Here is a 1,038,219-nt window from a genome sequence, read left to right as displayed (position 1 = left end):
AACCTCAAACTCCTGGGATCAAGTGAATCTCCTGCCTCAGCCTCCCTACTAGTTGGGACTACAGATGCACTCTACCATGTCCTGCTAATTTTAATTTAATTTGTAGAGATGGGAGTCTTGCTATGTTGTCCAGGCTGGTCTTGAACTCCTGGCCTCAAATGATCCTCCCACCTTGGTCTCCCAAAGTGCTGGGATTACAAGTGTGGGCCACCATGTTTGGCCCTAAGTTTATTTTTCAAAGTTAAACTTATTTTTAAAAGACATCTCCTCAGGGACATATTGTCTTAGCACTGTTGCAGAAATTCATCTTATTCATTTTTTTTTGTTTCATAAGCTAGATTTGAATTAACTAGAACCTGTAGGTTAAAAATATCATTTTAAAACAAAATGGTTTATGCAAAATAGATGGTAGTATTCCTCTTTCAAGTCAGAAGGTCAGCATGTAGGAGACCCTCAGTGGAGTTAGGAAGATTTCAGTCATAAGAGATAGAAAACTCAACCTGGCTTAAATATAAAAGCAAAAGTATATTAGTGCATATAATTAAAACTCTACAACCTTGATAAAGTAAAAGTAAAGGTACAGCTAGCTGACAAATGTGGGTGATGAAAGAAGGGGGCGAAAGGAGAAGGCCAGGTAGGTGCATCATGCCACATAGAGAGATGCCAAAAAACTGTATTGGACAAAATATGGTTTTATCCAACTTTATTAGATAACATTTATTGGACAAGAAAGAAAAATATAAGCAGCACTTCTGCATTACAACCAACAAAACTGAAAATGATAATATAAGTATCAAAATTGCAGAGGCATTGAAAGAAGGACTAATGTAAGACCTCATTTTACATAGGTCATTTTATATAGCTAAGGGCCAGGTAGATAAATAAATAATAAATAACAAATATAGAAGTATACTAGTTATTTCGTTATTTAAAATTCATGTTTTATTCAAACAAAAAGTTTATGGTTTCATTTTCTACAGGCAGAAACTAAAAGTAGAAACGGTTAAAAGGGTTTTCCTTTGGCAGGGGTTTGTTGTAATTATGTGTGAGGAGGGTTGAGGTCTTGTTTTTTTTTTTAACCAACTGTGAAGGTGGTTTTGATGAAAATTGTCAATATTACAGAAAAAAAGTCTTAGCAGAATGTATTTAAAAATAAACGTAGAGTATTCATATATATTAGGAAATCACAGTTGTATTTAGTGTAAGATAAAATGAAATTTAGGACCCAAGTGAGAATATACATATAGTTTTTAAAAAGCAAATATAATGCATATATAGTGAAATTATTCTGTGCTCTTCACAAAAAATTCATAATACAGTAGATTGTCTTATTTTTCTGCTCCGGAACAACTGTGCCTCCTCTGGACACCAGAGATTATGGGGCAGATTGAGTATGGGAGAGTGCTTATTAAATGCCTGTTTGTTTTTTGATGAAGTAATTGTATCATTTGAAACTGTTTGACTCAGCACACAGGAAAACTCAATAGAAAATGTGCTCAATTGTGAGCTTCATAGTTTGAGGAATGAATGAAAATTACGGAAAAGATTCCATGGAAAGTTACAAAAGGAATTAGAAATCTGGAACACAGCCGATTTGGAAGAATAAACATTTTTTGAGCTTTTGGGGCTCCAAATTTTCAGATATAATTCATTGTTAATTTTCTGTGCAAGTAAAGGAGAATAGTAGGCCCACTGTGAAATGCTCCATGGGGGTCTATTAAAATGTTTCATCTTGGATAAGAGGCAAATCGACCCACAAGACTGGCATACTACATTGTGAGAATTCATAGGCAAGGAAAAATAACGTGGAGGAAGAAAAGGTGTGTGTGTGTATGTGTGTGTGTGTGTGAGAGAGAGAGAGAGAGAGAGAGAGCGAGCGAGAAAGAGGAAGAGACCAGCCTGAATAAATGTTACAATCACTGACAGTTGATAATAAACAAAATGAACCTAAAAGACAAGTCCAGAATAATTTAAGAAGCATGATAGAACCGAAAATCTACTGTCAGAGTGTAATGCTTAATCCTAATTTGGAGATGATATTGTGGAAACTACCTGAACTCAAACCAAAGCATCTTCATGTAGATGGCATCTTTCCAAGGTTTTCTAAAAATAAATACAGCAATAATAAACATTTATTTTTCATTAATGCTTTTTCACTTGGAAAGCACCTTCACATACATAATGTCATTAGATCCTCATAACTTTTCCTCAAGATAATGAGGCAGCAGCTTAGCATAGTATTTCAATTCAAAGACACATTTGAATTCTGCTACATAAATGGGACTCAACCAAGCCATTAAATCCTCTGGGCCTTTAAATAAGGATGATAACAATTATGGATGTTGAATCTATCTCTCACTGCACGTTCTGGGGGTGGAAGCAGCTAATTTCTGTGAACATGCTGTGCAGACCCTTATGTGAGTTACCAATGTTCTTATTAGCATGAGTTCTATTCCCATTTTATAGATAATGAAAAGGAGATGCAGATATCAAGAGATAACTAACCCAGTTAGATAAGATGGGTCCATGGCCCTGGATCCCCAGGTCTAATTACTCCCAATGCTCATTCTACTACTTTGATCCGAACTTTAAACTGTGATCAGTAAATACAAAAGTAGAATTGTCTGGTAGTTTCCTTAATTTCTTTTTTGGATTGAAGAGTTAGAGTAGTTGATTAACAGGGTCCTTTTAGGTGTAAATCCCACAATAGTCAAAAACTTGCTTCCTCAACTTGCCCTGGGGTCTCTATTGCCCTCCAGGGGATGAAGATAACCAAAGGCTGGTTAGAGTTCTATGTAGAAAACAGAGAGAAATTTTCCTGGCTTCTGAGGGAAAAGATGAGGTAGAGAACCAGGAAGATGATGTGAGATTGGGAACTATAAAGAATGAAATATTTCATAAAGATTCCCTGAATGTGAGGATAGAAGAGACATAGAGAGAGGACTTCTAAGGTACAAGTGCAAATTTTCGAAAGTAAAATCTTCTAAACAGGTAAATGGCCTTGTCTGTGGTTTTTGTAGTGGGGAGGTATGGGTGGCTATTTGTTTGTTTGGTTTTGTTTCAATGGATTCAAGTAGAGTAAAGGAAAATATAAGGTGAATATGAAAATGTAAGCCTCTCCCTTACTTCCTCTAGAATAAAGAAAAAAATACCCTTCTCAGAAAAATTATTAGGTGTTTGGATCTATATCTAGATGACATATAGAATAGAATGAAAACCACACAACTTCATTATATTTAAGCCTGTGAGTTAGAGAAACAGAAAGACAAATTCCAATTTGTTGAGATTACTGCTCAAAAGTAGAATGATGTATAAAGAACCCAACATCATGTGCTTACTGCTATAAAAGCTAGCTGTTTGATAAAGTTAAGTATATCTATCATTGCAAATTTTGCCCTTAATGCATTATCCCACAAATATTATGTTTAATTCATACAGTGGTGTAGTAATTAATTCATTTATAGGTGTAATAAATTATGATCTGTTAAGGTTATATCCTATATATTTATATAAGTAGAATAAAATCTTGAAAGATCAAGACCTAAACATTAATCTATGTAGTTTTCTGTATTTTTAAAAATATTTCCAATAATTTGTTATAATTAGAAATCTTTTAAAAGCTCTTGAAAAGGTATATAATTACTAAACTCTCACTCCTCCATTGCTACCTTATTAGTTTATAAATAAGAAACAAGTGAATGCATTATATGAATTATATTATTTATTTTATATTTAAAATCTCTCTACTTAAACTTCTGAATGAAAAGTTTGACTATTCATTGTGATAAAATAATTTAAATTATTTTCATGCCAAGTGAAAACAAGGAATTAATGTAAAGAGACAAAATGAAATTTTAGTGTAACACGTCTAGCATCTAAATTATAGGTTTTTTTTGGTGAGCTGTTTATCTTTCTTTGAAGGATATGTAAAATCTTAGTTACTAGTTTATTCTGGGCAGAATATTGAAGGACTAGTAAATAATATAATGGCAAGTAGTCTCAACTTTTGAAGACAGAAATTTTCCCTTTTGAGGACTTTAGAGTAAGTAAACAAGATAAGTGATATACATATGGCACTCTCTGAGTGGTATAATTTAGAACAAAATTCTCAGCCAGAAAGACTTTGCCCCAGAGAACATTCAGTAATGTCTGGAGGACATTTATGGTTGCCACCTTCCCCTGAAGGAAGGAGGATACTACTGGCATCTGGTGGGTAGAGGCCAGTGATGCTGTTGTACATCCTGCAATGTTCAGGACAGCCCTCCAGTGCAAAGAATTATCTACTCAAAAATATCAATAGGACACAAGTGGAAAAACCTTGCTTTAAATGCTTATTTATTTATGGAGAAATGAAATAGTACCAGCAACTTCAAAACTTTTTTTAAAAAAGCAACAAGCCTTATTTATATGATTTCTTGGAAAAGCAGTGGAAAATATAAATTTTAGTTCCCTTTCCTCAAAGTAGAACTATTTCTAGTACATGTTTTGTAAATAAGATAATATTAGAAATTAAAAGTGGTTCACAGTGTTTGAGAAAACAAAGTTGGAACAGTAAAACTCAGACAATGTATGTGCTTCTTCAAGTTAGCTAAGACTGGCTTTAAAAAAAAATTCCTCAAAAGAATATTTTAGCTAGTTATTTGAAACTGTTAGGAATGTGAATCCAATGATCTGCCAAAAGCATATATTAATAGTGACTGCTATTCTCCCAAGAAATAAATGAAAACACAAAATGCACTTATTACAATGTTTTCTGTGCCCTTCAGAATCTCGAGTTATTAGAAAGGCAGTTCTGGGACACGATCCACATACACAGGGCAAAGTCCTTCTTCTCACCATCCCACTGTGAAACTTTTGGTCTCCTAGGAAAATTCTGGGGTAGGAAAACAGCAGAAAGGTGGGCAGTGGCTTGTATTGTGTTAACCCCAAAACCCTGAAGCATTTTTCAGGGCATTTTAAAATACGCTTTCTGTTGGTTAGTGTATGAATTTCAATGAAGGTCATTGCATCTTTTTTTTCCTCCCTAGAAAGGGCATTAACATGATTGCTTATAAATAAGAGTGAAGACTGTTAACTAATGTACACCCATGTGTTTATATTATTCCTTTATTACTCTTTCCCTCAAAAATAGAGTAAGTTTTCATGAAGATGAAAAGGCATAACATGATTGTATTTTGTTTTAGTTTTTAATTAAACATGCTTAAGGAGCCACAAAATTGTCTTTGGCAGGTTAGATGAAGACCTACTGGGGACCAAGTTACTTTTTACTGTCAGAGGCTTTTTTTTTTTTAGTATATGGTAGAGTTGATTCTATGCAGTTAATCAGAAAGGCGTAAATCTCCTTCTGTAAATACTTACATATGTTTTAGTTGGTACAGGAATCGGGAGGGAAAGAGGATTACAGGTTACTTTGTAAATGTTATATACTTGTTTATAATTGTATAGTTATTTTGTTAATAATGATTTCCATCTAGTCATAAAAGTGATGTCTGTTCACTACTTAAAATTTTGAACATTCAGGAAAATATGCAAAAAAAGTCTACAGACACCACCACTCGCAGCCCAGGTCAACTTCATTCTAATCCTTCCATAAAACAGGGCTCACTATAAGGTTAATTCTACCTCCTGGCTCTACCATATTGTGATCATTTACACATTCTATCAAACTTCTTCCAAATCAAGGTTTATAATGGCTGCAGCATGTGTTTTAAATGGCTTCACCAAACTCAGTTCTATAAGTGGTTCTGGTTTTTTTTCTCCTCTGTAGCACCTAGAGATTTAGAATGCTTACAAGCCAATGAGTTCTGATGCAAACATTGATAATAAAGGCTATGGTTTATGCAAATTTTCCTCTTTGGGCATTTGTCATTGCTCTGTCCCTTTCCTTCATACTCAGAAAATGCACTGTAATGTGAGTAAGAGTAACATTACAGAGACAACCTTGACTCTACCCCAATTTATTAAATAATGTTCAAAGTTTGGTACCTTTACTATCAGTAGTAACAAATTTCTTGATGACACACCTCACAATTGACTTTATTATTATGTGACATCTCAGATGACTAATACTAAATTCAACTAAATGCAGTTGTCATGCAGCAATGAATGTCCCTGCCATCAAATATTCTCTAATTATTTCCTTCTGATAACTGGCTAAAAGTAGAGCTGTTGAATTGAAGGACGTTAATTCTTGATACAGATTCCTAAACTTGTTTTCTAGAAAAGTTGTTCGAATTTTTAACCTCACATTCAACAATAGTGAGCACTGGAATTAAGTTTTGCTAATTTGGTAAGTAAAAAAATATAGTCTTTAAAACAAAGTTATTTGAAATTGAGTAATTTAATCTTTCTCCTCATGTTTAGTTTTCTTTTTTTCTTTACCTTTCCCTCCTTCCTCCCTTCTTATGTTTCTCCCTCATTCTCTCCCTCCATCGCTCCTTCCCGCTCTTTCTTCTTCTATAAAATAGCTATTCATATTCTTTGTCAATTTTTCTAAGTAGGTTTTAAAATTTACATGAGCTCTTTATATATTAGTCATATTAAACTTTTTCTCATAAATCTGTGTCAATTATTTTCCTCAGTGGTGTGCTTTTAAAACTATATTTATTTTTTCCTCATGACAGAGATTTTATTTCCGTTTTTGATAATCTTTCTTGTTGTAGGGAAAATTCTAATTATAATCTCCATAGTAAAATGTATACTATTGGGGGGGCCTTTATTTTAATGCCTTTATAATTACAAACCACTTTCCCATCCTGAGACTTGATAAATAACCACATTTTTTTCTAGGAGTGAATGTGTGTACTTTGAGGGTTTGCGTGTGTGTGTATGTGTGTTTGTGTGTATGCGCGCTTGCTTGTTTGAGACATGGTCTTACTCTGCTGCCCAGGCTGGAGTGCAGTGGCATGATCATGGCTCACTGCAGGCTTGATCTCTCCTGTGTTCAAGGAATCCTCCCACCTCAGCCTCTGGAGTAGCTAGGACTACAGGCACATGCTGCCGAACCCAGCTAATGTTTTGTATTTTTTGTAGATACAGGTTCTCGCTGTAGTCCAGTATGGTCTAGAACTCCAGGGCTCAACCATCTTCCTGCCTTGGTCTCTCAAAGTGCTGGGAATACAGACATGAGCCACCGTGCCCAGCCTCAATTTTCAACACATACAGTATTTGCCTTTGAACACACTCCATAAAGTTTGATAAATAATAGTCCTATTTTCATTATTTTAAAACAAGTTTGTAATTTTACCTTGGATTTTTCTCTCCCTTATAGCTATTTAGGAAGGCATTTGGTAATTTACAATATGTTAGAATTTTTGATTGTTTAAACTTTAAAAAATATATAGTTTGATTGCATTATGGCCAGAGAATGCAGCTCCCTATAGTTTCTAATTTGGGAACTTTTAAACGTTTTCTTTGTGCCAGGATTTGTTAAATTTTTATGAAAAGTAATTATATTATCTTGAAAATGATAAACATATATATTTTTTAGTTCTTAGAATAGACATTAGTATATCTGTAGATTCATCCTTACAGATTATAAATTTTAACCAAATATCTGTTTATCCATGGCTAAGAGAGATGTGTCCATGTCACCCATAAGAAGGTACTTTCCTTTTACATTTCTAACATCCCTGATTTATGTATGTTAATATTATGCTAATTAGCTTATAAAGTTCAATAACTATTATATTTTCCTTGTGAAACATATTTGTATTAATATGTAATGACCCTCTTGGTTACCATTAATATCTTTCTGTCTCTGCGTCTTTTCTGAAATTAGTATTTCCTGTTCTCTTTTGTGAATGTCTAGTGTAAATTTGCCCATTCTTTTTATTTTTAACTTGTGCATATCATTTTGTTTTAGAGTGTTTTAAAAAAGCCACTCTAAAACATTTTTTAACTATCATGTAGTTCAGTGTTTTTAAACTGGAACTGAAGTATTTTTAATTATTCACAGTTATTATTATAACTAAAATATTTACCCATATTTTGTTTCTCTGGGCTTGTGATTTTTCTCATGTTTTCTTAGTTATATTGCATATGGCTTATAAGCTTTTATACTTTCTAGTGTTTTAGAAGATAATCATTGGGTTCTAAGTTGTATTAAAGATTACCTTTGCATTTTTCAAAATTGTGCTTTAAGTTGTATTTTCTAATGATTAGGATTGTAAAAAAAAAAAAAAAAAAAAAAAGATTTTGGCTCCTTTCAGACAAAATGAGGAAGTTAGCTATTTCCTTCTCTGCTTTGTTTTTCTTCACTTCTGTGTTTTTCTTAATCTACAGTTTTAGACCCAGATACTTGCCATTAAATTAATTTTTACTTTCTATGTTTCCCTTCTGTTTCATAACCATATTAGCAATAGTTATTGAGATTTACCTTTCTGTTTACTAGTTTTGATGACTTCCTCTGCTTGAGGTCTTCATTAGGATTCATCTCTTGGTTCACAGAAATACATCTTTAACATTGTCAAAAACTATACTTGGATAGTTTATTTTCCAAGCTCTCACAAACCCAGGAATATCATTTCTCTTTCCTTCATAACTGAGGGTCAAATTCTCTAAAAACGCAATTCTTCAAACTTTTACCTTCACAATTTTTCCCCTAAAACATGTTGCTGTGTTGTTTTCTATAATTTTGTTTGAGGAGAATAAAGTGTTATAAATAGCACGTGTTTCAATTTTATTAGAAATTATTAATTTTTTTCTTTCCTAAATGCATAAAATAAATTTTTAAAAAAATAATTAACTTCAAGAGAAGGAGGATCATGGCAGACAAGAGGCAAGACTAGACTGCAGCTCTTACTCGGATCGACAGAGCAGCAGGTGGAGTCTCACATCATGAACTTTTGCTCCAGAACAACTGCAAGAATAAATCAGGAAAGCCGAAGAGAATCCACAGACCCTCTGAAGGAAGCAGATTGCTCCTGAAGAACCCAGGAGACATCCCAAATACTGTCCTGGTATCCACAGCTGAGAGAGCCACAGATGGTTCACATCACAGGACTGTGCAGACAGCCCCCAGTACCAGCCCAGAGCCTGGTAGACCTGCTGGGTGGCTAGATCCAGAAGAGAGATAACAATCACTACAGCTCAGCTCTCAGGAAGCCACATCCAAAGGAAAAGGGGGAAAGCACTACATCAAGGGAACAGCCCTTGGGACAAAAGAATCTGAAAAACAGCCTTGAGCCCTAGACCTTCCCTCTGACTGAGGTTACCCAAATGAGAAGAAACCAGAAAACCAACTCTGGTAATATGATAAACAAAGTTTCTTAACACCTCTCAAAATTACACTAGCTCACCAGCAATGGATCCAAACCAAGAAGAAATTCCTGATTTACCTGAAAAAGAATTCAGAAAGTCAGTTATTAAGCTAATCAAGGAGGCACTAAAGAAAGCCAAAGCAAGATTTAAGGAAATTTAAAAAATGATACAAGAAATGAGGAGAGAAATTTTCAATAAAATAGCATAAATAAAAAACAATCAAAACTTGGGAAACAATGGACACACTGAAGTACAAAATGCTCTGGAAAGTCTCAGCAATAGAATCGAACAAGCAGAAGAAAGAACTTCAGAGCTCAAAGACAAGGTTTTCAAAATAACCCAATCCAACAAAGACAAAGAAAGAAGAATAAGAAAACATGAACAAACCCTCCAAGAAGTCTGGGATATATTAAATGACCAAACCTAAGAATAATTGGCATTCCTAAGGAAGAAGAGAAATCTAAAAGTCTGGAAAATCTATTTGGGGGAATAATCGAGGAAAACTTCTCTGGCCTTGCTAGAGACCTAGACATCCAAATACAAGAAGCTCAAACAACACCTGGGAAATTCATCCTGAAAAGGTCATCACCTAGGCACATTGTTATCAGGTTATCTAAAGTTAAGATGAAGGAAAGAATCTTAAGAGCTGTAAGGCAAAAGCACCAAGTAACCTATAAAGGAAAGCCTATCAGATTAACAGCAGATTTCTCAGCAGAAACCTTACAAGCTAGCAGGGATTGTGGCTCTATCTTCAGCCTCCTTAAACAAAACAATTATCAGCTAAGAATTTTATATCCAGTGAAATTCAGCTTCATAAATGAACGAAAGATACAGTCTTTTTCAGACAAACAAATGCTGAGAGAATTTGCCACTACCAAGCAGCACTGTAAGAACTGCTAAAAGGAGCTCTAAATCTTGAACCAAATCCTGGAAACACATCAAAACAGAGCCTCTTTAAAGCATAACTCTTGCAGGACCTATGAAAAAATACAATTAAAAATAAAAACAAAAAACCAAGGCATAGAGGCAACAAATAGTAAAAGGAATGGAATGGTACCTCACATCTCAATACTAACTTTGAATGTAAATGGCCTAAAAACTCCACTTAAAAAAATACAGAATTGCAGAATGAATAATAGTTCACCAACCATCTATCTGCTCTCTTCAAGAGACTCACCTAACACATAAGGACTCACATAAACTTAAGGTAAAGGGGTGGAAAGAGACATTCCGTACAAATGGACATGAACACAAGCAGAAGTAGCTATTCTTGTATCAGATGAAACAAATTTTAAAGCAACAGTAGTTAAAAAGACAAAGAGAGACATTATATAATGACAAAAGGACTTGTCTAATAGGAAAATGTCACAATCCTAAATATATTATGCACCTAACACTGGAGCTCCCAAACTTATAAAACAAGAACTCAATCCCTTTTACAATAGCTGCAAAAAAAAAAAAAAAAAAATACTTAGGAATATGCCTAATCAAGGAGGTGAAAGACCTCTACAAGGAAAACTACAAAACACTGCTGAAAGAAATAATAAATGACACAAACAAATGGAAATACATCTCATGCTTATGGATGGTTAGAAATGATATTGTGAAAATGACCATACTCCAAAAGCAATTTAGATATTTAATGAAATTCCCATCAAAATACCACCATCATTCTTCACAGAACTAGAGAAAACAATTTTAAAATGCATATGGAACCAAAAATGAGCCCATTTGGCATAGCCAAAGCAAGACTAAGCAAAAAGAATAAATCTGGAGGCATCACATTACCTGATTTCAAACTATACTATAAGACTGTAGTCACCAAAATAGCATGGTTCTGGTATAAAAATAGGCACATAGACCAATGGAACAGAATAGAGAACCCAGAAATAAACCCAAATACTTATAGCCAACTGATCTTCGACAAATCAAACAAAACATAAAGTGGGGAAAGAACACCCTGTTCAACAAATGGTACTGGGATAATTGGCAAGCTACCTGTAAGAGAATGAAACTGGATCCTCATCTCTCACTTTATACAAAAGTCAATTCAAGATGGATTAAGGGCATAAATATAGGACCTGAAACTCTAAAATTTCTAGAAGATAACATTGGAAAAACCCTTCTAGACATTGGTTTAGGCAAGGATTTTATGACCAACAATCCAAAAGCAAATGTAACAAAAACAAAGATAAATAGCTGGGACTGAATTAAACTAAAAAGGTTTTGCACAGCAAAAGGAACAGTCAGCAGAGTAAACAGACAACCCACAAAGTGGGAGAAAATCCTCACAATCTATACATCTGAGAAAAGACTCATCCAGAATCTACAACCAATTCAAACAAATTACCAAGAAAAAACCAAACAATATTATCAAAAAGTGGGCTAAGGACATGAATAGACAGTTCTCAAAAGAAGATATATAAATGGCCAAAAAACTTAGGAAAAAGTGCTGAACATCACTAATTATAAGGGAAATGCAAATCAAAACCACAATGCGATAGCCCCTTACTCCTGCAAGGATGGCCATAATCAAAAAATCAAAAAGCAATAGATGTTGATGTGGATGTGGTGAACAAGGAGCGCTTCTACACTGATAGGAATGTAAACTACTACAACCACTATGGAAAACAGTGAGGCGATTCCTTAAGTAACTAAAAGTAGATCTACCATTTAATCCAGAAATCCCTCTACTGTGTATCTACCCAGAGGAAAAGTAGTCATTACACAAAGAAGATACTTGCACCTGCATGTTTATAGCAGCACAATTAACAGTTGCAAAACTGTGGAACCAATCCAAATACCCATCAATCCGTGAGTGAATAAACTGTGTTACATATACATGATGGAATACTAACTCAACCATAAAAAGGAATGATGGCATTCTCAGCAACCTGGTTGAGATTGGAGAGTATTATTATTTTTTTATTTTTTGAGATGGAGTCTTGCTCTGTCACCCAGGCTGGAGTACAAGGGTGCAATCTCAACTCACTGCAACCTCCACCTCCTTGGTTCAAGAAATTCTCCTGCCTCAGTCTCCCGAGTAGCTGGGATTACAGGTGCACGCCACCACACCCAGCTATTTTTGTTGTTGTTGTTGTTGTTGTATTTTTAGTAGAGACAGGGTTTCACCATGTTGGCCAGACTGGTCTAGAACTCCTGACCTCAGGTAATCCACCCACCTTGGACTCTCAAAGTGCTGGGATTACAGGCATGAGGCACCACCCTCAGCCTGGAGAGTATTATTCTAAGTGAAGTGACTCAGAAATGGAAAACCAAACATCCTATGTTCTTACTCATAAGTGGGAGCTAAGCTATGAGGATGCAAGGGCATAAGAATGACACAATAGACTTTGGGGACTTAGGGGGAAAGGGTGAGAAGGGAGCGAGGGATAAAAGACTACACATTGGGTACAGTGTGTACTGCTAGGGTGATGGGTGCACCAAAATTTCACAAATCACCAGTAAAGAATTTACTTCTATAATGAAACACCATCTATTCCAATAACCTATGGAAATAAAAAATTTAAAAAAGATTAACTTCATTTTTTTATCAGAACATAACTCAATGTAGTTGTATTTTATTTATTTCCCATTGTTCTGCCCTTAATATGATGAACATTTTTTATCTTACTTCTCAAGTCCTTTAATGGTGTTATTCATGTAAAGTTTTGTGGATTTTTTTCCATCTGTGACATTTTTCATTATCAAATCCATTCAAATTGCTTGTGTTTCTTTTTCTTGAGATTATCTGTAACTCTTAGATTAAGCTTTGGTTCTTCATCTTCCATGACTACCATCTTCTTTCTGAGGATTTCCATCTGTTTCATTTTACTCTGCTTTCTGGGGAAACTACTCAGGCGTGTCCTTAAAATTCCTGATTTGATTTTCCATAGTGAAAATTCTAGGACATATTGCTTTTGTTGTGAATTTAATTCAACTATTGAATATTTTAACTGTTCAAAAAAGTGCTTATTTATCTACTACTTTACTGATGAACACTGGGGTTGTTATAAGACTTTTTGCTATTATAAATTGCTATACTGTAAACACACATGTATAACTCCTGGTGCACTTAAACAAGAGTATTTCTAGGGGCTCTCGTCTATGAGTGGAATTTTTGAGTTTTACAAGTACATTTTTAATGTACTCGTAGATCTTTTTTTAAATCACTCATGTCGCTTTTACTCTTATCTCTCTTTCATTTCTTTATTCTTTTTATAAATTTCTGCCCCTATTTCATAGAGAAAACACTTTCTTGCATCCTATAAAAGATGATGAACATCTTCTAAAGTAGTTAAAACAACTTTAACAGGTGTGTTTTAATATAGGAGTTGAGAATTGTGTTCCTTTTCCCTTTTCTTTTCAGTTGTACCATTTTCAGTTGATTGTGGGTTTTGATTCTTCTGTTTCTATTCATATTTACATAACCATATTTTTAATGTTATATGTCAGCACATCTTAGCATCACCATTTTTCCATTGGGAGAACTGTTAGACTAATATGCCAGCTCTTAGCCCAATTAATACCATATGTTCTAATTGACAATTCTACTGCTTATGATGAAGTCTTCTTCCTAATCCTCAATTCCTGACTTTCTGTCCAGCTGGAAAATAGTAGTACATGTAAAACTAAAATTCCCAGCATTTTCCTCTTTCTGTCCAATTGTTTGATATTCCTGGAGGTTGCTCTCAAATCCTGGCATAGGTTTGGCTGACAGTCTTAGTTTCCTTTCATTGTATTTTCATCTTTTTCTTTAACTTGAAACAAATTTAGGTGAGAAGTTGGGAAAAGCTTCACAGGCACTGCTATTTGGGTTTTTCTTTAAAACCAGAAGCTTTGTGTATCTCAAAAGGATCTTTTCAAGCCAGAGAGACTTGCTTGTTGACTTGATACCATGAATTCTGAAGGGCACTTTGGAATTTTGTATCCATATTACTCAATTATATAATCAATGATGAAAATGAATAATTCAAAGACTTGATAATCACTCACATACTAGTGTTTTTTGTTGTTGTTGTTGTTTTGTTTTTTCCAGCTTGGTGCTTCCTGCTGACCTACTTCCTTATAAAATAACACAACAATCAGCTGGTCATGCAGATCTTATTGAAACTAACAAAGACTGCCGTCTGTCGTTGTGCATGATATGTTCTTCAGTATCAATCTTAGATTGCTTTGTGGTGCACAATAATTTTCCAAAGCATTTCACAGTTTTATTTTATTTTAATCTTTTTCAATATCTTAGGGTCACTATAAAGAAAACTTAAATCATTTCAATCTTAAAGATGATCAACATAAGGCAGAAAGCAAGGGCATCGTGTTATAATCAAACAGAAAGCCGCTCCAAAAATTAACAGTGTAATCCCAGTCGCATGATTTCTGGCTGATGCTTTTCTCCCTCTCTTAGCATCTGAGCACCATTCCCTTTTAAAACCAGTATTTATGACCATTTGTAAAGTGCATCTCTGACCAGTGCAGCTCCCTCTTAGATGTCTGCTCTCTCTGCAAAGCATACCTTTGCAGTGTTCCTTGAAGAGTAGTCAGGGGAAAGAGTTACATGTTCAGCCAACCATAACACCCTCACACTTATTGTTTTAAGAATAATCAATATTCTTGATTAAACATTTTTATTTGATAGGCAAGCAGGTATTTTAATGATATTTTAGAAATCTTTTTTATGATTAGAGAAGTATTACTTGTTTTCATGTGGAGTAGGCTAGCTTGTCCAGAAAAATAGAAGGAGAGCTTAATGGAGACCTGTCATCTTAGAAAAAAAATGTGCAAAAATATTTGACTTTCTAATAGGTTTCTAAAAGTTTTGTTTTGTTTTTCTTTAGTAATTTATACTTGGGAGAGACATGCATCTTTAGTAGTTTGTAGTATATAGATAGACTTTATAAACAAAAGAGTATTCCTTCCTATTAAGAAATAGAAGGAGATCTAGACAAATATGGGGATAACTTTAGCCAACTTATCCTTGGTAGATGAAACAGTTCTCAGTTCATATGAGAGAAATTAACAGACACTTTCTCCAAAGAACAAATACAATAATACTGAAACAACAAGCAACTCATTTTTTGTGTGTGTTTACTACATGTCAGGTTCTTTTCTACATCAATTGTAACTCATTTAATCCTCAGTACCCCAAATGAGGTAGTTAATATTAACTTTATTTTACAGATGAGAAAAATGATGATAAGGAACCTTCCCAAGATCTCATAGCAAGTGTTTTGTGGAACCAGAAATCACACACAGGCAGTCTAACATCAGTACCTACACAATACCCATCATGCCATCCTCCCTGCAAACAGTGAGCCAAGAGATTTTTCAATCCTGTGTTTGTAAGCAAGCTAATAACTTTAGCCAACTTATCTTTGGTAGATGAAACAGTGCTCAGTTCGTATGAGAGAAATTAACAGACATTTTCTCAAAAGAAAAAATGCAATAAAAAGCAATAGTGCTAAAGAGGACATGCTTATGGAGATTAATCTGAAAGATGTGTCTCTTTGACACATCTTTCCACATTCTTCCATTTGTTACACTCCACTGGGATTTGCCCAGTACCCAGTGTAACCTTTGCTTCTTTGGCTTACTCAGCAGCCTTCAAAATGGGAAACATTATGAAAAGAAGCACAAGTGTCAGAGCAGCCAGCTGGCAGAGGGAAATTCCAGTCATATTGTGCATCCCCTTGTGAGCTTTTTATTTCAGTTGTGCTTTGGCACACACAAGTAGAAATCTCAGCTGGCTATCTGCTTCTTGGGGGATGACAACTCTAAAATATTTGAAATGTCTAAACACAGCTAACCAGATCTGATCTTTATCTAATCAAGCTCTAGTGATTAAAAAAATTATATGCCAATATGTGGGTCATAGGTTGCTGAGAAATAGTTACAAGAGAATAGAAAAGAACAATCTCTTTATTCTGTGGCTTTGGGTTGCCAGTAGGTTAAAGGCTGAGAAACAAGCCCCAAACATAGCTCTATTGTATCATAACCATTCTCAAAACTGCTCTGTGGCTCTGCAGGGCCTAGAGCATAAAGCCAAGGCATGTCACTTGGCATTTGAGTGTTCGATGGTCTGCTGACAGCCTCTATCTAGTGTCATCCCTTGCACATGCTGGGCTGGTATGCAGAGGCTACTCACGGCTACAGCTCTGCTGTTGGCTGCACACACATGCAGTCTTATTAGTCAGTGCTTATGCCTTGATAGATGTTAAAACTTTTTAATCTCACTGCTTCTTTACATATGCTTCATATACCATACTTTTTAAGTGAAATCCTACTCATTTCTTCTCTTAGACATTATGCTTTTTAAGATCATTTGTTATTGTTCATTCCGTTTTATATCTATCACAATGCTTAGTGCTTTCTGGGCCATAGTAAGGTCTAAACAAAGTTGCAATATGAATAAAAGCATCATAAATTTCACTCCTTTTTTTCTGAGACAGAATCTTGCTATGTTGTCCAGGCTGGTCGACTCCTAGGCTCAAGCAATCCTTCCCCCTCAGCTTCCTGTATAGTTGACACTACAGGTACACACCACCACACTGGCTCTGCTTCTTGTCTTTCCTTGAGAAGGGAAAACAACTGTGGGTATCTGTCGGGGAAGAAGGGGCACGGGAGGGCAAGGATGGGAATGTTAGCTTGAGAAGGAAGCATGTTTATGTCTCCCAGTCCTACTGGCACAATAATTTTCCAAAGCTGTGGAAGTGCAATGGAAACTGTGAAACATTTTCTGTTTCTTAGCAGGTAGGGAGAAGAGAGATCCTCCTCCGAAACTCAGATAGTTTTTGTGGAAGGAGAAAAAATTAGGCCAGTGTGCAGGATCCAAGGAAAGAAAATATGAGGAGCTCACCAATGAGAAACATGCAGAAGTTTCACAGTCAAGGAGGATAACATGGGCACTAGAGCTCTAACCCCCATTGCAAGCAAACACCTTGTCTGCCCAAGGGTTGTGAAATGAAGATAACTGGCATTTATTAAATATTTACTAGTATCATCTGAAAATAATTTTAAACATCAATCTCAGACTTTAATACCAGGCTACTTGGATTCAAATTCTGATTCTGCTACTCAATGACTGTGCTATCAACCTCATAGGATAGTCAAGAGAATTATAAAAGAAATACAGATTTATAGAATGCTGAGATTCCAGGCTACTATGTGGCACATAACATATATAGGCATGTGTTAAATTGAAAATGTGAACACATCATTTCCCAAGAATCCCTGTTTTATGTAGTAGTTTTGTGTAGTTCATCATAATTTTATAGCAACTTCAAAACTGATGGTAATAAAAGCTGACCATCTGTATACTGTACAACTCAGCAACTCCTCTTTTAGGTATATACCCAATACAAATGTGTATGTACAAACACCAAATTCAGGTACTAGAATGTTCATAGCAGTACTCACATAACAGCCCCAAACTGGGAACTACTCAAATGCCCCTAACAATAAAATGAGAACAAATTGTTGTATATTCACACTACAGCATACCCTATAGCAATTAAAACAAAAGATCTACCACTACTTGTGACAATGTGGATGAATCTCACAAACATGGGCAGTGTTAAAAAAAAGCTAGCTAGACACACAAAATAGTATATACTGTATGATTCCATTTATATAAAATATAAAAATGGGCAAAACTAATCTCTGCTGTTAGGAATCAGGGAGGCTACTGGGGGCTGGTAACCTTTTGCTTTTTGATCTGGGTGTTGGTTACACAGGGGCATTCATTCTGTGAAAATTCATTGAGCTATTATAAGTTTTTAATATGTGTACTTTTAGTATGAATGTTACACTTCCATAAAAAGTTTTAGAAAGTGATGTGACAGTGAAAGCAAAATGGAACCTATTATAATCAAGAATTACTAAATATAATAGATTAATATATCAATGAGGAAGGCGATCAGAAAGATAATCAATAAATCTTGGGGGTGTGAAGATGGAGACCTGTTAGAGCCGAGAACCAACCAAAGAAGGATTTGAACTGAACAGCTTAGCAAAGAACATTCTTCCAGAGAGGCTATTTGAGAGGTACTCCCACACTGAGCTGCCTCACAAGAGCAAGACATCAACTGGGAAGACATCCCTAGGGACCACAAAGTTCTCCCTGATCAACAGAGAGGACATTCCTTGAGACCTGGTAGATGTGACAGAACATCAGATTGAATAGATCATTAAAACTGTCCAACAAAGAAAGTATATTAGGCCATTCTTTCATTGATATAAAGAAATACCTGAGACTGGGTAATTTATATTTATTATATTATAAATATATTATAAATTATATTATAAATTATTTTTAAAAAAGAAGTTTAATTGGCTCACAGTTTTGGCGGCTCTACAGGAAGCATCTGCCTCCAGGGAGGCCTCAGGAAACTTACAGTCATAGTGGAAGGTGAAGCAGGAGCTTACACAACACGTGGTGAAAGCAGGAGGTTGGGTGGAGAGGTATCACACACTTTTAAATGACCAGATCACATGTGAATTCAGAGTGAGAGCTCGGTTATCACTAAGGGGATGGCCCAAGCCATTTATGATGGATCCACCCCCAAGATCCATATGTCTCCCACAGAGCTCACTTCCAACACTGGGGATTACATTTCAACATGAGATTTGGATGGGCAAATATCCAAACTATATCAGAAAGCATCAAAGCAATACAGACAATCTAATCACAAGGAAAATTGTCTTGTACCACTGGGTTTTGTATTAGAAAACAAAAATGGGAATTCCCTTGAAGTACTTTGTGGAATTATGACCAAAAATGCTTCTGCTCCATAAGAGCTGGTGAACATGATCCTATTCACCAACTTAGACTGCGAATTGTGTGTGCATATATATGTGTATGGTGTGCATAGCATATGAATGAACAAACATGTATAGATAAAACATTGCCCTGCACATCTTCCTAAGAGATGTCATTACAAAAGACAATATTTCAGGTAGGCTCCATATACCATTGATATAGGTCTGTTCTGTAGTCAGGGACATGATAGGTTCAGTTGAGTAGGTTTGTCTGAGAGCCTAAACCACCTCCATATCTTTCCATCATTCAAACATATATGCATTTATCAAACTGAAATGTGAACATATTATTCTCCACCATTGTATCATTGGAACTAATGAACTATAAATTCTAAGTTAGAAATGATGAAATTCCAACAAATATTTTGGAACTGCTTTTATTACTAATAAAGACATTGGCAAGATGCTAGTTTAGCCATTTGGAGAGAGTTAGTGTCATGTTATTACTATGTTAGTATTCCAAATATTCATCAGAATGTTTTAGCCCCATTATTTTTTTTTTTTTTTTTTTTTTTTTTTTTTTATTGCATTTTAGGTTTTGGGGTACATGTGAAAAACATGCAAGGTTGTTGCTTAGGTGCATACGTGGCAGTGTGATTTGCTGCCTTCCTCCCCTTCACCCATATCTGGCATTTCTCCCCATGCTATCCCTCCCCAATTCCCCACCCCCCCGCTGTCCCCCCCACTCCCCCACAACAGACCCCCATGTATAGTGCTCCCCTCCCTGTGTCCATGTGTTCTCCTTGTTCAACACCCGCCTATGAGTGAGAACATGTGGTGTTTGATTTTGTGTTCTTGTGTCAGTTTGCTGAGAATGATGTTTTCCAGGTTCATCCATGTCCCTACAAAGGACGCGAACTCCTCGTTTTTAATGGCTGCATAATATTCCATGGTGTATATGTGCCACATTTTTCCTGTCCAGTCTATCATCGATGGGCATTTGGGTTGGTTCCAGGTCTTTGCTATTGTAAACTGTGCTGCAATGAACATTCGTGTGCATGTGTCCTTATAGTAGAACGATTTATAATCCTTTGGATATATGCCCAGTAATGGGATTGCTGGGTCAAATGGAATTTCTATTTCTAGGTCCTTGAGGAATCGCCACACTGTTTTCCACAATGGTTGAACTAATTTACACTCCCACCAACAGTGTAAAAGTGTTCCTATTTCTCCACATCCTCTCCAGCATCTGTTGTCTCCAGATTTTTTAATGATTGCCATTCTAACTGGTGTGAGATGGTATCTCAATGTAGTTTTGATTTGCATTTCTCTAATGGCCAGTGATGATGAGCATTTTTTCATATGCTTGTTGGCCTCATGTATGTCTTCTTTTGTAAAGTATCTGTTCATGTCCTTCGCCCACTTTTGAATGGGCTTGTTTGTTTTTTTCTTGTAAATCTTTTTTAGCTCGTTGTAAATTCTGGATATCAGCCCTTTGTCAGATGGGTAGGCTGTAAAAATTTTTTCCCATTCTGTTGGTTGCCGATTCACTCTATTGACTGTTTCTTTTGCTGTGCAGAAGCTGTGGAGTTTGATTAGGTCCCATTTGTCTATTTTGGCTTTTGTTGCCAATGCTTTTGGTGTTTTGGTCATGAAGTCCTTGCCTACGCCTATGTCCTGAATGGTTTTGCCTAGGTTTCCTTCTAGTGTTTTTATGGTGTTAGGTCTTATGTTTAAGTCTTTAATCCATCTGGAGTCAATTTTAGTGTAAGGTGTCAGGAAGGGGTCCATTTTCTGCTTTCTGCATATGGCTAGCCAGTTTTCCCAACACCACTTATTGAACAGGGAATCCTTTCCCCATTGCTTGTTTTTGTCAGGTTTGTCAAAGATCAGGTGGTTGTAGATATGTTGTGTTGCCTCCGATGCCTCTGTTCTGTTCCATTGGTCTATATCTCTGTTTTGGTACCAGTACCATGCTGTTTTGATTACTGTAGCCTTGTAGTAGAGTTTGATGTCTGGTAGTGTGATGCCTCCTGCTTTGTTCTTTTTGCTTAGAATTGACTTGGCTATGCGGGCTCTCTTTTGGTTCCATATGAAGTTTAAGGTGGTTTTTTCCAGTTCTGTGAAGAAGGTCATTGGTAGCTTGATGGGGATATCATTGAATCTGTATATTACTTTGGGCAGTATGGCCATTTTCACGATATTAATTCTTCCTAACCATGAACATGGAATGTTTCTCCATCTGTTTGTGTCCTCTCTTATTTCGTTGAGCAGTGATTTGTAGTTCTCCTTGAAGAGGTCCTTTACATTCCTTGTTAGTTGTATTCCTAGGTATTTTATTCTCTTTGTAGCGATTGTGAATGGCAGTTCATTCTTGATTTGGCTCTCTTTAAGTCTGTTATTGGTGTATAGGAACGCTTGTGATTTTTGCACATTGATTTTGTATCCTGAGACTTTGCTGAAGTTGCTTATCAGTTTCAGGAGCTTTTGGGCTGAGATGAGGGGGTCTTCTAGATATACAATCATGTCGTCTGCAAATAGAGACAATTTGACTTCCTCCTTTCCTAATTGAATACCCTTTATTTCTTTTTCTTGCCTGATTGCTCTGGCTAGAACTTCCAGTACTATATTGAATAGGAGTGGTGAGAGAGGGCATCCTTGTCTAGTGCCAGATTTCAAAGGGAATGCTTCCAGTTTTTGCCCGTTCAGTATGATATTGGCTGTCGGTTTGTCGTAAATAGCTTTTATTGTTTTGAGATACGTTCCATCGATACCTAGTTTATTGAGGGTTTTTAGCATAAAGGGCTGTTGAATTTTGTCGAAGGCCTTCTCTGCATCAATTGAGATAATCATGTGGTTTTTGTCTTTGGTTCTGTTTATGTGGTGAATTACATTTATAGACTTGCGTATATTGAACCAGCCTTGCATCCCCGGGATGAATCCTACTTGATCATGGTGGATAAGCTTTTTGATGTGCTGTTGTAATCGGCTTGCCATTATTTTATTGAAGATTTTTGCATCTATGTTCATCATGGATATTGGCCTGTAGTTTTCTTTTCTTGTTGAGTCTCTGCCAGGTTTTGGTATTAGGATGATGTTGGTCTCATAAAATGATTTGGGAAGGATTCCCTCTTTTTGGATTATTTGGAATAGTTTCAGTAGGAATGGTATCAGTTCCTCTTTGTATGTCTTGTAGAATTCGGCTGTGAACCCATCTGGGCCTGGGCTTTTTTTGGGTGGTAGGCTCTTAATTGCTGCCTCGACTTCAGACCTTGTTATTGGTCTATTCAGGGTTTCGACTTCTTCCTGGTTTAGGCTTGGCAGGAGGCAGCTGTCCAGGAATTTATCCATTTCCTCCAGGTTTTCTAATTTATGTGCATAGAGTTGTTTGTAATAATCTCTGATGATGGTTTGAATTTCTGTGGAATCTGTGGTGATATCGCCTTTGTCATTTTTTATTGCATCTATTTGGTTATTCTCTCTTTTCTTTTTTATTAGTCTGGCTAGTGGTCTGTCTATTTTGTTGATCTTTTCAAAAAACCAGCTCCTGGATTTATTGATTTTTTGAAGGGTTTTTCGTGTCTCTATCTCCTTCAATTCTGCTTTGATCTTAGTTATTTCTTGTCTTCTGCTAGGTTTTGAGTTTTTTTGATCTTGCTCCTCTAGCTCTTTCAATTTTGACGATAGGGTGTCAATTTTAGATCTCTCCTTTCTTCTCATGTGGGCACTTATTGCTATATATTTTCCTCTAGAGACTGCTTTAAATGTGTCCCAGAGATTCTGGTATGTGGTGTCTTCATTCTCGTTGGTTTCGAAGAACGTCTTTATTTCTGCCTTCATTTCATTGTTTATCCAGTCAACATTCAGGAGAAAGTTGTTCATTTTCCATGAGGCTGTGCGGTTCTGGGTTGGTTTCTGAATTCTGAGTTCTAACTTGATTGCACTGTGGTCTGAGAGACTGTTTGTTATGGTTTCCGTTCTTTTGCATTTGCTGAGGAGTGATTTACTTCCAATTATGTGGTCAATTTTAGAGTAGGTGTGATGTGGTGCTGAGAAGAATGTATATTCTGTGGATTTGGGGTGGAGAGTTCTGTAAATGTCTATTAGGTTTGCTTGTTCCAGGTCTGAGTTCAAGTCCTGGATATCCTTGTTAATTTTCTGTCTCGTTGATCTGTCTAATATTGACAGTGGTGTGTTGAAGTCTCCCACTATTATTGTGTGGGAGTCTAAGTCTCTTTGTAAGTCTTTAAGAACTTGCCTTATGTATCTGGGTGCTCCTGTATTAGGTGCATATATATTTAGGATCGTTAGCTCTTCTTGCTGCATTGATCCTTTTACCATTATGTAATGTCCTTCTTTGTCTCTTTTGATCTTTGTTGCTTTAAAGTCTATTTTATCAGAGATGAGAATTGCAACTCCTGCTTTTTTTTGCTCTCCATTTGCTTGGTAAATCTTCCTCCATCCCTTTATTTTGAGCCTTTGTGTATCCTTGCATGCGAGATGGGTTTCCTGGATACAGCACACTGATGGGTTTTGGCTTTTTATCCAATTTGCCAGTCTGTGTCTTTTGATTGGGGCATTTAGTCCGTTTACATTTAGGGTTAATATTGTTATGTGTGAATTCAATCCTGTCATTTTGGTGCTAGGTGGCTGTTTTGCCCTTTGGTTGATGCAGATTCTTCATTGTGTTGATGCTCTTTACCTTTTCGTGTGTTTTTGGAGTGGCTGGTACTGGTTGTTCTTTTCTATGTGTAGTGCCTCCTTCAGGAGCTCTTGTAGAGCTGGTCTGGTGGTGATGAACTCTCTGAGTTCTTGCTTGTTCACAAAGGATTTTATTTTTCCTTCACTTATGAAGCTTAGTTTGGCTGGATACGAAATTCTGGGTTGAAAGTTCTTTTCCTTAAGGATGTTGAATATCGGCCCCCACTCTCTTCTGGCCTGTAGGGTTTCTGCTGAGAGATCTGCAGTGAGTCTGATGGGCTTCCCTTTGTGGGTAACCCGACCTTTCTCTCTGGCTGCCCTTAGTATTTTCTCCTTCATTTCAACCCTGGTGAATCTGATGATTATGTGTCTTGGGGTTGCTCTTCTAGAGGAGTATCTTTGTGGTGTTCTCTGTATTTCCTGGACTTGAATCTCGGCCTGCCTTGTTAGGTTGGGGAAGTTTTCCTGGATAATATCCTGAAGAGTATTTTCCAGCTTGGATGCATTCTCTTCGTCACATTCAGGTACACCTATCAAACGTAGATTAGGTCTTTTCACATAGTCCCATATTTCTTGTTGACTTTGTTCATTCCTTTTTACCCTGTTTTCTCTAATCTTGCCTTCTCGTTTTATTTCATTGAGTTGATCTTCGACCTCTGATATCCTTTCTTCTGCTTGGTCAATTCGGCTGTTGAAACTTGTGCATGCTTCACGAAGTTCTCGTGTTGTGTTTTTCAGCTCCATCAATTCGCTCATATTCCTCTCTAAGTTGTCCATTCTTGTTAGCATTTCGTCAAGTCTTTTTTCAAGGTTCTTAGTTTCTTTGCATTGGGTTAGAACATGTTCTTTTAGCTCACGGAAGTTTCTTATTATCCACTTTCTGAAAGCTGATTCTGTCATTTCATCACACTCATTCTCCGTCCAGTCTTGTTCCCTTGCTGGTGGGGAGTTGTGATCCCTTGTAGGAGGAGAAGTGTTCTGGTTTTGGGTGTTTTCATCCTTTTTGCGCTGGTTTCTTCCCATCTTTGTGGATTTTTCCACCTGCTGACTTTGTAGTTGTTGTCTTTCTGATTTTGGTAATTTTAAGTCTGCTGTGGCAGAACTCATAAACCCCCTGCTCTTCCCCCGAGGTGTTCTGTCCCAGGGAGTTACTGTTTTCTGATGTTCCCCTGTGCGGTTGCTGTTTTCCCTGCCCACAAGGTGGCAGCCTAGTCACACTCAGGTTGCAGAGGCTTCGCTAAGCTGCTGTGGGCTCCACCCAGCTTCCGTGTGAACTTCTGGGTGTAGTTAGAACTGCTTCCGCGATGTTGGCCCGCCCCTGTAGTGACGGAGTCTCTGTAGTGGCGGATTGCCTTGGTACAGAACAGCAGGGTGCCTATGGAGAACGCCCCTCCTCCACAGAGCTGGACCGTCCCGGTTTCAGTTGTGTTTCAGGTCTTCTTGCTGGGTAAGAGGGGACACCGTCTCATCCGATCTGCCTCCGGAGCCGCTGCGTTGGCTAAAGCCGCGGCTCTGAGATTCGTGGCGCTGGCCTGGCTCCCCGTTTCAGCTCCCCTTGCTGGCTTATAGGGGACTCAGACTCTCTCACTTTATACAGTGAGCCGTTGCCTCAGGGTGCCGGCCCAGCGGCTGCGCCGTTCAAGCCAGCGGCGCCAGCGGCGCTGGCGACCCGTGTGGCTTCTCTGCGTGTGAATCTCCTGTTCTGTGGGCAGTAAAAATCAGTCTGGAAATACGGCGTCCACTCACCCTCTGTGCTTTCTCTCGGAGCTGCATTCCCGAGTTCCTCCTAAGCGGCCATCTTGGATCCAGCCTAGCCCCATTATTTTAATCTTTATAACTTTAAAGAATAAAAGGAATTTATGTCATAAGAAAGCCCACCAACTAAGACTTCAATACTTCAATCCTGTCTGTATAGCAGCAACCACTGGTTAATAGGGAACTGACAGAAGTAAGGCTTTTGGCTGCTACATTATATTAAAACTTATGAGAGAAGATCCAAGATGGCCAATTAGCTACAGCGCAGGATTGCAGCTCCCAGTGAAAGTGCAGAGGGTGAGTGGACACCGCATTTCCAGATGGATTTTTATTGCCCACAGACCAGGAGATTCCCAGGCGGAGGAGCCCCACGGGTCACCAGCACGGCTGTTTTGGCCAGTGCAGCCGTTTTACCAGTGCCCCGGCACGGTGGTTCTCCGTACAAAATACACTGGTCTGGGTGCCCTTTTAACTGGCAAGTGGAGCTCTGGGAAGGCAGAGTCGCCCATTCATCTGATTTAAAAAAAAAGGGGACTGAAACAGGGAGCCAGGCCAGGAGATTCCTGGGCAAAAAAGCACCACAAATCTCAGCGCCGCTGTTTCAGCCGGCGCAGTGGGTCACCGCATGGGAAATCACACAGATCCCGGCACCTTTTCAACAGGTGACTGGAACACCTGGGAGAGAATCGACCGTTCAACTAAAAAAAAAAAAAAAAGGGCCTGAGGCAGGGAGCCAGGTGATCAGTCTCTGCTGGTCCCACCCCACGAAAAAAAAAAAAAAAAAAACAGCAATTGGAAACTCTCTGGGTTGAGAGTTTCACAGCAAGCACAGCTGAACCCAGGATAGTCCAGCTCTGTGGGGGAGGGGCGTCCGCCATTACCGAGGCACTCCACCACTATGGAAGTAGTCCGCCATTGCTGAGGCAGCCTGCCATTGCCGAGGCAAACTGCCATTACAGAGAGAGTCCGCCATTACAGAAGTGGGCCACCATTGCCATGGCAGTTCTAACTACACCCATATAAACAGGACTGCAGGGAAGTTCACACGGCAGCTGGGCAGAGCCCACAGCAGCTCAGCAAAGCCTCTGCAGGCAGACAGTGACTAGGCTGCCTCCTCACTGGGCAGGGCAGCCCTGAAAAAAAAGGCAGCAGCACAACAGAAACTCATAAATAAAGCCCTAACTCCCCGAGACAGAACACCTGGGAAAAAAAGGGGTTTATGAGTTCTGCTGCAGCAGACTTAAACGTACCTGCCCAGCAGCTCTGAATGAACAACAGAACTCACAGCTCAGCATTTGAGCTCCTATAAAGGACAGACTGTCTCCTCAAGCAGCTCCCTGACCCCTATATATCCAAAGAGTTACCTCATAAAGGAGAGCTCAGACTGACATTTGGCGGGTATCCTTCTGGGACAAAGATAGCAGAAGAAGAAACTGGTAGCAACCCTTACTGTTCTGCAGCTGCTACAGGTGATCCCCAGGCAAGCAGGGCCTGGAGTGGACCTCAGCAGTCCTACAGCAGAGGGGCCAGACTGTTAGAAGGAAAACTAAGAAACAGAAATAACTTCATCATCAACAAACTCGATGTCCACTCAGAGATCCAATCTGAAAGTCAGCAACTACAAAGACGACATGTGGATAAATCCACAAAGATGGGAAGAAACCAGCGCAAAAAGGATGAAAACACCCGAAACCAGAACACCTCTCCTCCCACAAGGGATCACAACTCCTCACCAGCAAGGGAACAAGGCTGGATGGAGAATGAGTGTGATGAAATGACAGAATCAGGCTTCAGAAGGTGGGTAATAAGAAACCTCTGTCAGCTAAAAGAACATGTTCTAACCCAATGCAAAGAAACTAAGAACCTTGAAAAAAGATTTGACGAAATGCTAATGAGAATGGACAACATAGAGAGGAATATAAGTGCATTGATGGAACTGAAAAACACAACATGAGAACTTCGTGAAGCGTACACAAGTTTCAACAGTCGAATTGACCAAGCAGAAGAAAGGACATGAGAGGTCGAAAATTAACTCAATGAAATAAAATGAGAAGGCAAGATCAGAGAAAAAAGGGCAAAAAGGAATGAACAAAGTCTCCAAGAAATATGGAACTATGTGAAAAGACCTAATCTACGTTTGATAGGTGTACCTGAATGTGACGAAGAGAATGAATCCAAGCTGGAAAATACTCTTCAGGATATTATCCAGGAAAACTTCCCCAACCTAGCAAGGCAGGCCAATATTCAAGTCCAGGAAATACAGAGAACACCACAAAGATATTCCTCAAGAAGAGCAACCCCAAGGCACATAATCATCAGATTCACCAGGGTTGAAATGAAGGAGAAAATGCTAAGGGCAGCCAGAGAGAAAGGTCGGGTTACCCACAAAGGGAAGTCCATCAGACTCACAGCAGATCTCTCAGCAGAAACCCTACAGTCCAGAAGAGAGTGGAGGCCAATATTCAACATCCTTAAAGAAAAGAACTTTCAACCCAGAATTTCATATCCAGCCAAACTAAGCTTCATAAGTGAAGGAAAAATAAAATCCTTTGTGAACAAGCAAGTACTCAGAGATTTCATCACCACCAGACCTGCTTTACAAGAGCTCCTGAAAGAGGCGCTACACATAGAAAGGAACAACTAGTACCAGCCACTCCAAAAACATATTACATGGTAAAGAGCATCAATGCAATGAAGAATCTGTAACAACTAACGGGCAAAACAGCCGGCTAGCAGCAAAATGGCAGTATCAAGTTCACACATAACAATATTAACCCTAAATGTAAATGGACTAAATGCCCCAGTCAAAAGACACAGACTGGCAAATTGGATAAAAAGCCAAAACTCATCGGTGTACTGTATCCAGGAAACCCACCTCACATGCAAGAATACACAAAGGCTCAAAATAAAGGGATGGAGGAAGATTTACCAAGCAAATGGAGAGCAAAAAAAAGCAGGAGTAGCAATTCGCATCTCTGATAAAATAGACTTCAAAGCAACAAAGATTAAAAGAGACAAAGAAAGACATTACATAATGGTAAAAGGATCAATACAACAAGAAGAGCTAATGATTCTAAATATATATGCACCTAATACAGGAGCACCCAGATACATAAGGCAAGTTCTTAATGACTTACAAAGAGACTTAGACTCCCACACAATAATAGTGGGAGACTTTAACACCCCATTGTCAATATTAGACAGATCAACAAGACAGAAAATTAACAAGGATATCCAGGAACAAGCAAACCTAATAGACATTTACAGAACTCTCCACCCCCAATCCACAGAATATACATTCTTCTCAGCACCACATCACACCTACTCTAAAATTGACCACATAATTGGAAGTAAATCACTCCTCAGAAAATGCAAAAGAATGGAAATCATAACAAACAGTCTCTCAGACCACAGTGCAATCAAGTTAGAACTCAGAATTCAGAAACTAACTCAGAACCACACAGCTTCATGGAAACTGAACAACTGGCTCTTGAATGTTGACTGGATAAACAATGAAATGAAGGCAGAAATAAAGATGTTCTTCAAAACCAATGAGAACAAAGACACAACATACCAGAATCTCTGGGACACATTTAAAGCAGTCTCTAGAGGAAAATATATAGCAATAAGTGCCCACATGAGAAGAAAGGAGAGATCTAAAATTGACACCCTATCATCAAAATTGAAAGAGCTAGAGGAGCAAGCTGTTTCAAAAATCTCAAAACCTAGCGAAGACAAGAAATAACTAAGATCAGAGCAGAATTGAAGGAGATAGAGACACAAAAAATCCTTCAAAAAATCAATAAATCCAGGAGCTGGTCTTTCAAAAAGATCAACAAAATAGACCACTAGGCAGATTAATAAAAAGGGAAAGAGAGAATAACCAAATAAATGCAATAAAAAATGATAAAGGGGATATCACCACAGATTCCACAGAAATTCAAACCATCATCAGAGATTATTACAGACAACTCTATGCACATAAACTAGGAAACCTGGAAGAAATGGATAAATTCCTGGACACTTGCCTCCTCCTAAGCCTAAACCAGGGAGAAGTTGAAACCCTGAATAGACCAATAACAAGGTCTGAAGTTGAGGCAGCAATTAAGAGCCTACCACCCAATAAAAGCCCAGGTCCAGATAGGTTCACAGCCGAATTCTACCAGACATACAAAGAGGAGCTGGTACCATTCCTTCTGAAACTATTCCAAATAATCCAAAAAGAGGGAATCCTTCCCAAATCATTTTATGAGACCAACATCATCCTGATGCCAAAACCCGGCAGAGACTCAACAAGAAAAGAAAACTTCAGGCCAATATCCATGATGAACATAGATGCAAAAATCTTGAATAAAATACTGGCAAACAGATTGGAACAGCACATCAAAGAGCTTATCTACCATGATCAAGTAGGATTCATCCCGGGGATGCAAGGCTGGTTCAACATACGCAAGTCTATAAACATAATTCACCACATAAACGGAACCAAAGACAAAAACCACATGATTATCTCAATTGATGCAGAGAAGGCCTTTGACAAAATTCAACAGCCCTTTATGCTAAAAACCCTCAATAAACTAGGTATTGATGGAACGTATCTCAAAATAATAAAAGCTATTTATGACAAACCAACAGCCAATATTGTATTGAATGGGCAAAAACTGGAAGAATTCCCTTTCAAATCTGGCACTAGACAAGGATGCCCTCTCTCACCACTCCTATTCAATATAGTACTGGAAGTTCTAGCCAGAGCAATCAGGCAAGAAAAAGAAATAACGAGTATTCAAATAGGAAAGGAGGAAGTCAAATTGTCTCTCTTTGCAGATGACATGATTGTATATCTAGAAGACCCCGTCGTCTCAGCCCAAAATCTCCTGAAACTGATAAGCAACTTCAGCAAAGTCTCAGGATACAAAATCAATGTGCAAAAATCACAAGCATTCCTATACACCAATAACAGACTTAAAGAGAGCCAAATTGAAAACGAACTGCCATTCACAACTGCTACAAAGAGAATAAAATACCTAGGAATACAACTAACAAGGAACGTCAAGGAGCTCTTCAAGGAGAACTACAAACCACTGCTCAACGAAATAAGAGAGGGCACAAACAGATGGAGAAACATTCCATGTTCATGGTTAGGAAGAATCAATATCCTGAAAATGGCCATACTGCCCAAAGTAATTTACAGATTCAACGCAATCCCCATCAAGCTACCAATGACCTTCTTCACAGAACTGGGAAAAACCACCTTAAACTTCATATGGAACCAAAAGAGAGCCTGCATAGCCAAGTCAATTCTAAGCAAAAAGAACAAAGCAGGAGGCATCACACTACCGGCTTCAAACTATGGTACAAGGCTACAGTAATCAAAACAGCATGGTACTGGTACCAAAACAGAGATATAGACCAATGGAACAGAACAGAAGCCTCAGAGGCAACACCACACGTCTACAACCATCTGATCTTTGACAAACCTGACAAAAACAAGCAATGGGGAAAGGATTCCCTGTTTAATAAATGGTGTTGGGAAAACTGGCTAGCCATGTGCAGAAAGCAGAAACTGGACCCCTTCCTGACACCTTACACTAAAATTAATTCCAGATGGATTAAAGACTTGAACATAAGACCTAACACCATAAAAACCCTAGAAGAAAATCTAGGCAAAACCATTCAGAACATAGGCGTAGGCAAGGACTTCATGACCAAAACACCAAACGCATTGGCAACAAAAGCCAAAATAGACAAATGGGACCTAATCAAACTCCACAGCTTCTGCACAGCAAAAGAAACAGTCATTAGAGTAAGTCAGCACCCAACAGAATGGGAAAAAAGTTTTGCAGTTTACCCATCTGAGAAAGGGCTGATATCCAGAATTTACAAAGAACTAAAACAAATTTACAAGAAAAAACAAACAAGCCCATTCAAAAGTGGGCAAAGGATATGAACAGACACTTTACAAAAGAAGACATATATGAGGCCAACAAACATATGAAAAAATGCTCATCATCACTGGTCATTAGAGAAATGCAAATCAAAACTACATTGAGATACCATCTCACGCCAGTTAGAATGGCAATCATTAAAAAATCTGGAGACAACAGATGCTGGAGAGGATATGGAGAAATAGGAACACTTTTATACTGTTGGTGGGAGTGCAAATTAGTTCAAGCATTGTGGAAGACAGTGTGGTGATTCCTCAAGGACCTAAAAATAGAAATTCCATTTGACCCAGCAATCCCATTACTCGGTATATATCCAAAGGATTATAAATCGTTCTACTATAAGGACACATGCACACGAATGTTCATTGCAGCACAGTTTACAATAGCAAAGCCCTGGAACCAACCCAAATGCCCATCGATGACAGACTGGACAGGGAAAATGTGGCACATACACACCATGGAATATTATGCAGCCATAAAAAACGATGAGTTTGTGTCCTTTTTAGGGACATCGATGAACCTGGAAACCATCATTCTCAGCAAACTGACACAAGAACAGAAAATCAAACACCGCATGTTCTCGCTCATAGGCAAGTGTTGAACAATGAGAACACATAGACACAGGGAGGGGAGCACTACACACTGGGGTCTGTTGGGGGGAAATAGGGGAGGGACAGCAGGGGGTGGGGAGTTGGGGAGAGATTGCATGGGGAGAAATGCCAGATATAAGTGAAGGGAAGGAAGGCAGCAAATCACACTGCCATGTGTGTACCTATGCAACAATCTTGCGTGTTCTTCACATGTACCCCCAAACCTAAAATGCAATTAAAAAAATAGAAAAGAAAAAACTTGTAGGTGAGTTTTATTTCATTCTTTTGTGGCCATCTAAAATTTATATCACTTTTACTGCTTTTCAATATTTTAATTTTACTTAAGTTCAGGAGGGTTGATCGTGACATTGGAGAAGGTGTTATGAAACTTTCTTCCACTTCATTCCATTATCCCCATTCAACTTCTTCTCACCCATCTCCCAGTGCTATAGTGAAATCTCGTCTTTCTGTATCTACCTTCTCTGACTGTTCTTGCTGCCTTAAGGGCCTTTTAGCATAGCAATTCCTATGTCCAGTCAATAGCCATGCTAGCTTCTCAAACTTACTGTTGTCTTTCACAGATAAATACAGCTAAGGAGTTATTATTTACTATCACAAAAGCAAGTAAACAAGTTTCATGTGAGAGCATTATTTGTCTTAAAATAAGTTAATATAGTTTCTTTCTTTTCTAAAAATATCATTGCTATTAATACAAGTAACACAGATGCCCAGAAAATACTAAGTAGGTTGTGAGTTATGTCTGTAACTGTACAACTTATTAATATGTTCAAGAACGTGTGTGCCCATGAGGAGCGACTTCAAGAATTCCAAAGTGTTATGTGATTAGATAAAGAGGTGAAATGGACAGTTTGCTGGTTTTGTATGTAAGAAGCATACCATTCCTCATGGAGGAACTTGTAATTCAGAAGAGGCTTCAGTGGAGGAAGGCAGGTGGGTGATGCAAACCTGTGGCAATGGATGAGCCTTGGCTTTTAAGCTAGTTGTCCAGTGATCAAATATAGTCAGTAATTAAAATCTGGATGGCTCTTTATTTTTTTTTTAACAGGATCTTGCTCTGTCACCCAGGCTGGAGTGCAGTGGTGTGATCTCCACTCACTGCACTGCAACCTCTGCCTCCTGGGCTTAAATGATTCTCATGCCTCAGCATACTGCGTAGCTAGGACTGCAGGTGTTTGCCACCATGTCCAACTAATTTTTTTTTTTCTTTTGTAGAGGCAGGGTTTCACTATGTTGCCCAGGCTGGTGTTGAACTTTAGAGCTCAGGCGATCCGCCATTGGCCTCCCCAAAATGCTGGGATTATAGGCAGGAGCCACTGTGCCAGGCCAAAATCTGGTTGGCTCTTGATAATTATTTCTTATTGAATGGATGGATACATTGAATAAATAAAAGAAGTGGGTTTATCTAATACAAAAGCTTTGATCTGTTGATGAAGACTTTATATTATGTGTTGATCTTAGATTAAATCTTCAGAAAGTTAAGATCAGAACCTATTTTTTGCTGTATTCTAGATTTTTTTTAATGGAGTTTCACTCTTTTCACCCAGGCTGGAGTGCAATGGCACAATCTTGGCTCACTGAAACCTCTGACTGCCGGGTTCAAGTGATTCTCCTGCCTCAGCCTCTCTAGTAGCTGGGATTACAGGTGCCTGCCACCACGCCCAGATAATTTTTGTATTTTTAGTAGAGATGGAGTTTTACCATGTTGTCCAAGCTGGTCTCAAACTCCTGACCTCAGGTGATCCACCCACCTCGGCCTCCCAAAGTTCTGGGATTACAGGAGTGAGCCACTGTGCCCAGCCAAGATTTTCAGTCAAGAATATGCTTAATATTTCAAGAGACTCAGAAGATCTTTGTGAAGTGCATGTATACAAACATGTCCAAGTAAAAATTCATATGAACAGCATTTAAACCAATTTTATTGCTTCAATAAAGTTTAATTATGATGAACATAAACTTTAAGTATAATGTGAACAAAATAGTTAATCGTTTTTTAAGAAATTTTCTTTCAAGGTTAGATATCTAATTGTAGACACATTTCATTTCTTTCAGATACTAGCATTTCCAAAAAGACTTAAATGACCTGTAAGAATATTGAAAATTTGACAGCTTATTATTAGCTTACCCTACTCACTAGATAAGATGATTATTTATTATGTGCCATATACTTGAAACACTTAAGCAATCCTTACTTCTTATAATTACTTTCTGATAAGTATTATAATTTCTATTTTACAGATAAGAAATCAAATTCACTAAGTAACTTGTCAAGGATACAATACCTAAGTGGAAGAAACAGGATTAGACCTAGGTCCTCCTACTTCCAAAACATACTTAGTTTCTATTGTACAATGCTGTCTCTAGAGACAGTCAGATGAATGAAGATACACACATATGTGCGCGCACACACACACACACACACACACACACAGAGCAAATTTCCTTACCTTTATCCTAATCCAAAACTTGTATTGGCAGCAAAAGCATACAGGTGCTATAATTATGTAGGCAACAAAATAAAAGCTAGAGAAAGCATATTCTGAATAGGGGAGAACATGGTTTATTCTTATAATCACTTAACTGAATGTAGTCATTACCTTTTTTTTTTTTTTTTTTTTTTTGAGTCAGAGTTTAGTTCTTGTTGCCCAGGCTGGAGTGCAATGTCGCGATCTTGGCTCACTGCAACCTCCGCCTGCCAGGTTCAAGCAATTCTCCTGCCTCAGCCTGACTCAGATTCTAATCGAAGCACAGTAGAAGTTTAGAAACAGTGTTGATGTTTTTTTTTTCACTTACCTTTTCCTTTGTCAATGTCATGGGGTACTAGGAATCACTCCACTCTGAAGGATTCCCTTGTGTTCATGACCCAGTTTCTCTGGCACTATGTTTATTCTTATGATGACTGTGGTGGTAGGGGGGACTTGACTAGATCCCTTTTGCACTTTTATTGTCAATGGAATTTAACAGAACAACTTCTTTCAGGCTCTTCAAACACTTAACTCTCCATTTCAAACTGCTTCCAAGTATGTCAGTTCTAAATAGAAATTTCTAGGGAAAGAAATAAGCCATATGTTGCTTTTCCCTTCAGCTTATTTTAACCATATGGTACTAGAAATGGGAATGTAACAGTGCTATTAATTTAAACTCCCCATGTTTCCAGCACTACTGTTCCCAGTTAATTTAAAGAAATCCTTACTATTGGCCTGGGAAAACTGTCTTTGCCAAATAATTAAGGGGCAACGTGAGGAAAGAAAATGTAGCTGAAAGGTGAACTCAAGCAGGCCTGAGCCTAAGAACACCACCCTAAACCCAGAGTTCACAGAACACATACTGAACTATTGCAAGAGTTCTCTGTTTGCACTTAATTCTAGCTTGGAACAGTGCCCACAGGTTGTCACTGATACCCTACTAACTGTTTTTCACAAAAGAGCTGAGTCTGAAGCATTATCCTTCATTTGAATTACACATACTGAATACTTCAGAAGCTACAGAAGTTATTTGAGGTAAGTATAAAAATGTTTTTACTTATAGTTTTATAAAAACCGTAAACATGTTTTCAAAAGAATGACAACATATATTCAACATAAATTCAGTAGGATACTAGGCTTTTTAAAACTATTTATAAAATAAAAATTTGTTCAGTTTGGAAATTAGAAAAAACTTAAGAAATTAGTCACATAGAGATGCAATCTCCACTCTTCAAATATAACTGTTGATTTATATTTTTAAAAGATGTAAAATAATATAAATTAATTTCATGTAAACTGAAAAGTATATTTCAGAGCCTTTGCAAATTTTATATTCATGTCTGTTCTTTGCTTTCCATTTGGCTCAGGGTATATTTGGACACTGAGATGGTTTGGCTTTATGTCCCCATCCAAATCTCATGTGGAATTGTAATCTCCGTGTGTTGAATATAGGGTCTGGTGGGGAGTGATTGGATCATGGGGTGGTTTCTGATGGTTTAGCATCACCCGCCTAGTGCTGTCACATGATAAGAGTTCTCACGAGAGATCTGGTGTTTAAACATGTGTAGCACTTCCCCCTTCTCTCTCTCTCTCTCTCTCTCTCTCTCTCTCTCTCTCTCTCTCTCTCTCTCCTGCCATCTTGTGAGAAGGTGCTTGCTTCCCCTTTGCTTTCCGCCACAAGTGTAAATTTCCTGAGGCCTCCAGTCCTGCTTCCTGTTAAGCCAGAGGAACTGTGAGTCAATTAAACTTTCTTTTCTTCGTAGATTATCTAGTCTCAGGTAGTTCTTTGTAGCAGTCTGAGAATGGACTAATACAGACACAAATATGGTTTTCATTTTTAATTTTAATGTAGTCATGTTTATCAATCTTTTTCTTTAGGAGTTTTGGCTTATTAAGTCCCATTTAAGAAATTCTCCCCTACTTTAAACTCATAAACATGCTTAAATATTTTTTTCTTCTAAAAGTTTTAGTTTTCATTTGTAGATATTTTAACAGGCCCGAAATTCATTTTCCTCTATAGTAGGAGTTTATATCTGATTCCCCCTCACCTACATGAGAAAAACCAATTGTTGCTGCAACATTTATTGGATAATTCATAATTCCCAACTAATTTGTAATGACAATTCTGTTACACAACATTATTTGAGATACATCAGTTTCTAGTAAAACTATGTTAAACTGCTACACCATGATTGTGATTTGCAGTTTCTCCTTATTATTCTTTGTGGTATAATTGTCTTTGATAATTCTTCCTATCAGTTAGGGTGTGATCAGAAAATCAGGAAGACTTTGAGTAATGTTGAGGAAGGGATTTATTATTGGGGTTGGACCATAAGCAACTGTGGACTCTGGCTAAACCGTTGGTGCTGCTTCTTGTCTGGGGCTGCACCTAAGGCAGCAGGGCTGACAGGCAGGAAAATGGACATGAAATGGGGAGAGCAAGAATAAACCAGAAGCTGTGGGAAGATGATAAAAACTCAGAGGACACTCTGGAAACTTTATCTGTCTCACTGCCTTCAGGCCTCCACATTTGATGATATAAATCACCTGTAGAGGAAACTGAAGCCCTTTGCCTCAGAGCTGCACATGCTGGTGCAGAAGTCACAGAAGCTTGGGAAGAGATCCAGCAAGAGTCAGAGTTGCTCTGGGACCAGCTGCTGCCCCAGGTGCTGTAACAGCTGAGCTGCAGAGCATAAATATGGCTATTACTTAACTCCTGCCTTCCAAATTTCATGCAAATTTCTATTGAGGCCAGCCCTAATCTGGAAGCATACAGGGATGGGAATTCTGGAAAGCCTAGTTTCAGCTTAGCTAACATGACAGTTCAAAGCCAACACAGGTTCCCTCACTATTGGGTTTCTTTCCTTATTCTTTTAAATGCTTTTAGCTTTTAACTATTTGGTTTGATATTAATATTCTTATACTACTTTCTTTTGTTTAGGTTTTGCTTGATAGAAGTTTCTCATCCCTTTATTTAATTTTCTATTTGTAGTAGACATGAATATCCATGGCTCATATCTCCTGCTCAGGGAGCATAATCAACCAGGTGTCCCAGCTGCTGTTCTTCTGCGTCTGCCTCAGTTCCTGCTGAGGTCACGCTTCCCACAGGCTACTCAAGCAGCAACTGAGCATATCAGGAGAACTAATGCAGGTCCATTTCTGGAACACATGGGACTCCACTTTGACTTAAGGACTCCTGATTAGGATGTCAAAAATGCCTTGGAACTTCACCATGGTCTAAAACTCTTCCTTTTCGATCCTACCTTCTCTCTCCCTTTCACAGGGGTCAGACCTGCATGACAGGCTGCAGGCTTCCTTCCCCTCTTTCCCTCTTTTACTTTACAAACATTTCTCCAATACATTTCTTAATTTCTAATTTTGTCTCGGTGTCTGCTTTTTGGAACTAATGCACTGTGTATCTGTCACTTGTAAAGCATGTTTTAAGCGGTCTATGATTAATTTTATTATAATCTGACAAACTTTTCTTTTAATGGTTGAGTTTAATCTACTTATTTATTTGTGATTTATGGTATGTTTAGTTTTACTATTATATTGTTTTCTGTTTGCCAGCCTACTTCTTTACCTTTAGTTTTCTCCTTTCACGTTTTCAATTTGACTGCTTAAATCCTAACAGGAAAAGTATGGTATACTAAAATAACAAAGCTTAAACTATCAATGGCTTCAATTCAAAGTTATTTCTTACCTATTTGCATGATCATTGTACATTGATTTATTTAGTCTTTCAGAAACCCAAACTGATGAAGGTTCCATCTCAACACACTTCCCTAAGAAAGGCAAATAAAAAAGAATATACCAAATACCCTCTGGCTCTTCAAGCTTCCATCTAGAAGTGACATAGGGCACTTCCACCCCCATTGACTATAACTACTTACTTGGCCACTAAGTTAAAGTATTATAGTTACCTAAATATTTAAATTCAAATGGGCAAAGCTATCGTGTGTCCAAGTAAAAAAGGATATTTGTGTATAGTCCTATTGACTACCTTTATTCCCCTCTGTTGGGTTGGAAGCAATACAATGTATTCTTATTCTTCTAATGGTTGTTCATAAATAGGTTTTAAACCTATCTACCTAACGATACAGTTGGCCTCCATATCTGTGGGTTCCGCATCTGTGGATTCAACCAAGCATGAATTGAAAATATTTGAAAAAAATACATCTGTACTGAGCATGTGCAGAGTTTTCCTTGTGATTTTCCAAAACAATACAGTATAACAACTATTTACATAGCACTTACATTGTATGAGATATTACAAGTTATCTAGAGATGATTTCAAGTATACAGTAGGATGCTTATAGGTTATATGTAAATACTACACCATTTTATGTCAGAGACTTGAGCATCTATGGGTTTTGATGTCCACAGAAAATACTGACACTAATCCTTCACAAATACCACAGGAAAATTGTATTTCTTTCTTTCTTTATTTTTTAACAAAGCCTAAATGTATGTAATATTTTAATCTTGTACCTACATTCAAGAAAACAGTAATGGGCTTTAACTATCTCTCTCTCTTTTTTTCTTTGCTTAACATAAATAATTTATCAGTTGTCTTCTTGACTGTGTTTTTATATTCATGAGCATATTTTAAATTTCAATATTCTAATTTTTTTATATCTCCAGTTCCTATTACATTTTTTCTGCCTAATTTTGTTTCATAATTTAATAATTCTTTACATTAGGGGTCTGCAAACTGTGGCCCATGGTCCATATCTGGCTCACTGTTAGTTTCTATAAGTAAATGTTTATTGAAATACACACATGCTTGTTCATTGAACAAGCATGTGTGTATTTCAATAGTGTTCATAGCTTACTATGGTTCAACTTACAATTTTTTTACTTTATAATAGTGCTTTCAGCTATGTATAATATATTAATAGTAAGTACCTGTATAACTCTTCGTTTTTCACTTTCGGTACAGTGTTCAATAAACCACATGAGATATTTAACACTTTATTATAACATAGGCTTTGTGTCAGATAATTTTGCCCAACTGTAGGCTAATTTTTAAGTGTTCTGAGTATGTTTATGATAGAATAAGCTAAGCTATCATGTTTGGTAGGGTAGGTGTATTAAATCCATTTTTGACTTAAGCAAGCTATTTTCGACGTATGATGTATTCATCAAGACATAACCACATTGTAGACTGAGGAGCATCTGTATTGTCTATGGCTGCTTTCTTGCTATAACAGCTCAGCTGAGTAGTAAAAAAAAAGACTCTGTGGGCAGCAAGGACAAAATGTATTTACCACCTAGCACTTTACAAAAAAAGTTTGCACTCCCCTGCTTTAAATGAGTTATGGACTTCCACTTTAAAGTTTTGATCACTTTAAATATACTTTAAAACAACTCTTTTTCAGACTGTTGAACAACATTGATTTCATCTGGAGAGCTGTCTTCCTAGAATTGCATTTCCTTGTGGGTTTTAGAACTTTGAAATACAGTCTCATTTTGAGAAGTGTTTTGTTTGTTAAGTATTATTTTCTTTTTCTCTCTCCTTGTGTCTTTCCTCCCTCCTGTCTGTTTTGTAGTTATCACCACTGGGTCTCAGCACTGGAGTATAGAGATTGGTCTTACAATGGTAAGGTTCGATGAGGTTTTCCTTTTTGATGACTATGGGATTCTTGTGAATCCAATCATCAAACCAGGAGAGTTGTTTGTGTGGGCAGGAGACTCTTTCCTCCTTCAGCCTCCCTATATTCACAGCTTGCTGTAACACTTAGCCACTGTTAATAATCAGTAGTATGTTTTGAGCTGTTTTCGATCAGAGAAGAGGGCAGACTCACCATAGCCACTAACTTCAATTGATACCTGGTTCAAATCTCTGGTACCATTCGGAAGCAAGTGCCTTCTTAGTGTTGCCTGCTTCTAAACTAGGACCCTACCAGATCTGTAACTTATTCCAGTTCATTCATTTTTATTTCTGCAGTTTCTGAGTCAAAGAATTGTTTTTCATATTTTTTAATATCGGATTTAGTGTTTGACTTTCTTTTAAAAATTTTTCAACATGTTATTGGCACATATTTGGAGCAGAGGGATGCATCAAAGCATGAATTGATTGCTCTACCTTGACTGAAAATCTTCATTACATAGTTTATGTGATCATATAATGGCATCTGTTTATAATATCTATTTACTGGGTAATTAAAATCATAATATGAGTTTAAATGAAGTTACTTGAGTGACTGATGACAAAGTAAATTCAGAGTTACTTTTCACAGGAGTACATCACGTTTTGCAAACTGTAGAAATTAAGTAGAAGTATTAAAGTAAATCAAATCTTCAATCCAGCAGAATAGAACTATTTTTATAAGTAATATAAAATTGATTTCAATAGAAAATCTTAGTTCTGCATCTGAGAAGACGAAAGAAAAACAAAATCAGTTAGTAGAGTTTTAAGTTTTGTCAAGGCAAAGAGGCAAAAATAATTACATGGACAGAGAGTAAGGTATGATCTAAACTACCAGCAATATTCATGAATTGTTTTTCATTTCATCCAAAGTCATTCATTTTAGACCTCTAGTGGTTAATGTTCAGCTGTTAGTTTATTGCTTAACGGTTTAAAGGACCAAGGAATAAGACCTCATTTTTTGAGACTGAATTTTATTTTCTGATACAATCTTCTTTGTTCCTATTTTTGATTTCTGGATTAACCTGGAGAGTCATTGTTGAAGAACCACTGGTGGAAGGAGGCTGAGTTCCTCCATCAGTGCCTCACTAGAAACATCCATATTGGACGATTAGATAAATGGGAAATAAACTGGTGTATTGCCACTAAGGTCTGGTGGTTTATTGTTACTGTAACTAGTGTTGCCTTAATTAATTCAATGCTAGAAGATACATTTCCATCCTGCACCTGTTCTCTTAGCAGATTTTTAAAAAGTGTTTTCACCTTAAAGACATGGTTTTCTATAGCTGTAATTTTTGTATGTCAGAGGAAATCAGAAAAATTTACCTTATATTTATAAAAGTTATTTCCACATAATCAACTAATAAGTTTTTTAAACTGAAATTAAGCTTCATTTAGGTCATGAAATGCGAATTTTATTTTTCATTAAAGCAAAATAAAGATGTATTTTGTTAGATGGCTCCTTGTCATCTGTTTCTGTTCAATGGTTGCTTACTTAATTACTTGATCTTAGTTTCAAAACTGAAATGATATTTGAATGAAGTCTATCCAAATTTGAAAGTTATCATTGGGATGAATATGTTGTGTATTCAACCAAGAACAGGGTTTGCCTAGTGAAGTTTGAGAAAGATTATTTTAGAACTAATACAATAAAGGAGTTTCAATACATCTGAACAATTTGTGCTACACTCTCTTGAAACTGCTTCTCTGTTTCTTCAAATAGATATTTATCAAGCAATTTCCATGTATAAACTACCATGCTGGGCCCTGTAGGGAAAGAAAAAGAAATATGATTCACTGTCTCATAGTTTCTGCTCACAGCCTCCAGGGTGTTAAATTGTGGAGAGAAGGGATACTCAAATATGTTACATGAGATAGTGTATGATAAATGTCAAGAGTGCTAGAGCAGTAAGTAATGCAGAAAAATAATCCAGAGAAGGGATACAAAACCTGCAGCTGAGGTAATTAGAAGTTTAGCTTGAAAAAAGGGATGATTTAGTGTATTTGTAACAGGTTAAACAGCATACCCAAACTCTATGAAACAGGGTGAGATGGTTTGTGGTAAAGTGTCTTTAGACCCCTTGATTCCAATCATGAGGTCGAGGCATTCTTATGGAATTTTGCAGAGACATGATTCTGACATTGGATGACAAATCCATTATCCATAAAAGATAGAGATGTAGGGTTCCTACCACATATTGAACCAGAAATAAAATTATTTTGCACATTATAGTGAAGATAATAATAAATTTAGATTTAGAATAGGAAAACTTATGGTGAGGTTTTGACTTCATAGGATAAGCTGAGATAGTCACTCAATGTGTCTGAACCCCAGTTTTTTATGTAAACTGGGGATAAATATTTCTACCTTTTTTTTTTTTTTTGAGACAGAGTCTCCCTCTGTCGCCAGACTGGAGTGCAGTGGCATGATCTTGGCTCACTGCAGCCTCCGCCTCCCAGGTTCAAGCGATTCTCCTTCCTCAGCCTCCTGATATTTCTACCCTTTTTATGTGAATAGTAGTTATGAAAAGCAAATAAGAAATGTGTAAGAAAGTGTTTTGTAGACTGTCAAATGCCATGAAAATGTAAAGAGGTAAAGGGTGTCTGGTGGATTAAAGAGGAACATAGATTTCTGACACTTAATTCATTAAAAGGTAGAGTCTTTACCCTGTCCCTTGACTTGAGAAAGAGGGGCTCGTGACTGTTTGGAGTAATGGAACACAGTGGAAATAATGCTGTGGCAGCTTATTGGGTCATGCTTTAAGAGATTAGCAGGTTCTATATGCTGTATTATAGGAATTTTTGCTCTTAAAACTGAACAACCATGCTGTCAGGAAGCACAAGAATTTCATATGAGAGAAACTGAAGAGGTCCCAAACCAACTATCTCAGCTAAGTCCCAGCCAACAGCTATCCCCAACTTGCCACTTATGTGACTGAACAGTGAATTATTAAGCCCTAGTCAAGCTACTTCAGCTTACATTCTGTGGAAAACAAATGTACTTCTCCTGTCATGCCCTGTGTAAATTGCAGATGTGTCAGTAAAATAAATAACTGTTGCTGTTTTAAACTGTTAAGTTTTGGGGTAGTTTTACACTCAGAAGTGAGTTACTAGAACATGATGTTTAGTAAATGAATTACTATATTATTTCAGAGTGTACTATAACTCGCCATACATATTTTATTTGCTTCTACTATAATTTTTATGATACAGTTTGAAGTGTCGTCACAAGAAATATGTTCCAGAGGGAGGAAAAGACTCTTCAGCTAGTTCAGGCTTCCTATGAGCATCTCGCTCATTTAACTGTTACAATGGATCCAATAATACTTAAATTATTTTATCAAGGAGCAGGATGAGATATAAAACTTGTGGTAAGGTCTAGTAGAAAAAAATAACAACAGAGAAGGTGGAGAAAAGTCATGACATCTTCATCAGTATACTATTCTTCTTCTGAAAATAGCTCATTGTTTGCTACAGATACTTTGTAGAAATTGAGCATCTGAATATGGAACATCAGACAGCCATGTGACCTGAGATGTGTAATGTATTTTTCACTGGATATTGTCTGATGTATCCAAAAAATTTTTTTCACCATTCCTTTAGGTGAATTTCTGCTAAAGCCAAATTCTCTCAAGTTGTATCTGTCTTAAAATATCTCTATTTTACCTTAATTTTGGAAGAATGATTTTATGGGGTACAGAATTCTAAACTGATAGTGTAATTCTTTCAGCATCTTAAAGATGTCATGCCATTGTCAGTTAACTTCCATTGTTGCTGTTGAGAAGTCTGTCATATTCTTGTTTTTCTTTTTGTTCTAAATGTAGTGTGTGTGTGTGTGTGTGTTTGGTGTGCACGTGCATATGCATGTGTGTGGTGGCTGCTTTTAAGATTTTCTTTTTATCTTTGGTTTCTTGAGGATTGACTTTGTATTTCCACTGTTCGAGCTTCACTACATATTTGGTTTTGGGTCTGTGGGTTGATAACTTCCATCAATTTTGGATGCTTCTTGGCCAATGTCTCTTCAAATACTTCTTTGGCTCCATTTTATATCTGCTCTACTTTTAGAAATACAATACACATATGCTGGCCATTTGATACAGTGCCACAAACTGGGGGTTGGTGCTTTTCTCAGTTCCTAAATTTTTTTCTTTTTTCATTTTAGTTTAGGTAATTCCAATTAATTTGTCTCTAAATTCACTTATTCTTTCTTTTGCTTTTTCTAGTCTGCTATATAACAAATCAAATAAATTCTTCATTTACGCTATTGGGTTTTCAAATCCTAGAATTTTTCTTCATTTTTATGTTTCCAGTATTCTACTAAAATGAAATTTGACACCTGTTTCTACATATGAACCATGTTTTCCATTAATTTTTCTTTAAAAATATTTAACATATTTATATTTGATTTTTTATTTGCTAATTCTAATATTGTGGTCACATTTGGGTCTACTTTAATTGATTATTTATTGGATTGATTATGGGTCATATTACTCTGCTTGTTTTTATACCACACAATTTTTTACGCCAGAAATTGTGTGTAAAAGTACCATATATATTATTTACTCAAGGAAAAGAAATGTCTGTTCTTGTGATTGGCTGTAAGTGATTAAGCTAAAGCAATCTGGTGTATAATTGAGCTGGGTCTGAGGTTTATCATAGCTTTTGTTAGATCTGTTAATTCACCATATGTTTCAAATGTTTTATAGGCAGCATTGTAACTAGTTTATCTGGGCTCTGTACAATTCTGGAAATGTCTTTACGTTTTATATCCCAGTGCCTATATTACCCAGATTTGGGGGTTCCTATGGTGGTCTTTTGTCTCTTTAGCCCTGCTTCTGATTTTCTAAGCCTCACAAAATCTATTCACACTTTGCTGCTTTGCCCTTAGGTTTTGGCATGCTACTGTCTTGCAATAAAGTAAGGCTCTGGATGACTTGCGGCTGATATTTCTCAGTTCAACTGTTGTGCCTCCAGCTTTTGGTTTCTGTGTAGTTGATCCACTTTACAGAAAATGCCTTTCTACCTTCTTTCCCCATTCCCAGGCATTGTAGAAGCACTGTTGTGCACTCCTTAAGGGCTTGAGGTGCAGGAAGCTCTCTCTGCCCCTTTGCTCTGCTCCTATTCTTCTGCAAGCTACAGCATGTGTTCAGTGAAGGCCCTATGAAATGAGATTGGCAACTGGGTGTGGAAGTTCACTCTCACAGACCTCCTTGGAATCTTATACATCATGCCAGCCACACATAGCTATGAAACCTTTATTAAAATTTTGACTAGATTCTCCTTACCTCTGTCTATAGAGGGTTTGCTATTTCTCCTTACATAGAGAAGTGGGTTTGCTATTTCTCCCTTCTCATAGAAAGGGCTTTTCTATTTCTGGAATTTAATTTATTAAGATTTTGTTTTTATCTTTAGCAATCTAATGAAAAAGCAAAAGTAAAACCATAACTTTATAACTTCTCTGGCTTGTTTTCTTTGTTAGAGTGAGAACAATGGTCTCTTGATTTTATATATCCTAACCAGAAGCTCTCATATCTTTATAATACATTTCCTTTGTCCTTTAGTTTTTCAGAGTTATTTTTGACGTTTGCAAAAATATCAATGACTACTGATATTATTCATCATGTATTAATAAACAAAGATGTGTAACTTAATCATAGAAATTGAATTATAAAAATTTTTAATTTCATGAAACATTCAAATAATTATTTTAGGCAATTGCTATAACTAAACAATATGAATATAACTGGATGCCTCTTCCAGATCTTAAATCTTTTGATTCAAGTAAAATCTATTACTTTTGCTCTGTTCTTAAACAAATTTTTAAAAAATTACTACTGAAACGCCCTTCTTCATAAATACATGCAAATAGTCTTTTTACATAGCTTCATACTTAGCAACTATTTAATTTATTATATATTAGTATGTATTATATATAATATTTTATATGCACATAAATATTTATGCCTTTAGTCTTTTTTTTTTTTTGTCTCTCTTCTAGAACTTCTACCATTTCCTAAACTCTACGACTATAGGAAGATCAAAATAAGACATTATGTTTAAGGGAGGGAGTGCATGCAAGAGAGAGCAGGCACAATAAATTTAATAATTTTATTTTCTTTTGTAAAATTGCTACTATTTATTCCAAGGATCAATGAATATTCCACAGAAGAATGCCATTACTTTTTTTTATTTTTATTTTTTTGAGACGGAGTTTCGCTTTTGTTACCCAGGCTGGAGTGCAATGGTGCGATCTCGGCTCACTGCAACCTCCGCCTCCTGGGTTCAGGCAATTCTCCTGCCTCAGCCTCCTGAGTAGCTGGGATTACAGGCACGCACCACTATGCCCAGCTAATTTTTTGTATTTTTAGTAGAGACGAGGTTTTACCATGTTGACCAGGATGGTCTCGATCTCTTGACCCCGTGATCCACCCGCCTCGGCCTCCCGAAGTGCTGGGATTACAGGCTTGAGCCACCATGCCCGGCCGAATGCCATTACTTTAAGTTACCATGTATTGCTCTTGTGTATAGATGCTTAATCCTCTATTGTGTTGATGATTCTTGTTGATAAGATTTGCTGCTCTTACATTAAAGGAAAACATGTAAATGTTATCAAAATACTTATGATCTATAGAGTAATTTCACTGATTGAAAGTGGCTTATTTGTGGCTGTAACAGAAAAATTGACTGTGAACAAACAACATTTGTTCTGGTGCCTTTATTTATGCAAGAAATACCAATTATTCTGGATTAGGAGTTAGTCATAAAATAGCACTACACAGTGGGTAGAAGAGTCACATACATGTGCATCAACAAGACACATATGTTCTGTTGGATAGTACAAACATGGCTGGACATCTTAGTTGTAATAATGTGACCCCAAATTTTTCTAACACAAAAGTGGAATGGATTGGTTAGTGCTGGTCATGCTGAGATCAATAGATCTATCTTATTTTCTTCATATGTAAAATCTTATTCAATCATAGGTAAAATGGCTATACAAAATAACACAAGAGCTCTAAAAAGTCTATGCCATTCATTGCTTTTTGATATGAGCTGCTTTATATTCTGATTATGTTGCTGCTATAAAATGAACAAAGAGTAACATGAAATTTGATAAAGACAAGAAAACTTTTATTAAACTTTTACAACAGTGAGATAAATTATTCATGCAATTGCGTGAATAATGGTATCCATGCTGATTAAATCAGCTAAGAGGAAGCAAAATATTCACGTGCATGGCATGAGTTCCATTTTCAAACAGTTCTGAAATGAAAATGCAATATAAAACAACACAGTAGTTGGTCCCCAAAAATGGAAAGAAAAAAATGTGGAGTACAGTATTAATTCAAAAGAGGGGAAAAGTTTAAAGCACTTGCACTTCTGAAATCCACTAGCCAGAAGGAATGTTCAAAGACAGAAAAAATAATCCACAACTTCAAAGGAATTTAATGAAAGAGAAATAGCAAAGATGATGAGGGTGCAAGAGGGACAGACCTAGGGCTTAGAGGAGAGAGAGAATGAGTATTTATCCAATGAACCATTCATAGCCTATTCTATCTGAGACTTGAATAAAATAGGATTCTCTCCAAATTAAGCTGTTGGGCACATGCCAGCATTTTGGGATGATCTGAGAAAGGAGCTGCTGTTGGTAACAAATGAGGTGTCTTCTACATCTCCCCTGCCACATGTTTTGAAATTTGTGACTATCACTTGTCCTTTCATCAAAATGTTAGCAAAAGGAAAGTGTCAGAGTTCATACTTCTCTTTCCACATCACTGAGCACATGAAATGGAGGAGAAAACCCTTGCCACCCACAGAATTCCAAAGAGCTGAGTGCATGCTGCAGAACACACTGGAAAAGTATGAGGAGAGGAAAAATAGCTCATAAATGAACCCAGTAGAGAAGCAGGGAGGAAAAAGAGGCATGAGGGGAAAGAGACTGACCAAAATGGTAAAATTCCTTACCAGTGATGATGCACAAATCCACCCTCAGAAGGCAGGGTGCTTTTCACTACTAGTTGGTCTATCTGATTAGAGTGATTGGCATATACATGTAGGGATGACTGGAGACCCCTAGTGTCTATGGGACTCCCTGCCAACCTTCAGCCTTACTGTCTGCTCACGGCCCTGTCCATTCTGATTGGCTGGTTCAGCTGTCCTGATTGGTCAGTGCCACTGCCCTGCTACCTGTTCCTTAGAATAACTGTCACCTCTGTTCTTAGTCCAAGCTGCAGAGAGCCCTAAAGCATTCTCTCACCACTGAGGGTACCTCTCCAGTTTCTCCCTGTGGTCCTCCTGTGTTGCCGTGTCCTCCTCCCTCCTCATTTGCCTTCTCTTCTGACTGGATGTTCGATTTCCTGGAGGCATCTGCCAGTCTCTGGGGCCTCTTAGGCCTCAAGAGTAAAGACAGAAAGGTAACCCAAGAACATGCGGTTGAGCTCTGTTGCTCCATAGGAGAGACATAGTGTAATGTATACTTATTTTAGTCTTACCTTAACTTTCTTTTGAAAAAAGCCATCTGTTGTCGCCCAAGTGCTTCTCCTTTCTCTGGTTTCCAAGGCTCCCCCTTTCTTTTGATAGTAACAGCTGAGTTCCCCACCTGCCTGACTGTAGAAATTCTAAGGCTGTTCCCCAGCATTTCTGGGCATACCTAGTGAGTGTCTAAATGCTGCATAAAGCTTCTCTGGCTTCCACTTGTTACTTGTTACCAGGAAATGCCACTCTAAGGCCACACCCCACCAATTATCTCATTAGTCTTTTTCAAGCTGCAACCACTATGCCTTTATTTCCCAAACACAAAGATATCATGTTTGACAAAGTACATGAAGACTTGTAAGATATGATAGGAGATTTATAATACAGAAGGGAACACCATTTTTTAAAAGTTCATATAAATTTAAGGGGTGCAAGTGAGGTTTTGCTACCTTAATATATTGTGTAGTGGTGAAGTCAAGGCTTTTAGTGTATCCACCACTAGAATAATGTACATTGTACCCATTAAGTAATTTCTCATCACCCACTCCCCTTTCACTCTCCCCACCCTTCCTAGTCTCCCATGCCTATCATTCCACATTCTATGTCCAATGTACACAGTATTTAGCTCCCACTTAGAAATGAGAACATGTAGTATTTGGCTTTTTGTTTCTGAGTTGGGAAAAAAAGTTTAACCTATCACTGTCAGAGTCTATATTATTTTTCAAAGGACCCCTTTGGTCTCTCCTTCTTGTCCCTGACAGCTGCCACAGTGTGGTGCCCAATTGTGGTCCACAATTTCTTTCTTAGGTCCTCTCCTCCTAGAACATAGAGCCTCAACCCCCTATATTTGGGCTTATAAGAGGAAATATTGGATATTATAATGGTCCTAGAAGTGTTATTCTATCCTCCTAAAAGGCAACCATTGCTTGAAAAACAAAACCGGAATACAGAATGTATAAATTCCATTCAAAAGTATAGCATTTAAATGTTTCACCAGTCAGAACTTTCTCGAGGACTAATGGCTAAGTAAATTCATTATTATACATATGCATGACTTTAAAAGGTCCAGCAGAATGATTTCTCTCACACAAAGCAAGAGTCTGCACTAAAGACAAATTTTAGCTCAACCCTTAGAGCCTCAGAAAGTTGCGAAATCTTTAGATCCAGTTTCGAGGACAGCACCTTTTATATGTAATGGATTTTTAAGTGATGGTACTGCTGAAGAGAAGATGAGAATGCCTCAATTAAATAAATAACTTATAACATAATGCTGAAACAGAATTATTTAGAGGCTAATGATCCCATTTCTTTTCTTTTTTTGAGATGGAGTCTCACTTTGTTACCCAGGCGGGAGTGCAGTGGCATGATCTCAGCTCACTGCAACCTCCTCCTCCCAGGTTCAAGTGATTCCCTGCCTCAGCCTCCTGAATAGCTGGGATTAGAGGCACATGCCACCATGCCTGGCTGATTTTTGTATTTTTAGTAGTTATGGGGTTTCGCCATGTTGGTTAGGCTGATCGTGAACTCCTGACCTCAAGTGATCTGCTCGCCTCAGCCTCCCAAACTGCTGGGATTATAGGCATGAACCACTGTGCCCAGCCCTATTTCTTCTTATACACCAAATTCTGCTGTCACTAGTGGTGACTCTGTTATGTAATGGTGCTCCCTTTAAGAAAGAAGAATGACCCCTTCTCAAATTATGGAGCTGAACCAGACTTTCCTTCTGTCATGTTATCATGTTGGATATAGTGAGTGTGTTAAATTAAACAATTAATATTTCTTCAATCCTACATATGCCAGGCATTGTTCTGGGAGTTCAGGATAAAAAGATAATGAAAGTGTGGTCACTGTCTTTAAATTGCTTCCAGTCCAATAGGAAAAACAGACTTAGAGATACATAGTATCAGTAGTGAAATTGTATATGGGGTATAATGAGTACATTGTCAGTTCCGGGAGGGATGAGGAGAAGAACAGGAAGAAAGTTCTTTATCAAGTAGGTCATGTTTGAGTCCTGATAGTGAGTGATGCTTTCAGGCAATGTTAGGGGTGTTGGGGGCGCATTTTCAGATGTGTCTGCAGTGAAGTGTGTGACAAAGCATGCATGTGAACTCTTGAATAATTTTATCAGACAACCTTCAGTTTTCTCTTCTTACTGGGACTCTGCCATTGTAACTTGCTGTTTCTAACATAATATAACATGATTGGATTTGGAGATATCTTGTTAAAACCAAACAAAATCAGCTTTAGGGTTCAGAATGACACATTTATGCAGCAGATGAAGGGATTCCTATGATTTTCCCATCGCATATCCAACTCTTCATTGTATTATACACGCTACTTTCTCTAAATGCTAATGATAAAACCATCAAATCCATGACCAAGATGGGAGAAAATGAAGATTGGTTAATTATGTCAGTAATAGATCTATATTTACTCAGGAAAGCCATGATTGAACTAAATTATGAGACCTGTCACACTGCACAATATAGAATCAAGTTACTGATTTCAGAATTTATAACATGTACTGTTTTTCCATGTGAACTTATTCATAGAAGGGAAAATTTTCGAGATGCTGTCCCAGTATAAATTTATAAATGCTCCACAGCTTGAAATATATTTCTACTATGTAAATAAAATTTATGAAGGATATGATTATGCATTGCATGCCTGTATCAAAACATCTCATGTACCTCATAAGTGTATACAACTACTATGTACTTATAAAAATAAAAATTAAAAATTAAAAAATTATGAAGAATAAAAGCTAGGTAAAATGTGTCTAATATATTGAAGTTCAAATGTCCCTTGTCCTATGGTAGAGGTCTGTAGAAAATTCTAGAATTTGCAGGGGCTGTATCCTTCACTAGATGTAAGTGTGCTAGTTTCTATTATCCTTGTGATATTTTAATGAGAGACCCAGCTCTCATCAGTAAAGAAATGGGTTTTGACTCACACCTAGACTATGTATAAACCGAACTTTCTTAGTGTCCATCTCTCTGCAGTAAGTACATTTTTAGGTAGAAATACATCTGCATCTAATTGTGATTAAAAGTTGTAGAAAGCAGTGAAGAAAAAGGTTGCTCCCTTTACAATTAACCAGTTATAATATATTGAGTAGTCTTTATATGCTCAGTACTTTGCTAGGCTCTTTGAGAGATGAAAGAAAAAAATTGGTCAAATAATAGGCTACTTTTTATCCACATCCCTTTTCTGAGTTCCCATATCTTTCAGTAAAAATCAAATGCTACGGGGCCCTGCACAACTTGTGCTCTAACCCCTGTGTCTCAGTGTGACCCCATTTCTTCTGCTTTTCCTCTAGCTAAGGGCATTTTAGCCATACTGAACCCCTTGCTTTTCTTGAACATGAGAACGTTCTTCTGCTGCAGAGGGCCATGATGCTAGTCTCTCCATCTCCAAGCTCTTTCCCCGATATCCTCATGGCTTACCTCGTTGGGTCCTATCTCAAATGTCATCTTAGTAAAGGCTCCCGCACACAGTATTTAAAATTTCAACATAGCACCCCACCCCCATTATTCTGCACTTCTTTCTTCATCCCCTGCTTCAAATTTCTTCATTGCCCTTATCGCTATCTATCATCCTAAGTATTTTTTCTCTTTTGTTTATTGACTCTCCTTAAAACATAGGACAAAAATCTTTTAATATTTGTTCCTATTGCTGCATGCCCAGAGCCCAGAACAGTACCTGGTACATTGTAGGAGCTCAACAAACTGTTAATTCAATGGATAAACTTAGTTGCTGCTCTTAAGAAGTATGGTACAAGACCTAAAATTGAGGCTCAATATTATGTGCTGCTTTGACCTCTGGTAAAATTGAAAGGATCTCAAATGGTCTAAGCAGTTTCCCTCCCGACTCTTGCTCCTATGGATATTGTCCCCCTCGTCAAACAACCCACCTTATCAGTCTGGATCCATTTCCTGCTTATTCTTGACTACTGGTTTCAGTTGTGGAATTGTTCAACAAAACCACTGACATACTCTCATGGGAGCCAGGGGCACCTCATCCTCTTGATACTACAAAGCCTGCCTCCCACAGTCCTTGTCATTCACTCTGTTCCTGAGCACAGGCTCCATGTGGCCCTGTGTGGCATGGTGTCCCTCTACCCTAGTCTGTGAGTGTATGTGACTAATACACTGCTGTTGATCTCACTTGTCCAGTGTGAAGTATTACATGTCTGGCCATTCTCATAACACTATAGAGAAATCCTTTCCTCACCAATGGAGTGAATAGGGGGCAATTTTAAAATGAGGAATTGCAACATAGTGTATGAGGCAAGATATATGCAAGAATCAATAATATAATTAGGAATGTCCAAGCAAGTAAGTGGTAAATTATGTGATACTAACTAAAAGTACCATGTAAGTTCAGAAATGTTTGTATACATGAATAATTTTAGTTTAATGAACACAATATTTAACGAAAAAAGTTTAAAGACTTTGAAATGGGAATAAAAAAGATTAGCAAGTGTTCTATTTAGTGCATTCTTCTGGGTTAGCTCTGCCTTCCACTGTCTTTGGACTACTTTACAACTCAGAAAGTTATAGAAAACTGGTAAAAATGCATATTACTCTTGTCCACAGAAATAAAAACTAATTATATCTGCTAAAATGCAATCAACTATTGCTCTATGAACAGACCCACTTTGCATCTGTTTGTTATTTCACTTCAAAGTTCCTTACTGCATATATGTGTGTGTGTGTGTGTGTGTGTGTGTGTACATTATATATATATATATATATATATATATATATATATATATATATTTCCTTGGGATTCTTCATTGAACCAGTTGTAACATTTTCCTCATTAATTGATGAGTGAAATAAAGTCTGTGACACATGTTCATTTTATATTTTTATGAGTCATTATTTTATCCTTTAAGCAATCATCCTTTACAATGCCATTTCTACTAAAACATGAAAAATAGTGTATACTGTTCTATCCTTATTCTTGTGATTAGCCAGAGAACACTTAACATTTTGAACAATATGGTAAATTATAATGAAATTAAACATGGGATATTATGATTATGTCTACCTGAAAGCAAACATCTGGATGAAACATGAAAACTTCAGGCAGCCAAAATTCAGATGGCTGGATCTGAGCAGATGAAACATCTGGATTTTGTGAATTGATTAATTTCCATCCGGCTTTTCTATTTTGGCTTCATTTAGACATAGCTTTTATCCTGACCCCAAACTCTTCCTTGGCATTATGCAAACAGCATTCTCTGTTGTGTAGAAAGAATTTGTATTTATTTTATTTTCTACCTTTCTTCATGCCTCCACATGGCATACAAGATAATAGGCTCTATTTTTACTTATTACTTAAAACTATTGTTTGAAGTCATCAATAAGGACAAAAGAAAATAAAGAAAATAAAGACTAGTTTGTATTTCATTTATTTTATGTAATTGTGTGGATTCCCCTTACATGAGAACTATTTCTGCTACATATTCCTCTATACATATACAAACAAAAAATGTATTTTGTATTTAGTGTCACATTCTTGCAAAGAGAAAAGTAAGGAAAAAACCAGAAAAACATTGAAGACTTATGACACGCTTTAAAAAAATACCTGGATACATCACACAAACTTAAGACCATGACTACGGAGGACGGTAATGACCCAAAAGTGCACCTGGACCTGAAAGTACAATGGTGCATTCATTTTAGTTCCTTGAGTATTGATTCTAAGTAGTCAAAGCCAAACTGTAAAATCTATGACTTTCATTTTTATTTTCTATTACAGATTTACCACTTGGCAACTCTTACAACAACAGGAAAAAACAACAACAACCAGAAAGTGCAAGAAGAACTAGTGCAGTGAGTTGTCCCAGTTTATATTCAGTTCCAGTTTATATTCAGTTTTGTCAATTTGACCTTCACAGGTCTGTAATTACGGTAATCACAGACTACTGAACATGCTAACAATCAAAGCATCCCAATTTGAACAGTTCAACAATAGCCTTTTTAATAGGGGTAAAATCGTGCCAGAAAGACTGGAAGGCTGCTTCAGCCTTTTCTGAAGACGCTGGATAATGGGGAACAGGTATCAAACAACTCACCTCTTAAAAATATGCTGCACAGAGAGATTGACTCCAGCTGTTACTGATAGAACCACTATATGGCTACAAAGAGGATTGCCTTCATCCCTTTGTAGCTCTGATTCTTCCTAATGTTGCCCAATGATGTGGACAAAGTATTATTTCCTTTTAAGACCTTCACTTTGAACACCCAACAGTGCCTATGACATTTTTAAAGGTCAAAAAAAAAATTAGCAAAATAGGTAAGAATGAGTTCAGCCAATACGGATTTCTGGTATTAGGAACTTTTTCTCCCTGAGTTAGAGGGAGAACCTCTTTGCAAGCTTCTTAACCTTATGTTTGCCCCCTCTCTCTCTCTCTCTATCTCTCTCTCTTTCTCTCTCTCTCTCTTTAAATTTCTTCTTCTAGTTGCTGCAGATTTACTTGGAATTATCTACGATATCTTTCTCAGTACTCTCTGGACAAAAATAGACATATATAAGTCTCTGGCTAAGATTAGGAGAATAATCTTTGGTTATGAAACACTGTTTGTGGTTCATGTTATTGTTGTTTTATATTTGTTAACTGGTTCTTATATGAATTGCAATCTATATATCTGTACTTGTAACAATCTTAGAATGTCTGGGCTCAAAAGAAATTAGAAACCATCTAGCTTATATCTGTAATTATTTTTTTCCTTTTTGTTCAAGGACATTTTTAAACAAATTAAATCAGTGTATAAAAACAGGTAAAAGCAAAGCTTCTCTGAGCCCAGATGTCTGGATTCTCATCTGCTAAGAGTCTGTTTTATCAATGGCCCCTACCTTGTGACAGTCATAACAGAACTCCAAACTCCATGGAACCTAGCTCTAAAGTCTATGATTTAATCCAAGCTTTCAATGGTTGGAGAGATAAAGTGACTTAGCCAAGGTCACTCCTAACTTCTGGATTCACATTTCTCTGGCCTGCTGAGTCAACCAGAAATGAGCACCAAAACTATTTTAGCTAGCACTTACTTATTACTCTGCAACATTTTTCCACAAGCTTACCCTGGCTATTCTACTCCCAATCAAGTACTTTCTCTATGACTTTGACTATAGTGGCAGCAGAACTAGTCAAATCAGTACTGTGGGGTAGTGCCCACCTTCCAGAACCAGCTTTGGTTAGAAAAGGGAGGGGATGATCATAGGATTTATGGCACTAGAAAGGAGAACCATTTTTCACTGAGGGTAAGCAGTGCACACACACTGTGGGATGCGTGTCTTGGTTCAGAAATAACCTCCTGAAAGCCCGACCTCTCTCACTGCCAGAGTGCAGTGTGTGGGGGGAAATGAGAAGGTTGCAAATTTTATATCTCCACTGTCTTTGTCTGAAGGTGTGGAAAATTACGCTGCTTGCCAGGGCAGCTCAGATTGTCTTTGTTAAACAATCTCATAAGCACTGTAGAAAGTGGTTAGATAGTGAACTCACTGGAGATCCTTATACTATTATTAAGATTCACCTCTTATTCACTATCAAGGAAGATAACGATTGGGGCCACTTGAATGTGAAGTCTCTATGTTGGAGTACTTCTGAGTCCAGACGAGCCATTAAACTAGGAGCAGGTTAGGGTAAATTGTCACAACAAAGTCAATGTCACAACAAAGAGACAGATAGTGGAAAGAAGAACTAATGTTCACTGAGCAGCTACTATGCAACACTCACCCTTCTAATATATTTCCTCTACTAGTTCTGCAATTCCCCAAGTACTTGTGATCCTGAGTTAAGGCTTTAAAAATCACAATTAAATGCAAATAATATCAAAGCACCTTATTGCATCCAGCCCAGCCTAGTTAAATGGCACCAATCTCCACCCAGTTGCTGAAGCCAAAAATCTTAGAGTTATCCTTGATTCCCTCATCCATTAATGTAATTTATCATTAAGATGTGTCAAATCCACCTTAAAACATCTTACATCTGCCTTCTTGTCTCCATCATCGTGACCTCTCACCTGGGTTGCTATGGTACCTTTCTACTTAGTCCATTTGCTTTACACACTTTATGAATACTTATAATAACCCAATATGAGAGCCACGATTACAGCCCTGTAAAACACAAATGTCAAGAGCACAGAGGATCAGGATCACAGACCTATAGCTAGCTGGGTGCTAGGTCTGTCTGGCAACACTCACTGCAGAGTCACTCCATACATTTCATAGAATTTTGAAAGAAGTTAAATAATGTTAGTTATTTTGAAATTCACGATTCACAGACTATAAAGAGAAATAGAGTTCATAAGACAGCCTTGACTATGTTCCTCAAAACACTTTAAGGTCCCAGCTTGCTAATATATTGTTAAATAAATTACCACCTTTGAGGACTAAGCCAAATGTGCAATTTGTAAGCCAAATGTAGCACTTATTTTTCCAGGATGAGTGGGTCAAAATACATCGGTAATTAGAACAAATGAAAACTTTAGTGTTTCTAAAATACAACTGAGTGAATTTCCCCCAAATTAAGTTACATTATTTATTTTGAGTAAGTAAAAACTTTAGCTATCAAACAAACTTTTTCTATATGCATCTAGTAGCTAATGTTTCCAAAGGAAGGAAAAAGTTATGAATATTGTATGAAATGTTTTGCTCTGACACTCTGATATTCTGAAGTCCTTATACTAATCACTACTTGGTACTGCTCTATTTATGTCTGTTGTCTCACAGTGGTAGAAAAGTGGCCTGTAGGAATGAAGAAAACTGATGTACAAAGCGAGGAAAGAAATTTTAAATACAAAGCAATTTCACTAATAAAATGCTCAAGCAGTCTAGAGTAATTTGGGTACTTGGTGAATCATTGCTTAGCAATTCATGAACACTGTGGGTGCTTGGAATTCAATTCCATTGTCCTCTATCTGAATTGCTTTGAAAAAGGTCACATGAGAAGGAAAGGAAGTTTTGACTTTCACATGCCTGTTATTGCTAAGGAAACCACTTCCTCAGTATTCACATATTCAGCATGTCTCTAGTTTTGGCTTTCATACAAATTACATCTTGGTATTGCATTAAGAAACAAACAAGGGTGGAGAATATTTTAAAAACTCAACTCAACTATGACATGTTCACAGAACAAAAAGAGGAGCCCTTTCAGACGCCCTTTCTTTTCTGAAGTTCTCTAGGTATGCCTGGATGGAGCCTCTAAGACCTAACAGGATGTCTGAGATTAGAGGGAAGTGGCCTGTGATCTGTCAGTAAACAAATAAAAAGCTAATACAGCTTTGTTGTATTTTCTGATTGGCATGGCTCTGAACTATCTCCTACTTGTAGTTGCAGACAAAGAAACAGGAGACGAATTACCATGTTCTAGGACTTTGTGTTCCTTTCCAATTCCAACTGCAATAAGAAATAAAAATGGTTAGGCTTCCAGTGTGTAGATTATATAACATGTCTCCTCTCTTTTATGGTTTCATCTTGTTTTGTTTTTTGTCTTTTAAAGAGAAAAATGAATAAAATGAAGGGATATTTTAGAATGATTGGGTCCATTAATGGGCCTTATTGCAAGTACAGCTGAACTCTGAAGGGGCTCTTTTGGTTCAAGAATATCTTTACTATTTGATGGTTTCGTTGCTTTTATTTATAGTTCTATTTTTGACCCAAATAGAAAGATCTTGTGTAAGCTACCTCTTTATCCATTGTAGAAATGCAACTATTTTCAATTCTTCCTGCTGCTAAGAATAATAATGAGAACCCAGAAGATCACAATTCTGACATATCTGGGACCTATCTGCCTGAATAGTCTGGTTCTCTCTCCCAGCATTAGGATTTATGGGTCATCTTCTGCCTTTTTGTTTTCAAACTTGTTCATGAATCATAGGTTCAGAACAAAACTGCACTGTTCTTAAGAGCAATCTGCAAGCAACTATTCTATAGCGAACTTGTAACAGTAGAGTGCTCATTTGATACTACATGGTGGCAACTATGAAAGAGGCAAGTCTTAGTTATAATAAAGCTAGAAGGCATAGGACTAGCTGAATATTTGGGAAATTTTATACTAACGGAGTTAATATCAAGTGGACACGTAAAACATTTAAAATGCATTGCCTTGAAAATCATTAATTTAGTTTTTATTTTTAGTATATAAGAAAGGAATATATTTATAGATTCACAGAGGAAACACAGAAAGAAACTTAGTTATTAACTTATTGATGATCATCGATGCATACTCTCCAGAAGTTGCACCAAAACACTCATTTCTGGGTTGAGTTTATGAAAAAATTGTAACCACTATTGTGCATCTTGGTTTCAATAAGGATTCGGATGATGATAATGATGATGATGATATTTCTGTAATAATAATAGTAAAAATGGCTAATGTATATTGAGAATTCACTAAGAACTAGTTATTGGGGTAAGCATTTTACGTATATCATCTCATTTAATCCTCACAACAACCTTGTGAGATTAGTACTATTATCACTGATGAAGAAGTGAGGCTCAGAGAGGTTAAGTAAATGTTTACGTTCACTCATCTAGTAAGCAACAATTTGAAAACTGGTGGTCTCTCCCCAGAGTTTGACTTCTTAATCGTTGGGTGTCTGTAAAGAGAAGGCTTTTCACATAGACTAATTTGAGGTGCCAAAAGGTTAAAGGAAGGAAAGGACCCAGGCAGTTCAGCTCCACAGGAAGGCTCAGAACCACCCCTTCCTGTTTCAGCAAGTGCATGTGTATTGCTTGTGTGTGATTCTTTTGAACTTAAAGAGGCAGATACCACAGTCCTTTGGATAGGGAAGGGGTTATCCTCAGCATCATTCATCCAAGAAAGGAAAGGCCATGTGTAAGAGAAAGAGGGAGCATTTGAACACCAGACTAGATGAAAGGAGAGGTCTTGGCCTGAGTGTTTGGACAGTGGATGTGCTAAGATAACAGTGACTCCCAACACCCCACTATCTCCACCTCCTGGGAAGTGATAAGGAACTTAAAAGACATCTACAGTGGACAGAAAGTTAAGGGCAAGTTATGTCTTGGTAATCTAAAAAAATTGAGTTTCATGGTATGTCTTACATCTGTTTCATATTTAAATGTTTATGCTGTGTCAAAGACATGCTCAAAGATACCAAAGGAAGAGTCATGTTTGGATCAAGTATTAAAGGAAAATCAGGATTTCCCCTTTCTTCTTGCTCCTTGGGCCAAAGAGAAGATTTTGCCAAGTAGAGGGGTGAATCTAGTAGGAAAAGGTCATATCACCTCATGCCATTGAGGAGATCCAGCTTTCATTGCCAAATTGAGAAAAATCAGTTTTTCTTTCTTTCCTTTTTTTTTTTTTTTTAAGGAAGGAAGCCTTTTCACCGCAGCATTTTAAAACTATTTCTGCAATCTCCTAAATATTCATGTTCCTGCATTAAGACATTATAGGCCAGAATTAAATGCAAATGTTATCAAAACACCTTAGTTGACATTTAGCCCAGCTTAGTTAAATGGCATCGATCTCCACCCAGTAGCTAAAGCCAAAGTTTTAGAGTTATTCTTGATTCCCTCATATTTTCATGCAATTTGTCATTACGAGGTGTCAAATCCACCTTAAAACATCCCAAACCTGCCCTCTTTTCTCCATCATCCCGACTTCTTACCTGGGCTGCTGCAGTTCCTTTCTCCTGGGTCCATTTCCTTACACACTTGCCCCCTCTTAATTCATTCTCCACACTTCAGTTAGGTTGAGCTTTTTACAACTTAATGAAATCACATCCCTCTGGTGCTCAAAATCCTCTAGTGGCTTCCCATTTAGAATAAATCCCATTGAGAATATTCCCATTTAGAATAAATCCCAAACTCCTTACCCTAACTTGTAAAGCCTTCTATGATCTGGACCTGCCTATTCTTCAAAAGGCTTCTATTACTTGCCCTTTCAACCACCATACTCTACTATGGGCTATGGACTATAGACTATTCTTGAAATGTGCCAAGCTCATTCCTGTGGTAGCACACTCTGCACAAGTTGTTTTCCCTCCCTAGATTTTCTTTCTCCTTGCCTTCACATGGCTTTTCCCTTTTTGTTCAGATTTTACTTTTACTGTTAGCTCTTCAGAGTAGACCCCTTCAGCCTCCCCACTCAAGTGGCTGACTCACTAACATCATCATCTGTTCCTCCTGCTAAAAGGGGCTTTATGAGAGTGGGGGCTACATCTGTCTTGTTCACGCTAGTATACTTGAGGCTGAGAAATGTGCTGCCACATTGGAAGATTTCTCTGAGTACTAGTGAAAGGAGAAACACACACTTATTGAGTACCAGTGAAAGGAGAAACACACACTTATTATTAGCCATTATGATTCAGATCAATTCACATTATAGCCAATAAGGAGGATGGAGATGATAATCAAATTGCATTTGTTTCACAATTAACATAGGTAGACTTAAAAAATGAAAATAAAGATATTGATATTCAGGATTCTAAAGCTATTGTTTCCACTCCAGCAGTGGCTACTACATAGTCTAAATTACAGGTGCTAATTTACTCTCTACATGTACTGCTCAGGATTGGCTAGAATAGCATGGTGGCAACAAGTAACCCCCAAACTTCTCAGGGACTTAAACGATTGAAGTTTATTTCTTGCTAATGATGTATATTCATTACTTCCACGTATTGTGGACCCTCAGTGGTCCAATCAGATGGAGGAGCTACTATCCTGAACTTGGTGTGTGGCTGTGCCAAAAGGAAGGGAAGAGAGTGTGCAGTAAATATCACCCATCTTGCCTCTGCTCACATTTTATTTGCCAGAGCAAGTCATGTCACCAGGTAAATTCGGTTGGGTGGGGAAATGCACAACAGCACTAATGACTACCACTGGACATCTGTCTGGCTAACAAAGTTTTCTTTTCTTCCTTCACAATATGTACATTTACTGCCTCCCGGAGGCAGAACACACTAAAGTACCACTCAGTCACAGCACCATGCAGGTCCAGTGTGGTTCCTTATGACCCAGAGAACTACAAACTATAAGACAAGTTACCTGTCTCTTATGCACCTAATATGCAATGGCAAAAGCAAGAGCATGATAACTTCACAAACACTCCCATTCAGAAAGGGAAAGGAAGGGAAATGCAAAGGAATCACTGATCCATAGAAACTAGAAGAAACTGCCAGGCAGAAGGGATGGTCCCCAGGTGATGGAAAATATTGCTTGATGAGGCTTCAAGTCTTCAACTCAGGAAAGATGAGCAGCTTTCCTACATTTGGCCTACAGAAGATTGGGGCCTCCAGGATCATTTTAAGTCTCACACAGTCACTTTGTCAGTCCAGGCTTCTTTCTTTTTTGCCAGTATGTCTTTTTAAAATATTGAATAAGTTTCTGTGTTCGTTATTCTGTTTGCCCCATTAAAAATATTCCCTTCTCTGTCTTATTCTGTGTCCCAGGAACTGACCTCTATGGACTGCAGTATCCAGACTTCCTTCTACTCTGGATTTTTGTTGATTGGGCAAGTGGGAGGCAAAGGTAGGAAATTGGAGGGCAAGATTTGAGAGAAAAAGAGGTTCCAGTATTTATCCCTATCCTGACACTCCCTCAACCTTGTCACAATCCTGGCAGTGGCTGCCTTGCTCAGCTGTTCTCAGCTCCCATCTAAGGCCTTTCTTCCATGGCTCCAGACCTCACCATCGTCCTGCCACGCAGTGCTGTCCCTTTATCCTTGAGGCCTAGGGGTGGCAAAGGTTTCCTGTGGTTGCTAGTTCCTGAATACCTCTTCATTCCTTACCTCTCATATACTTCTGTAGAAGTACCTTACCTCTCATATACTTCTGTAGACTGCCTCTTTATTACATTTCCTTCAGTTACATAATTTGTGTATGCCATCTACTTCCTGCCAAACTGACAAATGCAGCTTCATTTCTATTTGATTCAAACAGCTAGATGTGTCAATGGCCACCCAAAGGTCTTTTCTTGACATATTTCTTAGATGTACTATATTCCTATTCTTCCTTGCTCCTATGCCTCGCTCCCCTTCTTGACTTACTTTTGAAACCTTTGATGTCTGTGATAACTGGTCCAACTGAAAGCATTTACTGGTTTTGTGCAAGTATTTAATTTTTGCAGATGCTTGCCTTCTTACTGTGTCCTTACATGGTCTTTCCTCTGTGTATGTATTTCTAGTGTATCAGGGTTCTCCAGAGAAACAGAACCCATAGGAAATCTATCTATCTATCTATCTATCTATCTATCTATCTATCTATCTATCTACCTACCTATGTATTTATTGATCATACAGAACTGGCTCACATGATTATGGAGACTGAGAAGTCCACAATCTGTCATCTACAAGCTGAAGACCCAGATAAGTGGGTGATACAATTCAATCTGAGTCCAAAGGCCTGAGAACCTGGGGAGCCAATGATGCAAATCCCAGTCCTAGGGCAGAAGATAAGATATCTTAACTCAAGCAGAGAGTCAGGAAAAATGGGATGAATTTCCCTTTCCTCTGTTTTTTGTTGTATTCAGGCCCACAACACGTAGAATGACATCTAGCCACATTGGGAGGGCAATCAACTTTGCCGACTTCACTGATTCCAGTGTTAATCTCATTGAGAAAATACTCTCCCAGACACACTCAGAAATAATGTTCAAGATGGTCACCCAGTGGGCCACTCAAATTGGTACACAGAATAACTCTCACACCCAGTGATTCTCTCTCCTCATGAGAACTAGATTGTATTAGGGCCCCACCCTAACACCTTCTTTTAACTTAATCACTTTTTAAAAAAAATTTTTAAATACTTTTATTATTTTTATATTAAAACGTAACATAGCTGGGTGCCTGTGCGTCTCACTGGGGGCTAGCATTTTATTGCCATCTTCTCCCACAGGTTCCAAGTCCACTCACCTCAACCCCTGTCTTCGGTGGCAGTATTGCTACTATTACACTTCAGCTCACTTTCTGCAGCCACCACTGTAGCCCAAGGTAAAGATAAAAATGTACCTGAGATTCACAGCCTCTGAATATGTAGGACCACAATTTCTATTCACATATGTACACTGAATGTAAAGAAAACAAAACAAAATAACAACGGCAACAAAAACTGTACCAACATAGATTGTGTAAGGAGTTGCGTCTACCCCACCGAAGCAGGCTGAACTCTACTCAGGATTTCGAAGGAAATTATCTTTTGTTAATGCTTTGAAAATGCCTTCTCTGTCATTTCCCCTGATTTTTCTTTATAAAACTCCTATTTTCTTAGGATACTGAATCTCCTAGATTAAGCCTCTAATTATCTTAGCTTTCCTCCCTTATTATCAATTTCTTTTTTTTTTTAATTTCTTTATTGTTACTTTTTCCTGGGTGCTTTCTTTGACTTCATCTTCCTGACTGATGAGGATTCTTAATTTCCACTATAATTTTTAATATCTAAGTGCTTTTTGCTCTGACTAGACTGATTTCATTAATTCACATTCTTATTTTATGTCACTAAAGATATTAAATAGCAATACTCTATAGCATTCTTTCCACTCCTTGCATTGCCTCTGTTAACTCTTAGTGTCTTTTTATTATTATCTTTTGGGGCAGGGGTTGGTTTGTACCTGTACCTTTCATGTTGAAGGCTTTCCTTAAATATCTGGCCATTTTCTCCTATTTAAAAACAAAGCATTCAAATGCTGATTGGAAGCCCCACTGTATTGGTGGCATCTTAGTTCATTTTGTGCTGTTACAACAAAATGCCACCAAGTAATTTAGAGAGAACAGAAATGTATTCTCTCACAGTTTACGTGGCAGGGAAGTCCAAGATCAAGGTAGTGGCATCAGATGTGGGCCTTCTTACTGTGTCCTTACATGACAAAAGGCAGAAAGACAGGAGGGAACCAGCTCTCTCTGTCAAGGCCCTTTATCAGAGCACTAACCTAATTCATGAGGGAGGAGCCCTTGCAGGCTAATCATCTCTTAAAGGCTCACCTCTTAAGACTATCACATTGGTAACACCTGGATTTGGAGGGGACACATTCAAACCACAGCAGTAGGACTTGACAACTAGTGAATCTCATTGTAGAGCATTGAGCAGGAATCTAGCTCTTTTTTTTTTTTTTTTTTTTTTTTTAAATACTTTAAGTTCTGGGATACATGTGCAGAACATGCAGGTTTGTTACATAGGCATACATGTGACATTGTGGCTTGCTGCACCTATCAACCTGTCATCTACATTAGGTATTTCTCCTAAAGCTATCCCTCCCCAGCCCCTGCTACCCCTCTCCTACTCCCCAACCCCTGATAGGCTTAGGTATGTGATATTCCCCTCCCTGTGTCCATGTGTTCTCATTGTTCAAAACCCACTGATTAGTGAGAACATGCGGTATTTGGTTTTCTGTTCCTGTGTTAGTTCACTGAGAATGATGGTTTCCAGCCTCATCCATGTCCCTGCAAAGGACATGAACTCATCATTTTTTATGGCTGCATAGTATTCCATGGTGTAAGGCCATATTCAGATAGGGTTACATTCTGAGATACTATAGGTTGGAACTTCAACATGTGAATCTTGAGGGGTATACGACTCATCCCATAACATCCTTAATATGATCCTTGTCCCAAGGTAGAATTCCAGCTGACCTTTGTCTCAAAGCCTCTAGTTTTATTTTTTAACTGTTGAAGAGATAAAATTGCCTTCTCCAATCCTGCAGGTTCCCAAATTCCTCGACACTTCCTTTTTTTTTCTGAGACAGAATCTTGCTCTGTCGCCCAGGTTGTAGTGCAGTGGTGTAACCTTGGCTCACCCCAACCTCCATCTCCTGGGTTTAAGCAGTTCTAGTGCCTCAGCCTCTCGAGTAGCTGGGACTACAGGCACGTGCCACCATGCCCAGCTTATTTTTCATATTTTAGTAGAGATTGGGGGGCGGTTTCACTATGTTGCCCAGGATGGTCTTGAACTCCTGAGCTCAAGTGATCCACCCACCTCAGCCTCCCAAAGTGCTAGGATTACAGGTGTGAGCCACAACGCCCAGCCCCTATTTTTTTTATTATTGATGTTTGCAACCTCGCTGATTGTTTCTGATGTCATCTCTTTTTGTGATGCCCTGTCAAATACAGTCATGTATCATTTAATGACAGGGATTTGTTCAGAGAAGTGCACTGTTTGATCATTTTGTTGTTGTGTGAACATTATAGAATGTACTTACACAAACCCAGATGGTAGATCCTGGTACACACCTAGGCTATAAGGTGTAGGCTATTGCTCCTAGGCTATAAGCCTGGACAGCATGTTAGTATACTGAATACTGTAGGCAATTGTAATACAGTGATAGGTATTTATGTATCTAAACATATCTAAATATAGAAAAGTCACAGTAAAGTACATTATAATTGTATAGGACAACTGTTGTATATGTGATCTATTGTTGACTGAAACATCATTGTGCACATTATGCACTGCATGACTGTACAGCCAATTATAATCACTGCATATCACTAACACTGTTTTCCTATCTTATTCTCTAGAGCTACACTTTCTATCTTATGTGTTATCACAGGCAACAGTTTTACCAACTGTTTTGCTACTGCATTACAATGTTCACTATCATTCTTGTCTACAGTAGTAGTTTGCTTGCTGTCTACTGCCCGGCTGTTAGCCTCTACCATGTATTTTAGCTTATTTTCTGTGGTAGCACTTATGTGTAAGTACTTATTTCTGCATCATTCAAGATAGATATTTTGCTGCCATAAAAATACACCTTCTTTTCTTGCTTTGTTACTTGTCTTTCAGGTCTAAAATGGGTCTCTGCTAGTCACTCAGGGACCCAGACTGATGGAGAAGCACATTCCTGAACATGCTCAGGTACCATGCCAGAGGGATAAGAGAGCCACTACATCTTAAAGCCTCTCCTCAGATATAACACATGTCACTTTTTAAAATAGTTCTTTGATGAAAGTGCGTCACTTGGGTCACTTGGGTGCTTTTCATTTAAAAGGGGCAGGAAACTACAGTCTTACCGTATGCTTGAGAAGAAAATCCAAAATTTTTGGTGAACAGCACTAATGATTACTGCACAGCCTCAATGCTCAATACTTGGTATTTGTTCTGGAAATTTAGAAAAAAATAAACATTTATTTGTGGCATAAATTACCGGTCCATGACAGTATTTTTTTTTTTTTTTTTATAGACTGTGGGCCACTGTTTTTCCTCTCACACACTAAAAAACAACATCCAGTTCCCTAAGGCCACAGAATTACATATTCAGCTCTATGGGTGTCAGCTGCCTATGTCATTTAGTAATTTCCATATCTTTTCTTTTTTACCACTGAAGAAGTCCAAAAAGCGATGTGAAAGAGTCAGGTGAAACTCTCTTATGCTTTATTGTCCTTGTGATATATATTATATGTATCTTATTCCTTTCCAAATGCATTTTAAAGTGAAGTCATATTTCAATTTGTCATATCCATAAAGCAAGAAAGATAGTATTTATTGTCATGCACTGCCAAGCAGACTGGTAGATGCCACTAACAAATGGTAAAAAAGTCTTCTATGGCTTATTATTTATATAAAGACTCTATTTTTTTGGTTATCGTTTTTGAAAAAGAACATAAACCTAACTAAAAATGACAAAAAAATGCAGTGGCCATCAAACTCAATTGCAGTGTGTCTTTAGGGAGCTAGTGAATAAGTGGTTAATCACAATACCTCATATTCTGAAAAGGCCTCATCACCCAGGGTACCAATTAAAGTAATTTCCAGTCTAAAATAGATGTGTCTGTAACAGGAATCACTAACAATGGGTTAAAAATAGAACCAGGTACAAAACCTACAGTGGAAGAGTATGCATAAAATTAGATTGTTTTGATTAGGTACATCGTTTTCTCAGAAACTTCTCTAGGAATAAATTATTTTGCTAAAAGTCTTTTCCCTATTATTCCATACCTGTCTCTGACTCCAAATGATTTTTCTAAAATACAAATCTGATCTTGTCATTTCTCTACTTAAAATTAGTGTGTACAGAGCTAGGTTGCCCTCAGGAAAGAGTCCTGACTCCTTAACTTCTCAAGGTTTAACATCTTAACCTCTCTAGACGAACCTATTAATGTCTGCTCTGGACTGAATGTTTGTGTCCCCCTACAAATTTATATCCTAACTCCCAAGATGATGCTAGTAGGAGGTTAGGCTTTTGGAAGGTGATAAGGTCATAAGGGCAGGGCCTCATGAATGGGATCCGTGCCCTTATAAAGCAGGCCCCAGAGAGCTTGTTTGGTACTCTACCATTTGAAGACACAGTGAGAAGGCGCCATCTATGAACCAGAAAGTGGGCCTTCACCAGACATTAACTCTGTCACCTTCTTGTTCTTGGGCTTCCCAGCCTCCAGAACTGTGAGAAATATATTTCTGTTCCTTTATAGGTTACCCAGTTTATGGTACTCTGTAACTCAGCAGTCTCAACAGATTATGAAAATGTTCTGTTCATACACTGGTGTCCCAGCCATTGGGCTAATTGCTATGTTTCAGCACTGTTAAATTAGGTTTAGCCTAAAGCTGCCTCCTTACATATTTGAAGTTGGGCTGAAAGTTTTCTCTGAGCATCATGAACTATACCTAAAAGGAGTTGTGTACAGACTGTAGTCTATGCCTGTACCAGTCACCGAGTTCACTGAAGGTGGCCAACTGTTCTAATTGTGTTCAGATAAGGCAAAAGTCCAGCTGTAACCAATCCAGCTGTCTCTATATCTCACTTCCCTTTTCTGTACGTCACTTTCCTTTTTCCATCCGTAACTCTTCTTCCACCATGTGGCTGTGCTGGAGTCTCTGAGCCCACTCTGGCTTGACAGGCTGCCTGACTTGCGAATCGTTCTTTGCTCAAACTCTTTTAAATTTAATTCAGCTACAGCTTTTCTTTTAACAGCTGCATCCTTAACGCTTGCTAGTCTCTTGAAGCTCTACTTGAATGTTCCCTCTGCTCAAAAGTCCCCTTTGTTTTTGATTCCTCTAGGCCCCATCATCACCTCTCAGCATTTATTTTTCATTATTGAGATGGTAATTTACATGTTTCTTCAGTTTTCTAGATTTGGGGGAACTTGGGGATAGCAATTTTGTCTTATAAAATAAATGCATGTGTGTTTATAACCCATCCCATTTTTAAAAAGGCTTTAAGGAGAACAGTCTTATTTATGTCTCTTTGTTTTTTTATATCCTAAGAGAAATACTCATTTTTTTCCCTCATGTAACTTATTAGGCTATGGTGTTAAATCAGATTACAGTAAAACAAATTTCTCACAGAGAGAATTTGGTTATTTTATTTTATTTTTATAGTTTATAATGGTTTGCAAAGGTATTCTACTAAGGTGGCATGTTGTTGAGGTCAAGCCCCTGGAGAAAGAAATGTTTGTGTCTCAGCGTATAGGTTGGTAGTATCTTTCCAAATGAATATTGGTGTTAACCATCCCATGAAAATACTCTTTCTAAAAACACAACTTGTAGAACTGTATTCTGTCAAAATGTGTCTTAATATATAGAGTGCCCACGATGTCCCTTGGTTGGGGCCATTGTATGATTCTCTCTCATGTGCACAATGAAGATGAAGTTGGGGAGGTGCACCAGGAAACTATATGTATTTTAAGTTGGGCCTAATGTTTCTCTGTACATTATGAACTATAACCCAAATGGAGTTGTATACAGTCTATGGTTGACAGTATCCGCATGTTAGCTATATATCTATACAGATATCTGTATACAGCTAACATGGGGATATTGTCACTGTATTTACTTTAATTCACAGTTCTTAGTGGAACATGATTGATTGTCAGTGCCATTCTGAATCCCTTTCCTGATTCCCTCCCCCTGCTGCCTACATCCTTCCCTGATTTACAGGTTCCTGATTGCTTTTCTAATGTCTTTTTTATAGTTCTCAATCAATTTAATAAAAAAATTTATCTGACAAAAATTTTGAAACGCAGCCTTACCAGGGCCTTCCCTTGCCTTGTTCTTCTGCATTTGCAACATGGTCATTCTCTGAGTGCTTTTTTTTCTCTTTCACATATTTTCCTTGAGCACTGGTTAGGGCAAGCTCTGACTGCCCTCACCTTCCTGACTGCTGACTCACAGGTTTACTCCATTCATGGAGTACAGAACTCTCTGGATTCAAGTGGCCCCCTGCCTTACTGGTACTTCTGGTTTCAGCATGTTTCTGGTCCTACCACCACCAGACACCCCTAATCCCTTCTGCATCTTTTCAGAGATCCTTGTCTTGACATACTGATTTATTGTGCAATCCTGGGTAATTTATTTAACCTTTCTGTTTCTTAGTTTTCCTGTTTTACAAAGATGAGCCTTGATAAGCCCCAAACTGCCTTCACACAGCTTGTGAGGATCAAGTAAAATAAAGTTTGTGAAAACACTTTGTTGAATGCAAAGTGCTAAACTAATGTAAGATATTATTTTCACTGCAACACTTTTTTCATTGAAACGTCATTCCTGGATACCATTGTGTTTATACAGAGCTATATGGTTTTAAAAACATTGATTTTTAGTTGGATAGACTAGGATATATGTAAGAAGGAAAATAATGGTAACTATTGTTATGTCTGACCATATATCATTTGCCAAGTACTCTGCTGGGTGTTTTCTGTCTTATCTATTTTAATCTTTTCATCTACTCTGCAAGGTAGGTTTTACAGAGACTCAGAGACATAAAGTACCTTATCCAAGTATATATAGTTTGTAAGTCACAGAATAAGGGAGTATGTTCACTTGTGTTTTAGTGCAGAGCTGTGACGTTCAACACATGCCTTCTTTGAGATACTGATATATTCCAAATACTGATATATTCCAAACATATAAATATGTTTCCACCCTATGTACTCCCTGCTCCATGACAATCATGGTGTAGTGGGAAGTCTTCTAGGATGGTAACCAGCAATCTCCACCTCCTGGTAATAAGATTGTGTAGTCTCCTCCCTTTGAGTGTGGGCTGGACTTAGTAACTTGCTTTTAATGAATGGAATATAACAAAGGTCATGGGATATCACTTCTGAAATTAGTTTACAAGAGACTGTGACTTCTATCTTGCTGGCATTCTCTTGCTCTCTCTTGCTTCCTCAGATTGAGGAAACTAACTGCCATATTCTGAATTGCCCTATTTAAAAGCTCATATGGCAGAGAACTGGTGGCTGCCAAGGACCTGAATCCTGCCAGCAACAGGTGAATGATCTTGGAATCAGATCTGACCCCAGCTGAACCTTGAGATGACTGTAGATACAGCTGACACCTTGATTTTATCCTGTAAGAGACCATGAGCTAGATAGAGGACCCAGCTAAGCCATGCCTGTATTCCTGAACCACAAAATTGTGAGATAGTAAATGTTTTATTCAGCTACTACATTTCAGGGTCATTTGATACACAATACACATAGTATGTACCAAGAAGCATTATTTATAAGACTCTGGTGTGCAAATTACTGATGAATGATGAAATTATCTGTGACATGTCCAATTTTATCATCTAATAAGCAATACCTAATAAAGCTGAAATTGGTAATCATGTCACTCTGAGTCTATGGCATTACTTACTATGCCATGCTGCTGTGCAAGGGCCTTTAGTGGAGAATGAGGGTGGCAAGGCTGCTGTTTTTATGCTCAAGTGTGACCAAGTACAAATATTATTTCTGAAGATAGATTGGTAGCAAAGACTTTATAGGCCGAGTGTCTTAGAGGGCTTCTCAAATAATGACTTAACTATTATGAATTAAGTTACTTAATTAAGCTAATTAAGTTAGCTGTTGCTCCCCTCGGATGTATTGGTACTATGACTGAAAACAGAGATTAAATTTTTTTCTGAAAAAAGTCAGATAGTAAATATTTTAGGCATTGCAAGCTACCTATGACCTGTGTTGCATATTCTTGTTTGTATTTTTAATAAGACTTTAAAATTTTTTTAAATTATACTTTAGGTTCTGGGGTACATGTGTAGGTCATGCAGGATTGCTGCATAGGTGCATACTACATCTGGCATTTCTCCCCATGTTATCCTTCCCCACCCTTCCCACCCCCCGCTGTCCCTCCCCTAGTCCTCCACAACTGCCCCCAGTGTGTTCTGCTCCTCTCCCTGAGTCCATGTGTTCTCATTGTTCAATACCCGCTTATGAGTGAGATTATGCGGTGTTTGGTTTTCTGTTCTTGTGTCAGTTTGCTGAGAATGATGGTTTCCAGATTCATCTAAGTCCCTACAAAGGACACGAACTCATTGTTTTTTATGACTATGTAGTATTCCATGGTGTATATGTGCCACATTTTCTTTGTCCAGTCTATCATTGATGGGCATTTGGGTTGGTTCCAAATGCCAAAGACCAAAAGGTCTTTGCTATTGTACACAGGGCTGCAATGAACATATGTGTGCATGTGTCTTTATACTAGAACAATTTATAGCTCTTTGGGTATATACCCAGTAATGGGATTGCTGAGTCAAATGGAATTTCTATTTCTAGATCCTTGAGAAATCTCCACACTGTCTTCTTAGCTAAGAGGTCTTATAAAAACAGTCTATAGGTCATATTTGGCACAGGCTATAGTTTGCCGCCCCTCCTAAATGTAAGGTAACCCTCAAAGACCATGGATTAATTTAAGTATAGCTCTTTATAGGATTCCTGGAGGGAATTAAGCCCTATTGTCTTAAGGCATCTATTGCATGTAATAAATTAACTTATCTCAAATGGTATTTGCTATATAAATACTTGAAAGAATTGAGTAAATAATCACTCAAAATATTTTTGTGCTTTGTGGTTCAGATGACAAGCTCTGGTTAGGAAAAGCTAGTGGCACACATACTCATACAATTATTTATTCAACAATCATTAAATAAGCAGAAACTATATGCTCAGTGTCATATTACGTGCCGTGAAATTACCTCAGAAAGATTACCATCACACTGAGTGAACTGCAGGAAATTATGAAACTAACTTAATTTCTGTAGTCATGCTCTAGTAGAAACAGTGTGATGATCCTAATAACTATTTCTCTTTCACTTATGTAATATCCTTGCTACAGGATAAGAGCATTTTTTTTTTCTCAACAAGGCTGTGATCTGTGTAGACCTATGGATAGTTGTCTGAGAAATAATAAGATCCCCTAGCAATATATGTCTTTAAGTAGACCAAGATTAGACCCAATCTTTACCCTGTCACTATGTGACTTCCAGCAATTGCTTAACTTCTTCTCCAAGATACCATCTCATCACAAAATGGAGAAAATAATAATAATTTCAGTGGATTGTTGTATGAATTTAAATAAGACAAAACGTAAAACCCTTTGGAGTAATGCTTCACAAGTAGAAAAAGCTCTACAGAAGTACAGGCATACCTTGTTTTCTTGTGCTTTCCTTTCTTGGGCTTTACAGATATTGTGTTTTTTACAAATTGGAGATTTGTGGCAACTTTTCGTTGTTCAAGTTTATTGACACCATTTTTCCAACAGCTTTTGCTCACTGCATGTCTCTGTGTCACATTTTGTTACCTATTGCAATATTTTTATAATATTGAAAAATTTGAAATTATGTGAAATAATTTTAAATAAATTATTAATAATATTCAAACAATAATTTTGATTAAATTACTTGAATAAAAATTATCTCATAAAAATGAAAAATACTTTTCATTATTATGATATCTGTTATAGTGATGTGTGATCAGTGATCTTTGATATTCCCATTGTAATAGTTTTAGGGCACAATGAACTGCCATAATTGGTTAACATAATTTATCAATGTTGTATGTGTTGTGACTCCACTAACTGGCCATTTCCCCATGTCTCTCCTTTTCCTCAGGCCTCCCTATTCCCTGAGACACAACAATATTGGCCATTAGTTACTAAACAATGGCTTCTAAGTGTTTAAGGGAAAGGAAAAGTTGTACATCTCTTACTTTGAATAAAAAGCTAGAAATGATTAAGCTCAGTGAGGAAGGCATGTCAAAAGCTAAGACAGGCCAAAAGCTAGGCGCCTTGCTTATGTTCGCAACCAGTTAGCCAGGTTGTGAACAAAAAGGAAAAGTTTTTGAAGGAAATTAAACATGTTACTCCAGTGAAAACATGAATGCTAAGAAAGAAAACAGTCTTATTGCTGAGATGGAGAAAGTTTGAGTGGTCTGGATAGAAGATTGAACCAGCCTGAACATTCTGTTAAGCCAAAGCTTCACCCAGATCAATGTTCCAACTCTTCAGTTCTGTGAAGGCTGAGAGAGATGAGGAAGCTGCAGAAGAAAACTTTGAAGCTAACAGAGGTTGGTTCATGAGGTTTAGGAAAAGAAACCATCTTTATAACATAAAAGGGTAGAGCAAAGCCACAAGTGCTGATGTAGAAACTATAGCAAGTTATTCAGAAGATCTAGCTAATTTATGAATTTAGCTACACTAAGTAACAGATTTTCAAAGAAGACAAAACAGCCTTCTATTGGAAGAAGATACCATCCAGGTCTTTCATAAGTAGACAAAATAAGTCAATGGCTGGTTTCAAAGATCCACAAAGGATAGGCTGACTCTCTTGTTAGGGGCTAATGCAACTTGGTGACTTTAAGTTGATGCCAATGCTCATTTGCCATTCCAAAAATCTGAAAGCCCTTAAGAATTATGCTAAATCGGCCAGGTGCGGTGGCTCACGCCTGTAATCCCAGAACTTTGGGAGGCCGAGGCGGGCGGATCATGAGGTTAAGAGATCGACCCATCCTGGCCAACATGGTGAAACCCCATCTCTACTAAAAATACAAAAATTAGCTGGGCGTGGTGGCGTGCGCCTATAGTCCCAGCTACTTGGGAGGCTGAGGCAGGAGAATTTCTTGAACCCGGGAGGTGGAGGTTGCTGTAAGTCAAGATCGCACTACTGCACTCCAGCCTAGTGACAGAGCGAGACTCTGTCTCAAAAAAAATAACAAGAAGAAGAATTATGCTAAATCTATTCTGCCTGTGCTTTATAAGTAGAACAAAGCCTAGATGAAGGAAATGTTTTTACAGAATAATTTACTAAATATCTTAATCCACCGTTGAGACACATTGCTCAGAAACAAAGATTCCTTTAAAAACATTACTACTCATTGACAATGCACCTAGTCACCTAAGACCTCTAATGGAGATGTACAAGGAGATGAATATTATTTTCATGCCTGCTAACACAACGTCCTTTCTGCAGCACATGGGTCAAGTAGTAATTTTGACTTTCAAGTCTTAATGTTTAAGAAATGCATTTCATAAGACTATAGCTGTCATAGATAGTGATTTCTCAATGGATCTGTGCAAATTAAATTGAAAACCTCTGGGAAGGATTTGTCATTCTAGATGTCAGCAAGACCATTCGTAATTTAAGGGAGGAGGTCAAAATATCAACATTAACAGGAGGTTGGAAGAAATTGGTTTCAACCTTCATGGATATTTTTTAGGGTTCAAGACTTCAATGCAGGAAGGAGCTGTAGATGTGGTGGAAATAGCAAGAGAACTGATTATAAGTGCAGCTTGAAGATTGGACTTTCCTTCAATCTCATGATAAAACTTGAATGGATAAGGAGTTGCTTCTTATGGATGAGCAAAGAAAGTGGTTTCTTGAGATAGAATCTATTCTCGGTGAAGATGCCGTGAACACTGTTGAAATGACAACAAGAAATTTAGAATATTACATAAACTTAGTTGATAAAGCAGTGGCAGTGTTTGAGAGGACTGACTCCAATTTTGAAAGAAGTTCTACTGTGGGTAAAATGTTATCAAACAGCATCACACACTACAGATAAATCTTTTGTGAAAGGGAAATTCAATCAGTGTGACCCATTTCATAGTTGTCTTATTTTTAAAAATTGCTATAGCCATCCTAAGTTTTAGCAACCACCACGCTGATCAGCAGTGATCAACGTTGAGGAGCAATTCTCCACCAGCAAAATATTAGGCCCCATTCAAAGCTCAGGTGATCAGTAGAATTTTTTAGCAATAAAGTATTCTAAAATTAAGGTATGTACTTTTTTAGACATAATGCTATTGCACACCTAATAGCTTGCAGCATAGTATAGACATAACTTTTAAATGCACTGGGAAACCCAAAAAAAAATAGTATGGCTCCTTTTATTGTGATGTTTACTTTATTGCAGTGGTCTGGAACTGAACCCAAAATATCTTCAAGTTATGCCTTGTAATTATTAACTATTATTATTTTCAGGCTTACTTCCATGATGTGAGGGGCATCAGATACATGCTCTTATTTTTTCTAGAGTCAATCCAATACCACAGCCAATAATTCTGTATGAGATGTATTAATAGAAAGGAAAAATCTATAGTTTTCTCTAATTGATTGGTTTTCTCAGAAAACTGGGCCCAAATATGAGGGGTAAAATATACCTAACAATCTCACATCTTGAAAACATTTTGTTTTAAAAGGATAGTTGATTTTTTTCCTCAATATAATAAATTGGCTGCAAAAGAATGGGGAAAGAAGGTGGGGGAGGCATCAGACTTCTGATTTTAACTTTTTTTTGCGGGGGGAGGGTTCTTTTTAGAGCTTCTCTCTTCCAGAAAAAAAGTATTTGCTTTTTTAGATTCTGAAGTAAGAATAACAGAACCAAGTCTTACTGAATTCTTATACTGTGCCAGACTCTGAACACTCATACTCAGAAAGCCCTATGAAATAGGAAAGATTTTATCCTTCACAATTTTATAAATATGAAAACTTGATGCACAGATTCCCTATGTAACTTATGCAAGGTGACCTCGCCTGTGTATCAGTAGCCCAACTTTGAATCCAGGTAGGTTTACTTCAGAGCCCAGCTCTTAATTCCAGTACTCTACTACTGTTTTATAATAGAAAAATTTTCTGAGTTACAGATGCAATTTTAAATTTTCTTGTAGTCACACTTAAAAAAGGAAAAAGAAACAGGCACAATTAATTTTAATAATGTATTTTATATAACCAACTATGTCTAAACATTTCAAAATGTAATCAATATAAACATTTTAATGAGGTATTTTGTATTTTTTCATACTTCATTTATAAATCCACTGTGTACTAAATGCTTCTGTAGATCTCAATTTGGACTTGCCACATTTAAATGCTTCATGGCCACATGTGGCTGGTGGCTGCCCCAAGGAAAGCACAGTTTCACCACCTGTGCAGCTAAAGTCACTTGACTTTCTATTTATATCTTTTATGTTTATATAATCTTTATTCTTTTTGTTTTGGTATCTTCAAGAATGTAGAGACCAAGAGTATTAAAACTGAAAGTAACTTTGGTGGTGCGGGGGGAAGGATGAAAACCAGTAGCAATATTGCTATTGTCTAGGGGTTTCTAATAATGCCTGCGGAAACTGATGTTCTTAAGTGCTTTTTCTCAGATTCCTGAAATCGTTTGAGTTCCACTGCATGCCCATTTAAGAACATAAGGTTCATTTACCATATTTCCCCGTTGGCCAAGCAGAAATCTAAAAATAAACTCTTAGTTCTTAGGTTTGACCTAACTCTTTATATAAATATCCGTTTGCAGTTGTTTTAGGAAAAAAAAAAATTCTATCCCCTAAGTCTTTTGGTTGTGAAAACTTTAGGAAACTGATTTCTCTCCTGAATACTTCCTTCCTCTAAACTACATAGAGTTTGGGGTGTGGGGGAAGAAAGCAACAGTCACATTTTATATTGTTTTTTGTGTTTCCCACAAAAGAATGAAAGAGACAACCACAACTTCACAAATTTTTTCTGCTGTTTCCCTTTCCACTACCAAATTTTAAATGATGATTAGTGTGTGAAAAATTGGTTCCTTAATATAAAGCTTAACTCTAAACTTTGTAGAGCTTTGGTCTAAGAAAGAGCATCTTATCACCAAGTTTGGAAGTGCCCTGTGGGAAACTGCCATGCCACATTTTCTCCTATCTGTATCTCTGCTAATGATTCCCCAACACTTGATGCACAGCAGACAATATTGAGTGCTTGTTGAAGTAAATTTATTTTAATTAATTGGAGGAAATTCAAAACAAATTTTGGATTCACTATTTTTAAAGAAAAGTAGTTTGTTATTTCCAAATATATTGATGGAAACAGGAGAAATATTTGGATGAGAAAGGATTGATTTGTGAGAAAGAAATGACCTAAAGATGAGTTAGAAACTACTGGAACTTATAAGGCTCATGAGCTTCTAGGGGTTCCTCCTTGAACCTATCTTTATTTATTATTATCATTATTATTTTTGAGATGGAGAGTCTTGCTCTGTTGCCAGGCTGAAGTGCAGTGGTGCAATCTCGGCTCCTTGCACTCTCTACCTCCTGCGTTCAAGCGATTCTCCTGCCTCAGCCTCCTGAGTAGCTGGGGCTACAGGCGTGTACCACCAAGGCCCAGCTAATTTATTTATTTTTTATTTTTTAGTAGAGACAGGGTTTCACCATGTTGATCAGGATGGTCTGGATCTCTTGACCTCCTGATCCGCCTACCTCAGCCTCCCAAAGTGCTGGGATAACAGGCATGAGCCACCACGCCCAGCCCCTTGAACCTATCTTTTTCTTTTTTTTTCTTTGAGACAGAGTTTTGCTCTTGTTACCCAGGCTGGAGTACAATGGCACTATCTCCACTCACTGCAACCTCCACCTCCTAGGTTCAAGCGTTCTCCTGCCTCAGCCTCCTGAGTAGCTGGGATTACAGGCACCTGCCACCACGCCCAGCTAATTTTGTATTTTTAGTAAAGATGGGGTTTCTCCAAGTTGGTCAGGCTGGTCTTGAACCCCCGACCTCAGGTGATCCGCCCACCTCGGCCTCCCAAAGTGCTGGGATTACAGGTGTGAGCCACCACGCCTGGCCCTGAACCTATCTTTAAATGAAGTTTTAATATAAACAAAATGTAAAAATTAAAAATAAAACAAAATATATTTTAAAATACTTGTACAATTTTGGTTGAGAGAGATGTTAAGGTAGATAGGAAACTTAGCAAGAAAACATGGTTGTATTTAACTGGATTAGAGTGAAGGAATATATATATGTATACATATATACATACATAGTCATGCATTGCTTAACAATGGGGATACATTTTAAGAAATGCATCATGAGATGATTTCACCACTATGCGAACATCATAGAGTGCTTACACAAACTTAGATGGTATAGCCTACTACATGCCTATATGGCATAAACTATTGCTCCTAGGCTTTAAATCTTTACAGTTTGTTTCTTTACTGAATACTGTAGGCAATTGAAACACAGTGGTAAGTTGTGTATCTGTAAATATATCTGAATATAGAAAAGGTAGTGCAAAAATACAGTATTATAATCTTATAGGATCAATAATCTTATGAGAACACCATTGTATAAGAGGTCCATCATTAACTGAAATGTTATTATGCAGTCATGACTGTGTGTGTGTGTGTGTGTGCATATACAAAACAATGGATTGGGAAAAATATATGCAATCAGAATGCCATCAGAAGACAAAAAAGTGACATGCCTAATATACAAATGGTTACCAAAAGAAGTTGTAAATAAATAAAGAAAATAGGCCGTAAACAGTTTCTTTTTCACTAATGAATCAAGGAAATGCAAAATATATAAAAATTAATTGGACTATTTCACACATCAGGTAAGCAAAAATTTAAAGAAGAAAAGGTAACACTGTCCAACATTAGTGAAGTAGGACCTTTACCTAGCTGCTGGGAGTGCAAATTGCTCAAAACATTTTAGAAATTAAACTGGCTATTACAATTTAAAACATCATACACTTTTATTTAGCAATCCCGATTTGGGAATTACCAGTACATAAACACATGCCTATTAAAGGGCTTCTTACTTTTAAAGTAAAACTCTGTAATAAACAGGTGATTTTTCATGTGGCAAAAACCTGAAAACAAGTTCAATGTTCATTAAAAGGGGAATAGTTGAATAAATATAATATGGTCATTATGTATCTATTAAAATAATGAGATTTTTATACATTATCTAGGATAGTTAGTTCTGAGTGGCAGGACCCTGAGATTCTCCTGGCTTTCCCCAAATCACAATCTAGGGAAAAAAAGAGTGGGGCATCCTCTTCCTGTCTCAAAAGCCATGCCCACCAAGCCTTATCCTTTCCATCCATACACAGATATTTTTTTCTGTCAGTATCCAGTGGCCATGATTGGGACATTAAATCTGTGCTTCAGGCCCAGTGTGGTGGCCCACACTTGTACTCCCAGCAGGTGGAATGTGGAAAGCTGAGGCAGGAGGATCACTTGAGCCCAGGAGCTGGAGGCTGCAGTGAGCTATGATCACACCACTGTCCTCCAGACCCTGTCTCTTAAAACAAAACAACCAGCAACCTGAGCTTCAGCAGCATCAGTTGTGGGAAATCAAGTCTTCCTATGGCATCTTCCCAATGGGAGGTAACTTTTGCTGTGTGGTTTGAGGGACAAATCAACAGGGTACCAAGGAAGAGCTATCTCATACTGGTTTGAGAGGCCCCACTGTGCCCTTATCCAAAAGGAAGATCTAAGTACACACTTGGCTTGGCTTCTCCTCATTCCAATTATTTTCTGGTTTCAGTCAGGCTGATTGCCTGGCATTGATTAGGTACCCCAAATCTAAGGCTTTTTCCTTTCATCTCATGCTTTTTAAAAGTATTACAAAACTATATTTTTAAAAATAACTGTAATGTTAATTGAATGTAAGATTCTAATGACTTTAATTTGGTTATATAGTTATTTTTAAGGTAGTAGAAATACAAAATGACATCATAATTTGAAAAACTGGTGGGAGGCTCAATAAGTCATCTGGTCTTATTTGGTTAGAATGCTCAAAGAGAGAATTTGTACCTGAAAACTTAAAGTGTGATTTTTAAAAAAGCCAAAAAAGGATTTTAAATAAATATAGTAGACTTTATAGAGATTTCCATGGACTGATAGCTACTAATAACATTAGCACTAGCTCTTTTTGCTCAAAACATTTTATCAAAGTATCTTTCATATCTGTGTATAAGTTATATAAAATCATAGGTACTATTAAGGTAATATCTTCTTATATATATCTTAACATTTAAAGTGATATTAACCAGTTGGGTAATTTCCTTTAGGTAATAAACTTAACTTCAAAGAACATTTGGTGGCTTCAAATAAGAGTCTTCCTTTTAAGACATTGATTTGTCACTGTTCCAAAGTATGTGATCTTGACTTTGAAGGCAATTCCAAAAGAGGAGTTTCCAAAAATATCTGGACAATGATAACATCAATCAAATTAACCCACAGTCTCTTAAGATGACTACTCAAACTGAAACAACATTCATTTAAATGCAAAATTCTGGCATGTTTATTGAAAATTAGTAACAATGTATAATCAGACTGAAGAGAGAGCAATAGAAAATCATTGAAAGTGACTGGGCCTGGTGGCTCACACCTTTAATACTAGCGTTTTGGGAGACTGAGGTGGGAGGACCACTTGAGCCTAAGAGTTCAAGGTTGCAGGGAGCTATGTTGGCACCACTGCACTCCTGCCTGAGTGACAGAGTGACACTCTGTCTCCAAAACAAATAAACAATCAAACAACAAACAAAAGAAAGAAAGAAGGCAGTTGAAGCAATTCAGGAGTGGAGAAGCTTCCTCCCTGTTGAGGCATCAAAAATTTTAATGGTTCTCTGCTTAAAATCTCAATTTTCCTGGACTTGCTCTAAAATACTAGAGACTATGCTTCTTTTTTCATTTATTTCTATGCTTACATTTTCAGGCCAGCAGCTAAATTCTTTTATTCATTTATTTTTACATCATTTCAAATAGAGTGATTTAGGCAAAAATCCTCTCTAAAGGAGGATTTTAACTCTGTAAGTTGCTCTTTTCTTGAGAGTCCATAATTATAGTTTCAAGGCTGATAATATTTTTTAATAAATATTAAAATGAGTATTTTTTCAGATTTCTACCCAGGGCTGCTGTGTCCTACAACTCCAGGGGTAAACCCGCCATACTCCTTTCAGATGACCCGGCACACATCACTCACTCCCAGTACACATAAATGGTACTCCCTGGGCCTGTGGGATGCAGTAGCTTTGTCATACCTAATGTTATTTGTTGTACTATATGTTTAAATCTTTAAAGCCTGAGATCCAAAGGGGAGCTTGCATAACCATAATTATAGTTACTATATGGTTCTAAATACTTTGTCCACAATACTTCAAAAGTGATGTGTATGCCCAATGAGATTATGTTAAATAAATTTTATTTTATTTTTACAGAAGAGCATGCTGTTTGTAAACTATTAAGCTAGAAGAAGATGCCACTTATTTTCAAAAAGATATATCAAGGAGGGCAAACCTGGAGCACAGATGTCAATCATAGAGTCAGGCAACTTCTTCATTTACTGTTTCATGAAAACACTCATGGTGTTTAGAGGATTTCTGTCCAACTAAAGCCATTTGATTAACTAATCTTATCCCAGAAACAGTGTTCAGAAGTCTCCATTCTGATTCTTGACAGTCCCCAGCTTCTCTTGCAGTTCAATTGGCCTAGATGAATACTCATCCAATGGCCATGGGAAGAGGAACAAAGCGAACTTCAGGCCAAGGCTGCTAATAGTCTCAATAGGTTCCCTCCATGTCTCTTGTCTGCTGGAGTAGCCCAGGAGACTCTATGCTCCAGACTGTGTTGCTCCGAGATGGAGGAAGGCTTCCTGACAGCATCAGACTGTGATGTGAGCTGATCTAGAATAAAAACTTTGTTTGATTACTCTACTGAGATTTTAGGGTCAATTTGAGACCATTATAGGCCGACCAGTCTTAAAATAAAAAAAGATATGGTGTTTGTAGATACGGTATTAGATCAAATTATTATAAAACAGTTTGATCCTGGAAAACGTGATCTACATCACACTTTAATTATTTCTCTGTCTTTAGAGATTGTTTTGTACTGTGTTTCACTTCAGAGATTTATTAAATAATCTGTGGAATGAATATATAACTACAAAATATACTATACATTCTGCCATTTTTAAAGAATCGTGGTATAATAAAATATGCAGCATTTTAAATTATATGGAAGAGAATTCACTTTACCATATACCTTAGATTCTAAGTCACACCTGATTCCACATCTTAACCCTCTAATATTTAGATACATCATACACACAATAGCATCTTAAATTTGATGAAATATTTTATTTTTTAGCACTTGGAAGCATATTTAGATCCTTTATAACCTTCAGTTTATCATTATTTAAATAGATGATCATTAACCTGTAATAATACTTATTAATATAGTGTCAGGCCATGGTATTTTTTAAGTTGCAATAGCCACTGTAAAGCTGTTTCTTATACCTGTTCTGAATGTTCCATCCTAACTAACTCTCCATTTTTTGGAGTTCCAATCCTATTACACGTTCTTCCATTTTTACCCTTGCTTTTCACATGAGACTTTGCCCTCTGTATTGCTTTTCCAGCTACAACTTTTGTATCTTAACCACATTCGTCTTAAAATGTGGTCCCATAGAAGATTCAGTCTCCTCCTCTTCTTGCTCACCTTGGGCCTTGGACCCAGGAAGCCATAGTCCTTTGTCTCAGTGAGGCTTCTTATTGCTGAGTCTTCTGCTGTGTTTATTCAGACCCCATAGTTCTTCAATATAAAAACCTCAGTGTGGTTGGGGAGAAGGTACTAACAGCAATAGATTGCAAAAAAACATCATTGCCTTCTTTGCCAAAGTTAGGGTTAATAATTAAACATCATAACATGCTGGAAGTTCCACAAATACTTGAATATTCAAGCAATTCTCACGATTATTGGCCTCTTCAGAGGACCCAGAATCCCCGAGTAAACAGAGTCTGAAAAATCTTGTTTATAGGTTTATCATTTAACAAATAAGCCCTTTAAACTTACCACAAGAGTTTTATAGACTCAGCCCTGAAGCCACTAGTTGAAACTCTGAGATGCTATGGGAAATTATTACTTCACAAGGTATTTTTCCCCTAGAGAACCCAAATTAATATTTCAATAATTATTTTGAAAATACCATAGTAGTAATTTTTTCCTTAGTGAAAATAAACTGAAATGGGACCCCAAAAATCCTAAATGTTTATTAACAAAAGAATAATTAAGTATGTTATTTTTTAACTTTGTAATCAAATGAAACTATTAAAATAAAAAGTTGAAAGCCAATGTTGATACATGAAAGATTACCATGAAATAATGGTAAAAGAAAGCAGAGCACAGAGTTTTCTCTACTTTAAGGTCAAAATCACAGTCATAGTTCCAGAGTAAGGACTTTAGCTGTGTAGCTGCTTTGAATTCAGCTTAATCAAAATATTCTCTATTTTTTTTTAGATGGACTAACTGGGGAATGAGTGCTGTTGGGGATTCTATTTCCATGACAATTTAAGAGCTCTTCCAGAGGAGCAATAGTTGAACGTATTAGAGTTTGTGACTGGTCCCTATCACTGAGACTCAAAAGAAATATGGGCTAGGGAGGATGGAGAGGGCCCAAGGGCTCCACATGTTGCTATTGAGAAGTTCACCAGATAAACCAGAGAGAGCACCATGATTCATAAGCTTGGTGCAGAGACACTGATAGAGGTTTGGGTGAGGGGTGACGACAGGCGGCAAGAGTGGGGCCATTTTGATTGCAATATTTAGCAAATGCCACTTGGATTTTCTTCAAACTTAATCTCTTCCGTGGCCTTTTTTCCCCATTCCCAAGCGCTTGTGCCAAGTTTAAAGTGAAGCTGAAAACAGAAAAGAAGTCACATAAATAAGCTGAACAATGTGTGTGTGTGTGTGTGTGTGTGTGTGTGTGTGTGTGTGTAAGTAATACAAAGGTAAGAACTTTCTGTCTTGTATTCTACAAAGAAGTTTAAATAATGTTAAGAGCAGAGCCATTTTTCTATTCAGAGCAGCAAATGCTGGTATAGAAGTGAGGCCAGAGTCATCTCTATTACAAAGACTCAAGCTGTGGTCAGAACAGATGCAATTGGACAGAAGAGAGGAATGGCACAGCCATTTGAAAGCACATGGTTCCTGAATAATGGGAGAATACCTATTTGGCCACTGCATTTTTAAAGTGCATATTTACTACATGTGGTCTAGGGAAACACAAATTATATAACTAAATAAAGATACACATAGCAGAAGATGCTGACTAGGACTGTTCTCAACGTCCTGGAACCTGTGAGAGTACTTTGAAGTTGTAGACTACATACTTTAGTTGTTAAAACTTGAGCTTTAGAACAAGACTGCCTGGGTTTGAGTCCTGGTTGCCCCACTTCCTGATGTAACCTTTAGTAGGTTCCATAAACTTCTTTGTGCTTTAGTTTCTTCATCTTTAAAATGTGGTTGTTGTGAAAATTAGATAAGCTAATACATATAACATTTTAAGAATGATTTCTGGCATGCAAAGTTTAGCTGTGAGGTGGTAATAATAATTGTGATGATGACAATGACTAGGGCTCAAAGATGATGAAATAAAGTCCAGTTCATGGCCTGTATTTCAAAGAAAATATCAATAATTGGCTCTAGGCATCTCTATAATTCATTTAGAAATCTGGTCCTGCAAGCTCCAGTGACTACCTCAAAACTGTTTGCCTTCTCTCACAGATGTATTATGTATATTATTTGGGATACTTCTGGGTACTGTTAACAGAATGTAGAAAAGGCTTAACACAATAGTAGGTTATTTTTTGCTCACATAAAATTCATGTGTGTGTTATTGGTCAGCAATGGCTTTTCTCTATGGAGTCAATTAGGAACCAGATTTTCTTGCATTCTGTATCTTGACCATGCCCAGGAGTTAGAGTCCTCTTCATCCAACTGCAAAAGAGAGCAGCATGAAGCTACCAGCTTCTTAAAGGCTTGGGCCTGGGGCAGATACGTCACCTTCATTTGTTTTTCATTGGTAAGCTGGGTCACATGGTCCTACCTACATGCCACGGGGGGCTGGGAAACAGTCTCTGAATGGGTCATGGTCTCTTAGAGACATATATACACCATGAAAGGGGAGCATGCATTTTCATAGGCATCTAGCTCTCCCTTCAACAAAAGCAAAGAGGGAGAGAGATTTGAAGAGAAATTGTGAATTGCAAGAAGGAGACAACAGACATCTCATTCTTGACTAAGTATTTTAATGAGCTGCAGAACTCGTAGAGCCACCCAACACATCCCTTGAGGCAGAAAGTGAGGGAGATCTCAAGAGATCTTGATGTTTGTTCCCTGGAGTTAGGGGTCCAGATGTGTACATGAAGACTGGTGCTTATTTCTCACCTGTTCGTTTCATAAGGCAGAAGTCTCACTGGAGTAGCTGAATCAGTGGAGTATGTGACAACCCTGGTGTAAGATACATGGGAGGAACATGGAAGGAACATGGCTACCTCATGGACTAACTCCTAGTCCATCAGGGGGCCCACACAAGGACCCTAGGAGCTGCCATGGCTCAAGACCCTGTCTCAAAGAATCAACAACAACAAAAGAAGGTGCATAACACTCGGAAAAAGAGGCAGCAGAAGATATGGATGTGAGCTGTTCAGATGATGCCCCACTTATGGAGTGGTTTGGAGGCATAGGTTCCTGTTGTAGCCAAAAGGGAGATGTGGTTGATCCTTTCTGAAGGGTTATTAAGTAAAGGAGAGGTCACAGCCAATCTGAAGAGTGCCCCTAAAAAATTGCACATAACAACAATTACGCGGAGAGTCTCACAATGGTAGAGACTTCGAGGAGAAGGTTCGAGGGTCATTTTCCCCTAGCATTGGGCAGCCAGCTATGTATGACCCCTGCCATTTCTTCTATTTCTTCTTCCCATGTGACAGTTCACTGGAAGAGGAATGGGATGCGTAAAAGAACAGACCATGCCCCTTAAGAACTACACACCTCCCCTGGTTAAAGATTAAGCCTGAGCTGTGGGAAAGAAGAAATATGACAGTAGAATTTGAAATGCGAAGAGTTGAATGAGGCTGTTCTAATATCTAAAAGGGACCAGAAAGCTACAAGATTTTCCAGAGATACCACTAGAGGATTTAAAAAGTCCCCAGATTATGGTTGAGTACAGTGATGGGAACAAAACAAAAATCAGACCCCCCCCAACCAACATATCAAGTATATCCATATCAAGACAAAACTACTGGATAAACAGATTTCCTAAATGCATAGGTGTAAAAGCCAGCATGCGGACTAGAAGACACCGTTCTCCCTCTACTGTTTGTTTGAATTGATCAACTCCTATGGACTCCATTGACTTTTATCTGCCAGCATGGTTTACCATAGAGAAGAAGGATCTGTGTATCTGTTAAGCTTTGTAACATATCAGATACCACGTGATACTGCTGTAGGGCATTTGTAACTGAGTACATCAAAGTGCAGATGGTGGGAGGAAGAAACATTTTTCTTTCTTCATATGGCATTGAGAGCCTTGGTGCTGGTAGGATTGACAAAGACCTGTTCTTTGGAGCAGCAGAGACCAGGGAGAATCTTGGGAATTTTAATATTTAAGAGGGCTATTTTAGGAACCAGGAATTCCATAAGCAAGTGAGGCCTTAAAGCTAATGAAGTTCAGTTCAGTGATTTAAATGTTTTCATTTATATCTATAAACTGGTGAGACATGAGGATATATGGAGTTCAAGGATGAATAAGAGGAATATTTATTCATCATTCATTTTTATCAAAATATGTATTGAATACCTACTATGTGCCACACACAACGTTAGATGTTGGACATACAATCAAGGGTAAAAAATTCATGCTCGACTGGATTAAATTTGTGAAAGCAAATGCAGAAAGCTTTGAACAGTGTACTTGATCTGTCTGAGGACGGAAGAGGATGGCTCAAGGAAGTGACACAAATGCACAGTGTGTCAGGGTGATGGGAAATTGTGTTTTTATGTTTAGAAATTCCTTTAATGTTTTAATGCTCTTTCATAATAAATCATAATCATAAAAGAAATGAAAATCTTGGCACAGTGAACCAAATGGAAACTGCTTTAAAAGAACCTCACATTTCTCCTTATAGTTTAAGTAAATTAAAAATCATTTAACTCTCTGATGAAAGGTCTTCATCACCTAATTTCTACTTCTGCTTAATCCAAAGTATCTTCCATTTGTTCGTTTTCCCTTTCTTTTGTTTCATTTCATGTTGGGTCCTGCCATATCCTGTTTATTTCCCCCCTTGAAACAAATCACCTTAAATATTTCTTCTTAGTCTATGTTGTAATTTCAAAATCTTAAGTAGTTTCAGAGGAAGAATATTAAACAAAGTTGTGAAACTGTCACCCTTTCTTATTATATCCTGAAAAATTAAGAAAAAGATGACTGCTGTGGCTTTTAAGGAATAAATAAAATTAGTTGAGAAACTCAATAGGCAGGAGTGCTCTGAAAGCAAATAATGAGTCTCTCATGATTCTCAAGTAAAGCCTGAGAGAGTAGATTTAAATGCCCAGGTGTGCTATAGAAGAAGCTGAAAAGACACTGACACAGGCATTCAAAGTGAATTAGAGCATCCTCAATTCACACCTATTTTTTTAAACCCATGTGCGCACACACACAGACACACACACACACCTTACACAGAACATTTCCTCCTACTAGCCTGTAGACTGAATATAGGCTAAAAAGGTAGAACTATTAATAAATTTAGACCTTAATATTAACTGAAACTATTAATAAATTTAGACCTTAGTATTAACTGAAACATGAGTGATACAAAATTTTCCTCCTGAAAATTAGAGTTTTCTGTTCATTTCAATATAATAGCAATGAGCAGTCCATCTCAATGCTGTATATGTGACTCTCCTAGCTTTTTACATAGATACCAATCTAATTGCAGGAATATTAAAAATATTAAAGTAAAATAGTAATATTCTCATGGACTCACTTAGGTGCTTGAATTGAGACAGCCCTCAAAATTTTTCATAATCCCAGATGAACTTCTATCTGACTCAGGTCGGAGTCCCTGAAAGTGGCTGTCAAGAAAGAAATGGGACTTTGGGCCGGTGTGATGGCTCACGCCTGTAATCCTAGCACTTGGGCAGGTTGAGGTGGGCAGAGCACTTGAGGCCAGGAGTTTGAAACAGCCTGTCTCTACTAAACATGGATAAACCCTGTCTCTACTAAAAATACAAAAAGTAGCCAAGTGTGGTGGTGGGTGACTATAATCCCAGCTACTTGGGAGGCTGAGGCATGAGAATTGCTTGAACCCAGGATGTGGAGGTTGCAGTGATCCGATATCATCCCACTGCGCTCCAGTCTGGGCAACAGAATGAGATTGTCTCAAAAATAAACATAAAGAAATAGGACTTCTGAATGTGACTTCAAAGCATAGGAAAAAGTGTGGTGTAAAAAATAAAAAGAAACCCAGATAAGGAAGAAACACTAGGAAGTTCATTTCTTCCATATTGACTGGATAGAATAAATAACAATAATTGTAGATACTGCATTTGCTGGTTACAAAACAACTATTTTGCTGTCTACACAAAATAGCTTTTTCTTCTGAATTGTATGCTAGGAAAGAGGTCTCTGCTTAGGAAACCTATTTGAAAATATGAGATGTATTTCAGTAGGGAGAGAACTAAATAAAATATGAAAAAATCTTTCATGAAAGTCAATAAAATACTTATGAATTTGCAAAAAAACGGACTTACATGAATGCTTAATGCAGTGTTCAAAATATAGAAAAACAATTTTACCTCTCTTTTCACTTAATATGATATCAAGAGCATTTTTCTTAAGTCTCAACCTTAACTATATACCTTCTTAACGTGTATATTTCTTCGAACCCAATATATAGCTGCAAGTGTGGGCCAGGTTTGGGGGATGTAAAGATGTGTAGAAATTTTTATGTTAATTGGTTTGTTGGACACTGTTGGATACTGTAAGATATTGTTACACAGTATAAGATAGATTGACAGATGAAAACTCAAAATATTGGGAAAGTTGAAGTTTGTTCTTGGTGAAAGAAAAACATTCTAAGTGACCCTCAGAGACTTATCCACTCTATTTATAATGCTGGAACCTAGTGAGCCTCCCCAGCTTGCAGTGTAGGGGAGCACTGGTTTGCCAGACAGGATTTAAGGATGAAGGAGCAGAAGGTCTCTTTCTTCCAAAAATGATAGCGAGTAAAACTGAGCTCAGCATGCCCAATTTACCCTTAAATTCCCAGTGTGATAGATTACTCTGCTCCCCAAGGGAAAGGGAGTAAAGGAACAGAAAGAAGGCAGAAATGTTTAGGGAAAATCCCTCCTCCTAGAAACAAGAACAGCTGAGAAAATGTGTTTCTCTCTAGCGGAAATGAGTCTATAATCCCTTTGGATTTTTTCATTCAACACTCTTGGTGGCTTCAGCACATGGTTCAAGGTGGCTTTGAAAGATTAAGCATCAAAAATTTAAGAAGCGTAATGCAGTGTAATTGGTAGCACTGTTTTGTATTGCTTTGAATCCTAATGTTTTCTTTTGGGTCCTATGCCCAGAGCTGTGTTAATATGCTTGAATGTTTTAAGCTTATTATAAGTAGCCACAACTGGTAAGAATCTGACAAATAAGCCACTAAGATCCACATACTTGACTTCAGATTGTCTAGTTCCACAAACAAATCAATGACACTTTGTCTTGCTTTACAGATGTTTGTTCAATATATCAGTTACATCATTGTTCAGAATTTATGCTAAACACAGATGAAAGATATGTTTCTGAGTTCTTAGAAGTATGAGAAATGTGTTCTTCATATAAGATACAAATAATAACATTTCTGTAGACATTTACTTTTACTATGTATAATGTATACCATGTATATATTATATATATAAAATACAGGCTTCTAAATGTATTGTCCACTATGAGGACCAAGTGGGTTATGATTGCCAAAGTTGAAGTTGTTTTAGTAAGAAAAACAGGTAGTGAAAGATCTCAAAGTTAAACTGTCTCTATGCCAAATTTAAAAAAATGTTTTTTTGCAAAACCTACAAATCTTAGTTTTCAAAATGATATTGAAGAAACAAACATGCCTGAAGTACAAATGGGATAGGTATTATTGCCTCAATTCTTCCTGACTTCTGATAAACAAGTTTTAAAACAAAAGCAGAGAATTTTAAATGACATCTTATGAACTAGGAGTCTTACCAAGAGTCTTTTGCATTTAGTGATTTGGTGGCCTTTGAAGATTTCTTACAATTTAGGGGGGAAATTGTTCTTGGCGGAGGTCCATGAGTACATGTGGGGACTGAGAGAGGCTGATCAGAATTCTAAAATAAGTCTGTGTTTATAGTACTCACAAATCACAGCTGACTTGTAGTTGGGGCTGTTACCCTTCATTTCTAGAAAGGCGCAAGGGTGCCCTCTGGGGCCCTGGTGAAAGTTTTTCTCACACTTTCTTGAATTATGTGGGCCCTCAAATCAGAAACCTGAGAGGCATTGGCAATGTTTTAGCCAGCTGAAGTGGAGCCTGTGAAGTGATAGCAACAGCATGATCAACTGAAGTCAGGATTGCCAGTAATTGCCAATCCCACCTCCAGTTGTCCACTAGCCCCTTATAACAATGTGTGGCATTGTCATGGTGGTCTGCCCATTCCTTAGTCAGAATGCCAAACAGCTGCTTTAATGACAGGTTGACTTCTGTTGTGACTCTTTTGGCAATAATAATAATGTTCTTTGCAAAACCACACAGTACCATTTCTTAAAGTCCCCTCAACTTACATCATTTGTTCCATTAGCCATAGAGACTATAGAATCTGAGAGTTAGAAGGACATTACAGATTATCTAATTTAACCCATTTGTTCTGTTAAAGAGGAAATGGAAGCTGAGGACTAAAGTGACACAACTTTATAACCACGAGATTTGAATCTGGGACTTGTTATTCTGAATCCAAGTTGAATGAAGTTTCCATTACACAATGTTTATAACAAATGTGGGAACAGGACAGGATAGATATTATTCCCATTTTATAGATGAAGCTATTGAAGATCATGGAGGTTAAGTGACTTATACATGGGCACATGACCAAGTCAGGACAAAGCTAAGAAGGAATTCAGTTCCTTTGACTCCAAGTTAGTATTTTTTTAAAAAACAATATGGCAGCTGGATTCCCCAAGAACAAATGATCCAAGAGAAAGCAAGGCAGAAACCATAATGTGCTTTATTATCTAGCCTTGGAAGTAACACACAATTGTTCCAGCACTGTCCTATCGATTATACAGGTCATCCCTATTCAGTGTGAGAAGGGACTAGACTAGGGCATGAATATATATAATATATATATATATATAAAGAGGAAAAAATTATTGGGGGGCCCTTTGGATACTGGCTTACACACATATGCATGAACACAAACTCAGATACTGAGACACAAATCTTTCACTAACTAGTCAACTATTAATCATTTACTGAGCATCAGATACTTTCCTGGTCAGTAGGGATGTTTTTAAACAGGACAGAGTCATGATTTCCATGGTGTGGAAGTGCCCCCCAATAATTTTTGTCTCTATCGTTCTCTCTCTCTCTCTATATATAGCACTCTCTATATGATATATATGCATACACACACACACATATATATAGTCCCTTCTCACACTGAATAGGGATGACCTGTATAACTGATAGGCCAGCACTGGAACAACCGTGTGTTACTTCCAAGGCTAGATAATAAAGCACATTGTGGCTTCTGCCTTGCTTTCTCTTAGATTACTTGCTCTCAGGGAATCCAGCTGCCATATCATGAGAACACTCTAGCAGCCCTATGGAGAAATCCATGTGGCCGGGAATTGAGACCTCTGTCTGGTCAACAGCATAAACCTGCCTACCATGTGTGTCAGCTATCTTAAAATCAGATTTCCTAGCCCCAGTCAAGTCAGATGACTGCAGCCCTGGCTGACATCTATTGGGAACCTCATATGAGACTCTGAGGCAGAACAACCCAACTAAGCCAAATTCTTAAGTCACAAAAAGTATGTGAGGTAATAAATGTTTGTGGTTGTTTCAAGCTACGAGTGTTTTAGATAATCATGCAGTGATTGGTAACTAATATCAAGAAAGTAATAAACACATAAATTAATACATAAAATAATTTCAAACATCAATAAGTGTTATGAAGAAGATAAAGTAGGGTAATATGATAGAGGAATGGGAGAAGAGCTGCTTTGCTAGGGTGGGAACCTCTCTGAGGAAGTAATACTTCAGACAAGACTGAGCATAAAGAAGCAATCATGGCTGGGCGCTGTGGCTCACACCTGTAATCCTTGCACCTTGGGAGACTGAGGCGGGAAAATTGCTTGAGGCCAGAAGTTCAAGACCTCAAGACCAACTTGGCCAACATGGCGAGATCCTGTCTTTTAAAAGAAAAAATCAATCATGAAAAGATCTGAAGGAAAAGAAACCCAAAAAGAAGCAGGAGTAGGGACAAAGACCCTGAGTCAGGAAGATGGGCATGTTTGAAGCACAGAAAGCAAGCCAATTTGGCTGGAAGATGGTGAATTAGGAAGAAAGTTGAGCAAGGTAAAATCAGAGATACAGGCAGGAGAAACTCACAAAAAGCTGTGCAGGTAATGGGAAGCCATTGGAGGATGTGTGGCTAGAGGAGACTCATGATTTGATTTAAATTGGCTGTGTGTAGGCACTGGATAGTCAGAGGGTGGGAATGCATACAGAAAGAGAAATCAGAGGCTGTTGCAGCTGTTCTGAAGAGCAATAGTTGCCAATTGAACTAGGGTGGCAGCAATGAAGTGGTAAGAACTGGTTGGACTTGGGATATATTTTGAAGATAGGGCTGACAGGACTTGCTAATGGAATGGGTGTGGGGTGTGAGGGAAAGGGAAATTAAGGACAACTCAGCTGTGAGCCCTGTGGTGGAGAAACTACTGTTGACTTCAGGTTTTTGATGTGAAAAGAAAGGTAATAACTGGACCTATCTTTGTCATATGACATACTTTATGGGATATTTCTTTAAAAAGCATTCAGCATTCAGTAGCTTCAAGAGAGTTTTACTGAGCAGTAAAACTTGACCTCACTAAGTTTATTAGAATTGTTTTGCTTGGGAAAGGAAGCAAATAGTGGGAGATACCTGGCTGTGTGAGGTTTTAAGAGAAAAGAGGTGCGAAATGAACTCTTTCCTCTGAAAATTTTGTGTCTTATGGAGACTTTTAAGATTTTCTGAGCCCCAGTTATAATTACTGCTTCATGAAGATAACACTAGAAAGCAGCGTATTTCTCAATTACTAATTCTTTCTGCATAGAAAATATGCTACTGATAAATATGAAAATCAAAAGGCAGTTTTCACTGTAATACAATCAAGCCTTGTAAAGAACCTTAGGAATTCAGTACCTATTTTTAATGCCAGCATGTATTTTTAACAATAACATATCATGATTTGAAAATGATAAGGCACACAAATATGGGGACTGTTTATGTTTGGAAAACTAATAGGAAGTTCTCTTATATTTTATCCTATGAGGGAAAGACCAGCTTGGGTCACTGTGGCCATATTATGTTACAGTCCCGTGAGTATCAGCTGTTCTCTCACTCATTCACACACACAGATCCTAGCTACTTAATATACAGTTAAGCACATTCTCTAAAACAAAATTAAAATGCATTCAAATGCTGAACAGATGTGAATAAAAAGAAGAGGGTAGTCTAGAAATATTTCTGTTGCTATCAGCAATTATTTTGTTCTATGAATGGCACTGGCTATTGGTGTAGAATGTGAATAGAGCTGGTTTGGTTACTGTGGAAGTTGGAACAATAGCAAGTTTCTCATTTTCAGTCCATGAGATTGTTTATTGAAAGTTAATTATGCTTTTCAAGCTATATTTTAAATGAAGCATCAAATTAAAATAAAAAATATTTTAGATAGATATGAAAACTATTTTGTTCTACACATTCACATAGTTCTGGTCATATACAAAATGCTACAAAAGCTGATTTTTAGAATACATTTTTTGAAATATACCTAAACCTAAAAATGACTATAGCAATAAAAATTATTGCTATCTTTATTAATATAAAAACATCCCCTTGAACCACATTCAGACAGACACAAATAATTAGAAACTGGGTTGTACTTGTAAGGTACTGTTTCATTTAAATACTATCATTAGTTTTCTGGAAAATTAGAAAACACAAATGTACTCCAGAAAATCAATTATATATACCAGTGATTTTTAAAATTCAGGGTAAAATGAAGAAATCTGATAGGTGGAAATGAACTTTCTAAGTACAAAATCCTTATTCATAGGGATATTATTTTATAAAAAGTCCATCCAAATGAAATGTCTACCAACTCATGGTAAAGACCAACTTGATGATCAAAGAAGAAGGAAGTGAATACTACACTTGAAATTAAAACATGATTCTAATAGAAAAATTGGAATCAGAAAGGCTGACATCTCATATTAACTATAAATGACACTGGGCTATGTATAAATCTAACTTACTTGGAAATAAAACCTTGTGTAATATAGCTATGCTAGTCAGGGTCCCCAGGGAAACAGAACCAATAGGATGTGTATACATATATAGAGAGAGAGTGATTTATTTTAAGGAATTGGCTCAATGTGATTGTGTAGGCTGATGAATTCAAAATCTACAGGATAGGCCAGCAGTCTAGACACCCAGCAAAAAAGTTGATATTGCAGTTTGAGGCTGAAGGCAGCCTTTTTGTAGAATTTCTTCTTCCTTAGGAGAATTCCTTTTTTTTCTTAAGACTTTTAATGATTGAATGAGGCTCACTCACATTATGGAGGGTAATGTACTTTACTCAAAGCTTACTGATTTAAATGTTAGTCTTGTGTAAAAAATGCTCTCACAGCAAAATCCAGATGTGTTTGACCAGACATCTGGGTACTATGGCCTAGCCAAGTTGACACATAAGATTAACCATTAGAAGAGTATGGTAAATCAGTTCTCTCACACATTGTTGGTGAATGTACTAACTCTTCAATAATTCTGGAAAATAATTCAAACAATGTAACAGGTTTCAATATATTTACAGTTTTTTTAAACAAAAAAGTTACATTTCTATTCTATGGAAGTAAACCTAAATGCACACACAAACAGCATAAATCATAAAGAAAAAGATTAATAAGAGCAATATATTAAAATTAAAAATCTGTACAACATTAGCTATCATACACAGGTTAAAAGTAAGTAATCAGGCTGGGCATGGTGGCTGACGCCTGTAATCCCAGCACTCTGGGAGGCTGAAGTGGGTGGATCACCTAAGGCCAGGAGTTCGAGACCAGGTTGACAAATATGGTGAAACCCCATCTCTACTAAATACAAAAATTAACCAGGCGTGGTGGTGTGTGCCTATAGTCCCAGCTACTTGGGAGGCTGAGACAGGAGAATTGCTTGAACCTTGGAAGCAGAGGTTGCAGTGAGCCAAGATCACACCACTGCACTCCAGCCTGGGCGACAGAGAGAGATTCCGTCTCAAAAATTTAAAAAAAAGTAAGTAATCAAATAGCAAAGATATGTGGGACTTATATAGCAGACAAAAGATTAGTAACCAAAGAACATGGAGAGCTCTTACACTCCTACGAGCAATGAGAAAATAATTTAAAATCCAATGGAAAACTAGCAAAGGTTAAAGGGCAATTCTTGAAAGAGAACACCTGAATGACTAGCAATCAGTCAAGAGACTATTCAGCCTAAATTGTAATTAGAGAAATGCAAATTAAGACAACAGTCAATTTTCAAACTATCAGAAAGACCAAAATTAAAAGTTTAACAATGCCAGCTATTGGTAAGAATAAATATTGGTATAACCACAATGGAGAATAGTTTACCAATACCTAGGACAACTGAAAATGTGTCCTAAGAAAATACATTAAAATTCTCCTCCTAGATCTATATAATGTAGGGAAATTTTGGCACATAAACACAGGTATGCAGAAAGAATATTTATTATTCATAGTATTATTTATAAATGCAGAAAAGAGCAAATAATTTATATATCCATCAGCAGAAAAATACATATATCTTGATGTAGTTAGCAAATAGACTACTTTATGGCAATTTAAATAAACTAGATTCATATTTATCAGCATGGTTTTATCATGAAAATATGTTAAGTGCAAAAAAGCAAGTTACAAAATTACATATATCACATGATTTCCCTTATTACAGCTTTAAACACATTTAGTTCAGAGAGTCAAGTAACAGTTTAAGAAATTATAATACTATATTATAGCATACTATGCTATACTATACATGCATATGTAGTAAGATTTTTTAAAAGAGAGCAAAACATCCACTAACATTAAAATATTGTTTATCTCTACAAAGTTTGTGAGGGCAATGGGTGGCTGTGTGTGCATGTGGGCACTCATGCTGTGTAAAAAGAAGGGAGTGAGGAGGTACAAAAGGGCTCTAACTGAATATGTAATGTTTTATTTTTTTAAACAAAAACAAGTTAAGCAAATACGGCAAAGTAATATGTTAAGAATGTACCACACCAAGAGTGAACCGTAAGGCAAACTTTGGGTTCTAGGTGGTAACAATGCATAATTTTAAGTTTATGGATGTTTAAATACGTACCGCTTGGTGCTGAATGTTGATAGTAAAGTGGGAAATTTTTGGAATGATATAATTATTCTATATCTTGATTGTAGTGGCTGTTATATGGTTACATACATTTTTCAAAACTCATTGGATTGTCCACATCAAATAGGTGGATTTTATTGTATGTAAATTATACCTCAATAAAGCTGATTGAAAATCCTCTAAAAAAAAAAAAAAAAGAGGCATGTGCAGGGGCAGAAGGCACATGTGAACTCTCTGTACTTTCTGTTCAATTTTGCTGCGAACCTCGAACTGCTCTAAAAGTAGTTTATTAATTTAAAATATGTTAGGTGATGTTTACACTTTAAAAATTATTATTTGGGGCCAGGCGCGGTGGCTCACGCCTATAATCCTAGCACTTTGGGAGGCCGAGATGGGTGGATAACGAGGTCAAGAGATCGAGACCATCCTGGTCAGCACAGTGAAACCCCGTCTCTACTAAAAATACAAAAATTAGTTGCGCATGGTGGCGCGTGCCTGTAATCCCAGCTACTCAGGAGGCTGAGGCAGGAGAATTGCCTGAACCTGGGAGGCAGAGGTTGCTGTGAGCTGAGATCGCGCCATTGCACTCCAGCCTGGGTAACAAGAGCGAAACTCCGTCTCAAAAAAATAAATAAATAAATAAAATAAAATAAAATAAGGAAAAAGAAAAAAATAAAAAAAATTATTATTTGGACATAAACATTTGAAAAATTTAATAATATTGTTAGTTTTAGGTCACTTTAAAATATTTATTTCTGGTGCATGCATTACTGCTATGTTAAATATAAATATAAATAAACTTGAACATTTACTTCACAAAAAGCTAAGGTTAATATTTCTTGAGGGGAGGTCACTTTAGATAATATACATATTTATTATATATATGTAAATATATGTGTATATATAAGTATGTGTATGTACAGTCATACAACACTTAATGACGGGCAGTTCTGAGAAATACATCATTAGAAGATTTTGTCTTTGTGTGCGTATCACATAATGTACTCACACAAACTTAGATGGTATAGTCTACTACACATCTAGGCTCTGGAATAGCCTATTGCTCCTAAGCTCCAAACCTGGATAGCATGTTACTATACTGAATATTGTAGGCAATTGTAACACAATGGTAAGTCTTTGTGTATATAAACATTTTTAAAAATAGAAAGCATGCAGTAAACTTACAGAGTAAAGATAAATAATGGTACATCTATTTAGGGCATTTAATAGGAATGAAGCTCTCAGGATGGAAATTGCCCTGGGTGAGTTAGTGAGTGAGTGGTGAGTGAATGTGAAGGCCGAGGATGTTACTGTAGACTATATAAACACTATACACTTAGACTGCACTAAATTTGTAAAAACATTTTTTCTTCTTCAATAATAAATTAACTTTAGTTTACTGTAGCTTTTTTACTTTATAAACTTAAATTTCTTTTAACTATTAAACTATCTTGTAAAAACTTAGCTTAAAACACACATTGTACTGCTATACAAAAATGTTTCCTTTCATTATATCCATTTTCTGTAAATTTTTGTTATTTAAATTTTATTATTACTTTTTAAAAACTAAACTTTTTTGTTAAAAACTAAGGCACAAACACACATTAGTGTAGTCCTGCACAGAATCAGGATTGTGAATATCACTGTCTTTCACCTCCACGTCTTGTCCCACTTGAAGGTCTTCAAGGCAATAACACACATGAAGCTGTCATCTCCTATGATAACAATGCCTTTTTCTGGGATCCCTCCTGAAGGACCTGCCTGAGGTTGCTTTACAGTTAACATTTTTTTGTTGTTGTTTTGTTTTAGACAGAGTCTTGCTCTGTCACCCAAGCTAGAGTTCAGTGGCACAATCTCTGCTCACTGCAACTTCTGCCTCCTGGGTTCAAGCGATTCTCCTGCCTCTGCCTCCCGAGTAGCTGGGACTACAGCTGTATGCCACCATGCCTGGCTAATTTTTGTATTTTTAATAGAGATGGGGTTTCACTATTTTAGTCAACCTGGTCTCGAACTCCTGACCTTAGGTGATCCACCCCACTCAGCCTCCCAAAATGCTGGTATTACAGGCATGAACCACCGTGCCCAGCCAAAGTTAACCTTTATAAAAAAATAAATAGAAGGAGTATTCTCTAAAACAATGATTAAAAGCATAGCGTAGTAAGTACGTAAACTAGTAACATAGTCATTTATTATCACATATGGTGTACTGCACATAATTGTATGTGCTATAATTTTATATGACTGGTGGTGCAATAGATTTGTTCACTCCTTTATCACCAAACACACATGGGTAATGGGTTATGCCATGATGTTATGACATCCCTAGGTAATAGGAATTTTTCAGCTTCATTATAATCTCATGGGACTGTCGCCATAGATGTGGTCCCTTGATGACCAAACATTGTCATGAAGTATGTGACTATACATATACACACACACATATATACCCATACAAACATATTTTGCATTTCAGTAACATAATTTTCATTTTCACAACTTAAAATATGAATGTTTAAGCTTTTTAGGTTAAATATGAGTGGTATACATATCAAGTATTTGCTTTATCATCTTTGTAAGGAAAAACATGTGATTTCTTCAACTCTTTTAGTTGACTTTTTCATTCTATAGCTCTCTTAGGATTCTGCAGTTTATTTCCAAGCTTCAGTCATGGTTTCTTGTTGCCAGCTAAATAGGATCCTCAAGATAATGGCAAAATTACATGTAATTGCTAGAAAAAAATAGATATCCTTATTATTCATAACAGAAAAATTACTTAGCTCTTGAATAGATTTCAGGATATTCCAGCTCAACAGTTCTATAGCTGCAGAGTTTTTAAAAATCCTGATGCCTAGGCACATCTCATATCAGTTAAATCAACCTTAAATTAGGTTCCAATGTCAGTATTTTCTAAACTTCCTAGGTATACAACCAAAATCTTTCAATAATATGTAATTCAGAACTCTAAGTTTTCTTCTTCTCTCTTGAAGATAGATATATACAATTAGATTCCTATAGCAGCCATGATAGTGCCTAAAATCGGTATGGTCAGGAGCATGACCCATTATCTTGTTAGATTTATCTTATGAATACTGATTTACTTTTGTTTGCATTTTGTTGCTAATGGCAACAGCATCTAAAATTTCAAGTTTTGGCCAAAAATAATATCACAAAAATAGCTTACAGGTTATTTTGAAAAAACTTACAAATACTTACCTAGAGGGGCTTTTAAGAATGATTAGTTCTTAAGTAAAACTGAAAATCTGCAATTAAGAAACCTCATTTATTTAAATATCTGGATGATATTTATAACATTCTTTTGAATTTTTTAATCATTTCCTGGAAGTTGGGCTTGTGTTTATCATTGATTTATGTTTTTGTTTCGTGTGTAAAACAATAAAACCAGAAATGGGCGATGATTAAGATACTTCAAAAGGCAAACTATCTTTGATTCACAATGTATTTCATGAAAGCTTAGTTACTACTGTTGGACATTATAATTCAGTTTCAAGAACTGCTTGAGAGACAGAATCTTATTCAGGATTTCTGACATGTGGTTATAAAGTGGTATGTCCCTCAATATGTACACAGGTGTCATGATATGCACTGAAGCATAAAATCTCATTTATGGTATAATGATATACTTTATATACAACCTCTCTTATCATTTGAGAAACTGATCTTATAACTAAATCACCACCAACTTAAAGGTCTTGCAAGGTGGATCAGACATACGCTGTGGTGGAATATTCAATTACTGACAGAGCATAATTTCAGCGATAAGAGAAAACTATTGTTTCTTCATTCATGTATTCATCTGTTTACTAAAATAAAATTGAGCACCTATTTCATACTCTATTTTGTATTACAAATTGTTTATTTTGCAACATTATTGCCCCTTAGAAAAAAGGGATTGAATCTACTTCGTTTCAATGAAATGGAAATTTGACATTGACTAGTGGAAATCTTTGTAATACTTCCTTGCCTGTTGGCATAAATTTGCTTCACAGATTTATTAGCTACTACAGAGGGAAAGAAAGTTCAGGAATCTGTGAGGGGAAAGCAAAGGATTCCTCCACAACTTTATTTCACATATTTAAAGATTTTTTTTCTTTTGTGAAAACCTTTTTCCTCTTTTAATATATCCCATAGTCATGGGATATAATTTTTTTGCTTTTATTTGCTGTCAACCTTATAAAAGAAGTGCTCTACTATGCTGTTTTCATATCCTCATTAACAATTCACTTTCAAAAATTAATTACTGATTTTGTAAAGATGACAAATGGCTATTATAGAAAGAAATATAAGCAATATTGAAAACTTAGAAAAATAATCTTACCCCTAATTGTCCACCTCCTCAAAATCATAACCATAAACATTTAAGGAATATTACTTACGAAATCTCTCTATACATAAGTCAATAGATAAATTTTAAAATGAGAAAAACAGGATTATATTATTTATGCTCTTTTCAAATTCAAGATATTCAGTATTTATTTTTCTTATCAACTCAATAAGTGAAACATTTCATATACAATAAACTCCATCCATGTAGGTGCACAGCTCGATGAGTTTTGTCAGTTACACCCACCCATGAAACTACCATCACAATAAAGATACAGCAACCTTGTATCAATCCCAAAAGATTTCTCACTCCCCATTCCATCTCTCTCTCTGCTCCCAGTCCTAGGCAACAACTTATGTGTTTTTTGTCAATATAGATTAATTTACATTTTATATAAATGGAATTATAGAGACTGTACTGTTCTTTGTCTTTCATAGAGAGGTTTTCTGAATATAATGTTGCATAAATTTCAGTTAGATCAATGTGGTAGTGTTTTCTCGTTCTTCTATGTTTCCAATGAATTTTTAGTCTCAATTTTCTATCAATTGTTTAGACAAGAGTGTAAAATTCTCCTCTTAAAATTGTGGAAATATTTATTCCACTAATTCTATTAATTTTTGCTTAATGCGTTTTGAGGCTCTGTCATTCGACACATACCCATGTATTAATTTTATGTCCTACTGATTAATGGAATCTTTTTTATTACAAAATGTTTCTCTTTATATTTAGTAGTACTCTTCATCATGAAGTCTATTTTTTATTTTTTTTTTTCTGGTATAATTTCTCTTTAGCCCAATGAATTCCCTTCAGTATTTCCTTTATTGCAGATCTGGAGGCAATAAGTTCCCTTAGAATTTTTATTTGTTTTACAATCCGAAAATATCTTTAGTTCACCTTCATTCTTGCTGGATTTAGAGTTCATTTTCTTTCAGTACATTAAGAACATTGTTTTATTGTTTTCTTGTCTTTATGGTTTCTGCTGAGAGAGTTTTAGACATTTTTTCTAATCGTTCCAAGTTTGATTGTCTAGTCATTGCTGACTCTGTCTCTTTTAAAATCTATTACCACTTGTTTCACAAATACAAATTCTTGTTTCTTTTCTTTGTCAGCTGACTCCTGATGATAATGATCCATTTTACTGTGTGAATCGTAACTTCTATCATAGATTGTATGAGAAACCTTAGAGAGTGATTAGTGTTTGCTTCTGCAGGGGACTAATGGATTTTCACTGGTTCCAGATTGTTTTTAGACTAATTTCTCAGAAAGGGATTTCTGTACCATATGGGTTGTTTTAATTCTAACTACACACATGTGTGGCACAGGGCTGATTTTCTTATTTCTCATAGAATATGCTTATTTCTATGCACATGGGTATTTTCTACCCATGGACCTGGTATTATGACAAGGTTTCCAGAGTCTGATAGCTGCTGATTTTCTCATACCTGTTTTGCCTATAGGGTGACCCTTCCTGATTCTAAGCTGTATATCAGGAGCTCAGTGAGCTTCCTAGGGCAAGTGTTAGCATCCATCCTGGCTCTTCTGTTAAGCCTTCAGTAGCTATTACCACTCTGACTTTTAGTTCAGCTCAGCTATGGATTTACTTTTGTGGTTGTGGTATATTTCTCAGTGGTAAAAATGGAAGAGGAGTATTTCACTTGGCATCTTACTCTGCCTGTTGACTAGAAGCCTCTTGTCTATTTTTCTCTCATTTGTAGTCAATTAATGAAGCCTGACTTTTATTCCTCTCTTGTAGTCTTTCCTGTATCTTATGTTTCTTTTTATTTTCATTCTGGTTCTCCAGCCCCAGTCCAGGCTCTTGTCATATCACACTGGATTAGTGAATTCATTTTCTAATTCCTTTTTGTATTGCCATTGTATCTCTACTGAAATCTATTTCAGATACTGCTATCATAACACTTGTCATATAAATTGACTTATCATGTGACTTCTCTCTACACAAGTCTTTAATGGCCTTTCAGCGCCAAGCTGAAACTCTGTTTCCAATATGACATGACTGAAACCTCTCTTTCTAACCATATCTTTTATTATTCTCAGCACAAACTCTGGGTTTCAGGTGAAGTTTCTCTATTCATTTAGTCCCTTTAGACTGTTTGGTCATGCAACTTCCTCACTACCACTTTACCTCTGTTCATATTATATCCCAAATGTGAAAAAATGTAAAGTTACTTTCCCCAATCAACATACTTTTCCAAATAATACTGACAAAATTGAAGGCTCTCTCCTTCTAGGAGTTCTTTTCTGAGATTCTCCCATGGGTCCATGTAAATTCTACTTGTAAGGCCAGTTGCCTCGCTGGGAGCTCGGACACACAACCCCCTCCTTTTTTCCGAAAGCTCAGACATGCTCGGGCATGTTACCTTCTCTCCTTCTCGCACAGCCTAGCCTTTCCTTAAAGAACCCAGTATGCAAGCGGGGTCCAAGTCTTTCTAGCCAATAGCAGCCGAGTCTTTCTAGCCAATAGCAGCCGAGTCTTTCTAGCCAATAGCAACCGAGTAATTCTAACCAATAGAAGCCAAGTCCTGTATGCAAACAAAGGCTTGTAACCTTACCCAATAGTAGTCCTGCTCTCCCACAACCAATCGAGCTCCTTCACTCCCTATAAAAACCCATGTCTGAGAGGAGTCCGTGTGACTTCTCCGGCCCCTCCTGTTGGACCACAGAACCTCGCCCAGGAGCCTGAATAAACCCTTCACATTGGATCTTCTTGTCTTGGCCTCAGTTTCTTCTTTTTAAACTCAGCAAGAACCCAAGAACAAACCTCACACTACTAGTTGCCTCTGAAAGTCTTTCAGTGCTTTCTCTCTCTCTATCTGGAAGCTCCTTGATAGTTGGAAGGGAAGTAAGAAACTTCATTGTATGAGGAAACATTGACTGGTAACTTTTATATTCACAGTTGCAAAGTGTCTTGCACATAAGTATTTTTTGATCTAGAAAGTGAGACAGGGAACTTTGATATAAGAAAAAGGGCATAAAAAGGAACAAGAAGTACAATAGTAATTGTCACTGAAATCCAGAAGAAACTTGAGACAATGTCTTAAGAATAAAAGTGGCTGAAAATCCCAGGCACTTTATTTTCACCTACTTGATTAACCATTGTGCTTGGGGCAAGCCTCAGAAGCTGCATGAAGGTATTCTCACCTAAAATGATACACAAACAACACAAGCACCAAACACATGGCTCAATTCTTATGGAACTTTTTCACTGCCTCCTCAAGTAGCCCATTGATCCCTGTGTATCCAAAGAGACACCTCATACAGGAGAGCTCTGGCTGAAATCTGGTGGGTAACTTTCTGGGTCAAAGCTACCGGAGGAAGGAACAGGCAGCAATCCTTGCTGTTCTGCAGCCCCCAAGGGTGATTCCCAGGCAAGCAGGGTCTAGAGTGGACCTCCAGCAGTCCTGTAGCAGAGGGGCCTGACTGTTAGAAGGAAAACTAAAAAACAGAAAAAAAAAGCTTCAATATCAACAGAAAGGATGTCCACTCAGAGACTCCATCTCAAAGTCACCAACTTCAAAGACCAAAGGTAGATAAATCCACAAAGATGGGAAGAAACCAGTGCAAAAAGGCTAAAATCACCAAAACCCAGAATGCCTCTTTTCCTCCAAGGGATCACAACTCCTCACCAGGAAGGGAACAAAACTGGGTGGAGAATGAGTTTGATGAGCTGACAGAAGCAGGCGTCAGAAGGTAGGTAATAACAAACTTCGCCAAGCTGAAGGAGCATGTTCTAACCCAATGCAAAGAAACTAAGAACCTTGAAAAAAGGTTAGACAAAATGCTAACTAAAATAACCAGCTTAGTATATAAACGACTTGGTGGAGCTGAAAAACACAGCATGAGAACTTTGCAAAGCATACAGAAGTTTCAATAGCCAAATTGATCAAGCAGAAGATATCAGAGATTGAAGATCAATTCAATGAAGTAAAATGAGAAGGAAAGATTAGAGAAAAAAGAGTGAAAAGAAATGAACAAAGCCTCCAAGAAATACAGGAATATGTGAAAAGACCTAATCTACATTTGATCCGTGTACCTGAATGTGATGGGGAGAATGAAACCAAGGTGCCTAGAAAACACTCTTCAGAATATTATCCAGGAGAACTTTCCCAACCTACTAAGGCAGGCCAACATTCAAATCCAGGAAATACAGAGAACACCACAAAGATACTCCTCAAGAAGAGCAACCCCAAGGCACGTAATTGTCAGATTCACCAAGGCACATAATCGTCAGATTCACCAGGGTTGAAATGAAAGAAAAAATGCTAAGGCCACCCAGAGAAAAAGGTCAGGTTACCCACAAAGGGAAGCCCATCAGACTCACAGCAGATCTCTTGCCAGAAACCCTAAAAGCCAGAATAGAGTGGGGGCCAATATTCAACATCCTTAAAGAAAAGAACTTTCAACCCAGAATTTCATATCCAGCCAAACTAAGCTTCATAAGTGAAGGAGAAATAAAATCCTTCACAGACAAGCAATTGCTGAGAGATTTCATCACCACCAGGCCTGCCTTACCAGAAGCTCCTGAAAGAAGCACTAAACATGCATGTGGAGGCCCTAGAACAGAATTTCTAGAGCTTGGCCCAGAAGAGCTTGGAAACCACTGAACTACAAGCTGTTTAATTCTTGATCTTTTCTGTGTATGACCTACCTATCAATTAGAGTCATTTACCTAAAAAAATATACTTGAGTGCTTCATAAACAGTTTTTCACAAGAGAAAGATTGAGCAACCAATCTTGGCTATCATGGGTAGTTAATAAATGAAAGCTGGTCCTGTGATAAACTTTGTGGTATTTTTGAAAAACTTTCATATATGAAATGTAACAGAATTAACTTTTTCTTCTTTAAACTTTGAAACAATCAAATTTTAGGGATTGGATCTTAAAAATGTTTATCTCTTCTGTTAAATTATTATACTTCCTTATGTTGACTGATCATTATATATTGTAGTTTATTTTTTGCCTTGCCTGGAAAAATTTATATAAGATGTTCTTATCTTTTATTCAGGTACAATTGTCTTAATATCTTTTTAATTGGCTAACATTGCTTTATCCTGATGATTTTGGTGACATATATTTTATTGTGAAAACTTCAAATGTTTTAGCAATAGAAAACATGTTTATTAAATTAACATGATCTAAATAATAATGTGTAACTAACTGTAAAACAACCATACCTCAATTTTGTTAGAAATTAATATTTTTAACTATTTACAATACATTTCAACTTTCAGCAGTTGAAAATACTGCTAACATTTTCCTTTTACAACTTTTTGGAAGAAAACAGTTATTTATTCAGTAGCATGTCCTTAGGAATTCCAGAAATCTTAATGTCATTAGTGAAAGTGGGAATACCTAGTCAGTCATTAAAGCGATCTTTGGATCACAGAAAAAAAATAGAAACAGGTTAGATTTATTCTGTTCAGCTCAGAGTGATAAGCAGTTACTTTATTTTAGAATGCTTGTAAAACAGGTTTTAGTTTTGTAATGTTTAATATTTATGTTAAGAAAGAGTGTCAGCTTTTTGGACTAAGTGCCAATAACACCAAAAGTATGTTGTTTTATTATTACATCATTAAAAAACTGTAATTCTTATAATTGACAACTCACTGTGAACATATAGTACATTGCAACACAGATAAGTAGTATCCCACAATAATTTTATAAGAATCTGTCTTTTGATAGATTTATTCAAAATGATCCATTTAAAAGTTTATATTATGTAACAAATAACATTAATCCAAGATTGTAATGTAAATACTACTGTAAGCGCATTTCCCTCTTGAAAAGCATTCATAGAGATATAAGAAGTACAGAGTTTTAAAAAAGACTGGCATTGAATTCTGAATTTTAAGTACAAAAGAACAAATAGAAGTTATGATAAATAGAAATAGGCACAGAGAAGATAATTTCAACACCTAAAAACAGATTAGACCATAAAAACTAACATTAGTTAATGGATTGTAACTAAGCAATATTTTGCTTTAAAGGGAAGGCAGGGGAGAAAAGTTGACCTTTTGTGTTTGTTTGAGTAAATGTATATTTGGCACATTTCCAAAAAGATTTTGGATGGAAGAAAATAGCTACAAAGAAGCCTATGTTTAAATATCACAGTTGTGACATAAACTGACAAACACCAGGCCCTTTAGCCTGTCACTCTCCTAGCTGAAAAAAACAAAGCAGGGACCTGAGTGAAGAGTGGCATGTCCATCAGAACGCACAATTTTCTGGCTCTGTCATTATGTCATACATTGTGTTTCTTTTAAGATTTGCTTTTTATTTTATACAAAACTCTCACAGATCTGGGTCATGTGACAAGCAGCCTAGAAAATAAAAAAATAAAAACAAAGACAGCAGTGAAATCTAAAAATATAACCCTTAATCAATCATGTTAGGTGACACAAGACATGTCATTGTGGGCAGCATGCTAATGCCGCTGTTAGGGAGACAGAGAGAGGAGCAGAAGACTTAAATGACTACACTTTTACATTGTTGATCTGTCTGAAAGCAACACTATATTTTTGTATACTTCTATCTCAATATCTCTACCAATATCAGTTGATGAAGGTAATGAGAAACAATAGGTCACAGATTGCAAAAAAAAAATTGCAGCATAAAACACTATGTTTGGCCATTTTGCCCCATGTTTATTCCAAATATTTTAGGAATGATTGCCTGACCCAGTATAGTACAGCTTTGTTACTGAATACCAAAGGGTAGAACTGTCCACTCTGGTAATGACATCAGTTCTTAGATGTGGCAATTCGCATGCTCATTCTCTAGCATAGAGTACTGTATACAAAGTAAGCACATCACACGTACCTGACCAAAATTCACTCCTGGACTTACACCTAGGAAACAATGAATTACTTAGGTTTAGGATCTAATGGACTTAGCTATTCAAATCACAATAATTGCAGCAAGGACTCTATTCACCGCAACTGACAGAAGAAAACTCAAACTGACTTAGGGCATTTATTGTCTTATGTTTCTGAAAACTTTAGATATCTGCAGCCAGAGGCCACATGCAAGTCACCAAATGATGTCATCTCAAATCCCTTTTTAAATCTTTTGGTTCTGTTTTTCTGTGTTTCCCTCTTTATCACACTGGTTCCTCCCATGCACTGGCAAAAATAGTGACTAGCAGATCCAGACTCACTTCCTAGCAACTCGGCAACCCCAGCCAAAAGAGACCTTTTCTTTCCAAAAATTCCAGCAAAATGTATCAGATCACATTCATTAGGCAGATTTGTTTTATTTGTCCATGTTGAACTAATCATCATGGTGAAGGGATGAAAGAGCTAATTAGTTGCGCCTGTGTCACATTCCCACCATCTCAATATCTTGGAAGCGTTGGAGGGGCTGGGGAAGGATGAATGTTTGGACTAGCTCAAACCCACACAAACAACAGGTCGAGAGTGGGAGAGCCTGGTTTGCCAATGGAAAATGACTACCAGGAGAATCTAACCTTACTATCCCTAGTGTGCCTTACCCTCTTTATTTTCAAGATGTCTTTGGAGAGCTTTCCTTAAAAGAACCATATTTGATTATTGGGAGTTAAATAAGAACTCCCAAAATGTTCCAGAGCTTCATTGTACAAATAACTGATTTACAAATTTCTGTAAATTGCACATACACAAAACAGTACTGTTTGCATGAAATCCCATCAATCAAGGATTAGTCTCTACTGTTCATATATTTTACATCCTTGTGAAGAAAAGTTAGAGAGCCACACAGCTGTGTGTAACCAGACCAAGTGTTCTAGTGAATGAATGCAATCTAGTTATTGTTCCTTTCACATATGTAATAGATTCCTTTACTCATCTTAGCTGAGTGAAAAATAAGAGGCTGTGTTAGTCTGGATCCAATCAGGAGAGAGCAACCATGCAGTAAGTTGAATAGGAAAGTTTAAAATAAAGAATTATTAACTAAAAAGGGGATTAGAATACAAGGTGCTGGGCAATAAGAATTGGAAAGAATTTGAAAGATTATATGAATCACAGTGTAAGGAGAGACACAGTCCTTGAGTTGAGAGAGCTCAGGTTGGAGCGCGGGCTTGATCCAGACTTAGTTGGGAAAGATCACTTCCCTGGCTCACTGGCTCACAGAGGAGTTGCTGTGGTTCCTGTGTGCAGAACTTCTTGGCAATTCAACCTGGAGAGAGGCAGGAAAGCTGTTCATGGGGAGCTAGTTCACAGGAGGAGCTCCATAACAGACCACATAAAGGGACAGTGGGCGAGGAAGCTGAGTGCACTACCATGCCCTGCAGGAACTCCACACAGGAGATGGCGCACATGCCACAGGAGTTGGAAGCGCTCTCTGCAAAATAACTGCTTGGGAGGGAAGGGTTGCTGGAAAGAGCTTCTGGCTGCTGAGTGCTGCTGACTACTGCAGACTGCAGAAACTGGACACTAGCAATGCTGTGAGTACCACAAGCACCCATTGCTGGAACCTGCCAAGTGAAAAAAAATTATATACATATAAAATATGTATATATTTATATATAATATATGTATATTATATACATATAATATGTGTATATATTTATATATAATATATGTATATAATATACATATAATATGTGTATATATTTATATATAATATATGTATATTTTATATATATATAAATTTTCTTATATATAGTATATATAGGCATCGAATTCCACACAATTTTAATTTTATATAGTAGTTTTCTTAACAACCCATGGGAAGTTATTTATACTTTAAATTTAGAGAATTGATTCTCAGAAGGTTTTAATAATTTTTACCAAATATTCACCTCAGCTTATGGTAGAGCTAATTATTAGTATATATTAAATTTGGGGACATAAAAACAATGGTTCTTGAACTTCCAAAAATGTTATTTTCATTTTCAAGTATAATATACAAGCATATTTTAAGTGCACAACTTGATGAATTTTCAAAAATTGAGCCCACTTGTGTGATTAGTACACAATTTCATAAATGATGAAGGTGTTAGAAGATCTTTTCAAAATCCAAAGAAAGTTGAAGCCTCTTGTTCTAGAATAGGCCCTAACACAAAAATTTAGCTTGAGGCCGGGCTCAGTGACTCACACCTGTTATCCAGCACTTTGGAAGGCTGAGGTGGGTGGACCATGAAGTGAGGAGATCGAGACCAGACTGGCCAACGTGGTGAAACCTTGTCTCTACTAAAAATACAAAAATTAGCCGGGCATGGTGGCGCATGCCTGTAGTCCCAACTACTCAGGAGGCTAAGGCAGGAAAATTGCTTAAACCCGAGAGGCAGAGGTTACGGTGAGCCAAGATTGTGCCACTGCACTCCAGCCTGGGCGACAGAGCCAGACTCCTCAAAAAACAGGGGGAAAAAAAGTTTAGGTTGAAATTTCAAAGTTTTCACAGAACAGCAGGAAAGAATGCCTCTGTGTATTCAGTGATAAACACAAAGCAGATTTTCCCTAAGAGGATACAACAGCCTAACTCATTCGGTTTTATTTTCTTAGTTCAAAGAACAGAAACAAATAATAATACAGTACTAACCCCATGGATTTTTGGAATCACTAAATAATTTATGTTGAGTTTTACATTTTAATTGGTAATACATATTAAATAATTAATTGGTAGTAATTATATTACCTTGATTAAGAAGTAATGGATTTTGTTGCCGTTTTTCATAAAAATATATTAATATATTTTTAGATGAATACAAATTTTTCTCAGAAGGTAGTTGAGAAATTATCTTCTTTTTCCTAAACTGGATTTTTGCCTCTTTTTCAATTACAACTTTAAAAATTTATTAATCTTATACACTTCGGAAGAAATTAATTGCAGTTACAAACTAACAGTCTATATTGATTAAATATATAATAATTTAGAACTATATTCTAAATTCTTCAATATTTGGATCCAATCGGACATTTTCAATTCAAGAAAGCATAGTGTATTAATCATAAACACACATTATTGACTGGGAATTATTATTTTGGCCACCAGATGGAGCCAGTATTGTTTCACAAATGCAATGAATCCTGGTATTTTTCACATTTTTCTCACTTTAACTTAACCTAAATGTTTTAAATTTGCTTCTAAATTTGGTCAGGAATACCAGAACTACTATTATTAATAAAATATATTATTATTAAAAGCTATGTAAATTATTTTCTATAAATAGACACCTAAATTTCCTGTGAGTAAAATGAAGGGATTGTTTTCAGTACCTAATAGGTCTCTTCCTAATTTAGGATTCTCTAATACATGCTGAGAATATTTTCATAGTACCATTTAAATTCCTTTTGCAACCTTGATGGCATTCTTTGATATTTTATTATTCACAATCATGAAAGTCATTACTGATATTATAAATGAGAATTTAAAGCATACATTAGGTAATAAGATGGTGAGAAACTGAGATGGAATAAAAAAGATTTTTAATGGTATTTATTATGAAAGTCCATTGAATGTCTAAACAAAGTTCAAAATGTAGAGCCACTCGGTCCAAGAGAATGTAAATTTGTGTGTCTGTGGCCCCAGCCTGAGGCCTCTGCAAGTTCTGAATAACCCAATGTCAAGTCTCATCAGAAAGATCTAGGGAGGTAACATTGAAATGTTGAAGTTATTTGCAAAAATTGGAATGTTTAAACATTATCCTATGTTAAAATTGGATTTCTAAAAATTTGGTACTCATGAGAACTTATATATTGAAGAAAACACATATTCATATATACATAAATGCCTCTCTCTCTCTAATGTTGGTTTCTGCTATGCCTTTGTTTTCTTTCCCCACGTTTGGTGCATAATAAATACCTATCTTCCAAGAAGTTGATTTATATATGTATATTCTTAATATTCAACCTCGCTCTTTTTGTCACATACTCTAGTGAAATCATCGCTGATGACAAATTTAAACATAAAGTTGCTGGTGAAGGGAAAATTTGAGCTGAGAGAAGAAATACCCTCACAGTAACAGAAAAGAGTTAATACAAAATTAGGCCATGGCAGCATTTTAGGAAGATTGTGTACATGTTGGTGGCCAGGTGGTGACAGAGCTCAGCAACCTTTCAAAGCCAGTAACTCAGGGGAGTGGAATTCACACAATTAGTCTAAGCATGTAGTGTGAGAAAGGATTTGACAATATGTGAAAGGCAAGAACAGGAGGCTGTAATTGATTTCACCAATAAGAGGCCAGAAGGGAAGTTGTAGGTGAACAATAAGAGAAGTTGAGCGTTTGATGTTATATAAACTTAATGGGCATAGTTCGGAAATGGCATGTTGTGTCTAGGTTACTGTTAATTACAATATAAAAATAAGGAATGGTTGCTGTTGCTAGGATTGTGTCTAAGTAGAATTGTGCTATGATTAGGCTAATGGAATATAAAATCTGTTTTGGGGGCTCTTCTCTAAATGTGAAATTAGGGGGTGTGAGAAATGATGAAAAGGAACAAGGAAGTCGAGCTAATGGCTAAGAATATAGACTCAGAGGTGATATTGTGAGTTTTAATTCCTGTGCTGCCACTCAAGCTGGGTAAATTCAGCTTTCTACATTTATGTTTTCTCATCTGGAAAAATAGAATAAAAGTGATATTATTGCAATCAGTTGTTAAGATTAACTGAGACCATATGAAACAATAGTCCTCAATGTGTGATGTATGCTTAGTAACTTATGACAACAGTAGTGAATAGTATTACTATCTTCAGGCTATTTTTTCCAGGACATATATGCATGGCACTGAACAACAAAGAACACCTCAGAGGAGGCAGTTTATCCTACTTACTTACTGGAGGAAATGGCAAATGGCTAAGGTTTGCCAAAGGACTAAGTGCCTCTTACTATGGCAGGAAAAAGAATTCCATTCAGGTAACAAAGTCCCCTGGGGAAATACTAAGAGGAGAAGCGCTGCTACCATCCAGGATATACATTTTCTAAGTGGCTTGCCTGTGGGTCCACTTTCCTGTTTAGTAGCGAGGATCCTTCAGAAATGCTGCTCAAGGACTGGGAAGAGTGGACGAGAGTCCCATCTACTGTATCTCTCTAAATCGTTATGGCTTGGGAAAGTGTGTAATTCTTAACAGAGAATTTCACAGATAAGGAAATTTTACTTACAGAGGAAAAAGAAAGATGCAAATATAATTATGTACCAAAAATACAGTTCTGCTAAAAGTAGAATTTCTGAAAATTCTTGGTTTGACATGAAGACATTTGATTGTTCAGAAGGTAGAAGAAGCAATGAAAAGATTGGAAACTTCAGAGTTTGAACAGGTAGTGTGCTATGGATAGCAAGCAAGTAAATAGCAAAGAATGGGTTAGGGAGGAGTTCTGGCACCTGTGGTACCCCAATTATTCTAGTCATGAAGGAGAAAATGTGACCCTGATTCATATAGAAGCTCCATAACTGCAGTGAGATATAAACTAATGGAAAATTACTTATCAGGGGTTTATAAATATGGGGTATGTCCATTGGTTTGAAGTCTTAGTCTTTAAAAAACGTAAGGAGCAACAATTTATTATGTCATATTGGAAAAACCAAATTAAACTTATGAACTTTAAAAGGAATATCCTATCCTGCTCTATATGAAAAGTGGCTAAGAGGAGCAGTGGTATATTTGCCTACTACTGACATGAGAATCCACATAGCCATGTGTACAGATTTGGTCTCTTATACTTGTCTTCACAGAGAAATGCCAGCATTCCTAGGGAAGTAGCTGATTCCATATCTTAGGCAATGGAAAATTCAAAATAAGTAAAGACAATCTTACTATTGCTGGAAAGCAAGAAATCTTTTTAAGGATGTTCGGGATAGTATTAAAAAATTAAAGGGCAGCTTAATGAAGCTCCTTTTGACCAAATTGTGACAATCCAATTTGAATTAATGGAAATAAGTATTTGTAAATTCTTGAAAATTTAAGAAATGTTGGCCGGATGCAGTGGCTCACACCTGTAATTCCAGCACTTTGGGATACCGAGGCAGGCAGATTTCTTGAGCTCAGGAGTTTGTGACCAGCCTAGGCAACATGGTGAAACCCTGTTTCTACTAAAATACAAAAAATTAACTGGGTGTGGCAGTGTGCACATGTACTCCACACCACTGCATTCTAGCCTGGGCAACAGAGCCAGACTTGTCTAAAAAAAAAATAAAAGGAAAGAAAATTTAAGAAATATCAATATAAAGGGCACAATAATTACTAAAGAGAAAAAAAAATTAATGTTTATTTTTATTTTAAGTTCTGGGGTACACGTGCAGTATGTGCATGTTTGTTACATAGGTAAACATGTGCCATGGTGGTTTGTTGCACAGATCAGCCTATCACCTAGGTACTAAGCCCAGTATGCATTAGGTATTTTTCCTAATGCTATCCTACCCCCCCATGCCACCCCCTGACAGGTCCCAGTGTGTGTGTTCCCCTTACTGTGACCATGTGATCTCATTGTTCAGTTCTCACTTAGAAGAAAGAAAAATTTAATGGTATTTGTTGTATTGTCTTTAATTAGTAGGTAATATTTATATATGAATATCTTGATTTATTATTAAATTTATATGTATAAAGTATAGATATGCATTTCTTTTATTCTATGTAATTAGGAAGTGAGTGAGTCAAATAGACATAAGAAATGTAGTGACTGGACCAAGAACTTTCGGTATTAGTGGGTACATTGAACAACTGGATACAACAGAGTCCCACACATTTCAGAATGTTTGGTTCAAGCAATAACCAAGTAGACAAAAATCAACACTAGAGGTACTAAGATTGCGAATTAACTAACAAGAGCTATAGGAATAAACAACTAAGCAAGCCCTATGCCTTATTTTCTATGAGAGGAAACCTCAATGGTGCCTCTAATAATATGCTATAACAAAACATAAGTGAGTTTCTGATAATGTTAGTAGTCCAGGTCTATACAAAATGATGGGATCAGTTATAAAACACTGGCCATGCAAGATTGAAGAAGAAATACAGAAAAGAACATGAGATGCTAGGTTGCAAAAATCCTAGGTGGAAAAATGAAGTTAAAAAGTCTTAGTGACTGGGCGCAGAGGCTCACACCTATAATCCCAGCACTTTGGGAGGCCAGAGCAGGTGGATCATGAGGTCAAGAGATTGAGAACATCCTGGCCAACATGGTGGAACCCTGTCTCTACTAAAAATACAAAAATTCAGTCAGCGTGGTAGTGCGCACCTGTAGTTCCAGCTACTCAGGAGGCTGTGGCAGGAGAATCACTTGAACCCAGGAGGCAGAGGTTGCAGTGAGGCAAAACTGTGCCACTGCACTCCAGCCTGGGCAACAGAGCAAGACTCTGTCTTAAAAAAAAAAAAAAAAAAAGTCTGAGTGAGCTAAAATATAAAGTTTAACTATTAAAAGCAAAACAAACAAACAACTCAGAGAGATAACTAGGTAACTAGTAGATCACATGTGACACATTTTGAGAGAGGTAGGTAGATTCTTTGCCCAGCCAAAAAGTAATTAGTTGGTTACCCAAATCCTGGAACCTCAACAAATCTGAGATGTTAACTAGAGAAAGAGGAAGCACATTCAGTTTCAAAAACATGCTACAATAAAGTAAGGTATAAAAACAAAAATGAGAAAAATATAAAATAATGAAGAAATACTGAGAAAAAGTAAACTCAGTCTAACTTTTTACAAAAATAGGTGTAGGTGTAGCAATAAATTTTTTACTCACTGGATTTATATACATTTTGTCTCTTGGTTTTGGAGTTTAAACATATTCAAAAGAATTAGTCATAGTAGATTTATAATTAATATTTAAATCATTGAAGAGATTTTAATTAAGTAAGGCTTTAATCAATGTTTAACTGTTTAAAGAAATTTAATTTTCATAGTTTTGGAAATGAGATATGAGTTCAATGAATTGGACATTAAATAAAATAAAAGTGATGGTAAGTGTTTCTTTCAAATAACAAAAAGCCCTTACAGATATTAACTAACCTAGTCATTAAGTTAAATTAATAAAATCTTTAATTTAAATTGATAATTTGATTCCAACACTGCAGAAATAGGACTACCAGAAGCCAAGTAGTGGGCGCTGTCAGTAGTAAATGACCTGGTATTCACAGTGGGGTGGAAGAGTGGGTCAGATTGGGGGTGGAACAAGGAGTTAGACCACAGGTAGAGGAGCCTTGCCCAGTATTGTACTTTCTGCCATTATTGGCAGGAATTGGTGAGAAGTGATTTGGGAGGGTGGCTTCCTTTTCATAAAAAAAATTATTTCAAGAATGATTTAGGGAGGATTTCTTCTTTCTCCATCTTTTGGAATAGTTTCAGTAGGATTTCTAAAAATAAAGATATACAAACAGTCAACAAACATGAAAAAAAAATGCTCAAAGCCACTAATCATCAGGGAAATTCAAATCAAAACCATAATAAGATACTAGGTTGGTGCAAAAGTAGTTGTGTTTTTTTGCCATTACTTTTAATGCAAAACCACAATTACTTTTGCACCTCTAATACCACCTTGCTTTTGCAAGAATGGCCATAATTAAAAAGTCAAAAAACAGTAGATATTGGCATTGATGTGGTGATGTGGTGAAAAGGGAGCACTTCTACACTGCTGGTAGGAATGTAAATTAGTACAACCACTATAGAGAATAGTATGGAGATTCCTTAAAGAACTGAAAGTAGAACTACCATTTGATCCAGCAATCCCATTACTGGGTATCTATCAAAAAGAAAAGAAGTCATTATATTAATATAAAGCAGATACATGTGCATACATATTTATAACAGCACAATTCACAATTGCAAAAATGCGGAACCAACCTAAGTGCCAATGGATCAACGAGTGGATAAATAAAATGTGGCATATATACACCATGAAATGCTACTCAGCCATAAAAAGGAACAAAACGATGTCTTTTGCAGCAACCTGGAAGGAGCTGGAGGCCTTTGTTCTAGGTGAAGCAACTCAGGAATGGAAAATTAAATATTGTATGTACTCACTTAAAAGTGGGAGCTAAGCTTGAGGATGCCAAAGCATAAGAATGATGTAATGGACTTTGGGGACTCAGTGGGGAAGGTTGAAAGGGGGTGGGGGATAAAATACTACAGTTTGGGTACAGTGTACACTGCTTGAGTGACGAAAGTGCACTAAAATCTCAGAAATCACCACTAAAGAAACCATCTATGTAACAAAAACCCACCTTCCCCAAAAACCACTGAAATAAAAAAATCATTTTAAGCTCTTCCTGAAGATGGGTAACAATAAGGTGAGGCTTGCTGCCTTTTCTTGTGTTGGTTCTCATTTATCTGAATGTGAAATGTGGTTCTTATGGGGCTAGAATATGTGTAGGTTGGACAGGGGTGAGAGGTGAAGAGGCAAATGCCAGTTCAGCCACCCCCAGACACCATGCTATTTCACAAGGACAGGATTTTAAGGCACATTCTCGAAGCTGCCCTGTATTCTGCATGAGCAGCTTTTCAACTCAGATTCTAAATTTAATGCTTGATCTGTCATCCCAACAAACAGCATCATTACTCACTTTTCTGCCTTGGATTGCAAAGATTTTCAGCAGTTTGAATTGAGTAACAAGGAGATTCTCTCTGTTTTTTCACTATTTGCTGCTCAGAACTAGTTTCAGGAATGTCAGTAGTTATTGGAAACTACTAGATGAAACTTAATTAAAACTATTTTCTTTCCTGTGAGACTTTCTTTGGGTGAGGATTCATTTTTAAGTTAGCCGCTTGTAAGCCTGAGGCTCTGCAGAGCATATTTTGGAAATTGCAGCTACTTCTGGTTTTCTTCCCATTCCCAGTGCTCTGAAGTCTGATTGGGGGCAAAGAGTAGATCAGTAAACAAAGAGTAATACACAAGCAAAAAGGAGCTAAAGGTAAACATGATCTATCACTTGCATGATAGTGAATAATAGACAAAGCAAAACAAAACAACCTCCTCTCCTCTCTACTAGATAAGCAAACAAATGGAAACAACAAAAACGTGGTCTAAGGTAGCAGAGAAACCTGGCTTCACAAGTGTCTTTATTGCTTATGAACCATATGCAGGCACTGGGGACTAGACCCTGCCTGCCCAACTAAACTAATAGTCCCTTGAAGGATTGTGTTGAGGGCTCAGTGAGGTTACACAATGTAAAACGTCGAATATAGTGACTGTTACATGGTAGATGTTCAAGAAATGGTAGTTGTTCTTGTAAGTTTAATATAATCACATTACATTAAAATTTTTTTGATATAATAAATGCCTTTGAAAAAATTTCTTCAAATTTTTACACTACAGAGTACAACCAGTGTCTCTAAATCTAGTTGACTGAAATTAAAGTAATGCTGTTGATAAATTTCCCAAAATTTTTAGGTAAGTGTCAATTTTAGATGTGTACTGTAATTTGATTAAAGAAAAACTCCTAATAGATTCAGCATATGTTTAAGAGAGACTGACTGTCCACTAAAAGGGTTCTTGAAGTGGTCAAATTTGGGGGAAAATTCTGCAGTACAGATATAGGCTCCACCAGCTCAGAATCTTCCAAATACTAGGAACTGATTGATCTCTCAGGGTTGTACTGAGAGTATGGGGAAAGACTCAACTACAAAACTGGACTAACTGCATTTACAATAAAAACAATTAACTGCTGAGTGGACTGGGTTCCTAGATTCTTGTGTTTTGTGGCTGACATAGCCTTCCTCTAAAGTTAAGAGAAAAGGCTAAATCATATTCTGAAGTTGGCTTGATGAGTGAGTCACAAAAGGGAAGTGGTTTATAATAACAACTGGTTTAGTGTCACCATGTGCCAGATGCTCTGCAAACAGTATCTCATTTAATAGCTTCCCAAACATTCTGTGCATTTGGTACCATTTGAGCCCCATTTTACCATGGAGAAAACTGAGAGATAAAGTAAACTACCAATGAAGACATGGCTAGTAATGCCTGGAACACTTCAGGCCAAAAGCCTTGGAGTTATTCTTGACAGCTGTCTCTCTCACACTCCACATCCAATCTTTCAATAAACAATATTTTTCTCTCCTTCTGAAATACATCCAGAATATGACTTCCTACTACTTTCATTACTATTAGAATATGACTTCCTACCACTTTCATTACTACCACCCCAGACCCTGCCACTGTCATCTCACACTCAAATTACTGCAGGCATTCTTACAATGGCCAACCGTAACCTCTTCTTTTGATTGTATCTCCTGCTACCTTTCTATGTCTTCACTCAACTCCTGTCATCCTGGCCTTGAAATTTGTGCCAGCAATGTTCCTATGTTTGAGGCAGTTACTGTAGCCATTCCCTGCATGGAGTATTCTCCCTCAGATAACCACTTGCAGACTCACTTGCCATCTTCAGATCATTTCTCAAATATCACTTTTCAACAAAAACTCCTTGATCATTCAGATTAATTATATGTTGTTTCTTGTTTTCATTTTTGAAGTATTTTGTTTCTGAAATACTATAAAATTTACCTCTTATGATCAATGCTTATTGTCATCTGTTGCATAGAGTAGGGGCTCTCTGTTTTGCTCACTGACACACCCTAACTGTCTAGAAAAGGTATTTGGCACATAGTAGGTGCTAAGAAAATATTTGTATGGTGAATGAAAGACTTATCTGAGTATGAAGCCCATAATCCTTCTGCTGTACGGCCATCATCTCAGTAATACAGGAACCAACCAGTCAGATACTCTGTTCAAAGACCCTCTTATCCAGAGACTTCTTAGATGAATAATACCAAAATTTTTGTTTCTCATCTTGCTTCCGTAGCAGATCAGTACCTTTCTGACAAAATTTTTATTTATATAAAGAAAAACCTTTTAATATATAACAGCCAATCCTGGCATACCTGAAGCTAGTATCTTTAAGGCAATTTTGTATATCTATGTTTCCTGTTGAGAATCATCTCAGGTCCTAGTTTCTGAGCAGGGCCGTATTACATAACACCCCAAAACTGCCAATTAGACTGCTGATGTCCTAGTACCCATTAGTCATTGAAATGTACCAAATTTACAATGTTGTATTCAAAGTAAAGTTTACCAACACCTAGGAAGAGCATTAATTTTTTTTTTTTTTTTTTTGGTCAAAACCTTTTGTCTAGGTTTTATTTTGGTTTGCTACCTTTAGTTATACACATTGGTGAGAGCTTTTTTTTTTCAGGGTCAGTTATTTTCTTTGCGTATTTTGAACAGATGAGAAAACAACTGGTGCTCAAAGGCTTCAAGCAGCAAGAAAGTGGTATCTACTTTGGCCAGCTGGTGGCTCATTCAAGTTAAGAAACAGGGACAAGGGAAGAGGGAGCTCCCCCTTTTCCTTGTACCCCGATCTTAATAAACTAAAGGTCTCATTCTTCTTTGCCTTGGGATGCTACAAGGTAAAATCCATTCAGAACTTCACTAATCTCAACATAATTAGCACAAGTTGTTCAATTATCTTTTCATTTTTCCTTGTCGGATTTGAGAAGGAAAGAGGAAAATGTCAAGGGAAGCTGTTAGGAAACTGAAAATATCTAGGCAGTTTCAGCAGATATCTGCTGCTTCTTTTTCTCTGCCATGCATACCGTTTTTTGGACATAGGCAGGAAAATGTCAATCATGTTCCTCTCCCACATAAGGGATAGAAAACATGAGCTGGCTAGTCAGAATGCTCTCTTCTGCTGGACACAGAGATTGCTCCAGTCTTGAGTACACAATCCAAGTAAAGACAACATTCATTTGGCAGACTAATAGGGATATTGTGAAAAGAGGAGTGTGGCTTTCTCTCTGGAATACTAACTAGCATTATAGCTATAAGGAGAATCTAAAGTTGAAAGTATAGGTGGACATCTTCTCTGACATGTGGAAGAGACCTGCCTAAGAATTAAGGTACCATTAAGAAAAGTAAAACTAAGAGGGCAGGGGGACAGAAAATGATATTTGAATTCCTAGCTCTGGCTGTGGCAAAACAAAACAACAACAACAAATTAGCCTCTTTTTGTGGACTTCCCAATTAATTACATGCGCCAAATACATTCCCCTTAACCTCCCCCACCATCCCACTGTTTAACAAAATTTGGGATTTCTTTCTCTTGCAACTGAAAAGTCCTGAAATAAAACAAGGTTCCACAGTAGAATTACCTCAATGTCCTGCATCTCATTCAATCACATATAGAAATCATGTATAAAATAATGACCTGATGTTCTGAAATAATAATAAAAAAAAAATCAATTAGGGCCGGGCTCGGTGGCTCACGCCTGTAATCCCAGCACTTTGGGAGGCCGAGGCGGGTGGATCACGAGGTCGAGAGATCGAGACCATCCTGGTCAACATGGTGAAACTCTGTCTCTACTAAAAATACAAAAAATTAGTTGGGCATGGTGGCGCATGCCTGTAATCCCAGCTACTCAGGAGGCTGAGGCAGGAGAATTGCCTGAACCCAGGAGGCGGAGGTTGCGGTGAGCCGAGATCGCGCCATTGCACTCCAGCCTGGGTAACAAGAGCGAAACTCCATCTCAAAAAAAAAAAAAATCAATTATGTTTTAGTTTCTTCTTTTGCCCCTTCTCTTCTTCCCTCTTCTCTCTTTCCTTCCCATTTTTCCTACTCTGTCAGCCCATCTTTATTCCGAAAGGTTTGAAACTGGCTGCATCCACTACACAAAAGGGAAGAAAAGTGGATATTATGAACAGATATTTAGTGTCAATTGTTATAACAGCATATTTTCTGATTATTCTTCAGTTATCAAGAAATTAAATAAAGCAGTATTCCTATTCCGCAAATGCCATGTTACCTGGTTAACAAATTTTCCTAGCAAGTAAAGAGTAATTCCATCATTCCATAAGATATTTTCTTTGTTTTACTTGGTGCTTTGCCACTTACTAGTTGTGCTTCCTGTTTAAATTATTTAACCTTCTGAAACTTGGTTTTCTTATTTGTAAATAAGATGAAATCTGCCTGGAATGCCCCCAAAGTGTAATAATGTAATAAGACAATAGATACTGGTCTGGAGTAGGTGCTCAATAAATGGCAGTTATTTTTATATTATCACTGTGACATTACTTTTGCCCACTATTTTTAGAATCAGGAAGGAGAATGACATAAAGGTGTTCTTACTTAGTCTTTAAGAATAGCTAAGGAAAATAGGACATTGCTAAGTAAGCAAGAAAATTTGCATTCCTATTTCGTGCTTACACTTGCAACAATGTAAAAAAGCTAAAAAATTAAGTTTCTTTTATGGTAACCTCCAAATTTTCTGTCCCTGTACCAATAATTTCCTATGTCTCTTGTTTTAAAGATTTGATTTGAAAGATAAAACCAGTGGGGTGTATCTGCAGAAGTGACAGAGTCCTAAGGGAAAGAATGTTCTTTACTCTCATGCAGATTCAGCATGCCTTTTCTATAACAGAGCAAACCAAGCTTTACTGGGTTAGCTGCACATTTGACTGCAGATATTGTCCCTTAAGCTAGATTTTTACCAACTACTATAATGGCATCTATTTCTGTTGCATCATTTCCATTCAACAAATATGCATATTTTCAATGGCCTAAAACTCCAAGTATGCAAAGCATGCAGCTAGGAAGGGTGAAAGAATGCTGAAAGAAGATTGAGAAGGAAACATGGCATGACTTTGTTTTATTAGTTTTTGTTAGGCAAAGCTCTTTTGGATTTTTTTTTCTTCTTCTTCCAGTGACTGATTAAATGTTCGTGCCTATAGCAATGAGGACCCTTAAAATTAACTGAATATCTTAAGGTACAGAGTTTTTCATAACTATGTAATATGTCTTGAATTAATCTTTTATTTTTCTCATAATAGATACCAATACAAAAATAATGTCTTACATTTGCACTGTGTTGCTCAGAGATTTACAAAGTACCTTCCTGCGCTTTCTCTTGTTTTATCCTGCTACTAAGATAGTAATTGAGGTAGAGTTTGCCTGCATCTCTTTCTCTGCTTTAAAATTAAAATTTGAGGTTTATACTTGGCCAAAGGTCACAAAGCGTGTAAGTGACATATTTGGTACAGATTGCTGGGCCGAAGTGCAACACCTTTTTTGCTATAGTATCATTCAAGGGTTTGTTTGTTTGTTTGTTTGTTGTTTTGTTCCTTTACCTATTTTATCTGTTTTAAAATACTAAACTTGAATATCTTCTTTGTGCTAGTAAAATCTTATTTTTCAGAAGAATTCAGAATTTCTTTGTTTTCATTTGAGTGAAGGAGTCCCTTTACTTTCCTACCAAATCAGTATCCTATAAGATACTGGTTTCCCTCATCATCTTTTAATAAGCAGAAAGTGGCTATTTGGGAAGTATCAATAGCTGGCTTACAGCACACTTACTCCACTCCCTTGCCTACTAAAATCCTCATTTAGTTGTACATCGTGAGGGCATAAGACTATGCAGGAAATTCAGCACATTCTTGGGGCATGTGTTTTAGAGTAGCTGTGCATAAACAGGGAAATCGCATGAAAGTTTTCCTTTTCTAAATTACTGAAGGTTGATAAAGTGAGAGAGAGGGAGAGAAGTTCCATGTATGTATTACCTCTTTATCCATGTTTTCGTTTTTTCTTCTTTAGTTGGGTAATGATAAAAACTGGGTGATGATATAATATGCTGAACTAGAATGTCTAGGAATATTTGTCTGGACTAAGGATGCTGAATTGAGAATAAGAGAAGTGCTAATATTTCTCAAAACCCAGGTTCTATGCAATACTCCCCTCTACAAACCTTGTTCCCTTCCTTATTCCCCCACTCTTTTTTTCAATAATGGACCTTCCTTTTGTTTAATATACAAATGGTTTCTCTCTCTCTCTCTAGCAACAGCATACCATCAGCTGTTACTCAAGAGTAAATTCAGCCTTCTATTCCCTCAGACCTAATGGTCCGAGGAGTCTGCAAACTCATCTGGAACAAGTACTGGATATTCCACTACATCTCAGCTCAACTGAGTGTTCTTGCTCTGGCTCTGTTATTGTCAACAAGGTTCCTGAGAAAGTCACAAGTATCAAAAAGCAAATGAAAATGCAAGAACAGCATGAGACTAAGTGAGGTGATTAAAGTTTTGTATAATTGAAATTTCAGAAATGGAGAAGAGAGAGGATGAGGCCGAAGTAACATCTATGGACATAGCTATGTTAAATTCTCCAAAGGTGAAGATTCAGGAAGCCCTACCAAATTTAAGCAAATTCATGTTGTATTAAAATGGCCAAAAATCAAAGACAATGCTAAGGAAAATAAAGCATTAATGAACCACTGGTAAGAAACAGAGCTGACCTCTGTAACGAACATTCCCTGACCTCAGAGTTGTGGGCCTTGACGTGTGCCTGGCAGGAGTGCATAATTGTTATAAATCAGTGACTGCTATGTTGCCTCTTTTGCTCCCTCTTTGGAATGTGAGTGTCTGGTTGAAGTTATCTTTTCCCCATCTCACCAATATATTTTGGATATGTGGCATGAAAATAACTACTTAGTTCACAGATCCATGGCTTAAGAAGAGTTTCAAAATGCTGTTGTTGAGAAATTTCACCCAAGAAGCCTCATTTGCATCAGGACCTCACACAGATTTCCATAGCCTGGAGTTTAAGCCTTATGCAGTGATGGGATGAGATTTTGGGGGTCTTCAGAGGTGGTTAGTAAATCTTGTATGTGGAAGAAATGTGAATCCATGGGGCCAACAGAAGAACTAAGATGGATTTTTACAATAATGTTCCCAGTGAATCAAACTTCCCAGTATCCAGGTGGCATAAAAAGTAGCCTTAGTTAGCTAGGGCTACCATAACAATATATTGTAATATAGATGACTTAAACAACATAAATTTATTTTCTTACAGTTCTGGAGGCTGGAAATCTGAGACCAGGACGACATAGCTGGTCTTCACCTTCTGGTGAAGGCTTGCTTTCTGGCTTGCAGATAGCTACTTAACTCTCTCTGTCCTCACATGGTAGAGAGATAAACGGAGAGAGCAAGCTCTCTGGCATCTCTTCTTGTAAGGATGCCCATTCCATCATGAGGGCACTGCTCTCATGGCCTTATCTGACCCTAACTAACTCCCAAAAGCTCTATCTCCAAATACCATCATGCTAGGGATTAGGACTTCAACATATGAATTTGAGGGAAGCCGCACTCAGTCCAGAGCAGTGGGGAAAGAACAAAAAACAAGGAACCAATGTAACAAATAGAAAATAGTTATAAAGACAATAGATATTAATCCTTTTATGTCAATAATCACTTTAAATGTTAGTGGTCTAAATATATCAACTAAAAGACAAAGATTGTTAAGAGTTGATTAAAAAAAAATAAAACAAGACCCAAGTAAATGTTGGTGGCAAGGAATCTATGTTAAATATAAAACGCAGATAAGTTAAAAGTAATGGGATGTAGGAATAAATACAATGCTGTTACTCATCGAAAGAAACCTGAAAGAGCCACATTAATATCACACAAAGTGTATTTTAGAATAAGAAAGGTTATTAGGGATATGGAGGAGCATTACGTAATGATACAAGAGTCTATTCTCTAAGAAGATACTGAAATACCCTAGCTTGGCTGTGATTAATACATTTTAAACAATCCTGCTGACTCCATTTTACCCACCCTAAGCTATGTAGGACATTCTGTTCCTAGAACTTTATAGTCTGAGACACCTGGTATCTTTGTAACCAATTTTCTAAGAAACAGGGCCCACTGGCCCATACATCCTGTACCTGCAACTGCCTAACCCACATCCTGAGTGAAAAACAACTTTAAACAGAATTTTGTTGTTAGGCACCACCCTCTTCCCCTAACCTGCTCCTTCTGCTTCTGTGATAATCTGCTTACCACCCCGTGACCCTAAACTGATATAAAAATGTTGACTGCCCTTTGTTCTGGGCCAAGAGGTTTGAGCTCTGGCTGACTCTTGGACACTAGCCATTAAAGTGGACTCTCAACAAACTCAGAGCATGGCCCTTCTGTTTAAACTCACTGGGGTATAACAATTTAACAACACTAAACTTTCATGAACCTGCGAACAGATTGACAAAAAACATGAGGCAAAACTAATAAAACTGAAATGAGAAAGAACATGTTCCACCATTACAGTTGGCAATAGATCTCTAGAAGTACACATACATTAACAAAGTGATTTTCAGTTGAGAGAGGAACTGTGTATCTTGGGATAAAGATAGGAGAGTGACTTACTTTTTATTTTATGTCATTTTTTACCTTTTCACTTCTGTATCCTTTACATCTACTGTGTATTAACAATGAATACATAAAAAAAGAAGAAGAAAGTCTTTGGAATGAGACTTGAATTGAACAATTCTGCTACATAATTCTGCTCCCAAATTGCTGTGATGATTGAGGTACCTGTGTATGTCAAGTGATGATGACAGTGCCAGATCCTTGATAAGCTCTTGATAACTACTACTTTTATCTTAGGTATGATTCACATAAAACTTAACTGTGGCTGTTCAGCAGCAAAGTTCTCTGTTATTTATTTTTTAGGACCCCAGGTTCCCTAAATTGTATTGTGTATGTTAATTATGTAACTTCCTGCCACTCAAGTTGGATGATTCATATGCACAGTACTCAGGAATTTATTCTCGTGTCACCAACCAACGTCACTACATTAGACAACCAGAGCACACATTATTTGTGTCATCTTAATTGTGTCATTTTAATTGACACATAATAATTACACATATTTATGGGGCACAATGTGATGTTTCAATACATGTATAAATTATGTAAATGATCAAATTAGGGTAATTAGCATATCCATCATTTCAAGCATTTCCCATTTTTTCATGGTGAGAACATTGAAAATCCTCTCTTCTAGCTATTTCAATATACTCAATATATTATTATTAACTATAGTAACCCTACTGTGCAATACAACATCAGGACTTATTCTTCTTGTCTAATTGTAACTTTGCACTTGTTGGCCAATCTGCCTCAATCCTCTCCTCTCCAGTCTCTGATAACTGCTGTTTTACTCTGTTTGTATGAGATCAACTTTTTAGGCTCCATAAATGAGTGAGATCATATATTATTTGTCTTTCTGTGTCTGTCTCATTTCACTTAATGCAAAATCCTCCAGGTTCATCAATGTTGTCACAAATGTCAACATTTCATTCTTTCTGAAGATTGAATGGTATTCCATATATACTTCATTTTCTTTATCTTCTCATCTCTTATTGGAAATTTAGGTTGATTCTATGTCTTGGCTATTGTGAACAGTGCCACAGTAACCATGAAAGTGCAGATATATTTTCAACCTACTGATTTTATATCCTTTTGTTAAATATCCAGCCGTGGGATTGCTGGATAATGTGGTAGTTCCATTTTTTGTTTTTTGAGGAACCATCATACTGTTTTCCATTATGGTTATACTAATTCAATGTCTTACCAACAGTGTGCAAGAGTCCCCTGTTCTCCATATCCTTGCTAACACTTGTTTTCTTTTGTATTCTTGATAATATTCTAACTGGAGTGAGGTGATATATCATTGTGGCCTTGATTTACATTTCCCTTATAGTTAGTGATGTTGAACATATTTTCATATACCTGTGGAACATTGATTTGTATGTCTTTTTTTGAGAAATGTCTACTAAGCTCTTTTGCCCATTTTAAAATCACATTATTTGGTTTTTGGTTAGTCAGCTGTTTGGGTTCTTCATATAGGCTGGAAGTTAATCCTTTTTCAGATTTGTAGTTTGCAAATATTTTCTCTGAAGAGGTTGTTTCTTCACTCTGTAAATTGTTTTCTTTGCAGAGCAGAAACTTTTTAGTTTGTCTAGTTTTGTTTCTGTCAACCATGCTTTTGAGGTCTTATCCAAAAAACTCTTGCCTGGTCCGGTGTTATACAATGATTCCTCTAATTTTTTTTCTAGTAGTTTCAGAGTTTCACAACTTCCTTTTAGGCCTTCTCAAGTTACAACACATTCATTTTGAGCTGATCATTGTATATGGTCAGAGATGGGCATCTACACTCATTCTTCTGCAAATGAATGTCCAGTTTTCTTACATTTATTTATTTATTATTTATTTATTTATTTATTTATTTTGAGATGGAGTCTTGCTCTGTGCCCCCAGGCTGAAGTGTAGTGGTGCAATCTCAACTCACTGCAACCTCCACCTCCCAGGTTCAAGTGATTCTTCTGCCTCACCCTCCCTAGTAGATGGGATTACAGGTGTGCACCACCAGCCCTGGCTGATTTTTATATTTGTGTTTAGACAAGGTTTACCATACTGGCCAGGCTGGCCTTGACTTCCTGACCTCAAGTGATCTGCCCAACTCAGCTTCACATAGTGCTGGGATTATAGGCATGAGTCACTGCTCTTGGCCCCCTACCACCATTTATTAAACAGACTGTCCTTTCCCTAATGTGTGTTCTTGGAAACTTTGTCACAAATCATTTTCCTATAGATGCAGCAATTTATTTCTGAGCTCTCAATTCTGTTTCACAGGTCTATGTTTCTGTTTTTATGCAAGTAGCATGCATCTTTGGTTACTATAGCTTTGTAATTATATATATATATAATTCTTTTTTTGATTGTACTTTAAGCTCTGGGGTACATGTGCACATCCCACAGGATTGTTGCATAGGTACACACATGCCATGGTGGTTTGCAGTCTCCATTCCCCCATCACCTACATCAGGCATTTCTCTCAGTGTTTTCCCTCACCAGTCTCTGCGCTCCCTGCTGTCCCTCCCCTAGCCCCCCACCCCCCAACTTACCCCAGTGTGTGATGTTCCCCTCCCCATGCCCACGTGTTTTCATTGTTCAACACCTGCCTATGAGTGAGAACATGTGGTGTTTGATTTTCTGTTCTTGTGTCAGTTTGCTGAGAATAATGGTTTCCAGATTCATCCATGTCCCTACAAAGGACACAAACTTGTCATTTTTTATGGCTGCATAGTATTCCATGGTGTATATGTACCATATTTTCTTTGTCTGGTCTATCATTGATGGGCATATGGATTGGTTCCAGGTCTTTGCTATTGTAAACAGTACCGCAATGAACATATGTGTGCACGTGTCTTTATAATAGAATGATTTATAATCCTTTGGGTATATATGCAGTAATAGGATTGCTGGGTAAAATGGAATTTCTATTTCTTTTTTTTTAATTTTTTAATTTTTTTAAAATTTTTATCCCCCGTCCCCAGAATTGCTATTTCGAAATCTTTGAGGAATCACCACACTGTCTTCCACAATGGTTGAACTAATTTACACTCCCACCAAGAGTGTAAAAGTGTTCCTTTTTCTCCACATCCTCTCCAGCAACTGTTGTCTCCAGATTTTTTAATGATTGCCATTCTAATTGGCATGAGATGATATCTCAATGTGGTTTTGATTTGCATTTCTCTAGTGCCCAGTGATGATGAGCATTTTTTCATGTTTCTTGGCAGCAGAAATGTCTTCTTTTATAAAGTGTCTGTTCATATCCTTTGCCCACTTTTTAATGGGGTTGTGTTTTTTTTTCCTGTAAATTTGTTTAAGTTCTTTGTGGTTTCTGGATAGTAGCCTTTTGTCAGATGGGTAGATTGCAATAATTTTTCCCATTCTGTTGGTTGCTGGTTCACTCTAATGATTGTTTCTTTTCCTGTGCAGAAACTCTTAAGTTTAATTAGACCCCATTTGTCTATTTTGGCTTTTGTTGCCATTGCTTTTGGTGTTTTAGTCATGAAGTCCTTTCCTATGCCTATGTCCTGAATGGTATTGTGTAGGTTTTCTTCTAGGGTTTTTGTGGTGTTAGGTCTTATGTTTAAATCTTTAATCGATTTGGAGTTAATTTTTGTATAAAGTGTCAGGAAGGGATTCAGTTTCAGCTTTCTGCACATGACTAGCCAGTTTTCTCAACACCATTTATTAAACAGGGAATCCTTTCCCCATTGCTTGTTTTTGTCGTGTTTGTCAAAGATCAGATGGTTATAGGTGTGTGGCATTGCTTCCGGGACCTCTGTTCTGTTCCATTGGTCTATATCTCTGTTTTGGTACCAGTACCATACTGTTTTGATTACTGTAGCCTTGTAGTATAATTTGAAGTCTGGTAACATGATGTCTCCAGCTTTGTTCTTTTTGCTTAGGATTGTCTTGGCTATATGGGCTTCTTTTTGGTTCCATATAAAGTATAAAGTGGTTTTCTCCAGTTCTGTGAAGAAGGTCGATGGTAGCTTGATGGGGATAGCATTGAATCTGTAAATTACTTTGGGCAGTATGACCATTTTCATGATATTGATTCTTCCTAACCTTGAGCATGGAATGTTTCTCCATCTGTTTGTGTCCTTTTATTTCCTTGAGCAGTGGTTCGTAGTTCTCCTTGAAGAGGTCCTTCACTTCCTTTCTAAGTTGTATTTCTAGGTATTTTATTCTCTTTGTAGCAATTGTGAATGGGAGTTCACTCATGATTTGACTCTCTGTTTGTCTGTTATTGGTGTATAGGAATGCTGGTGATTTCTGCACATTGGTTTTGTATACTGAGACTTTGCTCAATTTGCTTATCAGCTTAAAAGTCTCTTTTGGGCTGAGACAATGGGTCTTCTAAATGTACGATCATGTCATCTACAAATAGAGACAATTTGACTTCCATTTCCTAATTGAATACCCTTTATTTCTTTTTCTTGCCTAATTGCTCTGGCTAGAACTTGCAATACTAAATTGAATAGGAGTGGTGAGAGAGGGCATCCTTATCTAGTGCCAGTTTTCAAAGGAAATGTTTCCAGTCTTTTCCCATTCAATATAATATTGGCTGTTGGTTTGTCATAAATAGCTTTTATTATTTTGAGATATATTCCATCAATACCTAGTATATTGAGGGTGTTTAGCATAAAGAGTTGTTGAATTTTGTTGAAGGCCTTTTCTGCATCTATTGAGATAATCATGTGGTTTTTGTCTTTGATTCTGTTTATATAATGGATTACATTTATAGATTTGCATATGTTGAACCAGCCTTGTATACCTGGGATGAAGCCTAGTTGATCGTGATGGATATGCTTTTTGATGTGCTGTTGGATTCGGTTTGCCAGTATTTTATTGAAGATTTTTGCGTCTATGTTCATCATGGATATTGACCTGAAGTTTTCCTTTATAGTTGTGTCTCTGCCAAGTTTTGGTATCAGAGTGATGTTGGTCTCATAAGATGAGTTAGGGAGTATTCCCTCGTTTTGTATTGTTTGGAATAATTTCAGAAGAAATGATACCAGCTCCTCTTTGTACATTTGGTTGAATTCGGCTGTGAACCTGTCTGGACCTGGCCTTTTTTTTGGTTGGTAGGCTATTAATTGCTGCTTCAACTTCAGACCTTGTTATTGGTCTATTCAGGGTTTCAACTTCTTCCTGGTTTAGTCTTGGGAGGGTGCAAGTGTCCAGGAATTTATCAATTTCTTCCAGATTTACTGGTTTATGTGCATAGAGCTGTTTGTAGTAATCTCTGATGGTAGTTTGTATTTCTGTGGAATTGGTGGTGATCTCCCCTTATCAGTTTTTATCGCATCTATTGAATTCTTCTCCCCTTTCTTTTTTATTAATCTGGCTAGCAGTCTTTTTATTTTGTTGATCTTTTCAAAAAACCAGCTCCTGGATTTATTGATTTTTTTTAAGGGTTTTTGTATCTCTATCTCCTTCAGTTCTGCTCTGATCTTAGTTATTTCTTGTCTTCTGTTCACTTTTGAGTTTTTTTTTATCTTGCTCCTCTAGGTTTTTCAATTTTGATGACAGTGTATCGATTTTAGATCTTGCCTCGCTTCTCATGTGAGCATTTATTGTCTAAATTTCCCTCTAGACACTGCTTTAAATGTGTCCCAGAGATTCTGGTACATTTGGTTTTCATTATCATTGGTTTCAAATAACATTTTTATTTCTGCCTTCATTTCATTGTTTATCCCTTCATCATTCAGGAGTAAGTTGTTCAGTTTCCATGTAGTTTTATGGATTTGAGTGAGTTTCTTAATCATGAGTTCTAATCTAATTGCACTGTGGTCTGAGAGACTGTTAGGATTTCCATTCTTTTGCATTTGCTGAGGAGTGATTTATTTCCAAATATGTGGTCAATTTTAGAGTAAGTGTGATGTGGTGCTGAGAAGAATGTATATTCTGTGGATTTGGAGTGGAGAGTTCTATAGATGTCTTTTAGTTCTGCTTGGTCCACATCTGTATTCAAGTCCTAGATATCCTTGTTGACTTTCTGTCTCATTGATCTGTCCAATATTGACAGTGGAGTATTAAAGTTTCGCACTAGGTCATAGAGAACTTGCGTTATGTATCTGGGTGCTCCTGTATTGGGTGCATATATATTTAGGATAGTTAGCTCTTCCTGTTGCCTTGATCCCTTTACCATTATGTAATGCCCTTCTTTGTCTCTTTTGATATTTGTTGGTTAAAGTCCATTTTATCAGAGACTAGTATTGCCACCCCTGCTTTTTTTTGCTCTCCATTTGCTTGGTAAATCTTCTTCCATCCCTTTATTTTGAGTCTATGTGTGTCTTTGCACATGAGGTGGGTCTCCTGAATACAGCACACCAATGGGTCTTGACTTTTTATCCAATTTGCCAGTCTTTGTCTTTTGATTGGGCATTTTGGCCATTTACATTTAATGTTAATATTGTTATGTTTGAATTTGATCCTGCCATTTTGTTATGATTGGTTGTTTTGCCCATTAGTTGATGCAGTTTCTTCATTGCTTCATTGGTCTTTACCATTTGGTATGTTTTTGCAGTGGCTAGTACTGGTTGTTCCTTTCCATCTTAAGTGCTTCCTTCAGGAGCTCTTGTAGGGCAGGTCTGGTGGCAACAAAATCTGTCAGCAATTGCTTGTCTGTAACAGATTTTATTTCTCCTTCACTTATGAAGCTTAGTTTGGCTGGGTATGAAATTCTGGGTTGAAAGTTCTTTTCTTTAAGGATGTTGAATATTGGCCCCCACTCTCTCCTGGCTTGTAGGGTTTCTGCTGAGAGATCATCTGTGAGTCTGATGGGCTTCCCTTTGTGGGTGACCCGACCTTTCTCTCTGACTGCTCTTAGCATTTTTTCCTTCATTTCAACCCTGGTGAATCTGACTATTATGTCCTTTGGGGTTGCTCTTCTTGAGTAGTATCTTTGTGGTGTTCTCTGTATTTCCTGGATTTGGATGTTGGCCTGCCTTGCTAGATTGGGGAAGTTCTCCTGGATAATATCCTGAAGAGTGTATTCCAGTTTGGATTCATTTTCCCCGTCACATTGAAGTATACCAATCATGTGTAGATTAGGTCCTTTCACATAATCCCATATTTCTTGGAGGCTTTGTTCATTTCTTTTCACTCCTTTTTCTCTAATCTTGCCTTCTCATTTAATTTCATTGAGTTGATTTTCAATCTCTGATATCCTTTCTTCTTCTTAATTGATTCAGCTATTGAGACTTGTATATGCCTCATGAAGTTCTCGTGCTGTGTTTTTCAGCTCTATCAAGTCATTTATGTTCTTCTCTAAACTGGTTATTCTAATTAGCATTGTATCGAACCTTTTTTCAAGGTTTCTTTGTATTGGGTTAGAACATGTTCCCTTAGCTCAGAGAAGTTTATTACCCACCTTCTAAGCCTTCTTCTGTCAATTTGTCAAACTCATTCTCCATCCTGTTTTGTTCCCTTGCTGGTGAGGAGTTGTGGTCCCTTGGTGGAAAGGCATTCTGGTCTTTGATAATTCTGTCCTTTTGCACTGGTTTCTTCCCATCTTCATGAAATTATCTACCTTTGATCTTTGTGATTTCAGATAAGATCTCTTGAGTGGATGTCCTTTCCATTGATGTTGTAGCTATTTCTCCCATATGAGGCATTTTTTTGGTTATACAATTGTCAGGAATCTGCTTGTTGAGGCAGTAGGTCAGTTCTCTGCCTGCAGAAGAGTTACTGGGCTGCCTGAGGCTCAGCCAGGCTGCTGGGTAGTCGTCCTTTGGGTTTTGTTTACACTGGTGAGGTTAGACCCACTTTCCCAATGGCAGGCAGCTTTCCTCTGGCTGAGCTCAATCTTCCCGGATCAAATTCAAACTTATGTGCTGGCTGCAAAACTCTAGTGAGAGGGCTTCAGTTTGCTGGACTTTGTGGGGTGGGACCTGCCAAGCCGTATTTTGTTTCCCTGCTTTCAACTCTCCCTCTTTCTGGGGGACAGGTAGTTCGTCCTGCAAGTGTTCTTGACATTAGTCAAAACTTCCTCCCAGGTCTGTGCCAACAATTGATGGCACTGGGCAGGCCAGAGCTGTTGCTCAGATCTGTGTTGATAACTTGCACTTTTCAGCCCAGTGGCATTCTCCTGTGCTGTGGGTTGCAGAGGCCATGGGGGAAGCACAATATCTGGACTGGAGTGCTGTGGGGGTAAGGTCTCCAATCCTCTGGGCCAGTTGCACTTCCTGGGTGGGGCAGTGCCCCACCCTGCTTCTGTTAGCCCTCTTTGGGCTTCTCCCACCCTGCTTTGGTTCACCCTTTCTGGGCTTCTCCCACCCTGCTTTGGTTCACCCTTTCTGGGCTATTCCCACTGTCCAACCAGTCCCATTGAAATGAACCTGGTACCTCGTTTGGGAATATGGAGATCACTTGCCTTCTGTGTCTCTCTCACTGGGAACTGTTCTCTGGAGTTGTTTCTATTCAGCCGTCTTGGCCAAAGTACCCCAGTCAAGGTTCTTAGGTAAGGACAAAAGAACGTTCCCAGCCTGTGTTAAGATATTGAAGAGGATATTCCCACCTGTATATATGAGTTACCAGTGAGATGTCTGCTGTCCCTTTCCATGTGGCCCCTTCATGACTGTAGCTCTCTATTTCTTTTCCAGTCTTTGTATATGAGCCTCTTTCTTAAAAGTGGTGGGTGATCCCATCTGTACCATGCACCTCGCTTTGTAGTATATTTTGAAGTCAGGGAGTATGATGCCTCCAGCTTTGTTTTTTTACTCAAGATGACTTTGGCTATTTGGGGTCTTTTGTGATTCCATATGAATTTATAATTGTTTCTCATTTCTGTGTAGAATGTCATTGGTATTTTGGCAGGCATTTCATGGAACCTATAGATTGCTTTGAGTATATGACATTTAAAAAATATTAATTCTTCAAATCCATGAACATAAGATATTTTTCAATTGATGAACAGTCAAAATCCAGTGTTTCTATGTTGATTTTCTGTGTGGATAATCTGTCCATTGTATAAAGTGGGGTGTTGACATCCCCTCTTTTTTCCCACTTTCCCACTTGCAAACACATATTGAAAGTACCACGAAAAATTATAACAACACATGAGACACAGGCTGGTTTTCAACATACATAGAGCCTAAGCAAGAAGGGTGAGTACTGAAGCTCCAAGGAGGTCATTCTGGGAGCCCTGCTACAGGAAATTTTAATCTATCAAAACAGCTTTTTCCTCCCACAGTCCAGGCTCGTCACTTCTTCCTAATCCAAGCTGGCTTGTCCACACACGGAAATCAAGGTTGCTCCATATATGTTAATACTTGCTTAGCTGTGTTTCACGAGGCATCTCCACAAGTCAAGTCCTGGCTCAAATTCTGTACAGGAAGTTCCTGTTGCTGTCAAAGAACTCTTGCACCCTCTGCACTACTTTGCTGCTGAAGTAACCTGGTTCCCCTGCCCTCAACTCTTCCAGCTTCTGATCACTTGGAAATCTACCATTGTCAGTTCTTCTGGTGCTCTCAGAATCACTGAAGTACTTCTGCAGCTCTCTCTGATGACCTAGGGCTGCAGCAAGAGGCACAGAACTCTCCTTCTCCGGGTTCTGGTTTACTTTATTCCTTCCCTTCTGTCTCCTTGGTACATTTGTCCTGTGAGTGTTTGAATCTATCACTTTCAAAGCTGTGGTGTGATTTGGGTCTTTGGATGAGGCATCATGCCCTAACATAAGCAAAGAGCCTGATACAGAGTGGCCTGCAGGGAATGGCTTTTAGGTATTTCCAGAGCCTGGGAGCTGCTGGAGCAAGTAGGCAAGTCTAGTTTTCTTAAGGACTTTTTGATCTTGCTTCAGTTTCAGCTCCAATGTGGGTACAAACTTGCTTTTTAAAACTCTTTGCATCACATCAATGCTGACATCAAAGCCTTCAGTCAACCTGGGAACTGACCAGGACTCTGACAGGAAAATGTGGGAATGTTTGGAATTTCTAGACATTTGGAGGGCTCAGAAGAGAGAAAGATATGGGAAAGTTTGGAACTTCCTAGAGACTTGTTAATTGGCTTTGACCAAAATGATAATAGTCATGTGGGCAATCAAGTCCAGGCTGAGGTAGTCTCAGATAGAGATGAGGAACTTTTTGGGAACTGGAATAATGGTGATTCTTGCTATTCTTTAGCAAAGAGACTAATAGCATTTTGCCCCTTCCCTAAAGTTCTAGGGAACTTTGACCTTAAGAGAGATGATTTAAGGTATCTGGCAGGAGAAATTTCTAAGCAACAAAGCATTAAAGAAGAAGCAGAACATAGAGGTTTGGAAAATCTGCAGCTTAATGATACAGTAAAAGAGAAAAACTCTAAGGAGAAATTCAAGTCTGCTGCAGAAATTTGTATACATAATGAGGAGCCAGATATTAATCACCAAGACAATGGGGAAAATGTCTTCAGGGCATATCAGAGAAATTCACAGCAGCCCCTCCCATCATAGGCAAGGAGGTATAGGAGGTAAAAATGGTCCCAGGGTCCTCCTGCCGTGTGCAGCCTAGGGACTTGGTGCCCTGTGTCCTAAGTGCTCCACCCATGGCTAATAGGTGCCAAGATACAGCTCTGGTTGTGCCTTCAGAGGATGCAAGCCCCAAACCTTGGCAGGTTCCATGTGGTGTTGAGCCTGTGGGCCCACAGAAGTCAAGAATTCAGGTCTGGGAACCACCTAGATTTCAGAGGATGTGTAGAAATGCTTGGATGACCAGTCGGAAGTTTGCTGCAGGGGCAAAGCACTCATGGAAAACCTCTGCTAGGGCAGTGCAGAGTAAATGTGGGGTTGAAGCCCTCACAATGAGGCACTGCCTAGTAGAGATGTGAGAAGAGGGCCACCATCCTCCAGACTCCACAATGGTAGATCCACTGACAGTTTGCACTGTGAACTGGAAAAACCACAGACACTCAATGACAGTCCATGAAAGCAGCTGGGAGAGGGGCTGTCCCCTGCAAAGCCACAGGGGAGGAGCTGCCCAAGGCCATGGGAGCCCACCTAATGCATCAGCATTACCTGGATGCAAGACATGGAGTCAAAGGATATCATTTTGGAACTTCAAGGTTTAATGACTGCCCTATTGGATTTCAGACCTGTAGTCCCTTCATTTTGGCCAATTTCTCTCTTTTAGAATGGGTATATTCACCCAGTTCCTCTATTCCCATTATATCCAAGAAGTAACTAACTTGCTTTTGATTTTACAGGTGAATAGGCAAAAGGGACTTGCCTTGTCTCTGATGAGACTTTGGACCGTGGACTTTTGAGTTAAATCTGGAATCAGTTAAGACTTTGGGAGGATTTGCGGAAGGCATGATTAGTTTCTTTTTTGTTTTTTTGTTTGAGTCTGTTGCCCAGGCTGGAGTGCAGTGATGCAATCTCAGCTCACTGTGACCTCCACCTCCTGGGTTCAAGCAATTCTCCTGCCTCAGCCTCCTGAGTAGCTGGGACTAGGTGTGTGCCATCACATCCAGCTAATTTTTGTATTTTTAGTAGAGATGGGGTTTTATCATATTAGCCAGCCTGGTCTCAAGCTTCTAACCTTAGGTGATCTGCCCACCTCAGCCTCCCAAAGTGCTGTGATTATAGGCATGAGCCACCATTCCTAGTCTCAACATGATTAGTGTTGAAAGCTTTTCTCGTCTCAGATGAGACTTTGGATTGCGGACTTTTGAATTAATGAGTTAAGAATTTGGGGCATGATTAGAAGGGCATGATTGTGTTTTGAAATGTAAGGACATGTGTTGAGAAATGCTAAGTGTATGACTGCTGAGAAATGCTGAGTGTATGATAGAATATACTGTCTGCTAGGAAGAATGATGGCCAGGAAAACCTAGCCAGCCCTCCCCAAGTAGAAAACTACTTGGGGCATTTCAAAGTGGCAGGACAATATATAAATATTATATACTGGTTAAAACAATTCTTTAAGATATCTGACCCTGCCCTCTTGGCTCCCTCATGGAGAATACCTTTTAGTTTGCCTGTGATCAGTGATAAGCAGGCACCAGCTACCTACAGAGCATAGTTTGTGTTATGAGAAAATACCGAACATCTGTTTGCTAATAATAATCACTGTTCAGAGAGAATAATGGCATGGGTCAGAGTCTACTTGGGGCCCTTCAGCCTGGAATGCTGTTAGCCCCTGAGGTTCTCAGCTCAGAAGGCTGCTGGTCCCCTGGAAACACCCACTTTGCTGTTCTATCTGGGTGTCTGCCTCTCAGTTTCCTTCAGGGCCACCTGGGTGGGGGTCTCTCTGGCCAACCTGGTACTTAATAGACATAAGATTTGGGAGGGGTCTGGGGTGGAATAATATGATTTGGCTCTGTATCCTCACCCAAATTTCACCTTGAATTGTAATAATCCCCATGTATCAAGGGTGGGATCAGGTGGAGATAATTGAATCATGGACACAGTTCTCTCCATGCTGTTCTGGTGATAGTGAGTGAGTTCTCATGAGATATGATGGTTTTATAAGGTGATTCGCCCTTCTCTCGACACTCATTCTCTTGCTGTCCTGTGAAGGATGCCTTCCACCATGATTGTAAGTTTCCTGAGGCCTCCTTAGGCAGGTGGAACTGTGAGTCAATTAAATATGTTTTCTTTATAAATTACCCAGTCTTGGGTATTTCTTCAGAGCACTATGAGAACAGACTAATACAGGAGGTTCTATTTTTATGTATTTCAAGGTTTTGTTCCAAGACTTACAACTTTTTTTAGCATTTGTTGTAGTGCTGGGTTAGTAGCGGTGAATTCTCTAAGCCTTTGAAAAAGACTTTATCTCTTCTTTGTTTTTTTTTTTTTTTTTTTTTTTTTTTTTTTTTTTTTTTTTTTTTTTTTTTTATTGCATTTTAGGTTTTGGGGTACATGTGAAAAACATGCAAGGTTGTTGCTTAGGTGCATACGTGGCAGTGTGATTTGCTGCCTTCCTCCCCTTCACCCATATCTGGCATTTCTCCCCATGCTATCCCTCCCCAATTCCCCACCCCCCCGCTGTCCCCCCCACTCCCCCACAACAGACCCCCATGTATAGTGCTCCCCTCCCTGTGTCCATGTGTTCTCCTTGTTCAACACCCGCCTATGAGTGAGAACATGTGGTGTTTGATTTTGTGTTCTTGTGTCAGTTTGCTGAGAATGATGTTTTCCAGGTTCATCCATGTCCCTACAAAGGACGCGAACTCCTCGTTTTTAATGGCTGCATAATATTCCATGGTGTATATGTGCCACATTTTTCCTGTCCAGTCTATCATCGATGGGCATTTGGGTTGGTTCCAGGTCTTTGCTACTGTAAACTGTGCTGCAATGAACATTCGTGTGCATGTGTCCTTATAGTAGAACGATTTATAATCCTTTGGATATATGCCCAGTAATGGGATTGCTGGGTCAAATGGAATTTCTATTTCTAGGTCCTTGAGGAATCGCCACACTGTTTTCCACAATGGTTGAACTAATTTACACTCCCACCAACAGTGTAAAAGTGTTCCTATTTCTCCACATCCTCTCCAGCATCTGTTGTCTCCAGATTTTTTAATGATTGCCATTCTAACTGGTGTGAGATGGTATCTCAATGTAGTTTTGATTTGCATTTCTCTAATGGCCAGTGATGATGAGCATTTTTTCATATGCTTGTTGGCCTCATGTATGTCTTCTTTTGTAAAGTATCTGTTCATGTCCTTCGCCCACTTTTGAATGGGCTTGTTTGTTTTTTTCTTGTAAATCTTTTTTAGCTCGTTGTAAATTCTGGATATCAGCCCTTTGTCAGATGGGTAGGCTGCAAAAATTTTTTCCCATTCTGTTGGTTGCCGATTCACTCTATTGACTGTTTCTTTTGCTGTGCAGAAGCTGTGGAGTTTGATTAGGTCCCATTTGTCTATTTTGGCTTTTGTTGCCAATGCTTTTGGTGTTTTGGTCATGAAGTCCTTGCCTACGCCTATGTCCTGAATGGTTTTGCCTAGGTTTCCTTCTAGTGTTTTTATGGTGTTAGGTCTTATGTTTAAGTCTTTAATCCATCTGGAGTCAATTTTAGTGTAAGGTGTCAGGAAGGGGTCCATTTTCTGCTTTCTGCATATGGCTAGCCAGTTTTCCCAACACCACTTATTGAACAGGGAATCCTTTCCCCATTGCTTGTTTTTATCAGGTTTGTCAAAGATCAGGTGGTTGTAGATATGTTGTGTTGCCTCCGATGCCTCTGTTCTGTTCCATTGGTCTATATCTCTGTTTTGGTACCAGTACCATGCTGTTTTGATTACTGTAGCCTTGTAGTAGAGTTTGATGTCTGGTAGTGTGATGCCTCCTGCTTTGTTCTTTTTGCTTAGAATTGACTTGGCTATGCGGGCTCTCTTTTGGTTCCATATGAAGTTTAAGGTGGTTTTTTCCAGTTCTGTGAAGAAGGTCATTGGTAGCTTGATGGGGATAGCATTGAATCTGTATATTACTTTGGGCAGTATGGCCATTTTCACGATATTAATTCTTCCTAACCATGAACATGGAATGTTTCTCCATCTGTTTGTGTCCTCTCTTATTTCGTTGAGCAGTGATTTGTAGTTCTCCTTGAAGAGGTCCTTTACATTCCTTGTTAGTTGTATTCCTAGGTATTTTATTCTCTTTGTAGCGATTGTGAATGGCAGTTCGTTCTTGATTTGGCTCTCTTTAAGTCTGTTATTGGTGTATAGGAACGCTTGTGATTTTTGCACATTGATTTTGTATCCTGAGACTTTGCTGAAGTTGCTTATCAGTTTCAGGAGCTTTTGGGCTGAGGTGATAGGGTCTTCTAGATATACAATCATGTCGTCTGCAAATAGAGACAATTTGACTTCCTCCTTTCCTAATTGAATACCCTTTATTTCTTTTTCTTGCCTGATTGCTCTGGCTAGAACTTCCAGTACTATATTGAATAGGAGTGGTGAGAGAGGGCATCCTTGTCTAGTGCCAGATTTCAAAGGGAATGCTTCCAGTTTTTGCCCGTTCAGTATGATATTGGCTGTCGGTTTGTCGTAAATAGCTTTTATTATTTTGAGATACGTTCCATCGATACCTAGTTTATTGAGGGTTTTTAGCATAAAGGGCTGTTGAATTTTGTCGAAGGCCTTCTCTGCATCAATTGAGATAATCATGTGGTTTTTGTCTTTGGTTCTGTTTATGTGGTGAATTACATTTATAGACTTGCGTATATTGAACCAGCCTTGCATCCCCGGGATGAATCCTACTTGATCATGGTGGATAAGCTTTTTGATGTGCTGTTGTAATCGGCTTGCCATTATTTTATTGAAGATTTTTGCATCTATGTTCATCATGGATATTGGCCTGTAGTTTTCTTTTCTTGTTGAGTCTCTGCCAGGTTTTGGTATTAGGATGATGTTGGTCTCATAAAATGATTTGGGAAGGATTCCCTCTTTTTGGATTATTTGGAATAGTTTCAGTAGGAATGGTATCAGTTCCTCTTTGTATGTCTGGTAGAATTCGGCTGTGAACCCATCTGGGCCTGGGCTTTTTTTGGGTGGTAGGCTCTTAATTGCTGCCTCGACTTCAGACCTTGTTATTGGTCTATTCAGGGTTTCGACTTCTTCCTGGTTTAGGCTTGGCAGGAGGCAGCTGTCCAGGAATTTATCCATTTCCTCCAGGTTTTCTAATTTATGTGCATAGAGTTGTTTGTAATAATCTCTGATGATGGTTTGAATTTCTGTGGAATCTGTGGTGATATCGCCTTTGTCACTTTTTATTGCATCTATTTGGTTATTCTCTCTTTTCTTTTTTATTAGTCTGGCTAGTGGTCTATCTATTTTGTTGATCTTCTCAAAAAACCAGCTCCTGGATTTATTGATTTTTTGAAGGGTTTTTCGTGTCTCTATCTCCTTCAATTCTGCTTTGATCTTAGTTATTTCTTGTCTTCTGCTAGGTTTTGAGTTTTTTTGATCTTGCTCCTCTAGCTCTTTCAATTTTGACGATAGGGTGTCAATTTTAGATCTCTCCTTTCTTCTCATGTGGGCACTTATTGCTATATATTTTCCTCTAGAGACTGCTTTAAATGTGTCCCAGAGATTCTGGTATGTGGTGTCTTCATTCTCGTTGGTTTCGAAGAACGTCTTTATTTCTGCCTTCATTTCATTGTTTATCCAGTCAACATTCAGGAGAAAGTTGTTCATTTTCCATGAGGCTGTGCGGTTCTGGGTTGGTTTCTGAATTCTGAGTTCTAACTTGATTGCACTGTGGTCTGAGAGACTGTTTGTTATGGTTTCCGTTCTTTTGCATTTGCTGAGGAGTGATTTACTTCCAATTATGTGGTCAATTTTAGAGTAGGTGTGATGTGGTGCTGAGAAGAATGTATATTCTGTGGATTTGGGGTGGAGAGTTCTGTAAATGTCTATTAGGTTTGCTTGTTCCAGGTCTGAGTTCAAGTCCTGGATATCCTTGTTAATTTTCTGTCTCGTTGATCTGTCTAATATTGACAGTGGTGTGTTGAAGTCTCCCACTATTATTGTGTGGGAGTCTAAGTCTCTTTGTAAGTCTTTAAGAACTTGCCTTATGTATCTGGGTGCTCCTGTATTAGGTGCATATATATTTAGGATCGTTAGCTCTTCTTGCTGCATTGATCCTTTTACCATTATGTAATGTCCTTCTTTGTCTCTTTTGATCTTTGTTGCTTTAAAGTCTATTTTATCAGAGATGAGAATTGCAACTCCTGCTTTTTTTTGCTCTCCATTTGCTTGGTAAATCTTCCTCCATCCCTTTATTTTGAGCCTTTGTGTATCCTTGCATGCGAGATGGGTTTCCTGGATACAGCACACTGATGGGTTTTGGCTTTTTATCCAATTCGCCAGTCTGTGTCTTTTGATTGGGGCATTTAGTCCGTTTACATTTAGGGTTAATATTGTTATGTGTGAATTCAATCCTGTCATTTTGGTGCTAGGTGGCTGTTTTGCCCTTTGGTTGATGCAGATTTTTCATTGTGTTGATGCTCTTTACCTTTTCGTGTGTTTTTGGAGTGGCTGGTACTGGTTGTTCTTTTCTATGTGTAGTGTCTCCTTCAGGAGCTCTTGTAGAGCTGGTCTGGTGGTGATGAACTCTCTGAGTTCTTGCTTGTTCACAAAGGATTTTATTTTTCCTTCACTTATGAAGCTTAGTTTGGCTGGATACGAAATTCTGGGTTGAAAGTTCTTTTCCTTAAGGATGTTGAATATCGGCCCCCACTCTCTTCTGGCCTGTAGGGTTTCTGCTGAGAGATCTGCAGTGAGTCTGATGGGCTTCCCTTTGTGGGTAACCCGACCTTTCTCTCTGGCTGCCCTTAGTATTTTCTCCTTCATTTCAACCCTGGTGAATCTGATGATTATGTGTCTTGGGGTTGCTCTTCTAGAGGAGTATCTTTGTGGTGTTCTCTGTATTTCCTGGACTTGAATCTCAGCCTGCCTTGTTAGGTTGGGGAAGTTTTCCTGGATAATATCCTGAAGAGTATTTTCCAGCTTGGATGCATTCTCTTCGTCACATTCAGGTACACCTATCAAACGTAGATTAGGTCTTTTCACATAGTCCCATATTTCTTGTTGACTTTGTTCATTCCTTTTTACCCTGTTTTCTCTAATCTTGCCTTCTCGTTTTATTTCATTGAGTTGATCTTCGACCTCTGATATCCTTTCTTCTGCTTGGTCAATTCGGCTGTTGAAACTTGTGCATGCTTCACGAAGTTCTCGTGTTGTGTTTTTCAGCTCCATCAATTCGCTCATATTCCTCTCTAAGTTGTCCATTCTTGTTAGCATTTCGTCAAGTCTTTTTTCAAGGTTCTTAGTTTCTTTGCATTGGGTTAGAACATGTTCTTTTAGCTCACGGAAGTTTCTTATTATCCACTTTCTGAAAGCTGATTCTGTCATTTCATCACACTCATTCTCCGTCCAGTCTTGTTCCCTTGCTGGTGGGGAGTTGTGATCCCTTGTAGGAGGAGAAGTGTTCTGGTTTTGGGTGTTTTCATCCTTTTTGCGCTGGTTTCTTCCCATCTTTGTGGATTTTTCCACCTGCTGACTTTGTAGTTGTTGTCTTTCTGATTTTGGTAATTTTAAGTCTGCTGTGGCAGAACTCATAAACCCCCTGCTCTTCCCCCGAGGTGTTCTGTCCCAGGGAGTTACTGTTTTCTGATGTTCCCCTGTGCGGTTGCTGTTTTCCCTGCCCACAAGGTGGCAGCCTAGTCACACTCAGGTTGCAGAGGCTTCGCTAAGCTGCTGTGGGCTCCACCCAGCTTCCGTGTGAACTTCTGGGTGTAGTTAGAACTGCTTCCGCTATGTTGGCCCGCCCCTGTAGTGACGGAGTCTCTGTAGTGGCGGATTGCCTTGGTACAGAACAGCAGGGTGCCTATGGAGAACGCCCCTCCTCCACAGAGCTGGACCGTCCCGGTTTCAGTTGTGTTTCAGGTCTTCTTGCTGGGTAAGAGGGGACACCGTCTCATCCGATCTGCCTCCGGAGCCGCTGCGTTGGCTAAAGCCGCGGCTCTGAGATTCGTGGCGCTGGCCTGGCTCCCCGTTTCAGCTCCCCTTGCTGGCTTATAGGGGACTCAGACTCTCTCACTTTATACAGTGAGCTGTTGCCTCAGGGTGCCGGCCCAGCGGCTGCGCCGTTCAAGCCAGCGGCGCCAGCGGCGCTGGCGACCCGTGTGGCTTCTCTGCGTGTGAATCTCCTGTTCTGTGGGCAGTAAAAATCAGTCTGGAAATACGGCGTCCACTCACCCTCTGTGCTTTCTCTCGGAGCTGCATTCCCGAGTTCCTCCTAAGCGGCCATCTTGGATCTCCCCCTTTATCTCTTCTTTGTTTACGAAGCACTTTTTATTTATTTATTTATTTATTTATTTTGAGATGGAGTTTCACTCTTGTTACCCAGGCTGGCATGCCATGGCGCGATCTCGGCTCACCGCAACCTCCGCCTCCTGGGTTCAGGCAATTCTCCTGCCTCAGCCTCCTGAGTAGCTGGGATTACAGGCACGCGCCACCATGCCCAGCTAATTTTTTGTATTTTTAGTAGAGACAGGGTTTCACCATGTTGACCAGGATGGTCTCGATCTCTTGACCTCGTGATCCACCCGCCTGGGCCTCCCAAAGTGCTGGGATTACAGGCGTGAGCCACCGTGCCTGGCCCTTTTTCATTTTTTTAAATCTTTTTTCTTTGTCTTTGATTAGATTAATTCTAAAGCCTTGTCTTCAAGCTCTGAAGTTTGTTCTTCTACTTGTTCTATTTTGGTGTTGAAACTTTCCAGTGCAGTTTGTACTTCTCTAAATTTGTCTTTAATTTCCAGAAGTTGTGATTGCTTTTTCTTATAAGACTTACTTCTCTGGAGAATTTTTGATCCATATCCTGTATTGTTTTTAAATTTTCTTTAAGTTATTTTTCATCTTTCTCTGGTGTCTCCTTAAGTAGCTTAATAAGCAACATTCTGAATTATTTATCTGGCAATTCAGAGATTTCTTCTTGGTTTGGATCCGTTACAGGGGAGCTGGTATGATTTTTTTGTAGGTGTTACACAGCCCTGTTTTGTCATCTTAACAGAATTACATATCTGATTCCTTCTCATTTGGGTGAACTATTTTATTGCGAAGTCTGGAACTCAAGTCCTGCTGTTCAGATTCTCTTGTCCCACAGGTAATTTCTTGATGTGGTACTCTCCCCCTCCTCCTGGAGATGGTGCTTCCTAAGAGCCAGACTGCAGTGACTGTTATTGCTCTTCTGGGTCTAGCCACCTAGCGGGACTACCAGGCTCTAGGCTGGTGGTGGGTGATGTCTATAAAGAGTATTGTGATGTGATCTGTCTTCAGGTTTCCCAGCCATAGATACCAGTACCTGCTCTAGTGGAGGTGAAGTAGACTCTGTGAAAGTCCTTGGTTATAGAGATGTTTAGTGTTCTGGCTTTCTTAAATGCTGGTTGTGCTAGCAGTAAATTTGTTGTGTGGACACATTCAAAACCTCTGGTTCATCAGGTGTGGTGGCTAACATCTGTAATCCCAGCACTTTGGGAGGCTGAGGGGGATGGATCACCTGAGGTCAGAAGTTTGAAACTAGCCTGCCCAACATGGCAAAACCTCGTCTCTACTAAAACTACAAAAATTAGCTGGATGTGGTGGTGCACCCTTGTAGTCCCAGCTACTAAGGAGGCTGAGGTGGAAGAATCAGTTGAACCTGGTGGGTGGAGGTTGCAGTGAGCTGAGATCAGGACACTGCACTCCAGCCTAGTGACAGAGTGAGTCTCTGTTTCAGAAGAAAAACAACAACAACAACAATAACAACAAACCTCTGGTTAGCCAGGATGTTGCAGGCAGTGGAATTAGCTGTTGTCTTCTCTTTCCTGTGATTGGGATTATTCTGTCATGAGTTGCTGTAATAATCTGAGTTGTTTGGTATCCAACCAAGATATGGCACTTTTAAGAGAGCACCAGCTGAGGTAAGGAATAATTCTTTGTTATTATAATGTTTCTGTAAGTAGATCCAGGATAAGGGGGCACACCAAGCAATGCAGGACCATGCAGAAGCACCAGGTTAGTTAGGAAGCTGAGGGCACATTATAATTTTTATTTGGCCACATCGCCCACATTTATTTGTCCATTTCTAGGCTTCTGTGGATCCTGGCATCTTAGCTATGGATCTCCTAATACCTGCTGGTCACAGCACCATAGAAATTGAGTGTCTAGGAGCAGAGAATACAGACCAGTGATAACAAGATGTAACTTTTTTTTTCTTTCAGCACTTTGATTATATTGTCCTGTTGTCTCCTGGCCTGCAAGGTTCTGCTAAGAAATGTGTTCATAGTCTAGTGGGGATTCCCTTATATTTGACTTGACACACTTTTCTTTTGCTAATGTTAGAATTCTGTCTTTGTCTTTGACTTTTGAAGTTTGATCATAATGTCCCTTAGGGATGACCTGTTTGTGTTGAATTTGTTTGGGACTATTAAGCTTCCTAGGTCTGATATCTATATCTTTCAGAAGATTTGGGAAGTTTTAAGCTGTTATTTTGTTAAATAAGCTTCTTGTGCCTTTCTCTATCTCCTCCTTCTGAAAATTACATAGTGAATATTTACTTATTGGTGTCTCATAAATTCTGTAGGAATTCTTTGTTCTTTTTAATTTTTGTTTTCTCTGATTGAGTAATCTCAAAACAGCTGTCCTCAAATTCAAAAAGTCCTTTGTTTTTCTTGATCCAGTCTTCTGTTGTAGCTTGAGTTGTATTGTTCATTTTATTTATTGAATTTTTCAGCTCCAAGATTTCTGTTTGGTTCCTTATAATAATATCTGTCTCATCTCTGTTGACTTTCTCATTCAAATTATGAATTTTTTTCTTCATTTTATTTCCCATATTATCTTGTGTCTCATTGAGTTTCCTTAAAATTATTATTTTAAACTCTCTTTCAGCCATTTTGTAAATTTTCTTTTGCTTTTTGAGGTCAGTTATTGGAGAATTGTGCTCTTTTGAGGGTATTATGTTTTCTTGACTTTTTTATATTTCTTGTGTTCCTATCTTGATATCTGCACATCTGATGGAACGGTTGTTTCTTGCATTTTTATGGAATAGCTTTTTTAGAGAAGGGTTTTTTTTTCATTTTTTTTTTTTCCTGTATATGTGTCCTAGGATGTCAGTTGAGTAGTGTGCATTGGCTTTGGTTCTAGGTAGGTGCCATAGTGCACTTCTATGAGGTTTCTTCAGCTGTAATCAATACCAGTGATGCCTGTGAGTTTCTCAGTGGCCTAGGATGTAGAAATTTTTGGTGGCAGTGGTATAGCTTTGCTGGAGCCAGTACAGTTGGCTGCCTCTCAAACCAAGGGTGTTCACTGGCTTTGGCTCAGCATCTCTGTTGTGCATAACCACCTGTACACTGGAGAATAGGACACTATATGGGCTTACGTACCAGGCTTGCAGCTGTTATACAGCCTAGCTTCCAATTAGTTGATATTGTGGCACTGTAGCTAGATGGGTGAGCAGTGCAGCCATCTAGCTGCACTAGATGGCAGTGCAGCCTCAGGGGTGCAGTGGCTACTGTCCCTCTGAGCAAAATGTACTGTAGCAGTGACTTCAGTTTCAATCTGGCAGTGTGCCATAGCACCTTGTATCATGGTGGGCTTGCTGAGTCCTGGGGATTTGGAGTAGGTTCCTCCCCTGGAATAATGCAGCCATGTGAATGAACTCCAGGCAGTTCCCTAAACTGGGCTTAGGGCATTGTATTACCTCAGAATTGTCCAGTAGTAGGGACTTCAGGTATCTACAGTGGTAATGGAGTATCAATGGAGTAGCAAACAGTGGTAACAAAGTGGTAAATGGAAGGGACCTCCTGTTTACCTTTGCCCTGCAGGGAGAAGCCTTTCTTAGTTTGGAGCTTATCTCAACTGGGGGATGGAATGGAAGACGCATGGCATTTTCTCCCCTTGTCTATGCTGCCAATCTGAGTTTCTGTGCTCCATATCATTTTCTCTACTGTCCTCCACCCCTGCCTATATTCCAGTGCTCTCCTTTAGAGTCTCTAGCTGGAATGTAGTTGTTTATTTATTGTTTTGGTCCTTTTTATGAGGTAACAAGCATTAGGCATGTTTAGTCAGTCATCTTGCTGACATTACTCCTCATCTTCATTTTTTATTGGGTTTAGTGCCCTGTTCACTAAGACTTTATTGCCTCTGCCATCTCTTAGGCATAGCTCTTAGTAGTGAATACCTGCAGACACTTACATAGGCTTATTTTGTTTGTTTGCTCAAGTTTCACAGGGGAAAGTGTACGGCAAAACTGAGTAGAAGCTGAGTGTAGGCAGGAAATAAGGGATCAAATAATTGGACAGATTTTCTGGTTGGCTTAAATATTTTTTTTCAAGATCAGTTCCAAAATTATTTGCTTAATGGTTTAGGTGCTATTGTTTAGATGTAACATTGTAGTAATTTGAATCAATGCATAATCACTCTTAAGTCACTTCAACTTACAATGTATATGAAATATAAGAAAGGTAGTATATAAGTTAAAGCAGGTATAATAATCATAGTCACTATTCAAAAGCACAATGCAGAATTTGACCATGAGAAGAAATTACATCACTTTGAGTAAACTTTTGAAGCTTTTTGACATTTTGAAGCTAAGAGTTTATAAAATGTTAAAGGATCAAAAATTAATTCTAAATAAAGGTTGATTCATGCATTTTAAGGCAGGTCAGCCTTATATAAATGTACTGTGACCAGACGATGCTGCTAGTGCTGTGGAATGAAATATTTAAAAAGGAAAAATCTTTGTGCTTTGTTGATTCAGAACTATTTATAATGTGCTATCTTTTCCTGTTATCCCCTACCACTTGTGTCTTTGTATTGTTCTTGAATTCTGTAAAATGTCACCTTTTTAAGCTTTATTTTTTTATCTGGCAATTTTTTTCTTACCCCTACATGTCTAAAGTAACCATATTTCTAATTGTAAAAAACCATGAGGAGGTTATATTTTCACTAGAGATGTAATAACAGGAACTGGATTTACAGTCTGGCCAAAAAAAATGTACAAATAGGAAATAATGGTTTTCAATATATTGGACATCAGGAAATGCATCACGGTGATTCCTGGGAGAGAGGAAATGAACAAGGTATACCACATTAGAGCCTTGAGAGTGTTTCCAGGTTGTGGTGTAGGGAGGGGAACCCAGTGATCTCCCTGGCTTGAGGAGACAGAGCCAACAGTCCAAGAGAATACAGTTACTAGAGTTTGCTAGACAGAGTACTGGATAGGAGAGATCTGTACAGAGAAATAACTCTGAAGATCTGAAGAAGGTATTTGGCTATTCAGGAGAGTCCTGATCAGTGTATTTAAGTGAGCAAACTACTCAAGGTCCAGAAAAGAACTCATTGAAAGGATTAAAGGAAATAGCACCCAACAATTATACAGGGCTAAGAATGGTGCCAGTTTCTACCTGCTGGAATCAAAAATCTTTATTTACTCAGTAGGGCACTGAGTAAAGTACACAGGGTCTTTCTTCAGTTGTAGGACATAGCCTTAGACTGAGCACTGCTCCAGTCCTGCTTAACAAATATTAAAAGCAGGATCTGACTAACCCCAACTATTTGCAAATAACTTAACTTCATCCCTGAACAAAAGCTAAGAATATTTATAGTAATAAAAAAATTCATTACTCAACAAGGTAACACAATGTCTGGCATCCAATAAAAATTACAATGCATGCAAGAAGCAGAAAATCATGATCCATAATGAAAAGAATAAACAATCAAAACTGACCAAGAACTGACACAGATAATAGACGAGCAGAAGAGGACATTAAACAATTATTTTGATTGTATATAATATGTTCCAAAAGTTAAGTGAATACATGTAAGATATTAAAAAGGCCCAAATGAAATTTCTAGAGATGAAAACTAAAATGTGTGAGTTGAAAAGTACACTGGGTAAGACTGATGAGAAATTAGCATTGCAGAAGGAAATGTAGTGCACTTGAAGTTAGAGCAATAAAAACAATTCAAAGTAAAATACACAGAGGAAAAAGAATCAAATAACAAAGAACAGGACATTGATAAGTTGTAGAAAAATATTAAGTTGTCGATGTATGCCATTCGAATCCCTGAAGAGAGAGGAAATGGAAAAATATTTGAAGAAGTAATAGTCAAGATTTTTCCAAATTGATAAAAACTATAAACCTACATATTCAAGAAATTCAGTAAATCCCAAGCACAAAAATTATGAAGAAAAAATACATAAAAGCGCATTGTTATCAGATTGCTAAAACTACTAAGAAGAGAAAAATCTTAAGATCAACAAGAACAAAAAAGACACATAAGAGAAACAAAGATAGGAATGACAGAATTTTATTTTCATCAACAATGCAAGTGAGAAGACAGTGAAGCAAGATTTTTATGTGTTACATAAGAAAAAGCATTAACCCAAAATTCTATACTAAAAATATATTTGAAAATTTAAATGAAATAAAAACTTCTTAGGATATTTTTAAAAGCTGAAAAATTCATTATTAGCAAGACTGCAATATAGGAAACATCAAAGAAAGTCCTTTAGTGAGAGAGAGAAATATATCAGATGGAAATATGGATTTACACAAAGAAACAACAAGCACTGAAAATTAAAATTTCATGAATAAGTGTAAGAAATTTTTTTCCTATTGTAAAAAATCTGTTCAAAAATAATTGGCTGTTAAAACAAAAATAATAGCAAAGTAGTGTGGAGTTTATAGCATTTGAAAATGTAAAACATACTGCAATAATAACATGAAAACAAGGAAGAGAGACAGAGTAGTATACCACTGTAACGTTCTTATGCCATAACAAAGTAGTATAATATACCTTGAAAATATACTGTGATAAGTTAAAGATGTATAGTATAAATCCTACAGCCACCACTAAAATAGAAAATAAACAGCTAGATCTAATAAGCCAATTGAAGATGTAATTGAATCATTTAAAATGTTAAATTAATCCAGAAAGGGTAGAAAAAGAAAAAAAAAACCAGATGCAATAAATATAAAACAAATCTCATAATGACAGGTTTAAATCTGATCGTATCAATAATAATATTTAATGTAGATTATCTAAATACTTCAACTAAATCAGCAGTTATCAGATTGGATAACAAACAAAGACCCCACTAGCTCTATGCTGCCTACAAAAAAAACCACACTTTAAAAATAAAGAAACAAACAGGTAAAATATAAATAAATAAAAGCATGGAAAATATATACCATATGAACACTGATTAAGAAAAACTGGACTGGATATATTAGTATCAGAAAAACTCTTGCTCTGAAATCTATGTATAAATATATTCATGGATAAGGAATATTATTTCTTAATGATAAAGGATCAATTCTTTAGGAGGACTTAGAAATAGGAAATGTTGGCCGGGCACAGTGGCTCACACCTGTAATCCCAGCACTTTGGGAGGCCGAGACGGGTGGATCACGAGGTCAAGAGATCTAGATCATCCTGGTCAACATGGTGAAACCCTGTCTCTACTAAAAATACAAAAATTAGCTGGGCATGGTGGCACACGCCTGTAGTCCCAGCTACTTGGGAGGCTGAGGCAGGAGAATTGCTTGAACCCAGGAGGCAGAGGTTGCGGTGAGCTGAGATCACGCCATTGCACTCCAGCCTGGGTAACAAGAGCGAAATTCCGTCTCAAAAAAAAAAAGAAAAGAAAAGAAATAGAAAATGTTTTTATGCATCTAATAACAACTTCAAAATATATGAAGCAAAACTCATAGATGGAATCTATTTAAAAAACTGCCAGGACTAATAAATGTTATTTGCAGGGTTACAGGACAGAAGATCACTTTAAAAAATCAATTATATATACTAGCAATGAAAAATCTGATATTGTAATTTAAAATAGCATCAAAATATTTAATACCGGGGATAAATCTGACAAAAGCTGCCCTAGATCCATATGCTGAAAATTGCAAAATGTAGCTGAGAGAAATTCAAGAAGCCCTAACTAACTAGAGAAACACAATGTGTCTATGAGTGCAAAGACTCAATATTGTTAAGATGTTAAATCTCTCAAATTGATTTACAGAATCAATTCAATAAAAATGCCAGAGGGCTTTTTGTTTTTGTTTCACAGAAGTTCAGAAGCTGGCATTAAAATTCATGTGAAAATGCAGAGGGTAGAGAATAGACCAAACAACCTTGAAAAAGAAGAAAGTTGTAGAGTTAAAATTACCTGATTTCAAGAATGCTTATAAAGCTATAGTAATTAAGACAGTGTGGCACTGGCGTAAAGAGAGGGAAAGAGAATAATGGAACAGGATACAGAACTCAAAGATAGATTCACACATGTATGAACAAAGACTATTCAACAAAGGTGAAGAGAAAATTCAGTTGAGAAAGAATATTTTTTACACTGAATGATACTGAAAAAAGACCATATCCATATGCCAAAAATGAACTTTGATTCATAGCTCATAACATACATAAAAATCTACTCAAAACAGACTATAAAACTAAATGTAAAACTCAAACCAAGAAACTTATAGAAGTAAGCATATGAAAAAATCTTTGTTACCTTGGGTTAGGCAGAGATTGTTAAGATAACACATCAAAACTATAATTAATTAAACTTCATCTAAATTTAAAACTTCTGCTTTTTCAAATATACTATTAAGAGAATGAAAAAAAGCCACAGATTTAGAGAAAGTATTTGCAAATCTAATAAAAATCTTGTATCCAGCTTACACAAAGAACTGTTAAACTCAATAGGCTGAATGTTTGTGCACCGACTCCCAACTCATATCTTGAAATCTTAACCCCCATTATGATGGTTTTATGAGGTGGGACCTTCAACTGGTGATAAATGCTCTCATAAAAGACGCTTAGGAGGGTTCCCTCACTCCTTCTGCCATGTGAGGATACAGGGAGAAGACGACTGTCTATGAACTAGGCAGCAGGCCCTCACCAGACACTAAATCTGCTGCTGCCTTGATCTTGGACTTCCCAGCCTCTAGAACTATGAGAAATAATTTTTGTTGTTTATCTGCCACCCAGTCTATAGTATTTTGTTATGGTGTTCCAAATGTATTAAGACAGAAAACAACCTAATTTAAAAATTGGAAAACTGCTTGAAGAGACAAGCAGTCTAATCAAGATAGAAGGATGGCAAGTAAGCACAAAAAAGAGATGTTGACCATAAGTGGTTATGAGAGAAATGCAAATAAAAATCACATGATATGACTATAAGCCTTTTAGAATGGTTAAAATAAAAAAGGCAAACTAAACTTATCAAGTGTTGGCATGTATGTGGAAGAACTAGAACTCATGCATTGCTGGTGGCAGTGTAAAAAGTTGCAAACACTTTGGAAAATAACTCGGCACTTTCTTTAAAGGTGAAATGGATACAGTACGTCTCTCTTATTTTTGAGTTTTATTTCCCACAGTTTGAGTTATCTGCATTTAACTGTGGTCTAAAAATACTAAGGAGAAAACTTTAGAAATAAACAATTTGTAAGTTGTAAATCACAAATTGCACACCATTCTGAGTAGCATAATGAAATCTTGTACCATTCTGGCCTGTTCTACCTAAGGGTAGAATCACCCCTTTGTCAAGTATTCGTGTGCTGTATATACTACATGCCCATCAGTAACTTAATAGCCATCTTGGTTATCAGATATACTCTCTTGGTATTATTTTATTTTATTATTAATTATTATCGTTAATCTCTTACTGTGCCTAATTTATAAATTAAACTTTATCATAAACATGCATAGATAGAATAAAACATAGTACTCTATATATAGGGTTTAATATTATACATGGTTTCAGGCATTCCCTGGGGTTCTTGAAACACATCCTCCATGAATAAGGGGTGACTATTAAAATATATTTCTTACTATAAAATCCAGCCATTCTATTCCTAGATGTTTACTCCAAAGAAATGTAAACATATATTCACACGAAGATTTTTGTACAAATGCTCATAGCAGCTTTATTTGTAATGTTCCCAAACTGGGAACAATAGAAATGTCCAACCAGATGTGATTAAATAAATATACTGATGTCTGTTTGTCCAGTGGGATACAACTCACTAATAATAATGAATAACCTATAGATACATAGTGTAACTTTCAGCTATGTCCAACCTTTTGAATGTGAGAACTTTTTTGCTTATCTGTGGTAGCAGATATCATGAAAATTATGCACAGACCTTTTTTTTTTAAAGCTCATCAGCTATAGTCAGTGTTAGTGTGTTTTCTATGTAGCCCAAGACGATTCTTCTTCCAGTGTGGCCCAGGGAAGGCAAATGTTTGGACACCCATGAATGAATCTTGAAATAATTATGCTGAGTGAAAGAAGCCATATAAAAAGAGTATAAACCTTGCGATTTCATTTTTTAATATATAAAATTCTAGTCAATGCAAATTTAATCTACAGGGACCAAATTAAGATCATTGGTGCCTGATAATGGGAGAAGGGTGGGTGATATGAGGAAGGGTGGGAAGGAGAGACATGAGGAAGCTTTTGGGGGTGATAGATATGATCTTTATCTTGATTGTGCTGTGATTTCATAATACATCCATATATATATATATAATTACATACTTCATTGTATGTCAATTTTACCTCAAGAAAGTTTTTTGTTTTTAATACAGGAAAAAACCAGGAAACAAATTGAGACATACAACCTTAAAATATTTTTTTCCTGATTGTTGAATTTATAAGATGAAATACCTTAGAACATATCTTTAATAATTAATTCAACAATCATATTAAAAACTATCTAAAACCATATAATTCACAGATATCCAAAATGTATAGTCACGATGTGCATATCCCCATCTAACGTCTATAGACATTGATAGTCATCTGACAATTCAAGCTTTCTAAAAGCAAATAACCTTTTTTCAGGAGATAAATTTTGTTGTTAGATATTACAGAAAGAATCTGCTGTGGAATCTTGGCTCAGATTCCTGTTGTCTCTGTGAACTTTAGCAAGTTACTTTACTTTCCAATATGCAAAATTGTGCTCCACCTAGATCTTCTGGTGTCCCTTTTACTATCTTGGTGGGCCCTTACTCTGTCTTCTGTGGGCCTGCTAATTCATTTCCATACCCAGTCCCCATCCTTACATTTCTGTGGTCTTTAGCTGATGACTGACAGATGTGGGAATTAGAAAGTCTTGCCAGCCATTTCACAAGTCTCTTGCCATATGAGGTTTTATGAAGCAGGACTTTTTTTTTTTTTTTTTTAATGCCAAATTGCAAGGTCTTTATTGCCGGCGGCCACGGAGGACTCCCGTCTCTCCAGCCCGTGGCCCCAAAAGGAGGGTGTCAAGACCTTTTATACCCCTAAAACCACCTCGGGAGTGAGGGTGAGGAGCGGGGATGGGGATGTGGGGCTTCAGACATTCCGAGGGCTAGTGGATTCTGTAAATCACCTCCGGGGCGGAGATGAGGGTGGGGGGTTCCGAACATTCCAAGGGCCAGGGGACTTTTGTCACTCTAATTGTTACTTAAGTGGTTTACATGAAGCAGGACTTTGAAATCCTATGCATGCCTGGCTTCTTTCTGTCCTTTTCCCTACTTCCTTCACACTCTTTCCTATTTTTTGGGGAGTGCTTCCTTCAAAAATCACTCACACAAGAATCTTCATTTCAGAATCTGATTCTGGGGAGCCAGATCCAGTGTAGTCCTCATAAGTAAAGGAGATGGCAAAATGTACCTTGCAAATTTGTTGCTAGAACCATGATATAAGGTCCAAAGCTGCTGACACACAGGGCCTTCATTAAATAACAAACACCCTCCACTTGTTACCTAGTGCAAGTTAGCTTAGCTTAAATACAGTATAATACTACAGAGAAAGAGTATTGTCAAGTAGAAAAAAATCATGAGCTTTCTAATCAGAGCTACTTGGGCTCAAATTTCAGTCGTGTCATGTACAAGCTATGTTGCTTCATAAGTTACTTCATTACTTTGTACCTATCTTTTCCTGTAAAATGGGGATAATAATGTTCAGGGTTGATAGAAGAAGTATGTAGTGTGTTATAACTGAGACTTAGGTCTGACATCAGTTAAGCGATACTCCCTCTTCCCTAAGTATCTATTTAAATATCCTGCTTTATCTTTGAAGTGAGAAAACGTCTAAGAAATACAAATATGAAATGCAAAAAACAAAACAAAACAAAAAAAAAACAATAAAAACAAAACCAAAAACCCTTGACCTTTGTTCACAACCAAGATTCAGACACAAATAATTTTTAGCTGACTTGGGCAAAATGTGACAAGACAGCTTTGGTGATGTGTTTTTGGAAGCCCTGAGAATTCACAAAGGGGAGAAGTATAATACAATGAATCCACTTTACTCAGCAATGGGAAGTGCTGTGAGGGGATTAGTCATTGTGGACAGAACTCAGGAAATGATTAGAAAAAGTTCCGACCCAGCTACCCAAGAGTTTCCTGAGACTTGAAGGTGTTCTCAAACTTTGTAACACTCTACGTTCCAACAAACTATGCTGTTCCACCCCCAGAGCGTTCCATAGTAGAGCTGTGGTGGTTTCCATCTCACTTCCTTCATGCTCCCAAATGACAGGAACCATCTCGGGAGCAGAGGTGAATTGGGAGGATTCTTTTCCTTTTAATTGTGGTAAGAATACTTAGCATAAGAACTGCTCTCTTAACAAATGTTTAAGTGTGCAAGACATTGTAATTTATCAGAGGTACATGTTGAACAGAGACTCTTTAGAGCTTATTCATCTTGTTTAATGGAAACTTTAACCTTATTGATTAACCCTTCCCATTTCATCCTTCCTTTGGTCCCTGGTAACCCACATTCCATGCTTTAATTCTATGAATTTGACTACTCTAGATACCAGATATAAATGGAATCATATGATACTTATCTTTCTGTGACTGGCTTATTTCACTTAGCATCATATCCTCAAGGCTCATCCATGTTGTCCATTTTGTAGATTTGTAGATGCCCAGGCGGGAGTGCAATTGTGCCATCTTGGCTCACCACAACCTCCGCCTCCCGGGTTCAAGCGATTCTCCTGCCTCAGCTTTCCAAGTAGCTGGGATTACAGGCATGCACCGTCACACCTGGCTAATTTTGTATTTTTAGTAGAGACGGGTTTTCTCCATGCTGGTCAGGGTGGTCTCAAACTCCCGACCTGAGGTGATCTGTCCACTTCGGCCTCCCAAAGTGTTGAGATACAGGCATGAACCAACACCCCCGGCCAGAATTTCCTTTTTTTTTAAGGTTGAATAGAATCCCATTATATGTATATGCCACATTTTCTTTATCCATTCATATTTCAATAAAACCAGGTTATTTCTACATCTTGGTTATTATGAATAGTGCTGCAGTGAATATGGGAGTGAGGATATCTCACCGGGATCCTGATTTCAGTTCTTTCAGATATATACCCAGTAGTGGAATTGCCAGATTGGATGGTAGTTCTGTTTTTAATTTTTGAGGAACCTCCATACTGTTTTCCATAGTGGCTGCACTCTTTTACATTCCTCCCAACAGTGTGCAAGGGTTCCAATTTCCCTACATTCTTACCAATACTTGTCTTTTGTTTTTATGATAATAGCCACCCCGACAGAGGTGAGAGGATATATCATTGTGGTTTTGATTTGCATTTCCCTGATGAATAGTGACTCTGAGCATCTTTTATATATCTGTCGTCCATTTATATATTTTTGGAGAAATGTCTTTCAAGCTTTTAGCCTAATTTTAAATCAAGTTATTAGTTATTTTTTACTATTGAGTTATAGGAGTTTCTTATATATTTTGGAGATTAACGCCTATCAGATATATAGTCTGCAAATATTTTCTTCTACTCCATAGGCTACTTTTTTTTTTTTTTTTGGAGACAGAGTCTTGCTCTGTTGTTCAGGCTGGGGTGCAGTGGTGTACTCTTGGCTCACTGTAACCTCTGCTTCCCAGGTTCCAGCAATTCTGGTGCCTCAGCCTTCCAAGAAGCTGTGTTTACAGGCGTGTGCCACCACATCTGGTTAATTTTTGTATTTTTAGTAGAGACGGGGTTTAGCTATGTTGCCCAGGCTGGTCTCGAACTCCTGGCCTCAAGCTGATCCACCTGCCTTGGCCTCCTAAAGTGCTGAGATTACAGACATGAGCCACTGCACCCTGCCTAGGTTGCATTTTTATTCTGGGAAGATGCTGCTCTTCTTGGAGGCAGAGGTAGGGGAGGCAGAGGCATCCCAGGGCAGTGCAGAGGACAGGCAACACCGGTGAAAGATGTGGGGAAGAAGCCAATGATAGGTGATCACTTAGTGAGTTGATGAATACATGTTGTATATACTATATATCCAGCAATACATGAATAGAGGTTGTCAAGAGTTTAGGAATTCTGCACTAAACAAGTGGGACACAGAGCAAACAAGACTGAATATTAACATTAATACAGCCTCATTCTTATCTATGGACAGTTGAGGCCTGGGTACATTCATGTTACATAAGAATCAAGTGAGAAAATAACTATAAAAGGCTTAGGACTAGCTCTAACTATACTAGTCACTTATTTTCCTTATTGCTTGCTCTCTTATATCATACATATATAAGAGCAAGCTATGTATATGTATACACACATCTATGTACACTCATAATATTCTAATTGACATTTTTAGGAGAAGTAAAATGGCATGAAAGATATTAAAGAGGCAGAAAATCATGAAAAAGCATGTTCACTTCTAAATTAGATGAACACATTTGTCACATAAACTTCATGAAGAAAAAGCCTTGTAATAAGATTAAATTCTTGAACCTAAATTTCTTCAATAATTCATAATAGAAAAGCCTTGAAAAATATGGTAAAACCTCCCAACAGACTTATTACTTTAAAATGTGAATACGAATATTCACTTTTTTAAACTTCTCTTCCCTAATGAGCCTTTTAGAAACAGTGCAGCAGTCTAGAACACAACAGTTTGCAGCCTGTATTTCACAGAGCCTTAGGGTTTCCCCAAAAAAGGTATGAAAGGTATGAAGTTGTAAAAAGGAAGCATTGGTAAAAGGTGAATGATCCCTTCACACTTTTCCTGTTTTAAATATTGTGACTCAAGGCAAGATTTCATTTGAAAAAATAATTCTGCAATTGAAAAATAAAGAGAACAAAAAGAGGAGGAGTAAAAGCCACCATTATAACAGAAAGATCATTGACTAGGAATCATGACATGTGGGATATAATTTAGCCATGTAATTTTGGACAAATAATTTACATTTTTAGTTTTGACCTACAAAGATTAAGAGCAACGTAGCCTCTTTAACACTTTTAAAGGACCCTAGAATGGATTAACAAGTGATGCTAGTTTCAGCTTAAAAAAATGATAATTTGAATTTCAATTACTTAGATATGTGCAAATGACGATAATTAAAACATCTATGTGAAACGTTTGTTTTCAAAATTATGTTAATATTAATACCTTGCCTATCAATAAGTTACTATTTATTGAAGTATTATTTCATTTAATTGAATTCTTCCCACAGCCCTATGAGTTGCTATTACCTCTATTTTATTCATAAAGGATAACGAAGCTCTGAGGTATTCAAAGACTTGCCAAAATTACATTATTTTCCAGGCCTTTATGAATGATGAGTCTCTCCTTTCTACCCCGCAGGCAGCCTTCTTTTAGGATAGTTTTGAACCAGTGGTGGAATTTATTTGTGGAATCAACACCTGAGTGTCAAGGATACTTTGGGTTTTTGTAATTTAATGAATCCGTGTCTGTTGGAATATTAGTAAGAACATATATGATGATCGTGTGGTCAAGTTTTTTTGAACAGACTCCATTGCAATGTTTTCCCCCTGCTTTATTAAAGTAAAATTGAGAAATAAAAATTGTAGGCATTTACAATGTACAATATGATGCTTTGGTATCTATATATTTTGAAATGATGAAATCAAGCTTATTAGCATGACCTTTTTCTCACCTATTTTTTTGATGAGAACTATGAAGATCTAATTTCTTATCAAATATACAATACATTATTATGAATTATAGTGAATATACTGTACAATAGATCTTCAGAACATATTCATCTTAACCGAGACTTTATATCAGTTTAACTAGCAACTCCCTTTTTTCCACGCCCACAGCCCTTGGCAACCACCATTCTACTCTGCTTCTGTAAGTTTGACATTTTTAGATTCCATATGTAAGTGAGACCATGAATTGCAAGTGTTTCTTCCCTTTTGTTCACTAAAGGCAGAATTTCATTAAATATAACTCGCTTGGCTAGGTAAGTGGGAGAGCAGAGCTAAGATTGAAACCTCCATCAGATTCAAATAGCTATGCTATTAATATTTGGCTTCCCAATATTTTCTTATCCAGTGAGTTCTAACACACCTACTATCGACACTTTAATTCCAAAATAGTAATCCAGTTACAAAAATCAAACTAAAAGGATCTGAAGACGTTGAGTTTCTTTCTTTCCTTTTCAGCACTCGACTTGTTTAAATGCTGCATCATTAATCCTAACAGAGATCTTATGTCTGTCTGGGCAACTTTTAAACTATTCAGGAACTATATTAACTCATTCTCTAAATTGTGGTGTCTGGATTAATGAGTTATATTTACATGCATATAGAGTTATGTAAAATGCTGTGCATCAATACAATACATTTATACAATTTATTAGGCTTTCTTACTCTTGGGCTGTTTAATTGTTACTAGATAAATTACATTAAATGATGACTTTACTCACTATTTGAGACAATGGGAAGATGAACATCTTTGAAATATGTTTCAAAATCATAACATTCAGTCAATCACACTGTTTATTGTTACTTTAATTTTGCTTCCAAGATGGAAGTTATTTTTCCCAATATTATAGCTGGGTCTCAACTCTCACAGATTCCCTAAGCCTAAATATTTAATATATTAGGCTGGTTAAAATGCAAAATGGCTGAGCTACAGACTGCCAGCCTAAGGCCGCAGTTTAGATTTTCTTCTTTATTTTTTTTCCCTGTATATTAAACATCACAGTAGGGGCCTGTTAACAATTGGGGTTTATTGGTTATGGGATTTCTGTTTTATAGTGACAGAAAAACTCTGCACATCACTAGGTACACAGCAAAAGACTTCTATAATGAAACCTTTTTTAATTGGGTTGCATTTTATAATATCCAAAACTGACATAGGAGGAATTAGAGTTCAGACATTTATCCTCAAAATTTAGAATTGGATTAGTTACTAGTGCTACTAAATTCCTTTACCTTATTCATTTCCAAAATGATTATAAACATGTATTATTATGGCAGCTCTCCTCCAAAGAGTCTAAGGCACTTTGCAAAGAATAATTCTCTCCTTGCCTCTGGGTAAAGGGGAGGAAGCTTACCAGAAATCACTCTAACTCTAGTTCTATTCCATAGTCTCAATGACCTAAATGATATAATGGAAGATCTGGATTTCCAACCCCATAGGCCAATGGTTATGCATTAAATCAAACATATTCCAGTACTATATAATTACATGAACCCAATAGACTGAAAAGTAAGATACAAATTATTTATTAATAAGTGTTTTACGGAAGGTAGTTTTGCATGAGTGTTTAAAAGCTCGGGTTCTCTTTTCAGACTGCCTTGAATTTGAATTCAGGGACCATAAAAAATAGTTTGGGTACATTAATTATAGTGAATATAGATGAGATCATGTCTCTCCCTTTCACTCCTCGTTTTCCCTTCATTATTCCCAATTCTCCTTGTTTCTTTAAAAGGAACACTATGAAGAAACACTCTACCATGCATCACAGTGGAGTTGGTGCAGCATTCCAGTGAACCCAACTTCTAATTACAGCTCTGCATCCAAACCAACTGCATAATTCTGCTTCAGTTCAATAAGGGGGTTGGGCTAGGCCACTAAATATTTGTTTACTTTCAGACTAGATGGGAACAAATTTAACAAGGTTATTCTTTGTTCATTCTGAACCTGTGCTACCCATCTACTTAAACAGGCTCTGGAAATATTGCTCACCTGCATCCCACAGAATACTCACTCACATTTTGTCTGGGAATGAATGGCAAGAAAACACATTATTTTTGTAATTGGTGAGTAAACCAGACTCTTCCAGTTGTAGAAAATTTTGTAATTTAAATAAAATTAAATTTAATATGTGTTTTTAAATTTAAGGAGTATGCTCCTTCCAGTGGTTAAAAACAATGTAACTTAATTAAATGCATTCATATTCCCATTCTAGGTCTGAACAAAATTTCTAATTCTGGAACTGTCTTTCCATATGTACGTATGTATTATTAATATCAAGAGTGATATCTTTACTCGTTTTTTTTTTCCAGCTTGTGATTAAGTTTTACTAAAATCTCTGTCATACCTACTTCTATTGTTTAGCTGTATCTCTTTCAGCTTTCTTTCCCCTATCTTTTATAAATAAAACATGATCCTTAAGAATGAAATATTATTAATGTTGTTTTATTAGACTGAAGGCAGCACAATATTTCATAGGCATGTCTTATAATGAATGAAATACAGCCACACAGAGATGTCCACAAACCAAACACATAAAACAGAAACATGTATTCAAACTGAGGATGGAATGCTGAACAGGAATTCTAGTCACTGTATTTTGTAATTTTGTTTTCCCTTTTGCCATTAACCTGGGACAAATGATTTAATGTTGTGTCTTAATCTTCCATTTGTAGAGTAAAACCAATATCAAACTTGTTTAAACTGCAAAATGAGAGCTGGTGCTGCACAACTTTGGCGTTGGTAAATCATATTCTTAGTAAACCTGAAAACAGTCTGAATCTTGAAGCAGTTAAACCTGGGGATAATCATTTACCTTATCCAAGAGATATATCATTCATTCGTAGAACTACACTATGAATGTCAGTGGACACATATATGAAGAAATATATTGTGGACAAGTATAGGGGACAAAGGGGGGGCCTAAATATACTATACCACAAAGCAGAAGATGATGATGTGTGCTTCAACACTAGCATTAAGTTCTACAGGAATTGAAAGGTAGAAGGCTCAAGGAACAATTTTACTATCTCACTGGCAATGTAACCAGAATTACCTGAATTGACAAATTAAAGGAGTAAATTACCAAATATCAAATACTGCAAAAAGTTAGGTAATATTGTACTTTCCCAAAGATACTTCTTGATATTATATGGGTTACATGTTAGATGGCCACGTACTTTATCTTTCAAAACAGCACACTTTTGAGAGTGAAAGGAGATATATTAATTACTCTGGATAACAGGTATAAACTAAGACTATCTCGGGCAATCTGGGATGCAGTGTTAAGTTTGAAACTGGACAGAGTTAGGAGACATTAACGTACTTGCAAGCTAACAAATTAGCCTGCCACAGTATGTCTGTATATGTGCATACTTGTATGTGTATATGCACATATTTATGTGTGTGTGCATGCATTTACACTCTAACAGAAATACGAGACCTCTAGTCAGATCAGAAAATAGATTTCTTATCTCTCTTAATAGAGCATCTTGTGTCAGTTCCCATACTGCTATTCCCCATGTGGCAATTTTGCGAGAGCCAGATATACCTGCTCAGGTAGCACAGGAGAGAACACCACATTGTGAAACTCAGAACTTACATAGGCCAGCTGGCATGCCTGCACATCCTCTTTGCTGGGGAGAGAAAGAAAGAGTTAGAGAGATAGAGATAGAGATACCTTTGCTCTGGAATGTGAACCAATCCTATTTGGGGAAAAAAGAGGAAGATGTCTACTTCATCACCTTCACCACTCTGGAATGTAAATGAGTGGCTCTCAGGAGCTAAATCTCTATAGGTCTCTGGAGGTATATATCTTTAGGATTGCTATTCAATTATTTTTTTGTTTGTTTGTTTGTTTTGTTTTGTTTTTGTTTTTCACTTTTTGTTTTGTTGAAGTCTCACTTGTCGCCCAGGCTGGAGTGCAGTGGCGCAATCTTGGCTCACTGCAGGCTCCACCTCCCGGGTTCCAGCAATTCTCCTGCCACAGTCTCCCAAGTAGCTGGGATTACAGGCATGCACCACCACGCCAGGCTAATTTTTGTATTTTTAGTAGAGACAGGGTTTTGCCATGTTGGCCAGGCTGGTCTTGAGCTCCTGATCTCAAGTGATATGCCCTCCTCGGCCTCCAAAAGTGCTAGGATTACAGGCATGAGCCACTGAGCCCAGCTCCAATTATCTGTTAACCCACGTGCCAGTGCTCTTTGCTCAGAAACATTACAGCATTTATGAAACACTGTCTACCAACAAGTCTCTCACCCTAGTTGAATGCTGGGTGCATGGCAATCTTTTAAAAACCAAAGACAGTTACGTTAAGTTCAGAATTTTCAGTGAAACCTAATCCTTCCCTAGGTTTCTCAGATATCCTATTTGGGGCTAATTTATGTATTTATATCTGAGTTGCACATCCAGAGTGAATCCAGTTGAATTCCCCACAGATTTCTGGGATGAGAAACATAGGCATTAGGTCTATTTTTGGTAGTAAACTACAGAAATCTGATTTGAGCTAGCTTAAACCCCCAAAATAGAATTTGTTATAAGGCCATTGGGTGTCAGAAAACCTAAGGGAAAGATGAGCTGAAATGAAGGCTTCTGCTTCTCTGCATCTTTTTCCTGGTGCTTCTGCCTCATTCTTCTGTTTCATTGCAGATCAGCTCCCTTTGTGTGTCTGTCTATATAGCTTAACATGTAAAATAAAGAATACTTTTGTTCCAAAAAGTCCTCACATAGCTTTTAATGCATATTTTACATATCTCTCTGTCTTAGGCTTTGTGGTAAGAAACAAAGATTCAATCAAATTACTGTGGGAAATTCGTGTAATAACAAGAGAGGCCGTGTGGAGCTTAAAAAAAGCAAGAGTCATGGGTTTCTAAATAGGCAGACTCTAACACTGAGTCAGAAGCTAGAACCGGGTTAACTTTCAGCCCCTAGGAAGTTAGATTTTGCTCATCTTTTGTGTTTAACATAATTCAGAAGCTCACTCTTCTCCTCCTACAGCTAGTACTGGTGTTACCCAACAAAAGCCATGTTACTACGAGGCCGTCTTTATGAACTTTCCCACCAGAGCACCCTGGCCTCCCTTGTATGTTTCCAGCTTCTGGTAAGAACTACTCAAGTCTCCTTTCAGTGGCACCTTTAGGATTTCTGTATGGGTGAGACTCAAGGGCAGGCATGAGGTTTGAAAATTGGCTGTTTTTTTTTTTTTTTTTTTTTAAGGAATTGAGGTGGGAAGTGATAAAGATTATGGAGTAGGAGTGAGCCTTTTTCCCAAGCCAATGTCAGGTCTAAAAATGTACACATTTTTGAAAGAGAAAATCTGATTGGAATGGAAAGTGGCTGTCATGCAGAGCTTTTGCACTGTCCTCAAGTCATGTGCTCCCTCCCTGACCTAATCAGGAATGTCCAGAGAGGCATGGTCACATGGCATAGCTCAGGATTACTCCCATAGAAGGAGCTGCCTGGACAATATTACCCAGGGTTCCTGTATCATCACCATTGGTGTTCCTCTGATTAAAGCAGAGGGAAGCTTATTTGTAAGAGCACCAAGTCATAAACCTGAACCCCAGCTCTATGGTTTGAAGGGTTGGTGAATGTAGACAAGTTATTTTCTGTCTGTGAGGTTCCATTTTCTTGTCTTCAAGATGGAGACACTAACCCCAGTTGAGACCAGTAGTGAAGACAAAATGAGACAGTGGATATAAAAGAATTTTGTGGTTGGTAAAGCCGTGTGAAAGTAAAGGTTTAACATTTGCAGTGCTGTAAAACTTTCAGAAGACTTGAGTAATATTAATAATTAAATAGCCAACACTTCCTGAATGCTTCTGTTCTAAAAACATTGTGCATATTATTTTAATTAGTCATCATAATTACTCTATGGGGTATATACTTTATTCTTTCTATTTTCAGATGACAAATCTAATGTACACGGAGGTAAAGTAACTTGCCCAAGGTCACACAGCCAGTAAGTAAAGTCAGGATTTAAACCCAGATGGTCTGGCTCCAAAACCAGTACTCTGTTCTACCTAGGTCTCTAAGACTCTAACAAAGTTTCATGGTAACAAGCAGTACAAAAATATAAATTAATCTATAAGGTAGAAAAATCAACTTCTTGTACTGTCCTAAGGAGGTAGTGATAACCTTAAGAAACTGATTTTTGTATGAGAAGAGAATCTACTTTATATACAACGAATCTGGCCAAAGTTGTGCCACTTGCTGGTTTAAAAAGATTACTTTCATTTATTTTTTTGTTTTCACATTTATACTAGGAGGGTCTCCTTACTCTGTCAGAAATACTCATAGGTGTTAGTGAACACTGGTGGGTGAGTTTCTGGATTAAAGAAGTGCTATGCCAACAAATAAAATCTTTTGATCTTTTGTAAAGAAAATAGCTCTATAACTGTTAACTCTTTTTGTTAAGAAACTCAGTTCCTTTCAACCATAAGCGATCATACGGTTGAAGTGATAATAACCCATACAAACATTGATTTTTCTGAATTCCACAGTTTTTTAATTTCCCTAGTTAATATCTTGATGTATACATACAGATTTTCTGAAAATAACAGAAAAATTCTACTACTCCAAACTGGTTCCAGAATTATTATGCAGCTTTTTATAATTGAAAGTTTAGATGGACAGTTATTTTGTTCTTTTTTCATTTATTTATTCATTTAAAAATTAAAATATATTTCATATTAATATATACTTATTTTTAAGTTAAGGGGTCTAAATACTTCGCATGATTCTCACTGTCCATGAAGATCTAGTACAAAAGTGGTAAGAAAACACTGGTGAATAGTAATTCACTAATATTGTTATTGTTTTAATAGCTAACAATCATCACAGGTTTACAATGTTTTAGGCACTGTTTTAAATGTTTTTGTGTGTAATTCTTTTAATCTGCACTGCTTTAAATCATTGGTGTAACAGAGATTACTAGTTTTCCCCCAGTTTCTGTTCTCCCATCTTGCTATAGTGATAAAGTTTTAGCAAGGCATGTGGCATCTCTTGAAACTAAATGTGGCCATTGACTAGGTTCTGGTCAATGGGATTGTGAGTGGGAGTGATGTGGGAACTTCTGGTTCATACTTCTAAAGGAAATGAGGACATGTTCCCTTTTTTTCTTATCCTCTTCTGCTGGCTAGAATGCAGATATCCTGGTGGGAGCTGAAGCAGCCATCATGGTTCAGGAGATGGAAGCCACCTTTTGAGAGAGCAGAAGAAAAAGACACAAGAAGTCAAACTCCACAGAATTATGGTGCCACTTTACCAGCCCTGGACTCCTATATTGAAGGGAAGCAAACTTCAATTCATTTAAGAGGCTATTATTTTTGTTATTATTATTATACAGCCAAACCACTACTGTAACTACTGAAGCTGATGTCATCATTATTCTCATTTTAAAGATGGATAAACTGAGACACACAGAAATTAAGTGATAGAGTAGCAGAGCCAGGTTTGAACTACAGAATCTGGTTCCAGAGTCTTCCCTGTTAACCACAGCCCTCTATTTTTCTGATAAGATGCCATGCACACTTGTGTTAAATTAATTTTAACACATGATTTTCTGCCATTTATGACTTAGGGATGGGAAAGTCAGACAGTTTTTTTGTTTGTTTTTGTTTTTTATGCCTTTCCACATTTTGTATCAGTGATCAGGTTGAAATCAATATGGATGTGTCTAGATTCATTCAGGTAAGGATGGTGAGGTTGATAATGGAATCAGAAACAGGGTGGCACAAGTGATGATGTGCAGAAGATAAGGATGAGGAGGTAATGAAATTAAGATGAGAATGTGACTAAAGAGGGTCAATTTCTGCACAGCTGATATGGAAAGCAAATAACAAGTGTGTAATAAAGCATAAGGAGATAAAGTAAGTATTTTCACATCACTGACAGATATGGCCCCATGTCAGGTGCAATCAAGGTTGCCTGGCATCTTGCAGTTGGTCCTACTAGCCAGCAGGTTCCCTGGGACAACAATGATCCTGCAGCCTAAAGGAACAGGTAATACTCTGGAAACTTGAGTTTCAGTGTGACCCTCTCCACAGCAATCTTTTCAGCTTTAGGCCTTCCTGGGAAGCCTCAGAGCAGCATTTCCTGCAGCTTCATTAAAGATACTGTTTCACTCACCTGTCTGTCCTGGCTTCTCCTTCTGTCAGCTTTTTGGCAGCAAAGGCAGGATAACCCTTGGTATTAGAAAGGTCTGATGCTTAAAATTAGAAGACTCTGAAATCATCTCAAATTGACTCCTCACTTTTCATATAGGTTGACCTAAATTTCATGTGAGAACAGAGATTCTTCCTCTTACCACATAATTTTTGAGCATGTTCTTCACTTTTCTCTATTTCATTTTCCTTAGGTGTGAACAAAAGACTTGAACTAAGTGAGTGCTGAGGGCATTTACAGGAATAGCCTTCCATGGTTTGCCCTTCTTCATAGCTTTGAATTTCCAAACCACTGAAAAAGAAGTCACAAACCATGCATTTTCTTTAATACATCCTTACTTTTCACTGCCTCAGTCACTTAAATAATGGGAAGTTTTGTGTGTTCATGCCTTTGTCTAACAAATCATGAAAGAGGAAGTGTCTCATTAGGAAAGGTGACTTGTATTTACTTACACTATGATTAAGGCAAAAAGACAATTCCATCTTTAGGAAAGTGAAGTTGTTCCAGGGAAAACAATGAGAAGATGCATCTGGACTCCACATTTCTGCTCTCTAGGCTTGCTCTCTCATTCAAAGGAGAATTTCCTAACTTTTAACTTCATAACCATTGCTCTAGGAGAGAAGTAGTAATGACCCTCACTGACAAAGAATGCAATGCAATTCAGAATATGCTTGATGCAAATCATCATCAAGTTGATAGTGCTTTACACTTGGCAAAGTGTTCTCACAGTACAAGGCCCCCTGCCCAATGTGAGCAAAACACAATGAATAAAATATGATCCCTGCTCAGAAGGGGCCTATAATCCAGGGTAGAAAATAGACAAGTGCATAAATAATTCTAACTCAAGACAGACCCCCCATTTATGCTTTATTAGAGGTACAAAGAAAATAATAGCAGAACAGCAGAGGGAAAGGTTACTTCCCATAGAGTTATAAATGAAGGATTCTTGAAAAAAGTGAGAAGTTGTTAAGGCTATTGCCAATAGCAAACATAATTGGTTACTTTACCTATTTCTTTAATTTCTTTCAATTTTTACAATAACCCAAATGAGGAAGTACAACATGAAGAAAAAATTTGAAAATGCAGGAAATCTGCTGTCTTATGTAGACAAGACATTCTCTGGGGTGAATAGCAGCATCAACCCCTTCTACCTAAGGTTGATGCTGCTATTCACCCCAGAGAAAACCACAGAGTTGTCTGTGTGAGAAGCATCTAGATTATAGAGCACTTCCTATAATTGGAGAGTGTACCCGATGACTTTTGATTTGTGGGCACATAAAGTAAATTTTATGCATGCTTCAATCTATATTTTAAGTTTGACCATACCTAACATGCCTATCAATAGCAGTCATTTTAGTATAATGAGAATATGTGATTTTTTTCCTTTTATTTATTTTCCAAATACGATTTAAGGGTATTCCTTTAATAGAGATAGAAAATAATAAAAAGAAATAAGAATAGTGACAGAGTAAAAGCAAGAGAGTGAGACATGAAGATGTTTTTCATATATAGGTTTCTTACATTTCATTTTTTTTTGGTGATTGAATGTACTGCAGTTCTTACCTTGATCCTTGAGAGTGCATATTGTTATTAGCAGACACTGTCAGCTGGTGAAAAGGGCACAGATCTGGAGACTTAGGGAGCTTAGGTTTTAAACCTGGCTCTCTTGCAAAAAGAAAAAAGAAACAAAAAAATCTTTTGGTAATATGCAGTTATGTACATCCCTCCATCTTTCTTCTTCACTATAGTTCTGTGTTTTTTGAGATGGAGTCTCACTCTGTTGCCAGGCTGGAGTGCAGTGACGCGATCTCGGCTCAGTGCAACCTCTGCCTCCCAGGTTCAAGCGGTTCTGCGCCTCTCACCTCGAGTAGCTGGGACTACAGGCGCAGGCCACCATGCCCAGCTAATTTTCATATTTTTAGTAGAGACGGGGTTTCACCATGTTGGCCAGGATGGTCTCTATCCCTTGACTTCGCGATCCGCCCACCTTGGCCTCCCAAAGTGCTGGGATTATGGGCATGAGCCACCGCGCCCGGCCAGTTCTGTGATCTTTAATAAGCCTTTTAACCTCAGCCTCAGGTAGCTCTTCTGTTGAGCGGTCATTTCCCTCATCAAGTGATTGTACAACATTGATAAACATATAATCCGTTATTTATTTTAGCTATTTAAAAAATATTTTTAGGCTCCTCCCGCAAATCGCAGACCCTGGGACCAGGGTTGCTCCATCTGTGCTCCGCCTCGCAAATGACTTCCTACAGCTATCTCCAGTCGTCCGCACCCTGGTCTTTCCGGGACCTGCGCGGCGGCTCCGTACATTTTGGGCCACGCGTCGCCTTTCGCCAGCTCAGCATGCACCGGAGGTTCCAGCGGCCGCGGCGTGTCTGTGTCCTCCGCCTGCTTCGTGTCCTCGTCCTCCTCGAGGGGCTACGGCGGCGTCCTGGCCGCGTCCAAAGGGTTGCTGGCGAGCGAGGAGCTCACCAGGCAGAACCTCAAGGACCGCCTGGCCTCCTACCTGGACAAGGTGCGCGCCCTGGCGGCGGCCAACGGCGAACTGGAGGTGAAGATCCGCAACTTGTACCAGAAGCAGGGGCCGGGCCCTCCGGCGACTACAGCCACTAGTACAAGACCATCCAGGACTTGCGGGACAAGATTCTTGGTGCCACCATTGAGAACTCCAGGATTGTCCTGCAGATCGACAGCGCCCGTCTAGCTGCAGATGACTTGCGAACCAAGTTGGAGACGGAGCAGGCTCTGCGCATGAGCGTGGAGGTCGACATCAACGGTCTGCGCAGGGTGCTGGACTAACTGACCTGGAGATGCAGATCGAAGGCCTGAAGGAATAGCTGGCCTACCTGTAGAAGAACCATAAGGAGGAAATCAGTGCGCTGAGGGGCCAAGGGGGAGGCCAGGTCAGTGTGGAGGTGGATTCGGCTCTGGACACCGATCTCACCAAAATCCTGAGTGACATGCGAAGCCAATACGAGGTCATGGCCGAGAAGAACTGTAAGGATGCTGAAGCCTGGTTCACCAGCCGGACTGAATAATTGAACCGGTAGGTCGCTGGCCACATGGAGCAGCTCCAGATGGGCAGGTCTGAGATCGCTGACCTGTGGCGCACTCTCCAGGGTCTTGAGCTGGAGCTGCAGTCACAGTTGAGCATGAAAGCCGCCTTGGAAGGCACACTGGCAGAAACCGAGGCTCCCTTTGGAGCCCAGCTGGTGCAGATCCAGGCGCTGATAACCGATAATGAAGCCCAGCTGGGCGATGTTCGAGCTGATAGAGAGTGGCAGAATCAGGAGTACCAGCGGCTCATGGACATCAAATCGCAGCTGCAGCAGGAGATCACCACCTAACGCAGCTTGGTCTACGGCCAGGAAGATCTACACTACAACAGCCTGTCCGCCTCCAAGGTCCTCTGAGGCTGCAGGCTCTGGGACTTCTGCTGTCCTTTGGAGGGTGTCTCCTGGGTAGGGGGATGGGAAGGAAGGGCCCCTTACCCCCAGCTCTTCCCCTGACCTGTCAATAAAATTTTATGGTCCAAGGAATATATATCTATACACACACACACGTATATATTATATAAAAATATATATAACATAATATCTATAAAACATATAAAAATATATTATAAAAATATCACATGATCATTGTAAAAATGTGGAAAACACAGCAAACTAATCAGAAATTCATAAATATCACCCCTGACTTTACCACCCAGTGAGATCCACATTACTTGCACTTTGTTGAATCTACTTCCCATTTGTTTCTCCATTACATGCCAAGAAAGGTAAAAGCAGGGAATCCATCTTTATCTGACTCAATGATCCTGGTCAGGCAAGGAGGCACTTAACACATATGTTGAATGCATAGGATATAAGCATGGTTTCCTTATTATCTTTTCTTTTGAGATGGAGTCTTGTTCTGTCACCTAGGCTGGAAAGCAGTGGCATGATATCAATTCACTGCAACCTCCGCCTCCCAGCTTCAAGCAATTCTCCTGCCTCAGCCTCCCAAGTAGCTGAGATTACAGGCACACCACCATGCTTAGCTAGTTTTTGCATTTTTAGTAGAGACGGGATTTCACCATGTTGGCCAGGCTGGTCTTGAACTCCTGACCTCAGGTGATCCACCCGCCTCAGCCTCCCAAAGTGCTAGGATTACAGGTGTGAGCCATCACACCTGGCTGTTTCCTTATCTTTTTCAAAACTCTCTTGTGACTCAGGCTGAATTTATTCCATGCCTTAAAAATAGGCCTTTTCAAAACTTGGTACCTCTTGTTTTTTTTCAGGGCCTGCTCCTGTTTACCCTTTAGTTTCCCAATTATCTTGTGAGGCTTCTAGAACAGACTTCCCCTGCTCTGGTGCATACTTGTAGAATGATAGAGTGGTGGTTGTAGACAGGCCCAGGGAATCTTCTGTTCTCTTCTTTAGTTTCCAAGAGGGAAATCCAAGGCATCCAGAGGGAACTAGATCAAAGTTACAGAGAAGGTTCTAAGTGGACACTGGACTCATCTTGAAACTCCTATAGCCCTCACCCCAGAACAGAACATCTGGAACCTGATGATATAGTCAATCTTGAGATATTCCTGTCCTTGTGTAGAGAAGTCAACTAGAATTTAATTTATATCTCTACTTCAACTTATGAGGCATTTCTTTGCTGATACAAGGTCTGATTTACATTTTGTAGGCTTTCCTCCCCACTAACACTACAAAGAAGACTCCTTAGGGTGTCTCATAACTGTCACATTGGTCTCTGTTGACCTTAAGTTTACCTCTCAGAATACTCTGAGGTGCTTCATTTGCATTCCTTCAGTCTTATTTTTCTGTTTTTAGTATTACATGTTCTGTCATCTATATGCATTTTTTTGAGCATAGCCTTTAACATAGGAATATAGGAAAGATCTGAAGAAGCCCAGTCAGCAGCCATGTTACGTAGTAATTCATGTTAGTGCTTGAAATTATTGTGTCAATTTTAATGGAATTGATATAGTTCTGGCATAAATCTGTATTGTTTTAGTGCTCAGCTCTACAAAAAACTTCCCACTTACAATTAATAAGACACGTTTACGTCATGAGAGATAATCCTCTGAAGTATACTTTCAGTGTGGAAAGGCAGGGAGAGTCCATCTTCCATTCATCCTGAGTCTTCTGTCAATTGCCTCCTGTGAAGAAGCCAGTTGCTCAGTGATCAAGATTATAGGCTTGATTCTCAAGGCCCAGGAGCATCTAAGCGCATTAAAACACACACTTTGGGTGCTAAACAAATCACAAAGTAATTCTAGGAGAGTTTTAGAAACATTTCTGCTTTGCAAAGTGCTTCAATCACATGATCTCCCATTTTTGTTTCTTTGTTATGCTTTTTTTGCTTCTGATTATTTTAATTTACAAATCAAAACTATATTTTTATGGTACACAACATGATGTTTTGAAATATGTATATATTGTGAAATGGCTAAATCAAGCTAATTAACATATGCATTACCCCACATATTTATTAATTTGTGATGAGAATACTTGAAATTCACTCTCAGCAATTTTCAAGTACACAATACATCATTATTAATTATAGTCACCATGTTGTACAGTAGCAGCCGCTTCAATAAATGATGTTGGAAAACTGAATAGTTTTAGACCCTTATCTCAGACTACAAAAATTAACTCAAAAATAAAGACTTAAATGTAAGATCCGAAACGGTAAAGCTACTAGGAAAAAAATTATGTTTCTAAGAATTTTTGTTCAATTTTTGTATTACTTTTCAATATGCTGCACTTCCATATGATACGTGCATATCGTTAGTACTGCATTCAAGTGTCAGGAAATTATAAAGTAAGAGGATATATATTAAGGGCCACATATCTTCAAACACATTATGCCCTTCAAATTACTTCCTCTCAATCCTAGCAATGACCGAAATTAATTTTCATACGTAATGGGCGCTTTAAAAATAAAAGTTATACACAACTAAAGAAAACAAATGGGAAGAATGGGACGATGTCTCTTTTAGCAGCAGGAAGCAGTTGCAACACGACTGTGACCATACAACATCAACTCCAGCAGCTGCCAACTCGCTAGCCAGGCGCGCTGGTGGTCGCCAGGCGCCCCCATTGCGCTTGCGCGCAGCAGCGGCGTTCCAAGGAACCCAGGCCGGCCGGGCGCTCTTCCCGTCCCAGTTTATCTAGGACCCTGCGCTCGCGCTGGCGCCGCCCCACCGTAGCTTTTCAGCTTAGTTTTTTAGCCCCTGGTGCTCGCGCAGCGAAGTGACAATGGGGAAGGGAGCAAGTGGCAGTGGCGACGGCAGCCTAAGAGGCAGAATGGACGAAAGGGGCGAGGCCTGCGAGAGTTCCCCATGGAAGGAATTCCATTTTATGCCTGCAGACCTTGGGAACTGGGATTTCTCAGGGTGGAACTGCGGGGCGCCCTCCTCCCCAAAGCGCGGAGGACAGGAAGCACCAGACACAGGAGGTACCGCGGGCCCATTTCCCACTCGCCACCGGAGTTCAGTTCCACAGAATTCGAACCTCACTTCCAAGAACCCACCACTGGCCCCTCTGGTTGGTTATTATGATTCACTAATTTCTGTTTAAAACCTGCAGAATTTTCGCATTGTCGGCACTTCTAAATGTATATATATATTTCTGGTAACGTTATGGAACCTCCATGACCGACCTACCTACCACTCAGCCCCTTATTTGTAGCGTCGTCAAATACAAGATGCTTTAAAATCCTCAAAAACATGGCTGGCTCTTTGAACGCATTTGGGGCATCCTCTTTCTAGTATTGGTGTGTTAGACTTACTGTCAAAAATACAATTACAATGCAGTGTAAAAATATTGGTTATTATTTAGTCTTTTTCCCCCTCAGTAGTATACAGCATGAATCACAGGAGCATAGATCTGGAATTTTAACCTTGTTAATTAACATAATTTCCTCATCATTTCTGTGAGTCACGATCATGTGAAAACTGCTGAGAGTTAGACATAAGGTACAATGCAACACACCTTTTCTAAATGGAGATGCCAGTGTTCTCCTTCCCACCCATCCCAATTTCTCTGGTGATTAATGGGTAAGAGTTTAAAACCTTGTAACTATTAGTGATGGGAAAAAAGTTGCTAATTTAATTTGGTTTGGTGCTCTATCAATTTAACTAATTCGCAAAATAATAATACAGATAATGCTGAAATATAACTTTTGCTGCCATACAATAGAAGATTGTGGGCCAGGGTAAGATATTTAAAGAAAAGGCCAGGAGTTTCCAGCTCCCCTCCCTGTCCCTGAAGAGAAGTTCAGCTGAAGGTGTCCCACTGTCTGCCCATCTTAGTAGGTAGGTGACATTTGGGGAGGTCTCCTTACAGGGGCTGTGAGATTCCAAGGGACCTCCTGACTGGATTAGCTTCCACCTAACAGTCTTTTCACTGTTCAGTGCCCCTTGTAACTTCTCTTGCTGACCATAGGGCTTGGCCCATCTTCTCAGGCTTCCTGGAGCAGAAAAGGCATGAATGTTCCAGCTTCTCCTGTCCTGTATATCCAAACAACTGTCCTGATATTTTAAATATTTTGAAGACTTCCACCCTCATCATATAAATTATAGAAATTGGAACAATTCTACATCCAACTACATCCTTGGGTTTGAATTCTGGCCCCATCACTTAACAGCTGTGAAAGTTTGGACAAGTTATGAAATCATTTCAAGCCTATTTTCTATATTTGTAAAATGACAATAGTAACAGTGCCTGTTTCCTAATGTTGTGGTGAAAACGGAATAAGATATTACATGTAAAGCCCTGATACATGAGTTATTAATAAGTATTATTTCCTTTATTTTGTTTTCTGCTTCACTTCCTAAAAGCTGTGTTATTTTGGACACAGTTCATTCATCAAATGGGAGGGGCAGGTAATAGTAGAATCTATTGTTGGTGTTGTGAAGATTACATTAATGAGTGAAAAGCATTTAGAACAAGACTGGGCTATACTAAATGGTAAAGAATGTTAACTTTATTCTATTCATTGATGTTTAGATCTAGACCCTTAATTAACGGTGGACACAGAAGGAACACAGAGTCAGTTCTCTTTTCTGTTTTCTATGTGTTCAGTGGTGAAGAAGGGAGCACACAGACTTCCTTCAAGAACTCCCAGACTGCTGCTTTCTCTTCAGTGTCTACTGTCTACTTCCAGACTCTTTCCAGGCTCTACCACTAGGTCTTGCTCTGACCTGAAGAGTGACTAAAGGAAGGTAGGATTAGTGTTTCTTTTGGCCCTTAATTGAGGACTGGAAGACATGCAGGGACACCTATTCTGAAGACACAGAACCATCCTAAATGTATGGGATATGGCGTGATCTTGGGCTTTTGATGTTCTTCAGGGACACTTATATTTCTCCCTTCAGGCTGACTGGTCATGGAAATCTATTTTCTAGTCTTTATTACTTCAGTTTGAGGCTCTAGCACTTGCTAAATCACACAAGCTCTTGAGAGGATGTATATTGTTAAGATTTCTGCAGTCAGCATTCCTCATTTCCTGCAGCCAGGATTGACTGAGCATCTGATATGGAAGGTTGGGTATTAAAAGCCAGGTATATGGTGAAGAGAACAGATCTGGTAAGCCCCCCTTTACAGACATCAAAGGCATACTTCCAGCCATTTATTGGCATTAGCTTTGCAGATTATGTAATGGTGCAGGTACAGTGAACCTAATGTGAGTTTTCATGAAGGAGAGAAGGCAGGCCAACCAGATGAGAGGAGTGGAAGAATGGTACCAAAAAGGTCTTTCTTGACATTTATTTTTCCAGCTGGATTTTCACAGCTGGCTGCTTAAACACCAGGTGGGAAATGAGAAACATGTTTCTCTTCTGCCACTTATCTAAAGTTTCCTAATTGAACCAAAGCATATATCATATGTATTTTCTACAGGCAGAACTCAGCATGTAGTCCTATGGCCTGCTGAAAGAGATAGCCCTTCACCTGGAAAATGGTGCTTCTTGCTCATAAGGCTCAATGTCGCTCTCTATAGCTGTTTTAAAAATAGCATCACAATTGCTCACTTGGCATCAGGAATGGGGTGGTGATGGGGTTGATGAGAAAGAATGTGTTTCTACTATAAGTTAAAATATTTTTAAAATATTTGGATGTCAGATCTCCTCGGCTGCCAGATTCTTAGTTCAACTTTCTCTTTATTTTCACTAAAACTGAAGGCTTTTCTAAACACAGAAGGCAGAGTACCTCCTGACATCTAGTACTAGTTTTTTTACCCTATTGACTAATGCTTTAGGGTTAAAACAGAATATATTTTGGCCATGTGGTTATCTGAGAAAAACTTTTGGTCATGTTTAGTATGCAGAAAGAAATTTTTTACCCTTTTTTAAGGATGGTGAAGGATGGAAATGAGAACCATCTCCCTAGAAAAATCTGCAAGACGGCCTGTGGGATACAGATACTTGCCTCCTAAATGTAGGCAGACTGCTGAGTGTTTTAGATCCAGTGATTACACAATCTGTTATAACATAAATAGATATCAATTTTAAGCTAAAAATGGATTTTGCTAGTGGGTCATGTGTAACAGCTCTCTCCAAATGAAAAAAAAATCTGATTGTAGTTAACTATGCGATATTTTAACAGACTAAAACTATAAAAAAGATTAAAGAATCTGTTTTCCATACAGTATATCTTTCTAAACCACAACCAAAACCAAACAGCTATATGTGGATTAATTTCTTGAATAGTCCTGGGGAAGGTCTCAATTATGCTGGTGATTATATCTGTATAGAAATAGTTGAGAACTAACACACTTATTCTCTTAAAACTGTGCTTTTACTTTCATGGAAAATAGCCCATTGCACATTGAATTGGGTTGTTTGGTAGACAATATTTTAATCAGCAGTATTGTAGGAGAGAGTCAAATTCTTGGCAGGGCCTGGAAAAGAGGGTCTGGGGTCTGTGGATACTTCCATAAATATACTTACCAGATTTAACATATAACACACAATATATATGGGAATTGCACAGTCTATTTGGAAACAGCAGTACTGCTAATATCTGAAGAAATGAGAGAAAGGCTTTGGCCTAAGTTCCTGGAACATTTGTGTGATTGCTGTTTTGAGTTTCAGGAATACTTCTGCAAAAGGTAAAGGGCTTTCAGAAAAACCACCTATCCGTACCCTACAGTGGTTTAGTTAAATAATTTATAATTTTCAGCTACATTTAATTACTTTTTCATCTCACTACTCTTAAAAATGCCATCTCATATTGAATAATGACATTGTGTTTATTTGCTGGGTAGACGAGTAAAGTCAAAATAAAGGCTTTAAGTTTGCAAATGTAGAAAACTGTTATTTAAACAATCAAAAAAGAAAGAAAATAAGAGGACTTGATTTATTATATAGCATTTAATTATGCTATTTAAGAATGTTTTTACAAATTTAAAACAGAGTTTCCTAACCTGGGTCTGTGAACTATAGATGAATTGTTAGGCTGCATAAGGTCTGTGAATTTACTGATATTATAAGCAGAATTTCAAATGTCTGTGCATATGTGCTCTTTGTTGGATATAGATTTTTCTCACTTGCATGAGATTGCCAATGATGTTCAAGAATTTTAAAAAACCCATTTAAAAACCACCAGTTTATAGGAGCCATGCATGCCAAATTTTAAGTTAAAAAAAAAAAAAGAATATGTAGACAATTTGTAAAAGTTGCCATAGAATTAATTTTCTCCTAAGTGGTAATTGAAGGATATCTGAGAACATCTTTTCAAATAAATATTTTTCTTAAGTGATTATTACAAGCAAAGAATGAATTATGCTTCTTGGCATAATGTACTTATTCCAATATTTAAGGCATGGAGTTTGTCACACTGAGTAGTGACATTCATTTGTAAAATTGATAGCATGAAAAAATAGAACAAACTTGCTATCTCAGGGAACTGAATATTTGGATTATTGTATATATCGTGTAATAAACATATAGAATATTTGGATTATTGTGTATATAGTATAATAAACATGGATATTTTAAGAAATTTAATACATACCTCTCACTTTTGATAAGTACTTCAGTTTCCCAATCACTTTCATATCCACTATCTTGTTTGAGCTTCACAACTAACTCATGCATAGATTGTAAGAATTATAATTCTCTCGATTTTAGATTAAGCAAAGTGAGGTTGTTGCATGAGTTCATCACAGCTAATATGAGTCAGATTTCAATTTAGATCTCTTGACTTCTAAAATTTTAGAGTTTTAAAATTGTAACTTATTCTTTCTCTATGTGTAACAATAGAGGCTACTATTCTTTTTTTTTTTGAGATGGAGTTTTTTTGAGACGGAGTGGTGTGATCTCTGCTCACTGCAATCTCTGCCTCCTGGGTTCAAGGAATTCTCCTGCCTCAGCCTCCCAAGTAACTGGGACTACAGGCCTGTGCTGCCATTCCCAGCTAATTTTTTTGTATTTTTAGTAGAGACAGGGTTTCACCGTGTTGGCCCAGATGGTCTTGATCTCCTGACCTTGTGATCTGCCCGCCTCGGCCTCCCAAAGTTCTGGGATTACAGGCGTGAGCCATGGCGCCTAGTCGAAGCTACTGTTCTTTAATAACTTGGAGGGCACTCTCAGGATCACATGTTGATTGTTACTATGACTGTTGTTATCACTACATAGTTCAAAATAAAACTTTTCATGGTTTAAGCCTTCTGATAATTTGGAGTCTAAGCATGGTGATAAACACTATCAAAGGATTGTTTTCTAATAAAAGTGATTGTTAACAAAGTTCACTTTGCAAGTGGCAAGTTTCAGACTCTTTCATAGTCAAATCAATAAAATCATTACTGTTATCATATAGTTCCCATCTTAAGCACTCTAGCTCATATCCATATTTTGTTTATATGCCACATATAACAATGAAAGATATTCATCTCTGCAAAAAGCAGCATAAAATAAATATATTTATGGAATAAGGACATTAGAAAAATTTTCAGGTGATTTACATATGGATATTCTGTATTATAAAATTTTAGGCTGTGTGCGGTGGCTCACACCTGTAATCCCAGCACTTTGGGAGGCCAAGGCAGGTGGATCACAAGGTCAGGAGTTCGAGACCAGCCTGACCAACATGGTGAAACCCCGTTTCTTCTACAAAATACAAAAATTAGGCTGGCATGGTGGCAAGTGCCTGTAATCCCAGCTACTTTGGAGGCTAAGGCAGGAGAATTGCTTGAACCTGGGAGGCAGAGGTTGCAATGAACCGAGATCATGCCACTGTGCTCCAGCCTGGGCAGCAGAGTGAGACCTGTCTCAAAAAAAAAAAATTCTAAGTTTGGTTCAAAACTATTGACTGAGTGTTAAAATTATCAGGCACTGTGATGGGCTCTAGGCATACAGTGGTAAATATGATGAACCCTGATACAAGTTCTCAAGGAACTTGTGTTTAATGGAGAATTGGGACTCTAAGATCTGGATTGTGTCAAGTGATTTTTTTTATACACAATATTTGTATAGTGAATCTGTGTGAATTTGTGGAAGCCAGGACATCAGGATATTGGTAGAGATCTCTTTCTACAAATTAGTTTCATGTTGTGGATGGAAGCTAGAGAGTTCATGTTTGGTCTTTCCAGATGCCTGTCCTTTGAAAAGAAGGAAACTTTTCCTATTGGGGTTAATAAGTTTTCTGATATGAAGGATCTTTCAGCATGGATTTGATAAGCTCTTAGGAGAGTCACGGAGGAAAATTAAAACATAAGTGAGTAGTAATTATAAGGCAAATTACAATTTTCTACAAATTAGAGATACCATGAGTTTTGACAGACCCTTCGAACTTAATGCAGCCTTAGGTTTCTTCAACTTATTACATAAATTAAATATATTTTATCTATCTACATTACAGGATTGTGATAGCTCTCTGAATAATTTAACAAATGTATACTAATGTATAATTGCTGAAGATTAACAATTTGCTTTCTCATTTTTGGCTTATAGTTTTATTTTCTAAAAAAAAAATAAAAAATTTATATTCCTCCCCAAACTAAAAAAAAAAGCCCAGATTTTTAATTTCTTGATAAAATCTCATTACTGTGGAAAAAAATTATTAAATATAGACTAGTTAAGTTTACCTTTGTTGTTGGTTTATTGACAGTAATTGGAGGGAAAATAACAGCCTTATTAAGTTATAATTTACATGCAGTCAAATTAATGCTTTGTAAGTGACAAATGATTTTTAGTAAATTTATAGAATTGTGTACTTGTCTAGTTTTAGAACCTCCTACCATCCCCAAAATATCCATTAAACACATTTATAACCACTCCTTGTTCCTCAGCCCCAGGAAACCACTGATTTGCTTACTGCTTTTATAAACTTGTTGTTACTGGAAATTTCAGATAAGTGAAATTATGCAATCTATAGTCTTTATACTATGACTCCCTCTACTTAGCATAATGTTTTTGAGAATCATCCGTGTTATAGCATTTATCAGTATTTCATTCCTTTTAATTCCTGAACAGTATTTTGTGGTATGAATATATACATTTTGGTGATACATTCACTACTTTATGGGTACTGAATTGTTTTCAGTTTTTAGCTACTATGAATAATGATGTTGTGAGCATTCACATACAACCATGTGGATATAAGTTTTCATTTCTCTTGAGGAGGTAGAAACCTTGGAGTAGAATTACTGAAATATATAGTAAGTTCATGTTTAATATTTTTAAAAACTGCCATATTGTTTTTTCAAGTAGCTGTATCATTTTACATTTCTACCAGCAATGTATGATGGTCCTAGTTTTTTCACATCTTTGCCAACACTTAGCATTGTCAGTCTTTTTGAGTATAACCATTCTAGTTGATGCATAGTGGTATCTTATGTGGTTTTAATTTTCATTTTTCTAATGACTAATGATTTTGAACATCCTTTTACATGCTTATTAGCCCTTTGTATATATTATTTGGCAAAGTGTTGATTCAAATTTTTTGCCTTTATTTTAATTTGGTTGCTTATCTTTTTGAGTTGCAGAACTTCTTTATGTATTCTGAATACAAGTTCTTTATCAGATATATAATTTGAAAATATTTTCTCCTGATCTGTGACTTGTCTTTTAATTTTCTTAACAGTGCTTTAGGAAGAGGAAACTTTAATTATGATGAAGTACAATTTATTTATTTTGGTTTTAGAGATTTGGCTTTTGGAGTTAAATGTAGTCACTCATTGCCTAATTCCAGGTACCAAAGATTTTGCATGTTTTCTTTTTGAAGTTTTATACTTGTAGGTTTTACATTTATGTCTATGATTCATTTTGAATTAGTATTTGTAAATAATGTGAGGTGTTTAGAAAATTGGTCAGGAAGACACTTTTGGAGTTTAACCAGGAAAATAGTGCCTTTAGCAAGTAAATGTGTAAGAAACAAATTGCCCATATGAGCCCTTATCTTTTCTATTATAAAATGAGGACATTCTTATTACAAAAGAAGGTTGGAAGGGGTTTATGATTTGCAGCATTGGAGTAGTAGGGACCAGATGTACCCTCTAACCTGGAACAACAACAACAAAGGCAAAAATATACAAAATAATGTTTTTTAAGATACTGGACTTCAGGCAACCAAATATAGTGACCATTGAGAGATAGGAAAATGAGGCAAACCTTATGATTTCCCCAGTTTACTGCCTTGATAGAAATTCCAGATCTTGGGCAGGGAGGGAGAAACCAAGTGGAGCCCAGCAGACTTTCTGAACTAGGAAGACCAAGCAATTAGAATGATTAGAAGAGACTCCTGGAAAACAGAAAGATACACAGGGAAAGAACTCTAGGTATTTGCAAATGGTCACCTACAGTTTTCAGCCGAGTACTGTTTAGTACATGAATGTGAAGAAAACTATACTAGGCCAGAAAAAGAACTATCCAAAAGGTTTAGCTATAACAGTTCACGTGGCTCACATCAGACCCTAAATTGTGTTTGTTCTCACTAGACAGACTAGACATCTGATAATCCACATAGCATTAGAGAATAATGAGCTCTAAACTAAATATGCCTTTGTCCCACCTAACAAATACAAAAAGCAAGACCCAAGGGGATCAAACTGTTTCCAAGTAACTTAACTGTACCACAGAAAAAAAAAAAAGTACTATTTATAGGAATACAAAAATATCCAGCAACCAACAAGTGAAAATTCCTAATTCTTGAGGCCTAATAAATAATTACTGATCCTGCAAAGAAGAAAGAAAATAGGACCTATGATGAGAAAAAAATTAATCTATCAAAATTGACCCAGAACTGATGTGAAAATTTTCATATGAGAACATTAAAACAGCGATTATAACTTTGTTTCATATATTTAAAAGTTAGGCAAAAATATAGGCAATCTAAAGAAAAAGACCCAAGTCAAATGTCTAGAGAAGAAAACTATAATATGGGAGATAAAAAATATACCGTGGGATGGCATTATGCTAGATTACACATTGTAGAAGAAAAGATTGATGCTCTTAAAGATACAGCAATAGAAACTAACCAAAATAAAACACAGACAAAAAAAAAATTTTAAAAAATAATCAGTGAGTTGTGGGAAAACTTCAAACAAAATCCCTGAATGTGAGGAAAGCAGAGATATCAAAAGTATTTGAAGAAAAATGGCCAGAATTTTTCCAAACTTGTTGAAGACCATGAACTGACATATCCAAGAAATTCAATCAACTTGAAACACAAGAAACAGACTACATCAAGGCATATCACAATCAAGTTGTTCAAAGCCAGAGATAAAGAGAATTATCTTAAAAGCAACCAGAGAATAAAGATACACACACACACACACACACACACACACACACAACAGAGTAACAAATGTAAGTTTGACATCACTATGTCATCAGAAGCAATGGAAGCAAAAAGATAGTAACACAACATCTTTAAAAAACTGGATGACAGAAAACAAAACAACAACATACAACTCTAGAATTCTATACCCATAATTCAAAATGGAGACAAAATAAAGTCCTCTTCAGACCTACGAAAGCTAAAATAATTAATCACCTGCAGACCCTCACTACAAGAAATGTTACATAAATTCCTTCAGGAGTAAGGAAGATGGTACCGGGTAGAAATATAAATGGGTGATCTAAACAGAAGAGGAGCACCAGACACAGTAACTGTATTCATGTAAATGAACTGTTACCACCAATCCTTTTTGATAGTTCTTTTCTTGGTCAAGTGTAGTTTTCCTGAATTCATGCAATAAACAGTAGGAGACAGCTGAATACTGGAGGGGACACTTTGCAAATATCCAGAATTTTTTCTCTGTGTATTTTTCTGCTCTCTTCCAAGAATTCTAACTGCGTTGTTTTCCCCAATTTAGAGAGTCTGCTGAACTCCACTTGGTTTCTTCCTCTCTGCTCCCTGAACTGGAATTTCTGTCAAGGCAATGAACTAGGGCAATCATAAGGCTCACCCCATTCATTTCCTGTCTCTCACTGGTCACGGACTATTTTGTTGCCGAAAGTCTAGTATCTTGAAAACCAGTTGTGTACATTTTGCCTTTTGTTGTTATTGTTGCTCCAGGTTAGAGGGTAAATCTGGTCCCTACTATTCTGATGTTGCAAATCAGAAGTCCCTCCCAATCTTCTTTGGTAACAGGAATTTTCTCATTTTCCAATAGACAAGATAAGGGCTTATTTTAGCATACAATTTGTTCCTTACACATTTGCTTGCTAGAGATAGTTTTCCAAGTTAGTCTCCTGAGGAGTTTTCTTGATCAATTTTCTAAACAGTGGCAAACTATCTTTTCTTTGACCCCTATTGATCCTTTTAAGAACACAATTTAATTGATAACATTCCTTTTATTATACAGTTTTCAAATAGTCTTGGCAGCTTTCTTTTTATTGCTTTTCTCCTTTATGACTGGATTGCAGTCCCAGCAGAGGAGCCCCACTCCTTTTGTCAAATATGCCTCTGAAAAAAAGCTTTCTGGGGGTATTCTATAGATGGTTTCTTCCAGCTGCAATTTCAAGTGTTGATCTGAAAGGAGAACCTAATTTATTTGATTTCTGATTTCTATGATAGCATAAGTCTCCCTAAGCACAGTAAAGAGTTAAAGTCAGCTGCAGCTTATCATAGCAGGATTTGAATTTCAAAAAAAAAAAAAAAAAAAAAAAAGGAAATAGAAGGTTTTTATTGAAAGCCCTTAGATCTTTTGCTTCCTTTCCAAGACTTAGAAGAGCATTTTTTTATTTTTTCATTCTCAGGGCAAAATGAAATCATTATTCCATCTTGTGCTAGAGGAGTAAGAATTTAGCTAATACCTATTTAAAAATATTTCCTTTTCTTAGCATGTGTAGTCGTCAACAGATTTAGTGAGGATTACTGAGCTCTTGTTTTTATTTTTGTTTTTTTATTTTTCCTTTTGTAAAATAGGTCAGCCTCCTTAGGGGCAAGTAATTCAATAAAATAGTTGTCTAACATGTGAAGTTAGACTGTAGGTGACCATATATTTATATATGTATATGTGTGTGTGTGTGTGTGTGTGTGTGTGTGTGTGTGTGTGTGTGTATATGTCACGGCTTCTGCATACAAATATGTCCACTCATTTTGTGGATGGAGACTTACTGGCAAATCCATTAGAGCTGCAGGGGTGGCCAGGGCTCTGAGCCAGGTTGCCTGGATTCAAGTCCTGGTTCTTGCCCTTATTAGCTGAGCAATCTTGGCCAAATGACATATTAAATAATTTCTGTATATCTCCATTTTTCCAATAGTAGGTGGGGGTAGTGAAATCACCTCTTTCATAGGTTTGCTATGAGGATAATTCAAGTTAATATTTATAAAGCACTTAGAATAATTCTTGGTATGCAAAACATACTGTATGAGTATCATATAAAATATGCATTTAAAAATATATTTACTGGGAAATGTAACCATTTGTTGACCCAAGAATCACCCCATATTTGGAACTGTCATTTATGCAAATGTTATGAAAGTTGAGCTCTACTAGGAAATTTAGTTCAAATATCTGTAAAAGTACTTACATAGAAAAGACTATTGTTTCCTACATTATAGGAGCTTATAAGAAAACATTTTTAAACTCAGAAGTGTATTGAGGGCTCTCCAGGTATTAATCACAATGCAAGGCATCAAGAATTTAAAAATGAGTAAGGCCCAGGCTTCATTTAAAGAACACTGCAGTTAACAGACAAATAATTGGATCATTTAAAAATAATAATCAGATGCAGTACCAATAATGTTTCCACAGAGTACCAGGTAAGAGCACCTAATCCAGGAGTGTGGGGGTGGGGGGACTGGGAAAATAGGTCAAAGAAAGCTACCTGGAGTTGCTGAATGTAAATCAGGCCATGAGGCAGGAAAGGGAATTCCTGGCAGAGAAAGAGAATTGCCATTGTGATCCAAAGAACAAAGTCAGTCATATGTTCAGCATTGCTGGAGCTCCTGATAGGTCACTAGGTTTTGGGACTAGACTGAAGCTCTGAACTTTAAGATACAATTTTATTATTTTTCACATATGTGAGGTGAGTTTCAATGTTGACCCATAGTAACTAGATTCATAAGTAGCTGATTTTCAGCCATATATCACATTATGACTATTCTGGAACTTGAAATCTTGCACAATAGCCAACTGACCATATCTTCACAAAGCCTCCAATTTTTAGCCTGTTTGTTGAACTCATTTAGGAAATCAAATTAGAGATCAGAATGCTGATCACTCAGCATCAAAATGGAACAAAGGTCATAGACATTCTTGGGACACATTTCCAACAACCCATATTAGTGGATACTCTTCACTTTTTCAATTTGCAAATATCTCAACCTCAATGATACTTATTGTTCCTTGAGGGTTAGAAGAAGCATCCTCTTCTGGAGACAATGAAATAAAATCTGATAATTTAGGCCTTATGGCTCTCTAGTTTTAGGATTTGTGCAGGATTATGGATTTAATATGCTATATTTAGGCTATTATATTATAATATGATTGATATGGCAACAGCTTTCTCTAACACCAAATCATTAATTATGTATGTTGTTTTAAAGAAATTGTATATATTCTTGATTGCATATGGTGGATTCTTTTCTGTACAAAAAAATACAAAACGTTTCCCATCATAAGTCAGTTCTGCCATATTGATATTCATCATCTGTTGATTTTTGTTAGATTTCAAAGGAAAATTTTCTTTGTCTTATCTGTCAATTCCAAGGCTTTTTAAATTTTGAATTGACTTTTACTTTTGTAGCTGACTGCTTACTGACTAAATACAATAGTCATTTTGACCTTTTTACTTCTAGGGCTAGGCAATGAAAGAACTGCTTAAATAAACATCTCTGGTATGCAGAGTATTAGAATTAAAGCTGAGAAATAAAAACCAAAACACTATGAGAGAGAAAGTTATTATACTTCATTTTCAAATTTCAGAAATAGAAGAGAAACCCCAAATGTACTATATTTTCATTTCTTGAATCTTTCTTCTTTAGTATGTCACCCAAGCCAAATTCATACCTTGTCCTCTTCAACACCTTTAAGTCAATATCTTACCACATATATTCATTAAAAATTGTTCCTGTCTTTTGAAATTGTGTCTTGTCTTTAATAAATCAATAAATAATGATTTCCTGAGTTGAATATTACAGTATCTATCAAAGGGGAAAGAAGCATCTGTGAAAAACATAGTCACAGTTCTTTGTCATTATGAATCTCAGATTATTATTGGGGAGACAAGATACATACATGAAAAGATACCAGGTATGTTTTTTATTAACAGTCAGTAAGTACAAATTGCTTTACTAGAGAATATAATCACTCGCATTTCAAAAAAAAAGTTATAATGGGTTTAGAGTACTTCAAAAGCTTTAATAATTCAGGTGGGACTTGTGGTGAATCTTAAAGCATGGATAGATTAACCAAGAAGTGGCACAAAGGACATATCAGAAAATGACGAGCTTGAGAACGAGCAGAGATAGGAATGAGTGTGTGTTTGTGTGTGTGTATGTCTGTTTTGAAGAACAGGCTATAATAAATATCCCTATTGGGAGAAAGAATGTTCCTGTTCTGAAAGACAGGTAAATATATTTGAATATGTAAAAATAGCTACCATTTATAAAATGCTTACAATGCTAAGTGTCCTACATAGATTATCTCTCTTAATCCTTAACCAAAAACCAGTGAAGTAGACAGCACCATTTTCATCACCATTTTATTTATGAGGAAGCTGGGGCTTAGTGCCTAAGGTCACACAGCCAAAGAATAGTGGAGCCAAGATTGGTACTTAGAAAGTTTGACTGCTGAGTCTAGGGTACTTTTAAAGGAGAATCAGGCCACATATTTAATGATCTTAATTATAAGAGAAATGAATTTTGACCTGAGGTTTTAAGGTAACAGAAGACCGTTATAGTTCTGAGTGACACAATGAAACTGACATCTAAAGATGAGTTGCCTGTCAGAGGAACATAGAGTGATTTGGGATGAGCTCATGAAATCAATAGGGAGAAAGGGGTGAAAGTGAGGACAAGTCAATGATAAAAATTATCAACACTTCCTTATGTCTCTGTATTGTTTGACTGTACTACTGACAGATGTTTGGGGTATAGTAAAAAGTTGGGCATCATAGCCTGCACTCCTTCCAGCGCTACTCATTCCCGCCGTGAGCTCTTTCTAATGTAGCTGAAGGAGCTAGACTGGGCCCCATGAGTGAGGTACTTTAAGGTTTGAGTAATTTGGCCAGTTGGGGAGAGATTATTTTGGGAGCCAGGAAATAAAATGAATAATACTCTAGATATCTGGAGTGGGTGTAATTCATTACTTGAGCATACATGATACTCACTACAAGGCTCATTAGACCTGGCTGTAATTCAGGATACTCCATCATTTTTATTGACAGACGCCATGACCATGAATTTGTTTCCGGTCTGCTAAGCATGGCAGTATGATATGATCTCTGACTTTCTCTTTTCTTCTTCTTACTCCTTGGCCTTTAACTAAATCCTACTATACAATAGTCATTTTGACTGATTGGTGCTTTTAACATTTTCAAAAATTCCAATGTGCTTTGACACTGGTAGTTCTGTAAAACAGTGATATAAGTAGAGAATTAAGTCCAAGCAGCAACAAAATTTTTCTTTTGACTTCAGCAGACAGAAATATTTTAACTTCCTAGTCTACTCAATACAGAAAAATGTTCTTGTTAAAAAAAGGAAAAAATAACTGAAGTATATAGGTACTATAGTCTCTGAGATTTTCTGTAACAAAAACAACAAAATAAAAATGCCTTCATGTATGTAGATAGCTGATTTTAAAACTCAATGAGTAGTAGTATTGCCAAGAGTAATTAAGTTATTCAGGTTTTGACCATATGGTAGTTACAATAAAACTGTTTTAATGTCCTTTTTAACTAATTCTATCATCTATGCTACTTTGTACTTTGGAGGCTGCTTCTATTGATTGATTATTTTTTCCTTCATTATGGGTTATATTTCCCCACTTCTTTGTATGTCTGTAATTTTTGACTGGATGTCAGATGTGAACTTCATGTTGTTCAGTGCTGATATTTTTGTTTTCTTTTAAATATTCTTAAGCTTTCTTCTGGGTTGCAGTTATTTGGAAATAGTTTGATCCTTAAAGTTGTTCCTTTCAAGCTTTGTTAGGTGAGACTAGAGTACTAAATTTAGCACAAAATATTTCTCTCTCCTGGGACAATACCCTTCCAAATACTCTACCAAATGCCTTTTTTTATTATGAGTTTTTTTTCCCCCTGTTCTGACTGGTAGGAATATGAACTATTTCCCACCTTGTGTGATCTCTGGAGATTCTCCTGCTTGCTCCTTGCTGCCAGTTCTCTCTCTGCTCCGGTACGTTCCTCACACACAGGTGCTCATCAGTACCCAGCTGAAGCCCTCTACCAATCACTGGATCTTTCTTTCTCTTTCTTTTTTTTTCTCTTTCTCTCTCACCCTCTCTGTGCAACTCTCCTGGCCATTCTCCTCTCTCTGTGCAACTCTTTCCTATCACATGAAGTCCGTGAAAGCCTGTGGCTGTAAAGAATGTTGAGCTGTAGATTCCATCAGAGATAGTAAAAGGGGCCTCAAAATATTCTGAAATTTGCAGGAGGGTGAAGTAAATACCTAAGATAATTGTGATAGATAGTGCCTGAAAGTATTTGCTCTGCAAATTCCATCCACCTTTGCCTCTGAATTCTCAACTTCCTCTCAGTGCAGGAAGACGTCTTCATCAGACTCCCAGCACAGTGGCCAGGAAACCCTCTGCAAGCAGTAAGTGGGGACATCCTGGGGCTCACTTAGTTTGTTTCCCATCTCTCAGAGATCTTTCTCGCACTGTCTGTTTTTGATGTCTAAAATATATTTAGACTGGTTTCTTAGTTGTCTAATGATAGTGAGTGTATCTTATCCGCGATACCTGTCTTGATTGGAAATGAAAGTCCAGTTATTCAAATTTTTAAATATGTCAAAAAATAAAGTAAATATTTGAAAAATTTGAGGCTTACAGTAAATTGTGAGAGACTTACTTGTGCTTGAAATTGAATCTGGACTCACTTGGTAGATGTCCTGCAAGCCTTGTGAGCAGAGGATCTCTTCCAGATTCTCGTTACGTCTCTTCACAGCAAAAATTGATGTTAAAATTATATTGTCCTACATATCAAATTTTTGTGAGGAGAAATGAGCCAAGAAAAAAAAAAGAATTTCCAGAACAGCAGTTGTGGAAGTCTGTTAACTACATTTGGGATCGAAACCGTGGTGATGTGTGTATTTATATATATATGAAAACCTACATATTTTGTTTTGAGTACTGTTATAACTGATTACTGACAATAAAATGTTTGAGTGCAATGAGTGTTATGATTAATTGGGTTTTTGGTTAAATTAATACTAATTTGATACCTCTTGTTTTATCAAATTAGTATTAATTTGATAAATTTATACTTTCTAATATTGTTTAATTTGTATATCTGGGAACTAGAGAAAATTTGATGTGATTAAGCTTTTGCAAACTTAATTAAGTTTATATTTTTCATATATCTATGATTCAAGTAGTATATCTAGGTCAATGTTTTGAATATTAGTAATCATTTTTTAGCACTGTAGATGTGGCTAATGTGATTTAACTGGGCTCATTTGTCAGTACATTGATCAGATAAAAGATATTCGGCATCTAGAAAGCTAGACACAGATATATTCCCACATCGGGCTGGGATATAGTCCAGGGGAGATTCCAGGAAAGCGAGCAGGAATGGTATCAGCAAGTGGGGAGTTGACTACTAAGAATCCAACAGGATGTAATATACATCTTACAGGTGGGAAGGAAGGTCTGGCAGTAAATAGAACACTCTAGATCCAGGAAGACTGTGACTTTGGGTAGACCTGGATGTAGGTAACCTGGGAAAACACATGGAAATTAGAATGTTAGTCTCTGAAGAAGATGGAGTAGGTAGGGGCAGGCAAGGCACTATTCTCCAAGGAACTGAGAGAAAGAAAGAGGGGATCTAGAAAAACACAAGAGTAGAAGTACCCAGTGGTATTATAAAGTGACTTGATGAAAGTCGTACTTGCTACAGGGATGAGAATTTGGTTTCCCTGGCACCTTGTCTATGGATCTGATCTGTTAGTTTTAAGTAGGGTCACTCTTAAACATGTAAATGACTGTAGGCACCCATGTGAGAGACCTTAAAAAGAATGAGACAAGCAGTTTGTTATGATGTTGGAGCATGTGCTGCGTGTACCATTCCTAACCCTTTAAATCAACTCCATATAACTCCACAAACATATGCTGAGAGAGTGTTAAAAGCTGTCAGGGCTTATCACACTGGGAAACAATCCAGATCGCCTCTCTTTAGCCTGCTTGCAATATTACCTCATAGCAGCTCTCCTTGTGTTTCAGGACTTCAAATCATCCAACTGCATACTCTCAGTTTTTCTTTTGACACTTGACACCTTGCCCTTGATTAAGATTTTTGTTTGGCCTTCCTCCAGGACATTGCTTTGGAAATTCATTCTCTGATCTTTTGCATGCTGTAGATCTTGTATGCCATTAAAGACCCTATGACATCTATTGGTGTGTGTCCTTTAACCCCTTGATCAGTGGACAGTTTCAACCCTGAGTTATATCTTAGAAATGACTTATTTGAATAAATGTGTTAGGTAAATTTGTTCTCTTTGGTTTGGTTCAACACCCTTATATTAAACATCTATTGTGAGTCAGGGCAGTGACCTAGGTCCTGGAACTGGAAAGATCTGTCTCCACAGCTAAGGAGGTTGCAGTTTAGGGTGAAGAACACATAGGTAGCAGATAGTACATTAGAGTGTGATGAGTGCTTTGAAGAAATCCATGGATACATTTGCTAAGAAGAGGGGGCCATTTAACCAAGAGGAGAGAGACATTTAACGCAGTATGGAGATGAAGGGAAGGTTGGAAAATCTAGGGAATTGTTTTCTCATTTGCTTCTTGTTGTTAACAGAAAGAGTATGGGAAATTCTAATCAAATAGTTTACCAGATGATCATAAGAAGTCTAATAATGGATTCAAAATATAGAACCATCTACAAAATACTTTTAGTGGACAGTTTTCATCGTAGTGCTCTTAGGGTATGGTTAGAGCCTAGTTTTAAAAATTACCAATCATTTGTGGTGCTGAACATAATTTCTGGCTCTATCATTCCTGCTGTATTCATGTCTCCAAGCCTTTGTGTGTCCCTGTGCCAGTATACATAATGATTACTCTGCAAGTGTGTCAGTTATCAATTTATTGTCTCTCAGTTCCAAATGCACTCTTCAATATAGGTTATGTGACAACAGAATTTTTTAAAGCATTTCTAACTTAAATTGAGCACAGTGCTAGGTTTTCTTAATAGAGGATGCTGGAAGAACAATGGGAAGGAAGAGGTTTCCTCAAATTTCTGGTGTGGGCTGGGGAGATGAGCAGTGTGGGTGTGAGGACATCTGGTAGAGCCTGTCCCAGCTACAGGCTCAGAAATCAGTCTTTCTGTGATCTTGCAGCCTTGGCCTGACAATGCCCATTCTGCAGCTCACTTGACATGGAGCCTGGAGCACTGTGCAGCTTGTATGCAGCTGCCGGTGCCCAGAGGATCACAAAACAGGTAGTCATTCCTTCTGCATTCTCTGCCACATTCCTTGCCCTCTGAAGGTGTAGCCAGTGCCCAGATTCCGACTGCACATTCATACCACCAGTTACTGCTCACTGGCTCACTACTTGCACTCTGGAAGATGGCCTGTCATTTGCCCAGCAACTCAAGACAAATTCTGGCCTGGCCAGATTGTCAAACTTCTCCACTGTCTAATGGTTGAACCACCCCTTCTCCAACAAAGTCTTACCCTCTTCCAAATTTCCTTTATTGGTTACTGTCTGTCAGTTCTGGAGCACTATATAAAATTTCCTCTTATAGTTTCTGCTTTATCATAGTTTAATTATTCTTTTTTTTTTTTTTTTTTGAGATGGAGTCTTGCTCTATCGCCAGGCTGGAGTGCAATGGCGCAATCTCGGCTCACTGCAACCTCCACCTCCTGGATTCAAGCGATTCTTCCGCCTCAGCCTCCCGAGTAGCTGGGACCACAGGCACGTGCCACCATGCCCGGCTATTTTTTGTATTTTTAGTAGAGACGGGGTTTCACCATGTTGGCCAGGATAGTCTCGATCTCTTGACCTCATGATCCGCCCGCCTCGGCCTCCCAGAGTGCTGGAATTACAGACGTGAGCCATTAATTATTCTTTATATTCACTTTCCCTGTTTAACCATTATATGGTTTCTATCTCCCGACTGGACCTGGACTGCAGCAGGATTTATCATGAGGAGTACATGAAGTAACATTTGGCATAATAAATACCAATGATAGCTAACCTTGTTATCTCTTCCTTCTCTTCAACAAAATCCTAAGATTTGCTTGTAAAAATATGTGTGTGTGTATTTAGGGACTTCTGTGTGGGTGAGACTAAGTTCATTCAATGCCAATTGTGCTTCTCCTTCAGTGTGCTACACTGTCACTTATTAACAGAAATATAGATTTTAGCTGGAAGGAAGCATTAAGATCATCTAGTTCAACTCCGTGGAAACAAATTGATGAACAGGAAAGCTAAGATTCTCGCTCAATGGCACAGTGAATTCTGGGTATACCTGTAAAAGAAGCCATATATCTTGATAACCAGTCCAGGATTTTCTCTATGGCTGGAATTTATTCTCCATATCAGTTTTAAAGACAGAATAATCTAGGTGGCTGTATTAGTTTCCTATGGCTGCCATAACAAATCACTATAAACTAGGTGGTTTAAAAAAAATGGACATTTATTCTCTCACAGTTTTGGAGGCTAGAAGTTTAACACCTAGCAGGGCTGTGCTCCCTCGGGGGCTCTGAGAGAGAATTGTTCTTTGCCTCTCCCAGCTTCTGGTGGCTGCCCATGTTCCTGGGCTTATGGCTGCATCACTGCTTCAATCTTCACATTACTTTGTCCTTTATATACCTGTCTTCTCTGCTTTGTATTTTTTATAAGGACACTTGTCATCGGATTTAGTTTTCATTTGAATAACCCAAAGTAATCTCCTTATCTCAAGATCCTTAACTTAATTACATCTGCAAAGACCCTTTTTCAAATCAGGCAGCATGTATGAGTTTCTGGGGACTAAGATGCACACATACCTTTATTGGGGTCACCATTCACCTAAGTACAGTGTTTTGTGTTTTTTAAATAGATTTAGATCCCTAAGGTCTATGATACGGTACTCTACTAGCTTGGTTAATAAAATACAGAAATTTTTTTCCAGTAGTTATTTATTCTGCAGCATATTATTTACCAAAGTGATTTGCTTAGGCTTTGTAATGATAGTCATGCTATGTGAACTTATTGTGGGGAAACAGTCTTTTTTTTTTTTTTTTTTTAGCTAAACAAAAACAGTTTTTATTCCAAGCACATTAAAATATACAAAGAAATCATAGCACAAGCTTGCTTTTGGCTTTTATTTTCTTGTGTACTTTGTTTTATGAACAAACTTTGAAATGCACTTAAAAATACGTGCTACCTTTAAAAGTATCATTTGAAACACTTTCATGCTGGGAGTGGCAATTAGTTCAATTTCCTGTAATGTTATGGACCTGACCACTATTTTTTTTTTTTTTTTTTTTATTGCATTTTAGGTTTTGGGGTACATGTGAAAAACATGCAAGGTTGTTGCATAGGTGCATACGTGGCAGTATGATTTGCTTCCTCCTTCCCCTTCACCTATATCTGGCATTTCTCCCCATGCTATCCCTCCCCAACTCCCCACCCCCCTTCTGTCCCCCCCTCTCCCCCAACAGACCCCCGTGTATAGTGCTCCCCTCCCTGTGTCCATTTGTTCTCCTTGTTCAACACCCGCCTATGAGTGAGAACATGTGGTGTTTGATTTTGTGTTCTTGTGTCAGTTTGCTGAGAATGATGTTTTCCAGGTTCATCCATGTCCCTACGAAGGATGTGAACTCCTCGTTTTTAATGGCTGCATAGTATTCCATGGTGTATATGTGCCACATTTTTCCTGTCCAGTCTATCATCGATGGGCATTTGGGCTGGTTCCAGGTCTTTGCTATTGTAAACTGTGCTGCAGTGAACATTCGTGTGCATGTGTCCTTAGTAGAACGATTTATAATCCTTTGGATATATGCCCAGTAATGGGATTGCTGGGTCAAATGGAATTTCTATTTCTAGGTCCTTGAGGAATCACCACACTGTTTTCCACAGTGGTTGAACTAATTTACACTCCCACCAACAGTGTAATAGTGTTCCTATTTCTCCACATCCTCTCCAGCATCTGTTTTCTCCATATTTTTTAATGATCGCCATTCTAACTGGCGTGAGATGGTATCTCAATGTAGTTTTGATTTGCATTTCTCTAATGACCAGTGATGATGAGCATTTTTTCATATGTTTGTTGGCCTCATGTATGTCTTCTTTTGTAAAGTATCTGTTCATATCCTTCGCCCATTTTTGAATGGGCTTGTTTGTTTTTTTCTTGTAAATCTTTTTTAGCTCATTGTAAATTCTGGATATCAGGACTTTGTCAGACGGGTAGGCTGCAAAAATTTTTTCCCATTCTGTTGGTTGCCGATTCACTCTATTGACTGTTTCTTTTGCCGTGCAGAAGCTGTGGAGTTTGATTAGGTCCCATTTGTCTATTTTGGCTTTTGTTGCCAATGCTTTTGGTGTTTTGGTCATAAAGTCCTTGCCTACGCCTATGTCCTGAATGGTTTTGCCTAGGTTTCCTTCTAGTGTTTTTATGGTGTTACGTCTTATGTTTAAGTCTTTAATCCATCTGGAGTCAATTTTAGTATAAGGTGTCAGGAAGGGGTCCAGTTTCTGCTTTCTGCATATGGCTAGCCAGTTTTCCCAACACCACTTATTGAACAGGGAATCCTTTCCCCATTGCTTGTTTTTATCAGGTTTGTCAAAGATCGGGTGGTTGTAGATATGTTGTGTCACCTCCGACGCCTCTGTTCTGTTCCATTGGTCTATATCTCTGTTTTGGTACCAGTACCATGCTGTTTTGATTACTGTACCTTGTAGTAGAGTTTGATGTCCGGTGGTGTGATGCCTCCCGCTTTGTTCTTTTTGCTTAGAATTGACTTGGCTATGAGGGCTCTCTTTTGGTTCCATATGAAGTTTAAGGTGGTTTTTTCCAGTTCTGTGAGGAAGGTCATTGGTAGCTTGATGGGGATAGCGTTGAATCTGTAAATTACTTTGGGCAGTATGGCCATTTTCACGATATTAATTCTTCCTAACCATGAACATGGAATGTTTCTCCATCTGTTTGTGTCCTCTCTTATTTCGTTGAGCAGTGATTTGTAGTTCTCCTTGAAGAGGTCCTTTACGTTCCTTGTTAGTTGTATTCCTAGGTATTTTATTCTCTTTGTAGCAATTGTGAATGGCAGTTCGTTCTTGATTTGGCTCTCTTTAAGTCTGTTATTGGTGTATAGGAATGCTTGTGATTTTTGCACATTGATTTTGTATCCTGAGACTTTGCTGAAGTTGCTTATCAGTTTCAGGAGCTTTTGGGCTGAGACAATGGGGTCTTCTAGATATACAATCATGTCGTCTGCAAATAGAGACAATTTGACTTCCTCCTTTTCTAATCAAATACCCTTTATTTCTTTTTCTTGCCTGATTGCTCTGGCTAGAACTTCCAGTACTATATTGAATAGGAGTGGTGAGAGAGGGCATCCTTGTCTAGTGCCAGATTTCAAAGGGAATGCTTCCAGTTTTTGCCCATTCGGTATGATATTGGCTGTCAGTTTGTCATAAATAGCTTTTATTATTTTGAGATACGTTCCGTCGATACCTAGTTTATTGAGAGTTTTTAGCATAAAGGGCTGTTGAATTTTGTCGAAGGCCTTCTCTGCATCAATTGAGATAATCATGTGGTTTTTGTTTTTGGTTCTGTTTATGTGGTGAATTACATTTATAGACTTGCGTATGCTGAACCAGCCTTGCATCCCCGGGATGAATCCTACTTGATCATGGTGGATAAGCTTTTTGATGTGCTGTTGTAATCGGCTTGCCAGTATTTTATTGAAGATTTTTGCATCTATGTTCATCATGGATATTGGCCTGTAGTTTTCTTTTCTTGTTGAGTCTCTGCTGGGTTTTGGTATTAGGATGATGTTGGTCTCATAAAATGATTTGGGAAGGATTCCCTCTTTTTGGTTTATTTGGAATAGTTTCAGTAGGAATGGTACCAGTTCCTCTTTGTATGTCTGGTAGAATTCGGCTGTGAAACCATCTGGGCCTGGGCTTTTTTTGGGTGGTAGGCTCTTAATTGCTGCCTCGACTTCAGACTTTGTTATTGGTCTATTCAGGGTTTCGACTTCTTCCTGGTTTAGGCATGGGAGGAGGCTACTGTCCAGGAATTTATCCATTTCTTCCAGGTTTTCTAATTTACGTGCATAGAGTTGTTTGTGATAATCTCTGATGATGGTTTGAATTTCTGTGGCATCTGTGGTGATATCCCCTTTATCATTTTTATTGCATCTATTTGGTTATTCTCTCTTTTCTTTTTTATTAGTCTGGCTAGTGGTCTGTCTATTTTGTTGTCTATTTTTCAAAAAACCAGCTCCTGGATTTATTGATTTTTTGTAGGGTTTTTCGTGTCTCTATCTCCTTCAATTCTGCTTTGATCTTAGCTATTTCTTGTCTTCTGCTAGGTTTTGAGTTCTTTTGATCTTGCTCCTCTAGCTCTTTCAATTTTGATGATAGGGTGTCAATTTTAGTTCTCTCCTTTCTTTTCATGTGGGCACTTATTGCTATATATTTTCCTCTAGAGACTGCTTTAAATGTGTCCCAGAGATTCTGGTATGTGGTGTCTTCGTTCTCGTTGGTTTCGAAGAACATCTTTATTTCTGCCTTCATTTCAGTGTTTATCCAGTCAACATTCAGGAGAAAGTTGTTCAATTTCCATGAGGCTGTACGGTTCTGGGTTGGCTTCTGAATTCTGAGTTCTAACTTGATTGCACTGTGGTCTGAGAGACTGTTTGTTATGGTTTCCGTTCTTTTGCATTTGCTGAGGAGTGATTTACTTCCAATTATGTGGTCAATTTTAGAGTAGGTGTGATGTGGTGCTGAGAAGAATGTATATTCTGTGGATTTGGGCTGGAGAGTTCTGTAAATGTCTATTAGGTTTGCTTGTTCCAAGTCTGAGTTCACGTCCTGGATATCCTTATTAATTTTCTGTCTCGTTGATCTGTCTAATATTGACAATGGGGTGTTGAAGTCTCCCACTATTAATGTGTGGGAGTCTAAGTCTCTTTGCAAGTCTCTAAGAACTTGCCTTATGTATCTGGGTGCTCCTGTATTAGGTGCATATATATTTAGGATCGTTAGCTCTTCTTGTTGCATTGATCCTTTTACCATTATGTAATGTCCTTCTTTGTCTCTTTTGATCTTTGTTGCTTTAAAGTCTATTTTATCAGAGATGAGAATTGCAACTCCTGCTTTTTTTTGCTCTCCATTTGCTTGGTAAATCTTCCTCCATCCCTTTATTTTGAGCCTTTGTGTATCCTTGCATGTGAGGTGGGTTTCCTGGATACAGCACACTGATGGGTTTTGGCTTTTTATCCAATTTGCCAGTCTGTGTCTTTTGATTGGGGCATTTAGTCCATTTACATTTAGGGTTAATATTGTTATGTGTGAGTTTGATCGTGTCATTTTGATGCTAGCTAGCTGTTTTTCCCATTGGTTGATGCAGATTCTTCATTGTGTTGCTGCTCTTTACCATTTCATGCGTTTTTGGAGTGGCTGGTGCTGGTTGTTTTTTTCTATGTGTAGTGTCTCCTTCAGGAGCTCTTGTAAAGCTGGTCTGGTGGTGATGAAATCTGTGAGTACTTGCTTGTTCACAAAGGATTTTATTTTTCCTTCACTTATGAAGCTTAGTTTTGCTGGATATGAAATTCTGGGTTGAAAGTTCTTTTCTTTAAGGATGTTGAATATCGGCCCCCACTCTCTTCTGGCCTGTAGGGTTTCTGCTGAGAGATCTGCTGTGAGTCTGATGGGTTTCCCCTGTGGGTAACCCGACCTTTCTCTCTGGCTGTCCTTAGTATTTTCTCCTTCATTTCAACCCTGGTGAATCTGATGATTATGTGCCTTGGGGTTGCTCTTCTAGAGGAATATCTTTGTGGTGTTCTCTGTATGTCCTGGACTTGAATATTGGCCTGCCTTGCTAGGTTGGGGAAGTTTTCCTGGATAATCTCCTGAAGAGTATTTTCCAGCTTGGATGCATTCTCTTCGTCACATTCAGGTACACCTATCAAACGTAGATTAGGTCTTTTCACATAGTCCCATATTTCTTGTTGACTCTGTTCATTCCTTTTTACCTTGTTTTCTCTCATCTTCCCTTCTCGTTTTATTTCATTGAGTTGATCTTCAACTTCTGATATCCTTTCTTCTGCTTGGTCAATTCTGCTGTTGAAACTTGTGCATGCTTCGCGAAGTTCTCGTGTTATGTTTTTCAGCTCCATCAATTCGCTCATATTCCTCTCTAAGTTGTCCATTCTTGTTAGCATTTCATCAAGTCTTTTTTCAAGGTTCTTAGTTTCTTTGCATTGGGTTAGAACATGTTCTTTTAGCTCACAGAAGTTTCTTATTATCCATTTTCTGAAAGCTGATTCTGTCATTTCATCACACTCATTCTCCGTCCAGTCTTGTTCCCGTGCTGGTGAGGAGTTATGCTGCCTTGTAGGAGGAGAGGTGTTCTGGTTTTGGGTGTTTTCATCCTTTTTGTGCTGGTTTCTTCCCATCTTTGTGGATTTATCCGCCTATTGACTTTGTAGTTGCTGTCTTTCTGATTTTGGTATTTTTAAGTCTGCAGCAGCTGAACTCATAAACCCCCTTTTCTTCCCCCCAGGTGTTCTGGCCCAGGGGGTTAGGGCTTTATGCTTTTCGGCTGTGTTGCTACCGTTTTCCCTGCCCACAAGGTGGCAGTCTAGTCACACTCAGCCTGCAGAGGCTTCGCTGAGCTGCTGTGGGCTCCGCCCAGCTTCCGTGTGAGCTTCCCTGCAGTCCTGTTTATATGGGTGTAGTTAGAACTGCTTCCGCTATGCTGGCCCGCCCCTGTAGTGACGGAGTCTCTGTAGTGGCGGGTTGTCTTGGTTACAGCAAATTGCCCTGGGAACTGCAGGGTGTTTCCCGATGGAGGACGCCCCTCCTCCACAGAGCTGGACCGTCCCGGGTTCAGCCGTGTTTCCAGTGGGGCCCTCTTTGCCCGGGAATCTCTTGGCTTGCCTCCTTGCCTCAGCTCCCCTTGCTGGCCCAGAGGGGACACAGTCTCGTTCACTTTGCTCAAGGAGCCGCTGCTCCCTGCCCCTGGTGCAGGCCGAGCGTCTGCTCTGGTCCAACCAGCGGCGCTGGGAACCTGTGGAGCTTCTCCACCTGTGAATCTCCTGGTCTGTGGGCAGTTAAAATCTGCTGCCCTGTGTGCCGCTGCATCAGCCGAAGCAGCGGCTCTGAGATTCGTGGCGTGTCCTTGCCCGGGGGTCTCCTGGCTTGACTCCCTGCTTCAGCTCCCCTTGCTGGCTCAGAGGGAATTCTGTCTCTCTCGCTCTGCATAAGAAGCCACTGTCCCCCGCCCCAGGGCATAGGCTGAGCGGCCATGCCACTCAAACCAGCGGTGCTGGCGACCCATGGGGCTTCTCCTCCTGTGAATCTCCTGGTCTGTGGGCAGTAAAAATCCGTCTGGAAATGCGGCATCCACTCACCCTCTGCGCCTTCTCTCGGAGCTGCAATCCCGACTTCCTCCTAAGTGGCCATCTTGGATCTTCCTCTCTTTTTTTTTATGAGGTAGCTAGAGTAGTCAAAATCAGAAACAGATTGAAGAGTGGTAATTGACAGTGGATGATCACAGGATCCCACAGTAGGCCATCTGCAAGGTGAGGATCAAGGAAGCCAGTCTCAGTCCCAAAGCTGAAGAACTTGAAGTCCAATGTTCAAGGGCAGGAAGCATCCAGCAACAGACGTGGAGACTACCAGCTGCAGGAAGGAGCTGCCAACACTTCAGGTCTTCTCAACTTGTCAGGACGACCTGCCTGCAAAAAGGGTTTCCTCTCTACTGCCTGTCTCTCTTCTGAGAGCTGGACACTGGTCGGCACGACCTGCCTGCAGAAAGGAGCTACTTCAGTCTCCTGAGAACCATTCCGCTGCTCGATGACGCCCCTCGGAAACAGTCTTTTTACTGTTATATATCATAACCAGCTGTTTCATATGGTTGACAGGCTGATCTTAATGTAAACGTATGCATGAGGAGAAGTTGGCCGTGACACACCCTTGTGTAGTATCTTCACCACACCATCAAGCAGGGGCTTTTACTAATATCTGAGGTTAAGCTTCTTGCATAAGGCATTAGAAAATCCAAGGAAAATTTTGGGCCAGTGATTACATGGACCAGCCTGTTGACTACATTTTATAGAGGTTTAACTATAAAAGCTTCCTTCAGGGGTTCGAATATAACCCATTATTTTTCTCTGTGTTAAGCTGACATGCTGTAGAAGAGTTCCTCCTATAGCAGATAGCTTTGCCCCTTTTTCTTTCTCATACATAGCTTTATGTTTAATCCCATTTATGTGGAAGTGTTTTTTTTTAATATTTATTAAATTAAATGAGGCCAATTTTGAGCATAATAATAGACTCTGCTGAAGCAGAAGGGATATGTGCTGTGGTTGTGGAAGAGGGAAGAAGACATGTTCTCACATAGGAATGTTCGTTGAAAAATATGTGTTAGATTCAGGATAATTGTTACTAATTAATTCTAGAATGTAGACAGCTGGAAATGCAGGGTCACTCACCCTTCCTATTACCCAAACTGGATAGGTCTTCATAAAATTATGCTTTGTGATAAGTCATTTAGTTCTATTTCTTACTGGTACTGGTGGTAAAAGAAAAAAAAAAGGATACAATTTCTTTTTTTTTTTTTTTTTTGAGACAGAGTCTTGCTCTGTGGCTAGGCCCAGGCTGGAGTACAGTAGCATGATCTTGGCTCACTGCAACCTCTACCTCCCAGGGTCAAGAGAGTCTCCTGCCTCAGCCTCCCAAATAGCTGGGATTACAGGTGCCCACCCACCCCTGCCTCCTGCAGCTAAGTTTTGTATTTTTAGTAGTAACGGGGTTTCACCATGTTAGTCAGGATGGGCTCAATCTCCTGATCTTGTGATCTGCCTGTGTCGTGTTGGCCTCCCAAAGTGCTAGGATTGCAGGCATCAGCCACCACACCTGGCCAAGAGATACGATTTCTAAAAAATGTATTGGTGACTATCTTTTCTCCCACATATGTTTGTCTTTATTATTTTGGGATATGCCAGGAATAATGACTTTTTCTAAACCAAGTTTAGGATCTTAAGATACAAATTAAGTTGGATTGGCTGAAAACTAAATTCAGATGATTATATTTGCCAAACTTAATGTCAAAACACAAGTTGTGTCTTCTTTTCTTGCAGCAGCTAAAAACAAAAACAAAAGCTAAACTCTGCCTTCTAAAAAATGGAATTCCCTACAGAGAAGATTCCCTGCATTTTTTTTCTTTCTGATGTTTAGATGACATTGAGTATCACTGATTCTTCCTATACATGTTTTCTATCAAGAAAAACTCAGAATTTCCTTCATAAATGACAAAGCCATGAGTCTCCTTGGTACACAAATGCTTTGGAATCTGCTCACTTTCTCTTTAAAGTGCTCTCTATGTCAAAGTTTTTATAATTATTATAACTTCAGGTGGAAAATATCAATCAGAATATCCTCTTTAACATCTGCAAATATCCTTTTCTGCAGAAAGACAATAGCAGTGGAAGTCAGAGATTGGGGGGTGAACCTTGCAGCATATCAGAGAGCAGCCACTTCTGTTTGGGAACCTGGAAAGCTTTTTCCTGCCACTTTTCACAGCACAACTGATGAATGGATTAGTGGAATGATGAAGTGAAGAAATGACAATGGAAGAAAATAAAGAAATGGGTGTGAACATAGAGATTCTTTGGTTTTACTGAAGGATACTGTTTATGTTTTCTTATACTCTACTGTTTGCTGTTTGCCTTCTCCTTTCCCTTGCCCAATCTCCTTCTCCTCTTCCATCCTGGTTACATGCAGTCTTTCACAGCTCCTCTTCTACTGCATGCTGGAAAAGTCTAGACATTCATTCAGTCAGCAAATATTTGTTGGGTTTAATCATGTGTTCTGTACTATGTTAGATGGTGGCTATAGAGTACTGAATAAACAATATGCTGGCTCACATGGAGCTTTTACTTTAGCAGGGAAGTTAGAAACTGAACTATCAGTTCTTTGTGACAAACAGTGGAAGAGTTCTTCACCAGAGTTCCAGAGAGCTGTTCCCTATAAGGAAAGAGCCTCAGCAAGGCAGACCAGATTCTGTACACAGGGCTGAGCATAGGATAGAGGTTCCCAAGCCCAGTGGCCAAGTGGAGGGCAGACTGGAAGATGGGCAGCAAAGACTCTAGAAGAAAATAAAGAGACTTTTTGTAGCCACCTAGATTGAGAGGTTTTAGGAAAACAGACATCTATACTGTGTGTTTTCTTTTGTTTGTTTGAAAAGCTCTCTGCATGAAACACTATGTGAAATCCCTGGGCTTTTAACGTAATACAAATGAAGATTTTAAAAAATATATTCTGGCTGGGAGTGGTGGCTCACACCTGTAAACCTAGCACATTGGGAGGCTGAGGCAGGTGGATCACAAGGTCAGGGGTTTGAGAACAGCCTGGCCAATCTGGTGAAACCCCGTCTTTACTGAAAATGCAAAAATTAGCCAGGTGTGGTGGCGGGTGCCTGTAGTCCCAGTTCTCGGACTCAGGAGGCTAAGGGAGGAGAATCACTTGAACCTGGGAGGTGGAGGTTGCAGTGAGCCCAGATCGTGCCAGTGCACTCCAGCCTGGGTGACAGAGTGAGATACACTGTCTCTTTCTCTCTGCCTCTCTCTCTCTCTTTTTTTTCCTCTGTCTCTATATTCTCTCTCTCTCTCTCTCTCTCTCTCTCTATATATATATATATATATATATATATATTTTTTTTTTTTTTTCCATTCTGCAGGGTTTCAGAATGGGATTTGCATCTGTTTGTTTCTAGGTAACAACCAGCACTGTGCTGAGAGAAGGAAAGGAGGTGGGGCTAGCTAACAGACTTAGTCATCTCATCAGCTCTCTTGCTCACTGGCTGTCACTCTGGCTCGCTCTCTCCCTCTCCCTCACCCTCTCCTTGGCTCACTCTTCTTCTCTTTCTCCTTCCCCTACCAAGTGTTCTTAGCTGGTATTTATTTAATTGTCAGCTGAGTTTCATTCTAAAGAAAGAAACGTCTTTTCCAATAATTCCTGCAAAAGTTCTACTAAAACTTTTGATTAGTGCAGCTGTCCATTCCACAGATCCATCCCAGAAACAGTCACATAGGCAGGGTATGGAAAACTTTGAAGGGCCTCCCTAGAGTTGGATGTTTCAATTAGTTTATTGAATTATGAAACATCTAAATAATTACTTACTAAGTATGCATGAAATGTTGGAAAAATATTTAGGAAAGATGAATGTTTAACATAAATGGTTAACAATATTTACAGCAGTACACACAATTATCTAGGCTGTGTGTCATTCTAATCTTATATTTATAAAAATTATTGCTACTCAAAACAGTAAAAAAAGAAAAGTAAAAGGAAATAAAAATGTTAATCTCTAGAGTAGATGAAATTAAAAGTGTTATTTTCTTTATATTTTGTTGAATTTTCACATTTAAAAATTGATGCAGATTATTTTAATAACAAGGAAAAAGAAATAATACATGTTGCAAAGATTGTTCAGATTTATAATAATAACACTGAAGAAAATCTTGTTTTGCCCTAATATAGCATATCCCATGCTAATAAACTACAGGAATTTTTTTTTTACTATTGTTAATAGCTAATTGTTGTTCTTTTGTTTTTTAAAATTTCTTGTAACATCCTTCTATTTATTGATTTAGTGGCCTTGCTCTTGGCATTTCTTTGATAATACATGAAGTACCATTTTTTTTTTCTCTCTTCTTACCTACATATCTTGATCTCTGTTGCTTTTACTTTAAACTTTCACTTTTGGACCTGTTAGTTACTTTAGAACCCGTTTTCTTTTCTTTTTAATTTTTTTCTATTTGTTTGGGGAAAAGAACTCTGCCCTCACATAGTAACTCAGAAATATAAGAATACAGAATATAAACCTCAGTTATTTACTGTGTAGCTTTTTATGTTCTCAAGTAATTCCTTTAAGCTTTATGACTAGAAGATCCTCTGGAGAGATCATGGTTCAACCCATTTATTCTTTCTTTGTATCTTGCATTCAGAAGTGAATAAACTGAGGTTTAGAGAGGTTAAGTAATGGCGGAAAGTCAGAGAGTTAGTTAACTGCTGAGCTGTCTAGGACCCCAGACAGCTAATCCAGTATTCTTTCTTTATATGCTCTCCTGACTTCTTTCCTCTGCAATTTTCTAACCCATAAAATGGCGGTTTTAGCTCCCTCATAGAAAGCAGGTTATCCCATGAAGGTCTCTCTGTAGATGAGAGTATTGTCATTCAGCATACCCTGTAAATGTTGATACAAAAGGCAAAATCTGAAGAGACATAGGTAATATCAGAACCAAATACTAGAATGTAGGTTATATTTAATACTGTCAACAAATTTATTACTTCAAATTATTTTAATGCCAAATAAATTTTGTAAGTGTTCCTACTCTCTGATTGTGCCAATTTGAATATGACAGAAACTGAACTCATAAGCTGCGTCTACAATCCCCAAAGCTGTGCCATCTACCCTGTTGAATGAGATGAAATCCAGGTGATTTTACTTTCTCCTTTTTCTCTCTGATGCTTTTTATTCAATTTACTATAAAAACAATGAGCAAAGCAGTTTGTTATAATGTTGGAGAACATCTCTCTGATGCTTTTTATTTAATCCACTATAAGGCTGTATATCAGTTTTAACTTCAAATTGTCTCTTGCAACCATTCACTTTGTTGCCTCTATCACCCCTGTCCCTTTCCCACCAATCTCAGACCTGTTATCTCTTGTAGAGGCTCCTGCAGAACTCCTTAGCATCTACCTTTTGCTCACGGTGGTTTTTGAGAAATGCAGACTTGCTCACTAGATTCTTCTGCTGACAAGTTCAGTGTCTTCCTTTGCTCTAATGATAAAGGGAAATACTTAGCATAGCCATCAAAGCTCTCTCTGTTTATCTTTAGAATCTAACTCTGCTCTTCCTCTTGCTGGCTTTCAGCCCCTGATACTGACTGTGCTCTCCCCTCCTTCCCACCCCAAGGTTTGTGCATATGTTTTCTCTACCCAGGCTTCAGTTTTCTCACTCTTTTCCTCTAAAGAACTCCTACTCAGTCTTCAGATATTTGCTCAATCTCTTATTTCTTCCTCTGGGAAGCCTTCTTAGTTCATCCTGCCATGGGAAAAAAAATCACTGTTAGATGGTGTTATGGCTCCTTCCTCTTTTCTTTTCCTTTCCACTACTGTGATTTTCCATTTATTTGTGAGCTAATTTAATTAATGTCTTTTTCTCATTAGACCGTAGGTTCTAGTTTTTACTCATAGCATTTAGAGGACACTCAGTAACTAATGACCGAATCAGTGAATGTGTATTTAATATTCTGCAAGTGTTACATTTATATTAGAGAGCCAGCCTATATATTCTCCTACTGCATCTTGTTTAGGAAGGGAGCTGGCTTCCATAAAAATAGGACTTTATCTTTTATCTTTCAAGGAAATGCTGGAGAAAATTATGCAACCATGTGGGCTGTTGACCCCCAAGATATTTACTATCTAAGCTTAGCGTGGATGCTCCATGATACTTAGCAATCCTTGGTGTATACTGGTTCAGCACACTCTTCCATTCTTTCTAGCTGTTCTTCCAAATTCCAGTTGTTCTCTTTAAGTTGCCCACTCTGACCCCACAGTCTTCTTCATTCTTAACTGGAGAGATGTCACCTGAGAATAATGAATCTTATCAAGACTGAGATCCCTTTCTATACACACATCTGCAACTGTACCTGTCTTTATCCCCTTCCCTCCCATGCAAGACTAATCCATGCTCACATGTTGTAAATCTCATGTTCTCTTATTCCCTTTAGAGACTCACTAGACCAATTCATCCGTCTTTCTTCTATATTTCCAACTTTCTTTCGACTAGCTCTAACTCTCCAACATTTGTATTTATAATCAAAAATTTTACAAACAAAACACAATTTACATATCATAAATAAAACCAGAAACCTCTCTTTGTAAAATGTAAGAAAATTAGTTGTACCTTATCCTAAAAAACTGAATGTTGGCAGGGCGTGGTGGCTCATGCCTGTAATCCCAGCACTTTGGGAGGCCGAGGCGAGTGGATCATGAGGTCAGGAGATTGAGACCATCATGGCCAACATGGTAAAACCCCATCTCTACTAAAAATACAAGAAATTAGCTGGATGTGGTGGCATATGCCTGTAGTCCCAGCTACTCTGGAGGCTGAGGCAGGAGAATTACTTTAACCCAGGAGACAGAGATTGCAGTGAGCTGAGATCGCGCACGACTGTACTGCAGTCTGGTGGACAGTGTGAGACACCGTCTCAAAAAAAAAAAAAAAAGGAAACTGAATGTTTGAATTTGACTAATAATATCTATACCAGTAATGGATAATACTTTCTCTTTCACTCTGTTCTGGTAACACTGGCCTCTTTGCTACTCCTTGGATACCAGAGTACATTCTCAATAGAGGACTATTCTCCCTTTCCCTGTAATACCTTCCTCCAGATAACTTTATGGCCTCTTCCTTTATTCTTATATTTTTTCCAATGTCACTTCATCAGTGAGGCTTTCTGTGACCAATATATATAAACCAGCCCCTCCCCAAGCCCCCATCCTCCATTTCTACTTCCAGGTTCCTGATCTTCCTTATATTGCTTTATTATTGGCCACTATGTAGTATTTGTCATAAGTTCTTCTCCTCTAAGAAGACTTGCTTTTCTTAAAAAAAAAAAAAAAAAAAAAAAGATTCACTTTTATTTATGAATTGATTAGTATCTCCTTATCCTTTAAAACTACTTTATGTCAATCCTAGAATTTGGAAACTCCCCTTTCTGCCCACACTCTGCCATGTGTTGACTAAACATTGTATTTAGTACTTCCTCATGGTAACACCTCCTATCCCCACGCTGCATCTTCCCTCCTGACTGGATATAGCTGTTTGACTCGCTTCCTTATTTAACACTGTTCTTACATGCACCCTATCCACTCCATTGGTTTCCACAGTTCCATGCTGATACACGTTGCTATAGAAAGGCCCAGGAACTGTATCTGCTAGCTTTTCTACTGCACATTAATGCTTACCCTAAGGTAGGTGTAAAACACTGCTCAGTGCTAGTTGATTCTTCTCCCTAACTCACTTTTCTTGCAGTATCTCTCTGAACATTTGCAATCCTCTTAAAGATTCACTTCTGCTCTGTCTCTGAAAAGGCCAATTTTGCTTTTACCTCACCACCAGATAAATACTACCAATTCATTGATTTGTTTCTTCTACACAAAAGATAACATGCACGTGCACACAATATTTTTTTAAAAAAAGATCATCTGTATTTGTTCTTCTCTTTTGTTGACTCTTACCTTAGTGGAAGTAGTTCCCTACCTTGTGATTTGATACAGTATCCTTTGATCATCTCTTGTTTGTTTTATTCCAGTCTCATTCATTCTCTTATTACAATGATTCCCTTTTGCAACCTCTGAAGGGACATTGTAAAAAAGAAATGACCCCTAAGCCCCAAACCAAAAATAGGACAACATTCCAATAATTCTCTCCATTATGGGCAGGGGGATTTTTCCAGACATAGTCTGACCATGTGTCTACTTTCCTTTCCTGTGCCTCACATTAGCACATTTTTAAGGCTTCAGATACATTTAAAATTCCCTCACATAATCTGTATAGTTACTCTCTCCTCAACTGTATTAGGCTATTCACACATTGCTATAACTAAATACCTGAGACTGGGTAATTTATAAGGAAAAGAGGTTTAACTGGATCACCGTTCTGCAGGCTCTACAGGAAGCATGGTGCTGGCATCATTTGGCTCCTGGGGAGTTCTCAGGCAACATACAATCATGGCAGAAGACAAGGGGGAGCAGGCATGACACATGGTTAGGCAGGAGCAAGAAAGAGAAGGGAGGTGCCACACTCTTAACCAGATCTCATGAGAACTCATTCACTATTGCGAGAACAGTACAAAGTGGGATGGTGCTAAACCGTTCATGAGAAATCCGCCTACATGATCCAGTGACCTCCCACCAGGCCCCACCTCCCACACTGGGAATTACATTTCAATATGAGATTTGGGTAGGGACACACATCCAAACTATATCACCTACTCTCTTCCTTTGACGGGTATCCATACTTTTCTCTTTTCTGTGACAGTCTAACTTCCCTAAAGAATAAGCTACATATTCAAAATCACTTCTCAATTCCTCCCTAATGCTTTTTTCAGTATTCCACTGAAACTTCTCTTGAAAAGGTCACTAGTGATCCAATTAACAAGTCACAGCAAAACTAGTGATCTGCTCTCTATCCTCATTATCCACTCAACTGTTTGAAGATGCTGTCCAACATTTCTTCTTAAATGTCTTCTTTACTATTGACTTTCAAAGAATAAATTATTTTTTCACTACTTTCCTTCTGTCTCTGAGTTTACTTTTCTAATGTGTATTTTCTGGGTCATCTTTCTTTCTCCACCTCCCACAAATAGACATTCTTCCAAAGTTATCTTTTCTCTCTCTACACACCTGCCTGGATGATGACTTTATTGCCTTTCTTGTGTTCTCAGAGGCCTTTGCATTTGAAAGATTGCCCTTGGTCAAATCAAATCTGCCAAGTTCTACATGTAGAAGAACTTGGCACTAGTTCTACAAATGCATAATTTATCCCCCTGATATGGTTTGACTCTGTGTCCCCACCCAAATCTCATCTTGAAGCTCCCATAATTCCCACATGTTGTGGGAGGGACCTAGTGGGAGATAATTGGATCATGGGAATGGGTCTTTCCCATGCTGTTCTTGTGATAGTGAATAAGTCTCACAAGATCTGATGGTTTTAAAAGTGGGAGTTTCCTCAGGCACAGTGGCTCATGCCTGTAATCCCAGCACTTTGGGAAGCTGAGGTGGGTGGATAACAAGGTCAGGAGTTCGAGACCAGCCTGGCCAATATGGTGAAACCCCGTCTCTACTAAAAATACAAAAATTAGCTGGGCACAGTGGCAGGCACCTGTAGTCCCGGCTACTCAGGAGGCTGAGGCAGGAGAATCACTTGAACCTGGGAGGTGGAGGTTGCAGTGAGCCGAGATCACCCCACTACACTCCAGCCTGGGTGACAGAACGAGTTTCTGTCTCAAAAAAGTAAAAATAAAATAAAATGGGTGTTTCCCTGCAAAAGCTCTCTCTCTTTGCCTGCTGCCATCTACTTTATATATGATTTACTCCTCCTTGCCTTCCGCCATGATTGTGAGGCCTCCCCAGCCATATGGAACTGTAAGTCCATTAAACATCTTTCTTTTGTAAATTGCCCAGTCTCAGGTATGTTTCTATCAGCGGTGTGAAAATGGACTAATACACCCCCTTAATTCATTCTAGGACACTTTATAGAAGTAACCGAGCTTTAATAACATTTCTAGCTTCTTACATGCCCGTCAGTGCACATGCATATTCTACATGCTTAGTATTGTTTTTTCATTTGTTTGTTTTGAGATTGAGTCTTGCTGTGTCGCCCAGGCTGGAGTACAGTGGCATGATCTCGGCTCACTGCAACCTCCACCTCCTGGGTTTTTGCGATTCTCCTGTCTCAGCCTCCTGAGTAGCTGGGACTATAGGCAAATGCCACCACACCCAGCTAATTTTTGTATTTTTAGTAGAGACGGGATTTCACCATGCTAGCACAATGGTCTTGATCTCCTGACCTTGTGATCTGCCCACCTTGGCCTCCCAAAGTGCTGGGATTATAGATGTGAGCCACTGTGTCCGGCCACTTAGTATTGTTTTAATTAAATTAATGGAGTTGGGCAAGCCAAGATCATGTACTAGATAGCATCATCGTATTCTAAGACCATAACTTAAGTCAGGGATTTCAAGGTTTTGCATTTTCTGCATCAAAGGGTGTAATAATTAAAAAATATGTACTAATAAATAAAACTTAATCACAGATCTTTGCAAAATAAAATTATGTACAGCCTGTAGTCAACATCAAGTTTCACTAGAAATTGAGTTGAAAAAATGTTTATTATTTTTGTAATACACAGAGTAGAATCCAACTATTGTTTGATCAACCAACCAGTCAAGGATATCACAGGGTTTTTTGTATTTTTTGCTTTATTTATTTTTTTTATTTAGTATTATGCCAGGCTCTTGACTGTCTTTTAGTTCTGCTCATCAATCAAGGGGCTAGAGATATAAAATAAAACTATTTTTCTTAGCTACAATAACTATGTACCAGGTATGGGCAGAACAACTCCATATAATCCTCACAATGCAGTGTGTAAAATATTATAATCTTCATTTTACGAATGAAGAAAATGAGGCTTATGAAGGTAGAATAACTTGCCCAAGGTAAAACAGCTAGGAAGAGGCAAAACTAGAAAATAATCAGGTGGTATGTGACTACAATGCCCATGGTGTTAAAGAGTATGACTTCTAAGGTGAGGGTCAGAAAGTAAGGGCTGAATCCTTCCCTGCAGAGGGGTTGTGTTTAGGTATTTGAGTGTTTACATATAATTCTATTTAATTTCAATATTTTAGGTATGATGTGCCCCAGTCCTAGAATTCCTTCACCTAGATCACCTGGCTCATTTGTACATCTGCCTAACACCTTTAGTCATGTGAACTCTTTACCTCCATGATGAGGCATCCTCTCTGCCTTTACTGAGTTTGTATTAGAACTGAAGGGTTAAGGATATAAATGAAGAAAGTATATCAATATAACAGTTCTAGTAGAAGTTAGGAAATATTTTAAGGTACCCCATAGGTGAAGGAAATGCATATATAGCTGAAGCTCACATTTATCTAGTCGAGTCATATACTAGAAACTGTGCTTTTATAATCATCATTTACACTTCCCAATAATTCTCTCGGTGAAGCTTTTATAATTACCTTTTATCAATGAGGTGCCTGGATTCTGGAGCATTTAGGTCATTTCCCAAAACCACACGGCTGGTAATAGAGGCAGAACTCAAACATAGGTACCAGACTCCAAATCCAAGATGATGAAGTCTTTCATGCTGCTTCTGATTTGATCCATTATACTAACAAATGGGCATATAAAGAGGCACTTCTGGTGGGATTTTGAAAAGTAACATTTTATCAAAGCATATCTATAAAAAGGTACACATATCAAAAGTACATACTGCATTGACTTTTTTCAAACTGACTATGCTCAGAGATTGAGGACCAGATGAAGAAATAGAACATTACCCCCAATTAATCCCACTCTCACACTGATGCCCCCAGTTGTTCCCACTCTCAAGACTAAACATTGTCCTAATATTTAATAGCAGAAACAGTTTTACCTATTTCTATGATAAATAGACTCACACAATATGTCTTCTTTTGGCTTTTGTTTATCTAATTTATTGTTTGTGAGGTTAATCCATATTGTTGAACATATTTGTAGATCAGTTCTTTTAATTGTGGTGAAGTTGATTGGGATTTTATTATTATGTTTTACTTTTGAATCACATAAAGATACCACTGATTGTTTTATCTTTTGATGCAGAAGAAAATTGATGTTTAATGAGAGATTCCCAAAATAGTATTATTTAGGTACATGCAAAAACTATTAAAAGGTGAGATCAGCTTATGTCAGGATATTACTCATGTGTTTTTGTAAATTTATAGTTGTTTTGATGGAGACTATCACAGTCTATTTTGGAAGATTATGTATTATTGCTTAATTTTCATAACCTCCTATGCATACTTAATTTGTTTAATGGGAATTTTTATTGACTTTTTTGAAAGAGTCTTCATATACAATAAGATGGAAAATACCATAAGCAAAATTAATTGTAAATATTTACATAGTGAAGCAAATCTCACATCTATGTTTTTAAATAGATTCTGTAAAAAATAGGGATGATAAACATAAGAGTGAATAATAGTTTTCACTTACATTGTTTGCATTTTATAATCATTTAAATTATTTTGCATTTAATCGGTTTATTTTTAATGCAAAAGTTTCTTCAAATGGTCCTTCAACTACTCATATATAAACCTGGGGGAAATTAAAGATTTATATTTCATTAACAATGAAATTTTCCTTTCATTAGGATGCTCTTTCCTTTGTGCTTTTCATCCTCTATAGCCCTCTGCTCCTCCACCCAGTAGTATATGTTAAACAAAAATAACAAAAACAACAAAAACAAGTGGATCTTCCGGTTATAGACTTGTTTTTTCAGCAAGACCTAGTAAAGGCACAGAAAATGCCTGGTATACAATGATTATTATTTTATAGTAACGTCTCCACTGATTGCCTTGTTTTAATCTCTGGTGCACGTACACAATCCTACTTTGGATTACTCTCCTGGTTCTGATCCAAACTGCTTTGGTTGCTGGTTTCCAGAAAGACCCCAGGCCAGGCTTGCTTCTACTCTGCTTCTAGTCTTGCTTTGATTCCTCTGTGTTTGATCTCTTACCATCTCCACTTCATCATTTCACCATGATGTTGAACCTCCTGGCTATGTCAGTCCTCTTCCAGTCCATGGCGTAAAAGCAGCTAATTAGTTATCAGCCTGGGAGTTAGGTTTCCTTCAGAGATGGCTTGAGAAGATTATTCTGCTTGCCTGTCACACTAGAGCAGTGGTCCTCAACTCTGGCTGGCCATTATAATTAAGTAGGGTGCTTTAAGAAAGTTCTGAAACCCAGATCCCAACTCCAGAGATTCTGAATTAATTGTTATGGGGTGTGACTTGGATATTGGGATTTTAAAAATGTATGCAGCCAAGTGTGAGAAGCATTTGTGTTCCTCTTTCCTTTGAAGTATAGGGTACTGTAAATATGAGACAGATTTCTGCTTTGACAAGACTTTCGGGGAAGTATTTAGCTATTTTCTTTTTGCTGTCACCTTTCTCCTGCTTTCTAATTTTTTTTGCCCAACTCTTATTAAGAATACACTTGTATTCTCATCTGAGTTCTTAATCCTTATACCTGTCTATTTGGACCTTCCTCCAACTACCTGATTTCTATTTTAGAATCCCACTTCATTTTACATGTGGTCCTTCCAGGGGCACCCATTCCCTGCTCTCACTGTAGACCAAGCCCTGATCCTTTCCTTGTGGCTCCTCTGTGAACCCTTGCACTCAGTGGCCTTCCTGGATCTTTTCTATACCTTGTATTGTTAAGCTCTGTTTGGTTCACTTCACCTCTGTGTTTGCCTCTGTCACTAAACTTTCTTCATGCTGTAACATGATTTTGAGGTGGAAGGCTGGAGAGTGTATACAGTGCATTGTAGGATAGTGAGTACAGAACTTCTAACTAGGGTTTCTCCAGGGTCTGTTAGTAATCATCTTCTCATCATCTGTTTTTTCTGAGATATCCCCTAACATGGATGAAGTTCATTTTCTTTTTTTTTGAGATGGAGTCTCGCCGTGTCACCCAAGCTGGAGTGCAGTGGTGCAATCTCAGTTCACTGCAACCTTCTCCTTCCAGGTTCAAGCAATTCTCTGCCTCAGCCTCCTGAATAGGTGGCGTTACAGGCAACTGCCACCACATCCAGCTATTTTTTTTTGTATTTTTAGTAGAGATGGGATTTCACCATTTTGGTCAGGCTGGTCTTGAACTCCTGACCTCATGATTTACCCACCTCGGCCCCTCAAAGTGCTGGTATTACAGGTGTGAGCCACCGCACCTGGGCTGAAGTTCTTAATAACATGAATTTATTAACTTATTCATAAATATTGATTGAGTATCTTGTGAGTCTGTTTTTAGTTTTATAAAGTAATCAAAGGCTGACATACTGAGTCTGTTAGTTATTACTGTAGCTTCATCTAACAGTAAAGATTTCCATAGTGGATAAACATACTTTTAGAGAGTCAATTAGCTGATGCGGGTGGATCATGAGGTCAAGAGATCGAGACCATACTGGTCAACATGGTGAAACCCCGTCTCTACTAAAAATACAAAAAAAATTAGCTGGGCGTGGTGGCGCACGCCTGTAGTCCCAGCTACTTGGGAGGCTGAGGCAGGAGAATTGCTTGAACCCAGGAGGTGGAGGTTGCGGTGAGCCGAGATCGTGCCATTGCACTCCAGCCTGGGTAACAAGAGTGAAACTCCATCTCAAAAAAAAAAAAAAGAAAAGAAAAAAGGTACAACAAAGTAGTCATCAATATCTTTGATAATATCAAAACATATTCTAGAATCTAGATTGCTTGAGCAGGGTAATGCGTACTAGTACTACAAAAGGAAAATGACTCTTTTAAAATTAGTCTCGTGATTCATAAAACAAACATTAATTGCACATTTATTATATGACAGATATTGCTTCTGCCTTTAAAAGTATACATAATGTGATATACAGACATTGAAAAAAATAGTAACAAAACATGTGCCACACATACACACATGTACGAGAGAGGAAGATAATAGATAATGTGGCAAAAGCACGAAGTCCCCCAAAAGTAACTCTACTTGGGAAGAGGGACAGTTGGAAAAGTTTTAACAGGGAGGCACCATTTGAACTGTGTCTTGTAGAATTTTAGCAGTTGTGAAGAAGGGGATAGTTATTCCAGACACAGGACACCAAGTGTGAGGGCACAGGGCAGTGGGATGGCTGCTGGGAGAGAATTTCAATGAGCTAAAATATTAGCATGAGTGGCTCAAGAGGAGTATGTACCCACTACATAGCTCTGAGAAATACGCTTAGAAGGGTATCAAATGAATGACTGGTAGGAAAGATTCCTAAAGGAATTCACTAGGTGGCACTCTTTCTTCTTTCGCAGTGTCTTCATGATAAGTGGCAGAATATTTGGAATTATTGATGAATTTTTGAGTTTCCTTCAGATGCGTAGTGTAGATAGATACAACATGAGACAGTATAGCCTTTCTGTCTCTGTAGATGCTTCAGGGAATGCCAAGAATGAGGATTCTCAAGTGACATGAAGAACACTAACAGAATAATTGATTGAGATGCTTGCATGTGTGATAATCTGGAATTGTTTTTACCTTGGTAGGTTTTTGTCTGTATTTGCAATTCTTCCATTTCAGTCCTTCATTTAATGTTTTCCACTCCTGGGGAGTGTTTGTAAACAATTTTTTTTTTTTGATATATCATCTACTGATTCTATTAGAATCAAAACTTATTTCACTTTTCATTTTAGAAACAAGAATATTAAAATCTAATTAATCTAAGTTTCTATAATTTGAGACTCATAAATAGAAGATTTTATAGAAAAGAATTTTATTAGTTTGTAGCTAATAATTTTTAATTACAATGAACTCAGTGTCTTCTGGAAATAGTTAAAATATACAAAATTCATAAAGAACATTCATACTGGGTCACGTTAATTTTAAAATATACAGCTTCACAAATCAATTAATTAGATATTTTTTCCATTGATTTTGACATCTTTGGAGAGAGGTTGGCAGGTATTTGAATAACATGTGCAGTAAAATGACAGTGAGATCTAAAAGTCTCTGGAATAATTACACTTCCAATTATCCTTAATAGTGCTGCAGATCACATTTTGTTGTTGCTTCTTAATGAAACAAAAATATTGTTCTGATGTACCCTTTTTAGATCCATCTTCTTAAAATGTTTTTAATTTTTTAGAAAAACTATAAAAAATAGTTGCAATAGAAATTCACATTATAGCAAGATCAATTTTTAATGAAATTCTGATAAGAAAGTGGCAACGTTTTCTAATATTACCAGTTAAACTTGCCAACATTCTAATTGAGGATTACATAATAAAACTGGAGAGGACAAATAAACAAATAAAACAAATTTTAAAAATCAAATAAACTTTAAAGAGAAAGTCTATGTGTAATATTTCTATGTATTAGATACATGATTATGGAGAGTTTTATTACATGTAGCAGAATATAATAAGCATTGTGAAAGGAAGAGAAACAAAATAAAATATACAAAGTTTGTTGTTTTTTCATTTTCTTATTGTTTGCACCTAAAGCAGATCTTAGAGATTAATCTCAAACTTGTCTGGAAATATCCTTGGGATGAAATACTGACAACTATTTTGAAAGGTAGCTTTCTTTCACATGTAGGGTTACATGTCTGACTCCTTCACTTCCAATTGCACTTCTCACTGCATCTCTCTTATGATGCATGGTGTATGTATGATAAGCTACGCCCTTGACATATTCTGTTCTTGGTTCCCAGAATGCCATCCCTAATTTCCCAGTGAACTGTTCTTCAGGGCTCAGGTTGAACATCACCTTCTTTTAAAATGTTCTAGAACTCTCCTTTCTGTTTTTCCAGTCTGCTTTCATCCTGCCAAAGATGGTTGCTTGTTGTGCAGGTGAATGCTACTACTCTTTAACTTTTGGGCTTCTCGCCTTCTTAGGTGCCCACTAAATGATTTCCCAGTTTCTTGCAGTTGAGAGGTACCATTTTGATTGTAGCCAATTGAATATGGATGGAAGAGATAAATGCTGCTCTAATGTTTACTTCATAAAAGGCTCTCACATACAAGACCTCACTCTCTCTTGCCCTTCTGACACTGAACTATTTATTGAGGATGGTGGCACCACAAAATGGAAAGAACTGGTGTCCCCGTGTTACTGCTTGGACTTGTTCCACTGTGAAGAGAGAATGAAAGTTCAATGTATTACACAATATTCTGGGGTTGATCTATTACACAAGCTAGTATGACTGAGGCTCTTTGACCTCACTCCGTTCCTTATTCCCAGTTCTCCCCTCCTCTCAAACTACTTTCATTAAGATCTTCAATGTCCTATTTATTGGTAAATCCAATGGTCACCTTCAGTTGCTGGACTCTTCATCTTTTGATTACTCCTACAGCAATGTCTAACCCTTACTCCTGAGCTTCACACAGTGCATTAAGTACTTGATACGGTTTTGCTTTGTGTCCCGACTCAAATCTCATCTTGAATTGTAATCCCATAATTCCCATATGTTGTGTGGGAGAAACCTGGTGGGAGGTAATGGAATCATGGGGCAGTTTCCTCCATGGTGTTCTCATGATAGTGAATGAGTTCTCATGAGATCTCATGGTTTTGTAATGGGTTTTTCCCTCTTTGCTCAGCACTTCTTCTTCCTGCTGCTATTTGAAGAAAGATGTGTTTGCTTCCCCTTCCATTATGATTGTAAGTTTTCTGAAGCCTCCCCAGCCATGCTGAACTTTGAGTCAATTAAACCTCTTTTCTTTATAAATTACACACTCTCATGTATGTCTTTACTAGCAGCATAAGAAAGGACTAATATCACAGAGAGTGGGGTGCTGCTATAAGCACACCCAAAATTGTGGAATTGACTTTGGAATAGGGTAACAGGCAGAGATTAGAACAGTTTGGAGGGTTCAGAAGAAGACAGGAAAATGTGGGAATGTTTGGAACTTCCTAGAGACTTGGAGGGCTCAGAAGACAGCAAGATGTGGGAAAGTTTGGAACTTCTTAGAGACTTGAATGGTTGTGACTAAAATACTGGTAGTGATATGGACAGTGAAGTCCAGGCAGAGGTGATCTCAGATGGAGATTAGGGACTTCTTGGGAACTGAAGCAAAGGTGACTCTTGCTATGCTTTAGCAAAGAGACTAGTGGTAGTTTGCCCCTGCCCTAGAGATCTGTGGAACTTTGAACTTGAGAGAGGTTATTTAGGATACCAGGCAGAAAAAATTCCTAAACAGCAAAGCATTCAAGAGGAAGCAGAGCATAGAAGTTTGGAAAATTTGCAACCTGACAATGCAATAGGAAAGAAAAATCTCTCTTCTGGGGAGAAATTCATGCTGGCTGCAGAAATTTCCTTAAGTAATGGGGAGGTGAATGTTAATCACCAAGAGAATGGGGAAAATGTCTACAGGGCATGTCAGAGACCTTCCCAGCAGCCTCTCTCATCACAGGCCTGGAGGCCTAGGAGGGAAAAATGGGCCAGGCCCAGCACCTCTCTGCTCTGTGCAGCCTCAGGACATGGTGGTCTGTGTCCCAGCTGCATCAGCTCCAGCAGTGGCTAAAAGGGGTCAAGGCACAACTTGTGCCATTGTTTCAGAGGGTGCATGTCCCAAGCCTTGGCGGCTTACATGTGGTGTTGAGCCTATGGGTACACAGAGGTAGAGAATTGAGGTTTGGGAACCTCCAGCTACATTTCAGAGGATGGATGTTCCACAGTCAGTGCCAGCCCATGAAAGCAGCTGGGTGGTGGGGGGCTGTACCCTGCAAAGCCACAGGAGCAGAGCTGCCCAAGGACATCAGAACCCACTTCTTGTATAAGAGTGATATGTGGATGTGAGACATGGAGTCAAAAAAAATGATTTTGAAACTTTAAGATTTAATGACTGCCTTATTGGATTGCAACTTGCATGGGGCCTGTAGCCTCTTTGTTTTGGCCAATTTCTCCCACTTGAAATGGGTGTATTTACCCAATGCCTCTACCCCCATTGTATCTAGGAAGTAACTAGCTTGCTTTTGATTTTACAGGCACATAGGTGGAAGGGACTTGCCCTTGTCTCTGATGAGATTTTAGATTTGGACTTTTGGGTTAATGCTGGAATGAGTTAAGACTTTGGGGGATTGTTGGGAAGGCATGGTTGTGTTTTGAAATGTGAGGACATAAGATTTAGAAGGGACAAGGGCAGAATGATACAATTTGATTTTGTGTCCCTACCCAAATTTCATCTTGAATTGTAATCCTGTAATTCTCATGTGTTGTAGCATGGACCTGCTGGTCGGTAATTGAATCATGGGGTGGTTCCCCCATACTGTTCTCGTGATAGTGAGTGAATTACTGTGAGATCTGATGGTTTTATAAGGGCCTTTTTTCTCTTTGCTTGGCCCTTCTCCTTCCTGTTGCCATGTGAAGAAGGACATGTTTCCCTTTCTGTCATCATTGTATGTTTCTTGAAGCCTCCCCAGTCCTGCAAACTGTGAGTCAATTAAACCTCATTCTTTTATAAATTACCCAGTCTTGGGTATATCTTTATTAGCAGTGTGAGAATGGACTAATATAGTACTTATTTGAAATATTTCCCTAAATGTCTCTAAAATAGCTTGAATTGAATTTTCCGTCTTCTTTTCCCAATTTGGTTCTCCCCCAGTGTCCTTATATCAATCACTGTTTCCCTCTAATCAAGCCAGAAACCCCACCTTCTCTCTATATTGTCCATCCAGTGAATTTCAAGTACTTTTAATTCCATATTCTAAGCATCTGTATATACATCAGTTTTCTCTCATTTGATGACCATCACCCTAGTCTACAGTACCAGCTTATGTATTTAGACCAGTTAAGTCACCTAAGCACTGGTCCCCCAGAGTTTAGTCTATAGTCTGCCCTGAATCAGGATGATGAAATTCCAACAATTAAAATCTGTCTATTTAAAACTCTTCAGTAATTTCTTTTTGCCTTTATGGTAAAGCCCTTGTTTTTTTTTTTTTTTTTTTTTTGGCCTTCCATGTCCTGTGCCTACATGCCTTTCCAGTATATTCCTGTTTCCACTCTCGGTATGTATTTACATTTTCTCAGCTTTTACTATGTTCAATTCTATCCAGCCAATAGGCCTCCACACATGCCAATTCTTTTGCCTCAGGTTTGGTAAAATCCTAGTTGTTGTTCAGGTAAAAGCTTAAAGGTACTTTCTTCAGGGATGCCTGCTGGGTCTCCTAGACTATATTTCTTCCCAGAATGTTCCCTGTATTACATGTGTATATTTAGTACTTATACTTTTCACCACTCTATTATAGGATCTTTCTGCAGTAACTAGCACAAAGGAGAAAAATTAAGGTTCACTAATTGAATTATTTTACTTATGAGATGGTAACATAAATGGCATTTTCATATATCTTTCTTCCACTGTATTTTTGAAATCCCTGAAGTCAGAGGCCAGAATTTTCATTGCTAGCATAGTATCTGGCACAGAGGTGATATCTAAAAGCACTGAATGAATAAATGATTGAATTAGCAAAAGGGATGCTTGTGTTTGTCTCCCATACTAAAAGGTAGGCTGTGGCAGTTAAGTATGATCAAGGTTTTGACTGTGGAAGTATAGAGTGCCAAGAGACTATAATCTCTCTCTTAGGGGCAGGCTGGGGAGGAAATGTACATGTTCTTTACAGCTCTACTTGTCATGTGTATAAAACTGGAATATAAACTACAAATGTATGAGTCTTTGTGGGCACTTTTTTTTTTTTTTTTTTTTTTGACCCCTTAATAGAAGATATTGATGGAGCAAATGAGGAGTAAAGGAAAACCCTTCACTGTTTGGGTAAGAGCTTTTAGTGCAGAGTTGAAAATGAGGTGAGAAGAATGAAGTTTCAGGCCAGGTATAAGAGAAAAGACAAGTGAAGTGCAAGAAGAATGGGGTGTACAAGGGAATTTTAAGAACTTGTGGTTTACAAATTTATGTTCATTGAGGAACGTAAATAATGATTTTAATGAATATTTAAGTGCTTCAGATATTGGGCTGTTTGAATTAATATAACTCCATACTAAGGGGGGGGGTCATATAAAACCAAGGGGTTTATTTAGAAAAGAAAAAAAAAGCACCTCTTAGTTGAAAAATTTTTTTAATTTTAATTTAAAAATAACAATTGTACATATTATGGGGTGCAGTGTGATGTTTTGAGACATGTTTACAATATGTAGTGATCAAATCAGGGCAATTGGCATACTTTTCACATCAAAAATTTATCATTTTTTTTATGGTGAGAACATTCAAAATCTTCTCTCCTAGCTATTTTGAAATATACAATATATTATGGTTAATTATGGCCACCCTATGTGTAATGGAGCACTAGAACTATTTTCTTTTATCTAACTATAACATTGTACCCATTGACCAACCTCTCCCCATTCTGCCTCCTCCCTTTCCTTACCAGCCTCTGGAAACCACCATTCTAATCTCTACTTCTACTAGATCCACTCCTTTAGATTCTACATATGAATAAGATCATGCAGTATTTGTCTTTCTGTGTCTGACTTATCCTGCCTAACATAAGGTCCCCCAAGCTCATCCATGTTGCTCTAAACTACAGAATTTCATTCTTTTTTAATGGCTGAATAGTATTACATTGTGCAAATATACATTTTCTTTATCCATTCATCTGTTGATGGACACTTAGGTTGATTCCAAATCTTGGCTATTGTGAATAGTGCTGCAATAGACATGAAAGTTTAGATACCTCTTCAACATATTGATTTTATTTCCTTTGAATATATGCTAAGTGGGATTGCAAGATGATATGGCATTTAATTTTTTGAGAAAACTTCCATACTGTTTTCCATAATGGCTGTACTAGTTTACATTCCACAGTGTCTGAGTTCTCTTTTCTCCACATCCTCACCAGCATTTGTTCTTTTTTGTCTTTTTTTCCCCCACACTGTGAATATATTTAGTTTATTTGGCTTTTTATTTCCCGACCAAAGAGAGTAGAGACAAAAATGTGTATGTGAAGAAAGTATTCAGTATTCAGTTCAACTCTGGCTTTATGATACTTAGTTTTTCTTTCTCCTTTAAAAAGTCATTTAAAGGAGAAAAGAATAGCCTGATAAATATGACAGAAAATTATGCAAAAACAAAGAGATTCCCTCCACAAACTATTTAATAAAGTTTGGATCAAAATAACCAACAAAGCATACACACCTACACCTTACCAACCACCAAAAATCCTACAAAATGATAAAGGTGATACTTTTAAAAAGTAAAAAATATCCTAGGAAAACAAGAAAAATTATCATCAACAAACCAGAAATGTTAAGAAAAGATGGAATGGAGAAAAATTACATCACAGAAAAACAAAATGAAAAGAAAATTCAACTTAAATTGTGTGTAGGAGATATCTAAGGCAAAGATTGGAGTAGTCGGTGAGAGTATGTATAAGCTCACAGTTAAGAGATAAAGAAGTGGGGAGAAGAAACTGAGGAATTGGTCAGGGAAAGTAATTGACAAAAGATATTTAGAGTAGCTAGGCTAGTCAACTCCTTCCTCCTCCCTACCTGGTTCTAAATTGGTACACAGGAAGCTACAGACTGCCAGGAAGAACAAGCTTCTTCTTTATGAAGATGAGCTATTAATACACTCTTGCTTTGATTTTGGAGTTTTTAAAATTAACACACAATTCTACATATTTATGGGATACAGAGTGCTATTTTCATACTTTGTATAATGTGTAATGATGATAAATAATTAGCATATCCTTCACCTCAAACATTTATCATTTCTTTATGTTAGGAACATTCAAAATCCTTTTTGTTATTTGAAAATATATAATAAAGTATCCTTAGCTATAGTAACCCTACAGTACTATAGAACACTAGAACTTACTCCCCTTCTCTAGCTGCAATTTTGTATCTTAACCAACCTCTCCCTACCCTGCCATTATCCCAGCCTCTAATAAGCAAAATTGTACTCTCCACTTTCATGAGCTCAACTTTTCAGCTCCCATATATGAGTGCGAAAATGTGGTATTTATCTTTCTGTGCCTGGTTTATTTCATTTAACATAATGTCCTTCAGGCTCATCCATGTTGCCATGAGTGACAGAATTTTATTCTTTTTTTATGACCAAATAGTATTCCAGAGTATATGTACATACCACACTTTCTTTACCCATTCATCTGTTGATAGACACTTAGGTTGCTTCCAAATCTTTGCTATTGTGAATAGTGATGCAATAAACAGGGAGTGTATATAACTCTTTGACATACTGATTTCCTTTCCTTTGGATAAATACTCAGTAGTGAGATTGCTGAATGATACTTTAGTTCTATTTTTATTTTTTAAGGAAACTCCACACTATTTATCAATATAGCTGAACTAATGTACATTTCCACCCACAGTGTATAAGAGTTCGTTTTTCTACACACCCTTGCCAGCATCTGTTATTTTTGTCCTATTTTTAATTAAAATGTTTTAATTTGTACGGGCATTTAGTAGGTGTATATGTTTATGAGATATTTTGATACAGGCATACAATGTAATAGTCACATCAGGGTAAATGGGGTCCATCACTTCAAGCATTTATCATTTCTCTGTGTTACAAACATTCTAGTTATACTCTTTTAGTTATTTTTAAATGTGTAATAAATTTTTGTTGACTGTAATCATCCTGTTGTGCTATCAAATACTAGGACTTATTCATTCTATTGAACTATAGTTTTGTACCCATTAACCATCCCCACACAGTTCCCCCCACCACTCACTACTACCCTTCATAGTCTCTCATAACCATCATTTTATTCCCTAACTCCATGAGTTCAATCGTTTTGATTTTTAGCCCTCACAAATGTGTGGGGACATGTCAAGTTTGTCTTTCTGTGCCTGGCATATTTAATTTAATTACCATCAGTTCCATACATGATGTTGCGAATCACAGGATCTCCTTCTTTTTAATGGCTGAATAGTATGCCATTGTGTATATATACCACATTTTCTTTATCCATTCATCTGTTGATGGTCACTTAAGTTGCTTTCAAATCTTGGCTGTTGTGAATAGTGCTACAATAAACATGAGAGTGCAGATATCTCTTCCATATACTGATTTCTCTTTTTTTTTGTTTTTGTTTTTGTTTTTGTTTTTGAGACGGAGTTTAGCCCTTGTTACCCAGGCTGGAGTGCAATGGCGCGATCTCGGCTGACTGCAACCTCCACCTCCTGGGTTCAGGCAATTCTCCTGCCTCAGCCTCCTGAGTAGCTGGGACTACAGGCATGCGCCACCATACCCAGCTAATTTTTTGTATTTTTAGTAGAGACGGGGTTTCACCGTGTTGACCAGGATGGTCTCAATCTCTTGACCTCGTGATCCACCTGCCTCGGCCTCCCAAAGTGCTGGGATTACAGGCATGAGCCACCGTGCCCGGCCCTGATTTCTCTTTTTTAGGGGGAGGTTATATACCTAGCAGTTGCTGGATGATATGGTAGTTCTATTTTTAGTTTTTTGAGGAACCTCCATAATGTTCTCCATAGTGACTGTACTAATTTACATTCCCACCAATAGTGCACAAGTGTTTCCTTTTCTCCACATCCTTACTAGCCTTCATTATTCCCTGTCTTTTGGATAAAAGCCATTTTAATTGGGGTGAGATGATATCTCATTGTAGTTTAGATTTGCATTTCTCTGGTGATCAATGATGTTGAACACCTTTTCATATACCATTTGCCATTTATGGATCTTCTTTTGAGAGATGACTATTCACATATTTTGGCCATTTTAAAATCAGATCATTACATTTACTTCTTATTGAGTTGTTTGAGCTACCTATCTATTCTGGTAATCCCTTGTCAGATGAATAGTTTAAAAATATTTTTTCCAATTTCAGGGGTTGTTTCTTCACTTTGTTGACTCTTTCCTTTGCTGTGCGGAAGCTTTTTAACTTGATGTGATCCCATTTGTCCATATTTGCTTTGCTTGCCTGTGCTTGTGGGATATCACTCAAGAAATCTTTGCACAGACAATGTCCTAGAGAGTTTCCCCAATGTTTTCTTGTGGAAGATGTATAGCTTGAGGTCTTGGATTTAAGTCTTCAATACACTTTAATTTGATTTTTGTATATGATGAGAGATAGGGTTGTAGTCTCATTCTTCTGCATATGGATATCCAGTTTCCCAGCACTATTTATGGAGGAGTCTGTCCCTTCCCCAGTGTATGCTCTTAGCACTTTTGTCAAAAAAATGAGTTTACTGTAGAAGTATGGATTTGTTTCTCTGTTCTCTATTCTGTTGCACTGGTCTATTCTATGTGTCTGTTTTTATGCCAGTCCCATGCTGTTTTAGTTACTATAGTCCTGTAGTATAACTGAAATTCAGATATTATGCTTCCACCAGTTCTGTTCTTTTTGCTCAGATTAGCTTTGGCTATTCTTAGTCTTTTGTCATTCCATATAAATATTAGAATTATTTTTTTCTATTTCTGTGGATAATGTCATTGGTATTTTGATAGAAATTGCATTGAATATGTAGATTGCTTTGGGTAGATATTTTAACAATATTGATTCTTTCAGTCCATGAACATGAAATAGCTTTCTTGATTTCATTTTCAGATAGTTTGATGTTGGCATATAGAGATGCTACTGATTTTTGTATGTTTATTTTGTATCCTGCAACTTTACTGAATTTATCATCTTGATTAGTTTTCTGGTAGAGTCTTTAGGTTTTTCCAAATATAAGATTATATCATCTTCAAACAAGGATAATTTGACTTCTTCCTCTTCAATTTAGATGCCTTTTATGTCTTCCTCTTGTGTGACTGCTCTAGCTAGGACCTACAGTACTCTTTTGAATACTGGTAGTGAAAATGGGTATCTGTTGTGTTTCAGATCTTAGAGGAAAGGCTTTCCATTAGCCCCCATTTAGTATGATACTAGCTGTGAGTCTGTCATATATGGCTTTTATTGTGTTGAGGTATGTTCCTTCTATAACCAGTTTTTTGAGGCTTTGTTTTTTTCATCATGAAGGATGTTGAATTTTATCAAATGCTTTTTCAGCATCAATTGAAATGATTACATGGTTTGTGTCTTTCATTCTGTTGATATGATGTATCACATTGATTGATTTGTATATGTTGAACTATCCTTGCATCGCTGGGATAAATCTCACTTGGTAATGATGAATGATCTTTTACATGTGTTGTTGAATTTAGTTTGCTGGTGTTTTGTTGCAGTTTTTGCACCAATATTTATCAGCGTTATTGGCCTGTAATTTCATTGTTTTGATGCGTCTTAGTCTGGTTTTGGTATCAGGGTGATACAGGCCTCATAGAGTGAGTTTGCAAGCATTCCCTCTGCCTCTGTTTTTCAGAACAGTTTGCATAGGATTGGTATTAGTTCTTCTTTAAATATTTGGTAAAATTCAGCAGTGAAGTCATCATGTCCCATACTTTTCTCTGCTGGGAGAATTTTTATTGTGGCATTGATGTCATTAATTGTTAATGGCCTATTCAGGTTTTGTGTTTCTTTATGATTCAATCTTGATAGGTTCTATGTGTGTAGGAATTTATCCATTTTTTCTTGGTTTTCCAGTTTGTTGGCAGATAGTTGCTCATAGTAGCCACTAATGATCCTTTGATTTTCTGTAGCACCACTGTAAGGATTCCTTCTTCATATCTGAGTTTATTTGGTTATTTTCTTTCTTTTTCTTAGTCTTGCTAAAGTTTTATTGATTTTGCTTATTTTTTAAAAAACCAACTTTTCATTCTGTTGATCTTTTATATTTTTTGTTTCAATTTCATGTATTTCTGCTCTGATTTCTGTTATTTCTTTTCTTCTACTAATTTTGGGTTTGGCTTTCTCTTGCTTTTCTAATTCTTTAAGATGTATTGTTAGATATTTTCTACTGTTTTGTTGTAGGCACTTATACCTATAAACTTTTCTCTTAATACTACTTTCACTGTATCCCACAGGTTTTGGTATATTGTGTTTTCATTATCATTTGTTTCAAGGAATTTTAAAATTTCTTTCTCAATGCCTTGATTGACCCACTGGTCATTCAGGAGCATATTATTTTATTTTTATGTATTGGTATGGTTTCCAAAGTTCCTCTTATTATTAATTACTGGTGTCTTCCATTGTGATCAGTAAAAATATTTGATATGATTTCAGTTTTTTGAATTATTTAAGACTTGTTTTGTGACGTAACATATGGTTTATCCTTGAGAATGATCCATGTGCAGAGGAGAATGGTATTCTGCAGCCATTGGTTACAATGTTCTGTAAATATCTCTTATGTACATTTGATGTATAATGCTGATGAAGTCTGGCATTTCTTTTTTGATTTTCTGTCTGAATGACCTATTAATTTCTGAAAATGGGGTGTTGAAGTCTCCAGCTATTATATTGAGGTCACTGTCTCTCTAGCTTTAACAATATTTGCTTTATATATCTGGATACTCCATTGTTGGGTGCATATGTATTTATAATTGTTACACCCTCATGCCAAATTGACCTTTTTATTGTTATACAATGATTTTCTTTCTCTCTTTTTATAGTTTTTGCCTTAAAATCTACTTTTTCTTTCTGATTAAAGTATAGCTCTTGCTCTTTTTTGATTTCTATTGGCATAGAATATCTTTTTCCATCCCTTTAGTTTTAGTCTGTGTGTGTGTTTATAGGTGAAGTGTGTTTCTTATAGGCAACAGATCAATGGGGCTTGTTTTTTAATCCATTCAGTCATTCTATGTCATTTAATTGGAGAATTTAGTCCATTTACATTCAATATTATTATTGATAAGTAAGATCTTATTACTGCCATTTTGTGATTTTGTTATTTGTCTTCTGGTTGTTTTGTAGTCTTCTCTTCATTCTGTGTTAACCTCCTGTCTTTCTTTTTGTGAAGGTGATTTTTCTCTGGTAGTGTGTTTTAATTTCCTGCTTTTTATTTTGTGTGTGTGTGTTGTATGTATGTTTTTTGAGTTGAGGTTACCATATGGCTTGCAAATTACATCTTGTAACCTATTGTTTTAAATGGATAACAACTTAATGGTTATTATCAAAAAGAAACTAACAAGCAAGGAGAAAACTAATTAAAATTCTACCCTTTAACTTCAGCATGCCTGCTCTTTTACTTTTTGTTGTTTCTATTTATATTTTATTATACTTTCTATGGCTTGAAAATTTGTAGTTAATTTTGATAGATTTGTCTTTAATCTTTCTACTCAAGATATCAGTAATTTGCATACCATAATTATAGTGTATAATATTTTGTGTTTGTATACTTCTAATAACCAATGAGTTTTGTACCTTCAGATGCATTCTTATTGCTAATTAGCATCATTCTTTTTCAGATTGAAGAAATTTCTTTAGCATTTCTTATCAGACAGACGTGGTGTTAATGAAGTTCCTCAGCTTTTGTTTTTCTGAGAAAGTCTTTATTTCTCCTTCATGTTTGCAGAATATTTTCACTAGATATACTATCCCAGGATAAAAGTATTTTTTTTTCCTTTAGCACTTCAAATATGTTATGCCACTCTCCCCTGTCCTGTATGGTTTCCACTGAGAAGTTTACTGCAAGACATGTTGGAACTCCTATGTATATTATTTGTTTCTTTTCCCTTACTGCTTTTAGGATCCTTTCTTTATCCTTGTTCTTTGGGAGTGTGATTATTAAATGTCTTTGGGCAGTCTTCCTTGGGTTAAATCTGCTTGGTATTCTGTAACTTTCTTGTGCTTGAACATTGATATATTTCTCTAGATTTCAGAAGTTCACTGTCATTATCCCTTTGAGTAAACTTTCTTCCCTTATCTAGCTATCTACCTCCTTTTTAAGGCCAATAACTCTTACATTTTCCCTTTTGAGGCTACATTCTGGGTCTCATAGCCATGCTTAACTCTTTTTTATTATTTCTTTCTTTTGTCTCCTCTGACTGTATATTTTCAAATAGCCTGTATTCAAGTTCACTAATTTTTTTCATCTGTTTGATCAGTTCTGCTGTTCAGAGACTTCAATACATTTGCTAATATGTTAATTGAATTTTTCAGCTCCAGAATTTCTGCTTGATTCTTTTAAATTATTTTAATCTCTTTGTTAAAGTTATTTGATAGGATTCTGAATTCCTTCTCTGTGTTGTCTTGAATTTCATTGAGCTTCTGTAACGCAACTATTTTGAATTCTCTGTATGAAAGATCACATATCTCTTTCACTTTGTGATTGTTTGCTGGTGTTTTATTTAGTTGGTTTGGTGAGATTATGTTTTTTCTATATGGTCTTGGTGCTTGTGGATGTTGGTTGGTGTCTGGACTTCAATGTATTTGGTATTTATTACTGTCTTTGTGGTGTGGGCTTCTGTATGCCTGTCTTGGGAAGGCTTTCCAGGTATTTGAAGGGACTTGGATTTTGTGATCTACATCTTTTCTTACTACAGCTATATCAGCCTTAAGAGGGACCTAAAGCTCATAATGCTGTGGCTCCTGAAGACTGATAGAGCTACCACCTTGGTGGTCTTGAGTAGAATCAAGAACTTACCCTGGATTGCTAGGCAGAGAGTCTCGTTCTCATCCCCGACTTCCTCCCAAACAAATGAAGTTTTGCTCTCTATGCTGAGCTACCTGCAGCCTGGTGGGGGAGGAGCTACCTAAGACTCCTGTTGCTGCCACCACTGGGTCAGATCTGAGGCCTACATATTACTGGGTATCACCCAAGGCCTGCCAGGATCACTTCCTGGTTACCACCAATATTACCTCAAGACTCTAGGACTCTACAATTAGCAAGTGGTGAATCTAGCCAGACTTGTGACCCTTCATTCAGGGCAGCAAACTCCCCTTTTGTCCAAGGAAGGTCCAGAAATGCTGTCCTGGAGCCAGGGCCTAGAATCAGTAACCTTAGGAATCTACTTGGTTCTCTATTCTACTGCAGCTGAGCTGGCACCCAAACCACATGACAAAGTCCTTCTTACTCATCCTTCTCCTTTCCTTGAACAAAAGGAGCCTCTTCCTGTGGCCTCTTTCCTTGAGCAAAAGGAGCCACTGCCCCACAGCCATAGCGAGTATTACCTGGATCCTGCCAGTGTTCACTCAAAGACAAAGGGTCATTCAGCCAGCTTGTGGTAAATGCTGCTAGGCATGAGTTTCTTAATTCAGGGCAGTGGGCAGCCCTCTGGCTCAAGATATTCAGAAGTCGAGGCCTGGAATTGAGTACCCCAGGAGCCTACTTGGTACTCTTGCTCACTGTGGCTGAACTGGTACCCAAGTTGCAAGGCTGTAAGGCTAAGTTCCCCTTATTCTTCTCTCTCCTTTTCTCAAGCCAAAGGAGTCTCTCCTCATGACCACCACATCTGTGAATGTGCTGGGTCACAGGAAAAGTCAGCATAGCACAGAGTCTCAGGCAAGGCCTGCAGTGGGTGCCCTACTGGTCTAGGGTGTGTCTAGAAATGTCCTTCAAGACAGTGGGTACCTTCAAGTCCATGGTTATCCTTCTGACCTTGGATACCCTTCTGGCCTAGGATGTGTCTAGAAATGTCCAGGAGCTAGGGTGTAGAATGAGGGCCTCAAAAATCTGCCAGCCTATTCTACTATGGCTGTGCTGGTGTCCAAGTTTCAAGTCCTCTTTACTATTCCCCTCCACTCTTCAAGTAGAAGGAAGAAGTCTTTCCTGGAGCTGTGAGCTGTGCTGCCTGAGGTAACTCACTAGCTTGCATGTATCCCAATTCACTGGCTTTGAGCCCAGCACAGTACCAGGACATATCTAGGAATTGCAGTTGTGTTCTACACAGCCTTTCAAGTTTATTTAGGATCTCAGAGCACTTTAGCCCATAGTGGCAGGGCTTTCTGGAACTCACATTCTAACCACTGGGATGGATGATTTCCCTCTGGCTGGGGCTGGTGTAAATGGTCAGGAGTCCTGTGGCCTCTGTACTCCCTGGTGATTTCTGCCCTGTGTTGCTTTCCACTCTGACAGGCAAAACTGATTTCCTGCAAAGTCCCACAATCATTGTGCTGTCTCTCCGCCAAGTGCGCAGATTCTCTCTCTGTACCACACAGCTGCTGCTGCTCCAAGGGGGTTGGGGAGAGGTGGTGTTGGCAATTCAAGACTTTCTTTGCTTCCCTTTTTAGTGCTTCTTTTCTTGATATAATGTTAAAACCAGGTACTGTGGTCATTCACTTGATTTTTGGTTCTTATAAAGGTGCTTTCTTGTGTAGGTGATTATTCAATTTGTTGTTCCTGTGTGGGGAGGGGCAGCATTTGCTGGAGGCTTCTATTCAGTCTTTTATTCTTCTATTCACTCTTGCTCTGCTTCCCCATCTTTTAAAATTGTTTTGATAATAGTTATCTTGATTGGGCTGAGGTGAATCTCATTGTGCTTTTAATTTCCATTTCCCTAATGATTAGTGATAGTGAACATTTTTTTTTCGCATACTTCTTGACCACCTGTATGTCATTTTTTGAGAAATGTCTATTCAGATCCTTTGCCCATTTTTAATTTGTTTATTTGTTGGATTTTCCTCTTTTGCTGTTGAGTTGTTTGAATTCCTTGTATGTTCTTAAAAGTAATTCTTGTCAGATACACAGTTTACACATATTTGCTCCCATTCTGTAGCTTTTCTCTTCATTCTGCTAATTATTTCCTTTTCTGTGCAGAAGCTTTTTAATTTGATGTAATCTCACTTGTCTATTTTTGCTTTTGTTTCTTGTGCTTTTGAAGTGCAGTCTAATCTTAAAAATCCTTGCTCAGACCAATATCATAAAGCATTTCTTCTGTTTTCTTCTAGTAGTTTCATAGTGTTAGGTCTTACATTTAAATCTTATTCCATGTTGAGTTTATTTTTATAAGTGATGAGAAATAGAGGCCTAGTTTCATTCTTCTGCATATGGATACTCAGTTTTCCACAAATTCTTAACAAAATACTACAAACTGAATTCAACAGCACATCAAGAATATTTTTCACCATGATCAAGAGGGATTATTCCAGAGATTCAAGGATGATTCAACATATGCAAATCAATAAGCATGATACATAATATTAACAGAATAAAGGACAAAAGCTCTATGATTATCTCAATAGATACAGATAAAACGTTTGATATAATTCAACATTCTTTTATGATAAAAACTCTGCACAAATTAAAAATAGAAGGAACATACCTCAACATAGTAAAGGTCATACATGACAAACCCACAGCTAACATATTGAATGGGAAAAGTTGAAAGCTTTTCCTCTAAAATTTGAAATAAGACAAGAATGCCCATTCTCATCACTCTTATTCAATGTAGTACTGGAAGTCTTAGAAGCAATTAGGCAAGAATAAGAAATAAAGGCCATTTAAATTGGAAAGGAAAAAGTCAAATTGTCCTGTTTGCAGATTACATAACCTTATATAAAGAAAATCTGACAGACTCCATAAAAAGCAGTTAGAAATAATAAGAAAGATCAGTAAAGTTGCAGGACACAAAATCAACATCCCCCAAATTAGTAGCTTTTCTAAATGCCAGTAGCAAACTATTTGAAAAGGAAATCAAGAAAGCAATTCCATTGATAATGCTATAAAAAATACAATACCTAGGAATAAATTTAATCAAGGTGGTGGAAGATCTTTACACTAAAAACTATAAAATATTGATTAAAGAAATTAAAGAGGATACAGGGAAGTAAAAAGATATCTTGTATTCATGGATTGGAGGAATTAAAATTTGTTAGATGTTCATACTACCCTAAGTAATCTACAGCTTCAATGTAATCCCTATGAAAAGAACAATGATTTTCTTCACGGATACAGAAAAACAATCCTTAAAATTTACATGGAATCACAAAAGACTCAGAATAGATAAAGCAATCTTGAACAAAAAGAATAAAGCTGGAGGCATCACACTACCTGACTTCAAAATATGCTGCAAAGGAATAGTAACCAAAACAGCATGGTACTGGCATAAAAACAGACATAGAGACAAAAGGAACAGCATAGTGATCCTAGAAATAAATCTATGCATTTGTAGTCAACTGATTTCTGACAAAGACCCCAAGGGCACATATTGGGGGAAAGGCCAGTATCTTCAATTAAAAAAACCAGCAACACTTCTTATTGATATTCTCACATAGCTTTCTCATTTGATCTGCACTGAAATCTCATAAGTAGTGTGGATTAGTATTATTATACCACTTTATGCACATAAATTAAGACATTGAGGAGTTGAGTGGCTTAACCAAATTCACAGATAGTACATGAAAAATGGGAAGTCAGCCATGTCTTCCCACATTAATCCCACACACCACATGTTCTCTAGTACCGTCTATGCTACCACTGAAAAAAGGAAGACAGAATATTTTATTTATTATTTTATGATTAAGCTTTTAAAAATGAAAATGGTCAGAATCAAAGAATTATTACTGAAGAAAAGAATCTTTAAAAAGGTACATAGAGCTGGGCACAGTGGCTCACGCCTGTAATCCCTGCATTTTGGGAGGCCAAGGTGGGCAGATCACAAAGTCAGGGGATCGAGATCATCCTGGCCAACATGGTGAAACCCCGTCTCTACTGAAAATACAAAAATGAGCTGGGCATGGTGGCATGTGCCTGTAATCCCAGCTACTTGGGAGGCTGAGTCAGGAGAATCGCTTGAACTTGGGAGGCGGAGGTTGTAGTGGGCCAAGATCCCGCCATTGCACTCCAGTCTGGTGACAGAGCAAGACTATGTCTCAAAAAAAAAAAAGAAAAGTACATAGAGTTTTATGAAACGAATCTTGCCTTTAAATACTTCGAATACCAAACTTATGTGTCTGTTTGCCAACAGAAGAACCTATTTCTATTTAAGCATGTTTCTTTCTCTAGGCTACAACATTAACTGAGTTTATTTATTTATACATTAATTCTTTCATCTATTCTACAAACATTTATGAGCACCTGTTGATACCAACCAGAAGACTCAGAGGTAAATAAGATGGAATCCCTGTTCTCAAGAAGTTCACTAATAGCAGGCAAGAAGATGTATTAATAGATAATGAAATGCAACAACATCAAATGCATTGATAGAAAATAGACACGGTGCTATAGGAGCACCAAGATGAGTCATACAATTCATTCTGGGGTTGCGATCATGAAAGATTTTCTTAGAGGTTTGTTTACCTGAGCTCAGTTATAGGTTGAGGAAGCATTTCAGACAGTAAGACCAATATAAGTGTGGAGTGTAGCTAGAGATGCAAGACGTATGTGTGTGAGTATGTGTGTGTGTGTGTGTTTCAACTTTAATCAAGGATATGTCTTGCAGAAGCAAAATTACAAAATAAGGGGTGAAGAAAATATGACCAAAATATAAAAGGTCTTGTATGTCATCATGCCAAGGAGTTACAACTTTATGCTGGAGATTCACAATGGAGGAATCATTAAAGAACGTGTCATGAATATATTTGCATTCAGATAGGTGTCCCTTGCTATTAGGTGAAAAAAAAATGAACTTGAATAGCTGGACTGGAAGTATTTTAATTATCTTTAGGACACATTATCCTATTAAGCAAATACTAATCTAATGCATATATTCATGTGAATGAAACAATGGCAAAACAAATGAATAACAGCAAAACTTACATGAATAGGACACAAGTCAATTTTCTCATTTTATAGATTTTTTATGCAAGCAGTATCTAAAGATTTTGAGACTTTAGATTCTGTGACTTTTAAGTTCGTGGCGTAAGACTAAGTCATTAAACGATGAAAAACAGATATTCAACAATAACATTATTAAAAAGAGACATTAACTGCTCAATAAACAAAAGGTAATTTTTAGTGACAAGTATTTCTGAAAATAACCTGTAAAGAAGAATTTAAAAGAAGGATGCTGGGAGCCTATGGTATGAAATAGTGAGTGATTAAGGTTGATAGATGAGGGCATACCAAGTTGGTGTAGCACCTGGACATTTGGATCACATGATTGAAGGTTTTTATCTAAATGAATTTCTGCTCATGAAAGAGAGCTGTAGTATCTTCAAACAACAGAGAATTAAGAATCCAGCCAATGCTTCAAAATGAGAGGACAGAAAGGAGTTAATATAATGGACAAAGTTTTATTTCTCTTATATTTTTTCACACATAAATGATAAATACAGATACACCTTGGATTTAAAATTTCACAAGGAAATTTTACTACTATATTTGGGATGATAGATTGTTTTCTATGGATCAGTGTTTCTGGGACCAGAGAAGTAGGCATGAAGAAAGATCAGTCTCAAGCTTTAAGGGCTCAGAGTGAGTTCCCACAGATGGTATTAAGTGTCTTTCTGAATGATAGTAGTTGCTCTATTATAAAAAATGATATTGTTGAAAATACTCAAAAGACAAAAAATGGTGAATATTTTATCCAAGTTTTGCCCCAAAGATATTTGTAGCTCTGCATTGCTTGATATGCTGTTACAAGCAAAAATAAAATATTAGGACATAAGAGAGTTTTGAGGGAGTTCCCCTTTGTTCTTTCTATGGATCAAGTGAGAGATCTTAAGCAGTAACTTTCATTTAAAGTTACTGCTAAAAGGAAAAACTAGGTAGAATATTCCTTTTAAGGAAAAATATCATATTCATCCAAAATTGATGTTTTAAAAATTCCTATTACTTTGAGCAGTGGTTTGTAGTTCTCCTTGAAGAGGTCCTTCACATCCCTTGTTATTTGTATTCCTAGGTATTTTATTCTCTTTGTAACAATTGTGAATGGCAGTTTGCTCTAGATTTGGCTCTTTGCTAGTCTGTTATTGGTGGATAGGAATGCTTATGATTTCTGCACATTGATTTTGTATCCTGAAAATTCGCTTAAGAGGATTTTGGGCTGAGATGATGGGGTCTTCTAAACATACAATCATGTCGTCTGCAAATACAGACAGTTTGACTTCCTCTTTTCCTAATTGAATACCCTTTATTTCTTTTTCTTGCCTGATTGCTCTGGGCAGAATTTCCAATACTATGTTGAATAGGAGTGATGAGAGAGGGCATCCTTGTCTTGTGCCAGTTTTCAAAGGGTAATGCTTCAAGCTTTTGTCCATTCAGAATGATATTGGCTATGAGTTTGTCATAAATAGCTTTTATTATTTTGAGATACGTTCCGTCGATACTTAGTTTATTGAGAGTTTTTAGCATAAAGGGCTGTTGAATTTTGTTGAAGGCCTTTTCTGCATCTATTGAGATAATAATGTGATTTTTGTCTTTGGTTCTGTTTATGTGATAGATTATGTTTATAGATTTATGTATGTTGAACCAGCCTTGCATCCCAAGGATAAGCCAATTCCGTGCTCATGGTTAGGAAGAATCAGTATTGTGAAAATGGCCATACTGCCCAAAGTAATTTATAGATTCAATGCAATCCCCATCAAGTTACCACTGACATTGGAAAAAAACCACCTTAAACTTCATATGGAACCAAAAGAGAGCCTGCATAGCTAAGACAATCTTAGCAAAAAGAATAAAGCTAGAGGCATCACGCTACCTGACTTTGAACTACACTACAAAGCTACAGTAATCAAAACAGCATGATACTGGTATCAAAACAGAGATATAGACCAATGGAACAGAACAGAGGCCTTGGAGGCAACGCCACACATCTACAACCATCAGATCTTTGATCCAGGCAAAAACAAGCAATGGGGAAAGGATTCCCTATTTATTAAATGGTGTTGGGAAAACTGGCTAGCCATATGCAGAAAGCTGAAACTGGATCCCTTCCTTAAACCTTATACAAAAATTAACTCCAGATGGATTAAAGATTTAAACGTAAGGCATAAAACCGTAAAAACACTAGAAGAAAACTTAGGCAATACCATTCATGACTAAAACACCAAAAGCAATAGAAACAAAAGGCAAAATAGACAAATGGGATCTAATTAAGAGTTTCTGCCCAGCCAAAAAACTATCATTAGAGTAAACCAGCAACCAACAGAATGAGCAAAAAATTTTGCAATCTACCCATCTGACAAAGGGCTAATAACCAGAATCTACAAAGAACTTAAACAAATTTACAAGAAAAAAACAACTCCATCAAAAAGTGGGCAAAGGATATGAAAAGATATTTCTCAAAAGAAGACATTTATGCAGCCAACAAACATATGAAGAAAAGCTCATCATCACTGGTCATTGGAGAAATGCAGTTCAAAACCACATTGAAATACCATCTCACGCCAATTAGAATGGTGATCATTAAAAATTCTGGAGACAACAGATGCTGGAGAGGATGTGGAGAAACAGGAACACTTTTACACCTTTGGTGGGAGTGTAAATTAGTTCAACCATTGTGAAAGAGAAAGTGGCGATTCCTCAAGGATCTAGAACTAGAAATACCATTTGACCCAGCAATCACATTACTGGGAATATATCCAAAGGATTATAATGCATTCATTTATAAAGTCACATGCACACATATGTTTATTACAGCACTATTTACAATAGTAAAGACTTGGAACCAATACAAATGCCCATCAATGTTAGCCTGGATAAAGAAGTGTGGCACATATGCACTATGGAATACTATGCAGCCATAAAAAAGGATGAGTTCATGTCCTTTATGGGGGCATGGATGAAGCTAGAAACCATCATTCTCAGCAAACTGACATAAGAACAGAAAACCAAACACCACATATTCTGACTCATAAGTGGGTGTTGAACAATGAGAACACGTAGACACAGGGAGGGGAACATCATACACTGGGGCCTGTCAGGGGTTTGGGGGGCTAGGGGAGGGACAGTAGGGGATGGGGGGATTGGGAAGGGCTAATGTTAGGATAAATACCTAATGTAGATGATGGGGGGATGGATGCAGCAAACCATCATGGCACGTGTATACATATGTAACAAACCTGCATGTTCTGTACATGTACTCCAGAAATTAAAGTATAATAATAAAATAAATTAAGAAATTAAAAAGAAAAAAGAAAAGAATACAGAAAATACCATAGACAGACAATTTCTGTGTCCTAAAACTACTGCTGTGACTTGGTAGTTTCAAAGTTTGGATTCACAAACACACACAACCATATGTTGCTTCTCTTCATGAAGTTACATATTTCAAATTAGCTCGAATTTCTATTGGAGACTACAGATTGTTGGAGAGTGAAAGGGGGATGAGGGTTAAAAAATTACCTGTTGGATACAATGTTCACTATGCTGGTGATAGGTGCACTAAATGCCTAGACTTCACCACTATGCAGTATGTGCATATTTAAAAATCTGTACTTGTCCCACAAATAAACAAATTTATAATAAAAAGCTAAAAAATAAAAATAAAAAAACAAAAATTGTACATGTAGCGATTCTGACTACTTTAATTGTTCTTAAACTTTGTTGGATATCAGAATCACTTGAAAAACTTGTTGAATAAATATCCCTGGGCTCCACTCAGAAACTACTGAGTCAGATGTTAAGGAATGTCTCAGAGAAAATATATGCTTTGTGAAATATAAAAAAGAGCATTTTTTTTACATTGGTGAGTTATGGGATAGTGCAGTAAAGTAAATTTTAAAAACTAATGGCTACTGTTCTTGCTTTTGGTCTAGTAACACATACATACTTTTTAAATTTTGTTGAAAAGGGAATGTAAAGGAAAGATGAGTACTAGTTAGTGTAGTCAAAGATTATTAATCATGGCAGTTCAAGTTAATTAAATTTTAGGATTCAGTTGTTCAAGAAAAAGTCATAGTTATGATAACATTTGAATTTTTGCAGTGGTTGTTATCTGAGACTTGCTCTTTGCAGGAATATAGGTCTGAAGTGGGTGCAGTGGTCTTAAGTCTGTAGCTTTGGATAGAAACTACAACTAAGAACAGGAAAAATTTAAATAATAAATACAATTTGAAATCATTGACATAGACGTTTGGGAGTTAGGAGAGGGAAATGTCAAAGATTACTAAGGCTTTTGGTTATCATTGCCCTCTGGTGAAGGGAGCCTACCAGCATCTCCTGAATATAGCAAACTTTGGAAGTATAGAAATGATTAATTCCCTAATACAATCAAATTTCTGTATTTAATGCAAATTTATTTGTCTTGGAGATTGTTCTAAAGTTGCTTTAGTTCTTTGTATTTTGTATTCTACAATTGTTACATGCAAATTGACTCGAGTATTAGTTTCCTTTTTTAAAAAAATTCTTTATTTCTACTTAACACTGAAAGAGAGATTAAATACTGCGTTAAAGATTGTTGATGATGTAGTCATTACTTGTTAGGATTAATTGTCTTTGGGCATTTGAGCTTCTTTCTCGAATAATGACTAAATTAAAAATAAAAACTTCAAAAATTCATAAAATTAGGTGTTCTGGACTGCCTTTATTTGCTTTTAGGAGGTGCATACATTGGAACATGGAAATGAATTTTATACAGATATCTGTTCTTTCTCTGTGTATGTTCTTTGGCCAATATTATATTTGTGTGATATTTATAAGATAGAGGAAATTGATTAACTATCAAAAAAAAAGGTTAAAAAAGAAGATGACACACTTTCTAGAACACTCTGTGATGGCCTGTGAGTTGCCGAACATCAAGCTTGTTTTCACAATGAAAACTTTCATTTCCTGTATTAAAAAATAGACCATAGGACAATGACTCTAAAGAAAAGCTTTGAAAAAATAGAAATGCCTTTCTAAGTGACTTTTAGTGATCTTGTAAGAAAATACATTACAAAAAATAAGAAATAAAATTTTTCGTAATCACGCATGCATTTTTTATTTTCATATTTTTTACCAATAAATTGCTCCAATATTCAGGAGTTTAACAGTAATATTTTTGTGTTTCTCTATGTAGGCTACACAGAGGATAAATAAAGAAACAGGTTGATTATACAAGTAGGTAACACCAACACACACAAAAGAGTGTGGTATGTCTCACAGTCTCACTGAGTGATTCTGCTTTCTTTATTCCTTAAGTAAGGAACCTGTTTTGCCTTTGTGTATTCCGGAATACATTGGTTTGCCCAACTGCCTCCCCTTTGTTTGTCATCCACTTGACTGGCCTAATTGTGTGATCAAAGATGGCTATGTGCTTGTCTCTTTGGATGTATTGTGAGGGGCACAAAATTTGCTGTAGTTCAAGCCTTTTGAAAACACAGACACCAACATAACAGCATTAACAGTGTGGCAAGATATAGTAGAAGATGTGGAGAGTCAGAGAAAGGGAAGAAGCATCTAGAGTGAAAGAGTAGGCGAGTTTGGAAGTCTTTATCAAAGGGACAACAAGTGAAGGCATAAAAACACACATGGAATGACCAGTGCTAGAAAAAGGTGAAAGCTTGGAGACTTCCCTTTCTTCCTCATGAGTCCCAGATAATATTCTGATATCATAGTATTAACTTGTGCCCAGTAGCATCCTCACTTTTGGTACTTGGTGTTCTTTATTGTATCCAGAAATTGTTTGCAAGCACATCAGTTTTCTGGAGAAAGTATTCAGGTAAAGGATTCCTCAACTTGACTATTAGCATCAGACTTTTAGCAAACACCATTATTTTTTTGCCTTACACATTTCCCAACTAACTTTAATTTTGGAGGAAAATAGAAGGTTAGGTTCTGCAAATTGAGGTACATACCTTCTGAACTTTTGAGGTTTCAGGGGAAATATAGTACAACATCAACTTAATTTTGAGGTGGGAGTGTCAAACATAGATTAAATTATAAATTTATTTGTTTATAGAATAAATATGTAAGTTTATTATAAAATACAAATATACTGTTGTGGAATAAAATGTGTCCATACATTTTAAGATGAAATAGAAAACTTTAAATAAAGTTTAAACTGAGAGATTAAAAGAAAAAAATAGTTAAATGCAGAATCGGAATAACACGCTATAAAATAAAATAAAGTAGAAGAAAACAAGAAGACAGTAGAGGATAAAAGAATATAAAAATATATCCTTAGCAGAATTAAACTGTTTTTCTATCATTTTCTTTTTCTTTGTTTCACTAATATATTATTTCTATTAAAGATACAGTTCTGTATTTTCATTTTTTCTTTGTATATAGCTTTTGTTGTCAGGTCATATTTTACCAATTTTACTTGGTATCTAATTATAAGATTTTAGTTTTATCTCTTTTTTCTCTGTTATCAATTTTGTATGTTCACATTTTGTTTAATTATATTTTCTAAATTTTGCTCATACATAGAGATACAAATGATTTTGTATCTAGTCATGTTGCTAAATTCACTTATTTATTTTAATGATTTGTAGATAATTTTGAATTTTTCTCTATATACAAAATTAAGAATAATGAAGACTTTTTTCCTGAATTTTTAGGATTTAAACATTTTTTGTAACTTTATTACACTGATCAGGACTTCAAATATAATGTTGAATAAAAATGGCAATAGCAGGCATACTCTATATGATGTCAATTCTTTGACATTTTTGGAAACTTGTTCTGTGGTTCAAACAATCAATTTTGGTAAATATACCAAGTGTGCTTGAGAAAAATGCAAGTATCAAGTCAGTATTCTAAATATCTCAAGACAAGTTTGTCACGTTTGATATTCAAGTCATCTGTCTCTTTATCACTTTTGTATTTACCTCTTCTATTAGTTACCAAGAATGATGTGTTAAATCTTCCAACTGTAATTTTGGATTTTCCTATTTTTTCTCCTTTTATTTATGATTTTTAAATTTATATTTTAAAATTTTACTTTATTTTTAATTAACAAATAATAATTGTATATATTTATGGGGTAAATTATATATATATATATATACACACACATAAAATATGTATATAATGATACATCATATGGAATGTGAAGTTTTGATATATTCACATTGTAGAGTGATTACATAAACTAAAGTATTTATTACCTAACTTATGTTTTTTGGTGTGGTGAGAACATTTATAATCTACTCTTTTAGCAGTTTTGAAACATATGTTATTATCAACTATATTTATTCTGTACAAAAGATCACTAAAATTTATTCCTTCTGTCTAATCGAAACTTTGAAACCTTTGACCAACATCTCTCTTCTCTTCATCTAACTTTCTCCCCAGGACCTGGTAACCACTATTCTATTCTCTACTTCTATGAATTCAACTTATTTAGGTTCCAAGTATAAGTGAGATCATGTGATATTTGTCTTTCTGTGCCTGGCTTATGTCACTTAACATAATATTTTCCAGTTTCATCCATGTTGTACCAAATGGCAGTATTAATAATCCATTATGTATATATGCCAGTTTTATATGCCATTTTTTCTTTATTTATTTGTTGATGGACACTTAGGTTGTATCTCTATTTTGGCTACTGTGAATAATGGTGCAATGAGCATTAATATACTGATTTTTAATTCCTTTAGGTACTGTCGTAGTCATTTTAGTGCTGCTATAACAAAATACTACAGACTCTGAGTAATTTATAACAAATAGAAATTTATTTCTTACAGTTCTGGAGGCTGGAAAGTCTAAGACCAAGGTGCCAGCATCTGATGAAGGCCTTCTGCTGCATAATCCCATAGTAGAAGAGCAAAGAGAGAAGAAAAGAGGAAGCAGGAAATGGAGAAGAGGAGAGAGGAAATGAGAAAGGGAGAGGGGAAGAGAGGGAGTAAGAAAGGGGGGGAGAGAGAGAATGAGAGAGAGAAAGAGAGAAAGAGAGAGACTGAACTTATTATCCTCCCTCCCAAGGTGACAAACCCATTCCTGAAAAAAACAGCATTAGGCTATCCATCAAGGTTCTATCTTCCAACGTCTTCACATTGGGGATCAAGTTTTCAACAGAAAAACTTTGGGGAACATATTCATATTATATCATCTGCCTCTGGTCCCCCAAATTCATGTCCTTCTCATGTGCAAACTGCATTCATTCTATTCCAATAGCCCCCAAAGTCTTAAGTCATTCTAGCATGAACTCAAAAGTCTGAAGTCTTATCTAAAATCAGATATAAATGAGACTCAAAATGTGATTTATTCTGAGACAAGTTCTCCTCCATCTGTGAGACTGAAATAAAAATGTATCCACTTCTAAAATACGATGGTGGGACAGGCTAGACATTCCCATTTCAAAACTGATAAATAAGTGAACAGAAAGGAGTAACTGGTTCCAATAAGTCCTAAAACCAACAGGACAAATGACATTAAATCTTAAGACTCCAGAATAATCTTTAACTCTTTGTGTTACCTCTGGACACATTGGAGCAAGGGTTTGTCCCCCAAGGATTTGGATAGCCCTGCCCCTATGGCTTTGCTGGGCTCAGTCCATGGAGCAGCTCTTATGGGTTCGAGTCTGATGCCTGCAGCTCTCTCAGACTGGAATTTCAAACTGGTAGCTTTACAGTTCTGTGGTCTCAGGGGTGGTCCCATCCCCACCACTTGCCTAGTGGGAACTCTAAAGTGGCTTCAACCTTACAGCTCTGCTGGGAATTGCCCTAGTGGGAACTCTGTGGTGCCACCACTCCTGCAGCAGGATTTTGCCTAAGCCCCCAGGCTGCCTGATACAGTCTTTAAAATCCAGGTGGCTGCCATGGCCCAATAGCCCACACACTTTGCAGACCTGTAGAATTAGCAGTATGTGGATGCTGCCAAGGTTTACTGCTTACACCCTCCAGAGTAGCAGCCCAAGCTACACCTAGGCCCACTTAAGTCATGGCTGGGGTTACTGAGGGGTGCTGTGCCAGAATGTCCGGAGCAGAGAAGAGACATGAGGTAACACAAGGCAACAAATACTGAGGTCTCAAGGGTGCCTCTCTAAAAATCTTGCCCCCAAGGCCTTACTCTGGCCTGATATTTGAGGTGCAGCCTCAAACATCTCTGAAATGCTTCCTGGCTTATTCTCCCATTGTCTTGATGAATAGCAACAGCCTCTCTTTTCTATACCAATTGTTTTCTTAGTCCATTTTGTGTTACTGTAACAGAATATCACAGGTTAGGTAATTTGTAAAAAATAGAAATTTATTTCTCATAGTTCTGGAGGCTGGAAAGTCCAAGATCAAGGTGCCAGTATCTTGAGAGAGAGACACATACACAGAGAAATAGCAAACTATGCACCCAACAGGGGGCTAATATCCAGAATTTACAAAGGATTCAAACAACTAAAAAAAAAAAAAAAAAAAAACCATTAAAATAGGGAAAGGACATAAAAAAAATTTTTCAAAAGAAGACATACAAATGGCCAATGAGCATATGAAGAGTGCTCAACATCACTAATAATCAGAGAAATACAGATTAAAACCACAATGAAATATTTTACATCAGTCAGATTGGCTATTAGTATAAAGTCAAAAAATAACAGATGTTGGAGAGGATGTGGAGAAAAGAAAGGCTAATACACTATGAATGGGAATGTAAATCAGTATAACCTCTATGGAAAACAGTATGGAGATTTCTCAAAGAACTAAACATAGAACTAAAATTTGATCTAGTGATCTCACTTCTGGGTATCTGTCCCAAAGGGAAATAAATTATTATATCACAAGGATACCTGCATTTATATGTTTTATCATGGTGCTATTCACCATCGAAAAGATACAGAATCAAACTAAGTGTCCCATCAGTGGATGACTAGATAAGAAGAATGTGCTATATATGTGCAATGGGATACAATGCAACCATAAGAAATGAAATCATTTCTTTTGCAGCACCATGGATGGAACTGGAGGTCATTATCTTAAATTAAACAACTCAGACACAGAAAGACAAATACTGCATATTCTCACTTATAAGTGGGAGCTAAACACAATGTGTACACATGGATGCAGAGTGTGGAATGATAAGATAATGGATACTCTGAAGGTTGCAAGGTGTGGGAACGTGCATGATGGGAAACTACTTAATGGGTATTAATGGGTACAATGCACATTATTCAAGTGATGGATACCCTAAAAGCCTTGACTTCACCACTAACTATACAATCTATCCATGTAACAAAATGATACTTGTAGCCTACAAAATTATACAAATTAAAAAAAAACTTTTTAATGATACAGAATTTTAAAGTTACTGTCTTTAATCTCTTTAATGTAATTTCTTTTCTTCTGAGAAGTTGATTTTTAGCAGTATCATTGTTCATTTGAAGGTAATATGCCATTTTTCTTTGCCTGCTTTAAATGCTATTGTTTTTGGGTTTTTTTGACTTTCAGAAGTTCAACTATGAGGCACCTCTGTGTGATTTTCTTTTTTTTTAAATTTATTCTTCTACAGATTTGTAGATTTTTGAATCTGTAGCATAATATCTTTCATTGTTTTGGAAAATGTTTGGTCATTTTCTCATTATATATTGCTTCTGACATAATTCTCTATTGCCTGTAATTCTGGGACTACAATTGTACATATACTAGAACTTTTCACTATGTCTCACATTTTTCTCAAGCTGGTTTTTAAACATTTTTAAATATTTTTCACTTCGGTTTAATCTGGACACAATCTATTGAATGGTCTTGCAGTTTGCTATCATTTTATTCTGCTGCATCTAATCTATAATTTTGTTTGTATAAATTAGTTGTTGCCCTTTGCATTTGATTACATTTTAATAATTTTTTTGTAGACTTTATTTCACTTTTTAGTAGAGTCCAATGTTGTGGTGAAATTTTCCATCTTTTATTTTCCTGAGCATAGAATTAGTTATTTTAAAGTCCTTGTCTGAAAACTTCAATATCTTAATCACCTAACATTGATGAAGGATAGATGACCACATATTTTTACTGAGATTTTTTTCTTTTGGCTTTGATAATCTTATTTCTTGACATTCCTAAAAGTGCATTATAGAAGATTGAACAATAAAAAATATTAGAGATATTTCGAAGCATTGGCTGCTGTTTTACTCTTCCAGAGATAATTTATTTTGCTACTCTGAAGGGTGCAAGCAGGCAGTGAAAGTACAGGAAGCTGGACTGGAATTAATTCAGCTTTGTGAGATCCACTCTATTTCTAACTTATTTTCACTCCTATGATGCTGTTCTCTCTGATTTTTTCCTGGAAATCTTAGATGTTTATCAGGCCCCCTCCTCCTTAGAGAACTCCATTTTTTTTGTATCTTTATGATTTTTCCAAGACCTCTGCTCATCTTTCCAGACCAATGGACACTGCTTTGTGCCTGACATCTTTTCCTTGAGCTTCTGTGCTGCTTAACAGATAGCACATTCCTTAATGGGAAACATGAGGCAGGGTATTGGGCTCCCCTGTGTTTTGTTTCTCTCTGGATTAATTTTTCTGCAAGTCCAACCTGCATGGATATCCCTGAAGTCCAAGTTTTGCCTCCCTAGCCTTACCAAAATCTTATCTCAGGTTTCTGTTGGCAAGCTCTTTCTGCTTTTCTTTCTTTTCTTTTCTTTTCTTTTTTTTTCCAGCTTAAAAAACAGCAAATGTCTCAAGTGAAAAAATGCTACGGAGTATAATGTTCACTTAAATGAGTTTCTCTTCTCTCTGAAATTCTGTGTCTCAGTGTCCTATCTCCTCTGGTCTCTCATTCGTTCCTTAAAACAGATGTTTTTGTGCTTTAGTCTAACTTTTCTAATGGTTCATTATGGGAATATTGGTCAACATCAGCTATTCCACCAATATTGAAAGTGAAAATTTTTGTTGTTGTTGTTGTTGTATTTTCTGTTCTTAAATTTCCATTTGGCTCTTTTTTATGTGCTCTATTTTTAGTTTTTTATTTTTGGAGAGAATGTTTATGTTTTTGTTCATTTCAAGAAGGTTCATAGTTGCTCTTTGAGGCATTTAAAAAAATTATAGATGCTTTAAAATCTGGTCAGATCATTCCAATATCTGTGTCATGTTGATGTTGTGTCTGTTGATTGGTTTTTCTCATTAAATTTGACAGTTTTCTGGTTCGTGGCATGACAAGTTACTTTTTATTGTATTAGTTTATGTTACTAATTAATACCAGGCTGGGATGGCAGTCAGGCCCCTTTCACACACAAAGCCTTCACAGACACCTACCATCCAGGAGGGAGCACCATGTAGTTGCTGCTGGGTTGTGGTGGTAACGTCTGCTGACATAGTCTGGTGTCAGCTGATGCAAATGACAGGATGGGGAAGGGCAGTTTTCTTTTTTCTAGAGTGTTTCTAGTGTTGCCCAAAAGGTTATGCCCTGCATAGGCACTCCCTTCTAGCTCATTTGGCTAAAGCAAATAGGCTTATTTTGTTTTGTTTTGTTTGTTGGTTGGTTTTTGTTAGTTTTGTTTTTTGGGGTTTGCACTTACCCTTCTTTCCAGATTGTGGTGAAATTTTCCAATGTCCAGGCTAGGATAGTTCAGAGGCAGAAAACATCTTATCAGGCTATTCCTTGAGTATAACATCTCTAAGAAGGATGCCTTCTTTTGTTCACATTTCAGAATCTTCTTATGTTTGTTTTATGTATTTTGTCCTGGGTTTCTAGGTGTCGTTAGGTGAGAGGTTAGGGTGAAATGTGTCTACTACCTTTAGATAGGATGAACTGGATATCTTCATTATAATTTTTAACATTTATTTTCCATTTAAACATTGTTTTATAATCTTTTAGCTCTCTAGCATCAAGTAGAATGAAATACTTTTTTGTTTTTTAATTGTAGGTTCTAGGGTACATGTGCAAATCATGCAGGATTGTTGCATAGGTACATACATGGCAATGTGGTTTGCTGCCTCCATCCCTCTGTCACCTATACCTGGCATTTTCCCCCATGTTATCCCTCTCCAACCTCCTCACCCCTCACTGTCCCTCCTCTGTTCCCCACCAACAGACCCCAGTGTGTGATACTCCCCTCCCTGTGTCCATGTGTTTTCATTGTTCAACACCTGCCTATGAGTGAGAACATGTCATGCTTGATTTTCTGTTCTTGTGTCAGTTTGCTGAGAATGATGGTTTCCAGATTCATCTATGTCCCTACAAAGGACATGAACTCATCATTTTTTATGGCTGCATAGTATTCCATGGTGTATATGTGCCACATTTTCCTTGTTCAGTCTGTCATCAATGGGCATTTGAGTTGGTTCCACATCTTTGCTGTTGTAAACAGTGCCACAATGAACATACATATCCATGTGTCTTTATAATAGAATGATGTATAATCTTTTGGGTATATACCCAATAAAGAGATTGCTCTGTCAATTGGTATTTCTATTTCTAGATCCTTGAGGAATCTCCACACTGTCTTCCACAATGGTTGAACTAATTTACACTCCCACCAACAGGGTAAAAGTCTTCCTATTTCTCCACATCCTCTCCAGCATCTGTTGTCTCTGTATGATTTTTTAATGATCGCCATTCTAACTGGTGTGAGATGGTATCTCAATGTGGTTTTGATTTGCATTTCTCTAATGACCAGTGATGATGAGCATTTTTTCATATGTTTATTGGCCTCATATATGTCTTGTTTTGAAAAGTGTCTGTTCATATCCTTCGCCCACTTTTGAATGGGTTTGTTTGTTTTTTTCTTGTAAATCTGTTTTAGTTCTTTGTAGATTCTGGATATTAGCCCTTTGTCAGATGGGTAGATTGCAAAAAATTTTTCCCATTCTGTTGGTTGTTGGTTCACTCTAATGATTGTTTCTTTTGCTGTACATAAGCTCTAGAGTTTAATTAGATCCCATTTGTCTATTTTGGCTTTTGTTGCCAATGCTTTTGGTATTTTAGTCATGAAGTCCTTGCCTATGCCTATGTCCTGAATGGTTTTGCCTAGGTTTTCTTCTAGGGTTTTTATGGTGTTAGGTTTTATGTTTAAATCTTTAATCCAGCTGGAGTTAATTTTAGTGAAAGATGTCAGGAAGGAGTCTAGTTTCTGCTTTCTGCACAAGGCTAACCACTTATCCCAACACCATTTATTAAACAGGGAATCCTTTCCCCATTGCTTGTTTTTGTCAGGTTTGTCAAAGATTAGATGGTTGTAGATGTGTGGTGTTGCCTCCAAGGCCTCTGTTCTGTTTCATTGGTCTATATCTCTGTTTTGGTACCACTACCATGCTGTTTTGATTACGATAGCCTTGTGGTATAGTTTGAAGTCAGGTAGCGTGATGCCTCCAGCTTTGTTCTTTTTGCTTATGATTGTCTTGGCTATGTGGGCTCTCTTTTGGTTTCATATGAAGTTTAAGGTGTTTTTTTTCCAGTTTTGTGAAGAATGTCAATGATAGCTTAATGGGAATAGCGTTGAATCTGTAAGATACTGTTCATCCCGGGATACAAGGCTGGTTCAACATACACAAGTCTATAAACGTAATCCACCCCACATAAACAGAACCAAAGAAAAAACCACATGATTATCTTAATAGATCCAGAGAAGGCCTTTGACAAAATTCTACATCCCTTTATGCTAAAAACTCACAATAAACTAAGTATCAATGGAACATATCTCAAAGTAATAAAAGCTATTTATGATAAACCCACAGCCAATATACTGAATGGGCAAAAACTGGAAGTATTCCCTTTGAAATCTGACACTAGGCAAGGATGCCCTCTCTCACCACTCCTATTCAATAAAATATTGGAAGTTCTAGCCAGAGCAATCAGGCAAGAAAAAGAAATAAAGAATATTCAATTAGGAAAAGAGGAAGTCAAATTGTCTATTTGCAGATGACATGATTGTATATTTAGAAGACCCCATCATCTCAGCAGAATATCTTAAACTGATAAGCAACTTCAGCAAAGATTCAGGATACAAAATCAATGTGCAGAAATCACAAGCATTCCTATACACCAATAACAGACTAACAGAGAGCCAAATCAATTGTGAACTCTCATTCACAATTGCTACAAAGAGAATAAAATACCTAGGAATACAACTAACAATGGATGTAAAGGACCTCTTCAAGGAGAACTACAAACCACTGCTCAAGGAAATAAGAGAGGACAAAATCAGATGAAAAACATTCCATGCTCATGGTTAGGAAGAATCAATATCATGAAAATGGCCATACTGTCCAAAGTAGAATGAAATTCTTACAGCAATCTTGCTCCTGGGTGGAAAGGAGCAGTCAGGACAGAGAGTTGTACAAATCACTTGGATTCTGGCCACTCCACTCATATGCAGGGGATAGAATCCTGGAGACCAGCATTCTTTTTTTTTTCTTTTGTAAAATGAGGCTGACTATCCTTATTTTTCTCAATATAAAATATTTTTTACTAGAGTAAATTTTAAAAATTCCTATAATACTAATAAAAGTTTTAAAATTGTTCTAGAATCTCAAATCCAAGCATAAAAATTACATTTTGTCTTGATACATTTCATTGCATTATTTTTAAATTACTTAATATTTTTAAAATTTTAATTTCTAATCTCTCAAAAATTCATTAGCAATTAAACATGCATGTCTTTTATTAAAATTAAACAATAACAGCGTATTTCTAGACTTTGTTTTCCTCTTTGGCTACCACCTAGCTCCTATTTCACTTGCTAGCCACCTTGTCAAAATATTTGAGTCTCCACTTCATCTTGTGACACTTCACAAGCTGTTTCTGTCTGGGTGCTGTTCAGATCCCTGAATCCTAGCTTCACAGGGTCACTGGTTATGTTCCTTCCCCTAAATGTGGTGGATACTTTCTAACTTTCTAGCCTGTACCTGGCTTGACCTCTGCATTTGATTACTGTTTGACATTTCCTACTCCTTTCAATTTTTTACTTTAAGTAAAAACAAAACAAAACAAAATGCAAACTTTATTTTTTCAAAGATGACTTTTAATTTTTTTTAATCAGAAATACGAATTCATGTAAAATATTCACATGATACTTAAATCTGCTTTCCTTAACAACTCCCAGTGTACTTCTCCAGAGGATGGCACAGTTGGGTTTCTGCTGATAATTTCATTAAATAAAAACTTTATATTTGACTTGATACAATTTTGGTACACTTAAAAATGTTCTTCTAACTCATGGTAATTTTTTTATTGCCCTTTGGCCATCCCTCTTCAGATTTTATGAGCCCATGTCTTCAGAGAATAAAAGAATTAAAAAAAATAATTCCTCAGTTTTCAGAGTTTCAAAATAGCTATTTTTAAAAAATTTTTTATTTTTTTTTACTTTAGGTACATACTATATCTGGCATTTCTCCTCATGTTATCCCTCCCCTCCCTCCCTACCCCCTGCTGTCTCTCCCCTACCTCCCCCAGCTGGCCCCAGTGTGTGATGCTCCTCTCCCTAAGTCCACCTGTTCTCACTGTTCAATACCCACCTATGAGTGAGAACACGTGGTGTTTGGCTTTCTGTTCTCATATCAGTTTGCTGAGAATGATGTTTTCCAGATTCATCCAAGTCCCTACAAAGGACACAAACTCATCATTTTTTATGGCTGCATAGTATTCCATGCTGTATGTGTACCACATTTTCTTTGTCCAGTCTATCATTGATGGGCATTTGGGTTGGTTCCAGGTCTTTGCTATTGTAAACAGTGCCACAATACGTGTGCATGTGTTTTTATAATAGAATGATGTATAGTTCTTCGGGTATATACCCAGTAATGAGATTGCTGGGTCAAATGGAATTTCTATTTCTAGATCCTTGAGAAATTGCCACACTGTCTTCCACAATGGTTGAACTAATTTACACTCCCACCAACAGTGTAAAAGTGTTCCTGTTTCTCCACAGCCTCTCCAGCATGTGTTGTCTCCAGATTTTTTAATGATTGCCATTGTAACTGGCGTGAGATGGTATCTGAATGTAGTTTTGATTTGCATTTCTCTAATGACCAGTGATGATGAGTATTTTTTCATATTTTTGTTGGCCTCATGTATGTCTTCTTTTGAAAAGGTCTGTTCATATCCTTCGCCCACTTTTGAATGGGCTTGTTTTTTTTTTTTTTTGTAAATCTATTTTAGTTCTTTGTAGATTCTGGATATTAGCCCTTTGTCAGATGGGTAGATTGCAAAAATTTTTCCCATTCTGTTGGTTGCTGGTTCGCTCTAATGATAGTTTCTTAAAATAGCTATTGAAGCTCATGTTAAAATAATAGTTTTGAGAAAAAATTTTCAAGTTATTAATTTAGGCTATTTGAGTTATATCCTCAGTGTTTTTATCTCATAAAAATGATGCTCTTATCTGTACCGTTGTGCAATCCAGAAACCTGGAAGTCATTGAAGCTCCTCACTCATTCTCATCCTCTCATCCTGTTAATTAGAGAGTGCTACCAGTTGTATTTCCTAAATATCACTAAATTATTCTAGTTTCCTTTCATCTTTGCAACTATCACCCTAAACTATTCAAATCTACTCTCTGGATTTCACTCTATTGTAGACATTGTTCTTGTAAATCTCTACCCAAAACTTAAGTATCTGGCTCACCTCAAAACTATTTCCATATTTGCAGCTAGAATGATGCTTTCAGGGTGCAAATGTTATTGTATCTTAAAACTTTCTAAACTCTTCAGAAATTGTCTATTGATTTAAGAATGGAATTTTAAAAATCCCAATCATGGCTTACAAAGCCCTGCATGTTATGCCCCGAATTTAACTCTCCAGCCTCATTTTTTATTCTCTATTCCCTTACCTCAGCTATAGTCACACTGGTTTCTCACTTCTTCCTGATATGGTCTAAACCTATTCACATACACTGAGTATACTTCCTGCACTTTCCTCAAAGTGCATTCTTAAATCATTTATCTTTTCTGATTTTTATTACATATTCTGATTTTTCTGGTATATTTTTAAACTTCCCAAATTGTTTTATTATTTTGGTACTTTCTAGAACTGATTTTCTTCTTTTTAAAAAACTCAGTCTCCTTAGAGACTGTCAGAAATTACCAGTGCCAATTATATTGCAAGTCATCATGACAGGGTTTTGGGAAAGGTTTTCAATGAGCAATAATTGCACTTCAGGTAGACCTCAGTGGCTATGATGCTACTACTGTGCAAAGGTACAGCTGATTTTCTATAATTTTCAATACAAAATTGTAAAATTCTTAAGTAACATTACCTACTTCACAATATATATTCTATCTGATGTCTTCCTTCTTATTTAATTATATTGCTTAATATTTGCAGAACAATATTCAGTATAATGGAAGGAGCAGGCATCTCTCCTGATTTACTAATGTGTATCTAAACATTATACACACACATACACACACACACACACACACAAACACACACAGGGAGACAGAGAGAGAGAGAGAGAGAGAGAGAGAGAGAGAGGAGTTAACATGGCAAACTTGAGAGTGCCGTCTTTCGAAAGACCTGCTTGCAAGGTTGGCCCTTGGGTGGCATCTGGATCATGGTAGGATTCCCTGTTAAGAATAGCTTACTATGCCTAAACTGTGCAAACAATGTGGTTTATGCTGAACATCTTTCTATTTGAGGTTTTAGAAAATGCTAGGCAGACAGAGTCTGTGTGACCAGCTCCCAGTAAAAAGCTGGGGCACTGAGCTTTTAGTGAACATCCCTGGTAAACATTTCACTTGTGGTGTTATAACTCATTGCTGGAGGAATTAAGCTCATCCTGTGTGACTCCACTGGAAGAGTAACCTGGATTTCATCCCATGCACTTTTTTCCTTTGCTAGTCTTATTTTATATCCTTTCACCGTAATAAATCATAGCTGTGAGCATGTACAACTTATATGCCAAGTCCTGTGAGTTCTCCTAAACACTCAAAATTAGAGTGGTCTTGGAGACTCCAAACACACACAATACTTGCATATATACACATATATACATTCACACACATATATACATATGTATTATTATGTTAAAGGAGCACTTGCCATTAAAATATTCATTAGATTCTATCAGTGATTTTTTCTCATCTGTTGATATGATTGTGTCGTTTTTCTCCTTTAACTTATTAATATATACTTTATAAATCGATATCATCAAGTTATTCTTGTTTCCTGATGCTCTCTCTTCTTGACTTCTGTGACACTGCTGTGCACTTGATTATATCCCTCCCTCTTTGAAGGCTATTTCCATCTCCTTCCTGCATGAGTTTCTCTTTTTTTCTTTTTCTGTCCTTTAGATATGTTTGTGCCTTGCCCTCAGCTCTTTTTTTCTCATTTTTTAATTATAAAGATTATAATTAAAAATTATAATTTAATTCTCAGATGCTCTTATGCATATTTATTATTTGAAGTATGGCCCGTGTGCATATGACATATCAAACTCTGTCTCCAGCAGCTCTGATCCCTTCTTGTATTTCAGATGCATAGATTGAATTTCCTCCTGGGCATCACCCCTAGATGTCTCATTCACACTACAAACTCAATGTATTTAAAATTGAACTCATTATCTTTCCCTCACTTACTTCTTTGTTTTCAATCTCAGTTAATTACACTAAGCTATAAAATTGGGCTTTATCCTTGACTCCTTTCCCTCACTCATCCCACACAAATTATCATTCTCCAAGTTCAGTTGATTCTAAACATCTTTCAAGTTCGTGGAGTTTGCTCCCCCTCCACTTGTACTAGCCCTAGTATGGGCTCCTTCAACTTTGCTGCTATTATTAACAAAGTCTCCCACTGGGCTTCTGACTCCAGGCTGCCCATCAGCCAGTACATTATCTACATTGCATTTATGGATTTTTATAGGTTGCAAATTTGATTACCTCTGTCTCCTGCCCAAACTTTTCATAGTTCTCCATTGCTACTCAGAAGAGTTAACAGTTTTTACTCTGGCTTATAGAATTCTTCATATCCCTTACCATATTAAATTACAACCCCTTAAAAACACACAACCTCAAATAGCCACACTAAACTATTTTCTGTAGAAAAATTACCTGGACATGCTCTTCTGCTGTTTCTCCAGGTTTGAGTTGGGATCTCTTTCAAGATGCTCTCCTATCATGCACACATATATATTGTAGCACCATGAACATGGATTTCAGTTGCCTTTATTCTCTAAGCTATAAGAGCTGTGAGAGCAAGGACCATGCGTGCCACTGTTGCCACCTTATGTTGAGTGTTCAATATGTACGTGTTGAGTGAGTGAGTGAATGATGACACCATAAATGTCGTTTTGATTCCTGCTTTATTTTTTTTTTTTTTTTTTTTTTTGAGACGGAGTTTCGCTCTTGATACCCAGGCTGGAGCGCAATGGCGCGATCTCGGCTCACCGCAATCTCCGCCTCCTGGGTTCAGGCAATTCTCCTGCCTCAGCCTCCTGAGTAGCTGGGATTACAGGCACGCGCCACCGTGCCCAGCTAATTTTTTGTATTAGTAGAGACGGGGTTTCACCATGTTGACCAGGATGGTCTCGATCTCTTGACCTCGTGATCCACCCGCCTCGGCCTCCCAAAGTGCTGGGATTACAGGCTTGAGCCACCGCGCCCGGCCGATTCCTGCTTTATTTAACATCACCATCAATGTGCCTAGCTCCCCACAGGCCTTTCAGAGAGAAACAACTCTTTACTTAACCCAAGCTGAAAGGCAATGGTAAACAGCCATCTCTGGAAACCTATGGGCATGTGTGTTAGCCTTCCTATTGGCAGAAGGAGGATTAATGGAATGGCTTTCGGAGAGAGAGAGATATAGAGTAGACAGATTAGCAGCTTCCAAAAGTCTCCCAATTCCTGATGGCTTTTTTATTCCTTGCTAGTTTTACTTCATGTGTATCCTTATGGAAAAATTCTCACTTACTTGAGATAACTTGAGTGGAACTAATTAAAAAAAGAGAAAATTAAAACAATAAGTGTTTTTCTCATGCCATTTAAAGTTCTATAAAACCCCTTTAATAGCTGAATATATTCAATATGAATTAATGACTAACACTTTATTGCTATTTATTCAAAGTTTTTCTTTATTATAAATATATCATATACATTTTTGTACTTAAAAATCCTTATGCACATTTAAAACTATTTCTTTAGTGTATAGTCTTAAAATGGTGTTCTAGATGAAATATGACATTTTTGAAAAGGCTATTGGTAAATATGGTCAAATTCTATAAATTCCTTTCTGGAAATTTTCTCCTAATTAATCTTCCACTAAAATGGGTTTACTTTTTAAGTTTTTTTCTGCAATTAAAAGAGATAAACCCTTTGTCAAGCTGGCTACTCAAACTCAGTGACAGTGTTTTTTTAACCTCTCAACCCACCTTCTGCTTCTTTCCCATCTCACAAACACGGTGTGAGACAAAGATCAGGCAAGATAAGGGTTTAGGCACAACTTGACAAAAGGTCAGGCAAAACAAGGGTATTAGGCATGACTTGTGAAAGCTACAGGCACAGGATAGCTAGCTGACTTCTGGTATGGTAATAACAATATTGGAGTTACTATTTCTATTCCTACTTGCTTTTGGCACAAATGACAGCCAGTTCTGCAAATGCTAAAGCTGTTTTTCACTGCCAACATATTTTACTAATGATCACTGCAAAAATGCCAGCTGCAGCTACAGAGGGAAGTATTTTTCTGATTTTCCTGACTTTAGGAACAGAGAGAAGAAACAATACTAAACGAATGTTGGAAGCCAGTTAGGTAGAAGTCCTTCCTTCTCTGGTTCCGTATCTTCTGCCCAAAGCTGTCACACTGCATTGCTAGGGATAAAATTCCCCATTTGCCCTCTACCCAGGTTTTTCTGCTTAGACTAAGGATTGCATCCTCATTACAATCAGAAATGGGTGGATCTGATCATTATATTCATAGGAAAATAGGAGAAAAGTGCCAGTTCTCCTTCTCCTACACTACTCAGCTCACTAACATCTTTTGAAATTTCTGAAAGGTTTGCAAGGGGAATTGGTGCTTCAAATAGTCTTCATTTAGTTTCCTCTGATCTCTGGACTGATCAGGACCACACTGAGGAAGCACAAATGCTGCTTGGAAATAATAGCCAAAACCAGACTCAACCAGTGGCAAGGAAACTACCTCTCTGAGAAGAGTTCTGGGAATGGGAGTGGGCAGGTTAATTGCACTCCACAATTCCCAAGGCCACCTGGCCATGGCATTCACATTTATTTCAGCCGTGGCCCTGTCAGGTTGATTACATAGTTAAAACCAAAACTGTTTTGCATAGGTTTTCTGGAGCAGCTCAGCTGCTTAGCTACTAGCAAGCACTAATGACCTGGAATCATAGTGACAGGAGAGTCTCAGGCCCCAGTCCTCTCCTGTGAGCTCCTGCCAATGTCTGTTTTTCTTCAAAAGAGCAACTAGAAAATAGGAAATTTGTCTTAATTTTGTCTTTTCTATACATTTTGTCTTTAATAATAAAATGTGTATAGTGCTAGAGGGCTTACTCTGTGTTAGAAACCCTGTGTACATGATCTTCAGTTCTTACAACCCTGCTAGATATTTTGGTTTCCATTTTGAAGGTGAGCAAACCAAGGTTCAGAGAATTTAGAGAATTTCCCAAAGCTACACAGCTAAAGCAGCTAAAGCCAAGATTTGATTCCAGTCTGCCTGATGACATGACTTGAGCTTGTCTTCCCAGAAGACACTTCCCACAGTCTTCATTAGTAGCTTCGTTGAGAGCAGTGGGTATATCTTGTCCAGTATTAGTGACCAACATGATAGAAAGAAGCACAGATAACAGTGGTTTAGGCTAAGAATGGCAGCTAAATACATTAGTGTTGGGAAAAAGTTACAGTATTTACTTTTCGCTAGAGATTTTAGCATAAAGGCAGTTAACTATACATAAAGCTGACTATTAAAACTTCACAGTAAAAATCTAAACTGTTCCACTTTCCTATTGGCCCAGTGGCTCTAACTTCTCTCTTGTTCTTCCAGTCCACACTAGCAAGGATCGAGGGTGCGCCTCAGGCTATGTAACTCAGATCTTGTCACTCCTTCACTTACAAACCTTCAGTCATTTCCTGTTGCCTTAAAGATTAATTCCAAACTCCATAAAAGAGCAAATTAAGTTCTTAACTTTTACTACTCCTCCATTTTCTTCTCCAACCCCTCTTATTCTACCCATACTAAATTATCTGAAGTTCCTTGAGCAAATTCTCTTTGTCTGTCTCTGAATCACTGTATATGCCATTGTTTCTGGCAATAGTGTCTTCACTCACTAAATTCACTCCTCATCCCACTTCTCTCCTCCAAAACTCAGTCATTCAGAGTGAAATACTGTCAGAAGCACTCCCTGACTACTTATTCTCAGGACCTAGATTGAACCCCTGGTGTTTCAGCAACACAATAAGGATAAGTGTGGGAATTATCTTTAAAAATGTATGATATCTTAAGGTGGCAAATTTGTTTTTCTAATATTTGTGTAAAGTGTATGTATATATTTATATAATACATATTTGTATGACAGAGTGCAATCTTATAGGATGTTAGATGAATAAGATTTGGATAGCAGACAGAAGGGAGAAGGAATTCCTGATAGAGAAAAAAAAGAAAAGGAATAGTGGAAGGAATTAAATAATGTTTCTAACCATAGGGAGGAGACCAGTGAAGATTTCAAAAGTTGACTAAAAAGTGATTTTTAAATAGTTCATAAAGAGGGTAAAAAAAGAAGGGAGAAAATAAGATCAAAGATTTCTAGCTTTGGTTATTAGTGCCCATTATAGAATGACAGGTGTTGACTCTAAAGTAAAGATGGTGATTTTGTATTTAGAAACATGGAATAACCAGCCGGGCGCGGTGGCTCACGCCTGTAATCTAAACGCTTTGGGAGGCCAAGGCGGATGAATCACAAGGTCAAGAGACCATCCTGGCCAACATGGTAAAATCCTGTCTCTACTAAAAACACAAAAATTAGCTGTGTATGGTGACATGCACCTGCAGTCTCAGCTACTCCAGAGGCTGAGGCAGAAGAATCTCTTGAACCCTGGAAGCCAAGGTTATAGTGAGCCAAGATTGCGCCACTGCACTCTAGCTGGTGACAAAGCAAGACTCTGTCTCAAAAAAAAAAAAAAGAAACATGGAATACCTTTAAATTTTATAATTAAATGAGATGAATTTCAGTACATGTGAATTAGATCTCAATAAAGGTTTCATTTAAAAAAATGAGCTTAGTCATGTAGTACTTTTAAAAACTTTAAAATATTTACCTGAAATTATATATTAATATGAAGGCTAGCTCTACCTGAGTATACCTAACTTGAACTCCTTTTAATAGTCCCTTTTCTACATCTAATCTCTCCACTTTAGAAAAAAGGTGTGGGCTATTGAAAACCTTAAATTATACAAGGAAACATTAAATAATACAAAAATATGTTTATATTTATGAAACAATTACTACTATTCTTTCTAATATTTTATAGTAACATGAAAGCATTATGAATTTGAAATACCTCTTCTTTATCTAATATCTTCAGATTTTCAAATTAACAGGAAACTAGTCATAAAAATCCTGAACAATATATATATTTTATCTATTTTTAAAACCATTAGGAATCTGTTAAGTCAATATTCACTTTCATTATTTCAAATTTTCATTTAAGAACTTTGAATGTCCCTCTTTGGCAAGGATAGAGTATTGTAAGTTTACCAATATATGAACAATAAACAGATGTTATAAAAAATAGTACATCTTTCCCAAATTAGTAGGTAAATAATTCTTGCATCATTAAAAAGTCTTGTTCTGAAGTGATTCTGTTTGTCATGATCATAATCACATTGGTAGTTTATAACAACCAAAACAAGCCTATTGTGTTGTTCTTGATATGTTTATTACAGAAGACCTGTAGGTTTTTATTTTTGCTATTGTTAATTTGTTTCATTATCTATGATATGAAAATAAGGAGGAGCTATGAGACTGCAATAATTGGGTTTAGTCTGTAGTTTGCTTTGTTGCCATAGACTATCTTTGAGATGTCAGGCGGGACCATTTTTTGTTGCCTTATCTTTACTGCCTCCATCTTTATTGGCCTAGTCTGTAACTAGTCTGGTATTTTGTTTATTCATCTTATTGTTGAAGTCCTTGGACTGAAGCCCGGCTCTAAACTGAAGCCAATTTGATAGGGAATCCACACACTTTAACTCTTACAAAGCTGTTCTGAGAGGGTGGATCTTTTTGAGACATGGTTTCTTGTTCCATCACTTCCAATGGCAGATTCTACCTTCCAGTGGATTAGTTTACCTGTTAAGATACTGACTTCTGATACAACAATCATGAACCTCATAAACGTTATCCTATGTTTTATTAACTAGGGATCCCAGAAAAACAGAAAAAAAAATAGAATATATACAGACAGATAGTTGAGAGAGAGTTTATTAGGTGAAGTGGCTCACATAATTTTGGAGGCCAAGAAGTCCCATGACATGCCATTTGCAAGCTGAAGAACAAAAGAAGGTGGTAGGGTGGCTGGGTCCACATTTCAAGCCATAAGAACCAGAGGAGCTGATGGTGTAATTCTCAGCTTGAGACCGATAGCCTGAAAAAGTGCTGGTGGGGAAGAGTAGTGGCTGGGGCAAGTCCCAGAGTCCAAAGGCCAGAGAACCTGAAGTTCTGATGTCCATGTAATATAGTTTGGCTGTGTCCCCACCCAAATCTCATCTTGAATTGTAACTTCCACAATTCCCACATGTCATGGGAGGAACCCAGTGGGAGGTAATTGAATCATGAAGGTGGGTGTATCTTTCCCTGGCTGTTCTTGTGATAGTGAATAAGTCTCACGAGTTTCCCTGCATAAGCTTCCTCTCTTTGCCTGCTGCCATCCACGTAAGATGTGACTTGTTCTTCCTTGCCTTCTGCCATGATTGTGAGCCCTCCCCAGCCATGTGGAACTGTAAATCTGTTACACCTCTTTCTTTTGTAAATTGCTCAGTCTTGGGTATATCTTTATCAGCAGTGTGAAAATGGACTAATACACCATGGTCAGGAGAGGATGCATGACTCAACCCTCAGCCTATTCAGTGAGGGTGAGTCATTTTACTCAATCCATTTGTCTATTCTTCTGGAAACACTCTCACAGACATATCCAGAAGTGATGTTTACCAGCATCTAGGTAACCCTTAATTCACTCAAGATGACACGTAAAACTAACCATCACATAAATAAAAAAATCTAGTCACACAGACCATATATGTGATTTTGACACTTAATAGTCACATCTACAGACACAGAAAGTAGATTGGTGCTTGCTTAGATCTGTGACAATGGGACGTAGGAAAGGTTGATGGCTAACAGATAAGGGATTTCTTTGTGAAGTGACAAAAATGTTTTAAAATTGTGGTAATAATTGTATATATCTGTGAATATACTAAAAAACATAAAATTGCATGTTTTAAGTGGGTGAATTGTGTGGTATGCGAGTTGTATCTCAGTAAAGATATTTACAATTAAACCAAATGAGAACAAGGAAACATGAAAAAAAAGATTGATCTCTGTAGGAACCAAGCCTGAATTTGCCACATTACTGCATGGGATTTCTAGTTACCCCTTGAACCCCTGTTTTCCCTTCTCCTAAACTCAAACACACACACCTTGAGCTAGCTGCCTGCATTGGTTTCTCTGTTTTTCCTTATTTTGCTTGGTTCCAATTTCCTTCCTTTCCTTCAGGTTCACTGCTCCTAGGGCCCCAGTACCTCCAGTGGTTGAGTCCTCTGTATTTCTTTGCAATGTCTGCACTCTTCCCAGTGCCCCTGTGAGTTAGCTAAGATGTAACACAATGTCTGGTCAAGTTTAAGGCTATAGTAACTATTTTACTTCATGATAGAAGTAATATTTTAGTTGGGCCTTGATGGGCTTACTCTGCCCATAGATATGGAGAAGAGTCTATACTCCAGGCAGCAAAAGTCAAGATAAGGAAAGGCCTGTTGTATTTTTTTTTAAAGCAAGAATCTTGTTAGAGCAAGGTGTAGATGAGAAGGGTACTAGAAAAGGCGGCACAGCCGCAATTGTGAGAGGCCTGGTATCTTATACTGAGAAGAGTGGGGAGGTGGTTAACCTTAGACAGTGGAGAATTCTGAGTATCTGATAACTGAGTCAAATACAAGAGAAATGTTTGCCCATGTATTATCACAGTGCCTCTTCATGGCATCAAATTCTATTCTGTATTTGCAACATATGGTCACACAAAACTAATTTTTCCCTGAAATGATCATTTTATATTTTAAACCATTATTAATTTAATTTTTATTCAACTCTAATGGTTATCATGAGTCACATTATCATCATTATTATATAAGTTTTTGTGTTAAATATATTAACTAGGCTTTTGAATTTCTAGCTTTTATCCCAGAACCTTAGATTTCATGCTAGTTGTTTTGTAACCATGACTGAGCAACCTCAGTGTTTCAAAAGTTTTGGCATACAGGTTGAATAAATTGGAGATAAGTAGCTTCTTTAAAAATTAAAAAAATAATGACAATCTATAACATAAAATTGCTGAGTAAAACCAATATAAAACTTTTAGGGATCATATTGATCAGATTGTCAGATTTATTAATTTGCATATCATAGCCACATCAACAAGTTGTCTTTTATTTATGGGCTCCCTGTCACGTTTTATCTGACACCATTTTAATAAGATTCTGACAGGATCCAGAGAATCAGTTTTGTTCACTGCCACTCTATTTTCATTCAGCCTATTTAGGTAATTATTCATTTAGCTATGCTAATTATTATTGTTCTATTTACAAGCGGTGTCTAGAACATTCTCAAGTAGAAATGATTGCTATCTTCCCTTAAGTCCCAGATATTTCTTTTGTCACTCATTATACCTTTCACATCCTACTTTGTATCTAGTTATTGTGGACCCTATCTCTTCCACTACTGACATGCTGCTTGAGGTCCAAAACCATGTTGTTTTTCCATTCTCCACTGTGCCTTTCAGAGGACCAGCAAAGAGTTGGCACTGAAGTGTCTTTAAACATGAATGACAAAACAGTATCATTTTATTTTCCCCATGGTCCACTTTTAAGCTCCCATCAGCCAAGCATTGAGAGTCCTTTAGAAATTGTTACTCTCCTCCATATTTTAATGTGAACTATTAAATGCTGTTTGGGTAAAAAACACTGTCTTAACAGGATGAGGAGTGGACACATATATATTCTCTGTATAAACATACCATATATATGTATATATTTATATATAGTATATATATTATATATTTGAATTTATATGTATCCTTAAGAATATATATATGTGTTTAAATATTACTAGGGAGTACTATATAGGTATGTTTTATACAATTTAGTTACTAATTCTCAAAAGTGAGTAAAAGAAAATTTTCAGAGAAAGACTGGAAATTCATATATTTCAAGCAAACAATTTGGGTTTGTCTGTTGTGATAAGAAGAATCTGTCTGTGCTGCTTTAAATTTATATTGATAACAGATGAGTTCCTTTAAGTTAAGGTCATGGCTCAAATTTATTTATGTGCTCTTTCCCTAATCAAAATTATATGTACATTTTGGTTAACAATTTATGAACTATTTATTTTAACTTATTCAATGATTTGTTAATCCAATTATTTAAGCTTTTAAAACTCTTGGTTTCTATATAAAACTATGGCTCATGATCTTGGGATATATCCATGTGTTGTAATTGTTCTTAGTGCCTCGTTGTCAATTGACACAAAGAAGAATTTGATGGCAGGCTTTGGAATTATTTTTCTGTGAGTTGATATGTAGCACATTCCAAAATAGAATATCTGATATGTCCATAATTGGTAATGAATTTAGGTTACAAAATATTATTGCTACATTTATATGTTAGCCAACAGAAGGAAGCAAATACTATATCTGTCCAGTCTTCATCAAGATTTAATAGGTAATTTGGTTGGCCCTAAGGGTTTCTTGGCTGGTGAACAACCTTGGCTGATGGAAAAAGATTCCTTTGAAACACTAGATTTTTTTTCATAAATTAGTCAAGGACAATGAAGAGTTGAGGATAGAGGATACATCAGTGAAGAGATGGACCATTGCAAAGGAGGGAGAATCTTGTAGCATAATGAGTTTGGGAAATAAGAAACTATAAACCTCTGTATTTGAGGCTTTGAGGGCTGAAATAAAAATCGAAAGGAAAGGATAGAGCTCTATGAATGATTAATCCAAAAACATAAAACTTAGCCAGAAGTGTTAAAGTTCAAAGTCATTATTGAAAGTAAGACTGTATAATTTTTTGACTTAAAATCTATGGCAAAATACCATAGAACTTGGAAAAGACAGTATCATTTTGAAGCTGCTAAGATAAAAGGAGAATATTGAACTAGAGACAAAAATTTTCAGAATTTAATTGTAATGAGTATGTTTCAGTCATTGTAACTTTACAGATTATTGTGGTTTGATATTTTTATGCAAAAAGTAGGGAAATCAGAGAAATTAGAACTTAGTATAATCCCAATAAAATGTTTAAAAATAATTTCTAAAATGACTTCTCAATTTGAATGAAAGTAAAATTCACAGTTTAACCATGGGTGAAAAACCCCATATGATCTGGCTTTTGCTTCTTTACCAGGTTTTCTACCTCGATCTCCTACACCCATCCCATACTTCAGCTACACTGGCCATCTCTGCTATTCATAGGACATGCCAAGCACACTCCCACCTCAGGGCCTGTCTCTGCTTTCCTCTTTTTCTAGAACACTTTCCTCCATAATTTTGGAATGGCCAGCTCCTTTACTGCCTTTGTATCTCTGCTCAAATGTCACTTTATTGATGCATCTTTCCTGACATCACTATATAAAATAATATTCGCCTTGTCCATTTCAATCCCCTTGTTTAAATTTTTTGTGGCACTTAATGCCCCCTGACACATTGTTTGCTCATGTATGTATTTATCTCCTATGTGTAATGTAACCTTCATGAGGACATGAACTTTGATTCATCACTGTGTCTCCAGTACATGAAACAGCACTTGGCATATAGTAGATTCTCAAGAAATATTTGTCAAATAAGTGAATGGTAAGTAGTAATATATACGAACTATTGTTTTAGATCTCCCTTAAAATAACATTCATAAAGGAAGAAATACTGCTGGTTAGTTAGGAGAACTTATCAAAGGCAGGAGTAGAGCCATATTTGTCGGCTGATCTTTAGCATCCCACACTTCTGGAAAAGAAACAGAATGAACCAGCACAGGCAGACAGTTAAAAATGAATGATCAGTGAATAGATGGAAGAAGCAATGACACAGATAATCTCAAAGAGCAAGCAATCCTAGAATCTTTAGAGATTGTTGTACGTAATCATATGCATACACACACACAACTGGTGCGAATCTTCTCCTCTTAAGAAAGAATTCTTCATAGGGAGAGAGCACCTTCTTTCTCTGATCTTTGTTGCACATCCAGTCTGGACATTTTGATAGGGACTTACAGAGTGGGTAGTGAGATGCAGTACTTCTTAATTTACTAGGAATTATCTGTAGAGTAAAATATGCATGTTCATTGATTTACAGCCATGACCAAGTCTAATTTTTTTAATAACTTTTAATCTCGGGTTTTACAGACACTAATAACTGTGAGATAACCACAAAAAATGGATTCTTTGTTCAAATAATGTTAAAAAAAAAAAAAAAGGCTGTGTTAAGCAAAGTTAAATAGGTTTTCCTTGACAAGATTTCTCAGGATCCTTAAAATATACCTTGTGAATCAGAAAGAATCAGGCATCTAGATTAGCTCTATGCAGCTATTTCTGACTGAATACCATGTGTTATCTTTCAGTCTTTTTTCTCAGTATTTATAACATTTGTAATTTAAGAAGTAGAATGCTCTCCTTCTATAATCAGCACACAAAGTAGTTGAGCCAGCTTTGGGCAACCTTATCCTTTATTTCATTTGTTGTTATCTGTCTTAGGTAGAACTGGTTTAAAACTTTTAAAAATTTGTTTGAGAAGAATAGTACTATAATGTAGATTTTTTTTTAATTCAAGAAAATGTTGTGCTTATTTATTGGTTCTGAGGAGGCAAAACTCTGGGAGGAGCGTAAAGTTCTGGGGACTTTGGATTGATTCCTCCAGCCCTGTCAATTAAGTGTTAGTGGTCTTCCTGCTTCCTCCCCAGTTGCTTGAAAATAGGCAATGTGGAGAAGAGACCTGATGCCAGCGACCTGATATGTATGCTCTTTTTGTACATACCATGTAGGCATCATTCAACAGATTAACTTGCCTGGTCCCCAAACTCACCCTTTATACACTCTTCTCTGTTAAGAAGGCATGTAGTGTCTCTTTGGAAAATCACAAAGCGGTGATAATCCATTGAAACACATTTCTCTTCTAACAGACTAGCGTGAGGTAAAGATCTAGGCAATTGTATCTGCTCTGGAGACGATATATTTCTTCGAGTGACCCATCCCAACCAACATCTTTGTAGAAAGTACCAAATTCCTGGTAATAAATGGTAGATATGTTATTCTGCCCAATTAAAAAAAAAAACTAACAAGTTTAGAGGTACAGAAAAATTATAATAGTTCAGATAGTTACCACATACTACTCATTCAGTTTCCCTATTACTAACTTATAATCAGTATCATACATTTATTCCAATTAATGAACCAATATTGATATATTATTTTTGAATAAAGTCCTTATTTGATTCAGATATTCTTACTTTTTACCTAAGATCCTTTTTCTGTTCCAGGATTCTATCCAGGATATCACATTACCTGAAGTTGTCATGTCTCCTTAGGCTCCCCTTGGCTGTGACAATTTCTCAGATGATCCTTGTTCTTGAAGATCTTGAGAGCTCTGAGGAGTACTAGTTAGATATATTGTAAGATGCCCTTATTTTGGGATAAGCTGAGGTTTTTCTCATGACTAGACTGTGGTGATGTGTTTTGGACACGAAGACCATAAAAATACCATTCTTATCACATCATATTAAAAGTACTTACTGTCAAAATGACCTTTCACTGTTGATGCTGACCTTGATCACCTGGCTGAAGTAATGTCTGTCAAGTTTTTCCACTGAAATGTTACTCTTTTTTCCCCCTTTTTATATGTACTCTTTCCCTCCCTTTTTAAAATCACAGGCAGCCTCATTGATTGTGCTTCATTTCATTGCAGTCTATAGATATTGCATTTATAATAAAGTAAAGGCTACCAAGCAAGTCTGTCAGCTCCACTTTTCTAACAGTATGTGCTCACTTTATGTCTCTGGGTTACATTTTGGTCCTTCTCACAATATTTCACATTTCTATTATTATTTTATCTGTTATGATGATCTGTGATCAGTGATTGTTAATTTACCAATCTTTGATACTATTGTCATAATTGTTTTAGGGTACCATGACCCATGCACATATAAGATGATGAATTTAGTTGCTAAATGTTGAGAGTGTTCTGACTGCTACAGTGACTGGCCATTTCCCCATGTCTCTCTCTTCATGCCTCCTTATTCTCTGAGACACAGTAATATTGAAATTAGTCCTATTAACAATATTCCAGTGGCCTGTGAGTGAAAGGAAGAGTCACACATCTTTCACTTTATTAAAAGCTAGAAATGGTCAAGCTTAGTGAGAAGGTCATGTAGAAAGCCAAGACAGGCTGAAAACTAGACCTCATGAGCCAAGAGTTAGCCAACTGGTGAATGCAAAGAAAATGTTTTTTGAAGGAAATTAAAAGTGCTACTCTAGTAAACACACAAATGATAAGAAAGCAAAACAGCCTTATTGCTGATATGGAGAAAGTTCGAGTGGTCTGGATAGAAGATCAAATCAGCCACAATACTCCCTTAAGCCAAAACCTAAACCAGAGCAAGGCATTTCAAGTCTATGAAGGCTGAGAAAGGTAAGAAAGCTGCAGAAGAAAAGTTTGAAGCTAGCAGAGGTTGATTCATGAGATTTAAGGAAAGAAGCAGTCTCCATAAAAGTGTAAGGTGAAAGAGCAAGTGCTGATGGAGAAGCTGCAGTAAGTTATCCAGAATCTATGTTACCTTGTTTAGATAATTGATGAGGAAGGTGGCTACAGTAAACAACATTTTTCTAAATTGTACTTTAAGTTCTGGGGTACTGTGCAGATCTTGCAGGATTGTTGTATAGGAAGACACATGCCATGGTGGTTTGCTATCTCCATCCCCTGTCACCTACATCAGGCATTTCTCTAATGTTATTTCTCCCCCACCTGCCCACCCCCTGCTGTCCATCCCCTAGCCCTCCACCCCGCAACAGACCCCAACGTGTGACCTTCCCCTCCCTGTGCCCATGTGTTCTCATTGTTCAACACCTACTTATGAGTGAGAACATGTGGTGTTTGGTTTTCTGTTCTTATGTCAGTTTGCTGAGAATGATGGTTTCCAGATTCATCCATGTCCCTACAAAGGATACAAACTCATCGTTTTTAATGGCTGCATAGTATTCCATGGTGTATATGTGTCACATTTTCTTTGTCCAGTCTGTCATCGATGGGCATTTAGGTTGGTTCCAGGTCTTTGCTATTGTAAACTGTGCTGCAATGAACATATGTTTGCATGTGTCTTTATAATAGAACAATTTATAATCCTTTGGGTATATACCCAGTAATGGGATTGCTGGGTCAAATAGAATTCCTATTTCTAGATCCTTGAGGAATCGCCACACTGTCTTCCACAATGGTTGAACTGATTTACACTCCCAACAATGTAAAAGTGTTCCTATTTCTCCACATTCTCTCCAGCATCTGTTGTCTCCAGATTTTTTAATGATCACCATTCTAACTGGCATGAGATGTTATGTGGTTTTGATTTGCATTTCTCTAATGACAGGCGATGATGAACATTTTTTCATATGTTTGTTGGCTGCATAAATGTCTTCTTTTGAAAAGTGTCTGTTCGTATCTTTCACCTACTTTCGAATGGATTTGTTTGTTTGTTTCTTGTAAATCTGCTTTAGTTCTTTGTAGATCCTGGATATTAGCCCTTTGTCTGATGGGTAGATTGCAAAAATTTTTTCCAATTCTGTCGGTTGCCAGTTAACTCTGATGATTGTTTCTTTTGCTTTGCAGAAGCTCTGGAGTTTAATTAGATCCCATTTGTCTATTTTAGCTTTTGTTGTCATTGCTTTTCATGTTTTAGTCATGAAGTCCTTGACTATGCCTATGTCCTGAATGGTTTTGCCTAGATTTTCTTCTAGGGTTTTTATGTTATTAGGTCTTATGTTTAAATCTTTAATACATCTGGAGTTAATTTTAGTGTAAGGTGTAAGTAAGGGGTTCAGTTTCAGCTTTCTGCACACTGCTAGCCAGTTTTCCCAACACCATTTATTAAACAGGGAATCCTTTCCCCATTGCTTGTTTTTGTCAGGTTTGTCAAAGATCAGATGATTGTAGATGTGTGGCGTTGCTTCCGGGACCTCTGTTCTGTTCTATTGGTCTATATCTCTGTTTTGGTACCAGGACCATGCTGTTTTGATTACTGTAGGCTTGTAGTATAGTGTGAAGTCAGGTAGCATGATGCCTCTAGCTTTGTTCTTTTTGCTTATGATTGTCTTGGCTATGTGGGCTCTTTTTTGGTTCCATATGAAGTTTAAAGTGCTTTTTTTCCAGTTCTATGAAAAAGGTCAATGGTAGCTTGATGGGGATAGCATTGAATCTATAAAATACTTTAGGCAGTATGGCCATTTTCATGATATTGATTCTTCCTAACCATGAGCATGGAATATTTTTCTTCTTGAATGCTCTCGAGAAGGTTATAGTTAAGCACAATAAACTAATACAGTTTTTAAGATAGAAAATCTGTATGAAGATATAGACAAGAACTTTAAGATACAAATAATTTATTTTTTGCTGCCTGGAGGCAAATTTTCACAGGATATTTCAGTGTCTCCTAGTCTACTAGGAATTTAGTGTAAATAGACATATGAAGGTGGGTCTTTCAATTGGCCAGATGTGACCCCCTTGATGTCCTAGAGAAGAGATACGGTATATAATCCTTAGCTTTTGTTGGTGGGTTCCCAAAGGGCCTGAGGACAGTATGATCCCTGAGGCCCTTGTGATATAAGCCACAAAATGACGGGGTCAGTGCTCTCATTTTACCCAAATGACTTTTTCACAACCTGCCTAAGTTTGTTTATATCTTCCATTTGGCCTAGAATAGTAATTTTGCTTCATTTCTTTAATCCTTAGCTGAGGATTTAGAGCCTCAATTATACATCCTTGACAAGAAGCTCCCAAAGAGTATTTCAGATCACTGGGTCACAGGATGTTAACATATAGTATACAAAGCAATTTATTTCCACAGGTAATAATCTTAAAGTTTCGTTAGGCTTAGTGAACTTACAGTTTATTTTCACTCTTTTCTTTTTCTTAATCAGACCTAAAGTAAACACAGCTAGAACCAAAAGTATACTAACTCAATTTCAAATTATTTATTTTTCTCTTTCCCCATACTGAAAGAAGCTTAATTCTGTATGGTGTCCAGGTTTGCCCATAATGGCTGCTAACTTTTAATTGTTATAAACTGACTATATAGTGATCCAGCCCCTCCAGCCCAGAGTTTGTTTAAGGTAGATTCTACTGCATTTCTGCCTGAAACTTAGATGGAGTATGCTGAGAAGGCTTTGGGAAAGCCTTAAATTAGATGAAGAAGGAAGAGATTTTGGATAGTATCCTGTATAGATTGATGCCTGGTTTGCTGTGGCTATTTGTGAGCACAAAGGGCACTCACTTGGGGGCAGTCAGACATGCTGAAGATGGCAGAACAGAAAGATGAAAAGAACTTTGCTGCTCATAATGTCACTGAATGACCGGACTGACAAATCCTGGAGCCATTTGTGAGATGACAAGTTTTCTTTCTTGATGTTTTAGCCAGTTGGGTCAATGTTATTTTCTATTTGTAGAAAAAGTATCCTACAAGATTCTAGGGTTGTATTCATAAAAACCGCATGTATGAAGGGATTTAGAGCTATTTAAGAGAGTTCAAAGATAATTTTTTCTCTACTGAGCTTTGCAATGTGTGCTGACTTTAGAACCTAGTCTCTGTAAGAGAAAATGCCACAGAATAGTTTTACTGAAGAGAGTTCATTATTTCTTCTTGGTAGTATCTACCTTTTTGTCTTAGACATATTTTGGGTTAATGTCCTAATTATGTTTCTTTTCACTGGGACTTTTTCTCCCGATTATAATGGTGGGCCTCATTGTATCTCAGTAGCCTTAACCTCTAGTTATGGTTTTCTTAGAGATAGAAAGGAAGAAAGTGTTTTTTCTACTCTCAAATTCACCACTTAACATAACACTTTTGACACTAGAGTATGAGGGTTTTTCACCACACACCAAACAATTCTCCAGTGGATACTGATGGGATGTTCTACAATTTAACTTAATTCCGACACTATTCACCTGGAGTTAGATTAAGATCATACAAGTTAAGTGTTCGTTCCCACAAGACTATCCCCACTTCACATGCCAATTGCAAGAAGTAGTAAGTTGTCCCTCTTACTTCTGACTGACCTACTATAAGAAGGGAGCATCTATTACTCCCTTCTTAGCTTTGATTAATTTGCTAGGACAACTCACAGAATTCAGGGAAACATTTACTTATGTTTATCCATTTATTATAAAGAATATTACACAGTACACAGATGAACAGATAAAGAGCTGCATAGGACTAGTTATGTGGGAAGGGGCATGGAAGCCCTCTCTACATAACACATCCTTAAGGCACCTCCATGTATTTAGCTATAGGGAACTTCTCTTTTTGTGTTTTTATGGAGACTTCATTGTATAAACATGATTGATTATATCACTGACCATTGGTGGTCAGCTCAACCTTTAGTACCTCTTCCTTTCTGGAGGTTTGAGAGTGGGGCCGAGAGTTCCAGCCTTTAATCACATAGTTGGTTCTTCTGTCAACCAGCTCCTCCCATCCTATCTGGCAGCCTATCAAGTGTTACCTTATTAAAATAAAAGACACTCATATCATTAAGGAAATTCCAAGGGATTTAGGAGCCCTAGGCCAGATATTCCTATCACTCGGGGAATTGCAGAGGTGTTAGGAGCTTTTGTGAGGAACTAGGTCAAAAACCAAATATTAGAACAAAAGATTCTCCTAACACCCCTATCTGCAACAAAGGGCAAAGACCAAATATATATTTCTTATTGTATCACAATGTCACAAGTTTGGACTGAGATGCATACCTGGCCTAAGCTGGGCCACTTAGGCCCAAATATTTCCAAGTACTATCTTCAGGGTATTTGGATTTGGGTCTCTGAGGCTTGGGTCAGTTTTTATTAGCTCTTGAACGGAGAAGTGATGCAAATTAAGGTCTGGGTCAATCATGCTTGGCCTTGTGCGTGTCAAAGTAGAGAAAGCAATTTTTTTAGAAAAAGAGAAATTTAAAGGGAGAGAAGCAGAAATAAGAGACCATGACACTTCAGAAAGACAGAGTAATTTGGGTTCTTTATTATCCAGTTTCTGGATCGATTTGCTTCTGAAAGCTAGCCTTGGGTTCCAGGCTTGCTAATGTTTCACTCTTTTTGTTGAAATATCAGAGGCTTATGTTACTTGCAACCTTTTAATACTTGACCAAAATGCTTGTGAACTGAAAGAGGTATAACAGGATTTATTTTTTCCTGTTTTGGTAATGTCTCAGCAATTCAAATTCATTTATGGCACTAATTTCAAAGTACCTGGTAATAGGGCTACATGGTGACCTTTGTAATCTATTTTGATAGTGAGTGAGTTTAAGAGCAAAGATTTGCCTTATTCATGCTTTTGCTCATTAAATCTGGAGGTATTATTCTTTGCCTATAGTAAGAATTTAAAATACTTGTTGAAAAGTAATGATAGCCTAAAGAAAGAGAAAATATTTTCACCCATCCAAATTGAGTGTTTATTTCAGGTATTTTAGGAATAGCTCAATCACTGAATAAAGACACATCTTAATAGAAATTATTTGGTTTTCCAAAGTTATGTAATACAGTTAAATCCCTTTTCAGGATTAATCAACAGTGTTACCCAAGGAGTGTTTCAAAATAACGGAACACATTGTAAGGTTTTTGCATATTTTTGGAGATTAAATAGTTCTTTTTAAAGCAAACATGCTTCTTTTTAATTAACTTGAAAACAATAAATTCCAAATAAGATTTTATTGACAATGATCTTAGAGCTTTTTACTAAGAGGAGGCATTGCTCTAGGGGTAGTATTGCTCTCATTATCCTTCTTTTAAATTGTGCATGAATTAATCTCTTTGGATAGTGAGAATCGAAACCCTGCAAATATGGTGACCAAGATGGGCTTAGAGTTCCCCTCACCTTGATTAAACATTAGATAATTTTCTTCCCAACTCTAGGCCACTGATATCCCTTTGTTTACAGTGTTTATTGTAGAAAACTTGTCCTTGTAAATTCATTCTCTGCCCCTCTGAAAGGTATATAAATCCCAGTCTCTTGCCAGTTTTGCAACTCAGGAGTGTCTTTCTTAAGAACCTGCAAGCTATCCCTTTAAAGTGTAAGTAAGGAAGATAGCTCAAGTGGCTGTGGCTGGGATATCAGATATCTCCCAGTAATGATGCGAGGGTAGGAGCCTAGCTTTTTTGGGAATTTTATCTTGGAAGCTAAAAGAAAGTTTACTTCTCTTTTGGGTAAGACCAGTTAGCAAACACAGATACTCTACGATGTCTTTCCTCTCCCTACAGTTCTTAAAAACTCTCCAGCCTCCCACCCCACCCCACTTTTTTTTGGCAGAGTTGAATTCAGACTGGATTCTGTTTAACTTAGTCCAGTGAAATTTTTGCTTTGACAGTTTGTAGAAAAGAAAAGGGTAATTTCTCTCAGCAGTGTTTATAAATTGCTTTGGGGAAATTATCATTATTAAGCATTTTCAATTTTGAAATAGTTAATTGCCCTGTATAACTTATTTGTGAGGTAGTAATAAATTCCCCTTAAATAAGGATATGCTAAGAGGCTTTACATTATTTGCTGTCAGAGAACACCCTTCACAGAATTACTTCTGCCCAGTTGGGTTGGGGGAATGGCTCAAATTCCTTGGTAGTGCTGGGGTGTCTGGAGTTTCTGAAGTCATTTGCTTCCAAGACTCAGGGTGCACTCAAAGAGATCACTTTGTTAATAAGCAAGGATTGTACTATTGAAATCTACCATTGCATACTTTCTGATTTTTATGATTGCAATGCTTACCTTATAAATGCTGCAGACTTTAATAACTCTTGATAATAGACATTCCCATCTGTGTTAAGTATTTTCCCTCACTTTGATAAGAACATCTTTTCAGGTAAGCACAGATTTGTTAGGGAACCAACTGTAAGCGAATGACTAAGCTGTTCTCAGGACTCTTACCTTCCAACTTCGTTTACCTACTCAAGTAATTGGCTTTTATGGATGGGCCCCTTTTCTTGAGATTTCCTATCAGAAAGACTGTCTGAGGGCTGAATTGGAGAACTGCTCACAGATGAGAGGCAGTAGAAGGAGGAAGAAGATTTGCAAAGGAGTGTCAAGGAAAGAAGGGTTGGAGGATAAATGAAAAGAAAGTTACTGCATGACATGGAAGAAAAGTAGGGGAGCTGGAAGGGATCTTTGACCACAGAATGGTTGAGAAAATAAGAAATTTTTAAAAGAAAATTTTACAGTAAGGAAAAACACAAAGGATAGTAAGACAGACATACATTCTCACCACTCAAGATTATTATCTATGAACATTGGATCACATTGGTTTGCACCTATCACTGCATTCAAGAGCATAGTTGAATCAAATGAGTTAACTAAATGACAATTCACCTCAATTCCTGTGATACTACCTATTCTAAAGTGTATTAAGAGAGAATTAAAGAATGATATAAATTTGGGCCATAATAATAGGAATATTAGAATTAGCAAAAAGTTTCTATTTAATAGGTATTCATCACTTTTTGAATCTTTGAAATTTTTAAATGTTTGTTCTACATTTTAAGAAGCATTATTAATTTAGAATATTCAAATACCTGGATTGAAATATTTTCTATATGTCTTCAACTTTATTTTGATGAATTGCTACTTAATGAGAGGTTTTAAACATAATGAGATGATAGCATTTTTATTTACTTAAAAGGTGGCCTGGGTTAGATATAATTTCATGCCTATAATCCCAGCACTTTAGGAGGCTGAGGCAGGCGGATTGCCTAAGCTCAGGAGTTCGAGACCAGCCTTGGCAACATGGTGAAACCTCGTCTCTAATAAAATGCAAAAAATTAGCTGGGCATGGTATCATGTGCCTGTAGTGCCAGCTACTTGGGAGGCTGAAGCAGGAGAATTGCTTGAATCTGGGAGGCGGAGGTTGCAGTGACCCGAGATGGCACCACCCCAGCCTGGGCGACAGAAGGCAAGACTCCATCTCCCCGCCATCTCCCCCAAAAAAGTGGCCTGTCTGCTGGATCTGGTTCAAGAGAATCCTGGCTTAGTAAAGACTTGCCCTGGGACTGTGCTTATGATGGAAGATACATGGCAAAGCCTGTGGAAGATAAGGCTGAAGCTATTGAGCATGGAAAGTAAGAGAGAATGATAGGAATCCTGGATGGCAGTGTGGCAAAAGAGGGATTTGAAGAAGAACAGATATGGAATGTAATATTAACTAAGCTGATTGCTATGGGGTGTGCATTTAAATCATCCCCCTTAAAATCTTCAGTGGAATCTACTGAAAAAAATCCTGTAAGAAAAAAATCTATATTTCTTGCTACTGCTTTTGACAAGAAAGGATTTTTTTTTAATGGTGAATAAAGACAAGCTGTCTACAATGGAAGTTACAACTGAGCCAGCTGCATGAGAGTTACCCCAAAAGACTTTGTGCAGAACACCTTCTCCATGTACAAATGGAAGAGCAAACCAATTCGTCTTTTTTTTTTTTTTATGGAGTCTCCTCACTCTGTCACCCAGGCTGGAGTACAGAGGCCCACTGCAACCTCTCCCTCCAGGTTCAAGTGATTCTTTGGCCTCAGCTTCCCAAGTAGATGGGATTACAGATGCCTGCCATGGCCCCCAGCTAATTTTGTATTTTTAGTAGAGACAGGGTTTCACCATGTTGGCCAGGCTGGTCTTGAACTCCTGACTTTGTAATCCACCTGCCTTGGCCTCCCGAAGCACTGGGATTACAGGTGTGAGCCACTGTGTTCGGCCCAGCTGGTCATATTTAATGAGTACCTACACTGTGTGGATCTTGCATGAAATTTTTAATTGAATTTTGTATCTGATAAGAACTAACATATGCTATTGACCCTACTAATCTTACACATTGAATAAGATGGTTTGTTCCATCATTTGTATACAGCCTGGCTAGACATAAATATATAAGCATGGCTTTCTTGTTCCTTGATTATGGAATTACCCATTTCCTCAGCTAAATTTATTAAGCATTTACTATGCTAGATGTAATAGTGCCAGAGATGGTTTCCTCAAGTTGCTCATGATTGAGGAGCTGAGACAGACATCTAAACAGGTGATTGTGGTACAACATAACCTGTGCAATCATAGATAAATTTTTTAAAGTGTTATATAAGCACGGGAAAAGGGAGTAGTATTTGGATGTAAAGCAGGTTAGGAAAGGTACTAAATATTATAGCTACATATTCTATTACATTCTAAGCCAGAACTTTCTGCAACTTTTATAAAGCCTTTCCAATTAATATTTAGGGATAAGAACTGTTCTAATAACACAGATATCATTTGTTAGAATTTGACTGTTTTTTGTTTTCTGGTCAGTTAACAAACATTGGCATTCATGTACTAGTTATAGAGCTTGGCACCCAGATTTTGGAATGGAGAGGAGATCAAAGCAATCTGCTCCAAAATGAAGCCAACAAAATATTTCTGCCAAGAGATGATGGCAGTGTTCTAAATGGAATCTTCTTGTGATAGTAGAACTATTTCTCATTTTCCTTTCCTTTATAGCATATCTTGTTTACATTTGGTTAATAAATGCAAATGTAATTACCACCACAGAGCGGGCTGCTTTAAACAAGTCTATTTCCAGATAATTTCTTTTGGAAAGAAATTATGTTTGACCCACATTTATCTATGGAATGCCATCATTGTGTAATCCACACTTCGTGCATCTAAATGTCACCTAGTAACAGACTACTGAAAACATGTTTGGTTTTCATGTGAGGCGTATGTTCATTTAGGCAAGTATTATAATTTCTGTGTTAGCAGTTGAATTCTGTAAATCAATCAAGGCATTGTGTACAAGTTCAAAACCTGAAAGCCAATAACTGATTATCTCTGCTCTCCAAGTTGAGGCAAAAGAAATATTTTTAGATAAGGAGAATATGCAAATATATAAAGATTTAAAGTTAAATAGTAGCAGTAAAAATTTTATTTAAAAAAAGATTAAGGAAAAATTATAGTATAAGGAGGTTAGAGGACATAAAATACGGGAGAATGCATTGGCATCTTGGATACAAGATCATGGGAAAGGGAAAGAAATGTCCTCTGAGTAGAATACCATCTCCGGATGTGATTGGTTGGTTGTTGCTGCTGTTGATAGTAGTGGTAGTGTTTTCTTTCTGTCAGTATTTTGATTCCTACTTTAGATAATGAAAAGTTTAGCTTCTTGGTTAGGATCATTTGTCATCCCAATTTAGTCAGCCTCTAATATCCCTAAACAAGTATAATTTCCTCAGTACCAGTGGGACCCACACTTTAGTAGGTTCTAGAAATACTTGTGGGTGCTAAACTGAAAATGCAGATTTCCAAGTTTCTTCCTGGAAATTCTGCATCAATATACTGAGAGTGGGGCCTCTGAAGCTATATCCCTGTGAATATCCCTAGGAGGAGATTTTATCTTTATTTACTGTTAATATATTTGGTATACATTTATAGATGGATTCTGTAATGCTTCCCCCTCCCCCTCCTCTTCTGTCTCCCCTTCCCCTCCCCCTCCTTCTCCTTCTTTCTTCTTCCTTCTTCCTCCTCCTTCCTTCGTCTTTCTTTCTTTCTTCCTTTCTTTCTTTTTCTTTCTTTCTTTCTTTCTTTCCTTTCTTTCTTTTCCCTCCCTCCTTCCCTTCTTTCCTTCCTTCCTTCCTTCTATTCTTTTTCTCCCCTCCTCTCCCTTCCCCTCCCCTCCCCTCCCCTCCCTTCCCTTCCCTCTTCCCTTCCCTTCCCTCCCCTCCCTTCCTTCCTTCTCTTTCTTACTTTCTTCTAGTTTTGCTTTTGTTGCCCAGGCTGGAGTACAATGGCACGATCTGGGCTCACTACAACTTCCGCCTCCTGGGTTCAAGTGATTCTCCTGCCTCAGCCTCCCAAGTAGCTGGAATTACAGGCACCTATCATTACACCTGGCTAATTTTCTGTATTTTTAATAGAGATGGGGTTTCACCATGTTGGCCAGGCTGATCTCTCCTGACCTCAGGTGATATACCCACCTGGGCCTCCCACAGTGCTGGGATTACAGGTTTGAGTCACTGTGCCCGGCCTGCTTCTTTTGTATATTACTATTTTGTGTCCTTTGCCAAGTTTTTTCTTTTTATTAATTTATAAAAAAATCTTGAAATACATATATCATCTTGATATGTATCTATATCTTGATAAGTAGATGACTTTCATCTCTTATGTATGTAACAAAAATGTTCCCTGCGTACTGCTGGCATTTTAATTGTGTATATATTTGTGCGTGGAGGGGTTGTGTGTTTTTGTGACAAGTAGGCAGTAAAAGCAATTCTTGGCTTCATGATCTATGGCATATTCCATTACTTAGAGAGAAGTAGAGCGATTGTTTTCAGTGGGATTATGTTTTTGAAATATTAGCAAAATTTTAAGTTTCCCCTGGCATTTTTGTTCCTCTTTGTTCCTCTATCATCAATTCAAGGTGAGAGGTTATTCTGGATTCATTGCTTTAGATTGCTAAAGAATGCGTTGGCAAAAAGCAGCAGAGGAGGAGCTCTTTCTGGCTTTTAAATTTCAAGGGTTCAGGCCCTGCCAGTAATAGAAAGGACTAAGGGTAGCAAACAATAAATTTGAGACAAAAATATGATGTAGTCTTTCTGCCTTCAAATTTTAGGGGGAAAAGACTAGAGAGAGAGAAGAAACTCTTAGTTTCCTTCTCACTTGAAAGGGAAACCTAAGGGTTCTTGGGGACCAGGAGGCAGCCTGTGAGGAATGGGCCTTGTTCCCTCCCCAGGACTGAGAGCAGGAACAGAACTCCAGAGAGGTCTGAGAGAAGAGAGAACTTGTGTCCCCCTTTCTTGGTTGATTTGTTAGTAGATCCCTGGGAATGAGGCAAGTCCCAAGAAACAATTTCTGTGATGTCCCAGGAACACAAGACCCCAGCTAACCTTATAAAGTTTCTAGTTCTCCAATATAGTGGGAGGACAGAACTAGTCCTTTTTTCTTGAGAGTTGAGAAAAAGTAGCAGAGGTTGGCACTGGACCTGTGAAGAACTTTCAGATAGGAATAAAGGATGACCTGATAGCTGATTGTATGAAACGACAGTTGAGGATCTAAACCTCTTGCACTCCCTTCATCCCATATCAATGTGCAAACTTGATCCTCTGGGTGAATGCAAGAACCAGCTTCAGGAAGAAGACAGAGGAAGGTGTCAAAAAATAAATTAAATCAATTTATGAAAACTAGAGAAAGGTATACTCTGTGTATACCCGTTCTGTGTACACCCGTTCTGTGTACAGTGCTTAGCCTGGTAAGATGTCATCTTAGAATTGCAGTGAAAGACCAGGCATGTGGGCTTATGGCTGTAATCCCAGCACTTCGGGAGGCCAAGGTGGGTGGATCACTTGAGGCCAGGAGTTCCAGACCAGCCTGGCCAACATGGCAAAACCTTATCTCTACTAAAAATACAAAATAAAATAAAAATTAGCACATGCCTGTAATTCTAGCTCCTCGGGAGGCTGAGGCATGCGAATTGTGCGAACCTGGGAGGTAGAAGTTCCATTGAGAAGTTGGATATTTACAAGGTGAGCTGCTGAATCTCCTATATGACCTTCTTTTATCTTGTTCTCTTTCTTGATTCTCTTTTATTGGGTCTATAATTCTCTGGTGTAGGTTCAGTTTGTAATTCTCTGGTGCAGGTTAGTTGCCTGGGTTTATTCAACAGTAGGCTAGCTTCTGGCTCCTAATCTAAGGCTATATTCCTAGTTTAAGATCAGAGGCTGGCAAACATTTTCTTCAAAGGGGCATATAGCAAGTATTTTAGGCTTTACAGGTTATACAGTCTCTTTTGCCACTATTCATCTCTGCTATTGCAGCACAAAAGCAGCCATGGACAATATGTAAATGAAAGCCATGGTTGTGTCCAATAAAACTCTATTTACAAAGCAAGCAGCTGGCTAGATTTGGCCGCTGAGCTTAGTTTGCCAATTCCTCTCTTAGGTATTACCTCCCTCCACATTTTGTCTAAGAAGCTGCTTGTTGGAAATCAGGACTTGAACTATGGTAGGAGGAATATCCAAATGTAATGTGTTCACCTTTCCGAATGAGGTACTGGAATGAGCTTGCATGGTACCACACTGACTAGAGTATTGGTGTTATTTAAGATTGACTAACACAAACTTTGAGAAGTGGGTTGAGCTCTGATCCTAACTATAGGAGTCAGAGAGCCCACATTAATGGGGATAAGAGCCTGGTGTGCTAGCCCACATCTGTAGTCACAGCTACTTGGGAGGCTGAGGTGGGAGGATCAAGAGTTTGAGGCTGCTATGATTGTGCTACTGCACTCCAACCCAGGTGACAGAGTGAGACCCCCATCTCCCCAATCAGTCTAAGGCATGGACAGCATCTTCTCTCTTGAGGTATGAGCACATGGGTGGTGGGCTTGGGTTATACCTCATTTCTGATAATGGAGAGTCTTGTTGGGAAGGGCTGAGGGCCCCTTACTGTGTATGATCCTCTTGGGTCCTGGTAGGTCCTTAGGTCCTTAAGGTGGGGTTTGGGATCCTTTCTGGGCTGCCCTTCCCTTAGGCCTGAGTTCTAGAGAGACATAATAAATGTCATAGTTGTTCTCAGTTGTGCTGGGGAAACAGGAGGAAGTGCCTCCTCCGTAGGTCGGTGGGGCACTTCAGTCGTGGTCACTAGTTGTTCTGGTGGACAACCATCTGTAGCCAAGAGAGCGAGTGGCTGTGGGAGCCAGGGGAGATGGGAAGTGCCTGAAAGGCTCTCCTGGAGCATGTGTGGGCTAGTGACCCTGGAAACTTCCAGAGCAGCTGCTAGAAACTCTGTTAGCAGAGCATATATTTGACAAACACGTCAGTGGGGTTTGAGTTAGAATTAGAACATAAAAAGAAATATAAGCTCATTTCATATTCAGCAACTGAGGAGGGCACTGAAATAGGTTAAAACTGCTTTCTAACCCCCCCAGGTATACTTACCAATATTCATATATTGTATTATGAGTTTGATTTGTTGTGTACACCTATGGTCAGTTTTATATGGGGATTTTCTCCAAATAGGATGTTTCAGACTTTTCACTGTTATAACCTTTATAACTATCATTGTGAATACAGTGTAGTCTCTTTTTAAAATTATTTCCTTGAGATAGATTCTTAGAAAGAGATTTGCTGAGTTAAATTACATGAACCTTTTTAAGATTCCTGGTATGTAATACCATCTTGTTTCTGACAGAGTGTGAAAGTGCCTGTCTCATTTAGTCTTCACCAACACCAACTATATGAAGAGATTATTGGTAACTAAATAGATATTTTAATTTTGTTTATTTGATTACTCATCAAATTGAATACTTTATGTGTTTTTAACCATGTGTATGTTATTTACTTTTTGAATTGGCAAGCATTATTAGCTTTATTCTCCAGGAGAGGAAGCTGTGGCTTAGAAAGCTTAAATGACTTGCTTGGGGTCAAACCCAGAATGTTGCAGCTAGCAACAATTTAGGGATGCTAGCCTAAATTCTGGTTTTTATTCAGTGCTCATTTCATTGTTCAATAATATCCTGAAAGAAGAATAAATAGGGCTTTCTCAATTTTCTGTTTCTGATACTCACAAAGCATTCTTTTTTATTATTATTAATTCCTGGAAATTGCAACTGACACCAAAAATCTCAGAAGAAATTTATTATAAGAGCGTACAAAGCTTCATTCAAAGATGAAGGTCAACAGAGACAAAGTAGATACAATTTCAGTCTGTTTTAATGAATCAAGACTGATGGAATGAATTCTCTTTTGTGAAAGAAAAAAAAAAGACTGTTACTGTGGTTTCCTTTCAAAAGAAGATTTTATTCAGTCTTTGATTAGACTAAAGAGAACATAATATTTCAAGGACAAAATTCACCTTTCTCCAGATGTAGAAACATTTTTTTCATTTGGAATCCATACTTATTTTCTATCAAAAATTAAATTTGTGGGAAAGTAGAATTGGGGTTATGTCAAAGCAGATAGAAGAAAAGACTAAGAAAGTCCTTCAGCAAAAGCCAAAAGAAGTCTTCAGTCAAATTGATCCTTTCTGTTGAGTCCTTTTTCTTCTCAACTATAAAGAGCTGTTTGAAGTCTTAGTCCTGAGACTCTTGTTTCTCCTTCTGCTTCATCCCTGACGTCCCTCCACTCTGTAACCCTTGCTTCCAACTTTTAATTTCCCTTGTTTTTTTTTTTTTTTAAACTAAAATATTTTGTGTGTGTATATTTAAGGTATACAGTGTGCTGTTTGTGGATACATATAGATAGTAAAAATAGTTACCATAGTGAAGCAAGTTAACATATCCATAATCTCACATAGTAAGCCTTTTCTTCCCCCCATATTTTCTCCTTTGAGGAATCCTCAAAAGATTTCTGAACTGGTCAGCTGCTATGGATGCTTTCCCAGCCTGCTTACTTGGGATCCCAGGCAAACACTCACTTATAGCACATGGTGTTGCTGAAAATTCCTACTGTCCTGAGCCTCTGAATTTCCTGGGCACCTTTCCCTCTTCTAGTGGTGATGCACATTTACTTTCCATCATTATCTTATTCTGCTGTGAATATTTTCATGAGACCTCTCCTTTCCATTCAGGTATGAAGGCTCAAGGTGCATGAGTGGAACTTCTCTGTGGAAATGACTTGGGCGTGCAGGACTTTAGGATTCTGGTAAGGGGGAAAAGTAGCATCCAGGAGGAAGGACGAGGACTTTTCCCAGGTCCACGTATAGTTTGAGCCTGTTTGAAAGAGCCAAAGATCTCAGAGACTCATATGAGGGCTAAGCCTTTTTCAGAAGTTTGAAACCAGCAGGAAATTTGGGGTCAGGCTTTAGCTAGTGAAAAGCAATGACTTGAGAATTTAATGAGTGGTGTTCTGGACATAATAGGAAGCTGTTGAAGATCCGGATACTTGGAAAGATATCTTTCAAGTATTTTTTAAAGGTGAAAAACCTTTGCTATAAGCAACTATGTTTTGTTGGCCCACTGGTGTTAGGAACACTTTGAAGTGAGTTTAAGGGTATGGCAAGGGTACATATGTTAAGACCAATTTATATTTTGTGGAACAAATTATTTTCTCTTTACTATTGAAGGTTATCCTTAAGTACCAAAACAATAAAGTTCTTCAAAAGCAATTGTGTATAAAAATTAATTTAAACAAATAATTAACTGGTATCTGTGATCAAGATTTTCATTATTTAATACTTTCTTGATTTTTAAGAAACTCAAAAGTTCTTGTTTCAATTGCCTGATTATGCTTTAAAATGTTAAACTCGAAATTCTGATATATATCAATCTAGCTTTTTCTGTTTGTCTTTTAACTATTTTTCTTATCTCACAGAAGTAAGTTGGTAAATTTACCAATGCACACAGGTAAATTTACTATGCACATATGTAAATTTTATTTTAAAGTAAAAATTTTAGATGATCTACCTAGACAGACCAAATTATTTCCTAAATGTATTTCTCTTAATAGTAGAATTTTAATAGTGCATAAATCAAAGTGTATGAAAATAAAGATTACATTAGTATATGAAATAACTGGAGAATTTAGACTTTGGAGTTAAAGTTAAATATTGGTTTTCTGAACCTCATTTTAGTTCTTTCGAAACAAATAACTAATGAGATATTAATTCTGGTTATTATTATCCTGTGTCAGTTCCAGCAGGAAAAATAACAATCCCAAAAACTTTTAAGTTTTCTTTTAATTTAAGCATCATATTGAAAAAAAGATTTTATATAGTATGTTGATTTGTGACATCCTTAAGATTAAAATGTTTAACCTAATATTAATATATTTAACCAAAAATAATAAATATGTAAATATTAAACATTCATGGAGCTAAATCTGGCACTTTCAATTGCACGTATTACAAACATCTATAGTTGAAATGTTATTCAAATGTAAATATTCTAAATGAGAACATATTGGGAGTATAATTTTGTCATTGTAGTTAATAAAACTATGTGATTTTGCTTTAACTGAAATTTTATTAACAAAGTTCTCCTGAAATGATGAGCTTTCCTAATTTAGTCACATCCAATATCAATTTAAGAACTTCCAATGACTTGCCACTTATTGGTTGCTTGCCTAGTTCTTTAACTTAAACAACAAATATTGATTTAATAATTAAGAAAAAAGTCCTGAACATTTCAATGGGTAATGAGAAAACAAAAAATAATTTCAAGTCTGTTTGATAGAAAAAAATAATGAGGTATCCTTGCTGCAGAGGACCTTAGAAGTAATGACGGGGTAGAGCAATGAGGGGGATCACAGCTTGAAACTTATAATTATAAACTTTTGGATAGAACAGACAAAGGCCCATATCCTAATCTGGCACTCATCAGCTGTGTCACCTTAGGTGAGACTCAGTTTCACCATCTGAGATACTAATTAGTATCTCTGTTTTACAGAGATATATAATATATATATATATATAATATATAATATTCAGAGATATATAATATATAATAGTCTCCTTCTCGAGGGATTTTTGCAAATGTCAAATGTGATGATAAATGTAAAGATTTTGCATTGTGCCTGACCTAAAGTAAGTACTCAATTCATTATAGGTTTTATTATTATAATGAATGAGATTTTCTCCATTTTATTAGATGAGGAAGTTGAGGTCCAGGAAGATAAATAACAAACTCAAGATATTTCAGCTTATGTTTTTTATTTTGTCTTAGATTTAGAGAATCTAACCTGGTTAGCTAATTGAAATAAGAATTATAATCTGAACACTGGGGTCTCCAAACATTCCTTAATATATCTCTCTCTATCTCTCCACAAATGTTAAGTATAAGCTATTAAACACTTGAGAAGGGCAAATTAAATCACACTCCCACAAAGCAAAATGGAGCTATACAAATACAGACTCACACACATATACTGAGAAACAAAATGCATTACGTATGTTTGCTATGTCATTATAGACCATTTACTCCCTGATGATGGAGAGAATGTTCTGTATATATTTTTATGAATGTTCTACTCTAGAGACATCTGTAAGATAGCCAAATCTAACAATTGTCCAAGATTTGGCTATCTTACAGATGTCTCTAGAGTAAGAGACACCTATATTCTAGCTTTGGTACCCTTTCTAAGCTGTGTGATAAACAAGAAAATTAACCTTCCTTAGTCCTCATGTTTGCATCTATTTGTGGGGAATGATTATGTTTACCTCCCAGTGCTGTTATAAAGTTCAACACTTTTAAGGGTTTAAATATGGATTTCAAACTCTAAACACTATACAATTGAGAAGGATTAGTGAACAAGCTTTAAACCTCAGTGGGTAACAGGTAATCACAAAAGTTTATATAGAAACATGTCTCAGTTAACAAGATGAAAGGAAGCATAGATTTTTGAGCTAAGGAGAAGATATGTCAATAGATTTGAAAATTTTATTTTAGCCTGATCTGCTTTGATAGTGTTATAATTTAAGACTGATTTTATTTCCTTATAATTTTGTGCTGTTTTATTTGCTGTATGGCCTTCCAAATAATTTTATGTTTTGATTTCAACCCAATGTAAAATTTATAGCTAAAAACCAACCCATTTGAAATAAATTTACTTATAAGCAGTTGTTTATACTCTTATTTATAAGCTGATAATTTTAGGAAAATTAAAACTTTTATTTTGATTCAGAGGAAATGTGCAGATTTGTTACATGAATATATTGCATGATGCTGAGGCCTGGGGTAAAAACGATCCTGTTACCCAGGTGGTGAGCATAGCACTGACTAGTAAGTTTTTCTACTAAAAAACTTACCCCTCTTCTCGCCCTCCCCTCTCTAGTAGTCCCCAATGTCTCTGATTGTCATCTTTGTGTCCATGTGTACCCAGTGTTTAGCTCCCACTTATAAGCGATAATAAGCAGTATTTGGTTTTCTGCAAAGGATATGATTTAGTTCTTTTTTTTTGTGGCTAAGTTCCATGGTGTCTGTATTCCACATTTGGCTTTATTGAATCCACCATTGACAAGCACCTAGGTTGATTCCATGCCTTTGCTATTGTGAATAGTATTGCAATAAACATATGAGTGCGTGTGTCTTTCTGGTAGAAATATTTTCTTTTGGATATATATCCATTAATGGGATTGCTGGGTCAAGTAGTAGTTCTAAGTTCTTTGAGAAATCTCCAAACTGCTTGCCACAATGGTTAAACTAATATATATTCCCACAAGCAGTGTTCCCTTTTCTCCATAGCCTCACAAGCATCTGTTGTTTTGGGGCTTTTTCTTTTTTCTATTTAATATTATTGAAGGCTTTATTCATGTCTTAAAAAACACATAAGTTCTTGAACATATATTTATCATCTGGAGGAGTAAATACACTCCAAATGCTTATCATCAGAACTCTGGAAAAAGACATGAAAGTTCTGGACTTTTTGGTAATAGGCATTTTGACTGGTGTGAGATGTTATCTCATTGTGGTTTTGATTTGCATGTTATTGATGATTAGTGATGCTGAGCATTTTCTTCTTGTATGTCTTCTTTTGAGAAGTGTCCGCTCATGTTTTTGCTCACTTTTTAATGGGGTCATTTTTGAATGTTGAATTGTTTAAGTCTCTTACAGATTCTGGATATCAGACCTTTCTTGAGGCATAGTTTGTGAATATTTTCTCCCATTTTATATAGGTTGTCTGTTTACTCTGTTGATAGTTTCTTTTACTGTGCTTAAGCTCTTTAGTTTAATTAGGTCCCACTTAACAATTCTTGCTTTTATTTAATTGCTTTTTCTCAAAAAGCATTTAGGATTTAGTCATAAATTCCTTGCCAAAGCTGATGTTCAAGTTGGCATTTCCTAGGTTTTCTTCTAGGATTCTTATACTTTGAGGTCTTACATCTACATCTTTAATCCATCTTTAGTTAAATTTTGCATATAGTGGAAGGTAGGAATCTAGTTTCATTCTTGTGCATATGGCTTGCAAGCTATCTCAGCACTATTTATTGAATAGAGAGTCCTTCCTCCATTGTTTATTTTTGTCAACATTGTTGAAGATGTGATGACTGTAGGTATGTGGTTTTATTTCTAGGTTCTCTATACTGTTCCACTGGTCTGTGTGTCTTTGTATTGGTACTATGCTATTTTGGTGACTACAGCCTTTTATAATACCTTTTATACTAGTATAGTTTGAAGTCAGGTAATGTGAGGTTTCTACCTTTTTTTGTTTGTTTGTTTTTTGTATAAGCAGACAATTTTGAAGACAAAGAAAAATAAAATCCCCTTTTAAGTTGGAGAATTATTTAAGTTGTGTAGATCAGAAAAAGGAGAGTGGAAAAGTTTTAAGAGGACAAATGGTGTCCCTAATCTTTTCAGTGATGTCGAATTTGACTTTGTCATTAGTCATTGTGATGAAATCAGTTAGATGTTGAGATCCAAAATGTTGTGATTATTTACTATGTAGATGGCAATTTAACTGTTACGAAATAATATCACCTTAGAACAAAGTAAGGAAAATAACAAAGGCCAGAGACAGAGAAAGAAAACTTCATTATTATGTTATTTCTAAGCAATAATGAAAGATGTGAAAAGACAACCAGCAGAGGATATAATCACTAAATCCAGGGCAATAGCAAGAATGGGGAAGCTTAAAGGAATGAAAAAAGAATGAAGCAGAGTAAGAAGGAGAGAGAAAGATGCACAATATATGGAGAATATGTTCCACGAATAGAAATGTAGACATTTTGTAGAGCTACTTGAATTCATCCAGTTGTAATCAAGGAGAAGGCTGTCATTGGACAGATACAAGACAAAAAGTAGATATTGAAGGAGTTGGAGTGGAGAGAATACCAAATACATTCTAAGCCATATTTTAATCCTTTTCCATTTGATTAACTTAGGCAATTTGTTTTTTATTTTTTTATTTTATTGCATTTTAGGTTTTGGGGTACATGTGAAAAACATGCAAGATTGTTGCATAGGTGCATACGTGGCAGTGTGATTTGCTGCCTTCCTCCCCTTCACCTATATGTGGCATTTCTCCCCATGCTCTCTCTCCCCAACTCCCCAACCCCCGCTGTCCCCCCAACTCCCTCCCGACAGACCCCAGTGTATAGTGCTCCCCTCCCTGTGTCCGTGTGTTCCCATTGTTTAACACCCGTCTATGAGTGAGAACATGTGGTGTTTGATTTTGTGTTCTTGTGTCAGTTTGCTGAGAATGATGGTTTCCAGCTTCATCCATGTCCCTACAAAGGACACAAACTCATCGTTTTTGATGGCTGCATAATATTCCATGGTGTATATGTGCCACATTTTCCCTGTCCAGTCTATCATCAATGGGCATTTGGGTTGGTTCCAGGTCTTTGCTATTGTAAACTCTGCTGCAATGGACATTCGTGTGCATGTGTCCTTATAGTAGAACGATTTATAATCCTTTGGATATATACCCAGTAATGGGATTGCTGGGTCAAATGGAATTTCTATTTCTAGGTCCTTGAGGAATCGCCACACTGTCTTCCACAATGGTTGAACTAATTTACATTCCCACCAACAGTGTAAAAGTGTTCCTATTTCTCCACATCCTCTCCAGCATCTGTTGTCTCCAGATTTTTTAATGATCGCCATTCTAACTGGCGTGAGATGGTATCTCAATGTAGTTTTGATTTGCATTTCTCTAATGACCAGTGATGATGAGCATTTTTTCATATGCTTGTTGGCCTCATGTATGTCTTCTTTTGTAAAGTATCTGTTCATATCCTTTGCCCACTTTTTACTACAATGTATAAGATGTTACTAATAGCCAGAAAAGAAAAACTTTGTTTGTAATTTTTTTCTATCATTTTCTAAAGACACTTCTTAGTGAATATATTTAAACATAACAATGCATGTTTAAACATTCACTAAGAAGTGTAATGCATGTTTTTAAAAATCATCAACATTTGTATAAGAGCTAAAATCTTAATGAGAATGTGCCCAAACAAGTTCATTGGAATATTTTACACATCACAGGAACAAATTTCACAGTAGTGTCAGGTCTAACAGAAATAAGAGTGCCTTATGTTTTCAAGGTGTTAATTGGTGTATTCAGAAAAATCACACCATTGTATCATGGGATGATTTCCAATTAGATTATTAAAATATTGGGCTACAGGAAAATGGCCTCCTAATAGGAAAGATGATCTAACTCAAAGTACTGTGATTTCATTATGATTTTTTAAAACAAGTAAAACATGTCACCAGTTCTGTTTATGGAAGACATTAATATGTGAAACATAATGTAGGTAAAAATACAACACAAAAAGCTAATGGAATTGAAAAGATAAGTTGTATACTTTAAGATATATATATCCAAATATATTAAATGTTTATCTTATTACCTGCTTGAAAGAAAGAAACATATTGAAAAATGTTAATTTACAATAGTGAAAACAGTCTAAAAAACTGTATGAGGTTTATAAAGAATTTTTAAAAAGTAGTTACTCAGCAAATATTCTTTGATTCACTCACTCTCAATACATACAGAATAAACACCTACTAGTAAGCCAGCCACCATTCTATATCCTGAGTACGGTAGTGAATGACACAGACACAAGGTCTTGATCTTACGTTGCAAGCCTTTTGTTGGGAACACGCAGCCAATCAACAAGCAAATATGTATGTCAGTTAGTTATAAGGGCTGTGAAGAAGAGTTAAGCAGGATGAAGAGGGATGGGATATGATGTTTAGACAGGTGGTTAGGGAAGACCATTCTAGTGGAAGGCATTTGAAGAGAAACATGGAGGAGAAGAAAAATGGCCATGTGGTTATCTAGGAGAAGAACATGCTAGCTAGAAAGAGTAGGAGCATGCTTGGAATGTTTAGAATTGTGAAGGTGGAGAAAGAGATGATAGAGTATGTGGAGGTCTTTGGAGGTTACTGTAGGACTTACTTGGAAGAAGATCAAAAGCTACTGGAGAGTTTTGAACAGAGGAGTGAAATAATCTGATTTATATTTTTAAAAGATTGTTTTGGCTGTTATGTGAAGAACAGATTGTAGGAAGAAAGGCAGAAGTAGAAAAACCAGTTATAGTGATAAACAAATGCTAGACAAGAGTGGTTTGGAGCAGAAGGATAGGATAAAGGTGATAAGAAGTGGTCATAATCTAGATAGGTTTTGAGCATAGAGTCTACAGGATTTGTCAGTTGGCTGGCTAAGGAGCAAAATCCAGGAAAATAGCAAGAATGTAGATGCTGTTGGATTAAAGGAATAAAATAAGAGGAATGAAGCAGAGTAAGAGGGAGAGAAAGATGTACAATATATGGAGGATGTATTCCATAAATAGAAACCTAGACATTTTGTAGAGCTATTTTAATTCATCCAGTTAGATCAAGAAGAAGGTACAGAAGGAAATCAATCAGATTATTTCACTCCTCTGTTTGAAAGTCTTCAATAGCTTCTGATATTTTTCCAAGTAAGACCTACAGCAAAGAGAAAGAGAAGAATGAGTCAAGGATGATTTCGAAGTTCAGGGCCTGAGCAACTGAGTGAAGTGTAGAATCAAATACTAATCTAGGGAACACCCCATGTAAGGGTCAAGTTTTGATGGTGGGTTTGAGAATGATCAGGAGAATAGCTTTGGGTGTGCTAAGTTTGAGATGCCTGTTAGGTATATAGGACTCCAGAGTTCAGGTGAAAAGTATTGAGTGGAAATTTAATTTTAGAAGTGTTTGGCATCACAGATGATATTTAAGGCAATTGGACTGGATGCACCATCTAGAACATGTGTGTAGCTGAAGAAGAGAAGAAGCTCAAAGGTCTGATTCTTACAGGATCCTAAGGAGGCTCTCCAGCATTTGAAAGTTGAGAAAGTAAGGAGGATTCAGTAAAGGAGGGCTAGAAGGAAACCCCAGTGCTTTAGAAATTGAAGAAACTGTTTGAAGGTGGGCGTGATGATCTGTGTCAGATATTGAGTGACCATTGCATTTAGCAGAATAGATGTCAATGATGATCTTGACAAGAGAAGATTAGGTGGAACAATGGTGATGAGTCTCACTGGAGAGTATTCAAGAGAGAAGAGCATTAATGGAAGTACAGACAGAGGAGTCAATAGTTTCGAGTTTTGCTGTATAAGGAGGCAGAGAAAGGATTTTTTAGAGAAGGACTAGGAAAAGTTGAGTTTAAGTATCATTTCAAAACATTTTTGATAACTCAGATAATACATATGATTGGGAGTGATAATATAAGAAACTTAGTTATGTTATTTTCAGGTATTCCAGGTGCTTCATTTGCATTTCTGAAAATAAATTTATGTTTTCATGCACACATTATGCTTAAAATTCGCTGTGGAAAGTTGCCCAAAGCACTGACAATGATTCTGTTTTTTTTTTTCATCCAAATCTCTTATGATCTTTGTATCTAAATATTACATATACTTTAACTTGCTACAGGTAATTTCATTTGTCTTTGAAAATGCAACCCAGAACATTTTTAAATCATGAAGATTGTGTTAGACATTGTTAACTGCCTGCCAGCAGCCATATCTTCTTCTTTTTTAATAGCATTCCAATTTTGTATAGAATGGCAACCTGTTTAGCTCTCAGTAATGAACATTCCATTTCTCTTTGTCAGATATTATATATTTGTATTAATAGCTTTAGCAGCCATCTTGTGATCATGAGGGGAAAAGCCAGTAAGCTGAGGATGGCAGAGGAGAAGGATAGTAAGAGATTTGGTTTTCTGTGACACTGTTGCAGTTCTGTACCAAGTCAGTAAACCCTCACCACTAGTCTTCTTACATATATGAGATAATTAAATGTCTTTATTGATTAAATCATTCTTCCTAGGGAATTAAAAGCTGTCACTTGTAGCTGAGAAAATTAATAACTGGTACAATTTTCAATTTAATTGGTGGCTAAAAATCAAAGGTAGAAGTAGCTTAGATTTCTCACTGAAAAACATCCTTTATTCTCATTGTGGTGCTTTCATCTAAAGGAATCCATACATGCTTTATTATTCATAATAATAATAACAATAATAGTAGCTAAAGCTTATATAGTACCTACTTATATGTTCCAAGCACTGTGCTAAGTACCTTAGTTATATCGTTTCATTTAACCCAATAAGGTAAGTAATATGTTTTCTCTTTTATAGATGAGAAAACTGAGGCACAGAGAAATTAACAATTAACCTTCCCAAGGTTATACAACTACTTATTAGCAAAGTTGAGATTAAAACCTGTGATGTCTGCCCCTAAAGTGTGTACTCACATGGCAAAAACTCCCAAGGGTTATGAAGAGAATCTTTGCTTGCCCCTGTTTTCAACTAATATATTATTGCACTTTAGGTTCTGGGGTACATGTGCAGAACATGCAGGATTGTTGCATAGGTACATACATGGCAATATGGTTTACCGCCTCCATCCCCATCACCTATATCTGGCATTTCTTCCGATATTATCCCTCCCCAACTCCCTACCTGCCACTGTTCCTCACCTAGCCCCCACAACAGACCCAGTGTGTGATGCTTCACTCCTTGTATCCATGTATTCTCATTGTTCAATTCCTGCCTATGAGTGAGAACATGTGGTGTTTGATTTTCTGTTCTTGTGTCAGTTTGCTGAGAATTATGGTTTCCAAATTCATCCATGTCCCTACAAAGGATACGAACTCATTGTTTTTTATGGCTGCATAGTATTCCATAGTGTATATGTGCCACATTTTCCTTGTCCATTCTATCATCGATGGGCATTTGGGTTGGTTCCAGGTCTTTGCTATTGTAAACAGTGCCACAATACGTGTGTATGTGTCTTTATAATAGAATGATTTATAATCCTATGGGTATATACTCAGTAATGGGATTGCTGAGTCAAATGGAATTTCTATTTCTAGGTTCTTGAGGAATCGCCACACTGTCTTCCACAATGGTTGAACTAATTTACACTCCCACCAACAGTGTAAAAGTGTTCCTATTTCTCCACATCCTCTCCAGCATCTGTTGTCTTCATATTTTTTAATGATCGCCATTCTAATTGGTGTGCGATGGTATCTCAATGTGGTTTTGATTTGCATTTCTCTAATGACTAGTGATGATGAGCATTTTTTCATATGTTTGTTGGCCTCATATATGTCTTCTTTTGTAAAGTGTCTGTTCATATCCTTCGCCTACTTTTGAATGGATTTGTTTGTTTTTTTCTTGTAAATCTGTTTTAGTTCTTTGTAGATTCTGGATATTAGCCGTTTGTCAGATGGGTAGATTGCAAAACTTATTTCCCATTCTGTTGGGTGCTGGTTCACTCTAATGATTGTTTCTTTTGCTGTGCAGAAGCAGTTAAGTTTAATTAGATCTCATTTGTCTATTTTGGCTTTTGTTGCCAATGCTTTTGGTGTTTTAGTCATGAAGTCCTTGCCTATGCCTATGTCCTGAATGGTTTTGCCTAGGTTTTCTTCTAGGGTTTTTATGGTGTTAGGTCATATGTTTAAGTCTTTAATCCATCTGGAGTTAATTTTAATGTTAGGTGTCAGGAAGGGGTCGAGTTTCAGCTTTCTGCACATGGCTAGCCAGTTTTCCCAACACCATTTATTAAACAGGGAATCCTTTCCCCATTGCTTGTTTTTGTCAGGTTTGTCAAAGATCATATGGTTGTAGATGTGTGACATTGCCTTCGAGGCCTCTGTTCCGTTCTATTGGTCTATATTTCTGTTTTGGTGCCACTGCCATACTGTTTTGATTACTGTAGCCTTGTAGTATAGTTTGAAGTCAGGTAGGCTGATGCCTCCAGCTTTGTTGTTTTTGCTTAGTATTGACTTGGCTATGCGGCCTCTTTTTGGTTGCATATGAAGTTTAAGGTGTTTTTTTCCAGTTCTGTGAAGAGGGTCATAGGTAGCTTGATGAGGGATAAAGTTGAATCTATAAATTACTTTGGGCAATATGGCCATTTTCACAATATTAATTATTTCTAACTATGAGCATGGAATGTTTTTCCATCTGTTTATGTCCTCTCTTATTTCCTTGAGCTGTGTTTGGTAGTTCTCCTTGAAGAGGTTCTTTGCATCCTTTGTTAGTTGCATTCAAAGCTATTTTATTCCCTTTGTAGCAATTGTGAATGGCAGTTTGTTCTTGATTTGGCTCTCTTTAAGTCTGTTATTGGTGTATAGGAATGTTTGTGATTTCTACATATTGATTTTGTATCCTGAGACTTTGCTGAAGTTGCTTATCAGTTTCAGGAGATTTTGGGCTGAGACAATGGGGTTTTCTAAATATACAATCATGTCGTCTGCAAATAGAGAGAATTTGACTCCCTCCTTTCCTAATTGAATACCCTTTATTTCTTTTTCTTGCCTGATTGCTCTGGCTAGAACTTCCAATATTATATTGAATAGGAGTGGTGAGAGAGGGCATCCTTGTCTAGTGCCAGATTTCAAAGGGAATGCTTCCAGTTTTTGCTCATTCAATATGATATTGGCTGTGGGTTTGTCATAAATAGCTTTTATCATTTTGAGATATGTTCTGTCAATACCTAGTTTATTGAGCGTTTTTAGCATAAAGGCCTGTTGAATTTTGTCAATGGCCTTCTCTGCATCTATTGAGATAATCGTGGTTTTTGTCTTTGGTTCTGTTTATGTGGTGAATTATGTTTATAGACTTGCATATGTTAAACCAGTCTTGCATCTCCAGGACGAAGCCTACTTGATTGTGATGGATAAGATTTTTGATGTACTGTTGCAGTTGGTTTGCCAGTATTTTATTGAAGATTTTTGTATCTGTGTCCATCATGGATATTGGCCTGAAGTTTTCTTTTCTTGTTGAGTCTCTGTTGGGTTTTGGTATCAGGATAATGTTGGTCTCATATAATGATTTGGGAAGGATTACCTCTTTTTGGATTCTTTGGAAGAGTTTTAGAAGGAGTGGTACCAGCTCCTCTTTGTATGCCTGTAGAATTCAGCTGTGAACTCAACTGGACCTGGGCTTTTTTTGGTTGGTAGGCTATTGACTCCTGCCTCATCTTCAGCCCTTGTTATTGGTTTATTCAGGGTTTCAACTTCTTCCTGGTTTAGGCTTTGGATGGTTCAAGTGTCCAGGAATTTATCCATTTCTTTCAGGTTTACTGGTTTATGTGCATAGAGTTGTTTGTAGTAATCTCTGATGGTAGTTTTTATTTCTATGGAATTGGTGGTGATATCCCCGTTATCATTTTTTATTGCATATATTTGATTCTTCTCTCTTTCTTTTTTATTACTCTGGGGAGCTATCTGTCTATTTTGTTGATCTTTTCAAAAAAACCAGCTCCTGGATTTATTAATTTTTTGACGGGTTTTTTGTGTCTCTATCTCCTTCAGTTCTGCTCTGATCTTATTTCTTGTCTTCTGCTAGCCTTTGAGTTTTTTTTAATCTTGCTCCTCTAGCTCTTTCAATTTTCATGATAGGGTATCGATTTTACATCTTTCCTTTCTTCTCATGTGGGCATTTATTGCTATAAATTTTCCTCTAGACACTGCTTTAAATGTGTCCCAGAGATTCTGGTACGTTGTGTCTCTGTTCTCACTGGTTTCAAAGAACATCTTTATTTCTGCCTTCATTTCATTGTTTATTCAGTCAACATTCAAGAGCCAGTTGTTCGGTTTCAGTTAAGTTGTGCGGTTCTGAGTTAGTTTTTTAATCCTGAGTTCTAATTTGATTGCACTGTGGTCTGAGAGAATGTTAGTTGTGATTTCCATTTTTTCATTTGCTGAGGAGTGTATTACTTCCAATTATGTGGTCAATTTTAGAGTACGTGTGTTGTGCTGCTGAGAAGACTGTATATTCTGTTGATTTTGGGTGGAGAGTTCTGTAAATGTCTGTTAGATTTGCTTGGTCCAGATCTGAGTTCAAGTCCTGGATATCCTTGTTAATTTTCTGTCTTGTTGATCTGTCTAATATTTGTGGAGTGTTAAAGTCTCCCACTATTATTGTGTGGGAGTCTAAGTCTCTTTGTAGGTCATTAAGAACTTGCTTTATGTATCTGAGTGCTCCTGTATTGGGTGCATATTTATTTAGGATAGTTAGGTCTTCTTGTTGCATTGATCCTTTTACCATTAAGTAATGCCATTCTTAGTCTCTTTTCATCTTTGTTGGTTTAAAGTCTATTTTATCAGAGACTAGGACTGCAACTCCTGCTTTTTTTTTGCTCTCCATTTGCTTGGTAAATCTTCCTCCCTCCCTTTATTTTCAGCCTACATGTATCCTCGCATGTGAGATGGGTTTTCTGGATACAGCACACTGATGGGTTTTGCTTTTTTATGTAATTTGCCAGTCACTGTCTTTTGATTGTGGCATTTAGCCTATTTACATTTAAGGTTAATATTGTTATGTGTGAAATTGATCCGCCATTTTGATGCTAGCTGGTTGTTTTGCCCGTTAGCTGACACAGTTTCTTCATTGTGTCAATGCTTTTTACCATTTGGTACATTTTTGGAGTGGCTGGTACTGGTTGTTCCTTTCTATGTTTAGTGCTTCTTTCAGGAGCTCTAAACAGGCAGGCCTGGTGGTGATGAAATCTCTGAGCAATTGTTTGTTCGTAAAGGACTTTATTTCTCTTTTGCTTATAAAGCTTAATTTGGCTGGATATGAAATTCTGGGTTGAAAGTTCTTTTCTTTAAAGATGTTGAATATTGGCCCCCACTCTCTTCTGGCTTGTAGGGTTTCTGCTGAGAGGTCCACTGTGAGTCTGATGAGTTTCCCTTTGTGGGTAACCCGACCTTTCTCTCTGGCTGCCCTGAGCATTTTTTCCTTCATTTCAACCCTGGTGAATCTGACTATTATGTGCCTGGGGGTTGCTTTCTTGAGTAATATCTTTGTGGTATTCTCTGTATTTCCTGGACTTGAACATTTGCCTGCCTTGCTAGATTGGGGAAGTTTTCCTGGATAATATCCTGAAGAGTGTTTTCCAGCTTGGATTCATTCTGTCCGTCACATTCAGGTACACCTATCAAACGTAGCTTAGGCCTTTTCACATAATCTCATATTTCCTGGAGGTTTTGTTCATTTCTTTTTATTCTTTTTTCTCTAATCTTGCCTTCTTATTTTATTTCATTGAGTTGATCTTCAATCTCTGATATCCTTTCTTCTGCTTGGTCAATTTGGCTATTGAAACTTCTGTATTCTTCACGAAGTTCTCGTGTTGTGTTTTTCACCTCCATCAATTCACTTTTCTTCTTCTCTAAGCTGTTTATTCACATTAGCATTTCATCAAACCTTTTTTCAAGGTTCTTAGTTTCTTTGCATTGGGTTAGAACATGTTCTTTTAGCTCGGAGACGTTTGTTATTACCCACTTTCTGAAGCCTGTTTCAGACTAATTCTCCATCCAGCCTTGTTCCCTTGCTGGTGAGGAGTTGTGATCCCTCACAGGAGGAGAGGTGTTCTGGTTTTTGGTGTTTTCATCCTTTTTCCACTGGTTTCTTCCCATCATTGTGGATTTATCCACCTGTGGTCTTTGTAGTTGGTGACTTTCAGATGGGGTCTCTGAGTGGATGTCCTTTTTGTTGATGATGAAGTTATTTCTTTGTGTTTTTTAGTTTTCCTTCTAACAGTCAGGCCCCTCTGCTGGAGGTCCACTCCAGACCCTGCTTGCCTGAGGATCACCTGTGGCAGCTGCAGAACATTAAGGGTTGCTACCAGTTTCTTTTTCTGTTATCTTTGTCCCAGAAGAATACCCACCAGACATCAGCCTGAGCTCTCCTTTATGAGGTATCTCTTTTGATATATGGGTGTTGGGGAGCTGCGAGAGGAGATAGTCTGTCCCTTATAGGAGCTCAAGTGCTGAGCTGTGAGCTCTATTGTTCTGTTCAGAGCTGCTGGGCAGGTATATTTAAGTCTGGGGCAGTGGAACTCATAACCATCTTTTTTCCCCAGCTGCTCCGTCCTGGGAAGGTAGGGCTTAATTCCTGATGTGCTGCTGCCTTTTTTCAGAGATGCCCTGCCCAGTGAGGAGGGAGCCTAGTCACAGTCTGCCATCAGAGACATTGCCGAGCTGCCATGGGCTCTGCCCAGCTGCTGTGTGAACTTCCTTGCAGTTTTGTTTATAGAGGTATAGTTAGAACTACCTCAGTAATGGCGGTCTACCTCAGTAATGGTGGACTGTGTCTGTAATGGCAGACAGCCTCAGTAATGGTGGACGCCCTTCCCCCCACAGAGCTGGACCATCTCAGATCCAGCTATGCTTGCTGTGAAACTCTCAATCCAGAGCGTTTCAGATTGCTGGTCTTTGTTTTGGGTGGGACCCACCAAGCCAGATCACCTGGCTCCCTGTTTCAGCCCCCTTTTTTTCAGTCAAATGGGTGAATCTATCTCCCAGGTGTTCCAGTCACCAGTTGAAACAGCACCCGGATTTGTGTGAGTTTTTGTGCGAAGACCTGCTGCTCTGGCTGAAATGGCCATGCTGGAGACTCATGGCACTTTTCTGCCTGGGAATCTTCTGGTCTGTAGGCAGTAAAAACTTGTTCGGAAATGTGGTGATCACTCACCCTCTGCATTCTCGCTGGGAACTGCACTCCAGAGCTGTTCCTGTTCGACCATCTTGGATCGTGTCCCTGTCTTCAACATTTTATCCTTACTTTCCCATTGTGTTCCTATGATCAACAAGTTCTAATTGCTAGATGCCCCATCTAAATTTTTTCTTTTCCTTATTAATGTATCTTAATCACCTTATTCTTATTGTAGGGTGGAACAAAGTCTTTATTTTCTAGGAAGAAGGGGCTTGAATGCAAGTATCCTCTCTTCTTGATACTTTGGGCTAGTCCATAATCTTGCAACACATTCTTGGACCCTCTTTCCGCTTAGCAATTTTGTGTGATTATCAGTGCTAATTATTCTTCCTATTTCTTGGTGAAAGTAATATGTTTCCTGTTATATCAATTTTCTCTCTCCAACAGCACTGCTAACATAGATTTTGAGGAATACATAGAATATATAGGAACAGCCAAAAAATAGAATGTCTACATATATCCATAGCAACTAATATACATGATGTACAACCAATAAATAGGATATTTCAATGGACATATGTATATCTATAATTGTGTGTTTTAAGGTATAATAACATAATTTAGCTATCTATACACATTATACACTTTGGGTATATTGTCAGTTAATTTTTACAAATCCCTATGATGCATTTTTAGCCATCATTTTATAGAGGCTCAGCGAGATTAAGTAACTTGTCCAAGGTCACAGTGTTACCAAGTAGCTCTATCATCTCACCATACACTTTTGTGAATATCTGGTACATCTTCCTAATGGCTATCCTCAATTGTAATGTATACTTATTTTTTATGAGTGTTTGATTATTGTTTTACTCATCTATATGGCAGAGTTTGCATCTTTTTTGCTTAGCATTTTGTTACCATAACGAAAAAAATGACTGATGCATAGTAGCTGCTCATGGGATATTGAAAAAAATTAAATTGTAAAATTATATCATTGGATTAAAGTAAAATATTTTAATACTTAAAAAATAAAAATATAACATAAATAAAAGTTGCAGAGCCTATATCAGACAAAATCTGACTCCAAATCCAGTCTTCTCTGGCCAGTTTACTACTTTTCCTTTCAAAGTATCTAAGAAATCATCTTAGTTACTGCAACAGGGGTGTCATCTAAGTTCGAGGCATCAAGTCAAGCATATATGCTGCCACTCTCTCCTTTTGTTCCCATGACATACATTGCTGAACAGTCATCACCCCCTTTCCCATAGAGCCTAGATTAGGATTCACAATTCTTCTCCACTCAGGACTTTAGACAATCATTACCTATCAGTTGTTGTTGACTAAGATATAAATCTAGAGGGTAACTGAAAAAAAGTTTGTCCTATTAAATTTATAGTAGCTGTTTCTTCCGCAAGCTATTTCAACCCTGTTGGGGAGCGAGGGTGGTCAGAATATTAATATTAGGTAGGAACAATTGTATTATATCATCACATGTATTAACAAATTCTGAAAGTGAAAAACATCTGTTTATTTACCTATCTATACATATGTGGAGGGTAAGAAAAAGAAAGGACATGTTACCCTTCTGACAAAATTCCCTAGAAATCCCTCCTCTCAACACATAGGTTTGAAATGATATGGGTCAGAATAATAGGTGCTCCTTTATCTCAAGTGAGTTATGTTTATTCACAAAGATGTCTGTACAGGGAAACTGTTGTCTCAATAGGTCTTTGCCTCACATAACAATTTGTCCTTTCAGGAAGATTGCCTTTTGTTTTGGTCACACACCCATAGTAGGCAAAACCAGCCTCAAAATGGTTGCCATGCTCACAGTTCCCTTCTGAGGAAACCTGAACATTTTCTGATGAAGGAATTATCCCTAGGCAGTCCCTTAATAAACTGCCTGACTGGTGCTGCATGACCTTAGCCTTGATCACAAGTTATAGAATTGGATGTGGATATTGATGTAAGGAGAGTACAGTAATAGGCTTGGAAAAGGACTTCGAGGCCAAGTGGCCCCAGGATTATCTCAAAAACTTTAAATGAGAGATACTGAGAAAGTTGAGGATGTTAGTAGTAGAAGCAGATGCTGAAAACACACAGAGAGATGTAACAGTAGGCAGAAGTTGTGAGACAATGGGCTTAGCAAGAATATTATTTAAAAAATGTTTTTGTCTTCACAAAAATAAAAAAAGTATAATTGGTCTAATGTCCTGAGAAGTAATATTCTCTGTTAATGTGTTAAGACATGTTTTGCATAAACCAGGAGTATTTCAGCAATATCTTTAATGAGAAATTACTTTCAATAATGTTTCTCTAGCAATTTCCAAAATATAAAAATTTATATGTTTTACAATTTCCAGATTTGGCTGTCTTTACTTTTCTAACAGTTAGTTCCTATTTGATTTGTACTCCCCAGAAAACACATCATCTGTTTATTCTAAGAACTTTATGTGTGCAGTTCCCAGGGTGTTCTGCAGGTTATAATGCCAAATGTTTAAATTGGTCAATAATGACAAAGGATGTTGAGTACTTTAGGAAATGGAATTCTAACTTAAGAGACACAGTATCTCACAGAGGAAGAGAGAAGGAGATGGTCATTGATTAGGTGTTGAATGAGTGTGTGGTAATGATTTGGGCAAATGGGATTTGCTAATTTTCTGTCTGAGTAAATACACTAATAAGAAGACTCACTTAGGTGGGCTGTTAATCAGCATTTCCGTTAGCAACGTGACTGAGAAATATTGATTTGGCTGTGACTGTAGATGTCTAATAAATGTAGTGTGGTCCCATGACTGGTCTGTTGCCACAGGGTATATTTGGCATAAATCAGGGTAATCAGGAAGCAATACACGTTAGACAATTCAACATGATCTGATATCTAATATCATCATTACTTTTATATTCTTTGCTAAAGAAAGTATCAAGATATTTTGAATTTTGAATTTAATATATTTTTATTTGAGGCTAATCAGTTTTCTAGTAATTATCAATTAATTTAATTCTGTTTTCTCTAATATATACCTCAGTTTTATTTGTTTTTCTTACTCATTTTTTCATTGTTTGGTTTTGTTTTATATGGAGTAGTAGTTATAACTTTTGTTAATACTTTATAGGTAATTTTTATTATCTTATGTTCATTATCTCTGGTTAAATTTTTTTCTTGATTGAAGTGCAACAGATTTTTATTGAAGCAAAGTTAGAGAATACAGAAAAGTAGTAAAATGAAAATAAAAATTCTTGAAATTATAATGATGGCCAGTCTTTGTTCTGGAACATAATAAATTATTATAATAGTTGGAAGAAAATAAGGTGAATTTAGGTGTTAGAGAGCTAATACTTATTCCATTTTCATATTTAATACAGATAAGTTACAAAAGTAATCATATGTTTTTAAACTATAAGATGCAAAAAACAACTTGTACCAATCTCTTATCTCCTATTCTGAATATTAATTATTTTTACAGGTAAAAATGTGAGCAACAAGATTAACTTCAAGTTTTGAAGAAGGAAAATTCATAAAAATAACAGCAGAATTAGAAAATTTATATGTAGTAGTAAAGATCAATTACAAGGAGTAATTATAAGGAGTAATAATTTTTCCTTAGTATCCATTCTATTTTTATTATTAATGCAACAGCCAACTATTTAGATAGACATAAAGTGGCTTAGAATAATAAATGCAATTGCAGCTAGGTATAGCTATGGAAATAGACTTTGGTAATAAATGCAGTTGCAACTAGGTATAGTTATGGGAATAGATTCTGGCCAGTGATGAGTTAGTGGACACGTTCTGCAGAAGCGTTGGAGAATCTGCCTCCAGAGAGAGCTACTGAGTGTTCTTTGCTCTTTTCTTACTTTGTTTTTCCTTTCTTTTGGACCATGAGAACAATGGTAAAATGATGTATGAAATAAACCTAATACTTAAGGTCTCCATGAATAAAGCCACTAGGCCAACTTAAAGATCCCTCTCTAAACTTTTATGGGAGACAGGACTAAAGTTCTGCATTTATTAAGCAGCTATTAATTGGAATTTCCTTGTTACTGTCATCTAAACCAATTCTGCCACATAAAATCAACAAAGCTAAAGAATGGCTCTGTAAAAAGTATATATTTGCAAATCTCTAGGTACATTTAACCCTGTCTTCCAAAAAAGGGGGAAAAAATGAGAGAAAGAAAGAAGGCTCAAATCTGCAACATGAGGGAATACAAACTGGTACTTAAGTTCTACTGGCATTAGGAAGATAAAAAGAAGATGTAGAAAAAGTTGTATCAATAAGCTTGAAAATATAAATTAAATTCTAAGAGTTTTATTACTTACCAAATTGACTTAAGAAAAGATAGAAAACTTGAATAGTCTTATAACCATTAAGGAAATTTAATAAGTATTTTAAAACTTTCTTATAAACAAAACACTGAAATGATTTTATAAGTAAGCTCTACAAAATATTTAAGGCATTGGATATCAGTCAGTTTTTGCCAGTTTATACTGCATACAAGAAATCTTAGGCCGGGCATGGTGGCTCACGCTTGTAATCCCGCCACTTTGGGAGGCTGAGGCGGGTGGATCACCTGAGGTCAGGAGTTCGAGACCAGCCTGACAAACATGGAGAAATCCTATCTCTACTAAAAATACAAAATTAGCCGGTTGTGGTGGTGCCGGTAATCCCAGCTACTCAGGAGGATGAGGCAGGAGAATCGCTTGAACCCAGGAGGTGGAGGTCGTGGTGAACCGAGATCGCGCAATTGCACTCCAACCTGGGCAAAGTCTGTCTCAAAAAAAAAAAAAGAAAGAGCAAAACTCTGTCTCAAAACAAAAAAAAAAAAGAAAAAAAATCTTAAAGTAGCAGTGTCTTATATAGCATGTCATCATTCTTGCTCACATTATAGTATTATTGTTTTGCTGCAGCTTTGCTGTAGCTCTTCTCTAGGTGTGCTTTAGAATCATGTCTTCTGAATGTGTCTTCTAATTGTGGGACTCAAACCGAGGGAATATTCTCTATTCTGGATATGCCTTTCTCATCACAAGGGACACAGGAGGAAGAAAGACTGCATATGCATCCAGTTATATTATGGCTTCTGCTTGGATGTGGCATATATTACAGCCACTCACATTTTGTTAGCCTGAGCAAGTCACATGGCCAAGCCCACATCAGTAGGGTCAGAAAGCAAATGGTTTTCAGAAAGTATAGGGCTGGGGAAGAGAGATATTTCTGAAAATAGAACAATGGACTATACTATAGTAAAACCTAATATTTAGATGACCTCAGAGTACAAACGAGTAAAAACGCTCCAACTTACTTTGAGAAGATATTACAATTTGAAACTGAATACAAGCAGGGGCAGTACGAGTGAGAAATATGACAACCAATCTTACTCATTAATTCATATACAAAAATTCCAAACAAGACCACAAGCCAATACAGTAATATTTGTAAAGAAAATATTTGATGACAAAGTTGTTTTATTCGAGGAGTACAAGTTTTGATTAACACTAGAAAAGTAAAATAATGTAGTTTACCATACTAATTGATGAAAGAAAAAAAATACTACCATCATGATAGATGCAGGAAAATCATTAGATACAATTCTCTTTCTTAAATATTCATTTAAAAATTTTTACAATTATGGGTACATGTGTAGGTTTGTTACACAGGTAAACTTGTGTCATGGGGGTTTGCTGTACAGATTATTTCATCCCCCAAGTAGTAAGTTTAGTACCCATTAGTTATTTTTCCTAATTCTCTCCTTCCTTCCATCTTCCACCCTCCTGTAGATAGGCCCCAGCATGTGTTGTTCCCCTCTATGTGTCCATGTGTTTTCATCATTTAGCTCACACTTATAAATGAGAATATGTGGTATTTGGTTTTCTGCTTCTTTGTTACTTTGCTTAGATAATGGCCTCCAGTCCCATTCATGTTCCTGCAAAGGATGTGATCTCATTCTTGTGAATAACATTCAAAATTGAATATTTCAATTAAAAATATTAGCAAGTGAAGAATAAATGAGAACTTACAAAGTTTTAATTAAGAAATTTTTCCTTCTGAAACAAGTTTAAACTTACCAAAAACTTGCAAAAGGATTTATGTATATACTTTCTCAGCTTATCCAAATGTTACAAAGGCAACTATCAAAATCCAGAAATTAGCATCAATACAATACTTATTGAGTAACCTACAGTCCATATTCAAATATCATCAATTATTCCACCAATTTACTTTCTCTGAACCAGAATTTAATCCAGAACCAGACATGGATTTGTCTTTTGTATCTCCTTTGTCACTTTTAGTTTCTCACTTTTTTCTTTGACTTTTATAATCTTGATACTTTCAAAGAGTAATGGCCACTTACATGCATACCTTGTTTTACTGCATATTGCTGTATTGTGCTTCACAGATAACTGTGTTTTTTACAAATCGAAGATTTGTGACAACCCTGCATTGAGAAAGTCTATTCATGTCATGTTTCTAATAGCATGTGCTCACTTCATGTTTCTGTGTCACATTTTGGTGATTCTTGCAATATTTTAATTTTTTTCATTTCACATGTTATGGTGATCTGTAATCAGTGATCTTTGATGTCACTATTATAATTATTTTGAGGTTCTATTATTAAATATTGTATGTGTTCTGACTACTCCACTGACATGTTTTCTCTATCTCTCTCACTTTTCTTGGGCTTCCTCTTCCCTGAGACACAACAACATGGAAATTAGGCCAGTTACCAACCTACAGTGGCCTCTAAGTGTTCAAGTGAAAGGAAGAGTTGCCGGTGTCTCACTTTAAATCAGAAGCTAAAAATAATTAAACTTAGGAAGGCATGTAGAAAGTTGAAATGCGCTGAAAGCTAGACCTCTTGCACCAGATAGCCAAGTTGTGAATGTAAAATAAAGTTCATGAAAAAAATTCAAAGTGCTACTTCAGTGAATATTAATGATAAGAAAGCAAGGAGCCTTATTGCTGATAGGGAGAAAGTTTCATTGGTTTGGATGGAAGACCAAACCAGCCACAACATTATCTTAAGCCAAAGCCTGACCCAGAGAAAGCCCTTAAATGTCTTCAATTCTGTGAAGGATGAGAAAGATGAGGAAGCTGCAGAAGAAAAGTTTGAAGCTAGCAGGTACTGGTTCAGGAGATTTAAAGAAAGCTCTCTCCAGAACACAAAAGTTCAAGGTGAAACAGCAAGTGCTGGTAGAGAAGCTGCAGCAAGTTGTCTGAAGATCTGACTAAGATAACTGATAAAGATGGCTACACTAAAGAACAGATTTTTAAAATGTAGTTAAAATTTCCTTTTATTGGAAGGAATTGCCATGTAGGACTTTCATAGCTAGAAAGGAGAAGTCAATGCCTAGCTTCAAATGACAGGTTAACTTTCTTGGTAGGGGCTAACACAGCTGTTGACTTTAAGTTGAAACCAATTCTCATTTATCATTCTGAGAATCCTAGGGCTCCTTTAAGAATTATTCTAAATCTACTCTGCCTGTGTTCTATAAATGAAACAACTTGACCCAGCATATGTTTACAGTATAGTTACCAGTAATTTTAAGCCCACTGTTGAGATCTGCTACTAGGGGAAAAAAGATTACTTTCAAAATATTACTGTTCATTGACAATACACTTGGTCATCCAGAAACTGTGATGGAGTGTAAAAGTAATGTACCTGGTCATCCAAAAGCTGTGATGGGGATGTAGTAGGAAATTAATGTTGCTTCAGTGCAACATCCATTCTGTAGCCCATGGACCAAGGAATAATTTTGACTGTCAAGTCTTATTATTTAAGCAATATTTTTTGTAAGGCTATAGCTGCCTTAGATAATGATTCCTCTGATGGATCTGGGCAAAGTAAATTGAAAACCTCTAAAAATGTCTCACCCTTCTAGATACCAGTAAGAACATTCATGATTCATGGGAGGAGGTCAAGTATCAGCCTTAACAGGTACTTGTAAGAAGTTGCTTCCAACTCTTATGGATGACTTTGAGGACTTCAAGATGTTGGTGGAGGAAGTCACTGCAGATGTGAATGATTGTTACCAGAGACTTAGAAGAGTAATGGGGTGGGGGGGATAAAGTGGAGATGGTTAATGGGTACAAATATGCAGTTAGATAGAATAAATAAGATCTAGTATTTGCTAGCACAATAGAGTGGATATAGTTAACAATAATGTATCATATATTTTAAAATAATTAAAAGGATGAAATCAAAATATTTCTAACACAAAGAAATGATAAATGCTTGAAGTGATGAATCCTTCAATTACCCTTATTTCTTCATAACACATTGTATACCTGTATCAAAATGTCATATATATCTCATAAAAATATACAGCTATTATATACTAATAATAATTTAAAATAATTAAAAAGAAATATATTAAAAGTGAAGCCTGAAGATGCGACTGAACTGCTACAATCTCATGATTCAATGTAACAGATGAGGAGTTGTTTCTTAAGGATGAGCAAAGAAAATGATTTCTTGAGATAAAATCAACTCTCAGTAAAGATGCTATGAACACTGTTGAAAGGACAACAAAAGTTTAAAATATCACATCAATGTAGTTGATAAAGCAGTGCAAGATTTGAGAGGATTAACTCCAGTTTTGAAAGTTCTACTCTGAGTAAAATTGTATCAAACAGCATGGGATGCTGCAGAGAAATCTTTTGTAAAAGGAAGAATCTATGCAGCAAACTTCATTGTTGTTTTAAGAAATTGCCACAATCACTCAGCCTTCAACAGCCACCACCCTGATCAGTCAGCAGCCAGCAACATGGAAGCCAGACCCTCTACCAGCAAAACGATTATGAGACTGCAGGCTTGGATGATTGTTACTTTTGTTGTTGTTGTTTTTTGTTTCTTAACAATGAAGTAAGTTTCAGTTAAAATATGTATATTGGTCTTGCAAACATAATGCTATTGCATGCTTAATAGATTACAATATAGCATACAGATAACTTTTATATGCACTAGGAAGCCAAAATATTCTTGTGACTCCCTTTATCATGGTATTTATTGCAGTGATCTGGAACCCAACCAACAATATCCTGAGAAGTTTGTCTGTATTTTGTAGCTTGTTACTTAATTTAGGTTTGTGTTATGACTGCCAATTGTTAAACTCAGATTTCACATTTCTAGCAAGAACAACACAGAGGTGATGTACCATCTCTGTACATCATACTAGGAAACTTACAACATTGATACGTCTCATTAATGGGAATGCTATCTCTATTCAACTGGTTAAGGTGGGGTTTGCTGGGATTTTTTTTTTTTTTATTGCATTTTAGGTTTTGGGGTACATGTGAATAACATGCAAGGTTGTTGCACAGGTGCACATGTGGCAGTATGATTTGCTGCCTCCCTCCCCTTCACCTATATCTGGCATTTCTCCCCATGCTATCCCTCCCCAACTCCCCACCCCCCCACTATCCCCCCTCCCCCCCAACAGACCCCTGTGTATAGTGCTCCCCTCCCTGTGTCCATGTGTTCTCCTTGTTCAACACCCGCCTATGAGTGAGAACATGTGGTGTTTGATTTTGTGTTCTTGTGTCAGTTTGCTGAGAATGATGTTTTCCAGGTTCATCCATGTCCCTACGAAGGATGTGAACTCCTCCTTTTTAATGGCTGCATAATATTCCATGGTGTATATGTGCCACATTTTTCCTGTCCAGTCTATCATCGATGGGCATTTGGGCTGGTTCCAGGTCTTTGCTATTGTAAACTCTGCTGCAATGAACATTCGTGTGCATGTGTCCTTATAGTAGAACGATTTATAATCCTTTGGATATATGCCCAGTAATGGGATTGCTGGGTCAAATGGAATTTCTATTTCTAGGTCCTTGAGGAATCGCCACACTGTTTTCCACAGTGGTTGAACTAATTTACACTCCCACCAACAGTGTAAAAGTGTTCCTATTTCTCCACATCCTCTCCAGCATCTGTTTTCTCCATATTTTTTAATGATCGCCATTCTAACTGGCGTGAGATGGTATCTCAATGTAGTTTTGATTTGCATTTCTCTAATGACCAGTGATGATGAGCATTTTTTCATATGTTTGTTGGCCTCATGTATGTCTTCTTTTGTAAAGTATCTGTTCATATCCTTCGCCCATTTTTGAATGGGCTTGTTTGTTTTTTTCTTGTAAATCTGTTTTAGTTCATTGTAAATTCTGGATATCAGCCCTTTGTCAGACGGGTAGGCTGCAAAAATTTTTTCCAATTCTGTTGGTTGCCGATTCACTCTATTGACTGTTTCTTTTGCCGTGCAAAAGCTGTGGAGTTTGATTAGGTCCCATTTGTCTATTTTGGCTTTTGTTGCCAATGCTTTTGGTGTTTTGGTCATAAAGTCCTTGCCTACGCCTATGTCCTGAATGGTTTTGCCTAGGTTTCCTTCTAGTGTTTTTATGGTGTTACGTCTTATGTTTAAGTCTTTAATCCATCTTGAGTCAATTTTAGTGTAAGGTGTCAGGAAGGGGTCCAGTTTCTGCTTTCTGCATATGGCTAGCCAGTTTTCCCAACACCACTTATTGAACAGGGAATCCTTTCCCCATTGCTTGTTTTTTTCAGGTTTGTCAAAGATCAGGTGGTTGTAGATATGTTGTGTCACCTCCGACGCCTCTGTTCTGTTCCATTGGTCTATATCTCTGTTTTGGTACCAGTACCATGCTGTTTTGATTACTGTAGCCTTGTAGTAGAGTTTGATGTCCGGTAGTGTGATGCCTCCCGCTTTGTTCTTTTTGCTTAGAATTGACTTGGCTATGCGGGCTCTCTTTTGGTTCCATATGAAGTTTAAGGTGGTTTTTTCCAGTTCTGTGAGGAAGGTCATTGATAGCTTGATGGGGATAGCATTGAATCTGTAAATTACTTTGGGCAGTATGGCCATTTTCACGATATTAATTCTTCCTAACCATGAACATGGAATGTTTCTCCATCTGTTTGTGTCCTCTCTTATTTCGTTGAGCAGTGATTTGTAGTTCTCCTTGAAGAGGTCCTTTACGTTCCTTGTTAGTTGTATTCCTAGGTATTTTATTCTCTTTGTAGCAATTGTGAATGGCAGTTCGTTCTTGATTTGGCTCTCTTTAAGTCTGTTATTGGTGTATAGAAATGCTTGTGATTTTTGCACATTGATTTTGTATCCTGAGACTTTGCTGAAGTTGCTTATCAGTTTCAGGAGATTTTGGGTTGAGGCGATAGGGTCTTCTAGATATACAATCATGTCGTCTGCAAATAGAGACAATTTGACTTCCTCCTTTCCTAATCGAATACCCTTTATTTCTTTTTCTTGCCTGATTGCTCTGGCTAGAACTTCCAGTACTATATTGAATAGGAGTGGTGAGAGAGGGCATCCTTGTCTGGTGCCAGATTTCAAAGGGAATGCTTCCAGTTTTTGCCCATTCAGTATGATATTGGCTGTCGGTTTGTCATAAATAGCTTTTATTATTTTGAGATACGTTCCGTCGATACCTAGTTTATTGAGGGTTTTTAGCATAAAGGGCTGTTGAATTTTGTCGAAGGCCTTCTCTGCATCAATTGAGATAATCATGTGGTTTTTGTTTTTGGTTCTGTTTATGTGGTGAATTACATTTATAGACTTGCGTATATTGAACCAGCCTTGCATCCCCGGGATGAATCCTACTTGATCATGGTGGATAAGCTTTTTGATGTGCTGTTGTAATCGGCTTGCCAGTATTTTATTGAAGATTTTTGCATCTATGTTCATCATGGATATAGGCCTGTAGTTTTCTTTTCTTGTTGAGTCTCTGCCGGGTTTTGGTATTAGGATGATGTTGGTCTCATAAAATGATTTGGGAAGGATTCCCTCTTTTTGGATTATTTGGAATAGTTTCAGTAGGAATGGTACCAGTTCCTCTTTGTATGTCTGGTAGAATTCAGCTGTGAACCCATCTGCACCTGGGCTTTTTTTGGGTGGTAGGCTCTTAATTGCTGCCTCGACTTCAGACCTTGTTATTGGTCTATTCAGGGTTTCGACTTCTTCCTGGTTTAGGCATGGGAGGAGACTACTGTCCAGGAATTTATCCATTTCTTCCAGGTTTTCTAATTTATGTGCATAGAGTCGTTTGTAATAATCTCTGATGATGGTTTGAATTTCTGTGGCATCTGTGGTGATATCCCCTTTATCATTTTTTATTGCATCTATTTGGTTATTCTCTCTTTTCTTTTTTATTAGTCTGGCTAGTGGTCTGTCTATTTTGTTGATCTTTTCAAAAAACCAGCTCCTGGATTTATTGATTTTTTGTAGGGTTTTTCGTGTCTCTATCTCCTTCATTTCTGCTTTGATCTTAGTTATTTCTTGTCTTCTGCTAGGTTTTGAGTTTTTTTGATCTTGCTCCTCTAGCTCTTTCAATTTTGATGATAGGGTGTCAATTTTAGTTCTCTCCTTTCTTTTCATGTGGGCACTTATTGCTATATATTTTCCTCTAGAGACTGCTTTAAATGTGTCCCAGAGATTCTGGTATGTGGTGTCTTCATTCTCGTTGGTTTCGAAGAACATCTTTATTTCTGCCTTCATTTCAGTGTTTATCCAGTCAACATTCAGGAGAAAGTTGTTCAATTTCCATGAGGCTGTGCGGTTCTGGGTTGGCTTCTGAATTCTGAGTTCTAACTTGATTGCACTGTGGTCTGAGAGACTGTTTGTTATGGTTTCCGTTCTTTTGCATTTGCTGAGGAGTGATTTACTTCCAATTATGTGGTCAATTTTAGAGTAGGTGTGATGTGGTGCTGAGAAGAATGTATATTCTGTGGATTTGGGCTGGAGAGTTCTGTAAATGTCTATTAGGTTTGCTTGTTCCAGGTCTGAGTTCAAGTCCTGGATATCCTTATTAATTTTCTGTCTCGTTGATCTGTCTAATATTGACAATGGTGTGTTGAAGTCTCCTAGTATTAATGTGTGGGAGTCTATGTCTCTTTGTAAGTCTTTAAGAACTTGCCTTATGTATCTGGGTGCTCCTGTATTAGGTGCATATATATTTAGGATCGTTAGCTCTTCTTGTTGTATTGATCCTTTTACCATTATGTAATGTCCTTCTTTGTCTCTTTTTGATGGGTTTTGGCTTTTTATCCAATTTGCCAGTCTGTGTCTTTTGATTGGGGCATTTAGTCCATTTACATTTAGGATTAATATTGTTATGTGTGAGTTTAGTCCTGTCATTTTGATGCTAGCTGGCTGTTTTGCCCATTGGTTGATGCAGATTCTTCATTGTGTTGCTGCTCTTTACCATTTCGTGCGTTTTTGGAGTGGCTGGTGCTGGTTGTTTTTTTCTATGTGTAGTGTCTCCTTCAGGAGCTCTTGTAAAGCTGGTCTGGTGGTGATGAAATCTGTGAGTACTTGCTTGTTCACAAAGGATTTTATTTTTCCTTCACTTATGAAGCTTAGTTTGGCTGGATATGAAATTCTGGGTTGAAAGTTCTTTTCTTTAAGGATGTTGAATATTGGCCCCCACTCTCTTCTGGCCTGTAGGGTTTCTGCTGAGAGATCTGCTGTGAGTCTGATGGACTTCCCTTTGTGGGTAACCCGACCTTTCTCTCTGGCTGCCCTTAGTATTTTCTCCTTCATTTCAACCCTGGTGAATCTCATGATTATGTGCCTTGGGGTTGCTCTTCTAGAGGAATATCTTTGTGGTGTTCTCTGTATTTCCTGGACTTGAATATTGGCCTGCCTTGCTAGGTTGGGGAAGTTTTCCTGGATAATCTCCTGAAGAGTATTTTCCAGCTTGGATTCATTCTCTTCATCACATTCAGGTACACCTATCAAACGTAGATTACGTCTTTTCACGTAGTCCCATATTTCTTGTTGACTCTGTTCATTCCTTTTTACCTTGTTTTCTCTCATCTTCCCTTCTCGTTTTATTTCATTGAGTTGATCTTCAACTTCTGATATCCTTTCTTCTGCTTGGTCAATTCTGCTGTTGAAACTTGTACATGCTTCGCGAAGTTCTCGTGTTGTGTTTTTCAGCTCCATCAATTCATTCATATTCCTCTCTAAGTTGTCCATTCTCGTTAGCATTTCATCAAGTCTTTTTTTCAAGGTTCTTAGTTTCTTTGCATTGGGTTAGAACATGTTCTTTTAGCTCACAGAAGTTTCTTATTATCCATTTTCTGAAAGCTGATTCTGTCATTTCATCACACTCATTCTCCGTCCAGTCTTGTTCCCGTGCTGGTGAGGAGTTATGCTGCCTTGTAGGGGGAGAGGTGTTCTGGTTTTGGGTGTTTTCATCCTTTTTGCGCTAGTTTCTTCCCATCTTTGTGGATTTATCCGCCTATTGACTTTGTAGTTGCTGTCTTTCTGATTTTGGTAATTTTAAGTCTGCAGCAGCTGAACTCATAAACCCCCTTTTCTTCTCCCCAGGTGTTCTGGCCCAGGGGTTTAGCACTTTATGTTTTTCAGCTGTGTTGCTACCGTTTTCCCTGCCCACAAGGTGGCAGTCTAGTCACACTCAGCCTGCAGAGGCTTCGCTGAGCTGCTGTGGGCTCCGCCCAGCTTCCGTGTGAGCTTCCCTGCAGTCCTGTGGGTGTAGTTAGAACTGCTTCCGCTATGCTGGCCCGCCCCTGTAGTGACGGAGTCTCTGTAGTGGCGGGTTGTCTTGGTTACGGAAAATTGCCCCAGAACTGCAGGGTGTTTCCCGATGGAGGACGCCCCTCCCCCACAGAGCTGGACCGTCCCGGGTTCAGCCGTGTTTCCAGAGGGGCCCTCTTTGTCCGGTAATCTCTTGGCTTGCCTCCTTGCCACAGCTCCCCTTGCTGGCCCAGAGGGGACACAGTCTCGTTCACTTTGTTCAAGGAGCCGCTGCTCCCCGCCCCCTGTGCAGGCCGAGTGGCTGCTCCGGTCCAACCAGCGGCGCTGGGAACCCAGGGAGCTTCACCGCGTGTGAATCTCCTGGTCTGTGGGCAGTTAAAATCCGCTGCCCTGTGTGCCGCTGCGTCAGCCGACGCAGCGGCTCTGAGATTCCTGGCGCTCCCTTGCCCGGGGGTCTCCTGGCTTGGCTCCCTGCTTCAGCTCCCCTTTCTGGCTCAGAGGGAACTCTGTCTCTCTCGCTCTGCATAAGAAGCCACTGCCCCCCGCTCCAGGGCGTAGGCTGAGCGGCCACTCCGCTCAAACCAGCGGTGCTGGCGACCCGTGGGGCTTTTCCTCCTGTGAATCGCCTGGTCTATGGGCAGTAAAAGTTCGTCTGGAAATGCGGTGTCCACTCACCCTCTGCGCCTTCTCTCGGAGCTGCAATCCCGACTTCCTCCTAAGCGGCCATCTTGGATCCTCATCCTGCTGGGATTTTTTTCATTGTAAAGATACTATTTTCCTCTTTCTAAATAGAAAGGTATCTTGTGGAAATACTTCTTGATTGTGTAAGTGTTCTGTTTCCCACCATACTGTTACCCACGAATTTGAATATCCATTGATGATGCTTGATTGCAAAAAATTATGGCTGTGGGATTTGCTAAAATGGTCATCTTTGATTTTCAAGATTATGTCTGTGTCTAATAGTTGAAATTCAACTGTGAGGAAGTGCTTCTATTTCTCCCCTTTTATTTATTTATTCATGTATTTATATTTGATACAGACTTGTGAATATTTGTGTAGTCTCTGGGTTATAATTCATTACTTCCTTTATGTTTTTTATTCCTTAAATTGTCCTAGTTTTTATAATTGGGTGCCACTTCAAGTTCACTCCTATGGCCTTTTTAAATGTCTCTATCATGTTTTGAAGCACTTCCTTCTTTTCTACACTGAAAAGATGTTCCAGGTTCATCTTGTATTTTCTGCATCTGGCCCAAGAATCAATCATTTCTTCAAGGAACTCTAGTTCTTTGTATTGGAGAATGATTATTAGAAATGAACATCTGGGTTCAGGCTGTAGTGAGTGCTAACAGTATTATTGTTTGTAGGCCTCCATCAGCAAAACTGAACAACTAGAAAGTATAACTATTAATATGTATTAATATTTATACACATCTGCTTATAAATGTATATGTAAATGTATATTAAAATCATGGGTTTCTGCTGATCATTCCAGTCCCATCTCTGAATATATTCTAGCCTCTGCCCTGTTTCCTGAGGATCTGGGTGAGAATCAGATCCTGGTTTCCTCCCATTTCAGGTGGCTGCCCAGCATTGCTAGAGTTCCTTGGCTGTAGCCACATTACTCCAGTCTCTTTTTCTGCTTTCTCGTCGCCTTGTTCTCTGTGTGTCTGAGAGAAACTTCCAGTTATCTTTTTCTTAGAAGGACCCTTGTGAATACATTTAAGGCCTAATCAGATAATCCAGAATAATCTTCCCACCTTAACATTCTAAATCATGTTTATAAACCCTTTTCTCAAAGTAATAATCACAGGTTCTGGGGATTAGGGCATGAACAAATCTGTGGGAGCCATTATTAGCCTGCCACAGTAACCAGTTTCACTAATTTCTGGTTTATACTTTCTGTTTTGTTTTTATTTTTTCCACACATGAAAATATATATAACTTTTCTTATTTCTCTTTCTTTTAATAGTAAATGTAGCATACAATAGGTAATCTTTTGCATTTTGCTTTTTGCATTAAACAATATATCTGAGAAATAAGTCTGTATCTATTTATAGAGATATTTCATTTTTTGACAACTTTATAGAACTCCACGTTGTGGATCTACTGTGGTTTATTAATCCATGATAAGTATTTTAGATTGTTACTAATAATTTACAATTTCAGATAGTGCTGCATATGTATTTTGGTATTGCTGGAGATGTAGCTTCTCAGGGCAAATTCCTACAAGTAGAATAGCTGGGTAAAAAGATAAGAGTGTATATAATATTGCTGGCATTTCCAAATTTCCCTTTAGAAACATCACACAGGTTTGTGTACTTATCACCGATATGTGTCAGTTCCTGTTTCCAAGTAGCTTCCCCACAGATTATATTGTCACACTTTTTAATATTCACAAGTCTGATAAGAAATGTTTTAATTTTCATTTATCTAGTCATGAGTGAGGCTGAACATATTTCCATATATTTAAGGGCCATTTTAATATCTTTTTATTTTTAATTGCCTTTTTATGCATAAAAAAAACTTGTGTGGTCAAGTGAATTGTGCCTCTAAGTAAATCTGGGTACATATCAAATTAAATTGCTTAAGGTATTCATTTTATATTAGAAACAATAAAAGAATTATATTATCACTTTTAGTCAACATTGAGTTAGTTGTCCTGGCTAATGAAGTAAAGCGTGAAAAAAAAAAGGAAAAGGATTAGGGAGGAAGATTCATAGCTAACACAGTTGTCTGTATAGACAAATAAAAAACATTCACAGGTAATATATTAGAACTATTGAGATGACTTAACAATGTTTCTGGTTATAGAATCTAAGATAATTGCATTTCTAAATAGGAAAAAAACGTAATTCATAAAAACATACAATTAAAACTGAATAAAATGTTAAAAACCTAGAAATAATTCAACTTAAACTTTTAAGGCATTTATTGATAAATATAAATTTTACATTTTATTCAAAGTTATTAAGGAACATCTGATGAATAGAGACATGTTTATGGATAAAAGACACATTGTAATAAAATTTAACTGTTCTTGTCAGGTTGAGATTCTGTTCAAAATCTCAAGCCCTTGCAGTGCAACGTGTCCAGCTGAGCCTTACATTTACATGGAAGAGCAAAGACATTCCTGAAGAATTAAGAACCAGATGGAGCACTGGTCTATGAGACATCAAAACTTCACAGAAAAAGAAACCCAAGTGGCTAATAAGCATAGGAAAATATGCCCAGTCTCATTCATATTCAGGAAACTGTATACCAAAAATTTCAAGATATCATACCACATTTATCTAGTTAGTACAAATGATAAAGATGAACAAACATAAACAGAAAGCAAGTGGATACTTTAACCTTGCTGGTGACAATGTAAAGTTTAAAAAGATATTCTAAAGCATTTGGTTGTATCAAAAGAAGGTAAAAATGGGCATGTATTTTCACTGGAGACATTCCATTTTGAGAGACATACCTAAAATAAATTATTTGATATATATACTCAGAGATAAGTACAGATATGCTCTGAATAGCAATATTTTTAAGAATAAAACATTGTTTTAGAACCCAAATTTTATTCTGCCAAGGAATAAACTATTGTATCATCAGATAGTAGCAAATCTATACAGTGGTGAAAATAAATGACCTTCAGCTGCAATTGTCAATGTGGATAAATCTCAAGAACAATATTGAGCAAAAATCAAGCTGCAGCAGAACATGTATTCTATGGAGTTCATAAATAGATAAAGCTAAACAATGTATTGTTTAGGGATACATTGCTAGGGATATGTGGTAAAACTATTTTTAAAAAGTAAGGACATGATAAACTTCTTGATAGTGACTACATTCAGATGTTTGGGGAGAGAGTGGGCTGTTATCAGGAAAGATCACACAAGATTTTAAGGTTCTAGAGTGTTTTATTGCTTAAAATAGGCATACTCATCACACCTTACACATATGCCACACATACTTTTATAAATGTATAAAACCTGAAAAAAATATGGATTGAACAAATATACAAAACCTGGGGAAAATATAGATATTAATTGAAAGCATCAATGTGACTCATTATCCTTTGAGAAATGGTTGTTTATATGTTTTGTTATGAGAGGGCTGATAGCTCCTCTGTTACCACTCCACTTACCATTGGCTTATATACTTATTCACTGCTGACTGATTATGTTGGCCTAGAATATCATTGTCCACTAACAAAAATCAAGACTCAGAATCCAATTTTATGTCTTGGGACAAGTAAAGCCCAGATGAACTGTGACATCTTAACAGAAAGCAAGAAGCTTTCGTAGAGACAGAGGAAGAGCCTTCAGCAGTGTCAGAAAAGGCAAAACAGGAAGTGAATGTTGCTGGTTTCCTAATACTGATCATTTGAATGTCTAAAGGAAAATAATCAATACCATTAATTTGAACCAATCGAATTTGGAAAAGGTCATGAGTCCATAACAATGCTCGAAAAGAGTAAAGTTATATAAGCTGTTGGAGTAGGTCATGTATGCCAATAGGAGTCAATTTAGTAGGAACCCAGTTTCTCACAGATGAGAAAATGGGTTAAGTCAAATGATTTAAGAGTAAGTGGACATTTGTTTAATTAGAACAATACTACCCTCTCATTGAATAGTTCAAGTAGTGATTGAAGTATTAGTAAGGAGCATTTACTCTACTCTGGCTGAAGTATAAGATGTGTCTTACAATGACAAAGAAAGATGAACCTGCTGAGTTAATACTGTGAGATACTGATCTGAGACCAGAGGCTGGAATGCAAGTGCAGGCCTCAGGCATGTCAGAAGAGATAATAAATTTGAGTGCTGAACTTTCGGGAATAAGCTGCAATGTACTTCACTTGGTGAGCAGGCAGGTGTGAAGCCAGTATGCAGAAGAGTTGAGGAGCTCGCAGGAGCTTCATGGAATTCTCGGTCTCATCAGGTGGAATTTTTGCCCTTTGTGTAGCTGTGAAGGTAGCATTGTTGTGTTATTCTTTTGCAGATATATCTATTATATGCTTTACTTGCATTAAAATGTATGCATTCTTGGCTTGGATCTGCCTTTTCATCAGTCACTGAAATGATTGTGTCAGCTCTGCATGTTCCAAAAACACTAGTTCTAAGGCACTTTGAAAAGTGTTATTAACAATAAATATTATTGTGAGATCAAATAAAACTGGAGAATTCTGTGTCAGTCAGCATTTAATAGGAGTCATTGAGACTTCCTAGAGCCTTTAAGAGTTACTGTGAATCTCCATAAAAGGAGTTACATGTAGTCAAAGTTTTCTACCCTGATTTTACCATGAATTTCTTTCTTTTTTTTTTTTTTTTGAGATGGAGTCTCGCTCTTGCTACCCAGGCTGGAGTGCAATGGCGCGATCTTGGCTCACCGCAACCTCCCCCTCTGGGTTCAGGCAATTCTCCTGCCTCAGCCTCCTGAGTAGCTGGGATTACAGGCACGCGCCACCATGCCCAGCTAATTTTTTGTATTTTTAGTAGAGACGGGGTTTCACCATGTTGACCAGGATGGTCTCGATCTCCTGACCTCGTGATCCACCTGCCTCGGCCTCCCAAAGTGCTGAGATTACAGGCTTGAGCCACCGCGCCCGGCCTGAATTTCTTACATCAAGCAAACTTTCTTCTGATTCATGTTCAGAGAAATGTATTATGAAAACTCTGAGACTATTCACAGTATGGGTCACTCCTGCCCCTTCACTGTAAAGACCATATTTCCCTGCCTGAAGACACACAGCATCCTAACCAGTTGCAAAAACAAAGTGGAAAATTTGTATTTCTTGGAGCTTCTCCCTGCATTACACCAGATTCCAAATCATCTCCTTCCTTGGCCATAAGAAAACAATTTTCCATTCCATTAGAGATGAGGATTTTGGATTTGTTGATAAAATTACTGGCAACATTGATTGGGTGTATATGAAAGGATAGAAACCATTACTAATAACTTATTGGGGACATTGGAACAGACCCTCATTATCTTCAGAGAAGACACTTTTCTAATAGAGAATGGAATCCTTAGATTTAGCAATGATAAGCTAAAGTACAAAGCACCAATACATTCATTTATTTGGAGGGCATGATTTTGGGCTGTTACATTAGGCTAGGCAGTGAGTCTTACCTAGAGATGCAAAAAATGTCCCTAAAAAGCTCACTCACAGACCAGTAGTACCTGAGGAGCCAGCTCCATCATCAGGTCAGGGAGATGCAACCATGAAAAGTATGTCAAGGAAGCTACTGGCACACAAGAAGGAAGGCACGCAGATGTGAGGGGAGAGGGAGATTGATTGTCATTCCGACTCAGAAATCTCCTCTATGACTGACCCCTGACCATGTTGTCATTAGGTCTAATAGCTCATAAATGTGTCCAAAAGGGAACTCTGCATCTCTCTTTTCCAATAACCTGATCCTATTCCTCTTATATTCTTTCTAATCTAATGAAGTAAATGCCACTGGCCTCGACCTATAATTTGACCCAAAACCCAATGAAGCATCCTTGAAAATTCTCTTTTGAGGATAAATTTTACTTCTTTCCAATATAATGCAAATCTTACTGTTCTGTGATGAATATGTATTTTTAATCTGTCAACTACTCCTGACAGATTAAACACGGGTCATCCTATGTTTAAACTCTGTAATCTTTCCTCAGGAATGCTGAAATAACCTCCTAGTCTCTCTGATTCCACTCTTGTCAACCCATCTTTTCATTATCTTCTACATTCAAATCGATTCCCTTTATCATTTGGTAAAATTGCATATGAAGGCTTGTTATCCTTAAATATTAATAGTTTGATGTTTCTTCATTACTTTTAGAGTAAAATCCTCAGTGTTTACTCAAGGCCCTAACATCTCGAATAGTCTGGCCCCTGCCTCCTTCTTCAGCATCATTTCCTACCACTTCCTCCATTGCATACAAGACTCCTGTTTCTCCAATACATGATCCTCTGTCCTGTCTCAGTTTGTTTATATTTGCCATTCACTTTCCTGGCTCAGATTGGTCTTTTGGGTGGCAGCTGAAATGTCTTATCCTAAGCTGTGTTCTTCCTGATCATCCCATATCTCCTCTCCACCCTACCCAATTACTCCCTCTTCCTCTCCTTCACTGCACTTGTCACAATCTGAAATAATATTGTTTGTGTCTATTTCCCCTTGATTAGAATGCAAGCTCCACTAAGTAAGGCACTTTATCGATTTGGCTGTCTTCTGTATCCCCAGCACCTTGCACAAATAGATGCCCAATGAATACTTGGTGATTGAATGTGGAAGAATTGAGAGACCTGAGTATGTCAGTCCATTGGGAAGGCTGGTCAATATAGTACAGCATGAGCAACAAAAATATCTACAATAATCATTTTTTATTAAATGTACTTTTATGCCAGGTATGATTCTAGCCACTTCATATACATTATCTCACTTAACCTTTATAACAACCCTGTGAATTAGATATTATTATAGATAATGCAGTTGAGGCCCAGAGAGGTTAAGGAATGTGTCTGAAGTATTTGTAAGTAGAAGAGAAGGGTATTAAACGTAAGTCTGACTTTAACATTTGTACTCCTGACCCCTCTTGTAGCCAAGTTTCCGCAGAGCAACTGATGGGAGAGATTTGAGGAATCCATCAGTGATGTGATGGCCATTCTATTGGAATTCCTACCATCCAGGTTCCTCTTGGGGGTGCTCTATTTGTATAATTAAGGCACAATAAACAAGCTTGTTAAACTATTAGCTAAATTAGTTTGTTTGTCTGATTTATCACTATCTCCTTTTATCTGATACAGAATATTGCCCCAAGTGAAATGAACATGATAAGATTGAATTTGATATGTAAGATTGCTGGTAGGGGGAAATTTAGAGGCTTAATCAAGTAGAAGAAGGAGACACTGGGAAACTTAACAGGGAAATAGATAAATGAATAAATGTTATTTATTCATATTTGTTAAATTATTCTTCTACTTGATTAAGCTTCTGTGTTCTGCCAAATATAGATTTGAGTTTCCATATTAATTATAGATTTTATAGCAAGAAGGAACCCATATGAAATCATGCTGTCCACTTTTCTACCTTCAGCCAGCTAAAGAATTATTACCTATAGTTTGTCTGACAAAGCCCAGAAAAGTTAAATATTTGCCCACCTTTGGCCTGAATTAAGGGGCATGTCTATAGAGAGGTCTCTGAGTTCTAGGTGAAGTGCTTCTTCTAGAATCGGGTTCTTTATAAAATGTAGATGGCAGAATGTCCTCTTACCCCTTGGATATCCAAGTTGTAATTCCTAGTACATGTGAATATGTTACCCTACATGACAAAAAGAACTTTGTAGATGTGATTAAAGTTAAAGACCTTGAAATGGGAACATTATTTGGAAGTATGCAGCTGGACCCAGTCTAACCCATAAATTCTTAAAAGCAGAGGACCTCTTTCCTCTATAGTCAGAGGGAGCCATGACTACATAAGAAGAGTTAGAAAGATACAAACCTGTTGGCTCTGAAAATGGAGAGAGAAGATCATGGGCTGAGAAATATGAGTAGCTTCTAGAAGCTAGAAAAGGCAAATAATTGTCCACTAGAGCCTCAAAAAAGGAATGAGTCCTGCTGATACCTAAAATTTAGCCCAGTGGCAGACTTCCAACCTATAAAACTATAAGATAATAATTTTTTTTATTTTTATTTTTGAGATGGGAGTCTCACTCTGGAGTGCAGTGGCACAATATTGGCTCAATCCAACCTCCATCTCCTGGGTTCAAGTGATTTTCGTGTCTCATCCTCCTGGGTAGCTGGTACACTCCTCCATACCCAGCTAATTTTTATTTATTTATTTATTTTTAGTAAAGACACATTTTTACCTTGTTGGCCAGATGGTCTTGATCTCCTGACCTTGTGATCTGCCCGCCTCAGCCTCCCAAAGTGCTGGGATTACTTTGGCAGGCTAAGACGGGACTACAGGCATGACCCACCATGCCTGGCCATAAATTTGTGTTTTTAAGCTACAAAGATTGTGATAATTGTTATGAGAGCAAATAAAAACTAATATATAAAAAATTAGGATTTTAAACTATTACTAAAATTTTACACAGAAGGACTCAAAATACAGCACATTTTAGTAACTCAGGTTGAAAGTCTGCATGACTTCATTATCCTCTGGATGCTCTCATGAGTAAAAACATTCATTCAATGAACATCAGTTATCTTTCTGCTTGTTGAAGAGACTCATTCAGCTAGAGTTCCAAGCCCAAATAACACAAATTCCTCTTTCACAAAAGAACACAAAAATGATTTTTCCTTTATCAGATGTTGAGAGACAAAATTTCATGAGGGAAGCTATGGCTCTGATTCTAACCAGCAGGTTTTGCTTATTGTTTGTTTTGTTTTGTTCCTAATATGGTTAACTAATATCTCATCATGAACTTGAGTCCGTTAATGAGAATTTAGAATCCTTACATTATTAAAAGATCAAGTGAGAGTTTTAAATTCAATCTGTGTTTTTATAAACCTACCTGATTTTGGTTAATTTCTTGTTTATTTTTAAGCCTAAGTGGTGGTTATTATTGCTTCACCTCATTCATTGTAGAAAGTACAATCTCCTGATTTTTAATTCATCTTCTTAACTCTTTCCCCAGAAGAAAACAGAAAACAGCTATACAGAGAATTAGAACTGTTATCAGGCTGAAAACATTTAATTAATGTATTTTATTATTTCTAATCATGTTGAATTAATCTTCTTAGTTCTGCCCTTATATTAGTCAGGAAAGGCTGGGCTATTATAGTAATAAATAAATGATCAGTGGCTAAATACAACAAAAGTTATTTCTCATTCAAAGTCTGTAGTATTCCTAAGTCAGGTTCTTGTATGTAGTAACTTAAAAAAATCCAGATTTTGTTTTCAAAACTGTGGCTTAACATCTCATTTTGAGACATCCATGTCTGTCTAGGTGGGAGAAAAGAGAGTGAGATTTCTAGTGCACCAGCTTTCAAATGCATTGGTCTTGAAGTGGCAAATGTCTTGTCTGCGTCATATATTAATAACAACCCTAACTTCATAGCGGCTGGGAAATTAAGAGGAGTATATGGAGATTCAATGAGAAATATATGCCTGCCACAGCCTTTCAAGTCCTAATACCCAATTCCCAAAAATGTTCCTAGTACATGTAAAATTACTATTGGGAATTTAAGTACAAGAAAAGCTCTAAGTTGCATTTTGTCATAAGGCACCAGTTTGTTTGTCTTTATCATAAAAACTCAAACACAAGGAAGAAAGTTAAAGAGAAATAATAAATACAAAAGTTAAGGCCCCTCAGATATAAATGATAGCAAAGCATATGCAATATATATTAATAGAAAGAGCATTGGGTGAGGAGTTGGTTTCTGTTTCTAGCTCTGCACATAATGGTGCTTGGTAAATACTTGAATGAATGAATAAACTGCCATTGTAATCAGGATAATGCCTCTTGATTCCTGTATTTTTATCTATAAAATGAGGATTCTGCATGGCCAATTTAAACTTTTTCCATGTCTAAAACTCTATTAATTGCAGAATTAGAACAACCCAACCTTCAAAGTGAATAATCCTAATGATTTATTTAAAGCAATCATTTTCAAAGTCTGTGGACCCCTGTGGGTTTCTGAGACCCTTTCAGGATTTTATGAAGTCAAAATCACACATGAGTAAAAGATCCATTCAAAGTGAAAGGTAGACTGCTCAATTTTAATATAATAGAGTGTGAAAGTTGATTGTAATGATTTTAGATTCCACATCGCAAGTAATCTTTAAGAAATTATTACCTAATAAGTTTTGATGTAGTATTAATGAAGGATATCCATGATTATTTGAAAAGGCTCTTAAAATTATTTTCCCTTTTTTGACTACATATCTCTGTGAAGTCAGATTTTCTTCATGTACTTTAACCAAAACAACATACCACATTAGATTTAATTAAGGATCAGTTATGAGAATCCAACTGTCTTCTGTTGAGCCAGGCATGAAAGAGATTAGCAAAAATGTAAAACAGTGCCACTCTTCTCACTAGCTTATTTTTGAAAATATAGTTAATTTTCATAAAACCATATTTATGTTAATATGTAATAAGTTTATTATTTTAAATGAATTAAGAAATCTGTATGTGAAACCACTCACTTTTAATCTCTACTATGGTACATATTCATGTTTAATAATCTAATCTCTAAAAGGGTACATATATCAAGAAATATAAGGTATATAAACAAAAACCCTTTGTGTTCTTTAATAGTGTTAAAAGTGTAAAAGTGTCCTGAGAAGAAAAAATTTGAGGATGACTTGTTTAGAGGGTAAATATAGCATTTGACATTGTAAACAATGTGTCCTCAAATGTGATTTTTTTCCCCATTATAATTGGAGGATTTTAGTTTGCTTGTTTTTGAGAGAGAGTATTACTCTGTCACCCAGGCTGAAATGCAGAGGTGCAGTCATGACTCATGGCAGCCTCTGGACCCACTGAGTAGACTCTCACTCGGCTACTTCTGGGCTCAAGTGATTTTCTCACCTCAGCCTCCTGAGGATGGGACTATAGGCATGCACTACTACGCCTAGCCTACAGGTGTGTTTTTCAAGGCTCATACTGAGAGAAATAATAATACTGTATTCCAATTGAGGAATGTGAAGTAATTTACAGAATGCTTTTATATACTTTTCTCTTCTGATATGCATTCACTCTTTCTTTACTAAGAAATCTAAAACTTAGGAATGGGAGAGGTTTCAATCTTATCAGCTGTAACAAATTACCCAGAATCCCTTGAAGATAAGTCAGTACCAGCCAATAAAACAGAATTTATGTAATTGGAAGTTACTGAGTGGGACTTTGGAACTTTTTTGAAGGACAGAGATGTTACTTGTTTTCTTTTTTTACTCTTATTCCTTTTGCTATTTGCCCTTCTCCTTTTACAAGGGGGCTATGATGTATTTGCTGGAATTCAGCATCCATATTGCCAGTATGAGGACAAGGTTCATAAGCTAAGGATGAAAGAATAAAAAACTAGAAGCAGCCATAGTTCTTGATAATATCAAACCACCACACAAATCTGGGCCTACCTACTCAGTGTATCTTTGTTCTGGAAGAGGGAAACAGGTCTTATATTGCCTACATCACTGGTATTTGTGATTTCTCAACTCAATTCTTAACTAGTGCACAGGTATTATCTCACTTAATTTCAACAATTCCTGAGATCGATAAGAAAGTTGTTATTTTCATTTTATAAATGAGACTGAAGGTCAGAGAGTTTAAGTGAAGTGCCTTTGTGTCCTGGGGCTGCCATATTAAAGTATTGCAGACTGGTTGGTTTAAACTTATTGTCTCACAGTTCTGGAGTCTAGAAGTCTGAAATTAAGGGCTCTGAGGGTTGGTTCTTTCTGTGAGCTGAGAGACAGAATATGTTCTATGCTTCTTCCCCAGCTTCTGGCAGTTTGCTAGCAATCTTTGCTTCGGCTTGTAGATGCTTCAACCCAGTATCAGATGCAATGTTCACGTATTCTTCCTGTGTGCATGTCTCTGTGTCCAAATAGTTTTTTTTTTTTTTTTTTAAGAACACCAGTTATACTGGATGAAGGCCCAACCTAATGATATTATTTTAACTTGATTAGCTCTGTAAAGACCCAACCTCCAAATAAGGTCACATTCTAAGTTACTGGGGTTGAGGACATATTTGGGAAGGGGTCACAATTCAAGTGATAACAGTACCCAAAGTCACACAGCTATTAATTGACAGCATTCTATACTCTAATCTTCTTTCAGTCAAACTCATTTTCTTCTAAAATGATGTTTCTTAAGGTATGAATCACCTTTGCCATAACCACTTGAATATGCACCTGTGATTATGGTGTTAAAATTCAGATTCCTAAACTCTGCTTCAGGCCTACTGAGTCAAATACTTTGAGTGTGAGAGCCTTGCATTTTATTTGTTAATATGTAGTAACATTGATTTGGGGAGGTATAAAGTTCTAAGAGGTTTAACACATGTACAGATTCATGGAACCACCACCAGAATCAGGATGCAAAACAGTTTCTTCACTCCCCCAAAGGTTCCTCATGTTATCCCTTTTTGATCACATCCCCAAAACTAGCTCCTATAGCTACTGCTCTGTTCTCCATTACGATGGTTTCTGTGAAGAATATAAATAAACAGAAACATATGACATCTTACATTTCAGAACTGGCTTCATCTCTTTGTGATGCTTTTGAGATTTATCCAAGCTGTTGCATATATCCATGGTGGCTCTCCCTTGTTTACTGAGGAGGACTCCACTGTGGGGATGGAGCAGGGTTGTTTGATCCATTCATCCATTACAGCATTTGCTTTGTTCCCAGGTTTGGATAATTATGAATAAAGCTGCTATATACATTTCCATACGGGTTTTTTTGAGACTATTAATTTTCATTTCTCCATGTAAATACCCAGGAGTGGGTTTACTGGGTCATACAAAAAGTTTATGTCTAACTTTATGAGAAGCTGTCAAATTGTTTTTCAAAGTGGCTATACCATTTTGCTCTTGAATCAGATTTTTTTTTACGTAGAATTTTAGGTGATTCCTAGGCAGAGGTCAGTTTAAAAATTCCTCGTAAATGCCTCTAGCGGCTCATCCAGAGAGCAAATCTATCAGTTAATAATGATTACAGTAAAATAGGATTTTTTTTTCCTAAAGGCGTGTCAACTTTCTATATCAAGAAACTTACAATCTATATACAGAATTCTGTACTTTTCATTAATTTAAAGGATACTCCTCCAAAACAAGAATACAAATATTCATAGACAATATACCTTCACATCTATTCACATCTAATAATAACTTGTTCTTTGTTACCAAAATGCTTATTAGAGTAGTTTCAAAATACACTATCTTTTTTTTCCTTTTTTTTTTTTTTTTTTTTTGTAGAGATAGAATCTCACTCTGTCATCCAGGCTGGGGTGTAGTAGTACAATTTTCCTGCCTCAGCCTCTGGAGTAGCTGGGACTACAGGCGCACACCACCACATGGGCTAATTTCTTTTGTATTTTAGTAGAGATGGGGTTTTCACCATGTTGCCCAGGCTAGTCTTGAACTCCTGAGCTCAGGCAGTCCGCCTGCCTTGGCCTCCCAAAGTGCTAGGATTACAGGCATAAGCCACCACGCCCAACCAAAATGTACTATCTTAAATACACATAGAGAGTGGAGGTTACATATAAATATTGTGCTGAATAATTAACTCAGAATTTTCTCTAAAAGTATATATTATTTATAAAAACTGTCTCAGGTATGTTTTTAATTTTAGGATTTCCTTAAATAAATGGAATAAAAACTAAATTGAGACCTAGATCAATAAAGATGTAAGCTCTTACTAATCTTTGGTTTTTAAAATCTCCTACAGACTCAAATTTCTCTCTTTATTCTGTGTGATGCTGTCAGTCACTACTGCATACGCACCATAGAATTTGCCAGTTATAAACATAATGAACATCTTTGGACCTTATACATAGTCGTAGAGTAACATTGATCTAAATCAGTATCACATACAAAATGCAACTGGGCCAGCAAAAATCATTAAGGGCCAGCTAAGATTGTCAGAAGAAAATAACCTAGAATCCTGGGTACACTCCTGGGTAACTTTGATTTCTGCTTATATTATTGGAATCAATTTGGTATCATACATATTCTGTATGATAATTAATTTTTTGAGGGCATGGAGTTGACTGAAATTTTCATGTATTTTATGGTAACTGAGAAATGTAGCATGCAAAATGACTTCTGGTAGAAATATCTTCTACCATGTGCCATATGGGAGACTCTAACATGGAAGAAAAATTGATAATAAGAGACTATTGTCCTGTCAGGTGTGTATTTTATGGCTCTCATTATTCCTTGCATTAGCCACATTACCTTCATATATGCTTCTTATCCCTGTAGTTGTAGCCAACTAACATTATTGAAAATTACCCAAACCATCTCTCTTGTTGGGATTTTGGAGGAATAATTAATGAATATAAAGTGCTTTGGAAATTTAATATGCTATTTAAGTACTAAAAATGTATTTTGTTGCTCAATGAAAAGATCTAATCATTACAGAAGATTAAAATTTTGTTTTCCTTTATCAGATCATATTTTCGCAAAAGCATTAAATGATTAAATGTTGATGGTGTCTTTTTTCTTAAAGATTTCAATTTTTTATACTTTTGTTATGAATGCTTGAAGAACAACCCTTCAGTAGCTACTAGGTTTCATCAGAAGAGTTTCTAAACGTGTTTGATGACCAAACACTGCATGTTCTCACTCATAAGTGGGTGTTGATCAATGAGAACACATGGACACAGGGAGGGGAACATCACACACCTGGGCCTGTTGGGAGGTGAGGGGACTAGGGGAGGGATAGCAGGGGTTGGGGGTTTGGGGAGGGCTAACATTAGGAGAACTACCTAATGTAGATGACGGGGGGATGGATGCAGCAAACCACCATGGCACTTGTATATCTATGCAACAAACCTGCAAGATATGCACATGTACTCCAGAACTTAAAGTATAATAATAATTTAAAAAAACATGTTTAATGACAAGCATTAACACTGTGTAAAAGAATACATCCTCTTTGCCCTTATAAAAGCATCAGACCTACTGTGTGATTTATTTGCTTATATGCTAAGTTAACTTAATATTTTTGGTGAATAAATAGCATACTGGCATATGTCCTATGGCCTGGTTTGTGAGTGTTTTTTTTTGTTTTGTTTTTTTAGATAGTCTTGCTGTGTTCCCCAGGCTGGAGTGCAGTGGCACAAATCGCATCACACTGCAACCTCCACCTCCCAGGTTCATAGGATTTTCCTGCCTCAGCCTCCTTCGTAACTGGGACTACAGGCACATGCTACCATGCCTGGCTAATATGTGTAGTTTCGTAGAGATGGGGTTTCACCATGTTGGCCAGGCTGGTCTTGAACTCCTGACCCCAAGTGATTGGCTTGTCTCAGCCTCCCAAAGTGAGGGTTTTATTAGTGTATCACTGATGGACATATTGATTACTGGTTTGTCACTAAGTCATACTTAATCTCTTGGAACCTCAATTTCCTATATATAATGTGAAGATTGATATTTTACTTCATAGAGTTACTGATAAGACTAACTGCTTTGCAGAATTCAGTTTACTTGATCTTGGAAAACATTCTGCTTGGAGGCTATTTAACAAAGACTAAAATTGGCTATTCAAAAATGTACCCATTGATATTTTCTACAATTTTCAGAGGGAACATATTAAAAATATTTTGTGTTTGATATGAAGTGTCATTAAATAAATGTTCCTCAGACAATCTCTAAATATTAGTAAAGTTTACATTTGCTGCTTAAAGACCAAACACAGAGACCCAGGAGCCTAGGACTGGACACATAATGGTGCTCTGTAACTATATTCATAAATAAAAAAAGGATTTAAAATAATCGACTTCAGCTATTAAGCCAGGTATAATAATACATCTTCTCATTTGTAAGTGATATGAAATAAAATTCTGTAATAAGCAAATTGAAACCCCTCTATCCACACAGAAATTATTACTAAAATGGAAGAGATTAGAATTATAAAATATGTCCTACTTATTACTGTTTCAATCATATACAATTTGCCTGTCAATGGATGGCCTAAAATGGATGACCATACAAAGGTAAGAGCACCTAAATCACTGACTTAGCCAACACAGTAAGGCAATGACCATTGCTGATATTCTTATGCCTGAACATAAATTGTTTCAGTAGATCAATGTATATGTGTTCAAATGATCAACAGAGAGAAAAAGCAACATGTCTACTGTAAATCCAAAAGATCAAACAATGACAATCTCTGAAGGAAATTTTCTCTATAAAATGTCAAAGTTTGACAGGGCAAGAGTGCTAAGAATTGAATACATTATCCTAGAAAGGTATTTCTTATTGTTTAGCAATTTCTGACATTCATTGAATCTAAGATGCCATTTATTGAAAGGCACACACTATTATTTTATATGTGACTAAGGAACAAGAAAGTCACTACTAATTTTAATTATAGTATGTTATGTAAATTTCAGACATAAAAAAGGGTAATTATAGAATGAACAAAATACAGTATGTAAAGGACTAATAGGCGATAAAGAAATATTGGTCAGAAAAAAAAAATAACAACAATGGTAAAAACCAGAACAATATGAGCAACAAAATAATGTATTATGTTGGTGCAAAAGTTATTGTGGTTTTTGTCATTGATATTGCAGTTTTTGCCATTATTTTCAATGGCAAAAATCATAGTAACTTTTGCACCTACTTAATAATACTGTATCATGGCCCAAAGTATAAAATAAATATCCTTAAGTCCATCCTTACATAAATGATTGAATAAATACATGGAAGAGAATAGAGAAATCTGTCTTGCAGGAAAATTCCAGTTTATGTAGGTACTCTGCCATCAAGGAGGTAGCACATAACTCTCTACTGTTTTTTTTTTTTATTTGTTTTGTTTTTTGGTTTTATTCTGAGACCAAGTCTTATTTTGTCACCCAGGTTACTGGAGTGCAGTGGCACAATCTTGGCTTACTGCAGACTCTGCCTCCCAAGTTCAAATGATTCTCCTACCTTGGCCTCCTGAGTAGCTGGGATCACAGGTGCACAATACCATGCCCAGCTAATTTTTGTAGTTTTAGGAAAGATAGAGTTTCACCATTTTGGCCAGGCTGGTCTTGAACTCCTGGCCATAAGTGATCCACCCGCCTCAGCCTCTCTCAACTTCTTAAGTGTGGACTGTGCATGCAGACTTCCTTCTAAGAAGTACTGCATGGAAAGGAGTAAAAAACTTTGTAGTAGAGAATCTTGACAAACACTACCTCAGCCAGGTAATGAAAGTCAGTATCAACAGTGATACATCATATTGATAGTATATACACTTAGTATGTTGTGATGAAAATGACACTTTACCTCTGTGGTTTTCCTTCCCTAAAGTCATAACTTCAGTCTCATTAAGAAAACAGCAATAAATCCCAATAGAAGAGCCTCTTACAATATACCTGACTAGTACTCCTCAAAAGTCTCAAGGTCATCAAAGACAAGGAAAGCCTGAGAAACTAACAGTCAAGAAGAGCCTAAGGATACAGGATCACTAAATGTAATATGGTATGCTGCATGGGATTCTGGAGGAGAAAGATGACATTAGGTAAATAGGAAATCTGAATAAAGTATGAACTTTAGTTAATAATGTATCATTGTTAATTATTAATTGTAACCAATGTACCACACTAATGTAAACTGTTAATAATAGGCAAAATGCGGCTTGAGGGATATGGAAACTCTGCACTATCTTTGCAATTTTTCTGCAAATCTAAAACTGTTCTAAAATAAAAGGGATGCTTTAAAATATACATTGCAGAATCAACAAAATACAGTGTATAAAGCACTCATTGGGGGTAATAAATACTGCCCTCCTATCTTCCATCAGAAGAAAAACACTAGGAATGTGATATCGATTTGTGTATTTGCACATAACAGATCCTTAATGAATTTGCCAAGGATAATTAATAAATATGCTAGTTCATGTTGTGAACTTAAGTGAAAAAGGTAGTCCTTATATTCCTTGAGCAAATTCATTTTTCAAAGCATCATACTAGGCACTTAATTATTTAATGATCACATCAAACCCATGGGGATTATGCCCCTTAAAAACCTAGGCAATACCATTTAGGACATAGACATGGGCAAAGACTTTATGACTAAAATACCAAAAGCAATGGCAACAAAAGGCAAAATTGACAAATGGGATCTAATTAAACTAAAGAGCTTCTGCACAGCAAAAGAAACTATCATCAGAATGAACAGGCAACCTATAGGATGGGAGAAAATTTTTACAATCTATCCATCTTACAAAGGGCTAATATCCAGAATCTATAAGGAACTTAAACAAATTTACAGGAAACAAACAATTCCATCAAAAAGTGGGCAAAGGATATGAACAAATGCTTCTCAAAATAAGACATTTATGTGGCCAAAAAAATATGAAAAAAAGCTAATCATCATTGATCATTAGAGAAATGCAAATTAAAACACATTGAGATACCATCTCATGCCAGTTAGAATGGCAATCATTAAAAAATCAGATGCTGGAGAGGATGTGGAGAAATAGGAAAGCTTTTAAACTGTTGGTGGGAGTGTAAATTAGTTCAACCATTGTGAAAGACAGTGTGGCAACTCCTCAAGGATCTAGAAGCGGAAATACCAGTTGACCCAGCAATCCCATTACTGGGTATATAACCATACCAGTTGACCCAGCAATCCCATTACTGGGTGTATAACCAAAGGATTATGAATAATTCTACTATAAAGACACATGCACATGTATGTTTATTGCAGCACTTTTCACAATAGCAAAGACTTGGAACCAACCCAAATGCCCATCAATGATAGACTGGATAAAGAAAATATGGCACATATATACCATGGAATACTATGCAGCCATAAAAAAGATGAGTTCATGTCCTTTGCAGGGACATGGATGAAGCTGGAAACCATCATTCTCAGCAAACTGACACAGGAACAGAAAAGCAAACACTGCATGTTCTCACTTATAAGTGGCAGTTGAACAGTGAGAACACATGGACACAGGGAGGGGAACATCATATACCGGGACCTGTTGGAGGGTAGGGGAATGGGGAGGGATAGCATTAGGAGAAATACCTAATTTAGATGATGGGATGATGGGTAGAACAAATCACCATGGCATGTGTATACCTATGTAACAAACCTGCATGTTCTGCACATGTATCCCAGAACTTTAAAAAAGAATAAAATAAAATAAACCCAGGATCTAAGCTGTTAAGGAATACGTTTGCTAGGACTGCCATAAAAAAGTACCACAGTTTGGGTGGGTTTAACAACAGACATTTATTTTCTCACCGTTCTAAAGTTCAGAAGTCTGAGATCAAGGTGTTGGCAGGGTTTATTTCTTCTGAGGCCTTCCTTGGGATTTCAGTTGGTTGTCCTAATTTCCTCTTCTTGAAAGGACACCAGTTAGATTAGAGCCCACATGAATAATTTCATCTTAGCTTAATTACCTTTTTAAAGACTCTATCTCCAAATACAGTCACATTCTGTGCTGCTAAGAGTTAGGACGTCAAATTATGCATTTTATTCAGGGACACAATTTAGCCCATAACAATTTCCAGATTGATATCTTTGGCCCCTACCCTTACCCCAGTGATCGAGGTATGATACTAAGCCAGATCTTTAGAACTCCAAAGCCAATACTCATTTCTTTATAGTATCATAGTGGTCAGCAGTCATGGTTTATTTATATCTCCTAGAATAGTTCAGCCACAGGAGAAGCTGAATTCATCCAGCTTTGTTTTATCTTTTTTTTTTTTCTTTTACGTGATAATCCATAGTAAACATTTTACTTAAAAGTGGGAACTAGTGCTTTGGTAATATAGTAGATTCCAAGACCTATATTTAGACACTGTTCTGCTATTCTATAACTGTGCTCTGTTCCTCCCCAGATTTTTAGTGAGCATTAAATGAGATACAGATAAACACTTGACTTGAACAAAAGATTATCAGCATTTCCCTTATTTAGAGAAAACAGTATTATAGCAAATCTACCTTTCTAGTCAGTACAGTAAATACATGAGGAGTACAGTGAAATGTTCTTTAAGAATGTGGAAGTGAAAGAAATATGATTGCCTTTTGAGAGTTAAACTTTAAAATCATCACATAATGGATAAAAACAGTCTCTTCTTCTAGCAGCAGAGTTGACGTAATATGACTGGAGCTATTAATACAGCTAACGGAAGGATGTGTCATTCCAAGGTAGGGGGTTGGACAGCCCATGGGAGCTTAGGAAAAAGAGTCACAGAGACAAATATTAACAGAACCCATCTGGGTTCTTTTGGGAAACAGGAACTTTGAGCCAGTAGATTTTTAAAAAATATTAAGTTCCCATTGCCAAGTTCCCAACTGTGGGCTTAATACTTTAACCTGTTTTAGTCTTAAATCATAGAACATTCACACATTCCAATGAGCTTCTTGTGCTTGAAAACCAATTTTACCTGACCTCAGTGTGATGTAGATGTGCTTACAGAGATTGTGTGGGCCTATCATGCTAACCTGGGTGTTTAGCAACCTGTTGTTTTTTTACTGTAAGTGAATAGACTTTTGTGTACTTGGTTAATGTGACTGATCAATCAATCCATTATCTGTGAACTTAGAAAGTCTGGTTTCTGTTGCTGAATGACTGTGAACCCAATCTTCCATATTTTGAGTTTAACCCATAAGAGCTAAGATTTAGGGTTGTTAGATTTAGCAATTAAGAATATGGAATACTCAGTTAAATTTGAAAAAACAATGGTTTTTTTTCTTAGTATAAGTATGTCCCATACAAAATTTTGGATATACTTATATAAAAAGTGTTGAATATTCATTTGAAATTCAAATCTTAACACTTTACCTGGCAACTCTAGAGAGACCCTTTTTAATATAGCTCCTAGTTTTAATATACTTAAAGCCCTTAGTACAGATTATCACACATAAACACTATAAATAGTGACACATTTCTTGTCTTATGTAAACAAAGTTATAGTACATGAAAAGTAATCACCTTTGTTGATACCTGTTAACTAAATAGAAGGCCCATAAACCTGTGCCCTTTTGCTCTTCACAATGAAGACCTCAAACGTTGGTTATTGAGCCTTCTGTTCAAGCAAGATCATGTTGCTTATATTCTGCCCATGAAGTTTCCAAATAATAAAATATTTATGAAATGGCCAAAAATGTTTGCGTCTTCTCTAAACCTGAATGATTACAAAATAGTCTAAACTCTTCCCTTCAACATTTGTTCCTGCTGGCTGAGATGGACGTATGGTGTGCCTTAATCCAACACTCCCAAGGTTTAAAAAGTCCTTCTTTTCAAACCAGCTATACTATTTCTAATCACTTTCTATTAGCACAGTGGGCGTGGCATGAACGTGTAACTGATGAACTGCTTTAAAACTTTTGTAGGCAATTTTTCTTCAAGGTAGATGAATGACACTTTAGGAGAGAATAAACATCTTTCCCTCACCTATCCTAGGTTCATAGCCGAGGCCCCTATAACAGACAGATTGGCAAGAGAATAGGGTACAGATTTATTTAATATAATTAGTATGTGATACAGGAGCCTTCATAAGGAAATAAAGACTCAAAGCAACAGTTAAACATGACTGTATTTTATTGACAGTTTTAAGAGGAGACTACCATGAAGAAATTTGACAGGATAAAGGGGATATAATCTAATGGAAACTAGGGTAAATTTAGAAGGGCCTGGTATGTTCAGATTCCTTTCTGTGTCCATTCATCTCAGAGATAAGGATGTTTCTTTCCTCTGGAAATAGAGAGAGCATCTCTCACAAGAGGGTCTTATGACTTGCTTTAGGGGAAGATCAGAAAAACCTTCCTAGGTGTTATGACCCGTTTCACAAGAAGAGTGTAGGTTAAGATGAGAATGAATTTCCTACCTTGTGGTTTTCTCAAATTCCTTCAGCTTAAACTATTTTAGGGTAGCATATCCAAAACCTCATCATTGGAAGAGTGAGTGAGGCTTGGCACAAAGAAGCAGCTATACTCTAGGATATACAAAGCCCTAAGAGACTTCTACAATAAAAGAAGAAAATCTTGGTGGGTAATTCAAAATCCCTTTCTTTCCACATTTGTCTGCTACACCAGAAATTTTCATAAGATTAAAAGCTGTTAACTGGTCTTTTCAATTATGCGGTTTATTAAGCTATCCAGGCAGTGACTTTCTCTAGATAATTTGAGTCAAGCAAATCAATACATTCTTCTGTTTGTTTTTCCTTCTCTTTCTTGCATTGTTCTTTAAGGAAATCTCTAATGTCATGAAATATATCAACTGGTCTACTCTCTGCTAGATGGAATCTACTTAAAATGGGCCATGTGGAGCAAATCTGCCATTCTAAAGAAACACTCTATGTAGTTCCTGGCTTGGACACATATGACCATGTGAAAATGACCAGCAAAAATGTTAAGTTAGAGTTGGGGAAGCATTGTTATATACTAAGTATAGTTTTTAATATTTTTTTCTCTTTTATGAAAAGATAATGATATTATCAAAAAGTAAATGAACAAAACATTGGGAGAGGAACCGAAAAGATACTTACTAGGTAGTGAACTTAATACCCGGGTGATAAAATAATATGTACAACAAACCCTCATGATGTGCGTTTACCTATGTAACAAACCTTCATGTGTACCCTGAAACCTAAAATAAAAGTTTAAAAAAGTATGTGTGCTTTATATTATCACCCAGCATCCTACATTCATGTGTGCATCTATTTTAATGTAACAATAATAATTTGAAAGGAAAAATAAATGTTAAGCAAATTTTCATTAATAGGAATTACAGTAGAAGCTCTGGCTTTTCTTTTCTAGACTGCTTTAAAGGCTAGCTTTTCTCCTGTTACTTAATTCAACAAATAAGATAAAATGGTGGTTTAGATTATGTGTCTTGTAGAGTGATTTCGTTGGCAAAGTCAGAGTGTATGCATTCCTTAGAAAATAATTACCCTGACAACAACAAGCACTTACTCGGCTAAAGACTCACAAGATGCTTTACAATTAAAACACAGCAAACTGACCTACTTTCTTAAGGGTGTTCAGGAATAGGAATGAACAGATATGTCTTTAGTTTTAAGTCCCGACAGAAGAGTACTATGAATAGAATCTGCAAAGAAATTCTGGGACTCCAAGAGCCTGGAGCTCATGAGTGGGATAAAGCAAATATCCTGCTGACTCTGACCTTAATGATCAACCAGGGACATATGGTCATCACAAAAGATCTAACAAATTTCCTGGTACTCATCCATTAGCCAAGTCATCAGTCACTGATACACCATTTAAATTGGTACTAGGTTTTATGGGAATTTAATTCTGACATGTATAACTGAGCCACCTGAGCCAGTCGACCAACATCACCACTGACTGAGGACTATCCCATCTTAAGCTTCAGGTCACAATAGGTTCTTATATCACTGATGGCAGAGGCCAGCTTGTACTCTGAAGTAGAGTGTGTAGGGGTGTAGGAGAGAGATGTCTACAAGACAGCAGCAAGAGCTGAGGTCAGAGCGCTTGTGGAATAGAACACCCTGGAGCCAGCAGTAATATTAAATAATATCTTGGAGAGGCTTTTGTCACCAATAGTTCCAAAGGCTTTATCTATCTGACTTTTTAAGCCAAAGCAGCTTTAGCCAAGTTGATCATCCACTCTCAATGTGAGGGCATTTATCATCTCTGGCTGGTCTTTCTTACCATTAGGATTCTTACTGGGAGAAGGAAGAACCTGAATATTTCTTGGAGATTTAGACTCAGGCTTCTCATGTCCATTGCAAAAGCTCCAGGTCCCTAAAGGCTGTGGTCATCCTCAGATACATGCAGATAGTCAGCATGTACTATTTTAGTATGGAAATTATGGTTGATAAAAATGAAGTGTAAACCTAAATTTATGTTTTAATAACAAACATAAAAACTATTTCAACATCAGGGTAAATTAGCAGTTTTCAACCAAGGGCAATTTTGTCCCTTAGGGGATATTCAGCAATGTCTGGAGACATTTTTTATTGTCACTACTGAGGGTGCTACTGGCATCTAGTGAGTATAGGCCAAGAATGCTCCTAAATATCCTACAATGCACAGGATAGGCCCCTACAACAAATAATTGTCTAGCCCCAAATGCTGATTGTGCTCCTGTAGCGAGAAGCTATATTAAATTATGTTATATTCAAATTATTTTGGCCAAGTTAGAGATATATATAAATTGAGAAAGTTTCAAGATAGTGAAATTATGACCTAAATTAGGATATGGGGACATATGCTGCAGGATTTGAAAGAAGAGCCCAATCAGGATTTTACAGAATGTGTAGAGAAGGGTTCAGGGAGGAGGTAAACTTCAGCTGGATTTTAACAACTGTAATACATAAGCAGAGAGGAGCCAAGAAGAAACTGTATATCACTCTTAGAAAGAAGTGCTCAAAAGTGCAGCCTAACGATACTATTTCTCCAGTTCAATGTGAATCCACAGAGTATTAGGGAGTCTCCAGGACTTTTCCTGTGACTGAGTGCCTCTTTCTCCTTTTCTGTCCCTTCCATATCCCTGATGGAGAGAGATGGCAGAGAGCAGGTACTGCATGGGGATTGTGGAATAACTTGCTAATAGTATGGTAGTACCCAGAGTGCTGCCAGTAAGGTGACCATGTTAACAGCCATATAGGATTTTTGATCTGCAGTAGGACTTAACTGCCAGTATGTTTGTGCTTTAGTCAGTATGGGCTATTATAACAGAAACTATGTGGCTTGTAACCAACAAAAATTTATTTTACACAGTTCTGGAGGCTGGGAAGTTCAAGATCAAGGCATTGGCTTTATTTGGTGTCTCATGAGGGCCTGCTTCTGGGTTCATAAATATCATTTTCTTCCTGTGTCTTCACATGGTAGTTGAGGTACGGGAGCTATCTGGGTATTCTTTTTTTTATCGGGGCACTAATCCTATTCATGAAGTCTCCACCCTTATGATCTAACCATCACTTTAAGGGATCACATACAAACACCATAACACTGGGGATTAGTTGTCAATATGTGAATTTGGGTAGGACATAAATATTCAGTCTATAGCAATTTGGTAGTTTACCAATTAATGTGCATCTCAAATTTTTGTTTTTTTGAGACAGAGTTTCACTCGTTGTCTAGGCTGGAGTGCAATGGTGCCATCTTGGCTTACGGCAACCTCCGCCTTTCAGGTTCAGGTGATTCTCCTGCCTCAGACTCCCAGGTAGCTGGGATTTCAGGCACATGCCACCACGCCTAGCTAATTTTGTATTTTTCGTAGAGCCAGGGTTTCTCCATGTTAGTCATGCTGGTCTTGAACTCCTGACCTTAGGTGATCCACCTGTCTTAGCCTCCCAAAGTGTTGGGATTACAGGCATGAGCCACCGTGGCTGGCTGCTTCTCAATTTTTTTTGGCTCTTTACATTTCCTATAGTTGAGAATATGGGGCTCTGCCTCACTCACATGGGTTTATTGACAGCATCTGTCTTGTATATCTTTGTCCTGTGCAGTAGAAAGTTGTATGAGTCTCAACCATTCTGATATTTCAGTCAGTCTGAAGAAAGAAGACTTTCTTTCATCCTTGATAATCAACACATGTAGACACAGCAAGGTGGGGACAAAGTCAGGAAAAGTTGACTCTGAAACTGGAGATAATAACGAATGAAGTTATCCTTTTGCAGATGGAATTCATAGTACTAGATAGTGTAGGTGGTAACATTTTTCAAGTCTCTAATAGATCAGAATATATTTTCAGGTAGAGGGATTTCACTTCAACAAATACATCAAAACTATTTTCTACAATATACTGTATTGGGCTACATGACTAGTGTTAAGTATGTGATAAGTAGTACTAGTAGTAACTGGTAGTAAGTGGATCTTAGGTAATAAAAATCAGTGGATCTGATTGGCAATTTGCTACCAGCAGGTTAGTGATCTATATGAAGTGCACGGAAAAGAAAGCCAAAGGGCAAGTATTTGGTAATTCTTATTCACCAGTGTTCAGAGACAGAATACTTTAATTCTGGAAACTCATTACCTACTCTTGAGTTAATTAGAAACACCCCTCCTAAGTAAGATGGGTCATTTCTCAGGTACTTTGTGCCCATCTTTCCCCACTTTATTTTGATGCTATTTTGTTTAGTGATCTTCTGACCTTGAATTTGTTTCTTTCAACAGCTTTGCCTAGTAGAGGGAAATGCCCTGAAGAGTAATGGGCTTCAGCTCCCAACTTAAGAACCTCTACCAAGACTTCCCACTTACAAAATACTTGAACTTTCACATAAGCTTATTGTACATGGTTGTAAATCCAGTGAGGTCGAGTGAACAGTGATTTTTATTAATGCACTCTATGGAAAAGGAAAGCAAGAAAGGCAAATTGGTTTCTTGAAGTTAGTCAGTTAATCTGTGCCAGAGTTGAAACTGAAAAGCCTACCTACGCTTTCCATGATACTCATATCCTAAGAGAGTTGATAAAACAAAGAACAAAAGGTGAAAGTATGAGCCCTAGAGACAAAAAATGTGATGGCTTCCCTCTGACACTTCTCCCAACCTATACTCCTTCCAGTTTTGCTGCCCTATCTTCTTGTGGTTTCTATGACTTTGGTTTCCATTCAGGAGCATTTTGGGTAACTCACATTTTTCTCTTGTACCCTGGAGGCACTGGGGATGGAAATCAGAGATGTGGGGAAGAGAAACCGTGGTATCTCCAGAGACATGCTTAAAAGAGGGGAGATTCTTCCACACTCCCTGTAAGAGGAAGTGAGAGTCACAGAGGTGAAAGCCAGAGATGCCTGGGAAGGCAAATATTTTGAATCCTAAGCTTATGATGTCTTTCTTGATTTTTAGGTTTGGACAGATTGTTGCATCTGTCTGCCTTGGTATTGTTGTTTGTAATTGTAGAATGCGAATGCAAGAGTGCTAAAGGAATACTAGATCCTTTACTCTTAAAAATCCTCAGCTAACAAGTAAATGTGCTGGAAGGAATTGTATTTCTCAAATCACTTTGAGATTTGGCCAATCATTCATTTCATATACTCACCACATTTAATTAACCAGTTATATTAATCATTGTAAGCCCTAGAAAAACATTTTCTGCAGTTAATTGATCTAATTCCTTTGGGAAGGTGACATACATGAGACTCTTTTTGGGACTTAGCTTTCTTTCCAAATTTTAAATATCACATATTTACTTATTGCTAAATATGCTATATTAAGAAATTCTGAAAAATAAAATCTTGAAAGAAAATTCTCCATGAGAAGCATTGTGGATAAATTCAATCATATTTAAGACCATACTTAATTATCAAAGCAATTGAATAACATGTTTTAGGGGTATTTAACATTAACTTTTGTATTGATATTTAAAAAGTAGAGTAGGAATTTGAGAAGTAGAATTATTATTTTTATTATTACTTTTGAGATGAAATTTTGCTCTTGTCACCCAGGCTGGAGTGCAATGGCATGAACTCAGCTTGCTGAAACCTCTGCCTCTCAGGTTCAAGTGATTCTCCTGCCTCAGTCCCCCACGTACCTCAAACTACAGGCACATACCACCACAACTGGATAATTTTGTATTTTTAGTAGAGACCAGGTTTCACCATATTGGCCAGGCTGGTCTCAAAATCTTGAGCTCAAGTGATCCCCCCGCCTCGGCCTCTCAAAGTGCTGGGATTACAGGCATGAACCACCCCACACGGACTGAGAAATGGAGTTATTAGAGTGCCACCAAGTCTTAGGCGAAGAGAAAAAAAGAAAAAAAAAAAACCTCAGGAAAATGAATCCCTGCCAGTAACAAGTTAATTATTCTTTTTTGCTTTAAACTACCAGTTATTAGATTCAAAATGTATGTAATAGCTTTAGGGAAAACCATGTTTGTCTGTACTTATGTATCTTCAGATGCAATGGTTTGTCACCTGGTTTCAGCTTGAAGTGATTCCTTTGAGCTTTGAGCTTTTCTCCTCAGAGCAGCAACAGTGTGGAATGTTGAAAGTATTACATTTTTTCGTGAAGTGCCACATGCCTCTGGAGCTGCCTAGGTTCCATAATTATGTACTTTGTGTTCTGCCAATTTAGATTCATTTTTATTTCTTATGAAATCTCTGTACCCAAAGATTTAGGAATAAAAGGGCTTGCAACAATCACTTGCTACTGCACAAGAAGCAGGAAACTGCTGCTGCCTTACTGTTTTTTCTCCCCTAATTCAAGAAAGAAAAATGTTCTGAAATCTTATACCATAAAGCCCCCAAAGAACTTTCATCTGTATTAAGACCCAAATTCAAAAGCCACAAACTGGAAAATTAGAACTTTAAAATACCCTTGACTAGTGTTTGTCATCTAAATTTAACTGCAGTACATGGACAGGTTTTTAATTAGTAAAGTGTGAAAACAAATAGAATCCCAGGAAAATTTCTTATTTTGGAATATTCTTGTGACTCTGAGTATGAAAGTTTGCAAGAATGTGCCTTAGTTTTGTAAAACTTTTTCTAGAGAAAAGGATTGGGGAGTAATCCGTTTCTGTTAATTTCAATAATGTGTGTATGTTTTTAATACCATGTGGTAGGCTCATCAGTTGCTTGCTGGACAGCAGATTCTTCTTGCTATGAATCTGATTCCTGAGACTCTTTTGATTCATCTAATGGTTTATGCTAGGTAAATAATTCTTGAAATCCTCCTTTTCTTTGAGTGTAGTCAGCAGCAGACAAGCAACAATATAGCACTATAGTCTAAAAATTTCAGACAGATAGATGTGACCATATTCAAGAACCATATACTTTTGGAAAATAATTTATTTGGATGTTTTAGAATAAGGGATGTTTCATTAATATGATACAATAAAGAGGAAAGATGAAATATTGTTCATATATTGGTGGTGGCTAGAACCTTAAAATCTTGGAAATGGTAAGAGATGATCCTAGTAATCTGCTATTCAATTCTGAGAAATTTTTCTTGTCACAGTCACATTTGGGAGCACTCAAATTAATTCAATGGAATTGAATTTAAAGCAGTTTAGTAAGTATAGTGGAAGACACTAAAGTTAAGGCAATGCACTTACTGTGTTCTTCCATAGTGTGCTTTGCATGACACTGACTTAAGAATTCTACAGAAGTGCTTATATTTATTATTTTTGGACTGCTTTTTCCTTCCTAATAGGCTGCAAGTGCTCTGCACAGGAAGGCAAGATCTCGCATATCTGTGTCACCAACAGGTAGTACAGTGGCAGAATCATAGTAGACACTTGAGAGTGTTTGTAGAGTAAATGCTACATTTTATTTTGTAGTTGGAAAAGAAATGATATCTTATGTTAATACATTTCTGTGTAGTTTCTTCTATTAACCAAGGCCTGCTAGATTAAAATAATAATAAAGAAAAAGAATTCTAGCTCTCCTCTCATTAAACCAAGATCTACTATGTTTAGTGGGTAGTGTCTAAAAGCAATTATTAATATTTCTCTTTTACTATGCTTTTATAACTATTAATGTTACCTTAATTGCCAGAGCTATCTTATAGAAGAAAAACTTAGGATAGGGAAATTAAGACTATTACAAGATAAATGTAAAGAGAAAAATACAGGTAGTGTGCAGCTTTGGATGATTAAGTTTAGAAACATATGCTTTCAAGTCATGTTATTTTTCTGGAAAAGGATATTCCAAATTCCTTTAGCTCTCATTTAACATACCAAGGATTTAAATTGACTTTATAGTCAGATAGAAGGATTGATATAGGGAAAGTAAAAGAAAACTCAGGCTCTTTCCAGTGCCTGTGGATTACGGAACAAGTAACAGGCACAAGGAGAAAGAGCTAATCAGATGTGTATGTACAGATTTTCCTTTCTATGGGACTAGCTTGCTAAAAGCTGATAAGTAAGGGTCTCATGCTAGCACACAGGGCCCTGGGTGTTAAGCAAGGGCATCTGCTAACAGGTATGGACTTGGGGTACTCTTGCTGCACTCCTAATTTTTAACTCTGGAAAGAGATACTTTTTTTAGCTTCCCCTAGACAACCAGAGCATGGAAACATCAATTGGAAGGTGCAGTGAGCAATTAAAGGCTTGAGGCATTTTCGTCCTCCCATACTACCCAGAGTTACCATGGGACATGGATGCTAAATTGAGGTGTAGAGGGCCAGCCATCAGATCCTTTGTGGCAACAGAGGCTGAGGGTACATGAGCAGGCCAAGGCACTGAATGGAGAAAGTGGGCAGATTTAGAGGTCTTTAGGACATAGGAGTTGAGAAGGGATACAGTCAGCCAGGGAGCTTCACCCAGTTCTGACCAAGCTAAGATCACACTACACATTTCACAAGTCAGGCATTCCACCAGTCATGAATTCCACTAGCCATGAATGAGAGCAAGCAGAAAGCAGATGAATAATCCCCAGAGACTACATGGCTGAACTTGACAACTTGTAGGTGAGAACTTCTAAAGACTATGTAACCATATATGGATGAAAACCTTACCTTTTTTCTGCACGTCCAAATTGTAATTAAATTCTGCAAACCTAATTATGAGATAGTAGTTGTTTGCCAAAGTCTAGGAATAGAATGGTCTGGTTTCAACCTGTCAGTGATCAGGCAGTATTAGCACAGGGTAAGGTCTCTCTTAATAGCCATTTGGAGCAATGCACTTGCAATTATTTAATCAAAAACTGTTACTGATAAGAGAAACTCAACCTTATAAAGTCCTCTGAAATTTGTCATTTCAGATCGATTATAAACAAACTTGAGGACATTTATATTGATGGTCAGGATAGGGATATAATGACTGCTTTCAATTCATTTTTGATATCCACAATAATAATGACTTTTAATGAAAGGTGTAAGTTCCTAATTAGAAATTCTTGTTCCAAAAGAAAACTACAGGCCAATATCCATGATGAACATAGATGCAAAAATCTTCAATAAAATAATGGCAAGCCGATTACAACAGCACATCAAAAAGCTTATCCACCATGATCAAGTAGGATTCATCCCGGGGATGCAAGGCTGGTTCAATATACGCAAGTCTATAAATGTAATTCACCACATAAACAGAACCAAAGACAAAAACCACATGATTATCTCAATTGATGCAGAGAAGGCCTTCGACAAAATTCAACAGCCCTTTATGCTAAAAACCCTCAACAAACTAGGTATCGATGGAACGTATCTCAAAATAATAAAAGCTATTTACGACAAACCGACAGCCAATATCATACTGAACGGGCAAAAACTGGAAGCATTCCCTTTGAAATCTGGCACTAGACAAGGATGCCCTCTCTCACCACTCCTATTCAATATAGTACTGGAAGTTCTAGCCAGAGCAATCAGGCAAGAAAAAGAAATAAAGGGTATTCAATTAGGAAAGGAGGAAGTCAAATTGTCTCTATTTGCAGACGACATGATTGTATATCTAGAAGACCCCCTCATCTCAGCCCAAAAGCTCCTGAAACTGATAAGCAACTTCAGCAAAGTCTCAGGATACAAAATCAATGTGCAAAAATCACAAGCGTTCCTATACACCAATAACAGACTTAAAGAGAGCCAAATCAAGAACGAACTGCCATTCACAATCGCTACAAAGAGAATAAAATACCTAGGAATACAACTAACAAGGAATGTAAAGGACCTCTTCAAGGAGAACTACAAATCACTGCTCAACGAAATAAGAGAGGACACAAACAGATGGAGAAACATTCCATGTTCATGGTTAGGAAGAATTAATATCGTGAAAATGGCCATACTGCCCAAAGTAATATACAGATTCAATGCTATCCCCATCAAGCTACCAATGACCTTCTTCACAGAACTGGAAAAAACCACCTTAAACTTCATATGGAACCAAAAGAGAGCCCGCATAGCCAAGTCAATTCTAAGCAAAAAGAACAAAGCAGGAGGCATCACACTACCAGACATCAAACTCTACTACAAGGCTACAGTAATCAAAACAGCATGGTACTGGTACCAAAACAGAGATATAGACCAATGGAACAGAACAGAGGCATCGGAGGCAACACAACATATCTACAACCACCTGATCTTTGACAAACCTGATAAAAACAAGCAATGGGGAAAGGATTCCCTGTTCAATAAGTGGTGTTGGGAAAACTGGCTAGCCATATGCAGAAAGCAGAAAATGGACCCCTTCCTGACACCTTACACTAAAATTGACTCCAGATGGATTAAAGACTTAAACATAAGACCTAACACCATAAAAACACTAGAAGGAAACCTAGGCAAAACCATTCAGGACATAGGCGTAGGCAAGGACTTCATGACCAAAACACCAAAAGCATTGGCAACAAAAGCCAAAATAGACAAATGGGACCTAATCAAACTCCACAGCTTCTGCACAGCAAAAGAAACAGTCAATAGAGTGAATCGGCAACCAACAGAATGGGAAAAAATTTTTGCAGCCTACCCATCTGACAAAGGGCTGATATCCAGAATTTACAACGAGCTAAAAAAGATTTACAAGAAAAAAACAAACAAGCCCATTCAAAAGTGGGCGAAGGACATGAACAGATACTTTACAAAAGAAGACATACATGAGGCCAACAAGCATATGAAAAAATGCTCATCATCACTGGCCATTAGAGAAATGCAAATCAAAACTACATTGAGATACCATCTCACACCAGTTAGAATGGCAATCATTAAAAAATCTGGAGACAACAGATGCTGGAGAGGATGTGGAGAAATAGGAACACTTTTACACTGTTGGTGGGAGTGTAAATTAGTTCAACCATTGTGGAAAACAGTGTGGCGATTCCTCAAGGACCTAGAAATAGAAATTCCATTTGACCCAGCAATCCCATTACTGGGCATATATCCAAAGGATTATAAATCGTTCTACTATAAGGACACATGCACACGAATGTTCATTGCAGCACAGTTTACAATAGCAAAGACCTGGAACCAACCCAAATGCCCATCGATGATAGACTGGACAGGAAAAATGTGGCACATATACACCATGGAATATTATGCAGCCATTAAAAACGAGGAGTTCGCGTCCTTTGTAGGGACATGGATGAACCTGGAAAACATCATTCTCAGCAAACTGACACAAGAACACAAAATCAAACACCACATGTTCTCACTCATAGGCGGGTGTTGAACAAGGAGAACACATGGACACAGGGAGGGGAGCACTATACATGGGGGTCTGTTGTGGGGGAGTGGGGGGGACAGCGGGGGGGTGGGGAATTGGGGAGGGATAGCATGGGGAGAAATGCCAGATATGGGTGAAGGGGAGGAAGGCAGCAAATCACACTGCCACGTATGCACCTAAGCAACAACCTTGCATGTTTTTCACATGTACCCCAAAACCTAAAATGCAATAAAAAAAAAAAAAAAAAAAAAAAAAAAGAAATTCTTGTTCCATTGTTTCTTGTGCAAGAACAGAAATAACAATTTACTGTATATTAAATTTAATTTACACATATAATCTTTTAAAATCTCCCAGTCACTCTGAGGATAGAAATTATTATCCCAATGTTTGCAGCAAACTGACTTTCCAAGATTTCAGGTAAACTGGCAAATATTACAACTAATAAGAGTAAAGAGCAGGTATTTATTGGCCGGGTGTGGTGGCTCATGCCTGTAATACCAGCACTTTGGGAGGCCGAAGTGGGCAGATCACTTGAGGCCAAGAGTTCCAGACTAGCTTGGCCAACATGGTGAAACCCCTTTTCTACTAAAAATACAAAAAACTAGCTGGGCATGGTGGTGGGCACCTATAATCCCAGCTACTTGGAAGGCTGAGGCAGGAGAGTCACTTGAGGTCACTGAGGTTGCAGTGAGCCGAGATCACGCCACTGCACTCAGCCTGGGTGACAAGAGCAAGACTCCTTCTAAAAAAAAAAAAAAAAAAGAAAAAAGAAAAAAGAAAGAGTAAGGAGCAGGTACTTATTAAATAAATACTTGTCATAGGTCAAGAACTTTCCATAAGTGATTTGAATTAATCTTCAAGACAACCCTATCAAGTGAATATTCATGTATCTATGGAGAAGAAAGATTAAGTAACTTGCTTAAGAATGCACAGCAAGATTAGAACCCAGGTCTAATTTGATTTAAAAGCTACTGTTCTTTTCACTTTCTATTTTGCCTCATAATTGTGTCTCTTTGAAGATCAATTTTAGCACTGTAAAATGTATAATGTATTATACGGCCTCATACATTATTTGAAGGATGAAACAGCAAATTAAAACAACAAATTGCAATGCAGTCTAAACTTTCTGAGTTCTTATTATTCTGTGTTTAATTCTCCTATCTTATAGGAATTAAATGAGCTAATATATTAAAAGTGAAAAAATAGGCCTGACTATTCACTTCTCTCTTCCTGTATAAACTTACAATATAGAGAGATAGATGGACAGACAGGTATGCACATATAAACACATACGCCTCTATATGTCTCTATATGATATATACCTTTATATGGTGTATAATACATATAATTTAAAAACCATGAAACTATAGTATTATAAAACTATAAAGGCTAAAAATAATATATTTGAGCTGTTTGCATTTTGACTTTTTAATATAAATGCAAAATACTTTGTATATAAGTACAAAATATTTGAAAATGAAATTCTTACAAAAACTACTTAATGATCACTTAAAAAGAACATCACAATTTGATCGTCTAAAAATATTCAATTAAATTATTAAAATTACAAAGCTTTATTTTAGTGTTAGTTGACTATATATTGTTATTGTTGATGTCAAATAAACAATATCAGCTATAGTCAGAAGAAAGTACTTAAATGTTATTTGAAAATCAAAATGTTTGTTCTCACTCATAAGTGGGAGTTGAACAATGAGAACACATGGACACAGGGAGGGGAACATCACACACCGGGGCCTGTTGGGGGGTGGGGGCCAAGGGGAGGCAGAGCATTAGGACAAATACCTAGTGCATGCAGTGCTTAAAACCTAGATGATGGGTTGATGGGTGCAGCAAACCACCATGGCACAAACCTAGATGTTCTGCACATGTATCCCAGAACTTAAAGTAAAATTTAAAAAAGAAAAAAAGATGTTTTAAAACATATCAAATTATAAGCTTGAAACAACCTATAATTGGAGAAAATATACCCTGGAAAATGCACAAAGCAAAAACACTCTGAAATGCTGGACAATGGAATGTCTGCATGGCCCTCTTGCTCCCTGGGACTTCAGCCAGTCCATATGGTCATCTAATAGGGAGCCTGAAGACTGTGGGTGATCTTGCAGACCATATGTGCTGCAATACCTAGGAACAACTGGGGCTTGGCTAATGACGTGGCAAAAACCTAAATTTAAATTTAACTTGTTTTTATTGGGCAGAACCCAAACCTCACTGTTATTTTTGCACATTGCTTGGTTTGTTTATCAATAACTTTGAAATGAGGCTGCAGAAATATACCCCTTTCCACTATAGACATGCTTCAAGTGACCTATTTTAGAATGAAATGCCTTTCATTCTACAGACATATTTGAAAAGCCAAAAGAAATAATGTTGCAATTCTCCTTGTGCTGAGAAGTATTAAGTATTGAGCCCACCAGTGGGTTGATGTTAGAATTGCATCTGTAAATGATCCAGACTACCTGATCTAAACCAAGATTGTCCTCTAATCTCAGAGCTGACATTAAAAAAATAAGAAAACAAAGACCATGAATGTGTAGTTGGTAGGATTCTAGAAGCCCCCTGGGAGTGCTTAAACTCAGGAAGAGGCGAGAAGAAGGTCAAAATAGATTGACAATAGGCCGGGTGCTGTGGCTGACACCTGTAATCCAAGAACTTTGGGAGGCGAAGGTGGGTGGATCACAAGGTAAGGAGATCGAGACCATCCTGGCTAACACAACGAAACCCCATCTCTGCTAAAAACACAAAAAATTAGCTGGGCATGGTAGTGTGTGCCTGTAACCCCAACTACCCAGGAGGCTGAGACAGGAGAATTGCTTGAACCTGGGAGGCGAAGGTTGCAGCGAGCCGAGATTGTAACATTGCACTCCTGCCTGGGTGGCAGAGCTAGACTCCATCTCAAAAAAAAAAAAAAAAAAAAAACCCAAAAAGATGGAAAACAAAGATCTGATGAGATGATAATCAAAATCATAAGATATAGCATTCTCCCTAAATCTTCATTCTGTTTTCTATCCTTAGGTGAGCATCCTGTTTTGTGAGAGGCAATTTCATTTGAATACGTCACCTTCTTTATGTCACTTTAGCACCACTTACAAATACAGCAAAATTTATCACCAGGAAATGTAGTAAGGGAGACAGGGACAAGTAAGATAGAATTGAGGGGTGTGATATTATTCTGAGCTGTGTTCTCTGTTTAAATTAACCAATTAATTTTTTTGCTTAATCTTAAATTTTGTATTGATTAATACACATCGATGAAGTACCAATAATATAAAGAAGCTTACTTTTAACTCAAGATTAGTGCAAAATGCATTATAAAATGGGGGAAAATTCCTTTACACGAAAGATAAGCAAGGAAATACTTTAAGATGATGGATCCACTTAGTTTGAAGAAATTCTACACCTCTGACAAGAGAGAGGGTGTTTTCCATCAACAAAACTACTTTTCTAGCTCAGCATCTTTGTGAACAATTTGCACTGGATTAAGAGGCATTAACTGTGATCCTCCTTCTTAGGTTTCACATGTCAAAGACATCTTGTTGAGGAGGAAATTGAAATTTCAATTAAGCTTATGTAAATGTCAATATCTATTTAATTTCTTTTTACAGGTTAGAAATCAAAAGGGTGTGGGGCTCTCTTTTAGTTTGTATTGTGTTGCTTTAAATTTCTGTTTGTTCCACGTTATGATTTTAAAACTGGTAAATATGCCAAGGAGATGCCACATTTAATTCAGCAATGTGTTGTCAGATTTTAGGAAGCAATTTTTATTTTCTTGAACAGAAGTGAGATCACTTGAGTAATATTAACTTTAATGTTCAAAATTGGCTTGGGTTACCCTCAACATCACACTTGATGCAAGATTACAAAATGGGATAATTAATGCTTAGGTGTTTAGAGGGTTCTGAACATGTTAAGCACTAAATTTTCTGTTAATTTACCAGCAGGCTTTTTGATGATCACCAAGTAACACATTTTTTCTATATTTGTGAAAATTAATATAGAGAGTGATACGGTAACCACAAATTGCTCCTCCATATAGTAATGGTGTCATAAAGATGAGAAATATATTTCCGTTACTGTTTTAAACCTTGAAGGCTGAATTTCATACTGGACAGAAACTCCTATATAGTTTAGGTGAGCAACTATAGTTAAGAGGACAAAATAATGCTTTCATTCAATATAGAGACAATGAAAAAAGAACAGTGAGCAAGTAGAACCATTAAATCATGGTCATTGAGCTACATATAAAAATGAAATTAATATTCCAGAGGATAGGGAATTCTATAACAAGAGTCCTGTGGGTATTCTCCCTGAAAATGTTGTGGAAGGGTCCCAATAGGAATAGATTTACTGATCCATTAGCAAATATTTATTGTATGTATCCACCAGAGACCATTCAAGAGACAAGAACTTATCAGTTATGTAAACAGAGAGAATTTAATATAAAAAATGAGTAATTAGGTATCCAATTATTAACTAGATACCTAGTTAATGTCACAATTACTGTAATGAGCATCAAGGACAAAGTGGCACTCAAGGGAGCCTGACTTACAGAAAGCTAAGAGGTTGCTTAATAAAGCAGGATAATCCCAGAGGCAAGATAGATAGGAACTGAATGAGGGTTTTGTTTAATCTATACAACCCAAAGAAATTAAGGGTGGATATTTAAGGGGCTGAGACAGTACCCAATAAACTACTGCAATTCATTTGATCAGTTGTTTACTTGGGCTAGTTTGCAGACCCAGAAGCCACAACTGAAGGGGAGGCTAAGTTATTTCTAGGAGGAAGAACTCTGCAACACCATGGCAATTGCATGTGGAGTAATTATCTCTGCTTTCCTCTCCCAAAAGGACTTTCTACCATTTACTCAGGTTATCATACATTGATTAAAAGATAGTGTTAACAATTCTGAGGGCTATTCAACACTATATTTGAGTTGACACTTATTCCTGAAAACCTACCAAAATTTTGTCATCCTGTTCCTTCTCTTAGAGTAGAAGGTGCATGGGCAACAGGTAATGAATGCGGTCTTGGCTCAGGTCCATCCAGCTCACAGTGGGCTGCCTATATCCACCCACCCACTCAGGGATCATTTTCCTGGTTTGTCAATGTATTTTATAGTGGACATATTTTGTAGTTACAGAAACTCACATTGATTCTTTGACCTGTGGAGTAGGAACTATCAAAGGGGCCAATTAGAACCTTTTTTTTTTTTTTTTGAGATAGAGTTTCACTCTCTTCACCCAGGTTGGAGTGCAATGGTGCAATCTCAGTTCACTGCAACCTCTGTTTCCTGGGTTCCAGTTATTCTCCTGTCTCAGCCTGCTGAGTAGCTGGGATCAGAGGTGCCCACCACCATGCCCAGCTAATTTTTGTGTTTTTAGTAGAGATTGGGTTTCACCATGTTGGCCAGGCTGATCTCAAACTCCTGACCTCAGGTGATCTGCCCACCTTGGCCTTCCAAAGTGCTGCTCCATCTTCACTCCCCAAATCAAGATAGTAAATCAGAATCAACATTGCATCCTGAGGAGACGTCAGGGATTAGTGCCTCCCATGAGGACATTAATATTCAAGGAAGGGATTTTCCATCACAGCTTCACTAATTCACCACATGGACTCTGCGTAAATGACATGGATACTAGAGGTTAGCAGTGGACTAATACAAATTTAGCCAAACAAATAGCAGTATCATTTCTAGCTGCTGTACTATATATGATAGCTTTGCTAGAACAGATTAATATAGCTTTGGGTTTAAATATGGCTACTGAGTGAATGCAGTAGTTCTCAACTGGTGATGATTTGTTTTTAATGTCATGACTGATATGGTACTGTATGGATCCAGTAGGTAGAAGCCAGAGATGCTGCTAAACATCATATAATGCATAGGACAAACACCCACAACAAATAATGTCCAGTCCAAATACCAATTGTGCTGGTATTAAGAAACCTTGATCTAGTTAATACATTTTTTCCATCTCTGTTAAGAGGAAAGACCAGAAGCAGTTTACATTTACATGAGATGCAAAAGAGTAAACATCTAGATTCTTGGCTCTAGGGCTATGTTACATCTTCCATGCTATGCCATTTTATAGTCCAAAGGCATCTGGACCATCTGGACATTCCATTGAATGTCATGCTAGTCCAATATTAATGACTTCATATTAATGAGAACAGAAGACTATATACTCCAGAGCATTGAAGATAAAGTCTTCAGAGTGTCATAGATTTGTGAAAAGTCAGTGAAATTTGTGGTCTCTAGTAGTGTAGGACATGCTAATATATTCTCTTATAAATTCAGGCACATACTACATCTGTCATTTCTCACAGTTAAGAGGTAGCACAATGCCCCAGAGGTTTCCTTGAATTCTCAAATTCTGGAGGGGGCATATTACTCACATAGGAGTTGTGCTTAGACCCATTTACTGAGTGACATGGAGGGCTAGCTTTGAGGAAGGCCGAGAGGAGAAAAGGGATCTAGGAGTTAATGGTTATAGTCCAGATCTTCTTGTCACATAGACCCTGTGATCTAGTAGATCTCAGGCTATTAGAGATAACAATGGTGGGAAAAGATGCCACACTCGAGTTCATGGCAAGCCCAGATGTTAGAATCACAAGCTAGAACCCAAGAGTTTTGGAGCAAAACCATGTCATCTGCAGCAGAAAATTTAAAACTATTCAAAAATCAGCTACCAGCATGCTATTGCATCCTGATAGAAACAGAGTGCCTGTCCATGGAATAAGTAATCATGTGTCCTCAACTGTTCATTGTGAGCTAGATTCTACCGGGTTCAGTGGACCTTGTAGCAATCTTTAATAACACAGAAGTATTGTATTTATTATTGGGCACAAACAAGGCAGAGGCACAAAGTGTGAAGATTTTTGCATTATATATTAACAAATACCACAGACACATTATCTCCAAAAAGGTGTAATGACTCAGCTAGTTGTCATACAATCTCTGTTACAACTACCCCAGTGTTGACCCCCTAGGAGCATAAAGAGAATATTATGATGCAGGGATAAAGGTTATCCAATTGTACTACACTGTTGTGGTATAGATGATAATGTATCCTCCAAAATTCACATTGAAACAATCCCCAATGCAAAAGTCTTAAGAGATATGGCCTTTTGGAAGTGCTTAAGTCACCTTCTTCTTAAATGGAACCTATCATCATAAATGGGATTAGCATCCTTATGTAAGGGCTTAATGTAAAACGGAGTATTTTCTTGCCCTTCTGCTGTCTGCCATGTGAGGACACAACAACAAGGTACCATTTGCAAGCAGTGAGCAGCCCCAACCAGGCACTGAACTTGCTGGAATTTTGATCTTGGACTTCTCAGCCTCCAGAACTGTAAGAAATAAATTTCTGTTTTTTTATAAATTATCCATTCTAAGGTATTTTGTTAGAGCAGCAAAAAATAGACTAAGACAAACTCTCATGCACTTAAGCTGACAATTGCTGCTGCTATGAAGTGGTCAGTTTGCCAAGCAATGCTGTCCATCCTGATATGGCACCATCGTTTGAGAATACCAGCCAGCCACTTAGTAGAAAATTATTATTGGCTGGGCGCGGTGGCTCACGCCTGTAATCCCAGCACTTTGGGAGGCCGAGGCGGGTGGATCACAAGGTCAAGAGATCGAGACCATCCTGGTCAACATGGTGAAACCCCGTCTCTACTAAAAATACAAAAAAATTAGCTGGGCACGGTGGCGCGTGCCCGTAATCCCAGCTACTCAGGAGGCTGAGGCAGGAGAATTGCCTGAACCCAGGAGGCGGAGGTTGCGGTGAGCCGAGATCGCGCCATTGCACTCCAACCTGGGTAACAAGAGCGAAACTCCGTCTCAAAAAAAAAAAGAAAAAGAAAAAGAAAGTTATTATTGAACCCCTTCTTTTCTCCTACAGCCAGCAATTCATCTTGACTAAAGTTGATGGATATATCAGCAATCTGTTTGGCTTTTCTGCCTTTAGGGCTCAAACATCACTACTATTCAAGCTTACAGAGTGTTCAATTAAAAAATATAGGAAACTGCCTAACATTGAATAAGACCACGAGACCAATAGGTCCACCACAGGACCATGGGATTGTTGCTGTCACATACTGGATCATGTAGAAGCTGCTGGCCTGATAGAGTGATGGCCTCTAGAGGCATGGCTGAAGTTCCAGTTTGGTAACCGTAACCTGAAATAAATGGGGCTCCATCTCTCAAGGTGGAGTATATACTCTAAATTGTTGATGATTTTTATATTTCTGTGTTCCAGTGAATGGAATGCATGGATGTGGGTGGAATACATGAATATGGGATCCAAGGGGTGGAATTTTGATGGGCCACAATTGTCATCTCAGTGATGAAGTTGGGAAATGTGTGCTTCCTAACCCCTTAATTCTTTGTACTTAAGGTCTAGAAGTCCTGGTACTCAGAGAAGGAATACTTTTACCACAGGATACAGTAAGAATCTATTTAAACTTTTAAGTTATGACTGCCTTCACATATCTTTAGTTCCTTTGTGTCAATAAATGAACAGTGAAGAAAAGAAGCTAGCATCGTATGGGGCATGATAGAACTTGAGTATGATAATGAAATAGGGCTCCAGTGTCATAATGAAAAGAAGAAATGATGTGTTTAACACTGAATTATTTCACCTGGAAAGCTCATGGTAGACCTCTGCCCAGTTTTTGTGGTAAGTGGAAAAATTCAGCCAAGGCTGAAGAAGTGCATGTTGGTTAGGAATAAAGAAGGTAGATGATGAACATCAATTGTAGCCCAGAGGCCATATTTAGTGGCAGAAATTGTAGCTTTTCTTACTAACATACCATTCATGAATACCTTAGGAAGAGACCAATCAAAATTCTGGAAGACCTGAACTTGAATGAAGTTGAAACACTGAATTTGAGCCCTGTAAGGGGGTGGATGGTAGTGGATGCTGGAATGCATTATCCAGATTCTCTTTGAGATGGAGAAATTCATTCTCCCAGCTTCTCGGACTGTTGGTTGCTTAGGCTTCAAACATGTATCCCTTTCTGAGAATTTCCTTGGCCTCATTCAAGATTATACCCCCTCCTCAGGGAAGCCTGTATCTAAGCACTTATGAGCACAGAGACAAGAAGATCTGGTTCACTTGCTTTTATTCTCTAAATGGCCAACTTGACTTCACAGCTATCCACAGGATCAGCTGAGTTTGTTTGAACTGAGAATTTGCATCACAGTTCAAATTCTCCCTATGCCAAATCTTGCTTCCCTCATTTCTGACAGGTGTTAGAAAGAATACTCCCCAGCATACCCTCTGGATACAAATCTTAGTGTTTCAGAGTCTGTTTTCTAGGAAACCTGACCTGTGGAGGTCACTGATTTCGTATGACTTATAACTGGTTTTAATAATAAGTGGGTATGGATAACAAAAATGTAAATGAAAAAACAAAATAATTTCAGAAAGTGATAGATGGTGCTGGGAAACAGACCAGTTGATAATAGATGGAGAAAGTCATCGAATCTGAAGAGCTGAAATTTGGTACTAAAACCTGAACGATGAGATGGAAGTAAGGGAAGTAGTTTGAATCCTAGGAGCAGGTTAATTTGGCTAGAGCACAGAGAATGTGGGAGAACATGAGAGGATGTTAGAGCAGTAGATAAAGGGTAGATTATTAGGAGCCCTGTAAACCATGGTTGAGGTGTTTGGAAGAGAATATTTTAAGCAGGGGAGTGCTATGATATGAATGATCCCTCAGAAATATAATGCTGATCACTTGAGTAAAAGAGAATTTCCTAATAGCTATCTAAAATTTCACTCTTACTTTTATCTTTTCCAACATTCCATATCCCTTTTTTTTCTGCATTATTTTTTCCTATACTTATCACTAGTATATAGTCTGTGCTGCTCCCTTACTGGAATGTAACCTTTCTTAGGGCAGGATTTTTTTCTCCATTTAATCATTCCTCTATCCCCAGAACCTAAAAGAGTGCCTATCACTATCGCATACTACATGCAAAATAAATACGTATTAAATGAAATAACAAAAAATATAAATAATTACTATATAGATAATGGGCTGGGGAGGAGGGAAGAGCCTAGAGGCAAAGTGAGTATTATGAGAGTAGAGAGCAATGTTCCAGATGAGAGAAGATAGTGACATGTATTAAAGCTTTAGTTTTGGAGACAAAGAGAATTTGGCTCATTTCAGTTAGGTTTGTGAGTAGAGCACTTGGTGATAGATTGAAGATCTGTTAAATAGAGAGAATAAATCTATTAAATAGAAAGAAGAAAATCAAGGACAATTGGCCTGAGCAACTCAGTAGATGTTGGTACCATTAACAGAGATTGGGAAGATTGGTGGAAAAGAAGAGCTGGAGTGTATATATGTGACTGGAGAAGGTATTTTCTGGAGCACAAAGAACAGGGGGTTGGCACCTCTGTTTTTATGCTCACAGTGCACTAGGAATCACAAGACTCAAGGGAATAAACTTGATCACGAAGGGCTTCTTAAGCAGAATGTATAAGTACTCATTCTTTAATGGTGTTTCCAGTTACTAAAAACACTTGAATGGTTACTAAAAACATTGGATGAGAGAGTGGAGGTAGCAGGGATCACTAAGTTCAGTGACCAAAGAGGTGTTAGTCATGGAATGATCACTTGTTACCATTTCAGGGTCAGGGGAAACCTGTTATCAATCTAATCTCAATGTAATAGTAATGTAATGGGTTTATGCTTAAGTGTGTTTATGACTTAAGCAATTAAAATCTTTAACCATCTTCAGATTTTGTATATTAGAGTGTTTTAAATATGCACCTATACCAGGGATTATAATCAAACTATCAAAATCACATTATCAACAATATTGAATGCATCTGATGGATTCAAATGTGACAGAAGTGGCAGCCAATGGGGTTAATTAGAGAATATGTCATCAACTGGTGAAATGGCAGTTTTCTCCTTTCCAAAAAGAGGCCTTTTTCTAACCATTATGCAAAATAATGGTATTCCAAAAGCTGCTGGTAAGTGATTGGTAAAGAAGATTGGTAAAGAAGCCAACAACAAAAACTCCAAAACCTGTATGATTAACTAATTTTGGAAAACTCAGCATCCTCTTTCTCTTTTATTTACAGAATGTAGAAAGCCTGAAAAGATCCTGATGCTCGTGCTATACATCATACCAATTAAGTCAGACCTTCTGGGGGTCAGACCAAGGCATCAGAATTTTTTTTAAAAAATCCCCAGGTGATTTTAATGTGTAGCTAACACTGATAACTGCTGCATGAGAGATTCTTGAGGCACATTTGTGATTAAAGAGCCTTAGGGGCAGTGCAGTAAAATATGTTTTCTTTGTTCCCACAGTTTGCAAAATAAAGTTGTTCATTCTTTGTGTATCATTTACAGTATCTCAAGTAATACTAGTATTGCATTGATATATTCTGAGAATATGTCTAAATAATTTAAACATAACCTGAACTTACCAAGTATACAAATCTGAAGGGTTAAACATCACATCTCATTGTTTTATTCCATTTGCATTTCCTTGTTTATTAGTGAGGTGAACATCTGTTCAAATGTTTCTTTAAAGGTCAGAAAGCTTTCAGTGTTGCTGCTTGTGGTTATGGATAATTCAAACAAGGGATTAGGAGAATAAGGTTCAGTACATGGAAGAGAGGGAAGCTGGTGATCTGGGGAAATTAGTCATTTGGACATGTAGTCCTGGGTTTTTCATTGATATCAGTGTGGCATTGTGCTTCTCCCATGAAAATTTAGAAAGGCGGTGATGTTAAAGAGCTTGGTCTCACATTCATCTGTGTAGCCTGAAATATTAGCACAGTGTGTGTCAGGTTCTCCAAAAACATTTGGTGAATGAACTCGTAAATGCCATGGCATTCCTGGACCTCAGTAGGGGTTCATGGACACTGCATTAGTTTGCCAGGGCTGCCATAACATAGTGCCTACTGCCTGGGTAGCTTAAACAACACAATTCATTTTCCCACCATTTTGGAGGCTAGAAGCTCAAGATCAAGGTGTTGGTAGAGTCGGTTTTTTCTAATACTTTTCTTCTTGACATATAGATGGCCATCTTCTTCCTGTGTCTTCCCATGTCTCAGTGTATCTGTGTTCTCATTTCCTCTATTTACAAGAATAACAGTCATATTGAATGGGCCCACCCCAGTGACCTCCTTTTAGTTTAATTAGCTCTTTAAATATTCTTTAAAGGTCCCAAATATAATCACATGCTGAGATGCTGGAGGTTAGGGCTTCCACTTTCTACTTAGGAATTTTGAATGAAACACAATTCAGCCTATGACACTCTCCAGGCAATCATATTTCCAAGTGGCCTAAAGAGGTGGCTTTGGAGTTGTATACAAATTACCTTGAGTTGTGTATCTAGCATGAACTAAAACTTTTTTCTTCCTCCCTATCAGTTGTGTGTGTGTGTCTGTGTCTGTGTGTGTGTGTATGTGTGTGTGTGCTGGATATGTGTGTCCCAGAGAGAGAGACACTGTTAGAAAGGAGTCTTCTAAATAAGTTAGATTATTGGAATATTCTAACAGGACCCTGGTCTGCACAGGCATTAATAAAGGTGAGAGGCTGGTCATATTTCTCCTCTCCTATTTAGTTCTCTTGGAGAATTACATCTTCATCTGACAGTTTAGAACCTCTGAAAAGGTTCTGGGAGATACCTGGCAAATGTAGGACTGATGATTGTCTTGCCTCAAGACTGACTACAGATATAGTTTATTCTTAATATTGCTTCCTCTGTACCATTGTAAAGAGGTAGAATTTAAGGCAAAAGGGCTTCAGAATACTGTGATAAATTCCTTACAAAGTAGAGATTATTATTTTTTTATTGTACTTTGGGCTCTGGGGTGCATGTGCCTTTTCTGTATTGTGCAGGATCGTTGCATAGGTATGTACATGCCATGGTGGTTTGCTGTCTCTATCCCCTACCCCCACAACGTTGCCTACATCAGGAATTTCTCCCAGTGTTATCCCTCCTCATCCTCCCCGCCCCCACCCCACCTAGCCCTGTGAGTGTTGTTCCTTTCCCTGTGCCCAGGTGTTCTCATTGTTCATCACCAGCCTATAAGTAAAAACATACGGTGTTTGGTTTTCTGTTCTTGTGTCAGTTTGCTGAGAATGATGGTTTCTAGATTTATCCATGTCTCTACAAAGGACAGGAACTCATCACTTTTTTTTTTTTTTTTTTTTTTTTTTTTTTTTTTTATTTTTTTATTGCATTTTAGGTTTTGGGGTACATGTGAAAAACATGCAAGGTTGTTGCTTAGGTGCCTACGTGGCAGTGTGATTTGCTGCCTTCCTCCCCTTCACCCATATCTGGCATTTCTCCCCATGCTATCCCTCCCCAATTCCCCACCCCCCCGCTGTCCCCCCCACTCCCCCACAACAGACCCCCATGTATAGTGCTCCCCTCCCTGTGTCCATGTGTTCTCCTTGTTCAACACCCGCCTATGAGTGAGAACATGCGGTGTTTGATTTTGTGTTCTTGTGTCAGTTTGCTGAGAATGATGGTTTCCAGGTTCATCCATGTCCCTACAAAGGACGCGAACTCCTCGTTTTTAATGGCTGCATAATATTCCATGGTGTATATGTGCCACATTTTTCCTGTCCAGTCTATCATCGATGGGCATTTGGGTTGGTTCCAGGTCTTTGCTATTGTAAACTGTGCTGCAATGAACATTCGTGTGCATGTGTCCTTATAGTAGAACGATTTATAATCCTTTGGATATATGCCCAGTAATGGGATTGCTGGGTCAAATGGAATTTCTATTTCTAGGTCCTTGAGGAATCGCCACACTGTTTTCCACAATGGTTGAACTAATTTACACTCCCACCAACAGTGTAAAAGTGTTCCTATTTCTCCACATCCTCTCCAGCATCTGTTGTCTCCAGATTTTTTAATGATTGCCATTCTAACTGGTGTGAGATGGTATCTCAATGTAGTTTTGATTTGCATTTCTCTAATGACCAGTGATGATGAGCATTTTTTCATATGCTTGTTGGCCTCATGTATGTCTTCTTTTGTAAAGTATCTGTTCATGTCCTTCGCCCACTTTTGAATGGGCTTGTTTGTTTTTTTCTTGTAAATCTTTTTTAGCTCGTTGTAAATTCTGGATATCAGCCCTTTGTCAGATGGGTAGGCTGCAAAAATTTTTTCCCATTCTGTTGGTTGCCGATTCACTCTATTGACTGTTTCTTTTGCTGTGCAGAAGCTGTGGAGTTTGATTAGGTCCCATTTGTCTATTTTGGCTTTTGTTGCCAATGCTTTTGGCGTTTTGGTCATGAAGTCCTTGCCTACGCCTATGTCCTGAATGGTTTTGCCTAGGTTTCCTTCTAGTGTTTTTATGGTGTTAGGTCTTATGTTTAAGTCTTTAATCCATCTGGAGTCAATTTTAGTGTAAGGTGTCAGGAAGGGGTCCAGTTTCTGCTTTCTGCATATGGCTAGCCAGTTTTCCCAACACCACTTATTGAACAGGGAATCCTTTCCCCATTGCTTGTTTTTATCAGGTTTGTCAAAGATCAGGTGGTTGTAGATATGTTGTGTTGCCTCCGACGCCTCTGTTCTGTTCCATTGGTCTATATCTCTGTTTTGGTACCAGTACCATGCTGTTTTGATTACTGTAGCCTTGTAGTAGAGTTTGATGTCTGGTAGTGTGATGCCTCCTGCTTTGTTCTTTTTGCTTAGAATTGACTTGGCTATGCGGGCTCTCTTTTGGTTCCATATGAAGTTTAAGGTGGTTTTTTCCAGTTCTGTGAAGAAGGTCATTGGTAGCTTGATGGGGATAGCATTGAATCTGTATATTACTTTGGGCAGTATGGCCATTTTCACGATATTAATTCTTCCTAACCATGAACATGGAATGTTTCTCCATCTGTTTGTGTCCTCTCTTATTTCGTTGAGCAGTGATTTGTAGTTCTCCTTGAAGAGGTCCTTTACATTCCTTGTTAGTTGTATTCCTAGGTATTTTATTCTCTTTGTAGCAATTGTGAATGGCAGTTCGTTCTTGATTTGGCTCTCTTTAAGTCTGTTATTGGTGTATAGGAACGCTTGTGATTTTTGCACATTGATTTTGTATCCTGAGACTTTGCTGAAGTTGCTTATCAGTTTCAGGAGCTTTTGGGCTGAGATGAGGGGGTCTTCTAGATATACAATCATGTCGTCTGCAAATAGAGACAATTTGACTTCCTCCTTTCCTAATTGAATACCCTTTATTTCTTTTTCTTGCCTGATTGCTCTGGCTAGAACTTCCAGTACTATATTGAATAGGAGTGGTGAGAGAGGGCATCCTTGTCTAGTGCCAGATTTCAAAGGGAATGCTTCCAGTTTTTGCCCGTTCAGTATGATATTGGCTGTCGGTTTGTCGTAAATAGCTTTTATTATTTTGAGATACGTTCCATCGATACCTAGTTTATTGAGGTTTTTTAGCATAAAGGGCTGTTGAATTTTGTCGAAGGCCTTCTCTGCATCAATTGAGATAATCATGTGGTTTTTATCTTTGGTTCTGTTTATGTGGTGAATTACATTTATAGACTTGCGTATATTGAACCAGCCTTGCATCCCTGGGATGAATCCTACTTGATCATGGTGGATAAGCTTTTTGATGTGCTGTTGTAATCGGCTTGCCATTATTTTATTGAAGATTTTTGCATCTATGTTCATCATGGATATTGGCCTGTAGTTTTCTTTTCTTGTTGAGTCTCTGCCAGGTTTTGGTATTAGGATGATGTTGGTCTCATAAAATGATTTGGGAAGGATTCCCTCTTTTTGGATTATTTGGAATAGTTTCAGTATGAATGGTATCAGTTCCTCTTTGTATGTCTGGTAGAATTCGGCTGTGAACCCATCTGGACCTGGGCTTTTTTTGGGTGGTAGGCTCTTAATTGCTGCCTCGACTTCAGACCTTGTTATTGGTCTATTCAGGGTTTCGACTTCTTCCTGGTTTAGGCTTGGGAGGAGGCAGTTGTCCAGGAATTTATCCATTTCCTCCAGGTTTTCTAATTTATGTGCATAGAGTTGTTTGTAATAATCTCTGATGATGGTTTGAATTTCTGTGGAATCTGTGGTGATATCCCCTTTGTCATTTTTTATTGCATCTATTTGATTATTCTCTCTTTTCTTTTTTATTAGTCTGGCTAGTGGTCTGTCTATTTTGTTGATCTTTTCAAAAAACCAGCTCCTGGATTTATTGATTTTTTGAAGGGTTTTTCGTGTCTCTATCTCCTTCAATTCTGCTTTGATCTTAGTTATTTCTTGTCTTCTGCTATGTTTTGAGTTTTTTTGATCTTGCTCCTCTAGCTCTTTCAATTTTGACGATAGGGTGTCAATTTTAGATCTCTCCTTTCTTCTCATGTGGGCACTTATTGCTATATATTTTCCTCTAGAGACTGCTTTAAATGTGTCCCAGAGATTCTGGTATGTGGTGTCTTCATTCTCGTTGGTTTCGAAGAACGTCTTTATTTCTGCCTTCATTTCATTGTTTATCCAGTCAACATTCAGGAGAAAGTTGTTCATTTTCCATGAGGCTGTGCGGTTCTGGGTTGGTTTCTGAATTCTGAGTTCTAACTTGATTGCACTGTGGTCTGAGAGACTGTTTGTTATGGTTTCCATTCTTTTGCATTTGCTGAGGAGTGATTTACTTCCAATTATGTGGTCAATTTTAGAGTAGGTGTGATGTGGTGCTGAGAAGAATGTATATTCTGTGGATTTGGGGTGGAGAGTTCTGTAAATGTCTATTAGGTTTGCTTGTTCCAGGTCTGAGTTCAAGTCCTGGATATCCTTGTTAATTTTCTGTCTCGTTGATCTGTCTAATATTGACAATGGTGTGTTGAAGTCTCCCACTATTATTGTGTGGGAGTCTAAGTCTCTTTGTAAGTCTTTAAGAACTTGCCTTATGTATCTGGGTGCTCCTGTATTAGGTGCATATATATTTAGGATCGTTAGCTCTTCTTGCTGCATTGATCCTTTTACCATTATGTAATGTCCTTCTTTGTCTCTTTTGATCTTTGTTGCTTTAAAGTCTATTTTATCTGAGATGAGAATTGCAACTCCTGCTTTTTTTTGCTCTCCATTTGCTTGGTAAATCTTCCTCCATCCCTTTATTTTGAGCCTTTGTGTATCCTTGCATGCGAGATGGGTTTCCTGGATACAGCACACTGATGGGTTTTGGCTTTTTATCCAATTTGCCAGTCTGTGTCTTTTGATTGGGGCATTTAGTCCGTTTACATTTAGGGTTAATATTGTTATGTGTGAATTCAATCCTGTCATTTTGGTGCTAGGTGGCTGTTTTGCCCTTTGGTTGATGCAGATTCTTCATTGTGTTGATGCTCTTTACCTTTTCGTGTGTTTTTGGAGTGGCTGGTACTGGTTGTTCTTTTCTATGTGTAGTGCCTCCTTCAGGAGCTCTTGTAGAGCTGGTCTGGTGGTGATGAATTCTCTGAGTTCTTGCTTGTTCACAAATGATTTTATTTTTCCTTCACTTATGAAGCTTAGTTTGGCTGGATACGAAATTCTGGGTTGAAAGTTCTTTTCCTTAAGGATGTTGAATATCGGCCCCCACTCTCTTCTGGCCTGTAGGGTTTCTGCCGAGAGATCTGCTGTGAGTCTGATGGGCTTCCCTTTGTGGGTAACCCGACCTTTCTCTCTGGCTGCCCTTAGTATTTTCTCCTTCATTTCAACCCTGGTGAATCTGATGATTATGTGTCTTGGGGTTGCTCTTCTAGAGGAGTATCTTTGTGGTGTTCTCTGTATTTCCTGGACTTGAATCTCGGCCTGCCTTGTTAGGTTGGGGAAGTTTTCCTGGATAATATCCTGAAGAGTATTTTCCAGCTTGGATGCATTCTCTTCGTCACATTCAGGTACACCTATCAAACGTAGATTAGGTCTTTTCACATAGTCCCATATTTCTTGTTGACTTTGTTCATTCCTTTTTACCCTGTTTTCTCTAATCTTGCCTTCTCGTTTTATTTCATTGAGTTGATCTTCGACCTCTGATATCCTTTCTTCTGCTTGGTCAATTCGGCTGTTGAAACTTGTGCATGCTTCACGAAGTTCTCGTGTTGTGTTTTTCAGCTCCATCAATTCGCTCATATTCCTCTCTAAGTTGTCCATTCTTGTTAGCATTTCGTCAAGTCTTTTTTCAAGGTTCTTAGTTTCTTTGCATTGGGTTAGAACATGTTCTTTTAGCTCACGGAAGTTTCTTATTATCCACTTTCTGAAAGCTGATTCTGTCATTTCATCACACTCATTCTCCATCCAGTCTTGTTCCCTTGCTGGTGAGGAGTTGTGATCCCTTGTAGGAGGAGAAGTGTTCTGGTTTTGGGTGTTTTCATCCTTTTTGCGCTGGTTTCTTCCCATCTTTGTGGATTTATCCACCTGTTGACTTTGTAGTTGTTGTCTTTCTGATTTTGGTAATTTTAAGTCTGCTGTGGCAGAACTCATAAACCCCCTGCTCTTCCCCCCAGGTGTTCTGTCCCAGGGAGTTACGGTTTTATGGTGTTCCCCTGTGCGGTTGCTGTTTTCCCTGCCCACAAGGTGGCAGCCTAGTCACACTCAGGTTGCAGAGGCTTCGCTAAGCTGCTGTGGGCTCCACCCAGCTTCCGTGTGAACTTCTGGGTGTAGTTAGAACTGCTTCCGATATGTTGGCCCGCCCCTGTAGTGACGGAGTCTCTGTAGTGGCGGATTGCCTTGGTAGAGAACAGCAGGGTGCCTATGGAGAACGCCCCTCCTCCACAGAGCTGTACCGTCCCGGTTTCAGTTGTGTTTCAGGTCTTCTTGCTGGGTAAGAGGGGACACCGTCTCATCTGATCTGCCTCCGGAGCCGCTGCGTTGGCTAAAGCCGCGGCTCTGAGATTCGTGGCGCTGGCCTGGCTCCCCGTTTCAGCTCCCCTTGCTGGCTTATAGGGAACTCAGACTCTCTCACTTTGTACAGTGAGCCCTTGCCTCAGGGTGCCGGCCCAGCGGCTGCGCCGTTCAAGCCAGCGGCGCCAGCGGCGCTGGCGACCCGTGTGGCTTCTCTGCGTGTGAATCTCCTGGTCTGTGGGCAGTAAAAATCAGTCTGGAAATACGGCGTCCACTCACCCTCTGTGCTTTCTCTCGGAGCTGCATTCCCGAGTTCCTCCTAAGCGGCCATCTTGGATCTCCTCGAACTCATCACTTTTTATGGCTACATAGTATACCATGGTGTAGATGTGCCACATTTTCTTTGTCCAGTCTATCATCGATGGGCATTTGGGTTGGTTCCAGGTCTTTGCTATTGTAAACAGTGCCACAATGAACATACGTGTGCATGTGTCTTTATAATAGAAAAAATTATAATCCTTTGGGTGTATACCCAGTAATGAGATTGCTGGGTTAAATGGAATTTCTGTTTCTAGGTCCTTGAGGAATTGCCACACTGTCTTCCACAGTGGTTGCACTAATTTACACTCCCACCAACAGTGTAAAAGTGTTCCTCTTTCTCCACATTCTCTCCAGCATCTGTTGTCTCCAGATTTTTTAGTGATCGCCATTCTAACTGGCATGAGATGGTATCTCAATGTAGTTTTGATTTGCATTTCTCTAAAGACCAATGATGATGAGCATTTTTTCATATGTTTTGGGTGAAGGATATGAACAGACACTTTTCAAAAGAGATTATTTTCAGAACTCCACTTATTTCTCGAGCTATTGTTTGCTCACTGAGAATTCCGGCAGTGTTTTCTCCCATCTTAGTGTTTCTAATCATTTCCATTTCCTTTGTATTACTGGGTTATTTTTACCTTAGTTTAAATGAAATAATTAAAAACAAAATACAAGACAAGTCTGATAGAATAATATGTGGAACCACTCTTTTTCTTACTTATTGAGTTTTCTGTCCATTGGGAAGACATGTTGAATTGCTAATATTTTCTTCTCATTTAGATTAAGAGATTTAGGACCTGTCAATATTTTCAGGTATTTTGTATCTTTCTTTGCAATTCTCAGTCACTTGAAGAGAATACTTACATTCTCATTTTCATTAAAGAGGAACAGAAGAGGTGGCAAATCAATCCAGACCCCCCAACCCCATCCTGTGGGACTAAATTTCATACTACAATAAAGAGATAACAATTGCAGTGTTTCATTAAATTTCATATATCATAATTACCAGATTTATTTACTAGAAACTTAAACCTGTCATACTTATTGAAACTTAGTTGCCAATATGTATTTCATGCATTTTTATTTGACAGAAGAAACAAAAATACCTATAAGCTAAAGATTGCATAAAACATCATACTTAGGGAAATTTATTGGAGAAGAAATTTATTCTATGTGTGATCTTGTTTTTCTCGCTACTAAAGCATGTAAGTGCAGTTGACATGTCTCTATAGTAAGGACAATTTCACTTCTTCTGTAGTAAATTTTTCTAACAATGAATATAGGTACTCTGAAGACATACAATATCCCAGTTATATGTATCATTTATCTATTTATACATTTATCTATTTACACTAGTTTAGTGAATTCTACCTCAGCTGCCTTAGCTATTTTAATGATTAGAAGCTGCAGTGCATGTTTTTGGGTATTTGGGGTGGGCTGTTTAGAAAAATTTTACTTCTGGATCAACTTCTCAAGGTGAGGATGCTTGATGAAATAATTCAAGCTAAAAATGGGTATAATAATTGCATATTGAAATTGTGGTGACAAGTAATTATATTAATATATTAATAAAATATATAGGTACAACACACTGAGGGCTTGGCAATTGATGTAACCAAGGTTGTAGGAAAAGATTGTTTCAAGGACTCTTGCATGATAGCTGGAACAAGGAAGTAGAACATAACTGGTATAATGAGGAGCTTTGACTTACTGAAGTTTGAAAAAGAAACAGTTTGATCATCCCAGTAACTATACTATTTGTGTGCTGCAGAATTCCTGTTTTACTCTGGAGGATGGCTCTCTTAACAACAACCCCAATCAATCCTATAATTATCAGTCACTTTAGATTTTGTTAATACCGAAGACTCAGTTACATTTATTCAGACTAGTGGTTAGTCATAATCTCTGTGCTGGCTCATTGTTGATAGCCCTACAGTAGCACATTTGATACCCAAGGAAGGTCGTTTTGTTTGTTTGTTTGCTTTATCATCTCTTTCTTCCATACAGAAAAACCTAATAATCATAAAATAAAATAAATAATATTATTGGCCAGAAAATAAGTGAGATCTACTATTTAGCTTCATATATATAATCATGCCAGTAAAATTTTTAACTACAAATAACTATAAAAGTACAAAAAGGAAAAAACTAATGGTTTAATACTGTTCAATTATACTGATAAGTCTTTTGAAAAAGGAGAAAAAACTTGTACCTTAATATTGGGTTGTCACAGCAATGAATAATAAAATTACAGTTTCTGTTTTAAGACAGTTTTAGAAATTTGTCAATGATTTTGTGATAATTGTTCTCTTTTTTGGACATATGTGTTCAATAGACAGCTTTACTTGCACTTCATTAACACTTTTAATTAATTTTAATTTTTAAAAAAGTTTCATTTTCATTAAGCAACAGCTATTTCAATTATTAGAAAAAGTTTTAAACATAAGGATACACTTGACAGAGATTTGTAAAAATGTTATTCATAATAAATTCTTGAAATTTCGACATGTATTTAATCCCAGGATTAATTGTATTAGCTTTCAAATGTCTGTGCAATGGAAAAAAAATAAACACAGTCAAAATCCTCCAAACTGTCACAGAGCATGGCAGAATTGAATTAACTCAGGTTATATCTCTTTGTCTTTATGATCCTTGTGCTTTTAACTGTTTTAACTTGGAAATGCATTGTCCTTCATGGATTGAACTTACAAACTACACCCAAAGTAAGCTTGAATTATATTGAATTATTTGCATCCTTTTGCAAACTTACTCTATAAAGAAACATATGTAACAGTCTTGTGTGTTGGAACACTTACTGTATGACTTAAAGTTTCCCCAAATTAACTCTGACATACATGTTATTTTTATTTAAGGAAAAATAATAACGTGCTAATTTGAATATTACACATATATTATTTGAACTCACCTGTAATTGAAACAAATGTAAAATTAGAGCAGAACATTTTGTTTTGTTGTATTTTGTTTTCAGGAAACAGCATTGATCACTGATATTATTGCTGATATATGCTAAATATCTATCTTGCATGCACCCAGGGCAGGCCTCTTCCATGCACTCTACTTTTGGCCCTACTGTCAGCAAACAATATTTTATGGGTCTTTCATATTTCTGATTGCTTATAAGTGGCGGCACTGACTGCCTTTGTCCTAGACCGTCTTTCCACAAATGTTTGTATTGAGAACAGTCTTGGAAGATAGAGATAGTGTCTTCCTCCAGATTAAAGGGCAGATGTGCTTACTGTCCAGTATATTAAATACAGTGTCTTCCTCCACAGCAAAGATAAGCGTAATGTCAATCAAAAAAAATGGAAGTTCGCTAACTCTGGGGTTCTCTTCTGTAACACAACCCCCTGCATGGGTAAGCATCACTTAATCTTCTTCACATCACACTGTGGAAATTGGGGCTCAGGAAACTGACCTAGATGCTGATATTTTGGCTACTGCAATTGCTATGAGTAATAAAGTTCTTTATTTCTGACCTAGGAGTCTCATGTCTTCCTCCAGCATCCATGAAATTGTATCAGGCTAACTTGCTACCTTACAAATAGGGTAAAATCTCACTTAGCATATAATATGATTCTATTATAAATATTTTGAAGATAATTAACCTGTTAAATGTGCAAAGGAATGTAGATGACCTTAAAAAAATGAATGAGAGGCTTTCTTGATTTCTTAGATGGATTATATATAAAATGCTTTGGTCCTTAAATGTTACCTGCATGATAATTGGGGTCATCCGTGTGTTGACATGGTGACAAGAAGCATGTCAGGACAAAAACAAGGGACACTGAAGAGTCATGCAAGAAACAAAGAGTGAGCAAGTGTTAGATATGTTCCACAAGAAAGTAGTGGCTTGTTGGAAGGGCTGCAGCTACAGTTTAACGTGAATAGTTAAACAGGAAATGCCATAAGGAAGCTGAGTGAGAGGCAGAGGACAGAAGTTAAAAAAGAATGATGGCAAAAGAAGATAAAGGAGCTGAAGGCTGGCTTAGAGGAGGCAGTTCTGGTACAATCTGATGACCTTTGTCAGGTCCCCAGTCTTTTAAACCTGCTAAGAGGACACATGGGCAATTCTACATCTTAACCTGCCATCTCAGATCTGAAATCTGCAGGCATAGTATGCATCTACCTTGCTTTCTATTTCCTTTTTTATGTATTTTTTTTTTGTTTTGGATTACTCCCTTTCAAATTTGGACATTTAAAGAGGGAAATCAATTAAAATTGGTTCCTTTCACTTTTCGACCTTTAGAGATTGTTGTGGATGGGTTTTGTTTGTTTGCTTTCTTTTAATTTGCTGTTCATGATCTCCATTACAACTCATTTAGAGACTCCTTTTCCCTGGTTACTAATCCCTTTAGAACTGATGGCTATTTTACAAGTACTAATATAATCATTATTATGCACTGGCATGTTCTTAGGGAGACAGAGTATGAAACAGAAAATATCTACATCTTTCCCTGGAGGAAACTCTAAAAGGACCATGATAGGGGCTAAAGAGACCATATTAATGTTGCAGACTATAGGGAATATATTATCTGCAGACTTTTAAAAATCATATAGATATTACTAGATTGAGAGTATATTACAGTAAAGTTTACAAATTATAATTTAGACTAGAATTCTTTAATTATTAAAAATGTAAAAATTTACGTGAAACCAGTTGAAAATGATTTCCTATTCTTGGTTTTTAGAGTTAACTTAAAACTGTTAGGGAAAACACTAGATTGAGAGACTAAGACTATCTGGGCATGCAATTCCATGTTTATTGAGTACCTACTAGGTTCTAGATTGGGAGTTTATGCTATGGATCAGAGACCTATTAAGCAGCAGGACCTGCCCTACAGCCATAAAAAAAGATGAGTTCATGGATGAAGCTGGAAACCATCACTCAGCAAGCTGACACAAGAACAGAAAACCAAACACCACATGTTCTCACTCATAAGTGGATGTTGAACAATGAGAACACATGGACACAAGGAGGGGAACATCACATATGGGAGCCTGTCGGTGGGGGTAGAGGGGCTAGAGGAGGGATAGTAGGGTGTGAGGGGATGGGGGAGGGATAACTTTAGGAAAAATGCCTAATGTAGATGACGTGGGGAATGGATGCAGCAAACCACTGTGGCATGTGTATACCTACGTAACAAACCTGCAAGTGCTACACATGTACCCCAGAATGTAAAGTATAATAATAATTATTATAATATTAATTTAAGAAACTTGGCATGAGTATGAATTTAAATAAATTTCTTGGCATGAGTATGAATAATTCTAAATAAAAAATGTAATACTATCTAATTTTAAAATGTGGATATACTTTTGTTCATTATTGGCAACAGAAATGTTGGTTTTAACCAGGCAAGCCTCTTGAATAAAACAATTAGCTTTAGCTATTTTGTGCAATAAGCTACATTTTGGAGACAACTTATGGAAATGACCTATGTTTATCAGTACATGCTCTGAAAAAAAGCTCAGGATGAGGAATCTCATTAACGAGGCAACTTCGTGTCTTGAGACTGCACCTAATCACATCCTATCAGTCACGGTTTCAGATGTGAAACTAGAGCATGCGAGTGGGAATGAAATGAAACTTCTCTCCTTTGTGAGCAGGTGTCAGCACAAATGAGCAAGGCCAAATGCTTCTCAAGAGGCTCAGGCTGGGCCCATGGAGTGAGAGGCTGTATATACTCCTGCTTTTATTTCCACCCCACCCCTGCCCCCAACCTTTATTTAAACTACCTTTTACTATTTTCAGATATTTGCTTGCATTTTCTCTACCACAGTTTATCAAGTTTATCAAAAAAGAGGAAAATCAACACTTGCTTATTATGAGAAAGGGAGAAATGATTGGATAAGATGAAAATCTAAAAATTCAATTTTTAAAATCATCGGATAAAAACATTATTGAAAAAATCATGGAGGCTAAAAACAAAACATTTTGAAGAGTATATCTGAAGGATATTTACCACCCCTAACTTCTCTCTTTATTGGAAGTACTCGACTTTACCAGTTGATATTTATGATAGATAGATTTGTAGTATCAACTGTTGAGCTATTTGCGCCATTTCCAAAGGAGTTAACATTGCTGTAGATACCTTGATCATGTTTATTTGCTGGTTATGTGCTAACCAAGGACAGAGGCTATGTTCTACTTCTAGTGACCATCAAAGAAAAAATGTAATAGAGTCTCCCGTAGACACTCAAAAGTGCTTGCTGAATGAACTCGTTTGCGTGTAAAGAAATGGGAAGGGAAGTTTATAAAGAATTCTACAAAATGGTTTCTAAATGCATCTTTTTGTTAGGTGACCTTATATGTGTTATATAATAATAATGTACTTATATTTTTTCTTTAACTACTGGACCTGGAAATCTTTTCAGGATGGTAACTATGCTTTTTTCATTTTTGGTAATCCCCCAAACCAGCACAGTGCTAGAAACATCACAGATGCTCAACAAATGTTTATTGTTTTATGTAATTACTTGTGGCTATTAATTCTTGCTGTGAGCAACAAGAGACCCTCCTCTCATACAAAGTTAAAGAAAAAACATGAAGTCTTTACCAAGGGACTTTCAAAAAGAAAAACTAAAAATTTGAATAAATGAAAAACATTATGTTCCTGAATTGAAGAGATTGAATATCTTTTTTTTTTTTTTTTTTTGAGACAGAGTCTCGGTCTGTTGCCAGGCGCCAGGCTGGAGTGCAGTGGCGCCATCTCGGCTCACTGCAACCTCCACCTCTCGGGTTCAAGCAATTCACCTGCCTCAGCCTCCCAAGTAGCTGGGACTACAGGCCCATGCCACCACGCCCAGCTAATTTTTATATTTTTTAGTAGAGACGGGGTTTCACCACGTTGGCCAGGATGGTCTCAATCTCCTGAGCTTGTGATCCGCTTGCCTCGGCCTCCCAAAATGCTGGGATTACAGGCGTGAGCCACCGCGCCCAGCCGAGATTGAATATCTTAATGTTCAAACCAATTTTAATGTTGAATGTAATTCAATAAGAATCTCAATGAGAAGACAGATAGATAGGTAGATAGGTAGTTACATGATAGAGATATCAATATAGTTTGGAAACTTATAATTTCAAGTTTACTCTGACAAAAATAGTCATTTTGGGGAAAAAAATGTCGTAAGTGGGAAATGTACTACCAAATATGAAAATAAAAAAAACTTCATTAATTAGAAACATGTGGTTCTGAGATAAGATGTACCAGCTCAAAGAGATCAGAATAGATAGTTTAGAAATAGACAAGGCATATGTAGAAAATTAGTGTATGGTAAACATGATACCATAAAACGTTTGGTAGAAGAATTATTCAATACTGTGCTAAAATATGTATATAGTTAAGTGATTGCTCATCAGTGATGCTGCTTTATAAAAATGTATTAGAGAGATATTAAAATGTTAAATGGAAGGTATAAATCTATTAGGAAAAAGACAATATGAAAGGTTCTTTTACTGATCTTGAGATGGGAAATTAAATTCTACATATAGAAGAATGCAAGAACACTCAAAGGAAAAGAATTCTATGTTATTCCAATTCAAAGAAAAAGCAGGGTAAATCAGAAAACATATTTGTAACATATACTGCAATTTTTTTGTCTTTTATATATAAAGATATAGTGGAGAAAACTCACTAAATCTACCCATTAAGGTGAGCAAAGGGCATCATGGCAGAGTGTGCCAGCTGGTCAACAAAATTGCCCTCTTTTTCTTCAGTAGCGACTGAAGTGTAGTCTGGCTCATGGGTAGACTCATTACCAGCCTACTTCATGGCCACATATCCAAGTCATTTCCAGTAGAATACAAACAGAAATGATGTGCCACTTCAAGGCCAGGGCTTTTCAGAGTGTCCACGTACTACACATTCCCCATCTCCTTCTCTCCCATTCTGCCTGTGTGGTATGACCCAATCTTAATATTAAAGCTTTAGGGGGCTGCAGGGCCTGGGTCTCTCAAACATCTTGTGTCCACCTGCCAACTTAACCCCTATTGGACAGGGTGATAAATAAACCTCTATTTATTTCAGACTTTACTTGATATTAGCTCACCCTAATACACAATGCTTAAAATAAGAAATCCAAATGACTAAAATACATTTATTTTTATTGAAAACCAAGAAAAATTAAAACAGTGAGACACACTTTTTGTCTACCAAGCAATTATTGCAAATATAGAAAACAACAAATGCAAAAAAGTTTATTTTTAGTAAAGGTTCAGGGAAACTACAATTCTCATATAATTACTGAGAATACATGCTGGTCTCAATTCTTCCTAAGTAATTTTGCTATATTTATATATTTTAAGAGTCTTGAACAAATCAGATATTTTAACTTAACAACTTGTCTTCGATAAATTTATTCTAAGTAAACAGTACTAATAAAGATGTATGTGCAAAGATGTTCACTGCAATGTTTCTTATAATAAAACATTTGGAAGCAAAATTAATACTCACAAATAATAAGATGAATAAAAACAATTTAGTGTATTTATATAATAGATTATTTAGACCCATTTAGATTGTGTTTAGGAAAATTTTAAAATTACGTTTAAATACTCATATCATAATGGTTAGTATAAAAAATCAGCACAATAAAATATAGAATATGTTATCTAATGTGTGGAGGGAACACCAGAACTGTATATATTTATAAATAGAAAATTTAATTACACACACTCATATATTTGAAAGGTTATATGCCAAAATATTGTGTTTAATACAAGTGATTTCTATAATCTTCCCTTTACCTTTCCATAATTCTTTCTTGAATTCTCACAGTAAGTATGTATTGGTTTATAATTAAAAAAGAAGCAATTTTGAAAAGAGAAAACAGGCTGTCAATAAAACAAATAGATGTGTGAAATTATATTTGTCAAGGTAGCAATCATTATAGCAATTGATTTAAAATTGCTGCTTTTTAGAGGACTGTGTTAGCTTTATTTATTTTTGTTCTCTGGTTATAAAACATTTTATAGTTTTAGAGTTTCCAAGATGTAGCATTCTCTACAGAGTCGTACAAAGCTGACACTTTGGATATCACATATATTTAAAAAACTTTTTATTAACATTTAACATATATACAGAAAAATGCACATATTTCAAATATATAGTTTTATGAATATTCACAGTTGAGAGGACCCATGTTAACCCATACACAGAAACATCATCAGCACCCAGAATACTTATGTTCCATTCTAGTCACTTACACCCAAGGTAACAGCCTAGACTAATTTTGTATATATGTTGAAGGGAATGAAATGACAGTATGTTTTCTGTTGTGTCTTGCTTCTATCACTTAACCTTATGGGTATAAAATTTATCCATTTTGTAGCATATATTTTTAAATTATACATTCTCATTGCTGTGTGGGATTCCACTGTGAGTGTACATTCCAATTTACTTGTATATTCTATTCTTGATAGGCATGTGAATAGTTCTGAGTTTTAGCTGTCATGAATAGAGACTATAACATTCCTGTACATGTCTGCTAGTGAACATATGTATGCAATTTAGTTAAATCTGTATCTAGGAGTGTACTTGCTAGATAATAGGGAATGTATATGATGAGCTTTAGTAGATATTGCCAAACATTTTTCCAAAGTTGTTTAATCATTTATATTTTCATCAGCAGTACATGAGTTTTAATTACTCTACACTCTCACTAACACTTAGAATTATCTATTTTTTTTTTTTCTTTTTTTTTAGTCCTTCTGGTAGCGGTGATATGTATAGTATTGATATCTTAATAACAGTAAGTCTTCCATTCAATTAATATGGAGTATTTCTCAATTTATTCATATCTTCTTTAAATTTTTCTCAATAATACATATTAGTTTAGAGTGAATACATACTAGTTTACAGAAGTATACTAAATTTTTCTTTAGATGTATTCCTAACCCCTTGATGTTATTTGACACCACTGTAGATGGCATGTATTATTTTTTAAATTTTCTTTTCTATTTGTTTAAAGTGCTCTTGGGTGCTGTATCCTAAGAAGTTTAAAATTATAAGAAATTTATAAGAAGTTTAAAATTATCTATCTGCCTTGCTGTCTCCAGACTTTCTTCCCAACCCAGAGAGTTCTCTCTGCTCATCCTGTTTCTTCCTCCTTGCATGATGGCCTGGATACTCTCTCAAAACGCTATGCTGGAACAAGCTTATGTCTTGCCTCCTTCAGTGCCTGTTCCTCACAGATCATATCCTTTCGTTTCCTGACATCCAGTTCCTTGAAAACCATTTTTTCATATATTTTATTGTGTTTGGGGAGCTGGGAGTGGGTGATTATTTCAGGCAGAAGTACAAATCTTGTTCTTTTTCCTCCATCTTGGCCAAAAAAAAAAAACCATAAGAAATAAAGTCCATAAGTGTTTATTATTTGTTTAAAACAATATGGGTATATTTTAGTACTCTTTATATGCATGTCAAGTTTTACATACATATAATTTTTAATAAAATTCTTAACTATGGAGTCTCTATTTTGAAAAGTTAACAGAGTTTGAAAATAGGTTAGCATATTATAAGATTTTTTTCAATGCTCTCTTTTGAAACATTAGCAGAGGACGCAATAGGGTAGCCATATAGAGACTGTAGAATAACAATTGGGGTTTCTGTCATTGGTAAACAGAGGTAGTAAATAGACTGCAATTTGTTGCTTCAATGAAGATTATAGGTTATACGGGAAGCCTATAGAGGCAGAAAGGTGGTGGAGTTGTAGAGTTAGAAATGTAAGAGCTAAAAGAGCCCTGGTCAATTTAAAAATATACAACAGAACGAGACCATTCTTTCTAAGTTTAAGGGAAAAAGCCTCACCTATTTAATTAAGCAAAACTTGACCCTTTGGACGTTCCAGTGGCACTAATTCCCACTTAGGTTGTCATACTCTTTTAGGATCCTTCCCAAATTATGTAATTTTTCAAAACACATCTACTTTGCTCTCTTCTTGGGCTTACGTCAGTCACAGAAGACTCCAGCTTCGATCCGTTCTGCAGGGAAGTTAATTTGGAAGGCACAATTATAAACTCTCCAGTCTACCCTGTCCCCAGCACTTACTGTTACCTGACATTATGTCAGTTTCATTCTGTTAGTCTCTTGAAGCATCTGAATTTATGGCTCCTCTTACCTGTACCCAGCTGTATGTAAAGGGCTTTCACATGTGATGTTTAAGACAACAATCCTAAAAGACAAGAAACTGAAGTTTAAAATTATACATTATACAGTCAAATGAAGATTTGAACATCAGTCTCTCTTTATTTTCACATCTAATCCCTTTTCACACAGTCATTTTATTCTCTCCTGTTCTTATGGTGATGGTGGGGACAGGGCACACAAGGAAAGTCAAGCATCCAAACACACCTATATGAGGTGGCAGCTGCCTTTCACCTGAAGTTGAACACCTGCAGTGTGGAAGAGAGAGGCAATGCAATTCTAACTGGCTTTGCAGATCCAAATCTAAAAGTGAAGGCAAAGTCACATAACAAATTCAGGTATCAACCCTATGTCAAAACATTGAATAAAAGAGTATGTGCTATATTCAGGCAATCCTGAGTTCTAGTCAGTCATATCTCTTGCACTTACTTGTGGTTCAACCTTGGGCAGGTAACTACAATTTCTGAGCCCCAGTATTCTACTCTATCAGATGCAGATAATAATACTCATACCAGGGATGTGCTGGTAAATAATTAACAATTGACTCTTTCAGGAAAATGTTTGCATATTTATACCTATTTGACTTTATTATAAAATTTTATATAGACACTTTAAAAATAACAATATATGCAATATTATATTTTGCAAAATGTACCCAACCATAGTAATTTCCATGTGATTTGCCATTTCTATATAAATCCACTATCATTTTATAATCCAACACAGCATCACAATATGTACTATGAAGAAATGCTTGATTACTATCCAATTCAGCAAAGAAATTCTTCGTGTCATTGACAAGTGAATGTAGTTCTGATGTGAATATTGGTTGATGGTTTTATTTATGTTAATGAGACAAAAATGAAACAGTGAAGACATGCTGGAATTTCACTCATTCATCAATGATGTGAATGAATTCCTTATTGAATCTAATAATAGTTATCAAATACTGAAAGAATGTTTTCTAAATTTTTTGTCCTATTCATGGTATAATAGCTACTGAAACTTAGAAGCAAGAAATGGTCAGCTGTTTCCTGTTTTAATGAAAAGTAGGCTAATGTATTTCAAGCTCTTTTTAGTATGGCTGGTTTCTATGATATAAAGACTCTCATCATGGTCAATTTGATGCTCCCTATATGATGTCACTAAACACAGAGTTGGGAAGAGAAGTGCAGTAGCACACCATTGCATGTTTCCACTACATAGATACAAAAAGTATAAAGAGACTCAAGAGCATAATTTACATAAAATGTCCTAAAATAATTAGAAAGTATTGGTTTTAGAAATTTATTACCTGTGTTCTTAATGCAATTTATATTTAATGTAAGTTGATACAACTTAATTTTTAATAAGGATGTTTACTAACAAGCTCAAAAAGTTCTGAAAATATAACAATCAACTCTCACAAGCTGGTGTGAGCTGACTCTGTCACAGTCTTGCTTCACTACAGGACAGTTGAGATGCCAGAAATTGCATAGGTAAAGTTCCTGATATATAGAACTTGCTAAATAAAGGGTATAAGCTGCACAATCTTCCCCATATCCCATTAAGGAAGATAGGCTCACCAGAAATATTTTTACTTTGTTGTTTTAAGAAAGGTATCATATTGTGGAAAGATCTCTAGGGTCAGGATTCAGTATTTACTATTACTAAGGTTTACTATTCTAAGCCTGCTTCTTCATCAGCAACTAAGGGTAATTATTGTGTATGTATCGTAAGGCTGTTGTGCATATTAAATAAAATAATGTCCACAAAGTCCCTAGAACAGCACCTCATAAGTATAAAGTGCTAAGTTTAAAAAGTTATAAGGCAGAAAGTTTATATCTAATTTTGAAAGATTTTCCATGATTTAACAAAGGTATTATTGATCCTTTCTGGCTCTGTGTGTACCCACTCTGTTATCATTCATCTTCACAGCACTAAAAGCATCATCCATCCCCCTTCCTGCAACATTTGAATGTGCTCATCACACATTGTGAGGTTTTTGGTAAAGTGGAAGAAACAACAATATGAACAAGTCAGTATCCACCCTTGGATCATTCCCCCAAACTGTGTGAACAGTATATTACCCCCATTACAATGCTGTGAAGCATAAGTTTGTTATTTAAAGTGATTTAAAGTTTGATTTGGCATAGAGAATTTTTGAGAATTACATGATACTCCTTGAGATAATTGAAAAACACTCCAGGTGTCGCAATATAGGAAAGGAAATTACTAACAGGAGCTTAAGCAAAGTGCTAATAAGCAGGGAAGAGAAAGTGGGCTGAGTGCTTAGTGGCAGTAGCCTGATGGAGCAAGCCTGGCAATGAACCTAAGCCCCTAAAGGGCTTGTGCTGAAGAAAACAGATAGCAAAGGGAACCTGGAGTGACTCTCTTCCCCACATGGGGCTATATGTGCTGTGGATTGGGAAAGGAAGACCCTGTAGAAAGAATAAGGGGAGAGAAAGAAATGTAGTGTTCTTTCCCTTCCCCAGAGGCCATTTTGCATGGGTTCTGGAGCTTTCAGAATAATTAAGGAGGTGATCAAAGAGCTAGAAGACTGTAGAGTTGTGTATTTTCCAAATCTGATTGTAAGAGAGCTGGAAGTTCCTCATTAAAATTAAAAAAATAAGAGGTTTTGTTGCTGGAGCAGAGATAAAGGAACTTGAAGCAGGAAGATATTTCATGTCCCCAAGAAGTATAAATAAAGTCAAAGATGTATAATGGTCTTAAGAGATCAGACAAGGTTTGTCAGCCTCCTACATCATTCATTGAGAGGCTAGTTTAGTTTATGGGTGGGATTATACTATAATCAGTTTTGTTGATGGGCTGAGCTCAGCAGTAAACACTTTATTTTTCTCTTTCATTGCTTTGAAATAGGTTCCATAAGATCTGTCAGCACTTGGCTAATGTTATAATTTTAGGTATAAAAAGCAGATTCATTTTTAGTAAAATCTCAGGCTCCTTTAAATATATTCTTAGATTATTCCCTTTTTAGAGCCCAGGTTTGATTCATAGATTGGAGAACAGCAGTAAAGATGAAGGTGGGTTTTAATTTTGACTTTCATCTTCCTCCTCTTTCTCTTCCATGTACTATACTATTCCTCTGGCTTCTCCAAGTTTGAGAGAGGAGAGGCAGGAAAGAGGAGAAAGAAGAAGGAAAGGAGCAATGTCTTCTTATTTAGCCAGTGTGGCTTGTGACTCCTTCTTGGGGACTGGCATATCATGGTAGGTAAAAAAATACCCAGTCTTCCACAGAGTATCTCTCTAGAGATCTCCTTCTGAGAACCTCCATACTGTGCTCTTCCCCAATATGGGTGTTATTTTCTCTGGCTGATTTCCTGATCTCTTGCCTCCTGTAGCATATCTTCACCTTTTCTCCTGGAGTCCTCTCCCTGACAAAACGCTTTCCCAGGTGGAGTCATTCCAAATGACTTGAGTCAAGCTAAGTGCTGTGGCATATACTTGACTCCCCAGATGAAAAGCAGTTGACAGTCTTGACATGCACAGGTAGTCTTAATATTCCTGGTTGCATATCTCAAGTGCTCTCAATATCCCTTGTGCTCTATTCTGAATAGTTCAGGAGAATATCAAAATTTCTACAGCTCAGTAGCCATTTAGCTAGGGCAGTGGCAATAGGGGCTGTCTCCCTGGGTACAGATAATAAGGAGAAACATTTGGTGTAAAAATTTTAAAACAGTAATAAAACTGATCAAAAGTCAGTTTTTAAAATTATTACTAGGCACTTGACAATTCTAAAGAGTATCAGTGATAAAATATTCCTTGTGAAAAAATATTTTGTTAGTCTAAGTTCTTTTTGAGTATTAATAATACATAATAGGCTTCAAATTAGCATATTATTACTTATCCTTCAGCAAAGGATTCCATAGGGACATTAATTTGGAAAATTCTTACTTATACAGTTGCCACCTGACAGACAGTCTTGGCTTCAGGGATTCATACTTGAGAGTAATTTCCTAATAGTATGTAATGGTTGACACTCACTTCAAGTGTGGTTTGTGTCTCCAGCCCTTGTGGTACTACAAATTCCTGCATTTAAATGGTAGATTACAGCACAGTGATCATAGTGGCAAAGAAACAGAACACAAGTTACTTCATTCCTGTCATTCATTGTGACCTCTTGGAGTTTGTATTTGTGTTTAAAATTTAAAACAGTGAAACAGGTGCAAACTGCAAGGGTAATATTTTTGTTTGGTAAATATAAATTTTGGTTTACTCATAAAACACTTTATTAATTTTATTAACTTTAAGGCTAGGCACAGTGGCTCATACCTGTAATCATAGCACTTTGGGAGGCCAGGGGGGTGGATCACTTGAGGTCAGGAGCTCAAGACCATTCTGGCCAATATGCTGAAATCCCATCTCTACTGAAAATACAAAAATTAACTGGATGTGGTGGCACACACCTACAGTCCCAGATGCTCAGAAAGCTGAGAAACGAGAATTGCTTGAACCCAGGAGGCAGAGGTTGAAGTGAGCTGAGATTGCACCACTGCACTGCAGCCTGAGCAACAGAGAGAGATTACACCTTAAAAACAAAACGAAACTAAAAACATTTTATTAATTTTGAATGTTTTAAAAATAGAAACATTCTTTTAAAAATTATTTGTGCTCTTGTTATTTAATTGTGCTAAATTGTAATGTTATTCATTACTGTGTCAAATCAATCTATAGATAGAATTTTACTACACACACACACACACACACACACACACACACACACACACATATAAATGTAATTAAAATGTTCATTTGCTGTATCTTTCTTTTTTGTACTATAATATTAATTTTGGCCACGTGGTGGCTCATGCCTGTAATCCCAACACTTTGGGAGGCCAGGGTGGGCAGATGACTTGAGGTCGGGAGCTTAAGACCAGCCTGGCCAACGTACTGAAACCCTATCTCTACTAAAAATACAAAAATTAGTCAGGTGAGGTGTCACATGCCTGCAGTCCCAGCTACTCAAGAGGCTAAGGCACAAGAATCACTTGAACCTACGAGGCAGAGGTTGCAATGAGCTAAGATCACACCACTGCACTCCAGCCTGAGCAACAGAGAGAGACTGTCACAAAAATAAAACAAAACAAAAACCACTTTATTAACTTGGAATATTTTTAAAATAGAAACATTCTTTTGAAAAATTACTTGTGCTCCTGTTCACAATAGCAAAGACTTGGAACCAACCCAAATGCCCATCGGTGATTGAATAAAGAAAATATGGCACATATACACCATGGAATACTATGCAGTCATAAAAAGGATGAGTTCATGTCCTTTGCAGGGACATGGATGAAGCTGGAAACCATCATTCTCAGCAGACTAACACAAGAACAGAAACCAAATACTGCATGTTCCCACTCATAAGCAGAAGGTGAACAATGAGAGCACGAGGACACAGGAAGGGGAATATCACATACCAAAATTTGTCAGGGGGTTGGGGGCTAAGGGAGGGATAGCATTAGGAGAAATACCTAATGTAGATGATGGGTTGATGGGTACAGCAAACCACCATGGCACATGTATACCTGTGTAACGAACCTGCACGTTCTGCACATGTATGTCAGAACTTAAAGTATAATTAAAAAAAAACTTGTGCTCTTATTTGTTATTTAATTGTGCTGAATTGTAATGTTATTCATTACTGTGACAAATCAGTATGTAGATAGAATTTTACTATATATATTAATAAAAATATTCATTTGTTGTATCTTTCTTTTTTGTACTATAATATTAATTTTGGCTGTGCATGGCTGGCAAATACAGGTGGCTCATGCCTATAACCCCAGCACTTTAGGAGGCCTAGGTGGGCAGATCACCTGAGGTCAGGAGTTTGAGACCAACCTGGCCAACATGGTGAAACCCTATCTCTATTAAAAATATAAAAATGTAGCCAGGTGTGGTGGTGTGCACCTGTTGTCCTATCTACTTGGGAAGCTGAGGTGAGAGAATTGCTTGAACCTGGGAGGCAGAGGTTGCAGTGAGCTGAGATCAGGCCACTGTACTTCAGCCTGAGTGACAGAACAAGACTCAAGACTCCTTCTCAAATAATAATAATAATAAAAATTTCATTGTTGCTGGGCGGGGTGGCTCACGCCTGTAATCCCAGCACTTTGGGAGGCCGAGGTGGGCAGATCACAAGGTCAAGAGATCGAGACCATCCTGGCCAACATGGTGAAACCCTGTCTCTACTAAAAATACAAAAATTAGCTGGGCGTGGTGACATGCGCCTTTAGTCCCAGCTACTTGGGAGGCTGAGGCAGGAGAATTGCTTGAACCTGGGAGGTGGAGGTTGCAGTGAGCCGAGATGGTGCCACTGCACTCCAGCCTGGCGCCTGGTGACAGAGCGAGACTCTGTCTCCAAAAAAAAAAAAAAAATTTCATTGTTACTTTTTTAGTTACTTTTTTAACTGCCATAAATATATATATGAAGCTCAATAAATTTTTTACACTCCACTTATTTTCTGGCTAATATTATTGTTTCATTTTAGTGCTATTACTGATAAGATGTTTAAAAACTACCCATAATTAATTATAGAGGTTGCCATTGAGCTGGGGCTAAGATACCAATCTCCCTACTTCGTAAACACCTTTCCCAGTCTCTCTAAAAAGTTCTCTTGAGGCTTCTCCCTTGGCTCACCATTATTCCAAATTGTTTAGTATTTGAGATTTAAAAGAAAGATTACAGTAACTAGAATGTTTACCTCATACTATTTATATTAAAATTCCTTTTTAAAATTCCTTTATGCCTTCAGTAAATATATTTGTATATACTTGTGCTAGCTGGAGTATTAATCTAATGGAGATCAAGGGAATGTGGTGGCAAGAAGGGGGTCCTTTCTGATCCATTCCTTTCTGAGCTTCTGTTCATAGAGGGGAGGATGGGGTAGTTGAGTAACAGGGCACTATGGCTTTGCATGAGGGTTGAGAGGCCATGCTAGAGAGCACGTGCAGGGGAGCAAGCACAGCAGGATGACCTACCAGTCAGACAAAGATGTACCAGAAAATTTCTAGGCTGAAGACTGAGACCAAACTTCCGATTTCTTTGTCAGTTAGGAATGCCTGCACATTTGAAAAGGGAGCAAGCAACCCCAAGGGAGTTCCTGGATTACAATTCTATTCTGTAAGTGTTTGCAATTTATGGTATGCCAGAAAAGGACAGGAGTGGATTCAATGTAATAGATACTCCCTGGTGTACTATATACCCCCCAAAGCAGGCCATTCATTCTCATTGTTTTGTGTCCGCAAGAGTTAGCACAGAGGTGAAATTCAATTCTGACATATTTCTTACTGCAGCCCCAAAGCTCTCTGCCCGGTTCCAATTAGACCCTCACTGAATGCATGATGTATTTCAACATCTTCACACTGTTGTTAAATGATTTTCATTCTCTAAATTTGAACTCAAATGCCACTTTCTTAATTAGATACACCATAAACTCCTAAATTATGTTTTCATCTGTCTACCTATGATATTCTGGTTTCACTTCTTTTATCATTTTATTTAATTTTGAATTGCACTTGATTTGTTTTCACAGCTGTTATCTTGACAGACTTTAAATGCTTTGAAGTTTAGGGTTCATGTTCTGTGTACTTTCAAACCTATATCTACCTTTCCCTTCAGGGTTTAATGAAACACATGAAAAAAAAGCTCCCCTAGTAGTTACACAATAAACATATTTGGAGAATAATTTAGTTAAATGCCAAAATAATGACCATGTTGATTAGAGTGGTTACTACATAGTAATCAAATACCAAGTTTCTAAAAAAACTAACCAGTTTCCGGTTTTTAATTGAATACCTGTTATGCTCTATATCATTTTAGTAACACAGTAAATATTTCAACAGTAAGCATAATATAGTAAATATTCCACAGAAAATGTGAAAGCTTTGCCTAACTACTTTGAGAGTTAGAAATATATTTGCCAGCTGTATTGGAACAATTAGGGAAAGAGAGTGACTTAGTTCATTTTGGGCTGCTATATCAGGACACCTGAGACTAGGTAACTTATAAAGAAGAGAAATTTTTCTCTTATACTTCTGGAGGCTCAGAAGTCCAAAATCAAGGTACAGGCATCTGGTGAGGACCTTCTTGTTGTATTATATCATGGCAAAGGTATCACATGGGAGAAAGAGAACACCTACTTCCAAAAATATAAACTCATAATTGCAGTAATGGCATGAATCCATTCAAGTATATGGTCCCTCCACGACCCAAGCACGTTCCATTTGGCCCCACCTCCCAACAACATTGCACTGGGAATCAAGTTTCCAAGAAATAAATTGTTTGGGGACACACATCATAGCAGAGAGGTACTGTTCTTTGCTATGAGATTTCTGTTATCCATCTCACTAGGATTGATCTAATGAATCTAGGCACAAGCCAGGGTTGAGATTCCTGAAATGAAATTGTCACACAAAGGATGCAACTAGGAGTTAGAAACCCACCCAGGTTTTGAGACATCAAGAGAGGGAGATCCGAGAGTGAAGAAACAAACAATCCAAAACCATAAACTAGCATAAGCCTGAGATCAGAGTGAGGTGGTTGGTGGAGGAAATTTTGTTCAGCCCTTACTGAAACAAAATGGACCAAAGAGTCAGATCATCATCAGGAAAGAAACTTTTAGGGGCTTTAAAGTTAGTAGAATCTATCAATGTCTTCTTTATTTACTTTTTGCTTCCTTTTATTTATCTTTTGCAGGCTGTATTTTATGTGCCTGGACTAGCTTCCATTAAGGATCCTGATTAATTTATGATTTTAAAACAAAATAAACATCTAAATAGATAAATAAATCCTCAACTAATTACATGGAAGCCACTTTCAAATTGGTGTATAGTTTTGATACAAAAAAAAAAAAAACCATCTGCTTCAGTGTCTTATTCCTCATCTGAATGTTCTATTTATATTCAAAGTCTCAGATAATACAGATGTGCCCCCCTTTCTGAAGAGTAATCAGCACACAAAGATTCATATTTTTTGTCTTTTTTTTTTAATTGTACTTTAGGTTCTGGGGTACATGTGCAGAACATGCAGGACTGTTGCATAGGTACATACATGGCAATGTGATTTGCTGCCTCCATCCCCCTATCACCTATATCTGGCATTTCTCCCCATGTTATCCCTCCCCAACCTCCCCACCCCACCGCTGTCCTTCCTTTAGTCTGCCCCAACAGACCCCAGTGTGTGATGCTCCCCTCCCTGTGTCCATGTGTTCTCATTGTTCAACACCCACCTATGAGTGAGAACATGCAGTGTTTGATTTTCTGCTCTTGTGTCAGTTTGCTGAGAATTATGGTTTCCAGATTCATCCATGTTCCTTCAAAGTACACGAACTGATTGTTTTTTTATGGCTACATAGTATTCCATGGTGTATATGTGTCACATTTTCCTTGTCCATTCTATCACTGATGGACATTTGGGTTAGTTCCAGGTCTTTGCTGTTGTAAACAGTGCCTCAGTGAACATACGTGTACTTGTGTCTTTATAATAGAACAATTTATAATCCTTTGGGTATATACCCAGTAATGGGATTGCTGGGTCAATTGGAATTTCTATTTCTAGGTCCTTGAGGAGTCGCCACACTGTCTTCCACAGTGGTTGAACTAATTTACACTCCCAACAACAGTGTAAAAGTGTTCCTATTTCTCCACATCCTCTCCAGCATCTGTTGTCTCCAGATTTTTTAATGATCGCCATTCTAACTGGCATGAGATGATATCTCAATGTGGTTTTCATATTTTTATAATAGAATACACTTATTGATCAAAGATATATTTAAAATATTGATATTGCAAATAACATATTTTTTGATTCCACTAAAGGTAGATTTTGGTTCAGTTTTTTGTTTGTTTTTATAAAATTTTGTTTTGCAGAGCTTGACCTGGGGAAAGGGACAAAAAATTTAATGTAACGGGTTGAAATACAAGCAATTAAATATTCTTCAAATGCCAACTGATATTTTGCTTCCTGAGTGAAGCCTTTCCAAGTTTCCTAGTTAGAATCCCTCATGTGAAAAATCAGGAAGGAAATGGAATCAGTAAAATCATTTATAGAAGAATATTCCTTAATATAACAGAATATAAATTATATAGAATGTCAGAAACTAAAATATTGCATAAAATTGTATGTTGGTGTGCCTCCTGCCAAGTCATGAAATACTGTTATTCAGTATGGCATATAGAAAACCTACAAATGCCAATACTTTTGATCCCCCAATTTAAATCTTACATTTATATCCACTATTGTAGAAGCAAACAAGACTAAAGAATTCACTTCATTGTATTAGATAGTTTTCTATAGGTGTGCTATTCACCTACTCTTATTAGAAAAAATAATTATGGTTTAGTGGGTAAACACTGGACTGAAAAAAAGATCTGAGTTTGAAAATAGACTTCTACATTTTTGGGGTGGGTGAATTTGAGGAAGTCTATACCATTCTGAGATTTAGTTTACTTATCTATAACAAAATGAACCTACTTCACACACCTGTTGTGAAAATTTATTGTGATCATATCTGTAAAACATATTTTATGCAATAGATAATTGTATTTATAATTTATGATTTCAATAAGTTGGATATGTCATCACCACTAAGTAGAAGTTCAGTTCACTTTGCTTATTTGGTTTTTACTTTTAACAGCATACTGATACATTGTCTGTGGTTTCATTTATCTGTTAGTTTCAAAATAAAAAGATGGGAGACACTAAAGGATCATATGGGACAGTGTAAATTGGAAAGAGGCGTGTGTTGTAGTATAACTTTGTGGAACTTTTCATCACTGGAAAGAGCCATATGTGTAGATCTTGAAGGTAGCTTGAAAAATTAAGGGGAGGTTCTGTAGCTCCAGGAATAAGTATGGCTGGTGGATATATTATTTGTTCACTGGGTGGTGGGGACTGGTTGAAGAAGAATGGCCACACATAGGTACATTGTTCATGTTCGTGTTTTTTTTTTTTTTTTTTTTTTTTTTTTTTTTTTGAGACGGAGTTTCGCTCGTTACCCATGCTGGAGTGCAATGGCGCGATCTCGGCTCACTGCAACCTCCGCCTCCTGGGTTCAGGCAATTCTCCTGCCTCAGCCTCCTGAGTAGCTGGGATTACAGGCACGCGCCACCATGCCCAGCTAGTTTTTTTTTTTTTGTATTAGTAGAGACGGGGTTTCACCATGTTGACCAGGATGGTCTCGATCTCTTGACCTCGTGATCCACCCGCCTCGGCCTCCCAAAGTGCTGGGATTACAGGCTTGAGCCACCGCGCCCGGCTCGTGTTGTTTTAATTTCAATTCAGTTTCCTAAATTGAGCACTCCTTCTAATTTTTATATAGGCCCCTTGTAGTACACAATGTGGAAATTGCTGTACCTTAACCCTTACAGCACATGAATTTAGTCTCCTCCATTCCTGGGTTTACAGTTAAATCTCTGAGAAAGGTAACTGACTGATCAAGGGAAACAGAATTCTTCATAGACAGAAACACCGAATTGGGAGGGTGCTAGCTCCATCTTCCCCACTTTAATCTCTCAGAATTTTTGTTTCGTTTTTATGTAAAATGTGGGATGTGGCTAGCACCAGATGGTCTCTGAGATCTCCCTCAGTTCTAAGACTCTGAATTCAAGTCTTATGAAGCTGAATCAAATGCTGTTTTCTCTACAATCACAATTTCTCCACTCTCTCCTTTGAGTTCATGGGACTTATGTACTTAGGAGCCAATATAAATCTGACTTCAAAACAAGTTCCTATGTATGTATTTCATAGATTCAATTTTGCATAACAGAACTAATGTCCTGACAACCTATTAACTGCTAATATTGTTGATATGTAAAAGGAAAGCAAAAGACCAAATAATCTGATTTTTTTCTGATGCTGCAAGGAATAAAAGTAGTTTTGCCTCTAATATTATGGCTATTGCTGACAATTTGTTATATGAGGAAAAAACTAGGTCAGGCTTAAATAATCTGCTGCTTATAAAAATATCTGAAACTATAAAACAGTCTTTGTATGTCTTTTCTTTAAAAGGGTGGATATTTTAAATGACCTGGCTGGCTTTGTGGATCAAGTCTTTGTTTCCATGACACTGCAACTAGCAGAGGGCCAAGAGCTGGTTGACTCATTGGCTTTTTCTAAGAGGCAGAGTTGACTGCAGCAAGTTTTCTAACACCTACTGGTACTAAGAGCTAGTTGTATTAACTTTCAAAAGTATAATGCAAATTATAATTTCTTTTAATTAAATTTTACCCAATTCTTAACTTCGGTTCAAGAGGCAATTGGAGATATTCCCAGGGACAAGGTTATATATCACACATTATACTTCCTGCTGATTTGTGGTCTTCACTTTATAATCCTCATCATCAAATCCCATATCACACATAATAAAGAAGATTTTGTCTTCAGTGCCACTTGGTAGGATGATCAAATAACTTATTTTTATTGCATTTTCATCCATGTACAATGACAAGATCTATTTCATTTTTATCTTATGCTGAAGAATAGGATTTCTGGAGTCTGTTATGTGTTCTTTTGTTTTGGGGAAATTGCCATAATCTATTTGCAAGATTGTAAATCTATTTAAATAGCATAAAGCTATAAACCTGACACTTAACTAAAAATTTACTTAATTTTGTTGTTTTTTTAAATTCATCTTTCTGATTTTGATTTCCACCCCTAAGAAGGTCATAGGGCCACTTACCTTGGGTGTAGAGGGGGATGAGGAATGACTTATTGCTGCCTGTAAATTGAATGAGTGAGGCAGAGAGTGACGAGAGGAGGAGATCTAACGTAACATAGACCTTGAAGAGGCCACTTGGGGCTGCTTTTGCTGCCAAATCATCAGTATTTATGACATCATCTTTGAGGTTGTAAAATGCTGGCCCTGGGTATTTTATGACAGTTATATTACAAGGGTCACCTATCCTGCTTCTGAATTTTTGCTCAAAATATTCCCTGTGTCTAGATTTGTCCCTCTGTGCTCCTCATTAAGTGTGACTCTTGTGCCTAAACTTGAATCTAAACTCTAAACTTGATTCTTCAAGAAAACTTGTCTAGTTGATGCAAAAAAGATGTATCATCCTACTCCCCTAAGCATTTTTTTTAACTTTCTAAAATAGTTATTTCTGTTAAGTTTACATTTTAAAAGTATTCTAAATACCTACCATAAGACAAGCACCATAGTAGTTAATTTTGTAACCACCTTTGTGTGCACTGTCAGAATTTGCAAATATAAAATATAAATATAAAATCTCAGATGTGTTGAGAACTGGGTAGGACCTTCTGACCCAAGACAACCTCCCATAAATCAGGGCAGGAAATCCAATATGCCTTGGCCTTCTCTCTGGTTCTAAATTAAACACTCAAACCATGAGTGAGGTGACAACAAAATTTGTCATTAACACTTAGATGTGATAGGTTTACTCAACCCTTCAGTATGAGGCGTCTAGAGAACTCTTAATAAGGAAGAGAATGTGCTGTAACTGTAGGGCAATGGTGACAATCTGAATCAAGCCCACATCTTCCACATGCATCTTGAGCCATGCAAATCAGCTTTCCAGTGACCTTCTAGGAATTACTAGGAGCTCTCTCTGGTACAGTCTTCTCTCTAAGGCATTCTCGTCAGACAGGCAACTTTAAAAGAGAGAGACGTGTATTGCATGTTCAAAAGTATTCTCCTTTTTTCATAGAAAATCAAAGAGCTCAAAATAGTTCATTCCCATCTCTAAAGGAACACAGTTACAATGTGAGTTTTCCTGAAGCAGAAGCTCCTGACCATGCCCTTGCTCTCATGACCTGTTTTGTTATTACTTCTTGTAATGATAAAAAGGTCTTTCTGGTATTCTTCTATCTCCATTAAGGTTGCTTATAAAGCAAAATTATGTGTAGTAAACCCAGTCTCTCCATTTACACACATTTAGAAGTAGGACATGGGTTTCAGTGAGGTATTAATGAATCCCAGTCTCTGGAAGCCCTTGCCCCGACCTTATTACTCAGGTTACTTGTAAGATTTCATTATGTGCAGCAGAAAACCACTACACACAGCTCTGTTCTTATTTACTTAGGCAAAAATCTTCAGGACTTGTTTGAAATAAGGCTTTGTGGAGGGTATAGCTTATTGGGCTCTTTGACTTATCAATTGTAATACATTAAAATTCTGTATCAAATATCACTGTGTACCCATGAAGGAAACTCTCACTTTCCCCGAGGGTCCTGTAGTAAATACTTGAAATGAAAAAGAGAAGTAATTAAGTACAGTTAAAAGAGGTGGCTTACCTAAGAATAGAAATTGGACTTAGGGAAGTTGGCTTTTCCTTTCTTCCCTTTCTTTCCCCTTCCTCTCTCATACACACAACTCCCACTCAAAGGGCTGATCTCACCTAGTGTGATCTTTTTCCAGCAGGTGACAATGAAGCATGATGGCTGGGAGGTTTAACCTATTCAATGAAGAATTTTTAATTCAATTTATCATTTCTTTGAGCTACTAGCCTTCCTTTATCCCTGGTTTCTTCTGAGAGGTCCCTAATTCCCTTTTTCCTCTTAGAATCTGGACTGCCCTTGCCATATACGCCTCTGACCTTGGTAAGATGTTCAACATGTCACAGGGCTCAGGAAAAACTCCATCCAGAACAAAACATTAAGGTTGTCAAAGCAAATTAAAAATCCCAGCAGAAATTCTCCCTTACAAAGGGTTTGAGTAGTTCAGTTGTGGATATAAGTGCTGCTGTAATAAAGAATTCATTATTATTTCTACTGTTACTTCTGAGGACCACATTTCCCCCTTTATTTTTTAAATAACTTTCAAAATATTTTTAAATGATTAAAAAGTTGTTTGCCAAACTAATATTTGCACACAACTTAAAAAGTCAGTGTGTTCTAAATGGCAGGCTTTTACTGTGCCCTTGCCCTATTTGATCTTCAAAACAATCACATTTAACTCTTTTATCTGTTTCTCTGGTATCTGCTTTCATATTTATATCTAGTGTTTTTATTCTGCTTTATTTGTTAGTGAGGTTTGGCCATACCTTTTTATTTGAAAACAGAAGATTTACCTCAAAATCCAGCCTCTTCCCTGCACTGCCTCTTTCCCACAAAGGGTAAATCATATATTCTGTGTTTAAATTACTATGACTATGTAAATGTTCTTACTCTGCCAAATATTGCACAATAATTTCTTTTCTTGTACAAACTTTTGATAATCCTGAAGTTAATAATTAACTTGTTTTATCATTTGACGAGTTTCCTGTGTAAAGATCACTAATTCTTTCCATAACTTTCTTACAACTTAGTGCAATTTACCATATAGTCTTATGTTGCACTTATACATTTTTTCTAGAGACTTTCCTCCTGGACCTCTGAGTCCTCCAGTTCAGTGCAGATTGGTGACTTTCAAGGCCTGCTTGCACCTGTCATCTTGGAACTTCCCTACACCAGCATCCAGAGACTTCCCTTTGCCTCTTTTCTGTATGGAGCCTCCTGATACCAGAACCCCATGCCTTCCCCTTTCTTCGTTAAACTTCTTTGTTTTGTAGCTAATACACTTGTTTTGCTTTCTAAGAAATGATGCTTAGGAATAAAATTTTGAGATCTTTTAAATCTGCAGATTTTTAATTCTACTTCCTAATTATTTAACCAATAGTCTAGTTGTGTATAGAAATCTGGTGTGAAAATTATTTCACTCAGAATTTTGCAATTCTGCTTCTCAAAGTGGATGTTGAAAAACTGATGTCATTCTAATTTGTCTTCCATTTTTTGTAATCTATGTTGTTCCACTTTGGAAAATTTTAAAGACTGTCTCTTTATCCTAGGTATTGTGAAATTCATAATGCTGTGTTTTAGTGTGTCTTTTTCTTTTTTTCATGTATTCTACTTGGCTTCAGTAAACCATTTAATTCATTGATGCATAGCTTTCCGTTTTGGGAAATGTTTTGCATTATTACTATTATTTTTAAGCATACCTGTTTCTGTTGCTTGAGTGTTGTTTTAGTTGGACACTGAAACTTTTAGAATTATCCTGACATGTTCTTATATTTTCTCTTCTACTCTTCGTCTCTTTGCCCTTTTGTTCTACTTTCTGGGAGTTGTCTCACTTAGATTTCTGGGGTAGATATTACTGGTGCTCATCAACATATATGGCTCTCCTCCCTTTTCTGAACATGTGAAATGATTACAATTTCTTGTGTCCTTATACTATTAAGAAGCTACGTGACTTGCTTTAGCAGATGAAATATAGGACCTAGGGTAAAACCATTTAAGGGCTGCTATGTGATTGTCCGTGTTCTCTTTTCCTTCCATGGTGAATCCAGAAGCATCATATTTAAATAGAGGATTCACAAGTTTGGAGTGACTAGTACAGAAGCCAAGACTCCATAGAGAAAATAATGATGTTGGAGAACCACCCAGCTCAACAACAAACTGTACAAACAAGACATAAATTTTCATTTTCTTAAATTCCTGAGATTTTTTTTTTTTTTAAAGAAGGAAAAAGAAAGATAAAGGGGAAGAGAAAACAGGAGTCTTGCTCTATTGCCCAGGCTGGAATGCAATCTAAAAATAGGTATTAAACACCTCTTTTATGCCGATAATTTTGCTTAACAGCGGAGACAGGAAGGAATAAGGGAAGAAAATAACAAACAAACTGCCAACCAATATTTCATTTAAGTCTGTGAAATGCTATGCAAATGCCGAAGAGTAATTTTCTTCCAATTATGTGGTCACTTTCAAAATAGGTGTAATATGATACCGAGAAAAATATATGTTCTGTGGACCTGGGGTGAAGAATTCTATGAATATTCACTGATTTACTTGTTCCAGGTCTGAGTTCAAATCATAGATGTCCCTGTTAATTTTCTATCTCGTTGATCTGTGGAATATTAACAATGTGGTGTCAAGGTCTCCTGCTATTATTGTGTGGGAGTTCAAGTCTCTTTATAAGTCATTAAGAACTTGTCTTATGTATCTGGGTGTTCCTATATTGGGTGCATATATATTTATGATCATTGACTCCTGTTGTTGCATTGATCCTTTTACCATTATGTAATGTCCCTCTTTGTTTCTTTTAGTCTTTGTTACTATTAAAGTCTATCTTGTCAGAGACGAAAGTTACAACTCCTGTTTTTTTTTTTTTTTTTTTTTTGGCTCTCCATTTGATTAGTAAGTCTTCCACCAACCCTTTGTTTTGAGTCTTTGTGTGTCCTTGCTTATGAAGATGGATCTGGATACAGCATACCGATGGATTTTGACTTTTTATTCAATTCGCCTGTCTGTGTCTTTGATTGCGGCATTTAATCCATTTAAATTTAGGATTAATGTTGATATTTGTGAGTTTAGTATTGTCGTTTAATGCTAGCTGGCTATCTTGCCCATTAGTTGATATAGATTCTTCATTATGGAGATACTCTTTACCTTTTGGCAAGTTTTTGGGATGACTGATACTGGTTGTTCCTTTCTGTGTATAGTGCTTCCTTCAGAAGCTCTTGTAAAGCAGGCCTGGTGGTGATGAAATCTCTGAGTGCTTGCTTGTTTGCAAAAAAAATTATTTTTCCTTCATTTATGAAGCTTAGTTTGGCTGGATATGAGATTCTGGGTTGAGAATTCTTTTCTTTGAGGATATTGAATATTGACCCCCACTCTCTTCTAGTTTGTAGGGTTTCTGCTGAGAGATCTGCTGTGAGTCTGATAGGCTTCCCTTTATGGGTAACCTGATCTTTCTCTCTAGCTGCCCTTAGAATTTTCTCCTTTATTTCAACCCTGGTGAATCTAACGATTATGTGTCTTGGGGTTGCTCTACTTGAGGAGTATCTTTGTGGCATTCTCTGTATTACCTGGAGTTGAGTATTGTCCTGCCTTACTAGGTTAGGAAAGTTTTCCTGAATAATATCCTGAAGAATATTTTCCAGCTTGGATTCATTCTCTTCATGACATTCAGGTACACCTATCAAATGTAAATTAGGTCTTTTCACATAGTCCCATATTTCTTGGAGACTTTGCTCATTTCTTTTTACTCCTTCTTCTCTAATCTTGTGTTCTCGTTTCATTTCATTAAGTTGGTCTTCGACCTCTGATATCCTTTCTTCTGCTTGATCAATTCGACTGTTAGATCCTGTGCATACTTCGTGAAGTTCTTGTATTCTTCAGTTCCATTAATTCACTTATATTCCTCTCTAAATTGTCTATTCTCGTTAGGATTTCATCAAACCTTTTTTCAAGGTTCTTAGTTTCTTTACATTGGGCTAGAACATGTTCTTTTAACTCACAGAAGTTTCTTATTATCCACCTTCTGAAGCCTGATTCTGTTAATGGAACGCACTCATTCTCCATCAGGTCTTGTTCACTTGTTGATGAGGAACTGTGATCCCCTGTAGAGGGAGAGGCATTCTGATTTTGGGTATTCTCAGCCTTTTTATGCTGGTTTCTTTCTGTCATTGTAAATTTATCCACCTGTGGTCTTTGTAATTACCAACTTTCAAATTAGGTCTCTGAGCGGACATCCAACTTGTTGATTCCCAGCACTGGAATCTGAGCAACCCACTGCGCCGGCTAAAACAGTGGCATTAAGATTCATGGTGCTTTTCTGCCTGGGAATGTCCAGTCTGGCTTCCTTCTTGAGTCCCTTTTTCAATCAGCTGAACAGGCGACTCTGCCTTCCCAGAGCTCCAAACATGAACCAAAGGGGGACCCAGTCTCGTTTACTCTGCACCAAGAACTGCCGCGCCGGCCACAAGAGTCGTGCTGGAGACCCGTGGGGCTCCTCCTCTGGGAATCTCCTGGTCTGTGGGCAACAAAAATTCGTCTGAAAGTATGGCGTCCTCTTGTTCTCTGTGCTTTCACTGGGAGCTACAATCCTGAGCTGCTAGTAATCGGCCATCTTGGATCTCTCTCCTCCTGAGATTTTTTTTATGTTCTTACCACAGCAAAATTTTGTAGATCCTAAATAATTACATTTCCAAGAGACTTTATTGTGATTTTATTGGTCTTTTTTTGCGGCATCTCATTCTTGTTTCATGGATGTAATAGTGTTTCAAAGGCTAAAAGTGATAAGAATATCATGTTACCTTCCATTACTTCTGTATAACCTGGGTACCTTTGTGCTTTCCTAGTGTGCATGTTTTGATTTCTGGCCTTCCTCAACTTTCAGGCAATTCTCAGCTCTCCGTACCTTTTAGAGGGAGGCACTAAGAAGCTGATTGGAAGCACTATGTGTGTGGCATGGATTGTTGGTTGTTGGACTTCACTGTAGCATAGTGAGCATAGTCAAATGGAAGCCTGAGATGTGCTCCTCTCCCCGTCACCATTTTGCACTTCATAATATAAACCTAGCTGCAAGTATTGGGGAAGATAAGTAGATGAAGGGAAGTAGGAGAAGATTTTACCTCCCAGTATGACTATTTTAAATTAACTTCTCTATTTGTTAATCCACACCCACTTCTGTGTTCTTCTACTGTCCCTGAGTCCCCTTCTCTGGTTCCAACTTTCCAGACAAAAACATAATAAATATCCATGCTCATATAGAGATGGGGCAGAAATTGGACTGTTTGGGGGCAGGGCTGAGGACCTGAAGACATAATTGTTCCTTGAGCGAAAAAGGACTATAACCAATCCTTTTTTTTCCCCTGGCTTTATGGTCATCTTTGTCTTTCACAGTAATCACACGTGTGGAAATTCTGAGACAAGCTGGAGTTCTGTGAGCAATTCTGCTTTCTTCTTATTGTATCTTTTCTGTTTGCATTTGAGTTCAAGTTTCTCTACTCTTCCATGTTGCTTGTCTCTCCTCTGCCTGCTGTTTAGATTCTAACAATGGGTTGAAGTCTTTCATCTGTTGATGCTCTCATTTTCTGTTCCTTGCAGTGTATACCTCATTTATTCCTCTACTGACATTTTGGAAGAGATTTATTTTTGAATGGAGATAAAGAGATACGTGAAATCTGCCTGGTTTATCTAGAATTGTCTCTGAAAAAGAAACTTGTATTATGAGTTAAGATGGTAAACATTCAGACACTGATTTATTCTATTAAATGCAATGTATGCCCTATCATGTACCATGTCCTATATGAAAGGCCATAAAGAATAAGTTGGAAACAAGGTAAAGAGAGAATAAGGTGTAAAAAGACACAAGATGAAAGAGTCAGTAATTGAAAGAAGGTCAGCTAGTTGGAGCACAGCATGGAGAAAGATGATGTTGGAGAGAACTGTAGTAGTCATGAATAGCCATGTTAAGAATTTAGAATTTTAATCTAAGGGCAACAAAGAGCCACCATTGCCTTTTTAGGAAGACAAAAAGTGACAAGATCAAATTTGCATGATGGAAAAATAATTCTGGCTGCAGTATGGAAAGACTAGAAGCAAGAAGACCAATTAAAAAGTTAACAGAAATGGTAATAAAATGATGGATGTTAAAAAGAATTGGGTTTGGAGAACACGATATGATATTTAGGAATACTGAGTTTGTCAATGATAGTCCAATATGACCAGTAGATAGTGGGAATCTGAAGCTCAGAAAGTCAGTATGACTTTTAAATGTACACCTGGGAACATAAATTGTAGTAGAGGACATGAGGGTTAATGAATAGCCAGAGTATGTGTAAAAGTGAGAAGAGCAGCTAGATTAGGAATCAACATTTGAGAAATGGATAGGAAAATTATTATCAAAAAGAGTCTGAGGAGTGATCAGTTGGAAAAAAGTAAAACTAATCAAGTATTAGACTATAGAGACTAAGGAAAAAATGCTTTTGAAGAGAAAGATCCATAGTAACCACCACTGAAGAGATACCAATCAATTTGAAAACTGAACAATATAGGATTGAAGGATATTTAGGAGGTATAACTGACAGGAATTATAGATAGGTTGACTTTAGTGTGAGGGAAAAAAAAATCTCCCATTTTTGAGGCTTGGTCCCCAGAAAAACAGTGGTACTGTTTCCTGAGATTAAAACTCCAGGGGACTGGTACAGTTGCAGGCTTGGACAGGCAAAGTTCTGAGAGTCTGAAGTAACCTCTCAAACATCCATGGCTTTAGCCTCCTGAGTAGCTAGGATTACAGGTGCTCACCGCCATGCCTGGCTAATTTTTGTATTTTTATTAGAGACAGGGTTTCACCATTTTGGCCAGGCTGGTCTCAAACTCCTGACCTCAGGTGATCTGCCCCGCCTCAGCCTCCCAAAGTGCTGGGATTACAGGCATGAGCCACCACACCTGGCCCAAGGCAAAATATACTAAGGAAATTTTATATGTGTGTCTCAGGCTTGGAAGAGGGATATGGTTTTCTTGATATCAGGGAAGATAAGGACTACAAAGATGAGGGTTTATTCAATAGTGAGGGCATCATTTACCTTGGTGAAGCAGATGCAATTGCTTGGTGCAAGAGAGGTCATATTACAGTGACTCTGAGAGAAAACTAGAAGGGATGAAGTAGATTCAGCCAGTGTGTGGGTTCACCACCAATTGCATGAAACTTTTCCCTAAAACTTAGTTTGATGGTCATATCCACTCTCTATCTTACTCCCTTTCCCCTTCTGTGGCTCCAAACTTTCCATAAGTTTCTGGTGTCATCCCCATATTCATAAAAAATTGGCAATTCTACTATACTTACCCTGCCAATCCTTAAGGCTAAATCAGTACAATCTCTGGCTTTTTTGCTCTATACCCAAGCTGTTAAATAATTTAATTAAATGCACACAACTGTATGGTTTATTTCCAAAAAAATATGGTCACCAACCCTATTGCAACATGGAAATCTTAAATAACTATTAGCTTTCTCATAATTCTTCAGAATTATTTCAAACCTCCAAAATTGTTATTGAAACTTAGTGCTCACAACTGGCTTCCACTGGAAAAGTTCTGAACCCGCTGAGCAAGGGTAGGTCCTTCACATTTGTACCTGTAAGAATATGCAGCTGAAACCTAAATGTTCTTTCCTTCTTCTTTTAAAGGATGATTTAGCATAATTATCACTTACTTCCCACCATGAAGGAGACCATAGGCAATCTATAAAGTACCCTTATAGATAGGCCTAGAATACATAGTTCCACTTGTCCAAACAACGCATCTCAAGCCGGGATCCATCTTTTTAAAAAGCAAATGTACTATGTCACTGCCCAGATTGACTTGCTTCAAAAATTTTTGTCGCCTTTAGATTGAATCCAAATTACTTAGCATCCCTAAAATGCTGTATGCAAATGCATAGAATTATGAACAAGCATGGTTCTTTAGGAGAACTGAAGTAGTTTGGAGGTTGATAAAATATGGCTTGTTATGAGACTGAAGAAGTAGGCAAGGATCGAACATGAAAGACATTGTATCACAAGATTCGTATTAGTGCCCAGAACAAATGAAAAGAACAAAACCACAGCTGATATGTCAAGATGTAAAGGTTGGTGTCTGTTATGACGAAATAGGGGCTATATGGAAAGACAATTTAATATTTTATGTGATAATCTTTTGATCTTAGAGTGAGTTTCTTCCTATCTCATTATCACTTGGAAGAATGTGGCCATTGCTAAAGTAGACTTGTGGATAGGGTGGCAAGGCTGTGTTCACAGTTTCAAGTAAGAGTATTCATTTTTAATTTATATAATTATTTTCCTCCTATTCGAGTTCCTGGTCAGGTTTGCCAGGCTGCCTGTTTCTGCATGTACCTTGTATGCAACCAATTGTAAATCTCAACTTGAGTTAACCTTATAAATTGGCAATAAAAAAGTACATGTCTAGTCATTATTAATATTCTCTACCTGTCCCCACACAACTACTGATTTGCTTTGTGTCAGGTTAGTTTATATTTCCTAGAGTTTTATATAAAGGAAATTATGTAATATGTACTTTTTGGCCTGGCTTCTTTCCCTGAACATAATTATAATGAGATTTATTCACATTATTGCATGTATCAGTAGTTGATTGTTTTCCATTAATGAATAGTAGTTCATTGTATGGACACAAAATTTTATTTATCCATTCACCTGCTGATGGATAATTAAGTTGTTTTCAATTGCTGACTATTACAAATAAATCTGCTATAAACATTGGAGTACAGCTCCAAGTTCTTAAATAAACATATGCTTCTATTTCTCTTGAATAAATACCTAGAATTGGAATGGCCTGATAAACAAGTATGGGCATATTTAATTTTTTAAAAACTGCCAAACTATTTTCTAAAGTAGTTTGCCATTTTCATCATTCTACTTGTGGTGTCATCTGGTGCCCCACATGGTCATCAACACTTAGTATGGTTCATTATTTTTTACAGTTTTAGACATTCTAATAGGTATGTAGTGGTATCTCATTGTGGATCTAATTTGTATTTTCCTAATCATTATGATGTTGAATATTTTTTCATGTGCTTGTTTACCATATGTATATCTTCTTTGGGACAGTGTTCAAGTTATTTGCCCATTTATATGAGTTTCTTATTAGTGAGTTTTGAGAGTTCATTATAGATTTTGGATATAAGTTCAGTGTTATACATATTTGTTTTAATTATTTTTTCTTAGTCTGTGGCTTGTCTTTTTAAATTCTTTTAAAAATGTTTTCAAAGGGCAATATTTTAAAATTTTGATGAAGTTTAATTTATCAATATTTTCTTTAATAGATCAGGAGTTTAGTGTTATATCCAAGATAATTTTGCCAAACTTAAAGTCATAGTGATTTCTTTTATGTTTTCTCATAGGAAGGTTAATAATTTTAGAATTCACATTTGTTCTATGGCCAAGATGATTAGTTTTTGTATTTGGAATGAGTGTGGACTAAGTTAAGATTTTTTGGCATATGGATGTCCAGTTGTTTCAGTTCCATTCATTGAAAAGCCTGTCCTTTTAAATAAAAAAAAAAAAAAAGAAAAGAACAGAAAAAGTCAGGCGTGGTGGCTTACACCTGTAATCCAAGCACGTTGGAGGCCAAGGCGGGCGGATCACCTGAGGTTGGGAGTTCAAGAACAGCCTGACCAACATGGTGAAACCCCGTCTTTAAAAAAAAAGAAAGAAAGAAAGAAAAGCCTGTCATTTATCGACTGAGTCACCTTTGGTCCTTTGGAAAAAATAAATATATATGTCTGTCTCTGAGCTCCCTATTTTGTTCCAGTAATATCTTTGTCTAAGTTTAATACCACCCTGTCTTTGTTACTATAGCTTTATAACTTTTGAAATCAGACAATGTTTTTCTTCCTACTTTGTTTTACTTTTTCAAAATTGTTTGGATATTGTATGTCTTTGCAGATCCATATGAATTTTAGATCTCTCTCTCAATTTCTAAAAAGAAACAAAACCCTGAGATTTTGATTCAGATTATGGTTAGTTTATAGATCCTTTTGGTGAAAACTGTCTTCTTCACAATTTTGAGTCTTCCAACCTAGGAGAAGGCATATCTTTCTATTTATTTAGAACTACTTTAATTTCTCTCTGCAATGTTATACAGATTTCACTGTACAAGTCTAGTCTATGTTTTGTCATATGCAAATGTATTCCTATTTTTGATGCTGTTGCAAACTATATTGTTTTTGAACCTCAATTTCTAAGAGTTTGTTGCTAGTATATAGAAATATGATTGCTTTTATATATTCATCTTGTGTCCTGAAACATTATAAAACTCATTAGTTCTGGTAGCTTATTTGTAGATTCTATTGATTTTTCTACATGAACAAGCATATTAACTGTACACAAATCAGTTTTACTTCTTCCTTTATTAGGCTGTTCACCATTATTTTCTTTCTTGCTTGATTCCACTCTCTAGAACTGCTAGTGCAACATTAAATATCGTTAAAATAGACATTTTTCTTTTGATTCTGAACATAGGGGAAAAGTATCTGGTCTTCCATGAATAAATATGATGTTAACCATAATTTTCCCAACAATAATCTTTGTCAGGTTAAGAAAGTTCTCTTTCATTCAAAAGTTCTCTCTGAGAGTTTTCATCTGGAGTAGATGTTTGGCTTTGTAAAATCTTTTTCTTTATCTATTAATATCATCATCTGTTTACTTTTAAAACATGTTTTAATATAATGAATTATACTGATCTATTTTGAATGTTAAGCCAAGCCTGCACTGGTTTTGCATTGATTTCATTTTGTTAGAAAATTGCACATCTCTGTTTGTGAGGTGTATTGGTTCATAGTTTTATTTTCTTTTAATCTCTTTGTGTATTTTTTGTCATCAGGGAGATACTGGCCTCAGAGAAGGAGAGATACCCTCTTTACATTTTTCTGAATAAATCGGGGTAGAATTCATATGACTTCATTTTTAAATGCTTGGTAGAATTTTCTAATGAAATCATCTGAGCCTTGAGTTATCTTTCTTCTTCTTCTTCCTCCTCCTCCTCTTCTTCTTCTTTTTTTTTTTTTTTTTTTTTTTTTTTGAGATGGAGTCTCACTCTGATGCCAGGCTAGAGTGCAGTGACATGATCTCAGCTCACTGCAACCTCCACCTCCTGGGTTCAAGCAGTTCTTCGCAACCTCCACCTCCTGGGTTCAAGCAGTTCTTCTACCTCAGCCTCAGCCTCCCGAGTAGCTAGGATTACAGACCTGCACCACCATGCCCAGCCGAACCTAGAGTTTTCTTTGTGAAGTTTTAACTTATAAATTCAGTTTATGTTGCCTGTTTCTTCTCGAGTGGGCTTTGGTACTTTGTGTTATTTGCTGCATAAACTTTTAGGATTGTTATGCCCTTTTGACACATTGATGCCTTTATCATTATGAAATTATATTTTGTATCCCTGGTAATATCCTTTGTTCAGAAATCTGCTTTGTCTAATACTAATATAGTCACTGAAGCTTTATTCTTATATTATTGGCATGGTATATATTTTTAAATCTTCTATTTTTTGACTTATATTTGTCTTTGTATTTAAAATTTATGTATTCTATGCAGTATATTGTTGGGTCTTTTTTAAAAAAATCAATACAACAATCTGGCCATTTATATTTAGAGTGATTATTGATTTGATTTGTTGTTCATCTATTATCCTGCTATTTGTTTTCTACTTTCCCCCTTGGTTATTTATTTTTCTTCTTTTTCTATCTTCCTTTGTATTTTAAAAATTGTTCTATTTTATTTCTTTTATTGGCATATTAGTTAATAACTAGTTTTGTCATTTTAGTTGTTACTTTAGAGTTTATAACATACTTCTTTAATTTATCACAGCATACCTTCAAACAATATTTTAGCACTTAATATGTAGTCTAAGGGCTTTACTTTCATGTCTCCCCTCCCATAAATAGCCTTTATGATATTGTTTTCATTTATTTCAAGTATACAGATGTTATAAACACCATAATACATTGTTGTTATTTTTGCTAAAGTGTCAGATATTTTTAACAGAGGTTTAAATAGTAAGAAAAATATCATATCTATTTACTCACATAGTTGTCATTTCTAGTGGAGCTTGTTCTTTGCATAGATCTAGATTTTCATGTAACATCATTTTCCTTCTGACTGAAGTACTTCCTGTAATAGTTCTTTAGTGATAATTTTATGGTGATGAATTCTTCAAATTTTTATGTATCTTCACCTTTCATTTTAAATATATTTCTGATGTCTAAGGAATTTTATATTGAGTTTTCTTTCAGTATTTTGTGTGTTGTTCCACTATCTTACCAACTTGAATTTTTTATAACAAGAAATTGGCTGTCTTACTTATCGTTATTTCTTTTTACACAGTTTGTCTTTTTTTTCTCACTACTTTTAAGATTTTTCTCTTTATCGATGATTTTGAACGATTTGATTAGATGTGTTTTGGTGAAATCTTTATCTTTCTTGCACTTAGGATTTGTTCAGTTTCTTGTATTTGTGTATTTATAATTTTATAAATTTTGGACAGGTTTTGGTCATTTTTTTTTAATGAAATAACAGAAAAAACATTTTTTTCTGTTCTTTCTCCTTTCTATTCTATGGAGACAACACTTACACATATATGAATATATGTAATATTTGTAAAATTCGATATTTTCCTAGCTACACTGATGCTCTTTTTATTTTGAGTCTTTTTTCTCTTTCAAAGTTTTTTTTGAGTATTTTCTATTGGTTATATATTTAAGTTTACTAATTATTTTTTCTGCAATGGCTGACATTAATCTGACATTGATTCAATTCCATGTATTTTTCATCTCAGACATTGCAATTTTCATCACTAGGAGCTTGATTTGTATTTTTATATTATTCATGACTCTACTTACCTTGTTGAATATATGGAAGATGTTTTAATGTCTCTTAATGATCTTGTCTTCTAATTCTAATAGTCATATCACTTCTGAGTCAATTTCAGTTAGTTGAATTTCCCCATTATGAGTTATATTTTCCTGTTTCTTTGTATGCCTTTTGATTGGATGTAAAATATTGTGAATTCTGACTTGTTGAGTGCTGGAAATTTTTGTAAACATATAAATACTCCTGAGTTGTGTTCTGGGATACAGTTAAGCTATTGCAAACAGCTGGATTCCCTCATGTTGTTTTTATAGTATTTTTAGGAGTGATCATTTCAGTGGTTAGTCTAGGGCTAATTGTTCTTCATTACTATTCAAGACCAGTCTGAGTATTTTACTCGATGGCCTGAGAATTAAGAGTTTTTGTTTTTTTTTTTCACTCTGCAGGGGAGAATGAGTACTATTTTAAGCCCTGCATGATCACCAGGTACTGTTCCAATTCTGTTTCAAACATTACGTTGTTTTCTTACACGCATGTGTTAGTCAGTACTCAGCTAAGTATTTGAAGGGATCCTCTGCAGATCTCCAGAGTTGTCTCTGTGTGCAGTTCTCTCCTTTCCATTATGTGTACACACTCTAGCTGTGTTGCTCTTGCTGGATGCTCAGCTCCATCTCATCAGCTCTGAGATTCTGCTAGGTTCCACTTAGGTTAACCCTCCCTTCTTTGCATCCAAGAAATTCACTCAAGAAAGTGACCTAAGGGAATTATAGGGATCCTCTCACTTGCATCCCATTCCTCAGAGATTGTTGTTTTTTGTTACCTGATGGGTGGTATCCTGAAAACTGTTCTGCAGATATTTTATCTGGTTTTGTGACCTTTTCAGATGGCAGAGTAAATCCAGTCCTTTTTAGTCTACCTTGACTGGAAGTGAAAATCCTGACTCATTTATTTTTAAAGTTTGCTTTTAAATGATAGGAAGACTTGGTCTTTCTGTACACTTAGTCTCTATATATCATTTTAGCTCACAGTATATTTTTATGGCAGATAATAGTAGCTTCTATTTATGCCTTGTAAATCATTGATGTAATATTTTTGTCTGGTTACTTTCCTTATCCTTGTATTTAGAGATTCCCGTCAGATAGCTTTTGATTCACAGAAAAGTGTTTGTTTAGATCATAATATTTGCATAAAAATCTCCTTAAAAGTCTCTGTATTAACTAATTCTTTTACACAATCATTTTCTCAATTTTATGGCATTCTATTATTACTTTTCACCTTTCTTAAGACCTATATAACTAAAATCAAAAAGATGTTGAGCACTAGTCAAAAACGGTGAAGACCATTATTTCAACATGTGATGTAAGTTTTTTACAAGTTACAATTTTTTAAATGAGTTGTAATAAAATCAATTTTCTCACTAATATACTCATTTTAGAGCAGTTTGCATAGATTTTTAAAATGTTACTTAATATTTATTTACTCCAATCCAAGGTACATTTTGCCCTATATTATATATTTATGAAAATAATTATTTAAATAAAATCTTTTGCTTTGGTGGGGCAAGTATGACTCAGGAAAAATCTTCCCTGAAGCAATCTAACTATTAATATCCTTCTTGGCAACAGTCAAGATCATATTTATAAGGGAGCATGTGATAGGTCAGTTCAATTTTTATCACATATATATCTTCTCTTTTCACTGAAGTTTATTGCTGAGAAGCCTCAGTAATACTTTTTAACTTTTATTCTGACTTTTTTGTCACAGACCCATTGTTTAAGATCCAAACCCTTACTTGAACACTCAATATGAAAAACATAAAAGGAGGTTGTGCACTGTTGGGTTACTGACATCTTGGAAGCACTGAACCAGGAGGTATTTATCCATTTTGTACTTTTTCACTGGTGTCTTTTGATGTTACCAAATTGTAGGCAAAGCATCCAATATTTTCCTAGAAAACCAGTAGTCAACATCTGATCCCAATCCAGAGTTTGTGTGGATAAGCTGTTAGAATTATAAAGGTTGAAGTGTTGTTTCCTGTCTCTTCCAAATTGAATGATAGAATATGAAAGTTCTGACCCACTGTATTTGCTTATGCCTGTAACCCTAGCACTTTGGGAGGCAAAGGCAGGAGGATTACTTGAACTCAGGAGTTTGATATCAACCTGGGTAACAAGGTAAAAGCCCATCTCTACAAAAAATACAAAAAATTAGCCAGTCATTATGGCATGCACCTGGGGTCTCAGCTACTTAGAGGCTGATGTGGGAGGATGGTTTGAGCCTGGGAGGTGGAAGTTGCAGTGAGCCAAGATTGTACCACTGCACTCCAGCCTGGGCCAGACCCTGTCTCAAAAAAAAAATAATAAATGCAATTTAAAATATGAAAGTTCTGATGGATGGGGGTAGCTTCAACAACCATATTTATGGCTTTTACATTGCTATCTGTGTTTGTTGAATCAACTATTTTTGAGCATTCTAAGTTGGATATTATAAAGAATATTATAGGAAGGGGGTTAGGCAAGTGGCTCACAGCTGTAATTCTAGTACTTTGGGAGGCTGAGGAAAGTGGATTGCTTGAGCTTAGGAGCTTGAGACCAGCCTAGGTAACATGGCAAAACCCGCCATCTCTACAAAAAATACAAAAATTAGCCAGGCAGAGTAGCATGTGCCTGTAGTTCCAGCTACTCAGGAGGCTGAAGTAGGAGGATCACTTGAGTCCAGGAGGTCAAGGATGCAGTGAACTGAGATCATGTCACTGCACTCTAGCCTAGGTGACAAAGTAAGACTCTGTCTTAAAACAAGCCGGCCATGGTGGCTCATGCCTGTAATGCCAGCACTTTGGGAGGCTGAGGTGGGTGGATCACCTGACATCAGGAATTGGAGACCAGCCTGGCCAATGTGGTGAAACCCCATCTCTACTAAAAATTAGCCGGGCATGGTGGTGGGTACCTGTAATCCCAGCTACTTGGGAGGCTGAAGCAGGAGAATCACATGAACCTGGGAGGTGGAGGTTGCAGTGAGCTGAGGTCACGCCAGCCTGGGCAACAAGAGTGAGACTCTGTCTCACAAAAAAGAAAATAAACAAACAAACAAAATAGTATTATGAGAGACTAAGAAAAATAGAATTTATAGCTCTTGGCTAGAACTTGGAGTTCATCTTAACCTCTGATGTCCTCATTCTTTATGAAACTGCATGTCAGCATTCAGTATGACGGAGGCATTGGAGCAGATTTGAAAAGGTAAGTTTCAATGTTTATAACTGCTAGGGCACAAAACTGCCCAAATAGGTAGGTCATCTAGTGATGTCTGTATGGTATAATCTGTGAGCCAAAGACACCATAATTCCTCTGGGATAAAACATATTTTCTCCCTGCTGATCATACAGAGATTTAAAAATCACTATTGGATAAAATTAATTCCAAATTTTCTAGATTGGATCCACTGTCAATCAAAACCTAGACTACTATTTTCAGTGAAAATCTTTTATTTATAATTCAGGATATATATATATATATATATATATATATATATATATAAATATATATATATATAATTTATCATCTTTACTATTTTTAAGTGTACAGTTTAGTGGTAATAGATATATTGATTTTTTTCCCACTTTATCTGTCTCTTCTTTCTACCCTTTCTGTGCTCTCGTAACCACCATTCTAATGTCCATCTTCATGAGATTCTCTTTTTAACCTCCCACATGTGAGTGAGAACATGTGGTATTTGTTTCTCTGAGTTTGAGTTATTTTACTTATCATATTGGCCTCCAGTTCCATGTACATTGCTGCAAATGATAGGATTTCATTCTGCTTATGGCTAACATTCCCTTGTAAATATGTACCACATTTTCTTTATCTATTCACATGTTGATGGACACTTACATTGATTCATACTTTGGTTGTTGCGAATATTGCTACGATAAACATGGGAGTGCAGATAATACTTTGATATATTGATTTCCTTTCCTTTGGATATGCACCCAGTAATATAATTGTTGGATCATATGGTAGTTCTAGTTTTAGGTTTTTGAGAAACTTCTAGATCATTATCCATAATGGCTGTACTAATTTACATTCCCCCAACAATGTGCTAGGGTTTCCCCTTCTCCATATCTTCACAGAATCTGTTATTGACTGTCTTTTTGATACAAGCCATTTTAACTAAAGTTAAATGATATTTCTTTGTGACACTGATTTGCATTTCTCAAGTTAGAGATGGTTAGAGCTATTGAGCATTTTTTCACATACCTGTTGGCCATTCATATGTCTTCTTTTGAGAAGTATTTTTTTCAGATCTTTTCCCCATTTTTATTGGATTACATGTTTTTCTTAATAATTTTAACTTTTATGTTAGATTCATAGAGTACATGTGCAGTTTAGTTACATGGGTATACTGTGTGACACTGAGGTTTTGGGTATAAATGATCCCAACACCCAGGTAGTGAGCAGCATATCCAATGGGTGGTTTTTCAGCCCTTACCCCTCATCCCTATCCTCTCTAGTAGTCCTCATTACCTATTGTTTATTTTATGTATTGGTCTGTTCTCACACTGCTGTAAAGAAATACCTGAGACTGGGTAAAACTGGCTCATGTTTCTGTGGGTTGTATAGGCTTGTGCTTCTGGAGAGGCCTTAAGAAACTTAGATTTGGCCGGGCGCGGTGGCTCAAGCCTGTAATCCCAGCACTTTGGGAGACCGAGGTGGGTGGATCATGAGGTCAAGAGATCGAGACCATCCTGGTCAACATGGTGAAACCCCATCTCTACTAAAAATACAAAAAATTAGCTTGGCATAGTGGCACGTGCCTGTAATCGCAGCTACTCAGGAAGCTGAGGCAGGAGAATTGCCTGAACCCAGGAGGCGGAGGTTGTGGTGAGCCGAGATCATGCCATTGCACTCCAGCCTGGGTAACAAGAGCAAAACTCCGTCTCAAAAAAAAAAAAGAAACTTAGATTTATGGCAGAAGGTGAAGGGGAAGCAGGCGAGGGGGTCTTACAAGGCAAGAGGAAGAAGAGAGAGAAGGAGGAGGTGTTACACACTTTTAGACAACCACATCTCAAGAGAATTCACTCACGATCACAGGGACAGCATGGAGAAAATCTACCCCCATGATTAAGCTACCTCCCATCAGGTACCTCCTCCAACATTGAGGATTATAATCTGACATGTGATTTGAGTGGGGACACAAATCGAAACCATGTTTTTCTACCCTGACACCTCCCAAATCTCACGTCCTTCTCATTTTGCAAAATACAATCATCACTTCTTAACAGTCCTCCAAGTTCTTAATTCAAAAGTCCACAGTCCAAATTCTCATCTGAGACAAAACAATTCCCTGCCTATGAACCTGTAAAATAAAAAACAAGTTAGTTACTTCCAAGATACAATGGGGATACATACAAGCATTGGGTAAATACTCCCATTCCAAAAGGCAGAAATCAGCCAAAAGACAAGGGATACCAGCCTCAGGCAAGTCCAAAACCAAGAAGGATAGTCATTAAATCTTAAAGTTCCAAAATGATCTCCTTTGACTACATGTCTCACAACCAGGGCACATTTTGCAAGGGTGGGCTCCCAAGACCTTGGGCAGCTCTGCCTGTGAGACTGCAGTATAAAGCCCCCATGGTTGATTTCACAGGCTTCTGTTGAGTGCCTGTGGCTTTTCCAGGTGTATGGTGCAGGCTATCAGTGGATCTACCATTCTGGGGTCTGGAGGATGGTGGTCCTCTTCTCACAGCTTCACTAGGCTGTGTGGACTCTGTGTGGGGGCTCCAATCCCCATTTCTCCTTCACATTGCCCTAGCAAAGTTTCTTCTTGAGTACTCTGTCGCTGCAGCAGGCATCTGCCTGGACATCCAGGCTTTTCCATACATCTGAAATCCAGGTGAAGACTCCTAAGCCTCAACTCTTACAGTTTTTTTTTTGTTGTTGTTGAGATGGAGTTTTGCTCTTGTTACCCAGGCTGGAGTGCAATGGTGCAATCTCGGCTCACCGCAACCTCCGCCTCCTGGGTTCAGGCAATTCTCCTGCCTCAGCCTCCTGAGTAGCTGGGATATTACAGGCATGCACCACCATGCCCAGCTAATTTTTTGTATTTTTAGTAGAGATGGGGTTTCACCATGTTGACCAGGATGGTCTCAATCTCTTGACCTTGTGATCCACCTGCGTCAGCCTCCCAAGGTGCTGGGATTACAGGTGTGAGCCACCGCGCCCGGCAACTCTTACACTTTTTGCATACACAGGGTTAATACTATATGAAAGACATCAAGGCTATGGTTTGCACCCTCTGAAGCAATGGCCTAAGCTGTACCTTGGCCCCTTTTAGCCAAGGTTGAAGATGGAGTGGCCATGATGCAAGATGCAATGTCTTGAGGCTGCATACTGCAGCATGTCCCTGGACCTAGCCTAAGAAATTATTTTTTCTTCCTTGGTTTCCAGGACTGTGACTGGAGGGGCTGCTGTGGAGATCTCTGAAGTATCTTCAGGGCCTTTTTCCCATTGTATTGGCTATTGCTCCTTACCGTCCTTTTAGTTATGCAAATTTCTGTAGCCTGCTTCAATTCCTTCCCTGAAAATGGGGTTTTCTTTTCTAACACATGACCAAGCTATGAATTTTCCAAACTTTTACACTCTGCTTCCCTTTTAAATATAATTACCAGTTTCAAGTCATTTCTCTGTTTCCATACAGTATAGTGTTCAAGATGTGGTTTGGTTGCATCATCTTTTAGAAGCAACCAGACCACATCTTGAACACTATACTGCTTAGAAATTTCTTCCACCAGATACCCTAAATCATCACTCTCAATTTCAAATTCCACAGATCCCTAGAGCAGGGGTACAATGCCACTGGGTTCTTTGCAATGCATAATAAAAGTAACCTTTGTTCCAGTTCCCAATAACTTCCTCATCTCCAACTGAAACCTCATCAGTCTGGCCATCTCTGTACAGATCACTATCAGCATTTTGGTCATTCAGCAAGACTTTAGGAAGTTACGAACTTTTCCTCATTTTCCTGCTTTCTTCTGACCCCTCCAGACTATCCCAGCCTCTGTCCATTACCCAGTTCCAAAGCTACTTCCACATTTTCAAGTATATTTATAGCAATGTCCCACTGCTGGTATAAATTTTCTGTATCAGTTGTTCCTGCACTGCTATAAAGTACTGCCTGAGATTGGATAATTTATAAAGAAGAGAGGTTTAATTGGCTCAAGTTTCCATCGGCTGTACAAGAAACATGGCTTGGAAGGCCTCAGGAAACTTTCAGTCATGGCAAGGATCACAGATTGCTATTTCTAAAATGGCAGCATAGAAGCAAACTGGCTTTGCTCCCCCACATTCCCCACACAGAGAAAAACAAAAACAAACACATAATAGTGAGATTTTTACCAGCAATATACCATAACTCAAATATAAGGATGAAATAGTTTCCATGGCCACAGACAAGTGAAAAAATTTCAAGCAGATGATAAGAGAATCGGACTTCTACATCCACAATGCCCCATCTCCCATTCTGCTTGGTACCAAACACTTGGAAAATCTCCCCAAATTTATAGTTTCTAAACTGGAAAAAGTGAGATTGAGGCTGTTAGCCATCTTCCCCATCATCTTGGGTACCTTTTCAAGAGACTCAGTTTCGCTTTAAGCCAAGACTTATGGAAGCATTATAAATATCTGAAGAAAGAAGTATCCCTGAGGACGGCCAGAGACAAAGGGTAAAACTACCATCCCCATCCCTGGAAACTCTGCTCTGCTACTCAGCCAAGGGAGATGATAAATCAGAGTGACTCTTCAGCATCATCATGGTGTAGGAGATACATTCCATAGGTTCCCTGGGCATAAACCCCTAGCAAGCCTTGACACATTCCTGGGGTAAATCCTTTGGAACCTCCTATTTCAGGACAGGCAGCACTCCAATCATTTACCTGAATGAAAGCGAACTTGGTCTTAAGGTGCCAACTATAGCTGGAAAGGAGGCAGTGATCTAGTGGTAAATATTAAGCAAATATATTCAATAAAAACCAAAACCGGCCATACATAGAAAACTGGAGTAAATAACTAACCTTCAATAAAAGACGTAAGTATATACTCTTAAGAAACTATAGCAAACAGTGATTTATGACCTCCCAAAAGGATAAAGCTAACATGCATTGACTGACCCTAATGAGATGGCAATATGAGCTCTCTGACCAAGAATTGAGTATAAATCTTGAACAAAATTTCATAAATAATAAGATGTTCTTGGTGAGTTCTAGAATCCCAATTTGGAATTTTGTCCCTTAAACTATATTCTCCAATTGTGATCTCCGTGTTTTCATGTTGACCTATGTCAGCATTAAAAAAATTCCAAGACTGTCACTTGGGAGATAATGCATGCTAACCTTGTTTCTTCCACTAAGTAGCAGTTTCCTCATCTGCAAAATGTGGAATTATATAAGCATAATCTCTAAAGTTACTTAAAGTTCCCAAATTCTGAAATATTTAAGCTTTCCACCAAGGGTGAAAGGACTTAACATGTCCACATAAAATGCTGGTAACATTTGTCACAAATGGAAAAAAAAAATGCATCTAAAAGAGAGAGACACTTAAAATGGATGTGCCAAGAGTTGAGAACTTTGGAATTAGAGCCTCATTATTTCTGTGAGCACCATCATTTTGGGCCACTCAAATAAATACACTTTGCCATTCCATTTGGATATGCTTTTTGTTCACTTAGGTACTTCACAAACATTAACCTAATAAATATTTAGTAAGTGTATTTTATGTAGTTCTAGGTGCTGTTGCAAATACTTCCAATTTCAGATTATTTTTCTTACATGCTAATATAAAATGTAGAAAATTATACGGTCTAAAGTAAGTACTGTATACAATTATGACACTGAAATGTATGTAAGAGGATGATCTGTCCACCAGCTGCCTCTCTCCCTACTCCTACCACCACCCACATCCTGGCCAGTCCTTTGAAGTTTCTTCCTAAATATTTTGGATGAAATGGAGGAGATTATTTTGATGTATGAGGCAGAAATTATAGAAAGCATTATTTGGGTAAAATATTAAGGTGGACACTTTATTTATCCAAAGGATGGAGGAAAATATAGTCAGATGAGATGGAGGAATCTAAGAGTAAAAGTGCTTTTTTTTTAACCAGTAATGTACCACAGGCCTGTCTTTATGCATCACAGAAATAGCTTTTTGTTGTTGTTGGTAAAGGTACAATCTGAATATGTGTGTGTGTGTGGTGTGTGTGTGTGTGTGTGCATGCATTTGTGCTATCCCCCCACATAGAATATATGTTTTAAATGGCTAAAGGCCATTTTCACAATATTGTTCTTCCTAACCATGAGCATGGAATGTTTTTCCATCTGTTTGTGTCTTCTCTGATTTCTGTGAGGAGTGGTTTGTAGTTCTCCTTGAAGAGGTCCTTTACATCCATTGTTAGTTGTATTCCTAGGTATTTTATTCTCTTTGTAGCAATTGTGAATGGCAGTTCACTCTTGATTTGGCCCTCTGTTAGTCTGTTATTGGTGTATAGGAATGCTTGTGATTTTTGCACATTGATTTTGTATCCTGAGACGTTGCTGAAGTTGCTTATCAGTTTAAGGATATTTTGGGCTGAGACGATGGGATCTTCTAAATATACAATCATGTTGTCTGCAAATAGAGACAATTTGACTTCCTCCTTTCCTAATCGAATACCCTTTATTTCTTTTTTTTCCTGATTGCTCTGGCTAGAACTTCCAATACTATATTGAATAGGAGTGGTGAGAGAGGGCATCTTTGTCTAGTGCCAGATTTCAAAGGGAATGCTTCCAGTTTTTGCCCATTCAGTATGATATTGGCTGTTGGTTTGTTGTAAATAGCTTTTATTATTTTGAGATACGTTCCATCAATACCTATTTTATTGAGAGTTTTTAGCATAAAGAGCTGTTGAATTTTGTCAATGGCCTTCTCTGTATCTATCGAGATAATCATGTGGTTTTTGTCTTTGGTTCTGTTATATGGTGAATTACGTTTATAGACTTGCATATGTTGAACCAGCCTTGCATCCTGGGGATGAAGCCTACTTGATTGTGATGGATAAGCTTTTGGATGTGCTGTTGCAATTGGTTTGCCAGAATTTTATTGAAGATTTTCTCATTTATGTTCATCATGGATATTGGCCTAAGTTTTCTTTTTTTGTTGAGTCTCTGCTGGATTTTGGTATCAGGATGATGTTGGTCTCATAAAATGATTTGGGAAGGATTCCCTCTTTTTGGATTGTTTGGAATAGTTTCAGAAGGAGTGGTACCAGCTCCTCTTTGTATGTCTGGTAGAATTCAGCTGTTAACCTGTCTGGACGTGGGCTTTTTTTGGTTGGTAGACTATTAATTGCTGCCTCAACTTCAGTCCTTGTTATTGTTCTATTCAGGGTTTCGACTTCTTCCTGGTTTAGGCTTGGGAGGGTACAAGTGTCCAGGAATTTATCCATTTCTTCCAGGTTTACTGGTTTATGTGTATAGAGTTGTTCGTAGTAATCTCTGATGGTAGTCTGTATTTCTGTGGAATTGGTGGTGATGTCCTATTTATCGTTTTTTATTGCATCTATTTGATTCTTCTCTCCTTTCTTTTTTATTAATCTGGCTAGCTGTCTGTCTATTTTATTGTTCTTTTAAAAAAACCAGCTCCTGGATTTATTGACTTTTTGAAGGTTTTTTTTGTGTCTCTATCTCCTTCAGTTCTGCTCTGATCTTAGTTATTTCTTGTCTTCTGTTAGCTTTTGAGTTTTTTTGCTTCTCTAGCTCCTTCAATTTTGATGATAGGGTGTCAATTTTAGGTATTTCCTTGAATCAATATTGTCAAAATGGACATACTGCACAAATTAATTTATAGATTCAACGCTATCCCTATCAAGCTACCTATGACCTTCTTCTCAGAACTGGAAAAAACCACCTTAAACTTTATATGGAACCAAAAGAGAGCCTGCATAGCCAAGACAATCCTAAGCAAAAAGAACAAAGCTGGAGGACTCATGCTGCCTGACTTCAAACTATACTACAAGACTATAGTAATCAAAACAGCATGGTACTGGTACCAAAACAGAAATATAGACCAATGGAACAGAACAGAGGCCTCTGAGGCAATGCCACACATCTACAATCATCTGATCTTTGACAAACTTGACAAAAACAAGCAATGGGGAAAGGATTCCCTGTTTAATAAATGGTGTTGGGAAAACTGGCTAGCCATGTGCAGAAAGCAGAAACTGGACCCTTCTTGACACCTTGCACTAAAATTAACTCCAGATGAATTAAAGACTTAAACATAAGACCTGACACCATAAAAACCCTAGAAGAAAACCTAGGCAAAACCATTCAGGACATAGGGATTGGCTAGGACTTCATGGCTAAAATATGAAAAACAATGGCAACAATAGCCAAAATAGACAAATGGGATCTAATTAAACTCCAGAGCTTCTGTACAGCAAAAGAAACAATCATTAGAGTGAACTGGCAACCAAAAGAATGGGAAAACATTTTTGCAATCTACCCATCTGACAAAGGGCTGATATACAGAATCTACAAAGAACTAAAACAGATTTACAACAAAAAAACAAACAAACCCATTCAAAAGTTGGCAAAGGATATGAACAGACACTTTTCAAAAGAAGACATATATGAGGCCAGCAAACATATGAAAAAATGCTCATCATCACTGGTCATTAGAGAAATGCAAATCAAAACCACATTGAGATACCATCTCACACCAGTTAGAATGGCGATCATTAAAAAATCTGGAGACAACAGATGCTGGAGAGGATGTTGAGAAATAGGAGCACTTTTACACTGTTGGGAGTGTAAATTAGTTCAACCATTGTGGAAGACAGTGTGGCGATACCTCCAGGACCTAGAGATAGAAATTCTACTTGATCCAGCAATCCTATTATTGAATATATATCCAAAGGATTATAAATTGTTCTATTGTAAAGATGCATGCACACATATGTTCAGTGTGGCACTGTTTACAATAGCAAAGACCTGGAACCAACCCAAATGCTCATCAATGATAGAATGGACAAGGAAAATGTGGCACATACACGCCATGGAATACTATGCAGCCATAAAAAACGATGAGTTCCTATCCTTTGTAGGGACGTGGATGAATCTGGAAACCATCAATCTCAGCAAACAGACACAAGAACAGAAAATCAAAGACCATATGTTCTCACTCATAGGTGGGTGTTGAACAATGAGAACACATGGACACAGGGAGGGGAGCATCACATACTGGGGTGTGTTGGGGGAAACTAGGGGAGGGACAGCGGTAGCAGGGAGATTGAGGAGGGATAACATGGGGAGAAATGCCAAATATAGGTGACAGGGGGATGGAGGCAGCAAACCACATTTCCATGTATGTACCTATGCAACAATCCTGCATGATCTGTACATGTACCCCAGAACCTAAAGTACAAAAAAAAAGAGAAAGAAATGCCTTAAAGTAACACGTGCTTCTATGAATATAAGACTGAATCCTTCATGTCTAAACTATAGCATCCATTTTTTTACGTTTTCTCCAGCTCTCAGACTACACTTGTCATCATCATTTCATTGTTTACATGTTTATTTTGGGAATGCAACATTTAGAAAACTGGAATCTACTTCAAAAAATTTGAAGTGATAATTCCATCATAAATTAATACTGAAATCAAGTGGCATTTATTTTCACACATCTTTTATTGAATTTTATATTTTTGGATATCACCTTTTAGCTAGCATGCAATCAACAGGATATAAAACACACACCAACTGTTAACTGAAATTCATATGTTAAATTGTGTTAAAAGTTTGAAAATTGGAATTGGTTATAAGGCAGTCTTTTTTCCTTTTGACTTCAGAAAGCTGAAAAAGTAATTGAGAAACTGAACAGTTTTTTAGATTTAAACTGCAAACTAAATATCCGAAAATATCATTACTGAAAGGCTTCAAAATGTTTTCTGAAGCCATGATTTATTTAACAGATGCATATTGAAAACCTGAGATGTGTAAAACATGGTGATAGTCATCAAACAGGAAAAGAAACAATTATAGGAATGTATAAGGCGTGGGACTAACCCAAAAATGTTTACAATAGGAAAAAAAAAGAATTACCTCTCCAACTGTAGTAATTGAATTGTTGATAAAATATATGTCAGACACTTATATATATTTTTATCTTTGGACAAAATAGGAATCATTTGCTTCATAGCTTTTAATTTTATAATTTTAAGCAAAACTGATCTAAAGGGAAGCTCTTACAATAAAAGTTAACCACAAAAGAAAATCTCCATCTTAGAAAGAAATCACTATTCTTGTCATTCGTTCAACACTCAGACAGATCACAAAATAATAAGGTTCACTCAGTATCCAGAGGAAATCAAGATGGCTCCTCCATACCACTAGCATGACATACCTGACATTTCATGTTCTCTGGAGGTAAATTAGTATGTTGCAAGCTGCCCTTGCGGTGACCATCAACATCATCACCTTCAGTTCCACTCACCATCTATGTCCACAATTTATGATGTAAGGGTTTTCCAGAAGCAAAACGAGAAAATGTGTCGGTATTGAAAGAAAGACAATCCATTCTGTAGATGACCTCTCTCTGGTCAGCCACAACAAAGGATGGTAACTCTGCACCAAGTAGCCAAGTGACGTATTCCACAAATTTAAACATGGATCCAACTCAATTTATCTTAAAGATATCTTATTTGTATCTGTATTACCTAACTTAAAGTCCTGACACTAATTTATCACTATCCTAGACATTAAGACTTATTTAGAACCTCTAAATCAAAACAACATAGGCTTGGATTGCAGTTTTAGGGTATCTGAATATAGTCTCTGGAATATTCTAGGTGGATAACTGAAAATATTAAAAAGAGCACTTAAAGATAAACTTAGGGCTGAGAACCAGATATATGGAAAATTAGTTTCTAACATTTGAAAATACACATTTCAAAACAGTAGTGGTAGTCTTGGAAAATGAAAGAATTTACAGAAAGTTAATTTAAGCTAAGTGGTAAATACAGAGAACTGCCAAAAGAGGCAGAATCCTCAAACTTTGAAAAGTAGACTTGGGATATTAGAAGCTACAAGAGTGTAAGGCCAGGAATAAAGGGAAATTGCTGGTTATCAGGGAAGATAGACAGGAAGTTTTTTGACCTCTACTCACATGACTCTATAGGGAGAGTTACATAAGTTTGTTGATTTTATTGTTTGTCTGTTTTCAAAGTACTGTTTTATTTTATAGCTCTAAGATCTAATTGATTCAAACTAAATTAACTCCTTAATTTTGTGAGCCAAGAGATAAAATTAGATGTATTCTAAAATATGTCACAATTTTTAAAGTTTTATTTTACTTTTAATTTACAATAATAATAATTACACATATTTGGGGAGTACAGCATGATGTTTCAATATTTGTATAACTTGTATAATTATCGTCAGGATAATTAGCATATCCATAATCTCAAAAACTTATTCTTTTTTGTGGTGACAACAATTAATATATTCTCTTCTAGCTATTTTGTAATACACAATACATTATTGTTAACTACATTCACCCTCCTGCACAAACAGAACACCAGAATTTATTCTATCTTTGTGTACTACTTTTAAGTCTGGTTACATGAGATGCTAATAGGTTCAGTTATTAAAGTATGAAATACGTCTGGGCAGGAAAGAGGAGAGGCAGAGAACTTCTCCTGTGTTAGTAAAATGTAGCACAGAGTGGGAATCTGGCCCTGTGTTATATATATGTGTGATCCAATTGAGAAATCTTCACCTCCTGGACTAGACATTACTGAAAAACACTAGATGGTACAGACATATTTTCAAATCTACCAATGTTCTTATCTTTGCTAACTGCTTGCTAGAATCTTAGCTCCAGAAAAGCAGGGGCTTGGTCTATTTGATTCATTACTGTATCCCTATAGAACTCAGCAGTCATTAAATAAATATTTGTTGAAAGAATTTACAAATGGAGGAATTTGTCTACTAGATGCACTTTGTCTATTATTGTTAATTAAGTATCAAACAATTGTTTAAGAGTTTCTATGTAAATAAATTTTTAAATAAATATAACAATATCTTAATGCAATGGGGAAAAATTTTACTGAGTTCTCTGATAATTTTGAGATGTGAAATACCTTCAGTATTTAAAATTTTAGCTTTGTGTATTGGTATATACATATATTTTCAATATATTCAACTACATTTTATAAATTGTCTATTAGAAAGATAGATATTCATACATACTATCATATATTATGTAATAATATTTATAAATTATGTAATATTTAATGGAAGCATTGTATGTAGCACTATTTTATTATTTTTTAAATTTTTCCATAGGTTATTAGAGTACAGGTGGTGTTTGGTTGTATCAGTAAGTTCTTTAGTGTTGATTTGTGAGATTTTGGTGCACTATCATCCGAGTAGTATACACTGCTCCCTATTTGTAGTCTTTTATGCCTCGTCCCCCTCCCACCCTTCTCCCCAAGTCCCCAAAGTTTATTGTATCATTTTTATGCCTTTGCATCCTCATAGCTTAGCTCCCACATTTCGGTGAGAACATACAATGTTTGATTTTCCATCCTTGAGTTACTTCACTTAGAATGATAGTCTCCAGTGTTATCCAGGTCACTGTGAATGCCATTAATTTATTCCTTTTTATAGCTGAGTACTATTTCATCATGTATATCACAGTTTCTTTACCCACTAATTGATTGATGGCCATTTGGGTTGGTTCTACAGTTTTGCAATTGTGAATTGCACTGCTATAATTATGCATGTGCAAGTATCTTTTTGGGATAATGACTTCTTTAAATCTTGGTAGATACCTAGCAGTGGGATTGCTGGATCATATCGTAGTTCTACTATTAGTTCTTTAAGGAATCTCCACACTGGTTTTCATATGGTTGTACTACTTTACATTCTCACCAGCCTTGTAGAACTGTTCCCTGATCACCGCATACATGCCAACATCTACTGTTTTTGACTTTTTGATTATGGCTATTCTTGCAGAAGTAAGGTGGTATCACATTGTGGTTTTGATTGGCATTTCCCTGATCATTAGTGATGTTGAGCATTTTTTCATGTTCGTTGGCCATTTGTATATCTTCTTTTGACTATTGTCTATTCATGTCCTTAGCCCACTTTTTGATGGAATTGTGTGTTTTTATTTTTTTCTTGCTGCTTTGTTTGAATTCATTGTAGATTCCGGATATTAGTCCTTTATGAGATGTATAGATTGTGAAGATTTTCTCCAACTCTGTGGGTTGTCTGTTTGCTCTGCTGACTATTCCTTTTGCTGTGAAAAAGCTCTTTAGTTTAATTAAGTCCCAACAGTTTATCTTTGTTTTTATTGCATTTGCTTCTGGGTTCTTGGTCATGAAATCCTTGCCTAAGCTAAGGTCTAGGAGGATTTTTCCAGTGTTATCTCCTAGAATTTTAAGAGTTTCAGGTCTTAGATATAAGACCTTAATCCATCTTGAGTTGCTTTTTTCATAAGGTGAGAGATAACAATCCTTCTTTTATTCTTCTACATGAGGCTAACCAGTTATCCCAGCACCATTTGTTGAAAAGGGTATCCTTTTTCCACTTTATGTTTTTGTTTGCTTTGTCAAAGAGCAGTTGGCTGTAATTATTTTGGTTTATTTCTGGGTTCTCTATTCTGTTTCATTTGTCTATGTGCATATTTTTATACCAGTACTATGCTGTTTTGGAGACTGTGGCCTAATAATATAGTTAGAAATCAGGTGATGCCTCCAGATTTGTTCTTTTTGCTTAGTTTTGCTTTGGCTATGTGAGCTCTTTTTTGGTACCTTTGAATTTTAAAGTTGTATTTGCTAATTCTGTGATGAACTATGATGCTATTTTGATGGGGATTGTATTGAATTTTTAGATTGCTTTTGCAATATGGTGATTTTTATAATATTGATTCTATCCATTCATGACCATGAGATGTGTTTCCATTTGTTTATGTCATCTATGATTTCTTTCCACAGTGTTTTGTAGTTTTCCTCATAGAGGTCTTTTACTCCCTTGGTTAGGTGTATTCCTAAGTGTTTTTTTTTTCTCCTGTTTTTGTTTGTTTGTTTGCAGCTATTGTAAAAAGGATTGAGTTCTTGATTTGATTCTCCACTTGGTCGCCGTTGATGTATAGAGGAGCTACTCATTTGTGTACATTAATCTTGTATTCAGAAACTTTGCTGAATTATTTTATCAGTTCTAGGAGCTTTCTGGAAGAGTCTTTAGGGTTTTCAAGGTAAATGACCATATTGTCAACAAACAGTGACAGTTTGATTTCCTCTTTACCAATTTTAATCTCCTTTACTTCTCTCTCTTCTCTGATTGCTCTGGCTAGGACTTCCAGTACTGTGTTAAAGAGGAGTGGTGAGAGTAGGCATCCTTGTCTTGTTACAGTTCTCAGAGGAAATGCTTTCAACTTTTCTCCATTCAATATGATAGCTGGGGGTTTGTCATAGACGGCTTTTATTACATTGAAGTGTGTCACTTGCATGCCAAGTTTGCTGAGGGTTTTAATCATAAAGTGATGCTGGATTTTGTTGAATGCTTTTTTGTTGAGATTCACTCGGGGTGGCTGGCAAAATATTAGAGAAATATTAGGAAAATTTGTAGATTAGTCTCAACCCTTTTGGAAGGCTGAAAGGTTTTATTGGGTGGGTAGGGAAGGACCATCAGGTGGGGGCAGGGCTGTGCATGTCTGAGCTCAGACTTTCTTTGGTTGGGTCTTGCTGTAGCTGCTATGGGGAATGGGGATGAGGTTCCCAGGTCAATGGAGTTCTGTACCTAGGAGGATTATGGCTACCTCTGCTTAGTCATGCAGGTTGTCAGGAAAATGGAAGAAAGTCAGCAGTCATAGGCCTCACCTAGCTCCCACACAATCTGATGGGCTGGCCTCACTCACACCACGTCCCCCTACTAACAGCACCAAGTCTGATTTCAGGCAGTGGGCAAGCAGGGCTGAGAACTTGCCCCAGGATACCCAGCTCCAAGCTGCAAAAGAAAAGGGCTTTAGTTCTTTCTCTCCCTGTGGAGTCTGCATGCCAGAATCACACTCTCTCGAAAGTTCTGGCCAGGAGGCTTCTCAACTAGTTCAAATTGTTACAAAGTTCAGCTGGAGACTTCCTTCTCCCTGTGGCATTTTCCCCACACATCTGGCCACCTTCCCAAAGGATCCCTGTGATTCCAGGCAGGAATAACCTCCTCAGAGACCCATCAAGCTCCCAGGGCTTTTACCCCTGCTTCCTCTAGCCCTGTATTTCACTTGACTCTCTAAGTTGACTGAACTCCAGGCAAGGTCAGAATCTTCTGCAAAATAGACCTTCAGTTTTCCCAGTAGGGATGTGTGTTTAGGAGTATAGGATCTCCCTTTGCTACTTCCACTGCTTTGGCACTGACTGTATTTGGGGTATCTCCTAGGTCCTGCGGGAGCAGTCTGCTTCCTTCACAGGATCTGTGGGTCCTCTCAGGATTCATGATTTATTCCTGCAGTCGCTCGCCTCTGCACACTGCTCTGTCCATCTGAGTCAGAGCTTCAATCTAGTCCTGTCTCCCATTTGCCATCATGATCCACGATACCTATTTTAAAAGAGAATTTCTTTTAACTGAGAACAGTCAAATATAAAAGAAAAAAAGTCACTGAAACTTAAAAGGATAAAATTAATTTTAGCTTATTTATTTAACATATTTTATAGACAAAACGCTTTATCATATAGATGTAACCATGATCTTAAGTAACTAACTTTACTGATGGTGTTTCTTAATTGGGTATACAAAGCTGTGGGGTGTGTACAAAATCCTCTGTACGTTGAAGAACTCTTATCTGAGTACTTGGACAAAGTCGCCGAGATCAGTAGTAAGGAGATCTTGCTCCTTTCCTCTCTTATATTTTATAGCTTTTTCTCTTCTTTGGATCCTCAATCTCAGTATATAAATGTTTGTCTCCCCTATATTCCTTTCATAGACCTAAGGCTCCACTAGGTACCACTTTTTTTCCTTTCATTCTCTAAAAAGCCACTGAAAACTAAGAAAGAAAAACATTAGGATGACATCTGCCTTTTTCATTGCCCTCTACTTCACCCCATCCTTTTCTAACTTATTGATATGGTTTGGCTGTGTCATCACCCAAATCTCCTCTTGAATTGTAGCTCCCATAATTCCCATGTGCCATGGGAGGGACCCGGTGAGAGGCAATTGAATCATAGGGGCAGGCCCTTCTTGTGTAGTTCTCATGATACTGAATAAATCTCATGAGTTCTCATGGTTTTACAAAGGACAAATCCCCTGCCCACACTCTCTTGCCTGCTGCCATGTAAGATGTGCCTTTGCGCCTACTTTCCCCTTTGCCATGATTGTGAGGTCTCTCCAGCCATGTGTCCATTAAACCTCTTTTTCTTTATAAATTATCCAGTCTTGTTAGCAGCATGAGAATGGACTAAAATGAACTCATGATTAGGCAGCACATAGCATAGTAGTCAGGAATGTGGACTCTGAAGCCATACAACATAGGTTCTAATCTTGATCTTATGCCTCCTAACTTTGTGACATTGTTTAAATTCTTTCATTTTTATGTGCTGTAATTACTTCATTTGTAAAATGAACATTATAATTGTACCTAAGTCTTAGGATTGCTGTGAAAATTAAGGATTCTTGCGTTAGGTTCAACCCATGACCTCTTTAATGAGTTAAAAACATCAAGATACAAAATAGCAGACTTCAATCGTTGAAAAAAATCACCTATCTAATTCAGAAAGTCTGTTTCTCTGAAAAAAAAAAGTTCACTGTGCCAAAACATATGAAAATTAAATGAAATACTTTAAAGTACTTAGAAATGATAATATCAAGTACTTAGTGTGTGCTGGATATTGTCATTGTTATTAACCCATACTTCTTCTAAACCCATCATCTAAACATTTTACTGGCACATATCATGAATACCCCAAGTGACTATATTTCAGGAATTCCAGGGACAGTCCCAGTGTACACCTGTTGTCTCAGCATAATGATTGGTAACATTCTGTTGTAATCTCAAAACTCTCTTAGTTTGGAAATAAAATTATGTGCTCATCCTAACACTGACTTATAACTGAAAATGCTAGTAGGCCCATTTTTGTACCTTCCCTGCATTACTTTAAACTATATTGCATACTCTTATTTCTAAATTCTCATTCTCAGGCTTCTGTAATTGGGAGAATTATGCCCATATCCAATGTACCTGCCTGTGAGGGTAGCACAGAACATAGGTTCTAATCTTGATCTTACACCTCCTAACTTTGTGACATTGTTTAAATTCTTTAATTTTTATGTGCTATAATAACTTCATTTGTAAAATGAACATTATAATCTTTAAAGCCATAAATTAAAACCTGGAGAAGAAATTGAAATCCAGCTACTGAAAGGGTTTAGCAAAATAAAGGAATGGGACATAGTTATTTTAATAAATGTTGTACAGGTGATATTCAGTATAAGTACATATGAACATAATAATCACAAAACTGTTATGAAAGTGGTATAATCTCTGTGGACCTGGTCAAATCCATGAGCAAGCATTCCCTTGGAGGCCCTGGACCACAATGAAAAGCTGTGTGAAAGCTTGCCACCCGCTAGTTCATGCTTCATTATCACAAGAATGACATGGGAAAGACCCACCCCCATAATTCAATCACCTCCCACACACATGGAAGCTGTGGGAGTTACAATTCAAGATGAGATTTGGGTGGGGACACAGCCAAACCATATCAGGCATATTTATAAATGGGGAAATAAAAGAGATTAACCTTAAGATTTGGTTGTTATGGCCTTTGGGGCACAGGGTAAGAAGACAAAACTCAGAGGTAGAACAATGGGGAAAAGATCATTGGAAACATCTTCACAAAAGTCTGGAACTCCAAAGGGCTCCTGTGTAAGAGTGAAGTAAAAATAACACCTGTTACAAACTACAAAAAGGAAAAATTACCTATCTCAAATCTTGACATTGAATTGAGTGAAAAACTCTCCTTTGGTTTATAACCATGAACTGTCTTTTATTTAAGTCTGAGGAAACTCACATTTCTTGCATAGGTTAAAAATAAAGTCAAGTAGGAAGCCATGTTAAAGTTGACAAAGTAGTTGCAGCCACTCAGCACACTGATCATCCTGGCACCCCAGACCCAGGGAAGCCATAGTTGAGTCAGCAGAGCAGCTCTGCCCCCTCAGTGCCTGAACTGACCTAGCACAATCTACCTTGCACCACGAATGCCACAAAATCTTGCAGTCTAGACAACTGATGCACCCACAGCCACTATTAACACAGATTACAGCTGAAGAAGCTCCACACATACTACACTACTACACACACCCAGAACCAGAGTCAACCTACCCTACTCAATTGATATCCTAAGATGTATCTGCAGATGATGGTGTTTCCTTACAAGACACACTCTATGAAATTGGAAGAGGTGTCTTTTACCTTATCTGCATGGATATCAATGCTAGGGCACAAGAAACATGAAAAAGCAAGAAAACCTGTCACCACAAAGGAACACAATGTTTTTGCAATAACTGACCCCAAAGAAATGGTAATTTATAAATTTCTTGAAAAGGAATCCAAAAAAAAAATGATCTCAAGAAAACACAACAAGATACAGGAAAATACAGATAGATAATTCAAGGAAATTAGAAAAACAATTCATGGTCTAAATGAGAAAGTCAGCACATACATAAATGTAATACAAAAAGAACCAAGCAGTGTACACCAAACACCGCATGTTCTCACTCTTGGTGGGTGTTGAACAATGAGAACATGTGGACTCAGGGAGAGGAGCATCACACACTGGGGGCAGTTGGGGGGGCTAGGGGAGGGACAGCAGGGGCTGGGGAGGGTGGGGAGGGATAAAATGGGAAGAAATGCTGGATATAGTCAAAGGGGGAATAGAGGCAGCAAACCACCTGGTTATGTATGCACTTATGCAACAACCCTGCATGACCTGCACATGTACCCCAGAACCTAAAGTAAAATTTAAAAGAAAAAAAGAAATATTTGCAGGAAATACACAAAAAAATTCCCAGTGATTGCCTTTGAGTAAAATAAATTGTACAACATTTGTATTATTTTACTTAAAAAAAAAAAGAACCAAGAAGAAACTTTGAAACTGAAGAATTCAATAGATGAAATAAAAAATACAACTAAGAACTTCAACATCAGACTAGATCAAGTAGAAGAAAGACCCTCTGAATTTGAATACATGTCTTTTAAAATAACCCAGGAGAATAAAAAAAGAAAAAAAAATGAAAAAGAGCAAAGTAAGTCTATTGGACTTATGGAACACAACTAAGTGAATCAATTTTTGCATCATAGGAGTCACAGAGGAAAAATAAATGAAGAAAGGCACATAAATCTTATTTAACAAAATAATTGCTGACAATTTCCCCAAGTATAGGGAGAAATATGGACATCCAGATCCATGGAAGCTCAAAAGTATTCAAATAATACACCCCAAAGATGTTCTGTCCTAGGAACATTATATCAGACTGTCAAAACTCAAAGACAAGGAAAGAATTCTAAAAGCAGCAATAGAAAAGCATCAAATCTCATACAGTGGAATTGCCATTAGACTATCAGTGAATTTCTCAGCAGAATATTTGCAGGCTAGGAGAGAATGAGATGATATATTTATGGTGCTGAAAGAAAAAGACATCTTCTAGACAAGAATACTATACCCAGAAATGGTATCTTCAGTTATGAAAGAGATACAAAGTCTTTCTTAAACAACAAAAATCTGAGGGAATTTATAACCACTAGACTGACATTGAGAAACTCTTTTTTTTTCTTTTAATTATTTTTTATTTTTTAATCGCATTTTAGGTTTTGGGGTACATGTGAAGAACATGCAAGATTGTTGCATAGGTGCATACGTGGCAGTGTGATTTGCTGCCTTCCTCCCCTTCACCTATATGTGGCATTTCTCCCCATGCTATCTCTCCTCAACTCCCCACTCCCTGCTGTCCATCCCCTATTTCCCCCCAACAGACCCCAGTGTATAGTGCTCCCCTCCCTGTGTCCATGTGTTCTCATTGTTCAACACCCGTCTATGAGTGAGAACATGTGGCGTTTGATTTTGTGTTCTTGTGTCAGTTTGCTGAGAATGATGGTTTCCAGCTTCATCCATGTCCCTACAAAGGACACAAACTCATCGTTTTTGATGGCTGCATAATATTCCATGGTGTATATGTGCCACATTTTCCCTGTCCAGTCTATCATCGATGGGCATTTGGGTTGGTTCCAGGTCTTTGCTATTGTAAACTGTGCTGCAATGGACATTTGTGTGCATGTGTCCTTATAGTAGAATGATTTATAATCCTTTGGATATATACCCAGTAATGGGATAGCTAGGTCAAATGCAATTTCTATTTCTAGGTCCTTGAGAAATCGCCACACTGTCTTCCACAATGATTGAACTAATTTACACTCCCACCAACAGTGTAAAAATGTTCCTATTTCTCCACATCCTCTCCAGCATCTGTTGTCTCCAGATTTTTTAATGATCGCCATTCTAACTGGCGTGAGATGGTATCTCAATGTAGTTTTGATTTGCATTTCTCTAATGACCAGTGATGATGAGCATTTTTTCATATGCTTGTTGGCCTCATGTATGTCTTCTTTTGTAAAGTATCTGTTCATATCCCATGCCCACTTTTGAATGGGCTTGTTTGTTTTTTTCTTGTAAATCTGTTTTAGTTCATTGTAAATTCTGGATATCAGCCCTTTGTCAGATGGGTAGGCTGCAAAAATTTTTTCCCATTCTGTTGGTTGCCGATTCACTCTAATGACTGTTTCTTTTGCTGTTCAGAAGCTGTAGAGTTTGATTAGGTCCCATTTTTCTATTTTGGCTTTTGTTGCCAATGCTTTTGGTGTTTTGGTCATGAAGTCCTTGCCTATGCCTATGTCCTGAATGGTTTTGCCTAGGTTTTCTTCTAGGGTTTTTATGGTGTTAGGTCTTATGTTCAAGTCTTTAATCCATCTGGAGTTAATTTTAGTGTAAGGTGTCAGGAAGGGGTCCAGTTTCTGCTTTCTGCATATGGCTAGCCAGTTTTCCCAACACCACTTATTAAACAGGGAGTCTTTTCCCCATTGCTTGTTTTTATCAGGTTTGTCAGAGATTGGATGGTTGTAGATATGTTGTGTTGCCTCCGAGGCCTCTGTTCTGTTCCATTTGGTCTATATCTCTGTTTTGGTACCAGTACCATGCTGTTTTGATTACTGTTGCCTTGTAGTATAGTTTGAAGTCTGGTAGTGTGATGCCTCCCACTTTGTTCTTTTTGCTTAGAATTGACTTGGCTATGCGGGCTATCTTTAGGTTCCATATGAAGTTTAAGGTGGTTTTTTCCAGTTCTGTGAAGAAGGTCATTGGTAGCTTGATGCGGATAGCGTTGAATCTGTAAATTACTTTGGGCAGTATGGTCATTTTCACGATACTGATTCTTCCTAACCATGAACATGGAATGTTTCTCTTCTTAAGAGAATGCTTCTGCTGGAAGAGAAGAAACAATAATTACAAACACAAAAACATACATCTTTCAAATATCTAGCATACAAGTAAAAATACAAATCACCTGAAATAACTATAATAGCTACAATAAGTTATAAAGGAATATACAATATAAAAAGATGTAAATTTTTACAAGAAAAATGTAAGTTGTGTGTGTCTAGGGAGTAAAAGGTTAGAGTATATATATGTTACCTAAATTAAATTGCTATCAGCATAAGATAATCTATTTTAATGATGAGATGTTTAATGTTAAGTTTCATAGAAAACAGAAAGCAAGATATGACATTACATATATGAATGAGAGAGAGGAATCAAAGCTTAGCACTATAGAGAAATTATCAAATCACAAAGGTATGCAAGAAAACAGGAAAAAAGGAACACAGGATCTACAAAACAACCAGAAAACAATTAACAAATTAGTAAGATTAAGTTCTTACATATCAAAAATAACTTTGAATGTAAATAAATTAAATTTTCCAACCAAAAGACAGCGTAAATGAGTTTTAAAAACAAGATAAAATTATGTGCTGCTTATATAGAGCCATTTTTAGCTAAAATAGAAATGCCCTCTGTAAGAATCAAGCTCATAAAACCTTTACATGCCTCTGAGTGTTGCTTCAACTAGCCATTCCTTTCATCTACTCAGTTCTCTCCATGTCTGCACTGCAATTAGTTCAAGTTGCCATTCTTTCTTCATTGGACCACTACAGTCATCTCTGAACCAGCTGCCCTACAGTTGCCCAAGATTCCCTCTCGGGATAGTGGTTTCTGCCTGTAATTCTAGCTACTCAGGAGGCTGAGGCAGGAGAATAGCTTGAACCAGGGAGTAGGAGATTGCAGTGAGCTGAGATCACGCCACTGCACTCCAGCCTAGTGACAGAGTGAGACTCCATCTCAAAAAAAAAAAAAAAAAGACAACCTACAGAAGACGGGAAAATATTCACAAATTATGCATTCAACAAATGTCTAGCATCCAGAATTTATAAGGAATTCAAGTTCAACAAACAAAAACCAAATGACCACATTAAAAAGTGGGCAAAAGATGTGAACAGACACTTCTACACATTTTTACTATGTAGTCAGAAAATTTCTTCCTTCCACAAAGAAAAATTCTATTACCCTCAACTCTTCCCTAAACTCCTACTCAAATTGTTCATTCACTGGCTTGTCATTGCTTTAGTCACAAAGACAAATGCCTTAGCTGCATCTGGAAGGCTTGGCATGCTCTCACCCTAGCATCTGCCTCTCTTTTGCACTTCCCCTATACTTGCTCTCTAAAATGTACCCACACTAGGTTTTTGGTTCCTGACAAGTATCTGTGCTCATTTTCACTTAAGGGCCTGTGCAAATACAGTTTCTCTAAAAAATATTCTTTATACTTCCCAATTTATGCTGCTTTATATTTCTCAACAGTTTCCATTTTCGTCTTCACTACCCAATCAAAAGTGGAGATGTAAAAGGACAGAATAAACAAGCATGTGAAAGAAGGCTCAATATCACTGATCATTAGAGAAATTCGATAGATAAATTATGAAGTCCTCAAAAGCAACTTCACCAAGAACAAAAATTGACAAGTGAGACCTAATTAAACTAAAGTACTTCTCTCCAGCAAAAGGAACTATCAACTGAGTAAGACAGCCTACAGACCAGGCATAGTGGCTCACACCTGTAATCCCAGCACTTTGGGAGGCTGAGGTGGGCGGATCACAAGGAAAGGAGATCAAGACCATCCTGGTCAACATGGTGAATCCCCATCTCTGGTAAAAATACAAAAATTAGCTGGGGATGGTGGTGTGTGTCTGTAATTCCAGCTACTCAGGAGGCCGAGGCTAGAACATAGTTTGAACTAGGGAGTCAGGGGTTTCAGTGAGCCAAGATCACGCTCTACTGCACTCCAGCCTGGCAACAGAGCAAGGCTCCATCTAACACAAACAAAACAAAACAAAACAAACAAAAAAAGAAAGCCTACATAAGGGGGGGAAATATTCACATACTATGCATTCAACAAATGTCTAGTATTCCTAATTTATAAGGAATTTAAGTTCAACAAACAACAACCCCCATTAAAAAGTGGGCAAAAGATGTACAGACACTTCTTAAAAGAAGACATACAAGCAGCCAACAAACATGAGATAATGTTCAACATCACTAATCATCAGAGAAATGCAAATTGAAACCACAATGAGATATCATTTCATACCAGTCAGAATGGCTATTACAAAAAAGTCAAAAAACAACATATGCTGGTGAAGCTGCAGAGAAAAGGGAATGTTTAATACTCTGCTGGTGAGAATGTAAATTAATTCAGCTACTGTGGAAAGCAGTTAAGAGATTTCTCAAAGAATTTAAAACATAATTGCCATTCCACTCAGCAATCCTATGCTGGGTGTATACCCAAAAGAAAATAAATTATTCTACCAAAGACATATATTCATTGCAGCACCATTCACAATAGCAAAGACATGGAAACAACATAGATGCCCATCAACAATGGACTGGCTGTAGAAAATGTGTTATGTATACATCATGGAATACTATCCAGCCAAAAGAAAGAATGAGTTCATGTCCTTTGCAGCAACATGAATGTAGCTGGAGGTCATTATCCTAAATGAACTAATGCAGGAACCGAAATCAGAATACCACATGTTCTAACTTATAAGTGGGAGCTAAATTTTAAGTACAGCAGAACAACAATGAACACTGGGTTCTACTCAAGGGAGGAGGCTCAGGAAGAGGGTGAAGTTTGGGAAAAAAAAGGTGAGAATAGGAAGAATTAATTTAGACTAGTGAGTGAAAGAGGAAAGACTACTATAAATCTTATATCATCAGGGGACATGATATGAAGTGGTATGACAAAGAAAAAAGAGAATAACTCTTGAGTTAACAGTAGAAAACAAAAAGTAGAGTTAAACCTTGTATTGTGACGAATGTAGGGAATCAAGTATTAATAAAGGAGGACCAGAAAAGAAATTAACAGGGATTCAAGGCCGGTCATATTCTATGCCCATCCTGACATCTGTGTTTTCTGAAATAAACCCTCCTCTACATTCCAGGTTATTTAGTGTCTACCAAATGGGATTTGCTGGTTTCTCTCTTTTGCCTTTGTTCCTGCTACAACTTTCTTCCAGAACACTGGTGCTATTCTCTCCTTCATTCAAATCATGTATTTTATTCAAGACAGAGCTAAAGTTTCACCTCCCACAAGATGTCCTCACTAATCAATCTCTACTCTAAAGTACTATATACATTCTAGTCCTTAAGATTCCATTTAGCACTTAATTATTTGAGGTGATGTACCTAATTACCTAGGAATCAGACATCTTCAATTCCAACCATCCAGAGTAAAACAAGGAATTGGAAGCAATCTTTCTTAAAATAAATAAACAGATGACTTGTAGAAAAAAATGGCACTTTTACAATCCATGTACACATGAGTCAGTGTCACTTAAGACTCTAAATGTACTCAGGAGCCTTCTGGTCTCTCCAGAACACACATATGGTTCATGAACTCTACCCTGCTCTCTAAAGTCCTGTTATAAGGACAATCAAAATTCTGTTTTGTTTTCACTGTCTAACAGCCTAACTACCTACACCACTGTATTGGTCTGTTTTCACACTGCTATAAAGAACTGCCTGAGACTGGGTAATTTATAAAGAAAAGAGGTTTAATTGACTCACAATTCTACATGAAGGGGGAGGCCTTGTGAAACTTACAATCATGGTGGAAAGGAAAGCAGGCATGTCTTACATGGAAGCAGGTAATAGAAGAGCACAGTTGGGAACGGCCAAACACTTTTTAAAATCATCAGGTCTCCTGAGAACTCGTTCATTATCACGAGAACAGCATGAGGGGAAACTGCTCCCATGATCCAGTGACCTCCCACCAGGTTCCTCTCTCAACATGTGAGGATTATGAGGATTACAATTTGAGATAAGATGTGGGTGGGGGCACAGAGTCACACCATCAACCACTAAACATCAACTTTGAATCAACTCCTATGAAAAGGCTATAATATTAGGAAGCAATGAGTAATGAGTTCCACAATACCAATGTTATTCTGGAGGGGGAAACTTAGATGACAGGCTGTGTTCATTATATTTAGAATAATATTTACTTGGGTAATTTTGAATAGAATTCCACTCATCTTCTAGACATCATTTGAATCTGTCTAGAAGATAAGTAGAGTTGGCAAAACACTAATCTCAAAGGAAATGGAGAATCTATGCAATATTATAGAATTGAAATTAGCAGAACTTCATGACACTAATATTCAAAGTTTACAGCTTACACCCTGCTCTTAAAGTTTTATTTTTCTAACTTAGTTGCCCAAACCCTCATAGTTCAAGAGGACCAGGGGTTTATTTAGTGAGTTTTAGAAAAATTGTCCCAGGCCCTAGTGGAATAGGAAACACCTGATAAGTCAAAGGGCAAGCCCCGTCTGCTGATTACTTCTGAGCTTGCTGGTGAGTAGTTGCCTCAAGGCTACATTTCTCAATCCTATTATTATTATTATTATTATTACTGCCCCTCTAAGGAGCCTTTAAAATATTTTTTCTGATCACTCACCCATCAAATTTTAATATCATAGGTGTAGTCTCTATCTGTTTATATATTCTATGTATGTCTGTGTTTTATTTGCAAAAAGAATAAGCATAATTATTTTAATTCAGTATAGGACTAAATACAAATTTTAAACCAAAAGCTAAATTTAAAATCACAAAGCTGTTAACATTTAACTTTTTAACTGAATTTGTTGACTAAATTACTTACATAAGTTATAATGTTTCAAATTATACATTTAAAATATCAATTTATGTAAAAACATTTTTTCCCTCTCTCTCTCTCTCTCTCTTTCTCTGTGGCTGGAGGCAAGTTTACTAGCTGAGTTGCAAAGCCCGGAAGGAAGTCACTGGCTGGTGTTCACACAGGAAGTTGCCAGCAGTAGCAAGGCGGGCTGCTGGCTGGGGAGGCAAGCATTGGGCAAAAGGAGAAAACAGGGGCAGAAGGGAGCTCTGTCTCTTGTTCTCTGCAGCTCATAGTGCTACCCATGTCTGTTGTGCTGTAGGTCACACTTTGCAAGCCAGTAACCTAAATTATTAACATTTAAGGCAGTAAATAGATTTAGCAGGCTAAAGTGTTAGGTGAAATTGTTCCATTGCCCAAATGTTACCTCAATGAGTAACATTATTATGCTGTCCTATATTTCTTTTTGTTTCCAATTAGCAGGGACATTTTTATTGTATCTGTTGATAGGACGTATTTCTTTAGAAACAGTCCTCTAAACGAACAGAGACCAAGAATACAAAAATAGGAGGCAACATTAGCAGGTATATTATTAGCAGTGATGATATATCTACTCATGATTTCCAGATGTGTTTATTTTGGCTATACCCTGTTCTATGGCAGGACACCCCAATTCTGCAAGGTGTAATTTTGCAGATGGCAGTATAACTGAATCTTCTGCGGTTCATTCTATCATTCTGCTGAGCCAGCAGTTTCTGAGAAATGGAATAAATTGTAGGATTACTGCAATTCAGAAACATTATGACAATTGTTATGCTTATTTTGTGGTGAAATGAGTCACTTAAGTGGAAACAGTCACTATGGCAATTTGAAAGTTCATAAATGATGGTGCTAACAAAAGAGTGGGACAGCCATGGAAGACAAATCTACATCTGGAACATGTGTCTTTTGCTCTGAGGATATATCTCCACTTCTATGATGAAGCAGATCTGATGTAATTTGTGGGTTAGAGTAGGGGGACCAAAGGACAGCTGGTCCCCCCAGGGTATAATGATTATTGACAACTAAACATTGGCTTCTGATGTTGGTAGGTTGAGCATTTAGCAGTGGTGGTAACTATCCTCACACTTGGTAAGGTAGATGCCTTTCTGTTAAGTCCCTGCATAAGCCTCTATCACTCCCTTCATGGTCATTTTGTAAGTAGCAGGTGGCTGAGTAAAGAGAATGACTGACATTCACAAGATGGTTCATTTAATCCACCTAATTATTAGTAGCCTCACAAAATTACAAAAAACCTTTTATATTTATGTACCGATCATTGTGGTGGCTTAATAAACAAAATAAATTATTCTAGAAAAACATAAAGAACTAAAAATTTGTTACAAAATTATGGTGTTAGATTTTAGTACTTTTTCAGATCTTAAATATCAGTAGATAAAAGAAATCAAGACAGATATTTGAAGGTTGAGTAAATAAGCTCAGTTTTTATTAATATAAATGTATATATAGGTATATATGTGTTTGTACCTATACTCAAGACATTTTTCTATTGTGTCCATAAAACACCAAACTAATCACATATTAGACTGCATCACATAAAATAGCCATTTTTGCAGATCAAAATAGCAAAATATTGATAATTTCATATGGTTTGATCTAATGACTGGAAAAAAATTTAAAGAAATGAAATAAACTCTGTAGACAGTAATCTGTGAGACAAACAAGCAAACAATAAAAACCTCTCCTGTAAAAAACAAAGATTTTAAGAAACTAATAATCAAAATGAAAATTACAAGTTCATTAAAAAATTTAAGAAAGGAGGGGCCAACATAAAAATCTATGGCATCTACATAAACTCAGAAAAAAATTGTATTCTTAAAATGTACAACAGCAAGTTTTAAAATCAACATATGAAATGTTAAAATTAAGAAACTATAAAAGTAACAAATAACTTCAAAAAAGAGGAGAAAGGAATTATTCAAGATAAAATTTTAAATTTTATCTTAAATAAAATCTTAAGATTAAAAAAAAACCTCACAAATTGAAAGGGTAGTAAGGAAAGGCAGAAGCAAACATCATCATTTTTATATAGAAATACAATTCATTCTGACATTGTAACCTGGAAATCTGTAACCTTGGTGAAGTTACTTCATTATAGGAACTTTTTATAGGTTCTTTAGTATTTTATATATTTTCTTCCTTGCCCATCTGTATGCTCTTCTTTCATTTTTCCTGTCACACTAACTAGGATCTCTAGTGTAATGCTGAATTTAAAAAGTGAAGGTACTTAATAACCTACCCCCAGTAGGATGTAGGCTGTGGGTTTCTCATTCTATTTCTTTAATCAGGTTGAGCAAGTTTTCTTTATTACTAATTTTAATGATTACTAGTTTTAATGATGAATTAATATAGAATGTTGCCAAATGCTTTCTCTGGACTGTTGAGATATGTTTTGTTTTGTTTTATTCTTTTTAGACTGTTAATGTGGGAATTACCTTGACTGATTTTAGATGTTGAACCTATCTTGTGTTTCTGGAATAAATATAACTTTGCAGTTATATGTTATTTTTTAAATATATTATTGGAATCACTTTGTTAATATTTTGTTAAAGATGCTTGCATCTATGTTCATGAGAATGACACTTCGTCACTGTTTTGTGTGTAAGATATCTCTCTTGTTTTTGTAACAGAGTACTATGGGCATCAAAAAATGTGTTGGGATATATTCCATCGCTTCTGCTTTCTGGAAGAGTTTGTATGGGATTGGTATTATTTCTTCTCTATATGTTTGTAGAGTTCTCTGGTGAAGCCATGTGGACCTGGATTTTCCTTGAAGGAAGGTTGTTAACCATGAATTCCATTTCCTTAATAAACATAGAGCTTTCAGGTAATCTATTTCTTCCTGTGTGAACTATGGTAATATATGTACTGTAAATGATTAGTTTGTTTCACTTAATTTGTTGAATTTATTGACATACAGTTGCATAAAATTCTCTTATTTTTCTGTTGTCTACTGGATCTGCTCTGATGTTCTTTTTTTGATTTATGATATTGTTAATTGGAGCTTTCTTTATTTTTTAATAATTCTAGCTGGAGGGTTATCATTTGGTTGATACTAAAAACCACTTGTACACTGATTTTGTCCATTATTTTCTATTTTCTGTTTCATTGATTTCTGCTCTTGTCTACACTATTTCTTCCTTATGCTTACTTGGCGTTTAGTATCCTCGTTTTTTCTCTTTCTAATTTAAGATGGAAGATCAGAGTATTTATTTGAGACATGTTTCTCCTTCTAATGTATGCATTTAATGCTATATATTTCCCTATTTGCATTTAGCTACACTGCATAAATTTTGATATGTTGTGTGTTCATGTTCGTTCATTACAGAATATTTTTATTCTCTGACTATTTTGGGTTTTGGGTCCATTTCCTATTTATAAGTGTGTATTTATATATTTTCTAGATATATTTCTGGTTTAATTCCATTATGCTCAGAGAATATATGTTGCATGATTTTAATTCTTAATTATTTATTGAGATTTCTTTTATGGTCCAGAAAATAGTCTATCTCATTTATTATTATCATGAATATTTCAGAAGAATGTGTGTTCCACTGTTGTTGGATTCAAAGTCTTATAAATGTAAATATATTCGTGTTGGTTAATAGTATTATTCAAATTTTCTATATTTATTCTTTTTTTTAACTTAAATCAATTACCAAATGAGTCATGTTGAAATCCCCAAGTATAATCGTGGATTTGTACATATCTCCTTTTATTTCTAAAAGTTTTTGTTTTATCTATTTTGAAGTGCTGCTATTAAAGACATGCACATTTAGAATTTTTTTCATTCTTGATGGCTTGACCCTCTTTTCGTCATGTAACATCCCTGTTTAACCCTGCTTCTTCTCCTTATTCTAAAGTCTTCTTCATCTGTTATTAATAAAGCCACTCCAGATTTTCTTCTGATCAGGCTTGGATGGTGTATCTTTTTTGGATTATTTTACTTTCTCACTATGTATATGTTTATTTTAGTGTAGGCTTATTGTAGACCATTAGTAAGTGGAACTTACGTATTTATCAAGTCTGGCAATCTCTGCCTTTTAATAGACATAATGAGATCATTTACATTTAATGTAAATTTTATAGGATTGGATTTAAACCTATTGTTAGGCTATCATTTTTGAATTTGATCTGATTGTTCTTTGTCCTTTTCTCTTTTTCTGCTTTCTCTTTGGATTATGTTTATGATTCCCTTTTATTTCATTTATATAGTACTTATACTTTTTGTTTTATATTTTTAATGGTCGCTTCAGAATTAAAATATACTTTTTTTCTTTTACATGTCATAGTCTACCTGCAAGTAACTGTGTTCATTTACATATAGCATAAAGACCTTCAAATTACATTACGTTTCTTCTCTCTTCCTTTGTACAATTTATCATATATTTTACTTGTAAAAATTTTGTAAATCTGTAATACATTGTTAATATTTTTGTCTTAATATGTCAATTATCTTTAAAAGCTATTTAAAATATCCAAAATCCATTGTAAATTTATTATGAATTTTATATGCTTCAGGTTTTTTATTTCTTTGCTTAGTATAATTTCCATATGTAATAATTTTCTTTCTTTCTTTTTTTTTTTTTTTGAGATAGTGTTTTGCTCTTGTTGCCCAGGCTGGTGTGCAATGGCATGATCTCGGCTCACTGCAACCTCTGTCTCCTGGATTCAAGTGATTCTCCTGTCACATCCTCCCAAGAAGCTAGGATTACAGGCATGTGCAACTACATCCAGCTAATTTTGTAATTTTAGTACAGACGAGGTTTCACCATGTTGGTCAGGCTGATCTTGAACTCCTGATCTCAGATGATCCACTTGCCTTGGCCTCCCCAAGTGCTTGGATTACAGGCATGAGGCACCATACCTGGTTCATTTTCTTTATTTTTGAAACATTTTTCTTAAAAACAGTCTTTGTCTGTTGGCAATAAATTTTGTTTTTGCTTTTCTGAATATTTATTTTGCTTATACTTTTGAAATTTATTTTTGTTGAATCTAGAATTTTAGGCTGACAAGTTTTATTTTCTTCTGTCAGTAATTTACAATGTTGCCCCATTGTGTGTTGGGCCTTATATAAGTTTCTGAATACAAGTCTTCTGTCATTCTCTGTTCCACTATACAAAATATGTATTTTTCTCTGGATGCCTTCAATATTTTATTTTAATCTTTGGATTTCAGCAGTTTGACTATGATATGTCTGCATGACTTTTTATTTATATTTACTTCATTTAGAATTTTCTGAGCCTTTCAATTTGTAGTTTGTTATATTTTATTAAATTTGCAAAATTCTCATCTATTTTCATTAGATTTTTTTTCTTTTTATTATAATACTTTAAGTTCTGGGGTACATGTGCAGATGGTGCAGGATTGTTACATAGGTATACACATGCCATGGTGGTTTGCTGCATCTATCCCCCTGTCATGTACATTAGGTATTTTTCTTAATGTGATTAGATATTTCTTCTGTCATTTTTTCTCATTCACTCTCCTTATGGGACTCCATTTAAAAGTATGCTAGTTTGATATTGACCCATGGCTCTAATATGCTTTGTTCTTTTTGTCCCATTCTATTTTTTAATATTTTTTCTGTTTGAGAAAATTTTATTGACTTATAATCAAGCTCACTGATTGTTTTTTCTATTGTAATCTGGTTGTAAATAAGCCCCTCAAAAATCTCCTCTTCTCTGTTATCATCGTTTTCCTTTCTAGAAGTTTCATTTGATTCTTTTATCTCTCTGCTAAAACTCTTTATCTGTTTGTTCATGTGTTTTACCCTTTTCACTAGATTCTTTAGCATATTCATTATAATTACTTTGAAGTTCATGTTAGACAGTTCCAATGTCTGGCCTATCTCTGGGTCTGATTCTATTGACTCTCTTATCTATTGAAAAATGGGCACTTCCTTCTTGTTTTTCTACCTATCTTATAATATTTGATTGAATGACAGATACTGTGTGTAACAAAACAGTCAAAAGGAGGAAATTGTATATATGTCCCAAATGGGTATGCCTGTTCAACTTTTAGGCCTTTATAGTTGGGGATTGAGTCGATCTGTTCAGTAATTTTAAGCCAGGATTGAGTTTTCTTGTTGCCATAATTAAATTTAGTGTTTCACAGGTTTCAAATTCCCCCAGTGGTAAATTGCTGATATCTTATGCTTTGACTGAGATCAGGACTACCAGAGAATGTTTTTCAGTGTTCCTCCTCCATCTTCTCTGAAACTGAAGCAGGTCTCTCCCAAGCTATCTCCATCTTTCTGCAGTAGATTGCTATTGCTTGTTATTCAGGACAATACTTTGTGTATGAGCAGAGAGTAGAGTTCATGATTCTCCTGCTCCAGTGTTAGCATTTGGCAGAACCTGTGCATCTAAATTTCATGGGCGTGGCAGTCTCAGTGTGCCAAGCTGCTTTTTTTTTTTTTTTGAGACTGGAATTCTCTCTGTCTTCTGTCACCCAGGCTGTTGTGATCATGGCTCACTACAGCCTCGACTTCTCAGCCTCAATAGATCCTCCCACCTCAACCTCTTGAATAGTTGGGACTACAGGCATGTGCCACCATGTGCAGCTAATTTTTTTCTTTTCCTTCCTTTGTTTTCTTTTCTTTTTTGTAGAGATGGGGTCTTGCCATGTTGCCCAGGCTGGTCTCAAACCCCTCGGCTCCAGTGATCTCCCAAAGTGCTGGGACTACAGGTGTGAGCTACAGCGCCCAGCCCCTCTTTCTTAATCAAGGGTTTAGGTGCATTTGGTGTCCTGCTTTCACATTTTCCCATGGCAACCAAATTCTGCCTTATATCATTTGGAGTCTTTAGTGTGAGCAAATGATTGAGAAGCTGATCTGATATGGTATATTTATAATACCTAGTGTAAATGTATAGAGTGACATATTTATAATACCTACAGTAAGGGAAAAAAAAAGAAAAAAAAATGTAAGATCCTGTCTCAAAGGGTATAGATTTCAAACATTACATCTTGGTCTTAATACTATACATCTTTGAAACTATGCTGATTAAGGTTAATCTAAATGTCTTAAGTTTTCCTGTTTCTATTTTGGACACTTGCTTGAACCACAGTCTGTCAGGAGACATGTCAGGAACTTCAGATGCTCATGGTAACTCAGAAGCACAGAGGCTGTTGTTTAGGGAGGTAATGCATGTTGACATTTTGAGCTTAAAATTTACCAGGAGTTTTCACATTGTGAACTTGAAAGAGATTACTACAGAGTCTTTAGAGATGAAGCAGAGATTTTTCTACTCTATGTTCCCCATGAGATAGTCCAGCTTTTAATAAAATTAGATTCCAATTCTACTAAAATAGTTTTTCTCTATAGATTCTATATCATACTTGATGTGGCATGTGGAAGGAAAAATGTTAAACTTTGAAAACTTTAAAGATTCTGACCTTTCAAATTTTGAGATTAATAAATGGAGGAGGCAGTTTTCCAGAGATTTGAAAGGGAAAAGGCAGGCTGATGAGAGACCAAGAAAAAACATTGAGAATTACAGGTAGATTTAGAATAATTTGGGGCTGTATCAGCTGATTTTTACTGAAAGCAAACACATACCTAGCTGCCTTAAATTAGTTCAAGTTTGCAGGCACTGATGAATTTCATTTCAAAGTACAAAAAATACTTGCAGATCTGATTATATATCAAATGTTAGTCATTATATGGAATTGTGGATCAAGAAAGAGGATTAAGAATATGAGAGATGAATGATCTTTTAATTTTCAAAGTTCAAGAAAGCAGTAGATTCTGACTAGAAATAACATGGGTTTAACAAATTCCCAGTAAAATTCTTTATTTTTTAGGCATATGACTAGTGACAATTGATAAAGGGAGTTCACTAAAACCATTATGAATTTTCTAAGAACAAGTATTATCAGCCAATTTAATTTTATTTCCTTTTAAACATAATGCAAATGCAGTATATTTTGAGGCATTAGACAAAGTATCTCATGAATATATTGTAGGCATGTGGAAATAAATTGTGAAGTTGATTTATGGTCTTGATTAGAGGGTTCAGGTAACTCTGTCTTCAGCTCTGCCCTATTTAATATTTCATCAACAATTTAATTGAAGATAAACATGTCATGCTTAGCACATCTGAATGTAGCAGAATTAGGAGAGTGGTTAACATGTTAAGTGGCAAAATCAGATATCTAGAGGAACATAATAGATAGAAATAACAAACTCAAATGGTATCTAAAGAAAATAACATAAAATCCTTCATTAAAATTTTAAAAAGTAAATCATATAGCATAGACAAATTAACTTTGGGCCTAAAAAGTATTTATTAACTTCTTTTTGTTTAGCATACGCTTATACTGACCGGTAGGCTGAGAGCATTACTTTTTTTTTCCTTTTCATTTTGCTTATTCCTCTAAGTCTGCCTATATTAAGGCATTGCTCTTTAGAAGGGAACAATGCTTATGACAACGCACATTAGTGCTGGCTTGGCAAGAATCAGCGAGCCTGGTTTAGGCCAATTCAGTGACCCAGACTGTGGTTGGAAAATGATTTTTGTAAGGGATATACAAAATAAGGACATTTGTCCAAGTTCTGAGGTTCAGTATTTGGAGTAAGGGTAGGCATAATCAGGCCCTCAGACCAAATCCAGTCTACCTGTTTTTATATGACTGGTAAGCCAAGAATGGCTCTTATGTGTTTAAATAGCTGAAAAGGAAGATTAAAAGAATAATAATATTTTCTGACCCTTGAAAATTATTTGAAATTAAAATTTAAGTGGCTATAAATAAAGTTGTATTCAACCACATTTTGCCATTAATACATTAGGTTTTCTACCTCATTCTTAATGACCTTAGAGCATCCTTTTTTAGTGCCAAAACCATATGGTGAATTTCTTAGAGTACATTTATGCTTTTTCAAAATATTTTTGGAAATGCTTTTATAACCAATGCAACAAACTTTACATGTTCATCAAAGTAACCAGGTAAAGAGAGAAATTTCCTGATCCCTATTTCTTAAAAACTTTAAAGCCTTATTGGATATAATTAAACTAATTTGATATTCCAGAATTTAGGTTTTAATAATAAAATTTTACTTTATTTTAGAGAATAAGTGAAAATCTTTACTTTTTAATATACAATTTAAAATTTTGTCTTATAAATTAGTTTTCTCCATATAATTATAATCATAAACACTAAAAAGAAAAAAACAGAATGCAAATTGTATTTTAAATAGTTAATCAACATGTAACTAAACCATCTAAAGAATATAAGAAAAGATCAGAAAAAATAAGAATTTCCATCCATCTTTGATATTTTAACAACTAAAATAATAATCCTGAGTCAGAGAACTTTACCTCTTTCTCAGAGATTAAGTAAGTTGGACTTGATTTTAACTCTACATCAACCACAAATATTTCATGATTAAAATATTATTCTGAAATAATTTGTTAAGAACTGGAAAATTTGGCCATCTCTGGCCATTTTTTCTCCAGGGAAATTTGCCAAAGATGTGCACTAGCAAAATAGACAACTTTATCTTTCAGCATTACGTAAAAGCTATATCCAAATCACAGGATCAATAGTCGAGGTACACAGGAAGAGGTGGAGGAATAATAAAAAAGGGTTGAGTGACCTGCAAAAGTTATGTAGGGAGTGGTTATTTGCACTGTGTTTCCTTCAAAGGCCTAAAACTTGGTCCCTGAACCTTTATTAATTTTGAAGATAGGGTTCTTTGGACCCTACAATTGAAAAATCAGGGCTTTTTGATACAGTGTATGTGAGTTTCCTCTTGTCATTTCACCTCTGATGTCTAGCGAGCTGAGTAATGGACACAAATTTGACTAAGCAGATTCTTTTCAAGGGTAAAATAAAGGAAGCACTCATCATAATAATTTCTTATGTAGGATGCTAGAAATTCATTAACTCATGAATTGATACAACTCCAAAAAATCCAGTCCTTAGTCTTCTCTTTTGTCTATTACCAGAAATTCATTAACTCATGAACTGATACAACTCCAAAAAATCCAATCCTTGGTCTTCTCTTCTATCTATTACCAACCCCTTGGTGATTTCATCTCCTGTCTTTAATCTGAATCTATAATTTTATAATTCTGCATTTATATATCCATAATAAACCTTTCTCTGGAACTCTAAATACGTGTATTCAACTGCCAACTCAATATTGCCACCTAAATAGCTAATAAATATCTAAAACTCAACTTGTCCAAAATTGAAGTTCTGATTACTTACCCAAAACTTCTCCACTTGAAACTTTCTTTGTTGCAGAAAATGATCTCTCTTTCTATTGCTCAGACTAAACACCTGAGAGTCATCCTTGACTTTTCTGTTTCTCTTCCAACCTACATCCATTGGTCAAGAAATGCTGTGGGCTTCACCTTCTGAATAAAGCCAGAAGCCAAATGCTTCCCATGACCTACAGTTTCCCTTCTGGTATTAGCCACCTTCATCCCTTCCCTGGATTATTTCAATAGCCCCAGCAGGTCTCTCTTCTTCTACCTGTGCCTGCCTACACCTAGTCTCAACACAGCAGCGAACTTATGTCAGATCACATCAGTCCTCTGCTGAGCACCTGCAATGGCTTATCCCTTCACTCAGAGTAGAAGCCCAGTCCTTACGATGCTTTTCAAGGCCCTTAAAGATCTCACCTTCCTTACCTTCTTCCCATTATTTTGTATTATCTGTATTAACTTTTACTTTGCTTCTGTAGCAAAGTACCACAGACTTAATGGCCTAAAATAACACAATTAATTTTCCTGTAGTTCTTTAGGCCCAAAGTCTGGTGTGGATCTCACTGAACTAAAATCAAGGTATTGGCAAGACTGTCTGTCTTCCTTCTGGAGGACATCAGTTTCCCTGCTTTCTCCAGTTTTTAGAGCCTGCCTTCATTCGTTGACTCATGGCCCCATTCTTCATCCCTCAAATCAACATCACATAATTCCAGCCTCACTTTTTGCCTTCCTCTTCCAATTTGAGAACCTGGTGATTACATGGGACCCTCCGGCATGAGCCAGTGCACTCTCTCTAGCTTAAGGTCAGTTGATTAGCAACCTTAATTCCATCTGCATCCTTAATTCCCCTGTGCCACGTAATGTAACATATTCATAGGTCCCAGAGATCAGGATAGAGACATCTTGGGAGGAGTGACATTCTCTGATTACATTATCTTTACCTTCATTCTGCTCTAGGCACACACACTGTTCCATGAATTTTCCAGACACACTCCAGTTAGGACTGTTCTTCCAGTTTATTCCCTTGCCAAGGATGTTCTACCCCATGTTCATACTTGGATAACTCCTTCACCTTCTTCTTAAGAAGTCCTCCTTTGCCATCCTATTAAAATTAAAATCTACCCAAACATCCATTCTTGAATCCTATAGCACTTATTATGTTCCAGTGTACTCTATTTTTTTGTTATTTATTATACTTATTGTTTATTATGTTTCCCCTTCCACTTTGGTGAGATATTTGTCTTTTTTATTTATCAGGTATCCCCAGACCTGAAACAATGCTTGTTACACAGCAGTACTGAATAAATATCTGCTGAGTGAATAAAGAGAGCAAAATATTTTATTGCTAGAAATCCTCTGTTTTCCTGAAGTAAAATGTAATTGTGATATCATAAACATGAAGTCTATTGCCACCTTGAAACCAGGCCGAAAATTTCTGATTATTCCTGCCACATGCTGCATATTTCCTTAGAAAAGATTATTGTGTGCATTCCTAGCATTTAATTTATTGGAGTCACCACCAAAGCAATTATACAGCTTTGTAATTAAGTAGGACATGAATATGCTTGCTTTTGTGGTGGGCATAAATCACAGTCTACCAACTTAGCTGTGCAAGTCCCTTTTCATTTTTTATAACTCAAATTAATATCTAACCCCAAGCTAGTATTTTACTGATCTAGTAGAAAACTGAACATCTGTCTTTTTAGAGACAGAACCAAGATATTGGTAGAGAGTGAGTGGACAGACATTAGTTCTCCATCACAGATCTAGCAGATGCTATGGAGACCTACATCACCCATATCCACCTTTCCTCTTCGGGTTCAGTGGTTGTGCACTGGGACCTATGGCTTTCTTGCAAGAATGTCAGTGACCAAAAGTACTGGTTAGGAAGGAAGCTATAGTTTCTCTTTAATAATCAGAACCATAGTCCTCTCTCACGCTTCTACCTATAAAGCTGCAAAAATCTCTTTTTAATCTTTGGTCATTCATTTTTCTAGACATTCTGTTTGTGTCTTCAAATTCCTTTCTCTGTTTCTAATCGTCTTTAAATGTTCTAAGTTCTCCTAAGAGCTTAGGCTTTCAGAAAGCAAAAACCAGAGAGACTACCATGTTATTTTGATTTTGACTCTGATATACAGCTTCTTATGGGCATGAACAGCTAGTGGCTTCTTTAAAGAAAAAGGGAGGAAAATGGGGGGAAATAAAAGCAATGATATCTCAAATTACACAAAACTTATTTTTAAAACTACCTTTTCTCAGGTGAAGATCAATGCCTCAGGGAGGTTATTAAATTCTCCTCTTCCTTGCTTTGCTAAGTGATTTTTGTGTCAAACAGGTGACCTCTCAGATAAATTCAGTAGGCATTTAAAACGCTTTTGAACATTTCACTATTTTTTCAATCAAATAATTTTTTAAGATAGCTTCATGCATGCTATTGATTATAAAGCCTTAATGATATGCACAATCAGAGCCATATTAAGAACAAACAAAGCTTTATGTAATTTAAGAGTAACTTTAGTCTTAGTTGTTCTATGAAGAGGGGAAGGTAATTTAGAGTAAAAATTACTTCAGCCTTTAGGAAATTTATCTGTGCTGGAAATTTACTCCTTTGCCTAATTGTTACTGAAAACATCTTTTAGGCATATATTTTCTTTGAGCCATTTCTTGCTAAGGACTCACTTCCTTCAAATAAAATTACATAATCTTTTCAGGAAAGGGAAAAAAACCACTTCCCCCCCCCCCCCCCGCTTTTCTAATGATCATATCTAGCAATTCCTTTTTTAAAACATTTTTATTGTGGTAAAATATATATATAACATAAAATTTGTTATTTTAACCATTTTAAGTATACAATTCAGTGGTTCTAAGTACATTCAGTGTTGTACAATGATCATTATTATCTGTTTCCAAAACTTTTTCTATCACCCCAAACAGAAACACCTACAATTCCTAACAGCCCCTGGTAACTTCTTCTTTGTTTTCTGTTTCTATGAATTTGCCTATTTTAGATATTTCATATATGGAGTCATACAATATTTTGTCCTATTGGGATTGGCCTATTTCACTTAGCATGATGTTTTCAAAGTTCATCTACATTGGGCATGTTTCAGAACTTCATTTCTTTTTGTGGCTAATAGTCCATCATACATATATAACACCTTTTATTTATTCATGTGTTAATGGACTCTTTGGTTATTCATATCTTTTGGTTATTTTGAATAGTGCTAAAATGAACATTGACATTCAAATATCTGTTTGAGTTCTTGCTTTTAATTATTTGAGGTATATACCTAGCAGTGGATTTGTTTGATCATATGTGATTCTGTTTAACATTTTGAATTGCCGAACTGTTTTCCACAGTGGTAGCAGTGTTTTACATTTTCACCAGTAATGTATGAGAGTACCAGTTTCTTCACATTCCTGTCAAAACTTATTTTCTTTTTTATTATTTTTATAACAGCCATCCTAGTAGGTGGTTTTAATTATTTATTATTTTTATTACAGCCATCCTTATTGTGGTTTTAATTTGCATTTCCTCAGTGACTAATGATGCTAAGTATCTTTCCATGTGCTTATTGGCTATTTGCACATCTTCTTTGGATAATTGTCTATTCAAGTACATTGACCATTTTTCAAAAAAATAGACAATTCTTTTTGCTTAGGATTGTCTTGGCTATGTGGACTCTCCTTTGGTTCCATATGAAGTTTAAAGTGGATTTTTCCAGTTTTGTGAAGAAAGTCAATGGTATCTTGATGGGGATAGCATTGAATCTATAAAGAACTTTGGGCAGTATTGCCATTTTCATGATATTGATTCTTCCTAACCATGAGCATGGAATGTTTTTTTTCATCTGTTTGTGTCCTCTCTTACTTCCTTCAGCAGTGGTTTGTAGTTCTCCTTGAAGAGGTCCTTCACATCCTTTGTTAGTTGTATTCCTAGGTATTCTATTCTCTTTGTAGCAATTATGAGTGGGAGTTTGTCATGATTTGTCTCTCTGTTTGTTTGTTATTGGTGTATAGGAATGCTTGTGATTTCTGCACATTGATTTTGTATCCTGAGACTTTGCTGAAGTTGCTTACCAGCTTAATGAAATTTTGAGCTGAGACGTTGGGGTCTTCTAAATATACCAATCACGTCATCTGCAAATAGAGACAATTTGACTTCCTCTTTTCCTAATTGAATACCCTTTATTTCTTTTTCTTTTCTGATTGCTCTGGCTAGAATTTCCAATACTATATTGAATAGGAATGGTGAGAGAGGGCATCCTTGTCTAGTGCCAGTTTTCAAAGGGAATGCTTCCAGTTTTTGCCCATTCAGTATGATATTTACTGTGAGTTTGTCATAAATAGCTTTTTTAAATTTGAGATATGTTCCATCAATTCCCAGTTTATTGAGAGTTTTTGCATAAAGAGCTGTAGAATTTTGTCAAAGGCCTTCTCTGCATCAATTGAGATGATCATGTGGTTTTTGTCTTTGATTCTGTTTATGTGATGGATTACGTTTATAGATTTGCATATGTTGAACCAGTCTTGAATCCCTGGGAAGAAGCTAACTTGATTGTGATGGATAAGCTTTTTGATGTGCTGTTGCATTCAGTTTGCCAGTATTTTATTGAAGATTTTTGCATCAATGTTCATCAAGGATATTGACCTATAATTTCATTTTTAGTTTTGTCTCTGCTGGGTTTTGGAATCAGGATGATGTTGGTCTCATAAAATGAGTTAGGAAGGATTCCCTCTTTTTGTATTGTTTGGAATAGTTTCAGAAGGAATGGTACCAGCTCCTCTTTGTGCTTCTGGTAGAGTTCGGCTGTGAACTCGTCTGGTCCTGGACTTTTTTTGGTTGGTAGGCTATTAATTGCTGCCTCACCTTCAGACCTTGTTATTGGTCTATTCAGGGAGGAGGCATCATGCTATGTGACTTCAAACTATACTACAAGGCTACAGTAATCAAAACAGCATGGTACTGTACCAAAACAGAGATATGTTTTCCTTGTGTTTATTGGCTATCTGTATATCTTCTTTGGATAATTGTCTATTCGCAGAACTGGAAAAGACCAATGGAACAGAACAAAGGCCTCGGAAATAACACCGGTGTACACATCTACAACCATCTGATCTTTGACAAACCTGATAAAAACAAGCAATGGGGAAAGGATTCCCTGTTTAATAAATGGTGTTGGGAAAACTGGCTAGCCGTGTGCAGAAAGCTGAAACTGGACCCCTTCTTTACACTAAAATTAATAAGTGGTATTGGGAAAACTGGCTAGCCATTTGCAGAAAGCTAAAACTGGACCCCTTCCTGACACCTTACACTAAAATTAACTCCAGATAGATTAAAGATTTAAACATAAGACCTAACACTGTAAAAATCCTAGAAGAAAACCTAGGCAAAACTATTGAGGACATAGGCATAGGCAAGGACTTCATGACTAAAGCACCAAAAGCACTGGCAACAAAAGCCAAAATAGGCAAATAGGATCTAGTTAAACTTAAGAGTTTCTGCACAACAAAAGAAACTATCATTAAAGTGAACTGACAACCAACAGAATGGGAAAAAAAATTTACAATCTACCCATCTGACAAAGGGCTAATATTCAGAATCTACAAAGAACTAAAGCAGATTTACAAGAAAAAAACAAACCCATTCAAAAGTGGACAAAGGATATGAATAGATGCTTTTCAAAAGAAGACATATATGAGGCCAACAAACATATGAAAAAATGCTCATCATCACTGGTCATTAGAGAAATGCAAATCAAAACCACACTGAGATACTATCTCATGCCAGTTAGAATGGTGATCATTAAAAAATCTGGAGACAGATTCTGGAGAGGATGTGGAGAAACAGGAACACTTTACACTGTTGCTGAGAGTATAAATGAGTTCAACCATTGTGCAAGACAGTGTGGCGATTCCTCAAGGACCTAGAAATAGAAATTCTGTTTGACCCAACAATCCCATTACTGGGTATATACCCAAAGGATTTTAAATCATTTTATTATAAAGACATATGCACACATGTGTTCATTGCGGCACTGTTTATAATAGGAAAGACCTGGAACGAACCCAAATGCCCATCAATGATAGACTAGATAAAGAAAATGTGGTACATATACACCATGGAATATTATGCAGCCATAAAAAGCATGAGTTCATGTCCTTTGTAGGGACATGGATGAATCCGGAAACCATAATTCTCAGCAAACTGACACAAGAACAGAAAATCAAACACTGCATGTTCTCACTCACAGGTGGGTATTGAACAATGAGAACACATGGACACAGGGAGGGGAACATCACACACTAATTTTAGATATTTATAATATTGATAGATTTTGATTTTATTGATAGATTTTGATTCTATTCTAATTTAGATTTTGATTTTAGATATTTATAATATTGATTTTAGATATTTATTCTATTCTAATATACACTGGGGTCTGTTGGGGCATGGGGGGCTAGGAGAGGGATGGCAGATGATGGGGAGGTTGGGAAGGAATAACATTGGGAGAAATGCCTGATGTAGGTGATGGGGGAATGGAGGCAGCAGACTATCATGGCATGTGTGTACCTATGCAACAATCCTGCAACATCTTAACATGTACCCCAGAACTTAAAGTACAATAAAAATAAAAGAAAAGAAATTAAACTTTTTTATTTAGAGCAGTTTTAGGTTCCCAGCAAAATTGAAGGATTGTACGGGGATTTCACACATACTCCTTCCCCTACATATACATAGCATCTCCAAATATCAAAATTCTGTACCAGAATGGAGAATTGATTATAATTTATGCACCTACATTGTTACAAAATTATCATCCAAATTCCATAGGTTACATTAGGATTCTCTCTTGATATTATATGGGCTATAACAAATGTATAATGACACATATGCACCAATATAGTATCATGCAGAATAACTTAATAGCACTAAAAATAAATCCACCCCTCCACCCAACAACCACTGATACTTTGACTCTGTCCATTGATTTACCTTTTTCCAGAATGTCATATAGTTGAAATCATGCAGTATGTAGCCTTTTTAGATTGGCTTATTTGACTTAGTAATACGAATTTTAGTTTCCTACATGTTGTTTCATTACTTGATAGCTCACTTCTTTTTTTAATGCTGAATATTCCATTGTCTTAATGTCACAAAATTTATTCATTTACCTACTCAGGTACATCTTGGTTGCTTCCAAGTTTTGGCAATTATAAATAAATCTCCTATAAACATTCATGTGATGGTTTTTATGTGGACATAAGTTTTAAAATTCATTTGGATAAATACCAAGGAATGCAATTTATGGATCATATGGAAAGAGTGTGTTTAGTTTCTTTAAAGCAAAATTGCCAAACTGTCTTCCAACATGGATGTACGATTTTGCATTCCTACTTGCAATGAAATAGAGTCCCTGTTGCCCCACATTCTTGCCAGTATTTGGTAGTATTCGTGTTTTAGATTTTGGCCATTCTGATAGATGTGTAGTGATAGCTCATTGTTTGCAATTGCCTAGTAACATGTGTTGCTGAGTATCTTTTCTTACACTTATTTGCCATCAATATAACTTCTTTGATCAAGTGCTTGTTCAGGTCTTTTGCCATTTTTAAAGATGTGTTGTTTGAAGAATTGTTTGTATATTTTGGTATCGCTTTACATATGTGGTTTGCAAATGTTTTCTTCCAGTCTGCGGCTTGTATTCTCATCCTCTTGACAGTCTTTCATGGAATAGAAGTTCGTTAATTTTAATGAAGCCCAGGTAATCAATTATTTATGTGATGATTTGTGCCTTTGGTGTCATTGCCACAGCCAATATCATTGAGGTTTTCTCCTGTTATCTTCTAGGAATTTTATAGTTTTGAATTTTACATTTAGGTCTGTGACCCATGTTGAATTAATTTTTGGGAAAGGTGTAAGGTATCTAGATTAATTTTTCTTGCATGTGATATTCAGTTGTTCTAGGATCATTTTTTGAAAAGACTATCTTTGCTCCATTATATTGCCTTTGCTCCTTTGCTGAACATCAGACATTTATGTAGGTCTATTTCTTGGCTCTCCATTCTGTTCTGTTGATCTATTTGTTCTTCCACCAGTACCATTCTACTGTGATTACTGTCGCTTTATAGTAAGTATTGAAGTCATGTAGTGTTAGTCCTTCAACTTCTCCTTCAAATGTTGGCTGCTCTAGGTCTTTTACCTCTCCATATACTTTAGAAGAAGTTTATCAATATACACAAAGTAACTTGCTGGGATTTTTACTGGGATTCCATTGTACCTATAGATCAGGTTGAGAAGAACTGACATCTTGATAATACTAAGTCTCCTTATCTATAAACATGGCCTACCTCTTCATTTATTTAGTTATTTTTTTATATGTTTTAACAGAGTTTTGTAGTTTTCCTCATATAGATCTTTTCCATATTAGATTTTTACCTAAGTATCTCACTTTGTAGGGTATTAATACAAATAGTATTTTGTTTTCAATTTCAAATTCCTCTTGTTCATTGCTGGTATATAGGAAAGTGATTAACTTTTATATATTCATTTTGTATATTGTAATCTCATTATAATTGCTTATAAGTTCTAAACATTGTTTGTGTGTGTGTCAATTCTTTTCAGATTTGTACACAATCATGTTTTCTGTGAATAAAGACAGTTTTATTTCTTCCTTTCCAATCAGTATATCTTGTATTTCCTTTTTTTGTTTTATTGCATCAGTTAAGATTTTCAGTGTGTTGTTGAAAGGTGGTTGTGAGAGAGGACATTTTTTATCTTGTTCCTGGTCTTAGAAGGAAAGCCTCTAGTTTCTTAGCATGAAGTGTGACATTATCTGAAGGTTTTTTGCAGAGTTCTTTATAGAGTTTAGGAAATTCCCCTCTATTCCTGGCTTGCTGGGAGTTTTTATTTTTTAAATTGTGAATAGATGTTAGATTTTGTCAAATGCTTTTTCTACATCCATTGATATGATAATGTGATTTTCTTCTTTAGCTTGCTGATGTGATGAATTACATTTTTGAATTTAGAACCAGCCTTGCATACCTAGGATAATTCCCACTTGGTCTTGGTGTTTAATTATTTTTATACATTATTATACTTGATTTACTAAAACTTTGTTGAAGATTTTGACCCTGGTATTTATGAGAGATATTAGTCTGTAGTGGGATTTTTTGTTTGTTTGGTTGATTTTGTTTTTGTCTTTTGATTCCTCTGTGATTTTGGTCTGATTTAAATGCCTTAGTCTAATCAGCCTCACAGAATGAATTAGAAAGAATTTCTTCTGCATTTTGAAGGGAAAATATTACAGAGAATTTATATAATTTTTTCCTTAACAATTTGGTAAAATTTTTTAGTAAGCGTATTGGGGCTTGGTTCTTTCTGCTTTGGAGGGTTATTAACCATGTATTCAATTTTTAAAATAGATACTGAACTATTAAAATTGTCTATTTCTTCTTGTGTGCATTGTGGCCAATCATGTTTTTCAAGGAATTGGTACATTTCATCTAGATTATCAAATTTGTGGGCATAGAGTTCGTAATATTTATTATGCATTTAATGTTCATAAGATCTGTAGTGATGTCCTCTTTCACTTTGAATTTTAATAACTTGTACGTTCTTTCTTTTTTTCTTGGTTATCCTGCCTAGAGGTTTACACATTTTATTGATTTTTTCACAAAGCTGGTTTTTGATTTTGCTGATTTTCTCTATTGATTTCCTATTTTCAGTTTCATTGACTTCTGCTGTAACCATTATTATTTATTTTATTCTGCTTAATTTGGATCATATTTTCTCTTATTTTTCTGTTCTCCTGAAGTAGAACTTAAGTGATTGATTTTAGATATTTATTCTATTCTAATATACATGTAGGATGCTATAAATTTCCCTCTCAATACTGCTTTCACTGCAGCCCACACATTTTGATAAGTTTGATTTTCATTTTCATTTAATTCAAAATACTTTTAAATTTTTATTGTTATTTCTTCTTTGTCCCAAGTGTTATTTGAAAGTGTGATATTTGATCTCCAAGCATTTGGGAATTTCTCAAATATCTTTCTATTGTTGACTTGTAGTTTAATTCCATTGTTCTTTGAGAGCAGACATTGAATTATCCCTATTCTTTTTAATGTGTTAAGGTGTGTTTATGCCCCATAATGTGGTCTCTCTTGGTAAATACTCTGTGTGAGTTTTAGAATAATATATAATCAGCTTTTGTTGAAGAATCAGTTTATTGGTGTTGCTGTTTAGTTCAACTATGTTATTATGGATTTTTTGCCTGCTGGATCTGTCCATTTCTAAAAGAAGGGTGTTGAAGTCTTCAACAATAATTGTGGATTCATCTATTTCTCCTTGAAACCCTATTAGTTTTTGCCTCAGATATTTTAATGCTCTCTTGTTAGGTGCATACACATTGTAAATTTTTATAATAAAGAATTGACCCCTTTATCGTTACATAATGCCCTTCTTTATCTCTGATAAATGCTCTTGCTCTGAACCTTTGCTTCTGGACTATGAACGTCACAAGTGCTTCTCAGTTTTTCCCTCCTTAAAGTGGCATGGGATGACTAGAATTGGCTGGAGTTGGGTATTTCCATTCTCCTACATGAGAGGCTGGAGAGGGCTCCAGTTGGGTATTTTTCTTGCCCCAGGTTGGTTAGGCGCTGAGAAAAACCTGATGGTTTATGCTTTGGTAAATAGTTTCTCTTGAGGACAGGCCTTTAAAAGAACAAAATGCTCTTGTTTATTTCAAAATGGTTAATTTTCCCTCCCTGTACTGTGAGGAAATTTTTCTTCAATCTTACCTGTGAAGACCTGGTTGAGTTCCTAGAGGTAAAAGTCACAAATGTGTGTGAACCCCCTTATAATTAGATCTCCCTGGAGTTTTTAACTCTCTGTCTTGTCCACATTGACCCGGAAGCAATTCATTAACTGCAGTTTTGGTTTTCCTACTACTGTGGCAGTGGGTCCCTCAGAGATTTCTACTTGTGCTTTGGTAACTTGGTGATCCTTTGTATACACCTGTCAATTCATCCAATTTGTGGGGCAGTGGTTTGCCCTGTGGCTTCGCTATTCTGAACAGATCTATGAAGAGTTGTTGATATTTCATTTCGTTTAACTTTACTTTTTGTTGAGATGAAAGGAAGAATTCCAAGCTTCTTTCATGCTGAACCAAAAATCAAAGCCTCTCCTTTGTTCATCTTTAAACTGGGTTTTCTACAAGACTTTCTGTTTCATCTAGGGTCAGTTTAGGTAATTTGTTTGTTTCTAGGAATAGCAATTCCTTTTTAAAAGGAGTCGTGTTTCTAGTATAAAGCAGAGAGCTGAAGTTTACATCACTTTATTTCAGCTCATAAACTTTCATCCTGTACCTTAGCTCCTCTTGAAACTGAAATGTTCAACTTTTTCATTAGTTATCTGAAATTATTTATCTCAATCTTTAAAATAAATTCAATAAGCCTCTTACACAAACATCTATATCCTATGACTAATTTTGTCTCATCAGTAGTGTTACAAATGACTGTGATGTGTGGTTTGCTGTTAAATAACAAAATTTCTACCATCCTACCGCATCTGTCTCCTCTCTCCTCACTGATCAATGGAAGCATATCAAGGTTTCTCTTGCAGTAAGTCTGTTCTAACTGTGTAGGTGCTTATAATTGACTCACCCCTCAACTACCTGAGAATGGTTACACTAATACGTTTTGAAAGAGTATTTCACTTCTTAAAGGTGATAAGCTTGCAATATGTTAAAACAATGATCCTTTAAAAATATCACTGTATATGTACAGAAATCTTCTACCAATGTTAGCATGATACAGTAATAGGAAAATAGGCAGAATTTAGATGTTAGATCAATGGGTCCAGCTCAGAATTTCAAGAGGTGCTTTATAATACTTGCTCATGTTCTTGTATGATGATCTCATGATGTAAGTGTTTTTTTCCAACAAGAATTATTATATTGTGTATATCACTATATAAAATAGACAAATGGCTAATATACAAAGGAGAGAAAACATTGCTGTCATGTAAAAAATGGTTTTTGTTTCTCTTTATCTCATTTCTCTTTTTAAATAATGACACTGCTCATTCTGTTTCATAGATACAATTTGTGAGGAAAAAATTATAATTGAGATTAAAAGTTCAGCAAATGAAAAATATGAGAATTATGTTAGCACATTAAATTCTGTGATAATACAATTTATGGTAAAAAAAATTTGGCATCAAGGCAATTATGAGCAGGTGTCTTAGAACAACTAACCTCTCAACTAGCCTTTGGACATGTGTTTAGTTATTTGACTGTTGATACTGGTTCTTCTGAGAATATTGTCTCTGGAAGCCTTCCCCAAGGAGTTTCTTTCCTCCTTCATCTTTTCCTAAGCTGGTGATGGCGATAGTCCTAGGGGGCTTCTGTTTTGCTTCCAGGGCTCTGCGATTATCACTGCCTCTAGTAGAAGACTCCCCAAGGATCTCACAACTACCTCCATAACCAGGCTCTCCAAAACTGAAGCTGTGCCATCTTCACTAAAGAATAAGCTCCTCTCTTGCCTTGAAATTTTGTTACTCGTGCCCTGACTATAAAATATCATAGAATAAATAAAGATAAATCATGCTAATAAACATGAACTTTTTAAAAAACTATAACTATTACTGAACTTCTATCTAAATTATTCCCACATCAAATGCAAAAGCTATTGCAGTTAGCTCTAAGGCATAATAATTTCTGCTTTCTTCTGAAAAGGAGCATGTTCAAGCTGTCATCATAGGCAAAGGACCATTTCCCTAAAAATTGGAGGAGTGTTGTGCTGTCTCTCAGTAATTATGCTGCTTTCACAAAACATTTCTCCAAAGATCCAAGAAGTAGTATTCCATCTGGAAAACTAGCAATTTCAAATACAGTATTTTTGCTAATTATTATGGTATAGGCCTTCCAGATATAATTTTAGGGATTCCTAAAAGCATTTTGCTAATGAAATTGACTATAAACATTTTGGTTCAATATATGTTACAGAATCATGCCATCTTTATCTTTCACTCTTACAATTACTTAAAGAAAAATACGTTGCTTAAAATACAGGTCTTAATTTAAGTAAGCAACGTAAAAGTAAATATTTATACAATAGATTAGAGCATGACTATTTATTTTGCAGAAAAGAAACAAAACCTTAGCTTATATCCAGGGCTGGTAAACTATCATCTGGAGACTACCTGTTTTTGCAAATAAAACTTTATTGGAACACAGTCATGTCCACTCATTTACATTTTCCTATGGCTACTTTCCTGATACAAGGGCAGAGTTGAGTAGTTACAACAAAGATTATATGGCATGCAAGGCTTAATATATTTACTATGTGGAACTTTACCAGAAAAAATTTGCTAATACCTGGCTTAGATTTTCAAACGGGAGTGTTTTCAATGATAGGCATTTCTGATGAATTTTGGGGTTTTCTTGATAAAACTTAAGCTTACTCATGACTTTTGGGGAGTGCATCTGCTATTATTTGTAGGAGAATCACCCATATTTATAGTGACTTTGAAAAGCCTTATAGTTTCCTTTTAATGCAGAATGTCTTTGGTTAATTTTCTCTTAAAGGATGAGAGGTGATGCATCATTCTATCCTTTTTATATCAAGGACAGAATTGTTTGTCTATCAGCAGCAACCTATGTTTATATTAAGTAACCAACCGTGCTCATATTTCTTTTTTTTTTGATAGACCTTTTTATTGTTATACTTTAATAATAAAAGTTATGGGGCACATGTGCAGAATGTGCAGGTTTGTTAAATAGGTATACACATGCCATGGTGGATTGCTGCATTCATCTCCCGGTCATCTACTGGATAAAGAAAATGTGACACATACACACCATGGAATACTATGTACCATGTTCATATTTCATATCAATGGATGGGGTATGGCAGGGAGTGGGAACAAAGACTAAATTGGCTTTTGGTTTTTAATATTTCTTCATGAATATCTGCAACTTTTTTGCTGCTTACACTACACTCACACAGTGCAATCCTCTGTCTTTTCTGCACTTGTACCCAGGCTGATTGCACTGTTGAAGAAAATGTTCACATCAGTTCAAATTGGAAACACCAGATACTCATGATCTAACTTCAGTCAAGCTTTCCTAAATTTTTTTCTATATCTCCAGTCATCTCCATTTCCCATTATCATATATTTATTATATAACTTCCTCATGATTCTTTCCTCATGAAGTACTCTCAAAACATTATGTTTACCTCTTCTTTTATCAAAGAGCAACTTCCTCTATGTCTATCTCTTTCCCTCCAGCATGTATTAAACGTCTATATCCAGACTAATTACTATCTGCATTTCTTTTTTGAAAAATAAATTATTAGATTTCTTTTCTTTTTTACTGTATTTTAAGTTCTGGGGTACATGAGCAGAATGTGCAGGGTTGTTACATAGGTATACACGTGCTTTCTTTCATTTCAGGATAACATGGAGGATCACACTATAAAAGCAAGCTCATGCGAATCAGGGCTCTTATCCCTAGAAAGATTGCTAATAATTTCAAAGATACAAGTAATCAGGCAGAAGTGATGAAGCCGAGAGAGGTCCAAGACCTCCAGTTCAGCCTTTGCACCCAGTGCTTCATTCCTAAAACACCCATCCTAGCCTTTGTTCCTGATCCCACCCCAACTTTCTTTTTTTTATTTTATTTTATTGCATTTTAGGTTTTGGGGTACATGTGAAGAACATGCAAGATTGTTGCATAGGTACACACATGGCAGTGTGATGTGCTGCCTTCCTCCCCATCACCTATATCTGGCATTAATCCCCATGCTATCTATCCCCAACTCCCCACCCCCCGCTGTCCCTCCCCTATTTCCCCGCAACAGACCCCAGTGTGTGATGCTCCCCTCCCTGTATCCATGTGTCCTCATTGTTCAACACCCAGCTAGGAGTGAGAACATGCAGTGTTTGATTTTCTGTTCTTGTGTCAGTTTGCTGAGAATGATGGTTTCCAGGTTCATCCATGTCTCTGCAAAGGACATGAACTCATCGTTTTTGATGGCTGCATAATATTCCATGGTGTATATGTGCCACATTTTCCCTGTCCAGTCTATCATCAATGGGCATTTGGGTTGGTTCCAAGTCTTTGCTATTGTAAACAGTGCCGCAATGAACATTCTTGTGCACGTGTCCTTATAGTAGAATGATTTATAATCCTTTGAATATATACCCAGTAATGGGATTGCTGGGTCAAATGGAATTTCTATTTCTAGGTCCTTGAGGAATCGCCACACTGTCTTCCACAATGGTTGAACTAATTTACACTCCCACCAACAGTGTAAAAGTGTTCCTATTTCTCCACATCCTCTCCAGCATCTGTTGTCTCCGGATTTTTTAATGATTGCCATTCTAACTGGCGTGAGATGGTATCTCAATGTAGTTTTGATTTGCATTTCTCTAATGACCAGTGATGATGAGCATTTTTTCATATGTTTGTTGGCCTCTTGTATGTCTTCTTTTGTAAAGTGTCTGTTCATATCCTTCACCCACTTTTGAATGGGCTTGTTTGTTTTTTTCTTGTAAATCTGTTTTAGTTCTTTGTAGATTCTGTATATCAGCCCTTTGTCAGATGGGTAGATTGCAAAAATTTTTTCCCATTCTGTTGGTTGTTGAGTCACTCTAATGACTGTTTCTTTTGCCGTGCAGAAGCTGTGGAGTTTGATCAGGTCCCATTTGTCTATTTTGGCTTTTGTTGCCAATGCTTTTAATGTTTTGGTCATGAAGTCCTTGCCTATGCCTATGTCCTGAATGCTTTTGCCTAGATTTTCTTCTAGGGTTTTTATGTTGTTAGGTCTTATGTTTAAATCTTTAATCCATCTGGAGTTAATTTTAGTGTAAGGTGTCAGAAAGTGGTCCAGTTTCTGCTTTCTGCACATGGCTAGCCAGTTTTCCCAACACCATTTATTAAACAGGGAATCCTTTCCCCATTGCTTGTTTTTGTCAGGTTTGTCAAAGATTAGATGGTTGTAGATGTGTGGTGTTGCCTCCAAGGCCTCTGTTCTGTTCCATTGGTCTATATCTCTGTTTTGGTACCAGTACCATACTGTTTTGATTACTGTGGCCTTGTAGTATAGTTTGAAGTCAGGTAGTGTGATGCCTCCAGCTTTGTTCTTTTCGCTTAGAATTGACTTGGCTATGAGGGCTCTCTTTTGATTCCATATGAAGTTTAAGGTGGTTTTTTCGAGTTATGTGAAGAAGGTCATTGGTAGATTGATGGGGATAGCATTGACTCTGTAAATTACTTTACACAATATTGATTTTCAACATTTTCAACATTTTCACAATATTGATTCTTCCTAACCATGAGCATGGAATGTTTCTCCATCTGTTTGCGTCCTCTCTTATTTCGCTGAGCAGTGGTTGGTAGTTCTCCTTGAAGAGGTCCTTTACGTTCCTTGTTATTAGCCACTCTCTGCCAGTGCAGGTGATGCCTCTTCATTTGTTGCAACTCAATTTAGATGCTGCTTCTTTCATTAATCCTTCTCTGAATCCCTGTCTGTGCAGAGATGCTCAACCCATATGATTCCAGATACCCTTTTGCTTCACTGCATCATGTACTCTCCTGGCTATATTGTATTTGTTTTTCTATCTCCTCCCTGGATAGTAAGCAACTTGTAAGTAGAATTTTTTTTCTGTATCTCTAGCTATTAGCCTGGTGCCTACACCAAATTAGGTGTTCAATAAATGCTTGTTAAAGGATAAAACATATTAAGGATCTCTGCCCTCTGGTACACTATAGGCTAGAAGGGGAAAAGCCACATGGGGATAATTGATATAAATACAGTGTAACAAGAGTTTTAATAGATGAGAAAGCTCTAAGAAGATCAGAGGGAACCACTAGCTCTGCCCAGGTAGTCCAGGAGTATTTAACAAAGATAGAGAAAAAATTTAGCTGTATTTGGAAGAGAGAATAGATTTTTCCAGGCAGAGACAAGAAGGAAGGATGTGTGGGGTAGAGAGAATGCTACATCTGAAGTCATGATTATCATTCTGCAAAACTAAAATATAATGGTGAAAATTAAGTACCTCATGTGATAAATTATTCAAGTGTTATGCTTTAGTTTAGTTATAGAAAGCATCTGGTATTTAACTATTTATAAAGGAAGTGAATTTAGCCTAACATTTGTATTACTGGATGATGGAAGAATTTTTTAAATTAGTGCATAACTTGAAGACATACTTTTTGGTGGCTCATGATGCAATGATTATTACAGACGTACTGTAAATTATTGATTTAGAAAGCAACTGAGTTTTAAAACTGTTAAAAACCGTAGAAGAAAACCTAGGCAAAACCATTCAGGGCATAGGCGTAGGCAAGGACGTCATGGCCAAAACACCAAAAGCGTTGGCAACAAAAGCCAAAATAGAAAAATGGGACCTAATCAAACTCCACAGCTTCTGCATGGCAAAAGAAACAGTCATTAGAGTGAATCAGCAACCAACAGAATGGGAAAAAATTTTTGCAGCCTACCCATCTGACAAAGGGCTGATATCCAGAATTTACAACGAACTAAAATAGGTTTACAAGAAAAAAAGAAACAAGCCCATTCAAAAGTGGGCAAAGGATATGAACAGATACTTTACAAAAGAAGACATACATGAGGCCAACAAACATATGAAAAAATGCTCATCATCACTGGTCATTAGAGAAATGCAAATCAAAACTACATTGAGATACCATTTCACGCCAGTTAGAACGGCGATCATTAAAAAATCTGGAGACAACAGATGCTGGAGAGGATGTGGAGAAATAGGAACACTTTTACACTGTTGATGGGAATGTAAATTAGTTCAACCATTGTGGAAGACAGTGTGGCGATTCCTCAAGGACCTAGAAATAGAAATTCCATTTGACCCAGCAATCACATTACTGGGTATATATCCAAAAAATTATAAATCATTCTACTATAAGGACACATGCACACGAATGTTCATTGCAGCACAGTTTATAATAGCAAAGACCTGGAACCAACCCAAATGCCCATCGATGATAGACTGGACAGGGAAAATGTGGCACTTATACACCATGGAATATTATGCAGCCATTAAAAATGATGAATTCGTGTCCTTTGCAGAGACATGGATGAACCTGGAAACCATCATTCTCAGCAAACTGACACAAGAACACAAAATCAAACACCGCATGTTCTCACTCATAGACGGGTGTTATAGGAACACACGAATACAGGGAGGGGAGCACTATACACTGGGGTATGTTGGGGGGGAGTGGGGGGGACAGCGGGAGGTGGGGAGTTGGGGAGAGATAGCATGGGGAGAAATGCCACATATAGGTGAAGGGGAGGAAGGCAGCAAATCACACTGCCATGTATGCACCTATGCAACAATCTTGCATGTTTTTCACATGTACCCCAAAACCTAAAATGCAATAAAAAATAAAATAAAAATAAAAGTGCTAAAACTAAACTAATAAGCATTTCATTTTTTATGATTCATGCATCTGAGTACACAAGCCAGTTATTTGTTATTTAAACAACTATTGTTATTAATTGAATGTTCAAAGAAGAAGTGGAAGTTCTCCATCATTTACCCTGACATGCAAGATGAACTTTATGGTAATACTGAAATCTTAAGGTAATATTTTCACTGTGAAAATGGATAGGAAAGATAGTTTTGTAAAAGAAAGCAATGACACACACATAAGCTGGTTTTAATGGTAAGTGCAATGGACAACAGCTGATAAACATATCAAAATCTATAAAAATTACATGTAGTGAATTGTAATTTGCAACAAGAACATTTCTCACTGATCGTTGGTATTGTCATTTTGATTTAATACTCATTACTGAGCAAGTTTGGAGAATGAATGGACTGGGAGAAGGTATAGGAGATATGTAGAGATTATGAAGGTTTCCCAAGCTTTATGTACCCAGAGAACTTACCCAAACAATTGTTCGTGGGTTTCTAAGTCTCCCAAGAAAAAAGGATGTGGTCCACAAGGACATTTACGTATCAGGGAAACCAGGCCCTGCCCAGAGAGGATTGCACATTCTACATCACTGGAGAAACTGAAGAGAAAAGATATACAATGGAAATAGTGCAGAAGGGACAGAGAAGCTCTAGAAGAGTGATTCTTAACCTTCACTGATTATGTCTTTTTCCTACCCCCAGGAGGGGATATTTGGCAATGTCTGGAGACATTTTAATTTTCACAAGCGGGGGTTGCTACTGGCATTTAGTGGGTAGTAGCCAGGAATGCTACAAAACATCTTATAATGCACAGGATCGTCTTCACAACAAAGAATTATTCAACCTAAAATGTCGAAATAGTGCCAAGGTTAAGAAAGTGCAGCATTACTGGCTGCAGTTGTTTTTTTTTATGTGAATAAAGAAAAGAAATATGGTTAAGAAATGAATTGGCATTGCCTTTTAGGTTATAAATGCAAAACATAGTTTTAGATGGTATGCAAAATGAATAATTTATGTGGCATATACAAAACAATATAAAGAAAAAATGAAAATGTCTTGTCATCCCAGCATCTAGAGGGATCCATTATTAAATTTTAAAATTATTTTCTAGAAATTATTCTGCAAATTTAGAAGGACACTATTAATCAGATGAGAAATCTGCTGCATTGGAAAGGGGTATGCCATCAAGGTAAATTGGTAGAAATAACATGAGAGAAGTTAGTAAAGTTAAAGAAGAAATGTACAGGTTAATGAGAAGTTGTGAAGACACAAATAAGGAGAGAGGAGCCCAGGAATGTATTTTGAATGAATTGAGTAGAGTTAAGTGTTTGTAGTGACATGCATGCCCCACTTCCTATGGTTCTAGCAATGGGGTTAGTATCTTCTAATAATGTTGAATTAGAAAATAAAAACAATACACTTGTAAATGAAATAAATAGTAGAAGCAGACACATTGGTTGGCAGGAATGAGTATGTGTACTATAGTCAGAATATGATATCTTGGGGGAAGATTTTGTGTAAATTGGTTTAACTAGACCTATATGAAAGACAATTTTGTATATGACGTGCATTTGTTTCTACCAGTGGTTTGACTCAACCAGTGCCAATCACCCTGGCAACTAAAAATGAATATATCTTCATCTGTTCTCTATTTATTGACATTGTTGTACAGAAAACTTTGTATTAGGCAATGGTAGGACATTTTTACTTGATGGTCTATGTCAGTTGGTTTAGAATTAGAACAATTGTTACAGTCACTAAAACAGATTCCTCCTGTTTCCCAAATTAATGAGAGGACCAACAGGAATAGTACAAGGGGTTAACAACATGCACCATGTGAACACACATGTGTTACAATTCTGTCATGTAAAAACTTGGGGTCATAAAGCATAGAGATTTAGTAGTCTGTTTTTTCATTTGGTATATGACATGAGAATTTCTCATTTCATTAGTCTTCTAGACTTAATTTTATCTTCTGCACACAGATAATTCATCACATGACTCTACCATAATTTACTAAACTAATCCCATTGTTGAACATATAAGCTGCTTAGAACTCTTCTCTTTTATAAAATACCTCACATCAAGCATCATTATACAATGGTTATTAAAATGAAATATATTTAGAAATAAACATTGGGTGTACAATCAATCCATTGGACTGCTTGCTATTAACAGCTTTATTGAAGTATATTTTACATATCATACGATTTACCCATTTTACACATATAATTCAATTATTCTTAGTGTATTTACAGAGCTTTGCAACCACCACTACAGTCTAATTTTAGAATATTTTCGTTACTCTGAAAAAAAGTCAAAAAAAGTCTTGCGCCCATTTACAATCACAGTCTTTCCTTAAGCATAATACTGATTTACTTTCTGTATCTATAGATTTTCCTTTTTTGGACTTTTCATATAAATGGAATAATTTGAATATGTGTTCTTTAGTGTCTGGCTTCTTTTACCAAGCATAATGAATCCGAGGTTCATCCATGTTGTCATGTGCATCAGTACTTCATTCCACATTGGGATTTTGAAGCTATCAGTCACCTATCATGAGCATGTATGCTTTAGATGATTTAACTTAAAAACTTCTTTTTTTTTCTTACTACTTTTATTTGAGGTTCAGTGGGGACATGTCCAGGTTTATTATATGGGCGAATTGTGTGTCGCGGGAGTTGGATGCGCAGATAATTTTGTTACCCAGGTAATTGACGTAATACTCAATAGGTAGCTTTTCAATCTTCACCTTCTTCCCACCCTTCAGACTCAAATAGGCCCTGGTGTCTATTACTCCCTTCTTTGTGTCTATGTATTCTCAATGTTTAGCTTCTACGTATAACTTCTGATGTGTCTTTCTATCTGGTGAGCAGGGTTGATGGCAGATCTTGGCTGAGTATCCACATGCCTCTTACACACCAGGCTGTGAAGTTATTGACCTTTATTTCAATATTTGGATGCAGTTTAGGACCTAAGAATTTCCCTGTTCTTCTCAGTTGGAAAACACATGATACCTTCTTGCATTTCTTTTCTCTAGATGAGTATTTCAGTCATAAGATTATCCTTTAGCTCTAATAGTGATTGATCAAAAGATAAAATATATATGTTCAACTTGAAATTTTAACCTAACTAATGATACTTTGCTGATGATCAGCCATGGATTTGATTTATCATGGTAAGATATCAAGAAACACAAACATATTTTTAAAAAGGAAGTCATCTTTTAAAAATCCATCAATCCAGAGTACTTAAATATAAATTTAGTAGAGGACAGCTTACTAAAACCTCATAAACAAGAGCAGAGAAACAGTAGAATGGCCCAGGATATATTCTAAAATATCTGAGGGGAAGGGATGTTTTTTGTAAATATTATTAAAGGTCAAATTGTTTAAAAAATAAAAGCTAAGAATATAGCTAAAGCAGAGTGTGGTAGGCAGAATGATGACCCCCCAAATGTGTGCAAATCCTGATCCAAACTGAACTTGGCAGATGTGATTCAGGATCTTGAGATAAAGAGATTATCTTGAACTATCTGGGTAAACTCATATAATCACAAAGGTCCTTACAAGGGAAATAATGAGATAGAAGGGTTAGAGGAGGAGATATGACATGGAAGCAGATATCAGAGTCATTCACAACCATGGGCCAAGGAGTGCAGGAGGACTCTTGGACTCCTGTAGCTGGAAAAGGCAAGAATGGATTATTCCCTGGAGCCTCTAGAAAAAACACAGGCCTGATTACTCCCTAATTCTGGCTAAGTTCAACCACTTTGTATTTCTGACCTTCAGAACTATAAAAGCATATATTTATTTTATTTTAAGCTACTAAAGTTTTGGTAATTCGTTACAACAGCAATAGGAAACTAATATATAGAGACTTATGATAAGGGGAGAGGGAGAAGACTCTGACCAGCATTCAAGGGGAAATGTGAGGGAGAAGAATGCCAGGAAATTCTTAAGCCAGCTTCTGAAAGAGATGCTGGAGGCAGGCCTCCAGCAGTCGTATCCGGGCTGGGGCCTGGCTTGTCCTCAAAAAGCTCTGAAACTCAAGTATCACACATCTTTCTACTCTCCCTTCCCCCAACACACAAATGACTCCAAAATGACTAATTCTAGTTTACCTTCACGACGGGGCTTACCTGAAACATAATAAGTGCCCCTTTGTCTTAAAGTATGTTATTACTTTGCCTTTGTATATGAGATTAAAACTGATATTACTAGGCAGATCTAGTTTTGCATATTGCTTTTCCTACTTTCTAGCCGTGTCATGATAAGTAAGTAACATATTTAAAATTTAATGCCCTCATCTAAAATATGAGGAAATATTAGTATCTACCTCATGGAGTTGCTAAGGAGATCAAATGAAACAAAATGTTGATGTTTATACAGACATCGAAAACAGTAGCCATTATTTTTATCACCGCAACCTCCATCATTATCCTTTAAAATCACTTCGTACCTGTCACATAGTAAATGTTATATGTGTTGCTAATATTAAATAAAAACAAATTAGGGTCAGATAGGGCCTGGAAATTAATGACCCTGAAAACAAACTCTGTGGATGTCACAGAATTGCTGATAGTTGGCTACACTTATTTGCAGATTTGCTATGAAAATAAAGCTACACACAGTGGTATTTCATCCTGCTCAGCAAGGCAGCCTCTTACTTTACCAGCTTTAAATAAAGTGGGATTACTTCAAATATACTTCTAGAGCTTACTTAATGGAATTAACAATAATTTGCTATTTTTCCCTTTCTGTATAATCATATAGTTGTAATTACAGGAAATTTTAAGTAATAAACTTGATTTGCTTCATAAACAAAAATTACATATCTGTGAGTAGCCTTGTATTCCCACTAAAATATCCCTTCATTTTCCCATGTTACTTAATGTTTTATTTTTTACTACATATAGTTTTATAATATGTCATGTGTTTAAACTTTATTTAGCTCCTTTGCCACAGTGGGATGTATCTTCAGTATCAAGTGTGTAATTGCAAATACTTTTTCACAATGACTATGTACAAAAATGATGGACAGTGTCCGTACATTTTCCAGAGTAAATGTTTTTCTCTAATCACTTGAATCGATGTAAAAAGCCAGTGTCTGCTTCCTCAGGAAAGTTCATGATGCATTCCTTATGTTTGATTATCCACATGGCTCCCTCTCATTCCTTCTTCAGATTGCTTTCAAATATTATCTTCTCAGGAGGCCTTATTATCCAACAACCACTTTATTTAACTATTGACTCTTCCTTTTTTAGCATTCATTCTCTCTGCTCTTCATGGTATCTTTCTCAGAAACACCATCTCTGACACAATATATATTTTACTTATTTATTTCCTGTCTCATCTGTCTCTCTCTATATTTCATCCTGTCTCATCTGTCTCTCTCTATATCTCATCTGTCTCTCTCTATATATAAAAATCATGAGGGCATGATTTTTGAATATTTTGTTTACTTCTGTGTCACTAGCTCTTATAACAGTGCCAGGCAAATTGCAGTCATTCAACAAATATTTATGGAGTTAATTAATTAGTTGTGCCTTGTGTCCTGCTTCTCCAGTTCTCTATTCCCAACAGGTTGAAGTACAACTGCAAAACAGTCAAAATCACATTTAATGTATTTACTGCAATTTGTGGGAGGGTATAAGAGATAGCTTGGTGGCCATTGTCGGGATATACCCCTTGTTCTCACAGAAATGTTGACAGATTACTAAGCTTCAGTCACGGAATTGAGGTATGATGATTATTTCTGGACTCAGAAGCTCAGGTGTAAGAGAATTTGAAATGAATTAGATCTGTATAAACCATCATGTATCCCCTTAGACTGTTAGGCCTCATAGATCATTAATTAGACCATTATCCCCATAGACCCGTCTGTCTGATCTATGTGGCAGGCAGAGGAGGAGCCCAGGTGATACAGCAGCCAGGCATAGAGACCAGTGCCTTTCTCATGGTCACACAGAGGATTCAGCTACCTAATGAGGAGTTGCTTTCTTCCTTACCACCACTGCATAGAAATGGACTAGTGACAACTTACTTAATTTTGAAGTGACTTGAGAAATGGTAGCTACTATAGTAGGGAGAGTTATAGACCTGACCTGTCAAAATGCAAAGCACATTTAGGCTTTTATACAACCTTAATGAAAACATATCTAATGATTAATGGTGCCCTGGCTCCAACTCCAAGTGGCAATGTCCCTATTTTAGGAAGATTTCGCTCACTGAAGTAGAGCCCTCTTCTGGTTCTTATCCGATTACCCTGGATTGAGAATTAACCAGGCATTATTTCCTAATTTGTTAGGGCTTAAACTCTTAGAGTGACCTTTTACTCTGTTTCAATTAGGATTGCAGAAGAAATCCAACCACTCTGGTTTAACTAAATATTTTTTCCTGTCATGTAAAATGTAGTTCAGAGATAGCTATACAATGTTATCAAGATTCTGTCTCTTTCTGCCTCCCCCTGTATGTGGCATTCATCTCCTTGTTTAAAAGATGGTTGTAATCCCAACACTTTGGGAAGCCGAGGCAGGTGAATCACAAGGTCAGGTGATCGAGACCATCCTGGCTATGGTGAAACCCCTGTCTCTACTAAAAATACAAAAATTACCTGGATGTGGTGGCACATGCCTGTAATCCCAGCTACTCAGGAGGCTGAGGCAGGAGAAGTGCTTTAACACAGGAGACGAAGGTTGCAGTGAGCTGAGATCACGCCGCTGCACTCCAGCCTGGGCAACAGAGTGAGACTCCATCGCAAACACAAACACACACACACACACACACACACACACACACACACACACACCCCTTAACCCTTAGTCTTCTATTCATCGTTCTCAAATTCAGTCCTAACTTGACTTAATCTCAACTGCTCTAGATGATGCAAGCTTATCATCCAAGCCAGTCTACAATGCTTGTTTTCTCAAATACTTGTCGTATTTTCCACACTTAGAGAGTGGAGAATTACATTCCCTTCTTGAGGGTGAAGTACCCACATAAATTATTTGGAATTCTTCTGCATAGGATATTTGTTTTATGCTCCCATTTATCTATTTATTTATTAAATCATTTATTTTATCAGTATGAACTCATGGCTCTTTTATATTTTATACTTTGGGTTATAGTTCTGTACTGCACTGAATGTTTTTGTCTCCCCAGAGTTCTTTTGTTGAAGCCCTAACTCCAATGAGGTGGTTTTTAGAGGTGGGGCCTCTGGGAGTAATTGGGTTTGGATGAGATCTTGAGGTGGGGTTCCAGGATGGGCTTAATGTCCTTATAAGAAGGAGAAGATACAGCAGAGCTCCTTCTGTCTCCACCAAGTGAGGACACAGTGACAAGCTAGGGTAAGCTGGTAAGAGGGCCCTTCCCACAGGGACTACTCAAGCCTCCTTCCCTTGTTTATCTATAAGCTCTTGCTCTGGCAGGGAGAAACATGGTTCCCATGTTCTACCATCTCATGACTTAATTTTTCAATTTTAGTGTCAGAATTGTTAACCTGTACTCTCACAGGTAGTAACTTTATCAACTAAGAATAGTGTTTCTTCTTACATTTTGAAAGTAACATATTGAAAGTTATTTACACTAGTACATTTTACACTACTGGTCTTCAGTGAAGTTGTTTCATACATGGGTAATATGCTTAGATTTTCATATCACAATCTGCATTCTTTCCTGTGACCTTCTGTCACCCTTCTAAATATATTTTTAATTAGCATGCATTAAGGTTCACTCTGTATTGTGAGGCTCTATGGGTTGTGATGAATACATTATGCCATATCTTCACCATTACAGAACAATCCAGAATAGTTTCGCTACATTAAAAATGTTCATGTGTTTCATCTATTCAGTCCTCCTTCCCTCTGGCAATTCCTGGTCTTTTACTCTATAGCTTTGCCTTTTACAGAATGTCATAATTACAATCATATAAAATGTAGCCTTTTTAGACCTGCTTTTCACCTTAGTAATATGTGTTTAAAGTTCATCTATGTGTTTTTGTGGCTTGATTGCTCACTCCATTTTATTGCTGAATAGTATTTCATTGCATGAATGGACTGCTGTTTGATTATCTATTTATCTATTAAAGGATATTTTGATGGTTTCTAGTCTTTGGTGATTATGTGTAAAGCTGTATATTCGCATGCAGACTTTTATGTGGTTACATTTTCAACTGAATTGGTTAAATACCTAGAAGAGGAATTGCTGGATTGTATGTTTAGCTTTGTAGGAAACTGTCAAAACTGTCTTCTTCTGTCTTTTTCATATGTGTTATTCTATAAGTTGTATAGTTTTGCACTGTACATGAGGATCTACAATTTACCTTTAGTTAAAATCTATAAAAAGTGTAAGATTGATGTCTAGATTCCTCATTTTTGCATATGAATGCCCAATTGTTCAGCACTATCTGTTTACAGAACTACTTTTGTCTCCATTGAATTGTCTTTGCTCCTTTGTCAAAGATTAGTTGACTGTAGTTGTATGGATCTGTTCTTTTGAACTATGTTTCTATGATTTTGCCAATACCTCACTGTCTTGATTACTGGAACTTTGTTGTAAGTCTTTAAGTCTGGTTGTGAGGTCCTACAACTGTGTTCTTCTTGGCTTTTTTTTTGTAAATTATTTTTGGCTTTTTCCTTTCCATATAAACTTTAGAATCAGTTTGTAGGTATTTACAGAATAGCTTGTGGGTTATTGATTAAAACTGAGTTAAACCTATAGATAAATTTTGGAAGAATCAACATCTTAAGAGTATTGAGGCTTTCTACCAATAAATATGAACTATGTCTCTGTTTATTAATATTTAGATCTTATTTGCTTTATCTATTGGTGTTTTGTAGTTTTCTGTATACAGATCCTATATATATTTTGTTCCATTTATACTTAAGCACTTCTGTTTTTGGGGGTGCTATTTTAATTTTTAAAATCTCAAATTCCAGTCTTTTTTGCTAATGTATAAGAAAGCAATTCAATTCTGCAAATTTATTTTACTATAATCTCTAGTTTTGCTAATGTATAAGAAAGCAATTCAGTTCTGCAAATTTTATTTACTATAATCTCTAGTTAATTCCAGGATTTTGTTGTCCTCTTCTTTGAGGTTCTCTACTTAGATAATCATCTGTGAACAAGGACAATTTTATTTCTTACTCTCAAATATATTTACATTTTATTTTCTAACCTATATTTCACTGGCTAGGACTTCTAGTATGATCTGGAATAGAAATATTAAGAGGGGATATCCTTGCCTAGTTTCTGATTGTAGAGAGAAGGAAAATGCCTTGCTTGCCACAATTAAGTATCATGTTAACTGTAGATTTTTTAGATTTTTTTTATCAAGTTAAGGAAGTTTTCCTATATTCCTTGTTTTCTGAGAGTTTTTAATCATGACAATTTTAAAAGCCTGACTTACCAATACTTGTTTCATGAATGATGCTTTGATATTATCAAACATGTAAAATATTTTTTTACATCAATTGATATGTTTATGTTATTTTTCTTCTTTACCCTATTGATATGGCAGATTCTATTATCCAATATTTAAATATTGATTGAGCTTACATACCATTGGTATAATTATTTTGTACATTATTGGATTTGATTTACTACAATTTTCCTGAAGGTATTTGCATCTTTGTGCAAAAGAGACAGTGGTGTGTAGTTTCTTTTCTTTTTTTAAAAAAATAATGTCTTTATCTGGTTTTGCTATTAGGATAATAATAGCTTAGTTAAGTTTAGAACTACTCCTTTGGCTTCTATTTTCTAGAATAGATTATGAAGAATTGATGTCATATCTTCTTTAAGTGAAGTAGAATTCACCAGTGAAACTATTTAGGACTCGTGCCTTCTCTTTTAGACTATTAATTATGTATAAAATTTATTTAATAGATATAAGCCCATTCATATGATCTACTTTTCTTTATGTAAGTTTCGGCAGTTTATAACTTTCCAGTAATTGGTCCATTTCCTTTAAATCATCAAATGTGTGAACATAGGGATGTTGATGTTTATTCATTATCCTTTTAAGGTTCATGGGCTCAGTAGTGGTGACTGCTTTTCCATTTCTGATATTAGCAATTTCTCTGTCTCTCTTATTTTTGAATAGCCTGGATAGCAGTTTATCCATTTTATTGCTCTTTCAAAAAATACCAGTTTTTGAGCTCATTGATTTTCTCTACTGTTTTCCATATCATTGATTTTTGCTCTAATTTTTATTTCTTTTGTTCTGCTTGCTTTAAGCTTAAATTATACTTCTTTCTCTGGTTTAATAAAATGGAAGCTTAGATTATTGATTTTAGCTGTTTATTTTTTCCTAATATATGCACTTAATGATAAAAATTTTCCTCTAAGCACTTCCTTGTTGTATCCTTCAATTTCTAATATGCTGTATTTTCATTTGGTTTAAATGCATCTCAAGATAAATTAAAATACTTCTTAATTTATCTTGAGAGTTCTTAGACCCAAGTGTTATTTAGAAATGCATTATTGAATCTCCAAATATCTATTTTCTAGCTGTCTGTTATTGATTTTTATTTACTTTGATCTTCTTCTGAGATCATATAATTTCTATTCACTTAAAATTTTTAAGGTGTGTTTTATGACCCAGAATATGATTCATCTTAGTCTGTCTTCTACACAAGCTTGAGAAGAATTTGTATTCTGCTGTTGTTGGAAGGAGTAGTCTATAAATGCCAATCTGATCAAGTTGATTGATAGTAATCTTAAGGTCAACTGTATTCTTACTGACATTCTGACTCTTCAATCTATCAATTACTGAAAGAAGGACATTGAAGCCTCCAACTACTCCTTGAAATTCTGTCTCATTTTTTTCTCCATTTTTTTTCAATAATTTATGTATTTTATTAAAAATAAGTCTCTTTTATATAAAAGAAAATATTCTAAATAATATTTCTATAAAAATTCAGTGCAATCTGTACAAAAAACCTCCATGACACACGTTTACCTATGTAACAAATCTGCACATCCAATGTATGTACCCATGAACTTAAATGTTAAAAAATTCAGTGCAGAAAAACTTACATATTTAAATACTTTTTAGATTTAAAAATTAGCTCCTAGTGCACATCTAGGAAATAAATTATCTTGTATTTTATTTTTTTAATATGTTTGTAGAGAATTTATTTTGAATTTTATTTCTCAATGTGTTTGTAGAATCCTGGGCAGATCTTTTCTCTCTCCTATAGACAAGCCCACCATTAAAGGATGTTTTCTTTTTTTTTTTTTTTATTGTATTTTAGGTTTCAGGGTGCGTGTGAAGAACATGCAAGATTGTTGCATAGGTACACACATGGCAGTGTGATTTCCTGCCTTCCTCCCCTTCACCTATATCTGGCATTTCTCCCCATGATGTCTCTCCCCCACGCCCCACCCCCCGTGTCCCCTCCCCTATTTCCCTCCAACAGACGCCGGTGTGTAGAGCTCCCCTCCCTGTATCCATGTGTTCTCCTTGTTCAACACCCGCCTATGAGTGAGAACATGTGCTGTTTAATTTTGTGTTCTTGTGTCAGTTTGCTGAGAATGATGTTTTCCAGGTTCATCCATGTCCCTACAAAGGACACGAACTCATTTTTTTTGATGGCTGCATAATATTCCATGGTGTATATGTGCCACATTTTCCCTGTCCAGTCTATTATCGATGGGCATTTAGGTTGGTTCCAGGTCTTTGCTATTATAAACTGTGCTGCAATGAACATTTGTGTGCATGTGTCTTTATAGTAGAATGATTTATAATCCTTTGGATATATACCCAGTAATGTGATTGCTGGGTCAAATGGAATTTCTATTTCTAGGTCCTTGAGGAATCGCCACACTGTCTTCCACAATGGTTGAACTAATTTACACTCCCACCAACAGTGTAAAAGTGTTCCTATTTCTCCACATCCTCTCCAGCATCTGTTTTCTCCAGATTTTTTAATGATCGCCATTCTAACTGGCGTGAGATGGTATCTCAATGTAGTTTTGATTTGCATTTCTCTAATGACCAGTGATGATGAGCATTTTTTCATATGCTTGTTGGCCTCATGTATGTCTTCTTTTGTAAAGTGTCTGTTCATATCCTTTGCCCACTTTTGAATGGGCTTGTTTGTTTTTTCTTGTAAACCTGCTTTAGTTCGTGATAAATTCTGGATATCAGTCCTTTGTCAGATGGGTAAACTGCAAAAATTTTTTCCCATTCTGTTGGTTGCCGATTCACTCTAATGATTGTTTCTTTTGCCGTGCAGAAGCTGTGGAGTTTGATCAGGTCCCATTTGTCTGTTTTGGCTTTTGTTGTCAATGCTTTTGGTGTTTTGATCATGAAGTCCTTGCCTATGCCTATGTCCTGAATGCTTTTGCCTAGATTTTCTTCTAGGGTTTTTATGTTGTTAGGTCTTATGTTTAAGTCTTTAATCCATCTGGAGTTAATTTTAGTGTAAGGTGTCAGGAAGGGGTCCAGTTTCTGCTTTCTGCATATGGCTAGCCAGTTTTCCCAACACCATTTATTAAACAGGGAATTCTTTCCCCATTGCTTGTTTTTGTCAGGTTTGTCAAAGATTGGATGGTTGTAGATATGTTGTGTTGCCTCTGAGGCTTCTGTTCTGTTCCATTGGTCTATATCTCTGTTTTGGTACCGGTACCATGCTGTTTTGATTACTGTAGCCTTATAGTATAGTTTGAAGTCTGATAGTGTGATGCCTCCCGCTTTGTTCTTTTTGCTTAGAATTGACTTGGCTATGTGGGCTCTCTTTAGGTTCCATATGAAGTTTAAGGTGGTTTTTTCCAGTTCTGTGAAGAAAGTCATTGGTAGCTTGATGGGGATCGCGTTGAATCTGTAAATTACTTTGGGCAGTATGGCCATTTTCACGATATTAATTCTTCCAAACTATGAACATGGAATGTTTCTCCATCTGTTTGTGTCCTCTCTTATTTCATTGAGCAGTGGTTTGTAGTTCTCCTTGAAGAGGTCCTTGATGTTCCTTGTTAGTTGTATTCCTAGGTATTTTATTCTTTTTGTAGCAATTGTGAATGGCAGTTCACTCTTGATTTAGCTCTTTTTAAGTCTGTTATTGGTGTATAGGAATGCTTGTGATTTTTGCACACTGATTTTGTATCCTGAGACTTTACTGAAGTTGCTTATCAGTTTTGGGAAATTTTGGGCTGAGACGATGTGGTCTTCTAGATATACAATCATGTTGTCTGCAAATAGAGACAATTTGACTTCCTCCTTTCCTATTTGAATATCCTTTATTTCTTTTTCTTGCCTGATTGCTCTGGCTAGAACTTCCAGTACTATATTGAATAGGAGTGGTGAGAGAGGGCATCCTTGTCTAGGGCCAGATTTCAAAGGGAATGCTTTCAGTTTTTGCCCATTCAATATGATATTGTCTGTTGGTTTGTTGTAAATAGCTTTTATTATTTTGAGATACATCCCATCAATACCTAGTTAATTGAGGGTTTTTAGCTTAAAGCGCTGTTGAATTTTGTCGAAGGCCTTCTCTGTGTCAATTGAGATAATCATTTGGTTTTTGTCTTTGGTTCTGTTTATGTGGTGAATTACGTTTATAGACTTGGGTATGTTGAATCAGCCTTGCATCCCCGGGATGAATCCTACTTGATGATGGTGGATAAGCTTTTTGATGTGCTGTTGCAATCAGCTTTTCAATATTTTATTGAAGATTTTTGCATCTATGTTCATCATGGATATTGACCTGAAGTTTTCTTTTCTTGTTGAGTCTCTGCCAGGTTTTGGTATCAGGATGATGTTGGTCTCATAAAATGGTTTGGGAAGGACTCCCTGTTTTTGGATTATTTGGAATAGTTTCAGAAGGAATGGTACCAGCTCCTCTTTGTATGTCTGGTAGAATTCGGCTGTGAACCCATCTGGACCTGGGCTTTTTTTGGATGGTAGGCTCTTAATTGCTGCCTCAACTTCACACCTTGTTATTGGTCTATTCAGGGTTTCGGCTTCTTCCTGGTTTAGGCTTGGGAGGAGGCAAGTGTCCAGGAATTTATCCATTTCTTCCAGGTTTAATAGTTTATGCGCATAGAGTTGTTTGTAATAATCTCTGATGATGGTTTGAATTTCTGTGGAATCTGTGGTGATATCCCCTTTGTTGTTTTTTATTGCATCTATTTGATTATTCTCTCTTTTCTTTTTTATTAATCTGGCTAGTGGTCTGTCTATTTTGTTGACCTTTCGAAAAACCAGCTCCTGGATTTATTGATTTTTTGAAGGGTTTTTTGTGTCTCTATCTCCTTCAGTTCTGCTCTGATCTTAGTTATTTCTTGTCTTCTGCTGGGTTTTGAGTTTTTTTTTTATCTTGCTCCTCTAGCTCTTTCAATTTTGATGATAGGGTGTCAATTTTAGTTCTCTCCTTTCTTTTCATGTGGGCACTTATTGCTATATATTTTCCTCTAGAGACTGCTTTAAATGTGTCCCAGTGATTCTGGTATGTTTTGTCTTCATTCTTGTTGGTTTCGAAGAACATCTTTATTTCTGCCTTCATTTCATTGTTTATCCAGTCAACATTCAAGAGCCAGTTGTTCAGTTTCCATGAAACTGTGTGGTTCTGAGTTAGTTTCTGAATTCTGAGTTCTAACTTGTTTGCATTGTGGTCTGAGAGACTGTTTGTTATGATTTCTGTTCTTTTGCATTTGCTGAGGAGTGATTTACTTCCAATTATGTGGTCAATTTTAGAGTAGATGTGATGTGGTGCTGAGAAGAATGTATATTCTGTGGATTTGGGGTGGAGAGTTCTGTAAATATCTATTAGGTTTGCTTGTTCCACGTCTGAGTTCAAGTCCTGGATATCCTTGTTAATTTTCTGTCTGGTTGTTCTGTCTAATCTTGACAATGGGGTGTTAAAGTCTCCCACTATTATTGTGTGGGAGTCTAAGTCTCTTTGTAAGTCATTAAGAACTTGCCTTATGTACCTGGGTGCTCCTGTATTGGGTGCATATATATTTAGGATCATTAGCTCTTCTTGTTGCATTGATCCTTTTACCATTATGTAATGTCCTTCTTTGTCTCTTTTGATCTTTGTTGCTTTGAAGTCTATTTTATCAGAGATGAGAGTTGCACCTCCTGCTTTTTTTTCCCTCTACATTTGCTTGGTAAATCTTCCTCCATCCCTTTATTTTGAGCCTTTATGTATCCTTGAATGTGAGATGGGTTTCCTGGATACAGCACACTGATGGGTTTTGGCTTTTTATCCAATTTGCCAGTCTCTGTCTTTTGATTGGGGCATTTAGTCCATTTACATTTAGGGTTAATATTGTTATGTGTCAATTTGATCCTGCCATTATGATGCTAGCTGGCTGTTTCGCCTGTCAGTTGACGCAGATTCTTCATTGTGTTGATGCTCTTTACCATTTGGTGTTTTTGGAGTGGCTAGTACTGATTGTTCCTTTCTATGTGTAGTGTCTCTTTCAGGAGCTCTCGTAAGGCAGGCCTGGTGGTGATGAAATCTCTGAGTACTTGCTTGTTCGCAAAGGATTTTGTTTTTCCTTCACTTGTGAAGCTTAGTTTGGCTGGATATGAAATTCTGGGTTGAAAGTTCTTTTCTTTAAGGATGTTGAATATTGGCCCCCACTCTCTTCTGGCTTGTAGGGTTTCTGCTGAGAGATCTGCTATGATTCTGATCGGCTTCCCTTTGTGGGTAACCCGACCTTTCTCTCTGGCTGCCCTTAGCATTTTCTCCTTCATTTCAACCCTGGTGAATCTGACAATTATGTGCCTTGGGGTTGCTCTTCTTGAGGAATATCTTTGTGGTGTTCTCTGTATTTCCTAGACTTGAATATTGGCCTGCCTTGCTAGGTTGGGGAAGTTTTCCTGGATAATATCCTGAAGAGTATTTTCAAGCTTGGATTCATTCTCTTTGTCACATTCAGGTACACCTATCAAACGTAGATTAGGTCTTTTCATATAGTCCCATATTTCTTGGAGACTTTGTTCATTCCTTTTTACCCTTTTTTCTCTAATCTTCCCTTCTCGTTTTATTTCATTGAGTTGATCTTCGACCTCTGATATGCTTTCTTCTGCTTGATCAATTCGACTGTTGTAACTTGTGCATGCTTCACGAAGTTCTCGTGTTGTATTTTTCAGCTCCATCAATTCATTTATATTCCTCTCTAAGTTGTCCATTCTCGTTAGCATTTCGTTAAATCTTTTTTCCACGTTCTTAGTTTCTTTGCATTGGGTTAGAACATGTTCTTTTAGCTCACAGAAGTATCTTATTACCCACCTTCTGAAGCCTGTTTCTGTCATTTCATCACACTCATTCTCCATCCAGCCTTGTTCCCTTGCTGGTGAGGAGTTGTGATCCTTTGTAGGAGGAGAGGTGTTCTGGTTTCGGGTGTTTTCATCCTTTTTGCGCTGGTTTCTTCCCATCTTTGTGGATTTATCCACCTGTGGTCTTTGTAGTTGCTGACTTTCAGATTGGGTCTCTGAGTGGATGTCTAGTTTGCTGATGATGAAGTTATTTCTGTTTTCCTTCTAACAGTTTTCCTTCTAACAGTCTGGCCCCTCTGCTGTAGGACTGCTGAGGTTCACTCCAGGCCCTGTTTGCCTGGGGATCACCTGCAGCAGCTGCAGAACAGTAAGGGTTGCTACCAGTTTCTTCTTCTGCTATCTTTGTCCCAGAAGGATGCCCACCAAATGTCAGTCTGATCTCTCCTTTATGAGGTGACTCTTTGGATATATGGGAGTCAGGTAGCTGCTTGAGGAGACTGTCCTTTATAGGAGCTCAAATGCTGAGCTGTGAGCTCCGTTGTACATTCAGAGCTACTGGGCAGGTACGTTTAAGTCTGCTGCAGCTGAACTCATACACCCCTTTTTTGTCCCCAGGTGCTCTGTCCTGGGGAGTTAGGGCTTTATTTAGGAATTTCCATTATGCTGCTGCCTTTTTTTCAGGGCTGCCCTGCCCAGCAAGGAGGCAGGCTAGTCACTGTCTGCCTGCAGAGGCTTTGTTGAGCTGCTGTGGGCTCCGCCCAGCTGCCATGTGCTTCACCCAGCTGCCGTGTGAACTTCCCTCTAGTCGTGTTTATATGGGTGTAGTTAGAACTGCCTCGGCAATGGTGGCCTGCCTCTGTAATGGTGGACTCTCTCTGTAATGGCAGGTTGCCTCAGCAATGGCGGGCTGCCTCAGCAAAGGTGAATTACCTCCGTAGTGGTGGAGTACCTCGGTAATGGCGGACGCCCCTCCCCCACAGAGCTGGACCATCCCAGGTTCAGCTGTGCTTCCTGTGAAGCTCTCAACCCAGTGCATTTCCAGTTGCTGGGTTTTTTTGTGTGTGTGGAGGTGGGACCAGCAGAGCCTGATCACCTGGCTCCCTGCCTCAGAGCCTTTTTTTTTCTTTTATTTGAACAGTCGACTCTTTCGCCTGCTGAAAAGTCACCGGGTTCTGTGTGCTTTCCCGTGCGGCAACCCACTGCGCTGGCTGAAACAGCGGCGCTGAGATTCATGGTGCTTTTTTTTTTTTGCCCGGGAATCTCCTGGCCTGGCTCCCTGTTTCAGTCCCCTTTTTTAATCAGATGAATGGGCAACTGTAGCTTCCCAGACCTCCACTCGCCAGACCCAGACCAATGTGTTTTGTACGGAGAACCGCCATGCCAGGGTGCCGGCAAAACAGCTGTGCCAGCCAAAACAGCTGTGCGGGCCAAAACAGCCACGTGGGCCAAAACAGCCGCGCTGGCGACCCATGGGGCTCCTCCGCCTGGATTCTCCTGGTCTGTGGGCAATAAAAATCTGTCTGGAAATACGGCGTCCACTCACCCTCTGCACTTTCACTCGGAGCTGCAATCCTGAGCTGCTCCTAAGTGGCCATCTTGCATCTTCCTCTTTTCCTCCATTTTTTATACTCTGATGTTAGGTTCATACAGGCTAAGAAATGTTATGTCTTCTTGGACACTTGACCTCTTTATCATTATGTTATGCTTTCTTTTTCCCTGATATTTTTTCTTGTTCTGTAGTATATTTTGAAATTGACATAGCTACTCCCACTTTCTTTTGATTAGTAATAACATGGTATATCTTTCTCAGTGAAGAATATCATTGGTAGTATTTTAATTGATAGATAAAATTGCACATATTTATTATGTGCAACATGAGATTTTGAAGTTTATTTATATTGTGGAATAGTTAAACCTAGCTAACAAACAAATGCATTACCTTACACAGTCATCTTTTTTTTTTTTTTTTTGGTGAAAACATGTAATATCTATTCTCTTTGTATTTTTCAAGAATATAATATATCATCATTTCCTAAAGTCACCGTACTGTATAGTAAAACTCTTGAACTTATTCCTCACATCCAAATGTAATTGTATATTCTTTGGACAACATCTTCCCATTTTCCCCTCTTTTCTAACCATCCCAGCCTCTAGTATTCCCACCCCAATCTCATGTCGAATGAGATCTCCAATTGTAATCCTCACATGTGGAGGGAGGGAACTGGTAGGAAGTGATTGGATCATGGGAGTGGTTTCCCAATGCTGTTCTTGTGATCATGAGGGAGTTCTTATGGTATGTGATAGTTTAAAAAGTGGCAGTTTCCCCTGCTCTCTTTCTCTCCTGCTACCACATAAGAGTACCTTGCTTCTCTTTCACCTTCCACCGTGATTGTAAATTTCCTCAGGCCTCTCTAGCCATGCAGAACTGTGAGTCAATTAAACCTCATTTCTTTGTAAATTACTCAGTCTCAGGTAGTATCTTTATAGCAGTGTGAAAACGTACTAATGCACCACTATCCTACTCTTTACTTTTATGAGATGAATTTTTTTAGACTCCACATGAGTAAGACCATGCATTATTTGTCTTTTTGTGCCTGGCCTATTTCACTTAACATACTATCCTCTGGGTTCATCCATGTTGTCACAAATGACAAGATTTTGTTCTTTTTTATGGCTGAATTATATACACAAATATTCAACGCAATTTTTATCCATCCATTTGTTCATTGATGGATGCTTGAGTTTATCTCCTGTCTTTTGTAAATAGTATTGGAATAAACATGAAAGTGTACAAATCTTTTTGACATACTGATTTAATATCCTATAGATATATACTCAGTAGTGGGATTGCTGGATCATGTGGAATATTATTTTTAATATTTTGAGAAAACTCCATCCTGTTTTCTTTAATGGCAGTAGTCATATACATTCTTGCCAGCAGTGTGCCAAGGTTCCCATTTCTCCATATCCTTGCCAACACTCGTTATCTTTTGTCTTTTTGATAATAGCCATTATATCAGAAGTGGGGTGATATTTCATTGTGGTTTTGATTTGTTTCCCTGATGATTACTGATAAACAGTTTTTCATATACCTGTTGACCATTTGTATATCTCTTTTGAAAAATGTTTATTCAGCTTTTATCCATTTTTAAATTGGGTTATTTATTTTCCTGCTATTGATTTGAGTTCCTTATATAGCAATACATAGCTAAAATTTGATGTTATGTTTTGAAAAATACTTTATGTGATTTCATCATGTGAACATCATCTAGTGTACTTACACAAACATAGATGGTATAACCTATTGCTCCTAGGTTACAAATCTGTACAGCATGTTATTGTACTGAATACTATAGGCAATTGTAGCACAATGGCAAGTATTTGTGTATCAAGCATAAAAAAAGTACACTAAACATATGGTATTATAATCTTAGGGGACAATGGTTTGTTGCTGACAGAAACATTGTCATGTAGTGCATGACTGATATTTTGGAAATTCCTCGTCAGATGTATAGTTTGCAGATATTTTCTCCTATTCTATATGTTGTCTTTTCAGTCTAATGATTGTTTCCTTTGTTTTGCAGAAGCGTTTCAGTTTTTATTCTTTTTTTTTTTTTTAGATGGAGTCTCACTCTGTCGCCCAGGCTGGAATGCAGTGGTGTTATCTCGGCTCACTTCAACCACCACTTCCTGGGTTCAGGCGATTCTTCTGCGTCACCCTCCCAAGTAGCTGGGACTACAGGTGCGTGCCACTACACCCAGCTAATTTATTTGTATTTTTAGTAGAGATGGTCTCGAACTCCTGACCTTGTGATCCACCTGCCTCGGCCTCCCAAAGTGCTGCGATTACAGGCATCAGCCACTGCACCCGGCCGTGTTTTAGTTTGATGTAGTCCCATTTGTCTATTTTTACTTTTGTTGTCTGTGCTTGTAAGGTCATGTCTAAAAAACCACTGTCCATACAACTGTCATAGAACTTTTCACCTACAATATATTCCAGTAGTTTCATAGTTTTGAGTTTTACATTAAAGTTTTTAATCTACTTGAGTCGATTTTTATGTGTGGTGAGATATAAGGATCTAATTTCATTATTTTGCAAAAGGATACCCAGTTTTCTCAAAACCATTTATTGAAGAGATTTTTATTTGATCATTAGGTATTTTTAGCATATTTTTCAAAAATCAGTTGGCTGTTTTTTGGGTCTTTGTTTTAATTTATTTTTATTGTACTTTAAGTTCTGGGATACATGTGCAGAACATGCAGGTTTGTTACATAGGTATACATATGCCATGATGGTTGGCTGCATCCACTACCCTGTCATCTACATTAGGTATTTCTCCTAATGCCATCCCTCCTCTAGTCCCCCCAACCCCCGACAGTCCTCAGTGTATGATGTTCCCCTCCCTGTGTCCATGTATTTTCCTTGATCGACTCCCACTTATCAGTGAGAACATGTGGTGTTTGGTTTTTTTCTTGTGTTAGTTTGCTGAGAATGATGGTTTCTAGCTTCATCTATGTCTGTGCAAAGAACATGAACTCATCCTTTTTTATGGCTGCATAGTACTCCATGGTGTATATGTGCCACATTTTCTTTATCCAGTCTATCATTGATGGGCATTTTGCTTGGTTCCAAGTCTTTGCTATTGTGAACAGTACTGCAATAAAAATATGTGTGCATGTGTCTTTATAATAGAATGATTTATAATTCTTTGGGTATATACCCAGTAATGGGATTGCTGGGTCAAATGGTATTTCTGTTTCTAGATCCTTGAGGAATCACCACACTGTCTTCCACAATGTTTGAACTAATTTGCACTCCCACCAACATCGTAAAAGCATTCTTTTTGTCAACAATCAGTTGGCTGTTAATGCCTGGATATATTTCTGGGCCACTCTATTCTGTTCCATTGGGTGATACGTCTGTTTTTATGCTAGTACAATGCTATTTTGTTTAATATAGTTTTATAGTATATTTTGAAATCATGTAGTGTGATGCTTCCAGCAGTGCTTTTTTTTGCTCAGGATTACTTTGGCTATTCATGGTCTGTTGTGGATCTATACAAATGTTAATAGTTTTTTTCTATTTCTATGAAGAATGTCACTGGTATTTTGATAGGAATTGCACTGAATCTGTATGTTGTTTTGGATAATATGAGCATTTTTACAACATTTATACTTTCAATCCATAAAGACAGGATAACTTTTCATTTGTGTTTTCTTCAATTTTTTGATAAATGTTTTATATTTTTCAGGGTAAAGATTTTTCACCTCCTTGATTAAATTTATTCCTGTTTTTTGTATCTCTTACAAATGGGTCATTTATTTGGTTTTACCCCACATGACTGTATTTAAAGTGAGATTTTATGGACAGCATATAGTTGGGTGTTTTAAAAAAAAAATCTACTCTGACAATCTCTGTCCTTAAATTGGTGTATTTAGACCATTCGTATTTAAAATGATTATTGATACAGTTAGATTCATATCTACCGTGTTTGTAACTGTTTGCTATTTTTTTCTCTTGTTTTTGTTGCTTCCTTCTACTCTCTTTCTGCCTTCTCTGGTTCTATAATAATTAAGCATTTTATATGATTCAATTTTTCCTTCTTTTTAGAATACTAGACTTAATTTTTTTTCAGTTTTAAGTATACATTCACCATTAATCAAGTACATGTTTAAATAACATTCTACCACTTCATGTGCATTGCAGATACCTTTCAATAGGGTATTTCCAATTTCTTTTTCACATCCCTAACAGCATTTTTATCATTTATTTCACTTATCTATAAGCTATAACAACACAAACCATGGCTATTATTGTTTCTTTAAACGTTAATGTTTAGGTCAGCTAAAAATAATGAAAATGGAAGATTTTATTTTACCTTTGTTTATTCCTTCTCTGATCTTCTCTGTTAATGCAGATCCAAGTTTCTGATTTAGATGGTTTTCCTTCTTCTTGAAGAATATTTTTCTAACATATCTTACAGAACATGCCTATGGAAATGAATTCCCTCAATATTTGTTTGAGAGAGTTTTAATTTCTCCCTCACTTTTGAAGGATAGTTTTGCTAGACATAGAATCCTAGAATGGTGGCATTTTTTCTTTAAACACTTTAAGAATTTCATTACACTATTTTCTTGCTTACATGTTTTCTGATGAGAAGTTGGCTATAATTCTCATTATTGTGTGTTTTTGGTTTTCTGTAGTTTGAATATGATAAACCAAAGAATAGTGGTTTTTTTTCATCGTTATTTATGCTTGTTGGTGTTCTCTGATCCTCCTAGATGTGTGGTTTGATGTTTGTCATTATTTTTTGTAAACTTCTTGCCATTTTTCCTTAAATATTTTTTCTGTTATGCTCTCTCTTTTTTCTCCTTCTAATATTTACACACATATTACAACTTTTGAAATTGTTCCACAGTACGTATTCTAATCACCATTACTGTTAGTGTCTTTGATATCTGTCATTTTTTATTCTTTCTTAGAGTTTTCATCTCTGTGCTTATGTTACCCAGTTGTTCTTGCATGTTGTCTACTTTTTCCATTAGAGCCCTTAACATGTTAATCATAGGTATTTTCAATTTCCTATTGATTCCAAAGTCTGTGTTAATATATGGGTCTGGTTCTACTGCCGGCTTTGCCTCTTCTGTTTATGCTCTTTCTTGCCTTTTGGCACACTTTGTAACTTCTTATTAAAAGCCAAATGTGACATAATAGGAATTGAAGAGAAAGGCCTGTAGTGCGAGGTTTTTGTTGATCTGGCTAGGTGTTGGGCTGTGTTTATTGTTTGCTGTGGCTGTAGTTGCCAGAGGCTTTAAATTCCTCTAGGATTTTCATTTTTTTTTTCTTTTTTTGAGACAGAGTCTCACTCCGTCACCAGGCGCCAGGCTGGAGTGCAGTGGTGTGACCTCGGCTCACTGCAACCTCTGCCTCCCGGGTTCAAGCAATTCTCCTGCCTCAGCCTCCTGAGTAGCTGGGACTACAGGCATGCGCCACCACGCCCAGCTAATTTTTTTGTATTTTTAGTAGAGACGGGGTTTCACCATGTTGGCCAGGATGGTCTCAATTCCTTTACCTCGTGATCTGCCTGCCTCGGCCTCCCAAAGTGCTGGGATTTTCATTTTTATTTTCCTGTGAGTTTCCCAGGAATACCTTCCTTGAATAGTATTTGTGCTTTGCAGCATTTTCAGCTGTAATCTAGTGTTATTACATTGGAAATCTGTTTCTTTGGTAATAAATTATGGAGGAAGGGGTGTACTTTGTAATCTTTTGATTAAATCTCAGTTTTTTGTTAGGCTTTTCTCCCTAGAATGTGACCTTCACTGTGTTTCCTAACTTTTCTGCTCCCTATAGAAGAGTGATTGCAAGATTAAAGGTTTCTAAAGTTGAATAAATACTCTTCTCCTTAGGTGTAATAAAGCTATGGTAAAGTCTTTTCCCTAGAGAATTGCTCTTTGTAATAAAGAAAACTCTGAGTATATTGCAAAATGATTACTTTCCCTCTTTCCCTTATTAGAGCCACGAGAGTATTTGGTTTTTAGCTGTGAGAACTTGGTGGCGTTCCTCGAGGTAAAAAATAAATGAAATGTGGGGCTCCTGCTAAGATCGCAGCCTCCAGGAATTTCCCATTCTCACAGTAGTGTACAGTCAGCCTCCAGCAATTAATCAAAGTTACCATTAAAGTTTTCCTACCAGTTACTGGCCCCAGTGGTTCTGCTCCCAATAGGCTGATCTCAGCTGTGACTTTCTGTATTCACTTGTATCTTGAGATTTCAGGGTAGTGGTTTGCCCTGCAACCTCAGTTCTCTAATGGATCTAAGAAAAGTCATTAATTTTCTGTTTGTTCTCTTTGGTTATTAATGTGAGGATGGCAGTGACTGCTTCCAAGTTCTTTACCTATCAAACTGAATCTAGAAATCCCCGTGTAGTTTTTCATCTTTCCATTGATTGCCACCATGCATTATCTGCCTAGTGACATCATAGTCTCTCAATATAAATTGATCAAATCTAACCAGGCACTATTGATTACTGTAGCATGTAAAGTGTAAGCAGCACCATTATGTAATACCTCAGTTTCTCCTCTTCAATAAGTGGGGCCAGAATAGGGCATTGTTTTCATTTTCATTGGATCAGATCAACTTGGCCTTTGTCAAAATTATCACACTTATTAACATTTGGTATTCAACATATGATTCTGCTTGATTGAGTTCTATGTGAGAATGATCAAGGAGAAAAGGGAAAAATGATCTCTACTTGGTATTAAAATACGAATTTCCTTATACTTCCTAGGAAATGGATCACAACAGGGAAGATTTATCTCCTTATCTGGGAAAAAGAAGATTATTCTGTTATTACAAATAAAAGAAAGAATAAAAGAACTGTAAGGCAGTTTCTTTCTTGGAAACATTGATATGTGAATAAATTCTACAATACTTTTCACTTTCTGAGTCCAAAAACATTACCAGGAAAATGATATTTAGGCTTTTGTAGTCTGGGCACATAGTTAGAAAACTTTTTTTTTTACACAAGTAAATATTCCACAAAATGTATTTTTATAATTTAAGCATGATACAGGTTGAGAGGATACATTTATCCTAAAAATATCAATGATAGATTCTAATATTCCGGTAGTTGTCTTAGGAAATAGTGATATTACTTGTAATTAAAGTTAGTAAGTAGAAAAATACTCAAATGTGAGGTATAGAGTAAGAATTAACAGAAGAGAGAGGAAGGGAAGAAAACGGAGAGAGAGAGAGATCACACATGGAAGTAAAAAGAAGAGAAGCTCTAATAATTTGGGTGGCTTTTGGAAAATTGTGAATCATAAAGATTCAAAAATATAAGCTTTCAAAAATAGGAGCTTTAGTCTGGAACATATGAGTGTGCTGATAAGGTCACTTAGACATAGAATTCACCTGGAGGCTGGAGGCCAATACTAGATTATTTCTCATGAATCAGGGAGTAAGTAGAAGTCAAAGGCTTAGGAGGGGCTCTAAGCTAAGCCAGACAAATGGGACTGCTGATGCAAGTACAAGGAGGCCAGGGCTGGCGTAGTGACTCACACCTGTAATTCCAGTACTTTAGGAAGCCAAAGCAGAAGGATCACTTGAGGCCAAGAATTCAAGATCAACCTGAGAAATATAGTGAGACCTTATCTGTATAAAAACACAAAGAATTAGCCCCTGCCATGGTAGCACATGCCTGTAGTTCCAGTTGAGAAGGCTGGGGCAAGAGGATGGCTTGAGCCCAGGAGTTCAAGGCTACAGTGAGCCATACACATGCTGCTGCACTCCAGACTGGGCAATAGTGCAAGACCCCATCCCAAGTGGGGGAAAAGTACAGGAAGTCCTGGAACAGAGGAAGTCATAAGCAAACTCAAGTTTGCCTCTGATATAGTTTTCCTCCCTTTTCCTGAGTGTGGCCAGCCAGCTTGGGAAGGGTGGCCAACTTTATCTGCAAAAACTCAAGAGATTGGTGCTAAGCCTCATAAACAAAAAAAGGGAATGAATGATTTTGAAAATAACATAAGGGTCGTAGTAAAATCTGATGAGTCTCAATCCTAGGAATTGTGAATCAAAGAGAAGTACAGTAATCTCTAACTTTAGAAATGGTCAATTCAGACAAAGGCAATAGCAACTGTGAATGAAAAACTGATACATTATCCATATATAGTCCATTCTTTGATAAATTTATGAGCTCATGTTGCTGCTTGCTGCTTCAATCTACTTCACTAAATATATGACATGATTTATGAATCTATATATTGGTTCACACACTTCTGCTGCTCAAACTACTACTGGTTATACAGGATAGAGCAATCTGTACAATGCAATCAGAACATGTCAGCCCTGGCATGACTCTTCTGTTACTTCCCTTCCCCTTATTATCCGGGCCAAAATTTGTTGTTACCTACAAGCTTTTACATGATCTGGCATTAACTACCTCATAGTCTGATCACACACTCATGATTTGTTATGGAAGCAATGTTCCATAGAACTCTCTGCAATGATGATAATGTTCAATACCTTTAATGTCCAGTACAGTAACCAATTGTCACATGTGACTAAGTTTAGTTAAAATTAAAACTTTAGTTTCTCAGTTGCAATAACAAGATTTCAAACACTCAATAACCATATGTACTGGTGGCTATTGTATTAAACATTGCATAAATAGAGTATTTGCATCAATACAGAATGTTCTATTTGATAGTGATCCTTTAGATAGACTAACCTTGCTTCAGTTATTCAAATGCCCTAAAATTCTTCTTACATAAAAGCTTTTCCAGATGCCTTCTCTCTCTACCTACCTCTTTGCCTAACTATTTCCTACTCATTTGGGAAGAGGCTTTAGAACACAAAGGTTAGATTCCTTTGGATTATCTCCCCTTCACAGTACTTTTAATAATTTAAATTATTTATTGATTCTTTCTCACTGTATTGTAATCTTTATTATGGCAGAGACTATGTCTGTATACCCATTTCTAGCACATGTGACAACTGGTGAATTTTCATTAAGCGTTTATTTAGTAAAAGAATAAATAAATGGGTAAAAAAGAGATGACTATATGAGATTGGGGATATTTTTCTTAAGAAAATGTTTAAATAAGAGAGTTGAGAAAAAATTAGTTTTGGTAAGAAGCTTAGTACTAATTTATTGTTAGACATTTTATCTTTGAGGTGATGGTGGGCCTGCCTATTTAGCCATTGGAAATGTGGAACTGAATGCCAGGAGAGAAAATTGGGCTGGAAATGTAAAAGAAAGTTGCCTAAATACAAGAGTTGAAGGCCTGGGAGTGAGTGAGATCTATGAAATACTATGTCAGTGACCAGGTGACAAAATGTGTGCCACCCACCAGATGGGGAGAGAGAAGAGAAAAATCATTGAATAAACCAAGGAAGGTCAGTCAGTGAGACTAAAGCCCTCTAAAACTATGTAAAGTCGTGGAAGCCAAGGAAGGAGAGTGTCGCCAACAGGGTCATGTGGTAGGCCCAGTCCAATCAGAAAAGTTTGTCTTTTAATATCCTGCTAGAGAAAGAAACGGTTAATCAAGGTTGGACATATGTACAATAAACATTGTAGAAGAAAAAAAACAGTGCTATGGGTTGAATGTGGTTTCTTCTCCAAAATTCATTTTGAAACCTCATTACCAAGGTGATGGTGTTGCAATGTGGCTGAGCTATGAGGGCACCTCCCTCATGAATAGACTAAGGCCTTATAGAAAGGGCTTGCAGGAGTGGGTTCACTCTCTTCCATTTTTCTGCTATGTGAGGACAGAGTTCGCCCCATATTCCCCTTCCACCTTCTCCCATGTGAGTATGCAGCAAGAAGGCCCTCACCAGACACCTTGACCTTCTACTTCCCAGCCTCCAGACTGTGAGAAATAAATTTATAATGTTTATGAATTACTCAGCTCAAACAGACTAAGACAGGGAGTAAAGTAGCCTATGCATGAAGGCTTAATCTAAGCAGGAGATCCTGGAGCCCAGGTTGGTTAGCTGTCATTCTATTCACACAGGCAGAAGTAGATAGGCTTCCTGGGGTGGAGGATTTAGTGACCAGGGAGGGTGATTTGAATAAATGTGCATGAGGCATTGGGAAGTGCGATGTATGTTTTACAGGTCAGGTTCTCCAAGAAACAGACTGTAAGACTCTGATATTTGTGCATAGGAAGTATTATTATAAAGTGTTCTTGGGATCAGCACCTGAGATGGAACAAGGGAAGCAGGACTGACCAAAGAAAAAGGCTGGACTGTGATGAAGGGAATTATAATAGTGGCTTCAGCCAATCCTATAAGAAACTCTGAAACTGAGAGGACCCTTCAGAAATGTCACTATCCTTCCTTTTTTTTTTAAATTGCATTTTAGGTTTTGGGGTACATGTGAAGAACGTGTAAGATTGTTGCATAGGTACACACATGGCAGTGTGGTTTGCTGCCTTCCTTCCCATCACCTATATCTGGCATTTCTCCCCATGTTATCCCTTTCAGCTCCCCACCCCACCGCTGTCCCTCTCCTATTTGCCCCCCACAGACCCCAGTATGTGATGCTCCCCTCCTTTTTAAAAACTATATAGGTGGGGCAACTCCTTATTTTATAGATTTGTATAGATGGAGCAATTAGCCATTTCCACAACTGCCATCCCTTCAATCTTCTTGTTCCTGATAACTGTATCTTCCTGACCTCTATATTTGTGACATCCCATCATCCTCACTTCTGTCAGGGAACCTAGTCCTATAACAGCATCTCTTAACATCAGTTCAGGCATAGAGAGGATAGCCACCACTGACGTTTTAAAGGTGCTGGTGCCTGTTTCATAAACTTATTCCTTATTGCTTTGGTAAATAGAGTGTACTCCAGGCTCTTGTTCAGAAGATATTTGACTGCTGTTTTTTTTATGGCCTTCTATTATATATCTACCCTAGCACGCTCCTTTCTCTGAGTTTTTTGATCCCTTCTCCCACTGTCTGCCCCAGAAGTTCTGGCATTTCTAATTCACTTATTGTGGTCTGACACTTTTCTCCATGTTTCCAAGCGCAATCCTAGGAATGTGTCAGCACTGTCTCCCAGAATCCTTGTCAGGATGTGCATCTTGTATCATAAGGAAGTGCTTCTATATTCACATTGATAAACATTCCACTATCTAACTTTATTTCCAGTCTCTCTTGATCTAGCACATTCAGGATACAGTACTATAAGCACTTCTCAACTCCTACTGATACGTATTGGCAAGGTCCTATCATTCCTTCAGAAAATAGTCCCTGTTCTCTGTAAACAGGCCCAGCACTACTCTGGCTGGGTTATATTATGACTTAACCATAGTTATTATTGATCAGGTGGTCAGAAAGAAAGGCGAGGTTATAGCTTATGAAAATATTGCATCTGTCTTCAGATGAGAAGCCCTAGCTTTTAACACAGAGGAGTGAGCCACTTTGGCTCAGAGAGTTCAAGGTAATCTGGAGATTTAATCTTTCTGAATGCATACACTCACATGTTCTTATCCCATGTCTCAAGGTTCTAAGCCTTCTCAAATCAAGCCCTGATCTTGGGGTAGCATGGTTACTGAAGTTGAGAATTAAACCAACTAAAATTTTTACTACTATTAGAATTAAGACCTGGGTCTGAATCTCATCTCTTTTCTGCTTTCCAGCTGCAGGAGATGAGGCTCTTTTTTACATGCTGCTATCTTAGTCTGTTTTGTTCTGCTATAACAAAATGACTGAGATTGGATAATTTATAAAAAATAGAAACATATTTTCTCATAGTTCTGGAGGGTTGTCCAAGATCAAGGTGCTTATAGGTTTGGTTGTCTGGTGAGGGCTTCTTTCTGCTTTTAAAATGGTGCCTTATTGCTGCATTGTACAGAGGAGAGGAATGTTGTGTCTTTACAGGGAAAAGGTGGAGGGGAAGGACAAGCTAACTGAATGTTGGGTGAAGCTTCTTTTCTTTGAACTTGGATCCCATTAAGGAGGACAAAATCCTCATGGCTAATCACCTCATAAAGGCCCACCTCTTAATACTATCACACTGTCAACACCTGAATGTCGGAAAGAACACATTCAAACTATACCAGCTGCCAAGGAGGCCCTTTGACTTTTACACCTAGACATGAATTGGTGATTAATCACCCTAAGTCATAAGTGAAGTCCTGTGTTGGTGTCCTATCCCAGCTCATGACCAATACAAATTCTAACAATTGTATTATTGCTAAATGGCAGGGGCTATACATATTCTACCTACAATTAGTAATAGGTTCTTCATTGTCAGCTGGCCAGCGGGTGATTCAACTCCACAATTCCATTTTTGAGTCATTTTATTGGACCATTTATGGTAGAAATTGTTGAAGTTCAGGTTCCCAGGGAAACATATTCTGAAACTCTATGATTAGCATGCAGGAGGTTTACTATGGTATACTTTAGAGAACACCTGTGAGGGAGAAAGAAAGTATGAATTGGGCAGGAAGAAAATGTAGCTGCCACACAGCTGCAACTGTAAACCACCAATTGCACAGGGACCACTAAGGTTAAGATACCCTCTTCCTTGTACCAAATAAAAAGGCTGATTCTTTGTACTTTCGCAATATTAGCCAGTCATTGAACAAGAAGCCTTCTTCTCAGAAGGGAATATAAGGCAAGAGTGCTTTCTTAGTCTCAGGACACAGCTGTGATTTGGGATCAGCCAAACTCTTGGCCTCAGTGGTGATATGTACTTCAGTTCTGAAGAGGGATCTCAGTGAAATATGACAACATCCACTACAGTGTAGATTCCATTGGAAAAATCAGAAGGTACTGCATGCAAGATTTCTGAAGTAGAGCTGACTAAAAAATATAAGGTTAAGTTTGGGATTGAGGAAAACATGCAGAAAGTTAAGTCTTGAAGGAAATGGAGATAATATGTTGCCATGGATGTCAGAATTCCCAAGGACTTTATCAGACAAGTGATTTCATGACTCTATGAGTTTGTAATTCTATTATGCTCATCTATATCTTGCAGTAGGATTATTATTTTTATACTATACTCACTGCATATGTTGTAGTACTATAACAGAGAAGGGATAAAATACATAACTTAAACATTACATGAATGAAATGTATTTTGATGTAGAATGAGATGATATGTTATTTTCAATGTCAACTGCATAGAATGTGCCTACCTATCAACAACCACATGCCAACTTTTGAATCAGTATCTGTGGCCAAGGCAATGCTATACACTATGGTGAGAAAAAAGAAAATTCACAGCATGGCTTAAGCAACTAAGTCCCAATCCTGAAACTGGGATCAACCCCCAAAGCCACATATTTATAGGGGTAAAATAGATGTAGATGCAAGCACCATTTGATGTAAATAAAAATGGTAGGGTCCAATGTACCATCACTCAGTTCCTCTCAATGGTGACATTTTATATATCTGGAGTGGAATATTAAAACCTGGAGGGAATGTACAATTCTGTTAACTAGACCCATTCCATTTGCTTTATTTATTTATTTATTTATTTATTTATTTATTTATTTATTTATTTATTTATTTTGAGATGGAGTCTCACTCTGTCTCCCAGGCTGGAGTGCAGTGATGTGATATTGACTCACTGCAACCTCTGTCTCCTGGGTTCAGGTGACCTCCTACCTCAGCCTCCTGAGTAGCTGGGATTACAGTGCCTGCCACTCTCATATATTGCTGGTGGAAATGTAAAATGTTACAGCCACTTCAGAAAATTGCTTGGTAGTTTCTTATAGAAACAGCTATTTGTTATATTTTAGTAAAGATGGGGTTTCACCATGTTGGCCTGGCTGGTCTTGAGCTCCTGACCTTAGGTGATCCATCTGCCTTGGCCTCCCAAAGGGCTGGGATTACAGGTGTGAGCCATGGCACCAGCCCCATTTGCATTATTTTTTAAACATAGATTCATTTATATGTGAGGGTGCAGTAAAAGGCTGTAGTTCTAGCAATTATATCTCATGTTTAGATTCAGGTAATCACTACCTGCTGTTTTATCAGTATAAAGAAACCACCTCATGCTCATGCTTTATAGTCACACCTTTATATTCACACTTATTATGTTACATCATCCCTATCCCCTAGCAACCACTAATCTGTTCTCCACCTCTATAATTGTATCATTTAGAGAATGTTATATAAGTGGAAATATATAGCATGCAACTTTTTGCTGTCATCTTTTTTAACTCCACATGATTCTTTTAAGATTCATCTGAGTTGTTGTATGTATTAACAGTTCATTATTTTTTGTTGCTTAGAAACATTTCATAGGTATGCCAATTCCAGGATTTCTTTAACCATTTACCCACAGATGGACATTTAGTTTGTTTCCATTTATTTGCTATTACTAATACATCTGCTACAACACATATGTGTATAGCTTTTTGTGTCAACATCTGTTTCATTTCTCTTTGAGAAGTGCTCAATAATGTGACTGCTGGGTCATATAGTAAGTGCAAGTTTAGTTCTATAAGAAACTACCAAAAAAAAAAAAAAAAAGAAACTACCAAACAATTTTCTAAAGTGGCTATAACCGTTTTACATTTCCACCAGCAATATATGACAGACTTATTTTCTCTGTATTCTTGTCAATATTTGCTATTATTACTATTTAAATTTTAGTTCTAATAGGTATGTAGTGATCTCTCATTGTAGCTTTAATTTGCATTTCTCTAATGACTAATGAGGTCAATAAATAATCAGGTTTTTTTCTTCTTTTTCTTTTTTCTTTCTCAAGCCTATGGTCACCAGGAGATAAATGATCAGCTTTGATTCAGATAAATTGGCTAGGTTAATATTTCTGATTTTCCTGAACATATCTTTTCAATATATGATACTCTTATTTCATAAAGGAATTCTTAAACTCTGTAAAATACTGACTGCCATATATTGTTTTTTACCTTTTTGTACTTTAGAATGTTGAAGATGGCTAGTTTCTTAAAGACTACTTGGTGGTGAAAGCTGTAATTTTACACAGTAGGAGACTGAGGCCTAGGAATATTAAATAATTTGTTCAAGATTACATCATCAGAGCTGGAACCAGAATCCAGACAACCAGTCTCTTGGTTCACCACCCTTTTTTGATACTACTGTGTCTTGTGAAACTGTGTACCCACACATGTATGTGTGGTTGATGAATGGTTTTAGGTTTAGTACTTTTTTAGCACGCTGGCCTTCCAGTACCATTAATTGGAGTAATAATAAAATATCACATATCATTATTTAAACTTGCACAGCATTGTGAGTTCTATCTAGCTGGATCCTGGGGGACATATAAAGTTAAGGGAGTGGGGACATATAAAGTTAACAGTGACCAGGAATAAATAAGGATAGATGCAAAATTAAGTCAGTGGAAAGGTGAGTGGAGCTTTGAACTGCTCACCTTCATTGAAGGTGTCATCTTGTTGCATCTTCACATAACAGAAGATGGAGAGTAGTATAGAGAAGTAAACCCAGGGAAAAGAGAATACCTTTAGGAATGGATACTCCTATGAGGTAATAAACTGGAAAGAATTTAACTTCTTGATAGCTTTTCCTTGAACTAAAATAAGGTCAATTTAACTGCTTGATAGCTTTTCCTAGAACTTAAATAAGGTTACATGTAGCATTTCATTTAAATTCCTTCCCTTATATTTTGTAATTTGCTTTGGTTCCTACTATATTTTTGAAAAAGTCTGATATATTCACTGCTATCATGCAGATATTTGTGTGCCCCCCAAATGTATATGTTGAAACCCAATCCCTGATGTGATAATATGAAGATATGAAGTCTTTAGGAGGTATGTCATAAAGACAGAGCCCTCATGAATGGGCTTGGTGCCCTTATAAAAGAGGACTGAGGGAGTTTGTTTGCTCCTTCTGTTATGTGAAGATGCAACAAGATGACGCCTTCAATGAACCAAAGATGATTCTCACCAGACACCAATTCTCCTGTCACCTTGATCTTGGAGTTCTCAGTCTTCAGAACTGTCAGAAATGAATTTCTGTTGTTTATAAGCTACCTAGCCTATGATATTTTGTTATGGCAGCCCAAACTGACTAAGACACTCACCTTGATAAAGTCTGAGATACCCTCCTAACTCTTTGTGAAGAAGGTAGAGAGAAGTAATAGTCAAGACCAGGTGAAAATGGCCTTATCTTTCTTACCCATTCACTATAATTGTTCTGAAGCACCATCAACCAGGATGCTGAGGGTGTGTAATCTCTAAGTTCCAGTTGACCTTGAGGAAATTGTGCAGTTGGACATGGCACAGCAAAGATAAAGATGCCCAGAGAAGTATCAGGAAGCAGGTAGTCCAACTGACAGAATACATGAGACAGCACACTCCACTTGCTTTTTATTCTCTATTCAAAAATACTAGAGGGAGAAAACCACACGAATGGGGAGAAATTGGATTTTATATCACTAAAGAAGGAATTATGTAATATCAGCTGAATATGAAGATAAGTAAAGCTACAATCAGACTAAAACAGGTATCAGTGAATTGTAGGTATCCAATTTATTGAAGAGTTGTAGAAAGTAATGGTACTTGTATTCAATAAAGGGATATTTGAATTGGTGACTATTGGAAATGCATTTTATACCAGAGTCTAGGGAGTGGCCATGAAAATGGATGCTGAATGGAGTAGATTTGAGAAAATTGAGATATGTAGAGATTAAGATATTAGATGGATCATCTATGGGGATGTTGAAATATTTCCCATGAGAGTATATCTTTGGGTAGAAAGAAAGACTATGAACCAAAGTCTTTGGTAAATGAGATTGGGGGTGGTAGAACAATTCTGAAAAGGAGAAAGGGGTGTATGCAACAAAGTAGAAGACATTGTACAAGTTGGAAGAGGAATAATAATCTGAAAGCTGGGACCAAGGAATATACTGGTTCTATCTCCTGATGCTGTGGAACAAGATGAGAAAGGACAATGATCTATACCAGTCATGCTAATATACTAGAACCCCAAAGAATTTTAATAATGCATGACCATTGTTAGAAGAAGAAAATAATGATAATGCACCTCAAACATTTAACACCAGCCAGGAACATTTAATAGCCTCAGTGCATGTTACTACTTTTATGCAAAAGCTTGGGAATATTTAAAGGAAATATAACTGTTTCCGTTTTACAGCTAAGAAAATTCAAATTCAGGAAGATTAAGTGACTTGCTCAAGTCTGTAGGCCTGATTAGTGCCTGAATAAGGAGCCAAGCCTCTATATTCTTCTATCTGGTTTCCTATTTGCCTGCAGAGGCTGTGCCACTATGGATAGAAAGGAGTTTTGTTTAGGGCTTCTTGGTGTGGGATTGGATTGCCCATCTCAAAGTAGAGAGTGGAAAAGAGGAAAACAGTCAAAAAATCTTCCCAAGAAACAGTCTAATGGTTTCAAATTAGAGCATTCTAGGAAGGAGTGTTTATTTAAATCTGATTTTTAAATATCTCTGTTTAAATCAAATATTTTAATAAAAATATAATTAATAAATATCAAATCTAGCCAATGTGTTTTCCAACTTATTAAAAACCTGTGCTTATGAAATAATCTAGCCTTAGAAATTCTTATCCAAATCCATTTCCTAAGTGGAAAATGGATATTTTAACTTTTTAAGTAGTAAAGGTAACATTTCTTTTAAAGTCAGTTTAATATGTCATACTCTCAGGCAGAGATCCATCATAACTGGAGGAGAATCTTACTCAAAAGCTGGACTAGGGAGAATGAGCTCAAGACTTTGGCACTTCAGCTGGGCTGAGTGGCTCACCCTGTAATCCCAGTACTTTGGGAGGCCAAGGTGGAAGGATCCCTTGAGGCCAGGAGTTACAGACCAGCCTTGGTAACATAGCAAGACCTCATCTCAATACATACATACATACATACATACATAAGTACATAAAAAGACTTTGGCACTTCAGTCCATCCAGTATTAACTTGCAGAAGATACTCGCAGAAGAATAAAGCCAATAAATTGTTAATGTATCTACAATGGAGACTCTTCATATCAGATAAAATCAAAATAAGTAACTCAGAAGAAATTACTGAATGCAAAAAAGGAAACTGGAATAGACTGTAGAGAAATTATTGTAAAACACTGCCAATTAAGAATGTTAAGTTTGACTAATATAGAAGGTGATCAGCCTCAGAAGAATACAAAGAGGACATAAACTCTGATTTTGAATCAGGAGACAAGTATTGAAAAAAAAATACCTCAAAGTAAAAATAGCTAAGTATGTTAATTCCTTGGAGGAAGTATATCCATGGTTGGTATGACCCACCAGAAAAGAACAGAATTATGTCCCTTCTTCTAGGTCAAGAACAAAAACAGTCCCACACATTGAATTCCTCATGAAATAAATGACAATGGTGGAACCTTACCAAAAAATCAGATTAAAATAGGTATTTGGCTGAATTTGAGCCAAAATATGATATCTACTTTCAGCCAAATACTTTCAGTAAAATCTCTTGAGAGCCAAATGTTCTTTGATGCCAAAAGACTATATTTTTGCAAATTACTATAACTGTATATAAATAGGGTGGCCATATAATCTATCATACAAACTGGACACTTTTAAGTGAAAGGTGGTGCTGCTGATAATTAATGCCAGTACAACAGGGGCAAACACAGATGGTCCTGGACAAATCAGGACATATGATCACCTTATATATGAACCATTATTGTGTAATAGATTATAGTAGTACTCATAAAAGAGTGCTGAAAAATCATAGGTAGATGTGATAATAACTTAAGTCAAAACTCTAGGATTTGAGTTCATTGGTTAGCCCTGATTGCATCTCATTAGGTGTTGAAGATATTTCAAAATAATTTCTTTCAAAACTTTCTAGAAATTAAAAACAATTATAGCTTGTGTGTACAAAATCTTGAAACTACAAATGTGTTACTGGCTTATTTTTTGGAGTAGAAATTAATTAGTACTGTGTTCTTAGCTCTTATTTGAACACGCACATGTGCATATTTTTCTGCTGATAATACATTAATGGAATCCTTACTTTTCCCTTCATCAAGAGAGCTACAAAGGCCCTTTCAGCCTTCAGGTAAATCTTTGATAGAAGCAATTAAAAAAAAAAAGCCACTGCTTTTTTTAAACTTTAGGGAAAAAAATGTTTGGCCAGAGAAATCAATTAACAAATTAAATTCAAACATATTTCTCATTTTGAAGGTTTTGCTGCTGCTGATGATAGTGATGATGATGATGACAAAATGATGATGAAATGCTCTTGGTATCTCTACTTCACCACCTGTTCCTTCTCACAACAAACACCCAAATTCCCCATCTCACTGTATGGAACCACCACCCACTGATTTACTGCTCAGACCAAACAAGGAATCATAACTGATCTTCTCTTCAGACATGCCATGACTCATCAGTCAACAGATCTCCAGGTTCTATTTGCAAAGCACATCTTGCATGTGTCCACTTTTCTCCATTTATATCACACTACACTAGCCCAAGCCACTTTAATTTCTCCTAACCAGAGTTCCTGTTCCTGCATTCCTTTGTTTCCACAGTTTTCCTGTCACCCACAGAAGGAATAATCTTTTCAAAAATGCAAAGCATATTATTTAACTTCTTACTTAAGCTCTTCAGTGGCTTCCCATTGCACAAGAATAAAATATCACTCCTTGACCTGGCTGACCAGGCCCTCTGTGAACTCATCTCCTGCCATTTTCTCTTTCCTTCATAGTGGTCCTGCCTCACTGGCCTACTTTCTGTTCCTCCAGAACACTGCTCTTTCCTAACTCAGGGCTTTGTCTTTAGCACTTTCCTCTGCTTGTTACACTCAGTGTTGAGCTCTTCTTAGGCTAGTTCCTTTTTATCCTTCAAATCTCTGCTCTACAGGACCCTTTGTTAAGATTTCCATGACTACCTATTTTCCCAACAGTTAGGCTCTATAATATCTGGCAAATTATTTTCTAGAGTAGTTGTTATACACTAACTGTTCTTGTGTGTTTATTTATTTATGCTTATTTTCTCCAATTGCATCTAGAGCAAGGGTCAACAAACTTTTTTCTATAAAGAGGCAGATTGTAAATATTTTAGGCTTTGTGAGACATATGGTCTCTGTTGCATCTGCTCAACTCTACCCCTATAGCATGAGAGCAGCTATCCACAATACATAAAACAATGGGTGCGGCTATGCTTCAATAGAACATTATTTACAAAAAAACAAAACAGTCATTTGGCTGCATTTGGCTCGCGGGTCATAGTTTGTTAACCCTCGGTAGGGGCCTTATATGCTTTTTTCCCTACTGTATCTCGGGCACCTCACACAAAGCAGGTACTTGGGAAATACTAAAAGAATGAATGAAAGGAGTTCCTTCTATTTTCCAGGCACTACCCACATATTTACAACATTTCATCCCTATTAAATCCCTGGAAGCTAATCATTTTTATTTTCATGTTATAGAAAGTATAAAATAAGGCTCAGAAAAGTTTACGAATTCATCCAAACTTACACAGCTATTGCCATAACAAAGTACCCCACATTATGTGGCTTAAAACAACAGAAATGTTTCCCCTTACAGTTGTGGAGGATAGGAGTCCAAAATCAAGATGTCATCAGGGTCGTGCTCTCTCCAAAGTCTCTAGGGGAGAATCATTCCTTGCCCCTTCTAGCTTCTGGTGGCTCCCGCCATTCCTAAGCTTGTGACAGTGTCTGCTGGTGTCTCCACATGGCCTTCTTTCCTCAGTGTCTCTCTGGTCCTTCATATGTAGCCTTCCCTGTGTTTCTGTGTGTTCTTTTCTTTTATAAGAATGCCAGTCATTGGATTCAGTACCCATCCTAATCCAATATGACTACATTTTAACTATTTTCAATCTGTAGGGTCACATTCTGAGTTTCTGGATGAACATGATTTTGTAGGCGGGATAGTTTTCACTCTGCCACAACTATAAAATGGTAGTGTGATTATTTGAATCTGACACCATTTCAATAATTTTTCATTCTGAAGTTATAACCTCAGCTATTAAGTTAAATTAAAGTTAAAAGTGATATCAAATTTTAGAGTTATTTTGAGAAAAGATGATGTGAGAGCATCAGTGGAAAGGAGAGTTAAAAACCTACCTTTTAGGAGCTTTGTGTATGTCATAATTTCTGACTAATATCTTAAATATAATGTTACTGCTGATTTTAAGGACATTTGATACATATTTTATGACTAGAGATTTAAGATGTGTTTCTACAGATATTGTTGATTGAACAAGGAGTCTCACATCCAAAATTTCCTGTTTTTTTTTTTTGATTAACATCTCTGCATACCAGGCCTGTAACTCAGGGTTTTTCCCAAAGCTTGTTTAAATCATGTGTCTTCTATCAGGGAAGAACATAGTTCTATGGTCTAATTCATTTGGGAAATGCCAAGCCAAACCAGGGAAGACAGATGGCTTTATTGCAGTATATAATTTCTTGTTAGCATTGTTTTCATTTATTAGGGAGTTTTGTGAATTTCTAAGAGATAGGTATTGTGAACATTTTTCCACATTGAGCATTTTCAGAAACTAATCTGTGCTACACACTTTGGCACACCTACTTTGGGTCTTTTCTCACTTAACTAAGTGCAGATAAGTTCTCTTTTTCTGGAGGTAAATTTGTGAAGACACTTCTCTTGGGTTTTAGAAATTGGTTTTGAACCCCTCTGTAATGGATCAGATTCCTGATAGAAGAGGAAACACTGATGGGCTACACTAAGGCACTACTAATTTATTGGTCAACTCATTTACTCATTCATTTATGCGCTCATTTATTTCACAGAGACACATGGAGCCCAGGGAAGTAACTATAAACATAAAGATGATTGAGAAACAGATTTCTCTTCATTAAGTTATCCAGATAATACACATCGATCACTATTTCCCACAGTAATTTTAATAAATGGAAACCACATGTTATGGACTAAATTGTATTCGTTTCAAAGTCATATGTCTGAGTCCTATCTACTAGTACCTTATCATGTGACTGCATTTAGAAATAGGGTCCACATTAAAGAGGCAATTAAGGTTAAATGAGGTTATAAAGGAGGGTCCCTAATCCAATACAATTAGTGCCCTTATAAGTAGAGGGAGTGACACCAGGGATGCCTGGGCATAGATAAAAGGCCATATGAGGACACAGCAAGAAGGTGGCCACAACAAGCCTTACTAAGTAAGAGAGAGGCCTCAGGAGAAATTACGCCTGTTGACACCTTGATCTTGGATTTCTAGCCCCTAGAACTTGGAGAGAATAAAAATTTCTGTTATTTAAGCCACCTAGTCTGTGGTATTTTGTAATGACAACTGGAGCAAATCAAAGCACCACTGTTAATTGTTCATTAGGTCCTTGCCTTCAAGAGCTTTCCTCAGCTAGTTGTAATATCTACCAAGCCTTTATAATTCCTTTATTTGTGGTTTAGAAGAATTTTATCAGAACCAACTAGATTGTAAACCTCTTGAGAACAGGCCTTTGTCCATTGTATCATTGCATTTTCACACTGACTCACAGAGAGCAAACAATAGTAGAATAAATATATCATCTACATTTCTACTTTCATCTGTACATTAGTAATTGAGAGATGACCTAACACATCTCTTGGAGAGAGCAAGAAATAAGAAAAAGAGAACTACAAAGTGTTAAACCCATAGTTAGAAGCTTCAAATGTCTTCTTATTTAATACTTTTCTTCTATTTTGAGATAAATATCTTCATCCCATTTTGCAGATGAAGAAACAGAGTTCAGAGAGGGATCATAAAATCATAAAATGTCATCAATTGCTTAATTTTAAGAAAGAGAAAATCTGGCTATACAGCGAACTAATAAAAAATAATTGAAAATTTTAGTGGGCTACATGTTTATCTCAGTGAGATCCTTATAAGTGATACAGACATCAAAAAGTTAGAGTAGTGTTAAGTTGTGCAAATAAAAATAATGGCTATACAGCATTATTGGTCACTTACTGTCAGGCACTGATCTTGGTTACACATATTCAAATAGTCGTGTACACATAGAAGCAACTCCTGCATTTTATGGGAAAATAAATGGGAACTAAAGTCTTCAGTTCCTTAAACTTAAAGATTTTAAGATTGGCCGGGCGCGGTGGCTCAAGCCTGTAATCCCAGCACTTTGGGAGGCCGAGGCGGGTGGATCACGAGGTCAAGAGATCGAGACCATCCTGGTCAACATGGTGAAACCCCGTCTCTACTAATACAAAAAATTAGCTGGGCACGGTGGCGCGTGCCTGTAATCCCAGCTACTCAGGAGGCTGAGGCAGGAGAATTGCCTGAACCCAGGAGGCGGAGATTGCGGTGAGCCGAGATCGCGCCATTGCGCTCCAGCCTGGGTATCAAGAGCGAAACTCCGTCTCAAAAAAAAAAAAAAAAAAAAAAGATTTTAAGATTGATAATATCGTCATCATAGTCATTTTCTTCTCCATTAATAAAGTTAGGCTTGGAGGAAAAAAAATGAGTGCTAACTTTCTTCTGGAGCTATTCTGAACAGCAAAATAAACTATCATCAGGTGAACAGACAACCTACAGAATGAGATGGAATTTTTGCAATTTATCCATCTGAAAAAGTTTAAAATCCATAATCTACAAGGAACTTAAATAAATTTACAAGAAAAATAACAACCCCATTAAAAAGTGGTCAAAGGATATGAATAGACACTTCCCAAAAGAAGTCATTTATGGAGCCAACAAACATATGAAAAAGAGTTCAACCTTACTTATCATTAGAGAAATGCAAATCAAAATCACAATGAGATACTATGTCACACCAGTCAGAATGGCTATTACTAAAAGGCAAGAATCAACAAATGCTGGTGAGGCTGTGGAGAAATAGGAATGCTTTTGCACTAGGGTGGAAATGTAAATTAATTCAACCATTGTGGAAGACAGTGTGGCAAGTCCTCAAAGACCTAGAACAAGAAATACCATTTGACCCAGCAATCCCATCACTCGGTATATACCCAAAGGAATATAAATCATTCTATTATAAAGATACATGCATATGTATGTTCATTACAGCACTATTCACAATAGCAAAGACATAGAATCAACCCAAATGCCCATCAACGATAGACTGGATAAAGAAAATGTGGTACATATACACCATGGAATACCATGCAGCCATAAAAAATAATGAGATCATGTCCTTTGCAGGGACATGGATGGAGCTGGTAGCCATTATCCTCAGCAAACTAACACCAAACACTGCATGTTCTCATATATAAATGGGAGCTGAACAATGAGAACACATGGACACAGGGAGAGGAACAACGCACACTGGGGCCTGTGGGGTGGGATCTGGGGCAAGGAGAGCATCAGGACAAAGAGCTAATGCATGTGGGGCTTAATACCTAGGCAATGGGTTGATAGGTGCAGCAAACCACCATGGCACATGTTTACCTATGTAACAAACCTGCACATCCTGCACATATATCCAAGAGCTTAAAATTAAATTAAGTAAAAAAAAAAAAAAAGAATAGTCTGGCAGAGAAACATGTCAATTCTCTCATCATCATTACAAAGGCATCTTCACTAGGAAATTGTTGTTCAATTTGAACCCTTTTCTATATTGATTCTTTTATAATTATGTTAAGAAAATTCAGTCTCCACATTTCAAAGCTGATAACATTACCTATTTTGAAAGGATTGCCTATTTATTTTGCCTTTATCAGCAAGAGAAGCTCATCCTTAATGCCTATCATTGGGCTAGGCATTAGCAGAAGCTTCTTAAATACAATGATATGCTTGAGTGTTTTTCTTATCTGGGATCAGTGTTTCTTGAGAAGTACCTACAGAGATACTCTGAACTACATGTGAGTTAGTATGACGATAGCAAGCATCATTAGAGGAATTAGAGTAGATAACCCTTGTGCATGCACCAGAGAGGTGCAGTTATATGAAGTGATGGAGCTACCCAGAACCAAAAATGACAAATTAGAGTTACCGTGTTGTGGGGCATCTTGAAACACTACACAACAGTCCTAGTGAGGACGGGTCAAGAAAGACACTGCATGTACCCAGAAAAAAACCTAGCCTGTTGGAAGGTGTGTGTGTGTGTGCGTGTGTGTGTGTGTGTGTCAAAAGCATCCAAAAAATCACATTGTTGTGGCTGTGAACACTTAACTAGTAAATAAGAAAGACATGGTGGCAGGAAGGAAAAAAAAAATTTATCCAGAGCGTGTTCCATTCTGCCGTTCAGAACATTGTGGTTGCTCAAATAATATTAATGCTGTATGATGAAGATGGTAGCGAGGATGATGATGATTAATGCAACCCATGGAAAATAGTGCTGGGGAGGATGACATGGGCGAGGGACCAGGATAGGGAGGATGACTCACGGTTGAGGGGTACCTGGGGATACAGCGAGGTGCTGTGCACGTTGGCGCGTGTGGGGGGAGCGGCCGGGGCACTCGTGGCTTGGACCCCGGGAGTGGGCGGGTGGGTGCCCGTGGGCGGAGCGGCTCCGGGACTGAGTGGCTGGCAGCTATGTCTGCGAGAGCAGCGGCATCACCCTGGATGGAAGCCTCCGAGACTCCGCCTAACTGACACCCAAACTCTCCCTCTCCCTCCCGCAGCCCCAAACGGGAGGCAGCCGAGCCTGGGAGCAGCCTCCGCGGCGGCGGCGGCGGCGGCGGCGGCGGCAGTGGCAGCGGCAGTCCCAGCCCTAGCCCCAGCCCCGCCCCCGCCCCGCGCCCCGCCGGAGACGCCCGGATCGGCGGAGCCTGGCGCGAGCCCTCGCCCCCTCGCCGCGCCTGCCGCGCCTCCGCCTTCCCGCCCCCGCCGGCCGAGGCTGGGCTGCGGGAGGCGGCCGGGCGGCCCCGAGCCTCGCTAGGGCGACCAAAACAAAGGCAGCATCCGGGGCTGGGTGGATGCAAACAACCATGAAAGACTGGGTTCTCGCTCTCCCCGGCTCTGCTGCTGCCGCCGCCGCCGCCGCCGCTGCTGCTCCTCCTCCTGCCGCCGCCGAGAGGGCTCCGCTGTGAGGGGAAGCAGGGGCGCAGCTGCTGGGCGTGCATCCGAAAGGTGAGAGCCAGAGAGCGAGCGGAGGGGGCGGGCAGGCCATGAAAATGTCCTCGGCCGTGGGGCCCCGTGGTCCTCGCCCACCCACGGTGCCTCCCCCCATGCAAGAGCTGCCCGACCTGAGCCACCTTACCGAGGAGGAGAGGAACATTATCATGGCAGTGATGGACCGGCAGAAGGAAGAGGAGGAAAAAGAAGAAGCCATGCTCAAGTAAGCCAGCCCCAGCCGTGCCATCCGTGCCTCCGTGCCTCCATCCGTCCATTCACCACTCACTCCCCCAGTCCTGGCGGCTGAGTGTGGGGAAGGGGCGGCCACGGTGCTGGGTGCGGGCAGAGGCACCCGCCTTGGGCCAGGGGCGCGGGGCTTGAGCAGGGAAGAGGTCAGGGGACCAGAGGAGGGAGGGGATATGCCACAGAGCCAGGAACCCAGGGACCTGGGTGCAGAGGAGGGTTGGGTGGACGGGGGTCACTCTGGTGGTGGGAAGTGCAGAAGCTGAGAGGCGCTGATCCCACCCAAGTGGAAGGTCCCTGGGCTGGGAGCAGGTTAGGGCGCAGGGGAAGAGTAGACACAAGGGGAGGCTGGATGAAGAGGTGCTGAGGACAGCTCCTCTTCTCTTCTTGGAGTTGTTTAGCTGTTCGGGGTTACCCCAGTGAAGGGTGCCTATATTTATATCATAAAAATGCTTATTTTTAAGTGTTCATTTTAGTAATCATTCATCTCACAGATCAAGGTTGGGTCTTTTTTTGGGCAGTTGCCATCTTTGGCAACCTGCCTCCTCAGCTTCTCTTTAACCTTTTATTCAGAGTCTTCTACACAGCATACCTGTGTGAAGACAGATTTTCTTACCCATATGTAATGCCATTGGCAATACAAAGTTTTAATCTTGGGAGAAGCTGGCAGGGACTCTGGCCTGAATAACATAGAGGTTCCTCTTTACTGGTTTCCAAGAGACCTCTGGGGCCTGTTCAGTTCCTGGAGGAAACAGTCCAATAACGGATTGGATATTTGCACTCCTCTTCACTTCTTTAGAGCCCATCAACCATTTAAGGGATCTCTGTCTGATGCCCCATTTTTCTGGGGACAGGGAGAAGATGGGGCTCCTTGCTGGTGGTGCAGGAGTATGTGACACTGTGCTGCTGCTTGCCTCAGACAAAACTGCTTGCAAGGGACTGGCAGAGAGATGGGGCTTTCCTTGCTTAGTATCACCCATAGAGTAGTGCTGAAGAAGGCTTCAACCCTGCCTTCTCTTGGGAACTTTCCTTCAGGTATTCAGGAAAGTTTTCACTCTGGGGCAGGGGAATTTAGGGGCCTTCACTGCGATTGACTCCTTGGTGTCTCCTGCTTAGGCTGGAAGGTGTATCTGGGGCCAGGGGATTGGCATGAAGAGCCAATGGGAACCTGTTGCATCTGGAGTTAGCTGATAGCAAAAGAGGGGTAGGGAAGGAGCAGGGGTAACACCCAGACACAGAGCACACTCAGCATAGCCTCTCCCCCACACTCTAGAAGAGCCTCCTGGAGAGAAGATGCTGCCGAGGAAGATTTCTTCCGCTTCCCCTCAGTGCAGCAGTGCCTCATAGGAGAGGAATGGAGGGAGGCTGCATTCACAGAATGATGGATCTCCAACCAGGGCAACTGACACACAGATAAGGGAGGGAGATATTGAGGGAGGCATGTGGATGTTAGGTCACAGCAAAATAGTATAAATCCAGTTATTCCTGTCCTTTCATTGTAGATTCAGTAAAGGGCCATTAACTCCGAAGGCCAGAGCTGGCCTGGTTCTATAAAGAGCAGCAGGTTTCTGAATTCCCTGCTCCTTCTCATCCAAAAATCAAATACTTTAAGCCTGCCGGCTTGAGGGAGGCAGAACCCTTGTTAATCTGCTGCCTGTCCCTAGTGGAAGAATGATGTCCCTGGTGCTGCAGGCTTCCCCTCTTCTGAGACTGGTAGTAATGGATGGTGTCTAATGGTGCTGCTGTCTGTTTGTCTGGTTGTCAGTCCGTCTGTCTTCACTGGTTGCAGCCCCTGCCACCTGTCCTGAACACCTTTTCTGGTTGTCAGGATTTACAGGTTTGCTGCTGTTCCTTTTGGTGTTTGCTGCAGACAGCAGGTGGATGGAGGCCTCCAGCAGCTAGTGGAAAATATGGGCTGCTGTTTGCCAGAGTCCAATAGAAAGGGGAAGGCACAGTGCAAGTAGTGGCCATCACGCCTCTTCATTGGCTGTCTCAAGCGTGGTGTAGAGTGAGGGATTTTAAGTGGGAGTGGGTGAGTTTTAGGACAGAATTCCAAATCTTCTAATTGCCAAAGGACAGCAATTAAAGATTGTATGGGCTTATGTGGACAAATAAATTTAGGAGCACTGTCCAACTGCTCATGTCTAACATATCTTTTCCACTGCTTCCCCTGTGACTGCTTTCTACTGGTTTGCATATATTGTTCTTTTATTTCATGGATTCACAAAATATCACAGTATGTGATGCTGTTATACAACAGCTCTCTATAGTCCTGGACCTCTGCATTAACTTTATCAATCAGCCTCCTCTGCTAATGTCTTGGCCTTTTGTTCAATGAGAGATTGGCGAGTGTTTTGGAATCCCAGTTTGCTGCCATGTAATCATGTCATATTGTCTGCAATTAGTGTAAAAGTGCTCTACTTTTTTTTAATAGGGGATACTTTATGTCTTAAAAACTGGGGATAATGGGAACTATTCAGATGACACATATATATGGGACTTAATGACACATAGTCATAGATGGTGACCTTTTTAAAACTTTGTGTTAAAATAGATGGGAAAGCAGGATTCTTTCATAGGGCTTTAAAATATTGTTATATCAGAGAAAAGTTTTTGTGGTAATTATTGGTGATTATAATCACGTATCTGAGAAATTACTTTCACAAAAGGCCCTACAAAGCTTAAGTTCTGGCAATACAGCAATTAGACTTAAAATTCACTTTTGTTATTAGTGCAGAACTATCTCCTTAAGCTACCTACTGTGCATGCTATCTCTCTTCACAATGTGTAAATAGACACAGAGAAAAAATAGACAATTATGGGTGAATATGAGAAACCAACATTATAAAATATCAATTAAAATGTATTTATAAGTTTCATTGGCCTTGATTGTAAATTAGTACTTGAATTTGGTTTTGAGAATGTCTTTAAATATGTATAAATGGAAAAAAATCAAGCTATTTTCATATCAAGATTTTAGAAAAATTTTATTTGAAATTGAAAGTACTTTATTATAAAAAAATTCATTTTGTTGGCAAAGTACACTGATTTTAAATTCCATTACCATATAACTAGAAATAGCTGGCTCTCACAAATTATGTTTGATGATTGACTTGATTATCTGCAAATTAGAGATCTTTTCTTAATAATGTTTTGGATGTGAGTGTGCATGTGTGTGCGTATGTGTGCACACACACATGTGTGTTCTGAAGGCTTTCTGAAACCTAACTTTCTCAATGAATATTCCTTCAAGTAACTGTTACTAGACATCATGAGCTAATGTATTACATAGGCTGAAAACTGCATTATCTGGGACCTAAGTCAGGGAAGATCTCATTAGATCTAGAATCTTACTCCTTTTTGGAAAAAAAAAAAAAAACTTCATAGAGAAAGCAGCTACCAAATAGTAAGAGAAGAGAAAAAATGTGGAGAGTTAGTTAAGGTGATGTTTTAAGGATGAGAATTGAGTACCATACTGGAATATTTAATGTAAATAGTTAACACTTATTGAACATTAACCTCATACTAGCCTTTATTCTAAGTTGTTTAATCTAATGCCAAATAGTTAAACTGTGCTCAAGTTTAATATAAGTATAAATATTTGGATTCTCACAATAGCCTGTGCAGAAGGTAAGCCAGGTAATATAATTCTCACATCCTCACAGTACAGTCAGAGAATTTTAGTAATATTCTAAATTGACTCACATAACATGGCTCCAATCAGGATTCAAAATCAGACCTTTTAGTCATAATCCAAGTATTTTCCCATACACTGTCTTCCTACCAACAAGAAGCTTCTGTTTCATTTATCTTTTCTTCAAATGAATTTCTAGTCTTTCCTTAGTTCAGAGAAGTGGCTTGGCAAAAGATTAGGCTGATTCAGATCAGCTGCTGATCACAGCAGAGCCTGAGGCTTCACCTATACCCTTTCACAGAGTGTAAAGATAATAAAAACATCACAGTATAGTGGAAAGACCATTCACTTTGTATCCAAGTGTTTTTACATTCTAGTTCTGCCACTTACTGTGCAAACATGGGCAAGAATATTAAATCGAGATTATATAAAGTTTCATTTTTTCCTACCAATCCTTCAACCCATGGTATGAATTGATTTATAAAGAGTATTGACTTTGGGCTTCTCCTCTTCTTAAAAGGTAACCTACAGTTTTCTTTCTAATCATCCATAATTGCTACTTTTTTTTTTTTTTTCCTGGAAAGGAGATAGAAAGTAGAAGGAGAATAATTCCTGTAACTTCAGCTTTCCTCCTTCTTTTTCTTACTTTGCACAAGTATAATATTGTGTCCTGAAATATATCCATAAGGCTCATTATGAGAGATGCCAGTTACCAACTGGAAAAAGAAGAAAAGTGAAAGGAAAAACTGGGGAAACTTGAAAGGGATGAGGATAGAGTTCCCAAGTATGCAGGAATCATATTTTCATTGGGGTTTGCAAATATTTTAATATCTTACACCCCCAAATATGAGAAAAGCATTATTTAAGTAAATAGATTACTAAATTTGAAGGAGAACATGGAAACCAGTGTGGGCTGGATGTGCTACTGCTGACTTGACTAATAGAAGGATAATGTCTTGGGAATGTTATTTGCTTAACTTTTTAAATGAGGAGAACAATTTGTGTAAACTTGTACAGTGAACTTCCTGGAAATATATATCAAATATTAATTCCTAAAATCATATTATTATTCTCCCATACCTATAATAAGCAGATGAATGAAGTTGCACTACCATGGATTATATTGTCCATTGTATTGCGTTTCATTTGTCCTCATGGACTGTTTTCTAGTTCATACATTTGGTCCTGTGATATCAATTGGGTATTTTAGACCTGGTCTTTGAGATTCGAAGTAAATTTGCCTGAGACACGTGGCAGCTGGCGTAATGACTCCAGAACCCACGTACACTGACCTCAAACCATTAGTGTTCTTTTAAGTCTTTAAAAAGGTACATTGAGTGGTGGGTATTATGATTTGTTTCCCTCATCATTGGGAAGGAGACTAAGATTTATTGTGTACTTTCTATGTGTTATGCATTTGGTTGGATGCTTTATGAATTTTACTCACCCAGGCTTACCTCTTGATGAGAAGTCTAGCCTGTATTTATTAGTTTTCCAATATTAGTGAAATTCCCAGAACTAGCGCTATACCTTCCTTTGCTCATGACATTTGATTCTAGAGTCCAGAGAACAAAACTTAAACAAGTGAGAGAGGAGCTTTATCTCACTAGTAACATGTTCTGCCCTTTTCTGAGGGTGGGCTCTCCAGAACTGTCTGGCTTTGCCAGTTCTGGCCCCAGGTGACTCTCTAACCCCATTTTTACCTGAAGCTTTCCTTATCTGCTTGATGTTTTGCCCACAGGATTCCCTAATACAATAACATTTTCCTACCATTCCACCTAATGATGACTTATCTCTGCTTGCCACTGTTGTTCTGAATTTTATTTATTAAGTAGGCTATTTCTAACAAAGTGTCATATGATATTTAATTCAACAAGACCATTGTTTCAGGTATTAGAACTGGGTCAGGCATTAGGCTGTTAGGTTAGAATAAAGGCGAATCCTCTGCTTACAGCCCAGTATTGGCTGAGTTCCTATCATTCTAAAACTGCCATGGTCAGAAAAGGAAGTGAGTGTCAGATAGTAGGATAGAACACTGGGTTAGATTCTGGTCTTAACATTATGACTTTTATAGGCATGAACATTGTGAAGCTAATCCATCCAAGCATCAGATTTTATATGTAAAGTGGAATTTGTAATGGCAGCCTGTCTAATTTGTGAAGCTTTAGCATGATCGTAGAAGCAACTTATCATCCAAATTGCTGTTTCCAAGAAAGCTGCCATCATTATGCTTGTTCTTTAAAACTGTGGAGGAATACCAAGATTATGTTTTCAGGTAGTCTTTGAAGGTGCTAGGGGGCTTAGGAAGATGAGCTCTTGGAGAAGAACCCATCTATCCTTTCATGCTAGCAACGCAGTGTTGCCAGGGTTGCAGCTCCCAGTGTGAAAATTGGACAAGGAGCTAAAAGGTAAAGTGAGTTCAGGGCTTGGTCTGAGACTATATTTACCTTCTTTCTTTTCTTTTCTTTATTTTCCTTCTCATTAAATAGCTTGTACATGTTTTTAGCACAAAAAGCAATGTGGGAAAAATGATAAAGTTTGAAAATCTAAAGGGCAATCTTAATTCAAAAACAAGAAGAGAAATTAGCTTGGGGTAATTTCCTCATCTTTTACTAGAAAAAAGATTTGGAGAAACACAATGATAATTTTAGTGTCAGTGGGTTTAATAAATTATTCATTTTCAGAATTAGCTGAATAAGGGGTCATATATTTGTCAGGTAGTTTTCTTTCATGTCAGTTTACCCTTGAATGATGTGGTAAATTGCATGTGTTTAAGAACTTTTTAAGATTCTTCATTGAATGCCTTAGGTTTTCTGTATTTATATTCTTACATTCTTATATCGAGTTTATATACACTTATTTTGATTAGGTCACTTTTCTGTGGACAGCAAGAGGGGGATATTCTGAAGAACTGATTTTAGATGTTTCTGCTTCTGTTGCAATATTGTGAAAACTTCCTATTCATGTGAATCCTTACTTAAAGACAAAATAAAGCTGTTTAAAAGGAAGGTGACCGTATATGTTGATTTTCCTTTATCTGTTTATCCCAATTTCCTGCAATATTTATGTATAGTAACCCCTTCTCTAAAATTTGAGTTTCAGCCCGGATGATAAATTATATTGTCTTCCTCTTTATAATATAATCTTTCTTTCTCTGCCCCAAATTCAGAAGATCAAGCAATTAATAGTCTTAAAATATATCTTATCAATAAGTAGTGCAAGCAAGTGGTAGATATAAAATCTTGATCATTGTTTGGTAAATGAGGAACACTTTTCTGAGAATGAGGTATTATTGGCTGGGCATGGTGGCTCATGCCTGTAATCCCAGAACTTTGGGAGGCCAAAGCAGGTGGATCACTTGAGCTCAGAAGTTTGAGACAAGCCTGGCCAACATGGTGAAACCCCGTCTCTACTAAAAACACAAAAAATTAGCTGGGCATGGTGGAGTGTACCTGTAATCCCAGGTGTTCACGAGTCTGAGGCAGGAGAATTGCTTGAAACCAGGAGGCAGAGGCTGTAATGAGCTGAGATTTTGCCACTGCAGTCCAGCTTGGGGAACAGAGTAAGACTCCGTTTCAAAAAAACAAGCAAACAAACAAACAGACAAACCTTACTAAATAAGGTATTATCTTTTATGGAATCTCAGTGGAATGCTACTTTTTATGGAAAAGCTGAATTTAAAATTTCAAAACATTTTTCAAATAATAGTAGTCATGAATTGCAACTTCATACAGGACTCTCTTTGTCTCTTTATGAGAATTCTCCTTTGAGCCTTGCAAAGAGCAGCCTGCTGCAGTTTAGTGAAGACATCTTATCTTTAATGTGTGAGAATTTACTTAAATCGATTTTAGGATGTAATATTTTTATATTCCTCTGAGTCTAGATGGCAAAATAAGGTAATGTTACAGAAAGTAATTTCATGTAATTTGTAATATTTTGATAATTCCTCTGATGTTTAGATAGTAAAATAATGTAATGTTATAGAAAGTATTTCATGTAATTTGTAAGTAATCAATGCCTTTAATTAGAATATTAGCTGTTTTAAAGAAGCATAATGAATGGAAGATATTTTATATAATATAGAAAATAGTACCATGCTAATGATTTATACATTATTTAGTATTTGTTTGTATTACCCATCATTATGCCAGGTAGTTTAATTATTGTCTGGAAGATGCTAGTATGTTTACGTAGAGAAAATATGTGAATTGAAAACCAATTAAGATATCTGTACTGTCATATAAATAAATGTCTTACACTACTTAGCTTCTTTTAATGGACTCTCATGCATAATATACATACTCACAAGTAGAAACTAATGTAGTAATACTGATGGAGTTTTCTTGCTGTATTTGCTAGATTTAATAGTCTATTTGGTTAGTTCACGACTTACATACATATTGCTTTCTGTACTTAAAGCAGTATTGCTTAATATTTGAAGACTATTCTCAATCTCAAGAATATATTTTAAAGTTGTAAGTTATTGGTTCACAAGTGTTGTGTGCCACATTATTATTTTTGTTGTTTAAACACAGCTTTTAAGAAAACATAACAAGAAACTCTTTGAGGCCAGGTGCAGTGGCTCACACCTGTAATCCCAGCACTTTGGGAGGCTGAGGAGGGCAGATCACCTGAGGTTAGGAGTTTGAGACCATCTTGGCCAACATGGTGAAACCCTGTCTCTACTAAAAATACAAAAATTAGCTGGCATGGTGGTGCATGCCTATAATCCCAGCTACTTGGGAGGCTGAGGCAGGAGAATGCTTGAACCCGGGAGGCAGAGGTTGCAGTGAGCCGAGATCGTGCCTCTGCACTCCAGCCTGGGTGACAGAGCAAGACTCTCTCTCAAACAACAACAACAACAAAAACAAATAAACAAACAAACAAAACTCTTTGATAGGATGTCTAGCTGTTTTATTTTCAATTTATATGGCTTATATTTTGGAAAAATTAGGTAGATTGTATATGAAGTATCTAGGGTATGTAAAAATCAACGTATTGCGTTTCTTTAACTATATAGTAGTATATATCCACATCTAGAGGTTCTATCAAGGTTAGAAAGATTATTTAGTGTATTGGTAGAAGGAGATGAAAACAAAAGTAAAGTAACCAAATGGCTTTTCCTTTTATATTTCACATAGCTTAGAAGATTTATCTTCCTTGGCTATCTCTGTATTGCAATATATTGGAGCTTAAGTATTCTTTCCTAACCCCTTTTTTTTCTGGGAAAAAATGAAGACATTTTTCATCCTAATACCTGAAATAAAGGGATATTGAAATGAACAGTCTCATTTATTTTAGATATTAGAATTTTGGTAAGAGCCAAAATCCTAAAGAGATTCTACTTTTATATTATTCATGATCATGACAATTTTCACAAAAATGTAATTTTGAAAAATGAAATACAGTAAAATCTTCTTATAATGAGAATGGATACTTCAATTTACAGCTGTCTATGTACCCTAGGTCAAATCTAGCCACCTAATATATAGCAACTTGGAGTAAAAACTTGATGCTATTGTGACAAAGATATTATGGTCTAAGTATCATGCCAGACACAGGAATTAGAAAGGAATGTTATGGTATTTCGAGCTCCAAAAGCCTAAGCTCTAATAGTCACTTTAGGATACAGCTATGATTGATAATCAGTCAAGGGGCTATCTAGTCTATGACTTCCATAAATGCAGCATAGTTAAAGGCTCTAGGAGGTCCACATGCAATAGAAGAGAAATAAACATGGTACCAGGCCACAAGAAGCAGATACTTTTGTCCCTGGTGAGGTTGTGCAATTTAAAAAAGTTTACATACGTTCTTTGGAAAAAGACTAAATAGTCAAGAACACAAAATAGGAGAACACAAATTGAGTGGTGATTATGATAAGAGTTGAAGAACGTTTTTAAGCTCCCTCTTGCCCTTGCTTCTGTAATTCTGCATCCTTTTGATTTGCCTTCAATGCTTCTAAATGCCTCTATTCTTCCTTCCCTCAAATCTCAAATGTTGGCATTCTCATGGGGTCCCACTCTCAATATTCTCCCATTTTATATGCAGTTCCTTGTGAATCTCCAACAATGCCTTCAACCATGTATATCTCAATACTCCCCAAATCTATATTACTGCATTAGCATTTTCTACTAAATTCTGAATTCATGTCTTTATCCACCTGTTAAATTTCTCTACTTAGAGTGTCCTATAGGCACTTCAACTTTATTGTGTCCTGTTATAAATTTCTTGACTTTCTGCCTAAACACGATGTCTCCGTATTTCTTGTCTGTGTGAGTAGCATCACCAGTGCAACTCCTCATTTTGCCCATCATCAAATCCTGCAAATTTAATCTTTTGGAATCTTTTAAATTTCTCTCTTATTTTTCAATCCCATTTTTATTACCTTAATGTAGACTCTCTTCAGTGCTTACCTGGATGCCTGCAGGAACTGTACTTACCTGGATACTTGTAGGAATCTCCTGATTTATTTTTCTGCCACTAATCAGAATTCCTCCCATCTGATCTGATCTCCACATTGCTGCCAGAGGAATCTTTCTAAAATTCGTCTGATCGTGTCTCTCCCTTAAAACCTGCTTACTTTCAGTGTAAAGTTTAAACTTCATAATCTGGATCCTACTTGCTATTTCTGTTCTCTGGTCCATGAATACATTCCTGCCATAGTCTCGCTGAACTAGTTCTCAAGAGTAATTGCTCCTTCACAACCTGGTGACCCAACTCATACTTTTCTCTCCACCAGAAATAACCTTTTTAATCTAAGTTTTACCTAGCCATTTTAGTTTGCTCAAGTGACACCTTATCTGGTACATCTTCCCAGACTTCCCAGAGAGATTTTGGTATTTGTCTTCTGTACAGGTTTTTGTCATAGCTTCTTTCTTTTTAACAGTCTTCTCTCAAAACAATATAAATTCTGGAGAGAAGGATCATTCTTATTTGAATCCCTCATATAAGCATATTGCCTGTCATAGAAAAAGTGCCCGTTTTTTTAAACTGTGTATATGGATGAATGAATGAACGAATGAATGGATTCAGGGGATGTGGACTGGAGGAGACACCCAGGGCTGCTAAGTGTGTAAGTATAAGGATAGAGTGGGATACTTATTCTAACCATGGGTATTCAGTCTGCGAATTTTGAAAACAAGCAGTGAATTGAGTGCTTTTGGTTATTGATAGAACCAGGTTGACCAGAACTCATGAGGAAAATATATTGGACACTAGACATTGTAAGGTAAAATTAATGTGTAATTTTTGATGGCCTATTGTATCTTCATTTGTCATTCTTGGGTTTTTGAAAGACAGCATTCTTAAAGTATTTGAATGTAAGTGAGGATGTATATAATATATTTTAAAAAGTAAGCCTCTGGACAGCCATGCTTAATGGAAACATTTTCTTTGAAATAAAACTCACTAACTTCTGTGACAGTTTAAAGCATAGTACTATATGTTTTCTGATTTGATATTTAGAATTAGATCAGAAGTGTATTGCCAGAAAGCATTCTACTGATTATATTTTTAATAAAAAAGTACACCTCAGTTAAGTCATCTTCTACTAAAATCCTTGAAGGCAGGTATTTTATATTAATCATCTTTTCATCTTCATTGCCTAATTCTGTACCCATACATAATAGGCCTCCAACAAGTGCTGTTGAACTAAATTGTACAGCCTATGTGCCTAAGATACAAAAGCACTGACTTTTGCATTTCAGAATTGGGCTAAGTTGAGATGTGAGTGGGCATTTAATGACTGTGTAGTCTAATATTGGTAAATTCTCAGCTTACCTGCAAATACCTGTATCTAGAGTAGCCTCACTAATACATGTGAGATGCCTCAGAACCTTTCTGAATATAGTGCTTCAGGCCCAGGCCATCAACTGTAAGAGTTGGCAGAAAAATAGCAATAAACATTTTAGCCACTGAGGATTTATTTCTACTTGTCTTTAAGAAGAGAAAACTGAGGCCAGAGACTCAGGATTTCATTTTTAATTAATGCGAGAGCTGGGGATAAGACTCCATGTTCTGTGTCCTTGTCTAGTGGTGGTTTTCTCCCCACCATCACTCTCTTTCCACTTGGTTGCATTTTAACCACGAACACATTCAAACAGTTAATTTTTTAAAATTCTGTTTTCATTTGCTTGCTTTTTTTTTTTTTTTTTTTTTGAGACTGAGTTTCGCTCTTGTTACCCAGGCTGGAGTGCAATGGCGCGATCTCGGCTCACGGCAACCTCTGCCTCCTGGGTTCCACAGTTCTCCTGCCTCAGTCTCCCGAGTAGCTGGGACTACAGGTGCGCACCACCATGCTCAGCTAATTTTTTGTATGTTTACTAGAGACGGGGTTTCACCATTTTGACCAGGATGGTCTCGATCTCTTGACCTCGTGATCCACCCGCCTCGGCCTCCCAAAGTGCTGGGATTATAGGCGTGAGCTACCGCGCCCGGCCCCATTTGCTTGCTTTTTAAGATTCTATTTGTTATAGAAAACTCCATGAAAACTTATAATTACTTTATTCATATTGAATTAGGTTATATTAAGTAAATAATTTATAAATAAATTATTGCCAGGTTATATAAGTAAATTATTGCCAAGGACTAAGTAATATTTTATTTTAAATATTTTTTGCAATCACATTTGTTGAAATTTTATTTAAAGTGTATCAACATTTCTTAATTGTGATAATTTTATTTTTAATTTTAAATTCTTCCCTGAAAGGTACATTTTTACTAGCTGTAATTTATTTATGATTCCAAATAAGTTTTCCTACTATGCTTTTGAATTATGTATATATTAAAATAATGTTTCATTTTTTACTTTTAAAAACTGGTTGATTTTTGCTCACAAAGAAAAAGAGCTTTCTTTGGTTCCTCTTCACTTGGAAGTTTGACTTCAATTAGACTATTGGCCAATGATTCAAGGAAAGTTAGTAGGGTGAGACAAGAATGACTACTCATATATATATCTAAGAACTTACATTTGTATACACATATGTATATTCTCATCTCATGTGTGCCTCTGTACATATAATCTCTCACACCCAAATTCCTGAAGACTTGAGTCATTCTTTCTATAAAGTTTTAAGGAAGTTAATTTTATCTCATTTACCAGAATTTGTATGGTCTAGACATTCCTCATATTACCGTTTGTACCCACAGACCTTTCTATGGATTTTATGCCAGTGGCTATTCTGGAAGAAGCAGCTCTACATCCATATGATCCCACCATGGCTGGACTAATGGTGGACCGTTGGCCCAAGGCTAGGTAATTTATTAACTGGCCAAATACTAATAAGAGTGTCTTTCAAATTTTTAAACAAAAAATAATCAGAGGGCCAAAGAAAATAAATGATCCACATTCATTTGTTCTTGAAGCAAAAATGGACTGAGCACTACTCATGTTATGCTAGCTGTGATGCTAGAATTAATAACCTTTTATAAAAGGAAGTAAATTTTCTTGAATAACCATCCATGTAAAATTAAAATCTATGATAAATGCAGCACAGAACATTATATAATATTTTGATAAAATAATACCTATCCAGAATTTTGACCAAGATCAGCCTATCCAGGAATGCTTCCCATGAAAATGACAGTAAGGACTGAGCGAAGATCTGAGAATTAATGGGAGTTAAGTAGGCAAATAGGGGTGAAGTACCTCTAGAAGGAAAGAATGAGAGCCACTGATGGAAGCGGTAGTGGTGAGTCTGAAGCACTGGAAGGTAGCCAGTCTTTTGGAAGAGGAAGAAGTCTGCAAAAGGCAGGAGGAGTGTGACTTGAGAAAAATTTGGAGAGGTAGGCAGAAACTAGACATGGTAGGGCCCACTAGATCATGTTTTAGAGTTTTTTTCTTTATTTTAAGAGCCAAAGGGTTTTGAAGAGAGATATGATATAATCTTATTAGCATTTTTAAAAGATCATTCTGGCTGAAGTATCAAGAACAGATTAGATGAAGTCCCAGGGCATGTAGTGTAGAGATCAGCTGGTAGGCTATTGTAGAAGTCCAGGTGGCAGATGTTAGAAGCGGAAACTTTGGTGGTGATGGCAAAATGTTAATATTTGAGAAGCAAAAGCCACAACTGTTGTTATTGTCGTTTTAATTGATTGAATATGGATTGATGTCAGACTTGTGCCACTAAGTTTTGGGAGTATCTGGAGTGATGGAAGACAGAGCCCAAATTTAGTTCTGGTTATTTGTCTTTGTGGTAACTTTGAGAAATCCAAGAGAGATATTAAGTAGGTTAAAGGTCAGGAACTCAGAAGAGAGTATGGGTTACAAATGTAAATTTGAGTCATCTGTACACAGATGGCCATGAAGCTATGGGTGAGGCTGAGTGATTAAATTCAGACAACAAGAAAGCCTAGGAATAACCTTTAATGAAGTTTCACTTTTAAAAATTGATAAAGGGCAATAGCCCTGCAAAAGCATTAGAAAAGAAATGGCCAGAGAGATAGGCTAAAAACCAGGAGAGCCTTATTTCACTAAATCAAAGGGAAGAGAATATTTTGAGGAGGCTGAGACACACTCACTATGATAGCTAAAATTAAACAAACAAACAAAAAGACTGGAAATACCTAATGTTGATAAAGATACTGAACAACTAAAAGTCTTACATATTGTTTGTGGGCATAATAGAAACACTTTAGAAAACTTTGATAGTTTCTTAAAGAGTTTAGCATGCATCTACACTATGACATAGGAATTCCATTCCTAGATATTAATATATGAAAAATGAAAACACACTCACAAAAGGCTTATACTTATATGAACATGCTAAGAATGTTCATAGCAACCTTATTGTTAATGGCCCTAAAATGGAAATAGCTCAGATGTCCATCAGCAGAAAGAATTTAAAAGATGTGAAATTTTCACACAATGAAAAATTTGCTACTCCATGATAAACAGGAATAAAACATTGATACATGAACAACATGGACGAATCTCAAAAACATCATGTTAGATAGGAAAAGCCAGATACAAATAGTGCAGACTTTGTGATTGATACCACTCATATGAAGCTCCAGAATAGGTAAAGCTAATCTGTGATGGTGGATATCAGATTGGTAGACTCCTCTATGGTGGCAAGGATAAAGAATTGGCTGGAAAAGGGCAAGAGATGACTTTCTGGAGGAATGTAAATATCTTATATATTGATAGAGGTATGTATTATACATATGTATGCATTTGCCAAAACTGACCAAACTGTGTACTTACTATGTGTGCATTTCACTATATTTAAATTATACCTGAATCAGTTTTTTTAAAAAGGGAATTCTGCAGAGACATCAAATATGATGAGAACTAAGAAAGCTATTGTATTCAGTAATAAGGAGATCACTGGTAACCTCAGGAAAAGCTTTTTCTGTAAATTTATGGGGCCAGAGCTAGATTGGAATGGGTAGAATGGGAGAAAGATGCATAAATACATGTAGTTATTATATGTAAATCTTTCAAGGAGCTTGGCTAAGAAGGGGAAAGAATCATGAGAAGATAGCTAGAGGAGAATGAGGAGTTCAATTTGGGTTTATTTTAGATAGAATTTAAATGGATAAAGAAGAATGTTTAGAAATGAAAAGGGAGAATACAGTGGAGAAGGTGATTTGAATAAAAGAGAGTGTATTTTGTGACTGGAAAGAAAAGATGAGGGACCTTCTGTCTGTTTCTATTTTTTTTCTGTAAGTAGGAGTTGGTTCATCTTCTGAGAGTGAGGGGATTTTGAGATTTGAGGATAAAGAAAAGAGTCTGAAATAGCCAAGTTGGGGAGCAAGAGTGTAGGTTTATCAGCAAGACAGTTGATTACTGATCTACAGATGAAGCCATGCTGGGTATTGTACAAGATGAGTCAGTAGAAAGGGAGAGACTAGCAAAGACATGCAGATAAGAGAGGCTTTTTGGCCCACGAGACACTAAAAGAAGAGTCTTTGATCTTGACCTCCCAGGCTGAATTATTGTGAAGTCTGGATCAACAATTCCCCACATATATGATCTTTCTTTTTTTCTTCAACTGTTTTATTACTTTAAGTTCTGGGGTACATGTGCAGGATGTGCAGATTTGTTATAGGTAATTGGTGGTTTGCTGCACAGATCAATCCATCACTTATGTATTAAGCCTAGCTTACTTTAGCTATTCTTCCTGATACTCTCCTTCCACCACCGAACTGACAGGGCCCAGTGTGTTGTTCCCCTCCATGTGTCTATGTGTTCTCATTGTTGAGCTCCTACTTATAAGTGAGAACATGTGGTATTCGGTTTTCTGTTCCTGTGTTAGTTTGCTGAGGATAATGGCTTCCAGCTCCATCCATGTCCCTGCAAGGGACATTGTGAATAGTGCTGCAATAAACATATTTATGCGTGTATCTTTATAATGGAATGATTTATATTCCTTTGGGCATATGCCCAGTAATGGGATTGCTGGGTCAAATGCTATTTCTGAGTCTAGATCTTTGAGGAATTGCCACACTGTCTTCCACAATGGTGGAACTAATTTACATTCTTACCAGCAGTGTAAAAGCGTTACTTTTTCTCCACAACCCCACCAGCATCTGTTGTTTCTTGACTTTTAATAATCGCCATTCTGACTGGCTTAAGGTGATATCTCATTATGGTTTTGATTCACATTTCTCTGATGATTGGTGATGTTGAGCTTTCTTTTCACACGTTGGTTGACCGCATTAATGTCTTCTTTATGAAGTGTCTGTTCATGTCTTTTGCTCACTTTCTAGTGGGATTTTCTAAAACCCAAAACCATAGAAACCCTAGAAGAAAATCTAGGCTGTATCATTCTGGACATGGGCACCAAGCAATGTCATTGTTTGGTCATGAAGTCTTTGCAATGTCAAAAGCAATTGCAACAGAAGCAAAAATTGACAGGTGGAATCTAATTAAACTAAAGAGCTTCTGTATAGCAAAAGAAACTATGATTAGAGTGAACAGACAGCCTGTAGAATGGTAGGAATTTTTTGCAACCTATCTATCTGACAAAGGTCTACAAGGAATGTAAACAAATTTACAGGAAAAAAAAAAAAACACTATGATGTAATCTTAAACTGACTTAGTTTGAGAAGGTTTCTGTTTCTCCCAAACCAAAGAGCCCTGATAAGGACTTTGTAGTGTGTGTGTGTGTGTGTGTGTGTGTGTGTGTGTGTGTGTGTTTTCCTACATAGAATTAGACTAAGTCTGCATTCCTATTAAATCTGCACTAGAAATAGACTAAGTTTTGAGTTTCCATGTTCAGACAAAAAAGATATTTCAATTTTAATAATTAATACGTCTGGCTAGGGGCAGTGGCTCACACTTGTATCCCAGCACCTTGGGAGGCCAAGGCAGGTGGATCATGAGGTCAGGAGATTGAGACCATCCTGGCCAACTTGGTGAAACCTCATCTCTACTAAAATTCATAAAAGTAGCTGGGTGTGGTGGTGCACACCTGTAGTCCTGGCTACTAGGGAGGCTGCGGCAGGGGAATCTCTTGAACCCGGCAGGCGGAGGTTGCCATGAGCCAAGATTGTGCCTCCAGCCTGGGCAACAGAGTGAGACTCTTGTCTCAAAATAATAATAATAATAATAATAATAATAATAAATACATTTGTTTTTATATGTGTATGTATACATGCATGTACATATACACAAATGCATATGCAATCTCCATAAATTGGCACTCTGCCAACAAAGTAAATTATCCTTCTTCTTTTTCACATGCATCTTTCATCTAGTCAGTTTATGGCTTTGTCCTTTCACCTAGGATGGCCTTGTTTATTTAACTTGAAAGCTTTGGAGGGTACAGAATAAAGAATGGCATGATTTCCTTTAGATCCTTTACCATAAGGGACAGTCTGATAGCCACAATGTCATAGGGAAAGTTCTGACCACACTAGTTTGATTTGTTTCCCATTTCATGGTTGCAGAGTAATTTGGATTTGTTTTAGGCCAGGCCCCTCAGAAGCAGACTCTGAGATGGAGATTATTGTGCAGGAAGCTTATTAGGGAGTACTATCAGGATCAACACCTGTGTGAGAAGGGAAGTCAACAGTTGGAAAATAGGAGAAAGTGGGCTATAATACACATACAGTAAGGCTTCAATGAGTCCCTTGGGCATTCTGACACTATCTGGAGTATCTTGCTTTGACCAGTCACTGGATTCAGGATGCCTGGGGAAGAGGATCTAGCCTTAGGGGAGGTGGCTGGCTTCAGCAAAGGACTATTTCAAAGGAAAGTCTGACAGCTAAGAGCATCCTGACATCTGGAGGAGTAAGACCCCAGTCTTGCAGCAGACATCTGGGCAGCTTAATGCAGCATCCACTCCCTGATTTTAACTGAAAATTAAAATATCAAGTTTGGGAAAGCTAATATTTCTTAACTACCTAAACATTAAAGGAATTCACAGGTTAAATATAGAGTCAACTAATAGGATGATGAGAAACCTAAGACTTATTGACAAGATGGAATATATAAGTCAACTGATAAGACTGTCCAGATTGTGGGCCTCTTTTGGGGATTTACAACATCATCCAAATCTTAAATTACAAGTCTATCTATAGAACACTTGCAAATGTCTGTGAGGCAATGAATAAGAGTTGTGGAGGGTAGTGACTTCACTGAGGACATTTAATTTGAAAGGTTTACTTTCATGAAATCTTTAGTTCTATAAGATTTCATTGCACTAATTTTTTGTAAATAAGACAATATAGCAGGAATCTTATACAGTATTGAAGATATGTAATAATGAGATTTTACTTCTGTGACCTAAGTTATAGGGCAACTATGGCATATGGTCTTTGGAAAATTCCCTCCTCCCATTTAAGCCATTGTTCCAAAAACAGTCCTTACCTCTTCCTTTGGTGTAGGCGCCTTCTGTTAGCACTAAACTCTGAGGACTCTTTTTATATGGGAAAATAGAGCGGTACGTTTTAGAAGATCTATTCAGCAATTTAGTCCAAATATCTCCACTAAATTAGAAATATGTTTTTGTTAGAAAAATTAACACAAACAACTTTCACATTTAGTAACCTAGCATGATAAAACTTTCTGACTAGCATAGTTCAATGTGGATCAGGTGGCCCTCTTCTATCTTGAAGCAGTGATCTCTGAAACACATGGCCACAGCCAGTGAATAGAGGGATAGAGAAGGTTGAATTAACGTACATTATTATTGCTCATGGGCCATTCATTGGCCGACCAGGCAAATGCAGGAGATGGTGGGAAATATAGGAGGGCACGTGGATATTTGGTGAGAACCAATTTCAGAAATTTAAGTTAGAATGATTTAAAAGTAAATATTTTATTAATTAAGCTACCTATTTCCAAAAATGGAACTAGTTTACTTTCCTTGATTTAAAAATAAATTAATTTGTTGATGATAGAAACAAACTGGGATGCATGGGATTTGAGTGAGAAGAGCATTAGCATCGAGATCAGTGGTTTTCACACTTCTGTCTGGTGCAGTTATCCCAGAATGTTGGGAAATAATGTTGACTGGACAAGAAGGCAACAGGGCAGGCTCCAGGTGTCTTGGTTCTAAACACTGCTGCTTGATTGCCAGCTCTCTGTCTTTAACTGTTTTGTGATTTGGGGAAAAATGAGTTCAGCTACAAAAAGAAATGTCTGACAATGACTCATCTACTCTACCACCCTCCTTTTAAAGCTGTAAAGTTTTACCACATCGATCTAACCAATATTTTGGGGCTGTAGGAATAAAGTCCCTGTTCTCCTTATACCTGTACTCCAGTGAGTCCTAGAAAGCTCCAGTGATTTCCCAACATCAGAATACTAACTTTAATTCTGCCTGAAACAACAGTGAGATTGTCAACAGAGACTATTCTGAAAATTTTGGCATGGAAATGATTATCTAGGGAGTGTCTAGAAGAATGGCTTCTATCTTGGAGAAGAGACATAAACCTCCTAACAGTTATTTTAAGTCTAATATATAGGCCTTGTTTGGACTTTCCTTCTTTCTCACTTATAACATTTAGTGATGAGCAAATTCTTTTCTCAGAATACAGTATGTTCGCTTTACAGCAAAGTGTCATCATCAACAAATAACATTGCACCAACAGCAAAAAGTGCTCACATGTGCACTCCTTGTTATTCTTACTCTGACTCTATGCAGTTGGTGTGACAGTTACTGCTTCTATCACTACTTTACAGAAAAGAAAACAGAGAAAAAATAATTTAAGTCAAGGTTACACAGCGCAAGTAGTAAATGTTCCATGGAACTGGGAAACAGACTTCACTATTATTACAACTGGATACTAAAATGCAGGTAATAAATGAGAGTTTCTCTAATGTAAACTCTTACCACTAGTAGTAGTAATAATTATTATGGGATGCGTGGAGGAGAGTGCCTGAGTGTGTGGATTTCTTTTCTTTTTTTTTTGAGACAAAGTTTGTTTCACTCTTATTGCCTAGGCTGGAGTGCAATGGCGCAATCTCGGCTCACCGCAACCTCCCCATCCTGGGTTCAAGCGATTCTCCTGCTTCAGCCTCCCAAGTAGCTGAGATGACAGGCACCCACCACCATGGCCAGCTAATTTTTGTATATTTAGTAGAGACGAGGGTTCACCATGTTGACCAGGCTGGTCTTGAACTCCTGACCTCAGGTAATCTACCTGCCTCAGCCTCCCAAAGTGCTGAGATTACAGACATGAGCCACTGTGCCTGGCCTGAGTGTGTGGATTTCTAAATCAATGAGGCCTGGGTTTGAATCCAGAGCTCCATCACTTACTATATGATCCTGATAGGTCATTTAAACCCCTCCCAGTTGTCTTATCTGTGAAACAGGGATGGGTGGGAGGAGCAAATAAGGTAGCAATGGTAATATATTAAGAATGCACTTAGCACAGCTTCTCACACATGGGCAACATTAACAACTTTTGGTTATAATAATGATTATTTAAAAAGAGTATGAATTCAAATAGTACTACACACTCAGTATTCATATCTCTTTGAGTTTAAGGACAGGTGCATCTATACTGTGTGAGCACTGTTGCAGCTCGAAAGGACAGTACTGGCTGTGTTGATGCTATATAAAGGAATTTTGAATCACAATTGGAGCTCTGGTTCTTACATTGTGCTAAGCCAGAAGACTCTTATTCATTGTAGTGATTGTAGCACAATGCAGTTACCTGAGCTTTGGAAACACACAGAAATTGGGTGCTTTCTTTCGAACTAGGGTAATAAACCTTCTTTTAGCAGCACTTTGAAATAGATTTACCCTGCATTATGCTTACAGATTTAATTCTTCACATTTGTTGTTTTACTAAGGAAACATTTTGTCTCACCCCTTCAGCTTATAATCTCATATGAATGCATGGGGATTTACATACATTATTCATATGGTCTGTCTTCAATGGAAAAAAAACCTTATGTTGAATTTTTAGCATGGAGGAATACCTTCAACTAGGAAAACTCACTGTTTGTTGGGGGGGAGGGGTGATAGCGGGGGGGTGGGGAGTTGGGGAGGGATAGCATGGGGAGAAATGCCAGATATAGGTGAAGGGGAGGGAGGCAGCAAATCATACTGCCACGTATGCACCTATGCAACAACCTTGCATGTTTTTCACATGTACCCCAAAACCTAAAATGCAATAAAAAAAAAAAAAGAATAGCTTACTTAAACAATTAACAGATTTTTTGCCCTTAATCAATGACATTCCTGAGTAAACATTCAAAATAAATGTTGTAAAAATATTAAAAATGCTCTTTAAAAATGTTACTTGAATGTAGGTCTAATGTGAACTTCCAGCAGGCAACAGTTGACATAACGCTGATATTTTCATACAAAATTAGAAGTGATAGAAAGTTAAAAAATTTTCCAGTATTTTAAAAATACATACATCACAGCTCTACACCTTTGCTGAGATCAAAGGTGAAATAAAATTACTCAAAAAAAATCATGTGTAATAAATACATCTATCACTATCAAGTTCTAGCTCACAGCTTTTATACATACTTTCATAATACCACTTACATGTCAAATTGTCTACATTTAAATTATGAGAAAATCAAGCATGTAACAAAGACCTGTGTTGTATTGGTGAAACTCTAGTAATTTGGATATATTGGCATTTAATGAAAATTTTCTAAAAGACAAAATCCTTCCATAATTTTCTTTATACTTAAGCTGGGAATAACTTAAAAAGGATTTGTGTAACTCTGAGAATTAGTCCTTAATTGTTTTTCCTTCAAATTTGAAAATAAGAGGCTTTTGCCTTTATTATAGCAGGCATTGCTGAACCTTTCATACCATATGGCATGAAAAGCGGGCAGTGTGTTTCTGTTTACCGTTTTGGACTCTTGGTTGAAGACTGATGTTCCTGGGCCCCTGCTTCTACCTTGACCCCAAGAGGAGACTCCTTGGCTTTTAGTTTCTGTTTTTATTTCTTTAGGGAAGAATTAATGGCTAACCTGGGAGAAATTTAGTTACTTTATCTTCTTTTTTCCCTTCTTTGCTCTCTCCTCCTCCTTCTCATTACAGGAGATAGAAATATGAGAGCCTCAGTGGGGAATTTTCCCGGAAGAGAGAAATGAAGTATCCTTTGGTCTATAATGCCAGTCATTCCAGAGAGGAGTGATTTTTCTTGTCTGGCCCTTAGGGCTGTCTCCTGCTGGGTGAAGGCAGCCCTTTCTGCCATCTCCCTCAGGGATGCTGGAAGGGAAACCTGGAGAGGAGCAGTACAGATAGGAGGTGGACACTACTTCTACTTCATATAAACCTCCTCTACATGACCTCTCCTTCTTAGAGAGATTCCCTCTCAGGGTGCAGTCAACTTCTCTAACTTTAAATGGGTGGTTGCATATAAGTATTTAATTTGTTCATAGACTCCGAGGTTTTACAGACAAAACAGTAACTCTGGGTGAGGCAGAAAGCACATTTAGAAAGGAAGAGGATGCTGTGTTGGCTGCACAGTCATTGGTAAAGTTTGAGCACCCCCTGTTATTTTCCCTTCAGCATGATGTTACAATATGTTTTGTTCAAGCCTAAATGAACCTTTTCATCTGGTAATTAACATTTTTACAGTGTTTCTCCTACCACCATATATTTTTGTTTATAAAATTAAGACCCAGAACCAAAGTCAATGAGTAAAATGTTTGTTTTGCAAAGAGTATATATTTAAACCTGTAAGAGATGATTAGAGGGTAAAATGAGAAAATTAACAATAATTTAATCTCTACTTTCTTGATTTCCTCATGTATCAGTATTTAGATTCTACTGTCTTTGCTGTTTATCTCTTTTTTTCTTTTCTTCTTTTTTTTTTAAGCAGAGTCTTGCTTTGTCACTTAGGCTGGCGTGCAGTGGTGCAATCTCAGCTCATTGCAAACTCCACCTCCCGGGGTTAAAGCGATCCTCCTATCTCAGCCTCTGGAGGAGCTGGGAGACTACAGGTGCCCACCACTATGTCCAGCTAATTTTCTGTTTTGTATTTTTAGTAGAGATGAGGTTTCACCATGTTGGCCAGGCAGGTCTCCAATTCCTGACCTCAGTAATCCACCTGCCTTGGCCTCCAAAGTGCTGGGATTACAGTCATGAGCCATTGTGCCCAGCCTGCTGTTTATTTCATACTTGCATTTTAAAATATGTTGATGTAATAGTCTTTTTCTAATATTAAGTGATACATACCACTGAGTGTTTTTAGTGGCATAACTTTTATGACATGCATTTTGACATATACGAAGAGTTGACTCTGAGTTTGTGAATTCTGTGTGGCAAATTGACATCCAAATCACAAGTTAGCTGAGGAATTCTTGGATTCTAATCTTGATTCCACTGTCTCTAATCTAACCCTCTAAGATCTCTGAGTTTTCAAGAATGTTTCCTTCATTTTAATTAATTAATTGCTTAATTAAAATAATATTTTGGCTCTGGCTTGCATTAGAAAATACAGAGGTGCACTAAAATTAACAATAATTATGTGACTCTGTAACTTACTGCCGAGCCTATTAAACTCTCAGGAAGCTCTATTTTTTTATATATGTGTCAGAGCTAGTTTTTAATTTATCTGAAGTGGTTTGTAATTATTGATAACACTGATAATAAAATTTATACTGTTTAGATCAGAAAAAAATTAAATGTAGACTCTGCCTTTTATTAAATACAGTTTGGACTCTAAAATGTGCTTCCTGGCACAACAATCTGCATACTGTTGGTGTGATCCTATCTGCCGTCCTCTCATAGAGCACAAAAAAAGCAGCCCGGATGAGGAGTCAACTCACCTCTTTCTAAACACTAATGATTTGCTGTAAGATAAATGGTCAGAGGATGTCAACATGACTGTCTAGGTCTTTGTTTAAAGATCTAAAAGGCAGCAGGGAAAAGTTAACTTAGGTATGGCTTAGGTATGAAATAACTTTTCAGTAGTAAGGCCCTCTGGAAAGCTGTAAAAATAAGAGAGAGAGAGAGACTTATAGGCATACATTTTTCTCCTTTTCTCCTGGTCAGGAGAAAATTAAAAATGATTACCCATTTAACATAATGTGTATTAGATAAGTTGACAACTTTAGGTTTAAGTAGAAATACAAAAACTCTGCATTTAAAAAATATATTATTTTAGGAGGAAGGTACACAAAGTAAAACAAAGGTTTCAGTGTATTGTCTGACTCTGGGAGCTTTAGAACACAGCAAAATATCATGCCTTCTTGGTCTGGACATATATTAGTCAATATGCTGACTGTGGGATCCCTGGGCTGAAAACAGGACCTGGTACAGTCAGTGGTAGCCAGTTGGTGTACGATGTCCAATCCATGCATATGCACTGGGCCACATTATGAATACTGTCCAACTTTTATGACTGGAACAGATTCTTTCCTGTTCACTCTCTAGGTCTTATCAAAACACTTACTCCCTTCCCTCTGTTCTGTATCCCTCGTTATCCAGGATTCATTTTAGAGATACTTCACATATGTTTTTTGGTGATGTGTAGCACACACAGTGTATGTCTTTGCATATATACTGTGTGCCTTTACGCAGGAAACAAAGGAGGCTGGTTGGGGACATTTCTAGGTGAGTTTGGATATTCCAAGAAAAACATGTAAAAGGTGCCTTCTGATAATTTGAGCATTTACCCTGAGCCAAAGTTTGATTAATTTTTCACTATCTTTTGGCTTAGTAAACAGTGGAGAAATACATGGGGAGGGTTAGCAGCTCTGGAGGATGAGATGATCAGTCTGGTTCCAATGGGAAGACTAGAATGGAGCAAGATAAAGGGATATTAGGGTGATTAAAACTGTGCCAGTGTGCAGGTTATAGAGGAGTCGAGTCTAATTTAGGCATTAGGTTCTAAAAGTAGAACAGTACAGAAGGTGCCATTTGAGTATTGTTGAAAACCCTTTCTGAAGGAGCCATATTGAAAACAAACATCACAGTTATATCCCACACAGGCAGTTTGCCCTTAGGTATTGAATGATGCCATTCTGTTGAGCTCCAGATTTCACTGTTGGCTTATGTTTTAAGGCCCACGTTGCATTAAAAAATGTGTCCATGTGTCATTGAACTCATGGAATACTATGGTCTTACTCAACTTGGAGAGGTAACCTGTGGATGAGAACCACACAGGAACTGAGTTTACTTCTTGGGTAGAAGATATTCAGGCTCATTTAGGGTAAATACTTACGGAGAGAATTAGAATGGTGAGTGGATTTCTGCCCACTATTTAAAACAATTTTCTTATCTTTCTGTCTTATGTATATGGTTAAATTCTTATAGGTTAAATGCTTGTACGATTCAGATGCATTGTCCTTGTGGTCACTTGACAATAGTAAAGGAAAGAAGCTTCCCTTAGATCCCCATACTCTGGCCCTTGGTGGATTTAGCACTAGAAATATAAACATTCATTTAAGTTAAGTATTTCTCTTTTTTTCATGGATCAACTCTGTGGAAATAGGCTACAATTGTTCTCACAAAATCACGTTCACCAGAGCTTTGAACATGCAAAAGTTTTGAGATCTTTACTTCTTTAACACGTATCAATCTAAAAGTGAAGTACTGAAGGGTGCGCATTTGTTAAAAATCTATTGGTGCTTTCCAAGTATAAGACATTGGCCCTGATGAGTCAGTATATGGCAAGAAACACATATTTCAAGTCTTGAAGGGATTTCCATTTTTGGCCTTGCTATTTTTTAGGTTTGATATTTCTTAAATTCGACCTCCCTGTACCTTGGTTTAAGACCACTGGGAGTGAACTCCTATCAATAGTACTTTTGCTGAAAGGAGGAAATTCTCTCCCCTCACCAATGTCAAAACTTTTGTATTCAATTTCAAAAACAATGTTCTGAAATTTTTGCTGCTCTTCCATGGATATAAGGTTTTTATTAAATCTTCAGGTTCATATCTTGAAACTAGTCAGTTGAGTCAAGAGAATTTAGAATTAGGTATAGAAGAAAACTGAAGATGAAGTGAGCTTAAAACCTGGGACTTAATCCTGACTCTTCTGTGACTGCAAACCTACATCAGAATGAAGTATACATTTCAAAGAGGCAGAGACAATTCTCTTGTTTTAGGTAACACATTTTTCAGTCCTAATTTGTTTTTTTATTGAAACATTTGAAAACAAATCTTTGATACCCAAATTAATTATTTCTCACCATTCCTCCCTTCCCCAGGCTATTTATTTCTTGCTTCGTTGTGTCTCCAATAAAGCAAACATAGCATACTGTTATGTAAAATGTTACAGTAGAATTTATATACTCTACCTTGTTATTACTGTTGTTTATTATAATTGCTATTAAATTATAATAGTTTATTTATAAAGCCTCAGTGCCTTTAATTACTTTTTTGATATGATCACATATTTATTTAAAATGTCGTAGCATTGTTCTTAAGGATAGTTTCATAATCTCAAAGCAGTGACTTGTTCCAATGACCAGGAACATCTTAAATGGTGAAGAAGGTGTTCAAGAGGTCCTGATGAAACATTTGGCAAATACTAGACCTTAGAAATGAACACAAGCTTAAACATTTAATTTAATTGAACAAATATTTATTTAGTAAGGTATTATGTGTCAGGTACTGAATCATATTGCCCAATAGAAAAATCTATTAGTAAAATAAATGGAATTTAAAGGAGAAAAATATTTGCTGCCTACTGTGAACCCAGTGGCATGGGAAAGAAGGATTTGATGTTTCAGTATTATTTTGCAAACAAAAGACAAATACCTTTATTTCAAAATTCTAAGTAAAAACAAATGTGAAAAATGAGCTTCATGCAAGCTTCTGAAATTTCATACACCATCCTTTTCTGAAAACAATTGAATGTAATCAGGTATGGTTTGAACTTTTTGAGGGAAATGGACTCAGATTCACTTTTTCTTTATTTAACCAAAAGCTCCTTTGATCAGATTACTAAATCTACTATGTATTTGCTAATGCCTTAATATAGCCCAATGTTTCTGAACTCTTTATCTGTTTTTATTAAAAGATATACATTTATTAGAAATATGTGAAATATTTTGTCATTAAAAAATTCTTAATGTAATTTTATATTGTAAAATATTTTTAAGTGTAGGTCTTATTAAAATGTTCCAGGGAGATAATTAGGCTTGACACATTAATCCATAGACAAATAGATGAATTGACATGATGCAGAAGAAAGGGACTTGAAGGGATGGCTAGTTGATAGAGCACCAAATGTATTTTGACGGAAACTAAATGCCTTTTATAGATAATAACATTGTTTTGGGGAAATCAGTTTATCTTTTTATAAGTTTGCAATCTACTTGAATGTGCTTGAAGAATATATTTTATAGTTCTCCTGCCCCCACCCAATCTCTTTGTCTATACTGGGAATTTCTATAATGTAACACCCTTAAATAGAAAACAGTTGCAGCTAATCCTATTTAAAATGGTTGCTAAGGGACTATTCATAGGAGCTTAGAAATGACTCAAGATCTCCCTTTAAGGAGTAAAGGAAGAAAAGTAAAGAAAAGAACACTTCTAGGAAGAATTTTAACATATGGGTTTGTGTCATGTGGTTTCTGGTATGTAGGATGGAGGAATCATTTCCCAATCTGTGATTTCCAGGCCTTCCACTGAGCCCTGAACCTAATGCCAGCACACTGCTCTCTCCTCACCTTCTGAGGACATCCCTGAGCAAATGAGGTTACACAGCTGGGGTTAGGGTAAGAGGGACACTTCCTTTCTCTACATCTCAGGTATGGTAGAAAGTTACCTTATAAAAGCTAAAATAGTATCTATAGCACTATAACCAGCTCCTTCAGAAAAAGAGCCAAAGTAGTCGTTGGGGTGTGGTAGGGAATAAGGATAGCTGACCAGCTGTACTCAGCTCTTTGCTGCCCATTTTAGGAAATGCAGAGTCCTATTTCATCGTGCTTTGAATGTATGACTTCTGCTTTTCCTGATTCAGGATGAATGTGCAATATATAGTTTTCCCTTCATCTATGAGAGTAGCTTGCATATTACTTTGTGAATAGGAAAATTTGATCCCAGGGTTTGCCATATACCAGATGGATTATGCTTCTACCATAAACAATGTTTTCTCTCTTTTTTTGGCCAGTTGCAAGTATTCATAAGCTTATAAGAGAAAGTTTAGAATGGCAAACCAGACATTGCTTCTGACAAACAGAAAGTCAGAGATTTCTTTGTCCACAAAAAATTTAAGAGTGGATACAAGGGCTTCTTTAAAAATTAAAATAGGACCACAGACTTTAGAGCAAATAACAGAGTCAGAAATTCCTAACTCTAATTAAAAAAAAAGGTTAGGGTGAATTTGTTCTCAAAACTAAAAGTAGAATTAGGGTGTGATTAAATATCTAAACATAAATATCTAATAATTTGAGGCATTTAATGCCTCAAATTATTAGATATTTATGTTTAGATATTTAATCACACCCTAATTCTACTTTTAGAATTCTACTTTTAGAATTTATCATTAGATAAATGCCTCAAATTATTCTTAGATATTTATGTTTAGAGTAATTTAGATATTTTAGAATTTATGTTGAAAGTAATTCAGATATGTTTATACACCAATGCTAGCTAATACTTATTGATTACAAAACACAGACTTCTTGTTCTATAAAACCACTGAAATCGATAAATCAATGTAGTCTCCATCTCATTTGGCCACAAAGCTTTGAGATCTATCTGAGGCACCATAATTTGTATTTGTTCTTTACGAGGCAAAGTTAACTCTTCAGGAATAAATGGCATCTGATTACTAGCTTCTCAAATCCAAATGAATCAAATGTTAAGGAAAAAAAAAAAAGCATGCTACAAATACAGAGCCTTTTTTGCTGGCTTTAGGTTTCATGAGGGTCAGAGTCATCCTAAGTTAATAACCTTTGTGTTTCCTGCCTCACTATCAGAGTACCTTAAGTACAGTGGGCACTCAGCAAATATTTGAGTGAGTTTAATTACATAAGCAAATGTACTACTTTGATTTAATCCAAGAAACTTGCTTTTTTAAATAATGATGACATCAATTTCCATATGGCAAAAGTATCCCTAAACTATGCATACAGACCCAAGACCTCCTATTCTTATTTGTGAGCATTATTTAGTGTTTTCCTGTCTAAATCCCTGTCCAACTATATGTTGACAGCTTTTCTATTTATACATTATGCCGACTAATGATGTATATGTATATATTTTCTTTCTTTTCCAGATATTATTCTTTATCCTTCCCCAGTTCTGTCACATATGCTTTTCACTTTTACCTCCACTTTCCAAGTATGGTCAGGCCGATCCAGAAGAAATCAGTCTAGTGACATATGAGATAACCTGCCTTTCTTTAAATAATAGTTCTGAATGTAAAAGGCCAGCATTGTGGAATGTGTTTGCCCTGTGTAGGTGGCCCAAGCTATTTTCTGATTGTTGACATGTCTTCTTTTCAAACACCTGTGAGTCTTTTTCACTCGAGAACACCTAGTATCCCTGGCTCCACAAACTGTTTCTTCTCCCTCTCGTATAAGAACTCTATGGCTACCAAGAATGTCAGGGAGATAGCAGAGCTTAGGCAAGTCACTTAGCTTCTCTGTGCCTCAGTTTCTTCTTCTCACAGGATTGTGTGGAGGATTACATGAGTTAATATTTATAAATCATTTAAAACAGTGACAGACACATACTGAGCACTTGTGTTAGTCTGTTCTCATGCTGCCAATAAAGACATACCCAATACTGGGTAATTTATTAAAGGAAAGAGGTTTAATGGACTCACAGTTCCACGGTTGAAAAGGCCTCACAATCATGATGGAAGGCAAAGGAAGGGCAAAGTCATGTCTTATATGGCAGCAGTCAAGAGGGTGTGCACAGGGTAATTTCCCTGTGTAAAACCGTCAGATCTCATGAGACTTACTCACTATCATGGGACAAGTCTGAGAAAGACCCACCCCCATGATTCAAATACCTCCCACCAGGTACCTTCCACGACACATGGGAATTGTGGGAACTACAATTCAAGATGAGATTTGGGTGGGAAGACAGCCAAACCATATCAGCACTGTCAAATCCTTTGATAAATAAAATGGGTATGGAGGAAAATTAGTGGTTAAAAAATGGCAATATTTAGAAAGCAGAATATGAATTTCTCATTTCCAATGTGAAGAGTTTAAGAGTTCTCTGGGTTAATGCTTGAAAAAGCTGGAATAAGCTCTCTGGATAGGTTTTCAACTGAATAGTCAAGTTGTTTCTAGCAAAAGCCAACTAGAATAACTAGCATTCAAAAAGATCATTTCATTGATTAGAGTATTTGTAGGCTCTTTCCAAGGTTACATAGCATTTTCTGACAGACTCCATAGCTGAACTAATTGTCCTACTAAGCGGTGATAAAATTTTACTTTATCTTTTCTGAAAATGTACTGCCTGCCCTCTTTCCAGTGGTTAATGAGTCACCTAAGCCAACTGATATTTGTATTCTAAGAATTCACCCTTTGAGAATTACTAGCTTTGAGTAATTCTAAGCTGATTTTAAAATTACCCTTATAAAATTATTATTGCTGTGGATTTCTGAGTATATAATTAATTTTCTAGTCTGGAGATCATACCTTTCTAGAATTATAGAGAATCAGGAATACTTTTTTTTGAAAGATGCCTTGAGAATTCAAAAGGGATATTGCTCAGTTAGCAAATTTTATCTTAAAGGCTTTATTCATAGGCAAACTTGTCTCATACTAAGCCTGTTTATTCTAAGTTGTCTAGGTTGTGATATAATTAAGTTAGTTAATTAATTAACTATTGCCAGTTAGGAAGGGAAGTGGGACAACCAGAGACTTTATTTACCCATTTAATATTTATTAACTGAGTGCCTTTGTTTCAGGGGATGTTACAGTAATGACAGCCAAAGTTCCTACCCTCGTGGAGCTTACATTCTAGGAAGTAAGTGTAGTATTGTGGAATTGGAGGTGTTTATATTCCAGTGTTTGAGGAAAGACTTACATTATCATTCTGCTGCCTACTGTGTGACCATAACAGATTTTTAACCTCTCTATGCTTGTTTATCTATATGTAAATTGGTAATAATACAATTAATTACTTTGTAGGGTGGTTTTAAGATTAAATGAGTTAAATACACGTAAGGGGCTTTAAACAGTGCCTGTCACGTAAGAACTATGTAAACATTTGCTATTATCTTTAATTAGTTATATAACATTATATGAAGTAAATGTATAAAGTGAGGCAAAATAAGGGGATAGAGAAAAATAGGAGCTGCTGTTTCCGATAGGATTGTCAGGAAATCCCTCCCTGAGAATGTAATAATTTGAGCCAAAACCTGAATAAACAGAGAAATGAACAGTGCTAACATCTAGTGGAGAAGAATTCCAGGCATAGGGAACAAGTAGTGAAAATGGCATGAGGTAGCAGAGTGCTTACATGTTGAGAGTAACGTGTAAGTCTGTGTGATGGAAGTTCAGTGAGCTAGGGAGAAAGGATTAAGCTAAAAGACTAAAGAAAAGGGGATAAGGTCACATAGGGCTTGATGAGACAAAACTTTCAGCAACAGACTATATTCTAAATAATGAAAAGCCAACAGAGGCTGAATCAGGGGAGTGACCCGATTAGAATGTACTGCGAGGAGACCAGCGTGGACCTTAGAAGACCATTCAGTAGTCTATTGCAGATATTCAGGTAAAAGATGGTTATAGTTTGAACCAACCAAAGTAGTAATGAGGTTGGGTTGGTGAGTAGTGATTGGCTATAAAATAAATTTCAAAAGAGAAGTAACAAGATTTTTTTATAGGTTTGATTGAGTGTTAGTAGAACAAAGGTGTCTATACTGTTTCTACTTTGGGGCCTGGGCATCTAGATGATTGAGGTTCCATTTGCTGTGATGTTGTTTACTTGGAGAGTAGGTCTAGTTGGATGGGTGGCATTTGGGGACATGAAAACTTTGAGATAATGATTAGATATGCAGTTGGAGATACTAAGTAGGTAGTCAGATATTCAAGGTGGGGAGTTGAGGGAAGTATTTGAGACTGGGGATATAAATTTGGAATGGTCAGATTATAGAAGTTTTAGGAAGCCATGGAACTTGAATTAGATCATCAAGACTAAAGGAGATGAAGAAGAGAGAAGAGCTGAAGACTTTGAGCTGTGGGAGTGCTAAATATCAGATGGAGAGAAGAGGATGTAGAGCCAGTAGTAGAGACTGAGAGAGGTGATCAATGAGATAGAAGAAGACCAGGAAAATATAGTGTTCTGGTAGCCAAATGAAGAATCATTTTTAAGAAGGGTAGAATGAAATAATCCTTCCAGATGCTTCAGAGGAAGGGAATAAAGATGAAGATTGACTGTTGCCTGCTGAATTAGACACTATGGAGGTCACTAGTACCCTTGTCAAGAGCAGGGGTGAAGACAAAAACATAATTGGAGTGGATTCAAGAAAGAATGTGAAATTGCAAAGATGGATAACTCTTTTAAAGAGTTTTGATATAGAGGGGACAGAAGTATGGAGTATAGTTTGATGGGGTCATGAGGTTAAGTTTTTCTTCTAAAGGAGAAATATTGCAGTGTATGTGATATGAAAACATTCCAATTAAGAGTTTAAAAGAAAAATCTTGTTGGTGTATAGGAGAAAGAGGATAATTATAGGGTCAAAGATGTTGCATAAGCAACAGGAGATAAGCTTGAGCAGAAAGGGGGAAGAATAGGATGCTAATGCCAAGCATACCTCAAGTTTTTGAACAAAAGAACAACATTGTTAGATGTGGGTTTCAGGAAGATAAATTATGCATCCTAGTGTCCAATTATTGGAGGAGGAAGAGTTTTGGGAAAAGAGTCAAGTTAGGAGGTATTAAAATAGCACAGGCAAAGGACACTTTATATTTGTTTTATAACTTATAAATGCCCATTATGGTTGATGCTACTAGTGATAGCGTCATTGGGAAGAGATAGGTGGGAAAAATTAATGAAACTAATAGAGATTCAGTCAATAAATGTGGACAACTGATTGGATATAGTATTGAAGAAAGGAGAAATGAGGGTCAGGAAAATGACAAAATTTTGACAAATATAAACACAGGGCACAGGAAAGAAAAAATCAAGTATAGGTGGGAAGATTACCAGTTAGGTTTTGGCATATTGAGTGTGAAATGCCAGCCAGTATCTAGGTAAAGTTGTCTAAAAGGAAATTTAAAATTTAAGACTGGCACTTGGGAGTCATAAGGATACTGCCAATGGTGAAAGTCATGAGACTAGATAAGAAAGCCATGGAAAAGGTGAGTAGAAGAGAGAAGTAAATAATGTCAATGATGCACCTTTGTAGCCTATTTCTATTATGGAGGGAGGATGAGGAGGAGTAGCCAGAGATTGTGGTAGATAAGGGGTGGTGAGAGTCAGCTAAGGAGTAAGCCCAGACAACTGTAATGTTACTGAATCCAAGAGAAAAATAAGAATGTTTTAAAGAATGAAAGGGCTGTTCAACAGTATCAGAAAATCCAAAGAGGTTTCAGAACAAGAACTGAAAATATGTTGTTGGATTTTGATCCTTCTCAGTTGATGGCTGATAGCCAAACAACATAAGTGACAACAAGCACCACAACTCTGACTTCAACTTCAGGCTTTAATTCTGACTATGACCAACACAACAACAATATTTTGCCACCAGGGGAAGAAACAGACAATAAAAACACCATAAACATGAGAATGTACTCAAATTTACAGCTGTCTGGGACCAGTTAGTATAAGATTCAAAGAGTACAACTCATTTCAACAAACCCTAAAGGAATCGGTAAATTATGGTTTAGTATAATTGATGCTTATAATGTTGAAACATGAGTCTTTAAGAAAAGATTAATTCACATTAGAAATTCTTGGTTTAAAAATCAGTTGTGCTAAAATGCAATGTAGCGTCCTGAATTGGATTCTGGAACTGCGAAAGGACATTAATAGAAAAACTGGTAAAATCCAACAAAGTCTGTAGTTTAGTTAATAGTCATATACCATAGTTGACTTCATAGTATAATATGTCTGGTAATGTATAACATTAAGAGACACAGAGTCTCTTTACTATCTTTATAACTTTTTCATAAACCTAAAATTATTACAGAATACAAAGTTTAAATTTTAAAAATGACCAAAAAAATCCAGTGACACATGTGGAAAGATTTTCAAATAATTAAATAAATAAACTCTTGGTGTTTATGTAGGTAAAATTTAATTAATGGGTATTCTGTTTATGAGAATTAACTCATTCCATCAATGTTTTTATAGAAATGAGGTATTATGTTCTTAGACAAAATAATAATATGAATACATTTTCCTGTAAGTCACCTGCTTTCTCCAGTTGATTTTTAGATTTGTAGCTTAACTAGCCAGCATTAAACGAGCCTGTTTACACAATGACATCAACTGCAGTTCTGCTTTTGTATTTGGTCTTTCTTCACAAAAAAATAGTTAATTATATTCCTTGCTAAGAACAAGTAAGAGAAAGGTACCTGTTGTTTATTAAACAAACCAACAAATAAGGTGTTGTAATGTTTTTTAAAAGTACTTTTACTTATTTGTTCTTCCTGAGATGTATATCAGATACCCTAGTTGGTAATGATTGGCACATGTAATTCATATTAACAATAAGCAAAGCCATTCCTCTAGAAGTCCTGGATAGAAGGACATTTGTGGAGCTGAGGCAGAAATGCTTCTCCATGGTCTCAATGAAGTCAGTGAGGTTGATAACTAAAACTCTGGTCTTCAATACAAACCATTCTTTAGCTACTTTCTTGTCAAAGGGAAGCTAAAGTTCCAAACTCCCATTTTCCATTGCAAGTATTAAACTTGTCAGACAATTGTTCTGAGCATAATGTTTCACAAACACAGACTTACTTGATTTGGCCTCTTGTACAATGATATTTATTGAATTGCATTTTGGCCTTACAGGAAGTTTGCCTACTGAATTAGCAAGTATTAAACCAAATTTGCTTATGAAAAAGAGATGACAAGTTTTTTATAAGTATTGAATTATTCAAAATCTAAAATTCGTATAGATATTATACTTCCTCTGGTGGGAACCATAAGTATGAAAAAGGTCATTTTATACAGATAGCAACCTCAAAGAAACCTATTTTGGTCTTTATTACGCAAATGCAGTTGAGGAAACTGGCCACCACATCTTGAGGTATTTCCTTTATGGGAATTTCTGATGACATTTCTCTCTGGTTTCTTTATCAGCACTTATCCCAAGCAGTTGTTCTGGTTGTCATTTTGTCAATACTGTAAATTTTTATTTTGGTTACCAAGAAAACCAGAACTAAATTTGCATCTTACCTTTAACCACTCTATAGGATCCAGTGGCATACATTTTGTATACTTACCCAATTTTGTTCTATTTTCCTATTCTTATTTTCACATAGTTCCACTTCTCACATATACATAATGCTGTTTCACAGTTCTTCCTCAAGTCATTTTTTATTGTGCTAAAATATATATAACATAATATTTATCATGTTAAGCATTTGTAAAGTGTACAATTCAGTGGCATTAAATATAATCACAATGTTATGTGATCATCATCACTACTTATACTCAACTATATCTTGCTCCTCATGAAAAACCCAGTATCCATTAAACAATAAATTGATCTTACCCCCTCCTCTTATCTCCCAGTAACTCTATTCTACTTCACGTCTCTATGAATTTGCCTATTTTAGGTACCTCATATAAATGCACTCATGCAATATTTGTCTTTCTGTGTGTGCTTATTTTTGAGGTAGGTGGATCAATTGAGCCCTTGAGGTTTAGGTTGCAGTGAGACATGATCACGTCACTGCACTCCAGCCTAGACGATAGAGCGAGATCCTGTTTCAGAAATAAAACAATACAAAACAAAAACCAGAATGATGTCTTCAAGGTCTGTCTATTTTCTAGCATACATCAAAGTTTCATTCCTTTTTATGGCTGAATAATATTCTCCCAAAATCCTTTTTGAATGAAGTAAGGTATAAAAAAAGGAGGAGGAAGAAGAGGAAGAGAAGAAAGAGCAGGGGGAGAAGGAAAGCTGGTCTAGGTTATTCCTATGAGAGGAGTATTTAGGTTATGTGTTAGCAGAAATGGAGTAGGATGTTAGTAGATATTAGCAGAAATGAGTGTTGCTGCCTGCTAATATGGTCTTGGAAAAGTCATCTTAATTTTCTCAGCAGTAATTTCTTGTGTTCAGTAGGAGCAGTAACAAGACCCCATGGAGGTATAAATAAAATAAAATATGGGAATTTGCCTAAGATGTACATGCTTCATAAAAAGAATAGCTTGAAAAAATATTGGTGTTTAGTTTGCTGGCACCCAAGAGCTGCCCGTGAGCTAACCTGTGACATAAGTGAAATTGACATTTAGGACTTTTCTCCTGTCTACTGTCAGGGACTCTCTCTCCTCCCTCAACTTCCATCTTACTCTTCCAGATCTCAAGGCACTCCTGTTCCATTTGTAATGTTCTACAGTTTCCACAGATAAACAGTTTCTAAACAGTTCACAACTTCTTTAGAGTTCAACTACTAATTATCCTTAATAGGCTAGCATGTGATAATTCATGAGTGGCATTAATATTTAATAACAGACAAAAAATAATGCAATGCTCTTGGATTGAAAGATATTAGACTTCTAGTGTTAGAATTTCTGATTCTACAACTGTCTTAAGTGGTGAGGATTTTCCTCAGGATACAGGTCATTATATGGAGGCACTGTCTTTCTCAGTCTCCTCAAGCCATATTAAATGGAAAGGGGCATATATCACTGTGTTATCTCTACCGTGGTAAGGACACCCTGTCTATAATGGTTACAGGCAAGTTCCACACCTCAGCATATTGCGTCATACTATACTCTTTTTGTGATTTCTTAAAATGGTGTTTGAGGAATCACACTACCTAGATATATTTTGATGCCTTTTCTGCTTAGAAAAGGGGGACTGATTCTACTCTTATTTTGATAATTAGCCAATCATCTGTATATATTTTCCCTGAAAGATCTTATTAAGCTATCTTTCATTGCCATTATATTCTTCTTTCTCTCTATTAAGTACTTGCATGGCTCATACTTGAAGTAGTTTTATTTTACTATTGGATAAATTCTACCATCTAAGTATCTGGTAACTGGGACCTAGGTGAATCCTTACAAATATGATGAAGAACACAAAACATATATAATGTCCTCAGCTCTCTACAAAGCATTTGGTAGACAGGCTGAAAGAAGACTCGTTAAAAAACAACAGCAACAACAAAAACCCAAGTTTCTATTTTTGCCTCTAGGGGAAATGAATTTTGCTCACCCAGAAACCAGTTTGGTAATATCATTTTCAGGGATTTATCCTCAGGTTAGTTTCAATAAAGGGATTTAAGGACTTAAAGCTTGTGAACTAATCATTTATCACAAGTCAGTGAAGATTTGTTCCTGTCTCTGCATTTTTCTCTTTCTTTATTTGTTTTAAACATAGGAAAATAGACTGGACTTGGTGGCTCATGCCGGTAACCCCAGCTCTTTGGGAGGCAGAGGCGGGAAGATCGCTTGAGTCCAGGAGTTCGAGACTAGCCTGGCCAACACGGCGAAACTCCATCTCTACAAAAAAAAAAGAAAAAAAAAATACAAAAAATTAGCCAGTTATGGTGGTGTGTGCCTGTAGTTTCAGCTACTCAGGAGGCCGAGGTGGGAGGATGGTTTTAGCCCAGGAGGAGGTTGCAGTGAGCTGAGATTGTGCCACCACACTGCAGCCTGAGCAACAGAGAAAAATCCTGTCTCAAAAAAAAAAAGTTATAAGCATAAAAACATATTGCTAAAAATCTCTTTGAGGGTGTTAGCTTCACCAATAGCACACTGCTTCTAATATTAAGATATTACATTTCTTCCTTTTCAAGAATGTACTGTAGCAGAGTCTGGATTCCTCAGTGTTAGGGACCATGCATTGCTCTCTTGGCATGTGAATTGCCTAGTACCTAGTCAGTGGTTAGTAAGCACTCAAGTGCATGCATCAATGTATAAATAACTACTTATTGGAAATTGGTATATATAATATTTCCCTTCGATGATAATGGGTTAATAAGGAATAATTTGGAAAGAATACTAATTTCACTTTTGAGATCTTCTTTCCTCTTTGACTTTGGAATTATAACACCTTTCAACAATTGGATTTGTCAATTTGGACAATTAAACGTGACTCTGACTGAACTTATCCATCCCTTGCCTCCCTCCCTAGCTGTAATATAGTGAAATCAGTGTGATAAAGGCCATGACAGAGCTCCATTTATTATTTATAAAATGATGGAGTTAATGAGACTTCATGGAGGTCTCATGAAAAAAGAAATCAGGAGATGGTCAGGCATATGGTAAGTTAAATATTATTTTTCTTTTTTGTTTGAATCAGGAATTATGAGGGGAAGGCTGATGGGAAAAATAATTGCTAAAGGGCAGGTAATTAGGTATAAATGAAATTGAGAACAATAAGTTAATAGGCAATTGGTGTTCTACTAAGCTGGAATATCTGTTTGATGTGGTATATAAAGTTTGACTAGTTAAATGAAATTTTTAACAACAGTGTTGGTTGGTAGATGTTATAAATTATAATGTCATAAAGCAGAATATGTGAGTAATGCAAAGGTGCAAAATGGTCCAGCTGTTTAAGTTAATGACTGGATTACTGCATAATCTAACTTGAATAAAAAAATATTTAGACATTAAAATAAAAGTAGGACTTTCTAAAAACTTTCAAAACCAAGGATTGGCTTTAGTCTGAGTGATCATGTCTTTGGACAACCAGGTTTAACCAACTACATTATTTTATAGATATTGTCCTTGTGGAATTTTTTACAAGAAAAGCTTTTTACTGAAATACACGTGAAGAAAATTTAACATATCATAAATAAAAAACTTGATAAATTTTCATAGGGTGAACACATCCTTGTATCACCAAGCATATCAAAAAACAGATCATTTCTGCTCTCTCCCCATTTCAACCATTACTGTCAAAAGTCAGTACACTCTTAAATCTTAGTGGTTTTAAAGCTGATGTTTCTGGTGCTTTTTTTAATTTTTGAGACCAAGTCTCACTCTGTTGCCCAGGCTTGAGTGCAGTATTGCAATCTCGGCTCACTGCAATCTCCGCCTCCTGTGTCCAAGCGATTCTCCTGCCTCAGCCTCCCAAGTAGCTGGTACTACAGTTCCACCATGTCCAGCTAATTTTTGTATTTTTAGTAGTGATGGGTTTCTACCATTTTGGCCAGGATGGTCTCTATCACTTGACCTTGTGATCCTTCCACCTCGGCCTCCCAAAGTGTTGGGATTACAGGCATGAGCCACTGTGCCCTGACCTTCTGGTGCTTTTTAAAATATTAACCAAAGATTCCATTATATGTTTAATCTGTTAGATAGAGAATTGATAAAGTGCCCAATTAACTCAGTAAATTTAGATATGAACTTTGAATTGTTAAAATCAAGATATTTTTCTCTTCTAAGTAACTTTCCCATGTTTATCTATACAAATGTCTTCCATCTCAGGTCACATTAAAAATGACACAGACTTAAAGATCCAATATTTTCAAATATGAAAGAATATAACATACATTAAAATCTTGCTATAAAATTGTCTATATAAAGCTGATTTAATCTTTAAGTGTCCAAATCAATCTCTGCTCAGTATTGTACAAACAAATCCAAGCCTGTCTCTAATTTCTTCAATATAATCAAAGATCAAATATTGCTATTACTTACTTCAGGGATATAGTTGATATCCCTCAACTAAGTTAATGAGTAAACCAATTATAGAATTCAAGATATAACAGCAGCCCAAACACTTCTACTTAACACCAGCCTAATAACTTTTGTATTAGTCATGATATGAATTTTAACTACATAGGTTTTTTTATGATATCATTTTCCAAAAGCAGGATATAGTATTTATTGAATACCACCTAGACGAGCAGAGATAATAGGCATTGTGCTGAGTGTAGAATACAAGGATGAATAGGTGTTATTAACTTCATTTCAAATATTAGAAAACAGAGTGAAGCTCCTGTACCCAATAAATGGCAAACCAAGCTATATCCTGAGTCTGTTTGGATCCAAAGTCAGTGTTCTTTTCATTTTGCCATATTGCCATTCCAAGGTAGTGCCATTCCAAAGTTAACTTTATCTGAACTGATTAGAGGTACAGAAAGAAGGCAGAAGAAATCTTAAAAGAAATGAATGGCAATTAATAATTTATCCATATATGTTTTCACTCTAAGATAGGAATATGGGGAGAAGACAAGAATCTTTTTCAATACCAATGTACCACTCTACTTTTAGCTTCAGCAACCTTCTGTTTTAAATTGACAGAACATGGCTACTTAAATATAAACTTAACAGAGTTGCTCTGAAGGATAAAGACATTTGGGGTATTTAGACCTGACTGATTCACAATTTTCTTGCTTGTTACTGCACAGTTTTGTGCAATGGTTTGTAAAATTATTACAGTTAACTGCATAACATAATAAACTCAAACAATGTTGAATATGTATAAGTGTATCCTGTGATGAATTTAAAAAGTCACAGTGAGTTGGAATTGAAAGACTAGTCTTGGCTGAATAAAGGCAGATGTTATTAATTGACTGATTAGACAAAATTCATTGAAATTCTCAAGGGCATACAGTATGAAATATATGACTGTGAACTTAACTGTATGAAAATACGTTAGGATTATTTTTTATTACATAGCAGGGAAATATATTATTGAATGGTACTGAAAGATATTGTTTAATTTCTAGGGAAATCTATACTCCTTAATATTTTGGCCACATACCAAGTAATGGTTAGCTGTTATTTTTTGAACTTTATCATTACTTTAGAAAAGGATGAAGGTATTAGCATCACTATCCTAAAACTGCATATATTAAAATAAAATAATTAAAGACCAATTTATAATATTTGAAAAATAACAGTACATTGCCTGGTATTCAGAAAGCATTTGTAAATTGCCACTTGCCAATTTTATTTTTGAAACTACACAAACTTTTACAGAATTCTACAGTTATTTAATGGTTGAAAAATCATGGAGGAGTCTTCATATTTTTCACAAGCTAGAAAGTTGGTATGCTCTGCAGGAATTGCAGAAATCAGAATGTTACATTTTTCAAATAAAAGAATACATGCTCATTCTTTGAAACAGCTGAGCAATATGTTACTGTATGAATGAAAAGACAAACTCTTTGCCCTGCCTCAGTCATATTCTGCAGAAAAATATATGATGATTCCAGACATTCTTTGCACATATAGACAAATCTATAAGTATTTATATGTACATCTTTATATACACATACAGATACAACAGATAAATAATTTCATTAAACTCTTCTGAAATCTGATTTTTAAAGGATTTAACAGTATACTCTGATCATCCTTTTATTCAGAATATGTAGAATGACATTATTATTTTTAATGTTGCTTTCTTCTTGTAACAATGTTTATTTATCTAATTATTTATTGATAGTTTTCTCTTTTCATTATTTGAAATAATGCTCAAACTCCATCTTTCTACATATATCCTCTAAACTGATTAAATTTGAATTGATTTTTGCCAACTTTTATCTGATTATCCTATGGAGGGTATATTATAATCAATATTATTTGCTGAGTTATAGGAAATTTTGGTTTATACATGTTCTTTTCTATAAGAACATGATGAAAAGAACATGTATAAACTAAAATTTCACTCGAATAACATATCTACATACTCTTTACTAATCTATCATTTTGACTGAAAATTAGCTAATACGTTTTTTTCTTTAAGTCCTTGAATTTCTAGAGAGCATTGCACACAGCTGTGTTTCTCAATCTTAACTACACATTAGATTTTAAAGGTCTTGATTCCCAGGCTGCATCAATTGAATTTGAATCTCCAGAGGTGGAACCTCGGCTTAGTAAAGTCGTCTAGATGATTGTAATGTGCGGCCAATGTTGAAAATCACTGACTCAGAGTAGCTTATTTTGAATGAGATGTTTCCTGGAGAAAAATAGAGAGGAAGCAGGAAAAAATTTAATAAATCTCAAAAGAAAAATTTCAACAAGTTAATGTGTCATCAAGAATTTACTATATGTGAAAAACATGCTCACATAGCGCTATTTGTTGGTAAGAGACTGAAAGGCTCCATTGCCAGGCTTAATTTGGTTAGTGGAAGTAAAGAGAGAAATTGCAGCATCTTGCTGATGGTCCTATTGCCTGCTATAATAGCTTGTGGGCACCTCTCCTTCTTAGCATTTGTCTGGGTTGCATTGTCTATTTTCTGTTGTTGTTTTTTTTCCATAATTATTTAATTCATGTTTCTCTTCCCTGGTAGAGGTATTCTCCATGAGAGCAGACCTTCAGCCTGTTTCAATTCATGCTGTGTTCCTAGGGTCAGGTATAAAGCCGACACAGTTGATGATTGGTCAGTATTGGGTCCTTGAGTTAATGACTAACACTTCTGTAATTCAAAGGAAGGTAGAATAAAAATTAGAATAAAAATTACCATCAGAGAATAGAGGTTATGGCATGGGAGCAGATAGTTTTTGTTTTGCATTTTTTAAAACTCTTACATGCCAGATTTAGAATAAAGTACATTTTATTTGGAGAAGTCAAATGGGAGAAAATGTGAGAAAATGATAATAATAAATAAAATTATTGGAGAGAAAAAAGACTATTTAACAAGTTAGTGAGCACATTTTTTAGTAAGGGAGAAAACCAGTATATACTCTTCTGAAAAGTCTGTCTTGTATTTAGGCAGGAAATCATTCAAAGGAGACTTGGTTCTCATGAAGTCTATTTTAATCAGAAGGGAGAAGATTTGGGATGGAATGAAAATAGAATATAAAAGATCTGGGTCAGTTCAGCACTGGAGGGAGGTTTTGAAAACCATAAATTATAAGAAAACTGTCTGTAAGTTCAATGGAGATGGTGGAAGAGATGAAAGTTATCATGTTTAACATCTAATATTAAAATTAATGGGACTGGCATGGTGTGAGAAAGAATAAGAATGATTCTAATGTGCTCCAGGACTCTGTAAAACTTGGCATGAAATCTCTATTTCAATTGTCTGAGAAAGAAAAGCAGAATATTTCAGTCTAGTTTTGAAAACTTTTATTTGTATATTTGAGGAAATAGTAAGATTTTAATGGTCAATGATGTTATGCAGATGATGGACAAATATTATCAGATTAAGATAAACTTGGTTTTGTTGTGTAAATCCTGAAAGTCCCAAGTGAATGGGAATAAAGGTGTGAAAGCATGAAAATATGCGTGTGTAAAAAAGAAAATAAACTAGGTGGCCTATTGAAATGTTTATAGTTCATTATTTTGTTGTATTCTCATTTCTACCAATACTTTTTCTCACTCTGTGCCTACTGAGAAAAGGACAGAAGAGTAATGTAGTAATGCTAAATGGTGGCATTAAGAAAAGTTCTAATATTTAGAGACATATTTCAAGACTATTTAAATATGATATCGTCCATCTTAATTTATTTTAGAATATTTTTAAATTAACATAACAAACATGATTAACATGTTTGTTTTTTATAATAAAAAGGTTTTTATAATAAAACCTGAAATTCAGTAAAACTTGGTATCATTTTTGTTATGATAGTCTTTCAGATTTTAGAAGGTCTGAAAATTTTGTAGAATCAGAATTATATTGCTGATGGAAAGACCCTATACATTGGTCAGTCCATTACCTTGTTTTATAGATGAAAACTGAAGCCCAACAGGTAGTTACTTTGATGGCTATAAGCTATGATCAGAATCCAGGCTCCATTAATTTCTTTTCTGCTGCTCTTATGTATAACATTTTACTGGTTTTTGAGTGAATTAGGTCCAAGTATGTGTCCTCTCCGATTTCCCTTTTCTTTGGCAAACTCAAAATACCTTTTCATAATGAAAATCAAAACTATCTTCTTCCTACGCTCTGAAGCTTGCCTGAAGATTTACAAATGGAAATGATGTTAGCACAGCCCAAATCTGAAGATATCTGGTATAAGTGTTTAGATTTTATTAAGGTAAAGGTCAGAACTGGAAAAGTCAGAATGGATTAAAAGCAGAACCAGTGTAAGCACAAAGACCAGCATCCACTCAATATGCAAAGCAGAGATTGGCCTCATATTGACCCTTTTATATTATGAAGCCGCTAAAAATAGAAATAAATCCTGATATAACTAAATACATATTATTGACACTAGTGGTTTTGAATAGATTTTTGTATTAATAGTTTCATGTATTCATGTATAATTGCTATTTAAAACCCCAAACTCAAATACATTGACCCTTAAGGAACTTAATGCTTTCCAGTTCAAAAATAAGAAGCTTTAAATAATTTCATCAAATTATTTTGCGTTTAAAACGGTCATGTAAGACCTCAGGAGAAATACTTGCTTAATGTCATATATTTAAATACAGGGCATTTACATCAAAACTCTAATTTACATATGCTTATGAAATATAAAAGAGAACAGCAAGAAAATCTCACAGGAATATAAGATTTGACCCAAAGAAATGCAACCTTATTTTCAATTAGTAGGCTCTACCATGTATAGAGGAATTGAAAAATAGCTATTTGCAGACATATTAAATTATCTGTCATATAATAACAATAATAAATTCATCATTAGTGATGACTACTGAGTGTCATTCAAGGAAACAGTTTGACATTCAAATGTTCTACAACATGTCATGGATTTTTTTCTTTTAAGAGACAAAGTCTTTTGAAAAGTGTCTGTGTCCTTTGCTCACTTTTTTATGGGGTTCTTTGTTTTTTTCTTGTAAATTGGTGTAAGTTTCTTATAGATGCTGGGTAATAGACCTTTGTTGAATGCATAGTTTGCAGAAATTTTCTCCTATTCTGTAGTTTGTCTGTTTACTCTATTGATAGTTTCTTTTGCTCTTTAATTTAATTAGATCCCGTTTGTCAATTTTTGCTTTTGTTGCAATTGTTTTTGGCTTCTTTGTCATGAAATCTTTTCCCGTGCCTGTGTCCTGGAATGGTATACATGCAGTCAACAATCACATAAAAAAAGTTTAACATTACTGATCATTAGAGAAATGCAAATCAAAACCACAATGAGATACCATCTTATACCAGTCAGAATGGTTATTCTTAAAAAGTCCAAAAATAACAGATGCAGACAAGGTTGTGGAGAAAAATGAAAGCTTATACACTGTTGGTGGAAGTGTAAATTAGTTCAACCATTGTGGATGACAGTGTGGCAATTCCTCAAAAACCTAAAGACAAATACCATTTGACCCAGCAAGCCCATTAATGAGTATATACCCAAAGGTATATAAATCATACTATTATAAACACACATGCACATGTATGTTCATTGCAGCACTATTCACAATAGCAAAGACATGGAATCAATCTAAATGCCCATCAATGATAGACTGGATAAAAACATGTGGTGCATATAACCACAAAATACTATGCAGCCATAAAAAGGATGAGATTGTGTTATTTGCAGGGACATGGATGGAACTGGAGGCCATTATTCTTAGCAAACTAAGGCATGAACAGAAAACTAAATACTGCACATTCTCACTTATAAGTAGGAGCTACATGATGAGAATACATGAACACATAGTGGGAAACAAAACACACTGGGGCCTTTTAGAGGGTAGAGGGTAGGAGGATGGAGAAGATCAGGGAAAATAACTAAAGCATACTAGACTTAAAATCTGGGTGATGAAATATTCTGTAAAACAAACCCCCATGACACAAGTTTACCTGTGTAACAAACCTACACTTGTACTCCTGAACTTAAAATAAAAATAAAAATAAAAATAAAAAAAAGAGATGGGATTTTACTGTGCACTATGTTGCTCGGGCTGGTCTCTAACTCCTGGGCTCAAGCAGTCCTCCACCCTTAGCCTCCAGAGCAGCTGTAACTACAGGCATATGACACCATGCCTGGCTGTATTTTTTAAAAATCACTTGTAAGTTAGAAGATGCCATAATAAAATTTTGTGGAGTGAGATTGGGAGGAATGTTAATTTGAGGGAAGAAACTTTCTAAAAGTGACATGTTTGGAAAAAAGTATAAAAAATGATAAAGGAGCAAAAAGAACATAAATTTAAAATTCTTCACTGGGCTCCTAATATTCCTTTTTGAAATAAATTTTACTGAGCATATACTTATGTGCAAGGTGCTATTCTAGGAAGTAAAGGATATAATAGTGACCCAAATGGACAATAATCTGTCCCCTCAAGGAATTTGCATTCTAGTGATTTGTACTTCGTCTTATCAAAGGCATATCATCAGTGCTTCAGATATACATGAAGAATGGGAGAGTAGGGAGTAAGATAGAAGATAAAGAGAAAGAGGATAGAACAGGAAGCAGTGAAGTGCAGAAAAATTGGGAAAGTGAAGTAGACTAATTTCTGGGGCTATGTCTATTGTGAAACCTCCTCTGCCTCTACTTCTACCTGAGGTATCTTCTCATGTACCCTAGTAGGTTTGCCTGTTTTCACCTCAGCATTAATCATCTCACTCTTTTCTCCATATGTTTTCTTGTTTTTCTCCCCAGTTGACTCTGATTTGCTGAGTCATTAGTCTGTATATCACAGAGTCAACCATGGTGCCTGGCACATAGTATATGCTCTCATCTGTATTATTTGTTCAACAAATAGTAATTGCAATTATCTGACAAAGTATTCTGTTATTGTGGAGAAACATGCATCTCTGTATTGACCATCTGCATTACACTGGAAACGGAAATCAATTTTTTCAGGGGGCGGGGAATGGAGTCTCACTCTGTTGCCCAGGCTGGAGTGCAGTGGTGTGATCTCGGCTCACTGCAACCTCTGTCTCCCGGGTTCAAGCAATTTTTCTGCCTCAGCCCCCCAAGTAGTTGGGACTACATGTGCGTGCCACCACATCTGGCTAATTTTTTATTTTTAGTAGAGACGGGCTTTCACCATGTTGACTAGGCTGGTCTCGAATTCCTGACCTCAAGGTGATCTGCCCGCCTTGACCTCCCAAAGTGCTGGAATTACAGGCATGAGCCAACGCTTCCAACCGGAAATGGACTTTTTAAAAAATTATATGTAATTTTCCTTTGAATTTTTTAAGACAAAAATAGTAGTGGCAGAGAGAAGAGATGCTGTGGGGGAGAGGATTTTAGCTGCCCCACTTCCCTCAAATAAATGTCTGTCAGCTCTTCCTCAAACACACACACACACACACAATTTTATTAAAATACAATGTGAAATTAGCTTCAAAACAGTTTCATAGGACTCTCTTCCAATTAGATTTCCATTTTAACACAGTCATTCCAGAGCTGATACCATCCAATTACTAGCTATTGGAAATAATTTCAAATCTTAGAAACAATTTATCTTTTAATTATTTAATTATAATATATCTTATTCAATTGTAATAAATTTTAATTAATTGTTTAATTAAAAGATATATTAAATTACATAATATACATTATATATTTATTAAAATATATATGTATGTATTTTGAGATGGAGTCTCACTCTGTCACCTAGGTTGGAGTGCAGTGGCGTGATCTGGGCTCACTGCAACCTCCGCCACCTCCTAGGTTCAAGTGATTCTCCTGCTTCAGCCTCCCAAGTAGCTGGGACTACAGGTGCATGCCACCACACCCAACTGTATTTTTTTTTTTTTTTTTTGTATTTTTAGTAGAGACGAGGTTTCACTGTATTAGCCAGGATGGTCTTGATCTCCTGAGCTCCTGATCTGCCCACCTCAGCCTCCCAAAGTGCTGGGATTACAGGTGTGAGCCACCACCTCCACCAATTATTTAATAATTTTATAAAAATACAATATGCAAAACAGAAGTCCAACCTGAACCTTTTACTTTGTGGGTCTTACTGGAGTAAGGAAAATCCATAACTTTGATGATTGCAGGTAGAAGTATACTTGAATTAGTGCTTGGAGAGCTCTCCCACCTCCTCAAGTTTCCATGGCAAGTACAGTTTTAAGTTCTCTCTGAACCCTGTGCAGAAGATCTGGGATGTGGGAGTAAAAGGATGAGCATCACTGTGTGCTTAGTTCAGTTAAAATTAAATTCCAAGAGTTCCCTAGAGCACTTTTATATCAACTTGACCCAGCATTACCTCTGGTATTTGCTTCAGCAAATTATTTAAAACACATAACTGTTGTCTTTGTTTTTGAGTTTATAGTCAGAGTGGTTTGAAAACTCTTGGCACCTAACATAAAAGCCAGAAATAAATATGGAACATATTAACACTGAATATAGGTTGTGATGAATCACAGTTTGTCAGCTTTCAAGTATTACAATTATCTACCTAAAAATACCCTACTGTACTCAGTCACCTTCCCTAGCTGTTTACCCCCGCTTGTCACTGTAACTTCTAATGCTGCTATACGTTTGTTTTTAGGTTGTAATGTTAGCACTCTTCAATATTTTTTACTTAACAGTTATCTTTTAGTTACCATATGTTTATCTTTTGAGATAAATACAGTAGTTCACTAATCACACTAATTGAAGGTGCACATTGCTAGCATTACTGAGATTTATAGATTAGTCATTGTGGGAAGGAAGGAGAATTGATGGTAGCTGGATTATATTAGTGCTGGCTAATTGAAGAGGAAAAAAAGTTAATGCAGACTTTGATTGTGAACTCAGACTCCTAGGAGTAACTATCAAATGACACCAAATTCCTGCCGTTTAGTGTTAAATATCTGAAGCACACCTGTGTGTTTTATTAGCACATCTATGCAGTTATTAGAGAGCTCTGCCATTATTATGTTTATTCATAAATGCCCTGAATTGTATTTGTAGAAAAGCCACCACTTTTTCTTCCAGAATTAACCTGTATTTGTGTTCATGCGTGCGTGTATGTTCACCTGTAACAATAGGGGTGAGATAAAATTCAGAATTAAAACTATTTAATTAAATTAATTAAAATTGAACTGTTTTTAACATTGAGACCAGTGATAAAGTAAGCAAGTTGAAAAAAAGACAAATTAAATAAGTGCAGTTTGAGTGAAAAAAAAAAAGTATATACAGAGAGAAAGCAGCAGCCTAAGGTACACAGATGGATTGGTTTACTTGGAGCTTTTCTTGCAATTCTGAGTGAAACAGAAATTAACCTAAAGAATTATCCCCTTTCTTTCACTTCTCAAATACTAAGTTAGGTATTATATTGAAAACTCTTGAATTCAAACAGAGATGAAGAGTGAATATTTTATCGAGTCATATGGATTGATGAGGCAAAAGTATTTCCTTTCCACCAATCCCATATCTATTCTGTAAGCAAGTATGTATGTATCAATTAATAGTTTGTCAGACACAGTCTTACCTGATTTAAGTGTTATGAATAATTTTTCTGTCATAAATTTTCACATGTGTTATCTTCATTTTGATAAAAAAACATGAAAAATTTATAATCACATAATCTCTGTTTAAAAATGTTTTAAAAAGCATAGGGCTTTCTTAGACAAATATGGTTTGGTGTAGATGTGGTAGCTGGGCAAATTAAAGGAACAAAACAGCTTGTTCTTGCTTGTATACATATTTTCCCTCTGGCCCATTTGCTTTTTGTCACTCTTCCTATTTATTGCTCTATCTATCCTGTCTGGACTCAGACCCATCCTGATATGCCCTTGAAAATGTGAACAGACACGAGTTGTAACCAAGGGCTGCAGGAACTGTCTGACTTACTCCTGTCCTGTCAAAGCCATGACTAAAAGTTTAAAGTAGATTCTGTGAACACAATTTCAAAATCTCCCTTTCATGATTTTGACTTTTTTTTCTAAAATATTATTGACATAGAAATTTTCTTGAAGTAATCTTTCATTGGGAGCACCAAAAAATCAAAACTGAAAATATGATCTATTTGAAAAATTAATCATGGCTGTTTATGCTGGAACCTGACCAGGTAACTTCTCCAGTTCACATCTCAGAAAGAAAATACTGAGAAATCCCAGTGACTGTATCCTTTGCGTGCTAATAGAACAGTTTTAAATGTGAAGAAAAGGAAATTGTGACGGATGGTTATAAGGCACTGATGACTGTAAAGTGTGAGTAAAAGGGTTCTGTACCTGTGGATTAGTTAACCAGCTGCCTCCCTATACCACCTAAAGCAAAAATAATCAACAGAAAGGCAATAAAATGTCCACGCAAAAGCAGAATGTTTAGTTCAATTCTTCCTTTTGCAAACAGTAAGTTCGAACAATTAACAGTATTATGTTGAGAAAGAAAATAGAGCTTCCTCTATGGAACCTGCCCTAGATTTTTGTGTTTTTGTGTTGGAATTAAGCACACAAACAGCTGAGTTTAGAGAAAGATCTGGTAGATGAGAGAAGTTTTGGAAGATTTTTTGCGGCTTTGGGGAATAAAGTACCTTCTGCTGACTACTCTTCTATTCAGTGCTACATCCGTTTTGTAAAACTGATTGTGAATAGGAAGCCCTGTAAAGCCCACTTTTGCTAAAGAGGGTTGTGTGTACAGTAGAATTAGAAGTCACTCCCCAAGTCCTTTTTACAGTTGTCTTAATCATCAGCTGAACAGTGGTGTAGTCCAATGGTTCAGAGTCAGGGAAGACTAAAGTATTAACTTTCTGTCACTGTCCAGCTCTGCTACTGAACTCTGAGAATCTGGAAGAGCTTAAGAAGAAGTATCACTCTCTGGCTTACCTCTTTGGTCTCACCAGCTTGTGGTCAGTGCTTTCCCGTCAGCCAGTGTAACAGTTGGCTTTTCTGTCTCAGTTTACCTGTGTAGACTTAACAGAGGCAAGCACTTTTCAAAGTCAAACTAATGGAGACCAGTGTCTTAGTCCATTTTCTGCTGTTATGCCAGAATGCCACAGAATAGGTGATTTATAAAGAATAGAAATGTATTTGGCTCATGGTTCTGTAGATGGAAATTTTATTTTTAATTTTTAAAATTTAATTTTTTTGAGGTAGAGTCTTACTCTGTCACCCAGGCTGGAGTGCACTGGTACAATCACAGCTCACTGTGGCCTCAACCTCCCAGGCTCAAGCAATTCTCCCACCTTAGAATCCTGAGTAACTGAAACCACAGGTGCACGCCACCATGCCTAGTTAATTTTTGTATTTTTTTGTAGAAACAGGGTTTTGCCACATTTCCCAGGCTAGTTTTAAACTCCTGGGCTCAAGCAGTTTGCCTTCCTTGGCCTCCCAGAGTGCTGGGATTACAGTCATGAACCACCACACCTGGCCAGAGGTGGAAATTTTAAGATTAAGGGGCCACACCTAGTGAGGGCCTTTTTGTTGCATCATAGCATGGCAGAAGGCATCACATGGTGAGAGAAGGTGAGAGTACATAAGACAGAAAGGGAAAATAGGGGTCAAACTCCTGTGATAATGGCATCAATCCATTCATGGGGACAGAGGCTCATGATCTAATCATATCTTTAAGGTTCTACCTCTTAATACTGTTTCAATGTCAGTTGTATTTCAACATAAGTTATGAAGAGGACCATATAATTCCACCCCTGACCCCCAAAACTCATGTCCTTCTCACATACAAAATACATTCATTCCATCTCATTAGTCCCTAGAATCTTAACTCATTCCATCTTCATCTCAAAAGTCCAAAGTCTAGAGTTTCATCTGAATAAGATATTGGTGAGACTCAAGGCATGATTCATCCTGAAGTAAATTCCCTCTAGCTATGAAATCAAACCTGTTGTTTACTTCCAAAATACAATGGTGAGACAGGCACAAGATAAACATTTTCAATCTGAAAGGGAGATATAAGCAAGAATAAAGGGGTAACTAGTGCCAAGTAAGTCCAAAACCCAAAAGGGTAAACAAAATTTAGTCTGAAAACTGGTGAATGATTCCTTTGACTCCATGTCCCACTACCAGGTAAACACTTTAGGGGTAGGTTGGAGTCATGCATGTAGCCTTCCCATGCTAGAGTTGCATGCTGGCGGTGGATATACTGTTCTAAGGTCTCTGAGGTGGCCTTGCTCTCATGGCTCCAGTAAACATTGCCATTGTGGGGAGTCTGTGTCAGCTCTGACTTCACATGTCCACTTGGCATTGCCCTGGTAGTGGCTCTCTGTGATGGAACCACCCCGCATTAGTTTTTGTCCATGACATTCTTTGAAATCTAGGTAGAAGACACTATGCCTACACAACTGTTGCATTCCTCATGCCTGAAAAATTAGCACCACATGGATAACCATTCATATTTATGGCTTTCAGAGTGGCAGGTCAAGCTACAGCTGGACATGCATGAGCTGTGGCTAGAGTGGCCACAGAGCACTGTGCCAGAATTCAGGGAGCAGAAACCTGAGGTGGCTCTGCGGAGTGAACATGGTGGGCACGCTAAGCCCAACCACTAAAACTTTTCTGCCTTCCTACAGCTCTGGACCTGTGATGGGAGGGGCAACCTTGAATGTCTCTGAAAATCTTTCAGGGTCTTTCTTCTATTGTTTTTATGAAGACATAGTACCTGTCTTCCTTTTCTCTATACTTACCTTTATATCAAACAGTCCTTTGATCACACCCTTGGTTTGCTCTACTAAAAACATCTTTTCACTCTTTACATGGTCAGGCTGTGAATTTTCCAAATCTTTTCATTCTACTTCCTTTTAAGCTGTAAATTCTGTCTGTAAGCCATTTCTTTCCTCTCACATCTCACTGTATGCAGTTAAAAGAAGTCACTCAGCAGCCTAAATGGTAAATATTTTGCTGTTTAGGTATTTCTTCAACCAGATATCCTAATTTATCTCTCTTAAATTATGCAATCCATAAATTCCTAGGATTTGGACACAATTATGCCAAGTTCTTTGTACTTATATTACAAAGATGGCCTTTACTCCAGTTTCCAGTATCTTATTCATTAGTACCATCTGAGATGTCATAGGAATGTCCTTTACTTTCCACATTTCTATCAACATTCTAATTACATAAGCAATCTTTAAGAAGTTCTAGACTTTTCGTACAGCTCTCCTCTTCTGACCTCTAATTGGAATCAGTCTTTTTGCTTTACTTCTGACAATACAGCCTTTTTATATCCTACTTCTCCAGTTTCTTCCAATCTATATACATTACCCAGTTCCAAAGCTGCTTCTACATTTTGAGGTATTTGTTATAGCAACAAGCCCACTTCTGGTACCAATTTTCTCTCTTACTCTGCTTTCTGCAGCTATAGCAGAATACCACAGACTAGATAATTTATTTAAAAAATAGAGATATATTTGCCTCACAATTCTGGAGGCTCAGAATTTCAAGATGGAGGGGTTGCATCTGGTCAAGGGCCTTCTTGCTGTATCATAAGACGGTGGAAGGCATCAAATGGTGAGAGTGCAAAAGACAGAGAGGGATAAAGGGGACCAAACTCCATTACAATGGATCTGATTTATTCATGAGGGCAGAGCTTTCATGACCTAATAACCACTTAAAGATTCTACCTCTTAATACTGTTACAATGGCAATTAAGTTACAATATGAGTTTTGGAGGAAACATTCAAACAGTGGTTAATAATACTAATTCTAATTTGGCCTCCTGAGATAAATAACTCAATTTAAAATAACCACATAGTGGCAAATGGAGCTACTAGGCCTGGAATTAAATACCCGCTCTACTACTAAGTATCTGTGTGAACTTAGGCACATTAATAAAGTTCTCTGATTTTTAATTTTTTTATCTGAATGATGAATCACCATATTGACCTCACTGTGTTGCTATGAACATTAGAGTCCATTGTCATGAAGGATGGTGTCCCTTAATAATTACTCAAGTAATAATGATCATTCTTACCAGGAATTACAGCAGTGTTTGGGGCTATAGGATGGCATTATAACTGAGATTCTGGAATTATTTCTTTGAATCACATCCATATTTGTGTTCTTGCTCCTTTCACAAGCATTTCTATAGTAGCACATATCCAAAGATGAAACAAAATGTTACTGTACTATCAGCTGGCAGAATTTTCAATACTTCACTGAAAATTCTGGTAAACACAGAGCTGACCCATGGCATCTAACAAAAATCTAAACTCCCTGCAAAAATTTAAACCTTAGGATATGACTATATCAATATGGTTACATGGATGGAAGAGTGAAGAAGAATGCTGAACTACCCAATGTCATAGAATGAGTCAGAGAGTGCTTCTAAAAGCACAGTAAACTTGCCCACAAGTAAAGTGTTGTCTGTCAAAGAAAAATGTACTGTGCAGAGTTAAATGGGCAAGGAAAACTTTATTCGAGACTATTGCAATAAGGTTTAAAGCTGTTGCAATGGGGAGAGAGACTGAACTGAATTCTGCTCAATCAAAATGCAGAAGGATTTTCAAGTGCTAGGGTGAGCTCATGGAAAAGTGATGAAAGATTTGGGGAAGCAGGTTGGCCAATGGTATTAGGCCATCTGTGTCTGCTAATTGGCACTTAATGGCAGTTAGGTTTCCCCATACCCACAGAGAAGGGAGATAGGGCACTATGTTCTGTGAATATTATATTTCAAAGGGATGGCTCCCAGGTCCTTGAAAAAGATATTTTAGGTTTGTGAAACTGGCAAGAGGCTCAGAAGATTTATGTCTCAAAAGGGCTGAGAAATAGTTTATAATTGCAAGTTTTTTTAAGTAAATGCTTGAGAAATGGGAAGTCAGGGTCCCATAGTCAGCAAGAAACTTGCTGAAAATTTAGTCAAGTTGAGGAGAACTTAAGTTTTAAGGCTGTCTTGTTCAGGTCTATGATTTTGACAAATCCAGTTCCTCTTTACTTATATGATGATGTATCAATGTAGTTTTTTTTTTTTTCCCACCATGGCATATTTAGTTCAGTACTTTACTCACCAAATAAACCTATGTAATTGTCCATTTATTCTTTTTATGAATGAATGTCTTTCTAATTTAAAAATAATTTTTATTGTATAAAAGTATTATACCAGAGAGTAAATAAAATTTACCCACTACTCAAAGATAATTACTGTTTGCATTCTGTTGAATTTGTCTACCCCATCTTTTGCTAGTTATACACATTTGTTTTTCAAAAGTGGCAATCATAATTGTAATATCCATTATCACCTGCTTCTTTACATAGAAGTGTGTTGTAAATATTGTTCTGTTATTATTTTACATTCCATGTTTTATTTCCATTTCTTGTTCCTTATTTTTGATGAGCAATTTTATTTTTTTTTTTTTGCTATGGTCTATTATGCCGGGTGTTCTTCCCCTTCTTATGCCATCTTCTGAGTTCCCTCATCCTTTCTTCTGTTTCTTGCTGCACAGAAGTCAGCCCTTTCCCCCACAATGTCTCCAGCCCTTGGATCCAGTCTTTTGCTCCATATTGTTATGTCTGCTTTGAATCTACTTGTTGCACTCCTACTTACTGCTTCTCTGCCAGATTCTTCTGAGTAAAACTTGGGTTGAACTGTCTGCTTGGTTTTCATGGGACATTATCTTTCAGAACTTACACATTACAGCTTTTGACCAAGTGCTACACCAATCCAAGGCAAGCCTAGGCTTCCTGTTATAGAATAGGGAGTCCAGGTCCATACAGGAAATTAACAATGACTTCCCATCACTACTCTTCCAATTTGATGTCGGTTCTACAACACTCTTTTCGGCCAGTCGACACCTTGCCTTTGAAAGAACAAATCATTGGTAGATGTGTGGTGTAGGCACTGAGTAGTCATTATCTTCTTTCCCTTTCCTTCTGAGTTTTCTGGTACTATGCTTTAGAATGTTGAGGAGGGACAGTATGCACCACCATGGTGCCAGAGTGGAGACTGAGAGTACTTTCTTTTATTATGCAGATCTTCGTGAAATCCTTGTCATGGCCTTAATCATAGCACATGGCGATCATTGACTCTGTGTGTAAGGCCAATACAGGTAACTCCATAACTGCTAAAACTGAATCAGGCAACTAATTCTATGTTCATTTCTGTGTTATTAATGTAAGAATTAAAAATTAACTGCTTAAATCCTGCCTTGACTAGACTTCATAGAGAGGAGTCATTTAGGTTGTAAATGACACCTAAAATTGATCACTCTAAATTTAGTTAAATATTTTTAGTGGAGGTCATTTTCCTTGGTTTATATATATATTACATATACTCAGGCAATTGGAATTTTTTATTTGGATGTCAGAATATTCAAACATGATAGTAAAATACTTTGTTATTTTTCTGCATCATATTTTATGTATGTGATATATTATGTTTATATTTTTATGCTACATTTAATTGTAACATTTGTTAAGCAACACAGATACAGGTAGCTTTTTTAGATTCCTGGAGGGTTTTTTGCTTGTTTTTTTAAAAATGTGTAATCTATTACCATATTATCAGAAAAGTTACCTGGCATTTTTTAAAGAGATATCCAAAGTGACCAAAAAAATAGCTTTGAATCAAGAATGAAAAAAGAAGACCACATATAAAAATTAGATGCTTGTAAATTATAATTTTTTTCTGAATCTCTGAATATTTATGTTTATCCATGGACAATTTACCTAAACATACATGCACCAGTTTTGAGCACTACCTTTTAAGTGAAAAATGTGTACAAATATTAAATGTAAATTTATATAAATATTAAAACTAACCATAGGAATTTAAATACTTGTGCTTTAAAAAAGGAAAATGAGTACTAAAAGGGAAAGACGTGTTAAGATGTAAGTCAAAATATATAACTAGTATTTTAAAAAGTCAAGATACTATCTAGTTTATTTGTATATGTTCTCACATATCATAATTACTCCTAAAATAGTACTGGCATGTCTTTATGAAGAGAAAGAAAAAAAGTTTTTACCTGCAACTGAGTTGTAAATAATTAATTTTCATTTGTAGCTTGAGCTATTTTTAGGTGACATTGTACCCTCAAATATTGACTATAAATTTCTAATTTGGTTATCCTATTTTCTCACTATGCTTAGCTATTTGAAACCCATGATGTTGGTGAGCAATCACAACAAGATTCCTTTGGGAACAATTTGTTGATTTCTGTTAATTTTAAGGTTGTCTAGGAGGGACGACTTTATATATTTCCCACTGGATTTCCCCAAACACTTTTTTACCCAAAGACTCAGCATTCTGAGAGAGGTCAGAGTTTGCGATTTCTGTGAAAAAATGTTTCACATGGATGAGGAACAACCCACTCTTTGAAAGGACAAATTTTCCTCTTTAATTTGTTGAATTTTACTTGTGCTCAAATTTAGCACTGCTTTAATAATCAGTAATTCTAGTCATGCAGTAATTCTGTACACATCAAAGATCTGGCTGTTAGTGTGAATGCAGCATAATGCAAGCTGGTTGGTTACTTAAGGGCAGTTAAACTTTCTTCAGCATGTACCATATAATATAGGCAATAAGCATTTGTTTTCCTTTCAAAAGCAGCAGTTAATTATTATAAATGTCAAATTTGTAACTGTCATAGTTATTTTGCTCCCAAATCATTTCAGCATATCAGCTTTCCAATGGCACATTTAAGCACTAAAGTTATGATAGATTCTTTGAGTGGAAGCCCTCACATATAAAATTGCCAATCCAGAGTCTTACGGCTTCAGTCTATTAAGTGATAGGAAGTTACAAACTGATAAACTTATTTTAGTATTAGTCAACAGATAAAAATTGTTTACTTAGAAATTTTAACACAGAATGTAGGTAATAAAATTCCTTTAAAACAGTTTTAATTAAGCATTTTTACTTAATTTTCTTGGAACGCATCATGCCTACATAAAATATAATGCCTAAAATAGATGATGCCTGTCAAACTCTTTAAACATTACATCTATTACATGGTAAAAATCTTGTGATTAATATAAAATCTGAGAGGCATTAGGTATTATTTAAATCTTTGCAATGTGTCTTACTACAAAAATTAACTAATGAGATGCTTAGTATTTAAAATTAGGCTATATATGTGTATGTGATTCTGTATTGCTTAAGACTTGTATTGAATGCTGTGTGCATATTTTTGAAGACAAAAGATTGCTAGAAAATAGATGTATAAGCATAGAACCATGTAGAGAAGAAGAGGCACCCCTTCTTCTTGTGGTCATAGCCTCCTACCTGGGGCACAGTGTCGGGAGTAGAGGACAAGCCAGTACTTGTCAGGGCATAATGTGCAATCATTCTGGGAAGCTTTGCTTAACTCTGATGTGAGAGAGGGACTGAAGACTATGTTAAGGAAGATGAAGTAATAATAGAAAATGTGGAGTTGGTGTCAAGTGGTTGTTAGAGGGAAGAGAAAGGGAAGTTGCTATCCTGGTGTAAGGCAGAAGAGTAGTGAGACCATTAAGAAGTGAGAGAAAGTGATGGGAAATAGGCTGGAGAATTTTTATGAAAAAGAGACTAAAGGTTTAGTAACAGTATCAATAAAAACCATTCATAACATAGGTGTTTGGACTTTATCTCATTCGATCTACATAGAAATCATATGAGATGTCGGCCTAAGAACACTCAGCTAAAATATTACAATGTATGAACTGCCATTCAGATCATACATTGATCTTTATCTAGATTATAGATAAAGCTCTTTTTTGACAATGTGCCACTGACTTTCAGTGAATTCTCTAGAAATTGAGTTGTTACCTTAAAGGTAGTAACAAGGGTCTAGGTAGTAACAGAGTTGGTAAAGGGAAGGATCCTGGAGATTTGGACCCATGCAGAAAAGTATAACATTTATGTTTTCCTGATCTATGTGCAAACTTTCAAGACCTCTGTCTACATTATCTCCTGTGCCAGTAGGGTTCTACAAGGAAACAGATGGCATGGAAAAAGTGGTAATTTGGACAGAGTTTAATAAAAAGACCAACTACAAAAATGTGGGCAGCATTTAGGACAAGCAGCAAAGGATGTGGAAGTAATTCAGAGCCAGTAACAGCAGAAGACTATGCCTCACCAGTCCTGAAAGTATAAGGAGAAAGAATACTGAAAATCAGACAGTTAGTTATGGGGAAAGAAAGAGATATTGAGGGTTGCAGCTCTCAGTAAAGGGACACAGCACCGGAAAGACATACACATGTACATGATCTGACAGGGAGCTGTGGAGATAAATACCTCATCCAGCTCACTCTACACCTTCTAGTTCTCCTGCTTGTCTCTTTCATTGGCAAAACCAATCTAGAGCCAGAGGGAAGGGAATTCTATTGATACAGTTCAAATAATAAGTCTCCCAGGCTTCAGAGCAGTGAATACATGAACACAATAAAGATCATGTATGACAAGCCCATAGCTAACATCACACTCACCAGTGAAAACTTGAAAGCTTTTTTCCTAAGATCAGAAACAAGAGAAGGACACCCACTCACAACACTTCTACTCAACATAGTATTGGATGCCCTAGCCAGAGCAATTAGGCAAAAGAAATAAATAAAAGGTATCAAAATAGGAAAGGAAGAAGTTAAATTGTCTTTGTTTGCAGACAATGTAATTTTTTTTTTTTTTTCTGAGATGGCGGTTGGCTCTTGTCACCCAGGTTGAAGTGTGGTGGCGCAATCTTGGCTCACTACAACCTCTGCCTCCCAGGTTCAAGTGACTCTCTCTTATCTCAGCCTCCCAATTAACTGGGATTACAGGCACCTGCCACCACGCCCAGCTAATTTTTGTATTTTTAGTAAAGATGGAGTTTCAGAAAACCTTAAATATTCCTCAAAAAAACTGTTCAAACTCATAAATGAATTTAGTAAAGTTATATGACACAAAGGGAATATCCAAAAGAGAAATCAAGAAAATAATCCAATTTACACTTGCTACAAAAATTAAAATAAAATACTAAGGAATGAATTTAACCAAGAAGGTGAAAGATATTTGCACTTAAAACTTGAAAACATTAATCTAAGAAATTGAAGAAGACACAAGTAAATGGAAAGATACCTGTGTTTATGGATTAGAAGAATTAATATTTTTTAAAGTTCATACTACCCAAAATTATTTACAGATTCAATGCAATCCATTCCAATGACGTTTTTCAAAGAAATAGAAAAATACAATTCTAAAATCCATATGAAACCACAGAAGACCCCGACTAGCCAAAGCAATCTTGAGCAAAAAGAACAAAGCCAGGGCCATCACACTATCTAATTTGAAAATTTACCACAAAACTGTAGTAATCAAAACAGCATACTTCTGGCATAAAAATACACATGTAGACCAATGGAACAGAATAAAGAGCATGAAATAAATTCATGCATTTATGATCAATTTGTCTTTGACAAAGATGCCAAGAACACACAATGGGGAAAGGACAGTTTCTTCAATAAATGGTGCTGGGAAACCTAGATCCCCACATGAAGAAGAAATAAATTAGACCCTCATTTCACACGATGTACAAAAAATCAACTCAAAATGAATTAAAGACTTAAATGTAAGACTCTGAAACTCTATTACAAGAAAACTTAGAGGAAAAGCTTTGTGACATTGATCTGGGAAAATAATTTTGGAGTATGATCCCAAAAGTATAGGCAATGAAAGCAAAAAAAAAAAAAAAAAAAAAAAAGACAAGTGGGATTACAGCAAACTAATCAAACTAAAAAGCTTCTGAATAGCCAAGAGAACAATCAGCAGAGTGAAGAGACAACCTAGGGTTTGAGAGAAATATTTGCAAACTGTACATCTGATAAAAGGTTAGTATCCAAAATATAAAAGGAACTCAACTCAATAGCAAGAATACAAATAACCTGATTAATAACGGACAAAAGATTTAAATAAACTTTTCTCAAAAGAAGACATACACCTGGCCATCAGGTATGTGAAAAAATGTTCAACATCACTAATCTTCAGGGAAATGCAAATTAAAACCACAACTAGATATCACTTTACACTGTTAAAATGGCTAATATAAAAAATGAATGGTAGCAAGTGTTTACAAGGATATAGAGAAAAGAGAACCCTTTTTAAATGTTGATAGGAATGTAAATTAATACAGTCATTGTGAACAACAGTATGAAGATTTTTCAAAAGATTAAAAATAGACCTGTAACATGATCCAGCAATGCCACCATTGGATATATATCCAAAAATATGGAATCAGTTTGGTGAAATATATCTGTACTCCCATGTTCACTGAAGCATTATTCACAATAGCCAAGATATGTAATCAACTTGTGTCAATTAGCAGATCAATGGATAAAGGAAATGTGAGATATATATAAAATGGAATACTGTTCAACCTTTAAAAAGAAAATCCTGTCACTTTTGACAACATAGATCAACCTGGAGAACATTATGTTAATTGAAATAAACCAGGCACAAAAAGACAAATACCACATGACTTAACTTACATGTGGAGTATAAAGTCAAACTCAGAAACAAAGAATAAAATGGTGGTTATCAGAGGATGGGGATGGTGAGAGGATTGGGGAGATGTTGGTCAAATGACATAAAATTTCATTTAGATAGGAGCAATTAGTTTAAGAGATTTATATTACATCATGGTGACTACAGTTAATAACAATACATTCTATAATTGAATATTGCTAAAAGAGTAGATTTTAAATGTTCTTGCCACAAGAAAACAATAAGTGTTTAAGGAAAGGCATATGATTTAGTCATTCTATAGTGTAGCTGTATATCAAATATGTTTTAAACCATAAACATGTACAGTTTATACTTGTCAATTAAAAAATAAAATTAACAAAATACAAACATATTTATTCATACATATCATATATGAATGTATTATGTATATCATAGATATGTTTGTACAGGCATTCTAAATTTCTTAGTAGACAGGCATTATATTTTGTAACTAGTTTTAGCTGAACAAGTACCTAGCACACTAACCTCTCATTAAATACTTATTAAATAATTATAAGTGAATATATTCAAGGTAGATAAATTAACATATTCTAGATACTATAGTAAGTAATGGAATTAATTTCCTAAGATATCAATTGAAATCAATATTATTAGAAAATAGTCACAATTTGTATATTTTATATACCGTAGAGTGAAAATATTCATTTAGTTCATTTCTCCAGCATACATGCAGTAGGACTCAAACATATTACTAAATGCTGAGGATATCAAGTGAGCTAATCATTAGTTATTTTTGTAATAGTAATCATCAGATATTTTTGGTTTTCCTTCTTCTGTGTGCTTGTTATTACGCTTCTCTACTCCCTTAAATTAGGCATGGTCATGCAACTTACTTTGACCAACAAAATATGAAAATAAGCAACACTGAATTTTTCTTAGTAGAAGCACTTAGGAGGCAGTGGTCAATTTGCCACCTTTCTCTGCCTTTTGCCCTGGCAATTTATGATGATGCTAATTGTAAAGCCTTCTTGAAGGTGAGCAATGTAGAACAGAGCCCTTGCCTACCTGACATGGCACATGCTACATGGCTTTCTGATGATACATAATTTCTTCTTTGTAAATTAGAGACAATAAGACCAACCACATAAAGATGTGAAGATTTAATGCTCTTAACAAAGTGATTGGCACATAATGAGTGTGCAAAACATGATTTTTATAATTTTTATTAGTAATATTACATAGGCTGTAATAATTTCATTGACAGAGATGATAATAGGTTGGGCAGTGGGGTTGGGCACAGCTAACCTAGAGAAGGCAGGAAAGAACTACAGGCTGAAGTGACCCGCAAACTCCCCTGGGCTGTCAGAACAGGGATGCCCTGGGGATGTGTAAAGATTCTGTAATGCTGACCTTTCCAATTCATATCCCATTATGTTTTCAGTCTTTAAACATTAAGGAGAATCTAAGTTTACTCATCAAACCTATAAATAGAGTGAGGGCATAAGCTAATTCAGGCCTGCAAAGCAGAGGCAGGGGACAATTAGCAGGGCTCTAAGTATAACCATCATGTGTAAAGGTTGCCTTGTCCCTGGTATTAAAATACATTTCTAACTCTGCTGAATACATTTTTGTAGTATGAGAATTTGTCTATCTAAGTGCTTATGCGTGTATTTTTATGCCTTTCAATGCAATATCCTAATGCAGATTCAGGATATATTGGAATAGGAATAAAAGAATGAACATGACTTGCAACTCATCTCAGTACCTTATATTAGGATGTATGCTTTTTTGGGGACACCACCTCCTAAATTCCTGGTTCTGGGCATAGCAAGTTAACAAGAAAGTTCCTCTAAATTATCTGATTATCCTTTTTTCTTCTTTCTCCAAAGAAGGGGAGAAGAAAAGAGTGACAGAAAACAACTGTATGTTCTATTTGCCATGCATAATTAAATATATTTTTTGTAGGCAACCACCAATTGTTTTCTACACACTGAAGTAGGCTATGGAATCAGACTGCCTCAGATAATGTTTCAAATTTGTCACTTGTTTTGTGGGCAAATTCACCCCTTTAAACTTCAGTTTTCTCATCTGAAAATGAAAAATAATAAGTATACCCTCCTCACAGAGATATAGGAAAAATGAAATGAACTAGCCATGCTCATAATCTCCATAAATGTTAAACTTACTTAACTCAAATGGCTATGAGTTGTCAAGTCATCATGTGGTATTACATATAGTGTTTAATTATAAGATTTCCATTTAACAATTAAGGACAGAGTAACTGGAATTCTCTTACACTGCTGGCAAAAATCTAAAATGATATAGCCACTTTGGAGAACAGTTTGACAGTTTCTTATAGAGTAACATACACTTGCCATATGACTGAGCAGTTCCACTCCTAGGTATTTACTAGGGAGAAATGAACATATATGCCTTCACAAAGATCTGGCTTCATTATTCATAACAGGTTTATTCATAATAGACAAAAATTAGACACAATAAATGGCCATCACCTGGTAAATAAATAAATAGTCATGGTACATCCATGAAGTGCAGCATTACTCAGAAATAAAAAGGAGCCAACTACTGATATAGGCAACATCACAAATAAAGCTCAAAAAATTATGTTAAGTGAAAGAAGTCAGACTAAAAAACTACGTATTAGATTATTTCATTTACTCAACATTCTAGAAAGGGCAACATTATAGAGATAAAACCAGACATCTAATGAAGAAAGGGGACAGGGGTTGACTACAGGATAGTAGAGAAGTTTTTTGGGTGATACAAGTGTTCTTAGTTTTACTATGGTGGTGGCTATAGGACCATGTATATTTGCTGAAGCACCTTTAACTGTACACTTAACATGGGTGAATTTTATTGTATGTAGATTGTACCTTAATCTGAAAAAAAAAAAGCAGTTATAATGGAAATCTCTAGGTAATAAGAACACCAGAAATTAGTCAAGAATTGCAACCCAGAAAATAATTCTAGAAGGAGAAAATCAGAAGCTGGATATTCAGTGTTTAGCCTCCCTGTTAACAGTAGTAGACACTGGACGTTTGAGCCTGTCATTAGGATTTGGTGATAGCAAACTAAGTCAAGATGTGAATTAAAAGAACAATCTTTTTTCAGACCAATATCTATGAGGAACATAGATGCAAAAATCTTCAATAAAATGCTGGCAAACCGATTGCAACAGAACATCAAAAAGCTTATCCACCATGATCAAGTAGGCTTCATCCTGGGGATGCAAGGTGGGTTTGACATACGCAAGTCTGTAAACGTAAATAACCATGTAAACAGAACCAAAGACAAAAACCACATGATTATCTCAGTAGATGCAGAGAAGGCCTTTGACAAAATTCAACAGCCCTTTATGCTAAAAACCCTCAATAAACTAGATATTGATGGAACATATCTCAAAATAATAAAAGCTATTTATGACAAACCCATAGCCAATATCACACTGAACGGGCAAAAACTGGAAGCATTCCCTTTGGAATCTGGCACTAGACAAGGATGCCCTCTCTCACCACTCCTACTCAATATAGTATTGGAAGTTCTAGCCAGAGCAATCAGGCAAGAAAAAGAAATAAAGGGTATTCAATTAGGAAAGGAGAAAGTCAAATTGTCTCTATTTGCAGACAACATGATTGTGTATTTAGAAGACCCCATCATCTCAGCCCAAAATATCCTGAAACTGATAAGCAACTTCAGCAAAGTCTCAGAATACAAAATCAATGTGCAAAAATCACAAGCATTCCTATACACCAGTAACAGACTTAAAGAGAGCCAAATCAAGAGTGAACTGCCATTCACAATTGCTACAAAGAGAATAAAATACCTAGGAATACAACTAACAAGGAACATAAAGGACTTCTTCAAGGAGAACTACAAACCACTGGTCAACAAAATAAGAGAGGACAAAAACAGATCCAGAAACATGCCATGTTCGTGGTTAGGAAGGATCAATATCGTGAAAATGGCCATACTGCCCAAAGTAATATACAGATTCAATGCTATCCCCATCAAGCTACCAATGACCTTCTTCACAGAACTGGAAAAAACCACCTTAAACTTTATATGGAACCAAAAGAGAGCCTTCATAGCCAAGTCAATTCTAAGCAAAAAGAACAAAGTTGGAGGCATCACACTACCAGACTTCAAACTATACTTCAAGGCAGCAGTAATCAAAACAGTGTTGGTACTGGTACCAAAACAGAAATACAGACCAATGGAACAGAACAGAGGCCTCGGAGGCAACACCACACGTCTACAACTATCTGATCTTTGACAAACCTGACAAAAACAAGCAATGGGGAAAGGATTCCCTGTTTAATAAATGGTGTTGGGAAAACTGGCTAGCCACGTGCAGAAAGCTGAAACTGGACCGCTTCCTGACACCTTACACTAAAATTAACTCCAGATGAATTAAAGACTTAAACATAAGACCTAACAACATAAAAACCCTAGAAGAAAATCTAGGCAAAAGCATTCAGGACATAGGCATAGGCAAGGACTTCATGACTAAAACACCAAAAGCATTGGCAACAAAAGCCAAAATAGACAAACGAGATCTAATTAAACTTAACAGCTTCACACAGCAAAAGAAACAGTCATTAGAGTGACTCGGCAACCAACAGAATGGGAAAAAATTTTTGCAATCTACCCATCTGACAAAAGGCTAATATCCAGAATCTACAAAGAACTGAAACAGATTTACAAGAAAAAAACGAACAAGCCCATTCAAATTGGGTGAAGGATATGAACAGACACTTTACAAAAGAAGACATACATGAGGCCAACAAACATATGAAAAAATGCTCATCATCACTGGTCATTAGAGAAATGCAAATCAAAACCACATTGAGATACTATCTCACACCAGTTAGAATGGCGATCATTAAAAAATCTGGAGACAACAGATGCTGGAGAGGATGTGGAGAAATAGGAACACTTTTACACTGTTGGTGGGAGTGTAAATTAGTTCAACCATTGTGGAAGACAGTGTGGCGATTCCTCAAGGACCTAGAAATAGAATTTCCATTTGACTCAGCAATCCCATTACTGGGGATATATCCAAAGGATTATAAATCATTCTAATATAAGGACACATGCACACGAATGTTCATTGTGGCACTGTTTACAATAGCAAAGACTTGGAACCAATCCAAATGCCCATCAATGATAGACTGGACAGGGAAAATGTGGCACATATACACCATGGAATACTATGCAGCCATAAAAAACGATGAGTTCGTGTCCTTTGTAGGGACATGGATGAACCTGGAAACCGTCATTCTCAGCAAACTGACACAAGAACAGAAAATCAAACACTGCATGTTCTCACTCATAGGTGGGTGTTGGACAATGAGAACACATGGACACAGGGAGGGGAGCATCACACACTGGGGTCTGTTGAGGAGAAATAGGGGAGGGACAGCGGGGTGTGGGGAGTTGGGGAGAGATAGCATGGGGAGAAATGCCAGATATAGGTGATGGGGAGGAAGGCAGCAAATCACACTGCCACGTGTGTACCTATGCAACAATCTTACATGTTCTTCACATGTACCCCAAAATCTAAAATACAATAAAAAAAAGAACAACCTTTTAGGAAACCTTCAGTTGCAAGATTATTAGAATAATTTTGTAAGTTCCTTCTCTAATTTCTATATGTATGTCTGAGAACTAAGATTTGTCCAAACATTTCAATATCTATTTTAAAATAGCTTGTTTCCCTCCAGAAACATTTTTTTCCTACTGAGACAGCTTCTACCTTACAATTAGTTTTTAAGTATTATAGTCTGATGCATTTTTGTCCAAAGTGATGAAATAACATGACTTTCTGTTTAAATAAAAAAAAGGAAAACTCAAAGGAAGAATGCCTGAAGCATGCCTTTTGTGCATGCTTGTCTTTCTTATTTGCATATTTTATTGGGCTGCCTTGACAAAGAAAGCCAACATGCTAAGATACTATAACATTTTAAATGAGAAGGCATATACTGTTAAGTAGCTATAAATCTTGGCATTTAAATTCTTCCTTAAAATAAGCATACAAAAGTCAAATTCACTATGGTCAATCCACAGTGGTAAGATTAGAAGACATAGATAAATCATTAGAAGATTAGATAAATCAAAATAAGCATCTATGAAGGTTAAGATGCTGTTTTTATACTTTCTTCCCTTTTCTCATCTGTGAGGGAGTATTTGGATTATGTTTCCTTTGGTGGATAGATAACATGGTGAATTAAGCCTTGTTTTCTCTAATTTTTTTTCTACCTAAGGCTTATATCAACTTCAACTTGATTAGCTCTTAATTGCAGGAGGTTTTGTTTTGTTTTGTTTTTTCTTGTTTTCAGAATCACCTGATGCTGACATTGCCATCACTGTATTACGAATGATGATGACATTCACTCAACTACATTCCTACATTCAACAGAAAATTTTGGAGTGCCTTTTTATGTTGCCCCGGCTGGTCTTGAACTGTTGGGCTCAAGCCATCCTCCCACCTCTCCCAGAGTGCTGGGATTATAGGTGTGAGCCACCATTCTTGGCCTGTTTACCTAAAATTTTTACTCAGTCATGTGGCAAACCAAGCCTCAAACTCAAGTCTTCTGACTCCTTGTCCTGTTGCTCTACCACACTTACCTTTCTTTATAAGACAATATCCCTGCTCCCTAGTAAGATTAAAATTGGGCAATTGAATGTGGGTGTGAGGTTGTCATGCTTTTTCCACCCAGGTCTCATGGAATGAGATCAGACAAAATATTAAAAGACAGTCCAGATTGGTGGCCCTATGACAGTTCCATCATAGGCATACCTGACCGTGACTTACATTGTGTAATGTAATGTACAGTGTTATGTACTCTTATGTGGAGTTGGTGGGAAGCCTACATGGGATTATTTATGAAACTGTAGGAAAAGCCTTGTGAATCTACAGTTTACCTCCCACTGTCCCCACTCCCCACCATCACTGTATGTCAAATTTCTCTAGTAACTCTGTCATTTGGGTGAGTGTATCAAAGTGACCCACTAATTATAATCATTATCTATATTGAAAAAAAGTTCCAGTATGTTTATTTATTTGTTCAACAAATACATATTAAGCACCCATTATGTGCCAGACAATTTTCTATAAACTAGAGATACAGTAATGAATTTAAAAAATCCTGTCTATCATAGAGATTCTAATCATTCTCAATGATATTACTACAAATTCACTTCTCCTGAAATCAGGAAATTTGTGAGGTCTTTGGGGAATCTATATTGAATGAGGTAAGTAGTTGATGGAGGAAGGTGGTGTCTTACCCTCAGAGAATAGGCGTAAAGCGGGTTTCTACTGGGAAATACTGGGAAAACTGAAATTTGGATATCATGAAAATAAGCAGGGAAGTTTGGACCTGTTGCAATGGGAGGAAACGTACGTTTTGAAATCACATAGCTGGCTATCCCCACAGGGCTAAGTAGTGATTCTGGAGTAGAGAGGAGAAATATGAATCTGTGGGCACAGCATTTATTTCTTGGGTGGTCTGTGGGACAGCTGGAGGGTCCTCAGCTGGGCTTACTCATGTTTCCTCAGGTTGGCTGGGTGGAAGTGCCCTGTGCTAGACTTGGCAAGGCTTGGCCTTCAAGCTGCAGACTGGGTTCAGATTTGTTCCATGTGTTTTCGGTTTGTCTCACAGTAATGGCAGTTCAAGAAGGCAAGTGCAGAAACATACCTTTTTTTTGTTTTTTTCATTTTATTTTTTGAGACAGAGTCTCACTTTGTCATCCAGGCTGGACTGCAGTGGTGTGATCTTAGTTCACTTCAACCTCCACCTCCTGGGTTCAAGAGATTCTCCTGACTCAGCCTCCCAAGGAGCTGGAATTAACAGGTGCATGTCAACACACCCAGCTAATGTTTTGTATTTTTAATAGGGACTGGATCTCCCTATGTTAACCAGGCTGGTCTTGAACTCCTGACCTCAAGCCATCCACCCATGTCAGCCTCCCAAAGTTCTGGGATTACAGGTGTGAGCCTCCACACTGGCCAAGGAGCATATCTTAAGCCCTTTCTTGTATTAAACATTTGCTAACATCCCATTGTCCAAGGCAAGTCATGTGGCAAGCCCCAGTTCACAGGGTGAAAAATAAATACACCCCTGCTACTGTGAGTTTAAAGAAAATGGCATAGCTAAACTTGGTAACAAAGAAGTGGAACAGTGGGGTGGAGGTGAAAATGAGTGAATATTTTTGAACAATACCTTAAGCGGGGCCGGAGAGGGGAGCATTAAGGATAGAGAAGTAGATCCATTGATGTAAATTGTTTGTGAAAGCATGTTAACATTCTGACTTATTTCTCATTGTTTTCCCATTATTTCATATCCTCCCATTACCACTGTACTTTTCCCTTTCAGAATTAGTTTCTTTCCTAAATATAAAAACATACTTACTTCTTAGAATAATAGTACATTGAAATAGCTTAATTTAGTGACTTCCAGCTGACTCTCCAGGATTCTCAAACCACTTAGGGCTGAATTTTCAATGAGAAAGAAAGCCAAAGCAAATGTGCCTGCTCTTCTGTTAAGACCACTGAGTTGCAGCAGCTCTAAGGACGCAAGAATTACAGCTCTGAGACTATTTTCATGCTTCTCCCCAACCAAACTGAATTAAAGGATGCTGCTTTTTACCTTTAGAGTCTTAAACTATCTATGCCTATAGAAGAGTGAAAAAGGGTTAGAATATAGTGATGGACAACTTCCACTTAATTTTTAAGTAGGAGTAGATGAGACTTTCATAATTTTTTTGTATTTTTAGTTATGTTTCTAATTAAAATAATTTTTTAAAGCCTTTGGTATGAGATGTTGCTGTTAGAAACTGCAGCTAATGCCCAGGATTTGTTAGAAAATAAATGGTTTTTCCCTTACCAGAAGATATCTAAGACATATTTTTAGTTCTACATAGAATGTAGTCTTTCAAAATATCAATTTTAGGATTTTCCCAGCAATAAATGTTAGTATAATCTTAAGTAATATTTTCTGGGAAATACTGAATGCAAGTTTACCTTTCAAATAATCTACATAACAAGTAATGCTTTTTAACATATAGTACCATGGTTTGGACTTTTCCTGAACTCTGATATAAATCTCCTTTAAGAGTTTCATGTATATGTAACAATTCATCTTGATGCAAAATTTTCCTACATAAACCCTTTTTTTTTTTTTTTTTTTGAGACAGAGTCTCACTCTGTTGCCAGGAGCCATGCTGGAGTGCAGTGGCGCGATCTTGGCTCACTGCAACCTCTGCCTCCCGGGTTCAAGCAGTTCTCCTGCCTCACCCTCCCAAGTAGCTGGGACTACAGGTGCACACCACCACACCCAGCTAATTTTTGTATTTTTAGTAGAGACGGGATTTCACCATGTTGGCCAGGATGGTCTTGATATCTTGACCTCGTGATCCATCCGCCTCAGTCTCCCAAAGTGCTGGGATTACAGGCATGAGCCACCTCGCCCGGCCATAAACCCGTTTCTTAGCTTTAACTATATTTACATTTATCCTTCTGAGTCCAACATGGCATAAAGAAGTAAATTGTTTTCTTTGAAAAGTGTATTGATTGTTTGACTTCCATTATTGTTTGTTGGAGTGATTGCTTTCCAAAGTACACGAAATTATATTCAACTGGCATGAAGGATGACATATTGTTAAACTAGTAGAATTTTGACTTTTTTCTTTGAGTCTGTTAGTAATTTTCTTCTTTTATTTTTTACTTTTTTATTGAGATATAACTTATATGAAATAAAATGTACAGATCTGAAGTGCTTAGTCTGATGAGTGTTCACAGTTGCATGAATACCACAACTCAAAACAAGCTAAAAACATCACAATGGTCTTGAACTCCTGACCTCAGATGATCCGCCCACCTTGGCCTCCCAAAGTTTTGGGATTACAGGAGTGATCCAGCATTCCTGGCCTGTGAACATTCTTGTACAAATCATTTTGTAGACCTAATGTTTTTATTTCTCTTGGGTAAATACTAAGGAATCAATTCCTAAGTCATAGGATAGGTTGCTTTGTTATTGATGTATAGTAATTCTTTATGTATTCTGGATTCAAGTTCTATCTATGTACATATATGTAATATATATGTATATGTACGTATGTACCTAATTATATATAATGTATATTTAAGATATATAATACAAATACTTCCTTTGAGTCTAGGAGTGCATATTTTTATTTTAATAGTGTCTATTCAGGAAAATTGTTAAGATTTTGATAAAGGTTAGTATTTAAATTTTTATTGTTAGTGAAGGATCCATAATTCTTAACTACTTAGTGTCAAAACTAAAATACTACTTCTAAAGTAAGGAGGTCATTTTGAGTTACATAGTAACAAAACTATGGGTGATTTGAACTGATAAAGACAATGTCACATGTATTGTTTCTTGTTAATGTTATAATTGGTTAATTTACTACTTAATGTTATATAAAAGGAAAAAGTAGAAAAGTTTTTCAATAAGGTAATTATGTAGTTTTAGAGACAGTGTCTCACAAAATTTATCTATAGGTAAAAGAAGATATAGTTATTTGCCTAAAAAATATATGAAATTTATGTATGAAGAGTAGTAATGTTTAATTTGTAATATTTCCACTCTACTGTTAGCATGACATACTGCAAGGATTAAATTTTCTCACATATCTAATTTAGGAAATACAAAAGTACTTTACGATTTTAAGATTGTTGTATTGTTAGGTTTTAATCTTTCTCTTTCTTTCTCTCTTTCTTTCCACAATTCTATTTTCTTCTCTTTGATGGGATTTCACATAAGACATTACTATAATACAAATTGAAACTTACAACCAATAAAAAATTGATATTATAAACATGCCTACTACGTAAACAGAGTTATTATAGTAAACTTTTAAGTTTTGCTCTGAGCTTCCTTTGATCCCTGACCAAAACAAATCATGATAAACATTTGTAATATAAGAGGAATATTGTTTTTCTTGGTGTTAGATTTTGAAAAAAATTAATGTGGAATTTATTAGAATGGAATCAAACTGATGTAATCATCAGTAACTTCACCACTATTTTACAGTAAAGGCAGAACGTGACTTCATACAGCTATTTCTTCTATCGACCTCTCATAAAAGCTGAGCACCTAACATTAAAATGCAGTTCAGGGAAAGCTCTTTTATAACAGACTCTGATAATGTGGTCCAAGTTGTGGAGTCTTCTTGTGGTTTAGCTTCCTCTAAGGAAAGGACTCATTTTATCTACTTGAGTGAATGAATGGCTCATTCTTCAACAGCAGTTTCCAAACATCTGCCTGCACACATTAGCATCACCCAGGGGAGCTAATAATATGAAAATTTCTGAGCCCAAACCCCAGCTCTGTAGGTCTGAGCTGGGACCCAAGGACGTCTTCCCTTTAAAAACCTCTTTAGATGATTCTGATGTATAGCCAGCTGTGGAAGCCATTCGTAGGTAATTTGCCCTGAATTTCCTTTCTGTCAGTTGGCCTTTTTATATGACGTGGTTATTAGAGAGAGTTGTAAAATCTGCATTTGTGTTGGACCTAGAGTGAAAATATTGCACAACAAAAGGAGTCAACTTTTAAGAAAGTTATTAACCAAAAATTTCTCTAGAGTAGTTAGGTTTCTGGAATATATGCCTACTGAGAGATAGTTGACAGACTGTTGAAAACAGAAGTGAAGAAAGAATAAAGGGGACACAGGACCACTGAATTTAAATATATGCAGAGATGATCTTTTAGAAAAGCAGCAAACTTACTATATACAGTTTTTCAAGAACAAAGTTATAGGAGTGATTTGTGAAAGTTACATAAAGGCAGATTTCAGTAAACATTTTAAAAATAATATTCCAATAGTAAGGAGTTTTTAACAACAGAGTTAACTATCTCAAGGCTGATGAATTCTCTGTAGTTTTAGGTTTGCCTATAGTAGAAGCATGAATGCTAATAAACAAGTTAATGGCTTTGACTAAAGTGGTGACACATTTCAGTCTTAGAGTTTGAAACCTTCTGATGTTCTTCTATATACATGAATCTATAAATAAGTACATGCAAAGTAAATGCCAGGGTTAACCAGAACTCTGGAAGTGACATTGAACAGCAAGGTGAATATTATACAGGATAATATAACTAAAATTATTTAAAACCCTCAAGAACACTAAATGACATGACAGTGTATATACATACTAAAAGTATAATAAGCTAGAATTTTATTCTATAAAATAAATATATTTTATATTTAACATTTTAGGAAAAAAGAGTCAGCCTTTATTATATTATTAATTCTAGATTTGTATGCTTGATCTTGCTGTTTTTATCTGTATTTGAATATAATTAAATTTTAATTAAAAATTAATTTAAGCAACTTCAAGGAAATAAAATGGTTTAGTAATAAAGTAAGAGTTCAGCTTGTGAATCTAATGCTGTGGCAACTTATATAGGACAGGGCTGTGTAAAGCCTTTATCAAGATATTATTTAACCTGCTTACAACGTAGAGTTGTGAGGATCAAATGAGTTAATGCATATAAAGAGCTTAAACAAGTCCCTATCATATCATAAATGCTCAATAAATGTTGTTATTATTGCTACTATTATTGATGAATAGAGTAACTTGTTTTCATGATCATTACATTTGTCATGGTATGTGGCACAGAGAAGATTTCCTGTATTTGTTAATTGATTACACCCAATCACTATGTAATGATTTGATGTCATAATCATCAGGGCTTCCCAGTGAAGCCATGGAACACACCACCATTTCATGTATTTCCAATGCAGACATTTCTTGAACTTTTTCCCAGTAGTTGGGCTGTTGCTATTAAACAAATTCTCGTATCCCTGTATAAGAACATGTGTTTCCTGAAGAAGTCGGTGGTGGCTAAATGAGAGTACTTCACCTGAAATTATTTCTGGAGTTCATTACTTTTGAGTTTTGAAAGGACTAAAAATTAAAGGAATGGGAGAAGGGGTCAGGTAATTTGAAGTAAGAAAAGTGGGATATGGAATAAAGATCAAAGTGAAAGAATGATATTCTAAAAATGTGAAGTAGATTTGCCAGACTTAGGAAATGAGCTATATTAGAAATTATGAATTTTGAGCAGATACAGATTTAATACCTGACAGGTAATGAGAGGTGAAGTCTGGAAATGATAATTCAGGAATAATTAGCTCAGGTAAAGTCACAAAATTGACAGCCCTATCAGGTCAAGGGAGAGAGCAAATGTCTTAGAGCATGTTCACCTTTGTCAGTGAGGAGTAAGAAATCCTATTTGCTAGATTATCTTTCCAAATGCCATGCCATTCATCCATATTTTCCTAAATGTTTCTTCATATTTCTATCAGTTTTGATGAAGGGGATGAAAAAGTTATTTACAAGATTTATTTGCTTTTCTCACTCTACATGCAAAAGATAGACTAAGAAGCAATCATATTCTAGTATTAAAGTTGCCATGTTAAGTATCAAATTGATTTAGTTTCCTTTTGTTGGTCATATTTTAAGAAAAAGAGGCCTGTGACCTCTGGACAAAATAAAGAAATATTCATTCAAAATAGAAAATGAAAAGTGTGTATTTCTCATATGGCACTTTAATATTTTTATAAAAGTAACAGCCCATGTAATAATGCATTTTCATATCTGATTAGCTCCAGTTTTTCTCTAACTTTCTGGGCAGGTGAATCAGTTGAAAAAATAGTTACAATTAATTGAAAGTAATGTCTGAAATTGTTCATTAATGCTTTTCCACGTTTCATTTTCCCATTTTATTTTATCTATTTAAAATCCACTTAAATCCCACCAAGGAACCATTGTGGGACCTCTCAGTAGATATTTATTTAGCTATTGAGCTCCCAGTTGAGGGAGGAAAATGAATACTTTGCAGGGAAATGACATACTTAGATACATAGAAGTACCCTAAAATCATTATTCAAAGAGCTGTGGTTTTGTGATAAAAATAGAAAACAGAAAACTCTTAGTTGTAAAATAGCTCTGGAAATTATCCTTACAAATAGCATCAATTTCCCCCTCTGCTACCAAATTTCATTTTTTTTAATCCTGAACATTTAGAGTGTGGACAACTATTATCTGACAACTATCTCTTACTCTTGTACAACGTTGCAATATGGCAAGGGGATGTGAGTTAAAGACTAATGCTTACAACTCAAAATATTCTAGTGTAATTTTGTGGCTCCTGCTACAACTGACAATGAAATTATTTATTTGCTAAATACAAAATACTTCACAGATATCAGTTAATTTTGAAATGATGAACTGTGCTTCTAAGAGGAAACTCTGGTATTTCACAAATAAATTTTGTAGTTTGGGTGACATTATCCTTTTTTTAACTTACAAAGCACTAGTCATAATATATGACATGTGACTATATGACATGACCTAAAGTGTGTGGGATTCGGAGCATAGTTTCAGGCCCACTGTAGGCACCAGAAATCTAAGCTGGTATTATTAACTGTTGTTTTCCTGTTTTGTTGTTGTTTGCTTTTCATATCTAAATAGGTTTACATTTCTTGACATTCATCTTGTTTTGCTGAATTGCTTTCTTAAGTTAATCAGACCATTTTTAGTTATTTGCCTCTCTTTGAGAGAGTTAATATACCTGTTTGAGTTGATGTTATTGCCTGCTAAACAGTCCCTCACCTCTCTCTCAATCAAGTCAGTGATTGCTTCTTATGATGGAGAGACCACAGGCAGCCTAGCTTGGGAAAAAGCCAGCAGGTGAGACTAGTGGTTTTCAATTGGTTTATAAAGCACATAAGTTAGCTGTGAGGGGTGTTGGAATTCTTTACTAGCAGAAATGGAAATACTAAAAGCTATAAACAATTTTGTCTTTAAAATAACCTATGTTAGTTCCAAGATTATTCCTGTAACACTGTCATTTTCACTTTTTGATCAATATGTTTTCTTTAGTGGAAAATAAAATGACTGGGACTTTTGTTTATGCAACTGGAGCCTATGATGATGTTTCAAACGGAAGCACCTTCTGTCATTATGGGTCAGGGAGCAAAAGAGACTGAATCTGTGGATTGAGACCATGTTTTTTACCTTGCTGGAAATATTAGACATCCTTGTGGTTTTTCTCATGTTCTCTCTAATTACTGTAGTTTGTCATTCCCAAATTAGTTTAAAACAAGAACAACAATAACAAAAACACTTTGCTCTAAATCTGAAAGAATAAACCTTCTAAGCAGGCTTCAGATGTGTTTACCTAAATATTCAAGTAGACATGGGTTAGTGAGAAAGAAAGATAGTTAGCTAGAGTTAGAAGCCTGGCAAAGTCTGCCACCCAGGCCTGCCCAAGGGTGCTTCCTGTAGAGAAACTGGGTGCTCAAGAAGAAGTGAAAAAAAATTTTTTTTGTACCCAACAAGCCAAAGAGGAAATTGCCAATTTCTTCTTGCTTTTAGGACATGGTGACCCTACTAACTAGTGAAAACATAACTATTAGTGAATGATAGGTGGGAACAGAGAGCTCTCTCACATACCTCCCCTCTTCCCCACCTCTGGCACAGGTATGGATGGGAAAGAAGTATTGAGCCAAAGTTTCTGCCTCTAGGAACTTAGTTAGAAATATGAAAAGAAGTAGAGCAATAATTTTCATTCTCTAAACCTTTTGAAAATGAATCTCATACAGCATTGTCCTGCATGGATCTTGCTGGGAGAAAATGGAGATGGCCATTATGGTCAAATGAAAGGTGACATTTTGAGAAATAATGCCCTATGTGTTTAATTCATGTAATCCCTGTTTACCTCCTCAACAACTTTGTTTCCTCAAGCTCTTTTCCTCTTCTCTCCCTCTTCCCTTTCCTTGCCCCACCTCTTGCTTCCACTTCCCCTTCTCTCCTCTCTTTCTGTATCTTTAACTTCTCCCTTTTCCATGGGTAATTCCTCATCTAGCATTGTACCCATAAGTAAAAAAGACCATCTTCCCTTCATTACACCCTCTTTTCTCAGTTCAGCTTTCATCTATGTTTGCAGAAATTCTCTTCATTCTCTCTTTATTTTCACATCATGTTATTTCTCTTCAGCCCACTGCAGTTCCACTTGCGCTTCATCTCCTTTTCCTTCTGCATAATTCAAAGCAAGATTTTAGACCTCATCTTATTTGATACTTCCCTCTGATACACTGACCATTGCTTCCTCTTCTGGCAGTTCCTTACTTCTTAGTGGATGGACTTTGTTTTGCTTTATTTTTGTATGGAATGAAGAAGTTTTCCCTTGCAGGTTTAGTGGTAGGAAATTTCTGGTATTCTAAGATTTTCTAAAGTTGTGTTGAATTTGCAGGCAGCACATGGTTTTTGGAGAATGAATGCAGGTTAGTAAGTAGATAAAAAAGCAAATGAGAGAATGAATATGTAGGGAATGATAGCAGATATAAATCCATAAGTAAGTAAAGTAAGTATAACATTTTAAAAATTGCTGAATGGAGAAGTAAACTGATTGCGTTAACAGAAAATAGTAGCTTGAGTAAAAAGAAGTTAATTGAACATGTTGCCAAAATCTTGGAAACAATATGAGAAACTTAAAGAATCAAGTTTGTTCGTATTCTGGAAATATAAAGGATGATAATGGAGTAGATTGCAATGATTAAGAAGACCAGAGACTTGACTTCTTACCTATTATTTTGTTTTCTTATTAGTCTTTGAAAAATTCGTTTTTCCAAAATTTAAAATCTCTCATTAATCTCTGTAGTGAATCTTTATCTTGTTATCACCTTTATTTTAGAATCCTAGCCTTTTCATATTGTTTTGTGAATAATTTCCTGGCCTCTTCAGGGGAAGGTCAACATTCCTCATTGCTCACTGTGAAAAATGGCCAGCTGATTTCCCTTGTCTTATAATTAGGAATCTACTTCACCTATCTTCCATACCTTTTGAAAGTAAAAATTACTCTGATGAAGTTCCTAAAGCTTCCCTAAATGCACACTGGTGGTGTAACAGGACCTGATGGTTTGTGATTAGTACATCTGGCCTTTCAAAATATCAATGCTCACTTTTCCCTTCTGGTGTAGAATTTTCACCCTTCCATCTTCACCCTATGGGTAACAGTCATCATGTTCATTTATTCACTGATAAATTGACATGAATATACGAACTTCCATATAAAATGAGTTTTAAAATAATATTCTTCACCTTTTCCTCTTTTAGAATTTGTGAATGGAAATGAGATCACTTCCAAAGATCTTCTTTTTTTTTTTTTTTTTTGAGATGGAGTTTCACTCTTGTTACCCAGGCTGGAGTCCAATGGCGTGATCTCGGCTCACCGCAACCTCTGCCTCCTGGGTTCAGGCAATTCTCCTGTCTCAGCCTCCTGAGTAGCTGGGATTATAGGCACGCCCCACTATGCCCAGCTAATTTTTTGTATTTTTAGTAGAGACGGGGTTTCACCATGTTGACCAGGATGGTCTCGATCTCTTGACCTCATGATCCACCCACCTCAGCCTCCCAAAGTGCTGGGATTACAGGCGTGAGCCACCATGCCTGGCCCAAAGACCTCCTTTGAAATATATATTTGAAGATATTTTTATCAATTGCATTTTATTTGTCTTGCAAATGAATCAGTTGTCTTTTCACCTTTCTTTATTCTTTCACTTATAGAAACCCTTTCTCTATGTACCAGGATCATATGTCTTGCGTTTCACACTTTGTAGTGTTCCAGTATTGTCATTGGTCTTAAGGTCACTCTACACTTCTAGTTTAGCCAGCTTAATATTCTGATGTCACCATTGTTCTTCTGTTATGTAATATTTGGTGAAGATGGTCTGGTAATACTAGAATAATATTTAAAGAACACTGAATTATGTAGGATTACTTGAATACTTTCAGCAATATACCTATATCAGGAAATCAATGGTATTGAAACATGTCTGAGGATGCTGGACCCTGTAACTTCACAGCTGATGTTTATCAGTTTCCATTCCTCTTTTAAATATTAAAGACAGCTGCCTGGAATGGTGGAAAGGACATTAAGTTTAATACCAAACCAATCTTGATTAAAATCCTGATTTCTTAAGGTATCAACATTTGCCATTTATCATTGTAAAAATAATTTAACCTCTTAGATCAATAGTTTCTTCACTGGCCAAGTAGGACAATGATATTCTCTGGTAGGGTGGTATGAAGAATACATGACATATGCTGTGAATATTTTGGTACATAATAGGTATTACATAAATAGAAGTTCTCCTTATGTTTCCAACCTTTTTAGAAAAATCAAAAAAGGATTTTTTTTTCTCTTTACCATTAAAAAATTTCCCCATATATAATTACTTTAATGTCTTATTTGATAAAATATTGGTACATCAGATGTTAAATAGTATTTCACTGGTTTGAAGCAGTAAGTGAATATTAAAGAGTTCTTTCCACTAAATGAGTCATATTATATGACATACCCTTTTTCTTGTTCAGGAAGAGTGAACCTTACTCAAACCATATGAATACAAATTTAGTGAAGTTATTGAAATCATAAAACTTCTTGGTTATTTATTTATATTTTATAAATACTTTATAGAAACTTGCTATAATGTGACAAAGTATTACCTAGAATCTGTTTTAAATCATTGTATTTTACCATGTTAAATTAGTTGCTCAAACTTGAAATCTATAGATTTTCGTTCTTTTTATCTTCTTTATTCATTTAACAAATATGTAGTGAGTTGCTACGACATGTAAGACACTGTTCTAGGCTCTTGGCATATGTCAGTGATCCAAAGAGACAAAGATCTCTGATCTTGAGAAGTTCATATTTCAGCAGTGGGAGATGGTACATCTCAGAAAATAGTAGAGCAAGGTGAAGGGTGCATGGAAATATTTGGATGTGGTGAGGGGAGAAGATTGTAGAAGTAAGTAGGATAATTAGGGTAGGAACCATCAAAAACTGACAATTGAGCAAAGACTTGAAATAAATAGGGGTTTAGTAATACCTATATTGGGAAGAGCATTCCAGACAGAAGGAAAGGTTGGTGCAGAGACTCAAGGCAGGAAGGTAGATGGAGGGATTAGTGATGGGAGTACTGATGCTATCCTAAGGACTCTGACAATTCCTTATGTGTAAAGTAGGGAACTATTGGGTAGACGTTGCAGGACCTGATTTATCTTTCAAAAGAGTCACTCTGGCTGTTGTGTTGAGAATAGACTCCAGGTGGAGGACAATAGTAAATGTTGGGTGACCAGTTAAAAGTCTATGGTGAGAATTCAAATGAGAGACAATATTGGCTCAGGATGGGGTGGCAATAGTGGAGGGGTTGATAAGTAGTCAAATTCTGCACAAATTTAGAAAATACGTACAGTCTGGTAGATAAGACACAGGATGTAAGAGAAAACTAGGAGTCAAGTCTAAAGTTTTTGGCCTGAACAGCTAGAGAAATGTAGTTATGAATAGCCAAGATCAAGATGGCTGCTAGTAGAATCAGGTTTGGGGGAGAAAGATGAAAAGTTCCGTGTTAGAAATGCTGATTCTGAGAGGTCTATTAAATATCCAAGTAAAAATATTGAAGAGGCAGTTAGATGTCCGACTGGAATTAAGAAGAGAGAATCAGGCAGAAAATAGGAATGTTGCATGTATTTAGGGTACTTTATGGCTAATGTCATGTTGAAGAATGGCGTGAAGGACTGAATGGGGGTTGTAGAAGGAAAGGTGGCCAGGTGCAGAGCCCCTGAAGTCTTTTCTTGTCTGTTTCTAGGTACTTTTATTCAGGAATCAACAAATCTGAAAATTGTATATTTGAAAAATGTTTCATTTTGTCAACCTTATATTATCTTAACTGCTCCTAAGGTCTCTTAGGACCAGTGTGAACTATTACAGTAACACTTGGGAAGTAGACACAAACACATGTCTTTCCCTAACACTGTTTGGAGATAATTGTCTCCATTTATGATAGGAAAATTAAAACATCATAAGATTGAGAACAGAAATGTAAATGTGCCATAGTCTACTATTTGACTGCTTCCTGCACAGTAACTAGTTTCCTGACATTAGTCATGAAAGATAAAACCATTTAAAGTTCACATTCAGATAAAGTTTTACATAAAATAGTGGTGTTTTTTGGGGGAGGGAGGGTAGAGGGTAGTGATTGCAGGCACCAAAATGGAAAGTCAAAAGAGAGAAGGTAATTATGTAAATTGTGTTTCTTGAAGGCATTTAGAATTTTTAATTCACATACTCTAAGTATCTGAAAGCACATTTAGTTCCTGTTTGGAGAGATGAAAGCCTTGCCATAGCTTCATCTGCAGGCTTGTGGCAATGTTAGTTTCTCCCGTGTGTACGTGCACTGAAGAGTAGAAGTGGCTGAGTGGGCAGTTGGCAACCATTCATTGCATTGATTGCAGTCATTCATAAAACCCAGCGGCACTGAGGGTGGAGTCAGGAGGAGCATTCCCCTGAGCCAGTTACAGAATGTCTTATTTGCATAAATCTTCAATGATGCTTCAGTGATGAGGGAATGCTCACATGCAGTTAGAAGACTGTCTAAGAGCTCCAGTCTGATAGATCTGAGTAATTAAAGACTTTGCAAAACATAAGAGGTCAAATGCTTTGAATTCCTAGTCCCTCAATCCGTGATAATTCTGGGAAGTCAGCCTTGTGGCGACGTTTGTGGCTGAAGGAGTGAATTATACCTGGAGACTGACCCCTTAAAAGCTGCAACATACTGAAATATCATTGTTGTGTTTCTTAAAGTATGCGGGATTTATATTATTATAGCAAGTCTAATGCATAGGAGATAGTGGAAATTGCTGAGGTTACACAGTTTCCATACATTAAAACTGTCAAAACTATTAAAGGTTTATCTCTCCAAGCTATAATACAGTTCAATTATAATTTTAAAGAAATGGTAATCCACACAAGCTAACAAAAATCTTGTGAGTATATTATACTCTGATTTGTCTTACTCTGAGTGTGGAGTACTTTGTTCGTTTTCTTTCTTACATCTAGAAAACATTTTAGCTAAAACAGAAATCAAATTAGAAAATGCAGGAGTATCTATTGCCATGATTTAAAATCCCCCCAAATTGGGTAAATAATTACCAACCTGAAACAATTAGTTTTCTCCCTTCAAAACACAGATTCAATAGCTAGCTACATTGCTCTAGTCTTGAATATTTGTCCTGTGGCCAGGATATATCTAATTATGGAAAATGTGTTATTTTCCTGTTTTATTCATTCAAGTCAGATTAATTATAAATATATTGCTTTTGAATATTGATGTGTTTATTTTTATTATTCAATAACACTTTAAAGTTAAAAACTTTGAATGAAGTTTTTGTCAGAAAGATTCTATAACGCACATAGAGCAAAACAGTATGTCAACTTGTAATTTTAAACCAAAACGACTGGGTGCTTGAGATTAGACAAGAATTTTCTTAGAAAGATAGGGCTTTTTTAATTTTTATTTTATTTTTGTTTTATTTTTTATTTGAGACAAAGTCTTGCTCTGTTGCCCAGGCTGGAGTGCAGTGGCACGATCTCAGCTCATTGCAACCTCCGCCTCCCAGGTTCAATCAGTTATCCTGCCTCAGCTTCCTGAGTAGCTGGGACTATAGGCATGCACCACACACCCAGGTAAAACTTGTATTTTTTTTTAGTAAAAATGGGGTTTCACCATGTTGGTAAGGCTGGTCTTGAACTCCTGACCTCAACTGCTCCGCTGGCTTCAGCCTCCCAAAGTGCTGGATTACATGCGTGAGCCACCACACCTAGCCAATAGGGCCTTTTAGTCAGAAAATAAAGTTTGCTTGGAAACCTACCTTTAGTTCTGTCTAACACTATATTTGTTAGAAAATGGTTACTTCAGCACATATTTTTAAAAACTCGTAAGTGGTAGATTTGTTTTATTTGAAAGCACTGTATGAATACATGAGACTTAAAGGGGAAAAAAAAGAGATGAATCAAGATTTCTCATAAATTTAATTCTTTAGAATTTTTCCAAGTTGGTGATATTTCATATATTTTCACAAATAAATCCGTGTAGGTTAAAAATGCTGCATATGCTATTTTTAGTTAAGTGAGAATTGCTAAAGATTTTTGAATGCTATGAAATTTAACTTGTTGGACATTTTACCTGTGTAAGTTAGATTAAAATTTCAGCGCTCAGAAATCCTAGGACATTACACTTCCCTAACAACTGCCTTCCTGAATATTCTCAAGGCTGACGCATGATTGGCCTTCTCTCACGACCCTGGGAAAAGAACACAAGGCTTTGTGGTTCCTGTGGATGTCGTTGACTCACATCTCTTGTCCAATTCATTGAAAGTTTAGCATCAAATCTTGATGAACACCACTTTTTGAAACTTATCCCAAAGGGCGGATGTGTTAAGGCTTTGAAATGGCACCGTTTTCTTTTCTTGTCACGTCACATTTTGGTTTCGAAGTCTTACTGACCTTGTTTGGAATGAGCAGTATGTGTGTGCACGTTTCTGTGCATTGTGTCCATGTTTCCCTGTATCATTTCTTTCAGAAGTGGAGAAATTTGCCATGCAGTTTAAGCTCTGGGAAAATACTTTATCTACCACTGCTTCACCAGTGATCCACTTCTGGAATAACATGACTGGCCTTAAATATGAGCAGGGTAGTCAAATCTCCAAGAAGCCTCCATGAAAGCTCTTAAGAACCAGATTCATATTTAAAGCGTTCTGGATCCTAAGGGGCATTCCATTTAGCAAAGACTAAGATGTGGGCTCTAAGTTTTGTAACCAAACCTTCTCTATTCAAAGCCATGTTTATTTTAAAGCTTTAGAGGAAAAGAAATATCTGAGCCATCCAAATTCATCCTCAGATGGAGGTGTTTTCTGATTTCTGCCAATAAATGTCACCAATGCTCTGTAAGCCCTGTTTATGTGAAAGTAGGAATATCTCTTCCTGCTGCCCTTTGAAGCTTTGTTATATTGTCTCCCATCTGCATTTATTTTGTGATGGATGGCTTAAGGCACAAAGACATTAATTACATTTTTTCACATTTTGGAGGTATCCTTCTTATTTTACACACACACACACATATACACACACACAGTTTATGTATGAACATTATCTTTAATCTCTTCCTCCCCTCTTAGTATGAGGAAATTTTGAACAAGGGCCTCTCAGATATTTTTGTACAAACAGAAAGACCTGTGTGGTGATTGATGGTGTGAGAGGAAAGTCCATATTTTTTAGTAAAATAACAAAAGCTACAGAATATCCTGCTCAAAATTTAACATATCAACGCAACAGCTGTTCCTATTTTTAAGCTTTCAGACATCTTCATGTGGTCACGCCAAAGCTTTCAGTAGCTTTTCTGCTATGAGAAAAGCTGCTGACAATCATGTTATTGATGCTAAAAGGAAAGTCAAATACAGAGGCTAGCACAGATTTTATTTGGGTATAATTGAGCTTTTGGAAGCCTGAGTCAAAGATTTCCAACTCCAGGGGCTTTGCTGGGGCTCAAAGGTTAATGTTGAAGGGACTTGCAAAGACTTTCCCTTAGATTGTTTTCCAGTACCGTGTTTAATTTCTAGATGTATTCTACCCTTTTTATAATTAATAGTGCATTGTGCTGTCTATCATGCGCCCCAGGTGTGTTGTCAGGGACATGGCGAAGCCTGCTGCCTGCAAAACACCAAGAAATGCTGAAAACCAGCCCCACCAACCTACACCGTAAGTATGGCATTGGTTTTATTGACTGAAAATGTTGTCTCTTACGCAGATCATTGGTGGCAGATTTATTCATGTTGCATATAAGAGTAGATACTCTGGCTACTCTTGTATATGTATAATAAAAAGGCTACTGTTGAATTAGATAAAATTAGCTGAGTTCTGGATTTATTATTTTTGTTAAGTGATGTTTCTAATACCATATTGAAAGGATTAAGCTAGTTGGAGGAAAAGGACAGTTTTCTTAGGGCTCCAAAGTGACAGCAGTTCTTTTTTTTGTTTGTTTTTTGTTTGATTGTTTTAGATTTGGAATGTGTATGAGCTGGAACATAATACCTCAGAGAAGTAGGGAGGCAAGGTACAGACAGTGTGCCGAATGGGGCCTGTGTGTATAAGGAAAAGGCATAGGTAGTCCATTATCCAACCTTCACACGATATTATTTAAAGGTAATGGAAAATTTTTACAGGTAGACTGTCGGCCGGTCATGGTGGCTCACGCCTATAATCCCAGCACTTTGGGAGGCCGAGGCGGGTGGATCACCTGAGGTATGGAGTTTGAGACCAGCCTGGCCAACATGATGAAACCCCATCTCTACTAAAAACACAAAAATTAGCTGGGCACAGTGGTGGGCATCTGTAATCCCAGCTACTTGAGAAGCTGAGGCAGGAGAATCACCTGAACCCAGGAGGCGGAAGTTACAGTGAGCCAAGATCATGCCACTTGCCTCCAACCTGGGTGACAGAGTAAGACCCTATTTGAGAACAAAAACAGAAACAAAAGTGAATTGTTCATCTAGTTTTGTTTGCATTATTGCATTCTTAAGTCTAGATTCTAATGATTAGTTAAATGACCAACTGAAGGCGTCTCATTCACATCTGAAACTCAAGAGTTGACTGATGTGATTTCTTCTCTACTCCCTGCTTTACCTTCCATTTGGTCATTGAAATGCTTATATTTTATATATTACATATAGTAATATATCATTTAGAATTATTTATATTTTAGGATATGAAATTTGGTAGATTTCAGCAGGCTTGATAGGTGTTATAGATCTTACCTCATTAAGTATACTTGAATATCATCTTCTACATTTAATCGGTATTTCCAAAGAATAAAAATAGTTGTGAATTAGCAATAGTAAAAATGATAGATAATTACATTTTAAAAAGTAAAAACTTGGAAGAAGTACTTTAAATGATATTGCCATTTTTTTCCTATAGATATTTCCTATAGATATTCTGACTTTATGTAAAGCCATTTTTGTATAATGGAACTTTTTGGATAATTCATAGAAACCTTACATCTCTACTTGTCATCTTATATTCTAGGAATTAGAAAACATTTTGCTTATTTTAGGATTGAAGTTCTGTGAGGAATTAAAATTGATATTAAAATCTGTTTATATTCTGCATATTGAGGTTTCATTTTAATTGGTCTCACCTATTCCAAAGTTCATTTTAAATTGGACATTATTAGATAGAACTAGCATTTGCCATCCTCCACAACAAGACATTAGATAACTTTTCCCTTATTTTGTTTCACTTTCAACAGACTTAACAGTTGTAGAAATCTATGGTCACTTTCATTGTACCTAGTGGAAACTTCTCTATGGCTCTTCTGAGTGTAGTGGCTGAGAAGCAACTGTAGATTCTTTGGGGATCCTGTTTTTTGACAATCTCTTTGCTCACTCAGTTCTTTTTTGTTTAAAATAATGAGCTTCTCTGTCAGTGACTTGAAGAATTTAAAGTTTGCTTTCATTCCTTAGGATAGCTGATTCTCTGTAGATTATAATGTTTGTGAATGGAACTCTCCATAGCCACATAAATCCCCTTTTAGGTTAACATAGAAAGGACAAAAATAAATTGGAGGGGGTGATTGAGGACAGACTTTAGCCTGTAGATCAGTGTTTTTAAATTTGTAGTTTATGATTTTCAGTGTGTCTAAAAATCAGTAGAGGCTAGTGACCAGACCTCTTTTAATTTTAAAAGAAAATAAAAGATAATAAAAAATATAAAGGTGCCTCCCAGGTTAGTATTTTGGATCAGAACTTAGATTTCTCTATATGGTAACTGTGTTAAAATATAAAATTTAATAAGCATTGCAGTTAGTTATGAGGATTGCATTAGTGGGTTTTAATTAGGAGAATTCCATAACCAGTTTTGCTTTATCTGTAGATATATGTACATAGATAACATGTATTACTTGCTCTGGCAGAAGTAGGGAAAATGGACTATGAATGTAAAGTGGGCAAAACTCGAGACAAGTAAATCAATTAACAAACTATTGCAATAGCCCAGAGAGAGATAGCAAGGTCTTAACTTAGAGGAAGGGGTAATAGAGGTTATAGGAGGGAGACATTTCAAGAGCTGAGAAATAAAATGGGCAATGCTTGGTTGCCAGTTGAATATGGGTTGTAAGGAAAGAGTTTAGGGGGATTACCATATTAATAGCCTGGGTGACTAAGAGCCACTACCAAGAAGTTGAATTAAAGCTGTAAACCAAATCTAGGCACAGATGGTGTATTAGTCTGTTTTCACGCTGCTGATAAAGACATACCTGAGACTGGACAGCTTACAAAAGAAAGAGGTTTATTGGACTTACAGTTCCATGTGGCTGGGGAGGTCTCACAATCATAGTGGAAGACAGTGGCAGACAAGAGGTAGAAGGTGAAAGGCACATCTTACATGGCAACAGACAAGAAAAGAGGTTGTGCAGGGAAACTCCCCCTTATGTTACTGTCAGATCTCGTGAAACTTATTCGCTGTCACAAGAATAGTGTGGGAAAGACCTGCCCCTGTGATTCAATTACCTCCTACTGGGTCCCTCCAACAACACATGGAAAATCAAGATGAGATTTGGGGGGAACACAGCCAAACCATATCAGATGAACAGTAGTGAGTTCAGATTTTCATATAGTGATTTTTGTAATACCTGTAAGTTATCCAAGCATATATATTTAACAACAGGTTGGCTCTGTTAACCTTTAGCACTCAGTTAACTAGGGAAATAGATGACATCACCAAATGATACATAGAATAAAATAAGAGTGAGTTCTAGGTAAAAGCAATGCTTGAGGAATGGGTAAAGTATGAAGGTCCCCCAACTCAGCCAAGAAGTAATAGTTAAAGAATCATATGAATCAGAAACTAAAGTAGTAGAGGGATTCAGGGGGAATGCCCAACAGTGCTAAATGCAGCAGAAAATCAAGAAATAAGGGATGAAAGGTGTGCTTTGGTTTTGGTCATATAGAGGCCATTGGTGGCATTTACCATAGCAGTTTCAACATGTAAGTGAGTGGAAATGCTGTATTTCTGTAGTCTTGAGGGTGAAATGAGAAGTTAGGAAAAGGAGACGGTAAATGTACATGACATTTTCTAAAAGCTGAGTAGGGAAAAAGAGAGTGGTTGGTAGAGAGACAGAAAGAGGGTGATAGTACTCATATCACTTGGTATATATTATTATGCAAGTCTAGATTGATAGATACACATTTCAATATACTTTATATGTTTGATAACTATGTATATAAGTGTTCCCTTTAAGTTATTATTAAAATGTCACTCAGTCATATTTTAACCATGCCACCTGAGTCGTCATCACTTAATCAAAGTAATAAATATATCAGAATATTACTGGAGTTCAACAAATTGAGTCATATGCCTGCTATTTCTTGGATATGAGATAGAAAAATGAGACATATAAATGAGTTAGAATCTTTTCCTTAAGAGTTTCTTCTCAAGTTGGGGGAGGAGAGGATAGTTAGATAATCAAATAAATTATAATACTGAATAATAAGTGCAGTAATAAAAGTAAAAGAGAAAATGATTTATTCTGTTTGGGCTTGATGTGGTCAGGGAAGGATTTACAGAACCTGCAACAGCACTATGGATTTTAAAGACTGAATAGTTTAGTAGGCATGCAAGTTTGAGGTACAGTCTTCCAGAAGCAGAAAACAATTACCCTGAGTCCCAGAACATCAGGTTGTGCTGGGATAATTTAAACCATATACTCCTTGCTGGAATCTGTATGCATTACATTTTTCTCTAATTTGGTCCTGAGGTCTCTCTCGAGAGTGGCTATAAACTCTAGCCCTGTGTCAATGGGGCTTCAGGGGAGGTGGTCATGGATGTTTACAATGTGCCTTTCATGGAATAGTTCTTCATCTGTGTTGCTAGCCTAATGCTGAAGTGACTAACCTGTGACCAAATGCCCTTCTCAAAGGAAACTTGTTCAAAATGGCAGACACCCCTGTGGCTCTTAACCAACCTGTGTCCAATTTATTCCTACTAAGATGCCGGAAGAGTTGGCTAGGAGAGCCCTGGCTAGGAGGAGAGTTAGGTTCAGGTGTGTCAGTCAAGTGAGACACAAAGGAGGCAACACAATAAAACACATGAAATAAGAGAAGCAGTGTGTCACTGACAAATTCTAGCGAGAAGGGGCTAGCATGCCTCCAAGGGCCAACAGGAAGCTGGGAGCTGTCTGAGATGGGAGCTGTCTGAGAAATGTACGTTCAACTAGCTGGTGGGAAGCGAGAGAGAGAGTGAGGGACCCATAGGCCAGAGCCTTTACTGATGTCTAGGCTGTTACCCATTCGGGTTCTCTTTATGGAGTTCTAATTGGTGAGTGTAGAGCAAGGGGGCACTAGCTCAGTGGAGTCATGCTGTACTGAGAGGTGCTCTCTGGCATATCTGGGCAGTCCATGGAGGACGTGGGGGTCAGTGAGCAAGTCACATAGCTTGTGACAAGCTGTCCCATGGGAAGCTGTCACCAGGAGGCAGTTGTATGAGGTTGCTATCTGGATTGATCACTGTAAGGAACAGGGAGGAGGCAGAGAACTGGCAGCTGTGCCAAAGGTGGCTAAGCTCTGCTTGCGGCATGATAATGTTCAATTTATATTTAAAATAGATGCCAAGGTAACATAAAATTATAGGGATTCACTGCAGTGTGTGTGTATTTGTGTATGTGGTTTCCTGGGTGGGTGGGAATTTGTGTGTGTGGGTGTGTATGGGTGTAAGTGTGTTAGAGAGAGAAAGGAGGCAGGAAGTGCTGCATCAGAAGAATAGGACAGTTATCTAATTTGGAGAAAATAAGCAACTCGTGCCTTGGCTTTGGTTTTGCTTTTAATACTGTGTTTTATTTTGAAATTTGACATAAAATAATGTTTTTTGTGTGTTTTTCAGAGTTATCATAGATTTAAAAAGTCTGAGAAACACTTGGCTACTCTTCAGTCTCAGGCACATATGTCAGTAGGACTAGGTAGGAGAGGCAGGAGGTAGAGAAGATTTGAGAAAATTTCACATGCAGTATAATTAGAGTATAGTGATTCATTAGATGTGATAAGAAAGCAACGGAGGCAAGATAACCCAATTTAGCTCAAGAGATTAAATGGATATGATAAAATCAAGAATAGAGCTAACTTAGGCACTAGGCAGGTTTACACACAGCATTAGATTCGAGTATTAGTAGCCAAGGAAATCTCTAATAGGAACACCTCAGAAAACAGTTGGCTATTCTATTTCAAACTCAGAAGAGACTTAGGAAAGATACACTAATTTGTAAGCAATTATCATTAAATAATATAAATCAATAAAACAAGTGAAATAGCACTGGGAGAAGGTGTAGAGGTGGAAGGAATATAAATAGGTGATGGGTGCACCAGGTCCTCACAAATCTCCACTAAAGAACTTACTTATGTAACCAAATATCACCTGTACCCCAGTAGCTTATGGAAAAATAAAAAAAAAATACAGATACCAGTGATATTGAGACATAAGTACTATGACATTGTTTAGCATAGAGTAGGTGATAAACGTCATATGTTATTAAAAATTCTGTCAATATATAAACAACATTTCATATATGCCAAAAAAACAAAACAAAACGCTCTCTAGAGGGTATAACCAGTACTTAAATGAGGATTCGAGGACTTAAGAAAATTTTGCAACATCATGCAAAAACAAATTCGTCCCGGTTTTTCTTTCCATATTTTAGCACTAAAAATCTCATGTCCTGAGAACTTCTGTTAGACCTGGGCTGACTGAATGGTTGGTCACCCTATTAGAATTTGAAGGTAAAAATCTAGAAAGACAATATGATAGCTAAAGGAAAACTATGCTTAGCCAAATTATGTTTATGTTTCTGTGAAAAGTGACATTATCAGAAGTAAATTGCATCATGGTACATGGATCAGAGTAAACTCTACTTTTTTTGTTTTGTTTTTAGTTTTTGCTGGCAATTACTTGTTTCTAAAAAAATTGAGATACAATGCACATACCATACAATTCGCCTTTTTAAAGTGTACAATTTAGTGGTTTTCAAAAAGTTGTGTAGCTATCATCATTATGTAATTCATGAATGCTTTCATCACCCTGAAAAAGGAATTTCATACCTTTTAGCTGTCATTACCCCATTCTCCTCAAAATACAGCCTCTGAAACCACTACTTTCTGTATTTATGAGTATGCCTACTCTGGACATTTCCTATAAATGGAATCATATTACATGAGTCTATTTATATCTGGGTTTTTTCATTTAACATGTTTTCTAGACTCAGAGCATGTGTCTGTAGTTTATTCCTTTTATTGCCCAGTGATTGTGTCAATATATCAGGTTTTGTTTATTCATCCATCAGTTAATGGACATTTGGATTGTTTCTACTTTTTCGCTATTAATAATATTGCTATTAGCATTTGGGTACACATTTTTGAGTGTACGCATGTTCTCAGTTCTCTTGGGAATAAAATTGCTGGGTCATATGGTAACTGTACATTTAACTTTTTGAGGACCTGCCAAGCTATATTTCAAAGTAGCTGCATTATTTTACATTCCTGTCAATAATATAAGAGAATTCCAATTTCCCTAAATTCTTGTTAATACTTGTTATTGTCTTTTATATTATGGACATCCCAGTGGGTGTAAAGTAGTGTCTTACTGTGGTTTTGATTTGTGTTTCTCTAATGAATAATGATATTGATGAACTTTTCATGAGCTTACTGGCTATTTCCATATCTTTTTTGGAGAAATATCTATCAAAATATTTTCTTCAGTTTTAAGAAGCAAATTGGGTTTTCTCCAAAGAAGATGTATCTATCAAAATATGGGTTATTTGGGTTTTTTTGTTGTTGAGTTATAAGTGTTCTTTACATGTAATGGATAAATCTTTGTCACATAAATGATTTGCAGTATTTTCTCCCATTTAGTGAATAGTCTTTTCATTTCCTTGATAGTACTTTTGAAGCACAAGTTTTTAATTTTGACAAAGTCTAATTGATCTATTTTTTCCTTGGTTATTTGTGGTTTTGGTCTTGTATCCAGGAAATCATTCTCATATCCAGTGTCATTAAGATTTACCCCCATGTTTTCTTCTGAGTTTTGTACTTTTTGGTCTTACATTTAGATCTTTGATTCATTTTAAGTTAATTTTTATAATGATGTGTGTGTTTATATGTGCATGTGTATGTATACTTTTCCCATAGCAGACTAGGAAATACATATTTTCATGCTTGAAAATATGATTCCTCATTTACAATCACCTATCTAATACTACGTTTATGCCTTAGATCAGTTAATAATCAAAAGTATGAATGGGTCTCTGATACTGTGAATAGTTGGACAAAAGCTCTTGTCATTATTTCTCTATGCCTTTAAGTTCTGCATACTAGATATGACTTCAGGCTGTGTGGTCTAATGTTCACAACGCTGTATCTTCCTACAGTAGTGAATGGCAGAAACATCAGGGACAACACAGAGGTATAGATAATCCACCTGTAGACTGTGACCACCTCAGACACACCCCCATCATGAATATAATTTTTCCCAATGATTGAAAAAGACCCTATAAACATTGGAAACTTGCCCACCTTTCTCTGTTTTGGGGGCTCTTGCCCCTTTGTTGCTGCTGAGCCATGTGGTCTTTCTTTCATTGTTAAAACAGCTTTGATCAGAAGGTAGCATTAAAAGGAAAAGTTAATTTCTTCAACTGGTGGAAGAGTGTGCAGTAGAGGAAAGAGTTGTCTGCTTTTATGTAGTGAATTGGCCTATTTATTCTCTTCAACAAATATTTAGTGTGTACTGTGTGTGTAACATATTGCCATGATGAACAAAGCAATGTCCTTGTTCTTATAAAGCTTGGGATATGGGAGGAGAAAATCTAAACAACAAACAAAAATAGATGATAAAACCCTTCACTTTTAACAAAGGCCCAACCTGAATGCAGTAAAAGAGAACTAAACTGGGGAAGCTATTTAGAAGGTATGTTCAAGGAAGGCTCTAAGAGGAGGTGGCATTTAAAAAGAGACCTGAAAAATGAGAAATCAGCCTTGCAAAGAGCCAGGGAAAGGGAATTCCAGGCAGAGAGCATGACGGTATGTGAAGTGGTCCTTATGTGGAAAACAGAACTAAAGAAGGCCAGAGAAAGCAAATGAGGAGAAAGGGCAATGGATGAGACAAGCAAGGATTCCATTCTAGAGCTTTTGCAGGTCTTTGGATTTTATCTAAGACTTATATTGAGAAACCCTTAAAGCACTGCAAAGAAGGGAGACTCATGATCCAGTGTGTGTAGCAAATGGGTTGTAGGGAAATAAAATAACTTTTAGGAGATGGTTGTGGCAGTTGGGAGAAAATATAATGGTGGTCTGGACTCTACTGGTGGCAGCTGAGATGAAGCAGGTGGAGTTTGGTTACATGCCAAAAGTCATGAAGTTTTGAAAGCAATGAGGGAGAAGAGAGAAGAGGAAGTTCTGTGCACTAATGGGAGGAAGCTCCAATCGTATGTGTAATCTCTAATATGCTTAAGAGGGTTACTGTTTGTTGAATGCAGAATGCATATGTACATATTTTCTCATGAAATCTTAAGCATCCTACTATGCATGCAATTATATCTTAAATGGTATCTATTATTGAATACTGTAGAAATCTTATTTGTATTACTTTAGGTATACTTATATAGCACATCAAATATTGAAGGCAAAAATTATGAAAATTCAAATTGAGTAAAAGTTGAAACATTGCTAGATTTTTCCAATTATCTAAACTTATTTAAAGTTTGTTTATTGTAATTTTTTTACTCGGATATTTTGTTGGGACAGAAGATTAATAATTTTGCAGGTGTTTCGATACCCTTGAAGAAATAGTTTTTTAAAATATATGCTAGATAAAAATATTGCACCTTTTGATGAGTTCATGTCCTTTGCAGGGACATGGATAAAGCTGAAAACCATCGTTCTCAGCAAACTGACACAAGAACAGAAAACCAAACACTGCATGTTCTCATTCATCAGTGGGTGTTGAACAATGAGAACACATGGACACAGGGAAGGGAACATCCTGTGTCCCCAAATACAGGATGTTCCCCTCCCTGTGTCCATGTTATCCCTCCCCAGTACGTCCACCCCCTACTGTCCCTCCCCTAGTTCCCCAGAAGACACACTGGGGCCTTTTAAGGAGCTACGGAAGGGATAGTAGGGGGTGGGGGAATTGGAGAGGGATAATATTAGGAGAAATACCTAATATAGGTGATGGGGGATAGATACAGCAAACCAGCATGGCATGCATATGCCTGTGTAACAATCCTGCGTGACCTGCACATGTACCCCAGAACTTAAAGTAAAATTTAAAAAAATTGCACCTTTTAAAAAGATATCTCATTTACTGAGTCAAGAAGAAATTCAGTCAAGAAGAAAAATAATATATTTTCGTGTGGAAAAGGATCTTTTAGCCATATATTTTATCATGAATGAAGTTATTTTTCAGAGATAGGCCTTCTCTGTACTATTTTAATCCATGTTTATAACAAAATTGCATTGGGTTTTAATTTCTTGCTTTGCTAAAAGTTGTTTTCATATACATTAAGAGATGTTTAATGTCACAGGCTGTAGTTGTATTACCACCTGCATTAGGAATCAATATCAGTTTTCTATTGATGTTAGAAAAAATGTCCAACTAGAAAAAAAATGTTTTCGCCTTTTAGAATAAAGTCAGTAGAGCCAGTAACTTGAAAATAGAGAATTCTAGGAACACTGACATTTCCAATTCATGGTTATAATTAGGAAGTGACAGAATTTTAAAAAATTGTGTGGCTTTTATAGTCTTCATTCTTTTTATATGATTTGCTGGCTTATGCAAATCATTCTATGCCAATTCTCAAAGTCTTACAAAGCCCCTCTTTCTGCTATAGCTATTTTAATGATAATATTGTCTTTTTCTCTTTCTGAATGCTCAGAGAAGATGGTTCCCTCTTCAATTTCTTGGCTATTAAAAGCATTTAGTTCTGGAAGAGTAGAACTTCAGTATTTCTACTATATCTGCGTGTGTGTGCATGTGTGTGCGTATGCACGACTAAGGTCATGCAAGCCCAAGCAGACTTTTGATTGAGTTTATTTAATGGCAGCTTTACATTAAGCCACATAATGTGGCAACAGCTGAGACTTGATGATGTGTGTACTTGGCCTCCATATGGCAGACAAAACATGAACTATATTAGTGGCTTGCCCCAGGGTCACCCAGCAGTACAGGGGAAGATAACTGGATTCTAGACCTGAAAATCCGTGAAATTTTAGACATATACTTGAGACCATTGTATATTCCATAAAGTACTGTGTAGATATCATTCATATATTCTACTCTAGTAACAGTGAAAAATCTCTACATTATTCATTTCTTTCATTAATTTAACAAATATTTACCAAGATCTTATAAGTGTACTCGACGCAATTTGAGAATACATGTTTTTGTAAATCCTGTCAAAACATAGGCTGTGTCTTTACCTCTGTATGTTTCTTATTGAGCGAAATGATGTAAAAAGGCATAGAATTGCTTTTAATAGGTTATGTTCCATTACACACTATCCTATTATGTATCAAATGCTTCCTACCATGCATGAGTAGGGAAGCCAGGCAATGTGTATTTGGAAAATTTTCCTAAGTGATCCTGGTGTACTCTCTTGATTTAGAATCACTGATACGCACCACTAATATGCTCAGTAAAAATGAAGGTTAGATGGGATGGGTGATAATTTTATAAGTCAAAATTAACGTGAATATCACTGAATTGGACCTCCCTTTCAAAACTCATGTGCAGATGTTGCAAGGAGAAATAAATATTGGTAATATTATTATTAGAAAGTTGCTGTGCCTTAGGGCTGAGACTGGTTACTCTATGAATCACTGCTATTTCCTCTGCTCTTCTACAGAGTCATTTGTCCAGGATGAGAACAGTCTGCCTCTGCCAAGAAAATGGTTGTTGCGCAAAAACAGGAAGCTTATAGCCAAAGGAGTCAAAATATAATGGTGGTTTGGACTCTACTGGTGGCAACTGAGATCAGTACCCACTGGCTACTGCACTAGTATTGGAAGGAAGATATTAAATAAAAGAAAAAGATAATGCCTAGGACATTGGGCAAAGAATATAGTGAATTAATATGTATTGAGTGAAAAAATTATAATGGTGAATAGATGAATTCACTTATCTATTATACATATAACAAATCTTAAGCATTATGAATGTGGGTAAAAGTTTAGGAGTCAGAATGAAGCAGTCAGGCAAAGGGTACATTGAATATATAGTCTGATTTGAGAAGCATATTTGGCCAATGAGTTGGAGGAATACAAACCTGTGAAAGGAAGTTGAGGCCAGTTTATGAATGTCCTTCAGGTCCAGCTTTGATAAACGAATTTTCCTCTGAAGGGAGACAAGAAAGTATCTGAACATGGAGCTGTCCAGTTGAAAGGAAAGTTTCAGGATAATGGATTGTCAGGGATATGCATGATGGATGAGCGTATGACATTCCTGGAGAAAAATGAATCAATTAGTAGATGATTAAAATAGACCAGATGTGGCTAATAATAGTAAGAGTAATGGCAATGACTCCAGAAAAAAATGGATCAGATAGACATCTGAAAGAACAAACTGGTGTGCCTTAACAACAAGTGGATGTAGTTATGAAAGGGACAAGGAAGAGATAAGACAAAAATATTTGGAGAATCTGGGACTGGGAATTACCAAAGGAAAGTTAATAAAGAATAAGGATAGAAAAGGCAAGTAGTTCTAGGGAATTACATTCTTTGAATTACGCATTTCTTTTCTGATTCCTTAGAGAAATCCACAGAAAAGAAGATTCTGTGGCACAATGGAGAGAATCATTCCATATCGACACATCAAAAAGAAAAAGAGCACGCATCTAAATTTTCAAAACTTCTAGTCTAAGTTTTGCATAAGATTAAACCATAAGAATGTCTAATTTTAGCTCTTTGCTGATTTTCTATCAACTCTGGTAACAATAACTGCAATTATATTGCTATTCTGTTTTAGGCACTTTATGTGCATGTAACCTTCATAAAACTTTATAAAGTATTGTTACTATATCCATTTTACATGTAAGGAAACTGAGGCACATAAAAGAAAATTATTTGCATATGTGCATATACTCACTAATAATCACATTCATTTACTCACTAACTGCTGGGAATTCATTTTAACTATTCATCGGTGGCATTCTTCTTGCTCAATCTTGGGCTAGGCTCTAGTGGGGCTAGAAGACAAGAATAACATAGGATTCTTAATTCAAATAATTTATTCTAGTATGGTAGGCATAATACATAAACAGTGAGTAGGTCACACTTTTTGTGGTATTCATCCCATGTTAGAAAAAGTTCATAGAAAAGGTGAAATTTGACAGAAGATGTACAAAATTGGCATTGATAATGTTTTTCATCTAAGTTTGCTTATTTATAAACCAAGAAGGCCCTTCCTTATTTTGCTTACAGAAAGAGGGTTTAATATTTAATCCTGCAATACTTTTAAAGAGCACTAGTCATTTGACAGTAAATCGTGTGCTGTCTTGGGATATGTTTTCTCTGTTTGCCTTAATTAATTCATTTTTTTAATATTCACTTTTTCATTTCTTTTCTCACATCTCCCCACCTGCAGTATTTACCTCTTGAAGAAAGAGACTTTATTGAGGGGAAGTCATTGGTGTACTATAATGCATACTACTAAGCTATGCCATTGCAACTTGATATAAATTGCTTTTTTGTTATTTGAACTATGATTTGATTTGATTTAAATACTGAATGTCTATTGGCAAATGATTCCAAGATGGATTATGTTATCACCCTTTTTGATAATGGCAATCTGAGCTGTTAAAAATTATGGAGTAGAGAATATGGAGGCTCAGAGAGGAGAATAAAGGCTTCTTTCATTTTGTCCCTTTGATTTTTCTAACTCTGTATTTCCATGCAATTTCAGGGAACTATTTCCACCTTCGATTATCCTTTGAAGCATTAACAGTGTTAAAATACCTGGACTGATCCTTTGCAGTGTTATTTTACTATGAGACCTTGTTATTTAGTATGATACCTCAGATGATGGTCTTGGGATGCATTTATGAGAAATGTTCAGGCTTGGGAAAAGTGTGACTTTGAGTTCTATTTCAGTGTGTGTGTGACTGTAGGTCTTGACACAAAACTTAAAGCTTTTGCCTCTCTACAATGCATGCTACTTTACACATAAGGATGCTCAAATATTATGTTGCTTGTTTCAAGTTAAAACGGAACTGAGCTCAGTACTTCCTTCCACATCACACCCCAACAAACCAAGCAAAATCACACTCATGCATCTTTCTTCACCTTCTCTCATCTATTTATGACATTTCCATTCTCACAGTTACGCAGATGGGAAACCCTTGAGTCATCGTCAGTTCCCCACTTCCTTGTGCTCCCTAAGTGTAATCAGTCACTATGTCCTGTCAGGTCTAATTCTGAATCTCTGAATCGTCTCACATCTGTTCCTTCTGTCAGTTCTCACTCCCATCCTCATATTTCAGCCTCTCCTTTTTGCATGGAGTTGCATACCCCTTGGCCTTTTAGTCTTCTATTCCTTTGCCAGTCTAACTCATCCCACCCAGCTTTGGCCAGAGCAGCTGCCCTCTCTGAAGGCCTTTAGGCCCAATAGCCCATGCATAAATTAAGCCCTGCCTGCACAGCCCCTGATTATCTTCTCTTTGACAGTGGCTTGTCTAGTCCAATGTTTTACAAAACCACATTATTCCCTACTCATTGAAGATGGTTTTCCCTTCTTTTTCCACCCTGAACTTATGCCACTATTTGTTTTGGTATCTAATTTTCTCACCCACTCCTCCTTTTCCATCAATGATAATCCTACCTGTGGCTCAAGTCTCTGCTCCAAAACAATTTTCCCCAAAACTTAACTTGACCAACCACCTCACCAAAATTTTTTCCTCCCTGAGCTTTGGTTATACCTGTCTTACCTAAAACACACATCATGTTCTACCTCTTATTTATGTGTTTTTTAGATCTGCTGTAAGTTTATGAACTCTATTTTAGTTATCTATTATTTTCCTAATTCTTGTAAAAAAACGGTCAGTAGTTCTTAAGTGGGATTGGAGACCAGAATGAAACCACCTAGAGCGTGCTCATGCTCTCACTCTCATGCTTGGTCTCTCTTTCTATTTCTCATTTAAATATTAAGTTTAGAGATTAAATTATGCAGGGAAAGGCCCAGTGTTGTATAATCAGAACAAAAGAGCTTTTATTGTTACTGACATGAACTTGATTTTTTCCTTTTCTTTCAACATTGGCATAGGGACTGTGACTTTTTTCTTTTGAAAAAATTTCAGATTGTATACCCAACCTAGTAAATTATCAGTTAAAAGTAAATAAGTAATCGGATGTGGTTACCAGAAGAGTGATGTTGCAGAATATACAACAAGAAAAATTACTACTTTCCATGTTCTTTGTGTTTTCTTCCAGACTCTCCTGAATGCTCAGATATGGAGTACAGGGACTGATTTATGTTTTTCTTGCACAGATTTTATGTCTACTCATTACACAAAACTTGGGGGAAATAAATTGTGTATAAATTTTAAGTATAAATATGAAGAAGTTACTTACATAGTAAACCATCTTGAGTACACTTTAAAAGATATTCTTTCTTAAATCCCATTTTTATCATATTACTGTCTGATTCAGAAATGTATTTTGGTTTGCTGTTGCCTATCAGGTTAAGCCTAAAATCCATTGTCTAGATTTCATGGCATTTCTGTATCTTTGTTAATTTCTATTATGTGTTTATTATACATGTCCACATGCTTTCAGTAATGTGATACAATTTATAAAATATGTTAATTTTTACATATTGATTGATTATAAACTGGATTATAATCAATTGTAAGTATAGTTGATGATTTCAACAGCTGTAACCAGAATGTATTAAAGACAAGGAAACTTTTTTTTTTTTTTTTTTTTTTTTTTTGAGACGGAGTTTCGCTCTTGTTACCCAGGCTGGAGTGCAATGGCGCGATCTCGGCTCACCGCAACCTCCGCCTCCTGGGTTCAGGCAATTCTCCTGCCTCAGCCTCCTGAGTAGCTGGGATTATAGGCACGCGCCACCGTGCCCAGCTAATTTTTTGTATTAGTAGAGACGGGGTTTCACCATGTTGACCAGGATGGTCTCGATCTCTTGACCTCGGGATCCACCCGCCTCGGCCTCCCAAGGAAACTTTTTTTTTAATTGAACACTGGATTTCTCTAATGTGTTTATATCAACCTGAGAAGAATGCAAAGAGGCTTAAAATACATCTCACTATTCTGAAATGCAAAATAATTCTTGGATGAAATGGAAGGAGACACAGAAAAGGAAATAAGAAGTAAAAGTTATGGACATGCCTAGAGGGACTCAAAGCTAATGTTAAGAGGTTGATCTTTGAAGGAATAGAAAACAAAAAAACTGTACTACTGGTGCTACACTGTAACACATAAGGCTGTGTCTCTACCTTTTACAGAAGCAGCAAATGTACAGTCTTCTGAAAAAAATGCAGAAACCACAGTGATTTTTATCTGGTAATTTATAACTTACAAGCCCTCACCATATTAAACCTTAGTTAATTGTTTTTCCCCGAGAAGAAGACATTATTATGTTATACTTTGTGTTTTGAGAAAACTAATGCTCAAACTGGTTACCAGTAAGTGATGGAGTTATTACTTAGACCTCTGATCCCAGGTGCTCTTTTTATTTCATTGCCTAGAAACAAGCAGAATACTGTAAGTTGAATCACATAAGTTGAGGTGGTAAACCTTCATGTCTATGTATCTATCTATGTATGTATCTATCTATCTGTCTATTATCTTTCAATCATCATTATTGCCTATCTATCTATCTATCTATATATCTATAAGCTGATGAGGGTTGTATAAAAGAGAGGTCCAACATCCTCCCCTTCCCTATTCATTCACACTCCCACCCTCTTCCTCCTTTACACAAACACTTTGTACACCACTAATGTAGATTATAGTTCACCAGCACTCAGTGACATACAGGAGTCAGACCATACTAGCTTGGGAGAATCAACTGTTAGATATTCAAAAAGTTTGCAATCTACTTTAAATAGAGCTATTATTAAAAATTGAATTATGGCTGGGTGTGATGACTCATACTTGTAATCCCAACTCTGGGAGGCCATGGCAAGAGAATTGCTTGAGCCCAGAAATTTGAGACTAGCCTGGGCAACATAGTGAGACATAGTGAGGCCTCTGTCTCCACAAAAATTGAAAGTAAAACATTAGCCAGGCATAGTAGTGTGTGTCTATAGTCCCAGCTACTCAGAGGCTGTGGTGGATGGGTCACTTGAGCCCAGGAATTCAAGATTACAGTGGGCTATGATTGTACCACTGCACTGTAGCTGGGTCAGGCTGACACCCTGTCTAAAATAAAATAAAATAAAGTAAAAAAATAGATAAATTATATTAAAATGAAGGTAAATGCTCAACTAACCACTTCCTAATTATTTTGATACATGTCACTGTCTATGCTCTTGAGTTATGCACATCCATTATATATTATATCTTCATGGTAGAAATACTACACTACACATCTTTTACCAATGTGGTGTTAAAGTAACATCACATTTAAGGTTTGAAATATGTCTTAGGTGGGAGTATTTACACCATGGAAATTGGCAAGCCCTATAATTCAGTAATTGTTACTTTTTTCTGTTTTTATTTATTTATTTTTTGTTAAACAGTTGTTAAACATTTATGAGCACACCTCTGCAAACACATTCTGTTGATTCACTCCTTCCTGCCTTTGTAAATGTTCTCTCCTCTGCCTGGAGTGCCCTCACTCTGTCTGAGACACACATGTATATGTATGGACACACACACAGGCACACACACACACCAGTAAACTCCTTTTAATCACTTTAACTGGTGTCATTACTTTCCCAAAGGCTGTTTATGCCTTCCAGGCAGGGTTAGTCTGTGTACTTTGTAGTAGTTCTATAGTTTGAATATGTTTACTTTAACATATGTCATTATTTATTACACTTAGAATTGCTACATTTAGCAAATAAAAATACCAAGCCCCCAGTTAAGTTTAAATTTCAGATACAGTTAATATATTTTTTGTAAAAGTGTGTCTTATTCAATACTAGGGCATAAGTATACTGAATAATTATTTGTTGTACATCAGAAATTCAAATTTAACTGGATGTTGAGAAACCATAATTACTTTGGGTTTTGTTTTGTTTATTTAATGTTTCATCTTCTTAGTAAGGAGATACTAGGTCTTTTCTCACAGTGTCCATAATATCTAGCACAAAGAATGGCTCATAATGGGAAGCTTCTTTGTTTGTTTTAATAACATCTATACTGTGATTTCATCTTATTCCTCATTGTATCATTTCTAAATGTTTCTATTGGATGAAATCAGGAAAATGGAGATAGTGAAATTAGGACAACCAGATAGAAGGCTAAGGCAATAGGCCAGATGAGTGACAGCAATGTGTGATCAAGAAACTGATGATGCCTTGTGGTGGGGAAAAGACCATGGCTTTTGAATAAGAATCTAGTGCAGAAACTAGACGTCATCACTGGATGTAGATGTTGAATTAGGAGAAAATAGAAATAATTCTGAAATTTCTTATTTGGGCAGTGGAGCTGATGGCACCATTAACTGAGAGAGAAACAAAACATGTGTAGTTGATAAGAAGCAGTAAAAATAATTGAGGGATTCCATTTGGGATATCTTAAGTTGGATGTGCTGTGATATGAAAAGTATTTATCCACCAGTGCAGTGTGGGCACTGCCAATCAGAATGAGTATCAATCAATCGGAATGGACAATAGCCCAAGGGTCCTGCTACGTGACAGTGCTTTCAACTCAGTAAAAATGTCCAGTAGGGAATCATAACTAAGGGTCTGATACTCAGGGCAGAATTTGTGTCTGAAAATTTGGTGGTTCCTGACTTAAGGTGACACTGATGCTCAGGAAGTAGATGGCAGCATTTACAGAGAATTTGGGGAAGAGGATAAATGATGGCGCCATAGAGAATACTAATATTTACAGGACATACAGAAGAAGTAAAAACATTAAAAGAGAAAAATGCAGACTGGTTAGATTTTTGTATATGGTAGAGGTGATGGATTATCTTGCTTTCACATCAAGCTCCTCCACATTTTTTTGCTACATCAATTGTTATGTTAGAACTGATATTGTATAAACCTAGGGGCTTCTGTAAAATGTCATATTAGTTCAGGCTGCTATTAAAAAATGCTTTTGACTAGGTAGCTTTAAAAGCAGACATTTATTTCTCATAGTTCTGGAGGCTGAAAGTCTGAGATCAGAGTGCTAGAATTGATTAAGTTCTGTCGAGGATCCTCATCTTGGTTTACAGATGGCTATCTTCTTACGGTGTCCTCACAGGCAGAGAGCAGAGATAGAAGAGGCAAACTCTCTTGGGTCTTCACTTATAAGGGCATTAATCCCATTTGTGAGAGCTCCGCCTCATGACTTAACTCTCAAAGGTCCCACCTCCCAATACCATCCCACTGGGGATTAGACAACATATAAATTTTGGGAAGGTACATTCAGTCCACAACAAATACCAAGCACCACAGATATCTAAAGCCTTGACCTTTTGTGCTATAATAAGACTACACTTGGTTGGACCTAGTGGTTGATGAGAGATACATAATATCATTATCACTCCAGGAGGGTCTTCTAGGATAGGAAACAAAGATATGTAGACTGGGAGGAAGGCGGACTTATTAGTCAAGCGTTTGAAGTTGATTGACTGAGCAGACTTTCTGGTTTCATTTTGTAAGGAGAGAAGAAAGGACTGGGAATAGAGAGTTGCTTGTGGTGTGTCATTGATTGTGTCCTTAGAGGGCTTTTGCTGTTGTCATATTTCTCAAACTCGATAACAGGAGCAATTTTGAGTTGATGAGAAAGCATTTGCATTTCAACAGTGAGTGTTGTTCTAGTTCTGTTACTCAAGGAGTTTCTAAGGAAAGTAAGACTGCCAAAGTCCATATGGTCTGGAAAAGAACACCATGCTCAAATATGTGTGGGTCAGCAGACTGCTGGAGTTTTTTTTTTTTTTCCTTCCAATTCTGAAAGGATGCTTAATCATTTGTCCCATTATTGCAAATGTCATAATAATAATTATAAATGATTCTTTGCTTCCTATAGCAGCAAATCTAAATTCTTTCAGTTGACATCGAGATTCATGCTAGCCTGCTTGCAGTAACCAAGTTCTCATATCTAATTGCCCCAAATTATACCACCAGCTTTACTGAGTCTGAATCCTGATTGCCACATGGGCTCATCATATTGTTTTCTATTGCCATTTCCTAGTCTATCTTATTATTTTCCTTCAAAATTCCATCTAGTTTCTGCTTTGTCTATCCAAGTTCTTTGGGGTCCATGAGAACTAAAATCAAAATCCTAAATTCTTTACTTAGGAATTAAAAAAAAGAGTATATACTTATTGAACTAGTAATCCAATTTCTAGAAATATTTCAAACAAATCAGATACCAGTATGTAATAATATATATATGAAATGTATTTACTGTGATAAATTGGAAAAACATGAATGTCTACCAATAGGAAAATGGCCAAATAAATTACGGTATTGCCCTGCTGCGAAATTCTTTTTATTCTTTGCAGCTACTGAAAATAATTGAACATCATCAACTATCCAATGAGTGAACCTAGAGGGTCGTTAGAATCAATGAATTAAACTATACAATTGTGACTGGCCCATAGCAAACTGTAATACAGATGAACCATTATTACAACTATTGGTAACATTATTTTTGTTATTGGAAAGCATAGGAACAATATATTTTAAGTGAATAAAGTAATTTCTGTGTTACCTTCTATATGTGAGAACTAGTTGTTAATACAACAACATCATATAAACGGTCATTAAACAACTTGTAAAAAAAAAAGACATGGCTTTATAAAAGGTACCCTAGCTCTCTGAGCAGCTGGATTGCCAACACCAGTTTGTAGCTAGCTCTTTAAAAATCCAATACCAAAGACTGTTGCATAAAAAATGGAAGAAGTATGGAAGTATATGCACACCATTGGCAATAGTGGTGCATTGTACACATGGGAAGCGGGAGGAGGGGATCATTCTACTAGAACGTTGCTCTTGCCTGAATTGCTACATAAGCATATATTACTTTCTAATTAAACTGACTCAAATTAAAAATAATGCTTCTTTAGTACAGTGACTAGCACATAACAGTTGCTCAATATTTGCTAACTGTTATTGTCATTATAGGCACTCATTATGACTGCCTCAAGTTCCATAAACTCCAGAAATCTTCACTAATAACATCTACCTTATCCTTTGGAATGAAACACTGATATGTGCAGCGTATTTACAAAGCATTTAATTGCATGGGTGAGGCTTCACTCACCAGGGGATTACCTACATTGAAGTTTTGTTTTGCTCTAAAGGCGTAATTTTATTTAAGATGAATTCACATTTTATACTTAATTTGTCTCAGCCCAAAGCATGACAAAAATTGCAATTACAATTAATTACAAACAAAATATTGGCAAACAGTTGCAATCAATTTATTCCAAATAGATAAGAGTTTATGTGCTATAGGTTCTTGATTACATTTGGTGGTAATCATTGATCGATTCATTAATTCGGTAGATATATGTTGAGCATCTGCTACATACCGGGTACCATGCTAGGTCCCAGTAATACAACAGTGAGTAGGAAAGATAAGGCCTTTCCTATCAAGGACTAGGAACTATTCCACTATCAAACTTGAAATAAAGCCTACAGTCTTTACTGTGCTATGCATGTCCTGGCCTGAGCCTGCTCTTTCAGCCCCACCTCAGGTCACACTAACCCTTGCTCAAAGTGTGCCAGGGACACGTGGCTTTCGATCTCGGAGCTTGCTGCCATCCTGTCAGGGACACCCACATCCCAGCTTTTCCCAAACTGCTTCTCCTCACTTCTCAGCCCCCAGGTCTCTCATGGAAGCCATCTCTGATTTCTGTATTAAAGTAGGCCCCTCTGGTATTCTCTACCATTGCTTCTATTCATTTAATTCCTACCTCCTATTACAACCTCTATTTATGTTATGTATTTATATATATATTTACAAATATATGTTTACACAGGTTCATTTGAATGTCACCCAGAATGACATAAATTCCATAAACTCCAGAAATGCTCCATAAGCTCCAGAAATCTTCACTAACAAAATCTCCCCTATCCTTTGGAATGAAACACTGATATGTGAAGCTTATTTATAATGCATTTAATTGCATGGATGAGGCTTCACTCACTATAGCGTTACCTGCATTGAAGTTTCATTTTGCTCCAAAGGCATAATTTTATTTAAGATAAAGTCACACTTTATGCTTGTTTCATTAAACAAATTGAATTAAAGATAATTAAATACATTTAATGAAGCCTTATAAGACGGTGGTCAGCTATTATTCATACGATATTATTTGAGAATACCACTATCAAACTGAAATAAAACCTGCAGTGTCTACGGTACCCTGCATGACCTGGCCTAAGCCTGCTCCTCCAGCCTCAGTAGGCACAGAGGGGCCTAATTTAATACAGAAATCAGAGATGGCTTCCATGAGAGACCTAGGGGCTGAAAAGTGAGGAGAAGCATTCTGAGAAAAGCTGGAACAGGGGTATCCCTGACAGGATGCTCAGTAAGCTCCGAGATCACAAAGAATGTGTCCCTAGAACACTCTGAGTGAGGGTTAGTGTGACCTGGGGTGAGGCTGGAGGAGCAGGCTTAGGCCAAAGGTCATGCAGGACACGGTAGAGACTGGTGGGTTTCATTTCGACTTTGACAGTGGTATTCTCAAATACTATCACCTATTGGTAATAGCAGACCATAGTCTTATAAGGCTTCATGAAATATATTTTAAAACAAGATAACAGAATGCTGTCACATCTAAGAAGTCATATCTAACAATGCTTTAAAATATATTTATGTACATTAGATTTTGTTCTCAAACTATATTTAAGGAAACAAAATGAATACAGAAAGATCAATGGTTTTTTATAAAGTCAAAATTACCAGCCTCAACTATATTCTGTTTATTTTATCTAGGACTCGCTTCACTAAGCCATACTGAAAGGAATATAGTAACCACTTTATTTTTATAAATGCCTTCCTTTAAATTGCAGACTTTATTTTTGAAATTGCCTCTGGACTATATGAGTCAGTGGTCTTTTTAATTAAAAACAAAACAAAACAAAAAAAAACTTTAGTTTTTTAACAGCATTTTATGTCGATTTCCCCAGAACATCTGAACATGTCTTTTAAAAATGCTGAATTCTATACTGTTTACTTTATCATTTCCTTGGCCCTATTCTTTTTTGGTAGCACATCCTAAAACCCAGATTTTTTCAGTATTTTTAGGTCATACAAATGACTATATCTTCAACAAATATTCCCCAAATTGAGCGTAGTCTATTTAGTATTTATTTACTCATTGAACACAAGCACATGCTGTGTCCAAATCACTAGGTTAAATATTATGAAAGATATCATACCGAATTCCTGCCTTCAAGAATATTCGGTCTCATAGCAGAATTTCAATGTAGTGCTCAAATGAAATGCAGAGTCAATTATATGTTACCTTAACAATGGAGAAATAAAGTACTGTAGCATAGAGACATCATAGATCTAGTGAGAGGTATAAATGCATTGTTATGGGAACTTACAGATTTAAAAAATTACTTGTATGTTAACCCTTAAAATTACATAAAATAGGCCAAGCATGGTGGCTCACACCTATAATCCCAGCACTTTGGGAGGCCAAGGCAGGTGGATCACCTGAGGTCAGGAGTTGGAAACCAGCCTGTCCGACATGGTCTCTACTAAATATACAAAAAATTAGCCAGATGTGGTGGCAGGTGCCTCTAATCCCAGCTACTCAGGAGGCTGAGGCAGGAGAATTGCTTTAACCCAGGAGGCTAAGGTTGCAGTGAGCCGAGATCTCGCCACTGCACTCCAGCCTGGGCAACAAGAGTGAAAATCTGTCTTGAAAAAAAAAAAAAGATATTTTATAAAATAGAAATGTCAGGATTTTAGAGCTAAAAGAGGTTTAAAAGATTATCTAATCCAGCTCCCTGGCTTGAGATGTAATGTCACTGAGGTTCAGAGAGGTCAGATTAGAATATCCTGCCTGATAGTACACAGGGAGTTCGGCTGGGGGTTTTCAGACTGTCAGAGGTACTTGCTTCCACTGTAGTGGAGTCATTGGTGCCAATTTGTACTGCACCAGGAATGTTATTGTTATGCATGACAGCCAAGACTTATCCAGAGAATATAGTTTAATCTACCCTTCTTTCTTTCTTTCTCTTTCTTCCTTTCTTTCTTTTTCTTTCTTTCTTTCTTTTGTTCTTTCTTTCTTTTGTTCTTTCTTTCTTCTTTCTTTCTCTCCTTCCTTCCTTCCTCCTCTCTTTCTTTCTTTCTCTCTCTCTTTCTTCTCTTTCTTTCTCTTCTCCTCTTCCTCCCCTCTTCCTCCTTCCCTTCTTCCTCCTCCTTCTCCTCCTCTTCCTCCTTCTCCTCTTTCTCTTCTTCTTCTTCTTTTTTTAAGATACGGTTTTACTCTGTTGCCCAGCCGGGAGTGCAATGGCATGATCACAGCTCATTGCTCACTGCAGCCTCAACCTCCTGGGCTCAGGTGATCCTCCCATTTCAGCGTCCTGGGTAGCTGGGACTATAGGCATGTACCACCACACCTGGCTAAATTTTTGTATCTTTTGTAGAGATGGGGTTTCACCATGTTTCCTAGGCTGGCCTGGAATTCCTAGGCTTCAGGGGTCCACCATTCTTGGCCTCCCAAAGTTACAGGCATTAGCCACCATGCCTGGCCTTTGCCTTTTTTTATTCTCAAATAATCACATTTCATTTTCAGAGAACTGCTAATTGGAATTTAAATGAACAAATGCATTTTAATCAGGTTCTTTTTATCTAAACACATAGAAGACTGTTAAGGAGAAATTAGATTTAATAAAATCAGTTGAGATGTTGATTAGTTATAGGAAAAGCTGCTTCTTGATGTTCAGGTAGTTACACCAGAATGCTCTGTTAAGAGAGGTTTCTAAGACTCAGTCCCCATCATTTTAAAAATGAGGGAGATAGACTGTTTTGCCTACAGGTCTCAGGCAGTAACAGGCCACAAGGTCTCTCAAGGCCCCTCTGTTCTGTGACTTTATTGAAATTTTGTTTTCAGCACTATGAAGAGAGGGAAAGCTTCAGGTGAAATTTGTGCTGATTTCTGTTTGTTCTCATGCCCAAAGTTCATGACATGCAAAGCAGAAACATAAACAGGAACGTTGCTATTTTGGTGTGATTGGCATCTTGACTTGGCATATTTTTGGTGTGATTGGCATCTTAAATTGGCCTATTTTTTTTAAATGGGAAGACTTCCTTGGTAGAAATTAATCCCAGAATGAAAGGTCTCTGTTTCTTCTTCCTGTCTTTGGTACATAAGGACAAAACAACCACAAACCTGAGAACAAAGCAACAACAAACCAGCCGAACATGTCCACTTGGAGCTTCCAAATGGTGACAGCTCTGTGTGAGCTTGAACCTACATAAACCATTTTTATTCTTTTCTAGCTTTATAATTATTTTCAAATTATAAAGTTTATACAGTTTGATATGTAGGGGATTCTATCTAGATTTCATATAGTGGTAGGGGGATATTTCCTTATGATTTTTAAAACTGGAGTTCTTTCAGACATTACCGCTCAGATTGCACACAATATATTTCCATTTCTATTAAATAGTCACAAATTGAAGATTTTTATATTATCATTGGTTAAATGAACAATGTTTAAGCAATTTTGATAGTCGACATTCTCACTGTGAATTTTTGAAGTGCTTTATTTTCTAAAAATAGATCTTTGAGTGACTACAATTCAAGAGCATTATATTCTAAGTCAGTGAGAATGGAGAATGATCAGTGATGGTTATAGTTTGTTTTATCAAGACAGCTTGTGGGAGATGGTAATGGGAATTCCCTAGCTACTTTTGTTTATTTTTATCTCCCTTGTCATTTCAATATGGAGGATTTATGTGGGGAATTTAGTGTTATTACTTTACAAGCAAAAATCATTTGTGGTTTGGCAAAATATTTTATTAGAGAAGGAGAGAAAATGTTTCCAGCAATACATGTAGTAGAAACCCTCTTTGCTACTTTACCTTACCATATGCTGACAAGCCAGCTGTTGTTCAAATAATGGCAATGACACTACTGGATAATTGTCATTGGAAGGATAAGTGTGCCAATAGAAGGTACCTGCCCTCAAGAAGCATAAAACATAAGACACAGCATGGTATTGATATAAGCCATTTTAAGAACACTCTTTAGACAAGTCAATTTGATAATATAATGGAGGAATTTTGTCATGCCCTAACTATAGTTTTTTTATTGCTCAAGGAGTCTCAGTCTATTCCTGAGCCTTATCCAAATGGTATTTTTCTACTTAGCTGCCTCAGAATGCTTCACCTTGTCATAACTACCCAAAAGGATGTGTCAATATCACCAGCTATTCTTTTGAATAAAGGAAAATAAACTGAAGTGGCAGTCCAGTTTTGCCCGTGGAAGGAAGATTGTATTTTAAACATATTAAAATGGTGTTACAATTTCTCCCTTAAATTGTTTGTTGCCTTACACACTTCTTTCTCTAAAGCTGAACCATGATACTAAATGCTTGGGGAAGGAAAGGGTGGGTATACTGCCTGGAACACAAAGGCCATTGTTCTGCTTTTGCATCTCAAAGCCAACTCTTTTGTTCTAGTCTTCAGCAAAGAAACTATTTTGAAATACAGGCTTTGTTAGAAAGAAATAGATATTCTGAGTTATGTGAGATCTATTAACATATCAAGAAGTAGGCCAGGATCATAGAATATTCTTCGTAGTATAGATCTAATACTCTTTTTATCATAAAGGGTGAGCCATGTTTCTCTGGGAAGAAAAGACATGTGATGTAGGGGAGGTCCACTGAGCCACTCTTCAGGAATTATTTATAAAAAAGAGAGAGAAATGAAGCAGAACTTTGAAAGCTGAGCTTATGTCTAAAATGCACAGTTCGAAACTAAAAGAAAATTTATTTAGAAATGACTTTCCAAATTCAATTTTCAAATGTTAAGCTAGTTCCTCAGTCATTTCTGCCTCAGACTATATTTTCTCTGTACTCTTGAGGAAAAGTGAATTGTAAATCACTATCCTCTTTTATAGTGATACAGTATGAACTGAGGCAAGCTGTTCTGTCTCGGTTTTTGATTATTTTAATCTGTAGTATATGTGTGTGTGTGTGTGTGTGTGTGTGTGTGTGTGTGTGTGTGTCTCCGTGTCTCCTAGATGATCCCTTCTGTATTAATTTTCTTGGGCAGCCATAACAAAAGATCATAGACTCAGTGGCTTAAACAACGTAAATGTATTTTCTCACAGTTCTGGAGGCTAGAAGTCCAACATCAGTTTCTGGTGGTTTTCTGGTAAGAGCTCTGTTACTGGTTTGTAAATGGCTGACATCTTATTATGTCCTCACCTGGCCTTCCCTTGATGCCTTGCTAAAGAAGAAAGCTTGAGCTCTCTGGTGTCTTATCTATTCATGTTTTTTGTAAGACAGAGTCTCACTTTGTTGCCAGGCTGGAGTGCAGTGACGCAATCTCCGTGCACTGCAACCTCAGCCTCCCTGGTTCAAACAATTCTCCTACCTCAGCATCTGGAGTAGCTGGGACTACAGGTGAGTGCCACCATGCCTGGGTAATTTTTATTATTTTAACAGAGAGGAGATTTCATCATGTTGGCCTGGCTAGTCTCAAATTCCTGACTTCAGTGATCTGCCCGCCTCCCAAAGTGCTGGGATTACAGGCGTAAGCCACCATGCCTGGCCATTTATTCTTACAAGGACACTAATCCTATCACACCAAGGTCTCATTTAACCTTAATTTATCCATCACTTTCTCAGAGGTCCCATCTCCAAGTATAGCCACACAAGAGGTTAGGACTTCATCATACAAAATTAGGAGAGCCTCAAACATTTAATCTATAACACCTTCAAACCTACATTTTTTTATTCAATGTATACCATGATGTTAAGTCAATTATATTTTTATATAATCAAATTGGCTATAAATAGCATCTATGTTTACGTTCAAAACCTTATTAAAACCTTGCCTCCCTACCAATGCTAAGTGCTTGTGTTTTATACTTTACTTTTGCTCTTATGTTTTGCAGATTTATAACTAGCAGAATCAATCTTAGAATGGCTAAACAAAAGATAATTTAATGGAGGGATTTGGGGGTACCATCAATACCTAAAGCTCTCTTTCCTCATCTGTACTTTATTCCTTCATCTTTCAACGGATGTTTTCTCTGCACTATTTATAAAGATTGCAGAAAATGACAAGCTTATCCATGAGCCTACATTACCTTCCAGCCATACTACCAGTGATCACTTTGCTGATATCTATTGTCTTTATACTGAGGGACTGTGAAAGTACAGATCAGGGGTTCTGCCTGGCACAGCCTCTGAATGAATAGAGGTGACAAAAACAAGGCGACACAACCTTGGAGACCCGTCATGCTGCTGGAGGGGCAATTCTTAGGGAAATAAAAGGAGTCTCACTGCGAAGCAACTTTATAATCTGCCCATTAAAATTTTACTGGATTTGATTAATGATGCAAGGTTCAAATTAATAATGAAATTAATTTGTGGATTTTATAATTGATACGTAATGACTAGTCAGATGTAGTAACTCCTCTAAAATTATAAAGTTAAAGTATGCATATGGTATGACAGATCAATTTTCATCAGTGTGGTCTTACTGAAATTTTAAATTTGTTTTGATAAATAACTTTTTCCTTAAAGCAATAACAGCATTTTGTTTGAAACATTTCTTTATGACTAATCTGCACAGAATATATAATACAAAATAAATTAATTACTTTCACAGGAAGGCAAAGTTCACTTACATATAATTTTAGAATAGAGATAAAATAAACTTTTTTATATTAATGAAGAAACCCCATTACCTGCCCCTAAAATGATTAAACCTTGACAAAAGTTTTCAAATTTACCTTCATTTTAGAATGAGAAGAAATAGAAATTAAGATAATGTATTTATAAACTAGATGATACCTATATGCAGCAAGGTTTCTTTGAATACAGTATCAAAATTTCTGGTTATAGAAATTAAGCCAGCTAAAATTTAAAAGGAATGCAAAAGCCATAAAATAAAATAGCCATTTAAAATATTTAATGAAGTGTGAACAAAGCTCATGTGCTTTAAATGGTTGTCCCTTGCATTAATTTCTTCTCTAAAGCCTAAACAATTAGGCTGAAATGTTAGAAATCATCACAAAATTTAAATAGCACTTTGGAGAATGAGGTGTTTTGAAGGAGGTGTTATTATATAAGAACTGCAAACATGAAAATAATTTTATCTCATCACGGCAAGTTAGATGTGTGTTCTATATAGGATGGTAAAAAGAGAGAAGGGAAATTTTAATACAGTTACAGGCAAAAGGAACCATTGCAAATACGCATGTTCTTATAAGTGAAGCTGGCTAATACAAGCTCCTATTTTAGAAACTCAGAGTTTTTAAGTGCTAAATGAAGTTGATAGGAAAATAAAATAGATAAAACATATTCAGGTGACTTTTTAAACCTATCTCTGTGGTTACAACTGTGCCACTCTAGTCTATAGAAGAACAAGTAAATTAGCTTGCTCTTCTTACAAACTTTGAATGGTGGAATAATATAAAAATGTATAAGAATTGATTTGTTCAAGTCCAGCAATGCCAGTAAAAAATATTAGCATCTAAAATGTTTAATGATTACTCGCAAAGATTAGAGAAGCTGCTCTCAGGGTAGGATCTGTGTCTCCTGCCACTGCCTCCGTCCTTTCAATTTGGTATTATGCTTAGAATGTTTCTCAGCACTTGATTATTCAGGAACATTTGCCTACTTTATGTGGATTTTCAATATTTTTGTTTCTAAAATTTATAATATGTATTGTAATAGGCCTCAGTGGTCGAATCACTTATTTACTGCTCTCCTGGACGTGTGCATGGGTGGCTGACCCCTCCACTCTTCAGTTTCCTGTTTCCCTTGTTCAGAAGGAGCTTTCCTGGTGCCTTCATCTAGAGCAGCACTGGAGCAGTGCTCGTTCTTGCTCTTCTTCCCCGTGCTGTACTGTTACTCCTTATGTTGCTCTTTGCTACTTTCACTGAATTGTGAATCCATTTGTTTATGGCATGTCTCCTCCATTAGAATATAAACTCCAAGAGAGCAGGGAACTTTAATCTCTTTCCCACTCTCTCTTCAATCTTTAGAATAGTGCCTAGTAAATGGTCATTGCTCAATAAATCTTTGCTGAATAAAATGCTGAGTAAATCCATGTCATCATTTATTTGAAATTACACATTTAACACATCTATCTCTATGTTGATAGTTTTTAGAGTCTCTTTTTCTTTCGTATCTATTTTTGAATACTATATTGTGTTCATTAGTATTGCTTTAAAATATACTTTCATACCTAAAACGAGCAAAGAGCTCCTCATTTCATTGCTGTTTCAAATACATTTTGACTATTCTATATTTATTTTTTCAGGATGAGCTTTAGAATAAGTCTGTCCGGTTCCAATGAACCTGTTACTCATTAATCTAATGCTAAATTTATAAATGAATTTCCCTCTTTTAATATTGTCTTCTAATTGCAGATCAAGAATAGCATTATCCTTTTTCTCTTTTATTTTTATCTCTATTGGATTAGTTCTATAGTTTTTTTATGTATCTTTTGCAACTCAGTTTAGGATACTTTTGTGATCTTTTTTCTACTTTTTAATAGGATCCTTTTTACAATATTTTTCTCTGACTGTAGAAGTATCTTTATTTTTAAATAAAATCATAACTGATCACCAAATCAAAATCTAATTAAAATACATAGTTTTATTTCTGTTCTTTATTCTTTCAAGATAGACAATCATACACAATGTTGGTAACCTTACTTTCTCTTCTCTGAAATTTTAGATTTTTAATTTTATGTCTGTATTGAAATACCTTGGAAAGGACTCACAGAATAATACTAAATACTAATGATGATGATAATGATCCTTGTTTTGCTCCTGACTTGAATGAGAATGCTGCTAGTGTTACTAATACATGTAGCATACATAATCCTGACTGTTAGTTCATGAGATGGACAAAACATACACAGAGATTCATCAAAGATAAGGATATAAAATATTTATCTTTTGTTCTACAGATTATGTATACTGTGCTATCTTTGTAAGTAATCCTGACTGTTAGTTCATGAGATGGACAAAACATACACAGAGATTCATCAAAGAAAAGGATATAAAATATTTATCTTTTGTTCTACAGATTATGTATACTGTGCTATCTTTGTAAGTTTTCCTTTCAAAATTCTGTTGATTCTGCAAAATAAATTGGCAAGAATTCTAACCCCCTTGGACAGTTTTAATAGTATTTAAACACTGGCAGTTTGAAAACGGTTTGAATCTGGCATTTTGAGGTAAGGAGGTGTAATTCTTTGGTAACTAAAATTTTCCACCTCTAATGATGGTTAATGCACACTTCTTTTAAATTAAATGTTGATGTTTACTAGTGTGACATTAAGCAGGTAGGACAATTACATGAATTTGCTACTTTTCATTAGTGGTGGGGTAAGAGGTCTTCAGTGAAGTATTTCCATCTTTTGTAGTGAGTGCATATTTCTAGCCTATCTCTCTCATAATTGGATGTTGTTGTTTTTTTTCATAATTTCTTCCAGTTCCTGTGTCATTTTACTGTTCTGAAAAAAGATAGTTCAATGCCAAATTCCATCATCTTATTATACTTTAGATTGAAATACTCTCTAACAGATAGTTCTCAAAATTTAAGGTATTAATCTGTTGTTCATTATTTTTAGCATTGATAAACTTTTCTTCTCTAATTTGTTCTTTTTATTCATTTTAATCACTTTCTGAGAATGGATCAAATGAGGGAAAAAGAACAGTGTACGCTTTCAATTTACCCTATCTTTCTTGGATATCAGTATATATGATGTGATATATTAACATAAATCTTATATGATATCAATAAATCTTATAAATCAAGAGGAAAAACATGTACTGATTCACAAGTGATGCAAAAAGTTCTTGGGATATAGTATAAAATAACAACACAAATTTTCTCCTGTAGATTTATTTTTCATCAACTGAGTTCAAGATATAACAAATTTCCAAGTTACATAAATATATTCTTCAAGCATATATAGTAGATTTATAGTATCTTTGGAAAACAAATGACTAATAAGTTTATCACTTCTGAGACTTAGTATAAAGGTTGCTACTACATTCTTTCATTTTCAGTTTCTCTTCTCTACAATCTTTTCTACAACCCACAATCACACTTCAAGTTCACTCATCTTCAATTATCTCACCCTTTGCAAATAAACAAGTAAACAAGCCTTCCCCTAATACATCTACCCCACTTTGACTGCTGCTCTATCTTCCTTCTCTTTTCTAGTACACCTCATCAAAATGAGAGCTACTTCTAAAGCCCTAAAGTTTGACTGCTTCTCTTGCCATTGCTTTCAAAGCTGCTCCCCTAGCCACAAATACATTTTCAGTTACCAAATCTAATTGCTTCATGTTTATTGTCATGAGACTTCTTCAGCTTTGGACATCGCTATTGTTGATAGTTCTATCTTTATGAAATTCTCTCTTTTCATTACTTTTACAGCTATTAACCTTCCCACATCCTCCTCAATAATCCTTCCCTCAAAGTCTTTTTCTGTCAAACTTCCTCTGCCCACTTCTCAAATGTTTTCTTTTACTACTATTATGTTGCACATACAGAGATATATTATGTTATATATTCTGTCAACTAAATAGTTCTGTCTTTGTAGTCTGTGGTCATCCTAAACTTAAAACACCTGTACAAAATTCATACTCTCTGCTTCTAGTCACTGTTTCTCAATTCAATTAAGTTCATCTATTTTACTCATTATCTGAAGCTGGAAATAGCAGAGTTACCTGAAGGAGGAAACTTGATCTTATTAGAATACTATACGTGACCCTCCAGAGCCTGACCACGTACTACATTTCTGGGCTTTCTGTCACCCCAGCCTCGCTGCACATTCTTATCATGCTCTTCCAGTCTTCATCCTCATGCATTCTTACACATCTGTATATTTTACTTTGTTCTTCTCTTATCCTGAAATTTTTTTCCGTTCTTCCACATATGAAAAAGCATTACTTAAACATTACATTGCTGTTCACATATACTCTCATCACAATTGGCAATTTGTTCTCTGTGATCCACCATTCTTGGGCATGTTGCCATTTTAAAATTAATTATATTCATATTTATTGTTAATGATACATTTTTCTCTCTTCTCCCTACTCATCCTTGCACCATATACGTCTGAATGTGCTCTTCTTTAGGGAAGGAATCATATCTAATGTGATTGTATTATATAAACAACAAAATTTTGCTAAAAAATAAGCATAAAGAAGGATGAGGGGAGGTACCCTTATTTTATAAATAAAGCATTTATTCCTATAGGTTAGTATAGTCTAAAACCTTGACTGATTTTGATTGTATGTTGTGTCAAACCCCACATATTATGGTTGTCTACAGCAGTATAAATAGTTTTCTAGGGTGAAATTTTAATGAATTTGTATTCCATGAGGTTTCATGACTTTCAGTAATAAAGGACATCCCTCTGATATTTTGGGTAGTGGAAGAATCTTACTCTGCTCAAAATGTGGTACAGAAAATTCCACAAAATACATAAGTAAATGAATTAATGAGGAGGATGAAGATATGGAAATCCTCAAAAGAGCTTAAAAATGTTCATTTTATGTTCCTATCTCTGTAATGTAAACTGTTGAGATGACTTTAAAAAGTCATTAAGTTAAAACTAAAAACATGGTAAGGGAGAAGTTTGTTAAAGTTTGCCACTGTGTTGGTAAGAAAGCCAAAGTTGGTATTTTCTGGCTCTCACCAGTCCATCTTGCTGCTAAATGCATGCTAAGTTATTACTTATAAAAAAGTTATAAATGACAGGTTAAGAACATAAAGGGAAAAAAATGTCAAAAAATAGGATGTTTCAGAATGTTTTAAAAAGTTGCTTGAACTCTGTCCTGAGAGCAGCTTTCACTAAGACTTCAACAGGAGAAAAAGATGTTATTAGCAAAAAATTTACAAAGTTCTAAAATGTACAGAATATGAAAAGTGATGTAGCAGCCATGGCACCATTATTGTCAGACTTGGTGACAATACCCCAGAAGTCTGGGAAAGGGAAAAAAAGGTTCAAAATAGCATCCTAAAGATAAAATGTTTAAAAATACCTCAGTGGGACTGGAGGGAACAAAAGACCAAAGTTGCATGGGGTGGGAGTGCGCAGAAGCTGCCTTAGCGCTCCTATAAGCACATCATCCCAGGCAGGGAAGCATGCGTGGCAGCCTGAGGAGGTGGCAGTGACAAAGTCGGATTTCACTGAGCAAAGGAGAAAAGCTTGTGCGTTCAGAAACAAGTCACTAGTGATGCCTGTGGAACCTGCAGAGCTGTGTGAACTGGGAAGTCAGGGCAGGATCAGGCAGGATGCAACAAAAATAGGATGGGGTGGGATGAGTGATGAGTAGATAAAGTTGAAAGTCAGAAGTACAGGAAAAAAATAGAACTCACCTGGAGTGCTGTTTACCCTTTCATCCAGTGAAATAAAATGGCTAAATCCCATATCAGAAATCCTATAAAGGAATAAAGACTCAGTGGAGTAATTGTCCTTTTACATAGCAGAACCTGTGTGTCTGAAGCTGCTAGTCTCCTTACTTCTGTCTCCATCTCCTGCACCAGCAGGGTCACAGGTATGCTTTCTAGCCTGAAATGAAACATCCATTTTTATCTTTTCTCCACAGTGGTCAACTTACAGGGTGGCCAGATTATAAGAGAATTACCACAACTCAGCAGCTGAAGTAGGGGCAGAGATGAGGGAGGACTCAAAATAACTCTTAAGGTGATTATGGGGGTGACTGTGATAGGTTGGGTATAGAGGGAATGATCTCATCGACACCCTGATGTGCTTAGTGATCTCTTCGTTTTCAGATCTTATGACCCTTTTCTTGCCTTAGTTCTTCTTGAGGTTTCTGTAACACTTTACACCTCTTACCTAAACTTTTCTTTCCTGAAATGCTCTCCTTTTCTATATTTCTTAGTATCAGATTTTAAGTTCCACAGGGCAGTGATCATGGCTGTCTTACTCCCTACAGCACTGTTTGGCTGAGTGAATGAATACATGAATGAATGAATGAGATTTCAGCCATCTTCCTATTCCTTTCAATTTCACTGACACCTAGTTTTTAGCTTACTAAAGTTATCAGATTTAGCAAGCTATGGATTTCTGAAAAAGAAAAAATAATAAGAAAGTTATCAGATATACAGTTTTGCTTGCAGGTATAAGTGTGTGTGAGTGTGTGTGTGTGTGTGTGTGTGTGAGATAAGAATTTACCTGGACTCTCTACCTAAATTATCCCTGCTATATGACTATATCCAAAATATATGTCTCCAACAAAAGTGGTCAAGTAATTAGCTCTATCCACTTACTGAATATAGCTATGTACTTTTAATTAACTGTTCAAAATGGTGGTTCTTTTTCTTCAATTCAATTTTAAGCAATTTGAGGAATGAGGCTATAGATCATCTTTCTTTTCTGATTAGTGAGTGTTTGCTGATTAATTACTTGCTGGGAAACAGGTTATTTATTTTAGCTTAAAACGTATTTACTGGTTGAGAAATTGTATTTGTGTTCCCTTAAATTCAGACAAGTAAGCAGACTAGAACCATCATCAGGTACAGGGAAAGTCACGGACTTGCCTCTGTTATCATACTTCTGTAATTCAAGGGCCTGTTGTGCTGGTGAAGAAGGCTGTTTTGAACAATATTTACTTACTTATTATTCAACTAAAAAACATGTTGAATGGGTATTCTGAGCTTCAAACTAGAGATCAAGTAAGGAATTCAATAGATTTGATTTCTGCTGACATGGGAAATGTAGATCAGTAGGAGGCAAAATATAATTCAGAAAACAAGTAAATTAGATATTTACAAAATTTTAGTTTTCTCAATGTAACACAAGATATAGTAAATGAAAAGACTTATGTCTTAGTCAATTCAGGTTGCTATGGCAAATTATGATGGACTGGTTGGCTACTAAACTACAGAAATTTATTTTTCACAGTTCTGAGGGCTGAAAGTCCAAGATAACGGTGCCAGCATGGTTGGGTTCTGGTGAGGGTTTACTTTCTGGTTTACAGATGGCCTTCTTGCTTTTCTCTCAAGTGGTGGAGAGCAGAGAAAGGAAGCAAGCTTTCTTGTTTACGTTCTTACCATGGCACCAATTCTATTTATAAAGGCTCCACCCTCATGACCTAATTACCTCCCAGGGGTTCCACCTCATAATACCATCATATTGGGGATTAATATTTCAACATATGAATGTTGCAGGGAACACAAACATTCATTCCATTGCAACTTAGGGTTTTCAAGAAGCACCTGCTTAAGAAGATAACATTGAAGCTGAGACTTGAAGGATTGATAACTAGTCATTAAAAACAAATAACAGAAATGGAGCTTGTGGGGGAAAGAGTCATAGAGGATAACTTAATGCATGCTGGGACCTGAGAGGACCTGAGAGAGCTCATGAAGAGTGGTGCCACAAGTAAGGGTAGAGAGATGTACACGGCAAAGTTATAATAAAGCTGCTTGGCACTGGTAAAGAATCTACATTGGATTTGAATGTGATGTGACGCCTTTGAGACCTTTTAGTAAGAGAGTCACATGACCTGAATTATGTCTTAGAAAAGACCACTCTGTTATATTTCTGGTATTGTCAGCTCAGGAGATAAATTAGAAGTGTTTGGGTTAAATTGTATGTTGAGAGCATTCATTTTGTGAAAGGATGTATTCCAAGGTTATTTGCTCTTAGGGCATGATTTGCAAAGGCATCAATGCATTTGGAATCAAGACACCTGTGTTTAAATCATGCCTCTCTCTATGTCTATGTAGGTGATGCTGTGCAAACCACTACTTTAGTTTAACATTGCTAGGGTGGATTGTATCCCAATGAATCCTAAAGTCCCCTCAAGCACTATAGCTATATAAATCTATTTACATATTTATGTGCCAGCTACACATATATTGTGCCAAGTAGACCTATTTAGAGAATGACCAGAAAATAACCCCAATATGCCTATGCCTATCTGGACACAACTAACAAATCCCTCAACACCAGTCTTTGCCCATAAAAAAAGCAGCAATATAATTTATAAATATTTTGTCATATAAGTACAGGGTTTATAATTAAGAATATTTTTACTCTAATTCTGACCAAATCCTTTTATTCACCAACCATCTTTTGAATGTCCAATGTGTATGTTAGCTGTGATAAAATGCCATGGTTGTGTAAAATAAGACAAAATATGCAACCCTTACAAGTACCTAGAAAAATGAAAAAGACTGACCTGGGAACATATGATGATAATATACTGTGATTGTTATGTGAAAGTATGGACTGAGTATTCTGAAAATCCAGAGGAGAGGCAAGCAGTTTGCCTAAGGAGACAGCAATGACATTTATAAGGCTAGTTCTGTCATTTTACTTCTTGGCTCAATATCTCCTTCATTTCAAATGCTAGATTTAGGAAAGCTTAAACCCAGTAGTCTTCTTTTTAAATAACATCTTTACTGATAAATAATCTACCTAGTATAAAATTCACTATATTAAAGTGTGCAATTCACTGATTTTTAGTTTATTCACAGAGTTGTGCAATCTTCACCAGTATGTACTTGCAGAACATTTTCATCACCCCAAAAAGAAAATCCATCCCTATTAGCAGTTGTTTCCCATATATTTTACACCTAATCCCTTGTAACCACTAACCTACATTCTGTCTCTATAGATTTGCTGAACCTAGCCATGTCACATAAATGGAATCACACAATATATGGTCTTTTATGCCTGACTTCTTCTTACCACGTTGTTAATACACTTAGTGTATTATCACACTGTAATTTATAAATTACCCTGTCTTGGGTATGTCTTAATTGACTTACAGTTCAGCGGAGCTCAAGGGGACCTCAAGAAAATTATAATCATGGTGGAAGGGGAAGCAAACATGTCCTTCTTCATGTGGCAGGAAGAAAAGTGAGTGCCAAACTAAGGGGGGAGCCCCTTATAAAACCATCAGATCTTTTGAGAACTCACTATTAGAACAGCATGGCAGAAACCACCTTCATGATTCAGTTATCTCCATCTGGTCCCTCCCATGACGTGGGAATTCTGGGAACTACAATTCAAGATGAGATCTGGGTGGGGACACAGCCAGACCATATTATTTAGCATCATCTTTCAAGGTTCATCCTTGTTGTTGCATGGAGCATATATAAGTATTTCATTCTTTCTTATTGCTGGGTAATATTTCATTATATGGATATACCACTTTTATTTATCCAGTCATCAGTTGTTGGACATTTGTGTTATTTTCATTTCTTGGCTATCATAAATAATGTTGCTATGAACATTCATGTATAGGTTTTTATGTAGGCATTCGTTTTCAATTTTTTTGGACATATAAATAGTCACATAGTAACTCTATGTTTAACATTTTGTGGAACTGACAAACTGTTTTCCAAAGTGGCTGCATCATTTTATAATCCCACAGGCTATGAATGAGGTTTCTAATTTCTTCACATCCTTGCCTCGTCATTATCCATCATCTTGATTTTAGCTGTGCTTGTGGGTATGAAGTGGTATCTCATTGTGGTTTTAATGTGTCAATCTCTAATAAATAATAAGGTCAAGCATCTTTTCATGTGTTTATTGGCCATGATATATCTTCTTTGGAGAAATATCTAATCAAATTTTCTGCCTTTTTGTTTTCCTGCTCAGATTTTTATTAGGTTATTTTTCTTTTTATTATTGTATTAGATTGTTAATTGCTAGGGTATAGAAATCCAAGTTGAGTATCCCTTTTCCAGAATGCTTTGGACCAGAAGTGTTTTGCATTTTGCATTTTTTTTTAATTTTGGAATATTTGCATATAAACAATGAGATGCCTTGGGGATGGGATGAAAGTCTAAACATGAAATTCATTTATATTTCATATACATATTATACACATAGGCTGAAGGTAATTTTACACAATATTTTAAATACTTTTTGGCATGAAATAAAGATTTGTCTGCATTTTGACTGCAGCACATCACAAGAGATCATGTGTGTAATTTTCCACTGTGGCATTATGTTGGTGCTCATAAAGTTATTGATTTTTGAGCGTTTTGAATCTTAAATTGTTTGGATTAGGGATGTTTAACCTGTATAATTGATTCTTATATATTGATCTTGTATTCATCACCCTTGCTGAGCTTTTTTTATTAATCCTAACCAGTCATTTGTGGCCTGCTTAGAATTTTCTATATAGAATATCATGTCATCTGCAAATAGGAATAATATTCTTTGTTGCTTTCCGTCTTTTCTGGATACCTTTTATTTCTTTTTCTTGCCCAACTTCCCAGGCTACATTCTTTAGTACAACGTTTTGTTTTTTTTTTGAGACGGAGTTTTGCTTTTGTTACCCAGGCTGGAGTGCAATGGCGCAATCTCGGCTCACTGCAACCTCTGCCTCCCAGGTTCAGGCAATTCTCCTGCCTCAGCCTCCCGAGTAGCTGGGATTACAGGCACGCACCACCGTGCCCAGCTAATATTTTGTATTTTTAGTAGAGACGGGGTTTCACCATGTTGACCAGGATGGTCTCGATCTCTTGACCTCATGATCCACCCACCTCGGCCTCCCAAAGTGCTGGGTTTACAGGCATGAGCCACCGCACCCGGCCTAGTACAATTTTTTTTAACAGAAGTGGTAAGAGCAGGCAACTTGGTCTTGTTAATGTCATAGGGGAAATAACTTAGTATTTCTCCACTAAGTACAATATTAGCTGCTTTTCATAGATGACATTTATCAAATTGAGAAAGTTATCTTCCATTTTGGTTTACTGATTATTTTTTCATGGAAGATTTGGGGTTGTTTCAAATGCTTAATCTGCATCTTTTGGGATGACCATGTGGCTTTATCTTTTATTCTATGAATATGATGTATTATGTTAATAACCTTTCGGATATTAAACCAACCTTGCATTACTGTGATAAGTTATACTTGGTCCTGGTTTATATAATCTTTTTTATGTATTGCTGGATTTAGTTTGCTGGTAATTTGTTGATGATTTTTTATAAGGCATACTGGTCTGCAGTTTCTTTCTTGGATCATATCTTCGTCTTTTGATGTCAGGATAATATTCTTTTCCTACTGTCCAGTTCATTTATTTCTGTTCATGTCTTTATTATTGTCTTCCTTCTCTTTGCTTTCAGTTTAGTTTGCTCTTTTTTAAAATTCTTTCTACAAGCTATATCCTAGGCTTTTAGTTTTTACAGAAAGTTTGGTTCTGGGGCAGCTGGTTTTGAAGGCTATTTTAGACATAAGAAGAAAAGAATGGAATAGGGCAAGTGAAAATGGCATCAAGCATACTGTTCTTTCTATCTGATTCAGTATTTTTTTTGAATAATTGCTCCTTGGATTGTTGGAAGCTTGTGGTTAATTTCAAAAGGTCTCAAAAAATTGATTTTGACAAATTTTGCCAGTGTTCTTATTTCTTTTATGGAGGATATAATTTTTAAAGGAGCTTATTTTTTATGCTAGAAGTGCTTTTTTTCTGTAGTGTTCTTTTAACTGTATTTGACAGAAAAAGAATGATCTACAATATTTTGAGGACACAGTTGTACATTTATGTGAACACAAAGTAGATGATGATATGATATAGATGATAATTTAAATTCCTTTCAATGTCTATAATGGGGACAATAAAACATTTTGGATAGTCAGTTCGCGAGCATGTGCCATCGACAGGAGACCCTGGCAATTCTTAATACAGTGGGAATCCTGATTATCTTTACTCTAGTGAGGACATGCTAATGTGTTAATGGACATAACTAAAATATTTGATATCATTGACTGAGTTGAGTCCATTAAATGTTTAAAAGATTGCCTCTTGAGAAAAGCGTATATGCCAACACCCCTGGTAGGGTATACTCATGATGGCCCCTGCTATAGACATAGGCAGAGACAACATGTGTTCACTATAACTGATGTAACAGAATGTGCTGTCATCTCTTTCTGTTAATTTTTATTCTCCATTTTTATCCCTGCTCTTCCTAAATATTTATATATTTTGATTCAGTTATTAATATTTAAATTTATTTTAATGGGAGCATGTTAAGGCTGAAATATATTGCCAGTGAAGACGGTGGTAGTAATAATTTTTTTTTAATAAATAATACAAATGATATTATGGTAGTTTGATAAAAACTACCCTTTGCTTCTTGAGGTGGTATACAGTGCCTCTGTAGATGTGATTCTTTCCGTTTTTCCAATTTGGATGTGAAAGAGCCAAAGTCTTTTATTTTAAATAAGAAATAATACACACAATGGAAAACTGACATTAAAAATACAGTAAGATAAAAACATTAGCATGGTGGATGTACACAATGCATCATAATGGTGGCATTTATTTGTTTATTTAAAAACATTTTAGAGCATTTATTATGTATCAGAAACTGTCCTCGATTCTTGAGATACAGTAGTAAATAAGAAAGATAAATTCTTTAAGGAAGAGTCATGATAAATAGATGCAGCTTAATTTTAAAAAATAGTTAAGGAGAAAATTTTCAAAATAAAATAGAATAGGGGCAGGGAGTATTGCTGTGACATATTGCAGTGATATATAGGTACCCAAAAAAGGGCTTAACTAATAAAGTGACATTTCATAACAACTTGAAAGAATTGTATGTGATCCATTCTGGGCAGAAGAACATGCAAGTACAATATCTACAGAATGGAACTGTTCCTGGATCACTGGGGAGGCATGTGTGTGCCCGCAGCAGAATCAAGGCCAAAGAGGTTTCAAAATGGCAGATCATTATCAGCCAATGGAGGCACTTTGGATTCTGCTCTGTGTGAAGTAGGGAGACACCTTAAGAGTTTGGCCTGAGAAGTGACATGATCTGAGGTACATTTGAACTATATCACTGTAGCTGCTGGAATAAACATAACCTGTAAGAGTGCAGGCTAGAAACAAAGATATCACTTGAGGGCTACTGAAGTAATACAGATGAGAGGCAATTACTTTGGTAAGGGTAGTAGCAGCCTAGGTTTTAAGTATTAGTTGAATTCTAGATATATTTTGGAAGTAGAGTTGAAAGATTTCCTGACATACAAAATACGGGGTGTAAGAAAAAAATAGCCAAAAATAATTAGTTTTTTTGGTCTCAACAAACATAAAAATGGAATTTCCATTTACTGAGATGGGGAAGACTTTTAAAGGGACAGATTTACGTGTGTGTGTGTGTGTGCGTGTGTGTGTGTGTGTGTGTGTGTTGGTAGGGGTAGAGGTTGAGATATCAAGAGCTTGACTTTAGACAAGATAAATCTGAGGTGCCTATTAGACATCATAGATGGAGATACAGAATAGGCATTTATATACACAAATCTAGAGTTTAGGAAAATGTCTGAGCTGGATATATGTACTGAGAATTATCAGTAGATGATGTCATTTAAAATCATGGTCTGGGAAGATTACCAAGGGTAAGAGTATTGGGAGAAAATAGCAATGATCCCAGGTGTGAGCTGTGGGACATTTCTCCATTTAGATGCTGGAGAGAAGAGCAGGACATCCAGAGAGTGTAGTAACCTGGAATCCAAGTGAAGAGTGTCTCGTGGAAGAGAATGTGCAAATTAGGATTGAGACTTGGCCATTTGGTTCAGCAATATAGAAATCATTGTTTGATTGAGCAGATATTCTCCCCCAAGAATGAATAATTTCAATGAATTATATGCCATATTTTAGACCATAGTACTCAACATTTTAATAGATGATAGAAAAGATGCTGAGTTGAAATGCACGATCATAGCCATTAGGGAAGAAGGCCTCCACTGGCTCTTTAGATGACCTGCTTGATTAGATAAGAAAGTGGCTTGGAGGTGGCAGTGTGATTCCTGCCCTGTGTTGATATACCATGGAGTTCTGCTAGAAGAAGTGCAAACCTTATGGCTCTTACTGTATTTTTGTACTGAAAAATCCTTATGCGGTATTAATTCATGTTTGAGGTATGATAACTCCAAACCCATAGGATAAAAATATTTATGTGAATTTTAAATGAATCAGATTTGTAGGTGTTTGTGCAGGTATACGTGTGCTCTCAGTATGCTATCATTGGCCTTTAATTTAGAAGCTTATTTAGGCATTAAACTGTTGTTATATCTGAGATCCCTTTATAGATTGCAATCAACACAAACCTTGGTCAGCAAATGAGGTCACTAATATTTACTGTGTTCACTTGCCAGTGTTCAAGTGAAGATCAAACAAGAAAATTAAAAGGAGAGAATCAGGTGACATTGTCATGTTATGAATAATATGTGACAATCTTTTCTTATATATAAAAACCTTTGCAGGTGTTATAGTGATCACTATAGTAAAACCTGTTTACATTTTTAGTTGAGGGAATTTGTGATAGAAATAATGCAAAACATAGACTAATCAAAATGTGAATTTATATTTTAGATTTTTGTAATGTAATTTGAATGGCTGTAGACTTAATATTCTGGAAAATTATTTCATAATTTGACTAAATTAATTATTTAATTAATCTGATTAAAGAACTAGGAAATTATTTAAATACATATTTCCCTTTCTTTGTTCTTGGTTTCTGTGCTGAATCTTGACTCCGTGGGAGTGTGGGTGCTATGTCTTTGGTGGAGGATGAGAGTGATGGCATTTTATCAGTTTAGTTTTTGAAGTCTGGTAAATTGTTGTTTTTTCCTCACATAGGTTTATGAATTTACGTATATTGCCCACATACTTGATCCTAATGTGGTGTTCACCATTGTCTTGTAAGATTCTTGGGGACTGGTGGCATGTCATGTTTTGCCAAGCTGTATCAGATATTCATAACTCTGAGAACTGATGTAACAACAGCACAGAGAGCTTAGGCTTCAGAGGCAGAAAACTGGGGTTCAAATCCTGCTCTGTCACTTCCACGACAAGTCACTCAACCTCTCAGAGTCTGTTTTCTTATTTGGAAACAATTGTAATTATACTTATTTGGAAATAACGTATCAAAGTTAGTTCTATATATAGTCAATTCTTACTCTTCTTAATATAGCAGTCAATTAATATTGATTAATAATTGCTACTAATATTACAATGATGCAAATTAGTCCTACCCTCTTTGGAGTTACTGGAAATAATAAAGTGTCTGCATTGCAAAATCCTTTTCAAATAGTCTGCACAATAGCCAGAGTAAACCTTTAAAATCACAGTTTTTCCTGCTTAAAATCCATTGGTGCTCTCTTTCTGAAAACACCTTCAGTTGTTTGGATAGCCATGCTCTAAACCCAAGCCCTTGGCCCACTCAGCCTCTTTGCACAGTGTACCAGCAGTCCTTGACTTCCTTCTGCTGCCTCTTGTGCCAAAGTCTTCATGCCTTGGGGTCTTTACTACCTGCTAGGGGTGTTCTCACTCTCCTTCCTTGGCTACATCTATTGGCCAATTCCTGCTCTCCTTTTATTTCTCCTTTTACAGTGCACTTGATATTTCAATGGTGTTTCATCGTTTGTAGCTGGAGAAGTCAGAAATGGCCTATTCTTCCCATGAATTTCACAAAGAACAGTAACACATGGCAAAGAACTACTGTCTCTGTAGTGGGCTAGTTCTGGGAACTCCCAAAGAATACTTTGGTGAAGCAAGTTGGAGAACATGGCTTAGACAGGATGAGAGTGTGAGTAGGATGCCCAGACTCCAACAAGGAATCTACTCAATTTACCCATATTTTTAAATGTAAACATTCTTTTCTGAAACTAAAACCTGTTAAAGTACTAGCCACCCTTTTAATATGCTATTGCTGAGTACCTGCTCTATGTGATACTGTACTGATTACTGTATCTGTTTTCCTTTAATTCTGAAATATTCCATATCATTTTCTAATTGAAGTTGTAGTGAATGTGATAGAATAGATGATTCAGTCACTCTAATTTGGCTCTATTCATTAAAACATGCCCACAGATAAATAAAAGTTTATGATCTTGCCCCATATTATGTCATAAAGAGTTGGCTCACTTTAGATTGAAATTGTCTCTTAATTCTCCCTCCAAGAAGACATTATATGTGAGACCATAATTTTTTTAAACAATAATCTTAATAAATTTGTTTTCTTTTGTTGAAATTAAAGAATTCACATTTATATTGAAAGAAATTGTTCTTTAGTGCAAATATACTAGAAGCTTTCAGAATGCTGTTATAGGGGCCTGGGTATTGACGCTGACAGATGTTGATTAACAGTACTTGCCAGTGATATACTCAATTTGGTATACAACAACTCTTTTTAAAGGTTTATCAAATCTATATATTTTCCATATGCTTGGAGGATACAAAGGTAAATACGATGTAGTCCCTGCCCTTGAGGTCCTTATCTAGATGAATAGATAAATCGCAGCAGCATGTGTGTTATGTTTAAAACTTAAGCTCAGTATACCTGAAGTACAAAGAAAGAACACAGTATCAGTTGGGGTTATATTTGTCTGAGAGTACTAATAACAACAGGATACCCCAGATAACACGATCAAAATTTATTTTTCTCTCAGGTCCAACAAGGGTATATAGTAGGAAGTGTATGGTGCCTCACCATGTTCAGAGCTCAGGCTTCTCTCCTGTCCTGTTACTCCTCTGTGTGTGGCTTTCATTCCCAAGCTGTCTCATGGTCCAAAGTGGCTGCTGGTATACAGTTAAGTCTGCATGGATCCATCAGAAAGCAGGAAGGGGAGAATGCAGAACTCATCCTCACCTTTGAGGAGTAAGTCCCAGAAATTGTACGTAGTACATCAGCATGTATCCCATTGACTAAAAAGTGGCCCCATGGCCATACCTGCATATACTAAGAGTTTGGAAATACAACTTTTCTTCCAAGCGGTATTATCCTCAAGTAGAATGATAGATTATCTTGCTATGAAAGAGAGAAACAATGCATATTGGGAACAACTAAGTATAATAATATCCAATCCAGCTAGGAGTGAAACTGGAAAGAACTATTAAGTGTTAATAATAAAATAATAATATTAATGTGTGATGTTTTGACTTGTAAGCTATATTGTTTTTCAAAAAATATTTACAGAAAATTTATAGTTTAATTGAAAATTCGCTGTAACAAACTTGCAGCCATTGACAGCAAAACGTTTAAGTTGTTTTCACATAAAGGTGGAGAATGCTACAGGGGTATCTTAGCAGTTCTCCCAACAGGATGGAGTCCCATGTTCCCCTTGTTCAAACTTGGGCATTATCATTATTATCTTTCCCAAATTATTACATGTAAATTCTTACATGAATGTAAAAAAGCTTATAAGGAGAGTAGGTGATCCACCTTTCTAACATATTCTAATATATTAGATACATTTACATTACATATTTGCTGCAGTATAGAAGAAAAAATATTCAGTACCCTAGTGTATTGTTGTTAACTTCAGGCAAAATACATACTAATGAGCTCATTAAGCAGTAAATAATTTGGTAATTAGTGTCCTAAATGCTTTACATTATGCAGAAAACCTTGGTAAATTATTACGTACGTTTAAGAAGATTTTAGTCATGTTCAAAGAAGTTGGTTCGAGATTTTTGGATAGTCTCTAAGTTCTTTATTGTCTTTTCCCATTTAAAATATTGGAACTGAGGCTGTCACTATCTGAAAATTTACTATTAATCCCATTTTCTGGAACGTATGAGGTGCAAATAAAGAGGAATACCTCTAATGAATGAATTCGAAAGCAGGAGGACACAGTGGGGAGGAGACTGACTAGAAAGGCAGAGGCTTTTTTCATAATGTATTCTCAATGTAATATGAATATTGAAAGATGATTTTTGTATGTGACATTAAACATACACATCCAGATACACATTAATGTATAGATTTTAGTCCTTTCATTCCCTTACGTTTGACTGCTTACTCAGGCATATCCATCTATGGAAACAGTTGAGAATTGCAGGCTATTTTTTTTTTTAAAGGCATAGCTCTATTTGGAGTGATTTTTGAATTATTTTGCTTTCTACAGAGAAATTCAACAAAGGAAAAAAAATGATCATTTAATGTTAACTGGGAAGCTTTTCAGTGTGATTTAAATTATCCAAATCATGCAAAAGACTCATTTATATTCTGAAAGTGCAAGAAAAATATTGCTAAACGTTTGATTTAATAGCTAACATTTTAGGTCTAATTTATGATATAGAACAGTGTCATACGTATGTGTTTTAAATAAATCGCACAGTAGCTTTCTTATGTAATCGAAGTTTTTAACACACTTGATAGCTTTAAATAATTCATAAGAAATTCCAATAAGTTAAATTATTATAATATTTTGTAGTTGTAGCGGTTTTTGTTATTTTAAAGTGTCTAAAATTACTCTAAAGAAATCTAGATTTACATTATGTTTTCTATATGAAAATATGACCTTATTTGATAAAACTTTTTTCTAGTAAACGTTTTAGAAAATAGAGAAAGAAAAAACTTTCAATAATTATTATGTTATTTGAGATATGGGAGACATAGCTTTGTGATTTTTTTAATTTATAAGACTTTTTCATTTTTATGCTACTTGTAGGTAAGTCAAGAATTTTATTGATTTGGATTAGACAGAATTGTTACATAGTATAGTTATACTATGCAGGTATCTTGTTTGTATAAAATACTGAAACAAAATTTATTTTGTGATGAATTTTTCTATATGTATGTATGCATTTACTTCATAGAGATATTTAAATGCATATACTTTAAATGACCTAATAGCATTTAATAAGAATCAATTCTTAAGCACATGATATGTTTCAGACACTATACTGAAAATTTTATGTAAACTAACATGTTAGGTTGACTCCTTCAAAGATCATCTCCATTTTATAGATGAGAAGACTATGTCTTAACGAGGTGAAATTACTTGTCCCTTAACAAGGGTTTAGCGTCTCAAAAACTTATAACAAAAATCAGCCTATAAAACACAATTTTAATCTACTAATTAGCTTTAACGGAAATCTATAGGTGAACTTGTAAAATTCCTTTTCTTGTCTCTCAAGCATTTCTCTTACTAAATCTCTCTTTCTGCCTACAACTTTTTTATTTTATTTTTTGAATCTTTCTTCCTTCTTGGCTTCTTCATTTCTCATTGTAATGTATGCCTATCTTCTTCTGATTCCTAGGCTATCTCTGCAAATTCTCTTTTTTTCTCTTATTCTACGAGTTTTCTCTAGCAAGATGCACACCTACTTCTGAATCTAATAGACTTGGACTTTATCAAAATTTACACATCATCTCTTCATCTTAGTTTCTTCACATGTGAAATGGAGATGCCAATTCTGGCCTCATAAGGTTATTATGAAGATTAAGTGAAATAATGAATATAAAATGACTGACATATACAAGGCACTCAAATATTATTTGTTATTTTTATTGATATTTGGCTCCCAGGATTTCACCTAATATCATTGTCAATATCTGTAGTCAGCAATGAGTTTTTTAATTTTCTTACTTTTCAGAGGTCTGCAGGTCCTCTCCACTTGATGATCAGTAGGCTACACAAAGTATGTTCACCAGCTTTCAACTTAATAAAACCAAAATAACTTAAAGTCAAATGAAATACTTACAAAGCCTACTCTCTATCAAGCAGCGTATTGGGCACTATCCCATATATTATCAATTTAAGTCTCATAGTACTTTTGTATTTTTCTGGAGTAGTAATAAATTGAAATTTAGAAAGAGTGACGTGTCCAATGTCACATAAATAATATGTATTAGAGCAGAGATGTGAACTCAGGTTTCTTAAAATCTGTGTTCTTTTTTTTTTTTTGAGATGGAGTCTCTCTGTTGCCCAGCTTGAAGTGCAATGGCACGATCTCATCTCACTGCAGCCTCTGCCTCCCAGGTTCAAGCAATTCTCCAGCCTCAGCCTCCTGAGTAGCTGGGATTGCAGGTGCCTGCCACCATCCCTGACTAATTTTTGTAATTTTAGTAGAGACGGGGTTTCACCATGTTGGCCAGGCTGGTCTCGAACTCCTGACCTCAAGTGATCCGCCTGCCTGGGCCTCCCAAAGTGCTGGGATACAGACAAGAGCCACGGTACCTGACCAAAATCTGTGGGATTTTTTTGCCACGTGCTCCTTCCATTTGATTTAGACTTTTACAGACATTTGCTTCTTTGAGTTTGGTTTTTCCCAAGGATTCTTCTTTATGATGGTGAGTAGGGCAGCTTCACACTCACATGTAGTGTGAAGAAGTAATGGAACTTATTCACATTGGTGGAAGAGCTGAAATTTACAAACAAGTTAATCTACTTCAGTGTCCTACCTCTGCTACTTCTCTAAAGTGAAGATAGTAGTTTGCAAAATATTTATGTATCTCTAGATAATACACTATAATGTGATATAAGTAATATACCACCCATCATTATTATACCTATAATGGAATGTGTGTCAGTACTGCACAGAAGAATAGTTATACTAATTTTCCAAAATAATATTTTGTCTAGTAGAACTCCCAGTTGAATTGATGGCTAGGACCTTTTTGTATTAGTTATCTATTGCTTCACTCGCTTAAATTACCACTAAATGTAATGTCTTCAAACAACTATAATCGTTTCTTATATCTCATGACTTCTATAGGTCAGGAATTAGAGAAAAGTTTCTGTGAAAGATTCAGGCTTGGATTCTTTCATGAGGTTGCAGATAGATGTCAGCTGATGGTACATTCAACTAAAGATTTGACTAGTGCTGGGAGATTCACTTCCAAAGTGATTCACTGATATGACTGGCAACTTGGTGCTAGAAAAGGTCATCATTCTACAAATGGATCTCTCCATGGAGCCACTTGTGTATCCTCACAAGATGGCAGCTAGCCTCCTCCAGAGCAAGAAATCCAAGAAATCAAAGCAGAAGCTGCAATGCCTTTATGACCCAGACTTAGAAATCGCATACTGTCACTTCATATGTTGTTAGCCTTATAGGACAGCTGTTTCAATGTAGAGAAGGCCTAGATAGAGCCTGAATATCACAGATGTGGATTATCGATGGCTGTCTTGGAAGGTGGCTACCACATTTCAAGAAAAACAGCAACTTGTTATTACTTATTCAGCACAGAGAGGCAGTTCATTGTGTCTGAAAGAGCACAGATACTGAATCCGATAGCTCTACTTTCCACCGCAGATTTATCACATACCAGCTAGTGGCCTATAGTGTATTATATCTGAATTCCCTTTTACAAAACTTTGGTGATACTTTATTGTCAATTGCACAAAGTATAAACACTATAGCCTGGAATTGTAGACTCAAAAATTCTGTCCCTAATATACTCTTCTCCATTTTTTTTTTCAAACTGTTCTTTTTGACTAGGGAAGAATCTACCAATTTGGAGTCCATGTGGGTTTTTGGAACTCTTCAAACCTCAGAAATTATTTAAAATGACATAGATAGGAATATATGTCCTTTGTTTCTAAAGAAATTTGCCCAGATTTTCTATTATTTCTTCCTTCTAGGAACAACTCAAATGAAAAATTATACATGAAAACTGTATCTGATCAACAGCTAGAAAGATCATTTCCACCATTGCCTCACCCAACCCTTTAAAAAATTAAATAGTATTTTGTGTTCACTATGTAGTGGCACTTTTTGTATACTGCCTTCTATCACCATATTATAAGTTCATTCTTTTAAATCCCTTGAGGGCAAAAGTCATTTCTAAATTACTTTTGAATCTCCCAAGACTTTTGATTTTCTAATTCAGGTAAAATGTGTTAATATTAGAAAATTTAGAATTTAGATAGAAATTTGTAATTTAGTATAGAAATTAGATAGGAAAATCATATTCATCCATCATCTGCATTTTAAGCTCTAAATTCAATGAAAAATATGAAGAACAATACATTAATGAATTTTAATCATATGTGCCTACAAATATGAGTGATTTAAAATGTATGCATGTATTTATTGGCCAATTTATTTGGACAGGCAAGATTTTTTATTGTATACTGTGACTCCTTAATTTTCTATGCATTCTAAGACCAAATTGGCATTCTTCTGGTTTATTGGCTGCTACACAAACTCTGTCTTACATCAGAAATAGATAAACTCAGAGTTTGAGCCCAGGAGGCCTGTGGTTCATTAGCCTGGAAGACTTGAATTGCCAAATAGGTCATGTGTCCCTGTGGCTGGGACAAGCAAATTTGGCTTCTCTGAAGGGGCAACCACAAGAATGAGCTAACAAAATGATCAAGTTGACCACATCTCTACCACGAAAACTCTGAAAAATTAATATGACACATATAACAGGGACTTCTTGAGAATGCCCTTAGAGAATGTAAATAATATATATCAAAGCAGGTTTATTATTAGCTGATAACAATCTAATCTTTTTACATGACCTGCAAAATTCTTGGAAATGAACTAACAGAACACTCTGCACTTAGGAAGGTACACTTGCCTCTCTCTTCATTAAAAACAGCCATAAGAAATTTCCCTGGTTTCAGCCTCTTTCATAGATAGCTTCTAACTGTCATAAAGTTATCACATGAGACTATATCCCATGCCTTAACTAATCCAATAACAACAGTTTCAATTTTTATGGTGTTTTTAATGGACGTATAGGAGAAATTAGAAACTCAAGGATTATCAGATTACTTTGCATCATTTAGATTTTGGATACTTATCTAATAGATGTTCATGGTAGCATCAACAATAATAGCCTTGATTTTTGTCTCTTGCTATGCTTTTAAGGATTAAGTACATTGGAGACATCCGTTTTCATTTCCATGTATATTTATTTTTGCTCAGTAAGAACAGTATGCAAAATCACTTATCTTTAGAATTCAGATTAAAGAAAAGCTTAATCAAATCGATATGTACCAGGTTGTATAGGCTATCAAATTGTTATTAAATGGAGGAAAACATATTATGAATTCTGACTGGATGCGTCAAGTACAATGATTATTTGATTTAGCCAAGCAGTCAACAATAACTAATCTTATGTAGTCATGCAATATTAATTTAGTAAAAAGAATCATGTAGCCCACTGCAATTCTTAATCTTTTGGTCATAATATTTCTAATGTAACATTTCTAAAAGAATATCTCATAAGAAATAAATATTTAAATATATTTGTTAAACTATTAAATGTATTGACCTAAGAAGTCTATGTAATTATTTGGTTACTATAACTTAACTATGTGGATATTTCTTGTAAATGTTTTATTTTAATATCTGTACCAACCTAAAAATTTGAAAATCTATTTTTATCAGTCAGATAAGCCAACAATGGAAGCTGAGTAATGTTTGATAGTCTTGTCCTAAATCAATACCATTTTGAACATGATGGAAACTGAAATGCTTCCTTTCTCAGCTTCTGCAATATCACATTGGTGATGAGTCAACACACCTTTGTACCAAATTCCCTGCTAAAAAGGCAAGTGAAAGCATGGATCTCTTTCAGTTATTTTAGTTGAATTTCCTTAGATTAAAATAGGATATTCCTTAAAATATTTTAGAGACTAAAAGTACTCAGAAGTATTTATAATACGTATTTCTTTTACCAAACATACAGACTCTTAAAATCATCTGGATGCTGAAAAAAAAGTCTGTGTAAAAAATGGAGATTTAATAAACATACATGTATTGTGCACCTTCTGTGTGCTCGTCTTTCCTTTATATTTTGCAGAACCATTTAGACACTGGCTTTATTTATAGTCAGAAATGTGCCATGGTGGTACTGAAAAAGATGAACAATGAAGTTATTAGACTGTTATCGTCTCATATCTGACATTAAAGTTTTTATTGAAGCATAAAGAGTTTGCTTGGAAACCACAGTTCATGTAAAAAGGGAATATGGAAAAGAATTTTGCTTGGAAACTCTTTAAGCTTCAATAAACAAAATCCAAGAGGAATTTTTGCTTTATTTGATGTGGCTTGATCCTGTCACCTCTGTTTCTGCATTTTACATACAAAAGTTTCAAAAAACTATTGAGGTTTTTGGTCAAATGCAGCAAACATTTGGATCAAATACAGAAAAAATACTTTTGTGATTTTTCATAAGTTAGATAAATAGCTCTCCATATAATTATCATGTTAAGTTATAAACAACAGTTTCTACATACTATAGTCTAAATGTGTCTCCTCCCTAATTTCTATGTTGAGACTTCATTGCCAGTGAAAGAGGTTGGACCTTTAGGAGGTATTTAAGTCATGAGGAATTAGGGCCATTATAAAAGAGGTTGAATGGAGTGCCTTTCCCCTCTCCCATGTGAGGACACAGTAAGAAGGTGCCATCCAGAAGGAACAGGGCCCTCACCAGACACTGAATCTGTTGACATCATGGTATTGGACTTTCCAGCCTCTAGAACTGTGAGAAATAAATGTCTGTTGTTTATAAATTATCCAGTCTAGAATATTTTGTTATAGAACATTGAACAGGCTAAGACTTTCTGCAAGATAGCACGAAAAATCTTTGAAGTGGTGAGATGAAGGTGGGAGGTGGAGGGATACCAAAACATCTGTCCCGTATGCTCAAACACTCTAGTTCCTGGCATTTAGTGTCTCCAAAATTAAGATATTAAGCAATTCCAAACATGTAACTAATCTAAGTTACTGTTGTTGTATCTGTTGACTGATGTCATACTTAGGCAAAGCAGGTAGATACATCAATTAACATTGTCACCATTAAAAGAGAACATGTGACTGAACGGGAACTAGAAATGGTATATTTCAAAGAAGGGATAAGATGCATGTAGAGAACAATCTAGATATGATTTGGCCTCAAGAAGTCACATGCAAGTAAGGACCTGAGATGCCAAAGGGAGACTAAAGGAAATCAAGGTCAAAAATTTATTCAAGGCCAGACCATGTCATAGATATGAATGTTTTTTAACTTCAAGATATGGACCAGTGCTTTTCAACCTTTAATGAACATACAAATCACCTTAGGGTTCTAGCTAAAATGGAGGTTTTAATTCATTAGCATGTGGTGGTGCCTAAGATTCTGCATGTCTAACAAGCCTCAGGTAATGCGATGCTGTGGGCCTTTGGACTACATTTTGATGTGGCTATTGGTTGCTAAAATTATTTTACTTGATTCAGATAGACTTTCCCCTCTATTAGTTATAATAGAGATTTTTATCTATAATTTTAGCAGAATATACTTTTGACCTTTCATTTTTACTTAAGCTGTTATACTGTTAGTACTATCATAATGGATGTTTGAAACTAATATATTAAAACATAATGAAAGCTAGATATGTTATGTTAATATTTATAATTGCAGTGACATTTTTCACAGTTTTTTGCATTAATTTGCTATGTCATAGGCCATCATTTATTTCTATGATTATAAAATATTATGAATTTTAAAAGATATACTACACAATTACATTTTAATTATTATAAATTTGAGATTTAGTTTTTAAATGTAATTTTTAATGTTATATTCACTTTTCTAAAATCTTAAATGATGTAAAGAAATCTTTGAATTCAAAATCCATGTGATCTTTTTAAACACAATTATGCCATATAAATAGAAAAGCAAAATTTAAGAAATATTACTTTCAATTGCTAACTTTTATTTCCATTCTTATTTTCACCAGAATAGGTCACAGATAAAAGAAATATTTAGTTTAAACTCTCTTTGTTTTACTGTTCTATTGTTAGTAAAGGAGGCGTGCAAAGTAAAGAGCACAGAAGCAGCTGAAATATACTTTGGATTTTTAACTTTGGTTCTATTATTTGTCTACCGTCCCTTTCTAAAGAATCTCATGTGAAGGTTTTGAGGTCTTCTTGTTAGAATAAAAGCAAATAAGTAAAATAAATACAACACATGACAATTTTTAACATTATATCTTTTGATTATGAAACTTTCTTTTTCAAACCTTTAGTTTACCTGTGATCACTCCCATGTGACCAAAGATTACACAGATGGTCATAAATAGCAATAAGAACAAACTATAAGATGACAGCTTGAAGCTACATTAAAAGAAGTGCTAAAAGAAGAGATATCACCTCTTATTTTCTGTCTGAAGGAAGTGTGGGGATTTTAGTTCCACCACTTCCTGTATATATTTAGCAGTGTATAAATGATTAAACAATACTTCTGTCAGAGCCCCTACCCCATTCTTTATTATCTCAACTCATCCACCCAAGAAAGCATTTTCATTTATAGCTTAGAATAGCAGTTTATACTTGAGTATAATTTGCCAGTGATTCCAAATAAGGAAGTGTTATTCTTGCAACTGGGATTAAAAATATAGAAAATGTTTCTCAATATAGGAAAGTAATTATAGAACTCAGATTCTCTTGAATTGATGTAAACTAAAATCCGGGGGAAATAGTTGGATAGGAAAAAATTTCATATGGGTAAACACTCAGGAAGCAATAAAAACAAACCTACAGCATTATGGTCCAGCTTCTGAAGTATGTGGTGGTTAATGCCAGGCAGAGGTAAAAGCTTTTCTGAATGTCAGCATGTTTCATTTGTGGTGAAATCCTGAAATCTTTACATTTCAACATATATTTATTTCTATTTAGCTATTTATTTATTACTCAAATACCTATTACTTGAACATTTATTAAATGCACAGCAATATACTCTGTGTTATTAAGGGTGAGAAAAAGCAGAGTAGAAGAGAAAAGTTTTGCCTTTGAACCTGTAATAATAGAGATGGAAAGAATTAATAGGCATACATAAAAGAATTAGAATGCATATGTAAATGTTTGATAATATAATAAGTATTGGCTTTAAGAGGAAACAGTAAGGAATATATTCAAGGAAGTCTTCTTGGAGAGGGTCATACTGAAGACCAATGGTGCGTGTATGTTAGAGGAAAGGAAGGAATGCAGAGTCTAGAGAACATAAGCAAAGTTCTATAGGAGAGAGTAAGAGGTATGTGTGTGTAGGGGTATGTGTTTGTGGGGAGGTATATATGCATGGAAATGTGTGCATTGTGAGAGTATTTCCATGTGACCTTAGAAACAACAGATCACCCAGAATTAAACCGAAAGAATGGAATGTATGAGAGGACTAAAAATACAGCATAGAACTGATTCGTTGTCAGTTAGAAGTACTGTCTTCCTCAGTTGTTTCATGTGTGAATTTCCAGACTCCTCAAATAGACGTTAGCTTCCTGGAGCTCTCTCTGCAGTACTCACATTATACTGATATATATGGGTTTAGAGTTTGGCTTGTCCTAGAGAACTGGGCTCTTTGATTTTAGCTGGAAATGAATGGTATTTGGGAGAGAAGACAGGATACCCCTGGCACATCATGGATTTACATTTATTCATGAGGGTTTGTTTAAAAGGAGTTCTGTTTGTATAAGTCCTCTGTAAACAAAAATGCTGTATTGAATTTCAATCAGATTTCACCGTGACTCCTTAAGAAGAAATGTAGAATTTTTAAAAATAAAATGAGTAAATTCACAATAGGAAGCAGCAGACCATGGGAGAATGGTATTTGAATAAAAGATCTTGTGTCTCAAATTCTATGATCTATATGTCTGATTATTTCCATCCTCTATCTCACATGACCACTTATATTATCATGAATTCATTCAGGAGGATCTAGTGCCCTATGAGTGTCACATCTCCTATTCTCAAATAGCATTTGCCTTGTAAGGGAAACAGACATATTGACACCTAACTCAATCTAATAAGACACTAGCTATGTGGGAGCACTGACGGGGATATAAAAAGTACCAGGGTGTTCTAAAGAAGAAATAACTAGCCAGTACTGCAGGGATTTGTGCAGATGGGATGACAAAAGACTGAGAAAAATTTGCAGAGGAGGGACACTGGAATTGGGCCCTAAAAGATAAGTAGACATTTTCCAGGAAGTGAAAAAGAAAATGAACATTCCAGACTTGCCTGACCCTCCCGTTTCTTTGTAACTGGCTGTTGCTTTTTCCATAATTCATCTCTGTATTTCTTTTTTCACCTTAGATCTACAGGTTAAAAATAAAAAAAAATCATGACTGCCTCATTACCTTCTATTCACTACCCATCCAAATTAAAACCCTCTTGACAAGTTGTATGTTACAGTATGCTGACCTCAGTGGCAGTCTAGGGCTATGCATGGGCATCTTGCTCTTATTCCACCAAATAAGCTCCTGCCTATTGCTTGCCCTACCCTGGGTATGTAATTGTTTTATGTTAATTATCTAATTAACTATCATTTACATCTATACTTATCACATCATGTGCCTCTCAAAAACAAATTTCACTCGTCATGACTTACCTCCAAAATTGCCAAATGTTCTTTATTTTGTTGTTGTTTGGCATGAGCATTCCTTTCTACTAGTATAATAGTGATTTTAAAAAATCCCATTAGGAAATTAAAGAACAACAACTCTCAGAGAGTTGGTTTATAGAAAAATATTTTTTAAAATATTTTACTGCCCATAGCATGTTCAAATAGTAACCAGAAATGCAATTTAGTCTTTCCCTATATAACTGATAATTTGGTGTTGGGTAGGCATGGATGTCTATAAAATGATGAAAAGCAATTGATACCTTAGACTAGCATTTCTCAGATGCATGCTCAGTAGTTCATAAGTTCCAATTATTTTATTTTGGTTTTGTGTTATCACCTCAAATAGGTGATTCATTTACTGGAAAAATTGCCAGAAAAAATTACAAGTACCCAGTAAAATTTAAATTTCAGATAAACAATGAATGATTTTTATTATATCCCTAAAACTTTTAATATGGGAGATACTTATCTCTTATTTAGGGATGTCCCTCAATAGGACATACTAAGAAGTTATTCTTTGTTTATCCAAAATTCAAATTTAACTGGTGTCCTCTATATTTTTTTGCTGAATTTGTCAATTTCACTTAGTAATAAAAAGCAATTTTCTCCTTTGTAAGGATGATTCACAAATAGGAGATATTTCCACGGTACAAGACCAGAGTTATTTGAATCAGTGTTTCTCAGACTGGGCAACTATGGAAATGTGTTTTGCAGCTCTCAGGAATTATGTTTTCCTGGAACAGGTGTGGTGCTCCATACGCTGGCTTTTAAAACTCCCTTTTTAAAGTGGTAAACTGTAAAATTATGGAATTGCTTCTTCAGTATCTGAGTCATTATCAAGGAGGTAGAACAAATATCAAGAGACAACAGAATCCTAGGAATTTGGAGCTGCAAGAAATATTAAAGGTCACTTTGTCTAAGTAATTTTTATTATCGCTAAGAAAGCCACAGCTTCTGATGTTAAGTGACTTATTAACGAATTAAGTTAATAAGCTGAGACTGATCCCAAGTCTTTCAGCTCTCAGTCTGATGCTATACAGGTATGTAAATAGCATGTAAATATAAAAACGTATGCTTATATTTACATATGAGCTTAATTGCATAATTATTTGGTAATTTAAATGAGCAAATTAATTGAATACAAGAACTTTGAAATGCTTCTGTTTGGACATTATAAACCATAATAACAATCTCCAATAGCACTAATTGTTTACTATACACAACTAGTTATTCATTGCCTGTTGTTAAGAGCCGGGAGCCATACTGCTTAGTTTAAATCCTTGCCGTACCACCAACTGACTATGTTACTTTGGGCAAGTAACTTCTCTGTAGCTTCTCCTAAATGTCTTTATCTGTAGAAAGGGATTATGGTAATGATAGCTACATCAAAGACTGTAGTAAGAATTTATGAGGATCTCTGTAAAGAATTTCTAACAATGCCTCAAACTGGTAAGAGTCTAATAAGAGTTACCTATTATTATCTTGTTATTCTTCTTGGTGCTATTAACGTATCAGATACCTACAAATAGTGAGGTCTGATTATTTTCCAACCTTTATCAGAGTAAATGTGATTAAGAATGTGATAAAAAGCTGTAATTTAGATACAGATTTTTAGTAATTTTATGGAAGACTCAAGGGCATAACATTCAGTGTTTTGTAAGATTGGTGCTTTAATGTTTTAAAAGGGCAGTAGACCTCCTCCTTTAGTTTAGCAACCAAAGACAAATATCCCAGTTTCTGTCCTCCTGCCTTCAGTGATACCATGTCTGAGATTCAGCCCAAATTTCTCCTTTCTTCTTTTTAAGATTAATTAGAAAAATGTGCCCAAAGTAGAAAAGTATTTGAATTTGTGAGTTTATGCAATTCTTTCAGTCTCAGGAAAATCTGTCATGTTAAGCCTCAGGTTCCCTTACTAACTTCCCAAGAGGCTCAATTATTCACTCATGGGAAGAAGACAAAGAGTAGTTTCCCACTTCAGTTCTGTTAATTCCAATTAGAGGTTCATAACCAGCAAAGTTTGGGATATGTTTCCAAATTTAGTGGCTGTAGTGTGTTAAATGCTGGAAGAGTCACAGGGGAAAATGATGTATTTATCTCAGTAATACTTTCAGGCAGACAAGACCAAGTAATATTTTTGAATAGAAAGGTCTTTAAAAAAAAAAGTAATAATTTACCTGCTTTAAATTTAACTAAGCAAGTAGGTAGCTGTTGTATTGTTATTTTGTGGATTCAGATCCATTATAATACTCTGTAAGGCACAGAAGAGCTGCATTTTTTTTCCTGAAGTACTCAAATTCATAAAATTCTGCCAACAGTTTATGGCAACATGATCCAGATCAATTTCCTTTATGTTGGTCTGTTAGCGTGGCTGTGGCAAAGAGTGAATCATTGTGTATTCCTGGTCCTCTGTGAGATCTAGGAAGACCTATTACTTATTGTTCTTTTAAGAGCTGGAACTTAGTTAAGGAGTTTCTTAATTTTCCAAAAGCTGTAGATAAGAAGAAGTCAAATATAATACAGAAAGACAAGAGTCTCCTGGTTTGCAGTAATGTCGGGAATATCTACTATGGAAAATCGTACCCATTCATTTGTTCACAGATCTGTTTGTATGTGTATTCATGCATTCCCTGCACTTATCTATTCATTCATTTGTGCCCAAAGACTCTGCAAGTCATAGGAGATACAAAGACAAGTAAGTATAATTCCTGTACTCAGAGCGGCTGTTTTAAACTTATGCTAAAGACTACAAAATAAACAGATCTACTTCCAGCCTGTGTTCTATAAGTCTGGCTCTAAAATAAATCTAATAATATCTTAGAAAATATTTTCACTTAATAACTGAGCCTGTAAGAAAATTATAGTCTCCATATTAGCAGCAACTACATATTTAACACCATATCCTCACTGTGCATGACATATAGTAGATAAATAGTTGTTTAAAGAATGGAGCAATAACTGGATATATTCTTCAAAAAGCTTTGTGCTTTTTAGGTTCAAACTGAAGCCATCTATAGAGCTGTTATAAGTTTTCACTCATAAAAAGAGTTGTTCTCCAGTTAGAAATGAAAGTGGACAACCTGGGAATTTTTAATGCTATAGTGAAAGGTATAACCTCCACTTTGCTTTTAGATCAATCAATAAATCTTAGCCTGAACTTTCTCCTAGCAACCAGAGTCTCTGAGTAAGTATCACATTCATACTGGAAACAACAGCTGTGCTTTATACATATTAAAATGATGAAATTCTTTTAGCTATCAGGCTCAGAACCCTTTGCCATCACCCTTTGCCATCATAAACTCCTTAGTAATCTGAGTTATGTATATATACTTCCTTATACCAAAGGCAGTTTGGAGGTTGGGGGTGGGGATGGCATGCAGCATTCTATTTTGACATGTGGCTGAGGTGACGGGAGGATTTTAGCAGCTCCGTGGGTGGGTGTTCAGGGAGCAGGTGGCATTGGGAGAAGGAAGTGACTGTCAGGATCTGGTGGCATTTGGGGGCGTGTATAAGCAGGCATTAAAAAAAAAAGAGTTGGATATTCTAAAAACACTTTGGTATTCTTATAATAAGAAATGTAATCCAGGGCTTTTGCTGTTCTAAGGCACAGCATTTTACTTTGTCACCCTGTGCAGTTTTAGGAAAAGAGCCCAAAGGGTTAAAGTTAAATAAGAGTGGTAACCAGTACACAGAGTATATTAACAAAATATGAATGATTTCTTGAGGTTTTAGGTTTTTTTAAACAGCTTTATTGATGTATAATAGATGTAATATGTAAAAACTGCATATATTTAATATATACAATTTGATGAGTTTGCACATATGCGTAGACCATGAAACCATCATTACAATCAAGGTAGTAAACATATCCATCACCTCCAAAAGTTTTCTTGTTCCCCTTTGGGTTTTTTATTATTTCTTTTGGTGTTTGTTTGTTTTAAGGCAGTGCTTTTGTTGGTCAATAGTAGGCTTCTTTATGTTTTTACTTTATCAGAGAGCAAAGAGTTTTCACCTCACTGTTCATACTGGTTGATTTGAGAGACATCAATTGCCTCGAATGAAACGAGCTGTTTCTGTGTGTCAATTAGAACCACATCAAGAACTGATTACCTTTAACATTTGGTATTTTGTGGCATATATGTCCTGAACTTCACCTCGAGTTGCTCATCTCTTAAGAAATCTGGGCACTCTGACATGGACAATGAAAGTGTTTCTTCAGTTATTGATCTAACCATCATGATCCCAGCCTCTCTGGAGATATGGGGAGAATAAGTTTTGATTCAGTTCTTTCTTGAACAAACAAGCAAAACATATATATATATATATATATATATATATATATATATAAAATCTATATATAACTTACCTACCCCCAATTTTCCAAGGACAAGATTGAAATCTTCAGTAAAAAAGGCTAAACAACAGAAATATGAAAAACTCAGATATATTAACCACAATGGCATTACAAAGATATTTCTAGAAATGAATAGCAAGTCTCTTTTTAAAGTAGGCTTTTGATAATCTGTGGTAATTTGTAAACACTGTCACATCAGAACCATAAAAAAGACGGTATTCAAAATCTTTGGGAAAACAGTTTCTCATAATTCAGTGTAATGTTTAAAGATAAGAATACCCTTCAAATGCTCATGTCACTTTAAAGACATGTTAGGGCTTAAACACCTTAAATGTAGAAATTCAAATAGAAATTGTTGTATTAGACCTTAACTCCTGAACATTTATAAGCTCATATTGAAATGGGAATAGGGAGTTTTCAAAACAAGTGTTTACTTAACCATTTATTAAGGGTTATGAGGGGGAAGGAATCAAGGTTGGTTATGCGACAAATCAATGGTTGTGTGGTGAAAGCAGCATCAGTTACAGATATTCCCAACTGTGTATTTTGTTCCTCAAAGGAAGAGTGTTCAGACTGCAAGTACATTAGAAATAACATGGTATCGCTTGCTGTTCTGGGCTTTGCAAGAACCTGCTGGGAATGAAGTTTCTGGGGCTTTTATGTGGTTTGTGTTGGGATTTCTTCAAGTTACCATAATGAGGTGTTTCCTTATTGCCCTGAACTGGCTGGGCTATAAGAGTCTTCTTACACAATTATTGTTTTAAAGTATCTCCCTCTTAGGTCTCTCCTAATATATTTACAGTTTATAACTTAAAAAAATAGTTTATTTTAATTAACAGTGATAATCTGAAAACAATTGAAAATAGCATTTTACTGACAATTCAACATGAAAATGACCTTGATTTGACTTTTCCTAACAGTTTTCAAGTGGTTTTTGAATGCTCTTTTGTTTGTTCTCATTTCTTCTCCAGAAACCACCATTCATTAAGTGCTTTCCAAAAGAAGAAATACTGGTATTTTTCATAACTACAGGTGTAAATTAGAAACATACTTGTTTCAAATAATGTTGATTGCCAAACATTATACCATATTGTCATCATTGGTGTCAAATATAGAAACCAATTTAATGATTCTTATATATTTTTGGTGATGAAAAGCAAAAAAATATGAGGCACGTTTCTCTTAATCTCACAAATACAGAGAGAAAATGTTAATTTTTTTCTGAAGCAGATCTTCCTTTGTACCTGACATTCATTTTGACAGTATGAAGAAACTGTAAATGGATTGATCAAAGTGTGTTGACATTTTAGCGGGTTTTAAATGATTCTTGGTATTCAGGCAGGGCTGATGGCTTCATCTGCAGGTGAGCCATATTGTTAAAATATTGAAACACTTTCTTACTGCTCAGAAAATGGTGCCCTTCCTTAAATTCCTCCAAACTACCTCTGCCTCCCAAGAACCAAGACCCTCTCTGATCCAACATTTGTTTTGGGGCAATATATTTTTTGTATTGGACATTCTATCTGGTTCTATGATTTAGGTAGAGTTATTAGTTTGCTTTTAAAAATGTATATTCAGAAATGTTAATGGATTAATATTAGTTTTAATAGCCCAAATGAAGTTTTAACCCAATGTGTATTGTATCAAAGAGACTTATGTAATACAAGTACAATGATTCAAAACATTCACTGTACTTAAAAATAACTGGTATCACGAATATGGCATTTTTGGTGGGCAGGCTTAATAAGGAAGCAGAAAGAAATACTGGATAATACAAATTATTACAATATTTGTCTTAACACTTTTTTTCATATTTTTGCACAACTAAAGGATATAAGCCAGAACTGGTAACTTAAACTCACAGAGACTGCAGGTTGGCATTGTTCACAGCACATAGTTTTAGCTGCTAACACAAAAAGTATTTTAAAATAATTATTTTGGATTTGCTACTGTTAGATTCTATGATATGGGATAGAAGATACTTAGTACCTAGGGACCTTAACTTTCTCATCTGCAAAATGAAGAGTAGAACTAGGTTCTATCTTGATTTCTATAATTTGTATTTTTATGTCCCATTTTCCGTTATGCATGATAATTCCACTGGAAGACTCGTGAAGATAGACCCTGGTGTCCAGTTACAATTTCCAGCCATCTGTTGTTTGGAGCTAAGTGAGAGCAATAACAGGACTTAATGAATAGTAGTCACAGACTTTCCTACGCAGCATGACGAGAATGTGAAATTTGGAAATGCCTGTCTAGATTTTGAATTCTAGCATATAGGACGATATTTTTATTTTACAGATGAGAAACACTATGCCCTGAAAGGAAAGCCTGAAGTCAAGTTAGACAACTTCTTGAACTAGAAGTTAAAATTTGGGCTAGTATATTTGGGGTACATAGGTAACATTTTGAAAATTAGACCTATACTCTTTCATATATTATGATTACTATTACATAAAATACGTAAGTACTTTTAGGATGAGATGTCTCAGCAAGCTACTATGATTAAAAGAATATTAGTGTCATACACTAGCACCTAATCACTAAACAAACTCTGGAAAGCTAAAGTAAATTTAATAAATAGTAGATTGTTAGGTAAAAGACCATTTTATTGTTTCACTTTACTTTTGTTTACTCATAATTTTTCTAATACATTTAAATTTTAACTTTAATTTTATAAATTCATTGCAGATGTTCAAAAGATAATAATATCGTTTAAAAAATATTTCATGTCTCCCTACAATGCTACAACCCCTGAAAAAGCCTATTTGTTATCTGGTGATCATTTCAGATGTTTTCATTTTAAATTGTCCTACTCACCTTATAGACAATAAAAATTCACCTTTAATATTTGTTTTTAGAATATAATGGCTGAATTTATGCTTACATATGTTTGTGTGGTTATATGTGTATGTGTGTGTGCACAAGGGAATACACATTAAGTAGCTCCAGATGGGCTTTATGAACATAATTTTGAAAAAATAAACGGAAGTTTGTTCTTTCCATCTGCCCATGTGATTGGAATCACACTTATTGAGAAGACAGAGCATTGCGTTCTGGCCATAGAGAAAAACCTGAATACCTGGCTGCACATGCTAAAGTCAACTGATGCCAACAGATTTTGTAGATTTGTATTCATTTTTGGATAATAAAGAGAGGTTTTGAGAAGGCTTATAAGAAAGGTATACAATGTGAAATCCTAAAAAGCTGTTTGGATATGGTATCAAAAGTAGTAGTGTTTATCTTGATCACTTAAGATGAAGGGAGGATGCTTATCTACTAAAAACCAGAGAAAGATCAAATTCTTTTCTTAGGTTATATCATCTCCAGGGCTTGATGAAACTTTATATGTGTATGAAATCTGTTTTACTAATACATTTTAAATTATATTGATGCTATTACTCTCTCTTGTCTAATAAGACGTGGCCTCACTCCCCCTTACCTGCAAGCAAGTTCTCCTTCCACACGTCTAAGCCTTCACTGAACAAAAAATAACTATAGCATATGCATGAGTTATCAGGGAGGATGGACCCCTAGCATTGATGTCTATTTATTACTGAGCACATGCTCAATGCTGTGAAGGCACAAAACACATATCTTCCTTGTATTTCATCAATGAATTTTTAAAATAACCCTATAGGATAGATATTTTTCTTATTTTATTTAATAGCTAAGGAAACTGAGACAATAAGGTTAAGTAATTCATCTATGTAAACAAAATTGATAAATGACAGAGCAAGGATTCACATGAAGAATGACCTAACCCCAGACTTCAGCTCTAAACCATTATGTTATCCTTCTCCTCTCCTTGATAGGAAAATTTTACTTAGAATATTTGTATCTGGGAAGCCCAAGTCTTGCTTTATATCGTATTTGTGTCTTCTTATTGTTAAATATTTCTTGGTATCACAAAAATATCTTTTCTAAATGAGCATATTTGAAGATAACATATAATATTGCTACTAGTTTCACCACAAATTTACTAAACTTTCAACCCAGATCAGATACTATAGAAAGCTAAAGTGTCTTGTGTTAATAGTAGAAAGAGGTCTCTGCTCCACACTCCCTACCGTTGAGAGAAGAAACCCTGCTGATCAGGAGCTGCCCTCTTATGGAGAAAGACTATGGCAACATCTTTTTTTTAATTTCCTTATATTTTTAATTTGGGTTTTGGGTTTTAGCTGGTTTGTACCACCACAGACAAGCTCTGGAAACAGATTTATGCCACAGCAAAATAGCCCAGTGCCTAGACCATATGCCCCACAAAGCCCTACAGGATACATGCCATATTTTCATCCTTCAAGTTACACAACACATCCACAGATGCAACAAGGCAAGAAAGTGGTTTGTAACTTTACTGGGAATGTCTGAGTGCTTTAATTCTAAGCAAATTTGTTTTTTAAAATATGATTATTAAACACAAACTAAAATACTATACTGTATTCTTATTTGTCAGTAACATTTTTTAAAGATATGGCTTAAATCGTCTTTTTACAGTAGTATTATTTCAATAGCTGTACCTTAAGATCTACCAAGTTTCTACTAATTTTACTTACAAACATTTTTTAAGATACTAGATAAGCAAAAGACAGTAATGAAAATTATTCCCAATTTTTAATCAGGTCTTAAATTATATATAACATATTTTATATCAATGAGTGTTCTTGAACCACATTATATTTTTAATATTTGGAGAATATTTCCCTGTATACATGTGCCATAATTTATTTTAAAATTATTTACCCACAGACCACATAGGGCGTCTCCAATTTTTTTCCCCAAATTATTAACAATGCTATATAACACTTGTACTTTCTCTGCATGCTGCATTTCTTTTCTACCTTTTTCCTCTGTTGAGGTTAACACACTGTGCTTAGGATTTACAAATAAATTAACAATATATTCTATCTCTAGGAGTATTTCTAATGGAGTTGCCTTTCCCTTTTACATTATAAATGCTCTTCACATTCAGACCATGATAAAAACTTAAAAATGGGTTCCCAGAACTTTTCCAAATGATGTTTGAATAAGGTATAAAATGACCACCCACAATACTTGGCCAAATAAGTATTCTGTGAAGTTAGTCAGTGGAGAAAGCAATATCTTTTTACTACTCAAAATGCTCAAGAGAAATATAATTTTAACAATCAGAAATCACCCAAGAGCTAGCTTCAGACACTTGAATTGGATATGAAAATGAATTCCGACTTCTACTTTGCTTTTTTAGCTCTTACACTACACCCACTTGGTACTAATTATAATTTTTGCCATGTTTCAATTTGTCTTAGGATCTGTGCTGTATAATGCCATAGTCATAGAACCTGCACACACGTACACACACACACACACACACACACGCCTGCAAGATCACTTACATCACTGACACTGTGAATGCATATAAGAAATTCCTGAAAAGGCAAGTTCCGCCCTGCCAAAACTATCATTCTTATGAAATTAGAAAGAGAAATCTTAATAGTTTTCATTTTTATTTTTCTACCTTAAAATCTAGGAAGAAAAGAAAATCAAATTATTCTCTATGTTTTGTATGTACTGCATGATACTAGTGGAAAGTTCCTGATGACCTGTGAGTGTGAGGAAGGAGGTCAGAACTATAACAACATGAAATTTTATGGCTAAATCATTCATTGACTTTTTATCTTCTTAAGGATATGTTCTGTTGAGAACATTTGGTTTAACTTTAAAATTCTGAGTCTCTTCCTTTGAAAATATTAATTTCACAGTAAAATTGTCAAATATAATCTGACGTGCTATTAGCAAATGCTAATGTACTATTAACTAGACGTTTTTCCCCCTTTTCTGCCTGACTTAGTACATCCTTATTTGATTTACTGATGTAATTATTAATTTTACTTGTAGCTTAAATAAAAAGGTAACTCTGAAGAAGCATCGAATCAAAAAATTTAATAAATACAATTTTAAAATATTTATTATGGTTTATATATACACTAGTAAAGAAAAAATTAATGAAATACATAAAAGAAAAGTAAAATTACCCATGATTAACCCAATAACCCCTGTGTGAACATTTGGTACATATAGTCCAGGTATGTACACAGTGTTTTGCTTTGTCAGCTTTTTCTTTTTACCTAATGATGTAATTAATATTTTAATAATATTAATATTTCATCAAAGCATTTATGTCAATTTTCTGATAAATTAGTAAATGTCTTAAAATAAATGGTTTCTTTTTAGGCCTGGCACAGTGGCTCACACCTGTAGTCCCAGCACTTTGAGAGGCCTAGGCAGGTGGATCACAAGGTCAGGAGTTCAAGACCAGCCTGGTCAAGATGGTGAAACCCTGTCTCTACTAAAAATACAAACAAAAATTAGCCAGGCCTTGTGGTGAGTGCCTGTAATCCTAGCTCCTTGGGAGGCTGAGGCAGAGAATTGCTTGAACCCGGAGGTGGAGATTGCAGTGAGCTGAGATCAAGCCACTGCGCTCCAGCCTGGGTGAAAGAGTGAGATTCCATCTCGAAAATAAATAAATGAATAAGTGAATAGGTTTTTAAATTAAGAGTGAAGAACTTTTCAAAGATGCTAAAGTAATTCAATAAATATTGCTGAAACAACTGGATATCCATCTACAAAAGAAAACAAAAAGAATTTATAAAACACCTTATATAAAAATTAACTTAAAACGGATTATAAACCTAAATATCAGTGCTAAAACTAGAAAACTATTAAAACATAAGAGAAAATATTTTTTACTTTTAAATGGGTAAGCATTTTTTGGAATGACCACAAAAGCATAAAACATAAAAGGAAAAAATTGATACATTGTATTTTATCAAAATTAAAACTTCCATTCCTCGAAAAACACTGTTCAGAAAATGACTGAAAATCAGACTTAAAGAAAAATTTATAAAGCACATTTTTAATAAAAGATATATAACAAAAACTAAATAATGAGACAGCAAACAATCCCCCAATAATGGGCAAAATATTTGAACAAACCCTTCACCAGAGATGATTATGGCAAATTAGCATATGAAAAGATGTACAACATCTTTAGTTACCAGAGAAATACAAATCAAAACCACAGCAACACACCCTTCACACCCACTAGAGTGGCTAAAATTAAAAACACAAACAGTAACAAGTATGGACAAAAACTTGGTGTAGTTGAGATTATCATAGGTTGATGCTGAGAACATAAAATGGAAAGCCACTTCGGAAAGCAGTTTGGTAATTTCTTGTTAAATATATGTTTAATATATTACCCAGCAATCAAGCTCTTAGATATTTAGCCAAGAGAAAGAAAATCTCATATCCACACACAGACATACATGCCAATGTTCATAGCATGAACATTTTATTCATAGTAGCTACAATCTGTAAACAACTCAAATGTCTTGGTTAGTGAATGAATAAACAAATTATGGTATATCTATACCACTGCTACTGAGCAATAAAAAAGGAACAAACCATTGATAAAACAACACTGTTAAATCTCAAAATCATCATGCTAAATAAAAGAAGTCAAACTCAAAAGCCTACATTCTATAGGATTCTATTCATATGAAATGCTATGAAAAGCAAAAATGACCAGGTCAGAAAACAATGACTGGGAGAGAGTGGGAATTGACTGCAAAGGGATATAAGGGTACTTGTAAAAATGACGATAATGTTTTATATCTTTATTGTCAAAATGCATCAAACTATACACTAAAATATGATGAGTTGTATTATATTACATTATATTTTATTTAATTAACCTGACTTATAAAAAATAAAAGACAGAAGAACACTAGATCCCTCTTATTCACCAAATATGTTTATTTATTATCTTAAAAACTCTAAAACCTGAAGAAAACAGTTTTTGTTTCACTTTAATAACCTGGGAAATCCATAATATTTAATCTCATGGATAAAATTTGTTCTAAGTTATTTAAAATGCTTTCAGCATTTTGTAATTATTAAATAAGTTACAGTGCTATTTTATTAAAATAAATTAGAATAAATTATCAAAGTGTAATGCTTTTGTTATATATTGACAGACATCTTACTGAAAAGCTCGGCCAATTTTCCTGACAGTGGCACAGGATATTGTATGTTTTAAAATCTTTTCCAGCTTTATAGGTGCCAAGTGGTTCTTTTTGTTATTTTCATTTGTTTTTTTTTCCACTACTACTAGTAAATATAAGTATTTTCCAGATGTTTATTGGCCATTTATAATGTTTTCATTATGAATTTTTAATATATCGTCTTTATTCTCCCCCCGCCCCAGTTTGGGTTTTTGTATTATTTATTAGTCTTTAAGTTTTATTTTTAATTGAAACCCTTTAATTTAACATATATTGAGTTTCAGAATTGAAATTTTTATAAATAAAAATACATTTATTTTTAATGTTTCAATAATAGAAATTTTCCCTTATAGTGTATGTCTTTGGAATAATTTTAAAGACATAATTTTCTTTTAAAAAATTACCACTGCTGATGTAGAAGCAAAGTATAATATTTAGCTTCACAGATAACTGGTTTAATAATTGGACCGAGAGTGACTGATTCAGCATTCACGTGCCTCTTTTGAACTCTCAGGAAGTTGTTGAACTCCTGGAACCAGTCTGTGTGGGTATTAACCTTAGTATCAGGTTGTCTGTTTACATAACCCTCTGGTAGGTTCAGAAAGTGCTGCTTGTTGCTGTTCTCATATCCATCATTGTGTGTGTGTTAAATAGGTTGGGAGGGGAGTGAGACAGGGTAGAGATTTTATTTTTGGGGGAGGGTGTTGACATGGAAGAACTTTGACCATGTTTAGATACTGGAGTCAATAATTCCAGAAAAGTTTGAAAATAGTATTCCTGAGAATGTTGCAGGGGTCCATATCCAAACACATTTAGAGGGATTAGCTTTGATTAGAAGAGAACTATTGCCTACTAGGCCACACAGAACGATAGGAACAGGGAAAGGTATATTTGTAAACAAGATGTGGGAGGACTTTGAGGTAAATCCTACCCAATGACCCATATCATTTCTATGGAACAGGGCAAGGTTGTTTGCTATAAATTGGGAGTTCAGGGCAAGTGTCAGTTATTCACTTGAAAAATCATACTGAGAACTGGAATTTTAAACTTCATTTTTGAAAACAAGGAATTCCAGAAGATGTTTCTTACTTTTATAAGAAATATTTGCCTTAAATATTTGTTTCAGGCCTATAGATCATATAAAATAGATGTCTGAGACTATTTTAACAACTTCTGCTTCCATGTTTATACTTCTCTGTCCTTTAACTATAAGCTATAGTGATATATAAAAAACCATAATAATACAAATAAATTACCCCAAAGAATGCTTTTTGTTTTGTATTTAGGAAATAAAATTTGAAGTCATATGACTCAAGAAAGTAAATAATATTTATTAAATAAATTACTCAAATACCTTTTTCACTGTAGAAAGATTATGATGTATGTTTGACCAAAAATGTCTGTTTTACTGTTATATAGCCTAAAGTGAAATGTTTTGTAATTTACAGTGGCCTGTGTAAAGAAACAATAGATATATTTTTTCTCTCTTTTTTTTCCTTTTTCTTTTTTTTTTTTTTTTTTTTTAATGAACTGGAGGTAAGCCTGGTCCAAGAGTTTCCTCTCTTGTCATTTTATCTGCTCATTTTAGGCTGAGCTTCAAGTTCTCATTCTCCGTGAATGGGAGATTATGTGGTCTGAATCACTGAAGCAGAATTTTAGAGCTGGAAGAAAGCACAGACAAATCTGGCCCACCCTATCCACAATTTCAGTTATCACTGAGGGAAGGGGACAAGAGTGGAAATAGGGAAATCAATTAGTAGTTCATTGCAATGTAGTTGTGAGAAAATGGAAACCACCACAATAGACATTTTTTAAAGAAAATTCAGGTTTCTAGTTTTAGCTCCTCATTACTTTTTTGTGTGACCCTCTAACTTGCAGATTGATTTTCGATTTGTGCTCCCTATTACAGTTTTGAGATTCTTTGAATAAGCTCATTAAACATAACTACTTGCTAGAGCTTTATTTCTGAGAAGCACCATTGTGACACTCAACAATTCCAAATTAATTTCCAGTGCAAACCATGGAATTTTCAGTTTCTCCATTTCATTGAAGGCCTGATAAATACTGTAGAGGAAGGATTCTGGGTTGAAATAATTCTAGAAATGATCACATTAGACATTGCAGAGTTACCTTATTTTAATTTTCACCAACCTTAAGCAGTTTATTAATCTGCCTGAACTAAACACCTTGTAATCCCCAAGCTAAAGATGTGAGCATAATATATGAAAGAAAGAAGTCTAATGGGACAGAAAAACAGCTTTTAAAACATGTACCTACTAGATCTATAAACTGTGGGGGTAGTTTGCAGCTATTGTGGCCTCACTGGCAATCTGGAATGGAATAAGTTAGAGGACATACAAATAATCTAAAGTCCCTGCTTTGATAAAATTTACACTAAGCCACTAAAAGAAGCAAGAAGTTAGTATCAATTACATGATTGAATTAGGTTACTTTTAACATCATTTTTCCCAATCAGAAAGTCTGTTAATTCTATGCTCTTTATGTGATTTGTGACTGAATAAATCAGTTGGATACTGCTTGGGACTATTCCCCAAAATCTTTGGATTTCTTGGGCAGTTTGTTTTTATTTGCTTTGTATTTCTATTATTCCAATTAGTAAGCAAGTTGTGATAGATTCAAAACCATCACCACTACTAGCAAAACAACTTTTGCATTCAACAATTATTTGCTGAGTGTTTGGCACTTTTCTGTGTATTTGGAACACAAACTGAACAAAGCAAACAAAAATCCCACTCTCATGAAGCTACGTTTTATTGGAGAGAGACAGAAAATAAACAAAATAAATTACTAAACTATATATTATTATTACAAGGTGACAAATGGCTAGAAAGGAGACAGAGGGGAGAGATCCAAGATGGCTGATCACTAGCAGCTCAGGTACATAGCTCCCAGTGAAAGCGCACAGAACGAGAGGATGTCACACTTTCAGACGAATATTTGTTGCTCACAGACCAAGAGATTCCCAGCGGAGGAGCCCCACGGGTCGCCAGAGCGACTCTTGTGGCTGGTGCGGCGGTTTTGCTGGTGTCTTAGAGCGGCAGTTCTTGGTGCAGAGTCCGGAGATTCCCGGGCAGAAAAGCACCATCAATCTTAACACCGCTGTTTTGGCCGGCACAGTGGATTGCTCAGATTTCGGTGCTGGGAATCAAAAAGTTGGAAGTCTGCTCAGAGACCTAGTTAGAAAGTCGGTGATTACAAAGACGACAGAGGGATAAATATATAATGAAGGGAAGAAAGCAGCCTAAAAAGGCAGAGAATACTCAAAATCAGAATGCCTCTCCCTCTACAGGGGATTGCAGTTCCTCATCAGTAATGGAACAAGGCTTAATGGATTATGAGTGTGTTCCAATAACAGAAGCAGGTTTCAAAATGTGGGTGATATGAAACTTCTGTGAATTAAAAGAACTTGTTCTAACCCAATGCAAAGAAACTAAGAACCTTGAAAAAAGGTTTGACGAAATGCTAACGAGAATGGACAATTTAGAGAGGAATATAAGTGAATTGATGGAGTTGAAAAACACAACACGAGAACTTCGCGAAGTATGCACAAGTTTAAACAGTCGAATTGATCAAGCAGAAGAAAGGATATCAGAAGTCAAGGACCAGCTCAGTGAAATGAAACGAGAAGACAAGATTGGAGAAAAAAGGATAAAAAGGAATGAGCAAAGTTTCCAGGAAATATGGGACTATGTGAAAAGACCTAATTTACGTTTGATAGGTGTACCTGAATGTGACGAAGAGAATGAATCCAAGTTGGAAAATACTCTTCAGGATATCATTCAGGAAAACTTTCCCAACCTGGCAAGGCAGGGTAATATTCAACTCCAGGTAATATAGAGAACACCACAAAGATATTCTTCAAGAAGACCAACCCCAAGGCACATAATCGCCAGATTTATTAGGGTTGAAATGAAGGAGAAAATACTGAGGGCAGCCAGAGAGAAAGGTCAGGTTACCCATAAAGGGAAACCTACCAGACTTACAGCAGATCTCTCAGCAGAAACCCTACAAGCCAGAAAAGAGTGGGGACCAATATTTAACATCCTTAAAGAAAAGAACTTTCAACCCAGAATTTCATATCCAGCCAAACTAAGCTTTATGAGCGAAGAAAAAATTAAATCTTTTGCGAACAAACAAGTACTTAGAGACTTCACCACCACCAGGCCTGCTTTACAAGAGCTTCTGAAAGAAGCACTGTACATATAAAGGAACAACCAATATCAGCCTTTCCAAAAATATATCAAAAAGCAAAAAGCATTAACACAATGAAAAATTTATACCAACTAATGGGCAGAACAGCCAGCTAGCATCAAATGGCAGTATTAAACTTATATATATTCTAATTGGATAAAAAGCCAAAACCCATCTGTATGCTGCATCCAGACCCATCTCACATGCAACAATACACAAAGACTCAAAACAAAGAGAAGGAGGAAGATTTACCAACCAAACAGAGAGTAAAAATAAACAAATAAACAAAAAGCAGGAGATGCAATTCTCGCCTCTGATAAAGTAGACTTTAAAGCAACAAAGATCAAAAGAGGTAAAGAAGGACATTACGTAATGGCAAAAGGATCAATGTAACAAGAAGAGCTAACGATTCTATAGATCAACCAGACAGAAAATTAATAAGGACATCCAGGACTTGAACTCAGACCCGGAACAAGTAAACTTAATAAACATTTATAGAACTCTCCACTTCAAATACACAAAACATACATTACCACCTCACACCTATTCCAAAAGTGACTACATAATTGGAAGTAAATCACTACTCAGTAATCGCATAGCATTTCATAGTTTAAATGAAATATTGGTTGGCTGTTTGTTTGTTATTTTCTTCCCTTATTCCTTCCTGTCTATATCATTAAGTATAATTATTGGTATAAAAGCGGTTTTCAATACCCATTACTAAATTGCATTCTAGCCTGGGCAAGAAAGCAATACTCCCATTCTCTCTCTCTCTCTTTCTCTTCCTTTTTCCTCCTCTTCTTCATTCTTTTTTTCTTTAAAAAAAAAATGCTTAATTCAGCTACACCAAATTACTGAACTTTCTCCAAGAAAACTAGATAATGTGTTGGTTTTTTTTTTTTTTTTTTTTTCATATTTCTAATATACTGTTTCTTTTACCTGGAATGCCCTTCCTCTTCCCTCCTGGCAAACTACTACTTAGAACAGAAGACTTTACTAAAACATCTTTCATATGTGAAGCCTTTCTCCCACCCCAACATTAAAAAAAAAAAAAAAAAGGAGAGATCCAAGATGGCCGCTTAGGAGGAACTCGGGAATGCAGCTCCGAGAGAAAGCACAGAGGGTGAGTGGACGCCGTATTTCCAGACTGATTTTTACTGCCCACAGACCAGGAGATTCACACGCAGAGAAGCCACACGGGTCGCCAGCGCCGCTGGTGCCGCTGGCTTGAACGGCGCAGCCGCTGGGCCGGCACCCTGAGGCAACGGCTCACTGTACAAAGTGAGAGAGTCTGAGTCCCCTATAAGCCAGCAAGGGGAGCTGAAACGGGGAGCCAGGCCAGCGCCACGAATCTCAGAGCCGTGGCTTTAGCCAACGCAGCGGCTCCGGAGGCAGATCAGATGAGACGGTGTCCCCTCTTACCCAGCAAGAAGACCTGAAACACAACTGAAACCGGGACGGTCCAGCTCTGTGGAGGAGGGGCATTCTCCATAGGCACCCTGCTGTTCCCAGGGCAATCTAACAAGGCAATCCGCCACTACAGAGACTCCGTCACTACAGGGGCGGGCCAACATCGTGGAAGCAGTTCTAACTACACCCAGAAGTTCACACGGAAGCTGGGTGGAGCCCACAGCAGCTTAGCGAAACCTCTGCAAACTGAGTGTGACTAGGCTGCCACCTTGTGGGCAGGGAAAACAGCAACCGCACAGGGGAACACCATAAAACCGTAACTCCCTGGGACAGAACACCTGGGGGGAAGAGCAGGGGGTTTATGAGTTCTGCCACAGCAGACTTAAAATTACCAAAATCAGAAAGACAACAACTACAAAGTCAACAGGTGGATAAATCCACAAAGATGGGAAGAAACCAGCGCAAAAAGGATGAAAACACCCAAAACCAGAACACTTCTCCTCCTACAAGGGATCACAACTCCTCACCAGCAAGGGAACAAGACTGGATGGAGAATGAGTGTGATGAAATGACAGAATCAGCTTTCAGAAAGTGGATAATAAGAAACTTCCGTGAGCTAAAAGAACATGTTCTAACCCAATGCAAAGAAACTAAGAACCTTGAAAAAAGACTTGACGAAATGCTAACAAGAATGGACAACTTAGAGAGGAATATGAGCGAACTGATGGAGCTGAAAAACACAACACGAGAACTTCGTGAAGCATGCACAAGTTTCAACAGCCGAATTGACCAAGCAGAAGAAAGGATATCAGAGGTCGAAGATCAACTGAATGAAATAAAACGAGAAGGGAAGATCAGAGAAAACAAGGTAAAAAGGAATGAACAAAGTCAACAAGAAATATGGGACTATGTGAAAAGACTTAATCTACGTTTGATAGGTGTACCTGAATGTGACGAAGAGAATGCATCCAAGCTGGAAAATACTCTTCAGGATATTATCCAGGAAAACTTCCCCAACCTAACAAGGCAGGCCAAGATTCAAGTCCAGGAAATACAGAGAACACCACAAAGATACTCCTCTAGAAGAGCAACCCCAAGACACATAATCATCAGATTCACCAGGGTTGAAATGAAGGAGAAAATACTAAGGGCAGCCAGAGAGAAAGGTCGGGTTACCCACAAAGGGAAGCCCATCAGACTCACTGCAGATCTCTCAGCAGAAACCCTACAGGCCAGAAGAGAGTGGGGGCTGATATTCAACATCCTTAAGGAAAAGAACTTTCAACCCAGAATTTCGTATCCAGCCAAACTAAGCTTCATAAGTGAAGGAAAAATAAAATCCTTTGTGAACAAGCAAGAACTCAGAGAGTTCATCACCACCAGACCAGCTCTACAAGAGCTCCTGAAGGAGGCACTACACATAGAAAAGAAAACCAGTACCAGCCACTCCAAAAACACACGAAAAGGTAAAGAGCATCAACACAATGAAGAATCTGCATCAACCAAAGGGCAAAACAGCCACCTAGCACCAAAATGACAGGATCGAATTCACACATAACAATATTAACCCTAAATGTAAACGGACTAAATGCCCCAATCAAAAGACACAGACTGGCAAATTGGATAAAAAGCCAAAACCCATCAGTGTGCTGTATCCAGGAAACCCATCTCGCATGCAAGGATACACAAAGGCTCAAAATAAAGGGATGGAGGAAGATTTACCAAGCAAATGGAGAGAAAAAAAAAGCAGGAGTTGCAATTCTCATCTCTGATAAAATAGACTTTAAAGCAACAAAGATCAAAAGAGACAAAGAAGGACATTACATAATGGTAAAAGGATCAATGCAGCAAGAAGAGCTAACGATCCTAAATATATATGCACCTAATACAGGAGCACCCAGATACATAAGGCAAGTTCTTAAAGACTTACAAAGAGACTTAGACTCCCACACAATAATAGTGGGAGACTTCAACACACCACTGTCAATATTAGACAGATCAACGAGACAGAAAATTAACAAGGATATCCAGGACTTGAACTCAGACCTGGAACAAGCAAACCTAATAGACATTTACAGAACTCTCCACCCCAAATCCACAGAATATACATTCTTCTCAGCACCACATCACACCTACTCTAAAATTGACCACATAATTGGAAGTAAATCACTCCTCAGCAAATGCAAAAGAACGGAAACCATAACAAACAGTCTCTCAGACCACAGTGCAATCAAGTTAGAACTCAGAATTCAGAAACCAACCCAGAACCGCACAGCCTCATGGAAAATGAACAACTTTCTCCTGAATGTTGACTGGATAAACACTGAAATGAAGGCAGAAATAAAGACGTTCTTCGAAACCAACGAGAATGAAGACACCACATACCAGAATCTCTGGGACACATTTAAAGCAGTCTCTAGAGGAAAATATATAGCAATAAGTGCCCACATGAGAAGAAGGGAGAGATCTAAAATTGACACCCTATCGTCAAAATTGAAAGAGCTAGAGGAGCAAGATCAAAAAAACTCAAAACCTAGCAGAAGACAAGAAATAACTAAGATCAAAGCAGAATTGAAGGAGATAGAGACACGAAAAACCCTTCAAAAAATCAATAAATCCAGGAGCTGGTTTTTTGAAAAGATCAACAAAATAGACAGACCACTAGCCAGACTAATAAAAAAGAAAAGAGAGAATAATCAAATAGATGCAATAAAAAATGACAAAGGGGATATCACCACAGATTCCACAGAAATTCAAACCATCATCAGAGATTATTACAAACAACTCTATGCACATAAATTAGAAAACCTGGAGGAAATGGATAAATTCCTGGACAGCTGCCTCCTGCCAAGCCTAAACCAGGAAGAAGCCGAAACCCTGAATAGACCAATAACAAGGTCTGAAGTCGAGGCAGCAATTAAGAGCCTACCACCCAAAAAAAGCCCAGGTCCAGATGGGTTCACAGCCGAATTCTACCAGACATACAAAGAGGAACTGATACCATTCCTACTGAAACTATTCCAAATAATCCAAAAAGAAGGAATCCTTCCCAAATCATTTTATGAGACCAACATCATCCTAATACCAAAACCTGGCAGAGACTCAACAAGAAAAGAAAACTACAGGCCAATATCCATGATGAACATAGATGCAAAAATCTTCAATAAAATAATGGCAAGCCGATTACAACAGCACATCAAAAAGCTTATCCACCATGATCAAGTAGGATTCATCCCAGGGATGCAAGGCTGGTTCAATATACGCAAGTCTATAAATGTAATTCACCACATAAACAGAACCAAAGACAAAAACCACATGATTATCTCAATCGATGCAGAGAAGGCCTTCGACAAAATTCAACAGCCCTTTATGCTAAAAACCCTCAATAAACTAGGTATCGATGGAACGTATCTCAAAATAATAAAAGCTATTTATGACAAACCAACAGCCAATATCATACTGAACGGGCAAAAACTGGAAGCATTCCCTTTGAAATCTGGCACTAGACAAGGACGCCCTCTCTCACCACTCCTATTCAATATAGTACTGGAAGTTCTAGCCAGAGCAATCAGGCAAGAAAAAGAAATAAAGGGTATTCAATTAGGAAAGGAGGAAGTCAAATTGTCTCTATTTGCAGACGACATGATTGTATATCTAGAAGACCCCCTCATCTCAGCCCAAAAGCTCCTGAAACTGATAAGCAACTTCAGCAAAGTCTCAGGATACAAAATCAATGTGCAAAAATCACAGGCATTCCTATACACCAATAACAGACTTAAAGAGAGCCAAATCAAGAACGAACTGCCATTCACAATTGCTACAAAGAGAATAAAATACCTAGGAATACAACTAACAAGGAATGTAAAGGACCTCTTCAAGGAGAACTACAAATCACTGCTCAACGAAATAAGAGAGGACACAAACAGATGGAGAAACATTCCATGTTCATGGTTAGGAAGAATTAATATCGTGAAAATGGCCATACTGCCCAAAGTAATATACAGATTCAATGCTATCCCCATCAAGCTACCAATGACCTTCTTCACAGAACTGGAAAAAACCACCTTAAACTTCATATGGAACCAAAAGAGAGCCCGCATAGCCAAGTCAATTCTAAGCAAAAAGAACAAAGCAGGAGGCATCACACTACCAGACATCAAACTCTACTACAAGGCTACAGTAATCAAAACAGCATGGTACTGGTACCAAAACAGAGATACAGACCAATGGAACAGAACAGAGGCGTCGGAGGCAACACAACATATCTACAACCACCCGATCTTTGACAAACCTGATAAAAACAAGCAATGGGGAAAGGATTCCCTGTTCAATAAGTGGTGTTGGGAAAACTGGCTAGCCATATGCAGAAAGCAGAAACTCGACCCCTTCCTGACACCTTACACTAAAATTGACTCCAGATGGATTAAAGACTTAAACATAAGGCCTAACACCATAAAAACACTAGAAGGAAACCTAGGCAAAACCATTCAGGACATAGGCGTAGGCAAGGACTTCATGACCAAAACACCAAAAGCATTGGCAACAAAAGCCAAAATAGACAAATGGGACCTAATCAAACTCCACAGCTTCTGCACAGCAAAAGAAACAGTCAATAGAGTGAATCGGCAACCAACAGAATGGGAAAAAATTTTTGCAGCCTACCCATCTGACAAAGGGCTGATATCCAGAATTTACAACGAGCTAAAAAAGATTTACAAGAAAAAAACAAACAAGCCCATTCAAAAGTGGGCGAAGGATATGAACAGATACTTTACAAAAGAAGACATACATGAGGCCAACAAGCATATGAAAAAATGCTCATCATCACTGGCCATTAGAGAAATGCAAATCAAAACTACATTGAGATACCATCTCACACCAGTTAGAATGGCAATCATTAAAAAATCTGGAGACAACAGATGCTGGAGAGGATGTGGAGAAATAGGAACACTTTTACACTGTTGGTGGGAGTGTAAATTAGTTCAACCATTGTGGAAAACAGTGTGGCGATTCCTCAAGGACCTAGAAATAGAAATTCCATTTGACCCAGCAATCCCATTACTGGGCATATATCCAAAGGATTATAAATCGTTCTACTATAAGGACACATGCACACGAATGTTCATAGCAGCACAGTTTACAATAGCAAAGACCTGGAACCAACCCAAATGCCCATCGATGATAGACTGGACAGGAAAAATGTGGCACATATACACCATGGAATATTATGCAGCCATTAAAAACGAGGAGTTCGCGTCCTTTGTAGGGACATGGATGAACCTGGAAACCATCATTCTCAGCAAACTGACACAAGAACACAAAATCAAACACCACATGTTCTCACTCATAGGCGGGTGTTGAACAAGGAGAACATATGGACACAGGGAGGGGAGCACTATACATGGGGGTCTGTTGTGGGGGAGTGGGGGGGACAGTGGGGGGGTGGGGAATTGGGGAGGGATAGCATGGGGAGAAACGCCAGATATGGGTGAAGGGGAGGAAGGCAGAAAATCACACTGCCACGTATGCACCTATGCAACAACCTTGCATGCTTTTCACATGTACCCCAAAACCTAAAATGCAATAAATAAATTAAAAAAAAAAAAAAAAAAAAAAAAGACAGGAGACAGAGAATAAGATCAGAAGTCCCACAAGGGAGAATGAGTTTGTATATTCAAAAAGGATAGCTTGGGCAAGCCTCAATGAAAAGGTGACATTTTACCAAGGATTTGAAAGGGATAAGAGAATGAGCCAAATAGATATTGTAGGTGATGGTTTTAGGCAGCTGGGACAACAAGTGCAAATCCCTGGGGCCAGGGTATTCCAAGAGATTACTAGGAATAACAAAGGGGCTATCATGGTTAGAGAAGAGAAAGCGAGGAGAAGTAGCAAGCGATGAGGCTAGAAAGTTAATGGGCTCTGTAGCCATACCTCTAACAGTGAGTATGAAAGACTATTCCTAATAATGCAGACTTCATAAATGGTTAGTTACTTTTTCATGCATAAACACACTAAATGTCATGTGTAAAATTAGAGTTCCACTTGTTTTGATGGGAAGAATGACTTGCTTTTCAAGTAAAATTAGAATGTTAGAGAGGTATAAGCATATATTTTTAAAAATAAAAAGAAAGGAAGTAAACCATAAAAATGCGAAATTGCTTAGAAACTATAATGTCTTGATCTGAATTTTTGCCATTTATATTTAATACAGTAGTTTTAACTTACTGTAGACTCATGCTCATCTTGGTCAGCTTGAGTTCTTTTAATTCCTTGCCCCAGACCTCAGAGTCAAATTCAGTTCTTGAATGCAGAAGTGACCTATATGTTTTAATAGAAATTAACCAATAGGTGCACTGTAGAAACTCTAAAGTGGTAGTTGCCTAAAAGAGAGAACAATTTTGGCATACTTTGATTCTTGGTTGCAGTTATCAAGCAGCATACAGAGAGAGGGTCAACACCAATATATTTGCCTGAAAGAGAACTATTTGAACCATTTCTGTTCTGCCTTCTTTTACAAAAAAAGAATGGTTTTATTGATTGTTAATGAGACCTTTATCACTTCAAAGACAATGGGCCTCCTATTACATTATTCATTATTCACAGCCTCTGTGATGGCCTCTAAGGCTTACTGTGGGTAGACAACACCATCTTCTTCTGACTTCTAAGTTGCTAATTATCTCAGCCTTCTGCTTGTTTGAAAGTGTCTGGAGAAAACATGATGAAGCCACCTCAGTTCTTAAAATAGAAACTTCATTAAGTTTTCTGATTCAGAATTTTTTTTCAATACTAGTTTTAAGAGTCAGTTTTGAGGCCATAGAAAATCAGAAGTAAAATGTAAAAAGACAGGCTAAGAAAAAAAAAATGGATTTGTGTTATGGTGCTTGTGGTACTAATTATAATTTCAAAAACCAAGAAGGTGGGGAGAAGAAATAAAGTCTTTCAGGTAATGGGTTATATTTCTTCAATTTAAAACATTCTTTTTAAAAATAATCTTGCTCTACTCCTGAAATACTTTCATATTCTTTTGCAATAGGGAAAAATTCAGACTTAGACTTACAAAGAATTCCTAGCTTGAAGGAAAAAGTTGCATAAAGTCCGTATTTCACTATACTACATTACTTAAATGAAATTATACTCCTTTTTTGGATATTGTGGATATTATTTGTGTCAAAGGTGTTCCCAGGAAAGAATAAATTATATCTCTTTATGTTGGCCTTGAATGCTACCTGAATTTTTCTCTCAGGATCTGTCTTATTATATTCTCGAGGTTAGAGAATATGGTCTGTTGAGCTTTTTCGTTTGCCACCCTTTGGTTAAAATAGCATATTTGTCAGGACTCCTAAACTCTGTGATGATCCATCCACAGTGGTGAAAATATATGCATATCTTAGGTATGATAATGTTTTTAAGTAGGAATGGTGGACAATGGAGCACAAAATAAGTATTTAAAAAATCTGCATGTGGCAAATATTATAACAGGAGCTATTTTGACTAGTGCAAAAATCTAAGCAAAAGATCCAAAGCAAAAGCATTTCACTAAAACATTTAAAAATCATCAGCTTCATGGGTGTCTGAGTGCTTGCTTTCTTCCGGCAAAGTTCCTTTGCTGGGACTTAGCCAAGATGGCGCGTGTCCTTTTTGCCTAACGCTGTAGCCTTCTTCTGAGTCCTGAGCCCACAGCACAATATTCTCTAAAGCTGATGATAATGTGTTTTAATTCATCAGTGACTTTCAGAAAAATGTGGGCTAAAAGTTGCCTTCTTAAGAGTTGTGTATAATGTTTATAGGATGTAAAAACAAAATAATATAGAAAAAAAGCCTGAGAAAGGACAAACTTGAATTTGCAGGAGTGGGTAATACTACCGTAATAAAGGATCTGGGCCTAGTGGATGAGGTGTTTCATCAAGAACCTGCTAGGAAATAGGTTAAGTATAAAAATGTTAATGAAAAATTGTATTCTTTTATCTAAGTTATTTTCTTATCTTTACAACTTTCTCATGAAAATAGATTGAGACCAGAGTGTAAATTCATTTTTTTGTGTCTGAGGTTAAGCTTCTTGAATTCCCACTGGAGTTAAAATATTTGAGGAAGGGGCTGACTGCAGTCTGTATAAGCCCTACCATGTATTGGCTTTTAGCCCTTGACCTGATGTCCCTATCCAGCCCTCCTGGAGTGTGTGATCCAGGGCATTGGCTGATGAGACAGGGAAGAAAAGGTGAGGATGCGGGCAAAGATTGGACAAAGCTGGGAGGCTGGGCATAGGGGAGAAGGTGGAGTGCTGCTGAAGCAGAAAACTCAGTGTGTCTAAAAAGCGGGACCACCAGGGGCTGAGCTCAAAGCAGACCAAGCCTACACTGATTCAGGAGGACACAGAGCTAGAGACCAAGATCAGAAGCCAAGTACAGGGGATCCAGAATTAAAATAAGGGGTTGAGGAAACAAAAGTGTCTGAATCCTGGCAGAATGGGCCCCATAAAGGACGCAAGAATGGGAAAATTCTGCCTTGCCTTGTTGTGGGGAAACATTTTTTTTTCCTTGTATGTTCACTGACTGGGTTGGAATTAGCTTCCAGAGTTCAGAGCCTGTATCGGGAACTCACCCATTCTGACAGTTTGGCACGAGGGCAGAGATGACTGAGATCTTATTCACGGAAGCATCCATCACAAGTTGCAACATCTGATTATAGTTTATTTCAGATACGGTCAAGTTCAATAGTGGGCAGATAGTGGGTATTCTAATAACGTTAAGTGTAGTGTCAGGAAGTGACAAAGTGGGAGGATTTAGTGTCATTGCTTAACTTAAGCAACAAAGAAAGAAGTTTCCCAAATTGCTTAGGCTTGCATAATACTGAGGTACAAGGTAAGGTCAGCAAACGACATAAAAGAAGTAAGTTCTTACTTCACTCCCAACCCTTAAAAATATTTTGGATACATTTTTGCTTTGTAGACATATGGCTTTTGTTTGGGGAAAAATATTAAGGATAATGTTGAAGGAAATATTAAAGGATAATTAAGGAAGAAGTACAGTAATATTTCTTAGTGCTTCCCTTATTGATCATTGCTACCTATTTTTAGCATTTTATTCTAATATTTTCAGTTTTTTCAGAAAAATAACTTATTTTGTATAATAAACTCCATATTGAGTGAGTAAATATATATTACTCTCATGAAAATTATCTTTTTAAGTTTAAAACTGAAGAAGCTGTGATGAAGGAATGGTCAGAGAAATTGAAGAGAATAGGATGACTCTACTTCCCAAAACTTAGAGAATTGCTTAAGGAAAACAAAAAATTATTTTAAGAGGCTAAAATGTTAAATTGAGATAAAGAGTTTGTACCTTCCCCCACCCACCACCACTGGTTTTGCTGAGGGATAGATCCTGGCTGAGTGGAGGATGATCCTGAGCACAGATTTGTGCAGTGTGCATGACCATGGCAGAGATTGTAATATCTATTTTTGTAAGAATATGTTTTGATTCAGAACTCTCAACTCATAAGGACTAGACATCAAATTATTTCTCTCTCTCTTTTTTTTTTTTATTTGTGAAAACTGCCTCCTGAGGATTCTCCTGCTGTGATTCTCCTGCTATGAATTCATCTGTCTTAAAGCCTTCTCAGTCCAATTCTGTCACTTTTCAGTCACTTTAATTTGGTAAGAATAAATTGGTGTCAGGAGTGAGTTATCCATCCTCTTTAATATTTCAGTCTCACATTTGACTCCAGGTTCCTTCCTTCCACACCTTACTCTCCCCTCTCTCCTCAGTATATGTCACTGTGGCCCAAACCCGTGGTGGACAGTGTGGGCTTTGGGGTGTGAGCATGTCTTCTCCCCTCAGACACTTGCCTCCCTCCTCCCTGTCCTGTTCTCCTAGTGCTGTGGCTTGGAGCTGAGAGGGGAGAAGACAGTCCTCCTGTGGCAGCCAGGGTGTGCCCGGCCTCCCTTGGGGAGTCATCACTGTTTCTCTGACTCATACTGAACCAGTCCTCAGTTCCCTCTTTGGGGTGAACATCCAAACGCCTATCTTTCCATAAGGTTTATGTGGTGGACTTTTAGAAGGCTTTGTGGGAACCTGCATGGTGCTCCGGTATGGGACATCCAGGAATGACTCTATTTTATTATCTTCCTTTCTACCTTTCCTTGCCAAATGATGGGATTGCAGTCTGCCAGTATTCTTTGTATTGCCCCTTTCTCTAGTTCCAGTGGCATCAGATACACCTTTGAGACAAGAATAAATCACCAGTCCCCAAGTCAGTGGACAGAATTTTCAGGCTCATTTATCTTGAAAAAAGAAAGTGTGAAATTGAAGGGAGAGTGAAGAGAGAGTCGCTGCTATGTCAATTCAGTACATCTTCCAAAAGATAGTTTCTTTCTTCTGCCTACCCTTTTTGTTATCTCACTCTGACAAAGGCCAGAGACTGCTTTGTCTTCTTTTGCCTTTGAGGGTATGAAGAATAGGACCCACTTTGAACTTGGCCCTGGAAATTTTAAGGTTTTCTACCTCAACTTTTCTTTTTTCAAGGCACCATCTTTGCAATTATCTCATTCTGTTTTGTGAAGGGTAGGGAGAGAAGGAAGGACTTTACATTATCCTTCTAGTAACACTGAAAGTTTACTATGTGTTTTGAGGTATTACATAACTCACTTGAAACTGAGGCCCAGAAAAGTTTGTCTTTTCATCCAAAGTCATGCAGCTAGTAAGTGGTAGAGCCAGAATTTAAATCTGGGTAGTCTAGCGAGAGAGGCCGAGTTCTAAACACTTCCTCTTGAGGCTTGTAAGATGTAATGCCTAGTCCTGCGGAGCTTATGAAAGCCTAATCCTAAAACAGTAGGGTGTAGCTCTCAGAGGACACACATGAGAATATTAATCTTATGAGTGAGAATTCCAAGTCATAATGCTGTGAAGCCTCATTAAAGCTTGGTGTCAGCTAGAAAACAGTAAATCACTGACCCCAGAGATGGTAAGATCCCAGCAAATTTACTTTCTGTCTAAATAAAAAGCTTATTAAAACAAATGATAATTATTTTAGTGTACTCTCCTTCTGTTGTCTAATTAGCCACAAAAGTGGTTAATCTTGCAAAGGATTATATAATTTAGTGCCCATTTAGCTGTTGCTTTTCAATTTGGTACACTCAAACATAATCAGTAGTAGATGTATTAGATAACCAAAGAAGTTTTAAGAAAAATGATACTCACAGATTAGCGGTCGAGACAAGCAAGGTGGAAACAAATGAATAATTTTATGCACTCTTCATATTATGCTTTGCAAAAATTTCACAATCAATGGTAAATCTCAGAATTCTAAAGCTATTTATTGTTAAGATAGTGGTATACATAGTCTAGTTTCAAGTGGTTAAAACTATGTTGAAGTCCTCTGCAATACAGCTATACTTTCGCAAATGAAATGTTGATTCTGTCTCCTTTAAGATGAGAGTGTAGTCCTCACAACATTAGAAAGATCTGAAGCTCCTCCAACTTTCTTGGTTACGAGTTAAGGACCTGCTGCCTCTGTAGCACATGAATGTAGTAGGATGAGTTCCATTGTAAGTTAGAGAACTCCATCTAGGTTGCTTAAGGGATGCTGCGGTATCTTGTGAAATTCCAGGAGAAACAGAGTGATAGTAAGAAACAGGGACAAGAGTACTCACAGGAATCCTGGAAATGTTCCACTTTTTTTAAAAAATCTCCTCAGGTGTGTACCTCCTTGGTGGACTACTCATTGATCTGCTTTCATTCTTTTTCATCTATTAAAATTAGAAAATATTCACTACCTACATTTCTTTGGAGTGTAAGCAAAGTGGACTATAAATATCATGGACTTTGAAATTGGACTGACCTAGATTTTGTATTTCAGTTTTGCCACTTGCATATATTGGGCAAATCATTTAATCTCAATTTCCTTATGTGTAAAAATAATATGAGATTTACTGAGCTTTAATGAGAACTAAATGAGATGCTATAGGTAAAATATCTGTATTTTTTGCCTATGTTATTCTCTTCCTTGTTTATTTAGTGATGCCTTGACTAATAGTATAACACAAACATAATCGTACCATATAAGACACTTCATTTGATCGGATGTTTGTCAGTTTACACTCTTAGTATGAAAAGGGAAAGTACAAAGGTCGTATTCACAAGCTGGTGGCGAATTTGCTTCTGAGTGAGAGGGTCCCTGCAGTTACTCTAGGTCTGCTATGTTGGACAACAGGGTTAATTTTATTTAACCCATTTGCTAGCTGGAGAGACAGGAAGAGCTGAACAATAGTCTTATACTTCCTGAAAACAATGTTCCTTGTTTAATTAGGTCCAGGAACCCGGGCTGTTTCTATAAACATTTCTCTCAGGATCTATCCCGAAGCCTAATGAGCATTGGCATAGGTCTGACTCCTCTCTCTAAAGTGTCCCCAGTCCCTTTGTTTCTCACCATGACGAGACTCTTTGAACCATATTTCTTTCCTCTCCATGGTTCATACGTACATTCTGGTAACTGTAGTTCCTGTAGAAATGTTTGCACCATACTCTCCTTCAATCTGATTTTTTAGATGGCATATTTATGTTGCCTACTTAATTTCTTTCTGTGTTTCTCAAATTTCTGAGAAAGATAGCAGAAGATCAGTAGACCCTTGGCTTTGGTGGAGAAATATCTGTTGGTTTTACTCTTTATGAGTGCCCCAACCAGCCCCATTTCTGTAGTGGTTTATTACTTTGTAGACACAGATTTGGATTGCTTTTGAAATGAGGCAAGATAGGAGTAAAGATTACTCAGATACTTGCCATCTACCTAGAGTGTTTTTGGCATCTACCTGAAAATTTATGGACTATACTCATAAAGATATATGCAGTTATTCTTCTCAAATGCGGTGCATTTCATTCCTTTGTGAAGAACGGTCCTGGAAATTAAGCCTATTTTAATGGCTGGTGTTGGAATAGAAAAGAGCACAAAGAGGTCTAAGGAATCAATGCTTTTGAATCAGGAAATAAATTCAGGTTTACAAAACTTAAGAGTAGAATATCAAATTTGGCAGTAATTAATACATGTGACATGAGTAAGTTTATAATACTCTGTAAATACAATCAAGCGATAATGATTCATGAAACGGTTTCACAGAGTATTAAAACCAGTCTCCAAGTTTTATTATTTTTATCTTTATTTTTTTATTTTACTTTAAGTTCCAGGATACAAATGCAGAATGTGTAGGTTTGTTACATAAGTATATATGTGCCATGGTGGTTTGCTGCACCTATCAACCCGTTATCTAGGTTTTAAGCTCCGCATGCATTAGCTGTTTGTCCTAATGCTCTTCCTTCCATTGCTTCCCATCCTCCAGCTGGCCGTGGTATGTGTTGTTCCCCTTCCTGTGTCCATTTGTTCTCACTGTTCGGCTCCCACTTATGAGTGAGAACAAGTGGTGTTTGAATTCTGTTCCTGTGTTAGTTTGCTGAGGTTGATGACTTCTAGCTATATCCATGTACCTGCAAATGACATGATCTCATTCTTTTTTATGGCTGCATAGTATTCCGTGGCATATATGTATCACATTTCCTTTATCCAGTCTATCATTGATGGGCATTTGGGTTGGTTCTATGTCTTTGATGTTGTAAATAGTGCTGTAAAAAACATATGTTTACATGTATCTTTATAGTAGAATGATATATATTCCTTTGGGTATATACTGAGTAATGGGATTGCTGGGTCAAATGGTATTTCTGGTTCTTGATCCTTGAGGAATTGCCACATTGTCTTCCACAATGGTTGAACTAATTTACATTCCCACCAAGAGTGTAAAAGCATTCCTATTTCTCCACAGCCTTGCCAACATCTATTGTTTCTTGACTTTAATAAGTGATGTAAAAATAATAATAACCATCTATGAAAAACCCATGACCAACACCATACTACATGGACAAAAGCTGGAGGCAATCCCATTGAACACCAGAATAAGACAAGGATGTCCACTCTCACCACTCCTATTCGACATAGTACTGGACACCTTAGTCAGAGCAATAAGGCAAGATTAAAAAATAAAATGCATTCAAATAGAAAGAGAAGTTAAACTATACCTGTTTACAGTATTTTTGAAAATGTCTTTGGGTTACTCATAGAAATACAATCTGTGTGACTTTCAATAAGAAAATTTACCTCTTTGAATCAATTTCTTTATCTTTAAAGGAAGATTAAGATCAAGATCTCCGTCATGTACTTGTGCGAACTAAATGTAATAATATATGAGGAACACCCAGGAGTGTGCCCTGAATGTAGCAGGTACTCATGAAATGCCACTATTATTCTTATTTTAAAAAGAAACAAAAAGCAGTTTCTTGACAGTCACACAGTTTACATCCCAAGACCTCTGTGAACTCCCCAGTTCTCAAATGTCCCTCTATTACTTCATGATGAAAATAATAGACCGACATTACACTTTATATGAAAATTAACTCAAGATGAATTAAAGACTTAAATGTAAAACTCAAAACCATAAAAATCTTAGAATCTTAGAAGAAAACCTAGGCAATACCATTCGGGAGATAGGCATGGGCAAAGACATGTAGAGGCTTTCCTACTTAATATAGGTGCAGTTGCATAGGTGCTTAGAAATCAGTATTTCTTTACAAAATATTTCCAACAATCTCATGTATTTATAAGGTACTTACTTGATTCCCCTGAAGTTGGATACAAAGTTGTTAGGGAAGTGGCCGGTTAGCTCAGTTGGTTAGAGCGTGGTGCTAATAACAAAGTTGTTAGGGAAACCAACTGGTCCTCTGAAAGGAAAAGAAATCAAACCCTGATCTTGTAAAATGTATAAAGAGAAAAGACTTCACAGCATGACTTTCTGACCTTGAACTTTATTCCCAGAACTTAACCTTACTTTTTGGAATTTCTCACTCATCACTATTCAAACCCTCAGACTAGCCTCGGAGAGGTTCTGTAAAGACAAAGTTTCTGTGTGATTCTTCTTTTCAGCGATGACACCCATATTTATTGTTTAAACACAATTTTACAAAAGGATCCAAAATTATAGATGGGTAATACCCAGAAACCAACAAGCATGTTGATTATGTGGTTTGGTTACAAAATGGTTTACCCATTTTCATTTTGGAAGCCCTTCTGGGGTTGCACTGCCTGCCAGGTTCTCAGCATATCTCCACCTGACTGAGTCTGTCTTTTTTCTCCCATCCCTTATAGGAGCACTTTCAGATCTGTTTGTGATCCTAGAGATTCATGCAGAGGAAAGAGTAGCTCAGAACTTGGTGTTTTCTCTCTTCCTGCTTTGGGTTCTCTCCTAGGTTCTGGTTCCTCCTCAAAGACCCTTTTTTTGAATTATCAACAGCAGGACTGTGGACCCATTCAGAGGAGGCCTCCTTCATCTTATTTATTGCCAAAGACATCCCTGATTCTATGAGCATACCTTATAAAAAAGCTTAACATGAACAAGAGAAACACAAAGTTTCAGGAAGAACATTTTGTTTCACATAATTTACAGAAGCAATGCACTTGGTCTGAAAATATTTATTAAAGTAGTACCAGATGACTGCTTTATCTATATAATAAGTATTGAAAATAATTACATTATTAAAACTAGCTGTGAAAGAAAACAGCCTCCTGACTGGGTGTATAAAGTACTAAAACAGAGCTATTAATTTAATCATTTTAACATATTAATAGTGATAGTAAAAGGAACCTCCATTCAGAACTATATGTCTACTACCTGTACTATCTTCTTATTTCTAACTTTAAATTCATGATTATCATTGGGAACAAGTACATGGTATATACACAGAATATAACAATGACATGATTCCATTAGATTTTTCATGCAAAATATATGTTTCATGATTTCATATGATATGACATGTTTCTGCTAGTCATTTTATTTTATTTTATTTTTAATTTTTTTTTGAGACATATTTTATTTTTAATTTGAGACAGATTCTTGCTCTGTTGCCCAAGCTGCAATATAGTGGTACAATGACAGCTCACTGCAGCCTTGACCTCTTGGGCTCAAGCAGTCCTCCCTCCTCTGCCTCCTGAGTTGCTTGAAACCACAGGATTCTGCTACTACACCCTGCTAATTTTTTAGACTTTTTGTTGAGATGGGGTTTTGCCATGTTGCCTAGGCTGGTCTTGAACTCCTGGACTCAAGCCATCTGCCCCCCTCAGCCTCCCAAAATGCTGGAATTACAGGTGTGAGCCACCATGTCTGGCCCTCTACCAGGTGTTTTAAATATCTTCTAAATAATAGTGGTTTAGACTTGTTAACTACTATGACTTAAAACCTAATTTATTGATTGAGCTATAAGAAGGAATGGTTAAACATAATAATGCCACTACACAATTTGATGCCTTATTAATTTATCCTAAAATCATTCTAAGGTACTTATTAGTGGTGATCCTGTTGAAAACTGATAGCCCATAAATCGAAGTCGGCTTTCAGTCATCAATCAATGAATCAATCAATTAAATGTTAATTATTTGACATTTATGAATTAGAAAATTTCACATTAAAATCTAGATTTGCAGTTTTTCTGGAATAACTGAAATATTTGGCAGAATTGGATGTGCTGAATTTCATATGAGCTAGAACTGAGTAGGTACTCAATGAAGCTGCTTTTTTTTTTTTTGAGATGGAGTCTTGCTCTGTCACCAGGCTGGAGTGCAGTGGTGCAAACTCGGCACACTGCAACCTCTGCCTCCCAGTTCAAGTGATTCTCCTGTCTCAGCTTCCTGAGTAGCTGAGACTACAGGTGCACACCACCAAGCCCAGCTAATTTTTGTATTTTTAGTAGAGATGGGGTTTCACCGTGTTTGCCAGGATGGTCTCAATCTATTGACCTCGTGATCTGCCCACCTTGGCCTCCCAAAGTGCTGGGATTATAGGCGTGAGCCACCACGCCCAGCATAAAGCTGCTTTTTACAGAATCTTTCTGGCCCTGATAAGCACTTGAATTTGCAGCCCCTGATCTAAACACTTACTATTTCAGTGCATCCTACATTCTGCATCCAGATTAAACTTCCATCTGTATTACAGTAAGTGAGCCACTCACACACTTCTAATAACCTTCTTCAACTCCTCATTGACTCTGTGATCTGACCTCCAAGGCCTTCACGTTCTGGCCTCTACCTGTTTTGTTCTGCCTTATTTTCTGCTTTCTACCGCTAGGTACTATTGTTCTGATCAAGTACGGCTACTTGTTATCAGATCACAGCTTGTGCATTTATAGCTCTTCTCTTTCTTATGCCTTCTCCCTCAAATTCTTTCCCATCTGTAGTTGTGTACGAACACCAAAGCCATTGTTTTAGGTCCTCTAAGCCTGGTTCAGCATCTCAATTATATCTTTCCTGAACAGCCGGTAGTAGTTCTTCCCTCTTTTAGACTCAAACACTGATTTTTCTGACTTTCAGATTACTGAATGTATCATCTTTTATATTGAAATTATGTGTGACCAAGGCTTTTTTCAACCGCCGGATAGGGTCTAAATCTTGTTCACTTTGAATCCCACATGTACTTAACACATTTCCTTATATTTATTTGCCACTCAATAATTATTTGTTGAATGAGAAAATTTTCTTCTTTTTTCCAGTATTCTGTATGTAAGTAACATCTTCTGAGACACAGATATTGATATTGATATTTGCATTTCATTTAGGTAAATGATAGATGTGTGTATTTAAAATATTGATTTTTGTTAGGTATGTGATTATTTGGAACTCTAGAGCCTTTTATATAATCAAATATTTGACCTTCCTATTTAATCTTTTTTTCCCATAATTACCATGATACAGCTTGGTTCTTAATAGCTCAGACCCACTAAAATAATTCAGAAGGAATTAGGAAACACTTGCACTATGTCTTTCTTGACATTATAATACTATCATATACAAACTATAAGAAAAACTGTTAATTTAAAACTATAATGTGGTATTAAATATTAGGCTAACAGGATTAAGTGTGAAGCTTAACTGGAAACATTGCAGCTCATAGAAGTCTTTTAAAACATGACACCAAAACAATTTAATATCCTTTTAGTTACACAGTTAGGCTGGTCATTGCTCAATGTTACTAACTCAAAAGCATGTGCTTGCATTTAGATTATGTTGAATAGTAACTATGGGTTGACGGTTTGTTTCCACGGATGGACTGGTTTGCTTTGCACTCACTCAGCTGCCATGCATTACCAGTTTTCTGACTTCTGATCTTCTGGCTTTTCTTCTGTTTCTTGTCAAAGTGTGGGTGTATATTAAGGTGGTGGTGGTAGAGGGAGAGGCCTGGAGTTCACCCTTTGTTCCCAGACCCTCCTCTAGTTTTCCTCTAAGGTTGTTTCAGTATCTCCGAGAAAATAGTTGACTATAGAATGAAAAGAGCTGCCAAAGTTGGTCAATGTATACATGCATAAAGTTCAACTAAAAGTATTTTTTCTTTTAGTATTTGAAATATGTTACCAGTAATTATAGAAAAGATTTATAACACAATAACATTTTTCTTTTTCCCCTAGGGGGAATCTTTAATTGTTTTTAAAGACAGAAACAATTGCATTCTCATAAATATATTCATGGCAGTGTTCATAAATATAATTATTCAGCTCAGCTATGTCAGCAAGAACTACGGGAATAACTTGTGCTTGACCTTTACTCACAGTAGCAAAGAAACCATTTTATGTTGGCACTTTAAATCTCTCAGGGGACCATTGTGACAGAGGAATATAGCCTGCAATGAATAGCATTTAAACTTATGTAGTGTCTATCTAACAGGGAACTTTGAAAATGTTTTCAAATTTTTTATAAGATTTAGGGTTTTTTTCCTACTTATTTCTTAATATTTTATATTTTATTTGAAAGAAACAGGAGTAATGAGGCAACTGAGTATGAAAATTCTTTTTGTGTGACACAACCACAAACTGGCCTTTTCCAAATAGTGGTTCAACTGATTTGTTCTGTATTGTCTTTTTCATTTATCTGTGTTTATGTGCACAAACTACTTGAATCCTATGCCTTTTTCATATTGCTTTCTCCCTTCTTCCATCCTTCTTTCCCTCCCTGGCTTACTTCCTTTCTAAACCTTTGGTAAGTACTGGCTATATGGAGAATAGTTTGCTAGTTATCAGAAGGGTTAAAAACAACAGAAAGCTCAATGTTTTTTCTAAAAATCTCAAAACTTAGTTGGAAAAATACATTTTAGTTAAGCAGACTCTGAGATAATAGTTCAAGTTCAAGTAGTTTGTTTGGGCGGTAAAGGAGCTTCCTGTAGGAGAATGGTAAAGTGAGAAGACAAGTATCATGGTTTCCTAGGGCTGCCTTAACAAAATACCAAAAACTGGGTGGCTTATAGCAACAGAAATGGATTGCCGCACAGTGCTGAAGCCAGACATCAGAATTTGGGGGTTAGCAGGGCCATGCTCCCTTTGGAGGCACTAGGGACAGGATGGTTCCATGCCACTTTTGTACACTCCTGGTAGTGCCAGGTGTCCCTTGGCTTGTAGAGGCATCACTACAACTGCCATCTTAACAAGACACATTATATTCCCTCTGTACTTGTCTGTCTCTGTGGCCAAATTTCCCCTTTTGATAAGCCCTAATGGATTAGGGCTCTTTCTAATAATCTCATTTTAGCTTGATTACTTTATGAGAACTTTGTTTTCCAGGTAGTCACATTCAGAGGTACTTGGGATTAGAACTTTAGGACTCCAACATATCTTTTTTTGGGGTTGGGGGTGGTGCATAATTCAAACCATAACAACAGATAAGATAAGGAAGACAAAGAATGAACTTAATTCCAGGAAAACAACATCTAGGAGCAGGTTGAAAATGTAAGCCTCAGAGTTATCCCACTAAAAGGGGCAAAGGAGCAGGCATATATATTTACAAACCCCCATCAGTCATGGGAGAGGAAGTATTAATTCCCCCTCGTCCTTATTTCTGCTCTGTACTTTAGGCAAACCTGGCTCCAGCAGTCAGAGAAAGCCCTCAGGAAAAGAAATGCAAGTGATGGGAGCTGGGGGAATGTGATTCCCCAGTGAAGTAGAAGAAGGGAACGTGAGAGGGACACCACCAACATCCGACAATACCTGAAACAATAAATGTAAACACACATAACCCAAACTGTACTGGGGAAACACAAAGCAAGTTAAAATCTGGAGTAGCAGATGTTAACCAGAGGAGGACTTTGGGCATACCTTCAAACCGTGAAGGAACTGATGAATGTTGTCCGCTAGTGAGAGGCCAACCAAGTAAGCCATAACACTCAAAGACTGGATAAAGTAGGAAGCAATTCGTGTGGAATAGATCAGAGGAGGGACCCTCCAACTTCAGTGGTGTCTCATTCTAGGCAGGTGATTCACATTTACTTCTAGGTGAAATTTCACATTTCTTAACGTGGTTCTTAAAGGTGTGGCCACTGCATGTTTCTTAAATCTTATCTCTGTATTAGTTTGCATTTGTTTTAGCTGTAAAAACTGAAATCACTATCAGTTTGCTAGGGCTGTGTAACAAAGTACCACAGACTGGGCGGCTTACACAATAGAAATGTATTTTCTCACAGTTCTGAAAGCAAGAAGTCTGGGATTGAGGTGTGGCTGCGTTGGTTCCTTCTGAGGCCTTGTTGGCTTTTAGATCACTATCTTTTCCCACACTATCCTCCCTCTTTATCTCTTTACTTCTCTTCCTAATCTCCTTTTATAAGGATCCAGTCATATTAAATTAGTCTAATGAAATTACTTGGCCAGTCATGGTAGCTCACACCTGTAATTCCAGTACTTTGGGAGGCTGACATAGGTGGATTACATAAGGTCAGGAGTTCAAGACCAGCCTGAGCAACATGTTGAAACCCCGTCTCTACTAAAAACACAAAAATTAACCAGGCTTAGTGGCGGACGCCTGTAATCCCAGCTACTCAGGAAGCTGAGGCAGGATAGTAGCTTGAACCTGGAGGCAGAGGTTGTAGTGAGCTGAGATCGTGCCATTGCACTCCAGCCTGGGCAACAAGAGTGAGACTCCATCTCAAAAAAAAAAAAAAATTACATTTTGAGGTGCTGGGGGTTAGGACTTCAGCATATGAATTGTTGAGAGAACATGACTTATCCTATAACACTCTGCACTCTGGGAGGGAAGGAAGGGAAAAATGCATAAAGGGAAGGAGATCAGACCACTTGGTAGGAAGCTGTGAATGCAAGGCTGTGACAATGTGGTTTCAGCACAGCTGGGTGCATCATCATGATCAAGCGATTTAACCTCACTGGACTTCATCTGGCAAATGAAAGAGCTAGACTCTGTTTCTCATCTCTATGATGAAGTTTTTTTAAAAAAATTGTTTTTCAGCAGCTGAGAGTGCATTTAAGATGTGCTCAGGGCAGGCTGGGCTCTGAAGGACCACCCTAGGAGTCTCTTGTATAAATACAGGTGTGAGGTTTTGTTTGAAAGAAAGTTAAAATGATGAATTTTGTTTGGGCTTATGGTTTGGACATTCAACGCCTGCATTATGTTCCTGTTTTTTTTCTAGTGTATGCTTTTTGCAGGCATATGTCTGCTGTAACATAGGCGTGATATATAGTACAGTCACCTCTTTAAAATATTGTTTCATTTTCAGTATATAACAGAGAGCAATAGTATGAAGGTTATTTGAAGTCCTGTTTAAAATATCTGTTTATATTGTTAATCTAAATTATGGTGATATGATTAGTTATTAATTATCTGTGATTAGAGAACATGTTCTGGAGAAAGGTGCAGGGAAGTCTTCCATGGATTAACATGGAGCAAAAAGAGAGCCGTTGGGAGCTGAACAGGTCTTAGGCCAAACCCAAGCTTGAGAGTGATTTTGCTTAATGGGTATCAAATTCTTGTCACGGCTCCTCTCTCATCTGCACTTGTATTACTGGTAACTTGACAGAAGAAATAATTATTTTTATGGGAAGTTGAATCACAATATCCGTTTGAGATCTAATGAAGATGTGTATGATATAATAACTAACACCACCTAATTTTACCAATAGAAATTTCAAAAGGTTTGTCAAAAAATCATTTTAAATGTTAAAAAATTTTCAATTATTAATGTTGGTAATTTTACTTTTTATAATTTTTATCTATTTGTTGTTTATTCCTCTCCAAGGAAAAAAGGGATGGGGGACACTTGGAATTCGAAGTCCATGTAAAAATAATAGAAATAATAGGATAATAACAATAATAATGGCAAACCTTTATTGATCTCTTAGTATATGTCAGGTTCTTTATCAAAGGTTTTGCCTTTATTTATCTCAGTTAGCACTCATATGAGGAAGATTCGATTATCATGTCCATTTTACAGGTAAAGTTTCCATAAGGCACAGAAAGGTTCTATGACTTGCCCTTGACCACATGATGGTAAATGATGGAACTGAGATTCATATTCAGGCTAGATGAGTCAAGAAGTCATGCTTTTAACCAGATATGCTATATTTTTATAAGCTAATAAATAATCACTTGCAGAATAGGAATCAGAAATATTGTTGACAGAGAAACAATAGAATGAGAAGCTTTAAAAAAAAGAATGTTGGATATGGGTATTCCAACTGAATTTATTTTGTGTTGGGAATTCTCCAAGATTATGTACAGGAACACATGACTTTTCCATTCCATTGAACTTTTTCTCAAGGGTGGTTAGATATATGCAGGTAAAGACCATGGAGGAGCTCAGATTAAACAAAGTATGTGGACAACCTCCTTTCTAGAGATATTTAAGCGTGTTTGAGATACACACAAGTGTGGTAAATGATTCATTATCTTGTTACATATTTACAGATTTCAATATTCCCTTTAAATATATAGTTAGCCAAGATAAAAATATTTAGAGTTTTCAGTTTTTTTCATTGCTTTCCAGGTACATCCTTGGCAGATTGGACCTATTATGTACCTATGACTTTTCAAATATTTCCTTGCCTTTCACTGACTGTAAAGTTGGAATCTTCTTTTTGAGGTCCTTCTGTATTATAATTAATGTTATTCTTGAATCTCTGTCAATATGCAAGTTTGTTTTGTCATCATACATTTTCAGATTTTTGTTCTTGACTGCTGTTGGATTTATCTCCTCAGCCAACCCAAATATTAGTCCAGCTATTTATAAAGAAACTGGATCTTTTTCCTCTTTTATTTTCTTTATAACCCTTCTCTGTGCTCAAAAGCAAATTATTTCATATCTTCAAGCCTGTTTTCTCTTCTGTAAAATGGGGATAATAATAGTTCCTACATCTTAGAACAATGTGAGCATTAAACAAGACTTACACATGTATCTCTATCCCAAACCACTTTCCCGAGGGCCCGATACTTGTAAATAACTGCTTATTCAACATCTTCATTCACATATCAGGTAGACATTAAATCTAACATAATCTGGATGCTACTCTTGAATTTTCTCCCTCAAATAAACTCCTTCCCTGGCTTTCTAATCTTCATAATTTACCTAATTTGCTGGAGTCAAAAACTTTGGAGTCATCCTTAAAACTTCTCTTTCATTCATACCTTCCAGCTGATACCTTAGTAAATTCTGTGAGCTCTGCTTTCAAAATAAGCCCTGAATCTGGCCATTTTCAATACCTCCCTTGCTATCATCCTAGACCATCCTCCAATTCATACTACACATATGAATTGCTTTGGTGAAGCCCATCCTCTTCACCAGGGCAATTTCGTATCTGCTCTTACTACCCCCTACTCTTGACTATGGATTCCTCCTGCCCCAGCAGCAGCCGGAGTGATCCTGTACATCTTTCAATGAGATCATGTCTCTCCCCTGCTTAAAATACTACAGTCAGGTCTCATCCCACTAAGCATAAAATCTATGCAATTTGTCATTGATGATATGATCCTACAGCATCTGCCCCCTGGCCATGTATTCAGTCTATCCTACCTTGCTCATGCTGAGGCTGCCCCACTCACCTTCCTGCTGTTACTCAGTTACATCAAGCTTATTCCTGCCTCAGTGCCTTTGTACTTGCTATTCACTCTACCTAGAATATTCTTCCTTAGATATGTGCATGACCTGTTACCTCACCTTATTTGCATACCTATTCAAATTCACTTGCTCTTAGAGGGACTGGGTCATGCCTTCTTAGGGTAATTTATCTAAAACTGCCCTCTTACATGCCTAGTTACTCTCCCACCTCTTACTCAGTAATCATAGCATCTATTATTTGTTGTGTGATGTCTTTGCTTGTTTATGTGTTCTCTTCCCATCGAGAACGTACACCCCTTGAGTTCAGGGTCTTCGTCTTACTCAACATGATATCCCCAGTGGGTGCAATAGCACCTGGCACATGGCAGATTTGCAATATAGATTTGTCAAAATAAGAATTAATGAATAAAAAGCACTTAACTTACATTGCCTGGAGCATACTGAATACTATACTCTTTTCCAGAGATACACATTAGAAAAGCAGAGTCTTATATTCTCCATTAATGTGGGTAAAGTACTTTAAAAATCTATTTACATATTCCTCATAAATTTGTTAAGGCAATGTTTCCATTTCACAAATGGAGTAACTGAGAGCTTAGAAAGATGGATAACTCGCCCAGAATCACATTATGATTAGAAGCTCATGGTTGACCCAAACTGATATTTCTATGTTCAGAAATTATACAGTAGAAGGTGATTTAAATGAAAGAATGTCATGCTTTTGATCGCAAGATTTAGCTGATATCACTGCTGGAGCAGTGCCTCTTCTTTTGCTGTGCCATCTTCATGCCTGGAAGAAGACAAAAACATCCCAGAGGGCAGGGGAACAATTTTTTTGGTCCATGGGAATGAGTATACTAGAAAATGTCCGACTATCCAGTAATACTCTACCATGTTCCATCTGCCTCACAAATCCCTGCCATAAAACCAACCTCAATTCTTTTTTCTTTCAACCTTTGTGGCTTTTTTATTTATTTTCAGTTTACATGGTATGGGTAATTATTATGCAAAACAATTTGAAACCATTTTTTGTCCACAAAAAGTCATTATGCTTAAGCACTAATAAATAAAATATTTTCTTTACTCTTAGACACTTATTGAAGGTCTGCTCAGTTGTCCTCAAAGGCAGATAACAAATGAGGAAGAGAAAGCAGATAGCAATGAAGCTGGGAGAAGTGGAGGGGTGGGGGAAGTAAATGAGAAACAGTTCAAAGTTATGAGAAGATTGAAGGGAGATGTCCAGAACTGCAACAGTATCATCAGTGATGAATAAGAAGTGGCAATTTCTGATATGAATTTACGAGGTGCCACAAGCTGATGGGAGTGCTGAAAGGAATTGAACTGAAGCAAGTAAAGGAAGAGAAAAGCTCCAGAAATATCAAACAGAGAGAGTAGCCTATAGTAGATGGTGAGGTGTTTGGGAGTCATATGATGAAAGTACAGTGGAAGTACAGTGGAGGCTAAGAATGGTTGTAACAGCTAAGGAAGTGAATGTAATATTGTCATTCAGTGGAAGCATCACTTTAATGCTCTACTGAGTTGGGGGGGAAATGGGAAGCTAGACTTAATTTTTACTGCTGTAGATGCCAGAGGCACCTAGGTGCTTTGCTGCTGTTAACGCTGCTATAGTATTAGAATAGCAGCAGCTTCTGTTGTGGCAGTGCAAAGAGAAAAGGCAGCTGAAGGCCCTGAACAGTCAGGGAGCTAACAAACTGTAGGTCACTGGCCAGCTTCTCTAATAGAAGTCTCTGGTGGTTTGTTGAGGCTGTAAGGGCAAATTCAACAATGTTTGTGATAAATATCAGTTTGAAATTACTTGAGGAAACTTTAGCTCTGCAAGTTAGTGCTGTGGCAAAAATAAATGAAAGATTTATGCCTCAGGATTTTAAAAAATGATGCAATTGTGCTTTGTTTCCTGAGCACATGCCTTAATATTGTCCACCCTATAATCTACATGTTGCTGTTCAAATCCTTCTTTATTCTTGATGCTCCTGAGAGATGAGGCTATGTCTTTTGTTCTTACAGTATCTTTGAGCAAGGGGCCAATTATATGATTTTCATTTTTTACTAGTAAATTGAGGCTTGAGATTGAAAAGTTCATCTTAGATCATCACTATAGCAGTCAAGCCCTCTTCTATACTTGCAAGCACTCTTGTTTTTCTTTTCTGATCCATGCTTGATTTAATTTGATTTACTTGTACATGTTGGGATGAGTTAGAGGTGCAGATATAGTGCTCAGAATAACTATATGAATTGTTGCTCCCAGGAAAACATGTATTACACTTACATTATGTTATAAAAATTTTAGCATACATTTTAATTTGATCTACTTGTTTTGCTTATCATACCTTCCCAAGTTTTCCTTTAATACCTTGCATATTATTCTCTTATATTAATTTATTTAACTAATACACTTGAATAACAAATATTCTGTGTGCTAGGCAAGATTCTAGGAACTAATAATACAATGATGAGCAAGATAGTGTGTAAAAATTAGCACACAGACAATCTTGGATCATTTTATAAAAGAAGTAATTTGAATTCTGTCATTTAAAAATAGGTAAAATGGAAAATAATATGAATTATTTTTAATATTATTACATTCATGAATATGTATTGATTTCTGATTATGAATAATACAATAGTATTAGCCCTAAGGAGCTTATGGTCAACTGGAGGAAAGTCATTATAATAAATGATTTCAACAAAATAGCATTATAGGATGAAATCTATTAGGGCAAGTACTATTGCCTGTGTTGCTCTCAATTATATTTTCAGTGCTTAGTCATAAAAACAATAAAGATATTCTTCAAAAGGAATTCAAAATTTTGAATTTCTTATTTTTAACAACAACAAAAAAAATCAAGTTTTGAAACCTGTGCTGTACGTAAGAGATGTCCAGGGAGTGTTTTCAAAATACACATTCCCAAGCCACTCTCCTGAACCATTGAACAAGATTTTTGGGGGGTAGAGCCTCAACTTTACACTTTCAAAGGTCTTTGGTCAATTTTATTGCTAAGCCTTCATTATGAAGGAATAACTGGAAGGAGGTTTTTGTGCATGTAAAGGAGTTTTGACAAAGGTCCTCACATTCAGATCACTTTTAGATTAGGAGTCAGCAAACTATGGTCTATGGGCCAAATCCCTCCTCCTACCTGTTTTTGTATAGCCTGTGAGGCATGAATGACTTCTACATTTTCAAATGGTTAAAGAAAATCAAAAGAATAATAGTTTGTAACATGAAAATTACATGAAATTTAAATTTCAGTGTGTATGAAAAAGTTTTATTGGAACACAGATGTCCTCAGGAAAAAGTTTGCCTATGGCAACGAGAACAGAATATACATTACGTTTCACAAGATATAAATCTGCGAGAAATAGGCTCAGCACAGTGGTTCATGCCTGTAATCACAGCACTTTGGGAGGTGAGGCAGAAGAATCACTTGAGGCCAGAAGTTCAAGATCAGCCTGGGCAACATAGTGAGACCCCACACCTCTACATAAAGTTTTAAAAATTAACTGGGTATAGTGATTTGTGCCTGTAGTCCCAGCTACTTGGAAGGCTAAAGTGGGAAGATAACGAGCCCACGAGCTCAGGCAGCAGTGAGCCCTGATCACAGGCGCCACTGCACTCTGGCCTGGTAACAGAGTGAGACCTTATCTCTAAAAAGCAAATGAAGGGCTGGGCACTGTGGCTCACACCTGCAATCCCAGCACTTTGGGAGGCCAAGGTGGGCGGATCACGAGGTCAAGAGATCGACACCATCCTGGCCAACATGGTGAAACCCGGTCTCTACTAAAAAATACAAAAATTAGCTGGGTGTGGTGGCGCGCACCTGTAGTCCCAGCTACCCAGGAGGCTGAGGCAGGAGAATTGCTTGAACCCAGGAGGTGGAGATTGCAGTGAGCTGAGATTGTGCCACTGCACTCCAGCCTGACGCCTGGCAACAGAACAAGACTCTGTCTCAAAAAAAAAAAATAAATAATGAAGAAAACTTGGAGAAACAGTAAGTTAGATAAGATAGTCACAATATAAAAGTATTTTTTTCTTATGGAGGTATGGGCTAGATGTAGCAAGATAAAATTCAACAGGTAAGATAGTAAGGTCCTATATGTTGGCCTAAATAAAACAACTACACAATTAGAGCAATTTCACTTTTGGAAGTGTAAAAATGACATTGGAGTTTTAGTTGACATTAAGTTCAAATAGGTGTCAGTTGTGTGATTATGACTAACCAAAATCTAATGTGATATGGACCTATAAATAGAAGTCTAGAATATAAAATAAGGAATAGAAAGAATGCACCTAAATAATTGATTCCAGTTTGAGATGTCCTACTTTCATAATGGAATAGATATCTGAAGCATTTTTGTAGGGAAGCTATTAGGATGGTGAAGGGCTAAAAAATTATGCCAAATAATAAATGACTTAGCCTGAGGAAAAGAAGACTCAGAAAGGGCATAACAGATAGCAGTCTTCAAATATTTGGATTAATGTCATTGGAAAAGCGGTTAGGTTTATTCTGAATAAGCCAAAAGGGTAATGCCAGTTATGGAGATAGTGCAGACATGTTAAGCTCAATATAAAAAGTATACTAATTATTATAAATATGGAATTATATGACTTGCAAGGTGATTCCTTTATCTCCCTCCAAGGTGTGGGCAGAGATGGGATTTGAGGATCAGAAGGAAATTTAGATTAAATTACACCTAAAATCTCTACATAAAGTGTCTCAGAAAATATTTCTGTTATATTATGCACATATTTGAATATTCATTGAGCATTTACTATTTGCAGAGTATTTTTAAAATAATTGTGAAGGATACAATGGGAATCTGTGATATGGCTTCCAGGAGACAAAGGAATTTTACAAACAAGACAGAGCCACATAAAACATCAGGAGGAATAATACATAAACTGAAATTTTATGGTGATTCAAAGAGGGTGGGATCAGTGAAGACCTCCAGAAGGAAGTGAGCTCCGAAAAGAGCTATGAAGATGGGTTTGAATTTGGATAAGGAGTGGTAAGGCATAGGGGTTCTAGGTAATGAAACAAGCAGGAACAAATATCAGTTAGGGAAGTAAATATGTTTAGTAGGGGAAAAAAATGCTTGCTAGAACAACATTCATTCGTTATTAATTCAACACTTAAGGAGCACCTTGGGAAACCACAATGCAAAGCAAGGTGTGAAGGGAGTTACAAAGATGAGCAAAAAAGATTCCTGCCCTCAAGCAGCTCCCAGCCCAGTAAAATGAAAATCAATGTCAACATCACCCCTCTGTAGTAACTTAACTCCTGGATGATTCAGCCATATGTTACTGGAAATTTCTTGGACTATAATCCTCCAGCTTAAAAAGGTCATCAACATTTCATTCAACAAATATTTATTGAACTTCTGAATTGTTCTAGCTTCCTAGGATATATCAGTGAGCAAAACAGAGCCCTCATGCCAACCAGAATGTACGCCAAACATATTTTTTGTTATTCCCTGGTTCTCCAAGAAAGATAAAACAACATTTATTGTTTTACAAATTTAGAGAGAGCAAAATCAATAGAGAAATATCTTTTGGGGCTCTCAGAAGGGTATTTAGAGCCCTGACTGTGGAACAAATGGCGTGAGACACTCCGCAGTATCTCTTTAAACCTGTACTCCTTTCTTGAGCAGCATTTGTATTTTTGTCATCCATGCCATTTTTAGGGGGTTTTGTTTTTGTTTTTTAGCACCTGCAAAATTTAAACTGGAAATTTCATCCTTTGTGTCTTAGTTCTTGTCACTCTAAACATCTCTTGTTGTGTGAATCAGTATTGGCTCTTCATACAAATAAAATGCAAATCATATCCTTGTCAGAGCTAAACACTTATCTCAACGAAATCAGAACAAATACTTGAAGGTTAAAACTGAGACTCACTGCTAGCAGAATAAAGAGAAAAACACTGAATGCAATATGAATTTTCTACTGAGATGAATTCAAAATGCAAGCCCAAAATTCAGTAAAGATAAAAATACTTCTCATGCCGAATGATGGGTTTCGCTCCTGATAGATATCAGACTTCTTTCTCCACCATTTTTCTTTCACGTGAAACTTAATACTGAGCATCTGATTGCTTCTCACTATTGAAAAATGCCATATTAAATTTCACAAAGGGAAGCATGTTAATTTTGGTGTCCAGGTCAAATAACTGATCAAAAGGAGTGGCTTTTCTGGTCAATCAAACACAACCTCACTCACTGATGAATTCTACTCACTGATGAAATTCTACTTACTGATGAGTGAGTGGCCTGGATTTTGTTCAGTTCTGCCTTTATCTATGTTATTACTTCTCTGGTCCACTGTCTCCTCATTTGTTAACTCTATGAGGCTATGAATATCACTATAGCTAGGTCATTGCTTTGCCCCCTAAAATAAACATCAGTATATTATATTCCATTTTTTAAACTATTCTCCTTAATGTGTCCAAGAACTTAAAATTACTGTATGTATGCCTACATTAAAATTTTATTTATTTAATATTTTGATAACATTTTAAACATAATTGGTTGCCTTTATTATTCTATGTATTTTATGATATATGCTTAAAAATATTAATCTGAAAAGGGATCCATAAACTGTCAAAGGAGTCCATAACACAAAAATGTTTTTTTTTTTCTTAAGTCTCATATATTTCTGGTAAGGGAGTAGGGCACATTCTCTGACCCACTCTCCATTTGCTCCTTAGGTTACTCCCTTAAGAGACAGGCAGCACTCTAACTGAATATGCTAAAGAGAGTCATGAAATAAGACACCCACAAAGCAACATTCATTTACATAATGAATTGTGTTACATAGCTGGTATTCATGGTTATTTTTTGTGTTCTTGGTATATTTTTTATTTTGTTTGAGATTCAGGCAAAAAACAGAAATACTCAAATTTAGATTTGACTTGTGGAAAATCATATTAGAGGCCAGGCACAGTGGCTCATACCTGTAATCCCAGCACTTAGGGAGTCTGAGGTGGGCGGATCGCTTGAGTACAGGAGTTAGAGACCAGCCTGGACAATATGGCAAAACCCCATCTCTATAAAATATACAAAAAAATTAGCCAGACATGGTGACCCACACCTGTAGTCCCACCTACTCGGAAGGCTGAAGTGGGAGAATTACCTGAGCCTGGGAAGTCGAGGCTGCAGTGAGCTGTGATTGTGCCACTGCATTCCAGCCTGGGCATGGGAGTGAGATCCTGTCTCCAAAGGGGGAAAAAATCATATTACAGTGAAACATTGTGTCCCTTAGTAGACCAGTATCTTGAAGATGATTGAGATAAGGTAATTAAAGTATGTGTATTGTTTCTGCAGTTTACATAGCTGCTGCATTAAACAGTAAGTATTTTCCAAGGGTGTAAGCTGATTTCTGGATGTAATTAACATAAGCAAATTGTCATCACTAAATTCATAGACATGAAGTCTATGGATTAATTAATGAAAGCTGTCCAATTGTAGTTATCCTTTTAAGTTTTTTCTTTTTTATTTCTTTTTAATATAAAACAAAATTTTAAGAAATCAAGTCTCAAAGTATTACCCAGGCTTATCTCAAGTTCTTGAGCTCAAGGGAGTCTTGCTCATCCCTTAAGTAGCTGGGAAGACAAATGGGAGCCACTGTGCCTGGCTTTACTCTTTTATTTTGAGACAGGGGCTTGCTCCATCACCCAGGATGTAGTGCAGTGGTGCAATCACAGCTCACTGCAGCCTGGACCTTCTAGGCTAAAGCAGTCTTCCCACCTCATACTCCTAAGTAGCTAGGACCACAGGTGTATACCACCACAACTTAGCTAATAAAAAAATTGTAGAGACAGAGTCTTACTAGTTTTTCCAGGCTGGTCTTGAACTCATGGGCTCAAGCGATCCTCCTCCCTCAACCTCTCAAAGTGCTGAGATCACAATCACGAGCCACCGTACCTGGCCTCTTTAAGTATTTTCAAGGAAAAGGGAGAGATATCGTTTTAATGATAAAAAGGATAAAGTCCATTATTCAGAAATCATCTTAAGAAGAAACCTATAATCATCATTTGGAACAGTATTACTTTATGCATTTTCTGGTTGTGGTAAACTTGATTTTTCACTTCTACGTGGACTATGATGTAAAGACCTTTCATCCTGACATCCCATGCTTAATAAAATTTAAAAAATTATTATTATGCTTAACTAAGATTAGAAAGATGAAAACAGAATGCTCACCAACACGTCTATAATTCTCATCAGTTCACTAGAAATCCTTTTTGTGGGTCTCTAAATAACACAAAAGTTCAAACGTTGCAAGTCTATATCTGTCTTATAGCTCTGAATAAATTTTTTAATTAAATAGTAAGAATTATTTTTATAGAATTCTTCCATGAAGGCTGTTCTTTTAGACTAGACCTTTGACATATTCATCCAGCTAGGGGAAAAAAGAAATTTTAAAATTCTCTATGAGTAAATATATAAGTATGTGATCTGTTTTTTCATGTGTAATTATATGTGAACTACATTTATTGTAAATATTTACTGGCAAGCTTTAGGATTTTTACAGTTATTATTCCTAGGAATTTACCATTATATTAATCATTATGACTTGAGAAGATTTTAAATTATATTAATTGTGGCTGTCATTTAGCCAGGCACTGTGCTAAGTCCTTTACTTATCTTGTTTCATTGAAGTCTCACAACATTACTATGGAATAAACAGTATTAATATTCCCATTTTACAGATGAGGAAGCTCAGTATATTATCTTGGACTTCCATAACAAAATACCATTGGCTGGTGGCTTAAAGTCCATGATGAAGGTCCCCATCAGTTCTGTTCCCTGCTGAGGGTCATCTTCCTGGCTTGCAGATGGCCCCCTTCTCACTGTGCTCTCACATGGGAGAGAGAGGGAGAGAGTTCTGGTTTCTCTTCCAAGTATTATATGGACACTTATCCCACTTTGAGAGCCCCACCCATATGGCCTCATGTCCACCTACTTACCTTCCAAAAGCCCCACCACCAAATATGACCCCTACCTTGAGGGGTAGGGTTTTAACATGTAAATTCTGGGGGAATGCAGACATTCAGTCTGTAACACTCAGGTTTAAGGGAGATAGAGTAATTTGCTTAATTTACAGATCTAGTAAGTAGTTGAAAATGAAGTGTGCTCCAGAGACTTCCAGGGATGATCCTATCCTGGGATATAATTTTCTGTGCTAAAATAATATTTTGCATTGGAGTGAGGGCTTGAAAAATCCTCAGTTTGACTTTTCCTTACCATCTTCGGCATAAGCAGCCTTTCAAAGAACCATGTGACTTGCCTCTCTCCTGGACTGCCTTGCTTATGGTTTGGTTTCCCCAGGAAATGCAAAAGGATTCTTTCAGTTCTCTGTCTCATCATGTAAATTTGTCAATCAGAATCCTTCGGAGACCTTCCATTCCACTTAGAAGAAAACAAAAAATCTCCTCCATGATTCTCAAGTCCTTCCTGACATCATGTAACTGACCTTATCTCCAATCCCCACTCCACTCTGTCTTGTCTGCCCTGACCCAAGCTCTTTCCGGTCCAGCCTTTGCACTCACTGCTCCATCTACCTTGAACCGTCTTCCCCACACAGGCCGAAGGCATGTTTCTCCTCATCCTTCAGGATTCCACTACTCACTCAGGGTTCCCTGACAATCCTGTCTATGTAGCTTTGCCCTGTACGTTTCCCTCTTTTATTTGTCTTCCTAGCTATTAAATCTACCTGATATTTCTCTGTTCTTTTGTTAACGTGATTTAACACCTACCTCTCTTAGTTACATATGTTTTCTGTGAATAAGGACTTAGTTTTGTTCATGTTTATATCACAAGTGCCTCAAAAGCAAGTGGTATGCAGTAGATGCTCATTCATTGTGTGTTGAATTTATGAATGTATCACTCTTAACAGAGAGAAAGAAGCCCAGTTCAGAAGTGCTAACAGGCTATGTCCAAAGTTCTTCAGGATATAAGAGACAAAACCACAACTCACACTTAGGTCTTTTTACTTTATTGTCTTACCATTCCTCTCTCCTACCCGTTTCGAATAAGGAGCAAACCACACTCCTCTGAAAGCTAAAAGTGGTGAAAAAGAACTGAGATCTACTGAGCATTAAATCTGTGTCAGATATTACACCAACATTCTCTAAAGTCTTAAGAGGTACAGTTACTATCCTCAATTTATAGATGAGGGAGATAAAGCTTAGATGGACTAATTCACTTGTCCATGGTCACTCAGCAAATCACTGGCAGAGCCTTTATTCACAACCTGGCTTATATCTGGTGGTAATGGCTTTGCTCAGGGGATGCTTACCATGGACCTTCGATGAAACATTTTTCTGGGCTTTCATTAACTCAAAAGTTAAAGACAAGTGATAGCTTCACCTTAGATGATAGTAAAGTTTTCTAAAATGTATAACACAATCCCCCTCCTTTCCTTGTGTCTCTACGCTTCTGTTTACTATGATGGTATTTAAAGCTAAAACAAAACTCAGAAATCTTTGGGTTTTGAAAGCAATCTGTTAAAAACTATAATAATCCATGTATCCTCAGACTTGAGAGCATTTCTAAATGAAGCTTGCAATCTGATCATTTGGTGATGTTTGGATTATGTGGTTATAGTAGGCTTTAAAATGCCTTTTCACACAGATACTATAGAAAGGTGAGCAGCAGGATACACACAGTGACAAATTAGTGGTGCTCTTAGCCAGGCTGTTTAAATTATTTTTAGGCAGGAGACATACTGTACACACCAGGTTTTAGATGAAAGTAATTAATATGAAATGTTACCTCACTCTTTGCCTGTAGTTAATCTGCACTCTCCTGATTTCTCTCTTTCCTTCCAGTCCTATTCCCTAGTAGTTCATGTATTATCTTCCTTGCAAGTGCCCTTTTTCTGTGAAATTTTTTCTTGTTATATTGTCAAGGATACCTGTCTTTACAAAACTGGTGGTGACTGCAGCAGCCACACCCAGAACTCACTATGCAGAGACTTTGTTGCTTCCCTGGTGCCACCTTCTGAGACTGGGCTTCCCTAATACAATAGGCCAAAGTCATTTGTTCAGATTCACTAGTGCCTATATCAGGAGTTGAGGCAGGTTGCTATACCAAACCTATCTTTAGTTCACTACCTGTTTACTCTATTAGGTAGAAACATTCTCCTAAACTTAGGAGAAGCAAAAGCAAATACAAACAAACAAAAACAATGCTCTTTATTTAAAGGAGGATTTCCTCAGCATCTGAACCAATTACACATACCTACTTTCCATATCTAAATTTATATCATTGCACAATGAGAACTCATATTAAAGACCTTGAGGCTCTGCAATATCCTGGATCATCTAACAAAGTTTTTAACTTATTATATCACAGTTCACATTTGTATAACTCCCTAAGAAAAGGTAGAATCTATTACAAAACAAACAGAAGAAGATGATTTAAAAAGCCCTTAAGAGTTGGAGCTGTTTTTGTTCCTTCATAGAACCTGCATTCTAATAACCATTTAATATAACCTCTACATTTATTTTACATGGACTCAAAAGGTATGACCCCTGGGGCTTGGCACTGAAGCAAGAAGAAACAAAAAGGGGTTGAAGGAACACTACTTACATAAGATTTCCAGACTTGGGATTACTGTGTATTCAGATTCCCTATACAATATTAATGGCACATATAAAATAACTAAAATTTCTGGGAACTTTAAGCTGTTTGATGTATCAAGCGAGGTCTACTTTCATGCTACAGTGATTGCTAGGTTTTAGATGTTGGGTAGGTGTCTGGCGGGTACTTCATTCATGATGCCAGTAGAGCATCAAATAAACATGGATATTTTTAACTATGAGACAATGTATCATCATACTTCTGCATCCTATTCCAATTATGAGACACAATTTTCTTTTATGTCACTCAGCCTCAGAAGGTTGAACACCCCTTCACTTGGTGTGATTTGGCAATAATTGTCTTTGATGCTGAGAAGACATGGACAGTATGAAATAAAAAATGTGGCTGGGTGAAGTGGCTCATGCCTGTAATTGCAGCATTTTGGGAGGCCAAGGCAGGAGGATCAGTTGAACCCAGGAGTTGGAGACCAGCCTGGGTAGCATTGTGAGACCCCGTCTATACAAAAAATTTAAAAATCCCAGGCATGGTGGGGCGTGCCTGTGGTCCCAGCTACTTGGGAGGTTGACATGGGAGGATTGCCTGAGCCAACAGGTCAAGGCTGCAGTGAGCTGTGATCGTGTCATTGCACTCCAGCCTTGGTGACAGAGAGAGACTCTGTCTCAAAAATCAATCCATCAATCAATCACTATAATAAAATAAAATAGAAAAATGCAACCTGATAATTGATTTTTAAAAAATAAAACAAGGGCTGGGCGTGTTGGCTCACTCCTGTAATCCCAACACTTTGGGAGGATGAGGTAGGCAAGGATCACTTGAGGTCAGGAGTTCCAGACAAGCCTGGCCAACATAGTAAAACTCCATCTCTACTAAAAAAATATAAAAATTAGCCAGGCCTGCAATCCCAGCTAGTTGGGGGGCTGAGGCCAGAGAATCACTGGAACCCGGGAGGCAGAGGTTGCAGTGAGCTGAGATCACGCTACTGTACTACAGCCTGGGTGACACAGTGAGACTCTATCTCAAAAATAAAATAAAATAAAATAAAATAACCCAAAATACATAACAGTTGTGAACATAAAATATGCCTGCCTGCACAGACTCTGGGAGAGTTGGAGCAAGATAGAAGGAAGAAGTACCTGAACACTTCCCCCACCACCACTATCAGAGCTAGGGCCCAGACTTACATTGTCTGTAAACTGGATTATTGCCAGGCCTCCTGACTGGCATCTCAGCTTTCCTCCTTGCTGTCTTCTATTACAAACGTGGAAGCCAGAGGGAGCCTATGAAAATGTAAGTCCAGTTATCTAATTCCTCCGTTCAGACTCTTCCAGTGGCTTCCCATTCACCCAGACAGAGTAAAAGTCAAATCCCTATGACGATGAAAAAAGCTCACATAACCTGTGTACCTTCTTCCTCCTCTGCCCTTGCTCAGTCCTTCCTGACCACAGGAGCCCACCCGCTTTGCCTCAGCCTCACCAAGTGGGCTCCCACTCAGGCCTTTCACACTTGCTGCATTCTCTGCCAAGCCCCTCTCTCCGTAACATGCTCCCTCACCTCCTTCAGGTCTTTGCTCAAATTTCATCATTTTGGTGAAGCCTTTCCTAACTACCTTAATTATAGTTTAAGAAGCAGGAAAATCAGTAGTAACAAAACATTACCTTGCATTCCAACTTCTCAGATGATTATATGTCATATATATATATAAAACATGAATTTCACTCTGAGTAGCTACAATATTTTCAATTTACTAAATTTAACCCTAAGAAGGGCAAAGGCTAATATAAGTTAAAGAGTCAGGGGACAAGTAGATTTCTCCTTAGAATCACAGGGTTTCTTTCCTGGGCTACTCCACTGAATAGCTTTCAGTTCAGTTGAACTCTAAATGTTTACCAATTGCCTATTCTAAGGGACTTGATCCAGGGGTTACTAAATTGGATAAAAAAGGATGACACCCCAGATTTTAAGGTTAAGATGATATATCAGAGGGGATTACTCAAATACTCAAAAGAAATGACCAAAATATGTATAAAATAGGGTGTTGCTCATAAGTATAGCAAAATGTTTTCATTTTGACCAATTGCTACAAAATCGATAGAACTGTTGAGGTGGAATTAGGTCATGCTTAATTTGATTGGATCATTACAGTGACAAAAACTGAGAGATTATCTGTCCAGGGTTCTGACACAGTCTATTGAATTAAGTGTGGTTCAAATTCAAAGTATCTTGATATTATTCAAAGTTTTCATAGATAGTACAATATTATGAAAGGTAAAATGACTGCTCCTAACTTTGTGTGCACTGTGATTAGTGAAAACGTTATGACACTTTTTAAAGTATCTAAATATACCATAAAATGGTAAGTTTTAAAAATAGACTTGATTATTACCAAGCAGTGGCTGGTGAGGGTAGAAGAGGTTGTCTGGAGTTGACTAAACAGTGTTAGGGGTTCTGAGTTACATGGGACAGACAAAGAATATATCTGCATTTGTATAAATTAAAAATTCTTCTGATATTCTCTGGAATTTTATATTCTACATTAGCAATAATATTTGGATTATTTGTTTTATGATCTCTCTTTCATCGATATAAAAGAACTTAAGTTATTTACAACACCTGTTATATTATTTAGATGGTAGTTAGGTCTTATATACATATTAAAAATGTATTTTAATTAAATGATGAAAACAGATGTCATCATTAGCAAAAGTAATGGGAAGGAAATTACATCTTGTCACTTGCCTTGAAATGCACTCCAGAATGCCTTAGAAAATACTGTACCTAATGATGGCTGCTATGGTATACTGTGCAAGTAAAATTCAGGAAGCCTGTATTCCTCTGCTTTTAAAACTGAAAAAGAGGAAGCCTTTTTGGAATAAATTTTTTATTACTCAGCTGTTCAACTTAAGCTTTACAGATAGACTATTTGATGACACTGCTTTAAAAAAATCTGGACTCAATCTATGTATTTTATTTCATAGTTCCAGATCCTATTTATATATTTCAATTCATTAAATAATGTTACATTTCTAAGGACCATAATAGATGTTTTATCTGATTTTTGTTCACTATTTCCTCTATACATGATAAAATAGCTAATATTTTACTAAGTACTTACTATTGTTTCACACCTCCCTAAGTGCTTTGCACATATCAGCCATTTTATTTATTTATTTATTTTTATTGTAATTTAGATTCTGGGGTACATGTGTAGATCATGCAAGATTGTTGCACAGGCACATTCATGGCAAGGTGGTTTCTTGCCACCATAACCCCATCACCTATACCTGACGTTTCTCTGCATGTTATCCCTCCCCACCCTCCCTCCTACTATCCCTCCCCTAATTCCCCCAACAGACCCCAGTGTGTGATGTCCCCTTCTCTGTGTCCACATGTTCTCATTGTTAAACACCTGCCTATGAGTGAGAACATGCGGTGTTTGATTTTCTGTTCTTGTGTCAGTTTGCTGTGAATGATGGTTTCCAGGTTCATCCATGTCCCTACAGAGGACACGAACTCATTGTTTTTTATAGCTGCATAGTGTATATGTGCCATATTTTCTTTGTCCAGTCTATCACTGATGGGCATTTGGGTTGGTTGCAGGTCTTTGCTATTGTAAACAGTGCCGAGATGAACATGCGTGTGCTTGTGTCTTTATAATAGAATGATTTATAGTCCTTTGGGTATATACCCAGTAATGGGATTGCTGGATCAAATGGAATTTCTATTTCTAGGTCCTTGAGGAATCTCCACCCTGTCTTCTACAATGGTTGAACTGATTTACACTCCCACCAACAGTGTAAAAGTGTTCCTATTTCCCAATCCTCACAACAACCCCACAGTAGGAAGGCATTATTATTCTCATTTTACAGAGAAAAATGTGGAGTCTTTGCATGTTAAGTACCTTGCCAGGTCACAAGCTAAATAAGAGAAAGAGCCCAAGTAAGTTCTGAACCTAGGAAATTTGGCCCTAGAACCACTGGGCTTTGCTCTTTTCTCAAGTGTTGGCACACGTGGAGATTAAGCCTAAAACCAAGAAATATGCTTGTGCACTCACTTCTTGAGGTCAAGAGGCAAGTAATATACTTTCCTTCTACACCCAGAGTAAAATCAACATATCTTCATCATTCCTTCACTAGGTATAAGTGGTTGTTCAGAACCTCTGAACAGACAAGACAGGAATGTTACAGGTGGCCACATAGAGACCCTGGTAACCAGAGTGGATGAGCACAAACTTTACCAACAGAAGAATTTGTCCAGGGAGATGAAGTCATTAGATGTTCTGGAAATTAGGGAACACTGCACTTCTCATTTATCCCTTAATGGCTCTGTGATGTCTGAGAAACAAAGCAGCTTAAAGAGCTTTATAGGACCATTGACATTTTAAAGGAATTATTCTGATCAAATATTAAAAATGTAAGGTAATGATACTTTGTCAAAGTAACGTTGAAAGCCCCTCCCACTTAGCTAACACATACCTGAACAAAGTTTATCATCTAAAAGAAGAAAAGGCAATAAAATTTGGTTAACTCACTAATAAGAAGGATACATTTGATGTATGTAAATTTATCAGGCATTAAAAATGGAAAGGAAAACAAGTCTTTCACATTAAAATTTTTTTGTATATAGTTCATTCACCAAGTATTTTAGAGCATTGGAAATACTTGTGATTCAGGCAATTTACATTTATCAGTGCATTGATAATACTAATGATAATACTCTCTTTATAAATATCAGATTTTTAGAATCTCTTTGTTTGCTGTGAATCAACAATGACCATAAAAATGCTGAAAAAATTTTCAGACAAAATTACTTGTATTCCACCAGTGGTTATATCTTCTGGACTTCCCACAAAAGAAATTTTACTTGTGGGTTCATCTTTCACTCTGACTTCCATTTTACAAGATGACCTTTTTGCCCCTCACTGGTGATCTATTGATAGATCATTTAAGCCACTCATACTGATCCCCATCTGCCAGGAAATCCTGCCAGTCATCACTGCCTTCCAAAGTTATCAGCTAAGTGTACTCAGAAACTTAAAAGCAAAGTACTCTGTTTTCCTCATGTATTATCTATGTCTGTGTATAATAAAAATAGCTAATATTTATTGAGCTTTACCCTAGGCTTGATATGGTGCTAAGCACTTTACATTGGTTATCTCAATTAACCCTCCCAATAATCTGACAAAGTTGCTATTACTATCACCAGTTCATTAATGACGAGACTGAGGAACAGAGTTTAAATAATTTCTTCATGGTCATGAACTAAGAAATAGAACTAGGTTTGATCCTGACTAGGCCAGACTCACCCTTATGCCTGAACTATTATATTTAATTCCTTCCAAAAAGTGTCCAGTTGCATAATGAAATTGAGTTGGTTTTTTCCCTCTTTATAGTAACATAACGTAGCAATTCTAGTGAAAATAGTCAAGAATACAGTTAAGGCAATGTTTACAGTGTGTTTTGCATTCCAGTAGATGCAGGCATGAACTGGTTACTTAACACTTTGGCTTGATCATATATGTAGACACCACTGTCTTCTAAATTGCCAGCACATGGAGTTTGCTCTTTATGTATTAGGTAGGTTGGCATGATCATATGATGTATTATGGAAAAGTTTGCATGGAGTCTGATTAGACCTATTTAATATCAGTTGGTTACATATCTGTCACGTAGATGATCCCAATATTACCTGTTAAGATTATTTTCTTAAAACTTACCTTCATTCCTTGTAAAAATTGTATTCCTAATTCATATCCTACTTTATGGTTTCTCCTAATTTTACTTGATGTTCTTCCTTTGAATTGCACTGTGAATGAGATAATTTGTTTGTCAAAATATTAAAATGACCCTTTCTTGAACCACGTTTTCAGTTTCACACCTCTGATATATCTCCAATGTTAGAAAACAGTAATATTGTTCCATAATCTAGAAACAATATTTCTAAGACCCAACACATAAGCCTTCTACATATGCAGCACCTCACAGCATTCAGGAACACAGTGAAGTTATTTCTTGGGAGATGGAGTGCAGCAGAAAATTTAAACCTATGCTAGTGGGCCTCCATGTCCTCAGATGTCTTCATTTAATGCTTACTCAGGAGTGGCCTCCTATGGTAAATTGAAAATGGAATTAAAAATAAATGCTTGACTGAAGTAATAGACTATAAAACACTAATAGCTAATCATCGGTTATGCTCTTATTTTTGTAAGTGTCATCTCTCAGTGCTTTCAGAACACTGTGGGATGCTGATTGGATGAACTACACTTTTAACAATGCTAAATGGAGGACCATAAAAACTACCAACAATAGAAAAATGTACAAAACCCTTAATATATAATTTTATAAAAGGGTATGTAGAATTGACAGTCCTCCACAAAAGAGCAGAAATTGCAACATTTTATAAATTTCTCTTTTGTTCTTTTTCAGCTACCTCTGAAAACACGTTTTCCTAATAAGTCAAATCTCCTGCTGATTGTACTAATTTTTTTTTTTAACAAATAAGATGTTTTAAAGAAAAGTAATTTAAATAACTATTAAAGAATTGAATGCAAAAATAAAAAGCTTTAGTGCCATCTGCTGGACATTTGCAATGAGAAAAACAGTATACTCATTTTAAACTAAAGACCAAACATGTTTTTAGATACAAACTGATAAATAATTTGTTGAACTGTAGTAATTTTCAAAAATTACTCAAATACATCTGGGGTAAATTTCTGAATTACTGAGATATTTAGAATATTACCCCTGAAGCAATGTATGTTTAAGCTTGTGTACAAAACTCTAGGATGCTTTTTAAAACTCACATATACAAATGTGCACATTTCTGTGATTCATAAAATTGTAAGTTTTAAACAATGGTGCTCATCAGGTTAAATATGTATATATAACATAATATTAAATTATTCAGCATGTTTTCAGAGGGGTAGTGCCCCAGATTTTCATTTATGCTTAAAATTTCATTGGGATGATTATTTTTATGAAGTGAGATGACAGATCTGTGAAAAAAGCTGCCTTCATTTTCAAGTTTATTCTTACTGTTTGCAGTCTCTGCCACATGGTGGTCTCTGTATAATTTGCACCAGAACTACTAAAAAAGCTTATTCCTGGAATTTATCCCAAACCTACTGAATCAGAAGCTCTGTAAGTTTGACCAAAAATTTGCATTTTAACAAGACTTTTAGATAATTCTGATGCTTATTAAGTTTGAGGATACCAAGGAAACACCTCTTACAAAGCAATAACTTTCTGTTCCTTTAGCCATAATTAAAATTAGCATTCTGAAAACAGAATGGTGTAGTGGAAAGTTTGAAATAGAGGACCTAATTAACACTAACCATTTTACCAGCCTTATGTAAGTCACATAAGACATGTCCCTAAATTTTCCCATTTATAAAATGGGGAAATTTTACCCATTAATCTTTGGAGTTTCTCCTGTGCCTGTAATTTCCTAAATATTTCCATTTCACACTGGGTTTTGGAATCCTTTCTTTATCTTGTCTCACTCTATGCAAAGTGTTTAAATGATGTTATAGTGATGAACCCCAAGTCCTGCCAAAGCAGAAAACCCTGGCTTTAAGCTGTACAACTAGATTTCTTAAATTTCAGAAGGGCTTCACAAAAAGGGTTGAAGCACACAACAAAGACAAATGGTAGAATAATTTCTACTTCTTCCAAAAAAGAGCCTGTATGCTCATATCTAGAATAGCATATTATATTCCTACAGCTGATGTTAAGTGAAAATTTCACATAAGTAAATTTAGATTAGTAAGGTATTGATAAGTGAAAGTTTTAATGACACTTGGTAAGGGTTCAAGCTATGAAAGGAAGTTCAAGGCTGAAGGAAAAATACACTGCAGTAAAAGTGATTTCATCTGAGTTACGTACGTTTGCAGTTGCAATCAGTTCCTTTTGCAGGATACTATATGCTGACATCTGTAAACAACTTGTATTTATAATAAGAATAACAGATAATAAAATAACTGAAACTCAAGACCTTCTTATGCTACTTTCTTTGTACTCCCAGAGCCTTAAGGAGTGTAGATTGTAAAACGAACCTCAATATATGTTTGCTGAATTGGTGTTTGAAAGATTCTACTGTGTTTGACAAATAGCTAGAAAGTTTAATATTATTGTAGTGTAAGATGTATGAGAAAATGTATGTGAGAGATGCTAATAGATAAGTAAGGGGGGACCTTGTACCATAGGATGAGAAATTAAACTACCTCAGAGATGATATTTAATCAGTAGATCGACATGATTGGTTCGGTTTATTAGGAAGATCATTCAGGTGGTATGAAAGATGCACTAGAATGAGGGAACCTATTGGCAGGAAACCTAGTTAGAAAGCTAGTGAAATAATCCGAGCTAAGAATAATGAGCGTCCTTATTCACAGGTGATAGATTTCTGCTGTGCGTTAAATCACTACAAAAAAGAGGGTTTTTTTGTTTGTTTGTTTGCTTGATTGATTGTATATGTACCTTGTATCTGAGTCCAAGTTTTACCTTGATTTGCTGTCTCTGCAGCTTTTTAACCAGATAAAATGAGCTAGACAGACACAAGTACATATATTCACAAAGTTTTCAGAAAAAAAAGAGGATCAAAAATTTTTTTAAATTACAAACGTTACTTCTCGACATAAGATCCATCAAGTTCAAGACACTTTTGTAACCCATGCGCATCTGGGATTTTATCATGTCAGTGCAGTCTTTTTTACAACATTAACTGAAGAAAAATGAGTACCCATCACAGATATTTTAAGATTAGGAAACAAAATGAAGTTAGAAGAATTCAATTTAGGACTGTAAGGTGGATGCCTACTGATTGCCTATCAAAACTCTGGCAAAATTGTCCTTGTTTGATGAAAAGAATGAGCAGGAATGTTGTGGTGGGGAAGGACTCTCAGATGGTGTTTTCCTGGGACTTTTTCTATGAAAGATTGGCTAACTTGGCTGAGACGCAGTAGTGCATGCCTGTAATCCCAGCCCTTTGTGAGGCTGAGGCAGGTGCATCACGAGGTCAGGAGATCGAGACCATCCTGCCAGCATGGTGAAACCCCGTCTCTACTAAAAATACAAAAATTAGTTGGGCATGGTGGCACATGTCTGTAATCCCAGCTACTTGGGAGGCTGAGGCAGGAGAACTACTTGAACTCGGGAGGCAGAAATTGCAGTGAGCCGAGATCGTGCCACTACACTCTAGCCTGGTGACAGAGGGAGACTCCATTTCAAAATAAAAAAAAAAAAAGAAAGAAAGATTGGCTAACTTTATCAAAACACTCTCATAGTAAGCAGATGTCATCATTCTTTGGTCCCGTCAGAAGTTGGCAAGCAAAATGGCTTGAGCATACCAAGAAACTGTTGCCATGACCTTTGCTTTTGACTGGTCTGCTTTTACTTCGACTGGACCACTTCTACCTCTTTGAAGGTCATTCTTTTGATTGTGCTTTGTCTTCAGGATTATACTGGTAAAGGCATGTTTCATCTCCAATTCTTCAAATAAATGCTTTAGTATCTTTAGCCCATTTAAAAATTTCCATGGAAAGCTCTGCTCTTCTCTGCAGCTGATCTGGGTGCAATGGTTTTGGCACCCATCAAATGGAAAGTTAGGTCAACTTTAATTTTCCAGTCAGAATTGTGTAAGCTGAGCCCATTGAGATGTCTGTGGTGCTGGCTACTATTTCTGCTGTTAATCATCAGTGCCCTTCAATTAGGGTATGAACAAAATGATTTTTTTCCTCACAAATTGATGTGTGTGGTCTGCTACTATACGCTTCCTCTTCAAAATCATCTCTTTCCTTCTAAAAATGAGCTATCAATTTGTAAACTGCCGATTTATTTGGAACATTATCCCCATAAACTTTTCATAAAGCATCAGTGATTTCACTATTCTTCTGCCCAAGCTTCACTTGAAATTTGATGTTTGTTCTCGCTTCAGTTTTAGAGAATTCATATTGCTCTGATAGGAGCTCTTTTCAAACTTATGTTTTATCCTTCTTAGTGCCTCAAACTATTAATAGATCCTGTTCAGAGTTGTTATAACAAGTTAGTACAAGTTCATTTTGGTGCAAGAAAATTTTGAAATCTATGCCTACTTTTTAAATAATACTCATTTTCTATGAACTTTTTGAAGACCCCTCATATAAGTAATTTGTTAGGGGAACCTAATCTATTTTTTAAATTTCCTGGTGGAGGCAAAATGCTTTCCATATTAATATGTGCTTAGTGTATGATGAAGAAAAAGAGAGGGAGGGAGAGGAGAGAAGAGAAGAGAGGGGAGGAGAGGCAAGGGGACAGGAGGGGGAAAGAGGGGAGGAAAAGGAGGGGAGGAGAGGGAGGAGGGAGAGATAAAATGTAAAATGAATAGGAAAGGGAGATCCTAGACACAGATATTGTTCACCCATGGTACAGTGGAAGGAGTTAAGCAATTTGACATAGATTAGAGGGTTGTAGCTGAAGTGAAAGACTGACCTTCACAATATCTATTTCAAAATCATTTTAGGAAGTCTTATGACAAAGCTAGAAATCCAAAAACTGAATTTCATAGACTCTCCTGCAGCTAGAATCCCTGATGTAATTTAGGTTCCATCAGTCAAATGTGCTTGCATGAGATTTGAATGGAATCTGAATTAGATGCAGAGCCACAACATACTGGCCATCATTTTCCTGGGATCTCCTGATGTGGCTCTGGTGATGTCTTCTAGAGCAGAATACCTTAGCTGAGGTGGTAGGACACTAGCACCAGCCATTTAAACAGTGGCTTTCTTATTTCTGCACCTTCCTAATTGAGGAACTTTGGTATTTTTGTTTTGTTTTGTTTTGTTTTTGTATTAGACAGGGTCTCACTCTGTCACCCAGGTTGGAGTGCAGTGGCATGATCATGGCTCACTGTAGCCTCAACCTCCAAGGCTCAAACAGTCCTACCACATCAGCCTCCTGAGTAGCTGTGTCTACAGGCATGCACCATCATGCTTGGCTAATATATTTTTAATTTTTAAAATAGAGATTGATTGAGTCTAACTTTGTTGTCCAGACATATCTAAAATTCCTGAGCTCAAATCATCCTCCCACCTCGGCCTCCCAAACTGCTGGAATTACAGGCATGCACCACTGTGCCTGGCCTGATGGTGGAACTTTGAGTAGTTAATTTGTGATTTTGTTTTCAGGGGGATTCCAAGAGATCAATCCAAGACTCCACAACCATCCCCCTTCCAACTATTTTGTAGCACAAAACATCATTATTTAATCTTTCTGCCCTAAAGACTGGGCTGTTTGTTATTTTCAACTCAACTCTGACACAAGACACCACTATTTGCAACCATCATTAAAAAAATAATAGTCGGCGAAGCGCATGGCTCACGCCTGTAATCCTAGCACTTTGGGAGCCAGAGGTGTTTGGATCACCTGAGGTCAGGAGTTTGAGACCAGCCTGGCCAACATAGTGAAACCCCATCTTCACTAAAAAAAAATAAAATACAAAAATTAGCTAGGTGTGGTGGCGCACGCCTGTAATCCCAGCTACTCAGGAGGCTTGGGAAGAAGAATCCTTTGAATCTGGGAGGTGGTGGAGGTTGCAGTGAGCCAAGATCGTGCCACTGCACTCCAGCCTGTGTAACAGGAGTGAGACCCCATCTCAATAATAATAATAATAATAGTCACCCTTGAAATTTTGTGAAATTTTACCACTCCTCTATTAAAGAGTGGAATCAAAAAGGCAATTTAACTAAAAGGGGGACAATTGTGGAGACAAGAAAGAGTTTTTTACTGTATAACTATATGACTTACTGTCCTTCCTTGACACGGTACATGCTGCCAAAAACTGCTAATTTATATTTATGTATAACTTACTTTCTAAATTGATTATACATTCATTGAAGTCAGGAACTGTGAATTTATGTTCAAAGGTAAAGTGTGATGTCAACATGTATATAAAGCAACCTACCAGACTAGCAAAACGTTGAATGTCAGTCATTATCAGGGGTCCCTCTTGGACAATCCCATGGTTTTGGAGGTTCTTAATTGGCCCATCATTCTCAGAACAACTCTCCTGTCTCTAATATCCATGTCACTAACTTCATAAGGCCTTGGTGGTGCCCATAGGCTAAGGCTGATGAGGGGAATACATGATGGTACTGATCTGTTTTCTGTGCCAGGGGTGAGAAGGGAAACAGAGGCCATGCTTCTTGTTTTCAGCACCCGTGTCCTTCTGCTGTTGTATATATATACCAAAGCAGTCCTCCATTTGGGAGTACTACATGCAAACTATCATGGCTTTTGACCTTTTATCTCAGAGAAAGCCCTCACCTGCTTTCAGAACCTGCCACTTGGAGTTTTGAAACTTTAAAACAATAGCTTCCATTCTTTTCTCCTCTGGAAAAATTCAGTTCTATTTGCCTGGACTTCATAAAGGAAAGCCAGGAAGAAAGGTAGAATTTTCTGCTAGAATTCACTACTTTGGGAACAGGAGAAGAAAAAATACAAAACAGAAAAATGTGAAGTACTGAGGTAATTAGAAAGATTTCTCTACATTCCACTATTACCATTTACTCATTCAACAAATACTTATTAATTTGTACAGACATCATCAATAATTGCTTGTTTAAATTATTTATTTTTCATTCATAGCATGATATTTAGCTTTTCAGACAGTTACAGAATATTTAGTTTTTTAGACATTCATCTTTGTTTCCTTCAAAATACATACCATTAATCACCCAAACAACTTGTTACAAATTGAATTTTAGAGTTTCTTGAGTTGAATGTACAATTATTAAAATAATGCAACTATTATTATATGGTGAAACAATGGAAAAAATAATATCCCAAGATAAAACCTGTTTCAACATCAATGCTTTTATTTTGATAGTATTGTGCATTTTATAACACTCCATTTTCCGTGTAGATAATTTAAATCTGTGATTTGTGATCATATATTTTGTCAACCTCACTAATCAATAAGAATATATAGTTAATTCTAAAATTGAAGTGTACAAATAAATTTCACAAAAAGATTTCACATTTGCAGTCTCACATTTACTGTAAGACCATATAATAAAATATGTATTTCCATTTATTATTCATACTAGAACACTGTCACAAATTTGATATAGATTAAAGCATTAAAACATCAAATACAAAAAATAAATATGCTGTTTATGGTTTCACTACCCGTATCTTGGTTCTAAAGGCATATTTTATTATGAGGACAGCATCTTGACAGCATGAGATATCAGAGTAATGTAAGAGGAATATGAATTGAGAAGAGGGCATTAAGGTTGTATTTGAACAGAACAATTTAATAGAGTAGTGCAGGTTATGGAGTAGGTAGATTTTATGGATGTAGGAGTAAGGAAGACTGTCCTTTCTCCCTCCCTCCCTTCTTCCTTTTCTCCCTTCCTCTCTTCCTTCCCTCCTTCCCTCCTTCCCTCATTCCATAATATCTACTGGTAAAATGGGGAGCACACCAGGAAATAAGTTGGAGAAGTTGACAGAGACCTGAGTTGGACCTTTTCTTCCAGAGCAGAACAAGGGAATCCTATCTGTAAGTAAAGGAAGAAACCCAGAAAGAAAAATATGTGAAGATGTAAGACAGTTCTAGGCTGAGGAAAAGCAAGCTCTTTCTTCTCTCATTATACTCCCTGCTGGGATGTATATACTAGTAGTTTAAATGTGGCCTGCTGCTGAAACTAAAAAGGAATTTCTAAAACACATGAGAGGAGGCCATAGATGGGTACAGGTCACCGTCGGTACAGGCCAGCATTCAGAAGGATGTGATTACTGTTAGAGTTTGGAATGATGCCTGTGTGAATGGCCTCAGAAGCTTTGGGATGAAGCACTTGGTAGAAAGCTGCCCCAGGCCACTTAGGTATGTCCCTTTGGGAGAAGAACACTGTCCACTCGTGGCTGTCTTCCTTAGGACTTACTCCAGGATCCCCCATGGAGAAAATGAGAAGCTAGAGATCTTACTGTCATACCTCAGTGGAGAAGTCTCATCTAACCAACTCACTTGCCATGGCCAACTAGAGAAGGAACAATTGCTGCTTGTTCACCTGTCACCTCCAAGAGCCCTCACAGGCTAAAATGCACGAGTGCTTAGGACACCAATAAAAGGTTCACAAATCATCAAAAGAGTATTTTGAGTCTTTTAAGAGGACATAGTAGCTTGAAGTGAATTTGAGAAAACCAAGTTTGGAAATAAGTAATATGAAGGAGTTGAAAAATGAATGGAAATATTATTAAGTAAGAGTAAGGGCTTTGTAGACATTCATGGCATGAGCTCCTCAGCATAGTTTTTGCTTTTTCATAGCTTTTTGTGTCATCAATTAGCGACAATCAGAAGATGACATTGCTTGATAGTTGACATATTAGTGATTCCAGAAACATTTTAATTTTCAAGTTTAATCCATAATTATTATCATTTTTATAAGCTAAACATAAGATGTAAAGAATGTGAATTTACAATATATATTCAGGTAGAAAGTAAAAGCAGCGCCCTAGATGAAAATCAGTTTCCTTATCAATAAAATAGATGATATCATAATAATATCTGCTTCACATTGTTACCGTATGTGGTTAAATATATGTATTTCTTTTTAAAATAAATTACATGACATTGTTGGTCAATTATTTTGTAGGTTTCAATGCCGTCAAATACATTAATCTTTTCAATTCTATGTAGCCCTCATTTGTTATTTAATGCTATTAGATGAGATAGAACTTTTTTCTAATAGTAAATCATTTATACATACAAAATAGTATTATATAACATATATGTAATATGTAAAGAAAAAATAAAATGTACATCATGTAACCCCTCACCTGCCAGCTTAAGAAATCAAACAAGTTTAGTACCTTTGAGGCCTAGAGTTTTGGAAAAGTTTAGATCTGTATTAAGCACATATACATATATACATTTTTATACACACACACACAGAAATCAACAGCAAGATTAACAAGTGAGTTTAATCTACTGGATAGATATGTGTATGTTATATGCAATTAAGTTGATAATTGTCATGTACAAACTAAAATGAATGGTTTTTAATAGTAGTTTACCCTCTGTAGTAATACTTTTTAATTTCAGTTCTGTATCAGCTTTTGTTTGTTTGCTTGTCTGTTTCTGTTAATAATTCCCTAGGATTTCTTTTTTCAATCCTTTATTTCAAACATTCTGTGCCTTTTTATTTTGGGTATATTTCTTCAAAACTTCATTTAACTAGATTTGTAAAATCTAATGTGATGATCTGTGTATTTGATGCTGCTGCTTGTAATGTGTAACACTTGTGATTCCTCATATGTTAGTTTTTTTACCATGTCCTATTGTAATATTTAATTGTTCTGCTTTGTCTATGTTTATATATTTATTTATTTTAATTCGTATCTTCTTTTGGATTAACTTTTTTCTCATTCCATATTTTTTCTGTTACTAGTTTGGATATCATGCACTCTATTTCAGTTATTTTTGGTGAATACCTAACTCAAATTTTATTGTCAATCACTTGTAGAAGAGTTAAAACTGAAGGTCTTGGTCAGTTTTAACAATTTTTATTATGCACTCTCTTTACGCTTAGAGTTTCTTTGGTTAGAGATATTTCCTTGCTCCTATTCCTTAATTACTGAGCCTCAGTACACATTCCTAGGCTTCTGCTTTAGAGATATGTTATTTTTCTGAATTACTGCTTCTCTTTCATTCTTGTCCTTTGAGAATTTTGCATACTTTCTCTCCAGCTCAAACATACATTATAAGCTATTATTTTTAAATATTGCACCCAGAATTTTTAGTGTTTTGTGAAGTAGAGTGTATTAGGATATTTTGTCCTAAATATGAATTTGTTTGTAAATTTTATGTTTTTTTCCTCAAAATGGGCTAAGAAAAATAATATATATATGCATAAATTTTCCATTCAGCAAATATGTGTGTGTATTGGCTGCTACTAAGGAAGCGTATGTCTGAACTATTTGCTAAACTGTTCATTTCTAATACTGTTTACTGTTTGGTAGAAGAGAGGTTTTATGTACAGAAATAGTAAAAATACATAATAAAAATATTAACTGGTCTATGAGTGACCCAAATGAAATGTTATGAGACTGCAATAGAGTAAGGTTTTATCTCAGTGGTCAGTGCCCTGCATCTATATATCATACAAAGATTTCCTGAAACAGATTACCTTTTAATTGAGCCCTGTAAAATTCCTTTATGTTTGAATTTAAAAACACAAAGAAGCTTTGGTTTTCAAACCATTATATCTTAGTATAAAACATATACTAATCAGGAGCTGACAAACTCCTGTATGGGCAAAATCTGGACTATCATCTATTTTTGTAAATAAACTTTCATTGGAGCATATTTACATTCATTCAGTTACATACTATCTGTGGCTACTTTCCTACTACAGCAGAATTGAGCAGTTGTGAAAGTAACTACACAACCCTCAAAGTATAAAATATTTACAATCTGATCTTTTTCTGAAAAGTTTGCCAACACCCAAACTGCATTATGTGCTATATTTTAGAATAAGTTTATAGGGAAACTTTTTCCTTAGCCTAGCTTTCTCCTTCTCATTTATATTTACTTAAATATATTTTATGTGGTGTTTCTCACAATAAATATTTATTATGCACTCTGTTTATGCTTAGAGTTTCTTTGGTTAGAGATATTTCCTTGCTCCTATTCCTCAATAATTATTTTCTTTAGTTGAAGAAGATTGCCAGTGCCATTTTGCATGATAACTTTTGAAATAACAAATGTCCACACTTGTTTTCTACCAACTTGACCCTAGATTAATTATACTTAAACTATAAAAAATTGAATGTATTAAATAACTCTTCAATAAATTCACCAGATGATCTTGCATTCATTAAATGAAATATCACATATATTCCTTTATGAAGTGAAATTAGCTCACCTTTACATTGGGAAATATTTCAGATCCTAAACTACACTCTTATGCGCTGGTGCTTGGATTTTTGCTTTAACTATTGGAATTAAACAGAAAAGGTGTCAAGTGACAAAGCAGGAAAGGAATCTGAGAATTTTTAAAGTAATCAAAGAAGTTTTGCTTAAGAGCTATTAAGGTTAAAAGAAAATATAGTGAAATCTCAGTACCTCAAACACTGTAGTACCTGGACCTAACTTACTTGATTCTATTTCCAGGGAGTGTCAGTTCTCCACAGTTATTTTAGATGGAGAACATTGAACTAACTGCCGAATCGACAATAGCATCTGTGTACTCTGTGTCCTAAGGAATACTCAAATCCAGAAAACTGGCTCAGATACCCAGATGAGTTCGAGCAAGAGTTCCTCTTTTGGCGAAATAGCCGATAACTATCGGCTAGGCTTAGGACAACCCTCAGTTCTCATTTTCAAAATCAAGACATCCTTTCACTGGGGGATTCACTGGATGTCCTTGTGTTCTATTCAGAACAGCAAACAGTTCTATTTATAGTGATTTAAGATCGGAATTTGAACTGATGGCAATGGGAGGAGACTTTAATCACATTAAATGTGAACATTCAAATGGGAAGTTTCCCTAGATAGCTTTAGTTGTCCCCACAGTCAATAGTTAATCAGGAGTGGTTGTTAGCAAGCTTCATGCATGTTACCTGATTAAGATAATGAAAAACTGGACTATGTAAAAATCTGCATATCTACAAGGTAGGATTTAGAATTTTTAATGTAAACTGGAAGAACTGGGAGCTCAAATATAATGGATAAGCTAACATTCTGTGTACTGTACTAAATTAGATACTTGATGCCAAATGGATAAGTAGCCTTCAGGAATGGGGGCAAAGGAAGCTATTTTGTAGAAGACAAATTGTGCAGCAACATAGTCTAAAACAATATTTTTTTGTATTAGCTATATTTATTATTTTGTTCTCCTGAAAGGATTTTAGTATATTATCCAGATTTACTGGCATAACAATTACAAATGTTATTTCAGAGTGTTACTTTTCCAGATCACTAATACTGATTTAGAAAAGGCATAATTGATTCCATTTCAGAGACAACATTATCTAAACTTTTCTTATAATTCCAACAGGACAGCCTATTCTATCATATTCTAAATTTAATACTGAATAAAATTCAAAAATAAGTTTGTCACAGTAAATTGATGCCATGAGCCAGTATTTGAGCATGATTTTTAAAGTATGCATCATGCTCAAATACTGGCTCATGGAATCAATTTACTGTGACAAACTTGTTTTTGAATTTTATTCAGTATAGATTTAGAATACAATAGAAAATATCAGAGTACATCATATGTATGTAGGCTAAATATTTTGTGTAATTTTTGTTTCAGTTATATGCACACATGACTGTAGTTGTAAAGTGTTGAGCTCTCAGTTAAAATATTTTTAAAAATACAAAAGAAACAGAGGCATGGAGTAGATACTCGAATTTCACCTCTGGGGACAAACAGTGCTTATATAGATTCTGCATACACATGGTTCAGTGCTAAAAAGCAAAACTGGGATTATGGAATCATGCTAATACATATCCTACGTTTGACGGTACGGTTAGTGGGGTAAATAGCTTTGTATGTTTTGCTTTAGTTCAAATAGCTTTCTTCCTTTTTGTTAGGAAAAATTCCTTGTTTCGTTTGTTCTTGTTTTTGTCTCCTATCATTTACTTAGTTTGCTACCATTTTCTCTTTTGCCTAGGAGATTGCATCAACAGTTTGAAAGCTATAAGGAACAAGTGAGAAAAATAGGGGAAGAAGCACGGCGTTACCAGGGCGAGCACAAAGACGATGCTCCGACCTGTGGAATCTGTCATAAAACAAAGTTTGCTGATGGGTGCGGCCATCTTTGCTCCTACTGTCGCACCAAGTTCTGTGCACGCTGCGGAGGCCGCGTGTCTCTACGGTCGAGCAACGTGAGTATTCCATGAACATAAGGGGAACTGTGAATGTGGATTAAAATCATATGCCTTCCAAGAATGAGAACACATGCATCTTAGAAAGCAGGCATGTGTATAAATACACACATTAATATGAACCTCCCTCATTTTGTTCATGTTCTTAATAAGGTAGTAGAATATTGGTGAAAACAATTCCTAAAAACATACTTTATGTGTGTTTCTTAATAGATGATTCCAATTCAAAACCAACAGATTACCTATGAGAATACAATTATTTTTGAAAAATATAGTTAATGTAGATTTAATATTATAAATTATAAAACTCTTGAAAGTTATAACCAATTCTTTTAAAAAAGTTAACTACTTTTAATTTCTGTAATGTTAGTGTTCAGACTGAATGCACGTAAAATTCCAAATAACTGAATGTCTTATATTAAGCAAGGATTAGCCTCTATGAGAGTAAATTCAGATTTACTGACATGTTAAAGAAATAACTAGTGTCGCACTTATCTCATGGAAATTGTTTAGATAGTTGAAGACTATGTCAAACTAGACCTTTTCTAAATTTTGAGATTTGCACTTCTCATTTTCTTCTCTATCAGATATATTCTCACTTGATGGTGTTTTCTTATTTGTCTTAAACAAGAGCTACTCCTGTTATACCAGTACTTTAAATAAATGCAATTTTTGAAGATTTAAGATGGTAATATGGTAGGAACTAATATATAAATATTTAGTTATAATATATTTTAATGTTGTACTTTATCATATTCTCTAAAATAGTGCAGTATAATTATTTATAGGGAAATCTGGGTGAATTTTCTTTGATATAGATCTGCAGCTTAATGTAGAACAGTTACAATTATGTAGCTAAAGAATTCCCAGTGTTCCTGTAAAGAATTTGTCATTTTATCTAATCATTAATAGATTATAATATAATACTAAGTGATGTTTAAAAATAACATGAAATTTTTAAGCCCTCTTGATATTTTTCTAAGGTGCACATTACGGTTAAAATTAAAACAAATCTCTAAATTGACATTGTATTCTTTGGTAGTCTAGTTGAGTTATAAGTCAGATATTCTAAAATTTATTCCAGTGAACTTAAGACACTGAGTATGATGAATAATCTTTATTTTATTTTATTAGACAGAGTATCACTCTGTCACCCAGGCTGAAGTGCAGTGGTACTTGGCTCAGTGCAACCTCCACCTCCAGGGTTCAGGTGATTCTCCCACCTCAGCCTCCCAAGTAGCTGGGATTACAGGTGCCCATTACCTGTAATAACTTATGTGTTTTTAGTAGAGACAGGGTTTCTCCATATTGACCAGGCTGATCTCGAACTCCTGACCTCAGGTGATCTGCCTGCCTCCGCCTCCCAAAGTGTTGGGATTACAGGTGTGAGCCACCTCACCTGGCTGACCAATATATCTTATACTTTAAGGTGAGATTGTTACTATCTCTGTGGCTTAGGAAGATAATGAACTTCTCTGAACAGTTTCTTTACCTATGAAAACTGGACAGTAATATTTACCTTGTATGACAGTGATGAAAATTAAATAAAAATAATTAAAATATAGGTCTTTATGATATCTATATTTAATCTTTCTTTAGGGTCCCATTCTGATGACTGCATAAGTTTTCTTTTTCTCTCCTCATAGTAATTTGTTGCAGGAAATCCTCACATGCCACCTTGTAGGCTTTCTAAAACAAGCTTGGATATTAAGGTGGTATCTGGCCCATAGAAGGTACACAAGATCTATTTGTTAACTTCTCCTTCTATAGTGATCTTTAATACACTATACTGAAATAAATTCTTACAGGTAAAACTTGGAGGCAACATCAAAATATTTAACAACCCATGTGGTAAGGACACTGTTCAGTCTGAAAATATACTAGCAGTGATCAATGAGGCGCAGATCAGCTGACTGCTAGTGCTGGCTAAGCACCCATAACTGTTAAATGCTTTCAACTTCTTGTTATAGGTTTGAGACAAGCCAATAGCAATACAGTTAATGATTGATATATTAAAGATACCAGGTCTTAAAAAGGAGAGGGTGTTTAAAGAAAATTGAGCTAGGAGGTACTTAGGCTTTGGAGAGGACACTCAGGCCTAGTGTAGTTCATCTTTACTAAACTCAACCAATCTTGGAAAAAATATTTAAAAGAACAAAATGAAAGAAAGCACACATCTTAAGATATTTCAGTTGGAGCACAAGACAAAAACCTTGTGTAAAGTTGTTTTTTTCCTATGACATAATGTTAAAATGTGTATCACAATTATTGCCTGTGGAATAATTTATAGCTAAAATAGTCAACATCCTTGTCTAACTGTATTTATTTATTACAAATATTTCTCATTCTTAGATTTTCCCAAATTGTGACTATAAATATTTTAACAATAATTTGACAAAATTATTCATACAATTTCATGCATTTTAATAAAATATTTTTCAATTATAAGTAGGCTATATGTGGTAATGAATTAACCTTCTTTATGAAGAATATTTTAAATCTAGATTTACTAATCCAAGTTGTCAAAATTTGGGAAATTATTGTGCCTAACTCTTGTATGTAACATATAGCAGGACCCATAATCTGTACATTTTCAATGAAGGATTAACAATGACTGTTTTTTTAGGAAGAGTAAATATTTATTTTTCAAAATAGCTTTGCTTTAATACTTTGAAGAAACACATAATTGTTTTCTTAAAACCAATCTATTAATACATGGCTCATTTTTGTTTTTCTCTTCTTTTTCTTCTTTCTCTACTCTGCTTCCTTGGATGCTTTCCCAAAGGAGGACAAAGTGGTTAGAATACATACTTTCTTTTCTATCATTTGTTATTGTATTGTTGTCAACTTTATTAAGTGAATGTTGCACCTAGTGTTGTAGATAACTATATTTTACAAAGAAATTATATACTAAGAAGAGCTCATATCCAGTTATCATGAAAAAAAATGAACATTTAGGAGAATTACAGAATTTGATATTAATAGATAAAGTCTGGGTAGTTTGAGTTCATGATGACAGTGAAACTTTAATATAATTTATATCATTGAAAGCTCATATCTGCTTAACTCTGAGTTTTGATGATTATTCCATCTGCTTTCAGAAACAATAAATTTGAATGTGCTCTACCTTTTTCAGCATGCAATGGCAGGTAATTTGAAACTTTATTGCAGAAGGAATGGAATACACTTAGTAGAGAGAATGGATCAATTCAAGTAAAGAGGCCAAAGTATAATTATTTTTCTATAGAACACAAGTAGCAGAGTTGTCATATTGAACCACATTTTGCCTTTATCTTCTCCCATGCATATGAATAGCTTCTTAGAAGAGTAAAAGGTCACTTTTAACTCTTATCAACTGTAGAAACCACAGAGGCTTTTTGTGCCTGGGAAGATAGGCTCCAAGTAGAATCTTTAGTCAGCCTTTCCTTTGTATACATACTACACATCTTCATTTGGTGTAAATTACAACTTCCTCACAGCTCATTAATCTACCAATATGAGACTGAAACAATGAATCTTTCAGGTTCAATATATCAACTGAGCTGACTTTGTTCAAAAATTTTAAAGCTTATATGATACACTGCAGTGCATAATTAGCAAGCATGACATTAAATTGAACATTAATCTGTGTTTTTAAACTTATGCTAGTATATTTTCATTGATTTTTTTCTATGGCAAAGAAATAGAGTTGAAAAATTATATAGGATAATCTATTTTTGCTATTTATTTTTGACTGTACCATTGATTGTATGTGGGGTAATTTTAGGGGCTATTACTATAATGCCAATTTCATCAATATTATTACTTTGGATGAGTCTACAGTCAAAACATGAATAATTTTAAGTTATTTTAAAGAGTAAAGTGGAAGTAAATAATGCTGGTGTTTAGGCAGATTTGATGATAAGATTTAAACTACTCTCCTGTAGGGCTGGCCAGACTCACTGTTCCTTTGACAGCACTTCCAATAATGGTAGATTATTTGTGATTATTATGATTATAGTGTAATGAGAATACAGGTGGATTTTGTGGACTCAAACTAAAAGTAGAGTGGAAAGACCTGTAAAATATAATCACTCAATTATTTTCTTCACTTTGGTTAGAATGCATATATCTATCACATTATTTTTAAGTACTCTATCATAAATTCTTTAAAACCCATGTTAGCCTATTGAAGCAGTTCAATGAATGGCCTTTCTAGTCAAGGGAAACTGAAGCCATGTTTTGTCTTAGCCATGTCAAAGAGAATAACTGACTATTTTTTTTTTTTGAGACGGCGTTTCGATCTTGTTACCCAGGCTGGAGTGCAAAGGCGCGATCTCGGCTCACTGCAACCTCCGCCTCCTGGGTTCAGGCAATTCTCCTGCCTCAGCCTCCTGAGTAGCTGGGATTACAGGCACACGCCACCATGCCCAGCTAATTTTTTGTATTTTTAGTAGAGACGGGGTTTCACCATGTTGACCAGGATGGTCTCAATCTCTTGACCTCGTGATCCACCCACCTCGGCCTCCCAAAGTGTTGGGATCACAGGCGTGAGCCACCGCGCCCGGCCCGAATAACTGACTATTAAATGAAATACTTCATTGCCAGTTCTTTCCCTATTCCTCTCAGCTCTTTTATTTTTAGTAGAGAAATTGTAATTTACATGTGTGTGGTATTGGTATGGGTAGAAAGGGAAGGGAGATAAGAGTGAATAAAACTTTTCTAAAAGTAATCTTCACCTTGATCAATATAATAATAATGAATTCTACTTGATCTGTTAAATTGGTGAAGAAATGTGATTAAAATACTGGAGTATATGACATGAAGTCCTAAGAATAGCTAACATATAAATATTCTCTTTGTGAAATTCAGCAAAAAGTATTATCATATTTTCCATAACAGCAATATTTTATTTTAAAACTTCATCCTCAGCCTAAATCATATCTAGATTTTGTATTTACTTATAAAGAAAATGGCTGTCATAAGGAATGACTTTGTAATGGGCATATGTAATGGTCGATAAAAGAAAATTATGTTGTCAAGTGCATACTCTCATTGGTAAAATTATGATTATATTTTTTACTTCATTAAAAGCCCTCCTTGAAGCCTAAATATATAGGAATTCTGTAAAATTTCCCATAACCTGTTTAAATTGTTTTTATCTTTGTTTTGCTATTTGGTGGCAGATAATTGAATTTAGATAGCTCTCTTGATAATATTGAATACTTTGCTGCTGCTAAGCCAACTGAATTGAATCCTGCAAATTTAATTCCTTTGGGAGTTCCCATAAATTTTCATCACTATTTGTTTAGTAGGGAGGATTGGTTGATGAATATAGCAACTAAAATGAACTTGCAACATTTCTAATTCATTTTTATTTTCACAAAGTGTCAGGTTTTATAAGTTAAATGAACAAAACTTTGCTAAAAGTAGTTTTTTTAATTTTTTGTATCAAGGTAAAAATAATGTTTTTATATTAAGGTAATAAGGCACTAAATTGACAAAGTTACAATTTTTAAGCTAATATTTGTATAACTGTCCATTTATGTTTGTTTTAAGACATCATACTAAATAATATGTTAGTAAATAAATATGCTTTAATAGAAAAGACATAAAAGGCAGGAATTGGCTTGGATGGGACAGTATGTTGGCTTGAATGGTACAGTGCCAACTGAGTTTGAATCTGGCTGTTGTAAGGTGTTGTCTGTGGGATGGTTGATTCTTTTTTTCTTTTAAATATTTTGTTTTACTTTAGGTTCTGGGGTACATGTGTAGATCATACAGGGTTGTTGCATAGGTGCATACACAACCAGGTGGTTTGCTGCCTCTATTCCCCCTTCGTCTATATCTGGCATTTCTCCCCATGTTATCCCTCCCCATCACCCTGCTGTCCCTCCCCTAGCCCCCCCAACTGCCCTCAGTGTGTGATGCTCCTCTCCCTGAGTCCAGGTGTTCTCACTGTTCAACACCCACCTATGATTGAGAGCATGAGGTGTTTGGTTTTCTGTTCTTGTGTCAGTTTGCTGAGAATGATGGTTTCCAGATTCATCCAAGTCCCCGCAAAGGACACTAACTCATCGTTTTTTATGGCTGCATAGTATTCCATAGTGTATGTGTGCCACATTTTCTTTATCCAGTCTACCATTGATGGGCATTTGGGTTGGTTCCAGGTCTTTGCTATTGTACACAGGGCTGCAATGAACATATGTGTGCATGTGTCTTTATAGTAGAACAATTCATAGTTCTTTGGGTATATACCCAGTAATGGGATTGTTGGGTCAAATGGAATTTCTATTTCTAGATCCTTGAGAAATCGCCACACTGTCTTCCACAATGGTTGAACTAATTTACACTCCCACCAACTGTGTAAGAGTGTTCCTCTTTCTCCACATCCTCTCCAGCATCTGACTCCAGATTTTTCAATGATCGCCATTCTAACTGGCATGAGATGATACCTCATTGTGGTTTTGATTTGCGTTTCTCTAATGAGCAGTGATGACAAGCATTTTTTCATATGTGTGTTGGCCTCATATATGTCTTCTTTTGAAAAGTGTCTATCCATATCCTTCTCCCACTTTTGAATGGGGTTTTTTTTCTTGTATATCTGTTTTAGTTTTTTGTAGATTCTGGATATTAGTGCTTTGTCAGATGGGTAGATTGCAAAAATTTTTTCCCATTCTGTTGGTTGCCGGTTCACTCTAATGATTGTTTCTTCTGCTGTGCAGAAGCTCTGAATTTTAATTAGATCCCATTTGTCTACCTTGGCTTTTGTTGCCATTGCTTTTGGTGTTTTAGTCATGAATACCATAAAAACACTAGAAGAAAATGTAGGCAATACTGTTTAGGACATAGGCATAGGGATGGTTGATTCTTAACAGCTTAAAAAACATTACTTTCAAAGACTCAGCTCTTAAATACCAAAGTGATGATTTGTTTTTTCTCTGGCTAACATTAGATAAAGGCAACCAAGAATAATAACCATTTTAAAAAATGATTTGCATGATTGCATTAAATATTTATTCTTATTATGAAAAATCTTCTCAGGGTTATCTGTATTTAGCTCATGGCATGATGAAGCATATGATCCTAATTTACAACCTTTGGTCTTTTGAAAAAGTGATTGTAAGAGTTTGCCCTCACCCACTTTATGTTTTCCTTTTTTTGTCTGGATGTTTTGACAGATATCTCTAACAAAAATTATCTTTAAGATTCTTCCCAGAAAAATAACATAGGTCTATCTGATTTATAAATATAGACAAATATATCAGTAAAGAAATTTTAAAATATATCAAGAGGAGAACTTTTATTTGGCAATTTAGCTGATTAGATTTTACAAGTTACCTGGTTTTGCTGAACTTATACTAGAAAGGAATAAAACATCAAATTGCAGAAACTTTTATGTAAAATAATTCAGAAAGCTGTGAATTTTTTATTACATGTTTGTTTTTGAAATTTGCTAGACTGTTTTAACCTGTTTCATTCAGCGTTACTATTCTTTAAACTTCATAATGATTATTGCATATTATCAAAATCCTGGTTAGTATTAGTTTTGTACCTTCCCCTATCATCTTTTAGTACAGTTATAAAATCCATTTCAATAAATTATAATTTTTCAAATCAATATTAAATAAAGATTAATAGTAGAACTATGGGAGCTGACCAAGGGTATAGAAAATTAGCCTCTTATAGTGTAAGGAGAGGCTGTAGTAGAAATAGCCTCCAAAAAGCTAAAGACCATGGAGAAAATTCCTTGCTGGGCGTGGAGCAGAGAAGAAAGGGAGTTGGTTGTGGCTTAAGGGCGACAGTCTGTTGCTGTTCTTATTAAAATTTAGTAGAGTTTCTTGAATAAATGTTTCTCCATTTGCTAGCTGTTTTTTTAAAAATTATTATTAGTTATTATTGTTTTGCTGGGAGAAGGGTCTGTAGAGTTCCTCACATTATCAGTCTGGAGCTACTCAAATAGACTCTTCATAGTTTTGTTTTAATTCATCCATTCACATATTGATGGATTAATTTTTGAGATAGAGTCTCACTCTATCACCCACACTGGAGTGCAGTGGCACCATCACAGCTCACAGTAACCTAAACTTCCCAGGCCTCATCTTCCCACCTCAGCCTCCTGAGCAGCTAGGACCACAGGTGTGCACCACCATGCCTGGCTTATTTTTAAAAAAAATTTGTAGTTACAGGGCCTTCCTATGTTGCCCATGCTGGTCTCAAACTCCTGGGCTCAAGCAATCCTTCTGCTTTGGCCTCCCAAAATACTGGAATTACCGGTGTGAGTCACCATACCCAGCCTTTTAATTTGTTTTTTTATTCATTTGTTGGCTGTCATTGGTAGTCTCATATATAATTATTTTTATTTCAAAATTACTATCTCATTCTTTTCAATAAATGCATTTTACATGGTAATGCATGCCAAGATGCTCTCTTTCTGTTCATTTTAGTATAAAACTTGTTTATATTCAAGAAAATTCAATTGCATTTCATCCTTGAGCTTACTTTTGTTTAACCAAGCAGCCACTAAAATTAATTATTATAATTAAAAGTCTATTCCTCGGCTAACATGAACTCATTCACTTATTCATTTATTCAGGGACTTTAAATTTAATTTTGTTATGACTACATTAGGTTAAATGGTTAATATACAGGATAAATAATAAACACCTTTTTTTGCAAGCTTATTATTTAATAAATTCAGCTTAAATGTGTATCTATATGCATATGTATTCTTATAGTGTAACTATAATGCTATATTGATTCATAATAATTTTAAGGAATGTTATATTAAAAAATAAATAGAATTGCCTCAGATTTCCCCTTAGTATACAGGATGATAATTGTCTAGTACTTCAGTCAACATCCCACCAAACCTTTTAGTACCAAAAGCATCTTGTGCCCATTTGCTTATAAGCCACAAGTCTACTAAACCATGACTAGTTCTCGTATTCTATATATTAAAGCAGTTTTGAAGATATTTTTTAAATTTTGGAAAATATGTTCTAAACTTATTAGTTTTTTTTAGTTACTTTTAAAACTTTAAAAGTATGTTCTAAATCTTGTGACCATAACTTGAAATTAGGTATGTAAATCTTTAAAAGAACTTGTCTTTATATATGGCTTTACTGAGACATTTAACAAATACATTTATTCATTGACCAATTAATTTTGTTGTTGTATGTTTATATGCAAGTTTTTTCATACATAAACTTCAACAGCAAATATTTTGTTTTCAGAAAGTTTGAATTACTTTCTGAATCACTTGAATCACTTTATAATGGTGGCAAAATAATTTTGTGCATTTATGAACATCTTTGTTATAAAAGACTTAATTTTTATAAAAATCAATCAAGTGTTTTTATTCACCAATAAAGTGCTGTTATAGCAAATTATATGGGAAAGAGTAGAAAACTAAATCTTTCATGGAGAAAATAATATGCCTGTGACTCTTCAACTACTTCTTTGGAATTTGAAAATGTCTGTGTCTTTTAAACTTCATAGAAACACAGAAGACTCACAATGTCAGTCATTGAGCCAATATGCAATTATAATGTTTTTCAGTACAAGCTAAACCAGGAATGACAATCACATGGAGAAGTTACACTTGATGGACAGTATCACAGAAGCTTCTAGGTAGGGCAGTAAGTCAAGCCTCAGATCGGTAGCTGGGATTTTTCTTGTTTGTTGCTGTTTTTTGTTTGTTTGTTGTTTTTTGTTTTACTTTTAGACATGGTTAAAACTTGTATTACTTTTTACAATTACTTTGTTAAATTATGTGTCAGACTAGTACATGATAGTTCCCCATAAAATATATCTTCTGAAATCTATGTATTTTACTTCTCTTTAAAATTTACTGTTGCTAAAGATGCTTAAATTGTTATTAGATATCAAGAGACCATTTGGGAGGACTCCTGTATAGAAAGTTTATACATCAAATGTGGATTGGCTTCAGTTACCAGCTATCAATAACTGCTAACTTCCCTTAGTATATCTTTCTCTTATACACTTTCATACCTATTTTTAGTTTCTCTCAACGTTGAAGTACTTTTTGTCAAACCTTTTCCGATTGATGAAGAGCTGTTTATCAAAGGGCCAGAGCAACTCAAATGCCATCCTCCATGCAGAGTGCTCCCTGAGTGTCCCAGCCAGAGTTAGCTCTTTCTGCACCTTTTACGCTTCTTCATTATAACATATTTCATTTTGATTTGTGAGTTTCTGGCAGATAAGGAAATAATATATACACCCTTAAATACTGAGCACCTGGCTTAAAGAACAAATAACAGAACATATATCCTGGTGGATAATAGAAATGAAATACAGCTGGGTGCAGTGGCTCACACCTTTAATCCCAGCGCTTTGGGAGGCTGAGGCAGGTGGATCACCTGAGGTCAGGAGTTCGAGACCAGCCTGGCCAACATGGCAAAACCCTGTCTCTACTAAAAATACAAGAATTAGCCAGGCATGGTGGCAGGTGCCTGTACTCCCAGCTATTTGGCAGGCTGAGGCAGGAGGATTGCTTGAACCTGGGAGGTGGATGTTTCAGTGAGCCAAGATCGCTTCACTGCACTCCAGCCTGGGAAACAGAGTAAGACTCTATCTCAAAAAAAAAAAAAAAAAAAAAAGAAATGAAATGCAAAGTTAGGTGACAGTATTGTTTTGTTGCTTAAAATAATTCAGTGGTGATGATGTGGTCAAAGGACAATTAAAAACAATGGAACTGGGCAGAGCCCAGTTAAGGGGCTATGAGAAGATATTTATACAAAATATACCCAATTTATTTCATATTTGTTGGGAAAATGCTAATTAAATGAGAGAAGATATAAGTTTGTTTCAATTCTGACATATTATATGTGTTAATAGTGGTAGATAGGGTAAATCATTCTTAGAAACTGATGTTTATTAGGCATGTCTTTCTTAAACACTAGATTGATCACAAGGCCTAATTCCTGTGCTGTTTTTATCAGAGATTCCACAACAGCCTTATCATTTGCTGGTGTCAGCCCAGTTGCATTCTGTTTTTTTGGTTCTGTTTTGGTTTTTTGAGACAGGGTCTCACTCTGTCACCCAGGCTGTAGTGCAGTAGCACGATCAGGGCTTCCTGCAGCCTTGACTTCTCTGGGCTCAGGTGATCATCCTACCTCACCCTTCTGTTACTGGCACTGAAGTGGAATCTCCTGTAGCTGGGACTTAGGTGGTTGAGGCAACCTTAGCCTCCTGTAGCTGGGACTACAGGTGTCCACCACCACACTTGGCTAATTTTGTGTGCATATGTGTATGGAGATTGAGGTTTCACCGTGTTGCCTAGCCTAGTATGGAAGTTGTGGGCTCAAGTGATCCTCCTGCCTCTGCCTCCCAAAAGCTAGGATTACAAGTATGAGCCACTGGGCCCTGCCCAGTTCCATTGTTTGTAATAGTTATTCTTTGACCACATCATCACCACTGAACTATTTTAAGAAACAACATTGTCATCTAACTTAGTATTTCATTTCTACTATCTACCAGGATCATATGTTTTCTTATTTTTTATTTAAAATTCTCTCTTTTAATGGAGATTGAGGAAACAAAAGACTATCCTCCTGCCCTTACTGTGGGTTAACTACAAGTCAATGTATCTCATTTTCCCCTAACTATATTTGATTCTATCTTCCCTCTATCTTTGAAACTTTACTGCCAGCACCCAGGGTGTTTGCAGCCTCAGAGCCAAACTTTCCACAAGCCCACCTGACCCTAGAGCCACAGCTGCAGCTCCTACTCTGCTTTCATTACAGCGATGGGCAGGCTGGCATCGGGACGCCTGCTGCCGCTGCCTGGGTTGTGCGGTGTGTTCCAGCCAGCCGAGGCAGCTGCCAGGACCACCCCTCCATTTTAGTATCCAAATTCTTCTAAGTTCTGCCATTGTGGTATTCTGGTGGAAAAAAAGAACCGTTTGGCTGTTTTTGAATTGCCTGGAACCTAAGATCCCAAATTGTTTTTTTACTGTATTTGAGTTATCTTGTTTTTGTTTTTTTCCCCCAAGGGGGAAAATCTATATGTGAAGAGTAAAATTTGTGATGCTAAGATGAGTTAGTGGATATGGTGCATAAAAGGTAATAAGAAGTGTCTAAAATAAATTAAGAAATTGTATAATTAGCACTTCTTGTGTTTCCACCTCAAAACTATTATTTAAAAGGCAAAGTAATTTTGATGAGTCTGTTTTGGATGTCTTTAATGTTTCTTTGTATTCAAGATAAAAGAAAAAATGTATAAAGACATGGATAATTGTCAGTGTCTTATCAAAGTTGCTTAGTTCTTTGTGTGTTCTTTTGATCTGAAGACATGTCCTTCTTTAGCCTTGATCATTGTTTCTCACCTACCTACTTTGACCTCTCTTTTCTATTACCCAATGTATGTTGAATTTTCTGTACCTACCTTCTCATACTTTTTCTCATCTTCTTCACCACCTTCAATTAGTAATACTTTTCAAAATCTCAAAGGTAGTCTTACATGATTATTCATCCAGGTAAATTTGAATAATCTGAAAACAAAATTTTGTGATATAAGGTTGTTCTATTTCCATGTAAGAAATGTCTTCTCATAACCCCTTAAGAATATGAATTACAGTTTTCTTTTTAATGTAATTTTTCCAAGTTCTTATAATACTGTATAATGTCGCTGTTTCTTAGAGAAGCATTTGCTCTGATTCCTCAGAAAAGTTCCACTTTTTCAAGTTTTCATCCATTGGTTTATTTCTGGAATTTTATGTTGATCTTTTTCTAAATTTTAGTTTTAAGCAAAGAGGAGAGTTTTACTTTTTTATGTCTCATCTGACCATTTCTTGGAAAGTCTATAAATGATGCTATGAACAGAATGCCAAGCAGCAGGGAGTTCAGGGCAGGGTTTCTGGGAGAGGTCTCTCTCTGGGCCACTCCCACTCTAGCATTCCTATTCTGTATTCCTTTGTCAGTGTCCTCAGTACTGTTCAGGTGATTCAGATTTCTTTCCCTCCAATTGTCCCATGGATCATACTTGTCTTCAGCCTCTGGAGGTGTCTCTGAACTTCCAAGTATCTATAATGGAGTTCTAATTGTCCTAGTAAACAGTAACGATACCACCACCAGAGAGGCTTCAGCCTGGTAGTCAAATATATTAGCAGATGTTTAATAAGCATCTCGAATTTAACATGTGAAACCCAATTCCTGTTTTAATTCTCCAAACCAGCTTATTCCAGCCTTCTTCACTGCAGTAAATGACTAATACATTATTAAAGTTAACAAAACTAAAAACCTTGGAATCCTCCTGACTTCTGCTCCCCCCACATCTAATTCATCAGGAATTTGGCTCCATCTTCAAAATATATTCACAATGCAACCTCTCCTTACCGCCTCCACTTTTGCCAAACTGGTCCAAGACACCATCTAGTCTGGTTTATGGCATTGAATCCCTAATTGGCCTTTCTTTCTCAACACCTCATCCCCCACCCCACTCCCAAAGACAAATCTGAGCAAGAATAATTGTTTTAATGTGTAAACCAGATCATGCCGTGTACATTTCTCCTCAGAACCCTCCAGTGGCTTCCCATCTCATCCAAAGTGAAAGCAAAAACTTCAATTGTACCCGACACCCTGCATCATCTGTACTCCACATATACACACATCATCTCCTGTCATTTTCCTACCTACCTGCTACCTTCTGCTCACTATATTCTTCCTGGCCCTAGTGCATACTAAACAAAACCCTGCCTCAGTTTCCTAGCATAGTTCTTTCTTTTCCCAGAACATTCTTACTCCTCACTCCCAAACTCTCTTCAGGTCTCTGCTCAAACATTACCTTATCAAAGAGGCCCATTATAATTACTCCATATAAAATTGCAGCCACAGGCCAACCGTAGAAGATCCAACATGTTCTCTAATACATCTTGAAATTATTTTAAAGAGAAAAAAGTTTTAGTTGTAGAAACTCATTGTTGAACTGTATTACTTTTTCATTGGTGAATAAGATAGTGTGATGATTAGCGAAAATGAGGAAATTAGTACTCGACACAATGTGGTAAATGTAAGTAACTCAAAAATACACTTTTATAATTTGTTATTTAATTTTTGTATTATTTTAAATGTGTGCCGAGTAGTTTTCAATATGCATTATTTCATGGAATTTTATTCACACTAGAGTCATATTAGTTATTACAGGCAAAGTTCTTTATAGGTATATAAGAAAAGTGAGGCCAGAGAAGTTTAGTGATTTTCTATACATCATAATGTTGACAACATGTGGTTGAAAATCCAGGGCACTTGCCTCAGAGCTCCTGACTTTTAAAATTAAAAAAAAAAAAATTAAAAAAGAAAAAAAAAAGATCATTTGATTAATTTATGTCAAGACAAATTCTTGTTAAAAAAATTCTGTGCTGCTTATAACAAATTTTAAAGCAAATATCAAATATTTTTGTGTTAATTCCCTCACTTTGCTGTGTTCTTGGGTGACATGAGCCATGCTTAATTTTCATGGTGCTTTTGCTCACCCTGTATAGTGCTGCAAATACAGTAAGCACTCAGTGAACTTTGAATGAATGAGTGAATAAATGAATGGCACTCTCCGTATCTTTTTTTTTTTCCTCAATTAAGTTTTTTTAAAACTCCAGTGTTTGAAGCTATAAATGTAATTTAGGATTTGGATTCTAAGTAGAAAGGAAAGATCTAAATGAGCCTTAATCAGTACTGCTCATTTAATGCAGATGGACTCCTATGTGATTTACTTCTCTTAAAATGTATTAAACCATTTTTCTTTTGCTCATTGCAAACTGCTAAAAAAAAAAGTGACTCTTCAGCTTTGTTGGCTTGTAGTATTTGTAGTAAAATGGAACTGCATCCAACCATTACTTTAGGATTGCCTTACCTAATAGTCTCAAGAAACATACATGAATTTTAATTAAAAAAAAAAAAAAAAAGGTGGCCTGGAAGGTCACAGTGCAAAATCAGATCATTTGTTACTTATGATTCTGTTCAGCTGTTGTGATGTATGACTTTTCTATGATTCTTCCTTTACGAGTTTTCTTTTTTACCTACATTATTGCAGGATAATATAATTTTCAGTCTTGTAAAATAAATAGAATTAAAACCAGTTTAATAAGTTGATTTTAGTTAGAAATTTCAACAGATTTTGTTTCACTTATTCTGGGAAAAATAATTATTTATTTACCTTATCTTGCTGGCTGTTTTGAAGTTGAAACTACTGTTTTCTCTAAATGCACCAGTTGTATATGTGGCCCAAATTCTCTGACTAGGTGATTATTTCACAAACCTTATTATTTAATATGTTGAATGACATTTACTTTTATGTGGTATAAGCCATTCCCAGCTACTTTTTTTCTGAATGTATTATTTTATATACCCACCTTATTTTTCAGAGAAAAACATTTTTTACCTTATTCATATATCCATTACTTTGCAGTGAGGTTTGAATATTTTAGGTCAAAATTTTATCAATGCTACTGCTTTGCCATTAAGTATAAATTGTGTATATTCTGCTTCTGTTTTTAAAGTATTATATCAAGGTGGGAACCGATTATGAAAGTAGGTCATAATGATGGATAATCTCCTTAGAGACATGTGTTTTGAGGATATTGTGCTGCTTGATCCACTAAATTCTATTATGGTAGCAGCAACATGACAATGTTATTGTAATTTTTTTAGTTTAGTCCTTTTATTGTTTTAGTTATTATCTTTTCTTCCACCAACACCACATATTTGTTTTTAAACATATTTTAGAATACATATATGATAGACATTTATCTTTCAGGAAAAAAAAGTAAGTCCCACAGCTATTTGGGGAGTTTATGAAAGGGAAAAGTATTCACATTTTTATATGCCTTAGGAAAATACACTAACTCACTAAAAAATAATATTTACAAGCCCATAGTAATAGATACAAAGGCCAGGCTTTTTTTTTGAAAAAATAAAGAAATTGGCAAAATATTTTTCAAAAATACTTGCAAGATTCCCCAAAATAAGAAATATTCTGTGTTGTCATTTCCAAGAAATTGAGCAGTTCAGAAAGCGCAAAGTTAAAAATGAGAGGGAAAGAAGGAAATAGAAATTGATCAATTTGCTTTCCCAGGCATTGATTAATTACCTGTGGTGTCCTTAATATATCTTTTTGACTTGCTTCCTTCATTTTTAATGGAAAAAGTACTCTCTCCTACATTTGTTGATATTACAAATTGTTATTGGAAAGGAGAAATTTATTAATCTTTATACTCCAACATTAAGGGAGTTAGAATTCTCTTATACTAAGCGTAGTAGAAAGTGAAACTGTTTCTCTCTAAAGATAAAGTAGGAGTCTGATGACTTAACAACTATGAGTAAATTAGCATTATTGACAATTAGTGTCAATAATACCATAGAGTTAATTCATAAAATATATCACTTGAAAATATCACCAATTGTCAGACATTTTTGAACTAATATTTATTGAATACATAATATTATTGCAGTGTTCTTAGTTACATATGTGTATGTCACATATCCATATATTTTTATTTAATTGTTAAGGCAACCTTATTACTATCTCCATGTGACACATGAGAAAACTGAGTCACAGCACAATTGCCCCAGGTCATGCTTGACTTGCTACATGCTTCAGTTGGAGAATTGTATTACTCACATATGGTCACTTTAAACTCTAGGCCAGTGCGGACAAATCTCTTAAGAGACTCATTTAAAAGAGATTTATTGGGCCCACCCCAAACATCTTATACTCTCATATAATATACTAAACATAGAATGTGGTTTAGTAATGAAGTAACATCTCATTTATCCAAAACTCCGCTACCAACTTGAACTTTCTTGTCTGAAAAACAGACCTTTTTGGACTAATATTTATTAAGTCCAAAATATTATTGCATAGTATTACTGCATAATATTATTACAGTGTTATTTGTTGTGTGTGGGTGGAATATATCCATATGTTTTTTTCTTAATTATCAAGACAACCCTATTTACTATCTCCTTGTAGCAGATGAGAAAATTTGAGTTACAGCACAATTGCTCCATGCCATGCTTGACTTGCTCCGTGGGTCACTTTAAGAATGCTTTCTGGAAAAACAGACAGGCAACAGGAAATAAGCAAAAAGATAATGTGGAATTTCACTAACAATTTGATCATGTCAAATCCATGCTATTAGTTCATAAGAGAGTTTAGTGTACTCATAGTTTGTTCATAGCTCCTTTTTTTTAATGATAGAGTTTCACTCTGTTTCTTTCCCAGGCTAGAATGCAGTGGCTCAATCATTCATCGCTCTTAAAATCTGGGTTTTATTGTTAGTCTTCAAATTTGTAAAATTATGTTAGAACAAAAGAAAGGCTGCTCCAATTTAGCAGATATCCTAGGTGAGAAGAATCTTACAACTTCAGAGGATAGTCAAAACTAGAAAAGCAGACACAGGAATTCAAAAATATAGCGGTGTGGGTCTATGACATGCACAGTCCAGCTGGCTTGCACCTATCAGTTGGACCTTGACTATTTACAGTTCTCCCTCACTGCAGCATGAGCAAATAAATCTGCCTCTTTCAGTGATGGCTATAGAGAGAGAGAGAAGAGTATGTAATTTAGAGTCAAATTTATTCCATTTGGAGTAGTTTCAAATCTCAGCTCCTCTACTCACTGTGGGTGACACTAAGTTTTCTGCAAGTAAGTTTTTTTTTTTTTTTTTTTTGGCTGTGAGGTGGTCATAGCAACAGCCTCCCTAGATACAGTAAATAATGCAGGTGGGAAAATTCCCTATCAGGATACCCAGCACATCATAAAAATCCAAGTCTTTCCTTTGTCATCTTCCAAAAGCATGAAAGATAGTTACAGAGGGTGGGATATGGTATCAGGCAGCTGTCGACTCAAATCCTTGCTGCATACTTATTAGCTGGATAACTTTAGGAAAATGATTTCAACTCTTAGTACCTCAGTTTTTTTCATTTGCAAAATGGAGTTAGTAATGCCTATTTTTCTGGGTTAATGTAAGAATGATTAATAATATACATACAGTGCCTTTAATATATTAAGCCTTCAATAAATAAATGATAGTAATGATTATATTTCTAATTTTCAATGTCTTCTTTTAAAGGCAATATTGCAGATGTGTTATATATTTTGGGAAGATTTGTATCCTATATCATCAAGCATAAGTAATTCACTATAATTTATTCTTTATGGTCCTGGTTGTTTATGGGTTAATGTTTAAGCCTTATTTTCATATGGTAAAATATATACTTTATTATTATGAATTTTATTGTAGTACATATTTATACATATAAACATATGTATATATCTGGATTTTCATTTATCCTACATTCTCAGCATTACACACATCATTATTTCTTTACTCTTAACAACATTAGCTTATGTAAATTTATTTTGGGATGAGAATTTCAGATTTTAATACACTTTAATACTGATATTATTATTGTTCAGGAAAATTAACAGGATTCTGAACTTAGAAGTGTAAAAGAATTAAAACTCGGCTTCTCTACTCGTGAGTTTGATAACTTAAGATGATCTATGTAACCACATTGAGCCTCAGTTTCTCATTCCTAGAGGCAATAATATTCCCTGCTTAGTATTTGGGGATGATTACTAGCATTTACAATGTGCTTAACACGATGCACATTATAAATTAGTAAGATAAGGTAGTCTAGTCTGTTCATTTTGCTTCTGACTATCACATTTGATAGTGATAATAAAATTTGATTACTTAATCGTCAATACTTAGGTTCTAAAAAAGAAATAAAAATACTCACATTCTCCCTAGTCTCAAGGACAACACACTTAATGGATAGACAAACATAAACAAATGAATACCAATAAGGGTCACAGAAGTTTTCATTGTTTTGAGAAAGTTAAATGGGAGAAAGAAAGGGAGTGATTAATTCAACCTGGAAAGATCAAGGCTTTCCAAAATGTGACATTTAGTTTGAGTACTTCAGGCACAAAATTTTTGTTAAATGATAATTATAAATAAGTGATGCAGAAGACTGGATCAAGATACTGAATAGAATGCACATATAAACATCTCACCACCCACCCAAAATCCCTTTAAGTAACAAGAAAACATTTTAAATACAGACAAATTCAGAACAAAGTTGAATGTAAGAAAGGGTATCATTAGCAGACCATAACTTTTAGATACTCTTCAAAGATAGCCCAAAAGAGTTAATTAATAAAAACAAACTATATACCAGCTCAAAACACAAACAATAGAAAATTATTACAAAGATAAAAGCTGGAGAGTTTATTATGTTTAATGATAGTATAAATACTAAAAGACTAGGAAACTGTTAGTGCAATTAGTCAAAAAAATCATGCATACTGTCAAGGACATTTGAGTTCACCTCACCTCCCGGCACTACTCCTCGCATGTCCACTTAAAGAAAACATGCATCAGCATGTTTGACTCAAGTTCCAAAGTAACATTCTAACACTTGAGAACTTGTAGACAGTACTCTAAGGAAATTTAGCTACTTATTTGAGGAAGATGCTTAGTATGGGCATCAGTGTCTGAGATGAATTCTTAGGGAGGATGTCAGGGTATCTAAAGGAATCAAAGAGCCTGAAGTACCTTGATATCCAAAACTGACATAGAAAGGAGAAGAAAAGAAGTTAAAGCAGCTACCTAACAGGGAAATTCACTAGGATATTCTATAATCAGAGAACAGCCAACTTTGTTTCAATAAGTAAAATATTTGAGAAATGTTTTTGTGGGTTTGGGTAGCAGTGGGTGATCAATGCCATTCTGCACATGTGTAATACGCCCAAGTGATAAAACAAAGTCAGTTAGTCAAGGTACCTACCCATTTACACCAAACCCATGGTGACCTCATCTGTTTAGAAGATGGAGACCTTTAGAAAATAACCCTATCACCTGCAAAATGGCAAAAGAAATTCACTCGAGAATGAACAGAGAAGATTCCGTGAAAGTTGAAGTAACAAGAGATTTGCATTTACCAAATAAAAACAGTCTGTTGAGGAAAGAAGCAATGAAAGGGTAAGAATGAGTTAAGAGTTAAAATAAGTTTACAAAAATTGTTTTTAAAAGCCAATAGAACTGATAAATAGAGCAGACAGAGCTGAGGATGGAATCAGTAACCTATAAGATAAATGTATGATATTTTCACTGGTTTAAGAAAAACAAATAATTAGAATGTTAGAAGGTTTAGTCATAGATACTTAATCAAGGAAGTCTAACTTCAACTAACAGGAGTCCCAGAAGATGAAAAAAGAAAAAAATGGAGAATATAAATACAAAATTAGAGAAAAATATTCCTAAATTAAGCACAATTGTTGAAAAAAGACACAAATATGCATTGTGGTGGAATTTTATTACTCTATGAAGAGAAGAATCCTAGAATAATTCAAGAAAAAAATGAAAAAATTTTCTTCCAAAGAACTGAGAAACATTGCATTCAAATTTATCTTTAACAGAATGTTAGAAATTAATTAAGCAATATATTCACTTATCTGAAACAAAGAAACACAAATTTTCAAAATCTAGAATTCTGTATCTAACTAGTTGTGAGGGAAAAGGTAACACATTTTGGACAAAAAAACATTCAGGAAGTTTACCTTTTACATACCCTTTCTAAAATAATCACTTCAAGATTTAGTGCAACAAAATGATAAGTAATATTTACTATAGGAAGATAAGAATGACTTAACACCAAGAAATCTAACAACATAACTCAGTGTATCAAACAAGTAAAGAAGAAAATTATATGATTAAATCAATAAATTCTTGAAAAACATTTGATAAAATGACAGCCATTTCTAATGAAATATTAAGGTATAAATACAATAAAACTTCCTAAATATGAATAAACAAGTTGATATATACAAATGAAACTTATTCTTTTCAAATGTACAACTAAATATTTCTTAGTAACTTTCAGTGTTTCTTGGTAACTTTACAGAGTAATGCAATCATCACTACAAATCAATTTTAGAACATTTTAATCCCCCCAATAAAATCCCTTAAGCCCATTTACAATTAATCCTCATTCCTGTCCCCAGCTTCAGGCAAAAACTAATCTACTTTTTATCTCTATAAATCTGCTTTTTCTGGACTTTTCAAATAAATGAAAATCAAATAATTTTATATATGTGTAAATATGCTTGTATATGTTTGTATGAACAGGAGAAAGCTGAGAAGGCATATACATCTGGCTGTTGACATTGGTTGAAATCAGAGGAGTGAGATGAGAACAAGGGAGGCAAAACAAAAACAACCAAATAGACACTCTTGAATAAATAATAATTCAACAGAAATATTTGAATAGCAAATTTGCATAAAGCACATACAAAAGGCAAAGAAATATATTAAGAAAAATCAACTATATTGAGCAACGAACAATCATTTTCACTATCAGATTGCCTAAAATTCAGAAGACTAATAGCACCCATTGTTGTTGGGGGTTCTGAGAAGTAGTCATTGCCATATGTTGTGGTGGAAGTGTAAGTTACTACTGCTGGTGGTGGAGGGTAATTTATTAGCCTCCATGAACATTTAAAATGAGTTTACCATGAACAATTCTACTTTTATATTTTTAAATCCTAGGGAAATTACAGATGAGCAGTGCTTTATTTTATAATAACTAAATTAAAATTTCTATAAATGCAAACATAAATGAGTATATGTGTGTATATGTGTATGTATGTAGATATACACACGTATGTATATACAGAGAAAGATACCTCTGTGTGTGTGTGTGTGTGTGTGTGTGTGTGTGTGTGTGTGTGTGTGTGTGTGTAGTGTTGGAAGGATACTTATGAAAAAAGTCTGGTCTTCTCCAATACCTAAAAGCCCTAATAGAGCTGTAGCGCTCCTCCTCTTCACCACACCTCTCCCAACATGATCTCATCCTCTCATATAATCCCCTCCACACACACTGGTCTCTTTGCTGTTCATGAGCCCACCAAGTAAGGCCTTGACATTTCAGTTTCCTATTCCTAGAATGACTTCCTTTATCAGTCTGGCCCAAGGTTGTACCTCTGCTCACTTGGCATCTCATCAGAGAGGTCCTTTCTAAAATCTCCTTCTTAAAAAGCACTCCCCACCCACCTCTCCTGCCCTGCACTAGCCCTTTGTGCTAATTTACATTTCATAAAGCACTACCTAATACAGTATGTATTGTCAGTGTAACTGCTTCTTCCCACTAGAATATAAGCATAGTGATAATGGAGACTTGTTTGCCTAGAGTCTGATTAGTACCTGGCACATAATAGACACTAAATAATATGTATTAAATGTTAAATGGATGAACTAAATTATAATAGATTTTGTATAAAGGGAAAGTCTCATATTTCAGTTTTTAATCTGTATAGTTCTTTAATATTTTTTCAAAAGAATACGTTTCCCGAAAGTGTACATCATTGTTTTATTAAGTTATTTAAAAATCACAGACCAAATGCAAATCAGTCTCCCATCTTTCCAAATTAATCCAGGAAGCATGTTTTTAGTTATTCTTCCAAATTACCTAAAGAAATTCTAGGTTAAAATTAATTAAAGGCTTTAATTTTACATAAGAGGCTTGAAGGTTTATTTAAGATATTACATGAACCATCATGAAGGAAATAGCAAGTTAATTTCTTTGTATTTAACTTTGTTGGATGACTGTAGCATTGGTCCAAACAGACAGGGAACAGCTTACCTTATTTCTACTACTCTAAAAGAAAAGTGTTCCTCACTTTTGTGGATATCTGAGCTCTAAGTTGAGCTATCTTGGTTTAGGAAATTTTTCTAATCAGTGATCTATAAAAGACTGATTTATTTTATTGTGACCTTTTTTATTTAAAAAAAATCACTTGAACTGTCAACCTTTCTAAAGAATTTTTTTCTTCACTTTAAGGCTTTTAAATATTTAATTATCAGCAAGAAACAATATTATTTTAGTTTCTGTATAACCCTATCTGCCAAGTAGTAACTGAATTAAAAATCAGAAATTATGTGGGTAACATAGTTAAACAGAGGCAATAGTCTATAAGAAGGCTATCTAGATATCAAATTCCAAGGTATTTCAGTACATTTAGAATTTTAAAAATTCTTTAGTATTTTCCCTGGCAGAATTTACAAAGCATTGGGAAGAGAAAATGTCCCTGTCATACAGTATGATACATAATGGTTAAATATTTCCATTTAGCATGTAAAACTTAATGCCTTGCACTCTTTATGATGGTTATTTTTATTTTGTCTGTGCTTATGAGAGAAAACACCTTCATTTCTCCAAGAAAGCAGAGTCCTGTTATGTGTTTCAGTGCTGTAAGACCTCTAACTTCCCAGAGTTTTTGAGATCAGAAGACATTTTGATTCCATTTGACATCTTCAGATTAACAAGGATTAGAGACCATTTTAGTTCATATTCATATTTCTGTCCTTAAGAGACATCAACATTTATATAATATATACTCAAGTATACCTGCTTTCCTACTGTCATATTGATGTAAAGATACTTTTAGCAAAACTATATAGTTTTTCTAAGGGTTTGGGGTTGAGACTTAGAACAAGTCTCCAAGGAGGGAGGGATTTATTTCTTAAGATGGTGATGTTCTCCATCCTTCCTCAGGATAGCAGGAAAAACTTGGTCATTTACCCAATTGATGAGCAGTAGTATATACTTATCTGTATCTTAAGGAAGGTATGAATTCCAATATTTCCAACAATATTTTGATAGACATTTCTGTATATCTTCTAGGAGTAGATAGTGCTTTCACTAATAGTTTAACAAACTATTTGAAACAAATCTATAAAGTTAGCCATCTAATAACACAGTTGTGGAGTTTAGATAAAGATTCATTGAGAAGCTATATGGTCTATGAATATATGGGGGGATAATAAAAGCATCAGTGACATAGTGACAACCAGTTCAGCATGAAGGCCATCAGTATGCTGTTACTAGAAAGTAACTCCATGGAACTTTTAATGCTATTAATTTTCCAAATTCCCTCCTCCCCCTCAAAAAAGGTTTAAATGTACGTCCAGGTTTTGAGTATTTAAGTCAAATGACTAGTAAATCTGATAATACATTATGGTGACACTTGGTAAATTAGAGGCTGCAATTTGAGGCAAAGCTTTCATTAAAAAGTTATATTTTCCCTAAGAATAATAGTGTTGAGTGGTGTCTATCATGCTTAGTACTCAAAAGAATAAATTTGCCTTCAAATGAAAGAGAATGAGGAGGGTCCTAATTAATTTTCCTCACATTTTGACTTTTTATAAAGTTATTTAACTTTTACCACACAATTTAATCCATGGTAGAGTAAGTACTAAAATTTTAAAGTTCTGAATAAGTGTTTAAGCACAGTAGGAAAAAAAAAACCCTTTGGCGTTATATTTTTAAAATGTGTTTTTCATAATTGCTTGTGTTTACAGTAGTGTTGGCAAAGAAAAGGCTGATAATAAAAATAATAAGTCACTAGATTTGGATTAAAGTGGTTAGTTCTCACCTTAGCTGAGCTGTTAGTAAAATGTATCACTGTGGACAAGTTATCTAAATGTACTTTCCTTTCCTAGAAAGTGATGGGTATTGAATTAGGTGGCCTATTATCTTCCTTTAAGTTCTAACATTTTTGTAATAAAAATATTTATAATTTGTGTTCTTTTGATAAAATATTTTATATTATGCTTTTAAAACATCTATTAAAAGTGACATTCTGTATTTGTCTTAGTTGTTAGTGGGTCTTTTAAATTTTGTATGATGTCTTATAAGAGATCACTGTTTTAAAACTTGTACACTGAATATGTGACTGGAAATTAATTTACTCTGGCCTTCCTCTAAATACCAAACCATTTAATATTTTATCTCTTCTTGCAGAAAAAATGAAATCATTGGGTTAAGCATTATTGTCTTCCCTTTATAGGAGAAAACTTAACCCTAAAATGATAAATTGACTTACTATATTTACAAAGCAGGTATGCCTTAACTCCAAAGACTGTGTTTTTCCCCACTACAGTGCCATTTTAAATGAAAACACATTATTTATTCCTTGGAACAAAATATGTGGTATTTTGTTATTATTTTAAAGTGATTTTCTGACAGAAAATAGTAGAACATTGTTTTATGTATTTTAACAAGTTAGACTGTCAGTTCCTCATCTATTATATGACCTCTTTCTATTTACTGAGAAAAATAGACAATTATTCATATATTGTTTTTAAAAATCTATCAGAGCCGACCCCAGATCATCAATGAAAGACAGCTCTTCTATGAGTGGTCACAGAGTGATCTCAGTGTGAAATCACTGTCAAGCAATATTTTCCATTATGTATGTAGAAATGAGGTTACCACCAGCTTAAAATTAAGCAGGAATCATCTTGCAATGACAGTTGTTTCTGCTTTATTATGATATCTTTTCCATGGTAACTAAACAGAGCACCATAAAGGAAGGATTATGTTAGCAGGTGTGAAATAAACAGCAGGAGGACACTTACAAAAACTTTATTAAAACTTGAAGGTAGATGACATTTTTAATAAACATTGCCACCAGCAATAATACATATGGACTTAGGAAGGGAATAGCATTTTTACCTAGTACATGAAGTACATGGTGAAAACTCTTCTAATATTAATTTATTAGAAGTAGAGGAATTTATACAAACAGCTTTCTCCATAGGACAGTTTTATTAAGCAGGCTATTTTTACAAATTATTTGATCACCATGGTAATATTATTTGTGATGTATTGATATGTAGTAGATAAAATTATGTCTAGAATACAGTGTTCATGGTGGTTGGTGTGCCTATGTTTTCCTTTTTTTTTCCTATTGAAAGCTGTTTCCATTTGTTTCTAACATGTAGCCTAGTCATAAAAGTCTTTTAAATGTGATATTTGTCTCAAGACTATGAGCAGAAAGATATATAACTTCTTTTAAAATATATACCGAGTTGTGGTTTCTGAGAGGAAGAAAGACATTTTAAAAAACTGGAATATGGAGTTAGCCTTGTTTCTATTTCAATTTAAGGTATATCAAAATAGGATATTGTTTAAGTGCATAGTTTTGGGGAAAAGAAAATCAGTTTAAATTACTTAATGGGAGCTGGGTGTCATAGAGTCTAAAGCAAAATACTGGGTGCACAGTGTCTCAACCTATGGCCTTGGTATTTGAGAAAAATGGTCAATTTCAGAAAGTAGATCTCGGTAGAGGTCGGGATGGAATGAAGAGGCTGTTGGCAATGGAATGTGGTAACGTGTGCATATTTCACAGCTTCTGTAATTGTGGACTATGACACTGAAGGCAGAAGGTGGAAGGTCCTAAGGTGAAAACTTGGTGGTGAACCAGCCTTCCTTATATCATGTTGTGTTGATGTTTAGTTGATGTTTAATGCTGCCTATGAAGATCAAACTCCAGTTTGAGCAGAGGATCGCTCCAGACAATGCCAAAGGGGATACAATTAATTTTCAAGCACAGTTAATACTTTCTACATTATCATATTTTTACATTTTTCTGCTATAAGCATTGCACTTCAACAAATGACAGATTACTGGATAAAACCCTATTTCTTGAATGAAAACTCTGAGACATCTATAGATTTGGAAATTAAAGGCTAGCATATGTATTCTGGAATTGGTGGGTAAAAGGACAGAGGAAAGTGAAGAAAGATAAGATTGGATATAATCAAAAGTAAACATATCCTGGATCCAGTATTTGGGGTGGATAAAATTACAGCATGAAATTCATGGCTTCCAGTTCTTCCACTATAGCAGTGGATGCAGGCCAATATCATTGAAGCAGCGTATCATTATTTAAACCAATTTAAGATACAGCCACAACAAAAATGACAGCTGTTCATTATACATCTATTAAGTGTTATTCAAGCAGTTAGCCATTAACAAAATAATGTACTTTAAGGCCATATTTATTTTTACGAAGGTTTATAACTAAAGATTACTTCTTGCCAATGGATCAATGGTTCTGAATTTTAGAAAAGCAGCTAATATACACTCTGTCAGAGAATAAACAAGGAGGAGTAACATCTATTTAACTTCCTAAGTAGAGTAAGAGTTTGAGATGGTAGCTCTAAAGAATGTGTTTCTTGTCTTCATGTAATATCAGTGATGCAGTATTTTTCTTGGTCACTTTGCCAGCTGGGGACCTCCATGAAGATAGATGTATCAAAACGTAGACATGTATCAAAACAAAATTATAGGGTAAAGACAGCTCAAAACTCCTGAGGCTGCCAATATGCCCAGATAATTGGTGGCTAAGTTATGCCTGCTAAGATTTGGGTGCATGGGACTTGACTTTGATTAGCTCCTGTGGTCTTATTAAAAAAAAAAAAAAAAGATACCTCCAGGTTACAGGCACCCCATTTACCTCCAGTACCTGGAAGGATTTGCAGGATAATTGCTCAGAATTAGAATATCGATCCAGATGTTTAAATTACCCATCCCTTTTATTTCTTTTTTTTTCTTTCTATTAATGATTGAAACTAAACCTGGACATCCCTTTTATTTCTTTTGAGCTGTGGCCAGAGATCACTGGTTGGGTCACAGGAATCAGGGTTAGTCTAAAATGCAGACAAAAACTTAAAAACAACTAATGGCACCAGGATGTAAGGATAAGCATATGATAAGGTTTTTTTTTTAGTGCAGTGGCATGATCTCCACTCACTGCAACCTCCACCTCCAGGGTTCAAGTGATTCTCCTGCCTCAGCCTCCCAAGTAGCATAATTTTTCTCTCATCAGTTCTTATTTTTATTAAAAAGAAATCATGATAAAACTGAGTTGTTTGCAAAATAAACTTTAGTGTTTTACTTGTTCTGATTATTTGCGTAAAGTGCAGCAAAAATAATTATGTTTCACATAGGCTTTTTAAAATTGTCTTTGATGGAACTCTGTTTCATAAGGAATCTCAGATAAGACCTTTTAAAGCCCATCCCAGCCATGAGTTTGCACCTTCAAATACTTATGAATTAGGTAAATTCCTCTCTTATTGATGTCCCCAAGATAACTTGGGCTCCTGGGCCTGTTAGAAAGTGACATACTTGGCCAGGTGCAGTGGCTAACACCTATAATCCCAGCACTTTGGGAAGCTGAGGCAAGCAGATCACGAGGTCAGGAGATAGAGACCATCCTGACCAACATGGTGAAGCCCTGTCTCTACTAAAAATATAAAAATTAGCTGGGCATAATGGCACGTACTTGTAGTCCTAGCTACTCGAGAGGATAAGGCATGAGAATCCCTTGAACCCAGGAGGTGAAGGTTGCAATGAGCTGAGATTGTGCCACTGCACTCCAGCCTGGTGACAGAGCAAGACTCCATCTCAGAAAAAAAAAAAAAAAGTTACATTCTTTAGGCACACAGGTTAGGATCCCTGTACAAAAACTGTTTAGACAAGTTATGAGGCCAGTTTCCCAAGGAGCTTTTATTGGCTCTGCAAGTGAAGGTTGATTCCTTAAAGGGAAGCACACCCTTCCAGTCAAAGCCTTGGCAAAAAATAAGTAAATAAATAAAAAGTTTCTCGAATTGTGTCCTGTTGTAAGAGAAAATGGATTCTTATTGCACTTAGGCAAGTAGCTATATTGTCATAAGTTAAGAATACTCACAAATGGTTTCCAAATTCTGGAGAAAACAGACAGAGAGAAACAAATATGCTTGAAATTTTGTTCACAGAAGTATACCCTACTCAATTGTTAAAAGCTGTAAATAGCTCCAAATAAGATCTGTCTTGACTCTGAAAAACAAAGGATCAGCAACATGATAAGCAAAAAGTTAAGAAATGATTACTACAGTCCTTTATTAGTTTAGTCCATTCAGTTCATTCTTGTTCTGCTTGAAATTCATGAGTCCTGTACATTTTCCTCTATTCTAATGTAACAATCTCTATAGTTATCAGAAACCTGCATTTTGTGGCCTGTCAAAGTCCTATAGCTGATTATAAACCATCTTTAGAAGAGGGTTAAAACGATGACAATTGTCTATGAATGACAAAATGTCTTAGGGTAGTCACAGTCAAAAAAATGATTGACAAGATATTTGGTTATTTTTGTGGTTTACCATAACTTAACATAATAACCCTAATTGAGATTGATATATACTCAGACATTAGAATTTTAGAATCTCATACAATTTTGTAACATATATAATATTACTCACTAAAATATAACCTGGAGAAGATTAAACATTGTTTTTATTTTTGTAATCCCATGTAACTAAACAGGTCAAATCTTGTTTACCTCTCTTTTGGATATTTCAAGGGCCTTCTGAAGTGTCCAGAAGTTAGGGATTAGAAAAGACAATATTGAAGCTGAAATTTGATTTTGGGAAGCCTATCAAATATGTTAAAGTTTAAAACACTTGATATTATGAAATAGAATACCAGGTTACCATAAGTCATTTATTTAGCCGATATGATGACTCAGACATTTTTAAAAAGGCAAAATCTTTACTCATCAAGAAGGAAGACTTAGCTTTCCAAACAATCTGTTGCTTGTCTTTGTCTTCTTTCTTCTGAAGAAAGAAGAAAGGAACGGCAAACGAAAATCTTTCATTATTCTTTTATGCTGCATGAAAACCTTGTTCAAGAGGTAGAAAGCTCAGTTTCACCCTTGCATTTGTCTACCATTAAGGTCAAGCCCAGTTTTTAAATAAAATCTTATAGATAACTCTTAAGCAGTTTGACCATGAGGTGAAATTCTTATAAACCTTTTATAGCCCTTTACAAATTTTTGCTAAAGAGCAGATTAGTGCCTTAAGAAAACCTTGTTATGCTTTTATTTCAATGTTCAATTTACCAAATTGAAAAACCAAATAATGGCATTTTTTATTTAGTCAATATGTTCACACACAAAATTTCTTTTACAAGATTAATTTTTACAAATCTTGCACAACTTGTTCAAACCTTTAGATTTATCTTATTTAATATAAAACAGTCATTTAACCCTCTAACCTGGCAAAAATTTACATTTCCATGCCTTCTTATTTTTTACTAAACACATTTTACTTTTCTTACATACCTGTAGTGTAAATCTTTTTTCAGTAGTCTCAGTTACATGTTATAATGGTAAATCTTAGCAGTTTTAATTTTGATGTAAAACCTGCTAAGTTACTTTAATTATGTACTAGTTGTAGAAAAGGTCTGACTATTTCCAGCATATCACGGGCATGGTTAACTCCTTATGTCCCCAGACCTTACCAAACTGTAAAGCAGGCAAGTCAAACAATTTTGAAAAGCCAAAGAAGCAGTTTATGACCTTAAAGCATTTAGCAAACCCAGTATCTGACTTGCGTAATGTAGACCACGTGTCTAAATTTTGAAGACATTTTTATTTTGCCAATAATCTTTAAAGATGTTTTTATTTCCCAAAGATTAAAATCGTGTGATATAAAAGGCATTACAACTTATTTTTTTCCTTTAAAGATACTTGCTCTATGCACTTATTTTTATTTAGCCAATTAATTAGAGCTCTTTTACATAAACATCACACATGTAACACATATATAACTATACAGAGAAATAGAAGAAGATCCAGTAGTTATAAGATTTTTCACTGGCCAATTCCTTAATTGGATTACTGGCCTCAGGGTGGAGCCCTTGAAGAAACAGAGCTAGGAAAGTATGCAGTTTCTAGGGCCAAATAAGCAGGCATAGCTGGAAGACATAAACAAATTTTGAGAGGGATCTATTTGCTTTTAATTCCTAGGGGTTCCATGAAAAAAACAGAGGTTTTTTTTCCAACACAGGGTCAGTGACACCTCCTCTGATTCCCATGGAGTCCCAGGCTATCAAAAGCTATCCTAGGGCCTCTCATATGTGTGTGCATTAAGAGTGGAGAAAAATAATTCTATTGACTGAGAAGAAAGAAAATCTTTTTTTCAGAAAAACAAGATCCACAAAGAGAAAAGACATAAAGGCCTTTTAAATATACCTATAGTTTGGATATCTACTTTTAATTAAGCTGATTTTTAACCGTAGTGCTCCATTTTTTTAAAAATCCTTTTAAATCTCTTATTACCTGACCTTAGCCACAGTATATAGCCAGTAATTCTGGCTTTTGAACTCATAGAGGAACAGAAAATACAGTGATTTTTACCATTCCCACAACCATTTTGCACAGAGAGTATCCAGAAGTCCAACTGGTAAGAACTTTTATCTTTTTTCCAGCATCCTAGGCTTCTGGGTTCCATTCCCCCATGCTAAGGAGCCCTGTTGACCCTGGAGTCCTGCAACAGGGAAACAGACAAAGAGGTTATGGTCATACTGTAAAAGTTAGTCCCTCCTCAAGAGATTGCTCAATTAAATTTGTAATTTCTTCCCACTTCATTTTTAAGCCAAACAGTTTAAGGTTTTGGGAAATTAAGCTTTTTCCAGTTTTGAGGATGCATCTGAGGGGAGAGTCCTGTGGTACAGGGCCACAGTTAACCATCTGGGAAGAGATGACAAAGGAGAAAAAGGAAAAAGAAAGTGTTTCTATTTCAAAGAGTCCTAGTGATTCAGGATGCACTCAAGAGCAATACAGACTGAAGATGTTTAGTTAGCCATCTGGAAAAAGGGGAAAAAGCTATCCCTTTGTTCCTTTCTCTTTCTAGCAAAAGCCTGGGGTACAAGAGGGAGAGAAAAAAGGGTGTCCCCATTTGTTCTTCCATCCTTACATCCCCTCGTCCCAGTGACTTTGGCAGGTGCTGCCCAGTGTGACCTTCACCATGAAGCAAGAAGGCCTAGAGGGTAGGATTGTTTGTACTTACCTATGCACTGGTCTAGACTCCCTGCTGTCGGTATATCTCATCTATGCCATGGATACGAGCATGACCTCCTTCCATGAACTGGGTGACCTAATGAACAGGAATTAGTCATGTTCACCTACGCTGTGCCCCTAGACTTGTGCCATCACTAACCTTTGGGTTTTTCGAGACTTCAGTTTGTTATTGTTGTTGTTTCCCTAGGGCTTCAACCCAAAGCTCAGGATTGAGTTTGGAACAAAAAGTTGCTTCAGAAGGGTGCATAGACTCATTAAATTAAGTCCAAGGTGACCCTCACGTTTGCAGTCAGTGATTGGTGGGGGCAGTTGGAGCCACTTCTCTGTTGCTTCCCTATCATAAGCAGAATGCTAAAGTGAAGCCGTGGAACCAGGGCCTCCTGAAATAAGGGAGAGAAAAGGAGTCCCAGGAATCGGGGACGTGGACTAGTAAAATGCCTCCCAAAAGAAAAAAAAATTCTCCCACATAGAAAAGCTCCCTTTATTCACAGGACTTTGTGAACTCCTGATATGGTGAAGGAAAGAAAAAAATAACTTAAGTGCAGGGGAGGGGTAAGTGCCTGTGAGAAAAAAGCTCTTGTTCTATTCAAATGGATTCCTTCAACATGGAAAAAAAAAAAAAAAAAAAAAACTCTTTAATTGCTTCATCTGCCCTCCTTCTAAGAATAGACAGAAACTGCATTGTTCTGAGTTACATTTCTGATGACTGGGCCAAGTGCCCATTCTACTCCATAATATCTCTGTAGTTTGCAACAACACCTTTAACATTATAAAAGAAGAGATAGCAGCCATCACAATCCATGAAAGAAGGGAAGTGCCATAGAAAAGTCTGGGCATCTTGGCTGACACCTAACACCCCCTCCAGTGGGGGATTGGAGCTGGTCTAGGGGACTTAGGACAACAATGAGATGTGGCCTTGGCCAGATGCCTTCAGTTGCCTCAGGACCTTATTCTGATCCTACATGACAACTAGAGCTCCGTGAAGGGAAGCAAAGCCCAGATTCCTGATACCTGAGAGTGATGGGGTTTTGGGGGCAGTTGTGGCAGCACCCTCTCCAGCATCCTGGCCTCTGTAGCCATCCCATGCACTCTTAACTGGGAAATTGGAGGTTCAGTGCTTCAACAGCCTTCAGAAAAAATATCTGAGGACAAAAAGCCTTGGAAAATGAGTGAAGAATCATAGTTCCACATTCACTCACCCTTCTGACAATCCTAGAAGAGCCCCTGGAAATGACACAGGATTTGTCTTGATCAGTTTGCCAGCTGGGGACTTCTGTGGCTAGTGACATCCCTGCCTGAGCCACACTTGGCCCTAGGCCTGCTGCAGGAAGTGTCTTATTCACTTGGCCCACTGGGCCACACCTGGCCTTGTGCATCAGCCTGGACTGTGCGCTCAATGGGGGATCCATGCTCAGCCCGTGCCTGGGCGTGCCCTAGCCTACTTGTTTTATAGCTCATACTCATGTTCAGTGGTTCCCCAGTTCTTTTCTTGCATTTTAAGAAGAATGAGGTTACATTGACAATCAAAGGGTGAGGAGGGTGAAGAAGAATTGTATTGCATGACAGAACAACTCTCAGCAGAGAGAGGATGCGAGGGTGGTCCCCTATCTGAAGTCAGGTAGTTTCTCTCAGTGTGGCTGGGCCCAGAGCTTTTATGGGCTCAGAATCTAGAGTGCATGCTGATTTGTTTGTGAGTATGCAAGAAAAAGCGAAAAAAGGGCAGTCGAAGGTGGGCATGACAGTGTAAAAAACCCACTTATGGAAGGGTGTGTATGTGTAAAATAGGTGAAGGGTGAGGATCAATCAGGGGAAAGCACCAAATGGAAAGACAGGTTCTCAATTTGGTCTGTGGATTAGACTTGTATTTTGGCTTTCAGGATTTAATGTGTCTTTTGGCTTGAAAGTGGAGTTTCACCAGGGACCCACCCCTATCTGTTTAGGATTTGTTTGCCTCCTGCCACTATCATCAGGACATGAGATATTGAAGACATTGAAATATGGGTTGTGAAGATTTTTTTCTCATGTTTGTGAGGAAAAATATTCAAGAATATTTGACTCCGTTGTTCTTATTTATCATAAATACAGGTTATTCTGGAGAAATCTCTCTAGCTAGCATAGCCAGAAATGTGTCATCTTACATGTGATCTAATGTCACAAACTAGTTTTATAGGAATTAAAGTAAACGAATATGCAATAGTAATTGCCTGTTCTTTTGTTTGCTCATTACTATTCACATGTCTCTTTTCCCTAAGTTTGACTTTTTGTTTCCTTTCCATTATACTTTACAGGCTTCCCCTCATGCTCTGGTGAATTCTACCAAATCTCATGTTCTCACATTTCAAAACCAATCATGTCTTCCCAACAGTCCCCCAAAGTCTCAATTGATTTCAGCATTAACTCAAAGGACCACAGTCCAAAGTCTCATCTGAGACAAGGCAAGTCCCTTTTGCCTATGAGCCTATAAAATCAAAAGCAAGTTAGTTATTTCCTAGGTACAATGTGAGCACAGGCATTGGGTAAATACAGCCATTCCAAATGGGAGCAATTGGCCAAAACAAAGGGCTGTAGGCCCCATGCAAGTCCAAAATCCAGTGGGGCAGTCCAATCCAAAGCTCCCAAATGATCTCCTTTAACTCCATGTCTCATATCTAGGTCATGCTGCTGCAAAGGGTGGGCTCGCATGGCCTGGGGCAGCTCTGCCTCTGTGGCTACAGCCTCTGTCCCACCTTCTTTCATCGGCTAGCATTGAGTATTGCAGCTTTTCCAGGCACATGGTGCAAGCTGTCAGTGGATCTACCATTCTGGGGTGTGGAGGACAATGGCCCTCTTCTCACAGCTCTACCACTAGGTAGGGTAGGGACTCTATGTGGGAGCTCCAACCTCACATCTCCTGTCTGCACTGCTCTAGCAGAAGTTCTTCTTGAGCACCCCACTCCTGCTGCAAATGTCTGTTTGGACATCCAAGCCTTTCCATACATACTCTGAAATCTAGGTGGAGGTTCCCAAACCCCAGTTCTTGACTTCTCTACACTCACAGGCTCAGCACCATGTGAAGCTGCCAAGACTCCACATTGACCCCTTTCAGCCATGGCTGGAGGACTGGGATGCAGGGCACCAAGTCCTTAGGCTGCACACAGCAGAGGGACCCTGGCCCTGGCCCAGGAAACCATTGTCTCCAAGACCTCCAGGCATGTGATAGGAGGGGCTGCCATGAAGGATTATGACATGACCTGGAGATATTTTCCCCATTGTCTTGGGGATTAACATTAGGCTCCTTGTTACTTATGTAAATTTCTACAGCCAGCTTTAATTTCTCCTCAGAAAATGGTTTTATCTTTCCTATCACATTATCAAGCTGCAAATTTTTCAAACTTCTATGCTCTGCTTCCTTTATAAAATTGAATGTTTTTAACAGCACCCAAGTCACATCTTAAATGCTTTCCTGCCTAGAAATGTCTTCTACCAGATACCCTAAATAATCTCTCTCAAGTTCAAAATTCCACAAATCTCTAGGACACGGACAAATGTTTCAAGTCTCTTTGCTAAAATATAACAAGAATCACATTTGCTCCACTTCCCAATAAGTTCCATATCTCCATCTTAGACCATCTCAGCTTGTTCATATCACTATCAGGCATTTAGTTAAAGTCATTCAACAAGTCTCTAGGAAGTTCCAAACTTTCCCACATTTTTCTTTCTTCTTCTGAGCCCTCCAAACTGTTCGAGCCTCTGCCTGTTACCCAGTTCCAAAGTTGCTTCCATATTTTCAGGTATCTTTTCAGCAACACCCTATTCTTAGTACCAATTTACTGTATTAGTTTGTTTTCACGCTGCTGATAAAAACATACCCAAGACTGGGCAATTTACAAAAGAAGGGGGTTTAATTGGATTTATAGTTCCACGTTGCTGGGGAAGCCCCACAATCATGGCAGAATACAAGGAGGAGCAAATCACATCTTATATGTATGTCAGCAGGCAAAAGAGAGTTTGTGCAGGCAAATTCCTATTTTTTAAAACCATCAGATCTTGTGGGATGCATTCAATACCATGAGAAAAGCTCAGGAATGATCTGCCCCATAATACAATCGCATCCCACCAGGTTCTTCCCATGACACGTGGGAAATGTGGGATTTACAATTCAAGATGACATTTGGGTGGGGACACAGAGCCAAATCATATCACTGGACCATAGGTATATCAATAGTGCTCAGCATCACTAATCATCAAGGAAATGCAAACCACAACCACCATGAGATATCACCTCACACCTATTAGGATGGCCACTATCAAAATGTCAGAAGATAACAAGTGTTGGTGTGCATATGGAGAAAAAATAATCCTATACCCTCTTGGTAGGGATGTAAATTGACATAGCCACTATGAAAAAAGTGTGGAGTTCCCTCAGAAAATTATAAATAGAACTACTTTGTGATCCAGCAATCCCACTTCTGGGTATATATCCAGAACAAATGAAATCAACATTGTAAGAGACATCTTCACTTCCATGTTCATTGTGGTGTTATTCACAATAACTGAGATGTGGCAACAACCTAAATGTCCATTAACAAATGAATGAAGAAAATGTGACAAAAATATACAGTGTAATATTATTCATCCTTAAAAAAGAAGGAATTCCTATCATTTGTGACAACCTGGATGAACCTGAAGGATATCATGTTAAGTGAAATAAGCCAGGCACAGAAAGAAAAATACCACTTTTCACTTGTATATGCAATCTGATAAACTTGAACTCATAGAGATCAGAAGAATGATTACTAGGCAGGGCCTGTGGGGTGAAGGAAATGGGGAGAAGTAGGTAAAAGGGTACTATTTTTGAGTTATGATCAATAGGTCTAGATACCTAAAATATGGCATGTTGACTGTACTGAATAATAGTGTATTGTATACTTGAAATCTGGTAAGAGAATAGATGTTAAGTGTTCTACCTCCCCACACATATGGAGAGAAGATTACTACTACTTGAGGTAATGAATATGTTGATTACCTTGATTGTGGTAAACATTTTACAGTGTATATGGATAACAAAACATCACTTTGTGCACTTTAAATATATATAATTTTATTTGTCAATTACAATTCAATAGAACTGAGAAAAAATGCAAATGGATTAATATGAAAATTCTTACAAATGCAAAAGCATTTATCCACATGTAATATTTTATTGATTGACATTTATTAAAATAATTAAATTATATGAATACAAGACTACCAGATAATCCAAGATGTAATCGTGTATAAGTATCTTATACTAATTTCTCTTAGAGCAGATAATAACCATCTGCCTAAATAATACAGAAATAACTATGCAATTGGTATAGTAGCACTGATGCTTAAAAAAGCAATCTGTTTGTACTTAGGAATGTTGGAATTAAAAACAGTGTAAGTCTCTGAAATTTTTCTCTTTCAAGATTGTTTTGGTTCTTCTTTGTCTTCAGAATGTCCATGATAATTTTAGACTCTATGCAATTTTTGAAAAACTTTTTTGGGATTTATGTGTCAGGCATGTAAGGGGCAGACTGTATTAAATATACAGAGCATTTGTAGAACAACATATATACAGTTGTTATCCTGTAGTTAACAAGCACGACTCTTTTAATATGTGTCAGTGAGATCAAATTTTGTTCAACTCTTCTATATCCTTGCTGTTTTTATTCTGTATGTTCTGTCAATTACAGATGTGTTTCTTTCTCCCACTCTACTTGTGATTCACCTATTTTATTAATTTAAGTTATGTTTTATATAGATTGAGATAACCTTGTTACTGTGTATGAAATTAGAGTTGTGTGTCTTTTGGGTGAATTAATTTTTCATCATAATTAAATGTGCCTTTTCCTCACTAGTAAAGTTTATTGCATAAAGTCTACTTTGTGTGATGACTATACTATTGTTACTATAACCATACTAGCTTTCTTCTGTTCAGTGTTTGCATATATTTCTTTTACTCTATCTTTCTGTATCCTTGTGTTTTAGTAGTCTTTCTTCTAATTAGCAAATCATTGGCTTAGGTCGTTTATAAAGTCCATTGTGATGATTGTTTAAATGGGAAGATTTAATTTGTTTACATACTGTAGGTGTCACTGTATTTCTGTTGAAATTTACCACCTTATTTTATATTTTCTATCTCCCATTTTATCACCTTCTTTTGGATTAGCTATATTAAGTGTTCTGTCTTTTCATTATCTTTCCAGCAATACACTCTTTTGCTATTATTTTGTTATTCATAAAATCTTATGTTATTAATGCTTAGTGTATATTAACATATTTACCACAAAGTAAGAACCTCATTCTATGTTAACATAGTTTATCCCCACAAATCTTTTGTTATTATTGTGTAATTTATTCTAATAATAAATATTTTTTTTTTTTTTTTTTTTGAGACGGAGTTTCGCTCTTGTTACCCAGGCTGGAGTGCAATGGCGCGATCTCGGCTCACTGCAACCTCCGCCTCCTGGGTTCAGGCAATTCTCCTGCCTCAGCCTCCTGAGTAGCTGGGATTACAGGCACGCGCCACCATGCCCAGCTAGTTTTTTGTATTTTTAGTAGAGACGGGGTTTCACCATGTTGACCGGGATGGTCTTGATCTCTTGACCTCGTGATCCACCCGCCTCGGCCTCCCAAAGTGCTGGGATTACAGGCTTGAGCCACCGCGCTGGGCCCTCTAATGATAAATATTTTAAATTATGCTTGTTTATCATCAATATTCAACTGTTGCTCTTTATTATTTCCTGTATTTTTATTTCTATGTGGCCTCATTTTCCTTCTGCTAAAAACACTCTTTTGTATTTCTTTTCCTGTGATTCTTCTGGTAACACATTCACTTTTTGTTTGAATCAAAATGCCTTGATTTTTAAAAACATGTTTCACTATTATAGAATTCCATTTGCCATTTATTTTCCTTCACCATCAAAGTATAATTGTATTGTCTTTTCTTCTGATTGTTATATTGAGCAATTAGTTATCAGTATTATGATTACTCCTTTGAAAATAATGTGTCTTTTATCTCTGGTTGTTTTAAAAAATTGGTCTTTATTTTTCTGTAGTTTTATTATGATGTGCTTACGTGTTGTTTTCTTTGTATTTATTCTACTAAGGTTTGCACCAAATCTTAAATCTGTGGCATAATGTCTCTCACTGATTTATTAGACAGTTCCAGCTGCTATATCAATATACCATAGACTGAGTGGCTTGAAAAACAAACATGTATTTCTCACAGGTCTAGAGACTAGAAGTTCAACATCAACATGACAGCAGATTTGCTGCCTCAAATCCTGGTTTGCAAACAACAGCCTTCTTACTCTATCTACACATAGCTGGGAGAGAACTATGTGGTCTCTTTTTCTTCTTATAAAGGGACTGATTCCATCACGGAGGTTTCACATTCATGACCTTAAGTAAACCTAATTACCTCCCAAAGGCCCCAACTCCAGATATATTTCAGATAAGGGCTTCAACAAATGATTTTGGGGTGACAAGAACTTCAAATTCATAGCAATTGATTTTGGGAAACCATGGCCAGAAGTATTGCTTCTGCTCTATACTCTGTATTATTTCTAAGACTCCAATTATACATATGTTACATATTTTTTTCCATATTCTGTATATTTGTTATAATCATCTCTGTTTTGTATTTTACATTTTCTTCTCCCTACTTGACTATGTATTTTAATTTGAGTTCACTAATCTTACATTCTGTTTTGTCTAATTTGAAAATATACAAGTCTACTTAGTTCTTAATTATATAAGTTCATTTAAATTTTAGTTCTAGAATTTTCATTTGATGCTTTTATGTAATTCTTGCTTCTCTGTTTAAATTCTCTGTCTTGTCATGTAACTTACTGAACATGTCAAACAACATATTGAAATATGTGTCTTACACGTCCACTCCATTATTTCCGGATCTCCTGTGGGTCTGTTGGTCTACTTGCATCATATGGGTTTCTCTCTGTCTCTCTGTCTCCATCTATTTCTGCCTTTATGTCTTTCTGTGTCTGTCTCTCTCTTTTCATGTGGCATTGCTTTCTATTATGCACAGCAATTTATGTAAGGATGCCTTATATTTACTTGAAAAATTATAGATATAATTTGAGGCTTATATCTTCTAATCATCCACTGAGACAATGTACTTTTGCTTCTTGCAGCCAGTAAGAGAAGAGGCAGATTACTTTAATTGAATCAGATATTAAACAGATTTGAAGCTGGAACCCATGAATACACCTAGATCTAGATGAGTAAGGAGAAGAAATGATGATACTAGGGCCATAAGAGAAAAATGAATGAGAAGGCCACCTAAAAGGAACCATGATGGGATAAAGTAATGGTCAAAACTACCAGTAATATGAAGGGAATAAATATTTAAACTTTTCTCCCCTGACCTCTTGTATCCTATTGGTACTTATTATTTGGGAGAATTGGCATCTTAACCATACTGAGTTTTTCAGTCATTAAATATGATATATGTCTTCATTTCTTTTGGTCTTTGTATCAATATGTTTGGGTTTCTGTAACAAAATACCATAAGCTGGGTACTTTAAATAACATAAATTATTTCTTACAGTTCTGGAGGCTGAGCAGTCCAATAGCAAGGTGCCAGAAGGGATAGTTTCTGTTGAGAGCTCTCTTTCTGGCTTGTAGTTGGCCACCTTCTCACTGTGTTCTCGAAGGACATTCTTCTGGGCTTGTGTGAAAAGAGAGGTAGAGAGAGAAATACACACACACCAGCACACACACACACACAGACACACACACACAGTGACAGAGAGACAGAGACAGAGAGAAAGAAAGGCAAACTCCTTGGTGTCTTTTTTTTTTTTTTTATGATGACACTAATCCTATTGGGTTAGATTACCTCTTCATAGTCCCTACTTCACAATACAGCCACATTCAGAAGTAGGGCTTCATCCTATAAATTTTGTAGGGCTATAGTCCATTCTATAGTAGTGTCTGTGAACTTTTATCAGCAATGTTTTCTAAATTTTAGTACAGCTCTTGCACATATTTTGTTAAATTTATTCTTATGAATTGTAGTTTTTTGGATCTATATAAATCGTATTTTAAAAATTAACTTGCTAGGTAGAGCACAGTCACTCACACCTGTAATCCCAGAACTTTGGGGAGTCCAAGGTGGGCAGATCACTTGAGCCCAAGAGTTTGAGACCAGCCTAGGCAACATAGTGAGATCCTGTCTCTAATTAAAAAAAAAAAAAAAAGTTACTCTCTAATTATTTGCTTCTGGTGTATGGAAATAAAATTGCTTATGTATATTGACTTAGTATCTTGCTAATTGATATACTCATTTATTAGTCTCAATAGTGTTTTGTTGATGTTATTTAGGATTTCCTATATATACTATCATAACTTCTGCTAAGATAGATTTAATTTTCCCTCTATTTCTTTTTACTGCTTGATTGTACTTATGATTTCTATTACAATGATGAACAGAGGTTTTAAAAGGATATATATTTGCTTTGTTCCTGATCTCAGGTAGAAAACATTTGCCTTCTATCCTTAAATTTACTGTTAGTGGTAGGTTTTTTTTTAACGATTACTTTATCATATTGAGGAATTATTCTGAAATCTTTTCTATGTCTAGTTTGCTGAGATCTTTTTCTCATTAAAATGTGTTAGATTTTGTCAAATACTTTTTCTTAAATATATATTTATACACATATATATGTTTATTTTGCATATATATGTGCATATATATTGCATTGCTAGGATAAATCTCACTTTGAAATGTTTTTATATGGTTATATAGTACTGTATTAAGTCTGCTAATTTTTTCAGAACTGTTTCTGCTTCCATTTTTGAGAGACATTGGTTTTAAATTTTATTTTTAATCATTTTAAAAAGTGTGTTGTGTCAGGACTTTAGTATCAGGGCTAAGCTGATCTGATAAAGTTAGTTCAGAAGTGAAAGTGGTTCTGCTCCCTCTTTTTAAATAAAAAGCTTCATGTAAGATTGATATAATTTGCTCTTTAAATATGTTTTAAGGAATTTGCCAATGAAGTTATCCGGTTCTAGTATTTTCATTATAAATTGGCTTTCCAATTATTAATTTAACTTTTTAATAAAGGACTATTCAGGTTTTCTGTTTCTTCTTGTGTCAGTTTTAGTAATTCGAATTTTTGAGGAATTTCTCCATACATGTTACTGAATTTATTGACATACATTTGTTCATAATATTCTCTTATTTGTATTTTTAATGATTCTAGGCTCTGTAGTGCTGTCCTTTCTTTGGGTAATTATATTTTCTGTTGTTGTTCTTGATCAGTGCTGTGAGATATTTATCAATTTTATTACTTCCTTTGATAAGGAAATTTCTGGGTTTATTGATTTTCTCTAGGTTTTATTGATTTTTTAGTTTATATTTCATTTATTTTCACTAATATTTATTATTTTCTTCTTTATGTGATTTTTGGCAATTTAAAATTTTGAAAGATCTGCAAACAGTATGGATAATTGATTGTAGGAGCAATAAAAGAGGTAAGAACATCAATTAGAATATTAGTTATGGCAACGCTTGCTGTTAGAGATGACGGCCCAAATAAGGCAGTACAATGGAGATTAGACATGAATAAATACATTTGAGTTATTATGTTCCAGAATCAGAATTAAGATTTGATGAAGACCTGGGGAGAGATTGTTAGCAGTGGTGAATCCTTAGGGTGTGCAGCAACCTCAATTCTTGCCCTCTTAGAAGAAAGAATTTGACTGAGGAGCATAAGGCAGAAGAAGAGACTAAGGCAAGTTTTATAGCAGGAGTGAACATTTATTTAAAAGCTTTGGAGCAGAAATGAAAGGAAATAAAGTATACTTGGAAGAGGACCAAGCAGATGACTTGAAAGATCAACTGCACGGTTTGACCTTTGAAATGGGTTTTATAGGTTGTCACACTTCTAAGATCTTGCATCCTTTCTCCCCTGATTATTCATTTGGGGTGGGATGTCCGCATGGGCAGTGGCCTGCTAGCACTTGGGAGGAGAACATGCACAGTGTGTTTACTGGAGTTATATGCAATGCTCACTTGAGTTGTTCTTCCTTTACCAGTCTAGCATTCCTAGAGGAAGGTCATATACCAATTAAACCCAGTCATTTTGTCTCGTAGTGCACATGCTTGAGCCCACTCGCCCAACTCCTGAGGGCTGATGGGAAGCTCGATCACGTTTCAAGGTTTTTGTCTATTGGAAGACTGCCTTTCCCTGGTGCTGGCTGAGATCAATTATTATTTTAGAGAGACAGTTAACAACCCTGACCATCACCTGATAGTCGCCTGACATTCCTGGTGATGGGAGGGAGCCCTCTCCTGCCCTGCTCATGTCTGTCTACTGTAACAAGGGTAGGCTAAGATCAATTTTTGATCAATATATTGGGTTATTCTGCATATGGTGGTACTGTTAACTAAAATAAAAAGTACTGGACAAGAAGTTGTGTGAGAGGCATGATCATTTCTGTTTTGTATATTTTAAGTTTGAGACTCCTGTGTAACGTTTAAGTGGCCACATATGATAAATAAGAAGATAAATGGATTTGGATATTTTTAAAGGTGTCTGAGCTAGAAATTATGACTTTAGAGTCAGCTTATAGTGCAAGATACTCTTTTTGGGTACAAAATAAAATTGAAATTCAATTTATATTTTTATCTTATTTTAATTATTATTTAATTTCTACTTCTGCATGTTTTATAATGCAAATACTGTTATTCTAATAGACATGCATAATATATTACACAAATATTTATTATATAAGGCTTCTCAAAAATATTTTTTCAGAGAGTATGATCAGAATGTTTGGAAAACTTTACATCTCTAATGAAGTCTATTGAAGAAACAAATATAGAAGAGCAAGAATGCAGTCCTGTGTAACATCAACATTTATGAAAGAGTAAAGAAGGAATATTTTAGCTAGGAATATGAGAAGAGGTGATACAAATAGGAAGAAGAGCAGAAAAGAAAATTGTCACTGAATTTTAGAAACCAAAATGAGGGCTGGTTAGGAATTTCAAATACTCAAAAGAGCTTATAGAGGAGAGTTAAAAAGTTGCACTAAGGGAATTAGTAATATGGAAGGGATCACTAACGTCCCTGGAAGAAAATCGCAGTTGTGGGGATGAGTCAGTTTTCAAGATGGTGAGAATAAATGAGATGTGAGAAAGTTGAGAGGCTATGAGTTTAGGTTACTTCAACAAGTGGCTTGGTTTTAAAGAGGATGATGAAAGAAGTGACAAGACGGAGGAGGCTCAAATTGTTTTTACTAGAAAAAAAGTCTCGATTATTTTGTGTACTTTTGTGGTTATATGGCAAGAGGAAGGGAGTAGTGGAGAAGATGAGATTGAAGACTCAGGAAAATAAAGGAGTAAATGATGAGTGAAGTCCTCCATGGGCAGAAAGTATGAAATTCAGTGCCTGAGTCTATGCATTTACTTTCAATGAATAGAAGAACACCTAATAATGTAGATAGGACAGAGGAATAAGGGTTGGTGCATATTTAGATACTATGATAACACAAAAATTATCATTTGGATACGAAATACATTTCAGTCTTGTGCTGTCTATCAAAGGTGCACCTCCAACAAAGTAACACAAAAAGATAAACTAAAGAAATGTTTTATTTTACACATCTGGTAAAGATGAGCTAAAAGAGAGCAAAAATTGCAGTAATAGAATTCAAGTCTCAAATATTCCACAATTGATTACCTGCATTTTATTCTCAATCAACAACCAAAGGGATCTTATTAAAACCCAAGTTATGTCTGGGTTGGTGGCACATGCCTGTAATTGCAGCACTTTTGGAGGCCAAAGTGGGCAGATTGCTTGAGCTCAGGAGTTCAAGAACAGCCTGGACAATATGACAAAAGCCTGTCTCTACAAAAAACAAAACAAAACAAAAGTTAACTGAGTGTGGTGGTGCCTGCCTGTGGTCCCAGCTACTTGAGAGGAAGAGGTGAGTGGATCACCTAAGCCAGGGAGGGTGAGGCTGCAGTCAGCTGTGATGGTGCCACTGCACTCCAGCCTAGGTAACAGAGTGAAACCCTGTCTCAAAAACAGAACAAAATAAAACAAAACACCCCAAGATATATGAGATTATTTCTCTGCTCAGAATCTTCCAATAGCTTCTCATTACTTATCATAAAAGTCAAAGTCATTGCTACGGTCCGCAAAGACCTACTGAGTCTGAGTCATAGCTTTACCGAGCACGTCTTGTACCACCTGAACCTTCACTTACTCGGTTCCACCTGTGCCTTGAAACTGCTAGGTATAAGCTGCACAAAGTCCTTTTTATTTGCTGTTTTTACAGCCTGAGATGCTTTCCTCCAGATATCTGTATAGCTTACTCTTACTCAAATATCACTTTCTCAATGAAGTTTTCCTTGACCAGTCAATTTTGTATTGAACTCTACCACCACTCTGAGTGCCCAATGACTTTTTCTTTTTCATTTATTCCTCAGTACTTACCACCATCTATAATACCACATATGTTTACCCTTTTTTCTTTTGAGTCAGTCTTGCACTGTCACCTGGGCTGGAGTACAATGGCACTATCTCAGCTCACTGCAACCTCCATCTCCCGGGTTCAAGCAATTTTCCTGCCTCAGCCTCCCAAGTAGCTGGGATTACAGGACACTTGGCTGATTTTTTGTATTTTTAGTAGAGATGGGGTTTCTCTATGTTGGCCAGGCTGGTCTCGAACTCCTGACCTTGTGATCTGCTGGCCTCGGCGTCCCAAAGTTCTGGGATTACAGGCATGAGCCACTGTGCCCAGCCTACCATTATGTTTTGTTTTCTTTTCTGTCTTCTTTCACTAGAACATAAACTCCATGGGGATAAATTTTGTCTATTTTGTTCACTGCTGCATCCCAGCACCTAGAACGATGCCTAGCACATAACAAGCACTTAAAATATTTGTTGAAATCAAGAATATGTACTGAGTGTTTACTATGTGTCAAACACAGTTATGTATAACTCAGTCCTAACACAGAGTCTATGAAATCATTATTATTATTTTCCCTATTTTACAAATGAAGATATTGAAGCACAGAGAGATGATACAAGCTGTCCTAGGTGGAATATTGAGAACATGAGCAAATAAGGATTCAGGCCCATATATTCTACCTCCAAGGGCTGCTCCATTAACTGTGACTCAGTATTCATGGCTGCTTCTTAACTGCCATTACCTACACAGAATCAAGGTAATAAAATTTTAATCATTTATAGAAACAAGAAAAGTGGGTGACAGACCATTAAATAGTATGTAAAATCAACTTTAAAATGTAGAGACTTTAAATAATGTAATATAATTAATATTATTGAATTTATAAAATACATGCATACACACACACACACACACACACACACACTCCATGGGAAGAAATAATTTTCTTACTAGTATTGTATGAAGCTGATAGCCCCCCAAACCTTTTTGATAATGATAAAATAACCATTATGATGCTGATAATGCTTACTTACTATGTTTCAAGCACTATGCTAAGCAATTTAGATGTATTATCTTATTTAACTCTCAAAACAATTCAGTGAGATAGGAACTATTATTACCCACTATCTATAGATGATGGCACTGAGTCTTCGGGAGGCTGTGCAAGTTGGCCTGGGCAAATTGCAAGTAAGTGATGGATCTGAGATGAGAACCTAGGCAGTTTAGCTCTAGAGATCACTCTTCTTTGCAGGTTAATGGCGAAATGAAGTATCCTTCAGTAAACATGTTGAGACAGTTATCTATCAACAGAAATAAGTGTAAATTCCTAACTCTTGTTATACCTCAAAGTAGATTCTGAGAGACCAACGAAGACAATGGAAAATGTTCAACAATATAAATAGTCAAAGAAAATAAAACAGAATATTTATAAAGGCACTTTCTGAGCTAACATGCAATAGAAGGATTGCAAAGGAAGAGAATAAGAGATTAGACAATATAAAATAAAAACTATCTTTATGACAACAGAAAAAAATCAATATGGCAAGTAAAATTTAAAAAAACTGTCAAAGTGTTAATCAATTAAAATGGTAAGAAATACTATGAATTTAATTGATAAATACACAAAAACATAAGTAGTTTACATGCTAACAAACATGAAAAACATTTGAAACAAAATGGTTACCTTACTGGTACAACAAAAATGAATAAAAAATGATAAAATCATCAATAAATGGTAAATTTTCCAAGAAAATTATTTTTAATCATGTTATGAATATGTTAAAAGATGAATATATAACTATGTAATACTACACATAACTGTGTATATGTGGATAAAAGATGAAATAGAGGACTTATAATAAAAGGTCTTTTGACTATTCTTCTCCAATTTTGTCTATTCATGAGAGACAAAGCACTATCAAGCATTTATATTTAGGCTAATAAACTCTTCACAGCTCATATAGTACTGCAATGACTTATAAAAATAAAGGAAGAAACTGAAGCACAAAGAGATGTCATTTGGCCACTCCTCTGTTCTTCCACTCTGAATCTCTGTTTTGTTTTTTCTATGGTTCACTTCTGCAACTTAACACTGTTATTGCTCACCATAGAGCCAAGCAGTGAGTTTAGATTATGCTTCATATTCTATGGATCAGATATCATGACCACTGTACTACTTGGTGGGAAATGTTCTTAGCTTCAAACACAAATGGGTCCTTTATCCTATGAAGCTTTTGTTTCATTTGTCTTGTGCTCAAAATTGCACTATGCATTCGATCAATTTGCCTTTTGTTTTGCTGCTGGTTAATTTTTGCTCCCAGAATCCTCATTCTAGAGCCTCCATCCTCCTGCTTGAAATTTCTCTCTAGGCTTCCAAAGAGGGCTCCTCCTGAGTAGCTGGGACTACAGGCACTTGTCACCACTCCCCGCTAATTTTTTTGTATTTAGTAGAGATGAGGTTTCACCATGTTGGCCAGGATGGTCTCGATTTCCTGACCTCATGATCCTCCCGTCTCAGCCTCCCACAGTGCTGAGATTACAGGCGTGAGCCACCTCGCCCGGACTTTTTCTAGAACTCTTATTTTATCTCATGGTTTATTATTTCATGTGTTTTATCTAACATTTTACCTCATGTGTTTTCTTATCTCTTTTTCCATATATTCTTTCCCCAACCTCCCCACCACCCCCGCTGTCCCTCCATTGACCCCCACAAACAGACTCCAGTGTGTGATGCTCCCCTCCCTGTGTCCATGTGTTCTCATTGTTCTTCACCTGCCTATGAGTGAGAACATGTGGTGTTTGATTTTCTGTTCTTGTGTCAGTTTGCTGAGAATTATGGTTTCCAGATTCATCCATGCCCCTGAAAAGGACACAGACTCATAATTTTTTATGGCTGCATAGTATTCCATGGTGTATATGTGCCACATTTTCCTTGTACATTCTATCATTGATGGGGATTTGGATTAGTTCCAGGTCTTTGCTATTGTAAACAGTGCCGCTATGAACATACGTGTGCATGTGTCTTTATAATGGAATGATTTATAATCCCTTGGGTATATACCCAGTAATGAGATTGCTGGGTCAAATGGAATTTCTATTTCTAGGTCCTTGAGGAAGGACCACAATGGTTGAACTAGTTTACACTCCCACCAACAGTGTAAAAGTGATCCTATTTCTCCACATCCTCTCCAGCATCTCTTGTCTCCAGATTTCTTAATGATCTCCATTTTAACTGGTGTGAGGAGATGTCTCAATGTAGTTTTGATTAGAATTTATCTAATGACCACTGATGATGAGCATTTTTTCATATGTTTGTTGGCCTAATATATGTCTTCTTTTGAAAAGTGTCTTTCATATCCTTTGCCCAATTTTGGATGGGTTTCTTTTTTTCTTGTAAATCTGTTTTAGTTCTTTGTAGATTCTGGTTATTAGCTCTTTGTCAGATGGGTAGATTGCAAAACTCTTTTTCTCATTATGTTGGTGGCCAGTTCACTCTAATGAGTGTTTCTTTTGCTGTACAGAAGCTGTGGAGTTTAATTAGGTCCCATTTGTCTATTTTGGCTTTTGTTGTCAATGCTTTTGGTGTTTTAGTCATGAAGTCCTTGCCAATGCCTATGTCCTGAATGGTTTTGCCTAGGTTTTCTTCTAAGGTTTTTATAGTGTCAGGTCTTATGTTTAAGTCTTTAATCCATCTGGAGTTAACTTTAGTGTAAGGTGTCAGGAAGGGGTCCAGTTTCTGCTTTCTGCACACTGCTAGCCAGTTTTCCCAACACCATTTATTAAACAAGGAATCCTTTCCCCATTGCTTGTTTTTGTCAGGTTTGTCAAAGGTCAGATGGTTGGAGATGTGTAGTGTTGCCTCCAGGGACTCCATTCTGTTCCATTGGTCTGTTTTGGTACCAGTACCATGCTGTTTTGATTATTGTAGCCATGTAGTATAGTTTGAAATCAGGTAGCATGATGCCTCCAGTTTTGTTGTTTTTGTTTAGGATTGTCTTGGCTATGCAAGCTCTCTTTTGGTTCCATATGAAGTTTAATGTGGTTTTTTTCCAGTTCTGTGAAGAAGGCCATTAGTAGCTTGATGGGGATAGCATTGAATCTATAAATTACTTTGGGCAGTATGGCCATTTTCATGATATTGATTCTTCCTAACCATGAGCATGGACTGTTTCTCCATCTTTTTATGTCGTCTCTTATTTCCTTGAGCAGTGGTTTGTAGTACTCCTTGAAGAGGTCCTTTACATCCTTTGTTAGTTGTATTCCTAGGTATTTTATTCTCTTTGTAGTAATTGTGAATGGGAGTTTGCTCATGATTTGGCTCTCTGGTAGTCTGTTATGGGTGTATAGAAATACTTGTGATTTCTGCACATTGATTTTGTATCCTGAGACTTTGCTGAAGTTGCTCATCAGTTTAAGGAGATTTTGGGTTGAGATGATAGGGTCTTCTAAATATACAATCAGGTTGTCTGCAAATAGAGACAATTTGACTTCCTCTTTTCCTAATTGAATATCCTTTATTTTTTTTTTTCTTCCCTAATTGCTTTGGCTAGAATTTCCAATACTATATTGAATAGGAATTGTGAGAGAGGGAATCCTTATCTAGTGCCAGATTTCAAACAGAATGCTTCCACTTTTTGCCTATTCAGCATGATATTGGCTGTAGGTTTGTCATAAATAGCTTTTATTGTTTTGAGATATGTTCCTTCGACTAGTTTATTGAGAGTTTTTAGCATAAAGGGCTGTGGAATTCTGTTGAAGGACTTCTCTGCATCTATTGAGATAATCATGTGGTTTTTGTCTTTGGTTCTGTTTATGTGGTGCAGTATGTTTATAGACTTGCATATGTTGAACTAGACTTGCATTCCTGGAACGAAGTCTACTTGATTGTGATGGATAAGCTTTTTGATGTGCTGTTACAATTGGTTTGCCAGTATTTTATTGAAGATTTTTGCATCTATGTTCACCATGGATATTGGCCTGAAGTTTTCTTTGTTTGTTGAGTCTCTGCTGGGTTTTTGTATCAGGATGATGTTGGTCTCATAAAATGATTTGGGAACAATTCCTTCTTTTTGTATTGTTTGGAATAGTTTCAGAAGGAATGGTATCAACTCCTCTTTGTACATCTGTTAGAATTCAGCTGTGAACCCATCTGGACCTGGACTTCTTTTGGTTGGTAGGCTATTAATTGCTGCCTCAACTTCAGCCCTTGTTATTGGTCTATTCAAAGTTTCAACTTCTTACTGGTTTAGGCTTGGGAAGGTGCAAGTGTCCAGGAATTTATCCATTTCTTCCAAGTTTACTGGCTTATTTGCATAGAGTTGTTTGTAGTAATCTCTGATTGTAGTTTGTATTTCTGTGGAATCAGTGGTGATATCCCCTTTATTGTTTTTTATTGCATCTATTTGATTCTTCTCCCTTTTCTTTTTTATTAATCTGGCTAGTGGTCTGTCTATTTTGTTGATCTTTTCAAAAACTCAGCTCCTGGATTTATTGATTTTTTGAAGTTTTTTTATGTCTCTATCTCCTTCAGTTCTGCTCTGATCTTAGTTATTTCTTGTCTTCTGCTAGCTTTTGAGTTTTTTTGATCTTGCTCCTCTAGCTCTTTCAATTTTGACAATAGGGTGTCGATTTTAGATCTTTCCTCACTTCTCATGTGGGCATTTATTGCTATAAATTTTCCTCTAGACACTGCTTTAAATGGGTCCCAGAGATTCTGGTATATTGTGTCTTCATTCTCCTTGGTTTCAAAGAACATCTTTATTTCTGCCTTCATTTCATTGTTTATCCAGTCGACATTCAGGAGCCAGTTGTTCAGTTTCCATGAAATTGTACGGTTCCGAGTCAGTTTCTTAATTCTGAGTTCTAATTTGATTGCACTGTGGTCTGGAGACTGTTTGTTATGATTTCCATTCTTTTGCATTGGCTGAGATTATGTGGTCTATTTTAGAGTAGGTGCAATGCAGTGCTGAGAAGAATGTCTATTCTGTGGATTTGGGGTGGAGCATTCTGTAGATGTCTATTAGGCCCACTTCATCCAGATCTGAGTTCAAGTCCTGGATATCTTTGTTAATTTTCTGTCTCCTTGATCTGTCTAATATCGACAGTGGAGTGTTAAAGTCTCCCACTATTATTGTGTGGGAGTCTAAGTCTCTTTGTAGGTTGTTAAGAACTTGCTTTATCTACCTGGGTGCTCCTGTATTGAGTGGGTATATATTTAGGATCCTTAGCTCTTTTTGATTCATTGATCCTTTTACCATTAGGTAATGCCCTTCTGTGTCTATTTTGATCTTTGTTGGTTTAAAGTCCATTTTATCAGAGACTAGGATTGCAACTCCTGCTTTTTTTTGCTCTCCATTTGCTTGATAAATCTTCCTCCATCCCTTTACTTTGAGCCTATGTGTGTCCTTGCATGTGAGATGGGTTTCCTGGAAACAGCACACCAATGGGTCTTGACTTTTTATCCAATTTGCCAGTCTATGTCTTTTGATTGGGGCATTTAGCCCATTTACATTTAAGGTTAATATTGTTATGCGTGAATTTGATCCTGCCATTTTGATGGTAGCTGGATGTTTTGCCCATTAGTTCATGCATTTTTTTCATTGTGCTGATGATCTTTACCATTTGGTACATTTTTGGTGTGGCTGGTACTGGTTATTCCTTTCCTTGTTTAGTGCTTCTTTCAGGAGCTCTTGTAAGGCAGGCCTAGTGGTGACAAAATCTCTCAGTGATTGCTTGTCCGTAAAGTATTTTCTTTCTTCTTCGTTTGTGAAGCTAAGTTTGGCTGGATATTAAATTCTAAGTTGAAAGTTCTTTTCTTTAAGGATGTTGAATATTGGCCCCCACTCTATTCTGGCTTGTAGGGTTTCTGCCGAGAGATCCACTGTGAATCTGATGGGCTTCCCTTTGTGGGTAACCTGACCTGTCTCTCTAGCTGCCCTTAGCATTTTTTCCTTCATTTCAACCCTGGTGAATCTGACAATTATGTGCCTTGGGATTGCTCTTCTTGAGGAGTATCTTTGTGGTGTTCTCTGTATTTCCTGAACTTGAATTCTCTCCGTCACATTCAGGTACACCTATCAAATGTAGATTAGGTCTTTTCACATAATCCCATATTTCTTGGAGGTTTTGTTCATTTCTTTTCACTCTTTTTTCTCTATTCTTGCCTTCTCATTTTATTTCATTGAGTTGATCTTGAATCTCTGATATCCTTTCTTCTGCTTGATCGATTCGGCTATTGAAACTTGTGTATGCTTTGCAAAGTTCTCGTGCTGTGTTTTTCAGCTCCATCAAACCTTTATGTTCTTCTCGAAGCTATTTATTCTAGTTAGCATCTCATCTAACCTTTTTTTCTGGGTTCTTAGTTTCTTTGCATTGGGTTAGCACATGTTCTTTTAGTTCTGAGAAGTTTGTTATTACCTACCTTCTGAAGCCTGTTTCTGTCAATTCATCAGATTCATTCTCCATCCATCTTTGATACCTAGCTGGTGAGGAGTTGTGATCCTTTGGAGGAGGAGAGGCATTCTGGTTTTTGGTGTTTTCATCCTTTTTGTGCTGGTTTCTTCCCATCTTAGTGACTTTATCTACCTGTGGTCTTTGTAGTTGGTGACTTTCGGATGGGGTCTCCGAGTGGATGTCCTTTTCATTGATGATGAAGTTATTTCTTTCTGTTTCTTAGTTTTTCTTTTAACAGTCAGGTCCCTCTGCTGCAGGACTGCTGGAGGTCCACTCCAGACCCTGCTTGCCTGGGGATCACCCGTGGGGGCTGAAGAACACTAAGGGTTGCTGCCGGTTCCTTCTTCTGTTATCTTCGTCCCAGAAGGGTACCTGCCAGATGTCAGCCTAATCTCTCCTTTATGAGGTATCTCTTTGGGTATACAGGGGTCTGGGAGCTGCTTGAGTAAACAGTCTGCCCCTTATAGGAGCTTAAGTGCCGTGCTAGGAGCTCCGTTGTTCCATGCAGAGATGCTGGGAAGGTACTTTTAAGTCTACTGCAACGGAACTCATAACTGCCTTTTCTCCCAGGTGCTCTGTTCTAGGAAGGTCGGCTTTATTTATAAGTTCCTGTTGTGCTGCTGCCTTTTTTCATAGATGCCCTGCCCTGCACGGAGTAGTCTAGTCACAATCTGTCAGCAGAGGTGTTGCTGAGCTGCCGCTGCCCCAAGCTCTGCCCAGCTGCTGTGTGAACTGCCTCTGTAGTGGTGGTCACCCTTGCCCACACTGAGCTGGACATCCTGGGTCCAGCTGTGCTTGCTGGGAAACTCGCAATCCAGAACGTTTCAGATTGCTTGTTTTTTGGGGATGGTACCCGCCGAGCCAGATTGCCTGGCTCCCTATCTCTGCCCCCTCCCTTTCAGTTGAATGAGTGGCTCTCTCTCCCAGGCATTCCAGGAGCCAGTTGAAATGGCCACCGAGATTTGTGTGAGTTTCTGTGCACCAACCTGGCACCAGCTGAAACCACTGCAGTGAAAACTTATGGTGCTTTTTGGCCCAGGAATCTCCTGGTCTGTGAGCAGTGAAAATTTGGAAATGCGGTGTGCACTCACCCTCTGCATTGCTCTTGCTGGGAACTGCACTCTGGAGCTGTTCCTATTTGGCCAACTTGGATCCTCCTCCAATTATAAGCAGTTTAAGGGCTAGGTTATATTCCATCTCTATAGAATATTTTGTAGATATTAAAATGCTTTAGAAACATTTAGAATCACATAGAAATACTTGTGCTATAATATTAAATATATAAATAGGATACAGACACAGTGGATATCAGTTATTTAAATTTTTAAAGAAAATTATATTAAGAGGCTAATAGTAAGACAGTGGAATTGGGAGTGATTTAATCATTAAAAAGAAACATTCTATATCATTTTTTTCTTTCACAAAACCACATAACATATTTTATAAACTTCCAAAGGGAAATAAATTTATGAAAGAGCAATAACAGTAAAAGACTGAGGTAAACATGCCCACATACACGCACCCATTCGCACCCACATACAAACTCACACTTCAAGAACCAAAGAGGACTCATTCTCATTTATTCTAACATCTGCTGTTTTCTACCCTCTCATCTACTTTTGTCAACAAACTTGATATATTACCTTGATAATTTTGTCTCCAGTTTCTGCTGGAGTGAGTGCTTACTGAATAAAGAAAATGAGTAGAAGTATTCAGAAAATGCAGTAACTATAACTAACATTGACTATCTTGTCTTCTTTTTTATGCTTTTCAAAATGGTAGCATAATGATTTTTGAAACATCCTATATTTAATGAAAATCAATCTTAAAATTTATCTGTAAAAATATCAAATGAAAATTGAATCAAAATCTTCTTTTTTAAAACTTTCATGTTTATATTTATTCTTTCTAATACTAAATACCTCAGATGGATTCTTACAAGCAAGAAATTTGTGTTAATATAAGAATTCTAGGCCAGATGCAGTGGCTTATGCCTGTAATCCCAACACTTTGGGAGACTGAAGTGGATGGATCACCTGAGGTCAGGAGTTTGAGACCAACCTGGCCAACATGGTGAAATCCTGTCTCTACTAAAAATATAAAAATTAGCTGGGCATGGTAGTGGGCACCTGTAATCAGCTACTGGGAGGCTGAGGCAGGAGAACCACTTGAACCTGGGAGGCGGAGGTTGCAGTGAGCCGAGATCACACCATTGCACTCCAGCCTGGGCAAAAAGAGTGAAACCCCATCTCAAAAAAAAAAAAAAAAAAAAGAATTCTGCACCTCTTCATGCATCACCTTAATAATATCATCAAGAATAAATCTAGGGCATATTTCTTTTGTTCTGTGTGTCTGGCTCTGTAAATATTTCATCTGAAGGCAAGTGTAAAATATTTCTTCCATTTGAATACCTTTTTAGTTTTTCTGCCAAACGTGCAGTTTTATCTCTGGAATTTTTTGTATAGGTATAGTAGAAAGTGTTGCAATTTTTATTTCTCTGGGTAAAAAATTCCTGTGGGTTTTATAAAATAGTTTATTGTACTGCTTATGGATTAAGAGGAAAAGACAATTAAAAATGCAGTTAGAGCAAAAGGTCAGAATACAATTTTCAATCCTTCATATTTTTCTGATATGTGGTATGGTGTTTCAAAAGTCATGTAACATCACAATAATATTTGAATCGAGTTTGTATGTGATTACTTAACATCTGTGAATTGTTAAGATAAATTATTGCACAGTCCTACTTTAGTTTAGATTAGTTTGGAACACATCCCAGGGTATTTAATCAGGGTATAATCCTGCATAGTGCAATTTCTAAAAGGTGTGTTTGTGTGCTTTAAATAAATAGCATTTTTTAGTAGGCAAAGTTACGTCTTAAAAAAAATTACTTTTTAAAAAAATTTACTTTCCAAAAATTAAAAATTACTTTAAAAAACTGTTACAAAGTTACTTTTTAAAAAAAATCTGTTAAAAATGTCTCCCCACTGCACTCTTGTATTATCTGTAGCTTCAGACAAATATAATACTCAATACTGACTTCAAAAAATGTGTTGTCGATGTCTGCAGTATTTGGCATGAACTGTGTTGAAATGTTAGACAATATTCTATTGTAATCTTATATATTTCTTTATAACTCATATGAGCAATTCATTTTTCATTTGTAAAATTTGTTATATGATTAATTTATAGAACTGAAAATAGAGACTGGGATGTGATATTTTAATAAAAATAAATATTTTAACATTTTATGATTAATTTTACTTTCAGTTTGGAGGATGAATTGTCTACACTTATATTTAATTTAAAAATATAAATTTAAAGATGTTGTGGTGTACAAGGAAATAAGACATAGGAAAAGTTTGGAATTATACAATATTTTACTAAATGTTAAAAATAGAAAAAAATTAATGAAGCATCACAGACTTAAATGAATATACAGTGTTTTAAGAATATTATTTAAAATGCCTATGCTCTTTTTACATAGTCACTAATTTCAACTTTTCACATAAATTGGAAATGAAATTAAATTGTAAAATTCAACCTATTTAATAATAAATTGTGTTTCTTTTAATTGATCTGGTAGCAATTCTGCATGTATTCAAAATTTGGAACATGCTCAAATCTGGCAGTTAGCATTGACCCATTTTTGTAACATTTAAAAATGTGAGGCAATCAAAATAAAATTGTGATAACCATCTCTAGAAAATATTCAGATGTAAAATGAAGAGTATCCTTTACCCTTCTATCAGTATTATTTTGCTCCTTCCTGCTTCTTTATTTAGCTTTATTCAGTTTTAGAAACTGTAAATTTGTGTGTTTTCTGAATGATTTTATAAAAGCTGGCTAGTTATCCTAAGTATACCTTGATATTTCTGTAGAAAAGAACCTACTTTATTTTATTTATTATTTATTTTGAGATGGAGTCTTGCTCTGTCGCCTAGGTTGGAGTGCAGTGGTGGGATCTTGACTCACTGCAACCTCCACTGCCCAGGTTCAAGTGATTCTCTTGCCTCAGCCTCCCAAGTAGCTGGGATTACAGGTATTTGCCACCACACCCAGCTAATTTTTGTATTTTTAGTAGAGACGGAATTTCACCATGTTGGGCTGGCTGGTCTCGAGCTCCTGACCTCAGGTGATCTTGCCTCAGCCTCCCAGAGTGCTGGAATTACAGGTGTTAGCTACCGCACGTGGCTGAAAACAACCTACTTTAAATAATGAGTAGTAAGTTGCTTATTATTAGTCTAAGAAAAACAAACTGAATGTCAGGTACTGCACCTGGCTAAAAAGAACCTGCTTTAAATGATGAGTAGTAAGGTGCTTATTATTAGTCTAAGAAATACAAATTTAATGTCTTCTTAGTTTATGTAAAATAGTCAAAATTTCATACCAATCTTCTTGAATTACATGATTTCAGACTTGATTATCATTGTCTTGTCAGCTAAAAAGACAACAAAAAACAAAAACAACCTCCTTGACACACATATGTCCCCTGTTCCCACTCAGGATTCTGGGAAGGACTCAGTGTCACTGACTGTTAAAGTGAAGGTCCTGGCCCTGGAGTATCTCACCTTTTAATGTTATCCTTGATATGTCCATGTTCAAATAATCAGGACTTCTGAGGGACCATCTTAGTAATACATTTTGTAAAATATAGCCTAATTTGGCTAGCACTTAAATTGAAGTCACTTTCCATAAACTCATTTTGATATAGGCTTATGCAATAAATTGTTCATCTTGTTTGACAACTTAATAAATGAAAATTCCATAATACTGATTATAATTGTTTGTGTAGATGTTATACCTAACTGCTTTTTTGAACCTTGTCCACTTCATTTTATGACCTGGGGAAGTCTAAATAAATCAATTAACCTTCATGAATTTTAAATTTTTTTATAGCAAGTATTTCTCTTCAGTCTTATTTTTTCCTATATTACGATTTGAGTTTTCTTGCCTGGAAAGCAGTTCTTAATTCATCTGCAGTATTTTCCTCTTAAAAAATGTATTACTTTTTTCCTGTCTTTTTCTTATTCTGATTTTGGCTTCATTTTATTCTATGGCTATAGTTACAGTTTTTCCCCATTTATCTGAATATTTTCAGTAGTTCATTTTCTTCATTTGACCTACTAAACAATGCTTCTTTTACTATTTCCTATTGCTTCTCAATTAATGTATCTAAGATTTATTCATCCTGGTGCAATATTTTTGAGTACTTATTGATTGGTCAGAGCCAGTATTTGTGAAAAGGAAGCCTAGAGTTTGGTAATTAGCTTTTCCTGTGGAGGTTGTTTCTGAAGTACAAACCAACAAACACAAAACACCTGAAGTGCCTTTGGAGGAAAGCAACTGAAGCAGCGATGTAAAGTCACAGCACAAAAAAACAGAGGTACTGAGGATATTTGAAAAGAAGTCTCATGGAGCTGTTAGCACCTATCTTTGCCCTGTGAGAGCTAGTCATTGCTGCTATTATTTTTTATTATGATAATCCTCCTCATTACTACATTCATTTTAAAGGTCATTAAATGGTGAACAGATATATAGGTTTAAGTGGTGCTACATCTTATAATTTATCATCAGTGGATATGTTGCTAAATTATGGTTCCCAAATAGCTCTCCTTGGGGGACATTACATTGGAGTGGTCACATATGAATAAACTCAGACTCAGACTCAGATTTATTACTTTAGTAAATATATGCATGGAAAATTATATTTTATAGCATAAAATAAGCTTAAGGTTTATTACTAAGAAACTAGAGAAAATATAAAGATTGACATTTTTTGTGTGCTTACCTTTTTATTTTTGTTTCTTTCATATGGATATTTTTAATATTGCCTTTAATTGTGGATGATTTTTGAAAAGACAGCCTTCTTTTAAATACTTTCAAGTACTGAGGTTTATGTATATATATGTTGATTCTGTAGTTCCTGGTAACATTTTTCTAATAACTAGCCTGCTTAGAACATTTTTGCTAACACTCGAGTCAATTATAAAAAATATGACAGATATATGGTAAAAGGAAACTCACAATCAACAAACTAGAAATGCTGAGAAACTCGTACTCTGGCTTCCCAGAGGCACTCTAGTCTCAGACAAGTTCCTGTCTAGGCATTCATATATTTGACTGTGACTTGTGGGAGTACCATTTTCACAAGAAATTTGCAAGGATAAATATGAAGATGAATACTGTTCTTTTTTTCTTAAAGATATTTTAATACACTGAAAAGTTATTTCCAAGAGGGCATAAAAATTTATATTGTTCTTTCCTCTTCAAATAGGTTATGTGGGTATGCAATTTATGTCGAAAGCAACAAGAAATCTTAACCAAATCTGGGGCATGGTTCTTTGGAAGTGGCCCTCAGCAGACAAGCCAGGATGGAACCCTGAGTGATACAGCTACAGGTACTGGCTCTGAGGTACCAAGAGAAAAGAAAGCACGACTCCAAGAGCGATCGCGATCTCAGACACCCCTGAGCACAGCAGCTGCCTCCTCCCAGGACAGTGCTCCTCCCAGCGCACCACCAGACAGGAGCAAAGGGGCTGAGCCCTCGCAGCAAGCCTTGGGGCCTGAACAGAAGCAGGCTTCATCCAGGTCTAGAAGTGAACCTCCTAGAGAGAGGTAATAGTTCTTTCACCCTGTAAGCAAAAGGCAAGGTTTTGCTAGGAGAACAAACCCATTTTCAAAACTTTAATTTCTACTAAGAGGAATATGTGGAAGTAGTACTTCTCAGGCCACACATGGAAAAACATCAGGCCTGAGTGGTGTTGTCTATCTCTAGAATGTATTCCTTAGGAGATCTTTGTCGAAAAGCTTTTCTTTCTTGTCATGCACAGATGTAAACATGAACTAAGTCACCCAGCTGAGCTACCGACTTCCAAGGGTGAACTCAGAAAAGCTCTTAGATCATGTTTCACTTAAAACTAGCCCTTTAATTAAAAGTATGCTCTGAGAGGATGTGATGGGGGAAACTGACCTATTGGAAAGTATGTGGACACATCAGAGAAGCCTTCTTTAAGGAAATTTCTTTTATGCTGAGCTCTAAAGAGTGACTTTGGGATTAACCAGAAGGTTAGGATGGGTGCTCCAGGATCTGCACAGGCATATGGCCTAAGGGAACAAGCCCAATGTGAGGACCTCCTAAAGGATAGCTACTGGCTACAGTGCAAGTAGTAGAGGGAATGTTGGGGAGAAAAGGCTAGTGAGGTAGTGAAGGGACAGGTTCCTTTTTTTTTTTCTGATGGAGTCTTACTCTGTCTCCAGGCTGGAGCGCAGTGGCACAATCTCGGCTAACTGCAACCTCTGCCTCCCGGGTCCAAGCGATTCTCCTGCCTCAGCCTCCCGAGTAGCTGGGACTACAGGCGTGTACCACCACACCCAACTAATTTTTGTATTTTTAGTAGAAACAGGTTTCACCATGTTGGCCAGGATGGTCTCAATCTCTTGACCTCGTGATCTGCCTGCCTCGGCCTCCCAAAGTGCTGGGATTATAGGTGTGAGCCACCACACCTGACCCAGGTTACATTTTATCACTTTTATTGTAGGCAGAAAGGGAAGCCACTGAATATTTAAACAGGGGCTAATATGATCAGATTATTTACTTTGATTGGTTGATTCATTCAAAAATGTATTCATGGGCAAACATGAAGCTATGTACTGGGAAAAAGTGTTGACAAGAAAGACAGACCCCTTATCTTCATGAAGCTCATGGTTTAGGGGCCAGGACTTTTGTTAGGACCTGGATTGGGCTTGTTGTTTTTGAATGTGTAACCATCACATGGAGAAAGGAGGCTCCAAGGAAAGCTTTTCAACCCCTTTTCAAACAAAGCCCATACAGTAAAAGAGTAAGGACTTCAAAGTTAAACAGGACTGGATTCCAGTCCTGGCTCTGCCACAATACGCAGTAAAAACTCACTTGCAGGGTTGTGGCAGGTATTAGAAAAGAACATGTGTTCCCAAGCTGGAACATGGTAGGCTTTCAGTGAATGTAGCTATTATTCAAGCCAGTAGTCATTGTGTATTTACTATAGATAAACACTGTGCCAGGAACCAGAGGGTATGAAGATGATTAGAACATACATGGTCCCTTTTCTGACATATCCTAGGGAAGAGACCACACACTATCCTAGGGAGGACAGACACCTAAGCAATTAACCAGGATGCTAATTTGATCAAAGCTAGGCAATATGCATAGTACTTTGAGAGCCCTAGGAAAGAGGAAGTGACTTCTGAATTAAGCTTTATAAGATACTCAGGAGTTTTAAGAGAGCTAGATAGAGTATAAGAGGGCAGTACAAGAAGAGAGAATGAGTGTAACTAAACTATTTGGAGAAGGATAGAAAGGATAACAGAGATATCTGAGGGAAGGTAGAATTAATAGCATTTGGTGACAAATTGTTGTGGAAGAAGAAGAGACAAAAATACTGAAGGTGCAGTTTGGAACTGGTTAGAAGATGATACTTTTAAATAAGACAGAGAATTTGGAGCTGTAAAGTTTCTCAAGAGGAAAGAGTTCTGTTTTACATATAGTGAAAAACTACAAAAATTCAATAACAAGGGCTGAATAGAGACTTTTTGTTCTGACTTCTAGTTAAAATTAGAAGATTGATAGGGACAAATACCTTTACTAATGATATAAATTTATAGGAAAGCAGTGAGGAATTGGGAGGTACAAGAGCAGGAAGAGAAGTGGCCAGTGGTAAAGAGCTGGGCAACTTCAGAAAGAAGCAAGATTGAAAGAAAGACACTCTTTATTTGTTTTAAATTACTGAAGAATTCTTGACCATATTTTGTACACTGACAAGGAGTTAGTGGAAACAACAATTAAAGGTAGAGCTGAGAAAAAGTATAATTAGAATCAGTATAAAAGAATAAAAAGAATAAAAGTATAAAAGAATCAGAGACACTGGAGAACTCCTTCCATTTGCATAACACTCTACCCTTTCATAAAACATCTTCACAGATGGTGTCTCTAATCCTCACATGACCCTGCAGGTAAGTATTATTTATCAGCATTTCAAGAAAAGTAAATTGATTCAATGTAAACTTCTAACAAGAGCAACTATGCTTCAATGAGCTGCTAAATGTAGTACAACCATCACACTCTTATGAAAACTATATTTGATAATAATTAATATGTGTTCCCATTAGATCCCTTACATTGTAAAATTCCAACACCTTTACAGTTCCACCTTCAGATCCAAATCCCTTTCACTTCAAAGGGCCAACATAATCTAAATACCTCAAGAACTCACCATGCTTCTGCTTTGTTTTCCTGTGGCACTTGAAACCCTTTACCCTTTCTCTCTACCATTACTAGCCTTTCCTCAAACTCACCCCAAAATATGTCTTAGCAACTGATACTCTGGTAACCCACAATAGAAATTGCCCCACTTTTTCCTATCTGTTTTTTTTTTTCTCAATTTTTGTTCATGACATCTGCCTTTGCATTTCCAATCAAATGATGTTACCTCTCGAGAGCCCTCTCTGTGGACCTTAGCATTCCCAGCACAACCTTAGGTCCATTTTAATTGCATGTTAGATCATATAGTGTCAGGACACCTCGTTGTCACCTACTTTTTGTAACTTCTGGTATAACTGCTGGGACTTTCCAAAATCAGGTGCACTCCAGTGTACAGAGAAGGACTTGAAAGGAACAACTGAATGATACATATACAAGATTCAAAGATAGCCAAACCCTTTTTCTTTATTTTTATATTTGCCAGTGCCTTTGACAGCATGAAAAGAAAAATAGGACTCAAACTGTTTTCCTCTTTAGGACGATATCCTGAAAGGAAGAAGGAGAAAGAATGAGAAAGAATAACAATTTCAAAAATTTTAGTATTTCTATTTATTTTTATCTGAGGAAGGAAAAATGAAAACTATGTGTTAGCCATATTTTTCCTAACCAACTCCCTACAAAAGTGTTTGGGTGCACATGATCAAGTTAAAATTACTTTTCTTCCACTATTCGAGAAGTGCTATTAGATTTGATTCCTGAAATGGACATACTTGTATTAACATTGCTTTAAAAGTTTCAGCTACAGTGGCTCACGCCTGTAATCCCAGCACTTTGGGAGGCCGAGGCGGGTGGATCACGAGGCCATGAGATCGAGACCATCCCGGTCAACATGGTGAAACCTCGTCTCTACTAAAAATACAAAAAATTAGCTGAGCACGGTGGCGCGTGCCTGTAATCCCAGCTACTCAGGAGGCTGAGGCAGGAGAATTGCCTGAACCCAGGAGGCGGAGGTTGCGGTGAGCCGAGATCGCGCCATTGCACTCCAGCCTGGGTAACAAGAGCGAAACTCTGTCTCACAAAAAAAAAAAAAAAAAAAAAAAAAAAGTTTCAGCTATAATAAAAGATTGCCAATATGTATTATCCAAATATATATTGAGTATATATTTAGTTTGAAGTGATATGTATATATTTTGCTCCTATATTATTTTCATCTAAAACATATTTAATTCTTTGTCACAAGCAGAAATTAGCACAAAACTTGTTCATTTATTGAAATTATTAATTTTTAATTGATCTGGTTAATTTGTTTAAAAAATTTTAAATGTGAAACCAAATTTTTAAGTCCCTGAATATATTGTCCCGCAAAGGAGCCATATTTAAAAGGCTCATCAGATATAGAGGCTTAATGTGGTTATCATCTACATTTTTAATTACACATCAAATTATAACTAATTATTGTAACAAATGATTTAAGACTGGAATGAGAAGAAAACATGATGTTTATGTCTATTCTCTAAGTTTATAAATTGCTCTCCTTGACGTTCCTTTATATATCATAGAAAGAAGACCCCAGGGCTTTCTGAGCAGAATGGCAAAGGAGCCCTGAGGAGCGAGCGGAAACGGGTGCCAAAGACTTCAGCGCAGCCCGGGGAGGGGGCCATCGAAGAACGGGAGCGCAAAGAAAGGCGGGAAAGCCGAAGGCTTGAGAAAGGGCGATCACAGGATTATGCAGACGTGCCAGAAAAACGGGATGAGGGCAAAGCGGCGGATGAGGAAAAGCAAAGGAAGGAGGAGGAATATCAGACCAGGTACCGCAGCGACCCGAACCTGGCTAGGTATCCGGTGAAACCACCACCTGAGGAGCAGCAGATGCGCATGCACGCCCGGGTGTCCCGCGCGAGGCACGAGCGGCGCCACAGCGACGTGGCGCTCCCGCGCACCGAGGAGGGCGCCGCGCTGCCGGAGGGCAAGGTCGGCAAACGTGCGCCGGTGGCGGCTAGGGCCTCGCCTCCGGACTCGCCGCGGGCCTACTCCGCTGAGAGGACTGCGGAGACCAGGGCGCCGGGCGCCAAGCAGCTAACGAACCACAGCCCGCCAGCGCCCAGGCATGGGCCGGTTTCCGCAGAAGCCCCGGAGCTCAAAGCCCAGGAGCCCCTCAGGAAGCAGAGCCGCCTGGACCCTAGCTCGGCAGTCCTCATTCGGAAGGCGAAGCGTGAGAAGGTGGAGACCATGCTGCGGAACGACTCGCTGAGCTCAGACCAGTCTGAGTCGGTGCGGCCGTCCCCGCCCAAGCCGCACAGGTCCAAGAGGGGCGGCAAGAAGCGGCAGATGTCGGTGAGCAGCTCTGAGGAGGAGGGCGTGTCGACTCCCGAGTACACCAGCTGCGAGGACGTGGAGCTGGAGAGCGAGAGCGTCAGCGAGAAAGGTAAGGGGGCGGCGCCGGCCGCGCGGGCACCTCAGCCAGGCGCAGAGGCCTGTGTGCCGGGCGAGGTGCTGGGTTCAGCAGTGACTCTGGGAATTCTCGCGGATAGATAGCGTTACCTCCAGTGGAAGGTCTTTTTTTAAAATTAGTTTAATTTGATTGATTGATTGATTTGTGAGATTTTAAAACACAACAAGCTCCAAATTTAGGCTACAAGGGTTCTTGGTGATTTTGCATCCTGTCATTCTGGTAAATTTGGTATGCAATCTAATATTTTAAAGATATTTTAGGGTGGATTTATTGTTTGGTGAAAAACAATTTATTTGCCAGAAAATGAAAATTATGCCTTATAAAGGAAAAAGACAAAAACTGTCAGTTATTTAATATTCCAATTGCAAAGGTAGTTTTTTGTTTTCAAACTTCAAATTAATCTTTCTCACAATTTGTGAACAAATTACAGTTTATTCTTGAACAACACGGATTTGAACTGCATTGGCTGGGTCCACTTATACGTGAATTTCTTTTCCAATAAATAGACGAATTTTCTTTTCTTTTTTTTTTTTTTTTTTGAGATTTACAGCAATTTCAAAAAACTTGTGGTTGAACCAGGTAGCCCGGAAATATTTTAAGAAAATAAGAAAAAGTTAGGTATGTCATGAATGCATACAATATATATACTTACTAGTCTGTTTTATCATTTACGACCATAAAATGTACATGAATGTATTATAAAAAGTTAAAATTAATAAAAATGTATACACACTTATAGACTGTATATGGCACCACTTGCAGTGGGAAGAAATGCAAACGCATGTAAAAGTACGATATTAAGTCTTAACTGTATAAAATGAACTATAGTGCATACTGTATTACTGTAATAATTTCTTAGCCTCTTGAAGTGCACTTCAGTATTGCATGCATCACTTTAAAATGCCCTGTGATGCTTATCATCTCCCTTTGAGCAGTTTCTTTCCCCAGTAAATTGCATATCTTGTTCTCACATGTATTTGTGATGTTTACTGCAATACTATTAACCTTGAATAATACCATGAGACACATACAGAGTGTTATTAGTAACACTAGAAGTGCTCCCAAGAAGCGAAGTCATGACATTAGCGTTGCTTGATGCGTATTGCAGATTGAGGTCTGCAGCTGCAGTTGCCTGCCATTTCAAGATAAATTAATCCAGTGTAAGGACCACTGATGAAAAAGACATTTGTGACGCTGTTGCTGCAGCTATGCCAGCAGAAGCAAAAACCTTGCACTTTTTGTGAAAAACTTTTATCTTGCATTACAAGTGCAGCTTTTATGGGGGTGCAGGATTGCTATAAGAAATCATATCTATAGACGCTATAGAAAAAAGAAAAGCAAAGTCAGTATATGACAAAGCAGAAGAATAGTGAAGGACCTGAAGCTAGAGAATTTAATGCCAGAAAAGGATGGCTTGATCATTTCAGAAAAAGGTTTGGCTTTTAAAAAATGTCAAAATAAAAGTAGAAGCAGCTTCTGTGGACCAACAGAGATAAGTTCTAGATGCCATTAAGAAAACAATTGAGGAGAAAGGATATGTGCCTGCACAGGTTTTTTTTTTTTTTTTTTTTTTTTTTTAATTGCATTTTAGGTTTTGGGGTACATGTGAAAAACATGCAAAGTTGTTGCATAGGTGCATACGTGGCAGTGTGATTTGCTGCCTTCCTCCCCTTCACCCATATCTGGCATTTCTCCCCATGCTATCCCTCCCCAATTCCCCACCCCCCCGCTGTCCCCCCCACTCCCCCACAACAGACCCCCGTGTATAGTGCTCCCCTCCCTGTGTCCATGTGTTCTCCTTGTTCAACACCCGCCTATGAGTGAGAACATGTGGTGTTTGATTTTGTGTTCTTGTGTCAGTTTGCTGAGAATGATGGTTTCCAGGTTCATCCATGTCCCTACGAAGGACGCGAACTCCTCGTTTTTAATGGCTGCATAATATTCCATGGTGTATATGTGCCACATTTTTCCTGTCCAGTCTATCATCGATGGGCATTTGGGTTGGTTCCAGGTCTTTGCTATTGTAAACTGGCCTGCACAGGTTTTTAATGCGAAGTGCTTTATTTGGCAAAAAATAAGTGCCATAAAGGACATTTAGTAGTAAGGAAGAGAAGCAAGCACTAGGATTTAAGGCAGGATGGGATAGCCTAGCTCTACTGTTTTGTGCAAATGCAGTAAGGACTGCTGCTAGGTGTAAAGCTGCTAACCCCCAGAGCACTGAAGGAAAAACATAAACACTAACTGCCAGCCTTTTGGTTGTACAAGAAGGCCTAGACAAGAGTTCTTTTTCTGAACTGAATACATAGATGTTTTGTCCCTCAAGTTAGGAAGTACATTGCTAGTAAGGGACTGTCTAAAGTTCTTTTTATATTGAACAATGCCCCTAACTACCCAGAACCCCATGAGTTCAACACGAAAGATGTTGAAGTGGTTTACTTGCCTCCAGACACAAAGATTCCAGTTCAGCTTCTGGACCTTAAAAGCTCATTTCACATAGTACTGTATAGACAAGATTGTAACGCTATGGAAGAGAACCCCAATAAATAGAACATCATGAAAATCTGGTAAGATTACACCATTGAAGATGCCATTGTTGTTATAGAAAAAAAAAAAAGAAAAACATGAAAGCCATCAGACCCCAAACAATTCATTCCTTCTAAAGAAAAGTATATCAGATGTTGTACTTGACTTCACAGGATTTATGAAAAGGCAAGTCAAGGAAATCATGAAAGAGATTATGGATATGGTGGAAAAAAGGTATGGAGTGAAGGGTTTCTAAATATAGATTCCAGAGTTAATAGATACCACAGCAGAGGGATTAACAGAAGATGACTTGATGGATGAGTGCTTCTTAACCAATGACAGACAGTGAGGAAGAAGATATAAAAGAAGCAGTGCCAGAAAACAGACTGACATTAGACAGTCTGGTAGAGCGTTCCTGTTATTCAGGACTCCTTTAGACTTCTTTTACCGCATGGATCCTTCTATGATAGAGACAATGACACTAAATCAAATGGTGTAAAAAAGATTGGTACCATACAGATACATTTTTAGAGAAACAAAAAAGCAAAAATGTCAGACAGGAATTACCATCCATTGCCATAAAGTTACACCAGGTGTGCCTGCCTTTCCTGCCTCCGCTTTCATCTCCTCCACTTTTGCCTCTTATATCCCAAGACAGCAAGCCTCTTTCTCCTCATCCTCAATGTGAAGACAATGAGGATGAAGACCTTTTTGATGATCCACTTTTACTTAATGACTAGTAAATACATTTTCTCTTCTTTGTAATTTCCTTAATAACATTTTCTTTTACGTTGTTGTAAGCTTACTTTATTGTAAGAATAGGGTATAGGATACATATAACATACAAAATTTATGTTAATTGACTGTTTATACTATCAGTAAATAGTAGATTCTGGTCAACAGTAGGCTATTAGTAGTTAAGGTCTTCTGGATGAAAAGTTATGCTCAAATTTCTGACTACTTGGGGGGCTCACAACACTCCTAACCCCTTGGTTCAAGCATCAGCTGTACTTCATAAGTATTGTATCAAGCAAGGTGTTACGTGTTGTGTTTTAGTTAGTAATTTTGAGGTAAAAAGTTTATACTCCAAAAGTTGTGGGAATATTGCGTGGCCGTGTAAATTTCCACTGTATATTACTGTAGGCCCCATGTAGCTATTTCAATTTATTAAAATAAAATGAACTTAAAAGTTTCCTTCTTCTGAAGAACTAGCCAAAAAGCCTGGTGCTCAGGAATGATTATCACAAAAAGTTCCATTAGATGGTGTTTATATAGAAAATGCTTCAATATAATATAAAAATTATGTGCTTATTTTGAAGATTCTCCTCATTTTTTCCGTTCACTGATATTTAAATTGGCCACAATCCTAAATTTAATGGTGCTGGTCATCATCCCTGTAGAAGTGTTGGGGTCCTTGAGTGTTTCTTGCTGTTTTTATATTTAGGGGGACTGTTTGCAGCTTTTTGGCTTTCTTTATAAATTATATATAAAATACTATAATTTTACTTAAAAATTACTTTTCTTCCTCATTCTATGTCCAAACTGCATGTATATGTGTCCCCCCATATATATGTGCCCACACAATCTCATACTATATATAGGAACAATTAAGAAAGCTCATTCTGACCAGGCGCAGTGGCTCACGCCTGTAATCCCAGCAATTTGGGAGGCCAAGGAGGGCAGATTGGCTGAGCTCAGGAGTTTGAGACGAGCCTGGACAACATGGTGAACCATCTCTACTAAAATACAAAAAATTATGGGGGTGTGGCAGCTTGTGCCTGTAGTCCCAGCTACTCGGGAGGCTGAGTCAGGAGAAATACTTGAACCCAGGAAGTGGAGGTTGCAGTGAGCGGAGATCATACCACTGCACTCCAGCCTGGTCAAGAGAAAGAGACTTTGTCTCAAAAAAAAAAAAAAAAAAAAAGGAAAGCTAATTCTGTCATTATTGCTGCAACCTAACTTAAAATAGGTATCTTTGGAATGTAATATATGTATATGGGATCAGTCAGCTCACCTGCCAATGACTTCTCTTCATAAGTTGCATATTATTTATGGGCTTGTGAAAAGTTAGACAATGGGTAAACGCTCTTGACTGCCTTTTGTGTCTTAATACTGTTTTATGAACAAATATTTTTTCCTGAAGTAATGAAGTAGGTGTTAAATAAAAATGTAGATATACTTTGTGTCCAGATATATCTTGGCTCACTACAACATCCATCTCCCAGGTTCAAGCAATTCTCCTGCTTTAGACTCCCAAGTAGCTGGGACTACAGGCATGTGCCACCAGGCCCAGCTAATTTTTGTATTTTTAATAGAGATGGGGTTTCACCATGTTGGCCAGGATGGTCTTGATCTCTTGATCTCGTGATCCACTCACCTCGGCCTCCCAAAGTGCTGGAATTACAAGTGTGAGCCACTATGCCTGGCCCAGATATCTGTTAATGGAGATGGATATACGTATTAGTGTTCTCTAAAGGGACAGAACTATAGGATAGATGCATATATAAAGGGGAGTTTATTAAGGAGTATTGAGTCACACCTTCACAAGGTGAGGTCCCACGATAGGCTGTCTGCATGCTGAAGAGCACGGAAGCCAGTTGAAGTCCCAAAGCTGTAGAACTTGGAGTCTGATTATTGAGGACAGGAAGCATCCCACACAGATGGAAGGCTGGAAGGCTAAACCAGTCTAGTCTTTTCATGTTCTGCCTGCTTTTATTCTGGCTGTGCTAGCAGCTGATGAGATTGTGCCTGCCAAGATTGAGGGTGGGTCTGCCCTTCCCAGTCCACTGACTCAGATGTTAATCTCCTTTGGCAACACCCTCACAGACACACCCAGGAACAATGTTTTGCATCCTTCATTCCAATCAAGTTGACAGTCAATATTAATCATCACAAGTCTACCCCTTGTCAACTTGAACCCATACACATCTCCTGAAATCATACATAATCTTCAAATAAAGACAATAATAAGGTCATAATTATGCCCAGTATAATACAACTATCCTTTGTACAACCAGAAACATACCAATCCCCAACTCAAATGCTACTAAATAAAGTTAACAACACTTAAATCCTGATACGAAGTCAATAAATCTTATGTCACATGATAAAGGGAAAAGGAAATAAGATGAAGACATTTTCTTTGTACAAGTGTATACATGCACAAATATGTTATTAACAAAATAAGGAAATACTCATGACAATTACATTTCTCATTTCTGCAACTGGTCACATGGTCATAGCTGGAATTGATGACTACCTTATTCCACTACTCATTCTCTATTTCCTTTGCCTTCAACAAGCACCTCAGCAAGTTGTAGTTTTTTACCTGGTAGAGCAACCCAAACTTTCATTCCTAAAGGGTCTGGGCCATTTGTAGTCTTGCCTGGATTGGGCTATTGTAGTTTCCCATTTACCTTAATCACAGGGCATGATAATAGGGATCTCCTGTATTCCAGGAATACTTTTCCTTACCTCCATTATGGAGTAGTAGACTGATTTCATCTTGATAGTCCGGATCAGTCACCCAAGCCAACACTGTAACTCCCTTCTTAGCCTATTAACTTAAAGGTAGGAGGACCCCAAAGTGGCCAGGTGGCAATATTAACTTCTAGTTTAATGGAATCATTGTTGTGTCTTCTGGTAACAGGTTCCTTCTTCTGGAATTAAGACCTTTATACCAGCAGAACATAATGTTGTGGGAACAGGAAGCACAAATTTTCCTAGTGAGTCTCTAGGGATGTTGATGAGTGGTGTCACTTCTACTTCTACCTCTTCATTCCTGGACCCGTGAATCCTGGCTATGGGAGAACATCGTCCATATACTGGATGATGATTCAGAGCATACCCAGCCCTTTGGAGAACTTTGCCCCAGCCCTGCAAAGTATTGTCGCCTAGTTGGTGTTTTAATTGTAACTTCAAAGGGCCATTCTACTGTTCTGTCAATCCAGCTGCTTCAGGACGGTGGGGAACATGGTAAGACCAGTGAATTTTATGAGCATGAGACCAGTCTCATTTTGTAACCACAGTGAGAAGTTGCACTTCTTTAGCCGTAAAGTGAGTGCCTTCATCAGAGGCCATGCTGTGTGGAATACCATGATGGTGGATAAGGCATTCCATGAGTCCATGGATGGTAGTCTTGGCAGAAGCATTTCATACAGGATAGGCAAACCTGTATCCGGACTTAAGTGTCTGTTCCAGTGAGGACAAACCACTGCCTTTTCCATGATGGAAGAGGTCCGATATAATCAACCTGCCACCAAGTAGCTGGCTGATCACTCTGAGGAATGGTGCCATGTCAAAGGCTCACTGTTGGTCTCTGCTGCTGGCAAATTGGGCGCTCAGCAGTGGCCATAGCCAGGTCAGCCTTGGTGAGTGGAAGTCCATGTTGCTGAGCCCATGTGTAACCTCCATCCCTGCCACCATGGCCACTTTGTTCATGGGTCCATTGGGTGATGACAGGGGTGGCTGAGAAAAGAGTCTGAGTGGTATCCACAGAACGAGTCATCCTATCCACTTGATTATTAAAATCCTCCTCTGTGGAGGTCATACATGGTGAACACTCACATGGGATACAAATATCTTTAGTTTCAGTTTTTGACCACTCAGACAGGTCCATCAACATACCTCTTCCCCAAATTTCTCTGTCACCAATTTTCTAGTCATGCTACTTCCAAGTCCCTCACCATCCAGCCAAACTATTGGCCACAGCCCATGAATCAGTTTATAATCACACATCTGGCCATTTCTCCTTCCACACAGAGTGCCCAACCAGGTACACTGCTCGAAGTTCTGCCCCCTGGGAAGATTTGCCTTCATTGCTGTCATTCAGGGATGTCCTAGAAAGGGGCTGTAATGGGCCAGGCGCAGTGGCTCACACCTGTAATCTCAGCCCTTTGTGAGGCCGAGGCAGGGAGATCACCTGAGGTTGGATGTTTGAGACCAGCCTGACCAACATGAAGAAACTCTGTCTCTACTAAAAATACAAAATTAGCCAGGGGTGGTGGTGCATGCCTGTAATCCTAGCTACTTGGGAGGCTGAGGCAGGAGAATCACTTGAACCCAGGAAACGGAGGTTGTGGTGAGCCGAGATCATGCCATCGCACTCCAGCCTGGCAACAAGACAACTCTTGCTCAAAAAAACAAAAAGAAAAAAAAAAAAGAAAGGGGCTATAGTGCTGCAGCTGTCCGCTTTCAGGTGGTACCTGCATATGGTACAGAACCATCTGTGAACCAGGTCCTAGTCTTTTCTTCCTCTGTCAACTAATCATAGGTAACTCCTGATGAGACCATCAGTGCAGGCTGGGGGAGAGAAGGTAGGGTGGCAGGGGTGGAGACCATGGGCATTTGAGCCACTTCCTCATGTAACTTACTTGTGCCTTCAGGACCTGCATGAGCCCAATCATGTGTATATTTGATGATGGAATGCTGCTGTGCACTCCCCACGTCATGGCTAGATGGGTCAGAAAGCACTCAGTTCAGGTCATATGGTGACGTGACCCATGGTCAAACGTTTAGTTTTCACTAAAGCCCAGTAACAGGCCAAGAGCTGTCTCTCAGAAGGAGAGTAGTTATCTGCAGAAGATGGCAGGGCCTTGCTCCATAATCTTAAAAACTTACGCTGTGATTCTCCTATCCGGGCCTGCCAAAGGCTTCAAACAGCATCTCTATCTGCCACTGACACCTCAAGCACCATTGGATCTATTGGATCATATGGACCAAGTGGCAGAGCAGCTTGCACAGCAGCCTGGACCTGTTGTAGGGTCTTTTCCTATTCTGGACCCCACCCAAAACTAGCAGCCTTTCGGGTCACTTGATAAATGGGCCGGAGTAACACACCCAAATGAGAAATATGTTGCCTCTAAAATTCAAAAAGGCCCACTAGGTGTTGTGCTTCTTTCTTGGTTGTGGAAGGGGCCATTAGAAATGTAGAAGGGGTCAATAGAAATAGGGGCCACTCCTATCCTTTACCTTAGAATGAATATCTTGACAAGGCCATGGACCCCTAGAAATTTTACTGAGGTAGAAGTTCCCTGAATTTTAGTCCAATTTATTTCCCATCCTCTGGCATGCAAATGTCTCATCAATAAGTTCAGTGTGTTTGCTACTTCCTGCTCACAGTGTCCAATCAGCATAATGTCATGAATATAATGGACCAGTGTGATATGTTTTGGAAGGGAAAAGCAATCAAGGTCTCTCCGAAAAAGATTAATGCAAAGCCAGAGAGTTGATATACCCTGAGGTAGGACAGTAAAGGTATATTGCTGGCTTGCCAGCTGAAGGCAAGTTGCTTTTGATGGGCCTTATGGACAGGAATAGAGAAAAAAGGCATTTACCAAATCATTGGCTGCATACCAAGTACCAGGAGATGTGTTAATTTGCTCAAACAATGAAACCACATCTGGTATAGCAGCTGCAGTTGGAGTCACCACCACTTGGTTACGCTTATGATAATTCACTGTCATTCTCTAAGATCCATCTAACTTCTGCATAGGGCAAATAGGAGCGTTGAATGGGGATGTGGTAGGAATCACCTCCCCTGCATTTTTCAAGTCCTTGATGCAGTATTGTTTTTGAATAACTATTCTAGGTAGAGGCAGCTCTAGTGGCTTCCATTTGGCCTTTCCCACCATAATGGCCTTCACTCTACCAGTCAGGGAGCCAATATGGAGGTTCTGCCAGCTGCTAAATGTGTCTGTGCCAATTATGCATTCTGGTACTGGGGAAATGGCCACAGGATGTGGGACCTACTGGGTCCCACTGTAAGTTTGACCTGAGCTAAAACTTCATTTATTACCTGACCTCCATAAGCCCCAACTTCAACTGGAGGACCACAATGATGTTTTGTGTTCCCTGGAATCAGTGTCAGCTCAGAGCCAGTGTCCAGTAGTCCCCGAAATGTCTGATCATTTTCCTTTCTCCAGTGCACAGTTACCCTAGTAAAAGGATGGTCTCCTTGGGGAAGGATGGGGGAAAGATTAGCAGCATAAATTATCTATACTGTAGTGGGGTCCTTTCTCAAGAGGAACCAGCCTCCCCTTCATTCAATGGGTTCTGGGTCTGAAACTGGCTCAAATCTGGAAATTGATTGAGGAACTGTGATTCTCTATTTTCATAATTCAAATTAGTCTTTTGTCCGCTCGACCTGGAAGTTTTCTGCTTATATAAATTAAGTAAGAATACAGTAGGCTTCCTATCAATTTCACTTCTAGGAATGCTGTGATTAATTAGCTAGTGCCAGAGCTCTATGTGAGTCAGACTATTCTGATTGCTGCTTTGCTTCTGCTGTCCATTATGCCCACCTTGCCTTTGATGGTTGAGTGCTGCCTCTTGGCTCCTACCACCTCAGGATCTAATTACTTCAATTGCATTTAAATTTTGTAGTTGAGTGACCACAGTTCCCATTGTCAGATCTGGCATACAGAGAAGAGCAATCACAGGGCTCTTCAAAGATGCAGATGCTGCCCTCATAAATCTATTTCTCAAAGCATTGGTCAAGGGTATATCTTCTGGACCTTGCAGCTGGGATGAGTGGGTCTAATGTGACTAATCCACTCTAGCATTCCAGTCTCCTAAGCGTTTGGATTCCTTCCTCTACATTAAACCAAGGGAGATCAGGCATTTCCAGCCCGCTCACAGTGGGCCATCTTTTAATCCATATTTCAGCTAACCAAGCAAATAAACTATTAGAACCCTTTTTTAACTCCCAGAGCTGCAACATTAAATGCAGAATCCCTATGTAGTCGGCCCAAATCAATAACTTCAGCCTCATCCAACTCTGTGTTCCTCCATTATTTCACACTCTTAATATACATTCCCATGCCTGTTCTCCAGATTTCTGCTTATATAAATTAGAAAATTCAAGCGGTTCTTTTTGAGTGTAGCTTATCTCCTCGTGGGTCACACTCTGAACCTCACCTCTAGGGGCCCGCTGGGACTTTAGTCTAGTTATAGGTCTAGAACCAAACAGGGGTGTTAGGGGGGATCAGTCCTGAGGAGAATCAACATTGTCTTGCTTGGCAGCTGCCTGAGGGAAGGCAGACCATCAGTGTTGCCTGAGGCAGCACAGGGTTTATTTCCTCAAAGGTGGAAAGGCTGATGTCTGTGTGGGTCAGGGAGGGGATGTGCCACTACTGGGGATGGGGAAGCTGTTTCTTCTGGCAAAAAGGGCTCATCAGAGTTTACAACCTCAGTGTCCCCAGCTTTATCAGGGTCCTCCTACATGTCCCCATTCCATGTTGCAGAGTCCCATTTTTTTCCATTCAATGCTGTCACTTTAACAGTAGACACCTGGCAAGGCTGCCTGTATGCCTTTTGTTGCAGGTTAGCCACTCACAGGATAAGAGCTTGTGTCTGATTTTCCACAATTTCAGCTCTTCCTCTACAGGAGATAAGACTCAGGGCAATCTTAGAAGATTTGAGACTCAGTATCTGCTTCTGAAGCTGAGAGTTAGAATCCCCGAGTTTATCATTTTATCACTTTGTCCAGTGAACTTAAGAGCAACCATCCAACTTCATCATATTCCTTGGTTCTCCACATATGGTCAAAGGTATTAGGTATAGAGTCAGTAAGCGCCTTGCCTCTCACAGAATCAGGAGTGTCAAAGGCATGTATTTTCCATGACTCTCTAAACAGTCCACATGAAGGACTATCAGTATTGTCCATACTATTAGAAGTAGAGTCCTTAGTATTTTTGGGTCTAATTATAATAAGCAGCCAACTCCTGAAACGCCAAAACCAACATTCCATCCTTATTATTCTGTTCCTCTGGAACCATTCCCGGTACCAAAATCTGTATTAGTTAGGGTCCTCTAGAGGGACAGAACTATAGGGTAGATGTATGTATAAAGCGGAGTTTATTAAGGAGTATTAACTCATACCATTACAAGGTGAGGTCCCACAGTAGGCTGACTGCAAACTGAAGAGCAAGGAAGCCCTTCAGAGTCCCAAAGCTGAAAAACTTAAAGTCTGATGTTTGAGGGCAGGAAGCATTCCACACAGATAGAAGACTGGAAGGCTAAGCCAGTCTAGTCTTTTCATGTTCTTCTACCTGCTTTTATTCTGGTTGTGTGGGCAGCTGAGGACATTGTGCCCACCTAGATTGAGGGTGGGTCTGCCTCTCCCAGTCCACTGACTCAAATGTTAATCTCCTTTGGCAACACCCTCACAAGCACACTCAGAATAATGCTTTGCATCCTCCAATCCAATAAAGTTAACACTCAGTATTAACCATCACAATATGTATATTTTCCCATTCTTTAAGGGGCTCTTTACCAGTTTTCATTGAGTATGTGTTATAAATCACAGTGGGCATGGAATCAGACATAATTAAATTCTAAAATTATTTACAATAACAACAGATAATGAAAGAAAACCTGACTAGTGGCATGGGTAGTTGGAGGATTGGAGCTTGTCTGATGTGAGGAGCTTATTGCCTCACTACACCATTTCCCTTCCTTGGGAATTTATCACTCTGGAGACTCTGGTTACCATTTGGGATGCACATACCTCTGAAGTTAGTGTTAAACCTGTGCCTCTGGGAACACAAGGATACCAGATATTCATTTATCTGATGAAGACAACCTGATTCCTCTTAACATAATCTCATTTTCAAATAAATTGTTTGAATATACCTCGATTAAAGTGGTCATCCTACTCTAATATTTTAACCAATCTCAACCTCTACAAAGTGAAACATTATAAAGAGCAATACCTCTTATTACTGTAGCATAGGCATTTTCTTATTTCAAACTTAATTAGAAATGCTGCCACCTGTAATAGCTATTAATAACTTTATTAGCAAACCCTACCATTGCCTACTAAGGGTGATTTGGGGAACCAGCCATGATAATCTCCAGCACCTTGTGACACTGTACAAATTACTTAACTTCCATAAATCTCCATTTTCTTATTGGCATAATTGAAATAAAAATATCTGCCTCATAAGGTTATTGAGTGGTGCGGATGAGATTATGCATATATAATAGGATCTAAATTAACATTCTTCCTATCTTGCTTTTCCCTCTTGTACTAATGCCATGTATGTCTAATATCACAATGATTGTGAGATAATTACCAGTATCTATAATATACAAAGAAAAGGGAAAAAAAAACAGTTTTATATCTTATGGGCCCCAATAGAATGAGAAGCCAAAGGATGATCTGAGAAGAAATTTTTTTTTAGAGTAATTCATTTAGAGTTTAAATGAAGATTGACGATCTAACACTTTGCGGAAGATGTATTCTATAGGAATACATTTAACCAAGGCAGTGAAAGATCACTACAAGGAGAGCTACAAAACATGGATGAAACAAATAGATGACACAAACTAATGAAAAATCATTCCATGCTCATGGAGTGGAAGAATCAGTATGGTTAAAATGACCATAGCTGTCCAAAGCCATCTACAAATTCATTGCAATTCCTATCAAATTGCCAATCTAATTCTTTACAGAATTAGATTTTTTAAAAGAGAATAGTATGTCATGTTCTGAATTTCAGGGTGAGGGAAGATTTTCCTCATGGAATAAAATTTAAAAGGACAATTTATCAATTACACATATAAGTTAAACATTTAACACAGTACCTGGCATATGTTAACTACTTAATATAATCTGTACTGTTATTGTCATAGATATTATTTATATTTTGATAGTATGCTGAGTTGGTTCTTATATTTGTTAAAAATACATAGAACATATGAAATATGTTCTATGTACTTACTGAGGTTAAAACAGAGATAAATATGCTCCCTACCCTCATGGAGCTTATATTCTATTGGGAAAAATAAACAATAAGGAATAATTACACAATAAAATACAATTGTGTAAATACAATTTGTATTAGGTATATCAATAAATACAATTTGGTAAATGCCTCAAAGGGACATTTCTCCTTGATGTGTCAATATAATTTTGTCGTGTGTTCTGTTATCCCACAAAACCAAAAGATAACCTGGTAATGACATCTGAAAGATAACACAGCTTTTATAGTCAATGTAATCTTTTAAATATAGTTTAATTCTTTTGAACATACATTGCCACACATGTTCACAAACACAGATTAACAATGAGCTCTATCTGGTGGGGTTATTTAAAAATTGAGGTTAACAACCACATTTTAAAAATGATTACTATTCATACTGTTACTGCTAAGTGAGAATAATTAGACATCTCTTGTCTTTTAGTTTATAAATATTAACTAACATAAATCTCTCTAAATGGAAGAAAAAGAAAGTTAACTATATCCTGCTTATAAAATAACAGTTAAATTTAAATGAAATATGTAATATAATTCATTGAAAGAAGGTCTACTGAAGATTTGTGCCTGTGAGGAATTGAGTAAAGAGGCCTAAGAGTAAACAAAGAAACTAAGGTGCTGTCCTGATCCATGGGAAGACCACTTATACTTAAGGAATTTAATGTATAAATCCTAAGGCAAGGAGTTGGAAGAAGAGCCTGGCATAGGATAACAGGACTTCTTTTCCTTCTTTATCTTCTCCTTGGTGACTTTCAGTAAACTGAGAAAGTACAACACAAATTAATTATGCCTTTGAACTTCTACAGTGCTTTGCGAATCACTTTAGATGTCAACCTGTATTACAGGGAGTAATTGGTTGGTTTATATCTGTTACTGCTAGGCAGTGTTTAGCAGTCTTTTGAGGAGCATATGGTATCTGGATTAGTCTAAGAAATTATACCTGTAAGAATATCAAACAATGAGTAGCTAAATAAGACTGAGGACCCTTAATAACAGATGTGACTTTTCCCCAAAAAGATAGTGTTGGGGACCAAGTGTAGATTGTGGGCAATATGAATAATTACCTGTTAAGTTTGGGTACCTGACAATCACTGGGGACTCAGGAACTCTTAGAAAAATAAGATGATATATTCTTTAAATGTAACTTATGCAGTGCTTTATGTGGTTATTTAGTTTTTAAACTAAACATACTGGGAGTGTCCTCTTTAGGCTTCAGCAGTGCAATGGTCACTGTTCACATTGTGCTTATAATTTTGACTAGAAGTTGATTAGTTCATTCTCATACTGCTATAAGGAACTACCTAAGACTGGGTATTTATAAAGAGGTTTAATTGACTTATAGTTTTACATGGCTGGGGAGACCTCAAGAAACTTAGAATCGTGGCAGAAGAGGAAGAGGCACGTCTTACATGATAGGTGAGAGAGAGCAAGACTGTGAAGGAGGAACTGTCAGACACTTATAAAACCATTAGATCTTGTGAGAACTCAGTATCATGAGAACAGCATGGGGGACACCACCCCCATGATCTATCACCTCCCACCAGGTTTCTCTATTGATACATGGGGATTATGGAGATTACAATTCAAGATGAGATTTGGGTGGGGACACAAAGCCTAATCATATCAAGAAGTTATTGATTTAGGTATCTTTCCTGGGAGCAAAGAATTCATTCTGTGTTCTTATATTCCTAGTATTTCTTCTTGTAACATTAAGAAGGTTTGCAGTTCAAAAATTTGACCATTATTTATTTATTCATGTATTAATTTGTTTAATAAATATCTAAAATAATCTGCATTACAAGTGCCCTATTCTAGCTAGTCAATTGAAAATGCCATGAATGCAAGGACCATGGCTATTTCCGTATCTATGTATCTGTCTGTCTGTCTGTCTGTCTGTCTAATTGGGGACTTTATAGAGAGACAGGATGCTTCAAAACAAAATCAGGCACTTAAGAATTTAGCTACAGATATTTTAAAAATTGTAACCTTAAAATAATTACAACTTAACCCATTTCCCGTTTGCCCTAAAAGTACTGTGATGGGAGCCAGCTGTACTTTTTTTTTTTTCTAAATAGGAAATAGGTTAAAAGGTGCTTTCTCTTCAAATGGCTGTCCAATCTCAGCATTTGTTTCTCTTACTCCCTGAGACTCCCATAAAGTATTCATAAAAGTGAAGAGAAAAGGTGAACTATGAATAGATGAGATGTTTATAGAAGATGGAAAGAGGAACATAGCCTGTTTTTCCATATAAGAGCTTGCCAAGTAGGCATGAGGTGTGGTGGTGGAATAGAGAGCTATTTGCCATAAAGCATCTTATAAAGACTTCAGGCTCAGAGACATCAGATTCAATGGAGCTGAAGTGAGAAGGGAAACTTCAGGTTGGCACATAATGATTCAGTATTTGTTAACACTCTTTTACATCACCTTACCATTCCCCCTTCTTCTTTATTGCCTTGCACACCATAAAGGCCCAACATTTAAATCCCAGGTAAATATCAAGAAGATATATTACAAATTATCAAGAAGATAATTACAAAAGAGTTGACACTCTTTTACGTCTTCTTACCATTCCCCCTTCTTCTTTATTGCCTTGCACACCATAAAGGCCCAACATTTAAATCCCAGGTAAATATCAACAAGCAATTCAGTGAACTGCTTGAGCAAAAATCAGATACTGGGAGTAGGTACCTCCCCACTGTGGAACCCCCATCCATACCATCCTAAAGTTGAGCTTCACACCTCATTTTTCCTAAAGTGAAAGGCATGCATTCACATACTGTATTCATAAATGTCAGAGGTACATTTAATATCTACTAGAGCAGCCTAGCTAAAATGATGTACATGGAAACACTCACCAGCTACATGGAAAATTAACCGGTTGATTGCCCATTTTGAATATGAATGAACAACAAAATCTAAAAGATAGGAAGAACTAAGATAAACTAACAACCGAGATAAAGACCAAGATAAACCAATACACACTGACCCTGGAAATAAGAGATAATTCAAGAGCAGAAGAATGCTTAAAAAACAACCAGAACAAACTGCCACACAAGTTTAGTATAATACATCCTGAAATGCCCAACTTCCAGCCACAGGGCAGTTTGTTCACCCAACCACACAAATATCCTGTTTAAAATACTTTTTTAAATATTGAAGTTATTAACAGAGCTCAAGATAAAGAGAAAGCTCTGGATACCAAAATTCATAACATTGAAGTGCTTGGACAAAGTGATTGGACAAAATACAAGATTATGTGACTAAAGTCAGTATCACAAACTTGCCTACAGGTATGGTATCCAGGCAGTTCTCCAAGTCAGGAAGTAAAATAACCTGATCTTAGACATTAAAACAAAAGCTGAAGTAAAAATGATGAATTTTGAATCCAGAAAGAGGCAACCATAAAACTTACCTATGAGGTAGCCCATACAGCCGTGGGGATGCCCAAAGATGAGTACAAAGATTATAATTGTGAAACATTAGAGAAACTCCAACATCATTAAAGATGCCAAGGAAAGGGGGAAATGTGTAATCTTTTGGAGATTAAAAAATAAACTGGGTCGTATACAAAACAGAGTTAACTGCCTTTATAGTTCTCATCAACGATAATGAACTACAGACTAAACATGGACTACAGTTGATGAATGCCTTCAAAATTTTGAGATTTGTTAAAAATAGAACAACCATATGATCCAGTAGTCCCACTACTGGGTGTTTACCCAAAAGAAAGGAAATCGGAATATCAAAGGGACACCTGCACTCCCACGTTTATTGAAGCACTATTCACAATAGCAAAGATCCTGAATCAACCTAAGTGTCCATCAGTGCATGAATGGATAAAGAAAATGTGTATATACACAATGAAATACCATTCACCCATATAAGAGAATGGAATCCTCTTATTTGCAGTAACTTGGATAGAACTAGAAGTTATTATGAAATAATCATCATCATGATCATCATCATCATCATCTGCAGTAATGTGGATGGAACTGGAGGTTAAGTGAAATAAGCCAGGCAAAGAAAGCAAACATCACATATTCTCATATGTGGGAGCTAATAGAATTGATTTCATGGAGATAGAGAGTAGAGTGATAGTTACCAGACATGGGGAAGGCTGTGTTGTGGGGAGAGGGATGGATGAGAGAGGTTGGTAAATGGATACAAACAGCTAGAAGGAATAAGAGCTAAGTAAGTAAGATCTTATACTTACTCTAATGATAGTAGAGTAAGTATACTATAGTTAACAATAATATATTTCATATCTCAAAATAGCTAGAAGAGAGGACTTAAAATGTTCCCAACATACAGAAACAATAAATTCATGAGATAATGGATATCTTAAATACCCTGATTTGGTCATTACATATGCTATACATGTAACAAAATATTACATGCGCCCTGTGTATATGTACAAATATTATTAATAAAAATAAAATATAGAGAAAAAATTATTTGCAAAGTAATTTTGAAACCACAATTCTGTATACATCTAAACTAACAACTTCAAAGTTCTTGAAAACCTACTTTTTATTCTCCTTCTGAGAATATTATTTAAAGATATATGCACTCAAGAAAACTTAATAATAATCATATAGTCAGGACAAATAATAAATAAGAAATAGTAGAACTAACCTAGAAATTCAGTGCAAGGAAGTCCCTGAATTACGTGTGCAGAAAGTTTGTTCAAATTAAAACTGGAGATCATTTCTAGGAGTCTGTAAAAGAATATCTGTATTAGTTAGAATGTCATGGATTCCAAGAAATATCCAATGGCTAATGAATGAGTTGCATGACATCATGAACTTGGTAAGTGCCTTCTTTCAACAATAAAAAGGGGCAATTAAAAATTGATAAAAAATAAACTGTTAAAAAATCCTTGTCCAACTATTAAGCAAGAAAAAATATGTGATTTAAGTAACCGATAGAGCCAGTTGGGCTATAAACCTACTACATTTTTCTCAGAGTCCCTGACAGTGCATCTATAGAAAAGGAAATTTAACCCTTGCACGTTATTGCCTTTTTCTTGGTTCTGAAGTATTTAGATGTAATAATATTGTAAAAGCTCCTTATTGGTTTTCAGTTTTTAGAATAAACCCTTTTCTACATGGAATACTTATAGCTGTCTACACAAGTGAATATGAATATTTTGTCTGCATCAAAATAAAGGTAAAACAGACAGATATGGGAGCTGAAGGGCTCTGGAGAGGGGAGAGGTGGAGGGATAAACAACAATATGAATAGTCATAGAAACTGTTCAGGAGTTAAAAGATGCTGTTCAAAAAAATATTCAATATTTTTTCATTTGTTTGTTGGGTACATGTATGTCTTCTTTTGAAAAATGTCTGTTCATTCCTTTGTCCACTTTTAAATAGTGTTTGTATTTTGCTTGTGAACTTGTTTACATTCCTTATAGATTCTGGATATTAGACCTTTGTCAGATGTATAGTTTGCAAATATTTTCTCCCATTCTGTAGTTTGTTTATTTACTCTGTTGACAGTTTTTTTTTTTTTTTTTTTTTTTTTTTTGAGACGGAGTTTCGCTCTTGTTACCCAGGCTGGAGTGCAATGGCGCGATCTCGGCTCACCGCAACCTCCGCCTCCTGGGTTCAGGCAATTCTCCTGCCTCAGCCTCCTGAGTAGCTGGGATTACAGGCACACGCCACCATGCCCAGCTAATTTTTTTGTATTAGTAGAGACGGAGTTTCACAATGTTGACCAGGATGGTCTCGATCTCTTGACCTTGTGATCCACCCGCCTCGGCCTCCCAAAGTGCTGGGATTACAGGCTTGAGCCACCGCGCCCGGCCCTGTTGACAGTTTCTTTTGCTGTGAAGAAGCTCTTTAGTTTAATTAGATCCCTTTTGTCAATTTTTTTTGTTGTAATTGTTTTTGGAGTCTGATTCTGTCACCCAGGCTGGAGTGCAGTGGCACAGTCATGCTCACTGCAGCCTAGAACTAAGTGAGCCTCTTCCTTTAACCTCTGGAGTGGCTAAGACTACAGGTGCATGCCACCATGCCTGGCTAATTTAAAAAAAAATTTAAATTAGCCGGGTGTGGTGGCTCACGCCTGTAATATCAGCACTTTTGGAGGTCAAGGCAGGTGGATCACAAAATTAGCTGGTCATGGTGGTGTGCACCTGTAGTCCCAGCTACTGGGGAGACTGAGGCAGGAGAATTGCTTGAAGCCGGGAGGAAGAGGTTGCAGTGAGCCGAGATCGCGCCACTGCATTCCAGCCTGGCACCTGTCAAAAGAGCGAGACTCTGTTTCAAAAATAAATAAATAAATAACGTAAGTTGCAAAGTTTACTCCTAAAAAAACAAATAATTTAGTATAGTTCAATGTTTATTTTTTTCAAGTTTCCAACAAGTCATTGTTTACTTTTTAAAAAGTAAAATTTATATGCAATACAATGCGTAAATCTTAATTGTGCCATTTGATGAATTTTGACAGATGCATATATCTGCTAATATCCCTATCAGAATTAGAACATTACTGCTATTCCAGAAGGTTTCCTCATGCCCTGTCACAGTCAGTCTTCACCCATGCTGCCTAGAGGAACCATGACTTTTTTTTTCACCATAGATTAATTTTGCCTATTCTAGAATCCCACGTAAACAGAATCATATAGTATAGACACTTTTGTGGAAAGCTTCTATAGGCAGCATGTTTTTTGGAAAAAAAAAAAAAAAAAAGATTCTGTTCAGATTTTAGGACAAAAATAGAGGATTAAGTATGATTAAATACAGAATTCTAGAAAGATAAATAAAAACTATTGGCTTGTGAAAGCAAAATGATGTAAATAAAATGAGCATCTCCTCTTTAATATTTTAAATTTAGAAACTAGTAAATTACCAATAAAGCAGTCAACATATAGAGATAAATTATTTTAAAATTAGGATGTTTTCCATTAGAACAACTAAGAAATATCTAAAAATAAGGTTGGGAAGTAGAAATGATAGTGTGGGAAGAAGGGATATGGAGAAATCAGTTGCTGTAGCTGTGCATGGGAAGCCCTTATTTATTTTAATTTTCATTATAGGCATGCATTAATTTGATATCCTTTAAAAAGAAAATAAAAAATTCTATTTAATATTCCTTTTATTAAATTGCCAGTAACCAATTTTGATGTTTTCTAGGGCCTTCTGTAATTGGTATTTTAACAATCAGAACCTCAAAAAGAAGTAGGTTCATATGGAACTGTAAAAGCCCTGACTTCTCTTTTTATACTAGTTTCTCTTTCCTTTCTCTTTATATATTAATTTTTCATTTAGCTTCCACTATGTGACAGGCATTTGATAGATTTAGGAAGTATATTGGTTAGAACATAGCCCCTGACCTCAATGGCCCTCTCGAACGAGTCCACTTGATTTTTTTTGTGCTCTTCCCTTTTATCTACTTCTGTCATGGCCCCTTTCCCACACAAGGTGAGGAAAACACTTTCAAAGACCTCTACCTCCACTTGTTCGCCTTCAGTGAAATGCTTTCTGTAGTTTCTTCTTTAATTACTCTAACAGAGGAAAGAAATTGCCATAGAGAAGCAGTTGGACAGTTGGACAGTTGGACAGATTGGCATTTAGCACTAATGCTCAACAGTTTTACCTGGCCTGCCTTTTTTTGGTCTTATGAAGGATAAGGATGAGAATAGGCATAAAATAGAAGAGAGACTACTGTCTGCCACTGATGAGGTAAGGGTAAACCATTCTCCTTCTTAGTTACTGAAAGGGAGACATATGACTTGGGGTGTTAGATGCTTCATTTTAATGCCTTAGAGAGAGAAAGCCTGAGAACTAATTTCTTCTTACTGTGGAAATGGAATGGACGTTAGCTGTTTTAATCATCTGTGCAATTTAAATCTTAAGAAGGAATTGAAAGAAAAATAATTGTGTATGCACGTGTGCGTGTGTGTGTGTGTGATCTGAGATAACATGCTAATTTCTAAGAATATACATTAAGAAAAATTTGGAAATCATGATGAGAGGCTGGATTTTCAGTTTCAATTTATGCTTAATATATAAATGACCGAAAAAAAAAATCTCGTTGATTGTAAAACAGGAGTTATGACTAAACATAAGTTCTATAAAAAGGAAAGAAATTAAGTCAGTAAATCTAACATGATTATACCCAATAATATTTCTTCCAAGTTAGTCCATAGCTAGAAATATTAGTCATTTAGTTGCATTTGAAAGAAATTTCTATTCTTGAATCAGGAGAAACTAAATTAACATCAGGGCTACATTTTCAAAAATAATCATACAGATTTTACATTTAATATAGAACTTTAATATAGAACTTTTAAAAAGATGTGTAACTAATGGTCATTTTAAGGGGAAACATTTATGCTTCAAAGTTCATTTAGAAAAAGATTTGATATTGAAGATTTCAGTGTCACCTATTTTATCTCTGTAAGTTGTTCTTCAGTGTCCTTTTAAAATGCAGAATCATACTGCAGTGTTTTTGACCCATTTTATCCAGTGAATGAAAAGATTGTCCTTACTTTTGGTTCAATTTAATAGAATAAGAGTCTCAGACCTCGAAGAGGGTTCAGAAGCAAGCAGAAATCTCTCCTTTCACACACTGTTGATCAGAGAAGGAAACATGGGGGTTGAGATCTGCCGGATTTCCTGCCCTTGAAGCCCCTTATTCTTTGCAGCTGTGAGAGCTTGGCACTCATCTTGTTTTCAGTTTCAGCCAAACCCTCTGAAGACTAGCATTTACTCAGTCCTGCTACTTGTTCTGTCTACAGTCTGGGCTCAATCCTAGCAATCTAACTTTTAATGTATTCCTGAGACCAGGCTCCAACCAGAGTTGTGCCTAATTTTGGTTATTAGATCCATTTCCCTAGATCTTGTGGCTGAATCTGATTCTGTTGCCCAAGTCTCTTTAAAACTAAAGCTTTTGCTTGCCCTTACTAGTCCCTGTCTAGGAATTAGAAGCTGGATCCTTAGATACTGACTGGATCCTTAGATACCCTAGATAATTACTAATGTCAACTACTGTATTGGAAATCCAGATATTTCCTTCCATATCATTCTCATCCATACCTTGTGGGGCATCTCTGATTCTAACTGCTATTCTATATTTGTGGTATGTAGCCATCTTCTTTGTATGTCTTGTTTTAACTACAGAGCTGAACTTGTGCAGTTGAGTCTTTTTTAAAAGCATATGTTTCATCTCAAAGGTCAGATCTAATTTTAATTCTAGTAAACCCTTCTGAGGCTGCTGTGTACCACATGAGATAATAATCGTGTTGGTTTTCACGGGTTACCCTAACAGAATACTGCAGACTGGGTGTCCTAAACAACAGGAATTTATTTTCTCATAGTATTGGAGGCTGGAAGTCTGAGATCAGGGTGTTGGCAGGATTGGTTCCTTTGGAAGAACATCGGGAAGGATCTGTTCCAGGCCTTTCTCCCTGGTTTATAGATGACTGTCTTTTCCCTGTGTCTTCACATGCTCTTCCCTCTGTGCATGTCTGTGTCCAAATTTCCTCTTCTTATAAGTACCCCAGTCATATTGGATTAGGAACCTCCCTAATGGCCTCATTTTGGTTTAGTTGCATCTCTAAGACTCTATCTCCAAACATAGTTAGTCTGAGGTACTAGGGGTTAGGACTTCAACATATGAGTTTGGAGGGGCACATAATTGAACTCAACAATAATATTCATAGGAGGAAAGAGACCAAGGCCTGTACATGTTCGTGTACATACATGATAAATACTGATTTTGGCATTTGTCTCCATTGTTGCTTATGAAAAATGTAAGATCATGAAGAATCTTACTATATGATGAGGGTTTAATATCCCAGATCATGAGTACACAAATAAATTGTAGGTATAGCCAGAGACTAATAATCCAGGACATGTTACCTAACTTCCTCTTGAAACCTCAAGTTCAATAGTTTTAGAACCTGGAAATAATAATTGCACTTACCCCATGGAGTAGTTGTAAAGATTAAATGAGATTATGCATGGCTCTGTGTGCCTTGTACCTGATACACAGCAGGTACTACGTAAATATTATTTCTATGACACCAAATAAGATGCATAGATAATAGATGTTACAGGAGCTAGGAGGGAAGCTGGAATGGCAGTGTTTAATATTAGAGCTGGGGCAGATTTTGGGCAGGAAGAACCAATGTGTCATTATAGTGAAGGAGACTGGCATGAACAAAGAAAGACAAGCATACACACTGTTCTAGGAAGAATAAGCTTATAGACCTTTAGAGAGAAAAGAGCTCAGGGGTTACAGGTTGAGGGAATAGTTTATCCTAGTTCTGTCAAGAACTGGGTTATTATCTTGGGCAACAGAAGGAGAGGGTTGAATTAGATCAGTGATCCTAAAATTTTTATGGACTTAGAAAATTATCTGAGGAGCATTTAAAATTATATGCTGGGGCAGCACCAAAAACTAATCTAACTTAGTCAATGTGGAGAAGTGCCCCAAATTTATTTTAATGTGTGGTTGAATTGAGAACTGTAAGACTAATTCAGTGCACATTGTAATCATTTGAGGAGCTTTTTGATAAACATGCCAGTATTCAGGTCCCAAGACCAGAGATTTTGATTTTAGTGTTCTGGGTTGGGGCCTGAGTATTGTTATTGGCAAATCTCAAACCTGACCCTTCCTAAATTATGAAGTGCTAGTCCTTCCATGAGAATTTTTATTTTGTATCATAAGATTCCCATAAAAAGTTGCATATTAATTTTGAAAGACACATTTGACTGAGAAAGTATCCAAAATGTATTTAACTTATGTTTGGGGGATAAAATACGGAGTCGTATGAATCTAGGTAAATTTTGAAACTCTAACCCAGGAATTCACTTTCTGACAGACTAGCAGGTGTGAATTCTGCCCAGAGTAGCTCTGTAGGGCTTGGGAGCACACAAATGAGGGAGGGATTGAAGAACAAAAGAGCGACCTTGCATGTATTTGAAACAGAAACGGAAAGTTGTGTCTACTTTGAGAAAATAAACGGGAAAGTACTTCTCAGTCTTGAGGATCATACAAAGGTAGTAATAGTAACTGCCCTAACACTTTGTTATTCCAGTTGGTGTGGTGATGGAACTCCTATAGATTAGGTTATCATTACACACAGAATGAAATCCAAAAGCTTCCTCCAAGCCCTATAGTATTCACAGTGTAGCTCTAATTTATCTTGACATAATCACCTCTAGCACTCTGTTCTTCCTGACTGATTAAAGCATTTATTTCCTGCATTTCACACCATATACTTTTCCATCTCCATTATTTGGCAGTATTCTGCCTTTTAAAAATGCCCTCTATCTCTAGCCATGATTTAAAACTGTAATCAAATTGTACCTTCTCCTCAATTGTTCCCTTGGAATATCCAATTTTATTCTTAATGTTTGCATGTCCTTTCTCAAGGGAAATTACTATAAATGGAGAATCAGATTTCTACATTAATATACTGTTTTATGGTTACTAAAGTGATAGTTAACATACATGGAATTATAGTAGCTGAATTAAGTTGTATGTTGTTGAATGTTTATTTTTTTAATTTGTAGAAATAATTAGAAAGTAAGAAACTAATACATTTTATAATTGCATAGGGAGAAAAGATGTATACAAAAGTACAACTGAGGACGATTGGGTTTGTAAAAGGGTAATTTTTCTTGTCTTCTAATTCCTGGTATATCTGTTAAGTTTATTGATTTAATGGCCATGCATTTGGGAAAAATTACTTAGGTCAATAAGTACTTTTTGATTGGATGACAAGACACTATTTACTTTGTTTCTTGTGTAATTACAGAAATCTAATTACAGAGAAGTAATTACTTCTGTGTTCTCAGAATTCTGTTTCTTTAATGATTTTAGTAATTTGGACATTAATATTTGAACTACAAAGAGGTAACTGTAATATTCCTACCATTAGACATTAACTTAGTGTGTGTTTTAGTGAAAGAAAAAAAATATGCACAGGAAAAACTACAACATGAGTTATTAGGAGAGAATTGCCATTAGATTTCAGAAAAATAAAGCAACATCAATAGCATCAATAATAATAGTGTAAAACAAAACCAGATTAGGAAACTCAGACTGACAAGTAAGTGATCAGAAGGAAAGAAGCTAAAATTTTAATTGGCATAACCCCCAAAAGAATAAGAACTCTAAATTAGGTGTAGGGCTGCAAAGACAGCCTTTTCTTTGGGAAACCATGAGTTAGTTTTGACATTAAGGACTTTTGGGAAACTGAGTTGAATTAAGCATCAGATTGTGTGTTTCACAATGAATAGGGGAGCTAGAATAGTGATTGGAGTAGTTCAAACTCAACCAAGCCTGATGTTTGGAACTGAAATCAATTAAGAACTTGTCTGTAACCCAAATAATGAGTCAACTTGTCAAATTTATTTAATAGCTAGAATCATTCCCTCTAATTGACTTATTTGTTTTTAGTTTATAAGATGTGATTATATTGCAAAGAGTATCTTGGCACAATAAGTACTTTATGATAGGTATGGGCAAATATTTTTTATGATAACAATCTCTATAATATAAAAATTGGAAGTCAGCTTAGTTACCAACAATAAGATACTGGTTAAAAGGTACTGATTATAGGAATATTGTGTAGCCATGAAAATTTTATTATGTGTTTTTATATTTAATGACAGAAAAATGTATTTGTGATAGTTCAGGGAAGGGCATCACTAATTGCATGTATACTATATGGTATGTTTTTGAAAAATGATTACATATATGCACAGAGAACTAACAGGATATACATCAAAATGAGTATACTTAGAATTCATTTTTTCTTTTCTTTTTTTTATTTTTAACCACCTGCCGTAGATATATTCCCTTGTATTTGTATTTGCTTAGATTTTCTATTTACCATTCATTCCTTGGTTTTGCTTTTTCACCTTTCATGCATTCTAAAAGATCAATCAAGTCATTTTCCTTGTGTCTTCATTTCTTTTAGAGCTTAAGGCATTATTCATTTTATTTCTATCCTTTAATGCAAATCTTAACTTTTCAATGAAGTACTTAATTTTAGAACTTTTTAGTAAAATCGAAAATCAAATCATATGTCTATGAAAGAAGACTTTAGCATGCTTTCACTTTTCTCAAAAATATACTGTATTCTGTCTTTTATGATATTATTTGGAATTAAGGTTCAACTTGTGTTTCAATATTCACATAAGTAAACGTCAGTATTATTATTATAGTTAACACTTAATTACCAATGTATTGAAATAATTTCATTGTTCTTGGTTACTTCTTATTTTCCATTTCTGCTTTATTTTTCTTCTTGTCAGTGCATGTCCTTTGTTAATTCTTTCAGTGAGAGTCTGGGGGTAGTAAGATGCTGTTAGTTTGTTATCATTTCTTGAATGCTCTTCTAGTTGGGTATATAGCATAGACTTTTTTTCTTCCATAGTTTCCAATACCTGGACCCCAAGTCACAGGGTATATAGTATATTACAAGTGGCCACCCTGAGAGAGATTGACTGGAGTTACTTTTAGCCTAATTATTGGGAGGAGCTTTAGTCATGGACTGACTTCATCTCTTCTAGCAGGACAGGACATTGCAGCTCTAGTAGCCTCTACCCACCTGCTCTACCTTTCTGTGGGCTGGGTGGCTTGAGCCACTCTCATCACTTTGCTTTTTAAAGATTCCAGCTCTACATTTGTCTTATTTGTGTTTTGTAGTATGACTATTTATTTTTTGAAATAAATACTGTTTTAGAGGTAGAATACTATATGTATATTTATATATTGACACAAAGCTCATAAATATTTTTACGAAAAATTTTTGAAAATTATTTCAGAGAGGAATAAATAAGCAAGAGGCAGTCTGGTCCTGTAGGCAAGGTATAACCCAGGTAAAGTACTGGCCTTTGTGTGATTTGTTTGGAAATTCAGCTGAGGTAGAATTTAGGGAGCCTTCTATTCTGGAAAATCACTGGTTTTTATTTGTTTTGCTTAATTCCTAATAGATTTTCAAAGTACTTCTAACATAGAGTGGACAACAAATGGATAAATATAAATAGAAAAATAGAATGATATTTAGAAATAATGGGGTGAAATGTAAGTTGCTGTGTAGCATTTGATTACTTAGCTTGTACATCATGTAAATGATCTTGACTCTACTTGACTGTGTGCTTTATTTAGGAATTTGGTATTTTAAGTCTTGTCATATTTTCCCTAACCTTTTTTACTTGGCTTCTTAAATTTGTTGGGTTTTTAGTGGAGAAATAGCTGATGCCCATGACCATACCTAGGAAGCAACTAGGTACATGGACAGTAGGATAATAAAGAAGGCACTATTACTTCAGATAGCATTGCTTTAATTGTAGTTCTGTGAGGACAAATAAATATATTCATTTAATGGCATTCGAATGGACAAGTTAGTTTAAAACTGTCAGCATATCAAAGGGAAAAAGCTAACTGGGATACCGCTTGAAATTACTTCCAGTTTACAGTAACATGGAGGCCTAGACTAAAGAAAGTAAAAGTAAGTAAAACAAAAAAACAAAAAACCCTCCTTAAACGCCCCCAAATTCCACTGAGAAAACCTATAAATGATGCATAAAGATAACACTTTTTAAAGGCATAGATGAGTTTGTATGAAAGAAGAATCTCCAAGTGCCAGAAATGAAATGAGAAAATTAGATCTCTAAGTATGTAGGGTGATATACTTCAGCAATATACCTGGATGAATCAAGGCTTATAATGAATGGCTAGGGGTTTGCATTTTTAAACCACACAGGACCATGAGAATGTTTCCCTCCTAAAAAGCAAGAAATTGTAATTTTTTAACCTCTTTTTTAACCTTGCATCTTTACACAAGGCCGGGACACTCAAGAGTGCTTTCTCCACAATGAAAGAAGGATGAATATAAAACTTCACAAAGCTTAGATAAATGAGTAATTTTGTTTCTGTCTGAACCCTGGGTGAAAACAAAAACAAACAGTAAGTCTGTTGTTATCAATTGAAATCTCATTCTGCCATTCTGCTCATCTGTTCATTAAGTGGATTTTATAGACTGAATTTATATTGCCTGTGTTGTAATATATTCCCACATCAAGAAAATAACATTAAATTTGGTCCTTGGTCAGTGATACATCATTCTATAATACCTTTCCCATCTAGTTTTAAGCTCAAAACTTTTTTCATTCCCTTAGGATCAATTATTAAAGTTACAAAGAACAGGCAGATGCTAAGAAATGGTGCTCGGAGAGCTAAAATGTTGGCTTTGCAAATTAGGATCCTTTTTCTTCTGACATGTTTTTTATCTTTTATAGAGAAATACAGCAGTGGCTAAAATAATTGTTCCCAGCTTAAGGCTGAAATGGTTAACTTCTGATTATCTTTTAAATATCTCATCACCATAAAAAGCACTCAAAAGGTCTCATGTAGGTAATGTGTAGGACCAGTCAGAGGGTAAAAACTGGAGGAAACATATTCCATGGGAGGTGAATCAAGTTTATTAATTAGACATAGTACAAAGTTGCCTTTTATTTCTCTCTTGATCTTCCTTTCCTACCCAAACATCTTCTCTCCAAATCTCCTAAAAATATTATCTCTGAAAAATTCCCTATTCAATCCTGGGTCACATCCTGCCACTGTCTGACATTTTGACATGTTTGCTGTTCGGACTTCCTATATTCCATATCCAGTAATTACCTCAATTTCTCCATAATGTTGCGTTGGGGTCTGGAAATTTTAGGGCTCCTTCGCTTAGAAGACATCACAAATCAAAGGAAATGATCCCAACCAGTTCTTGTTGAAGATCTCTTTTAAACATGTTTGTCCTTTAACACACTGTAAAACAAAGATAGAATTCAGTGGGTGCTCATACTCACTTATATTATAAATTATATCATTACTCCATTTTAAAAACAATAATTTCTATGCTTGTAACTTAATTTAAATTTGAATTCCAGGGCGATTTGGGTTCCAGAGCCCCCTTGATCGCATCAAATACTTTGAGTCTTTTTTAACCTTTTACATTTTTCCAGCTAGATATTTTATAACCAGAGTTGCTTCTAATGTCCAAACCACTCTGGTGGGAAGCCTGTAAATAATGATACAAGAGGAATTGAAGCCTAATAACTCAGGAAATTACAATTATGTAAGAGGTTCTCAATCCTGAAAAAAAAAATTGAACTAAATATGTTAATTTTCCAAATCCTAATATTTTAAGAATCCTTATGTCTTCTAAACTAATTTTGCCTTCTTTCTTGTTATTGTTACTCTACAAATTGTATTTTGAATATTGATTTATTCTGTTTAGCTATATGAAATCAGAATTTACTGGGCTATGTCAGTTGGACTTTTTCTTGAAATATTTTTAAGTTTCAATAAAAGAAATAAACAAAACAAAAACATTTGCCTCCATTTGATTATGTAGACTTGAATAAATGGAACTTCAGTACAGAAGCTGTCCATCTGAGTCAGGAAGGGGATAGCTGAGCTGATAATTTGTGGTAGCAGAACCACAGGTATCCCAGTGACAGAACAAGACATGAGTTCGTTTTATGATAGAAACTACCCAAAGGAACAACACGGTCTTGAACATCAACCCTTAATCTATAAAATGGGATTCAATACTGTCTCTTTCTTGTTCCTTAGGATAGCTTAACAAATCAGAGTACACAGTATTAATAATGCAACCCTTTTTCCAACTATTATTCCTGAAAAGCAATAACAGGCTTAGTAACTGTTGCCAAAAATATTGTTTGTTCAACTAAGGTTAGCCAGTGCTAACTTTAGCTAAAAGTGTCCTCAATGCAGGACTTCTCATCACCTTTATTGGTAATGTGCCTTGTTATTTTTCTAGAAAAGAATAGAATATGCAGTGTGTCCTGAATACGTGTGGTTGGGGGCCCTTTTATTCTAAACCATCCACTAACATCTCTGTAAACTGGTGTTCTGAGGTCAAGGCATGGCAGAGCTATACTAGATTCTCATGGAAGACCTTAGCCAATAGCATAATGTATGTTTCACTTAGTGCAGATTTATTTGCCTCAGTCACAAACTACCAAGACAGCCTTGAACTAGATATTAGGTAAGAGTTCTCAAATTTAAGGAAATGGTAATCTAAAGCGATATTAGCTTTGATGAATGTTGCTTTTGTTGAATTCAAATTCTAGTGTTGCCACTAACTTGATGTGTCATTTATCATACCTAAGCCTCAGTTTCCTCATCTGTAACATGAATAATAATAGCATTTAAACCTTGAAGGCACAGACCTGTTCTTGATATTTTTTCTTTTTATTCCAGTGCTTAGTATGGTTGATATTCAGAATTTTTGTAGATGAAAGAAGTTTTGAATGCATGCATGCCGGGATCAGTGAAAATTGAAAGAAATAATAGAATGAAAAATTATGTAGGACTGACTCTCCCTTGAAGACCTAAAGATAAGTACTAAACAATAAAAAGATCAATGTGCATTGGGTTTAGTCAGTGAAAACCTCTCAGAGGAGATATTATGAACCTGAATATTTTTTTATGCCATACCTTTCATAAATACTATATTCTACTACTGGTTATAAAGATTAAGAATCTTGGTATCACTAGAAGGATCTGGGGTTTACACATGTACAGATTAAAGACAAGATATTTACCCACTTCTGTCCTGAGTTTGTCTTGCTATTGATTCTTAAGTGTCAATACATTAATACGATACATCAGAGCTCACACAGCAGATTTAGCCAGTCAACTCAGTAGTAATGTGTTAGTTCTATCTGGGAAGCCTTCATTCCCCATAAAGAATGAGATGCTAGATTTACATCTCATCAACAGTAAATTATGTAGGCATCCTCATTACTTAAAATGATTGGTTTATTTGTTTATATGGAAGTATACATTTTTTTACAAGATATAATTGTGAGCAACAGACGATATTATGTAAGTAAGTCAGCTATAGATGAGTAGAGATGTTTTCAGCTTATGAAAGTACTTTAGAATAGTTTGGAAATAATATGTACATTTTTCATATAGTACTTCAGTACTGCCCTTAATACGCTGATAGTGTATGGAACTCAGAAAATCAATACAGTCTCTATTGATTATTACATTATTTAAAGAATACTTGGAGATTTGTGATTTGAAAATCAGATTTATTTTGCATATGGAATTAATAGGACTATGGAGGAATAAAAAGGAATTTCTAAGGTATTGTAGGTGATTAATATTTCAATGTTAAAAATATTGGTATTTGATTATAATAGGTTTTTATGTGTACTTTCTGACTGTCATATTAGTACCAAAGTTTAACTTGAAAATGAAAGTTTGGTGAAGTAGAAGCCTTAGGTTAGTGACTTAGAAATTTCATTTCCAGGATAAACCAGTCTTGGTATATAATCCATGTCTGTTTCTCTACATGGTTGATTCTCTTGTTAATACTATCCATCTTTGTTACCTCTCATATTCATTTTGAAGCACATGAATATTAAGAAGTATGAAATATTTGCAAATGCAAGGTGATTGTGTTATTTTTGCTATTTACAACATTTCCTTTATTGAAATTCAAAAAGTTAATAATTACCTGCGGGAAAATATGCTTAAATTAAAATTACATGTGCTTGTTTGTTTTAGTGAAAAGACTACAGTTAAGGTAGATAGAAATATATAATTTTTTTCATAAAGTAGGAATATGCATCTCATTTATCAGAAGGTACAGTTCTTCATATTTTAGAAATGTGTATTAATGTTGTACCATGTCACATATAGTAGGAATATATATATGTAATATATAATACATTCATATATACATGTATTTGCATCTGATAGAAAATAAAACAATAGAAAGAGGGAGCCTACCTTAAAAAGTTTATGTAATAAGAGGTAAGTACTATATAAAGAGTATATAACAGTTAAAAATATAGCCTAATTTCAAATATTTCAACAGGAAGAAACAAAAATGTGTTTTTCTTCATAAATCAAAGATACAATAATAACAAGTGCTCCCATTTAATTAATTTTAATAGTATTGAACAAAAGCAGAAGAGTTATGTTTTAAGAAATCATTCCATGGGCCAATGGCCATTTAGTTGTCATAAAAATCCTTTATTTAGCCTTCTCCACAAATAAGCTCACAGCAGGACAAAGGACACTAGTTAGAGTAATTTGGGCGATAAGTAAACAGAAGGAATGGCTAGGAGCATAGTGTCATCTGGCAGAGAGCTTATTTCCTGAATCCTGTGGATCTGGTTAAAACCCAACAGAGATGCCAATATGCTTCTCCTCAGTAAATGCTACCAGTCCCCACACCACCAGGCCCACCGAAGCTTGTCTACAGTATTTTATCCAAGCAGTCCTTTGGGTAACTGCACAGTGCCTGCAATGACCTGAGTCAGTCATGCAAGGAGACTTTCTTGTTCTCACACCAATGTTTTATTTCACTTTCCATTTTCTACTGGTCCTGTTGTTCAGTGATATAAGCAGAGTGATGAAGGAGGCACTTCACACTCTTCTTAGATGAGATCTTGAGCTGCAGAGAGTGGTTTGAATAGCAAGGCTTAAATCTCCCAAGCTGGATTTATTTGCACGGTTGCTGTCATGTGTGCACCTGGGATTCATGTCTCTTCAGAAGGGTGGGAAGAAGTGAGGTCTGTTGAGTCCGAAGAGGGAACAATTGAGGCTCGACGAGCAGTTGCTGGTAAGCAATAAATAATGGTAATCTCACTTCATTTTTTCCCAGATGTACACAAATCTATATTTAACACCCCCTCTGTATCTATTTTTCAGTCAAAATATTTCTCTTCTGCGTGTGTCAGGTGCACAGTGTTCTTAATTGAATAAAGTTTCCAGTTGTCAACTTTATCTTTAATCTATTTCTCTGAAATGAGATTATAGGGTTTATAATATAGCCCTAAATATTTTAAGATGATTAATTGTATTTATGATTTATTCCTGTGTAATAGCCAAGTCAAGAAAGATTTGAAGATTAGAAAGTCAGTGTTCTGTGAAAGTAATAAAAAAAAGCAATAGCATGTTGCTTAATTATGCATGGGTTTTCTTTTCTATCAATGTGTTCCATTCTTTACTATCTCATACTAATACAAAGAATGAGAAATACATGACAAATTGCAGTCATCATTAATGGAATGTCAATTCAAAAATAGGAAGTTTGCATCACTTTTTCAAAATAATGGTTCCTGGGTTCTTGTGAAAGAACCAAAACCTTTTCACAAATGCAGGCCTTGACCTAAACTACAATAGCACAGGTTAAATGGCATATGTGAAGCAAGCTCAAAATTGCAATTGATGTTCGGTTTTATGTGTTCTCTCCCAAGGGAAATCAGTTTTTTGGTCTTTGATATAGCTGTGGAATCACAACTAAGTATGAGGATGTGAAATATATAATCCAGAAGAAGGACATATATGACTCAAGATAAAGGTGTTGTAGAAATGTTTTAAATGACTAAATATTGTTAACATAAATTTTGGAATTTATAAAGTGAAAATAGAAGGATTTTTTCTACTTTTACATAGACAGTGGCTCCAGTGAATAACACTTGTTATTATGCATGAAAGCTCATAGTATGTGGTACCCAGAAATGAGTTAGGATATTTTAGAATAAGATCAACATTAATCTCTTCTAATATTGATTCTCTGCTTTGATTCTGTAATTTTGAAAGCCATGAGCACTACTTTACTTAATAAACCCTGTTTGGTTAAGTATTTTCTGTTAGAAATGCAATTTGTTACCATTTGATAAATTTTCTTATATCAAGGCACTTTAGGGAACTCGAGGTAATTACACTAAATTAATATAAATTCAAGAGATGGAATGAGGGACAAATATTAGATTAATGACATTCAAAATGATTTTATAATTTGAAATAAGCCCATACTGGATAATAAACAAGAGAAAAGAATTAGAAATGGAGAAATAAATATTTTTTAAAATCTAAAAACTCAAACACAATAATAGACATTTGCAGTATATTAAAATGTTTTATTTCAGTTGACTTGAGCCTACATAGGCTTATATGATTCATGCTTTTTTTTGAGACAGAATCTCACTCTGTCACCCAGGCTGGAGTTCAGTGGCTGGAGCGATCTCGGCTCACTGCAACCTCTGTCTCTTGGGTTCAATTCTCCTGCCTCAGCCTGTCAAGTAGCTGGGACTACAGGCATGTGCCACCACACCCAGCTAATTTTTCTATTTTTAGTAGAGATGGGGTCTCACCATGTTGGCCAGGCTGGTCTCGAACTTCTGACCTCAGGTGATCCACCCGCCTCAGCCTCCCAAAGTGCTAGTATTACAGGCATGAGCCACTGTGCCTGGCCCGATTCATGCATCTTAAATTCTAGTCAAAGAAAATTATATGGTTGTGATTTCAACCAGACAAAATGAGTATATTGGTTGTCGAAAGTTTTGACCTCCTTTTTACTGGTTCTCTTCTGTAAACTTGCTGGGCCAGCAGGTCTATCTCTACACCATGCCATCTGTATGTCTTCTTAATGACCATATCATAATTGAAGAAACTTAAGTTCAGCAAGTATAAGACTTCAGCTCCATTAGCTGCTCCAAAAAAATCCTCACCAGCTCCAAACATGGGAAATAGAAGTGTATCATTATAGGCGCCCCTGCACCACCAATAACTCACGAGTACGTTCACAAAAACTGGCATAACTTTGAGGTAATTCACCAAAATAATTGCAGTAATTCCTAACTACCATGGTGTAGTGAAAAGCTCATGCATGGCTTTCAAAACAGACAAAGCCAAGTTCAAATCTCAACTCTGCTACTTATAAATCATGTGACTTCAGGCAAGTTAATTAGCTTTTCTAAACTCCATCTCTAATACGGGATAAGTATTATTGATTTTCCATGAGAAATAAATTTTTCATGATAAACAAATGAACTAAATAAAATTAATAGACAGTATAATATTTGGCACTTAATAAGCATTCAGTTTATTTCCCTTTTGCTTTTTTCAGCAATAACTTGGTCTAGTTTTGAGTACAGCCAGTTTTAAGCACAGGCAGAAGTTTGGGAAAAGAAAATAATACAGATTCTGAATGAGACTGTAAATATTTTCTTTTAAGAGAGAAAAATTGTTCAAATTAGTCATTTCATTTGAGGCTGACATTTTGCAGTTATTTTAGTAATGAGATGATCCGTGGCTCAGTATTAATTTTTTTCTCATGAGATAATTATTTTTGACAAGAACATGTAATTTAAGTAAACGCAGCACGTTTGTTTTAAGTAAATGAAAGAGGTTTCTAATTCTCTATTATCACTTGACCATTTCATTTTCTAAAACAAACTAGAAGCAGTCTACCTCTGTTTTTCAGCAAATAATCCCTAGTGGATTAGAGAAGTGTATCATTGTTCATTGCTCTTTCTGAAATCTGAATGTTGTACTACAATAAAAATGTAATTGAGAGAGTAACATAATTTCAAATCAACTGATTTTGTTGTTATTGTTGCTGTTGTTCTGTAACACAAAATATGGGTGGATGAAGTAAATGTAGGTGACTCAATGAGATGATAATTATTCTGTGTCAGTGAGAAAAAAGAATCTATTGTTTTATGAATTACGCATCTACAGTCATCAAAAACATGCATCTTTAAAAATATCAGAAATATGACCCGCCTTCTCCTGTCCCCAGCTCCCTGGCAAAACCTATTTGAGGTTATCCTTTTGCCCTCTGGAGATGAGCCATGATTAGCACTAGGCTGGCTATCCCAGAACAGCCTGAAGAAGCACTTTTGCCTGTGTTCACAAGAATCAATTGTATACTTTTGGTTTATGCTTTCTGGTGCCAGTTGTTGTCATTGGGCTGAGTAAGATTCCTCAGTTAGGGAAACTGCAGAGGAAATGATCTGCTACACAGGGCTTGGCGGGACCATTGCCAGTGATTGATAATGGGACCAAATCATTTCAGGTGAGTTTTATGTGGTCTGGTAGTCAGGCATCTGCTCAACCTTGTCGTCTTAGCCCATGGATATCACAGTGAATGTCAGTGGGTACAAGATGAGCTTCTGAACATTTGCCTGAGTGTTTTCTTCCGTGTTAGCTTTAAGGACCACAACGTTTCATCTCTCTGGCTGCGGGAAAGTAGCAGCTTTTGTGCATTGTTTTAGGAAATGGTTAACTGCAGAGCTAGAAGAGCTTTGGTGTTTGCTACACTGGGAACCACTTTAGTACAGCACGGAACACTATAGATTAATGCCGTAATCAATGAGAATCTGTACACTGCAGAGATCTGTTTTGATGACAGCAGCACTTATGGCCTTGTTTAGTGTCCCTGTTGTATAATGTTGGACACTGCAGGCTTTTTTGGCTTTGATTTAGAATGCAAGGACCACAAGGAATTTTATTTAAAATTTTGTATTTTGGTGGCTTTTTAAATTGTGTTGTGCATTTGCTGCTGTTGCTAGCTGAGATTTGGTGATTTGATGCCAGTGGCATGTATTTAACCATTCCGATGCTGCTGTTAGGTTTGCTGGGTTTCTGCAGTTTCTACTACTTCATACGTTGCACTCAGGAACAGGTAAATGAAATTATATTAATCTATGAATAAATATAAAGTTAATGGAATTTATTGTTTAGTTATCCAAAAGAGTAAGATATTAAAATGTTTCATTTAGATTATATCATTAGAGAATAAGGATGTTTGCTTTATATAGTAAGTTATTTTAGGATGCAGTAATGATTAGTTGTATTACATGAAGTTATTTTTATGTTTTAAATATATATCTGAAGTGCACATTAAATTATATACATTGTAGTATTACATTTAAGTCTCAACTTGAGATATATGTATATAAAATATACAATTAATTCAGAAAGTATACATTTTTCTTCTCTAATGGATCAGTTTGATTTTCCTATTTAGTGACTTTCACTAAAATTAGGAAACTTCAGATCTTAATATTCTTGAAAATACAAAAATATAAATATATATAGATTGTTCTTTTCAAGTGTTTAGAAAAAAAAGGCTGATAAGGCTTGGTTTCTCTTAATTGACAGTCCTGATTATAGAACAGATTCATGGAAATGCATATGTTTTCGGTGATGTTAAGCTGTGGACTAAAGGGAAAACTATTAGATGAGGGGAACAGAGAGCCCAAGACACAAGGAAGGAAAGAGAAGTGTGTACTCTTTTGCATCAGAGATTTAGGTCTGTGACCTTGGGATAAAGAGTAACTAGTGACCAACCTCTTCTGGCCCTGGTTTCCCTTCTGCCAGTTTGGAAAAAGACTCTCCTGTTATTCTCTATAGAAATGGCACAACATTTTTCATGTGCTCAGTATCATCTATTTATGATTTTCATGTGGAAGAAGACACAATTGTTAATTTTTTTAAAGGTATGCAGTTTTCCTAATACAGGGGGTAAATACAGCTGTTTTTTCCTGCTTTTATTTGTAGTGTTTTAGCTACCAAGGCTTTTTTTTCTTTTCTTTTCTTTTTTAAGAGATACGCTTCTTTTAAATTAAGCTGGTAAATCTCTTGGCTTCTTGTAACTATTTTGCCAAACAGGCATTAAGTTTGAGGTGTCCCGGGGGCACCTACTGTTAAGACTGCACTCCTTGGGAGAGGAAAGAGGCATCAGTTGTGCTGCAGCCTGATGAGGACCTGGATGCAGAGAGGCACTGGGACTCTCTGAAAGTCTGCCAGGGAGAAAGGCTCTCCTCATTGCTCCCTTGCTCCCCCTCAGGTTCCGTGTGTATTGCTAGGGCAGCTGAAGAGAGCTCCTGCCTTCTTTTCTCAGCAGATGTTTTTCAAGAAGTCCACTTTCTGCTGAGGTCAAGCTCAAAATCCAAAGGATCAGAGGCAACTGGAAAAGAAGTAGCCACCTTCCACTTGCTAAAGTATGAATCAGATTGCTGCCTACCAAATACTAGTTAACATTTTTGAGTCTAGACTAATTAAATATGTTCTTTAATGAGAATGGAAGGATTTTATTGTAAATTGAGCAGTGTGCTTACAGAGTGGCTAATAATTGCCAGTTTATAATGATCATGAATCTTGTGTCCATATTGACACTTTCTGGTTCTTCTTAATAATAGACACCCACCATTATGAGAGGAAGGCTGAGGCAGTGATGGTTCATGCTCCCACACATATGCACATGAGAGATGAAAGAAAAAGAAAAACGATGTGATTAATTTTTCTGTCTAGTTCCAAGGAACCAGTCTGAATTATAGTCTCTAGACATATATTTATGAGGGCAATAACTTTATTAGTAAAGTGATTATGCATTCCATAAAAGGTTATCTGCTCAGGTCTCTTCCAACTTTCTGATTTTATGGGGTGCTGTTATTTATTAGTGCATAGTTAGGAAGTTCTTCAAGGAGAATAAAATATTTTCATTTTGAAGTATTACCTGTGAATGTTCCTGGGAAGAGATCTGTTAGAGAAATGAAGTCATTTGGAAAACAAAAACAAAAGTCAATCTCAGTAAACAGCAAATATATATTCTCCCCCACCCTTGCCCAGGTCATACATATAAACACTTTTAGTAAGTAAAACAAATGGTTGCCATTCTCAATTTTCTAAGACTAGGGACATTGGGAAGAAGCACACCAACTTATAAAAGAAGATAAATTAATGAAAGAATTAGTACTTATTTTATACTATGATAATAATTGTCAGGAAAACTTATAAATACTTAACATTGTGCCTGTAAGTTGTAGGCTAATGAAATGGGTTTATATTTTGTGAAGCAAAAGATTGCTTCAGGTAGGCCAATCTTTTGTCTTTAAGAAGATAATCATCCTAATCATATTATGAGTTGGTCAATTACTTGCAAAAATGTAACCAAAAATCTTAATTGCATAGTTAATTTAAATAAGTTGTTTTAGAGACAGTTTTATATGACTTCTATAAGTCTTGAATTCTGGGAAATAAATTCTTATTGTGATGAACTGTAAACATTGAACAAATTTCAAAACTGACTTCAGAAAGGGGACCATATTGATATAATGACTGGTGAGTTAACAAACGTATTTCAGTACTATAACATCTGTCATATATTTTAGACGTATAAATAGCTTTGAGGGTTTTTGGTTATTGTTGTTACAAGAGGCTGTTAGCCCTGCAGGCTTTGTTGTTTTTCTCTTTAGAGAATGCTTAGCCCTTGAAACTTCTTCTCCTGAGTAGGTTTAAATTGGAACAACTTTTTTACCCACTTATTTTTTCTTACTTTTATTTCAGGGTTATGTTTTGTAATCACTTACTTAGATTATATAAAGTTTGTTATATTTTCTATATTTTCCTATTTAGCATATATCTCTAAAATTATCTAAGGTATTCACCAGAGAAGAGATGTTAGTACATTTGTGTGTAGTATTTCTCTTGCCTATACTATATTAAAGGCTTTTTAAAAATATAATTCATTAGAGTCTTGATAGGTCATGAAAGTGCTTTTTGAGGTAAATTCCCTTGCTCTCTATATGTATTCACAAAGCTCATTTTCTCTGAGTATGGTTTCTTGATTTCCTAAGTGCCTGGCTTAAATAGGGATCTTAATGAAAGCATATTGCTGAGGCTGAGGACCTGCAAGAGAGGATAATTCTGGGACCTAAAGATAAAGCAACAAGTCCATATCGTAATATCCTAGTCTGAGTCACTCATTCATTTTGTCCCTTTAATCATTTGTTCTTAATTTGAAGAGACATCAGAGGTCTTTCAGAGAAATTAAGGAAGCAATGGACTCTGGGGGAAAAATATTTTTGCACACAAAATTTTACTTACGATTTTAAAGAGTGCATGTAACCCCTAAATATAATTATGGACCATGTAAAAGGGCTTGGATACCTCAGGTTTATAATCCTTTCCTTAAAAGTCATGACAAAAAAAAGTACATTCAGTGGTAGAAAAAGTCCTGCCTACACAAAGGTATACCACTTCTCATCTATGGTTAGTGAAACCCAAGACCAACTTCAGATTGTTCTTGCTAAACAAACAAACAAACAAACAAAAACCCCTTAATTACTATTTGCTGTTTCATGGGCTCTGGCATTTTATATGAAGAAAAATGCGCCCAAAATTTAAATCTCCCAAAGATAAATATGTGAGGATTAGACAGATCATTAGCATAAGCAAACACTGGGAATGACTGACTGCAAATTCATTGAGCTTGTTTCTGTTTAGAATGGCTTTACAGAGACCAGGTTTCTTTTGTCAGTAGGCTTCTTTGGCAAATATGTTGTGATTTCCTGATTTCATGGGCTAGTCTTGTTTAGGCAGACATTTAGTTACAGAGATCTCTATGTAAGGTTTGTTATAGACTATGAAATTTTACTGTAAGCAGAGCTATTCAATTAAGGCATAAAATTGATGGAAAAATTAAGCACAGAATAAAGGCCTCTAAAACATCTATTTAACATGAAAGCCCCTCTGAGTATTGGTAAGAAACACGTGGTTTGTAATGAAAACAATCTTTCTGAAGTTTTTGCTTGAAGCTGTCCTTCTTGAGTTTGCTGTATAGAGTCTTTAAACATAATATCTTTATTCTCCACAGTTTTCCTGGCTGGTTTAACAAAGCTAAATTGCAGTAGATACAGTTTGCATACTTGTGAGCTAAGTATGTATCCATATGTGTGATCTAAAATATGATGCAATGATAATTATGTCAGATATTTTGGTAGACCCAAAGATATGTGTGTGTGTGTGTGTGTGTGTGTGTGTGTGTGTGTCTGTGTGATTTTTTTTTCTCATTAAAGCTATTAGTACATCACTTTGAAAAACAAATACAACCAAAGAGCTTCTTGGTAATAATGGAAATTATAAAGGCCAATAAGTTGTTGTTTTTCAGTGTTTTTAGTCCCTTTCAACTGTAAATGATGCACAATAGCTAGCCTAGGGTAATAATGAGTTTATCATTTGAAAACTGAGCCATTGGCTGGGCGCGGTGGCTCATGCCTATAATCCCAGCACTTTGGGAGGCTGAGACAGGTGGATCACGAGGTCAAGAGATCGAGACCATCCTGGTCAACATGGTGAAACCCCGTCTCTACCAAAAAATACAAAAACTAGCTGGGCATGGTGGCGCACGCCTGTAGTCCCAGTTACTCGGGAGGCTGAGGCAGGAGAATTGCTTGAACCCAGGAGACGGAGGTTGCAGTGAGCCGAGATCCCCCCATTGCACTCCAGCTGGGTAACAAGAGTGAAACTCCACCTCAAAAAAAAAAAAAAAAAAAAAAGAAAACTGAGCCATTAGAATACAGTTGCAACAATTTCCTTAATATAAATTATTTACAAATATATTTCAAACATGAGTAATAAACATTTTATTTCTAAAGGTAAATGCTACTTATGGTCTTGCCAGTTAAAAAGAAACTGAGGTTGGGTTTAGGAGGTGCTATTGACTGGCTATTTTAAAATTGAGATCAGCCTTTAATTTTATTTATATTATACCTGTATATAACATAATGTCTTGTTTTATAAAAGATATAATTAAGCTATGATTATTTTTCTTAATATTGGAATTTTTATAATTACTATAATTTGGTATTTCTAATAAATTCTGTATTTCTCCAGCTTAATCCTGCTGTAATCAGTAAGACATTTTAGTTAACATTTGGGTTGGTTTGTATAGAAATTAGGTGAAATAGAACGATTTTATATTGTTAAGATTGGTGACATTATTAGGTTAATCTTAAATGTGCTCATTTCTACTGAGAAAACTGAGTTAAAGTTATTTACTGTCTTTGTGAGTGACATCACCTTATATATCAATTGGGAATATTTTGTTATGAATTTATAAAAAATTATAAAATATGAAAAATTAGCTTTTTAACATTACTGAAATAATATTCAATTTAATTTTTTTATAAATGTAATCTTTCAGATGGTAATTTTAATTTTCAGATTTAATGTTTTAAATAGTTTATCAGTGCTAATGGTATGTAATTTTAATTTTTCAACAAATATCTCTTAATTTCACAATTTAATTCAATTGCATAATTCTCTGAAAAGATAGTTTTGTTCATTTGCATTGCTCTTACTTAAGAGACATTGATTTTAGCTAAGAATCTTTTATTTTTCTGAAACAGAATCTCACTCTGTTGCCCAGGCTGGAGTACAATGGCGCCATCTCAGCTCACTGCAACCTCTGCCTCCTGAGTTCAAGCAATTCTCTGCCTCAGCCTCCCGGGTAGCTGGAATTGCAGGCGCCCGCCACCATGCCTAGCTAATTTTTGTATTTTTAGTAGAGACAGGGTTTCATCATCTTGGCCAAGCTGGTCTTGGATTCCTGATGTCTTGATCCACCCGTCTCGTCCTGGGCCTCCGAAAGTTCTGGGATTACAGGGTGAGCCACTGCGCCCGGCCAGTTAAGAGTCTTTAACAGGCAATTCAGCCACTCTGTGTGGGGAACATTATGCAAAGAGCACTTGATCTTTTACATTTTTTTTGTATTGCTTTCAAAAAATATCAGGAAATAGAACATGCAAAGGGATAAGAGTTATTATTTACAGTACATTTAATCTTTAAATTAAATTCATGATCAATCTGAAGCAATATTTAATAAACAATTGCTGTATGTTTCTGCTTTTATTTTTTGCATTGATGAATAATGACTCAATTGTAACAGCTTAGCTTCAGATTCCTCATTTTGAGAGCTGAGTTTTTCGATGTGCTAAATATTTGTCAATCAGCTTATTGTTAGGGTTATTGCTATTTGTTTACATTGTTTTAATTAAAATTTTTTTCATCAGAATTATAATTTACCAACTTTTTTCCCCCTTAAATTAGGAAGGCTATAAAGGGATTTTATCTTTGTTTTTATAAAAATTTACACGCTGTAATTTTTCCAGTTATTGCCTAATCGATATTGTTTTAACATCAGTGTGTTGCCCTTTAATCCAGTTGTGTTGATACATATCTGTTCATCCAGTTATGCTACTCTTTGACACAGTTATGTTCATAGAGCTACACACGGTATCACAGTGTTGAGGACACATACTCTTAGCTGATTCATTTGTTTTTGTGTATTTATTTTTTTGTTTAGGTTTCCCTGTCCCCTTTATTGTGAATAATTATTGCTGTCAATGTGCTTGTTTGAACAAACCATTTTCCATTTTACAGTGTGCATCTTTAATGGTTTTGAAGGGTTGAATACCAAAGAAACTCTTGTATTACTGTGACTGTAAAGTTACGAATGAGGGCCAGGTGGATTTTTCTATTAAATCTAGGAGCTCAGATTTTTTTTTTTTAATTGCTTTTTGCCAGATGAGAAGCCCTTTTCACTTACTTCCCATCCTTTGGCAAGACTCTCAAATAACTTAAGATAATTTTCTATTTATTGTAAACTAATACCTGAACATCAGTTCCATTTTGTTGTTTTCCATTGAATCAAAATTATTTTGAGTTTGATGGAGGGAAGACTGCATTTGAATGAAAATAGAGTTACAATAAATATACTAAATTATATTGTATAGATATTCATTTAACCTGATTTTAATTCCTGCGTTAATACCATTTTGAAACCTATTTTAATACCCAGAGTGATTTACGGTAGCTACAAAAATGTAAAAATGTAGCCATGTGAAATAAATTTAAAATACGTGGGAAAGATCAGTAAGGGAAAATAAGGTTAGAAAATTAGGCTGCATATTTAATCACAAATATCCCAACACAAAAAAGTGTCATTCATTACAAATGAACAACATCTGTAACATAAAAATAAGCTGGTTGCATAAGTGCACACTAATTATTCCTGATACCAACACCAAAGGGAAGTTTCTTTTCTGTTATTTCATAGAGAAGATCAGCAGCAGCAGAAACAGAATGATCCATATAATATGAGAATCATCATCACCATGCTCCATATAGTAAACACCCTAATGTAGTAATGTTAAAGGACAATACAATAAGAGGAATTGTAGGGACAGTGAGGGGAGGGGTACTGTCTAGAAATATAGTGTGTTCCTGGTGCATGGTTGTTTGATGGTGTGAATTAATTCATAGTTTTGTTTTAGAAAATATAATTTGATTTAACACATAGCCCTCACAAAGACTCTGTATATACTGTTGCTTTGTGTTAAACATTTCAAAAATATTGTAGGGCAGTATCTTCAAGGATATACTCTCTCAGGTGTACTTGTGAGTAGTCCATTCAACTAGTGATTGTGAAGTCAGGTATTTAAACAGCCAGGCAAGCTGGGAATTGGATTCTCGTGCACCTGTGACAAAGCCAAGAAACCAATATTGAACAATTTTAGTCTATGTCAGTGAGGCTTCCTTATTTTTTAAAGTAACAGACTGTTCTAATATGAAGATATTTTTAAATAATTATATTGGAAATATAGATTTAGAACTATTTATTCACTCAAATATTTAGGGACTCTGGAAGATAATTCCTTTCTTGAGTCAGTAAGTTAATTTTTGACCAACATTAACTTAGTTTGCCTTTTAATAAAAAATGGACACAAAAGCTATGTGTATTTGTTGATATTGCTTCCTTATCCTCATTTCTTTTCGTGGTTTATCTTATTAAATTATTTACTTCTGTCACATGGAGTTGGAGTACAGTTGAAAGAACGTGACTCATGACTTTATAAAGCTTGACCACTTTTGCGTTGAGTCAGAGAGTTAGACCAGTGACTATAGTGTTTTGCAACCTCATTTTCTATGGCTATAATTTTGGAGGTTTATTAATATGGCTACATAGAAGTTTTCTCAAAAACAGTGCTGAGGCATAAAGTAAAATGTTCTCCAAACTTCTGTGCCTGGTGATTTTCCATTGCCAGTTAAAGAATTTCCAACTTAAAAATAAAGTCCTATATCTATAAATTATTTGTTTGCATAGCCAAAATAAAAACAAACACAAACCAAAAAATAAATAGAATAAATAGAAAAGAAAGACAAAAACAAACTATTTATAGTCACTTGAGGGATCTCTGGTGTCAAAACATGTTTATATTACCCACTATTTGCTAGAGTATAAACTTTTCTACTTTTTTGTGGATTGATCGTCTATTTTTAAATAAGAAATATCAGTACTATATAAGTACTTATGTTTTGTTCTGTTTAGTCTTAAAATCCATCTTTATTTTCATTTTACTATTCTCATTTATATCACTAAAAGCATTTATCCATCTTTACTTTTTTTTTTTTCTCTTTAGGATATAGAGGCAGGTAATAGCATTACCATTCAGAATATTATTTCAACTTAATGCTGTTTTGCTAGTGTTGCCTGTGTCTGGAAAAGGACTAACATTTTCCTTTATCAAAGATATTTATATGTAGAGTTTGTTTTTGTAATGTCTCTGCTGTGAACTTGCCCAGCACAACAATTTCTTAAACCTATGGTTAATATCCAGTCCCCAAACAATGAAAACAAATAAACCCCAATTTTTTCCACAGGGTTTCCTGGCTGGTTATTCCGAGACTTTGCACATGACAACCTGTTCTCCCACGTGAATGGAATACTCAGTGTCAATGTGGAAGCCTGGTCAGTTGGAAAGTTGCAGTGAAATATTTCCCTCTGCTGTACAGCACTTCCCAAATTACTATTTATGAAGAGTCATTGTATTGAAAAAACAAGTATCCCTAAGATTGACAATTTTATGATTTGTTATCCAGGTTACCTTACTATTCTATATTTAGATTCTGGGGGAGAAATTTCTCAGTTATTAGGCCTCAGGTCATATTTGCACATGAAATTTATTCTTTTCCAAACTATTATATGTAGAAAGCATTTTGCCTATTATCAATGACCTTGGGGACTTTTCTTCAGATACATTTTCATTGTCATTTAATACAGATAACACAGTATGGTCTAGATTTCTTGAAGACCATGATCACATCTTTATTGTATAATTCTAAGCACAGAGTTGTGTGTGCATGCATGTGTGTGTATGTGTTTGTGTGTTTGTTGTTCAAACTTTCTGGAATTTTAATTTATAAAATTTCTCTAAGGCCTTATAGCACCAGGCCAAAGTAAAGGTAAGAAAAAAAATGGCATTGAGTATCATGGTGTTTTGGGAATGTTTCTGGACTGCAAAGCTTCATGTGGTCTCAAAAATCTAAATTTATGTAAATGTACATAATTTTTAAAACTAGGAAGAATTAATCAGATGACTGATATTTACTATCTCAAATTTATTTTAATTTCTCAATATCTATTACCCTTTTCAAAGCCGACAGAGGTTTCTTTGTTTTCTCAAAGCCCCATTAACTATGGTGACCCTGTTTCAGGTTTTAACTTATAATAGTTATTTTCTTAATACCATCAATCCTGTTATTGTTTAGATAGTTTTTTAAGGAATATAAACTAAAGAATCACACAAAGTTAGGAAGCTTATAACCTATTAGAAAATAAATATTATTTACAACTAATGTCTACTAAATAATTTTTAAGATATAGTACAAGCTGACTTCAAGGAAACACTGTTAGGGATTTCTTGAATAATCTGGCCATTTAATAATTTTTATAAACAACAGGACTTAAGCATTTTCCTAAGCTCATTTCAAGAATATTTTGCAAAGATTACAGATATTAAGTATATTTTGGTTACAATCACTAATTAACTGTAAGTTTGATCTCTAACATCATTATTTCATATTCCTCATCTTAAGTGTGTAAGGAGACATTAAGTTCTATTTCTAAACTCCTTTACAATTCACCATACTGACGTATCTCAGTTAATCCTCATGAAATGTTTGTGAGGGAAGGCACTATTCTCATTTTGCAGAAGGAAAAAAGCTTAATAGAGATGAGAAGAATGCACCTAATATGGCAGATTTAGGATTAGTCACAAGTCTCCAACTCTGAGTACAAGGTTCTTTTTACTGCATAATCGCTGATTTTATAAGTGTTATATGAGTATGATTATTAGCATATAATAATGTTGATGGAGAAATTCAAATACAATGAAGTTTTGTGATTACTCAAGATTTCAAATAAGTAAACTGCTGGGTAGAAAAGTATCTTTTTCTTAATTTGTACATGTTATTAGAATTGACAGAAATGCTTATAATTAAAAATACAAAATGTTTTTTAGCATATATTTTTATACTCTGACAATGTTCATTTCTGTGGTGTTCTGTAGTTATAAAGTAGTTCATCCACATGATCTCACTGTACTCTCAGAAGAAAGAGAGAATTTTACGAGAGTTATCTGCTGAGTTGAACAACTGAGCTCATGTTTCAGCCAGAAATTTTGATTCTGGGTTCCATATAACTGCTTTGTAGAGTTGTGTCATTGTGGTGTTTGCATCCCAAAGATTTGCTCCCAAATTCAACAACAATACATACAACCAGAAGAAGCACTGCCTCTATCAAATGTTAATAAAGTTTCCCTTTCCTGGACCAGCTACTGAGTTTCCTTGCCTGTGTCCTAAAATTATAAAACATAAAGATGGCACCACAGGGCTTCAAGCAAATATTTAATCACTCTGGGGTAGTTCAACTCAGGAGGTTTTATTGAGTATTAATAGTTTCTGAATAAAAACATCTTTGTCACACCAATCACTTAATAAATAATTGATACATTTACATGAATCAACTTAATAATACTTCAGTTTACTTGACTTATGAAAGTTACATATCAAAGAGAAAGACACAGGGATGTTCTTGGTTTTAGGATGGAAGCAGAGTGCAATTATGAACAAAGGGGAATTTAAAAAGGGAAATATTTTTCTTTTTTAAAAAACCACTTTATTGGCTGGGTGCAATGGCTCACACCTGTAATCCCAGCACTTTGGGAGACCAAGGCAGGCTGATCACGAGGTCAGGAGTTCGAGACCAGCCTGGCCAGCATGGTGAAACCCTGTCTCTACTAAAAATACAAAAATTAGCCAGGCATGGTGGTACATACACGCCTGTAGTCCCGGCTACTTGGGATGCTGAGGCAGGAGACTCAATTGAGCCCGCAAGGCAGAGTTGCAGTGAGCCAAGATTGTACCACTGCACTCCAGTTAGGGTGACAGAGTGAGGCTGAGTCTCAAAAACAAAACAACAAAACAAAACACTTTATTGAGATATATTTGACATACAAAAAGCTGTGCGTATTTATTGTATACAACTTAATGTGTTTGCAGAAAAGTATACACTCCCTGTTTCCCCATTCCCCATCTGCTAGCAACCACCACTGTATTCTCTGTTTCCACGAGTTTAACTATTTTAGATTCCTCATATAAGTAGTATTATGTAGTATCTGTCCTTATCTGGTTTATCTCATTTAGCATAATGTTCTCAAGTTTCATCCATATTGTCAAAAATGCCAGGAATTTCTTTTTCAAGGCTGAGAAATACTGTGTTGTATGTATATACCACATATTCTTTATGGACATTGTTTCCTTCTCTTGGCTATAGTGAATAGTGCTGCAGTGAACATGGGAATGCAGACATATATTTGAGATTGTGATCACAATTCCTTTGGATAAGAAGTGGTATTGCTAAATCATATGGAAGTTCTATTTTTAAATTTTTGAGGAACATCTATACTGTTTTCCATAATGACTGTACTGATTACATTCCCATCAGCCATGTAGAAAGGTTCCAAAATTTCTCCACAGTCTCATCAGCACTGATTTCTTTTTAAATTATTATAATAGGCCATCCTAACAGGTATGAGGTGCTATCTCATTGTGGTTTTGATTTGTATTTCTCTTATGTTGAATATCTTTAGTGGTAAACATAGCTGCCATCCACAATAAAATTTCTAACATGCATTTGGAAAACAACAGGGCTAATGAACTCCTAATGGCTAGAGGTGATATGCAACTCTCCCAAGGAGTTATACCTTTTTTTTTCTTTTTTGGTCCTAGAACCAAAGCTGGAAATTGAATTTTAAATTACTTAAAATTGTTAAAGAAGTTCTTGCTCAACACCGATGATCTGGAGAGGCCTCTAGCCTACCTTAGGCCTTGAGCTCAAGGGACACAAATCTGTATTACCTAATTTTATGCAATGTTTGCTTTCAGATATGTTTAGGGAGTAAATATTGGCCTGGATTTAGAATAAAATTAACAAAAAGTATCTGAGGACCAATTTTTCACTATTTTAATAATTGCAAAAGATAATTTACAAATTTTGTAACAGTACACATAGATTTATTTCTAAAATACACTTTAATATTTCATAGATTGTATGATTAATGATTAAATTTGACAAGTATATCTTCCTATTTTATTGTAATGCCTAGATAATAAGCCCTGTTAAATAATGTGTGTTTCTTATCTCTGACTGCTAGTTAGGTGAAATTAAACTCGCTAGAACTTTGCTATATAGGAAATTATTGCTGATTTATTCCAAAGTTAGCTCCTCTATTATATATAATTTAGAGGAAGTGGAAGCACATTTTCCCTTTGTGGGCATAGGACCATCTTAAAAAGACTTCTAAAATATGAAGAAACATTTCAAAGTGGTGTTTTCAGTATATTAATCCAGAGTTAAGAGTTTATCTAAGTTCCTAGACTTCAGATTTTAACTCTTATCTATGAGAAGACTCTTTCCCAAATGAATATCCCTGTAAAATCTTACAACGTTTATATTTTTAATCACAATGTAACTAAAACAATATTTAACTCATGTATGGTAACTATGGTACATGTCTATGTGTCAATATCTTGTCTCAACTTAAAAACCTATTCTTATAACTCAGTTGGCTTTTTGTGTATGCAGTCTATACAGACATTCAATAAACATATTTTGTTCAGTGTTTCATTTAGTTCCAACTCACATCCTGGTATAGAGGACTCAAAAAACTAAAAGAAGAAAATATTTTAAGAGGTTCAGGAAATACCTGGGAAGGATAATTCTTCTGATTTTTGGTCTGTGATATTTACATTTTTTTGAATGAAAATCTATTAATATATAGGAAGAATAATCTCTTTTTTAAGGTGACAATGCATATATGTATTTTGAATTGTTATTACATTGCTGTGAGTTGCTGTGAGCCAATCTTAGAATTGATTTGAATTCCGTATTTTATCATTATTTATATAATGGTATTAGAAATATGCTGCATATTACTTCTAGAGATAGTCAAGAAGTTCAGATTTTGTAATACTTCAAGGCTTTGGGGTAGATAAGCTTTCCTTTACTACCTAAACATTAGGAACACATTGCACCTGGGCAAGTAGAGCTGTCAGGTAAATTGTGAAATAGATATTTAATATATGAAATTAGAGGAACGGTTTTCTTATATTTTTAACATACATATGCTCAATCATGCATCTCTATTATTTAGAAGGGATTTTTGTTTAATTGTCATTGGTTGATCATATTGAAATCCATTGTGCTTTAACACTAGACATCATAAGATACACAATTTTAAATTATAGAGATAGAGATACATGTTTATGCTTTGTAACATACTCTAATTATAATGACTTGGGTTTAGAAAGTACTAGTTGTCTTTACAGAAAACTCGTGTAATTTAGCTGACTTTTATTTCTGCATTGATAATTGCATGTTTATTAAGTTTAAAAACCTACTTTTTCACAAGGGATAGTATAAAAGTTAATTTTAAAGTTCTTCACAAAAAATAATGCTCAAAAGTATAACACTCGATTGAACTTGGCTAGTTATGAACTTGAGATATTTCTGTAGACACAAGCAGCTAACATATTTACTGATTCTAAATTAATGGTAGGAGTGAATTAGTTCCTTGGAAGTTTTATTGACTGTTAGAACCAATGTCGTTTTGTATTGATTTCATAAGCAAATACCATGAATTTATCATTTTGCAGCTATGCCACCTGGCAGTCAATATCTTTAATCAACTATTACAAAAATAATCAAGGAAAATGTTTTGTATTAATGAAATACTGCATTCTGGATATTGTAAGAGCATGTTTTGTGGAGTGTTGCATATTCCATTAATAATAGTGAATTATGAGTTATAAAGACAAATTAAAACTGCTTAAAAGTTCAGTAATATCTTTCAAACTTAGTAATTACAGGGATAGAAACAAATACAGTTTACAACTGCATATTTAGATTTTAGATTTTATTTTTTCTGAGTCTTTAAGTAAAACTTATATTTTAATGGGTGGTGATGAAATTAGTGATAAGAAAACTATTAGAAACCATTCAGAATATGAAGGAAGTATAATTGTATACTAAAATAAACAAATATTGTATGTTAAAATAGTGAATGTGTTTTTTACATTTACATTTGTTAGCAATACTTAGTAGATAGCTACAAAACTATGTATGACCAAAGTTGGGAAAAAAACAGTATTTGTTCAACCTGCAATATCTGTAGCCTCCATTTTATTACAGGATAATATAAGAGTGCTGGCTGTGCATTGGAATCATCTAGCAAACTATAGTCATCCAGTACCAAACCAATTAAATTAGATTCTCCATTCAACATCATTATTCTACAAAGCTTATATATCAAAGAATAGCACTGCTTGATAGCACTGTTTTCATAATAAAGTGCGTTGACTATCACCATTGAATCTTATCCCAAAACATCAGCTTTTCGTTCTTTGCCTATAAGGAACAGTTTTTGCAGATTGAATATTCACCATATGAGATATATATATGTATCATATGGCGGTTCAACTCCATGTTTCACTCATATTAGAGTTATAATATTAATAGATATACTTATGATAATATTAGTGAAACATGGGGTTGAACCACCTTATGAGAAATTGGGTTATGAGCCTGAGAAGAATACCAAGGAGTAGTTTTTAGGACCTAAGTCAAGTTATTGAGGGATACAATGAACTTTTGTTTTCTTTAAGTTCTTTAAGTGTTTCAAGTAGGATGAATTTTTGTCTTTTTTTTTTTTTTAACTTTAAAGACTTCTTAAAGTAGCTATCAATGTAATGATCAGTTTTTCTTTTGGGGGGAAATAAAATTCTCTTTCTCTGCAAATATGTCTGTGGTTCTATTGATTTATCACAAAATTTCAAAATGAATGAGCTTTCAGGAAGTCATTAGGCCTCTTTACTAAGTATGTGAAATTTGAGGATATTGTTTTACAAATTGCAAATTTGTATTAGTAGTAATTTCAGCTTTATTAACATAAATAGTTTTTCTTTCAGAACAAACAGTGTCATAATACTAAAGAGAGAGCTACTTTGAGAATGGTCATATGAACTTTTACAAACAATAAATGTAAAGGAGAAAAAAATGTTCTTTTCTCACTTCCTAATATTCCATTAACTGAGGTAGCCCAGTAGAAGTTTAGAGATCTATCTTTTTTGGCATCAAACCATGTACACATTTTTAAAGTATATGATTTGGAGAGAAATATGGAATCTACATGAAGTAAGTTTTAACAGAATATAGTTTTTGCTAATGCAATTTCTAATATTAACCCCTGCATAGAATATACTACTGTAATCTATGTGAATATTTGAAGAATATTTATTGTAGTACCTGTATGAATAACATTTGCCCTCAACCCTTCTAAGGTATATAAAAGGAAAAGGGAAGCAGTTCCTAAGAAATTGAAGTGTATGGATTTTTTAAGACTGAATATTTTAAACATTATTAAAAATTATTTAATGTAGTATTTTGTTTATAGTGCCTATATCTGCAATGTCTGTCATCTATATCCAATTCTTTACTTACGATCTTTACAGGCATCAACCAAGCATATTTTGCCAAGAGTCAGATAGCTCATTATTAGCTAGCAAGCTTTACTCACTTTATGGTTTACTCTTTCAAGATCTATGTAGAGAAAAATTTTATTGAGTTAATCTGATGTTTAAAATATAAAAGGGAATTATTCCCCTGCTTTCCCTAATATCTCTTCTCATGTAGGTTACCCACTTTTTCTCCAGCTTTTCATCCTATACAAATACTGAAAGCACTGATACTTTGCCTTAAAATTTTTCGGTTTTTCTCAAATGCTTTCTTTGGCATTATATTGAGCCAAAAGATCAAAAATAAAGCTTCATAAATATATATTTACAAAGTTAGAACTTTTGAGTTCTCTGCCATTTGTAGCCAGTCTTTTGGAAAAAGTTATTTTTGATATTTATTTACTCATGACTATGTTCTAAAAAATGTATATGTTTTGGTTGATGAGGGAAGATAAAGGTCAGATAATAATTTTGAAAGATATGATACAGTTCAGAAAATATAAAGGGAGACACTATATTAGTGTCTACCTGATTTCATTGAATAAAATTTTAGCCAACATCACTAGATGTCAAGCTGTGGCTGAATATGGACAGTCCTTTAAGGATAAGAGGAGCAGAATAACCCTAGTTTTTTTTTTTTTTTTTTTTTTCCTGTACGTTTATATGTGTTTTCTGACTAATTTATGAGAGAAAAAGGTAGTCATTCATTGTAGGAAGTGTATTTGTAGCATACATTCATTCCAGTGATTCAAGTCACAACCTTTGCAACATAGGTGTACATCATTCTGCAGTATACACACTCAAGCTTGTGATATTTATAACCCTTTATAAATTGAAGAAGTAAAACTTAAAGTGATACACTCTTCTCTTCAACACCATTATACTTTTTATTATTTTTCTATTGCACAGGTGATTTGGATTATTACTGGTTGGATCCTGCCACATGGCACAGCCGGGAGACATCACCTATTAGTTCGGTAAGTTTTCTGGGAAGTTTATTTGGAGTTTAGGGAATATGTGTGCTGTTCATTGTCCTTTGTCTGATACAGGATAGATAGTAATCTTGTTCTGCTCTATTATTCATTTGGTAAGGGCAAATATTGATTTCATTTAAGATAATATAATTTTGAAGAAAAAAGCAGTTTATTACTGAATAATTAGAAAAAAATTTAAATTGATTAAAAAACAATTATTAGATAATGACTGTAAGTAAGATTGAGATGTTTGGTTATGGATATTGACATTAACAATTTAACATTCAGAATCAGTTTTCTTTATATAAGCAGGTATATTTTTAAATTTCAGTCAATTCCATTTAGAACCATTTAAAAATGTATATTTATTTGCTAACTACTTTTAGAAACTTTTAGTATAAATTTCTGCTACAAATGAAATATACTTTTAAATGAAAATTCATATAAGCCAAAGATGAAGTCTACTGAAATGATTTCCCCTACAATGTCTTTTAACTGAAGAAATTGCATCATGCCATAATCAATAATTTGTGGCTATTAGAAAGAAAGCAAGTTGTTTACTTTTGAAAAATTTAATAGGCCTTTTTTGAGCAGTTTTAAGTTTACAGAAAAATTGAGTGGGAAATACAGAATTCCCACATACTTCCTCACTCCACCCCTTCCTCTGCCTGTTTCCCTTGTTATTAACATCTTGCATTAGTGTGGTCCATTTATTACAACTGATGAACCAATATTGATGTATTATTATTAAAGTTCATAGTGTACATTAGGGTTCATTCTTTGTGTTACACATTCTGGGGTTTTGACACATGTATAGTGTCATGTGTCCAATCATACAGAATAGTTTCACTGTTCTAAAAATCCCTGGCACCACTTATTCATCCCTCCCTCCTTTCTTCCCCGCTGAGTCCCTGACAGCCACCGATATTTTTACTGTCTCTATAGGTTTTCCTTTTCCAGAATGTCATGTGGCTAGAATTATAGCCTGTTCAGATTTGCTTCTTTCACTTAGAAGTATGCATTTAAAGTTCTTCCCTGTCTTTTTGTGGCTTGATAATGCATTGGGTTTTTTTCAACCACTGAATAATATTATTGTCTGGATATGCCCAGTTTATTTATCAATTTCTTAGGATTTTAAAGTATTTTTAGGTTGACATTATATTTTTCAATAATGATTTCTAAGTTACTCTGCCAGTTTGTTCCTATTTTCTTTTTTATATTATTTTTAATTGATACATAATAATTGTACATATTTATGCAGTACATAGTGATGTTTCAGTACTTGTAATGTTTAGTGATCAGATCAGCATAATTTGCATATCCATCATCTCAAATATTTATCATTTTTTGTTTTGGGAACATTCAGTATCCTTTTTCTAGCTTTTGGAAACTATATATTATTAACTATAGTCATCCTGTAGTGCTATAGAACACCAGAAATTATTCCTCCTATATAACTGTAATTGTATATTCTTTAACAAATCTCGCCCTATCCTTCCCTTCGCCCTACCTTCCCAGCCTCTATTACCCTCTGTTTCACTTTGTACTACTATGAGATCAACATTTTTTTAGCTTCCACATGTGAGTGAGAAAATGCAATGTTTAACTTTCTGTTCCTGGCATGTTTTACTTAACATAATGTTCTGCAGTTCCATCCATGTTGCCTCTAATGGCAGGACTTCATTCTTTTTATAACTGAATGCATCTCATTCTGTATATATTACTTTTTAAACTTCATTCCTGTTTTAACAGCATCCTGTAACGTGGCAACCATCTAAAGAGGGGGACCGATTAATTGGACGTGTTATTCTTAACAAGAGAACAACCATGCCCAAAGAATCAGGTGCATTGCTGGGTCTGAAAGTAAGTATCCTGGTTTAAAATGTTTCTTGAAGGATGAATTACAGTATGGCCTGCATTCATCAAAGTTTCTGGCAATGATTTTTAAATGTCATTTTTACATTTTATATAATTTTATTAACATAGCATATAGATGTGTTAGGAAAATTAAATAAAATTTAGGGAAACTAATGTATTTTTTCTGAATATAAAGTTCAGGATGATTTTTTGCATTAAAAAGATTTAAATGGAAAGTAGCATAGATAATGTGGACTTTTATTGTATCTTGAGCAGAAGCATAAACATCATTAAAGGGATCACTTTCTTATTACAATAGTTTTATAAGAAATTTTTTTAGTTAATGTACTTAGTAGTGCTTACTGATTATTACCATTAATTACTCCTGCTATGAAATAATTCTGATCACCTCCACTAATCAGTATGCCACCAAGAAATGTGGTGAATCTCAACTTTTTGATGATATTCTCTTCATTTTAAATTATGTATATTTGAGTCTCTGCATTGGAAGAAATTAAACATAGATTTTTAAATATTCTGTAATAAAACTCAGACTTTGATAGTCTTAGGGGCAGAGATACATATTTCAGATGAGATGGTCAGTTGCAGAGATGCATTTAGGCTATTAAGCTTTGCACAACAGTAAATTGCTTCCCAAAAATGCCATTTTCTTGGTTCAAATCTATAGTCTTTATGGTCATAGACCTACATTTTACTACAGATACACAAAAGAGGTCAAGATCTGATCTTGACAATGGAATATTATCTTCATGTAGAAATAGTTCAAATGGTACACATGAATTTGGATGATAAAGAAAAATGAACCTTAATGTACACAGTGTCAAACACTTGCTGTTTGAGACTAAGTAGGGAAGACCTGGCACCTGTCTTCTAAGTATATGCATTATTTATGGTGCCCTTTTATTGTTAAGTCACTTCAAGACAGGGCTGTTTAATCTTTTGGTTTCCCTGAGCAACACTGGAAGAAGAAAAATTGTCTTGGGCCACACATAAAGTACATCAACACTAACAATAACTAATGAGCTAATCAAAAAAACAAAAACAAAAAAACTCATAATTTTTTAAGGAAGTTCACAAATTTGTGATGGGCTGAATTCAAAGCCATCCTGGGCCACTTGTGGCCCACTCTCTGCGGGTTGGACAAGCTTGCTTTTAAGAAGTCAGTACAGCCTGGTGCACTGGCTCTTGCCTTTAATCTCAACACTTTGGGAGGCAAAGGTGAGAGGATCACTTGAGTCCAGGAGTTTGGGACCAGCCTGATCAACATAGCAAGACTCCTTCTCTACAAAATTAAAATTTAAAAATTAGCTGACTGTAGTGTCTGCACACGTCTGTAGTCCCAGCTGTGGGAGTTCAGTCAGGATGGTGGGAGGGATTGTGAAATTATAATAGTCCAAACCTTCTCCTAGCTACTTGGGAGCCTGAGGCAGAAGCATCACAGGAGCCTGGGAGTTCAAGGCTGTAGTCATCTGTTATCATGTCAGTGCACTCCACTGTGGGTGACAGAGTGAGGCCTTGTCTCAAAAAAATTTTTAAAAAATAGAAAGAAATCAGCACCTAAAATGAAAGAAAGAAATCAGTACATAAACTTCCTTAGGACACATAGTCATCTCAAATATGAGATGTTTTCTTTTCAAAATTGTTCTCCCAGCAACTTTAATAAAAAATGTAGGCCAAGCGCTTGTGGCTGACACCCGTAATCCCAACACTTTGGGAGGCCAAGGCAGGAGGACTGCTTGAGCCCAGGAGTTCAAGATCAGCCTGGTCAACAATAGCAAGACCTTGTCTCTACAAATAATTTTAAAAATTAAATGTGCATAGTCATGTATGCCTGTGGTCTAGGCTACTTGGTAGGCTGAAATTGAAGGATCACTTGAACCTGGAAGGTCGAGGCTGCAGTCAGCCATGATCACACCACTGCACTACAGCCTGGGTGACAGAGTAAGATCCCATCTCAAAAAAAAAAAATGTGTTTCACTTCATTAATGTTTCTATATGCAATTTCAAGTACATCAAAAAAGAATGTAGAATTAATTTCTCAAACTAATAATGTTTTATGTTTTAGTATGAATCTTGAAAATTTATAAATTTGTAATTATTCAGGTTGTTGGAGGAAAAATGACTGACTTAGGAAGACTTGGTGCTTTCATCACCAAAGTAAAGAAGGGTAGCCTAGCAGATGTAGTTGGACACCTAAGAGCAGGTAAAGTTTCTTTTTTTAACATTTAAAGTGTGTTCTCCATGCATGAACATGAATTGGTGGTTTTCAATTTGGGGCTAGTTTTATACATACATACACATATATTTATAAATGTGTATATATGTATATATAGATATATATCAGATAAGTCACTAAATTTTAATGCATGAATAAAGATTTTTTTCCTAATATCCATTTTTACCAATTGCAATAATAAGTAACTATACATCAGCAGCAATCTGGAGAGTAAGGGTAGGAATCTTCTTTATTTATATAAAAATAGATAGATGTAAAATATAGAAGAGTTACTCATTTCTGTAGATGGCTTCATAATATTGCTACATGACTTGAAATCTAAAACAATTATTTTTGTGAAAAATTTTTCATGTCACAATTATTTAGTTTATATTATAATAATTACCAAAATTTTTCTGAGTGGTCCTCAAACACTTATTCAGGAGCAGTGTATTTTATAAATCATAATCACATTTCTTATATGGATTAAAATAAAATATTAGTTAATTTTAAAGTGACATATATTGTACTCATGCAGATGTGCTACCTGTTGGTATTTAGAAATTTATTTTTGTTGCCTATAACCTGAACATGACACAATGAAATTACTTAACATATGTAAACGTACCCTATATTAAATACTAACATATTTTAAAAGCTATTTTTGGTAAATTGTTTAATTTTTATTTTTGTTAAAATCTCATTAAAATATTTGACTTTACTGCACAGTTTAGTAGAAATCTTTAGATTAGATTACTGTTTATGCATTTGCCAAACAACTATAAAGAAAACAGAGTTTGCTGAGCTATAGAATTAAAGATTAATAACCCATTACACAAAGAAAGAATACATTTTTAGGTGATACTCTTAACTTTTAAACCTTAAGATTGTAATTCTTGAAAACTTTGGAAAAATATTCTAGGACTCTTAAAGACTTTTCAGTGTATTTATTTACCAGGATATCAGTTCAAAATCCTTTTAGTTTTTTTTTTTTTTTGACAAGTACTTGCTGTGCAGCTGTTTTATAGGAAGAAAACTCTAATCAGAGATTTTTCTCACCTGCTATACAACTTTGAATATGTGTAGAGACATGTTACACTACTATTTCTTATGAAGGACCAGTTGTGATTCAGTAGGAAAATAACTCAATCAGGGGTGACTGTGTCAATAAACTGAGAGGGTGTTTGTCTAATGACTCAAAAATAAGCCTCGGAAAGTCTGAGAATCCCTTGTTGGCTAATGTAAGATAACTTTACAGAAGCCTGAGTTTGCAGACAACATTATAAACATTATATACACATTATAAACACATGATTATGTTTTAATAGAAAGTTACTAAGGAAGTAAAAGGAGAGTGTTCTATATAAAATATCTGTTAGTGATTCATTTATTTAACACCCTCATGAGCCAAGAGCCTGAAAAACTTAAATCTGAAATGTTAAAATCTCAACTTAAATACTATAAAACAGACAGGTGTACTTTTCACTCTGAGCAACTTATGTATTTGAAGAAAGTAAAGTTATTTTGCAGATTCAATCATATATCCTATTTGATTTACATATAATTTAGGAACTGACTAAATATGTGCATATGTTTGTTTATATGGTGCATATAAATGTCCTTACTCTATAAACCTACAGTGGAATTTTTAAAAATCCAAGTGTCTTTCATTCAACATTTGCAATTGTGCTTTAATCTTGTAATATCTTTATCCAGTCCTGCCCCCCTTCAAGTGTGTGCACCGTACTGCTGCTTGATGTAACCATCTAAAACACAAAAATGACACTGACACTCCTTATTATTAAGATCCTTCAGTGTTTCCTAGTTATCATTTGTTCAAGTCAATGCTCTGTATCCTTGTCCTCTGCTAATACTTTCAGCTGTCCAGGATGTTGGGCTACTTGTAGGCTCCTGTCAGAGTGTTTCCCACCTAGAAGACGTGATCAATGCCCCTTGTCTACTTAGTTTTCTATTCCTCCTGTTGAAGGCCTTTCCATCCTTCACAATTCATCTGACGTTGCCTTAATTCTAAAGTGGTTCCTAATATCTGACCTGGAGCAATAACTAATTACTGCATCCCCTGGTACCACTTGACTCTATTTCTGGTCCTCAAATGAACTTCTATCACTGCATATAAAATATATTATTAAAGTTATTTGTTTCTGTGTCATTTCTTCATGACCAAATTTAAAGCCAGAGAAAATATCATTTTCATCTTTGTACTCTCATTGTCTACATCCCTGCTAAAAGACATTATCCATACATAAATAAATAATTTTTTAAAATCCATCCTGGTTTAGGAATTATTAATCTGTAAATGAATAAGCATATATATTAAGTTAATTTGATACTAAAAGTTATGCTTCCAGGTTGCTGTTTATAAAGAGGAGAGTTTTATAATGCAGTACTTTTGCAAACTTCTGGTTGCAACTCACTACTGGGTAGTAAAATCAATTTAATGGTTTGCATCTACCATTTAAAAAAATTGAGGTAGAACACAATAGAATAGAAAAATCAGGTAAGTATTGTTTTATAAAATATTTTTAGTATATATGTGTGTGTGTATATACACACACACACACACACACACACACATATATATATTCATATTATATGTATACAGAACCATGATGTAAACTTTGTTTTTTTCTTGGTCAAAAAATTTTGAAAACATTCTTAATATATAGTAAATTGGCAATTATTTTTCTTTTTTTTACAGTTAAGTATATTCATTGCCTATTTGAAAAGCTTTTCTGAAAAGCTTTTCTAGGTAACTGCTTAGGGCAGTGTATTAGAAGTCATTTAAGAATTGGTGGCCAGGCACGGTGTCTCATGCCTGTAATCTCAGCACTTTGGGAGACTCTCGCAGGTGGATCACCTGAATTCAGGAGTCCAAGACCAGCCTGGCCAACATGTTGAAACCCTGTCTCTACTAAAAATGCAAAAAATTAGCCAGGCATGGTGGCAGTGCCTGTAATTCCAGCTATTCAGGAAGTGGAGGCAGGAGAATTGCTTGAACCCAAGAGATGGAGGTTGCAGTGAGCCAAGATTGCGCCACTGCACTCCAGCCTGGGCAACAAGAGCGAAACTCCATCTTAAAAAAAAAAAAAAAAAAAAGAGTTGGTGATTACCATAGTATTTTACCGAACCAAAGCAGCATCATGTATTTTTTTACATATTTACTTTTTACTCTTCAGTGAGCAAACAACTGGAGAAAATCATTACTTTAATGCTAGCAAAGTGATTTTTCCTACTTTTATTAAAAAAAAATTACAGCTAAACATTGAAAAGATTTTATGCTTATACCTAGCTTTAAAATGTATACTGATGATACTGATCCAGTATTTTAACACAAACTTACTTCCCTCCTAAAATGTTCTAGACACTGAGAACAACAAAATAAGCATGAGCGTCAACAAATTAAGACACCTCAGTGCATCATTGAGGTTGGGATATTTCAGCTGAGACTACCATTTTGAATTGAAGGGTCTAAGGCAGAGAACCATGTGGTACCTACAACTTCTTAAATATTTATGAAAATAATTTTTTCACATGACCTATGGTGCAAAAATCCTAGTTAAAATATAAGTTGTTAGACTGTTATTTTTTTAATGCAACATCTTATAACTTCCCTTGATTAATCTTAGAATATTTAACAAACTACTACATACTTTATTAATGTTTTGTTATTTTAAAATGTTTTCTACTTGTACTTTAATGTTCACATATAGATTATATATAGTACATATGTGTTTTGAACATCTGGAAGTGGGTTAACTGTCATGCAACAGTTTTACATCTGCTTGCTTTGTAATTTTGCCATAGCTACCTGCGTTAACTAATGGGTGTGAATTCAAATCCTTTCATGCATTTTAATTCTGTTGTGCATCTGGTGAAGACAATGAAGCATGACTTATAATTGGGAAATTCATGCTAACAAATATTAATTGTTCTTTCTTCCAAAAATAAAACAGGATTTATGTATAGTTTAATAAGAATCTGTCACAAATGGAACCGCCTACATTTATTATATGGAGGGCATGCTGCTAATTATTATTTTTTAATGTTTTCAAATAGGCTGTGCTAATTCCATCCCATAGCATGAGATTATTTTTATATTATTTCTGGTATATCTCAAAAGATAAAGATAGTTTTGTATTGTACTGTTTCCAGTCACCAGTAATATTCTGGGGGAAAAAAAGAAAAACAAAAGAAAAGAAAAAGTGTTTAGCAGAACCAATTAGCAGACATTATATGGCAATCAATTTGCTTTTGAAAGCAGAGCCTAGACCATTAAACTATTTGTATATGTTTTGCATTTCTTTGTTAAAAAAGAGAAAAGATAAGAAAAATAAACAGAATATATAAGGTAAAAAAATACCCTTTTTTTTAAATTCAAGGGGATGAAGTTCTAGAATGGAATGGTAAACCCCTGCCGGGAGCTACAAATGAAGAAGTTTACAACATTATTTTAGAATCAAAATCAGAACCTCAAGTTGAAATTATTGTTTCAAGGCCTATTGGGTAAGGCTAAAAAAACTTACTTCTTAAGTTTAGTAAATTACATGTATTGGTAGGGTTTTAAAAAGAATTTTATACATTCATACAGTACATGTTAACATGGATAGTTTTTTCATCAATTATGGGCATACATTTTTAGATTTTTTAAAATTTCTTAGTTTTTTAACAGAATACTGAATTTACTTCACTACATTTTAGAAGCTTCACACATTAACAATTGTAATATCAAAAAATATCAATATGTACTTTTTGCAAGTGAAATATAAAGTAAAATATATTATTTTAATGGCAGACATATTTAAGTAATTCAATTTTAATAAGTAGTATTTCCTTTAAGGGAGGCACTAACAAACTCCTTATGATATTTAAAATATTAATGATTTCATGTGTCTACATGATCTTTTTATTATTCTACTAAGAATATTTTTTCTGTATCTTTACCCATGAGTAGTTTCAACTTTTATTTAAAATCAAGCAAGAAATATTAAATATTTTAATATTTTAATTGGTCATAATTATATTCATAATTATATTTTTAAAACCTCAATTTTCAGCACGATTAAATTATCTATAGCCAGTGGGATATTTTCTATATACGTATGTAGACTTACCCATATTGTTAGCTTTTTCTGGCAAACCCACATGGTCCAAAATAAATACTCATTTTGCCAGTGTATAATTTTTTAAAGGCATTTTGAACTTTTTCACTATACTTGGCTTAATGTTTGAATGTATTCTTGGAAATGATTCTTTTTTTCCCTATTCTCCAAGATATAATAGAGCCGTTACTTCCAGGCTTTTTATGTTGAAAAAGTGCTAACCTTTAATTTGTATTGGCCTCATGAATGTATGTCAATGCAAAACAGACAAGAAGATGTAATTATCATAATTCTCAAAGAATGAAAATATATGATCATCTATCCGTATGATCATCTATCAAATAATATTAATATATAAAACTCTAAAATAAAGGCAAGCTTTTAACCAATTTTAAGTGGTGATTATTAGGAGTGAACACTGAAGACATTTGTAAAAGTGTTGTACATTTCCATATAGATTTTTAAAATAACAATATTACAATTTATGCTAGTTTTACATGACATATGTTCTAGTGCTGAGGTAAATATGAGGCTGGAAAAGAGGTAAGTAAATTGGAAAATGAATCAAAAGTATGAAAGATAAAGTTTAGAATCAAGCATTGTGCACTTGCCAAATACTTTCAAATATATAGTGTTTTAAAAATAATCAGCTAAAACAGAATTGATACATGATGACTTAAAAAAGTAACAGACAATTAAAGTAGACTGGAATAACATTATTTTTACTTTTGTATGAAAATTACTGAAGAAGTCATCGTCTGCACAGCTAAACCCTCAACTATTATAGATTATAAAATTAAAAAGAACATGGAATACAAAAATTATAATTTATAGATTATAGAATTCAAAGGACATGGAATACAAAGATTATAACTGAATCAGAATCAAAGCTGATATCAACTTTCTAGTGACTACATTATTAGAATCCTAGAAAAATAATTTTAGCTACATTTTTTTAAGACAGGGTCTTCCTTTGTCACCCAGGCCGGAGAGCTATGTTTTAATAATAATATTTAATGTAGTTCTGTTTAGCAACTACAATTAAAGGAGAAAGAAAATATTCGTAACTTGGTGACACAATTATTTCAGGAATCATTCTAAATAGAACTTACAAGCACATTGATTGATTCACACTAAGAGAGATCAGCCATCTTGAGGTATTGACTGTTTTTGTGAATCCACCAAATACAATATCCTTGACCTTTATGCTTATAATTGTTATTAAAACTACTCTACTACCTAACTGGTAAGTAGAACTAACTAACAAGGCTTGTTTAAACATCCAGTGGAAATTTATGCCTGAAAATATTACTGAAGCAATTAACATAAATAAATTTTAATTATAAGTCACTTAAACATTTTTTCAACAACTTTCCCACCATTCTTTTTTTACAGGCACATAAATTCCAAAGTTTGAACCTGGCTTTAGAGTTTCAAATTCTGATTTCATAATGGACTATATGAGGCTGATTTTTAAAGAAGTCATACTATCTAAAAATTTATTGTTCCTGGATTTTTTATAATTTACTTTTATTTGCTTGGATTAATTTAAAAGAAAGGAGCAGAATATATAGTATTTTGTGTGTTTTAGGTATTGTAAATGAGTTTCTTAATTATAAATTCATCCAAATGATTTATTTTATGTAAATGTATAGACATACAAAAATATATAATTAAATTTATTTCATAAAACACACAGCATAGGCTGGATTGTCATTTATAAGAAGTATAAATTATAGGTGTTTATGAGAATTACTTTTCACAAAATAGTCAAAATAAGAGCTCTGAAGAACAGTCGAACAGGGAAAACTCTTTTTGTTTTCATTCCCCCCAAAGTGAAAAGAAACTTAAAGTTAGGTCATAAGGTAAGTGGTTAGAAATTCTTAAAACATATGCTGATAATTTTGTTGGAACTAGCTAACTCCAGTCTGCTTTAATATGTCATGCTAATGCTGGCATATTGTTAATCTCCTTAAATTGATATTAAAACATCTTTGGAAAATGAGAAGTTCAGTAGTCCTATGCAGTATAATACCTAAACCAAGGTGATCTAGGGTTCTTAAGGTCATAGTGGGTAATGGATTAAGTTGAGATTATAGTACATATATTTCTTCAGAGTAATTTGTCAGTGTGTCAGAAATGGGTGGTCTCACAAGTCACTTTCTAACCATGTAGTGAATAGCCATATATTTAGCTAACTTCGGTATAGAGATATGAATCTCTATAAAGAGTATATATGTGTATATGTATTATATATTCACATATATAAAATAATTTGGCTTTTTTGTTGCAAGCTTGAACCATTTTTACTTTCCAAAGCAAACTCATCCTTTTCATTTAACTTTGCCCATGATATTCACCATATCATTTTATTATTGAGATATTCCCATCCCTTTCACTCAGTAAACTCTTTCAGATGTGTTTGTAAAGCATATTACTGATTTGTAAAATTTGTGTCATTTTGATTTCTTAGAATTGAAGAAAAATATTACCTTTAACATTTTTTTATTTCCAAAACCTGCTGTTTTGGTAGTAAAAATATTGTGGTGATTTTAACCACAATATTAGTCTGATTGTCATGTTAAAGTGTTTTGCTCTTAAATATATAAAAACTTATTTTTATTACAGTTTTTGTGTGTGTGTGGTGTTTGACATTCATGCACATTAGTAGTTGCCTTAATAGTAACTCCTGTTCATTTCCACACCTTTAAAGACCCAGCAGGATTTTTCACATCATATAAAATGGGCTGTGGTTGCCTCAGGCAGGGTCATTTAGCTAATGGGATTTTCACCATACCCTGTTTCTTTTAGTGACATTCCCCGGATTCCTGAGAGCTCCCACCCTCCACTGGAGTCCAGTGAGTATAAGATTTCTCTGGTATTATCAAAGTATTAAATGAATTGAAAGTAAAAATTTCTCCCTTTCTTTAGTTATTTGATATAATGAATTGGGGTTACTATACTAAAAACGTCTCCATTGGTACTAGATGTTAGCAATGATGGCAATAACTGGAAATCCAAAGAAATTCTACTTTAAGATTTTTCTTCCTCTACTTTTTTAGGTGGTTATAAAAAAATCTTTACCGGTAATACTCTTTAGCATCATGACAGTCAGGACTCTTACAGAGCTTAGTTAATACACCAGGAATAGTTATATTCATATAAACATTTATTGTGATACTGGATTATTCAGTTTGATTGATAAGCAGCTCAGTCTTAAGTGCAGCCTCTTGAATGAACTAGGCACTTTTAATTGTGATACTGAATAACAGTGTGTGGATTGATTTTAGAAGTGAATGGGTGGATTAAGCTTCACTGAACATAATTCATAATGGATTGTGAAATCAGAGGGTTGAACGAATTATCTATATGGGAATTAAAGTCATTTCTGTATGAGAGAAGATAATATTGTATGAAATAAAATATAGACAAATAAGTTTTCAATGATAATGCAGAAGTGACCTAAGTATTTACTTTGCAATGTATGGGAATTAAGTTAATACTTGGGCTTGATTCCCCAGATGTTCTTACAGAACCCAGGTTATAGAAATAGAAAATAAAAGGTGATTTGGGGGAAACCAGTGATAGTGATTAGAAGGGAGAAGAAAATATGAAAGTAGGATAAACAAGGAAACAGATACTAGGTTATCGTATAAAATGCATACCATCATGTTCTGTTAGAGGTGGACCCAGATTTGGCTTTGAGCTTTCTGGTGACCAATACAAAGAGGGAAGTGGGACTAACTGCATAATTTGTATTATTGATATGATTAAAAATACAATGATTGCCATATTGCAAACAAGCATTATTAGAAATAACAGTGTTCCTGTTCTGAGACCCAAGGAAAATATATTCTAAATATACCTGGGAAAAGACACATAGCAACAATTTTATACAGCTGATTTTTTTTTTTCTTTTTATAGAAAGTGATTTATTTAGAGAGAGAAAAAGGAGAAGGAGAGAGAAACAGCTAAGTCTCACACTGAGTAAGAGAATCCAGAAAGATGGAATCCAGGAGAGAAGAGCAGCTTCCACACTGAGTAGAAGGGAATAGAGAGAAAGATGGACTTTTGGAGGGGAAGACAGGCTGCCATGAGAGAGTGTGGAAGGGGACCCCAGAGGGGAAATCCAGGAGAGAGAAAGATGGCTTCCACGAAGGGAGTGTTCGTGGAAGGGGAGCCAAACATGGAGTCCCTAGAGCTGATTTTTATCACTAAAAGTTTTTGGAGGGTACAAAATGGTGACATGAGAATTAATTTGTAGGTATAGAAAAAAATGTGTGGATTGCACATACTCAGGCAATGCTTCGTAAATAGTATTTATCAGTGAAGGCTTTGGTAAGTTTGAATGGGGTTGAGTTCAAGGTTATACTTGCTGGATCAATAGCATTCTATAAACACTCTATATTGCTCTATGTGTCAGGGTATACTTGAACAGTGAAGAACTCCACCAAGTGGCCAAGAGGAGAGCCAGCCTCCTCTATGTGAAGTTGAAACAAATCACTAGTTGTGAATTACTTGAAGCAGCGTTTTCAGAGGTTTAAGACACTCATTTGTAAGAACAAAACTAAGATGGTATATCTGGTTTTAAAACAATGATGAAATCTAAGTTTAAATGTGACTCATAAATTATATTATGTATACATTTAATTTCCAGTAAGGATAGTTTATAATGGATGATCCATTAGCCAAGATAATTAGTGTTAACAGACACTATCTTCCTTGTCTCTGAAGCAGACCTTTACCCATACGTGAAGTCATACGAGAGCCTGTGCAGTACAATGCGCTCTGGAAATGTAGATCATTTCTTTCCAATTGAAATAAGCACAATGCTTTGTTATATCGTTTTAAATATTTTTTTAATTAAAGACAAAATTTATCCCATTAAAAGTAGGTTCTGTTATCAATGGTAGTAATTATGGTTTATGCAAATAACAGATGCATTTAGCATTTTATTCAGAATATTTCCTACACTTACAAATATTATTTACATTTTTTTTCTTATTTTAGGTTCAAGTTCCTTTGAATCTCAGAAGATGGAAAGGCCTTCCATTTCTGTTATTTCTCCTACAAGTCCTGGAGCTCTAAAAGATGCCCCACAAGTCTTACCAGGCCAACTTTCTGTATGTATTTTTTGTACATGTTGGAGACTGTTAGTATTTCCACACACTGTCTATCTTTAAATATGTCCACCTTTCCTTGAAGCCTGCAATAAATACATGGTCATTTAAGACCATAAATCTACTTCATTAGTTTTTCATGCATTTTTTATTATTCCTTTATTCACATATTTATTCGGAAATACTTACTGAGTGCTTGCAGTATGCCAGATACTCTGAACATTAATTGATGAATGGTAATATAAGTAAATATAAAGAATCCATATTTTTGGTATGCTATATAACAGTTTCTAAGGTAAATGATTGTTTACACATACTATTAGGAGTTCATGCCCCATTTATAGAACAACCTTATAAGTCTAGAGCCTGAGGAGCCTAAATTTGGAATATTCTTTTTAACTTCTTAAGGCATTTGGCAAAACTCTTTATTGCCACGGAAAGCTCTCTGAAAAAGCTACCATTTTCTCACTATTGCCTTATTATGTGATCTGGGGAAACCTGGAGTGGAGAAACTATGGTTAAGTATATAATGAAGAGCTGTATCTGTGTAGATTATGATGGAAAATGGGATGTTGATATTATAATTTAAGGACTTTAGACTATTTGTTTCAAATTGTTCTACAAATAATGACCTTTTGCTCCTCTGATAATGTATGGTTTTCTGTGGTCTGCCTTTGTGCTTTTCTCTTGGTTTTAATGAGACAGCTTATATATATATATAAGCTTATTGCTATTTTCAAGAGCTTTTATGGTTTTAACTTTTATTTTTAATATATTGAATATATTTGTAATACCCTTTGGATTTATTTTATCTGCCCTGCCATCTTTTTCTTCAGTGTGTGTATAAATCTCTCATGTTCTCCACATTTTTAAAAGAGGATAGGAAACGCATTTTGGTTCTGTGAAAACCACATCTTATATATTAATTGGGAATCAGAGAAATGGATTTACACAGATCCAGGTTTGAATTCTTAATCTGTTCCTTACCATGAAAAACTAATCCTATGTTAAGTTAGTTTATTTTGTTATAATGACTCTCAAATATGTTCTAACCTATGCCCATTAATAGCATATGCTTACTCAAACATAAAATAAAATGTACCTTCTAAATTAAGGGAAAAAAACTTAAAGTTAACATTGTTAAAGTGTCATCACCACTGCCAATGCAGATACTATACTGACTGCTAAAATTCTGATTCTTGTAAGTTTGGCCATAGCATGTTAGTATGTTACTTCCCCATTATTCTTTGGTCTACTATCATGAAATCTTGGTTAATAGAAATATCATTTGGCCTTCTTGTAGTTTGAAGAGATCACTTGTGTATTTTATACTTTGTTTTTTCTTCCTTCTCTCATGAAAATTAACCTGTAATAGGTTAATTATAAAAATTAAATGAGGCTGGGTGTAGTGGTTCACTTCTGTAATCCCAGCACTTTAAGAGGCTGAGGAGTTCAAGATCAGCCTCGTCAACATAGCAAGTCCCTCATCTCTACAAAAAATAAAATTAAAACAAAAATTGCCAGACATGGTGGTGCACACCTGTAGTTCCAGCTCCTTGGGAGGCTTGGCGGATTGCGGGGCCCAAGAGTTTGAGACTGCAGTGAACTATGATCATGCCACTGCATTCCAGTCTGTGACAGAATGAGACCATGTCTCTAAAAAACAAAAAATAAATTAAAAAATAAGTGAGAAAAAATACCAGGAAATACTTAGCAGTGCCTGTATAAAATAGGCCCACAGTAAATATGTATTATGACTTCTTCCAATTCCTTGTATGTCTTATTTCTAATATCCAAACTCATTTTTTTTATTTTAACTACGTAAGATACCAGAAAAAGCATTTAGCCACATTATAATCATTTTGACACATATAATCCTCAAACTCTTATTTTTAACATTAAGAACAAGAATAACGATCTTATATCTCCCTCTTCCCTTATTTTTTGGAAAAAATATTATTGGTTTATATGTATACTCTTATGTATAAAATGATACATCAGAGTATGCATTAACACTGAAGGCCTGCCAGTTGTAAGTTATATTTCAAGTACTCAAAGAGAAAAGTAAATTCTGTGTGTTTATGATTTCAAATTGGTGTGCTTTTTAGAAATAATATATGTAATTGCATTATATTGTAATTCAAAATTTCCTTCTTTAAATATAACTTTAATTTTGTATTATGTAAAATTGTAATGCCTCATGATTTTTACAAATAATGATTCCTTTCTTAATTGCTCTTAGGTGAAGCTGTGGTATGATAAAGTGGGACACCAGCTGATTGTAAATGTTCTGCAAGCAACGGATCTACCTGCTAGAGTAGATGGGCGTCCTCGAAATCCCTATGTAAAAATGTATTTTCTTCCAGATAGAAGGTAGTGAATAATTTTAGAAAATATCTTAGAATCTATACTAACAGAAAAGTTAGAATTTTCTTCTTTGGAATTTAAAAAAAAATAATAGTTAATTCTTTCTGAGGAGATAAAAGTACATTACCTCTGAAAAAAGAAATCCCTCAAGCCTTGTGTTGGAAATAGTTGAAAATAATCCGCCAATTAAAAAAAAACTATTACCTTGTTTATAGATATATTAGTCTTTAATAGTGACACATTATTTAGAATGTACCTTTGTATATGTCCCTGTAATCACAACTACTGCTTTTATTGTAATTGAAGTTAGAATATTATTAAATTCTATTATCATTATAGACTTTCAGTGAGTTATAAGTTTAAAATAATATAAATACCAATGGCAGTTTTACATATAACTACAGTAGATGGCAGCATATACTTCCTTTTGCTTTTTCATTTACCAAACATACTTATTTTTCAGTGATAAAAGTAAAAGGAGGACCAAAACAGTAAAGAAAATACTAGAACCAAAATGGAATCAAACTTTTGTCTATTCACATGTGCATCGTAGAGATTTTAGAGAACGAATGTTAGAAATAACTGTGTGGGATCAACCAAGAGTACAAGAAGAAGAAAGTGAATTTCTTGGAGAGGTGATGTATATTTTAAAAACTAAAGTAGAATAGTTAATAAAGTTTTGTGTTATTTATTATGATTGCTATTACATTATGTTTTGATAATGGGACTTGATTTAATTTGAGAATTACCCTCTCAGATCCTCATAGAATTGGAGACAGCGCTTTTAGATGATGAACCGCATTGGTATAAACTTCAGACACATGATGAGTCTTCACTACCTCTGCCTCAGCCATCACCTTTCATGCCAAGGCGACATATTCATGGAGAAAGCTCTAGCAAAAAGCTACAAAGTAGGTTAAGGTCTTTTTAGTTACCACATAGTAATTATGCAATAATGATCTAATTAGTGATTAATAATTCAAGATTTTTTTTCAAATGTTTTATTAGAGATCAAAATATTGGAAAACTATGAAGAAACTTGGCAAAACTATTTCTACATTTTCACAATGAAAATAATATAGGTAGCATAGCAGAGTAATTCCGGAGCTGAAAGCTGAAGACCTCTGAATTAAAATTCTTGCACAGAGCCAACTGAGCTGCTGATTATTGACTGATGGAAAAATTTCTGTCATCATTGGTGGTTTGCTACATGTGATGTCTTAATAACTTTATAGTTTGTGAATTTTTTTTTTTTTTTTTTGGGGACAGAGTCTTGCTCTGTTGTCCAAGCTGAAATGCAGTGGCAAAATCTTGGCTCAATGTATCCTCCGACTCCTGGGTTTAAGCAGTTCTCCCGCCTCAGCCCCAGAGTAGCTGGGGATTACAGGTGCATGCCACCAGGCTCAGCTAATGTATTTTTGTATTTTTAGTAGAGATGGGGTTTCACCATGTTGGCCAGCCTGGTCTTGAACTCCTGACCTCATGATCCGCCCACCTCAACCTCCCAAAGTGCTGGGATTACAGGTGTGAGCCACCATGCCCAGCCAGTTTATAGATATTTTAATAGTTCTTGTAAGAAATATTGTTTAAAACATTAGAAGGTATGTTTATTGCTGTTCATCTAATGATTGGGAAAAGCTTTTTTTTTTGTACTTATTCAGTAATTTTTGAATCATAACTACATTTCTAAGTTAACAACTGAAAGAAGCCTCATTTTGGTAATCTGAAACTAAATTATTTTTCTCACATACTTAAATATTTCATGTTCATGCTTTCCTGATCAGTAATTTATTTCCTCAAAGTTAATGTCTAATGCAGTATAATGACTAATTTGGGAAGCTAAACATAAATATTTTATAAAGGGCCTTGATTTTTTTCAATAACATAGGCTGAATATAGCTCCAGCCAAGAAATGTCTCTGAACCTTTCCAGTCAGCCCTATCCTCTCTGAACTGTAGAGGAAGACACTTAATTGTGTAGAAAACAATGTACTATATATACCGTGCTACAGACTTTTAGTATAATATTTTAGTTAAGAAATTAATCTGAAAATTTTATTCTATAAAGTCCCCTTGTTTCTGTATGTCCTCAGTGTAATAAGGAGAAAATACTGATTAAATATTATCCTTCAAAAACAAACATTTAAAAAAAAATTACCTCAGTGTTTACTTTGTATTATTTTTCATGGGTTTTCAGTAGTAAAGCAATTCACTTTTTAAAAAAATTTGACAATGTCCTTTACGTTTCGTAAACCAACCAGACTCAGAGGTATCTGTTTGCCTTACTGTTGTGCAGGATCTCAGCGAATCAGTGATAGTGACATCTCAGATTTTGAGGTTGATGATGGTATTGGAGTAGTTCCTCCAGGTGCGTAGGTGAAGAGCATGGCCCTGCTTCACTGTGCTGCTTTGCTTGTTTTCTTTGTCAGCTTCTAGACTTCTTTAGGATACTAAACTGAAAATTTATGGTACAGAGAAATCAATATTATATTACTCCATGGTGACTTACATTTCAAATTCTTAAGAAAGTTTTAAATGTACTAATCTCTACTAATTAGCATTCCCACTTATTTTATTCAGGTTCTTCCATAAAAACATGGCTAACTAGGTAAAACAAATTATTATTTCACAATGCTCTGAGCATAAGTGAAAATATGAATTTTATTTTGAAAAGATGGGGTTATTAAATAAAAATTCCATTATTATGTGGTTTTATGTTATATTTCTATGATTTTCCTTCCACCATTTCTGAAAATAATGTAGCCTTCCATGGAATATACTGAGAAAGGTGCATGGTGGGGTGTAAAATTGCTTGTGGCATGACTGTAAGCTTTTGTGATATGTTCCTCACTGATTATACCTAGAATGTGTGTATATGTTTTAAAATAATAATATGTGTTTTAAAACAATCTTACTAGAAAGTTTAAGTATTCATTTGAAGTCAACATCTTTTTGTCATTGTGTAAGTCAGTAAAATTTTTGTGTTGTTGTATGGTTTAAATGTTTCTCATCTGACTTTTGTCAGAAAAGTGTGTAAAATCAAGTAGTAAAGACTTTTCTTGGCACTAATTCTACACTTTAAAAAAATTTACTAATGAGAGGAGAAGTAAATATTCAAATAAGAAGAAATTAAGGAGAGTCTTAAAATGTATAAATGTGAATTTTAAAGGCAGTTTTTAAAGACAGTACTCAAATATGTGCCCTTCATATACGTAATTCCTCAGATGACAGCACTTAATTTGAGGGCAATGGTTTTGCTCAAATTGATAGATTCCACAGTACTAACTTCTCAGTTTGGAGAGTTGCATGCAATTTTATTCAAACTGGGAGAAAATTATGGAGTTTTTGAAAATCAGGTTTCATTTGTTCCCTATAATTCAGAGAAAATACAGTATTTAATCACTGTGTGAAAGTAGAAAATCTGTTAAAACAATAAATAAAAGTGCTGTGAAAATCTATATACTTATGTATTAACCTTTAATGTCAATGTATTGATGAGAGATTTAGATAATACTGGAGAAAATTTTATTTTTGCTTTCTGTTTTTATTTCTTAGAAGGCCATAATAACATACGTTTTCAACAAAAAGGTTCACTCCAAATATAACAGCATATTAGTTTGTCATGAAATTGAAAGAGTAAATTAATTATATATTTAAATTCATTTGGCATATTCAAATAGGAATTAGATTATCCCTGGTAGAAAAATTATCACCTCTAACAAGAATCTTGACTAATAATCAGTCTTACTTGTTGTCATTACCAATTTATCTAAATAGAATTTACTTCTGTTGAGTGGTTCCCAAATTTTATTTACCTGAAATTTCGTATTTTTTGTTATGAGACAGGACAGTGAATGATGAATAATACATAGCCAATTAAATAAATGCTTACTCAAATGATGAGTTTCTTCCTCTTTCTCTGAGAGAGCAACATGGATAATGACTTGTGAGAAGTCAAAGTGAGTTATGGAATCCACTAGAGATGGGATTAGTGCTTGAGTACCACCAAGGAGCACTAAATTCTAAATATACTCCATACTGAAATATACCATTGTCCCTCGAAGTGTTTGCAAACATGCATAATCTCTATTATCATACAGAAGCAGTCTTTAAATTGTCATTTCAAATAATATTGTTCATTTTTATTTAACATTTAACATGTAATGAGTCAAACTTTTAATAGAATATGACTAGTAGCTTATAAAACCTGGAAATAATATATTGTTTCAAAGATCTCTTCATAAATTAAAGGAGATCATGTAAGTCATTAATATTTTCAGATAATCTCTTCATTGATCCCTTGTGATTATGTGGTAGTATCTGTATGGCAAATATAGCTAGTAACAGACTAATATACAATACATTTTAAATGAAGAGGAAAGATGAGTCAGTATAATAAGGGCAAGAAGCTAAAATAAAGTGAGGTGATAAGTTAACACAGTGCATCACATGTATTTTAGATGTTGGTTACAAATTTGCTTCTACATTTTCTAGCATCCAGTATGAAGAGAAAATTTGTTTTGATATGGAAGTCATCTTCTGTATATGTTTAATGTACTCAGGGAAGTTCCTGGTTGTATATTCTCTAAAGAAGCTCAAAAGCTCTGTACAAAATGTTATGCCAGAACCAAAACCTAAATTTCCTAATATCTTGGCTTTTCTAGAACATGGAGTTCTCTGTTTTTGTTTGATGTGTTTACTATATTTTTCCAGTTAGGGAAATATAGCAGGTTTTCAACTGTTGAGACCACCAGGGCTACATTTTTTTAACTTTGTAGTTATAGGCTTATTGTTATTTAAAGTAAATAACTGTAGCTGGTTAAGAATAAAAATAACCATATACAGAATACCCTTATCTGAGGTGAGGAATCTAGCAACTTCAATCAGAAAACGGGGAAAAAAGAATCTCTAATCTCTAACTCTGAGCCAATTAGACATTGAGATTGCCATAAAATAGTTTCATCCCAGCCCAGCGGGGTGGCTCACACCTGTAATCTCAGCCACTCAGGAGGCTGAGGCAGGCGAATCGCTTGAACCCATCACACCATTGCACTCCAGCCTGGATGACAGAGCGAGAATCCATCTCAAACAAACAAACAAACAAAAAACATAGTTTTATCCCACTCATGGTTCTGAAGATAGAGTGCATGTTGTCAACAATAAATTAAACATAATGTGAAGAAAATCAAATTATGGTAAAACGCAAAGAACTTTAAATGCACATTTATTTGAGATCATTCACTATAGAGTCAACTGTTAAAACTGAATATTATAGCATGTAAGTTATATTCAAAATGACTTTGAGTCACCAAAATAGTATGCATTGCCTTGAGTATATTTTCTCTTTATAAATTCAGAACTTTGTAAGTTACATTAAAAGTTATTAATGTATTAAAAGTTTCAAGATGGCACTTGTTTCCTTAAAGTCCCTTCTTAATAGAGTAAAAGAGACATTAATTTTTATATAAAGACAAAGAATCTAAGAAACAAATTAATTATATATCTTTAACAGTAAGATGCCAAAATTCTCTAAGATTTATTCTGTAATAATTAATTATAGGAAATCTATTTATGTATCTTGAATACTTGAAATAGGGCTCATAAGTCAATGTTGGCCTTCCATAAGTATTGTGTAATTGATACCAAATAGTAAATGTTTAAGTAATTCAGACTATGGGTTAACTGTCTTTAAAAACAGCCACCATTTTTTTTTAAATGAGTGATATTAATAATATATTCACTGCATATTAACTTAGTTGGTCTCTTTCTTGCCTATTATAATTTCTAATCTTAAACTTACAATATAATATTACATATGAACAATAGACTTTTTTACATAAAACTCAATAGCTTAGTTGATATTTTGATGTTAAAAATTAAAGTATTTGAAATTATAAATTATACCATTTATGATTATTAAACTTACATTCTTACAGAGTGACAAAATGGTTGTATTTCCTTGGTCTGAATATTGTAAAAGTACACTTAATGAAATGTTTAAAGACCTTTAAACTTAGGCATAAGATCATGAATTCACAGTAAATAAACTGCTAGGGAATATTAGTCTGCCTTTAATAATGATGTTTTATAACATATTTTTAAGATAATGTAAGAGTTATCAAGTAAAAAATGAACAACAGTTTTAGCTTCCTAGTTTAATGTATTTATGGTTTATGTATGTTTTATGTAGTTGTAAATATAGTTTTTTTCCATTGGCCACATAATTTTTTATTTTCCTTATGATAATAAAATACAGTAACCCTTGTGAAAAAATTTTAAACTCTAAACTGTTATTTTGGTTTTGAAATTACTGTTTTATCTTAACCAAATCAGAGACAATATAAACCTTTTTACTTCAAGGAAGAGTGGCTGTTATAATTTATTTTAAATTGCAGTATTTTAACTATATTATCTTAATTATGATAATTAAAATAATTATGTAGTAGTTTCAGATGTGTAAGACAGAGTTGATGTTTGGTTCTTTGGAAGGGTTAATTTTCTCTGCACTATTGTGATAGTCATCTTCAGTCATATACTACATTTGAAAATTGTGGTATTATTTGTGGTTTGCAAAATTCACAATCAGGTGAAGATTTGCTACTCTTGTTTGTTAATTAATACTGGAATATTTGTTTTCTTATTAATGAGGCCATCTGCAATCCAACTAAAATAATGTATCCTCTAGAATAAAAATTGAAAGGAAGAATTTATTTAAATTTAAAGAGACACCAAATTTCCAAGCATTGATTGTATATCAACTATAGTTTTCTGTCAGGTGCTTCATTTGTGTTACTAAGTCAGGAACTCATTTCATTATTTAAATTAAAACAGTATCCCAACTCATCATAATGTCTGAGGCATCAACTGTCATATTCATATTAGTATCTTTATGGTACCTTTGAGCCAAACTGTAACCTGTTTAAATGCATGTGTATGTTACACTCTGTGTAGGTATACTTAATATTTTTGAAGATAATGCTATTAATATTGATTGCATGATATTTATTATTCATAGGTTAATGGCTGCTTTAATATAATTTTATATTTCTATGTTAATGTTTGCATTATAGAAGAATACTGACTAAATTTTTTCCGTATGTACTCTTGCCAGTAGGCTATAGGTCTAGTGCTAGAGAAAGTAAATCTACAACATTAACTGTGCCAGAACAGCAAAGAACAACTCATCACCGCTCACGTTCAGTATCTCCTCATCGCGGCAATGATCAGGGAAGGCCGCGTTCACGTTTACCAAATGTGCCATTACAGAGGTAGGCTTTGAAATGGGCTCAGTGTCCCTGACAGTACATTTTTATTATAATGCAGTATAAATTGCTGCAAAACTAACTGAAATGAAAAAATAGTTTGGTCAAATTATTTTTTTTGGAATTGTTTCTAGGCAAAATGCTTTTTAAAATTATTTATCTAACCTATGTGGCAATCTATTGTTTAATCTGAAGAAATTCCCCAAGGAGTAGAAGTTGTTTATGTCCCAGGAATAGTTTTTGAATAATTGTCTTGTACTCTGTTTGCTAGTTTTCTTCCTTGTTAGAAAAAAATTGTAACAAATCAGAATTGTGGAGAGAAGCATCTTAAGAGGATAAGGTCAAGAGATAGAATGGACTTTTAAGAGATTTAGGATTGTCTCTTGGAAATACTTTAAATGCTTGGAAACATAAATAAAACTTATAATGTAGTGCTCTACTTCATTTACTTTATTTTACTCTGATATTCATTCCTGAAATTGTAATTAATCATGCAGATGAAAATTGCTTTTTGATGGAAGTGTGAAAGAAGTTTGGAGAAATGCAGCCACAGACAAAAAGCTCATAAAAAATTAATACTCTTAACTCATTGATAAAATAGGTTTGGTTATGATGCAAACACTTTTCAGTGTTTATTTGCATGTTACTGTCAGTTCCTTCCCTTTAGTCTGTCTGCCTGTTTTGGGAAGATGATACACTTAAGAATTTTGTAATTATTTTAGGAGTTTAGATGAAATTCACCCAATAAGAAGGTCACGTTCTCCAACCAGACACCATGATGCCTCCCGAAGTCCAGTTGATCATAGAGCCAGAGATGTGGATAGTCAGTATTTATCAGAACAAGACAGGTATTTGTCAAATTATGATCTCAATGTTATGAATTTTTTGTTCTGTTTTAATATATACAGATATTGTGGCATAGCACATTAGAGAATAAAAGTATCATTCAGAAATGAACTTCTCTCAAGCAACAACTGTTAAGATATTCTAATAGAAGTGCAATTCTAGGAAATATTTGGCTAATATTGTTATAATTATGCAATTTCTTTTACAAAATCAGAATTTATGCTTAGCTTTAAAAGTATAGCTTGTTGACTTAGATATTGACCTAAAATTATAGAAGGGAGCCTGCATAAGCAATTTTCAAATATTTTATTTTTTGTGGGTCACAATATTTGAGGTATTAAGTAATCATAAAAATTATGTTATATAATTAAAAACATTGTGGATATATGTCATTTGGAAGACAGTTAATTGCAGAGTTTCTATGATAACTTCAATAATAATGTTTCAGTTATATGCCTCTTTTCATAAAATCTCTTTCTAGAAAGTATCTATAGAATATAAAATATTGAGATGGGTTCTTATGGGGATATGTACTTAAATTAATTCTGCATTTATTTGTGAGCTAATATTTCATGGAAGCAATTACTATAAGTCTACATTATGAATCTGTTGCTCTACATGCCCACAGACTTTCTTCTCAAAGTAACCATATACCTGTACAAGTAGCTTGATTATAAGCTCAGGATCTGAGTTAAGGTTTTATAATACCCACCTTGTTGAATATCCTCTTCTGGCGTTTTAAAGTGGAGAAACTTTCAGTGAGGAGTAGGGTCATGATAGTGGTGCTGAATGGTTTTTTGCCATGGAGTCAAGGACATAGAACCCAAGTAGAGCTTCTTAATCTACCTAACTGCCATCCTACTGTGGAAAGTAGTGTGGTAACCTTCAAGAATGGAATCACAATAGGTACCAGGATGAATTGCTGCTCTGAGGAATAGGATTCCTGACATCTTAGCTTGAGTTGAATGAGGGCTATTTTATCAGCATTCATTTGGGCCACCATGAATTTAGGTGAGGAGAGAAAACACACGGTTACTTGACCAGGGCAGTCAATATAGTGAAATTAATTTGGATATAGAAAAAGTACCAATTTTAAAATTTAAAATGTCCTAGTCAATTATATTGTTAGTTGGCTAATAAGAAACATAATATCATATTGCATTTTCAGTGGCTATCATAGACAAGAAAACTATCATGCTTTAATTCACTATAAAGAAATAAAAATGTTCAGGGTTCCCAGTAGTATCCAGCCAAATTTATAGTATTTTTAAAAAAATACTCAGTTTTCTATAATTGGAAACAGATTTCTATATCTTATTTGAGGATGATTTAATTTTGTTTTGTTTTAATATTCTATAAAATCGTTTTGAAATACAATGGCAAATCAGCAACCGCTAGGATTTCAACCATAATGTTTGTACTTTATTGTTTAAATTTTTTAAATGCTTTCATGTTTATTTTTATTTAAATTCTCAAGCAAATATGCTAGTGCAGACAATCTGGTTTCTTTCCTCTTCATGTTTTCATTGGCATACCATTGGCATAACCCATGTCTCATAACTTACCTGTTTCACTCACCACCCATCCTGTCTGTGCAGTGAGCTTCTTATGCTGCCCAGAGCAAAACGAGGACGAAGTGCAGAATGCCTACATACTACCAGGTAAATACAGGGATTTGGTAATGGTGACTGTGTGTGATAACTCTCTTTTCATTCTACTATTCTTCCGTCTCTCCCTTAGTGGTATTATTATAAGCAGGTAAAATAAATTTCCCAAGTATTCAAAATTTGTTTTGTTTTATATTGAGGTTATGGAAAAGGTTCCAAATATATTTCATTTATGATTCAGGCAGACTACTTTGCCATCTGTACATTCAAAAATCCAGAGACCAGTGGGCCTCTCTGGGACTGTTTACATTCCTAAAACTGAGGAACCAGTTTCTGCATTAAAATTCTAAATGCTCACTGTGAATGCACCCAACCTTCCCACACACATTCCTGTCTAGTCACAAAAGGTCTAATCTGTGTATGGCAGTGTCATTGTTTCATAATTGTAAGTTTGCTCTGTTTTAGCCTTTTTTATTTCATTTTAGAATTTATTATTCTTTATATTCTGTTTGCTTTTGATAACATTTTTACTAGTTCATTTTTAATGGCTGAGCTTCGGCTTCTTTCTTGATGAAAAGTGAGGATGTTCAACCTAATCTTAACTATCCAGCCCACCAGTTTTCAGAAATGGCTGCAGTACAACCTTTCCCATAAAGGCATGTAACAATATGAATACCTCTTTAGAAGCAAGAAAAGATATAATTTTTGCTTCTAAATTGGAGCTTGGAGCTTAGAACCTGATGCTTTATGTTAATCTCATTACATCTTTAATTTCATATCCAAAGTAAAACTTCCTACAGATTACTCATGGAACATATTCTATAAATACTTATTGTATGCTTGAAATTAATATGGAAGTTAAGGAAGTAGTAAGTCAGTGAAACAACCAACACATTATAATAAAACTCAAATATTTTAGCCAATGAAAAGCAAGAGCAAAGAAAAGGAAAGAAGTATAACTGCAGTACTTGGGATACAAAGGCAAAAGCATAATTTAGTATGTCTCTGTGTAATACATAGTTCTGCCCAATAATGCAAACAAAATTGGGCTAATAAAAATTGTTTGAACTTTTTACACTCTAAAATTATGCTACTGATTACTGCCATGTTTTCTTGGAGTGCCACAGGAAAAAAAATGAGGAAATATTAATTAGTTCTGCTTCCTGAGAAAAAAATGTAAAATCATGCAAATTGTAAAAACCTACTGAAAGTCAAAGCATGAACTCTCCAGGTTTTTTATTAGTTGTTCTTTTTGACAGACAATTTCTTAATAAGAATGGTTTCTTTACTAATTCTGAAAGTTTTCTCACAGTCCTACTGATGTGACTAAAACTGCAAAAGAAAAAAATGCATACAAAACAAACACACACAGAAAGATCCTTATATTTTAAGCTAAGTAGTGTGTGCCTGACACTCAATGTGTGAGTATTTCTGGGACACTCACACCAGTATACTAATTATAATAGCTAAAAATATTTTTTATTTCCCTTATTTTGTACTTGTAAAATATTATATACTAGTATATAGTTGCATAGTTGCATCATTTTATACAATCTTATCCTTAAGATTGGTGCTTTGCTAATTCTGAGCTCCATATGTCCTGTTTGATGGACTGTGTGTTGACTTTGCATTTCCTGATTTAAACAGATACCATATTTGTATGTATACAATTTAAAAATAGATGAGTATTCAGTGAGGCAGATAAGTCTTGTGGACAGTACTACGACAATAAGGAAGTAGAAGCTGAGCTAGCCAAATGTGTCAGTGCAAAATGTATGTCACCAGTGTCTTTCCTCCTTCCTGTCTTTCATTCTCTAATGTGTAATATGAAAAGTTTGAAGATAGAGAAAACATGAGTTAAAATATATGTATGTGTATGTATATGTAATCTCTTCTGTGTTTATATTTATTTATAAAAGCATTTAATTTCTATCTGAATAAAAATGAATGTCAAAATGAGTACATATAAATAACCACAGCTTTGTATAAATATATCAATAATATAGTTTGCTTTCATATAAATTATTGAAATTTATTATTTATATAACTATCAGTGACTAAAATCTAAAGCTTTCAAAATATCATACCATTTTCACGTAGGATTTCCAAAAATAAAATCTGAAGATTTACTAGTCTCCAGTAAACATAAGGAAAATAAAATTTATTTAATACCCAGCATAGTGTTAAGTATTTAATGTACTTTATGTCAATTTCCTGACAAGAATTACATGTTATGGATATCATTATCCTGATTTTAGCGATGAGGAAAAAAGCTAAGATAGTTTATTTGACAACGAATACAGCAAGGATTCAAAATCATGTCTATTTAATATCTTCTGATAAACTAGTTTTTCCAAAAATATGAAAACTCATACTATGAAGTGTTCCACCAATAGAATATTTTGTGAGTCGAATATATTTTGGAAACTGCAAATGAAAGTGTCTACCTTGAAATTTAATATACGCAGCATATTGAAGTCATGTTCTAAAGAAAACTGTATAATGTTTAATTCATTTTCTCCCAAATTATTTAATTGCCCAACCCTTTTTTAGTAAAATGTGTCCTGAGGAAATGGTACTACAGAGAAAATGCTGTAGTTGCCTTATTATATCCTGCTGTGTCCTAGATATTGTATACATGTTATCTCATTGAATTCTCACCATACCCCCTGAAGTGGATGTTATTTCCCACATTTTGTGAATGTAGAAACAGGCTTGGAGACTTAATCGAATTATCCAGGTTACAGCCAATAAGTGGCAAAGTCAAGGCAGGAACTTGAACATTCAGACTATAAATTTTGTGCTATTTTCTAGCTGTTTCCCATTCTATGTTGATCCCATTCTTGAAAAAAAAATCATTTTTGAAGCAATGCTTAGAAAAGTTTTATAGCAACCTGTTACTAAAGATAGATTTGCCTGAGGTTAAGAGTTGAAAAGAAAATTCTACATCAAGACAGGAGGCTAAATCCTTAGTTTCAGTAAAATTTGTCCTCAGTTTTTGCTTAAAAATGGGAAGGCAAAGGCAGGCGGATCACTTAGATTAGGAGTTTGAGACCAGCCTGGCCAACATAGTGAAACCCTATCTCTACTGCTTAAAAAAAAAAAAAAAAAAATTAATACGTTTTTTAACTGAAGCTTTAAGGGATGTCCTTTGATTTGATCATTAGTATAAATATGATTAAACCAGTGAGGTGTTTGATGTTTAGGAAGTCTTTGATAAATGTTTATTCCCTTTCTTCTTGATTCTGCTTTACTGCTAACTGAAGTAGATGGTGGATTTTCACAATTAATAGTTAAATTTATTGAACATTATTACATGACAAAAAAATAAATAATTGGCTGGACCTAGTTTGTCCTTCATGGCATAGACAGTCCAGAATCCTTCATAGATTTTTAAAGGAATCAGGTGACATTGGGTCAATTTTCTGCTGATTCAAAATCCATATTTTGGTTTACATCTTCCAGTGGTAAATTTCCTGTGTTTGGGCCTGGATCCAGACAGAAGCCGATAAGTAGAAAATAACTTGCTCCTCTGGAATCACTTCTTGGCCTTTTGCTCTTTTGTTTCTTTGCTGCAGTCTAGTACTATGACCAGCCTTGTCCCTGGAATGCTGGTCAACCCTTTGTTTTGTTTTAGAACATTAACTCTTTTAGTCATATTTTTAACTGCCAAATTATATAAAGTTGTTGATTTTTACTTTTAGCTATGAGTTGTTTAATTCCGTAGAAGTAGGCATAATATTAAATCAGGGATTAAATAGCACATTTAAATATTGACCAATAATAATTCATAGAGTTTGGTTAGCAGATATTTTCCTAATTCAGATAATTAAATAATAATTTTGAGTATCTTATGAAGTCAAGTGTGTATGATTTCATATTTTAATAAATCATTGTAGTCTTCCCTTCAAATAGTTATTGTGGTTCTTTTGAGAAAAAAGACAAAAGATTTATCTATATAGTTTTATAGGCCTCTAGTTTCTGAATATCTTAATAAAATTGGCTTTATATATATTTTTGCATGTTTGTGTTGCTGTGTTCCAGACATCTTGTTAGGCACTATAAAACATTACCTCCCAAGATGCCTTTATTACAGAGCAGTTCTCACTGGAATATTTACAGGTAAGAGCCCTAACAGTGAGTCCCACCCAGTTATAAAGTAATTCCTAATCCCTTGCCTACTAAAAATAGAAAATTCACATTCTAATCAAGCATTAAATAGAAAATTTACCTTCTAATAAAATATTTTCTTTTGAAATAATTATACAATGAGAAACATCAAATTAATGATATCTAAAATCATTTTAACTATAAAACTTATCTAAATGAAATAATTCTCTAAATGAAATAATTCTCTAAGTGAAATCTAACTCAAATATCAAAATTCTAGTTGCTTTGTTATTTGTATATTGTTGTACTTGTTGATTTTAATTATTTATTTTATTTTATTTTTGTGTAATTTTAACTTGTGAAGCTCAATTCTGCCTGCACATACTAAGACCAGATCAGTGACTAGACAGGACATTCCCCTTCATCATGAATGCTTTAACTCAAGAGTATTGAGATTTACTGATGAGATACTGGTTAGGTAAGAACATATGGAAGTGGTATCTTCCATTTCCCTTGTCTATTGTTGTGAACCAGAAAAGTTGAGTTGTACAATTATTTCTCCTCTGATGTCCTTCATTTTGTTTTGGTGTGGCATCTGTTCTTGGTAATCAAATTTTAGGCATTTTGTTTTAGTGCTTTCTGTATCCAGTTTTTTTCATAAGTAGGTGTGATTTAGTCTCATTTTTCAGTCTGAGACACTTCTAAAAATTATGCAAAGCAATTTAAGCATAATCTTTGTTTAGTTTCATTTTCTAAACAAAATTTTACGCTGTCATTCTGTCAACTTTCTCACACCCTTATGAACTGAATCCCAGTGATTCTACATTTTGTGTAAAGGGGACATTATTTTATGCTTTACTCTCTAACATGGTCTTCCTTTCTTTGTTTTCTCTGTCTTTCTCTTCTACCACTGGATGCAATGCACTGGCACTAGTGAACTGCAGCCCTTTCTTGACAGGGCTAGGAGTGCTAGTACCAACTGCTTGAGACCAGATACTAGTTTGCATTCACCAGAACGAGAAAGGTATAAAATAAAGACTTTCTTAATTTCTTATCATTTGTACTGGTGATTTTTTTCAATCACTTTGTTTTGTTTCCTGAGAGCCTCACAGGTTTATTCATTCATGTTCACTTTGCTAACTGTCTACATTTCCCCCTCCCTTATTATACATGTCTATGTAGAGATATGCATATGTGGATAAGCCAAAGGGTACACATACACATATTTCTATGAATGTTGTTGCAAATAGTGTGATGTAATTTGTAACTGCTTCTGGCTGCTGCTTTTCCCCTTTTGTTGCTGTTTAGTCGTTTTATTGACACACTATTCAGGAAGCCTTCAGTATGCTGATAATGTTATAAAGTCCAGTGAATTATCCCAAGGGGAGGATCACTTTACTCTTAGTACCACTGATAAATAGTATTTATAGATGTAGCAACAAACTCATAACAGGATTTTTTTAATAGAATACTTCCTTTGTATATCTACATTCATTTTTAATCAATCTACTCTTTGATATAGTGTTTTACATTAAATTATACTTCAACAACCAAAAATGGTATGTTAATCATAGATTTCCTGGTGCCTAACAAAAATGAGTACATATATATGTATACAGATAATGTTGCTTAAAACTTTAATTAATAAATTCTGATTTTAATTAAAAGGTATTCATTGATGATGTGTTACACTGTCTCCTAGCTGTAAGCATCTAATTTTTCCATTGTGGTGGAGCTATTATAATTGCTCTCTCTTTTTAATTAGAAGTCATTCAGAAGAAATTTGCATACTACATATTTACAAATCCTGAAGAAGAAATATTTAGTTGTACTAATGTAATCTACTTCTCCTTCTTAGGGGCTACTTAAAGCTTTTCTTTAGGTATATTTCTAATCTGAGTCTATTCAGTTATTTGGATATTTATTTCTGGAATTGAACAATAGGTGCAGGTGTACATATCTTTTTTAGTGTCTTAAAAATTTACTTTTAAATTGTGTATTCTTTTATATTTGTAAAATTTATAATAGAAAAAAGTGAAATTTAATTTCTATTTTGTATCCCTTTACTATGGTAATATAAATTTCAGTTGATATGATTGTATACTCTTCTAAAATCACAGTTGGAATTGTTTTATCATTCTCTTTTGTCATATATAACCCCCCTATATAATTACAAGAGTAGCAGGAAAATTTTAAAATATGTTATTATTTTCTTACATGTTTCTGGTTAGTATTAAAACAAGGATAGACGTTCTCAGGTCAGTGGAATCTTCTGAACATAGCACCCTGACATTTTTAATATTATCCATATCAGCGCTATCTGATAGAGATATAATGCAAGCTGTTACTTTAATATTTTCTAGTAGCCACACTAAAATTATGAAATTAATTTTAATTTAACCTAGTATATTCAAAATATAATTTTCACATGTCATTATCATTTAAAACTATTAGTGAGATATTTTGCACTCCCTTTATTATAGTATAAGTCATAGCTACTAAGGATATTTTGTACTTGCAGCATATCAACTCTGAACTAACCACATTACAGGGCTCAATGGCTTCATGTGGCTTGTGGCTTCTGTATTGGACAGTGCAGGTCTATTCTTATGGAGAAGCCTATCTAACATATGTTCCCTTGTGACACTGAAGCCACAGAGTTTATAAATCTCTATGTTGGTAAATTTAATCTCTCAGATAATATCCTTAAAACAGGTCAACCATACACAATCTAGGGACAGTTATTGCACAGGTTGTTGTAAAGTCCAAGTAAGTGTACTTACCTTGAATAGAAGAAGAAAGGATATCATTGAAAACATATATTCACCCTACAGATTGAGTAAAAAGGAATGTTTCATTTAAAAACTCAATGAAACAAGTCTTGGTATTATCAGTGATCCTTAGTTTATTGGGGTCACTTTGTTGCCAAGAAAAGCAACAATTATTTTATGTAATATAAAATAAAACTTAGATAAGTTTTTATCAAGTAATTACAGAAGCTGTAGATGCTTTGTGAACATGCCTATGAAGCAGCTTTGAAATGGAAGATAACATTACCAAGAGTGGTGACTTTGTTATCCTTGGAGAATGTGTCTAAAAACCTCGGTCAGTATGCGGAGAGTAGGACAAGGAGGCTTAGAGGGTTTTCCAGGCTACTTAATTTCTCTTATTGACCACAGGGCTTCTTGTATTAACATCTAACATATATAGTAGATAAAATGTTAGAGCAAATGTTTTAAAAACGTAATTTTATATTCTTAAGAGAAGAACATTATTTCTACAAATTTTTGAACTATGTGTGGTCAAACGATTTGATTATTCTAACTCATTTTGATTAACATTTACATGCTGTTATACCAACTTAACTCCTAATTTTTGAAACAAGTTTTCTGTTAAGATAAAGGGTGAAATTGTTAAAGCACACTTAGTACTCAATATCACATTTTACTAATGATTCAGAAGATAAAAGAGCAGCATTCTTTTCCCGAAGGAGTGAAAACCATCAGATACACCTATCTTTTCTCCCTTGTTGGATGGTTTGGCCTACTTTAACAGATGAGTTTTGAATAATGCATGTAAAAGGTAGTTTGGAAAGGAAACCATTTTAGTTTAGGTGGCACCTCCATTTCATGTTCTGTTGATTACACAAATAGAAAAAATGCTTATGGGTTACCATGACTCATTTACTTAGTCTAATTCAGTTATGCTTCATAAATTAAGAAACTTGAGAATTATTATTTTTAAGAATAATTTCTCATTTATATCTTCCTATTCCCCTTGCTTCCCTGATTGACAAAGAGTGAGTTACAGGCCTGCTATTAACTTTGCTTTTCTAGATTTTCAAACAAATTATTGCTTACATGTTCAGAAGCAATGATTTTTAGGGCCACTTTTCTGAATGGTTATATTCTTCCTTGGTCTTTCAGAGCAATCATATCCTTGATGAAGACTTATGAGAGAGTAGTGTATGCCTTACCACCTGCATTTTTTACCTTCCAGTAATTCCTGCAGTCTGATATCTGCTCATTCCTAGTGCTCTGTATCTGTGCTGAAATTCTTCTGTGGTTTACATTGGCTCCCAAGTTGTTCAGCAGCATCTTACAGCATTTTACATTAGCCATCCTGCCACTTGATTCTCTCCTCCATTAAGTACCTGTACAGATTTCCTTAAGCCTCGTTATTATGTCTCCTTTGAAGGCTTGTCTTACTCCCCTGTCCCATAAAGATAGTATTTCCCTAACTCCACCTCCAATTTTCCTCTTTTGCCCCACCCATGATGTCTTGTTCCTTAAATTTTATTTCTATAAAAGATTCCCGCTCTAATACATATGAAGATAACCCTCCACTGTGATTGACCAGGCACTACCAAGCCTAAATTTCTAAATGGTGATGTCTAAATCAACTTCATTATCTCCCCTTTTGCCCCTTTACGGCAAAAATGCTTCCTCTTTGTAAATTTTCCTCTCATTTTATGGTTTTGACATACAACCAGCCACATAATCTGGAACTACTTCTCTTCCTGCTCCTTTACAAATTCAGTAACAATAAATTCTGTCAATTCCTTCAGAACAGGTCCCTCACATTGATTATATTAATAGATAGCCCTTCTCCAGTTCCGTAACTCTCCCGCTCCCATTAATTTTCTTAAGTTCTAATAGTTATTGTTACCTTATATCTCATTTTCTATTAAAATTCAAATATTCTTCCTTTTTTGTCTGATTAAAAATTCTGCTCATTGTTCGAAAATGCAGTTTAAATGCTATATCTTTGTAAAGCCCTTCTTAACCTCCTCCCCGATCCTTGGTCTCCCCACCAACACGCATACACACTTCCCTTTCTTTTGCCAGTCAGAATTATTTACTGTCTTTTCTGGGCCCACATAATTTTATATACTTCTATTAAAATACATTTGTATTTTACTTAATACTGTAGTATGTTTGTGCCTTCTACTATTTTGTGATATTCTTCCACTATATCACCATATAGTGGACGAAACACACTAGGCCTAAGGGAAAGGAAGTTCTTGGCTAAAAATCAATGGCTATATTGAATTGAAATAGATATCATAGATCTTGTTTCAGAGTATAACTATCTGTAATAATTAAAATAAGTTAAATTTAGTGTAAAACAATATTGGGAAAAAATTTTAATGACTAAAATGAATAGTGAGAACAGACAATAAAAATGCATATGTGTATGATCAGTTATCTCATTTGGTTTGGTTTTTAACATTAAAATTTCTAATTGAATTATATCAGGGATAATATCCTATTTCTCTTTTCCATCTTTAGTGACATTATGTATTTTTTACTTGTAAATGTTTCACTTGGGGATTTTAGGGGCTTAAAGAACACCCACTACTTTTCACTCTCAAATTTGGATTGAGCTGTGAGTTAGACCTAGGTACTAGAAAGATGGGAGATGTAATTTTCACTATAAATACTTTGAACAGAATTTAAAGCTCTGGCTTTGAGTCTGTAAGATGGCTAATAACTAATCCCAGAATCAGCCAGATTCACTCTGGGTTTATGAGCCACATAAACTTCTGCTACAGGGTCAAGCCTCAAATTTCATCACTGCTTTACAAGTTTGTTTGTTGTGCTGTTTGCAGACAACAAAATTTGGAAAGAGGAATACAGAAAGGGCTAAGTTTTCTGTGCCCAATTCTTTATCATAGTCACCTCTCATATAAGCTACTCTTTCTTCCTTGGGGTGCAATGAGGAAAGGCTTACTTGAATGAATTTTCCTCAAAGTGGAAACGTGAGACGTAAGGAAAAAGAAGTTTCTACCTAAAAATCAATAGTTATATATTGAATTGAAATCCATATTATAGATCTGTTTCAAAGTATACATATCTGTGTTAATTAAAATAAGTGAAATTTAGTTTAAAATAATATTAAGGAAAAAAATTTAAGGACTAAAATGAATAATGAAAACAGACAAAAATATGTGTTTAAAATCAGTTCTCTCATTTGTTTTGGTTTCTAATGCTATATAATACCTCGTACATATTTTTAATTTGTGCTATTTATGGATTGAAAGATTTATATTTCCATATAATGTCTTTTTTAGAAAATTAATCATTTAAGCCATGTTCTGCCAAGAGATATACACCATTAAAAGATGTGTACATATTCAAGTATAGGTATTAATAACACATTTAAACACACATATACATTTGTTTTAAATTTTATCAATGACTGAGGGAGAGGGAAGAGCTACAACATAAGTATCATTTCATTGCTTTCTAAGGCTTGTCTTTTCTCAATCCCCTTATTATTAATAGCAGTGTTTATTTCTTCGTTAAGGTTCTCATTATTCCTATCCACAAAGCCTATAGCCTTATATCATTATTTACTTAAACATTCACAGATATTTATTTATTCTGTGCTATGCATAATGGATGTAATTGTCAAAAAAAAAAAAAAGCCCTCTGTTTTTCCTTCTTTAGGGAGTTCACAGCCTGTTCATTCAATCCTATAACCTTCAGAGTGATCTTTCTTCTTTTCTTCTGACCACAGTGAAAGGAGTGGGCTCCCAAGAAATAGGTGTTCCTCAATTAATGAATTTAGAGTACCTGATACTAAAATACTAATAATTTTTACTGAGGTAACTAAGCAATGAACTTTTAGGTAGGCTGGTTTGGAAATACAAATCAAGAAAGGTCTAGTTTAGTTAAACTTTATTATTAAAATCTCCAACTCAGCCTGCCATATTAGCTTGTAAAATGAAAACAGAAATGAAAGTTGAAGGTATATATATTTCTCAATAACTAGAGTTGGGAAGAGAGATAAAGATTCTAATTTTGATTATTCTTTGTAACAGGAAAAATAATAGAAGTAGCACCTATTATAGAAAGCATATAAAATATGCTAGTATCGTTAAAACTTACAAATATGTGTTATTAAAGCTTAAGTAACATCTATTCTTAGGACAAAAACTTGGATATAAATTGATCCTGCTCTCCTTGTATGCACTTTATATTAGAAAAAAACAGATTTCTTATATTGGTACTACCTATCAGCATATTCAGAAGGACATTGAATATACAAATATACATGTATTAAGCTAAATATTTGTTTAAAATTACCTTTTAATTGCTTGCATTCACAACTGCTTGTTTCCAAATGTACACGTTTCTCCTTCATAGCTTTCACTGCATGTTTCATAATTATGCCATTTTTACTTGCTTTTTCTTTATTTTTATGTTTAAATAAACACAAGGACTGGAATTTTGCCCTAGGAAGCAAGGTTATTCATAACTCTTATCAAGTTAATATTATTACTTCACAGAAAAATACTAAGTCTGTATTTGTGTTTTCAAATAACATCAAAAATTTTAACACAAACTGAACCTTAATGTAGAAAATGCTGTAGTTGTAATTGTTTTCCAATTATTTTAGAAATATTTTTTATTTTATCTATAGAACAAATATACACTGAAAAGAAATTTTTTAAAACATTCAGATTGGATTGACCAACCCTTTAAATAATTTGAAAGAATTAAATAATTTAAAATGAATGCAAAGTGTTATTTTATAAACATTTATCACATATAAGAGTATGTTCTACACATTTTTATCTTCTGCTCAAAATCCGCTATTCGGTATCTTCACTTGCTTCATGACGTCTTCAAAGCCTGACTTGAATCATGCCAAGTTTGTCTATTTAAGATTGATTAGACAAAGGCTTCCAGAGGACTTCAGAATTAAATATTTGATGACCTCACATATCCTAAGTGACAAAAGCCCTTTGTTGTGTTTGGCCAGATAGTCTAAAATATTCAGCAAACCAACTTATATCTGGCAAGTTTTCAAAAAGAAAACTTTTTTTGTTTTTGAAATGTTAGGACTAGACTCCTTTGGATAATTATAAAATCTTATACCTAAATGAGTCCTTTAAGACTATTCAGTTATTCCTTCTTACATATAAGAAAGCCAATAACTAGAGAAAATTATCCTGTTAGAATTCATATACAATAAATAAAAATGTTTAAATGTGGCCCATTCAGTGTCTTATCTCTTCAGTTTTAACTAGATGTTTGAAATTTGTGGCTGTACACAGACAGAATCTAAGGGTAGTTTAACAAAGGAATGAACCAGTTTTGTAATGTTTGTTTACTGTTAATCACAAGAAAAGTATTATTGTAAATGCTGAACTAAAAAGCAACCGTTTAACCAATTAAGACATACTTTTGCAAATAGAAACTCATGAAACTAATAAAATAGTTAAGGCTAATTTATCATTTCATATATCTATGGTCTTTACTTTTATTTATCAGTACCATTTACTTACAGCTTTTAATGTTCAGTAATTAGCCCTGTGGTTTTTGACAAGAAAACTTAAGAATTCACTGGTAGCTTTCCCATGAATTATTTCTTTATGTCATTGTTTCAATAGTAAAGAAGATTTTTATTTATTCCACTTAATTGTATTCTTACTTTGTATTAAATTCACACACCCCCACCTTTTCCACACTACCCAGTAATTTCAAGGCCTGGTATCACATAATCATTGGTAACTGATTAAGCCTATTTATTCAAACATAAGCCAGATTCTTAAAGATCCATCTTTAACAACTTAAAGTTACATTAATATTTATATGTTTATAGATAAATATGCACATAGAAGCACATTCTGGAAGAACAAAACTGCACTTATTAGGTGGATTCCAAACATCTTCCCTAATAAATTGTTTCTTTATTCACCTGTAAGATTACAGGTTTTGTGTTCTTAAAGTATTATAACTTATCTTTCCAAGGCTTATAATAGCAAAGATTAAATTATGGAGCAAAGAATCTATACTTTGCCTTTATGGGGTGCTTTTCCAGTCCTGTTGTTCCATGTATTCTTTTATTTTAGGAGTTACTAAATGTCCTGTTTTTTCCTGTCTTGTTCACTGGGCAAACAGGGGTAGATGGTCCCCCTCCCTAGATAGGAGACGACCTCCTAGTCCCAGGATTCAAATCCAGCATGCGTCTCCGGAGAATGACAGGTACTAGTCAACTCCTCCTCACAGACAAGTGGCTTCTAGAAGCTTATAGGCCACCAAGTGAAGGATAGCCAAGAGAAATGTTGCATATGATGTGCTTTTTTCCAGGAACCAGAGCCAGATATGTTGGATGTAGCCAACTCTAGTAAAGCACCTCAGAATATTTACTGAAATGAGGATAGCATGCAAATGGCATACTTTAAACACAGTGAAGTCAGGATCCATTGAAAGAATATTCTATTTTGAAGAGCATTTGATTGTGTTTTGAATTTCTGGAAACAAATTTAAATACGGTTTTTAAGTGAATAAATAAAAATTCTCAGGTGCTTTAGAGTATATTAAAATCTGTCACAGAGCCTATTGTTTGTTATATTGGTTGATGGTTTTATCTCAGTTGTCTTGTTTTGCTGCTGTGTAAGCTTGTTAAAAATGAAGTTTAGGCTTTGTTATATTAGGAAATGTCTGTCTTATAAAGTAAAATACCTGATTTTATATATTTTATAAATATTCTATTGTTAAACATAATATTGTCCAGGGCCAAGGGGTTAGTCCACAAGGTAGGTTTTTAAAAATAGCATCAGTGCTTTGAATCCTCTTTACGCTGATATGTCAGAAGTGCCACAACATATATTTTCCATTACTTTGTTATTCTTCTCAATTTGAAGTTGTCCTGGTTTTCCTATTTTATGATGTTTATACATATAGGCCTTATCTTTAATATGCTTTCCTGACTGGTCACAAAGGTTTTTGGGCGTTTGAGATGCTTCTCTTCTGGTATAAGCAGAAATTCAGCCAAAAAACATTGGTAATATTTATTCAGCAGATAAGTAGATGTGGTATCTCAGAAGCAGAACAACTAGTCATATAAACATACAGATTTTTTTTTAGTATGTGTGTGTATGGCAGAGTAATTTGAGCCCTAATTAAGCGTGATACAGTTTATTTTCTGTATTTGTAAACAATCAAGATGTCCTCAGGATTTTAGCTTGAAAGAAAAAGGAAATACTGTCACCAAGAAAAAATTAAGGTTATTTTACAAATATTGGAAAAGACTACAAACTGATATTTTACAAAGGTTTCAGGAACATTTTAGCATCTTTTAATCTTTGAGATACTTGCCTCAATATGATTTATACTTACATATTTGAAAGTTAAATGTAATTATTTCTGCTACTGTCCGATTTCTAGGATAGAATTTCTGGGACTAGAAAAACTAGTCACTAATCTAAAAAATATTCCAAGTGTAAATAAAATCTTTTCAAATAAGAACATAAAATAATTATGTAAATTAAGTAAAAATTTATGTCTATATTTGCTACTCATTTATTCAATAAATATCTATTCTCGATACTTATTTATTGAATAAATGAGTAACAAATTCTGTTGGCTAGGTCACAACAGTGATTAAGATAGACAAAGTCCTGGCCATCAAGGAACTTAGAATTTTCTTTTAGAAAAGATAATTCTGGGGCTGGGCGCGGTGGCTCATGCCTATAATCCCAGCACTTTGGGAGGCCGAGGTGGGTGGATCACGAGGTCAAGAGATCGAGACCATCCTGGTTAACAAGGTGAAACCCCGTCTCTACTAAAAAATACAAAAATTATCTGGGCATGGTGGCGCACGCCTGTAGTCCCAGCTACTCGGGAGGCTGAGGCAGGAGAATTGCCTGAACCCAGGAGGCGGAGGTTGCGGTGAGCCGAGATTGCGCCACTGCACTCCAGCCTGGGTAACAAGAGCGAAACTCCATCTGAAAAAAAAAAAAGATAAGATAATTCTGTGCCAGGCATGGTAGCTCACACCTGTAATCTCAGCACTTTGGGAGGCCAAGGACAAGTGGGGAGGATTACTTGAGCCCAGGAGTTTGAGACCAGCCTGGGCACCATAGTGAGACTGCATCACTGCAAACAATTTGAAAATTAGCTGGGTACGGTAGCACATGCCTGTAGTCCCAGCTACTCAGGAGGATGGAGCAGGAGGATTGTGTCAACCCAGGAGGTCAAGGTTGTAAGCCATGGTCACACCACTGCATTCCAGCCTGGGCAACAGAGTGAGACCCTGCCTTCCCTCCCACCCTCAAAAGAAAAAAAAAAGAAAAGATAATTCTAGAAAACCTTTCTATGTATTCCAAAACAAATAGTAGATTTCGTCTTCTGTAGTGACTTGAGTATAGGAAAATTAAACATGATGGTCTTTGTAATGAATATAAATATAAGTTTATCTGGGTATTGATTAAGCATACTGGAAATTCAAATAATAATTTCAGTTCTTACATACATGAGATGTTATTAGCTTCATTTAGCGGTATATGAATTATTCTATTTGATTGTCTAGATTGTATATATAAGGATAGATTTGGGGAACAGAAATGATTCTTTTAGATAAGATTATTAAAATAAATTCTTATTAAATACATAATTTTGAATATGTATTTTGCTTTTTTATGATGACTTATTTATAGATAAGTCCTATGTTTGACCAAAAGAAATATATTTTACATCTCTTGATACTATTATTTATTAGTGTAGAGAATAGAAAATTATTCACAATACAATTTCATTAAAATACAAGACTAATTTTTACTTATAAAATGAAAGATAAATTATGTCAACTAATGCTAAATTCATAGGTTACCATGTCAGCCACTTGGGAAATCATAGTGAACACTGGCATTTCATCTCTCATCAGCTTTATTTACTCTTTCAGAAGTTTCTACCAATTTCTAAATGAAGTAAATATGGCATCAGATTTGGATATAGTGAATGTTCATAAGAATTTGGGCATTACATGACTTTTATCATAGGGGACTGGTGTATAAATGACAATTTATACAGTTCACCTTTGGATATCTTGTATCAGGGCCATAGTTAATTATTTTGAAAATAACATTGTAATACAGAACATATGTTATTGCTTAAGAGAGTTCTCCAGTACATTCAAATAAATTGAAAAGCATTTAGTTGCCCTCTTGTTTCCCACAGTATGTATGTTTACACAGATGCATTAGTTTTAGTCAACTATTTCTCATTAATTTAATTTTAATAGGAAGCATTCTGAGTTTTATCTCAAGTGATACCATAGATTTTTTTTAGAATCAATATGAAGATAGGTTTATCTAGGAATATTTTCTGGATATTGAGGAAATTTAAAACATTGATAAAAAATACATAAATTTGTAATTTCAGGGGATGTTTCTGATTTTAAATTTGCAGTGAAAATTTCCTTGTAGTTTTATTTCTAAAAAGTTGACATTTAAAAAGTTATCATCCCAATAACAAAGTATCTCTTTCTAAAAAAAATTATTTTAATACATGAAAATTCTAATGAGCCTATATATACATCATTCTATGATTTTTAATTAGATTGAGTTGTACCTTGAAATTATTCAAAATTTGTAAATAGCCAGTTAGATAAAATATATTTTAATATGGCCCTGAAGCATCAGGGTTCTGAGTTTAGTACTTAACAGTTTAATCTGTTGTCCATATGGATGAAAGGCTAGTATAAGTTATTAGTGAATTCAACTTTAACTATTTTGATAAATGTTTTATTCAAGAAAATGCAATATTCTCACTGGGTACATTTTGAGGTATATTTTAAAATGTACACCTGGCTGTAACAAATCATTGGAGTTACTAACTTCAACAGTTTGAGAATGGTTTTTAATCAGCATATATGATTTTTAAGGGTACAATTTAGTAGTGCATAACTCAAATACTAAAAATATTTGGTAAAATAATCCTATTTCCAGATCTTTAAATTATTCAAATAAGTAAAGCATTCAACTGTGTTTAAGATTATTCCTGAGTTGTTCTACTAAAGTAGCTCTAATTTCTTTTGCAGATACCCAAATTTGTGTAGTTTTCTATACCTATTAGTTGGTAGCAGCTATTTGTCTATAAGAATCCTCAACCAAGAGTATTAAGTGGTTTCTTTTGGTTAAAATGAATTAATCTGATTCCTTTTTTGAAAATATTTTGAGACAAATCACACACTTTTTGCTTCCAGGATTCATGGCAGTTGCCACGTATTTTCAGAGTTAGTGTAGAACTACTTATAAATTTAGTACATTACTTATTATTTCTTTTTGTTCTATAGTATCCTTTATTACTGTGATTTTCAAAAGTATTCTTTCTTTGTGAGCAAAGTGTACCCATGAACTAAAATATAGTGAGTCTGTTTAATAGCTACAGTCAAATATATAAATATCAATAATACACAGAAAAGTAAATGTATCTTATTGCATGCATCCATCTTCACTGCATAGGAACATCTCTTATTTAGGTTGATTCTATTCAAATTTAATTTTTCCTTCCCAAACTTAATGAGTAAATAGGGTGATAGAGATTTGCATTGCACATTAAGACAGTATAAGCCATCTAAGTCACCAGCCAAAATATAGACAGATATATTCTTAGGATATCAGTGTTAGCTCTAATTAATGAAAAGATTTATGTCGTAGACTTTTGTTACAGTATTTCCAAAGCAGAACAGACTATGTTTTCATTGGTATAAAATAGTCTTAAATAATATTATTTTATTAATTTTATTCTTTAATAAAATTTTAGTATTAATTTTATATAATAAAATTTTAATATCTTCAGAAGGGCTTTATTTACCAATGTATTTAGGGAGTTGCTCTAACTGAAATTAGTTACTGAAAAGAAGAAGAGAGCACATAGATTTTAATAAATATGTCTGTTTTTCATCAGTTCATTTTATAAATCTTCACATTAAATTAATAAAAAGGGAATAATCACTGGAAATGGAACTTCAAAGTAATTGAGGTTTAAGTAGAAACATTCCCTTTTCTGATTATTACTCTTGCTTTGATTTAATGAGATAATTGCTTTTATACCTTACATTTGAATGTACTTTTATAGCTTTAAAAGAATTTCATTAGTACCCTGTGAACTAGAAAGCATAAGGCCCAAATCACACAACTATTAAGTTATGAATAAATAGAGAGAAAGTCAAGATTTCTGATTCCTCCATGTTTAAATCAAGTAAATATTCTTTATGAATTATGTTGTAAAGATAAAATATTTGTAACAGAACAAAAAAGCATGTTTAAACTAAAAATAAGACATAATGAAAACACTGAAACAGTCTTGTCTTGTTCACTCCTACGCAGAGATCTCTCAAAAAAACATCTAATCATTGAAAATGAATGTGTGGCAGAGTCAAAAGAGAACTTAAGCACATAGAGGTGTGATGGTGTTATTCTTATCAACTTACTAAGGTCTATCATAGTTTGGATAAGACACTTAAACTTTTGTGGACTAAGTTTCCTCATCTTTAAACTTAGCTAGTTATAGATGGGCTAACTGACTTCTAATGTCCTATAGACTCTAAAATTGAGTCTATATACTCTTGCTGCATCATAGTAAAACCTACATTAGGCCTTCAGTAATGACTGACAGTTCATTATGTATTAGGCAGTAAACCAAAGGTGATGTTTTATTTAAGTATTTTATATTTTGTTGAAGCCTAGAAAATTATGCAGAGTTTTATTTTTAAATTTATTTCATTTGGGGCAAACCAGATTTTATAACCCTGATTGTTTTTTATTGTAATTTTTGGGCTTTCAAATTTTGTGATAATACTCAAAATACTACTTTTTAAACGGTCCATTTAACAAATAATTAGTGAGCAACTACCATGTGCTTGGTGTTGATGTTACACTGATAATACAAGCAGACATAATTCCTGACCACCAGGAACTTAAAGTCGTGTAAGGTAGAAAGAAATTCATTTCACTGTGATCCATTTTGTGATTAAACAGTTAATAGTTTCAGTAGTATGGTACATGAATATAGATGGATTGTTCTAACCTTTCCTGTTTTACATATCTCAGTCCAATTTATTCTAAGAAATTGCTGTGTTAAAATATATATTTTGGCTATAATTTAGTGTTGAAAGTAGAAAATAACATTAGAATTTTTTTTTTATCTTCTGCTCTTTCGTTACAGGAAATTATTGCAATTAATTGCATGTCATTTTAACTCAATTTGCATGTCCTTTTAAGGGGTTAGAAGAATTATAAAGACATATCTTTTGTAGTTATCTTTAGGAGAATCTTCAATGAAGGTAAATTTCAATGATATTAGAAGAGAAAAAAGAGCATCCTCAATAATAAGGTTAAAAATGAAAACAAAAATTATTATGAACCTTTGCCTGAATGTTTGTTATCTAGTTACTGAGCACTGGCTCTGAGCTTTATATTTTTATAGATGAGTAAGAAGAGTCTTTGTCTTCAAGAAACAAATATTATTTAAAGCAATATTTTAATATCACCGTTTGCTAATTCCAAGTAATGCAAAAAACATAGTCAATCCTAGTTTTATGTAATACTACAAAAACTACAAATACTACAATACTGAGTGCTACTGAAATATTTAAAATTAGCAAAACCTGTGCAGTGGTAGTAGTATTGCCACTTTTTAGGTAAAAGAAAATTGAAGTGCAGAGACATTAAGTAACTTCACCAAAGTCACCTGGCTAGCCAGAAACAGCTGAGATGACATCCAATCTGACTCTAGAATTCATTATTTTAGCCATTTATGCCAGAGATGCAACATGATTACTGCTGTTCAGATTATGAACTCTCAGTTTACCTCCTGACTAGATGTTGAATGACCATGTAAGCTAGAACAAATTAATCTCTAACTCTCAATGTTCTTGCTCTTGAAAAGAATAAGAGTAGTACCTACCTCTGGATTGGCAAGAAGATTATATGAGATAATGCAGACAAAGTGAACATGCTAGCACAGAGAAAGCCCTCAGTAAATGTTATATATTATTAATATCATCATCACTGTATCATGATTGTTGATTACTGTGATAATCTAATATATTAATCCATTACATTTTAGGAGATGAAAAGAGGAGGAAGAGCTTAAAAGTTTCACAGAGGAAATGAAATCTCAATTGGGTCTAGAAATTAGAAGTTGCCAGGGATCAGAAGAAAAAGCAGGCTATTTCAAAAGATGCCTATAACCTTTTGATTTTGCAAAAGTTTTATACAAGGGTTCACCAGATTTGACACAATTTCTCTGCCTTTTCCTACAAAGTTTTTCATCTGACTCGCTTCTCTTGACCCCTGCCTCCTTATTAATTCTTTCCATTTCCTGAGATGCTTTTCTCTAACATTATACTTGGCCATCTCCCTCACTTTATGTCTTTGCCAAAATGTCGCCATTTCAGTAAGTCCTTTCCAACCACCCTACTTAAAATTGCAATCTGCCCCGCCCCTAAACTCTCATCTTCTTACCCTGGTTTACTCTTGTTAGCATGTATCACCTTTTCTCATACTATATAATGTACTTGTTTGAGATTCTTTTTATTGTTTATTTTTTGTCTTGTATCAACAAAATGTACGTTTTTCGAAGGTAGAGATAATTTATTTTTTCCACAGACATGTTCCAACCGCCTAGAACAGTGCGTAGTACATATACATGCACAAGTATTTGTTGGATGAATGAATGAATGAGTAGAAATCTTAACAACAGTGAGTTTTGTGGTTCTTCCTGAATCTCTCTGCTCGCATCTGCTCTACTTGTGCTGGAGATGAGAAAAGGAGCATTTGATCTTCCAGTCAGTTGCCCTGAGCACTGTTGAGGACCAAACATTAGTTTCCCATACTATATTTTTATTTTGAACTCCAATACCTCCTGAGCCTGAAGATCTGATTACCAATCCCCTCTTCTCCCCTTCCTTCTCATACTTCCACTATGCTTATGACTTCTTCCCTGTACTTCAGGAACAAGATTCCATTCCCAACAACCATCTCCCATTGATTTCAGCCATAAAATCAATCATGAAATATCTGCTCCCCTACCACCCATGATCCTCTCTCCTGACCATAGAAGCAATAAGGTAAATAAGAACCTTAATGTCAGAAATAGAGTCATCTGTTAGTGATTTCCCAGTGCCTGATTTCATAGTTTCTTTCTTCGAGAACAAAGATACACCCGTAAGGCATGTGTCAGAACCTATCTTCTTCAGTCTCTTTGCTGTATAGTATATAACAGAAACAGCTTAGGAGCCTGATAGACTTGTATTTTAATCCTAGTTTTGCCACTTTCTGACTGAGTAGCTTTGCCCTGAACCTGTTTCTTCATCTGTGAAATGGAAATTACACATTCTTAAAGGATTTTCATGAAGTTTAAATAAATTCATACCTCCCTCAGTGCCTGACAAAGTTATCCCTCAATATATTGAGTACCCTCTTTTCCACCTGATGAGGGAATATGACATCTCCCTCCTCTCTTTCTTCCTTTTTTACCTTAGAAGTGGGATGTCAGATTAACGTGAGTCTGAAAACACAGCCAAAAGCCTGAAATGAAGGGACAAGATAGTGTGAACACAATTTATGGCAAAAGCTGAAGAGATTGGGAGAGATGATCAGTCCCAGAACTCTCTAATAGTCTGTGGAGGCTTGTACTTTGATATGTGTTCTAGTGCCTAGCAGAACTTGGTATATACTGGACACTTAATTAGGATGTCACACATTAGTAAAGACAGATATTTGTCTCAGCATTGTTGGGAGAAAGGGATATCAGTAAAGAAAAATAAGCATAAATTGTAGATAAATAATAATATTAAATACACATTCTTAGGGTTTCTCTTTTTTAAAATTAGTTTGAATTTCTTGACCACAGTATTTTACATTATTTCAAATATATGGTACTTCAGACATTTTAGGCTAATTAGACATATGTAGGCTGCCTTGGGGAAGCAAGTTTTTTACAGAACATTATCCCTGTGGGAAAAAATGCATTTCAAGTGTTCAGTGTACATATGTACTTTTAAAAAGTAGAATGAACTGGGGAGTATGATTTGTGATGTTTTTAAAATGCTATGTTCTTTTTAAAATGCCATGTAATTTATAAAAGCATCTTGATGAAATTTTTTAAACTGACTTGAATAGTTTATATAAATACTTTCATTTATGTAAAACATCTTTCATTATAGCATTTTTCTTCTTTTTTGTTCATAATTTGTAGGGGGCAAAACAAAAAAATCTTTGTAGCACCAAGTTTCGGCTTTTAAAAGTAGAGGGCATTTCATCCCTTTGAAGCTTTTCAGCACCTAGACTATTACCATCATCACATTTATCATTATTACATCTCAGCATTGTATTTGTTTACTCATCAGCAGAGGCAGAGTTGCTCAGTAGGGGTCCGTATTAGATCATTGTTGTAGACATACTGGTTTAGATTAATGAAATGTCAGCTTCTTGGCGTCTCCTGTTGGGCAACTTTTGTCTTCCACCTGGCACCAATTCTGGTTTTTATTTTATTTATGTGATTTATTTTTGAAAAGTACTGACTGACAAATTCATTTAGGTAGTATAGTTGCCATTTTTCATGTCTATTGCGTTTATCATTGTATGGTATTAATGTAGCTTTATTCATCATATATTTTGTGTTTAACATTTCATTCCACAGGCACTCCAGAAAGTCTGAAAGAGCTAGCATCCAAAAACAGACTAGGAAAGGCACTGCCTCTGATGCAGAAAGGTAGGCTTGGTGTTGTGGTGTGCTGACATTTTCCATTTTATGAATATGTTTAGGGATGCCATCACTCTCATTTTACATGATCAGTTCTTAAACACAAATTGTGATGTATAAAGGTATTCATGTAACTAAATCTACCCCTAAATAGAAATGGTCTCATTGAAGAACTAAGAGAAGGATAATTTCAAGGCAGTTCTTAAATCTTAGGGTTTAAAAATAATATTATGTGTTTCCTGTAGTGATCATTCTAATTTCTAATAAGGATTAAATACATATTCATTCCTATATACATATTAGGATGTTAAAATTTTGTTTCTGGGATCATTTTAAATGTTACCAATGAATATAGTGCCTGAAATATGCAAATAATTGACTGTCTTATTTATCTGAATAATGCCATCTTTTTTAAAAGATCACTTTTCTACAAATGTATGTTTTAATATTCTACTGGTATATTATAACCAAGGATACACGTTGAGTTAATGTAAAAATTATAAGGGGTTACTAACTTTGATTGCAATTTGTCCAGTTCCACAAAGGTTTTAAGTATTTTTAGGTACAACATATTGACACTTTTTTTTAACATAGTGTAAAAATACCTAAGAATTACAACTGACATATTTTTATTCACCCATTCATTTATCCAGTAATGATTGAGAGCATATTCAGGGATACAGATGTAAATGAATGAGTGTATTCAAGTATCATAGCTTTCATTATAGAGGTATGCACAGATACAGTATAAACATAAGGAAAAGTATGGGGTAAGGATGAAAATAGGAAATGCTTCATAAACTGATGTCCCTTGAGCTAAATCCAGATACATAAAAGTATGAGTAAAGAGTAGAGTATTCTAAGAGGGGACAATGTGAGAAAACACTGAGATTGGAAATATTTTCTTGAGTTTGGGGAAATGGTACCAGTTTTAGGATGGAGAACAGGATTCAGGGGATAGAAAAGAGGGCTGAAAATAAAATTGGAGAAATCCTGAGAGATTAAATGAGTGATAAAACTATGCCATGTTAATACCGTGCTAAATGATTTCAACTTCTTTATTGATCTGTGAGCCACAGATGTGCTTTAAACATGGAGGCAGAGGATCAGTTTTGAGTTCCAAAATTATAGATCACTTTAACTAATTTTTGGAAGGTGGATCAAAGGATCTAGGGGTAGGTGCAAGGCATCAGCCAGGCTGTCCCAATATGCCTGGTAAAGATAGAATTTGTAAAATTAATGATTCATTCAGTTAACAGGTATGTACCAACTATGTGCTAAGTTCAGGTAATAAAATAGCAAGTAACAAAAAAGGAAAGCTTTCCAGAGGATATTAACACTGAATTGAGATATGAAAAATGAGTAGGTGTGAGACATATCAAGGGATGTGGTAGGTAAAAGGGCGATGAAATTTACCTCTGGACAGTGGTCCACAGATATTGACTATTTAGGGAACTTAATTCAAAATGGAATAAGGATACAGGGGACTCATAAAGAGTGTTGAGTAGAAAAAGGAGTTGGACTTTGAGTAAGGAAATTGATCGGTTGTTAGGTGGATAGCCTTTGATAAAACAGTACGTTTCTACTTTCTCATTCTTTAATCCCAGCTCAACTAACTGTAATTTCTTTACCATCATTGTAAATAACTATAATTTCTTAGACAAATTTTCAATCTTCAACCATCATTCCCAGCTGCCTCTTCAAAATTTCAATTATTTTGACGTGATTAAACCTTTTCCTTGAAGTTGTATTCTTTTAATTCTATTCAGGATTCTTTCATTCATTTTTTAAAAATACTAGTTGAGGCCAGGCACAGTGGCTCACACCTGTAATCCCAACACTTTGGGAGGCCGAGGCAGGCGGATCACCTGAGGTCACGAGTTTGAGACCAGCCTGACAAACATGGAGAAACCCCATCTCTACTAAAAATACATAATTAGCTGGGCGTGGTGGTACATGTCTGTAATCCCAGCTACTTGAGAGGCTAAGGCAGGAGAATCACTTGAACCCAGGAGGTGGAGGTTGCTGTGAGCTGAGATCGTGCCATTGTACTCCAGCCTGGGCAACAAGAGCGAAACTCCATCTGAAAAAAAAAAAAAAAACTAGTTGAGTGACTACTGTGTGTAGTTATACATTAAGGATATTTTAGTGAACAAGTTTTTTGGCAATAGGATAGTACTTTAGAGAATGATAGATGATGATGCCAGAGTCAACTGAAAGTGCGTAACTCCATATTAGTGATATAGTGGGATCTGCCTCTGCAACTCTGAATGTAATCTGTGAATAAACACAAATCTTCCAGTCAGAATAGCGAGGATTTGATTGACTTTCATTTTCAAATGTTTTATACATAAGATTCATATTCTTAGTACCCTTGCTCTTCCTTTGCTTGTAGTTTAAAATAGAAAGCCCTAACCTTTTAGATGGGTTTGATTATAATTAAAGCTTTTCATTGATTTTTATTAGAATGTAAATTACATGCCTAGTTTCTGTGTGAATTGTTGAATAGCAAGTTACAAAAGAACTGGCCTGAATATTCTAATTTACATTAGCTCTTATTTCTTCAGAAGATACCTTGAATTTACATCTAGCTGCGCGTGAACTGAAGACACAGTATAAATGCTTTGGACATTGATTCCTGGCCTTTGAGAGTTGATAACTTCCTAAAAGGAGTCATACTACACAGTTTTGCATTGGTTTCTGGCAAAGTTACTGTTTAATGATCTTAATTTTAAAGGCCTTTTATTACCCTCAACAAATGTAATCTCTTGACAGATAACCTTTTAAGACTATGTTTTGAAAAAAAAAATGACCAGTTGTCGTTAAGAGACAAGCAGCACTGATTTATGTCTTTTGTGCCAACCCACTTAAAGAAATTCGTCATATTTTCTTGGGAAGCTTCTTGATAAAAGTCTAGCTTTTCATCTTCATGTGAATTCACCCATGAGAACTGCTGCCCGTCATTTCTGCATTCCATTCTAATGACTTTTCTTGTGGAAACTATACTCTACATTTTAACTGGGGGATGCTTTATTTCTTTATTTGGACTACTATTTAGAATTGCTTGTGTATGCATTTTATGGTGTGTTCTTGCAAAAGAGCCTCTGCAGGCCTGTAAGGGACCAACACAGTAGGAACCGGTTTGAAAATTTGACCTGAAATACCACCACATGTATGTTCATCGTTTAACAAGTTCTTAAAAAAAACAAAACTTTTTTTTTAGGCTTTGGTAGAAGTTTACTGCAAGTCCATTTGTAGCAACAAAAATGTCTGACTAAAGACTCAAATTTTTATTGAGAAGTGTGTTTTACTTAAGTGTAAATCAAAACACTAGTCTTAGATGAAGGAGAGTTGTCATGGATTGAACTCAGTGGTAAATTTTTAGATACATATTTGGAGATGGTAAATAGAGTCAGAGATACTTAAGTTTGAATTGAAATTTTGCTCTGCAAACCTCATTTCTTTTCTTTTTTCTTTTTCATTTTTTTTTTTTTTTTTTTGAGGTGGAGTCTCACTCTGTCACCCAGACTAGAGTGCAGTGGCCCGATCTTGGCTCACTGCAACCTCCTCCTCCCAGATTCAAGTGATTCTCCTGCTTCAGCCTCCTGAGTAGCTGGGATTACAGGCGTGTGCCACCACGCCCAGCTAATTTTTGAATTTTTGTAGAGACAGGGTTTCACCATGTTGGTCAGGCTGCTCTCGAACTCCTTACCTCGTAATCTGCCCACCCCGGCCTCAAAAAATGCTGGGTTTATAGGTGTGAGCCACTGCACCTACCCTCAAACCTCATTTCTTAAAAATGAGGAAATACAGATATACATATTAGAATATGTAGTTGTAAAATGCCATTGTCCATATATTTTGATTCTACAAACTCTCAAACACAGTTCTGTTAAGTCCTGCCAAATAATTTGATACTTGGACACATGATTTGTGTTATGAGATTCCTGGTACATCCTGAGATGTGAAATTACCATTTTTTTTTCTCACGATACACAAACAAATCCTATCTCACTAGACAGAAAAGAGAGCAAGCACTGGAGCTGGGCAGACCTGTGTGGATCCTGCCTCTACCACATTTTAGCTGTTTATCTTTCTCCAAGTCACTCGATGACCCTCAGTCATTAAAATAAAATAAAATAAAATAAAATAAAATACTAATAACAACACTTCTCAGTGTGTGAGAACAGAAGAAGGCACATACATATACACATGTGTGTATACACATATAGATACATATATGCATATATACATGCATGCCTGCATATGAGCACCAACACATTCAATTCCTAGCATGTGCAGATTGCCCTATATTGATGCTCAGTAAGGAGTAGCTGTATTTATCTATCCTTCATTACCTGTTTTATTCTCTAACACTTTTTTCTGTCATTCTTACTTCCTTACATTCTTAGCACATCCCATTGCATTGAAAAGATCAGGGCACAACAGCCTGGATTCTTTCAACTTTACACTCTGTACCTCAGAATTTCTTGATTAAGTATCCTTTCCTCTTGCCTAAAAACAGGCTATACTTGGTTCTATTATTTCGCCTCTGCAAAATCTTGCTCTTCTCTCTCCAAGCTCTGCATTTTTCCTCTCCCCAGCTTCCTCTCCATAGTTCAGCTTTGCTACCATATTCTTTTTTTCTTCTGGCAGAGTGGCTTTCTGTGCTTCTCCTTTGGTCTGTGCTCTCATGCTTGTTACAGAGTGGCTGGGGGCAGGAACTGTTTCATTAATGAGAGACTTTTCATGTCAAAGAAAAAAACAGATCTCATGCTAAATGATTAACCTCAAACATTACAGGCTATTTTCAGGCACTGCAAGCCTCGTGGCTTAGGAGATAGAACACTAAGTTATACGTGGTTGAGCTGTGAATATTCACCCAGGAATTATTTGCTCTTGAAATTGCTTTTCATACTTTCGCCTTTTAGTTTGATGCCACAGAAAGTTAACTTAAATTATTTACATTTCAAGTCACATTCGAGTTTTACTTTTAGTGGTGGTTGTGAATTGCATTAAGGAATGGAGCAAGATTTTAGTGAAATTGTAATATCCATGAAATTTTCAGTACTAAGGTGCAAAACTGTATAATTCCATTTGCAAGCCACATTTAGAAAGTGTATCTTGAACAAGGATTGCTTGAAGTTTATTGTCATGATAATGGCTTTAAAGGGTAATAGATAAAACTCATCATTGGAAAGGACTTGATCATGTACTCTATCCCATAGAAATTAATTCTGTATAGTTGATGTGAAAAACCAATTTAGAATGAACAGATATGTAGAACACTGTCAGTTACTTTTTATTTTAACTTGGAAATTGAGGTAACAGTCCAGGTTTCAGGATTTAAATTATGGTGTGATAACGCATTAATTTATAGCTCAAGAAAGTAAAATATACCTTTATTAAAGACCTGAGTTGAACATTTTTCTGTTTTCTTCAAGCTGACATTTTCCCGTTTTGTTGTTCTTAAATGAATAAGATTCTTAGAATCAAAGTCATTACAGCTGTAAAAATCATTTTACTTAAAAGAAAAATTGCCAATCTGAATAGAAGTTGAATGACATTCATTTATGTGCTTTTGGTGATAAATATGTGTTCTTTATTTTCACACATTTTTAGTCACTACGTGAATTTTACAGTATTGCTTTAAAAGGGATGAGGCATCATTTTATTCTTTCTGCCAAAATAATACATGCTAGGTATTTTAATCATGCATTTCATTTAAAATATATACCAAAATCAACGAAAAAGGCAAAAGCATGCATTTAAAAAAATAAATACATATATATAAACATCAGTTTTTTATTCTTAATTCATTAATTGGCTTCATAATAATTTTAAACATCATATTAATATAATTGTCAATATATGGACAGATACCTTTTCAGATATTGTCATATCTGAGAGAACATGTTTTTATCCATATTTAAGCCATTTATATTTAATTAGATGTATAATTAATGAAGCATTCTCCATCATATAGTGTTTTAATTTTTTTGTTTACTTAGATTAACCTCAAAAGGCAGCCTTCTTTTGCTGTTTTTGACATAGTCTTGCTTATTATATAGTAAAATTATGAACATTATAAAAATTTAGAGGCCTACAATATTTCTTCTTGAAAGCAAGCACTTGAACCTTCCTGGTGTTCATCATGCTAATTATGGTCACTCATTCTAGCAACGTACCTTTATTGAGCTCTTGCTATCTGTGCAGCTGTGTTGTAGGCACTGGAGATAGAGCTCCCAAAAAAAAAAAAAAAAATGTCTCTGCCCTGGTGGAACATACAAGAGGTTTATTACATAAGAGCAACACCAATTAGCCTTTAAAAACCACATGGCATTCACATTTGCAATAATAACTTGTCAGTTTTATTTGAATTCCATTTTAATAATCATGTGATGAGTTCTCTTCTTTGAAATTACTGTCATGTACGAGTAACCAGGTTTTCCTTGGACAAATGTGTTGGTATCAAAGTTAATGTGAACCTGCTGACTGAAGATCTTTTTTGGCCCTAATGTTTTAGGGTTCTCCCACCATGTCTTTCTAGACGGGGACACGCAGCCCCAAGAACAACTGATCAGCCAGTCATTAGGGGAAAACATCCTGCTCGCTCAAGGTCGAGTGAGCACTCTAGTGTCAGAACACTGTGTTCTATGCACCACCTTGTCCCTGGAGGGTCGGCGCCACCTTCTCCGCTTCTGACAAGGTCGCTCTTCAGTGTCCCCCTGAGCATTCATGTCTTGCCTCCAGGTGTTGGTGTGGTGTTGTACCTTCCTGAGCACTCGAAGCTTTCACTCATTATGACACCATAACTTTTAATCCTTTCTTTGTGACACTTAAATCTCTCCCACATCCTCTATTACTTGCATCTATCTTCACTGTGCTGGTGGTATTCTATAGTTTCTGCCAATTAGCTCTCATTGAAAATTAAATTTGGCTGTGTTATGTCCTTTCATCTGTTTGTGGCATATTCATATATAATTTTTTTAGTTATGTGAAATTTCTATGATAAGTTACCTGGAGTTAAATGTGTGCTTACTTTAAAAAGCATAAGAGGACATTTTTAAAATCTTTTATATCAGTAAAGTGTTAGAATGTTTTAAAGTTCTTTAGTTTGAAAAGTATTTAAATACCAACAGATGGAAGTCAGTTTAACCCTGGGCAGTAGTAATATATCTCCACACTTCTCAAATTTTATTTGTAATTTTAATGTTTGCACCTGTGTATTTCATAATGTGTCCAGGATTATTTTAAATATCTTTCAAATTTGTTCCTATTTAGAAATAAAGTACAAGTGAGTGGTAATTTATAAAAGTCTGCAGCTAGAATTCTTATTAGTTATAAATAATTCTACAGTATATATCAATTTAATAGTAGCAATTTAGGCAATAGCATTTCTTATTTATCCATATTGTTAAGATCCAGATGCTGTAATTAGATATATTTGGTTCACTACTGCCAAAAATGAATAACTTGCCCAGATAGAACAACTTAATAGAAAGTTAATGAAAAGAAGCGAATTGGATTCTGCTCAGTTTAAGAATTCATTATGTAGAACTGTTTGTGGTGCACATTGCCCTATCTCATTTAACCCCTTTTTGTAATATTCCATTTACATATATCACAAAAAGTGTTTGATTCTGCTCCCATTAGCCCAGTGAGGGGCTTTATGTCTATTTTAATAGTAACAGGAAGGAGGAAAAGATTTTTGTCAGACCACAATGGAATTACATTATTTCCACTTTGCTTTTTGCCTGCAGAATGCACCGACAGAGAAGTCCAACACAATCTCCTCCAGCAGACACATCGTTCAGCAGTCGCAGGGGAAGACAGCTCCCACAAGTGCCAGTGAGAAGCGGCAGTTTAGAACAAGGTATCCGATAAAGAGAGATCATTGTCCAAAATCTTGGATTTGAGAACCTCTTCTATTTACACTCCTTTTATTGAACGAATAGTATTTTGATTATATGTAGTTTGCTGAATCCTAAAAATTTAATTTTCTTACAATTTTATCCCCAACACCTAGTGACAGTGGTTCATGGCATGCACTCAGTTTTTGCTGAGTGAGTTTTGCTGGATGAATGAATTTTAAATGGTTATTTAACAGAAGGGATGGAGGCCTAGATCTTTTTCCAAAGGGACAAAAGAAGAAAATAAAATTTTAAAATCTCAGTACAACATGGCATTTTATGTGTTAAAAGAATACTTTCCCTTTTAAAAGATTTTTTTTAATTAAACAATCATACTGAATCCTTTGCTTATGTTTTCAATTTAACTTGATTAGCAGTAGCCTATATTTAATATAAGTTTGATGATGAAAAAAATGACAGAACACGTTTTAGTATCTTCAACAGTTTATATTGCTTAAAGATTTCCTTATTTTATACATATATTATTGTGTCACTTTCTAAGCGACAAAATTGGAAAGAGAGAGAGAGAATATATACGGTCTGCTTTTAGTAGAAACTAAATTCTCTAAACTACCTGAGCTAAATGATTTAGACATTGGGCTAAAATAGTCAGTATTCTCATGCAACCCAAAGTGTTATCACATATCTTAGGAGGTGAAATGACTTGTTATCATTTTTTATCACATATTTTTAATGGGGGATTTGGTAAGCAATTTACTAAACTAATTTCTACTTTGGAATTGTAATATAAATGTAGATTTATATTTGAGATATTTATTAAAAATCTTCATCTCTATGAAACAACTGAAAGGTTAACACTTGGAGTATTTTTTTTCAGCAGTGTTGACTGTTGCTGATGGAAAACTTGCATTTCATTTTATATTGAGAGTACTGGGATATGTATTTTTCTCACTTAATTGAAGTGCTTTACTGAATGTATCACAGAAATGTTAAAGATCTCAGAAGGTAAATGCATTGTTTCAAAGTCTGACGTGGCATAGTTTGCCATGAAGAATACTTGATTTTAGAAAAATTAGTGTAGATTTTTAATGGTATCAACTTCTTAATAGAGTAATACTGGTGTGATAAATTCAGGGTTTGTATTTTTAAAAATACATTCTATTGATAAACCATGCTTTAGTTATCAGGGTTGCTGAAAGGGTATTCATTTAATGAATCATTAAAAATATGATGCGTTGTGAAACTGACTTTCTTTTATAAAATAGCAGTTAATTCATTGGAATTATTAATTGACATTTTAACATTTTTCTCCTCTGGGAACATTTTAAGATTATTCATAATTAATCTGGCAATAACCCAGATGAAATTGTTTTAAAATTTATTTTTTAAAACAAAAGTTGGTGTTTATTTCAATTATCTATTCATGAGCTCCTGTTGCACAACTGAAAGAACTAAAATTTGGGTGTTTACAAACTCAGTCTTACCAATCATATTTTGCTAAAGATTGATATTCTAAAAGTCATGTGCTCCTAAAATTCTTTGCATTTCCTCCTGTTGCAAATAAAACATTTTATGGGTTCAAAAGCATATAATGTTACTGCATATAACTCTCCTATAGTGAGATTATGGTTACATCATTTCTGTAGAAATAAGAATTGCTTCCACAAAATCAGTTGGATTGTCTGTTGCATTTTGGTTTTTTTAAAAAGCTCATATTCTATTGTTAATATCAATGTTACTGTTTATGATATTCGTATTCACAGTTGTCTTTCAGAGAAATCATCAGTTTATAAGAATTGAATTGAGGTGGGAAGAAGGGAATGACTACATTGGTGGAGTTATTTTGATATTTAATATGACAAATACACTAATAAGCACTTTTAGTCATTTGAATTTCCTGTTATATATGATCTTTAGAGTTATATACATACAGCTTTTAAAAAATGTGACAAAAAGCATGTATTTTATATATCTATATATTGAAATGTTCTATAAATAAAATAGACCTGGTATTTTTTATGATGTAAATATGTGCTTTGGGACTTTTGGTAAATGATCTTACTGTCTGCCATCATCTTATTATGGTTCTATTTCAAAATGAACAGTCCACATGACAGCTTTGTGTGTCCTAAAATATGTTTTCAAAAGTAAATTTTTAATTTGATTTATGAGTTAGATAGGATTTAGCCATGTTCTATTTAAGATTGATTTCATTGTTGTTCTTAAGGCTATAGAATTATTTCATTTTATTCTTTTGATATTATTTGTTAAACTTTAGCTCCATCTCCCGTGAAGGTTAATGCTGACCACAGTCTATTACAATCGATTAAGCCCCTACTGCATTTGACTTCCTTCCCATCTTTTCTGTCTTTTTATTTTTAACAAAGGGAGTTTTCTGTTTAAAAAATAATAATTGAGTCAATAAACAGATGATTGGTAAGAACAAATATTTCAAATGGTTTAGATTACTAGATAGTGATACAGCTTCTTGAGGCACTTATAAAATAATTTTATTCATACACAGTTTCTGGGTACAGTTATGCACATTACTGATTTTAGAATGTATGCCAAGACGATTTGACTGTTTCACTGAAAGTATGTTTTTTTCTTGTAAATCAAATATACTAGTCTCTATTTATACCATAAAGGCAGTATTTCTTTTTTTTTTTTTTTTTTTTTTTGAGACGGAGTTTCGCTCTTGATACCCAGGCTGGAGTGCAATGGCGCGATCTCGGCTCACCGCAATCTCCGCCTCCTGGGTTCAGGCAATTCTCCTGCCTCAGCCTCCTGAGTAGCTGGGATTACAGACACGCGCCACCGTGCCCAGCTAATTTTTTTTTGTATTAGTAGAGACGGGGTTTCACCATGTTGACCAGGATGGTCTCGATCTCTTGACCTCGTGATCCACCCGCCTCGGCCTCCCAAAGTGCTGGGATTACAGGCTTGAGCCACCGCGCCCGGCCAAAGGCAGTATTTCTTATTTTAAAGGGTAACATATCACTTGAAAAGACCTGTTTACTCAATTTTTAAAAAGATGTTTTAAAGTTTCTTTTAAAAATTGAGAATGCTAGCCTATTTGCTACATAGAGTCTAATTATTATAAAGTAGATTTAGGGGAAAAGCAAAGAGGTGATTACAATATAGATTTTTGAGATAAAATAGTTGAAAACATAGCCTTGTAATTTAAGTAACTCTAATGGTATGTGGTAATTGAAAGCAAAGACTTGCACAAAATTTTTTCTGATTATATTTCAACATGATATCCCAACATATGCCTTATGTAGAGTCAGGTTGAAAGCAACCTAATTGGTTGTGTAAAAATGGATATCTGAAGCTAACCAGTGACTTTTTTTTTTTGTGCTCAACTGGATCTTTTAAAGAAGTATTTAGAGATCATTCACAAACTAACAGTAAATGTATTAGTTATGTTTTATATCTTCCATTATTATATCACCTACCTAAAACCCCAATGATATTCCTCTTCAGAAATATAGAAACAGGCCATTAGTCCTCTGTTAGTAGTACACCAATAAAGAGTTGGATAAAATGTCTAAGAAGTATAGTCTCTACAAAACAACTAATTTTACTTTGGTGTATTTTAATATAATTAATTTGAGAAGAAAAAAGATTACTTAAATTAGAATTTTTTCATGTGGAAAATGATACAGAATAGTTCCCATAGTGCAAACAAAATGTAAATATGGAATTTATTTTTTGTTTATCAGATAAAAAAATAAATTTCATTTTATCATATGAGCCTTTATCATATGAACTTTCATTTCTGAAATGATAAAAATTTTTGTTATGAAAATTAAGTATGCTTTTAAATGCTTTTACAAAAAAAAAACACAATGAAATTAAGATGTTTTAATAAAATTGGTACTGAAATACTATACAGCTCTTAAAAGAAAGGAAAAAAATACAGAATATATTTTTTAAATGCCAAACATACTAATTTCCCAATGTTTTTGTTTCATTTTTAATCTTTAAATTGCTGTATTCATTCTTTCTTTGATTAATTTTAGTACCATATATGGGAACTCATGGTTTTTCATTGTAATTTATCATGTCACATTATATGTTATGCATTTTAATTAATTATTCATGCCTTTGTGTTAATTCACATTTCCATGTCTAACTATAAATTTGCTGATTTCTTTCTTTTGTTTCCATCATTATGTGCATTTAATTCATTGAAGAACAAGAAAAATATAACTCTTCCACAAAAGGTAAATATTAACATAACTTTTTAACCATTTAATATTGTTACTTTTAAAAATAGTAATATACAAGAATTATATAACTGTATTTATTGAATAATGAACAAAATTAGCAGGTAGTTATTTTCCTGAAATGATTTTGTAGTGTATTTGATATTAATTCTTTCATATTCTGTGTTCACATCAAAGAGAAGATTACTTTAAAATTAATGTTTTTTTAAAAAAATTTATTTATCCACACTGACAACTAGAAAACAATTCTCCTTGGAAAATGACATTTTCTTTGTTTCTTTTCATTTGCATTCCTCTGCTCTCATAGATGAAAGATTTAATTTTTACCTTCTATTCAGGGTAATATCTGGTAAAATAGTAAATCCCTGTATTTTACCTTGCAGATTAACAGTAACCGTAGTAAATGTACTGGCCCTTGCTGCAGTCATACATCTGGGGAGCTGCTGCCTAAATGTTACTTCTGTTTAACTCAGTACTCTTAAAATACCCATTAATTTTACTTTTCTGAGAGTTATAGGAGAGGAAAATCATTCAGCATGTTTGGTCTTTGCACTTGAATTTCAAGTAGGTTATAGACTTCACTCCAAAGTCATATGCTGCCCACACCATTTTCTTTTCAGAGTTACTGTTGGCCTGATAATTAGCTATTTGAACACAAGTTTTCAGCTTAATGTGATCAGGGTAATCATACTTAATAATTATATAATTCTGTATAATTTTGAAAGTGGACTAAAAATTGAACTAGTTTGTTGCCCATAGTAACAACAAATTAACTCAAAGCTGGTTCTGCAAATAACATCATTCCTATTTTACGAATAAGGAAACAAGTTCAGAGAGATTATGACATCTGCCCAAACTGCTAGTCTACTACAAACCCAAATCTTTTTACTTTTGACCTTTTCCACTACATAATGGTGTATTCCATTTTGAGAAGCACAAATCCCAAATATATTTTCTTACTCCTAATATATTTATTATGTGTTATGTATCTCAGTATTACAAAGAGAAAATTTTCAATTAGATATCTAATCTGAATTTATAAAATATATTGTAACTATATTTATATTCAGGTATTTTATATATATGTAATTCTGGCATAGTGTCTGACTTATTAGGCAATACATATATTAATAAAAAATTAAAAATTAAATGAGATCAAGATGTTTTGGCCATAGATTTTGCATAGATTCTAGCCATCCTGCATTTTTAGGTCAGATATTGGAAACACAACATTAGATTCAGTAGTACAAAAATGACCATTGTATTTTTACTTAGGTACAGAAGAAATGTAGTTGGATTTGCAAGATAAATTTTAGTGTAATAAAAGTATTAGATTCATGTTAGAAATGGGCCATGATCTAATTCTTTTATTGAAAAGAATGAAAAATATAGCAATTCTTCATTTAGTGCTCTTCCCTTATATATTACTGGGCAAAAGCGATACCTAGCTAAATAAAACAAAACAAAATCCATAAGTATAACCTAAAGTCTGCATAAAATATGCACATTTAGGGCATCTCTTCGGAGTATGTCAATTTATGGTTTTATACACTCAGTGTGTCCTGGCTGAGATGTGTCATCACCCCTCCATGTGTTCCTTGGAAACAGGATGTAGAAATGCCTCACAGAATAGACCACATTATTAGAAATAAAAAGAAACACATCCCAAAATACATCCAGCATGGTATAGGTCAGAAAAAGGATGCTGCACTTCGCCTTAGGGATTTAAGATAAAGCAGTTTAGCCACTGAATGTAGCTCTCAAAGCCTCGAAAGGATAGAAGCAAGCTCAAGAAATTTCACTGAAGTCATATTTTAAGCTCACATAAACCAAAAGAAAGGAAAAGTTTACAGCATAGAAATCCCACTGCTGTGAGCTAAAGTTTATCTTTGCTGGAATCCATCTTATTGGAGAATTCAGGTGATTGTGAGTGCATCCTGGATAAATGAAGACCAGTACACAATCTAAGGGGCTCATTAGTCTGGGTTTATTTTTGATTAATTGTAGATAAACCTGTAGGACAACCAGTGGTTCCAGTTTGCCAAGGACTTAGTGTTTTCCCAAGATGCAGGACTTTCAGTGCTAAAACTGGGACAGTTCTGAGCAAACGAGGATGATTGGTTACCCTATAGGGAACCAGTCTATTAATTTTCCAGCATGTTTGTAAAGTCACATAAAGAGAAGTGTAAAATACTCAGTACATTACTAATGGTAGGTAGGATATATTGAACACTTTCTACATGTCAGTGACTCTACTAAAAGTGTTACATATTTATCTCATACTGTCACAGCAACCTGAGATGTAACTATTTGTATCCTTATTTTCCTGCTGAAAAGCTAAAGGTTAGATTAAAAACTTGGCCCCTTATCAAACAGTAGTTCATTTTGTAAATGATAGAATAGGTAATGAGACACAGGTCTCTCTCCGGAGAACTTGTTCTTAACCACTTTGCTCTGTAGGCTCCTCAACATTCAAACAGCATTTACTGAGTACCTGCTTTGCATGCATCACTATGTAATTTTATTAACACATATACAACTGCAAGGAATGTTTTTTCACCCCTGTTTTATTGAAGTAAAGTGAAAGAGGTTAAGTTGAATGCCAAAGGTAACAAAGCTGCTATGAAGCAGAACCAGATTTTGATTCCACAGTCCATGTTCTATGCCCTGTATCATATTTCTGTAACAATCACCTCTCACAACACCAGAATTTTGGAGAAGCCCATTCAGTTTTTCCTTCCTTTCTCTATTGACTTAGTTTTGCACCATTCAGTTAAACCTTCTACATTTGGACTGCTCCTCAAATTGCAGTAAAACTTGAGAAAATGACACTCTTGTATTTGAATACAGATAATATATCCTTTGGCTTGAAAAGTTAACCAAGGAACTATAAATGTTCATACTACTTTGTTTATGTTTTCATTCCCTCTTTTATGTTGAAAGCTGAAAGACCATATCATTTTAGTTTTCGCAAACTGCTTTATAGGCCTATTTTAAATTATTCATTCTAAAAGTAAGCCAATTTTTCCCTCTCTGCTACATTTCTTGGACAGTTTTAAAGAGCCCATGAATGTAGTTTGGGGGCATCGAAATAATGATATAAGAAGATCAAAACTGAACCAGAAATTAAATGACTTCAAGGTGAGAAAAAATGTTATTCTCATAATAGATTTATGATTTATATGCCTTTAGGTAGTATTTTAAGTGAATTAAGTTTTTGGCTCTTGGAAGCAATTTTGAATCATAACAAAACACATCATATTATCTTTTCTACAAATATGAATTTCCTTTATCGTCATAGTTTATAATTTATACACAGGAAGAATGAAAAGCAACTAGAGTTAAGTAAGTAAATTATTTGAATAGGAACAAAGGAAATACCATTTTGGTGTTTTTTGTTTTTCTGTTTCACTAATAAAATATGTAATAATTATTGTAACTAGATCATAGAGATTGTAACTAAATCTTTAGGATTGTCTCTAGTCAACTATATTTTTAAGTACCAGGTTTCTTTAATAAATTCTCAAATAAGTTAACTGTGCTTTCCTTCTTCATATGTCAGCAAGAACAGTTTGAATGCTAAGTTATGCAAACTATATTTTCCATGAAACTTATGGGCATTAACTTTAATTTGGTGAAATTCAAGTAAAGCAAAAAACATTAATTTTAGTAATTTTTTGTACAGTTGTATAAATAAAATTTAAGCACATTTCAATAGCGTACTGTGGTTGTGGAACACATAAGAACAAATTATGTACCCTTGCTAAAATAAGTAAACCAGTTTTTGCATTTTTCAGAATCAGTATTCTTTAAACTGTCATTAAGTAGCAGTTTACATTTTATTAATAGTATTAGGTGCATATTAGGCTAGGTGAATCATGTTTGGTTTCTTGAGTGTTAAGATTTTGAAAATACAAGTTTCTTAATATTCCTGGGCATTGCTTGTCCTGAACATCTATGAATGTTTATGAATATTTACTCATAAATATTTAGTGCTCCATTAGGAAAAGTAATTTATTCATTTCTTTTTTTGGCACAATATCATAAATATGTTGTCATTCTAGCCTTCTCTTTAAACTTCAGGAACCCAGAGGGTTAAGCAGATTGATTAGAAAAATTCAGAAGTTATGCTTTTGACCCTATTTTCCCATTTGGTGATTCAGATGTGTTTATTTATAATAGTATCATGGGCTTTTAAAGCTTCAAAGGATTTAACACATACTAACCAAGACACAACTTGCAACAGAGATCTAACTGAGGGAAAACAGACGTGTAACCGTGGATAGCCTCCTTGACGTATTTTCTCTAAAGTTGTATATGTTCCCCAAATATTGTAAAACACAGGAAAAGACTTTCAGAAATCAAAGTTGAATTTAGCAAAATAGTGCCAATCAAGTATTTCAAGATAGATTCTGTATCCATTAGTATTATTGGAATAATGAAAAATTTTGACTAAACATTTTAGAAATCTCTTGATATAAATAACATGACTTCCTCAGTGATTGTTTTTGTTATCCCCCAAAGAAAGCTTAATTACACAGGTTGCTTTTTTATAAAAATTGCGTTTGAAGTGCCTCTTACGGGAGATAGTGCTGCCTCTCAAAACCTAAACAGGTTTTTAAAAGCTGTTTAACTTTGTGTAACCCTAAAGGACAAGGTAAATGACAGATTCTTTCATAAGAGCCTGACTTTCTTACTTGTCAATAACTAATATTTTCAGTGACATTCTGGGACTTGGCAGTTTTGACGTTGAGAAATGATTTCTGTAGTTGGAAATCCTGAGCTTTGTTTTAGATAGTTCAGTGGGAATAAGCACAGGAAAACAGGAGATGGTCTTGTGGTTTTGGCTTCAGTGAGACTTGAGTGAATATATATACAAATTGCCTCTTTCACTTATGTCAAAGTTTCACTTATCTAGACTAAACATAGATAGTTTGCTTTAAAAGTCCTTAAGGCAATGTGGTGTTTTCACTTATGTGTTATTTACTTATTGCATTTTCTGTTTCTCATGCTGGTAGATGTTCATTTTATTGGTAGTTTATGGATAGATGATTATTTTATTGGTAGATGCTAGATAGATGTTCTTTCATTGTTTACATTATTATAGCACAATCCTTAAAAGCCAAGAGAATTACACAAGGTCAAAAGGGAAACTACTTGGAACCTTTTTACACTTACAAGTTGAAATCCATTTTATTCCAAGAAAATGTCCCAGAACTAGGGAATTTCTACATAGTCAAAATATTTTGAAGATTTAATCGTTGTGTGTAGTATATATGTGTGTGGAGATGTGGAAGTTGGATATGTACTATGTCAAAGTTTCTCACTATGTTTGCATGACTCCAAAACTAAGGATGAACATGAAAATAATACATTACAGTTGACCCACAGCATCCATGGGTTCCACAACAATGGCTCCAACCAACCATGAATCAAAAATGTTAGGGGAAAAAATAATTGGTTGCATATCTATACCGAATATGTACAGACTTTTTTTTCCTTGTCATTATTCTCGAAACAATACAGTAAAACAGATTTTTGAGATTTTTTTAAGTCATAAGCCATTTAATAATATAAAAGGGATAGATTTAGGAAAAGGCATATAGGCACTATTTACAAGTAGTATAAAGGGGATAGATTTAGAAAAATGCATATAGGCACTATTTACATGACATTTATCTTGTATTTTTTCTTATAAGTAATCTAGAGATGAAAGTATATAGGATGAGGTGCTTAGGTTATATACAAATACTATTCCATTGTATATAAGGAACTTGAACTTCTGTGAATTTTGGTACATGTTGAGGGGGTGGTCCTGGAATCGATCCTGAACAGATATGTTTTAAATTGGGAAAACAACATGATAGAAAATAGTGATGTAAAATAAAACTGGTGAATTTCTTTCCTCATAATACCTATAGTAAATTGGAAAATCTTAAAATGCTGGAAAGTAGGCAATAAAGCAAGAGACAAAGTCATTGATGTTCCTGTTTTTGCAAATATGAAAAAAATAAGTATTTTAACAACACCCTATTGAAATACTGTAGAATCATAGACTACAACAGCTGGAAGTTTCTCTGAGCAGTCTCTTCTTTTTACAGATAAAAACTCTGTAGTGGAGGGATATATCAGGAATTGATCAAAGGAACATTGATGAACTGATGAATGGTGATGGATCTAGGACTGTAATCTATGCCTAGTCATTCCCATTCCTTGGTTCTTACTGTTTTGCCACATTGATTCCAGGTATACGCAGAATGCTTATCCATATAAACAATCCCTATTTCTCTAAGGTCGAAAAAACTGTGAACAAACACAAGGATTGTATTTTTGAATTTTCAAATATCAAACCATCTTTCTTGATATATTTTAAGATCTAGTTTATATATTAAACATTTAAGATCTTGTCTTCTTTTTCAGTCTTGGTATAGCTAAATCTTTTTTATCTTGTTAATCTCAGCTTTTTTTTTTTTCACTGCAGTCAATAACTGAGGCATAGGAAGTGTTTCATTTATATTCTTCATTCTACCTGACAACTTCCAAATATGCGGTCATTATCATTGCTCTTCCTGAGAGATGTTCTGGAACAAGAATGGGACTGCACTATCATGGAACTCTGATTGTGTTGCTCTACAGCAAGGAAGCAGAGATACTAATTTTTTTATTTGTAAAATACAATAGCACATCATAGTTAACTAGACAGGTTTAAATATCCTGTCCAGATGATATCATGTGTCAACTTTGATACATGTATTAGCTAAACTTGTTAAAAAATAATTTTTACATCAATGTGTTTAATAATATAAATGTTCTACTTCTTTCTATCCTTTTACAGTCATATTTCGTCTAATGCTCAAAAATATTAGAAGGTTTAACAATATATTAATATAATTAATTCTGCCTACAAACACAAACATTTAAAATTTCATGTTCATGTTAATTTCAAGTTACATAGGGAGAAATGTGAAAGATTTAAGGAATTTTGAGATCCAAGCAAATTTATTTTTCTATAAATTAAATTTATAAATAATATTTTAAATATATGAATGCAAGTTTAAATTATAATAGTCCTAAATTATATGTAACTATAGTGTTTACAGTATTTTAAAGCAAATTGCAAATATGTGATAAGTCAAAGAAGTTTCCTAGAAAGTTACATTATCTCTTTGAAGGAAGTTATTTTATAGAAATTTTTAAATGATTGATTAGGGAAGATTTATTAAGGATTTTTTAGGGTATTTTTAAAGTCATAGGCCTTTTAATAATAGGAAAGGGATAGATCTGGAAAAATGCATATAGGACAAACAAGATTATCAAATGATTTTAGTTTCTTCAGAGATTTGTTAAAGGTCATTGATAACATAAATTAGGAATTCTTAGCAAGGCATGTGAAAAGAGAAGTAGTTATTTTAATGTCTTTATTTTTAATACTAATACTTTACATTTGAAAATTGTAATAATTACAGTACTTTGTAAATGATATTTACTTCTCTTATCTTACATACTCCAATCGGGTTTTTTCTTGTTGAGTTTTAGAAGACAAGAAATGATTTCACAAGTATGGTTTTCATTATACTCTTAAAAATAAGTTCCAGTTTCATACTTTCATAATTTTAACATTGAATTGATTTGTGACATACATAGATTAATATGAAAAAAGCCATAGTTTGGAAAGAACAATGTATATAAAGTTGGAATAAAGAAAATGGATCTTGTTCAATAAATACCTTTTTGTAAACTAATACATGCTTTTTAGAAAGTACCGTTTTTTAAAACATAAGACACATAATTTAGTTTATACCTTATACTGAAAGATTTCAAGCCTTCAACCCCTGGGGGAAAAAAAGCATTTTTATAAAATTTCAATATTAAATCTGAGGAACTAGGAGACATATATTTTTAATATATAATCACAAAATCTATAGTTAATGCTGAAATATAGTCTATAGTAAATGTCCTTATCTTTTTACTTTATTATACATAAGCTAAATTTTCATTAAAAGACTAAATGAAATTGCATGATAATTATATTTCTTATAGAAAATGAGAGGTATTTTTAGCTCTTTATTATGTGGCAGTTATGACATTTTTAAAAATAAAAATTCCAGAGGCTCCCAGTTTTACATTCTCTATAAAGAAATAACAACTGGCCTTTTAATGGTTTTGTTAGTTTACAATACTAGTAACATTCAGAACGTTCCTAAAATGTGAATTTAATGCTAAGATTTGTCGAATAATTGGAAAATATTTTATTTACTATTTTAGTTTTGCTATTGGGTTTTAAATTGTTAAAATAGTACAAAAATTTTAAATGATAGTAATCTTTTTTTAAAGGAAGATATTTGAGCTCTCTGAGTTACAGTTAATTTTACTTATGCTAAAATACTACAGGGAAAGTCACATTTCAAGGATTCAATTAGTTTTTAATCATTACTACTATTTGCCATATAAATCATATAACTTATTAGAATCATGCCTTCCGGTTCAAATTTGTGATAATTATTCTATCTTCTTATATTTGTCTTAATATTTGTCTTGACACATCTGTAATCCAGAAATAATGTTATTTTATTATAGATATATAGTTGAAAAATAAAAATGGAAAACACTCAAAATCTTTAGCAAAGTTAAAGAATTTCCGCATTTACCATGAAGGTTTTTCGGTGATTATGCAAAAACTTTTACTGAAGCACAATAACTTGTATAAACAGTTATTTCAGAATATGCACTAACTCACATGTCTTGGGAAATAATGAAAAGTACTACAAAAAATATGATATTATGTAATTATCTGGCTTTTTGATAAGAGTAAATAAATGATAAGCTATTGGCATTTTGATTCTGTTGCTGGAATCCTAGAGCAAGCAGTGAGTATAGCATAGCAACTGCTTCTTTCATGGAGAGTCAAGGGAGTCTACTCATTATTTTGAATCATAATGTTAATTTGGAGATTTTTTTTTTACTTTCACAGATGAAATAAGGTCAGTTTTAATTTCATTGGGAGTAAATATAGTAATGATTTGAGGAGGTAAAATGAAATCATTTGGAACCATTTTTAGATTCATTTTAGTTATGTTACCACTGTCTTCTTATGATTTAGTTGATATTTGGAAATAAAGATTTAAATGCAACTATAGCATAAGCTAAGTAATCCCATTAATGTTTAGAGAAATGAAATGTTGTCCTAGTAAGGTTCAGTCCCTAGATCTGTGTCATACTGCTTCAGGCCAGTAGCTGTTGGGATATAATTATCAGTGTCTAAGTAATAATCTACCCTGAAAATTACATGACACTAAAAGTAAAGGTTGCAAAGCTGTGGACTAATCAATGCCAACATTTTTTAGAATAAAGTTAATAGCATTTCAAGAATAGTTAAGCTAACACCATTTAAGTCTGTTTTTATTATAAATTGAGATTGTTTTGAGTTGCTTTAAGCTTTAATCATAGAAAAGAACTAAATTTGCAGTCCATTTGACTTACTAAAAACTCAAAGCAAATGATTGAGCATGTACCCTGAAGTACTCACGCCATAGGCAAAAGACAGAGAGCAGATATTTTCACATTTTCTATATTGCATATGTCTTTCTATAAATATAACGCACATATTTCTGAGTTTCTAATTACTCTTACATAGCATTTTACTATATAATACTCTTTTTGACTCTTTATATGTTGTCAAGTAATAAATTTCTGAACCACATTTCTCAAGCTCTCCATTGAGCTCTCCTGTAATGGTATCAATAGTCATGATTTATTATCTCTGAAGTCAACATTTTTAAAGCAGGAGTGAATCATTGCTTCGCTGGCATAACTAAGGGTTGTTGGGGATTTGAGATTAGTTATCTCATTTACTGAATTTAAACAAAGGAAAACATTTTATAATTTAGTGCTAAAAGTATGATTAAAACACTTAGCCACAAATTCCAAATTTTATTATCTCTTGTGCTATTAGTCTGTACTTGAACACACAATAAAAGTTACAGATTGACTTATTTTTTAAAATGTGTGTTGGTGTTTTATAATAAAAGATGGTAGGTCACATTTAGTCATTGCAATAAAAAAATTTGTTAGCAAGTACCTTTATAAACTCTTTATAAGAGATAAAATCATCAGCCAAGTCAATCAGACATATCGACATTGCCATTAATTTCTAAACCATTAGTCTCTTGGCAGAAGCTCCCAGTATATCAGTCACCAATAAACAATTTTCCACACACACACATGCACACATGCGCACGCACACACACACAGCCCTACAACTTAAAAATCTGAACATTTGTTGCACAGATTGAGTTGTCTGAGAAGTTGGCAAAAGTTGTATAAAGTAAACATAGTTCTCATACAACGTAGGTATAAGCTTTTGAATTGTTTACCCTACACATGACTGTACCTTAGCTGTTTCTTTCTCCTTCATTTGTAAAAATGCAAAATTTAAAGTCAGGGTTTTGAGGTGATGTTGCTGATGATGGATTCTAACTTAGAATAATTCATACTTTGTCAAAGGCTGCAATTCTTGCCCTCCTCTGCTACATAGGAGATTAATAAAAGCTTAAGGAAAATATATTTCTTTACATATTATAAATTAAAGGGCTAAAAGTCATGTATTCATTTTCAAAAGTGACGAATTTCATTTATGTGGTTCAGATATAGCCATCAGGAATAGAAAGTTAATCTTTTAGTAAGTTTGTTTTAAGGACTGGCAAATACTCATGGGAAGCCACTGACAGAAATTGATGATTTATAAGAATGCCTCAGTAAAGTAGGTACTTAATAATTAAAACAATTTTTAGGTGACTACTGTTAGCCAAGGGTGTTAAGTGGGTGTGTGCATGCATGCAAGCATGTGCATATATCTGTGATGTGTTAAGTATGCATATTGTTTATATATGTACATGCGATAGTTGTTTAAATTGAAAACATATTTTCACAATTAAATTTGATTTCACATAATCATTTATGAAGGGAATTGAAAATATTTCATATAAAATCAAGAAATAGAGTATTTATCTTTTGTTACTAACATTTATGTTCCCCATTCTGTGTAACTTGAATCATGTTCATCTTTAGATTAACAGTTGCTAGTACTGTATATTCTGCATTTTAATTTACTGCTCATGTGTTATTTCTAAATTTTATTTAATTGAAGTCATTTCAAAAGCATTGAAATCTTAAACCATTCAGGTTTTAAAAGGTGCTTCACGTGTTTTAATAGGCTTCCATTATGTGTTTTTGCAGCAAGCTTAGTAGTGGAGGAGCGAACAAGACAGATGAAAATGAAAGTGCATCGATTTAAGCAGACAACAGGGTCTGGTTCTAGTCAAGAACTTGATCGCGAGCAATATTCCAAGGTAAAATTAGTAGTATCCAACCAATACTTTCCCTTTTAAAAATGTATAGTGTGTGTACCAGGCAGGATTAGCAAGCACCAAATTATAAAAGAAAAGGTATATAATTTTCTTTTCTTATACAATTGGGCTGGGCGCAGTGCCTCACACCTGTAATCCAGCACTTTGGGAGGCCAAGGTGGGCGGATCATGTAAGGTCAGAAGTTCGAGACTAGCCTGGCTGACATGGTTAAACCCCACCTCTGCTAAAAAATACAAAAATTAGCCAGGCGTGGTGTGCACCTATAATCCCAGCTACTTAGGAGGTTGAGGAAAGAGAATCCCTTGAACCTGGGAGGCAGAGGTTGCAGTGAGCCAAGATCATGCCATTGCACTCCAACCTGGGTGACAGAGTGAGACTCCATCTGAAAAAAAAAAGTATCATGAAAAGATAGTATTACATCATAATTTCTACCAAAGCCTGAAAAACTTCTTTCCTCTTGATATTTTCATATGATATAACTTTATTGAAATATTAACTTTGTTTTTTTCTAAAAATATGTAAATATTTAATATTAAAATCACTTAATGATTGATTAGCATTTGTCAAATTCACATAAATAAAATATATGAAGCCATTTTGTTGCTTGAACATCATTCAAATATTGCATTTAAGATATTAAGATATATATTTATAGTCTTAAATACTACTTTGGATTGATATTTGACTATTGATATTTGTGAATGATAAAAATTATGTGACATGAGATTTCTTATTGCTCTGTCTTTAGTAAGAAAAGTAACTGATTTCAAACTTCTAGAAGCTGAAATTTACACAACATTAAGTGCTGATAAGCATTTAATTTTTATTTCAATAATATGTTCTAAGGAAACACTAAGGAGTTTATAAACTGCTAATATCTATAATTTTAATTAAAATAGCATAGATTTTTGTTCTTCATGAAATAATTTTACATATATTATCTGACTTATTTAAAAGCCTTTTTTCTTTTTAGAATACTACAAAAGTAGCAGCGGCCATTATAGGTTGACCTTTGTTATAATTTGATATCTACAAACTCTTTTGGAGGTAATAACCTATTAGAAATCAAAAGTAAATAAAACTACACTAAGTTGTTATTATTAGCTTGAAATATGGACCTAGAAAAACCTACTTATTTTTAAGCAGCGGAAGTGGTTTATTATCTATGCAGACTTCTGTGACTAATAAAAAAAAAGAGGTGGCTACAAAATATGATTTATCACCAAGACTACTATAGAGTCATGTATATTTGATACATTCTATCACTTTACATGTTAGGTTAGATGCAGAAGGGTTTCCAAATGAGACAATGCAGAGGGTCACTGTAATTCAGGGATACCCAAGTCCGTAAGGATCTTACCAAAAAAATGGTAAGCAAAATAACTTGATGTCTCATAGTGTTGCCTATTTCAGCTCTGTACAGGTTTATCTTCTCTGCAACTTGTTACTTATGGTATTATCACCTAATCAGCCTACTTGTCTGTGTTCTTCATAGATATCATCATTTTTGTTTTCTTAATACAAATGCAGCGAGAATTAGAAGGCAGGGTAATTCGGGGTTTTGTTTTCCCTTTACAGTTGGATGCAGTTATCTGAGTGTTTCTTTAAACTGGAAATGCTCCTTTTAAGCTGGAAATTTTTATCAGTTTCTTATCCAAAGATTAGGTCAAACAGAACAGCAAGGAGAGGTAGAGCCAGTATAAGAAACAAGAAAGAAGCGAGTAAAGAATCAGGGTAAAATACTGAAAGCCTTTCTGTATCATCCTGAGCTGGGACTCTAATCATTTATTAGTCAATCCAAAAACTCTACAAAGTGAAGTACTCAGAAGTCTAAACCACCACTAATAGTCATATTAAACCAAAAGTAGGTATATCTTGTTGGCAGTAGGTGTACCTTGTTGGGCAGATTCTAAATTCTCTGGCTTATAACATTTAAAACTTGAAAATACCTCAAAATCTTCTACTCCAGCTCACTTATTTATGAAATTTATGAAAACTGAGGCTCAGAAGCAAAGAGGTAATTTATTAAAATTTGTGTTAAAATTAGTAGAGCCTCTGTATAGCGAAGAGGCCTAAAACAATGGATTTGGGACTTAGGGTATGACTTGTTCTACTTATATCATTGAAATGAACACATTACTCTAGATTGATTCAAAGGTTCCAATCTGGCTTTCGATTTACATACAGTTAAATTAACATATTCTATCTTTCCTCCCTCCTTTGCACAGGGACCCTTTTTCTTTTCCTCTCTCTCTCATTGCATTTGAATATTTTAAAACCTGTTACTTTCAGATATAGTACTGTGGCTCCTAACTTGTAAGAATATAGGATAGGAAATTATATAAGATAAAATAAATGATTAGCCTTTTCTTATATGCCAAGTAGAAGATAAAATATTCTCCACATCTCTAATATTTATATTATATACTAACACAATGTAATTTTTTGTTTTCAGTAGCCATTTTTATTAATTCAAACCTTTCACATATACTTGAGAAATTATCATTTTCATTTTTATTCTTTTACTTCAAATATTTTATAACTATTTTACAAAGATTTATTTTTATGGCTATAATTAAGAGCCAATATTGGCACAAATGTCATGTAGATTAAATTTTGAACTTTATTCTTTTATTTGCTCTTTTTTAGTACCTTAATCCATTTGACATTTTGGATGAAGCAACAAACCTTAGGTGAAATTTATGCCAAGAAGAAGTTAGTTAACTATTCTCAAAATACTTTTAACCAACCACTAGTAGAACTAGATTTTTTTCAGGGCAAAACATTGTCAGACAACTATAATTCCTGAGATGCTTCTTGAAACCTAGTACCTCTTTTATAAGATTAAATGACCCTAACATCCATCCTGAGTGAGGAATTAGCACTAACTTTGCTTTTGAAAAAGCACAACAACGCTGCTTATGTATCCTTGAAATGTGTCACCATTCTATTTTTTTATTGGTGTTATACAGAGTTGCACACCTTAATGATGAAGCGAAATTCATAATTAGAGGCGAATTCACATTTAGGCACTCACAATTTAAAGAGTGTTTATGTTTCTGTAACGCAGGAACAGCAACCAAAAGTGATGTGATGGGTTTTGTAGGTAGCTGAAGAGTGTTTGTTGTTACTTACTTCTAAAAATAGTAGTATTTTATCATTCCTTTCACATCAATGATTTATTTCCCCTCTGTAGGACTGGTAGAACTTCTTCCTGAGGAATTATGTTCCTCAAAATATAATTTATGTGTTTCCATTAAAATATTAAATTGTTACATTAGAAATTTAACAGATCATGCCTGATGAAATTCAGAGTGATTAAAATGTTAACATATTTTTGGAAAAAGTAAATTTAACAGTTAAAAGTGAATATAAAAGTATTTCACTTTCTTCAAATAACCAATGTGAGTAAAACTGTGGTATCATGTCAGAATGATAGATTGTTCTTTATCGTAATATAGAAAAATTTATTATGACATAAGAATTTTGAAATCTCTTTTTGTCTATTTTCTGTGATAACAAAGGTCTGTATACAAAAAGGTTGAAGAAAAGATGGCTTAAGTGAAGGAAGATTTCTTCAGTTGAAAAAATATTTTCATATATGCTTACATGACTTTATGCTTTAGTGCATACTGCTTAATATTGTCAAATATTAAATAAGGGGAGCATTTGTTGTGGATGTCAGCACAATGCTAACAATCAGAACAAAGAATATTACATATTCTCTCATGGGCAAGGTATCATTCCAATACATTTGAAAACAATAATTACACAGCATCTCTCTTTTAGCACAGTATTTCAAAAAACCAATAATATAGGAGTTGTGTTTGTAACCCAGCAACAGTGTTAAATTCAGGTTCTACTCTGTGAACATATTGAGTTTTTAGCACATATACTCTGTAAATCAAAAACAGATCTTATTAAAATGAATTGTGTCAGTCAGTCAGAATCATGGTATTAAATATGACTGAATTTGCTGGTAAAACATACTATCACATTACTTTCAATACATTATCTTAAATCGCATTACTTTTAGATCAAACATAAAGTAATATAAGTAGTAATAGCTCAGTTTGGATACATTAACATATATGAATTTCCTTTGGATTCTCATTTGGCTTATGACTTTGAAGGATGAATCACACAATTATGAAAAATCCTTGGGAAAAATAATTGTATAGATATCCTATATATTAGGAATTGTTTTCATGCCTGATATGAAATTCTTTTACCAACACATACACATGAGAGGCAATGAAATAAAACTCACATTTAGGGAGGCCAACGTGGGCAGATTGCCTGAGCTCAGGAGTTCAAGACCAGCCTGGGTAACATGGTGAAACCCCATCTCTACTAAAATACAAAAAATTAGCCAAGCATAGTGGCATGTGCCTGTAGTCCCAACTACTCAGGAAACTGAGGCAGGAGAATTGCTTGAATCCGGGAAGTGGAGGTTGCAGTGAGCTGAGAACATGCCACGGCACTCCAACCTAGGCAAAAGAGCGAGACTCCGTCTCCAGAAAAAAAAAACACTAAAAACAAAAAAACTCACATTTAAATGTCTTAGTCCTAAACTACTCTCTTATAATAAATTATGAAATAAACATTAGACCTCTCTCTAGGATAATTTTTTAAATATTATCTAATCCTCTTTTTAGTACATATAGATCCAGGTTGTAGCATCAGTTAATTTAGTGTTTTAGCAAGACACTTCAAATTCATTAAAATTCCTGACATGGAACATCGCAAAGGATAGATGACTTTTTCTGCAGGTTTAATAAACATTTGATATTTTCATACCTTATTTCTCATAAATCTAAAATTAAATTGTTTTCTAAGAAACAAATACCCATATGTTACTTTGTTTTACAGAAGAAATTATAGTATCTTACCTACCAGTGTCTAAGAGCACTACTTACATTTTAGGTATCTTTAAGTCATTTATAGTTATGTAACCTAAATATTTATTACAACTGTAACACATATATAAAAATACTATGTAATACATAAGCTATTCACTGTGTGATTCATCACAATAAGACAGTGAAGTAGAAATAAGAGTAGATTAACTGCTTTGGCAACTTTGCACATTTTAATCTCTTACTTGATGAGTCCTAAAATTTTAGGAAATGAATATCAGAGACAAATTTAAAGGTATTTTTGAATATAAGATACAATGTACAATGAAATTTTAACAGGGATCCAGTGTTCTACTTTTGATACTAAGTTAATAGGTTAAATCTGAAACTGTCTAATGATGCCATAGTAGAAAGGTAAAGACTAGTCACTGCCTTTTTACTCAGTTTATATAAGCTCTTGTTTTTGAAAATTTAATATATTTTAAAGAAATTTTAGAGACACTATAATGTCTTAGAAACTATTTAAGTAAACTGAATAATTTTAGAATTGAAAAGTCTATACAGGTGGAATCAGTCTATACAGGTCAAGTGTCCCTTACCCAAAATGCTGGGGACCAGAGGTGTTTCATATTTTGAATATTTTTTATATTTTGGTATGTTTGTACTATATACATTATGTATTTTCCAGTTGAGCATCCTAATCTGAAAATCCAAAATGTTCCAGTGATCATTTATTTTGCGCATCATGTCAGTGCTCAAAAAGTTTTGGATTTGGGTGCACTTCAGATTTTGAATTTTTTGATTATGAATGCTCATCCTGTACTTTGACTAGAGTAGAAGGTGAATAAAATGAACAAGAATGAAAATGAAAACAAAAAAGAGAAACATATGTACTAGAAAAAACATGAATAATATACTTGTGAGATTCTAAGTATGTACAAATAATTTAATGAATTTTCCATTCAAGCATTTCATTATTGTGTTTAAATTTATTTCAGTCTTCATAAGCCATCTCTTACCACTCAAAGGATGTTATTGTTTTTATATTGGAAATCATATGTTAGCGTTTGGATTATTTTAGATTCTACACCTACTTTTACAAAGGTACACCTTTATTTGGTGTGGGCTAAGTAGTCGTTCATCTCACCATCTATGTCTTTTCCATGATCTAATGATAGAGCTCACACTTTCTTGTTTTTAATCTTTAGTATAACATACATAAAGATCAGTACAGAAGCTGTGATAACGTCTCTGCCAAATCATCAGATAGTGATGTCAGTGATGTTTCCGCCATTTCCCGAACCAGCAGTGCCTCACGCCTCAGCAGCACAAGCTTTATGTCAGAGCAATCTGAGCGCCCCAGGGGTAGAATCAGGTGAGTTGGCAGTACTGTTTATATAAACTGGATCTTTATCTATAGTATAAAAATGCAACTAGCTTCCTGAATATTTTTTTCTATAATAGAGTTTAGGTCACAGTGGGTTAAGTATTTATCAACTACTATGTCGTATTGCCAACAGAATGTTTAGTATTGACTACTATCAGATACAGCTTATAACCCTAGTCACAATTTTACAGATCGCTCTGAGTCACATTTGTAGTAGTTTCCTCTAATATGATTAAGTTCCCTTCCTTTAGTCCAACATCAGAAAGTGTATTCTGTAAAGGGCCACGTAGTGAATATTTTAGGCTTTGCAGGACAGTCTTTGTTGCAACTACTCAACAGTGTCATTGTTGTGTGACAGCTATATAAATAAATCAACATGGTTGTGTGTGGGGGGTATATATGGGGGTGTAGTGGATGTGGTAACAAAATAAAAATCACTAATTACATTATGTGAGTTGCAAGGCATTTATCTCAATTTTGTTTAAGTCACCAGTAGTGTTTTTGTGTTCTTAAAAGACAAATACCCTGTTGAAAGGGAAGAAACCCCAGACATCCAAGTGCTGTCTAAACTAAAGCAGATTGATTATGGACAAAGCATATTTTGTATTAGTTCTTTACTCGTTTTCAGAAGTGAAAGTTTCATATAGTTATAGTTATGTAACCTAAATCTTTATTACAATTGAAAGAATTGTGGGGTTGATGAGAGGTCCAATAAATATAAGTGTTAAAAATAGGAACAAATACTTTCCTAATACTCTAAAAGTCTGATGTTAGTGCACATTTTGATGATGTACAATGAATTGTATTTTGAAGATTCTTCCTTGTTTCGTGAAGCAAATTAAAAGTAATCATCCTGCTGTTATTTAATAATTTCATACTCTGATAATCTAACATGAGCAATTTGAACTGATAAAGATATTGGTAGAAAATGTTTTATCTTTACTTTTGGTGTTCTCAGCATTTGATTCTAACAGAATATAAAGTTCTTTAAAATTTAGGGAAGAATTATAAGAGCTCAAAAACGTAGCCATATTGAGCTGCTTAAGATCAAGGACTAAGAAGTATTCTTATAGATTCCTTTTTATTGAATTATTAATAAGAGAAAATGTTTTAGAAACTATTGAATTGAGTGAAGAATGTAATAAATAAGACTTAACTAAGGACTTTTTCACCTTATTCACTAAAAACAATTTGAAGTAATTTTTATTTATATTCACTACAGAGCCAATTACCTTGAGCTTTGTGCTTTAAAGTATTACTAGTTAATATAATTTGTATTACTAACCAATTGCATATAATAACTTGTGGGTTCATTTTCATTCTTCTAAAATTTTAGAAGTAAGAGTCTTCAAAAATTTATCTTCCTATAAAATTTGGTTACGTGATTTCTTTTCAAAAGAATAGGAAAACAATGACAACAAAGGACTATGATTTTATACAAGGAGAATGGGGAAACCACATGTTAGTAGTGTATTGGAACCAGTGTTACTTTGTGGGGAAAATGGCAGCTCAACAAATTAGCATTGACTATATCATGACAAGAAGCAAAAGATAGAAGATTCTTTCCTTCCTTGATTCACATGAATTTTCATATTTAGTCAAGGTGGTAGGAAGAGGGGTGGACCTAAAAGAAGTATAAATAAACTTCTTTGTGATAAATTTATTTTCTCTAAGCACTTTTCTGTTTTCATCTTTCTTTCCCTTCTTTGTAGTTTAAAACCCATATAAACTGAGATTTTATTTAATATAAGTGAATTATGTAAATTTAGACCCTAGAGCTAATAATTAAACAAGTTTTCCATGAAGAGCTACTTTTCTTGTAATCTCATACTGTATGTCAGTGATTTATCACATGTGGTACATATTTGATCCTCTTAGAATCATTAGGAAGAATAGAGAGAAATAATAAGATGTGAGAAGGGACACATGTTCTCTTCTGACATTTGTAGACTATCACTTCATATGCATTCTTCTGTCTACATATCCTCATAGACACACAGACAAACATATAGCATACACACACACACACACACACACACACACACACAGACACACACACAGTTATTTTGCTTCCATCGTCAATCCTGTGGTAAAATCCTGAGAGAGGATAGTTAGGAATGATAAAGAATAAAATGACATCAGCATAAAAACATCAAAATTCTGTGAACAAGGGTTGCAGGCTCTTCACCTGTGAATGTCCCCTGCCTTTATAGCTAACACTATGAGGAATGATGGTTCTTAATATATTACTGTTTCTTATTTATTTATTTTTTAACAACTAGCATCTGCATAATTTTTATAATTCTGTTTACTCAGTGTCATGGTTAAAATATGAACAAAGCTAATTAATTATAATGATAGAATGTATTTACATATAAGTTGTAACAAAAAGCAGCAAACTTTTTAGTTCATATCATGTGTAAGTACCTTATTATTTTCTACTTTTTTTAAAGTTGTAAATTCCTTTACTGTTATCTTCCTCACCACCAAGACCGTGAAGCGTCCAGTCTACTCCCTAACCCCTTTACCAAAAAAGGTGCTACCTCCTTCCCAGACAGATGAGAGAGAGCAGGTCTTCAGGCTGGATCCACCATTAGGCTTTCCCTCCCCCAGCCTGGAGCACTGGACGAGAGGTGACTCCTGGTGACGGATGGGTGATGGACTGAGAAGAGGGGACAAGGAAGGGCTATTATAGGCTCAGCTCTGTTCTTCCAACCTTGCCTCTTGGTGTAGGGGAAACAGAGGTACGACTGACCAGGACCAGGGTCATGCCCAGCGTGGCCATAGTCACGCATGGGGTATTCCAGTAAATGCCGTGCACTCCCAGCAAGGCTGCTGCCCGGTGTTTTGAGGCTGCTGTGGTCACAGACATTCCCCTGGCCTTGGCTTCCTCTGATCAAGCTGGGGGTGGGAGAAGGAGGGAGGAGCAACCCCTTCCTTAGGAGCCTCACAGGCTGCACCAAGAAAGCAGCCAGCCTGGGGTGGGGGTTGCCAGGTCCCAAGGATGGCTGACCCAAAAGTCATAGATACTTTTGTTCAGTGGTACCTCCTGGAAGAGGGCATCTAGATCCCAGAGCAGCCCTGTGGGCCCTCAGGTTTCAGAGGCCACCCCCTAGTAGGCAGAGCCAGTTGACAGTGGACACTGGGGACAGGAGGTGGGTTGTGGTGCCAATGGCATTACCACATTGGGAGTGTAGATAGGCAAGTAGGAGGTGGGCAGCATTCCCCAGAGGGAGGTCCTGTGTCCCCCACTGGACAGCCCCCTAGGAACTGAGGTACCCCGCAGTAAGTGGAAAGACCAGGCCCTAGCCTCTGAGGAGAGGGTTGAGGGCCTCATGGCTCCCCGCTGGGAAGCTTCCCCCTCAACTCTTATGGGGCCGAGAAGGGGGCAGAGGGGTCACAGAGGCCTCTCAGAGGAGAGTGGGTAGGGTGGGCACCACCTCCTCCCCACTGCTCCCCATGCCTGCAGGAGCTAGGCTTCTCTGTGGCCCCAGCCCCAACAAGGATGCCGCCTCCCTAGAGTCCCCTAGTAGAGACTTGATGCTGAAGACCTTGTTAGGTGGCAGCAGCGGGCTGGGCAGACCATGCAGTAAGTAGGGGCCCAGGTCCTTGGCAAAGTCTCCGTGTGCACTCCAGTTCTGCCAGCGCCTGCACAGACTGCGCTGTGTTTTGCGGCCATAGCGCCTCTGCCTGAATCAGGCTGGTGTCTGCCGCCCAGAAGTTGCCTTTGGCCTGGAGCTTTGCAGGGTCCACAACTATACATTTATAAAAATTTGGCATTTGATGTCAGTAGGCATAATCAATAAGCATATACTGAAAGGAATGTTCTATTTATTTGAGGATTTTTAAAAATATAGGTTAAATTATTCAATATTTTAAGTTGCGATAGCAAAGATAGAAGTCAATATCTTCTGGAAAATCCATCCTGATACTACAGTTATGTTTGCAAAGTGTTAAAGTAATTTCAAATGCCCCTTATTTCACAATAGTTCTTCAGTTCAGTAAAGAAATACAGGATTAAATTCAAAAGTAATCCTTGGATTTTTGTTTTAGCATATGAAAAGTACTTAACTGCAAAATTATTTGCTGTTTTAATAGCTAAAATAAACAAATGAAACTTTTATATGCCCACTAATTATGATGCCTACTGACATCAGATGTAATCAAGAGTGAACCAGAAGGATTATTATTTTATTTATTTTATTTTAGCTATTCACACTTAGTTTTGCATGTCTGTCTGTTATACTATAGAAAAATAAGGTTTATTGCGATCTACAAAAGTACTAAAAAGAGAGAGGAAATTTTGTGGAAATTAGATGACAAGGAAAGTTGAGTCTTAACACAGTGAAAAATATTAAATATATGAGAAAAAATCTATGTTAGTGTTTTCTTTCTAGTGTTTTGCTTTATAACATTTTGATAGTTCAAGGTTGATGAGCCATTCCCACTACTATTTCTTGTAAATAGATTAAAGCTGGCCAGAAAGAATATGACATGTACCCTTTACAGAGACTCTAGATGTATGACAAATGTATTAATAAATTACTGTATTACACTTATGAACATATATGACTGAATCAATCCCTATACCATATGTAGAAATTATAGCGGCATTGTTATATTCATACCATAATCAAAATATTACTTGAACTATGAATATAAGTAACACAAAAATCTTGATAATAGCCAAATACATAACTTTTGGGACAGGTGAATAACTTTTCCCAGTTAGATTCTTTCTTGCAAACCATTTAAGGCTGCAGTTTGAAGTGAAGCATCACTGGTACAGTTTGAGACAGCTGCAGCATGCTTTATTTTTACCTTTACACTCTGTAAGTTTATTATAGATTTGCTAACATATGTTTAATCAAATTCCAGGAAGCTCAGTGGCATATAAGGTAAATGCTTACTATATAGTAGACAAGGAAAATGGTCAGTTAAAATAAAGTTTTCAAAACAATGCAAACCATCAAGATGGGGTTGTATTTGTAGATATGACCATGCATAATTAGATCTTAGATACTGTTACCTTTGGGGAGAAAATAACTAACATTGTTTATGGAGCTTTAAAAGTACATTGCATAACATCTCATTATATGTAGAAATCTAATTTCCTGTAGCTTTATTCTCTTTGTTAGAATAAATTAGATTATTTTTGTAACATACTGAAATCCTCTTAAGCCAGTCATTTTGCCATTGGATAGCTAATATGGCATTGAACATCCTTAATATAACTGGTCTGGTAATTACAACACATCAAAGAAAAAAGGATCAAATAAGTTGCCCTTGAGGAAGACCTCATGTGCTGTAAAAGTGTGTTTATATGTTATGTTTGCATATTAGAGAACCAAATGCTGATTATGAGCCTAGCAATGTTATGTCAGTAGGTAACTAATTGTTTTAATGGTCCCCAGGCATGAACTCTGTTTATCAACATTAAATACCCTCTCTTTCAGCAAGTAGTCATATTTCTGCAACAATCAACATATTATTTGGAATAGATACAATATCCTTTAATACTGAGAATCAGTGCTTCCCAAACATCACCTATTTGATGTGTCACTTTCATAAGTGTTTCCATAACATCTATATTACTACATTTTTAATGTATTAAAATATTGTGATTTATTAAGTATCTTTTATATGTAGACCAGGTATTCTGATAGGTGACTTATATGCAACATTGTTACTGCTAAAGAGTCCTGTCATGTAATTGTTAGTAATCTCATTTCACAGATAAAGGTAAAGCAACCTGTTAAGTTCACATGACCAGTAAGCCCTAGAGCTGGAATTTAGAGGCTGCCCAGCTTAAAAACACTTTCCTCCATTTAGCCTAAACCTCTTTTGTAATTCGTAATGCAATATTTAAGATACACAAAATGTATGAATAATAATAAAGGCTTATGTACCTACCACCAAGCTTTAAAAGTCAAATATTGGCTGGGCGTGACAGATCACAAGGTCAGGAGATCGAGACCATCCTGGCCAACATGGTTAAACTCCTTCTCTGCTAAAATACAAAAAAATTAGCTGGATGTGGTGGTGGGCATTTGTAGTCCTAGCTACTCAGGAGGCTGAGGCAGAGGAATTGCTTAAACCCAGGCAGCAGAGGATGCTGTGAGCCGAGATCGTGCCACTGCACTGCAGCCTGGGTGACAGAGCAAGACTCTGTCTCAAAAAAAAAAAAAAAAAAAAAGGCAAATATTACCATTATATCTGAATCTCCTTTTACCTTTCCAATCCAGTCACTTGTACGCTAGACCCAGACTTTCACTGATCTGAATGCAGCTCTGTCCTTTGTCAAGACTTTACAAATACTAAGTCTATTTCTAGCCTACATTTCATTGGTCTATGTCTATTCCTTTACTAAAACCACTCTGTCATAATTCATACAGCTTATTGATATAACTCATAATACATACCATAATAGTGCAAATCTGCCTGTTTTATTCTTATTTATTTATTTATTTATTTTTTGAGAAGGGGATCTTATTCTGTCACCTAAGCTATAGTACAGTGACACAATTACAGCTCACTGCAGTCTCCACCTCCTGGGGTCAATTGATCCTCCCACCTCAGCCTCCTAAGTAGCTGAGACTATAGGTGCATGCCACCACTCCTGGCTAATTTTTTTTTTTTTTTAAGAGATAGGGTTTTACCATGTTGCTTAGGCTGGTCTTGAACTCCTGGGCTCAAGCAATCCACATGCCTCAGCTTCTGAAAGTAATAGAATTACAGATGTGAGCTACCATACCCAGCCTTATTCTTATTCATTGAGCTACCATACCCAGCCTTATTCTTATTCATTATCAGGAGTGTCATGGCTGTTTTTGTGCTTTGTTCTTACACATTGATTTTAGAATAAGTGCGTAAAGTTCTACAGAATAAATCCTTGGTTTGAAACTGTATTAAATGTATAAATTGATTTATGGGTAATCAGAATCTTTAGAAGATTGAACCTTTCAACATTCTATATCTCAATTGATTTTTTTAATATCTCTTAATGAAGCTTTGAATTTTTCTCAATAAAGTTTATGTATAGCTGTCATAGATATATATATATACCATATATTTTTGATGTCATGAATGGCATCTTCTTTTTTATATTTTCTCCATGTTGCTATTTTATAAAAATGAAATTCATTTTTCAATTTTTTCTAATACCATATTATTCTAAATAAGTCTAACTCTCCTTCCCTTGAAATGTGGCTTTATCTTTATCTCACCAATTTTAGTGTGTAGCATATTAATTTTTGTGTAATTTTAAGTATATTTAAATTTGATCACATTTTTATTTCCTTTTTATCCATTAATTATTTAGAAGTAAGTCTTTAAATTTCCAAAGATTTGGAGTCTTTTTATTTATTTTTAACTTAATTGCCTTAATGGCATTGTGGTCAGAGTGTATTTTGTTTGATATTATTTGAAGTTTTTGCAGTTTGATCTGTCACCTACTTTTTTGGTCATTTTTGTCATTTTGCATATATTACACATGTGGTTGAGAAGAAACACTAACTTAAATCTTAAGTTACGGTTACCTATATATCCAATACATTAAGCTTATTATTCACACTGTTCAAAACTTCAATTGGTTTACTACTCTTTTGCCTCCATTATGCTGGAAATTACGCAGTTTCTGTGATTTTTGCTGACTAGTGTCTCAAGCATATAAATTTTGTTAAATAGTAAATCTAAAGTTAATAATTACCTCTACTTCCTCCCAGGGGAAAAAATGTCATATGCTTTATCTGTACTGCTATCCTTCTCCTATTTGCATATTCTTGTCCAATGTTTTGATTATAGATTGATTCATTTTTCCTCTTATTGCATGTGATATTTTTAATGTCTTATATTAAACCACATATATTCTAGTTTGTTAACCATTTTTAGTGCATCTTAGACCTCCATTCTGGATCATTTTCCTTTCTGAAAAATGTACATTAGAAAGCCACCAGTGAGGGTCTTTGAGAGTTTAGACTGAGACACACATTTTTCCTTGTTGTTCTTTAAGGGTCTTGGCTCATGAGGATTTCAGTTCTAACTCCTCACTAGACCTGCAAGATTTCTAGACATTCATCATTCACTTACCAATCTATTTTAGTTCTCTTTTGGTCTTTGGCTAAGGAGATATGCCTTTCTTTCTTGGGACCTCAAGTTTGTATTTTAACAGGTATTTGTGGTAATTTTCCCATCATAATGACTAGGCATTTGGAAGTGAAAGGATTTTTCAGAATCAGAATATATCATCTACCATACTGCCAGAAATATTTCATATTTGATGTGTTACCATTTTTCTTATTTTTTAAAAAATTTGCTTACTTAGGATAATATTTAAAAATAATTAATAAATAAGAAAAACACATAGGTGTGAAAAGTAAGAAGGATCGTGGCTCTAGAGACTTTATCACAAGTTAGAGGGCAAATGCCAAGGCAAAGCAAACAGAGTTGGAGCTTGAACTGGAAGTAATATCTAAGGGGCTTGAGAAAATAATCAGAAACATAGAAGGAGATGGTAAAGGGAGCCAAGAACTGTAAAACTTCCAGGAAAGAAGAGAGCACCAGCAGAGAAAGGATCATTTCAGTTATGAAGTGGAACGGAAGCAGGGGAATGAAGAACTAATGTAGGAGGTAAAGGTAGATACAGCTCAAACTGAGAAAGAGATTCTGAATTCTCAGAGGATACTGGAATATAAGAGAGAAGAATTAGGTGAGCCTGAAATTAAGGGAGTGTTTAGTGATCATTAAATAAAGAGCATCTTGTGATTAGAGTTCCCATGCCAGGACAACGCACAGACTCCCAGCTTGCCCTTAAAGACTGCTTTTGTCTCAGATGTCAATCTTCAGTTCCGTCAGCTATGGCTCAGTACTTTTACTTATCAATATTGAGAGCTTCATTCAACAAGTGTACAACTTCTTTAGACCTTGATTTATTTTTCCATATAGTCATATGTGTATTCATTTACTTATTCACCAATTATTTATTGGGTACCTCTTATATGCAGGTACTGTACTTGATACTACCTTTTACAAAACAAAACACACGATTCCTAGATCTATGTTTTTTAGTGGATTTTGATACACATGTAATAATATGAAATGTATATTCATCTGAAAAATATGAATTATACCTGCCACTCCTACCTTACAAGGCTGTGTGAGAATAAAATGAAATAGTGTATATTAGATAGAATGCTTTGAAAATATAGCATTGCACTTTATAACCTCAGTTACTGCAAACATGATATGAAGTATTAGATGAGTTACTTTATACTTTTAAAAGTCATCCTTAAATGTCTTATGAGAGAGATGGCTGCCATAAAATATAGTGTAACAGCATTTAAAATTTGAATTTTGATTACTGATATTTAGCTTTTCCATCTAACATTGCTTCATGGTGAGTTGGATGAATTTAACTGTTGGTTTTGATACTTGAAGAGTTCAGTTTTCAAAGAGTGGTTTTCAAAGTTATGCCCAAGGACTGTTGGTGTTCTTATGAACCTTATTGTCTCCAAGAATTGCCTGATAGACAGGAGAAAACTGTCCATGGAGCAGGAGAAAAACTAAATGGGAAGGAGAATTCTTAGATTGCAGGACTTCAGCAACTTCAGCTAAAGGAGCTCTGCTAGTATGTGTTTAATACAACAGAAGTCTGTGAAATAATTTATTTTTAAAAAGGAAGGTAGGTACTGCTGCTTTAAAAACTTATTGTATACCAAAATATATGGCACAGTAAATTCTAGTGCTATTACCTCCTAGGAGAAAATTAAAATATGAGATGTGGTTCTACTTTTCTAGTTATTACCTATTTTTAAAATTTGGATAGTACCATAATTGGGCTGAAAGATTATACAATGTGTAGTGAGATTTCAGTATAATAGACTAAGAAAAAACAAATTTCAAAGAAAAAGGAAACTAGCAGACTGTTCTATATTGGCCTTAGTTGGTCTGTTATTCTACTATATATTATGTTTATTAATTATATACTTGGTATATGAGGTAAATTAAATACTTGTTATTGCTGTTTAGCATTTTAGCTTTAAATAGCATGATATAGATTGTCCAGAGGAATATATGTTATTTCTAACCTCATTGCCTCAGCTTGTACAGTTAATAGACTTTATACTATTCTATTCTTAATATCTGTTCAATTTAAAGCAATATGGCAAAAAGTTTAAAGTATATTTTTACTCTATATTTATTTAGAAAATCATCATTTAAAGCTTTGTTACTTTACTCATTTTAACATATGATTACCTTTATTTCAGCTAGACTATCTTAAAGCATAGACATGATAACCAAGTGTGGATTGATTGATATTTGCTAATTGAATACATACTACTTATGCAGCATAATGAATAAAGAAAGCATAGACCTTGAAGTATCCTCAAAAGGGTATACATGCTATTTTCTTATAATTAGTGGAAATATTTTCAAAGTTTTCTGAATCATCCAAAGTAATTAGTTGTATCATTTGTTACTTTGTAAACTACAACAGATATATCAAGGAAGCATTTGTGTGTATTTATCTTTAATTTTATGACTTTATCATTTATGATTCATTTACACCGTTTTATGGTTCATACATAATATAATCAATTGTTTTCTCATGTTTTGGTATTCGCTGAATATGTATATCAGCTTTTGTTGAAGTATGTATTTGTGTTTGTATGTGTTGCATTTACAATAGGTTAGAAATACATGAGCGTATATATTTTTAACTGGCTACTTGCAGTCATTAAGACATCTAAAATAACATTTCTTAGAACAAGTATAAAAACATCATTGGCTTGTTTAGTATTTGAACAAAATAGTTATATGCTTTTTACACCATTATCTACCCAGTTCCCAAATCGAAAAACTGGAAGCCACCCAAATTTTTACCTCTCCCCAGTCATCCTCCTAATTCAGTGTTTCTAAATCTTTTTTTATTATCACTCCCCTAAGGAATCTTTTAGATGTTCCTTTCCAAATTGCCCTCCCCACATGAAATTTTAATACTACAGACATACTGTTTATATACTGCAAGCCTTTGGAAGACCACTAATCATTTTATTATCTGAGATTTTTTGTTCCCTCTACCTTCACCAAAAATCGATTATCTGCTTCTGGGAACAGTATCACTCCCAATGGGAATGCATGTTCAAAGGAGTCATCAAGGCCTACTGATTTTACTTCTCAAAGAGACCTCATGATCACAGATTTAAAATTACAGAGAACAGATGTGTTTACTCACCTCAATTTATAATAAAAAGACAAAAAACTTCATCTAACATGAAACTAGGATTTAACCACATCTGTAAATTATAAACTTTAGAAAGCAATTTTCAAATTCAGTGAAATCTGGACCAAAATGAGGGGAAATGGCAAAAGTAGATACTTACTTAATCAGCTGTTGAACAGAATATAAAGCTCTCTAAAATAAATGCCACAGCCTTAAAAAAAACCCAACGAAATATTTACTTCTAGAACATGTAGCAGCTAGGGAAAGTTTTAGCCCTAGAGCATCCTGAAACAGTATTTTATACCTCAGAGTAGCAGAGTACATGGACCCAGAAGAGGACCATCTCAGGTCTGCCATTCTGTGGCAGAAGCAGGGTATTAGGGTACTGTATATGGGAATCAGTGTGGCAAAAGCTATTCAGTGTAATTTACAAATAAACTGCTATAGCATGATTTTAACATATGTCTTCGTTATGAAACCCTGTGAAGATTTTGATAACAACATAACTGGTCTGGCTAATTCTATCATTTTTCAAAAATAATAATATGACATGGTCACAGTTCCCCAGACATGACAGTATAGTTTATATCAGACTAACTTCTCCACGTATAAAACTACAAAAGCTAAATAAGAACAATGAACAAAAACAGCAAAAACTGTTGGAAGGCATTTGGGAGCAACAAAGCAGGCAGAAATTTGAGTAGTTTCAGTTTTTGAAAGGAGGGAAAAACACAAGGTAAGTGGTAAATTTATCCCAGTTTCCTCTGAAGTTACTTTCCAGTTGGTGACATGGGCTAATAGCGCCTTAAGCAGAGAGCAGTGGTCTTACTAGGCTGAGAAAATAAATTTCACAAATCAGGAACTGACAGAGAAACTGGAAATTGTGGGTGGAAAACTTCAAATTTTGCTACAGATTTCCCTCATATGTTGGCTGGTAAGCTGTCTGTGCACAGGGAAGTTTCCAGGAAAGCAAACAAAAAGCAGCAACTGGAAGGCCAAAGAGTCAAGCACAAATTCCAGCATCTGCTGGTGCTGAGGAGATGGATTGAACTTCAAGTTTCCAAAACTAGAGGGGTATGATAAACACCTTTGTTTTCTTTTACATATCTCAGAAGGGCCAAACTCTAGAGATAAGCATTACACTCTAGGTAATGGCAAGTCTTTAGACCCAAACTCTGCAGGAACAGGAAATCTTTCTGTCAATTAAATGAAAATTTTACCTATTTTGGAGGAAAATAATATCATCCAGAGTCTCCACAAGGTTTCATCCACAGTTTTACATCTAATTGAAAATTGTGAGTCATGCTTAACAAAGGATAAAAGGACTGCCTGACTAAAAACTAACAAGAGTTATCAAATAGAGACTTGAAAATATTTGTGATTAATATCTCAAGAAATAAAAGGAGGATGGATTGTTTAGCAGACACCTGGAATCCATTTTTTGAAATTATAATTTAAAAATTTGTTTAAAATGTAATAGGTAGGTTTAATGACGTATGAGAAACAGTCAAACCAAGGATTAGTGAACTAGTCAATAGAAAGTATATGAGTTGATGCACAAAGAGAAAAGATAGAAACAAGTAGAACATGATGAAAAATTCCAATGTATATAGAGTCCCAGAAGGTGAAGAAATGACAGAAGCAATGTTTGAATACTGAAATGCAGACTAAGAATTTTCCAAGACTGATAAAAGGTATCAAATTACAAATCTAAAATCTTTGCATACCCAACAACATATTAAGAGAGAAAAAAATCAGCATTATTGTATCAAAGTACAGAAAACTAAAGAAAAAACATTTCTTAAAAGAATCTCAGGAGAAAAAAGAGATAGTGTCTTTGGAGAAGCAAAGATAAGACTAGCTGAAATTTCAGCAGATGTTATGAAACCCCAAGTTCAGTGGACTGGCCAAAAGAAAGAATACTGAAAGGAAAAAAAAAATCAAACCACATTTCATGCTTAGTAAATATTACTCAGAAATGTCTTTCAGAAAATAAATGAATAAGCGCATGCATAGATAGATAGATGACAAAGAGAATTCATCAAGAAGAGAGCTGCACTACAAAAAAATACTAATGGGAGTTTATGTTGAAGAAAAGTATCTCCAGTTGAAAGCAGTAGTCTTGAGGAAAGAATGAAGAACTTCAGAAAGAGTTAATAATGATAAAAACATCTTGGGGTAGTTAAAACTATGTAAAAGTGAAAAATATTTTATACTTTATATTTTTATATATACCTGAGTGAAAGGTGGGAGGGGAGTAAATGGAAGTAAGGTATTGTACAGATCTTGCATTATTTTGAAAGTGGTAAAAATGTCTAACTTAAGGAAGATTTAAGTAAGTCAAAGTGCATATTTTAATCTTTAGGATAGTCACTAATAGCATAATAGAAGAATGAACAACTAAGATGCTAATAGTTGAAAAAATATGGAAAAATATAAATAGCTAGTTAGGCAAAAAGGAGAAGTAAACCAACAAACAGATAGGATGACTACAAATAAACAGCAAGTAACTGGACTTAACTAGATCTCTATTAATAATTGCATCAAAAGTAAATAGACTAAATAAAAATGACCAATATTATAGAATGAAAAGGGACAATAATACATACTATACAGACAAATAAACAATATTGTAAACAACTTATACTGGTAAATTTTTCAACTCAGATCACAGTGAGCCATTGCGACTAAATCTGGCCCACTGCCTATTATTGTGAATAAAGGTTTTTTGGAACACATCCATGCCCATTTCCTTATATACTGTCTATGGCTGTTTTCCCACCACAACAATTGAGTGGTTGCAGCAGAGTCAAGTAGTTGCAGAAGAATCAGTACGACCCTCAAAGTCTAAAATATTTGCTATCTGGCCGTTTACAAACCTGGCTTACATGAAATATACAAATTTTCTGAAAAGTACAACTTACTAGAAATGTCATAAGAATGAACTAAAAATATGAGGAATTCTATATTTAGTTTCTTAAATGATTCTGTAATTGTTTTCAACCTTTTCACAAAGAAATGTCCTGACCCAAGTAGATCCTGATAAATAATTACAAATATTTAAAGAATAAATACTCTGTCTTACACAAGTTTTTCCTAAGGAACACTTCGAAACTAGGTGAAGCCAGTCTTTCCCTGATACATTTGGTAAGGACATTACAAGATATAAAAATTAGGGCAAAATCTCTCATTAAAATAGACAAAGAGACCCCAAACAAAATTTTAGCAAATTGATTCCGTATAGAGAGGGGAATGAGAAATGATGGTTGAATTTATGGATCACTATTTACAGTTTATATGATTATGCATATAGAAGATTCAAAATATATATATAATATATATAAAATAACTATTAGAATTAATGAATTTAGCAAAGTCACTGGATATAAGGTCAATGCATAATAAGGAATTTTATTTTTATGTACCAGCAACAAACCTTACGAAATGAAATTTACAAAATGCCATCATTGTAATTTACTCAGAAATATAAAATATCTAGAAATAAATCCCAGACCTAGGAATAAACTAATGAAATGTGCATGAGCCCTCAACACTGAAGACTACTTATAGCTTCACATAAAGCTCAACACATGTATGTATGTGGGAATGAGATTTAATAAAAATTACAGAGGTAATTACTTTTTAAGGTCAAGCTTACTTAAAGAGATTGAATATAAATAGTGATCTAACTTGAGTGCATTTTTCAGTTCTAACTGATTCTTATTATCAAAATAAGTGTGCCAAATACCTTTAGAAGGTATTTAATGCCACCTTGGTTATTAATCACTAGTCCCTGTGTTATGACCACTGAAAATTAGGATAGATGCCTGGAGATAGGCTTCTTCATATTGATCAACAAGTTTCTGTCCATATTTACTGTTTGTGGTTAGTAACTTGTGTATTGATCCAGATGTAAGTGTAGGGCTCAAATAATTTTTGTTATTTAGCTTTTAATATTTTTGTAAACAGCATTGTGAACTTATGTGCATTATTATTATTTATACTACTTGTTCCTTCTTAAGGCTTAGAGTAGAATCATGGTAGATTTCTAGGTTCTTTTAGTGGATTGATTGTAATTGTTTTTAAGCTAAGTTTGTCATGAAGAGTTGGAACTGCTCTTACATAGCCCCTCATGTCTTCTGAAAACATCCTTGGTTTCTAAAAGGAGAAGGTATTTTAGGACTTGTATCTTTTATCCTCTTTTAAAATGTTGTGTCAGCCACCTTACATTGTAATAATTAGCCAAAGTGTGGCAACTGAAGGTGCAGATCTGATTGTCTTACATCATCCATCACTTGTATATCTATAAGTAACACCAAGTCTTTTTAATCTATATTTCGGAATGTAAGCTTCTGATGTTTTGATTTATTATTTTTAAAAATTATTGTTTAAATTCGTTTATTGGTTGTCTGTCACCATAATTTAATTGATTTTATCCACATTGCTTGTTTGGATTTTACCATCTATGCAATCAGTACATATTCTACAATTGATGACATGTTATTGTTTAATTAGCAGCATTTTTCATTCTTAAGAGAGAGACTCCTTACCCTCATTCCTGAGTTACTTGTTCTGATAGGCAGGACAATGTGCCCCCGACAAAGGGGTCCATATCTTAATCCTCAGAAAAAAAATGGGAATTGGGCAGATGGAATGAAGATTGCTCTCATCCGACTTTAATGTAGGGAGCTTATATAAAGTTATCCAGTGGGCTCAATGTAGTCGTAAGAGTGCTTATAAGTGCACTCCTTATAAGAAGGAGGCAGCGGATTCAGTCAAAGACAGAGATGTGACAATGGAAGCAGAGGTCACAGTGATTTCACATGAGAAAGACTCAACCAGTGATTGTTCCCTTTACAACGGAAGAAAGGGCTGTGAGACAAGGAATTTGGGCAGCCTACGTTAACTAGAAAAGGCAAGGAAACAGATTCTCCCCTAGAGCCCCCAGACAATGTAGCCCTGCTGACACCTTGATTTTAGGACTCTGACCTCCAGAACTGAAAAATAATAAATTTGTGTTGCTTAAAGCTACCAAAAAAAATTACATAAAATAATGATGTATCCTAATACTGATGGCATCTTTGATTTGGCTGAATGTGTATAGATACTTGATTACCTTTTCCATTTAATGCTTAATTGTTTCATACCAAATCATATGTGTAATTTATAGTGTGGACCAAAGTGTTATTACACCAGATTTCATTTTCTCTGTCAGCATGAGGTACCCAAAATTCATTTCTTTTTATGGTTGATAATATTTCATTGTATGGATTTAACACATTTTGTTGATCTATTCATCAGTTGATGGGCATTTCGTTTGTTTCTACTTTCTGACTTTTGCAAATAATGTTGATATGAATAGTTCATATATGTTTGTGCGGATATATATTTTCAATTCTCTTGAGTGTATACCTAGGAATGGAATTGCTGGATCATGTGGTAACTCTAGTTTACCTGTATTTAACTAAAGTGCCAACATATTTTCTGAAGCAGCTCCATCATTTTACATCCCCATCAGCAATATTGAGGGCTTCAGTTTCTCCTAATTCTAGTCAATCTTGTTATTGTCTGTTTTTTATTATAGTTATCCTAGTACATTTAAAGTAGAATATCATTGTGGTTTTCATAAAGCTGCTGTTAAGCCAAAATTATCAAACTACTTTGTTATCTTCAAGAATTCACTTTGTGAATTTAGATTCATTTATTAAAGTTCTTCTGAGTTAGAAATTTTTTGAGAAGCAATTTTCCTTAAAAGGATAGCATTTTTAAAGTATTAGAAGTTCAGTTTCTTTCTTCTCTGGGGATTCTTTAATTCTTTATGCTAGAATTATCTAAGTACCTATACAGATCAGTCAGAACAGGAGCTGTATTAAATTTAAAATATTCTACTGTAAACACACATGCATATGTGTATTTATTGCAGCACTATTCACAATAATAAAGACTTGGGACCTACCCAAATGCCCATTAATAATAGACTAGATAAAGGAAATATGGCACATATACACTATGGAATACTATGTGACCATAAAAAAGGATGAGTTCATGTCCTTTGCAGGGACATGGATGGAGCTGGGAACCATCATTCTCAGCAGACTAACACAGGAACAAAAAACCAAGCACCACATGTTCTCACTGGTAAGTGGGAGTTGGACAGTGAGAACACATGGACACAAGGAGGGGAACATCACACACTGGGGCCTGTTGGGGGGTGGGGGGCTAGGGAGGGATAGCATTAGGAGAAATACCTAATATTCATGACAGGTTGATGAGTACAGCAAACCACCATGGTACATCTATACCTATGTAACAAACCTGTACATTCTGCACATGTATCCCAGAACCTAAAGTAAAATAAAACCCCCCCAAAAAATCTCATTTACCCCCTAAATATATACACCTACTATGTACCCATAAAATTGAAAATTAAAACATTTTTTAAAACAAAAAATAAAATACCTTGGGATCTAGTATTTGTCTATTTGGACAGCTATCCCTATGGTATACACAAAGTAAGAGATTTTTTTTGTCACTAATTGAAAAGATTATTTTTTAGCAAAGAGGATTAGCAGGTTCAGTGTTACCAGTCAGCTATAGAGTTAAAATTAACATAGTAACCTAAGCGTAGACTTTAAAGGATTTTTCTTCTTTCAGTGTCAACAATATATTTCTTGAGTGATGTGAGTTTTTAGTAGCATGCAGAAAAGTATATATATGCAAAAAGTTTAACAAACCATTTTCTGTCATCTACCATCCAGCTTTCAATGTATTCCTGATACATTGAAATCTGTTGGCCAGCCATCTGACAGATTTCACCCATAAATAGATTCCTTATTGTCACTGCCACTAGTTGGTAATGTATTATTAGTCATAAGCAATGCAAAATCAGAGCCAGTCTTGCCAAGACCCAGAACCAGAAAGAAACAAAACAAAACCAAAACACGCATAGAAAACCAGAGTCAGAAAAAAGAAAACAGAAAGAAGACTGTGTTGTTGCCTCTTGAGATTAAATTTAGAAGTCAGGAAAAGGCATTCTTGGGCTTACGGAGCCCATGAAATGCCTGCTTGGACAACACAACTAGTTGGCTTAAGTAGGGAATTCACTTAAGTGTCTTTGGTGGGACTTCCAGTACTATCAGAATGTAATTCTCAAAATCAAAACATAATCACCAGAAAAATAGCAAATGTTGGAGCTTTAATTAACTAATTTGTCAGAAAACCAAGAGTATAGCAAGCTGTTTCCAAAGATGATACAAGAAACCCTTGTAATTTTGTACACACACAAATAGTTATTGGGGAAAATGGAATACTGAAATTAGATTACTAAGTTAGATTTAAAACTGGATAATGTGTTGTAAGTCAATAAAACTATGATGTATTGGTTATCCTTTCTGGAGCCAGATATAATCATTTGCCCTTTATCAGTTTCTTTGTTTTTCAAATTAACATCTAACTTTGCAAATAATTATAATGCTTGGACTATAATTAGTAAATACTAAGTCAAAAAATTTACATTTTTGTAGAGAGTCAAATGACCCTTAGGTGGGTTTGTTAGGGAATGCTCAAGAAAGGTGTCCAGGAAACTAATTTGTTTGTTTGACTGGATTTGTCTTATTTCCAAGATTGGATATTTTTTTCTTACTCTGAGCAGTTGGATAGATGGGTATCTATAATGTGATATTGAAGATTGGAGAGGGAGCAGGTTTCTTGAGGGGTTAAACACTTTGTTTGAGAGCCTTATTAGATGTATCCAAGCAGATATGTCAGTTGACCACTAGATACACGAATCTGGAGTCCAGGACTGAGTTCAAGGTGGAGAAAAACAATTGGGATCTGCATTATATAGATAGTATATAAAGCTTGGGACCAGACGAGACATCTGTGGAGTTCATTTCTTGTGGAAGAATATCGGCTAAAGGGTTGGGCATTGAGGAACTCCTACATTTAGTGATAAAAGAGGACCAAGGTCCTGCCAGTGAGACACAGGTTTGGAAAATCCATGAGAATAAAATATTTCAAGACAAGGGAATCAAATGCTTTGACAAATGCATGACTTACCGAGAGGTCAAAAGGATAAGGATGGGTAAGTAACAAGATTTTGTTACATGAAGTTGTTAGCAACTGATAAAAGACAGTTTTAGTGAAGTGTTAGGGACAATGCCTGATTCAAATTAGTTCCCCAGAAAATAGGAAGAGAGGATATGTAAATAACTACTTAAGATTTTTCAGCAAAATGTCTAGAGGAAGAGATGGGATCAAAAAGAAAGGGATTTCATTTGATTTTTAAAGATGGGTTATACTGATCATTTTTTCACTTTCTACTCATAAATCAATTCATTCAGCAATGGGAAGGGGGCTGTAGCAGTTTTAGTGATGCATAAGGTGCATGCTGTTATGTAATGTCAGAATTTTAATATAACCAATACAAAATATAAAACAAAGGGCCAGGAGACAACAGTCATGAAGCTAGAGAGACTGAAAAGCTTTATTAAGCAGAAGACCTTAAGGTGCATCTTAAAGGATTCAGATATGTATAAGTGATAGGAATAATTTTTTAAGAAACAGAAGCAGAACAAATAAAAGTTAAGAAATGGGACAATACAAGGCATATTTGTGCTGTAATATAAAGATTGATTGGATTAATCTGACTTGAACTGCCTCCTCAATTAGAAGAAATGAAAATACCTTAAATGTTTTCTCATTGAATAATTATAGTATTATAGATTATTTAAGAAGCTATACATGTCCTCATATAAGAATGTTTTTAAGCAGCTAGACAAATATTTTATTTTTTGAGACAAAAAGCACCTCATAATTTATTCACCCAATCATTTTTAATAAACTTGACCCCCTCCCAATGATAATACTTGTTACACATATTTTCCCGGAACGTTTATTTGTTAAAATTGTACAATATTTCACTGCCAAGATTGGATATCCATAAGATAAAGTTTTGAATCTTCCAAGCTCATCTTAAATTTTAATAGTAAAATATGATAGAAGACATTTTCCTATACTTTTAAAATTCTTTATAAACTAAAGAACAATGCCCAGAATTTCACAGTGGTATTTTTTTGTAGACTGATATTAAAAATGCAAATTCCAAGCTGTAATAGAATTCTATCTTTATGGAAATAGTGGGGAGAAAAAAGCGTACATGTTAATTAATTCATACTTTCCTTTAAAGGTTAAAAAAATCAGCAGAAGAGAGGTTTTCAGTAACCACTGTGGAGAGTGTCCTAAAAAGATTGATGAGAGATGAGAAACCACTGCTTTCTCTGTTGTAGGCATTTGATTGAGCATGAACATTTTAACTATGAAATTGACAAAATCCTGACATTTCTGTAGATTCCCCAGAAGAATTCTGCAAGCAAAATAGTAAAAAAAAAAAAAAAAAGCAGACAGAGTAACCTTAAGGATGGGTGGCATATTTAGATAATGCATTCAAATATGTTGGTAAAGACACAGAAGAAATTGACTGTAATATTTTTCAGAAAAGAAAGTCTGCTGGAGTTGGGGATATAAATCCCACAGGAATCAGTTTGAGACTAATCATATATAATAATACTCACATTTGTCTCTCGAAAAATGTGCATAAAATGCATAGCAAAATTATCAGATTTGCAAGTGACTTTTAAAACTTCGAATTAATTAAAATCTGACTGGAATAAATTGCAAGACTAAGAATTATGTATTATTATCAGAGTTTTGATGTGGACCAGTTCAAGTAATGCAGCTAAGTGTTAAAAATTACAAAATGTCCTCATCAAGTAGAGGTCTCAATTTTCAGTTCATAGTTCATGAAGGATCCTAAGGACCGGTCTTATCTCTTTTCCATAGCTTGTAAACTCTCCTTTCTGATCTTGCCCTCCCACCTTTCTGAGCTCACCTCATACCAATTTCTCTCTCATGTGTATGACAACAAACTTCTTACATAATCCCAAGACTTTCTGTTTTATAATTTATAATCATGTTAGGATTTGTTCTGACTCACATATTAAATATCCTCACTGTTAAAGATGCTATATCAGCTAGTGTGTATTTTGTAGTTCAAAACAAGAAGTAGAAAATTAAGAAGATCAAAATGGTGATAAGGGTCATATAAGTTAGGTTTTGCAAATATTTTGAGGAAACATAAAATTAAGAAGGTCATTTTAGATGTATCAAAACAGGTTTGTATTAGACAGAAAGGACCTGTATGGATAACAAAGCTGCATATGGATTGTAATTTAAAAGACTGTAAGAATCCTAACATCCATGCTCCCCGCTTGCTTGCTCTCCCGCTCATCAACTCTCAGACATAATTTACTTTAGCTAGTAGAAAGGAGTATTTCCCAGCTAACTTTCCATGCTGCGTAAAATAATTAACAATAATATATTCTTCGGGGAGAGAAGAAATCTATTCAGATAAACTTGTACAAGATGGTAACATAGACAAGTAAGTTTTGATAGAAAAAAAAAAAACAACAAAAAAGCAATCAGCCTACATCATGCAAATGTGAGACACTGAAAGAAGGAAATGAAATGAAGAAGTTTGTGTGGAGGAACTGGAGCATGAGGGGACAAGGAAGAAGGAGGGAAAACTTAATCCAAAAGCAAGTCTTTTTTTGTTTCGTTTTATTTTTGTTTTTGCTTTCTTAGCAGTCTTAGACTCCTTAAACAGGATGTGTTAGTTAGAATCCCAAAGGGAAATTAGAACAGATACTCTTTTCATTTCTAAACTTTGTTATATGGCAAATTTAAAGAGTATAAGTTTCTAAAAAACATTTTTCTGTCTGGAATGTATATGAACTTTTCTTAATAATTGAAATATTTTAGTTTTTCTCTGGTAACATAGTAACTATACTGTTTACAAAATTGATCAGTAACATTCATCTCCCCAGGCATGGCATTGGTTCCGTTTATTTTTATAATCTTTAAAAAATTTATAAATTATTCCTTGTTGAAATGGCATTGTCTTAAGCCATGTCTAGTAATAAATATTTTGTGGGTGGTGATGTGATAATAAAGTATTTTTAGCTGTAGAACCACTTATTTTCCCCCTAAAAATGTGTCTGGATTATTTCAAAATAAATTAGATTTAGAATTTCAGTTATGCTGACCTGTAATTTATGGATGCATGTATGTTTTTACTTTGTAAATATAGTTCATTTACCCCCAAAATGCAAGGCAGACGGATGGGGACTTCAGGAAGAGCCATCATGAAGAGCACCAGTGTGAGTGGAGAGATGTATACACTGGAGCATAATGATGGCAGCCAGTCAGACACAGCTGTGGGTACAGTTGGAGCAGGTGGAAAGAAAAGGAGATCCAGCCTGAGTGCCAAAGTGGTTGCCATAGTGTCTCGAAGGAGTAGAAGCACATCTCAACTTAGTCAAACAGGTGAGTGGTATGAATTCAGCCTAAACAACTCAATTCCTTGATAGAGAGACAAAAGTTGATCTTCATGCTATGGCTTATGATGGAATTGTGGCATGTATTTGGTTCTTCTTTGAAAAGAAAATTTATTTTTCTGTCTCTGAAAATCTGATAAATAGATGGGTTTATTTTTTTCTGTGCAGCTCTCTTCACAGGGTATCACTTTTTAATCTATAAAGTGGACAGATTTTTTAATTTAAAAAATTAAGGTTGTATTTGCAAATATGCAAGGAAATGCAAAGAAGTATTAAACATCCAAATTTATTTACATGCAAGAAAAGCAACAGGATTCTCTTTTTCAAAATGTTTCATAATTCAATTATTTTTGGCTATGTGTATACTTTTTATAGAAAAGAAGGTCAGTTGTGCAACTTGACATATGCTCTTCAAGGTACTGTGTAAATAAAATAATTGAACTGTACTTGTTTTAGTTTCAATGTAAGTAAAAACCCTGCAGCGATTTTTACTTTAGAAAAATGGGTCAGTGGTTTTATGCAAAGAATAATGTTTTAATATAAATATGTGTTTCAGATACTTTCTGCTACTTATAAACTTAGAAGCTTAATGTCCTAAAGGTATATATTTTAAAAGCAAGTACAAAAGGGAGAGTGGCTATTTTTATATTGTAAAATATAATAAAGCACTGCTTAAAATTATATAAAATTGGTCAGACAGATTAGATTATTCATTACTGTGCTCAATACTATGTGAAACTAAAGGTAAGTAAAATATTGAAGTTATTTAAAGTGTCAGCAACTGTTTTTCTTCTTATAACCAACATTGGTTCCATTTTCTGTTCCATAATAGCAAGAGCCTTATCACAAAATTTATTTGTACCAATAAGCTTTTGCAAAATACTTTTTATGTCTCACTCAGCATTCTGGAAAGTACCTATTTTAAATTATTCATTCTACTGGATATATTGGCAAATAAATTGGAAATAGTAAATTTGAGTCGTGTCTTAAAATTACAGGATTAGAATGAACCTAGAATAACTAGCATCCCTGTGATAGATCTGCATCTTTGCCGTTCCAATTAGATGAGCTGTTCTATTTGTTATGAAGGAGAATTATTTGTCTTCTTTAGAGTCAGGTTCCTTTACAGTAAAAGAGGCATTTTTCATTTGTGTTGTTTCTTTTGTTTAATTTTTTATGGTGGTGCTTCCTAATTATTGGTTTTGAAGTAATTCTTTATAGCATGAGGTGGTGGAGAATGTTTTGACCACCAGACTTCAAAATACTTAGAGGAAATGGAAACGTTCTTTGATGTATTTGAAGGAAACCAGTGTTTTCTGTTTGCGAGACTGTAAGTTTAAGTGTTGGTTTTCTTCTTCCCTCAACTTTCCAGTCTCTCTCTTTCTCTCTTTTCTCCCTCTTTACCCTCTTTTCCCCTCTAGCTACTTAGTTCCCTATCATTCATTACTTGAGTAGAATATAGTTTTCTTATAAAATACAACAGTAATTTTGCATGAAAACTATACTTGTGGCTCATTGTTTTATTAATAGGTAATGGGTTCAAATTATTGTCATCAAAACACTTAGCCTCTTTGCGTTTTTCATTTAAGTTTTATCCCAGTTATGGTCAGATGTTGTCTTCAAATAATGTCTTCCTTCCCAGAAGTTGTATTGTTAATAACTTCATGGAATACCCTATTTTCAGATATTAGATTGCAATGTACATGTGCAAAAAGTAAATTGGATTATGAAGCCAAGATACCAAAACATGTAGCTCTATTCCAAGGTGACTCAATGAATGAACTTTGACTTCTCTCTAGGACTGTTTTCTTATCTAATGGTGGATTGAATGGGATGTCTTCCTGTAAACTTTCTGTGTGTAAAATTTTATGCTTCTCTTTGTACATAATAATTTAACCTTTCATTTGATAGCCTCTCTTTAGGTTTCAATCTACTTGATCTTTCTAAATCAATTAACAAATGTTGATAACCCTCAATTATCACCCGTTTGTTTTACCCTATTTCTCTTATGACTTCCACTAGTGATTTTCCCCATTTTTTTTTTCTTTTTATTTTATTTTATTGCATTTTAGGTTTTGGGGTACATGTGAAAAACATGCAAGGCTGTTGCATAGGTGCATATGTGGCAGTATGATTTGCTGCCTCCCTCCCCTTCACCTGTATCTGGCATTTCTCCCCATGCTATCCCTCCCCAACTCCCCACCCCCCCGCTGTCCCCCCCTCCCCGCCAACAGACCCCCGTGTATAGTGCTCCCTCCCTGTGTCCATGTGTTCTCCTTGTTGAACACCCACCTATGAGTGAGAACATGTGGTGTTTGATTTTGTGTTCTTGTGTCAGTTTGCTGAGAATGATGGTTTCCAGGTTCATCCATGTCCCTATGAAGGATGTGAACTCCTCGTTGTTAATGGCTGCATAATATTCCATGGTGTATATGTGCCACATTTTTCCTGTCCAGTCTATCATCGATGGGCATTTGGGCTGGTTCCAGGTCTTTGCTATTGTAAACTGTGCTGCAATGAACATTCGTGTGCCTGTGTCCTTGTAGTAGAACGATTTATAATCCTTTGGATATATGCCCAGTAATGGGATTGCTGGGTCAAATGGAATTTCTATTTCTAGGTCCTTGAGGAATCGCCACACTGTTTTCCACAGTGGTTGAACTAATTTACACTCCCACCAACAGTGTAAAAGTGTTCCTATTTCTCCACATCCTCTCCAGCATCTGTTTTCTCCAGATTTTTTAATGATCGCCATTCTAACTGGCGTGAGATGGTATCTCAATGTAGTTTTGATTTGCATTTCTCTAATGACCAGTGATGATGAGCATTTTTTCATATGTTTGTTGGCCTCATGTATGTCTTCTTTTGTAAAGTATCTGTTCATATCCTTCGCCCATTTTTGAATGGGCTTGTTTGTTTTTTTCTTGTAAATCTTTTTTAGCTCATTGTAAATTCTGGATATCAGCCCTTTGTCAGACGGGTAGGCTGCAAAAATTTTTTCCCATTCTGTTGGTTGCCGATTCACTCTCATGACTGTTTCTTTTGCCGTGCAGAAGCTGTGGAGTTTGATTATGTCCCATTTGTCTATTTTGGCTTTTGTTGCCAATGCTTTTGGTGTTTTGGTCATAAAGTCCTTGCCTACGCCTATGTCCTGAATGGTTTTGCCTAGGTTTCCTTCTAGTGTTTTTATGGTGTTACGTCTTATGTTTAAGTCTTTAATCCATCTGGAGTCAATTTTAGTATAAGGTGTCAGGAAGGGGTCCAGTTTCTGCTTTCTGCATATGGCTAGCCAGTTTTCCCAACACCACTTATTGAACAGGGAATCCTTTCCCCATTGCTTGTTTTTATCAGGTTTGTCAAAGATCGGGCGGTTGTAGATATGTTGTGTCACCTCCGATGCCTCTGTTCTGTTCCATTGGTCTATATCTCTGTTTTGGTACCAGTACCATGCTGTTTTGATTACTGTACCTTGTAGTAGAGTTTGATGTCCAGTGGTGTGATGCCTCCCGTTTTGTTCTTTTTGCTTAGAATTGACTTGGCTATGCGGGCTCTCTTTTGGTTCCATATGAAGTTTACGGTGGTTTTTTCCAGTTCTGTGAGGAAGGTCATTGGTAGCTTGATGGGGATAGCGTTGAATCTGTAAATTATTTTGGGCAGTATGGCCATTTTCACGGTATTCATTCTTCCTAACCATGAACATGGAATGTTTCTCCATCTGTTTGTGTCCTCTCTTATTTCGTTGAGCAGTGATTTGTAGTTCTCCTTGAAGAGGTCCTTTACGTTCCTTGTTAGTTGTATTCCTAGGTATTTTATTCTCTTTGTAGCAATTGTGAATGACAGTTCGTTCTTGATTTGGCTCTCTTTAAGTCTGTTATTGGTGTATAGGAATGCTTGTGATTTTTGCACGTTGATTTTGTATCCTGAGACTTTGCTGAAGTTGCTTATCAGTTTCAGGAGATTTTGGGCTGAGGTGATAGGGTCTTCTAGATATACAATCATGTTGTCTGCAAATAGAGACAATTTGACTTCCTCCTTTCCTAATCGAATACCCTTTATTTCTTTTTCTTGCCTGATTGCTCTGGCTAGAACTTCCAGTACTATATTGAATAGGAGTGGTGAGAGAGGGCATCCTTGTCTAGTACCAGATTTCAAAGGGAATGCTTCCAGTTTTTGCCCATTCAGTATGATATTGGCTGTCGGTTTGTCATAAATAGCTTTTATTATTTTGAGATACGTTCCGTCGATACCTAGTTTATTGAGAGTTTTTAGCATAAAGGGCTGTTGAATTTTGTCGAAGGCCTTCTCTGCATCAATTGAGATAATCATGTGGTTTTTGTTTTTGGTTCTATTTATGTGGTGAATTACATTTATAGACTTGCGTATATTGAACCAGCCTTGCATCCCCGGGATGAATCCTACTTGATCATGGTGGATAAGCTTTTTGATGTGCTGTTGTAATCGGCTTGCCAGTATTTTATTGAAGATTTTTGCATCTATGTTCATCATGGATATTGGCCTGTAGTTTTCTTTTCTTGTTGAGTCTCTGCCTGGTTTTGGTATTAGGATGATGTTGGTCTCATAAAATGATTTGGGAAGGATTCCCTCTTTTTGGATTATTTGGAATAATTTCAGTAGGAATGGTACCAGTTCCTCTTTGTATGTCTGGTAGAATTCGGCTGTGAAACCATCTGGGCCTGGGCTTTTTTTGGGTGGTAGGCTCTTAATTGCTGCCTCGACTTCAGACCTTGTTATTGGTCTATTCAGGATTTCGACTTCTTCCTGGTTTAGGCATGGGAGGAGGCTACTGTCCAGGAATTTATCCATTTCTTCCAGGTTTTCTAATTTACGTGCATAGAGTTGTTTGTAATAATCTCTGATGATGGTTTGAATTTCTGTGGCATCTGTGGTGATATCCCCTTTATCCTTTTTTATTGCATCTATTTGGTTATTCTCTCTTTTCTTTTTTATTAGTTTGGCTAGTGGTCTGTCTATTTTGTTGATCTTTTCAAAAAACCAGCTCCTGGATTTATTGATTTTTTGTAGGGTTTTTCGTGTCTCTATCTCCTTCATTTCTGCTTTGATCTTAGTTATTTCTTGTCTTCTGCTAGGTTTTGAGTTTTTTTGATCTTGCTCCTCTAGCTCTTTCAATTTTGATGATAGGGTGTCAATTTTAGTTCTCTCCTTTCTTCTCATGTGGGCACTTATTGCTATATATTTTCCTCTAGAGACTGCTTTAAATGTGTCCCAGAGATTCTGGTATGTGGTGTCTTCGTTCTCGTTGGTTTCGAAGAACATCTTTATTTCTGCCTTCATTTCAGTGTTTATCCAGTCAACATTCAGGAGAAAGTTGTTCAATTTCCATGAGGCTGTGCAGTTCTGGGTTGGCTTCTGAATTCTGAGTTCTAACTTGATTGCACTGTGGTCTGAGAGACTGTTTGTTATGGTTTCCGTTCTTTTGCATTTGCTGAGGAGTGATTTACTTCCAATTATGTGGTCAATTTTAGAGTAGGTGTGATGTGGTGCTGAGAAGAATGTATATTCTGTGGATTTGGGGTGGAGAGTTCTGTAAATGTCTATTAGGTTTGCTTGTTCCAGGTCTGAGTTCAAGTCCTGGATATCCTTATTAATTTTCTGTCTCGTTGATCTGTCTAATATTGACAATGGTGTGTTGAAGTCTCCCACTATTAATGTGTGGGAGTCTAAGTCTCTTTGCAAGTCTTTAAGAACTTGCCTTATGTATCTGGGTGCTCCTGTATTAGGTGCATATATATTTAGGATCGTTAGCTCTTCTTGTTGCATTGATCCTTTTACCATTATGTAATGTCCTTCTTTGTCTCTTTTGATCTTTGTTGCTTTAAAGTCTATTTTATCAGAGATGAGAATTGCAACTCCTGCTTTTTTTTGCTCTCCATTTGCTTGGTAAATCTTCCTCCATCCCTTTATTTTGAGCCTTTGTGTATCCTTGCATGTGAGGTGGGCTTCCTGGATACAGCACACTGATGGGTTTTGGCTTTTTATCCAATTTGCCAGTCTGTGTCTTTTGATTGGGGCATTTAGTCCATTTACATTTAGGGTTAATATTGTTATGTGTGAGTTTGATCCTGTCATTTTGATGCTAGCTGGTTGATTTGCCCATTGGTTGATGCAGTTTCTTCATTGTGTTGCTGCTCTTTACCATTTCATGCATTTTTGGAGTGGCTGGTGCTGGTTGTTTTTTTCTATGTGTAGTGTCTCCTTCAGGAGCTCTTGTAAAGCTGGTCTGGTGGTGATGAAATCTGTGAGTACTTGCTTGTTCACAAAGGATTTTATTTTTCCTTCACTTATGAAGCTTAGTTTGGCTGGATATGAAATTCTGGGTTGAAAGTTCTTTTCTTTAAGGATGTTGAATATCGGCCCCCACTCTCTTCTGGCCTGTAGGGTTTCTGCTGAGAGATCTGCTGTGAGTCTGATGGGTTTCCCTTTGTGGGTAACCCGACCTTTCCCTCTGGCTGCCCTTAGTATTTTCTCCTTCATTTCAACCCTGGTGAATCTGATGATTATGTGCCTTGGGGTTGCTCTTCTAGAGGAATATCTTTGTGGTGTTCTCTGTATTTCCTGGACTTGAATATTGGCCTGCCTTGCTATGTTGGGGAAGTTTTCCTGGATAATCTCCTGAAGAGTATTTTCCAGCTTGGATGCATTCTCTTCGTCACATTCAGGTACACCTATCAAACGTAGATTAGGTCTTTTCACGTAATCCCATATTTCTTGTTGACTCTGTTCATTCCCTTTTACCTTGTTTTCTCTAATCTTCCCTTCTCGTTTTATTTCACTGATTTGATCTTCGACTTCTGATATCCTTTCTTCTGCTTGGTCAATTCTGCTGTTGAAACTTGTGCATGCTTCGCGAAGTTCTTGTGTTGTGTTTTTCAGCTCCATCAATTCACTCATATTCCTCTCTAAGTTGTCCATTCTCGTTAGCATTTCATCAAGTCTTTTTTCAAGGTTCTTAGTTTCTTTGCATTGGGTTAGAACATGTTCTTTTAGCTCACAGAAGTTTCTTATTATCCATTTTCTGAAAGCTGATTCTGTCACTTCATCACACTCATTCTCCGTCCAGTCTTGTTCCCGTGCTGGTGAGGAGTTATGCTGCCTTGTAGGGGGAGAGTTGTTCTGGTTTTGGGTGTTTTCATCCTTTTTGCGCTGGTTTCTTCCCATCTTTGTGGATTTATCCGCCTATTGACTTTGTAGTTGCTGTCTTTCTGATTTTGGTAATTTTAAGTCTGCAGCAGCTGAACTCATAAACCCCCTTTTCTTCCCCCCAGGTGTTCTGGCCCAGGGGGTTAGGGCTTTATGCTTTTCAGCTGTGTTGCTACCGTTTTCCCTGCCCACAAGGTGGCAGTCTAGTCACACTCAGCCTGCAGAGGCTTCGCTGCGCTGCTGTGGGCTCCGCCCAGCTTCCGTGTGAGCTTCCCTGCAGTCCTGTTTATATGGGTGTAGTTAGAACTGCTTCCACTATGCTGGCCTGCCCCTGTAGTGACGGAGTCTCTGTAGTGGCGGGTTGTCTTGGTTACAGCAAATTGCCCCGGGAACTGCAGGGTGTTTCCCATGGAGGACGCCCCTCCCCCACAGAGCTGGACCGTCCTGGGTTCAGCTGTGTTTCCAGTGGGGCCCTCTTTGCCCGGGAATCTCTTGGCTTGCCTCTTTGCCACAGCTCCCCTTGCTGGCCCAGAGGGGACACAGTCTCGTTCACTTTGCTCAAGGAGCCGCTGCTCCCTGCCCCTGGTGCAGGCTGAGCGGCTGCTCTGGTCCAACCAGCGGCGCTGGGAACCCGTGGAGCTTCTCTGCCTGTGAATCTCCTGGTCTGTGGGCAGTTAAAATCCGCTGCCCTGTGTGCCGCTGCATCAGCCGAAGCAGCGGCTCTGAGATTCGTGGCGCGTCCTTGCCCGGGGGTCTCCTGTCTTGACTCCCTGCTTCAGCTCCCCTTGCTGGCTCAGAGGGAACTCTGTCTCTCTCACTCTGCATAAGAAGCCACTGCCCCCTGCCCCAGGGAGTAGGCTGAGCAGCCACGCCGCTCAAACCAGCGGTGCTGGCGACCCGTGGGGCTTCTCCTCCTGTGAATCTCCTGGTCTGTGGGCAGTAAAAATCCGTCTGGAAATGCGGCATCCACTCACCCTCTGCGCCTTCTCTCGGAGCTGCGATCCCGACTTCCTCCTAAGCGGCCATCTTGGATCCGAGATCGATTTTTCCCCATTAATTTAATTATATTTCATCTCTCATACAGAGAGATAACGAAATTCGGAATTAATTATTCTAAGAAATTTTAGTTTTTATTGCTTCAGAATTAATTATTCTAAGAAATTTTAGTTTTGATTGCTTCAGCTTCTTCATTCACTGTGTGATCTGTATTTCTGAATTTCTCTTCTTCTATGAAATATTCCTTAGTCTTAATCTCTTATAAGAAAGCCCCTCTTAGATGTCTCTCTTTAAACAAGTTCAGATTCTCTCAATTTTCAGCCCTTACTTTCAATATAGATAGAAAGGGTATAAAGTAGTAAAGAAAGGTACATTTTAAGAAAGTGTCCCTGATCCAGAAATATTTTGGAATATAATGAATCTCTAGGTAAACTATGGATTGTGTTTTAAAATATGAAGATTTTAATCTATGTTGGTTTTAGTGGCCTAGTCTATGTAATATAAGCAATTGTCCCCTCACACATATGCTTACTGTATAATACTCCATATAATATCCTACATCTTCTGTTCACTTAAAAATGTAGGCATGCCTTCCACACTCTCTTGTGGAAGCCTGTCTTCCCCTCCTAAACTCCATTTCTCTCTATTCCCTTCCACTCAGCGTGGAAGCTGCTTTCCTCTCCTGGATTCCATCTTTCTGGATTCGCTCACTCAGTGTGAGAGCCGTTTCTTTCTCTCTCCTTCTCCTGTTTCTCTCTTTAAATAAATCACTTTCTACAAACAAACAAACAAAAAGTGAAGGCATTATTGGGAAATTTCTACAAGTCTGTGCAAAGTCATTTCTAAATACACTTTTGAAATTATGATAAGTATCATAAGAATGATAAGTATTCATATATCTAAGTGGATAAAAGTAATATATCTACATTTCTAGAGCTTTTTCCATGCTCTCTTAAGTTATGTTTGTGTGAGGGTATACAATTTCGCTCCTTCATTGGTCACAAGATACTGATGAAATGTTATTTTTCCCATTTTAAAGCTGAAGACACTAAGAGAGATTAGATAATTTGCCCAAGGTCTCGTAACTAATTGGGCCTGAATTTAAACCCAGGGTACCTGGTACCAAAGCCCACGCTTTTAACCCTTCTGCAAAAAGAGAGAGAGAAAAAAAGTGAGCACGAGCACATTTGAGAGTTTGAAATAAGTTCAAGCATTTATTGAACATCTATGTGGTTAGTACATGCTAGGCATCATACCAAACACTGGGATAAGAGCTGGGATAAAGGAATGAATGGCATATTGTTCCTGCTGTCAAGGATATCATGGTATCATAGAGCAAATCATATATAAATATTTCATCTCAGAAAAGGCAATTATAGCTCAGAAAAGGCAATTATATTAAATGCAAGTGTCAGAGTGGTAGAATGGAGACAGAGGAAAGGACGAGACTCATTCTGAGAGGCTTTCATGAAGAGGTAAAGCCTGAGCATAAAAACACAAATAAATCAAGATGAGTACACAAGGACTTTCCACAACAGATGGAACAGTACATTGATTAAATGTTGAAAATGGTGCTGAGTTTCTTGGGATATGGGAAAGAAATCTGTGTGGAGCCTAAAACTATATGAAATATTTCTCTAATTCCCATGGATATCACTCCTCAGTATAAGAGTAAGGTCCTCTCAGGACAGCTCTCAAATCAAATAAGCCCCATACAACTGAGACTATGATTTATAATAGAACTTTTAGTTTTTACAAAGAAAACATTTATAAATGTAAAATATCAGCTTTATAAACCAGAAATTACTCAATTTACTTTAACTTGTACTGTTGGGTAACTTAATCTGCAGTGCTATACCAGGCACAGTGGGTATTTTAAAAATAGAAGTATCATTTATACTGAAAGGATATCATTCATGCCTGAAATACATGAACCAAAGAACAAATGAAAAAACGTAAAGTAAAATGCCAGAAATAATAAAATCTAGTTCCATTTATGTATGTTATCAAAGGTAGTGGGGAGACAAATTAATCAAGGATCTAAGTCCCCAGGATGAGGACACATGCAGAATTGGTAGATGATTTGTTCTAACTATTTAGTAAAATTATTTATTACATTATTAACAGCTGAGACTACTTTGTTAGAGTAATATCTTTTCTATAATTACTGAGAATATTGATGTTATAGTCTGATTATGGAAAATGTTGCTGGATTCTTACTATTTTCAAACAGTTGTCAATTATGACGTATTATGAACGTGTTAAAAATCGCTTCTATGTTTCTTTAGTAGTAGGTATTCTGTACCTTTCCAATATTTTTCTACTATCAAAGTTGCTTTCTCCCCTGCACAGATCCTTTCCTTCAAGACCCTGTTCAAGACCCTCTAACTCTATATGTTGTCTCCCATTATTTTTACAGTTTGACTGAATTCCTAAATAGAACTCTCTGACTTCACTGTCAACTTGCTGCCCATCACTCTCCATTTTGTCATTCATTTCAGCTCCCTCACTCTAAGCATCATCTCATTCATCTCTATTTTAATTCCCCTCCACAATTAGATTTGAGACACAGTTATTGTCATAGGTGGGAAAGGCTAGAACAGGAAATATTCTGGGTGAGAGCCCAAGGGGATAAGGCTAGAAGGTCTACAGTGGGTTAGAGTGAGGCTGCCTCCACCATCTCTAAAGTCTGTTCACAAGAATGGTGCTGGGGCTGGCAAGATGCATAAACAGAGGCAACTCTTTATCTTCAGGAAGCTTCACATTAGGAAGGAAAGAGATCAAATGTAGCAGTCCTTTTTTCTTGATTCTTAGGAAACATTTATTAAGCACTTTTTATGTACCAGATTCTGTAATTGAGGGAGTAGTAGGAATAAGAGGGGTGTGTGTGCGTGTGTGTGTGTGTGTGTGCACGCACGCACATGCATGTCTCAGAACAAAGGAATCTGATTATCTTTAGAGGTGAAATGTGGACATAACACTTCCAGATGGAGAGATTGAAAGATATAGTACAAAGAATTTCAATTGTGCAAAGTTCCAGAGAACAGAGGCTAATTCAAGGACACAAGTTTATTCTTGGAGACAGAGAAGGTTGATTCTTTTTCTCAGTATGACAGAAAAGAGGAAATGATTGAAATACAAAGGAATATTGCAGTGGGAATATTGAAAGCTGAAGGAGCTTGAGTCAGAGGCTCCTTGATCTTCTCAGTGCAAATGAGGCATTAGCAAATGGGGAGGGTGAGGATACAGGGTGAGCAATGTTGTAAGAAATTAATTTATATGAATATAATACTACTGATCCAGCTAAATTTGGATGATGCAAGTCATCTGGAAAGTAACTTAAAAATATATTTATTAGAGATCAAGGCCACCCTTGCAGGTATCTGGTTCACATTAGCCGTTCTTTTGTCTTTCAAGATTGTCATCCCCTTCCTTTATGCACCTCCAGTGTCCTTGCCAAGGTATCTGAAATCACCATAAGATTCTTTGAGAATATATTGCCACATTCTTTAAATATCTGGTTGTCTAGATTCTTGCACTCATTTTAGAGATTCTCCTATCTTGGGCTACCATTTACTGTTTAGTCTCACTCTTTCTAGCATGCATATTATTATTATTATTATTGGAGAAAATTGAAGCTTTGCTCTCTCATTCTTATGTATTAATATTGTGTCTTTACAAGGAAATGAGAAAATCTTACTCCTTTTCTTTTTTTTCATGGTCTTGAACTCCTTCCTGTCCTCAAGTGATCTTCCTGCCTCAGCCTCCCAAAGTCCTGGGATTACTGGCATAAGCCACCACATCTGGCTCATTCTTTTTCTTAATATGGTTCTGAATGGCTTTTGTTTTTTTTTTGCTTTGGCAATTTATTTCTATTTATTTATATAAAATTAAATAATTATTTCATTATAATTCATTGTAATCAAGGGAATGAAGCACTCAGGAGGTCCATAGTGGAGTTCAAAACTATATAGTGTTCATTATTCTACAAGATTATACAGGCAATAAGTATTCTAAGACGTTTTAGGTAGATTTATAGATATTAGATTTCAAAACAGGTTAATAAATGTATATGAATTTCCAAGGCGTATCGCTAACTTCTCAAGATGAAATCATCTATGTAAATTAACAAAATTTCCCGTGTTCTACTGTCAAGAAATGAATAATATACACTGTTATAACTGTAACTCACATCTAAAGGGATAATGTTTGAATATGCTAATTTCCAGTGAGTTCAAGGGATTATTTTAAAATTCTTATTGTCCTTAGACAATAATTATGCCAGTAAATGTGCAAAATATTAATCTCCTCCTGTTAATTGTTTCCAGTTTTATCACCCAAAAGTCACACAGGTAAAGCAAGTCCTGAAGTAAATCAAATGAGCACCTTCCTGGAGAGCATACTTTATTTACCTTAGGAAAATGGATGGCATTTGCCCTAGGACTTATTTTTCTGCTTTTAACCAGGACAGTTTACCAAAATATTCTTTGTATTTCAAGTGTGGTATGGCTTTGTGAAGACTCTCTGCTTTTTCTCTTAGAAAAATAACATTATAGCTGCAGGGGAGGAACGCTAAGGTAATGTCTTTGAACATTCTAAGAAATGTTTTCTTGGCTCTGCTGATTATTAACAATATACGCCAAAAATTCTTACAAAGGATGTAGGCCCTTCGAAAGTTTCAGAAACTGAGAGCTACTGTGGACCAAAATCTTGCTGAAATCTAAATTCCTTATTCATGCCTTATTGCCTCATTTACTTGATTCATTTATGACACAAGAAAAACATTCTGAAGAACATAATGTTTCATGTTGTTTGTTTCCTGAACACAAAATCATGGTGCCAGAAATGATTCTCAAGTCTGCAAAACTATCAAATGAATGTAAGCATGGGTTCTTTTATTTACTGTTGCTGTCTGGCTTAGGAATTCACTACTGTTAATAGAGATTCAATTCAACTATAGTAACTCATCTTCTGAAGAGATGACCTAATAAGGATTAGTATTTTCAAACATACTCCAGCTGGTCTATGTTTGTTCTTTTCCTTGCTCTGAACTATAAATTTTGAGTTTGGCTAAGAAGTAGATATACTTTTAGGTTGGCTTGGCAGAAGAAAAATATTGATTTCAGTGGAATTAATTTTTATAATTAATTCGTATTTCAGGATTTGGAGGAAGAAAGGAAACTAAATTTATTAAGTGCTTTCAAAGCACAACACTTAGCACTAAAATAATTACACATGGTGATAATTATTTTTAACTATACTGATTGTTAAGCCTGAGATCAGTTTCAGAATAGGTATCATAAAACATTTTATGTAGCTAAAGATGTACAGAAAGTTTATAGATATGAACTTATTTTATTAATTTAACTTATGGTGTAGGCCACAGGTACCGTGCAGATGTGAAACCAATATCATGTATGGTAACATAAAAATATGAGTAAAAGATGTCCACTTTTATTTGACACGAGTAAATGGTTCTTATTTATGTTTCATCTCTCAAATGTGTAACTTTATTTCTTGTTATGCTTCAGACCTGTCTTCCTGGAGTTCACAGAACACACCTTAAAGCTTCTTTCTGTGTACCTCTGCAGGTGCTCTACCCAGAAAATTCTTAGTTTATCAGCTTGTCTGTCAAAATCTTTCTCTTCATTCAAGCTCTATCAAAATTTCAACTTTCTACCAGAACCAAAAATAGTTTTCTTAAGTTCTATAAGACTTTTGGGGAGTTTTCATGTGGTGCTGTTTAAATACCTTTTTGCCCAAAAGCATCTGTAGAATTATGTCACAAGATGAACTCCAAAGTAACTCAAGGGTAATGACTATGCAACAGGTATTTTCTGGTCTTTCACAACAGTGCATTTAATGCAGAAGAATCTTGATAAACGTCTATTAGGTAGATGAATATGATGTTTGCTCAGTCAAAACATAATGCTCAGATGGTAATTAATTGATCATATCATGATATAATATTTTATTTAACATTTTAACAGTCAAGCTCTTCATGGTGGGTAAATTTTTCTTCTGTGTTTGGTTATTTCTAGGAAATAAATACATCTTTTTTAAGTTTTAACAAGTACAGTTGACTCAATGTGGTTTGAAATGCACAGGCCCACTCATACACAAATTTTTGGCAACCAAATGCAAATCCAAAATAAAGTATTCATGGGAATTATTGTAGAAACCTGCATATGCGAAGAAATAGCTTTGATTTTGGTATACGTGGGGGTCCTGGAGTCAATCCCCAAAGTTTACTAATGGATGACTCTAGAAGTGATTTGTCTATTACTATGCTACCTCTTTGTTCCTTTCTTTCTCTTCTTTGCTTATATACCACTTCAAAAGCACCTGAACATTGCTCTGGATACATTTAACCAGTTAATTCTACCTTATTGCTTTTAAATATTAACTCTTCTATAAGCAAGAATAAATAATTATCATTTTAAGATTTTGATTTTTTAATAGATGAAGAGGATACATTTGCAAGTTTGTTACATGGATAAATTGCATAATGGTGAAGTTTGGGCTTCTAGTGTACCCATCACTCAAAATAGTGAACACTGCATCCAATAGGTACTTTTTTTCAGCACTCACTACCTGCACTGCCCTCTCCTCCTTTTGGAATACCCAGAATTGGTGCCATTTTAACTACTTTACCATTACAGTAAATGTCAAATAAAGTAATATTTTATTAGAAAATTTTTGGAAGATAAAAATGTACATTTATGAGGAATAATAATGATTGATAAAGATACCAATTTACAACATCCTTTTACATCATTTACAAAAAAGTTTATTAATCTTATGAAAATACTTAAGTATTAATGCAAAAATATCCAGATTTTTTGGAAATCCTTCTTTTGTTAGGCATAGGGCCAGAGAAGGCTTGTGGATAAAGGATCTACTGTAACTGCTTTTTAAGTAAGCTAGTAAATTCTTACTTGGGAAACAAATCTCTGATATTGAGCCAGTACATTGTTATACTCGTTACAAAATCATTTATACTGTAAAGATTATTTTCTTACAACTAAAGAATGTGGTACATGCAATGATTAGTCATAGTTTTAGTAAAGCTGAACAGACTTTATGTTCTAAGCCTTCAAGGAGCTCAAAAACATTCTATATTCCAGATTCAAAGTCAGTTCCATAGGATGTTTTTGTAAATGGAAATACCACACTTATTTTTCTCTTAATTTGAAACTATGAAGATTCTGGCAAGTACTCAAATAGTAAATAATGATACTACACTTAGGAAAGTTTAAACTGAAAAAGATTAAAACTTATATGTAATAATTAAAGTTACATTTATAAATAGGCATATAGTTGCATTGAACACTGCTATATCTACTGATTTAATGATGTAAAACTATATTAGTTGGGAAATATAAAGCATTAGTTAACATCTATATTAATATTTTTATCACTCTGAATTTGAAATTGTAAGAATGAATCTTTGACCTGTCTACCTGCATTATGGAAACTGAAAATGGATGTAAATCCTCTAATGAGGAAGGGATCTTTCAAGGAAAAGGTATGATTAGAAACTCACCAGAAGGGGTTGATTAGCATAAAGCCAAAACAGTTAGTCAGTTCTAGGTAATTCAACCTGCAGCTGAAAATGCTGGTTCCTATTTATAGTTTCTACCTTGGGAAATTCACCCAAGCTATCACTTAATTGTTTTTAAAAAGGAAAAAAATAACCAGAAGAGTCATTTTAATAAATGATTACATAAAATTTCATAGAGATTTATAACTAGTGTAGGATTCTGTGATCAGCTAATCAAAGAAGAAAATATGCTAATTGTCATAGGTATTGGAGACTTATTGAGAAGGTTGTTATGAATAGCAAGGTCAGAGTAGGAAAAATTTACCTTTGAAGTAAAAATTTAATCTGAATTCAGTTATTTGGCTTTCTGTAATGCTTAATAATTCTGTCTTCTCATGGATCATTCTTTATTGTCTCTGTCAAAGTACAGTTTGAAAAGTATATTTGGTGGGAAATATTTTCACTTTAATAAATACATAATTTTAAAAATCTAATTTTTGTACACAGAAAAGAAGGAAAAAAGGCTAAATTCAGATATTTTGATGTTGCAGTAAATGCGTTGACCATGATAATAAAGCATATTTTTTCCAGAGCTGCTTGAATTTGGTCTAAGTGCAATTGCAAGTATTGGCTTTAATTTCTAAGAGGTTTGTGGCTTCAATGATGAGTCCCTTGGTGCCCAAATCAAAGTGGCTCTGTAATAAGTGAGTTCTGTTGGCTCCTTTCTGCTGATGGCACCAGAAGCAACAGCATGTCTTCTGGAGGCCTCTGCCTGTGCTTTTCTCTTCATATTCAGCACGTCCTAGATTCACTGGCCCAGATAGCACAATACAGCAGGCAGCTTTTTACTGTAAATGGCTTAGTGACATTATTTAAAGTAATGCCAGTTGTCTATTCTTTTGTTCTGCTTTTATATTTTCATAGTTGTCACTCATTGCATACCCTTTGGCTGAAGCAGAAGAGCCTATGCCCTTTAGAATTTGGCACTGAGCACTCTTAATGGTACATAAGAAGTAAAAGCATTTTTCTTGCCCTGAAGTTATTTACAAGCTCATTTACTAAGTAGTGTATCAACAGGCAAAGAGTGATTCTTTCTTTATAGAATTTTAGCTTTTACAAAGCCCTTCCATGCTCACCATCTCATGAGTGCAAAATTATTGAAAGCTTTTAAAATAAAAGGCTGATCAGATTGGGAAAGATTAGGAATGCATAACTAAGGAAGGCTTCCTGAAGAAAATGACTTTTAAAGTAAAATGTAAATATCTGCTTTTTATTCCTCAAAGTCTCCATAAACTTTAATATATTCTTAATAATTCACTTTCTTCTTATCTAAAACATAATTGTGAGAATTAAATGCAGTTTTGAAGGAGCATAAATATTTCATATTTTATATCCTTGGCACACGAAATTTAATTTTTTAGAGAATCTTTTTTAGTAGCATATCATATAGCATTTATCTTATTTATTCTTAGTTGTATCCTACTCACCTCCCCAGGGTATTAAAAAAAAAAGGCCATTAGTTCCGTTATAAGCTTTACCTTTGTTCTCACCATTAAATTTTTAGGTCAGTATTGCCTAAAATTAGCACTCATTTTCCACTGGACTTAAATGGCTGCTGTTTCTATTTTCACTCATCATTGACAGTCATGTTTAGGTGATGCCAAGCATTTACTTCATTCATTCCACAGATATTGATCAAGTGGCTAATAATTACTAATAAGAATGGCTAATAGTTGTTCAGCCCATATTTAACTGGTCCTTTATATGGCTTATAATGTGTATTGTCATATTTAACTCTGTCAGCACCCCTATGACATTGACACAAGAGACTATGACACAGGACTCTGACTATTGGCTGGATTCTTCAAGGAAAAAACAGAAGCTGAGAGAAATTAAGTCACTTAACCACTGTCATACAGCTAGTAAGTGGCAAAGAAAGAATTAGAATTTTTGTCTGTGTCTACAGCCTCAGTCCTTAACCACTATACCACATGGCTTCGGTATGTTTAAAGTGCTATTACATACTAATTAAATGTATAATTGCCTATAAATATCCAGAATATCCAGTGTCAGTGGTGAGCATTTTATCATTTCTACAGAAGTTTATATAACCAGAAAACTATTTAATTTGGACTTCATTTTTTTTACAAGTAGAAAATTATAACATGTATATCTGTATAATTTCATACCCTGAGACTAACCTGAAGCACTCCACTATATTTTCATCTTCAGTGATATGCCTCACCTTATTAGTCCCATTTACTCATCAGGAAACTGAAATAGAGAGAGGCTATGTAACTTGCCTGAGTTCACATAGTAAGGGCAGAGCTGGAATTTGAATCCAGCAGTTGGGCTACAGAGTCTGTGCTCTAAATGGGACATGTCGTTGAAGTTGGCCGAGGAGGTGGCACTGTCAGTGAGCCTTCTGACTGCAACCATTTTACTGCACCCCAGCTCTTTGATGGATTAGTTCAGCTGGTGTTACCTTCAACTGTTCAGAATGCCTCTATATACTTACAAGAAAACTGGATTCATTGTTCTGCTTATGTAGCAAATTTGCTCATCCACAGGGATAAGCCTAATTGTAGATATTAATAAAGGCTAGGTTTATTGGGTACCTACTCTGAGCCATACTGGCACAATTATAGCACTTTAAAACAGGTACCATTATCATCATCATTTTATTTAGATGAGGAAACTAAAGCTCAGAAAGATTAATTTGCCCAGGATTACATAGCTAATAACTGGTAGGCACAATATTTGTATGGTAGAATGTATTCTTAGCCATAATGCTATTATATCATCCTCAAGTAATTGGATATATTAGTTAACATAATTCTAGTTTCTTTTTTTTTTCTGAGACAGAGTCTTGTTCTTTCGCCAGGCTGGAGTGCAGTGGCATGATCTCGGCTTACTGCAACCTCCGTCACCCGTATTCAAGCGATTCCCCTGCCTCAGCCTCCTGAGTAACTGGGACTACAGGCACACGCTACCACAGTGGGTCAATTTTTTGTATTTTAGTAGAGATGGGGTTTCACCATGGCCAGGATGGTCTCGATCTCCTGACCTCATGATCCACCCACTTTGGCCTCCCAAAGTGCTAGGATTACAGGCATGAGCCACCACGCCCAGCTGTAATTCTAGTTTCTATAAAAAGTTACCCTAAGTATAAAGGCTCACATTTAGTAAAATTCTATTTATTGTTAATTTAACAATTGGAGGAAGATGCTTGTGACTGGCAATCAACTCTCCTCTGTGCAGTGGTTCAGATGCCCAGGCTCTTTATATGTTATGCATTTTGTCATTCAAATCCATATGGCAAAAGGATAAAAGGAGAATGCAGAACATATATCTGACTCCTAAAAGCCCTGTTCTAGAAGCTTCAAACCTCATTCCTATTAATGCTCTATTAATGACCAACCCTAGATGCTAGGGAGGGGAGCTGAGAAATATAATCCCTGACTTAGCAACCATTTACTATGAATTCTGTATCTGGAAAGGGGAGAAACCACTATCTGACTCTCACACATACAACTTTTAAAAAGGCTTTCATTATAATTAATTAAATTGAGAGTTTAAATTCTTTTCTGAAGTACAGTCTGAAAATACTGGTGCTTTCTTTTGTTACTGTCAAATTTGTGCACTGCCAATGTAATTTGAGAGCCCCTTTATCCCATTGTCAAAGCCTGTCAAATTCCAAAACTGACCCCACAATTTCTATTTATTCCTCAGTTTTAGGTTTTCCTGGCCTCTTTTGACTCTTGGAATCCAGCTTCCCCTGTTCGATACAACATAGACTGTATAAAGCTCAGCCATTTCCTTGCTTTGTAAAACAAAACAAAGCAAAAACCTTTGTTCATGACCAGGCTTTATGAGTTTAATAGATTTTGATGAAGATTCTTTTGGTCATAGGGGGATTGGAGGAAAGGTGATTAGGAAGTGTTCATGTCACAAAGCACACATTATTTTGCTTTTTTTCTTTTTCTCTCTCCTCTCTCTCCCCTCTGCTGCTCAGTTACTACCCCTGGCTTGTCTATGTCTACAAATAACAGACATGTACATTTATGTATCATTTACTCGTCCAAGTTGTTTAATCAACACTATACGAGCCGATGGTTCTGTTCTGATAGGTTCTGTTAAAAATTTTTCTGGTGTACGGTAAGGAAACTCAGGTACAAAGGTTAAGTAACTGGGGTTCGGCAGAACTAGTATTTATTAAAACCCAGGCTGGCCAGGCGCAGTGGCTCACGCCTGTAATCCCAGCACTTTGGGAGGCCATGGTGGGTGAATCACCTGAGGTCAGGAGTTTGAGACCAGTCTGGCCAACATGGCAAAACCCCATCTCTACTAAAAATATAAAAATTAGCCAGGCATGTTGGTACATGCCTGTAATCCCAGGTACTAATGGGGCTGAGGCAGGAGGATCGCTTGAAGCTGGGAGGCAGAGGTTGCTGTGAGCCGAGATTGTGCCACTGCACTCCAGCCTGAGCAACAGAGTGAGACTCCATCTCTAAATACATATATACATATATGTGTAAATAAAACTCGGGCTTGTGGCTACATATTCTGTCCTCTTAGCTACTCCATGAGGACAGTTTTCTCACTATGGAAAATTCTGGTGCCAGCTCTTAAGCTAGAACTTTATTTTATTAAATTTACTTCAGACACTAAGCCATTATTTTTTAATTTTTAATTTTTGTATGTATATAATAGGTGTAAATATGGGGTATATAACCTACTCAAGTATTTACTGTAGTTAAAATAATTGTAATGATTACATAGCACAACTTTAACAAAAAAAGTAAAACATGTAATATAATCTAAAATTGGGAATTGCTTACATTTTATTTCTTAGATGCTCTATAAGCTATGCCCAGTGTTAGCTTTTAAAAGTGAGAGAATTGCTGTTGATTGATTTAACTATAGGGGACTTGATTTATTTGTAATTTTTCCTAGTACTCTTTTTCTGTGTAGAATATAAAGATTTTGACGGATATATTCAGTTTTATTCACCTTGTATTTATAAACCCATAGAACATCTACCCACACCTCAGTGTACATGGCAAACTCTTTAGTGCTTTAGACCTTTTGGGGGCTTGTTAACATAAGTCTAGGTCAAGAAATCAGTCTAAACATCACCTGAGGTCTGCCCTGTTGCTACCTTCTATATAAAATCCAATTGCCAATTTTAGGTTTTAGTTTTTTAAATTCTTTTTTTGCTCAGTGTCATGTTCAAATATTAAACATGTGAGGAAAGTTAATAGACCTATTTAGCCAAATTGGTGTGGGGAGAGCTATTATGTGTTGTAATAGTGCACCAAAAATGCCATCAACCAATAAGGTATACAGTACCTTAGGAGAATAAATACTTTCCCTTTGTATACTTAGCTAAAGTTTTATTTTCTGTTTTTAAACAACAACTGTGTCACTTAATAACTTGACAAAATGAAAATATGGGTTAAAGGGACATACAATTATTTTTTAGTCAATCCATGGTGGATTTTATACTGTCTCTAAACTTCATAGTTCAGTACTTATATAAAAGTCTCTGCAAATACTATAATTTATCATACCCTTTTTAAAAAAATATTTTATTGTAGAGGGTTTACTTGTATTACAACTAAATCTTAACTTCTCAAAACAAGAAAATATATGTATTCATATACTGTTACTAGAGCAAAAATAACCTGGAAAATAATAACGTTACAATATATTTGGGATTGGAAAGATTTTTAAATTATTAAAATTATTGCTCCTTGATAGTTTCTTTTTTCTTTATAACCAAAAGGCTAATTGTGTTATTCTTCTTTTGTATGCATAAAGATGGGTGAATATAACAAGTAGCTTATTTTTTACACTGAAAAATTGTGCAACAGTTAGGTTCTCAGGTTACAGACTGACACTTCGAGATGCTGGATATTTCCACCTCCTATTCTGCATGGTATTTTAATAAACATTCCCATCTAGCTTCCCAGTGGTTTATTGCTTGGTTAAATGAATCATTGAGCTATGAAGTCTTCTGACGTATCTAATTCTATACCCATCTTTCATTTATATATATATATATAATTTATAGCCATCTTTATTTATATTATATATCATTTATAGCCATCTTTCCTTCCTCCCCCAACAATAACAAAAAATCATAATAAGCATAATATCAGATTTGCTCATAAAACATACTTTTGACATTTCTGTGATTACATAGTGACTCCTACTTTTGATTATCAAACTGTTGGTGTGTTCTAGATACTTATTTGGCTTAGACACCTCAAAAACTACAAAGAATATTAAATATCATCATTGATATAATTATTTCACATAATCTGGAAGGTGATTCCAGCCCAATATATCAAGCTTTCCTGTGATACCCCAAACACAGGTTAGCATTATATATCCAGTCAGTTGACACAACAATCTCTAAATTATGTCCACTTTATGCTGACCACTGACCTTAAGGCTATCTTTAGAACATAATTATTTCCTATCTGTGGAATGTATGAACTAAAAACTATTTTAACTCCAAATCACTAAATTTCAAGAAGACTTGAAATTCTATGGCTTGCTTTCTGGAACTTGGAAATGCACTACAAAGGTAAGTTAAAAAAAAATTTGATGTTCTGTGTTTATTAAACTCTTCCACTGAAAGACCTCTAATGGCAAAGTAGTGCATATCTGCAGAAAGACAGGGCATAGACTCAAACAGCAGCTAAAAGATGAGGATTGTTTTAAACCTTCAATTTTATCTTTAAAATCATGAGACTTGGTCAGGCATGGTATCTCACCCCTATAATATCTGCACTTTAGGAGGCTGAGGCAAGTGGATCACTGAGGTCAGGAATTCGAGATCGGTCTGGCCAACGTGATGAAACCCCGTCTCTACTACAAATACAAAAAAATTAGCTGGGTGTGGTGGCTGCCACCTGTAATCCCAGCTACTCAGGAGGCTGAGGCAGGAGAATCACTTGAACCCAGGAGGCAGAGGTTGCAGTGAGCCAAGACTGTGCTACTGTACTCCAGCCTGGGCAACAAGAGCAAACCTGTCCCCCGCCAAAAAAATATCATGAGACTTTAGCCTTCCCCTTATCATAGACTAATGTTTACTATAAAATTTTTCAAAACATTTCAGTACAAAAGAGTATTCTTCCCTAAATTATACATTTATCTTTGAGCTTCAAATATCCTCTAAAACACTGCTCAATTCCTCCCATGAACATAATTCAGAATTTTAAAGCCAGGGACATGCATATCTGTGGGTGAATATCGAAGATCTTTCATTGCAGCTGGAGGATCTGTAACTATGGTTAAAGCACCGCTAAATAGCACAGATATTAAACATTTTTTTACTTGTCACCAAAATTTGTCTCAGCTATTCAGTAATTCATATTGAGTTCAGTTTAGCCTGTGAGACAAAGAATAAAGATTCTTTTCCATGGAGCCTCCAGAGAAAAGGTTTCCCTTTAACATTCCCAAGGTTTTGGGTTGCTTTGATGTTTAATTCTCAACAAGGTTCAGTTGGAGGGTGAATGGGGCCAGCACTTGGGCTGAAATGTTCTCATAGCAGCCCAAGGGCATCCTACGATCACCACTAGGATGAAGGATCAGTTCTGCTGCTGAGTGGTGCACATGTATGAACTATACCAGCCTCTTGTGCTGGGATAGGAGTACTTTATGGGTAGAATATTACAAGGTGTAACCAGTAGACTTAGGGGATTGTTCTGTATGTATATTTACATGTATTAGAATATGTACTGTACTGACAGTCAACAGACCTGGATTTCAGATGCCTTTCTGCTCGAGGCTAGCTGTATAACTTAAGCAATTTTCTTTTCACCTTTTCACTCAGTTTTCTTTGCAGCAGGATCATAGGATTGGATTCTACAGGGTCTCTAATACTTCCAAGATATATAGTCTATGGTTCTGTAACTTGTTTTGCACAACAGTGACTTTAATCAAATCCTTCTTTACTTGATTTTTACGTGTATATAACATATGATATTTAGCACTTCTGTAAGCTTGGAACCAAGCTTGGTAATAACTATATCTTAGTCATAATCCCACTTTTCTGAAATTTGCATCATTGGTAATTGACAATGCTAAAAGTGTCACCTAACTTTTTAATTTTTTTCTAAATATAAAAATACATTGTGTCTGGTTATTTGTAGAGATTGAGACATTAAAAAAAAAACCAATAGCAGTTTCTGAGTGATGCTTAACTTCTTTATATTTCACATTTATGCAGTTCAAACTTTCACACATTATATAATGATTTCAAAAACAGCTGGTGCCTATTAGGAAACAGTTAATTTTCAACAGTATCACCACCTTGTCTGTACAGCACAGTAGCATCCCAAAACAATTGCTGGACTTATACAATTATATGAAATTATTTTTTCCTTTTGCTTTCATAGAAGTGAGTAAAGAACAGAAAAGAAAACAACAGGTACTGATACTGAGATTAGAAACATAGGTTTGTAAAATATAATCCAACAGAATACAATTAAAGACTATGGCCAGGAGTCAAGGTAGATAATGAAAGTGATAGTACAATTCTGTTTTGAGGGTCATTATCCCTGAAACATTTCAGTGAGTATTTTTCTCATTTTTTTAGTGAATACTTCTCTCTTTTTTTCAGTGAGTATTTTTCTAATGCAAAGTAAACTTTTCATTTGTATGAGAACAGGAACAAATATTTAGAAGTTGCTGCTGAGATTCCAGAATTACTGGTTAACAAAGACTGCTTTGATAAATTCAAGAGAATTTGTGTTTGCAAAATATTACACTTACCAGAGATTATGTAGGGACAGAGAAAGAAGACATTTGTTTAAACGTTGTTCTCTGAGATATGAACAAAGAAGGGGAGGCACTTAAGTCTGTTAAGGAAGAGCATGGGTTTTGAAATACTTATATTCTATTGAAAGGAAGATTTTAAGATAAAAAGATGAGAGAGTGTAATTAATAGAGCCTGGTCCTTGAGAAGGCAGGAGGGATCACATCCAACAAGAGGAGAGAGACCTTTTGCATTGTTACAGGAGAGAAACAGCGAAAGTATAGATGTGAGCAGTTTAGTGGTGCAGTGACCTGACATATCAGGCTCCAGCTAACTACCTAAGGTGCTACCTAAGTCCATAGGTAGGTCTTCAGATAATACACTGACTTCCCTCAGGGGGCATAACAGAGCCTTAGCCGTGAATATCAGAGACATCTTAAACTTCAAAGAGGCTACCTAAGGGTCTTTCTTTAATCTCTCATTCAATGTGTTCTTTAAGCTTCATCTTCACTTTTAAGTTACATCATTACATCATCACAAGTAATGTTCTGTGGTGAGCTAGTATATGCAAACCCACCCCCAAAGGCCAACAGAGCTGAAAGGCCAAAGACAGAGGCTAACAAATACAGTTTATCAGAAAGAACTGTTAATTAGGGACTTAGAAACCTAAGAAGCGATGTCTTAGGTGGCTGCAAGATGATGGATCCTTGCACCAACTTCCAGAAAGAATTCTTTATGTAGCAAGCTTTTAATGTGCTGGTCACTTCCTCAGACTTTCTTGCCAAGGCTTATAACCACTGGGGAGATTAGATAAACATCTTCATGATTATCTATGCTGCAGGTATTGTTTAGAGACATTACTGAAAACACCTTTACATGTTGGGGTCAAACATTGGTTATTACGGTGATTTCACTTCAATAGAGAATCATTCTTGCCATGCAACAGGCTGTTTCCCTACAAGCAATTTGTTTTTTTTTGTTTTTTGTTTTTTTTAATCCAGTTGGTGACCTTTCCAAATATCAGAGCCAGTTTAGGTACATCTTCAATGACCCACCTTAATATTGACCATTTCACACTATAGTATAAATAGCAAAGCTCATTAAATTAACATATAGCACTAGAGTCACCAAAACCTCCCTAGTACAAGGAAATTAATTGACCACTATATTTTGATGTGTATTTCTTTTAACTAACGTGTAAAATAGCAAGAGTCCTTTTCAGTTGACAATTTCCCTTCAAGGGTCATGTGAGAGAAATAACACAATACATAAATCATAAAGTACATGCTAAGGTTGAGTTTCAAAATAAAGTGATTTCTTCCCATGAGCAGATAACCGATTTATTGTCTAAAATCATGAAAACGACCCAACATATAAAATATTTGTTTTACTCAACTTTCTGAAAGCATCTTGTTCTTTTTAACTATATAGACCTTAAGATGGAGACTTAACATGCAATAGTTTTCATAGATTTCTAACACAAGTTGTATACAAATTATCAGGTAAATTTGTTTGCTTTGATTGGAGTGATTGGGCTAAAACAGAAAAATTTACAAGTCAGAGTTTTGTTCACCCTCCAAATTCAAATTTTATAGCCATCTGAAATTGCCAAGCAGAGACTAGTTTCTGCTTACTCACTGAATGACTCCTACATTTTATCCCTTCACCACCATACCTTGAAAAGCAGGAAGTAGCATCTAACTTTTGTAGTATTTTGATTTGTGTCAAACAGTAGACCATAAATACCCTCTGAATAGTTAGTGCTAATTTCAAGTTTCTATTTGCGTAAGATTAATCTGTTCCATTTATCACATACCTTCCGACCAGAGCACTATGTCTTTTTGTAAAATAGTCTTCCTGTTAGCATCTGCTTTCAAACCTATATGGAAATGTTGTTACTCAGAATCCTTATTTGTGAGAAAATACAGAGGGTCTACAGTACACTGTTATTCAATGGATAAATCTATCATTTTGATTCCTCCCAGCAAACTGAACAATTTCCACTTTAAATAAAAAGAAACTTAAACAACTTACCAAAAGTAGTATCAATGCTAGCATTTGGATTTAAATGTAGATTTGCATAGAGTCTTAATAAAAGGGAAATACATATCTACATGTATGTGTGTGTATATACATACTATATTTATGTATTTTTATGTATTCTATACTATCTATATGTATACTATATATTTTTACTACATATATATATAAATGGATACAGTACAAATATCTAAACAAGATAGGAATAAAGACAGCATTTTATTTTTTGTGCATGGTTCTTTAATACTTAATAAATATTTGACTAAATGTATTCTAATTACAAATAACTCTATTTTCCCTAGGTAGAAACATAATAATGTGTATAGTGGATATGTTTCCAAGCCTTAGAAATCCTCTGTTTAAGTAGTAGGTTTTTTTTTTTTTAATGTTATTTGGAAACCTTCATATTATTCTCAGAATTTGGATCATGAGATCTTCTTATAAGTAAAAGAGAACTTTAGGGAGGTTCCTTTTGTAAAGTGATAACTTTTTGATTAGTGTTTTTTTTTTTGAGCTGGAGTCTTACTCTGTTGCTCAGGCTGGAGTGCAGTGGTGCAATCTCAGTTCACTGCAACCTCTGCATCCCAGGTTCAAGCAGTAGTCCTGCCTCAGCCTCCCGAGTAGCTGGGATTACAGGTGCATGCCGCCATGCCCGGCTATTTTTTATGTTTTTAGTAGAGATGGGGTTTCACTATGTTGGCTGGGCTGGTCTCAAACTCCTGACCTCAAGTGATGCACCCACCTTGGCCTCCCGAACTGCCAGGATTACAGACATGAGCCACCACGCTGGCTGGTATTACTTTCTTATTGCTGTTATAATAAATTAACACAAATCACAAATTTTATATCTTGTTCCAGAGGTTAGAAGCCTAAAATGGGTCAAAGTATTTTAAAGCATTTCAAATATTTTCCAAGTATTTCAATAACACAGTCAAGGCTGTGTTATGAGCTTGGTGCAAAAGTAATTGTTTGCCATTAAGAGTAATGATAAATACTGTAATCATTTTTGCACTAATCTAATACTTCTGGAGGCTCTAAGAGAGAACTTATATTCTTGCCTTCCTAGCCTGTAGTGGCTGTCCACATTCCTTGGCTTCTTTCTTCTGTCATCAAAGCAAGCAATGGCTGATGAAGTGTTTCTCACATCACTTCTGCCTCTCTCTTCCTCTTATAAAGACTCTTGTAATTACACTATCTTCACTCAGATAATCCAGGATAACTTTAACTGTTTGGCAAGCTTAATTCCATCTGCCAGCACAATTCCTCACTGCCATATAACATACCATAACATGTTCACAGGTTGTAAACATTAGGACATGAATGTCTTTGAAGGGCCAGTATTGTATTGTATTGTATTGTATTGTATTGTATTGTATTGTATTGTATTGTATTGTATTTTTGGCCCAAATTAATGTTTTTTTTTTCATCTTTAATGCTAGCGAGCATTCCAAAGCAGACTGATATCCATAGATATAGTTTAAATGTAACAAAGAGTTGAACTATAACATTGAGAAAAGAAAAGGGATTCTTTTTCATACCAACCTTTTCCTACTTTGCAGTTTCTGAATAGGAGAAACTAAGCACATTTTTTTCTTACCAATTTAATTCAGGATGAAGTAGTACAATTTTTACAATAAACCACTTAAGTATTCTTTAAGGATAAAACAAAGAAATTTTAAAATGAGAACTACCATATTTATTAGTGAACTGCCTCCATGGTCCCCTTACTCCAAGTCTGGACATCATGACATGGAGAAGCATTATTTTACTTACCAGAGACAGATTTAGGTTTTATAGGGCCTGAATTTTGTGGAAAGCCCTCTTTAAGAAAATGGAGAAACAAAATTATGAATACAAAAGTAGACACTAAAATGTATACTTATGTATAATGAGGGGGGAAAGACAACAAAATACAGACTTTTAAAAAAGCAAACTGCATCCCACTTAATCCCAACTAATTTTATCCCCAATTGTTTAATATACCCGTATAGCACATACCGTGTGATGGTATGCCTCACTCAGCACTCCAATATCTTTTGACTAAATTAAAAATAAATAGGTAGAACTCTTGCCAAAATTTTGTCTTCAAAGTTTGATTTCTAGCCAACTCTATACATCTTTATTTATGTCATTTTCCCTATTAGTTCATTCATTCAGTTCCATGTGTTCTGGGAGTTGTAGCACAAAGGATATGGAATTTGGGGCCAGAAGACCTTAGATCAAGTCCCGGCTCATTCGTTCATTCAAAATATATTTATTAAAAGTCTGGTACATGCCAGGCTCTATGCTGAGCTTAGATAATACAGTAATAAGCAGGACATAGTGGATCTTATAATGTAACAGAAAGATCTGATCCATCATGGATCTTATAATGTAACAAAAAGAAGAAACAGGATGTTCATCTCAAGTGCATGAAATGTTATGAAAAGTTGTAGGGCCCTGTGAGTGTCCTACATGGGGGCTTAACCTAGACTGGTGGCAATGAAGTCTACTACTCCAGGACCTGAGGGATGAGGAAGGGTGAGTAAGGCAAAAGGGAGTAGTGCAGGAGAAAGAAGAGGACCTCAGACAAAAGAAATATTATAGATAATGGCCTATGATGGGAAAGGTGAACCTAAGGTCAAAACAGTAGAGTATAGGAAGAAAGGGAGAAAGTGGTGCAAAAACATTCTTAAGAGCAACTTACTGCCAGGTCCAGTAAGGCCTTGTGACCATGTTTACAATTTTGGTTTCATCTAAAGCGCCATAGAATGCCATTGAAGGATTTTGAGAAAGATGGTGCATAATTTGATTTGCAGAGTTAAAGCTTTTCCTGTATGCTTTGGAGAATGGGGCTGGGACAAGAGGAAATGGCAAGAGTGGATGCAAGAAAATGAGTTAGGATGAAGAGAAATATTTGGAGTTGAAATATAAAGACAATTAACTTCTAAAAAGGATTTTGATATGTATGCCTTCTCAGTGACTCCTTTTTAAAAAATACTGTTAAGCACTACTAAAGACATACAAAAAGGATTGAAAACATACCTCACTGACTGCTTTTGTGCTGAGATTCATTTGGCCTGTTTCTTTAACCAGGGGTTTGCATTTTATTTCAAACTGTGTAATGAAACGGTTTCCCTAACTACAGGTATTTCCGGCATCAACCAACTGGTTAAGGGGATAATTGGGGTATTAGAAAGCTCCTTCTCTAATCACACTAGACCTTCTTTAACAGATTTTAAAGGTTATTGGATTTAATACTTGGTGGTAGAATGAGGGAGAAAAGGCAACCTCACCCCACACAGCTTCACGTTCCTGTGGGCTTAAACACTCCAAGACTGCTGGTCCTAGAGGCACTGTGCATTCTTCACCAGATTCTGTGCAACATGAGTTATTGAGATGAGTCAGCTGGCATCAACTCCTCTACTCTGGGCCTTTTCTTTTGCCTTTTCAAGCCTGGCAGTAGGCCAAGCCCTCTCCCCTACTTCTATTAAAATAACTATTCTGTCTTGCCTGTTTTTCTGCCCTAATATGGCCAGTGACATCATTTGTTTTCATTGTGGTTTTTGCATATCTTTACTCAGCTTTTTACACTCTTTTATAAAAACTTATTGCCCTTTCTGATACATTATAATAAGGAAATGTATCATTGGGATACATTTCTCTGTTGATCAAGGTCTAATTACACCTTTAAAAATAGTCAAGATGGATAGCCATGTAAAAATTATTTTACAGAGCATGAGTACCTGAAGGAGGCTGTACTCTGTGTGCAGTCCTCACATGCTACCTGTGAAATGTGAGGCATTTATAGTTTATGGCAAATAAAAGTTATGTCATTCTAATCTTTATAAAATACTAATCAATAATGAAAAATTCTCTACCTTTCTCAAATGTTGACTAAACCACATAGCCCTCCAGCCTTACAAAGTAGAGTAAGCTTCCTTTTGGCAATTGTGTTGGTCAGGCTCCCCTAAAAACAGACCCTGAAACAAAGATTTGAGTGAAAGTAGTTTATTTGAGAGGTGATCCCAGGGAAGCACCAGTATTGATTGTGGGGAAATGAGACAGGGAAAGGAAGTCAATATATGGTGTTTAATTATTAGATTTCTGCTGTAGGCAATTGGGGTTCTGTGGGAGACTGTGAGAAGTGTTTCCTCTGAGTGTGAGGAAACTAGCATTTATCCAACATCTCTCATTCGTCCTTGGCTATGGGACTGCTTGCAGAGTCATTGACATCTTCATGCCTGTTTTCCAGATGCTCACAGCTGACTACATAATTGGAAGGAACCCTCAACAGAGTGTTGGAGGTGCTTCCAGTAAGATAGCATCCTTGCATACAGGAACAGTGAATGTCAGGGGGACATAGCCAGGATACCAACAGCATCTGCTCCCGTAGCCTTCTACCCAGGGTCTCCACCTGGAAATGGTGTGGTTTGGTCTTTGCACAGAGGTGCCCAGCCAGTGGGGGACTCTGAGGCACAAAAGCGCTCTTTGCCCAACCACAAGTTCTGTGAGTTCATTTCTACTTCTAATTTATTCAAATTTGCATTATGTGCTTGTGAAGGCCATTTTTTTACCTCGTCTCTCTGTGGCTTCTTGTCCCTGCTGGGGTTCCTCTGGCAGGACTTTAACATTGTTGATCTTCTGCCTTTATTCAGGTCACCCTACCATGGCATTTCACTTGGCTATGGCTGCCTTCTATAAACCCAAATAAGTACTCCAAGTTCTGAGAAGCAGAAGCAGATACCTTGTTTACCAAGATACCACTAGGCTAAACTTTTGAGTTACATAGACTTCTTCCCTTGCCATTTCAATTTTAATAACAGTCCTGTCAAAATTCCAGAATATCACTTGCAGTTTTGAAGCGGGTATAGTTTAACTTGTATTGTTCTACTACTTATATATCTATTGAGTATATAATTGAGCATCCAAACTGGAATGTTTGTGAGTAAAACAGGGACACCACTAGTACTATGCTAGAATAGGCATAAACCAGGATTATCCTGGTTAACCATGAAAAATGGTCATCCTGCTGACTTTTACTCCTTCACACTGTTGACACAGACCTGGAGGGAAAAAGAGGAAAAAGCAGAACACTGTAGACTCTAATGTTTTTAATTCCTCAGTGCCATTATGAAGGAAGGAGCCACACACAGAAATATGTTCTTAGAGTAAAATGATCCTGTTGCTTTCATATACCCCCCTGAAAATGATGTTATAAAAAGAGCTTAAAGAGCTTACACACATTTGAGAAGACAAGCCTTAGAATTTGCTTGTGTTTTGGGGGGTTTTGTTTTTGCTTGTGGTGGTAGTTTTGCTATTTACTACTGCTTAACTCTCTGAACCTCAGTTCTCATGCATGTATAATACAGCAATACCAGAGAATTATGATGAGGGTTAATGGAAATATGTGTAAAGCATTAAGCATAATGCATGGTATGTAAAAAAGTGCTCAACAAAAGTTGGAACCTTTGTTTTCCTAAGCTTTTGCATTTCTAGTGTTCTAATGCTTTTCTCCTGGAAGGAGGGTGGGACTTGAAATGACACAGGGAAAGCAGCTGAAATCTATCAGTATTTAATAAGTACATATTGAAAGTGATAATTTTGACAGCTTAAGTGTATTAAATGTGTGTTGCAAGTGCCAAGTGAGTACAACACAAGAGGTCCATACAGAACCTTCCTCTTAATTGCGTAAAAACCTTTTAAACAAACTTATCCTGGAAATCAGGTATTAGCCCTGAGCTTTACTTCTCTGAGATTTCTTACCTAATTGGAGAAGCTATGTTGTGTTTAATAAAGTAAGCAACATATTTTGTTTTCATTTGATTTAAATGTCTTTGTTACAGAGTTTGTTTAAAATTTTGTGACTGTGGCAGTTTTCAAATTGTGGCCCTTTAGCAGTTTTCAAATTTATAAGATGACACATGGCAAATTTGCTTAGTGCTGTTACACTTTATGGTCTCACAATAAGCTGTAGAAAAAAAACGCTCTTGACAGAAGCAATTTAATTATATTGTGTATATGCATGAGAAGGAGAGAGAGTCGGGAGGGTGAGGGAGGAGGAGAGAGGGAGAGAGACAGAGAAGACAGTTCACAGACAGCTCAGACAGATATTCCAGCCAGAGACCGCACAAGTTATTTAAACCAGGTCAAAACTTCTTTGGTGTTCAGCTTTCCCCTGAGAACAATTGAATACTGATACTCAATTTTTTCAAGATAAGCAGGGTAAGTCTATGTTCCATGTACGTATTTATTAAGTTAGAAGGGGAGTTTGTTAATTTATAGCTTTTTACAAAACCTAGCCAAAAGCCAAATTTCTGTATTTGTCTGAAGCTTTGAGTGATGTGTAACAATTTTCAAAGGTAGCGTTATACTTCAGATTGCAAATAATTAAGTGAAAATGAAAAAACATAAAAATTACTATGCAGTAGATGAAATAATGAGAAAATGATGTTGCAACTATAGATTTATTTATAGCATTGTAATATCCACGTATGATTAACTTTAATGCTAGACTTAGGGGATTTTTAAGCTGGATTTGAAGTTGAGCAGTCCTTAAACTCATTAGTACCAAAACATACATCTTAATGGTATCATAAAGTTATATTTTTCTTTAAAGCAACTTTATTCTTACTTAAAATTTGTCATCTATGTTATATGCAATATAGCCTTTTTATGTACAATGCAGTACAAATATATGAGCATTTATTTTGAAAATTCAGAAGTACATTTACTTTGCATTTTGAAATTATCAGTCACATTTTCTATTTAGGCTTCCAAAATTTGCCTTTTATTTTGTTATATTCAGGCAAGGGCCAGGGAAATGTCAGCTTTTAGGTCTGAAGAAAACGTATATGTTAATAATTTGATGAAATTTCAAGAAATAGATTTACTTTGTGCTTTCAGAAAATGTATGGGTAGAAGTATAACCTAATAATTTATTTCTTGAATTATTTTCTTATTCACTGATATTCTGATGTCACAACAGTCTGGCTGAAATTGAAAGTGTACTATTGTCACCACTAGAGTTTATGCCAAAGCCATCCCTAAAACCCTTTTGAAAAGGACACTCTACATACATATATATTCAAAACCAGTGCTGTTCTCCAAAGACTAAACATATAAACTGTGCAGTAATGTCAATATTTATTGTAACTTCCTTTCTTGCTTCTTTCTAAAAGAACTGTCAACTAAAATCTGATGGAGAATACTTTTACAAATGAAGGGTTTTATAGATTATCCAAGAAGAGTCTTCTTCATGTTGCTTGTGTTTTGTTTATATGTTTTTATTTTATATTTTGAGTAATATTTGTATTCTAATTTCAGTTTTATTTAATAATTATCTTCAGAAGCAGGGTTTATCCAGGGAATCAATGTATAAATACACTTAGGATGACTTTAATACATTTGTAATTTGTATTTTTCCCTCCCATAATTCCCAATTTAGTTTCAGTCATTTGTCTTCAAAGAAATCTTAACATCTCTTTGGTTTTATGCCATCATCGTGCTTAACTTACTGCATAAAATGTCTTCTTATTTCTTATCTGTACTTATTATAATACTTATAGGCAGCAAGATATTATGTTTTTACCTAAGTAAAAAAGTTTCTTTTTTCTCCCTTACATTATAAACTTGGTGTGAGGCCAGCACTACAGAATCAGTGTTGTCTGGATTTTTTTTTTCCTGATTGACCAATTAATAAGAACCACTTTGGGCTTCTGTGACGATACATACACAGTTAATGTTCTAAGTTTTAGTTACTAAAAATCTGTCACCAGCTCACTCAGTGAAGATGTGGTGAGCACCAGTCTTCACAAAGCACGGTGGCAGGAGTCTGCTGAGGGGAGATTTGGAAGTATAAACATTCAGATGATAACTTAGATAGAAGAGAAAGATTTTATTTGAAGTTTATTGCATTAATCTGTTTTCATAGAGTAGTTCATAGTCAATTCCTTCTTTACAGGAAGATAATATAGGAGTTTAAAGAGCAATATCACTACAGCTTAGGGTGGTCAGACTTGGTTGTAGGAAGAGATGCTTTGAGGCAGTCTTAAAGGATTGGTAGGGGAAAGACAGGAAAGGACATCCCAAGTAAATGGGATAGCATAAGGAAAAGCTTGGAGGCAGAACATGTCAGCTCATGCAGAGGAAATGGGATGTAACCAGCTTGGTTGGAGCAGAGGGTTGCTTTCAGGGAGTAGGAAGAGGTAAATATGGCAAAGGTGGTGTGAATTTAATATGGGAGCACAGTAAATGTTATGCTAGACTAGGGGAGAACCATTAACATTTGAAGAAGAGATCAATATGCCATCTCTATGAAAATTAAGCTGTTATTGTTGTACCAAGACCATTGAAATGATAAGAATCTCAATATGGGAAGACTAACTGAAGTAAGAAGGGAGGAATAGGTAGAGGAGATAAGGCAGTAAGAGTAACAGTCGTGTTTTGATAATGAGAGGACAGGAGTGCTCTTACCAGCAATGGGAAACTTGTAGGAGGCCAGTTTGGGACTGTACATCTCAGTCAGATTCTAACCAGGGAAGCAGAATCTGTAGGAGATGTATATTAAAAGATGTTTTACAAGAAACTGCCTTATGTAACTGTGAGAAGTGACCAGGCAAGTCTGAAATCCCTGGGGCAGGTCATGAGAGAAGGGTACACTAGGGCTCTCAGGCATCCACTGAAGCTGCAGTGTCTGCACGTAAATTTTCTTCTCTGTCAGGGAAGCCTGAACTTTGCTCTTAAGGGCTTTCCACTGATTGAATCAGGGCCACTTAAATTATCTGAAATAATCCCCCTTACTTAAAGTCATGTGATTCTAGACTGTAGTTACATCTACAGAACGCCTTCACAGCAACACCTAGATTTATGTTTCACTGAAACCCAGGATTAACTGGCAACTGTAGCCTAGCCAAGTCGACACATCAGAAAACCCCGAAGTATTGTAAACGCTAAGATGCTGGTAGGATTTCTAGGTGAAAGTGGCCAGAAATCTATTGGAAATTAAGATTTGCAACTCAGGAATGTTGTTGGGATTAGAGATACCACCATGGGAGTTAATCCACATAAAGAGTTAAAGAAATCCTTAGAGAGTTAAGGAGATCCTGGGAGAAGGCTGTAGAACTTCTGCATCAAAGATTAATTCTTGGAAGCAACCATTTTTTAAGGGGCAGAAGAAAGAAGAGTTAAAGACAAAGGGAAAAAAGATTAAAAAGCTAAGAAAAGAACTGTAATAGCATATAGTTGTAGCTGTTCCTCTGTTTGCTATACTTTCTCCCTGGTTTTCCAAGGTTTCCAGTGGGGCAGGGAACACAGCATTGGTTCCCCTGCTTTCCTCCTGTATTTGGGGACCTTGCTACCAAAGTTTCAAACAGAATTTTCCCTGAGAAGAGACTAGTGGTTTTATTGTGAACTTTGAAATTACAATTTAAGTAAGATTGTTGAAAAAGATTCCAGATTACAGGTATTTCAAGACACAGCAGATAATAATGAATTACAGGTACAACTGTTATGGTTTCTTAGTGAAAAGACCACTCGGGACCCTCGCCCCACAGTCATGAATGCCCTTTGCCTTTCTCATCTGTCTAGCAAGTTATATTTAACTTTCAAATTATAGTTCAAGTATCTCCTCTTCAGTGGGTAGTTCTTTAACTTACCCCAGCAGAGATGCTAACTTGACCCCCTGTCTCATCTCTCACTTAAGAATATTTTATACTTCTGATCCTACTGAAATAGAATTGCTTATGTGGTTTCTTTCCTCCCCCACCAGGTTGTAAGTGCCTTTTAATTTTTAATCTACAATGCTTATAACAATACCATTTAAGTGCTGCATATGTATTTGGGGAGCGAAAGTATGAATATTTATACATGTATGGATAGCAGATAGAAAGCAGACGGATAAATATTTATAAGCAGCTTATGAAAAAAGAAATTTGGGGAGTACTGGGACTTAAAGAGTACAAATAAAGAAAATAAAGTAGAGAAGAAAAGGAAGGGAACTATATAATAAAAATGCTGCAGAGGAGGAGGAATACCATGTTCCCAGTACAGAAAAGGAGGAGAGGTTTGATGTAGATAAGGATGTAGTTGGGAGGAAGTATGGGAGAAATCTGTCTTCCCGTGAAAGTTAAAGACCAATGGATATGAGAAAATGTGCCTTCTCCTAAAAAGATGAGATTTATTTATATGAATGAAAAACTTGAAATTTTAAAATTATATTTGTCAACTCTGATCAAAAGCATTTAAAGTACTTATAACAATGAAAGCTATTATTCCTTTTCTCTCATATCTCTATGTGTTTGTGTCTATATGTTTACGTATGTATGTGTATGTGTGATGTGTGTGCACATGTGTGGTCTGGAGGGTCAATTATCGGTGGTTCTTATGCAAATTAATTGATAATTTCACCTATGTATGCCATCCCCCCAGCCATAATGCTATCATAGGATTAATAACAAGTGCTAGGAAGTCAAAATGTGTGTCCTTGTAAAAGACTCATGGATTATTACTCTGGTAAACTAACAATACTCTTCTGGAGAAACATGGTTTCTGCAGATGCTAAGATGTGTAACGCAAACTCTCATCCTGTTTTTCTTTCTAGAGCACTATTTTGACAACTTTAATTAAGTCTTGAAACTTTGTCCATATTTGAATTTTACAGTTTTATGTTTATTTGCATATGTAGTTTAAGTGCGATAAGTATATCCTGAGAAGTTGACTACATTCTCTCCCAAGGACACCAGAAAGGTGGAAAGAATCAGGGATCATTTGAAGGCCGGAGTTAAGAAGAGAGAAATGTAATTTGTTGAGGTCATGTCCTGAAGTACTGGCCAACATTCAAGAGGAAGTTAAGAGACAATGGGCAGGACCCAAACAGTCACTGTGTAGATAGACAATCCCCTTAGCTATAGTTCACCTGGTACCTTTTAAAGTGCAACGCATTTAGTAACTTGGAGCTAGAACCCCTGAATTTGAGTTCTAATTCTGCCACTTACTGGCTATGATCTCAGCAAAATCATTTAACCTCTCTCATCCTTGGTTTTGTCATCAAAAAAACTGAACGTATTTATCAAATGGTGGAATTGTTTATGAATACAATTATTCTACTCTGGGTTGCAGTCTAACCAGGAGACAATCTAGATCATCTTGGGCTCACAGCAAGTCAGAATGTGGAGTATTAGAATAAGGGCAGAAATCTTAACAGCTGTTTCAAAACAAGAAGCTAAAATACCTGGGCCAAGGATTCTGGGCCTGTGGTTCTGGAAGCCTGTTTTGAAATTTCTGGATCAGAATCAGACCTCCTAGTCTGTGTTGGACCTGCCATAAATGTGTGTTGGTGAGAATCATGACTTTCCACATCAATATTATATTGTGGTTCCTTGAGAGGAAAATAAAAGGTATAAGTATCTCATTCAGCAATTGAGATTGATGATATATGTTTCCATGGTATTTAACCTCTACAAAATTACCTACCATTTTTCATCAAACTTGTTAATGTACTCCTGAGATAATTATGTTTGCCATGCTTTCTAGGGTTCCATCATTTTTCATTTTTTTTTTAAGTTTTTTGTGCTTAACTTAGCAAATGGTAGGTGAAACTTTAAAATCCACAGAACTGTTCTTTTTTTCCTCAGATTGATTTAGAACAAGACTGCTTAATTTTCCTTCCAAAAAATACGAACTTATTGTATAGAGAAATACAACCAAAATCAATTTACCAAGAGTTTAAACAAGGACATACATTACTTTCCTTCCTTTTGTGCCTTTGTAGGGGCAATTTGAAGGAGCATACTTAGAAATTAGGTTTGCAAACAAAATCTCCCTGTCTCCAAGAACATCAGTAAGAACTAAAAGTGGTTTCTCTGGACTGTATCTAATCTTCAGTGATTGATTTGCTATTCACCGGGAAACTATGGCTGCCGCCACGTTGCACCACCTGTTACATAACAATTTATTGAAGCAGGGAGATGCTAAAGTCACTGGACCTTGGACTTGGCCTGTTAAGAGTGTGAACAAATTGAATGTGGCAATGTGTGTTATTTCTGAAACAATCAATCCTGGGAATAAAGGCCACAGTCCACTGCTTTCATAATAAGACTATTCTTTTTTAAACAAAATTAAAATTAAACTTTTATTTACAGTAAAGGTCAAAGACTTAGAAGTGGAAAGATTAAGACTCTAATTTTCATTGTGTTGGTAAGGAGCTAAGTAACTACAGGCTAAGGGTTTAACCTTACTGCACCTTGCATTATTTGAGCAGACTTTGGATTCCATCACTTATTTTTAAGGTTTCAGTGCTAAGTTTCTGATCTGTTCTATTCTAAAATGGATCAATTTAACCCACCTAGTATTTGAATTTCAGGGTTTTCAGCTCAGTGCTTATTTTTAGTACTGCTTTAATATTGCATAAACCAGTATTTAATATTCTTATAAAGGTACACCTGCTATAATGAAAAAGTGTCAGGTTTGTTTTACCTTATGAATTACAGTGTTTTCCTTTTCAGAAACAATTATCAATTCCACAATCTTGGCCATGTTCATTCATTCCTACTTGTTATAGTGTAGCTAAACCAGAATCAAACATTTTCTTGTGTGATGAACACTGAACACACCTCGTACACCTCAAACTATCAGAACTGTCATTGTTTATAGTCAAGTTAGGACAGTGCCTTGAGAGTAATAAGCAAACTCTGAAAAGAAGAAAGGCAGAAAGTAATTGACTTTGCTAAGGATGTCAAATTAGAATCAGTAATGTTTTATTATTTTTATCTCTCATTTTGTTAACATTTTCCTTCATTAAAGCTTAGACATCTGCTTAGGCACATTTGTTTTTCTCACACAGAATCATTAAATACTGTACTTGAAGTAATTTAGTCAATTCCTTAAGATACAGTAATGTGGTTCTGAAGATTGGTAAACCTTAATCCACCAGATTTTTTCTTCAGTATATTTTTTATTGTATTGCATATTTCAAGTTCATCATCATCTAATTTTTAAAAGATGAATAGTGAGATGAAAACTAAAGACCTAATGGTTTTAATACTTGTTGTAACAGTTCTTACCACCAAATTGTTTCTTTTTATTTCCTAAGGGTTTTCTTTAGCTCTTTGGATACACAACTATGTTTTGTTATTTAGTACCTATTCTAACCACAGTCAGTGGAAAAGCAACCAGCCAGCAGTTTCACAAATCAATTAAGTACACAGGCTCAAATTAATTTTTTTCATCTTTTGAAAAAGCATTTTAATGCATCTACCAGAAAATCTAGTATTACATATTAGGTTAACATTTTGTTTTTTATTGTACTTTAGGTTCTGGGGTACATGTGCAGATCATACAGGGTTGTTGCATAGGTACATACATGGCAAGGTGGTTTGCTGCCTCCATCCCCCCCATCATCTATATCTGGCATTTCTCCCCACGTTATCCCTTCCCACCTTCCCCACCCCCCACTGTCCCTTCCCTAGCCCCTCCCAACTGATGCCAGTGTGTGATGCTCCCCTCCCTGTGTCCATGTGTTCTCATTCTTCAACACCCGTCTGTGAGTGAGAACATGCAGTGTTTGATTTTCTGTTCTTGTGTCAGTTTGCTAAGAAGGATGGTTTCTAGATTTATCTATGTCCCTGCAAAGGACACGAATTCATCGTTTTTTATGGCTGCATTGTATTCCATAGTGTATATGTGCCACATTTTCCTTGTCCAGTCTATCATTGATGGGCATTTGGGTTGGTTCCAGGTCTTTGCTATTGTAAACAGTGCCATGGTGAACATATGTGTGCATGTGTCTTTATAATAGAACGATTTATTATCCTTTGGGTATATACCCAGTAATATGATTGCTGGGTCAAATGGAATTTCTATTTCTATATCCTTGAGGAATCGCCACACTGTCTTCCACAATGGTCAAACTAATTTACACTCCCACCAACAGTGTAAAAGTGTTCCTATTTCTCCACATCCTCTTCAGCATCTGTTGTCTCCAGATTTTTTAATGATTGCCCTTCTCACTGGCATGAGATGGTATCTCAGTGTGGTTTTGATTTGCATTTCTCTTATGACCAGTGATGATGAGCATTTTTTCATATGTTTGTTGGCCTCATATATATCTTCTTTTGAAAAGTGTCTGTTCATATCCTTCGCCCACTTTTGAATGGGCTTGTTTGTTTTTCTCTTGTAAATCTGTTTTAGTTCTTTGGAGATTCTGGATATTAGCCCTTTGTCAGGTGGGTAGATTGCAAAAATTATTTCCCATTCTGTTGGTTGCCGTTTCACTCTAATGATTGTTTCTTTTGCTGTACGGAAGCTCTGAAGTTTAATTAGGTCCTATTTTGGCTTTTGTTGCCATTGCTTTTGGTGTTTTAGTCATGAAGCCCTTGCCTATGCCTGTGTCCTGAATGGTTTTGCCTAGGTTTTCTTCTAGGGTTTTTATGGTGTTAGGCCTTATGTTTAAATGTTTAATCCACCTGGAGTTAATTTTAGTGTAAGGTGTCAGGAAGGATTCCAGTTTCTGCTTTGTGCACATTACTAGCCAGTTTTCCCAACACCATTTATTATACAGGGAATCCTTTCCCCATTGCTTGTTTTTGCTGGGTTTGTCAAAGATCAGATGGTTGTAGATGTGTGTTGTTGCTTCCGACCCCTCTGTTCTGTTCCATTGGTCTATGTCTCTGTTTTGGTACCAGTACCATGCTGTTTTGATTACTGTAGCCTTGCAGTATAGTTCGAAGTCAGGTAGCACGATGCCTCCAGGTTTGTTCTTTTTGCTTAGGATTGTCTTGGCTATGTGGGCTCTTTTTTGGTTCTATACAAAGTTTAGAGTGTTTTTTTCCAGTTCTGTGAAGAAGGTCATTGGTAGCTTGATGGGGATAGCATTGAATCTATAAATTACTTTGGGCAGTATGGCCATTTTCTTGATATTGATTCTTCCTATCCATGAGTATGGAATGTTTTTCCATCTGTTTGTATCCTCTCTTATTTCCTTGAGCAGTGGTTTATAGTTCTCCTTGAAAAGGTCCTTTATATCCTTTGTTAGTTGTTTTCCTAGGTAATTTATTCTCTTTGTAACAATTGTGAATGAGAGTTTGCTCATGGTTTGGCTCTCTGTTAGTCTTTTATTGGTGTATAGACATGCTTGTGATTTCTGCACATTGATTTTGTATCCTGAGACTTTGCTGAAGTTGCCTATCAGCTTAAGGAGATTTTGGGCTGAGATGATGGGGTCTTCTAAATATACAATCATGTCATCTGCAAACGGACAATTTGACATCCTGTCTTCCTATTCAAATACCCTTTATTTCTTTCTCTTGCCTGATGGCCCTAGCCAGAGCTTCCAATACTTGTTTAATAGGAGTAGTGAGAGAGGGCATCCTTGTCTTGTGCCAGATTTCAAAGAGGGTGCTTCCAGTTTTTGCCCATTGAGTATGCTATTGGCTGTGGGTTTGTCATAAATGGCTCTTATTATTTTGAGATACAATCCATCAATACCTAGTTTATTGAGCGTTTTTAGCATAAAGGGTTATTGAATTTTGTCAAAGACCTTCTCTACATCTATTGAGATAATCATGTGGTTTTTATCATTGGTTCTGTTTATGTGATGGATTACATTTATAGACTTTCGTATGTTGAACCAGCCTTGCATCCCCTGGATGAAGCCTATTTGATTGTGATGAGTAAGTTTTTTGATGTGCTGTTGCATTTGGTTTACCAGTATTTTGTTAAAGATTTTTGTGTCGATGTTCATCATCAATATTGGCCTGAAGTTTTCTCTTTCAGTTTTGCCTCTGCCAGATTTTAGTATCAGGATGATGTTGGTCTCATAAAATGAGTTAGGGAGGATTCCTATTGTTTGGAATAGTTTCGGAAAGAATGGTACCAGCTCCTCTTTGCACGTCTGGTAGAATTCAGCTGTAAACATGTCTGGACCCGGACTTCTTTTGGTTGGTAGGCTATTAATTGCTGCCTTAACTTCAGCCCTTATTACTGGTCTATTCAGGGTTTCAGCTTCTTCCTGGTTTTGTCTTGGGAGAGTGCAAATGTCCAGGAATTTATCTGTGTCTTCCAGATTTACTGGTTTGTGTGCATAGAGTTGTTTGTAGTAATCTCTGATGGTAGTTTGTATTTCTGTGAAATCAGTGGTGATATCCCCTTTATCATTTTTTATTGCATCTATTTGATTTATCTCTCTTTTCTTTTTTATTAGGCTGGCTAGCAGTCTATCTATTTTGTTGACCTTTTCAAAAAATCATCTCCTGGGTTTATTGATTTTTTGAAGGGTTTTTTGTGTCTCTATCTCCTTCAGTTCTGCTCTGATCTTAGTTATTTCTTGTCTTCTGCTAGCTATTGAGTTTATTTGATCTTGCTCCTCTAGCTCTTTCAATTTTGATATCAGGGTGTCAATTTTAGATCTTTCCTTGTTTCTCATGTGGGTATTTATTGCTGTAAATTTCCCTGTAGACACTGCTTTAATGTGTCCCAGAGATTCTGGTACATTGTGTCTTCGTTCTTGTTGGTTTTGAAGAACATCTTTATTTCTGCCTTCATTTCATTGTTTATCCACTCGACATTTAGGAGCCAGTTGTTCAGTTTCCATGAAGTTGTGTGGTTTTGAATTATTTTCTTAACCCTGAGTTCTAGTTCGATTGTGCTGTGGTCTGAGAGATTGTTTGTTATGATTTCCGTTCTTTTGCATTTGCTGAGGAGGGATATACTTCCAATTACATAGTCGATTTTAGAATAAGTGCAATTGGTGCTGAGAAGAATGTATATTCTGTGGATTTGGGGTGGAGAGTTCTGTGGATTTGGGGTGGAGAGTTCTGTAGATGTCTGTTAGGTCCGCTTGGTCCAGATCTGTGTTCAAGTCCTAGATGTCCTTGTTGATTTTCTGTCTCATTGATCTGTCTAATATTGACAGCAGAGTGTTAGTCTCCCACTATTATTGTATGGAGTCTAAGTCTCTTCGTAGGTTATTAAGAACTTGCTTTATGTATCTGGGTGCTCCTGCGTTGGGTGCATATATATTTAGGATACTTAGCTCTTCTTGTTGTATTGATCCTTTTACCATTATGTAATACCCTTCTTTGTCTCTTTTGATCTTTGTTGGTTTAAAGTCCATTTTATCAGAGACTAGGATTGCAATCTCTGCTTTTTTTTTCTTTTTTGCTCTCCATTTACTTGGTAAATCTTTTTCCATCCCTTTGTTTTGAGTCTTTGCGTGTGAGATGGGTCTCCTGAATACAGCACACCGATGGGTCTTGACTTTTTATCCAGTTTGCCAGTCTGTGTCTTTTGATTAGGGGATTTAGTTCATTTACATTTAACATTAATATTGTTATGTGTAAATTTGATCCTGCCATTTTGTTACTGGTTGGATGTTTTGCCCTTTGGTTGGCGCTGTTTCTTCATTATGTCATTGGTCTTTACTGTTTGGTTCTTTTTTGCAGTGGCTGGTACTGGTTGTTCCTTTCTGTGTTTAGTGCTTCCTTCAGTAGCTCTTGTAGGGCAGGTCTGATGGTGACGAAATCTCTCAGCAATTGCTTGTCTGTAAAGGATTTTATTTCTCCTTCACTTATGAAGCTTAGTTTGGCTGTATATGAAATTCTGGGTTGAAAGTTCTTTCCTTTAAGTACGTTGAATATTGGCCCTGAATCTCTTCTGGCTTGTAGGGTTTCTGCCAAGAGATCCGCTCTGAGTTAGATGGGCTTCCCTTTGTAGGTGACCTGACCTTTCTCTCTGGCTGCCCTTAACGTAGTTTCTTTTGTTTCAACTCTGGTGAATCTCATGATTATGTGCCTTGGGGTTGCTCTTCTTGCAGAGTATCTTTGTGGTGTTCTCTGTATTTCCTGTATTTGAATGTTGGCCTGCCTTGCTAGGTTGGGGAAGTTCTCCTGGATAATATCCTGAAGAGTGTTTTCCAGCTTGGATTCATTCTCCCCTTCATCTTCCAGTACACCAATCAAGTGTAGATTAGGTCTTTTCACATAAACCCTATTTCTTGGAGGCTTTGTTCATTTCTTTTCACTCTTTTTTCTCTTTCTTGCCTTCTCGTTTTATTTAATTGAGTTGATCTTCAATCTCTGATATCCTTTCTTCTGCCTGAGCGATTTAGCTATTGAAACTTGTGTATGCTTTGCAACGTTCTTGTGTTGTGTTTTTCAGGTCCATCAAAACGTTTATGTTCTTCTCTAAGCTTGTTATTCTAGTTAGCATTTTGTCTAACCTTTTCTCAAGGTTTTTAGTTTCTTTGCATTCAGTTAGAACATGTTCCTTTAGCTCAGAGAAGTTTGTTATTACCCACCTTCTGAAGCCTGCTTCTGTCAGTTTGTCAAGTTTGTTCTCCATTCTGTTTTGTTTCCTTGCTGGTGAGGAGTTATGATCCCTTGGTGGAGGTGAGGCATTCTGGTCTTTGATGGTTTCATCCTTTTTGCACTGGTTTCTTCCCATCTTCTTGGATTTATCTAGCTTTGTTTTCAGGTAGCTGCTTGGGGAAATGGCCTCTCCTTTGTCTGCCTGCAGAGGTGCTGCTGGGCTGCCACAGATTCAGTAGAGCTGCTGCCTAGATTTCCTGCATCTTTTGTTTACTCAGGAAGATTAGACCCACCTCTGCAATGGCAGCTGCCCTTCCCCTCACCGAGCTGATCGTTCCTGATTGTGTTCTAACTGATGTGCTGGCTGCGATACTCTCAAGTGAGAGGGCTTCAGCCTGCTGGGCTTTGTGGGAGAGGGATCAGCCATATGACCTGATTCCCTGTTTTCAGTTCCCTTTCTTTCTAGGGGTCGGGTAGCTCTGTCTCATGGACTTTCTCAGAGTGGGCCAGTGCTTCCACCTAGATCTGTGCTGACAACCCCAGCACCGCTGGAGTTGCTGCTCAGCCCTATTCAGGCAGCTCATGGGGCTTTTCATCCCAGCAAAGATTTCCTGTTCTGTGGGTTGTGGAGAGCTTGGATGAAGCACAGTATTCGAACCAAAGTCCCAGAGGAGAGCCCCCGATGCTCCGGTCAGTTGCACATACCTCCCGGGTGGGGCAGTGCCCCGCTCTGCCTCAGCTTGCCCTCCTTGGTTTATACCCACTGTCCAACCAGACCCACAAAATGAACTTGGTACCTCATTTGGAACTGTGGAGATCACTTGGCTTCTGCATCTCTCTCACTGGGAACTGCATTCCAGAGCTGCCTCTATTCAGTCATCAGAATAGGTATGTCTTGGAACCCTCCCCCTCCAGATTAATTTTTTTATGCATAAGTTATATTCTTTCCAGTCATGGAATGATTCTTTATCAATGTCATACAGCCTACTCTCAAATTACTACCAAGGCCTGTGTGGCCAGGCTTCAGATTAGCACAATTTACTTTATTTGCCTATTTTTCCTCTTGTCATATCCATACTTTGAGCTAGAGCAGATTTCAGTGCCAGTCGGAAATGAAGTAGTCAGAGTATTTTGCTTTAAAACAATCATCAATAACTTTTTGGCACCAGGGACCAGTGTTGTGGAAGATAGTTTTTCCATGAATCAGGGCAGAGGGGAAGGATGGTTTCAGGATGATTCAAGTGCATTACATTTATCGTGCCCTTTATTTATATTATTATTGCATTGCAATATATAATGAAAAAATTATACAATTCACCATAATGTAGAATCAGTAGGGGCCCTGAACTTGTTTTCCTACAACTAGACAGTCCCATCAGGAGGTGATGGGAGACAGTGACAGATCACCAGGTGTTAGATTCTCATACAGAATGCACAACTTAGATCCCTCACATACACAGTTCATGATAGGGTTTGTCCTCTTATGAGAATCTAATGCTGTCTCTGAGCTGCCAGGAGGAGGAGCTCAGGCAATAATGCAAACAGTAGGGAGCAGCTGTAAATACAGATGAAGCTTTGCCCACCACTCCCCTCCTGCTGTGAAGCCTGGTTCCTAACAGGCCACAGACTGGTACCAGTCATGACCCAGAGGTTGAGAACTCCTGCTTTAAAAGAACTAGCTAGTCAGAATCACATTGTGCTGATAGCCACCCTCACTCTCATGACTGCTTTGCCTCATAAAGTTTAGTGTTTCTGATTTTCTCTTGGCCTCTCTCTAATTAATTGATTTTTATCTCTCTTCTTATATTTTACAAAATTTCTCCTGAATTTACTAATAACTCATTCTATACCGACTAAATAATCTTGATACTTTTTTCTCCTCTAAAAGCATAAATTACCTTTCTGATCACTCAGTAAATATATACTCCCCCTTTTTTTCAGTTTTCATTCCATTTCCTCTAGAATAGGTATGTCAGTTGGATGTTAGAAGTTACACTGATGAACTAACTTGTACTAGCCACATGTAGTTGGTAACCACAAATCCAAATAAGCCTCCAATTATGATATAACTAAGCAGAGTAAAACATTTCTAGATGATAATATTTTGGGAGAGTGCAGCTACCTTGAGTAGTTATTGTTTTTCACAGTTGAATTTGCTCCTTCTACGATGACAGAATCTCCTAGAGTTGTATGCAGGTACCTCTGGAGGGAGTTGGGCAAGGTTTGGGTAGGTGAGGGATAGTAAGTTTGCATTGTTTTATAACTAAGATGTGGCCTGTAGGGGATCTCTGCATTATATGCTGGCTTGCTCCTTGGAAGCTTACTAGTAAAAATGTTTGTAATCTTTGCCTACTGATTTATCTGCCAATAAAATTCCAAATCTCCCTTTTAATAAAATGGAAATGGAATCTTTTTAAGTTAGTAGTGGTAAATATCTGTGAACCACCTTCTTGCCTCTTGGTTTTATAAAGGCAAGAGAAAATAGATGGTTTCCAGTGCATCCGAATTTACTTTGTCCTGAAAATTCTGAAGTTAGAAAAAAGACTATAGGATTTTCATTAAGTTTTGGAGGGACTGACTGTAGTACCCCAGTTTTCTTTGGAATCTCTTCTTAAATTGAACCTTTGCAAATAATGCTTTCACATTCTGTTAAAACTATGTAGAGAAATAGTCACCCAATTATGTGAGGATCATAAACCAGTCCTTAGAATACATGCTAGCATATCCTTGTTTTATTCTGTGAAGTGTAAGTTTTGCTATCCTAAACCTCTGTCTACCCTGCTGTCATCCCAGCTCACTTCCTTGAGGAATATTTTGTCTGGGTCTATAGATTTCCCAGTCCCCAGTGTATTAATGTGACAATTATTCCCTGGAGAGACAGAAGTGAGGATTTAGTCTCCAGTAGAGCTATTACTCTTCCACATCTGCCCTTTCCTTGTAGGCCCTCAAATCTCCTGAACTAAGGAGAGAAAAAAACTCTATAAAAGAGAAGAAAAGCTGGGCTCCGTGGTTCATGGCTATAATCCCAGGACTTTGTGAGGCCATCTCAGGAGTTCAAGACCAGCCTAGGTAACATGGTGAAACCTCGTCTCTACAAAAACACACAAAAATTAGCTAGGCATAGTGGTGCATGCCTGTAATCCCAGCTACTTGAGAGACTGAAGTAGAAGGATGACTAGAACCCAGTAGGCAGAGGTTGCAGTGAGCCAAAATCACACCATTGCACTCCAGCCTGGGTGACAGAGAGAGACTCTGTCTCAAAGAGAGAGAGAAAGAGAGAGAGAGAGAGAGAGAGAGAGAGAATGAGAATAAGCTTTTGCTACTCATATAAGACTTCCTTGGGTTTTTAAAAACAAAAATTTATCTCAGTTTTTTCAGAGTCTGACCAAAACACCAAACAAAATTACCTAATAGACTTGTCCTAATGATAGTTCCTTCAAATGGATCAAAATAAAGGATTCATTATTTATGAAGCATGGGACAGTTTTATACTTGAGAGATTCTAGGCTTGCTGGAGGCCCTGAGCAATAAATGGAAGTAAACATACGTATATAACATTTAAAAGTTATAAACCAAACTAACAAAATGCTAAATAAAAGATCTTTTAGTCTCCTTCCTTGACAAAAATATCTTTTTAATGACCAAGAAGGTCACATTTCAATTTAGAATTCTCAGGCTCCCCAGAGTTCTGTGCTTCAGCTTGGCTTACCCCACCTCCTGCTAAAACCTGTCACCCACCTTCTTCTATTGCCAAACCTTGGCTCTGTTCTGTATTTTGAGGGTCCTTGTACACGTGTTCAAGGGTGCAAGGACTCTCTGTCCACTGCCACTTGGACTTCCACTGCCACTTCCACAGCACACGGCTGATACTATCTACCCTCAGGAGAGTAAACCCTAGAAAGACATCTGGGCTAGCCCTGGAACTGAATTCAGGGCCATTTAGGCAGGAAATTCTAGGATCCCATGGATCTGAAGGTTAATTCAGAAGGGAACATGGGCTCTGAGTGGGCATGGACTCCGGGTGGGCACATCTTCTTGGCCCCCTCTTGGTCTATGGGACAGGGAAGGCTATATGCTACGTGAAGAGGTAAGATCCAAAGAGGGCAGAGCAGGACCCTTTAAAGCAAGAACAGAGTAGGGCCGCAAGTAAGGGTTTGAAGGCCAAGCTGAGACTATCTTTACATAGTGTCTTGAATATAATATGTTCTTATGAACTACCTGCACTGATTAACTAACTCACTTATTGATTTCATCTTTGTGAATTTGTGTTTTATATACAGACCTATAGCTCTCTCGTTTCTTAGGAAATCATGGCTAATCCTCATGTGATAAATGTATACAACTAAAAGATGTAAAGAAATCACAAATGCCTCTTTACACAAACTTTGCCTTTAGGAGATAATCAAACATATTTTATTTTTTCCTTGTAACACTTAACTAGTTCATATGAAAAATAATAATTTCAACTTCTCAGTAATGGTCACGTAAGTTGTTCAAAGCATTTTGCTCCCCCTTCCTTACAAATGTATACTTACACATGCCGTCTGCCTCTCCACTGTGTATTGGGAAAATCATAAGCACTCAAGAATAAATAAATACTTTCTCTGCTGTTCTTTCAAGCTACATTGAGACCCTCAACAAGAAACTGCCCAATTAACCCTTATCACCCTACCATTTAGAGTACCTGATGCTGTGATTTTGAGTTTCAGTGTGGGGACTTCATTACTGGTGATTAATTACATATGCTACATCTCTTTTAGATCAGTTGTACTTCTGTTTCAAGTTCTCTCAAGAATTGCTGCCTATCTCTTTAAGTTGCCCTCCTAGGTCTCCCAAAAAGAATTTCACATATACGACGTAGCTTGTATTCTAAATCAGACCATCCCAATTTTGATGAAAATCCATCTAGTTCATTTTATGGAATGTGGTAAGAAGTACAGAGAATCTATTTCATTTTACAGAATATAGAAAATACTTTTTCTTAATTTTCTTTGTGATCTAAAATTCTCTCTTCTATCTATAACTTGTGCAGTACAGTCATTGCCACACAATAATTAAGAACTTCATACATGTATATCTTTTTCAGAATTTTAAAAAGGCCACCTCTGGGTAGGCATGGTGGTTCACATCTGTAATCTCAGCACTTTGGGAGGCCGAGGCAAGTGGATCACCTGAAGTCAGGAGTTTGCAACCAACCTGGCCAACATGACGAAATTCCGTCTCTAAAAAAAAAAATAAACACAAAAATTAGCCGGGCATGGTGGCGGGCACCTGTAATCCCACCTACTCGGGAGGCTGAGGCAGGAGAATCACTTGAACACTGGGGACAGGGGTTGCAGTGAGCCTAGATCACACCACTTCACTCCAGCCTGGGCGACAGAGTAAGACTGGGTCTCAAAAAAAAAAAAAAAGAAAAAGACACATCTGTTTATTGTACCCTGTGGGGTGCCATAAGGGTATTTAATAAACGGTGTTTATTGCTAGAATCTTCCCCAACTCTAACCCAACATTATCTGAGACTTTGTAGGGAAGAAAAATTTCCATTAACTTTCTTATTAGAAGAGGAGGCTTATTCTTCCAAACATGAAAGTGTAGAGGACAAAAATGTTCTATCTGAAGCTAAAGAACTGAGAGTATTCTTCCCAAAACTACTTTTATTATTTTAAAAATCTACACTGTTTTTTACTTAGAATATTATCTTCTCTGGTACACGGTAGGCTCCTGTAGCCAGGTACCCACAGATACAGTGTTTAATCCCAACTGTTACATAATAGTCCCAAAGGGCATCCCAGTCTGGGCTGTTATGGTGACTTCATCATGTCAGAGGCCTAGGCTTCCCCAGCTTCATTAAATTCTCCTATCCTAGACCCAAAGTAGCTGCTGTAGCTCCCACCATCATGTCACCATGCCTTCAAGAGTAGAGGAGGGAAGGGAAATATGGTCAGTCCTTAGCTTAGAGGATGGGAAGTTTACCAGTAAAAGAAGTGGTGAGAATGGATATTAGAGGCACATGTAATTATCTGTGACATGTTGCAGCTTAATAGTACTGCATTCTAACTAGCATTTGGAGTTAAATGTGAGGCCCAGAATGTGTGCTTTGAATAGAGCAAGGAGAATTGGCATCATTCTACTTGAAGATGTAATCTGTGCAGAGTATTCTGAGACCTTATTCTGTAACAATAGATAACTTTAAATAGGTACCGGGCACTTTCCTGAGTGCTTTACATGAATTATTTCATTTAATACTCAACCCTAGTAGCTAGGTATTTTGATCCCCCCATTTCACAGATGAGGAAACTAAGGTGTAAAAAGGCTCACTAGGCTGCCTGCAGGCACAGAACTAATAAGTGGTAAAGCTGGTACTTGAATCCAGGCATTCTGATTCCAGAGTTGCCCCTCAAACCACTTGGAATATTAGGCTGCCTGTTGAGATTGGATAGGAGGAAAGATTCCCCAAAACCTTGAGTTTAAATAAAAGTTTTTAAAAATATATGAAACAGTGTAATAAAGCATTTGCCTCTTTCTGGGCTTCAGCCTGAAGTATTACTTTATTATTATAGTCAGGGTGGTAGATAGGAGATATTCTAGGTTTATGCTTAGTAAATGAAATCCAGCTTCATCTGAGGTATTAACTTAGACCAAAGGAGAGTAAAGAAAACAAATGTGAAGTAAATGCGGTGTTTTTACTACTCCTGAGCAAATAAAATCTGAGCCTTTATCTTCCTTTTGTCAAGAGTTGTTAATAAATGATTTCAGTATACCCATGTAATACTTCAGATCACTTTTTTAAAAACTGAGATGGGGTCCAGCTGTGTTTTCCAGACTGACCTTGAACTCCTGGATCTTTCCACCTTGGCCTTCCAAAGTGCTGGGATTACAGGTATAAGCCACCATGCCTGGCCTTTGGACCACTACTTATTTAAGGCAACCTGAAAAACAAGTCCATCCCAGAATTTGGGGTTTAATCTCATCCTCAGACAATTTAGGTGATTATTTATCTCCACATGCTTTAAGTATTTAAATCATCACAGTTATTAAACAGCATGATAAAATAATAAAATCCACTACCTAGATGTATTTTTTACTAGGGCTGCCATACAAAATACCATAGACTGGTTGGCTTAAACAGCAGGTATTTATTTTCTTAACATTCTAGAGGTTAAAAGTTCATGATCAAGGTGTCAGCTGATTTGATTTCTTCTGAGGCTCTCTCTCCTTGGCTTGCTTTTGGCTACTGTTTTGTTGCCTTTTCCTAAGGTGTTCCCTCTTGTGCAGGTGGCCCCTGGTGTCTCTCTGTGATGCCTGGTCTCCTGTTCTACACCACCAGTCAAATTGGATTAGGGCCCACCTTAATCACCTTGTTCTAACTCAATCACTTCTTTAAGAGGCCTTATCTACAGTTACAGTCACATTCTGAGGTACAGTGGTTAGGGCTTCAACATGTGTTTTAGAGGGACATAATTTAGCTCCTAACACTAGAAATACTTTGGAAACAATGAAGCTGTGAAATCAAACAATTTACAACAGTGAGAAGTTCAGCATTTGGATGTTTCCCCCTCTCTTATCTGGCTTTAGCCAAAACAAGATGTAGTACAGAGGTTATGTTTCAGTGAATACAAATCTCTTAAATATTTTTGGGCAGCCTTATTAAGTTTAATATGAACATTATTTAAAACATATAAAAGGCCATGTCGAACTTGCTGTTTTTTATACTTTCAACAGCTGGGCAAAGGGAAAAATCAAAGTTACATTAGCTAATATTTTGCTGAAAATGTAAGTGTGATTGAGTAATCTAAGGAGATCTGACAGGCAAGACTTTATAGTCAATCATAACAACACCAGGTTTTTAATGAAAGAATGGCAGTTAGCCACGGAAGAGCTGAAAATAAAAATGAAGGTCAATGTTCGAACAGATGAATCCTTTTCTGAAGTACTATCTGTAAATAACTTAAAGTACATAGTAACAAAAGAAAACATTTTATATCTTTTGGGTTAGGGAAATGGAATAAAAAAGGATAAGTACATCACTAGGAATGATTTGAAGTATTTCTCTTGAAGGAAAATATCATCATAAGAATGATTTCATCTGTCTTACAAAGATATTCAGAATGATACTGTTTTTAGTTTCTTGAGCACTATATTCTTTCATTAGAAATATCTTTGGAAAATGGGAAAATGGAAGAAACATAATGGTGTTTATGATTGATAGGATTAACCTGGAGAATAAGTGAGAGAAAATGAAGAAAACAATAAAAGTCAAAGAACTCTTGTGCCATTTTCTAAAAATAATCCTCCAACCTATGAAATTTTTATAGTTGTACATACCTGACTTAGGATAAAATATATTCAAAAACTTTGGCACAACACAAAAGGAATATTTGTGTTTATTTGCTTAAATACTAAAGAAAATGATGGCACTATTAGGTAAGACTAATAAAAATTTCCGACTTCATGGTTACCACAACATTGGAAGCATCTGACATCAACAAGGAACTGCTGCATATTTTCTTTTAAGAAACAATTGTAGATATATGACAATTTTACTCTATTAGATTGCATATAATACAAAGTATACACTATTTTATATAGGTAATATTGGTATAAGGAAGACTAGGACTTTGAGATCATTAAGAACAGCCTTAATAACAATGCAACATCAGCTCAAATGATATGTAACTGTGCATTCTGAGAGCCTTAGGTAAAAGGCCCTCCACCTCCAGTGTTTACTTCTCTGGCTTCACACCTCACTATCTTCACTCACCACTAAATTAACTCTGAGGGGCCATACTTTTTCTCTTCAGGACCTTTAAATATGCTGCTCTCCTGGCTTTAAATACAACTATACAATTCCCCTCCATCCGTGCCTACACTCTACCTCTACACAGAGTGAAAATTTCCTGCGAAAATCTCTTTTTTATAAATTTATTTATTATACTTTAAGTTCTTGGGTTTATGTGCAGATCATACAGGTTTGTTACATAGGTATACACTTGCCATGGTGGTGGTCTGTTGCATCCATCACCCTATCATCTACATTAGGTATTTCTCCTAATGCTCTCTCTCTACAATCCCCCACCCCCGCTATTCCTTCCCTCCCCCCACCCCTGGTGTGTGATGTGCCCCTTTCTGTGTCCATGTGTTCTCATTGTTCAACTCCCATTTATGAGTGACAACATGCAGTGTTTGGTTTTCTGTTCTTGTGTCAGTTTGCTGAAAATGATGCTTTCCAGATTAATCCGTGTCCCTGCCAAGGATGTTAACTCATCCATTTGTATGACTGCATAGTATTCCATGGTGTCTGTGTGCCACATTGTCTTTATCCAGTCTATTATTGATGGGCATTTGAGTTGGTTCCAGGTCTTTGCTATTGTGAACAGTGTCACAATAAACATAACGTGTGTATGATCTTTGTAATAGAATGATTTCTAATCCTTTGGGTATATATGCAGTAATAGGATTGCTGGGTCAAATGGTATTTTTATTTCTAGATCCTTAAGGAATCACCACACTGTCTCAATGGTTGAATTAATTTACACTCCCACCAACAGTGTAAAAGCATTCCTATTTCTCCACATCACCTCTAGCCTCTATTGTTTCCTGATGTTTTAATGATTGTCATTCTAACCGGCGTGAGGTGGTATCTCAATGTGGTTTTGATTTGCATTTCTCTAGTGACCAGTGATGGCGAGCATTTTTTCATATGTTTGTTGGCTGCACAAATGTCTTCTTTTGAAAAGTGTCTTGCCCACTTTTTGATGTGGTTGTTTGATTTTTTCTTGTAAATTTGTTTAAGTTCTCTGAAAAGTGTCTTGCCCACTTTTGATGGGGTTGTTTGTTTTTTTCTTGTAAATTTGTTTAAGTTCTCCATAGATTCTGGATGTTAGCCCTTTGTCAGATGGGTAGATTGCAAATTTTTTTTCCCATTCTGTTGGTTACCGGTTCACTCTATTGATAGTTTCTTTTGCTATGCAGAAGCTCTTAAGTTTAATTAGATTTCATTTCTTTATTTTGGCTTTTGTTGCCATTGCTTTTGGTGTTTTAGTCATGAAGTCCTTGCCCATGCCTATGTTCTGAATGGTATTGCCTAGGTTTTCTTCTAGAGTTTTTATGGTGTTAGGCCTCATGTTTAAATCTTTAATCCATCTAGAGTTAATTTTTGTAATAGATGTAAGGAAGAGATCCAGTTTCAGCTTTCTGCATATGGCTACCCAGTTTTCCCACACCATTTTTAAATAGGAAATCCTTTTCCCATTGCTGTTTTTTTTCCGGATTATCAAAGATAAGATGATTGTAGTTGTGTGGTGTTCTTTCTGAGGCCTCTGTTCTGTTCCATTGGTCTATATCTCTGTTTTGGTACCAGTACCATGCTGTTTTGATTACTGTAGCCTTGTAATATAGTTTGAAGTCAGGTAGCATGATGCCTCCAACTTTGTTGCTTTGTTTTTTTTTGTTTTGTTTTGTTTTTTGATTAGGATTGTCTTGGCTATGTGGGCTCTTTTTTGGTTCCATATGAAATTTAAGGTGTTTTTTTTCCAATTCTGTGAAGAAAGTCATTGGTAGTTTGACGGGGATAGCATTGAATCTATAAGTTGCTTTGTGCAATATGGCCATTTTCATGATATTGATTCTTCCTATACATGAACATGGGATGTTTTTCCATCTGTTTGTGTCTTCTCTTATTCCCTTGAGCAGTGGTTTGTAGTTCTCCTTAAAGAGGTCCTTCACAACCCTTGTTAGTTGTATTCCTAGGTATTTTATTCTTTTTGTAGCAATTGTGAATGGGAGTTCGCTCATGATTTGGCTGTCTCTTTGTCTATTATTGGTGTATAGGAATGCTTGTGATTTCTGCACATTGATTTTGTATCCTGAGACTTTGCTGAAGTTGCTTATCAGCTTAAGGAGATTTTGGGCTGAGACAATGGGGTCTTCTAAATATACAATCATGTCATCTGCAAACAGGGACAATTTGACATCCTCTCTTCCTATTCAAATACCCTTTATTTTATTCTCTTGACTAATGGCCCTAGTCAGAACTTCCAAATACTGTGTTGAATAGGAGTAGTGAGAGAGGGCATCCTTTTCTTGTGCCAGTTTTCAAAGGGAATGCTTCCAGTTTTTGTCCATTCAGTATGATATTTGCTGTGGGTTTGTCATAAATAGCTCTTATTATTTTGAGATACGATCCATCAATACCTAGTTATTGAGTGTTTTTAGCATAAAGGGCTGTTGAATTTTATCAAAGGCCTTTCTCTACATCTATTAAGACAATCATGTGATTTTTGTCATTGGTTCTGTTTATGTGATGGATTACATTTATAGACTTTCGTATGTTGAACCTGCCTTGCATCCCTGGATTAAGCTGACTTGATCATGATGGATAAGCTTTTTGACGTGCTGTTGTATTTGATTTGCCGGTATTTTATTGAAGATTTTTGCATCAATGTTCATCGTGGATATTGGCCTGAAATTTTCTTTTTTAGTTGCATCTCTGCTAGGTTTTGGTATCAGGATGATGTTGGTCTCATAAAATGAGTTAGGGAGAATTCATTGTTTTTGTATTGTTTGGAATAGTTTCAGAAGGAATGGTGCCAGCTCCTCTTTGTACCTCTGGTAGAATTTGGCTGTGAACCTGTCTGGTCCTGGACTTTTTTTGGTTGGTAGGCTATTAACTGCTGCCTCATCTTCAGACCTTGTTATTGGTCTATTCAGGAATTCAACTTCTTCCTGGTTTAGTCTTGGGAGGGTGTAAGTATCAAAGAATTTATCCATTTCTTCTAGATTTACTGTTTTATTTGCATATAGGTGTTTACAATATTAATTGCTTAAATAGCAATCTATAGTCTCTTAGTAAGTCCAATACTGTCTGCTTTTAGACAGTTTGACTATATTGGTGCTGTTTTGTTTGAATACCAGATAAAGCTATTGGCTTGCATTTAGGTGACCTTTTTTTAGAAATCTTAATAAACACCAGAATTATCTTGAGGAAGTGAAACAAAGGAGAAGATTTGCATTTCTCAACTCATGATCTCTCCAGGTTATTTGCTTATTAAGTGGCATTGCAAGCTGTGACTCACACTCACTGCTTGAATTATTCTCTCTCCTTCTCTTCCTCTCTTTATGTCATGGAATTTACATAGGATAAATAAATGAAGTTAAATACATATAAAACAAGCCCACTGCATAGCACTTGTACCACATCACAATGAGACTTTTATTTATCTATGTCTCCTCCTAGACCATGAGATGATTGATGCCAGGGCTTCTTTCCTTTTCACACTTACTTATACAGTATGGGGGCACAAAGCACTAAGGAAATATTTTGTTGAATAACTAAAGGACAAAATGAACAAAGCATATTATACTAACCACAATTTTAAAAAGAAAAAAACACTGAATTTTCAAGTCCTCACTGCAGTTCCGCAAAAAAAAAAAGAAAAAAAAACAATTTTGGCCAGGCACAGTGTCTCATGCCTGTAATCCCAGCACTTTGGGAAGCCGAGATGAGAGGATTACTTGAGTCTAGAAGTTTAAAACCAGCCTGGGCAATATAGCAAGACCCCATCTCTACAAAAAAAAAAATTTAGTCAAGTGTGGTAACATGTGCCTGTTGTCCTGGCTACTCAGGAGGCTGAGAGGAGAGGATCGCTTGAGCCCAGGACTTTAAGGTTACAGTAAGGTGTGATCACTCCACTGCACTCCAGCCTAGTCATGGCATAATCATAGCTTACTGTGATCTTGTTACTGAGACCTAGCAAGACCCTGTCTCTTAAAAAAAAAAAAATCAATTTTTACAAAATAACTGAATTTGTCACCACAAATATAAAAAATATACTTTCAGAATAACCAAAAAGATTATACTTACTTGATACTTTGTTTTTGTGAGTTAACAAACCATTATTGCATTTATTTTGGACCTACAGTGCTTAATCAATCAGGCGATATTCTTTTATTCATTTTTTTCAATTAATTGATAGATTAATTTTTTTTGCATCAGAGATTGCTTTGATTGGAAGATGATTTATCTGATGTCATCTATCTTTATACATATCTCCAACCTATACTATTAGGCCTAATAATGTGTTTTTCCCTGTTCATCTGATTATGCCAATCTACATAGAAATAAGCTCTGCTACCATGCATCTTAAAGAAAAAGACAATCTCCCCTAATACTATGTGACTTTCCAAATATTACCTCTCAATTACAGCAAACCTTTTCAAAATAGTCATAGGAGCTGTCTCTATTTACTGGCCTCTCATTCCCTCTTCTGACTGGCCACTCCTTTCCGGGACCTAACCCTACTGCTTCACTGAATCTCCTCCTCTGAGAGTCAGTTATCTCCATGAATCCAAACACTGTGGTCACTTCTATATTTTTTTTCTTGCTAAAACTCTTAAGTAGTAATCAACAACATATTTTTTACTTCTTGACACACTTTCTTCTGATTTCTGTACCATCGCACTTACTGTTTTCCCCCCACCTTAAGAGCTCCTCCTTTTCAGCCTGCTTAACAGTCTTGATTTTCTTCTGGACCTCTAACTGTGGGAATATTCCAAACTCCATTCTCTTTACCCTGTTTGTCTACATTTCCTCCCTAAGTTGTTTCATTTAGCACCATAGATTTTAATTGTATCTGCATGTCAATATATTCTATCTGTCTGTCTGTCTGTCTTTCTAGCCTTGACCTGTTTCTCATGGTCCTAACTTATAAATACATGTTTATTGTATTCTCTATTCTATCTTATTACTCGTGTATCTGAAGCACCTAGAACAATGCCTGTATCATAGGTTCTTGATGTGTAATGAGTATTTATAGAATGAATTAATAAATCAGTGGGTGTTTCTAAATATAACACTTATCTCTAAATATGCAAAGAGAGAAAGAGTTCACAAGTAAATATGACACCTTTTGGAATACTCTTTGAGAAAAAGTTTGCTCTTCCAGAACACGGGTGAAATGTTGCCCCCAAACATTTTTGATTTTAGTAATTTTTCATGTGACTATGACTAGAGAATATTAAATGCACTAATTTTCTGATCTTTTTATTCTTGATATAATGCTTGGGATGGTGTTCACAAATGAAAAGTTTCATGTCATAATAAGGCTTCATGTCTTTATAAGGTTAATGATTCTTCAGTGGATACGAATAATTAATGATGGCGTTCTTAGGAAGCATAACAGTATTTTTTAATATTTATATGTTTTAGTGAACTATATATTAAACATATTACATAGATGTAACCTATATTTGTTATAATTCTAGCATATGTATATAGATGCAGATAATTATACATTTGTGCTTGTATAGAATATATATGCTTTTAAACAAACTTTTACAAATGAACTTGTAAAGCCATATGTGAATATATACATAAAAATACCTGTGTAGATAAACCATTGGTTTATTTGCAAAATAAATAAGACCAGACTTTACGTTTTCCTAAAATGTTGTACAATGGAAGGATTGCAGGACTAAGATTTAGAAAGACAGGTTTCTAATTCAGCTTGCTGGTAACTAGTGTGATGTTAAGCAAGTTATTATATCCACTAGAATGTAAGCTCCATTGGGGCAGGGATTTTGTCTGTTGTACTCATTGCTGTATAACCAGCACTAGAAAAGACTGGACCCAGAGCAAGTGCTGAACCAAGTTGTTGCATGAATTCTGTTTCTCCAGATTTAGTTTCCACATCTATAAAATAATGTTTCTTCTAATCCTCACATTCCAAATTAATATTAGGGCCCTTATGAATTTAAATAAGGCAAATTCAAAGCTAGAACTGTTTATTGAGCTTCTGCCTGGACTTTTATATTGCTTAATCAATCAAAGCTCTTTTCATGAATACTTATTAATATGAATAAGACAATAGTTAGATGTCAGTTCATCTGCCATCTTCAATCAGCAGGAATAAAACAAAAACTTTAATGTTAAAAATGTATTATTCAAATTCCCCAAATCAAGTAAATATAAAAGAAAGTTCAATAACTAGCCCCTCAAAGACTGTTTTTCTGGCATTTGTATCCTTTACACTGTGGAAGCTATTAAAGTTTAAAACTGCTCTTAAGAATTTTGAGACACCCTGTAGACACACCCTTCTTTAAGAAAACTCGATATCCCAACTAAAACATATGAATTAATAAAGATTTTCCACTTATAAAGTTTTTTGTTTCATTCATTTTCATGCATTACCAAATATATAACTAACAACAATCATGTGAAACGTGTGTTAGAAAATGCAAGAGAAATCAGTTATTGACAGTCTGCACTCCACCGTCACTGGACTGCCAGCAACACACAGAGCCCAAGATCACTGGTGATGTCTCTGGGTTGAAGTCAACATCAACATTACAAAGACTAGAGAGGAAGCCTGGGGACCTGTGCACCACTTGCAAGAACTGCAGCCCTCTCCTTCCCCTCTGCCACAGCCACCATTACTCACAACCCCGCCTATCACCAGGACCGATCCTGACAGTGTACTGCTTTCCTCTTTCCTCGTGGCTTGTGTCCTCACTTCCCCCTGCCCTGCCTAATCAGACCCTGGCTGTTTTTCAAATAAAACCATTCCTGCTTTACCTTGTCACTCACTACCCCTCTCATCCTGCCTGATTTTTTTCCCATAGCACTTATTATCAGCGATATCATATCTTTGTTTACTGTCTTTCTTGAATACACACACAAACTAGAATGTAAGCTCCTTTAAGCAGGAAATTTGTCATCCATCCATATATCCCCAGCACCCAGAGCAGTGTATGACACATAATAGATGCTCCATAAATATTTATTGGACGGATAGATGGATGAGTGAGCAAAAAACAGAATGAACTAACACTCTAACCTGAACCTGCCGTACTGCTGATCCTCTTAACTGTTTCTCCTTCAATTGCCAGCAGCACCTCACCATTTAGATTTAAAGTTCCTGTAATTTCTCTAGCCATGATCCTCATTATTTTCAATAACTGGTGTTCTAACCTAATTTTATTGTCTCGTGCTGCCTTGGATAAACACTTGTAATTCACCTTGGCTCAATACTTTGGTAATATACCCCTAGGGCTTGCCCCTGTCCCTCAAGTGAGAGTGGCCAGTATGTGGCCATGAATGGCCGCTGCTCTACCACAGTGACTTCATAAATGAATTACTTCTAGAAAGGAATCATAGTATATAAATAAATAAATAAATGCCAAAACTAAACCAAACAGCATTTACAATGGCCATAAAGGAAGTCCCTGCCTTTGGTAAGTGTGCATCTTCTACAATAACAGGTCGAGTGGACAAGATAGAGTCCAAATAGGGGAAAGGTAGAGAATTCTTGAGCCATAGGTAGATAAGTGGGAACATCCATATGACTGTTGGTAGGAGTATAAATCACTACTGTGTTTCTAAAGGGGAATTTAGAAATCGCTATTTAAATTTCTTTTTTGAGATGGAGTTTTGCTCGTCACTCAGGCTGGAGTGCAATGGTGCGACCTCGGCTCACTGCAACCTCTGCCTCCTAGGTTCAAGTGATTCTCCTGCCTCAGCCTCCTGAGTAGCTGGAATTACTGGTGCCCACCACCACGGCTCGCTAATTTTTGTATTTTTAGTAGGGATAGGGTTTCAGCATGTTGGTTGGCCAGGCTGTTCTCAAACTCCTGGCCTACCCTTTCAGTAGCATTTCAACTTCTAGCAATTCATTCTGTAGAAACTTTCCTATAACAACTGGAAACATCCAAAAACCCATTAATAAAGAGATGGTTTAATTATGAAACCACATAGTCATAAAATGGAATAGTGCAATCCTTAAAAAGAATAAATATATACCTGTTTGTGTTAAGTGGAATGTGAAAATTGTACATTAGTATATGTGTTGTGATTTCCCTATCAACAGTTTATACCCCTGTTCTAGATATGAGAAAACAATGAACAATACTCACAATGATCCTGCTCTCTTAGATGATGAGGGGATGGATGCAGCAAACCACCATGACACATGTGTACCTATGTAACAAACCTGCACGATCTGCACATGTACCCCAGAAATTAAAGTACAATTTTAAAAAGAAATAAATTATATCTGGAAAACAGATCACAAACAAATAAAGGTTTAATAGCAGATGAAGCAGTGCTATGAAGAAAAATAAAGCACAGCAAAAGGGATAAAGAGTGATAAAAGCAGAAACAGCCTCTCTGAGGAGACAGGCTCTCTTGAATCAGAAATCTGAATAAGGAACAAGGCAAGAAAGTCAGAAGGGACAGATAGAAGTAAAAAAGACCCAGAAGCATCCTTTCAGGCTTGAGGAAGTATAGGGAATACAGTGTGACTGGAGAGCATTGATCATATGGAATGAGGGACAGAAGATGCGATGTGAAGTGTCCAAGGACCAGATCATATGGCATTTCCGGGGTCATGATAACAATTTTGGATTTTCATTTTATTTTGGTGATTAATCATTAGAAGATCTTGAGCAGGGGAATGATATATTCAGATTTACATTTTTAAAGAATCACTATGGCTGCTATGTCAAGAATATTCTGAGGAGGAAAGGGATAGAAGCAGTGAGACCAGCTGTATGGGTATGACAGTGCTCTTTTGAGTGATGGTAGTATCTGGACGTAGGATTGGAGCTGTGGAGAGGAAGAAGAATGATCAGATTTGTGATGCATTTTGAAGGTAAAGCCAAGAGGATTCGCTGATGGGTTGGGTGTGGGGTATGTTAGAGGAATCAAAGATGATTACAAGAATTTAGGCCTGATCAGCTGAGTGAATGGCAGTACCATTTACTGAGGGAGGAGGATTTAGTAGTAGGAGGTGACAGTGTGGTGGAGGTGGGGAAGAGTTCTGTCTTGGATATGTTCACGTTGAAGTGCCTGTTATATCTGTAAATGGAGCTACTAGGTAATTGGGTTAATGACTTCAGCATTTAGAAGAAAGGTTAAGTCCTTGATGTATACTTGGGAGGCATAAGGGCATGAATGGCTTCGTTATCTGTGTTAAAGCTATGTTTGAGATCACCTAGGAAGTAATTGTAGAAGAAAGCAAGAAGATCTGAGGCCTGAGGTCTAGGGATCTTCTACATCTAAAAATCTCAAAGAGGAAAAATCCAGCAGAAGAGACTGGGAAGTAACAACCAATGACAAAGAAGGAAAAATGGAGAGGGTGGATCGCAGTAGCCAAGTGAAGAAGTGTGTATAGGTATAAAGAAAAAATAATTCCCAAATTATTAACCATTGACTTCCTTGAGTGGCAAAATTATAGGGGCCATTCAATGTTTGTAATTTCTTTTAATATTTAAATATTTTGTAACATACACATATTGTCTTTGTAAGCAAAAATAGCAATACAAAGACGAACAATAAAAAATAAAAATTTAATAACATATTTAAACAATATGTAGGAAGCATCAGCATTAGTCCATATAACATAACCTATTATATCCTTGATTAGACAATTTACAAAAGGAATCCAGTGACCAAAAATGAGAGGGGAAAAAAATGCAGTGTTTCATATGGCTTATCTAAGAATGTATGTAGGTACCTGCTTTATAGAGATTTTATGAGGATTGAAAAGTTAAAGTGTTTAGTATTTATTATGTATGTAATTGTATAGGGAGCATTTTTCATATATTATTAATGGGTATTAAGTGATACTATACAAAAACTAAAGAGACAACCAGAAATGTATATAGAATGTATAGATGGAATAAAATCTAACAGTTTTCCTAACCTATTGATACTGCTCATACATATAAGCAAAAAAAAATTTTAGGATTTATTTCCATGCTATGAATAGAATGCTGATTAGTGCATTTCAAAGTGGCTCAAGGAAATTCCTCTGAACTTACCAAGAATTGAAATGAAAATGTATGTAACTCCCAGTGCAAATGGAGGTGTACACCCCGAAACTGCCAGTCAGAAGTCATGCAGCTGAGTCAAAAGGCCATGGATAGCTGTGTAGCCTTGGAATTAGGATAAAATCTATTATACCTAACTCTATAACCTATATGCCATCCCAAATGAGTATAAATATTATATAGTGTATGTTAAAGTGTTGCAAAAATCATCAAGTAAAATACTAGTTTCTCTTTATGAGGATTGCTGATATGTGATAGTACAAAAACTGTGATATTTTTCATACTGGGTTCCAAGTGCACCTTTTCCTTAAAGGGACGTGACCTATCATTTGGGACTATTCATACATATTTAGAGAATTCCATATTAGGAGAAATCTATTAGATTGTTTACCATTATCTTTCCACCAAACAGTTGGGTGCCACATTCAGATTTTCAATGAAGTTGTCACTGTCGATAATACAATGAGTTCATTTTGGCTGATTGAGATTCAGGAAGTCACTGAAACTGTGGCCATGGAGTACCATCCAGTGCTACTCTTAGCCAAGTACACTTTGGCAAGGAGCCTGAATCAAGCAAAGTACTCTCTTAGATTACTATTTTTCTGATTAAATTTGTAATTATGTATAAAATTAACTATTATATTGTAGGATCAATTGATATTCAGGGAAAAACTGTCTAAATAAAACTTAGAGTTTCTTTTACTCTCTCCTGTCAGAGTCGGGCCACAAAAAGTTAAAAAGTACCATCCAGAGAAGCACAGAAACAGGTATGGCAGCTGAAATGAGGAAGATGGTAAGACAGCCAAGCCGAGAGTCTACTGATGGCAGCATCAACAGTTACAGCTCTGAGGGCAAGTAAGTGCTGTCAGCACGTCCGCGTGGCTGTGGAACCACAAATTGTATACTAATCAGTAACATAACAAAGCCACTGAGTGTTACTGTGCAGCTTTCTATTTAACTAGAAGTTCAACCATCCATTTTAAACTACCCTGACACATGGACACACCTCTATACCTGGTCGTTCATACCTTTCAAGGATGAAGAAATTCTGAGTCCACATGAACAAACTGATTTCCTCCATCTAGGAAAGCCCAGAATAGTCCTTTACTGGATGTTTGGTGTAGAAATGCCACATGTAATGGACTCTCATATGGGAAACTCAGTTTGTCCCTGTTACTAAAGTCTACATTAAAATTTAGAAAGGAACTGATTTCATATGTTCTTAATTTTCTCCAAGCTATTTTGAACCCTAAGCTTTTCTAACACTCTCATACATGTAAGTAACTTACATTTTCTTGTTGTTAAACATTGCTGACTCATTTTTACCTTATGTAACAATCCAGGATCTATCAGCTTCATTAGTTTTCTGACTAAAATGTTTTAGTTAATTCTGAAAAAATTGAATAAGATTTTTTTTAATTACTCATTTTTATTTTTTACCATTTCATTTGGATCCTGAACAAAACCTGCTTCTTCTAGTGCTTGAGAATATTTCTGGTAAAACTGAATTCTTATTGAGGTAGTGGATCTTACAAATAAGTAATTAATGTGTTGTGTTGGATTACATGGAGGTTCACCACACATAAATTTTCCATAATTATTTATTATCACTCACATTATTTATATACCAATCTAATATTCCTAATTTCTTGTCTTTACTGGAATTTTTCTATTTTGTTTAGAAAATTTAACAAAATTTTGCCAAGTTACTGGTTGCAATATTCTTTCCCATTCCTGAAACTAATTGGTCTCTGTTTAGTTGGTCAAATGACTGGTGTGCTTGTTTCCAGTAAGGAATAGCTAAGAACAAAAATCAGCAAGTATGAAAGTTATAGAGATAAACTTACTGACAAAATACCAATATTTGATGAAGTAGCATAAAGTAATGTACAAATGAGACTTAAAGACATTATTTTCTGATACAAAAAAGTAACAAATTTGCCTCCATCATGAACCACTTAATCTCTTGGATTTATGGTCATTGTTTCTGGATGGGATTATAATATGTGTCCCATTTAATTTCCTTGGTTAAGAGAAATAATAGATGTGAAATCACAGTGGAAACAGTAAGTCTCTATAGAAATATTTTCAAATAAGTAATCCTCCCCCCCTTCTTTAGGACTTTAAAACTAGGCATCAATGAACCTGTTTTTCCTATTATGCCTGAAATTTAGACATGATACCTTGACTCATTCCATCATATTTCAAGAGGATTCAGAATGCTAGAAATTATTTTGGCAGCCTGTAACACATGGCAACACTGGTTCTTGGGCCAGTGACCCACAGATGACTTAGTATAGAGATCATTGCTAATTATAGATTACTAGTGAATCTTTTTGATATTTTAAGCTCTAGTGGGAAAAATCTGGTCACTTCTGTGTTTTTATGAAGGCCATGGAATAAAAGGATCCAAAGATTTACATATTTTTATATATTTTGATTTTTTTGTTAACTTTCTCCTTAAAACATTCAGTGGTTATAACGATGTGGAAACTGCACTGTAGGAGAATTGTTATATTTAAAGCTGGTTGATATTTTTTATTTTAATTTTGTATCTTTTGAATAGCTCTACAAGGCAGTGTTTTATAATTTGATTTCATTATTAAGATCCAGTACTTGGCAGCCATAGTTTAGATAATATTGTTTGGTGCTGTTTGCTTGCTAGTTAACGAAACCTTTTAGAGGAACTACTAATCGTGATACTGAACACATTTCTGAGGCATTCAGACCATCAAAGCAAGTACTATGCCAATACCTGTGTAGACTGTTTGATATGTCCCAGGCCAATTTCAAGAAAGAAAACTGTAAATATAGTTCTACTTTCTCCAGAAGTATGAGTCCACATATTTTTCCAGCTCTGTAAGTCACTGACTGAGGCGTTTTATGCCCCAGCAATAATTGGCAGCATGGCATACCTGCAGTACACCTTACAATATTAAAGCAAGATTTTTATTCTAAATAACCAAATAAAACTATTCGATAAAAAAAAAATGCTCATTCAAAAAAGTGCTTACTGAATGCCTATTACATAATGAGCATAGTTCTCGTTACCCAGTGGTAACTACATCAGTCAAGAAGAAGAGAACAGGCACTGCCCTTGTGCAGCTTACATCCTGGGGCTATCAGTAAGTTATATTATAGGAAGAAATGCAGATTTTTTTAACCAATTAATGTCCATTAGAACCAAATAAAAGTCTCAAATAATCTAAACATTTAATTAATTCAAAAATGAATACATTATATGTTTTATTTGTAAATAAGAACTTGTACTGTGCTATAAAATTTATTCAGAATAATTATTGGCCACTTTTAAAAATTTAGCGTTAATGTTACCTAATGTTCATGAGCAAGTATCTGTGTAAGGTTTATGATATAAAAATTTGCATCTTATTTTTTTTTTTGTCAGCAACACGTTTGTATAGGGATTTGGAACTTAGTATATTGAAAACCATAACTGAGTCCACTTGAAAAGAGCATTAAGAGTTTACACCTTTTCTCAATCAATGTTGGGCCTTATATGCTTGGCCCAAAGGCAATGCAAAGAATCAATTTTAAAAAAACAGATTGTCTAAGTAATATTTATGTTTCATGATCATAATTAGTCAAATGAAAACTAGTGAAAATAATTCTGGATTATTTCATGGGTTTTTTTCCTTTGGTTTTTATCCTTTGGCTGATAGTTTAATATTTCCTGGAGTGCGTCTGGGAGCTGACAGTCAATTCAGTGATTTTCTTGATGGATTGGGACCAGCCCAGCTTGTTGGCCGCCAAACCCTTGCCACCCCTGCAATGGGTAAGAATCATTTTTTATACATGAAAATATGTGTTTTGCGTTTGACAAAGTCATTTAAAACTTTTAAAATTGTGTAATTGAAGTACAAGTGAGAAGCAACATTTTAGCTAGGGTGTTACTGTTTGCAAACAACAAAATAATTTCAAGTACATTTTTCTAATTTGAGATATTATGAAGAAGGAAATAAAATTAGTCATAAATATTTGAATTACCAGAACCCTTTTAAGACAGAGAGTCTACAATGGATCTAAATGTAGGACAAGGGTGGCATTTCACAGCATGGGGTAAAGAAAAAAAAGACTGTTCAGTAAAGGATAGTGGCATCACTGTTTACTTCTGTGAAAAAAATTAATGGAATTCCCCCACTCTACACAACTTGCCAAAAAAGTTAATATTTTAGACTTAACTATAAAAAAAGGGAAGGTGAAGAAAGACACTAAAAAGTACTGAAAAACACTTAAGTTGATCTTTCTATAATATTGCAGTGGGAAAGAATATCAGCAAAATGTATGAAAACTGATTAGCTTGAGGATACAACATAGTGGAATTTCACAATACTGAGGCTTGATAGAAAACCGTACAAGCTTCCTAAGAGGAAAAATAATTTTACAAAAAACTATCAAAAATCAGATTCTCATTGGGCTCCTCACATTTTCACTGGACTCTTCAATAATACTGGAAGCCAGAAGAGTATGAACATTACCTTCAGAATTCTGAGTAACAACTGATTTCCAATCTAGAATACAAAAGCCAGCCAAACTATGAAGTAAATTTGAGGCTAAAGTAGATACATACTTGGCCCCAAGCAAAGCTTCAAATCATTTTCCTCATTTCTAACATTTCTCAGAAAGCTACTAGAGGATTTACTTCAACCAAATGAACTAACTGAATTTTCAAAATTATGGATTAAAAAAAACAAAAGATGGAACCAATAAATAAATGCTTGCTTCCTCACAAGATAAAGATGATTGGGATACCCAGGATGATAGCAAAGGAGGAACTAAAGATAGCTGCAGCAAGGTTTCAAAGCAACGTTCAAATTGTATCATGTCAGATTTCATGAGATAAAATTTATAGAATACCTAATGTGTTTGATTTTATGGAAGAGATAAACAAACAGGAGAGACTAAGATTTGAATTAGTGAGATCTACATAAAAATGTAAGCAAATGCTTTCTTAAAAGACACTAATTAAGTGTAGGAAAAAGGAAGATCTAAGAAATGAGAAGTAGTTATAATATTCTAGTTCACACAGTTATGCGTAAGATTACTAGTCAAAATAATATAAATAGTAATATTGGGAAATGGGATGACAGAAATTGTCAAGTATGTAGTAGGTGTAGGAAGGCACTGAAAGAGATCAAAATTGGAAGTCAATAATAATATCTAAAAATGCAAAAAGGAAAATATAAGTCTATGCTTAGAAATAATAAGGCAAATACCAGAAAGTAAATCAGATAAAAATATTGAAAATTTTGAAAGCAATAATTTTTGGAAGACAAGAAGTTGAGAGAGGGGATAGAAGTTAGTTATGATGGCCAGGCGCAGTGGCTCGCGCCTGTAATCCCAGCACTTTGGGAGGCCGAGGCGGGCGGATCACAAGGTCAAGTGATCGAGACCATCCTGGCCAACATGGTGAAACCCCGTCTCCACTAAAAATACAAAACTTAGCTGGGTGTGGTGGCACGCGCCTGTAGTCCCAGCTACTCGGGAGGCTGAGGCAGGAGAATTCCTTGAACCCAGGAGGCAGAGGTTGCAGTGAGCTGAGATTGCGCCACTGCACCCCAGCCCGGCATCTGGTAACAGAGCAAGACTCTGCCTCAAAAAAAAAAAAAAAAAAATTAGTTATGCATAAACCTAACAGGTTTTATAGAACAGTTGGGGATATTTATATGATTTTAAAAGAAGTCTTTAAAAAAACATGAAAAGGACAAAAAGAGAACAAAAGACTTCTGGGAACTGAGGTCTAAAACAGAATTATAAAACTAATGAGAATGTCTAGAACAATAAAGTTGGTCAACTGACCAGGCAAATAAAGAGAATTCATGCCTGAGAAAATAGAAGTGATTTAACTAAGTAAAAATAACTTAGAAATTGTCAGAGGTAGAGTATCAAAAAATCCACAGAAAAAAAGACCAAGAGTTATTAAACAAAAAACCAGTAAATATTTTTAAGAAAAAAAGAGAATGGAAAATACAATGAATTAAAATTTAAAATTCAGTTGATGAGGTAAATAGTATACTGAACAAAGCTTAAGATAGAATTAAATACAAGGAGAACTATAGAATATCACTGTAAACATGGCCTATTTAAATTTAAAAAATTCTTTCTTAATAGAGAATATGGGATTTAGGAAGAATAAACTGAAAAACTCAAAATTACTCTAAAAGGAGCCTAAAAAGATAATAGAGAAACAGTTTTGGAGGAAAAACTAATGATGACTGAATTGTTTAAGGAAAGCAGAAAAGTGGTGAACTGAACAATCTATACAAAACAAACAAGGAAAAGCTTCTTAACGTAATTTCAGAACATCATCTCAAATCATGAGGAAGATAAAGATTACCTAGCAAAGAAAGGCAAGAAATGAACGGCTTTCGTTTCTTAGCAATGCCAAAAATATATACATATAAAGATATTACTCTCAAACTGCTAAAGAAAAGGACTTATCAACCCAAATTTGTATATTAAGACAAATGTTCATTCAAGAGTAAAGGTGAAATAGAGACATACTCATTCACACAATGACTCAGGAAGTTTACCATCACAGCTCTTCACTCAAAGGTGTGCTGTAGCAAGAATAAGCCTAAAAGGAAAGAATGGGATTTGGGAAGCAATGATGAGCAAAGAAATGAGTGAAACTTGGTAAATATATTAAAATAATAATAATTTAACAAAAACAGCAATAAAAGCAGGGTTTTAAGTGTATATTTGACAAGCAGAAAAAAAGCAAAATAAAATAAGTTGAAACAAAAATGCCACTCAGCATCTGCGTGAAAGTTGAGAAGTTGAAGAATTCTTAAATAATTAAAGATACTTGTCTTATATGGGAGAAAACAGGAAAACACTAACTAGGTTTTGGGGCAGTCACCTATTGGAATAATATGACAGTATCTAGTAAAATTTAAAAGGTAGATGTGCTATGACCCAGCAATACAGTTTCTAGTTAACATATCCTCAAGAAACTTCTTGCAGCATTCTTTGTTGCAGCATCAAATAGGAATACCAAGACCCCTAACTGGAGATAAGGTAAATAAATATAGCATTCACATAATAGAATATTATAGAGAAATTAAAGGGAATGTTCTAGATCTGAACAAATCAACTTTGATGGATACCTAAGAAAATGTTGTTAAGTGAAGAAAGAAAATTGCTGATTGATACCACTTACACAAATGCTTGGGCTGGACACGGTGGCTCACATTTGTAATCCCAGCACTTTGGGAGGCCAAGGCAGGCAGATCACCTGAAGTCAGGAGTTCGAGACCAGCCTGACCAGCATAGTGAAACCCTGTATCCACTAAAAATGCAAAAGTTAGCCAGGCATGATGCTGCATGTCTGTAGACTCAGCTACTCAGGAAACTGAGGCAAGAGAATTGCTTAAACCTAGGAGATGGAAGTTGCAGTGAGCCAAGATCACGCCACTGCACTCCAACCTGGAAGACAGAGCAAGACTCTGTCAAAAAAAAAAAAAAAAAAAAAAAAAAGCTTAAAATTTGGAAATGTATTTGAGATGGACAGTTATTAAAAACTATAACCTACCACAAAGAATTTAAGAGTAAATAGCTGAAAAAACCTGAGTAGAGCTATAACTATCGGTATTTAACATTCTACTCACCAAAAAATGGGGAGAATAATCCCAGATGTTTTCACAGATGTGTTCTAATAAATATGAATTCAAGAGACATGAAAATTATGAAACAACTATTTTCATAAATAAAAAGGGACTCATTCTAGTTGCTAATCTAATTTTGTATCAAACTATACATGGGCTATGTAATCCTCCTTAATAATCAAAGAAATGCAAATTAAAATATCTTTTTAACTAGATTGGCAACAATTAAACATATTTTTGATACTGGTGTTAGACATATTGCTAATACTAGTATTATTGAGTGTGGGAAGCAGGAAGAGAGAGATTTCTGGTGATAGTGCAAACTGGTACAACCTTTCCGGAGGAGTTGGCAGTATGCATGGAATTTTTGGATGTCCATCCTATTAGATATGAAAATTTAAAATCTTGGAATTCTGTGTTCAAAAAATAACTGATGCAAGAATGTGTGCAAGAATTCTTATAAAACTGTTCATTCTAGCCCCATTTACATACACTGAACTATAAATAGTTTATGTAAATAACCTTTATTTCCATCAACAGGAGCCTGATTTAATAGGTAATGACATGTCCATACAGTAGTCCATATAGTCAATAAAATGACTGTGTATGATATGATTAATGATAGATAGATAGATAGGCAGGCAGAGAGATAGATAAAAGAATGCTAGGATATTCACTAAATATTAATGGTGGCTTTCTCTGGATAATGAAAATACAGATGGTTACAATATTTTATTAATAAGTAAATATACTGAATGAAATAAGAGTAAGAAATCTTATTAAGTACAAGAATCACAGAAATACTTCAGCATTGTTATAGTCCTTTATTAACTAATTTGCAAATCTCATCAGAGGGATTAATACCAGAAAAAATAAGAGAATTGTTTCCAAATTTGATTTAGAGGCTTGGGAAAGAAAAGTGGGATTGTGCAGTGAGGGGTCTAAATATTAGTTTCTTATCAAGATCATGAAGATAAAAATCTGTAGTCTGATATGGGCTGTCCTTTTTGTTTTAACTGCACATAACTGCAAAGAAGCTGAAACACACCATGCTTCCCCTCCATTTGCAGGTGATATACAAATTGGAATGGAGGACAAAAAGGGCCAATTAGAAGTTGAAGTTATTAGAGCACGAAGCCTCACACAAAAGCCTGGTTCTAAATCTACACCTGGTAAGGAGTATTCCTGAGTTTGGTGAAGAGATTATTAAATAGGCAAGCAAGTAAAAAACATTTGCTGCATTTGAATTCCATATGCTCTGTTTTGCATCATCTGATTGATTTTAAAAGCAGTATTTCTATGTTCTTTGATGTTATTAAAATGGATCTCAGTTTTCCTTGCTCAGTTATTATTTCAGAAGGTGTTAGGAAGTGTTTTATAATATTTTTTAAAGTTTAGTTATGGTTGTCTCTTAGCTTTTGTCAGTTATTTTCTTTCTTCACATTTAGAAAGGCAAAAGAAAAACAGAATATAGTTCTAATCATAAAAAGGGAACAATGAACTTTAAGATCTAAACCTGCATTGTAATCCAAGTAAGTCAAAGTCTTCAAATAACTTTGTATACATTGATTCAAAATGAGGAAAATGGCAGTAATGGTAACATATAGATTTAAGGAATAGAATTTATGGAACAATGGAAGTTTTAAGTAATTTGAATAGTCAATGGGAAACTTTCAGTAAGCACCTCTAATTCTGTAATAGGACATTCTTTAATTTAAAAAATAGTTGAATTTAAGGAATACTTCTTATATGTTAATGTATCTTTCTTCAGCTCCGTATGTCAAAGTATATCTTTTGGAAAACGGGGCCTGTATAGCCAAGAAGAAGACAAGAATTGCACGAAAAACCCTTGATCCTTTGTATCAGCAGTCCCTGGTTTTTGATGAAAGTCCACAGGGTAAAGTTCTTCAGGTCAGTAATAGTTTGTTTGACTTTTTACATTGAAATATTTGTATTATCCATACATAAAAGAGATGGTCAAACACAAAGAGAATAAAATTTGGTAAAGATAAATGTAGAATAGTATTCTTGAGTAGAAAAAATTCAAATGGTTAATTTATAATATAAATAATATATAGTATTAAAAATATTTGGCGGATCTAATAGAGAACAATTTTATTCTCTCTCTTCTTTTCTTTTCTCTCTCCATCCTCTTCTTCTAGGTTTGCCCTGTTCCCTCCCCTCCTCACTCCTCACTAGATAGATAGATGATAAATAGAGATATATCAAACAAAACAATGCTAATAATAATTGATTGAGCATTGCTATGTACCAAACATGAGATACAAAGAGGAAGAGGGAGAGGAAAAGAGAAGTGTGCAGAGACCAGCAAATATTTAGTCCTGGTTGACTGCCATATGCATTTTTAGGTACATAAATATATATATAATTTAAACTTTGTAGCTAACATGTGCAATAAGTATCATTATCCTCATTTTAAAGATTATGTCTGAGATTCAAGAGGTTAAGTAATTTCACAAAGTTACTCAGTAAATTGTAAAGGTGGGATTCACCACCAATTCTGCTTGTGTAAAGCAGGTGAATGAGTTCAGCTGAGAACCTTTACAGATGACTGAAGGGTTAAAAAATAGAACATGGGAGTATGTATAATAGAAGGCTTGTCTGACACCAATAGGAGTTGATCTAGATTGTGGTAATTTTCAATGATTTCATTGAAATGTTAATCATCTAAGTCAAAATTGGCGTGCAAGTCCTCAAAATGTAGCAGCTCATTATTTTTCTTTTGGCCTGCCCCTTTGCTAAAAAGACCATAACACGAAAGAAATCAAATGAGTACTCTCATTCTTTGTACATATTTTCTTGTACATACACTCCATGGTATACTGAGTTGGATTGCTAGTCGCCCTCCTAAATTGCACAAATTTTAATTTTTATATTTCTATGGCCCTGCACATCACTAATTAGATAGTAGTTATACAAGAAAGGTGTTGCATTCATATAATAATAATCTTATACATTTCTTTCTTTAACATGGCTTATGTAGATAATACTCATTGACTAGGAACACACAGTCCTTAATTCCATCACACTAAAAATTTTTGTGAAGTGTCTATGAGCACCTTAAGGTTATTGTATCTTCTTTTCTGTGCCTTCTCCTTCATGACAGTTGTATTCATTATTCATTTCCTCTCCTTCTCTGACTGGCCCACTTTTACAACATAGTTGCTTTGAGCCCTTCGAATGTGAAGGAGACAGAAGTCCAGGTAATGTTGCATTTCTCTATCTCTGCAGGTGATTGTCTGGGGAGACTATGGCAGAATGGACCACAAATGCTTTATGGGTGTGGCTCAGATCTTGTTGGAAGAACTCGACCTGTCCAGCATGGTGATTGGATGGTACAAATTGTTCCCACCGTCCTCACTGGTGGATCCCACACTCACTCCCCTCACCCGCCGGGCTTCCCAGTCATCTCTGGAAAGTTCAACTGGGCCTCCCTGTATTCGATAATAGTGAACTCATACCAGAGTCATTCCGATAAAACTCAACATTTCAGGATAATAATCTGAACCAGATATTTCATGATCAAAAGCATTGTTGGAGACAGACAATCAACTTATGTTTTGCCTGTAGTAGTTTTTCAATAATATGTCCCAATCATTATTTAAAACATGGCTTCATATGACAGAACAAGGCAATCTATCAAATTACAGGAAGAATCAACGTGCTGGTGAGAGTCACTGATGCTTCTAACAAATAGAAAAAGAGGAAATTTTAAATCCACGCATACAAATACACACACACACACACACACACACACACCAAATTGAACAAACTGGAAACTCTCACTCTGTGAAAAGTTGTATTCTACACGTATCTGCACAGACCACAAGCAGTGTTATTTCCCTGATGTTTGAATTGTTTTGTTCTTTCGTGTGTTTTGTTTATTTGTGTGGTGGTTGTTGGTTTTCATTTCTTGAGTTTTTGTTTTGTTTTCACCGCATCTGTTATCTCCATTAGTTTTATTATTATTTTTTTTTGGCTGTGTCATGACAGGCCTCATGATGCTAACAGAGACTCTTCCCTTCTTTTTTCCAAAAGCACCAAAAAAAGGGCTGAAGTGATCTCTGTGGCATCTTCCCAAAGTGTTAAACAGCTACATAAGGTGAAGCCAAGGAAGGGTTTCACTGGCTCTCATTTTACAATTCTTTAAAGTCTTGTGTGTGGAAACCCAAAAGACAAAAAGTTATCTTCCAAAATAAATAATCACAGAAGTACTTTTTTAATTAAGAGCCTATCTGTTTGCATTCTAGAAATTTAATTTATGGTTTCCATTGTTTTGCATGGAAGACTTTTAAAGAAGTCGATCTGCAACTAATGCTGGGGACTAAAACTAACTGCATAATTGTACTTTGAAAACACTCCTTGTAATGCCTTTTTCTTCCTGATATCAAAAAAATATATATGCTCATGTGTATAAACCATACTTTGACTTTCCAAAATGGTGACTAGGAATGGATTTGAGCCTAAGACACTTTGAGCTATGCCCAGGCTTCTCAGCCATGCCTCAGTGTAGACACACCCATCTGCCCTGGAAAGAGCATGGTATGAGCTGTTCAATATTCCACTGGAAATTCCAGTTGAAATATTCTGCACTAAACTAATGTTTTTATCGAATTTTAGTTTACATTTCTTTGAGATTGATGCAAGCACAATGCTTGATTTTTTAATGCAAAGTATCTTACTTTTTGGGGGGAAAATAAACAAAGTCAACTTTCAATTTGCATTTTCTTCATTTAGTTTTTCTTGGCCTTGAATTTCCCTGTGACATTCTGTACATGTGCTACAAACTGCAGTCTCTGCAGGTGCATTGATATGTTCTCCCTCCTTTTATGAGTCACTCCACTTTTGTGATTACACAAATAGAGCAGCATGACTTGGAACTGTTCAAAGCTGCATGCACATTTTGTAAAAAAAAATTTTAAAAAGAAAAGAAACAAAAGGTTATTTAATAATGTATGTTAGTTCCACATAGGCCAGCTTGTATGTTGCATGTACTTGTACAGTTTGCTTGTTAATTACTATACCGAAATAACCAAGAAATCTAAGCCATCCATTTTTGTTATAGGCATTTTGCAGGTTTTAGCCAGACTCAGTCTCTGGGTCTGTGGTGAAATGTCTATAGATGGACTTTATTTTTTACCCTCCGGAAAACGTGATGTAGTACGGACCAAATTCCTTCCAATAAATATTTTGGTGTAGATTCCTACTGTGGGGCTATAACACATGTAGACACTGTGTACACACTAGGTTTTAATTCATAGACATACTGCCTGCACCAAGTGAATTATTTATTATTATTTACACATGCCAGAATTATCTGCCCATCTTTCCACAGGGCACAGATTGACCACTGCTCACCATGGTGAGCAGGAGGAACTGAAGCATTGGTGCACTTCTACTAGATTCCGTTCTGTCTTAGTGGCCAACAATCAACTGATTATAATTGGGTAGTATCTTTCTATTTTTACCATTTGTCTTAACACTCCCCTGTGCTTTTAAATGAAATTCCAACTCATGTATGTAAACATGTTTAATAAAATTTACTTTTCATGTCAGTCAGTAGCCATCTGTGTTCTATGTCTTGCCAGATTTCCATTGTGGGTTCTATGGTGCAAAATGGGAGCCAGACCATGGGAAGGGGAGGCTGGGGTTTGTTGTCTGCTGTGGGCATTTGGCTTGACTTGTCACTGCACTATATTATGTCTTAATCGATGGCCCAAAGGGTACTTTGCATCACCTACAAGTTTTCACTTTGTCAGCCTGTCTAAGTGAGCACATGACTATACTTCTGAAAAGTGGCATTATTAAATAATAAATCTCAGTAAGAATCAAATGGAAGGTTGTTTTCTGCTGCTGTTTGAATGTGCTAATAAAAGAGACAACTCTGTTGTCCAGTTGCCAAATTATTTCAAGTTATGTGACATCAAGAAATTGATTCCTGCGTCTCTTGTCAGTGTATTTCCTCTTTCCATCTTTTTATTCTGAATCTATGACTAATTTAAGTAACCTTAGTTTAGAGGAGACCAATTGAACAAAAAATAAGCAATACATTGACTCTAAATTATCGTTAATAGAATCTTAGGTAATAAAACTATCTCCAAATATAGATAAATACCCAAAATAATATATTCAAAGAGACGTTATTAACTTTTAGGTTATTTTATGATTTTTTTTCTTGTCTAAAAGTGTGTTCATATATTTCATAATCATTGCCTCTCATAAAACACTTGGTAAGCACTACTTTCATCTCGCGTTGTAGTAAAACAACTTTTGTGATCTAGTCTTGTCTAAGAGCTCCTAACTTTTTATAGACCACACTGGCTTTAACTTGTAAAGCAAAGTAAACAGCTACATCAACATCAAATTTGAGGCAATAAAGTGATTGGAGAAATGAATGCGTCAGTTGTTTATAGTTTTTAAACAGTTGACTGAATTTTACCCTATTAAATTATCCATTTGTCTACATGACACAAGATTATCTGTTAGGCTGGGTCAGTAGGAGGCAAAAACAACTGATGAGTTCAGTTTAAAACAAACTGTCAGAGTAAATCTGTTTAAGGTGCGTGCATTAAGATGGAACTGGGTGAGGCCAGGAGACAAAGTCTGCCACTGAAACAAGCGATGAGAGTTGTCTTCAAAATTATTGTCTAGAGAGAAGAAGAAGAGCAGTAGTCTTGCTTCAAACCATATAAAGCTCATGGCATTGGGATTTCAGGGTCTACAATGATGGGAGGAAGGAACCTGAGAAAAAGCAGTTTTGCTAAATCTTCATGGTTTCTTGCTGACTCTAACAACTTAATTGTTGAAATCCCAGCCTCATAAGTATCCCAGATAATATATTATCTGAGTATACTTAACCAACATTAAGGGCTTTGTTAAGTACTAGGTATTAAGTACTTAGAATATAAAGTAGCTCCTTGTGTATTAAAAGATATATATAGAAATAATTACGACAACATACAGTAAATCCTCAATGTCATTGATAGGTTCTCAGAAACTGTGACTTTGAGTGAAATGACTTAAAAAGAAACCTTTTTTCTCTCGACAGTGTTGTCGAGGACCTGTTGTACATTATTTCACTTAAAGTCACAGTTTCCAAGAACAGGTGGTTAAGTTAGTCCAAGTTAGGACTTACTGTATTTGATTTGCATACAAAGGCTGTGGGATTACATCTACTCTCAGCAGTCCTAGAGGTAAGTATAGGACTGCTAATATCACATATAAGGCTCTGCAGCTTAGAGATGCGAAACAAGCTAAGCTCACACAGCTAGTGAGTGACCATGCTGGGATATGAACCAAGGTCTGACCAACTCTGGATCCTGCCATACCAAACGCTCTCTGTCCTCTACTGACTGCTGACAGGTGAGCTAGATATTAAAGAATGAAAAGCCCACAGGGTGAGAAAAAATCCTAAGCTATTTCTCTGCCATGAGGCAGCTCCTGGCCAGCTTGGTCTCCCAAGTTGTCTGAGTGACTCTGCTTTACAATAGGGGTGGGGGATAGAAAAAGGAGGCATTTTCCATTCCCTGAAACCTCTTTCTAAGCACCACCCCCCACTCCCCTGACCACTCATCATTTGCCTTATCAAACTTCATGAATACATCATATGCAGCTTTCAGGAACAGTTTGAGTAATGGACATAGAGCAAAGAAAGACTTATTCTTTAACTTTTCAAAAATGTTTTTGTCAGGGCCGGGCGCGGTGGCTCACGTCTGTAATCCCAGCACTTTGGGAGGCCGAGGCGGGTGGATCACGAGGTCAAGAGATCAAGACCATCCTGGTCAACATGGTGAAACCCCGCCTCTACTAAAAATACAAAAAATTAGCTGGGCACGGTGGCGTGTGCCTGTAATCCCAGCTACTCAGGAAGCTCAGGCAGAATTGCCTGAACCCAGGAGGTGGAGGTTGCGGTGAGCCGAGATCGCACCATTGCACTCCAGCCTGGGTAACAAGAGTGAAACTCTGTCTCAAAAAGAAAAAAAAAAAACATTTTTGTCCACCTTGCCTCGAATTACCCCACCTGCTGCTCATTAATAGCCCCAGTTTAGGTTGCCAGACCCAATAAAGCAGGGATCCCCAATCCCTGGGCCATGGACTGGTACTGGTCTGTGGCCTGTTAGGAACTGGACCACACAGCTGGAGGTGAGCAGTGGGCGAGTGGGCTCCGCCTCCTGTCAGATCACCAGCAGCAATAGGTTCTCACTGGTGCATGAACCCTATAGTGAACTTTACATGTGAGGGGTCTAGGCTGCATGCTCCTTATGAGAATCTAATGCCTGATGATCTGTCACTGTCTTCCATCACCCCTAGATGGGACTGTCTAGTTGCAGGAAAACAAGCTCAGGACTCCCACTAATTCTACATTATGGTGAGTTATATAATTATTTCATTACATATTATAATATAATAATAATAGGAAAAAAGTACACAATAAATGTAATGCACTGGAATCATCCTGAAACCATCCTCCCCCATGGTCTATGGAAAAATTGTCTTCCATGAAACCAGTCTCTGGTGCCAAAAAGGTTGGTGACTGCTGCTCTATAGCTCTTACCACAGAACTCCTTTAATTAAATATATATACACCTCTCTTATCACATACTTGGTGGTCAATTGGTTTTTCTAAATGTAAATGTGTTAATTGGATTAAAAAGCCACAATTGCCCCATCATCCCAGCAAAATCTCCTTTGGATCTTCTTGGTCCATGCCTAATGCTAAACAAATATCTTTGCCCAGAAAGATAAAATACATTGACGGTCAGGCTTGTGTCAAGAGTCCAGCCCTGGATCTAGGGAATCCAGACAATTGCACCTAAACCACATAGAAAAGTTAGGGTTGTTCTCCCAAGGCAATATGGATGCTAGTAGAAGAAAGAGAATGCTTCTGCCTTAGAAAAAGACATGATGGGAAAGTTCTGTCTGCTCTAGACCCATTTTTTTCTCTTCTTTCAAGACCTAGGAAAGGTGGGACAAATATTCTCAAGGCTGGCCACACCCAACCACACTCACTCTGATGACACTCATCTTCTCCTCTCTTCCAAATTATGGAGCCACTCATCTCGTACCTTAAATATTTCTAAGACTCCAGGCTGATATTTTGAGGAATATGACATTGTAGTTATGTCAATAGCATGCAGGAAGACATACAGCTAACATAAAAGATACTACAACATGTCTGTTAAATGGATGATAACACCTACCTCATACAGTTATTTTGCAGATTAAAGTAAGTAGTAAATATTAAATTCTCAGGACAAAATCTGAATTCATAGTAAGTGGCTTAACAAATGTTAGCAACCATTATGTGTAAACCTAACTTTGTGAAGTCAAAGTTAACCTTGTGAAGACTTCATATAAACACAAAACTCCTGGGCAAATCTGGCCTTCATTTCCTGCTTATTTATCTGTTCCACCACCACTGATAGAACGTCCCTTTCCTGTACTGGCAGATAAAAACAGAGAAAGATTTGTCCTCTGCTCAGGTGACAGAAGTGCTAATTTCAATAGTCCATATCACACAACACTGTCTTCAGGCCATTCTGTGCATCTTCAGTAAGGCTGATTGCTCGAATAGGAACAGCTCTGGATTGCAGTTCCCAGCGAAAATGCAGAGGGTGAGTGATCACTGCATTTCCGAACGAAGTTTTACTGCCCACAGACCAGGAGATTCCTAGGCGGAAAAGTGCCATGAGTCTCCAGCACAGCCAGCGCAGCAGGTCTCCACACAAAAACATAAATCCAGGCGCCGTTTCAACTGGCGACTGGAACACTTGGGAGGTAGAGTCACCCATTCAACTGAAAAAAAGGGGGCTGAAACAGGGAGCCAGGTGATCTGGCTCAGCTGGTCCCACCCCAACAAAGACCAGCAATCTGAAATGCTCTGGATTGAGAGTTTCACAGCAAGCACAGCTGGACCCAGGACAATCCAGCTCCGTGAAGGGCATCTGCCATTACTGAGGCAGCCCACCACTACCCAGGCAGCCCACCACTAACCGAGGCAGTCCGCCATTTCCGAGGCAGACCGCCATTACCAAGGCAGTTCTAATTATATCTCTATAAACAAAACTGCAAGGAAGTTCACACAGCAGCTGGGCAGAGCCCACAGCAGCTCAGCAACACCTCTACTGGCAGACTGTGACTAGGCTACCTCCTGGCTGGGCAGGGCATCACTGAAAAAAGGCAGCGGCCTATCAGGAACTTATATATAAAGCCCCACCTTCCCAGCACAGAGCATCTGGGAAAAAAAGGCAGTTATGAGTTCTGCTGCAGCAGACTTAAACGTACCTGCCCAGCAGCTCTGAGTGGAACAATGGAGCTCACAATGCACTGCTGATGGGCACTGAGGTTGATTCCATTTTCCTTGCTATTGTGAATAGTGCTGCAATGCACCTATGGATGTATGTGTCTGTTTTGATAGAATGAATTCTTTTCCTTTGGGTATAACACTGAGTAGTGGGATTGCTTCTACCATAGGGCTCCTAACCTTTCATATGCTTTGATTCCCTTTGCTGCTTGGTGAAGCCTATAGACTCCTTCTCAGAATAATGGTGTTAAACTCCTTTAAAATGCATAGGAGGAAAAAGAAGCCAATTATATTGAAAGAGTTAAAAACATTTTAACAACAAATCTGTGGTCTGGTGTGTTGGCTCACACCTGTAATCTCAGCACTTAGGGAGGCTGAAGCAGGCAGATACTTGAACTTTTGAGACCAGCCTGGGCAATATGGCAAAAACCCATCTCTACAAGAAAAAAAAAAAAAAAAAAAATAGGCCAGGAATGATGGCACACACCTGTAGTCTTAGCTACTTGTGGGGCTGAGGCTTGCAGATCGATTGAGCCTGGGAGGGTGAGGCTGCAGTGAGCCTTGATCATGCCACTGCACTCTAGTCTGAATGAAAGTGAGACCCTGTCTCAAAAAACGAAACAAAAATTTGTGATGTCGCAATACATATGACTTGCTTACTGAGGTATTAAAAGAAATGTAGGGACAGGTCCAATAACTGCAGTGTTTCTGAAGCTGTGATGAGCATAAATACTAGTTTATATTATGAATATTTGTTATTTTTTTATTGACAGCAAAGTCACAGGTACTGCTATGCTATTGTGGTTTCTTTCCTATGGTGATAACTGAAATTTTAAATTTCAATTAGAGATTAGAAAAAAGTAAAGATGCAATTTTTTTTCTCTTTGAAGTTCACGGACTTCCTGAACTCTTGCCTGGGACTATTGCAAGAATAGTATAACCCATTTCATGAGCTTAATTTACCCTGGCTCTCCAGGACTCTGTAAAACGACTATATTTTCACATCAGCCATAAAATAATTCACAGCTAGTATATATTTTTTTCTTTTTACGATTTATTCCAATGATGTTATTATGAAATGGCTTCTGGAACTCTTTGTAAATCCTTTTGAAATGATTCACGTTAAAAATAATGACATAAGCAAGTAGTTCAGTATATGGCATAGAGACTACACAAAACACAAGAAGGGAGAATGAATGCACAGCACAGAAACTGAGGACTCCATGTTCTCCTAGATCACTGTTTCTCAGTCTGTAAAACTCAATTGCCTTCTCATAAATCCCAGAGTTTCACCTCCAACTCCCAAAACAGCTGCAGTTGTAATGCTGAAGGGATCCAAAGCTATTTCTTCAGCTGAGAATCAAAATAAAGTCTTTATTTTTTTGTTGCTCCTAGCCAGGATTTTCTTGCATGCTAGCTTGTATTAGAAAAACAATTCTTTGTTTTGTGTGGCTTCTGTTTTTCTTTGGTCTAATTTCACCATCTGACATAGTTTGGACATCACCTCCAAATCTCCTGTTGAGATGTAATCCCCGATATGGGAGGTGGGGCCTGGGGGGCGGTGCTTGGGTCATAGGGGTGGATCCCTCCTGGCTTAGTGCTGTCCTCACCATAGAGAGTAAGTGCTCAGGAGATATGGTCCTTTAAAAGTGTGGGGCACCTCCCTCCGCCCTTGCTCCTGCTTTCACCATATGAAGCGCCTGCTCCCACTTTGCCTTCCACTATGAGTAAAAGCTCCCTGAGGCCTCCCCAGAAGCAAGCAGATGCCTGCACCATGCTTCCTGTACAGTCTGTAGAACTGTGAGCCAATTAAATGCCTTTTCTTTATAAATTACCCAGTCTCAGTTATTTCTTTATAGCAATGCAAAAATGGCCAAAAACAGTATTTCATCAAAGATGTTGTTTGATTTCTCAACTATATATACTAATGTGGAGATTTCTACACTGGAAGTATAGTAATTGGGCTCCATAAAATTGCAAGTAATCAATATGAAGTGCTCTATGACATCCCAATTTTTAAAAACTCCTATTTGAAGGGTTATTTTTTTCTAAATCATTGCAACAGTAAATTTTAAAAATACAAATTAATTTTGACTTTATAAATCCACCACCATTATTTCTGGCAGTGGACCTACTGGAGTCTTTTCCTTGAGGATTTCTTATCCTTCTGAAAGCAAGCAGCTACAGGCTGAAGTCAAAGTCTTCTCCAAGCTGTTCTTTTGTAAATGTGTAACCCCCTGATGATATAAGCAAAGTGTGCCTGTTGAGGTTGGAAGGGTTGGAGATTTGAGAGCTAGAAGGGTCACAGAGGGGATTCCTGTCTCATTCCATAGTAGGGCAATAGCTCCACAAAGGTCAGGCTACATCGTAAAGCCAGAGGAACAGTGGTCAGTCATGGTTCAGTTTCCCTTTTGTGCTCCAATGTTAGAACTAAATTTTTCAAAAATTTATGATAGGTCACCAAGTTATAAAGGAAATGGTTTCTAAGAGCTGGTTCCTGTACTGTAAAACAATTCCCACCTACCTCTCTCTCCCTGAATTTCATCATCTCCCAAGATCCCCAGCCCCCCACCCCCAGGCTCTCTGCCTTTTGGTTCTTCCACTCTGAAAAGTGCATTCTCTGCCAAGGGCTCACCCACTGCTCACTCATCTGAGTTCTGCCACCCACAACTTCATAGGCAGCTAAGATCAGTGCTCAGATTTTAATGTTGCAACCATTCACCTTGGGATCCTGTTAAAATACATATTCAATTTTAGAGGTCCAAGATGAGGCCTCAGATAATGCATCTCTAACAAACTCCCAGGCAGGACCTATTATGCCATTTAGGAGGAGGTCTAGTACAAAATAAAAATGTGAAGCCCCGTCTTCAAAAATTCTTAAGATTTTCAAGATGGCAACAGCAGAGCATGAAGCCAAGAGCGGCCCTCCTGAGTGCTATGCCTGGTGTGACTGCCCAGGACCCAGGCCTATGGGCCAGCCCTTCTCCCAAGTGATGGAGGCATTGCCCAGGCCTAGAAAGCAGAGCCTTGTGATTGGCCACACTTTCCACTGGTCTTTCTGTCTACTAAGTGAAACCAGCAAAAACCACTCATGATTTTTCAGTCTAGATCTCCAATTCACCAATTAAAATGGATAAGTTCGTACCCCTAGAGTAATGTTCTAGAAATGCACTTCTTTTTCTCTGAAACATTGTTGATGAAAGGTCAGGTTATATTATAAAGAATTAAGAAACATTCTTTGAGCTTTTCTTTAGACAACGATGGAAGAGGTAGAAGGCAGGACAAATGTGAAGGCCCCAGAACCTTCACTCTTGCTCTGTGCTTTGTCTGTTTGACAATTTTATCAGGGGTAGGGGAAGGGGGATGTTGATGTGGGTCAATCAGGCAAGTTCCACTTTTGTGAAAAGATAGATGGAGACTAAGAGAGATCTATTCCGTTTTTTTTTTAAAGAGACAAAATCTTGCTCCGTCACCCAGGCTGAGGTACAGTGCTGCCATCATGGCTCACTGCAGCCTCAAACTTCTGGGCTCAGCCTCAGCCTCCTGAGTAGCTGGATGACAAGCGTGCACCACCACATCTGGCTGGGGGTCTGACTATGTGGGCCAGAGTGGTCTCAAACTCCTGGCCTCAAGCAATCTTTCTGCCTTGCCTTCCCAAAGGGCTGGGATTACAGGTGTGAGGCACCACACCAGGCCTGATACTTTAATAAGAACCACACACAAAATATAACTCTGAGCTACATAAATCCTCTTTCCTAGGAAATTAGGCTACCAGAACCCTAGTTGTTAGAAAGTTAAACAAAGTTCCACCACTTTAGGGTTAGATTGCCTCTCAGTTCCAAAGATAACAGGAAGCCCGGTGGCAGGGCATCAGCTGGCCTCCTGCAGTCCCAACCCTCCTCACCCTCCCATGCTGGACTCCTGCCTGTTAGCTACCACTAGGGCATCAGGTGGGTAGGAACTAGGAAAACAGGAAATTCAAAATAGTGTATCTGGTGGCATGTTCTCACCTCCCAGGAGGCTGTGTAATATTTGTGAATTTCCACTGCTTTATTAACATGAAAATAGCAGTTGTATTATCTGGTTCTTCTCAAAATTTGGTTTCAAAAGAAATCTCACTCTGTCACACTAATATTTGACTCAAAATTATGAACAAGAGTGTAAATCTTTAGACAGGAGCCTCAACCCTGCCCTCTGTGGGTGAGCGCAAGAACCGCAAAAAACAAGCGGGTGTGGTGGCGCATCTCAGCCACAGGATGGCAGCAGTGCTTCGTGCAGTTCCGAGAAGACGCTGAACGCCGAGGGACGTTTTGAGGGTCAATGCTGATGCGGAAGCCTTCAGTAAGTACGGAAAATTTAACTAGGACTGACTAAACTTTAAGGTTAAGAACAAATCTTGTGGGGCAATTGCCTTTTATATGGCATAAAAATATCTGCTTGAGAATACAGTATACGTATTTTATAATTATATGCATGCTCAAATGTTTTTCATTATCTCCATCAAGAATCAATCAGTTGGTTTGTTTTGGTGAATGGCCTCACATGGCCTTTCCCTGTGCCCCTCTCTCCCTCTCTCTTCTCTCTCTCTCTCTCTCTCTCTCTCTTTTGTTTTTTTGTCTCTTATAAGAACACTTGTCACTGGACTTGGGGCCCACCCTAAGTCAGCGTCATCTCATCTCAAGATCCTTCCCTTAGTTATATCTGCAAAGATCTTTCTTCCAAATAAGATCACATTCAGATGTTTCGAATGGACTTTTATTTTGGGATGGGGGGTCATCATTCACCCACTACAGGTGGGAGGCAGGTTGTTCCTTGAGACCTTTCTAATTATTCTCACCACTATTATGGAATTTCAGTCAGTGTGGAGAAAAGCCAGTAAACATCAGGACAAAGCAGCAAAGTTCACTTGACTACTTGACTATGAACGCGGGAGTTTCTGGACGCGTCATTGACAAAGGCACCCTCTCTCCCCAGAGGTGTTTCCGTGAACCCTTCTGTGGAGTCTGTGAAATAACTCTCTAGTAACTTGAACCCACTCAAATTTACAGCATTTCAAAGTGTGTGATTAATAACAATCTAATGACACTAATTTGTGTACAAATACCATAATAATGACAAAAATAGTATAATAGAAATATATTCTAATTAGATCTTTTGTGGTGAACAGGTATGATAGATTGAATCTGAAACCTCATACTTAATGAGACTATGTAGCTATGTACCATTGGGCAGAAAAAATCAGGATTATAATCCTACCTACCCTGCTTGCCTAAGAGAAATGTCTATCAAAGTGTTTTTAAATATATAAAACTCTACAAGAATGAAGTGTGCTTTTTTTTCCAGTCCACTTCTGCATCACATACAGGCATGTATGAGTACATGTAAACAACAAATATTGAGTCTGAGCCCGTGCTACTCAAAGTCCAGTCCTCTGACCAGCAGCACCAGCAACAGCTGGGAGCTTGTTGGAAATACAGACCCTCGGGTCTCACTGCAAACTGGCAGAATCAGACTCCGTAGTTTGTTTGTTTGTTTGTTTGTTTTAAAGCCTCATTTTATTTTAATGGCTGATCTTTGTAATCACGGAGGCCAGGAGGTACAGACAAAGGGGAAGTTTTTATTTCTTGGTCTCTTCCTCCTTGCACGAAGTCTTGACATCTCCTCCTCCTTGGCCTGGAGGCGCTCTTCACGGCGCTTGCGCGCTTCCTTGGTCTTAGACCTGCAGGCCTCAGCCTGGTCAGCCAGGAGCTTCTCGCCGGCCTTGTCTGCCTTCAGCTTGTGGATGTGTTCCAGGAGAATCCGCTTGTTTTTGAACACATTCCCCTTCACCTTCAGGTACAGGCTGTGATACATGTGGCGATCAATCTTCTTAGATTCCCAGTATCTTCTGAGCAGCCGGCGCAGAATCCTCACTCTCCTCACCCACGGGACCTTCTCTGGCATTCGGGCGTCGGCTGCGCCCCAGCGCTGACCTGTGCCCACGTGCCTGCCCTTCCGGCGGGCCAAGGTGTTTTGCCGGCCGCGAGCCCGGGATGATCAGCCCATCTTTGATCAGCTTCCGGGTCTGCTGACGCGAGTTAGCATTGGCGATTTCATTGGTCTCGTTCGGGTCCAACCAGACCTTCTTCTTGCCACAGCGGAGGACACTGGAGGCGAGCCTCTGCTGAAGCCTGAGCATACTCATGGCTGCGGCCGCGGCAGCGAAAGGAAAGAGCAGGATTCCGCTGTTGGCAAAGTCCCCAAGTGATTCCTAGAGATACTGAAGTTTGAGAAGCCCTGCTCTAAATAATCTCGTTGGGTAAGTTCTGTTCACTAAAATGGGAGTCCTCAATATTTTTCTCATAATTAGGAGTTCCATTGGAGCCATCGGGTGTGAGCAGTGGTTGGCAAAGGGAAAGAAAGAAGGCATTTTTACTCTGTATGTGGCCCTCTGCTGACAGTCCACCCTCTTTCCCCAGAAAGCCAGATTATGAACCTCTATGGCAGTGACTGACTTAGACATCAGCTGGGTTCAGCTATTATGACTGTGAAAGATCCATGGGGCTGCCCTGATTGAGGAATCGTAAGTACTGTGATCTTGACTCTCGCCTTTTAGTGTGGCATTTTCAAAAGCAGCTGAAAGAGTAACTGCAAAGGAGTGCCGGAAGCATTGGTTTAAAATAAACAAAAAGAAAAGGGAAAATATTAAAAGATAAAAAGGACAAAGGAGCCCATTGGAGAATCCTTTGATTTTTCTCACTCCTGATTCCTTTTAGGAACAGTGTGAATAATGATAATGCTCATCTCGATCAGGTGAGACCCCTGTTGTGAAAGCATTCCGCTTTGAGGTACCCAGATGGAAGGTGTTTCACAAATAGAGAATGATGGCAGCTGCGTTGGCATTTGTGTGGTCTCTTACTATTTCAAAGCAGAGAGTGCCTGACAGTGCTGCAGGGTTTCACTTGGGCCCACTGTGGGTTGGCGAGCTCTCTGGCTGGGTCCTGGTTGCCAAGGAAACTGCTGCAGAAGAGATTGAGACTGTCTGGGTTCTTGGTTGATTGGTGGAGCTGAGAGCAGAATTTTATATAAGAAATGTGTATTTTCAGTGACCAGAGCAAAAGTAAATAATGGCCGCTAGAAGGAATCATATTCCAACAGAGTTCATTTGGATGGAAACTCTTAGCCAAGAAGGAAGTAGCCTTCCCAGGAACAATAAATAGGACTTGGAAATCTTCAGCTCAAACTCAAGTGCTCTATGGGGAGTCACTGCCTCAGCTGGACGCAGGAGTTTCAGCATCCTGTTTTAGGCAAACCTGGGAATGCAATGACCAGGTTAGCCTCAGATCACATCCTTGCCTTACATAGGCACACCGCTGATTAAGGACCACAGAGAAATGCTGTCTTGCCATCTTCTCTTGGAGGGGAGACAGGATTTGTATGTGCCATTTGTTGATCTTGCTCACTGCACATCTGTGAACTTTTCTTAACTGCCCCCCAGATAGAATCAGCTGTTCCTCTGTGTTCTGATAGCACAATACTCAAGTCGTACATTCTAGTGCAGTCTGGTGGGCCGGGGGGAATCTACTCCTTTTACCAGTCGAGTAATTTCCTTGAAATCAAAGATTATGTTTATTGCTCTATTGCAAGTGCCTGGCACGATATCTAACATAGCAGGTCCTCGATAATTATTTGAGTGAATTGCCCACCCTTAGTGTTGGCAGGATGAAGGTTGAGCAGACACAACAGTGACTTTTTCAGAAAACCTCAGCGAAGCAGAAACAACCTAATCATTATATAGAAGACTTACTAATTGCCAGCAGTTTATATAGTTATTTCATCTAATTTTCACGTTCCCCCCAATGCTGTAAGGTGGGTAGGTAGAACTGCCCACAGTTACAGGAAAAGTGAACCCCAGAACGGTTAAGTAAGTGACTTTGCAGGTATCAGAACTAGACTGTTACTGAGCCAGTATCTGCATCCAGGTCTATCTGATTGCAAAGCAGTGTTCTAAGCCCTCATGCCAGACTATCTCAGGGCCTTCTAATGAATCATGCAGCGCCCTGCATGTGGTGTTCTCCGTAGTTTGAAGGACACAAACCTCTTGTAATGATAAAACTGTCTTTGGTGAAAAGGCATAACGTAAGATAACGGGTTGGGTGGGATTCAGCTGTGATCTAAGATGTGTGCATAATGATAACAGCACAATCATGGAGAAAAGGTACGTTGGGTGTCAAATCCAAAAATGACTAGCTTTGTAGCCTTTTACAAGGAACGAAAACACTGTTCTTCAGATACCTCCTCTCCAAACTGAGGCTAGTTAATATTATTTTCCTAAAAGGAAAAATTGTAGGAATTTTAAAATAATGTTTGCAAATGTGCATAGTACAGTTCCCAACACATAGTGCTTAATGAATTATTACCATCATCGTTATTATCAATACAATCATGCTAATTACAGGTGCTATGTCATTACATAAAGTGTTTCACTTAAAAGCCTAAGGAGCTGCTCAAATTTAAGCATAATTTGAATATCATTGCAAAATCACCTCCCATTAAAAGGGTAGAGAAACTGGAAAGGTGTTACCCAAGGGAAGAAGGGATTCTGTCTGGGCAGTTGACATCCTCATCACAACCTGCCAACAATCCATTGTGAGATTTGCATAAGTTATTTGACATCTTTGCCACAACTGTTAAAGTAAAAGTGAAGGATGGTTTGAAAACTACCAAGTACCATACAGAGGTTCTTACTCCCTGCTTGTCAACTGAAATTCACAAAACCATTTGTTTTTCTTCCCTATTTAAGACAGGTTGGGATGCCTTTGTGTCTCCTTACCTATCCACCCCCACCCCCCACCGCCACTAGCTAGTCAGGGATAAAGAGAGGAGAGAAATGTGTATTCTTTCCATTAAACATGATTAAATAACAACATTTTAAGGATGAGGTCTGCACTTTCTATTTCTTGGTGGCTTTTCTAATTCTGTAAATATGCTGACATGTCTTTATAGGTAGAAGACTCTCTATGGCCTGGAGAAGCTATCTGAGTCATTTGATAGCGCAGGAGACATTTCATAGTTACTTCACAGCCACCAGTTGCTGGAGATCATGGTTAGAGCGAATCAGCAGGTGCACTGAAGGGCCAATCAGCAGGTGCACTGAGGGGCGGGAGCCTCCTGGTTGCCAGTTCGTAGTATTTGCCAACAAGGCTGTGTTGTCTTCAGATGAGCATTCCCGGACTCTATTGTTTAACAGGTGTGTGTGGCAGTAACAGTTCTCCAGTCACTAGTGTTTTTCGACTGTCATAAGACCATGGTCTTGTGGATGCCCCATCAGTGTTCATTTTAATTGGACATCTTGGTAACATCCACAGAACACAACCTGTGCAGTACAGCGGCCTCCTACCTCCTGATAGTTTCTTGAAAGCCACAGTTCCAGAGATTGTTAACTTTTATCCTACAGTGTTTATCCAACTGAATTTCCTTTCCTCCCAAATGTTCTGTAGCCAATGGGATCTGTGTAAATAGATATACTTCAGCGCAAATACTCTCATTTTACTGTTAATGCGGCCTCTACCTTTGCAGTTATCTAGTTATTAAGACGACAGCCCTGTTTGAGATTCTTGCTGCTTTCCATACACAATTCCAGGAAGGCTGCAGTTATAAGCAGTAGAGTCTGAACGTGCTCAGCACACTCGGGCTGTCTAGCTTTGAACCAAACAGGCTTATCTTGGCTTAGAAAAAGAAGTCATAAACAGAGACAGAAATGCAGCGAAAGCATTATATTTAGCATTGCATATGCTTAGGTCAAAATCAACCTTCCAAAATAGTAGTGCCAGAAATTCAGTTTAACTCCCTAAATGTGAGTGAATCCTAAAATGTTAAAGCTGGAAGAAACTACTCATTTTGTAGAGGAAGTAACTAGGTCTAGATAGGTAAAATAACCTTTTAAGTTCCTTATGGTGACAGAGCCAGAACTAGAACCCATTTATCATTAAGCCCAGTACCACGCCTACTAGTGTCTTAGAGGCTCTTTTCTGTTTGCTCCTTAGAGTTAATAAATGGTTCAAACTGTTCACAGACATTACCTCATTTGATTGGCACATATGTTGTATTGATTTCTATGTAAGGACCTAGTAAGTGAAATAGAAGAATCCTGAACTGTTTTACAATTCCCTCTTTTCTACCTCTAGAGTTCACTCTTCAACTGGAAAGATCTCAATTTAAATCCACTTGTGTAATGTCAAAATGCCAAAGTCACATATCCATGTGCGCAGAGGTAGCTTTGCTCTCTTGTTTTTCCTCGATCCAGGCACAGGAACGCAGTATAATCTGAGCAGGCTCAGGAGGAATTATTCAGTGACAGGTCCACAAAGGAAACAAGACAAAAAAGACAGCACATGGGAGAGATTAGTCTGAAAGTGACTCTGTTGCTTATTCCTGGCTTTTGCTGACATTCAGAGGGATTAAGACAGCATGAAGGAAGAATGACTAACACAGCCGCCTGCTCGCCTCAGAGGGTGCAGCTCCTGTAGGTCTCTGCATTGCAAGAGGAGTGAGAGGCAGGTGTTCAGGGGAGCAGAATCCCTGGGGAGAAGCCCAGCCAGCAGAACCTCGCGTGCCTGGGCTGAGGGCGGTCAGGAGGCCTGGGTTCCTACTAGGACCTGCCACAGGCTTGGCCAAGTCACTTACCCACTCAGCACAGCCCCCCCTCACCTAGGACGTGGGAGAGTTGAGCCATATCAGGGATATTAAACATCATTATTACAAATATTACTGCTGTCATTAGTATTATCATTTGCAAATAAGATGAACATGAAAAAGAGTTTTTATGGATGGATTGACTTTGGTGATTGAATGGGTAAAAACGTTCCCACTGCAGGCCCTCCCCTGCCTGGGTCCCTGGAGCGGCCCTGCATGCTCTGTTGAGCAGAGTCTGAAAGCAAAAAGCTGGTCTTTAAGGGTGTCTCATTTCTCACCTTACATTTTTGCTTCCACGTAAAGCCATCCTTTGTGCCAAGTACCTTTTAACACATCACCAGGAAGGCGAAAGGAGTGCAGATGCTTCCACTTTCCCTGTGATCTCCAGAGTCAACTGAACATCCCCATCCAGATGGCACTGAAAAGAACCCCCACCAACCCCGCAACCAAGTGGTTTCAGACTCATGGCTGAAAGGTAGAGCTTAGAAGGAGATATATATATATATATATATATACACCTATAAAATGAAATTTCTAAACAACCATTTCATAAAATGCTATTTATGTTAATGAATGCAAGATAGGAGCTCTATGAAAATTGATGTAAAAGCCTTTTAAAATAAGAATGGCATCGAGTGGGTCCATTTCTCAGTTTCATCTCTGGTCACTAAGATCCCCAGGCCTTGACGAGATTCTGTATTTTCCATTTGGGCAAGGACATTGTTGAGTGTAGGCACTGGCATCTTCCCTTCTAATCGTTTTATCTCTGGCCTCAGTTTCTGTATCTGGTATAAAAAAACAGTGTTTACAATATCACGATTCAGCAAAACAGATTTTTCTAGGTAGTTTAGGTGGAGTAGTAACAGGTCCCCTTTTCCCCAAATCCCATTGATTTCTTTGGCCCTTGGTTTTTAAAATCACTTGAGTCTAGTAATTTTTAGATGCAAATTATGAGCCTTTTCCCATAATATTCCATGTCAATCAGCGCTGGGTACCTATAATGTTTGTTGCTTATCACCCAACATGTATTTTTATTGCTTCCTAAGAGGTTTTACATAACAACCAACAACACTTGGTAATATATTTGCATTTTTTCCTGAAATGTCACGAGTAACATTGCCTTAAAATGATTCCAAATGCAAGAAGAGCTAAGTGTGAATTCCCTGTTGTTTTAGAATTTTGGCAGAGGCTCCAAAGCTGATAAGGAAGGGTGTTAATTATCTGCACAGTCTAAAAGGAGATGCCAGAGCAGCTAGGCAAACCTTGCTAAGGGGTAAGCCAAAACACAGTTTGGTCACCTTTAAACCAACACGCTTCATCCAGGGTATTTACAAACAAAGGAAATTGGCTGTGGGGAGATTGAGAGTTGAGATTTTTCTCTGGGGAGATTTCCAGAGTACAGAGTATCATCCTTTAGGGTAAAAAAAAAAAAAAAAAAAAAAGGGCTGTCCCCTTCTGCCCCCGACAACAGGCTTAGTAAGAAAACACCCCAAGAGCCCCTCCTGAGGTGAACAGGCACTTGCCAAGACTGGAGCGACTGACTGCCCATTCTCTAGGGATTTTTGCAAGCTGCAGCAACCTAATGGTTCTGCAGTCTCCCAGTTCTTACTGATCACATCACAGTTAGCTGGGTGTGGGCACATGAGGTCTAGAATCTGAGGCTCCCCTGGTTAAGCGGGAAGGATGGAGGTAGACTACAGATTTCCTCAAGGCAGGAAAATAAAGAGTCCTGGCAGTATGAGGAAACATCACTGCCATTACGAGTATCCTTTGAGCTGGGGGATGTATTCAAAATCGCTGGTCTTGAATTACACTGATACAGCTCTGCTCTAGAGGGCTTCCTTTCATGATGAGGCATCTTTGGTGGAAAGATAATAGAGGTATCCAGTTAGAGGGAATGGAGGTGGGCAGGGGGTGGTTACACATGACCGATTAGAGATTGCATTACTTCACATAAAAATTAGGGCTGCAGCAAGTCTCCAGTGGAAGGATTCGGAAAGTTAGTGTGAAACCATAAAAGCATATGCCCCTAAACTCAGTATTTCGGCACCTCCCACAACCATGAGGGCAACCACCGCTGGATCACAAATTTCTCCTTCCCTTCCTTCTCTCCCCAGCTTTCAGTACAACCCCTGAGCATTCAGATGCAACACAGAGATTAGAGGAATTGAGAAATTTGTGAAAATAGAAAAGAAACTGATCATGTACCCCAATCTCTACTACAGGTTTTGAGCTTGAATTAGGCTCACGTTGGCAAAAAGAGAGAAGCTTCACTTGCATGAGAAATTGAAGTTTTTATATTAGATGTATCTTAGTCCTTTTTATGTTGCTATAACAGAATACCTGAGACTTGGGAGTTTACAAAGAAAAGAGATTCCTTTAGCTCATGATTCTGGCAGCTGGAAAGTTCAAGATCAGGCAGCTGCATCTGGTGAGGGCCTCCTGCTGCTTAAACTCATGACGGAAAGTGGAAGGGGAGCTGGCATGTGCAAGGAGATCACATGGCAGGAGGAAGCAAGGGACTGGAACTGAGGAAGCCAGACTCTTTTTAACAACCTGCTCTCAGGAACTAACCCATTCCTGCAAGAGGAAGAACTCACTTGCCCCCAGAGGAGGGCATTAATCTATTCATAAAAGATCTGCCCAGTAACCCAGATACCTCCCCCTAAGCCCCACCTCTCAGCACTTCCACATTGGAGATCAAATTTCAACAGGAGCTTTGGCAGAGACAAACCAAATCATAGCAAGACTGGACTCAACTTTTTAAAACCTTACAGAAATTTTCAAAAATATGAAAATCCATGTCCTTATCACCCAGCACTAATGGTTATCATCTATTTATACACTACCCCTGACATGCTACATATTAAAACGTTGAAGCACAAGTGTATTTGACTATTTTAATACCTAAATGTGATGACTTCATTTTGGTGTTAATCACGGGCAGCTTTTAGGCCCCACTATTCTTCCTTCCCCTTTTACCTCTCCCAGCAGCCAATAAGAAAGCCTAGGATTCTCCCTCACATGATTGGACAAATTCCATAGGCTTTCTGGTCTCTTTTCGATGACACAAATAGTCTTATTTTTAGTGTCCTGTGGGTGCCTTGTTAGAGAAGGATCAATTCCCCTCTCAGTATCAGTTTGGGTATCAGGACTAATGGTGACATACATGCACCCAGAGGGTATGAAAAGGTTTATTACTGTTATAATGAAACTCTAGGGAGAACATGGCAGGTATTCAAGCCCTTCTAGAATGGCTTGAATCAAGAGAGGAGCAAGTACTTTTGGTTTTTATAGTAGTTAGGGGATGAGGCCTAGATGAGTTTAGTGTAGCTCAGGGATTACCTCCCCTTCCTCTAGGCGTCACTTCAGGGTATCCGTGCTTTTTGTGCCTACACCCTCTCCTGGCTGGCTGAGTTTTCCAGCAGTGTAAGCCCAGAGAGTTGGAAATTTCTGCAGAGAGCAGTTTCTTCCAGCAGAACAGTGCTGTGCCAGAACACCGAGGCCAGCAGTGGCATGGCACTTTTCCCAGGATCAGCTCTCACTGGGAACACTGAATATACATTACAGATTATAGCTTTTTGTAGATGAATTTCTAGGAAAATTTTATTCCTGATTTTCATGAATTGCTCCTCTCTAACAATAGATGCTAAAGGTCCTAGTCGTCCCATTGGAGAATTAATTCAGCAAATTATCCAGCACCAATGCCAAAGGTCTATCTCTCCCTTCTGGATATTCAGTCGGATAAACTCATTGCTTTCAACTTGAAAACTTTGGGATCAACGCATAACCTGAGAAACTATTTGGGCCTTCCTAGGTTTTTAATGGAATACCATAAAATCTACCAGGAAGAATTGCTTCATTTCTCTAGATTATTTTCAGGAATGAGCTCAATGAACCAAAAATAGCATAGATTCCAAATCGCTCAACCCTCAAAACAGTTTCCTTCTGGAATTTATCACTCTTTCAACTACTAAGTGAATGCTCCATTGTGGCAGGTTATCAACCCTGTGACATGCTGAGGCCAGCTTGCAGAAGCTGTTGGTGCACATCTCTTCCTGTGAGGCTTACATAGAACATTTATAGTTATAACAGGTTATTTTGAGCTAATAACAACTTTGATCACATACAAAACATTTACATTTTTGCTCCTCCTATATATTTTATGTTTCTATGTCATAATTCACATCTTTTTATATCGTTCCCCTAACAAATTATTGTGGCCATAATTACTTTAATAGTTTTGTCTTTTGACCTTTATACTGGAAATATAAGTGATTTACACATTACCATTGCAGTATTAGAGCATTCTGATTTTTACCTTATATTTACCTTTACCATTGGGTTTTTAAACTTCACATGTCTTCATGTTGTCAGTTAGTATCCTTTCATTTCAACATGAAGAGCAACCTTTATCATTTCTTGTAAAGTATGTCCAGTGGTAATGACCTCCTCAACACTTGTTTGCCTGGGCATGTCTTTAGCTCTCCTTCATTGCTAAGTGCAACTTTGCCAGGCGTAGTGTTGCTGATTGCATTATTTTGTTTCTGGCAC

At 36.3% G+C, this 1,038,219-nt stretch overlaps 1 protein-coding gene, 1 non-coding gene and 4 pseudogenes across 51 annotated transcripts; 2 read left to right on the top strand and 4 right to left on the bottom strand.

Annotated features, from left to right (window-relative positions):
- Positions 1-135,793: 135,793 nt before the first annotated feature.
- LOC105730507 (neugrin-like) lies at positions 135,794-136,414 on the bottom strand (annotated as a pseudogene).
- Positions 136,415-171,288: 34,874 nt separating this feature from the next.
- LOC105730514 (keratin, type I cytoskeletal 19-like) lies at positions 171,289-172,463 on the top strand (annotated as a pseudogene).
- Positions 172,464-254,712: 82,249 nt separating this feature from the next.
- Positions 254,713-254,853, bottom strand: LOC135268458 (U4 spliceosomal RNA). The gene has a single exon (XR_010336781.1). It is a non-coding gene; the product is annotated as a U4 spliceosomal RNA (small nuclear RNA).
- A 252,908-nt stretch (positions 254,854-507,761) lies between these two features.
- RIMS1 (regulating synaptic membrane exocytosis 1) lies at positions 507,762-1,018,243 on the top strand. 50 transcript variants are annotated; one of them, XM_021670253.2, is made up of 33 exons: positions 507,762-508,001; positions 592,795-592,875; positions 721,809-722,022; positions 724,808-724,819; positions 780,884-781,224; positions 785,404-786,269; positions 839,981-840,048; positions 841,798-841,908; positions 844,027-844,126; positions 848,539-848,662; positions 852,070-852,116; positions 854,269-854,381; positions 856,621-856,751; positions 857,209-857,380; positions 857,503-857,656; positions 859,041-859,112; positions 863,856-864,012; positions 864,729-864,854; positions 866,451-866,513; positions 871,504-871,593; positions 879,482-879,565; positions 889,013-889,084; positions 895,602-895,784; positions 896,839-896,951; positions 901,149-901,178; positions 912,417-912,529; positions 918,616-918,782; positions 941,162-941,397; positions 1,005,759-1,005,897; positions 1,008,723-1,008,835; positions 1,013,738-1,013,839; positions 1,014,439-1,014,578; positions 1,015,920-1,018,243. In XM_021670253.2, the coding sequence occupies exons 1-33, from the start codon at positions 507,832-507,834 to the stop codon at positions 1,016,133-1,016,135; spliced, it is 4,920 nt and encodes a 1,639-aa protein (XP_021525928.2). In that variant the 5' UTR covers positions 507,762-507,831; the 3' UTR covers positions 1,016,136-1,018,243. The 50 variants fall into 50 exon arrangements, with proteins under 50 accessions (XP_021525928.2, XP_021525929.2, XP_021525930.2 ...); XM_021670254.2 differs by lacking the exon at positions 879,482-879,565; XM_021670255.2 differs by lacking the exon at positions 895,602-895,784.
- LOC105730491 (forkhead box protein H1-like) lies at positions 921,742-922,574 on the bottom strand (annotated as a pseudogene).
- Positions 1,018,244-1,028,608: 10,365 nt separating the features above from the next.
- LOC105730516 (large ribosomal subunit protein eL19-like) lies at positions 1,028,609-1,029,175 on the bottom strand (annotated as a pseudogene).
- Positions 1,029,176-1,038,219: the final 9,044 nt, after the last annotated feature.

This window comes from Aotus nancymaae, unplaced genomic scaffold (genome assembly GCF_030222135.1).
Source record: "Aotus nancymaae isolate 86718 unplaced genomic scaffold, 86718_ANA_hifiasm-v0.15.2.pri h1tg000040l, whole genome shotgun sequence".
Lineage (NCBI taxonomy): Eukaryota > Metazoa > Chordata > Mammalia > Primates > Aotidae > Aotus > Aotus nancymaae.
This window is presented reverse-complemented; position numbering and strand designations above follow the sequence as displayed.

Excerpts from the sequence above, each read along its gene's own strand:
- RIMS1 (XM_021670253.2), top strand. The coding sequence starts at position 507,832 with ATGAAAATGTCCTCGGCCGTGGGGCCCCGTGGTCCTCGCCCACCCACG. Across the intron at positions 857,381-857,502 it reads AAAGTGAATTTCTTGGAGAG|ATCCTCATAGAATTGGAGAC; the intron begins GTGATGTATATT and ends TTACCCTCTCAG. Across the intron at positions 1,013,840-1,014,438 it reads TGGTTCTAAATCTACACCTG|CTCCGTATGTCAAAGTATAT; the intron begins GTAAGGAGTATT and ends ATCTTTCTTCAG.